The sequence below is a fragment of the Panthera onca genome, chromosome F2 (assembly GCF_046562875.1).
Source record: "Panthera onca isolate mPanOnc1 chromosome F2, mPanOnc1 haplotype 2, whole genome shotgun sequence".
Classification (NCBI taxonomy): domain Eukaryota; kingdom Metazoa; phylum Chordata; class Mammalia; order Carnivora; family Felidae; genus Panthera; species Panthera onca.
The window spans coordinates 27628944-28782376 of NC_138356.1; the positions used below are offsets into that span (position 1 = coordinate 27628944).

At 36.8% G+C, this 1153433-nt stretch overlaps 6 protein-coding genes, 1 long non-coding RNA gene and 2 pseudogenes across 14 annotated transcripts; 7 read left to right on the forward strand and 2 right to left on the reverse strand.

The window, feature by feature from the left end:
- The first annotated feature begins 192768 nt into the window (after positions 1–192768).
- Positions 192769–288187, forward strand: PKIA (cAMP-dependent protein kinase inhibitor alpha). Of its 3 annotated transcripts, XM_060610771.2 has the most exons (4): positions 192781–192894; positions 251561–251692; positions 281403–281580; positions 284688–288187. In XM_060610771.2, the coding sequence occupies exons 3-4, from the start codon at positions 281430–281432 to the stop codon at positions 284765–284767; spliced, it is 231 nt and encodes a 76-aa protein (XP_060466754.1). In that variant the 5' UTR covers positions 192781–192894; positions 251561–251692; positions 281403–281429; the 3' UTR covers positions 284768–288187. The 3 variants fall into 3 exon arrangements, with proteins under 3 accessions (XP_060466753.1, XP_060466754.1, XP_060466752.2); XM_060610770.2 differs by lacking the exon at positions 251561–251692 and having other exon boundaries at positions 192769–192894; XM_060610769.2 differs by lacking the exons at positions 192781–192894; positions 251561–251692 and adding an exon at positions 274934–275034.
- A 49951-nt stretch (positions 288188–338138) lies between these two features.
- ZC2HC1A (zinc finger C2HC-type containing 1A) lies at positions 338139–387669 on the forward strand. Of its 2 annotated transcripts, XM_060610764.2 has the most exons (10): positions 338139–338276; positions 348192–348265; positions 350369–350485; positions 357875–358016; positions 359827–359975; positions 367058–367157; positions 367797–367896; positions 376756–376872; positions 380771–380878; positions 385672–387669. In XM_060610764.2, the coding sequence occupies exons 1-10, from the start codon at positions 338261–338263 to the stop codon at positions 385835–385837; spliced, it is 1089 nt and encodes a 362-aa protein (XP_060466747.1). In that variant the 5' UTR covers positions 338139–338260; the 3' UTR covers positions 385838–387669. The 2 variants fall into 2 exon arrangements, with proteins under 2 accessions (XP_060466747.1, XP_060466746.1); XM_060610763.2 differs by lacking the exon at positions 376756–376872 and having other exon boundaries at positions 338142–338276.
- Positions 387670–393041: 5372 nt separating this feature from the next.
- IL7 (interleukin 7) lies at positions 393042–453000 on the reverse strand. 2 transcript variants are annotated; one of them, XM_060610765.2, is made up of 5 exons: positions 452355–453000; positions 446195–446328; positions 406940–407020; positions 405715–405846; positions 393043–395019 (listed from the first exon to the last, which is right to left on the reverse strand). In XM_060610765.2, exons 1-5 carry the CDS (start codon positions 452362–452364, stop codon positions 394900–394902), a joined length of 477 nt encoding a protein of 158 aa, XP_060466748.1. In that variant the 5' UTR covers positions 452365–453000; the 3' UTR covers positions 393043–394899. The 2 variants fall into 2 exon arrangements, with proteins under 2 accessions (XP_060466750.1, XP_060466748.1); XM_060610767.2 differs by lacking the exon at positions 406940–407020 and having other exon boundaries at positions 393042–395019.
- A 46-nt stretch (positions 453001–453046) lies between these two features.
- On the forward strand, positions 453047–946291 carry LOC132664216 (uncharacterized). Of its 3 annotated transcripts, XM_078441793.2 has the most exons (7): positions 453047–453195; positions 570597–571272; positions 613328–613421; positions 636038–636282; positions 835179–835247; positions 916993–917068; positions 942239–942417. In XM_078441793.2, exons 4-7 carry the CDS (start codon positions 636136–636138, stop codon positions 942280–942282), a joined length of 336 nt encoding a protein of 111 aa, XP_078297919.2. In that variant the 5' UTR covers positions 453047–453195; positions 570597–571272; positions 613328–613421; positions 636038–636135; the 3' UTR covers positions 942283–942417. The 3 variants fall into 3 exon arrangements, 1 of the variants encoding a protein (XP_078297919.2); XR_013553546.2 differs by lacking the exons at positions 453047–453195; positions 570597–571272; positions 613328–613421; positions 636038–636282; positions 942239–942417 and adding exons at positions 831338–831601; positions 831896–831997; positions 943675–946291; XR_013553545.2 differs by lacking the exons at positions 453047–453195; positions 570597–571272; positions 613328–613421; positions 636038–636282; positions 942239–942417 and adding exons at positions 831351–831997; positions 943675–946291.
- Positions 705137–724772, reverse strand: LOC132664217 (uncharacterized). Its single transcript, XR_009603522.2, has 3 exons — positions 724671–724772; positions 705897–705984; positions 705137–705232 (listed from the first exon to the last, which is right to left on the reverse strand). It is a non-coding gene; the product is annotated as an uncharacterized LOC132664217 (long non-coding RNA).
- LOC132664900 (U4 spliceosomal RNA) lies at positions 827778–827904 on the forward strand (annotated as a pseudogene).
- A 14148-nt stretch (positions 946292–960439) lies between the features above and the next one.
- LOC132664215 (uncharacterized) lies at positions 960440–1038222 on the forward strand. Of its 2 annotated transcripts, none has more exons than XR_013553460.2 (4): positions 960440–960561; positions 961810–961993; positions 983392–983504; positions 1022064–1022386. XR_013553460.2 is itself a non-coding variant. In XM_078441585.2 (4 exons), exons 2-4 carry the CDS (start codon positions 1013907–1013909, stop codon positions 1037960–1037962), a joined length of 351 nt encoding a protein of 116 aa, XP_078297711.1. In that variant the 5' UTR covers positions 1013201–1013276; positions 1013900–1013906; the 3' UTR covers positions 1037963–1038222. The 2 variants fall into 2 exon arrangements, 1 of the variants encoding a protein (XP_078297711.1); XM_078441585.2 differs by lacking the exons at positions 960440–960561; positions 961810–961993; positions 983392–983504 and adding exons at positions 1013201–1013276; positions 1013900–1013975; positions 1037783–1038222 and having other exon boundaries at positions 1022064–1022165.
- Positions 1038223–1063829: 25607 nt separating this feature from the next.
- On the forward strand, positions 1063830–1065488 carry LOC132664801 (6-phosphogluconate dehydrogenase, decarboxylating-like; annotated as a pseudogene).
- Positions 1065489–1075362: 9874 nt separating this feature from the next.
- STMN2 (stathmin 2) lies at positions 1075363–1121134 on the forward strand. Its single transcript, XM_060610773.2, has 5 exons — positions 1075363–1075598; positions 1100931–1101026; positions 1103161–1103333; positions 1113538–1113729; positions 1120431–1121134. Exons 1-5 carry the CDS (start codon positions 1075580–1075582, stop codon positions 1120488–1120490), a joined length of 540 nt encoding a protein of 179 aa, XP_060466756.1. The 5' UTR covers positions 1075363–1075579; the 3' UTR covers positions 1120491–1121134.
- The last annotated feature ends 32299 nt before the right edge of the window (positions 1121135–1153433 follow it).

Sequence of the window (1153433 nt, forward strand, 5' to 3'; positions counted from 1 at the left end):
GAACTGACAGACCCATTTGTTAGGTTGGATTTGTTAGGTTTAGGCAAGGGAATAATCAATATTGACTCCATATTGCTTGATGATATTATTTTGTAAGATGACAAAATCCGGTGAAGAAAATTGATGTATTTAATACAGTGGGGTAATCAAGAGCTTCATTTTGGCCATACTTTCTTTGTCTAATAAGACACTCGATGGAGTTGTTGAGAAGGAATTTGAATATATTTTTGCACTAAGAGGAAAGAGCTGGGCTGGAGATTTAAATTAGGGACCTGTCATCTTGTAGGTGTTATTCAAAGTCATGGGATTGGATGAAATCTCCTACAATATAATCCAGAAAGGCAAGAGAAAAAGGAGTGAATGAATGGATTATTCTATAAGTAGATTTAGATAAGTAGCTAAATTTCATGCCAGTCTATAAATTAACAGTTTAGATATGAAAAAAATAGAAATCAAAGAGTATTAGAAGAAAATATTCATATTATATATATCAGAAGTGAAGAAAGCCTTTATAGGCTTGATGTCATAGTCAGAAACCATAAAGAATTTAACCATAATCACTCATCATCAGGGAAATGCAAATCAAAACTACAACGAGATATCACCTCACAACTGTCAGAATAGCTAAAATAAAAAATTCAAGAAACACCAAGTGTTGGAGAGGATGTGGAGAAAAAGGAACCCTCATGCACTGTTGGTGGAAATGCAAACTAGTGCAGCCACCATGGAAGACAGTATGAAGATTCCTCAAAAATTAAAAATAGAACTACCCTATGATCCAGTAATTGCACTACTGGGTATTAACCCAAAATGTGAAAACACTAATTCAAAGACATATATGTACACTTTATTGCAGCATTATTTACAATAGTCAAACTATGGAAGCCAACTGTGTCCATAATAGATGAATGGATAAAGAAGTATAATAGATGAATGGATAAAGAGTTAAAATTAAAAAATAAAATAATAAAATAAAACGAGCTTCACCACTAAAAAGAAAAAAAAATTAAATACCTCATCAAAACCTTTCATAATACAATTAAAAGATAAATATCACAATGAGAAGACTATTTTATTATATTTCTGTGTGTGTATATTTATTTATTTATACAAAGAATTATGAATATAATTCGTACATTCTGTTAAGAAGTCAGACATTTTGATAGAAAAAAATATAATATGAACAAAAATTAATGAAAAGAAGAAACTTAAATTTCCAACAATCATATTCAAAATATAAATAAAAAGTTCAATTATGCTGGTAAAAAAAAAAGACACTGAAATTAATAAGTTAGCAGATACTTTTCTCTACCTAATGGAAAAGGTTTTAAATTATAGTATCATATGTTGGCAAGCTAATGAAATAATACACTGATTCTTCACTGATGAAAATGTAATTTAGTACAATTTTCTGGATGGCAATTTTACAATAGTCTCAATCAAAAGTCTTAATGTTTTGTTACAGCAATTTATCTTCTAGTAATTTATCCCCCCAAATAATTAAAGACATATTTAAAAATTTGCCTAATCCAAATAAATCAGAGATGTAATGTGGTAAATTTGGGATTTATATATTTCTTTTGGGGACATGAAGAGAAGATTCCTAGCTATCTATTTGATATCAATAATGGTAGTAGACAAATCCCCCATAACTCCATGTCTAAAGCTCACAAAGATTATGGTAGAGTTGGACTCAGAAATATTCAACCATAAAAGTACCTGGAAGAAGAGACAACTTGAAGAAGGAAGGATGCTGTGAAGGATGCTAAACAGGGAAGTTTCTCAGGATGAATGCTGTTGATTTCTCTTTTGGGTACAGTCCTAGGCATTTTTATTTACAATTGCAATAAAATGCCAATGAGGTCAGAAGACCAAATGTTACAGGGGCCTTTTAAACAATGAATGGCTAATGCCAAGAGCCTTTCAAGGTTTGATTATTCCATAATGTAAGAGATAATCCTTCTAGAAATTAATGGTCTATTAAACATACAAGGAAAACAAATTTAGTTTTTCCAATTCATAACTTCATTATAAAGTCAATACATAGCTAACATCTAAAAATCCACAAACTCAGAAATAGTTTGTGTCAGGTTTTAATTATTTTATCTCTAATTAATTATTTTGCCTAAGCAAGTAATAAAAGCTTTTAATGCACAAATGTTTACCAAACTGTTATATTCTTTGGTATTCTTTGCCATATCCAGTATGCAATAAATATTTATTGTGTGTTGTGTGCACTTCTCTGAACAACTTGCAATTAAATTATTATTGCTAGACTAAACAAATTATTTTGACTCACAGTTAATCCTTAAATTATTAAATACTTTGTTTCTAAAGTATATATATAATTTATAATTAAATGTATCTGAACAAATCAAAGGCATGGCAAACAGAATACTGTTAATATGTCTAATAGGCACTTCTTTCCTACACATATTCTTTGAAGATAAATGACTTCAGCATAATTTGTATTCTCTGCTTTAACAATTGATAATCTTTTTTAAATAAAGCAGTCTCATAGGTAAATGACTACTCAAATGTTAATTAATCATTGAGGGAAAAAATTACGTGATTTTTTGAAATTAGAGTCTTTTTTAAAAAAAATTGCTGCAGATCTCTATTTCTGAATAAAATATTTCACATAAAATATTTTTTATACAAGGCTGACATGTCTGGTTATATGGTTTATGGTTTTTGAACTGCACAAAGGAACAGGACCAAATGGGATTCACTGGAGAGGATGTAACCCACCCAAACCTCTGCTGGGCAAGGCCATGGGGGAGATACTGCATCTATCATGGGGTGAAAATTCATGAAATGATTCATGAATGCTAGAGTTCATCCTGATTTAATATATTTCTGTGGTTGACAGAATAATTGCAAGCATACTACATAGAATTATTTTCTGAACCATTTTGAGAATAAATTTCTAGCCAGATACTCTTAACACTTCCTAATATTTGAGGGTCTATATCCTATAAACAGGGGCATTCTTCTACATAACCACCACAGTAGCAAGAAATTAACACTGACACTACACTATCAACTAATCCTCAGACTCCGCTCAAGTTTCACTCCCTGTATGTCCCCAAACGTTCAGAATTTCACATTATCTTTAGTTGTAACGTCTCTTTTGTCTCCTTCACTCTGAGACAGTTCCTCAATTTTTCCTGGACTTCAGAGACTTGGACAGTTTTGAGTATTCCAGCAATTCAATTGTGTAAGATATCTCCCAATTTAGGATTGTCTGATGTTCCTCCTGTTTAGAGTCAGGTTACATTATTAGGAATATCACAGAAGGGAGGTGTTTATTCCTCTTGTTGCATCCTTTTAGATGACATACAATTTTAACTTGGCTCACTGCTGATGATTTCACTTTGTCTATTTCATTAAGGTGGTGTCTGTGAGGCCTCTCAACTATAAAGTTACTTTTGTCTTCCATTTGTAATAATATATATTTTCCAAGGAGGTTGAAGCTATGTAAATATGCATTCTTCTTCAGGCTTTACTTTATTTATTAATTTTATCAATAGAGACTCAAGATCCACATCTTATTTTATTCAATGGGTTATAACCCATTACTATCATTACTTATTTTGGTGTTTATATCAGCCCATTTTGACCAGTTGGGATTTCCTCATGCTGGCTCCTGTGTACTTTTGGTTATGACCTCATTATTCTTTGAGCACTTCCATGCTTTCTGACTCAACAAAACAGTCCAGGTTAATCTTATAATTTTCTTGCTTCAACCCTTATTTAAAAGATTTGGGTACTAGATGTGCTTTTTGCTATGGGAGTATCACTGCTCCAAGGCTCTCTTGGTGGAGACAGTTAAGGAATATTTCCAGATCTATCTATACATGTTGAAACATTTACACCACTACATTCATGTCCAATCCAAAGTTACAAGGTTAATTCTAGGCTTCTTTCTTTCTGTTAATTTTAATATCGTTTTTAATTAACTGGCTGTATTTAATTTCACATGACTACCCCCATCTCCTCCCTAGGAATAGCGCCCTTCACCACATTAGCTCCCTTCACCACAACCTACACTGAGCCACCACTCTCATGAGAAATAACCGGTCAGTGTGCTGGAGCTCTGACAAGCCATGCCAGACAAGCCATCTATGCTAATACCTCCCTGACACATCTCAAACCCTGAAAGCCTTGGCCAGGCCAGCTCTCCCACATGACATTCACCTCACCCTTCTGTGCCCTAAAAGGACATGCTAGGGCATCCTTTGCATGGAATACCCTCCCCATCCTTGTCAAGCCCTGATGCCCCAGGCCAGTTTGTTCCTTTTCTTGACTGTCCTGTTCGCACTTCTCAGATTTTAAGACCCCACTCTCTTCCTGCATCCTCCCACCCCCAATCTACATACACCCACACAAGTGCATGGTTCCCTTCCTTTCTCTGCTTTGGCTGTAACAGGTGCCCCATGTATTTTAATAATCTTTTGTGCTGCACTTTCTCATACAGCTCAAATCAGTCTTTGGGGTCATTTTCCTTTGTCCTACATATATTATTTAGAAATTCCTTAAGTTAAGGTCTGTTGCAGACTGTTCTTTTGGGATCCTTTGCCTTCCTTCATGAAGGCCTGTTTGGCTACACTGAATCTTTCTTGCAATTGTTAAGATATTATGCCTCCCTCTTCTGAATTGTTTACAATTGGGCTGTGATTAGCATGGTCGTTCTTAAATGGGCATTCCAACTTTTCCTTTCAGCCTTCTTTGTGATTCTCTATTTGCCCTTGTGATTTTCTATTGTACCAATATTCCTGATGAAGATTTAATTTTATTTTTTCTCTGCTTGTTATAAGAAGCGTACAGAAGAATTTGGGTAATATTTAACAATCATTTGTGTTAAAAAAAATTCAAAATGTATAAGTAAAATATAATTTCTTTGTTAAGAATTTCTATCTATCCCACACAAAGCATTTTTTTTATGTTTATTTATTTTTGAGAGAGACAGAGTGTGAGTGAGGGAGGAGCTGAGAGAGAGGGAGACACAGAATCTGAAGCAGGCTCCAGGCTCTGAGCTGTCAGTACAGAGCCCGATGCGGGACTCAAACTCACTAACAGCGAGATCATGACTTGAGCTGAAGTCAGACACTCAACCGACTGAGCCACCCAGGTGCCCCCATACAAAGCATTTTTTAAAAACACAATAAACATCATATTAATGATGAATGTTAGGAGCATTCTTTAGGTCAGCCAAAAGACAGGGACATCTGCTAATCACCACATCTAATTCATGTTATTTTGCGATTTTTGTATCTCTCAATAAATTCTTATATCTCTCAATAAATCAAAACTTTAAAAATTGTTAAAATTAGAAAAATAGGAAAATTGTCATATTTTCCATGAACATAATTGTTCATGTTGAAAACCCAAAAAAATGTATAGGCAAGTTTCTGGAATTAATAAATGGTCAGCAATTACATGAATTCATGGCCATTAAACCAAATAATAGGTTTTTTACATATCAATAAAAGTCATCAGCCAAAATATAATAATAAAATTTATACAATTCAAAATTGTGGCAACAGCAAAAATAAGATACTTAAAAATAAATCTAATAAAATGGCTTGAAGTGTTTGGTAAGAAAATGTGAAATTTTATTCTTATAATTCTTATGTAAGATTAAAAGGCTAAAAGAAATTTTCTTAGACAATTCTTATAAAAATAAGAAAAATAAAATAAAGAAATAGAATTTGTCTTTTCAAATATTGGGAAAGATTCTAACCAGTAATAAAAATGGTATGACCTCCTCCTAGAGATATATAAATTTGCCACTGGACTAGAATACAGAACCCAGAAATAACCTATGAATCAGTATTAAATTATCTATTCATAGGGAAAAGTAATTAGATCCTTTCCTGGTCATACGAAAATAAATTATAGTTAAATTCAAGATATAAAAACATCAAAATCCTGACAAAAATTTTGGAAAAAAAATATAAAAATGTTTTTATGTCTTTGCATAGGAAAGACTAGGGACAGATTTTATGCATTTGTATAGAAATATAGGGTAGTATTTCCTTAAGAAGACATAAAAAAGGCAACAAATGACATATTTTATTTTAAAAATCCGTATAATAAAAGTCACTAAAATAAATTCAGAGGTGATTCTCTTTTGGGATAAAAATATTTTAATGACAATAATTGACAAAAGATTCATCTTAATAGAAGACACCTCTTATAAATAAATGAGAAAATTACAAATATACCAACACAATAAAAGCAAAAGATGTGAATTGGCAGACCACACAAGAACAAACCTGAAGCTTGATAAACATAAAGCTGCTTAACCTTATTAGTAATCAAGTGAGTGAGGACCCTGGGTTCTGAAACCAGACTTCCTAAGTTCCAAAGCTGTTCAACCACTTACTAGCCATGTAACTTTCAAGTTATTTCTGTTTCTAAGGGTCTTCTTTCCCCAAAACAGGAACAGTAATACCATCTAATTTACATATTTATTATCAGAACTAAATGCAAAAGACTAGAACCGCACTTGGCAAAATGTAACAGCTCAGTAATTATGCCTATTATTACACTGCCAGGGAAACCCTTAGGTAGAGGCAGCAGGAATTGAGTCTTGTTGAATATGAAGTATGCAGTTAACCAAAAGTATCTTGAATAGAATTCAGCACTTTGGGGAGAATGAAAAACTAGTCTGAAGAAACAATATTCTGGCGGGGGGGGGGGGAATTATTAAAACAATACATATAGCATTTATTTTAAAATTTAAAATATATAAAACTGCATATTGTGTTGGACTATGAATATAATAAATACATCAAAACAAGCAGGGGAGGATATATAGGGTTAGAAAATGAGCTTCAGTGGTATATATAGCACTGTATTTCTTAAAAAAAATAATAAAAGACTATGGTAAAAAATCAAAATGTCAACATTTGTTAAATCCAGATGATGGAAACATAGCTGTCTATTATTCACTGGAATTTTCTCTATATGTTTTAAATATTTTATAATTTAAAATTTTTTAATGGGTTGAATGCGGAGCATTATTTTTTACATGGCTGTCAGAAAGATTCTTGCTTTATTTTATAGTTATTCATGCACATATTTTGACTCTGCTACTAAATATAATTCCTTGACAACACACGTAATTTCTTTTCTAAATTTTATCCCTTAGCCCTGAACACAGTGTTTGTTACCTAACAAGGATGCAATAAAAGTTTGATGAATAACTGAATGTTTTCCTGGGCACTAGACATTTTAAATTTTCAGTACAGACATCTGTAAATAATTCACAGAAACACCTACAAAGGACTTTATTTATTTATTCTAAATACAAAAAACAATCAAATAAATATTTTTAAGTGTTAAATTTCTACTTACAATAAGGGAAAGAAAATAATTGTCTCAGAGTTCTAATGCTTTCTCTTCACCTGCTTTTTTATTTTAAGAGAAAAACTAAAGGTTTTCTTTTTTATTTATTCATCAAACTCTATATTATACTTTGTTATGTTCTGATTCTTACAAAATCATGCTTAGTATTATAAATAAATGCTCAGAATTTCTCCAACCTTAACTGAATATCCAGGAATAATCAAAAGGAAATAAATTAGAGGCTGCCAACAATGAAAGGGTTTTTAATTCTTTAGTGAATAATTTATGTTTTCCTCTCAACAAAAGCAAAGAATGTAGCATTTTCCCCCCAGGATCAGGTAGTTAATTATTTTTGGCTCAAAAATACTTGTTCATTATTTTATTTTATTATAAGATTATTTGTGCAATTTCTTTGGGGTAGGGGAGGCTCTCATGATACAGTCATGAATAACTAATCAGAAACAAAAAGGCCTTCCAAAATAAAACAGATCCTGAGCAAAAGCTGCTTTTGAAAAAAAAGAAAAGATGTTCCAGGTTGGCTACACACACACACACACACACACACACACTCTAGTTTAATGAGAGACACAAAACAATGATCTGATCTGAAGATTTGTTTGAGAAATAAGGATCTAAGATAATTAATTCTTTACTGTTTTGCTTTGGAGCGCGTATTCTCTTTCAAGTAAAAATATGTGTGAAATAGTCATTTTAACACTGCACATTTTGAATGCAATCTATTTTGTTTCTTTAATTTCTTCTAAATGCTTGTATGAACTTCATATTTCTCTCAACTTTTTGCTATATTCCCTTATCCACTTGTTCTGCCATAACATGTAGAAACCCTACATACTTCTACATAATCTCTGCTAATATTCTCCTTCACATAGTTTAATATTATCTGTTATGATATTTCTCAAAAAAATTACAAGCATTATTAAAAATGTTATATTTAACTAATTAACATACCATTACTTATAATCCTGTTTTATTTTTTGTGTCGATTAAAAAACACTGTAATGTATAGGCACTATCATCAAAAAAAAAAAAAAAAGAACACTAGATCTGAGTATTTTGAATAAATCTGTAGGGAAAAATTCAAACAAAGATTAAAAGATTAATATTGCGAAGATTAGAGCTTACATGAACCTTTGTGTGTTCTTTAATAATAAATTACCAACTGCCAAAGGCAAATCTGAATTCAAGAAAGGTAAATGGGAAAAAAATCTAATTCATTTTCCTTCTAATGTAATTATTTAAAATATGTTCAGTCAGTTAAAATGATCTGCAGACTTGTTTTCCTTATATCCTTTTATTTATATCTTTATTTATTGGATAAAAATACAATATATCAGTCACTGTTAGACACTGGAATAGAAAGAATTTAAGCTCTGTCTCTGCTTCAAAGGAAGGACAAATGAGCAAGAGCTAAAACTATAAGCTGGAATAGGGCAAGGACTGTGTATTTTCTTCACTACTATGCATCTAGTGCCTGTCACAGTGCCTGACATATAGATAGTACTCAATAAATACTTGGTAAATAAATGATTTAAAAGAAAGAACTATCCAATAAGTTAATGCCAAAGCACTTTGAACAGAGAGAAGAGAGTGACTAATTCTGCCTGTGGTTGTCAAGAATTGACATTAAACCAAAAGTGAGTTTGATGTCATAATTCTGTCTGAGAAGACAGAGACACTTCCTTGGGGAAAATATCTGTCTATTAGATATACCAATCACAGGAGCTTAACAACCCCTAACACACATATCCAGCCATCCATAGATGGGCACTTGTCCCGAGATCAGGTAATCAAACCAACTTTGGCAAACTGACTTTATGGAAGGCAAGTGACACTAACATACAAAAAAACAAAACAAATAAACAAAAAACCCACCATAATATTTTTATTTACAGAAATTTTGGTTTTGATGAACTGAATTAGGGATGTAGTAGCAGAGAAAAGATGTGGCAGGATCAGTAGGAAGCCAGTTTTATCTCCTTATTTGATATGATCTAAGAAGATTTAATGTGAGGACCTTGTAATAAAACCTAATAAAGCAATTTATGGGTTGAAAATCCCCTATTTTCTCACAGCATCTTTAAAATCCTTCATTAAGTATTTGTAACATCTCTCAAAGATATTTTCTCTCTTTTTTATTCAAGTGCCCTTGGTCTGAGCTGTGGAAATATTCCCCCTAACAAGCTGTCTTCACAATTCCAGCCCTCCCATTCTGGATTCCATCTCTTCAACACCACCAAATTGCCAAACACAACTTTTATCAAATTATTTTAATGACTACTGATTGACTATAGTCATTAAATAAGTCCAAATGATTTAGAATGAGCATCATATACTAAACTTCTGCTATAACATTCAAGTTTCATACATTCTGAGCTATTTGAAATTTTATAAGCATGTCATATTTTTAATCATTAAATTTCTCTACACTTCCATAGATTATATTTTCTCTGCCTAGAACATTTATAATACTTACCACTACAATAATACATGTCAGGGAAGTTTAATCATTTGTTTATATATTTAACTACCATATTGGATTGGACAGCTTAAGGGGAGCACAATGTCTTACTTAATGTCTTAATACCTGAACATAATGCAACGCCTAGCAAACAGTGCTTAATACATGTTTATTGATTATGTTCATTCTCCATCATAAGGAGATTCAGGGAGCTTGAGAGACTTGTTGAAGTCTGCATAAATGAAAAGGCCAACATTAGAACACAAACCTTATGACTTCCAGTTCAAACTTCTTTGAATATATACCTCACTTCCCAAACGTCAACAGGTCAGAGGAAGGCTGCAGAAACTAATTCAAAGAGAACCAGTAGCAGCTTCCCAGTGTTTCCACAGATTCAGACTATTTGTTACTGAGGCTCAGGTCGCGGGGAGAGCCAAAGAAGGAAAATGACTAAAATTATGGCTCTTTGCATCTCTATTTTCTTTCTAGCACTTATATCAGTAAGTTTTATATTAATTATGAACAAAAGAAAACAAACTGAACTTTTTTTTCTAATGGGTTTTTAGTGTTATAGATGAATATTGACCCCAAACAGTGACATTAGGCTTATCTCTGCCCAGGCAACCAGCCTTCTCTTTCTTTATTGCATCTTTTTATTCTTATAAATAGGGTCCTTTGGGTCTTAATAATTTAATTTATACATCCTATGTGATATCTGAATGCTGACATTTTCTTGCTAAATTTCTTGCTTTCATTCATTGCCAGTAGAATGGCCTGGATTGAATTTACATCATAACACATTCCAATTATCTCCAGAGTCTTTGGATCAAGAGATCTTGGTCTTTTGGCCTTTGTCATATTTATTTTTGTCCTTGGCAACTTGTTGTGAACTTTTGAGTCTACACAGTTTCTCTTGGATGCCATTTACCGTTATCATTCTGTACTTAAAAGAAAGAAAAAAAAACTTCTCAAAGACTAAAAAATATCTTAGTGTTAATTTTGTAGTAACTCCTGAATTATAAAAATGAAAATATATTCAATTTATTATTTGACAAAAAAATGACTGACGAAGACATTTATCTCACTAATTTTAACTTTAAAATTTTTAAGAAATTCTCCCATTTTATAGGTACTAGATGGCATGATTATCAACAAAATGCTATACATGTTATGATGCAAAAGAACATAATTCACTAAAGAAATGTACTGGATATGGGGCTGCCCTGTGAATTGTATTGGCTATTTTTTTCCTATTTTCTGTATTCTTGAGTCTCTGGAATTAGGAGCCTTGATCCTGAAGGGATGGCCCTCCTCAGTACTAGATACTTCCTAGAGATAGAAAACAAATTCCTTGCCAGCACACCTTTGATACACAAACCAACCAATCAAGAGCCTACACTCCAATTATCTCCTTTATCAAACTGTTACATGTACCACCTATACATCCCCTTGCCCTAAATCACCCATGGCCAATTATAGGGTAACTAGAGATCATCTCTATAGCTCAGAGACCACCATTTGTAATTATTCAAACTATTCAATCCTAAAGTTACCTAGCATATACCTACCTTGTTCTGTCCATTCCTTCTTGAGAAAAATTCAGTAAAGGCTCTGGATCATTTCTCCCCTCTAGGCCTTCTGACTCCTGACTGTGTCTTGGCCTTTCTCCTATGGCCCTGTTTGGTGAGCCATGCCTTGTGTTTCTAGGGATCTGTGAGTATAAACTTCCTTAATGACAATCATTTCTGTGTCTGTGTGTTTTCTCATTCCTGATTAAAACAAATCTTGGATACCTTTTTAACACAGTAAACCTTAGTAAAATAAATGCAAGATATTTCAGCAGTATGGAGGTGACTAGTAAGGGATAACATAAAAAGAATTAATGCACAAGATAAAGGATAGAGAATAAATAACCTCCAAAGTTGTTTCCAGTTGTGAGACGATTCTATGATAATACCCATGCTTGGCTCAGAATGACTGGTATCTCAAAAAGTTTGTATATAAATGCAGGAACATAGAGGAAGTGGTGATGGCTAACTTAGGTAGCTTAGAAATCCAAGGTGACAAAATCTAGTATTTTCTTAGGGGAATTCGAATAAGTGGCTTTCTGGAAAGGAGGGTATTTAAGAGCTAAGCAACTAAAATAATCGCAAATTGTTATACATGAGCTGAGAACTGAAGTCACCTCTGCACTTTGAGTTCATTAACTCTTGGGAGAGGTTTAATATTTGGCGAATGTAGAAACTGCACCATTTAATATATTATAGTTAGAGACATCAATATGAATTCATGCTTAGCTTAATATAGGTGTTTATAGAAATATTTAAAGGTACTTGCATATCAACAGTTTGGTACACACATAAGCATTTCTTTGTTCTGTCAACTGAGAGGGCCTAAAAGAAATGATATTTCAGTAGCAAAGAGCACACCTAATCCCTGGATCTTGGTTTCTAATGCCATTCTCCAAAAAAATCCATTCCTTTAAAATGCCATTTTCCAAGGCTATGTGGAGAAATGGCTGATTCTAAAATATAGGCAGGGAATATATGAGATGAGCCTGGAGCACCCCGTAGTTCTGGAAATTAAGAAAATGGATTAAAAAAATAAAAAGCAACAATTCCAGAGTACGTCGAAGGGACAAAGGAAGTAAGTGAAAGAACTGATGCCAAAGCTGTAATAATTTAAGCAAGAAAATAAAGTAGCATTGGATTATAACCCAAAGTATAAAATAAATAATCATAAGTCCATACTGAAATAAAAGAATAACTGAATAAATAAATATATTGGGGCAAAGGAACAAATTCCAAGTATTTTATGTAGATACCTATCTTTCAAGGAGATGTTGCATATCTATCTCTCCATTCCTTAAGTGTGGTCTTTGCTTAATGACTGCTTTTCAAAGAGTATTAAAAAAAAAAGTAATTTTACAGTGGAGAAACCAAACAAAAATGACCTCAGGTAGGTGATCAAGTTAATATCAACAGTAATAAATCATACTGATAGTATATACCTGTGATATTCTGATTTATAATAAGATAAATATTTGGTCTTCATCTCTGATTCTGGCACATAATTCCTAAAACCCTTGGAATTTCTTAAGTGATAACAGACATAAAGTTGTCTTTTGTTATGTTAATGAGGTAACCTTTGAATCATACTCAAGGATGGGGACTGGTTGCCTTGTAGAGCCAACCACATGATTAGAGGGTGGAACTTTCAGACCTACCCCTAAATCTCTGATGAGGAAAAAGGGGCTGGAGATGAGTTCAATCACCAAGAGCCAATGATTTTATCTATCATGCCTATGTAATGAAGCCTCTATAAAAACTCAGGAGAATTGGATTTGCAGAGCTTCCACACTGGTGAACTACAATGCTTCCATATGCCTTTGTGCTGGCCCCAAACAGAAGCTTGTTTGTTCAGAACCTTGCTCTATGTTATCTCTTCATCTGGCTGTTGATTCATATCCTTTGATATCCTTTGTAATAAGCCAGTAAGCTAGTGAGTAAACTGGTTTCCTGTATTCTATGAGCTGCTCTAGCAAATTTATCAAATCCAAGAAGGGGTTCTGGAGTCTTCTGATTTAAAGCTATTTGGTCAGAAGCACAGGTAACAACATAGACTTGTGACTAGGATCTGAAGTAAGATAACATCTCCAGGTAGATAGCATCAGAATTGAATTGAATTGTAGGACACCCAACTGGTTTCAGAGAAGTGGTTGGTGATGCAGGGGAAAAATCCACCATATGGTGGAACTAGATTGCAGAATTGTAGTACCTTTGGTATGACATAATGAAAATGGCATTTTGCCTCTGTGATCTTCCTCCCTCCAACGCATAACCCCAGTCTGATCATGAGAGAAGCATTATATAAATCTTAATTAAGGGACATTCTACAAAATATCTGACGAGTGCTATTCAAAACTGTCAAGGTCATAAAAAAAAAGAAAAAAAAAAACAAGTCTGAAAAAACATCACAGCCAAGAGGAGCCTAGGAGACTTAACTACTTAACTACTAAATATAACGTGGTATCCTTCATGTAATCCTGAAATAGTAAGAGGCTGTGAAGTAAAAACCAAGGAAATCTGCATTCCCACCAGCAGTGTGTAAGTGTTCCAATTTCTCCACCTCCTTGTCTTATCTCTTGATATTTTGTTTTGTTATGATACCTATCATGATGAATATGAGGTGATATTTCATGGTGGTTTTGATTTGCACTTGCCTCATGATTAGTAATGGTGAGAACTTTTTCATGTATCTATTAGCCATTTATATATCTTCTTTGGAGAAATGTCTATTCAAGTACTTACCCCATTTTTTAAATTGGGCTATTCGTGTTTTGTTATTGACTTCTACAATTATATAGAGATAAATATGTTTATATTCATATAGAAGTTTGACCCTGTATCAGATACATGGTTTGCAAATATTTTCCCCCAAGTCATAGGTTCTTTTCACTCTGCTGATTATTTCCTTTGCTATGCAGAAGCTTTTTAATCTGATACAGATTTTCTTAGTTTGACATAGGCTTGAAGAAGTGCATTTGTTTGTTTTGGTGAAGCAGGGGAAATTACTTTTGTGATCCCATCAACTCCACTTATTCTAATAACACATTCTACCTCAGAGCTTCCCTACCAGTAAGCCAAAGCAGGAAAGGCTACAGAGGTGCTAAGATACCAAGATGTCAATGCCCTCAGCAATTGTGGTCCCAAAGAGGGCCAGAACTCCCGGGCAAGTCACCCTTGTCTTGGGCATTCTCTTCTGTGACCCCATTGTGACATACAAATACCATTATTTTCTATGCATGTCTATTGTGGAAGGAATCAAGGAGATCTTTTTGGAAAAAAATTCTTTGGGAGAGGAAAGCTGCTATTTAGCCTTGATATGCTTCTATTAAGAACTTCACACTGAGAAACAATTGTTCATGTCTACTTTTGGGACAATTAAATTAATATTTCATTAGTTAATAGAAGACCTAGATATTCATGAGGACATACAATGTTAAAACTTACAGGGATATTGAGATTTTATCAGATACTTACTAAATGTATCTCAAATATAAGACAATTTTCAGTTTATAAATAGATATATTTGTTATGATCATGAGTGAAAGGAATAAAAATACTTTTACTACTTTACTATTAAATGGCTTCATATAGCATTGTACTACAATTGATGTAGACTGTAGTTACTCTCTATGCCTAAAATTGTTGCTTGGAAATGAGAGAGAAGGGGAGGAAGAAGAAGAAGAAAAAGAAGAAGAAGAAGAAGAAGCAGAAAAAGAAGGAGGAGGAGGAGGAGGAGGAGGAGGAGGAGGAGGAGGAGGAGAAGGAGGAGAAGGAAGGGGGAGGGGGAAGAGAGAGAATATTATTCTTCTCCATTCCAGTTATTTCTCACCCAAACATGCCATCCTATAAGTCCACATAGTTTTGGACACCATGCTCATCCAGGATAAACATCTGATGCCTGGAGATATGTACCAAATAACGCATAAGCTGGGTTTAGCTATTGAGTTTTGATTTCAGAGACATTATAAAATACATTCTATGAGGTTCAGGTTAACCAAAAAGATTACCCAGTGGTTCTTGGATTCTGAAATAAACATACAATAGGCCAGACAGAAATTGTCAGCCTGTCATTATAATACCGGCTGTTAACAACCACAATTAAGGCAGACTACATATCAATTATTATTTGTCTGGAACATCAACTTCCCTAAGCATAAAAGGAAGTGAGGCAGCCTGCATTACTGTCTCCCATCTTCAGCTAATTAGTACTGTTTTTAATGGCTTCATCTGCCCAGGATCAATTGTCTAATAGGAACAGTGCTCTGTCAGTTAATAAGGTGAGGAACTGTAGAATGTGATTATGTCTGGCTCCAAAATAGTTCTTCAAACAACACTAAAACAATCATGTGACAGAAAAATAGACTAATAGACTCAGGCAGTATTTTTTGTGTAATTCTTGAAAAAACATAGTGTTCCAGTAACATTTATGGAAAAATTAAAAAGTAAAAAAATTGAGAAAGAAAAAAAGACATATTTAAAAACAAACACAAGACCATATATAAATTTGCATGCATACATAGACACATAGATATATAGTCTCTAAAAACCAGTTAAGAGAAAAGGCAGCAGTATTATAAACTGGTATTTAATGACTATTACCAGGGAGTGTTGATATGATGATGAACCCTATTTTCCAAAATTGCTTTTTGCAAAAGTAAACTATTCTGTGGTTATGCTGATTGTAACATAAACTATATTCATTTTCCAGTCACCAAAATGCCACTCAGTGAAGAAATGGGGACTAATGATATTCATTTGTATTCAATTGGCTTTTATCATCTATTATACTTATATAACAACTTTGAGTAAACGTGCTAAACAATAGACTGCCTCACATAGATATACCTAAAAATATTAATTCATAATATTTGAGCTTCCTAAGCTGATGTGGAGTTGGGCTCATGGAATGAACCAAGACAAACTGAGTTGAATGACAGAGAAGAGTTATTATCCTGAGAAGTACTATGTGCAGTGGTTAAGGGCATGGGTTTAGAACCCGTATGATCTGAGCTTAAATCCTAACACCATTACGTACCAGCTTGTATAACTAGGGCAAGTTACTTTACTTCTCTCTATGTCAGTTTCCTTATCTGTAAAATGGGGGTGATAGAAATAGCATTTTTATGAAGATTTAATAAGTAACTCAGGAATTTAGGACATAATTTGTCACAAAGGAAGCATTACGGAGAGTTTAGCTATTATTAAGATTATTAAAAACTAGTTTATCTTAATCAATTAGTTGAACACAGACACTGACAAAGGTATCCTCTGAGCCAGTATCCCATCATGTGCCCATTCTGTAGTTTGTCAACAATGCAAGAACAGTCTGATTAACTAAAATTTTTACAACTTGAAATTTGCCATTTCTCTAAAACTGTTTCCTAAGTGTTATCCCTAGAACAGAAGTATCAGCATTACCTGGTACCTTCTTTAGATATGCAAATTATCAAGCCCCACCTAGGCCCTACTGAATCAGAAACTTCAAGGATGGGGTCCAGGGGCACTTGTACCCCAATGTTTATAGCAGCACTCTCAACAATAGCCAAATTATGGAAAGAGCCTAAATGTCCATCAACTGATGATTGGATAAAGAAATTGTGGTTTATATACACAATGGAATACTACGTGGCAATGAGAAAAAATGAAATATGGCCTTTTGTAGCAACGTGGATGGAACTGGAGAGTGTGATGCTAAGTGAAATAAGCCATACAGAGAAAGACAGATACCATATGGTTTCACTCTTATGTGGATCCTGAGAAACGTAACAGAAGCCCATGGGGGAGGGGAAGGAAAAAAAAAAAAAAAAAAGAGGTTAGAGTGGGAGAGAGCCAAAGCATAAGAGACTCTTAAAAACTGAGAACAAACTGAGGGTTGATGGGGGGTGGGAGGGAGGGGAGGGTGGGTGATGGGTATTGAGGAGGGCACCTTTTGGGATGAGCACTGGGTGTTGTATGGAAACCAATTTGACAATAAATTTCATATATTAAAAAAAAATAAAAAATAAAAAAATAAAAAAATAAAAGAAAAGCATAGAAATAAAAAAAAAAAAAAAAGGATGGGGTCCAACAATCTCTTTTTAAAAGCCCTCCAGGTGATTCATATGTACACTAAAGTTCTAAAACTACAGGACTAATAAACCCAAAACTACAGATGTGTTCCTCCTTGCTAAGAGGTTAATGAATTCTAAAGTACTGAAAATACAGGTTTCTTATCAACTGAATAATACAGTGTTGTTCAAAATAACTCAAATTTAACCCTGAATCCAAAGCTGTTAACTAAAACCTCTAGCTCTAGTTTGAAAACATCAATGCAATCATATATTTAAAAAAAAATCTAGAACAAAAAGAAATAAATTATGAAAAAATCATTTCTATCTTAAGAACTGGCATGAGATATGGTATGCTACATAAATTGGTGTAAAAAAATTCTTATGATCCAGCTTTTCATTTTATCAATTAATTTTAATTAACTGATTACTTATTAAACTCAGAGCCCAAGTTGTCTTAGCTTTTATGAAAATATTTAACATGGCTCTCAGAATACACAATCTACTATAGAAATGCTTATGACAACATGGCATCTGTTGACCATATCTGTGCCTGCAGAATTTTTTTATTTAACGTGAACAGTAATTCAGAAATCAGGAAATTTCCCATAAAAAGTCAGAAACGCTTCCTTTTGAAAAACTATAAGATCTAGTGATACTGGGCCTACATTACCACAAATTTCCTGTCCTCTTGGGCTAAAAAGCAGCTGCTTTCTGGGGTTCTGTGTTTGATGGCCTCTAGCTCAGCTGAATTCACACATCTTTCCTGCCTGAGCACTGCAGGCATCTGATGTGTCCATCCTAGAACAAGCCTGGCACAGAAACCCTTGTAAATGCCAGATCTTTTCCCAAGCCATCTCTCTTTCCCATTTCTCCACTCGTAGCATATTAAAATCTATCACAAAAAATCATCCTAATGGTTTTAGTGGGGGATGAGGAAATAATGTATAGATAAAATTTTAAATCTATGTACTCTCACTCCCATTACATATATAGTCAACCAGTGAGGCTAATATATCTCTAGATTGCTTGGAGACTAGCAGAAGAGGAAGCTGATGTACAACTGAAAGTCTCTGACTGGAGTCAATATCTACTGTTGGAATTAGTGTTTTGACAGTGAAAACCTAGATTTTACCACTTCAAAGTCAGAATTTTTAAAATGAGGTCCATGTAAGAAATGAATTAAATCCAAAAGCATGAAGTATAATGTATAGAATTAATTTTTATCAAGATTCTTTTTTTCCAAAAAGAGAATTATATGCTAGAAATGGCAGTTTAGATATCTCTGGAAACTTTGGTTTTAATACTAGTCCAGCTGTGACTGGCTTTGTGGATTTGAGCTAGTCATTTAACCTCTTAGGCCCTCAGAGTACTCTTCTATAAAATGAGGAGGCTGGTCTCAGGTACCTTCCAGCTCTCAAAGTCTATTCTGTGATTCTAGGATGCTGGGGGCAGACAATTCATTTCAGTTTTTTGTATAAATGACATCCAGTGTCATGAAATAATGTATCAAGAGCAGCAGCAGGGTCTTTCTATCCTGAATTTGGTTTGAAGCCAGCAGATGGGGTTGCTTGAATTCATTTTCTTTCTTTGGTGAGGGGATAGGTTTGATGACCTAATGGGCCTTTTCCATCTCTTGTATCTTTGATGAGGCTACTAGGCCTCTGCGTTGGAAACTGCAAAGAGTTACCGTGGTGAATTCTCCTTTGTAGTGATTTTCTCTTTTTCATCATGTGTGACATTTTTGCAATTGTGCTTTGATTCAGATTATATCCACTACATAGCGCAGTGTGCTAGTGAGCTGAGACTTTGCTAAGATATAGATGCCCAAGTATAGAAATTAAAAATGACAAGCTCAAGTATTGCAGCAGGCTGTTTATATATATTATTTGAAGTAGCTTGTTGTAGTTCAGTGAAGTTCCAGAATGGTCATATGGGCTTCAACAAAAATATTTACATATTTTTTTCTGTATAGTAGCTAACTGATAAATTACTACAGCATCCTTTACCCTCCTTTTCCCTTTTTCCTTTGAAAAATTTCTTAGAAGCACATTCCTTCACAGTCCATTCTAGGATATAAAATAGATATTCCACTTTTTCCTTTGAAAAATTTCTTAGATGCACATTCCTTCACAGTCTATTCTTGGAAATAAAATAGATATTCCATGAAAATCGACTAGTTGTAAAAACAAATTTGCTTCCAGCAAAATGAAAAAAAAAATCAGTTCTTCCAGGAAATGAAAGTTCAGGAAAGAAGCAAACAAATTTCTTAATACACTTCACCATTAGAAATTATGTCCTACAGCTTTGTAAACAGTGGAGAAGAGAAAAACACAACAAAGATGAGCAATTATACAGAAAGTAAAGCAAAACCATTACATTTTCAGAGAAAGAAAATAGTTGCAATAAATTCTATTAATTCTGAAAACTATATATATGTATATATATATATATATGTATATATATATATACATATATATATATTTATACATACTGCTTTCTAATTCTGTAAACAATTTAGAAAAACACTAAAATCCTTCAATATTTCAGAAATACTGCTCAAACCAACTGCAATGCATAGAAGATGAAGTTGAAAGAATAAGAGAGGACACAAAAGGAAAATCTTCAAAGATAAAGGAGAGTGAAACTTTACAACTATTCTCTAAAATGAATCACAGTTATGAAGAATTCTAGGAATGAGGAACACCTGAGTGGCTCAGTCAGTTAAGCATCTGAATTAGGTTCAGGTCATGATCTCCTGGTTCATGAGTTGGCACCCCATGTTGGGCTCTGTGCTGACAGCTCAGAGACTGGAGCCTGCTTCGGATTCTGTCTCTCCCTCTCTCTCTGCCCCTCCCCCGATCATGCCTTGTCTCTGTCTCTCTCTCTCTCTCTCTCCCTCTCTCTCTCTCTCAAAAATAAGTAAACATTAAAAAATTTATAAAAATAAATCTAGGAATGAAACATGTCAAAGGATGAAACAGTGGAAATTTTTCTTTTACCACATTCTCCCTTAATACTAAGAATGATAAAAACACTATAAATATCTATGAATTGAGTTCATGCTGTTTAGAAAGCATGATAAATGTGTTAATACTTAATGAACCGAACACAATTCTCAAACACAATTATAGTTACAAATGTCAAATTCTACTTCTATAAAAGTTCATTAAAGTTCAAATAGAAAAACAATAAAATCTTTAAAACTCTGTAAATTACTTCAATCCTAACATGTTTCAGTGAAAAAAAGCAATTTTAGTATTAAGTCTTTAGTTAGAAGTAATCTTAGCTAATACCAAGATTGTGAGGACACATGTACACAAACACATATACACACACACCCTAGGATATTATGTCAGCTAACCATTGAAATTATGGTCTATTTCTCTAGTTTGAATTAAATGTTGACATTCATTCTTCTAGCTTTAAGATAGAGGTTTCTTTATTAATGAAAAATATTTTTACTCTAGGAAAAACATGAATATTAGAATCAGATTCATTGGAAAGTGAAACTGAAGAATATTAACATTTAAATTAGGCAAATAATATATGTTTGACAAAGAAAGTTTCCATTGTGCCCCTCTGTCTCTACCTGTTTTTTTTTTTACATTCAAGTAATGGTCTATTAACGGAATTTCCTATTCCAGTGGATATTCTAGATGTTATTATTAGTTTTATATCCACTGATTTCCTTGACATTCATTAACTTTCGCCAAGGGATTCCATTATTTTACACAAAGATGTGCATCCGAGCAAGTCATTGATAGACACAGTACATGAAAATTTAGACAGTTATCTTGATTCCACACCAAAGAAATCACATTGAGAAATAAGTTTCTTCCAGAGCAAAAAGGAATAAAATTATACCTAAGTAACTCCATTAAAATAATTTTAAATTCAAGTCATTTTTAAACTTTATAGTATTAAATAAACTAAAATCATGTTTAATTAAATTAATGGAGCCAACACACATTTTGAATTACTAGCTGTATGCAAAATGATAATCCAAATAATTCAGCTAATGAAACCCCTTACTATAAAATAACAAGAAAGAAAGAATAAAGAAATAAAGAAAGAAAAGAAAAGAAAGAAAAAGAAAGAAAAAAGAAGAAAAGAAAAAAAAGAAAAGAAAAGAAAAAAAAAAAGAAAAGAGTGATGAAGAAGAAGAAACACAACCCTGCAAATTGAGTCACATATCATCAAAGAAACATTTGGAAATACATTAAAACATCTCAAATCAAAAATTCAAGAATTAATGCTACAAATAAATAAAATGAAAAGAGGTAATAAAATAAGAGCTAATTGAACTTGGGAAAAAAGAGAAAAGGTGATAGAAACAAAGATTAAATTCTAAGGTACCCAGAAACAAATAGATTTGTAAACAAATTTACTAAAGAGCATAGAAAATAATAAAAATGATAAAACAATCAAGAAAATAAAATAAAATAAGGAAATAAGTAAAAATGATCAAAGAGAAAATGGTTGAAATAAAGGCTAACCAAAGAAGATCCAATGTATGCACAATTGGAGATATTAAAGAAGAAAAACAAAACAATAGAAGAGAAGTAATATTTTTAAACTTGATTCAAGAAAATTTTCTGTAAATAAAATAAGAAATAAGCCTAAATAATGAAAAGGCTATATTAGCTCCTATGCTGTATAATAAGTTAGCACAAATTAGCAGCTTAAAACAACATGTACTTATTGACTGTCACAATTTCTGTGGGTCAAGATTTCAGGCATAGTTTAGTTAGTCCTTAGCTCAAGTGGTCACAAGACTATAACAAAAGCTGAGCTGTGTTCTCTTCTGGAGACTCAACTAGGAAGAAACTGTTGGCAGAATTCACTCCCTTGCAGCTATATAACTGAGGGTCCCAGCTTCTTCATTGCTATCAACCAGAGTCCACTTTGGGTACTAGAGATCACCCATAATTCCTGCCACATTATATTTCCACAGGCATTTCACAACATGACAATTGCTTCTTTAATTTTTCTGGCAAGTTTTCAAGTTTTCTCTCAAGATGAAGTTTTATATACCATAACAAAACCCTGGCAGTGACATATCATCAAGTTTGCATTATTCAATTGGTTAAAAAAAAAATCACAGATCCCATCCACATTCAAAGGGATGGAATTACACAGGAACATGAATTTAAGAAGGCAGAGTCACTTTAGGGTCTGTCTGCCACAAAGGCCAACTGGATTTGAAAGATTTAACCAGGGGTGCCTGGGTGGCTCAGTCGGTTGAGAGTCTGATTCTTGATTTCGGCTCAGGTTATAATTTCACAGTTCGTGCCCTATGTCAGGCTCTGTGCTGACAGCTTGGAGTCTGGACCTGCTTCAGATTCTGTGTCTCCCTCCCTCTCTTTCTGCTCCTCCCCCTCTCACCCTCTGTCTCGGTCTCTCTCTCAAAAAAAAAAATTAACCAGTAACAATCTGTAACAGGCTGAAAATAAGTTAGATAATTATCTCTTAAGATTTTATTATCATTTTAGACAGTTGGACTTCAGATACACTGAGGTTAAATGACTCATCCAATATGCAGTTAATGTCAAAGCTAAGATTTAAATACTAGTCTACCTGATTCCAAGTCAGTTAACTGCTGTGCTAAACTGCCTCACATTATTAATGTTTATTGACCATTTAAGATGTGTTACAAGTCTAAAACTCCATTCTTTCTGATATAGTTATAACAATCCACTGCAATTTAGACTAGTTCAGTTCTGCCATATACACTATTGATTTAAGAACACTCCCCTCATTTTAGAACAAAGCTGACTTCTCAGAATTTTATACCAACATTTTATTTATAAAAGTTAAAGTTGTAGATAAGAGGAAAGTATATTATCATTGCCAGCTTTTTTGAAAAAAATCTTAAATCTATATATGAAAACCTAGAAATTCATGGTAATAAAAGCTGAAACTATGATTAAAAGTAGTTGCTTTCCTGAAATGAAAGAAGGCTGTGAAAATGGGTAAAATAATTTTTTAAATGGATACAATCTGATGTCATAAAACAAATAAAATCTCTTTGGCCACTAAAATAATGAAAAGCAGAAGTGAAATTGTTGTAAGGCTCAAAGATTTCAACTCAGTGAATAATCAGATGAGAATAGTCAAGTGCCATACACATTCAAAGTGAATGAGACACATCTTAGTGACGGTAGGTTCTTGACCTGCTGCAACCTCTGGACAAAATAATGGGTATCCAAAACTAGCCTTGAAACAACTCAACACCTGTCTCTCAAAGGAAATTTCCTAGTTCTTCAGAAGGAAAACAAAGAGAAAACCCCAGATATTTGGAGTTAATTCTGTATGATTACTCAGGCTAACAATTACCAACATGACAGTTTATATGGATACTTTTGAAAATGCTAAAGCTAAACATATTCAGCATGTACACACACACACACACACACACACACACACACACAACCACAGAATACACTGGATCCAATGCCTTTCAATTCATTGGTAGAGGAAGACTGAATTTGTAAATTAATTTTAGTATATTATATATTATATTATATAGGTTATATAATATCATTGTTAAGTCACTAATAATTAATATGAGGCTATGCATACAATTGTGTTCTTAGTACTAACATGCTGGTCCAAATACACAGTCAAGTCAAAGAGGAAAGGGGTATGGATCAAAGAAGATATATATAAGCAGACAAACAAGGTAATGGATACGCATCAGATATCCCTAAGGCTTTGGAAAGGTATACTTACAAAGAGATAAACATTCTGGAAGCCACTCCATGTCAAGATACATGATGAATAAGGTGGCATGGCTTTTATGTGGTCTTCTATTAGTTAAATAGCATCATAAATATACTATGTGATATAAGGCCTTGATTAAGTTCTGTAAGCAAATATAAGCCAAAAGTAAAGTGAAAACTGAAATTATTTAAAGATTTAGATTATGGCAAAATTTAGAATGTATACAGATACACTAACAGTCTGTTTGTGGCCTCCTTCCCAAGCCCTCCTTCAGAGTTAGATGGCTGGATTATCTTCTTTTCTATATCTCTTAGTAGAGTATAACTAGATTATACACATACCATCTTTTACTTTATATCCTTATTATATAATCTAAGACCTGGTAAATAATAACCATGAAATAAATGTTTACTTATGAATCAGATTATGGTTTAGCACATGATTACTAAGCATAATAATGTTTTGCTATAGAACATTAGATCTTATGCACTAATATGCAATTTTAAGAGACTACATTTATGATGCCGCTCACAATCCAAGAGTGCAGGACAGAATATGCCCTCTCTGCATTCTAGCTTGGAATATGAGGCCTAAGAGAACAGAGTTATTCATATCTATTTCTTCTCCCAGAATCACCAAAAAGCCAGGTCACTCTTCTTTGTTTAAGAAAGTTGACATTGGTAGAAAGTTAAGCCCCATGTGTTCTTCTAGCTACAGTCTCTCCACCACGGGAATAGGAAGGTGGGGAAATAAAGGCTGTCCTTTAATCTTTACAACTAGGTGTTAAAGCAAAGCCAGAACACGAAGTGGGATTCAAGTCTGTGCTCTTCCTTCTGTCCACCTAACTTCATTATGCATTGAATAAAATAGAATGGATTGAAGAAAGCACAACGTACAAGATGGGATCTGAGAAGAGAGGTGAAAGAGAGACATGTAAACCCATTCCAATTCCATTTTAGTAAATTCCTGAAACTAAAACACAAAAAACAAAACCAAAACAAACAAAAAACTGCTGAAACAACTATAATTATCACCAGGGTTAGTCCAACATTGTTCACAGCAAGTAGCCTTTTAGGCAACAAACAGCCCAAAGTCTAACATATATTAGATGCACAAGAAATATTTTTTGGATGTGTAATAAACAGATTCCATAGTAATTTACGAGACTAAGAAACTACTGCTCTTGTCAGCACCAAGATAGGTAGTACTTATAAACTCATGTCAAAAGTAGAGATACATCAGTAAGTGCTATGATTACTATAAGATCCCTCAGTGGAAAAAAAACAAATTAATTTTACAGTATCTGCAACTAATTCCTGTAGATTTTAATATCAGTATAATTTAACTTCTTCTCACCTATACATATATGTCCAACTTTCATAGAAAAAAGAATCATTACATATATGGTGATAACAATCATAAAAAATATTTTTAAACATTAGTTATCAGGGGTGCCTGAGTGGCTCAGTCTGTTAAGTGTCCGACTTCAGCTCAGGTTATGATCTCGTGGTTCATGAGTTTGAGCGCCGCATCGGGCTCTGTGCTGACAGCTCAGAGCCTAGAGCCTGCTTCAGATTCTGTGTCTCCATCTCTCTCTGCCCTTCACCTGCTTGCACTCTCTCCTCTCTCTCTCTCCCTCAAAAAAGTAAATGAACATTTAAAAAAAATTAAACAATAGTTATCACACAACCTATACATTGCTTTGAAGAAAAAAATGCATGTATTATATAATTGTTAAGGTAGAGAGCCTCAAAGGTAGTTGAAAATGTTTGCTCTTCAAATTTATAAGAGAAATTCCTACAGCACCTATGGACTCAGAGAGATATGTACTTTCTTCACTTAATTGAAACATTAAGGGAACATTCTACCGTAATAAACCACAGAGTTCTGTCAAAAAAGTTTATGAAACAAGGTTTTCTTTATTGTTGCTGCTGCTATTTTACTGTTTTTACTGAATAAAAAGAAAATTACAGAACTGAGGAAAGAAGGAAGGAAGAAAGAATAGGGGAAAAGGGGAAGAGAAAGAAGGGAAGGGACAAAGAGAAGAAGAAAGGGAGGAAGGGAAGAAGGAAGACTAGGAAGAATGAAAAAATGAAAGGAAGGAAAGAAAAGAAAATACTGCATTCACACTTAAGGATATCCATTCCTTTCAACATGTTCAATTATGAATTATCATTGGGAAATAAATAATTTGTAATTCACAATAAAACTTTTTAATATCAAAATTGGGAAATTCCTACAAGTCATTATAATTTTATCAGGTTAATATTAAATCTGTTCTGTTTTCAAACACTCTACATAATCATTAATGCAACCACTAAAATTGAAATGACAAAAGCCAAGAAATGTATGGTAAAAATGCATGACCCTAAAAAAATGTCCCTTTTTCTAAAACTAGAACTGTGTGGCTAGTTTTTAACAATTAAAAAGTAATTTCATATGTACATTTTTTAATTTCTTAAAAATATAATATATATGGCAACTGTTAATCTGCATTTATAAATTCCTCTAAAATCTCTTCAAACCTGCTACAACAATCACTCATCCTACATGCTCTTTTTAGAAGGTGACTTCCAACTCCTTCTATCAGGGGTGAAATCTGTTGGGGTGCCTGGGTGGCTCAGTCGGTTAAGCTTCCGACTTCAACTCAGGTCACGATCTCACGGTCCATGAGGCCGGGCTCTGGGCTGATGGCTGGGAGCCTGGAGCCTGCTTCCGATTCTGTGTCTCCCTCTCTCTCCGCCCCTCCCCCGTTCATGCTTGATCTCTCTCTGTCTCAAAAATAAATAAACGTTAAAAAAAAATTTTTTTTAATAAAAAAAGAGGTGAAATCTGTTTCCTCTGCTTGAATCTGGGCAGACCATGGCAGATGTGGAGCTATATGACTTTTGAGGCTAGACCATAAGAGGTGGAACAGGCTTGCTCCTGCCTTTCTTGGTCTCTTGTTCTTTTTTTTTTTTTTTTTTTTTAATTTTTTTTTTTAACATTTATTTATTTTTGAGACAGAGAGAGACAGAGCATGAACGGGGGAGGGTCAGAGAGAGCGGGAGACACAGAATCAGAAGCAGGCTCCAGGCTCTGAGTCATCAGCCCAGAGCCCGACGCGGGGCTCGAACTCACGGACCGCGAGATCGTGACCTGAGCCGAAGTCGGCCGCTTAACCGACTGAGCCACCCAGGTGCCCCATCTTGGTCTCTTGTTCTAAGAATCCTGCCACCATGCAGTGAGGAAGCCCAAGTAGCATGTGGAGGACCATGTGAAGAGGAACCAAAAAAAGCAGAGACTAACTGCTCTGAGCCCTACCCACATTGAAGAAAATTAACCAAAATAAATTGCTGTTGTTTTAAGTCAGTAATTTTGGTACGGTTCATTAGGTAGAAATAGATAATTAGAACATCATCATGTACAAATGCTTTAGCTTCAATTCAAAATTGATTGGAACTCCTAAACCTGCCTAGTGATACAAAGAGGAGTATAATCATCTCCAATTCAGAAAGAGAACCCACTAGAAAGTCACCTCGAAGAATAAGGATTTTCTGGGGATCCAAAAGAAAAATATATTTTAGGCAGAAAGAACAGCACATGCAAAGGTACAGGATGCGACAAAAAGATGACAGAAAGGATGACTTAGAATTTCAGTGGGGATTGTGAAACCAGTGGGGATTGTGATGGCTGGATTGAGAAAGGACACATATCAGCAAGAGTCTAGAGGTTATACTTAATATTTTGATTTTTATTGTGTAAACTATTACAAACTACTAAAGGATTGTGAATGACAAATCATGTTCTTTATGAAGAATGGAATAGAGGCAAGATGAGAACAACAATAATAAAAAAGACACAGAGTTTGAAGGCAGTTGAAATGATCCAGACCAGAAGTAAAGAAGCAATGAGACAGAAAAGGAGTAATAGATTGTAGTAGGTTGTAGAGAAACAACACAGGGAAAAGCATGGGAGGCACAGTGTAGAATCACTTCACTACTTCTTGTTTAAGTGACGATTTAGATTGTGATTGTCATTATACAGAAGAATTAATATGGAGAAGGAGCATGGTGGGAAGGAAAACATAGTACAAGGTAGATAGCGTTGGCAGTAGGGTATGACCAGTTCAAATTATGATTTGCTAATTGCATACATAAGCCTAAGGTCCGGGGGAGGGGGGGAATATATATATATATATATATATATATATATATTTTTTTTTTTTTTTGTATGTATGTATGTGTGTGTGTGTATAGCATTTTTATTATATATGTATATATATACACACATATACACACACATATATTTTTTATTATTTAAAATTTTATACTTTGTTGGCTAAGAACTACACCTGACAAACTAGTTTCTTCTATATATTTTTAAAACTACTTTTCCTTGTCTTTATCTGTTGGTTTTACCCTACTTTTTTAATGTAAACTTTTAATTCAGGTGGATCTGGCCTGAAATCACAACTAAGTCAAAAATAAAAGAAAAATAAATAAAAAATAGTGAAAATAGTAAGGATTCTAAAATAGAAAGCATTTCTCAGATCTAAAAGTTTCAAATTCAAAACCTAGAAGCTCATAAGTAGTCAAGACAACTTCTCTCAAGCTTGCTTATTTGTTTCATGTGTAGCAAGTACGTACAGTGTTATAGGTAGCCCACCAAAGAGGTAAGTAGGATATTTTTATAGAACAAGTGTCATTGAGGAGACATAGCAAAAGTTGTTTACCATGCCATATGACTCTGGTCCAGTCAAAAGGAAAGTATTCTTAATGTAGATTAAAAATGACCACCCTCTATCTTCAGACAGTCATTATTAGGAACATAGCTCAGTATATGTGATATGGTACAAAGAAATACTTGTTTCAGAGTTACCAAGATTTGAGTGGACTAGGCTTTATATTTGGAAATAGTAATAATAACAAAAGCAAAAAATATACTATTAATTTTTTTGTATTGACTACTATGATAAATATTGTAATTATATAAGCTCATCTAATCATCACAGCCATCTTCAGAGATAAGTACTATTTTTAAATCCCATCTTACAGAAAATTGAAGTTTACTCATAAAGGTTGAATAACTTATCTAAGGCCATATACCTAGTTAATAGGTTTTAAAGTTATTTTAATCCAAATCACTACTTTATAATTAGAATTACCTAAATTGTTTGAGACTCTTTTTTCTTCTATAAATGAGGTTATATTGACTGACCTGTCATAGGACTCGAGATTTTGCATGTGACTAACCCAGCATAGTGCATGGCATGTATTTTGTACTCTAAAATATTATTTTGGCTATTCTAATGTTGATGAAAATTATCATTATAGTCATTTGGAGTAGATACAGATCTTTACAAATTATCTATGGATCAGAAAAGAAATAGATGCAGATATATTTGTCATCAGTATGATCTGGATTATATGAGTAGTTTGCTTATCACAGGGAAAGAAAAGTATTTATTTATATTTTCCTATAAAAAATAATTAATTTGCTATTTAATTAAAATCAGTCCAAATATGTTTATAAGACCAGGACTAATTGTCAGTATCTTAGGGGAAAACTATAAACAGTAAGTCATGGAGAGAAAATGGAACAATGTTAAACAACCTTTAATGCCAAACATTCATGAAGCTCGAGTGAAGTAGAGTATCATTTCTCAGAGACCACTCATCAAATAGCATTTGATGAGCTTACACTGTGTAAAATACCATACAAGGGAAATATCTTACATTCCTCCTTGGCCTTTTGGCTGAGATCTTCTTACAGAAGAAATAAGACAAAAAGCTACAAGAGGAATATAGGAGTATGGAAGAATATATTTGAAGATAAAATTTCATACCACACACACATTGCATATGTGTGCCGAGATGTTACAGGGCAATCGAATGGTTGGAAATAAATGGAGTTATGCCAGAGAAAAAGGATAAGCACCCCTATTGCTGAAATACTTGTATTGATTTAGGTAAAACAACTTTGTGGCTATAGACAGAAAACAAAATTTTTGCATTTTTATTTGAATAATGCAATCACCAGAACCTTTTGCTTAAAAAAAAAAAAAAATAGAAACTTAAATCAATCCACTTGAAGTAAAAAGGAAATTTGTTGGTTACTGTAGCTGGAAAAAAAGCCAAAAAAAAAAAAAACCCAAAAAACTAATGTTAGAGAATTACAAAGTATCCCTTCTTTTTTCTCTGTTTCTCTTTGCAAACTGGTCTCTTTCTCCCCAGCTGCAGACAGGCACTTTACATGTTGGCTAAATGCAGCCAGCATAGAGTTGGTTCTGCAACCTCAGTAGAAAAAGAATGTTTTATTCTTCCACCATCTGTACAGTATTCCCAGGAAAGATACTGAATATACATTCACATATATCGTCATTTATTCAACAACAACAACAAAAAGACTATTTTTGTTTGGTTACATAAAACTATCATAGTTTCCCCAAAATAATAAAGAGGATTTTAATTTAGAATAATGCCGTTTTCAAGCCCATGTTTTTACCCAGGGAAAATTATCAGGTTTTATCAGAAGGTTAAATTAGTAAGCTACTACTGAAAGTTTTATATTATGCTGCCCATGTGTCCAAGAGATTAATCGGTATGTGAGTTTATAAGCAGTAAATTATTAAGATGCTATTAAGGCAGCCTTGATGGACATTTGAATTACCCAATTATAATCTACACTATGAATACAGTAATTTGTAAATAAGTGGGGACAGCACAAACAATTTTAACTAACCACATAATCCCAAGAAATTTTAATTTAGTTATCACATACGAATTTATATGGCTCCTTCATTACTTCATGGCCATGACATGAAAGGGCAAAAAGAAGACTGGGAATAATGTTAGGAGAAGTATCAACTTGTGAGGATTTTTTTTTTATGACAAGACTTTAGTAGCTGAGGTATTGAAATATGAAATTCAAGTATGAGAGATTTCCACTTTTGACATGACAGAATAACAAGTACCAGACTTGCTTTTTGCTTTGTCAACTCAAAAACTGGGCAAAACACAGGAAACAACTGTTTGCGGGCATTGTACCACAGATGAAAAGATCTCTGAGAGAAGGAAAAAAAAAAAAAAAAACAATGAAGTAACCCCCAATGGCTGTACAGGCTTTCTGCCAGGTAGCACTCCTGAGACCACTGGAGAGTGGGAGAGAACCCAGGCAGATGCCAGGATTCCTGCTGAATTAAGGACACAGAGCTAACAGTTCAGAGAGATGAGGCAGGTAGAATTTGTAGGGCAAAATTCTGTAAGGGAGAGAGCTATGTAGAAAAAGGACTCCAAAAGTTTGCATTAGACCCTTGCCTTCACTGGTGAAATACCATGAGATTGAGCAAAAAATTACAGGGAACCTGTAAGGTAAACAATTCCCAGAGCTAACACAGGGCTCAAAGATATTTGAATCATAATCAGTGACAGTAGAGAGAACATAGTGAACAGATGAGGCTTTTGGTCAAGAACTCAAAAAAGTGTCAATCCTTTCTTTTTTTTTTTTCAATATATGAAGTTTATTGTCAAATTGGTTTCCATACAACACCCAGTGCTCATCCCAAAAGGTGTCCTCCTCAATACCCATCCCCCACCCTCCCCTCCCTCCCGCCACCCCATCAACCCTCAGTTTGTTCTCAGTTTTTAAGAGTCTCTTATGCTTTGGCTCTCTCCCACTCTAACCTCCTTTTTTTTTTTTTTTCCTTCCCCTCCCCCATGGGTTTCTGTTAAGTTTCTCAGGATCCACCTAAGAGTGAAAACATATGGTATCTGTCTTTCTCTGTATGGCTTATTTCACTTAGCATCACACTCTCCAGTTCCATCCATGTTGCTACAAAGGGCCATATTTCATTCTTTCTCATTGCCACATAGTACTCCATTGTGTATATAAACCACAATTTTTTTTATCCGCTCATCAGTTGATGGACATTTAGACTCTTTCCATAACTTGGCTATTGTTGAGAGTGCTGCTATAAACATTGGGGTACAAGTGCCCCTATGCATCAGTATTCCTGTATCCCTTGGGTAAATTCCTAGCAGTGCTATTGCTGGGTCATAGGGTAGGTCTATTTTTAATTTTTTGAGGAACCTCCACACTGTTTCCAGAGTGGCTGCACCAGTTTGCATTCCCACCAACAGTGCAAGACGGTTCCCGTTTCTCCACATCCTCTCCAGCATCTATAGTCTCCTGATGTGTTCATTTTGGCCACTCTGACTGGCGTGAGGTGATATCTGAGTGTGGTTTTGATTTGTATTTCTCTGATGAGGAGCGATGTTGAGAATCTTCTCATGTGCCTGTTGGCCATCCGGATGTCTTCTTTAGAGAAGTGTCTATTCATGTTTTCTGCCCATTTCTTCACTGGGTTATTTGTTTTTCAGGTGTGGACTTTGGTGAGCTCTTTATAGATTTTGGATACTAGCCCTCTGTCCGATATGTCATTTGCAAATATCTTTTCCCATTCCGTTGGTTGCCTTTTAGTTTTGTTGGTTGTTTCCTTTGCTGTGCAGAAGCTTTTTATCTTCATAAGGTCCCAGTGGTTCATTTTTGCTTTTAATTCCTTGCCTTTGGGGATGTGTCGAGTAAGAGATTGCTACGGCTGAGGTCAGAGAGGTCTTTTCCTGCTTTCTCCTCTAGGGTTTTGATGGTTTCCTGTCTCACATTCAGGTCCTTTATCCATTTTGAGTTTATTTTTGTGGATGGTGTGAGAAAGTGGTCTAGTTTCAATCTTCTGCATGTTGCTGTCCAGTTCTCCCAGCACCATTTGTTAAAGAGACTGTCCAAAAACGTTTCAATTCTTAATACAAAAACTGTATTACACCAAAGGCTACTCTAGACCTACTTTAACTAAAATTTATCAATAAGCCTAAATTGTAACTCAACTATCAGTCAAAACAAAATGCAAGTCTTTAAAGGAAGACAATAAAAACCCCCCAAGACACTCAACAAATGTAATTACTATACACAACAATCAGCACCCAAATATGACTAAAAGCAGGAAATGTGCCTTTTTTTAACTTATCATTTCTTTTATTTTTTATTTTTTTTAGTTTATTGATTTATTTTTTGAGAGAGAGAGAGGGAGAGAGCATTCGCACATGAGCAGGGGAGGGACAGAGAGAGGAGAGACAAAATCCCAAGCAAGCTCCACGCCATCAGTGCAGAGCCCAACGTGGGGTTCGAACCCATGAACCGTGAGATCACGACCTGAGCCGAGATCAAGTCTGACGCTTACCCGACTCAGCCACCCAGGTGCCCCAAGTTATCATTTCTTTTAAAGTTTTATTTATTTTCTTTGAGAGACAGATAGAGAGAGCTGGGGAGGGGCAGAGAGAGGGAGAGAAAGAGAGAAAGACAGACAGAAAGAGAGAGAAAGACAGAGAGAGAGAGAGAATCCCAAGCAGCCTCCACAAGGGGCTCCAACTCAGGAACTAAGCCAAAATTTGGATCTAAGCCGAAATCTAGAGTCAGTTGCTTAACTGACAGAGCAAACCAGCTGCCCCAGAAAATGTGACCCTTAATGAGAAGAAAAATAAATGAATAATAACAGACCCAAACACAGCAGAGATGATGAAATTAACAGATATGAATGTTAAAAAAGCCATTACAAAAATGTCAATGTATTTAAAGGAACTATGACCACACTGAAGAGAAAATAGAAGATATACAAAGGAACCAAATGGAAAGATTAAAAATTCAGTATGTTCTAGGACAAATTTACTAGTTGAGGTTCAGAACAGATTAGATACTACAGAAGAAAATAACCTTTGAAATGTCATATGTATTTCTTTTTGTGGAGCCCAAAGCAGGACTCGAACTCACCATCCACAGATCAAGACCTGAGCTGAGATCAAGAGTCAGATGCTTAACTGACTGAGCCACTCAGGGATCCTAGAAATGTCATATTTCTTTATTACTATGGTTGTTACATGTGTGTGCATTTGTCAAAACTCATCAAACTATAATTAAACTGGGTGAATGTTTTATATGTAAACTATTTGACTTTAGAAATAAAATTTTATGATAGATTTCTCTAACAAATTGGCAGATCAAATACATTCATAAACTTCCACCTTTTCTCCTGACAAAATATAAAAGAAATATCAGAAATAGGTAAGCCTCTTGCCTCCACCAGGAACTGGAGACGAATGGAGCTGAGAGAGTAGTCTTAATGTTTGAATGGAAATAAAGGTTGAAGCCATTTACTGCATTTATGGTCTTAGATTTGGAATGTGCTTCCCTAGCAAAGCCAACTATGGGCCCACCAAGATCTAAGCTGTTAGCCAGTCCTTGGCCCATAAGATAAGGTGATATAAAGTCATTCTTGGTAGTCTGGGCCCAGACTGCACCCTCTAAATAGATGTAGAGCCAGAAATTGTATGTCTGTATTCCAAAAGAGTTGTTAACAGATGTCTTGATTTGCTATTTGAAAGCCTAAAGAGCCTGGAACACAACTATTAAAACATTTCACAAGGAGCCCTGAAAACCTGGAGTGGATGTGAAAGAAAATTCTGATGAAAATTTTAAGAAAAATAAGAATTTCAAAGTGTAAGAGAAAATACAGCTTAAGAAAATAGATGCAAAAAAATGAAAAAAAAAATTCCTTAGGGATTAATAGAGAGATCTGAACACAGTGTTAGTATAAGTGCATTTATAAATCCTCAAAAGATAAAGGGAAAAATAGTACATAAGTAAAGGACAGAAATTTTAATAAAAGTCAAGGTAAACATAAATAACCAAGCAGCAATTTTGGAAATTAAAATGCATTTAGTAAAAATAAAAACTCATGTTTCATACCACATAATGGCTTCCAGAATGCACCTGGATCTAGGAGATTATAAAGACAATATCATGGAAGAAATATTTGGACCATTGAAAGTTGAAAGTTCTCAGGTTAAGAAACCTCCATAAATAGTTTTATATGTGTATGATATGTTGATTTTTAGACACACCATGCTGAAACTTTAAAACATCAAGGACAAATTCTGAAAGGAACCAAAAAGAAAGCAAAAAGACTAAAAAGTAATTAACAGTTGGATTTATAGAAAACTTATTTTATTATAAAGAGTAGTCAGACTACATTAAATAATATTTTTAAGTATCGAGAGCAAAGGATGATAAACCTAAAATTTAATACCAGCTAAACTGTCATTCAGAAAAATGAGGTTTACAAAACTATCTTCAGTCATATGGAGATTATTTTATTATTATTATTTTTAAAAGAGAATGTGAGTGGGGGAGGGAGCCAGAGGGAAAGAGAGAGAATCTTAAGCAAGTTCCACACTCAGCACAGAGCCCAACATAGGGCTCGATCCCATGACCCTGGGATCATGACCTGAGCTGAAATCAAAAGTTGGGTGCTCAACCACCTGAGCTACCCAGTTGTGCCCATCATATTGAGATTATTTAACACATACCACCCCTACTAGTAGTTCTATGAACTGATGATAAAATTAATGATGATACAAAAATTTTTCAGAAATAAACAAAGACTTTGATCTACATATTAAAAGTCTACAAAAATTAATAGAACAATCAATAATGATACATATTTTAATATCACTAGATTTCAAATTAAGCAAATAATGCTTTAGGCATGTGGGCAAAATGATCAAATCACTTGAGAATGTAAATATCAGATTAACTTCAGATTCCTCTTGGCAAAATTAAATGCTAGCACACAACTAAGTAATATCTGAAAGTCTTCAGGATAAAAATAGCTAATCTTAGAGTAGCCGGAATTCAATAAAACACGTTTCCATTATAAAGAAAACAAATAAAAACTTTTGAAGATTCGAGAACCCAGAGAATACATTTTCCAGGTATTTTTGGAGAGACTCCTAGAAAACAAAATTCATACTTAATATTCTTTCACTCTATTTAAATGTTGTCATCCTACCAATTATATATTCAGTTGTTTGCTATTAGTGCAGGGAAATGCAATTGATTTCCATATATCAATCTTATATCCAATCATCCTTCTTAGCTTTTCCACTATGTCTAATAATTGTTGGCACAATGTTTTGGGGTTTTTAAAAATATAAAACTTCTTTTAATTAACAAGTTATATCAATATAATGAATTAAATGGATAAAAATAATTTTTAAAAAGATATTAGGGTTCAAGAAATACAAATGTATATTATTTCCATAAATAGAAGATAGTATCAGGAAAATATGTTATTTTCAAATTAATCTATAGAGTCCATGAAAATCTAATCTAAATTCCAATGAGATTTTTCATTAAATTTGACAAATTTAGTTTAAAACATATTTGGAAAAATAAGGGCCAAGTGTAGCCAGGATGTTTCTGAAGGTTAGGGGACTTGCCTGACCAGATAAAAGGACTTATTGTGAAGTCATAACAATAGAAATAAAAACAGTATACTACTGATAGGGATAGACGTATGAAATATATTTACAAATTATATCTAGATATAATTATATAGTAAATATACCTAACTATATATGTATAAATAAATATATATCCAACTATTATCTAATAATTTTATAACAGTTTCAAATGAAACAATACAGAGAATTCAGAAAGAGGCCCATATATATTTTTATTTATTTATTTATTTATTTATTTATTATGTATTTATTTATTTATATCAACAGGTACCATATCACATCATTGAGAGAGGAAGAATAACAAATGAAGCTTGGAAAAATTTACTAAGTATATTATTAAATGGTTCTAAAAAATTTTAACAAATCAATGTCATGGATTGGGGATTTAAATATTTTTTAAAAATCAAAAACAAATTCTTAGTGAGTGTTTCAGTCTGCTTAGGCTGCCATAAAAAATACCATACACAGGGTAATTTAAGCAACAGAGATTTATTTTATCAAAATTCTGGAGCTAGAAATCTGAGATTAAGGTGCCATAATGGTTGAGAGCTCCGTTCCTGGCTTGCAAATAGCTGCTTTATTGTCCTCATATAGCAGAGAGAGAGAGGAAGCAAGCTCTCTGGTGTCTCTTCTTATAAGGAAGTGCACCAACCCTGTCATAAGAACCTTACACTCATGACCTCATCCTAACTATCTCCCAAAGACCTCAGCAATCATATTGGAGGTTAGGACTTCAACATATGAATTTGAGGGGGAAACAATTTAGTCCACAGTGTAGGAAATAGGTGAGTATCTTTTAGACCTTGAAACAGAGAAAGGTTTCTTAAACAAGAAACAAAATAATTGGATCATAAAGTGAGGTATATTTAACAATATTCTTAAGAACTTTTCTTTCAGCACTGGCCAAAACTCTACCTATACCTTTTGAGGAATCTCCTATGACTTATAGGATCATTTCCTATGAGACCATCTAAAGGGGTGGTAACATAAATCTCCCAGTGTTTTCCATTCTTTCCAAAAGGAGGATTACTGAGATTAGAATCCTAGGATCTGGAAAGTATATTAGTAAAGGACTTGGAAGAAGAAAGTCAGAATATCTGTGACAAAGAGGTTTTGGGGGAAAGATATGTGGTTCTACCACTCTGAATAGAATCAGAATGTGAGAACATTTGTATCAAATAAACTTGAAACAAATTTAAAAAAAATAAAAACAAAACTAAGCCACTATATTTCTGTTGTAGATAAATGTCCTTGGAACAAATTGATTTTAGTGCTTAGTGAGTATTATAGCTTCTCATTTTTCATATGTATTTTTAATTTTGATCCCTAGGAATTTCCTTTAAAGTTTGAGATCATAAATGTGCTTTTGAAAGAATGTTTATTTTATGTGACATTTGGTTGTGTTCTTAGTGGAAGATTTTTCAGACTTTATACTCAAAAATACTGCAAGATGCAAATGTTCCAAATTTGCAAAACACTTATGATACTGTATTATTAACAGAAAAGTAAAAGACCTTCCCTATAGACACTACAAGTTATGATGAAAGAATTGAGCATTGTTCCTTTGTTAGAAGGAAAGAGTACATTCTTAGTTTTACATGAGATATTTATACTATGTTAGGTTGGAACATTCAAGAACAAGTAATCAAGTAATTCTTAATTAAAATTAGATAGCATCTTTCTATTATTAAACTGGATAGCTAAAAAATAGTTTTACATTCAGTACCAAAATAGGTTCAGAAAAATCAACATTCTTAATCACTGGTGGTGACAGCTGAAATCCAAATTAAATTTAGGAAAAGTAAATTGGAAATCTATATCAAGAATCTAGAAACGTGCCTTAAAAATATCATCTGATATTTCCAACTAAAATTATTTCAAAATAGTTAAACACTTTTTATAAGAAGAAATTTGGAAATAAATTTGGAAATTTATTATTCACTCAGTAAATATTTTTGAGTGCCTACAATGAGTCAGTATTAAGTGCCTGCAAAAAACCCATCTCCTGGTCTCTGGGAGCTTACAAATTGGAGGTGGGGGGTGGTGGAGATGGAAATACAGACAATAAACAAACAAACATGATACACATGTTGTGGCAATAAATACTATAAGGAAGGGATGCTATTCCACATAACTGGCACTTTATCTATCTCAAATAAAATGCCAGAAAAGTCTTGAACAAAGGTTCAAGTTTCTCCCTTTGGGCAGCAGTGAGAACAGCTGTGGTGTTTTGGTTGCGATGACATTGAGGCTACCTTCATGGTCAACTAGAGTTGAGATAAAATGCAGTGTCAAGTTTCATATAGACTTGGCATAGTGGACAGTAGCTTTAGAATCCAGCCTCAAGAAGGAATCAAAATGCCCATCTTACTAAAAATTGATGAGATGGATCAAATCTGATTTTCCTGAGGTTTTTGCAAATATTTGAGAAAGGGACATGGGGAATGGAAGAGACATCATTCAATTTCTACGACTGCAGTCTCTAATTCCAGTTCAAATGAGAGATGGCATCTAATCCTACTCCCCACTCGTGTCACTATGTCCTTTTATCCAGCTAATCAGGAAAGTCTTTAAAAATATTAGAACATTCACAAAAGACAGGTTTAGTTATTTTGAAAGTCAGTCAGTAAAACACGCCATAAACTCAGTGAGAAAATGAGTAAAATGCAATAAATAATTTCTTCAAGTAAAATGATCAAGAACACAGTGGACACATTTCTCTTCAAATATAAATATATACTACGATCATGTTATTTAATTTTTTTCAAATGCTACTACATTTTTTAGTATAGAAAAATACATTTTTAAGTATTGCTATATTGTTGCATACCTTTAAATGAGGGAGCATACACATTTCATTGTTTGCCTTATTTCTTTTTTCCATTTCTACCCATTCATGTAAATTACCCTTCTATATATATTCCAAATCTATTTAATTGTTTTTAAATTCCGACCCCTTCTAAAACAAAATTTTTGAAAATCTGCTAAAAGGAATTACTCTGTCCTCTTTGTATCCAATAAAGATAGTGAAACATTTTCTGGGCAATGAAAGGTACACATGAAATAGCAGAAAAATACATTAAGGAAGTTTTAAAATAATCTATTTCAGGAACAAAATGAAAATGCTAAGTTTCCTAATTCAGACATTTTAAATCCCTGGTTAGTAACTGATGCAGTACAAGCGAATGCATTCTATAAAGGATATTGAAAAATAATGAAGAGAAGCTTTGAAATCATATATCTTGAGGAGTGTTAAATTTTTAACTTGGAAAAAATTCACATATTTCTTTTGAAATCTTTGAAAAAGAACTTTCTCTCTCGACCTTGACTTGCAAGTTCCCTATCAGAAATGAGTTGTTTGGGAAAATAAATATTTCAAGTTTAGAAATGAACAATTAACCCCAACACACTGACCCTTTTCTAAAAGAACAGAGTATAAATTCTCAAAATATTATCTCCCTTGCTCTTCTCCTTACTGTGGTTCAAAAGCTCATGGACCCCTTTCAGTTTTCTAACAATCAAAAGCTAGATATGGATGAAAAGAAAAAAAAAAAAAAAGAAAACGGACTTTACTGCTCTGCTGGAATTTTTTCCTAATAAGCTAACATTTGATAATATGTTGTTGATAAAGTAAGATTGTATTATTGTTGTCCATAATAAAAACGTACTCTTTCCCTACTAAGGAATCTATACGAAGGAATCTCTGTGAAGCATCACACGGCCCGAAGGGTGCCATCTTAGCCACCTGAGTCAGCCACATAAACTCCATCACCATCTGATTCTTTTCCTCCTTCCTCAAGTTTTTCAAACAAAGTCTGGGGATTAAAAAGAATCCAAATCCACACTAAAATTACCATATATATATATATATATATATATATATATATATATATATATGCATATATATATATATATACACCATATATACATATATATATATATTTTTTTTTTTAACTGAGAAATGTGCTTTTCCAAACTGCAAAGATTCCTAAAAGGCAGGGTAAAACCAGGTTACCTTCTCTATAAGTCCTTCCCCTGCAGAGGGGAGCTTTCCTTTCTACTCTTCACACCACAATAAAAGAGGAAGAAACAAAGAAACTGAGGACATGATTTCGAGGCAGAAGATGTGAAGATACCCTATTATTTTCTCCCCTACTGAGCTAGGTAACAATCTGGATTGGTTTATTAGGTACTGTTACTCAAACAAAAATAATTAAGACAATCACCCTGGTGAAACTTTCCTTGCAAAAATGTAAGCCTCTCAAAGATAACAGGAAGTAGACTAGCTTCTGCTTTTGTACTTGACTGTGAATTGAAGGGATTTTACCCATTCAAGATCCTTAGATATTGTTATCACTGACTTATTTAAAGAACAATAAACTTACATCCTTAAATCCAGAGTTATCTTTCCTAATGAATGTGAGTCATTACAATGGTTTATATCTAGGATGATTTTCTTTGGGAATTTTAAAGACCACATAAGCAATTTGTTACTATAATTATAATGCAATCTTCTTTAAATTGGAAATGTTATAAAATACTAATAAAATCTTAACACAGAATTTGCAGGTCATTTGCATGTCAGTCCTGTGGGAAAGGCATAGCAGTGTTATTTTGCTCATGTTGTTAAATTCTGTCACCTTACAAGTAAAAAAGGTAAAACTTAGTCTAGAACTCATGTCTTCTGTTTGTAGATCTACGTTTTTTGCCAAAAAATTTATTTGGAGCCCAGTTAAATATCAAAAGGTCTTATCAAGGGAAATAGAAAATTCTTCTTTGAAAGGCTCTAAAAATGGTATTGTCTCATTTATTTTTGGGTTACACCTGAAGTGAGGGGTGAGAGAGGTGAATAGGTAGGGGAGAACAGAAGATCAAAGAAGCTCTTAGTCCAAAAGAGATTTATTACTATGACTATTTTTAAATGAGCTAAAATAAAATTAAGTGGAGTTGATAAAACAGTCACAACGACCCAAAAATTAAACAGTAAAATTCTTTTTTTTTAAATTTTTTTGATGTGTATTTATTTTTGAGAGAGAGAGAAAGCACGAGCAGGGGAGGAACAGAGAGAGAGGGAGACAGAATCTGAAAGAGGCCCCAGGCTCTGAGCTGTCAGCACACAGCCCGACGCAGGGCTCAAACTCCAGAACCAGGAGAACATGACCTGAGCCAAAGGAAGTCTGACTCCCAACCGACTGAGCCACCCAGCACTCCAACAAAATTCTTAAATAGCAAAGAGAATGCAATATTGAATAAAGTTCTTGTTAAAAACAAAGATTAGAGTGCTTCACGGATTGGAAAGAATTTACTATCGCCAACCTTATTCTTGTAATCATGTGTTTATGTCAATAAAATTGAGTATACTTTCCACAAACATTGTAATATTCATTTAAAATCATTGAAACAAAGAAGGAAATTTTGTCACTACATCTCTTTTCTTTTTACTGATCAGGTATTAACTACTGATTTTTAAAAAAATAGATGACATGTAAAATATTTTGCCTATTAACAATAATTATAATTTAGGAAAAAGTGTGCTTTTATCATAGCTTAAGCCAAATCACATATCTGAATGATTTTGTCAGCTTCTAATGAGTTCTTTAATTCTAATGGCAACACTGCCAAAAGTTTTAGCAGAGAAATTTCTAGAACATATTTATCATATTGGAAAGTTTTTTGTAATGTTAACTACATCAATATAATTACATTCAACAAAATTCATTGAATGTAGGCCACATCCCAAACATTATGCTAAAAACTCATGACTTAGGAGGGAAATGTAATAACAGTTAGCAATTACCACCAATGATTAATTAGCCATTATTTTATTCCTTAAACTGCTTGACACTGTATGTAATGGTATCTTCTTTCTTCAATTCACTTAGGATTACAGAGTGAAAATAAAGTGAGTCTGCAACCAAGATTCAGTTAACTATTTTTTAGAACACTATAAAAGTGAAGTTATTTTGTGTTCTTTTTTATTTAGGGCTGATTATTAATTATAAAAGTGGTTTGCTATACAACCTACTCAAACAATATTTCTTCAAGTGGAAAAATATAGAAAAACAAAAATAGTCCCCTTGTATATGATGTTCTATTATCAAAACTCATACAAATCACATTATTTCTATTAGTTTCAGTGTATTCATTCATAGCACAGGTTTTTTTTCTTTTGTGTTTTGTTTGTTTTCTTTTGTTTTTTTGACTTTGTGAAGAAGAAAGGACACCAAGCTGAGTCCTATTTTTAAAATAAACTTCCCACTTGATAAGGAAAAATAAAATATTTTCATATTTGAAAATAAAAAGGGACAAAATTTGGCAGGAATGGAGGTTGGGGAAATTGTCATATTTAGCAACTAAGCAGCAACAGGGTCAACATTTCTGAAAGCTAATCAACAGCCTTACTCTGGAGCATGCACTTCTGAGAATCAATCAGCAGCCACATTAGAAACCATGCTTTCACATTCAGTAAGTGAATATCTAAACAATATTGTTTCTGAAAGTTCTCCACTTCTAGAACACCTTGTTTCCTAAAACCCTATAAGATCAGCGTTTTCTTTGTTAAGAAACACTGTGCCTTGAAATTACAACTGTTCCTTGACTGGCAAGTAATAAATTATGCTTCTTAGTTATTTTGTGTGTTTCCAATATTGAGTGATATCATGTTTTGATAGTGGGTATGCAGTCAGAGAGAGTTCCTGAAGGAGCAAATAAATGGTAGAGAAAGCTGGAAGAATCACTAGCCAGATAGTGAAGGTGATGCTTAGCCATGCTTATAACTTTTAACTTTATACCAAGACCAATGAGCAACCACTGAAGGATTGCCAGCTGGTATGGAGGGGACTATTATGATAAAATTTACATTTATAAAATGTTTTTTTAGCTTCAGGATAAATATGGAATTGGAGACATCAGTGGAGACACTTCCACAGATACATCAGTATTCATTTAGGAAAGAATGATGGCAGCAGGGATTAGTGAGGTATCAGTGTAGATAGAGAAAAGTTTTCAGATTTGAGACTTAGACACAGAATTAAAGACCTTGCAAGTAAATTAGAGAAAGAATGTGAAGGAGAGGAAGGTGTTATGGATGAATCCTTGTTTTTGGAAATTTGCTTTTAAATGGCGTATAGGCCTTCACTATGATTGGGGCCAATAGAAAAGAATTAGTGTGGGAGTAGGGTAAGAAGATTATGAATGTATTCTGGATATAATGTTTAGGAAGACTTCAAAGAGCTATAATGAAATATATTAGTCTGGAGCTTAGAGAAGACATCTGAACTGGGAAAACAAATGCAGAGTCAACTACCTATGGAACTCCCTACATTTCTGGTTTAGAATAAGGTATACCCGTAAAGGAGATAGAGAAGAGATAGAGTAGGGGTGGTCAAAGAGGAGGAGGAAAATCTAGAGTCTGGTGTCATGGAAGTCGAGTAGCCTCTCAAGAACATTCAACAATGTTGAATGCTGCTGAAAGGTCATGAGATGAACCCTGGGGAAAAAAAAAAATGGCCCAAGGAATTAGTGATCTGGAAGTCACAGGCAAACTCAGCAAGAGCTATTTTGCTGGAGTGATAGAAAAAGGAACCAGACTAGAGTTAAAGCAAAAAGTTGAAGAAATGGACATGAAAAACAACAGAGATAGCCAGTCTTGTTAATATATTGATGAGAAAGAACAAGGACTGTCTAGGGGGATAGCTGGAGAAGGAAAGATGTGGGGTTTTGCGGGGGGAAGGAATGGGGATGATGTCGTTGTTTTTAATGAGAAACACTCAAGATATTAAAAAACATCAAACTTGCAGGGGTGCCTGGGTGGCTCAGTCAGTTAAGTGTCCAACTTTGGCTCAGGTCATGATCTCACAGCTCCTGGGTTCAAGCCCCGTGTCAGGCTGTGTGCTGATGACTTGGAGCCTGGAGCCTGCTTTGGCCTCTGTGTCTTCCTCTCTCTCTGCCCCTCCCTGGCTTACACTCTGTCTCTGTCTCTCTGTCTCTCAAAAATAAATAAAAAATTTTTCAAATTTTTTAAAAAAAATCAAACTTGCAAAAAAATATAAAACATGCATTTTCAGTAAAGTCTATCTTCTATTAATAATGACATGGTAGCAAATTATCTTAGGAATAACATTATTTACAAATATAGATTCCTTGAAAAGATATATTCTATACTCTAACTAAAACTGAAGGAGTTTATGTTTAATTAGAATTATAATCAAAGAGTAGCCAATTTCACTCTTTGCATTTTAGTGTATTTTAAAGTTTTGTCAGCCCAGGACTGCTGACTGCTAGTTCATAATCCTGTTTTATTTCTTGAAAATGCTTTCATTTCTTGTTACCTGTTAGAGCTTCTATTGACAATTATATTGAAAAAAGATTTTTGGAGTTTCTATTAAGAATTACATTGAAAAAAGATTTCCACAGCAGATTACAGTTGCATTTCAACACACGGATTGGGCCATCTGGGTGGCTCAGTTGGTTAAGCATCTGACTTCTGCTCAGGTCATGATCTCATGATTAGTGAGTTCAAGCCCCATGTCGGGCTCTGTGATGACAGCTCAGAGCCTGGAGCCACTTTGGATTCTGTGTCTCCCTCTCTCTCTCTCTCTCTGACCCTCCCCCACTTGCACTCTGTCTCTCTCTCTCTCAAAAAATAGACATTAAAAATTTTTTTTTTTAATTTAAACACATTGATTAACAAGGAGTACCAGAAAGAAAATTGTTAAGGGCACCTGGGTGGCACAGTCAGTTAAGCATCACACTTCAGCTCCAATCATGAACTCACAGTTTGTGAGTTTGAGCCCAGCAACAGGCTCTGTGCAGCATCAGGTTCTATGCTGTCAGACAAAGCCTACTTTAATCCTCTGTCTCCCTCTCTTTCGCCCTTCCCCCCCTTCTCAAAATTAAATAAACATTAAAAATTTAAGAAAAAAGAAAATTGTAAGTGATCTTAAAAGAAATAGACTTGTTATTTTGTTTTTTTTTTTTTTCTTTATGGCATTGTTCATTGGTTGGATTACCATTGTATGGAAACATAAACTATATATTTGCTCTTGAGGCAGAATGTGACTCCACAATTCAAAGGCTATATTATAATAATGCCAGATGTCTACAAGCTAGTAGATGGCAAAGCAATCGATGAATATGTAAAATTAGTTAAGACCTGAAAAGAGAACAAAGGCACAATGTTCATTTGCATAATTAATTACGAAGAAAGGACCACTAAAATTTTACCCACCAAAAAAAGGTTTCTCATCAAATTTGCATGATCACAGAAATGTTTATGCAAGGTAATGAATGGTGGAATCAACAGATGCAGTGTTATTTCAACTAGAGGTCATTAATAACCTTGGTCATTAATATGCCTCTTGGATACTTGCTAAAGAAAATCTGAAGATCTGCTCTGAGTAAACAAGTGTTTCAACACAAGCAAAGACCAAAATGCCCCTTTTTCCACTGGCTTTGATCCAGAGAGGTAAACAAGTGTTGGAAGTACACGGAACAAAAGATTTTATAACATTCTCAAGCCTTTAAGTCCTGTCAGAATTTAAAGAGATAATTATATCATACCATTGAAACTTCCCAGTGACCTGCCTGCCAGTATGGTTAAAAGTCAGGCACCCATCAGCAGTACCCTTTCAACTGGGAAATTAGAGCATAAAGCCAGCGAGTTATCTGCTCCTATTTCAGACCTGGTATAAGTGTGTCTAACTCCACACGGAAGTGCAAATACCTGAACTTTGTTGTCAATATTAACTGCTTTCTCATTTTCTAACTTTATTAATATTAAAACCAATAGCTAACATTCACTGAACATGTTCCTATGTGCCAGTAAATGGGCTGTTTCCCTTCTCTATACTGTCTCATTCATTATTATTCCTATGAGGAGATTGAACCACAGAGCAAGTAAGTATATTTTAAATTTCATACAGATAGAAATATGATAAAGCAGGGATTTAAACACAGGCAGTGTAAACTCAGGATAAATACTTTAACTTACAAATTTAGAAGGAATTGCTATGTACACTTAGAGATGAAATGTTTTTTTTTAATTTTTTTTAATGTTTATTTAATTTTGAGACAGAGAGAGACAGAGCACGAAGGGGGCAGCGTCAGAGAGAGGGAGACACAGAATCTGAAACAGGCTCCAGGCTCTGAGCTGTCAGCACAGAGCCAGACGCCGGGCTTGAACTCACGGACTGCGAGATCATGACCTGAGCCGAAATTGGAGGCTTAACTGACTGAGCCACCCAGGCACCCCAGAGATGAAATGTTTTTAATATATATCTTTATCTTGTAGCAATGTTTCCTTTCCACACTGGAATTATATTGAGTATTTTTTCTTTCCAAAGTTTTTAATACTTAATATTTAATTACATATATATTATTATTATTTGTTATTTTTTCTATATTTTGTTTTGAAGATTTTACATAAATTTTTTCTTTGCATTTTATAAATAAAAATATATCATTAGTCTTCACTTTTTCTTTCACCATTTATATCTCTAGCATTTATGTTTTTATTCACTTTAGTTTTTATGTTTAAAATGTGTTTATTTTTATCCCTTTTTAACATTTAAGATAATTTTTATGATTGTTTCTTCAATATAGCAGACTAAATGCCTTAATAGTCCTCTTTATACCAACAAGAATAAAATGGAGCAAACGTCCTTCAAAAGGCATTGCTAAGCTGGAAGAAAAATAAGAAAATCCCTTAGGGGATAAAAATTAAGAGGGAATGGAAACCAGAGTATGAAACGGATACTCTAATTATGTGTTTCCTGAGGGTATTTGTTGATCCTGAAACCAATGGTATTGAACATTACAAAGCCCGAGTCCCAGAAGACAGAGTGTTGGGCTTATTCAAAGGGTATACCCAGAATGTAGACTCCCAAAATCAGGACCCTCAAATAAAGCAACAACTTAAAAAAAAAAAAAAAAAAAACTGTTTCTGCTTGATAGCAAGGCAAGACAACATACTACCAGTTTGAGTTAGGAAACCCTACAGTGAAAGATTAAACTTGCCTTAGGTTTAGTAACGTGCTGGGGCACATTGAAAGACAAATGTAAATTTTTACTAGAAACACTTATTAGAGTAGATCTCCCAGTATGCCCACAGATTAAAGATCCTCCCTGCAATGAGTTTATAATCCGAAAGTACAATACATAAAACAAACCACTGAGGTGCTGGGTGGCTCAGTCAGTGAAACATCCCACTCTTGATTTAGGTTCAGCTCATGACCTCATGGTTCATTAGTTGGAGCCCCATGTCAGAGACTGCTTGGGATTCTCTCTCTCTCTCTCTCTCTCTCTCTCCCTCTTTCTCTGCCCCCAGCCCCGCAAGTGCATGAGCACTCTCTCTCTCTCTCTCAAAATAATTAACTTAAAAAAAAAAAGAAAGAAAGAAAAAGAAAACAAACCACTATAAGCAAGAATCACCAAATTAACAGTAAACATGACTACAGCAATAATAACTTTCAGACATCTCTGTTGGATAAAGAATACAAAATATGATGTCTAAAATGTATAAAATGTAAAGCATACAAATGAAAACAGAAACAAAAAAAAAGTTTCCATCTTTGACTTCCTACAGTCTACTCTGAACATAGAGTCTCAAATGATCATTTTAACATGTATGTCAGATCTGATGATTCCTGTTTAAACACTGTGATGGCTCCCAACTTATTCAGAATGCCATTACCTCTCCTCCTTTTTCTCCCTCCTCATGAACAAGTTCCAGCCATATAGCCCCTTGCTTTCTTTGGTCCCACTTTAATGCCTTTCCATTGGCTAACAAATATGCTTGGAACTGTCTTCTCCCAGATATCCATATTCTTCACTTCCTCACCTCTTTGGAAATTGCTCATCTTCTTAATGACACCTTCATGAACACCCTTTTTAAAATGGTAACCAACTTCCAACCACAGCACTACCAATATTCTATACCATGCTTATGCCTACTATGTGTTTTCTTTTACATAATACTTCTTGACTCCAATGGACTTATTATATCCATTGCTTGCTGCCTACGTTGTTCCACTATGCTTTATATGGACAAAGATTTTGCTTTTTTCTGTTTTTATTTTCAGTAAAATATCCCAAGTGACTAAGCAGTATCTGGCATAGTGGGAAAATTTGTTGAATTAACACTATCAAATAAAGATCAGGCATATTTGAAAAGGAACCACTGAGAAAATTCACCAATACTAAACTATATAATTAAGATAGTTTTTGAAGGATGAAGTTTCCAAGGGAAAAAAAAAAGTAACTCCAGAAAGAAGTTGTAATATTACAAAAGATATAGTGGGTAAAGAAATTAGTGGACATCTCTGTAAATCTAAACATATATTTACTTATTTACATGGCAATAATAATTTTAAATTTAGGGAGTTCACAAAGTAATGGGAAAGTAAATACTTAACAATGTAAACTCAATTAAATTAAAAAACACACAAAAAAAATCCAAAATATAATGACATATTGTCTAGAGATAAATCAATCAAGAAGGGCAGACTCAATAACAATCTATATGTTGGAAATATTAGATAAAGACATTAAAATAGTTGTTATTACCAGATTTTATGTTATAAATATATCCTAAAGCAATATTTTTTCAAAAATAGAAAAAATAAGCAATTAAAATATTTAATAACAATAATTAATAACTTTAAAATACTATGAGTAAATGTTATAGTAGAAAAGATGAACAACTTGCATGGATGTATAGAGTTTCAGCACAGAGTTAGAACTTCTGAAATTATCATTAAAAGGAAGTGCTAGAATTTTTTTTAAATTAGAGATGAAGAATTCCTTTGGTAGATTAATGAGAGAAATGAACAGAGTTAAGTGAAAATAAATGAATGTGAAAACATGACAATGGAAATTAATCAAAATGAAATATAAAGAGACAAATGAGCAGGAGAGATAAACAGATATGAAGAACTCTGACACTAAATCAAATGATCTGACTTACTAGAAATTAGAGTTCCAGGACAAGAGAGATAAAAAAGGGCAGAATATATATTTGAAGAGATAACTGCCATGATTTTCCAAACTAATGAAAGACACCAAACAGAAATCCAAAAACTTCAGAAAATCCAGAAGTAGGATAAGCACACATACATAAGTCAAATTAAAGATCAAAAGGAAATCTTGAAAATAACTAAAGAAAAAAGAAAAATTGCACAAAGGTTAAAACTAAGTAGAATTCTTATCAGAAACCAAGCCAGCCAGAAAATAAGAGAATATTCTAAAGTACTGAAATAAAACAAACAAAAAGTTAAACAAAGATTCTATACCCAGTGAAAACAATAATCTTAAAAACTTAGAATAGAAGAAAATTTTTTAGGACAAGTAAAATCTGAGATGACTGATTGCAAGTAGATTTGTAATACCAAAAAAGAAAACAAAAACACCCTAAAGAAAGTTCTTTAGACAAAAGAGTTATGGGGCACCTGGGTGGCTCACTAGGTTAAGCCTCTGACTCTTGATTTCAGATCAGGTCATGATCTCATGCTTCATGGGATCAAGCCCCATGTCAGGCTTGGTGCTGACACCGTGGAGCCTGTTTGGGATTCTCTCTCTGTCCCTCCCTTCCCCCCTCCTCTCTCTGTCTCTCAAAATAAATAAATAAACTTCAAAAAAAAGAATTATGATACCAGATAGAAAGTATCATCTACACAAACAACTAAAGAACACTAGAAATAGAAAAAAAAAAAATAAAGTAACTACTATTTTCTGATTTTTAATTAGCTTAAAATATAATTTGCTGTGTAAAGATAAACTACTAACCATTTACCATAAGGTTTCTAATATGTTTAGAAATAAAATGGATGGCAAAAATAGCACTGTAGATAGAATGAAGGACATGTAAGTATATTCATACTGTACATGAAGTAGTATATTATTTAAAGGTATCTTAAGATAAAGATGCATATTGGAAATCTTGGAGTGTCCATAAATAAATACAGAAATACATAAATACATAAATACATAAATAAATAAGTAAATAAGTAAACAAACAAACAAACCACTGGTGGAGATAAGATAGTTTAATTTTTAGGGACACCTGAGTAGTTCAGTTCGTTAAACGTTCAACTCTTGATTTTGGATCAGGTCTTGATCTCATGGTTTGTGAGATCGAGCCCTGCATCAGGCTGTGCTGACAGCAAAAATCCTGCTTGGGATTCTTTCTCTCCCTGTGTCTCTGCCCTTCCCATGGTTGCATGCTTGCTCTCTCTCCATCTCTCTCAAAATAAATAAATAAATAAGCCTATTTTTTAAAAGTTTAATTTTTAAAAATGATTAATTAATTCAAAATAATAATAGGAAAGGAGAATAAAAGTAACAAAGAATGGATGGAAGATATGGAAAGTAACTAGCAAGTTGGTAGATTTAAATTAAACCATATCAGTGACTTTATTAAATGTAGAAGTCAAAGCAAACCAATTTAAAGGCAGAGAATGACATGTCAAGACCTAACTCTGCTGATTATAAGAAATGTATGTCAATATATGTACATAAATAATTAACTATAAAAGGAAATATTTATATACTAAAAGATACATAGCTCAAGTAGGATACATTTATATAAGATAAAATATTCTTCAAAATGAGGAATGTTACTAGATATAAAGATGATTATAATATGATAAGTGGAATATTTCAGAAACACATAAGAGTTCTGTCATGTGCCTAACAAAAGTACTTTACAATATACACAACAAAAACTGATAGCCCTAAAAGGAGAAATAGGAAAATTCACAAGATTAATTGGAAAATTTAACACTCTTCTCTTGGTAACTGGTATAGGTCCTCGATAGTGCAATAAAGAAGAATAATGAAAAAAAAATACTGGGTATAGGGATGGGAAAGGGAGAAATGCAACTGTCTTTATTCAAAAATGATACTATCATCTAAAGAATAAAAAAAAAAAATCCCAAAGAACCTACAAAAACAGTTACTACAATTACTAAGTGGTTTAAAAAAGTGGCAGGAAACAAAGTCAATATACAAAAAAGTCAAATATGTATATACTACCTGTGAATAAATTGTAATTTAAATTAAAAAAATACCATTTACAGTACTATCAAATATCTGAAATACTTTAGGATAAATCTAACAAAATATATACAAAAATGTCATGCCCCAAACTGCAAACCATTGATAAGAGAAGTTAAAGAAAACTTTAATAAATGGAGAGATACCATGAGTTCATGAGTTGGAGGAATCATTCTCTACATGTTAGTTCGTAAGTGTATCCATGGATTCAAAGATATTGCAAACAAAATCCCAGATAATTTTTTTGTAGAAGTTGACAAGATTATAATTAATGTTTTGAAAAGCAAAGTGACTTACAATAAACAAAGTTATTTTGAAAAAAAATAAAAGTTCAAGGAAACACTGATCTCAAAACTTGCTGATCTCAAAACTTGTTGCGATCTCAAAACTTGCTGTGCAGTTACAATAATCTAGAATATCCACTAGATTATAAATATTGATCAATGAAATAGAGTTTCCAAGGAGACTCAGACAAATATAGTCAATTGGTTTTGAGAGACATATCAAAATAAATTCAATGGAGCAAGAGTAGTCTTTCCCACAAGTAATGCTGGAACAGCTGGATATCCATATGCAAAATAAATAAATTAATTATCAACCCTTAACTTTCATCATATGAAAAATAACTTGAAACCAATCATAGGCCTTATCATAAATGTTTAAAGGGAAATACTGGTAAGTTGAACTTCATAAAATTTTAAACTTCTAATCCTTGAAAGGCCACTGTTAAGAAAACAAAAAGATAAGACACTGGGAGGAAATATTTACAAAACTTATATTTATCTGTTAAATAACTTTTATTCTAAATACATGAACATTTACCACTTAAAAATAAGTAAACAGAGTGCCTGGGTGGCTTAGTCTATTAAGTGTCCAACTCTTGATTTCAGCTCAGGTTATGATTTCACTGTGTGATGAGATAGAGCCCCACATCAAGCTGTGTGCTGAACATGGAGCCTATCTGGGATTCTCTCCCTCTCTCTCTCTCTCTCCCCCCCCCCGCCCCGCTTCCCTCTGGCCCTCCCCTACTCACTCTCTCTCTCAAAATAAATAAATAAAAACTTAATAATAATAATAAGGAAACAACACAATTTTTAAAATAGGCAAAATATTTCAACAAATATTTTACCAAAGAAGAAATGTGAATGGCAGAAAATCACATGAAAATATCCTTAAGATGATTTTACTCATCAAGAAAATGTCAATTGAAGCCACAAGGAGATACCACTACACAGCTTACAGAATGACTTAAAAAATAAATAAAAATAATAACAAAACAGATGATACAAACTGCTTACAAAGTGCAGTGCAACTGGAACTCACAATCCTGGTGAGAATGTAAATGTTATAGCACTTAAGAAAATAGTTTGGCAGTTTCTTCTAAAATTAATCATACATTTACCATAGAATCCAGAAATCCAAGTCCCAGGTATTTACCCAAGAGATATGAAAAGACAGGTCCATACAAAAACTTCTACACAAATATTTATAGTGGATTAATTCATAATGGCTAAAAACTAGTATGAAGGCAAATGTCCATCAATGGGTAAATAGATAAACAAAGCATGGTACATCTATACAATGAGTTTCTCAGCAATGAGATAACTGAGCAAAAATATAGAACTAAACTACTGATTATGCAACAAATGGATAAACCTCAAAAACACTATAGTGAGAAAAGCCAGGTACAAAAATCTACATACTATGTGCTTTAATTTATATGGCATTTTACAAAAGGCAAAACTATAAAGGCTGAAATGAAATAAGTGGCTTCCAGAAGGTGGGGTTGGGGGAAGTTGATTAGCTTTGACTGTTTTTGAACTTTAAATAAATGGAGTCATATAGCATTTTTTTTTTTTTTTTAGATCTAGTTCCTTTTGGTCAGCATTACACTTGTGGTCTTCATCTACATTTTTGTATAGAGATAAAGTTTGCTCATTTCATTGTTGTATATAGTATTCACTTGCACAGCTAAGCCACAATATACTTATCAAATTAACTGCTGGTGTCATGTTCACATTTTAAAATTACAACATAATGGGTTCATTGAGTAAAATTCTTGTAAAATTCTTATTTGTCTTAGTTAAGCCTCACAAAATTGAAATAGGATTTTTCTTACCAAGTCACATCTTAAACAGACATTTAAACTCAGTACATACCTATAAAGAGCATTGACCTTTTTTTATGAAAAAACCCTTGTATTACCTGGTCAATTTAGGTTCACCCCCAAATACTAATTATCGCATCTGGTTTGCCACTACCTATCCACTCCCAAGTTTTTGGGTTTTTATTTCCCTATGGAATTTCCATTTTTTCAACTTTTAAATTTAGAGCTGAATTTACTTTCACACTTCCTATGACAGTAAATAATTTCAGAATATTCATCTCCTAAATAATGAATTATTATGAATTATCAAATGAATTATTATTAATTATCAAATTATAAATTATGATAGCCTTGGTTGGCATCCTTCCCAAACAACATCTCAATACTCCCTGAAAGAAAGGAAAAGGAAGTATTGGCTCTCAGTTCAAATACAATTTAGATGATAAGGGCTTCTGCCCCAAACAATGACCACAGTAAATCAGGTTATCTGGAATAAAAGACAAAAACTCTTAAGCCACATTACCTTCAGTCTCTATGGTAGACAGAACCATGGATCTGTGAGCTCAGTTTAAATGGAGAGGTTTTGGCATGAGACCACTCTATAGTGGATGTTTCTGAGTCTCAAGCCTGCACACATCAAGGTAACAAGATTAGGTTTAAACTTGATTGAGTATTGAGTTTTGCATTTTATTGTTGCAGTGAAAATCATGTCATGAATACTCCATTTATTCCTCCATATAAGGATGTTCCTAATTAATCTGTTATTCAAAAGCCACCAGTATTATATTAGTAACTGCATTATTTCATGACATTGACTAAAGCCCAGAAGCAGGTTCCTATGGCCTAATTAATTTTTTTAAAGCCTTTTACTCAGCAGGATGCTGCCTACCTGGATCTTTGAATGAAAGGATATTAATGAAGCTGCAATGCAGATGATTATATTGAAAGTGATGAAGAATTTATTAGGAAGACAGCCATCACGGGCTGTGCAGTATATGAGGCATAAAACTGCTATAAGTAATGACAGAGTGTAGTTTAGGCAAGTAATGGGCAGCAGAGCTACAAAAAGAGAGCTTGGAGATATATTATTTAGTAATAAAGTTCCCATAAAAATTGAAATATGAGGTGGAAAGATTAACATGGTCATACAAGTCATGTTTAATGTTCATAGCCAAGTTCTGCCTTTTAGAAAGAGTAAACTGAATTTATGTCTATGACAACATGTAAGTCAAACCCCTTATTTATACATTTCATGCAAATGACTGCAGTCCTTTGGTTTGCAGTTACCAAAGTGATGTTTAGTAGCATTTAAATGTATTACATTAACATTGGATCAGGAGCTGTATTTCTGTCAAGTGGCGAACATTTGTAGGTCATTTCATCAATAGACTGCAGTTTACCGACCCCTGCACTGCTAGTCCCAAATCTATAAACAAAAGGTTTTGCATTTTGCTTTTCCACCTTCACCTGATATGTTCTCATTTATTCCATAATGATATTCTAGTATTATTAATCGACACCTACCATTTGGTCTATATTCACTTCCACAGAGGGGATGCGTAATGCTCTAATTAAGAGGAAGGGCCTTTGATGGAAGTAGACCTAAATGAAAACTCTGACAGCCAATTACCAGCTGGGTGACCTTGGTCAAATAACTTTGAAACTTTGGTCTCATTTTTCTCATCTATAAGAGGGATATAAATAATACCAATCTCATGAGATTATTATAACAACTCAATAATAAAGCATGCCTTGCCTATGGTAACCAACTCAATAATTATTATCATAATTATTCTTGTCAATACATTTGGGGTACTTACATCATGGAAAGTGGCATCAAAAGTCTTGGGAGAGCGGCAACGCATAGTTTTTTCTTCAGATAGTCTCAAATAAGCTTTATTTCTAAAGTTAAAGCTCTGAAAGTTGACATATCTAATGAGGTATGTAATTAAATTGACAGCCATTTAAATTTAACATTTTAATGTCTTTTATGAAAATTCTCATCTTTTATGATTTATCAGAAGAGGGTATAAAATTGGGCAATAGTATAAAAATAAACTGAATCTTAGGAAAGAAAACAGATATTTAAAAACATTTATTCTGAATTTGAAACCCTTCCCATTCAAAATCAATAAAGAATGGGAGTAAGGTTTCAATTTTAAATGCAGCAGTAACAGAGGCTTTCATGAGAAAATGGCATATAAGGAAAGGACTGAAGGAGGTAAGGATACAGACACAAGACTCATAAGAAAGAATCATTTAGGTAAAGGTAATAGCCAGTCCAAACCCTCTAAGATGGAAACAAACTCATAGCAAGAGGGAGTGGTCAGTGGTAGTTCACCATGGATGCAAGGCAATAAGGTACACACTGTCTGCAGAAAAATTTAAAACTATAAAAAAGCTGATAAAATGTTTATGATCACCATGCACAAGCAAGTGTAAACAATATCAGTGATAAAATGCTTCTCCAAGATAAAAAGTATTTTTTTTAATCTAAGTTCTAAACAGTTGCTGTTGTTTCTATTGAGCTAGGTAGACTGGTGCCACTAGCCCATCTTTGGCATGCCACCTTGTGGGAGCATACTAGGAAGGGACAGCAGGAGGAAAGTGTGTCTGGTTCAGAATGAATGAGAACAGGAGTAGTAGATGAGGGGGTCAATGAGCAGTGGAAAGGCTAGAGTATGTAGCTTTGTAAACTCTTTTTGGTCTTGGGCTTTTACCCTACATGAGATGAAAAGTCATTGAATGGGTTGCAGCAGAGGATTTTTGAAATATTACTTATGTTACAACACACTGATCACAATGTTGACAATATACTATGGACAGAAGAGAGACAACAGTTGTGGCAGAGAAAACAAAAATAGATGGTGATTTTTCTGTCTCCTAGTCACTCCATTGGTGAAGAACAAATACACCACCCTAAATAGTGTGAAATGGCCAAATGACACTGACCCTAGATGATGAGATTGGTGGCAGTTTATTACTCAAGCATACTGATGGCCTCGGAAAGGAGGATACCATGCACCATACAGGGACACACAAGAACAGTTGGGAATACAGTGGGGCGGTAGAAAGCAGGCATTATAGTTACAAGAGGCTTGTATGTCCCCTAGGTTACATCTTGAGAATGTGATTGATTTGCTTGAATAATTTTGCAGGCTGGTAGGGAAGTAAGGATGCAATCCAGGTGGGGTGCAGCTGGCCTGGTTGATAGGGGAACAATGAGACGAGTTCCCACTGAGTATGGAGCACATCCAGCAAAAGTGGAAGAACTCACAGTTAAGACTTTGGGGCTCTGTGACGCTCAAGATTTCAAGGAAGCACATGATACTTCAGTCTTGGAGTGGAGTGATAGCCTGGGATAGATGTGGAGGTGGTAAAATTAGTAAGAAGTGAGTGGATGCTGAATGTATTTTGAAGGTAGAGCCAACAAGAATTGTAGAGGAATTATGTGTAGAACTTGAAAAAGAGGAGTCAAGAATGACAGTAAGTTGGCTGACTATAGCAAATGGAAAGATAGAGCGTCAATTACTGAAATGAAAAAAAAAACTATAGTGGTAGCAGGTTATGGTATATCCATACACTTGAATATTATGTAGTTTTAACAAACATAAGCTCTTTATGTACTCATATGTTAATATCTCAACATATAGTAAATAAAAAGGCAAGGAACATGGTATCCAATATAATATCTAGGATTTGTGTTTTTTAAGGGAGACAAAAATACATATTTGTGTTAGTTTGTACATGAATTTAAAAATATATAATTTGTAGGAAATAAAATTAAGCAATTGCTGGAAGCCGAGCTATCCCAGCCTGAGTGGCAAGGCCCCGGCTGTGGACGGACTGGTGACTGTAAGGTGGCCCACTCACTGACAGTGAAGCTTCTTGTACTCCACCGACAGTGAAGCTTCTTTTACTTCTGCTTTTAGGTAATTTGGCCTTAAAACTACCTGGGGTATTGTCTGTTGGGGAATTGGCCTCGACAGGCCCTCTGGGAAAAGAACCATTAGGAAAGAAAATAAGGTTCCACAAGAAATTGTGCGGCCTTACATTAGCCCTTGCCATCCCCTATGGAGACTCCTCTACTTACAGGAAGGATGGCCTCATACATTTGCCAGCAAAGAGGGCCCGTAAAGGAGAGACATACGGATTTGAAAGCCTCACTCCGGCAACTAAGGAGTATATCTCTGGGCACAGGTGACTCAACCCCTAGGCCCACCTGGCCCCCCGGAGGCATTCCAGATGATGACTGAACCTAGTCGGTTAAGGTACAGAATGGTTCATTGGTTCCTAGGTGCATTGTCTCTCTGAGAATGTATGAGGCATGGGTTTCTAAGGCTTTTTCGGCCCCTTCCTGGCACCTCGGACCGAGGCAAACACATTGTTCTTCTGGCCTCATGTGGTTAGGAGGTCATGTCCCTGTAACTGTTCCACTTGAGGTATTGAGAAATGGAGGGCCTTTCATGGGAACAGCAAAGTAAGTGCTTTATAGATTATAGATAAATGCAGATGCATAATGGAATAATGTAAGAAATTATTCAATAATCAAAGGGTATGCGGGAACATTACGAGAAAATCGTCATGTTATTTCTTAAAGGTTGATTACACATAAGAATATTTTTTAAATTAGGTAACGTTAGAAAAACATAGATGATGTATGTTACAAGGAAATCACTAGCATATATAATGCCACATTTGCTACAATAAATCGGCCAGATCAACGCACTGCTGTTGTCTGTGTCCGTTTTTATTTATTTTTTTTACTTTCGTTTTTTATTTTAGTTTTGTTTTATTTTCACCGACACTGTCCATCCTTCGGGAACCCCTGGACCTGCTGGAGCTGGACTCCAGCAAGTAACCACAAGAGTTACCTCATGAAGGGAGAGGACAGAAACTAATTGGGCGGATATTGGGAGCAAAAAAGAAATCTATTTACTATATTTTTATAATTCTGATGTTTGTATAATGTGAATACATTTTTTATAAAAACAAATGCTTTAAAAGATATAGACAAAAATTCTGTTTTAAAAACGAGTATAGCTGAAAGTACCATATATAGTATCTCCATATACTACTCTGTCTTGAAGAAATAAGGAGAAGGAGAAGGAGGAGGCAGGGGAGGAGGAAGAGGAAGAGGAGTAAGAACGAGAGAGGAAGGAGAAGAAGAGCAACAAAACAGAAAAATACTATAACTCAGACTAAGGAAAAAGGACTGAAATTAATTGCTAAATTATAAATATGGCCACCCATTACCACCTATTGCTATAATTTGGAGAATTCCCACTAACGTGACTGATAAAATCAGACTTAAAAGTAAAATTACTGGCTCATCCATGTTTTGTTCTGAAAGACAATCATCCTAAGAAAAAATAAGCCTTGTATTATATGAGGCACCAGTAAATGTTTAACAAACCATTTTGGGGTGGGAATTGTAGCTCTGTGGCTCTGATTTTAATATTTGCCATTTTTGTTGATGTAAATATTTACATTGTGGCTTCTTTCAAGCTAATAACATGACCTTATTCCTTCTCTCTCTTCCTTTGTTTATACAGATACAAGTGTCAGACATTTATCATTTTCTTTCTTTCTTTAAAAGAAATTTCTTTAAAAGTTATTTTAACATTTCTTGCAAGGCAGATCCATTGGCCACAAATTCCCCACATTTTTGTCTCAGAAAGTTATTATTTTCCCTTTACTTTTATAGGATAATTTTTCTGGATACAGAATTTTAGGTTGGTGTTTTTTTCTTTCAACACTCAATATTCTATTCCACTCTGTTCTTGTTTGCATGGTTTCAGAAATAACGTCCAATGTGGTTCCTACATTAATCCTTCCACAGATTAGGTGTTTCCTCTGTTGTGTCTTTTAAGATTTTCCTTGTCCTTAATTTTATGCAGTGTGAATATGATATTCCTAGGTGTAAATTTTTCTGTATTTACTCTTGCTGTTCTGAGTTTCCTTGATCTGTGATTTGGTGTCTATCATTAATGTTGAGAAATTCTCAGTCATTATTGCTTGAAACATCCCTTCCATTTCTTTCTTTCTTTGCCATTTGGTATTCCCATCACATATATTTTATACCTTTTATAATTGTCTCACAGTTCTTGGATATTCTGTACTTTTTCATTCTTCTTTCTCTTTGCATTTAAATAGTAGTTGTGCTATAGTCGTTGTGAAGACTTTGGTTTTCAAAACAACCACAGGGTTAAGGAAAAATGGGGGTGAGATTAGAGCAAGTTAAAGCCCCACTAACCTTGCTGTTCTTGTTAAGATTCAACCATTTTTCTTTGATTATAATTTCCTGGATTATTACAAAATTGGCGTTAATTTCTAGAATTCTAAAAATATTGATTTTGACAGTTTTTGTCAGTGCTGTCTATTTCTGTAGAGAAGCAGATATTTGGAGGCCCTTAACTCTGCTGTTCAAGTCAGGCTGTCCCTGCATGTTCTTCGTTGTCTTTTTTTTTTTTTTATATAGCAGTTATCAGTTAAATGTTTGGCAAGATCTCATCAGAAGTGAAATTACTGATCATTTGTTCATTGTCACTAATCAATTCCAATTAGAGCTGTCAACTTCCAATTAGGATTTAAGCTACAGGAAAAGGTGCACTGTCTTGTTTACTCTTCCATCTATGAAGAATTATAAAGGATCTAAGATTTTACCCTATCTGCCATTTAATGTACTTCATGGAGGTTGGCAGAAGACACAAGGTTCCTGGCTCAGACATTCGACTCTATTAATCACTGCACAAGAAGCATAAACTCATGTACACATCAATTCCCATTGCCTCTCAAATTCCACAGGAACAATGCAGTGTGGCCCCAGGAGATAATGTGTATATAATGAGTTTGTATTACAGATGAGGCACATCTAGATTAAAAAATTAAATCTTTAATAATGGGCTACAAGCAAACCTGCCCTTTGCCCTGGAGGGAATCGTTATTTTTAAGATTAACAAAACTTTCCTTTGTTCTGGATGGAGGCACTCACTATCTATCTTCGAAGGCTTTTTGCTATATAAACATTTTTGAAAAGACAGTCTAGAACAAAATCTGTTACTACCTCTGCTTGTAAGATATGCAGAAACAGAAGAAACCTATGGAGAATTATCTCTCAATATCATGCCAAGCCTAAAATAGTCTCTGACACATTGTAAACAATGCAATTGTTTACAATTGCAAGAATTTCTCCAAGAATTTCTATTGTCGTCAATATATTCTATTTCTACAAATAAGGAAAACTATATATTTTTTAAATTTTGGATATCAAGTCTTGAAAAAGAACTGTCTTAGTCAGTTTGGACTGCTATACCAAAGTGCCATAGACTCGGTGGTTTCTAAACAACAGAAATTTATTTCTCACTGTTCTGGAACTAGAAGTCCAAGATCATGGTGTCAGAATGGCAGGATTCTTGATGAGAGCCCTCTACTGGGTTGTAGACTGCCAACTTCTTTCTGTGTCCTTTCATGGCAGAAAGAGACCTAAGTAGCTCTCTGGCCTCTTATAAGGGCACTAATCCTATTCATGAGGGCTCCATCTCTATGGCCTAATTAGCTCACAAAGGCCCCACTTCCAAATACATTTGGGTATTAGATTTCAACATACAAATGGGGGAGGCAGATACAAACATTTAGTCCATCACAAAAACCTACGAATAAAAACTTGTGTGCAAATTTGCTATAATAGAGCGGCAAATGGAAATTATAAAACTTTTGGTTTTTCACATTTATGCACAGAAATGACTAATGAACATTTACCTGTTGATCTCTTGAAGGAGCTCAGTTTTCTCTCCTATTCCTTTCTTGCTTCACTCTGAAAAGGAAGAACTGCTATGTTTGATCCAGGCAAGATCATCTAGTTAAACCATGCAGCCAAGGTCTTAATATGGCTGTCTTTTGCAATTCCCAAATCCTAGAAAGGTAGAGAGGTAAAGAATCCTGGAATTCTTTGTGGGAAAATATTGATGCATCTCTTTCTCCCTCTTTCATCTTCTCCTCCTCCCTTCTCTCTCTCCCTCTGACCTCTCTTTTTCCTACTCTCTTTTTCCCTACCCACATGTACATATATGTGTGCACACACACACATACACACACACATACATAAACACACGTTGTTCTTTCAGTGTGCTTTTCTCATTTCTAGGAACCTGTTCCTCAACTTGAAAAGAGTAGTATTCAATATTAAGTTTTGGCCTTGGAGTAGAAGTAGACAGAGTGGACCTTTTGGCTGGATTTTTTTTTAGGCCTTTTATACCAAAAGCCTCTAGACAAAGGAGGTCCATATACAAGTCTAGTTATATTCACTGGCATTCTTTCCTGAGACTTTGAGCCATACTCTTACATTAAGTGTAAAATCTCCTTTGGCCTTGCTTTGTCTTTTGGAAGGCATAGCTAGTTAAGAACAGAATCTAATTTTCAGGGGCCCCAATTCTGTGCAATACCCAACACACACTAATTTCTTTTCAAGTAGAACAACTATAGAACAGGGGCGCCTGGGTGGCTCAGTCGGTTAAGTGTCTGACTTCGGCTCAGGTCATGATCTCACGGTCCATGGGTTCGAGCCCCGCGTCGGGCTCTGTGCTGACAGCTCAGAGCCTGGAGCCTGTTTCAGATTCTGTGTCTCCTTCTCTCTGTGACCCTCCCCCGTTCATGCTCTGTCTCTCTCTGTCTCAAAAATAAATAAACGTTAAAAAAAAAAAATTAAAAAAAAAAGAACTATAGAACAGATTGCATCTCAGTTGTTTTATATTCTACCTCATGATTTTAAAACAAATAGAAAATGCCATAAACCTTATTTGCATAATTTAGTCACATACCAAACATTTATGGTATCCTTTTTCTATATCTGCATAGTTTCATCTTCACAAATATCATGCCACTTTCAGTTACAAATTACTTTATATGTATGTATTATACTGCCTTTCCTTGGTATGTTTAAAATTCATATAATCTTGGTTGTTTATTTTGTTTTGTCATTGAAATGGATTCATTTTGTGTTATTCTGAGAAATATACTTAATCTGTGGACCATTTATATGTCTCCAATATAGCTAGCTACTCTAATGTTTGGAACAGTTTGTCTCACTTGGTAGTTTTATTTTTTTCTCATAAATGTTTAAAGTACTTTATTTAACTCATTGGGATTTCTTCCTTTCGCTTGTGAATGGATTTCCTAGCTGAGTAATATACTTGGGGCAAATTCTAACCTCACAGCTGACAATATTATTTCTTCAAAATTGCACATATTTTCCATATTTCACACAAACCAATTATTTATCATATATATTTATATGTTTATAATTAATTTTAAAGTAGCGGTGTCTTGTCTTAAAAGTCCTCAAAATATCAAAATAAATACTCATTGTAGTATACCATAATATGTCTCATATTTTTATAGTTTTATTCCTCCTGCCTTTGACCTTTTATTCAACTATAAATACATCTCAAACTCCTTAACCAAATCTTGAACAGTAAGAAATTATTAATGATAAAATAAATAATTAAAAAGCAAATTAAAAATGAGATTTTGCTACTCTTCTGTGGAAGGTTTTTTTTTTCAGTTCTTCCAGAGAAAATTAAAATATTCTAACAAATGCATGCTTGCCTCTACTTAGAAAAGCATTTTTTTCAAAGCATGTAATAGAATGCTGATCAGTAATTCTGAATTGAATTTCTGATCTTAATATCTCACTCTATCCCAGCTCCCAGATAATAATGGCCCTCAAAAATATTAAAAAATCAATTGTTTATTAGCCATACTAGATTCTTTACTGCAGGTACTTTATATCATTTTTTGTAATTTTTACATGAGTTCTATATTATAATTATTCTCATTTTTCAGATGAAGAAATCAAGACTCAGAATATGACACTTGTGGTAGATAAACCAAAATTTAAACTCAAGTCTTTCAGTTTCCAAATATATCAATATACCAGGCCACAAATTTCTGTGTATCTCAACTTGGGCCAGAGTCAAAAGGACACTTGAACAATTGTTTTTTGATGTCTAAGTTTTGTCTTGTTTTTGAAAATATGTACATATACTTCTTGTACTGTTCAAATTCAGTTGTCTTTTTCACTTTTAAAAGTTACCAAAGATAGCAAAGGTGAAAAACAATGAAAAGTGTACATTACTTTTAAATTTTCCTTAAATAAAAATATTATTTGTAGCTTGCAAAGAATTTTCACAGATATTGTGCCTTCTTAGTATTCACGGAGTGCTGGCATTCGCTTTGTCTCAACCTTCTGTTGCATTTCATCCACAATTAAAATCACGATGAAATTGTGGTAGGGCCCACTCCTGTGTCTCTTTCCATCTTAGCACAAACCAGTAAGCACTGCAGTTTCTTTTCAAAATGTGTTATTAGGTGAGAGATATAATTTGACTTTTCAGATCAAAAGACATACTAAAAAGAGTCAATCTGTGGAGTGTTTTACTGAGCATACAAACCCTTGGAGTTTTCCTGCCACTTGCTTTGTGTCTTTCTACACATTTCCTTGTATTTCAAATTTTCTTCCTAGATCTTTTATAGTTTATAATCTGTCCCAGGAGCAAGTTTAAATGACAGGCCTCATGGAATATTTTTTAAGATCTAAAGAGGGGAAGGAGGAATACTTTCCAAAGGAAAAAAAAAAAAAGTATTTACTTGGAAAGAGAAATTCTCTAAAGGACATATCCCCCACGCATACTTCTATTTTTTTTACTATTCCTTCAGCACCACTGCGTAGACTTACCAGGCCACATTAAGTGGTGAAAGGAGACTTCGGGAAAAAGCAAAGGAGCAGAGCAGGATGATCTTAAGATGGAGAAGAGAAAGAAGAAACTACATAAAAGCAGTATGACATTCCTGTTAAGTATGAAAAGAGACCCCAACCCAGTAGATATAATACAGATGTTAACAATGGGGACCTTAGGTGGGTCAGCCCTCGGGCACCAAACCCTCTAGTAAAGAAAAAATATTCAAAGAGAAGAGAATCCTTTCTTCTGAGGAAAGATTTCTTTAAAAAAAAGAAAAAATGCACACTCCCTGGAATAAAATATGATTGAAAATGTGATGATCTGATTAAGCCTCCAAGTATACTATAAGTCTATAAAGTTTCCTAAAATGTTGAGTTTATTCTAATTATCACCCAAGTGATAGTTCCTTTATCTTTTAACAAAATACATATTTATTGAGTACCTATAACACTGATAAAGACATTGTTCATAAGGAGTTTACAATGTATTAGGAAAAATAAACTACAAAATATAAATCTCATGGATAATTGACAGCCAGGTTTTAAGAGAATATACAGAAAGAGAATTTAACCTCAAATGAAAGTCATGAAAAGACAGAGATTCAATGTTTATTTTGAAACTTAAATGATGAAGATGCATTAGCCAATGATTAAATGGTTAAAAAATCATCCAAATTGATGACATAGCCTGGAGAAAGTTCAGGGGTAAGAGAGGTCATTTAAAAACTCAAGACTATTGAGTATTGTTGAAAATGTATGGGAGAAGGAAATGGTAGAGACAGTGGCACCGGATGAGGGTGGAGTAGATGGGATCACAGTGCTTGAGGCCTTTTTCCCAAAATTAAAGAAAAAATTTCAAAGGGTTTAGGCAGTTGAGTGAAATTTAAGTTGTAATGAAGAGAATGAATAATAGAGAAATGGTACTGGAGTCAGGGAGAAAGTGAATGGAGCTGTTACATCTGAGGAAAAAAATGTGAAGGGTATGACAATGGACACAGAGAAGAGTGGACAAATATATATATGGTATAATTATGACAGGTCTTGGGGATTGTTTCAGGGGGAGTTTAGGGGAGGGGAGAAGGGTGAAGAATGACTCTCAGGTTTTTGGTTGGTCAATTGGAGTCCAAATGATGCCATTTACTAAAATAGGACACACAGGGGGAAATAACTGGTTTCGGGCTAAATATGATAATTCTAATTTATTTTTTAGGTTGTCTGTGAGATTCATGGGGAAATCCAACGGGCGATATTCAGTAGGCAATTTTATGCTTGGATCTAGAGTGCAGAAGAAAAAAAACTTTGAATGAAGATATACATTTGGAAATAGCATGTAGGTAACAATTCAGTCTTTGAGAGAAAAAAAAAAAAGATATGTTTTTATGTTTACTACAAATTCCTACTGCTTCTCTCTCTATGTAGCATTTAACATACTCGATTATTATTCTCTTCTTGCCCGTCACTTATATCTGATATTACCTCTAATGGCAGGAATAATGTCTTATTCATTTTTGTGCCACCACAATTTAGTACCATATCTGGAACATATTAGACTTCAAGAATAGTTGTTAAATAGGTAGGTGAATAAGTGATTCATTGAACGAATGAATGAAAAAAAAAACTTCAACTCGAACTCCAAACTTTTTTTAAATTCCAAAAGTTAGGCACATATAGGATCTGAATTACCAGGCATCTTTTCCTAATCTCCATTTATGGTATCCATGATACCTCCATGTTCCTGGCAGAACATAAACTAGGTTCCTACATGTAGCTGCATACTAGATGTAGATACTGGAGTATCCCATTTAATATACATATTCCTGGATATCTCCTCATTCCTGCTGAATCAGAATCTATGAGGATTAAATTTAACAAGTTATTCAGATGATTCTTATGCAATGAGTCTAAAATTGGTCCATCTATTGAAATGACCAACATGAGGAACCAATCATTCTGGTTCTCAAAATTAGAGAAGACATCTTGATTAGCCTCATTATGTCAAAGAAAGAATATGAACAGGTACTTCAAGGATACAAACTTCATGATTAGAATTTGTGTTTTAAGTAGAAAAAAGTTAAGGCAAAACTTTCCAAAATAAAATGGATCACACATTCTCACCAGATGGACTTACTTAGGAAAAAGAAACGTTAAAGAATTGTAACAGTGTCTAACCTGGAAAACAAAATACAGAAATTTTCACCGGTAAGCCATGTGTTTAGTACAACTCTGATTTAGTGTTTGTTAAGCCTTACACAAAAGTAACCCATTTTGTAGGAAAACACCTATCCTTCTTCACAGGAAATGCTAGACCACTTTATACTTTTATTCCAACCTACCTTTTGCACTTTATTTTTGACCCTTTAACAACTTGCACTCTACACTCTAATTAAAAAAAAAAATCTCTTTTGCAATCCCTTAAACATGCTATGCTTGTTCTCACATCCAGGATGTTCCTTCTGCCTTATGTCCTTGACCTTTTCTCCACTTGGGTAATTCCCAAACATTCAAAGCCCAATTCAAGGATTTCCTCATTGTTGATACCTTCTTCCACATCCTCAAGCAGGGTTATTTGGTTCCAATTCTATTTTTGCAAAGTTACATTCTTATGATTTATTTAATAGCGTATCTCCATTAGATTTGTAATGAGTTGTTTATGTATCCCTCATATTGTCTTTTGATTCTTCTGGTCTTTATTTTGTCTTTTGCTTCTGGACCATAAAAACAGTGCTTGCCACATAGTAGCTGCTCAAAAATGTTGGCTAATCCAATAAAGATACCTTCCAGCTCCAATATTTTGTGAATCTTTCATTTAAAATGACTTCAGATTATCCTTTCTTTTCTAATTTAATTTCTACAGCATATGCTCAAAACATGCTCAGCGGCCTAAAGTTAGTGTTTTCACTGGATCTCATGTATACAGTCACTACCCTTATAATTTTTTCTGGTATAAAATTGCTGAGAATGTTCTTAAAAAAATCAACCCCTCACCTCTTGGAAAACTTCCAGAAGCTCTTCATTGCTATTGCATCAGGTTCAATCTTTACTACTTTATTTTTCAAATACCCTCTTTTTTACTTAATCTATTTACAGCTGCCTTTTCCACTTTGGGCTTCATCTTCAATTGTATTCATATCATTATCTGCACTTAACCTATAGAACCAGGCATATTCCAGTGTCTTATGCTAGTTTCCTCACTAGAGGTCAAAGAGGCAAAGACTATCATGATAAAATGTCAAGTGGATAGATGGATGACAGAACTTGGTTTCGTGGCACTGGGAAAATTATACTTTGGACAAAGTAATTCTGGGAACTGAAGGGATCAGCCTAGGCAGCTTTGTTTACTGCAGACTCAAATCAATGCCTTGTCTTTACCTGAGCTCTGATTACATTTAGAAAAAATACTATTAATAGAAATGAAGGGGCAGGGCCACTATCTGAGATGTGTCTGGGTCCTTTGGACAGCACCTGGGGGAGTGGTAAGCTTTGGTCAATGTTTGTTGATTGATGACTCGATGGATCTAGTTAAGCCTCACCATCAGAAGTCCAGATTTTTTAACAAGCTTCTCAAAGCTTTCATTCCCAAAGAAACTAAAGAAAACCAGATGACAATAATTTCAAATTGTAAAATGTTCTGGTCGTCAAATTTAAACAGGAATATCCTGTGCAACGGAGAGGCTGGCTGGTGCCAATTTCACATTTTGTTCTTTGGTGTCTGGACAAAGCCTGCTCTGCCAGTGAGCTGACAGGTCGAGAGCACTCCAGGTTCCAAAGGCACAAGAGAACATTCTACTTTTCATAATGTTCCCACATTACATAGGGAAAGGACTATATTCACAATGAAAAGAATTATGATTAAGCATCAGTAGAAAGATTCTTTCATTTTCTGGGTTCCCACTTTAGAGTTTGGTATAGTCAACACTCCTTATAACATAGATCATGTATTGAAACGAGAAAACTATCACCTAATATGGCCAGAGAGATTAAGGGAGTTGGCCCAGCTGATCACAGGAGACACCTTTAATTCAAAACCTAAAACATGGTCATAGTGACTGTGATCAAGGAGCTTTACAGCACATAAGGGATTCAAAAAGCATATTAATCCACCTCCAGCAACACTACCAATTTAAAAGAATGATTAACCTTTTCTCCCACTTGATTCAAGCTGGCATATGTATTATACCACTCTAAATGCTAGCAGACTCTATGCTTATGGCTTCCATTAGGTAGCATTTAGTATCCATGAAAACTTTCTTCAAGCAGTAATTACTTTTGAGACCATAAACATTTCAGATGGGAAAAGAAAAAAGAAAAGAGGCACATGTAAAGAGAACTAGGAAAAAATAAGAAAATACACCAAAGTATAAGCATGTTGATTTAAAAGGTAATTTAAAGATGATTTAAATGATACTAGATGAACATTTGCTCTGTTTATGCTTTAAATAAAGTACTCTGTTCTACTTGTAGGTGTTGTTTATTACCTAATGTATGTTAAAAGCCTTTTGAAAGAGAGATTTATTCATTCTGGTATTCCAAGCACCTAGTTGGATAAACAGCACAAGCAAAGGGAGGTCATGGAGTGTAATGGGCCCTGCAAAGGCTCTGGAATCCATCCCTTATGATCTTGGAGACTCAGTCTCCTCCTCTATGTAATGTCATAAAACTGACTGTAGATAGTACTCTGGAAACACATAAGTCTTAAAAAGTAAGTATTCAATACTACTTTTAAACATCTTTTAGTAAAACAAATGCATTTCATTTGCAGTGAGGCTTTCTTGTATATTTTACATTTCCAGAAAATAATACATTTAGTGAACAATATATTTGTTTGCTTCCCTGTCTTGACTGACAATATTCAGGTGGGGCTAGTTTTTTTTTTAATTTTTTAATGTTTATTTATTTTTGAGGGAGAGAGAGACAGAGCATGAGTGGGGGAGGAGCAGAGAGGGAGGGAGACACAGAATCTGAAGCAGGCTCCAGGCTCTGAGCTGTCGGCACAGAGCCCGACCTGGGGCTTGAACCCACGAGCTATGAGATCATGACCTGAGCCAAAGCCGGACGTTCAACCGACTGAGCTACCCAGGTGCCCTAGGTGGGGTTAGTTTTATCTCAAGCAGTTACCTCCATGTGATTTGCATTTTAGACCTTCCTAAAAGATTTATTTTGCTCTTCTTTTCCATCCATGCCATTCTACATAAGATGCTGTGATACACTTTTCAAGTGCAAAGGTTGCTGGAAAAACAGGAATCAAACTGACCATCATTGCCAGTTCTAGAATGAATATATCAGAGAGGCTAAATTATAAGTGATGAAGACAGAGTTGGAACCCGCATTGCACTTCAGAAGTCAGAAATCTAGCTACTCCATGCTGCTTCACTGGAACTCAGATCAAGGCTGAGAATGGAGAGGAGGCTCCTGATCAGAAGGGGAAAATAAATGAAGGATAGCATTTAATTGTTTACTAATTAGCAAAAGAATGACTATGATAATTTTACAGAACAAAATACAAAATTGTGCTCAAATAAAATCCCTGAGTAACACAGCAACAAAATGGAATCTTCTTGAGCTACTGCTTTCCTAAACCACACCATACGATTCTTCCCATGCAGCCTGGAGAGTCAAAAGACAAAGTGGATACTAATCTGCATCATACCACCATCAGATGCAGATCTAGTGTTAATGATGTTTTATTTCTTAGACTGAACTTTCCCCAAAGAGGATGAGCTCCTTCCTCAAGCAACATCATTATGAAATTATCAAGAAGCCAAGGATGATGCTATTAATTATTCTAAGTGCATGAAATTTTTCTGAAAAAAGAAGTGGCAATCAGAAAGAAAGGTGCCAGGGAGTGGGGCCTGGGTGGCTCAGTCAGTTAAGCCACCCAGTCTTGATTTCTGCTCAAGTCATGATCTGGAGGTCACCTGGCAATGGGCTTTGTGCTGACCATGCAGAGCCTGCTTGGGATTCTCTGTCCCTCCCCCATTCCTGCAGGGGCACTCGTAAAAACTTAACATCTTATGATAATGTTTGTTGTAGCTGATTCTCTGATCTCATAAGCATGTATTAACTTCATGTATTAAAGTTGGGACTGAATCCTGCCATTAGAAAATGCTCCTTGATAGATTGCATTGAAAGCCTCCTACTTTTTTTTTAAACTTCTTTTAATGTAAACACTGCATATGTTATTAAAAGATCAATAAAAACATTGGTATTGACTATAAAATTATTCTCGTAGTAGTGGAATTGAGAATACAATTTCTATCTTATTATATTTCTACAAAAAGAGGAGATTCTTTTCCACAAAGATTCTCATCAATGTTAACTCTGGAGAGAAACATTTGTACCTGTCTCATGGCTTAGTGGTGACAGATTTACACTTTTTCATTTGACTCTATTGTGGAAAATGGGGCACACTTCACAATCCTGTGGTAGAAAAAGAGAAAAATATCCCTATTAACACTGTACCTTAACTAGCTCAGTTAATAGGCTTCAGGCATTCTAACCAGTAGCAATTAAAAAAAAATAACTTTAAATTGTATACATTAATTCCAGTAGGATGAAAAGCTGAGATATGTTAACCTTGATTTTATTATTTGGGCAAATACAGAGTTAGACTACTCCCTGTCAAACCAGATACCAATCTCTTACAGAGAATAAATGTTAACTAAGAAAAACAGTAAGCATATTTTATTAAGACTATTTGTTTCTTTCCTGGGCACTTTGGCTACACAAGCTCTACCTACAGTTTCCTAAGTGACCATCAGTGCTTTCTAAGAATGCCAGTGCAGCTCTGTCCAATTAGTGGGGCACAGAGACCAGTCAGATGCTGATGCATTTCACAAGGGAGGTGGTGGTGAGAGGCAAATGCAATTAGGGAATATTATCGCTGTCTTTTGTGCTTTACAAAACAGTATTTTCTCATGACTCCTCTAACTCTTCCTTGACTAAATGGCTTAATATGTGTAAGTTTGATAATTTCTAATAGAGAAAACTAAAAATGCCTTGGAAAAAGGTAAAACCACTTCAACATAGAAAGAGCTCCCTGTTCCAGGTAAAAAGGATCCTGAGTTACCAGGGAATATCCAACTCCTGAAATAACTGATGAATATAGATGCTTCCAAAATTTTCCCAAGTTCTCACTACCTAAGCTATAAGTAACTTTTATACTTATTCCATAAGATTATGGTAGATAAAAAAATTTCAGTTAGATGCTAAAACGCTTTAACACTTGTTTACCTTTCTTGCTTATAGCCTTCCTTGTCCAAAAATTGCTGTGGAATATCTGGTAAAGCTGATAGGAAACCCCAGAAGTCAGCAATTTGCTGTGTAAGACTTAATGTGGCCAACACTGTTAACTTTCATCAGGAGCAATACTGGTGGCCTGAGCCAGGGGGTGTGATCATCAGGTTCACCAAAGATAATGTGAATGAGGATCAAAGAGCAGTCAAACATGGACCTCTATGCACTAGGAAGAAATGGCCTAAGTCAGCTCTTGTTATTGAAGAAAATAACCCATTAGGAATCAGTGAGAATCTTAAGTTTTAGGGGAGGAATGATATTATTTAAGCTATGATGAGATGTGATTCTTAATACCTGTTAATTGTACTGGGTACATAATATTACACTTTGTGAAATATTTTACATAGGAAATTTTTTTGTATTGCATTTCTGTGGGATAGCAGATAAAAGTGAGATCAACATTTCTTTGAGAAAAACAAGGTAACAAATTTATGAAGAGTAAGTCATAATTTATTCTAAAAATGAGCAGAGTCAAAGAGCATGAAAATTGAAGAGAAAAAAGAGTGATGGGCCTCCCTGATGTGCTATTGTGACCTTTATTCTGGTGTCAGAAAATAGTTATAGAACTACTTTAATCTCAGTGGATTTTACAAACATACCAGAAGCTTCCTCAGGCTTTGGCAAGCTTTGATCATTGCCTCTTACTCCCACCTACACCACTCTCCCACTTACATGTATTTTTTTTTTATCATCTGCCTTCAGAATGGTTTCCTTTATATAATTATTGTAGTAGGTTGTTAGACTATTGGCCCCAATGCATCACGTCTCACTATTTCCTTACCCTGTGTAGTTCCTTCCCACACTGACCTGGGCTTGCTCGTGTGACTTGCTTTTGACCAGTAGCATATCAAGAGCTGGAAAGTACTTGTGCATCAAGATTCTCCTTATGGAAACCTGCCATGTGAAGAAGGCTGGCCAGCGTAATGGAGACACCTGCCCAAGCCAACAGCCAGCACCAGTGATCAGACATGTGAAAGCAACCATCTCAGCCAAGTAACCAGATGATGTCAACTTTATGAGTGACCTCAGATGAAAGCAACACAGATCCAACCAAGGGATCCAGCCCACATTGCTGATGCATAATTGTGAGGAAATGATTGCTGTTTAAACCATAAGCATTTTAGGATTGGTTCACTGCATAGCAATAGCTACACCTATATTCACTATTAGATTATCATCTTATTTTATGCTACATTTCTCTTCAAATGTTTCCATATTCTAGAAAAAGAGATAACAACTGATAGAGCCTTAACACTTTTCCTCTCCCCACCCCCAGATACATATATGTAATGACATATCCAGCTGACTCTTGAACAATGTGAGATTAGGAATGTCAACCCCCTGCACAGTTTAAAATCCATTTATAACTTTTGACTCCAAAAAACTTAACCAATAATAGTCTAGTATTGAGCAGATGTCTTACCAATAGCATAAAGAGTCAACATATATTTTGTATGTTATATATATACATATATATGTGTATATATATATATATATATATATATATATATATATAATATACTGTATTCTTACAATAAAGTAAGCTAGAGAAAAGAAAATGTTAAGAAAATCATAAGAGAAAATATATTTATAGTATTGTACCATATTGAAAAAAATCAATGAAAAAGTGGACTTCCACAGTTCAAACCTATGTTGTTCAAAGACCCACTGAGCATGTGTGTATGTATATATATACATATACCCTTTAAAAATAATATTATTTCATAAAATCAACTTTTACTTTATCACAAAATTATTTTTTTCAGTTACCTTAAGAAGTAATGCAGAATTGCACAAAGTTGGCAAATTTGAAGGCTCTAAAAATGTTTTACTCCTTGGATTCAGGTCTTAGTGTGCTTTAAGTGGGCACTCATCTTTGCAATATGATTCAAGGAAATTTCAGCCTAGAGAGTCTTATAACATTTTACCTAAGAAAAATAATACATTAATCCACTTTCAGCCAGTAAACCTGTGCTTCTCTTTATTTTCTAAATTCCTTAACAGTGAAGAAAACAGTGTAGAGTTTAAGATTGCCATGTTTAGGAGGAGGGCGGTACAGAAAGAGGGCCCCAAACTTCAACATTATCCAATCACTCAGTATACTACAGTGGGGGGAGGGGGGTCTATGTGGAACATGAAGCCTGGAAAAGGAGACAGATACAATATAATTATGATCAGGATAATGACTCCTATAATTTTGTTTTAAATACGAATGGCAGAGGACTCTGGGGAAATGACAGCAGCTACAGAGAAGGTTTTTATCTCTGAATATCCTACCCCTTCCCTAAAGACACACACTAACAAGAAAAGAAAAAGCATCTGGTAAAGCAAGCCCCCAAACTCACAGACAACATCTATGATAAGGTGCCCACGTGAACTGCAACTTACAACCAGGTAGGGACAAATCCACAAGAGCAAAAAGACCCACATGTGGTATCTAAAAGTATGTGGAAAGAAGTTGAAGGAAGAGAAAGCTGATTTTATATTTAGAAGAGCCAGAGATTCCTATGATTGCCATCACAAACTCACAGAGAACAGCAGCAGAAACTAGCAGTAGACCTTGCAGCCTCCAATCTGCAAATGTGTGTAAGAACTTTGAGATATTCTGAGGCTACAGATGTGTTCTGGAGCCCGTGAAACCTTGACACACATCAAACCAACCACCCTTCTAGAACAAATCCCCAGGCTCAACAGGGCAGAAAAGAAGAGAACCTGAAAAATCAAAGTTGGAGGGCTGAGGAGGAAAATTTTAGAATTTTTTTGAATCATGTCATGAAAATAACAGAAGACAGTGAGCACTGGAATTGTGAAGCTAGAAAATATATTCTTACCTATGTTTCTCTCCTAAAATGGAAATTTATTTCATTTTAAAATGAGGAAAAGAAAAATATTCCAGTAAAATCCCACAGAAAGTTAGTAGGAAATAAAAAGGAAAATAAAGATAAGAAAGTCTCAGCAGACCCTGAGAGCCTGACAGAAAGACCCACAAAACAAAATGTGTTGCCTAGTGTTTTTTAAAAAGTAAAAGAAATTTAAAAAGTGATAGAAACTATTTATTTAAAAAAAAACATAAAAAGACAATTACAAGATGAAATGAAGCATTTGGAGAATAGGAAGATTTGAAAAAGTGAAAGAATTCATTAAATAATATGTTTAAAAAATCATTTCTTGAATGAAGATTAAACTAGAAGGAACACAACTTTGAATAAATACAATGGATAACGTCTCCTTGGAGAAATGGCTGATTTCAGAACCAGCACAGGAGAACAAGTTGTTCTTATTACATCTTGTCATACTAGAGAGTAGGGAAGACTATCAAAGACTACTGGGATGTGTCAAAATGACTCAGGAGCCAATCTGAATATGGTCGGGCACAATCTGTGCACTGATAATTACAATAGCATCAATGAAAACAACAACAAGGAAATAAAATACCTAACTGATCATCTTTGAAATATACTCTGGAGTCTTTTTTTTTTTCTTTTGTTTTTTTGGCAAAATTGGTAAATAAAATAAAAGAAACATTTATTCTGCCTTTTCAAATTAAACTGTGACTCAGGGCAACCAAATAGTTGATGAAATGAATATTCCAGCTAAAAATGAATAATAATAATATAATTAGTAAAGGGGCACCTGATTGACTCAGTCAGTGAGGGGTCCAAGTCTTGGTTTCCTTTCAGGTCATGATTTCCTGGTTCAAGAGATCGAGCCCCGCATCAGGCTCCTCACTGAATATGCAGGCCCTGCTTGTGGTTCTCCCTCTCCCTCTCTCTCTCCCTCTCTCCATTTCTCCCCTGCTTGTTCTCTCTCTCTCTCTCCCTCTCCCTCTCTCTCTCCCTCTCTCCATTTCTCCCCTGCTTGTTCTCTCTCTCTCTCTCTCCCCCCGTCTCCCCCCCAAAATAAATATATTAATTAAAAAATAATAATATAATTAGCAGAACATCACCACTTGGTACCCATAATAAATTAATGGGTCTAGGCATTAATAATTGATGGTTGCACATCACAATAAGACAAGCAGACACTTTATAACTCATTTTGGAATTAATGAACATCACCTATGAAGTAGACCTACCAAAAAATCAAACCTGAATTTTTTTCAATGCTCTAGATCTATCTACCAATTGACAGTAAACACATGGGTCAAAGAACATGATAAATGTATAGGCATGAAGGGTATACAATGGACACAATGCAGACAGTTGAGAACCATGCAGGATGAATGCTTTTGATTCAATGGCAGATAAATAAATTCAAGAAAATATGAACAAATGGAGTTCTCTTAAACTTATAACTTAAAAGAAATTGTAAAAACTAAAATAATTAAAGAAAAAAGAAAGAAAAATTGTGTCTGGATCATTAATAAAAGAAATAATGGTCATTAAAATTAAAAAATATATATATTTATAGGACAATCAAGGAAATGTGAACTGACCGGTTATTTGTTAATATTAAGGAATTATTGTTAATTGGGAGGTATGTGATGATGACTTTATACTTGGGTTTGAAAGGGGCAGTTATTACATTTTAGAAATAGATATATTAAAATTTTTACTGAGAAAAGAAAATCTAGAATTTGCTTCAAAATTGCTGGGAATTATGATGGTGGTAGTAAGGGGAGGCATAGAGAAAATAGCCAGCAATTGATATTTGATGAGATTAATGGTGAGGGTTTCCATTTGTTTCTTCCTACTTATGTAGATGTTTGAAATTCTCTGTACTAAATTTTTCATAAATGTAGATGGATTAAATGTGTTCTCGTGAGCTTTCAAGAGGAAGAAAACTATTCTTAAATCAGGAGCCCTCTTCCCTGACCAAGAATTCTAATCATAATTCTGCCTTACCTGTCCAAGTCCAGAACTCTGGCACTCAGATTGCTCTGAGGTCTTTGGTGATAAAATCTACAAAAATAATTTTTTAAAAAAGGTTTCAGTCTTAGCTAGAAGACAACAAAGTCTGATAACCAGTCAGAGTAAAGGCTATTCCCAGGCCTGGGGCAGGTTATGTAATATTAGTATATGGCAAAAAAAAAAAAAAAATTATATTCTTCCAAAAACTAGTTGTTACTATTGTGTATACTTTTGCAGCAGTTTCTTTTTTGAATTTTCAGTGTTAAAGTAAACCTATTATTTAGGTAGATTTGAATTATCATATACTCAAAGCCTAAAAATAATCAGCTAAAATGACATTAAATCTATTTTGGCCATTGTAGCATATTCTCCAGTCTTGTTTGCTTTGTCTATGCTGTCAGGAAAAGGTGTGAGGAGACCTGCAAATCATTATAATGCCAGGATTTGAAATGGGTTATTTTAGCTTGCTTCCTCCATACTCAACTCACTCTCAGGAACCTCTGCCCTTAGACTTATTTATTTATTCAATACCTCAGATTATTGCATATGTCACTTCTTCCCAAATAAACCACAGGCTCCTTGAAGGGCAGCTACTAGTATTATAAACACTGAATTCACTTTTGGTCTCCCCATCCTAAACACGAGTGCTTTCAAAATCTGTATTACTTAGTATATGTTTGACTATAAAAAATTATAGAAACAACTCGATTCTATCTAATAACAACTGTCCACTACTACTACTACTACTATTACTACTAAAATACATGAGATAGAGCATAAACAAGAGAATGAAGATAGGGCTGGATGTCCCAGACTACAAAGTGAATTATCCCATTGGTCAACCTTATTGACTGCAAACTGGTGAACCGGTCACCACTTAAATTCATGATTAAGCAAAGAGTCATAACGAATTTTATTACCAAAATTTATACCTAAAATTTTTTATCTCAACTAACCTATAGTTTTAATAGGAATAGGTGAGATATACAGTATTCATTCAGATTCCTAAATAATCCATTCCCTATTTTTTCTTATGAAAATCAATTAGGACTATTATAATTTATCAAAACTTCACCAATCCTCCTTTTATTTTCCACAGTTTGGTATCATTACAAAATCAAGACCTTTTGAAGAATTTAAAAATTTCAAAATTCCTCATCAATGTTACATCACTAGGACAAACTAAGATCAGAATTAGAAAACCACTGGCTAATGCTGAGAAATCATCTCTCGTGATCCACTCAAGGTGGACTAGCATTGAAAACACACAAGAACAGGGATATGAATTCCAAAGTGGACTAGACGCCATAGTTCATCCTTTTAAAAAGGTTTTTTTAACGTTTATTCATTTTTCAGAGACAGAGAGTGAGGGGCAAAGAGAAAGAGGGAGACACAGAATCCGAAGCAGGCTCCAGGTTCTGAGCTGTCAGCCAGCACAGAGCCCCATGAGGGGCTTGAACCCATGGACCAAAAAATCATGACCTGAACTGAATGAAGTCGGATGCTGAAGTGACCGAGCCACCCAGGAACCCCTTAGCTTTTCTCTTTAAAACCATCAGAAATGAACCTGCTACCTGACCTTTGTAATTCTGCAAAGAAACAATAGTTAGATATTTTGTCTCTTTCAGCTTCCTGAGCCCCCTTCTCTAGTTTCAGAAATGATTCCAGATACTACAAGGGGTACAAACAATGGGGTTAAAAGAGCAATTTAGTCTACTGTTGCAGCCAAGTGACACACAGAATAAACAAGTTGGTTCACACATTGTTAGTTTCTTCAAGGGCTTTGTTTAGAGGAGTCTCCCTTTAAAGCAAGCAGCCCAGTCAGCACATTGAAATAACTGTGGAAATCAAATTGCATATATATAAGATGTATCTATTAAAACTTTTATTCAATCTCAGATGCAGAATTTTACTACTTCTTTAGGCTTGGAAAAATATTTTCAGGTAAAAAAGGAGGAGAGGAAATTTTATACTACCCCATACTTCTTCACCCCCTAGCACCTTCTTTTCCCCCTATTTCATCAGAAAATGATATTCTGTAGGAAAGATTTTTTTAATTAGTAGATAAAATATTTAAGTGTGCTAAATTTCTTTATTTATGAAAATTTGTCAAATATAGTTGCCTTTCCAGCACTTTCTAAAAGAAAGCAAAGGTACAGTTTTATTTTTTTTCTTAAGACTGAATATTAATTATTATACTATATTGAAACCCAAGCTTGTTTTTAGGAGGCTGCTGAGATATTTCAAGCTATTTATTCCCATACAAATGGCACTTGTTTCTCCTGTGCTTTCTGCTTGTATTTTTCCTGCTACAATTATATCCTACGCAAGCTGTTACATGTCATTGTTTGATTTCAGGTTCTGAGGTGAGATTGTATATTCTCCCTTCTATAGAATAAAAAGAACTGGTTTCATGATAACCTTTTGCTTTAGATGCCTTCTTTTCCATTTATTCTCACTTCACATCTATGGTAAGATGCCTAAAAGAGATGATAGACTTTGTCCTAGTGACATAACAACCAATTATTTGATTTGTTTGACTCATATTCAAACCAGCTACTCCCAAAATACGGCCAGCCTTTCTGCCTGTGGGGTGTAGCCTATCTATAGCCAGGATCTACTGCTACCATTGGGAAGTTTTCTCCATTGTAACAGCACCCAGATTTTGTGTGTTGTCATCTTAGTCACCTGTAGCAATTGACAGAGTTTCTATAATTAATAGTGTTCATTAATGGATGAATGAATGAAGAAGATGTGAGATATATACATATATCATATATATGAACATTATTCAGTCATAAAAAAAGGAAATCCTGCCATTTGTGACAACATACATGAAGCTTAAGGGCATTATGCTAAGTGAAATAAGTCAGACAGAGAAAGACAAATACTGTATGACTCACTTATATGTGGAATTTCACTTACTCTAACTCAAGGAATGGAATAGTGGTTGCCAGAGGCTAGGGGTGGAGGAGATGAGATATTCGTCAAAAGGTACAAACGTCTAGTTATAAGAAGAATATGTTCTGGGATTTATTAATTTTAAAAAATTTTTAAACATTCATATACTTTTGAAAGACAGAGAGAGAGACAGCATGAGTGAGGGATGGGCAGAGAGAGGAGACACAGAATCCAAAGCAGGCTCCAGGCTCTGAGCTGTCAGCACAGACTCGATGTGGGGCTCGAACCCACGAGCCGTGAGATCATGACCTGAACCAAAGTCAGACACTCAACAACTAAGCCACCCAGGCGCCCCAGTTCCGGGGATTTAATGTACAGCATGGTGACTCTAATTAACAATATTGTACAATTGAAAGTTGCTAAGAGAGATCTTAAATGTTCTCACCATACACACACACACACACACACACACACACACACACACACACACACATCCATGCACACACAATGTAATTATGTGAGGAGATGGATTTGTTAACTAACTTTATTTGTGGTAATCATTTTTCAGTACATGCATGTATCAAATCATCACACTGCACACCTTAAACTTACTCAGTGTTAAATGTGAATTATATTTCTATAAAACTGGAGGGAAAAGGAGTCAAGTGGAGCAGGATGAAGCTGATGGAGAAAAGCCCCTGTCCTGAGAAGTACCAAGGGTGGACAGAGAAATGCGGGCCTGTGCCGGTACTGCTAGGCACACTCTGTTCCCATCTGCAGGGAGAGGGTGGGGGCAGCACAGCTGTGATCCCTGTTGTACATGCTGCGTAGCCTCAGGCAGCTTTTCAAAGTTAGATGTTGAAAACTAATAAATGAAATTATAAGAAAGAACGCATAAATGCCTTTACTTATGGTCCTCTTGGCAACTTTTTCCATCTAAATGCTGTTCTCTGCAGTCTCAAATCAGGAAAATTAATATAGAACAGAAGTTTCCAAACTTTTCATCATAAATCTCTCTACCAAAAGAAAAGTTGGAATTTTATGACCTTTAGTAAATAAAACATCTTTTAGATTTTTAATATTTATCATGAGAACATCGAACAGTTACCTACTTTATGCCTGGGAAAAATAAAAACAAGACACAGACTTTAAACACAGACTTTGTTCAAGTATTATTCTTCTTTCGACTTCAGTGAAAGAGTTTTTGGTGTCTGTGTAAGAGAATAAGCAGATGATGACAGAATGCAGGATATCTCTTTCCACATTTTGTGACTACAAGGTTTGAACTAGAATTGCTCAATAACTTTGTACTCTGATTTAAGGGACTATAAATGACCTACTTGTCCTAAAGTATCTGTTATGAGGAAGCCAGAGGTACTCTGCAATTGGCTCAAAATACCATTTATTTATTTAAACTATAAAAGTAGTTTCTATTTAACAAATGAGCACAGATTTTCACCAAAAACCTACCCCACTACATAGCTCAGAGGAAAACTCTGAGGGAAAGAAAAACTATATGGGCAAAATTTCGAGGCCACATCCCCTGTACATGGGATATTGACAGGCTTGTAAAACTTACAGAGGTAGCTAAGGACCCTGGGCATTTACTAAATATATTAGCAAAGGATGGTGGAAAAGTAAGACTTTCCCCAGCCAGGGGGTAACTTCAGTAGATGAAATTTGTCTTTTATGTTCTTTTCCTTGTCATATACCAGTACTATTTCTTGTCCAAGGTGTCTTTTGTATCCTCAGTAGACACACACATGCACGTACACATCCATAGATACAGTCCCCAGTCTGTTCTCTTGAAAATCGGCTATACTAAGGAAACTACATAATACCCTATATTTTACAGACTTTGAAAATACTTTTTTTTAAGTAGGCTTCACACCCAGCACCGAGCCCAATGCAGGGCTTGAACTCATGACCCTGAGATCAAGAACCAGAAGCTTAACCAACTGAGCCACTCAGGTACTCCTGAAAATACTTACATTTTAATAGAAAACATTTACCGTCTCAAAACCCTTTCTAACAAGGGAAGTTATTTCTAATACAAGAGGTTGATAGTTGACAGAGAAAATTTGGGGAGCACAGAGACATGTCTGACCCTTCCCCACCTACCATCTTCTACACTCCTAGGGAAAATTCATCAACACACAGGCTGCAATCCTTTCTGCTAAGCTTTACCAACATCACAATTTCGTACAGAGTTCCTTAACTCGTATTAGGCACTCAGTATGTATCCTATTTGTTGAAAGGGGGAGAAGATATGAAGGATGGAATCACCTGAAACTATGTAGTGTACCACATTTAAATCAATATAGATATAAATATTTAAATTTAAGATATATTTAAATTATAATTTGAAATTACTTACTTGTGGAGTTTTATTTTTAAAAGAATCTTTTGGAAAGTCCAACTCTTAACTGAACTCTGTATTTTCACAGAAGGCATGGTCCAAATGAAGAAAATCATTAATTATTGTTTTTTATTCCAAAGCAAACAAGTATTCATATTCTCTTCATGCAATATTATTTGACAAAAGGAGAATCAATATTTCACATTTTTAAACTAACAATCAAGTCATTGACCTCCTTAGTCAGTTTCAATAAATTTGAATGTTTCCCAATATCTACTCTTTAGCTTGTACCTGAGGAATTGAATACCTACTTAGTTACTTGAATAAGGTTATCAGACCTCTAAATAGGCAGTTCACAGAGCCCACCACCAGAGGGCAATAAAGAAGTTGAATCTTAAAGCTGTATAGTGAAATAGTGGGAGTTTAAACAAAGGCAACATTTCACAGTATGCTTTTTTGACCAAAGTTATATATATAATAACTTAATGGACTATATGTACATGTATTCTGAAAAGTCAGCAGCACACTTCACTGGTCAATTTCTATGGTAAGAGGGATGTAATTTGAGTATAGAAAAACAGTGTACTTACATCTTAAAATTCTACCCCTATAGAATCTACTCACTATTGAAAAATTGTAGGAATAATAGCTTTCTGTGACTCAATGACCAGGCTACCATTATCAAGAGTAAGATTTATTTTCCTATGATGCTCAAATGCACCGGAAGAGTACATATCTAGGAGAATGGATAAACTCAGAGTGACATACGAAAATAAATAATACTTCAAATGGAAAATGTATGAGATCTAGAAGGAATAGTTTTCTCTGTACTAGTGTGGATATCTGCATAGAGAGTTTCTAAGAAACATAAAAATCACTTCTAGGAAGTATTTTTAGCTAGAAGAGAATTAATATGGATGAGGGAGAAAAGAGCTGGCTTTTAAAATATTTCATTTACTTATCCACTTGCTTATTTGTTTGCTTGTTTGTTTGTTTTTATGTTTGGAATAAGAGGAAACATTGGATTTAAGACCAGTGTCCCAATGGAACACAGGAACTGAGAACTATACTGGAGCCCAGCCATTGTTTGACAATTTTGTAATAATACTGTGAAATACAGCCAAATAATTTGAACTATACACCTTCTCTCTGAAAATAATCTTAAAACATCCACCTTAACTTAGATGTTAAGTAAGTAGCACAAAATATATTGTGCTGCTTATTATGCTTTCTTTGAGAAAGAATACAGATTCTGGATCAAATAAAAAATGTCAGCAAACCTCATGGATATACAGATTCCTATCATTTAGAACATGCCTCTAGAAGAGGAAAACTGGGTGATAATTTTCCCAGATTTCATATTCTATAAATACTTGTTAGACAAGAAGCATCTCCTGTAAAATATAGTGTTACCGATTCTTTCTTAGATGTTTCCCAATACTACTACAAGGAGTTCGTCTTTTCTTCACCAATGCATATGGGGAAATGGAGGTGGGTTTAAGAGGGACTATCTAAATAGAGCACAGTGATCAAAACTTTGTTTTTTAAAAATAGAAATTTCTAGGGGTGCCTCAGTGGCTCAGTCGTTGAGCATCCGAGTCTTGATTTTGGCTCAAGTCATGATTTCAGGATCATGAGATCAAGCAATGTGTTAGGCTCTGCACTAAGCATGGAGCCTGCTTAAGATTCTCTCTCTCTCTCTCTCTCTCTCTCTCTCTCTCTCTCTCTCTCTCTCCCTCCCTCCCTCTCTCTCTCTCTCCCCCTCTCTCTCTCTCCCTCTCTCTCTCTCTCCCTCTCTCTCTTTCACTCTCCCCCCTACCCCATTCATGTGCTCTCTCTACCCCATTCGTGTGCTCTCTCTCTCAAGTTAAAAAAAATAAAGAAACTTCTATTTAAATAAAGTCTTCTCATCCAAACAACACTTAACACAAGTTCTTAAAACCCGGGGTAACAAATAGTTTACAGTTTGTAAATTGGACATGACTGATTTAATTCACATTATGGTTTCTTCCACCAAAATTTGATTGGGATATTATATTAATATATTTTCAACTATCAATTGCAGTTCTGTGGGGACAATAACTGTATTTAGTAAGAATTCAATAAAATTTGATTGGCTATATCACTGACTAAAAGAATATATACAAGAGGAACAAGACAGTTTTAAATTACACTAAATCATAACTATTTTTACATTTAAAAGTACATTTAAGGGGTGTCTGGGTGGCTTAATCAGTTAAGCATCCGACTTCTGCTCAGGTCCTGATCTCATGGTTCATGAGTTTGAGCCCCACATGAGGCTCTGTGTTGACAGCTCAGAGCCTGGAGACTGCTTCAGATTCTGTGTGTCCCTAATCTCTCTGCCCCTTCCCTGCCCACACTCTGTTTCTCTCTCAAAAATAAACATTAAAAATAAATAAATAAATAAATAAATAAATGTACATTTAATATGAAATTTTCAAATTTCATAAAAACCATTATTTTAAATTATTGATATATTTTTTGAGAACTTACATATTATTAGTGACAAATATAAAAATCTTCAAGGAAATTTTTAGATTCCAGGTTACTTTTTATAGTAATTATATGAAATAGTGTTGTCATCACCAATATCTGCTTTATAATGCAAATAAGTCATGATAACTTTATTGCTTAAATTTCAGCTAGATCTTTTAAGAGGAAATCTGTCAGGATTGTTACCTATTGTTGCTATTTTCTTCCTTTAAATGTTTAACCTTAATTAACAGGAATTCCTGGAAGGAGGTATTTTATGGGAGCAGAGTAAGCAGAGTAACACCAAGTAAGGGGACACTGAATCACAACTGACATGCAAGAATGTACAGACCGAGGACCAGATAAGATAGTGACTATTTTGGTCTGATATAAAGTCTAATTTTTTAGACTCCAAAACATAACTTTACATATCTAGCCAAACGATCAATTGAGTGCAAAGGTAGAATTGAGATATTTTCAAATGTTTCATAGTACTTAATTATAAAACAGTTGAGTGAATTTTTGCAAAAAAAAATGTTTCAAAAACTTTGCCTCCTGTTTACTATATTAAAATTTTACAATATTATTGGAGTTTTAGTGTAATAGTAGAGTCTAGACAAAATAAAAGTTTGTACAAAGCTGTACAAAAAATTGCTAAATGAAAATCTCAATTTTAGATTGAAAGGTGTCTTCAGAATTTTGAAGCAATTGTTCATTTTCTTTTGATTTCCATAGTGCTACTAAGAAGTCCAATGCCGTGCTTCTACTGGAACAGCAAAAGGAGAGTCACACTGTTGTTTGTTTGGGTTTGGGAAATTTGGAGGTGGGTATATCTACTCATTAGACAAATTTTCAAATAACCTCCCAATTTTCAGGTCCACTATATGTGTCTGTTTTAAGGTACTTCCAATTCCGGAGCCTTACTAAGGTTTTAGAGGAAAAGCAGCTAAATTCTTATTGACTTCTTCCTTGAGGGACATTTGCAAAGGAGAAAATCTAAGTTTAAATCATATTAATCCTTCCATCTCCATTTCCCAAAATTTTATTAATCATCTGTTAAAATCTTCTCACCAATAATCCTTGCCCTTTTGAGTTTTACATTAATATTAATGTTATATTCCCATAGTTATTAACCTAAGGATTTATTCACTGAATTCTAGGACACATATACTTAGCAAAAGTGGAGATTGCTTTCTATCAGTATTTTCTTCCTTACCATATATTGCAAGAATCTTGAAAAGCATCATGGCCTATATGGAGTTTGAAAATATTTATGGATAAAATATTTCCAAACTAAATTTAAAACTTAATATGGTTGACACAAATTCCTTGGATTCTGATTATGGCTCTAATTTATGCTGGAAAATCTTTATCACTCAGTGCCCTCATTTCCTTTTCTGTAAACTGGGATAACATAGTATCTAATTCATGTGGTAATAGTGAGAACTCAATAAGTTTATGTATGTAAAATACTCAGAAAAGTGGTACAGGTTCACACAGCGTTTCAGTGTGCCATTGCTCTTCCTGAGCTGTCCCCAGACTTAAAATTTCCCTCAATTTTTGTATTTAGTTATTTAGATGTCTTTGTCGAATTCTTCTGCTTTTTAAGAGTACCTCAGGAAAATCAAGTATTGTTATATTGTTTTTTCATTTTAATTCATCTCAATGTGTTTCTAATCCTCCTTATGATTTCTTCTTTGATCCATGAGTTATTTAGGAATATATTGTTTGATTACCACATATTTGTGAGTTCAAAAATTATGCTGTTAATGATTTCAAATTTCATTCCATTGTTGCCTGAGAGCATGCTTTATATTGTTTATATCCTTCTAAATTTATTGTAATCCATTTTATGGACTAGCATATGGTCTATCCTGGATAATGTTCCATGTGAACTTGGAAAGAATGTAAGTTCTGATGCTGTTGGGTGGAACATTCTATAGATGTCTGTTAATTCTAGTGGTTGATTGTTGTTCAAATCTTCTATTTTCTTGTTCATTTTCTGTCTAGTTTTTCGGCTATTAAAGGAGGCTATTAAAGTACCCCAATGTTATTGTAAAACTGTCTATGGCTTCTTTCAGTTGTGCCCAATTTTGCTTCATGTATTTTGAGCTTCTGTTGTTAGGTGCATATATGTTGTTTTTGTTTTTGTTGTTTTGTTTTGTTTTGTTTTTTAGTAACTTAAAATAACAAGAGCCAGTTATTATTTTTCACAATTCTTTCAGTTTACTGGACAATTTTGTTTTACATAGTGTTGGGGGAGGCTGCAGTCCTCTTGGGTACTCACTTGGGTAGGATGTTCAAGACAGTTTACTCACATGGTGCTCAGGTGCATATATGTTTATAATTATTATATATTCTTGATGGAATGACCATTTTATTATTATAACATCTATTTGTCTCTAGTAAAAATTTTTGTCTTAAAATATATTTTTTCTGATATTTGCTTAGCTGTACAGTATGGTTTGGTTACTATTCTTCTGGTATATCTGTTTCAATCCTTTTATATTTTACCTATATATGTCATATATATTTGTGTGTGTGTGTGTATGTGTGTGTGTGTGTGTGTGTGTGAGACTTTGTAGACAGCATATGTTTGGATCATTCTTTAAAATTTATCCTGCAAATTTCTGCCTTTAGATGAAATGCTTACTCTTTTTATATTAAATATAATTATACTTAATTTTGTAATTTTATATTAAATGTAATCCATGTAGAATATATGTCCGACATTTGCCATTTGTTTTCCATCTATCATATCTTTTTCTAATTCCTGTTCCTCTATTATCAACTTGATTTTTGTTGTTGATACTGTTAAATAGATATTTTCTAGTGTTCTATTTCAATCCCCTTATCTTTTACTATATTTTGGAATTATATTGTTGATGCTTGCCCTGAAGAATACAATTAACATTTTAACTTATAAGTACCTAGTTTTGATTAATACCAATTAATTTCAATAGTATATAAAACTTAACTCCTATGTAGCTCCATTCCATTCCTCTCCTAGAGCCTAGCATCACCCTGTTTCTGTGGAATCTTATGTGGAACTGTTGAGCTTCTAAACACCTCAAAGAGACATTTAACAAGACTGAAGGCTCAGAAGGAAGGAGTCATTTTCTTGCCGTAATTTTAATTTTACCTTGTATCTAGATCATTCACACTTTTTGTGCAAAATGCTAAAGTAACAGTGATGAACGAAAAGTAATTCTCTTATACACTGTTCCTTCAGCCACCATTTCTCCCTCCCAGAGGCAATCATTGTTATGAGCTTCTTATATATTTTTCAGGGGTAGTTTATGCATACATGAACATAGGCCATATAGAGGATAATTTCTCTTATTAGGGTAAATTTGTGTTTTATTTTTCTGAATTGTAGTCTGCAGGAATCTGAAGTCTTTTGCTAAGAAGAGAGTGAAGAGAGAAGCCGGCTTCAGTGTAATCTTTATTGTCTCCTTAGTCTGTCTTACCCAAATAATATCATCTTTGCATGTCATCAATAAAAGTGGGATTCATTGGTTTTGACTGCTGATCTACTCTTTCGGGAGAAAAGATGATATGGTTATGAGGCTCTAAACTATATGGATCCACACATTCAGGAACATGTTGAAATCCTGGGTAGGTCTCTCTATGTTTATAGCAGGAAGTCATGCTATTCTCTGCCATTATCATCATAGAGATTCTCTTCTCATCTCTCCTTGATTAAATCTCTTGTTTCCAGTGTCCCACACTTTTCTCATTTTTGGTTTGCTACCTCATATTTGTGGAGCACATAGTACAGTTTCGTCAAAAGAATCAGTACGTGGGAAATATGGTTTTTTTTTGAAATTTTGAACATCTCCAAGTCTTTATTCTAGTCTCTGCTTGATTAATAGTATAGAACTCTAGGTTAGGTCTAATTTTCCTTCAGAATATTGAGTATATGAATCTACCAATCTACCTTCCAGCATTGCTGTTTGCTGTTGAGAATTCTGAAACAATTCTGATTCTTAATACTATATATATATATATATCTTTTTATTTACCTTTTTGTGAGCAAATAGAACTTCATATTTGCTCTTAATATTATTCCTGACTTCCTAATAATATTCTTAATGTAATCCATTATCTTGGGTGCTCAGTAGGTTCTTTCCATAAAGAAATTTATGTTCTTTGTCTTGGGAAATCCACTTTCATGATTCCTCCTTCTTTCTCTGTTCTGTCCTTCTGTAACTCATTTTATTCAGATAGTGCATCTCCTGAAAGGGTTTTCCAGTTTTCTCTTCTCTTTTCCATCTATTTGTCTTTTTGTTCTATTTTTTATAGATTTCCCAAATTTATCTTCTGAGCCTTACTTTTTCTATTTTTTTTCCCTCTAGTGTGTATAACGTTTTTAGAAAGAAGTTGAAGAGTTGAAATAAGAATATCTGGAAGTACTAGCATATAGGACAAAAGGCTAGGAAGTGTAATACACATTCATCTCTGTTTCTTTAGATTCCATGAAAAGTGCTTAGCACATAACAGATTCCCAATAAATAAATGGTCACGGAAGAAAGAAAGAAAGAAAGAAAGAAAGAAAGAAAGAAAGAAAGAAAGAAAGAAAGCCTAGATTCTAGTCCCAACATCTATTTCTTTCCTACATCATCATCGTGGTATGCCCTGTCTTGGTCTCAGTTTCTAACTAGCAATTTAAGACTACATTTTCTCTCTGTCACTGACAGCTCTAACATTATGTGAGTCTACTAATATAATTAATCTGTATTTTTTGTTAAATGCACACTTTTTAATCCCTGTGACTGTCCATTGATCATGAATATGGTTATACAACACACACATACACACACAGATTTTAGTTAACTAAAATTTTTAAATTATCGCATATATAGAACTTACTATACAGGATAAGGAAAAGAATTGAACTCTTTGGTACTTGAAATCCACTAAAAATCCATCCAAATTTATTATGTTTTTGCTAGACCTTAACTATTTAATTCTAGTAGACAAACCTGGACTGCAGTTTGGTAAACTGCGTTCTTCCTCGAATAAATTTCAAGATTATTTCTTGTATTATGTATCATACAGAGATCCAACCATCCATATTAGTTCATTAAAATGTGAAACAGTTTCATATAACTCTATTCATTAACCAGGGATCACACATGAAGAATTTTCTTCTGACGTGGAAGGGTGCAAAAGTTTTATGTATCTTGACACCAATTAAAGGGAAGCTGTCAAACTTTGTTATACAGGCAATTCATATTTTAAAAAATAGTTTCAAATTAAGTCTTCCAAATCTAGATATCTATACCTTTAAATCAGTCGGGCAGCAGCCAGATCCTTTAAAACCTTTGACTCGATTTGCCAATCCACTAGCTTAAAAAACATGCTTTTCATTCCTTCTTCTAAATAAAAGCAGCCTTGTCTGCACTGATTTCATCATCTCCATTGAAAATGTTTATCTGCCAAATGAAAAAGAAGAGTACAAATTAGAAACACTGATACATCTTCTGACATTATTCATTTAGAAGCTAGTTCTCAAGTTGTCATTACATTTACCACATAAAAATTAGAAATGATTTGTTTGGAGACCTACGGCTATTTCTAGACTCAAGATGTTTGGACAACTGTAGATAAAGTTTCATTATCAGACTGAACTAAATATGCTGTAATTATATATAAATCAGGATGATTTTTCTTCCATGAACTTAAGTTATTAATCTACTCAGGCCAAGCAGCAGGATACCATCATTCTCCAAAATTATACAAGTGTATTTCCCAGCCAAAAATGTAAAAAGCAATGTTTGAAAAGTAAGGTCAAAGATTGGTAGGACAATGCTCATGTTTCTATGATCTGATTGTTTCCATCTTTCTTCTGGTCTGTGAAATCCAGGCTAGCCATGTACTTCCACAAAACCTTGTGTTGCCCTATGTTTCATTAGCACTCACCACAGTTGAAATTATTAGTTAAATGTCTATTTTTTCCAATAAACATTAGGCTAGGGGCCTCTACTATCTTATTCTGTATGTCTAATAATACCATATTAGGTATCACTATTTGTTGAATTAATTAATTAATGACAAATGAATGAAAGAGAGGAAACCTAGCTTATCAGGCTAACAGTCGATTTAGGGAATAGAAGTTGGAAAGTTTGAATGATTCCATATTTTTCAAAATTTTTACATGATGCTAGTTTTTTTTTTTTTAATTTGGTATGCAAAATGTTATATGCATGGAGTTAACAAATAGAAAAGAAGAATGATGGCATAGGTAGCTGAAAATGTAGATTTTAAGTTACCTAAGTCCTAGGGAAAATCAGAAACACAAAGAAATTCATACTCTGTGCTTAGATATTTAAGAAATAGGATTTAAGAATTAGTGTACTGAAGATTTCTGGACTAATTAGCATCACAATTGATTCAAATGACATATGAGATGCAGGCTCTCAGAACATTTCCCATGTTAATCAGACAAAGAATTACATTGAAATATGAGTTTGCTTTTCCAGTATATCAAAATTTTGTACTTAGGCAAAGATAACATTTTTAAGAACTCATTTTTTAGTATGTAAAATTTTGCTAATTTTGCATTTTGTTTCTTATTAAAGAAGTTTTCTAACGTTTTCTTTTCGTACATTAAGATATTTTGTTTATAAAAAATATGTAATGTTTCCCTGTAGGCCTACAAACATGACTAGAATGCTACATAGCAGTGCTTTAGATATAATCTAAAAAAAAAAAAGTCCTTATGTGCAACAGCAGAGACCAATGATTCATGAAATTGCTCAATTTTGGGTATATGCCTTCTTATAGAACTAATAGTTTACACAAGAGATTTTCCTTCCAACTTTGAATACAAATGTAAACTCTACTCAGTATGTCAGCATTTGCATTAAAATGAATTTCTTACTCAGGGGAAAAGCTTTAATTAAGTGTATTTAGAAGTTTGGAAATCAGCAACACATCATGGTAAACAATTTCAGTGTGTCTCTGCCTACTTGGGCTGGAATAAAACAGAAACAGAAGAGAAAAGCAAAAACAAGAACAGGGGAGAGATCTTTCTTGTTCCTGTCAAGAAAACTATTACTTTTTCTGCATCTATGCAGTATACTCAGCTTCCCTCTTCTGGAGTAGAAGAAATGTCCACTTCCTACTAAAAGCTGTTGCTCTGTGCTCAGGATCCCATCACAGTTCACCACTTATGATTCCACTTTTGAGACTCCCCATTTATCCTACATCATCAGTTTCTTCTTTAAACTGGATTTTTCTCCAAAATACAGAACTATACCCTAATATCTCTCATTTGTTTTTTTAAAAAAATTATATAGTTAATGTAAATAAAATCCCTTAATTTAAAATCTGTGTCCATAAACTGTCCATGTCTCTTCTAACAATCACTGTAGTATACATGAAAATGATTTCATTATCTCCTAAGATGAGGTTCTTAACCAAAGTAAGAACGTCCATTACCTTGTATCATGCCTCATTGTTAATTCCTTTATTTTTACCAATCACAGTCTGAACTTACAATGTTTATTTTGATAACTTGTTAATTTAGTCTTTCTCCTCCAAATAGCGTATACAGGCTCTTTGAGGAAGATCCCTTAACTCTTTTGTTCATACTGTATCTTGAGCTCCTAGAAGTGCTCAGAACATAGTGGTTACTTAAGATGTATTTATTGAATGAATGAAAGACCTATACAAATCCCTTTAGAAAAATTATGAGTTTCAACCCTAAGTAACGATGCAAATGAGGCAAAATGTCTTGTTGTCATTTGCATTTCTCTGTCCTTCCTTCTTTCTTCCAGATACCTAGTACCCTTTTGCATTTTCACTGTAATATTATTCCCAATATTTTGTCCTCTAGGCAGACACCATTCTCCAAAATAATAACTCATTTCAAAAATCAGTCAATTCAAGTAGCCCATGTACCTTTAGATGAGCAGTAAGAGAAGACCAGCTATTTAATTTAATTAATTCATATTAAGGCAAAAAATTAAGATTCCTATTTTCTTCCCTGCCAGCTTTCTCAAGTGCATCTTAAATTGTTCAAAAGAGCAATCACTGCAGTTGTGGTTGACAGGAAATGAGGCTCTGTCTGATTCTCTAAACATGTTCACTAATTCCTAAGATTTGTGTAAATGTTCCCCCAAACAACTTTTACCATTTCTTGCACTGTCATGTAATATTAGCCCTGGACATAGGTACCTATTTTTCTTTCTGCCTCTTTCTTTCTTCGTCTCTTCTTTCCTTCCTTCTTTTCTTTTCTTTTCGCTTCTTTTCTTTTCCTTTTTCTTTTCTTTTCTCTTTTCTTCTCATCTCTTTTCTTCTTTTCTCTTTTCTTTTCTTTCTTTCTGGTACTAAACTACTTTATTTGAAGAAATGGTACAGATACCTATTTTCTAAAACTATTTTCATTATCTTTATCCTTCCAAACTTTATTCTCCTGCCTTTTTTATCTCTACTAATAGGAACATCATCTACCTTTTATTGTTCTAGGCACAAAAAGGTTATCAACTTCTCCCACTTCCTACATATTTAGTGAGCAAATTTGCTCAGTCCTACCTGAAAAATAACATGAAATCCATCAATTCACTTTATTTATATTCCCACTTGTTCCATCTTAGTTGAGGACCTTTTACTGTGCCTCTAGGGTAAGCCTTCCTCCACATAGTCCCTTCTCGACACAGCTGGTATGATCTGGCTAAAATACAAACTTTCAGGCCACATAGAGCACATGATAATTACAAGTAAAACATCAATACTTATTGGGCACTTACACCATTCTAGATGGTATTCTAATCTAAATATTTCACCTGGATAATCTCATTTGTTAACAATAACACACTAAGAAAAAAAAAGTACTATTACTATAATAAATGTTAAAATAAATAAAGTAAGGCCTAGAGAGGTTAAGTAATTGTCCCATGCAAATGAAGGGAGCCAGGATTCAAACCCAGCTGGCCTGCCTCTGGAGATCACATTATATTTTTTTATTTAAGTTTCATTTAAAATATATTTGACATATTAAGATTTTTATTTAATTTTTAATTGAAATACATTTGATATATTGTAAGTTTAACATATTGTAAGTTTAACATCGTGTAAGTTTAAGATATACAACCAGGGTGCCTGGGTGGCTCAGTCGGTTAAGCGTCCGACTTTGGTTCAGGTCATGGTCTCATGGTTCGTGGGTTTGAGCTCCGTGTCAGGCTCTGTACTGACAGATCAGAGCCTGGAGTCTGCTTCAGATTCTGTGTCTCCCTCTCTCTCTCTGCCCCTCCCCTGCTCATACTCTGTTTGTCTCTCTCTCTCAAAAATAAGTAAATTTAAAAAATTCTTTTTAAAGATATATAACCTATTGATTTATTTATATATTGCAGTATGATTGCCATTGTAGCTTTAGCTAGAACTTCTATCACATCACATAATTTTCATTTAATGGGCACAATCTACAACATTTTATTGTTCCCCTGTAAAAAAAAAAAAAAAAAAAAAAAGATTGTTGTCTCTCATTTCTATTATCATCGATGCACAAAAAACTGAGGCTTACTAAGACTAGATAAATTCCCCAAGATTGCAAATCTAGTAAAATTATAGTGTGACCTGAACTCGGGCTCTTCTGTATTCACCGTGTTGCCCTTCCTCTGCCATGACCCTTGGACTGTCTGGTCCCTAAGATAGCATGGAGAGCCCCATGGACACCCCACTTCTAACGTATTCTTTGATCACTGACTATAGTCTGGGGGCTTTATTAAATGCCTTGGGCTATACATGACAATGTTCAAAAACGGAAAGATGTTATAGGAGAATGCTGAGTATTTCCTTCTTTCCAAATGCCATCCATCAACAGCTTAAAGTCAATTTGTGAGAGCATGAAATTTATGCTATTTTCTTTTGAACTATGAGGAGAAAACATTAATTTGTATGAACTAAAGTATGTGATTAAAGCATGATATTCTTTCCAGTCGTGACTATGAGAAAGGTTTGAAATGAATTGTGGTCTTCACACCACAGTGCATTAATGCAATCATCCCAAGGGCCCGTAACTTGGAATTTTCAATCACTCAAGCACACACATAGGTGGCTATCTGAACTGCATGTGGATTTAGAAACAGCTTCGGTTTTGAGTAAAGACCAAAAGAGGTGCTGAGGGGAGCAGGATGGCTCAGTTGGTTCAGCATCTGACTCTTGATTTTGGCTCAGGTCATGATCCTAGGGGCTTCGACTGAGCCCCACGTTGGGCTCACACTGAGCCGGGAGCCTCCTTAAGAGTCTTTCTTCCTTCCTCTCTCTCTGCCCCTCTTCCCCAGTTATGCTCTCTGTCAACAATTAAAAATTTTAAAAAATTAAATTAACTTAAAAAGAAAGAGGTGCTGAAATTCCATAGAACGTTGTCAACATTGTCATTATAAGTCATATTTGGCAAACGATTTAATATCTAACACAAACTACAACTCTAAAATTCTTTTACTTTTTTCTCTTCCAAGGCTTAAAGTATCAGAAAATATTTTAGACTTTCCTTATACTGAAAGAGTCGTAAACACAGCTAAACATATCTGCAGGCTAGAAAATTAGCATACAGATTTTTTACTGTTGTTGACAACAGACCATATAAATCAAATAATAATAAAACTATGCAATAGTTCTAATACAGGAGCTACATTAATAATCAGTTAATTTTGAAAGTAAGTCATTGCATATAGCCATGAATCATAAAAATCCTTTGACATAATAAATAAAATCTAATTTTACATTGTCTAAATGTCCTCTATCGCAGTAGAAAGACAGGATTAGCTATTGTAACTGGTATGGTGCACGGACTTTCATTCTATAAATATTTAGGCTCTGACAGTCAAAGTGTGTAACTGAGAAGAGCAGAACCCAGTGCAGATGATGAACACCGGTCCCTGAATAAACTGGAAAAGACAGAAATGTAAGCATGGCAGTTCTTTTATTGCACTATGCTTTGTTTACTTTTAGGCACTGTGTATCAATAAAGCCACAGGTGTCCAGTCTCCCACTAGGTTGTCACCAGAGAGTTTATCTTTTTGGATTTTTAGTTTCTACAATAACATTATTCAAAAGATGAACCCATTTCACTTTTATTAACTAGGAAGTAATTTAATGAACAATTTGAATAATTCTTTCTGAAAAAATATTTTTATGACAAATCTGTCGCTTGGACTCTCAGGGTCTGATAAATGACAATCTAAATAGTTATTTCTCACTGTAAAATGGTCAAAGACAAGGTTTAGCTATATCAAGCTGAAACCTTCCTTACTTCCAATAATTCCCCCATTAAAGGCCCAACCATAATAATGCCAATTCTAGAGGCAGAACATATGAACAGAGCAATCTGTTTAAAATAGTATTCCTGCTGGGAAAACACAGAAGACAAGAAAAAAAAAATCTCTGCTTGAAGGAAAAGGCAAAAAGCAAAAATAATGAACTTTAAAGTTAGACACACAGCAACTCTCTTCAAAGATAATACAGACAACCACTTATATACAGCATTGATGGAATATAATTCAGAATAAAACATTCAAGAAAAGTCATAATTATTGTAATTGTTGTTGTCAGTAATAATTTTAAAAAGACTTCTTTTTCAAACTAAAATCCTGGAACATCTATTTACTGATATGGATGGCATGCTGTGTTTCATAGGCTTTTTGCAAACTGAAATGCATTAGGTTAAAAGTGAAGTATGTTAGCAAGTCACTTTCATTGTGAGCGACATTGCATCTGATACTTTCTGTTGTTCCCCCATTCATGGAACAGGTTGATTCTGTCAAGCTCGGTGCTTTTTCTCTCACAGTTCCACTTTTCCACAGTTTAACATATTCCAAGATAGATGAGGTCAAAGGTCATGTGCATAATAACACCATCACCAGCCTTTCTTCTGCAGCTTTTATACCCAACTTGAGTGTAAGCCTCCTGAGGGAGGGAACAGGGACAATTTGTTTACACTCACTGTTCTACCTCCATTGCCTATACAGTGCCTGGTACAAGGAAAGTGCTGAGTAATTATTTGTTGAATGAACAAATGAATGAGTAAATAGATGGTAACATCTATTTCAAGTACTTATAATACTGCTTCAGTAAAATAAAATAAAAAAAAAAACAACAGAGAATTGAAAGCTCCTTAATAAACACTTATTCCAATCTTCCATTCAGATGAAAACCTCCATAACAACAATCTCTTGTTTGTCAGTATTGTGCTAAATGCTGTACACACACTAGAACTTTTAATATTGACATTGAGGTAGATGTGATTATCTTCCTTTTACAAATGGGAAAATGAGGTTTATAAAGTTCATGACACATGTGAATGGCCTACCACTATAGCCAAGGTTTTAATTGATTGGAAGAGCTCATATATCGAGTCAAACTATGGTTGGCTGATAATAACAGAAAAATTCATAACGATGTTGGCTTAGACTCAAGTTTGGTAGCTGTACTCTCCAAAGTTTTTAGGAATCAAGATTCCTTCCGGGTCACTGCTCTAATATTCTTGGGCTGTGGCCTCTATTCTCATATTCTAAGGTAATATCCCTCTTCCAGGGAGCAAGATGGAGGAGAAATTAAAGAAAAGTAGTAAAAAATACATGACAATTCTGTCTTAAGGAAGGCGTCCAGAAGCTGACACATTTGCTTATATCTCACTGGCCAGAATGTAGTCACTGCTATGAGTTGAATTGTATCCCTCAAAATTCATATGTTGAATTCCTAATACTCAGTACCTCAGAATATGACCTTATTTGGAAATAAGGCCATTGAAGAAGCAGTTAGTTACGATGAGGTCATACTGGAGTGGGATGGGCCTGTGATACAATATGACTAATTTCCTTATAAAAAGAATACCATGCAAAGAGATAGACAGGGACACAAGGAGAACATCAGATGAAGAGTGGAATTAAGCTGCCATAAGCCACAGAGCTACCACATGCTAGGAGAGAGACGTGGAACAGATCATTTCCTGGCACCTTCAGTGGGAGCATGGCCCTGCTGACATCTTCATCTTGGACCTCTGGCCTCGATAACCATGAGACAGTAAATTTCTGTTGTTTAAGCCACTCAGTTTGTAGTACTTTGTGAAACCCTAGCAAATCTGTACAGTAATCTTTGAGGTAGTCTGGCAAAATTTAGTTTATTGGCTCTATGCTCAGCTACCTTTTTGAAAAAGAGGAAAAATAATTATTGCAGGGCAACAAACGTCCCTGCTAAACTTTGTTACTCTCTCAGAAGTGGTCTCAATATTTAGTATTTCACTGAATCTGTCAGTATTAGTTGTGAAAGACATATTAATACATTATAATTTAAACCATCTAGAAAGAAAAACTGCTAGCAATTTAATTATGATAGGTCACCTAAAATAAGGTGCATCCCTATTTCAGAGATGTGGAATGTAAAAAAACAAATGGACATCTCAGAGTCAATACAATATAGTAAATAATCTATAGACATTTAGTTATAACAGTAAGAGCGGAAAAGAAATAGTGTATCTAAGCTATAATATTTTACACTCTAGTTTATATAAAACAAGATGACTTATCTTACTACAGGATTAAAAAAAAGTATACATAACTTAATCAGATACACAGGTTATAAAAATGTCAATATAAATATTGATATAGATTAAATATATAAAAACAAACCTCTTCTTTGACTAACCTTGTTAAAAATGCTTCCACTGTATTAGTGGAATGCAGTATCTGTTTTCCTATATTCCCTTTAAATAAAAGTAATATTTGGTATCAGTTACACTTATTTTACAAGATAATTTTTGAGTAAATTTAATGCCCTTTTCCCTACCAAGTAAGAAAATAATAATACTGCTTTAACTGGAAATAATAAAAAGAGAATCTAATAAGTGAGGTTACAAAAACCATAAAATCATCAAATGCAGTCATAATTAATTTCCTTGTTTCAACAATGTTTTGCTTTTATTTTGCTTTTCTTCATGAAACTCAGTCCCATTTACTTGAATTATTCTTCTCATTATGTATTGGCTAAACTTCTTTAGCAGTAACTGGGATTTTTCTCTTTGGTCCCAAAGGAAAGTTTTAATTGCATGTTGCCATGACAAGTTGAATTATTAAGACACATATTACTAGATAATTCTACAACTTTCTAATTTTAGAGGGTCTTATCAAGAAAGCCACTTTCTTTAGATGTAGCCGAGATCTAAAAAATGCAAAGCATCTGTCTCACAATTAGCAAGGAACAACGTAAGGATCAGTTCACTTGCTTAACCAGGGCCAGAGGAAGGAAACGAGGATCTCCCACTGTGCAAGCTTTGATGATTTTACATTTATGAACCCATAACTGAGCTTAATTCAGCAACTGACCTGTGAAAGAGCACCAGTTATTAACATTAATATTAATAACTATTATAATATTTAGAGTGTCTCCCCATAGTATTACAGAATATAATAAAAACAATTTGAGATTCAATTACATCAGCAAACAGCTAAAACATTAGAAAAGACATTAGCTAATACAAAGAAGAAAATGCTTACAGTATAAAGCAGGCATTTGTGAGTTTCTCATAAGGCATGCCTTTAAGCAATGTCTCTTGGCAGATGTTTTTGAGAGGAGGTAGAACTTAGTGGTGATTGTAATTTCAGTAAGGGAACAGTCACATGTACTCAGCAAAACAGAGATGGTAAGTAATTCATTCTTTCTCTAGATGGTACTTATTCAATGATCACCTATATGCTTGATTTAACTACGATAATAATCTAGAGTTGGCATACTTTTTTAATGAAGGGTAAATATTTTGGGCTTTCACAGTTACTCAATTCTGCCATTTTAAGGTGAAAGAACCATAGACAATACACAAACAAATGTGGCTGTGTTCCAGTAAAACTTTATTTAGGAACACTGAAATTTGAACTTCATATAAATTTCACATGCAATAGAATATTATTTTTCTTTTGATTTTGTTCTGAAACATTTAAAAATGTAAAAATCCTTCTTAGCTCACACACCATACAGAAACATGTGGCAGGCCAGATTTGGTCCACAGACTGGCTTGTCAACTTGTGTTCTAGACTGTGAGTTTTGTGAGGTGAGGCATCTCTTAAACTCATCTATACCATCTCTCCAATACCCAATGTTTTGCTTTGAACTAACTTAGTAGGTACTCTGTAACTACTTGTCAAAGTGAATACTGGCATCATAGAGGTACATTGTAGTGCATGAAAACAAAGTATAAAACACATTCATCCTTTTGTCTGCTTCCTCAGAATGTCTTTAAGCAGGTCCCCCTATTACTCTTGTTCAGTGTCCTGTTCTTTCCCATTATGTAGTTACCACAATAGTTAATTATACATTTATGTGTGGGTTTTTTTTTTTAATTTTTTTTTTTTAACATTTATTTATTTTTGAGACAGAGAGAGACAGAGCATGAACGGGGGAGGGTCCGAGAGAGGGAGACACAGAATCTGAAACAGGCTCCAGGCTCTGAGCTATCAGCACAGAGCCTGACGCGGGGCTCGAACTCACGGACCGCGAGATCATGACCTGAGCCGAAGTCGGCCGCTTAACCGACTGAGCCACCCAGGCGCCCCTTATGTGTGGGTTTTTATGTTTATTACTGTGTTAATTTCTATGCTAGTGTGATGAATTACCACAAACTTAGTGGCTTAAAGTAACACATATTGGTTATCTACCAGTTTCTGTAGGTCAGCAGTTAGATGGCTGGCAGGGTCTCTACTTAGAGTGGCACAAGGCCAAAATCAAGGTTATCTACAAGACTGTATTCCCTTCTAAAAGCTCTAAGGAGGAATCTTCTTTTATTTATTTATTCATTCATTCATTCATTCATTCATTCCTTTAGAGAGGGAGCGGGTTGGAAGGGGCAGAAGGAGACAGAGAATCTTAAGCAGGCTCCATGCTCAGTGCAGAGACCAACACGGGGTTCCATCCCATGACCGTGGGATCAGGGGAAGCTTGGAATCAATCTTTGGAAGTCTAAAATGGCATTTAATTTATCTTAAGGATTATGATAGAGATGGAATTTACCTGAGTCTTGATAAAAGTAGTTTTTTTTTTTTTAATTTTTTAACATTTGTTCATTTTTGAGAGGCAGAGAGACAGAGCACAAGCACGGGAAGGGCAAAGAGAGGGAGACACAAAATCTGAAGCAGGTTCCAGGCTCTGAGCTGTCAGCACAGAGTCCTACTTGGGGCTCAAACCCACAAACCGTGAGATCATGACCTGAGCCAAAGTCAGACGCTGAACTGACTGAACCACCCAGGCGCCCCTTGAAAAAAGTAGTTTAAAAAACAGGGAAGTTGCATGGGAGGATTAAATAGCAAATAAAGAGGACTGATCTTTGAAGTAAGAGACAATACCCAAGCTTTCCCTACATAGGTGATTTCCTCTCTGTTTCGTTATGCTTCAAAAGTCATAAGTCCGCATTTTAAATAGCACCATGTATCTCTCTTACTAGTATCTATCAATGTTAAAACTTTACATTACTTTGTATGAACTTCTACATACCAGGGCAGACACTCACTGTCTGCATTTTTACACTTTTTTGACTCTAAGTGTTTTATATATGAAAAGGACATATATTTGAACGTATTACATGAAAAAATAAACAATCTTATCACTCTGCTTAAGAAATACATTATTAGAATGATCAATGCATGCCTCTCTCTGCATACCTCTCAGTATATCCTTTCTCCCACTTCTTAGTATTCACAGGTATTGTTTCCTACCACTGTGATTTTGGTACTTACATTTGTAACTATAAACAAATTGTGTTTAGTTTTATGTTATTAGACTTTATATAAATCATTCATTTTCAATGTTGCATAGCATACCATTATACATGTATATGTATATAAATTCATATATATGTATATAAGTAATTTTATGCATTCTTCTGTCATTGGATATTTAGTTGTTCTTTTTTTTTGGTTGTTGTTGTTGTTTTTACCAATACAAACAATACAGATTAATTCATCCATTTCTTCTGGCATGTGTATGCAAGAATTTCTCTCAAGATTATACCTAATAAATAAATTTCATATTTTCAACATTACTAAACAATGCCAAATTGTTTCCCATAAGTATGTTTATGGAAACCAAACTCTCATCAGAAGTGTATAAGACTTGACATTATTCTACCACTACTTGGTTTTATTAGACTTCCTAATTTTTGCCAAATGGTTAGAGATAAAATAGTATCTCATTGTAGTTTTAATATGTGTTTTCCTGATTATTAATAAGATTGAGATTTTTTTTCTTACATTTACTGGTTCACATGTTCATATGTTTAAAACTTCATGTGTATTGGTATATTTGCTATTTTTTCCCACTGTTTTATTCTATCCTGTTTTGTTTTGCTTTCCCATTGCATAAATCAGTTGGTTTCGAGGGGTGTTGTTGTTGTTGCTGTTGTTGTTTTGGTAAGGTAAGGTAAGCTTTCCTAGCAATTTATTTATTTGAAAATATCTTTGACCTTCTCTCGGAAAGCTTGTTGCATGAAGTTCACAATTCTTCATGGACAGTTACTAATTCTCGTGATAAACTTTATTGTCAACATGATTGGACTCAGAGATGCCTAGATAAAACATTGTTTCTGAGTGTGTCTATGAAGGTGTTTCCAGAAGAGATCAGTGTTTGAATCAGTATACTGAAGAAAGGTTACCATCACTAATATGGGCAAGAATGCTCCAATCCATTAAGAGCCTAAATAGAACATAAATGTGAGAAGGTGAATTTACTTGGCTTGAGCTGGGAAATCCATCTTCTGCCATTGGACATAAGTGCTCCTCGTTCTTGTGCTCTGGACTCAGATGGGGACTTAGACCATCAACTCCCCTGATTCTCAGATCTTCAAGTCAGGACTGAATTACACCCCTGGCTTTCCTGGGCCTCCAGCTTGCAGACAGCAGATAGTGGAATTTCTCAGTGCGTATTACTGTGTGAGACATTTCGTATAATAAATCTTCACCTGTAGTTCTGTTTCACTATATCATAATAATATATTATATAATAGTATATAATTATAATAATACGTATATCGTATTGGTTCTGTTTCTCTGGAGAATCTTGACAAATATGCCTTTCTATAACTAATAGTTATTTTTCTACTGACTTTTAATGTTGAAAAGTTCAATTGCAGCCTAATTGTCACTCCTTTATAGATGATATTTCTTTTATCTCTGGTAGCCGTTATAAATGAGCCCTGGTCCTTGTTCTTGTGTGGTTTCACTATGTTGTGACTAAATATGAATTTTTTAATGTTTACTTTTGAGAAAGAGAAAGAAAAAGAGACAGAGAGAGCACACAAGCAAGTGGGGGAGGGGCAGAGAGAAAAAGGGAGACAGAGGATTCGAAGAGGGCTCCATGATGACAGCAGAGAGCCTGATGCCGGGCTTGAATCCACGAATTGTGAGATCATGATCTGAGCTGAAGTCAGACACTTAACCACCTGAGCCACCCAGGCACCCCACTAAATATGAATTTCTACATTTTTATCCTGTTTAGCTCATGTGTGGTTTTTGAATCTGAATTTATATCTTTCATAAATTCTTTAAAAAATTGTCATTGTTTTTCCCTATTTTCTTTAGTCTCCTTTTAGAACTCCATTTAGACATGTTAGCTCATGACTGCTTTTCTGCTATAGTCCCCCAAATTGAGGTTTTGATTTAAGTTGTTATATTTTTCCGGAGCACCTTGGTGTCTCAGTCGGTTGAGTGGCCAACTCTTGATTTCTGCTCAGGTCATAATCTCACAGTTCATGAGATTGAACCCCGCATCAGACTCCACACTGACAGCATGGATCCTGCTTGGGATTCTCTCTCTCCCTCTCTCTCTCTCTCTCTCTCTCTGTCCCTCCTTTGCACTCTCTCTCTCTCTCTCTCTCAGAATAAATAAACTTCTAAATAAATAAATAAATAAATAAATACATTTTTCAGATATAGAGAAGAAAAATATTCTCCATGTTCCTACACAGCTCTCAGCCCTTTTGAGAGAGATGCCGCCTATTGGATAGTGGGTAAGACATGGTGTTAGTCACTTCCAAGAAGAATCTCAGATGAACTTGTTTGCTAGCTTTCGGCCATCCCGTAGCCTTAGCCAAGAAAAGGCTGTATGTTAAAATGACAGAGCCATGACATCCACTTGGCCTGGATATCTAAGTTGCTGTATAGAGGATAGTTAACATGGAGTCACCTGATCCTCAGCCAGCATTAAGGGAATAAAAGGAATATTTGTTGTCAGGGTTGTGTTCTCTGTCACAGCACAGCTTATCCTGACTAATACAAATAGCCAATTCATTCTTTTTCAACTATTTTTGGTTATTTTTTATATCCTCTTATAGTGGTCACTTTTTTAAATATATATTCTTTCATTATTTAGTGTTCTATAAGCAATGATTTCAATACCTAATGTCCTTGGTGTTTAAATTTGTGGGTTTTTGTTTTCTCGTGCATGTATTTGATTTTGTTGTTGCTATTGTATCTTTATATTTGATTGACTTTAGCTTGTGGAAGAATATGAGAGACCTGGGTTAAGGAAGATTCCCTCCAGAAAGGATATTTATAGGATTCTGCTACAGACAATGCATCTCAACAAACTGGGACTACTGTAATTTAACCTCTCAGTTTCCAGTTTCCCTGGTCACCCAGGTAGGATAAAGTGGAACCCTAGACCCGTGTGTGGCAAGCCTATGACACACAATTGGAATAGCTACTTTATCCTCCCATCTTAGCTGTGATCAAAATAGACAGTCTCATATCTTTTTCTATTTCTGATCAATGAATTTGTCTAGGCTACCCTTTCACTGATGATATGTCACTTTGGAAAAGGAGGATTTTATGAAAATTCTCCTGATTGCCCCCAGCAGGCCCAGTCCCAATATCCTGGTACCCATTTAGCTAATATTCCCTAAAATTCCAGGTTGCTGTATCATGCCCCATCCATGCCCCAAGAAATGCCCCAGATTTTATATTGACTTGCAATTTTTATTTCAATTTTTAAATACTTCTATGTTGTTAGGGAAAGAGGAGGCACTTGAAGATTTCCGTTACTTTCTTGAGAACTCAGCTATGAATTTAAAAATACATTTTTTGGCTTAGATCATGCCTATATGTTTTTCAGAAGAATTGCTTGAAAGAAACAAAACTGTATGTTTTTAAGCACAGCTATATTCCCACCATGAACACAAAAATATTTATTTAATAAATGTTATAAAGCTGTTCAGATTGAAGAAAAACAACATACTAAATATATTTTTAATTTCTAAATACTCTAAACATATAGAAAAATAAGGAGAATAATATAAAACAAACAGCCACTTTCTGACCACCCATATATTATAATGTTGACATTCTTCTACATGTGCTTCGACATTCTCTTAGAGTAATACACTGTTGCCAAAATAAATAACTTCCAACATAATTGAAGAGTAGAGGGTTTATTTATGCATTCTTTCAATTAACATACATTGACTCAAAATTAAATATCATATACAATGCTTAGCACTAGAGATTTAAACCACGTATGTTAGGTCAATACTGGAACTATGCCTTTCAAAATAAAATTTTACTATGACTGTGTTACTGATGATTCAATCTTGTTCCATAAACATTTATTGAGCACCTAGGGAAAATCTAGCAGTAAAAATAAAGAAGGAGAAGAAAATGCTCTAATTATGAGGAACCTACTTTATTACTTGCTAACACTGTATATCAAAAAAAAATTGACTCATCTATGTACGTTATCCTGTGCCTTTCACCTCTATGTGGATTATTTATTAATCCTTGACAAAAAGATCAATATATTGTGAATCCATTTATATAAACTCAATATCAGTGAGATAAAATATAATTATAAAAGTACTGTTACATAAAAAAGTACCAGATAGAACCATTATAGATACTTAGAGATGAGCTATGCCTCTCTCATTTCCTGTACTTTACTGTGCAAGTAGATATAATACTATTTCTTCCATTATGAATTGAGCTATTCTTAAATTTGTTGAAGAATTTCAATAAAGGCAATGAAAAGAATTATTAATCCCCTTGGATAGTAGTGGGAAATGCACTGTAATTGGTAGGCTTCATATCAGAGTTCTTGGAATTTCTCCAACTGCATTAGCAATTGGTCATCTTAATTACATGGTCCATTAGCTGAAATCTGCATCACAAAACTACCATGCACAATTCTTGCCAACTCTGATCCATTCATTGTAAGGTCAAAGTTTCCTTGCTCATTGCAAAATGAAACTAGATATATTAAGTTAAAGTATTTTGAGCTCATTAAATATACAACCTCAAGTTAGCCACCATATCACATACATAAAATAAGTGCAATTCTACAGACAATGCCTCTAATACTTTCAGCTTTTTATGATGTAAGGTAGTTCTGCAAAAGATCTGGACACAATAAAAAAAAATTATTTTTTTAAAGTTTATTTATTTATTTTCAGAGAGCGAGAAAGGGTGGGGCAGAGAGACAGAGTGAGAGACAGAGAGAGAGAGAGAGAGAGAGAGAGAGAGAGAATCCCAAGCAGGCTCCACACTGGCAGCACAGCGCCTAATGCAGGGCTCAATCTCACAAATTGTTAGATCATGACCTGAGCTGAAACCAAGAGTCGGACACTTAACCAACTGAACCACCCAGGTGCCCCAAAGAGAACATATCAATTATTAAGCTTCTACTTTCTGTGCCTTATAGATATAATTACCTATAATATTGACACAAATGTATCAGTCTAATTTGATAATTATTAGTGTGTTTCTAAATTAAAAGTAGATTTCAGAGGCAACCTTACCATGACAGTACAGAGTCCAGACGTGTACATGGAACCTTAATGGAAGCCACCTTGCAACGTTTCTTTTTTTTTAGCATAGCTCCTACTCAAAAGTACTTAGATAACCAACTAATCTTAAATGGCTCTATTCAGTATTCATTCCTTCACTCAGTCAGATATTAACATTTTTTGTAGTATCTACTGTGTGCTGCATGCTGATATATCAAGAGAAATAAAAGATACTCACTGTCCTCAAGACACTTGTGATTCCAACCATTCTACATAAGTTTTTCAAAAGAGTTCAAATTATCACATGTTGCTTTCTATTACAGAGCTCTCAGTTCTCCATTTTCTTGCAAAGAATATAATGGAATTAACCTTGCTAACATCCCAAGGCTGTTTCTTGAATCTCATCTATGTAATTTATCCAAATATTAAGGCTAACCTAGAATATAGCATACGATGAATTCAGGCTAACATGGTTCTAAATCTTAAGTATTCTTGCAAATTACTTATATGATAAGTCATTCTACAATTTTACCCCGCACTGAAGCCATGTTTACTGATTTTATATTGCAGCTTCCAGCTTTCCTTCAATGAAAATGGAGACAATAGGTGCCTGTCTCCTGTATTCCTGTATTTCTTTTTCATTCCACTGAATCCTTAGAGATCACTGAGAAAATTTCAAGTGCATATGCAAGTTTTATCATAGCTGCGCTCCAATTATTTTAAGTCAGAAGAACTACTAACTCGCTTCTTACAGATTTTTCACTCAACCATAATTTCATATCAATGCTTATTCTAAATTTTCTCATCTAAAACCTGTCCCCTTTGGCACAAAAAAGAAATGGAAGTGGTTGAACATAGATCTACCTTCCTCACCTGCTTATGTTATATCTTTGTCACTGCATAGTAATGCCTTAATCTTTCTTAAGGTTCGAATAAAATAACAAAAACAGTATAAAACAAAAAAGCCTCTCTATTGTCTATACATTTTTTTCGCATCGCATCCATGGTGCATACTTTATTGTTTAGTGTACATCCTTAGCTAAATTCCATCCAGTCCACCTTTTTAACCAATTTTTTCAAAAATTACGTCTTACTAAATTGCTATCTCTGCAGCTATATCTATCTCTAAATATTATCTTTTCCATTTTATTTTTCACTTGAATCAGTTGCAAATGTGGAGTCTGATATTCATTTTTGGAGGCTCCCAGGCTTCTTAACTCATCCTCCTTTTTAGAGGGTCAGGGAGTGGGATCAAATCTCTTACGGTAGAAGTTTAGAGATGATATGACTTAAGTCAAATCATCTTATACAAATCCAGCTGTCTGGAAACAGGAATAAAGCAGTTTCCTGGAAGGAACTGTGTAGATAGGATGAGCTCTACAAAGTTCAATCTAGTTTCTAATCCTATTAGTCCCAGGGGAGGTAGATAAAAGAACCATTAAAATATCCTGGCCTTGTGATTGCACCCCAATCTCTGACAACAGCAAAGATGACATTAACAAGACTGTACCTTGTATATTTTTTACATTGTAGCCACACTGTTACACAGTGTTATTGAAATAGGTTAGAAATAACTGGAACAAACTTCTACCACACTGGAGGCTGAGAGGCAAGTCAGAAGTCTAGAGGTGTTAGCTTTAAAGACAAAGCTCTGAAGCACTGGGATCATCATCATCATCATGTACCATGAGCATATTCCCAGGCTTATGTTGGCTGGGAACTACCTCCCTTTGAAGGATTGGAACTTGCCTTTTATCGTATTTCTGGCACATGTCTAATTATGACCAGCATTTCCATTTATTATCAATTGGAAACCTTAAGGTGACACAGCCCTTTCACAAAGTCCCTGTTACACTCATATTAAAAAACAATTTCCTTTGTTTTAAAAGTTAGATCAATAGTAGTTCCCACCATTCTCTTTACTTTCCCATTGTTTACACATGAATGGAAATTTTAGCAGCTATCGGAAGAGTTGAAGTTTCAGGAAAAAAAAATAAATACACCATCACTTAAAAATCTGCTGTGATCCAAGTACCTATGTTTTGTATTTTCACATATGTTAACGTATTTAATCTTTCAGTATCTCAGATTTTACATTTTCAGTACACTGAATCTCATAAAGTTTGAAAGACAGAGCCAGAGCTATGTGGCTGTCTCCACTGCTCTGTTGTCTCTATTCTGGCCTGGCCAGGTGATGATCTGAGACCTGCATCTCCATCACTCCTACTTCTTCTTGTCTGGCTACACTAGTGACATCGTGACAAAACCCCTATTTTATTCCCTTTTATTTTCATCCACAGTTTGCTTAAAAGCAAAGAGAGGAGGCACCTCAATGGTTTAGTCAGTTAAGTGTCTGCCTCTTGACTCTGGCTCAGGTCATGATCTCACAGCTTGTGTTCTTGGGTTCGAGCCCCACATTGAGCTCTGTGCTGACAGTGCAGAGCCTGCTTGGGATTTTCTGCCTCACTCTCTTTGTGCCCCCAATCTCAGCTCATGCTCTATCTTTCACTCTCTCAAAACAAATAAATACACATTAAAAAAAAAAAAGAAAAAGAAAAGCAAAGGGTGGCAGGGGGGAAGGGGAGTGCCTGGGTGGTTCAGTCAGCTGAGCATCCAACTCTTGCTTTCAGCTCAGGTCATGATCTCAAGGTTCATGAGATCTAGCCCTGCATTGGGATCTGCACTGACACCATGGAGCCTGGTTGGGATTTTCTCTCTCCCTCTCTCTCTGCCCCTCCCGGGCTCTCTCTCTCTCTCTCTCTCTCAAAATAAATAAGTAAATTTAAAAAAAATAAAATAAAAGCAGAGATGGACTACACAGGATTATTTGTTTTTTCTCCCTTCAGATCTGTTTCTATTTCTAGATCTACTTCCCTACCTACCTTTCTAATGCTATTGCAGCTACACCCCATGGGAAGTTTCTGTTCTTGACTCCATGAGCAGAATTCAGTCATTCTCTTCATTCACCATCATTCCCACAAATCTCAGCTAGATTCTTCTCAGGAATAGGTATTTTATTAAAGATTAATAAAGGAGTTCATAGAAGTGCTTTCCATAACTCAGGTCATAAACCTTCACTTCAAGATTCCTATTGTCCTTCCAAGTTAAGTCCTTAGCATCCAGCTCTTCTGTCTTTTAAAGCCCCCCTGCAGCTTCTCATACCCTTTCTCGAAACATGTTCCACTTTCACTTTGGCCCTTTTATGTCTTTCTTTTTTTGAACTGTAGGTTAATTTATCTCCTCTCATATATTGCATCCCACCCACACCCATCATTTATATGGCCTTCAGGTTGACAAAAGGACAGTAAATAAAAGATCCTCCCATTTGTTTTCTGGATCCATCCTTCCCATAAACTGACTATAAAATTATTATATCACATTTTTCTATTATATGTTTAATACTTTTATAATGCTTTTTAGGAGAAAGATTCCATGTGAAGAAGTTAGGGAGACAGAGAGAAGTGATATGCAATCACTAAGAAATTGTTCTCCACCCAGAAGGCACTTACAGAAATGTACAATCAGGTGAACAGGATGTAGAAGGATATATAGTCAGATATATAGTTCTATAAATGGATAATTTGCAATTAAAAGATGGGAGAAATCAAGTAACACACCAGCCAACTATAGAGTTCCAAACTGAGAAGTTCCAACATCAATGATGTTTGTTGCCCCAATTCTAGGTAGAAATAATTTTTGAGGTCTTAAACTCAGAGAATATGCCTAATGGAAGGCAACAATACTGGGTCTTGCATCATCAAGCTCACTATGACTCCTATAAGGTATTCTTTGTGTTCTACCATAACATCCAACAAAATTTCACTTGGCCTCTTATCCATGCTTTGCATTCCCATACTGTATCCAATCTGACTATTCTAGGCCCCATTTATATCATCATTGTTACTTCCCCCATTTTTATCCTCTTATGTCATTCTCAATGTTTTTCATAAAAATATTTTTTTATAAATTTCCCCCCTCTGACCATTGAATTTTCATACTGAAGAAGTCTTGATAAATCAAATGAATAACCTCTTGATAAATATACAATACACTGTTCATCTTCAGGAAAAGATCCAATTTTATAGTATTTTAAGTCCTTGTCCAAAAGGGGCAAATTCTTTTCCTCAACACAATGTCTGTAGCCAGTCATTTTTTTCCTCATATTCTACTTTCTCTTCCTAAACCCCATGATTTGAGGGGAAAAAAAAGAAACAGATAAAAATAGGTCCTATATTTTCAATTCCTTCCCTTTTTTCCTAAGGTAGCATTAATAAGATAGACTTTACTCTCTACTATTTCCTGAGCCCCTATTGTTCTTTACCACTTATATATGTCATTGTACTACTTCAACAAACATTTAAATCTCTGATAGCTTCTGGATGTACTGAATGTAAAAGATGACCTCAGTGAAGCTGAGTTAAGTGGGAACAGCCATGAAATGTTGTGACTAGCATGGATAATTGTGTCCTCAGGGTGCTATAAGAACAGGCATCTACTTCTCAAGTCTTCTCAAGTGGCAGAGGATGTATGTGGAAAGAGCAGGCAAATGAAAGCCCTCTAAAAGTATATAACATTTGAGCTATCACTATTGGAATCATAATGCAGTAACTTATCAAAATGTCTATGCTAGAAGCCAAGAACCCAGCCACTCTAATTTATTTCCCCAAATATTTCCCTCAACAAGTCTTACTGATACTGCCTCTTGCCTCCTTGATATGATCTAAAAACTCCCAATATTCTCTATCTCTCTGCCACTATCTTATACTCCTATCTTTCTCTGAAGTACTAAAATATCCTCCTACCTGTTCTTCCTAATTACAGAATCATGCCCTTCCAATATTTTACCTTTCATTCATCCATCCACTCTACTTTGCTAAAATTCAAAACCTAAAACTCTTTAATGGTTACCAAATGCTGTGTAGATAGACTACAAACCCCTCAACATGTCTCAGTTTGATCCTCATTAACCACAATACAGTGGTGAAGAACATGGAGGCCAGAGCCTGGGTTTTAAGTCTATCATCTAATAACTAGGGGTCTTAGACAAGTATTTAATTTCTCAAAACCTCAGAATTCTCATTTTTTACATAGGGATATCTCTTCAAATAATTATGGTGAAGACTAAATGAGATACATTCTCTAATGTTCTTAGATTACAGTATGGCATATAGTAATAGATAAATATTAGTTATAATTACAATCGCTTCAAATTCATTTTCCTTAATATTTTCCTTTCTATGGTTTGGTATGACAAACCTCCTTACCGTTCCTCTAAGTCACCATGCTTTCCCATCTTTGTATCTTTCATGTGTTTCTTCCTCTATCTAGACCTGCTTTCCATGCCTTTTCCAACCTGCCTAACACCAACTCATCTTTCAGGCTTAACTGTGGATGTCATTTCCTGTCTCCAGTTCACCAGTGCTGAGGTAGGTGTTTTTCCTATTGGTTTCTATCACTCCCTTGGATTCTTTATCCTAGCATGAATCATTTTATTCTTTGATGTATTATAAACTCCTTAAGGGTTATTCCTCATTGTCTCTCTAATACCTAACACTTCCATTGGTTTATATAGGCATAGCATTGGTTTTTGTGGAGCAATTCATCTAATATTCAATTGCATATACAATTTGGTTTGACCTGATTATGAGCTATATCATTATTATAAACTCTAGAATAGCCAAGCTTCATAAACTGTGCTTTTTAAAATAAGTATTTCTTTATGTCAGAGTCTGTGTCTCATTCACTTTTACCTCCACTCCTCATCACTAGCAACAATAGGGAATTATCTACTATAGAATAAATATTCAGATGTAAGTTAATTTAGTGTAAATGAATCCAAATACCTTTAAATTACACAATTCTAAGACTCTGTGTGAATGAAACATGGAAGTACAAGTTTGGGGCCTTATTTATTTTTCTGCAGATGAATGCCACTGAGTTTCATGTCTTTAATCCTGATGGCTTATATTATTTTAAGGCAAACACTAAAACAAAAACAAAAACAAAAAAACCCTAATGGACACAGCATTATTCAAAGAGAAATTTTGAAAGGAAGAAAATCTGAGGATTAATGTCCTTAATATTCATTTCTGACAGCCTATGTTCAAGTTTAGGTTGTCTGGTCAACATTTGGGTCTGACTCGTAGTTTCCAAATCATGGTGTGTCGTGTTCTAAATCAATTCCCTAGGAGAGATTTAGGGATAACTTTTCCACAGGTTTTCTCAATTAAAGATGCATCTAGCTCTTTGCCCACATCACCCACATCTGCTCATAAAAAATGAATAATGGAACACACATGTGCTGACTTGCGATTCATTTCAGCCTTTTGCAGGTGCAAATGCAAGTTTTAAGGTGCAAAGTGGAGCCACAAACGTTGTGGGCTTGTCCAGCTGAAATTCTAGGCTTTAATCACATCTAAATAACTCCTCAGGTGATGCAATCACAGGCTTTTGCTCACAAAAAGGGTGTAATAAATATTGTAGATTGAACTGGTGTGCATTAACAGATGAGGCTACGTTATTTAGAGAATATGAAATCCGGCTAATTTTCACCAATCTGGTATTTGCCAAAGCATTCTTTTCATATATTAACCCAAAATTCACCTTGAGTACATTTCAAAGAAACTTTGACCAAATAAAATAGGAAATAAAATACTTGTATTTGTATACATAACTGATTCAGGGATTTACATTGACAGATAACGCAAATCTATTGTAATTACTACATATCCTTGCAGCTGGGGTAGCCTTCTAGCAGACAAACTAAGTCAACACTCTTTTATAAGCAGTACCAGAGGGGCTCACTGGTGCAGATAATCCTCAACAGTAGAAAATCCCCAAATCATTTATTTTCAGCTTGAATATGGGGGTTTTTGTTGTTGCTATTGTTGTTGTTGTTTCAGCAGACATCCATTCCGAATTTTATTTTCTTTAGGTTAAGATTCTGTAAATTATAGATCTTCCTAATGATTACATTGTCACATATCTTTCATTAGCCAATACATACAAGAGTGTGTCCCTTGCCAGTTAAGATGATATAGGTAACAGAGCTGTTTGAAGATGGAGAGGAGAGCTTTGTTTCCTGAAGTGACAAATATCCCTATAGCCACCCCTTGTGGCCAGATTTCCATGAAGTTTATTAAACATGGTACGCTGTGTGTCATCGGATGCTCAGCTGTACTGCAATTATTTTCCTTGAGTACAGACAGTACCTTTCTCCCTACTTTGACAAAAAAACACAGCTTCCTTGTTTCTTTATGAATGAGAGAAGTCCAGGTTATAAAGAAAACACACACACACACACACACACACACACACACACACACACACACACTTTCATTTCAAGATTGTAAATATAAAATAGTATCATAATTATGGGAATATGTTATTTTAAGGGAACAGATATGAATATATCATTATCCAGGGGAGCATAATAGAAAGGAGAATTTTTCAGGAAGCCTTGTTTTGAAAAATACAATGATAGTGGGAGAGAGTTCAAAAGTCATTGAAAGAGAAAGAAGATTTTCCTTTTTGGCTTCATGTTTAAATATATTTATCTCCTCTCATCAACCCGGAGGCAGAGAAAAATGAAAATTAAGCTCTGCCTTTACACTTTACTTCTGTTATAATACCTCTCAACCCAACCCTCTTTAGTCTGTTTATCCAAATCCTGCCCATTTTTCAAAGTGCAGCTCAAATTCAGCATTCCCTGAGCATTTCATCTGGAAGCAATCTTTCCTTCTTCTAAACTTCCACAAGACTTACTTTCCATACCACTCATTTAGCACTTATTATTTACTGACTGGTAGAGATTTAATGTTTTGAGAAGTATTGCAGCCATAGTAGAGATGCTTTTTATCCTTTTATATGGAAAACAAATATATGTTTTAAAAACAAAATAGACCTAGTGTTTTTATCATTCTTCATAGATCTGAAATCTAGTTTTTATAGACGATATCACCATAACAAAAAGGAAGCACATATGTAATCCTTACAGTATGCCAGATATTGTTTTGAGAACCTTACAAATATTAAAAGTTGTAACTACTTTACAAATATTAGATTGCTAATAATATAAGCTTCATATGCGCATATGCATTTTTTGTGTGCACCCATATATATCATGGGACTACATGTATGTACACATATATATGCATATGTATGTATGGTATGATATACATAAATTGTCTTGTTCATATAAATATTGCATCGTAGAATTTAAATAAAACAATATTTATTCAGGAATTTATTAAAATATATCAATAAATTGTGAATAACTTTAAATTTATTACTGAACTTATGCTATTGTTCTCATTTCTATAAAAGATAAAGGTGCAGGATGTTAAACTGTAAGGAACACAGCCTATCTTAGCATTTTCCATCTTTGAAGAAGAGATGGAAATTTTAGAAGGGAAAAAATCCATATATTTAGAGCAACACAAAATCAGGGTTTTCTGAAATTAGGGCCTTTTTTTAAGGGTCCTTCTCTTTTTATCCCGCAGATAAAGTATGTTGGCTTTATTTTCCTGAGGAAAAAATAATAGATAAAAACAAAAAATACTCAGCAATTACCCAAAAGTTCCAGATTTTAGTCTAGTATCACCATCCACTAGCTATAAGTAATTAAACATTCTGTTCCCTGGTATCTTCATCTGAAGATAAGGGGTACCAATTTAATAGTATTACTTCAGTTTCAAATTTCAAAATCCATCTATAATTTCATCTATATATTACAGATTCTATTCATACAAATTTTAAGAACCATGTCTATCATTAGTTTCTATAATTATATAACTTAATATAATCTGGAAATATTTCCATTTCCAGAAGCTGATAAAGATTAAAGTGATTAAAATAAAATGATGGGAATCTTATATCTATACCAACATTACCCTTTTATAGGTTTAAGTATTTCCTTTTTTTTTTCTTTTTAAGACTTTATTTCTAAGTAATCTCTACACACACATGGGACTTGAACCCACAACCTTGAGCTCAAGAGTCACATGCTTCACTGACTGAGCTAGCCAGGCACCCCATAGGTTTAAATATTTCCTGAATTGGCACCATTATAAGCACGCTGAAGATGATAGAAATCATTTAATGCAGACAAGCAAAAACAGGTCATTCAAAGTCCTTGTCTCTGTGCTAAGTTTGCCCTTGAAAAAAAAAAATCCACTTTTATTCTGGACCAGTGGATACTCTGCCTAATTTTTTTTTTTTTAATGTTTATCTATTTTTGAGAGAGACAGAGTGTGAGCAGGGGAGGGGCAGAGAGAGACACACACACACAGAATCCAAAGCAGGCTCCAGGCTCTGCGTTGTCACCACAGAGCCTGATGCGGGGCTCAACTCACTAACAAGGAGATCGTGACCTGAACTGAAGTTGGATGCTTAACCAACTGAGCCACCCACACCCAAGCACTCCTCCACCTATTTGTAGGTGCCTTTTCACCACCTAACACTGAGGGTACTGCTTGCTATACAATTCAGTCAAATACAATCACCCTTATATCACTGTTATTCAATACTTCTAAATTGTGTCTCTAACATTTCTTAGAAAAGGACTTCAAATTCAAAAGATTTAAAAATATGTTGTAAAACAAATAGATGACAAAAATATATCCATGCCTATATTAAAAGTCATCCCATTACAAAGAAGTGTTCAAACTTGGGTGGTTTTTTTTTCATATTTCTTGTTAAAATAACAGTGACTTTTGAAAAATAAACTATTTTTTTTAATTTGTAATGTTGTTCTCTGTTGTGTTAATTGACTAATTGTCTAGAAATGTAGATTATTTCTAATGAAACAAAAAACCCAGAGTGAGGGTCTAAGCTAGATGAACACTCTAAGAATATATATATGTACTTGTATATATATATAGACATATACATAAACATAATGCATATATTCTTAAAGTAATACATAGATAATAAGTATATTATATATTATATTCTTAGATACATAAATTCTTAGATATATATATTTTCCTAGAGTGTTCAGACAACCAGATATATATAGATATATATAGATAGATAGATATAGATAGATATATATATAGATAGATATATATACACACATACATACACAGGAAAGCAGGTCCCACTAAGGATTAATTTTATTTTTTTTAATTTTTTTTAACGTTTATTTATTTTTGAGACAGAGAGAGACAGAGCATGAACGGGGGAGGGTCAGAGAGAGAGGGAGACACAGAATCTGAAACAGGCTCCAAGCTGTCAGCACAGAGCCCAATGTGGGGCTCGAACTCATGGACCGCAAGATCATGACCTGAGCCGAAGTCGGCCGCTTAACCAACTGAGCCACCCAGGCGCCCCACTAAGGATTAATTTTAAAGAGAATGCCAATAAGCCTCATGGATATAGTAATTTAGAGGCTAAGAGCTAACCCACACTACTGTCCACACACCCCCATGAAAGTACTCAGGCTAATGAGGGCCAAAGCCCATCCCTTAGCTACCCAGGCACTGTGCCCGATACAGAAGGGATTTTCCTTAAACAGAAAAGCTACTTAAGGGACAAATTTGATCCAGGACCATGACTCAAGGTTATGCTTCTCAGATTGTCCTCTAGCCCAACCTCAAGGATCTCAACGATTTTAGGAGAAGAGAGAATATGAAAATGTAAAAATGCAAGATTGATAGGAGACCAGGAGCAAAGAACTCTTTTGTTTTTTCACAAATTTCAGTAGTAGATGTTTTCTTTACTGCAGTGATTATAGGAGTGAAAAAAAAAAAGGAAGAGCAATAATCATTACACAAAAGCACAGAGTACTATGTGAGCGAGCTGATCCGAGGGTCTTCAGGAAGCTGGAAAGTCCAAAGTACCCTATCTTACTAAGGCTGGTTATAGGCAAGGAGAGAGACACTGGGACGGGAAGTACACGAAACATCGTCAGAGGATCCCAAATTCCAAAGGAACTAAAAAGAAAAAATTGAGGTGCTGTTCTATAAAGTATTTTCGTGAAGCTTTGTACCAACACAAAAGATTATAAAAACTGAGAAAACAGAGTAAACATAAAAAATTTTTATATTCTATAGATTGAGGAAGTCAACCGCAGGTCATAAAGGCGATGTAATCAAACATCATCTTTTGATGTTAGCTCATCTTAAAATGTTTTCTTGTTTGTTTGATTGATTGATTTACATTTAGGGGAGAAATGCATTAACATAGCATTTTAAGTTTTTTCTTAATCAAAAGCTGTTTTGCTCTATTTTTAATTCATAACATTCAAGCCTTTCAAATTGTTACTGGCTGTTATTATTAGTCATTTTTAGATATATTCATCTTTTCACTTGAGCTGGGTTACAAGTATCTTTGAAGAGAAAAGGAACAAGTTTATTTTATTCCCTTCCAATGTGTAACAAAAACCTAGTACACAGGGTTGATACATAGGAGCACACATCGCAGGACACTCATGTGAATGCACACTTTAACTATGTCTCATCTACCAATGAGAAATATTAAGACCATAGCTGAGATTACTGCCATCAATCTGAAGAAAGATTTATTATGGTGTAGAATTAAATTCTAAATTTTGATATTCTAAGAAATTGGAAAATGAGTGAGATATCACACATGAAAGAGCATTTTTTTTTTCATATTTTATCATGTATATTTCCTTTTATAGTGGTCTCCTTAGTGGCCATCTGCTAATCATGTATCTTCCAAAATTATTAAGACACAAGTTTATTGTTAAAATTAGATTGAGGAAATATTCCCCCCCCCCCCCATCAGCATGTTTTACTTGCTGTAGCAGAGGAGACAAATTGGGAGAAGAGATAATGGCAAGGAGACAAAATAATTTGAGAGAAAGGACAAAGTGTGTTGCATATTGAAAAGCAGGAGGGAATTGTAACCATCTATACCAAAGGGGGCATACCCAAAACTGTACCAACTCCCCCAACCTTCTTTATATGGAAGGTTTAGCAAACTTGACTGTCCTTTGCTGATTTTCCTTATATTTTTATTGCAATTCAGTAAGTTATTGGGAATTCAAAAAATAATTTCCTACCCTTTGGTGCCATCATGAGGCCAGACTAACAAAGTACTAAGAAAAGATCTCCAGAGTAATCCAAGGTTTTGATATTTTCTTTTCATTCAAAATGTAATTATCCAGAGAATGAAAGTTTACTTCAGAAAGAAGTATAATTACCTTTACTATAATTGAAACCCTCCAACCAACAAACCATAGCTTATATGTCTACATAGGCATTGTACTGAGTGAGATAAAACGTACCTTAAATTTTTAAGCAACTGTGAAATAACAATTTTGTGAATCTGAAATCATTAAAATATTCATGTTTTAAAGTTGTATAGCCATCACCTAAAGCTTTTAGAGATTTTAAAACAATTATAGCAATATATTAGCTTTATTTATCTATTTTTTTTTATTTTATGTTTTTACAGCCATAAAATAAAGTACCTCAGATGTCTCAAAACACAATGCTATGAAATTGCAAGAAAATATGCTATTTTAGGAATGTAACAAATGACAATAGAAAGAATATGGCAAAGTAATGCAGTAGAAAGAATAGCTACTATATCTAAGGACTTTATACCTACATAAAATCAAAGTATAAATCACTATCAAGTGATTCATTATTGGAAATCATCACCACAAAGTATATCTACAAAATGACAAATAGATATTTTATTACAAGTTTCTACCAAATATACCTTACTCTGCTATTTGTGTTGTATCTATATTATTATCCCAGGTTTTGATTACATCCATCCTAAGCCTATTGTACACGTACATCAATAAATGTGCAAAATATTTATTTTTCACCTGCTTTCTCAGTCTATTTAATTTTTTTGTGTGAATTGTGAAAGTTTTATCTTACGATGAAAATATTGTCCCTAGATGATGCCTAAATCTTATTTCTTCCCACTGGTCCTCAAAATTCCATCCATTTTTCTCTCATTTTGCTTTCATGGTACTTAGAAACTGAAAAGTCCCACAAGTTTCATCTGTAAAGCATGGACTCTCCTCTAAGGGATGGAAAATCTCACCATGCATATGTCTTGCTTACTTCAGCCTTTCTTATTTACTGGAAAAACCACAGACAGGGGAAAAAATAAAACTGCTGAACTGGTTTTTATCTGCTTTTGTTTTTAGAGTGTCCTCTTCCCATCTTGTTCATACCTAGCACCTCTATGCAATATTTTCATATTTTCTGAATTATCAAAAATATAAATACTATCATTAAGGCAGCTGAATTGCTTCCTTTTCTTCCTCTTGTCTCAGAGACAGATCTTATATGTGAAAATAGTAATAATTTGCTCTTGTTTAAAGTCAGTGGTGATCTCCTTTTGTGACCTGGCCTCCAGCACTCTTTCAGTAGAATCACAGCGCTAATCCCAGCTTGGCTTTGGGCATATGTTGCCCTCATTTGGCCCCTGTAATGTTGCCCACGATGGATCATTATCTTTAACATTATCCCAGAGATGAAGAGAAGTTAAATCTCCCTCTATTATAATAGCATCAAAGACTCCTTTCACTGGTAAGACTTACCAAGAAAGACATTTCTGCCCTGATAAAATTCTCAAAGGCTGCCAGTCAGAGGGAGGAAGCTTGGGAGCCATCATTGGGGATGAAAAGGAGTACTCAGATGACCTATAACCTCCTTCGGGCAGGACAAGACTATTCTTATGTCAGATACTATACAATGTTCAAATATTTAAATGCCATCTCATCATAATTCTATTCATCTCACAAGCTCAGATAGTCCCTCTCCATTCCAGTGACATCATCTCTTGCTTTTACTTCACTATGTAGTTGTGAGGAAGGGAAAGAAATTTAGAAGCCTGAGTATGTGAGTATCTGATTCAATTGGGATCCAAGAAAAGTGTCTAGTTATTTATAATGGAAAGTATTTAATGCATAAAATTAGTTACATAGGTAACAGATGGGAACAGTGAAGAAACTCAGATTATCAACAGCAAGAAGTGAGTACCAATCTCCAGAGGGGAGAGACAGTGAGAGAAAGGGTGGGACAGGGTGAGCAAAGCCCAAGAAAGGTGTTACCTACTAGGAAGTAGAATGGAGCCAGGTAGGCTTCAGACGTAAAAGGTAAGCCTGAGGCTTCTCCTCCCTTTCTTGTCCCTTCCACATGCTTTCCAAATTCTGGCCAATGACTCTCAGTGTGCAAACCAACCATAACCTCTCAGTAATGGAGCTTGAGTTATGCAGCCTGCATGAGTCGCCTCCCTGACACACAGAGCAGAACATTGGAATTGGGAGGAAGGGATTTGGACCCAGGACTGGCACAGAATACTGAGTAAGTAGGAAAAACAAACAAACAAACAACAACAACAACAACAACAACAACAACAAAACAGTGTTGGTGGATTCTTGTTAGAAGGAAAAGTAAAAAAAATCTAAAAGGCTCTAAGTGACCAGTATATACCTTTCCTAGTTCATATATTTCCCTTTTATGTCTACCATTATTGTTTTAGAACAATCCATGGTTAGTTCCTTTAAATCAAAAACCTTTCTTTATCATAAAAAAAATGACACATAAATATTTTCTACATCTTTGACATGTTGCAATTAGAATTGTGTATCATTTATTAATATTAATTTCTCTGTTTCAAAGATAAACTATCCTTTCTCTCTTAAAATGGAGTTACTGTGAAAATCGTGTTCAACTAAATTAGTTTTCCATTTTATTCCCTGCTGCTAGTAATGAAAACACATCTCCCAGAGTGATGAAAGCATAATTTCTGATGGTTCACAGCAAAGAGAGTTTTTTCTTTTTTTTTTTTTTTAATAAAGTAAAGATGACCAAAAGCAAAATCACAACTCTGAGGCTATTACACTCCAACTGAATGCATTTGTAAATGACCTTATTCAAGAATTTTTTGTACCACTAATAATTCATACTATAATTTATAAGAATTTTAATTATTAAATTCAGTAAAATTTTGCCTAAGAAAACAGACCAATATTTCTAGTGTATTTCTATAATTTATCTCTATATTACTATAATCTATTATCTAATTTTATAAAATACCCAGTTTTTTCTACCATCACTGATTTTGACTATTATCTTTTGATGGATTTGTACTGTACATAATGCACTGTAAAACACAAATACAGACATGTGAACATACATCTTAAATATAGCCAACTCCAATTTCCTATTACATTTTTTTCAGGTTTTTTTGCATAATATACCTAGAAAGTTTGAACTGAAAGTTTGAACTATGATTTTTGAAGCATTTATCCAAAAATATAAATTAAAAAAAAATATTAGCTGACCCTCTAGATTATAAATTCAATAAATAGAAACCTATTGTTTGCTGTCATTTTCAAATAATGAATGAAGTATCTGTTTCTTTTTAGCATGAAAAATCTTCCTCACACATAGCCAAATTCTACCCCCGTGAACTCCCACAACTATTCTGCCCCACAATAACTGTGGTCAATGCTTTTCATTTGATTCTTCACATCTTTGAAGTCAGCTGCATGCACTCTTGTTTCTAGAAGAGGATCTTTATCCCATAATTGGTTTCTAAGCTCAACTGGGGACTGACTCTTTTTTATAAGATGCAGCTTACATACAATCCTTGTTACTTATAAAAAATTATATCATAACTTTTGAACACTTAATAATCTGAGCTAAGACAGCACTCTCCCATACCAAAAATTCCACTGAAATAAGCCACCAACTATATAGTGAGCAAATTATCATCATCAAAAAATATAAAATGTAGAACTCCATCAACTTGCTAGACAACTGGAGAAAATTCTGCTAGAATTCAAGGGAAACAAAATGAACATAAGTTTTTGATTCATTTTGTTTTGTACTTTTTTGAGAAATTACAAGTATCCATCATCTCAAATTTATATAAATCTCATAAGATTGTAACTCACAGAACCTCCCTGTCCAATGACAGAGCACACACATCACCTAAGTTAGACCAATGAGACAGAATTTCCCAAGAATATGAACTATAAGTAGCTATGAAGTTTTAGATGAAGGTAACTGATGTTGTTTTCTAAAGGCAGAACTTTGAAAAGAAAACCATGGTAACAACCTAAATGTCCCTCAAATGATGAATGAATAAATAAAACGTGGTAGATCCATAAAATGAAATATTATGCAGCCATGAAAAGTAATGAAATAGTGACACATGTTAAAACACTGATGAACCTTGAAAACCTATGCTTAGTGAAAAAAGCCAGACACAAAAGACAACATATTGTATGATTCCATTTCTATGAAACAGACAAAATAGGCCAAGTCATAAAGCAGAAGGCAGGTTAGTGGTTGGCAAGAGCTGGCTGGGAGAGAAGCTATGGGGAGTACACTACTCAATGGATACAAGTTTCCTTTTGGGATGATATTGTGAAAGGAGATCATGGTAATGGTAGCAAAACATTGTGAATGCCACTGGGTTGTGCACTTTAAAGTGATAAATTTTATCTTCTATATATTTTATGACAATAAAAAAATTATCAAGAAAAAAAAAAGATAACCATTAATGCCCAGTTGATGTCCAAAACCCTGGTTTCTATCTTTCCTAAGACTTTGTTATTTAGCTAGTCCTTCTATTTTATGACAGCAATTTTCTAAGAAGTTGTTTACTCTCTCTGTTTTCTGTAATCAATTTTTGGTTACTTTCAAAGGAAAACAACATAATTCTCACATCTGTTGTTAAGAATGTAAAGTAGCACAACTTTGGGAGGTCAATTTGGGAATATAGTAAGATATATAGTATACAACATATCTATAGTTAAATATACACCACATATCTATAGTTAAATATACACCATCAGAAGCATGAACAAATAATTTGTGGTATAATTACACAAACAGATATTACACTGAAGTTAAAGTGAAAGAACAAGGGCTATATATATATTTATATATCAGTGTGCATTCATCTTAAAAACATTAGGAAAAAAAACACCACAAATAACTCCAAATATATATGTATGCTACACAGCTCTAAAACTTTATGTCGTGTGTGTGTGTATAGCATTCATATGGGTTTTAAAACACATAAGATTCATTTCTTCAAGCATATATAGTAAAAAAAAAATTAAATCTGTAGAAATGTTAAATACCAAATTCAAAGTATGGCACTGTGGCAGATTGTATATTCCAATAATGATCACAACAATATCTCCTATCCCACATGTTCCTCTTACAATGTGATTTTGTCATTTTACTCATTGAGTACTGGGTCTATATCCTTTATCATGATTGTAGATACACCTTTTTGACTATCTCAACCAATAGAGTACAGTACAAGAGACTCTATGTGACTTCTAAGGGTAGATCATAAAAGTGTTATGCATTTCTGCCTTGTGCTTTAAGGATACTTGCTCTTGCAACCCAGGAAACATTCTGTAAAGAAGCCTAGACAATAACTTGGAGGGACCTCAGGTAATATAGAGCCCCAGCTGAATTCTCAGCTGACAGCCAGCATCAACCACCATATTTGTGAGTGAACAAGCAAATTATTCCAGTCATAATGGAGCTTGAGTTATACAGTCTTCAAGTTGTCTCAGCTGAGTCTCCAGATATCATAGAACAGAGATTAGGCATCCCTACTGAGCCCTTTCCCAACTTTTGATGCACTGAATCCATAAACGATATAAAGTGGTTTGGGGTCATACCACTAAGTGTGGCTGGTTTGTTACTCAACAACAGTAGCTGGAATAGGTCACTGGAGAAGAAAATGAACAATGAGATCTGGAGTAGTCCTAATACATTAAGATTTGGAAAGGTAGGTAATAGACATCCAGGTATTCTTTAGTCTTTGCAGTTTACTTTCTAGTTTTTAAACATTTCATAATAAATTTAGAAAAAAAAGGGGTGCCTGGGTGGCTCAGTCGGTTAAGCATCCGACTTCGGCTCAGGTCATTATCTTGCGGTCCGTGGGTTCGAGCCCCGCATCGGGCTCTGTGCTGACAGCTCAGAGCCTGGATCCTGTTTCAGATTCTGTGTCTCCCTCTTTCTCTGACCCTCCCCTGTTCATGCTCTCTCTCTCTCTCTCTCTCTCTCTCTGTCTCAAAAATAAATAAATGTTAAAAAAAAAAGTTTTAAAGAAAAGTGAAAAAAAAATATGCATATCCTAGAAACTGTTGTTTATATATACAAATACTTAAATTATGACAAAGTAGACACCATGAATTCATGGGTAATAAAATAATTATAAACAAAATGGTTGGGGAAAGAAAGGGCTATTTACATGGCATAAAATCAATGTTATCTTCTCTTCACTCCCTATGTTAAAATATACTAGAGATGGAGCTATGGAGTCAAAATAAAACCCCAACAAACATTTTCATAATAAATAGAAAAGTAGTAAAAAATATGTTTTTTAGAAGACTTGATAATCTTAGCTTTATATGCATCAGAATCTTCACCTATAAAATTGGGTGACAATAATATTTCTATTATCATGCTGCTATTATCACCATAATCGTCAAATGTCAATGACATATTTTAATGAAGTTCCTGAGTTTATTCCTGTTGTTGCTTCTTAAAGCTCTACCCCCACAATGTTTACCTAAATCTACTCTACTTTATACATTCACTTAGTCACCAACATTCAGTTTTATTGATACCCTATGACAAGTGCTTGCTAGATAGTGATATAATAGCAGTTATAAAAATAGCATTGTCCCTGCTTTATGGAGATGGTTGGGGAGACATACATTAACTCATTAATCACACAAAAATTATAAATTTAAAACTGTTTTCCATAAATTTAGGTCATCAATCCAGACTTTCCTTTGGAGTAACTGCCTATTGAAGCTCTCCATTCTATTGTCTGATGATGGAATGTGGCCAAACATGAATTCCCAACTTTCACCCTCCCAGACTGCTTTTCCTGCAGTTTTCTCCATCTCATATGATGGCAATCCCAGGCAATGCCTGGTTCAGTCCCCAAAATTTGCTGCCAGTCTCCAGACTCTGTTTTACATCCCATAACCAATCCTCCAGGAATCCTCAATGCAACCACTTTTCATCATTATTAAGACCCTTATGCATGTTACCATTATCTCTTGTTTGAGTTACTAAAACAACCTTTTAATTATCTCCCTGTTTGTACCCTTATTACACACCCACCCACTTGCTATCTTTTCTCGACATAGCTTCCAGAGAGATCTTAAAACATAAGCTAAAAATGTGACACTATTGTTTCAAATATTTCAATGGCTCCCCATCTTATAAAAGGGCCTATGAAGCCCTACATTATACATTATGAAGCTGATTAACTCTGAGTTCCATTCTACTATTCACTTCCTCATTCATTTTCCTCTAGCCACACTGGCCTCCTTGCTATCTATGCTCAACAATCCAGACACACTACTTCTATAGGGACATTGCCCAACTCATCCCTCTGCTTGGGTCATTCTTCCCTCAATAACAGCATAGCCAACTCCCTTCCTTCATGTCTTTGTCCAAATACCACTTTAACAAAGAGCTCTATCCTAGCCATTTGAATTTTAGACCTTATCTGCATCCCATTCTTTAAAGTTTTTATCCCCCTCTTCTATCTTACTTTTGGATAACACCTCTCCCCTATTCATGTAGTATGTAATGTATTTATTTATTATGACTCATTGTGTGCCTCCTTACCCCTACTACTTTAGAATGTAAGCTTCATGATAGCAGAGATTTTATCTATATGATTCAATATTGAGCTCAGATGCCTGCAAGAGAAAGAGAACCACATATGTACTACGAAGACAGAGAGAGAAATTATGTTCTCAACCAATAAAATATCCTAGGTATTGGTTCATCATTTGTTTATTTATTCTTTCAAAAACTCAGGCTGGGTTGCAACTTCTGAACAAGAAGAATTGACAGACCAAATCTACCCTTCGACCTGCAACAACCAACCTAACAGACTACGTATGTGATAAAACGGATTTCAAGACATTGAATGAGGCAGCAAAGGACAATAATCCTTGAAAAATGGGGGAAAAAAATAAAGCCAGTCCCACAACTGCTACAACTTACTGCTCAGAGAGAGCTTCTGGGTTCCAGTGCAGGGAAAGGAAAATGAGATGGAGGGTAGGAGTCTCCAGAGTTGAAGAGGCAGAGCTGTGGGTCTGAGGGCACAGAGGTGGCTGAGTTCACAAAGCCAAACAGTAGATATAAGAGAAATGTACAGAAAGATCTGCAGAGGATCTCATCAAGTTTTTAACTGAGTACTTACCGTCATATGTATGTGAAGAAGCTAACCCAGACTGGGGAAAGAACTACATGAATGAATCAGAGGAAAAACATCTTTGAAGCTCACACAAAACTGGAAACAGTTCCTGTTCCCACTGGCTAAATGGAAATTGTCTTAATTCTTGAAGGATGGGGAGAGCCTTGGAGGCTTTTGCTTCAGCGGTGGGACAAAATTAGCTTTACACTAAATGTTGCCCAATTCCACTTAACAAAGCTAAAGTGCAACATCCAAATGATCAAATAGTTACAAAGTGACTTAAGCTTTGTCACTGAACAAATTCCAAGAATATAGAAATGAAAAATATCTAGCACTCAAAAAGCAAAATCCACAATGTCTGGCATCCTATAAAATTTACCAGGCAAACAATTAAGCAGAAAAACACAATGAGGAGAAATATCACATATTTCACAGACAAAGAACTGGTGGACAAGGATATCAGACATCAAAACAATCACCGCAATGGTAACGCCCATATGCAATAACTTAGAAAAAAATGAGCATGCTAAGTAGAGACATGGAAGATAAATAATAAAAGACCAAAATTAAACCTCTAGAGATTAAAATATAAATTCAGTGGGATTAAGAACACAATTGACATTCCAGAAAATAAAGAATGAATGGGACAAATAGCAAAGAGGTATCAGGTGACAGATTTAAACCTAAACATTATCAATAATCACATCAAAGGAAAATCATCTAAAACATCTCAGTTAAAAGTGAGAGGTTGACAAGTAGAATAGTAGGTAATAATAACAATAAAATTAAATTAAAATAAAGCAACACTCATCAATATGCTGCTTATTAAAAACACACTTCAAATATAAAGAACCAGGGGCACCTGGGTGGCTTAGTCAGTTAAGCATTGGACTCTTGATTTTGGCTCAAGTCATTATCTTGTGATTCATGAGTCTAGTCCCACATTGGGCTCTGTACCGACAGTGCTGGAGCCTGCTTGGGATTCTCTCCCTCCACCTCTCTCTGCCCCTACCCCACTCACACATGCATGCTCTCTCTCTCTCTCTTTCTCTCAAAATAAATAAATGAAAACCTTTTTAAAAAGTGATAGATAAAATTCTATTACCTTAACTAAAATCCAGTGCAGACACAGACAAAATCATGTCCAGCCCCTTTCATCTTTCCCTCTATATATAAACAAAATGGTTTAGTGAAAACATACTGGCTTGAAAGTATCAAGATCTGGGTCCCTACTCCAGGAATCACTATTAACTAATTGTGACACCTTAAGTATATGACTTTATTTCTCTAATTTAAATTTTCTCACCTGAAATAGGAAGATGTTAAACTATGCTTTAAAACTAGAGTCTGAGGCTCCTTGGTAATCAATGGATATATTCTCAGTGACCTACAACCCCTACCTCAGGGTTTTAATCTTTTAAGCATTAATTTCAGTAATTTTCCAGATCATCCATAGGATACCTCAGAACCCACAGCTAACATGGATTTTAGGATTCACTTTTATATTTTCACTTAATACCAAGCAATACCCCATTACCTGAAACAGTCCTGAAAAAAAAAAACAAAAAAAAAAAAAAAAAAAAAAAAAAAAACAAGACAAAACAAAAAAAAAAACAAACCACTCATGGAATAATGAGATACAAACAATACCACCCCATCAGTTGAGGAATAAGGGATATCAAGACAAGCTGTAGATGGGGCGCCTGGGTGGCGCAGTCGTTTAAGCATCTGACTTCAGCCAGGTCACGATCTCGCGGTCCGTGAGTTCGAGCCCCGCGTCAGGCTCTGGGCTGATGGCTCGGAGCCTGGAGCCTGTTTCCAATTCTGTGTCTCCCTCTCTCTCTGCCCCTCCCCCGTTCATGCTCTGTCTCTCTCTGTCCCAAAAATAAATAAAAAACGTTGAAAAAAAAAATTTAAAAAAATAAAAAAATAAATAAAAAAAAAAGACAAGCTGTAGAAATAAAGATTTCCTGATAGTGCAATAGATAAAACTGTGGAAGAATTGAGACTTCTAATGTTATATATTAGGATGGGTGATATGAATATGCCAAAGGCAAAAACAAATAAACAAATATGCATAGTGAAAGACAGGACCATTTTTAGGTGTGAGCCAAAATTTAGTTTTGGCAAAAGAACCACACCTATCATATTAATGTTACTTTTAATCCATCACACTGGCATTATTAATTTGAAATCCTCCACATATTTTTTTATTTTATTAATTTATATTGATTGTATAATTTTATAGGGACTTATAAGCATACTAGCTTATTTTTAATCATATTTATGAAGGTGATAATAAAAATAGTTTTCCAACACCAGAGACATCAAAAGACTTTTGTACGCTCCTTTTAAGTATTTCATATATCACCTAATGTGAGAAACATTGAGCTAAATATTCTGATTTCTACTCTAAAACACCATGGCATTCTCCTGTGTTCACACATGCCAAATTTAACCACTAGAGGGCAGTAAGACACTTGGACTAATAATTGTTTCTTTATCATACCCCTCTTGTTCTCCAGGAAATTTTAGGATTGAAAGAAGCCTGCTATATCTTTTTTTTCATATTAAGTCCCAAATCCAGTGTGTATTTTACACTGACTATTCAAAAGTTTCTCAGCTCTTACACAACAAATGTATTCCAATATTCTTACTTTCTCTGCATCTTCTGTCCACTTCTACAATAATTTTTTAAGAAAGTTCTAACATTTGTTTTATTAATATGGCCATTAATCCCAATAAACAAGAAGTCATCTCAACGAACCATTAAAACCAATTCCAATTGTTCTTACTAAAATATTGACTCTTGAGTCAATGATGAGTAGCCCTCCTCAATGAATTTGCTCTATCCAGTCCGGTGTTGCACATTCCCACCAGTATTAACACTGATCCATTCTTCTATACATTCCCCTGTTCTCTGCTTATAGGTCCTCCAACTTCATTGGCATGTTACTATCTTTTCCCAGAACATAACTCCTCAGTTCTTTTTTGTTTGTTTGTTTGTTTATTTTTGAGAGAGAGTGACAGAGTGTGAGCAGGGGAGGCGCAGAGAGAGGAAGACACAGAATCTGAAGCAGGCTCCAGGCTCTGAGCTGTCTGTCAGCACAGAGCTGGACGAGGGGCTCAAACTCACATACTGTAAGATCGTGACCTAAGCTGAAGTCAGACATTTAACCAACTGAGCCACCAAGATGCCCCTAGAACTTCTCAGTTCTAATGTTCTTAGACTTAACAAAGAGTGATGGAAAAGGATTTTGAGAAGAGTGTCCTCTTATGAGGGGGTTTTGAGAAGAGTGTCCTCTTATGGAGCACATGCCTCAAGTAAAATTTTTTAAAATTTCTCCAGGCAATGAAAAGCTGTTGTCCTCTGACAAAAGCAAAAGGGTTGCCTTCTGGTGGTCAAAACAGTCCCTTATGAGGTTTCAGAGAAAAAGTCTTTCCTTATCAGGGCCCTCCCTGATTTCCACCTAGAAGACCTGTGGAGTCTATGCATTTAATCTTGTTTGCAGCTCAGTTAATCTTATAACACCCCAGGCCTGGCCTGATTTTCAGTGTGATAAGGCACTATGGGTGGAAGAAATGAGAGTCATCTTTAGTGCTGTCAAGAGTGTCCTCTGATTTTTTCCAGTTTGCCTTAAATTGGCAATTAATTGGTCTAATTTGATTATTTACGAGGAGGAGAAGGCCATTTAAATGCCATTTAAATGCCATTCAATGCCATTTAAAAATAACAATCTACTTCATGACATTACAATTATCATCTCCCCCACATCTATTACATGCAGTAGTTACCTTTCTCCTCATATTTTAACCTCCATCTCTATCACGATTAATCATAGATAAAAAGTTTAGTAATTGGGATGGTAAATTATCTTTCGGCCCCTGATACTGTATTAGGTTACTTGGAAAATAGAGTCTGAGCTTATGCAACTTAAGAGAAACAACAACAACAAAGAAACTCAATTAAAAAAATGGGGAAAGTACCCAAATAGACATTTTTCCAAAGAAAGCATTCAAATAACCAGCTGGTTATTTGCTCAATATCACTATTGGGGAAATGCAAATCAAAACTATAATGAGATATCACCTCATATATGTTAAAATGGCTATTATCAAGAAGATAAAAGGTAGAAAAGTAGATAAAAGGTAACAAATGTTGGCAAGGATATGGAGAAAAGGAAATCATTACATGATGTTGATGGGAATGTAAATTGGTACAGCCATTATGAAAAACACTATGAAGTTTCCACAAAAAACTAAAAATTGGAACTACCATATGATCCAGTAATCACTGTCCTGGGTGTATATCCAAAAGAAATTAAGTCAGCACTTTAAAGAGATATCTGCTTTCTCATGTTCATAGTGGCATTTTTATAATAGCTAAGATATGAAGACAACGTAAGTATCTACTGATGAATGAACTGAGAAAGCAATTGTGGGATATATATAAAGTAGAATATAATTCAGCCTTTAAAAAAGGAAATCCTGACATGAATAAACCTGGAGGACATTATGCTAGGTGAAACTAGGCTAACACAGGAGAAAAACAAAAACATAAACAAACAAACTGCATGATGTCACTTATCTGTGGAATCTAAAAAAAGTCAAATATATAAAAACAGAGAATTGAAGAGGTGGTTACCAGGGGCAAGAGAGGTGGGAGAAATGGGGAGAGATTGATCAAAGGGTACAAAGTTTAAGTTATGTAACATAAATAATTCTAGAAACCTAACATATAGCATGATGAGTATAGTTAACAATGCTGTAATGAATACTGAAAATTTGCTAAGTGAGTAGATTTCATGTGCTCGCACCACACACACACACACACACAATTTTTTAAAATGATAACTATTTGAGATGAATATATTAATTAGCTTTATTGTAGTAATCATTTTGCTGTGTATATGTTTATCATATCATCACGTTGTATACCTTTCATATATACAACTGCTGTTAAAAAATAATAAACAACAACCACATCAAACCAAGAGGCTCAGGATAAACTTAGTCGCTAATACTCCAGCCTATAGCACTCTGAGTATGCTCTATTCATCATCCACCATCTGTATCTGCACTGCCTTGGAACTTGTTAAAATACAAGGTTTGGGGCCCCACCCCAAACAACTGCATACTGCATCAGACTGTCAGTGGTGAATCCACATACAGGTGTGTAAAAAACTCTCTTCAGGTGATTCTTAGTTTCACTAAAGTTTGAAGGATACTGCTTTGTAGAGAGATGCAGCTTTTGAAGAGTGAGAATGAGAGAAAATGGAGGCAGAAGAGGAGGGGAAGCAATACAAGGTTTTACAAAAAGATTAGCCAGTTGCTTAGTCTGTGAGCTATATTTCCAGATAAGCTTTACAGAAATCTCAGTTCACCAAAAGGAGGAAATCCTCCCTATCTCCTTTTTCTCATTGGTCAATGTTGATCCCATTGTTTATTACCTGTCCTGCACAGGAAGCCCTTTCATGTGACTATTAGGTAAAGCAGATCCCATGCCCTGTGCTATAGTGTTTCATCAGAGTGAGGAAGTCAGAGGAGGAGGAGCAAAATGTATGCTCTGTAATTTTTCAAATGTATTTCCTCATTTGTGCGTTTTATTTATTTTCTTTTATTTTTAAAAGATTTGGGTATTTTGTAAAATGAAATAAAAAGCAGGCATTATTTGGTAAATCAGAACTTGAATCTCTCCTTGCTTGAAGTAGAGTGTTAGTAATTGGCTTATGTTGCTCCCCACTGGTACACAAACATACTCTAGTGAATCCCCAAGGATGAATTCCAGTTCTAGGCTCCCACTTGAATATTTTTATACGGAGTTGGAAGAAAAATGACTACCTCTGCAGTTTCATCTTCCATCGTTGCAAGTTTTCTACACTGCCTACAAAATGCCTGCAGGAGCTTATGGAGAAGGAGAACAAGTCTATTCCAAGTTTTGTGCATTTTTGTTGGGGGTGTGAAAAGCTGAGAAGCTGAGGTGACAGCACACCCCCCTTGTCACTTATATCATTTCTGTCATTAATTCTTCTTCCAAAGGAGCTCTTACTCACCCTTTACCCTGCTTTGCCACAGACACCTGCCAAACTGAAATCCTGATGATCTCCCGCCTAGATTAATGCAAATATCTCTACACTCTTACTTCCAGCTCTTCTCTCCCACTTCCTTGCTGAGAAAAATTCTTGAAGAATTGCTATTTCCTACATTGAAAAAAAAATCTAGATTCCTTAGCTTCATTTCAAGAACTTGCCATTATCTGTCCTCATCTTACCTCCTACTATCCATTTTATAAATCCACCACTGTAGTGAATAAGCCAGCTGACTCCAGTTTTCTCTAAAACACAGGTTATTAATATACTCATAGCATGATCCCAGAGGTCAAAGTATACTATCTGGACTTGCTGTACTATTTTAGTTAAGGAACTAGATTTTAAAAGAGATAGGAATTTAAAAAAAAATCAAAAGAAGCTAGACTCTTGAGAGAAAAATTCAATGAATAAATAACTGGAGCAGAGTCATCAGTTAACTGGGAGTTCTTCTGGGGCCATCTATGCAGCACTAATATTAAATGTTGTTTGTAAACCTGGGGGAGAACAGTCATCATCTTGAATCTGCTCATTCCCACTAAAAAAAAAAAAAAAAAAAAAAAAAATTCCTTTGAAAGTGACAAATAAAATACCAACTTGGGCCATCTGGTATCTGGACAGAATCAATTTCAAATACCAATCAAGCTCAATTCAGCCTGGACCATTAATACAGATGGGCTTATTGCCCAAGAATTATAGTTTCAGGAATCAAATAAAAATGGGACTCTTCCAGTATTACAAGTGGACCAAGTTTTGAAAATATGCTACTAAGAGTTATTCAAATAAAATGCTTTAATAGTAAGCATATGGTTTTATTTACTATTACTCTTTCATCCCTAAATAATTATATTCAGTATTCATTTTGAAATTGGTATGAAGCCATGACAAAGAGGCCTAAGTATTTGGCAGCACAAAGCTGCACAATTTATCAATATTTGGTAAAGCTGAAATAGCATTTATAAAGACCAGATGGTCTTGCATATGAAATTTTAAGTAATGGATATCATTTACACATGAACTATAGGGTGAAAAATGGGGATATAAAAGATTCTTTAGGAATACAGCAGGACAGTGATTTTTTATTCACTCCTCTGTTTCTTACTTACAAGGTCATAAATAATCTTTAGTTGCTTTTATGTAAAACTCCATCATGAATAGATCATGGAAATTACTATAAAACTATAGATGACAGAACTACAATGGCTATTAGAGATTATCTGATCTAGCAGTTTTACATGTCATAAAATTGAGGTTCAGAAAATGTAAATGACTGAATCACGCATCTGCAAGTAGGTAGACTGCCAGTGGGTTTCCTTACCTTTTTCACCAACCATGCTACATCATACTCCCTCTATAGATATAATGTTATTGGTTAGCATATTATTAATATCCACTAAGTAGTGCAATTGATTAGGTATGAGACCAAAAACACATACACATAAAAACATACAAAATCAACTTGGTACACAGGATAAATTAAAAAAATACTAAGAAGAAGGATCACCATTTTAGCAAGATTGCAGCTTGAGGGGTAGCAACAAGGTGATGTCATTCTTTGTTGCTTAAGTCAGTTGCACTTCTTGCCAAATGCTCTGAAAGTCAGGCAAAATTCTTAGAGGTACATCTAATAATCTGTTTATCATTATAAGGGCTGAGTGTGATATTGGCAATGATTTAAAACTTTTATACACAAACATGAATAAATTCTGTGTGTTTTACTTGCTAGATTAACAACAATTAAATAAATCTTTACCTGAAATTACAATATAATTCTGCTTAGGATTTGGAACATCAGAGTCAACTTACACAATTCTCTGGAGAATAAATTCATCCAAAGAGTATTCACAATCTGATATGATCTGATATGATATAATCCTGATGTGATTAAAAAATCCAAGCTATAACAAATAAAATAATTTTTCTTTGAACTCTTTTTTTGGTAAGTTTATTTATTTTGAGGGTGGGGGAGGGGCAGAGACAGAAGGAGAGAGAGAATTCCCAGGCAAGCTCCAAGCTGTCAGCACAGAGCCCAATGAAGGGCTGGAACTCACAAACTTTGAGATCATGACCTGAGCAGAAGTCAAGAGTCAGACACTTAACTGACTGAGCCACATAGGCACCCCTTCTTTGAACTCTTTAAAGAAGAAATTTAAACTTGTTTAAAACCATGTTTCAATAAAAGACTAAAACACTCATGAGTTTAAATCACTGATAACAATGTTACCGCAGATGACTATTCACTTCCAAATCTAAAATCTAATACAGGTAAACCAAAGTTAATTCAGAAGCTGAAACATTCTATTAGATATCTAATAGATATATGCAGTATATCCATTTCAGTGGAAGAAAATTATAGGTTAGTTATGTAAAACAAATAAAAAATCTAAATACAAAGATAACACATTTCCTCCACTTCAAATAAATACATAAAAATATACCATATATCTGTTTTCATTAATAAAATAATTATCAAAATCTTGATGATTTTCACACAAAGATGCCCGAGGAAAGATGTCTTTATTCTCTTAATGTATGTCAACTAAAAATAATAAAAAAGAAAAATAGACAAGACACTTCTTTTTTTTAATGAACCTAAAAGACAGCCTAACCCTATGGCATAATCCATGATCATAGCTGCCAAATGCAGCGCAACTAATTCCAGATTGAGAGAGGATTCCAAATACATACAGAATTCACTTAAAGGGCAGACTTGTCTGAAACTGCAAGGCACAGACCTAAAAGGCACTACCTTTAACTACTTTAACCACAATTTGAGCAGAAAAGCATACTTCAGAGATGGGAAACACATAAGGTGTCTCAGCTTCCTCACTGTCCAAGCCTGCTCTATGCAGCTGAAAACTTCTGGATATTACACGGAACTATAACTTGGGTTGACCAGCAGCAGTAAGCTTTATGATGTGGGCAAGCTTTGGAGGAAGTGGTTTGCAAAAGAAGGGATGTCAAAGGTTTAAAAAAAGAAGAAAAAAATTTGAAGACCGGCCAGCATCACAAGAAGAAAGAAGAATAAAAATCTAGAATAAAGAATGTTTCAAGGTCTCAGCTTGGCAGCAATTGGTTAATAAATAAATTTTAAACCACCCCATAAAAACATTTTAAAGGAGACTTCCTGATCATATCAACTCAAAAGTGAATGTGAAACAAAAAGCAAAGATGTGACCCCTCAGGCAAAAAACAAGATAATATACTTTAATTGTGTCTGCTGTAGCCAAAGTATATTACTTGTCCCAAATGTTCTACTTCTTCCCAACATTGACTTCCTCTCCCCAAAATGAGCTAAACATAACAAAAAAGAAATGATGACTGTAGTAAAAGCAAAGTAAATATGACTCTCAAATGTCTTTTCCTAGAGTTCTGAGATTTGCATGCAGTAGATTAATGGGGAATAATTGGAAACAAAACCTACAAGGGATTCAGGAAAGCACACTGGCAGAGAAAGAAATTGAAATGATATGAAATTTCAACAGATGCCCCAAAGTTTAAATGACTCTTCACAGAAGTCCTAAATTGAGACAGTGAGGTTAAGACTTTGTACCCCACATCAATCAGTCATTTGGTTTAGGCTGCCCCGAGGTAGGAGCCTCTGGGCATTTCAGTTGTGAGCAACCATCAGCCAGCACCTCTGAAAAGAACTTTTTATTCGTAAAAGTGATTCCAAGGTGGTATACCCCAGCATCTATCACACAGTTCAACATCTTTTTCTGCAACTGCCAGACTAAGAAATATGGACCATCGGCTCTGAGAAAGTGCACAGGCACTAAGGAAGTAAGCCATTGAGGAAGTATTATACCAACAGCCAGGATAAAGTGGAGACCCAAAGGGGTGAACCTAGCATTAGAAACTAATTTTTCCCTAGGAACACGTATAGATTCCACAATGGTAGCTAAGGGCCTGAGTGGCTGAGCACAGATTTTTCTTTTTTAACCTTGCAGTGTTAGTGGGACATAAAATTAATATTGAGAGGCATCAAGTGCATGGTGCTTAAAGAACTCCCTGAGGCTTTAAATTAGTCTGGAAATAATTACTAAACAGAAATTGTTCCTCCCACAAACACACTGAAGGCCACTTTTAAATGATCTGAATTATATTTCATTAATGTAATCCAAACAGCCAAATCCTCTCTACAGGAAAATATCATATTGTATTATAATTTTTGATATGCAAAAATGAAGTATAAAAATAACCAGTACATAAACAATAAAACAACCATAAAGTAAAATAACAAACAACAGAAAGAAATACATGTGAGATCCAGTTAAGGAAGCTATCAAAATCAGACTTTGCAATAATTATCTTTAATATAATCAGAGAAATTTAAAAATTAAGAATTTTGGCAAAGATCTGAAAATTATATTTAAAATAAAAAATCTGGAACTGAAAGATTTAGCAATAGAAATAACAAACTCAGTAAATGGCTTTAGCAACTGATTAGATATAGCTGAAAAGAGAATTCATAAACAAAAAGATATGTAATTCTTTAGAAGGAGACAAGAAAACACAAACAGAACAGAAGCAACACACATAAAAATACTGGCTAAAAATTTTCCTATACTAATTAATGACATCAAGCCACAGATTTGAAGGTACCACTAACTCCATGAAGAACATACCAAAGAAAATTGGATCTAGGCATGTTATGATAAATTGCTGAATACTAAAGCAAAAAATTAAAGCACAACCATAGCAAGGCACGGGGTGTATATTATCTTTAAAGGAGCAGCATTTTAACTTATAGATGACTTCTTTTTTTTTAATGTTTATTTATTTTTGACAGAGACAGAGACAGAATGTGAGTGGGTTAGGGGCAGAGAGAGAGGGAGACACAGAATCCGAAGCAGGCTCCAGGCTCTGAGCCGTCAGCACAGAGCCCGACGCGGGGCTCGAACTCACGGACTGTGAGATCATAACCTGATCCGAAGTCGGACGCTCAACCGACTGAGCCACCCAGGCGCCCCAACTTATAGATGACTTCTTAACAAAGATAATGCAAGCTGAAGGATAAGAGTATATGTTCAAAGTGCCAAAAGAAAATAGCCTCCTGTACCTAGCAAAACTATTTTTCAAGACCAAAGGTGAAAGTCATTTTCAGATAAACAAAGCTGAGAAAATTTCCTATCAGCAGACCTACACCAGGGTAAATGAAATAGGTAAATATTAAAATACTATAAGAAAAATAATTGTCATAGCGAGCAATCTAAAGAGTGAAAGCACCCAGAAAGTATACTTGTCCATAAGATGCTTCCTGGTCACTGTGACCCAGAAGGGTTGGCAAATATTTCCTCCCAAATGGCCAGATAGTAAATTTCTCAGCTAACTAGATAGTTGTACTGTCACAGCACTGACTCTGTTGTAGCACAAAAATAGCTATAGACAATACATAAATTAATGAACATGGCTTGTTCCCATAAAACTTTACTTTCAAAATTAGTCTGTGGGCTAGGAACAGTCCATGGGCTATAGTTTGCTGACCTCTAACCCAGAGGCTTTTGTTAGAAGTGTTTCTTTTTAGACATAAGAATGTTAAGTATTTGGACCAAAGCAAGGGAAGGAATTAGAATGAGATTCTCACACAAAGCTGTGACTTGCAAAAGACTCTACCATTATTAAAATAATGAAAAATAAAATATACCTGTCTGCATTACCATATGAGAATGAGACTTTTTTTAAAGGCTTCCTTAGGAATTGGTAAACACAGGTTTATTCTCACAGACTCAGGTTTGATGTTTGAATTTACACTGCTGCAACTTTAGCCAAGGTTTGTACGATCTATATAAACCACCCATCAAGAAATTAATGAAAAGCAATTCTAAATTGGTATTTCCATGTGATCTCTTGCAGGAACAAAAAATTCTCACTGGAAGTCTACACTCATTGAACAGTCCGTCCATTATTCTGCTCCTACCAAAATTATAAAAAGGAATATTTGGCAAAAATTTATTAATAGATAATAAAACCAATTGGCAGGAGGTTGTTGGGGGACAGGTTAACCATTCTAATGTAACATTACACAGGTTACTTAGTTACAGATGGAAAGACATACACATACAATGAAAAGTATGCCCAACACCATCTTAACTAAGTAATCAAACACTAATAATGGGATAAACTGACATAATGTGGTTTTCCGATATATCTTTTTGGAGTTATTTATTTTTTAAATTGTCTATGGCTGCACTGAAAAAGGGCATTAGATCACCTGTGTAGAACTATTGCCAAACATGTATAACCTGAAGTAATGAGGGAAATGTTTCCAGCAGTTTAAGGTACTAATCAAAGTTCGTTGCATTTGGATATACATTTGCTGAAGTAGCATCTTCTGGAAAAGATTATCTTTTCTCCACAGCCTTTGTAACTTTGTCACACATCATTGGGCCACACATATGTAGGTCAATGTTGGACTCTCTATTCTGTTCCACAAATTTATTTGTCTAACTTGATGCTAATATCGTTTTGTCTTGTCTGTTGTAACTTAACAAGTCTTGAAGTCAGATGACATAAGTAATCCAAAGTTGTTCTTCTTTCACAGAGTTCCTTTTGCTCTTTCAGAGCTTTTTCATTACTACATGCACTTTAGGATCTGCTTGTCGATTTCTAGGATAAAAAAAAATGCCTACTGGGATTTCAATTGGGTTTGATTTGAATGTATAGTTCAATTTGGGTAAAATCTAACAGATTAATTATATTGAGTCAATATATCCAATAACATGGCTCATCTCTCCATTTATCTCATCTTTCATTTATCTCAGCAATATTTATAGTTTGTAGTATAAAATTCTTATATATCTTTTGTTACATGTATCCTCCAAAATTTCCTATTTACCATGCTATTTCAAATGATGCTATATTTTTAAATATTTTAATATCCAATTGCTTATTGCTTACATATTAATGTTATATCCTGGGACTGAAATCATTTTTCAATTTTCAATATAAGTTAGTATCAAGGGAGGAATTCTAAGCAATAATAATACGCAGTGATTACAATGTATGCATTGTAGCAGCATGAATGCAGTGTTTTGACAATAGATACACTGTCAGGGATTGAGAAAAGACAGTGGATTTCCAAAACTAAATATAAACAGAAACATACTTTCATATGATTGCTGAATAAGTGATGAACTGAGTCATGTGAAGATTGAGTGCAAGAACTTTGTTTTCAAACTATGATAGTACATTAATAGTTATTAAGAAATGTAACCCAATCTGGGCGCCTGGGTGGCTCAGTCAATTAAATGTCTGAGTCTTGTTTTCTGCCCAGGTCATGATCTCAAGGTTTTTGAGTTTGAGTCTCGCTTCTGGCTTTGCATTGACAGAGCTAAGCCTGCTTGGGATTTATCTCTCTCTTTCTCTCCCTCTGTTCCTTCCCCCGACCTGCTCTCTCTTTCTCAAAATAAATAAATATTTAAAAAAAGGAAATATAACCCAGTCAATTTGTATATTGATTAGATATTATTAAGACTTCATATCTGAATGATATGGAAAAGAGAACAGGTAAATAATATCTACCCTCAAAAACTGATTTATTTACATGACAAACTGCCTTGTCAATCAAAGTCCAATTCTTGCAAACTTAGAAAGAGGGGAAGCTCAGACAAGAGATGGTAAAATCTTGGAAGGTTTTAAGTTGTGCTATCAAGAAACATAAATTCAGACAAAAGGGGCAGTTTGAGGGATACAGAAAGACAAAAAGAGATGGAGAGAGTTGTACACTGATGAATTGATTTTTGAGGGCTGAAGGCAAGGACAGAATCAAAACTCCCAGCATTTTAGCCTGAAGTAATAATGGTCCCTGAGTAATACACATAATACTTTCCCTGATCATCTCCTATCACATTGTTTCTCATGATCATCATCTATAAGAAGGGAAGAATCTATTCTCCAATATCCTCTGTGAGAGAAATATATAAGTTCCCTAATACTCAACCTTTAATTGTGGCTTTATTAGATTCAATAGCACTTGACATGGTTCAGCTTGGGCACTTGATAGTATAGACAAGAGGAGAATATAATTTTAGGATATCCCTAGGCAAGCCAGATACAAATCAACTAACAAGTCAATTTTTTAAGTTAATTAAAAATAAATAACACTAAACTGAAAACAGAGATGACAAACATCATTTGAAATTGGTTAGGACTACAGAATAATAAAATAAGAAGGAATGAATAATTTTCCATGTTTAGGAACATCACTATTTCTTTATAGAGTATTTTAGACTATTTTATTTTTTCCCATTTAAAAAAAATCAAGCTTTTATGTTTTATGTCAATTTTAAAATTGTTTGCATTCTTACATATATTTTTTGGAATAGAACTCTGATCAATTCTGGGGCGCCTGGGTGGCTCAGTCGATTAAGCGGCCGACTTCGGCTCAGGTCATGATCTTGCGGTCGGTGAGTTTGAGCCCCGTGTCGGGCTCTGTGCTGACAGCTCAGAGCCTGCAGCCTGTTTCAGATTCTGTGTCTCCCTCTCTTTCTCTGACCCTCCCCCATTCATGCTCTGTCTCTCTCTGTCTCAAAAATGAATAAACGTTAATAAATAAATAAGTAAATAAATAAATAAATAATAATAAAAAAGAACTCTGATCAATTCTATTCAAAATCTGAACATTGAGGGAACAAAAAACCAAAATAAGAAAATACTCAATATGGTTTTCTAGACCAAAATTCACATGTTCTTTTTAACATTATAAATAACATAAGTGAGAAAAATGTCTTCTTACCAAAGCACATACTGTCATTACTCTATGTTAGGAAAATAAAAGATTATAATGATGATCAATTTTTTTTAATGTTTATTTTTGAGAGAGAGGGAGAGAGACAGAGCATGAGCGGAGGATGAGTCAGAGAAAGAGGGAGACACAGAATCCAAAGCAAGCTCCAGGCTCCGAGCTGTCAGCAGCACAGAGCCCGATGTGGGGCTCGAACTCACAAACTGGCAGATCATGACCTGAGCCGAAGTCGGCAGCTCAACCAACTGAGCCACCCAGGTGCTCCTAATGATGATCATTTTTAAACTGAATAACTTTCATCAAACATTTTAACACTGAGAACTTATACTTGGTAAAAACACATACAATTTTTTTTTAAAGAGAAATGCTTATCACTATCTTTGAAGTTAATGGAAAATAGAACACAAATGCTCATTATGTTTAGCACTTGCACATACTTGTAACGGTCGAGTGCACCTCAATAAGTAATTTCTTCAAATTCTTCCTCCTTTTAGTCTCATCAAATTTCTCTACAACAAGGCACTTGATGCCACTAGATTGCTATCCTCACATTAAGGAGAAGGTAATTCTCAAGTCTAAAGGTCTTACCAGCTATAGATCTCTGGATTTAAAAAAAAAAAAAAAAAAAAAAAAACCCAAAAACGTAAAACAGCTACATACCAATTTATATTTTAAGTCATTTCTTCTAATTCCACTCTTATTGGGGAACAGATTAAAGGGAATCTATTTCATCTAATATAACTTTTTTTGAGAGAGAGAGAGAGAGAGATTGAGAATGAATCTTAAGCAGGCTCCACGTCCAGCATGGAGCCCAATGGGGGGCTTGATCTCACAATCTTGAGATCATGAGCTAAGTCAAAATCAAGACTCAGATACTTAACCGACTGAGCCACCCAGGCACCCTAAATATAACTTCTAAAGGCAGCTTTAAAGGAATATTAGGGTTTTTTTTTTTTTTCATGAGCAAAACTCCACAGTCTGCATTTACTTTTAATCCAAAAATCTATTTTACTATATTTAATTATTAACTCATTTTTTCCTCCTTTAGGACTTAGCTCAAGTATCACTTCCAATATTAAGTTTTATCCTCTCATTTTAACCCTTATGCAAAAGTCTGTTGTATTAACTGTTAGAGAGTACTTATTCTTCCTCATTGCTATCTAATCATAAACATTTCTTTAGAGAAAAGGACGATATTCAATTTTTCTAAATTCCCCATGGCAAATAGAGTTATAATGAGCATATAGCAGGTTTTAAGTTTTATTAAATTAAATTAAGAGGAACAATTTATTTTTTTGGAAAACCCAAGCAATCAGAAGTCCCCCATGCATGCTAGAATGATCACAACTTCAATTTCATCCTTATGCATTCCCTATGCCCTTATTATCACCCTACCTGTGTCTGCAAATCAAACCCCACCTATTTGGTAAACCTTTGTTCATCCTTCAAGGCTTTACCAGGTTACTTAATAGCCAGCTCAAGAAATGAAACTGAAGGGCAGTCTAGAGTATTAGAACAAGCAATGACTTTGAGTTAGCCAGGCCTGAGTTCAAATCATGGTTCTACTTTTTCAGACATGTGTGATTTTACGTGATTCATACTCATAGACTCATTTATCTGTGAAAGGGGAATATCAGTACTAACTTCCTCCTCATCAGCATAATCATCATCATGACTTTAATAGTTTTGAGTGTTTACTAACACTGATAATTTTTCCAATGCCCTAACATGCATTATCTTATTTAATTCTCAAAATAATCTTATAATAAACATGTTATTATCCTAATTTTATATATTAGGAACCCGAAGGACAAAGAGCATAAACTATTTCATAGATTTGATATAAATATTGAATAAATATGTAAAATACTCAGTATATAGTAAAATTTCTAGTTCTATCCCCTTTATATATGCAATAGGTTGTTAAGGAAATCAAAATAAGTATCTGTATAACCAAAAAACCTGTTATGATTGACATTCTTGTCCAAATCAAAATGCTATCCCCAGAAATACCAATGTGCCTTTACTTAAAGACTTCACAAATGAACTTATCACATTAGTTTTTAAGCAAACTAATAAAGGAGCAATAAGAGGTATCTGAATTTTGCTTCCATTTTCTTCCATTTTCCTACTTCAAAGCTGGACAAAAATTGGTAAATGCAAAATCCTTATAAGTTTAACAGTGCTAGTGCTATTTAATACAGTTCTTCATAATGGTGATTGCTTTTAGAAACAACTGATACCAACATTAAAGTATTTCTGCCTTATTTGAATGCTTAAATGTCTCCACACTGATCCAAAAGCCAACTAGTTTTATGATTGCCAATATTAAAAGAAGAGATTAGGAAAGACATTTGCTATTGAAAATGCTTTTTCAAAATATTCTTAATTCAGGACAATTCTTAATATGTCTACGTACTTGTCCACCCAAGTTTCTTTCCTTTACATTTAAAATCAACCCTTATATATTCAGATATGCTTCTTCTACATGATAGGTACGATATCAATTTCATAAATTAAATTAAAACTTCTGATATGGGGGTGCCTGGGTAGCGCAGGTGGTTGAGCGTCCGACTCTTGATTTCAGCTCAGGTCATGATCTCAGGGTCATGGGATTGAGCCTTGCGTCAGGCTCTGTGCTGAGTGTGGAGCCTACTTAAGATTCTTACTCTTTCTCTCTCCCTCTGTTCCTCCCTCCACTCACACGCATGTGCATGCTCTCTCTCTAAAATAAATAAATGAACACATAAATATATAAACATTTAAGAAAAGAACATTAAATATTAAAAAAATATATAAATACATTAAAAAGCATTTAAAAACATTAAGAAAACATTAAACATTAAAAAAAAGGAACTTTTGGGAGTGCCTGGGTGGCTCAGTCAGTTAAGCGTCCAACTTTGGCTCAGGTCATGATCTCACAGTTCGTGGGTTCGAGCCCCGTGTCAGGCTCTGTGGTGATGACTCGGAGCCTGGAGCATGCTTCAAATTCTGTGTTTCTCTCTCCCTCTGCTTCTCCTCCACTCATGCTCTGTCTCTCTGTCTCTCAAAAATAAATAAACATTAAGATTTTTTTTAAATAACTTTTGATACTGGTTGCATGTAGAATCCCTAAGTACCTTATGTTCAGGCCTCACTATTCATCAACTGACTTAGAATTTCTGGGGGTATAATCTGGGCATAAGTATTTTGTGAAAAGATTCGAGTTGATTTTTATGTGCAATGATTTATGTAAATGTTCAAAGTTAACAACACCCACATGCATTGACATCCATGACAAAGTACTTGTTGGCTTATGCATACCCCTAAATCTTGGCTTTGAAGAAATATAAAGAATGTAGCCTCAATGGGTTTCCTATAATGAAGCCAAAATATTGATAGGAAAATAGTAGGACCCAGAGATCTGATATGGTAAAAACTGCGGGGGGTGGAATATGTCTGAAAATCTTAAACCCAGGATTCTCTTTTTTTAGCCTCTGAAATATTTGCCCACTTGCTAGAGGAAATCAGCCTCTTTTTTCCAAGACAATAAGTGAAGACCTCACATGAGCCAAATGCCTTACCAAATGATGTTTGTTCTGTTCTTACACCACCTTTCTTAGCTCTCTTTGGAGCTTCCAGGCACTACTTAGCATAGCCTGAGCAGGGAAATAATTTCCCTACTATGAGAACAAAGACAATTTACTCAACAAAGAATTATGTGACCTTGTCAATATATACACTGTTAGAAACTAGAAGGAAATAAGTTGAACCAGGATGAGTTTATAAAACTGAATAGTGGAGAGTGCATAGACATGGTTATGATCTTTTATATCTCAGAATTTCACCTGAAATGGATCCTGATACAATGTGGAATCACTTTTCAAAGCTAAACATGATGATAACATATAGTATATAACACAAGATGGTAGATCTGCCTTGGTAAAGAATTGAGGAAGGTGTTACAAGAGTCAAGATTCTGGGTAAATTAAAATAAATGTGTTACCTAAGAGCAGATAATCCACCATGTGACTGTGGTCACTAAGAGGGCTCAAAATGTGTTTGTTCCCTTCACTAAAACAGTAGAAGTGCACCAGTGAAAAGGGCACAGTCATCGCAGGGAAACCCAGGCTGTCTTTTCATACTAAAGTTGATATTTGATGCTGCTGCTACATTGATGTGTCCTTAACATAAATAAAAATGGTAGAGTCTTAGAATGGTTAGAGGCTGGTGGTGGCAAGTAACCATCAGAGGCAATGTGGCTATAGTTACCATAACAAGAAGAAAGGCCAGAATAGTACTTTGGCCTGAAGACTTCTTTGGCAGTTGCTAATGAAACATAATGTTCTTAGATGTGAAATAGATGGGAAACAGGCTATAACATTTCATGATTTATATGACAAAGAAAATCAAGAATTGGCAAGCAGAAGATTGCTTTCATCCAAATAAAATATCAAAATCCTTAACCCAGCTTCGAGATCTGAGTTTGTTCTCACACCCAGTGTCCATCAACTGAAAAGGAGTCTAGACTCTTTTGAGAATGGATTGCATAAAGCTGTGGCAAATATAAACAAAAATATAGGCAAAATGTGCAGTCTTTATTTTCAAGGAGGCTTGTAGTAATTGACAGAATAACTGCACACAGGAGAAGAATATCAAGATTTTTTGAAGTCAATTGAATATCAGCACTGACAATGAGAACAAGAGAACTGAACCGTCATTAGAGTCATTGGGTAAGAATGTGTCTTATGGAGACCAGATAATAAATGGAATCCTGACCCAAGTACATCTCAGAATATTGCTAATTGGCCTGAAGACTTACATTGTGAACATTTTTCTGGTTCCCTAATTCAAAATTCGGAAAGATACAGTTACCAGATGACATATACTTCACATTAGTTCTCATATCTGTGGATTAACAATTAGGATACCAGAAATGGTCAAAGGGAAGTCCATAAAACTCCCCCTTGGTCAGAAAAATATTAAGTCACAAATAGTATGGTTTTGAGATGCAACTGCAGATATATACTGAAACTCTAAAATTCATAGGACTCTGGGGTAGTGATCCTGTTCATGTGTTCTTTTAATTTAACTGTACATTGCATTTGCTGTTCTTCCTGCAGAATGAGTTGGACTGAGGAGTGACAATTAACCACCATAAACCGAAATCAAATCTACTTCTACAGTTTTCTATTTCAGTAATTCACCATAACCATTATTTTGCAAGCCAAAAATCTATCAGCATCTATGGCATCTCAGTCTATCTCATTCCTCATGGAAGTCTTATCAATTTTACCTCCAAATTATTGTCAAATCTGTATTCATCTATTTCTACTGCTCTTACCTTAATTGAAGCTACCCACATCTCTCACCTAGAAAACTATATCAACCTCTGAACTCATCTCCCCACATCCACTTGCCTCCTTCCAATCTGTTTTTCATGTTGCATGCAAGTGATCTTTTCTAAATGAAAATCTGGTCACGTTTCTCACTACTAAAATATGTTTACAAAGACCTCCTTACTCTTAGAATAAAAATTAAAGTCATTAACATTCCTTTTACCTACCTCTCTAGCTTCAACTTGGGCCAATAAGCCCCTTGCTATTTATATTTCAAACCTTGGACTTTCCACTTGTCAAGTGCACCATTATCCCTAGGGCACATAGTTTCCTTTTCTTGGACTATATAGTTTCACAGACATCTCCTCCCACTACACCTAATCAACTTTGACTCATCCTTTTGATCTTACTTTGCTTGTTCCTTCTCAGGAAAGCCTTCTCTGGTACTAGCACCTGATAGTAGGCAAAATATATGGTAAGAATTAAATAAATATCTGTTGAATGAGTGTATAAATAACGCATAGACTCACACCAGATGACAGGAAGCAAAAGACTACCTGACAAACCTGAGGCTAGAAATGAAAGAAAAAGCATCACAACATTTCCTGAAGATCCTTTGAGGCAAGGATCCCACCACTAATGCAAAGTGGTCAAATAAAAAAAAAAAAAAAATCTAGTTCTGACCAATTATATACTGCTCTCTCAGAAAGCATTAAGTACGCACTGGGAGATAGATGCTAAATTTCTGCAGTTTCCCTCTCTTTTCGGATAGGTAAATTTTTCAGCGAAACATACATTCTTCTTTTGAACAATTATTGTGATGATAAGCCTCATCTGTTAGGGTGTTTGTGACTAAAAGTAACACAAAACCCAACTAAAATAGTTTAAACTGGAGAGATTTCACAAAGTGAAAATCTTGGAATTAAGGAGGTATCACAGTTAATGTAGTTATTTTGAAATATCAAGCCCTAGAATTTTTTCCATCTTTCATCCTGTTTTCTTCAGGGAGTTAGCTTTTCCCCTCATGAGATGGCACCAGGAAAACTAAGATTCATATATTTATATAATAACATTCGAAGGTTGAAAAAGAAAAACTCTTGCTTTTTTTCCTTATTTAGGAGAAAGAAAGAACTTTTAAGAAGTCTCTCCACCACTCAGCAGACATTTCCTTCTGACTTACTAATCAGAATAATGTCACAAGTCCATTGCTGAATCAATCTCTAGAGAAGAGAATCATTGCAATTGGCTAAGACTATGAGAGCTTCACTCCTAGAGCTGAAGAAAGGTCCTGAAGCACAGGGCCTACTGTCAACTGAGCAAAACGAACATTATTTTACCCAGGAAGGGGGTAATTGACAGCAAACACTTTCTGACACCCTGTCATTTAGTAAGGAACCACTGTGAACACATCATTCTACTATATTTAATGCACATCTTTTATAGTCTTAACAATAACTCAGCAAGGTTGGTGTGATTTTTACAGATGAAAATATTAAGACTTAAAGGTTGAACACTGGTACACAGGTAATATAATTAGTGACATGGCCAAGATTTAAATGCAGGCCTGACTTAAAGATCTGTTATTACAGGGGCACCTGGGTGGCTCAGTTGGTTAAGCTTCTGACTTCGGCTCAGGTCACGATCTCGTGGTCCATGAGTTCAAGCCCCTTGTCTGGTTCTGTGCTGACAGCTCAGAGCCTGGAGGCTGCTTCAGATTCTGTGTCTCCCTCTCTCTCTGCCCCTCACCTGCTAGCTCTCTCTCTCTCTCAAAAATAAATAAACATTAAAAAAAAAATTTTTTTAAGTTCTGTTATATTATTTACGCATTGAGATTCCAATAATAAACAAAATTTGAATAATTGTCCACTAAAATATTCAATTTCAAATACTCTGTATTTTCTATTCAATAAACAATATCTCCTAAAGTTTCAGACACAAAGATACGTTGTTTAATTTAAAACAGGCAAATTATTAGGACACTTGGGTGACTCAGTCAGTTAAGCATCCAACTCTTGATTTCTACTCAGGTCATGATCTCACAGTTTCCTGAGTTCGAGCCCCATGTTAGGCTCTGTGCTGACAGTGTGGAGCCGGCTTGGAATTCTCTCTCTCTCTCCTCTCTCTCTGCACACCCCCCCCACTCGTGCTGTCTCTGTCTCTCTGAAAAAAAGAAATAACCTTTAAAAAAAAAAAAACAGTTTAAAACAGGCAAATTACTTAACCTCTCTGTGTCTTATTTTCTTTTTCTATAAAACAGTTTAGTAATAATAGCTTCGAGTTCATAGGTTTGTAAAAATACAAATGAGCCTGGCACAGAGTAAAAACTTAATATACTTTACTTTAGATAGTATTCCCAGCTCAAAGCTGATACATTTTATGTATGAAACAATGTTAGGTAGTAGAGAAAAAATAATTAAAACAAAATAAAAACAGAACTATCTCTTTTTTTTTAATTTTGCTTTATGGCTTTTCAAATGTGTTCTTTGAAACATGTAATCAATTTTTATTCATAAGAACACCTTTTATAGGATTAATATAATAATGACGACATTTAAATGGCACCTTTTTTCCCCAGCTTTATTCAGATAGTATTGACACAAGGAAGATAGATAACACAAGGAGGCTTAAGATGTATAATGTGATAATTTGATGCTTGTATACTACAAAAGTATTACTACAATAAGGTTAGTTAACACACCCCATCTTCTCACATAATTGCCATCTTGTATGTGCATGAGATAACATTTAACATCTACTCTCATAATGGGGCCCCTGAGTGCCTCAGTCAGTTGAACATCTGACTCTTGATTTCTGCTTAGGTCGTGATCTCGTGGTTCATGAGTTTGAGCCCCATATCAGGCTCTGCACTAACAGTGTGGAGCCTGCTTGGGATTCTTGCTCTCCCTCTCTATCTGCCCCTTTCCTGCTCTCTCTCCCTCTCTCTCAAAAACTAAATTAAATAAAAAATAATAAATAAATAAATAAATAAATAAATAAATAAAAAAAATCTACTCTCTTAAAAACTTTCAAGTGTATAATATAGTACTGTTCATCATCATCACGATGCTGTAATTAGATCCCCAGAACTTATTCCTCTAATAACTGGAAGTTTATACCCTTTGACCAATACCTCCCCATCTTCCCCATCGCGAGCTCCTGGCAACCAGTATTCCACTCTATTTCTGATTTCAGTGTTCTTTTTTAGACTCTGCATATAAATGGTATCATACAGCATTTGTCTTTCTCTGTCTGACTTATTTCATTTCACACAATACCTTCAATGTCCATGTTGTTGCAAAAGGCAGAATTCCCTTCTTTTGTATGGCTGAGTGATATTCCATTATACATATGTATACTTTCTTTATCCTTTAATCATTGACAGATACTTAAGTAGTTTCCATATCGTAGCAATTGTGAATAATTCTTCAGTGAACATGGGGGTGCTGATGTCTCCTCAACATAGTGTTTTCATTTCCTTTAGATATATACCCAGAAGTGCAAGTAATGAACATATAGCAGGAGTCAGCATGGGGCTGAGGTGGGCAGCTCTGAGGTCTAAGATGAGGTTAGGAATTCACTTTACTCCTTCTCCCAAGGAGATGGTGTTTCACTCTTTGCTGAGCCGCTGGGGCTTAAAAGTGGGGTAATAGTGGTAGTGTGAATCTATTTTTCCTACCCTCCTCAGTGTGCCCTTTCTTATTTCTGTGTTTCACCCAAGGTGCTGAAGTCTCTCACCTAGAATCCTGGGCTTTTGTGAAGGTATTTTTGTAAGCAGATAGTTATTCAAATTGATGTTTCTGGCAGGGGATGGGGGTAGGTGGATTCCCATGCCATCAGTGTTTGGGCCACACTTGTACACAGGCCTCATTCTGAAAGCCTAGAACAAAGGTGGCAGCTAGGACACAAACTCCTTCCCACCACTTAACCAAAGCCCAGCAATTTATTTCAAACTCTAGCACTTCCTTCTTCTGGAAATTTGAAATGTTCCACAAGGATGCACTCAATTTGTTTGTGTTGTTTTATGACAGCCTTAGTCATTCAGCTTTCTTTAACCTAATTTCCTTATTTTTCTAATGACCCATTACTCAAGCCACCAAATCTCATTTCTCCCACTTTGTTTGTTCGTCATTGTTTCTTCTATCCCTTTAATACATTCCAAACACACATTTTCTGTGATCTCTGAATAATGCAGTAACAGCTTGAATTCCAATCACAAAAACAATAGCAAACTTTAGAATGGACAAAGAGAAAATCCCCACAGTGTGTCTTATTTACTGAATTTATGATTTGAGAGGACTCTGCAGGGGATTACTTCTATAAATCTATTGCATATAATATTGAGTTTTAAGGTCACTAAACACTATGATTGACCATAGATAAACTGAACCAGACATGAACTTTGTTTTCTTACCTTTTCAATCCATTTTCTTTGTCTACATTTTTCAGTACCACTGCCAACCAACTATTGTCCTCACATCTGTATCTCACTGCTTGAAAGTGCCCTCCACCATAGCATAGCACTGAGACTTTACCTCTGAATTTTATGTATCTATGGCCAGTGGCAGGGCTGTTATATCACATTTGGCAATATGCATGTAACTTATCAAAAGTCACTGGCTGTGTCTCATTTAATCCCTACCATCTGAGTAAGACAAATCAAAGAAATTAGACCAATTAAATCAAGTTTATCCACAGGTTATTGTGGTATCTTCCTAGATTATATTTTAATTTTAGGAGGAGGTTCTTAGAAAATAACCCAGTGAACTATCTAGAAATTTCAAGTGCCCTATTGTGGTCACTAAGGTTTACATCAGAAGGAAAAAACAGGATAGTCTTTGGTACTGAGATCTAGAAGTAGAGCCTAGAAATTTGCCGTGTTCTTATTGATTATAAAATTGTGTAACTGATGAGGTTTTGGGGATGACAGTGGGGTTCACGGGGTCTGGAGCCAATGGCCAGGAAAGAATTCTTCAAGATGTCTTTAGTGCAAAAAGACACTTTTATTAAAGTAGAGGGACAGGACCCATGGGCAGGAAGAGCTACCCAGGGACCATGAGGAGAGACTGGTTACATACTACTGGGTTTGGGGAGGTAAAGTCCAGGGGAAGGCTCAAATGAGATTTGCATATGCTAAAGAAGATTCCCAGGATACTGAAGGGCTAGCTATTGTCAAGTTAAGGTTGTTTTTCCCTCTAGCAAAGCATTAGCATTAAGACAGTAAGGAGTTCTCGGAGAAACATTTCATTCTGCCAGCCTCAAGTATTTGTCAATGGGCTGCAGGTTATAAGGAAATTTAGTTCTATCTGCCATTTTCTTCTGCCTTTGTTTCCCACATCACTATGGAGGGGTGATGGAAACTTAGGTCCTATAGGACTATGATCTCTATCAGTTAACCATTTGTTTTTCCCCTTTCCTTTGTTCTTGAGCAGCCAGGAGTGCCTGAGGAATACCACACATATCCCACCTGGGGAGTGGTGTGGGGGGGGGGGGGGATGGGGTTTGAGGCCTGGCAGCTTGCCTTATCCTTATCCTTATGCTCCCTCATCAGTAGCAGGTCCCAACACAACTTTTTATTTTCTGAAGAGTGAATTATACAGAGCAAAATGGAGTTTCTCATGTCAAGCAGGAGTCTGTGTCAAGAAGGAGTGTCATGCAGGGGACTGTGTTAAGCAATGACACATGCAGTTAAAGTGAGAGACTAAGAGAAAAATTACCAGGTATACTCACAACTGCAAAGAAAAGACACCCCCCCCTCCCCCCCCCCCCACCATTCCCGAAACCAGCCAGGGCGTGCCCGGTTGTGGTCTGACCTAAAGGCGGGAACCAATCAAGTTCTGCTGAGTGGTTTGAAATAAAGGCGGGAACCAATCAAGTTCTGCTGAGTGTTCAAATTTAAATGTCAACCAATAACAGCTCTGTAACCTCAAGAAATCCCTAACTTGTTTGTGCCTGTCTATAAAAGAAGCTGTAAGATCCTCGCTCGGGGCCTCTTAGCATCACCGACAACGAGTGCACAGAGGACCGGGTTCGAACCTGCAATAAACAACCCTTGCTGCTTGGCTTTGACTCTGGACTCTGGTGGTTTGTTTTCGGGGGGTCTTTCGAATCGGGGCATATCATTTGGGGGCTCGTCCGGGATCCCCCCCCAAACCCACCAGACCCCAAGTCAACAGGTCGTCCCTGAGACCGATCGGTAAGTGAGCCGGCTCTGTCCGTTTCTGTTTGTCTGTTCGTTTCTGGCTCTGTCCGTTTCTGTTTGTCTGTTCGTTTCTGGCTCTCCCGCGCGGGATCTGTATCGGTGACTGACACAGCCCTGGCGGACGCGCTATAGGGCAGTCAGTCGGGTCCAGTAGGAGACGTCCACTGGCACCCGTCTGGGTCACATTTTTGGGCCCATCGGAATTTTTCTGTTGGGGTGGCAGACACCCGAAATGCGCTAGCGATCTTAGTATTGTGTTCTCTGTTATATAACCTTTAAGTGTTAAAACTCCTTCTCTTTCACAGGTGACCTGGCCTGGCCCAGCCAGAAATCCTCATAACTTTACTGTTTCTCCTTTTAATCCTTTCCTCCACCTCCAGGATACAGATGGGCCAATCTCAAAGCACTCCTCTTTCTCTCCTCGTTGCTAACTTCAGGGATGTTAGAACCAGAGGACAGAATTTGAGTTTAGACATCTGGTGGGGAAAATTAATAACCCTCTGCCGCTCCGAATGGCCAACCTTCGGCGTTGGATGGCCAACTGAAGGAACTTTCTGCCTCCCTATAATTGCTAAGGTGAAATCAAAGATTTTTCTACCGGGTCGCGAGGGACACCCAGATCAGATTCCCTACATTCTTGTATGGCGGAATTTAGTGGAAAATCCACCCCCTTGGATGGCCCCCTTCCTATCCTCGGGAACCTGTAAGGTCCTTGCCATGCGGCCTGCAGATCCCCCAAAATCAGGGACACCAGCCGCGCCCTCATATCCCATATTGCCCGATAGTCAGGACCTACTATCCCTAGACCCTCCACCCTATCTTCCCCCTCCCCTCGTACCCCAGGCCCTGCCCGCAGCAGCCGCCCCACCAGTCGCCCCGCCAGTTGCCCCCCCAGGGGAACCGGGAGGACGGGAAGCAGCAGCCATGCCGGGCCCCATTGAAAACAACCGCGAGGGGCCAGCCGGCCGAACCCGCGGGCGCACCCAGCGTGAGCCAAACCCTCTCCTCCCTGACTCCACTGTGGCCCTACCCCTGCGGGAAATAGGACCCCCCGATGAAGCAGGCAACCCCCAACTCCAGTATTGGCCCTTTTCCACCAGTGACCTTTACAACTGGAAAACACAGAACGCTCGATTCTCTGATAACCCTAAAGACCTAATAGCTCTTTTAGACAGTGTCATGTTCACCCACCAGCCCACCTGGGACAACTGTCAGCAGCTCCTCTGCATCCTGTTCACTACAGAGGAGCGAGAGAGGATCCAATTAGAAGCAAGAAATCTGGTTCCCGGAGACGACGGTTGGCCGACATCTAACCCTGACCTCATTAATGCGGCTTTCCCCCTAACCAGACCTCCACAGGACGAATGTGACTACAACATGGCAGAAGGTAGGGGAAGGCTACTCATTTATCGCCAGACTCTGATGGCAGGTCTCCGGGATGCAGCTCGCAAGCCCACCAATTTGGCTAAGGTATATTTGGTCATACAGGGAAAGGCAGAGAGTCCAGCTGCTTACTTAGAGAGATTAATGGAAACCTTTAGGCAGTTTACTCCCATGGATCCAGAAGTCCCTGAGAACCAGGCTGCTGTCGTTATGTCCTTTGTAAATCAAGCAGCTCCTGACATTAAGAAAAAACTCCAAAGGCTAGAGGATTTAGAAGGTAAACAGATCCAGGATCTGCTCCGTATAGCACAACGGGTCTACAACAACAGGGACGCCCCAGAAGAGAGACAGATCAAGGCCACAGAGAAAATGACTAAAGTCCTGGCCGCTATAGTCCAGAAAGAACAGTCACCCCCAGAAGGCACTCAAACAACACTCCCTCCCAGGCGGCACTTAGATAAAGATCAATGCGCCTATTGTACAGAAAAAGGCAATTGGATACGAGAAAGCCCCAAGAAGAAACAACCCCGCCCCAGCCAAGAACAATGGCAGCCTAAAATAGCCCCCATACTGTTTACCCAACATACAGAATAGGGAGGACGGGGTTCGGATCCCCTCCCCGAACGTAGGGTAACGTTGCAAGTGGAGGGGACCCCGGTCCAGTTCCTAGTTGATACCGGGGCACAGCACTCAGTTCTGGTCAAGCCCCATGGAAAAGTATCTGAAAAATCATCCTGGGTACAAGGGGCCACCGGAATAAAGAGGTACCCCTGGACAACTCAGAGGACTATGGACTTAGGAACTGGGAAGGTAACCCACTCCTTCCTGGTCATTCCCGACAGCCCCTGCCCCCTGTTGGGGAGAGATTTGCTTATCAAAATGGGGGCCCAAATTCATTTCCAACCAGGGGGACCCACAGTGACTGACTTCCACAACCAACCCATATCTGTACTCACTGTGAAACTAGAAGATGAATATAGGCTCCATCAGGAACCCACTCCTCTGGATCAGGGCATCGAGCCCTGGCTTCAACGCTTCCCAGACGCGTGGGCAGAAACGGGTGGTATGGGGTTAGCAAAACATCGCCCAGCCCTATTTATAGAGGTCAAGCCCGGGACGGACCCCGTCCGCATGCGCCAATACCCTATGCCTGCGGAAGCCAAAAATGGCATCACATTGCATATCCGCCTCCTCCTTGACTTCGGGGTCCTACGCACCTGCCACTCAGCATGGAATACCCCCCTGTTGCCCGTGTGCAAAGCCAACAGCAGGGAATACAGACCAGTGCAGGACCTGAGAGAAGTCAATAAGCGGGTGATGGACATACATCCAACCGTTCCTAACCCCTATACTCTCCTGAGCGCCCTCAGCCCAGAAAAACAATGGTATACTGTTCTGGATCTAAAAGATGCTTTTTTCAGCCTACCACTAGCGCCTAAAAGTCAAGAGCTATTTGCATTCGAGTGGACAGATCCAGACAGGGGCATAAATGGCCAGCTCACTTGGACCAGACTGCCACAAGGATTCAAGAACTCTCCGACCCTGTTCGACGAGGCTCTACACGAAAATTTAAGTGAGTACAGACAACAACACCCTAATATAACTCTCCTACATTATGTTGATGATCTCTTAATAGCTGCCGAGACACCCGAAGCCTGCATCCAGGGAACCGAAGTTCTCCTGCAAACTCTGGGAACCTTAGGCTACCGCGCCTCAGCAAAGAAGGCTCAGATCTGCAAGTCAGAGGTAACTTACCTGGGTTACTTACTGAGAGGGGGGCAACGCTGGCTAATGGATGCCCGGAAGGAGACTGTCCTTCGTATTCCCAGACCGCAGACACCACGACAGGTGAGGGAATTCCTAGGGTCGGCTGGGTTCTGCAGACTATGGATACCACGGTTTGCTGAATTAGCAAAACCTTTATACCAGGCAACAAAAGATCAACAGCCCTTTAGTTGGACGGAAGAAGCCAAACAGGACTTCCAACAAATTAAAACTACTCTGCTATCAGCACCTGCCCTGGGACTCCCCGATGTCTCCAAACCCTTCCACCTATATGTAGATGAAAACCGGAGCATAGCCAAGGCGGTGCTAACCCAGCATTTGGGCCCTTGGTGCAGGCCAGTAGCCTATCTGTCTAAAAAGCTAGATCCAGTGGCTGCCGGATGGCCACCCTGTCTCCGGATGATTGCAGCCACTGCCCTAATGGTAAAGGACGCTGATAAGCTGACCATGGGCCAAAAGCTACAAGTCACCACCCCACATGCCATCAAGGGCATCCTCAAGCAGCCGCCTGACCAATGGCTGAGCAATGCCCGACTCACTCATTACCAGGGACTGCTGTTGAACCCCCTCAGGGTCATCTTCACGCCCCCCAACGGCCCTGAACCCAGCATCACTGCTGCCAGACCCAGACATGGGAACCCCACTTCATGACTGCGCCGACATACTGGCTCAAGTTTATGGGGTCTGGGAGGACTTGCAGGATCAGCCATTATCGGATGCAGACGCCATCTGGTTTACCGACGGAAGCAGCTTCGTTCACCAAGGACAAAGGTATGCGGGGGCGGTCGTGACTTCAGAGACCGAGGTGGTGTAGGCAGAAGCTCTACCCCCCGGAACCTCGGCCCAGAAGGCTGAGCTAATAGCCTTAACCCAGGCCCTAAAGTTAGGAAGAGACCGCAAACTAACCATGTACACTGATAGCCGATATGCCTTCGCCACCGCTCATGTACATGGGGCGATATACAGAGAACGGGGGCTCCTCACAGCTGAAGGGAAAGACATCAAAAATAAAGAAGAGATTCTAACCCTGCTAGCAGCCTTATGGGAACCCAAAAAGCTAGCGATTGTGCATTGCCCAGGACACCAGAAGACAACCGACCCAGTTTCCTGGGGCAACAATTTGGCCGATCAGACTGCAAAAAACATAGCTCGGCCCCCAGCACAATTGCTGACCCTACAGCTGCCAGACCCCGGACCCTGGGAATTGCCCCCCAGCCCTGAGTATTCCGAAAGCGACATTCAATGGATGAGTAAACTTCCTATGACCCGAATCAAAGATGGCTGGTGGAGAGACTCCAAAAGCAGCATTATACTCCCAGATAAACTAGGATGGCAAGTTCTAGAGCAGATCCATCGCAGCACCCACTTAGGTTCCCGGCGAATGTTGGACTTACTGAGACAGACTGGACTAAAAATCAGAAATGTCTCTGATAAGGTCGATCAAGTAGTCACTAAATGTACAGTGTGCCAACTCAACAATGCGAGTAGCAATCCTCAGACAACAGGGGTAAGACAAAGAGGGAGCAGACCAGGGACCTATTGGGAAGTAGATTTCACTGAGGTAAAACCAGGAAAATATGGATATAAGTATTTGCTAGTTTTTGTAGATACCTTTTCAGGATGGACTGAAGCCTTTCCAACCAAGAATGAAATGGCACAGATTGTAGCCAAAAAGATCCTGGAAGAAATCCTGCCCAGGTATGGTTTTCCAGTAATGATAGGGTCAGACAATGGACCTGCATTCGTCTCTAAGGTAAGTCAGGGACTGGATTCCATACTTGGGGCTGATTGGAAATTACATTGTGCATACCGACCCCAAAGCTCAGGACAGGTAGAGAGAATGAACAGAACATTAAAGGAGACCCTAACCAAATTGACCATGGAGACTGGAGCTAATTGGGTGGTCCTTCTCCCCTATGCTCTGTTCAGGGTGCGTAATTCCCCATACAAACTGGGACTCACACCCTATGAAATAATACATGGTAGACCACCCCCCCATCATCCCTAACCTAAAAGATAACCTTGTCAAAGCTGAGAATGATAATAGTCTTGAATTCTTGTTCTCCCTACAAGCCTTGCAGAGGGTCCATGAAGATGTATGGCCCAAATTAAAGGAACTCTATGAGACTGGACCCCTGCCTATTCCACATCAATTCCGGCCAGGGGATTGGGTCCTCGTCAAACATCATCGGCAGGGAACTCTGGAGCCCAGGTGGAAAGGACCCTTCCAGGTCATCCTGACAACGCCTACTGCCATCAAAGTAGACAAAATCGCCACCTGGATCCATTTCGCCCACGCCAAACCAGTGGACCTGTTCTCAGACCTCATCGGACCTTCAAAGACAACCTGGACTGTTGATCGGACTAAGGACAATCCTTTAAAATTGACCCTACGCCGCCAACGGACTGAGCCATAACTATGGTACTTGCCCTCCTCTTGATTGTTCTGCAAATTCTGTCTGTAAATCCAAACCCCACAACCCCTATAATTTGACATGGGAAATTACTAATTTAGAGACTCATGAAGTCTACAACAAAACCCTAGGAACTGCCCCATTAAATACGTGGTGGCCAGATTTATATTTTAATTTAGAAAAAATTAGTCCATTAGAAGAAATAGAAGGAGGTAAATGGAGGCAACTGCAAAGGAGGGTATCAATAAGTAGAAATGGATTTTATGCATGTCCGGGATTTAGGACAGGGGCGATGAGGCACACATGTGGAGGGTTTGAAACCCTCTATTGCGCAGCCTGGAGTTGTGTCACCTCCAATGATGGGGAATGGAAGTGGGAAGTAAAACCCCAATTTACTGAAATGTCCTATGTCCAACTATGTACCTGCAACAGGTATGATGAAAACTGTAACCTTATTCGTGTAAGATTTACAGAGGAGGGGAAAAAGGACAGGTGGTGGGTCTCAGGACTCACTTGGGGACTCTACTTATATCAATATCCCCTCTTTGGGACTGCCATTCAAATAAAATTAGAAGTCTCCCCTCTTGTACAACCGGTGGGGCCAAATCAGGTATTAGGGAAAAAAAAGAAAAAAAAGAGACGAGCCTATCCCCAGGCAGATCCCCACTACTCCCTCCAGCAGGACCCCCGCCCTTACCCCAGGAGTAAAAGCACAAGCTGTCCAAGAAAATCAGAACCCAGAAGGCATAGACTCCCTATGGAAATTGCTAACAGCAGCGTATGAGGCCTTAAACCGATCGGACCCTGAGGCAACAAGGGCCTGCTGGCTATGTTATGATATAAAACTCCCCTTCTAGGACTTTAACACTCCACTTACAGAAATGGATAGATCATCTAGACACATGGTCAATAAAGAAACAAGGGCCCTGAATGATACATTGGATCAGATGGACTTGACAAATATATTTAGAACTCTGCATCCCAAAGCAACAGAATATACTTTCTTCTCGAGTGCACATGGAACATTCTCCAAGATAGATCATATACTGGGTCACAAAACAGCCCTTCATAAGTTTACAAGAATTGAAATTATACCATGCATACTTTCAGACCACAATGCTATGAAGCTTGAAATCAACCACAGGAAAAAGTCTGGAAAACCTCCAATAGCATGGAGGTTAAAGAACACCCTACTAACGAATGAGTGGATCAACCAGGCAATTAGAGAAGAAATTAAAAAAATATATGGAAACAAACGAAAATGAAAATACAACAATCCAGACGCTTTGGGATGCAGCGAAGGCAGTCCTGAGAGGAAAATACATCGCAATCCAGGCCTATCTCAAGAAACAAGAAAAATCCCAAATACAAAATCTAACAGCACACCTAAAGGAAATAGAAGCAGAACAGCAAAGGCAGCCTAAACCCAGCAGAAGAAGAGAAATAATAAAGATCAGAGCAGAAATAAACAATATAGAATCTAAAAAAAACGGTAGAGCAGATCAAAAAAACCAAGAGTTGGTTTTTTGAAAAAATAAACAAAATTGACAAATCTCTAGCCAGGCTTCTCAAAAAGAAAAGGGAGATGACCCAAATAGACAAAGTCATGAATGAAAATGGAATTATTACAACCAATCCCTCAGAGATACAAACAATTATCAGGGAATACTATGAAAAATTATATGCCAACAAATTGGACAACCTGGAAGAAAAGGACAAATTCCTAAACACCCACACTCTTCCAAAACTCAATCAGGAGGAAATAGAAAGCTTGAACAGACCCATAACCAGCAAAGAAATTGAATCGGTTATCAAAAATCTCCCAACAAATAAGAGTCCAGGACAGATGGCTTCCCAGGGGAGTTCTACCAGACGTTTAAAGCAGAGATAATACCTATCCTTCTCAAGCTATTCCAAGAAATAGAAAGGGAAGGGAAACTTCCAGACTCATTCTATGAAGCCAGTATGACTTTGATTCCTAAACCAGACAGAGACCCAGTAAAAAAAGAGAACTACAGGCCAATATCCCTGATGAATATGGATGCAAAAATTCTCAATAAGATACTAGCAAATTGAATTCAACAGCATATAAAAAGAATTATTCACCATGATCAAGTGGGATTCATTCCTGGGATGCAGGGCTGGTTCAACATTCGCAAATCAATCAACGTGATATATCACATTAATAAAAAAAAAGGAGAAGAACCATATGATCCTGTCAATCGATGCAGAAAAGGCCTTTGACAAAATCCAGCACCCTTTCTTAATAAAAACCCTTGAGAAAGTCGGGATAGAAGGAATATACTTACACATCATAAAAGCCATTTATGAAAAGCCCACAGCTAACATCATCCTCAATGGGGAAAAACTGAGAGCTTTTTCCCTGAGATCAGGAACACGACAGGGATGCCCACTCTCACCGCTGTCGTTTAACATAGTGCTGGAAGTTCTAGCATCAGCAATCAGACAACAAAAGGAAATCAAAGGCATCAAAATTGGCAAAGATGAAGTCAAGCTTTCGCTTTTTGCAGATGACATGATATTATACATGGAAAATCCGATAGACTCCACCAAAAGTCTGCTAGAACTGATACATGAATTCAGCAAAGTTGCAGGATACAAAATCAATGTACAGAAATCAGTTGCATTCTTATACGCTAACAATGAAGCAACAGAAAGACAAATAAAGAAACTGATCCCATTCACAATTGCACCAAGAAGCATAAAATACCTAGGAATAAATCTAACCAAAGATGTAAAAGATCTGTATGCTGAAAACTATAGAAAGCTTATGAAGGAAATTGAAGAAGATATAAAGAAATGGAAAGACATTCCCTGCTCATGGATTGGAAGAATAAATATTGTCAAAATGTCAATACTACCCAAAGCTATCTACACATTCAATGCAATCCCAATCAAAATTGCACCAGCATTCTTCTCGAAACTAGAACAAGCAATCCTAAAATTCATATGGAACCACAAAAGGCCCTGAATAGCCAAAGTAATTTTGAAGAAGACCAAAGCAGGAGGCATCACAATCCCAGACTTTAGCCTCTACTACAAAGCTGTCATCATCAAGACAGCATGGTATTGGCACAAAAACAGACACATAGACCAATGGAATAGAATAGAAACCCCAGAACTAGACCCACAAACGTATGGCCAACTAATCTTTGACAAAGCAGGAAAGAACATTCAATGGAAAAAAGACAGTCTCTTTAACAAATGGTGCTGGGAGAACTGGACAGCAACATGCAGAAGGTTGAAACTAGACCACTTTCTCACACCATTCACAAAAATAAATTCAAAATGGATAAAGGACCTGAATGTGAGAGAGGAAACCATCAAAACCCGAGAGGAGAAAGCAGGAAAAGACCTCTCTGACCTCAGCAGTAGCAATCTCTTACTCGACACATCCCCAAAGGCAAGGGAATTAAAAGCAAAGATGAATTACTGGGACCTTATGAAGATAAAAAGCTTCTGCACAGCAAAGGAAACAACCAACAAAACTAAAAGGCAACCAACGGAATGGGAAAAGATATTTGCAAATGACATATCGGACAAAGGGCTAGTATCCAAAATCTATAAAGAGCTCACCAAACTCCACACCTGAAAAACAAATAACCCAGTGAAGAAATGGGCAGAAAACATAAATAGACACTTCTCTAAAGAAGACATCCGGATGGCCAACAGGCACATGAAAAGATGCTCAACGTCGCTCCTCATCAGGGAAATACAAATCAAAACCACACTCAGATATCACCTCACGCCAGTCAGAGTGGCCAAAATGAACAAATCAGGAGACTATAGATGCTGGAGAGGATGTGGAGAAACGGGAACCCTCTTGCACTGTTGGTGGGAATGCAAATTGGTGCAGCCGCTCTGGAAAGCAGTGTGGAGGTTCCTCAGAAAATTAAAAATAGACCTACCCTATGACCCAGCAATAGCACTGCTAGGAATTTACCCAAGGGATACAGGAGTACTGATGCATAGGGCCACTTGTACCCCAATGTTTATAGCAGCACTCTCAACAATAGCCAAATTATGGAAAGAGCCTAAATGTCCATCAACTGATGAATGGATAAAGAAATTGTGGTTTATATACACAATGGAATACTACGTGGCAATGAGAAAGAATGAAATATGGCCCTTTGTAGCAACGTGGATGGAACTGGAGAGTGTGATGCTAAGTGAAATAAGCCATACAGAGAAAGACAGATACCATATGGTTTCACTCTTATGTGGATCCTGAGAAACTTAACAGAAACCCATGGGGGAGGGGAAGAAAAAAAAAAAAAAGAGGTTAGAGTGGGAGAGAGCCAAAGCATAAGAGACTGTTAAAAACTGAGAACAAACTGAGGGTTGATGGGGGGTGGGAGGGAGGGGAGGGTGGGTGATGGGCATTGAGGAGGGCACCTTTTGGGATGAGCACTGGGTGTTGTATGGAAACCAATTTGACAATAAACTTCATATATTGAAAAAAATAAAAAAATTAAAAAAAAAATAAAACCCCCCTTCTACGAAGCCATAGGTTTAGCTGCCCCTTTTTCACAGTCAGGAGAAGAGTCGCCAGCAGCTTGCAAGTGGAATCGAAAGGGCCCCGGCCTCACACTGCAAGCGGTCACTGGCAATGGGACTTGTATAGGAAGGTCCCCTCTAGCCATATCCAGCTCTGTGCCCTGACTAATTACTCTATAGATGAATCTAAATGGATAATTCCAGCTCCTGACAGTTGGTGGATTTGTTCTAAGACAGGGCTCACCCCATGTGTTAGCAGAGATGTTTTTAATTTGTCACCCGAATATTGTATCATGGTATTAATATTTTCAAGGGTTATTTACCACCGAGAAAATGTTGTATATGATCTGTGGACAGAAGGGATAGAAGCAAGAGAGTCAATAAGAACAAAACGGGAACCCTTTACGGCCATAACCTTGGCTACCTTATTTGGCCTCGGTACCATAGGGGCAGGAACAGGGATCTTATCACTAGCCATCCAGCAGCGAGGGTTCAATAGCCTAAGGGCAGCCATTGATGAGGATATAGCCAGACTTGAGGACTCAATCTCGCACCTCGAAAAATCTCTGACCTCCCTTTCTGAAGTGGTCCTACAGAACCGAAGGGGGCTAGATCTAGTCTTCCTCCAATAGGGAGGTTTATGTGCAGCCTTAAGAGAAGAATGTTGTTTTTATGCTGACCACACCGGAGTAGTCCGAGAGTCCATGGCTAAAGTTAGAGAAGGCCTGGCCAAATGGAAGCGTGAACGAGAACAACAACAAGGCTGGTTTGAGTCTGGGTTCAATCAGTCCCCATGGCTAGCCACCCTGCTTTCTGCTCTAGCTGGGCCCCTTATACTCCTCCTTCTCCTCCTCACCCTCGGGCCTTATATTATTAATAAACTAATTGCCTTTATCAAAGACCGAGTTAACATGATCCAACTGATGGTCCTTAGGACCCAATACCAACCCGTCATTATCGAAACATTTGAGTCAGACACATAAGATCCAAGATTGGCTCTTAAGGCACCAAAGAGAGGGGGGAATGAGAGACTAAGAGAAAAATTACCAGGTGTACTCACAACTGCAAAGAAAAGACACCCCACCCCCCCCCACCCCCCCCCCACCCCCGCCATTCCCGAAACCAGCCAGGGCGTGCCCGGTTGTGGTCTGACCTAAAGGCAGGAACCAATCAAGTTCTGCTGAGTGGTTTGAAATAAAGGCGGGAACCAATCAAGTTCTGCTGAGTGTTCAAATTTAAATGTCAACCAATAACAGCTCTGTAACCTCAAGAAATCCCTAACTTGTTTGTGCCTGTCTATAAAAGAAGCTGTAAGATCCTCGCTCGGGCCTCTTAGCGTCACCGGCAACGAGTGCGCGGAGGACCGGGTTCGAACCTGCAATAAACGACCCTTGCCGCTTGGCTCTGACTCTGGACTCTGGTGGTTTGTTTTCGGGGGGTCTTTCGAATTGGGGCATATCAAAAGGTACTGCAGCTATAAGACCAGCATCAGATGCTATGAGACCAGCATCAGCTACCAACCCAGAAGTGATAACAAGCAGAACCAGAGAAGTTCTGTAGGGGCCCAAGGCCATTTAAATCCCTTTAAAAAGGGGAGAATTTTTGCAGCAAACTGTCAGATTCTTCAGACGTGACCCCTCTATGTCTGACCACTTAGGAAAGGCAGCTGTCTGCTGAAAGCTCTGCCCAGTTGATCTCTGAACAAACTGAGGTCCTTCACTGCTTGAACATAGTAAGCGTTAAGTGCTGAGAGCTGACCTGGACTGGACCTAGGCCCTTTCTCAACTGCACATCCACAGACTGACCTCGTTAGTAACGAACCTGGTTCCTTAACTTCCCACACCATTGTTTGTTGTGTAGCTTTGCTACAGAACCTGGCTCAGAGGAGATGGCTCTCCAGAGGTCTGAGTGCAAGCATGGGGGACGTTTTATAGTCTGTTACTTCCTCATTAGTAGTAATTTGGCATGCTAGGCAAGCAAGTTAGGAAGGGGACCTGGAAGGGGAGTCTTTCGGGCAATGGGACTGGAATTCCCCTATCAGTCCTGTTGGCCATCTTATAACATAATTTTTCCCATCAGCTTTTCTTCTGTTCTGTGACCTTTGTAAGAAGCCAAGTTGAATCACATGCTGAAATGTCACTGAGTTTGGAATCCTGAACCTGCTTTATAATTGTGATTAACTTTGCTTTATGACTGAATACAGCTGACATTGTGTAAAGACATGACTCGTGTGTGCACCTTCGTAGCATGCTCATGACATGAATCTACTTCCCATATTCACCTTAATGACTTTGTGTCTTATTATGTTTCTCATCCACACAATCATACAGTGTGGATTGTGCTAAATTCACTACCAGTTTCCCCATTCACATCAGTAGCATAGTGGTAGCTATACTCTCAGAGATAGCAGCTCTTCCTGCCCACAGGTCGTGTCTCCATACTTCAATAAAATCACCTTTTTGCACCCAAGATGTCTCAAAGAATTCTTTCTTGGTTGTCTGCTCCAGAGCCCATGAACCCCACTGTCACCGCCCCAAAAACCCTCACCACTAACTATGCCATTATTTTTAGAGAAATTAATAATTTAAAAATATGTTATTGGTGGTAAATTGATCTTCAATATGGATACAATGACAAGGACATTATTTTTACTTTAAAAGAATGTGATTATAAAGAGACACAACAGAAATTTCTAGGGTCCTGATAATATTCTGTGAAGTCACATTGAGCTATACTTTATAACTTGTGTGTATATGTATGTATATGTGTGTGTACACATATATATGCATTTTTTTTCAATTAAAGCTTTTTTTAAGTGTGACAAGAATTTTGAAGTGAGATCTTACTTTTTGTCTCTTTTCCATGAAGTTTTGGCTTATTCATTCTAACTCCATATTCCTTTTAGGAACTGTTTTCAACCTGGGAGTTTTTTAGTTTATCCAGTTCTGAGTTTGGGCAATTACCTGGTTTAGCAAGTTTACTGAATGGAAAAATCAATAAAATACACAGTAGTAAATCTGCCCAGACAAGATCAATTCATAAACCACCACAGTCTCTCTGTCATACAAGGCAGCTCCAACATGGATCAGTGATAAGAACCACTTACACCTCAAGGCAGTAAAAACATTTTTTGCTGACCCTAAACTGTTCAAGGTCATTCTACTTCTTACAATGTGAGGGTGAAAACTGAAGAGTCAGAAAAATTCATAGGAATTGAGAATTTCAACACATTTTAGAAATCATTAATCCCAGCCCTTTCTTGTCATAAGTAAACAAACAGTAACCAAGAAATTAAGTGACTTGTTCACTTCTGCCAAGTAATTAGTGACAAATGAAATCAGACCTCAAGTCTCTCCATTTCCACATCAGTACATCTTACTTCTCTGGGCTTCCTCTCCAAGAAAACCTCTTTTAAATGAATCATTCATTCAACCAATCAACAATCAATCAATATTTGTGTGTGTGTGTGTGTGTGTGTGTGTGTGTGTGTGTGTGTGTGTCTGTCTGTGTGTGTGTCTGTGTGTGCTTGTACTTCTTGGCCTGTAGTTACATTTTTCATGCATTCACAACAGATTCTTTTTTAATAATAAAAGCTTCATTTGGCATGTAATTATCTTATTAATCACTCATGAAGTAACTCCTATAAAATTGCTATAGAGCCATTTTGCTGTTAGATGTACATACTACTATTAGTTGTTTTATTCATTTATTAAACATTATTGAGAACCTAATCTATGCTATATACTACAGTTGGTGCTTGGAAGCAGAGTAGTTGTATTTGCCCTTGTAGTACTGTAGGTTAAGTGAGAGCAATGAATACTAAAATAATTATCATAAAAATAAACACATGTAATAAAGAGCCTAATGCCATTTTTTACGTTGGATTGCTGACAGCTTTCAAGACCTACCGCTTTCTTTGTCCTTTATTCCCCACATCTAAACAAGCAGATAAGAAAGCCCCACTGTTTCTTCCTTTTTTTATATTATCTATCTATCTATCTATCTATCTATCTATCTATCTACTTATCTTTCTACTTATCTATATGAAAAATGTCAACAAGAATTTTTTAGCAACCACTCAATTACTTTAGAATACTTATTGAGTATCTTTTCTGTTCTGGAGACAATGCTACGTACTGGCAATTAAACAGTAAACAATACAGACATGGCCCCTAGGCTTACATTCATTCCCACACATGTTCTCCAGATTTCTCCTTATATAAGTCGGAAAACTCAAGTAATTATTTTAGAGTAGCTCACCTCTTTATGAGTCACACTGTGCCTCACCTTTAGGAAAATGTTGGGACTTGAGCCTAGTGTTAAAAAACAAAATTCATCTGAGTGAATTTGAAGATCTACTTGGCTTTATGCAATAATTCATGAATTGGGCAGCATCCCACCTAGAAAGTGGAGAGGACCTCCATGTAGTTGTATGAAACAGAAGGCTTCATACGAAACAGAAATGTTTCTGTTCATGTATGTATGTATGTTCATATGAACAGAAGGTTCATATGAAACAGAAATGGGGAAGAACAAAATGTCATTAGAAAAAGAAAAGACAGGATTATTTCAGGCCAGGTCACCTTCCTTTGGAGGAAGGAGGAAGGTTGTCTATCATGCAGATTATCTTACTACTAAGATCAGGAAATTCCAGACTGGTTAAAGGTCACATTCCTATAATTAAGTCTAGGTTTGCTGTCCTAAATCGACTGCATTTGGACCTTTTTTTTTTTTTTTTTTTTTTTTTTAAGACTAGTTACACATTTAGAAGCATACAGTGATGGTGTGGGTACATTTTGAAGAGAATCAGAATTGTTTTGCATAGCAACTGCCTCAGGGGAGGGTATTACTGTTTCCTCAGGCAATGCAGAATTAATGCCCTCACAAAGAGATGGAAAGGTTTGTACCACTATGGCTGGGAATGCCCCCTGCACTGGGGATGGGGAGACCTCTTCCACATGCAAAGACTACCTATCATAATTTAGGATTCATGGTCCCCAGTTTCATATTGGTCTTCCCACATATCTCCAACACAACTTAAAAATCCTGTATTTTTTTTTTCCTCAATCAATGCCCTCACTTTAACAGTAGACACTCTGAGGTAGAAGCTCAAGTTACATTGTAATTCAGCCAGTCACAAATGAGATCATGTGGCACCTAGGTGGCTCAGTTGGTTAAGCCTCTGACTCTTGGTTTCCATTTAAGTTATGATCTCATGGGTCATGAGATGGAGCTCCCAGTTGGACTCCACACTGATAACACAGAGCCTGCTTTGGATTCTCTCTTCCTCTCTCTCACTCCCCCTTCCTAACTTGCGCTCACTTGCCTGTGCATGCCCATGATCTCTCTCAAAATAAACTTAAGAAAAAACAACAACAACAAGACAGATCATGCATTCTGTTTTCAGCTATTTCAGCCCTGTGGTTACAAAAGATAAGGGTCTCCCTCAGAGCACACAAGGAAGCTCTTAGGCCATTGCTGTGGCTTAAACTGGGAATTCGAATAACTGAGCTTATTCTTTTATTTCAACACTTTGTCCAGAGGCATTGGGAACAACCAATCAATATCACTATATTTTTTAGTTTTCCAAAATGTTCAGAAGTATCACATATGGAGTTACTTGGTTCCTTGCTTCTTTTTTTTTTTAATTTTTTTTAACCTTTATTTATTTTTGAGACAGAGAGAGACAGAGCATGAATGGGGGAGGGGCAGAAAGAGAGGGAGACACAGAATCGGAAGCAGGCTCCAGGCTCCGAGCCATCAGCCCAGAGCCGGATGCGGGGCTCGAACTCACACACCTCGAGATCGGACCCGAGCTGAAGTTGGACGCCCAAACTACTAAGCCACCCAGGCGCCCCAAGGTTCCTTGCTTCCTATAAGTGGTTGATTAGTAGTAACCAATGCAGATATACTGCATATTTCTAAACAGTTCAAGCCATGAATTATCAGTTCTCTTTACTGCTGGCAATAATTTCATTAGTATCTTTAAATGTAAACAGATTAGAGAGATAATTCCAGAAACTCCAGAACCAATTCAGAAAATTCATCCTTAAAATTCCATTCTTCTAGAACCACTCTTGGTAACAAAATCTGTATTAGTCAGAATTCTCCAGAGCAACAGAACCAATAAGATATTGGTATGTATCGATAAAACATATATAATGTAAATAGATATTATATATATATATACATGTATATGCACATATATTTATATATATATTTACATAGAGATTGGTTTACATGATTATGAAGGCTGAGAGGTCCCACACTCTGCAGTTTGCTGCAAGCTGGATGCCCAGAAAAGCCAATGTTGTATTTCCAGTTCAGACTCAAAGGCCCGAGACCCGCTGCCAATGATGTAAGCCCCGGCCTGAGTCCAAAGGCCTGAGAACCAGGTGCACAGATGTTTGAGGACAGGAGATGATGTCCCAGTTCAATCAGAGAGCAAATTTGTACTTCCTTTGCCTTTTTGATCTATTCAGGCCCTCAACAGATTGGATTATGCCCACCCACATTGATGAGAGTAATCTTTTCTACTCAGTCTAGTGCTTTAAATGATAAGGTATTCTAGACACACTCACAGACATACCTAGATGTTCTATCAGCTACCTAGGTATCCCATAGACCAGTCAAGTTAACCATCACATGTAAATACCTGAAAAATTATAAAAAGCATAATGAACAGAAATGTCTATCCAATGGAGGTTGACAGCTAAATAAAATATGCTGGAAGGTATCTAAGTTTCTAAGAACCTTAACAATAATAAAGTCTTAGAGGTGTCAAGATTATGAAAGCAATATTGCAAGGTACAATATTGTTCTTACTTTTAAAAAATGTATTAATATCCAAGGGTGCCTGGCTAGCTCAGTTGGTGGAGTATGCAACTCTTGATTTCAGGGTCATGAGTTTACACCACACTGAACGTAAGGATAACTTAAAATTGTTTTTTAGTGCATTGACATGCAGATATTCATTTTGAAATAATATTGTAAAAAACTATAATCAGAATAATCTTCCAAATACTTCCAAAATTATGCTTGGCCAAATTTTCCCCCCAAAATGACACTTATAAGAAATTTACAGATATAGCTATAATTTTTCCTAATAATTGCATAAGCTATCTGCATACTAAAATATGAAATGTAAATTTTAAAAAAATCAGTGTTTAATTCTTTCCATTGCTTTCCTTTATTTATTTTAATATATATATATATTTTTTTTTGAGAGAGAGAGACACATACACACAGAATGCAAGTGGGGGAGGGGCAGAGAGAGGGAGACACAGAATCTGAAGCAGGCTCCAGGCTCTGAACTGTCAGCACAGAGCCCAACGCATGGTTCGAACTTATGGACCACAAGATCATGACCCGAGCCAAAGTCAGAAGCTTAACCGACTGAACCACCCAGGTGCCCCTTGTTTTCTTTTACTTAATCCTAGAAATACCTTTTAATATATTTGTGAAATATATACATGGTAACTATTCCTTTTGAAAAAACTTGAATACAGTGTATCCAACATATTTGAGGAAAATCAATATCAGCAAAATCATACTATTACTGAACATTACTGTGTATATTACTTTTCTTTGTGTGTCTTTAAAAGACTCCTATTTATAAGAAAGGCAATAAAATTTTGCAGACCTATTTTACAAGATTATCAAGAAGTATTTAAATTGTGATGAAATAATTGACAAAGGGCATAATAAAAAGTTTGATAAAAATTTTAAACTCTATTTTGATTCAAGGAAGATTTGTACAATTGTGTGTTTTAGCATTATTTTTGTTGGTCCAGTGAATTTGTCCGAGGAACAATAAACAGAACATTTTATTCATCTATTTATCAAGACAGTAATGAGTTCCTTTATTGCTTCAGGATGTAAATTATGTGTCCTGTGAAGGATTCATTGACAAATGCATGTATGCTTCTCTGCTCTATTGACAAGCTTTTAGATGTAAAGTAAGGATTGTTCTCTAAAATTTATATTTTGATTTGACAAAGAAAAATAAGCTACATTAAGTTAAAATTTAAAGTTATTTTCAATGCTTTAAAGGTAAGTGCACATATCCATCTAAATACTATGGTGACTGCCCATTAGAATAGGTAGGAATAAAACACAACATATCTAAGTATTCACAATTAAATAAAATATATATTTATATAAATAAGCATACTTTGAAATACACAATAAAGGAAAGAGAAAAGATGGTAAAGAGTATTTGTCTATGCTAATACTATAAGTCTTATTTTCTTTTCATAGTTTCATATTGAATAGGAAAGTGTTTTAGTACTTGTTAAAAAGCAAGTCAATACAAGAAAACCATCCTAATACAAAACTCCAGTGTGATAATATAAATAATAAAAATAAGGGGTGCCTGGGTGGCTCAGTCAGCTAAGCATCTGACTTCAGCTCAGGTCACAATCTCATGGTTCGTGAGTTTAAGCCCCACATCAGGCTCTGGGCTGACAGCTCAGAGCCTGGAGCCTGCTTCAGATTCTGTGTCTTCCCTCTCTCTTTGCTCCTCCCTCACTCATGCTCTGTCTCTCTTTCTCTCAAGAATAAACATTAAATAATAATAATAACAATAATAATAATAAAATAAGAATAAAATAAATAAATCATAGTATAAACCTCATACAAATTTAATATTGTACAAATATAATCATGTACAGCCTGCCCAATAACAAAGAAAACATTTAATGATTGGCAATGGAATAAACATGAATTTGAATCCATCAGGGCATGTTGCTAAACATCCTTTGGGCAGAACAACAAACCTGTCCTAACTTCATTTTCATCATCCATACAGTGGTTATAAACATCCCAACCTTAAAATAGTGGTGATTAAAATATGTTATGTATATCAAACACCTGCCTGGTAGTAAGCAACTAATAGTTTATGTTTTCATTGTATTAATAAAACAGAGTATGACTCAAATATTTTTAAATAGAGAGGCCCTTCTGTCATGTATTCATAGTCAATCATTCTTTTATCATCCATTCATATGTTTATTAATTAATAGGTGTTTGTAGAATGCATATTATGTGTAAAGTCCTGTTAAAAACACTGTGATACTCTGCCACACAGAAATGCATTCGATATGAAATTGTTGACACATCTTAACATGTCCTAAAATCACATTGCAGTACCTCTCTAGAACAAAAGGAAGGGAAAGATAATTAAATTCTTCAGATGAATACAAAGTTTTGATGTATATAATTTTAATGGTATAAATAATTTTAATGGCATGGAAAATGCATATCAGCTGAAAAACTATTAGAAAACCTATGGAGGCAACATAATGTCATATATTTTAACATATTTCTATATCTGAAATTTAGTATAATTTTAGCCACAAATCATAGAAACCTCAATTCAAACTATCTTAAGCTATAAGGAAATTATTTATTTTACTTAAGAGGAAATCCGGAAATATAGCAGACTTCCAATTCAATTGACACACTGGATTAAAATGTGACCAGAGAAGGAAGTTCTTTCCATTTTTCCACCTGACACTCAGCCAGTTATTGTCTGATGACTGTCAGCTCCATTCCTACCTGTGTACTCTCCTCTATGTCACAAGGGGCTGGATGCCTCAAACTACATTTCCAAGGAACCCATGCCAATGGAAACTCTGGTAGGAGATTGTACAATGGGAAGATAAATACACTATTTGGTTTCTTCTGGTGATGCTTTTTGATGCAGCAGCAGCAGTGAGTGGCATTGGAAGAGAGAAGACCAATGCAGCAAACTTCAGGCTTTATGCAGCATGGTCACTACTACAGGCTCTTATGTCACTACTCTGTGGCACTAGTACTGCCTTCAGCAAATGGATGGCGGGTGTAGAGACAAAGACTTCAGTCCAAAGGTGAGAGCAGCATTCTGCCGTGTGTCACATTCTTTTCTTCCCTTTGCTCCTCCCGCCTTGCTCTTTCTTTCTTTGCTATCCCAGCCCTTTTAATGACTTTGCAATTAATATCCTGCATTAAATCTTCCTGTTTGAGCACCTAGTTCCATTTTCCTGACTGGACTCTGTCTGATACAGCCATTTTCAATGATGACTACATCCTTAGGCTGGAGCAAGACGACAACAGCACCAGGCATCAATCCAGGTACAGCAATGTTCACAGGAAAAAAAAAAAAAAAAAAAAAGGCTTTCTCTTAGAAGTAAAGGTCTTTTCCCCAGAAAACCCATACCAAATCACTTCTGTTTATGCACTATTGTCCAGAACATAGGCATATGGACACATCTAAGAGGACTGGCAACAGAAAATATCTTTATTCTGAGTATCCAGATGTGGTAATACATCTGGATAAAACTTAGAAATCCTATTAACATATAAAAACATAGATATTTTCACTCTCTTTCAGAGGAACAAGCACCAAGCCCCAGCACATTAGTGCATTCAGCAAGAAATCTAGGATCCCTCAAAAATTCAGTCCTCTCCACAAAGTACAAATGTAGCTCCTTATGGACCAGTAATCTACAAACGAAGGTTATCTGCTTCCAAATTAAATAATATGCAATAAAAGCTCAGAAAAGTTCCACAGCAATTTTTACATCCTGTTGCACAGCAATAGCAAACATACTCTTCTCCATAGGTAAAATAAATTCCTTCATAAGCCAACCTAGTAGCTGCTGGTTTTATTTTCCTCAAAGATTTCTTTGTCCATTATCCTCCACAGTCATTATTTGACATGGACTTTAAAGAAAATGGTATCCTTAGACACTTTTACAGGCCATTTCCTGATGGTGCAAGATAGGGACCAGACATTATTTCAGTCGGGCTTGTGGGTTCTTTGCAAAACAAGCCCCTGGAAAACTTAGTAGAGTTGGGGTTTGTTTCTGGTCAGCCCCATGTGTGGGTTACCATAGCCAAAATTCTCATCTAGCCACAGGTTTTCAAGGCTTTGGCATTGCCACAACTGACCTCTGTACCTGCTCATTCCACTCTATCTCAGCTTAAGTCTCTGAAGGTCCTATTAAAGTATGGTTTGGAGTGGTGTTTTAGCAAAGGTCTCTCTCACATCCAACACAGACCCAAGATTCTTCTTGTGTGCAAGCAGTTTATTTGGGAGTGTGTTGGCAGAGAGCAGGCAGGAGTTTCTCGTAACTGAAAAGGAAAGGAAGGAAAGCGGTTTCAATAGGGGTATGTCAGATGACTAGTTTTATGTGTGACTTTCTAAAGAGACTCAGGAAATGATTCTCAAAAGTTTTTCGTTGAGGAGACCTGAAGAAGCATACAACCACTGGCTCACATCCCCTATTAGTTGAGAGTCACCTCAATTTCCCTGAGTTATGAGTGCTCAGGGGGTGCCACTGTGTCCCATGCTAAAGAGTTAGAAAAGCCTTGGAGCAGAAAAAGAGAAACACGTAGTACATGCTCTGAGGTAGGGTGCTGTCAGGCAAAGAGAGTTAAACCCTACACAGGATTTTTTTACTATAGCTATGGCTGGAACCAGAGATAAAGGAGAGAGGAAGTGAGACGGTATACAGGAGGTGACTGTACAGGTAGAAAGGTATTGTCCTTAATCTGATCTTTGCTGCTAGACTGTTTCCCACTGCCTTGCCTTAACTTTTAAAGGAAGTGCTTTAAAAAGACCTGAGGCCACAGTCAAATCTCCTTTTCAGGAGACTGCAGCCATGTCTTGTAACCACTTGCATTTCAGGGAGAGAAACAGTTGGATTTTTCTACCTTGCATGGTCCAAACGTCATATTCTCAATCGGTCTAGATTACAGGTTACAGGCAGATAGCAATATTCCCTTTCATCTCTGTTTGCACGTTGGCTAACTCTAGCCTGAGTTCACCTCTCTTCTGGAGAATATACAGAAAATAGCAAGAAACAGCTATACAACAGCATTCTGAGTATCTCCTTCCATATAGGCAATGTAGGTTAGGTCAGCCTGTGGCTGCCTTTCAAAATAATAGGATGCATTAGTTTTCCCAGCAATTTTACCTCAGCATAGCAAATCTCACCAACCCTCCAGGAGACTGTATGGGTTACCTCAAGCAGGGCCCCTGGAACAAAAGAAGAGGTCTAATGTCTGGAAGAGGAGGAATGTCCAACACAGAAGATCTATATGGAATGATTAGGAAGGTCGGAGGAAAACTAGGAGAGGGTGGTGGTGTTGAAGCCATAGGTAGTGAGTGGTTCAAAGAGGAAGAGATTGACTGTGCCAAATGCTCATAACAGGTTGTAAAATGAGTCCTGAAAACTGACATTTGGGGTTTAGCAACAAGATGACCATGAGTGACAGTGATGGGAAATGCATCTTAGGAAAGCAGGTCCCTAGGCTCCTTGTTTTTCAGAGAATGTCCATCCATCCCATAGAAACTTTCCACACAGTCTCCATAAAAATAGAAAAATGAATCCTTGCTTTTTAGCATAATGGAGATGATTTGGAACAAACAGCATTAATAAGGTTAGTAAAAAAATAGATCATTCCTCAAAACTAATGGCTTTATTTACTCAAAATATAATTTTTAAAGTTCCATATATTTAAAATAAAACTATTGTTTACTGGAATATTTTGTAAAATAATATTTGTCAATAATTGGAAAAAAGCATCAACTTCTAATTCTTACAATTATAAAATCATTAATATGATCTACTTAAATATCACAGGAACCCAGTCAATACTCAGAAAATAAGAGTTTTAGTAATAAGTAATGCTAGTGACTTTATGAAGAAAGTCAATGAGCAATCATGATCCTAAATTCTGATTTTCTAATTCCTCTTAGCACCTCAAGTTATTGTGATAGTTACAAGCAATTTCTTCATTTCAATTAAAAATAATTATCATCACTCAGTGTTTGGAAATGAAAGGGGAATGTCACTACAAGGAGACTACCAAAGAACTATAGCTAAGATTTCTTGTTGACATTATATATATATCTATATAATTACATTTATATAATTACATACATAATTAAAAAATTATAACAAACTTTGAACAGAAGCTTTAAATAAGTGTGATTTATGCAGTTAGTAGAGCTGCCCTACTATATGCAATTGGACTCTCTACTCTCCTTTATAAAGGGCAGACCAGTTTTTCCAAGGGGAATTCTTAAACTCATTAGATACGTGAGATTCATTATAATTAGTTTCATTTAATACCACAAAAAGGACTTGTTCACAGGCTATTTTACTCTCTTCTTCCTCGATAGATGATTAGCTGGGTTCATTTTTAAATGGAAGATATACTCTAGATATTTAAATGTAGGGCATCTCTTCCTTTCAAATCTCAGAAAGAAAGGGGTGCTTCAGTTTCCCTATGGAAAGTTCTAGTATTTGGCCCCTCTTTTGAATGAGAAACTAATCCTATTTTCCCTATTCTTCTCTGGCTTCCTCCTTTCATCAGCATTGAGCCTCTTTATCCTTTTTCTCAACCCAAAGTATAATTTTGTCTCATTCCAGGCCATTCAAAAGTTGTATATCAGGAGGTAAACAAAAATAATTCATCTTTAATTATAAAAATAGAACAGCTATGGCATTAGTTCTTAAATAGTGTAAAATTTTGACCCCTCACTATATCAAAAAGTCTTCTTATGACATAGGGTTCAATGAGAGACAATAAACGAAAATGTTTTGGTGACTCATTTGACATCTCATTCACTAATAGGTTTTTATTCATTATGGTGAATATAAGGCACATTTTTGTGTTAGGCAATTAAAATGAAATAATTGTCATACATATTTTCAATTGCATTATTAACATTAAAACTCATCTTTAAGGTAAAATGTACTTTATACTTTATAGTGAAAAAATAAAATATGTCAATATGCAAAGAAAATGTAATTATAATACCAACTAATGTTAATTGGTGTCTTTTTAAAGTGCACAAGCAGTACTTACATGATTTTTTCATTAATCCTGAATATCAATAATTTATAAATGAAGAAATCAAGGCATAGAAAGATAAATGACTTGTCTAAGAAACAAAGTTTGTGAGGAACAAGGTTAGACTCAACCCGCATCTCTGACTCTAATTCCCATCCTTTAATCACAGTGGCATACTGCAGAGGATTACAGATAGAATTTGACTTTGAAAGGGGTGACTGGGTGGCTCGGTTGGTTAAGCATCTGACTCTCAGTTTCAGCTCAGGTCATGATCTCACAGTTTGAGGGTTCAAGTCCCGCGTCAGGCTCTGTGCTGACAGTGCTAAGCCTGTTGGGATTCTCTCTCCTTCTCTCTCTGCCCCTCCTGCTCTCTCTCTCTCTCTCTCTGAATAAATAAACTTAAAAAAATACAACCTTAAAAGAAAAAGAATTTGACTTTGAAAGCTAATAAATTCCAGTTTCTAGTGAGATATCTTTATCATGCCTTCATGTCCAAGGAAAAAATCTGATCTGTTCTGCCATTAATGATAATGCTACTTTAGAGGAATGTTCTGGAGGAAAAGGATACTATTCAAATTTATTTTTAAAGTTTGTTTTTGTTTGGCTTAACTCTGTTTCCTAATTTTTTCATGCTAGGATGAAAGGAAAAACAAAGATTAAACTAACAAAAACACTGTGTGGGTGCGTGCGTGCGCACACGTGTGTGTGTGTGTGTGTGTGTGTGTGTGTGTGTGTGTTTAATTGGTAGAGCAATGGACAATGGTTGTTTGGAGAAATAAATGACCTGGGACCTAAAAATTGCAAGGCTGGGAATCCAATGAATCTTGGTCAATCAATAAGAGATTAGCAACACCCTGGAAGCTTTATGTGGTTCACAAGGCTCTGAATCAACAGTGGGTCAGTATTATACAACTGCTACATAAGACAAGTGTCTACAGCTACCAAATGTGGCATGAAGAATCAGTAACAGAAAGGAACTAATCAGAGTCCATGCTTGTCACAGATAGATGTGGACTGTTACTTCCTTGAGCTGCATAAAACGCAGAGTTTTAGGATCATTTATGAGAGAGGAGTTCCACAAGAAGGGAATAATAGTATATACAGTAATCTGGCAAAAGAAGGTTGAGCTCATTTTAATGTCATGTAAACAAAAGGTTTGTTCTAGTATTTCTCCCTTGAGTTAGTGAAGAGTTCAGAAAACTTACCATAGCACGCTCTCAATGGCACCATTTTTAAAAACTTTTGCTAAATCCTGCTATACAAAATAGTATCTGTCCATCTACATTTCTTTATTTTTAAGTGTTGCTTGGAAGGAAACAAAATAGATAAAGATTGACTGAAGGGAGAGATGGAAAGTGACTTGTTTTAGAAAAGGTTCCAGGAAAGATCTCTAAGAGGAAGTGACATTAAAGCTGAAACAAGAGTATGAGAAAGAAAGAAAGAAAGAAAGAAAGAAAGAAAGAAAGAAAGAAAGAAAGAAAAAGAGGAAGAATAAAAACGATATAAATAGAAACTCCCTACTCAGAAGTGCTGCATGAAAAATCTCATCCTGTACCTGGGTAAACGATTGACTGATACCAGTGTGAAGGAGATCAACACAAGACACAGCTGATCAGATTGATAGGGACCAGAATCTACAAGGCTAAGGATTTTTATTTTATTTTAGATGCAAGTGAAAGCCATTAATGGTTTTGAGAAGATAGTGGAAATGATCAAATTCTTTTGGGATACTAGACTGTTCAAGTAGAACAAGGGAGAAATGACAGTGCCTTAGACGAAGATGGTGGCAATGAATATGAAGAGATAGATTCCAGAGCACTTATTGATGAAGTCTATGCAAAAATTGAAGAAAAGAAAGGAATCAAGGATTATTCTTAGGTTTTTTCTTTGAGTTAGTATTTGAATATTTGAATCATGGTACCATTCATTGAGGAAGAAAAGATTTGCAGGATGGAACAGTTTGGAAGAAGGAATAATTAAATAACTGGTTTTCATTTTAGACATCTTAATTGTAGAGATGTCAACCAGTGTTTCTCAAACTTACCCAATGAAAAGAATTATCTAGGGAAGTTATTACATATATGGATTATCAGTTTTTCTGCTAGAAATTCTGGCCCATTAGGTCTGAGTTGAGCACAAAGTACCAGATTTTTTTCACGCTCCATGGATACGAGGCAGCTATAAAAAATAAAAATGAAGAATATCTGTATCAACTGATACAGGTTGATTTACAACATACATGAGAAGCAAAGTTCAAAAGAATATCTATACTATGCCACTTTTTACATGTAAGAAAGAAGGGCCTATAGCAAAATGCACATGTATCTACTCATCTGTGCAAAAAGAGATACAGGAAGGATAAATCAGAAACTAGTGTAATTGATTATCTATAGGAAGCAGCAGGGAAAAGAAGAGGAGAAGGGAAGAATGGGAATGGAATAGAAGGGATGAGAAGGAGATGACAGTGAATTTATATTATTGTATAGTTCCAATTAAAACTATGAACATTTTTCACATACCCAAGTAAATAAATAATTAAAATCAAGCAGGATTTGAAAGGATACTAAAACGGAACATAAAGAGTTGCAAATAAACCTCACTTTATTACAAATGAATAACAAAATCACACAAAAGGACGTAGGAAGAACTAACTTCCAAAGTAACTTTGGAAAACAGTACTATAATATACTGTAATTAAACATACACTTAATATATACTGCAAGGCTAAAGACAAAAAGAACTATACACAAATATTAAACTTGTTAGTAAATTTATTTTTCACAGAGGTACAGGTTAATGATTTTTAAATATTTTATGTGTATTCTAGAACTGAGCAAAAAATAGATTATGGATAACGAGAATTGGGTTTTTAATTGTTAGCGAAAGGAGTTACAAATAAGGAAAGGATAAGAGAGACTAGAATAAACCCTATGGGATTGGATTGGAATCAAGGTAGTAGTAGTCTGGACTCATGTATCATTTTGAACTCTGTGTGTGTGCGTGTGTCTGTACCCGAAAAGATAAATATAAAAATGGATACATATTTGTATGTGTGTATATATGTATTCGTACATATGTTGTTAAGTCTGTCTACTCAAGAGGCAGTAGGTAGTTTGGGTAGCAATTAGTACACCTCATACCAAGATGCTGATTTCTAAATACCATTATTTAATGCAAAGAAAAAGAACTCTATGGAGAGATGACTGATTCAAGCCTAGGACAAGGAAAAGTAAAAGAAGGGTCTGAAACATTTGTAGTGCCAGAAAGTAAGGTATGACTCAAAAAGTTGTATGGCTACGTAGGAAAAACATGGGAGACAGCTTGAAGTAGTACCAATACCCAAATCTGGAACAATTTGAGAAACAAAATAATTAATAATAGAAATGGATTTTAACCCACAGAACAAAATAAATACCCACAAGTTCATTCTGATATATATAAATAAATAACTGAATAAATACAGAAATGAAAGAGATGGAACAGCTCTTCCTTTCAGTTGAATTATAGTTAACAAATGTGGACGAAATAATTTGTCAAATAGCACAGTAATTGTTGGAACCAGGGATTATTGATCATGTTAAAATTAGTGTGAGAAAATAAAACAAGAAGTAGAACATTTGAGCAATCTCAATTTCAAAGGGAAAAATAGTAATTTTGCAGCTATCATTATAACCAAGCCATCTAAGTTAGTATCACCATTAGTGAGACATATGAATTTCTTGAATCTCCTGATATGGTGCACTGCCAAGGGCATAATATCTCCATGTGGTGTGTTCTTGTCAGGAAATACATAACCTCAGTCTAACCATGAGAAATTTATCAAACAAATCCAAATTGAAAAACATTCTACAAAATAACTGGCCAGGATTCTCCATTAGTTCAAGGTCATGAAGATAAACCTAGGAACTATCTTAAATTGAAGAATGAGAAGATACGGCAAATAAATGCAGTAAGGGAGCGCGGATTTGAACCTGGACCACAGCAAAATAGACAATATTTGAATATTAGTCTAAAAATTAGATGATAGTATTGTGTCAATATAAACTTTCTGGTTTCAATAATTGTGCTATGATAACATAAACTTACCATTGGGGGATGCTGGGTAAAGGGTATATGGGAACTCATGCTGCTATATTTGAAGTTTTTTTGGTTAACTAAATTTGATAACACAATTTTGTAAAAACTTAGTTCGGGTGTTTCTTCTTTTTCATTTCTTTAAGAAAGAAATCTCGTTGTTTAGTGATAATGCTAATTCAGTGGGGAAGATGAGATTTACACAGAAGGAAGGCTAACATTCTTGAGTTGTGGCACAGGGAACAGCCAACTTTGAATGGCCACTTAAAGACTTCATACAATTAAGTGTCACGAGTGGAACGCATGAACTACACAAATTTATGAGGAGTTGGTAACATAGAATCAAAGAATTTTCTCATTGTAAAAACTCTTACTTTTCCAACTTCTTAGCTTCAATCTCTGCTAAAACACTTCAGTGACAGGAAGCTCATTACTTTAAAATGCAATCTATTTTACAGTTGAAAGGTTCTACTTGCTAAAATGTTCATCCTTTTATCCACCTAAACCTGGCTAATTGGTCTAAAATCTTCAGTGTGGAAAAACTTAATCCCTTTCATTGGACAACTCCTAATGTAGATTCGAGCCATCACCTTTGCCTCCTGGTCTTGTTTTACCTCATCTTTTCTCAGTTCTTCAGTTACTTTTCATAGTGCTTAGATTCCAGGCACTTGACTGCATTGATCACTTTCTCCAGCATAATAACCCATTTGTTGAATATGGTATTTTAAGTCTAAAAAAAGTTGTTGTTATGTGTAAAAAATCCAAACATAAAATTTCCAATCAATAATTCTTCACCTAACATGATTCAAATATACTAATTGTTAAGTAAATGAGAAATTCCAGCTTATTTCATTTGTACAGAACTAGGAGAGTATGTACTTATCTATAATGTGCAGGCAATGTGAATTATTTGTGTGTCTATGCACATCTCATGCTATATCTGATGCTGCTTAACGATGATATGAACGTGATATTCTGCTATGTACCAAAAAGTTAAACATTCAAAGAAAAATCTTTGCTCCCCATGGACGTACATATATGAACTTTTTGCTCTATTTTTTGTGTACTTCTCACTTTCATTATTCCTTTTTGGCACTTAAGTGCATTCACCAAATGGTACCATAAACATTAAAGTAGATTACTTCATTTTACCTTTCATGAGATTATTATACTTATCAACCACTATTTGAGATCTTACATACGAGCAAGTCATTCTTAACCAGTTAAGCACAGAGTTTCAGTGAGTGCTATTGAAAGTGCACACACTTAGATTTGAACAAATTACCTCTCCGAGCCTTCATTTTTCTTTGTGTAAAATAATAATAATGTTGAACGCATAAGGTAGACAGTAGAAAACCACCTATATGTAGGTGCTACATGCAGTTTATTTGACCGACAATAAGCATTCATTTACCGTTAACATGATGATGATGGTGATGGTGATGATGATGAAGCTATCAGCAAGTGTCCTTATTAGGTCTTTAAGCATGGGTACATAAGCCACAAGTTCATGTCTGTGTACATTTAGTTTCTAAGACTAGGCTACCTTTGCCCTCTCGTGGCCAGCTCCCACTCTTCCTCTGTTTCAAGACCTTCCAAGACAGCTTAGGCCCTTTCTTGTATGAAACCTCTGTGAACTACCCCTTGAGAATGAACTTAAAATATGTTGCTTGCATTTATATCATGTACAAACTTTGGCAGTGAAATTTATAACATTTCATTGCAATTTTTGTCTCTACGTCAAATTGCAACTCTTTTAAGGAAAACAACTATATCTTATTCCCAGGACCTAACAGTGCCAAGCACATAGTTAAGTCTTCAAAAGTTTGTTTTCTTGTTTATGTTTTTTTATGAATGAAATAGTGAAAAAAAAAAAGAAGGAATGATTGTTAGAAGATACTCTTTGTTCTCTAGGAGGTATATTATAAATGCTTAGTTAAGCACATTGAAGTTACTTCTTCTAGTAAGTTACAGAAAATTCTTAATGAAACATTAGACTCATTGATGTGCACACAGTCTTAAGAATGGACTTTCTCATAACTCGTACAATTTCCTACATAGCAAGTAAAAGTTAATCAATGTCAGGCTTTCCTCTATTTATATTTATATAATCTTTAATTTAAGAAAAGCCATCTCATGCTTCTCAGTTAAGTTACAAACATTAAGGATTTTAATATTTAAATAAGGGTGAGACTAGCTTTCTCTCATAATTCTTCATTCCCATATTTAAAAAGAATGTCAAATTTTTAACTTTTTTGACCACCATCTTACAGATTCAGTTAAAGTGTGGTCCTTAACATCATCCCAAGTTTTTAAACTAATAGAAGAGGATTAAATATCTAGTGATTTGAATGTCTTTTGGTCAAAGCAGGAAAGAACATCCAATGGAAAAAAGACAGTCTCTTTAACAAATGGTGCTGGGAGAACTGGACAGCAACATGCAGAAGGTTGAAACTAGACCACTTTCTCACACCATTCACAAAAATAAACTCAAAATGGATAAAGGACCTGAATGTGAGACAGGAAACCATCAAAACCTTAGAGGAGAAAGCAGGAAAAGACCTCTCTGACCTCAGCAGTAGCAATCTCTTACTCGGCACATCCCCAAAGGCAAGGGAATTAAAAGCAAAAGTGAATTACTGGGACCTTATGAAGATAAAAAGCTTCTGCACAGCAAAGGAAACAACCAACAAAACTAAAAGGCAACCAACGGAATGGGAAAAGATATTTGCAAACGACACATCGGACAAAGGGCTAGTATCCAAAATCTATAAAGAGCTCATCAAACTCCACACCAGAAAAACAAATAACCCAGTGAAGAAATGGGCAGAAAACATGAATAGACACTTCTCTAAAGAAGACATCCGGATGGCCAACAGGCACATGAAAAGATGTTCAACGTCGCTCCTTATCAGGGAAATACAAATCAAAACCACACTCAGATACCACCTCACGCCAGTCAGAGTGGCCAAAATGAACAAATCAGGAGACTATAGATGCTGGAGAGGATGTGGAGAAACGGGAACCCTCTTGCACTGTTGGTGGGAATGCAAATTGGTGCAGCCGCTCTGGAAAGCAGTGTGGAGGTTCCTCAGAAAATTAAAAATAGACCTACCCTATGACCCAGCAATAGCACTGCTAGGAATTTATCCAAGGGATACAGGAGTACTGATGCATAGGGGCACCTGTACCCCAATGTTTATAGCGGCACTCTCAACAATAGCCAAATTATGGAAAGAGCCTAAATGTCCATCAACTGATGAATGGATAAAGAAATTGTGGTTTATATACACAATGGAATACTACGTGGCAATGAGAAAGAATGAAATATGGCCTTTTGTAGCAACGTGGATGGAACTGGAGAGTGTGATGCTAAGTGAAATAAGCCATACAGAGAAAGACAGATACCATATGTTTTCACTCTTATGTGGATCCTGAGAAACTTAACAGAAACCCATGGGGAGGGGAAGGAAAAAAAAAAAAAGAGGTTAGAGTGGGAGAGAGCCAAAGCATAAGAGACTATTAAAAACTGAGAACAAACTGAGGGTTGATGCGGGGTGGGAGGGAGGGCAGGGTGGGAGGGAGGGCAGGGTGGGTGATGGGTATTGAGGAGGGCACCTTTTGGGATGAGCACTGGGTGTTGTATGGAAACCAATTTGACAGTAAATTTCATATATAAAAAAAAAATAAATAAATAAATAATAAAAAATAAAAAAAAAATAAAAAAAAAAAAGAATGTCTTTTGGTCAGTCTCTTGATGTTTCTTTAAAAATAATTCCCATTGACCACAATATCTGTACTTTCAGTCTTTTTTTTTCCCCACTAAAAATAAGAACAATTCCTGGTGACAGTTACAGAATCATCCACGAGGGGGCAAACATGCCTTTATATACACAGTGAGGGGGGAAATTAGCCTTCATATACTGCTTACATTGGAGGGAAAAAAATGGAAGTGAAGTCAATAGTGAAATTTGGCCCAGATTAGAAAACAAGACAAAACAAAACAAAACAAAAGAGGACTACATATCTCTTTGAAGATAAAATGTTTTCTTTAATTTCTATTTTTTATTCTTATTTCCAGTGCTAGAGGAAGTGCTCTGCAAGTCAAAGCCAAGTGTAGCTTGCAAAGCACTTGAAAACACTGCAAGTTCTGTTATACTTATTTCTATACTAGCAATTTTAAAATTAAAAAAAGTTTTGTAAAATGCATTTCTGAAAGACTTATCAAAAATATGCACCTCACTTTAGATGATGCTATCGACTTAAGTGCCAAGAAATTACAGTTAGGAATTAAGCTGAAAGAAACACTATTCCTGTGGGACCAGGTGAACCATGGGGGTCCTAGCTGTGTTTGCTATTAACATACCACTCTGAGTCAGGACTTTCAGCTCTTGTGATCCAATATACAGTTAAAATCAAGTGTAGTGTCCAAGGTCTAATTCCTCAGTTCCCTGCTTCACCCTGTTACAGTCCATGGTCCATCACTAGAATCACTCCTTTGTGTGGACTCTGAAGTAAGTCCCTTGGCCCTCACTCTCAGCTGTATCGGCTGTGCAAAATGCCAACCCTCACAAAATAGAATCTTATGCCAATTCAGTACCTGTGCCGAGCAGCTAAATATGGCTGGAGAAAAAGGAGCAACCTTGCTAATTGGTCTCATTTAATTTATAATCACTAATCCTATGTTAGCTCTTAGTACTTAGCAGAAAACTGACTACTTAATCGATTTTCTTTCCCTCTTCCCTAGGTGATAATTTCATAACTTTTCTTTCCTTACATCTCCAACACCTATGCCTCTTTCTAAATTCTCAGATGCTTCTTATTTCATTGACAACGTAGGTAGATCAGAATAGAATCTCCACAAGCTCCAAACATCAAGTCTACCAACCTACTTGGGACTATCAGAAACCATATGCTCTGCCTTCCTTCTTTTGGCAGAAGAAATATTTGTTCCCGATCTCAGGCCAAACCCTTCACTCTGCACTGGATCCCTCTCCCCTTACCTAATCAGGGATTTTTCTTCTATTGTGTCTCTTCTCTCCCACATCATCAATTATTCGCTCTCTGCTAGATGTTCCCATCAGTGTATAAAGATGTAATACCTCCCATTTTAAAGGGAAAAAAAATACTTTCTTTGCTCCCATACTCCACTCTAATTAATGCTCCATGGCTCTGCTTCTCTTTATAGCAAATCACTCAAAACTACTTAATGTTTCCACTTCCTTTCTCCCATTTGCTGATTTTTGTCCTCTCCGTTATACAGAAACTATTCTTTTCAAGGTTATTAATTATCTCTATGTTGCCAAATCTCAGACTAAATTATCAGTTCTCATCTTACTCAATCTACTAGTGGCATAGCACTAATAATCACTCCCTCTTCCTTCTAACACCTTTCCACTTGACTTCTGGGACAATTGTTCTTATCTCTGCTGACTTGTACCCTTTGCTGGATCTTCTAGATACTGCAGTGTCCCATTGGTCAGTCCTCCAGCATCATCTATTCTCTGCCTATGCTCACTTCCAAAGTAACTTCATCTGGTCTAAAGACTAAATACTATGATGATTCACAAATTTTCTACTTCAGCCATTGTATCTCTCTCTCTCTCTGAATGTCAGACTACTATATCCATTGTATACTTCACATCTCTGCTAAGACCTGATAGGTATCACAAATTTAGCATGTCCCAAAACAAACTTCTAATCCCTTAAAGCTTTCTTTTAGCCACTGCCAAAAAAGGTCCTACATGATTTGTTACTCACCTACCTTTCTAATCTCATCTTCTAACAATTTCCCCTTTTGAGCTATTCACTACAAACAAATTAGCCTTCTATAGTCTTAACACAGAAAGTATAAGCCCACCTCCCTACATATGCCAAACCTCTTTTTCAATGTACAACTGACCCTTGAGCAACATGGGGGTCAGGGATGCCAACACCCTGTGCATTTGAAAATCCATGCGTAACTTTTGACTCCCCTAAAACTTAACTAATAGCTTACTGTTGACTGGAAGCCTTAGTGATAACATAAACAGTCAATTAACACATATTCTGTATGTTATATGTATTATATATTATATTCTTACAAAGTAAGCTACAGAAAATGTTAAGAAAATTAATTAAGAAAATCATAAGGGAAAATACATTTACAGTACTATATTGTAAAAAATCCACCTATAAATGTACCCACGCAGCTCAAACACATGTTGTTCAAGGATTGACTATATTCATATAGCATGCTCTCACACTTCCAAGTCTCTGCTCAAATGTCCATGGACTGTATATAATTGCCCCCACCCTTGCATCATTATACTGTTCCTTCATGGCCCTTCTCACCAACTAAAAAGCAATATTTGTCCGCTTATTGTCCTGTTCTACTGGAACATAAGTTCCATTAGGAAGAGATTCATTTGTTCACTTCTTTATCTCCAGTTCCTAGAACAGCACGTATGGGACACTCCATCAATACCTGCTGAATAAATATCAACTTTCTGCAGACCAAACACAGTTCACTGAAAACTATGTTTAAATCACATTTAAATTTCTTTTCTTTTATTAGACTAAATTGGATTTGAAGAATTGAATATTCCTTTTTCATGGAAAAATGGAGAAATGTAGAAACATAATTCTTTATAAATACTATTTAATAATCCATTCATTACAATAGAAAAGTTTTCATTAAAGAGTACTTTCTGCAGAAGGGATTTATTGGCTTGGTCAGAGTCTTTAAAAGACTTGAAATTAAAAAGATTTAAAGAGCATTGCCTAAGTAGATTGTTTTACTTCAAGACTTCATAATGATGATAAACAAAAAAGGTGTACTTGAGAATTACTTACACCACTCTGTTGAATGTATCATACGCCGTTTACTAAGCATTTTACTTAAGCAAATATACATTTCACAATTAAATATAGAGTTTCAATCACAGAATTCTCCCTGTATTATACTGATCTCGTATTATATGTCAAATCTTCACCAGTAAAAACAAGGTGAATTCTTAGCAATGTCTAAAGAAACATTTCTGTTCTGTTTGCAGTGCTCTTTTTTCTTTCAGTTATATCTGCTGATACTATTCATTATCTAGTACCCATCTTCATACGAATGATTGTTACCTTGTACTCTTGTATCAGTACTTTTTACTAGTGCAGGAAATCTTAGTCTATGTATAATTATTTGAATGCAACTTTTACTGTAACTATAACTTTGCTACCCTTGAATTACATCTGTACATGTTTTTCATGATATATTTTCTTACCTCATTGAAAGAAATGTTTGTCATAAACTTTTAAGATTTCTGTGGATCATGATTAGTCAGCAGCCGCCACCACACACACACACACACACACACACACACACACTACTTCATAGAAATTCTCCTAACCTTTCTTATAAATCAAAATTATGTGAAACAATATTGACTGTCATGTACTACCTGCCCAATTCTTTTCTAGTAAACCAAATTTCCAGCTTTAGGCACACTCCTGTGGAGTGATGAGAGCAGGAGACCTGGCAAGTCAGTGGGTGACAGACGTTGGAGCCAAATCACCCTGACAACTCCTCTCCATAATAAATCTGAGAAGCTAATCTCTGCTAAATTGTTAATGGCTGTTAATGAGATACTCTATACTTGGTTACCACTCCTTGACAGTGTATTTGCATTTAAATGAGCCTCTTCTGGAACAACTCCCTAACCCAAAGGACTGGTTCCACTGCCAACAGCTTCAGGGACACAGGGCCTCTGGCTCTGGTTTCACATTGTCCCTTGCTGAGACTCATGATATCATTAGGCCATTTGATCTCTAATTCCAGGATATCTGAAAGGAAGAACTGCAGACCTCAAAGTCATGATCAAAAGGTTATTTTTTTTTTTAAAAGACTGTGCAATGAGAAGTCATAGCGTAAAAAAAATGATCTTTCACTTCACTCTATTCTCTACTCATGAAGTTATCTGGCATACTGGTGTATGTCAGGTTCTGAAAAGACAGATTCAAGCTCTATATGTTGACATGAAACATTTCTCATTTTTTATTCCTTTTCTTTCTAGTTCCCTTTTACCTCTTGTCATGGTATAGTACTTGAACAGTTCGTTTCTGCCATTCTACATCTTTAATTTTTGTCTTTTCTCTAGCACCATCAACACTGATTCTCTACCATGAGTAAAAACACCTGACAAGAGTACTTTGATAGATGAAGGAACTTAAATTATCACGAGAAACTGTCTATACTTCCAGTGAGTCTGGCTTCATAGAATGGAAATTATACCATATACAACAGAATATGTTTTAGGACTGTCCCAAGTTGCCACACTTAATCTCCACAGCCTCAGAAAAATTAAAGGAAAAGATCAAATATCTACTTTCACTTTCGAGGACAAGCCAATGTAATAGCCGTTGTTCTTCTTATTTCAAAAATGAGACAAAATCAGATTGTGAATAAAAGGATCTGAGCTCAGATCTGTTCAACTACAAAACCCCCGAACTTCGGAGTCATCACAGTCTTCTGGTTCCCTCACCTTTTCTTCCTCCTTCTCCTTAACATTATATGGACTTTTGCCTCTAGCACCTGATACTTAGCAAATCCTGTAAATAACTTATAAATTATTAAGCACAGGATTTAGCATATTCTGTCTTCCAGGTGTTCAAAACTCTAAAGGAAGATGGAAGCCTGCCCAAGTGGCCAAGGGTAACACTTATCAAGCATGAGCTCCCCTCATTGCCTGCACTGGGCAATTTCGCATCATCTCATAATATCCTCAAAAAAAAAAATGTTCTGTGGATGGGATCCTAACCTTCTTTTTACCATGGTTCTCTTTAACGATCTGGAGCAGTTTATGTAACTCTTCTTAAAATAACACTTTTAAAATTCATACATATAATATATGTAACTTCAAAGGAAACTAATTACCAATTTTTAAATGCAGTTATTAAAATATTTTTAAAACAAAATTTGTGATATAGAAATATACAAGCATTTAAATTCACTAAATAACAAGATGTAACAATGGTTTATTAAACTACTATACTCAAAAATAGTGATATTGAGGTAATGGGCCAACAATTCTTATATTGCTATATGTGTACACTGGAATTGAACAGTTGAGCAAATGGATGAAAGATTGTTGGAGCCACATTTCTTACTCTCGTTGTAGGAATTTATGAATTAGCAAGGAGAAGAAACTAAAATGAGCTATGTGTTAACAGATTACACTTGAAGATATTAGTATGAACTCATATTTAGCTCAATATAAGTATGATAGTTACATTTAGCAATATTTATAAATATGTACACATATCTATAGTAAAAATATATTTTTTTACTACAAATACATATTTCTGCTCAGAGAGCCTAAAAAATGATATCCCCTTAGCAACCACCACACCTTAAGCCCAGATCTTGTTTTCTATTACCATTCTCCAATAAAAAGGAATCAGGACTTCTTGGAGAAATGGCTGATTGTAGGCCTGGGGCAGGAAATATACAAGATGGGCCTGGAGCACCTTGTAATGCCAGAAAGTAAAAAAAGTAATAACACACACACACACACACACACACACACACACACACGCACGCACACATCAAAGGAGCACAGGAGCCAACAAATAGAGCTCCCAATGGATAAAGCTGTAACAATTTGAACAAAATAAAGCAGTATTGGATTATGACCCAAAGTATAAAGTAAATATGCACGAATCTATACTGATATAAACAAATTGCATAAATTAATATTTAGGGGACAATAGGCAATCTCCTGTGCAGAATTTCAAATACTTTATGTACATACTCTGCCATCAAGAAGCTGGAGGACAACTCTCCACTCCTTAGGCATAATCTTCACATAGTGACTTTCTTCCAACAAGCACAGTATGGAAAGGAAGGAGTAACTTTACAGTGGAGAAATCTGAGCTCACCGTACTCAGGTGATCAAGGTCAACATCAACAGTCATAAATCACATTTATAGTATAAATTCCTGATGTGACATTATGAAATTGGCACTCTATCTTTGTGGTCATCCTCCCAATAAACCATAACCCCAGTCTTATGGTGAGAAAAGCATCAGATTACAACAGTGAGGCATGCTACAAAATACTTGACCACTACTCCTCAAAACTGTCAAGGTCATCGAAAACAAGAAAAAACTGAGGAACTATCATAACTCAGAGGAGTCTAAGAGGACATGACAACTAAATGCAATGTGGTGTCCTGGGTGAGAGCCTGGAAACGAACAGAAGACATTAGGTAAATCCCAAGGAAATTGCACAGACCTTCGTTAATATTCATGTAGCAATAGTGGTTCATTAATTGTAACAAAGGTACCATACTAATGTAAAAAGTTAATAATAGAGGAAACTGGGAGTGGGATATGGAAACTCTGTACTATCTCCTTAATTTTTCCATATATCTAAACTCATTCTAAGAATATATATAATGTATTAAATAAAACAAAAAAGGTGATGATGATTTGATTGTACCATCAGAATAGTGATTTTGAGATATCTACAAAAACTGAAATAGGAAATTATCTGGGACTTCTGTTGGTGACAAAGTCACAGGTTCCCCTAATATTATTGTGGTTCATTGCCTGCATTTATATTTAAAGGAAATACTAAATGCTAAACTTCAATTACAGATTAGCAAAACTAAAGATGTAATATTCCCATCCAGATTCTACATACTCTGTGATACAGATTAAGAACCTCGGTGATATTAATGGCCTAATTTTATAAATTTGAGGCTCAGAGATATAAATTAGGTTGCTGCAGCTTCCAAAAAGCATGCATTCTAGGACCAAGAATTCTTAATGATTTTTTTTGGAATTCTGTTTGCTACACTACCTCCCAATTTTGGAACTGCTAAACAGAGGGATGGGAGGGAGCTTTCTTCATGAATCAAATGTGCTTCCCTGGCCTTATGCAATGCAATGCTTATGCTGCTGTTCAAATCCACAAGGTAAAACTGGCTTGTACCTAGTGATGGGAATTCCAAAAGTAAGTTAAATGAGGAAACTCCATTCACACTGAACTCTAGTGTCAAAGAACATCTCTACTTGGGAATGGCTTAACACTGGGAGAAAAAAAGCACCAGCTTTGCTATAAAGAGGGCAATCCTTGGCCCTTTTTCCCCCTTAAATCCCCAAACCACTTAGTGGGTCAGAATAGAGAAAGAAAGGGAGAGAGGTAGTGACGGGAGGGGGGTTGTCGGGGAGAAAAAAATGAGAGAGACAGACAGAGAGAGGAAGGGAGAGAGACAGATTAATAGCTGGTGCCAATTTTAAAAAAAGGTTAAGAAGGGGCTTATATGTGTATTTGCTTACATTATTCCTAAGGCCAATTCTGATAAATCCTTCGGAGGCAAAAAGAAGATACAGCCATCTGCCAATGTGGATTCTGCTTCTTGGCTTCCAAATATCATAGCTGTCACCAGAGCAGCCAGCCCAATTGCGGGGGGTGGGGGTGGGGGGGTGTTAGAGGCAACATCTGTACACTAAGTGCACCACTAAACAGCAACAAAATCCTAGGGCCACCCCTCTCTGTTTCCTCGAGTGCTTTCTTTGGTCGGTCCTACTTCTCCACTCCTTTGGGAGTTTCCCATTCTATTACGTAGGCGACAGGGTGAGAGGTCCCAGCTTTCATGATTGTGAGTGGTTTGGCTGTGTGTGTACATGTGCGCATTTGTGCGTGTGCGTTGGGGGAAAGTGAGGCGTGCTCCAAGGGGTTTAGAAAGATTAATTGCCAATTTAAAACATTTCCGGAGCGTTTGAATGTTTATCTCAAAAGACAATCCCAGTCTCAAATTCAGCGAAATGAACAATACTGATAAGGAAAATGAAGAGGGTGGGAAACCCACACAGTCAAATGGAGCTGTCCATACAGCGGGCGTGACAGGGGAGCTCTCGGAGGAAAGGCGCTATGCAGAGAAAGTCCCTCTGGCTCTTGTCTCTCGGTCCACAATCCGGCAACGCTTCCTCCGTAAAAGCATTAATAGGAAAGAAACCTAAAACCCGGAGGGGTAGCGATCGTCGGGAGCAGTTTCCAGACTCCCTTCCCCGCGGCCGGGAGAGGTCCCTCTCCCCCCGCGACTGGCACGGAATGTGGTGATCCGGCCCGGGGCGGGGGATGACTTCATGCTGCCGGAGCGCGGCGGCGAGAGCAGCTGCTGCAGCCGGCAGGTGGGGTGGGGGCCGGCGGAGCTGACCAGGCACTCGGCCGGCTCCGCGGCACTGCGGCCCGGGGGCAGCGGGCGCTGGGACTTGAGCTGACTCCATCCCGAGAAGGTAAGCCGCCCGGCTATTATTAGCTTCCCCCACGTCGCTAGGTTCTTTCCGCGCGGTTAGTAATGGGGTTTGCAATACACGGGGAAGAAGGGGAATATCTCTGCTGCATTCTGCAAAGGGAAAAGGAGCAACAACTGGATTGAAATGTTAATCAGCCAAGTGCCTGAGATTAGAGGAGCGGTGTTACTGGGCAAACAAAGAAGACGGTCAGCCTCTATACTCTTCAAGATAACCGACCGTTGCAATGCCAGGTTTGCTTAGACACTGAAGAAGATTCAAAATGTGAAATAATTGGAGTTGCACTTTTATCTTTCTACTTCAGCCTTCACTTGGTTATTTTCTGGTTTTTGGAGCAGCAGGTCCTTGGAGGTAGCTTGATGAAGTAATCAGAAAGCTTTCCTCTCTTGCCTTCCTCTGTCCTCTCCCTCCCTAGTTGTCAGGATGGGTCTGTGCCCATTTCAATGTCAAACACCGACTTCAATACTGAACCTTTAGTAAGAGTCTCAGATTAGAGGAGAAACTTCTCTTATCTCCTGGAGTTCAGCTTGGGTTGAGCAGCACTTGTCTCTGCTTCTCCCTTCATTTATCATCTTCTCTCGTCAATTACTTCATTGATTTCCACCCCCCACTCCCTTTCCCCGGAATGCCGGGTCCATTCACAGGCCAGCTCTTGTCAGCTCCTATCCACAACCTCTGTTCCACGACTGATTTTGTCAAGGACCTACAAAGGGCATTGCCCTATACCACTTTAGTATTCTCTCTGTATACTGTTACTTGCGTCCTTCCCCCAAATACAAGGCATGAAAAATCCTGCTTTTAGCCCAGTACCAACATGGATCCTGATAACTCCCTTCACTGTAGTCACTGCGGCTACAAGAGGATTTTGAGGACAGCAGAATCTGTTGGGGTGTGAGAAAGAGGACCATACTTATATCTTTGCTCCCTGTGCATAGGCATAGGTGAAAGTACAAATGTGAATGTGTCTATCCAGTTTTTCTTGAAGCGTTTTAGTCCAGCTGGGTTGTGAGACACCTACCTGGGTAGGGTTTGGGGCAGGTCCTCCCCAAAAAGCAAGCAGTGTGTTTGTCCTAGGATTCCCCAATAACCTCAGAAGAGTTTCCAGAGAGGCTTTCCCCACAGGCAGTTAGAAAGCCAATGGAGCTGGCCAATCTAAACCTCAGGTTATTTGAGCATCCTCAAGTCAGTTTCACCATTTAGGGTTTCTGACCACTTGTTCTAGGATTTCCCCACAAACCTCTTGATGCTGAGCTCAAGTGCTGCCACGTAGGGATGTATATTTGAATAATACGCTTTGAAATGGTTAAGATGGCTGTGATGGGGATTGCAAATGTGCCACTTCACCAACAGAGAGTAGTTGCAATAAGCCAGACTGGGGCATCTGTGTGCCAATATACTATTTAACAGGTGATCTGTTATCTTTAAATTTAGATAGTCTGACTCGATAGCCATGTAATTTTATTTTAGCAAATTAAAATAGGAGATCAATGAAAAAGGCAAGGTTTATAGCTAAAAATTGATCTCTGTCTACCTTCCTTTTTATATATTGCTTTTAGACAAAGATACTGGTTCTGAAAAATCATGTTCATTCTATTATATACCATTATTGCTTTTCTGAATACAATTTCTTTTTATAAAATACACCAAAGAAGGATTTGATTTGGCTTCTTTGTCTCTACCTTTAGTATATGAGGCAGAGGGAGTGGAGGAGGTAGGCAAATCCAAGTGGCCCATTCTGGGAACTCTTCCCCTGGATCACGAAAACCTCAGCATCAATTTTTTCTTTTTTCTTTTGGCTTGTTTTATTATTATTATTATTATTATTATTATTATCATTATTACTACGTGTTGAGTGTGGTTTGGATTTGAAATATTAAAATTTCAAGATTCTGCGATTTTGAAACAGGCACACCAAATAGAAGAGGGAACAAAGAGCAAGAACAGCAAAACCCTTTATTCTACTATCTTTCTTTATTAACCTTCAAATATTTAACTATATAAATAATGATTTTGAATAATAAGTGATAATAAATGTTAATATAATAATTCATTTTAAGAAATTACGAAATATAGATTAGTACAATTGATCTTAAGTACAATAAAAATTTCTATAATTTCGAGGTTTCTTTATGTTGACTACTTAGTGCATGAGAATATCCTAATAACAGTTAGAAATTGAAAGTGTCTATTAGCTGGGTTTCTGAAGAAACTGAATTCTCTGGCAAGAAACGGGTCAGAATACCAAGACTGGTATTGCCTAAGCTGGCATCATACTGCCAGTGGCTTCATAGGTGAAATGAATTCACTAAGTTATGGACCTGCTTTTGAGAAGCCTTTCTGCGAAGAGAGAAAATAAGTTAGAAAATTTAAATTTTCATTTCAGTGCAACTGAGGAAGATAAATAAATTTAAGGGATTTCCGAATTTAGTCTTTGTTATGTTGAAATAATTTTTTTTCTGAGAAAAATGACCAAATTCAGAGTCCAACGAAGAAATATATGTATGACTTCATGACTGAAACTGATTTATGACTTTATTTCCTTTCCTTTAAACGTTTCCCAGGGAAAGGAAAAATTAATTGTCTGTTCAAGAGATGGAGGAGGAATGAAAAACAGGAGGATGTGCACTATTAGATGCCAAATGAACTGCAGGCATTTTTGTAGATTTGACAAAATAGCATGAAGTCAATCTACTGCTTTCTAACCATGTAAAAAAAATACTTAGTTTAGTGGGTGGGCAGTGTTATCAGTAACTCAGTACAAATTTAGGAGTCAAAGTTGACTTCTCATAACAAAAGGCATTTTCTGGTGCTACCTTATTTTCATTAGTTACAATTGAAATAGACTTATTTTGAGATTTTGAAACATGGAAAAGAAAAAAAAATAGGAATAATAAAGCTCAAGAACTGTATTTCTGTTCAACCAGTGTCTCTAGTGAAAACACTATAAAAAGTGCTATTTTGAAAGTTGCCAATGGCCTCCTGACGGTCAGATTTATGTAATATTTCACCCCCTTCATTATGTCTTTATTTTTAAGTTCTCATCCATGTTCTTTTTAAGTTAAATACTTGTGTTTATTATTTTTTTTAATGTTTATTTATTTTGCAGAGAGAGGGAGAGAGATTGAGAGTGCATGAGGGTCTGGGGAGGGTCAGAGAGAGAGGGAGATAGAGGATATAGAGCGGGCTCAATGTTGACAGCAGAGAGCTGGATACAGGGCTCAAATCCATGAACCGTGAGATTATGACCTGAGCTGAAATCAGACGCTTAACTGACTGAGCTCACCCAGATGCCCCAATACTTGTGTCTAAAAGTATTATTAATAAGTAATATGCATCAGGCAGTGAGATATCTCCTTATCTAGTTTCTCAGTAATCCCCTTAAGCTACCCTATGATCAGCCTGAACCAAGTGCTCTTTATTTCCAGTTTGTGCCCCCATGATGTCATGCCTATATGTCTTCATTCATTCGTTTCACTCCTCCTGTACATGTCAAAACCTTACTCACATCAGACACTGCCTCTTCCATGAGGCTTTCCCCATACCCACTTGTCTTTGCATCAGATAAATTTTCTCCCTTGTCTAAATTCCTATTGTACTTTCTATTGTGGTCTGTTCTTTAGTGTGAACATAACTTGTTCTTCTAAAATACCCTTGGGAAACATGGTTTGTGATGGCCAACTTTTTATTACCTGCAACTCATAGTACAGTGTCTAGCTACATACAGGTCTTCAACTTATGAGGGGCTTACATCCCAATAGACCCATCGTAAGTGGAAAATACCGTAAATCAAATGCACTTAATACCTAACCTACTGAACACCATATCTTAGCCTAGCCTACCTTAAATGAGCTCAGAACACTTAAATTGGCCTGCAATTGGGCACAATCATCTAACACAAAGCCTATTTTACAATAAAAGTACTGAATATCTCACATAACTTATTGAATACTCTACTGAAAGTTAAAAACAATTGTTGTGTGGGTACAGAATGGTTGTAAGTATATCCGTTGTTTACCCTCATGATCGCGTGGCTAACGGAGCTGTGGCTTGCTGCCACTGCCCAGCATCACAAAAGAGTATGGTAGTGCTTGCTCACCTGGGAAACAATCCAAATCCAAAAACTGAATTGTAGTTTCTATTGAACATGTATCTCTTTTGTACCATCATGAAGTTGAAAAATCATAAATTGAACCATCCTAAGTCAGGAACGTTTTGTATATGCATAGATGTTAAGTAATTTGATTTTAGTGGAGAAATTAGTTATTCTTTCCCAGGGATATATCTCTACCTACTCTTCTCCGTTAGCCAAGTTTAGCTCCCAGTATGTGTGCAAGTATCATTTAGTTTTTAAAAATATTTATATAATAATATAGTGAAAGCAAATTCAAATAATTATATTCAACAGAAGTTATTGTAAATTTCCATGCCATTAAATGTACATTAGTTCATACTTACTAATAGTATGCTACGATTAATAAAACAAAACTTTAAAGGAGAAATTGTTACTTGCTTTCAACATGCTTGCATTTTCTGAAAAAGAATAAGCAGAAGAAGGTACCTTACATATATAAGTACTTGTCCAGTTACAAGGTACTCTGCAGGTACTTTCACTTGTGGTATCAAATTTCAACCTTCTACTAGCTGTTGATTTTACATTGAAGAAACTGAGATTCAAAGATGTCATGTCACCTAAATGTTTAGCAAACATTCTTCTCAAGTTACCATGTTGCCCTTTGAAGTATTAAGAGCCAAGGAAAGCATGATAAAAATGTAGTAGTTTAAAATTGTTTTGTAATTAATCTTTCCAGTGTTTCTTAAACTTTTGGGTCTTAACATCCCCTTTGATAATTCAACAAAGGTGGTGCCTCCAGTCTCCAAGTACATACACACACATGCACACACACACACACACACACACACACACACACACACATACAATTGTAGGTGTTTAAGGACCCACTAAAGTATTCTTTAGCAAATGGTTTAAGAACATCTACTCCGGACTCAACTTTGACAATATATGTGTCCTTTATTAGCCCAGACATTTTTGGCACTTGAAATGAGGTTCTCCTTCTATTGTTCTCCCTGCTTTAAAACCTAAAATGAGAGCTCTTCACTATCACTGGCACAAAGGCAGCTAAAGATGATTCGGAAGCAAGTGCCAGTGAGAGGAGTATTCAAAGAACCCTGATTCATGGAAAAGGAATCCCAGAAGGAGTTCTGAATGTAACACATTCTAAATGATTTATTTAGGGTTTTCCAATCAAAACCTTTTTTTTTTTTTTTTTTTTTACAAAAAAAGAAACAGTTCTAGACTTAGAGTACTGTAGTGCCAAATATGTAGAAGAACATTGCCAGAAATTGAGTGGTGTAGTCTACTTTGAAACATATTCAGTGTTCTTAAGATGGATGTATGTCTGCCTCAAAGTTACTATTTCTTTCTGGTAATTCTGTCTGCAGTAATGTATTTGCTTTTGCCAAGTTAGGGGAAGAAAGACAAATTCATCCCTCCTAGGTTCTAAAACAATCGCCAGCATAAAAATACATTAAAAATTCTTAACTGATACTTGGAGAGACCGGTACAAGCTAGCATGGTTCTTGCTGATGCTATTCAAAGGAAAGTGTGACAACATTAATCTAGAAAAAACATAGATGGAGAGAAAGAAAACTCAAGAGGCCAACTTAACCTGCTGTTTTCTTTACACTTCCCAAAATATGATAACTGTATAAGCTCCTAAAATAAGGGCAATTTTATGAAAACTTTATAATATGCTTAATACAAAGTAAATTTATACTTTAAAATATAGTGGATTTGTATTATTTTTATTGTGGTAAAATAGGAATAACAAAATTTACTGTTTTAACCATTTTTAAGTGTACAATTCACTGGCATTAAGTACACTGACAATGTTGAGCAGCCATCACCACTAACCATTTTCAGAACTTTCTCACTATCCTAAACAGAAAGTTTGTACCCATTAAAGAGTTACCCCTCATTTTCCCCTTTTCTCAGCCTCTGGTAAACTCTATTCTATACATGTATGGATTTGCCTGTTTTTAGCCACGTCATACAAGTGGAATCATACAATATTTGTCATTCTATGTCTGGTTTCTTTTCACTTAGCATAATGTTTTCAAAGTTTACCCACGTTGCAGCATGTGTCAAAATTTCATTATTTTTAAGGCTAAATAATATTTTAATTATATAATGATAATTATATTAATTAATTATATTTATATTTATAATTATTATATTTCTATTATATTAATGATATCTAGCATAGACACTACCATATCACCTTTAGTAGATGCCTAGTAAGATGTGCTAAGAATGTGCCATAATTTTATTCAATGAAAACCCAGTGATAAATATTTATAAAGTTCCAAATTGTTTTGTGATTTTACGGTATGTGGTAACGGGCACAAAGGTATATGTCTTTATATGTTGTTGCTTTTACTTTTGTCTGTGTGGTTTTTTTTTGTTACTGTTGTTATTGTTCTTGATGGTGCCAAGACCCAGGATTGGCACTTCTCCTTTTGATGGGAAAATTCTTGGAGTGGTATTGTTGGGTCAGAGGTAACACATGCACTTTTATAATTTGAAAAAGTATATTGACTATAAAAAGTCATAAACTTCTTCAAAAAAATAGTATTTCTGTATTTTCTGTAGCCATTTCTAACTATCTTAAAAATGAATGCAACTAATATAAAGGAATCCATTTATCATGATTTGAGCAAGGAAATATTTTCACTTTTTTCATTTCTAATTCATGGAGGAAAAAATACTATACATGAGTATTGACAGATTTCAAGTTTTTCAGACACACATTTTTATCATTTCAAAGATATTACAGAATACATCACAGATGTCAGTCAAGTCTCATAACAACACGGTAGAAAAACTAGTAATATCTATAGTTAGCTTTTTTTTTTTTTAAGCTCCAGCAATGGGTCATTTGAATCTAGCCCAATCTAAAATTTGGTCCATTTTTTAGTTCAAATTTATGTACTGCATTATAGTAAATCTTTTATTTTGTTGGGTTTTTTTCTTTAGTTTCTCTTTAGTATATTCTTTAAAAAATTATTTTTTCATGTTTATTTATTTTTGAGAAAGAGAGAGAGTCAGAGCACAAGCAGGGGAGGGGCAGAGAGAGGGAGACATAGAATCTAAGCAGGCTTCAGGCTGTGAGCTGTCAGCACAGAGCCCAATGTAGGGCTCAAACTCATGAATGAACCGTGAGATCATGACCTGAGCTGAAGTCGGATGCTTAACCGATGGAGCCACCCAGTCGCCCCTTTTAGTGTATTCTTTTTAATTTGTTCTGGTGAGAGTGTCGTATTTAAGCTAAACTACAGAATATTGGAATGTATGAAGTAAAACAGAATTGGCAAGACTTTTAACTACCTTCTCAGAAGATTGTCTTGATTTGCACTGTCCGAGAGGGGAGAAACAAAGAGCTTGCTAGGGATTGCATCATGTTTTACCCTAATTAGACATTAACATGCTAAAATGTCAAGGTTGAAGCAACATGTTTATAACATATTTTTTAAAAGCTACTTAAAACTGAAGTGTTAGAAGAACATAGATAGACATACCCTAGACACTTCACAATAATGCTTTTTCTTTGGTTGATTGGGATGAAAAACCTATTAATAAACATTTCTCTATTATTTACTTTTATTGCTGCCTGATCAAACCTTCTTTAAAAAGCAGGCATAAAACAAATAAGCATTCTGACCTTTGCTTAAATAAGCAACAAGAACCTCACATCTTGATCAATGCACTGCCATGTTTATGAGACTGAGGGTACAAGCATTGGCTTTGTTGGGTCATTGCAATCATAGCAGCAGTACAACCCACTTTGTTGCTTCTCTTCTATACTGCAGAGTTTGGCTGCATAAACAGAGAAGTCAGTAATATCTTTCATGCCATTTCTTACGCTCCTCTCCATGATTTTCATGCTCAGGTTCTCTGATAATTGAAATGTAGTGAAAAACAACAAGGGTGTTAATTCCTTCTATCCATTCACAAAACTTAATCCTGCTAGGACTTGCAAAAATAATATTGAATCTGAATTGGTGGGTACCCCAATGGAATAATGAGAATAATCTGTCAGACTCACCAATTCCCAATACAGATTTAAAGATCATCAACTTTTAAATATTGCAAAGATTTAAAACGATTTTAAAGATTTTAAAATTTGGGGCTTATTTATAAGGTAAGCTCACTAGAGAACAGTGCACTTTTAGAAGGATTCATTCTGAAAAGACTGCATTTTTTTAACCACTACCTTCCAAAATAAATTGTGACAAATCATTGTTCATCCAAATTAATATCTCATCTCAAGGAAGTGAGTTCATGGGGAAACTGCCTTCAAGTAATCTGTGATTTCCTGCAGTGGATCAAGCTGAAATGCAACAAGGCTGACATTCTTAACTACAGTAACACACCTTATTTACTAGGATTACCTAATGATTAGTACACAAGAGTCTTAAAATAACCTGAGAATGTCCATTGATAAAAGTTAGTCAACACATGGCTGGTGTTCCTGTAGAAGACAAATCTAAATTTCATATCTTACATCATCTGCATATTAGGGAACAACCCAGGATTGCAAACCAAAGCATGAGACAGTAGTGTTTAGTATATTTTATAGGTGTTAAGGTTTCTAGGGAGCTTACTAGTATCATACACTGTAGTAAGTACTCAATAAATGTACAGTCATTTTCAAACTATAAAATATCAGAATCATAAAAATTTCTGCAACTCAAATGATTAGTTTCATGTTTGACATTAAAAGCATTTATAAAATATTTGTTGAACAACAAAATAAATCAGTACCATTTAGTTTTGAAAGCTGCTCCCCAACACAAAATAATTGGCATTCTATATATGTTTATTGCGATTATTTTTGTAGGTGTAGTGGCAATGAATTATGAATGGGATTACCCTCCTCTCTTGCCAAACCATAGTCCCTTCCCTCTGAGGTTTTGTAGGGTGCAAATTACAAATAATGCATATTTAAGATTGATATATATCTAGTAAGCACTTTAAGACACTCAGCCAAACACAGTCCTTTTACCCGGGACAGGAAGACATGACATTACCCTTCTTTCTTTAACTTCAATGGATTTGGACTTTAAAAAATTCAAAATGCAAGATTTTAATAATAAAATAATAAAATATTAATCAATGGTTCTCTTATGTCCGTGCCTTTTTCAATTTCATTTATTGTAAGGAACACAGTGATAGAGAAAGCAAAATTTTGGTTGATTGAAAATATGCAGGTTTGAGATAATCATCCTGTAACATCTTCACTGGGGCTTCGTAAAGTCAGTATTTGACCAGAAAAATTAAATTTGACAATAAAATGACCTGACACTAAACAGTCCATTGACTAAGCAGACGAAGGGTTGGCCTTTTGGTTATCATTTTTTAAAAAATCACTAACTTGTTCAGGCAAAAACCTTAAATGTTTGAATTTCCCCTTAATAGATAAAAAGGAAAAGAAGTAACAGGGTAATATGAAATAATATAACAGGGTTATGAAAGCAGAGCAATTGGGTTGATCTCAAAACGTTTGACTATAAAATTAATGTTTTTTGTTCAATTTGATAATTTTACTCAGAGCTCTCAGGCAGCTTTTGATCACTTTCAGAACCAATCAAAAAAGCTCTACGCATCATCTTCAAAGTATGCTGATCACTAGACCTTCCCCTTCCCTTGTTTGTGTGTTTATTTTGGGAGTTTTAGCTACCACTTATGTTGAAATCATGTATTTTAAGAAGTGAATTTGAGCCTTGAATTGTAACGAGTTTGAATCCCACCTTTACGATCTACTAGCTATATGACTTACTATAAGTTACTTAACCTCCGTGACTGGTTTCTTGGTGTTTAAAACAGGAAAAGCACAGGGTGGTTGTGAAGATTAAAGAAGATATCATAAAAGAGAATTTAGTGCAGTTTTTGAAACACTGTAAGGGTTAACAAATGTTTTTAATTTCTGTTATTTTTATTCTCACGGGCAACTTACAACCAGACCTCATTACCACAACTTCTCCCAAATGTTTATGAACTCTTATCCTACCTCTCCCATGTTAGTTAAACTAAGCCTTGAAATGACCTTGAACCTCACGGGAAGATGTCTCTGTGCAGGTAATGCCACCGGTGGGAGAGGTTGAAGCCAACACAAAGCAAAGTTGTCAGGCTCTGATCTGGCAATAGCTGCGGGAATTAGACTTAACTTCTATTTTTACCTCTGCAAGTAGTTGATTGGATGACCTGGGAAAAGTCAGTTGGCTATTAATTCTGCATCTTATTTTCTTTTGAAATTTTACCATATGTCTAATCACTCTTGTCACTAACTCATTATCAGAAAGGATATTAAGATTGAAGAAAGGTGTTGATGTCAGAAGCAAGTGTCAGATAAAATGGGGAAGCTCCCTTACTTAAAAGCAACAGTTGACTTTTATTTATTTATTTATTTTTGTTTGTAATACAATATGGAAGTTCTTTGGAGAGAACAACTTTAATTTATAGAGAGTTGTTAACATTCACTTCCACTGGCAAATGTCTTTGAAGAACCTGCTAATTATCTGCCTTATAACCAAATGTATATATATTTTTATGTGCAACTATTGAAGAAATTTCTTATTGTTAATATATTAAGTTGTCCAAAAAGGAAAATTAACTTGTAACTCCATTGTACATCATATACCAAGGACTCTTTTTGGTATATGATGTCTTTCTATTTAATTGAAGCTCAATGAATTTAGCAGGAACATATAAGCATTTTAATATTCCAGGTCTTGTTCATTACTGGGTGCTACTGATTAGAGGTGATCAATAGCAACATCTTTAAACTGTGAAATTAAAAAAAAAAGCCTCAATTAGTGTGAAAACTTTAGTAGAAACACTGCCTATAAAAGCTTCATTATTAGTATACTGCTTTAGTATGCTTTAGTATGATAAATTTTGGGGCTTAAACACATAAATTTACTTTTTTTTTCCTTATATGGCTTTTTATTATTAATATGAGTCATTTTGGTTTAAAGAAACCAGTACAAAAACTGTCTGGAGCTTGTGTTTAATATGTAAGCCACACTTCTTCACAGGTGAGAACTGACTGGTGATCACTAGCCAGATTAGCAATAATTTATTTTGTTTGGTTGAGTCAACCTATGTGTACCTGGGAACAGAATAACTTTATTCTTTGTATGAGTAAGCCTGTCCTACATTTCCAAACCCATATTGTTAATTCATGTTTGGATCCTGAATTCATTAGCTATTCACCAAAGGCTTCAGGCATATAGATTGTTGGCATAGTCTGGTTCTAAGATGAGATGTTATAAATAGTGAAAATACCTGCTTTAAACATATAGTACATACATGTATACACATATAAGTAAATTTATATATTTTATGTGTATTGTATATTAATTATATTTAATCAATAATGTGTGAATATATATATATATATATATATATACACACATACATATATACATGTATATGTGTATACTTTCATGAACATTTTCCTTCTATTTCAAATATTTGATTACTTTATAGTTGGATTTCATTTAAAATAAACAGACAAGTTCTTGGAAATGCGTTTGAACATTCTTTGTTTCCAGAGTCAAGTTTTGGGGAAAAAAACCTTATCTTTTCACTGGATATTTATTTTTCAAAAGTTAAAGGAATATTTCAAAAATTTCAAAGTGATTCTTTAATATACGAATATGTATTTATGTACCTCAGATTGATATATACATGTGCATGTGTGTATGTGTTTATTTCTTTAAATGTTTTAAACTTAATCTTACTGAGTTATTACTACTATCCAATTATGTGAGAATAATAGTATAGTTGCCTGTCAGCTTGGAACATACTCCTGTTCCATTTGATTATTTTTTATGTCTTATGTTCTCTGATTGTCCATCATCTTTTCCGCTTTAAAAATATGTTTTAGAAGGCATAAAATGCATTCTTCTATATTGGTATTTCATGTTATAATTTTCTGGTGTCCCACAAATCCTAATTTAGAGTGTTCTCATTTTACCAGTATTTCAGAAAAGAAACACTGTCCTATTGAAAATCATCAGGTCTATCTGTTCACTAGGTATTCTTCGCTTTTTCTGTTAGAAAATGAGTAGGGAAAGAGGAGATTCTGCACTATGGAACATTTTAGTTCTTTTTCTACACTTACACCTAATAAAATGCAAACAATAAACATGAGAGTGGCAGTTACATATCCCCAAATTAGGACATAGACCCAATATACTGTAACTTTTTTTCAAGTAAAAGAACCAAACTTGGTCTGGCATTTTTTCAGTCTTCCTCATCATCCTAACACAGGTAGTATAATATTAACTAGATTTTTAAAATAGCCATTGTTGATTAATGATGTCTATTTTTGGTTTTGCTAAGTTTTAACTGTTTTATAACACTTTTATACAGAGGCTTATATTAACAAACACCATTGGATTATTGGGTTTCCTCCTGCTTTATATCTGATAGCTCTATAACTTAAAACACTTAAAAGGCCAAATCTCTCAATTAGAAAATATAAGCACAATAAAAGCAATGTTTCAAAAATTAATTCTGGAATACATTTCTCTTAATGTTAAAGACATATAATCTTGTAGATGTATGTTTGGATGTTTTATAAATAAAAGTAATATGACTAATCATGCATTAACTCTACTATCAGAAATTCCCTTGAAATCCTTTTTAGGACACAAATATTTATGATACTTTCTTTACTGTTTTAATTTTATTAGCTTATTGAAGTGTTATATGTGAAGTATTTCATATAAACTGCATCAATTATAATACTAGTTTAGGAATTTTAATTCAGTATGTAAATATGCTAACTTCCGTCAACATTTTTGTAACTTTAGGGTCAAAATTAATTTGAAGGTTATTGGTGTTATTATTCTGGTTTCTAATAACTGCTGTCTCAAACAAATGCATTACCAAGACAAAAATATCCCTGGCTTAATGTTTCTGGCCTATTAATCACATCCTGGGATGTCTCATGGATATCAGTAAAATGATATATTTTAGAGCATAGCCTCTGAAATGACTTCTCAGTTGGCAGGTAACCTTTGACAATAAAATATAACTAACATTCCATTCTGTAAATTCATTATACCACACAAATGTGATCTTAATATATGACAGGTGACTATTAATGTTTAATCATTCCCCATATGCCTATTACCAATTATTAACAGAATATTGAGTAAGCAACAGTCAGTTGAGCATCCCATTCTTGATTTCAGCTCAGCTCATGATCCCAGGGTCATGGGATTGAGTCATGCGTTGGGCTCTATGCTGAGCGTGGAGCCTGCTTGGGATATTCTCTCTCTCTCTCTCTCTCTCTCTCTCGCTCTCAAAAAAAAAAAAAAAAAAAAGAGTAAGCATGAAGATGGAAATAGGCTTAGATCTGCTCCTACTTCCAAATTTGTAGACCTCACAGGAGCCTGAACCAGGAAAATCTACATGGATTACTTTCAACTCAAAGAGGTAGTCATGTTAAAAAAAACTTCTGGTTTAATTAGACAAAAAATCTATCTTGTCTGTTTTTTTCACCATATTCCAGTTTGTACATTTGTGATTACCAACTTCTTTTGCAGAGAACCATGCCTCCTACCTAACGATTTCATTGCTTAATAAACAAACATTGATGATGCTGATGGATTACCTGAATTAAATAATATACTAATCTAGTTTGCATTGACAGAATGCTGACATTCATGAGAGTATATCATTCACACACACACACACACACACACACACACACACACACATACACACACTTACTAGGTGAAAGTTAAGTAGTAGTTTTTGCTGTAAACTAGAACATAATTTGCAACCTAAATGGAGCACTTGCCGCATAATCATTTTAAAAGGTAAGAACTAAAATTCACAGAAAATTCTCTTCCATAACTACGTTGGACAGTTTTAATGCATTTCTACTAACTTCCTGTTAGGTATAAAATTATTTTAAACAAGTCATTTATAAGATCTGCCTTAGTATTTTTGTACTTCTGAAATATCACCACTATAATCTGCTTTTTAAAATAGTCTGACACCTACCAAGTACTCTTTCACCTCCTACAAGAAAGCAAGAAAAAGAAAGCATTTATGTTTTTAATTTTAGTGAAGGGTTCTTGATTTAAGAATTAGTCATTTTCTGTCATTTGAATTTCACCTCTTCTGTAAGTACTCGAGGTTCATTCTGTAGGACTTTTCCATAGTTTTCACATATATCACCATTAATTTCATCTTTAACTTGAGATTAAAAAATAAAGTTTACTTTCTACTATTTCTTAGTTCCCTTCATTTCCAATATCCAGTGCCTTCTCAAAAACAACATTATGGTTTTGAACTGTTTATCAGTAATAGATAATGCCAGGAAATGGTGACTCTGGTTTTTAGTTAAAAAATTAATAAAATGAGAAACTAAAGGAATAATTACTACAGAAACGTTTCCCCTCCATTTAGCTAATCAGCTATCCATACTAATGAAGATTAGATTTTGAGACTATGGATCCAAATACTAAATGTTTTACATAATTAGACAAGTGAAAAATAAAACTATTTTGCTTACTCTGTGCTAAATGCTATTCTTCCCCCCCCCACCCCCAAATGCTGTTCTGAAACCAAATAGATTCCCCCTCACAACAATCCTAAGAAGTAGGCACTATTATTACCTATTTTACAGATAGGCAAACAGACACCCAAAACGATTGAGTACAATAATAATACAGGTACAGATACAGTCTTTAAAACCAGTTTAAGGTATTTAAAACCTGTTATTGTGAGAGTCAACATTCCAAACAGCTGTAATGAATATAAGGGTTTTGATCCCCACTATTTGTTATTTGCCCATTTACTTGCTTATGGAAAGGAAGGGAGGGAGGGAGGGAGGGAAAAAGGTAAAGGAGGAAGAGCGGGAGGCAGGAGAGATGTCAAAATTCTGCCAGCTTGTTGATACTGTGTGCTATATAATGAACTTCAGTTTAGGGTCTTGTAGCATTTTCAATACAATAAGTAATTTTAAATTTCCTCAAGTGAAATCTCTGGTAATATTATCAGATGGAGACAGCCAGTGAATGTCTATTTACTTATAATCATAATTGAAATGTTATAGCAGTCTCATATTTGGAACAAAAACAGTTGTGGTAATTTTCACAGCAATAAATCTATCTTTTCTTAAAATTATAATCAGGTTTTTTGTTTTTCACCCTCAACACTCAGCTAATTTAATTTTAGTACCTGCCCTTAAAAAAAAAAAAAAAGCCCAAGAGTTTTAGTAAGATTTTAAGTTAGGTTTAAATCATAAGAAAATTAAAGTTTAGAATTTGTAACAGAAAGGAAGCACCCCCGTCCCATTCCATGCCCACCTTTGTCCATTTCCACCAGAAATTTTCTACCAAGAAAGGAGAAATTATTCCAATTGGTCAGATTTAATGGAACATTCATTGAACCACATTTTACTGTTACTGCATAAAGGTACATAGTAATAGTTCTCACATTCTTTCTTGCCTATAATTTGATCCTATGAGAGCAAATAAGTGGAGTGAGGATCCTTGAAAGCTAGACCCCAGTCTCCTCTCTCTTGCATGCCTTGCACCAGGGAGTGGTTAATCCAGCAGACAATGGTCGCTTCTGTCTTTTACTGGTTGTTTCCACGCAGATAAGTCAAGCTCTGTTTGAGCCTGCAAAATCTTACATGCTCTCTTACCAGCTTCTTCCTTCAGTATATATTAGAAAATAGTATCACACCTCAAATAAGCCTTTACCATAGCTCTGAACTCAGGGTCATCAGGAAGTAATCCCAAATCTCAGAGGTGGTTCTGTATCTTAATAATTTCTATTTATAGTTAATATTTACTTTGGATCATTCACATGTTCTTGTGCAGTGAGAAACTATTTCTGTCTTCACATGCTTAAAGCCAAGATAAGTATAGATTTTTAATCAAGGTGATTTAGAAATTGTATTATGTGTTTGTTATGTACTAGCCAGTATCCTAAGTACTGGTGTGTTAAACAGAGTGGTTATAAACCACAGTGATTTTCAGCAAGATTGTTAAGAAAGGTTAAAATTCAAATGGCAAAGGGGTACAAAAATAATACGCAAAAAACAAATTTCAGCTTAATATGCATGGTTGGCATTTTGGGGATAGAAAAAATCTAATACAGGAACTTTTAAGATTAATGTATGTCACTCTAGTTGGACTTCCTTTTATTTAAAATGAGCTTTTTTTCATACAAAGTCAACAAATAATTAACAGTAATTATGCAACTTTGTAGTCCTTTCTTTTCTTCTTTTTCTTTTTAAGATTTTATTTTTAAGCAATCTCCACACCCAATGTGGGGCCCAAACCCACAACCCAGAGATCAAGTCACACTCTCTACCTTCAGAGCCAGGCAGGTGCCCCTACAGTCTCTTATTTTTTAAAAATAGGGTGCCCTTGGCTCATGACATGTGGTCATTTTAATATTTTGAGAAACCAACCTTAAGAATTTTGGAAATTAGTTTTTTTCATTAATGAAAATTCTAATATTTGTGCATCAGTTTTATCTCATGCCTCTAAAATTGGATGAAAACGTTCCAATTTTAAGTTATAAACCAGTATATTGCCTGTTGATTCTAGGGTTCCAAGTTTTATTATAAGAAATGGTAGAGGAGAGGAATCCTCATCTTGAAAACACCCAAATTTGAGTTCTGAAACCTTTTTTGATTGGTGAGTACATGTTAGTGTCACAGCATCATATGCAATGACAGAGGACATGGTCAAGTTTTTATCAGCGCTCACCTAGCACTAGGTTTTGATAGTTTAGTAGGTTTTTAACTACCTTTTCTCCTGCTCTCTGACACGTGGCCTCTAACTTTGAAAGTACTTTGGTTTATTTACATACCATACATTCAAAAATACTGAACATACATACTATTCCAGATATGGCAATGGTCACAAAGGAGTCAAAGATGACTAAAACGTGGCTCTCAAGGATTCTCCAATGTAATGAGCCTTTGCTTCGTATTCTTCAAGAGGCATCAATTGTGTCTTTTTTAAAAAATTTTTTTTAGCGTTTATATTTATTTTTGAGACAGAGAGAGACAGCATGAGTGGCGGAGGGGCAGAGAGAGAGGGAGACACAGAATCTGAAGCAGGCGTCAGGCTCTTAGCTGTCAGCACAGAGCCCCACACAGGGCTGGAACTCACCAAAGGTGAGATCATGACCTGAGCCGAAATCAGACACTCAACCGACTGAGCCACCCAAGTGCCCCCAAGTGGCATCAATTGTAAGCAAACAAAAGTAACCGGGATTTAAGTAGCATTTGTATCATAATTAAATGTAGATTAGGCCAGATGATTTTTTAAAAACCAGGTTTAACAAAGAAAGCACAAGAATGTTCTTTGGGCTTTCCCCTTGATGAGCATAGTTATCTATCCTTGGGATGTAATAATAGAAGTCAGTAAGTACTACATCAACTATAGCCCTATGGGAACAAAAATGAATGATATTTTCTCCTTCAGCCGTTGACTTTCAACAGACATACATAGCCAAGTCACTTTAGCTTTCCCTGTCAAGAAATCACCAGAAAACAGCAATGATGGTAGATGCTATTTACTGCCATGGGGTTGAGAAAATTAGTGAGCTGCATTTCACTACTTGTCAAGCATTTTGACATCCTTGAACAGAAAGTGCTGTTTAAATATAAAGAGCATTTTCGTTTGAACTGCTGTTAGTCATCCCTGTGAGGAAATGACCTATCAAGTAATAGACCAAAGTATAGGAGAACTGCCACCATACAAGATTGATTTCTGCTAAAGAGACCTTAAAGTAACTGTGTGTTTCAATTTGTGGTTGTTTACAATCACTTGTAAATTACCACGTAAAAACCCAATATAAAAAGCTATTTGGATTCACTTTCCAGCACAATTTCCTGGGCATTCTCCGCCGCTCCCTACCTTCTCTTTCTGTCTCTCTGTCTCTGAGACCAGAAGGAGAGCAATGGGTTTCAAGCTTTAGCGCGAATCAGGAGATCAGAAGGCTTGTCAAAACAACGATTTGGGGGCCCCGCCTGATAATATGCATTTGTAACAAGTTCCTAGGAAATACTTTTTTGCTGGTACACATTTGATGAACCACAGTTCAAATTAAAAGGGTTCAGGGATTTGGGAAGAGGAATGAGAGACCTTGGGAAGCTGAATCAGATCTTGCTTACCAAGCCATCCCAGCTGTTGGGAAGAGAATTGCTCCTGCCCTGGGGAGCCTACTGAAAGTAAACGGCCCTTCTCTGAGTAGGTGACTGAACTAGGTCAGCATGTAGAGCCCTCCTACTCTTTCTACTCTCAAGCCCAGGTTTACAGTTTTAATAAGCCATTTAACCTCTCTTTGCTCAAGTTTTTCTCAGATTCAGAGTAGTAATGGTAATTTCTCTTCTCTGTTATTAAAAAATAAGACAAACAAAAAACCCCACACAAATCCTTTGGTATTTTCCCAACATTGACAATTCTTTTTATTTATCTATTACTCTGATGTAGTAAAGAAAAGCTATAAAATTTTAGCAAAATCTCTCTCCATGAAGATTTTAGGCTTTTTAGCTTAACAATTTAGCTAAAAGTACCAAATACCTGTTCTTTACTTCCTGGGGCTAGAACTTGTCTCTCCTTAAGAGGGAGGGAACTGTAAGGATATAAGTACTTAAAGAGACTCTCTTAAAAGCACTATCTAATCTGTACGCCTTCCACTGTCACCATCTCCACTTTAACCACTATTCTTTTTAAGGTTTCCACACCAGGAACACCAACGTCCTTGCTGTGCTTTCAAAACACAGTACTCTCCCATCCAAAGGTCCTTGCATTTACAATTTTATCTGCTGGAAATGTTCTACAAAATAATCCATATGCACACAACTAGAATTTTATAATGGAGGGTGTAATAATAGGATAAAACTACCCTCAAGTCTCTGCTCAAATATCACCTCATCAATGAGGGCTTAATCATTCCATAAAAAATAACTTTTGCATATGACCATACAAAGCAAACACATATACCCTTGCATACATTAAATACACATGCACCTATCCCATTCCTGATATATTTCTCTCCATACATTTGTTTCCATCTGACAGACAATATATGTTTGTACTGGTTTATTTACTGTCTCCTTCTCAGCCAGAATTCCATGATGGTAGTGTCTTGGTTTTTTATTGCAGAATCTATAACAGTCATTTGCATGTAAGAGCCACTCAGTCTCACCAAATATTTCTAGAATGAACAAAAGAAAGGTGATACATTCTTTTTTTTTTTTTTTTTTTTTTTTTTTTTTTTTAGTGTTTACTTACTGTTGAGAGAGAGAGACAGAGTGTGAGTTGGGGAGGGGCAGAGAGACAGGCAGACACAGAATCCAAAGCAGGCTCCAGGCTCAGAGCTGTCAGCACAGAGCCAGACGCGGGGCTTGAACTCACAAACTGTGAGATCATGACCTAAACTGAAGTTGGATGCTTAACGAACTAAGCCACCCAGATGCTCCAAAAGGTGATATATTGTTACAGTAGATTATCCACTGCAAATTTTGGAATCTCTTGTGCTACTTACTCAAAAGACTTATACTCCAGTTATACTTAACTATTGACACTTCTTTAGAAGCACCAATGCTCATTATGCATGCTATTGCCTCTGCATTGAATGTTCATTTCTGAAACTTTTTTGTTGTTTTTCACACTCCTCTGTTTTCTTAAATTACATATCAGATGTCCTGTTCTCCAAAAGTGTTTCATAGTAATGAAACCCCCTTCTGACTGAAACCCCTATCTTGGCACTTAACCTACTCATATCATTGTCTGCCTGGAAAGTCATCCCAGCTTTACTATGGACCACTTGAAAACAAGGTCTGTTCACTATTTCTAGCATCAAAAGCGCAATGCCTGAATGCCTGGCATATGGCAACTACTCATTAATGTTGAATAAATGAACAATAATCCTCCTTCCCCTCACCATCATGATAAGCTACTCTTCATTTCTCTATACTTCTAAAGTTGCCCTGGAGGTCTGAAAGTAATAAGGAATGTTCCTGAAAGTCAAGAGAATAGACACCTGTGACAGTAACCAGTCTGAAGATCAACCAAGTCAAAGTCTCAAAACTAGAGTAATTCTCAAACAAGGACAAAGAAAGAGGCATTCAAGCTCATCTAGCTAGAGGTAGAAAGATACTGGTGTCCACACTGCCACGAAGAAAACCGATGCCACATGAAGCTTCTAATACTAATGACAGTGTATAGTATCTCTCAAGTATGTGGTAGTAGATCATGAAACTCTTCAGAAAACCTGTTTCTGGACTTGACCTCTTTAGGTATCATTTGGTGTGTGCTGAGGCAATACAGTAATTTCACTATGTAATTGGTTACATTCCCCTAGGGAATGTAACTATTCCCCTAGGGAAAGAAAGATTCGGTCTTAGTCTGACCTTGTTTCTACAACAAAATACCACCAAATGGGTATCTTATAAACAACAAAAATTTATTGTTTACAGTTCTGGAGTCTGGGAAGTCCAGGATCAAGGTGACAATATGGTCACCTTCTGTTGAGGGTCCTCTTTGAGATTCCTAAGCTGGTACCTTCTCCCTGTGTCCTCATATGGTAGAAGGGGAAGGGATCTGTCTGGGGCATCTTTTATAAGGCACTAATCCCATCTGTGATAGTTCCAGCCTCATGACTTCAGCAACTCCCAAAGCCCCATCTACTAATGCTATCACATTGGACATTGGGATTTCAACACATGAATTTGGTGGGTACAGAAACATTCAGACTACAATAGATACTTAAGAGTCAAAGCTTATTCTAACGTTCATAGCCTGGAGATAGGCAGAATTTGGAGATGTTCAGCTGGTATGTGACACAGTCTTGCCTATTTGAAAATGAAAATGACCCATCCCAGCAGACAGATCCTTCACACAATTGAGAAGAAACAACCGTGCATCGTGAGAGTGTTTGTCTTGGCAGAAAGCTATTCTATTTGTTTCTCTTATATCTATCAGTATATTATGCATAATATTAACAAGAATTTAAATACAGGGAAATCTAAAGCAAAAATAATAGACAAAAAAAATGCAGGGAAATAAGGTGAGTGAGTATTGAAAGGCAGAGGTGGTACACTGGTGGGCCTGGCAATCAATTGTGACTAATTTAAGGTGATTAAACATAGCATAGAAAATGCAGAGGAAAAGAAAGGTTGGTGATATCAACTAACAGACTAGGCAGTTTTCTCAATAGAAATATCTGTGCTTTACCAAAGAAGAAAGCCCATACATGATAAGAGATTGAGAAAACAAGTACAGCAATTCCTTTGTCAGAAGGCTACATCTAAGGCAAAATGAGAACTCTACCTCAATGAGAGCAAGGAATCATTGTCAGGAAATGACAGTTGCATAGAATGAGAAAAGGGAGACTCAGAGGCATCAACTGGGAGATGAGAACTTGCCTGGTTTACTCATAAATAATTGGACTCAATTTATCTTGTTTCTTGTATTTCTTGAGAAGTGGTAAGTTTATTTTCATTATAGTACTTGTCCCTCACCTGCCTTAAAATACGGAATATTCAACATCAATAACTGATTGCTTAGTTTTGTCATATTTTTCTTGGACTAGAGTTATTTCTTAAAAAATTTTTAATGTTTATTTTTTAGAGAGAAAGAGAGAGAAAGCACAAGCATGGGAGGGAGAGCAGAGAGAGAGAAAGAGAGAGAGAGAGAGAGAGAGAGAGAGAGAGAGACAGAATCCAAAACTGGCTCCAGGCTCTGTGCTGTCAGAACAGAGCCCAGTGTGGGGCTTGAACCCATAAACCATGAGATCATGACCTGAGCTGAAGTCAGATATTTAACTGACTGAGCCACCCAGGGGCCCCAAGCTAGAGCTGTTTTAAAGCAGTAGTAAACAAGCTGTGGCCTCCAGGCCAAATCCATGCATGAGCTAAGGATTGTTATTATGTTTTTAGAAAGTTGTAGGAAAAGAACAAGAAAAAAAAGTAGAGTATTTGATAGAGACCTATATAGCTCACAAAGACAAAAATATTTGTTACCTGGAGAGTTTAAATTTTAAGGGATAAAATTAATATTCATTCATTTTATACATATAAATGAACATAATAAATAATGAATAACAAGTGAATATTATATACAAAGTTCGATATATATATTTAATTATATATACAGTTGAATATACATATATACTCAAAGTTCAATATGTTTTAAGAGGGCAATTTTGTCATACACATTGTAGGGTTCACACCCTACAGGGTAGATTGCTGGAAAAGAGAAAGAGGAAAAAAACTTACTGGTTTTATAGTTCTTTGGGGTCAAGAAGAGAGAGAAATGAGGCAAGTTCACTTCATTTTTGCAATTATAATACTACAGAAGAAAATGCAGTAAAAAATGTAAACCTGATTGTGGGAGATACATAGATGGAATGAATGAAAAAGGCAATGAAAGGGTATAAATGACTTCTTTGAGAGCTCTGATGGTAGGAAGAAAGTAAGAAATGGTAATGTAGGTCCCTGTGAATACTGGTAGGTTGTCTTTCAATCTGAGATTTCTCTGCTACCCCTGCTGCTGTTCCCTGCCCCAAGCAAGTGTCAGAGAGGATGAAAACTCTATCTTTGAAGCTCTTGCTGATTTGTTAAGAGAGATGTTGAACAAGCAGACCCACATACATACATATATATCTATGTCTCTTTTGGATGTTAGTATGTAATAGCTTTTTCTGTTTTTGTGTGTAAAACACTTCAAACATGCTTCCTCTAATCAAATGCCCATAGGGCCAAGCAAATTGGGCCAGGTCACATGTAAGAGAGAAGGAAGAGGCCTGTGGCAAAATGGAGAGATTGTGCCCTTCCTAAAAGAACTAAAATTATATTAAATTTAAAGGAAAGAAATAAAGCATTTAGAAGTCACTAGTTTTCAATCTGTTCTCTCTTTTCTATTAACCATACCTCTTTTTCTGGCAACTGAAGGGAAAGGAGGACACCTTTCAGTTGTTACTTTTCTTGAAATGGTTCATTCTATTCCAATTTGGCCTAACCTCAACATACTTGCACTTCCCCTATGACCTTGTGAATCCATCTACTATCTCCATGTAACTTTCCAAACTCCTCCCGATGACAAATAATGTTCTTAATCACCATTTGTTGGGAACTTAAATACATACTGATTAATTTTTAGTGGCATTTAAACCTCACAAATATTGCCTCTATTATACAAATAAAAATAAAGAGACTTAAAGAAAGTAAGCAATTTGTCAAAAGTTGTACAGTTAGCAAGTGGGCAGGTCTAGGATTCAAGCAGAAAGGGTTCAATACCAGAGGGCATGGTCTTAACCATAAAGTTAAGCCTCTTGGAGGAAGTTAACCCCTATTCAAAGGAAATGACGGGCAGATGCTGGCTCCCTTTTGTGTAACAGCTGCAAGGGGGGTGGGGAACGTTTAATGGAAGTATATTCCCACTGAACTTTTCTATTTCTTTCACCATTGCATTAAACAGTAACACATCCTTGATAAACATAATCGCTCTCTTTTTTTAAAGTAAGCTCCATGCCCAGTCCCATCTGGGACTTGAACTCATGACTGAGAGATCAAGAGCTGCATGCTCTACCCACTGAGCCAGCCAGGCACCCCAAACATAATCTCTTTGTGATTCAAACTTTCTAATATTTCAGAAACTTCAGTGAATAATTTACATTTCATATTTTTTCTCTTTAACTTTCAGACCTTTATGAGAAAGGATAATATTGCTTTCTTTTAAATGAGTAGATAGCTTTGTAATTTTTTCTCTATATTTTAACATGAAGTTTTATTCAAGCATTGCAAATTACCAACTGTATTGCACTTTACATAAATTTATCACTTTTCTCAATTGACTTACTGTGAATAAGAGTTCATTTTTTTTCTGATTAGTCCAGAATTATTCATATGATGAGTGGCAAAGACATGTTTTAACACTAGTTTTTACTAACTCAACTTCCATGTTCCTCCTGAATCAACTAAGCTTTCTTTATTCTTAATATTTTATGATTTCCTCAGTTTAGTTGAAATTTGGATTTTTCAAATGAGTTCCCTACCATTTCCAACAGAAATTTAGCTTTCTCTTTCTCCTAAAAAAGTCAGTCGCTGCTTACGTTTATGTCACTTTCTGATTATTATTCTACCTTCTCTAAATTCTAATTTGAATTTAATGTTAGGAAGTAATGTTGGCCCTCTTTCTGTTCAAGCTACTCCTGTATCCTCCAGAACCAGTGCCCACTTACACCTTCCTGAATGAGGTCAACTACAACGCACCAAGATCCTTATCATTTTTATAGTTTCATCATCTCTCTTTATCTATGCCATGACCTCATTTCTCATCCACATTTCAAAATTCAAACTTATAGGACTCAGTGCTACAATAATCAGTGCCAGTGAACTTGAGATGACCAGAAGTTCAAGTATTATAAGCATTAGTAATAAAGTCCAACCGCTGTCTGTTCTACAAATTAATATATGGCTACTACTAAAACTACTAAAATTTGCAGTTTCACCATGATAGTCTGCTTCTTTCCAAAATGTATTATATTCCTTTTATATGCCAGGGACTGATTAACTCTTTGGTTTCCTTCTTTTTCCCAAGTGTGACAATTTTTATTTTATTTTATTTTATTTTTTGAGAGAGAAAGGGCATGAGCGAGTGGGGGAGGGGGCAGAGGGAGAGATGGAGAGGGAAAAAGAGAGAGAGAGAGAGAGAGAGAGAGAGAATCCCAGGCAAGTTCCACACTCAGTGCAAAGCCTGACATGGGGCTCATTTCCACCACCCTGAGATCATGACCTGAGCTGAAATCAACAGTCATACACTCAGCCTACTGAGCCATCCAGGTGCCCCGGTGACAGTTTTTAAAAACAATTTGTTTTCCAAACACTGAATGACAACTTGAGTTTTAAAAAATCTAATTGGTTTTATTCAACAAACCATAAATTAAGCAGCATCCCATCTAGCAAATAGAAGGGAACTCCAAGAGCTGCTGGAAAGGAAAGATTTTTAAAGGCAGAAAGGGTGGAATAAGGGAATCATAAAAGAAAGGATTGTTACAGGCGAGGTCACATTCCTCTGGGGGAAGGCAGGGTGGATTACCTCACTAGCTGGCCAGGAAATTCCAGACTGACTAGTTTAGGATTCAATTTCTAGAAGAGGTTGAAACTGCAGTCAGTTTAGGTAGATATTAAGTCTTGGTTTGCTGGCATGGGGCTTAGCCCAAGTGACTTCATTTTGGGTGTTTGTTGTTGCTGTTGTTGTTTTGTTTTGTTTTGTTTTTAAGTAGGCTTCATGCCCAGCATGGGACTTGAAATCACGACTCTGAGATCAAGACCTGAGCTGAGATCAATAGTCAGACGATTAACTGACTAAGCCACCCAGGTGCCCTGTTTCTTTTTTAACTGTACCAAATACCAAGTTGTCCCTCCTGCCATGCTTGCTTTTGTATCCCCATTCATACCATCATAGTTTAAATTATGTTACTTTTCACCTTGGCCCTTATAAGAGTCTCTTATCTACCTACTTCCCATCTCTTCCCCATCTGTTAATCTTCTAAAATAACAATTGTGAAAAATGATGTTCACAATAATAATTGCGAAAAAAATATGGCTGCTTGCTTTGCTTAAGGACACTTCAAAGATGCAGAGTTGGGGAGGAGGGCTCTCACCACCTGCTGATTTATGCCCAAGGTCTCAGAAGTTAGAATTTCTTCCTTCAGAAATGGGAGACCCAGCACAGAAAGGGAATGAGGAAGTACCATAGAAGGGCTTATGAACTTCTTAATGACTTCTCAGAAAATGTACATACACATATACATGTGCACAGAATGTTCAATGTGATTTCAAAGAGATTCTCAGAAACACTATGTCTTGAACACTGGGGAAAGAACTCTTGTTCCAGACATTCTAAAATTTACTTTTGAATAATGCAACACAACTCTTTCAACACAACCCAGAGAGCTGTGTACTTGGACCAAATTGTTTATATCCCTTATAGTATTGTTTCTGCCAAATTGCCCCATCTGCTTTTGGCTTGCATAACAGACAACTGCCAGAATTTCTTTTCTATCTGTTTGTAGAGGTGCTCTTCCATCCTTTATACAGACTGTACAAATGCACACAATATCTTACATACTATTTCATAGCTTAACAGATACTTGGAGCCCAGAGTAAAGTTCCATGGACTCTAGGCTAACAATGATCTATAAAAAATAAACTAGTTCTTTCTTTCTTTCTTTCTTTCTTTATTCATTTATTTATTTATTTATTTTTGAGACAGAGAGAGACAGAGCATGAACGGGGGAGGGGCAGAGAGAGAGGGAGACACAGAATCGGAAGCAGGCTCCAGGCTCTGAGCCATCAGCCCAGAGCCCGATGCGGGGCTCGAACTCACGGACCGCGAGATCATGACCTGAGCTGAAGTCGGACACTTAACTGACTGAGCCACCCAGGCGCCCCAAAAATAAACTAGTTCTTTGTAAACCAGACTTTTTGTATTTCTCACACTCCCTGTTTCCCACTTATTGTCTCTTATCATTTCATAAATTCTTTTGATGTTTCTTCTATATCATTTGTACTAAAGTGAAACAAAACAAGATATTTTTGTCTATATCTTCACAAAAGTGTTGAATGGAGGCTTAGAGGCTGGTATGGGGGTCCCAGTGATAGTCGAAATGAGAGAACCCCTTAATGGATGTGGTTTTCTTCTTTCAATTACCTGGAGATTGTTTTCCAATGCTAAAACCAGAACATTCTGAATTTTGCCTGAATTAAGGGAATCAGTGTGAACTTTCATTATGATTTTGTTTTCTCTAAAATTTTTATGTCATTTCACTGACCACTGAAAAATCCAAAATAAACTCTTTTGCCTGGCACTTCAGGTACCTTGACTGTTCCCACCTGCTGCTACAATTCCATCACCTTCTCCTCTCCTATATAAAAGCCCATGCTGCTGTCAAACCACACAAGCCTGTCTTCTTTCAAGAGCTAGCGAGATTCCTAATCACTGTCTACTTTTCATTCCATTGATCATGCCAGGAATTTGATTTTCTCATATCCAGTACATATTAAAAACACATTATTATAACATGCTTATACAGTTAATACATTAAATGAAAAATATTGACACCTAAAGATGGTTATGTTATTATAAAACTGGCATATATATTCATATATATTTATGTCTTTCAACACTAACCACACCTTCTACATAATACTTAAGATGTGCTTTGCTTTATATTTTCTAGAATATTTTATATGATACTTTCTTTACCTGGAATTCTCTTTCCTCCATACTTTATCTGCTTGCTATCCCTTCCCCATGTGATGACCCTAACTGGAAACGGCTGGTTTCTACCCTTCTCACAATTTGGCCTGGCATCTAGTTCCAACTTCTATTATATCACACCTCATTGTAACTCCCTGTTCATTGTCTTATTTCATCGTTTCCCCAATGCCTGTAGAGCACTGTGCAAGCATTCAAATGAATGAAAGTTGGTGACATTGAAATGTAGGTATAATTAGGGGCACCTAGCTGACTCGGTTGGTAGAGCATATGACTCTTGATCTTGGGGTTGTGAGTTCAAGCCCCACAATGAGCGTGCAGTTTAATTAAAAAATAAATAAATAAATAAATAAATAAATAAATAAATAAATAGATAGGTATAATTGGTTTTGACGAGTTCAGTGATACTAGTTACTGAAAGTCATGAAAATACTTACACCTTTGATCCACCACTTCAGGAGTCAAAAATTTGAAAGCTTCCAAGGGTCAGGTAAGTAATGTAAATGTGCATTGTGGCCTGAGGGGAGGCAGTGGAAACAGGATACTGTACATGCCTCACCTAAACACATTCAATTTTACACTTTTATAAATACTGTAAATGCAAGCCAAGCAAATGATAACACTTGTCTCACTCTTACTAAGTTGTTCTAAAGAAACAATTCCTTAGAAGAAAAAAATGCATATTCATAATAATATTCTTTGTAAGTTTATATGTAAAAAAGGGGAGGATGAACACAAATTAAGTAACTAGTAATAGGAAACTTATTAAATGTGGATATCCACTAAATGTCATCTATTCTTTAATATTAAATAACCCCCCCAAACTACATAATATGAAAAATGCTTTCACTATTGAAAATAGTAGAAGGATAAAGCAAAACTGTATGTTTGCTATAAACGTGACCATGTGAAAATGTGCATCCTTGTTAACAAAAGGGATTGTGCAAAATAAAGATAGCTATATTAGGGTGCTCAAAATACAAACGACTTTTTTTTAAGTTCAACATTTAATAATTCTTTATTTTCCAATCCCAATCTCTGAAGAAGACTTTTGGGAATATCTTTTGGAATCTTAGAAGATAACATCTAACAAGCAGAACCAGGTTACTTTGGGTAAGAACTAAAGAATATGAATTGTGAGCTAAGCTAGAAATACCATTGTCATAGCAACCTCCAAAGATTTCATAGAAAAGACTATGACTTTTTTTTATGGAGATGACTAACAAGATCCCTTTTGAAACAGTTCTGATACAGTGAAGGATAAGATACGATAAGTTTGATAATGAGTTTCTCTGAAGAATTGTGATAAATCAGCATAACCTTGAGATCAGAAGTGAGAATCCTTAGTTTAGGCTTAGCATGTTTTGTGTACTGATTAGGTTTTAGTGATGTAATGCTGATATGATGCCAATCTGTCTTCCCTGCATATAATAATCATTTATTTAATAATAATATAATAAGCCTGTAATGATAATAATGGTTATTTTCATTGCAAAAGCTTAGTTCTGGTCAAGAGAGATTTGATGTATTTTTCTGATCCTTCATAAAGACCCAGTTATGTGTTTGCAGTGTTCTTCTGTGATACTGTATATAACCTCTTGGAAACAGAGGCCTATGGAAATACTGTTACCATCAATAGAATTTATTGTAACTTCATTGGAAAGGGCATATTCCATCCATCTCATTGCCTCAGTTGTTAAGCTGAATTGCCATCCTTCATGATAAATCATTTCCATGTCCAATCTTCCTGCAAGGTTTTGTAGATGTTTGAGTTTAGATCAAGAATGCCCCTTAGATTATTTTATGAAGACCGGTTTGCCATAGTTAGCAAAATCTGGCCCAGCCTACTGGTCATGTATTGTTTTGAAGGTTTCCTGAATAGCTAATGAAATCAATACTTTTGTATAGCAACTAATGCATTAAAACTGCTAATTTTGGGGGGTGCCTGGGTGACTCAGTTAAGCATTCGACCCTTGATTTTGACTCAGGACATAATCTCAGGGTTTGTGAGTTCAAGCCCTGCATCAGGCTCTGCACTGACAGTAGGAAGCCTGTTTGGGATTCTCTGTCCCCCCCTCTCCCTGCCCCTCCCCTACTTGACCTGTTTCTCTCTCTCTCTCTCTCTCTCTCTCTCTCACTCTCTCAAAATAAATAAACAAACTTAAAAAAACCTGCTAATTTTTTTTTATCATGCTAAAACCAATTCCTTGACTTCACTTGGAACATCTGCCTCTTTGATGGCATATTTCAGCGGTAATAACTTTGGCATCCTGCACAAATCAGTAGCCTAGACACAGGGCCACATAATTAAGGGGGAAGAGACTGTTGGTAATTACATTAAAGGGGAAAATATTAATTAGCTTTTTTTTTCAGTTTGAGGTAAACTTATGTAAATCTGGGTTTATCATAAATAACAATATACCCAAAGTATCATATTTCTCATACACGTACAAAATATTGAGTGTAGCTTTCTATGTAATATTTTAAAAACCCACATATACAGAGTCAAATCACCTATTATCTCAAAATAAGGGCTTGTTTGGCAGTATCAGGAGGCATTATTATGTGAGCCAAAATTAACAAATTGTGAGGCTGAGTTTGAAACCTTTGCAGTTTAGTCCTCATCATTGAAATTGGCATTGGACTGTCTTTAGAATTAATACCTGTTCACTCAGTTCCCAAACCAATTCAATATATATCATAAATATCTTAGTTCTTCTAACCATTTAGTATGTTTTCTGAAGCCACTGGGAAAACTGCCTTTTTCACCATCTTCTGAGGGCAGAGGTCATGTTTTTTTTAGTACTTGACCACACAAAATTAAACCTCAGATTTTTAAAGAATAATTTAGTCATTATGATAGTGTATGAATGGGATCTGTCCATTCATTCATCCAACACTTACTTGGTGAGCTGCTGCTTGATATAAAATATCGTATTAGGGAGTTAAAAAAATGTTTGAGGAGATTCCTGGCCATTTAATCATGTAGCTAATCATCACTCATACTGAAGTCTTGAATCAGAAAAGAAACAGAGTTGAACCAATATTAAGTTTTGCACACAAATGCCCTTTGGGAGCACAGAAGGGAAGACTTCTTTCATTGAAAAATATGTGACTTTTCTATAAAATATTAATATGTATCTTAATCTATATTTTAATTGAAGAAAAACAATTCTGTAAAACCTTTACTGCTTTGAGTCATATGAAAACTTGTTGCTAATTTGAGGCTTTTCTAAAATTATTCATAAGATGAGTAATTAATAACCTTGAAATTTAGGAAAGTGACTGAGGTAGACTAGCCAGGATGTTGTTTGCACTAATTTGACTTATATATCCTTGCTGTAGTTAATCTTTTAAAAATCAGCCTGACAATAAAAAATGTTCTACCTTTAAATATCAGTAAACCTCCTGATGAAGTTTTCCAGATTAATCTGAATGCATTTAAAAAATGTGGTAAAAGAATGGGGGACATCTAAATTTAGTTTCCTTATTGTGGTTTATATACACAATGGAGTACTACGTGGCAATGAGAAAGAATGAAATATGGCCCTTTGTAGCAACGTGGATAGAACTGGAGAGTGTGATGCTAAGTGAAATAAGCCATACAGAGAAAGACAGATACCATATGGTTTCACTCTTATGTGGATCCTGAGAAACTTAACAGAAACCCATGGGGGAGGGGAAGGAAAAAAAAGAAAAAAAAGAGGTTAGAGTGGGAGAGAGCCAAAGCATAAGAGACTGTTAAAAACTGAGAACAAACTGAGGGTTGATGGGGGGTGGGAGGGAGGGGAGGGTAGGTGATGGGCATTGAAGAGGGCATCTTTTGGGATGAGCACTGGGTGTCGTACGGAAACTAATTTGACAATAAATTTCATATAAAAATAAATAAATAAATAAATAAATAAATAAATAAATTTAGTTTCTTTAACTAAACAGCAAAATACTTTGCCCAATTTACTTGACTTCAGAATTTTCATTTCTACAGTTTGAACCAGGAGATGTACCTTTATTGGCTTATTAATTTTCTGAAATTCTAATACTACATTGTTGTTAAATATCTCATAGTTATTAATAAAATATTGTCATAAGTATCTCTCATGAATATTGAGATAAATAGCTATGAAACAACTGAAATTTCTCAAAACTGTAGTAACAAAGTATTATTTCTAAAGGTGTATCTCAAGAAGTGTTAAACTGCGTAAGTATAATATTTAATGTTCTTTCTCAAAAGATAAGAGCTTTCTATCCCAAACACTCAACATATTAATAAACTCATTTTGGAGCTGAAATTCTCCCTTCAGCAGAACACATGGCATATGTAAGTGATTTTTTTTTTCTTTGTCTGTATTCCTAATGCATTTTCTGTCATAGTCTCCCGGTGTAACTGCATTTAAAGTGTGCTCTTAAGCATTTGTCAGTTAAAGAAACCCAACATAAAGCCCAATCTGAGTTTGCTAAGTGGTATAAAATTAATAAAAACTGCAGCTCGTTGGAATCTAGTGTGTTACAGGATTTTTTGCACACTTGGCTCTTCAACAGATTTGGATTCTGGGTAAATTATTTGGTACCTTGGTTAAGTAAGCTTGTAAAGAAATTTTGATATATACAACCACTTCACATCAAGCTCATAGCTATGTTTGTCAAGTATTTTGTGGGAAGAGAAGATTAAAGAGCGAAGAAAGCTGGATTTCCTTAAGAGCACTGCACTATAACATGTAGACTAGGTAATTACCAGGGAGAAATAGGCCTGCCAATAAAGGCCAACATATGCAACTCCCTTCTTTTGCTGAAAATCTGTCCTAATTTCATGTTATTATGTACTAAAAGAATATTGCATTTTCCACTAATGATACTATTATAATTCAGGGGATATGTTTCCCACCAGACTCTGTATGTACAATATATGATAAAAACAAAGGTATAATTATAAGATATCATACTCAACTCACTGAAGTAGTATTCTAAACCTAATGTAATGGATAAATATATATATTGTGAGATAGTTATGAGTCTACAGTATATTTGAAAAAGATATTCATCTTTATATAAAAACAACATTTCTACTATATTGTAAATTATAACTACATAAAATGATCACACTAACTTTAATTACCACTTATTACACTAAATCTGTTCCCCAACAAGAACAATATATGTATATGGGTGTTTGTGTGAGTTAGATGACAGGCATCTTTTAAAAAACTGTCCAGGAAAATTTGGAGTAATTAATTTTCATGTAGCATGAGGAGGTAATCAAATCATTCTCCCATATTTCTTTAATTCTAAGGTACCATATGCTGTATGATATGCTTAAATTAGTAACACTTTTTTTTTTTTATAAATTTTTTTTTCAACGTTTTTTATTTATTTTTGGGACAGAGAGAGACAGAGCATGAACGGGGGAGGGGCAGAGAGAGAGGGAGGCACAGAATCGGAAACAGGCTCCAGGCTCCGAGCCATCAGCCCAGAGCCCGACGCGGGGCTCGAACTCACACACCGCGAGATCGTGACCTGGCTGAAGTCTGACGCTTAACCGACTGCGCCACCCAGGCGCCCCAGTAACACTTTTTTTTTTGAAAGAGAAAAGGCTGATATAGCAAATGTGCACATTATAAAAATAAATTTGGTTTTATAAATTCTATAATGAAAAAGGTATCAGAATGGAATGTTTTTATTTACCTTAAAATTAAATTTAAATTGAAGCTTAATTTCTACAACAATCTTTAGAAAATTTTATTATTCAATCTTTGTTGAAGATAAATGTATAATTTATTATGATTTACTTAGAAATTTCCATCCATCTTAGAATTTAAAGTTGGGGCTAAAACCATCAATTATCTGAAATTCTTTTTCAGTCTGAGAATTCAGTGTCTCCATTGATCCTATAATGAGCTTCATGGAGAGTATGGCAGGTAGAGTCCTTGTTGAGTAATTTATAGATAGTGAACATGATGAATTGCTCCCATGTTTGCCCAGGATTCTGATCCCTTGAAATCACTGAAGTACCAAAAGAATGAGTATAGTAGGAAGAGTGAATATTTTAGCTTACTCACAGTCTCTCTGAAGCAAAGGCATATTTTGTACATAAGTGTAAAGAAATATATTATGGGGGGAAAATTCTAGTTACAATCAGAAAGTGGTCAACTCTGGGGCTTCATTTATTGCTGGTGAGAGTTTAGAGCCCTCTAGACATTGATTGACATGGTGGACTTATTTTAATCAGCAATTACAAAGACTGACAAGTGCTAGACATCAGTGAGTAGAATACCAGGCAAAAATCAGCTCTTCTTCCTTGTACAAAACCTAGACTGCATCCTATCAAAGGACAGAATTAAACAGGCAAGGGAAAGTGTATTGAAGACTCCTGCAATAAGGGAGAGAGACTGGGCTCAACTCTGCTGAAACGAAAGGTGGGAGAGTTTTTCAGTGCTGGGGTGAGCTAGTAGAATAGTACTGGAGGACACGAAGGCAGTAGATTGGTCAGTGGCAATTAGGCCTTCTGCATTTTCTAATTGGCACTTATTGAAGTAGACTCTTACTGTCCCACAGAGAATGGGGCTGCTCTCTTTCTTGATTATGTTTCAAGCAAATGGCTCCCAGGTAATTGAGAAAGATACTCCTGGGTTTGAAACTGTCAAGAGGTTGGAAGAAGATTTACATATCAAAGGGTCAGAGATCAAATTCACAGTAGCAAGTTTTCTAAAGCAAATGCTTTAAATAAGAAGAGGTTAGGGGCCTGCAGTCAGGAAGAAACCTGTCTGAAGTTTAGTCAAGCTAAGAGGAATGTTAAGGCTGACTGGTTGGTCAATCCAAATTTGGAATGCAAATACAGATCTGTTTGGCAACTCTGGAGAAACGCCTATAAGAACAGGAAGCTCCCCTAATCTCCCATTCTCCCTTATTTGATTTAGATGTTTCACTTATGTGTTCTTACAGGGCCACAGTTTTGCCAATATCACAGAACTTATCAGGTATAATTGCAATTTTTTTGTCTTTTTACTACTGTTGACACTAGACGGTAAACTTCATGAGGACAGGGATCTTGCTTACATTTGTAAACTCAGGACCTATTGTAATGCCCCTCATCTTACAGTACTTAAGTAGATGCCTGATAAATTAATCTAAATTCTAAAAAAAATCAGAAAAAGGTAGCCAGGCTGGGAAATAGGAATGCAAGAATTATAAAAGAATTAAGAGACTTTAGTTTGATAAAACTGAAGATTGTAAGGGAATAGAAACCATGTATTCCTAGAAGGTATGACCTGTTTTAGTAACTCCTAGAAAACTAGAAGTAGGCCATACCCAGTGAAGGTAACAGGAAAGGTAGCTCACATTGAATGTTGACTATATGGTAGATACCATGCTATTATCAGATTTAATCTTTTCTCTGTAGGGAAAGCATTGCAAACCACACTTTATAAGCAAGGAAACTGACATCTAGAGTGGTCATATGATTATAAACTTAAGTTGCAATAAAGTTTTAGAAGAACGGGCAAATAATCAACACTTTAAGCTCTGTATATTAGATCATACCTCTAAGAAGAGATCACCCTCAAAATAGAAATAGAATCAGTATAGTATTAGATGTATCTTTAAATGTTAGAGACATGGAAGGTTATAAAGAAAACAGGTGTTTGGTGTAACTTTCAAAACTTTTGAAGGTGGTATCACCACAGGAGACTATCCCTTGGCTGCACTGTCATCTATACATTATTGGGTTGGCATTAGTGGGGCTCTCCTCTTGTACTTAGGACACTCTCTCTGATTCTTTAATAACAAAATATCTTTGTTCCTTTGATTCTGTTATCACCGAAAAAGATTGTTTAAAGGAATAACCTTTTTTATTTTATCAGATTCACATTGGGAGTGGTATACATGAACTCTCACTGTATGCTGGCTATATGCTGGTAGTCTGTTTATATCTCCCTATATATCAGGACAGGAAATACCAAGGCTGCTGGTGCCAGTCCCATCTGGCTAAATAAATTGTTGAAAGGAGGATATTTCTGAACTGAGGAGGGATGTCTGGGACAAGAGCAAACAGGTGGAAAGAATTTAATTAACATTCAGTTTGATCTGAAAGCCTGATAAAATTCAAATACCCATGTCAGGCTTATATGGAACTTAGTTTTCAAAATAATGTGGCTTTATAGTTTTTCTTCAGAATTTGGAGAAGAAAAACAATAATTTAATCTAGTCAATAAAAGGAACATCTTCCTTATGTTGATTTGAAATCCTTTGGTGAATCCTTTAACTTGTCATCTTATGGATTTTACCCTTTCCAGAAAAAAAGCATACAGGGAGGAAGTAAGATCTAGTGCTTTTCCAATGTACCATTGGCATTCTTCCAACTCTCCTGGAAAACTCTATTCTATCATTTATATTCCTATAGATCTCTGAATTGCAGTGAATAATCCTCTTACACAACCTCTTAGACAAAAGTATCAAGATATTCTTAAAGAGACTATATACACTCAGGCATATTTAAAATAATTTTTAGTTCATCATCATTCCCCAATAAGAATGCAGGGTTGCTTAGCAACAGGATCAGGGAACCTTAACAGGAAAATGCATAGAAACAATGGTGAAAAGTGATCAAAACCTTAAAAGGCAAATTCTTTTAACTAAATCCTTGTGAAAATTTAATGCGTCATGCAGAGAATGAGCTTTTCAATCTACGAATTGTTTCCTGAGATTGATGCAGTATTATTTCAAGGTGAAACATGAACTGCCTTCTGTACAGTGGGTAAAGCAATAGTATTTCAGTCTTCACATAATTTAGGATACCTAAAAAGATTTAGCAGTGTTAGCTTGAAAATACATAATATTTCCATGCTGTTCCATTAATTATCCTTAAAACCATACAGGTATATAAAGGTCCTTACAAAAATAAGTAAATACTACAAGTATATTTGATTAGCTAGAATATTCTATTTTTGGCTATCGTATATAACTAGACAATTAAAAATTCAAAAATTATATTCTTTTAAATTTGAACACACACACATATATGCAAACATACGTTATCTAATTCCTATTTCCAGTTTTTAAAAAAAGAATCTACAAAGCACTGTCTCTTTGGGAATATTAGATTGACTAATTTTTGACAAGTTTGACTAATGGGCTAATTTTATGCTGTAATACCTGTAAAAGTACGGACTTGCTTCTATTAGTAACAATGGAAACAAATCTGGTACATGTGGGTTCTCTTGATGTAAATGCATAAACAGCTGGTTCAGTCAAAGAATAAGCTCAGTCTTCTGGATCAAAAGGCAGAAAATCCCAACTCTGATCCTGGTCTTGCCTCTGGTTTCAGCAAGTCACTTAACCATTCTAGACCTCTTATCCCTCCTCTAAAAAAGAAGACCTTCAGAATTCTCACCAGGTCTAATACTCCTGATGTCCATGTCCATTAACTCTTCTCATGGAAGAATTGGTTGTTTTATGGAATTGGTTATTTGGCTACCGTCTTCATGTGAATGTTAAAAGTAGCAGGCCTATCCATCAATACTGTTGAAGTATCTGGCAGAAAAACTTCATTACTGGTTTCTTTTTTGCTTTTACTTTGTGTCTGATTATATACTGCAGAGCTAATTTTTTAGTTCTGAACGCTGAAAACATGCAGGTGCAGATGTAATATGCCGCAGCTCTCTATACCAAGCCATTCTGTTTTAAAACTGGCTTTTTTGCAGTCTTTCGAAGAAGGCTAGATGAGCACATCTGTTTACTTTTCTTAAGAAGTTTTATAACATCACCAAAAGGTCATCCTTAAACAGTCAGACAAGATCAACAACAAAATCTTGGAAAACAGCCAGTCCACCAACAAAACAAACCCAATGGACTATTTGCAGATTTTAAGTTTAAACAGGTAGCAGAATACAAGAGTTGGGGGAGGGTATGGGAGAGCTACTTTACAGATATAGCAAAGAAGTAGCTTCAAGAGATGCCTCATACTATTAAACTGTTGAGAACCAACCAGATTAAACAAACCTGGCCTCCAGTCATTGGTAAAAGGTGTATTTATAAAGAAGTTGGAAGCAACAAGTCTAAGATCATGAGTCAGAGAAGCAGATTCATGAGCCACACCCACGCTGGGTTCTACATGCCATTTATAAAACAAAGAGAAATTGATGTAAATATTTTAATTGCGAGGAAGTGAAACAGTGGTTTTTAATCCCACCAGTTGATGCCAGGCCAGGTTTTTTTTTGTTTTGTTTTGTTTTGTTTTTATCATGCAACTGAGTATGTAGTCCCAAAGCACTGACAGAGAAGTAGTAGCGAAGATGCTCTTTTCTTCCCATAAAAATACCACTTCTACTAATAATTCTAAGAAAAAGAAAACTTTTAATAGAGAACACATTAGAAAAGAGTCACATATTTAAATCCAGGAATTTAATATTGACATAAGAAGTTTGGGAAGAGAGAAAGCTACAGAAATCGTCGATGAAAACTTTGCACTGTTAGTTGAAATTTTAAAAATTATAAACATGAATGGGAGAATTGTCTGCAATTTGTATTTTATCTATGATTCAAGGAAGTGACATAGGAGAAGTTTACCAGATTGAAAAGTAACCTGCTAGGGAATATGGATACCACTAATATAGAAACAGTGATATAAAATAGAAACATATTTTTGTAGCCAAGGATTTCACCAGTTTTATAAGAGAGGATTTGATGGTTGACACCAGAATCATATTGTAGTTACACCTAAAAATTTTAGATTATGGAATACCTAAATATATACTTAGGAGAAATAGTCAATAAATTGTACACAATATATTATAGTGGTAAACATTAGATTCTTGTCAAGGAATAATTTTAGTCTTTTTGTGGTCTTTTTAAAAAAGCCTAATTCTTAAATAAAAATTCTTTCAATTTGGGAAATGAGAAATTTAAAATAAGAACCATATTTCTACAAGCCAGTTTCGGATGCTCAAAGTGAGCAGGCTACAAAATGGTGTATGGCCAAGGCCTTGTGGGAATCTGCCTGTTTCTTGCAATTTGAATCACACATTCTGTAATATGCAGGGGCACAAAGTATTTATAAGTTATGCTTTTCAGGTGAACTCTTACACAAAAATAGCAGTCACCTTCAGAACTTCCTTGTCTAACTAATTAGAATAGACCTGAGGCAAAACTACAATATTGACTTCGGTTTCATCAAGCTCCACTGTCTGAGTTTCTTTCCCCTGTGAGTCTATTTATCATTTCTATGCCCTCTGTTACCGAATACTCTCTGCAGAAGCCTGCGCCCTCAAGTTCTCTCCCTTCCCACACATCTTCAAAATTTGCTCTTGGATCATTCAGGCTAAGAAAAAAATGACTAAGATCTTAAGGTACGACAGGTATTTGAAGTTCAACAGGAAAGAAAGATTTAAGCTAAAGGGATAGGTTTAGAGACAAACAGGTACGAAGTGACCGTCAAGCATCTGTTAGTAGATGGGAAGACGTTTTTAGCATCAGATCTTTCCTGTATCTTCAATCATAAGACTAGTCCTGCAAGCCATATAGTTAAAAGTAATTATATGAAAGGATCAAGATACCAGTAAATAAAAATAATTTCTTCTTAGTTCATAAATAAGATGTAGGTTAACTAAAGCGGACACAAAAATGTCTCCCTGTTTCCTGAATGCAAACCAGCTAGCAGGGAAAAGGAGTTTGATAAACTGGCCTTGGTGTTGGTGAATGGCAAGGAAAATTCAGTGTGGAATTACAGATGGAAAGTATGTCAAATGATATGTGTGTGTGTGTATCCATGTGTGTTTGTATAAAAGCCATTTCTGTCACCTAGGAAAAGACATTTAAACCTTCCAAATTTAATGCACTGAGAAAAAGATATAAACCTCCACATCATTTTATTGCTAAATTGGATCATATTTGAGGGATGAATCAATACTTGAAAGGTCTCCTAAGGCTATTGATGTGGTTTTTTTTTGTTTGTTTGTTTGTTTTTTAATGGCACTGGTATGCAAGGAAGTTGTTCTGAAAGGACACAGACAGGTAATACTATCTGTCAAGAATTTTGGCAGCAGTAGTTGAACAAAAACTAAAATATGATAGAAAGCACAGTTAATTTTCTTTGTCTCATTACAAAATTAAAATGAAAAAATTTAAAAAACTCTAAATTTTATTTTATATTTAGCAGTTATGTAAATTAAAACAGATTGATCTTATTCCTCATTATGGTTATTCAGTTACCAAAAAAACCCCAACAATAACACCATACTTGCTTTGAAATGATTCCTGAATATGGATGCATTTCATATTTAGAATCTGATAGACAAAGACTCTATTTAATTTACATGGACCAGTATTTAGTAGTTATTGATATTTATTCATGAAAAATAATTTTCTAATATTCCATCATTTACTATTTTTTTTTTTTTTTATTTTTTTTTTTTTTTTTTTTTAATTTTTTTTTGGGACAGAGAGAGACATAGCATGAACGGGGGAGGGGCAGAGAGAGAGGGAGACACAGAATCGGAAACAGGCTCCAGGCTCCGAGCCATCAGCCCAGAGCCTGACGCGGGGCTCGAACTCACGGAGCGCGAGATCGTGACCTGGCTGAAGTCGGACGCTTAACCGACTGCGCCACCCAGGCGCCCCATCATTTACTATTTTTTTAACAAAAGTAGGATTTAGTTTTCTTATCAGATGCTCCTTTCTTTGTTAAGAAATGAAGAAAAAAGGAGTTACTAATTCTAAGCAAGCCAGATCCTTGATTTGACTGATGATTATGAATATGAATAGAGGCTTTTTCTATAGTACAGTAGCTCTTAATGAAAAAAAAAAAAAAAAAAAAAAGGCGGGTTCTAACATATTCTACAAAGGAAAGTGTGCCAAGACATAGTCAGCAATCTTTTAAAAATTTTTTTAAGTTTAAAAATTATTGTACTTTGCATGAATTCTACATTTCTCCTAAATGATTTTTACTGTGGAATATATGATGCTGTAATACTAAATTTGTGAATAAAGTATAAGAGGCTTCATATATCTCCATATCTTACACTGATGACATTAAATTCAAATGATACATAACAATGAAACATTGTTATTGTTTCATTAACTAGGAGAAAAGTGCTCTGATAACAAGAAGAAGATGACAGAAACAATAGATTTTCCACTCTTTGGTCTTTATTGTTTGTGAGACTACTCTAGTTGACCAATTAATGACAACACATGACAAAATTTTCCTGACTTCTAATTAATTAAATTAACTGTAATTTTACTGTTTTTATTACTGCTAAAGTTCCACTAATTCTATTCATTATCTTCCTTACTCATCATATTTTCCTCCTTGACCTTCCTCACAGTCAGAAACCCCATGTCATTAACTTGTCAGGTAGTACCTGTAATGATCAGAGAAAAAGCAAAGAGAAATGAATGTAATGCCACTATAACCATTAATTAGAAGCCATGTTTTAGAGTATTAAAACAGAAGAGGATTATAAACGATAGTTTAGATTTCGGAAAGCTATATAGTATATAAATGAAACCCCAAATGGCACCAGAGAGAATTTTCCAGAGATTTAATGTATTGGATACACATCCAATTTGTGCCCATGGATGATGAACAACGAATAGTAAAGGAGAATCAAAGAGATACATTTCTGGACAAATGAGGGTAATAAACTGAAGTAATTTACCTCAATTATTTCTTAGGCTTTCTTTGTTTATTAAGCTAGAAGTTATATGACATTATTGGAGTAAAAGCATTACAATGACTTCGCCATTTTAGAACACGAAACAAAATGAGAACTCAGGGCAAGGAAGGAAATGAGTAAAGCAAGAAGGAAAAAGAGAAATGAAAGAGCTGAAAGATTTCTTTCTGGGCTGCCCGGTGCTAGGAGAGTTTTCTTGTGCTCTACTACTTAATCTTAATGCCATTGTTATAATGGTATTAACATACACGTTTTATAGACAAGTGACTGAAGCTCTTCAGCTCCAGGTTGCACTTGGTCACGTGCCAGGTTTTCAAGCCTGTGATGGGGACAATCATGTCAGGAATTTCAATCCTGGTCAACTCACGACCTGGTGGAGATACCATTCTGTAAGCTCACAGTTTTGATCCAAATTTTGAGCACATTAAAATACTGCTTGTCTTTCTCCAGGATGGTAGTCTGTATTTTAAGAAGAACTGCAATTCTTTCCCCTGTAACAATTTTACTGAGTTGTTTGTGCCAACTAAGGGTTTTGATTGGTTTTTATATTAACAAATTCCTGGAATTACATGTAAAATGCTGTGAAGGGTTATTTGTTTACTTTTAGGGAAGGAATACATAGCTGTTATCAGATTCTCAAAACTCAATCAACTACTATATAATAGTTTACATTAAATAAGGTATTGAATACTCCTCTGAATCCAAATACTATTATAATGATTATTATTATTTTTATGTGATTTTATTTTTAAGTAATCTCTACACCCAGCATGGAGCGCAGACTCACAACCTCAAGATCAAGAGTCACGTGCTTTACTGACTGAGATAGCTAGGCACCCCTATATTTTTAATCCTTGCAATGTCCCTTACAATCTCCATTTAACAGTTAAGGAAAGTGAGACATAGTGAAGTCCAAGTAAATCACAGGGATGGAATTGAAATCCAGGTCCGTTTCAACTTGAGAATCACTAATTCTATACCCTGCACTGCCTCTCATTGTAGATAATCAATAAATGTCTATTTATTTCCTTTATCCCATTTGGAGAGGAAGAACACAGATGTGTGAAAGAAATCTAAAATCAAAAAGCAACTAGTACAAATTAGTTGTCTTTTTCTTTTTTTTTTTTTTTTTTTTGTTTATTCATTTTTGAGAGACAGAGAATGAGCAGGGGAGGGGTAGAGAGAGAGGGAGACACAGCATCTGAAGCAGGCTCCAGGCTCTGAGCTGTCAGCACAGAGCCCACTGCAGGGCTCCAACCCACCAACCCCGAGATCTTGACCTGAGCCAAAGTCTGGTGCTTAATAGACTGAGCCACCCAGGCCCCTCTTGTTTTCATGTAAATGGTGTAATAATAATGCTAGCTAGCAACTACTAAATATTCATATTGTGATAGAAGCTAAGCATTACACACTTTATGGGCATTCTTTTATTTAAATCTCACATGTATACTACCTCTTCTAGGAAGTAGATGGTATAAATGTGCTAAGGTGATTGAAATAACATGATCAGGTACCAGCAGTGAAACTGGGAACAAATTTCCTGGGTTGAATTTTGAATTCTGACCAAGACACTAAGAGAAGGGATGAGAACTGGTGAGAAGACTGGAAAGCTATTCACAGCAGGAGAAAGCACTCATGTAAGCATTGTACTGCTTTAAGAACTGTGAACCCTAAGGGGTGCCTGGGTGGCTCAGTTGGTTAAGCATCTGACTTCAGCTCAGGTCATGATCTCATGGTTCGTGATTTCGAACCCCGCTTTTCTTTTTTTTTTTTTTTTTTTTTTTTTTTTTATTTATTTTTGGGACAGAGAGAGACAGAGCATGAACGGGGGAGGGGCAGAGAGAGAGGGAGACACAGAATCGGAAACAGGCTCCAGGCTCCGAGCCATCAGCCCAGAGCCTGACGCGGGGCTCGAACTCACAGACCGCGAGATCGTGACCTGGCTGAAGTCGGACGCTTAACCGACTGCGCCACCCAGGCGCCCCATCGAACCCCGCTTTTCTATACTGACAGTGAGGCGCCTGCTTGGGATTCTCTCTCTCTCTCTCTCTCTCTCTCTCTCTCTCTCTGGTCCTAACCCACTTGCATGTTCTCTCTCTCTCTCTCTCTCTCTCTCTCTCTCTCTCTCTCAAAAATAAATAAATAAATACAGAAGAACTGTGAACCCTGTGGGGTTCCGATGAAAACTGAAAGGAGGTTTCTTCTTACAGTTTGAAAAAATATATAAACTGGTATCTCTTCATCTCCTAGTGTTTAAACATGACTGTTTTTTAGATGTGTTGAAATAACTAATCCAAACTCTCTTTCAGCTCTAGAATAAATGTTTATATCACAGAGGTAGAGTCCATGGAGCCATTTTCCCAAATCCATAAATACAACCCCACCTCCCTACCCTCCTTTTTAAAGTGTTTTACACTCTGGAAAAACAAACAACAGCAACAACAAACACAGTTTCCTTTTATCCATAGTTACTATTCATCTAGTCAAGAAAACCCAACTTGATATATTTATGCCAAAGTATAAATGAAATTTATTATTCATTTAATTAGTTCTTCCCATAAAATTCTATTTATCCCTACAACATATATTATCACACAAAGAATTTTGGTAGTATTATAGTATCAGCTTGATAATCTAGATCATCTGACTGTGTTCTCCATTTAAATAACATTACATGAATCTTTCTGAAGGAATATTATAATTAATCTGCCCAAAAAAATTTATAATTCTCTGCTTTCACACATATTTGGCATCATTTTGACTTTCACTACTCATTTACTGTGTTTGCAAGCCTTTTTTGTTAAAATAGCTGGTACACAAATCATTTCCTGGTTGCCACATGTGGAATGCTGATTTTATTTGCATTTGAGACTTACTAGCCTTTACAACTAGCAGAGTCTACGGACTTGAAAGAAAAACAGTGCTTCCTTTTGGCACTTTCAGAAAATATCTCCAAATCTGCATTACTGCTTAAAGAAAACTGATTTATCATTGTAAATTTATGACACTTCTTTTTGCTAATCAAATGTAAATTAGACTATGAACTATATAAACTGACAATTAGTGTATATATTATAAATATAACTATATTGTAAATTAACTATAATCTGTCTTTTTTCCCCACCAAAGCAAAAGAAAATAACATTCTTTGGAAAGAAAGAAAGAAAGAAAGAAAGAAAGAAAGAAAGAAAGAAAGAAAGAAAGAAAGAAAGAAAGAAAGAGAAAGAAAGGGAGAAAGAAAGAAAGAGAAAGAAAGAAAGAAAGAGAAAGAAAGAAAGAAAGAAAAGGAAAGAAAAGAAAATAGTTTTCCTACCCGCATCTTGAATCACTGGCTCTCTTCTTTGAAAGTTCTGAATAAGATATATTTTTATCCATTGGAATCAAGAAAAATCTAGCTTAGCCATCCCTTTGAGTAATAACTTATCTCACATTGAAATATCTTAATACATACCAACAGTAATAGCTTAAGTGATAAATATTACTGGCATGGAGATATGATTTATCAAGGAGAATGTACTGGAAGTGGAGATGGGCAGTGACAGAACAAAAATAATTTTTAACTACACGTTGCCTTGATATTTAGACCATTAACTAAGAAATCATATGAAGAGCATGAAAACAGATTTCATTCATTTCAAGGAAGCAGAATACTGGCTCATCACTTAACATTTACTAGGCATATTCTCATAGTATTGAAGGTTATGTACATCATTTAATTTAACCACATCCTTCTATAATAGTGTTATCCCTGTTTGCATATAGGAAACAGGCTCAGAAAGATTAAGAATGTTACCTAATTCTAGTAAGCAGCAAAACCTAAACTGATCTAATTCCAGAGCAAAGCTCTTTTCTGCCATCAGTGTGGATCTTTATTTCTGAGAATTGATGAACTCTTATGAGCATTCTTCTAGAAAAAATGCATAAAGAAACAACACATGGGATGATATAACAGTACAAAGCTCACTAAATGATTGGTGGGTTTAGAGTTGCTTCTGCTGGTAGAGCTTTTGCAAAATCACTTTCCTCTGAGATAGTATGCTTTCAATATTTTCTCTCAAGACTTTCCTAAATTATACATATCAGAAAGCTATTTTGCTTCAAGGCTAAAAAAAAAATGAGTGTTTTAAACTATACTTGGTGCCAGTGTTGTACTATATACTCTACATCTGTCAGGATCCAAGCTGTGTCCACAAACTGCCCACTATGCTGTGTCTTCTTTCTTATTGTGAAGTAGATATAATTTAAAAATTGTGAGGGAAAAAGAAGAGAGAAACACTGTCTCTCGGTCCCAAACATCATACTGTTAGCCTACCCTGGTGCCCTGGGCTAGTTCTTTCTCACTTTTGTTGCCCCTTAGTACAGAGAGTGCATTTTTGTGATCCTTTCTCACAGTCTTCTCTCCAAGTGCATCTTTCGTAAACGCAAGCCTTTTCAAGCAGTTACTTTGTACCAGGTGGTCTTATGTATAATTTTGAATTATATGTAAAATTTTGTACTTATCAGTAGGGTCCTTGAAGACAATACAGCGTAATGGTTAAGAAAGTTGGTGATCTGGGGCACCTGGGTGGCTCAGTCGGTTAAGCATCCGACTTCAGCTCAGGTCATGATCTCATGGTTCGTGAGTTTGAGCCCCATGTCTGTGCTGACAGCTCGGAGCCTTGAGCCTGCTTCAGATTCTGTATCTCCCTCTCTCTCTGCACCCCCCCCCCCACTTGCAGTCTGCCTCTCTCTGTCTCTCAAAAATAAATACATGTAAGAATAAAATTAAAAAAAAAAAAAAAAGAAAGTGATCTACTGACTGCCTACACCCCTGACTAGCTATGTAACCTTGAAGCCCTTAAAAGTATCAGACTTCTTATGTGGCAAATGGGATAATAAATGCACCTACTGCATAGAGTTAATGTGTAAATTAATATAACATGAGATGGTACATGTTATGCATTAGCACAGTGCCTTGCTCTTATTAGTAATAGCTGCTCTTATTACTATTCACTCTGTATTCCCAGTCTCAGCTAGTGCCTAACATATAGTAGTTTTTTAGCAAATACTTAATGAAATCGAACTAGTTCTGAAATTTAAGTGTTGCATCCACATCCCTCCCACCACCACTTCTCCCACAGAAAGGAAGAATAGACAGAGGAAGAGAACTGGCATGTGCTCTTTTCTTACTCTAGACCTCTCATCCAGCCCCGATCAATAAAATGATATTCCTGAACCTCAACAAGTTTGAGAATTTTTCAAATCACATTATTTGAAAATAGTTGGGTTCCCTAACTTATCATGCCCCAGGTCCACAGAGTCACCAAGCTTATATTAATGCAATATAGTTGAGACTAATGGTGATAATTAATGAACCATTTATGAGTCATTGGGGATTTTTAAAATTTATTATCCACACCTCATAGAGGTACAGCTATTCTGTTTTTGTAGTAGACTCAACAGTCAAGGTAATCTTTTAAAAAACACAAATCAGATGATATCACTGCCTGCTTCTTACCTCTAACAACTATCTACTGTGAAGAGAAAAATATAAACCATTGAGTGAGGCTTAGGAGCACTGTATGCTCTGGCCACTTTTGTTATCGTTCCCCAACCTTCACCTGGTTCCAGGCACATTTTCCTCACAGGTTTGCATTTGCTGGTACTTGTACCTAGACCATTATCCCTCTAATCATTAACATTTCAATTCAAAGGGCCACTATTGTTTTGGCCAGATACCTGCCTCTTCAGTGCCTCTCTATCCCATTATCCAGTTATATTTCTGTCACTTATATGAAATTTATCAATGTGTTTACTCTTCTTCCCCCACCTCTGGGGCATTTGATTAAGAGCAAGGACTTGGTGCTTTCTCCTTCACCATTGAATCCTCTGAGGCTTTCAACAGAGACTGGGGCATGGAAAGTGCTTAGGAAATGTGTGTTTAATAAATGAGCAAATATGTGAATGAATGAAAAAAATGTGGAACAATAGAATAAGAATATTTCTCTTTCAAAAGAACAGAGAAATAATTTCATTCAATAAGAATCAATCACACTTAGTTACTGATTTATGACTTAGTAGTTTGCATTCAGTAAAAATGTTCCATTCATTGCTTTCTGGTACTTTATATGTCATTAATTAAATTTTGCTCATTTTAAGGCCAATCCATGAGACATCATTTAACTTGCCTTCTCTAAACTCTTTAACTTACCCAGCATTAACTCAATTCAGGACGTCACCAATTACTGCTCATGTGACACTGGGTAATCATACTTAACCGCTCAGTGCCTGTTTCTTTATTTGTAATATGGAATAATAATAAGACTTATCTCATAGGTTTATGAGGAGGGTAAACTCATATATAATGTGTATAATGTATATAATGTATATAAATATATATAATGGTATATATATATAACAGTATATAAATATGTATAAATTATATAGATTTGTATATAATTTACTATATAAATTTGTATGTAACAGTATATGTATATATATATGTACATATATATACATATACTGTTACATACAAATTTATATATATATACATATATATATACATACATATATACATATATATATACATACATATATATACATATATATATATATATAAAACTGTCTTAAAATAGTGTCTGGCTCATGGAAGCATTATAGAAGTATTGATTACTGCTATTAGCATTATTATGAAAACTAAATGTTGAGAACAATCCCTCATTAGTTGTATATTGCATGAAGATAACTAAAACTAATAGAATATTTAGATATGAGATTAAAGAAGGGGAGCCACTAAAATATACCGAGATAGAAGATTAAGAGGGTATAAAAGCATAGAAGCATAAAAACAAAGTTTTTTGCTTTTGTTTTCTTTTTTAAGGAAGAAAGAGCCTAGAAATATGAGGACCAAAACTGTCCATTGGTTGTGTTGACATGGAGATAGCTGGTGACATTTATAAGTAAAATTTCAAGGCAGTGGGCAAAGAGGTTGGGGTGAGAGAAGCCAGATGGAACTAAATTATAGAATAAATGGGATGTGAAGAAATGGGAACAGTATATGAAGATACTTTTGAAAAGCTCAGCCATGAATTAGATAAGGAAGATAGGCAGGGATCAAGAGAAGATGTTGAGTATATTTTTTAACATTTTAAGTAGGAGTTACTTAGTCTAGAAGTTGAATTTTGATGGGAATAATTCGTAAGGAGTTTTCAAGTTGTGGAAAATGCAGTGCTGCAAAGTACTTGAGAAGATGAGAGAAAATGGAATACCCGCTATGTATAGTGAAAATGGCTTTTTACTTTAACTCTTACAACAAAAAGGAATACAAAGATCTGTACGAATGCTAATGAATTAATGGATTCGACAGTGAGTTATTTACTGACTTCTATTTTCTTTTTTTTTAGTATGTTTTTAAATGTTTATTTATTTTTGAGAGAGAGAGACAGAGTGCGAGCAGAGAAGGGTCAAAGAGAGAGAGAGACACAGAATCCGAAGCAGGCTCCAGGCTCTGAGCTGTCAGCATGGAGCCTGATGTGGAGCTCCAATTTAGGAACCAGGAGATAATGATCTGAGCCGAAGTCAGATGCTTAACCGACTGAGCCACCCAGGTGCCCCAGTGACTTCTATATTCTTAATGAGATATGAGACAACTCATCTCCTAAGAACAAGGGAGATAGAGAGGATAGAGGGAAATTTCAGGAGACTGGGGAAGATTTGTAAAAAAAAAAAAAATTAGTCCTTTAAGGACAATTAAAAAGAACTTACTAGTAAGTCAGAGCCATATTTCCAGTCTTGAAAACCCCATTTGAAATTGGTAATCTTTAATTTATTGGAATACCAATTTGCCTTTGCCATGTAATTTTTCTCTCCAACTACCTGGCTATAAGTTATGAAGAGGTAGAAAAGTTAAAGATGGCAGTGAAGAGAAAATACAATTATGGGGTACCTGGTGGCTCAGTTGGTTAAACATGTGACTTCAGCTCAGGTCATGGTCTCGAGGTTCATGAGTTCGAGCCCCAGATTCGGCCCTTCACTGACAGTGCTGGGTCTGCTTGGGATTCTCTCTGTCTGCCTCTCTCTCTGCCCTTTCCCCACTCATGCTCTCTTGCTCTCAAAATAAATAAACTTAAAAAAAAGAGAGAAAACATGATTAGTATTTGAAATATGTATGTGATATTCAACCTCAATAGTTGTGTAAAAATTCAAAGAAATGGAATGTGAGGTTTCAGTTTATTAATATAACAAAATAAAAAATTTTATATATATTTTGTATTGACAAAGATCTTGGTAATATAATTTGATTTCATCTTTTGAAAAGTAATTTGGCAATATCTCACAAGATGAAAAGGTCATAGGTTTTACATAATAATTCTAAGTCTGGAAGCTTTAATAAATAATTGATATTTAGAAAATTATTATATAAAGGTGTTCATTGTCAGGTCATACCTAATAACAAAAAATTTGAAACATCTTTAATAGTCAACAATAAGAAAATATTTTAGTTAGTTATATCTCCTTAGTAGAAAATTCATTATTATAATTACAAGAAAATGCAGCAAAATAGAATGCTTAATGAAGAAATCTGATTTCAAAATCATGTTTACCTTGTGACAACTATGTAAATATATGAATATTTATTATAAATTAAACCAAAATAAAAATTTTAAAATTCTGTAACAGTATGAGAATTTTGTTTTTGTTTCAAAATAATATTTAACATGGTTCTTTTTATAATTTTACTTTTTAAGAGAAGCAGTGAGGAATTTTCTACCACTTTTCTTAAGACTTTCTGATTACCACATCATGTTACATTTCATACTTTCAGATCAAGTCAACAATTCTATCATCAGGGATTAGATTTATTTTATAGTTCATATTCCAAGTTATTTGATATAAAAAGACCAGATGCAATTGTAAGTGCTTCAAAAATATCATTTCAAGATCTTTTTTTTTTTTTTTTTTGCTTAGTCTCTCCTAGTATGGAGATTAAGAAAACTACTTAAAATTGCTAGCCATTCATTTCTACTTTTCTTATTTTTATTCACTTATCTTCACAGAAATGGAAACAAATGAGTCTTCCAGGTACATCTGCCAATTTCTTAAATCCTCTATTATCCACATTATGAAACCGCACTGATATGAATGCCTCCAGTATTTTCAGAGCTCTTCAGTTACTGAATTATACTTTGACTGTCTGCAATAAGTATCTTATGTAAGTGTAAAATTTCAACTCAACTTATGGAAACCTTTTAAGCTCTTAGTTCAAAAGTGAGAGATCCTTAGTTCAGCCTTATGATTAACAATTATTTCCATAGTTAGGAGCTCCTAAATTATTGATGGATACCTGGCAGTACTCACCATTTCTCAGAAGTTCCCTATTACTCTCTCTCTCTCTCCCACTTCCTCTCTCTCTCTCTCTCTCTCTCTCTCTCTCTCTCTCACACACACACACACACACACACACACACACACACACACACACACATTGTGATTAGAAGCATAGGCTGTGGCATCATAAAATCTAAAGTTCTAATTCCAGTTGTGCTGTTTCTGGGCCATTTCATTATAGGTGAGTAACCTAATCTGTGAGTCTTTTTATTTTTATCTATAAAATGGAGATTCCAATTATAACAGACAATCCTCAAAACATCCCTAATCATTTTAGAGTTTCTTTTACAGAGTCAGATACAAAGCAGGCACTCAATATATGGATAGGATTTTTATTACTTTTTTATTATTTAGGTTTTGCTTTTCCCTGAGTCTGTGAGCCCCCATAATGAAATGTAATTTCCAGTAAATTGAGTAACACTTGTTATTAGCAAAGATTTTAACTGAGTTGATTATTTTTCAGTGCAACCCAGATTAGTTTTCTGCCTTTTTTTTTTTTTTGCCTTATGTAGGTGTTCAGTAAAGATTCATTTAATAAATAATTGAATGAATAAATGAGTGCATTTATTATATAAATTATATCATTATATCAATGAGAATAAATACTAGTTCTTGAGAAAGTAGAACAAATATAACACAGGGGAAAAGGTGAGAAAGGGGTCAATGGAAAAAAAATGGCAAACTCACTTTTGTGCCCAGTGTCAGAGTAGAAGAACTGCCCTGTTTTCAAAAGCATGAAGGAGAATTTGCTAAATAACATACCTTAACTGTTCTTAAAAGTTAAGCATAACATTCCCTGATGATTTTTGTATTTTTCACCAATAAAAATAATCTGAGATTAGCCATATTAGAGGTAGAATCACGTTCAATGACATTATGTACTCTAAATTTCACTGTACTTTAGACATTGCTTACAATCAATGTTTATGATAATCTCTGCCCTTTGAAGTGGAATCATGCCCATGGTACATATTAGTCATATAAAGGTAGCGTAGTATGAGGTAGTATTTTTCAGGTAAAGTTACTCTTTTCCCCAATTCCATATTGTACATGTTGGAAGAACATCATTATGCTCAGCCCACAACTAAGGAGTGAGGAGTTATGCTTAAGGTGGAGTATCTGCATAAACTATTTGGAATTTTGCATTGGAGATTTATCTGTTTTCCCCCATTTAATTATGCATTCCATTATTCATTTTTATCAGTAAGAACTCATGGATTTTTATTTTATACTTTGGGTTATAATGTAATGCTACTTTATTGCTGAAACTGTTCTGGTTGTGACCAATCTGAACACTTTCAGTTGGCTCTTGTGCGACTTTGCTATGTCCCCATCCATATACGTCTGTATTTTTTAGTACTTCATTGTTTCTTTGAAAGAGGGTCTAGGCTCATCTTTTATATTTACTGTCCCAGTCTGAGAATCAGCCATTTTTCCAAGGAGCCCTAGATCCTTTTATTGGGGAATGGTATTAGACACTAAGATCTGGGGGGAGGTATGCTCATTCCTGCTAGGGTGTCATTGCTTCTAGGTCTGACTGAGCAAAGAGAAAGATGTGTGTATACTAGCCATGTATATACACCTATCTATAAACATTTCTGTACATAATCATGTGTGTCAATATTAAGTGAAACATGAATGTATATTGAAGTTTCCATCTCTGATCTATTACCACATAGATCATTCTTGCCTCATTCCTTGCTTATTTTTAAATTTCAAATCCAACAAAACACTTGACTTTTAAATGTATGAAAATCCACATTTTCAACATCAATAGACTACCTGACATCTGCTTCCAATAAGATGGGGTAGCCCATTTCTCCCAGGTCCTCACACTTAAAACTAAAACCCTGAACACAGCATAAAAAACAAGCATAGGAAGACACTTAAAGATGGAAATAAGGTGGACTTACTAGGAACCTTAGGACTTGAGGAATGATATGGCAATGACTTCCCTGTTTCCTATTGCTCCCTATATATCCTGCAGAGGACACTGCAGGAACCTCTGACCCATAACCACCAACAGAACAAGAGACGTAAAAAAGTCTCAAGGAAAATCTGGTCTACCGAGCCAAAGTCTGAGGAAAAGGGTTGCTAACACCAGAAAGTCATTTTGGTAATACATGCACTGCTCAAGCCAAATACCAATGGAAAAGTTGAATTCACCACCTATGCCCCCTGGTTTTCGTGGGACCAAGCGAGGACCTGATTTTCAATACCATCCCACTCTTGCCCTCCAAAAGCAGGCAGCACTCTGGTTCTCCTACCAGGCTACTTCAGTGTGGCCCAGCAGTGAGCTGAGCCTCCACCCCTATCAATCAGCAAAGAGACTTAAGAAGGTGGCCTGACAAGGCTAGTTAACACTGGACTGCCCTCACACAGTCTTAGGGTCCAGTTTGGGAGCTTAGCCTCCACCTCTACTTGAAATCAATAATAGGATGTTGCAAGTTGAAGCTAATAGACACTCTACTTTGACACTCTACTTTGACAGGGTGACACCACCCTGTCACCTGGTGTCAGTAAGACCCAGTAGGGTGCAGAATGCCTATTCTCTTCCTAAAGCACTAAGATAGAATGAGGTGGCACAAAGCAGGGCTGGTTCTCTTCCCACCCTGGTGTCAGCAGAGAGCTGAGCCTTTGCCCACAACCAGCATCAATGGAAAGAGATGGTGTGAAGAAAGACAATTAACACTTCCCTTCCACCTCCCCTAATGTCAGGGGACCTGCTGGGGAGCTGAACCTCCATCCCACTTATAGGAAATAGGATGCTATGAATGGTCCTACTTTGGGGTGGTGGGGGACAGGTATCAGCAGGGCAGGAGGAGAGAGGAGAGCTGAATTTCTATCACATCTGTCTGCAGTGAACCATGTGAATCAGTGCCCACTTTTGCTGAAGTATTGTCAATAGGGCCCAGTGGAAAGCTGTACCTACGTATTCCCACCCCAGTCTTCATGCCACATCTCAATATAGGGATCTTGCTGCTTAAAATAATAATAATAAGATTAAATAAAATTCAGATTCATATAATACTCAAAATGTTCAAATATAATTGAAAATTACTCATCAGGCCAAGAACCAGGAAATCACAAAACAAATGAAAAAATACAAACAACATGCACCAACACCAAGATAAATCAGGTGTTGGAATTATCTAAAAAGGATTTCAAATAAGCTATCATGTAAATGCTTCCAGTAAGCAATTATGTATTCCTTGAAACAAATGGGGAAAAAATAGAAAATGTAAGCAAAGAAGTGGAAATTATAACAATAAAAACAAATGAAAATGATAAAACTGAAAAATACAATAACCAAAATAAAAATCTTATTAGATAGGCTTTAGAGTGGAGATGACAAAGTCTAGAATCATTAACTTGAAGATAGATCAATAGAATTCATCAGATCTGAGAAACAGAAAACCAGACTGGGAGATGGAGGTGAAGAAGGAAAAGGATCTCAAGAACCTGTAGAGCAATAAAAAAAAAGAGCTAACACTCAGGGCACATGGTGGCTCAGTCGATTAAGTGTCTTACTTTGGCTCAGGTCATGATTAAATGTTTTGTGGGTTTGAGCCTCATGTGGGCTCTGTGCTGACAGCTCAGAGCCTGGAGCCTGCTCTTGATTCTGTGTCTCCCTCTTTCTGCTCCTTCCCCACTCATGCTCTGTCTCTCTCTGTCTCTCTCTCTCTCAAAAATAAATGTTAAAAAAAAAAAAAGAGCTAACATTCATATTACCAAAGTCCCAGAAAGAAACGAGAGCAAGTAGGACTGACAGAGTATTCAAAGAAATAATGACTAAAAGGTACCCAAATTTGTAAAAGACATAAACCTGAAGATTCAAGAATCTGAGAAACTCCAAATAGGATAAACACAAAGATATCCTTGCCAAGACACATCATTATTAAACTTAGAAAAAATAAAGACAAAAATATCTTGAAAGCAGACGAGGAGAAACAATGTACTACTTACAGAGAAACATCAGTTCCAATGACAGAACATTTCTTTAATATTTTTTTAATGTTTTATTTATTCTTTTTTTTCAATGTATGAAGTTTATTGTCAAATTGGTTTCCATACAACACCCAGTGCTCATCCCAAAAGGTGCCCTCCTCAATGCCCATCACCCACCCTCGCCTCCCTCCCACCCCCCATCAACCCTCAGTTTGTTCTCAGTTTTTAACAGTCTCTTATGCTTTGGCTCTCTCCCACTCTAACCTCTTTTTTTTTTTCCTTCCCCTCCCCCATGGGTTTCTGTTAAGTTTCTCAGGATCCACATAAGAGTGAAACCATATGGTATCTGTCTTTCTCTGTATGGCTTATTTCACTTAGCATCACACTCTCCAGTTCCATCCACGTTGCTACAAAGGGCCATATTTCATTCTTTCTCATTGCCACGTAGTATTCCATTGTGTATATAAACCACAATTTCTTTATCCATTCATCAGTTGATGGACATTTAGGCTCTTTCCATAATTTGGCTATTGTTGAGAGTGCTGCTATAAACATTGGGGTACAAGTGCCCCTATGCATCAGTACTCCTGTATCCCTTGGGTAAATTCCTAGCAGTGCTATTGCTGGGTCCTAGGGTAGGTCTATTTTTAATTTTCTGAGGAACCTCCACACTGCTTTCCAGAGCGGCTGCACCAGTTTGCATTCCCACCAACAGTGCAAGGGGTTCCCGTTTCTCCACATCCTCTCCAGCATCTATAGTCTCCTGATTTGTTCATTTTGGCCACTCTGACTGGCGTGAGGTGATATCTGAGTGTGGTTTTGATTTGTATTTCCCTGATGAAGAGCGACGTTGAACATCTTTTCATGTGCCTGTTGGCCATCCGGATGTCTTCTTTAGAGAAGTGTCTATTCATGTTTTCTGCCCATTTCTTCACTGGGTTATTTGTTTTTCGGGTGTGGACTTTGGTGAGCTCTTTATAGATTTTGGATACTAGCCCTTTGTCCGATATGTCATTTGCAAATATCTTTTCCCATTCCGTTGGTTGCCTTTTAGTTTTGTTGGTTGTTTCCTTTGCTGTGCAGAAGCTTTTTTATCTTCATAAGGTCCCAGTGGTTCATTTTTGCTTTTAATTCCCTTGCCTTTGGGGATGTGTCAAGTAAGAAATTGCTACGGCTGAGGTCAGAGAGGTCTTTTCCTGCTTTCTCCTCTCGGGTTTTGATGGTTTCCTGTCTCACATTCAGGTCCTTTATCCATTTTGAGTTTATTTTTGTGGATGGTGTGAGAAAGTAGTCTAGTTTCAATCTCTGCATGTTGCTGTCCAGTTCTCCCAGCACCATTTGTTAAAGAGACTGTCTTTTTTCCATTAGATATTCTTTCCTGCTTTGTCAAAGATTAGTTGGCCATACGTTTGTAGGTCTAGTTCTGGGGTTTCTATTCTATTCCATTGGTGTATGTGTCTGTTTTTGTGCCAATGTTTTATTTATTCTTAAGAGAGAGAGGAGAGAACGTGAGCAGGGGAGGGACAGAGTGAGAGAGAGACACAGAATCTGAAGCAGGCTGCAGGGTCTGAGCTGTCAGCACAGAGCCTGATGCAGAGCTTGAACTCAATGAGCCATGAGATCATGACCTGAGCTGAAGTCGGATGCTTAACTGACAGAGCCACCTAGGCGCCCCCAGAATATTTCTAATCTGAAGCTTGGAGCGAGAACATTGTCATAATATTTTTCAAGTACTGAAAGAAATGTCAGTCACAAATTCAGAAATTCTATATTTACTTTCTTGTTTGACTTATATCAATGGACTACTAAGTAATCTTTCTATATCCAGAATTGCCATCACCCTTCCCCAACAATCCAGCCACTGAAAGAAAACACAGGCAAATTTTTCTTACAAAAACTTCTGATTATGTTATGAAAATCAACTTTTCTCTCTCTTCTAACTTTAACTTTCCAGTTAAAATCCTTCAGTGCATTTACCTCTTCCTTAGGATAAAATCTTGCATTCTAACTGTATTAGTCTATTTGCACTGCTATAACAAAATACTACAGAGTGGGTGGCTTATGAACAATGGAATTATTGTTCTGGAGTCTGGAAGTCCAAAATCAGGGCAGCATGGCTGGGTGAGGGTCCTTTTCTGGGTCACAAATTTGTCATTGTATCAAGTGGCAGAAAGTGGTAGGGAGCTCAGTGGGGTCTCTTTTACAAAATCACCAATCCCATTCAAGAGGGCTCCACCCTCATGACCTAATCACCTCCCAAAGGCCCCACCAACTAATACCATTACATTTGGGGATTAGGATTTCAACGCATGAATTTGGGGAGAACACAAACATTCATACCATGGCACTACTACATGGACCATTCGTGATCTGGTTTCTAACTCTTTCTCCATGTTCTTATTATACTCCAGTGAGTATACTGATTGTATATGTAATTCCTTTCTAGTCTAATCCTTAACTATTCTTTTTCTTGCTACCATGAATTTCTCTCCTCTTTATCTCAAAAACCACTCCTCATTCATGTTACATATCCATCTCACATAGTGCCTTCTACAATAAACCCTGCTGATACTCACATACCACTGCCCACAGCATGAATTATGGTCCTGCTATGTCTTCCTATAACATGCTGTAATAATTTATGTTATAATTATGGATTTACTTATCTGGGTGTCCTAATGCATTGCATTCCAGATGGTAAGATAATGCTTTTAATAATGGTAACACTGGTGTCTAGTATACCTATGGCATATTTTAGGTGTTCGGTAAATGCTTGTTGAATGAATGAATGATCAACTTGAAATCTTAATCATTCACTTTTTAAATATCTATCAAAGACACCCAGTTTTCCAAAAAGATTGGGGACTTGAGATCTTAGACTTGATTTAATAATGGAAATTGTTGATCTATTAGTGCTTAAATGCCTCAAAGTAAAACCATTAACCCAAGAACTTAAGGTTTTCCACTTGGACTTTCAAGCTAGTCATTAATATCCCCATCCCCACTGTATCAGATGCTGTCGGTGCTCCCCAGCACTCATCATTGCAGTAAAGACTGATAGAATCATGCTATCACCTGCAATTATCTACCCTGTACAGGCCAGAAGTGCCCAAGAGATGATGTATGTGGGTGTAGCTTTCAACCAATGACAGTTTCTCACCCACTATTGGGGTAACTGAATCACACTCTGTAGTCTCACAGAACTCCCCTGAAGGACTGACAGCAGTTCTCCCCAGGAGTAATCTGTTCAGTAAAGCACCACTACTGGCTTCCTCCCATGCCTCTATTCTCAGTTCCCACTCCACTTCTGGGTTTCCTGGGACTACCTCCCAGATAAACAGTTTGCATTCAAATTCTCTTCAAGTTCTGCTTCTAAGGGAATTCAATCTCAAATAATTTATAGCCTCGTAATGATTCACTAGTCCTTGCAGAGTCTCACTGTAAAAGTATCAAGGCATGGCACATTATGTGTCACTCTTCCTAGATCCTATTATAAACAGATAGGAAAGAACATAACTTTGAAGAGAAAAATAATTTATGAGAATGGTCAATGGATAAAGGGAAGGTAAGTTAGATAGTGCCATTTGTTTTCCATTAATGATGCTTTGGAATTTATCAGCAGATTGTCTGTAACAGGTGTGACTATAATTTGTGGAGATTGCTTCCTCAACTACTCAGAAAACTGCTATTATTATTTTGGAAGCACAGCTTTAGGACTTTATTGCTTCACTTGTAGCCAGCCTTTCCTTTTACCCTAATATCTCTTTTTCTAAATCACTGACTAGCATTCAACAGATTTATTCTCTCCCCATCTCCCCATCTCAAGAGAAGACACATCCTTGTGCTACCCAGAGACATTCACACTCTTATGTATCCATCAGTGCTTGAAAAGAGGAGCTCATGGTACATGTGTGCAGTGAATATTATACATTAAAGGTCTCTGTGAAATATACTTCTCTAAGTTCCTATGTTTATGAATAATTTAATCAAAGTAATAGTTTACTAAAGATCTAGGTGAAGACTGAAGAAAGGAAGTAAATTTTACAGAAACAGAAAACTTGCCTTTTTTGCCTTTTGTGTTGTAATGATCAAAGGATAACGGGGCTTTCTTTTTGCTTGGCTTGAAGGCAAAATACAACCTAAACCCTTGTCATATTCACTTCTGAGTTAGCAAACTTATAAACTGGATATAAACTTATAACGCAGAAGTTTATACTGCTTAGGAACCCTACATTTGGACATTTACTTAAAATTTTAAAAAATTGAGATCTCTAAGTAAAAATAAATGTCCCTTTCTCTTGCTGTCTCCATTTTAGTTTCCTGAGTTTCTGGAAGGCCTGGTTTCCCCAAAGGAGCAGTTTCTGATAGAAGTCTTAAAGTCTGACCCAAGAGGGGAAAAAAAAATCAAGTATAGCCAATGAATTAAGGACAAGAAGGTTTCCAATCAGGTAGGAACACTTAGTCTCACATTCAACCACCTCAGAAAAAGTATACTGATGGCTGGATAAGACATGACTATTTGGAAAATGATGGATATATAACATACAAGGAAGTTGTCTGCAATTCCCTATGGTGTTTATCAGAGAGTACCTTGGAGGGAAATGAATACAATAACAGTATGATGCTTTTTTCCATTTTTAGCTCACTGTTGCCTAGTACATATAGTGATCTTGGTGACTGGTTTAATCCTGGGAGGTTAGTCATGTGGAGCAGCAGATTAATCTTTTTGTTACTTTCTCCTAAGACAAATCATATTCTAGGTTGTCTTCATGACCTTTTAGTTACTTATCAAAATTAAGGGCTATGATGACAACAAGTCTAAGTAAGGAACAGCTGCAGTCAATGGTGTGAAGGTTCTTGTTGGGGCACACTTAGTTTTGGTCTTGGCAAAAAGTAAGTGTACCTAGGGAGTTAAAAGGGAGGAAAATGGGGCATGGGAATTTACCTATGCATGTCAAAACTGCACTAACCACTGTATTTTTCATTAGCAATTTCAGATAAAACCCTAAAGCAAACTTAATAAAGATATCTCATTGTATGGCAAGACAAAAGACAGTAGTGACATCAAAATCAGGGCCTATCCATCTCATTCGCAGTTATATTCAGCGTTTACCATATCACCTGGTCTGTACTCAGTACTCAATATAAGACCCATGTTGAATGACTTATGGATGAATGAATGAGAAAAGTTAATGTGTTAGAAAATGTGTTTTATCCTTATATTTCCTTGTGTGTCGACTTCTGTATTCTCAGGATCCAGCACTGTAACTGACACTTTGAATGTAAGCAATAAAATTTGTTGCAAGAATGGATCAGTCCCCATGATTCTAAGGATAATTATAAGACCAAGACAGACCCCATATTGCGAAGGTCTATGACAGAAGTATCCATTAGTTGAAAGTCTAGATCTCACACTACTGATATAGCTGAAGAATTTATCTAGTTTTAATTTTTTTTGAGTATAGTTGACACATTTGTTGTATAGTTGTAACATTCGTAATGTTACATTCGTTTTAGGTGTACAACATAATGATTCAACATCTCTCACCTATGCTCATCACAAGTGTAGCTATCGTCAGTCAGCATATAACACTATTACAATATCATTGACGATATTCCCCATGCTGTGCTTTTTATTCCTGACTTACTCATTTTATAACTGGCAGCCCATATCTCCATTCCCCTTCATGCATTTTGCCCATTCTCCTACTCCCATTCCCTCTGGTAGCTGTCAGTTTGTTCTTTGTATTTGTAGTTTCAATTCTTTTTATTTCTTATTTATTCATTTGTTTTTGTTTTTTAGATTCCATATATGAGTGAAATCATATGGTATTTGTCTTTCTCAACCTGATTTATTTTACTTAATACTACCATCTAGGTTCATCCATTTTGTCTCAAATGGCATGATCTTATCCTTTTTGATGATTGTGTAATATTCCTGTGCATATATGTGTGTGTGTGTGTGCGCGCGCGTGTGCGTGTGTGCGTGCACATGTGTGTGTGTATACCACATCTTTCTTATTCATTTGTCTGTTGATGGATACTTAAGTTGCTTCCATAGTTTGGTATTGTAAATAATGCTGCAACAAACATAGGGTGCATATCTTTTCAATTAGTGTGTGTTTTTTTGTTTTTTTTTTTGGTAAATACCCAGTAGTGGAATTATTAGATCATATGGTATTTCTCCATATTGTTTTCCATAGTAGCTGTACCAATTTATATTACCACCAACACTGAACAAAGGTTCCTTTTTTTCCACATACTCTCACCAACATTTGTTATTTCTTGTCTTTGATTTTAGTTATTCTGACAGGTGTAAGGTGACAACTCATTGTGGTTTTGATTTACATTTCCCTGATGATTATGACGTTGAGCATCTTTTCATACGTCTGTTGGCCATCTGTATATCTTCTTTGGAAAAAATGTCTATTTAGTTCTCTGCCCATTTTTGATTGGACTGTTGTTTTTTTTTTTTTTTTTTTTTTTTGGTATTGGGTTGTACAAGTTCTTTATATATTTTGGATATTGACCCCTTATTGGATATACAATTTGCAACCATCTTCTCCCATTCAGTACGCTGCCTGTTTGTTTTGTTGATGGTTTCCTTCACCATGCAAAAGCTTTTTATTTTGATGTAGTTCCAACAGTTTATTTTTGCTTTTGTTCCCTTCCCTTAGGAAACATACCTAGAAAAGTGCTGCTGCTGCTGCTGCTGATGTCAATGAAATTACTGCCTATGCTCTCTTCTAGGATTTTTATGGTTTCAGATCTCATATTTAGGTCTGTAATCCATTTTGAGTTTATTTTTGTGTATGGTATAAGAAAGTGGTCCAGTTTTATTCTTTTGCATGTAGCTCTTCAGTGTTCTCAGCATTGTTTACTGAAGAGACTTTTTTCCCATTGTACATTCTTGCCTCCTTTGTCATAGATTAATGGACCAAATAATTGTGGGGTTATTTTTGGGCTCTTTCTTCTGTTCCATTGATCTTTAGGTCTATTTTTGTGCCAGTACCATACTGTTTTGATTACTACAGCTTTGTAGAGAATTTATTTAGTTTTAATTATTTACATATCATCCCATTACATTAGACATATTATTAAATGACTCAATTATGGATAGAATATCCCCTGATAAGCTTCTGTGCCATATTATTTGCAAAACATGATTTCTGGAGCATTTTTAAAATGACAAAGATAAGGGCAATTTCAGAATCATTAACTTCTAAAATTGGTATTTATATTTTTCCACAGGTAGGTAGGATAGCCACAGTAGTGCATGAGTGGCTATTTCTCTATAATCTGCTGTTGCTATCTTCTGCATTTCCAAGAGACAACAAAAGTCATTTCATTAAAGAAAGAAATGTAAATTTTAGCATAATGAAGCTTCCACCAAACCACATGTACTCTCTCTCTCAGATATGAAGAGGAAGTAACCATCTAAAATACCACCTTGGAACTCATTGCAAAATAAGAGGAAATCCACTCATACTTAATTATTTTATTCTTTAATTGATATATGATATTCTGATATACTTATTAATAAAATCTAAGTTGCTAATGGGGAAATAGCTTTGTAATGCTTTTGTATTTATATGTATTTATCAATAATGTATGATATTACCTCCCCCACTCCATCTTTTTTCTGTACTCTCTTGAGGCAGGAGATGTAGTTATCAGTTGTTTTTAACATTCCTAGGCAGCCACAGGACTAGTATCACTTAATTAATGACAATAAATTATCCCAAAGTAGGATGTCTTTATATGGAAAAAAAAGCCCTCATGTGAAGAGGGAAAACTTTCATAGCTGAAAGATTTCAACTGTAAAAGATTAACTACTAAATATGTATGTTGTGTCAAAGTAGATTCCCTTTTCTATAATTAATGACTAAGGGTTATCGTTGATATATAGAGGATTTTAATTTTTAAAATGCTATTATAGGGGCGCCTGGGTGGCGCAGTCGGTTAAGCGTCCGACTTCAGCCAGGTCACGATCTCGCGGTCCGTGAGTTCGAGCCCCGCGTCAGGCTCTGGGCTGATGGCTCAGAGCCTGGAGCCTGATTCCAATTCTGTGTCTCCCTCTCTCTCTGCCCCTCCCCCGTTCATGCTCTGTCTCTCTCTGTCCCAAAAAAAATAAATAAAAACCATTGAAAAAAAAAATTTAAAAAAAAAAAAAAAAAAAAAAAAAAAAAATGCTATTATATAATAATTAATACATGCAAAAGAAAATATTCAAATACATTAAGTTATGAGGTATAATAATAAACTCCTGCAAACACACCACTAAAATTGAGAACTGGAATCAAACTGCTGAATCATTTTGTTCTACCCTTATCCCACCTTCCAGTTTTCACCAAAGAAATAACTCTGATTTTGGCTTTATGTTCAACATTCACTTAATTTTTATGTATTTTTTTTTACTATATATATGATTTCGCTTATTTTTGATTTTTATAAAATTGATTTCACAGTTTATATAGTCTTCTGTGCTTGTTTTTCACTCAACATTATGTTTCTAAGGTTCATCTTTGCGTGTTGTATTAGTGTTCATTAATTTTCACCACCGTATTTCATTGTAAATGTAAGAAAATGTGCTTATTTATTACTCTATTGATGATATTTGGGTTGTTTTGGACATATTATGAACACTGCTTCCATGAACATTTATTTTATGTTTCCTGGTACACATGTGCAAGACTTATTTTAACCATATTTAAGTAAAAGTAGAGTTGCTAAGTCATAGGGAATTATATATTCAACTTTAAAGAAAATGACAAAATGTTTTCCCAAGTTATGGAATCAATTGGAAGTCCTTTTGTTCTATATCTCATAGGTTAGAATGGCCAATCTCCTTGGTATAAAATCTCATTTGGTCTTGGTATTAGTCTCCTAGTGTTGCCCTAACAAAATACTGCTGATGGGTGGCTTAAAAAACAGAAATTTCAGTCTTCACAGTTGTGCAAGTTTGAAGTGCAGTAAAAAGGTGTTGGTAGGTTTGGTTTCTCCTGACTCCTCTTTCTTTGGCTTGCAGATGACTATTACCTTCTCGTTGTGTCCTCACTTGACCATTTTTACTGTATATGTGCCTTCCTCTTCTCATAAGGACACCAGTCAGATTAGGTCCTCTGTTATGATTCCTTTTAATCATAATTACCTTTTAAAAGGCACTATTTTCAAATACAGCCACAATGGGAGTTTGGACTTTGAATATGAATTTTAGGGACTACAATTCCATCTAAAACAGTTTTAATTTGTGCTTCTTTAATTACCAGTAGGTTTAGAATCCTTTCATTTGTTTGTTACTATGTTTCCTGTTCTGTGATATTCCAGAGAATATCTTTGGTTCATTTTTGTATTATCCTTTTCTTATTAGCTTCTTTTTATTCTTTAAATACAAATTAATAATCCTTTATCAGCTATACATGGTACAAATAGGTTATGTCTTCTCACTTTTTTGATCTTGTGATAAACTGCAGCTCTTAATTTGAATGAAATCAAATTTAACTTTTAGGTTAGTGCCTTTTTGTCTTAAAATATCCTTTCCTAGCTTGATGTTACACAGATATAGCAGATTTTCTTCTAAAATTTATTTTTATTTTTTGTTTATTCTGTATTCAAGCCATTAATTCATCTAGAATGTATTTGTATGCATTATCCAATTTCTTTGTTTCCTGATGAATAACTAAGTTTCCCAGGACTGTTTACAAAATAGTCCGTCCTTATCTGAATAATCTGTAGTGACTTCTCTGTGATATGTCAGATTTCCAAATACTGTATATTATAGTCTGAAATTCTTATTTTGTTCCATGAGTCTATTTGATTACCCTGAAACAACACCACACTGTCTTAATATAGGCTTATAATAATCTTCATATCTGTTGAGTAAATCCTTCCATGTTAATGTTCTTCAGGTGTTTCTGAGCTATTCTTGGCCATTTGACCACTCATAAAAATTTCAGAAGTAGCAGCTCCACAAAACCTCTGTTAAGTATTTTGATTGAAACTGTATTGAATATATAAATGAAGTTGGGGAGAATTTACATCATTATGATGAGTCTTTCTATCAATAAACAAGGTGTATCTCTCCATTTATTTAGGACTTCATTAATATCTTTCAATAGGCTTTATTATTTTCTCCACAAATGTCTTGCACATCTTTATTTGGGCTTATTCCTAAGGAACTTTAAATTTTAAATGATTTTTAAGAACTCTGTTTCTGGCTTATAGAAATGCAAAAGGTTTTTGCATCTTGAGCTTATATCTAACCATCTTGCTAGTACTGCTTATTAATAAGAGAAGATTTTCTTAGCAAAGAGAAATAAATGTAAAATTTGTTAATGTAATTAATAAATATAATTAATAAATGTAATTTTTAAAATTTTAGGTCAGCTCTGGTCAATAGATTTTTCTGTGATTATGGAAATGTTCTTAGTGTTATTCAACAGTATAGCCTTTAGTTGCACATGTTTTTAAAATTTAAATGTAAATTAAACTCAACAAAATTAAGATTTCAGTTCCTGATTCAAACTAGTGCACATTCCGAGTATTCAATCGCCACATGTGGGTAATGCATATCATACTGGACAGCGTAACTCTAGATAATCAGACTGTGGAGCCATGCAGTCCCAGGATTTTTTGTCAGTGGCATAGTGAGGTCTTATATGTGACAATTATTCTTGTTATTAAAAAGAAAAGTCACTTAAACTAACCATCCCTAACTTTTTAAAATAATCCCACGTAGCTTTCACCATCCATGATTTTTCTTTAATTTTATTAAAAAATTAAATAATTTTTAATTATAGTGAGGTCTTATATGTGACAATTATTCTTGTTATTAAAAAGAAAAGTCACTTAAACCATCCATCCCTAACTTTTTAAAATAATCCCACGTAGCTTTCACCATCCATGATTTTTCTTTAATTTTATTTATTTTGAGAGAGAGAGAGAGAGAGAGACAGAGAGTGTGTGAGTGAGTTGGGGAGGGGCAGAGAGAGAGGGAGAGAGAGAATCCTAAGCTGACTCTGCACTGTCAGCACAGAGCCCAATGCGGGGCTCAAACTCAAAAACTGTGAGATCATAACCTGAGCCAAAATCAAGAGTCCAAGGCTTAACCAACTGAGCCATCAAGGCACCCCCTTTCACAAATATTTTGAATCTTATTTATATTTTACATAACATACTTCTTTAATTAAGTGTTTACTGTCCTAAAGTAGCACATACCACAGTATCAAAAGTTCCCTTCACTACTGGTAAACTATGATTGAATGAAGATGCCCTTGTTCCACTACCTTTTCGGTCTTTCTTATAATCACATATTAATCTGTATCAGCCTTCATATTCAAAATCCACCTTGAAAATTATCGACTATTCCCATGATAGTTATCTTTATTTCATTCAGCTAGTATTACGCCCTTCTAAGGGTAGTTTCAATTATTTTCTCCTAAAAATCTCATATTTATCCATGTGGAAATACATCTCCTACTTTTTCTAACCCTATTCTGTGTTCTTTCTGTAAATGAATCCTCATGAGATTTATTTCCTCTGACTTTAATTACTTAATATTTTCTAAAAAACTTAAAATATTCTGGTAAGCTCCTTTTAAAAAATTATTTATATATTTTAAATAATGTGTTATGATAAGAAATTATACTTGGTAACCAAAAAATCTGAGTCCAGTCTTTACCTATAAAAATGAAATAAATGCATTCAAGTAAGTCATTTTATATATAAGATTTGTTCTGATTCTAAAATCATAATGATTATTTAGAAAATTGTGTTTGAATATGAAGAGATTCAAAGTCTATTACACTCTTGAATTCTACAAAAAATCTATAAAAAATGTAGGGATTTCCCCCTTTTCCCATAAATTTGATATATAAATTATAATTCTTCATCCCTCACCTATAGCATACTATAGCTGCAGTAGACACAAAGACGAAATATGTATAAATATGGTGCACTAATTTTTAAAATGGATACTTTCGTTTAAAAATTTTAAAATTGTTTAAAATTGTTAAAATTTTAAAAATTACCTAATTTTTCACAACTTTTCCATTCCCCATGACACTGCATTCAATCATGAGCTATTTGCTTTTCTGTTTGTTAAAGCTCATTTTACAATATCAAGCATTAATTTATCCTTAACATAGGAAATTTTGGAAAATGAGCTTTCATGATTTCTAGTGTTACATACTCTCCTAGATTTCCTCCTTTCTCACTTGTCATTCCTTACCAGTATACTTTGGTCATGACTCCATCCTGAGTGTCTAACTTTAGAATGTCCTAACCTTCATTCCCTCTTCACTCTCCATCTACACTCACTACTCATGAGTTTTAAACTGGTCCCATCACTTTCATGGGTAGATGACTGTGGTTCCCAGATTTGTACTTCTAACCCTAACCACTCATCCAAGCTCAAGACTCGTTATTTCAGTTTCCCACTACCTCCACTCTATGCATAGTAGACATTTCAAAGTCAGCAGATAAAACTAAATATTTTCTTCTGATTCACCCCTTCCACTCCAGTTTTTCCTGGCTCCATAACTCATCCAGTTTTTCAGACCAAAAATGTTGGAATCATCCTTAAAATCTCATTTCCCCACAATTCCCACATCCAGTCCATGAGAAATTCATGCCAGATCTAACAGGAAAATATATTCTGAATCTACCTACCTCTCACCATCTTCAACTCACTCCAAGACACCATTGCTTGTCTTATCTAATGCAATAAGCAGCCTCTTCCATGGTCTCCTGGCTTTTTCTCTTGCCCCAACCCTTATAGTCTATTATTCAGTACAATAGCCAGACCAATCTTAAAAAACATACATCAGATCACATTATTTCTAAAAACCCATTTCCATCACTCAGAGTAAAAATTAAGCTGCTGTACACTTCCTACATGCATTCAATGTTTCTTCATTTATAATACTATCCTCACACACTTTTCTTAAGGATTTTTCTTTTTGTAATGGTTTTCCCAGGATCAGGGCCTTTGCATTTGCCACTCCCTAAAATCTGGAAAATCGGTAAGATTCCTCCAAACAAGATCTTGGAAGGCACTTATATTTCACTCTGTGGCGACGTTTTGTAGAAGATATTTTTGCATAAGATAGATATATTTTACTTTGGAGACTATTCATATATCTATCAATGTCTAAGTTGGTTAAATAACAAATGTGAACTAACAGAGCTAAAACAAAATTGTTATAGTTAGTAAGACCTATGTGTTTTAAACAGTGAGCTTTAAAGAATTATAGACATGTGAGGTACACCGTAGTCTCAGTATTTAATGCATAAGAATCAGCTGAGATGTTTCCCAAATATCCATTACCCTCTACAGAGATGCTGAGCAGGAAATTAGGACAGGATCCAAAAACCTGAATTTTAACAAGTACCTCAACTGATTCTGTTGCAAATGGTTTGCAGACAGCCTTTTGAGAGACACCGAGCTGGTGTATTTTCTTAGATACATGGAGACCAGACATGATTACCAATGATCGTACAACTCACTAATGAGATGCAACTGTGACTCACCAAACAGATGAACTTAAAACCTAAGTGATAAAAGAAGAAGAGCATCCAATAAGAACCAATATAGATGCTATCCCAAGCTAGGAGTTTGGCAAATCCATTCATAGAAATGGACTGGTAGTTAACAGTCAAATAGCACTATATATACGTGTGTTGTTGTGTATTAAAATATATTTTTGTTACATATTTTTTGCTATAAAATTATGTGTACATGTGTGTCATAGATATAGCTAAAGGATATAGATATGTAAAAATATGTAATCTAGGTTCAGTTCTTCAGCTGATACTTCATAATGTCTTTATAATTCTCTGAATAAAGAACCTCTTCAAATATTGTTTTGGGAAGAAAAATACTTGTCTATTTCTTTTCTCATCCACTTCCTTATCCCTTCCCTTCTTGAAAAATGTAGTCCAGAAGCTATTAGATGAGATCAAGTTAGCCTTTGTTGGTGTGGGGATGGTGGGCATGCAGGGAACCACAGTGGTTTGGCATTGTGTCTCAGAGCCTGAAAAGGGTGAGAAGGATGTCTGCAAAAGTGTGGAGTGTTGAAGTCTGATTGGCATGAGAAGGACATCCTTATGAAGAAGTGGTCATGGCAACCACTCAATACAGATAGTCATAACTTGTACTAGGTGAGGAAAATGTATGGGATGGGAGAATGTCAGCTATTAAGAATGTGTTTAACAGGGAGATTGATCCAATAAGTAAGGATATTAAGGATACGGTAATCAATGTTTCTCATTATCTGAGGAAGGTGTTAAAATAGGAAAAGGACGGAAACTAGAATGAACTTTGTGGTGTTGAATGAGGATCAAGGATATTAATGTGAACTCATGATTTTCAATACACAGACAGAGAAATAAACACAGATATAATGTGAATGTGTACATGAACATATAAATGTTTATGAATATGTTTTTTCATATGTGTGTACGTATATATGTACATAAATGCTCTAGTTCTGTCTGTTTGAAGTACCTGGGGCTGCTGCTTGCCAATAGCAATGAGCACACTGAGTGTCCAGATCTTTGATTCAAATTACAGGTCTCCAACTGAAGGAACTAAAGCTTTTTGGAGAAATGACTGATTCCAAAGCTAGGGCACAGAAAATATAAAATGACTGTAGACCACATTATGGGTTCAAGAAGTAAGGAAGATATTAAAGGATAATGGTGAGGAGCACCTGGATGACTCAGTCAATTCAGCGTCCAACTTGGCTCAGGTCATGATCTCACAGCTCATGAGTTCAAGCCCTACATCTAGCTGTGTGCTGACAGCTTGGAACCTGCAGGCTACTTCGGATTCTGTGTCTCCCTCTCTCTGTCTCTCTCTCTGTCTCTCTCTCTCTCTCTCTCTCTCTCAAAAAATAAATATTAAAAAAAAAGAAAAAAAAAAGAACGGTGAAACACCCAAAGACAGATACATCAAATTGAAGGGGTTCCCACAGGGCAAATCTTGAACAATCTAAGTCTCAAAATAAATAATGATAGAAACAAATTATAGTCCATTGAATAAAATAAGACTCTATGAGTTCATACTGATGTAAATAATTAAATTTAATAAATTATGTTTGATGAGAAACAGGATATTTACATACTCACAAAGTACCTTACCATAAAACTTATGAATGAGGGAAAGAGAAAAAATAACTTTATAGTGAAGACTGGGTGACACCCCTCAACCAAATACATAAAATTAATATCCTAGTAAGGGTATAAATTAAAAGTTTGCCAAAATTGTTTGATAGGATGCACTAAGAATAGAGATTTACTACTGTGATATTCCTTCCAACTACATATATCCTAAATTTAATCATGAGACAAATACAAACAGCTAAATCCCACAAAATATCTGGATCTGTAATCTTTAAAAGTTTCAAAGTTATGAAGGTCAGCATGAGAAAATATTCCAGATTAAAAAACTAAAGAGATAGGAAAACTGAATGCAACATGTGGACTTGGGATTGATTCTGTTATTTTGTAGGAAATGACTGGGATAGTCGACAAAACTTAAAAGGGGTCTGAAAATTAGATAGCACGGTAGTAATGTGTCATGTTAATTTCTTGATTTTGATTTTCATGATTATACTTGGATATATGTTTGTAGGAAATCTTAAAGTCTTTGAGGGTGACAGTGCATTATGTTGGCAACTTACTCTCAAATGGGTTGGGTGATGAATTATTTTCATTGTCATTTCAACTTTTCTGTTAGTTTTGAGATTATTTAAAAAAATTACAAAGATAAAGGAAAAGATTTCTGAGTCAAGTAATCCTCCTCCTGCTGGCAACTAGCATAGTTAAAACTTTACAATGATAGTCTGCTTCTCAGTCTACATGTGCTAATTAATTACTCTTACTAGCACTATATACTTCTGTTGGTTATATCACTTTCCATTTGAGGTTTCTGGGTTTTTTTCCTAATGATGTTTTTTTTTTCTTTTGTTTTTTGCTCTATCAAATATCTATGAATCTGGCAAAGTCTTCTCTGTATTAAAATAAAATCAATACGATACATAAGAATGAAAATAGGTTCTTGAAGAAATTTATAAATTCCTACCTGCATTCAAATTGGAGTAAATTGGTCTGCAATTCATAAACAAAACAAAACACTATAAGGAACACTTGGACTCAGGAACTCAAAACGGTTGCGCGTGTTTATCCTGTAAGATGTCTATAATGAAACAGCAGGATAAAGACTGTCTGTCCAAACTGAAATACAACCTTTTAAATCACATTTCAGGTCAGGCCATGGAACAGCAGGCCAATTCAGTAAAAAAATTGAAACAATTCTTGTTTTCAACAATTTACTAAGTCAGCATTTGGAATAATGAAAAACTTACCTTTAACTCTAAGAAAACTGGACAGCCATTAGTTAAAGCAAATGTGTTGTCCTACTGGCCTACACCTGGCTAAAAATAGTAGTAAGACTTGAGAACACCCGGGGACACTCAACAGACTCTCTAAATATAGCCTTTCCTTTCTCTAAAAGCTTTTAGAAGTATACTATCTTTTGTGAAAACTTGGCCTTTATAAAGGACACATGGACACTAAGGTCGGTGACTGTTAGGCCTAGAAAAGCTTTGAAGTATTTTCTCAGTTTGGGAACCCACATTTTGGAGTCATGTAAACTGAAGCCCAAGAAATTCAGTATTTTGCTTAGCATCAAATGGTAAATAAGTAATAATGATGGCACTCAAACCTCTGTCTTCTAAATCCACTGAACATGGATGGCAGGTAGTAGTTTGAAATACCTGCTTATCGGGGCGCCTGGGTGGCTCAGTCAGTTGGGCGTCCGACTTCGGCTCAGGTCATGACCTCGCGGTCCGTGTGTTCGAGCCCCGCATCGGGCTCTGGGCTGACAGCTTGGAGCCAGGAGCCTGTTTCGGATTCTGTGTCTCCCTCTCTCTGACCCTCCTCTGCTCATGCTCTGTCTCTCTCTGTCTCAAAAATAAATAAATGTTAAAAAAAAAAAAAAAAAAAGAAATACCTGCTTATTTTCATCACCCTCAACAACACATTCTTTCTATGCCTTATCCCTCTTACTTCTTTAAGAGGGTTGACAACAATCTGTAAAATTTAGCTATGCTAAATTTTTAAAATTTTTCTATATGATATTTCTATGTTAAAAATGTGTAAGGGCATTTTCTTTGCTTCTTAAAATGCCTCTGCCTACATTTACAGTATTTTACTGTTGAATTATTGAATAGTAATAAGCATAGAAACACATTCTAGTAGAGGAGACAAGTGTTAGGGGCAATATGGTAAGGAGTAGAGTAAGTAGTAACTCCAAGGGAGATGGGGAGAAAAAGAAGAGAACAAAAATGTGATTTGTTTGGAAAAAATTAACGGCAAGTTAATGTTTGGCTATACCTAATGCAGTATAACCGAACTTAATTTAAATTCCAGGTTAACTTCTGTTGTTTGCATTGCCACAGACTAGGGAGTAAACAAAGCAACACAATTTTTGTGTTCCACTATTTTGTATTAAATTCCTAATGATTTCTACAAGACTTTTTTTTTAATAAATAAAAAAACAAGACTTGTCTTTATTTTCTCTGTTGGCTTGCACTTTAATAAGCTGACAAATGGAATTTAGCTGAATATTTATGATTAACCCTGTGCCATAACTTTTTAAATGTTTATTTGAGAGAGAGTGTGTGCACATACCATGCACACACATGAGTGGGGGAGGGGGGAAAGAGAGAGAGAGAGAGAGAGAGAGAATGAATCCCAAGAATCTGCACTATCAGCGCAGAGCCTGATATGGGGCTCAATATCACAAACCATGAGATCATGACCTGAGCTGAAATCAAGAGTCAGATGCTTAACCAACTGAGCCACCCAGGTGCCCTAACCCTGTCCCATAATTTTAAAGGCACTAGAGATTGTGTGTGTGCACATATGCACACACACATATACACCCATTTCCTATCAACTATTGTGCTGCCTTTGGAACCAATGAAATAAAGTTTTCAATCAAAAAATTATTACTGTCATGTAGACAAAAATCAGATATAATAGTGGGGCCAGCCACTGGTGAGGTTAAAAGCCACCCTAGGTGATTTATACACGCAGCAGGATTGAAGGTCTCACTTCAGCTGAAGCACTTCGATGGCAGTATAACCAAGCATGGCTCTATTTTCATATCTGAGATCTGGTTTTTTTATTCTTTTTTATTTTATTTGAGTATAGTTGACATACAATGTCACATTAGTTTCAGGTGTACAACATAGTGATTCAATATCTCTACACATCATGCTATACTCACCACAAGTGTAGCTACTATCTGTCACTAAGCAATGCTATTACAATATCGTTGACTGTATTCCCTATGTTGTGCCTATTATTCCGGTGACTTATTCATTCCATACCTGGAAGCCTATATCTCCCACTCCCCCTCATCCATTTTGCCCACTCACCCCCACAACCATCAGTTTGTTCTCCGTATTTATAGGTCTGATTCTGTTTTATGTTTGCTTGTTTATTCAATTGTTTTTTTTTTACATTCCACATATGAGTGAAATCATATGGTATTTGTCTTCTGAGACCTGTTTTACTTAGAGTTCTTTGGCAAATGCTTCTATGTGTTTTTATAATATTTGGCTGTACTATAAATTATCAAAAGTTGGTGTGAATTAACGAAGTGATTTGCAAAAGTGAAAGCCTAGAAGATAAGCATGAGGTCTCCTAATTAACACTCAAATAAATTTGGATGACACAGACATTCTGGAAATTAGCCAAAGACCTTAATAATTCATAGTGCTGAAATAAAAAATCTTCTAGTTATGTCAATACAAAAGAAATCCTAATTTATACCACAAGGTAATAAAGTCTAAAAGTTTATTTGTTAAATATTTGGTTAGTACCCTACACTGTACATATAATCCTTCTCTGAAATTTGGAAGACGAACAAAAATAGAAACTCTCCACCCTCTTGAGATCTCTTAGTTTCAGTTTACTGTAACTTCGTAAGTAGTATTTTATTTATTAAAACAAATGGTTACCACTTTAAATAGTTTCTTAAGTGTTACTGATAATGCAATTGAGTAAGAATGATAATTTAAACTACTGATAATAGAGTTGATATTAGAGATGCTTGGTATTGATAGCAAAATGATTTTGATAATCTACAAAATGTCATGAGGTTTTCCAGAATAACAACTTGTCTCCTAGACAAAAAGGCACTTATTATTTGTCTTCTCACCTTATAAAAAGTTACTAAAATTTGTATTATATCTTATTTTTAAATGTTTATTTATTTATTTTTGAGAGCCGGGGGGAGGGAGAGAGACAAAGGGAGAGAGAGAATTCCAAGCAGGTTCCACATGGTCAGCACAGAGCCATATGCAGAGCTGGATCTCAGGAACCGTGAGATATGACCTCAAGATATGAAATCAAGAGTCAGAGACTCAAGCCACTGAGCTACCTAGGTGCCCCTAAAATTCATAGTTTAATATAGTTCTGTGTATTACCTCATTTTGAAACTATCGATTTATATATCTACTGTATATGGCGTAAATATCACATATATTTCTCAATGGCTACAGTAATATTTTCTTAATTTGTTAAAGTATTTAATGCATGTTGCTGTTCTTTAGCATTCACTTTTCTCTCTGGAGCCTATCCCACTGACTTCAAAAAGCCTGATAAATCTGAAAATCTCATAGTAATGTATGGAAAATCTTAAAATATAATGATGGTAGAGAAAAACAGTATTAAACATGAATGTGCTGAAACAGTACATTGTGTGAACAATTGTGTGAACATTGTGTGAACAATTGTGTACATTGTGTGAAACATTGTGTGAAACAGTACAATGTGTGAAAAACAGTATTAAACATGAATGTGCTGAAATTCATTCCATTAATAAAGAGATAACATTCAGACATATAATAAATATGAAAAACATTTATTATAATATACTGAACAGGACATTTTCAATAAAGGGAGATATTGAATACCATATAGAAAATTCATATCTGCAAAGCAGATGAATTGGCAATGATGATATATATACTTAAATATATGGAAACATAATCATAGCACCTGTTTTTCTTTTTGGCTGAAAAAGGGAGTATTGGAGTGCTTAAGTACTATTTCAGTTGGAATAGATATTTAGACATTATGCAGAAAATACTTGATTGCCGAAGAGCAGATATTAGCATGTGTGTAAATGTGGGTTTTCAATTAATGCATTTTCATTCATGCAGAAAGGAAAAGAATGCCAAATTACTTTAAATGTGGCATTGTGATACCTTAACGTGCCATTCTTAGACTTTTGCTGCTGCTGCTTTTCCTTTAGCATTCACCAAAGAATGCCATCTTGTCATTCATCTAAGTTAGAATTCTAGAAGCAATCCCAGTATTCTCACTGAAGGGCCCCCTACCTACCTTCATTCTCCCCACTCAAAAAGTCAAATTCCTGGCTCTCCTATACTAGACAGCTCTCTCCAATGTAGGCCTGCTTTTTCACTCCCTGGCCCAAGATCTCTGCCTTAGCCTCCTACTGAAGTCACTTCCAGTTCGTTGTGAGTAGGGCCTTTTTTAAAGATTCCTCAGTCCTAGGCAACTGCACTTTTGGAAGCTTCACATGACATCTTATCAGTTGTATTAAAATGTTTCCATATCAGAGGGTCCCAGGTGGCTCAGTTGGTTAAGCATCCAACTCTTAATTACGGCCTGGGTCATGATCTCACTGTTAGGGAGTTTGAGCCCCACATTGAGTCCTGCATCAGGCTCTGCTCAGATAGTGCAGAGCCTGCTTGAGATTCTCTCTCTCCCTCTCTCTGCCCCGCCCCCACTCTCACTGTCTCTCTCTCTCTCTCTCTCTCTCTCTCTCTCTCTCACACACACACACACACACACACAATAAACTTAAAAAAAAGTATCCATATCACATAGTCACTGTAATTTATTGATAACTCTATGAGAGTTGAGCAACACTATAGTTGATAAGCTGCACAAATATTAGTGTTCAAAAAAACTCGTTAGACAAGTTTTTATCGCAGTATTGCAGATTTTTTTCATGTTTTGAAACCATTTTTTTAAGGTGTCAATTTAATAAGTCCTTTTCAAACTCTGGTAAGTGTCGCCAGGAAGTGTCACAAGGCTGAACAGCCCTGACTGAGGTGGCTAAAGATGAGGACCATTACCTGCATGAGTAGACCAGATCTGTGGGAGCTGGAATGCAAAATGTTTCTAGAACAAATATAGAAACCAAGGAAGGGATGGTAGTGTCATTTAATGTGTGTATCAGATGATAGTATTAAAAAACAAGGTACTGTAGGGATGTTAATAAAATGCCATCCTATAAAGTAATGCCTCAAAACAGTATGTGAACTGTTTACATACTTTTAAAAGAAATATTGCTGACAAACCATCAACAGAAAATTAAGTTTCTTATGCTCTTAAATGGCATACTGGTTTTGTAAGTGGTTAAATTACCTACCGGTTTCATGACTTAATGTTTCCAGACCCTTGTTATTTCATCTTTAAATTGAGATAATGAGAATACTCTACTTGATAGAGTTGTTGAGAATTTAAATTATATAATCCTAATAAACTGTTTAGTATGGAATCTGGCAAATAGCTGATATTTTGTTATTACTGATAAAACAGTAGTAAACAATAACTGTTTCATTCTTTTTATGGTCATTGTTACAACTTGGAGCAGACCAGAAAATACTACTGAGCTTGATTTGACCTTTCATTGTTATTTTAAAGATGGAAAAGTTAAGAATGAGTTATTTTGAAAAGAAATGTGTCAGTGTTCTAACATCCTTTCAAAAGCTAAATATTTATTCGATATAGAAAAAAAAAAAAAACAGTCTTAGTTCAATAAGAAGGTATAGGTTTTCAAATTATCTTTCCTCCTTGGAATCATACAGACCCAGAAAAGGAGGAGAAAAGACAAAAGATTTAGAAAGTATTATATAACAAAGAACAGCACCAGCCCCAGGCTTTTAATGCTTTTATAATTTTGATGTGAATAACCCCAGGCTTCCATTCTGACATCAGTACTACCAGAGACTGTGTAAGACATGGTCAATTTGATTAACCTCTCTCTGCTTTAGTTTCTTCATCTATAATGTGCAAGTAATATTACTTGTCACTTGCCAACCAGCAGTATTTCTTCAGCTAATTGACTGTCTCAGCAGGGATGTTGCAAAGATTAGCTGATAAATGATTTATAAACCCTTTGAAATATTAAGTAAATGATGTAAAAAGCTCTAACAAGAGGACAGAACAAATCATTCCATGCATTAATTTGCTACTTAATTATATATGTTTATATATAAAAAAAAAAAACCTTGAAAAAAGGTAACCCTCAGCACAGTGAAAATAGGATAGATTACTAGGAATTCTAGAGTGCTTTTTGTTGCTGTTATTTTTTTAAATCCTGTTATAATGAAGAATATACAGAAGAAAAAAAGTGTATTACAGGAAATGATTATAGTTCACCTCCTTAAATTTATGAAAAGTCTTCAAGACAGGAAAAGAAATGAATAAAAATAAGGAACCGTGCTTCCTCAGCCTACTTTTACTATTGACAATGGTATATAACCTTGATAATTTTACTTAACTAATGAGGATTTTGAGTAAGATAATTTTTAAAAAATCTACAAAATATTTCTTATAGATATAAGAACAATATACAAAATCCTGTGCCAAGCACTGTTAGGGACTAAAAATTCAAAGACCCAGATCTCGGGAAAAGTATAATATACAGAGAAGAGTGATATGAAAATAATTAAATAATAATTCTTGCATAGCACCAAATTAAATGAACACTGTAATACATTATTCATTATACCTGGAGATGGGAAAAGGGTGTAGTTTATAAATTTGGTTTGAGAGATCACCAGGGTTTTGTTGTTATTGGGAAAGAAGGGCATTCTAGGTTAGGAAAACAGGATTAGAAAACCATAAGAACACCAGACATATTGCAAATGTTAGCTATGAATGAAACTTAATATGCATGAGAGAGGTAGTTGTAGGGAAAGGTAAAGTAGGTTGGCTTCAAATTCTAGAAGACCATGCAAAAAATTTTAACTATGTTTAGTGGGTTTCAGGAACCATTGAAGATTGAGTACTTTATGTTTTATAAAGTTAATTCTGGTGATAGTGGAAAGCATAAATTGGAGAAGAATATGTTTAGATAAGTAAGTAGTAAGCATATAATTCCAATAGTCAAGAAACAGATGATGAAGGTAGTGACCAGAGAAAAAATGGAAATGAAGAATGTAAGAGAGACATTGAATAGACAGAATTAAAATAATGAGGTTTGAAAAATTATTAGATGCAAAGATGAGATGTGAGTAGTTATTGGATGGAGTAATTGAAGACAATTTTAAGATTTCTGTCGTAGGTGGCTGACGAAATAGTGGTAATATACACTAAAATAATGAGAAGAATGAATAGTTTGGAGGTGGAGGTGGAGATACAGCAAAGGGATTCCATTCTGAACCTACTGAATTTGTGTTTTTGAAGACAATCATGGTGGATTTTCAATAGGCAATAAAAATTCTCAAGCTATACTTTAGAAAAATATCAGGCCCCCAAATTATAGATTTGATAGTCATCTATATATACAAGTGGCAGTTAAAACTACTGGGGTAGGGGCGCCTGGGTGGCTCAGTGGGTTGAGCGTCCGACTTCGGCTCAGGTCACAATCTCACGCCCTGTGAGTTTGAGCCCCGTGTCAGGCTCTGTGCTGACAGCTCGGAGCATGGAGCCTGCTTCAGATTCTGTGTCTCCCTCTCTTTCTGCCCATCCCCTGCTCATGCTCTGTCTCCCTCTCTGTCAAAAATAAATAAACATTAAAAAAAAAAAAAAAAAAAAAAAACTACTGGGGTAAATGGGATTACCAAACAGAACATAAAGAACAACAACAAGAAGAATAAATATTATTTAAGAGATAAGTGGGGGAAACAGCAAGATGAAATTTAAGGAAAAGATTATGGGGAAACTAACAGCAGTAACTACAGTAGCCAAAGGAGGAAAAACATTTCAAGAGAAATAACAATGTAAAATTCTGTATACAGTTTGATAGGGATGATTACTGTGAAAAACCTTGAATTTTGTGATTAATCTATGTTTTTTTTCTTTGAGAAAGCAGTTCTGGTAAATTGATAAATAACGTAAGTCAAACTGCAAAGAAAAATAGAGGAAGCAGGGAAAATTAGTATCTACCTCTTTTCCTATGAGTTTGGGAGGAAATGAAAGTAAAACAAGTGAGTGACTTAAAGAACATACAGCGTTAAAAAATGGAATATATTTTACAACAGGGGAAGTGTAAGCAATTTTATAGGCATTAGAGAAATAGGGAAAAGAAGCAAAATTGAAGGAACAATAATGGGGAGAAGATAGAATCAAAAACACCAGTCAGATATTAATGTTGGGCAAAAGACTCTTGAATAAAGAGATGGACAGTTTTGATGTGAGGATAAAGAAAGAGGAATTGAAGAAAATTATATAGGATGACCTTGATCTTCTCATAGAGTCATTAGGCAAGATTTTCTATGAAGAGTAAGAATTTGAAAGAATTTGAAATATAAATAAGACTTGAGAAGCACAGACAAATAAAGAAACTGCTGTTGTTAGGGATGATAAAGAGGTCAGCAAGAAATGAACAAAGGGATTTATGAGTGGCTTTGAAGTCACTTGTTGCCTAATTAGTGAAACTATTTCCTAAAGGAATATACCCTGTGCTTCTGGCTTTATAACACTTTTAGGCTTAGATTTCTCATTACAAAGTTTTGATTTGCTAAGTATTGTGGAAAGGAAAAAAAAAAACAGATTTGAATCAGACAAGAAATTAAGTAATGATACAAATTACTAGATTATGAATTTACAAAAACAATGTGAAAATTTGCCCATGTTAAAAAAGGAAGTATATATATATCTATGTTTATCTATCTATACAGAGAGATCTGTATCTCTCTCTATATATAGAACCTTGAATGAAGGCATAAGAGTAACAATTATCACATCACTAAGATCAGAGATGAATTGATGAACAGAGAGAAGAATGAGAAGAAAAATCATTAGTAGCAAATAATTGGAAACTTTTTGAACTTGAGAATTTTTTTATATACTGAAAATCAGGGAGAAATTGAAGAACTTCCTACAATGAAGGTCGATGGCATAGCATCTCTAATAGTCAAAATCTTATTGTGAAAACCATCAAAAGACATTCTATTCTTTTTCTCATATTGGGTAAAATGCATTCTAGCAATGTTTTGAATGTAATGAAAAGATCACTGCCTTGGAATCAGAATAAAAAAAGGTTTGGCTTCACCTAGTTAATACATGTTGCCTCTTCTCTGTGATATAAATCAGTATATGAGATTACTTTTTGAAAGTATGCTTTTGATAGGACACTATCCAAACTCTTCTGAAGTGCAATACCTGTCCCTATTATACCAAATGATACTTTAGAGCATGTAATGTCATGACTTGGTGCAGAAATTAGAATTACGCCTTAAGAGAGGAGACTTTTGTGGAATTTTTAAAATCGTGTCTATTTATAGGGCTGTGGTCTTTTTATTTCTTCCTTGCTGAGATTCGCTCCAAGTGTAACTAGAATATAGTTCAATTCAAGGAAAAAGGTAATTGAGGCAGCATCAAGTTCTGGAACTCTGTTTTGAGCTCAAGAGACCTAGTCTGAAGCCCTCTGATTTTGTGAGATTAAGGGTTTGCTTTTTGGGAATAAGCTACTAGAATCTTAACCCTGAATTAGATAAATAATTAGTACCTTTATACAGGAAAAGAAAAGAGAAAAAGATCGGTAGTACTTAGCATGGAAATAAAACAGCTGATATTTCCAGAATATTTTAGGAATGAACAATTTGCTTGCTAAATTCTTTGCAAAATTCTTTACAATTCATTTCCTTCTAGGAAACTTTCCTGTAGGTCTCCTAAACCCTTTCAGTCAGTCTCTGAGATACTTTCAGTAGGTTTACAAGTTCAAAATTATTTTCATAATTATGATATTTGCTTTTTTTACTTGGCAGACATTTGCACAAATGGTGCAAAAGCATGGTGGGAAAAACTGCTGGCACCTTAGCACGAGTCAAGTCAGCAACACCAAACTCCACTAGTAACCCTGGTATTCTTATACACCACCATACACTCACAGTTAATATTTTATAAATACTAGATTTACCTACAGATATACTTGATGAAGCAGTAAAAAAATATTAATTTTGTCAAATCTTGGCCCTCGAATACAGATCTGTTGAATATTCTTTGTGATGAAATGGAAAGTCACATGAAGCATTTTTGCCAGGTACCAAAGTAGATGGCTGTCTCAAGTCAAGTACATGGGTGACTACTTGGGTTGAGAGCTGAACTAGCCACTTTTCATAAATCACCATTTTTACTTGAAAGAACAACTAACAGGCAAACTGTGGTTTTTCAAACTTGGATATTTGGCAGAGATATTCTTGAAAATGAACAAAGTGAGCTTGTCACTTCAAGGGGAGCAAACTCCAACTGTGTCTGTTGCCAATGATTAAATCTGAGCTTTCAAACAAAAATTATAATTTTGAAAAACTTATTATCTGTCCCTGTGACCTTGTCAGTTTCCCAGTTCTTGAAGACTTTGCTGATGAGTTGGGTGGTGTTACCAACAAATGTGATATTGTACAATATAGTACCATTTGGCAATTTTGTATAACCTAGTGAACCAATATTCTCCAAATGACCAATGCTTGATATTAAATATATATATATGTATATATATATATATATATACATATATATATATATATATACACATATATATATTAAGCATAAGCAAAGATCCATTTAAAGTACAAGGTAGACAATAACTTTCAATAAAAGAGTATGGAAAGTATATTGATATAATTACAGATTCCACATTGCAGAAAAAAAAAATCCACAATCATCTGAAAAGGCTATTAAAACTCTCCTCACATTTCCAACTAAAAAAATCTGTATGAGGCCAGATTTTCCTCATATAATTCAACTAAAACAACATATTGAGACAGATTGAATGCAGAAGCAGACATGAGAAACCAGATGTCTTTTATAAAGCCAGACATTTACAAAATTAAGCCAGAGAATTGCAAAATGGAAAACAATGCCATTCTTTGTCACTAGTTTTTTTTTTTTTTTGCTTTCAAAAATATATATTTCACTAAAAATATATTATTTATGGAAACATTTAATGGGTTTATTTATATTTTAAGTGAATTAATAAATATTTTTAAAAATTTCAGTTTTAATATCATATGGTAAATATGAGCAGATATAACCACATAAGCAAAAACTCACTACTGTTCTTAAAAATTTTTGAGAATGTAATGGATATCTGAGACCAAAATGCTTCAGAAACACTAATGTAGACTAAGCCCTAAGCACACAGTAAACTACTCAGGGGCTTTTAACACACTTTGCATGATTTCATAAAGAACAATTGAGAAGTTATGTAATTGTGTTTGTAATATGGGACAGGAAGAATTTTCTTTCTCTTTTAAACTTAAAAGAGATCATACCATTCATATTAGAGAGGAGACTTCAGTGCTTGCTGATGGCATTCTCTCCATTCTTTCTTCCAAGTCTGTGAGTCTCATTTCATGTGTCCCCATTTACAGGAGTAAAATTAGCATGTTATCCAGTCACCATTTGGCTCATGACTCAATGTCACTATAAAAATCATTTTAGCAGCTTCATAGGCCCAACTTCTTTTAGGATACACATCTGTGTGGAATGCTTCAATTTGTTTAATATAGGAGACGTAAGTACATACTTTTCCTATCCTCTTGCAATCTGTCTAAATCTGTAAAATCTGCTAAGGTAAAATCTTTTGGTTTATTTTTGCAAATAATTTGTCCATGTGATATTTAAAAAGGTAAAGAGCATAAACAAGGGGAAGACCAACATGAATCTGAATCTCAGTTCAGAAATCCATTATACAAATGAAGAATTTTTAGAATACCAATATACTGTTTCTTTTGTTAAAGAGTGAGAAAGTAAGATTTTTTTTTAAGAAGGGGGAAAGAAAAAGCAAGCTTGTTTCTTAGTTATGAATTTTTATTGGATTTTTAGATATCAATATTTGGAAATTTATGTTTTATAATTTAATTAATCTAACTTTAAATGGTGCATTTAAGTAATAAAATGTTTTTCTCTCTCTCTCTCTCTCTCTCTCTAATCAGACTGTGAATATTAAAATAATTGGCTGTTTTGTATAACTGGATAAAAAAATAACATTTTATCTTGTTTGTATCCAGTACTACCATTTTTTTTTTTGATATCTACAAAATTCTAATTAAAGCAACATAAACAGGAAACTCTACCGAAGCCCACTTTTGGTAAATTTTGCAGGTTTTATTCTGATTAGTTTTTTTTATAAGGCCATGTGTGCTAATTGCTACTCTTTTAAATGTCTACCAGCTGCTGATATTTATTAGATGTTTTTAAAACTTTTATCATTATTTGGTAGGTATCAATCAGACATAATCATTTGGCAATAGGTTCCCCAAAATATCTAAGCAAAACTACAAGTCATTATACAGTGGAATATTCAGTGTAAAAGATATTTCCGGTCTCTGATAGTCATAGCGCTAAACTGAAGAGCTGTGTCTAAATGTTTAACTGAAAGAAAAAAATAACATAGCTACCCTGCATGTAAAAATAACTCTTTTTGAGCACCTAAGGGGAATTCACTAAAAGAAATATAATCATGGAAAGAGAGAGAGAGAAAAAAAAAGAGAGTTCATAGCATCTATATATTTTGTCTAAAAATATAATTGTATTCTTCATTCATGTATTTATATGTATGCTATTTGTCAGCTATTTTTCTTTTTACTGAAAAATAAGTCTATTGTCCAGAGAAATAAAATGTAATAAAAATGAAATGCTACTTTTGTGATAACTATTGTTATAATAATAATTATAATGGCTACCATAATTGAATGTCCAATAATTAGCGTATCAACCTAGTAAATATGTTTCATAAGTGCTTAAGGAGAGGAGAAGTTTATAGGAATAAACTCTTCTCACAATCATCATTAGTGTCTTTCAATCCAATTGAAAGCCATATATACACATTTTAAAGGTGAGCACAATATACATTTACATATGTCATAACCCTGTTTCTTATTTCATGTTCATGTTACTTAAGAGAATACCATGTGAAAATTCAAATTAAGTTGTTGGCTCCCCCCTTTATAAATAGAAATACTGCCAGGATCTTTTAACATTCCCAGATATACAAATCATTACACAGTATACATTCTTTTTAATTCATATCTTCTCATGGAAAATGTCACCACTTTTTTCTGTCTCATTCTTGACATTTCAAATCTCCTTCAAACTACTATTAGCAAAGTGAATAAGATACTAAACCCCCACAGGCACATGTATTATTATGACAGTCTACCAAGAAAAATGATAATGGCCAAAAAAAAAAAAAAAAAGGATTTTGTTGCAAAATACAGTACCTTTTTATGCAAAACCCATCAACCTGGGTTAAGTCATAGTTCTGTGTATTATTTAGCAATTACTTACTATTTCTGGGATTTATTTTCTTCATCTGAAAATGAGGATATTTTTGCATACATCATAGCATTGTTATCAGATGGGAAATAATACCAGTTGTGCTTTTTTAAAAGCCTGAGTTTTAAAAAGCCATAAAGAGACTAAGAGTGAAAGACAGTAACAGTGATTGTGGGATGAATTTATTCCTGTAACTCACCTTTCCTGAAACTTTTATGACATAACATTTATTAGGTTGATGTGCATGTGAAACTCTAAATCATCAAAGTAAGGTAGAACCTAGATACTGTGTTGGTTAATTGGTGGTAGAGTAGATAATGAAAATATCTTTATAACTAAGTAACATTAAACTACTCCAAGGTCAAAATCTTTATCCAAACTCATAACTTACTCGCATACAGGCAATCTGGTAAAACAGAAAAAGTAAACTTGGACTTTCTAGACCTTCATTCCTGAACTTAACTAACTGTTAAGTGAAGATGGTCAGACCATAGAACTCTCAAGTCCTCAGATTATGTACATGTGAAAAATTCTGGATTTTTAGGATTTGGTAATTTAGTATAAACAGGGAAGAGGGAGGTTCTCTGTGGCTACTAATGAAAGATGTAATATATTTCTTCTTCATTGTTCAATTCTATGCAACATCTTTTATCTAGCACTGACTTTGTGCAAAGGACTCTACTAGGAATTGTATGTAATTAAAACATTAAAATGTAGTTCCTGTCTTGTCAGAGCTTGTGATCTGTCTAGAAGAAGACAGTGCTACTTAGAATTTAAGTGCCTTGTACAGGCACAAATCAAGGCCAGTGGGAATGCCAGCTGAGGAGACAGGGGAAAGAAGACAGAGAGAAGATGGCATTTGGCTGAATTTTGAGGGCTAAATCCATTTCACTGAGCAGATTTGTTAGAGGAAGGCATTCCAGGTGGAATAACAGACTTGAGCAATACACCAGCAGAGAAGCTCTGGAGAAACAGTGTATGCTATTCAGCAACATACAAAGTATGAGAGCTAGTAGTTGAAGTTAAAGCAACAAAAGTGAGTTCTTTCCAGATTATGGAAGAACTCAGCTATAACCCCAGGACGAGCTTTTCCTGTTTTACAGAAAGTAAATATGAGTGACATCAAATAAAAATCAATATGACTTGGCAAGTTATTAGACATGGATATCAAGTGAGAAAAATAAGCAAAAGTATGCTCCAACACAGTGTATTGGTGAGGCCAGTTTACTCTATTTGTGTTTTGTTGCTGTCTTTTTTATTGAATTTGAAATGCTTATGCAAAACCAGGTGAAAATACCTATTTAGCAGGCAGTTGACCTTGTGTGTGAGGAGCCTGGGAAAAAGAGATGCATACTTTTGCATTATCCATAGTGAGGAATCAGAAGCCTCAGGATTAGATGAGTTATTCAAGTTAGAAAGAAAAAAAAAAAAAAAAAAGGTCAAGGACTGACCTAAGTTCCTATAAAAATGTACCCTAGGAAAAGAAATTTGTGAAGAATACCAAAGTCAAAATAGGATGAAACCAGGATAGTAAGATGACAGACTGTTTTATTTGTTTGTTTGTTTGTTTCAGCACCTATCCACCAGGTGCCAAACCAGGATAGTAAGATGACAGCACCTACCCACCATGTGCCAAACATTGTGTTAGGCTCTTTAGATACATGATCCACATAAATTCTCATAGCCACCTTGAGAACTAAGTATATTTATCATAGTTTATAGATGAAACACTAAGTACAGGAAGATTAAATATAGCATAACAACTAAATGGAAAATCTAAATTCAAATACAGATAGCTATAATAATACTTATGACAATACCTATAATAATCTTGCCTCTGTAGTTTGCTGTAAGTGGTAGGGGAGAGTTTCAAGGAGAATGTAACTGGCAATGTCATATATTGTAGAGAGTTCAAACAGGATGGGCACTTGCAAGAAATTTTATAATTAATCAGTTACTTAATGTTAATACAGATCATTTCAAAGTAATGTCCATAAAATATTCTACATAAAAGCCAATGGAATATGGCAATTCTAAAGGTTTGTTCAAGGAAAATGAGAAATAAAAGTAGCTGAACCCTTGTGAGAAGTTTAATAAAGGAAAGAGATGGTAGTGCAAAGAGTTATAAAGATTGAGAAAAGAATATTTGGTTAAATGATTGGTTTAGTTGTTTTGATTTTTGTTTTGTTTTGTTTTTGCTTTTGTTCTTGGTTTTTTTTTTTTGTTTGTTTGTTTTTTAGTAAGGGGACTTGAAATGCTTACAAACTTACAGGAGAAATCCAGAGGAGAAAGAAGACTCAAATTATTGACGAAAAAAAATTATGGATGGAGCAAGGTCCTACAGGAGGTGATAAGAAACAGAATCAAGAGACTGCCTTAGAAAGAAAGCGGCTAGTTCATCTAGAAAAGAAAGAATAGCGTTTTACAGAGAAATGTGTTTGAGACAGGAAGAAAGTTAAGAGAATTTACAGCAGATGTCCTACATTTTCTCAGAGAAAGAAGATGCAAAATCATCTCTTAATGAGGGGGTATCTGGTTGTGTGGCCTGTGAAGCATTTGGAATCCTTCCCACAGAGAAAAGCATAAGGAGGAGTCAACTAGAGGTGAACAAAAGAATTTCTGAACAACCAAGAGTGTATACTAATAATAGAGTCAAAAATTTTCAGTTGAGCCAATTGGCACAATTTTGTAACTTTTTCTGGTAACATTTAGCTACCCAGGTAATGAGATCAGAGAAAGTGCACCATGCTGTTTTCCTAGGTGAGACTTAGGAAAATCAATGTGAGAGTAGGTCAAAGGGATTTCTTGAGGCTAATAAGAAATGGTCAGCAATTGATCCAGACTGGACCTAAAGAAAGCTAAAAAAAAGTTAAAGGAATTAAAGATTTAACCAGTGTGAAGAACAGATTCATTAAGAGTAAGAGGGGAAAAAATGGCAGGTGGTTATGACCACAAAGGGAATCTCCAAATTCATAATTTTAGAAATGCGATAGTTTTGAGTGATCATTGTTTTTACAGCTTCACTTGAGCTGTTATTAACTATCATGCCATTCAGCTGTCCCATTACTTATTAGAAAATGGAAGACCAGGAGGTCATGTGATTTTCAAAAGTCACTCCATGACTAAACCCAGGATCTTTTGGGGAGCATTTTGAAATGTTAATAAAATAATAACCATTAAAGCATATTCCCTTACAAAATAATGGTAGGTATAGTGAGTGAATGGAAAGCAATGTTATCCATAATATAGTCACAGTAAGCATGTAGTATACATATATTTCCTATTTCAAAAGTGCATTATGCTATTCCTCCCTCTTTCTTGTTTCAGCTTCCTCTTAAAGAAGCAAAATGTAACTTTTCTCCAGATTGAAAGAACAGCTCCTTCCTCAATATGCTTTGGGGGAACTAAACCTAAAAGAATGTGCTACTTACTGACTGCAATCCTAAATTATAGTGTAGATGGCATCAAGTTATTTCAGAGTGCCAGTGTGCATGCCCATGATGATGTATGGGGTCCACCATTTTTGCTTCCCCCATATTTCTTACATTTTGAAAATATTCCTTTCTCTTGACTATTGATGCGTTTTTAATCTTAAACTACAGTAAAATGTAATTGGAATGTTTAGGAATAGGAGGGAAATTATGTTATTTTCAAGTTCTGTTTCAACAAATTAGTACAACAGAAGTTTATTGTTTTATATATTACTACCCATTCCTCTTTTGACCTTTAGGGAAGGACATAAATTTAAAAAGAAAATATTAAAAGATTTGCATTTGGTGGTCTTCTGTTAATACACTTATCATATTTTACCTTGAAAATATTTTTTGCATTAAGTCTTTAATTAAGTATGTGTATCACAAGTTTGGGGAAACTCACTTTCATTGACTCCTTTTTAAACTTGAAAATTTTATTTCGAAGATTCAGTCAAGAATATTATTATTCCTCTCAAACAATGACTTAACAAGGGGGACCATAAGGGAGCTGTTCTCCTGGACTGGGAGCAGTTATTTGGTCACTGACATTGATTAGACTTGCTGGTTAATGGTGCTAATAAAAAGCAAACTGAATTTTGGTCAATTTCATTATCATTCTTAGAGTCTGTAGACAGTGTAACTTGCATTCTGCTTATGTCTAGGATGGACCACTTCGATTCCACCCCCAATTTTGGTATGCCATTGATCTCAAGTTCTCTCTGGAGTTGAAGACTGATTAAAGTGATATTAGAGAAGAATTTTATGATCTAAACCAATACAAGTTATGGTATTCAGGCCAAATCTGCTCTTGCTCCTATTTTTGCAAACACAGTTTGTTTATTACATGTATTTAGCACATTTACTTTGACTATTTTTGCATTATAATCACAAAATTGAGTAGTTGGAATAGAGACCATATAGCCCTCAAAGCCTAACGTATTTACCGTCAGGCCTTCACAGAAAAAATTCCCTGACCTTTGATCAAGAATTAAAGCATTACTTGCTTTTTGAACATGAAAGCAAGACAACTATTTAACATTCATATTGTAGACCAGTAAGCTAACAAGCATCTTTGTTAAATGTTATCATCGACCAACACTATATTTACCTATTAGTTTTTCTTGTTTTGTAGTCCCTGCTATGTGGATATTTGTTAGCAATGACTGATGTGGAAACTACATATGCAGATTTCATTGCTTCTGGAAGAACAGGTAGAAGAAATGCAATACATGATATCCTGGTTTCCTCTGCAAGTGGCAACAGCAATGAATTAGCCTTGAAATTAGCAGGTCTTGATATCAACAAGACAGGTGAGTTGTTTGACACACATCTCTCTATGAACATGAGATGATTTGTACCATTTCACTGCGTAGGATTAAAACATGAAAAACTACCTTTGAAAATAATTCAGTAGAGTTATAAACAATCTTAGACAACATAAAAGTCAGAGACTAATCCCTTAGTCACTCCTATTTCATTTTCAGTGACTTCTCTTTATAGGGTTCCCACTCAAATGCAGAATCCTTAATCTGATTTTACTAATGCAATGAATAAAGCACATGGGTTTTAAAAAATCCTAATCTCTATAAAAGCTCTGAAATTTCTATGTAGAATATTTAACAAAGTTGGAGCTCCTACCTTTGACAATATTGGCCACCTATAACATTTCAATAACCACTTCAAAGGAAAAGGGTCTCCAGGATCAATTCTATTGAGAATGGGAGTAAAATAGTTTGTTATATCAATGTCTTAGGTAATAAGATCTTTCAGTTTTCTTTTCTTAATAGAATGGGTTTGTGGAAAATTTGTCTTATTATTGGGCCTTGGCGCTCTTCTTACCCAAGCAATCTAACTTTACCAATGGAAAAGTAAAGCAAATGTAGATGTCAAAGTACTTCTGAGTATTTAAATGAATCCCAATAGTTCTTTCACCCACAGCTTTTGCAAGTATTAAAGCTAAATGTATTTCTCTGACAAATCTTGTGCAAAAATAACCTTTAAAATTAAAAGAGGAGTTCACAATTAAGGAACCACAGTGTTGTGTACGTGAAAAGTCAGCTTCTGACTCATGATAACTATTCAGTACTTCTTTGCTATTAGAATTTTTATGGAAGAGCTTTCCAGTTATTGGAAAACTGAGTCAGAGTATATGTTAATGAAACAGCAACATTACCCTAAAATACCTAGGGACAGTACTTTATTCAATGGCTAAAGGTCAGCAGGTCACAGATTGGTCTTTTAAAATTCAGATTGAAAATAAACCTTAACATCACCACCCTGGAATATACAGACCTATGTATACTTTAGGTTTTGTTGTTTCCCTATTATTACTACCAGAAGTTGCTTCAGAAAGGATTTAGGGAATTATTGCAATTTGGTGGTATGAGGTAAGTAAAATTTTTTCTGTGGTCTTTGAGAAGTTGCTAATTAATTTCTTTTATAAGATTTATATTTTTATTTGTATATTAATATTCTGTTCTAAATAATATGCATTATTTTTAGCCACCCTCAATATATTCATAGTACAGTTACATTTCTTCTTTTTCTCCTCACTGAAATTGAAACTCAACAGCATCAAGACCTTTCTTATACAAGAGAATATATTAACTTGGTATATAGCAAATGAAATAATAAACTGATATTTTATATTAACAAATATAATAAAATAATTTTATATTTTATATTTTTAAACAGTTTAAAATAATTCAAATATCATTATGCTTCTAAATGTCTTCTTTTCTAAACATTTCTAAGTGTTAATTGCCATTCTCCAGGCTCCTGAAAATTTTTCTGTTTCTTTTTAAATCCTAAAGTCCAGAATCAGGCAAAATATAAGCGGTAGTAACTTTTTTTATTATTCTAAGTACAAAGAACTAAAAATAGTAACTGTACAACACTGACATATAATGACAAACGAAATATCAGTAGCTGAGTATTGTAAGGGACTTCCTCTGTAATTCATGAGTGTTTCAACTTCTTTTTAATTTATACTCAACAATATTGCTGTCCCATGTTTACATGACTTGTTAAAAAGCATCTATTTAGCCACACCTCTGTAATTGCAGCATTATGCTAAGAAGCCCTGGGAAGTGTCCCCAGACACCCAGAAATCACAAGCCTCATGGGAGCCAAGTTCCTCATCTTGTATTTATGCAGTCACTTTCATCCTTAAATATTCTACTGTCTTGCATCTGCCCTAATTTGACTTCATTCCTTTGGTTATTAAGAGCTTTTCCTATTTATCAAGTTCTTGCTGCATGCTAATCTACACATCTCACATTCAGGCCATCTGCACATCTTGGGAGGTTGTTCATTGTTGTAATAATGAAAGTAGTTTATGAACATGATATATAATATATAATGTAAACCCCGAGAACCCCTTTAGAACAGAATATATCTATATAAGAATATAGATATAGATATAATTTATGTAGAACTGCTTTTAATTTCTGGAAGTATGGTGTATAGTGAAATGTTTTGTGTATACTTGTTAAGAATAAAAGAGAAATTGCCTTTCAACATTTCCATCTAAAGAAATGGAACAGTCCACTTACTTCTATCCATTTGAATTATGGTAACAAACATTTAGCAAACATTGATATAATTTACATTAGTGCAACACCCAAAAATATTTTATCCACTAATATTTATTGGTTGCTTAATGATGAACTAATACATGCAAACATATGAATCTTTGAATCAAGGATTGCCTACAGCTTGTAAGTTTGAACTTTAGATAAAATTGCCTATGTGAAAAGAAAGCATTATTTAATTTCAGTGCTTGCTATGTCATGAGCTGAGATTGCTGCTGAGGATGCTGGTTTTATTGGCATTGTACATATGTTCTATAAGGGCAGACCAGAGGTCATCATAACTGTTCAGCAAGGGACCGACCAGCTGACATAATGTCCTTTCATACTCCACTGTTGCTTTTAATTTAATTAACTAAACCTCCGAGAAATCAGCTGGTTATCAACAAGTACTATAAATAATGTAAAATGAAATTTTTAAATATTTCTTAAAATAAGACAGGAGTGAAATGGTAGACTTGCTTCTCATTTCTGATTTCTGCCTAAAATCACTACTGATTTCTGCAATCTGTGAAACTATTAAGTGCCATCACCTGACCTTGAGATTTCCTGGCTATTTATCAAAAGCATAGATGATCACTAACAACTATAAAAATTGAGTTATTATTTTGTGCTGTCCCAAGTTCTTAGCACCAGAATTAGCCAGCCCTTGAAACTCTTATACTGTTTTCTTCATGAGAAATTGATCACCAATAAAATATACTTGTCTCTGTAGAATTTATGACTTTTTGAGTATTTCTGAAATTTTCAATATGATATATTAAGAGTTGGTAAATATAAGCAATAGCTTTTATTTGCCTTTACCCTTTTTTCATTGTTTCTTACAGAAGGTGAAGAAGATGCACAACGAAATTCCACAGAACAAAGTGGGGAAGCCCAAGGGGAAGCAGCAAAATCTGAAAGCTAACGCCCCACTTTGATAACTTCATCAACAGCTGACAATGTCTCAAATCTCCAGGCCTGGCTGGAATGAATTTGTTTCCAAGAGTGAAAAGGGGGGAAAAAAAATGGCTGTGCTGCATTGTAGGAATCTGCTCATTGTCATATTAAAAATGGGGGCAGAGGCTGTGGCTGCAGACAGACTTTTCTCTACCTCTGTCTTTAGCAATGGTTGAAATCATGTGGCTTGTGTTTGGATGTCATTTTTGAATGGATCCTTTCACTTGACCATATGATAAAATGCTTGTAGAGAGTAGCACAGACCTAGATGATGATTCTTCCTGTAGCATCTGGCCCCTCACAATGTCAGAGGATTTAATTGTGTTTAATTGCAAAAGGTTGGTTGAACCCCAGAGTTTAAATATCTCTGGTCCAAGTATTCATCCAGTAAAAGAACCATCCAGAAAGCACTGTTTTTAGCATTATGTATCTGTGTGTTCCTGCTGTGTTATTTACACTGTTTTGTATTGTACAATATAGACACTCAGCACTGCCCCCTTCTTTGATTGCTTATGACAAACAAAAACAATGTACGTTACTGTGAATTTTTATACCACTCATTTTTAAAAGGGCTGCCTTTTTCCTTCTCCACAGTATGGTGGTGTACACAGGATAGATCACAATTTTTTTTAACTTAATCTTTCCCCTTGATTCACTGTTGATGGATTAAGTCTAACCAATTCATCAAGAGTCCTTTGCTTTATTAAACAGGCATTTGAAAATATCCATTAATGTGAATTTTACTTGAATTCAGTCTGTTTGGTGTCTGCACAGACCAGAATTCAATCTGTAAATTTTGTTTTATTTTCCATTGTTGAACTTTTCCCACTAATATACATTTAAAAATTTTTTTAATTATGAGGATTTTGGAGAATCAAGATGGTGGGAAAGAGAATACAAGATAATTCTAAGAACAGGAAATATTTTGTTCTTATGGAATCAAATTTCTCAGTGCTGTATGGTACTATTTAAATTTGGAGGACAACTTATCTGCATGGAGCTGTAACAGATGGAAAAAATTATCTTGCAATCATGTGGCCACCAATCACAAAAGTAAAGCCCTTGCATTGTGTTTTCCATGTCTTTTTTCAGCCCTATCAGATACAAATGTTATTATGCACTTTTTAATGTTTGTAAACTTTTACTAATAATTAGTGTGAATTGCATTCTGATACAATAATAATTATCATTAGAAGCTAACAAAATCCTCATTAATACTGTTGATAGCCTCTGCTGTGTTTTGACATCATGGTTCTTATGTGGAAAGTTTCTGTGAGCTGTGTAATCCCTCTGGTCAGTATTATAAAATCACTTATCAGTGGTAATAAATAAGGAACCAGTAATATGCCAGTGGCTCATGGATTACTGGACAAATAAGTAACAGGAAGACCCTTTATAATAAAGAGCCCAATTAATTATCCTTGAGGTCTTAGATAGAGTCCCATATGAAGTAGGTTAAGCAGAATCTCCATAGATAATCTCCATGGACATAGTGGAAACTCAGCTCTCCTCTATAGCTGCATATAGGATGAAATTCACAGTATGTTCCAAATGAGTGGGATAAGGGCATTGGTATCATTTGTCCTCAATCATGTATTACTAGAAAAAAATGTCAATAGGGTGAGTCTCTCAGAAAATAGAAGGAAGACTAAATATTAGAGTACTTCATTCTAACCCATTAAGGTCCAAAATACCCAGTTAAAATTCAAATAAATCCACCTATTAATAATCTTACAAGTGGGAAAAGAGGTTCCTGAGGCTTTTTTAGACAATCTCTCATAGTCCATTTAAAACATCCAACCCATAAAATCACTCTTTCAACATCCTCATTTACTATTCTCATAGCTTTCTTGTGAATCTAGGTAAAGTTCTCTCCATCCTTAAAGTTGTGGAATTCCAAACTGATTTCATGTAGTTTTGTAAAGTTTCGGTAAGACTAGTGCTGAGTGTATGTGGAGAGTTTATATTCCTATGTGATATATTATTATTAATGCATGTGGTGTCATGCTTGTCTTTGAATATATAATAGTGCTAAATTGCAAAGTCATATGGAGCTTTTTGAATTATTTTGACCTCTTACTGCTACTTTGTCTGCTATATTCAAACCCAGAGGCATTCCCAAGCTGGAAGATAAAAATCTACTTTCCAAAATGCCTACAACCTACAAATGTTGCTCAGCAAAAGTTCACAGTGTCTCCCAAATTGTACTGTAGTATCTTTTTCTTGCAAGTCAATAATATACATGGTATTGAATTTTTAAGGAGGAAAGGGTGGAAACTAAGACATTAGGTTTGATAATATGCACTTAATGCCTACTAACCAACTGACATTATGCTAATAACTTCTCAGCACATTTTCTTCCATTTAATTGTTTCTCAGACAATTTGATTAAAAAGGTAGTACTATCCCATTTCACAGATTAGGAAATTAAGTCTCAATAAACTATAACTTTTCCAAGTTTAAAAAGCTAATAAATGATGAAATTAAGATTTGAACCTATCTTGGTCTGTCTCCAAGGAGCTTTCTACTACACATGCCATAAAACTAAAGCCAATTTATAGAGCATATTTATTTATAAGGGAACATTTAGAGATGAAGTGGTTCATCCTCCATTGTTTTAGAGAGGGAAACTGAGTCTCAAAAGAGGGAATTGTCTTTCTCAAGGTTACCTAGATGAGTAATGACACAGATGTGACTAGATCACAGAAAGTGTACTTTTTTTAAAAAAAGAAATTCAATTAGAATTTATTTTTTGTGTTATACTTGCCCCAAAATATTTTTCTGGCATGCAGTCTATAAATTTAACATGGTTCAGATTTTTTTATGTCCCATTCTACTCGCTTTGTTTAATTAACTAGAAATATGTATGACAGTTTCAGTTTTTCAACTCATTTGCAATAAGTATGAACTTGTCAAATTTACCTTTTATCAACTGTAAACATCCTATGCCAACATATTGCTATCATAATTTATAGAAATGTTTTTCCAATAGGTAATAGGCAGCCTTCAATTTTTAGGCAACACCCCCAAAACTGCTCACTGTAAATGCCCTACACTTGAGTCTTACTCAGACACAGTAAAAATGCACCATTTTAGAAGATGAATGAGATTGCTCTTTCTCTTCAGAGAAGCAATAAAGGGTAAAGAAATGTAACTGCCAGGTAGCCAAGCTTCTGAGTGAAGCTTGTAGTAACAGGAAGACAATGTATAGTTACCAAGTAAAAATAAGAAAGCATCTATGATTTATGATGTCTTAATAGGCCCCAAATTGTTCTTTAATTAAAGAGTGGCAGTCTCTGAAGTCATTGTGAGCTTGTATGACTTTTGTATTTAGTAATGTTGCATGCTCACATAATTGATATTAAAAGTAATACATTTTTTTCTGAAATGTGCATAGTCTATGAAGAGTATTTATTGAACATACACTATGTATTTGATCCTGAGAAAGTGCTGCGAGTGATAAAGGAGAAGTTTAAAGCCTTCCTGTGGTGGACATACCGGCATTCTAGCCTCTTTTTCTGGGATTTTACTCCAATAATTTTTACCTCCATTCCACTCTGGTGGCCCACTTCCTGGACTTCATCATCTGCCAGACCCAACTGTTAAATCGTAAGCCCCAATATCACTCCTATCATTCTTACTTGCTCATCTGTAGGGCAGTAAAAGATTTTCAGTCAGCAGAAAGACCAGTGTTTATCAGAATCCCCTGAAAGTTTTACAACACTCTCTCCTCCACCCATATACATTCCCTCTCTCTCTCTCTTTCTCTCTCTCTCTCTCTCTCTCTCTCTCTCTCTCTCTCACACACACACACACACACACACACACACATACACACTTCCCCTTTGAAAGAACTCCCTGTGCAACTTTGGCATCTTTTTCTGCCCACACCCTCACCTCTACAACCTGTCAATCACTGATCTAGAAAAAATGCAGTTTCCAGATGCACCAGCCCTATTCACCTGACTAAAAATCTTTAAAATCAGTCAGTAACTAAATGGAGTGCTCACAGACACCCATGGTTTTACTATATTAAGGATAACATCTTGGGGTAGAAAAGCAGAGTGTTTAACTTCTTTTGTTTTGATGTTGCTCTCTTTTCGTTGTATTATTTTTATCACATAAAGGCAGCAAAAACCAAGCAGAATCCAAGGTGGGACTCGGGAGAAAGTAAGCATCAAATAACGCACAGCCTGAGTTCAGGCAAGGTCTTAGGCAGAAGGGGTAAAAGAGGATGTAAATCTTTTAAGTTCATCTTACTCAGGTCACAAGGATAAAACAGTACACAGGGATTTGTAACAAAATGCTAGCCAGTGCAAAACAAGTTTGTATTGTCTCTGGTGTTTTTTTCTCTGTGTATATTTGTTGCCTCTATCTAGGCCAGAATGTGAGGATTTGGGATCCTGGCCATCTCTCACTATAAAGTCAAAATTAACAAAACTATCTGACTATAACTGGTTAACTTTCTAGTTTGCACCACATCTACTTTGTTTTTATCAAGATCGGTATTTCCTTAGCAACTCTCCTCCAGTCTGGAATCTACTGTTAATCCTTCTCAATGCTCCTGCTTTTCTTCCTTTCTTGTCTTTGTGCCATCTCTGCCCAATCAAAACCGTTCAAGCCATCTGCCTTCACTCTACTTTCTTCAGAGTGACTGTAAAAAGTTTATAACAATGCTCATTCATTATTTGCAACTTCAGTTTAGTCATAAGTGCTGCACAGCTTTTTTTGTCATGTCTCTCAGTACACAGGAAGTTTCCCACTTCTAAGATACAGGTTTTCACATCTGAGGTTTTTTAAACATTTTCTTTCAGGAGGTCTGTTAATTATCCTTTTTTCTTCACCGACTTTACCCTTTTTCACAAATGTACTCAAGTTCTCAGTTCCCCTCTTAACTTCACTACTTGTATTTCTGAAAATAGGCATCATTGCTGTCTGTTTTCATGTCTTTCTTCCTTATTTCTTATCCTTTTGCAATTTAACTTCCAATCAAATTTTTATTACCAACAATGTCTTCAGTAGCACCTGGACTCTCAGTAATTGTCACTGAAGCTTTGGCCAATGTGGAAATTAAAAAGCGATGATGTTCCAAAGGACTCAAACTTCTCCTAAAATAAAATATAGTGGTTCTATAATTCCAATTGATATTCATGTGGCTACATAATAAAGCCTCCTAAAGGAAAGAATTTATGTATCCTAAGAAACAAATTCTCCAGATTCACAAGTCTTCCATTATATATAGATATGCCCTTTCTCTTCCAGAATATTCTCCCCATAAGGTTTTTTTTGCTACACCCCCAGATCCTACAGTGCTCATTTCTACATAGGGGTGGTTGCACGTATCTAGGCATTAACCTGGAGACTGGATATGGAGAGATGGGCAAGATTAGGATGTGATGTTTTAGAGTTCTGTGTTCCATTATATTATACTCCAGGATGACTGCCAGTGGTATCACTAGCTCCTCTCCACAGCAGCTAGGTACAAGCAAAACCACTCAATTTCTTTGTATCTAGTCCCACTCTAGTTCTCTGAATTAGACCTAAGTGAGTATATCAACCCTAATAGCCAAATATAATGGATAGGTCATGTATGTTTTATAGTCTACCACATGGCATTTAATCTTATTCACCACGGAATCTTTTTTGAGATGTTTCATTTACCTTCCTACCCCACCTCCCACCCTCTGGGTGAATGTATGTATGCATTTAATCCTTTGTTCCTTTTTCTCTGGCAACTGCTTACTTTCCTTGACAAGTTCAACCTTCTTTACCTCCCTACTAAATACTGTGGTTCCCTGGGATTATATATTTATTCCTCTTATACAATCCCAGTCTTCACATGACTTATTCGTGACCAACACAATCAATCACCACTTTTACCATGATAAATCCCAGAGGTCACTCCTGATCAGCTGACTTATTGGATCCAGCTCAATATGGATTTCCCAAAAACATCTTAAAATTCAATATTCCAACACCTAATCCAATATATGACCCCATTCCCAAAACTGCTTTTCTTAATATGCTGTAGATCTCATATATGGAGGCACTGGTTTCCCAAATTCAAACCAAATTAAAAATCCAAATTCTTACAGTTCTCTTAACTCTTCTTTCTGCAGTTTGATTTTCAGTCCATCAATTCTAATTCTTACTACTCCTTGAAACTTCTCACTTCTTTTTGTCTGTATTACAATCCTTTAAAAATTTTTTAAATGTTTATTTTTGAGAGAGACAGAGACAGAATCCGAGTGGGTTAGGTGCAGAGAGAGAGGGAGACACAGAAACGGAAGCAGGCTCCAGGCTCTGCGCACAGAGTCCAGCACAGAGCCCAACGTGAGGCTCGAACTCATGAACTGTGAGATTATGACCTGAGCCGAAGTCGGATGCTCAACCGACTGAGCCACCCAGGCACCCCTGTATTACAATCCTTTAAATCATCACTTATCTAATATAATGCAATAGCCTGCTCACTAGGACCTGCCTTGTCCAGCACTCTTTCTATCCATCTGGCAACCACATGTATCTTTCTAAAACATAAATTTGATTGTTTCACTCCCCTAATTTTAAAAATTCTTAAATTTAGCCAGATAAAACTTTTTGATATAAATGCCACATTTTACTTTTACATAACTCTTTGCTCTGTGTTAGCTGTTTTTCTGTTCCTAAGATGTTCTTCTTTATGCTTTATTGCAAGTTCTCACTGGTCCGTCCAGACCCTGTCCCATTTCACTCTCTGGAGCCTTTTTGACTTACATTCCCATTCTGAAGCCCCAGTCTAGAAATTAGCTATTCTATACTTCTTGATTCCCTAACACCTTATCTGCAAATGTATCTCCTTAGATCACAGCTATTTGTTTACATGTGTATCTCTCCAACTTGAATATGAGCTCTTTGATGGAAACAGCCCTTTTTTATTCATCTCTGTATCCTCATTGTCTATTAATACTCAATAAATATTTGTAAATGAATGTCTGCTTTCTGAAGCTCACAATGTAGTCAAACAAAATTTACACACTGATTAGGGAAATGTGCAATTCAGAGATACAGTTGATAGTTGAAAATAGTGAAATCTGTGTAATATTGCCTTTTAGAACATAAAAACTTAATTTCTATCACTTTTTTTCTAGTTTATTAAAATAACGTAACTATTTCTAAATTTGGTTCTCAAACTGTATGCTCCACATTTACACAAACACACACACTCACACAGATTTGATAGGACATACAGATAAGAGATGTCCAATAGGAAAACATACATACAAATTAGCAAATCAGAGTAAGTCTTCCAGCTAAATAGTGATCCTGGTAAAGGTATTTCTTGACATTCTGTAGTATAAATTCCCTTCAGTTTGCAAAAACTAAGAATACCCCCCCCCCCCAAAAAAGGATGTTGTATCATAGTCTCCTAGTCTTAGCAACACATTAGTCAGAGAACAAGATCTTTGGGGAGATTTTTGGTCTTTACAGAAGGGGACACTCAAGTTTTTAAGAATATGCTTTACACTAATAAAATATAATGTACTCTAATAGGCTAAAAAAATGAACGTTCTGATAGAATATGATGAACTTGGTAGGAATTCATAGAATAAAAAGGAGAAAATAATACGAAGGGACCAAGAAACATGTAAAGGAAAGGACACTGATATTTATGTACAGAAACTTAAGGTCTTTTTCCTGAACACTGTATCTTTTGGAAAACAGAGAAAAATAGTAACCAAATTAACACTGAAATCTAGCAATACTAAAGAAGGACTGTGTGCTTTTGGACTCTGAAACTAAGAAATAAGAATGGCCAAGGAAATGATATAGGTTACTCCTAACAGAACACATGTTTGCACTTTGGCTACCATGATTAATTTTACACGTTTCACTTGAGTAGGATAGTGTGACCAGTATGACTGTCCTGTTTAATTTTTAAGTTTTCTTTTATCCCACACATTCTTTAAAATCCATAAAATAATATATAACAATGAATTTTAAGGGCAAAAAGTTATGTAAAAATAGCTATAGCTAGGCAGTAACAACTCAAACAGAATCTATCTTCCTGCATAGTCCTAAATAAAATCCAGTAAATCATCAATTTTATTTAGGAAATATTTGTTGAACATTTAGTAAGTTTAAGTCACTGTGTTAGGTGCAATAAGGAGTAATTTTTTTTTAATACCACAAAATCTTTGACTAGTAGAAACTGGAACATGTGACAGTAACCATAGTTTTTTTTTTTTTCTGTCATTATTCCCAGCCTTTTCCCATTGTCACTTTATCACTTATTATAAGGAATTTTCCTTCAATTCCACTGTGTAGTGAGAATTTATTTTTGCTCAGGTGATTCCTAGACCTTTATAACACAGAACTGGAAGAATAGATCTAGACACAGGTTAGCTTGATAAGAGGAAAAAGATTTTTTCCATGAAGAATCAACACAAGAGTTGTTCTTTTCTGAAGATACACCAGAAAAAAATTTAAGCGAATATGTTTAAATCAGTTTGCATAATAAAAAGCTAAGAATTGGGAAATTACAAAAGCAATGAAACTGGGGTTTCTATAATTTTTTTAATGTGTGTTTAGTATTTTTGAGAGAGACAGAGACAGCATGAGTGGGGAAGGGCAGAGAGAGAGGGAGACACAGAATCTGAAGCAGGCTCCAGGCTCTGAGCTGTCAGCACAGAGCCCAATGCAGGGCTTGAACTCACGAACCCTGAGATCATGACCTGAGCTGAAGTCATTTGCTTTAACTGACTAAGCCACCCAGGTGCCCGGATACTGGGGTTTCTAAAAGACAGTTTGAGAGGGTTCACAGGAGATTTCAATGAAGAAACAAGGAAAATTTTAGAAAGGATAGTAAACAGCATTTCTATAGGTTGTGAACTAGACCTTCCAAGAGATACATGCAAATATTGGGAATACTTTTCAATTAGTTCTGGTTTTTAGATGAGATTTTTTAAAATGTGGTTCCATTCAAAGACAGGGCCACATGAGACCCTACGACTTATTAAAGTATACTCATCAAATAGCAATGGCAAGACAAGTACATACATAATCACATATTCATCTTAATATGATTAACAATAACAGATGAACCAGGAACATCTCATGCATATGCTGGGGGAGAAATGTCACTCAACAGGAAAGATCATGGAGAAGGATGCAATAGAATGATTCCTTAAAATACTTATTTCATTGAAGAAAAAGAGATCAGACACTGTACATAGAATAAAAAAATGATGTAAACTGAGGTAAACAGGTAGGAAAACATGGGGTCATATATTTTTCAAACAATCCAAGTTAGCTAGAACACAGTACATGTGTTAAGTCTGAGGTGAGACACTGGGTCAGGCAGAGAAGTAGAAATCTGAGACCCTCAAGAGGAAGACCTGGAAGTCCCAGAAGCTGATAAAGCCACTGAGGGCTTCAGGGTGTGCCTGGCAGCTGACAGACCAGCTTCCACAAGATCACTCAGAGGGAAGAGTGAGCATCTGAGCAGGTTCCAGGCACAAAGACCCTGAGACAAAGAGGAGGTCCATGCCAAGGAGCCTAACATAGAATTGGAAGAATTCTGAACTTGAGAGTTAGGTTTTTGAAGGTAGGCTAACAGATGAAAGTAGACACAAGGATGTATTCCAAGGTTAAGGTTCCAGCCGCTGAGAAAACCAAACGTCAGAGGAAAAGTGAGAAGCAGCAGAAATGCATACAAGAGGCACAGCAGCTGCTGCTGTCCTTTACCCATGCTTTCCACTCAGGCCCTGACACACGCCTCAGTTTTTAAAGGCACCATACTTCTCTGCTGACATGTGGCACAAGTATAAGAGAAAGAGGTCTTTTTATAGCACCACAGAAAGATGATCTTTTCTAAGGTTCTGAATGTGTATTGGATGCTTCATTAAATTGCCTCTATTTCTCACAATTACTCTGAAATATGGATATACTTCTCTCCTTATAAATGACCAACCTAAGGCACAGAGAAGTTAAGTGGCTTGTCCAAGGTCATGCAGTTTTTGTATTGCAAAGCCAGGACTGAAACCTATGTTCAACTTCTCTGATAATAATTTCCCATGCTCCTTCGACTACACCAGAGCTGTCCAATAGAACAATCCTACAAAACAGACATGCATTTTTATGTTTTCTAGTAGTCACATTAAAATAACAAAGCAGTAAACAACTGCTTTCAAAAATACTGGCACCAAAATATATCAATATAAAAATTAATAACACATTTTTGTACCAATTCCTCAAAATCCAGGGTCTGTTTTATGCCTATATCTCAATTCAGGCTAGCTACATTTCAAGTGGGCTAAATACTTTATGGGACATCCATACCATAGGGCACATATCATAGGGCACAAACTATATGCCCTATTCTGTTTTCCATGGATTAAGCAGAGAAAGGACTGACTTTTGAGGCAAAGGGGTGTAGGGGGTGCATGTTCGTGTATAGTTCTTTCTCATGGATTCTCAACTCTGGCCTCCTGTCAGAATCACCAGAAAAACTTTTAACATATTAAGAACTTAGCCTCATCTCTATTTTGACTCTATTGCAAGGTAAGACGTCAACTTTCTTCTAACTTTGTTGAAGTATAACAAATATTAGAAAGTGCTCATAACTGTGCAGTTTTCCATATTTCAATAAAACAAACACCCTCAGGTAACCATCATCCAGATCAAAGATCACAATATTCCAATACTCTAGAAGTCCTCATCAGGTTCTCTTCTGGTCACCACCTCCTGCAAAGGGCTGCATCCCCTGAAACTAATAAAATGGTGAACGTCCATCTGTTCTTACAGAGCAGGCCCTGGAGTTCAGCCCAGAACTGTCACCTAATATGCTAATGCTCCTTGCAGGCTGCTCTTTTGCAAGGTTCTATGCTTGGGATTCTCAGGTCAGTGGGTAGCCCCAGAAATAACAAACCACATGCCAACCCATCTATCTCTTAGAGGATCTCTACCCAAGGAAACACAGGTCCTTCAAACCATTATATCCCCTGGTTCACACAGGTCCTATCTCCACTCAGCCTTAAACCGCTAGCTCTGCCTCCATGCAGCCCTTTTTAGGTGCATGATCCCAAAGATTGGGTCTTCTTCCCTCTTTTCTGCACAATCTACCCATTTTCTCATCTGAGTTTTACTTCTCTCACTAGCAAAAGATCAAATGGATAACAGTTTTGTGACACCAGTAATAGAGATTTCAATTTCCTGCTAAACAGGCTTTAATGTAAGTCACAAACTAATGTCCTTTTCCTTGGTACATAATTCCCCAACCTTCTGCTCCAGCCCTTCTCATTACCACACAGATCCTCTGGTCTTATAAAATTCAGTTCTTTGGAAACAGCATTTGTTTTTCCCACTGGTCTTTTACCTGCCCAGGTTCAAATGATTTAAAGTACATTTCTTTCTTTCTTTCTTTCTTTCTTTCTTTCTTTCTTTCTTTCTTTCTTTCTTTCTTTTTCTTCCTTCCTTCCTTCCTTCCTTCCTTCCTTCCTTCCTTCCTTCCTTTCTTTCTTTCTTTTAAGGTACATTTCTAACAAAAGGTAAACTTGGTGTCATCAACAGGTGTTCCCTCATTGGCTTAATCAAACAAAACAAAACAAAACATTAAGACATTTCCTAACTCCAGCCAACCTGAGCAAATATAAAAGCAAATGGAATCTGTGAGTCCCATGCTACAATAAGTCCTAAGTAAACAACTTCTCAAAGTATTAAATATCCAGCAATATTCGGCCTGCCATTTGTTGGAATTACAATTGCTTCACAGTATTGTTTTCTTCCCTGCTCTCAGAACAGTGCCTTGTTGTACTTCCAGCCCATACAAGAATATTTTGAATGAGTCTGACTTTGCAAAGACAGCATTTGCAGCTGAAAATAGCAAAACATGACCATCTGTTCTCTCCCTTCATGACTCAATCTGACAATATCTTAACACAGTTGTCTTCCTCCTTGACTCCCTCCTTCTCAGCCCACCTGCCTCATTCCACAAGTTTCCCACTTGAGCTTCTTCACTTACACTTTGTCTTTCCACGTTCCTCTCCTCCTGCTCACATATCACTACTTTCCTCCATTTTATTGCTTCATAATTCTCACAATCCTCAAGAATACTCAATGAATTGCATTCCAATCTCCATCCTCCCAAGTCCAGCTTTCTCCTTAAGCCCCCTTCCTAGCACTTTCTACACTCTACTTAGCCCTACCTAACTTTATGTGGGAAAAAGAAAAAAAGGAAAGGAGTTCCATATCTAGGCTTCTAAGACCAATCTGAAGTTTGCCTGAAGTATGGGAATAACCAACCCTTAGGCATTGGGGAGGAAGAAAGGCATAAGAAAAAAAAGAATGGGCAGGGTGCCTGGGTGGCTTCTGTAAGTGAAGCGCTGACTTCAGCTCAGGTCATGATATCACAGTTTGGAGTTCAAACCCCGTATTGGGCTCTGTGCTAACAGCTCAGAGCCTGGAGCCTGCTTCGGATTCTGTGTCTCCCTCTCTCCCTGCCCCTCCCCTGCTCTCTCTCTCTCTCTCTCTCCAAAATAAATAAACATAAAAAATTAAAAAAAAAAAAGAAACAAAAAATGAAGGCATAAGACATAAATAACACTGGGGGCAAGAGTAATTTTCACCTCTATCACTACAGATTTCCACTAAGTCATTTAACAACAACAGGAGAGGGAGTAGAGGATACCCAGTTGCCACCAGCTGCCAACCACTCCAAATATCAGAGAGACCCTGAATTTTTCATTTGTCCATTCACTGAAACTCCAAATGATTGGTAACTTTAGGTAACACTTGGAAAATACATTTAAGAGAGATTGAATTTAATAACATAGGCTCAAAACCCAGACTCCTTACTAACTAAATGTATCATTTCCCCCAATTTACTCGACCACTCTGGGTATCAGTTTCTTGTCTGTAAGAAGAAATAATAATAGCATCTGTTAGCAATGTTGAATAATATTAAGAGTAATGTCATAGAGTATTTGAGTGGCTCAATCAGTTAGGTGTCCGACTCTTGGTTTCAGCTCAGGTCATGATTTCACACTTTGCGAGATCAAGCCCCGGGTCGGGCTCTATGCTAACAGCGTGGCATCTGTTTGGGATTCTCTCTCTCTCTCTGCCCATTCCCTGTGTGATATTTCATTCTCTCTCTCTCTCTCAATAAATAAATAAACATTTAAAAATATTAAAAATAATGTTAAAGGTTCAAATTAGTTAATACACATAAAGCACTGAGAAAAGTGCCTGGCATTTAGTGTAGATGTTAGCTATTAACATTACTGTTGGTGTATTGTTGTTATATGAGATATCCAGTCTCAGATAACTCAGAGAACATAGTCAAATGACTTCTTCTACCTCTTAATGAGTAGTGCCACCCAATGGCACAAAGATTTAACTTATTCATCCACTGAACAAATATGAATGAGTTTCTTCTATGTAGCAGGTACTTTCAGGATGCTAACTATATAATTTAACTGTAGGGAATGATCTTCAGCCACGTAGAGCTCACAGACTGGTAAAGCCTGGCTTAGTTGGATCCTAGCAAGTGGAATACTTAGAGCATTTCCTCTAGCCTATATGAGGAAAGCCAAATTGTGAGAGCAAAATTCCAATCAGGAGAAAAGAGAGAAAGGGAAACTATTTCAGGACTGCCTTAGGGTGAATTCAAGTTCATGTCTATTTTTTTTCTTACAACTGTTACCTTTGGAGTGTCACAATGTTAAAAAAAATAGTAGAAGGAGACATAAGTTCTCATAACAAAATAAAATGCAAAGCCATGAGGGATTGGCACTAGAAGGACTGGGGGAACCACCAGACAGGCTTAGTCATTTGATGACACTGATTTCCTCTGTCAACTCTTACTGGCACCTCTGAGAGCTGTTTTCTCTTTAGTCTTCTGATTCAAGTACAGACAAAAGTATATCCTCTTGGTTCCCCTTGATAAAACTGAGATCAGGCAGAGTCTGGTAAACACCAAGGAGACCAAAGAAAAGAAAAATATAGAGTATACATTGATTGACTTACTAAAGGAAGGTTTCTCATTTTTAATCTAGTTGACTTTAGTCCAGAATCTCAAGGTCCTCTCATTATTCATAAGATCCTCTGAAGAGTAATGAGACACCATCCAGATAATTCTCCCTTTTAATCTATAGACTTCCTCCTATCACAATTCCTAGATTAAGAATTTTCTCTTCCACTAGTTAGATATATCATGAAAACTATCTTTAAATAAGTATCTAGGGGTGCCTGGGAGGCTCAGTTGGTTAAGTGTCAGCTCTTGATTTTGGCTCAGGTCATAATCTCACAGTTTCTGAGTTCAAGCCCTGCATAGCCCTCCACAGTGTGGAGTCTGCTTGGGATTCTGTCTCCTTCTCTCTCTGCCCATCCACTGCTTGCTCTCTATCTCTCTCTTAAAATAAATAAAAATAAACTTAAAAAAAATTAAAAAATAAATATCTATTTCCACCATACAGTAATAATTACATGATTAATTTAACCCACATTATTCATACATACTAAAGTTATTTTCTTGTTGATTAATAAAAGAAAAAAGGTCCCAGGGCGCCTGGGTGGCTCAGTCGGTTAAGCGTCCGACTTCAGCTCAGGTTCTGTGTTTCCCTCTCTCTCTGCCCCTCCCCCGTTCATGCTGTGTCTCTCTGTTTCAAAAATAAATAAACGTTAAAAAAAAAATTAAAAAAAAAAAAAGAAAAAAGGTCCCAAATTCCTCAGAATCTCAACCAGCATACACAGGGGTTGTGAAGCATATCAGTCTATTTACTCAATCAGAAAAGCAGACTTTTAAAATTTTATTGCTATAAATAATAATTTTTAAATAAAAAGCATTTTCTTCTTTTTAAAAAGAAGAAATTTGTATTTAAAAAGAAGAAATGTTTATTTGAGAGAGACAGTGAGAGGGAGAGAGAGAGTGAGTGAGCAGGGAAGAGGGGCAGAGGGAGAGAGAAAGTGAATCCCAAGCAGGTTGCATGCCCAAAGCTTGATCCCACCACCATAAGATCAAGACCTGAGCCAAAATCAAGAGTCAGAAGCTTAACCGACTGAGCTACCCACATGCCCCAAAAGCATTTTCTTCTTAATCTGAAGCGAATTCTGTAATAAATATTCTGGTTAATCAAAGACTGACTATAATTGCCCTTGAATAAATATTTCTATATTATGGCACATTTCTCAGTCAGATAGGAAAATCAAGTTATTTAACAATAGTTAAACTAGTATTTTCTTGTACATGTCTCAAGTGAAAAATAAAAATATACCTTTATATTTTTCTATGTTTCTATATTTCTATTTTCTACTTTGTATTTCTAAATATTGATAAATAATAAGTAATAGATATCTGCCTCCTGGTGGCCATATGCAGTTCTAAAAGGAAAAAAATACCCTGTGTCTCTAAAACACAACAGTGATTTTGTTTCAGAATTTTTTTTAGAAAGCTGTTCACTCTGGAAAGCAATGATGGGTCAGATTGGTACCAAGAAGGGAAAAAGCAGCAGGGGCAGCCAACAGGACATTGTGCCTTCCAAGAACATTGTGAAGCAGAATTCCCTTTTAGACTCAATTGGCTTGTAAGCCATAAATATATGCACATAAACTCCAAAGAGTCCTCATGAAAACCAGTTTTGATAAAATTAAAGAGCTTAGCTGGTAACTCTAATATGCTTATTACAAATATCTTCCCTTAAGCCTCAAAATCCAAAGGTTAGAGTGCAATATGCCTTTATTAGTAAACAGAATATTCCTCATAATATATATTACCTCCTGATATATACCTCCTGATGTAAGGTCTCTTGTGTCAATCACATATGGCCTAGAAACGTATGCTTCTTTGTTTGATTAAGCACCTGTACTTGGCAATAGAATAAAACCTGGGAAGTACCAAACATGCCCTGACAGGAACATAGTATTGCTCACTAAAACCATGTCAGAAATGCAGGAGGTTTTGTCAAAATAATAACTTACTGAGGCAATTTTTAAAACTATTATTTATGAAAATCTGAGTCAATTTCTGAAGAGTTTCCTCAGTAGAAATAAGAGTAAAGTACGTTATATGTCATGTCACTAATATTTAACCTAAGTTATAAGCTTATGACATAGAATAATTTTTAAATAGAAGTCACTTGTTTCAATAGACAAACTTAGTGGCTAAAATTAATTTGACAAAATCTAATTTTGAAATTGTTAGATTAATTGACTCAAGACTAAGAACTTATAACACTTTTTTTAAAGTTTATTTATTTATTTGTTTTGAGAGAGAGAGAGAGAGACAGAGAAAGGGATAGAGAGAGCGGATGAGGGGCAGAGAAGGAGAGAGAAAATCCCAAGCAGGATCTGCACTGATATGGGGCTTGATCTCACATACCGTGAGATCATGACCGGGTGTCATGTCATGACCAAGAATCAGTACCAAGAGTCAGAGGCTGAATCAACTGAGTGACTCAGGCACTGCTAGCACTTACACTTTTGATTGCAACATGAGGATTTAGTTGGGAAAGTGATATAGAAAATATTCATGTATTATTCCACATATCTCATAGTGTTCCTTTGATTAGTGTTGGTCTGCAGAAGGGAAAGGATTGGTGGATATTATTTTAATGTAAGTAATAGACAATAATTAAATTAACTGAACTCAAATCATTATACTATACTATTATACTTATACTATTGTTTTGAGAATGAGTTGTATTATCATAGAAAAATGTTCTCTTAAACAATTGAAGAAACAATAAATTCATAAAAAGAAATAATATATTTGGCTACCAAGGACAAACATTCATTTATTCATGACAAGAAAAAGGGAAAGCAAAAGAATAACTTTACAAAGGAGAAACCTGACAAAAAGAACTGTGAAATTATCCTTCAAAACGGAGAAATAAAGAATTTCTCAGACAATAAAAATGAGGTAATTTGTTGCCAGTAGACATGCATGTCTTTTTTTTTTTTTTAATTTTTTTTTAACGTTTATTTATTTTTGAGACAGAGAAAGACAGAGCATGAACGGGGGAGGGGCAGAGAGAGAGGGAGACACAGAATCTGAAGCAGGCTCCAGGCTCCGAGCCATCAGCCCAGAGCCTGACGCGGGGCTCGAACTCACGGACGGCGAGATCATGACCTGAGCCGAAGTTGGACGCTCAACCGACTGAGCCACCCAGGCGCCCCAGACATGCATGTCTTGCAAGAAATGTTAAAACAAGTTTTTTAGAGACAGGAAAATAATAAAGATCATAAACTGGAATCTACACAAGGAAAGAAAATCAAAGAAGAAATAAGTGAAGGTAAAATAAAAACTTTTATTTTTCTTATTCTTAATCTAACAGATAACAGCTTGTTTAAAATAATAGCAATAATGTTTTGATTTGGCAACAAGAAAGAGGAATTAGAATTATTTGTTACTATAATATACTCACACTAACCATAAAATGACATAGTGCCATTTTATTTTTTATTTTTATTTATTTTTTATTTTTATTTAGTTTGTATTTCAGAGAGAGAGGGTGCATGAGCAAGAGAGAGGGGCAGAGGGAGAGATGGGGGGGGGGCAGAATTTTAAGCAGGCTCCACACTCAGTGCAGAACCGGAATAGGGCTCAATCCTAGGATCCTGGGATTGGGAACTGAGTTGAAATCAAGAGTCGGACACTCAACAGACTAAGCCACCCATGTGCCCCAATATAGTGCTATTTTAAAGCGGACTTGGATTATTGTAAATGTATATTGTAAACCCTAGGGCAACTACTAAAAATGGTAACAAGAGAAAAAGTAAAGGAGTATAAATCGATATGCTAAGAAGAGTAAATGGAATCAGATAAAATCTTCAATTAAAAACCACAAAAGGGGGGTGCCTGGGTGGCTCAGTTGGTTAGGCGTCCGACTTCAGCTCAGGTCATGATCTCACAGTCTGTGAGTTCGAGCCCCGCGTCAGGCTTTGTGCTGACAGCTCAGAGCCTGGAGCCTGCTTCAGATTCTGTGTCTCCCTCTCTCTCTGCCCCTCCCCTGCTCATGCTCTGTTTCTCTCTGTCTCAAAAATAAATAAAAACATTTAAAAAATACACAAAAGGCAGAAATAGTGTGGAAGACAAAAATAGAAACAAAGAATAAAGGCAAGAAATAGAAAACAATAATAAATGTAATAGTTATTAATTCAATTAAATCAATAATTACCCTGGATGTTAATGCTCTAAATGCACCTAATAACAGATAGAGATTTTCAGAGTGCATCAAGAATCAAGACCCAAATATGTTGTGTACAAGAAATCCACATTACATATCAAGACGCATATAGATAAAAAAAATAAATAAATAAATGGATGGGGAAAAATATACCATGCTAACACTAATCAAAAGAAATAGAAATACAGTTGGCTCTTGAACAATGTGGAGGTTAGGGGCACCAAATCCCATGGAGTCAAAAATCCACATGTAACTTTTGACTCCCCCAAAACTTAACAATAGCCCCGTGTTGACTGGAAACTTCACCAATAATATAAATAGTCAATTAAAACGTATTCTGTACATTATGTGTATTATATATTACAACCTTACAATAAAGTAAGGTAACGAAGATGTTATTAAGACATAAAGAGAAAATACACTTACAGTACCATACTGTAAAAAAATCTGCATAAAAGTGGATCTGCATAGTTCAAACCTGTGTTGTTCAGGGGTCAACCGTAGTTATATTAATTTTGGACAGAGCAGATTTCAAATCAAAAAAGTTATCAGGAATAAAGAAGGGCATTACATAATAATAACAATGAGATCAATTTTCCAAGAAGACATAAAATTCTTAATATGTATGAGCCTAACAACAGAGCATCAAACTATGAAAGGCAAAAACTAATGGAACTGAAAGAAATGAATCCACTATTATTCTTTGAGACTTCTCTCCTCTATCAGAAATGAAGTTTCAGTAGTCAGAAAATCAGTAAGGACATAGTTGACCTCAACATCATCAACAATCAATTAGATATTTGATTGACATCTATGGACTACATCCAACAACAGCAGAATACATATTCTTCTCAAGATCACATGGGACTTTGACCAAGATAGACACAACATTCTGGATAATTCTGTCCCATTTATAAAATGGGACATTAGATTTAACTGAACCTATCTCAAACAAACTATGTTGGCAGTTTTCCCATGCACAAGTGACCAGGAAATTTTTCTTTTCTATATCCTTTTATATTAAAATGACATTATACACATATAAGTGTTAGAATATTTACTGTGTGTTCACACAGTGTATTTATTATCCTTCCTTAATGGCTTTAGAGTTCTTTTTACCAAGACCCCAGCAGTCTTTGTTAAATTTTTGCTTCCCATCGACAAGATGTTGCAGGCTTCCCTTTTATGCTATAGATCTTGAATTAGCCATTTCTCTATTTTAAAAAAAATTTTTAATGCTTATTTATTTTTGAAGGAAAAAGCAAGCATGAGCGGGGGGAGGGGCAGAGAGAGAGGGAGAGAATCGGAAGCAGGCTCCAGGATCTGAGCCCAACATGGGGCTTGAACCCACAAGCCATGAGATCATGACCTGAGCCGAAGTTGGAAGCTTAACCAACTGAGACACCCAAGTGTCCTGCCATTTCTCTATTTAAAGACCATGATCTTGGTGCTAAATGGCTAAGGATGCTCAATGTTACTGGCTTCGGCATAATTTCATAGGGACATCAGTGAAAAGAGACAAGAAATAACTAAACAAAGATAGTACATCATAAGTTCATTTTGGTATTTACATTTCAAAATTAAAATTAAAGTGTTTACTTAATTTCTTTGATATTTGCATCTTTTATACTAAAATTTTTTTCTTAATGACATTTTATATATAATATGTCAAAGCAAATAATTTGCTATTCATATATGTAGAATATGTACATACACACAACCACACAGACACTATGATTACTGAAAAAGAATGTAGGATTATACAAGTTTTTTTATCCTTAGTGTATAGCTTACTATGAATGTACAGTTAATGTCTTATAAATCACTTGAAATTATTCTTCTCTGTGTAATTATGTCATCAATTCCATACACAATTAGGCTCATTTATTTACATTGTTTTAATTTTAATTTCACATTGATTTAATTTTGTATGTATGTTTCTAAAACAAAATTCGTTCAAAGAAATCAAGCCTCTATCTTTGTGCCCTTCATACAATTTTCTATTTTTCCAATAGGTAACCTATACCTATAGATAGTTTTTTTTTTTTTTAGTATTTTTAAAATTTTCCTCTAAATAATGTGTGTTTGTATTTGGTCACTTAAGATACACACCTTTTTTTTTTTCCACATTGCTCTTTCCACCTGACAATACTTGCTGAATATTACTTCATATAGAATATAAAAATAGTCTACATTCTTTTTTATATCTGCAGAGTTCCTTTGATTTGGGTATATCATCCAATTTACCAAACAGCCCTCCATTGATGGGCATCTGCAGAGTTTGCTATATTTTGCTCTTACAAATAGTACAGCAACAAATATTGTGGACACATCTTTTTGTATTTTTTTTTTCAATGCATCTTAGGAATAGATTCCTATAAATAGGATTTCTGGATCTGAGTGTAAATGCATATATAATGTTGTCTGATAGTGACAAATTTGCCTCAATAGGAGTGAACCATTCTGCATTTCCACCAGGAATGTATGAGTGCCTATTTTCCCACAGACTGCCAACAGAGTATTTTAGATGAGAAATGGTATCGTAGTACAGCTTTAATTTGTTTCATTAAGTGTGTGTGCCATTTGTATTTCTTCTTCTTAGAAATATATAGATTACTTGCCCATTTTTCTATAGTATTGTTGGTCTTTTACTTTATTCTTTTGAAAATCTCTTTATATATTAGATATGTCAGTATTTTGTTTCTGATCTAAGTCACAAACAAAACATTAACATATTTAATGTATAATATTTTTCACAATGTCATTTAAAAATTTTTTATTTTGGTGTTTTTACCACGTAAAAATATTTTCACTTGATGTAGTAAAATGTATCAAACCTTTCCACTATTACTTCTGGATTTTGAGTCATAGGAGAGTTTTTCCTATTCCCAATTTATAGATGAATTAATGCCTTCTCTGGTTCTTTTGTGATTTCACTTTTTAAAATATTTAGTATATTAATATATTTATATGTATATAAATATAATAATATATTTAAATATCTACAACATGTAGAATGTATCATGATAGGATCTGGCTTCCCAGGTATCCCAACACCACTTATTAAAAAGCCTTTTTTTTTAAATACTATGAAGATAATATGCATACATTTGGAATGCCACCATTACCATATATTAAATATTCATATACAACTTAGTTTATTTCTGAAGTTTGTTTTCTCTTCTATTTTTTGTATGTCTACACAGTGAAGAACCATATACCCTTTTAATTATAGTGATCTTATACTATGCTTTAACATCTGCCAAGGCCATTAGTCTGTCATATACACTCTTGCACCCATTCCCCCATTTTTTCCCCTCACTACTTGTTGCTTATTTGTTCTTCCAAGTTAACTTTATAATAAAAATTTAAGCTCCAGAAAAAAATTCTGATATTTTCATTGGAATCATGTAAAATGTGTATGTTAACTCGGTTGACATCATTTTGATACTGTTTTCAAGAACGTAATCTGTTTTCCATTTATTTAATCCTTCTTTTGCATCTTATAAGAGCAGTTTCAAGTTTTTCCCAAATAGGTTTGGACATTTCTTTTCAGGTGCACTCCAGGTTTTGAGATATTTTGGTGGGGAATGGTTGGCTGATTTTCATTTTTATTATAGTGTATAGAATCTTTTCCTCCATTAAATTTATGTTTATATGTACAAAGGCTACTGTTACATACTGAATTAATTGCTATACTTCTTCCGTGACACTTTTGTTTCTTATTTTTTACTTATTTATTTTTTATTTTTTTTAATGTTTATTTATTTTTGAGAGAGCATGAGCAGGGAAGGGGCACAGAGAGAGGGAAACACAGAATCCTAAGCAGGCTCCAGGCTCCGAGCTGTCAGCACAGAGCCCGACGTGGGGCTCGAACTCATGAACCATGAGATCATGATCTGAGCTAAAGTCAGATGCTCAACTGACTGAGCCACCTAGGCGCCCCTTGTTTGTTTTTTTAATGAGATGATGACTTGTTAAAAAGAAAACCACAGGCCCAAAATGGCATCACTTAGGTTAAGACCCCAAGTCAGTAAACCAAGACTTAATACCTAAACAGTGGGTAGTTTCAACTCCCCAGGAATGTAAACTTTAACTAGTCAACATGAGAATTTTGTGGTCAGCACTAGGAAATTTACTGATAGACCATCTCCCTTCCCCATGGAAGGGCAACCTTGCCTAAAACAATGGATTCTTTGCTAATAATTTCCTTTTTTGTACTTCCTCTCTACTTTTAAAAACTTTTCTTTTTCTGTAGCCCTTTGGAGCTATTTGCTAGATGAGATGCTGCTTGATTTGATTAATAAAGCCAATTAAATCTTTTAAATGTATTCAGTTGAATTTTTGTTACTTAACAGATTTAGTGGCAGTGATGGGATTGGAAGTGAACTTTCAGCAGCATTTGGGGACAACAAGAAAACACAGGCACCCCAGAATCCTGAATTCACTGTCTTGCCACTTCTGAGGGCTGTGGGTAAACTCCTCTGGTTCTGAGTTCTACTTTGTGTGTATTTGAGCTCCCTATATAATTGGCTTTCCTTTACAAGGCAGACCAACTTCAGCTGGTTGCCCAGAGAAAACTGAGCTGGCCTATTTGCCTGGAGCCAACTGAGCTGGCAGTTTTGCCTGGAGCCTGACTGAACTGGCAGAAGGATATGCCCAGAGCTAAGCTCCTAGCCTTTCAGACCACAATTCCCCAGGTAGAAAACCTCAGCAATGTTCCACAGGAAATGGTGCTGGTGCACACAGGGCCTTCTCATGGCCAGCACTCAGTAACATCTCTTGGTTACTGCCGACACATTAAAATGCACGTTTGTTTTATTTTATGTAAATAAAGGCTATTGCTAGTGGGGGATCTTGGAGGCCAAAAAGTCTCAAAAATTGGTGGGCACGGGTAGAGTATTTAAAGTCTGTTAGAGCACTCACCACCTCAAGAAGTTTCCCACAATAGTATAAGTTAGTCTCAGAACAGGTTAGATTAACACTAGGTCAGCCACCAACCTCGAGGAAACTTCCATGCAATGAGGTACACTGTAAAACACACACAACTCCCAACCTGGCAGCATGTCCCTTTTAGGTGTTATTTCAGCTCTGAAAAGCCCAAAGGCTTAGCTAACGGGATCCTTAAATTCTAAAGAGCCAAGTATGCCACCTGCCAGCACATCTGCTTATTTTATGTTCAGGGAGTTGCAGATATCTAGCAAAAACAGCAAAATCTTACTAAACTTGTTTTATGTTTTGAGGAACTTGGCTTAGTAACTGTCAGGTTGGAAGTCCTAAAATAAGGCCAGACAGAAATGTGAATTGCACCCTGTTTGCATCTAGATATGGCTGGACAAAAATATGAGCTAACTCCATTTGCAGCCAGGATCCTACTAAACTATTGCTAGTCCTTAGGGGAATTACAACCTAGAAATATAATGGCCATTATGGAAAACGTTCCAATTAGATAAAATCATTTAAGGAGTGCACTTAAAAACAGCAGTTCCCAAATTAAACAGAATGGGATACCTGTTTTAATTGGCAAGCAGAAATCTCCAAAAGTTTTTCCAAATTTCAAAATAGTTTTCATTAAAAGATTCATTACAAAAAGCTAATGAAAAATTAAAAATGTAAGAGATACCTGGGGTGCCTGGGCGGCTCAGTTGGTTAGGCGTCTGACTTTGGCTTAGGTCATGATCTCATGGTTCGTGGGTTCTAGCCCCGCATCAGGTTGTGTTGACGGCTCACAGTCTGGATCCTGCTTCACATTCTGTCTCCCTCTCTCTCTGCCCCTCCCCCACTAATGTTCTGTCTCTCTCCATCTCTCAAGAATGAATAAACGTTAAAAAAAAAAAGTAAGAGATACCTAAAACAAGACAGTAAGATTAATGTAACTCTTACTGTTCCTCCTTTTCCCTCCATTAAGTACTCATTCCCTGTCTAAATTGTTTTTTTACTCCAAAAAGACTAAACCATAAACCAAAGTCTGTCAAGTCAATGGACCTAAAGACATCCCCTATCTACCTTCAAAGGAGGGCCCCCATATGGGTCCCTCTCAGAGTTATCAAAATGAAGGATTTTCTGATAAACTGCTATGTTATTCCCTTAAATAGCCAAGGGGAAATTCTGGTAAATACCAAAACCAGCAGAGGGCAAAAATTCTCACCAGAATCAGCTTTGCTACATCTGTCTGTAGTGTCCACTTGAAAGAGGAAAATAAAATTTCATGTTGCCCCTTCCTTTCCAAATCCAGACCCACTGATTATTGATCCTTTCACTGCCAGAGATAGCTATTGTCTTCTCTTTTTTTCTCATTTGCCTAACTGGGTTTGGCTTTCTGCCTGCCTGGGACAAACAGGTTCTTTCTTTTGGCTATCTTTGGGAGTGGCTTTGATTAAAGGATATACAATTCTACTTAGTAACCACCATTGACCCTAACACTAACTTGACTGAATGTAAACCCATCCATGGTTCTCAATAAATTTTTATTCTTATTTTAACTGCCAATCACATACCTCCATTTTCCACTTGATTTTTTATTGGGTAGCATTTGTGTTCATGGTAGCCAACACAAATAAAACCCATAAGCACTTGAAAAACCAAACCACTTCCATAGTTAGACTTGGAAAGGTTTAAATTTGTGGAGAACTAGTGAAACGTATGAAGAATTTTAATCTAAGATTCATAAGTTCTTTATATTCTAGAATTTTAGTATAAGGGATGGTATTTCAATGATTGCTCTTGTCTACCATTTCTGCCAAGTTTAAGGAATGTAACAGCTAACCAAGATTTCTCATCTCTTCACCTACCATACTGTACTTGTATCACCCAAAAGGTAACACAACCATCAAATCTCACATTTCTAAACATTTTTATATACGTTTTCTGCTAACAGGAAAATGGACGGTGCTGTACTATTGAAATAGTTTCTCCTTTTCAAGTGCCAGGGTAAACTCTGGCTGATTACAGTAAATGATCTGAATTTTCAAGCATTGCACATGTCAGCATTCCAGTAAAAAACAAGGACAGAAGGGAGTTGTTTCCATTCACCCAAAAAATTCACAGGCTTGAGCTGACTTGTCTTGTGTGCTCAAGGAAACCACAAGTGGTGTATACTGCTGAAAACCAAAATACTTCCTGCTATTTTTAACAGAATTTAAATGTGTCTCCTGGCTGTCCTGCAGTTGCCTTTGTCTGTTAAACAAACCACCAAATGGCCTCTTTATGTCCCAGTTTGCCTATTAGGATAGGCTACTTGTTTAGAAAACAGCTTAATTTAAAGAATAACAGAATTATTATTCTTTTCTAATTTTGGTTATTTTATAAAAAAAAATTATCCTATTGAGAATAACATTAGAGTTTAGTAACAGAGCTTCTGTTACAAATACACAGAAAGTATTTTCCCCAGGAAATAAACTCGTATCTACAGTTGCCTCAAAAGATTTACTATCCTGAGGATACGGGATAAAATAATATTAAAGGTCTGAAGCAATTATTTTGACTCCAATTGTGGTTGAACATACCCTGTCACATTGCTCTGGAACTGTCATAGATTAAATATTGTGCAAGTTTTGTGAACTATAAAATTTGAGTATAAAAAGAGCCATCCAGTGAGTGTTGCTAGAAAAATTATGAGGTATGTTCTTCTTAGCCCCTAAAATGATACAGATAGAAACAGAATAAAATGAATTATCAAGGACAACTTGAAGAGAATAAATGTGTTACAAATGGATAATTTACAGTCAGAAAGCAGAGGGGGGACCAATGTGGATTAAAGGTCTCTGCACCTGGTCTTTAAGTGTTGAATGCTCTGATCCCCTTTCATCTAGGAGATTAAGACATAGAATTAGCTCTTTTTTCCAAAGCTATCAACTATTAATGGTGGATTGCATGCTCAAATTCAGTTCATTCTGTTAGAAATATTCTTGTACATGTCCCACAGAAAGGAATTAAACAGCTACCCCTACCCTAGGTATAATGGCTCGCATAAGTATCAGGTTTATATTTAGCAGTAACTGTTACCATTGTTTCTTCAAACTCAGTTCCCCCACTGAGTCTCCATAAAAGGACCTATAACAACAGCTCCAGGGAGGACACTTAAACATGCCATAGTAGAGCGATAATTTTGGCAATAGGAAACTAACATGACATCCAGTTTATGATCTATTTCTTATTCATAAACTATTCAGATTTTTGTTGTAAGTATATCTTGCTTTGACAGTCTAAAGCATATTAGGAAAAAGACAGTCTACCCAAATCCTCCTCTTTTCCCTCCCTTCCCACTGTTGGCATGTGTTTGTTTCTTTGTGTATTTGTGTACACATATATCTTCCAACTTGTAAGTTTCTTTGAGGAGAGTGACTGTAATATCTAATTTCTTCTGGAAAAAAACCCATGTCTAACATACTGTTTTACGTGTGTGCGCACACACACACACACACACACACACACACGACGCTTTTTTTTTTTCCTTAAAGATTTGATTTTTAAGTAATCTCTATACCCAATATGGGGCTTGAACTTACAACCCTGAAATCAAGAGTCACATGCTCTTCCAACTAAGCCAGCCAAGGGACACTTTTTTAATGTTTACTGATCTAATTTTACTCAGTAAGGCTTTAAGAGTAGCTTTCTTTTAAAAAGCTAGTGGGATTTAGTATTTCAATTTCTATTTCTTCAAAAGTTCTGATTTTCAGCTTTCTACATACTTGCTTGACTGTAACATACACCCTGAAAACTTTCTACTAATTTGTGTCTTCTCTTGTCTCTGACCAATGTGTGACATCATGCTGACAGAGAAAGAATGAACCTTTGTTTTGTCCAAATGGACAAATCTTCTAAATCTGAACGTATTTACCACTGGGGGTGATGTGTAGAAGGCAGAGATATAGTCAACATCAGAAGAGGCTGTATTCTAGGAATGCACTGATTTCTGTGTAAAGAGTTCAAGAGGAGACATGGTTGGAAGATATGGTGCTTAGTATATGTTATAAAATTAAAAATATGTTAAATTGAAGATGAACAAGAAATGTATATAGTTTACATTTTCCTGCATATTCTGATTAAGCTTTGAATTTGTAGCATTATCAATGAAGCATAGTAAAAAACTGAGAGAGAGAGAGAGTAGAAGCACATATTCATTCACACTAGCAAGATGAGTGGTGCAGCAGCATCATGAGTAATGACATAATGGTTTTAAAATTATATTTGGGAAGCACAGGCAAAAAGACCTATTATATTTTCAATATAATTTTCAGAGAGCCAAGGCATTGTCATAACAATTATTGTGATGCAAGACATGCCATTAACCAAGAATGGCACTGTTTCACAACAAACATGACAAGATGGTTCTGTAACATGAACAGGAAGAGATGGGGTCAGGGTACTGCAAAGAATATTCATGTGCACTGACTGTACATTAAACAAATAATAAGGGTCTCTTTACTACCTATTATTCTAAATCTAGATCAACAAATCTCTATCACATTGGCTTATAAAATTTGTTACACATATTTTAAACCAAACTGTTAATATAGACTTCACTTTTGACCACGATGGAGCCACAGGAACCAGATTTGCCCTCACATCTTGTACATAATGACAAAAAAAAAAAAAAAAAAAAAAAAGAACAGAAGAGAAAAAGTAACTATTTTTATCCAAAAATATTAAGGATAAAGCAAAATATTTTTAGAAAGACACTGAATACAATTTAGCATTATCCTCCTTATCATAATCTCCTATAAGTTACACTGTGTGTGTGCCCTTTTACCTTTGGATAGTTTTTAGCAACATAGCCCTTGCTTTTTTTGTTTCTTTCCTTGCTTCGACTTCCGTACTGAACCTTTCCAGATCTACTCAATTTTTCTGATATGTTTTTGAATTACAGTTCCTGAAACTATTCTCAAAGCCATACTTATGGCTGATGCTTATGGTATGATTATGAGGGAGAAAACTTCAGTACGGAGGAAAAGCTCTAAGTCTGCCATATTATTCTAAAAGATTCTGCCTTCTGGTTTTCTTCCATGTATTAGGAGAGAGGGATAATGGAAACATAATTGTATTTTAATTTTTTTATTTTAACACATAACATTGACTATCCATGTATAAAAAGCTTTTTCCTTTCCTGGTATGAATTCAGTGGTAGTTACAGTGTTTCTTAGTACTTCAAACTGATTTACTTACAAACTTGAATTATCCCTAATAACCATCTGATATAGTATCAGCTACATATGCTTTCTGAATTAAAGAAAATTAAAGAAGAAAGTAATGTGTTTGAAAGCTCCTTTGTTATATAGATCCAAGTTTATGTCATGTAGGATTTTTAAAATACATAGTCAAAACTCTTCATAGATATGAAATCTTATTTTCAAAATAATTTTACCATAAGGCAAAAAAAAAAAAAAAAACAATTGAAGTTAATCATGGCCTCTAGCCTTGAAGGATGGTACTAATCACTGACAGAAACTGGGGAAGCTCTGAAGGGAGAAAGAATTCAGGGGGGATGTTAATAGATTTAATTTTAAGTACTACATATTTTGTTTAGGATCATGACATGATATTTAAGAGAAAAAAATCTCACAGGTTATCAGAAATGGGAATGCCTAGAGCTTTGTTAACAACTATGTTACCACTATGATTACTCTTCATATAACCATGAGAACTGAGCATGTGTTTCTTAAATACCTGTTGTGCCACCAGAGGATTTCTATACTAAAAATATAGTACAGAAATATTCTTCTAAGATTTATCTATATTCTTGTTAACTCCATGCTCCAATTTTTTTGCTCTAAAGAAATCAGTAATAAATAGAATAATCCAAGTATACCATTTAAATAACTTCCTTACCTTCCTTCTTTTATATAAATATTGGCAAAGATTATATATCTACTATTCTTTCCACTTCACAGAAAGTTCTCAGATTTTGAAACAACAGAGTATTTTTATAGACCATGGAAACTCTAAATCATAGCAGCACTTTATATGTAATCTTTTATAATTCTTTCTGGGCATAGGCTAAACAATACTAATTCCCAATGAAAAACCACTAGGGGGTGACCAAACATCATTTCATTTTCTTCTCTGGCTCTGGTTATTAATATTATTTGCATAATATTAACACTCTATAAATGTTTTACAATCAATTAATTCATTGGTATTCCTCAAGATTTTCCAAGTTACTAGAAATGTTTAAATAAAACTGAATTCAACACAAATTATTCACAAGAAGTTTAAGTACTTCTAAATACCCCATGTTATTCAGTCTTAAAGGATTTAAGTTATTGAAATACTCTTAAAATATAAATAAAGGTCAAATGTAAACTATGAATTATTTACTCTAGCAGAAGTGAATTTTGTGTTCCCTCTGAGATTATGAATTATATAAATTAACCAAAAGCTTGAAAATCTAGTACACAATCTGAAAATGATTCTTGAGATCATTTCCTAACATTTGAAAAATTATACGCTAACATAAAGATAATGAACTATAATAAATGGTAAGTCTGTTTTTGAGAGAAGTAATCAATCGGTTTGCACATGGCTAAATTTGTTTTATTCTATTTTTTCCTGAAGTTTACCTTGAGAAACTTTAATAAAATACAAATTAGTAATCACAAATAGAAAAATTACAGTAGTCTTTACTTAAAAAGAAATATTTTCAATAGTTTTAACTCTCAAAAGTCTGAAGCTTAATAAGAAATTTTGGAAAATACCAATTTAATTACCTATTGACATTTCTGAAATGATGAGCAACTATAAAGAAGTCTTTTATCTACAAAAATGGAATAAATATGTATTTAAATCAATGACAACAGAAAGAGAAGCAGTTAAACAAAGTACTTACCTCTCAATTCTCCCAGCTTTTGGACCAGGAAGCAGGCTACTATAAATAAGCAAGTCAATATTATCCTCTTATTTTCTAGACAAAATGTGCTGCTGGAGTCAACTACTGAGCTTTGAAATCAAGCCCTGTCATTTGTTAATTGTGTGACTTTGAGAAAACTCTCTAAGCCACAGTTGAGAAATAAATAGTTCCTCTCTCATGGGATTGCTTGGTGGATTAGCTGAAATACTATATGTAATGTATTAAGTAGCATGCCTGGCACAAAGCTCCCACTCAAAAATGGAGAATTACTATTATATGGGAAGCTCTGCATCTTGATGTATGAGTTGGACAAAATGCATCATCTTCACAATACTCCTGCCATTGTCTCATGGACAGATTAGTTATCATTATATACTATTCCCCCCTCTTAGCTTTCAAATTCTCCCTCACAGGTTCCTCAAAATATCCCTTTTCAAAGATTTTTGATGCTTAATTCAACTCAATGAAATTTGTTGGAACTATAAAATAGAATTATAATGATTATAAATTCATGCTTAGGGTCTGGCATGGTGCTGGATTTAATGAGGGATTGAAATAAAATATAAAAACATGATCTCTACCCTCAAAAATAAGAATGGGCAAGTATAGTTAATGGGAATGGAAGGAAGGGGAAGATAGAGGATGTAGGGGAGGAAACTAAGTTTCTGTTGTTTTAAGCCACCCAGTTTGTGGTAATTTTTTACAGCAGCTCTAGGAAATTAATACCGATGAGCTTCTTTTCAAATCATCACAGTTATTAATAAAGAATACATAAATAATTATGGCTAGGAAACTGAAAGCTATATACAAGAAATGTGTGTTCTGAGTAATGCAAAATTTTGCAGTTGGATAGAGATGGCCTAGTGTTAGTGACAGTTGAGTTTTCCAAAGTACTCCTGGATTTTTGTATTTCTGTCCACTGTTGGTGCTACAGAAAAGGTGAGTAAAGTTTCCCTTTTAAAGGACTGATTTGTTCACCTGGTTTTTCTCACTGTTCTATTGCATTTCTAATAGACACATTTGCCTGGCCTCCTCCTCCATAAATATAGAAGCAGTAGTACATTGTTTACTGATGAATCCTGATTAGTGACACGCTCATCACTCTTGAGTAGTGAAAATACAGAGTATTGTTCTGAGTTTTCAATTACTTAACTTCAAGAAAAAATAGAAATTGGAGTTTACATGAGCCTAATGATAGTAAATGCTTATGTGTCAGACATTCTGTTAGGTATGTTCATGTATTACTTGACTTAGCCTTCACAGCAACCTTTTGAAAAGCTATTACTACCTTTGCTTACAAATGGACAAACGGAAATCAATGAAGTTGTGAAAAGTCACTGGAGATAGGAGATAGGATTATGATTCTAACAGATCTGTCCTTGTCTAAAGACTTGGCATTTAATCAAAAAAGCCTTTTGAAGTAGATAATCTGCCCTACCTTAACAGTTTGACTCAGAGTCAAGATATTGCTAATAATTCTTAAAATTGGCTTTCTACTGCCTAATGTAGCAATACATCAAACAATGCAAAGATAGGCTTTTAACAAGATATTTTTGGTTGAAGGAAAACCTACCCAAGAGCTATTCCTTTCATAAATGGCTACAGAATACTACTAGAATCACAAAATGTTGATGTTTTAAGATGGAATGGGTCCTGGAGTTAGCATAAAATCCTTGTTTCATAAAAGAAGAAACTGAAGACAAAGATGTTGATTGATTTGCTCGAGGACTGCCTGGCTAGTTAGTGATAGAATGTGGGCTAGAAGTACAAGAATTCAAAAGGAACGAGATCACTAATGTCAAGCCTCTTGGCATACACTGTTTAACAGTTATGTCTAATGTACTATGAAAGGAACCTCACATTTAAAATAACTTTTTACTAAAACTATTATAAAATATTTGAATTACAGTGGAATAGCATACGTACCAAGAAATCCCAAATATGACCACTAAAGAGAAAAATTTTATCAAGAAGTTACTTATAACGTTTGTTTTTCATCTTCAGATCCATTACAACAATTTAAAAAGTACATTTTTAATTCCAACATGTTGTCAAAGGGTCAGCCAACTAGGTGTGTTAATCTACTTGAAGAAACAATAAATTCATCTTTGACCTAATCTCTGTCTGCTTCCTAGTTATTTCTATTCTAATGAATGAAGTAAATGAAAAATAATCACAAACTGGTATTTTGGTTTACAGCCACAATTTTTATTTTTTATTTTTTTTTTTTTAATTTTTTTTTCAATGTTTTTTTATTTATTTTGGGGACAGAGAGAGACAGAGCATGAACGGGGGAGGGGCAGAGAGAGAGGGAGACACAGAATCGGAAACAGGCTCCAGGCTCCGAGCCATCAGCCCAGAGCCTGACGCGGGGCTCGAACTCACGGACCGCGAGATCGTGACCTGTACAGCCACAATTTTTAAAAACTTATATGCAAATTGTTTGTTTGTTGTAGTTCTCTGGGCTTTCACAGATGTACAGATTTATGTGACCACTGTAGCAATCAGGATACAGAATATTTCTATCACCACAAAACACTCTCTTGTGCCATTCCATTACAGTAACATACTCTCCTCCTTCCACCCTTACTCCCTACCAACCAATAATCCATTCTCTGTCCCTGTAAACTGACCTTTCCTATGTCAAATACATAAAATAATATAGAATGTAATCTTTTGAGACTGGCTTCTTTTACTCAGTATAATGCCCTTGAGTTTCATTCATACTGTTGAGTGCATCAATCATTGTTCTTTTTTATTGCTGAGTAGTATTCCATTGTATGGATATGCCAGTTTATCTGTTAAGTTGCTGAAGGACTTTGGAGTTGTTTCCAATTCTAGCAACTATGAATAAAATTGCTATAAAATTTATTTGCAGGCTTTGTGTGAATATAAGTTTTCATTTATCTAGGATAAATACTTAGGAGTAGCTAGGTCAAATGGTTAAATCTATATTTAACATTATAAGAGACTGTCAAACTGTTTTTCAGAGTGGCTGTAGCATTTTGCGAATCTCAACAAAATCTGAGATTTCAAGTTGCTTTGTATCCATACTAGCCTCTGTTTGTTTTTGTTTTAGCCATGCTAGGAAATGTACGATATTGTGTAGTGGTATCTCATTGTAGTTTTATTTGCATTTGCCCCGTGGGCTATTCAGAAATGTATTATTTAATTTTCAACTATGAGGGGATTTTCCGTGTATTATATTATTGATTTCTAATTTAATTTCATTATGGTCAAAGATATAGTTTGATGATTACAATTCTTACAAATTTGTTAATGTTATCATTTATCTTGGTGAATGCTCCAACTGCCTTGAAAAGAATTTGCATTTCTGCTATTGTTGAGTGGAGTGTCTACAAATGTCAAATGGTTCCAACTGACTGAATCAATTGGCTGTTTAATTTTTTAAAACAATTTTTGATGATTATTTTGTCTACTTGTTCTATTAATTAATAGAAGAAAGTTGGAATCTCTAACTCTTAATTTTGAATTTTCTGTTTCTTCTTTTGGTTCTATCAGTATTTGTTTCATGCATTTTGAAGCTCTGTTGTTAGTTACACAATCTAAGTGTTATGTCTTGTTCGTGAGCTAACACTTTCAATAATTATATAATGTCACTCAATTCCTTCTAATTTTTCTGGCTGTGAAGTATACTTTGCCTGTTGTTAATACAGCACTCAAGCTTTCTTGTGATTAGTGTTTGCATGGTTTATCTTTTCTCATTCTTTTACTTTTAAACCACCATATTTAAAATGGATTTCTTGTAAGTAGCATATAGATGGTTCTTTTTTGTTGATTCTAAGTCTATCTTGTAAGTGGTATATTGAAACCACTTGCATTTAATGTAATTATAATATGGATTTATGCCTGTTTTATTTTGTGTTTGTCTCCTATGTTGATTATTCTGTTTTCCATTTCCTGTTCTCATTTGGATTATTTGAATACATTTCAGTAATCCATTTTAATTTATTTTTGGGTTTGACTGTAACTATTTGTACAACTATTTTATAGTTGTTCTAGGGATAATAATGTATATAATTGCTTATTACATTTATTACATTAGACTTAAAATATTTTACCACTTTCAAGTGGAATGTAGAAATCTTACCACTTTGGAGATACATTTACTCCCCCCTTATATTGTGATTGTTGTATGTATTTCACCTATAAACACAGAAAATTCTGTGATCATTTTTGTTCTTAATCATCATATGTATTTTAAAGACTTTAAGAGAAGAAAATTACTCTACTATTATATTTACCCAGAGATTTATCAGATCTGTTGCTTTTCCTGCACTTTCGAGCTTCCAACTTTTCCTCTAATATCTTTTCCTTTCACCTGAAAAACTTCCTTTAGCATTTATTTTAGAGCAATTCTGTTGGCAACAAATTATTTAAGTTTTCCTTCATATATGAATGTTTTTATTTTCCTTTTGCTCCTGAATAATATTTTTGTTGAATGTGGAATTTTATGTTGACAGGTTGTTGAGGAATGTCATCGAAAAGATGTGACCACCAAGTGACTTGTGAGCCGGACCTGAGAACGCAGAGTGTAGATTCTACTTACCTTTCTTGCTCCCAGAGGCTGTTCCAAAGACTTAGCCTTGAGATAGTGATGTGCTGTTGAGAATACCTGCATAGCATATGTGACTGAACCCAGTTGAGGGTTCTCTATAAACTTTTAAGATTTGGTGGGCAGGTATGAGGATCCATTCATTTTACTGCCACCCAAGATAAGCCTCATATGTAAGTGTTCTTTGCTTATTAAAACTGCCACCTAACAACCTAGAGTGGCCTGTGTCTTTTGGTCTCGCTATGCCCTCCACATATGGGGGTCAATTTCAGATTATACCTAGGAAGTTCCTAGAGAATTTGAAACCAACACAGGTCATTTCTTTCAGCACTTTAAAATTGTTTTTCTACCGCTTTAGGACCTCCATGGTTTCTGATGAAAAATTCAGTTATTCAGATCACTATTCCCCCACATGTAGTTAATCTTTTTCTCTGGCTGTTTTAAAGATTCTTACTTTGCTTGGTTTTCAGCAGTTTGATTGCGACTTCTGTTTTCCCTTCTAAAATGTCTAGTTCATTCTTTTCTATAGCTTCTCTATCTCTACTGAGACTTTCTATCTTTCTATTCATTGGTAATTTTCCTTATTTCTTGGAGCATGGTCATAGTAGTTGCTTTAAAGTCTTTGATTATTTTCAATATCTAGGTCATCTCAGAATTTGTCTGTTAGACTTTTCCCTTGAAGTTTCTTGAGATTTCCTTGTATGTGTGTGAGTGTGTGTGTGTGTGTGTGTGTGTGTGTTTATGTTGAGTAATCTTGTCTTAGTCTCCCTACTCTACCACATTCATCCTGTGACTTGTGGCAAGAGGAGAGAGAGAAAAAACAAAAGCAATGGGGATCTGTCCATAGTCTTCCAACCATAGTCACTCTAGTCAGTGGCAAGGATTGACCTCTTTCAGAGATTTAGGGCTTTCTGGGCCTCTGCAATAGCTCTGCCACCATGAGACTGTAGCTTTAGGACTGGAGCTTGCCTGATGGTAGGGCCAGAAGGGAAAACATCCAACAGACTCCCCTACTCTCTGTATTCCATGGACACTCCCCTTCTCACTCCTCAAACCAGAAAGATAGTGCTTCTATTGAAGTTCTTTCTTGTCCGTGCTGGTGTACAGTTCTGAGATTTGCACTGCCTTTGAGTTCAGGCTGGGAGGTTAACAAAAACAATAATAGGAAACTCATTGCGAAATTGTTCATACTCTGAGTAGTGCCTTTCTTCCCCAATCTCACTGCTACCATATATTTTTCAGAGTCTTCATACAGCTGATTCATACCTCTGGGCAGGGATTTTTAGTTGTATTAGGTGGGAGAGACAGGGTAGAAAGTCCTTAACCAGTACTGGAGGTTCTTCACAATATTTTAAATCAGAATAAAACTACCTGCGTTAAGAAACATAATTATGTATTATAGGGGTGCCTGGGTGGCTCAGTCAGGTAAGTGTCCAACTTCAGCTGAGGTCATGATCTCACAGTTCTTGAGTTCAAGCTCCACATCAGGCTCTCTGCTGTCAGCACAGAGCCTGCTTCGTATCCTCTGTCTCCCTCTTTCTCTGCCCCTCCACCATTGTTCCCTCTCTTTCTCTCAAAATAAATAAACTTAAAAAATTTTTTAAAAAGAAACATAATTATGTATTATATATTAAATTTTATGAATAAATATGGCATATTTTGGGGATTTGAAAATATTCTACTTAGGCTAACCATTTATCCATTATAACATTAGTAAACATCATGAATTTTGTTGGCTAATAATTGCAGCATTTATACATATACCTGCGAGATAATACAAAACAAGATGTGGCCTAACACAAGCTCATAATTCCAGCTAACATTTGTTAACACCTGTGTACTAAGTGCTTCACCTTAACTTGCACATTTAATCTTCATAGGAACCTTGTAAGAAGCTACTATTATCTATATCTTACAAGTGTAGAATGGGTGGCTCACAGAAGCTCAATCCATTTTCAAGAAAAGGAAGGGTACAAATTCAGGTTTGTTATGTAGGGGTAGATGGGCAAACTTTTTCTTAAACAGCTAGATAGTAAATATTTTAGGCTTTGTAGGCCACACAATCTCTGTTGTAAATACTTAACTCTGCCAGTAGCGTGGAAAAAGTCATTTGTAAATAAATGTGGATGGCTATATTCTAATAAAACTTTATTTATAAAAACAGGCAACTGATCCATGGACTGTAGTTTGCCAGTCCTGCTCTAGAGACCAAAGGTCTAATCACTATTCTGCACTACTTCTTTTTCCCACATAATCATCTTTCTACCACCTAGCTCTCTGAGTTTGACCTTATTTTCCTGTATAACAAAAAACTAAAATCAGTTGTGATTACATTATGTTATTAGAAATAAGCGTACTTCTTAAAATCAGAATAGATTTTTATTTTTTTTAAAGTTTATTTTGAGAGAGAAAGAGAGAGAGAGAGAATTCCAAGCAGGCTCTGTGCTGTCAGTGTGATGCAAAGCCAGACATGGGGCTTGAATGCACAAACAAGAGATCATGACCCAAGCCCAAATGAATAGTAGGATGCTTAACCCATTGACCCAGCCAGGTGCCTCCAAAATGGGTTTTTAATTTGAGATTTTGGCCATTATTTTGCCTTTATTTTTCATTATTTTTTGTTAAACAATTCCTATAATTTAGTGAATGAGATGAATTTCCAGTCAAATACCTCTGCAGAAAAACACAACCAGCCAGAACATATTATGCAAGAATGGTCACCAACACTGCTGCCTTCTGAGATTTCAGGCAATAGTTCTTAACATCAATACAAATTACATTGGAAGCTGCTGTTGAACAAGCAGTCAAATAGAATTTCTGACTTGAGAAATTGAGAAATGGCAAAGGGAATCGAAGGATTAAGAAATGATAAAAATAATTTATAGAAGAGGAAAAAAAGTGAATTCAACATTCCTTTCCCTAGAGAAAAATAGCATGAAACATTATTTGACTTAATCCTATTGTAAGTTTTTCTAAATTCTATTATTTTCAAATGGCATTCATATCTAATTCTATCAATTTATAAATTTTTAGTATCCTGGGATTCACAAAATATATTAAATTTTAACACATTAGTCTGTCTTCTTCATGTTCACCTTTTTACTTGGAAGACATAATATTAAATTTCATTCAATTATATATCCTGTATTACTATAAATTAGGGTAAATTTCTTAGAAGATATTGCTGCTTAAGAGTGAAATATTGGGCTGAGATGTGAAAAAATGTGAAACATCATTTGGTTATTATGAAAGTTCTATCTGGAAATACATCTAAAATAATAAAAAGGAGGGGTGCCTAGGTGGCTCAGTCAGTTAAGCATCATTGTCTTGATATAGGCTCAGGTCAGTATCTCATGGTTCAGTGTGAGATCAAGCCCCGGGGCACTGACAGCGTGGAGCTTGCTTGGGATCCTCTCTCTCCCCCTCTCTCTGCCCATCCCACACCTGCACATGCACTCCGTCTCTTTATATAACATTTACAATACATAAACATTTAAAAAATAAAATAATAAAAAGGAGATATTTATCTCCTATTTTCTAAAATTTGAAGAAGTGATTTAACTTAAAATGGAAACTTGCAATGATTAAAAAATTGTGATTAATTAATGATGTGGCACAGATATCTGTTTTAATTTCACCTAGTGGTAAGTTCACCTGTGTCATAAGTTTGTTAAAAATTGTCATTGGGGCACCTGGGTGGCTTGGTCGGTTAAGCGTCCGACTTCGGCTCAGGTCATGATCTCACGGTCCGTGAGTTCGAGCCCCGTGTTGGGTTCTGTGCTGACAGCTCAGAGCCTGGAGCCTGTTTCAGATTCTGTGTCTCCCTCCCTCTCTGCCCCTCCCCTGTTCATGCTCTGTCTCTCTCTGTCTCAAAAATAAATAAACGTTAAAAAAAAATTAAAAAAAAAATTGTCATTTAAGGGGCACCTAGATGGCTCAGTCAGTTGAGCATCCAACTCTTGGTTTCTGGCCAGGTCATGAGCCCAAGTAGGCTCTATGCTGAGTGTGCTCACACTCTTTCTAAAATAACAAATAATAATAAAAATAAAGATTTAAATAAAATAATTGTTTCAAAACCAAAATTTAATAGCTGTGTTGCATGTAAACTGGAGAAGCTTATATGTGACTTTAACTATATCTTTAATATATTAGTTTCTAAGTACCATAAAACTGTGGTTTCAGTGTATTATTCTTAATACTAAGTTTTCACAAATCTACTATACGTCCAGATGTTTCTGAGAATGGTATTGAGGGAACAAAAACAGAAATGGGTCTGGCTTCCACATTGGGATCATCAGGAGCATGGGGAATGAAGACCGAGCACCAGGGCTAAGGTTGATAATCCAACAAAACTATGTCCTTGGAATCAGACATCACCAAGAGAATACAAAATTTATAAATTGGCAAAATTCTTGGGAAAAAAGAAGAGTGTTCAATTTAAACAAACTTCTGAAGGACACACTGACTTCAAATAGGTCAATTCTGTTCTAGAGTTGTGTTAACACTGTTCTGCTGCTGCAATTTTTAGCAACACGTCACAGAATTATTGTCCAAAATGTTCATCAGCTGGAACACAAGGAGTAATTTTCTAATCTCTCTTTGTTGTTGTCTTTTAGGAAGAACTATAATGTGTTTGTTATAAATATGCTTCACTGTGTAAAAAAAACAAAAATTCCAGCACAGAATCTTCTTTTGCATTTTTGCATTTCTAAGGTCTATTTGTAAAGGATAAATAATTTAAGCCTCATTTTTAATTTCAAAATAAGGTTTACTTTAAATTTCTTGGCCACATTGGTACTACTAGGAGATCTTTGGAAATAAAAATAGTAAAAAAAAAAAAAAAAAAGCATTTGAAACCTCAAATATTTAGACTTCATATTTATATGCCACATACCTCAATACTGAACCAATCATGTTTACTTTTTTTACTATGTGGAAATAGAAAGTATAAACCCTATATTAATTATTTCAACTCAGACTGCAAAAATATATCTGAATCCAGAATCTACAAGTCTCAGTTGAGAATTTAATAATAAATCTTTTTTTTTTAATTTTTTTAATGTTTATTTATTTTTGGGCAGAGAGAGTGTGAGCAGGGGAGGGTCAAAGAGGGAGGGAGACAGAATCTGAAGCAGGCTTCAGACTCCAAGTTGTCAGTACAGAGCCCAATGTGGGGCTCAAGCTCACGAACCGTGAGATCATGACCTGAGCTGAAGTCATGCTTAACTGACTGAGCCACCCAGGCGCCCCTAATGATAAATCTTGACTGAATATAAACTATTGTCATATTTGTTTTTGAATTAAAAAAGGAGGGCTCATTATATTGTGCTAGATAGATAAGGAAAAGTTTACAGATATTTATATAATTCCATACCAAAAATTTTTTTGTATTTATTTTAATCTTTTTTTTATCATAAGTTGTTTTTTTAACTTACCATTTAATTTTTATGTTTACTTGCTAAGAGAGTCAAAATGCTTTCATACAATGGTGAAAATACTATTTAGAGTTTTAAAGAATTTTTACTTATAACTTTGAGGCAATGAGAGTTTGTTATAGGAAACCACATTTGGTTTGGAAATGTGTGTTTGTTCACTTAATGTTGAATCTTATGTTGTAAATGATGATTAAATCTACCCACCGATCTTGTGACAGTTAACTCAGTAAGACCTCATTTTCTTCATTCTGTAATTTCCCATATACAAATGATTTCACTTGTTAGTAAGCCCCCCAAATTTTAGTTCTTCATATCTTGCTACAGAAATATCTACTAAAAACACAATGACTAAAAATTCATTTCTAAAAAAGCAACACAAATCTCTCTTTGACAAATATACTTCATGCACTATTGAAAATACCACATTTAGCTTTACTTTTTGTAAAGTTTCCCATTATTATAAAATACCAAATCTATATTTTTGTTTTAGATGAACTTCTTTGCCAATCTCCCTATTTCTCCCACTAGTATTTACATTCTTTTAATCATCCAGACTAGTCTTCATTTTCTAATTTGCCTTTGATTCTATTCTCTCACCATAAATTGCTTTTATAATTCAGTTTTAGAGGAAAATTTCCTGAAGAATCAAAATACTTCCTAATATCTGATAAAAAGATCTGTGACTCAGTTTGTTCCTTCTCAATTTGGGTAACCTTAACTGCCAGAAAGTCTTGGAATTATGGTTAATCCTTAATTATAATAGCCATTTTATCTTAGTTTGGGTAAAATTGACAGATAAATTCTTTTCAACAAATACCTATTGACCACATATTAAGTTAAGTATATATATATGTTAAATCCGGTGTTTATTATAATTTTATTTCTATATCTGTGATTCTTAATCACAGATTCTTAATGGTTAAATTATATTTTAACGATGTTACTAGAAGTTGCTTTCATACTTCAAGAAGTAGAGAATTGCATACGAGTGACATGAAAAAAAATGCATCTGACCCATCAATGAGGTCTGTGAATTCTTTCTTTCAAATATCAATTTTTGTAAATATAATTTATTGTCAAGTTAGCTAACATACAGTGTATGCAGTGTGCTATTCCATTCCCACCAACAGTGAAGAGGGTTTTCGTTTCTCCACATCCTCATCAACATCTGTTGTTTCCTGAATTGTTAATTTTAGCCACACTGACTGGTGTGAGGTGGTATCTCAATGTGGTTTTGATTTAAATTTCTCTGATGATGAGTGCTGTTGAGCATCTTTTCATTTGTCTATTGGCCATCTGGATGTCTTCTTTGGAAAAGTGTCTATTCATGTCTTCTGCCCATTTCTTCATTGGATTATTTGCTTTTTTGGGTGTTGAGTTTGGTAAATTCTTTATAGATTGGGATACTAACCCTATATCTGATATGTCATTTGCAAATATCTTCTCTCATTCCGTTGGTTGCCTTTTAGTTTTGTTGATTGTTTCCTTTGCAGTGCAGAAGTTTTTATCTTGATGAGGTCCCAATAGTTCATTTTTGCTTTTATTTCCCTTGCCTTCAGAGACATAGTGAGAAAGAAGTTGCTGCAGCTGACGTCAAAGAGGTTGTTACCTGTTTTCTCCTCCAGGGTTTTGATGGTTTCCTGTCTCACATTTAGGTCTTTCAACCATTTTGAGTTCATCTTTTTGTATGGTGTAAGAAAGTGGTCCGGTTTCATTCTTCTGCATGTTGCTGTCCATTTCTCCCAGAACCAGTTGCTAAAGAGACTGTCTTTTTTCCATCGAATACTCTTTCCTGTTTTGTCAAAGATTAGTGGCCATACATTTGTGGGTCCAATTCTGGGTTCTCTATTCTATTTCATTGGTCTATGTGTCTGTTTTTGTGCCAAAACCATTGTCTTAATTATTACAGCTTTGTAGTAGAGGCTAAAGTCCAGGATTATGATGCCTCCCACTTTGTTTTTTTTTTTTTCAACATTACTTTGGCTATTCGGGGTCTTTTGCGGTTCCATACATTTTTGTTTGTTTGTTTTAGCTCTGAGAAGAATGCTGGTGCAATTTTGATTGGGATTGCATTGAATGTGTAGATTGCTTTGGGTAGTATTGACATTTTAACAATATTTGTTCTTCTGATCCATGAGCATGGCACAAGGTGCATGTACAGGGCGGCAGGCCTCAGTCTGGAGAAAGCGCCACAACACTGGATCAAGTTAGAAACTGGTTCTTTCTCCCTTTTTTCAGTTCCTTGGTCCATGGTTTTTCTCTTGTCCAAATACAATCCTACACTTCCATAGCCTCTCTTTCTCTTCCTTTTGTCTCTCCACATTAAGGTATCCCTCCCCTCTGTGCCTACATCACCCATTTTATCTCTCCCAATTCCATAATCATGCACCTATGGCCCTCCAAGTTGTCCTCGTGGGTCCCGCCTGGTTTCCTGGAATTACAAGTCTTCTAGCCTCAATACTGCTGTGTTGTAGGGACGAGGGAACTTCGGGTCCCCCTACTTCTCTGCCATGTTGACTCCTTCCCCTGAAATATCTATTGTACCCTTAAATTTCCATACTTATATTAAGACACACTTTGCTTTATTTTTTCATCTTTTGCATACACACTCTTTTTAGGTGACATTTAACAATAAGAGAAGTCATTGTAAATTACACTGCCATACACATTGTATGTCACTTTTTAATTTTCCAATACTATGTCTACATAAATGCTGCCATGGACTGAATTTTGTCCCCCCCAGATTCATATGTTGAAGCCCAATCCCCCAAAGTTACTATACATGGATATAGTTATTACTTTTAGAAGGCAATAATGGCTAAATGAAGTTATAAGGGTGAGAGTCCTACTTTAATAGGATTGGTGGCCTTATAAGAAGAGGAAGACAGAGAGACATCTTTCTCTTTCTACCATGGAAGAAACAGCAAGAAGTTGGTTCTTTATATGCCATGAAGATAGCCTCACCATAACCTGATCTTGCCAGCATCCTGATCTCAGACTTCAGTCTCCAGAATTGTGAGAAAATAAGATTCTGTTGTTTAAACCCAATCTACAGTATTTTGTTATGGTAGCCCAAGCTGACTAATATAATGCTTATGCCATACAGTCCAACTAAGTTTTATTATAATTCTAACAATGGAAGTATTAGACATTTTCCCAACCAATAATAAAAAAAATAGCATTTTGTTTCACATTTTACTAGTATTTTTTGTGGGTGATCTGCTTAAACTACCCTTTGGTGGCTGACATAATTAGGAAGGGAAGATTTGTACACTTGTGCCCTGGACAATAGTAATATTAAATATTATAAACCATACCCTTGAATCTACCAATTCTGTTATCAACAATGGGCCAGACCATCATCTTGTTAGGTTTGGTTCCTTCCAAATGATTACCTTGGTCACTGTCTCTACCAGAAATATTCATCTTAATTATACTTTTTAAAAAATGCTTTACCCTGTACAAAAATCATCAAAGCTGAAGATGTTTCACTGTTTATGAAATAAATTTTAGTTTGCAAGCCTCACACTCATGATCCTCTGTGATATGGGCCTAATATAAATTTCCCACATACAATTGCTGCTCAGTAACTACTTATTTAACTAATTTTCCATTTTCAACATGTTCTTAACTGTCTTTTGACCTGGACAATTATCATTGCTACTTTTTCCCCTCTGTTTATCCTGCAATCAACCCATTACCCAAAATACCTGCCATAATCCTCTATATCTGCTAAGAATAAATACAAAATGTATTTCCTACAAGAAACTTTCCCAATTCCAAACCATGTTGACATTTTTCCCTATAGATCCTTTGCCTCTTTTGACTTAAACTTTTCATTCTAGCAGTGTAGCATTGGGTGTGTGACCTTGTATTTGCAGCATTTTTTATATCTAATCATCTCATCTAGACTATACACATCTGTAGGCCTTCATTCTCAATATCCAGTCTTCTTCATCAATCCTTCTCTGGAAACCCAGCCCCTGATAATCTCTCTACTTTGAATATTTAATACGTATTTCCTATATCTTTCATTTGGCCATTAATTATATCCAATATGCTATTTATTTGCTGTTTGTCATGTGTTATTATATTCTTCACATATTCTTGCTTTATTAACTATATTTTAAGTTCCTTGAGGTCACATCATTTTTTTTTAATGTCTAGAGCTGAACTATGTAAACATTTGTGTATATAATGAGACACAAAATTATAGCCTGGAAGGCAAAATGCCAGAAGACAGAAGACCTGAGTTCTAGTCCTTGGTTTAGCTAACCAACCATCCATGCTGGACAGTCTTTTAGTAAATTTTTCTTGGCCTTTCTAGAATAAAGTTGTAATGCAAGAAGATTTTTAAGATCTTCAAAAATTTATTTTTTGAAATTGGTCCATAGTTTTCCTCTTCTACAGTGTCCAAATTGATACACAAAGAGGTGAAATACATATCTCTCTAAAAACAGGAGAGAAACAAAGGAGACCTCTAACAACTGAAAGCAGCCAATGGGGTATTTTAATATGGCAAAGATTACATAAAGATTCTGAATTCTTCCAGAAAATATTCTTGGTGTTACTTTGTTGGTTTTTATTTTTTGGTTACCCACCTCTGTGGGTAAACATGATGTATCAATCAGGGTTCTCCAGAGAAGCAGAACCAAAAGGATGTATACGTGATGTACACATACGTGTACACACATATACTTACATACATACATACATATACACATGTCTATATGGAGTGCATACATATGGAAAAAGAGATTTATGTTAAGCAACTGGCTCACATGACTGTGAAAGCTTTCAAGTACAAAATCTTCAGGATTATGTCATAAATTAGAAATCCAGAGTAGACTTATAGTTTGACTCCAAAGGCCAAATCCCTTCTTACTCAGGGAAAGACAGTCTTTGTTCTATTAAGGCCTTCAACTGATTGGATGAGGCCCACTACATTATGGAGGACAATCTACCTTACTCAAAGATCACCAATTTATTTTTTTTTTTGATTTATTAAAAAAAAAATTTTAGTTTATTTATTTTGAGAGAGAGAGAGAGAGAGAGAGAGAGCGAGCAGGGGAGGAGCATAGAGAGAGAGAGAGAAGGAGAGAGAGAGAATCCCAAGCAGGGGGAAATCAAGTCAGATGCTTAACCAACTGAGCCACCCAGGTGCCCCAAAGATCTCCAATTTAAATGTTAATGTCATTCAGAAAAGACCTTCACAGAAACATCCACAATAATTTTTCACCAAATCTAGTCTAGAAACTGTGGCCTAGCCAAGTTGACACATAAAATTAACCATCACACATTGATTTTGTCCTTACGGAAATAAAGAGTAACTCAGATGGTTTGCCTTTATTTCATTCCATGAACAGTTTATCAGTCCTCTCTGTTTCCTGATCTGAAACTTGAGAGAACAGAAATCCAATGCCTTCCCTTCTGTCATTCTCAACAGGGTCACTATTCTTATTAAGAAAAAGTAGTTAGGCTACAGTATATGAATCTCAAGTCAGATAATCTATTTATATATTCCAATTCCACTATCTATTCACTGTAACTTTGAAAAAGTCACTTAGTCTTATTGAATTTCATTGTCTTCAACATTAAAATGGGAAGAATAACATCACAGGTAGGTTTTGAGAACAACATCAAAGTATATAGAAAATGGTATGCATAGTAACATATTAACCCTAAACATTAAATAAAACCTCTCTAGGGGCCCTTGGGTGGCTCACTTGGTTGAGCATCCAACTCTTGGTTTTAGGCTAAGGTCATAATCTCATGGTTTGTGAGTTCAAGCTCCACATTGGGATCTGCCCTAGCAGTGCAGAGCCTGCTTGGGATTCTCTCTCTTTCTCTCTCTGCCTCTTCTCCATTCACACTCTCTCTCAAAATAAATAAATAAACTTTAAAAAATAAATACATAAAATCTCTCTGCCTACCCAAAAGAACTGTTTTGAAAACCACACCATTCACTCATATCTATTCAGTCATTTAGCAAATATTTATTGAATACCATTGACTGAAGTATTATACTAAGCTTCTCAAAAATGAAATGCCCTACGAAAATGTAGAGAATTATCAAAAGCACTGAATGGTTAATATTCTGTGTTGTTATTATCAACTCCAGTACAGCTGGGCATGAGATAGAATAACTTTTAGTAACAGTAGTAGGTCATTAAATTGGCACTACTATATACCTATAAAAGGACGGTTCCCTAGAAGCAGGGACTGAGAGGGGGATTCTGGTGTAAATGATTTGTTACAGATGACTCTCCATGACTAAGGGAAACAGGTTAGGGTAGTAGGGAAGAAGATAGGTAAGCAAGGATGTAGTCTTACATGGACACTGGCTTTAGCTCACCTTCAGTCAAAGGTTAGCTTGTTGTATCCAAGAGTCAGCCACTAGCTGTGGGATGCCCTCCTGATGGCGAGGGCCATAACCTCTTAGGTATGGCAGTACTATTCATAAGAAGGGCAATTCTTTAGAGAAGGAAGTAGCTATGGGTTATCAGCTAACATTCTCAACAGCTAGGCTGGATGCACCTCCCAGTGAGGGGATCTGAAACTGTCAACATCCTCCATTACAAAAGGTCACAGATGTTCACAATAACAGAGGCACTATAAAGGTATTAAGAGCTCTGAATTCTCAAAACAAAACAAAACAAAACCCTGACATTCACTGTAGTATATTATGGTACTCAAATTCTTTGAAAACTGGTCATTCCTTGAATTGCATGTAAACTAAGTTCCTATGAATACCATTATTTTATTATCTGGAATTTCTCTTTCTTATGAAAACATAAACTTTATTTTGTTTTGAAAACAGAGCCAGACAAAATCCTCATTTGTTTTTTTGATTATCTGTTAGCTGCTAAGAAACATAAATGTACTCAAAGCTTAAGCAATTCTGTTTCTTAGAAACAGTAAGCAAACAATTGTTGGATTCATATTATAAAATTAGACAATATACCAAATCTATTCTAAGTAAGAAGTACATTCTAAGTAAGAAGTAAGTAAATAGAATAGTATACTTTCAATGTAAAACTGTAAATAAGTAACTTTTCTATTAGAATGATAGGTTTGCAAATGTGGGCATTTGTATATTAATGGCAGATAGTTCTAATAAAGGCACAACTACACTGAAAATTAGAGCTTTAGTTTTTCACTTTTACCTGTTTGTTCTTAAAATCAAGTAATCAATTATATTAGTAATTACATGTATTCATGGGGTTAATTCTCATATAGCGGTTTCCATTTAAAAGTAGCTGGAGAAACTACAGTATCTAATAATTGTTTTAAGAAACATACTCATTAGGGTGTTAAAATCATTAACAAATGCCAAGATATTCACTTATGTGATTTATAATGGGAGACTTTTCCTTTTTTTGTCCTTAGTATAAACACCCTCGTCATGATTAATATTATATAATATTTATTTGCAATACATTAGAGCATTTTTAAGAAAATGCTTTTGAAGGACCCAGGAAGCTGCTATAATTAATAATAAGACAAGGGGGAAAGGACTTAGGATATTTTTTTTCTTTTTTTCTGTTTCTCTTCCTCCAGGTGAGAAAAGGAGCACCTGAAAACATATGGCTTTCCTGAAGACAATAGGCATAAAGCTGAAGTTCACAACGTCTCCAAAAAGTTCTAGGCATTGGTTCTTATTTGAATTTTTAGAGTTACCCTATAACATATAAGACACACACATACAAAACGTTTTTGCTGTCCTCCCCAGTCAGTATCTAAATTGTTTCTGTTTTCTTAGGATTAGATTTGGTTAACTAATGGAAAAATGTGTAAGCAAGTACTGTTATAATCTACGGGTGAAGAGAACTTCAATAAAAAGCCAAATGCACAAGTCATAAGAACAATATATTGACGACCTGACCAATTTCTGTTCTATGAAAGGTGTTATAGACTAAGTTATCAGATTTTTGACACACTGGAAAAAGATTTTTTTTTTTTACATAATCAAAATTAGCAATAAGTAAACATCTAAAATACATAAGGAATTTATAAATCGTTAAGAAAAAATGAGAATCCTGACACAAAATATGGATAAAATTAGGCAATTCATTGAAAATCAAATCTGAATTAGCAAATATGTAAAGAGATGCCAATGTCTTGATTTTCAACAGATTGGTGAAAATTAGAGGTAAACCATGTATTAATGAAACATAGGGAAATGAGACTCTTGCACGTGGCTGATGGCAGTGTACAGTGGTACAGCCACTGTAGAGAACAATTTGGCCATACTTACTAGAAATGAATATGATCCAGTAATCCATTCCAGGGATGCATCCCAGAGAAACTGGAGTCCAGGTTCACAAGGGGACAGGCAGAAAGATGTTCATCGCAGTAGCAGATTAGAGGCAACTGGGGGTACATCACTGGAGAAATGGGTAAACAAAGCATGGTGTATACATACAGTAAAATACTATCCGGAATTTAGAAGCAATAAACTAGTGTCACATACAGCAGCATGGGTAAATCTCTAAATTAATATTTATTTAAAAATTACAAACTGAATGAAGGCTACAGTATAATGTCATGTATATAAATTAAAAACAGATGTACATATAAAACAGTACCACATATGTTTCAAGGAAGCATATATATCCAAAGATAACTGTGAGCTTTGAGCCCAAATGCAATATAATGATGCTCTATTATGAGGAGGTTGGCAAACAGAGTTAAAATGATGAATGAAAGTCTAAATAATAAAATGCGGGGGGGGGGGGGGGATGCCTTTGTGTAGACACATGGCATATGTGCTATACATTTTTCAAGTTTTTACTTAACTTAAATTCTAGTTAGTTAACATATATGGTAAAATTGGTTTCAGGTGTAGAATTTAGTGATTCATCATTTACCTACAACACCCAGTGCTCCTCACAACAAATACCCTCTTTAATGCCCCTCACCCATTTATTATTAACTTAACACCTGAGATTTAAAAAAATATAAGTTATATAATGCTGTACTTGTAACTTAAGAAAAAATATTACAGGAACAAATATATATAAATACTCTCATTTACTGACTATCCCAGAACATGCCAGGCTTGCATTATTTTCTTAAGACTTAAGTAAGCCATTGCCCCCTCATCCTCAGTGATCTTTACCTATCCAATGACACCCTTCAAAATACAATTTAAGTTCTTATTCTCCATAAGGCCTTTTAAATTGTTCCATTTATGTAAATGTCTTCCTGAAACCAATCACTTTTATAAGCTGTGCCACAACACCTAAGACTTAATAATATATTGAATATATTGTCCTCTATCACTCTGTATTATGTCTTTCCCAGGGCTTCCTCTACCAGATGTTAATTGCATAAAAAGCAGAGAGACTTCTTTGGAGCCTCCTGTTCTGCCAAGAACAGAGATCTTTATGTGGGGGTATCTCAATAAGTATCTCAATTAATAGATTTCCAGTTAAGATTTTGGATTGTGGGGGCAAAGGATGGGTAGATGGGATCATAACCAAAGGTTGAAAAAAATTTATCCTTTTGCTGCTGAGAATTAGTTTTGCAAGTGGGGAGAATACATGTTCCTTTTGGAATTGGAGTTCCTTTTGGAACTAGAGGAGAAAGAGTAGAATAATCACTATCACACTGTGAATTGAATAGCCCTCCAGTCAATGAAGGAGATGAAGTTTGCTTTAAGTTCCTCTCTTTTCTCAGTGTTTTCTTGCTTAAAACTATACTATTTTATCCCTGAACACTAAAAGAATTTTGTTTTTACTTCAATCTACAAAATAAAACTAATAAGAGCCAACTCAGGATGTGCTTCCTCAATCTAGAAAACTGTTCAACAGCTCCTTCTCCCCTTTAAGGGAAATATGCTTCTTTTGTTTTTGATGAAAATTATCATTTTTTTAAGGTTACTAAATGCATAAATTCCTAAAGTGCTGTGGGTCATTCTTCTGGAGGCTATGGAAGGAAGAAATGCCCTACGTAATGGGAGTTGATAAACTGAGTTGGATTCTCACCGAGATTCAGAATCTCATTTACCTGTGTTCTGCAAATGATTTGAATGGCAGCCAAATGTTGTCTCAGAGAGGCAAACTGATCTTTGTGTAAGATCCAAAGGGAGGTTGGAGCTTTGAAACAAGAAGATACACATAGCTTGCTCAGCACTGTGGAAGGTGCAAAAGGGACGTGGGTTAGCTCCAGGAAATGATGGTTGAAGGGAAAGTAATGCAAAGCATAAAGAAGCAGGGATACTATGTGATAAGGGTGCAATATCTATTTCAGCTACTTACTAGTTTTGTCACCTGGATGGAGTCAGTAAACATCTCTGAACCACTGCTTTCTTTTTTGTATGATAAAGAGGTGAGAAAATCTTTAATTTGTATTCATCTATGAATGTTATCATGAGCTAAAAAGATCAGTGGACAGCTAAAAAAGATATGAACAGGTAAGGAACATAAGAGAAGAAATTGAGTTTCATTCATTTTTGTAGTAATGAAATGGGCCTGAAACAAGGTAGGTACTTAACAAATATTTGTTGAAAGGATGAATCAGAAGAATGGAATAGATCAAGAGGAAGTAAAGTCAGAAGAGAGCACCAAGACTCAAGAGACTCTCAGGCCAGGCATGTAGGAGGCAGAGGATGGAATTTAGAAAGGCAGAGAAGAAACTATCCTCTTTGCCCAGAGATCAGGACCAGGGAAAAGCTGCAGGAGCCAGGGTTGCTGTAGCATAAAAGTGCTGAGAGACCGTTATCTGTCCAGGAGATAAGCAGGCATGTGTTAGAAAATTAAGATTCAGAGTAATAATGCCTACTCAAGTATACCTTCAATGACATGTCTGAACATTTAGAATTATATTTGAGGCAACTAGAAGGTAAGGTGAGAAAGGGAAGTGATGTGTCCCATGAAATTGCCATAGGTAAAATCAGACAGACCAGAGTTTAAATCCAAATTACCATTCACTAGTAGTACAAATAATGGCAAAAAATTAATCTGAGATATCTAGAAAACAAAGACACTAATTCTGAAAAATGAACACTATAGTATCTACTCTGAAGAACTGTTTTGAAGATGAAGTAAGTAAACATATGAAAAGGACCTAAAATATGCCTAATATGATTTTTTAAAAAAATTGTTATTGTTATCATTACTATTAATGTTTTTGTTGTTACTACAGCTATTATGCCTAACAGAGTATGTATCAGCCAACTCCATCTTTGGCTTGACTTGAGATCAAGAATTTGCAATTTGTAAAGCAAATTCCTTCATTCTTTGGGGTTTTCTTCCAAGTGTGTTTTTTTCCTCCTTAGTGCTCTTTTATTTTTTTTATTTATTTATTTTTTTCTTAGTGCTCTTTTAAAAGTGCCCTCCAGGGGCGCCTGGGTGGCTCAGTTGGTTGAGAGTCCCACTTTGGCTCATGTCATGATCTCGTGGTCTGTGAGTTTGAGCCCCGCGTCGGGCTCTGTGCTGACAGCTCAGGGCCTGGAGCCTGCTTCAGATTCTGTGCCTACCTCTGTCTCTACCCCTCCCCTGCTCATGCTCTGTCTCTCTCTGTCTCAAAAATAAATAAACGTTAAAAAAAATTTTTTTTTAAAGTGCCCTCCACACACACACACACACACACACACACACACACACACACACACTTCTAGCTTTGTCTTAGCAGCACCAAGGAAAAAGGACTTATCCACTCAGGCCAAGGAGGCTAAGTGGCAGGTGGCTGAAGCCTAGCCAATTAGGCCCAGGATCTCAGATGTTAGAGGAACAGAAAAGTCAAAGCAGAACCATGGGAAAGGCATGAATAGAGACAGGAATGGCTGAAGTTTTCCTTTACATGACTCTGTAAGAGATGGACCATATGGCTTTTAACTATACTTGGATAACCTTCCTAATAAGAGGTGATATCCCCCCCTAGTGTTTGTTTCTAGTTTATAATCGTTGACCCTTGAAAACTACAGGTTTGAACTGCGGGAATCCACTTACACATGGAGTTTTATTTTTATTTTTTTATAAATACAGTACTGTAAATGTATTTTCTCTTCGTTTTGATTTTCTCAATAACATTTTCTTTTCTCTAGCTTACATTATTGTAAGAATACAATATATAATACATGTAACACACAAAATATGTGTTAATTGTTGATACTCTTGGTAGGCTTCCAGTCAACAACAGTCTATTAATTAAGTTTTGGGGGAGTCAAAAGTTATTCGTGGACTTTTGACTGTGCAGGTGTCAGCACCCTTAATCCAGTATTATTCAAGGGTTGACGGTAATACCTTTGAGCGGGAGTAGGAGGACCATTGTTTCCTAAACGCTACTGCTTTGTAAGATACATCCTTTTAACAATAGACAAAGTTAGATATGATGTGAAAACTCGGCAACTGGACAGATAAATAAGAAAATTAATATAAGATTTGTTCAGAAATTACATTAATACTGATAACTTGCCAGTGGATATACTAGAGTTAACACACCACATGGTTTCTCACTATTAAATCAAATTTTCAAAGAAATTTAGTTCTGGTGAAATGTATTAGACTGTTAAGCAAAAGTTTTAGCTGGTTTCGAAATTACCTTCATCCCCAAAAGGGTTGGACTCTGACAGAAATAGCCCTCACTCCCTAAGTCATTCCCTCATTCCGCCCTTAAACTCCCTGATCATAGTTTTGATATTACTTCATAAATTAGGAGGCCAGCAGACTATTTTAGTTAAAAGGGCCTGGGTAAGCCCGGAGTAGATGAAGATGAAGGCAGGGCTGGCTTTCCCTTCTAATTTTCCGCCCAAACTTTCATGCTGAGGAAATGATTTCCAAGTATTTAGAGCAATCTCAGTTCTACACGCCAGGCGCAAAGTATGATTTCTCTAAAAAAGGGAAAAAAAAGTGCCTCAACCCCTAAATCTGTGTGTGAATTTCTAGCATAAGGAAACACACTCAGGTAGTGTCATGTGACCAACAAGCGGAAAATGGAGAGTGCGCTGCACAGTCGAGTGTAGGACGTGTGTTTGGCTTGCTTGTTTGCTTAAAGTCCTCAGAGAGAGATAGAATAGAAGACACACCTGCATTGACCGACTGAGGGACTGGTAAAGGGCTGCCCGTGAGGTGCTGAGACATTCTAAATAGAAGGATAAGCTGTGAGGGAAACAAGTCTGCAGTCAGAGGAACAAAGGCGTCATTGGGCGGCACTACGCAACCTGAAGTGGTTTAGGCTTACCGGGAGGGAGGACGGCCGGGAAAGCTCACAGCCAGGAGGCAGCCGCGCAGGAGCTGCTAGAGGCGCGCCTCCTCACGAGGCCCCGCCCTTCACGAGCCCCGCCCCGCCAGCGTCGGGCCAATGGGAGCCCGGGATGTTAGCGGGTGGGAGGTGCGGCCGGGTTGCTACAGCCGGAGCTGGGCGGTGGCGGCGGCGGCAGCGGCGGTGGCAGCTGCTGCGGGCGCTGCCGGAGGAATCTCGCGGAATCAGAGGTGGTGGCGCAATGGAGGGACTGGAAGGTGAGGAGGTGAAGGAATACGGGCCGGGCGGTTAGAGCGGACCCGGAGCAGCCAGGGGTGCCAAGGAGAGCTGTACCGGGGAAGCGAGGGCGGGTCCAGAGTGGTGGACTCCGCCGCTCCTCCCCAGGCCCTGGCAGGCGGTAGCTCTACAGCCCCCGACACGGTGGAGCTAATGATCCTCTGGCTGCCCCGCTTCAGACGGTCTTCAGCTGGGGTTCTCCACCTCGAGCTTGATACTGCCTTTGGCATCTGCCTGCAGGTCTCTTCCTAACATCTTCTGGTCTTGCCTGATTCCTGAGTGTCCTTTTGGTAATCATAGACTCCGGACAGATTTTATTTTTCTTGCAAAGTAGATTCTTTATTATTGTCCATGGGCTCCCTACCGCTAGCCTTTCCTGGGGGGCCTCGGGGTGTATTTCCACCTCTAGGCTGTTTCCAGCCTCTAGCTTCTGACACTTTCCTTGGCCAGTTTCCCTAGGTAACCGTTTTTCTATTTGTACCGCATCTTCTGTTGGAGGGATGCCAAGAGCATCTCCCAAGGAAGAGTCTCTGGCCAGCTTTAGAGCCGGGACAATAGATTAACAGAAGGATTTAAGACTTACTCATTACGATTCTGTAAGAAAGAGCCGGCATTGATTCCTTATCTTTTGAGTTTATCCTTGTGCTGTAACCATGTCTCCAGATTTTGCTTTTTTCCCAATTCTTTCACTTCTCTATTATTTTTATCCATTTAATACTGTGTAGTATAGAGTTTGCCTAAAAACAACAAAGGAAAAAAAAAAAACCCAACTAACATTGGCAACAACAGTTTCAAGATTATTTTTCAAATTGTGGTTAATCCTTTCCATGAAGAAGAAGCCTGCAGAATTGAAAAATCATGTTGCCTTGATTTAGCTCTTTTTCCCCCCCTCCTAGTTTACATAGATTCAGGTGGAATTAAAAATAAACAGAAGCATTCAGCCCTGTATTGTTGCATGCCAGACAGCAAATTATTTCAGGTTATGTTATGAAAAGTAATAACTGGTAACTTTTTGCAGTTACCTAAGCTCACCAAAAAACAAGTGTAATGATGAGTATGATAGTGTTTCATGCTTTTGCTCTCATAGTAAACAGCTTGAGAATGGTAGATAAGAATTCTGATAATTTTCCATTTGTGGGCAGCTGCAGTATACTGTTGCAAATGAAGGTCTTAGTCTTTGATCATTTAATTTATTTTAGGGAGATCATTAAGCTTCCATGAGATAGGAATTGTAATGATAGCATTCCTTACTTTCAATATTTTTTTTAGAGGACTCCTGGAGGCATCTTATTTTTAAAAATTTTTTTACATTTATTTATTTTTGAGAGAGAGAGAGAGAGAGAGAGAGAGCGAGCGAGCGTGAGCGGGGGAGGGGCAGAGAGAGAAGGCGGCACAGAATCTGAAGCAGGCTCCAGGCTCTGAGCTGTCAGTACAGAGCCCAATGTGGGGTTCGAACTCAAGAACTGTGAGGTCATGACCTGAGCTGAAGTAGGAGGCTTAACCAACCGAGCCACCCAGGTGACCCGGCGTCTTATATTTTTTAATGTATTTTGTAATATGTGTTGGTCTTATAGCATAATGGGTTCTGGAATTTTCATGAAGTTATCAAAACATACTTAAAATGCTTTAAAACAGTTTTTCTGCAGATTTTTATTATTTTATTCAACATTTGTAATTAAGGCAAAGATCTTCATCTGCTTTTTCACTTATGTATGCTAAGCACCTAAAACAGTGTCTGACACAGAGTAGGTACTTAATAAATATTTGTTGTTAGATTAATGACTTTGTCTATGGTGGGCATCATTCTAGGCCCTGGAGACGTAGCAAAAAATATAAAGTCAAAGCTCTGCTCTCATTAAGTCGGTATTTTAGTAAACCTTACATTTTTGCAGTACTAAGACATTACTATTGAAATCTTAATAAGAATGCTTTTAAAATATAATGAAAACCTATTATAGTACTCAATTACATGGGTGGAGAAATACATGTATTCTGATGTTAATATAGTGTGTTATTAGGGGCACATTTTATGGGCCCAGCTTGTGATGTATCATGGTAAATAGTAACTTGCCCTTTACTTTTGTTTTTGTTTTGTTTTGAGTTTTAAACAAAATTAGTTATTATCATTAACTATAATGTGTTTAGTTCTAATGAATTAGGTTAAAGTATATTAAATTGGTTTTCTGTACAGAAAAGTAATTGAATATTAGTAATTTCAAAAGTGGTTTAAGCTAATACAACAAAAGCTCTGAGAAGTTTTGTTGAAGTTAGAACAGTGCCTTTCTTTCTTTCCTTCTTTTTTAAAATCAGTCCCTATGAGGTCACATTTTGCAAAGATCATAAGTTTGAATCTTAAGGTTACCATTCATTAATTCATTTATCCATGTCTTCATTTAATAAACATTGATACAGTGATAAGTAAGATAAAGTTTTCCCCTTATTGGAAGTTAAAATCTAGCACTAAGTGTCTAATAAACATTATATTGAAGTGTCCAGTAGAAAATCTTCAGGAATTTGCTCAACATCATAGTAATTGAGCAAATATTGTACTGTTTGGCATTATACCCATGTTTGTAGTTGAAACCAGTAACTGGACTAAGCTTGATTATAAAACCAGAAAATATATGGGCTCCTAAAAAATTCTATTGAAGATTATTGTACTCTTTTAAAAATTATTTTTATATAAAACATGTACCGCTTAATATTATTTTTGGTCTTCTGGGACTTTCATGTTTTCTGGTTGTTAACGGGATGAGGTATTAGTCCGAACACTGTATTTCAAAACTAAATGTAAATTATTGCTCATGATTTTGTGTAATCTATATCTGAGCACTTATGTGTTCTGTGTGTAGTTAGAGCAACGCCTTTAATTCCTTTTCACCTAAGTCTTGTGCTCAATAGGTATACTCGAGACCAGTAGAAGTAGTTCTAGACTTGGGAGAGTTCCAATCTCTCCCAAGCTTTTCATCCTTAAAATGTAGAAATGATAAACTTTAAGCAGATTTAATCAATACAGTATTGTCATTTCTTTCATAACATCTTGATAAGTGGTTACTAACAGTTTTAACAGAGATCAGGCTGCCCATTCCTTTTGTGGGTTACTAACTTAGTAGATCTAAGTGTACTATCTTCTAAAACCTCATTAGAAGTCTAATTCTTCTTCTTTAATGTAGCCTCTGATTTAGTTAAGACAAGCATTCCTGACCCATTAGAGTTTCCTTTTTGTTTTGTTTTTCCCTAGTCCAAATACATACTAGTTTACTGAACAATTCTTCATCTTTTTAAATTTATCTTGCCTTTATTTATTTATTTATTTATTTATTTATTTATTGTGCTGAGTTGGAAACTAGATTATTTTAATAGCCAGTGTGTTCGAGAGGCCTGTGTTTGGATCATTGCTTTGTTTCTTTTTAGCTCTATGATTTGGTTAATTGGACCTTCAGTTTCTTCAGCTATAAAAAGTGGGGCTATTAAATACTGACCTGCCTGACTATATTAAGATTAAATGATGTCACATATATAAAGCTTTCAACGAAGTGCCTAGTACATAGGAAGCCCCCTCAGTACTTGTTTATTGGATGGGTAAACTCATAAGAAGTGTGTTAGGAGCTTAGGAGTGATTCGGTACAGGTAAAACTGCATGCTTGGGAGGTGTTGTGGGCAGTCTCATTAGATGCCTTTGGCAGCAGGTTAGATAGACTAGAGAAAGAAGAAACTGGAAATACATATATGTGATGAGGATTTGAACTAAGGCACAAGTAGCAGGAATTAAAAAGGGAAGATAGGGGCACCTGGATGACTCAGTTGGTTAATTGTCTGACAGCCCAGATCATGATCTCTCAGTTCGTGAGTTCTAACCCCGTGTTGAGCCCTGTACTGACAGTGTGGAGCCTGCTTGGGATTCTTTCTGTCCCTCTTTCTCTGCCCCCTCCTCCCCGCTTTCTCTCTCTTTCTCAAAATAAATAAATAAATAAACATTTTTTTTGAAAAAGGAGGGTAGATTTAGAAGATATTTCTGAGATAGAGAGGTGAGATATGACTGGTGGATGTGACAGGGAAAAGGAATCAAATATAAAGGTCTATCTAGCTTGAACTAAGAGATAATGTTAGTATCTTTAACCAAGAAGACCAAGTGGAGTGGGAGAAGAGGTAATGAGTTTGGCTTTAGAAATTTTAGTACAGTACTTGGAGGCTATCTAGTGGAAATGTCTCATGGCTACTTGGAAATGTTTACTTGGAATTTTTAGCTTAGTAGCCATGACATATAAGTGACAGCAAGTGGATGTACTCACCCAGGAAAGCTGTATGTAACAAAATGTGGAAAGAAGCTTGGGGAGGAATTGATGCTTTAGGGTTGAACAGGAAAGGAAATTGGAGTAGGAAGAAGTCTGTAAAGAGATTTAAAAATTATCAAGAAGGGAAAGTGGTAAGAAACTAATATTTATTGAGTAGTGAATGTGTGCCAGAAAAAGCCTATAGCACCAGAAATTCCTGGAGGTCTTAGTATTAACCAGGTCAAACCCTACTTAGCTTCTGAGATCTGAAAAACTTGGGCATAGGAGGGAGAAATATCATTTAAGCCAAGAGAGAAAGGACTTTAAAGGTAGAAGGGATTGATCAACAGTGCTTCATGCTATAGAAAGATTCAGTAGAATGAGGACTGAAGAGAGGGCTTTGGATTTGACAATTATTATTATTGTTGTTGTTATTATTATTATTATTATTATTATTATTATTATTTTAAACTAGACTCCATGCTCAACATGCAGCTTGAACTCATGATGCTGAGATCATGAGATCATGCGTCGTATGCTCTACCACTTAAGCCAGCCAGATGCCTCTGGATGTGGCAGTTAGATTCATGGGTGGTTTAATTCCTTGTTTATTTCTTTTTTTTTTTTTTTTTAAGTTTATTTATTTATTTAGAAAGAGAGAGAAAGTACAAGTGACGGAGGCCAGAGAAAGACAATGTGGAGCCCAATGTGGGGCTCAGACTCACAAACCGTACAATCCTGACCTGAGCCAAGACCAGCAGTAGGTTGCTTAACCTACTGAGCCACTCAGGCGCCCCTAGTTCCCTGTTTGTTCAAGTCACTACTCTAAAGTCTCCTCATTAAAGAAGCTCTCCCTGATCCCGCCCACTTTCAAACACACATAGCACTATGACTGTCTTCTCTCTCCTTACTCTGCTGTTTTTCTACATTGTGCTTATCACCACCTGACATTTTATATATTTCATTGCTTTTATTTTTTCCCTGTTAGAAGAGTAGAAGCTCTGTAAGTTCATCTGTGTTTGCTTACCTCATAGAACAGTTCTTGTGTCATGCTAGGTGCTCAGCAAATACTTGTGGATCAACAAATTGATGTATTTTAATATAGTGTTTAGGCCTGATAAAATTTGCCTGCAATTCAGATAGGGAGAGAAAGGGAAGTAGAGAGGAGCTAGTCAGTAAATGTAAGCCAGTGTTCCAAAAAAAATGTGCTACTCAGGACATTGGTCCTAAAATATCTCCTTGATGAGAAAGGATTTCCGTTGAGGAAATAATAATATACTAATCTCTTTTTTAAGACTGAGGAAGTTCTGCCCTAAGAATACCCATTTATTTAATGTGGCATTTTCCAAACATGTGACCCTGGAGCAAGGGATTTGAGGGTGATTGGTCAAAATGGAAATGACTAGTCAGGTTCAGACTGAGCAGGAAGGGAAGTGCAACCAGAGATGGGTTATCAAGAAAATTCAAATCACTCTGAGATCAAGAAAGTGCTTTAGAGAGAGATAGAAGGTAGAAATGTGTGGTTAGAGAGGGTGGTTGGGCATTTTAAGAGTCAAATGTGGACCTTTACTAAATTGTTTCAACAGTGGTTTTTGCTGAACTGGAGGGATGGACTAAAGAGGAGTGGAGGGTGAGTGAGTAGGTTAAGTGTGAATGTTGAAATGTTGAAATCTAGGATGGGCTCAACGGGAAAAACCTTGGAGATACTAGAGATTATTGACCTGGAAGTAATTAAATTTTGAAAAGATTTGTTGGAAGAATGTGGTGTGTAACAGATGCCATGTGCTGCAAAAGGAAGGTTTTATTTTAAAGATTGCATTCAGATGAACAGTGGCCAGAGGTGAGGAAATAGACATGCTACACAGAGGCCAGAACTGTTCTGAATTTCAAGACTTCTTTTCTTTTGAAAATATTCTTTCCTATTTCTTAAATATGTACATTTTAGAATGTCATAACTGTCTTATGTAACAATATATTATTTCACATCTCTATGTATCTATATATTTATCATATAATACATAATATGTATATCATACTTATACATATATATCGCATCTTTATATGATATATATATGTGTGTGTGTAGTTATATATGTGTGTGTGTGTGTGTGTGTGTGTATATATACATACACACACACACACACACATATATGTAACAGCATTATATGAAGATACAGTTTCAAGCTTTATGGTGCACGTTTGAAATTGCTAAACATGGTAATGCATAACAGAATCAACATTGTGTTTGTGATAACTTTCATAAGAGGTTACCTTCTTGAGAGTTTTAGAATATTAAAGTACTTTATTTACTTGCTTTTGTCCTTAGTTTGAATGCTTCTTTCAACAGTGCTTGCTCTCTGCTACAATAGTCAACCCTCTGCATATCATCTCTACTATACTTTTATAAGCCTCACAATTTGCTAGCTTTTGCCACTCAGGACAGATTAGTGGAGTTTGCCCACATGCGCTGCCGAGTAGTATTTTTTTATTTCATTGATTGTGAAGCATTTTTATATATACCATCTTAGATGATCCCTTAAATTTTAAGGTAGATTAAACAGATAATATCCTCATTTAACAAATTTTAAACTGAAGCTATTTATATGATTAATCATACATTTTCTTCTTGAAGACATTTCCAACAAGGAGAGAGACATCATGTTCTTTGCAATAGTTCCTTGTAGATTCTCAGTTCTGTATGTAGACAAATGGAAGTGATTTTCTCAACATTCCACATGCTACCTGAAGCATTCATTCCACCATCTGCAATGGTCAGTTGGTTTAATCATCCTTACATATAACCATTTTTTTTTTAAATTTAATGCTGGTAAGAGAGATATGTTATCATCCATGTACTTTTCTTCCCAATGTGGTCTTAAGATAGATTTTATTAGATGAATATAGTATATTTATTATGATATATTAGAGATAGAAGGGGCCATGTAGGCCATTTAACCTAACTTTCTCATTTTATACAAGAGGAAGCTTAATCTTAGGTGCCCAGGGAGTCACAGTTCTATGTGATAGAGCTGGGACCAGTGCCTTTTCTGCTAAGCTGTCATATCTTTTAATGAATACCGTTACAACAAAATTTGGCTTTGTGACTGAATCTAAACTGCTTATCATGACTTGCTGGTAGAAGGAGGTGTTGACACTAACATACATACATGTGTTATATTTTGTGAATTATAGGGCAATCCTCCATGACCAGCTAATATAAGAGGGAAGAAATTATAACTTTATATTTTTATTTATTTTGAATGAAGTAATGACTTAATTTTTTTTTCTTCAGGATAACTGTTTTTAAATCCTTTCTCTTTAATGCGGTTTCCTCTTTTTTATACCTTTTAGAGATAAAGATTTTTCCTTTAAAGACAATTTGAACATATTTGATAACTTGTAATTAATCCCAGGAGTTGGATTTTATTATATGTTAGTATTGTAGTTGCTATTACACTAAAAAATGGGAGATGATTTGGTTCTTAGATATAGTGAAGAAGTAAATCATGTAGACTGTTAGCTTTATAGAACAGTGATTTTGTTATTTCATGCTGTGTCACTATGGCTTGATATGTGCTTGGCAAGTTGTGGGTGCTCACACAGGCACTCACATTATTTCCATGGATTGAATTTATTTTTCTCAATAGTTAATTTTTATAAAATTTTGCTTTGTCATCTATTTAACAAGGAGATACTGAAATATACTTTTAGGCAAATAAAATATGTGATTCTTTTTAACACTTTGTATTAATGAATTTTTAAATCATTGCATAGAATTTAAGAGTATATGAAAACTATAAATAAGCAACTTAATAGATTATGCATCATGTGATATCACTTTGACCATCATTATGAAGACATGCTTATCTTAATGTATGTAATGGATTCTATCCAGCAACTGCCTCAACTTTTTAGATAGTGGAATTAAGTCCCTATAAATGAGGTTGCTCTCCCTAAATAACCTAACATGTGGTATTGGAGAAGGACAAATCATGCAAATCTTAGCTTTGCCTTTATAGTGCCCACTGCTTAGCTGCCACCATAGAGACATTGTCTCCATCTGAGATGACAAATAGTCACTGTCTACAATTAAAATAAGGTAGTGGAGTGTTAAGAGAATAAGAGAACACAGCAGTTTTTCTGGTACTGTTTGATTGTATTCTCAAAAATTTCTATTTTGATTTTCTATTAGTTTTCTGTGAACTCACTAAATGTTTTGGAATAAATTATATGAAGTCCTAATTGTACTTTTTAATGAACTTATTTAGGTTACTTCTAAAACAAAGTGGCTTCTATTTGTCTTTCATGTGGTAAAACAATCAGTAAAATATTCAGCAGAAAATATGTTTAAGATACAGGTTCAAGTATCATTTTTAGAAAATTACGGATATGGAAATAAATTTAGGTTTGATGATTGGCTAGAAAATAAAATGACATATTGACTCAGCTATGTAGAATTCCAAAGAATGTAGTTGTTTTTTTTTTAAATCAACTTAGTAACAAAATGTGTTGTATGAAAAACGTGATAGATGTATTAAGTTTTAATTGAGTAAAAGTCGCAGCTACTTGTTCCTTATTTAATGAATTGTCAGAATATCTCAATTGTAATATCTCCATTGAATCCTAATATAATATTGTATGTATAAAATAATGAACAATTCATATAATAAGGGCAGCATAGTAACTAGATGATTTTTTCTTTAAAGCATTATACTTCCTGTTGTCTGGTGTTAAACAGAACAAGATTCTTTTTATCTTAGACTCCTTAGATCATCTCAGGAAGCCACCTCACTGATCACCAATGTTATATCTTAATGCTTTGAGGATTAATAATACGTATTATTAACCTTAAGGTAAACTTTTTTTTAAGGTTTATTTACTTATTTTGAGAGAGACAGAGAGTACGAGCAGAGGAGGGGCAGAGAGAGAGGGAGAATCCCAAGCCAGCTTTGTGCGGTCAGCATACAGAACTCGAACTCACAAAACCCTGAGATCATGACCTGAGCCAAAATCAAGAATCAGACACTTAACCAGCTGAGCCACCCAGGCACCCCAAGATAAACTTGGTTTTTAACGTTTGGTAATTTACAGGAGAGATAGCCTATAAGTTCAGAGAATATAACAAATTGGTTTGGTTAAAATTAAAGAAAACTACATATTTCCAGCAATATGTGTTTGGTTATCCTTAAATCATGACTTCAGTATTTGGCATGGCCTTTTTGACCACTGATAACTTGTGGTTATCTTGTGCCCATTTTAATCAATAATATTGTTTATTCCAAAATGAAACAAGTCATTTTCCACAAGAATTCACAACTTGCATATGAAACCAAGGGAAGACATTGAAATTTGAAACTTTCACAATTTGAGCAAAGAATTTACTGATTGAATTCTTTTCTAAGGGCGCCTAGATGGCTACTCAGTCAGTTAAGTGTCTGACTTTAGCTCAGGTCATGATCTCACGGTTCATGGGTTCGAGCCCCGCATGGAGCTCTGTGCTGACAGCTCAGAGCCTGGAGCCTATTTCTGATTCTGTTTCTCTCTCTCTCTCTGCCTCTCCTCCACTCACACTCTATCTCTCTCTCAAAAATAAACATTAAAAAAAATTCTTTTCTGTTTCAGAAAATGGAAGTGTCCAAGTTGGAGAATTGTTACCATGCAAGATTTGTGGAAGAACATTCTTTCCAGTGGCATTAGTGAGTACCTTTTTCCTTTGGGTTATGGCAGATCTGTAATTGTTTGATACTTCAGGACAGCCATTACAGAAAGAACCTCTGTGGAATAATTAAAAGATATACTGGCCAGTGTTCTTTGTTAAAGATATCAGTTTCATCTAGATCTTTCTTCCAGAATGGTCTCTTTTTTTTAGAGTTTGGTCTTCAGAACTACTGTGTTAAAGTGTTCCTCTCTGGGAATATTAGCAAAACTAAACAAAAACTCTGAGAAATGCATAATAATGTATTTAAAGACAGAATGATATGATGTCTGGGATTTGCTTTAAAGTACTTAAGGAAAAAAAGCTAGTATAGATGACAAGATTGCTGAATTTTTGGTAATTGTTAATGAGGAAATAGGAGTTCATGACACTGTTCTCTTAATTTTTAAATGTATTTGAAATATTCTAAAGAAAAATTGTTTTCAATTAAAAGTATACCTAAGATATGCATTCTTTAGATACTTTTAGATATTTGATGTACACAAACATAAGGCACTTTTAATTGATTTTAATATAAAAATAGCCAACTAGAGAATAAGGGAAAAAATGCCTATGTACTAATAAAATACTTGATTTTTACTTTTAAATATAAATATACATTTATTAATATTTTGATGTAGAATAAAGAGTTTTCTTTGAATATGGATCTGCTGGCTAGAGTTCTGCCACAATCCAGAATGTCTATTACTATTTCCAGTTTGTTTCTTTAAAGCAAAGTGAGGATTTAATGATCCAAAATGTCCATCAAACTATGGACTTCTTATAAATAATTTTTTTTCCTTTGTCCTTTAAAAACATCTAGCCCACACTTAGTGATTTTTTTTCTTGTTTCTATTATCAATTCACTGTTTTTCAAACTATTTTCAAAGCATTCAGCTCAGTTTACATAGGAAAAAAGTTGCCCTTTTTGCCCTCATTTATTTATTTAATTAAATAATGTGATCACTATTTGGGAATAAGCGCTACATACTTTTGACACATACAACTCCATGTGAGAATAGACATCTATTAGGAAGTTGCCTGTTAGCCACACTTTTAGTTTTTTTCATATTTAAGAGATTTTTATTCTAATAGCTATAATTACAGTGCTTGTTGAAAATGAAAACTGAAAACACGTATATAGAACAATTGATTTCTGATTGTGTATTGAAAATATAAGAGGCTCCATGATACCAAACCAACCAGTTCTGAGGTTTCCTCTTTTCTCAGATAAAGTTCAACAGTTCTAGCTTGTTCAGTGTTTATCAAAATACAGAAGTAAAAAAAGTGCATGTAGTGCACTGATGTCTTTTGTTAACGTCTTTTATTTAGGGGAAGGGAAATGATTATTTATCCATTAGGTTAACTGGAATCAGTTATGAGAGCTTCCATTGAAATGAATGCATGAAAGATTAAATGAATGAGCTGCCAGCTGTATTTAAAAAAAAAACACAAAACTGTAGAAGTGGAAGGCTAGACAGCTCAAGAAAAATCCTTGGTAAAGAAAGGCAGAGAACTTGATTTCCAAAAGAGAAGAAATAGATGATTGTGAAGGAAATCGGACCACTGTGTCCTATCATTTTGTGTTAACTTTACATTAACTTACTACCATTATGTTAATAATTTTAGTAGCCCAGACTACTACTATTCTGTTAGTTTTTTGTGATCCTCACGCTAATCCAGTCTCTGTTTACATTCTTTTTCTAGTATCTATTTTCATGTATTCAGTGATGAAGGGAAATTTTTTTTTCACTCAATAGCTTCAATTTGGTTACATTACATTTCCTTATTCTCAGCAGTATAAAAACTAGAATATTCAATAACTTAATAAAATTTTGGAAGAGTATTTTTCTATACTCTCTTGTTGTATATAGTAATTGTACTTTCTTGAGAAAGATAACTTACAGCATGCATCATATATACTTTTTAACAATTTTAGTTAAAGCAAAATATGTCTTATTTATGTTTTATTTATTTATTTAATTTGTTTTATTTTTATTTCATCTTCCAGTTTTTAAATTGGTCTCAAATGGCAATTTAAAGTTTTTTAGAATTCCCTTCTATAGAAAAGAAAATGATATATTGCATTTATTCATCTTGACAGAAAAAACATGGACCTATTTGCCAGAAAACTGCCACTAAAAAACGGAAGACTTTTGATTCAAGCAGACAAAGAGCTGAAGGAACTGATATTCCAACAGTAAAGCCTCTTAAACCTAGGGTAATTACATAGCTTTTTGAATAGTATGGACTTTCCTGCTATATATATTGAAAAAAATTGTAATTTTCTGTTGTGCTAAGATTGAAAATTAAGGAGAATTGTTTCATGTTTTCAGTTTATAAACGATCAGAAAATTGTTTATTTTAAACTTCTGCAAAGAAGAAACCAACTACTGTCTAAAAACCTATTACACTGAGGTTTTTATAGCATTGGAAAGCCAATTGCTTAGTTGTAGGCTGGAAATAATTTAAAAGTTTTCACATATTCTTTTTAAGTCATTGTTAATTACTTCAAACATAACTTAGGTACTGTGTATAAGTTTAAGTGTCATATCAGTAGTATAATCCCTATATGCAAAAGTAAAGCTATAATTTATAGATACCTTAGTATAATAGAGACTGATTATTTTGATTGTCAGTAATTGTGATCTTATGCTTTCTGGGGAAGTTTGATCAGTTCCTCATCTCTCCATGTATAGCCATTGTCAGCTTGTTTTCTTTGAAAGCAGTGAATCTCCTTTAATAATCTCTCCTTAATGCTACCTGTGTTGTGTTATATTGCTAACAACAAATCACATACATATTTTGTTGGGCATAGTTTTAAATAGTTCAGTGAAATAGTAAAAATTTGAGTACCTCATTGTATGGGTTCTACTTCAGTGATAATGACTTCTCCTTGTGCTACAGGAAAACATTTCCCAGTGGGGCAATTAATCTTACAATAAAATTATTTGACAATAGAAAAATCTAATGTCCATCTTTGTTTTTCAGTCTGTGACTGTTTAAGTCAAGAATAGTGAAATTTGAATAATGTACATAAACCATTATTTGAAGTTTTTCTTAGTATGTCTTCCAGATATATGATTATATTGGCTTTAATTAGCTAAGACAGTTAAACTATCTATTGTTTATTGGAAGTTTTGGAGGCAATGTAATATAGTGGGTATAAAAATGAAAGCTGGCTCAAGAGCAGCCTGCCTGGATTTAACCCTTACTCTGTTACTTACCATATTGTGTTGGACAGGTTACTTAATCTATACTTTTCTTTATCTGTAAAGTAATTGTAATGGTAGTATCTATCTTGTGGGGTTCTTATGAGGATTACATTGAGTTTACCCATGATGATGTCTCAATAAATGTTAGCTATCCTATTTCTTTTTAAAGGAGAAGGGTTCCAATAGTGAAAAATTAAGCCTCAGATAAAAGCAAGGTAAAAACCATTGCTTTACATTAAGTAGTTTAATTTCTTGGTACTTAAAATTGTGGTTTATAGAACAATAATGTCAGCACTATTTGGGAACATGTTAGAAATGCAGAATCTCAGGTCCCACCCAGACATACTGAATTAGAATCTGCATTTTAACAAAATCCTTGGGGACACATATTCATGTTAAAGTTTGAAAATCAGTATATTAAGACTTTTTTCCCCTTGATGTTTTCATAATTCTTTCCTTGTCTGTGTATTTTGTGAATTTGACTTTGATATGCCTTGGTGATGGTGGGTTTTTGTTGAATCTAATGGGAGTTCTCTGTGATTCTTGGATTTTGATGTCTGTGTCCTTCCCCAGATTAGGAAAATTTTCTGCTATAATTTGCTCATATTAACCTTCTGCCCCTTTTTCTCTCTTCATCTTCTGGGAGTCCTATGATTTGGATGTTATTCCTTTTTAATAAGTCACTGAGTTCTCTAAGTCTTATATCATGATCTTTTACCTTTGCTTCCCTCTTTTTCCCTGCTTTCTTATTTTCCATAATTTTATCTTTTATATCGCTGATTTGCAGCTCTGCTTCATCCATCCTTGATGTTGTAGCATCCATTAGAGATTGCTTCTCAGTTATAGCATTTTTAATTTAGTCCTGAGTAAACTTTATTCTCTTATCTCTGCAGAAAGGGATTCTATGCTTTTTGCAACTGCAGCTAGTATTCTTACTATTGTGGTTCTGAATTCTAGTTCAGACTAGTTCAGACATCTTGCTTATATCTATGCTGATTAAGCCCCTGGCTGTCATTTCTTCCTGTCCTTTCTTTTGGGGTAAATTACTTTGTTTTGTCATTTTGGAGGATAGAAAAAAAATTAATAAAATAAAAAATAAAAATTAAAAACAAAACAAAAAAATCAAATAAAGGGAGCTAGATCCTAAGTGTGTTTTGGTCTGTTTGTTGAAAAAAGCTTGACAGGATAGAGGAAAAAAGGGAAAGAAAAGAAAAAAAAAAGGTAAGAAAAAATTTTTAAAAACTATATAATAAAGTAGAATAAAATGAAATAGAATAAAATATTTTAAAAAATAAATAAAATAAAAAAATAAAAATAAATTTTTCCCTTTCTGTACCCAAGAAAGAGGAAAGAAAAAAAAAAGAAAAAAAGGCAATTTAAGCAAAAACAGAAACAAAATGAATAAATGAACCAGCAAACAGAATGAAACCTGAATGAAGTTACATCCCATTTCCCCTAGAACTGAAACTATGAAGCCCTCTATAGTCTGTACACTAAGCAAGTGGAGGGACTTGTCCTGGTCTTCTAGGGGATGTGCTTGGGGGGGGGGGTGCAATTGGGAGGGGCTTGATATAACAGCTCCATTCTCCACTAGGTTGTGCTGCTTGGCTTACTGGGGTAGATCAGTGTGATGCCTGTGTGCATGAGAAGTGGAAATGGCTTCACCCAGCTCCCTAGTCTCTGACACAGGAACTTGGCACTCTTCACCAACCAGCAATCAAGCACCCCTTCTTTGTTTCAGGCCTCCATCCACTCCTTGCCTCTGCCCTGTCCGTGTCCAAGTTGTCCACTCGCCAGGCTGCACCTCCCTTTGGAGTTTTATCTCGGATAGGGTTTGTTTCAAAACCCCACACTTTAAAGACCTCTGCTTGGACTTGCACCAACTCTCTGGCAGAGAGTCTTGCTGAACAATGGCTGGGTGCCAGCTTGCCCCCAGAAAACATTCATGTGATCGCACAGCAGCAGAGGTTCAGAGATTATGGCGAATCACAATGCATAGCCAGTGCCAGGTTTCACCACACTCTGACGTCTTTCTCCCAATATCAGGAAATATGGCTACTCTCCAGGGTCCACTGGGACCTTTGCCTGTGAGAAAGCCATATGGCCTCTACCAAATGCACTCCAAGCGGGGGAACCATTTCTCCCCATGTGGCACATGAATCCCTCAGACCCCATTTCCTGCTTCTGGGGATTCGACCTACTTCCTCCCAAGCTCTGCCAGGCACTGAGTCCCAGAACTTCAGACTCTGTACTCCACTGTTTATGGAATCTTGGTGGTATTGAAACCCTCTCCTTTCTTCACATTAGCGGTTACGGAGAACAAATTTCTTGTTCAGTCTCCTGTGAGTGTTTTCACTCTTTCTCTCCAGCTACTTTTGCAGGAATGCTTTTCTTGCATGATCCCGATGCACTGCACTCTCCCCCCTTACTCTTTCTCTGTTCTCTGCAAAAACAGCTCCCAACCCTCCATGGCTTTTCTCTCCCCCAGTTCACCTCTCTGTACTGCATTCCTGCCGAGTTCTGTGGCTCAAGTACCCAGATTGTTGTGTTAATCCTCAGATCAGTTTCTTAGGTGTTCAAAATGGTTTGGTGCTGACCTAGCTGTGTTTCAGTGACGAGGCAAGCTGAGATCTCTATGCTGTCCCACCATCTTAACTCTTCCCCCTTGAAAATCTGTGTATTAGAAGATTTAAACATCATAGTGTAGTTCTCTATCTGTATCAAGGAAATCCTACAAAATCATAAGCAGAGTGGAGTAAAGCAGATACAAACTCCATTTTGGGAGAAACTAATCCACAGACTACAAAATATTTGTAAGGGCTGCCCAAAGCAACTGAATGCCAGGAGAACCTACCCACAGAGGAAGTGTAAGAAGTTGCTGAGGGACCCATGGCCCAGAATGGGAACCTGCCACCTCAAAGGTGAAGGGTCTCCTCACCTTAAAGGTGACTCCTTATGTGAGAGGAGTCTAATCAGGAAGTATATATCCCTTGTTTACTATAGCCAAAGCAGGAACTGGGGTGAGTACAGGACCCTGGATGGCCAGGAAGTGGAATGAGCCTCGCTTAATTTGAACAAAAGCCAGAAAGGAGGAAGTAGGGAGAAGAGGCACAGAGTTGAAGAAGCCCAATGTCAGAAGATCTCCAAAAGCACTAATGAAAATAAAATACCCTTTCTGAAGGTAAGGGGCCCACTCTAAAGAGCTAGGTCCCATTTTTTTTGAAGTGGTTAGTTAGTATGGTTACTGAGGGAAGCATGGCTGGCAGCAGTAGCCTTCCTGGACCCATATTGTTTTAGAGAAGAATGAGAGGTGTGTCTTGTAATCATGGAGAGGCCTTATTTACATCTGTATCTACAAAGGAGAAGAGAGCTGTTGGTTTGTGTAGCCTGGAAAGGGACTGTGGACCTCTCCTTCTCTGCAGAACCTCTTGTAAATAGCTGTACCAGGAAAACCTAATTCATTCAATGATGAATAATAATAAACCACACAAGGATGCTATGAGAAAAAGGTAGAGGAGAGCACCAAAACTTACCAGTAGATGAGTTATACTCATGGAGCAGATGAATGTTGTATTCAGACCTTTCACTATTAAATAAGAAACTTTAAAGGGTCAGTTATCTCCAGTATCTAAATTTGCTTGTATTTAGTTAAGGTTTTGCATCTATCATCATGAGAGAAGTGAGTTTGTCGTTTTTCTTTCTATCAAATTTTTGTTGCTTTTGTAAACCTAATTGGAAAATTGTTCTTAGTTTTTTTTATTTTTTGAAAGAGTTTTAAAAGATTGATGCTATTTCTTTTTCTTTTTTATTTATTTGTTTAATTATTTTTAATATTATTTATTTATTTTGAGAGACACAGAGAGAGACAGCATGAGCGGGGAGGGATAAAGAGAGAGGGAGAGAGAGAACCTGACAGCACAGAGCTCAGCTCAATGTTATGAACTGTGAGATCATGACCTGAGCTGAAATCAAGAGCCGGCCACTCAACCAGCTGAGCCACCCAGGCACCTAATGCTATTTCTTTCTTAAATGTCTGTAAGAATTCAACAGAGTAAAGGCATCTGGGCCAGAAGTTGTCTTGAGGTTTTTAAATAATAGATTCATTAAAAAAACTTAATGTAAGACTGTTGTGATTTCCTGTTTCTTCTGGTATCCCTTTTGTGGTGTTTGTCAAGGATAGTGTTCATATAACGTGGTCGAATTTATTAGCATAAGGTACATTATAGTACATATCTTCATTTTTCCTCATGTTTATAAGAACTCTATTGTGTACTATTTTCCATTCCTTGGTATTTTGTGTTTTCTTTTTCTCCTTACTAGTCCTGCTTATTACTCTTTTTAAAGAACCATCTTTTGACTTTGCTGATTCAATGTATATTCTTGACTTAAAAAATAAAGACATAATAGAGATAGTTGGGTGTTTCAATAATATGACACAACTAAACCTATTGTAGCACAGGTGCCAGCATTATGCATATAGAAAGATACTTAGAGGTGGCCTTTAAAGATAGGAACAAGATTAAACTCTAATCAATATAGTAATTGCTATAACAGACACAGTTAGATGTTAGATGCATAGAGATTAGAAAAGAGAAAGTAAAAGTAGCATTATTAGATGATATGCCTGGAGAACTCCAGAGAATCAACTGTTAAATGATTATAAACAGTAAGAGAAACCAGTGAAGTAATGAGATATAATGCTCATTATACAGAATTCTGAGATATACAGAAATTACTGAGTCTCATATGTCAAGAAACCCCTTGAAACATAAAAAAGAAGAAAAGACTCTCTATAGAAAAATAACACAAAATAAAAAATATCTAGGAATTATATAGGTATAAGGTATAAGGTATACATTATGCCTTATAAGGTATGAGATTTCCACAAAGAATACTTTAAAAAAACTGAAAAACACAAACACTTCTTTAAATGGAAATATCTCATGTTTTTGGATAGGCAGGTTCAAAAAAATAAAGGTATTAAGTATTAAGTTCCTTAAGTTGTTTATGAATGCAATGTTTAATTTTTTCAGTTAAAATATAGTTTAAAAAAGTTAGACAAGCTGATTCTAAAGTTCATATGGGAAAATGTACATAACAAGAATAACCAGAAAAGATTGAAAAAGAAGCAGCCTAAAGTAGGGTTATCCTCTCAGATATTAAACTAGTATTATATTATAAAGTCTTAACATTTAAAACACTGATACTAACACAAGGATAATCAGAACAGTGGAACAGAAGAGAAAGTTCAGAAATACCCAAATACAAAAGAGAATAATGATAAAAGTGTTACCAGTTCAATGGTGAGAAAAGTCAATAAAGGATACTGAGACAGCTGCATAGCCATGTTAAAAACAAGAAATAAAGTTGAATCCATACATCACACCGTAACTCATTATAAATTCCAAATGAATGAAAGATTTAAAAATTTTAAGTAAAACCATGAAAATTCGGGGGGGCGGGGCAGGGAAACATGGGAAAATTCCATTTACCTTAGTGTGAGGTTGGGTCTTGCTAACAATGACTACAAATCTGGAACTCATAAAAGAAACAAATAAACTATATTTTAAAAATAATTACTAATATCAGAACAGCCTTAGACAAGCTCATAAGATAGCCATATTATAGGGGAGGGCTGAAGCTAGTCTCCTATAAAGAGTTAACTAGAAATTGTTAAAAATAAGACCAGTGACCCAACAGGTAATTTGACTAGGCACATAAATGGTTCACAAAAAAGGCAGTGCAAATGATTCTTAATGATACGAAAAGATGCTCAACTCACTTTTTATAAAAGAAAAGCCAGCTAAAACCAAAGAGAGAAGTATTTTTCACCTCTCCAGTGAGTTAAAAAAAATAGAAGTTTAATAACATACTCTGTTGGAGAAAGCATAGGAAAATAGGGAACTTACCCTGTTAGTGGAGCTTAAATGGATATAACACCTACAGAAGTCAATTTAGCAGTGTTTTTAACAATTACAATTGCATTTTAAAAATCGCATATAATAGAATTACATGAAGTTTATTTTTAAAATTATAAATTTGGGGAGAAAGTCACTTAAGGACTTCTAATAAGGGAACATTTAAAATAACATAGCATTTCCTCAAGTTTTATTTCAGTTATTTTTCATTTTTTATTATTTTTTTAATGTTTATTTATTTTAAGAGAGAGAGTGTGTGTGTGAATGTGAGTTGGGGAGGGACAGGGAGAGAGGGAGAGAGAATGCCAAAGTGGGCCCATGCTCAGCACATAGCCCAATGCAGGGCTACATCTCACTACCCTGAGATCATGACCGGAGTCAAAATCAAAATTAATGCTTAACCAACTAACCCATCCAGGCGCCCCTCAACTAATTAAAAAAATGTTTTGAAATGGGTTTTTCTTTATTTGTGTATAGCCTGAACCACCAAAGAAACCATCTAATTGGAGAAGAAAACATGAAGAATTCATTGCCACCATAAGAGCAGCTAAAGGCCTTGATCAGGCACTTAAAGAGGGTGGAAAACTTCCTCCTCCTCCTCCACCTTCTTATGATCCTGGTATGTGGAATACTGTTGACAGAAATGTTCATATGGAGAGAAAATACTGATCGAATTTTTATAAATTTAAATTGTTATTAAAGTTAATTTATAATTATGGAACTTGAAGCATAATCTTTAAAAGTTTAACTATAAAATAATGCTGATTTTTTCAGACATTTAGGCTTATAAAGACACATCAGTGTTGAACATAGAAATTCATTATCTTTTTATTTCAATACTGTTATTTAAACATAAAGCATTATAATATCATTTGAAACATTATTATAGTCACTTTCAAATGTTAATATACCAGGAAATATTTGAAGATGCTCACTATCAATTGAAATGTAGTCATTTGGTAAGATTCAGATTGTTTTGTTGCCTGATGCCTTTGGTATCTTCTTATCTGGGAAGGAAAAAAAACATACTGTTGTTTCTAAGAGGTACATGTTCATGTAGGGAAACCACCATAAAAATTCATTTACCTAAATTATGCCTTAATTTCATGTATTATTATACTTTCTTCATTAGGTAGATAAAAGTTGCTTATCTGTTGTTACCAAAAGCAAGGTAAGATGCTGGCAACCTCATATAAGATACTGAGATATTGAAACATTTAAAATAACACAATTGACACTTGGACATTGACTATTAGAGTAGTCTGAAGAGGTAGTTATTTTAATATAACAAGTTACCTGCATTAAATTGTGTTTGTATTGTGACTGAGATTTATTTCTCAGTAAAGAAAAGTCTTATAAAATAAGTCGGGGAGATGAAAAGTGCAGCATAGGGAAATAGAGTCAATAATATTGTAATTACATTGTATGCTGACAGATGGTAATTACACTTACTGTGGTGTGAATTGAGTAATGTACAGAATTGTGGAATCACTGTGTTGTACACCTGAAACTAATGTAACATTGTGTCAGCTATACTTCAATAATATATATATATTTTTTAAAAGGAGTCCTGTAGAAAACCTAGATATGATCGTGTTTAACGTTTTATTGTAGTGAAGAGGTTAACAAACTATTTCTATAAAGGGCCAGATCGTATCGTAATGAGGTATATTTTTATCTGTTGGAACTTCGAAGAGAAAATAAAACTGTATAAAGTCAAACTATTTCTTGACAGTTTTATCCTATTATTATCATTATTTATTATTATTATAATTATTATTTTTAGTGAGAGAGAGTGCTAACAGGGAAGAAGGGCAGAGGTGGGGAGAGAGAGAGAATCTCAAGCAGGCTCCATGCTTAGCATGGAGCCCAATGTGGAGCTCAATCCCACGACCTTGGGATGACCTGAGCCAAAATCAAGAGTTGGACACTCAACCAACTGAGCTACCCAGGCGCCCAACAGTTTTACTCTAATTAAAATGAAAAATTTTAACAGATGACCTCAAATTTTAAAATTTATTTTTAATGTAATATGTTATTACTGCTTAATAACTTAGTCTCCAGTATAAAAATATGTATATATTGTGGAAACATATGATATATTATAAAGACAAAGAAGAAATCCTATTTTTCCTCTACTTATTCATTCTTTTGTACTAAGGATTTATGTTTTGGGTTTTGTTCCCCTCAAATAAGATTCTAAGCTGAGAGAAAATCAGAATTTACCATATGCTAGCAGACTTTTTTCTTAAATGTCTTTACCAAGTTTAGTGGTCAGGTTGGGTGGTTATAAGGAAATAACAAGTTTTGTGTATCAAATATTATTGCTTTTGTTACACATATTGAATTACGGTTCACAAAAAACTTATAATTTCTTATGTTTCACTTTAAGAATTATGTTATTATTTTGTTTCTTTTTTCTGTTTTAGATTATATTCAGTGTCCATATTGCCAAAGGAGGTTTAATGAAAATGCAGCTGATAGACATATTAATTTCTGTAAAGAACAGGCAGCACGTATTAGTAACAAAGGCAAATTTTCTACTGATACCAAAGGAAAGGCGACTTCTCGGACACAGGTGAAATGTTCAATTATTTCTACAAATAAGAAAATGACTCAGTTTTACAGTTTTTTGCATATGCTTTACAGAACATTTGACTATAATTTTCTCACCTGCTAAAATTTTTTATTACTGTTCAGGGACTTAGTAAGAAATTTGAGTGTTTAATTGATAACAAGTAATTAAAATTATTAATTTTAAGTGGACTTGAGCTTATAGAGATTTGAAAATACACAGGTTGATAAAGGTATTAGGAAAAAGTAAGAAAACTAGTTAAAAGGTAGGTGAAGGAGATTCAGAGGAACCTAGTGGGGTTAGAAGAGTGAGAAAATGGCAGTAAAAATACACATTTGAAAATTATGTAAGTACTGAATGTTTCCATGTTATATGTGACCATACACATGAGAGAGTGAAATCCTGGGGTCAAGACCAACTGCTATTTTTGAACTTTCAGGCAAGTACATAAGAGCCTTTTTTTCTTCGTCTGTGAAGTAATCTACCTGATTTTTGTGAGAAGCAAATGAAATGGTGTATGTGAAAGCACCTCTAGAGCCATAAACCATGAAAGGATTTTGTTATATGAAATTTGTACAGCACTGTTGTTTTTCATTAAGCATATTATGGCACAAAAACTTTGATAATGGCATACTTTTAAGCAAACTTCATTTTTCACAAAGCTTTCATATACAGTTTATTTTTTACTATATCTTTATGCCTAAAAACATGAGCATTTGGTTTGGAACTGAAAAGTCTATTAGTTAATTTTGAATCATTTCACTTACTTTTCTCAGTATCACTGGCAAGAAAGTAGAAAGCACATCAGCTATTAATAATCACAAAAATATCAGTAATCCTTTTTATACCCTCTCCAAATGCTGCTTCTATTTAAATATATAAACTACTCCTACATTTATTTAAATCTTCCTCTAAGATTTCTCTCGGGGCACCTGGGTGGCTCAGTTGTTTGGGCATTCGACTCTTGATCATGGCTTGAGTCTTGGTCTTAGGGTCATGAGTTCAAGCTTCATGTTGGGCTCTGCTCTGGGCATAGAGCCTACTTGAGGGAAAATAAATACAAGATTCTCTCAAAATGTACTATAATTTCTAAAGATTATTTGTTTTCTTTTCAGACTATCACATTTGTCTTCCTAGTTTATGTGTGAACATAGGTAGCTCTCCTCTAATATGTATGTAAAATATCAGTCTATTTTCTTGCCCTTCTTTTCCCTTTCAAATTTCTCCTTCCATCTGCTACCCTCACAGTTCTTCCTATGCGGTTCCAATTCACAGCCTAGAAAACAGATCTTTTATTTTCACATTTATCTTCTCCCTGCTAGTACTGTAAATCTAATAGGCAGTAAATAATCATGAAATTCATTTTGTTTGTTACTTAGGAATAAAATATGGGATTAAAGGATGCCATTACAATGGGAAACCTTCTTGAGAAAAATCCATATTGAAGTTCTATTAATATTATTGAGAATAGAACATTTCATTATTATTATCATCATTGTGGGGAAAGAACAGTGAAGAAAACTCATTTTGAAGAATTTCCAAAACAGATGTCAAACAACATTTATCTTTGACTTAAGACAGTTAAGACCATTAATATGATTTTTTTCTTTTGTCATAATAATCAGTAAAGGAAATAGAATAGAATGTGTGTGTTCCAACAACTTGGAGGCAATGATTATAAGTGTAAAATCCAGGTAGCTGATAGTTCTCACTTAAAGTGTATCAATTCTGATTCTATGCCCAGTCCTATATAGTCATTTCAGTGTAAGTCCATATTTTTTCATCTTTATTTATTCAAGAAATTTTTATTGAGTACCCTCTCTGAATTAGACACTTTACCAAGTACCTGGTCTACATTAGTAAACTAAATAGAATACTTTTCCTAAAGATGCTTAAAATGAATCCCTATCATATTTAGTAACTATAATCTGGCCCAATTACAGCCCACTTTTTGACCCAGCTCTGATCAAAATAATGATAAAAATACAATGAAGATCTATTTCTAATAGGTAAAAACAATCTTTCTCGTTTAATTTTCCATCATTCTTCTTCATTAGGAATTTTAGCAAATTCTAGCAAATTCATGACATTTTACTTGTTTATTTATGTATTTATAATGTTTATTTTTGAGAGAGAGGCAGAGCGTGAGCAGGGGAGGGGAGGGAGCAGAGAGAGAGAGAGAGAGGGAGACTCAGAATCCGAAGCAGACTCCAGGCTCTGAGCTGTCAGCACAGAACCTGATGTGGGGCTCTAACTCACAAACCATGAGATGCTTAACTGACTGAGCCACCTAGGTGCCTGATCAGGCACTGTGCCTGATCTTTCCCACCCTCCATAATCCAAACCTTCCATCCATCTCAACCGACTTAGTTCCCTACATGCTGTAAAATCTACCCTGATTTGGGTAGATTGGTTTCCCTCACATTTGCATCTATAAAATGGGGATAATATGTACCTACCTCATAACAGTTATCAAGAGCATTCAATGCAATAATGCCTATAGGTGTAATTTCTTCTTTTACTCATAGTTTATCCAAATGGGAGTCATTTACTTCCAGATTTTGGTGTTCCTCTAGATGTTTATTGCTAGTTTGTTGTTGTTGTTGTTGTTGTTGTTGTTGTTTACTTAATTCTTTTATGGTCTGAGAACATACTTGGTAAGATTTTCGTCTTATTGAGATTTATTTTATTGCCTAGCATATGGTCTTTTTGGTGAATGTTTCTACATGTTTCTACAGTCTTCAACTGTGATTGTGACTTTTTCAGTATTACTAATTTGCCAGTTTTTGGTTCAAGTATTTCGAATCTGGCAGCTTCAAACTGTCGGTTGAAGTATTTAGGCATTTACACTCAATATAATTATTGATGTTTGTGGTGAAGTAGTCCATGTTGCTGTCTGTTTTCTATTTTTGTCTTTTTAAAAATATTTTTTAAAGTTTATTTATTTATTTGGCAAGAGAGAGACAGAGAGTGCCAGCAGGGGAGGGATAGAAAGAGAGCAGGGGGAGAGAGAATCCCAAGCAGGTTCCATGCCCTCAGTTCAAAGCCTGGTGCAAGGCTCAGACCCACAAAGTGTGAGATCATTACCTGAGCCAAAACCGAGTCAGATGTTTTAACCCACGGAGCCACCCAGGTGCCCCCCCCCCCCCCTTTATTAAATTTTTCTGGTACTTCTTCCTTACCTCTTTTGTCTTAGTGAAAGACATTTTATTTTCCCTATTGGTTTTTAAGCTATAAATCATCATATTTTTTTAAAATGGTTACTCTGGGAATAACAAAATGCATCTTTAACTTATCCATATCTGTGGATATTTCCATATATCTCTTACCAGTCTTAATTTATTGTTATATGTATGTAACTCTATAGCCTTATAAACCCATCAATATTCCTGATATGTGCTGTATTACAGTGTTCTACTTACACCTTTAAAAGTCATCTGTCTTTTAAAGAAATTAGGAGAATAAAGTAAATATATAGTCATTTATATACGTATACACACATGAATATTTATGCATACATGCATATACTTTTTTTTCTTCTGCCGCCTCATATACATTTTGTATTTAACTTACATACTACTTACTCATATATTATCATTTTCAGATTTCTTCTTGTAACCTTAGTCACCATATAATGTCATTTTCTTTCAACCTGAAGAAGCTTCTTGAGCCTTCCAAGAGTGCAGATATACTAGAAGGCAATTTTCTGGTTTTGGATATCTGAAAAAATGCCTGATTTTGCCTTCATTTCTTTGTTGAGATTCTCTGTGCGTTCATTCACTATTACCATATTTTCCTTTAATTCTTGTGTATGTATTCCTTTACTTTTTGAACGTATTTGTAAGTAAATGTTTTGAAGGTCTTTTAAACTTCTAAATCTAATACACCTGTGCCCATTTAGGTCCATTTTTGTTGACTGTTTTTGCCAAATAAATATGGGTCATGCTTTTCTCCTTCCTTTTCCCTTTTCTTTCATTGCCGCCCCCTTTCCCTTCCCTGTTCCTTTCCCTTTCCTGCAGTTAAACCTAGAATACACAGTTACCAGTTTTCTAGAATTACTTTTGGATGGTTTCCAGTTTCTTAGCATCTTATTTTTTTAAGATACTTTTTAAAAAACTATTATCTATAGGAGAGTTAAACATATGTTTTACGCCCCCACCATTGAGTTTGTAATCTGTTATTATATTTTTAATTTGATTGTTTGATTTGTATTTGATTATTTTTCTAATTTCCTATGTTATTTTGATTATTTCCAATTCCCTCTCTGTATTTCAGAGTTGTCTTTTATTTAAGTGTAGTAAACATAATTGTTTTCTATTATGTATATAATTGTGATATCATTTGATTTTTATGGATATGTTCTTGCTTTTTTTCATTTATGATTTCTTATATCATTATGTACATAATTATTATTGATCATTTGGTGCTTATTGCCCTTAAATTATTCATGAGAATTATTCATGTGAAGAGACTTTTTATTTGTTTCTTCCAGGTATCTAAGAGTACTGCCACTGTGAAGGCACTTTTAAATTATTGGCTTTAGTTTGCCTGACCACCTAGTAATGCAGATTTATACAGCAAATCCATGTGATGGCCAGACTTGTTATAATCTCAAATGGTGTTGGCCTACCACTTTATTTTTTTCTTTCTGTCATTCTGTGCTTATAAAGTGTTTTTTTTATACTTTCCTGAGCATTTTTACTTTTTAGTTGAAAGGTCAATCCAAATAGTGCCTTCTACTATGTTATTAAAAATGAATGCCCTCTATGTTCTTTAAGCTCTTTCCAATTTCAAGAAAAAGTCTTTGTAAACATAAATATTTCACTAAGGAAATTTATTAGATTTGTGATCATATAAAAACACATGAAATAATAAACTAACAAATGCATATTTAATGAATGAGAAAAATATGTATTAAATATAACTATAAAAATAATGTGATTTTGGGGTTTTTTTGTTTTGTTTTTCTGATGACTGAAATGGATTTGTATAAAATGGTTGATAGCCAGAGTCATCCCGAAAACCTTTATTATACCAGTAGAATTTCAGCTAGCCGTAGAATAAAGGGAATACAGCTCAGTAAGGAAGGAGTCAGATTATCTAGGTCAGGGGAACAGCAAGTTACTGAGAGGCAGGCGAATATGGTTTAAACGTGCATTCAGAGTGGTATGAGGATTCAGTAAAGAAACAAACCTGACTAGTTCTGGTCAAAAGTAAAAGGAAATATTATAGGAGATAGATGAGATTAGTCTATGTTCTGGATATCTCAGGAAACCTTGACAAAAAAATTGGGTAAAATAGGAGGCCTAATATAGAGAGGGGAAAAACAGAGCACCTTTTGAAATAAATTTATTTTCTAGTTGTACACCATTAAGTTGATTTCTAATATGTGCATAAAAATATTTACTCCGCAGTATGTAATAGTACCAGAGCTCTTCCCACCCGTGCCCAGCCTAAAGATTTGACTTCTCTGTATGTAATATGCTGTACCAGTTCCCTTTGTCTATGCTAATTGTTTTGTTATTTTTTTTGGTAGCTCACAGAATATGAGTGGCTCACCAGTCCTGTTTCTTAATCCAGTTTTACTGAGCCTATTTTTAGTAGACATGCCTCATATGTTAACAGGTCTTTGTTAGGGCTTGTTTTCCATATTGTTGTTAGCTTTAAAATCTTTCCTAATGCCTTCATTGGTATTTTAGTGGGAGAGACCAATGCTAATCAGATGCCCTTTTAAATACTGGAAACACCTCTTGGGTTTTGAGAGAAACCGTATCTTTATATGGCTTATCTCCAAAGGATCCTAGTCATTTGTTCATTTGAAAGTTATTGAAGGTTTTCTAGGTGTCAAGTGCTTAAAAAAGTTTAATCTCTTGCATAGTAGTGCCAGATGTGCATGGAATGTGTGTGTGTGGGGAGGGGGGAGAGAGACCCTTTTATCAAGATTTATTTTCATTAAAAGGTCACATACTAAATTTTGATGGGTGTAATGTTTGACTTTAAAATTTATGTTTAGCTAGCAATTTTTAGTAGTAGTGCTTCTTAACTTTTATACTGATTATTGGTTATAAAATATGATTTGATTTTTGAAAATTAGGTTTAAAACCAGTTTTCACATGAAGTCCTAAGCAGTCTAAATATGTGTTGGGCTAAATCTCAAGTATAGTAAGCACTTTATAGTTGAAGGGCTAGAACTGAATGGCATGAGTCTTAATTCCTGTTCTGTGATTATGTTGGAGTGTTACTGTGGGAAAGTTCATTTCATTATATTGGAGCAGGTGATCAATAAGATACTTTATTTTTATTTTAATTTTATTTTATTTTTAAATTTTTTTTAATGTTTTATTCATTTTCTGAGAGAGAGAGAGAGAGAGAGAGAGAGCGAGCAGGGAAGGGGCAGAGAGAGAGAGGGACACACAGAACCCAAAGCAGGCTCCACGGCCTAAAATTAATGATATCTCTCTAGAGAGTGGAGAAAAAATAAATACTCTATCTTTTCTCAACCTGTATTCTATTCATCTAACATCTGGTGAGGATAGTGAAGCCAAAATTAGCTCTTTCTCTTTGCATTCAGGAAATCCATAAGGCAGCTATTGTTAAAACTTATCCAAACTTATTTGTAATCTTATGAATTATTATCAGTAGACAATATGGCTGGATTATGTATGTGAAATATAAAACCATGCTCAGGAATATGTAAAAATTTTGACTTTTAAATCTGCACTACTAAGTGAGCATCATTGGGTGTTTCTTTTTCTATTAATATTTGTTTGGCATTTAAAATCTTAACATTGAAGAAATTTTTTCCGTTTGACCTTTTTTTCCCCTGTGAACTGAGTAAAGCTGTTCTTAGTTTATTTTAGCAGTGCAATATCTGAGCCAAACTTTTAGTATGCTAGTTTTGAGAGCAAATGTATTTTGGGAAACCTCTCTCTGAGATGATGTATTTTAATCTGTACTCTCTCGATTTGAGTAATTCAGTACCTAATAAAAAATTGCTCATTTCAGGGTATGGGAGCTTTTGAAATGCTAGTTTACAATCCATAATCAAAAAGTGATGTTGATAAAATATTTTTTCATTATTTTAGTATAAGCCGCCTGCACTTAAAAAGTCAAATTCTCCTGGAACTGCACCATCAGGATCTTCACGATTACCACAACCAAGTGGCACTAGCAAAACTGTTGTAGGTAATGAGCTCCATAAAATAATTTGACTTTTTTTTTTGGGGGGGGGGGTAGAGATGGAAGTTAAGAGAGTGTTCTGTTTTGGGTTATTAAAATAGATTTATAATTTGGAAGAGGTGGAGGATAAGTAATTCTTTGTGGGTAAAAATAAAGTAATTTTCAATAACTTCTACTTAGGATATTTTATAGTACTTTTTTTCCCCACCTTAAATGTCTGTCCTTGATATTTTTACTGATAACATAACCTGTCAGAGTCAACCTGTTTGATCAACCAAGTTCTTTTCTTGATTTTTTAACCACAGTATTTTCCACTCATTTCTATATGTACTGCTCTAAACTTGACAGTTGTCCTAATAGACACATTTAATGGTTTGAAGAAGATATTGATTAACTGAAGTGTACCTTTATTTATACATAAATTGTAATAAAGGAATATGGAAATTTTAAACGAAGGATGTTATATGTTGTTCTCTGGAAATTTCATTTAAAAAAAAAAACATTTTCTTAGTTGATAACTTGTTTTGATTTATTGCCACAAAGATTCATTGTGACTAAAGCATCATTTTCCTTGTCAGATTCTCTGTTTTATGTGATTTTTCTCTTTCACTCTGTTGTTAAAACTAATACCTTTTTTATTACAAGGTGTGCCTTCAGGTAAAGCGTCCTCAGTTAGCAGCTCTTTGGGAAGCAAACTTCAGACCTTATCTCCCTCCCATAAAGGGATAGCAGCTCCTCATGTAGGGTAAGTCAGTTTGAATTTAATTGATTAGTGATATGTGTGTGTGTGTATGTGGATATATATATATCCACACATGTATATATGTATACATGTATACATATGTGTATGTATATGTGTACGTGTGTGTGTATGTATGTATGTATGTATGTAAGTGATGCCAAAGTTTTATGTTTAGATAATTGGCCTTTTTATTAACCTTGATTTTCTTTCTAAATTTCATTTGTCTTTTAATATATTGCTGTTCAGGGGCACATACACTACTGTTCAGTGTCTAAATTAGGATTACCATTTTGCAAAAAAATCTAGTAGCATGTATCAAGAGCCCAAAACACATTCATATATTCAGTTGAATAATTTTACTTCTGGGAATCTAGTCTAAGGAAATCATTTGAAATACAGAAGATTTTTGTAATAACCATTTTTTATTAAAAATTATGTATCAGGCACTGTGCTAGACATTTTTCACATATTTTTATTAAAACCACCCCACCATCATAGGATGAGGGGATCGGAGAAGCAAAGTAATTTGCTTGAAGCCACACAGCTATTAAGAGTTGGAAGCAGGATACCAATTGGAGTCTCTTTGGCTGTAAACATTAGTTTCTTTTCATATGGTTTTATTACAACGTAAAAAAAATAAAATCAAACCACCTAAGTTTCTAGCTTTTGTTTGAATAGAAAATTATGAAAATCTACACAGGGATATTATACCACCATAAACTGTATATAAATTTTAAGGAGATGATTCTATTATTATAGGAGAGGAATGTAGGATATAAACTCCATGTATACTGTGATAGAAGCTATAAAAATGCATGTAGACAAAATATGCTGAAATATTAACAGTGGATGATTATTTTCTATTTAGTAGACTTGTTAAATACTTTTTATCTTTCTACAGTCTTATATACATGGGTTTTAAGAAAGTAGTATAATTAAGCTTTCCACAATTATTTTATGTTAATGTGGGAAAATTTTGTTTGTAACACCACAGATTTTAAACATCCTCCTATCTCAGTAGAAACTCTTTTTCTCTCATTTTGATATATCAGAAAATTAAGGGTTACCACGTGATCATTAGAATGAGAGCTTATGGGGCAGCTGGGTGGCTCAGTTCGTGAATTCTCCGACTTTGGCTCAGGTCATGATCTCACGGTTCGTGAGTTCGATCCCCACGTTGAGCTCTGTGCTGACAGCTCAGAGCCTGGACCCTGCTTCAGATTCTGTGTCTTTCTCTCTACCCCTGCCTGCCTCGCTCACATTCTGTTTCCCTCTCTCTCTCTCAAAAATAAATAAACATTAAAAAATTTCAAAAAAAATAAGAATGAGAGCTTATGTCTATACAGATACTAATAAAGTTGATTTAGAAAATATAACACACATATTTTCAGATATGGGTTCATTTTTGTTTTTAATGTAGGAAATATATAGAGAGTTATCTATAAAGTAAGAGTAACTATCTCCCTCCAACTCCCTAATTTGGACTACATAGAAAGTACAAAGTCTAAATTAAGTTAATGTAAGTATCATTATAGAAAAAGAAAAAGTCAGCTAACAAGATCTGATTAGTTACATGTTTTTTTTCTTTTTATTGTGCTTCCATAAAGAAGACACAGGCTATCCTTAAGAAAGAGACAGGTTATCAGTAGAACAGGTGGTTAAAAAGTAGGAAGTTTGGTTGTAAAAAACGATTTTATGATATTTTTTTTAGTTTCTCTATTGAGTTGACTCAGATAATTTTTAATTAAAGTGTAGACAGTAATATATGCATTTTAACTTTTACAAAGCTTTTTTTACCATATCACAGAACTGCCTTCCATGTTGTGTTATAGTTTCATTTACAGTTGTTCATGAATTAAAAGCTCATATTTTTTTAGTGCCTTTCCTCTCCTACTAGTAATTTTATCTGTTGGCAATATTAAGTTGTCCTGACACCCTACCCTGTATTCTTAATAGGGCATGTTAAACTGGCAGGTGTAATGAAAAGGGGCACTGACTTTGGATTAGAAAGTTAGGCTTCTAGATCCTACTTTACCACTGAATAGCCATATAACTTTGTGCATATCTCCTCTGTGTCACTCAACTGATCTAAGAAACTCTGATCAACATTTATATAATCCTGAGGAGAAAATTTGTTTTTACTAACAATTAGCAAAGACTTTGAGCACAGTAATTTTATAAATTATGCACTGCTTACAATGCCATGAAGATTTAAAATTTCTGGTTGTCTCACATGGTATTAAACTGTCAAACATAACTGTGTAAATGTCAATTGTCCATTTTATATATAGTCCTTACATGTTAGAAGAATGTTTCCAACTACTGCCAGAGAGCTTTGGTGTTTGCTTGTGGCTAGTATGTTACCATATTAACTGGAACGTTACTATATTACTATATTAAGTAGAACCATTCATTGCTACCTGTTTAGTGTCAGAGTTCATTTTTTTTTTGAATTATTGAGTGTATTGTTATTTATTGATTATGTTGATTTATACTTTTCCTTTGCTAGATCGTAAGCTCTCTGGCTAAAGCTCATGTATCTGTCTGTCTTGCTTACAAATGTAACTGTAAAATGTAGTTTAATGCCTGGCATAGAGACACATAATAAATTTTTGGTGAATGAATGAAACAAAAAATGAAATAATAAATTAAATCCCTTATTTGTTAACCTATTGGCACAGCATAGAACCATGGTCCTGATAGTGGTAGGATATTACTTGAAGTTTGTATGGCAATCATTATTTCCATTGACAAAGATGATTCAGGATTGAGTAAAGGTAGAATTAAGACATTTGGTTAGCTACGATGTTCAAGAAATTGAGCACCTTCTGAGGTTAATGAAACAATCATTTCCGTAGCTTGGGATTGTTTAAATAATGTCTTGTGTATATAATCTTGATTGCTACCAGTTTTAATCATGTATAACAGTGATGTGTAATATTTAGTGGATATTGGACTCATACTACAGAAAAATTTTATCTTGGAAAAATTCTCATATATTTGGTAATTAACTTCTAGATAATCTGTGGGTCAGCTGATTTTATCAGATTTTTTTTAAAGCAAAAACTATTCTCAATGGAAAAATGTTCCTTTATTGTAAAAGATGATTATCTTTAATCCCAGGGAATTTTAGAAGTATGATGAAATGCAGAGCTTTTAAATAAATACTGCCACATTTGAATTGTGTCACAGAATGTACAGTCATGCCTTGAGGTTTGTGTTTTCATAGTGGCTAATTACCAGCTTAAGTGGATATTTTAGCCGATAATTTTCAATAGGTAAAATACCAAATATCAAAGACTTAACTTCTTTTCAGTTACTATGAAAAACAGACATTTACTTTGGAGATAGGCTGTTATACATGTAGTGAAACTAGAGCAATGGAATGCATTTAAGGAGCATTTTTTAATAAATTGAATTTGGTTTCCTTTACTTTAATTATATTGATAAAAGTAAGAAACCGATATCTAAATTTTAAGTACATTTTTGTAGAAGTGGAAATAGGCCTTTCTCGTAAGCCAAACTTTTGATATGTGTGAATTGATTTTGTGTGGAACACTGTAAATTTTTATGAATTTCATTGTCATTTATTACTGATCTAGAAATGCCTTAAAAAGCCAGAATTGCAGAGTTTGGCTTCTTATATGGACAACAGTGATTGAGGCTATTGGTTTAGGGAAACTAACTTTGCCCTATGTATAGGATTTGATGAGTTTAGGGTCAAAAATAGAAGTATAACACACTTAAAAACTTGGAGTGCCTCAGAACATCATAACTTTGGGAGTCTACACAGACACAAAATACAACCGGTAATTTTTTTCCCAATATTCTTTAAGAAGTCACCTTTTTATTATACCTACTCTGCTTGCTATAGTGTTAAAAGACTGAGTGTTTTACATATTTCCTGAGTAATTTGCTCTCATGGTATCAATAATAAACAAGGACCTTCTCAAGGTTAATATTTATTTCAAATTAAAACATATTTCAGTAGGTTGGTATCATTGCCAAATATTTCTTAAGATGGGAATTCATACTCAGCTATGAATATTATGAAAAATTGCAAAAGTATTATTCCTTTTTAGGTACACTCCTTATAATTGTGGCAGTTGTATGCAACTGCAGATAGTAATTTTAAATTAAAAAGTCCTGGTCAAAATTACAGTTTAGTGTCTATAGAAATGTATTATTAGCTTGGCAAAAAGTAATGTATACTTGTCTGGGATTATAAGTAATGTAGTGATACCCATCGTAACCCTTTCATATATGGTAAAACTTTAAAAATCATCACTGAGATCTGCTTTTCATTTACATTTTCAAAATCTTAAAATACTGGCATCCTCTCATATATGGAGTTTTTATATTTTAGATCAGGTAGTCTTCTTGAACTATGGCCTGAGAGCCAAATCTTGCCCACAACTGTTTTGTTGGAACATGGCCACACCATGTATTATGTATTGTATTGTCTGTGGCTACTTTCATGCTACAGTAGTGCAGATAGTATTTGTGACAAAGATAGCATAGCCCCTAAGGCCTAGAATACTTACTGGTTGGCCCTTCATAGGAAAAGTTTGCCATTCTGTATTTTAGAATAAGTAAATTATCATAGGGATTAGACATTTATAATTTGAAAGTATGGATTTTAAGGATTCTTTATTCCCAAAGTTAGAACTTTTTTTTTTTTTTTCGGTCATGTGGAATATCTGGAAACTTTGACCATTGATTAGAGGTCCATGGAACCAAAAGATTTTTTAACTTTTACTAACCTAGCACATTTGTGTGCTTGTATTGAAAGAACAGTGAGAAATTGAAAATATACTTTCATGTTGACTCTGATGAAATCTAAGTGCCAATTTAAGGGCATATCCTTGAATTTCATGTGGGATTGAAACCGTATGTTATGTGTATCAGGTTGCTTAGTCTGCACTAGATGTATGCTATGTGTGTGTGCTTAGTTGACTTCAAAATATGATCTTCTGCTTTCCTTAGCAGTAGCAAGACTATTTCTACTGCTGAATGGATTAGTTTATTTCTGCCTTAATTTCTTTTAGTCCTTGGGTATATAATTGACATCACCAGTTGGAACCTTTAAAAGAAAAATAGCATAGAAGCACTCTAAAAACATTGATACTGATAGTTCCATAATGGATTAGTATCAGATTGAAATTATATTGCTCAAACTTTGTGAATAATCTAAAAATACCTAATAGATAATTTGTTTTACTTTCCCCAGATTTATTCTCAAAGTAACCCCGGGTGTATAAATTCAGTGTTAACATCAATCAAGGTGAATTTTTTTCATAGCTTTGAACATCTAATGCCCCTGAGGTCAGAACAAAACATTAAATAGACACAGGCTTCTAGGTTCCTAAACTCATTTTATTTGCTTCCTTAAGTCATTTGCTGATGATTTGCACAACCAAGAAAGATAAAGAGAAGAAACTTCAACCAAAGAGCAATCTGCTGGGGTGAACCCTTTAAATTCCTTTTGAAAACATGTTACTACTTTTGCAAGATTTTAATTTATTTCCAAATATCCCTTCATCTTGTTGCTGCTTTGACTTATCTTTAGTGCTGTTGGAGGTTGAAAAACAGAATGAAGGGATTTGATATAAAAAGAAATGTGAGTAGAGAAGTGTTCATGCTCAGTAAAATAAATACACAGATGGTACACGAGAAATCATCTGTTATATCTTATGATCTGGATTAGTTTAGGGAAAGATTTAACTATTTGAAAGGTCTTCTTTCATAAACTAATAATTTTTAAATTTACATAATAGCCTCAATGTCGATTTTTTTTAAAGGTTTATTTATATTTAGAGAGAGGGAGAGAGAGAATCCCAAGCAGGCTCGATGTTGTAGGCTCGATGTTGTCAGCACAGAGCCCGGCACTGGCCTTAACTCATGAACCATGAGATCATGACCTGAACCAAACTCAAGAGTCAGATGCTTAACCAACTGAGCGACCCAGGTGCCCCCCAGTGTTGATTATTATTGCATGGCCAAAAAATATATGTAATCGAGATTTTATATATAAAAATATATTTAATATATAAAATTTACATATAAATAAATTTATAAAAATACTATAGTTTATAAAGTAAGTACATTATATATAAATTTTTATGTGTGGTATATATATAATCTTGATTACATTATGGGGATTTATAAATTTTGTTTTTGTTTGCTTATACCTTGATAACATAGCATAACAATAGCAAGTTATACAAGAGCATAAGTTTAAGTGAACTGAGTTTAGGAATAACATTTGCTGGGGCACCTGGGTGGCTCAGTTGGATAAGTGTCCAACTCTTGATTTTGCCTCCGGTCATGATCTGACAGTTCATAGGATCAAGCCCCGTGTCAGGCTTTGCACTGACAGTGCAGAGTGTGCTTGGGATTTTCTCCCTCCCGCTCTCTCTGCCTCTCCCCTGTGTTCTCTTTCTTTCTCTCTCTCTCTCTCTCCCAAAATAAATAAATAAACTTAAAAAAAAGAATTACATTTACTGACATTCAGCTGAAGTAATACTTGAATTGTGTCTGTGTGTGTATATGTATATACATAAACATATACATAGGTAGATAGGTCAACTGAGTTAAAATTTATGACACAGGTATATGGGCCACGAAACAAATCCTTATTGGAAACTGACATTCAATTAGATTTTCAAAATCTGAAAATACTGGTTAATTCTCATATATGAAAAATTTATAATACATTAGATAATTACCTTTAGATTTTATTAGATTTTATACATCTCCTTTATCAAATTGAACTTTGTTGTGTCATATGTCAGATTTGAATAGTTCTTAACCTATTAGAAAAATTTGGTTTAAAAATGTAGTTTAAAATTTTCTAAATCTTAATTTCAGTAATTTCTGTGAAAGAAAATAAGATCTTTCATTCTTTATTCCGAAGACACAGATATCTTTTGTAAAATAACCACTATTTGTAACACTAAAGTTTTGATACTTGTTAAGCAATTCAAAGAAAAATCTGATTTTTACTAAGTTTTTACTGACATTTACTAAATAGTAAAATTAATAATCTTTTACAGATGAAACCTAATTTTAATCTCAAACATTTTAGAAATTATGTAAAATATATATATTTAATGAAGGTATTTTTTAAGAAGTTTTTTGAGTATAGTTGACACATAGTGTCACATTAGTTTCAGGTGTACAACATAGTGATTCAACTTCTCTATATGTTAGGCTGTGCTCACCACAGATGTAGCTACCATCTGTCACCATTCAACACAATATTGACTATATTCCTGAAGCTGTGCCTTTTATTCTTGTGACTTATTCATTCCATAACTGGAAGCCTGTATCTCCCACTCCCCTTCACCCATTTGCCCTTTTTCCCACCTCCAACCCCCCTGGCAACCATCAGTTCTTCTCTGTATTTATAGATTTGATTCTGCTCTTTGTGTGTTTATTCATTTGATTTTTAGATTCCACATATGAGTAAAATCATATGGTATTTGTCTTTTTTAGTGTGACTTACTTCATTTAGCATAATGCACTCTAGGTCCATCTGTGTTGTCTCAAATGTTGCAGGCTTATCCTTTTTGTGGCTAGGTAATATTCCTATGTGCACGTGTGTGTGTGTGTGTGTACCCCACATCTTATTGAAGGCATTTTTTAAAAAACTTTAGAGTGTTTTAAATATTGTGATGTAAACACCTAATATAAGCACCACCACCTGCAAAGCATTAATACCAACTTTCACAGCGAAATATCTGCTATGTACAGGATACTAAAAAAACATTAAAATGTATAAAATGTGTCCCTCTATAGAGACCTTTATAATCAAGAGCAATGAACGGATTCTTTTTAGACACTAAATTCTGTACAAACAAGATCAGTTTTGTTTCATTTACCAGGATATCCCCAGAATGTAGCATAGTGCCTGATACATAGTAGGTGCTCAGGATTTGTAGAGTCAGTAAATGGAAGATTAAGTGGAGTAAACAAGCATCTCTTAAAGAGTATCCTTTTTAAGTTAATGAGCAGTGATGTGTTATTCAGTAGTCACTTTCCTATTTTAATTTTTCCTGCTCCCTACCATGAATGGATATTGGTTGGTGATAGTATGTAGGATTTAATTATTTGGTTGATGTAAAACAATGACATTTCAACAAACCTGCAGTCTTCCATATTTTCCTCCAGATGGAGCTCCTTTATACTTTTGGTTAAAAAAAAATAGGAAACTTCAGATGACATGGCCACTTAACATTTCTACACGTGATATTTCAGAATTGCCATCCATTTTTTTTCCCACTATATTATGCTTTACCTTTCTCTGTATAAATTTTAGAAATAATCATTCTTTGTTAGAAAGTCAGGGGTAAAGATATATGTAATTTATTTGATTCCTTTATATTTGGAATTTTAAAATGCAGAGGAAATTATAAAATAATAAAGAAGAAAAAACAACTTACTATGAAATCAGGAAACATGGAAATTAGATTATTTGTGAACTCCATAAGAACAAACATCGAATCAGTCTTATTTACCAGAATAATAACTTTTCTAGCTTTACAAGTTTTATTTGAAATGGCCATTGTCCTTCTTAACTTGCTTTATTGATTCCATTGCCCTGCTATATAAAAATGTGGCATTTTTTGGATGTTCCTCAAAATTGGCAGGGTGGTCTGCCTCGTCAGAATTTCCTATCTAATAGTAGACTTTGTATGAACTGAGGATTCTTTTTGATAGTCCTTACCCTGGCAGTCTGATAATTTAGAGCTTGGTGGGTAGATTTCTGATGAATAAGAATAATGTTAAAAATATTTTCTTAATATAAAGAAACAAACAGTAGCAATCTCCTTATGGGTACACCTTTATATATTTTAATAGTAAGATGGACAAGTTAGGCCCTCCACTTCGAACTGGAAGACATGTGCAAAGGTTGTATGACAGTGATACAAAATCAGACAGTGCCATCAAAAGACATGAGTTATTACCCATTTACAAGTAAGTATTTGTAACTCAGTTTGGTTAATCTTTTTCAGATATTTCCTTAAAGGCTTTATGTAATTGAATATTATAAACTTATACATTCCTATACTTAAAAAATCTTTCTTTAATCATTTGTAAGCCTAGAAGTGCTAAATAATCTTCTAGGATTTAAAACACTGATGTTAGATGAGCATTTCTGTTCTACATAAAGCTGGTTTTAGCATACATTTGTTTACATTAAATTTTAACTTTTAGAGGACTGAAATAGCCACCTTCAATAATTGTTATTTTTATGAAACTTTTTTTTAGGAGCAATATTTTTAAAAAGAAGAGAATAGGGGATATTATGCCCTACATAATATGTAATATTCCTGTATTATTTTTTAGTTAGATAATGAATTATTATAAAAAGGCAGAAAAAAGATTTTAGAAAACATTTGGTCCAGGAATTCTCATCCTTTTGGTTACATGGTTACAAATAACATATGAAACTGGGAAAGGATAAGACACTGCCAGGTACACTCCCCTCTCTATACTTGCCTAGAAAGCGGAGAAGAGTGGCAAGTGCCGATGGCAGTCATCTTGGAACTCTTCCACATAAGTCTTCAGGGTTTTCTAGTTTGGGCTCCAACTCCCAAGTCTAGCCCTCTCATTTTAAAATGATGAAATTAGAATCTGATAAATTACTTATTAAAGTTGAAATGTGTATTATTCATCAGAATTCACTTACTTAACTTTTAAACCGATGCCTGCTACAGCATTCTCTTACCATGTATGAAAAGTAAGAATAAATTTAACTAAATGTAAAATAAAGTAAAATAAAGATGGGAGAAGTCTTTGAGATATTAGCAGCAACCATGTGTTCTTTTTTTAAAATTTTTTTTTAATGTTTATTTATTTTTGAGAGAGAGAGCGAGAGTGCATGAGCAGGGGAGGGACAGAGAGAGAGGGAGACATAGAATCTGAAGCAGGCTCCAGGCTCTGAGCTGTCGGCACAGAGCCCAATGTGAGGCTCAAACTCACAAACAGTGAGATCGTGACCTGGGCCAAAGTCCGACGCTTAACCACTGAGCCACCCAGGCGCCCCCCATGTGTTCTTTTTAAGTAGTTAGTGATCAATCCTAGAAGGAAGAATTTGTGCCCTGAGCCATTTTCTTAGTACTCCTGTTGCTCTCTATTTGCTCTGAAGTGTATCTCAAAGAAACAGTGACTGGCGGCAAGGTAAAGTAAGTATAATTCCAAAATTAAACTTTCTTTATTATTGTGTGACCTAGGTCAAGCAGATTACAGATACAGAATAAGGGTAGCACTTTTCAAACTCTGGCCAGGAGCAAAAGTGTGCTGACCATGTGGGACTGGGGCAGCATGTTTTAAGTACTGATCAAGACTGTTTTTCCCAATCTCCTAAGAATGGTTCTTGATACTCAGATTCCACCTCTTAGAAGATGTTACTAAAAGTACATGATTGATATTTCATAATGATGATTCTTGTTGATAATCTAATTTTTCTCTAATTTTAAAACAATTTTCTAATTATTTGAATAACTTCACTGATATGGTGAGGTTATATGTGTATATCTATAGGTGTGTTTGTATTATATGTACATAATATAAGAAGGTGATAGGATTTCTAGCAAGACTTTGTTTTAGAGCCAAAAAAAAAAAAAAAAAAAGTGTCCTTCCTATTTCTCTTCTGACTCTCACTGGAGGAATTGCCATTGTTTGGCAATTAGTTTTTAGAGATTGAATTCCCGAAAAGGTACTGTAGCAGTTCTGCAACATCCCTGGAGGGGCTGGCTATATAAGAGTATATATATATATACCTCATCGCTAGACTGTCAGTCGCCATTTTAAGGGTCCAGGGTAACCCATTCATACACCAAGGTGATTCTTGTCAAAGTTTAGAAATTATTTATTTTTTTTATAGTTTACTTATTTTGAGAGAGAGTGAGCGAGAGCAGGGTAGGGGCAGAGAGAGAAGGAGAGAGAGAGAATCCCAAGCAGGCTCCACACTGGCAGCGCAGAGTTGATGCGGGGCTCCAACTCACGAACTGCGAGATGATGACCTGAGCTGAAACCGAGAGATAGACACTTAACTGACTGAACCACCCAGGCGTCCCAAAGTTTAGAAATAACTTAAAGTAACTACTGAAAGCAGCCTCTTTTTGAATGACAGCATTGCATATTGATATAAGAAATGTAACAACCCATCTAAATTCAAGTTCAAATACTGTGACCATGTTATAGCTTTGCAGCTTACTTAATTTCTCTGAGTATGAGTTTATTCAACTTTAAGATGGGAATAATAATATCTTCTGAGATTTCTGTGAAGATTAAACAAAGTAAAGTATGTATAGTACCTGGCATCATATTTGGCATTTGAAAAACAGTAGATGTTGTTATTACCTATGTCTATTTTGGAGGTAGCTATTTCAGAGACTGTCTCCAACTTTGCTCGCTAAGGAGGAAGAATTTCAGCCATTGTTTAAGAACTTACCATCTAAAGGAATTTTTAAATGTATTCTGCTTGTTCATGTGACACAACATTGGATATCTCTGAAAAGAGTTGACTAAATCTCTAAAGAGGGAGAAGGAACTAGCTCTTTAACATCTGTTTGGCAACACATTTGAATGTGTCACCTTGGTGAAGTTACTTAACCACTCTTTGCCTTAGTTGCCTCATTTCTAAAGTAGAGTTATTAATACTGTTTACTTCATTGGATTATTATGAGGATTAAGTAAGCTTATATATGAAGGCAATTAGAAATATAACTATACCAAATGTGGTAAGCACCATTTTGTAAATGTTAACTAGTAGTAGTAGTAACAATAGCCATAGTAGTAATAAAATAGTATTATCATCATCGTCAACTATTCTGAATGTTTATATAAATTGCAGCTGGCATATCATAACTTCTATAAGAAAACTGATGATAGTTAATTTTAGAAATGGGGAACTTAGACTCACGTTGCCTGCTACTGCCACATTAGTCAGTAGCAATTTGGGTTTGAATCCGGGTTCATCTGAATCCCAAATCTTGTACTTTTACCACTGTATTGTTATTCAACCGTCTAAGCTTTCTTTGATTCCTGAAATTTCATAAAGGGAATTCAGTGATGATCCAACCAGAACTCGTCTACTGATACCAGATAGTCCAGGCTGTGTAGTTGACTAGATTAAATCTTAAAAGGGGGAAATTATATTAACCCATTTATTTTAGTTGCTATTTCCAAGAGTAGGCTTTCATTTATTGAAAATTATTAAATATTTCTTGGCTAATATTTGGCTAATACTGGCTAATATTTCTTGGGGTTTTTTTTTAATGTTTATTTAGTTTTGAGACAGAGACAGAGCATGAGTAGGGGAGGGGCAGAGAGCGAGAGAGACACAGAATCTGAAGCAGGCTCCAGGCTCCGAGCTGTCAGCACAGAGCCTGATGCGGAGCTTGAACTCACAAACCATGAGATCATGACCTGAGCCGAAGTCAGATGCTTAACCGACTAAGCCACCCAGGCGCCCTCTTTCTTGTTGTTTTTTTAACCACAACTCATAATGTGTAATAACAGGTATTCACAGGCATTTAACAAATATCTCTATTTTAAAGGAACTATAGATTTAAGCTTTTAAAATCCTGAAGCCTTTCAGAATTATTAACTTTAAATTTCACGTAACATATATATATATAGTTGATTTTATATGCCATCAGGATACTGTTAGTAAATGCAAAGTGCTTTGGATTATTCTTAGCTTTAAATATTGTTTTCAGATTTAAAATAATTACTTGTATTTTAATCTTTTGAATTCACCTCTCTACAGCTTCAAATTATTTTTCTAATCATGCAAATAAGCAATATGAGAAATAAATGCTTACTATTTTTTATGTTTTCATTATGTCATCTCTTTCTCTCTTAGAACTAACATCAAACCTCGAAATTCCACACCACCTAGTTTGGCACGAAATCCTGCTTCAGGTGTGCTTACAAACAAAAGAAAAACATATACTGAGAGCTACATAGCCAGGTATGTTTAGCTCTGAGATTGTAAGAACTAAAATAAAAATGAATATATGTAGTTTTTTAAGGACCATATACAAAAATATGTATCAGACTGTTAATAGAAAATCTAATTTTCCTTTACTGTTAATGATTTAGTTTGGTTTTTAAGCTGTACACTAAAGAAATAATTTAGGCATAAATAATAGTTTCCTATACCTTGTAGTTATTAATGTTGTAAATGCTCAAAGTAATCTGTTCAGTTTCACTGGATTCATTGGTATTTTATATCTTAATTTTAAGTGCAACGTAGTTCTTTTTACCTCAACAAATTGAGTCATAGACCCTTTATACCACTGGTATTGTAATTTTCAGCAGCATTTTAATACATTTAAATTCCCCTACTGAGGTTGTGAATATCCATGTACTTCCCTTTCTTATCTGTCACAATATTTGTACAACTTTGACATTCACTCCGTGTTTAAGCATATAATGAAATCCTTCCAGTTACAGCTAGTATATATATATGTGTGTGTGTGTGTGTGTGTGTGTGTGTCTGTGTGTATCAATCACAACTATTCCAGAAAGCTTTAAGGCAATATACAGAGATACACGTTGAGATACAGTATTGTATAAAAATGAAAGAATAGGAAAAGGAAAAATGAGAATTAAAAGATAAAGCAAAAAAAGGAATGAAGTTAGTCCACAGCCTAGCCCTTGGCCATAAATTGGGTCCAAACTTTGTAGCAGCCAGAGTACAGAAGAGAAGAGTAGTTACATGATTGATGTTATATTTAAAAAACAAAAATTATGGGGCGCCTGGGTGGCGCAGTCGGTTAAGCGTCCGACTTCAGCCAGGTCACGATCTCGCGGTCCGTGAGTTCGAGCCCCGCGTCGGGCTCTGGGCTGATGGCCCAGAGCCTGGAGCCTGTTTCCGATTCTGTGTCTCCCTCTCTCTGCCCCTCCCCCGTTCATGCTCTGTCTGTCTCTCTCTGTCCCAAAAATAAATAAAAAAAAAAAAAAACGTTGAAAAAAAAAACAAAAATTATTTCTCTTTGAAAGCACTAGTCTCAAGGCCTCAGAAATCTGCCTGTGAATTCTTATGAAAGAGGAACTGAGTAATTTAATGGATAACTTTTTTTTCCAGCTTTATTAAGAAGTAATTGCCATACATCACTGGATAAGTTTAAGGCAGACAGCATGATGGTTTTGTTTTACATATATTCTGAAACAATTACCATATGTTTGGTTAACATCCATCTTCTTAACACAGATAGAAGGAAAAAAGCAAAAAAAAAAAAAAAAAGATTTCACCTTGTGTTGAGAACTTTTAGGATTTACTCGCTTAGAAACGTTCCTATCTGTCACACTGTTTGCTGTAGTCATCATGTTGTACATTACATCCCTAGTACCTATTTATCTTACAACTAGAAGTTTATACCTTTGACCACCTGCCTCTAATTTATCCTCCCCATCCAATGGATAACTTCTTAATCAACATCTCCACTGTAAATACGGTAATGAATTTCATAGGGTGTTTTAAGATGCCCTCAATGCAGGCCTATAACATGAATTCACCAAAAATTGTTGTGATATATATTTGTGATGTATAGGTATATATGTTGTCCGCTTTTGTTATAAGTATATAACATACACAGTTATCCATTATTTAGATTTAATGCAGGGTTAGATTTTCAAGTATCTAAATCCTAGCTGGCAATCTTGGTTGTTACCCTTCAGAACAAAGCACCTGTGAAACTTTCTGAAAATGAACAGGTCCACATCCCTCCCAGAGAGTTTGAATTCTTTGGTTTGGATTTTTAAAGTTTTAAGAGTGATGTTTAGGCATAACATGGAATGAGAGCAATAGATGAATAGGTGAATTACTACCTTTCCAGCTGCATTCTTTAATAAACATTGTTTGTCTCAGCTGAGGTTTTGATGCATGTTAAGTATTAAAGAAGTGAACTTAATGTTTCTTGGATTCCTGACATGTGGTTGTACTATGTTGTTGTGTAAGTATAGGGCCATTCTGAGTATAGAATTAATATTCTCTTATAAAGTAGAAAGCTTAATAAATACATGCGCTTGAATAAAAAGATCATTTAATCTTTCTAAAGAGGTAGACAAAAGAAGTGTCAACAATCAGGGGTAAAAATTCATTAAAAATGAGTTTGGGTTCTTTTTTTTTTTGTTTTTCTTTTCTTTCTTTTTAAATGGCTGATATGTGATAGGAAACCCTGAACCTTGTTCACTTGACTTACTACCCTACCCAGATGGAATAATTACAACCATAATAGATGAAGAAATCTCATAGATATCTTTTCCTGCAAGTTTGAGAGACTGCATTTTCTGGATGGTTCTTCCACCCAAAATACCTAGAAATAACTACACAAGATGGAACAAATATCCTTTAGAATGTATAGCTTAGCTCTCAGAAAAGTAAAGGAAACCTCCACAGGTAAATAAACAAAGGAAACTAGAGGTCAAATGGGTAAATTAACCCTGACACTGCACTTACATTTGAGGCTTTACTGATCTTCCTGTTGAAAGGCTTGGGTTTTAATGTCATTGTGGGAGAGAGGAGTTGGTTTGTTGGACTTGTACAAAGTGGTGCTTTAGAAACTCAACTTTGCCTTCCCCTCTCCTCATGCCTCTTCTCTAAGCCAGGACTCTTGAAATGCTCATCCGGAGGCACAGCTAGATGTAGTGACATGGTAATATATGACATTTGGCATTGGGATTACTGACAGGAAATAGGGAATGATAGCAAGAAGTGTCAGGTGTGTCTCTTTCCTGGAAATCCTTGCCCCCATCGTGGAGCTGGTCTTTGACCGTCCAAGTGACAGCCTGGGTGTGAAAGAACAAGATCTTATAAGTGTGTGTAGGATCAGTTTAATTGGAAATTCTTTGTCCCCCAAAGGGAACGAGTTTCTCATGTAACACTTCATGGACATAGCTTTCAGTTTGTCCTGAGGGATGTCTGGTTTCAGTGGACAGCGTATAAGCTCTATGGCCTGGAAGCACAGCTGGCATTCCACCTTTTTAAAGGTTTTCATTAAAGAAGGCTGGGAAGCTATCCCAGTGTCAGATGTGTCCACAGAAACAAGGAGTTCAACTTAGGCTACATTATAGGTTATATTAAAATAGAAATGATTATAGCTGACATTCTTGTGACATTTCTGTTTTTAAAAAAAATTCTTACATGTCACCATTAAAGAGGGAGACTGATACAGAATTCTGTTAAATACATTTTATTGATGTAATGACATTCCCTTTTATTCCTAATTTTCTAAGTGTTTTTTTAATCAAGAATAAGTGGTGAGTGTTATTGAATATCATATATGTACATATAACTAATATTTTTAAATCCTTTAGTCTGTTTATGTGATAAATTGTATTAATATATTTCCTAATGTTAAATCAGTCCTATGTTCTGAAATAAATCTAAAGTGTCCTGAATTACATGTTTGTAAATTGCATTTGCTGAAATTCTTGAAGATATTTACATGTATTTCCAAGTTAACAGGTAAAATTTATTTTAATTTTATATTATCTTATTAGTTTGAGTTTCAAACAACCTTTGAAAAGAAATTGCAGAATATTGTTTTTCACCTCCCCCTTTTGGAAAAGTTTAGTAGAATTTACCGTGTAAAACTGTCCTGAGTCCATTATGTGTGTGTGTACCTACGTGATAAGGAGGGGTAGTCTGTTAATTACTATTTCATTCATAATTTAATGATTATGTTTGTTTAGTGCTAGTTTATTTGAAATCAGTTTTCATAAGTACATTTTTCTAGGAAATTTTTCATTTCATCTGAGTTTCAAATTGCTAGCATAGAATTGTTCTTATAATTTTAAATCTCTGTTATATCTGTAGTTACATCCCTCTTTTATTCTGAATATTGTTTGTTCCTTTTTTGTTGATCAATCTTGAGAGAAGTTTTCTTTGGCATTTTAAACAGACCAAATATTTTGCTTTCTTTATCCTTGTCATGTATTACTCATTCACTTACTCGTTAAAAAAATATTTACTGAGAGATGAGTTTATGTCCAGTACTTCTCTTGATCCTAGCCTAGAGCAGTAATAAAACAGATAAAAATCCTTGCACTCAGGGAGCTTACAATCTTATGGAGAAGACATAACATAAATAACATATACTGCATGTCAGATGGACAACAATTAAAGCAAAGGGGGACACAGAGTTCAAGGTGACAGTGAGAGTGTCCAGAGCCATGAGGGTTGCAGTACAGGGGATAAAGGATGAAAGAATTTGAGTGTGTTAGTGTAACTAAATTAGAGCAAAGGACCTAATGATAATGATGAGAATTTTAAAAGATACTATGGATACAGTGAAAATAGCATAATAGATTGGGAGAAATTATGTATTTAGTTTTATATATATGTTATATGTACATATTTATTACGATGTATATTTGGAGGAAAGACCTCCACCTTTCCTCAGGGCAGAGTTCCAGTTTTCTCTGTAGAGATGGTTTTGCAGAAGGGACACCTAAATTTCCATCATGCTCCCATTGTAGTAAATACGTTGTATATTGAGGAGATGCAAAGTGTGGTGGCATTTGTTCCTGAAAGATTCTCATAACAGGGACAAATAAAATGCCAAAGAAGACATTTAGAATTTCATTATTACCTAAAAGGGATTCTTTTTTTTTTTTTAATCTAAACTAGAAGAATATTAAAAATGAGGTTAAACAATGTTTTAGTTGTACTTAATATTTTTATGTTGTGTTTTCTAAGGGTTATGAAAACTACTGACAAGAACTTTGTGTTTCCACTTTTTTCCTATACTTCTTCAGGCCAGATGGAGACTGTGTATCTTCACTTAATGGCGGAAACATTAAAGGCATGGAAGGAAATTCAACAGGACACTTACCAAAATTCTGCCACGAGTGTGGGACTAAATACCCTGTAGAATGGGCAAAGTTCTGCTGTGAATGTGGCATTCGAAGAATGGTTCTGTGAACAGAGTCCAAAAAAAAGCTAAGTCTAAAATTTTATGACTGTTGCTGCTTGGACAGCTAAGTACTTCCTCTAGTGAATTTATGCTAAAATTATTCAAAATACTTTTTTCAGCAATTTTTGAAGCATAATCTTTGGCTGTGTAATGTGTGTGTGTATATATTTGTGTACATATACTGTGTATAATAAATACCTGATGCCCCAAACTGTGCCATTCAAGGAAATATTCACTCATCTGTCAAAATAATTTCAAGTGGAATCATTAACTTAGGTGTTACTTTTCTGTTATTGTTGTTAAAGCACATGAAGCATACCTCCACAAAATCAAACACTAGTGCTCAGTCCTGCAAGCTTTAGGGATGATCATTACCTTGAGCAAAAAATCAGAACAAACATATTTATTATTGGTGCCTATTTTCAGATAGTATCATAGGATGGGATGCTTGAAATTTTGGAAATGAAGAGAATATTTTTAGTTACAACTAGTTATGTGAGATCATTTCTGTAGAGCTTGCCAACAATTAATTTTATAAATATTAAAAAAGAAAGGAAAAAAGCCCCACGGGTCTAGGTTGTCCTTTACTCGGTATATCATTAATTTTATAATTTAAAGGTCTTTACTCATTCTTTAAAATGTAATTACACAGTTTCCTTTTTAGAGACACAAGACTGAAAAATACAAATGTGTCTTATTCCAGTCATAACTGAATGATTTTTTTTTTACTTATTTGTTAGTTGAATGTATACTCTATTTCTAATTGTATCTCCATATTTCATTTTTTTCATAACCTCATGTTTAAAGAGTTTTATTTTACTACTTTTTTTATTTGCAAAGTTTGAAAATAATATAAAATGCATAAATTTCCTTACAAAATTCCACACATTTATTTCTGTGTAATTAGAAAAAATTATTTTTAATAGATTTTAAAACAAACCACCTCACCTAATAAATAATTTAGATAGTTAATCATTAGCAATTTTTAAATTTTAATTTCCCTTGAAGTATAGTTAGATGTAGTTATGAGTAGGTCAAGAGAATATCTAATTTTCCTACTTATATTTTCTTTTTAGTGTTTAATGCCAAAACACCATTCACATCACAGTAAAAACCCCACTGAAAATGCATTGCTTTAATGCATTAGCTGATTTATGTAATTAAACATTCACAAAAATTTAATTATACTTTAATTTTGGCTAAAATGTAGCTTTTAATCATTGTCACTTTCAATGTAACAGTATTTAGCAGATTTCTTTGATCGCCTATGCAGCCATATTCTGTAATTTATTAGTAATTTCTGTTGAATGGAAAGAGCTTTGATCTTATAAAGTTATAAGCAAATCTTTTATAGGCAGTTTATAGCTTCTCGTTTATGACTGTGATCAACTGTAAGGGTTAATGTAGAAATTTGTGGCTTACAATTTTTCTGAAATTTATTTATGCTTATACTTTGTAATTGTATTCATTAGTTTTTGGGGTTTTTGTTTTTTGTTTCTGTTTTTGTTTTTCATTCGGGCAGGGTATGTAAACTTGAGATAATGGGAATTGTTATTCTATTTTCCTTATGGTTTCTTTCCTTATTTTTTATTAACTTCTTTTTTTCTGGTTGTCTTCATTCAGTCAAATTAGTCTTTAAAAAAAAGTCCATTTATTAGAATAAGCTGTAATTAATTTAGGAGAATAATGTACGTATTAGATTTTCATTTCTATAATATGTTATTCTGTCTTAATTGTTATAAATCATAGGAAGAACTTTAAACTTTGTTTTACCTGGAACTGAGCACTATTTTTTTTTTAAGACCACATAATTTTTGCCCAAGGGGAGGGGTAGATAAAATGAACTTAAACAGAAGTGGCACGTGTTTGTTTCTCACAGAATTTTGCAGTAGCAAGTAAATGTTACAATGTACTACATGGAAAATGAGTTGGTAAAAAAAAAAAATCATCCAATTCTAGAACCCAGAGATTATTATAAATAGTAAGTTGGTGAAGTATACTTATGAATTATGAAACATGTTGTGACAATGTGTTTAAATGCATTTTTATATTACTTACATATATTATTCTCACATTGATTTGTTGTGCAATAGTTCAGTTTATGAGAAATTTTCCTAGATCATTTAGTTTATTTTTATTTATTTTCACAAGTATTTGCCAGTGTGGTAGAATAAAAAATGATTATAAGCTTAAATTTAAAATGTAAAAATTGCTTATATATTATTCTGAAAGTCATTAGCTTGAAAAAGTAAAATTATTATGGTTGCTGTTGTCTCTTGTTCACAGTTTTTTATTATAAATATTGTCTTCATTTTTGAACCTATTCAATAAAGATGAAGCAAAAAAAAAAAAAAATTCCAGTCGGTCTTTATTAATGTCTTAGCTTTTACCCAGACATAGGTAGAAAGATAAGAGCACACTGAAATATGAAGAAAATATTCAAAGTCTAAATACAAATTTTTTTAAATGACAGAAAGTAGCTTTTAATTGGCCATTTTTTTGTGCTATCAGCTTTTAAAAAAATTGCTATTACTTTACTGAATTGCAGTGTTTTCTGACTTCAAAGTATTCTAAATGTTTCATTACAAGATTTCTAATGAATAGTAAAGTCTCTTCATGGCCAGTAAAATATAGCAGTTGAAAACATTAGTGAACTTAAGATTGATAGAAAACGTTGCGTGTATATTTCGAATTAGGTAATGTTACAGTTAATGGCAAAAAGTATTGGTTTGTCATCAATACTTAGTAATTTTAGACTATCATATTTAAAATTTTAAACAGGAGCTGTCTCTAGTAAAAATATAATCAAATTAGGGGCACCTGGGTGGCTGTCGATTAAGCATCCCATTTCCGCTCAGGCATGATCTGGCGGTTTGTGAGTTGAAGCCCTGCATTGGGCTCTGTGCTGACAGTTCAGAGCCTGGAGTCTGCTTTGGATTATCTCCCTCTCTCTGTCCCTCCTCTGCTTGCACTCTGTCTCTCTCTCAGGAAATGAATAAACATAAAAAATTTTTTTAATATAATTAAACATGTTTGATTTGTACTCAATGCAATATATTTGCATTGTAGGTATATGTATTTTATGTGGTGGATATATTTTTAGTACTAAGATAATTTTTCCAACTGTGTTACTGAATTGAGCAGTAGAAAATCATTAAAACCAAGTTAATGATAGCCACACTTATTTTCATTCAGAAGTTTTTTAGTTAATTACTACTATCAGGATACTCATTATATGTAAGTTTGCTTGGCTTATACGTGGATTGCTTTTTTTGCCACTAGAGGGTGCTTTTAGATAATTTAATATTACCAGCTTCCAATTTTATTTTAAAGGCCTCTCCGCAACATAGATATATCTATATCTATCTCATGACATTATGGAGATTTATAAAAGATAGTTTTTATTCTTCATTTTGTTGTGACTTTAATAATTCGTAAGCTGGTTTTTTTTAATGTTTATTATTTTTGAGAGAGCAAGAGCAAGCAGGGAAGGGGCAGAGAGAGAGGGAGATACAGAATCAGAAGCAGGCTCCAGGCTCTGAGCTGTCAGCACAAAGCCCCATGCGGGGCTCAAACTCACAGACCGTGAGATCATGACCTGAGCTGTAGTCCGCCACCCAACCCACTGAGCCACCCAGGCGCCCCCATATGCTGATTTTTAAGAACCTTAATCTAGCTCATTTAAGGCACCATTGTGGTAGTAATTAATAGGAATGTTTAATATTTAACCCTCACATTTTGTTAACAATTTATGCATCTCAAACCTATTACTCAAACATTACCAGATACTCTTTATGCTATTACTTTAATATTTCATTTTAGTTGTACAAGAGTTACAATCTTTTTTAAGATAAGAATTTTTTTTAATCATCTAGCCTAACTTAACGATATTTAATATAGGTGAGTGACATCTACTTATTTTATTTTTTGTTTTGTTTTTTCTTTTTAAATGTTTATTTTGAGAGGGAGAGAGAGAGAAAGAGTGGAGAGGGGCAGAAAGGGAGAGAGAAAGAGAACCCCAAGCAGGCTGTGTACCCTCAGCATGCAGCCAACACAGGGCTTGATCTCACAAACCACAAGATCATGACCTAAGCTGAAATCAAGAGTCAGATGCTTAACCAACTGAGCCACCCAAGCGCTCCTAAGTTTTTAATTCCAGTTAGTTAACATACCCTGTTATATTAGTTTCAGGTGTACAATATAGTGATTCAACAATCCATCCATACATACATCACACAGTGCTCATCACTGACAAGTGCACCCCTTAATCCCCATCACCTATTTTGCCCATTTTCCCCATCCCTCCCCTCTCGCAACCTCAATTTCTCTGGTAGTGACCAGGGATGCTGCCAAACATTCAACCATGCACCACACACTCATCCCCACAACAAAGAATGCTAATTTCTTGGTTTGGATAAATGTACCATGCTTATGTAAGATGTTAGCGTTAGAGGAAACTTGGTAAAAGGTATACAGGAACACTCTGTACTATCTTTGCAACTCCTATATATCTGAAATTATTTCAGAATATATAAATAAAGCTTATACTTAAGGGCAACATACAGCTTCAGAGTCAATCGATATTTTCATAATTTATTTCTATTACAGGGTACTATGTACTATAGCTGAAATATTGTTTTGGTTTTTTGCAAATTACCTGAATCATTCAATGAAATTTATATTGCCAGTGATACATGTTGACATTTTTGAGACCAATAACATACTTTCAAATGTCTTCAAAGGGGTCTTTAATCATCTTACCTAAAATACCTCCTCTGTTGATCAATCTTGTTTTTTCTTTCTTTGTTTTCCAGAGAATTTGTTTTCTGTAATAATTTTGTTCATTTGTTGAGTGTTGCCTTTTTTGGAATATATGCTCCCTGAAGGCAGGGACTTTCTTGTACCTCTAGGTCCAGAACTGTCACATTAGAGATGGATACTTAATAAATATTTGTTGAGTGAATTATCTGTATCTGTGTTGCATCTTCCTGTTAAGTGGTATTCAAAGGATGGGGCTTTTTAAACCCACTGGGCTGTGAAGATAGAAGTCCCAACCATAGTATTTAACTTAACCTTGATGAAAGTAACTCCTCTTTCTTAAGTATAAAGATGTATTTGTCTACATATTTAAACTTTTTCACAGCTAAAGACAAATACTTTCCTTTCTGCTGGGAATGCTGGGTAAGGAGATGATAAGGTAGATATCTGTGATTTTACACTTTCCTGTCAGATCTTTCTGATTCTCCTAGAAAGCTTTTACTTCACCTGATGAGATGTTCTTCAAACCAACCGCCTTTCACTTCATAGGATTTGGACCATTTCCAGAACAATTTATGAGTTCCTGTCCAATTAAATTCTTAGGTAAAATGTTCCCATTTGATTCAGATTATTTTCAAACATAAAATTTGTGATAAGCATCAAAGGTAGAAATTGGCAAGCACATGCCCATCTCTCACATGGTAGCACCTGGTAGATTATTGAGTTATTTGTTGACCTTAGTGGTGGCACAAACGAAAAAATCATCAATCCCACCCGGGAAGTGTGGAAAGGATGGGACCCTTAGTCTGTGTTTTAAAGAAAGAAAAACAGGAGCAGTGAGCCCTAAATTGTAAATGTTTCCACAATATTCCCCATGTAAGATACAGATAGAAAATTGATTCACTTTGATAATAAGATCTTAACGTGTATCTAACCTCCCCCCTACTTAGAAAATTTGTTTTCTACAGAAAACCGCAGTTTTTTCTTACCGTTGTGTATGAAGAGGATGTAAAACAAATAAATGAAAATAAACCCCAGGTTATTCCAAACCAAAGTAACCATTTTGCATCTTTCTCAAATACTAAATACTTGGTGAATCTAGGTGCATACATATATTTTGGTACTGAGACATAAAAAACTGTTGGAATTGGTGATTATCAATGTACCTACCTATTGTATTTTTCTTGTCCTATAATATCTCCACAGATTCTATTATTTGGTCAGAATCAAGACTGAAAGCTGTTTCACAACAAAGTTTAGAAATGAAAATTCCATGGAGATGTTGAGAACACAAAGCTGTGGAGTCCTATTGGTTTAAATTAATTATATGCTCCTATCATATCTACCTTTAAGTAAGTTGTATTTTATTCCAGTAATGTATTTTTTTGACAATTAGATTTTTATTGATACACTGGTTTAATGTGATTTGTCTTTATGTATTAACCACCATATACCTAGCTTTTCCCATTAGAAGCTTAAAGGAACGCAAAAGATCATATACTTTTTCAGGAGAAAACATTTTAAACAAATGTGGATAGAAAACAAATTATGTAAATAATAAGTTGTATTTAAGATAAAATATTAAGATGAATCTGATCAAATAATAATTCCTGATACCGGAAATTAAGTGCTGGGCAACGAAAGGAAGAAATATTAACATTATCTAGAATCATCATGGAAGCCATAGCAATTGAGGAGAAAGGAATTGAGATGCCCCTTGAAGTTTGAGCAGGATCTGTAGTTTTAAGAGAATTGTCTTAATCCTGGAAGGAGTATTTCCTTCAACGGATTCCTTGGGAGCCTATTCTAAAAGACTTTTAATTGAGACCCTTTATATAATGCAATATTCCCCAAAGTGCATTTAGGTAATGGATTTTACATAAAAGTAGTGCTCTCTAGTCAAATTTTGGAAATGATTTTTAGTGTTAAGCTTTTTTTTTTAAAGCTGTATGTGTTTATACATCCTTTAATATACTTGTATAAATTGTAAATCTCTGAAAGAAAATTTATCTGACTCCAGAACTCAGAATCCTCCCTCTTTTTATTTTTCTTTTTATATTTCTCCTCCTCCTCATCTTTCTTCATCTGTGCCGTCATCATCTTTTTCTGTAGCATTGATGAGGATTAGGATTACTTGGGACAAACTTTAGAAAATACTGCTTTAAAGCATTGTATATGTGCATACCGGAAAGAAAATGTTCATTGGGATAAAACAAGTCTCTAATTGGAGAGTAAAAATATAAAAATATAATATCCAAGTTAGTTATTAACTAGCCTGCCTTGTCTCCACTTACCTTCCTAGTGGGTAGGAAACAACGAAGGTAAATACAACCATAAATGCCTGGGTATTTTTTTTTCAAGCATTTGGTACACAGTATAGGCTGAATACTGTTTTGAGTGTGAATTTTCTCTAAAATTCAAACATATCATAAACAAATGAAAATCAAGGAAGAAAATTTTAATAACTTATTGCAAGCATTTAAAAATATTGTTCTTTATTTTGCCATAATCTTGGAATTCTTTTCAACACTTGTTAGGGATGTTTTAGACAGGCTTCAAGGAACACTTTCAAGGACAGTTTGAAGAGTTTGCCTTAGAAACTTAAAATTCCCTCATTTCTACAGCTGATGGTTTACCGACAATACCAGTTCATCAGAGTGAAGGTGTACCACACAGTTGACCATGTTTTATGGTGGAAGGAAGCATAGCTTACTTGGAAAAGTCCATCTGAAGAAAGAGCTTGGTGAAGAATCATTTGCTCCTGAAAGTGTTAGCCCCCTTTTCTGGAGTTAATAATGAAAACCAAACAAAAAACATACTTGATTCAAAGCCCTATTAATGGAGCAGTCAGTGAATTCTGTACAACTGTCTGTACAATTCTACACAGCTACCTGCACCAGTGAGGGTGAAACGCCATAGGATTTAGGGAGAGGGAGAAAGAGAGGCAGGGACACAAACCTGAACCGAGAGGAAAGTCTTAACACCACACACTGGCACCAGAGCCTCATCTGAAGCTCAAAGCTGGTCAGCACTTTACCAGGTGGTAATGAAAGCGTAAAAGAGCAGTAAGGCTGTGAGTTAAGCAAAGTGGTGGCTGTTGAAGGACTCTGGCCTGGCTAGAATAGGTTTTTCATTTCCCTTTATAAGTAAGCAAAGACTATTGGCAGACTTTTCTAAACTGGATGCGGTATATACAAAAGCTTCTTTTAATAGACTAAAATTTAACATAGAAAGCAAAGTTCCTGTTCTTATATAGTTTTGGGTCCTGGTTTCATGCACATTCTGAGTAATAAGGTATTAAAAGTCACATATTCAATGGCAGTGAGAGATCAAATAGTGGTACAGTATTAAAATCTTGTTTTAAAAGGCATTAAGTGAATCTGACAGTGTTATTACATAGGCCATTTATTATCAAAGGAGGAATGTTATCCAAACTAAGCAACGTTTGTAATACTGTATGAAAATATTTGTATATAATACAGATACAGTGTCAAAATTAAATATACACATTTCATTAATTAAAAGGTCAACATATATTATTCTGTTAAAAATATACTTCCCAAATTGCAAACTCATTTAGACAAATTTTATTACATATAAATGACCAAAATAACTCAGTATTATGGTTTAGCATCCTTAGAACAGGTGAGTTTCTATTTTGTGAAACTATTCTTTATGGTCATCTTAAAACATTTGCTATACCATCTAGTGAAGGCACTGTGTTATACATTCATGTATGATTACATGTCTTAATCTCTCTCTTAAATCTCTTGTACTCCTTCATACTGCTGCTGCTTTAAGGTATATGACTCCTCCTCTCATGGACGTTACCCACATCTCACTGTTAATTCTGAAACATTTTCAGCACAGAGACACCAATTTCCACTCTCATTGTAGGATGCTGATGCATAAAATTAATTTGATAATAAAGCAATGTTATTTTTTAATCCTTGCAACCTTTATATACTTCACAGATTTTATCTCTTCTTCTGAAATTTTAAAACAGGTTTAAAAAGTATTATTGCAACTAATAGTTTACATGGATTATCTTACAAAAATCACAGAATTAATACTGATTGATTATGTCCAAAAACATATAAAATAGTTTGTTGATTGCAGCATTTGGTTTCCACTGTCTGCGTCCATCTAGTTCTAGTTCTATTGTATGAATTTCTCAGCTGCTGTAATCCACTTTTACCAGGAGGCATTCTGTCACTTCTAGGGTATTCTACCCCCAAAAACTGTATGAGCAAATAGATTCTTGGAAGATACAACTAAAGTCATATGTCTTTATATTGCCACTCCATATTTTTCAATGTTCTTTAGAGCCCCTCAAAATTTTATTCCAACAAGTTTTTATCTTTTGTAGTAGTATCCCTAGGAAACACAAGCTCTTCTGTTTTCTCTGTTCCTTTAAAGATTTGCTGTCTTCCTAGAAAAATAAATTTAAAAAGTTTCAAATTTACATTAAAAAAACACCTTTTAAAATATTCAATTATTAATTTCCATCCTATTAGGTTATGCTGAAAGTTTGGTGTAATTGAAAAGGGAGAATCTTGAATGATATTTTTTGAACTATGATTTCTAACTATACTTGTGATAATTGATGTGGAGGAAATTCAAGATTGTTGTGGCTTAAGATTTAGGATCAAAGAGCTACATCAGGTGGCTGCCATTTTCACCACTGCAACAGTGTACATGCTATTGAAATTCTGCTGAAATTTACATGGAAAAGATATTTGTAGATTACTCAATCGTCTTGTTTAATATAGAAAAAAGTGTATTTTTTTGTGGAAGGAAGAATTAACACTGAAAACATTCAGGGTATTTTGGCAAAGTTGATTGATGATGATCTACCTGATTGAGCTTGTGCCCTAAGGTCCACCCTGACAATCTGGTTGGTTTTCACTAGAGTATAGAAGACACGTGCCTCAAAACTAGTTTTCAGGCCCTGATGAAAATCTTACAAAAGGCTACCTGTACAACCTACAGAGAGTGGAGAAAGAAATACTTCACACGGAATAGATACATAAGGGAGCAGCTCTGTATACACTTGATCACGTTCCAGTAAACCCCTGGAAGGGGGATTCATGGAGGGTAGCGTAATTCATCTTTTGGATGACAACCAATTATTGAGTGTTTTCTAGGTCACGTATTGTGTTCCATGCTTTACATACATTATTTCATTTTATCTACTTAATGACTTTATGAAGTTGATGATTTTGCCTCCATTCACAGATGAGGGAACTGAGCTGCAGAGGATAAATAAGCTACCATAGTCATGTAAGTATAATACCTGTGGTTTAAGATCATCTGTCCTATTATTAGTTTAGCCACAAATTGGGATCTCTCTTTGTTATATATTTAGTAACACTAACACATAGCCTTTAAATAATACACTTAAAAGATTAAGTAGATTTCAAAGAAAAATATGAAGGAGAATTTCTCATATTCATTTTATTGAGGGTCTAGGACATCTTCACAAAATACAAACTGAAATTCATAGGACTAAGCAGTTTTGAAATGCATAGATGTGAAAATTTAAGTGACATTTCCTAGGACACCAAGATTGAGCATTCATTAAAAAGACAAATGCAAAAAAAACATGATTTTACCTCTGTAATCCTGGGAACACAGATGTTATCTCCCTTCTCTAAGCTTTGTTTCCAAATTTTCTTAGCCAGAAGCCCTCAATGTATTTATATTGCTAGTGTTCATTTCCACTCTTCCAGTTCAGCTGGAATTCCTATGATTTCCTGAGTCCCAGAGCATGCAACTCCCCCTCCTTCTTTAAGAGAAATAAGGGATGTCCATGCTCCCATATATCTATTGGTGGAATAACATTATAATAGTAACAGAAATGTGAAATAACGGAAATAACCCATCATTGCTATGAATCAACTGTCTTCGTTTTCCATGTCCCACTCTAGTTAATATTTACATCATTTTTAAGTTTTGTATTAAGCTTTTACTTAAATTCTAGTATAGTTAATATACAGTGTTGAATTAGTTTCAGATGTACGATATAGTAATTCGACACTTCCACACATCACTATGTGCTCATCACAAGTGCACTCCTTAATCTCCATCACCTATTTAACTCATCCTCACACCCATCTCCCCTCTGGTAACCATGTTTCTTCTCTATAGTTAAGAGCACTTCTTGGTTTGCCTCTCTCTCTCTCTCTCTTTTTTTTCCTGATGCACATTTGTTTTGTTTCTTAAATTCTTTCCTGCTTTGTTGAAGATTCGTTGACCATATAATTATGGGTCCATTTCTGGGCTTTCTATTCTGTTCCATTGATCTCTGTGTCTGTTTTTGTGCCAGTACCATACTGTCTTTGATGATTACAGCTTTGTAATACAGCTTGAAGTTTGGAACTGTGATGTCTCTGCTTTGGTTTTCTTTTTCAAGATTGCTTTGGCTCTTCAGGGTCTCTTCTGGTTCCATACAAATTTTAGAATTGTTTGTTCTAGCTCTGTGAAAAATGCTGGTGGCATTTTGATAGGGATTGCATTCAATGTGTAGATTGCTTTGGGTAGTATTGACATTTTAACAATATTTGCTCTTCCAATCCACGAGCATGAAATATTTTTTTCATTTCTTTGTGTCTTCAATTTCTTTCAAAAGTGCTCTATAGTTTTCAGAGTACAGATCTTTTGCCTCTTTGGTTAGGCTTATTCCTAGGTATCTTACAGTTTGGTGCAATTCCAAGTGGGTTCGATTTCTTGATTTCTCCATCTGCTGCTTCATTATTGGTGTATAGAAACGCAACAGTTCTGTATGTTGGTCTTATATCTTGCAACTTTGTTGAATTTGTGTGTCAGTTCTAGAAATTTTGGGGTGGAGTCCTTTGGGCTTTCTACATAGAGTTATCATGTCATCTGCGAAGACCGAATGTTTGACTTCTTCCTTGTCAATTTCAATGCCTTTTATTTCTTTTTGTTGTCTGACTGATGAGGCTAGGACTTCCAGTACTATACTGAACAACAGTGGTGAGGGTGGACATCTTCGCCGTGTTCCTCACCTTATACGAAAGGCTTTCAGTTTTTCCCCACTAAAGATGATATTAGCTGTGGGGCTTTCATATATGGCCTTTAGGTGCTGAGGTATGTTCCTTCTATCCCTACTTTCTGGAGGGTTTTTATCAAGAAAGGATGCTATATTTTGTCAAATGCTTTTTTTTGCATCTCCTGAGAGGGTAATATGATTTTTATCCTTTCTTTTATTAACGTAGTGTATCATGTTGATTGATTTGTGAATATTGAACCACCCCTGCAGCCCAGGAATAAATCCCACTTGATTATGGTGAATCATTCTTTTATGATACTGTTGGATTTGATTTGCTAGTGTCTTTTTGATAATTTTTGTATTCATGTGCATCAAGGATATTGGTCTGAAATTCTATTTAGTTGGGTCTTTGTCTTGTTTTGGAATCAAAGTAATGCTGGCTTAATAGAATTAGTTTGAAAGTTTTCCTTCTATTCCTATTTTTTGGAACACTCTCAGAAGAATGAGTATTAACTCTTCTTTAAATGTTTGGTAGAATTCGCCTGGGAAGCCATCTGGACCTGGACCCTTGTAGTTGGGAGATTTTTTATTACTGATTGAATTTCTTCACTGGTTATGGGTCTGTTAAAATTTCCTATTTCATCCTGATTCAGTTTTGGTAGTTTATATGTTTCTAGGAATTTGTCCATTTCTTCCAGATTGCCCAGTTTGTTGGCATATAATTGCTTATATTATTCTCTTACAATTCTCTGTATTTCTGCAGTGTTGGTTGTGATCTCACCTCTTCAATTCATGATTTTATTTATTTGGGTCCTTTCTCTTTTCTTTTGTTAAGTCCAACTAGGGGGTTATCAATTTTGCTCACTCTTTAAAAGAACCAGTTCTGGGTTTCTTTGATCTATTCTTTTTTTAAATTTCTGTGTCATTTATTTCTGTACTAATTATTTTATTTTATTTTATTTTATTTTATTTTATTTTATTTCCCTTCTTCTGCTAGGTTTGGGTTTTAATTGCTGTTCTTTATCCAGCTCCTTTAGGTATAAGGTTAGGTTGTGTATTTGAGACTTTTCTTGCATCTTAAGGAGACCTGTATTGTTACATACTTCATTCTTAGACTGCCTTTGCTGCATCCCAAAGGTTTTGGGCTGTTGTGTTTTCATTTTCATTTGCTTCCATGTATTTTTTTAATTTCTTCTTTGATTTCCTGGTTAACCCATTCATTCTTCAGTAGGATGTTCTGTAACCTCGTCTTTCCAAATTTTTTCTTGTGATTGACTTCAAGTTTCATGGTGTTGTGGTCTTAAAATATGTGTGGTATGATCCCAATCTTTTTGTACTGCCTGAGGCCTGATTTCTGACCCAGTATGTGATCCCTTCTGGAGAATGTTCCATGTGCACTCAGAAAGAATGTGTATTCTGCTGCTTTTGGATGCAATGCTCTGAATATATCTGTTAAGTCTATCTGGTCCAGTGTATCATTCAAAGCCATTGTTTCCTTGCTGATCTGCTTAGATGATTTGTCCATTGTTGTAAGTGGGGTGTTAAAGTTTCCTCCTATTATTGTATTATTATCAATGAGTTCTTTAAGTTTGTTACTATTGTTTTTCTTTTTATTACTAATTTTATTTTTTTCATTTACATCCAAATTAGTTAGCATGTAGTGCCACAATGATTTCAGGAGTAGATTCCTTATTGCCCCTTACCCATTTAGCCCATCCCCCCTCCCACAACCCCTCAAGTAACCCTCTGTTTGTTCTCCATATTTGAGTCTCTTATGTTTTGTCCCCCTCCCTGTTTTTATATTATTTTTGCTTCCCTTCCCTTATGGTCATCTGTTCTGTGTCTTAAAGTCCTCATATGAGTGAAGTCATATGATACTTGTCTTTCTCTGACTAATTTCGCTTAGCATAATACCCTCCTGTTCCATCCACATAGTTGCAAATGGCAAGATTTCATTCTTTTTGATTGGCGAGTAATACTCCATTGTATGTATATACCACACCTTCTTTATCCATTCATCCATCGATGGACATTTGGGCTCTTTCCATACTTTGGCTATTGTTGATAGTGCTGCTATAAATATTGGGGTGCATGTGTCCCTTTGAAACAGCATCCCTGTATCCCTTGGATAAATACCTAGTAGTGCAATTGCTGGGCCATAGGGTAGTTCTATTTTTAGTTTTTTTTTTTTATGAACCTCCATACTGTTTTCCAGAGTGGTTGCACCAGCTTCCATTCCCACCAACAATGCAAAAGAGATCCTCTTTCTCCACATCTTCGCCAACATCTGTTGTTGCCTAAGTTGTTAATGTTAGCCATTCTGACAGGTGTGAGGTGGTATCTCATTGTGGTTTTGATTTGTATTTCCCTGATGATGAGTGATGTTGAGCACTTTTTCATGTGTCAGTTGGCCATCTGGATGTCTTCTTTGGAGAAGTGTCTATTCACTTTAAGTTCTTTAAGTTTATTATTAACTGATTTATATATTTAGGTGGCTCCACACTGGGGGCATAAGTATTTACAATTGTTAGATCTTTTTGATGGATAGATGCCTTTATTATGATAGAGTGCCCTTCTTCATCTCTTATTTCAGCCTTTGGTTTAAAATCTAGTTTTTCTGGGGGTGCCTGGGTGACTCAGTCAGTTAAGTGTCCACCTCTTAATTTCAGTTCAGGTCATGATCTCGTGGTTTCATGAGTTCAAGCCCTCCATGGGACTCTGTGCTGACAGTATGGAGCCTGCTTGGGATTCTCTGTCTCCCTCCCTCTGCCCCTCCTCACTCACACTGTCTGTCTTTATTTATTTATAAATAAACTATTTAAAAAATAAAATGAAATAAATAAAATAAAATAAAATAAAATAAAATAAAATAAAATAATAAAATAAAATAAAATAATAAAGTCTAGTTTGTCTGAGATAAGTATGGCTACTCCAGCTTTCTTTTGATGCCCATTAGCATGATAAATGGTTCTCCATATCCTCATTCTCCATGTTGAGGTGTCTTGGGCTAAAATCAGTCTTTTGTAAGCAGCATATCAAGGAGTTTTTTGTTTTTTTGGTTTTTTTTGCCCATTCTGATACCCTATGTCTTTTGATTGGAGCGTTTAGTCCATTTCCATTTAGAGTAATTATTGATAGATATGAATTTAGTGCCATTGTATTACCTGTAAAGTCACTCTTCCTGTAGATTGTCTCTTTTCCTTTCTAGTTTTTGTTGCATTTGGTATCTCTTTCCTGCTCATAGGGCCCCCTTTAAAAATCCTCACAGAGATGATTTAGTGTTCACCAACTCCTTTAGTTTTTTTGCCTGTCTTAGAAACTCTATTTCTCCTTTTCTGAGTGACAGTCTTGCCAGTTAAAGGTTCTTGGCTGCATAGTTTTCCCATTTAGTATGTTGAATTTATCATGCCACTTCCTTCTGGCCTGCCAAGTTTCTGTGGATATGTCTGCTGCTAACCTTATGTGTCTACCTTTGTAGGTTCAGGACCTTTTGTCCCTAGCTACTTTCAGAATTTTCTCTTTACCTTTGTATTTTGCGAGTTTCACTATGATATATCATGGTGTTGACCTGCTTTTGTTGATTTTGATGAGAGTTCTCTGTGCCTCTTGAACTTGAATGCCTGTTTCCTTCCCCAGATTATGGAAGTTCTCAGCTATAATTTGTTCGCATAAACCTTCTGCCCCTTTTTCTCTGCTCTTCTTCTTGGACTCCTATGATATGGAAATTATTGCACTTTATGGAATCACTGAGTTCCCTAAGTCTTTATTTGTGACCTAATAGTTTTTCCTCTTCTTTTCAGCTTTATTATTTTCCATAATTTTATCTTCTATATCACCTATTCATTCCTTTGATTCTTCTATCCCCATTGTGATTACATTCAGTTGGTTTTGCCTTTCAGTTAAAACATTTTTTATTTCAGCCTAACTAGTTTTTAGGTCTTTTATCTCGGCAGCAAGCGTTTCTCTGGTGTCTTCTATGCTTTTTTCATGCCCAGTTAGTATTCTTATGACTGTTGTTCAATATTCTTGTTCAGATATTGCTTATATCTGTTTTGAGCAAATCCCTGGCTGTGGTTACATCTTGATCTTTCTTTTGGGGAGAATTCCTCCATCTTGTCATTTGTCTAAGTTTCTGTCTTTTCCATGTTATGAAAGCTTGTTGTTTCCTGCTCCTGAGAGTAGTGCTATATTAAGAAGGGATCATACATTGTCCAGGACCTGGTGCTTTAGGAAGTGTTTCTGGTGTATGCTGTGTGCAGTCTCTACTTTTGTGATTTGGCTGCTCTTTCCCCAGGTCAGTCCTCTGCAGAGTTCCCCCTTGTTTGCAATGGGGAGTGTTTGGGCCTTTATAAATAGGTGTATTTGATTTGTTTGTTAAAATAAGCCTGATTTTTTAAAAAATCCTACTCCAAAAAAAGAGAAAAAGAAAAGGAACAAAAACAAACAAGCAACCAAAAAACTTTATGCCTGATTCCAATGAGAAAGAAAGAAAGAAAGAAAGACCTGATCCAAAAATGGGAAAAGGAAAAAAACCCAAACAAACAAACAATAATTATAAGCCTAACTAAAAAAAAAAAAAGGCCAGTCCTATTTCCACCAGAACCGAAGCAGAAACTTTGGAGCACTCTATGATCAGTAGACCTGCTGCATGCGGGGTGTCTGTGTTGGTCCTCTGGGGAAGAGACCTGCCGTGCTTGCTCACAGACCTGTCCTAATAAAGATGCCCCTGCAGGATACAGGGGGGCAGGTTTTGGTGTAAGTGGCTCCAGCCTCCACTGGTGGTGCTGTATTGCTCACTGAAGCTTGTTATGTGGCAAACACTTTTTAAAGCATATTATATAATCATATTTAATTCTCATATAACAGAGGTAGCTACTTCTATTAGTCTTAATGCAGAACTGAGGAAACAGGGATTCAAAGAAGTAACTTTTTAAAGCTCATGCCATCAGTCAATAGTACAGTTGAGATGTGAATCCAGAGTCTGACTCCAGAGGCTTCACTACTGGTATAGAAGGGAGATAGAAACTACACTTGAATCAGCAGCTAGACAAGGCAGTAATCACTTCCTACATTGGTTGCCACTGAGTCAGCTGAAAGAGGTTTGTCTGGAGAGCATGCCTCGTGTTTAGGGTATGCAGCAATCTCAAGGGTAAGATATTTCCTACCCCATACCTACTTCCCTTCCCCTTCTGGACATATTCAGTCTGAATTACAAATGTCCTTTTCAGTCTATCCAGAATGCATTCTCTTTCTAATTTAATGTTGAATATAATCTGAACTCAATCACTACATTGACCCTCAAAATGGGATTCTGAAAAAGGCAAAGAGGTTCTTTAGGTGTGGATCAGAGCAAGATATTCAGACAGATAGGAGTTTGAATCCCAATTTGTTCTTTTACTAGCTGTATATCCTTGGGGAAATTAAATATTTTGAAGCTCAGTGTCCTCATCTCTATAATGGCAATACGACCACCTCTCCTAGGGTTATAGAGAGGGCTAGATACATAGTGCTTAATAAATGATAGTACTCCTACTTGACTTACTAGGCATATCAATTCTGAAGGCATCACACCTAGCAAAGGATGGGGTGTGCTTTATTGAGGGGTAAGTTCTAGGAAATAATGCCACAATGCACAGTCTGGGCTGGGCTTTCTCTTTGCACTTGTCAGTTCAGGTTCTCTCTCCAACTGGGGAGCCTTTTGGACTCCTGCTGCTCTCTCTCCAACTGGGGAGCCTTTTGGACTCCTGCTGCATACAGGGCTAGGCTCCTGGGGAAGTGTTCAGAGTCCTCACTTTGACTTCAGGTCTAAGCCATGTTCTTCAATCCAGCTTCTCTGGCAATAAAGCCCCACTTTTAATTCATATCTGCCTTCTGTGTCTATTTCCCAATTCATTCACAGAATTTGGCCGTAAAATCGGTCTACAGTTGAGGCAGGGTGGTGGTATGAGAGATCATAGCGTCAAACCACACCACCTAAATTGAACCCCAGATGTACCTCATACCAATCTGTGACCTTGGGAATGTTTCTAACTTTTTCTGTGTTGTAGTTTCTTAATGGTACATACTTGCAGGATTTTTGTAAAGTCTGAGGTAATATATATATAATACCTAGAGCAGTGCCTGGTACTCTCTTAGCACCAAATAAGGGTTGTTAAAAATAACATATCTGGAGAATTTGTGTCAGAGTAAAGAACAAATAAGAATCCTACTTCCAAGCCCCATCTTTGCTGACTCCAATCAAGCTCTGCCACCATGAACCACAGAACTGATTATTTCACTGCTATTTGTGTCTCCTTTCCAAGACCTCCCCACCCTTGGTAGCTATTTTGAAATGTCTCTTAACTCCATCGCAATCACTCAGGGGATCCACTTTAAAAGTTGAATTCCCATGGCATTCCCATGTCCAGCACTATGTTAATGCCTGTGAGATATGAAAAACTAATATAGAAGGGTATACTAACCGGGACAAAAGTAGAATTTTAATCAACATGAAAATAAAGTTAGCATTAATTTATTAAATCCTGACCATAAATTTTAATAAGCTTGATCCATCGGAAGCAAAATGAATTAAATAACAATAAAAGCTGATAACATGCTTGACTCATGAAGGAAATTCACTGTAGCTAAATTCAAAATTTAACATTTTGCCTTATAATTTCAAGAAAAAGGTGGGCTGTATCAGGTTAGTTAACTTTGTAAGAATTTAATTTAATTTCAAGATAGAAATTATTTGTGTATTTTCTTCTACAATTAGTTGATTTTGGAACATGGTATTCCATGCAACATTCAACACATGAGAGAAGGAATTGCAAATATATAGCATACCTCTAACCCTTACTGCTTCCTAAGCCAAGAGTTGATATCACCAGTTTTGTCTGCAGACTTCTCAGTTCAGCCCTGATTTGAGACTTTATGTTCAACATAACTTTTCCAGCAACAGTCACTATTAAGCAACTGGATGTATAAGCAATAAGAAGCCTATCTGCCATTCCTCCATTAGACAGTGCTTTGAAATCACTCTAAATAAGGACTAAAAGGCAGTCGCCTGGAGTATATGCCTTCACAAGATGTAAGCTTGGCCTTGATGGATGCATAGAACAGGATAGTCCAAAGTTATAGAAAAAAGGACAGTAGAAATTCCACATAAAGGACTAACATAAGTAAGGGGAAAAAGTTGGAAATAAGCTTGGTAAATCCAGGACACCAAGAGGAGACTGGCTTGCATCAGGTAGATAATGTAATGATAAATGAAGTTCAAATTCCATTGTTTTTATTTTCATCACTGTCAATAGGGCTCAAAGATAATTTTACCATCTCACCTTCTGTGGGCAACTACTAGTATTAAAAAACAGAAACACACATGACCCTTTCCCTATCATGAAAATGTTAAAAATTTCTTTTTAAAAAAGCATAAGAAACTTTTTGGCTTTCTCTCACAGCTGGTAAAATTCCTCAAGGGGGGGGGGGCAATGGTAATAATATATTTGTTGAAACTTTTTTTAGTACTAAGCACTTTACATGAATTATGCCATTTAATCCTTTCAACCTCCTATAAGATACTATTTTTTTCTCCATTTGCACATGAAGAAACAGTTGCCTAGTGTCAAGATAGTGTCTTCCAAATTTTGTTTTGCTGTTTATATTTCATAACCACTAGCAGACAAGTAGGGGAAAATTAGCCCTATATATTTATCAAAATTATTTTAAAAAATAAAAAAAATTGTTGGACACATATATATGTCCAGTTTTAACACGTAAAGATATTTGTTAAATACATTAGATGATCTCTTTTATTGGCTATGAGTTCTTATAAATGTGTACATATATGGATTAAAATTATTAATGTGTTTTAGAGGTAAAAATTTATCACATTAGCCTCTTGGAAAGTTATTATAGCAATGAAGTATGCAGTCATTTATTTTTATTCTTCTTTCATAAACTATTTGCCCAGCTAAGAATTGGTAAGATTTTCCTCTACTAGAGTTGAGTAAATGTACTTAAACCTCAGGTAATAATAAGCACTTAGAATTCTAAGATAATAGATACATCCATAAGAGAATTATAGCATCCTATCAGAGGACTAGTTTGTATTTCTGTTCAAAGTAAATAACTTACCTTGGGGGTACAGTTCAACAACTGTAACATGCCCTGTGAAACTCTTGATAAGTGGAGATTGAATTCCTCACTGTTATTCACTTTGACAAAGTGCTTCAACTTGTGAGCAGCACGATATAAAAACACAGCTTCCTATTATAGAAAAAAAATCAGAAGGGTTGTGGTTCAAATAAAATATGAAGAAATGATAAGCTTTCGTAAGGAGCCTAAAGCCAGAGCTGTGCTGCCAAATAATGCCTCACCTCCACCCCAGATTTCCATTCCAGTTAATCACATGACTGACAAATAACTAGACTAAAACTGTGTAGCTCCTAAGTGACAGTCTGAAGTCCCTAGAATTTGGTTTAATGATTATTTGACTTTTTAAAGTCTCCTTTCTTTATAATATACATTTATGATCTCATCACTTATGAGTGAGCATATAATAAGATTATTCAATTTTAAATGAGATAACCAAAGGAGAGGGCTTCTGGAGGCAACAGTAATGAAAGGTATGTGATTTCTCTTATTATTTTTGTACCTTTTGAGCTATGGATGAATAGCTGGCAATAAGAAAATCAAGGTCCATATTCACTTCAAACAAGTCTTTCAAATATTTAAAGAAATTAAAATTAAAAGAATTTATGAATACACTATGAGATACTATGAGGTTAACTTGGTTACTGTGAAATTAAAAAAGACTTTAATATCATACTGGTTTCTGTAGATGGAAATAACACATAATATTTTCTGTAGAAGGAAATGACACAGACTTTTGTTGTAAGGTTTGTAAGTTGTAATATTCCACCAACCAGAGGTAGTAGTTGTTTGAAGATAAACAAATATTGAAAGAAAAAATTTCAAAGTCCTAGAAGTAAATTATCGTCATGACATGTTTGTGAATATGCAAGCAATCACTCTAACAAATATTTTGCTGCAGAAGAATTTCAGAAATAAGGGATATGTATGTCTTTGAATTCAGCAGCTCTTCTAACATTTTCAAAGTGAAAATAGAAATGCTAAAATAGAAAAAAATTATTTACCAAATAAGCATAAGGATCTTTGTAAAATAATTATAAAAGAAGACCACAGTATAACTTAATAGGTCAATAGGAACTGTCTGGTGAGAAACAAAAGAATATGACATGAATATAAGCAATATAATTATCTCTAACAGACATACAAATAATATAAGCTTCTATAAAGTCAAATTTGAATGACATAAATTCCAAGTAATTATTATTACCTTATTATCATCACATGCATGTTTTTTAAAAACGTTAGGTTCATTATTCGGGCAATTGGTACGATTTTTTATCATGGTGTCCTGTAGAAAGTAATTATATAACAGTATGGTTAAATTGGGGACTTTTCTAATATGTAGCAATTTTTAAAACAACGTTATAAAACTTTGTCTTAATATATGCATTTTAAGGAAAATAACTTTAGCCTGGTTCAGCTGACTAGGCATAAAGAATAGTTTTCTGTAGTTGAAGAATAAACAAATATATATACAACCCCTCACATCTTTAGAGCTTCCCCCAGACTCCATAATTTAATCCCAGAAGTCACTGAGAGAATCTGGTTCATTTGGGGAAATAAAAGTAAGTACCTATTTCAGAAGTTATGTTATGTAGACAAAATACTATAAAATTTGAAATCATGAAGTTGAGATGCATTTAAGAGGTTTTCCAGTCCGGTTTCCTGCCACTACAAAACAGCAACAAAAGAAACTTACATTAGAATAAAAGAAAACCTCTTGACACAGTGAAATTGATATTTATTCTACACAGCTTTTTTTAATCCAATTTGTCTGGGATGCTTGAGATAGAACTTTGCTAGAAACAATGGGATTGAATGTGTGTGTGTTGTAATGTAGGAGTACGGAGGCAGATAGTACATGTTCATTTTTCATTTCTAAGGAATGTAGTATTAAAATGTGGGGACTACTTGAATCAAGAATTTAGTTGAGGTATTAGGAAGAACTTCCTAAGGATTCAGATTCTCTTATGCACAGGATTGGACTATTCTGTCAAGCAAACCAGCAATTCCATGCTATGAGAGCTTCTAGAAAGACTTCAAGTAATCTTAGCCTACAGGTTGTCACCAAAGAAACAGGAGAAATGGAGTAATGGCAAACTTTAGTCATGGGCTTCTCTCAGAAAAGTGTGCATTACTCTAGTTACCCGTGAAAAGCATAAATGGTCTCTGGGTATATGTTGGCCTTAATAGTAGTATGTACTATCTGCTTTACCTGCAGGAATTAGTGTCTGAACATTCATTTAACCACTCAACACTTACTATCAGCCAAAGTGCAAGGTCCCTGCCCAGCCCTATGAGAAAAAGAGACTAAGAAAACACAGTCCCAGTTTCTTGTGCCATTTGATACAAAGGGCAGGTGCTGCATCCCTCGGACACTTTTATATCACTTTTTACCTTTGGAAAAGTATGCTTTTGTAAACAGAAAATTTGTTAGTGTCAACCACCCCCATTATACTGAAAATGTCTCAAGTGAAAATGGGTATATTTTCTATAACTCATGTCGCCATTATACACATTCTAGAAGAAGTAGTGAAGAATTGACATTTGCCTATTAAATCATTTTCCTATGGATATCCATTTAATTCCAAAAAACCCAATAAATCATACATATATTTCTCTTTGATAAAACACAGAGAATTTTTTTGTCATGACATTATTTTTAAAAAGCTATAGAAGAGACTCTATAGAGAACAAACAGGTTGCTGGAGGGGAGTTGGTGGGGGGGATGGGCTAAATCGGTGATGGGTATTAAGGAGGGCACTTGTGATGAGCACTGGGTGTTATATGTAAGTGATGAATCACTAAATTCTACTCCTGAAACTAAAAGTACACTATATGTTAACTAACTGGAATTTAAAAAAGAACTTGAAGCATTTAAAAAAAAAGAAAAAAAGAAGATAGGCAAATGTGTGGCTAATCTGTAATGTTTTCCAATTTACCAAAAATATACAAAATATACACAATTAGTACATAATTAGTATATTTATTGGATCATTTTAACAAATTGCATGGCACATGAATATTTGAAAAGCCATTTGGTGAAGCCATTGCTCCCAGTATTAAAAAAAAAAAACAACTCATTGATATGTAGTCATATATTGTTGTATGTATGTATAACATACAGAAAGGTAATGTTATGCCAGTTGATTTGTTTGCCAAGTGCTTGTTATAGTATATAAAGAAGTGACAATACACTTAAAAGGTTGACTTCTATAGAGGTAACAATTATTGACTCCAGTGCATTTTATGAATACATTAGCAGGTGCACATGAGTGCCAATTACAGTTGGCTTCTGAAATTGTTTTTATGCAAACTTGATGAGAAGGATGGCTCAGACTAAGGTCAATGGAATCACGGAGTTGAGAACCTTAGATATCCATCTCTTGACTTACTTTACTTGATTTATCAATAATAATTTCTTATAGGCATCATGACATATTCGAAGATTTCTTCATATTTATTATGAATAGGTAAAATCAAAAAAGAAAAGCCAAGATCACATTGACTTTGAACTGCAATATTTTCCAGTATGAAACATGTTACATAAATTGTTCTAAAAATACATAATGTCCTTTCAATTATAAACTGACATGTCTTTCAGTATAATTTTCTTCTTGGGAATTTTTCCTATTATGTTTGTAACAGTAGCTTTTTCAGAAACACTAATTGTATATAAAATGGATTTCATCTTTTCTTTTATATATTTATCTTTGATTTTTAAAAATCTCATTGTGTTTTTCCCCCATATCTTCCATATGCCTGTTCTAACACAGCACTTATTCCTTGTTCCATCTATCCTCCATTTTCCCCCTAAATCTAAAGAGCTCACCTTAATTTTCTCTATTTTCTCTTCTCTTACATTGTATTATTTTTAGATCTTTTTACTTTGGTTTCTTAGAAAATGTTGAGAAGAAAAATTTTGACATTTTCTACTGCTTTCATGGATAATTCATCTTTGATATGAATTCATTTTTCTCATCTATGTATTCATTTGCTTATTTATGTGTTTATTTGTTCATTTATTTTGGTAGTATCAATACATAGTCTTTTTATTGTCTGGTTATCTTTTGAAGTGATGCTAAAGTAAATTAGATGATTTTTCAGCCAGTATACAACTCTTCCCTCCACCTTATCAGAGGACGTATTAGTTTCCTAGGGCTATTGTAGAAAATTACCAAAAACTTGGTGGCTCAAAAAACCCAGAAATTTATTCTGTCACAGTTCTGGAGGTCAGAAGTCCAAAAGGAAGGTATCAGAGATTCTAGGAGAGAATCCATTGTTTGCCTCTTCTTTCTTCTGTTGGCTACCAGCATGCTTTGGCGTTCCTTGGCTTGTGGCCACAAGGCTCTAGCCTCTGCCTGCAACTTCATCAGCTTCTTTTCTGTGTTTGTTAGATCTCCCCCTGTGTTTCTCTCTCTTCTTTTTCTTCCAAGTTTTTATTTAAATTCCAGTTAGTTAACATACAGTGTAATATTAGTTTCAGGTGTAGAATTTAGTGATTTAGCACTTAAATACAATACCTGTTGCTCATCACAACAAGTGCACTCCTTAATCCCCATCACCTATTTAACCATCTCCCCATCCACCTCCCCTCTGGTAACCATCAATTTGTTTTCTATAGTTATGTGTCTGTTTCTTGGTTTGCCTCTCTTTTCCCCAACAATGTTCATTTGTTTGGTTTCTTAAATTCCACATATGAGTGAAATCATATGGTATTTGTCTTTCTCTGCCTGATTTATTTTGCTTAGCATACTACTCTCTAGCTCCATCCATGTTATTGCAAATGGCAAGATTTCATTCTTTTTGATAGCTAAGAAATATTCTAGTGTGTGTGTGTGTGTGTGTGTGTGTGTGTGTGTGTGTGTATACTATTTCTTATTTATCCATTCATCAGTCGATGACATCTGGGCTCTTTCCATAATTTCGCTCTTGGCTATTGTTAATAGTGCTGCAATAAACGTCAGGGTTCATGTATCTCTTTGAATTAGTATTTTTGTATTCTTTGGGTAAATAACTAGTAGTGCAATTGCTGAATTGTAGGGCAGTTCTATTTTCAACTTTTTGAGGAAGCTCCATACTGTTTTCCAGATTGGCTGTACCAGTTTGCATTGGCACCCCCACCTTTCTCTTATAAAGAGAATGCCACCTGTGATGGCATTTAGGCCCAACTGGGCCTAAATCCAAGACAGTTTCATTATGTCAAAATTCTTAATCACATCTGCAAAGACTCTTCTTCCTTATAAATTTCTAAAGATTTGAACCTGATGTCATCAAGTGACCATAGCCTCCTGTAGAGAAGTACTTCCCTGCCCATTGATGTTGAGTTTGACCAAAATACTGTGCTTTTGGATAGTGGACATTTGCAGATGGGACAAGAGCAGAGGCTTGAAATGTATTTGCACAACTGAGTTGGGCTACTTACACCAATGTCTTTCAACATGAGAATAAGCCTCTGGTAGCAGCTTGTTCATTAGCTAATACTGCCTACTAAATTATCACAAAACTTAGTAGCTTAAAACAAGAAACATTTATTACCGTATAGTTTCTGGGGCCCAGAAATGTTGGAGGAGCTTAACTGAGTGCTTCTGACTCTGCATCTTCCGTGGAGCTGCAGTCAAGATGTTGGCCTTATCTGTAGTCAAGTGAGCCTTGACTAGGTCTAAAGGATCCACTTTCAAGAGGTCTTATTCACATAGCTATTAGCAGGAGGCCCCAATTTCTCACCACATGGGACTCTCCATAGGTGTAAGTATCCTTACCAAGATGGTGGCTGACTTCCTCACAAGCATGCAGTTCAACACACAGCAAGGAGGAGGCTACAAAAATGTCTTTTATGACCTGGTCAAAAGTCACACACTGCCACTTCCATCTTATTCTATCGGTTGCCAGTGAGTCACTAATTACAGTCCATACTCAAGAAGCAGAGAATTAAGCTCCATCTCTTCAAAGGAGCATCAAAGAATTTGTAAACATATTTTACAACTACCACATAGCTGTTCCTTCTGGGTCCTGTGACCCACAATGAAGCATGTAGAGGTGATCGAGCCCAACCAAGTTGCATACCTGTGATTTGGAGATAAATGCATACTGTTGTATGTCTTAGTGCTGTTTGTTATGAAGTAAAAGCTGACTCACAGAAAACTATTGCTTTTTGGATCAATTAATGGCCAAAAATAAGGTAGGAAGGGGGAAGGGTAATGGCCCGGGGCAGCTAGTACCTTCAGTTCACATATATTGTCTTAGAACATTCTTACTCAATTAGCATCACAAAGAGATAGTTCTCTTCTTAATTTTTCTTTTTCCTTTTTTTTTTTCCTTTAGGAGAGAAGGTCAGTCTGGCCTACATGGAATCTTCATGGTCACATGTGTCTAAATGAACTAATGTCTATTGCTGATAAATGATTCTGGTCATCAGCTACATGCTATTTCTTTTCTATCTTCCTATTCATTTTGTAGGACAAGGCTGATTCTAAGGATTGGGGTTTTGACGCAGAAGATAAAGATTCAGACTCATACCTTGCCATTCTCTGAAAATGAACTTGTTGCCTACAGAAATAGTCTTAATTTCTGATCATCACTATCACAGCCTATCCATGGTCCAAAGCCTTGTCCCATATAAAGATTCATTTGGAGGGCCTTTTCAAAGTGAGACTTATTTTTGGTGAAATCTGTACTACATCTGAAATTTGAAAAGGTGTATATTGCTCTTGGAATCCTATTTTAATTGGTACAAATTTTACCATTTGTCAGGTAGCTTAGCAGACTGTAGTATGAATTGGTAGTTGATTCTTAGTGTAAATAAAATGTCATTCGTTTATTCTTCAATCAAATACTTGTTGAGCATCTACCATGTACTTTACAGTAGTAGAGACAGAACTGTGATCAAAATCATAAATGGTTGCAAACTTCAGGAATTTTACTGTCTGGTAGCAAAGACAGACATTATTCCAATAATCACAACCAAATCCAAACTTGATAACTGTTAAGAATAAAGGGCATATGCAGCCATGAAAACCTATACAAGAACCTACACAAGATTTTACTTAAGAACCTCAGTGAAGACTTTCCTGAGAAAGGGGGGACAATGACAGATATGCTTCTGGAAAAAAAGAGTAAGGGAAAGCAGGTGTATAGCTGAGAAAGCAAAAGAAATCACTGGTTCTGCATGAAAACAGAAGGGCTGGAAGAGACAAAATTACGCAGGTGCTTAAGAACATGTTAAAGAGCATTGTCTTGATCCTAAAAGCAAGAGTTAATGGCTAAATACCTTTTTCAGAGATTATATTAATAGCAGTCTGATGAACAGAAGAATTCAAGAAGGTATATGCATGAATCTTTAGGAAGCTATTGCATTGTCTGTGCTTGAGATCATGGTTTATTGGACCTGGTGGTGGGAGAGAATGTAGAGATAGGTGAATCTTTAGGAAGCCAATTTAACATGATTTAAAAATTAAAGTTAATGGAGATTGACATACCAAGGATGATTGATGGTTTTTCTGGTACTGTGTTGCAATTTAATGAGAAAGGGAATAGTAGAAAAGGTGGAGTAATAAGTCATGTGTGTGATTTTAAACAGATGAAGTTTGAACTGATGTTCAGAGATCTAAGAACAGATGTCAAATAGACACATACATAGAAAAGTCAGAGAACTGTAAACAAAACCAGAAGAATAGATTGTTTTAAAGAGGTGAAGTTCCATTATCTAAAATGCCAACTAAAAAGTCAAGTAAGTGGGGCACCTGGGCGGCTCAGTTGGTTAAACGTCTGACTTCAGCTCAGGTCATGATCTCGCGGTTCGTGGGTTTGAGGCCTGTCTCAGGCTCTGTGCTGACAGCTCCAAGCCTGGAGCTTGCTTCAGATTCTGTGTCTCCCTCTCTCTCTGCCCCTCCCACACTCGTGCTCTGTCTCTCTCTCTTTCAAAAATAAATAAACATTAAAAAAAATTTTAAAGGTCAAGTTAGCTAAGTTCTGTATGAAATTTATCCATATAAAAGGAGCAAACTAAAGTAGAAAAAAACTGATAATAAATGGTAATACTAATGATGGAACATAAAATATTAAGCAGATATTATATTTGTTTTGAGGTAATGTGTGTGAACAAAGGAATATGCTTATAATAAAACACCAAAAGAAAAAAATATTACATAAAGCATATATTCAAATGTATGTACATATGCACGCATATGAACATATATAGGAGAGGCTCTCTTAACTGATCAACATTAAACTAACTTTCTAGTTTATCTTTTCTGTAAAAACATATTGGCCAATGCCACAGCACACTGAACACCCCCAACTAGTAGTCTAGTTCCTGACATACTCATACATTTTTGCTCTTATGACTTGAGTTGCATATTTACTAAGTCAATTCCTTAACACTGAGTTATAGTCTGGCATGTAAGGAACTTAGATGCTGCCACTCTGTCATAATAACAAGTAAAAAGCTGAACCAACCGAAGAATCAACAACTCTTTATATCTGTCAGAAAAGGGAGTTTACAGGGAAAACTGCTGCCCCAAATATTGGAGAGACAGACAGGTAGATACAAATAATCACAATTTATAGCGGCATAAATCTCCATGGGAGCCAGCTAGACAGAAAAACCTAATCCATAATTTATAATTTGCTGAATGCTGAGTGGACAAGTTTGAGAGTTAAAACTCCAAGGGTACCCTATCATCAGTGTGTGTGTAGTGGGGCGGGGCGAGGCACACTCTTCTGAGTTTTTCCTATAGAAGTTCTATGAGTTCCTCACAGTGAATATCTAAGAAAAATCCCCATGTGCTTCTGGCAGAGGGAAGGAAACAAAACGATTTTCAAATATGTCAGAGCATTATGTTGTTCTTAACAAGGCCTACCTCAGGAGAAACTAGTTAAACAGAACCTAACCTGATGGGTTTTATCAGAGCCCAACCTATCTGGGGTAAGGGAAATATCCAACTCCATCCCCTCTAGCCATCTTGTCTCACCTAACATGGGGAGATACTGAGAAGCATGGGGAAAGTTTACAGTCCAGGGGCACAGACTCATCAAAAGACTGAGACCTAATCATAGTGATATAAAATGTTCCCTTTCTCCCCACGTCTTATCACTTCATTACTCAAAGCCTATTTGCCACAGATGCCTGTTCAATACATCATGTCCATCCTTCAATAAAAAAATTACAAGGCATACTAAAAGGCAAAAGGCACAATTTGAAGAGACAGAGCAAGCATCAGAACCAGAATCAGGGCAGAGATGTTGGAATTATCAGACTGGGAATTTTACAGTAAGGGCTTTATTGGGAGAAGTAGACAACATGCAAGAAAAATGGATAATGTAACAGAGAGAAATTCTAAGAAAGGATATAAAAATAAATTCTAGAGATCAAAACTCTTATGATAGAATAATGATCTTTATTAGAGTAGACATGACTGAGGAAAGAGTCTCTGAGCTTGAGAATATGACAATAGAAACATCTAAAACTTACAAGCAAAAAGGAAAAATACTAGAAAAAAATCCAGAACAGAGTCTCTAAGAATCCTGGACAACTACAAAATGTGTAACAAACAGTGGGAATATCAAAAGAAGAGATAAAAAGGAACTCAAACAATATTTAAAGCAATAATGACTGAGAATTTCCCCCCAAATTAATGCCAGACACCAAACCACAGATTCAGGAAGCTCAGAGAACACTAAGCAGAATAAGCACCCCAATCCTATATCTAGGCATATTGTATTAAAACTTTAGAAGATCAAAGATAAAAAAAAAAACTTGAAAGAAGCCATGGGTGGGGAGATGGTTGGGCAAAAATCTTACTTATAAAGGAAGCAAAGATAAGAATTACATCCAAATTCTCAGAAATCACTGAAGCAAGAAGAGAGTAAAGTGAAATATTTAAAGTGTTGAGAGAAAAAACCACCAACCTGAAATTCTGTGCCCTGAGAAGTTATACTTGAAAGAGGAAAGAAACAAAGACTTTCTCAGACAAATAAAAGCTAAGGTAATTTGTTGTCAATAGACCTGCCTTGAAAGCAATGTTAAAAAAAAAAAAAGTACTTCAGAGGGGAGGAAGATTATATAGGTCAGAAATTCAGATACACACACACACACACACACAAAGGGAAGAGCATCAGAGAATTAATAAGTAAAGATAAAATAACAACTTTTATTTTCTTATTCCCTAGCAGTTCATTTAAAATAATATTAGCAATGATGCATTTGAATATATATACATATATATGTATATATATATATGTATACACACACACACACATATATATATATATAACTTGATTATATATGTGTGTGTGTATGTATAATGTTTGCTTATAACTGAAATGAATGAAAGCAATGATATAAGTGACAGGAGGAAGGAAGAAAAGGATTGAGAATATTTTGTTATTTTAAGGTACTTGTACCACCTGTGAAGTGGTATAGCATTATTTGGAAATGAACTTGGATTAGTTGTAAATATATATGGAAAACTCTAGGGTAGCTCCAAAAAAGTAAAAAATGTAAAATTTCTATACTAACAAAGGAGAGAAATTGAATTATATAAAATTTCAAATCACAAAAGGCAAAAAAAAAAAGGATGGAAAATGAAAATAGGAACAAAGAACAACAAATAGAAAATAGTAAAAAAATATATAGTAGGCATTAATCCAACTGTATTAATAACCACTTTAAATGTCAATAGTCTAAATACATCAATTAAAAAACATTGTCAGATGGATCAAAAGGACATAACTCAAGTATATATTGTCTACAAGAAATGCACTTTTTAAAAATTTTATTAAAAAAAAATTTTAATGTATTTTTTTTTGAGAGACAGAGCATGAGTGGGAGAGAAGCAGAAAAAGAAGGAGACAAAGAATCTGAAGCAGGCTCCAGGCTCTGAGCTGTCAGACATGGGACTTGAACCCACGAACTATGAGACATGGGGCTTGAACTCATGAACCGTGAGATCATGACCTGACCCAAAGTCAGAGCTTAACCGACTGAGACACCCAGGCACCTCATCCCCCTGAACGCACTTTAAATATAAAGAGACATGTAGATTAAGAGTAAAGTGATGGAGACATATATACCATGCCAAGACTAATGAAAAGAAAGGAGGGGTAACAGTATTAATTTCAGACAGAGATGACTTCAGAGCAAGGAAAGTTATCAGGGATAAAAATGGGCAATACATAATGGCAAAGGAATCAATTCTATTCTTAGTGTGTATGTGCCTAATAACAGAGACAAAATAAATGAGGCAAAAACTGATAGGATGTAGAGAAATAAATGAATCCACTATTATAATTGGAAGCAATAACATCCCTCTCTCAGAAATGGACGGATCTAGCAAGCAGAAAATCAGTAAGGACATTTGAACACAAGTTGAACATAAGAGCACCATCAGTTAACTATATAATTGACATCCATAGACCATTTAATCCAACAGCAGATTACAGATTCTTCTCAAGCACACATGGAATATTATCCAAGACAGACCACATTCTGGGCCATAAAATTAACCTTAACAAATTTAAAAGAATAGAAATCATACAATGTCTGCTGTTAGATCACAATGGAATTAAGCTAGAAAGAGCTAGAAAATCACAACATATTTGGAGATTAAACAACATACCTTGAAGTAATATATGGATCAAAGAAGAAATTTAAAGAGAAATTTTAAAATATTTGAAATAAATAAAAATGAAAATATAATTTATCAAAATCTGAGATGCAGTGAAAGCAATCCTTAGTGGAAAGCTTAAAGTATTGAATGCTTTAAATTTGTGTTAGAAAGGAAAAAGTATCTGGAAAAAAAAAAGGAAAAAGTATTGATTTTGAATATATATATATTGAAATCTAAGTAAAAATCTAAGAAAATCGGTAATCTAAGCTTCCACCTTAGGAAACGATAAAAAGAAGAGAAAATTAAATTCAAAGTAAGCAAAAGAGAAGAATGATAAAAGTTAGAGCAGAAATCAATTAAATTGAAAATAAGAAATCAACAGAGAAAATCAGTAACACCCAAAGTGGCTTCTTTGAAGACTTATAATAAGATCAATAACCTTTAGCCAGTTTAACTAGGAAGAAAAACCACAGAAATTACTAACATCAGAAATGAAAAAGAGGACATCGCTACAGATTCCATGACCATTACAAAGACAATTAAGAGAATTCTATTAATAACTCTATATCTCCAAATTGATAACCTAGATAAAATGGACTACTTTTTTGAAAGACATAATCTGCTATATATAATTTCTTATGTGTTTGATAGAATTCATCAGTGAATCTATCTGGGCCTGGTATTTCTGTTTTGAAAGGTTATTGGCAATTAACTGAATTGCTTTAATACTGATAGGCCTATTCAGGTTGTCTATTTCTGGGTAAATTTTGGCAGATTTGGCATTTTTCATATATAGTCTTATTATGTTGAGGTATGTTCCTCTAACCCCACTTTACTGAGAGTTTTTTTTTATCATGAACAGATATTGAATTTTGTCAAATATTTTTCCTGCATCTCTTGAGATGATCATAAGTTTTTAGCCTCCATTTTGTTGATGTGGTATATCATGTTGTTGATTTGCAAATATTGAACCCTCCATGTATCTACAAGAATAAATCCCACTTGATCATGGTGAAAAATCTTTTTAATGTATTGTATGTGGCTTTCTAATATTTTGTTGAGAATTTTTGCATCTGTGTTCATCAAGAATACTGGCCTGTAGTGTTTTTGTTTGTTTGTTTGTCTGTGGTATCTTTGTCTGGTTTTGATATCAGGGTAATGCTGGCCTCATAGAATGAATTTGGAAGCTTTCCTTCCTCTTCTATTTTTTTGGAATAGTTTGAGAATAGGTATTAATTCTTTAAATGTTTGGCATAATTCACCTGTGAATCCATCTGGTCCCAGACTTTTATTTTTTGCTACCTTTTATTTTAAATTGCCAATTCAATTCAGTTACTTGTAATTGGTCTGTTTAGATTTTCCATTTCTTCTTGGTTCAGTTTTGGAAGATTGTATGTTTCTAGGAATTTATCCATTTCTTCTAGGTTGTCCAATTTGTTGGCATATAATTTTTCATAGTATTCTCTTACAATCATTTGTATTTCTGTGGTGTCACTTGTTAATTTTCCTCTCATTTCCGATTTTATTTATTTGGGTCCTGTCTCTTTTTTTCTTGATAAGTCTGCCTAAGGGTTTATCAATTTTGTTTATCTTTCCAAAGAACCAGCTCTTGGTTTCATTAATTTTTTCCCTTTATTCCTTTTTTTGTGTGTGTCTCTATCTCACCTATTTCTTTATATTTTCTTTATTCTACTCACCTTGTGTTTTGTTTGTTCTCTTTTTCTAGTTCTTTTAGGTGTAACGTTAGGTTGTTTATTTGAGATTTTTCTTTATTCTTGTGGTAGGCCTGTATCACTATATATTTCCCTCTTAGAATGGCTTTCACTGGGTCCTGAAGATTTTGGACCATTGTGTTTTCATTTTCACTTTTCTCCATTTAAAAAAATTTCTCTCTCTCTTTTTTTATTTGAGAGAGAGAAAGAGAGAGAGAGAGAGAGCATGTGAGCAGGGACAGAGGGAAAGAGAGTGAGAATCTTAAGTAGGCTTACGCGTGGACCCTGATGTGGGGCTTGATCCCTTGACCGTGAGATCATGACCTGAGCTAAAATCAAGAGTCAAATGCTCAAGTGTCTGAGTCACCCAGGCACCCCTGGAAAATTCTTTTTAAGAATTATCTTAAATACCAAAATTCATATACCAAAATTATAAAACATATGAAAAGAAGCATAAAGAAAGAATAGTATCTGAGAGTAAGTAATGAATCACTTTAAACTCTGAAATTGAGACTAACTGCACAAAAAAATGGATTATATGAGATATACAATGGAAATAAAACAAATTTTAAAAATATTTCTTATATAAAATGTACAAATTGATTATTAAAAGACAACCTAAAAATGGATAAGAATAGGCTTGATTAATATAAAAGGAAATGCACACTGTCAACATGAAATGATGCCCATTTTATAGTAGCAATAGAAATGCAAATTTAGCCTATAATTAGGCACAGATTTTCACTTATCAAGATTGGTAAAAATGTTAAAGGCTAATGACATCTGTTGCTGGCAAGGATGTGACAAAATGTGCTCCCTTATCTGCTGGCCAAAGTGTGAATCATTTTTCAAATGAATATACCATTTTCTTCAGCAAATCTCAATTAGGGGAACCAATTTTACAGAAATTTAAGGATAAGGAGTAACTGGGTGGTTAAGTTGGCTGAGCGTCCGTCTCTTTGTTGCAGCTCAGGTCAGGTCACGTTTTGAGCACCACATCCAGCTCTGCACTGACAACGTTGAGCCTGCTTGGGATTCTCTCCCTCCCTCTTTCTGCCTCTCCCCTGCTAGTGCTCTTTCTCTCTCAAAATAAATAAACTTTGAAAAAAAGAAATTCAAGGATTAACTCAAAGGAGATAATATGCACATACAAATATATATATGTATACACATACAAAGATGTCTGTTGTAACATTGTAGGATTAAATATTGACTGATCACCAATAAGAAAACTGTTGGAAGAACTGTAGAATACACTAAATGTGGAACATAATGCATTTATGAAAAAACTGTCCTAGATATATTTGGCCTAGAATGATAGTCATGATATAAAGTGAAAATAATGCATAACAAATAGAAGAGCCATGAATATATTATGAACCCTCTATTAAAAATTGTAAAGGAAAATACCTTCATATGTCCTATATATGCAGATATGTGTGTGAATTTTGTATGTTTATATGCACATTACATATATGCATAGCTTTTCTTGAGCAAGAAGGATATTTTCATCAAACTGCTAATATTAATTATTTCAGGTACATGATTCTGGTGGGAACAGTGGAGAGAAATTAAAAAGGTTTCATACATCTCAGTACTGTTTGAATAATGGCAAACAAGTAACATATTTGACATTAAAAATATTTTTATGTTCAAAGTAAGTAAAAAAAAACAAATATAGGAAAGCTCTGTACCATGCAAACCAAAAATTAAAGTAGCATAGTACAAATAGTGTGAGCAAAAAATTTATTGCACAAACTAGAACACTTTTAAGAATGCAAGAGGAAACTAATCAAATAGGCTGCCATTCTGGTACAATCCAGAATGGTCCCAGAAAACTGGGGTATGTGGTCACCCTGTGAAAAAAATAAACTTCGAAAGTATTATCACAGAGAACAAAGAAGAATATTTTCTTTTTTTTTCTTTTCCAAGTTTTTATTTAAATTCCAGCTAGTTAACTGATAGAGCAATATTAGTTTCAGGTGTAGAATTTAGTGACTCATAACTTACATACAATGCCCGGTGCTTATCGCCCTCTTTAATACTCATCACCAGTTTAACATGCCCCCACCCAACCACCTCTCCTCCAGTAAGCCTCAGTTTGTTCTCTATAGTTAAGGATCTGTTTTTTGGTTTCTCTCTCTCTCTCTCTCTCTCTCTCTCTCTCTCTCTCTCAAAATAAGTGAATCAAAATAAGAGAATCCTCTCTTAGAAATATGCCAATCTTCTCATTCCCTTCTGTCTTGGAGAAAATGCTCTTGAAATTTTATATGCTCAGACTCAATTTGGATATAATTAGTTGTTTATTCTTTTTCTTGAAACACTGGCTTTTCTACTAAAAAATCCCATTCCATAACAAATATGTCATATAACTGTTCCAAAAGAAAGCAGTTACAGCAATACAGTTATGAAAAGGACTCTGGAGTTAGATGGTCTGGGCATAATTTTATATTGTAGCATCCACTAGCTGTGACTCTGGGCAAATTACTTTATTTCATTATGCCTCAGTTTTTCCTATGAAAGAAACTGTATATTATATCCCAGTGTGGTAACAGAATAATAATAGTACTGAACTCAAAAGATCTTTGTGAGATGAGGAGAGATATGTAGTTAAACTTTGTGTCTTTTACAGAAACACACATTGAAAACTGTGAATGAAAGTATCATAAGAGTACCTTTTCATCTGTGGATCTTCAGTCCCTAGAACCACACCTGAATCTTTAAGTTGTTTAGTAAATATCTGTTAAATTTAAAAATTCAATTATATTATCATTATTACTAAGATACCCCTCTTTATTTTCCTGTTTTCTCCACTTTTTCCATAAACTTTAATGTTACCTCAGTCCAATTAAAATTGTTTCTACCTCCTCCAGTCTACAAGCTGTTTCCTTTCAAATGCAACAATCCTATCTCCAGCGTGTTTGTGTGCTAGGGCCTGACATAGAGCCAAATGTGCTCTAAAAATGTTGGATGCAGGGGGCGAAATGGGTGAAAGTACTCAAAAGGTACAAAATTCCCATTATAAAATTACTTAGTCTGGGGAATGTAATGTAAAGCATGGTGACCATAATTAATAGCGCTATACTGTATATTTGAAAGTTGCTAATAGAGTAAATCTTATAACTTTCATCACAAGAAAAAAATTGTAACTGTGTAGTGATGGATGTTACCTAGACTTATTGTGGTGACCATTTTGCAATATACAAAAATAGTGAATCACTTTTGGATGCCTGAAACTAATGTTGCATGCCAATTATATCTTAACTAAAAAAAAAGTGTCTAGGAGGCCAATACAGGTAAGGCAGGAATCTATGGTTTGACTGTATGCTAAGTCACTTCGTACAACCTTATGTGGTAAAAAAATGTTATAATTCTACATTGGTATTCATCTGGTCTAGGGAAAAATCACCTCTGGGTGGAATGGCATCATTTAAAGACACTTAGATTCTTAAGAAATTATTTACTGTGGCTGCAAGGCTAATAATCACAGGTGTTGTCATTTAGGTGATAGCATGTTTATCTTCTGTTGATTCCCTGCTTATCTATGTGAAGAAACTTAGTAAACAAGTCCCTAAAAACATTTATTTTGCAAACTTTGTTTTCAAAGACATAGGTGTATGTGTGTGTGAATATAATAAATATGTAACTATATGTACACAGTGCTACTATAACATATGTCATATGTTACATATATCATAAATTACATTACATACATATATAAATATGAATAGTGCTACTATAATTACTAGAATCAGGGGAAATATATATATATGTATACATATATGTATATATGTATATATATGTGTATATATACACATATATATGTATATATACATATGAATGGGTTTTGAAGTTTTGATTTTATTTTTTTTAATGTTTATTTATTTTTGAGACAGAGAGAGAGCATGAGCAGGGAAGGGGCAGAGAGAGAGGGAGACACAGAATCTGAAGCAGGCTCCAGGCTCTGAGCTGTCAGCACAGAGCCCAACGCAGGGCTCGAACTCACGAACTGTGAGATCATGACCTGAGCCGAAGTCGGACGCTTAACCGACTGAGCCACCCAGGCGCCCCGAAGTTTTTTTAATTTTATTTTATTTTTTTTATTTATTTTTGAGACAGAGAAAGACAGAGCGTGAGCAGGGGAGGGGCAGAGAGAGAGGGAGGCACAGAAACCAAAGCAGGCTCCAGGCTCTGAGCTGTCAGCACAGAGCCCTATGCGGGGCTTGAACTCACAAGCTGTGAGATCAGGACCCGAGCTGGAGTCAGTCACTTAACGGACCCTGGGCCAGAGCCACCCAGGAGCCCCTGAAAGTTTTGATTTTAATAAACTCCAGATTATCATTTACTTTCATTAACCATTCCTTTGGAATTTTATTTAAAAAGTTATTACCAGTGATGCTGAACATCATTTCATGTGTCTGGTGGCCAAGTGCATGTCCTCTTTGGAAAAATGTCTATTCATGTTTTCTGCCCATTATTTAATTGGATTATTCATTTTTTGGGTATTGAGTTTTATAAGTTCTTTATACATTTTGGATACTAACCCTTTATATATATATATAAGGGTTATATATATATATATATAGGGTATATATATTTATATATATAGGGTATATACCCTATATATATAAATATATGTATGTGTGTGTGTATATATATACATATATATATATTTTTTCAAAGATCTTCTCCCGTTCCATAGGTCTTTTAGTTTTATTGATTGTTTTCTTTATTGTGCTGATGCTTTTCATTTTGATGAAGTCCCAATAGTTTTTCCTTTGGTTTCCCTTGCCTCAGGAGACATATCTAGTAGAAAGTTGCTATGGCTGTGCTATGCCTGTATTTTCCTCTAGGATTTTTATAGTTTCACGTCCTATAGTTAAGTCTTTAATCCATTTTGAATTTATTTTTGTGTATGTTGTAATAAAGTGATCTAGTTTCATTATTTTGCATGTTACTGTCCAGTTTTCCCAATACCATTTGATCATCAGGGAAATACCAATCAGAACTACAATGAGATATCACCTCACAACTGTCAGAATGGCTAAAATTAACAACTCAGGAACCAACAGGTGTTGGTGAAGATGTGGAGAAAGGGGAACCCTCTTACACTGTTGGTAGGAATGCAAACTGGTGCAGCCACTCTGGAAAACAGTATGCAGCTTCCTCAAAAAGCTCAAAATAGAACTACCCTACAATCCAGCAATTGCATTACTAGATAGGTTACCCAAAGGATACAAAAATACTAATTCAAAGGGATACATGCAACCCACTGTTTATAGTAGCATTGTCTACAATAGCCAAATTATGGAAACAGCTCAAGTGTCCATCAACTGATGAATAGATAAAGAAGATGTGGTATATATATATACACAATGGAGTATTAGTCAGCCATCAAAAAGAATGAAATCTTGCCATTTGCAATGACATGGATGGGGCTAGAGAGTATTATGCTAAGCAAAATAAGTCAGAGAAAGACAAATACCATATGGTTTCACTCATATGTGGAATTTAAGAAACAAAAAAAAAATGAGCAAAGAGGAAAAAAAGGAAGAGAGAGACAAACCAAGAAACAGACTTTTAACTATACAGGTGAACTGATGGCTACCAGAAGGGAGGTGGGTGGGGGGATTGGTTAAATAGGTGATAGGATGAAGGAAGGCACTTATTGTGATGAGCACTGTGTGTTGTATGGAAGTGTTGAATCACTATATTGTATACATGAAACTAATATTACACTGTATGTTAACTAATTGGAATTTAAATAAAAACTTTAAAAAAAAAGTCATCACCATACCCAAAGTCTCCTAGGTTTTCTCCTGTTACCTTAAGGAGCTTTATTGTTTTGCGTTTTAGATTTAGGACTGTGATACATCTTGAGTTATACTTTGTGAAAGATGTAAAGTGTGTGTATAGATTTGTTTTTTTGCATATGGATGTTCAGTTGTCCCAGCACATTTGTTGAAGGGACTGTCTTTGCCCCATCGTATTACTTTTCCCATCGTATTACTTTTGCTTCTTTGTCAAAGATCAGCTAACTATATTTATATGGCTTTATTTCTGGGCTCTCTATTCTGTTTCATTAGTCTATATGTGTATATGTGTATATGTGTGTGTGTGTGTGTGTGTGTGTGTGTGTGTGTGTGTATTGCCACTTTCACACTGTCTTGATTACTCTAGTTTTATAGTAAGTCTTGGGTTGGGTAGTGTCATTCCTCTGACTTAATTTTCTTCTTCAAAATTGATTTAGCTTTTCTGGATTTTTTTCCTCTCCATATAAACTTTACAACCAGTTTGTTGATATCCACAAAATAACTTGCTGGAATTTTATTAAGACTGTGATAAATCTTAGATCAAATTGGGAGAAGTAACATCTTGACAGTATTGAGTCTTTCTATCTATGAATATGAAATATCTCTCCATTTACTTAGTTTTCCTTTGAATTTTCATCAGTTTTATAGTTTTCCTCATATACATCTTGTACATATTTTGTTAAATTTATACCAAAGTATTTCATTTTGGTGGGTGCTGCTGTAAATGGTGTGTTTTAAACTTCAGATTGCATTTGTTCATGCCTAAAGTAAAAAAACTTGTAACCAAGAATATGCTACCCAGCAAGATTATTACTTAGATTTGAAAGAGATATAGAGTTTCCCAGACAAAAGATAAAGGAGTTTATCACAACTAAATTGGCCTTACAAGAAATGCTGAGGAGAGATTTCTTTAAGTGGAAAATAAATGGTCATAATTAGACATAACAAAATATTGAATAAAAAAGTAAAATATGACCACATATAAATAAAATATGGAGGAGGGAGTAAAAAAATGGGGGAGAAGAAAAAAGAAAAACAAAGAAAGGTTTTTTTTTCTTTTTCTGTTCGTTTGTTTAGAATGTGTTTGAACTTAAATGACCATCAAATTAATATAGACTGCTGTTTATTTAGGATTATATATATATATGTGTGTGTGTACACACACACACACACACACACACACACACACACAAACCTCATGGTAACCACAAACCCAAAACCTATGACAAATACACAGAAAATAAAGAGAAAGAAAGCCAAACATAACACTATAAAAACTCATCAATCACAATGAAAAAGAGGAAAAGAAGAGGAAAGGAATTGAGAGGAGCTACAAAAACTACCAGAAAACAAATAACAAAATAGTAATAAGTACATACGAATAAATAATTACTTTGAATGTAAATGGTCTAAATGCTTGGATCAAAAAACATAAAGTGGCAGGATGGATTAAAAAACAAGATCCATCTGTATGCTGCCTATAAGATGTTTGCTTCAGAACTAAAGACACTTACAAATTAAAAGTGTAGGGTTGTAATAACATTTACCATGCAAATGGAGGTGGAAAAAAGCTGGGTTAAGGATGCCTGGGAAGCTCAGTTGGTTAAGTGCCCGACTCTTGATTTTGGCTCAGATGATGATCTGACTGTATGCTGGTTTGAGCATACAGCAGAGCCTGCTTAGGATTCTCTCTCTCCCTCTCTGTCCCTCCCCCACTCATGCTTTCTCTCCCTCAAAATAAATAAACAACATTTTTTAAAATCTTAAAAAGAAAAAACTGGGTTAGCAATACTTAAATAGACTTTAAAATAGACTGTAACAATTGTAAATATCTATGCACCCAACACAGAAACACATAAATACATAAAGCAAACATTAATGGGCATAAGGAGAGAAATTGATAGTAATACAATAATAGTGGGGGACTTTAACAATCCACTTACATCAATGGATAGATTACCCAGCCAGAAAATTAACATGGAAACCGTGTCTTTGAATGACACATTGGACCAGATGGACTTAACTGATATATATAGAATATTCCATCCCAAAACAGCAGAATACATGTTCTTTTCAAGTGCATATGGAACATTCTCCAAAATATATCACATGTTAGGTCACAAAACAAGCCTCAATAAATTTAAGAAGATCTTTTCCAGCCACAACGACATGAAACTAGAAATCACCAGAAAAAAATGAAAAATCACAAACACATGGAGACTAAACAACATAACACTAAATGACCAATGGGTCAATAAAACAATCAAAAGAGAAAGTTAGGGGTGCCTGGGTGGCTCAGTCAGTTGAGCAGTTGACTTTTGATTTTGGTTCAGATCATGATCTCATGGTTATGGGATTAAGCCCTATGTCAGGCTCCGTGCTGAACATGGAGCCTACTTGGGATTCTCTCTCTCTTTCCCTCTGCCCCTCGTCCCCACTTGCATGCTGTCTCTCTTCAAAAATAAAAAAAAGTATTTTCCAAAAAACTGTTAAAATTATATTCTTTCTCAATATAAGTGGTAAACATATTTGGTTATTCTGAAATGTGAAGAGGGATTTATTTATTTTTTTACTTCCTCTCAGTCCCTCTGTAATCACATGCTTTGAATATTTTTAGTTTTTAGGCAAAACATGTTATTGTTTCTATATTTATAATAACCATCCAGACATCACCAAACAGTTAAGTTTTTAATAGCAGTCATTTTTATAGTATCATTTCTTCACTATTGAAATATATTAATATCTTCTTTTGTTGGACAATCCTGCAGTCAGGTTTTTGTTGTTGTTGTTGTTGTTGTTGTTGTTGTTGTTGTTGTTGTTAATATAAGAAAGTTGTTTATCTTTATTTCTGTTTATCTTTATTTCCCTTGGCACATTAATTAAAATTTTCTGAGCTCTGTTTATCTTTATTTCCCTTGGCACATTAATTAAAATTTTCCTATGTGTAGGATTATGGATTCATGCTCTTGTTATTATAAATCTCAGTAGAGACTGGTCAACTGGAGGTAAAAATGAGTGAATAAATGAAGAGGAACAAATTTTATTTTCTTTTATGGGAAACCTTTCCTCTTTATTCTTCTAGGATGAATGCTTGCTTGAAAAATTTCTCTTTGATATATCCTAGTGTTTGTCTCTCCTTATTACTGTTGACATAATCAAGAGACTTTATATATATATTTTTTTAAATACAGAAATAGATCTTTCTTCAATTTTGGAATTTCTGCTTCGATTTCATTTTTTTTTTTTCTTCAGAATCACTTGTTTTCACAGATTAGCTCTCCGGACTATGTCTTTGGTATCAATTGCCTTCTCTTAAATATATATACTCACACATACACAGAAGAATAGGTAGTTATTTGTGCCAGTGTTTGTAAGACAGTGTTTATAAGTGGGTAGAAAAGTAATGTGTATAGTTACATAAAGTCTTTGCCTTTCCTTTTTCTTTTTAGGAGACCTTTACATGTGTGTCCATCTAATGATTAGAACATAAATTCACTCTTCTCTTTTATACATACATCATTATAATACAAGCCTTTAACTTCCTACCCGATTGAGATAAACTTCTCTCAAAGTGCCATGTTATTTCTGGAAGTCCTCATGGTATTATCTAATGTTTACTCTGTAGTAACTCCTCAATTCTTCTGTTTGATCTCGTCAACTTTCTGTCAAGATCTTCCTCTAGAAATGATGATATTCATGAAATCACGACTTTGTTGGGTAAAGCTGTTTGTCTAGTGACAACCACAATGTTCCCACCCAGTCGTGGAGAGGAATCACAGCTTTTTGTGTAGCAAGCATTTTCTTGGCTGTTGGAACTCCAAATGCTCCTATTGTGTTTTCTTTCCATATCTTATCAATTCCTCCCCCTCTTCATTATTTAACAGTCACATGATTTTTGGGACTTAATCCACTCCCACTTCTTCTTTTTCCAACCCCTGGGGGCTATTTTAGTCCCACCTACTCCTTTGGAATCTTGCTTTAAAAAGCATTTTATAGCTTTCCGAGTACAGATCTTTGCCTCTTTGGTTAGGTTTAATCCTAGGTGTCTTATGTTTTGGTGTAATTGTAAATGGGATCGATTCCTGGGTTTGTCTTTCTGCTGCTTCATTACTGGTGTACAGAAATGCAACAGATTTCTGTATATTGATTTTCTATCCTGCGACTTTGTTGAATTTGTGTATCAGTTCTAGCAACTTTTTGGTGGAGTCTTTTGGGGTTTCTACATAGAGTATCATGTCATGTGCAAAGTGTCAAAGTTTGACTTCTTCCCTGCTGATCTCAATGTCTTTTATTTGTTTTTATTTTCTGATTGCTGAGGCTAGGACTTCCAGTACTATGTTGAACAACAGTGGTGAGAGTGGGCATCCCTGTTGTGTTCCTGACCTTTGGGGAAAAGCTCTCAGTTTCTCCCCATTGAGAATGATATTAGCTGTGAGCCTTTCATATGCGGCTTTTATGATACTGAGCTATGTTCCTTCTATCCCTACTTTCTGGAAGGTTTTTATTGAGAAAGGATGCTGTGTTTTGTCAAATGTTTTTCTACATCTATTGAGAGGATCATATGGTTCTTATCCTTTCTTTTATCAATGCGATGTATCACGTTGATTGATTTGAGGATATTGAACCATCCTTGCAGCCCAGGAATAAATCCCACTTGAGCATGGTGAATAATTCTTTTAATGTACTGTTGGAGCCAATCTGCTAGTATCTTGTTGAGAATTTTTGCATACATATTCATCAGGAATAGTAGTCTGTAATTCTCCTTTTTAGTGGGGTCTTTGTCTGGTTTTGGAATCAAGGTAATGCTAGCCTCATAGAATGACAAAACTGTGAACTTCACAGGACTGGAACCCATTCTGCCAGACTGGTCTTTTTATACTTATGTTCAATATCTAATTGCTTGCATACAACCACTAACAGGCATTTCATAAGTGCATACAAAATTGCATTGAAAACCTTGGACTTCAAACTTGATTCAAGTAGTCCTCTATTATCTTTCATTTGCCTCCTTAAGACCTACCATTCTTCAAAGCCCTATTAAAATTGTAATTTTCCATTCAGTAACTAGAGCTCTTAGAGAGAATAAGATCCATTTTTGAGTTGGAAGATTGCAATTGTCAGATGCTTAATGAGTGTTTAACTGAACCACTAAGGAACAGAAGTTGCTATTTTACATATATCAGGAAAACCAATTGCAAACTTGCCAATGTATGCACATTAATCATTTTAGGAGATTTTAATCACTCACCAGTGTTAATTTTAATAGGCAGTAATGATTATATAACATCTTACAAGTATAACAACCAGCAATTAAAAATGTGCCAAATATGAATTTGTAATCATCAGTGCTGATGCTAAATGATGAAAATCATCATTTTCTAACTGCCTTATTACTTGCCTGAACTTTATATATCACTTTCAACCTTAGGACACATCAAATTTTATTAATGAGAGAATATGAGTGAACCAAGTTCTAGATTGACTATATTTAGAGATTATAGTAAGCTGAAGTGGGGTGGTCACAGGTAGAACAAAGATGAAGATTTACTGAAGAAAAATGTCAGGCAAAGCAATATAATCAAGTATGGTAGAACAAAGTATCATGCAGAATCAGAAGGGAGTGCTTTACTCTGGCAGCGATAACTGTAAACACTGCCTGGCCCACCAACAGTAAGCAAGACATTAGGTGGGTTACATGTTTTAATAGTGATAAACTAAGAGTGGTGAGGAGTCATGAGTACAGTCAATATGGTAAAAACTGTAAGTCATATAAATTATACAGTTTCACTAATACATATCAACATCTTTACACTATAATTTGAAATTAACACTTAAGATTTTTATGTAAATATAGTAAAGTATGTTCACTCAGTCAGTCAATTAATATTTTTGAGGGGGTCAACTCTGTGCTGGGTAATATTGTAGATTCTGGGGATACAGTGATTAACAAGAAAGCCTCTGCCTCACAGATAAGAAAATTTCAGATATTAGTAAGAACCATGAAAAAAATAAAAGAATACAATATATTTTGGGGAGAGGAGAGACCACTCTAATTTTAAATGAAAGTACATTTTATGCTCATCAATTAACCTTTTGCTACTGTATCCTTTTTTCTCTTGGCTAGCTGGATTTTGTGGCTGGTAGTTTTTTTCTTCTTCTTCTTCTTTTTTTTTTTTTTTAATTTTTTTTTAATGTTTATTTATTCTTGAGACAGAGACAGAGCGTGAACAGGGGAAGGGCAGAGAGAGAGGGAGACACAGAATCTGAAACAGGCTCCAGGCTCTGAGCTGTCAGCACAGAGCCCGACGCGGGGCTCGAACCCATGAACTGTGAGATCATGACCTGAGCCGAAGTCCGACGCTAAACTGACTGAGCCACCCAGGTGCCCCTTTCTTCTTCTTCTTTAAGGCTTATGAGTGCTCTGTTCCCCTACAGTTTGGCATTGATGCATAGTTTTCTGTCTCTGCATTTTATGCATAAACAATAACTTGGCTAGGTATAAAATTCTTGAGTCACATTTTATTTTTTTCAGAATTTTGTGGCTATTATTTCATTATCTTTTGCATTTAGATGTGAAAAATCTGAAGCCACTCTGATTTTCCCAAAATTGATTTGCCATTTCTGTCTGAATGCTTGAATTATTCTTCCTTTATCTTGAAGTTCAATCACGTTACCAAGATATAACTCACTGACAATCATGTTGTATCAATTTTTTATAGTACATGATATGCCCCTTTAATTTGTTAATTTCATTTTTTCAGCCATTTTGGGGGAAATTTTCCTCTATCATAGGTTATTTTACTCTCCCATTTGATGGGTTTTCAGGGATAATAATTCATAAATTGACTTATTACTGTCTGTGATATTTCTGCAGGGTAGCCATGTTGTTTTCATCTTAAGTTTATAGGGATCCACTCTATGCTGATATTTATTTGACCTCATATGTCCCTTCTCACCTATCAGAGAACACTGTCTCTTCTCAGTACTTGTAGATGAGGTCATGGTATTGTCTACTCCGTAACAATCTTTTCAAGTCCATTGTGGGGGGTTTGGTGAGCTGCCTTTCTTGGAAAGAGAGTGGTCGCTTCACTTTCAAGGTTCCCTTCCAATTAAGAGTGAAGTGTTTTGCTTTTGGTAGAGACTATGATATTCAGGGAGTCCTTTGTCTGCTTCACTTGCCTTTCCCAGCAGGTATTTCCACTGCTTCTTTCCAAGATGGAGTTATTTGTGAGATCTTTATCAGAATTGTGTACACTTTTGGCACCATCTATATGAGTTTCCTATAGCTGCCATAACAAATGTTCACAAACTGGGTAGGTTAAAACAACAAAAATGTATTCTCTGGAGGCCTAAATCCAAAATCAAGGGTTGGCAGAGTTACATGCCTCTCTCCCAGCTTTTGGAGGCAGCCAGCAATCCTTGGCATTCCTTAGCTTGTAACTTCATAACTCCAATCTCTGTCTCTCTTTACCTGGCTTTTTCTTTGTCTCTTCTCATATTCTTTACTTCTAAGGACACTTGTCATTGGATTTGGAACCCACCTAATCCAGATTGATCTGACTTTGAGATTTTTTTTTAAAATTTTTTAAATGTTTATTTCTGAGAGAGACAGAGAGACAGAGAGACAGAGCACAAGTGGGGGAGGGACAGAGAGAGAGAGGGAGACACAGAATCTGAAGCAGGCTCCAGGCTTTGAACTGTCAGCATGGAGCCTGATGTGGGGCTGCTCGAACTCACGAATGGTGAGATCATGACCTGAGCCAAAGTTGGACATTTAACGGACTGAGCCACCCAGGTGCCCCTTGAGATTCTTAATTATATCTGCAAACACCTTTTTTCCAAATAAGATCACATTTATACATCCCAGGTGCAATAGAGGTGCCACCATTCAAACCACTACACCACTTATGTAACCATTTTTGGAGGGGTGTTGTTTTAGGACATGCTGTTAGTCGTGAGGGTTCCTGAAAGATCTTTCTCACTGCGGGCTGACAGTTTTCAATGAGTTTTTTGCATAAAAAGTGTCTTTTCCTTAGTTTGATTCTCTATTTTATATTTTGTAAGGTTTAGGTACCCAATTTTAGCTCATTTTAATGTGCTTCTATCTGTCATCTCACCCCAGCAGTACATTTTAAATCATGAACACCAATGATACATATACCTTTAGACTCTATTGTGTGATCACCTGTTAAAGCCCGCTATGAAGGTTAGAACATATGTTACGTCATTTCTTTGTTACATGTAATGAGATCATAGTAGTTTTCAAAACAGGTATGATATGCTTCAGCAGACTAAGAGTAGTCAGAATGTCACATCTTTAACAACTTTCCAACTAAACTAGCTCTATTTCCACTTGTTAGACTTGTATAAATCTCTCTTTTCAGTTTTCTGAATTAGCCAAGAATGTGGAGGGTTTATTCAGTGCAAACAGACTAAGTTTCCTTCCAAATTCCATGTAAAGAAAACAGGACTGTGTGATCCATCCATAGCTTTCTGCTTATGCTTTTTCTTTCTGTTTTAATTTCTGTTGTGGATATAAGGTATCCACACAGAAAATCAGTGCAACATAGTCTGATGTTCTTCCTGGTCCATATATGTGTATATGCCCCAACTGTGCACAGGCTTGAGGTCCCAAATTCACAATTATTTAATTCATTCTTGTATGCCCACCATTGTCTCCAAAGAGATCTACAATAGCGGGGTACTCAGATCTAAAAGTGATGCCAATCCTTACACTCTTCTCCAGAGTAAACTTTTCCTAACAAATATCTTGAACAATAGTATCTTGTTGGTGTTCAGTGCAGGTAACCAGTCAAGACTCCTTTCTCTCATGATGAATCTTCCTGCCAGTGGATATCAGCCAGGAACAATTCAGTCCTTCATAAAGAACCTATTTTCATTGGGCCTCAAAATATAAGAGGTTGAGTTCTTAATCTCATTTTGCCCAGGAAACTGTCTTTGGAAATATAATTATTTCCTCCCCAGCAACTAGTTGTACATACAAAAGGATGTTGGATTTGGAAAGTTTGTAGCCATAAAATAAGTACTGTTAGCCTTCTTTTATTTTTTAATGAATGAATGAATGAATGAATGAATGAATTTTGCTTTGTTTTAATAGACTTTATTTTTTATTTTTAAAACATTTATTTATTTTTGAGAGACAGAGAGAGATAGAGCACAAGCAGGGGAGGAACAGAGAGAGAGGGAGACACAGAATCCAAAGCAGGCTCCAGGCTCCGAGCTGCCAGCACAGAGCCTGACGTGGGGCTCGAACTCACGGACTGCGAGATCACGACCTGAGCCGAAGTTGGATGCTTAACCGTCTGAGCCACTCAGGCGCCCCTTAATAAGCTTTATTTCTAGAACAGTTTTAGGCTTGCAGAAAAACTTGGAAAAAAGGACACAGTTCAAATATATCCACTCCTTCTATCCATCATTTCCCCTTTATTCATGTCTTGCATTAGTGTGGTATCTTTGTTAGAGTTCATGAATCAGTATGTTACATTCCTATCAACTTAAGTTCATAGTTTACATTAGGGTTCTCTCTTTATGGAATAAAGTCTATTTTGACAAATGTTTGTCATGTATCCACCATTACTGTGTCATATAGAATAGTTTCACTGCTCGAAAATTACTCTGTGCATCACCCATTCATTTCTACCTTCCTCCTTCCCCAACCCCTGGCAACCACTGATCTTTTTACTTTCTCCATAGTTTTGCCATTTCTAGAATGGCGTATACTTGGAATCATAAGGTATGTAGCCCTTTAACTGAATTATTTTACACAATATGCATTTAAGACAACGTCATGTCCTTTTGTGGCCTGATAGCTCATATCTTTTTATCACTGATTATATGCCACTGAATCTACGTACATACTTTGTTTATCCATTCACCTGTTGAAGGATGATGTAGTTGCTTCCATTTTGGGCCATTATGAATAAATAAAACCTTTATAAACATTAACATGACAGTTTTAGCATGGACATTCATTTTCAACTTATTTGGGTAACTACCTAGAATCATGATTACATGGTGTGACTATGTTTAACTCTGTAAGAAACTGCCAAACTGTCTTCCAAAATAGTTGTATCAGTTTTCACTCCCATTGGTAATGAATAAGAGTGCTCGTTGCGCTGCATCTCTGTCAGCATTTGATGTGTGACTGTTTTTAGTTATTTTAGTCATGACAGATTTTAGTCATTCACCAGGTGTGTAGTGCTATCTCACTGTTTTAGTTCACAATTCCCTAATGACATGATCTTGAACATCTTCTTCTATGTTTATTTCCTATGTGTATTATCTTCTTTGGTGAGGTGTCTAGTCTGGTATTTGCCTCTTATTTATGAGGTTTTTTTTTCGTTGTTGTTGTTGTTATTGCTGAGTTTTAATAATTTTTTGGATATTTATCAGATATGTGTTTTGCAAATATTTCTCCCAGTCTGTGGCTTGTTTTTTCATTCTCTTAACAGGGTCTTTCTCACAGCAGAGATTTAATTTTAATGTAGTCCAATCTCAGTTTTTTGTTTGTTTGTTTGTTTCATGGGTTGCACTGTTGAGTATTGTATCTAAAAAGTTATCGCCAAATTCAAGTTTACCTAGATTTTTTTTCCTATTTTATTTTCTATGAGTTATATAGTTTTGTGTTTTACATTTAGGACTACTTTCTACTTTGAGTGAATTTTTGTGAAAGCTACAAGGTCTATTTGTTGAAAAGACTATATCCTTTCTCCAACTGAATCAGCTTTGATCCTCTGTCAAAGATCAATTCTCTATATTAGTGTTGGTTTCTTTGGGGCTGTTTATTCTGTTCTACTGATTTGTCTATTATTTCACCAATAACACACTGCTATTATTACTCTAGGTTTATAGTAGTCCTGAGTTTGGACAATGTCAGGACACTTTGTTTTCCTTTTCAATATTGTGTTGACAATTCTGGGTCTTTTGACATTCCATGTGAATTTAGAATCAGGTTTTTGAGATCCACAGGATAACTTGTTATATTTTGACTGAAATGCTTTGATCAAGTTAGAAGAATTGTCATCTTAACAATATTAAGGCTTCCTACCCATGAACATGAAATAAATCTCCATTTATTTGGTTCTTCTTCAATTTCTTTGATAATTAGGGTTTTATAGTTTTTCTCATATAGATATTATACATATTTTATTAGATATATCCATGAGTATTTAATTTCTTTTATGCTTATGTAAGTAGTGTTGTAATTTCAAATGCAATTGTTCATTTATTGGTATATAAAAAAGCAATTGTCTTTTGTCTTTTTGTAACCTGCAACCTTGCTGTAATTGCTTGTTAATTCCAGGAGCTCTTTTGGTTACTCTAAATTTTCTACGAAGATAATTATGTTACCAGTAAACACAAACCATTTTAATTCCCCTGAGTATATTTTATTTTCTCTTCTTATTTTATTGTATTAACTAGTTCTTCTTGAATAATACTGAACAGGGGTGATAAGAGGGTATATCATTAACTTGTCCTTTTAAAATTTTTTAACCTTTTTTTCTTCTTTTTTAAAATAATATATTGTCAAGTTAGCTAACATACAGTGAATACAGTGTAGTCTTGGCTTCAGGAGTAGATTCCCATTATTCATCACTTACATACAACACCCAGTGTTCATCCCAAGTGCCCTCCTCAATATTCATCACCCATTTTCCCCACCCCCCAACTCCGCACCTCCATCAACCCTCTGTATTTAAGAATCTCTTATGGTTTGCCTCCCTCTCTGTTTGTAACTTATTTTTCCTTCCCTTTCCCTATGAACTTCTGTTAAGTTTCTCAGGATCCACATATGAGTGAAAACACGATATCTGTCTTTTTCTGACTGACCTACTTTACTTAGCATAATACCCTCCAGTTCCATCCACGTTGTTAAAAATGGCAAGAATTCATTTTTAATCACCAAGTAGTATTCCATTGTATATACATACCACATCTTACTTTTGAGAGAGAGAGAGAGAGAGAGAGCGAGGGAGCAGGAGTGCGAGTGGGGGAGGGGCAGAGAGAGGGAGATAGAGGATCCGAAGCAGGCTCTGTGCTGTGAGTGCAAAGCCTAATGTGTCTCGAACTCACCACTCAGATCATGACCTGAGCCAAAACCAGAGTCAGCTGCTTAACTGACTGAGCCACTCAAGAGACCCTTCATCATTAACTTGTTCTTAATCTTAAGGGAAAGCATCTGATTTCTCACCATTAGATATGATGTTACCTGTAGGATTTTTGCAAATGAATTCTATCAGTTTGCTTAAATTATTTTCTAGTCATAGTTTTCTGAGAGCGTTTGTAATGAATCCCTGTTGGATTTTGTCAGATCCTTTTTCTGCATCTATTGATATGATCATGATTTTTTTTAATCTGTTGATATTATAAATTACTTTAATTGATTTTCAAATGTTGACCCAACCTTGCATACTTGGAATAATCCCACATAGTCATGATGTTTAATTATTTTAATACATCATTGGACTTAATTTGTTGATGTTTTGTTAAGGTATTTTTTCCCCATCTGTTCATGGAAATATTTACCTTCAGCTTTCATGTCATGCAGTGTCATTGTCAGATTTTGGTATTAGGGTGATACTGGCTTCATAGAACGAGTTGGTGAGTATTCCCTCTGTTTCTGTTTTTGAAAGAGTTTGTAGTATACTGATATACTTTCTTACTTAAATGTTTGGTAGAATTCACCAGTGAAACCATCTGGATCTGGCATTTTGTATTCTGAAAAGTTATCAATTCTTTTTCAATTTCTTTAATAAATACAGTCTTATCCATGTCATCTATTTCTTCTTGTGTGAGTTTTTATTATTTGTGTCTTTTAAGGAACTGGTGCCTTCATCAAAATTATCAAACTTGTATCCATAGAGTTGTTCATAATTGTATTAGTCAAGGTTCTCCAAAGAAACAGAACCACCAATAGGAGATATAGACAGATAGATAGATAGATAGATAGATAAGGAGTAGGAGAGAGAGACAGGGAGGGAAGGAGAGGGAGGGAGGGGAAGAAAGAGGTGTGTGTGTGTGGGGGGGGTGGTATTTTAAGGAATTAGGCTGATTTGATCGTGGGGGCTGGCAAGTTCAAAATCTACAGGATAGGCCAGTAAGCTGGAAGCCCAGGGAGGTTGATGTTGTAGTCTTGAGTCTGAAAGCAGAATTCTTTCTTCTTTGGGAGAATTCAGTGCTTTTTCTTACAGCCTTCAGAACAATGAATGATGTCTTAGTTTGCTCAGGTTGCTATAGCAAAATACCATAGACTGGGTGACTTAAACAACAGATGTTTATTTCTCACAGTTCTAGAGGCTGGAGAGTCCAAAATCAAGGTGCCAGTCAATTTGGTGCCCAGTGAGAACTTTCTTCCAGATTTGCAGAGAGCCATCATCTCACTGTGGCCTCATTTGGTGGAGAGAGAAAGCTCTGGTTCTCTCCTGCTTTTCTAAGGGCACTAATCCCATCATGGGGGCTCCACCCTCATGACCTCATCTGAACCTAATTACCTCCCAAAGTCCCACCTCCTAATAAGATCATCACATTGGAGGTTAAGGGCTTAAATATATGAATTTTTGTAGAATATAGCCATTCAGTCTGTAACAAATGAGTATCACCCACATCATGAAGGATAATCTGTTTTCTTCATTGTCTATGGATTTCCATGTTGACATCTAAAAAATACCTTCACAGCAACATTTATGCTGCTACTGGACCAAATGGGTGTGTATTATAGCCTAGCCACACTGACACATAAAATTAACCATCACAATAATATTCTTTTATTATCCTTTTGATATCCATGGTATTAGTAGTGGTGTCCTTTCTTTTATTTCTAATATGTGTAATTTGCGTCTTTCTTATCTTCTTGGTTAGCCTGGCTAGAGAAAAGTTTACCAAGTTTATTGATCTTTTCAAAGAGCCAGATTCTGATTTCACCGATTTTCTCTATTGATTTCTTGTTTTGAATTACTTTTTTAATTCTCATTATCTTTTTTCTTATGATTAATTTAGTTTTAATTTGTTCTCTTTTTATTTTCCTAATATGGAAGCTTAAATGACTGACTTACATCTTTCTTCTTTTCTAATATATGAATTCAATGCTCTAAGTACTGCTTTCACTGTGTCCAACAAATTTGGTAATGTATATTTTCTCTTTAGTTCAAAATATTCTTAAATTTTTCTTGAGACTTTTTCTTTGACCTATATGTTATCTAAAATGTTGTTTAAACTCCAAATATTCCATCTATCTTTCTGTTATTGATTTCCAGTTTAATTACAATTGTGTTTTAGTTTGAGACCATACTTCACATGATTTCTATATGCTAAAAGTTTGTTAGGATGTGTTTTATAACCCAGAATATGTTCAGACCTGGATATTGATATTCCAATGATATTCCATGTCACATTGCCCAAAATGTGTATTGTGCTGTTATTGGATGAAGTATTTTATAAATGTCAGTTGGGTCCAGTTTTTATAGTGCTTTTCAGTTCAACTATATGGTTACTGATTTTCTATCTGCTGAATCTGTCAATTACTGATAGAGGGGTGTTGAAGTCTTCAATTATAATAACAGATGTATCTATTTCTTGCAGTTTACCAGTTTTTGCTTCACAAATGTTGATGCTGTTATTAGGCACATACACGTTAAATACTGTTATGCTGCCCTAAAGAATTTACCTCTTTATTATTATTCAATGCCTTACTGATAATCTTCCTTACTGCATGCTTTGCCTGAAATGAACATGGCTACTTCAGCTTTCTTTTGTTTAGTGTTAACATGGCATATCATCTTCCATCTTTTTACTTTTAGTCTATGTATATCTTTATACTTAAAGTATGTTTCTTGTACACAACATATAGTTGGGCCTTTTTTTCCTTTTTTTTTTTTTTTTTAAATCCACTCAGAAAATCTGTCTTTGAAATAGTGTATTTTGATTTTATTTTTATAACTAAAATAAAGCATTAATAGAACAAAAAGACTGGCCTCTTAAAAGCTAACTTCTCTTGTTAAATTGCAACTGATTCAGTCAGACTGCTAAATTATATACACAGAGAATTTATCTTCTAGCATAATCTGATATAAAAAGAACTAATTTAAGGTTTACTTTAGCTCCTTTAAATCTTTTTTCTTCTGTTAATAACAGTTTTTAAACATATTTAGACATGTTTATAAGGTAATGTTTGACAAGACTTTGATCATTTATTTTCTTGTCTACCTTTATCAGCAAACCAATGAAATGAAATGCAAGATCAAAGTCTAATAGGTATCAGGTGAGAGAGATTTTTAAATGTTAAAGAGCTTTTTGAAAAGGAGAGAGAGTGTATCAGGTTTGAATTTTGGAAAGATAACAAAGTGCCAGCAAAGAGGACAGATACACTCTGGTGGCGGGGAGATCATACAGCGGGGAACCTCCTGATGGCTATGGAAGCCATCTCAGTGATGTTCGAGGACTGCCTGATCTAAAATTATACTAGTGGAAGTCAATAGATGAATGACTTAAACAGGTGTTAAGGAGTTATAATAATCTGTGATGGATGAAATGAAGGAGTGAGGGTGCCAGGGATAATTCCAGGCTTTCAACACTGATAGACGGCAAATGCAAATGATGTTACCAAAGATAGAGAATGTAGAAGCAGAAACAGGTGAAAAGTGATGATAATTAGTTTTCTATTACGCATGATGTGCCAGTACAGTACATCTGAGTAAAGACTTCTAATTGATATTTAAATTAAATGGTGCTAAAGTTTATGAAAGGGGTGTAAACCTTAGGGCCATCTATGTATGCAAAGACGGAAGTTGAATACATGAAGGCCCCTCAAATAAAGATGGAGATGGAGTTAAGGACATTGGAAATTGTAAAGCCAGTTATCACCTATTCACATTTTATAACTTAATAACTTATAATAAAGAACAGCCCTTCATGTGCCTATAATCAGACTGACTCATTCCTAGAAAGTATGTGACCATATCTAGCAGCCTTTTTATTTTTTATCAGCCTCTGTTTTGGTGACTAAGAGTTATGTAACTCAACCATATGAATTATGTTTAGGCAAAATATTTTTTTATGGAAAAAACACAACAGTATTCACCATCTCAAACTAGTTCAGATTGAATATCAGGAAGGTACCTGACATTTGATTCATAACAAATTTCCAAAGAAACAGATGTTCAAGTAAAGAGACTTCTAGCCTATTTGAAACAAGGTCTGGGTTCTCATTAACTTATGGTACTGATTTTGAATTCATTTATTATTATCATATATTATTATAATTCATATAGTTACTTATGAAAAACTGCTATATGCAAGGTACTCTGTTAAACATTCTATGGGATACAAAGATAAATCAAGCATAAACTGTCCTTAAGATACTTACTGACTAGTATGGGGAAATAAGATATAAACTTAGGTAAGTGTACAAGGAGTACTGGGTTAAGAACCACAGACAATTTTAAAATGAAATTAAGAAAACAATCCCATTAACAATATCAAGTGCATCAAAGACACATAAATTACCTAGGAATACATTTAACAAAAAAAACTCAAAGCTTACAGTCTGAAAAATACAAAATATTTGTTAAAAGAAATTGAAGATCTAAATAAAAGGAAAATCATCCCATGTTCATGTGTTCATGAATCAGAAGCACTGTTATGCATTGTTGAAAATACAAAGCCCTCACATTTATCTGCAGGTGCAACAAAATCCCTATCAGACTCTTGACTGACTTCTTCCTAAAAATTAAAAGCTGATTCTAAAATTCATATGAAATTGCAAAGGACCTGAAATAGCCAAAACAATAGCAGAGCTATTTTCTGTTTTTCCTCACAATAATGAGTATATTTTCTGGAACCAGATTGCTGGGGTTTGATTTCCAGTGTTGCCACTTTCTACCTATGTGATCCAGGTCTCAGTTTCCCCATTACTAGAGGTGTTTTAAGAATCATATAAGTTGATACACAGAAAGTGCTCACAGCAGCACTGGCACATTGTAAACCTTGTATTTGTATTAGTTATTATTATTATTACTATTATTATTATTATTATCACCTCATAGGGGTATTGTGAAGCTCAAGTAAGATAATGTATGTGAGGGCACCTGGGTGGCTTGGTCAGTTAAGCGTCGGAGTCGGTTTCGACTCAGATCATGATCTCGCGATTGATGAGTTCAAGCCCAACATCAGTCTTTGTGCTGACAGTGCAGGGCCTGCTTGGGATTCCACTGCTGTGTGGGAAGAAAATTTTAGAAATCCTATCTACATGTGGTTTTTATCTCATCCTTTGTAAATTTTCTTCTGTTATCTATATCTATATCTGTATCTATCTATCTATCTATATATATATATATCTATATATCTATCTATCTATATATATATCTATATATATATATCTTTCTTAATGCATGAAAAAAATACTATGAAATGCTCTAATGTGTAAATAAATGCTAAATGTGTATTTGTAGTGCAGGCTCCAAAAATTTTACTAACGAGTGTACTGTCTAAAGTCTGGAGATCAGTGCACTATCCCACAGCATGGTCTCTCTCCTAGGGCCACGCTAATCTATTCTTCTCCTCAGAGAACCCAGCTTATATCTTCTGATTCCCAAATCTAGCTCGCAACCAGTCTGTTTGTTTTGAATGACAGTATGGCAGCCTCTCCATATGAAGTATGCAAGTTGCATACTTCACACCAAGACTTAACCATCACCAAATGAAAGCTTCTTTAAAGAAGCGTCTACAGCAATAAGACTGCTAGGAATTTACCCAAGGGATACAGGAGTACTGATGCATAGGGGCACTTGTATCCCAATGTTTATAGCAGCACTCTCAACAATAGCCAAATTATGGAAAGAGCCTAAATGTCCATCAACTGATGAATGGATAAAGAAATTGTGGTTTATATACACAATGGAGTACTACATGGCAATGAGAAAGAACGAAATATGGCCCTTTGTAGCAACATGGATGGAACTGGAGAGTGCGATGCTAAGTGAAATAAGCCATACAAAGAAAGACAGATACCATATGTTTTCACTCTTAGGTGGATCCTGAGAAACTTAACAGAAACCCATGGAGGAGGGGAAGGAAAAAAAAAAAAAGAGGTTAGAGTGGGAGAAAACCAAAGCATAAGAGACTCTTAAAAACTGAGAACAAACTGAAGGTTGATGGGGGGTGGGAGGGAGGGGAGGGTGGGTGATGGGTATTGAGGAAGGCACCTTTTGGGATGAGCACTGGGTGTCGTATGGAAACGAATTTGACAATAAATTTCATATATTGAAAAAAAAAAAAGAAGGGTCTATACCTAGTCCATCATTATATCTACCCTGAAGCCCCCACCACTTCACCCCACAGAAAGGTTTTCCATAATAGCAGGCTCCAAATAGATGTTTGCTTCATGAATACGCTAACACAGATATTGCTATCAAGAGGCAGGTGAGTGTACTGGTTAACAGCAGAGGCTCATATCCGGGTTCTGACACAAACTGGGCGCCCCGAGCCTCAGGTTCTTCCTCTGTGAAATAAATGTAATAAAAGCACCTTTCTTATAGGCATACTGTTTATTTGGCTAGCACCTGGAACATAACAAACATTTCGTAAATATTAGTATTATTATGGTGTCCCTGAGACTCAAACCCAGTAATGTCCACATAGCGTCTAGTTCACACTGAGTGCATGAATATTCTGCATGTTGTTATGAATAATTCTTTGTGAATTCTTTCTCCTTCCTTCTGATTTATCACCTCACATTTACAAACAGCTTTCTCGAGATTATCATGGCACTATTCACTGGAATTGATTAGTTCATACACTCTTCCATGTCTTGTGAATTAATCTCTTAAGAAGAGTAGCCATATTTTGCTTTGTTTAAATAGCATCATTGTTGCTGCTGTTGTTCTTGTTGCTGCTGTGTGGTTTAATGAGATAAGCTCCTCTAAATTTCCAGGAAAAATGTGCTATGAATCTGGTAGATAAAACTCTCCTTTTGGATTGCTAGTAGCATTTTTTTCTTTTTTTTGCAGTTTTACACACATAATAGTTATTTATAAATGTAGGACCAATACTAGTTGATTCCTTGCCCAGATAATAAAACTTAATAAAAGCATTATCTTGAATCAAAAACATTAATTTAGTAGCATTAATGCAGAAAATGTCAAGTGTCAAAAATGAATGAAATATAAAATGATATAATTACCATTTAGAGTACATTTTTTTTTCCTTGTCAACGAGCAAAATCAGGGACCTCTGTGGTCCCTGTTCAATATTATCTTGAACTTCCCATATCCCTCTAAGAGGCAGAACAATGATTTTTTCTATGTGTCACGTGCTACTTCAGTATAAGCATATGGAGAGGATGATAAGGAATGGCAGGAGGGGGCAGATTAGACAATTTCTCCCAACTCATGAACATTTGGGAGGGTTCTCCTTTGCCATTTGGGGCTTCAAGAACTGATTATCTGTTAAATCAACACATCTGATTATGTTGATATAGCTCTTAAATTGTCAAAAAATTCATTTTTTGTAGGTGGCATAATTGTGTAAAAAATCCCAAAGGATTTTTCCTCCTGGAACTAGTAAAGTGATTGCAGTAAGGTTTCAGGATACAAGGATAATATACAAAAGTCAACTGCTTTCCTACATATCTGCAATGAACAATTGGAATTTGAAATTCAAAACACAACACTATTTACAATAGCACCATAAATATGGAATACTTAGATACAGATCAGAGAAAATGTAAGCAGGATCTGTATGAGGACAAATATCAAACTGATGAAAGAAATCAAAGAAATATCTAAATAAATGGAAAGATATTTCACAATAGGATTTAATATTTTTAAGATGTCAGTTTAGATGTGAGTTCAGATACTTCATCGATCAGTATGTACAGATGGCAATAAACGTATGAAAAGATGTTCAACATCTTACGATATTAGGGGACTTGATTAAAACAACAATGAGATGCCATCACACACCTAAGAATGGCTAAAATTAAAAAGACTGACAACACCAAATGCTGGTGAGAATACGAGGCATCAGGAGCTCTCATCCATTGCTGGTAAAAATGCAAAATGGTATAGTCATTTTGGAGGACCCTTTGACAGTTTTATATAAAACTAAAGACAGTCTTACAATATGATCTAGCAATAACTCTCCTAGATATTTATCCAAATGAATTGAAAACATATGTCCACACAGAACCCTGTATATGAATGCTTATAGAAGCTTTATTCATAATTGCCCAAAATGGGAAGCAACCAAGACATGTGTTTCAATCAGTGAATGGAGAAACAAATGTGGTATATCCATTCAACGGAATTTTATTCAGCAAAAGAAGAAACGAGCTATTAAGCCACTTACACAAAAAAAAATCATGGAGTAACCTTAAATATACATTGCCAAGTGAAAAAATCCAGTCTAAAAAAGCTACATTCTGCATGATTCCAACTATATGACATCCTAGAAAGGCAAAATTATAGAGACCATAAGCAGATTGATGATTGCCATGGATTCAAGTGGAGGGAAGGAGGGAGGGATGAATCAGTGGAGCACAAAGGATTTTTAAGGGCACTGAAACTATTTTCTGATACTGTAATGGTGGATACATGACACTGCATTCGTTAAAACCCAAAGCACTGGACAACAGAAAAGGTGAACCCTCATGTCGACTATGGACCTTAATTAATAATAATGTATCAATATTGGTTCATCAATTTAACAAATGTACCACGCAAATGCAAGATGTTAATAATAAGGGAAATTGTACAGAGGAAGAATGAGTATGTGGGAATTCTCTACTTTCTGTTTAACTTTTCTGGAAGCCTAAAACCGCTCTAAAATATAAAATATATTGTAAAGAAAGTCCACAGTAAATTAAAAAATTAATTCACAGCAAGTTACTTATATACATGGGTATAAAAATATCTGTATAATACATATGCATGTACACACAGTCAGATAAAATAACTATATATCTCTTTTCATGATAATTTTTTAATGTTGTATTCTGTTATTTTCCCTTTTCTATTATAGTGCTTCTACAGTGACTAACAGTCATCAGGAAGTGAGGAAATGCAGATAGTTGTGCTAAATTATGCTTACAAGAAATTTAGTAGTGAAGGGAACTGGGCTGAAATGGATAGTGGTGGGAATCTGAAGGTCTACTAAGGAATCATTTTAAAAGGATATAATGATGCCAACTACAAAAATATGTACTTAGTAGCTCATTAAATTTTGCTCTTTAGTTATTCCACTTTCTTCCAAGGAATACAGATGGATACTTGAATATAAAACTGTTAAAATGTGAGAAAAACAAACAAGCACATACCAAGTAATTGATGCTGATCATTAGAATGTGCTGATATTCTCTTCCGTCTTTACCTTCAATATCACAATCAGATGATGCTACTGGCAACAGAACAAGGATCAGGGGAGGAATTCCAAAGATATACCTAAAAGAAACTAAATTGAACAGTGAGTAAGAATAAGCTAAATGTTATACGTCATATTATATAGTTTGATTGTGTTGTTTCAATTGGCCTGACCATTTCTATCTTTCTTTTTAAATTTATTTTGAGAGAGAGAGAAACACAAGGCGGGGAGGGGCAGAGAGAGAGAGAGAGAGAGAGAGAGAGAGAGAGAGAAAATCCCAAGCAGACTCCAAGCTCTCAGCTAGAACTCCGCATGGGGCGGATCCCACGAACTGTGAGATCATGACCTGAGCCAAAATTAAGGGTCAGACGCTTACCCAACTCAGCACCCCCCAGGCGCCCCAGACTGACCATTTATTTCTAATAAGTTTTTAAAATGCATCTTGGCTTTTGGATAGTGTGGAAAGAACCCTAAAATTCAATATTATGTAACAGCCAAAGTAAGATTACATTTTAGAGTTCAGATTTCTTTTACTTTTTTATTTAAAAATTACTCTTTGGAAAAGCTCCGAACAGGCGTGATGAAAGCAGCCTCTTTGCCTCTGAAAAACACTCTAGGGTATAAATCAGTTTATTCAATTTCAGTTTATGTTGAACATTTCTACAAAAAAAGCATCTACAGGTAAACAAGTAAACTATAGGTAAAAAAAAATAAAATAAAATGTTTTGAAATTTTATGATTTGTGGCATGAATATTTATGTAAACCTTGATGGTTGCCCAGGTATCCAGCTGCTCCTGGAGGCAGCAGTGCAGAATTATAGTGCACTGTAATTACATTCTTTCTTTTTAATACTAGACCTTAAAGAGTTTTACCCTTCCCAGAACTGTGACAAAGTTGGCATTTATATTTTGACATTTTATCTTTTAGGTTTCTAAGTGCCCAGAGACTCCTATTTTCTTCAAACACAGTCCTGTCTAGCTTCTTGACATGTTAGAAAAACCCAATAAATAAATTCACACCCTGTTAGCTAATGATTTAGATCTGTTTTGGGTAAGCCTTCCCAGTTGGAGACAATTGTGTAAACAAAAGGAATGAAATTAAAAATGGTTATCATTTCAGGCAGTAATAACGCACTGATGGAAAGCCAGTTATTCCCAGAGACATTAAAATCTGGTCATATACAGACTTATTCTTCGTAAGCCTGTGAAAATGTCTTGTTTGCATCTTTCTGCAAACTTTTGACCTAAGTTAACAATATATTTCCTGTGAATTTCCAAATGAAGTTTAATTGTACTTGTTGACTGCAAGACATTTCACATCTGTGCCTTTTCTGAGTAGTACTACAAACAATACTCCTTGGAACCCAAGGACCTAATATTACGACAATCTAAACACTGTTAAATACATCATAAAGTTCCCAATAACATTATCATCTATTATATCATTATCTGTCGTATAAAAATCAATAGCACTCCCCAATAAATTATATGCTATTAGTGACCCAGATTTTTACAAATAGAGGAACTGGGCTAAATAGCAGGTGTAACAACAAATATGAATCCTATATCTCATCTTCATATATCATGGACACTTGACAAGGTAAGAGAAGCAAAATGAGACACGTAATGTATTCATAGCTCTGCCGCTAAGTGTCTATATGCGTTCAGGCAAAATTCACATAGGAGATGAATAATGATGATGACGATAGTTATTTTTGAGTACCTATCATGTGCCAAGCACTTTGTTACCTTATATACATTATCTGTAAAGATCAAAAGGGTCCTGCAAATTAATCTTTTTGTAAAAATCAGATAGTAGGTCCCAGGTCCAGATTCTAATCTGAGTTTACTGCCTCACCAGCATTTTATCAGAAATGGCCATAATCTTTTAATAACATGTAATTACATTAGTCCTCTGAATGAAACCCATCTCTGTGTAATATTACACAGATTTGCCTCTCTCTTGTACTAATGTTCCTGCATCCTGAAGATTCTCAAACAATAATCAATTGCTATTTATTCACTAAATATACTGGATTTGTATAGATTGCCTACAGCCAAATTTCATTTTTTCTGTTGTTTTACAGGTGTCCCAAAGGTATTTGGAAAGAGTAGATGATAAGGAGAAGCTATACAGCATACAATTTAGGGGGAATATAATAAAATAATTAAATACTAATGAAAAAAGAGACATTTTTACTATTTATGAAATAGTATTTCATAATATTTTACTATTTATGAAATGAATGTTATTTCAAACATCCACCTTTCATGTTTTAATAAAGGAGGCCGTTTTACTTTCTATGAGTAGTATGTGTTGTGTCCTCTTCACCCTAACTTTCAGTAATTAGTGCTCCCCAAATTCGTATCAATTCAGTTATTCATTGAATGACATTTTATCAGGGCTTTCAATGATGCCTTGGTAGAAACCTCAGTCTTTTTTATGTACTACAACTAATTTCTCAGTTCTGAAACATAATTTGCCTTGTCTGTAAAGAGTGTCTTTTGTTGCTGTTGTTAAACAGCTTAGCTCCAGAGGGACTAGAGCAATACAAAACACAGAGGGTTTGGAGTATGGAGATTTGGGGGTTTTGTCTTGCTCTGACAAGGGGTTGTATGACAATGTGTTGTGAGACTGACTGAATGACAGCATCTTTTAAGTCTTGTTTAACTGACTTGTAAAAGGAAATCTTTAGACTAAATGATCTCTCAACATCTCATTCAACTTTCAAGCACCGTAATTCTAAGAATCCCCCTGGCCATCCAAATAAGGCATTTCTTTAGACTTGACATCACCTCTGGACAATACTGCAAACACACCCAGGGCTTCAGACTCACATCTCTCAGGTTCCCACCTCTCGAATTGACAATTTGCAGTTTGGTCTGCAATTGAAGTCTTTCCTCCACACCATATAGAGAGTAAACATATTAATATTGCTTCGTGTGAGCATGCTTTTGACATCCTTGTCACAACAGGAAACAATCTCTGCTTTCATTCTGTTTTGTTTCAGGTTATACATAGATATGCACCCTTTTCCCAACCCTGAACTTTTCTTCAGGTTACAGAAAAGACAAACCATAAGGAATAATGCAAGGCAAGCTTGGGCCTGTGGAATTGTCTTTAGATTTCCTGAAGGGATTGAAACTGTAGAATTTGTTTTCAGTAGGGAATTTGGTCAAACCAGAATGATGACTGTCTAAAAAATTCTTGTTGGTTTTTAATTTAAGCCAAATAATACATTCAATCCTCAGCTGTATAAGTTATGGGGTCAAAGTGAACGTAAAAAAATTAGTTTCTACAGAGGAGCCTGGGTGGCTCAGTAGTTTCAGCGTCTGACTCTTGATCTTGGCTCAGGTCAGGATCTCTGCTTAGGTCACGATCTCAGAGTTCATGAGATTGAACCCTGAGTGGGGCTCTGTGCAGACAGCATGGAGTTTGCTTGGGATTCTCTCTCTGTGCCCCTCTCTCTCAAAATAAATAAATAAACTTAGAAAAAATTAGTTTCTACTGTGTATCAGATCCAATCTTTCATCAGTCTTTAAGACCAATAAGTGCTTATTTAATATCCATTATAACATTTCATAGACCCATTTTCACTGGGAATTAAAAAAAAGTACTCAAAAGACATTCAGGATGAAACAGAAAACATTATCTGAATATATAAGACTTGCCTTTAATATGAACAACTGGCACAAGCAAATTGGTGCAATAAAGCAAACAAAAAATCAATAAACAGAAAACCATCTGCTGTATGGAAATGATCTCGTTAAGGTTACAAACATAAGTTTGATTATCTTCAGCTAAAGAAATCTAATATCTCCCACAGCCAATATTAAGATTGCACTGTAAACTCTATCCACAAATCCCATGATAAACCCTTAAAGACATTTCTGCAGCTGTCCTATGATACTGCATACAATATTTCATTTAATCTCATAACCACTTCTGTAGGTAAGTACTACCACTCAGTTTTGCAGATGGAGAATCTGAGGAACAAAGAAACTTTGTGAAGAGGGAAGAATTTAGAAACTCAGCTTTTAGCCACCGAGTTACACTGCTTGCTACCAAAAAAAAGTATGTGTGTGTAGTTAGGGGGAATGTACAAAAACCCATCTTTTCCCACATGAACCTCACTAAGGTGCTTCCTGGCCAAGCTCTGAAATACTGTACCATAATACACTCTTATTTCCGAAAACAGACACTAAATATTTGTTCTTATTACACTAGGTTATGTGTCAGAGGTGAGATCCTAGAAAATAATCTCTTGTGCATGAGTGTGAACATGACATGTAACTTGGTCCTATAAAATAGCCTTTTCATTTTTGTTTCAGATATGGAAATATCAATGTGGTACCATGTGTGATTGTCCTGTGTACCTGTTTAGGCTTTCTCATCTTTCTCGGTTCCCTGTCTTTATTACTATTCCACTTTTGCCCCTCAAATATGATTACATTACCTAAACTAGACAGCATAGTTGAGAACCACATAGTAGGGTCTCAACGACTTCAACTCCCAAAACAAATAGCAAAAAAACAAAACAAAACAAAACAAACAAACAAAAACAATACAAAACAAAAAAAACCCCTCTTTACAGTAACTCTGTCCTTAAGCTTCTAGTGAAATCTCTTGGAACAAAATGCAAAAGCCACACATTATGAGAAGTTCAGTTTTCTATTCTATTGTTTGCTAATAATACCTTATGGTAAATGAACAATATAGATACACTTCAGGAAATAAATCTCCCTGTTAATAATGCATACCCTAGCTTCCATTTCTTTTCTTTTCTCTTTGTAACCTCTCCACTTAAAATCAGAGGTGATGCAGGGATTAGAACCAAGAGCAATAAGAAAGAAAGAATTGCAGGCGATCCATGGCATTGTAAGGAAGGCAGGGATATACCTAATTTCTAATTCTATGGTGAACTTCTGGACGGCACCCATTACAAATCTTTTTCCATAATTGTCCTCCACACTCTATCCCCACAACCCCCTTTATTTTGGTACTGATCTGGTACTTCTTCGCTATGCCAATTCTTGATTCTTTAACACCTATGAGAGAGGAAGGAAAGGCTCCTTTCTTTGATCTAACGGTGTAGCCTGGAAAGCGCACAGACCAGGCATCAAACGGAAGAGCAAACTGCTCCCTACTCCCGCACCCTCCCCCACCCGTCTTTTTTTGCTTGAGGAAGTATTCACTATAAAGCATTCTAATTTCCCTCAACAGATCTTCGGCCCTCACATCTCGTCTTCTCCTTTTTCCCCTTCCAGTAAACTTTCTGGCTCTTTTCCTTGGCCATATGGCTGCCACCGGAATCCCGGTCCCTCGACTCGGCTCTGCCCTTGTCCTTGTTACTCTCTGTCCGTAGTCCGCACAAATAAAATATATCGGATCCTAGCAAAAGTCTAGAATTTGAACTTTTGCCTATTTAATCCTGCCTCCTCCAAGGAGTACCCATATAGGAAAAAACAAAAACCCGAAACTCGCCTTTCTCGGTGCCAGCTCAAGGACTCGGTTTCCCAGCAAAGGGCACGAGGTACAGCCCCAGTCGGAAACTCCCAGCCTCACTGAGGGGGCGAAACGGGGTTTTCCAGAGACCTGTCCCTTTAGGGTTTAAAAGCGCGTCCCGTGGGAGCTTCGCTTTCACTTCTCTAGAGAGTACGGAGCTACAGGAGCCCAGGTACTCGCCCCTCTCCAGGCGCCTGTGAGTAACTGGGCGCCGCCAGGAGCACGGGAAGGGCGGGCTGGGAGCCGGGTTGACCGAGGACAGCGCTGGCTCGGGAAGACTGACGGCGAGCCACTGGCTACCTCTGAGACCTGGTTGCCACCGCTGAGCGGCGCCGAGGCTGCAGCTCTAGGGCTCGGGACGGAAAGCCGGCGTCTGGGACGGCTTCTCGCAGCCGGCCAGGAGCAGCAGTCCCAAGTGCAAGTGGCTGTGGGCCAGGGTACTGAGGCGCGGCTGACGCCTGCCTGTGAGAGAGCCAGTGCTCTCGGCAGGTCCAAAGTGCAAGGCTGGACTGTTCCCGGACGCGCCTGGGCGCCGGGCCCGGCAAAGCGTCCTGGAGTCCCCGGGCGTGCAGGGCGCGCGAACCGGTGCGCCTGGAATAGGAGTCCTTACCATGGAACATGGTCTGCGGGAGGCGGGCGTGGTCATGATGACCGCAACTGCAGCAGGAGCAAGCTCTCACCGCCCATAGTCGCTGCCAGGCCCCTGGTCTTCCGCGGAGTTGCTGGGAGCGCGTGCTGGGTAGGGCGGTCTCTGCGGCTGGTTCCTTTCACCCACGCCGCGCCTGCTGCTTCATCCATCCCAAGGGGGGCGGCACACACCACGGCCCGGCTCTGCGCTTTGCCTTTCCCATAACTTCCGTAGGATCAGCCGGCAATGTACTTTCAGTTTCTACTTTGCGCTGGGTCTGCAGGTTCGATCTTGGGTTCACCACTCGGGCGCCTTCACCGCCCCACCTCTCTTGAGCACCTGCGTCCTCCCCCAGACGTTTCTCTGCACCTGAACCGGGACCAGAGGAGGGCGCGAATTTCCAAAGCACCACAGAAGGAATGAGATGGCCTTCTGAATGAGAACCATTCGAGGCAAAACACTCTCCAAATGACCTCTGACCGCCTTGGCAAAGCTAGGCGACTGGGATCTAAAAGCGTTGGTTGCTAATGTGTCCACGGAAGCCGCAAATGTGTAGGGCGAAAGCTGGGCTATTGCAAGCCTACGCCACAAGGGAGGCGTCGCCACGGATTTACTGATGCCAAGACATCTTGGGGCGGGGGTGGAGTGGGGGGTGGGGGTGGGGTGGGGTGGGTGGGGTGGAAGGAAGTAAAGAATGTTTAAGAGGGTCACGCCCTCGGCCCCTCAACCTCTGTAATCAGTCTCTTTCTGCCCTGTGGTTTGTAGATGCACCTGCCCAGGTGAGACCTCAAAGAAAAATAATCCTGTGGGTGCATCTAATCTGGTAAGTGGTATGTTTGAACCCGACTATGACTTCCACGTATACATTTGTCAGAATTGGCCAATAAATTATACTATCCATTTTTACTGTGTTTTACTGAAGAGTTAGTGTGTTTTTCTAAGCCTAAATTATTTTACTATTTCCTGTTTGAATTTGTTTTCTGATATTCGGCAGGAACCCTGCTTAAAAGAAGATGGGTACTGTAAAGTGACAATAATGATGATGATAATGGCTATCATCTATCTAGCATTTGCTTTGTACTAGTATAGTAGTAAGCATTTTATATATATCCTCTCATGCAAACTTTTCTCTGAGTGGACAATTTTCTTATCTACACTTCACAGATGTGGGAACAGAGACTTCCTTAAGTAACTTGCTAGAGTTCACTTAGCTAGTTAGTAATAGAGCTTGGGCACAAACCTGCTGTATTTTGACTCTAGAGTTCATGCTTGCAAACTCTTGTGTTAGTGATCCTTGTGAATAGTGTAGAGATTGGTGCCAAGAGGGAGGCAGGGTCAGGTATCATGTGGGTGTGTCTATTCCCCACTGTAGGGACCTCAGGAAAGCTTTCTGGAGTTTCTGAGTTCTAAATGGAGACTTAAGCAGGAACTAAAGTAGGGATGTGAACCTTCCAGAGTCTATTACAGTGTGAACAAAGAAAAGAGGAAAAGAAAGAAGGGAGAAAGAAATAGAGAATAACAGTGAAATAGAGAGTGAGACAGAGTTGCTCAAGCCTGACAGTTGGATCTCTGATTCCTCTTTTAGTCTCACTTCTCACATCCAATCCATAAGCACGTCTTGTCAACTTTACCTCTAAAATGAACCCTGAACCAATCTATCCATTATGTGAATTGCCTATGGGCCGATCATTAAAACCCTGCTGTCTAGGGGATCATCCAGCTTTCACCCTTGCTGAAGACTCCTTCACTCTCCTCACAGCAGCAGGATATTTGATTTCCACAATGCCACCTTCTGTGGTCACCCTCTGGCCACTTCCCACTGTGTACCGAGCCCTCCAGGTTCAGGGTGATCTGGGTACTGTTGCCTTCTCTGATCTTCCCTGCTGCACATCTCACAACGCTCCCCAAGCCTTTTCTTTCCTGTGCCCAGCCAAGCCTACATCCACTTAGAAGAACAGTACCCAGTACACAGGCATTCAGGAAGTGAGTGACAGAATGAGAGAGAACAATTGTATGAAAATGCATGAATGAGAACATACACGAAGAGGACGTACGTAAAGGCAGAGGGAAATAGAAGAAAAGAGGAAGAGCAGAGGGAAGCAATAAAGACCAGGAGACAGAATGGGGTGGAAAAAGCCAAGTATTTCCATTTGAGTGGAACCTAGAGTGGCAAGTGGGGAGTGGAGAAACAGGAGGCTGGAGTGACTTTTAAAAATGAATTCTGTAACTAAACACACCTAGATTGGTCATTTATAAATTTAAAATCCCTGATAGCACCACTGAGGTATGCAATTGCACATAGCCTACACCTTTAAAAAAAAAAAAAAACTTTTCAGGGACAAATAAAAGAGCATTCATCAATAACTTGCTCAAGAGGAAATCCGTCTTCCTTTTTCATGCAGTCACCATAAAACATGGCAGAATAAAGGCTTGCGCATAAATGAACTTTGGGGAATCATGAAGGGAAATTATGTAGAGCTCCAGGAGAGGACATGTAAATTCCTCACTAAATTTTGGCCCCAAATGTAAAGAATCACTCTGAAGAAAATATTCATGAAGAATTTGAAATTGCTATTGATATATGAAAGGGGATACATTGTGACTACATCAAGTTATTATTTTTCTGTGTATAAGAGAATAAATACTGTTTGGAAAAAAATTCCAAAATGAAGTCTTAAATCAGTGGTTGATATTTTGATAAGCTGAACATTATTTTTTTATCAAACAGATGGACAGGGATTAAACATTTTATGGTTTTTTTATATGCTCATGTTTTATAACTAGAGAAATGGAGTGGTTACTATAATGTTCACTCATAGAATCCATGTATCGTGCAGAAAAATCACCATGGAAACAAAATAGTACACAGTTTATAAATTACAATCAAGAAATATTAAGAGGGAAGACATCATCTCAGAATGATTTAAACAATATAATAGAAAGAACTGAAATAAAACGATATGAATGTCTACTTAAAGAGAGAATCGTTAAAGGTTAACCAATGTCTTTTTAGTTGTTCTGAAATCTTCAGTCAAATTAGTTAGTTTGTGGTAAAGCTGAAAACATTTTCTTTATTAATTATATGAACTACTTTTTACCCAACTTAATATGACTATTGTTTATAGTCTGAGATCTGAATGCTAGCTATCTTTTTGTCTATGGATTCAAAAAATTTTTTTTAATGTTTTTGTTTTAGTTTGGGGGGGGAGGGGCAGAGAGGAGAGGGAGACACAGAATCCAAAGCAGGCTCCAGGCTCTGAGCTGTCAGCACAGAGTTGGACATGGAGCTCAAACTCGTGAACTGCAAGATCATGACCTCAGCTGAATTAAGATGCTTAACCAGTTGAGCTACCCAGGCACCCCTGTCTACGGATATTTTTTGAGGTATCTATGACTTAATTTTCCAGGCATAATACTCAACATATGTCAATCACAGACACACACACAGACTCACCACACACACATAAAGCCTTATAGGTACTGTGGAGTTGCACAGGGGCCTATCCATGGAAGGGCTCCCTGCTTAATTTAATACCCTGCAGTCACTGTCTTGAAATTCTTAATTATTTTTGGATAAGGGGACTTTCATTTTCACTTTGCGCTGGGCCCTGCAAATTCTGTAACTGGTCATGCACACACATATATGCATGTCTTCAAGGTGGTTTCAATCTGGGGAGGGGGGGAATGTATGTTAAATGTATGACTTCAAAGAAAAAGAATGTTATGAAAAGGAAAGGATGAGATGTATTTCAAATAAGGGTTAAGGCAATCTAGACCCATTTTAAAGATTAGTGAAACTAAAATCTAAAAAAATGTTAATCTACCTATCTGATGGAAAAATAGCTGTAAGTGGACAACCTATAATTCTAAATCATATCTGTTTTATTTTCAAGCCTGAGCTTGAGGATGGATTTTGAATTTTATAAAATGACTGCTGAGCATCTATTTACATGGTCATATTTTTTTCTTGTTGTATTCCTGAATCAAATTTACCATAATGCTAAATTCAAGTTGCTAATATTTAACTTAGACTTTTGCAGTTATATTTATAATTGGTATGTGTTTGTTCTTCATATTATATTTAACCAGACTTGGGATATTTCATCAGATTTTCTTGGCTTCACAAAGGAATTTGGGAATTCTATTGTTTTCTAAAACTGTAAATGTTTAATTATTATATGAACTATTTGTTTCTGGGTGATTGACTAGAGTTCAACAATAAATCATACTGAATTTCATGGGATACAGCCCAGGGATCAGATGAGACTATCAATTTCAAGCATTAGAAGAGTCAAAATAAAAAGATTCTTCTGAGGCTGAATCAGAATATCAGGAACCCTACTGGAAATGTGTATGTCAGCATATCGATGATTGCTTGAGCCATTGAAAATTAATGAAATCATCCAACTTAGAAGAGATAAGAAAGAGAGAGGGCTAATGCCAGGAGGGACCGTGAGACACAAACATTAGGGTAGATGGAGAAATGGGTGCCCACCAACAAACTAACAGCTAGTGGACAGCAGAGTGGGAGAGGCAGAAGTCAGTGTCCCAGGATATGATTTCAAAATAGGTTAAGTAGTCAGTATTTCCAAATGTCACAAAAAGATCGAGAAAAATGAAGATTGTAAAGTGTGCCCACTAATTTGGCAGAGCAGAGTTTGTCCGTGGTTCTTGTGACAACGATTTGAGAAGAGCAGTATAGAGAAAAGCTATATTCCAATTTGTGGGGTACTAGGGAAGATGCAAGGAGAAGAGACAGCGTTTAAAAGATCTTTGGTAAGATAAAAGAAATCAGGCTATGGTTTGAAAGGCATGTAAAGCATAACAGAAGTTTCTGTTTTCATGCATGAGTGGTACTAAAGCATATTTATATAATAATTAGTGAAATTAGGTTCTCTGGAAGAAGCAGGAAAGGATGGAACTGAGAAACCCAAGATACACGATTTCTTCATGTGATCCCTTCATTTCTCTCTCCTCTTTCATTTTAGTCCTTAAATTGTGTGATTCTAAACAATCAGAATCGATTATAAATCTGGTGTCTAATTTCATGTTTCTTATTGCAATGTCTTCTATGACCTCACCTGTGTACTCTGGATTGAGTATTGGCTAGGGTAAGGATGAAATATTGCCCAAATTGTCTTTCAGAGGGAGGAGCAGTAGCTTATGTAGTTTACATCATCCCGTCCTTTTTTACACTAATGGGTATGTTGTTGGCAATTAGGGGTTTCTTTTAGGTACTAAATTTTGGAGGGACTCTGCTTTTAACTATTGCCTTTATAGATGATTAATTAAAGAAGATTACACTTATGACAATTTTCCTCGTGGAAATTATTGGAAGAAAGTGGAAAAATATTTTCCCCTTATTGCTTTAAAATCCCTGGACAGAGTCCCTTAATATCAGCCAGTTGCTATGTGAAGATGTTGAGTTGTTCTTGTGAGCTCCATGGACAATAGCGACAGTATCTTATTCAACCTGGAATTCTCTGAAATCAATAGAATTCAAGTTACAGATTCTTTCCAAGTATGACTTGTAGAAAAGGGAGATATCCAATTGCATGGGTCTTGACTTGCTATTCTTACAGAGAACAATGCTTTGGCAAACCTGTGGTAATATCCAAGAATGTTATAATAACAACTACTGATTGACATCGATATGTCTAGGGATCTGGTAGGCATGTCAAAATTCTTATATTTAATTTAAATTTAGACTTCTTTTTCTAGTATGGAGGACTGTGTGTCTTATTTAAATCCTTTTATTGTTAAATTACAAAGTTAGTTCAATCTGCTTCTCCTTCAGGCAAGCCAAGTTGCTCCAGCACATTGTCACTGTGTCGGATTCTGATTGGACTCTTAGAATATCCATTAACTTGTACCTGACATAGAATGATTAAGTGTATTGCAGCAGTAACTAAGTCCATAAATAGTAATAATTAAAAAAGATCTTATATGTCCCTGAGTTCCCAGGGTATCAGTTGTTCCTCTATGCCAATAGTGTGTCGATTAATTAGCAACCCAAAAGCCTGGTACTACCACTGACATGCTTGCCTAAAAATTCAATATATTAGCTGGTAGTGACATATACACTTCAATGTGAAAAGCATAAAAATGGAAGTTTTTGAGAGATCAAAACACTGAGCTGTTGAGTTTGGTGTTTCAGGAAATGATTTCTTCAAACAATGGAGCAAGTGTCATTGGTTTCTTGAGTAATATGGCCTATGAAATGGCGGTTATATGCTTTGATTTCCTTGTTTCTTTTACTATGTTAGCAATTCTCCCTAATGTTTAACTAACAAATTTTCTAATCATGTCTTCCTCATTACATTATTTCTCTGACAAACACTTTTGTTCCTGGTCTGTCCTGGGTAAGACATTGTTTTTACCAGTGAAATGTAATATTTTCTATTTCTTTTTTTTAATTTAATTAATTTATTGTTTTAAATTTACATTCAAATTGGTTATATAGTGCAACAGTGATTTCACGAGTAGATTCCTTAATGCCCCTTACCCATTTAGCCCATCCCCCCCTCCTAAAACCCCTCCAGTAACACTGTTTGTTCTCTATATTTAAGAGTTTTGTCTTATGTTTTGTCCCCCTGCCTGTTTTTATATTACTTTTTTATTTTTATATTATATTTATTTTGTATTATTATACTATTTTTGCTTCTCTTCCCTTATGTTCATCTGTTTTGTATCTTAAAGTCCTTATATGAGTGAAGTCATAAGATATTTGTGTTTCTCTGACTGACTAATTTCACTTGGCATAATACCCTCTACTTCCATCCATGTAGTGGATGGCAAGATTTCATTCTTTTGGATTGCCGAGTAATACTCCATTGTATATATATACCACAGCTTCTTTATCCATTCATCCATCAATGGACATTTGGACTCTTTTAATACTTTGGCTATTGTTGATAGTGCTGCTATAAACATGGGGGTGCATGTGTCCCTTCAAAACAGCACACCTGTATGCCGTGGATAAATGCCTAGTAGTGCAATTGCTGGGTTGTAGGGTAGTTCTACTTTTAATTTTTTGAGGAACTTCCATACTGTTTTCCAGAGTGGCTGCAACAGCTTATATTCCCACCAGCAATGCAAAAGAGATCCTCTCTCTCTGCATCCTCGCCAACATCTGTTGTTGCCTGAGTTGTTAATGTGAGCCATTCTGACAGGTGTAAGGTGATATCTCATTGTGGTTTTGATTTGTATTTCCCTGATGATGAGTGATGTTGAGCTTTTTTTCATGTGTCGGTTGGCCATCTGAATGTCTTCTTTGGAGAAGTGTCTATTCATGTCTTTTGCCCATTTCTTCACTGGATTATTTGTTTTTTGGGTGTTGAGTTTGATAAGTTCTTTATGGATTTTGGATACTAACCCTTTATCTGATATGTCATTTGCAAATATCTTCTCCCATTCCGTCAGTTGCCTTTTAGTTTTGCTGATTGTTTCCTTCACTGTGCAGAAACTTTTTATTTTGATGAGGTCCCAGTAGTTCATTTTTGCTTTTTCCCTTGCCTCCAGAGACGTGTTGAATAAGAAGTTGCTGCGGCCAAGGTCAAAGAGGTTTTTGCCTGCTTTCTCCTCGAGGATTTTGATGGCTTCCTATCTTACATTGAGGTCTTTCATCCATTTTGAGTTTATTTTTATGTACGGTCCAGGTTCATTCTTCTGCATGTCGCTGTCCAGTTTTCCCAGCACCACTTGCTGAAGAGACTCTATTCCATTGGATATTATTTCCTGCTTTGTCAAAGATTAGTTGGCCATACATTTGTGGGTCCATTTCCGGGTTCTCTATTCTGTTCCATTGATCTGAGTGTCTGTTTTTGTGTCAGTACCATAATATCTTGATGATTACAGCTTTGTAATACAGCTTGAAGTCCAGGATTGTGATGCTTCCTGCTTTGGTTTTCGTTTTCAAGAGTGCTTTGGCTATTGGGGGTCTTTTCTAGCTCCATTCAAATTTTAGGATTATTTGTTCTAGCTCTGTGAAGAATGCTGGTGTTATTTTGATAGGGATTACATTGAATATGTAGATTGCTTTGGGTAGTATCGACATTTTAACAATATTTGTTCTTCCTATCCAGGACCATGGAATCTTTTTCCACTTTTTTGTGCCTTCTTCAATTTCTTTCATAAGCTTGCTATAGTTTTCAGTGTATAGATTTTTCACCTCTTTGGTTAGATTTATTCCTAGGTATTTTATGGTTTTGGTGCAATTGTAAATGGGATCGCTTCCTTGATTTCTCTTTCTGTTGCTTCATTACTGGTGTATAGGAATGCAACCGATTTCTGTGCATTGATTTTATATACTGCCACTTTCCTGAATTCATGGATCAGTTCTAGCAGTTTTTTTGGTGGAATCTTTAGGGTTTTCCATATCATGTCACCTGCGAAGAGTAAAAGTTTGACCTCCTCCTGGCTGATTTGGATGCCTTTTATTTGTTTGTGTTGTCTGATTGCAGAGGATAAGACTTCTAATACTCTGTTGAATAACCATGGGGAGAGTGGACATGCCTGTCTTGTTCCTGACCTTAGGGGGAAAGCTCTCAGTGTTTCCCCATTGAGGATGATATTAGCGTTGGGTCTTTCATATATGGCTTTTATGATCTTGAGGTATGATCCTTCTATCCCTACTTTCTTGAGGGTTTTTATCAAGAAAGGGTGCTATGTTTTGTCAAATACTTTCTCTGCATCTTTTGAGAGGATCATATGGTTCTTGTCCTTTCTTTTATTGATGTGATGAATCATGTTAATTGTTTTGCAGATATTGAACCAGCCCTGCATTGCAGGTATAAATCCTACTTGGTCGTGGTGAATAATTTTTTTAATGTGTTGTTGGATCCGGTTGGCTAATATCTTGTTGAGGATTTTTGCATCCATGTTCATCAGGGAAATTGGTCTACAGTTCTCCTTTTTAGTGGGGTCTCTGTATGGTTTTGGAATCAAGGTAATGCTGGCTTCATAGAAAGAGTTTGAAAGTTTTCCTTCCATTTCTATTTTTTGGAACACCTTCAAGAGAATGGGTGTTAACTCTTCCTTAAATGTTTGGTAGAATTCCCCTGGAAAGCCATCTGGCCCTGGGCTCTTGTTTTTTGGCAGATTTTTTATTACTAATTCGATTTCCTTACTGGTTATGGGTCTGTTCAAATTTCGTATTTCTTCCTGTTTCAGTGTTGGTAGTGTGTATGTTTCTAGGAATTTGTCCATTTCTTCCAGATATCCCATTTTATTGGCGTATAATTGCTCATACTATTCTCTTCTTATTGTTTTTATTTCTGCTGTGTTGGTTGTGATCTCTCCTCTTTCATTCTTGATTTTATTTATTTGGGTCCTTTCCTTTTTCTTTTTGATCAGACTGGCTAGTGGTTTAGCAGTTTTGTTAATTCTTTCAAAGAACCAGCTTCTGGTTTCATTGATCTGTTCTACTGTGGTTTTTTTTTTTGTTTTTTTTTTTTTTTTGGTTTCAAAAGCATTAATTTCTGCTCTAATCTTTATTATTTCCTGTCTTCCGCTGGTTTTGGGTTTTATTTGCTGTTCTTTTTCCAGGTCCTTAAGGCATAAGGTTAGGTTGTGTATCTGAGATTTTTCTTCCCTCCTTAGGAAGGCCTGGATTGCTATAGACTTTCCTCTTAGGACTGCCTTTGCTGTGTCCCAGAGGTTTGGGGTTGTGGTGTTATCATTTTCATTGACTTCCATATACTTTTTATTATCCTCTTTAACTTCTTGGTTGGTCCATTCATTCTTTAGTAGGATGTTCTTCAGTCTCCAAGTATTTGGTTGATTTTGAGTTTCATAGCACTGGGGTCTGAAAATATGCACACTATGATCTCGATTGTTTTGTACTTACTTAGGGCTCATTTGTGTCCCAGTATATGGTCTATTCTGGAGAATGTTCCATGTGCACTGGAGAAGAATGTATATTCTGCTGCTTTAGGATGAGATGTTCTGAATATATCTGTTAAGTCCTCTGGTCCAATGTGTCATTCAAAGCCATTGTTCCCTTGTTGCTTTTCTGTTTAGATGATCTGTACATTGCAGTGAGGTGTTGAAGTCCAGTACTATTATGGTATTACTATTGATGAGTTTCTTTATATTTGTGATTAATTGATTTATATATTTGGGTGCTCTCACATTTGGAGGATAAATGTTTACAATTGTTAGGTCTTCTTGGTGGATAGACCCCTTAATTACGATATAATGCCCTTCTTCATCTCTTGTTGGAGACTTTATTTTAAAGTCTAGATTGTCTGATATAAGTATGGCTACTCCAGGTTTCTTTTGTCGACCATTCAACAAAAGATGGTTCTCCATCCCCTTATTTTCAATCTGAAGGTGTCTTTAGGTCCAAAGTGGTCTCTTGTAAACAGCATATAGATGGATCTTGTTTTCTTATCCATTCTGTTGCCTTCTGTCTTTTGATTGGAGGATTCAGTCCATTGAGGTTTAGAGTGAGTACTGAAAGATGTGAATTTATTGCCATTATGCTTCTTGTAGAGTTGGAGTTTCTGGTCGTGTTCTCTGGTTCTTACTAGTCTTCGTTGCTTTTGGTCTTTTTTTTTTTTTCCTTCTTTTCTCCCCTCAGACAGTCCCCCTTAAAATTTCTTGCAGAAGAGGGCTGGTTTAATGGTCATGAACTCCTTTAATATTTGTTTGTCTGGGAAACTTTTAATTTCTCCTTCTATTTTGAATGACAGCCATGCTGGATAAAGAATTATTGGCTGCATATTTTTCTGATTCAGCACATTGAATATATCCTGTCACTCTTTTCTGGCCTGCCAAGTTTCTGTGGATAGGTCTGGTGCAAACCTGATCTGTCTTCCCTTGTAGGTTAAGGACCATTTTTCCCTTGCTGCTTTCGTGATTCTTTCCTTGCCTGAGTATTTTGTGATTTTGACTATGATATGCCTTGCTGATGGTCAGTTTTTGTTGAATCTAATGGGAGTCCTCTGTGCTTCCTGGATTTTGATGTGTGTGTCTTTCCCCAGGTTAGGAAAGTTTTCTGCTATGATTTGCTCCCATAACCTTTCTGCCCCCATTTCTCTCTTCCTCTTCTGGGACCCCTATGATCTGATATTGTTCCTTTTTAATGAGTCACTCTTGTCTCTAATTCTTAAATTATGTATTTTCACCTTAGTCTCTCTCTTTTTTTCTGCTTCATTATTCTCCATAAGTTTGTCCTCTATATCACTGATTCCCTGCTCCACCTCATCCATCCTTGCCACCTTGGCATCCATTCGAGGTTGCAACTCAGTTATAGCATTTTTTATTTCATCCTGACTAGCTTTTAGTTTTTTATCTCCACAGAGGGGGATTCTAATCTTTTCAACCCCAGCTATATTTTTATTATCGTGATTCTACATTCTGGTTCAGACAACTTGCTTGTATCTTTGTTGATTAAGTCCCTGGCAGTTGTCTCTTCCTGCTCTTTCTTTCGGGGTGAATTCCTTCATTTCATCATTTTGACAGGAGAAAAGGAATTAATAAGGTAAAAAGAATTAAAAGTAAAGAATTAAAAACAACACACACACACACACACACACATCAAATAAATGATGCTAGATCCTAGGTGTGTTTTGGTCTGGTTGTTGAATGGAGCTTGATAGATTAGAGAAAAAGAGGAAGGAAAAAAAAATAGGAAAACATTTGAAAATTTGAAAAAATGAATACAATGAAATAGAATAATATGAAATTATGGAAGTAAAATGGAATTTGAGAAATTTACAAAAAAGTAAAAAATATAGTAAAAAATAAAGAAAAATATTTTTAATAAAAATTGAAAATAAAAATATTTTTTTTCTTTCTGTATTCAAGAAAAAAAGAAAAAAAATGAAAAGGAGAGAAAGAAAAGAAAATTGAATAGATGGACCAGCAAAGAGACCAAAGTACTATTGAAATTACATCATTTTCCCCTAGAAGTCAAACTATGAAGCAATTTATAGTCCATATACTAAGCAGGCGGAGAGACTTGTGGTGTTCCTGAAGAGGGAGGTGGCCCAGGTGGGCGGGGCTTAGTGTAACAGCTCTGTTCTCCACTAGATGGTGCTGCTTAGCTTACTGGAGTGGATTGTTGTGGCGCTTGTAGGTGTGTATGCACATGCGCGGGAGGGGTGAAAATGGCGTCAGCCAGTTACCGAGTCTGTAGTTACAGACCTTTGTTCTCCAGATCAGCAATCGCGCGCCTGTCCTTTGTTTCTGTTTTCTTTCCACTCCCCGCGTTTACACTGCCCGTGACCAAGCCATCAGATTGCCTGGCGGCACCTCCCTCCTGAGTTGTATCTCAGATGTGGCTGTGTTTCCCAACCCCTCACTTCCCGGGGACTGTGGCTTTATCCCGCTCTGACTTTCTGGGGGAGGTTCTCACCGAGCAATGGCCGGGTGCCGGCCACACCCTGGAACGTTCGCAGGACTAGCTGCTGCTGGTGTCCAGAGACTGCTGCTGGATGCCAGCCCACCCCAGAAAATGTTCATGCACTTGTGTAGCAGCAGCATTTCGGGGATTATGGAAAATCACAACACACATCTGGCACCAGGCTTCACTCCTAGCGACTTTGTTCCAGCACCAGAGAATGTGTTTGTTCCCTGGGGTCTGCTGGCACCTTTGTCAGCTGCACGGCTTCTACCAAATATCCTCCCAGCAAAGGAGCCGCTTTTCCCCATGTCGCCCGAGAACTGTCCGGACTTCACTCTGCTCCTGGGGATTCGCCCTTCTCATCAGAGCACCACCAGGTATAGAGCTGCGGAGTTGCAGACTCTCCGCTCCCCTTGTTTATAGAGTCTTAGTGGCATTTAAACCCGCTCTTTTCTCCTTTCTCCCTTTTTAGTTCAGTCCCTGTGGCTGTTTCCACTTTTCCACTTTCTCCCCACCTGCTTTGGTGTGGAGGGTGCTTTTCCCAAGCTCCCCCACCCCTCACCCCGTCTCTGTCATCTTTCTGCAAGCAAAAACGGTTCCCTGCCCTCTGTGGGTTTCTCCCTCCGAGCCTCGTTCACCTCTCTGCACCACGTACCTGCTGAGTTCTGTGGTTCAGGTTGTGCAGATTGTTGTGTTAATCCTCAAATCAGTTTTCTAGGTGTGCAGGATGGTTTAGTGTTGATCTGGCTGTATTTCATAGAGGCAAGATGCAAAAAAACCTTCCATGCTGTCCCACCATCTTCGCTTCTCCCCCCAGTGACTAATAATTTCTATTTCTTATAATTTCTTTCCTTTCAAAATGATGTTCTGTGTTATTTTCATTCTCTGAGACTTTTAAACTTTTATTTATATTAGAAAAGTGAGGATCTTTTGGTTCTAATTCCAAACTAACTTGTATTAGAACTTTTTTTTTTTTTGAAAGAGAGAGAGAGAGCACGTGCACACACACAAGAGGGGGAGGGAGAGAGACAGAGAGAGAGAGACAGAGAATCCCAAGCAGGCTCCACACTGTCAGTGCAGAGCCTGACATAGGGCTCAGACTCACAAAACATGAGATCCTGACCTGGGCCAAAGTCAAGAGTCATAGGCTTAACTGACTGAGCCACCCAGGAGCCCCCGGAACGTTTTTTTTTTTATCTTAAACTTGATGAAATTAGAGCTGTTTACCAAGTACAAATATGTCCTCAGGTATTAAATGATTTAAATTTACTTTTAAACTTTTAAGAATATATATTTTCATTTTATATACATGATCTAAGTGGCCTCCAATGAGATCTAACCAACAGACAAGACAAAAACAAATAGTGCATGTGCTGGTGCATTGATCATTTAAGAATGATCCTTTGAGACTAGAGGTTTTTTCAAGCATCGTTCCATAGCCACATATAAATCAGTGACTTTAAAGTAAGATCCCCAAACAATGAGAACAATACAAAACTGAAGACTTTCAAGAGCCACAAGACACTATCAAAAGGCAAAAAAGATTAAAGGCCCAAAGAAATTTCAGGAGGTGATCTAGAAAAGTGCTAGGAGATACGGAGTAGAACAAATTCATACTTTTGTTCTTGTTTCAGTTTGCAAGCAGGCTCCTAGGAACCTCCCAGGTGTAACCTAAAACTGGTCCATGTTCTCAGGGGTCAGGGAGAGACAGAAGAAAGAGGCAGGCCACTCCAGATTGGCAAGGGGCTTGTCCTGGGCAGAAGTAAGATGAGTAGATCTCTGCACCTGCCCACCAAATCTTAAAAGTTTATACAGAGGTCTTAACCGAATTCAATCACGTATACCATCCAGATGGTCTCAACACCACATCACTGTTTCAAGGCTGTATCTTTGAAGAAGCCACTGGGAAGGGAGAATGCAAGTGGAACCTAAATTACAAGGAATGGGGGGAGGAGGAGGGTGGTGAGGAATCTCTGATTTGGTGGTCCAGTTCAAGGTCAACCAGCAGTCACATCCTCCAACATATTATTATAGTTACTTTGTGTTAATATTGATTGAGACTACTATCTTTCTGACTTTAATTTCCTCTATGTCTTTTGATTCTCTTAATAAATATTTGTATTGTTGACTTTGACTTAATACAATTACTTTTTTTCCCTCCTTTTAATCTTTATTGAATATTAAACTGTAAAAGGAAGTAAACCTTATGACACCCCTGTTCTTGTAAGCAGACCTTTTTGACAGTTCTCTTTTGGTGCTTTTCCTTCTGTGTACGTGCAGTTAATTCAATATATCATATCATTAAATGGAATTAACCGGACCTTTGCTTTTCCATGGTAGTTAGTACCAACTCAAACAGCCTGTGTTTCTGAAATGCATGGTTGCCAAAGCAATGAATATCTTCCACTGAAAAAGCACCAACAAAATTTGGTATAGCTGTTCTGGCAGTGCATTTTATGTTACTAGAAATAAAAGCCAAATAGCAAGTACACAAAATGGTAATCAGTTCCACTCTTTCAATGGCATATAAGACATCCTGAACTGTTTTTATCTGCTTACTGCTATACATGTGATATATATGCTCTAGGAAGATACAAAGGAAATGTCATAAAGATTGCTTTGCCGTCGTGAACTTTATTGATCAGGGGTTACCTTTCTTCCTTTCTTCCTGGGAATAGTTAAGATTAGCACATAAATGTGCTTAAGTCTTTCCCAGTCCTAAATAACCCTTCTTTTAATTCAAAACATGGTTATCAAGTAAACTATGTGGCATACACTGTTCTAGGTACTTAGAATATATCAGTGTATAAAAAAGACAAAATAATTTCTGTTAAATTGACTTTACATTCCAGGGGAGGAGATAAGCAAGAAAAAGGTAAAAATTATATAAAATTTAGAAAATTATCAAGATCAATGGAAAAAAAGTAGCATCAGGGCAGGGGCTTTGTGCAAGTGGAAGAGAGGGTAGGGGAGAGAGCTGTGATTTTGAACAGACTTCAGTAGGAAGCTGACACTTGAACAAAGATTGAAAGGAGGTAATTGAGTGAGTCACATGGATATGTCTAAGAAGCATCTTCTGGAGAGAGGAAATCCAGCACCAAAACTCTAGGGCAAAGAATGCCTTTAGCCTACAGCCACCCCACAGGCATTTGAGCCTTTGAGCCGCCTGCTTCTAATTGCTCTCCTTCTTTCTCCCCTTCTTCGGCTTGGGACTCCCGAATAGTTTTCACTTACAGTTTCCACTCCTATTCATTCATCACTGCACTCTGGCTTCTGTCTACCATGTTCCAGATCTTCAGGGAACTAGTTGGTAAATTCTTGATGATGTTATTTCTTAAATTGACTTCTTAAAATTATAAAAGCAGAACATGTAAAGTGTAAGCATTGAATAAATCGAGACAAGCAAGTTTTAAAAAATTAACACTCCATCTAGCCATCATATTTATGATGGTTATGCTGTTAATATATATATTTTTTTTTTTTTTTTTTTTTTCCAACGTTTTTTTTTTTTATTTATTTTTGGGACAGAGAGAGACAGAGCATGAACGGGGGAGGGGCAGAGAGAGAGGGAGACACAGAATCAGAAACAGGCTCCAGGCTCTGAGCCATCAGCCCAGAGCCTGACGCGGGGCTCGAACTCATGGACCGTGAGATCGTGACCTGGCTGAAGTCGGACGCTTAACCGACTGCGCCACCCAGGCGCCCCTGTTAATATATATTTTTAATCAAAGTGAGATCATACTATACATATTGATCTGCAACATGCTTTGTTTTCTTTTATCTGTCTCTACCTTTATATTTCAGTAATTCATATCTAATATCTAGATATTCAAATTTCCAAAATTGACCCCAAACCTCTATTACACTAGAGCTTTGGGTTATTTTAGTAGGTTATTGTATTAGAGATCACATTCTGGGCACTAGAAGTGCCCATTTCTTCTAGACCTTTCAGTAGCCACAGCTGGGAAAAATTATGAGTTAGTGTTGATCTTTCTAATTACATTTTAATAGTTCAGCTTTTTTTCACTTAATTTATTTATTTAGAATGTTATCACTTTTCTCTTTCACTGAAGGATATTGACTCTTGATATCCCTAATTTAACTCCTTGTTTTTTGACAACAGACATAAAGTAGTTGCAAAATATTAATACTAATATTATATTAAACAACATACCTTCTAATGGAATTTTAAACCGTTTACATACTTCTTTCTGTTCCTGAACACATCCCTCTAAGGACATATATAACATCAAAATGTTGCATTACAGGGTAATTTAAAATCAATCTTTTTTATTTATGGCTATTTTGCTGATTTAATATATGATAGGTTCAGTTGTTTCCAATGGTATTTTCTAAATTGAGATACATAGAAAAGACTACTACTACAGAAGTTCTGTGTGGCAGAACTTCTACTTCTCTTTCCTCTTCTGTCCCTTCTTTGCTTCCCCCAGTAGGTAAATATGTTCTCCAAACCAGAGCATAGAGACTTTGTGTGTGTGTGTGTGTGTGTGTGTGTGTGTGTGTGTGTGTGGTAGCTGCATTATATATAAATGGCTCATAATTTTTTAAACATTATCTATTGCTGGCCACTTGGTTTGGATGCAGTCTTGTAAAAGCACTTTGTGTCCATTTTACTACTTAGCTTACTTGATGTCTCAGCAACATTGACACTTAATCACTCCTTCTTGGAATATTTTTTCCTTCCTATGTTTTCATGGCCATCCTTAATTCTCATTTTGTAAACTGAAAATCTTTCCTTCTCATTCCTTTGATTCTCTTCCTCTGCCTATTTGTTGTAACATTTCTATTCTTTTTTTTTCAAGTTTATTTATTTAGTGAAAGAGAGAGAGAGAGCATGCATGTATACGAACAAAGGAGGGGCAGAGAGAGGGAGAGAGAGAGAATCCCAAGGAAACTCTGTGCTCTGCACTGAGCTGGACACAGGGCTCAATTCCTTAACTGTGAGCTCATGACCCGAGCTGAAATCAAGAGTCAGATACTTAACTGACTGAGCCACCCGGGCACCCCTGTAACATTTCTATTCTTCAGGGTTCTGTTTTCACCTATCTCTTCTCATGCTACACTCACTTCCTGAGTTACTTCATTCGTTCAGACGGTTTTAACCATTACTTTCTGCTCATTGCCTACATTTTTTGTTTCTGGGATAATCCTACCTGACCTTAAATTCCAATCCCGTTATCCAACAGGCTATGGTGCATCTACCTGAGTTTCTCAAACATATCTCAAACTCAACATATACCATCATATACTTATTTTCTACCTCATTATTCCCACTCTATATCCTTCCAGAATATATAATTTAATTGTACATTTTATCCCCTAGGCTGGAAACCTAGGAATGATAAAATTAACCACTAAACCCTTTGTGATACCATTTGCTTATTACTATCTTCTCATCCATTGCCTTTGTTTAGGCAATAGGAATCACTCTCTCTTTCCTCCACTACAAAACCTCCTTAAAAGATGTTTTTGAAAAAAATTGATTAGCTATGTCACTCCTTGCTTAAAGTTTTCAGTGACTTCCTGTTTCTTAAGGGCTGTGTCAATAGACGCTTTGCATGGAATACAAGATTCTTCATGATTTAGCTCCACCCTCCTGCCATCCGATCATTTAGACAGACACCCCACCAGCATCCTGAATCCTCAAGTCATTCAGACTCCCAGGCTTCCCTCGCTCTGCACCTGCTGTCCTTGCAGTCTAGAGTGCTCTTGACAGTCTTCAGGTTAAGCTCAGTTTTTATTTCCTACGGGATGTTCTATCTAGTGTCACTTGTATGAACTAGGTCTTTATTTTATCTAACACTTAGCAGCTATATTGTAATTGTTTTGATGATTTTGAGGCTACAGACTTCTTTTTTGTTTATGCTATCTTTTGAGCCCAGCACAAAGCTATCTTGCCTTAGGCATTTGATGTATGTTGAATGAATAGATGGCTACTTCCACTGTTGTATGTTACACTATTAGACTTTCACAGTTTCCTGAGGATAGGCACCTATCTTATTTTTGGTTCTATTCTCAATATTTAGCATAATCCCTGGACATCACAGGCACTCAGTACACATGTAGCCAATATCATCTTAGAGGTAGGTGCATGTATTCATGCTGGTTTATTTACACATCAGTTCATAACTAGGGTTTCGATTAATTGGAATATCTCACTCAGAAATTCTAAATACAGACAGACTCTACCTTTTAGACACATTCAATTTAGTTATATATTTGCACAACAAATGTATTATGATTTCATCATGCATATCTGATATCAACATACTAACATATTTGGCTATGTTAAAAATGTGGTATAAGAGGGGTGCCTCAGTGACTCAGTTGGTTGAGTGTCTGACTCTTGATTTTAGCTCAGGTCATGATCCCAGGTTCGTGGGATCAAGCCCCATGTTGGGCTCCACACTCAGTGTGGAGCCTGCTTAAGATTTTCTCTCTCTCTCTCTGCTTCTCTCTCTCAATCTCCCTCTCCCTCTTGCTCTCACCCCCATTGGCCCTTCTCCTCCACTCTCTCTTTCTTTCTTTCAAATAAAAAAAAATTGTGCTATAAGAGACAATTACTGTCCTGAAAATTCAATATCTTTAAACCTCACATAATCTACATAAAATAACACTATAAAGATGAAACAACTTTGTGTGTGTTGTATGTGTTCTATAACTAAGAAATACATAAAAGGAAATCGCAAAGTGATGGGGAAGAGAATTGAGTTAATTATGAAATAGCTTCTTTTGTCAAACATTTCCATTCATATATACTATTAAGTTGAAAATATTATAGGTTTAGTTGTAAGATCTACTTTAGTTATTTTATCCTCTTGCTATTCCTTCCCATAAACAAATAATTTGAAATCAAAGAGACTGGTTCTAGAAATTATTCCAGAATCACTTGTTTTTATTTGCAACATTTGGTTTATGGGAATTATTTGGTTATAGCAATATTTATGATGACTAATAGTGGTTTCTAGGCAGCATTGTAAATAAAATTTTTTAACTATGTGTCTTGGCAGACAGAAGGTGATGTTGCATAAAGTGAGTCCAGAAAATTTGTTTTATAAAGTAGTGTAGGTATTGGTTTTGCTGTTTGTTTTGAATTTTATTTGTATTCTGGAATTATGAATTAAAGAAATATTCTATCTGAATTGGATGGGCAGTAATTTGATATCCTTTACACTACATTCATTGATGAAGTTATTTTCATTAATTTGTAATTAATTTTGTCAGACCTCCTCCATATTGTCTAATATATATTAAATACTTTCAAAGTATGAAATGCCACTTGTATGTCACTATATTTTAGTGATGCTGAGAGGGTAAGGGCAATCACAAGAAAAAACTATGCTCCAAAACTAACAATTTATGTTGAAATGGACACATATTGAAAAATATGAATATCTATATAATATTATATATCTTGATTACTAATAAAAAGTATTATGACTATTTTAACATTCTGGAATTTTTACTTCTTAATTTTTTTCCCTTTAAAGTGGCTATCTTGTGAATTTATAAATCAATTTTATGTTCATGCCATCATTTTTCAAAATGTATTTTAGAAACACCTTATAGAATAGGTTACAGAGCCTCATTAGTATATTACTTTTTAAAAGTTTGTGGTTTGATTTTCAAAGACAATGAAAAAACTGATTTGGAAACGAAAAGAATTATGGAATTCTTTTTCTTAAATGTTTATTCATTTTTAGAGAGAGAGCGTGAGCAGGGGAGGGGCAGAGAAAGAGAAGGGGCAGAGAGGGAGACAGAGAAAGAGAGGGGGCAGAGAAAGAGAGGGGGACAGTCTCTGGGCTGACAGCAGAGAGCCCAGTGTGGGGTTTGAACTCACAAACCCTGAGAACCCGACCTGAGCTGAAGTGGGACACTCAACTGACTGAGCCACCCAGGCACTCCAATGGAATCCTTAAAAAAATAATTTTTAATTAATTTTGGCAAGGTCAGGAATTCAAATGGCTGCAGGGGCCATTTGAAAGCTAGACAGCCTTTTAGGGATTGCAGTGACTGCCTGGGGAGATCAGGCCTTTCTAAAGGAAATCAGAATGTAAGATCAGCATTGCCTGGTTTTCCAGTCTTGCAGGCAAAACTGAAAATTTGCATATTCACTGGCTCTTCCCAATTTTTAAATGTTGGTTCAGTTCTTTTCAACACTTCATTTGCAATCTCTGCTTAGGAGTAATACCTCTTCATAGTACTTACATTGTATGAAAGCTTCTTAAAGTTTTTATAAGTTCAACTCTCTACACACCAACTGCTTTTCTCTGTAATTTATCAAAAGCTTTATGGCAAACTCTGAAGATTAAATATATCATATGGTCTTTTATCAGTGAGGCCTTCTCCCCATATGAAATAGAAATCCCCCCTACCTTATCCCTATATATTTTTCTCCATATCATTTATCGACATTTGACAGATTGTATATTTACTTGTTTTTGTTTATTCATTATCTTTTCTTCTCCATTTTAACATAAGCTCCATGAAGATATTTTCTGTTCATTGATGTATATTAAGTTCCTGGAACAATTACTGGGAAATAGTAGGCCTTTAATAAATACCCATTGAATGAATGAATATTCCACATATAATCAACTGCATGGGGGAAATAACAAAAAATTAGGGATATTTAACCTTAGCAAGAAAAGACATCATCAGGAATACATCCAACAGTGTGTTGGTTCATACTGGACTAGGAGAGCTGATTGTATGCATCTCTTCTCAGCTGTGCATTTAGTGACATCCTATTGGTTACTTGAAGCCAGCCACGGTATTTCTGCCACAGAAACTAGAAAATGATACAGATGTGTCATTTACCAGCACACCATTATACACAAGAGTTGTGAGATATTGGCTTAGCAGAAGAAAGTAGTTTTTAAGCATTTAGGGCCATCACACAGAAGAATGGCCTAACTCACAGGAAGTGTTAACTCTATTTTAGAGATTTACTTTTTGATATGATACATTGTAAAACTTACTCAGGTAGTTTATAGTGCCCTGATGAAATGTTTAAGCTTGGTCTTTTATTTTTTATTGAATAGGGGTGCCTGGGTGGCTCAGTCAGTTGGGTGTCTGACTTTGGCTCAGGTTATGATCTCCTGGTTTATGAGTTGGAGTCTTGCATTGGGCTCTGCGCTGACAGCTCAGAGCCTGGAGCCTCCTTTGGATTCTGTGTCTTCCTCCTGTATCTGCCCCCCCCCCCCCCCCCCCCCCCGCTGGCACTCTGTCTCTCTTTCTCTCAAAAATAAATAAAAAACATTAAAAAATTTTATTTTTTATTGAATAAAGTAAGCACGTGTGTTTTATAGTTTTCTTATACTTCCACTTATTTATGGTAAGGATAGTATGCTAAGTATTTGTGGGTATGTTTTTATCTACTGTTATTTCTGCTTGCTTTCACTCGTAAAGTCTTGTTTCTTTGTGTGCCGGGTTATGGTCCTATCATTTTGCGCTAGACATTGTTGTAGAAACCTTATTTGTAGGAATGACTGGAGGTCTAGAATGATGGACATCTTTCTCCAGACAGAACTTTTGTGTTCTTATGACAGGTAACTAGATGTACTTCCAGTTTGGGACTGTCAATCTGAGTTCCAGGTTTGAAGTTTCTTGGACCATCCAGATAATGAAAAACCAGACTATCCGTGTATATGAGGCTTGTGTTGCTCATAGTGCTCCTACCGTGAGGGCACAACTTTTTGATGTCTCAGTTTAAAGTAATGAGTGATTAATTAAACCCCAATTTTTGAGCTCTTATTTTCTGATTCCCGCCCCCCCCCTTTTTTGTAGAGAAGCTTTTATTGATTTGTGGCTGCAATATTTTCTTTTATGTTGAGAGAGAGAAAAAGAAATTTAATTGTCCCATTTTTTTACCTACATTATCTGCACTTATTTGAGTCTTTCCCACCCCCTTTCTTTGTTTTGTTATCTGCATCTCTTGCTAAAAGCAGAGAAGATTCTTCCTATCTCTTAGAATTGGGTGGTTGCCATAAATCTAGCTACCAATTTAAATAAAACTTACTAAATGCTAACCATTTTTAAGTACTTGACACATATTACCTCATTTCAGCCTCAACCCTATGAGATAGTGCATCAGTTATCCACTGCCATAATAGCTGTATAACAAACCACTCTAAAACTTAAAAATGTTAAACAATTTACAACAATAGCTGTTTATTATTTTTCACAGATCACTGGTTTGGTGATCTGGACTAAGCCCAAAAGACCTTGACCTGAATCACTCACTTGTTTACACTCAGCTGCCTACTTGGGTTGAGTTGTGGGGTCTAGGAAGGTCTCAGATATGACAACTTGGTCCTTTTCTGTGTGGTCCCCAATTTTTCAAAAGGTCAGCCTAGGATTTATTCTCATAGCTACAGCAAGATTCCAAGAAAGAAAAGTGGAACTTTTGAAATCCAAGCTCAGACTGCACACTATCACTTCCTATATATTCAAATGGACAAGGTAGGTCGAGACATTAGTCCAAGTTCAAGAGATGGGGAATAGAATCTGCTTCTTTATAAGAACGGTTGCGAAGTCAAATGCCAAGTGTATGGATCCAGTAAAGAACTGGAGCCATTTTTGCAACTTTTTCCACAGATGGGTATTATTATGCTCATTTTAGAAGAAGCTGAGATATGGAGAGGCTAAGTAAGTGGATGAAGGTCATGGAGTAATTAGATGGTGGCACTAGTGTTTGAATTCAAGCAGTCTGGTTCAGTCTGTGCTCTTAACTGCTACAATCTACTCTCTTCCAAGTGAGATATTAAATCAGTTGGTGGAATGATAGAGGAAGAAAGGCAAAGGGTATAAAAGGGGCTTTGCAATAACTCTATAGAGAGAAAGAAAGAACAAGCCATATAGAAAAAAAATGAGGATTACAGTAAGAATGTGACACTGAGAACCCTCCTTTCCTTCTGAAATCAAATAAAGGTTTGCATGTATTCTATGGCTTTTGGAAAGGGAGAGGCATGCTGTTGAAGATAGATGGCTTACTGGGGGCTGCAGCTTATTAGAACCCATCTCATTACAGTAACTGGAAGGAGGGCACAGTATCCAAAAAATGTCACACACAAGGATAAGATCCCAGTGCTGTGAACAGTCGGGAAAAGGGTTTTGCAATGTCTTGTACCAGCTGCAATATTAACTTTAAATCTTATAGTTTGGTTGATGAAGTTGGTTTTTAATGCTCAGTTTTTGTATGAAATTGACATGGAAATATGATCCCCCCTCCTGATTTAACATAATAGACATACCCAAATTTGTTAGGTGGTAGATAGTCATAACTTTTAATTTATACTTTTATTACTACCTGCAACAGTGCCTTCCTTGATCTCTCAGTTCCCAGTTTTTCTGCTTCCACTTTTTATAGAAGCCAAAGCAATTTTAAAAAATGCACATTTGATCATACCATTCTTCTGCTTAAAATTTATCAGTAATACCCATTATCTCCAGAGTGGAGCCTTTAAGGACCTTTATCAGGTGGCTGTTCTTTGCCTCCCAATCTATTTCTTATCTTCATTTCTCTCCCAGGCAAATACCTTGCAGAATTCCAAATGTGTCATACAGTTTCATGTCTCTTTCCTTTACTTGCATGGCTTTTTTTTTGATAAATATCTTGATCAACACAGGTCCTTCCTTCCTTCCTTCCTTCCTTCCTTCTGTCCATCCATCCGTCCATCCTTTTTTTTTTTTTAAATCTTTGCCGGTTTGAAAGGTTGGCAGAGAACAATGCTAAAATTGGAAAGGCATGTGATAAGTATCAGCCAAGGAAATTGTGAACAGAAGCGGCATGTGTTACTTCTAGGCTAAGCCAGAGAAAAGATTATGTGTGATTCTCATATCTCTTCTCATACTTCATTGGCTAAGAAGGGCACGGGTTTCAGATTGAAGAGCTGTGAGTTAGTGGGACCTTCTTCAGTGTAGATCTCTAAGTAACTATATGAAACAGAGCTCCCCTCTAATCTGTGATAAATTTGTTGCATGAATGAGAAACCAGCTTCCTTTTGCTAAATTATGGAGATTTAGGGATTATTATAGTGCCACACCATAACCTAGGCTATCAAAAAAAAACCATTGCACCATTGGTTTTAATTTTCATTCTTCACAATACTAATGAGTTTGAGCTTTCATATGCTTATTGAACACTTAAGTGTTATTCATGGTCTTCAGTACTTCTTTGGTAAAATTCCTGTTCATGTCCTTTACCTATTTTTCTACCAGGTTATTCATATTGATTTATAAAACATCCTTATACATTAGGTAACATTAACCCTTTTACTCATCTATGCTGACATAATTTTTCCAATTTATTAATTGCCTTTTGATTTTATAATGTATTTTCATGTTCAGAAATTTTAAAATAATATATACAGTAATCTATAAAAATTTAAAATTATTCTTGTTTTAGGATGAGAAAGGTCTTTTGAAATTTGATATTTTGATTTTTTTCTCTAGCTTTTTTAAATATTGAAATGTCATTGACATATCATTGTATAAGTTTTAGGTGTATCATATAATGATTTGATATGTGTGAATATTGCTAAATGATTATCACGATAAGGTAGTTAACATCCCTCAGCACACATAGTTACAGAATTTTTTTCTTCATTGAGGACTTTTAAAGTCTACTACTCCCTTCTAGGGACTTTCAAACATGCAATACAATAGTGTTAACTATAGTCACCATGCTGTGCGTTATATCCCCAGGATTTACTTATTTTATAACTGAAAGTTTGTAAAATTCTGACCACTTTGACCCATTTCTTTAGTTAATTCTCTTTGTTATTTCTTATTTTTTAAAACATAAAATTCTGTAATCTGTGCTGTGATTTATGTTGATGTGTGTGCCAGATAGGGATATAGCTTTGTAGTGAAAACATTGTCTTAAAACTTGGCTCTTTCCAAATTAAAAAGACCATGCTGGTGGTGTGCTTTTGAATTATTCCTCCCTAAACAACATCCTCATGACATTAATTATCCATTCAGTGCCTTTGGGACACCTTGGTCAGTTAGCACTACGCTAAAGTTCTGTCTATCTACTACAGGGGCACAGAGCCCACCACAGGAGGGCATGCAGGAAGCAGAGACGTTTCCAGCAGCAAGGGGAAATGGCCTGATTCTGTGATGCAAGCAGTCTGGAACTAGAGCGGGAAACAGCTCTCTTCCTCAGTCGCTTTTTGGTTAGCACTTGATTTCTTCACTTACTGATATTTCAGTCTTTTATGTGGTGGTAAAATATAGATTGAGGACTGAGAAGCATTTTGCTAGGCTCATGGGAAACACTCTTGCTTTTTTAAACTTTTTTTCAGTTTTGTAAGTGAAACAGTGTAGTAATTTACAGTAATGGAGACTTTCACTATGCTTGGAGATAAAGACGGTATAGATAGTGAAAAATTATCTCGTTATTTTTTTCAGTTACATGTCATGTGTTCTAAGATTTATATTAGGCTGTAATAATCCTCAGTTCTCTAACCAAGTACATGTAGATGCTCCCTTAACACAAAGGTCTGGTGAACACAAGATCTGTAAGAATCCACAAAACTGAGATTCTACAAATCGCAATCAGAAATGTGTCTGAGTGATGGTGGTGGTATAAAGGCAATGAGAAAGACTGAGAGTGAGAGAGAGAGATTGAGAGGGACAGAGAGAGAGTGAGAGAGCCTAACCAGATGCAGCCTGGCCAGAGGCAGGTTTATTTACATGGTCTACAGTCTTCTGCTTTAGCAGTGGGTCTTTTTCTTTCATGAAGTGGACCACATTCTCACCCTGTCTTAGCCTGACTCACTTTGCAAAGAATTTTAGGTGATCCTGGGCTACAATGGTTCTAGGAAAAAAGGAAGATGAGTCTTAGTACCACCAATGCAGAGTACTGGTAATAGTCACATTACCAGTTTTCTGCATTTGTAGAAATATCAAGTCCTACTGTGTCAGCTTAAAATACTGCTTCCATCATGGTTTCCCAGGAAGTTGCAGTTGGAAATCTACATAGAATTGATCTGTTGGTGTGATATTAGGTAGAATTTAAAAAATATTGGTAATATTTCATCAGTTATTGTTTTTTGAAATCCATTGTATTTTAACATCTAGAAGAGGTAGGGGAAAAACCCACCCATGCATCAGTGATGTTTTGTGCTTAAAGACAGGTGTTCTAAAAATTGACACGATCATATTTCTAAATTTCTCAAAGCACAGACCCGTTCTTTATATAATCTGGTCTCATTTCTCCAATTTGATATCTTCAAAAGCAGATTTGTATACTCTACAGATTAGAAAGCATTATCATCCTTTATCACAAATTGATATGTTATTAATACTGAAATGTAATTGCAACATGTCCACCTACAGTCAGAAGATGATCTAAATACTTCCAATGTTGTGTGGGAAATGACCTTGGTGTTATTTATACTTAGAACTTCAAGTGCACTACCAGGCAAGTTATCTGTACAAGAAAGAGGTCACAGAACAAATGGGTTTACAGACTAAATTATATCTTGAGCTACATGTTTTATTAGATAAATTCAAAATATACTGTGACAAGCAAAAGGAAAGAGTGGGTCAGTTAATAATCTAAGGATATGAGGCAAGCAGGTGGAACATTCACATGCTTAAATACTGGGATATCACAAACCAAGGCTGAGTTTTAACAAAGATTCAACTATTTGGAAATATCTTGTTGATTATCTAAGCTTTAAATTGGAAACCTGTTTCTCTAGAAAATCATTTTGCAACTCTGAGTTGAGGTGAGTAACAGTGAGTAAGGTGCTAAGCAAATGTAAGATGTCATTGTTTTTGATAGTAACACCAAGCTTACTCTGGAAGCAAAATATTCTTGTTGTAAATCCCGTTGTGGTAATGAGTTACTCAATTAGATTCATTTATTCATTCACTCATGTAATGATTTATTGATTTATTATGTTTTAATGTACTTTTAGATAGTGGGAATAAAACAGTGAAAAAGACAGCAAATATTCCTGCTCTTACAGAACTTCTATTCTGGTAAGGAGAGAGAGAGAGAGAGAGAGAGAGAGAGAGAGAGAGGGAAACAATAAAACATAATAAACAATTAAGCTGCAAGGTATGTAAGAAGATTGTAAGTATAACCAAGAAAAAAATAAAGCAACATAAGGGGGTTTGGGAATACCCAGAGGGTTAGGGGTTGCAGTGAGGGTAGGCCTCATTGGCAAGGTGATGTCTGAGTAGAGTGAGCCCTATAGATATTGGGGGTGGAAATGTGAGAACATTTTTTTGTTGTTGTTAAGAAGAGATGAAATTCTAGAATTAATTTGAATATAGAGCCACCAGGATTTGTTAACAGGTTGGATGTAGGCTGTGAGAATAGCCAGTGCAAGGGCCCTGAGACAAAAGAGTTTCTCATTTCTTCTAGGAATACTAGTGGATCCATTGTGGCAAAAGCAGAAGGATCAAGGGGGAGAGCAGGACACCAGGAGGTCAGAGAGACAATGGTGGGGCCAGATGTGTAGGACTTTGTAGGCAATTTTAAGAATTTGGCTTTTGCTCTAAAGTGGGAGTTATTTATTTTACATGCAGGGTTTCTTTTTTTTTTTTAATTTTTTTTTTAATGTTTATTTATTTTTGAGACAGAGGGAGACAGAGCACAAGTGGGGGAGGGGCAGAGAGAGAGGGAGACACAGAATCTGAAACAAGCTCCAGGCTCTGACCTGTCAGCACAGAGCCCGATGTGGGGCTCGAACCCATGAACTATGAGATCATGACCTGAGCCGAAGTTGGACGCTTAACGAACTGAGCCACCCAGGTGCCCCTACATGCAGGGTTTCAAATGCATATTTATTTTACAGGCAGGTTTTAAGCAGAAGAGTAATTGGCTATGAGTGACATTTTTAAATGATCACTCTGGCTGCCTTATTGACAGGCTGGAGTGGGTTAAGGGTGAAAGCAAGAAAACCAGTTCAGAGGGTGTTGTAATAATCCAGGTGAGAGGAGCTAGTAACATAGTTCAGGGTGATGATATTGAGGGTGTTAGGGAGAGGTTAGATCCTATATATAATTTTTAGAATGAGTCATCAGAATTTGTTAAGAGAACAGATGTAAGGTATGCGGAAAAAGAGGAATCAAGGCAAGTCCAAGGTTTTGATCAGAACACCTGAATGGATGGTAATTGCATTACCAGGGATGGGGAAAAGGTGCAGCATTTGGGAAAGAAGAAAGCTCTGTTTTGGATATGTTAATCTAAATTGTAAATGTCACATAAGGACCCTAGATGTATGAATATGTAGTTCAGGAAGATTGTGAGCTGCAGATATAAATTAAAGTGCTCTCCATGACAGGGTGATATTGAAAACCATGAATCAGGATAAAATCACCAAAGCAGTTAAGGTACTTAGAAGTGGGGCTAAAAGACTCAGTGTCAGATGTTTGGGCATTAAAGGATCTGGGAGGAGAGGAAGGGATGAAAAGAAAATGGAGGAGGAATAACCAGTGGGGGCGGGAGGGGTGCGGAGGAAGAAAATCTGGAACATGTCTTGAAAGCCATGTAAAGAACCATTTTAAAGGATTCTTTGTAGTGGATCAAATAAAATGAAAATTAAGACTAGGTAGAATTGGATTTAGTAATTTGGAGGTCATTGGAGATGTTGGTCTGAGTGTGGTTCAATGGAGGGGCAAGGCAGAGAGAGAGAGAGAGAGAGAGGGAGAAAGAGAGAGAGAGAATCCAAAGCAGGCTCCAGGCTCTAAGCTGTCAGCACAGAGCCTAAAGCAGGACTCGAACTCATGAACTGAGAGATTATGACTTGAGCTGAAGATGGACGTTTAACCAACTGAGCCATCCAGGCACCCCTTCTTTTTTGTTTTTATAGATAATCACAGTGCACAAGCATGTGGGGATGTGTGGCAGGCACCCTAACCATGGTAGCTCAGGGCAGTTCGGTGCTCTAAGGTCAGTCAAAATTGCTAGAGTTCTACCCTCAGCCTCTCTCCTCTTCTGCCTCTGCTTCTTGAAGAGTAAACCTCCAACTACTCTCCCTTTCCTGTCTAAACTTCACTGCTTGCACTTCTGTGCTTTACCTACTGTCCTGGGGCTAATTATTTGTACTTTTAATTTATTCCACTGTTGTATCGATAATTAAAGTTGACCATGGGGGTTATGTTTGGCTAAACGAGGATTTATGACTAGATTTAAAAGAGGGAACTGTTTTTGAGTCAAGTTTGTGGAATGGGATCATGGAAACATGATTATAAACTAGTATAACCATTTGATGAATAAAGCAATATCTAACAGCTGGCCACAAAACCTTTACTTCTTTTTAAAGAGTTTCTGGAATGGGCAAGAAGGACGTGTATTTTTGTAAATGGATATGTCCCCTTTATCTGTTCTGTTCTTAGATGGATAAGAAGGGGCCAAAGGAGTCCCTGGAAAGAGGAATATTTGCCCATTTTTAGTTTTATCATCTTAGCAGAAAATATGCATTGTTGTGGCTGTGGCAGAACAGTCAGTATCAGATGAGAGAAGATACACACAGGAATTTTCAGTGTCAGGCTTGACTGAATCCCCAAATCTCCACTGACAAATTTTTACTCCAAACAGAGTTGAACAGAGAGTTGAACAGAGAGTCAAAAAAAGTGTTTTATTAACACTCTAAATCTAAGTCAGATGAAACAAAGACCATGAAAGGCTAAAACTTAGGCATTTGGTATAATGGAGAGTGAGGTAGATAAGAGGAATCAAGGTAAAAGTAAAGGTAATATGGACTCAAAATCAGAAGCCCTGGGTTTGTCATTGACTAGAAATCTTAAACAAACCCTTTATGAGGAGGCTCTAATTTCCCATTTGAAAATGAGGGCTTGAGGTAGACATAATCTAAAGACTCTCCTAGTACTAAAAAAATAAAAAAATAAAATAGTAATAAACAATAAATAAAATGAAAATAACTAAAGCAATATTTCCCTGAGGTGAGTCTTAAATTCTATCATCTATTAAAACATAATCATAAAATTTATTGATGGATTTTATTTTTCAATTTTTAAAGAAATAGGTCTTTAGATGTTGACAATAAAATTGATAGTTCTTCTTTTTAAAGGATGAGGCACTTAGGTGGCTAAGACAGTTAAGCTCCTGACTGTTGATCTCGGCTCAGGTCATGATCTCATGGTTCCTGGAATGGAGCCCCACAGCAGGCTCTGTGCTGACAGTGTGGAGCCTGCCTGGGATTCTCCCTCCCTCTCTCTCTCTCTTTCTTTGCCCCTCCCCTGCCCTCTGTCCTTCTCTCTCTGCCCCTCCCCTGTGCTCTCCCTCACTGCCCCTCTTTTTTGTGTGCATGCATGCACACACCTTTTCTCTCTCAAATAAATAAATAAACAAAAAAATAGAGATGTATAGAAAACTAAAAAAAAAAAAGTTGGAAAAAGTCCATGTATTCCCATTTCTTACTATTTATATTTTGATGTCTGTAAGACTATTGCCTAACAATTGCTATTGTCAATGGAATATGTTTAAGTAGTTAATTTGCTGAAAGATAAAATATTAATTTTGAAAATGAATGCCTTTGTGGAATTGTCTTATTTTCAGTTATTTTGAATCAATGTTCTTGTTTTCTTCATGTACAAAACTATTTTTTCTGCAATTGATAAATTTTGAGCCTGGGGTGCCTGGGTGGCTCTTGATTGGGCTCAGGTCATGATCTCACGGTTCATGAGTTAGAGCTCTGCATAAGGCTGTGCACTGACAGTGTGGAGCCTCCTTGAGATAGAACAGTATGAATAGTAGGTTGAGAGTAAAAATTTCTGGCTATTACTGAGGGCTTTTTTTTTTTAGCCATGTTGTCATTTATTAAGAAGTTAAATAAAATGTAGAATAGATGTTTGATGACTTTTGGCACCTATGATGATTACAGAGTATTTTTCCCTTCATCCAATTTTGAGAGAAATGATACTAACAAAACTTCTATTATTAAACTATTCTTACATTCTGGAAATGGCTATCAGTTGGTCATATAATAGAATTTCAATATGTCAATAGATTACAAATGTTAACATTGTATCAGCAATTTTAGCTGTTAAATTTATAAAGGAAGAGTCTGTGATTTCATTTTTTTGTATGATGTTTTGGTTAGGTTTTGTTTCAGGATTACATTAACTTTGTGTAAACTGAACCTTTCCTTCCATGTCCATACTCATAGAAATATTCTTCCTTGAAATCTGAAAGAATTATCCTGTAATACATACTTTGTTGTTGCATACTAGCTTTGTCAGTGCTTTATTTTACCATTGATATGTTTTGAGGGGATGTAGTTCATTTATGCTTTTCCAGGAAAAAAGTTCTTTCAAACATATTTTCACACTTCTAATCATAAAGTTGACTACATAAACTTAATAACTTCCTTGGGAACTTGAAAAGAAGGGGAATCACCTGTAGATAATAGTTTATATTATTTTATATAGTTATAATTATCTTGACATTTAAATCCTCTTTAAAATTTTCTTTCTTGGAGTACCTTTTTTTGCAACCAATATGCTTAATCTACATTTTGCATACTTTGCTTTCTGCCATATTTTTTAACTTTTTATTTTAAAACAATAAAAGAGTTTGAGATTACTAAATTATTATAAAATGAATAATTTTTTAAAAACCACACTATTGATGTATTATTGACATGTAAAAAAGCTGTATACAAGTAATGTGTACAACTGAATCAGTTTGTGAATAAGTATATGCCCATGAGACCATTGCCACCAAGGCTGTAAGCACATCGATTGCCTCTCAAAGTTCCCTTCTTACCACTTTATTATTGTTATTAGCTTATTTATTTAATTTATTTATTTTTGTGATTAATTTATTTATTATTGTGATTAGAATACTTAACATAAGATCTATCATCTTAGCAAGTTTAGAGCATACAATACAGCACTGTTAATTGTAGGTACCTTGCTATATATATCTTAAGAACTTATTTATCTTATGTAACTGAAATAAAGTGAATAATCTTATTACCATCACTTAGCTCAAGAATAGAACTTTAGCAGTCATCCCATAAGGCCCTCCATTTTCTATCTCTTTTTTGTAGTTTTTGTTGAATTTCACTTATTTATTTATTTATTTTTTTATTGATATATAACTGACATATAATATTGCATCAGTTTTGTATGTACAACTTAATGATCTGATACATGTACAATTGCAAAATGATTATCATAATAAGTTTAATTAACATCCATCACCACACATACTTGCAATTTTCTTTTCTCTTGTGATGAGAACTTTTAAGATCTGCTCTTTTAGCAACTTTCAAATATATAATGGAGTATTATTAACTATGGTCACCATGCTGTACTTTGTATACCTAGGATTTACTTATCTTATTTTCTCATCTTAATCATGGCTCTTCTCCCTCCAAAAGTACCCACTCTCCTGACTTTTAGCATAATTACTTCTTTGTTTTTCCTTATGATTTTATCACCCAAGAGTACACGCCCACTTTCAAAAACTTTATTTTACTATTGTCTTTTATTTTATTTATTTATTTATTTATTTTTTTTACTATTGTCTTTTAATCTACACATTCTTTCTCCTTTCTTTCTTTCCATTCTAATAAATATCTTGAAGAACCAGGGGAATTGGACTGACAGAGTTTTTTACAGTTTAGTAGGTTTTTTTTTTTTCTTCTGCATTTCCTATTAATTGGTAACTGGATCCAGATGCTTGATTAGACTCTGGTTTGATTGTAGCCGGGATGCATTCTTTCATTAGGAATTACATAATGTCGGCTTTTCACTTTTTTTTTTTTTTTTTTTTTTTAATGTTAGCATCCACTGATGCTCAACACCTACATCCATTAAAACATCGGGAGTTCTAAAATGTTAACACTCAAATTCTCTCATTTTGTTTTCATTCAATAACTGGAACAATTTTACAAGATATTTTTCCTAAGCTACTTGATTGCTCAATGGTATAGATAACAGGAAAGTAAGGATAAATGCTTGATTCATTTCTTTTATTTAACCAATTAAAAAATTATTTTGTTAAGAGCACAACACGAGATCCACCCTCTTAATAGACTTTTTTTTAAAATATGAAATTTATTGTCAAATTGGTTTCCATACAACACCCAGTGCTCCTCAATACCTCTCACCCACCCTCCCCTCCCTCCCACCCCCCATCAAACCCTCAGTTTGTTCTCAGATTTTAAGAGTCTCTTATGGTTTGGCTCTCTCCTTCTGTAACTTTTTTTTCCCTTCCCCTCCCCCCCATTAAGTGTGCAGTACAGAATTGTTATCCATAGGCACAGTGTTGAACAGCAGATCTCTAGAATAAGCCAGTCACAAAAAATGCCATATGATTCTATCCTATTTTTAAACAAATTTTTTGCTTTTACTTATCTTCGTGTAAAGTAACAAAGGCAAGACTGCTATTGTTCCCAAAAGAGCTTAGGTAGATTTTTCATGGTTTCCCTTTCTGCTTCTCTGACTCCCATTTTAATTCATCTTTAAAATTTAAAGACAAATTCAGTTATGCTACACCTGAGACAGGTAGTAAAAGAGCTGTGGCCGTGGGAAACTTTATTTCTGTATGCATTACTCTCTGTATGTGTTGGGGAAAATGCACTGGGATTTCTCTTCTAGTGTGTGGGGTGAATTCCAGTGTGTATGGACAGGCAGGGGTGCGGTGGAAGAGGTGGGCAGGGTGGGGGAGATGAGACATTTGAGGAGGTAAGTAGGGAGTTGTATATGTGTCCTGAATTGAGGGTGTAAAGGAGGACCCCTTTGATTCTGTATTATTCACCTACTTTAGCTAGGCAGGTATTATAGACTGAATAGTTATGTCCCCCAAATTCATATATTGATACCCTAATGTGATGGTTTTTGAGGTAGGGCCTTTGGGAGGTGATTAAGTTTAGATATGGTCATAAGAGTAGGACTTTCATGATAGAAAGTCCTTGAAAGTGCCCTTTTAAGAAGAGGATGAGAAAGTGTATTCATTTAGGTAAGGCCATGTGAGCTCACAGTGAGAAGGAAGCCCTCTACAAGCCAACAAGAGAGCCTTCAAGATGTTGCTGTGCTGGCACCCTGAACTTGGTCTTCTGTTTTCAAGAGTGTGAGAAAAAAAATAAATGTCTTGTTTAAGCCACTCAGTCTATGCTATTTCTTAAGTAGCCCAAGCAGGCTAAGACAGAAGATGGGAAGTCAGGTTAGAGAAAAACCTTAGGGCCTAAGACCTTGTAGTTTGGTAAGGCCAAGTGTTTTTTGTTTTTTGGTTTTTTTTGTTTTGTTTTTTTTTACTTCCTGTTTCTTTCATAAGCACCTTTGTATCTGTAAAAATTGCTCACCCTTACTTCTAGAGTCTTCAGATTACGAGGATCCCTTACCAGCAGCCAGGTTGGAGAAAATAATGTTACTTTTAAGTAAATGGCACCATTAAACAAATAACCATACCAGAGTAGCTGCTCATTCTTTCCTCCACCACCCACCAGCCCCGCATTAGCCTGGGGGCAGGGACAGATTAGGGCAGAAGTCTTTCTCCCAAAGCCTCTTGTGCTTCTAGTCCTGTTCTACATTTATTCACCATTAGTGGGAATTGGCAGAATTTGCCTTAGTTACTTCTCTGAAAACTGCACATTTTCAGGAAGGGAAGTTGCACATCAACCTTCGATGTTTTTCTTCACACTGATTCAAATTTACTGTATTTGGTAGTCATTCCTGCCAAAGATTTGTGTTACATCCTTGGCAGTATTTACTAGTTTCAGAACTGATAAACATTTTTTTCTCATTTTTGTTTCTTTTGGTTCTGTCAGTTTCAAGAAGAGGCCTTTATAAGGGATTTTCATAAGATTATTGCCCATTTTTTTCTATCAAATAAAAATGAGTAAAAAGCATCCAGAAGGCACTTTATTATTGAACCATGAGACAGTTAACACTTCACAAAGCAATTCTCAAAATGTGTTTCTCAAAACTGAATTACATGTCATGTTAAAAGGAAATATAAGAGAAAAGTTTGTCATGGTCAGATAAATGTTAATAATACATATGAAGCAGGGTGCTTGGGTAGCTCAGTTGGTTAAGTGTCCAACTTCGGCTCAGGTCATGATCTCACATTCCTGAGTTCCAGCCCTGCGTGGGGCTTGGTGCTGACAGCTTAGAGCCTGGAGCTTGCTTCCAAATCTGAGACTCCCTCTCTCTCTCTGCCACTCTACCACTCATACTCTGTCTCTCAAAAAATAAATTACTGTTAAAAAATTAAAAAAAAATAATACATGTGAAGCAAAACTAAACATGATTCTTTCCTGAAGGAATTTTCAGCACCTTTACTATACAAAAGGGCATTGTGGGGGCGCCTGGGTGGCGCAGTCGGTTAAGCGTCCGACTTCAGCCAGGTCACGTTCTCGCGGTCCGTGAGTTCGAGCCCCGCGTCAGGCTCTGGGCTGATGGCTCGGAGCCTGGAGCCTGTTTCCGATTCTGTGTCTCCCTCTCTTTCTGCCCCTCCCCCGTTCATGCTCTGTCTCTCTCTGTCCCAAAAATAAATAAAAAACGTTGAAAAAAAATTAAAAAAAAAAAAAAAAAGGGCATTGTGATTCCACAAAACAGACATAATATGCAGTGTTTCCTAGAACTTATTTGAATTCAGTACCTTTTTTATTTTCTATAAAGCATTACAAGGGAAAAATGAATTTGTAGAACAGACTCTAAAATACTGGTATAACAACATGATTTCCTAATTGCAGGTGAAGAAGTTAAGAATAAACTCTTTTGAATGTGAGCCTTGCAAAGTTAATCATAAAGGCATCCCTCCAAACCCCCCTTTCTACTCCTTCCTTCCCTCCATTCAATGCAGCAAATGCTTAAATGTCCCCTTGTGCAACACAGAACTGCTTACTGGGCTTTTAGTATGAAGGAAGTTATCTGTGCATCTCCCACTTTACAGGAATATTGTGAGAACTGAATGAAGCAATGTATATGAAGTGCCATAATAATCCCATTGCCCTACAATGAAACCTATGGACCAATACTTTTCAAATATGCTCTTGTAACACATTGATGTGTTGAGATTCATTGTGAAGTATGTTGCAAGTTCCTTAATATTTCCAAGTCAGTGATATCATATAGTTTCCTTTTTAAAGACAAAACATACTGTGTTCCATGTTAGACTTATAATAGCATCGTCACTAATTTGATTTATAACAGTTTCTTTTTTTAAATTTTTAATTATTCTTTTTTTTTATTTGTGAGAGAGAGAGAGAGAGAGAGAGAGAGAAAACAAGCTGGGCAGAGGGGCAGAGGGAGAGAGAAAGAGAATCCAAATCAGGTTCCACATTCAGTGCAGAGCTCAACGTGGGGCTCAATCCTAATGGTCCTAAGATCATGACCTGAGCCAAAGTCAAGAGTCAGATGTTCAACCAACTGAGCCACCCAGGCATTCCAAGTAATGTGATTTCTTAAGTGGAAAAGAAAGAGAAAAAACTCTAGGTCATCTTTTGGATATTGGGGATAGCTCTGGGGTTGGACCATCTCTGTCATTGCATGTGGTATGCGAGTGTAGTCCATAAATGTTGTGAACTGAAGGAGACCCTGCACCTTGGAATAGTGAACATTCATCATTTTGGTGAATTAACACTAGCCCCAAAGTGCAATGATTTGAAATATTGCTGAGATAGGAATTTAATCACATGTGCTGAGAGGCTGGGTAAGTTGGGAATGAGTCACTTGGTAGTGACTGAGTTTAGTGTCCCTTGGCAGAAACACAAAATTGGTAGCAGGGAGTTTGGGAAGATGGTGGAGTAGGAGGACCCAGCCTTCAACCCGTCTGATGTTTTCAACTAGATAGTGTCCACATCCAAATCAGAGAGAGCTCGGAGAGAGCATGCCCATGACTGCCAGAACAAAGTCCACAAAACTGAACATAGAATAGAAGCTGGAGCTGAGAGGTTAGGAGGGTCTGAAAAGTAGAGGGAGGCAGGGAGCTGTGAGGGCAGACAGGGCAGAGAAACAGACCCTTGCACCCATGAGCTCACGTGGAAGACTAATCCCCATCACTTTTAGCTTTAAAAACCAGAAATATGATTTGGGAGAAAGTCCAAAGCTTATGCAAATATTCTTGTGAACAATATGGGATGAAGGCACAAGTTTGGCCACTACAAGTGAAATGTGAACATTTAAAGAGAATTTTTATTTGCCTAAGATGATGTTAACAGAAACCATCAATCACTTTGGCACCCTAGAGTTTTCCTTTTGGGCTAAAGAATTTCATATAAGGGAAGAGTTATAAGCTGATTGGAACTAATGGTCAGTGCAGAGGAAATTAGAACTTACTGGAAAATATATGGAACACACATATCCAGTAAGAAGAAGTCAACCCCAGCATTTAAAGGGAAAAGGACACACTGATTTTTTTACTTAGTTGCAGTGCAGCAGATTTTATAACTAAGGACAGACTTGCTCTGCTTTTCTAACCTAACTGCGTATTGGTGCTCTAATATATACAACTGTGATATGCCCCTTCTGGGCAGATTTCATTAGGGCTGTGTCTCTTGCAAACAGCACCAGAAACACAAAGCCATAAAGGCTTTTTTGAGTCAATTCTCCACACCGAATTATCCCTTTTCATCTCGATTGGCATATATTCTTTTAGATACAGTAAAAAATACAAAAAAGATGACAAATCTTGTTTTTTAAGCTACCTTTTGGAAAACGTGTTGCCAAAAAAAGCACCTTTACCTACGTCTACCAAGTGTCACTGGTTTTATAGTTTAATGAGCTATTTGGGGAGTCAAGCATGCCAATAGATGCTTTAGAATTCAATGCATTTTATTCATAGAACTAATCTCAGTCATGGTAATCAGTATCTCAGGAAGACCAATAGATCCTATTTAATATATATAATATACCTGACATGACTACTCTATTAAGGGAAATTCAAAGCTAATTGCTGTTGGGGCGCCTGGGTGACTCGGTGGATTAAGCATCGACTCTTGATTTCTGCTCAGGTCATGATCTCACAGTTGGGTGAGTTCAAGTCCCTTGTCAGGCTCTATGCTGACAGCAGGGAGCCTGCTTGGAATTCTTTGTTTTCCTCTCTCTCTGCCCCTCCTGTGAACATGGCTCACTCGCTCTCAATCTCTCTCTCTCTCAATCTCTCTCTCTCTCTCAAAATAAATAAACATTTAAAAATTAAACATTAAGTAAACTTCTATGCTAATTGCTGTTAATATATAATATGCTTAGTATTACACTTTATAGAATGCTTTTCTCACACCTGCTCTGGATGTTTTTGTGATAGAGTTTAGAGTTATACGCTTTGATGCAGGTGTCCTAATAGGCATTAAGCCTCCTAAGGTCTTGTTGGAAACTGCAATCTGAGCCAGAACCAGGTTGGGGGACACTGATCTTGCTATTGAGGCTGGCTCAGCGGAGGGCAATCAGATGGTGATGAATCTATCTCATTCCTAACTCTGGAGGTGTGCATACCAAGCTAACAGTCCTATGGGTGGGGCATGATAGGTGTGATTCATGTTGTATTTGGAAAGTTGAAGCCCAGGTGGTTGGCATGTGTCTTCCCTAGAAAGCCAAGCCTTGACTCAGGTCCAACATCACAAGGTACACACAAAGGAAGGGCCTGACAAAAATTACCTACAGTCCCAGGATTTAGACACATTACCTAGAGTCCAGAAAATGCTTCAAGTCCTAAAGGGAAACCAAGAATATTAAGCAGAGGAACAGGAAAGACTGGGAGTGGGAATGAGCATTTTGGGAGATAATTGGGCTAGGCTCTGGTAAATTTTTTCTGGCATCCTTGTTCGAGTTTGCAATCCCTGAGTCCAGCAGTCATGGTAGGACCCTATACAAGAGAGTGTAGGAGACAAGTGTTGGTCAAGTTGATGGACACTGGCTCTACAAGTGTACGTTAGACTCTCTCCAAGAGATTTCAGGGTTAAGAAATACATCACCTGAATAATCTCAGGACTGACCAAGAATCTGAAGTTGCATGTGGGAATCATGGGAGGAGTTGCCTGAGGGCTTGGAACCCTCCACCCTCAGGTGGAGATCAGTCCATAAGAGCAGTTAGGTCCCTCCTATCTCTCCTTATTTCCGCTTCTGTTGCCACCATTACTCTTGCTCATTTGATTCAGTTCTTAGTGAAAGAGGAAAATGGTGACATTTTGTCAACAGCAATATTGGGCAAGAAGAGGAAAGAGGATGGAAAGAACACCAAAGAGCTATAACCAAGAGGGAAGGAGGTATTTTTTGACTATTCATCTTGAGTTTTCCACTTGACTGTCTGGGTACTTCTAACTATATAAGCATTTGGGCCTCTTCCGAGAACATTATTATCAGCCACTGGGTGTGAGATCTAGATATTGTTTTTGTTTTCTTAAAGCTCCTTGGGTTATTTTATGTACAGCCAGGATTAAGATCTAGTGACTTCTATCAATAGGCCAATATAAAGGTATGTAAGAATTGAAAATTTGTCAGAAGAACTTGGATAGTAGTACTTGTTTATATACCTATATCTTCTTATTCATTGTTCACTTAGTTGCTATATTTATATGACTTACACTGTGAAGCTTTTCCAAATTATGCTCTGTGGATTGCTAATTCATGGAACATTTATAGGCTGCTGTTGACAGTGGGGGAACACCTTGTTTTCCCACTGTGGTCATGGTAATGGGTTGCAGGATTCAGCAGAGTAGGGTGGAGAACACTTCACCCACATTCATACATTGGAAATGGAATGTTCAGGAATTCTCTCAGCCCCAAGTCTCTTTTTCTCTCTTTTCATGTTCTCTATTCCCTTTTTTAAAAAAATATTTATTTATTTATTTTTGAGAGGGGGGAGGAGGGGCAGAGAGAGAGAGGAAGACAGAGGATCTTAAGCAGGCTCTGCACTGATAACAGAGATCCTGATGAGGGGCTTGAATCCACAAAGCCAAGATCATGACCTAAGCTGATACCAAAAGTTCCATCCTTAACCCACTGAGCCACTCACGCACCTCTCTCCCCTTTTTTTAGATTCAGTAAATATATACATACACATGTTTTTTTTTTGTCTTTTTCATCTTTGTCATCCCCAATAATATAATATTGAAACATTCCCCAAACACACCTGATCTTATATTTGTTTCTCCCTAGGAACATTGCTCTGCAAGTGCCCTATGACACCCTATTTAACACTCTAGATATAGGCTGAGAGAAAGGATGAAATTAGCATTTGTAGGGTAGGACCTTGCTACTTGTGGCTGCTTTCTTAAAATTTGCCATCTCAGGGATGGTTCTCAAACTCCACTTTGCTCTTAAAATATGAATAGCTCTTAAGATTTTAATGGCCTTTAAATAATAGTCTATGGTTTTTTTCCCTAGAAGAATCAAGTGTTCTAGTTTTTTTTTCTCCCCATCAGTATTCTGTGGGTGTAGAATGGGAAAGGAAATTATCCAACTGTTCCTCACAGGCAGAGCAGAGGCCCCTACCAGGCTGGTTCTCTCCAGTAATGAAGGGTCCTGGATCTCCCAGAAATGTCAATTTTTATTTCAAATGTCAGGCATCTTATAAACAAGACTCCAAGTCACATTTCCCTGTCGCTTGCCAGGTATCTTTCAGTAGGACAATTCTTGGGAAGGGCAGTGCCTGGGAGCATTCTGGTGTTTATTGCTTCTCTACCTGATGCTAAAGATTGTCAAAGTTTTCTAACATAGTAACTCGATCAACCCTATTTTGTGGGTATGGAAATTGTTGTTCACAGAGGTTAAGCAAATTACCAAAGCCATGGAGCAGATGAGTGGGAGACCTGGGAGTGCTTCCAGGACTCTTAACTGCATTGGCTGCTATACTACCTTCCATTGCTTCACAAAGCTGCAAGCTGGCCTGTTTCTTTCCACTACACTTAATTAGAATGAGGTATTTTAACTTAAAAAAATTTTTTTAAGTTTATTTATTTATTTTGGGACAGACAGAGACAGCGTGAGCAGGGGAGGGGCAGATAGAAAGGAAGGGAGAGAGAGAGAGAGAGAGAGAGAGAGAGAGAGAATCCCAAGCACACTCTGTACTATCAGTGCAGAGCCTGGCGCAGGTTTTGAACTCAAGAAACTGTGAGATCATGACCTGAGCTGAAATCAAGAGTCTGATGCTTAACCGACTGAGCCACCCAGTCTCCCCTAGAATCAGGTATTCTCATTTCTGAGTTCAAGTCAATGGTATTGCAGCACCATACCTAGAATGTTGTCTCAATAAAAAAATAAATTATAAACATCTGAATAGTAGTGCCATCCGTTCACCGAGAGTCAGAATTGATATATTCTTCCTTCTTCACCTCTTTTCCCCTCATTCTCTCCAGGCTGCTTACAAATGTATTCAGCGTGTGGGGCACCTGGATGGCTCACTCGGTAAAGCATCTGACTCTTGTTTTTGGCTCAGGTCATGATTTCACAGTTCATGAGTTCAAGCCCTGCATCTGGCTCTGTGCTGACAGGATGGGATTCTCTCTGCCTCTCTCTGCCCCTCCCCTGCCTGAATATTAGCATTTTGGACAGAAAAATTCTAGTTGATGTTAGCATAATTTTGCTCTTTACCTAGGTATATATCTCTCTGTGGATTATTTTATTTTATCTTTTATTAATTTTTTAATGTTTATTTATTTTTGAGAGAGTGCAAGCGGGGGAGGGGCAGAGAGAGGGAGACACAGAATCAGAAGCAGGCTCTAGACTCTGAGCTGTCAGCACAGAGCCCAATGTGGGGCTCGAACTCACAAACCCCAAGATCATGACCTGGCCAAACCTAAGAACGAAATGTTTAATGGGCTGAGCCACCCAGGAGCCTCTCTGTGGATAATTTTAAAACTATTTGTAAATAAAGTAGAACATTAAATACATAAAGTCTCCAATTTGATTTACATTTTTCCACAGAGCATAACCTTTCTTTAACAAATTGGTATTTAGCAAATTGATTGATTGGGGTCTTCAGGCTAACCGAGATCACTTCTCTTTGAATCCAAGAGGCCTGAGCCATCATCCCGTCTCCCAGACGCCTGGGGAAACAAGAAGCCGGGTACTCCACTGGGATTATTCCCTGGGCCAGGATTTCACAGCTGCCGTCATAGGCACCAAGGAAATAAAACAGATCCTGCAACATTCTAGCTCCCCTAGAAGCACAGGGCATCCAGAGTGCAATTTTCCCTTCTCTTAGTCCTCCAGTGACCCTGTCACACCTCCTTAAAAGGCCATAGGGCTGAATTTGTACAAAGTGCAGGGCCCTCGTCACACACACTCTGTAATATACAGGAACATGTACATGCTATTGCTGCCTCCTCAGCTTACCACAGGGGGCAGACGCCGACTGATAAAGGGTTTAAAGAAACAAATTCCCAAGGACAAGCAGAGAGCTGCAAAAATGTAAAAAGAAAAGAATACTTTTTAAAATGTGTTTTCTCGTGCCACCTTTAGTAGCACATCACTTGAGATGGAGTTTATTTCACTTACTGAAAAATAAACAACTCTTCCTTAACGCTTAGGTTGTATAAACTGAAGGTTTAAAGCTAAGGTGATTTAAAATTATTCTGCGGAAAAATACTTCTGGATAGTGCCTTTTAAAATTTTTTTTACATTTCAAAGTTCTTTTTTTTTTGCATTTCACATTTAATAATTCTATGAATATATTTCACTCAAATATTATAATCCCCCAAATAAATAACAAATTCCTAGGAACGATCCTTCCCAAAAGAGAAAGCCCTTGAACATTCATTTTGACTTTCCTTGTCAGTCACTGATTTTCATTCCTTACTATACTGTCTAAAACCCAGAGCAAAGGCACATAATGCATTGTTATTCTCAATGAGATGAGTTGCATGCAAAATTCAAAAATCTCAAGTCTGTGGAAAGGAAAACATTATAAGGAAATACCACTATTGGTTATTGCTCTGTACAGATTGCCTATGCTGTTTTACCTTTTTTTTTCTCAATGTTTTTAATGTTTATTTATTTTTGAGAAGGAGAGAGAAACAGAGTATGAGTGGGAGAGGGGCAGCGAGAGGGACAAGGAGAAACCAAAGTAGGCTCCAGGCTCTGAGTTGTCAGCACAGAGCCAGACAATGTGGGGCTCAGCAGGGGGTGGAAGGTGGGAGAGGTAAGAGGTGAGGGGTTGGGAGTACCTTGAACTCACCAACTGCAAGATCATGGCCTGAGCTGAAGTCAGATGCTCAACCAACTGAGCCACCCAGGCACCCTTTAATTTTGCTTTTTAGCATGATGGTCATGACTATGAACATGGACACTGAAACCTGCCTGCCAGGATCTAAAATTTTGATTCACCACTTACTGAGGTATCTCAATTATAATTTCTCTGTGCCTCAGTTTTCTCATTTGCAAAACAGAGATAAGAATAGTACTGAACTTGGACTTTGGCTCAGGTCATGATCTTCCAGTTTGTGGGTTCAAGCCCCACATTGGGCTCTGTGCTGACAGCTCAGAGCCTGGAGCCTCCTTTAGATTGTTGTCTCTCTCTCTCTCTCTGCCCTGCCCCTGCTCTCACTCTGTCTCTCTGTCTTTCTCTCTCAAAAATAAATAATCATTAAAAAAAAAAGAATAGTACTTATCTCATGTTGTTGATATTTGTAAATTGTGGGTATTTATTTTAAAAAAGGATGGTGCCTGACAGTGGTATTTGTTTAAATATAATAAACATTTTTTTTATAGAATCACTATGCTCTAGGTAACATGTTTATATTAACAATTAGCTCTCTTTTCTCCTATCCCTCCAGAATGTTTGGATAGAAGTTCTTTGATAGTGGGATGCAATGGGGAGCTGTCTGGGTCTCAGTTTTCTCATCAATGGAAAGGTGATGACCTTGCATTAGAGGTCTGATGTGAAATGGAGCAAGGTAGCACACATGAAATGCTTAGAAAAGGGTCTGATTGATAATGGGCACTCAATAAATGCTCACTGATAAATAGAAATAACTATGTGCAAAGTCATCATAGAAACTCAAGTCATGCAGAGATTCAAGAAGATAAAATGGTTATCTCAGAAAAAAAAACAATTGTTAAAAGGTTTGGATTGTTTTGTTCTTTTATTAATTGGATTCAAATTAGAAATTTTCAATCCATACTTCAACAGGGATTATCCCAACAGAATTTCTGAAAATTTTCATCCCTTTTGGGATAAAATAGCCATTTCTTGATTTAAGCAGAATAAAAGTTGCCAGTATTTTATTATTTATTTATTTATTTTTATTAAAAAATTTTTTAATTGTTATTTCTTTTTGAGAGAGAGACAGAGTGCAAGCAGGGGAGGGGCAGAAAGAGAGAGAGAGAGAGAGAGAGAGAATCTGAAGCAGGCTCCAGACTCTGAGCTGCCAGCACACAGCCTGACATGGGGCTCAAACTCACAAACCATAAGATCATGACCTAAGCCAAAGTCGGATGCTTACCTGACTGGGCCACCCAGGGGCCCCTAAGTTGCCAGTATTTTAATAATGAATTTCTACTTGTTGGAAAATATATGTAGAAATGCTGTTAAAGTTTACTTAGAAGCATGCAAAACAAATGAAGATACTCGTATATTTCTTTCTTTGTACTACTCAGTGGTGGAGGAATAACCATTCATGGTTTCCTTTGTGAAGATGATTAGAGAAAAAATGCAAAACATGCCTAGAAACCCTTGAGTTATTTACATGCAAAAAAGAGGTAAAATTATGTGGTGTGAAGGAGGTATCATCTTAATTTGAATGAACTAAATTTCAGTTTCAGATGACTGGAAATATGCCCTCAAAAGCTCCCCTCATACATTATGACACATTCCTTAAGTCACTGCAAATATTATTGCCTTCACCAAAGACTTTAGTCACTCAAAAGCAATTTCAGATAAAGTCTTGAGAATTGCCTTAGTTCTGGTGAAAAATAAGTATATTGTGTTAGAACTAAGGGCTTGGTGGATGGTAGGATAGATTGGATTTAGGAATGCAGGTTCATAGGGTTGCATAGGCCCACTGAGGTATGGCGGAGTACTTTGGAAAGCCTCTGAAGTGGGAAAGAAATGAGAAGGCTCTGAAGAGAGATACAGTCAATGGCCAAGAGATGCATGGAGAACAGTAGGCTGAGAACCAGTAAGTGCGAAGAGCTATGTGAGGCCAATCCGTCTCATCCAGATAGCCATCATTCTATCATAAGAACAGGAATTTAGAGACAGCTTCCTAATACTTAGGAAGACTGATGAGGACAAGGCAGAACAAAGAACTTCTGGGAAGAAATAGCCTTACTAGAACAGAATTCACTTACTGAAACTAAGTCACAAGACAATAACCTAATTTTAGAGATTAGGATATATCGACAGAACAAAATTAAAGTTTTCTCTACTTCGGGACAAGATATGTTTTCAAACCTAGGTTAAGGCTGAATCTACAGGTGACAGCCTTACTGAGCAAAGTAATTAACACTATCTCATCAATATCTGACAGTGAGTATGTTTATGAATTTCATAGGATGATTTCATTTAATATCCTTCACAAAGGCAGATGGCATAGAAAACCAAGTTCAGTTTCATAAAAGAAAAGTCAAAACAGAGTCACTCAGTATATATTCCACAGATACATGTGATCTGTCTTCATGCCAAGAAGTTTTTGTTTTGTGCTGGTGGTACCAAGACTTAAGAGGCTGAGCCATACATTTCTTCTTATGAAAGAGCTAAAGTCAGATTCATGAGTTTACATAAATATTGAAAGATGGGGATGAAAAATAATATTTATATCTACATCAAGAGGTGAATGAAGGAGGCAAATGAGACTTGTAGCCTATGAAGGGTGCTGCACTTGGATTGCTTCTCTCTTTTTTAAACATGTAACTATGTTTCAGCCTCCACCAAGCAGAGAGTTGACAGCATGGAGTGACTCCTGACATGGTGGTCCCCAGTGCTTCCATGTCTCCTCTCTGGTATAAGCAGCTAGGCAGATGGTAAACCATGTCCTGTAGAGACTTGCTTCTCTTGTAGACAAGGACAACAGGGAAGAATTGGTAGAGAGGCAAAGGCCCTACTTGAATTATGTGGGGATATGCTAACCTATTTCCCTGATGACAACTCGATCTCTGACCTGAGATATTTTTTAAATGATCCAAAGGAAAAAAAATCAGGCAATAAAATTATCTCTGCATTATTAAGTGCCTTAGGGGGAAAAATTGGGGCATAGTTTTTTTTTTTCTTTTCCTTTTTTTTTTCTTTCTCGAGGGAAAATGCTTCCAGTGAAACATCCTGTAACACAGACAGATCATTGGTCATGTGTTTTGGCAACAGAAAGTTCTTTTCTTGCATGCAAACTCTAAGAAAATACACTGCCCACATTCACTTCTGAAAAAAAATTTAGCAGTTGAAAAAGAGATTAATTAAAATAGAGATCACAAAAATGGGGAAGTTATGGTATAAAATAACAGTCAGTAAGCATTGAAACTATTTGAAGATTGTTTTATTTGATACCTAGGAGCTATAAAAACGGCTGTAACAATTAATGTTAGTATACAAGGACAATTCTTTCAGATACATACCATGTATTAATACCAAAATGGACCTAAGAATCCAGATTATTTTTTATTAAAACTAAGCAGTGGGTGGGGTTGGTGGCAGGAGGAGAGGAAGTAGAGCACACTACATTTCTCGTCTTTCATAGGAGGAAGTCAACGGATAGCACTTCTGCACTGATGTAGAAAAATTTAAATATAGATATTTTCCACTGCATTTTTTAAATGTTAATTTGTAAGTGATCAGTAGAAACATAAAAACAACGTGACTCTTAAATCACTACAGAAATTAAACAAAATATCTAGATAGAGAAGGACAAGTAAAAGGAAACAGAAAGGAGGCACAAAATAAACAGAGCATGAAACACAGGGATGTTTATATGACTAAATATCTCATACACAACCATAAATGCAAAGGAAAAAGAAGTTTAACTCTCTTATAAAGCATAAAGATTAATAGAGAACAAACTGATGGTTACCATGGGGGGGGGGATGGGAGAAATAGCTGAAAGTCTCATAATGAGCAGTGAATGATGTATGGAATTGTTGAATTACTCTATTGTACACCCAAAATAATTTAACATTGTATGTTAACTATATTGGAATTTAAAAAAAGATTAGCATTTGGTCACCCCAAATATGTAAATATGTACCATACACAAAACAGTATAGCAGAAAAAAGTAAACAACAAAAGGATGAACAAAGGTATATTCAACAAACAATAACTATTATTTATTAGGAGTGTGACTACAAATGTCCCCTGAAATATAATTCACAAACAAAACCAGTAAATGGAAGAAAGATGAACATTACTGTCTGCACTGAGCATATAATAGAACCAAAATCTAAGCAGCAAATAACGTGGCATTGACGTATACAGAGCAGAAACTACTAGAGAAAAGAAAAGTAAGTAAAATAGTACAATTTGGAACATGTTGTTCTTACCACTTTCAATTTTTGGCAAATGATAAATTATAAAATAAATAAGAGCATAGAACATCCTAATAGATTTAATAGTAAATTCTAGTAGATTGATAATTGACATTTCTTCCCTTAAAAATATCTCATCCTTGGGGCACCTGGGTGACTCAGTAGGTTGAGCATCTGACTCTTGATTTCAGTCCTGATCTCAGGGTTGTGGGATCAAGCCCCACATCTGGCTCCCCACTGAGCATGGGGCCTGCTTGAGATTCTCCCTCTTGCTCTCTTTCTCTCCCCCCATCTCTTTCTGCCCCTCTGCTCCTCTCCCCTGTTCTCTCTCAAAAAAAAATAGATGCATATGTATGTGTGTGTGTGTATTTATATATATATAAATTTATGTATATATATATCTAGAGTATATATAGTACTCAAGTATATATATATATATATATATATATATATATAATATATAGTACTCAAGTATATATATATACATATATATAATATATAGTACTCAAGTATATATATATATATATATGTATATATATACACATATGTATAATATATAGTACTCAAGTATATATATATATACACATATATATGTGTGTATATATATATATATACATATGTGTGTGTATGTGTATATATATATATACATATATATATGTGTATATATATATATATATATATATATATATATATATATATAATCCTTTGCATTTTTCTTAAAACGTTGACCAAATTGATGATATTCTAGGCCACGTAAGAAATCCCAATAAGTTACCCAATTGGGGAAACACACAGGTCATATTTTAGAATAACCTTTCAATAAATCTCAAAAATCAAACAGCAATACTCAACAACTATTTGAAAATCAAATATTATCTTCAAGGAACTCTTGAATAAAAGATGAAATTTAAATGAAAATTTCAGGACTTGTATTTCTGGCAATGATGCAGTATCCATACTCAGAAAAACTTCACTACAGCATACATTTCTATGAGGATAAAATATAACAAACAATTTTTAATGCATTCATCAAAAGGTGAGGGAATCTCCAGAGATAAAAACCAAAGAGTTAGAAAACTGATTGGGAAATAGAACTGAAATTTATAATTCTTCTGCAGAAGAATTCCAGAAAACCAGGAAGCTTTCCCAGGAGACCAGGCCTTGGCTGTCTTTAGGCAAAGGGAAGGAGGTTGGATGTGAAGTTCTTGAACAGAGTTGAGAATCAAAAGAGTTAAATATTAGTAAAAGAATAGATGAAAAAAATAAAACAAACCAAAAATAACAACCAAAAAAATTTTATTGTAAAGAAAGAAGACAAAGAAAATTATCTGGTTTGGCTACTACTTTCAGTGGTCAAACAATGAGCAAAAAGTTTACATTGAGAATGTGTAATCGCATTGGTCTCTTGTGCTTTCGGGAACCACAAGCAGAAACATGAATTAAGTTGATTCGAAAGCAAAAAAATATAACACGTAATAAAAGAAAAGCAAAATGGAACAGAAAGAAAGAACAAAATAAACAGCATGAAATAAGATGCTTCACATATGTGGTCAGAAAAATATATATCCTCTGAAGAAGGATGCATCCCAGGAGAGGTGAAAATTCCCCAGAAAAAGTCTACTGAATAGAAATCACAGTTAAAACTAAAACACTGGGAACAACTGCAACATAGAAAATATGAGAAAGATGCACATATATTAAGAAGAACAAGGGGCGCCTGGGTGGCTCAGTCGGTTAAGCGGCCGACTTCGGCTCAGGTCACGATCTCGCGGTCCGTGAGTTCGAGCCCCGCATCGGGCTTTGTGCTGACAGCTCAGAGCCTGGAGCCTGTTTCAGATTCTGTGTCTCCCTCTCTCTCTCTGCCCCTCCCCTGTTCATGCTCTGTCTCTCTCTGTCTCAAAAATAAATAAACGTTAAAAAAAAATTAAAAAAAAAAAGAAGAACAAGTATACAAGGAAACAAAAAGAATCTGTAATAAAAAATATATTCAAACATATTTACCATGAAAGTTTTAATCAAACCGATAAGACTTTTAGAAGAGTATGGAATCAATGAAGGAAAGAATCTATTTAATAAAGTCTAAGACTTTTCATAATTGATTAAAGACATGAATTACTGAATTACAGAAGCTTAAATGAATCTTAAGCAGATAAAAGGAAGATAAGATCAATTCCTAAATGCATTACAGTTTCCTAACTGACCTCCAAAGGTAAAGAGATCTTTAAGAAGCCATAGAAAAATGAACTTAATGTGAATAAAATTGACAGCAGATTTCATGACAGTGAAAGCCAGAAAAGAAAGGAAGGGTTTTTTCAAAGTTATGAGAAAAAAATAATCTAGAATATTTACTCTTTTTCAAGAATAAGAGTTTTTCATTCATTATTTTTTTTCAAATTAGGACAAATAAATACTGAGTTTATTCTTATACTCACTAAAGGAACTTGAAAAGGATGTACTTTGGATAAAAGGAAAATTATCCTAGAAAGAGTGTGAGATACATTAAATGGGCAAAAAAAATAACATTAAAAAAGTGTTTATTTATTTTTGAGAGAGAGGGAGGGGAAAAGAGAGAGAGGGACACAGAATCCCAAGCAGGCTCTACACTGTCAGCAAAGAGCCTAATGTGGGGCTCGAACTCAAGAACTGTGAGATCATGACCTGAGCTGAAATCAAGAGTCAGACCCTTAACTGACTGAGCTACCCAGGTGCCCCCAAAATTAACATGTTAAACACATGAGTAAATATAAACAATCATTGAACATATATAACAATAGTGCCTACACATTAGAATAAATCAACAGACATATAAAATATGGCACAACGATAGCACCAAAGATGAGATGGAAATGATCAGAGTGGAAACAGCTCCAAATATAGCAATAACTGCAATAAATATAAAAAGATCATTCTCAGCAGCGAGAATAAATAGGTTATATTTTTAAAAATCAGCTCTATGCAGTTTACAGCCGACAACTGAAGATGCAGAAAGATAGCAAAAAGAAAATTTACCCAGAAGATATTAACCAAAGAAACTCTTATTACTTTATTAATATAAAAAAATTATTTTTTAAGACAAAATAATTAGAAATAAAAAGGACCACTACCTACAGATTAAGTACTCAATTAATCAGATTATACCATGCTTTTATTGGTCATGTCCTTTGTGCAGTTGGTAGTTCATATGCCTTTACCTATTTTTTCTTGTGGTATTAGTTTTTCTCTTACTAGTTGTAGAAATTCTTTTTTATGTTTTGGATATTAATCATTTGTAGCTAAATGCATTGCAAGTATTTTGTCCCAAGGTGTGTTTGTCTTTGCAAACATTTGGGTTGTCTTTAGGGATTGGTTCAATTTCTCTCTGAACTAAACTTGAATGCAGTGCTACCATTCTTGTGAAAATGAAATGGGATCCAGATAAGTCATGGCATTCAGTGATGTCATGATTAACACATTTATCATCTCCAGTTGATTGTGTGGTAAAGTATCCAGTGAAACAAATGGTTGGAGAATTGAAGTGACTGATGTGTTTCACTGTCGTGGCTCCAATGATGATCAAAAACACTGTGGAGGGCGATGGCTGCTCCCCAGCGCATTGAAGTGCTTTCAGAAAGAAAATGATACTTCAAATATTTAAACTTTCAAGTGATGTGAATCTCAGTCAAGTCACAATCAGGGAGCCAGAGAACTTCAACGGTGAACCTAACCATCATCTTTATTTCCTGAAGTTCTATGATAATCTCCCTGAAAAATCAGAAACAAAATTTCATTGTATGGATTACAAAAGGTGAATTCACAGCCTCATCAAAGCTCTTAATGTGAAAGTCAGGACATTGATGGAGAATGTGTGGACCCTGAGACTTGGAATGGGATAATTGGGAAGACTTAGATATGTTAAGAATGTTGAACATTTGAACACTCTAAACTTTCTTTGCTAATGGAAATAGCCTTCCCTCCTGTTGTGAGGTTAGCTTTCTCTTACTAAAGATACTGTAATAACCTTTCCTGATTTAGTTGTCATACAAGTAATGCCCCTTCTTCTCAAGATTCATCCCAACCATCTTATAACTGGTGTCAATTCTCAGCATGCTCCAAGGGATATGCTCAAAGTGACCTGGAGGAAATAGCTTATACTCCAAAATCAATTGCAAAATGTGTATGAATAGATAAGGCCAAATTTATTGATATGGGTGCACCTATCAAAGGGTCTGAATGTAATGTATTCATTGTGACAGGTGGAAGGGCTTCTAACATTTTACCTGGTTTGTTGAGTAAAAATTTGTTTCCAGTAACTCAATAATAAGTTTGAGATACCAGAACTTCCTTGGTATAATATAGAGGAAAGAATTCAAGGACTTAGGGAAATAGGCAAATTGGAATGGATTTATCATGTGCAACCAGTCCTCCCCACATTGCTTTTTCTGTGAGAGCCCAAAGGACACTCCCTTCACTCAGTCATTGGGAAATTACATAGGTGAGAGGAACATCCATATCTTTAAAATATGGGAATGTCTTCAATAGGTTTAATGTTAGGATATGCCATCATTGAGCTGGGCTACTCATGAAGATAATGCAACATTTAATGGCCAGAGACTAAATGAGAATATTAGTGTAAGTACATTAGAAGTTTTGACCCACAGAAATCTTTAGAAATAGCTAATCAATCTCACGTCCTTAAAACAAAGTAAATGTACAGCATAGCAAAAACATTACCTGATCTAGAACAAGAAAAATTCCAGGTAGTGGCCTAAATTCATTATTTGAGTCAACACAATGGAGAATCATGTCATCTCCCCTAATTCGAAACCTAAGTCAGTTCACAGACCAAGAGCCTCTTTATTGAAGGAAGAGTTTGGGCTCGCATTCAACACTGCCATGGGCATCAACAATTTTTCTTCCTCCAGCCCTGTTAAAAGAAATCTGAGGTAAATTGCTACAGTAATTGTACATTGGAGAAAATGAGAAATCTAAACTCTTGGAGGTTAACACCAATTCTTAGGGACTCAAAATACCAATGTGAGGTTTATAATAATCAAGTAATAAATGGACTATGTCCCAAGTTTGAATCATCAAGTGCCCAGTGGATCCACAGACCCATCCTGTGTTTATTTCTTCAGTTCCTGAATGTATACTTGGAATGAGCATACTTGGCATCTGGAAGAATCCCTCCAGTGGCCCTATGATCCAGGAAGTGATGGTCATTATGGTAGGAAGGGTGCATGGAAGCCTTTGAACTTCTCCTGTCTTCAGGATGTTGAATTGAAAGTACACTTTACTTATGCTGGGAATTGCTGAAGTGTGTGCCACTATGAAAGGCTCAGAAGATGAAGGGTAGTGATGCTGTTCACATTCCCATTTATCTCTTCTTATTAGCCTGTGCAGAATGTGGTGTGTCTTTGAAAATGATTGCATTATTTTAAACTTTATCAGGTAGCAACTCCAATTCCAGCTACTGTTCCAGATACGAACTATTTTTTTCTAAGAAACTGTGACCAACCATCATTTTGAAGAATCTGTTACAGGATGGAGTGAACTCAATATAAGATGGGAATGGGTGTGAGACAAGCAAGGCTTGTCCCAAAGGGGACAATATAGATGCCCTGTCATGATCTTCTCAGATCCTCTTTTATTTATTTTTTTCAGGAAAACATCTATTTTATTCAATGAATAGCACCTCTATAGAAAATTGTATTTTCTATGATTTTTGTAAGTGAAGCTGACAGATTCTGTGCAGGAATCTTATGCAAAAGTCTCCTGTCACCTTTACTCCTTCTCAATCTCTGTTTGTCTGTCTGTCTCTCTCTCCCTCTTTCACTTTTTATTTATTTATTTTTTGAGTATAGCTGACACACAATGTTACATTACTTTCAGGTGTACATAGAGTGATTGGACAAGTTCATACATTATGCTATGTTCACTCCAGATGAAGTTTGCACCTGTCACCATACAACACTATTATGATATTGATGCTATTCCCTACATTGTGACTTTTATTCTTGTGAGTTATTCATTACATAACTGGAATCACTTATCTCCCATTTCCCTTCACTCATTTGGCCCACCACCAACTATCCTCCCTTTTGGCAACCATCAGTTGTTCTCTGTATTTACAGGTATGATTCTGCTTCTTGTTTGTTTATTTATTTATTTCTTAGATTCCACATATGAATGACATCATAAAGTATTAGTCTCTCTCAGTCTGACTTATTACACTTAACATAATACTTTCTAGGTCCACCCATATTGTTGCAAATGGCGTGATCTCATCCTTTTTATGGCTGTGTAATATTCCTTTGTAGATATATACCAATCTTCTTTGTCTTTTCATCTACCAATAGACTCTTAGGTTACTTCCATAACTTGGGTATTGTAAATAGTGCTGCAATAAATATCAGGATGCTAGATCTTTTCAAATTAGTGTTTTTGTTTTCTTTGGGTAAATATCCAGTAGCGGAATTATTGGGCCATACGGTATTTCTATTTTTTAATTTTTAAGGAACTTTCATACTGTTTCCACAATGACTATACCAACTTACATTCCCATCAGCGGTGTATACGGATTCCTTTGTATCTGCATCCTCACCAACACTTGTTATTTCTTGTCTATTTTATTTTAGCTATTCTGACAGATATATGGTGATATCTCATTGTGGTTTTATTTGCTTTTCTTTTATTTCATTGATGATTAGTGATGTTGAGCATCAGGTCCTCTTTTTACTGTTTTTATGTGCCATGGCTTTAGTATCTTTGATTTCCAGTCGGTGGATTTGTGGCACTTGTTTGTTGCATAACTGCATTCAGGTTACTAGTGTTTACATTGTCTCAATGAATATCTAGAAGTTTCTGGGAACTTATATTTCCTGGGTCTGTCCATTAACCATTGACTGACATGCATGGGCATATGAAAGCTCTAGTTCCTTGACATGAGTCTTAGCTTACATGTCATAGTTCCCCATAGGATCAAGTTGAAGGTACTTTAGGCAAGACTTGGTCTGAGACTGTATCTTTGCTGAGATTTTACCTCTTCTCTGTCCTCCTTAACCCCACTCTCTTGGGAATACATTTCCATGGGAATACTTTCTTAATAAATTACTTGCATATGAATATTTGTCTCCACATCTGCTTTTGGGAAACCAACCTAAGATATCAACAATGACCTGTTACAAAATACAATGGGAAAAAAATTCCATTCATAATAAATCACAGAAAAATTTAAAATACATATTGGGCACGTGGGTGGCTCAGTCAGTTGAGCATCCAACTCTGGGCTGATAGCTCAGAGCCTGGAGCCTGCTTCGGATTCTGTGTCTCCCTCTCTCTCTGTCCCTCCCCAACTTGTGTTCTCTCTCTCTCTCTCTGATAAATAAATAAATAAACATTAAAAAAGAAAAGATATTTAAAAATGCAAAATACATATAAATAACAATATGAATTAAATTATAAACTGTTGGTGAGCAACATTAAAACATGAAAAGGGAGAGATAGGCTATGTACTTTTGTGGAAATATTAAATATCATATAAATATTATTTTCGTATATTTCCTAAATGTAAAAATTTAAAGTTATTCTACAACCATATAGAATAATTAACATGTAATAATTACTATTCACATATTGAGATCATCATGTCAATTTATATTAAAATTACTATTTTTAATTAATTTTTTTTTGAGAGAGAGAGAGGGTGAGCGAAGGGGAGAGGGGCAGAGGGAGAGACAGGGAGAGAATCTTAAGCAGGCTCCACACCAAGCATGGAGCCCAACGTGGGGCTCAATTTCACAACCACGAGATCATGACCTGAGCCAAAATCAAGAGTCTAATACTTAAACGACTGAGCCACCCTAGGGCTCCTATTAAGATTATTATATTAATTTTACTTCTAGTAAAATTTATAACATTTTGAAAATATTCTTAGCATGGTTAAAGGTATTAATTTACAAAGGGAAAAATAAAATACCTTCAGAGGAAACTCGTCACCAAGAAAAATATGAAAAGAAAGATGATCTCTAATTATTCAATAATAACAATAACAGCAAATTCTCATTTAGCGTTTTATATATGTATGTTTATAGTATACACATGTATCTGCACATATATGTATAATCATTTGATCCTTACAACCTTTCTGTGAATTAGGTACAGAGATATAGAGAAAGAAATCTATGCGCAGATGGGTTAAGTAACTTGTTCAAGTTCTTACAGGTAGGAATTGGTAGAGGTGGAATTTAAGCCCAGTATTTTTGATCCAGATTCCATGTTCTTAAACACTTTTCTATGCATGCACATATATAAAAATATATTTCCAAAGACAATTAAAAAATTAGGACCAATTACAAACAAGTCACAATTGTCATTTGAAAAATGCATTATTTCTACCAAAAGAGGTATTTCAAAATTGTTTTGAGCACTGACAATTACGGAGAATATTGTATATCTGCTCAGAGTGATTATCTTGAGGAACAACGCTCAATGGATGTAAGAATGGAACTCCATCAGATTATAGCTCCTGGGTTTATTAAAACCATCTGTCTCCGGATCATGTGCCGGTTATCTCTACGTCTTCAACAGCCACCCCTGTATGATCAGTCCTCGATATGCAGCTTAAAACCTGAAGTGGCAGTTGTTCTTTCTTCTTCATCTTTTACTTTATCTCCTAAGGTGTTTACTGGCACTGAACAGAGATTTGTTGATTCATTCAAGTTTGGGACAATTATTGTAGATGTCTTGCTGAAAAATCTCTCTGCTAGTTTCATCCAGATACAGAAACAGAACCACCATAAAATATTCTCGTCTGTTCTGTTATGCTCTATGACTCATTGTGACTGCAGGTAGTTGAATGACCTACAGAATGATCATGGACATTTGGCCTTTACCTAACATTTAAACCATCAATTGAAGAAATGAAACAGGTGTTGGTCCCAAGGCCTGGTTAGATTTAGTTATAACATTTTACCTCCTTTTTTGGATAACATTTTCAATCACATTTTGCAAAAGGCAGCACTGAAGAAAAGCATATTCTTATTCAAGAGACATGCACCATGGTTCTAATCCAATATTATTTTCTTTTAAAAGTATTTTGATATCAGATGTTATTTATATTTTTTCATTTTACTTCCTTTAATATCTATTTTGTCCTAAATTTAAAAAAATTCAATCATCTTTCAGTGTATGAATTCTTACAGAAAATGATGGAAAGAAAGATTTATAATTTCAGTTATAGAAATTGACTATCAAAATTGTACCTATTAGCGCAGATATCACTCCTTGTTTGTGTGTATTGCAGTCATTCAAGTCAGTTGAGGTCAGTAGTTTTTCAATATCACTGTCTTTTCTTCCACATAATTAGTGAAAAATAAACTGGCAGCTAATTACTGACTATTCTATCCTTTCTGAGGGTGATTCTGTTATAATCTTTGAGTAGGAAGACCAGAGACGAACCATCTTATATCTGTTCTTTTATTCTGATCATCTTAATCTTAAAACGAAACTCATTGAAAAGTGAGAAAAGATGGGGTTAAAATACAGCAACAAAAATAAATATGTTTTTCATTTGGTACAGTGAGAGGATTACCAATGAGAGTGATGATTGTGTATGTCTGCTGATGAAAAATGACCGACTGCTGAGGAGAGAACATTCTGGCAGGAAACAGAAAGCAGACACATAATTCACAAACCAGACAGTGAGAGAGAAGTCTCAGAATAAAAATAAGCACAGACATATGTAGCAGTGGCAGAGTGCAGTCCTGGAGGCTGTCACCCCTGTGGGAAGGGCAGTGGCGTTGAGGCTTTGAGCACATTTCATCTGCAGATACTAAAGAGCTGCATAAAATGGGAAAGAATGTTTGGCTGTAGAAAAGTGATGCAATTGTTTCCAGGAAGAAAAATTAAGAGAGGCAACCTAAAATAGAGAAATTTGCTTCAGTTTCTCCTCATGCATACCTAATACAGTTTGGACTTGTTTGGCATTTACAGTGAATAAACTGTAGACAGTCTGCCTAATCTGTGTATGAACAGCATTATGCGTATAAGGAAACTGAGGCTCAGAGAAGCTAAGTGGCTTTCCAAGATCCTGAAGCTTGATGGTGGCAAAGCTGAGGCTAATGCCAGCACTTTTCGGATGACAGATTATGTACAAGTGTTTATACTTTGGATACTAGTGTTTCACCTTCACTTTTTAATACAAATTGGAAACATTTTAATTAGCAAATGGACTTATAATAATTACTCTACTTTTGTGTTTCTTAATTCAGTTCAACTAAAGACATTTATTGAATACCCAATATATGTAAGCACTATGTTAGGAAACACAAAATTGAAAGAGGAACTCTCCCACATTGAAAATGAGCTTAGAAATTATTCAGAGACTCTAATATAGAAGTACATCCAATATACCAATAGCTTGTTTCCATACCTTCCTGTTGGTGAGATTTACCTAAGGCACTTTTAATGTTTTTTTTAATATTTATTTTTAATGTTTATTTTTTGAGAGAGAGAGCACAAGCAGGAGAGGGGCAGAGAGAGAGAGAGAGAGAGAGACAGAGAGACAGAGAGACAGAGAGACAGAATCTGAAGCAGGCTCCAGGCTCTGAGCTGTCAGCATAGAGCCTGACTTGGGACCCAAACTCACCAACTTTGAGATCATGACCTGAGCCGAAGTCTGACGCTTAACCAACTGAGCCATCCAGGTGCCCCACCTAGGACACTTTTTAACAATACAGATTACTATGTCTCTGCCTTGGAGATTCAGATTCTTAGGTCTGAGGAGGCTCTTTTAATTATTTAGTAAATATTCCAGATGCTTCTTTTGTGATCAGGAAAATTGGAGGGATACTATTGCCATAGTTTTCAAGTTTGTTTTCCCATTGGAATCACCTAGTGAATTTCAAAAAAAAAAATTACAAATTCTTCGGTTCCACCCCCAGAGATTTTGACTTGGTTAATTGTTCTGAGGTGTAACCTGGGATTTGGAATTTTAAAGATCCTCCATATGATTCTAATAAACAAAAAAAATTGATGGAACTACCTCACTATGTTACTGGGATTGGTGGTCAGAGGTGTCATGAAGGAAATGTCATCCAACTAATATCTATTGAAAATGTACCACATGATAAGCATTTTTCATAGAAAAGATACAAATCTTTTAATTTTTAAAATAAGTCTGCCAGGTTGATGTTATTATTATCTGTAGTTTATTGATAACAAAAAAGTCTAGAAAATATTCTCAAATTCATAGAGTTTGAAAGTGGCTAAACAGGTATTTAAATCTAGATTTGTCTGAATCTGGAGCCTGAGCTCTTGTCCCTGCCAGACTGACTTTCAGAGGCAGCTCGAAGGATGGAAAGGTTTGTAACTGACAGAAATTCGAATGGAAGGCATTCCAAGGGGAGGCACCAATGTCAGCAGAGGAAGAAGTATGATAAGCCAAGTTGGAAAGTATGTCTCCAGAAAATGGAGGGCCATGAATTCATTTACTGCTTGGCTAATCATCAGGAGACTGGTTGATTGATTCATTCATTTAACATATTGTTATTTTATAATGATATTACAAGTATTACCTATTAAAATTTTAGAAAAAAAAAAACTTTTGGAATGAGTATATAAGTTAAACATTCACCTAGATTTTGAGGCTCAAGCTATTTCAATTTTATTTTCCTGTTAACATAATGTGGCAACTTATAATTAACACATTGAGGACCATGCTGTCATTGCAGGTAGAGTGTTAAAGAGTGCTGACAATTCACTTTTGCTGGGACTTTAAGACCAGAGGAGCAGGAGTAGGAACAAATAAGTTATGGTATTCTTACACAAAAGGATATTCTACTGAAGTTAAAAGGAAAGAACTAGATATACGTATCAGTCTTCATCAATCCTTTTTTAAAAGTTTATTTATTTATTTTGAGAGAAAGAGAGAGAGCAGGGGAGGAGCAGAGAGAGAGAATCCCAAGCAGGTTCCAAGTGGTCAGCACAGAGGTGGACTTGGGGCTCAAGCTCAGGAACTGCGAGATCATGACCTAAGCTGAGATCAAGAACTGGATGCCTAACCAACTGAGCCACCCGGGTGCCCCACAATCTACATCAGTCATAAAACAACATTGAGGAAGGGCATCTGGGTGGCTCAGTCAGTTGAGCATTGGACTCTTGATTTTGTCTCAGGTCTTGATCCCAGGGTCATGGGATTGGGCCCACATTGGCTCTGTGTTGAGCGTGGAGCCTGCTTGGGAATCTCTCTTTCCCTCTGCCCCTGTCCCCTGCTTGTGCACACACTCTCTCTCTCTCTCAAAACAAAAGAAAACAGAACAAAAAAAGCAACATTGAGGAAAAAAAAAACACAGATAGCTTGTGAAATATATGTATAAAGTTTTAAAGCATAAAAATGTATTTTCATTTTTACATGCATGTATACTAAATTAAAAAAAAATACATAGAAATATCAAATACCAAATTCTGAGTAGTAATACTGCAGATTGTGTATTCCAGGAATGGCTACAATAATATCTCTCATCCCGCATATTCTTATAATGTGCCCTTATCATTTCTTTCATTTAGTGTTGGGTCTGTGCCCCTTCACCATGAACCTGGGTGGAACTTTGTGACTATCTCAACCAACAGAGTACAGTAGAAGTGACTTTATATGTCTTCCGAAGCTAGATTGTAAAAGTGCAAGCATTTCTGCCTTGTGGACTGGGGATACTTGCTCTTTCAATCCATGCTGTCACACTGCTGTAAAGAAGCCCAATCATTACTTGGAGAGACTTCATGTACCATAGAGTCCCAGCTAAGGCTTCAGCTGAAAGCCAGCATCAACCACTAGACATGAGTGAACAAGACTTCAAATGATGCCAACCTTTAGTCATCAACTTACCTCCAGGCTACAAGACTTCCTAGCTGAGGCTCCCCATATGGAACAGAGACAAGGCATTCCCACTGATCTCTTTCCCAATTTTTGGTGCACAGAATCCCTTAACATAATAAAATGGTTATAGGGTTTTTTTTTAAAGACCAAAGATATATGATTAAAAAAATACATGGATAACGTTTGTCTTTCCTAGAAAGTGGGACCCCTGGAAAACTTTAGACTAGACAAATGGTGTTAGCATCTATCCCCAAGGAAAATGCTTCCTATATGTAACTACTTTCTGTCCAGAGTCCTCTGTTTTTTCAATACAGTTAGAGTTCTTCCAATTATCAAAGAGAAAAAGCAGTTGGGTGTTGATGGTCTAAAAACAGCTAATCTCTCTTTTTACAAGGAAAGGTTTGTCATAGAATCTGTAGACAGGGGCGCCTGGGTTGCTCAGTCAGTCAAGCGTCCCAGTCTTGATTTTGGCTCAAGTCATGATCTCACGGTTTGTGAGTTTGAGCCCTGTGTTGGGATCCCCACTGGCAGTGCAGAGCTTGATTGAGATTCTCTCTCTGCCCCATCCCAACTCATGCATGCACGTGCTCTCTCTCTCTCAAGATATATTAATAAAAACTTTTTAAAAAAAGAATCTGTAGAAAATGGAGAATGTTTGGGAACTAAAGGAAGGGGATTTTAGAAGCTCTGAATCTTGAATCTTTGGGGGAGAAGAATTTTCTGGACACAGAATTATAGTTTCTGTGTTGATTATAAAGTTGCTGTCATTTTCATCAATCATATGCACATGCACAGTCATGTGATACATACTGTGTCAGTATCAGTAAAGACACACTAAAATGTATGACAATCAAATAACTCCATAAAATTATTTTGCCAATTATCTTTTCCATCTGAAGGAATGAAATGTCAGTGGTATCATGATTTTAATGTTTGGTATCACATTTAGAATTTAGGAACTTGTATATGCATTCAATTATTGTTTACTCATAAAACATGTTTTTAAGTGTCTATAATGTGCCATGCAGTACCCTACACAAAGGGGATACAGAGTGAACAAAAGACAACATTCCTTGTTCTCAATGTTCTTACAATCTAGTGGGAAAGACTACCAAATACAGTAGTCATACAAATACACAAGCATGTTCTCAATCTGATTGTACATATAAATACAAATATTTTCAAAAGAAAAGTTAGCTATCAGTATTTATTAAAATAAAAAAAGTATGCAAATATGTCAGTGTTTTAACCTAGCAATACCACATTTAGAAATTTCTACTAATGCACTATAAACACCTGTTGGTAAAAACATATAATGTAGGATTAGTAGTAATAGCAAAACACTAGAACCATTCTGAATATCTATTAACATGACAACTACTGAATAAATTATGAAATATACTTGTTTTAAAATATTATGTAGGAAGGGGGTGCCTGGGTGGCTCAACCAGTCGGTTAAGTGTCTGACTCTTGGTTTTGGCTCAGGTCATGATCGCTGACAGGGAAGAGCCTGCTTGGCATTCTCTCTCTCCCTCAAAATAAAGAAATAAACTTAAAAAATAAAAAATAAAACATTATGTGGCTGTTAAAAAAGAATAATTACATCTGGACATTTTGTTTGACTGTGAAACTTGTTTTTGACATTTAAGCTAAGCAAAACATATAAATAGACAAACTACAGAAAAAGAAACACATTAGAATAATAAAGACATATGAAAAGATGCTTAGACTCACTAATAATTTGGAAAAAACAAGAAGTTAGGACTTTTCCCCCTAAGATGGAAAAAATTACAAAGATTGATAATATCCTCTGAAAGTATGTATGAGGAGAAAAAGATATTATGGGTTGGTACAGAAATGAATATCATCTTTAAAATGATTTTTTTTGCAGTATGTATCAAAATTAACAGAGTATGTATCCCCATACCCATTAATTTCACTTTTAGGTTGTTAGTTTTCAAAATTACTCATACATGCATATATAGGTATATATGCTATTGTTATTTGCAATATAGTTTGTGACATTGAAAATTAGAATAACTGAAATGTTCACCAGCAGGGGAATGGGATCATCAATCGTATTTTCATTCCAGGAAAACAACTTCAGTAGAGTTGCATAGAGATAAAATTGAAACTCATTGGAGAGGTAGATGACAAGATGAGTCTAGAGGTGCCATGTACCCATTAGGCAGTATTGTACTAACCCTGGTGATCTTACTATGGAAAGGCACCGAGAACAGGAAGAACCAACACTTTTCAAAAGTAAAGCAAAAAGGAATTATAAATTGATTTGAATAGAAAGGAGATGAAAAAGGGGGGGAGAAATTAACGTGACTCCGAGTTTCCTAATATGTAGAATGAAGAGCAAAATGTCATAATTTCAGAAATAGTTGAATCCGAGTATGAAGTTCTCATATGCCAAGATTGGTTGAATGACTATTAGAAACGATACACAGGGAATGCATGAATTTTTCACTCTATTCAATGTATAAACTACAAGTGAATCTATGTTTTAAATTTTATATAAAATATTGGGAAACTTAAGAATATGAAGTGTATATAGGAAGTCAAATTACCTATTAATGTAAGCAAACACAAAGGGTTGACTTTGTAACACATTGTCCAGTGTCATGGCTGTGGAGAGGACCTAACAGTAGGAAGAAAGGTATGACAGAACAACTGCGTTGTCAAGTCCATCAGATTCTGTAACAGAGAAGAAGAATAAGGAGAAAATACAAAAGAACTATTTTTATAGTGCTGGATATATTTTAAATATAGTGAACTTCATCTACACTGAATGGATTTAGATTTACAAAGAACTTGACGTAGTTTGATCATTCTTTTCTTTTAAGGTTTTTTTTTCTCTTTTTAGAGAGAGAGAGAGGGAGAGAGGCAGAGAGAGAGAGGGAGACAGAGGATCTGAAGCAGGCTCCACACTCTGAACACAGAGCCCGATGTGGGGGCTCAAACTCACAAACTGTGAGATGATGACCTGAGCCAAAATCAAGGTCGGCCGCTAACCGACTGAGCCACGTAGGTACCCCTAATTTGATCATTCTAAGGATATGTGTTAGATATGTAGCTTGTTTTTAAATCAAATAAAAAATTAAATTCAGTTTATCTCTTTAATTAATTAACAGAGCACAGTGACCAGTTATGATTTTTACACTACTTGGAAACTTGTTGCGTTCAATTTACTAAACAGCTCAATCTAAATTCAAGTTAACTTCCTGCATTTTATTTGTCTGAGGCTCTGCAAAGATGTAATAGTAGAAAGCCAACCTTCCAAGATCAAGCTTCACCATGGATTTCAAGGGAGTTGCCACAAAACAGTTGCCCGCAAAAATCTCTCAGGCTAGTTCCATAATGTCAAATGCAACAGACTCTGTAATGGAGTCTATTTAACACAGAAATGAGATGGCTTCTGATCCAGTATTACACCAATAAAAACATGTCACTGGTTAGTAAGGGCAGTTAAATTAGATCAAGTACATGACCTGCAAGAGCACAAGCATGTATACATACACCAGCTTTATGAAGCTGAAATCCAAACATAGTGTTCACAGTGTTATCACAAATAGCTCCAAGCTGCAATAAATGTGGAGTGATGTTTCTGTCTCGAAGGTATAATGTATTTTGATACAAGGTAAGGTAACAGGATACATACATTCGGGTTTTTTTAATGTTAAGATTCTTTTTTTAAAAAAAATATTTATTTTTGAGAGAGAAAGAGAGAGCGAGCGAGCATTAGCAGGGGAGGGGCAGAGAAAGAGGGAGACACAGAATCTGAAGCAGGCTCCAGGCCCTGGGCCGTCAGCACAGAGCCCAACACAGGGCTCTGACCCATGAACCGCAAGATCATGACCTGAGCCAAAGTCACATGCTTAACTGACTGAGCCACCCAGGCACTCCAAAATGTTAAAAAGATTCTTATTAACCACTGGATTATTCAGCTCTCACCAGGTAAGGTGGAAAGGCTGTGAAATAATAATAGAGCTGAAGAAAATGACAAAACTTTAAAACAAATGGTAATATGAACTCAGGTTGTCTTGCCACGATGACTGAAGATATCCTATTATCTTCCACCTTTTTAACGTATAATTGTGAAAGCAATAATGCTTAAAATGACTCCATATTCTGATGAATATAGTCGTATTAGATTGCTAGAAGCAGATGCAACATTGTCTACTTTTTCACAGAAGAAAAAAGAATTCTAGTCAGATTGCTTCACATTCTATAGAGAACTCTCTAATGCAGTGTCTTAATTCATTCTCAAAACCTCACAAGCAAATTGTATGTAGCTGAGACATCATGGATCACAGGATCAAGCCTGGATTGGGCTCTGTGCTGGGCATGCAGTCTACTTAAGATTCTCTCTCTCCTCCCTCTGTCCCCACCCTGGTTGCACGCATGCTCTGTCTCCCTAAAAAGAAGTCAGAGAAAGCCAATGAGTTTCCAAATAGATGAGAACATGCCTTGAGCTGTACTTAGAAATCCAAGACCATAATTTCCTCCACACTCCTTAAGAGACAATATTTTCATATTTCTGACTGTACTCCTTGTTTTCTCAAATGTCCAGGGACTATTTGTCATTTTCAGCAATGCAGAGTTTGATAAATGAAGGAGAGTAGATTCTAATTACAAATAATTGATCACTGTTAGGAGGGGAACATTTTTTTTAATATGTGGAAGAAACATATTAATTGGGCAAGGTATGTAATTATTAATATCTTTACCTTATTTTTGTGAAGAGCAATTTAGTGTAGGCTATACTGAAATACTTAAGACATGCAAGGGTATAAAGAAGAATGACATGATCTCATTAACAGGGTCTTGTTTTAATTCTAAAGTATCAAATATCTATGTTGAATAAGGATCCTTTTCTTCCTGAATGAAATGTGCATGTGGGGTTGTGTGTGGAAGTGGACTTGGGGTCTGAATGTGGTATAAGGGAAGGTATATTAAGTGGGGCATAATAAGCGTTTCAGAAGAACTAATCATCTGCAGATCATCCTGACTTGCTTTCGGGCCCTTATTTGCAATACAAATATGTCATGATGTTCCATCCTTAATTAAAGATAAATAACAGGAATCAGGAGGGCATGAATCGGGAGGCCTGAACTTCCTCTGACCACCTAAATGAACTTGCTGTGCCTTAGATTCCCCATCCGTGAAATAAAAGGTGTAAACTATAATGTTTTATATTCTACTGGTTTTGGAAAGTGCATGCTATAAGCCAACTCCTCATCAGTGATGTCACACCACACAACTTCAGGTGGCACTCCCCATGGAGAGCACACAGCAGCCTGGATTTGATGAGTCAATATTTTAATCAGTTCCATCTTGTTCTCATTGCAATTAATTAGCATCATGGCCAGATTTTCCTAAGCATACCGACTTTAATTTATAGACACATAAATCACTGACAAAGTCCTTTGGCATTTCAATGTAAGAGATACTAAGCTTTCTCAACAGATCTTTTGATGTAATTTACATTTTGAAAAATGAATTCGCTAAGAATTATAAATAAAACAAATAAAAGCATGTGAAATGAGGAAAACAAATTGCTCTTAGTTTTGGTCAAGTCTATTTCTGAAGGTGAACAAATAAAGAGCAAACGTGAAACTAAGTGAAACATTCTTCAGACCTTCTCCTGGGTGGTGTCTTGTTAGTTATTTCTTGTTTTGCATGTCATCCTTTCTTGATCAATCTATAGCAGCCACCACTTATTTTTGATCTTATGATTCTAATTTAATTCACCTCATAGAATTTACCACAATCCTATGTGGGATTTTTTGTTATTCATTTGTTTATTATCTGTATGTCCACTAAAATAAGCTTCATTATTAGGAGGACATTGCCTATCTTGCTCCTCACTGTATCCCCAATGTTTAGAATAGTGTCTGGAACATAGAAGACGTGCACGTGATATTTGTTGAGTAAATAAGTGTGAAAAGTTCCCTTTCTGCATGAAGAAAAAAGTAGTAGAGCATGGTGATTAATTGCAAGGTTGCCATAAATCAACCACCCATTTTCATATCCAAGCAGAATCAGCTACGTAACTTGTGGAACCTAACACAAAATTAAAATGCAGGGCACCTTACTAAAAATGTGTTAAGAATTTTGAGACAGCCACAGTAGAGCATTAAAACAAGTGTAAGCCTTTCTAAATACAGGGTCCTTCAAGGCAACGATACTAGTTGCTTGCCCTTGAAGTTGATCCTAAGTGATCTTGGGCAAGATGCTTAACCTTCCAGTACTTTTTTATGTGAATCGATTCTATTTCTTTTTAAGGTTGTTGTAACAATTAAATGAAGTATTGTATCTAAAACTCTTAGAACAGTATCTGGTTCATAATAGGCACTGTATAAGTGTTGACTCTTGTTATGATAAACAAATATTATCAATATTATATAATGTAATGACAATAATCGTATTATGATTGTCATCATTCTTTTCTGCTGTATTCCTAGAGGATTGACTAAATAGCAGGGGCATTATAAATTATATTGAATAAGAAGGGAAGAAACAAAATCCATGATGTCAAATTGAAGCCATCTGCAAATATAGGACATGGCATACAGAGGCATAAATGCAGCTTGCAATGAGTTTTTTCTAAAAAAAAAAAAAGTTACTTATTTTAATAAATTTTCAGTAGATATCAATGCAATCTAGGTACTTTTCTTAACCCAGGACATCATATAACAGGAAAGGAATTAATTGAGGATGATTAAGTCTATAATTTTGGAATGAAATTTTATTTACTTTATACAATTACCTTTAGTATACAAACACATAGACAGGCACATTCTTTTTTTTTTTTCAATATATGAAGTTTATTGTCAAATTGGTTTCCATACAACACCCAGTGCTCATCCCAAAAGGTGCCCTCCTCAATACCCATCACCCACCCTCCCCTCCCTCCCACCCCCATCAACCCTCAGTTTGTTCTCAGTTTTTAAGAGTCTCTTATGCTTTGGCTCCCTCCCTAACTTTTTTTTTTTCCTTCCCCTCCCCCATGGATTTCTGTTAAGTTTCTCAGGATCCACATAAGAGTGAAAACATATGGTATCTGTCTTTCTCTGTATGGCTTGTTTCACTTAGCATAACACTCTCCAGTTCCATCCATGTTGCTACAAAGGGCCATATTTCATTCTTTCTCATTGCCACGTAGTACTCCATTGTGTATATAAACCACAATTTCTTTATCCGTTCATCAGTTGATGGACATTTAGGCTCTTTCCATAATTTGGCTATTGTTGAGAGTGCTGCTATAAACATTGGGGTACAAGTGCCCCTATGCATCAGTACTCCTGTATCCCTTGGGTAAATTCCTAGCAGTGCTATTGCTGGGTCATAGGGTAGGTCTATTTTTAATTTTCTGAGGAACCTCCACACTGCTTTCCAGAGCGGCTGCACCAATTTGCATTCCCACCACCAGTGCAAGAGGGTTCCCGTTTCTCCACATCCTCTCCAGCATCTATAGTCTCCTGATTTGTTCATTTTGGCCACTCTGACTGGCATGAGGTGATATCTGAGTGTGGTTTTGATTTGTGTTTCCCTGATGAGGAGCGACGTTGAGCATCTTTTCATGTGCCTGTTGGCCATCCGAATGTCTTCTTTAGAGAAGTGTCTATTTATGTTTTCTGCCCATTTCTTCACTGGGTTATTTGTTTTTTCGGGTGTGGAGTTTGGTGAGCTCTTTATAGATTTTGGATACTAGCCCTTTGTCCGATATGTCATTTGCAAATATCTTTTCCCATTCCGTTGGTTGCCTTTTAGTTTTCTTGGTTGTTTCCTTTGCTGTGCAGAAGCTTTTTATCTTCATAAGGTCCCAGTAGTTCATTTTTGCTTTTAATTCCCTTGCCTTTGGGGATGCAGGCACATTCTTTACAAAGACATTAGGTAATGTGTGATAAGGTTTTGATATTAGTTTCTAATGACTTCCTAGTAAAGAATTTCTGATCTATTCTGTCAGATTAAATTAAGGGAAATATCTTTCTTTATCTGTTCTCCTCCTGCCATTTCTTCTATTGTCTGGCCCTTCTCATGTCCCAAAGTCATTTTTTAAAGCAGGTCTAATCTTGAATAAAGGGTCTTCTTTTTTTTAAATTATAAAATGTAGAAAAATTCCATGATGGCAGCACATAGACTTATCAAATATAAAATTTTATCATATTTGCTTTAGATTAAAAAACTGCAGATCAAGAAATTCAACCAGTCAATAATTTTTTTAACTTCTACTATTTGACAGGTGCTGTTCTTGTTACAAGAGGTACAACAAAACAATGAAGCACTATCCCTACTCCCTGGAATTTGCATTCTAATGAGAGCATGCAGTAAAACCAAAACACCCATAGGAAATATATGTATTATATACAAAATACACAGTGTGTCAGGAGTTGAGAAATGCCATGGAACAACTTATGCAGGGGAAGGAAAGAGACTAAAAGAAGAGGGGATTTTAGAGAAGGGTGGTGAAGGCAAGCCATTCTTGACAATGTGAAAGGACAATCCATGTGGAAAGTTGTGTCTAGAAGATGGAAGGGTAAGCCCCAGGCCTTCTCCCAGACACAAGTGGAAATGTGTTTAGAAGGTTGAAGGAGCATTAAGGAGGCAAGAGCAACTAGATTTTAATCTGGATGTCATAGGAAGCTCATTGAGTACTTTGAGCAGAGTAGTGACATGATTAGGCTAATCTTTTAAAGGAATCAAGTCTGCCTGCTAATTAAAAAACAGATACCAAGGGGAAAGAGTGGAGGCAGCGAGATGAGTAAGAAAACTGCAGCAGTGGTCCAATCAAGAGATAATGGTCAACTTACCAGAGTGGGGATGAAATTGGTGGTGAAATTGAGCCATGAAAATTGGCCAGTGGATTGGATGCAAGTTCTAAGGATAAACAGAGGTCAGGGATGTCCTGAAGAACTTTCATCTGAGCACCTAGATGAATGGATTTATCCTTAAAAAAGAAGTATGGGAAATGCTGGAAAAATAAGGACTTTTTTCATATTTAAATTTTTGGTGCATGTGGAATTCTTTAAAAAATTATTTTTTAGTTTATTTATTTATTTGGAGAGAGACAGAGACAGTGTGAGTGGTGGAGGTACAGGGAGAAAGGAGATACAGAATCCCAAGCAGGCTCCACACCGCCAGCACAGAGCCCAATGTGGGACTCAGTCCCAGGAACAGTGAGATCATGACCTGACCCAAAACCCAGAGTCAGACCTTTACTGACTGAGCCACCCAGGTTCTCCATGGAATGTTTTTTTTTTTTTAATTTAATTTTTTATTTTTTAAAATTTACATCCAAATTAGTTATAGTGCAACAGTGATTTCGGGAGTAAATTCCTTAGTGCCCCTTACCCATTTAGCCCATCCCCCCTCCCACAACCCCTCCAGCAACCCTCAGTTTGTTCTCCATATTTATGAGTCTGTTTTGTCCCCCTCCCTGTTTTTATATTATTTTTGTTTCCCTTCCCTTATGTTCATCTGCTTTGTCTCTTAAAGTCCTCATATGAGTGAAGTCATATGATTTTTGTCTTTCTCTGACTCACTAATTTCACTTAGCATAATACCCTCCAGTTCCATCCACGTAGATGCAAATGGCAAGATTTCATTCTTTTTGATTGCCAAGTAATACTCCATTGTATATATACACACTACATCTTCTTTATCCATTCATATATGTATATATATATATATATATATATATATATATATATATATATATACACACTACATCTTCTTTATCCATTCATCCATCGATGGACATTTGGGTTCTTTCCATACTTTGGCTATTGTTGATAGTGCTGCTATAGACATTGGGGTGCATGTGTCCCTTCAAAACAGCATCCCTGTATCCCTTGGATAAATACCTAGGAGTGCAATTGCTGGGTCGTAGGGTAGTTCTACCTTTAATTTTTTAAGGAAACTCCATACTGTTTTCCAGAGTGGCTGCAACAGCTTGCATTCCCACCAGCAATGCAAAAGAGATACTCTTTCACCACATCCTCGCCAACATCTGTTGTTGCCTGAGTTGTTAATGTCAGCCATTCTGATAGGTATAAGGTGGTATCTCATTGTGGTTTTGATTTGTATTTCCCTGATGATGAGTTATGTTGAACATTTTTTCATGTGTCGGTTGGCCATCTGGATGTCTTCTTTGAAGAAGTGTCTATTCATGTCTTTTGCCCATTTCTTCACTGGATTATTTGTTTTTTTGGGTGTTGAGTTTGATAAATTCTTCATAGATTTTGGATACTAACCCTTTATCAGATATGTCATTTGCAAATATCTTCTCCCATTCTGTCGGTTGCCTTTTGGTTTTGCTGATTGTTTCCTTCACTGTGCAGAAGTTTTTATTTTGATGAGGTCCCAGTAGTTCATTTTTGTTTTTGTTTCCCTTGCCTCCAGAGACATGTGGTATAAGCAGTTGATGCAGCCAAGATCAAAGAGGATTTTGCCTGCTTTCTCCTCGAGGATTTTGATGGCTTCCTATCTTACATTGAGGTCTTTCATCCATTTTGAGTTTATTTTTATGTATGGTGTAAGAAAGTGGTCCAGGTTCATTCTTCTGCATGTCGCTGTCCAGTTTTCCCAGCATCACTTGCTGAAGAGACTGTCTTTATTCTATTGGATATTCTTTCCTGCTTTGTCAAAGATTAGTTGGCCATACATTTGAGGGTCCATTTCTAGGTTCTCTATTCTGTTCCATTGATCTAGTGCCTGTTCTTGTGCCAGTACCATACTATCCTGATGATTACAACTTTGTAGTATAGCTTGAAGTCTGGGATTGTGATGCCTCCTGCTTTGGTTTTCTTATTCAAAATTGCTTTGGCAATTCGGGGTCTTTTCTGGTTCCATACACATTTTAGGATTATTTGTTCCAGCTCTGTGAAGAATGCTGGTGTTATTTTGATAGGGATTGCATTGAATATGTAGATTGCCTTGGGTAGTATCAACATTTTAACAATATTTGTTCTTCCTATTCAGGAGCTTGGAATCTTTTTTCCATTTTTTTTTTCTTCAATTTCTTTCATAAGCTTTCTATAGTTTTCAGTGTATAGGTTTTTCACCTTTGTGGTTAGATTTATTCCTAGGTATTTTACGGTTTTTTTGTGCAACTGTAAATGGGATTGATTCCTTGATTTCTCTTTTTGTCGCTTCATTGTTGGTGTATAGGAACACAACCCAATTTGCCCGTTGATTTTATATCCTACAACTTTGCTGAATTCATGAATCAATTCTAGAAGTTTTTTGGTGGAATCTAGGGTTTTCCATTTAGAGTATCATGTCATCTGTGAAGAGTGAAAGTTTGACCTCCTCCTGGCTGATTTGGATGCCTTTTATTTCTTTGTGTTGTCTGATTGCAGAGGCTAAGACTTCCAATATTATGTTGAATAACAGTGGCAAGAGTTCCTGCCACTTTTTCTGAACAGTGGAAAGAGTTTCTTTCCTTTTTCTTTTTGATCAGACTGGCTAGTGGTTTATCACTTTTGTTAATTCTTTCAAAGAACCAGTTTTTGGTTTCATTGATCTGTTTTACTCTGTTTTTTGTTTTTGGTTTTGGTTTTTTTTGGTTTCGATAGCATTAATTTCTGCTCTAATCTTTATTATTTCCTGTCTTTTGCTGGTTTTGGGTTTTATTTGCTGTTCTTTTTCCAGGTCCTTAAGGCATAAGGTTAGGTTGTGTATCTGAGATCTTTTTTCCTTCTTTAGGAAGGCCTGGATTGCTATAGACTTTCCTCTTATGACCGCCTTTGCTGCATCCCAGAGGTTTTGGGTTGTGGTGTTATCATTTTCATTGACTTCCATATACTTTTTATTATCCTCTTTAACTTCTTGGTTGGCCCATTCATTCTTTAGTAGGAGGTTCTTCAGTTTCCAAGTATTTGTTACCTTCCCAAATTTTTTCATGTGGTTGATTTTGAGTTTCATAGCATTGTGGTCTGAAAATATGCACACTATGATCTCGATTGTTTTGTACTTACTTAGGGCTCATTTGTGTCCCAGTATATGGTCTATTCTGGAGAACATTCCATGGCACTGGAGAAGAACGTATATTCTGCTGCTTTAGGATGAAATGTTGTGAATATATCTGTTAAGTCCATCTGGTCCAGTGTGTCATTCAAAGCCATTGTTTCCTTCTTGATTTTTTGATTAGATGATCTGTCCATTTCTGTGAGTGGGGTGTTGAAGTCTCCCACTATTATGGTATTACTGTTGATGAGTTTCTTTATGTTTGTGATTAATTGATTTATATATTTGGGTGTTCTCACATTTGGAGCATAAATATTTACAATTGTTAGGTCTTCTTGGTAGATAGACCCTTTCATTATGATATAATGCCCTTCTGTATCTCTTGATACAGTCTTTATTTTAAAGTCTAGATTGTCTGATATAAGTATGGCTACTCCACCTTTCTTTTGTTGACTATTAGCATGAAAGATGGTTCTCTATCCCCTTAATTTTCAATCTGAAAGTGTCTTTAGGTCTAAAGGGGTCTCTTGTAAACAGCATATAGATGGATCTTGTTTCTTATCCATTCTGTTACCCTATGTCTTTTGATTGGAGCATGTAGTCCATTGACATTTAGAGTGAGTACTGAAAGATATGAATTTATTACCATTATGATGCTTGTAGCGTTGGAGTTTCTGGTGGTGTTCTCCAGTCCTTTCTAATCTTTGTTGCTTTTGGTGTGTATGTATGTATGTATGTATTTATTTTTTCATCTTTTCTCCCCTCAAAGAGTCCCCCTTAAAATTTCTTGCAGGGCTGGTTTAGTGGTCACAAACTCCTTTAATTTTTGTTTGTCTGGGAAACTTTTTATCTCTCCTTCTATTTTCAATGACAGCCTTGCTGGATAAAGAATTCTTGGCTGCATATTTATCTGATTCAGCACATTGAATATATCCTGCCACTCCTCTCTGGCCTGCCAAGTTTCTGTGGCTAGGTCTGCTGAAAACCTGATCTGTCTTCCCTTATAGGTTAGGGACTTTTTTTTTCCCTTGCTGCTTTATGATTCTCTCCTTGCCTGAGTATTTTGTGAATTTGACTATGATATGCCTTGTTGATGGTCAGTTTTTGTTGAATCTAAAGGGGACCCTCTGTGCTTCCTGGGTTTTGATGTGTGTGTCTTTCCCCAGGTTAGGAAAGTTTTCGGCTATGATTGGCTCCAATAACCTTTCTACCCCCATTTCTCTCTCTTCCTCTTCTGGGACCCCTATGATCTGATGTTCTTTTTTAATGAGTCACTGATTTCTCTAATTCTTAAATCGTGCCCTTTTGCCTTCATCTCCCTCTTTTTTTCTACTTCATTATTCTCTATAAGTTTGTCCTCTGTATTGCTGATTCTCTGTTCTGCCTCATCCATCCTTGTCGCTGCTGCATCCATCTGTGATTGCAGCTCAGTTATAGCATTTTTAATTTCATTCTACTTATTACTTCTTTCATCTCTGCAGAAAGGGATTCTAATCTATTTTCGACTCCAGCTAGTATTCTTATTATTGTGGTTCTAAGTTCTGGTTCAGATATCTTGCTTGTATCTGTGTTGGTTAAATCCCTAGTGTCATTTCTTTGTGTTCTTTTGGGGTGAATTCCTTCATTTTGTCAAAGGGAGAAAAGGAATTAATGAGGTAGAAGAATTAAAATTAAAAAAAATTAAATTAAAAAATATTAAAAATAAAAACTTAAAAACTTAGAAACACACACACACACACACACACACACACAAAATAGAATAAATGATGCTAGATCCTAGTTGTGTTTTGGTCTAGGTGGTGAAAGTGGTTTGGCAGATTAGAGAAAAAAAGGGGGGGAAAGGAAATTGTTTGAGAATTTGAAAAAATGGATACACTGAAGTAGACTAAAATGAGATGATGGGAGTAAAATATAATTTGAAAAAATTTATACAAAAGTAAAGAATATGGTAGAAAAAATTAAAGAAAAATATTTTTAGTAAAAATTGAAAATAAAAATGAATTTTTTCTCTTTCTGTATTCAAGAAAAATAAAAGAAACAAAAAAGAGAAAAACGAGAGAAAAAAGGAAATTGTTTGAAAATTTGAAAAAGTGAATACACTGTAGTAGACTAAAATAAAATGATGAAAGTAAAATAGAATTTGAAAAAATATACACAAAAATAAAAAATATAGTAAAAAAATTAAAGAAAAATATTTTTAATAAAATTTTTCCCTGGAAAAACTTTGTTTTTCCTAGAAGTCAGACTATGAGGCACTTTATAGTCCATAAACTAAGCAGGCAGTGAGACTTGTGCTCTTGAAGAGCGAGGTTGGCCCTGTTGGGTGGACTCTGTGTAATGGCTCTGCTCTCCACTAGATGGCGCTGCTAGCCTAATGGGGTGGAACACTGTTGCTTGTAGGTGCGTATGCGCAAACGCAGGAGCGGTGAAAACAGCGCCACCCAGCTACCCAGTCTCTAGTATCAGAATTCTGTTCTCCCCGTTCAGCAATTGGGCACCCCTCCTCCGTCTTCAGCTTTCGTCCACTCCCTGCTTTTTCACTGTCCGTGACCAAGCCCCAGGCAGTACCTCTCTCCTGAGTTTTGTCTCAGATGCGGCTATTTTCCCTGGCCCCTTACTTCTGAAGGACTGCAGCTTTGACTTGTTCTGACTCTCTGCGGGAGGGTCTCACCGAGCAATGACTGAATGCCGGCTGTACCAAGGAACACTTGCTGGACCCCGCTGCTGCCAGTGCCCCAAGACTACAGCCAGCTGCCAGCTCGCCCCAGAAAAAGTTCGTGAGATAGTGTAGCAGCAGCTTTTCAGGGATTATGGAAAATCACATCACACGTCCGGCACCAGGCTTCACCTTAAGGACCTTGTTCCAGCACCAGCGAATGTGGCCCCCTTCTGGGCTGGGACCAGATGGCTTCAACAGTCTCTACCAAATGTCCTTCCAGCAGTGGAACCGCTTTTCCCCGTGTGGCCCGAGAACCTCCTGGACCCCACTCTGTTCCTGGGGATTCGCCCTTCCCACCAGAGCACCAGAGCCAGGTATGGAACTGCGGAGTTGCAGCCTTTGCGCTCCCCTTGTTTACAGTCTTAATGGAATTTAAACCCTCTCCTTTCTCCTCTCTCCCTTTTTAGTTTAGTCCCTGTGGCTGTTTCCAATTTTCCACTTTCTCTCCAGCTGCTTTTGGGGGAGGGGTGTTTTTCCCGTATTCTCCCCCGCCCCAGTCTTTATCCTCTCTACGCCTGCAAAGGCGGCTCCCTGCCCACCTCTGGCTTCTCTCTCCCCAAGTTCACCTCTCTGCGCCATGTACCTGCTGAATTCTGTGGTTCGGGTTGTGCAGATTGTTGTGTTAATCCTCCAATCAGTTTTCTAGGTGTGAAGGATGGTTTAGTGTTGGTCTAGCTGTATTTCATGGACGGGAGACACACAAAAAATTTTCTTGCTGTTCCGCCATCTTGGCTCCTCCTCCATGGATTTCTTAAAGTGGTCAGTTTGAAAAAATATTAACTTTCAAAAATCTGAATTTCAAAAGAGTTTAAAAATGAGAGTTCAAAACGTTGAAGCTTCCCTCTATGATCCAGAAGAAACTATTATCCTTAATTTAGTGTTTATTATCCCCATATATCTGCTTTATTATTACTATGTGACTGTACATCAAAAAACAATGTATATGTTATATATTTTTTAACTATTATGGATACCATATTAGATAGTGTTGTAATTTTTTCTCAACATTGTATCATATAAGATTTATCCAGGTTATATATGGATTATTTCATTTATTTAAACTATGGTATTCTATACCACTCAATTAATAATATTAATATATTCTCCTTATGATAGATATTTAAGCAGTTTCCTTTATAATAAAAATGCTTTTAGATATTATTGTACATGTATTCTTGTGCACATGTGCTAGAGTTTGCTTAAGAGTTACATCTAGAAAATAAATGACTGACTTGAAGGATATAGACATCTTTAGCCAGACATGGTTGAATTGCTTTTGTGTGTGTTATATCAATTAACTCTCTCATTAGCCTCCATGAGAGTTCATAATTATCCATACCATCATCAGTGTGATTTTAATTTAGTCAGACATTTTTTTTTGCCAGTCTGATGAGCTGGAAATTATACTCATTATGTTTTACTCTGAATTTTTCTGATTTCTATCGAGGTGGGCATTCTTTCTTATGTTCATGAATATTCTGTTGTCTCCTTCTGTAAATTCCCTGTTCATATCCTTCACTGATTTCTTATTTGATTATTTATGGTTTTATTATAAATTTATAAGAGCTTTTGTTCTTTCTTTCTCACTCTCTTTTTCCTTTCTTCTGGATATAATTCTTGACTAGTTAGGTGCATTGCAAATAAATCCCTCTGTCCGTTGTTTCTCTTATTTGGTAAATGGTTTAAATAGTAAGGAAAGTGTATCTTCTTATGAAGCACAATTACAGAGTAGTGGTCTTAAGGATCGGTCAATTCAGTGGCTTCAGTAATCATCAAGAATACAGTTTCTTTCCATCTTTCAGCTTAGTCATGCTTAACGTTTCTCTTTTCCCCTTTGGCTTGTTTCCCTCCTTGTCACTGAGTGGCTGCCACACAGGCATCACAGCTAGACAGGGAAAAAACTACTAGAAAAAGAGCCTGTGTATACTTTTAAGAGCAAGTAACTCTTTCTGAGGCGCAGCCCTCACGTTTCCCAGCCACCACTGGCTTAGGGGCTGTCCCAAACCAATCATAAGCAAAGGAAATGCTAAAAATCAATAGCTGACTTAGTCTTTTTAGAATATACTCCTGAGCTGGGAATGGTGTCCCTTCTGTCAGAGATAAGAATCTGAACACCATCAGACTCTTTTAATAAGGAAGATAAGGATAGATAGATGCTAATTTATAGACAACATAAAGTGAATAATATGGTTATAATAGTTTGTAGCCACAATAAATGGAATCTCTGGATCACTGCATTTTCTAAGCATTTATTACTGAATTACAATGATACCAATAATTGTATGTTATTTTGTTTTGTTTTTTTACTTGCAACCTTGCTGAATTCCCTTAGTAGCTCAACTAACATAACAGTAAACTTGATTGGTATTTTTAAGAATACTGTCATATTCTTAAATGGAATAATAAGGACAATCATATTTTCTTTTTCATTTTTTATTCCTTCTTAGTTCTTTTCCTTCTTGTATTGGCTAGTACTTCTGATATACTATTGAATAATAGCAGAGATAGCGTCTTTGTCTTATTTCTAATTTTAGCAGTACTTATTTTCTAAGTAAACTCATGTACTAGAACTAACCTATGTGTGTGGATATTTTCAAGAGACATATATCAGCCCAATATATATCAAATTTGTAAGAGTTGTTCATAGAACAAATGAGATATTTTGCGAAGCCTTACAGATTCTCATTGAAAGAAGTTTCCAGGTAATGGCTTTGCCAACTTCTTGGTAAGTATATTGTAACAATAATTCAACATTATCTCAAAAATAGGACCCTGTATTGTACCCAAAGCATTAGATATTCCCTTGATCCTCCCATATGAGTAAGCAGGGATCCATTTCTTGATAAATTCATCCATTTTCTTCATGCAACAAACTTTTTAATTAAAAAATTCCTAACTCTGGGCTAAAACTTCAGGAACAGATAATATAAACACATTTAGAACTTGTATCTTCCCTTCCAGATTACATTATCTATGTCAAAAATAAATATGTTCATACATTAATTAGTTACAGAAATACATATTAAGAGCTACAAAAAGCTATATGCAAAATGCCAGGAAAGGAGTGTTGAAAATTTCACCTACATGTGAAATTTAAGGAAAAAGATGATGTAGATGTGTGGGTGGACTTACTGTAGAGAGTGCACAGTGAGAGTGCCCAATAGCAACGGAGTCAAATGTCATAAAATTGGGCAGGTGTGGAAAATGGCATTCATGTTCTTTAGTGCAAGCTTAGACTTTCTTATTCCATCCAGGTTCTGAGGAAAACAAAGGCTTCCGTTTGTTTTGTTAAATCCAACAACTATGCTCTGTCTTTTACTGTCATTGTGGTTGATGCTTCTCATACAATGTCTGGGAGAAGAAAGAAATGGAAACTGATAGGTGGTGGAGGCCTGGGGTGGAGGAGAGTGTGTGTGTGTGCGTGAGAAAAAGAAGAATTGTCTTGTTCTTCTTCCTTGTGGATCCCAGAACGTGGCAGTTTGTCACAAATGACCCTAATGCTTCAGTGGTAGAGTGTGTCTTGCTCGTGTCAACCGAGAAAAGTGGCAGTGGAGCACGGGGGTGGCTCAGTTGGTTAAGCATCTGACCCTGGATTTTGGCTCAAGTCATGATTTCACACTTCGTGGGATAGAGCCCGGAGTAGGGCGCTGCTGTGCTGACAGTGCAGACCCTGCTTGGGATTCTCTCTCCCTGTCTCTCTGCTCCTCCCCCACTTGTGAGCGCTCTGTCTCTTTCTTAAAATAAGTAAATAAAGTTAAAACCAAAGGAAAGCAGCAGAGCTGAAATAAAGCCAAAGTACTAGTTTGGGGTCTCAGAATTGTAATTTGGGGAGCACAGATTTTTTTTATTTAAAAAAATTTTTTTTTAACATTTATTTATTTTTGAGACAGAGAGAGACAGAACATGAACAGGGGAGGGTCAGAGAGAGGGAGACAAAGAATCTGAAACTGGCTCCAGGCTCTGAGCTGTCAGCACAGAGCCCGACGCGGGGCTCGAACTCGCATACTGCGAGATCGTGACCTGAGCCGAAGTCGGACACTTAACCGACTGAGCCACCCAGGCGCCTCTGGGGAGCACAGATTTAAGTAGCAACACAAAACGTGTCCCCTAGGGAACAAAAGTCAAGGACTTTAACACCTTTGTGTGTTATTTACAAAGAAATTTGATTGATGTTGAAAACTGATGTTGGCTGAATGTAACCGGCTACAAGGCTATCGCTAAGCAAAGTCTCTTACTGCAACAAAGTTGCAGGTGTTGGGGCAGAGTCTTTGGAAGAGTTGCAGTGTGGGCCAGTTGAAAGTTCATGCCTTCATCTGGTTAGGACATGATAAGGCTCATCTCCTTAATGACCACCCCCCCCCCCCCCAACCCTGCCCTGCTCCAGTTTTGAACTCTGACATAAGTGATCCCTTTCTCTTTCATTTTTCACACTAAGTGACTGGTTAAGAGGTCCCCCTGCTAGTCTATGCGAGCTTAAAACATTAAATCCAATTTAAAATTCTTTTATTCTGACAGCAAAAAATCAGCTTTGAATTCTGCTGAAGTGTATTGCAACCACCAGTGATCCAGTCTCTTATAATTAATACACAGTATTCACAATGGGCCCCATTTACAACTGCCCACAATAGGGAGAAAAGATTCAGGCTAAACCTTGTATTTATAACTGAAACCCAGCAAGGGTTGCCATCTGAGAGTTTTTCATCCTGTGAATCCAAGTCCATCTGGACCAAAAGATAAAGATTTACATAGATCATGTAAATGGCACACATGGATTACATTCCAGAACTGTCATGAAAAGGGTTTTAACAAGTCGGAGATGCTCAGTGTCACCCAAAGGTTGTCACTATCCTGTGACTTCTTCAAGAATCAAATTACGATCTGAGAACTTCAATAAACCAGTGTTAAATTAGTTCCGTTGTTTGTTTTTCCTTAGCCTTGTCAACAGGAAGATTAATGTGAAGGTTTTTTTCTACACTCAATGCAGCTTTTCTTACAGAAATGTGGTATCTGAATCAAAATTCCATTTGGATGCAGAGAAACTCACTAGCGTGTGATGATCTTTCATTTTCCCTCCAGTTTCCCTTGCCTTTAATATTTTTCCTAAGTAAGTAACCACTTACTCTGTTTAACTCGCCCTCCTTACCCTCCCCTCTCTGTGATGCTGAATACAGTAATCTGGAGTCTTACTGCATAGGTGAAAACGAAAAGAGTTTGCAAAGGTGGAAGTTAAGAGAAAACACCAGTAGGATCATTTTATAAATGGAATCACTAAGAAGCAGTGCTTCTTGCTGGGTAATAGGACAGAACCTTTAAATCACAGAAATTAGAGACAGGAGACCCATCTGGTCACCTTGTCCACCTGCTATGGCAGCTTTATGTATTTTATTTGAAATGACATGAACAGTGAAGCATTTCTAGCAGTCCTGGGGAGACGCCACTCTTTGGTAACACATCTTCCTGTTGAGAAAATGTTCGTGAGAGCAGTTCAGCTTTTCTTTTACCTAATTTCTCATTGTTCTGCTTTGCTATATCCTTTAAAAATGCAACCACACTTTTTTTGCTCCTCCAAAAGAGGAGGTTTTAAAACTACAACCTTGTAATCCTACATTATTACTGTCTTCCTTTGTAATTATTTGAGCCCAGGTATACAAATCTGCCTCTTAAAATACTAACTTATAAATCAGTCCCCATTGCTAAATCCATTGCTTTTTCTAAAGGATTATTCATTGCACTCCCTTTCACTTTGATTCAGGAACTGTTTCTCATAATTTCGTGTGTGTGTGTGTGTGTGTGTGTGTGTGTGTGTGTGTGCTTATAGAATCCAGTTTTGCTCCATTCTTTTCAAAAATGAAGATGGTGCTCAAGCCAGTGACTGGGCCTCACAATTCGACTATGATTCAGAGAAATTTGTAGCCAGCTCCTAAAATCATGATTTATTTTTCTCTAAGACATCATCAAGTTCAGTATCCCACAAATCGCAATATTTCCTAGAGTATCAGGCTGTCCAAGTATATATCTGAATAAACACTGTCATTTACTACCTCTTGCTCTGGGCAAAACCTCAGGGTGGCTACATGATGACACTTTCTTGAATAAGCTATTTCTTCTATATGTATTTTAAAATTTCACGCATTACGCTACCTTCTATGAAATAAAACTTCACAGTCTGTAGTTACAAAACTCCCACTTCTCCTAGTTTGGAAGTGGAGAGATAATCCCCACTGAAGGTGTTTGGGTGGGGAAAAAGTCAGTTGACTTTCATTCTAAGATACCCTACCATGGAAGGGGGAGAGGCTCTTGGATTTATTTCTGCTTCTTCCACCAGCACCACTATGTCGGCCTCAAACAGTACACAGCTCCCTGTTGAACAACCCAACCCAAGCATGAATGTGCAGTCTTTCTCATGATGTCCCAGGCCAAGGCTACAACGTTTAAACAGGTGGTATGTAGCAAAGGGTTTGGGGCAACCAACGAGACATATGTACAGAAAGACACTGACACAGAGATTATAACTTGAATTCTTGGGAATTGTAGGTCTCATTCCATGTTAGATTTTAGCATATTTCCATTTAGAGATTTACTGTTTCATGCAGGTGCCCGAAGTGTAGACATTAGGATGCCTCAAACTTAAGACTCTTTTGAACCCAAGAAGAGTGATATTGAGACAAAGAGTTACTTATCTGCAGTTACTTACCCTCTGGAGACTTGATTAAAGGTAAGAGCTGGACTCTTGCCTACGTATGACAGATGAATAGTGATAGCAAACTTATAGGAGCTCTTTCAGAGGGGATCAGAATACTTTTGTGCCACTAAAACAAAAATAAGACAAAAACTTTAATGAAATTGTCTCAGCTTGCACGGTTACAAAAGGGGAGAAGGGAGAGGGGAGGGATTGCCAGAGCAGGGGGAGGGAGAGAAGAGCAGAGGGGTAAAGGGCTATAGGTCTGGAGAGATAGAGAAGTAGGGAGAGAATTATGTATTGAGTGCTTACTGTGCAGGTACATACTTGATGTACATTATCTTATTTACTCATGACTGAAACAATTTCCAGGTAGGTACATGGAAAACAGGTCTGTCTGATTCCCTGGTTCATACCCTTCCATCCTCCCAACGCTGCACGATTTTTCAAAGACATGAGATTAATGAGACAATAATGTTGGTAAAGTGTTCCAATTTCCTTTGAGAAAAAAAGCCATAAAGTTTTATTGTTATTGTTACTCTTATTATTGAAGCTCAGTGAATGCTTTAGTAGTGCCATTGATGTAACTAATATTACTCTCATTTATTTCACTTAGAGAAATAAAGTCTAAAAATAAGAACAAGCACATTTATTGGGTTTTAGATTCAGCCAGTTATCTAGTTCAACTGCAACTTTTTGCAAATCAGGATCTTAAGCACTAAATCTATGACCAAGGGCATAGAGGCTCTTAGTGGGGATTTGAGGACTGTGACCCCATAGGTGCTCTTTCTAATGCTTGCTTCTCCTAAGAAGTAAGAAAGGGGTGAATTCAGGTGAAAGTCCTGAACCATTGTCTTCTCACTCTCTAAGTGTTAAAGAAAGAATGCAGTAATAAATCCTCTCCTTGTTTGTGGAAATAACAATGGACTCGATTCAGATAATTGGCTTCACCAACAGGGCATTTTTTCCCCTTTTCTATGAAAGAGAGGTAATTGTGCTAATTATGAAAAACAAAATTATGTAGAGGACAGGAAGGCCTTGTAAAAGGACACGGTGCTATGCACACATTCAATTCCAAACAAGAACATTGGCACGATTTACTTTACTTTTGCCATTTTTAAAAGTCTCTATACTGGGAAACAATTCAGTTTCCTCCCAAAAGTTGCATTTATGCTCAATAATCACCAGCTGGGAACTGTAACTTGAGACTGGAAGACTGAGAATTTGAGCTGAGTTTTTAATGTGGCTATTATGTATAGTCCTCATTTGCCTAAGCTTGGACTTTATTATGTTCAGATATTTTCAACACACTCCTTATTTTTTTAAATTAGTTGAATTCTTCAGTTTGTTTGGTCTTGGGTCTTGACTGGACTTTAGGCATAAAACATTGTCCATGTGATCACCCTCTTTTTTTTCGGAGAGGAAAACTGAAGGCTGGAGAAAACACGTGCCTCAACCAAGATCCCATAATTAGTTAGCAGTACTTGGCATGTAATCTAGGTCCCCTTCCACTGCAACATTCTTTCATTTCATTGATGATAAATTTGGATAAACAAGCTTTTTAATGTATTTTACCTTGATTTCTCTAACCTTTTTCCTAAAAGGACACTATAAATAAAATAAAAAGGAGAGAGGAATTTCTGTGTGGCTGTTGCTAAGCCTAGGGAAGGTGGAAAGCACCCAGTAGAATTTGCTGAGCCTTTCCATGTCCTCATATGTGCTGCAGCTGTGGAATTTCAAACCTAAGCCTATGCATTGCATCGAGGCCAGCAACTATTATGTAGCCGTACATATATCTGGGGATAAAAACCCATTGATTACTGCAGATCTGCAAGAGCAAATTATTCTTCATTGCAATCTGTAAGACATGTCTCTAGCAGCACCTTCCAAAGTTTCTCTTTTCTTTTCTCAATCTTGCTACAACAGGTGCCCAGCTCTGAGAATTGGGGGAAAAAGAAATGGGGACATAGAAGCAGTGGTCAGGAGGAAAAGAGATACCCCAGCAAATGACTGTAAGAGTGTGTGGGCTAGGAATAACTTCATTGTTTTGGGCTCCTAGTACTTGCTTGGTATGTATGTATGTATGTATGTATGTATGTATTTTGGTAAGCTAATGCACACACACAAAAATTGGTCCTTATCATTACCTCCTCTCCACACTCCTATCCACCTTCCTAGGAATGTTGTTTTCTTTAACCAAACTTCTTCCCAAATTGAAAGAAAAGGAAAGGAAATATTTTTGTTTTATAGTTGAGCAGCTTCTTACTTTACATAGGGGAACATTTTAATTTTCCTAGCTAAAACTAATACAGTATCTAATAAAGAATAGATGATAAGAATGTCCATTGAGTGGGTTGATTGGATTTGGTGATGAGTTTAATAGTCATTTTTTTTTAAGTATCTTCAACTGATTGGGCTTTGTGGAAGGGGGAGACACATCGCCCCTGATTAAAGAACTGATTGTAGTCTAATGGAAGAGACATATGGGTGAGTAGTAACAAGAGTGTTGCCTGAGAAATGTCATTAAGAAATAGAAACAAGGCATGGTGGAATCATTGAAGGGAGAATGACAAATTCTTAGGGGAGTCAGGAAGGTCTTGCAGATGAATCACACTTGAGTTGAATTTTAAAAGACAACTAAGATTCTCTCAGGGTCATAGGTAGGAAAAAGCTTTAAGGCTTGTGTGAAGACTTGGACATTAGAGGAACTTGACATATTTGCTGAACATTTAGTTCAAGGTGGCAGGAGCATTAAAGGGGGAGACAGGAGATGGGGAATGGGGTAGGACTAGGGTTTGAAAAATCTCATATGTTATACTGTGGAGTTGTGTTTTATTCTGTGGGTAGAAGGTAATGAATGGAGGCTTTCAACCTGAGAAATAACATGATTTTTTTTTTTTAAAGAAAGGAGGCCTAGAGATGATATGTGAGGATCATGGCAATCTACTTGGGGAGCTATTTCAATAGCCCAAGTCTGATATGATGAAGATTCTCAGTGGCAGTGGAGATAGGGGACAGAGGTCCTTAAAGCATGCACACAGATTTTGATGATCGAGAGGGGAGTTGCTATGGTGGTAAGTCACTAAATTAACGTGAGAACACAGGCTGCCAGTAAGATTTTTATTCAACGTGCCTTTCATGGATTATCTTCCATGTGGCAGGAGCTGCCTAGGAACCTGGCATAAGATGACTGAGAAATGGTTGCTACCATCAGGAATCTCAGTGTTTAGTGGGTGGAGACATAGGATTAAAAAGCTTATTATGTTCTGGTAAATGCAGTAATGACTAATAATGGCTAACTCTGGAGTGACTACTATGTACTAGACATTTGTGTAAGTCCCTTCAGGCTGTTATAATAAAGTAACATCGACTGGGTAGCTCTAACAACGCAAGTTTATTTCACACGCTTCCTGAGGGATAGATTCCATATCTGGTGAGGTCATGCTTTCCAGTTTTCAGATAGCTCACATGGTGCAGAGCAGAGAGACAGAGAAAAAGTATGCTCTCTAATGTCTTTTTCAAAGGGCCTGAATCCCATTCATGAAGGATCCACCCTCACGATCTAATTGCCTCCCACTTCCTAATACCATCACATTGGGAGCTTTGGATTTCAACATGAGTTTTGGGGAACACAAATACTCAGTCCATAGGAACACTCTTCTAAGTATTTTATACTAACAACTTCTTTACATCTTTATAACAATCTTAAAAGGAGCTGCCATCATCATCCCCACTTTACATGTGACAAAGTGAAGCACGGAGAGGTTAGGCAACTTGTCTAAAGTCACAAAACTATCAGTGCTAGAGTCAATATGTAATCCCAAGCAGCGTGGTCCCAGACTCCATGCTGTTGAACCTTAAATACACTTCCTGTCTGATGGAAGTATGTGCAGGATAGTCTGTGTGTGAATATAGGTAGGTTAAGAATTTTATTCTGGATGTTAAGTTGGAGCTGTGTGAAAACAAAGTTTATTTTCTCAGGAGACGATTGCAAAATTGGATTTGGAGGCTGGGAAATAGACAAAAGCTAGAGACATAATTAAAATTTGCACAAAGTTAAAGCAATGAGAGTGTTTCTCCAGAGGAGAGTATTTGGAGCAAGATTAGAAGGCCATAGTCTGGGAGCTCTAACACACAGTGAATGTTCAAAGGGCAAGTCAACAGATGAAAGAGTAGAAATTGCCACAGGATTACTAGACAATGGAGAGGAGGGAATACAGAGATCAGGATAGAGTTTCGAGAAAGAGGGAGTGAGGGTGAACAATGCCAAGTGTTACAGGAAAGTTATGTAGGGCTGAAATTTAGCAATTGATTGGATGTAGCAACTGGAAGACTAGTGATGGTTTTGGTGAGAACAATTTTTATTGCCTCACAGTGAAGGTAGCTGCACTATAAGAGGTTGAGAACAGGGGCGCCTGGGTGGCGCAGTCGGTTAAACGTCCGACTTCAGCCAGGTCACGATCTCACGGTCCGTGAGTTCGAGCCCCGCGTCAGGCTCTGGGCTGATGGCTCAGAGCCTGGAGCCTGTTTCCAATTCTGTGTCTCCCTCTCTCTCTGTCCCTCCCCCGTTCATGCTCTGTCTCTCTCTGTCCCACAAATAAATAAAAAAAAAAACGTTGAAAAAAAAAAAAAAAGAGGTTGAGAACAAAAGGTCATGTGAAGAGTGATTGATAATTAGCTTTAAGAAGGTAGTTTATAGAAAAAAGAAAGCTATAGTTTGTTAATGCCAGGTCATCAGATAGAATTTGGGAAATAGTTTTGAGGAGGGAGGGAACAGATCATTGCAGCTACATTCTTACAGAGGAATGAGATATCCTACAGATTGAAGGTGGTCAATCCACGTGTTCATTATTTGTACTTCAACTCTGTCAGATAACAACTTAGCAATGTATCCATAATACACTTTCATTAAACTGTGTCAAGTGCAGTGAGGCTAGAGTTTACGAGGGTTGGTGGCACACAGTGTTATTATGGGCAGAAAGTAGGAAAGCCAAAATCATGACCTGATAAAAAGGGGCTAGATTGGATCAGAATTTATTTTTTAAAAATTAAAAACTGTCCATCTACATTACTACATTTTAAGATTAGTGTTAGTAATACTAACATCATACCCTATGGTTTTTCTCTCTCTGTCAAAATATGCATGATCACCATATTTATGAACATGGGACTCATCATCCACACAAAAATCAGTTTATTAGCAAATTTTAGTGTTCTCGAACTGATATTTCAATATTTTAGATCATTAATAGCAGTTGTCCATGGTAATGAAGAAGCTGTGCAAAACTGCTATTAGAGTTGGTTCAAGGAATAGCAGATTTCTCCTTGGATCTTGATCCAAGGTGCGTGATATAACAACCTGTGGAGCAAATGTACTGCCTTGTACTGAATATACCACCTAAACTGCAGCAAATATGGCTCTATGAACCCTTTACAGCAAGCGTTTTTTCAGGGACAAGAGTTGAAAAATGAAAGAAAAAAACGCCATAAAAAGGAAAAGTGGAATGAATGGAAGTCAGGCAAAGGCTAGAAAAAGAAGAGAGAGAGGAGGCCAACGGGAAGTTCTGGAAGATGAAGTGTGGAATGAGAACCTCTGTGATAATTGGCTTTAACATGATATATTTGAATAAACATGAAGTGCTTATTTTGTTTCTGGTTTTCCTATTGTGGCAGATGGCATGTGAAGTGTTAATTTTTCGTAGATTAAAACTTGAAACACCATATTTCATTCTTTCATATGTTTTCACTCTTATGTGGATCCTGAGAAACTGAACAGAAACCCATGGGGGAGGGGAAGAAAAAAAAAAGAGGTTAGAGTGGGAGAGAGCCAAAGCATAAGAGACTCTTAAAAACTGAGAACAAACTGAGGGTTGATGGGGGGGTGGGAGGGAGGGAAGGGTAGGTGATGGGCATTGAAGAGGACATCTTTTGGGATGAGCGCTGGGTATTGTATGGAAACCAAGTTGACAATAAATTTCATATATTAAAAAAAAAACAAACTTGAAACACCAAACAGCATGTATTGTTTTATTTTCCCGTGACAACCTTTGCCCTAAAGACAGACAGGCATTCATCTTTTGCTCTAAGACAGTTCGCACAAAATAGCAGAAAACTAATACAGAATTTTCAGCTTCTAATGTAAAATGTGTGGGTATTTGTGTGGTTGAGATACAACAGGGTTCCCTGGGAAATATAGAGGAGAAGAGAAACAGACATGTTGTTTAATGAGGAAGCTGCCTACCACAATACCCAACCCCATTTGAAGATGGGAAGAAAGATGTTTCAAGGCGTACTCCAAGCTTCATTATAACTCTCACAAAGCGTGTGCCCTGATCATTTGGGAGATTTGGGGACAGGTCCCCAATTTCTAGGCTGGTTGGTTTATTGGTAACTAAGAAGAAAGGCCTCGTTGGGAGCCAGCCTCAACTATACCAGTGGTGGAATAATGGAAGGAGAGAGTACATTGAGATGACCCCACTCGAGAGGCCTTTCTGCCAGGAATGAGAGGAACACTTCAGAAAGAGCCTGGGGGAGATTTCCAGATGTCGGAGCTGAAGTGGGGGTGCTTCACCTTGTAAGCTACCAGCCAGGTGGAAGGAGGCATTTCCAACTGCCTGAAATTGTAACCAGAGGTTCTCATTGAGGATAGATATTTCTGAGAAATCCAAAATAGCACCTATGAGAGAAAAACCAGAGGGCCATATTAAAACTTTACTAGTCTCTTAGAACATTTGCTGACCCTTAACCTCCCTGCCTAACCTCAATTTACACATTTAGAAGAGGCCAGAAACTAGAGCCAGCAGGAGAGAAACAATAAACCAGTGCATTCCACTTAAGACAGATTCAAGCTGGGGAGTGAAGATGTATTTAATTGGCAGAAAGTTGAGAGCTTTAATACTGGACTTGGCTGGTCATGTTAATAATTATGTATTGTTCAATAGCTAGTGTTAAAGGGAATGATTAGAGAAAACGAAATTGCTTTGCTTTGTATCCTACTAAATCTACCTCATCCAATAAATCGGTATTCTCTTATTATATCAGTAAGCATCTTATGTGTGAAAGATAAAAAGAGTAGTACAATGGGAAAATTCCTCAAATTATAAAAGCAGGAGCTGAAGTCTGAGAGTCAGATCTATTAGCTATAATGTCTCTCAGCCTTAATTTCCGCTTATGTAAAACTAGTCAATTTCCCTATTTCACTGAAATTTTAAAATTCCTAGTTTTTAGATTATGTTTTATTTTTAATGTACTAAAACCTATTAGAAAAAATATTCCTCTCTTCTCTGTTATGTGTTTTAGATACAAGAATCTTCAGTGTAGTTATCAGGTCTCATTTACTATTCTTATCCTCTGGTCCTTGAAAATGTGTGCTTCATCCCTGAATCTACTAGATTTGTCTTTTGTGAGACTGGACCATATTTCTTCAATGTGACCTGTGTCTGCATTCTGCGTCTTTGATTTCTTTGAGTTTATTCCTAATTTCTAAAATCTATAGCAACCTAGCCATTTACCAGGGGCAGCAATTTTATATATATAATCTGATTAACCTCAAACTCCTGGTATCAATCTCTTCTCTCCCATACTTTCACTCCTTCCTTTTCCTTCCCTCTCTCTCTTTTTCCTCTTTCTATATCCCTCCTGACTCTTGATTGACCTCTTCAATATTCAACATTACCTCTAAAAGGATAATGATTTGTATTTCAAATCTTCAAAAGATTCATTTCCCTCACTTTCTTCCTTACCTACTTCCTTTCACCAAATGGTCCTCCTTCTCCTTCAAAGTGATTTTGTAGTCTACTTTTTCACCTCACAATGCTGGTTCTTTGTATCTTCCCTTAATTATTACCATAGACTGTAATGGACATTCTCATCTCTAGGGTTTCATGCTCAGATCTGTATAGCTGTGACATTTCTGAAATAACGCATCCATCCCTTCATTTTCTAGTTTAAAACCTTCATATTTCTCCACATGATATTTAAGATGGTTTCCAACTTCTTACTTAGCATGACATTTGAGGCTGCTTGCAACATGACCACAAACTTGCCTTACCAATTTCATCTCTCATCTTTACACTCTGCTCAGATCCTTGTTTTTTCCCATGACATATCATGCACCCTCACCTCTCTCAGCTTTTACGTACGCCATTCCTTTCACCCAGATCCCAGATTGCCCTTTCTTTTCTTATCCAGTTGCCGAATTCCTCTTCCCCTTCTGCCCAAATATCAAATATCAAATACCCTTCTCTATGAAGCTTTTCATGTAACTTTAAGTAAAATTAATCACTCACATCTTTGCTTCAGTACACTCTCCAACTCCCCATTTCTCTTTAGTTGGTAGTCCCTGTGTTTCCCCAAAGATTATCAGGGCCTGAGGACTGAAAATAGGTTTGCTCATCCTTTTAAACCCTTATGGGTAAAGGAAATGCTCTGGTTTAATTAAAATATCTAATGTGTTTTTAGGGTTTACTATGCATGAGGCACTGAAGACTTTACCTACATTTTTCTTACTTAATTCCAATAGCACTCCACTGTGATTTCCTGAAGGAAGGCACTTTGTTTACTCATTGTAGGTTCTCTGGTGTCTGGCCCCTGAAGATGCTAAAATGATCTGCTGACTGATGGAATGAGTTAGTGAATGAGCAAAGAACTCCATGAAGAATAGATGATCACAATCCGCATAGGACAAATGAGGGACGTAAAGCAAGTGAAGTTAAGTGATTTGATTCTTACACGTAAAATATGTTGTAGTTGAAAACATGTCTACCAACACCATAGTCAATGCTTTTTAAACATTAATGCAATAGTGTTCCATTCAGTTGGGCTGGGCAATGGGAGTTACTTTAGAAGCAGCCTTTGGAAAAGAGACAGCAGGTAAACTAGTCCCTACATAAAGCAAAACAAACAACAATGACAGCAAGACAGCATCACACAACCAACCTCAATACTTTAATCAGAAATTAGGTTTAAGTGCTGTAAGGATTTTCAAAAGAATTTAATTAACACCTGTAGAAATTCCAAATGAGAAGATTTTAGATATCTTCCATTATAAAGGGAAGATGCTTTATAACCTATAGCATGTGGATCCAGGTCTGTGCATCAGATAAGGGCTGGACTTTATAGTAGAAACAGACATTGTTTTTTCCATTGCAGCCAAAAAATATTTAATTATATGTTAGATATATACAATAAATACATGAAAAGACAATTATGTCTTCAAATATTTTACTCCTTTATATTCCTCAGATGTTAAGACTTCCAAGTGGACTAGAACTGGTAGAAATATTGCTATAAAGTATTATCTTCAAAAGGTGGTGCTTACCTCGCATTACTAAAGGTATTTGAAGTTTTCAGAGTTGAGTGCCATAAGAAAGAAATTTGTTTTGATTAATAATAAAGTGGATCTCAGTGAAAAGTTATAGTAATCAAGAGAGAAAAGTTGCTTAGATATTGAAAGTGCCAAAAATGTTTGAGAGGGTCCAATTTTGTCATTCTCTTTTAAACTCACGTGTGCCTTCAATAGCCTAGTGGAATAATTGAGAACACAGCTCCAGATCCAGAACCGCATTAGTTCAAATCACAACTCAGCCACTCAATAGTGGTAGTATGTTGGGCAAGTTAACCTCCTTGTGCCTCATTTGTGTAAGGGTAATAGTAGAATCTCATAGGGTTGTTCTGAAGAGTCAATAAATTGGAACGCGAAGCACTTAGAATAGTGTCTGTCCAGGGGCCCCTGGGTGGCTCAGTCAGTTAAGCAACCAACTCTTGATTTCGGTTCAGGTCATGATCTTGCAATTCGTGGGTTGGAGCCCCGCATCTAGCTCTGCACTGACAACATAGAGTCTCTCTCTCCCTCTCCCTGGATTCTCTCTCTCCCTCTCCCTGCCCCTCCCCTGCTAGTGCTCTCTCTCAAAATAAGTAAATAAACATAAAAAAAAAAAAGAATAGTGCCTGCCCTATGAAACCACTTAATACGTTTAGCTGTTGTTTGTGAAGGGAGGAAATCAAATCAGACAAAAAAAATAGTTCTTATGACAATCCAGATCTCAGTGTCTGCTTTTACCTATTCAGATTTAAGTATTAGTAAATGAGACAATCTACAAGGAGACACCATGAAAGGCAGTGGGCATATAGGAATGAATATGAAGTGGGCCTTGTCTTCAAATGGCAAGCTGTACAGGTTCAGCAACCTGTAATAACATCAATACTCAAAGAGGATGGGTTTGCAATTGTTTATAAAACCTCCATGAAATTCTCTGTGCTGACATGAAAATAGTATTCCACTAATTTTGATAGTATTCTAATCTCTTTCCTCTCGTTTTCATAGCAGTCGATGCAATGGAAAGAACATGCACTTACCACCTGTTATGCATTGTTCCTTATTTAATTCACATTTCCAGAATGAGGACCACTCAGCCAGGTCTCTGAATAATGACCCTAAAACTACCTATGCAATATTTTTATAGTTAAATCAGAAGTTCCATCACTTCAGAGTAAAAGATAGTTGTTGCTGCAAACTTCTAGCAAAGCAGGTTTGTAAGCAGATCACATAGTCTATGCAATGTCACCAATCTTGCAACTTAAACTTGGAAAGACTGTGGAGCTCCTGGGTGGCTCAGTCGGTTAAATGACCGACTTCGGCTCAGGTCATGATCTCGGTGTTCATGAGTTCAAGCCCTGCATCCAGCTCTGTGCTGACAGCTCAGAACTTGGAGCCTGCTTCAGATTCCGTGTCTTCCTCTCTCTCTGCCCCTCCCCTGCTTGTTCTCTCAAAAATAAACATTAAAAAAATTAAAAAAAATAAACTTGGAAAGATTGATGTGTATCATGCATTCCCATTTGGACATTGTATAATTTACTGTTTTACATTTGTGAGAAAAGTCTGAGCTGGCAAAAATACCACTATGATTATCTCAATAGTTTTGAGTCAGATTGAGCTATTTGGTAGTGGCTATTAGGATCTGTCAAAAGAGTGGCTTCCTCTCACCTGAGAGTACAGGAGTAGAATCTGGTGCCTCATATCCAAGTCATAGAGTTTCACTGGCGTGATGCGTTCTGTGACATGCCAGATCTTGGTAACATTTTGCTTGAGCATGAATAAGAAATTTGTAACTCTAATGCTGGCCAGGGACATATTTTTCACAGATTAAACCAGCTACATGGCCCACATCATATTAAAATATTGTTTGTTAGATTTGCTCTTTGCCTAAATGTTATTTTCCATTCTCTACAACACTAGAATTGTGTTGTTATGGTACCTTTTGACATTGTGATTTTACATAGTATAATTGTGCATTTCTGTGATTTTTAAACTTGGTTTCTTTGTAGAGTACGTAAGGGCATATAGAAGCACAATATGCCAAAGATATGGTAAATTTTCCTTCACCCTCAGAAATAAGATAATCACACATCAGGTCTCCATAAAAATTCATTCAGCAGAACAGGGAGAGGTCTCACATTTCACATTTAGCCACCGCTGAGAATATGCTAAAAGTTTTTTTCTCAGACAGACTGTCATTTCTACAAATTTAAGGCTTATAGACATGCCATGCTCCAGAAATTCACTTTAACTTTGATAATAACTAAGAAAGAGCTTGTCACATGCTAAGTCATTGGAACTATTTTGTACTCAATTCTGCAACAAAGAAAACAGCACTTTGTCCCCAAGCCTCTTCTATTTTCCTCTCCATATCCCACCATCAAAACACACTATTTTATAGCATTCAAAAAAAAGTTTTGAGTATTTTAGGTCCCTGATGATACATCATTTTGCATCATTTTATTACTGTTATTACAGGCTTTTTCTGTGCTACTCCTTAATAACGGCTTCTTAATAGATATAAAATTCTGTCTCACTCCTGAGAAAGCATGAAATTACTGTATTAATATTTATTTTGCAAAGAAAAACAAGGTATCAAGGAAATACTATGTCAGCATTACATGTAGATAATGTGCAGAATCTTATGTATATGCCATCAGTTTCCACATGGGTTTGATATTTCTCTTATGAATTCTGGGAACACTGGCTTAAAGATTAGATTCTTCCTCTTTCTTCCTACAGCTTAATATTAAATAAAGAACAGTATTGATTCTGAGTTTGTATTCCTGAGAATTTTAAGGCTTTATGCCCTTAATGAAACATGGTCACTGGAGGAATACATACTCCTGAGTTGTAGGCAATTATATGAGTGATTTTATTTGCCACAAAGCAAGAGATGGCACATGCTTTAGGGATGTTTCCTTGGTGTTGAGTCTCAATCCCTCATTTGAACCTCTTCAGTGTCTTCAATGGCTACCCAAGGACCATCTGCCCATTGTCTATAACAATATACCCATTGTCCATAACCAAAGTCTGGTTCTTAGGTAAGAGTGAAAAAACAGGACAGACATTGCTGGTAGAGGACATTCCCAGATCTTAGGCATTTTAAGAAGCCACTTCAATGAAGGAACTTGGTTTGAGAAATGAGTATTCTAATCCAGTAGTTTGAACCTAGAGTGAGTTTTTCCAAGACTCAGAGGCAGGAAAGACCTATTCCAGGGGCAGTAGAGGTGGCAGCAGCATCTTTGTTTGGTATCAACAGACCCCTTGAGTGGATCGACTGTGACATGGTGGCAGCAATGATGTTCCTGGTGTTCTCATCGGACCGTTCTGAGGACAGGTCTTGGTGATGTTCCTGGCCACTCGGTTTCCTTTAGTTCCTTAGTTTGCCCAGGCCTGGAACTTCACCCATCTCATGGATTCTGGAAGGCAGCCAATGTGTTTATAACACATTCATTTCATGCTACAGGAGTATACAACAATTTGGAGGAGGTATACTCAAATAATTTGTGGTAAAGGACCAGGTTTTTATTATTATTATTATTATTATTATTATTATTATTCAAAATCTGTTACAGACTGATCTTTGTGTTAAAGGGAAAAACATCTATAACTGAAGAAATGGAATAAGGAATTAAAAACCTTCAAAAAAACCCAAAACATCATGTACAGGGTTTTACTGGTCAATTCTGCTAAACATTTAAAGAAGAAATTATAACAAATGATATTCCTCACAATCTCTTACATAAAATAGAAGCAGAAGGAACATTTCCTAACTCATTCAACGAGACCATCCATTATGCTTAACAAAGATTCCTTGCCTGACAAAATGTGAGTCATGTGTCTGAAACTTCTCCTAGGCCAATTTGCTCACTTCCTTGTAAAATTCAGCTTTAGTAAGAATTCTGCTAAGTCAGTTTAACCAGAAGCCTCCCCCGCCAACCCCGCATCATCAATATCAAATCCCCCTTCATATCTCCTCAGGTTCCTCATCCTCCAACATCTGCTAGGTGATGTCTAATTACCATGGCCTCTCTAAAAAAGTCTAAAGAATAGAAATTATATCAACTGGCAAAAATAATTTGACAAAATCCAGTACCCACGCATGATAGAAAATGTCAGCAAACTAGGAGTAGAATGGGAACTTCCTCAACTTGGTAAAGGACTTAAATAAAAAACTGAAGTTAACGTCATACTTAATGGTGAGACATCTAAGATCTAGAACAAGGCAAGGATGTCTTCTTTCACCACTCCTATTCAACATTGTACTGCAAGTCCTAGCTAATGCAATAAGACAAGAACAATAAATAAAACATATACATATTGGAAAGAGAGAAATAAAACTGTATTTACAGACGAGTTTATGTAAAAGTCTTGATTTTTTGCAAGGTTGTAAAATATCAAATCAATATATAAAATCCAATTATTTCTCTGTATACCAGCAATGAACACTTGGAATTCAAAATTTAAAAAAAAATTCCAATACCATGAGGAATTAAAGTACTTTGGCACAAGTCTAATATGTATGCACAATTTCTGTGTGTGGAAAACTAGAAGACACTGATGAAATAAATAAAGACTAAAATACTGGAAAGATAATCTATGTTATTGGTTTAGAAGATTTTCCCAATTTTATATAGAGATTCAATTCAATTCTAATTAAAGTCCTATAAAGGTTATTTTTAGATACCAGCAAAATCATTCTAAAATGTGTCTGTAAAGTCAAGAGACCTTGGACAGCGGATGCAATACTCAAGAAGAAAGAAAAAACTGGAGGAGGACTCACAGTAACATTTCAAGACTTACTCTAATGCTACAAGAAACCATTTTTTGATAGGAATTCAAAGATAAGTCAATGAGGAATTGATAGTCTTTTCAATAAATGGTGCTGGATCAGTTGGACATCCATGTGTAATTAGATACACCTTCATTATGTGACCATTAGAGAGACATTGGCTTGTACCCATTTATTTAAGCTTTCATTCTATTGATTGGATCTGTGCAAGAATGTGATTGATTGGTTGAACTGAGCTGAGCTCAAAGATATCCTGACACTCTGGCTTCATTTCTATCTGACAAACTGTTTTTTCCACAGATTTTAATGTGCTCTGACGCATCCTTGTTCTAAACCTGTGAGGTGAAATGTATGTCATCACTGTCTTTCTGCTCTTGTTTTTAGTGATATAACTGTACTGTAACAGCTTTTCTTTCCCACAAGAGTTACAAGAGAATAGAATGAACCCATCTCTAGATCATCACCTTGTTCTGGTAGTGATCCAGGTGGCACCAGATTTATTTTCATTTAGAGATAACCAAACACAGTGAGGACATACACATTGTTGTCCTTTTTTGGAACCTGACTCAGATGCTTCCTTTTCTTCCTGTTTGTAAGCCTCGGTGGTCAAGAGGACCTGATACTGACCCAACACCCACAGTTATCATTCAGTTGCCAAGAGTTGTTTGAGTAGGAGACATATTTTCCACATGTTTTTGACAGAATGTGGCAGTCCTGGTATGTGTGATTCTTCCTGCTCTAAAAACAAAATTCCTTTATTATGATTCTCTTTCTTTTTTCCTTTGTGTTGTTGGTATTTTCACTATTTTGACTAATCTTGCTCTCTTTCCCCTTTCCTAAGTCACATTTTGCCTATAGAGCTTCCCCCATTTGGGAGTGAGCCATTGCTGTGTGATAGAAACAAACACTCTGAAACCAGCTCAGGTATTTTCTTTTGAGAGAGGAAGTCATCAAAGACATGTGTGTGCAGACCTTGTTTCTTAAAACTATTTAATTGAAGAAGAAGATCTAATTTTCCATTTGAGAACCTGTACCCTTCAGACCATTTCAAATGAGTTGTAATTTTTTTTTTATTGAGGGACATTTGAGCTTTTTTTATTGAGGGGCAAAGCTAATATATTAGCTTCAGGTGTACAACATTAATCTTTGATGCTTGTATACATTGCAGCAATGATCATCATGGTAAATCTAGTTACCATCCATCACCATACAGAGTTAAATTTTTTTTTCATGTGATGAGAACTTTGAAGATATAGTCTCTTAGTAACTTTCAAATACGCAATAAGTATTATTACCTATAGTCACCATGCTGCACATTACATCCCCATGACTAATTTATTTTATAACTGGAAGTGTGTACCTTTTGACCCCCTTCAATCATTTCACCCATTTCCCACCTACCTTCTTCCCTGGCGACTACCAATCCGTTTTCTGTGTTTATGAGCTTGGCTTTTTTGTTTGTTTAGTTGGTGTGGTTTGGTTTCTGATTGTATTGGTCATAGGTGTGTATCACGGTGATGTAGAGGTTATGTGCCTTGAAGACCAACATCATGGCCACGTCTGCAATTGTTTCAGCTCATCATCATGGAAACAGAGGAAGGAGCAACTACATGATTTATTTCAGTGCTGTACCCATAATTCTGTCCTTTCACTGTTGACAAGCCCCCTTGGTTTGATAGTTGGGAGCCTGACACTTTTATTCTACTCAGTGGAACTTTAACTTAAGGCCTTTGCCCCTGTTATAAGTTATTTATTTCTATTTAATCTGAAAGTAAGCCTGAAAGGGTAGAGGAAAGAAGGTGTAGGGAGGCTTGAGGGCCTGAGGTAAGAGGCTAGTGCTGCTAGGAGTAAGGGAAGAAGTAAAGAAGAGAAAGCTGGGGCGTAAATACCTTACTACTTATTTAAATTTTTTAAAGTTTATTTATTTACTTTGAGAGAGAGAGAGAGAGAGAGAGAGAGAGCAAGAACACAGGTGGAGGAGGGGCAGAGAGAGAGAGAGAGGAAAAGAGAGAATCCCAAGCAGGCTCTGTGCTGTCAGCACAGAGTCTGACTCAGGACTTGAATTCACAAACGGTGAGATCATAGCCTGAGCTGAAATCAAGAGTCAGTCACTCAACCAACTGAGCCACCCAGGTGTCCCTTTACTGCTGATTTTAAAACACTATGTGAGTCTATACTTCTCCTAAAATTTGTTTGGCAAACTTTGTTATCTGGCAAACTTTATCCCTTCTTGCTGCCACAATAAAAAAAAAAAAAAAGTTTCTGTAGGCTAGCCCAGCAAGATCTGTCTCTAAAAGCATAGATTATGTCTTTTAAAGGAAGAAGAAAAAAAAGACCATTTTATTTGTAAGTGGCCTGAAAGTCTTAAATGCATTCAAAACTACCAATAATTAAACCTGAGTCTAACCTTCTACTGTTAGCTGTCATCAGTTTTGGTGTATTTCGGGCTACTCCAGAGATTTGATATGATTATTAATTATTTTCTTTCTGTTCCCTTTGGGTGAAAAAAGGATCTTAACCCTTTGACTCCCTCTGACCTTAGTTCCCTCCACATACAAAACTACACATGAAAAGAGTATTTCTCTAAAAGAAGTATTTGTAGAGGCGCCTGGGTGACTCAGTTGGCTAAGTGTCTCACTCTTAATTTTGACTCAGCTCATGATCTTAAGGTTGTGGGATCGAGCCCCACTACTGGCTCCATGTTGGGCGTGGAACCTGCTTAAGATTCTCTCCCTCTGCCACTCCTCTGCTCACGAGCACAGATGCTCTCTCTCTCTCTCAAAAGAAAAAAATAAAATAAAAATAAAAGAGTTGTCTTCACTGCTACAATCACATAAATAATCAAATGAAAAATTTAGTCAATTGTCCAGATAACTCGTGTCAATGTGCACCTTAACCTTTGAAATTATTAGAAAAATGCCATAGTTCTCTTCCAAGAATAGATAAGCTCTGGCGCCTTTTATAAAACTGCAATGCTCTTTATTCAGATTTACCATTTTTTAAAGTTTGTTTATTTATTCTGAGAGACAGAGAGAGAGGGAAAGAGAGACAGTCCCAAGTAGGCTCTGCACTGTCAGCATGGAGCCCAATGAGGGGGTTCAAACTCACAAATCGCGAAATCATGACTCGAGCAGAAATCAAGAGTCAGACACTTAACCAACTGAGCCACCCAGGCGCCCCTCAAATTTACTATTTCTTGCCAAAAAATTTCAGTTCTGGATTAAAAAAAATTATACCAAATCACATGATAAATTAAATGTGATTTAAAAACTGAAATGTTGCCATGATAAATTGAATAATAGGAAGAGAAAATTTGATTAATGTAAGAGAAACGTCCAGTGGTTATCTTTTTGGAAACCAAGTATCTACTTAGTTGGTTTATTTTTCTTCTTTTCAGGTCTACCAAAAAGTAACTTTTCAAGAGAGTGTTCTAAGAGAGTTCATCTCTGTGTATTTGTCCCAGGAACATCATTATTTTCAAAAGCTGAATGTATTATAATTACTAAACAAAACTACACACTGATTTTTGGCAATTATGTTCATTTTTAGACAGGATTCAAAATGGTTTACAAAAAACAATCTTCAGTTTTAATAATTGTAAAAAATGGGACTGCCAAGATTATCTCCCTCTGCTGCCACCTGTTGTTCTACCAAAGAAATGACTCACTTGTAATATTTTTCCTTTTACATAAATTGTTAATCAAAATCATTATTTCCAAAATTAAGATCAGGTTATCTTTATGATACTTTTTTCTACGGGGAATCTTTTTGTTGCTAACAGTTGGGGAAACAGGTTTTCAAGTACTCACGCATGACCATACAAAGATTTAGATTTTCCTCCTGGCACAGGCAGTAGACATTTGAGAAGGTTGAATAGACAAAAACAAAGAAAGCCTCTGATTCCTACACAAGCTCATAATACCCCAAAGAGCTTGTAAACTAATCTGTTTAAAGTAAAAGCATTTAACTTGATGATAGCACTCTTAGCCCTGGAAGCAAAATTTAAATTCAAAATCCCTCTACCCCACAATTGCTGTGTATTGGGCACACGTTCTAATATAACATTGTATATCAATTGCACTTCAATAATAAATTTTTGAAAATTAAAAACCTGGAAGTACAGACATGAACATATCATGGTTCCAGTCGTTGATCATTTCAGAATTTAAAAGAGAAGACAAATTACGTTGAGAAGGAAGTCCCTTGTTTATGTTGATACAGGATGTATTGTACAGGAAATTGATGCATCAGGAAATCCAGCTAGGAGGCTGTGATAGCGATCCTGCTATGAGGTACCATCAGTAAAAAGGAGAGTGCTGGTGATGGGCACAGAGAAGACACAATGAAAGAGACAATTTGAAGACTGAGACCTAGTGACTAAAAGAGTTGGGATACAAGAGACCGTTTCAAGTTCAGAGAGAGGGAGGCTGGATGGCAGTGTTGGTTGGCAGGAATAAGAGGTTCCTTATCTGTATTTCACTTACCAGGATATCCATACAACTACTAAAGCTATCTGAAATGTAAATCCAACAGACCACAATAATAAACAAATAGAAATCATATGACAAACAGTGGAGCAATTCCAAAATAGATATGACAAAGATATCTCAACTTAAACTCTTATATTCTATCCACATTTTTGTTATTTTTGTCTCTGGCGAAGATGATACTAACTTTTATTTTAGAAAAAAAAGTTGACTTAGTTAAAATTTTAATGCATGGTAGACAGGAAACAGGACATTAGGATGAGGAACAAGGTGGGCGAAATAATTTCTGGAGGCAGACACACTGCAGCTTGTACGAGTCTGACAGCTTTCTAAATATCTTAGACTTCAAATTTTAAAAATTTCACCTGACTCCATGTTTTAATGTTATACTCTTTCCCTTCTCAGAATCTCTCGGTGTTCACATTGGCCTTAGACTGATGCTTTAACCGGGAGAGTTCAGTTTGTGAATATCCTGATATGAATTGGCAAGGAGTTTCCTAGGAAGGGTGCTGGGTGGACTCTGCTTCTCACTCAGGATAGTAGCCCACTGCATGACGGCCAATCATGTTTCAACAACACTGACGGCAACAAAAATAATGCGAACACCTACATAGCACTAAGTAAGTGCCAAGCACTCTTCTGAGTACTTCACATATATTCATTTACTGAATCCTCCCCATTACCCTATGAGGCAAATGCTTTCTCTGTGTCTGTTGTACAGATAAGGAATGGGACACTGAGATCACACAGAGAATGAGAGGTGGATCTACAATGCAAATCCAGAAAATCTGGGGCTGAGCCTGTGTGCTTCCCACCGCACCACTGTACTCTACAGCCAGTGAAGAGCCTTTCCAAAGGGAGTAGAATTATATTAGTTTCAAAGTATTCAAAGTTTGCAAGCAGTAGACATGTAAAGCTAAAGATATGACATCGGGGCTGGTGCTTTGTGCTTCAACCATCCTTTCGTTTATGGTGGAAACAGTTTACCCCGTGGGTTATTTTCTCACAGTTGTCTTTACAGGTAGATATTTAATTCAATGAATTAATCTGTCTCTTCAGAAATGGACTATATACATCTGAAAACTGGTACTATATGTTATTCTTCCCAAATGACTCTTTTTTGGGGTTAGTAAGGCATTTTATTGAGCACCCTCTTCTCCCCAACTTCTGAATTAACCTGTTACATTACTTGAGATGGATTTTTCATACACATTCTTATTATTAAATTACTCTTCGTATATAAGGAGTACCATATAATAAGAATATAAGTGAAATACAAGGAATAAAAATTGGAACATAATAGTATACAGCATCAATAAATTCATTTTCCCTTCAGTTTTGTCCTTACTAGATTATCTAGATAACTGACCATTTTAAAGAGAAAAAAATGACCAGATTTACTAAAAAATAACAATTCTTCAATTTCTACTCATCTGCAGTATTGAGTTTTAATAGCGTGGTCTGTGAAAGACGGGGAGAGAAGACTGGAAAACAAAAACACAAAAACAAAAACAGAAACACAAAATCAAGCCAAACCAATATCAAAAAAGATAAAACCTCCCAATATTTATTTGAACATTTGTGTTATATCCACTGTGTTTAAAATTTTTTTTTTTAACGTTTTATTTATTTTTGAGACAGGGAGAGACAGAGCATGAACAGGGGAGGGTCAGAGAGAGGGAGACACAGAATCTGAAACAGGCTCCAGGCTCTGAGCTGTCAGCACAGAGCCCGACGCGGGGCTCGAACTCACGGACCGCGAGATCATGACCTGAGCTGAAGTCGGCTGCTTAACCGACTGAGCCACCCAGGCGCCCCACCACTGTGTTTAGTATATGAACTAAAACAGAGGGAGAAAAAAGAAATACAATCACACACACACACACACACACACACACACACACAAACACACACACACAAACTCACACTTGTATATCAGAAATATCCCTGATAGATTACTTGATAAAAATATCAAGTCACCAAGTCATATGTGCAGCATGATACTAATCTAGTAGAAATAAGCAAACCATTATGTATGAACATATGCTTGTATATATTCATATTTGTTTAAGCAAGAATAAAGATGAGAAAGAATACCTCCTGGGCTGTTAACATTTGTTATCACAAGGGGTGGTATTGGAGAAAGGGAATAGAGACATGAAGCAGGGGCAATAATTAGCTTTTCTTTGTGTAGTTTAGTATTTCATTTGCTACACCAAGAATATTTTACTTTTCAAAAATAAAAAATATAATGTAAAAGAAGGTTTAAAATGGGAAAATATTGGGGCACCTGCGTGGCTCAGTCAGTTAAGTGTCCAACTCTTGGTTTCTGCTCAGGTCATGATCTCACGGTTTGTGGGTTCGAGCCCCACATCTGGCTCAGCTGTGACAGTGAGGAGCCTGCATTCTTCCTCTCTCTCTGCTCCTGCCTCACTTCCATTGTCTCTGTCTCTCTCACAATAAACAAAGTTTAAAAAAATTAAAAAACAATAAAATGGGAAAATATCAAATAGCAACAAATACACGGTCTAATAGGTATGTCTTTCCACACGTTTTTTCCTCATCCCAGAAGCATTTAAGCACATACATAGGATTTACTTTATATAAAAACTGAATCATATTATATACCTTACAAATTGATTTTCACATAGAAGAATAAAACATATGCATCTGTATCACCAGGACAACAGACATAGCTCCAACACATTCTTTCAAATGGTCACATAATGTTCTGTAGTTCTTCCACTGGTTAACATATAGTAGTAGGTTTATACTACTCAAGTTAATGCTGCAATGCAGCTCCCATATATACACACACTTAGTTCTAAGGGATAAATCCCAACGTGGCTTTCCAGGCATTAGTCATATACTTTTAACAAATTTTGCCATATTAAATCCCAAAGATTGTAGCAATTAATATTCTACCAACCCTAGATGTTATTATTCTTTTAAATTGTAGGCCAATTTAATGTCTTAAAAAATGATATCTCCCTCTAGTTATAATCTGCACCTTTCTGACCACTTGTGTGATTAAACACCTTTTTATTTGCTCATTTTCCATTTTAATTCCTCTGGCAAATAGTTTTTTGAATTACTTCAGTTATTCTGTTTTTGCGTCCAGGTTTGTTCTTTGATTATTTTGAGGATTCTGGAGTCCTTGACTTCTGGAAAAGATGTCTTACATGTTAAATTTATATACAAAATTTTCTGGATTTTATTGTAATATTTCAGGTTTTTTTAAGTTTACTTACTTATTTTGAGAGAGAGTGAGACAGAGACAGAATCCCAAGCAGGTTCCACACCCAGCACACAGCCTGATGTGGGGTTCAAACTCACAAACTGTGAGATCATGACCTAAGCCCAAATCAAGAGTTGTATGCCTAACTGAGCCACTCAGGCACCCCTATAATATTTCAGTGTAAGAAAACATTTAAGTCATTTATTCATTTGCAGAGAAAGCCAATTTAGCTTACCCTTGCAAATTGATAGTAATTATTTCTATTTATTGTGTTGGAGCATTAGGATGTCTAAAATAATTTTAATTAGCAATAAAGATACATTATTTCTCTTTTTTCATGATCCACTGGAATTGGTTACAGTATTTCACCATGCATAGTGTTTGCTATTGATTTTGGGTAACCTTTAACATGTTTAAGTAATTTATTTTTTAAAGTTTTTATTAGGAATGAGTTTGCATTTTATCATATGCTTTCAGCATCTATTCCTATAATCATATATTTTTCCTTCTTTAATTTAATGGTGCAGTGAGTGACGTTGACAGATTTTCTGCTCTTGAACCACACCAATAATTTTAGTAGAAAACTCAGTTGTTAATCTTCTAACATGCTACTGGATTTGATTTGTTGATTTTTGGAGTCATGCACTAGTATTCATTAGTGAAATTGGCCTACAGTGTTGTTTTTGCAGTATCTTAGTCAAGTTGTGGTATCAAGATTTTCCCAACTTTATAAAATGAATTAGAGAAACTTCTATTTATTTTTAAATAATCTGTAATATTTTTACTACTATGGTGATCATCTTTAAACATCAGGTAGAAGCCAGCTGTTATGTCTAGGTTTGTTGCTTTTTAAATTAGTAGGTTTTTGACTGATCTTTTGTATGATTAGTGGTTTACTCAAATTTTCTCCTTCTTATGTCAAATTTGGGGGGGGTCTCCTTGTTTCCTCTGTGCTGCCCCATACCCGATACAGTAGACACTAACCATAGGTAGCTATTTAAATTGAATGAAATTGAAAAAAATTAGTTCCCCAATCTTTTTTTTAATTTTATTTTTTATTTTTTAAAATTTACATCCAAGTTACCATGTAGTGCAACAATGATTTCCACAGTAGATCCCTTCGTGCCCCTTACCCACTTAGCCCATCCCCCCTCCAGTAACTCTTAGTTTATTCTCCATATTTATGAGTCTCTTCTGTTTTGTCCCCCTCCCTGTTTTTATGTTATTTTTGTTTCCCTTCCCTTATGTTCATCTGTTTTGTCTCTTAAAGTCCTCATACAAGTGAAGTCATATGATTTTTGTCTTTCTCTGACTCACTAATTTCACTTAGCATAATACCCTCCAGTTGCATCCATGTAGTTGCAAATGGCAAGATTTTATTCTTTTTGATTGCTGAGTAATACTCCATTGTATATATATACCACACCTTCTTTATCCATTCATCCCTCGATGGACATTTGGGTTCTTTCCACACTTTGGTTATTGTTGATAGTGCTGCTATAAACATGGGGGTGTATGTGTCCCTTCGAAATAGCACACCTGTATCCCTTGGATAAATACCTAATAGTGCAATTAATTGCTGGGTCATAGGGTAGTTCTATTTTAGTTTTTTGAGGAACTTCCATACTGTTTTCCAGAGTGGCTGCACCAGCGTGCATTCCCACCAATAATGCAAAAAAGATCCTCTTTCTCCACATCCTCGCCAACATCTGTTGTTGCCTGAGTTGTTAATGTGAGCCATTCTGACAGGTGTAAAGTGGTATCTCATTGTGGTTTTGATTTGTATTTCCCTGATGATGAGTGATATTGAGCATTTTTTCATGTGTCAGTTGGCCCTCTGGATGTCTTCTTTGGAGAAGTGTCTATTCATGTCTTTTGCCCATTTCTTCACTGGATTATTTGTTTTTTGGGTGTTGAGTTTGATAAGTTCTTTATGGATTTTGGATACTAACCCTTTATCTGATACATCATTTGCAAATATCTTCTCCCACTCTGTCGGTTGCCTTCTAGTTTTGCTGATTGTTTCCTTCACTGTGCAGAAGCTTTTTATTTTGATGAGATCCCAGTAGTTCATTTTTGCTTTTGTTTCCCTTGCCTCTGGAGACGTGTGGAGTAAGAAGTTGCTGTGGCCAAGATCAAAGAAGTTTTTGCCTGCTTTCTCCTTGAGGATTTTGATGGCTTCCTGTCTTACATTGAGGTCATTCATCCGTTTTGAGTTTATTTTTGTGTATGGTGTAAGAAAGTGGTCCAGGTTCATTCTTCTGCCTGTTGCTGTCCAGTTTTCCCAGCATCACTTGCTGAAGAGACTGTCTTTATTCCATTGGATATTCTTTCCTGCTGTGTCAAAGATTAGTTGGCCATATATTTGTGGGTCCATTTCTGGGTTCTCTATTTTGTTCCATTGATCTGAGTGTCTGTTCTTGTGCCAGTACCATACTGTCTTGATGATTACAGCTTTGTAGTATAGCTTGAAGTCTGGGATTGTGATGCCTCCTGCTTTGGTTTTCTTTTTCAAGATTGCTTTGGCTATTTGGGGTCTTTTCTGGTTCCATACACATTTTAGGATTATTTGTTCCAGCTCTGTGAAGAATGCTGGTGTTATTTGGGTAGGGATTGCATTGAATATGTAGATTGCTTTGGGTAGTATTGACATTTTAACAATATTTGTTCTTCCTATCCAGGAGCATGTAATCTTTTTCCATTTTTGGGGTATTCTTTAATTTCTTTCATAAGCTTTCTATACTTTTCAGTGTATAGATTTTTCACCTTTCTGGTTAGATTTATTCCTAGGTATTTTATGGTTTTTTGTGCAACTGTAAATGGGATTGATTCCTTGATTTCTCTTTCTGTTGCTTCATTGTTGGTGTATAGGAATGCAACTGATGTCTGAGCGTTGATTTTATATCCTGCAACTTTGCTGAATTCATGAATCAATTCTAGCAGTTTTTTGGTGGAATCTTTTGGGTTTTCCATATAGAGTATCATGTCATCTGTGAAGAGTGAAAGTTTGACCTCCTCCTGGCCGATTTGGATGCCTTTTATTTCTTTGTGTTGTCTGATTGCCAAGGCTAAGACTTCCAATATTATGTTGAATAACAGTGGCGAGAGTGGACATCCTTGTCTTGTTCCTGACCTTAGGGGGAAAGCTAGTTCTCCAATCTTACCAGCCACATTTTACGTGCTCTACAGCTACATGTAGCTAGTGGCTACCATATGGGATGACGCAGAGAGAGAACATTCTCACCCCTGCATTCGTATTAGGCACCACTGGCACCATTGCTCTGGCTACTTCAATATGTTGCTATGAAGTCACGTGGTATATTGTGATTCTTTTCATTGCTGCCTTATCTACAGTTATATTCCTTCATATTCCTTTCTTAAAATTTTTTATTTCCTCATTCAGGTTTTTTATCTATTTAATTCATCTCCAAAGAATTAGGTTTTGCTTTTATTATTCTTTTAATATTTTGTTTTCTATTTTAATTATTTCTCACTACTTACAGTATTTATTATGATTGATTCCTTGCTATTTTGTTTTTCCTTCCATTTTCTTAGATTAAACATTTTACTTATTTTCAGTATTTCTTCATATTTACTTTGGTGATGTAACATGGGTTTTATTTCTTAAATCTTACTTAAGCTACTGTTTTTTTTGCCGTTTTTTTCTTTTTTCTTTTGTTTTTCCTTTTCTTGCCTTTGTCTTGGCAAATTTCTCTTTTTGTTCCTCTTTATTCTTATTCATTATAGAGTTTGATTCCAGTCTTTAACAATCAAAATTAAACATGTATTTTTCTAATATTTTAAGAGTGTTAAATAATAACTATACTCTCTTCCTACAAGGTTTTCCTTGCTGTCTCTTCTACACTTCACACAAACATGAAACCTTTAGAAAATATTTTATTTCCTACTTCCTTCCATGCTTGGTTCAAATCCTTAGTTAAAACAATTAAGAATTTTTAGTCTCATGTTATTGTGAGACTGTCTCTTAAATTATATTTTCTTTTTCAATAATTCTTTTTCTCAGTCTTATTGAGAAATAATTGACATACATCACTGTATAAGTTTAAGGTTTACAGCATGATGGTTTGCTTTACATCTTCAATAATTGTTTTAGAATGCATTTTACAAAATTCTGATCCTTCTGGCATCATCGAGACTTAACTCTTAATGAAAGATGATTTGAGAAGTGTGTCTTTCTTCTGTAATTTTCTCTCTGAAAGTTGTAAGATTTTTCTCTCTTCTTCCATTTCAGAAACATTGCCATGATCTGTCTAGACGTGAGTGTGTGTGTATGTGTGTGTGTTTATTAACACTGCCTATGGCATGGTGAAATCTTGATCTGAATATTCTACAATTCAGGGTAGATTTCTTTTTTTTAAAAAAGTTTTGTCTAATAATTCATCTCCCATCTATACCCCACTGTCCTTTTGGGCATTCTTGTTACATTAGATCTTCTGGGTCTGTTCTGTGTGGCTCATGGCCTCTCATAAATTCCAGCTCTGTGAAACTTAATTTTTTTGTAACATATCTCTCTTAATCTTTGAGAACCCTAAATGGCTAATTAGCATACATCTTTCTTTTTTTTCTTTTTGTTTTTAAATGTAAGTTTTAAAAAAGCAGAAACCACATTTGTTAGTTCTAGAAAGTCTTTTTGGAGCTCTAATTCTACTTCCTGAAGACTCTTGTTACTTTTTGTCTGAAGATTTTGTTCATCTCTTCTATTACTTCTGTTTCAATGAAAGCTACCAGTTTTTGGGTTTTTTTTTCCCCAACATGATTTTCCAGTCTTAAGTGAATAAGTACCTTATACAAATTCTATTTCTTATTATTGTTTACCTGTAGATGTATTTCCCCTAAGTGTTGTGGGTCAGGTTGCTGGCTTCTTTATAGGTAAGGAAAATAGGGCTGTTTCTTTCCTGGGGCAAGGACTATGAATGTTGTGCCTCTGCTGACCACTGGGAAGGGTCTGCCCCAGCCTCTTAGGGGTGTGTGCTACCGTTCTCTCCTGTCCAGCAGCCAGCCGAGGGGCTCTTTCACCCATTGGCATATTGTCCCTCCAATCTGCTATTGTCCGTGGGCTAGTGGTTTGCAAAGACCCACAGGCAGCAAGTGGTCAGAAACATCTTCTGAAGCCTTGAAGAATCCTGCCAGCATGCCCCTATGGAGTCATAGAGAGAGAACTAAGAGAGAAAAGAAGCAAGTTAAAAAAATGTTTTAAGATGTGGATTGTATTTGGAAAACAGATAACTTGCACCGTTCAGTAAAAATATTTAACTGCAAAAGTTGTCGATAGCTCTCCAAGTCATATAGCTTCAAAATTTATGAAACACATAAAAGTATCATTTTACTGTGCTCTAAGCAATTCAACCTTCAACTTGTAAAAACTTTGTTTCCTGATGTGCAAAATGAGTCTGGTAAATTCTTCAAAAAAAGGGTTTGGAACAACCTTTGATGTGGTTATGTGAGAACATTCATAATTTGAGTTATTTTCTAGGCATGGTTCAAGAGATCTACATTGGATTCAGCATATCTATTCACCATTTGTGGCCCCTGAATAAGTCATTTAACCTCTCATCTAAAATACACACAATATGAACAGGATATTTGACAATTAACTGAGCTGACCCATGACCTATAAAACATACTCTTCAAAACAACCTGAGAAACTTTTTTAAGGCACCTAGGTGGCTCAGTTGGTCAGTGTCCAACTCTTGGTTTCGGCTCAGGTCATGATCTCACGATTTTGTGGGTTCAAGCCCCACATCAGGCTCTTTGCTGACAGTGTGGAGCCTGCTTGGGATTCTCTCTGTCTCTCTGCCCCTCCCCCACTCATGCTGTCTGTGTCTTTCTCAAATAATGAATAAATAAACTAAAAACATGTTTTAAGAAAATAAACTTTTTTTTTTACTTCAGCTAAATTAAAAATCACAAGCTCTCATTGTCTTCAAAATTTTGTTTTGTGAATACCAAAACCTAGGATGCTAAATCTGTGAATACCAAGAGTCCATGCTATAGTGCTGGTCTCATTTTGAATTTTCAGCCTGTGTATGTGAAGCATGTGTGTACATTCATATGCATGCAATGGGCCATGTGAGAAAGTGATACTAAGCACTGGACCTTTTCAATAAGACTTTCCATAAGGTCTATGGTGAGCCAAGAAAACATTATGGAAACGCTACAGAGTAAAAAGTCAGATTTAGGGAGCACCAATTCAAGCTCGCTTCTGTAGAAAAACAGTACTGGATGGAGGATACCAGAGACAGATGGAAGCTAGGGTAAGGTTTAAAGAAACTGTAGATTCATAATCTATAAAGCCAGAATGTTTTCCATCAGATTTTTTTTCCCCTGAGATTCTCTATTAGCAGTTGCTCTCTGCCTTTGGGTGATTTATTAGAACTACTTGAATTTCCTCCTAGCTGTCACAGTTGAGCAGACTAATAGGCCTTTGGGAGGTTAACTATGTCCCATTACATTTATTGCTTTTTTTATCCAATTAGGATAGATCTGGAACAGACATTTGCATAGATTGCAGCAGGTGACAATCATGTACTTAAAAAGGAGGAGTGTGTGTGTATGTGTGTGTGTGTGTGTGTGTGTGTGTGTGTGTGTGTAGGAATGAGTTTGGACCTTTGTTGAATACCTTGCTAGAGATTTGGAAAACAATATGTGTTATCCCTTACCGACTTTACAAGCAAATACTTTGATTTTTCATACACATACAAAAAAATGAGAATGATGCTCCTTGCTCATCTCTACACTGCTGCCTTTCCAATGGGAGGCTGAGGCCTTCCTTTACTGGCCTTAGCTTTTCTATCCTATGGTGAATAAAAGCTGCGACCCTTTGTAGTTCTAGCCACATCATATATTTCCTGCTCAGCAGGAGCATCAAGAAATATGCCTCTCTCAGTTCTTGCCTCCTAATGCTATGCTGTGGCACACACAGAGAAGTCACAGCCTGGCCTCTTACCTGATCAGTTACCACAGGTTGGTTTTCTCATGTCTGCATCACGGCCATTTGAAAAAAAAAGATGGGGGGGGGCATAGAGGGGGGATTGTTTGCTTTGTAAGAATCCATATTTTTGAAAAATCAATTTTATTAACACCTTCCCATTATTATATTCACCATCACAACAAATCTGTCATATCTAACCATTTAGAATCAAGGCGCTTTGTGTATTCTGTCTGCCTCCCTCACACACACCGCCTCACATACACTCTTATTTCTGAGAAATTAGATCTTTGTCCGTTGCCTGGCAACTTAATTTTATCCCGAAAGAAGCCCAAGTAATTGGACCAGGATATTTCTCAGCGGGGCTGCATTTATGTTTCTAAATATTGCATGTTCATTGCCAATTTCTCAATACATTGCCTGCACATCTATGCTGGAAAAAGGGAGAGATTTGGTGTTGAATAGAACATTCCTTTGTCATTTTCTTATGTGTGACTATATCACTAACACACTTCTTCAGCCTGGGATGCTTTCAGTCCTTGCACACCACCCATTAATCAGCAGTCATGTGTTGAATCTTCTTTAAGTCCTTCTAACAAAATATGACAGATGATAAATATTTTTTGTAAAATGACTAAGTATTGTGTATGTTGATTCTAGTCAGCACTGATTTACATTGAAGTCAGTGCTGACAGCTTTTGATTTATAATTTCATTTATCTCTTCCTTTGATCTGTCAGCAAAGCCTCCTGACAATCAGCTGAAAAGTGAAATTCTTTTTGTCTGTTAATTACTTTGTTTACACAAGACTAAAATACTAGTTAAACTGCTTGTTTTGTCACAGTTAAATGATGCAAATTTTAGCAAGAATTTAATTTTGGGGCAGTTGCAGTGAACAATAAAGTTAACTTATGATTAAGGTAAAGATGTCTTAAAAAATAAGTATGCAGATTTATCTGGTTTGCTATAATGATTGGAAGGAAAGATGGTGGCATTTTCTTGAGACTCAGAAAAAATGATATCATCTTTTTTACAGAAAAGGCAGCTTAGGCTGTCTCGTATTGCAATAGAAGGAAGTGACATTGCAGTTCAAACCTGGATTTCACTCCCTGCTGTGTCACAAAGCTGTGTAACTGCTGACTTTTAAAGAAACTGTATTGCTTTTCACTGTTATCAGTTTAAAGAAAATCTATTTTAATATATCCCTGTTATTATTCATATATATTGACTTATTGGGTCCATCTTTTGTGGCTAATAATAATTTGAAACCAAAAGGATTTTGTATCTAGGGAGGAGTAGACCTAGCTATGAAATACACAGTGGGGTACGTGTGATCCAATGAACAGATGCGTCTGGAAGTGATGTTTACATCTCATTCTGAGTTACCTGGACAATGTGCTAGCCAGGAGCGGGTTGTGGCTGAGAAGTCCCCTCCTCCTGCTAGAAAGGTTGCATCTGAACTGAACTTACCACAGAATTGGAGAAAACACTGAACCTCCCATGAACTCCATGTTCTTCTACTGTTAGGCAGATGGCTTTTCAAGCCAACTCCTCTGGCAATGAATCCCAGACTAGTTGGAGCTGAATTCTTTGCTCATCCGCATTTACCTTATAGGAAGGAAGGCTAACAAAGAGGATGGGATTCTTCTCCTCAAGGGCATACCATGTCTCCAGCAGTGCTTGGGTCCTATTCCCCTCTCTGTGGGTTGATGGAAGGAATGAGAGGCTGAGCCCTGGGCATATAATCTTCCCCAATACAGCTCATTATTTAATCCATACCATGTGACATAGTAGGATTCACCTTCTTACCCACTAGTGGTTTTCCCAACCTATTTCCTTCCTCTCTTATCTTCCAGGCCTCATCCATTCTGTGTTTAGCTCTTGGGCAGCCAAGGAAGTTTGTGTTGCTGGACACGAAGAATATTTCCAGGCCTTGCAGGAGGCTCTAATAACCAGGGATCCAAGCTGCTTAATTCCTATGTTGCTGTAGACTATCAGGGCCAGAGTTTTTACTTTTCTCTCCATCTTCTGCTCCCAAATTCTACTTTTCTTTTTCTCCATAGAGACAGTTGACAAAAAGTACTTAAAAAAAAAAAAACCTAAATACTATGGCAGAAATATATAATAGATGTATTTCCCCCTATACCTCTCATTATCATCACCTAAAATTCCTGGAACTTACATATAAAACAATATATGCTATTAAAAATGGAGAGAAAAAGGCAGAGACAAGCTAGAAACTACAGTACCCGAGGAACAGGATGGTGGAGAGTTTCCTTTTTTTTTTTTTTGCCATATACATCCTGAACTGGAGAAGCCAACTACTCATCAATGCTAACAAAAACAAAAGAAAACACTAGAAAAAAAGCTTTGTCTATCTAGCCAAAGACCAAAAAGTGAAAAGATAAAAAAAAAATCGAAACTGTATTGTTCCAACCAAAGACCACACAGTAATTTGTGGCCCTAATTCAACTTACACCAGCAAAAGCTGAGTGGGGAGTATAGACTTTTACCCTCACCCTATGGAATAAAACACTCTTCTTGCTATGTTGGTGTCAAAAAATACCAAGGGGGTCTTTCATTCCTACTAGGCAGCAATGGGCTCCCTGGATCCCAGTGTTAGCGGAGATCTGGACTTCCATTCCCACATGACAGTAATGAGACATCCTTCTCTCTACTCGCTGGGATAATGGCAGAGGAAGCCTTGTAACTAGTCAGGGTCTCCAATGTCCAGTGATAATGCAGCCACATGATACAACACCAGTGGAGGCCACATAGTGAGGAGTAACAAGGCAGTCTACCTCTCCTACTTCCATGGTGGTATCAGTAGAGGCCTAGTTGGGTGATGTGGGGCCAGTGAGACATTTTCAGTGCAAAAGGGTGGTTCTGTTATAGCATGGAGACAGGACCGTGGGCTGAAAGAGCTGCACTGGGATTGTGAGGAGTGACTGATTCTATACTTTTTAGTCAGCAGGGGTTAGAGGTAGTACAAGTCTCCAAAGAATTTGTGCACGTTAAAAGTAAGGTCTCTAAGACCGTGGAAAGTTGGCTATTGTCACGATAAGGTTACCCTTTATTCTGTAGTAAAACATTAGTCACGAGACCCTTTAGGAATGTCATGTCCTGTATATCCCAGATGGACATCGGTGGGCCACATGTTCTAAGATTCTTCATTTTTGGTTCAATTTCTCTTGCTTTGTTCTCCTTATTGGCAGGGAACCTGAATCCTGCCCCTGCCCACAGTAACAGGTTACCCCTCCCCACCTTCCTGGTGTCACTGGGGGTCAAGCGGGGAACCTGAAGTTCCTCCCCCATCTAGCAGTTAGGTCGAAGTTCCCCATTTTCTCACTGGTGTGGTGTCAGGAAAGGTCTACTGAAACAGCCGAGCCTCATAACATACTATTTAAAATGTTCATGGATTCTTGAAAATCAGCCATCATACCCAGAGCCAGGGCTATCTCAATTTGAAGGAGAAAAGTCCATCAATAGATGCCAACACCAAGATAAAAGAGAGGTTATCATTAACAGGCAAGGATTTTTAATCAGCCATTGTGAAAATGCTTTATTAAAAAATTGTGAAGAGGCTTGGGTTGCCTGCCTGACTCAGTCAGAAGACCATGGGACCCCTGATTTTAGGGTCATAAGTTTGAGTCCCACATGGGGTGTAGAGATTACTTAAATAAATAAAAATTTAAAAAAATTATGCTTGAAACAAATGAAAAGACACAAAGTCTCAATAAAGATATAGGATATAAGATATAGGATATGTAGGATATAGAGAGAATCAAACGAAATCTCAGAACTTCAAAATACAATAACCAAAAACCACCCTAAAGCAAACCAAACACTAGCTGCTGGGCTCAACAGTAAAATGAAGAGGACAAGAGGAAAAAAGATAGAAGATAACCTGAAGATACAGAAATAGAAATCACTTGATAGAAAAAGAGAAAGAAAATAAACTGAAACAAAAAGTAAACAGACATTCAGGGGCCTTCAGGACTATAAGAGAAGATCTAACATTCATATCCTTGAAATCTTAGATGGAGAAAAGAATGAAAATGGGACTGAAAAAGTCTTCAAAGAAATAATGGCTAAAAATTTCCCAATTTTGGCAAAATTCACAAAGGATTTAAGAGCTGAACAAACCATGAAACAGAGTAAATCCAAAGAAATCCATGCCAACACAATTCATAATCAAACTTCTAAAAACTAAAGACAAAAAAAAAACCCTTAAAAACAGCAAAAGAGAAACAATATCTTATCAATAAGGGAAACACTATTGAAATTACAGCACATTTCTCATCAGAAGCCAAGGAAGTGGTATGATATTTTTCAAGTACAGAAACACTGGAACTGTCAACCTAGAATTCTGTATCTAACAAAAATTACTCTTCAAGAATGAAGGATAAATCAAGACATTTTCCGATAAAGGACAACTAAGATAGTTGTCAGCAGGCATATACTAAAAAATAGATAAAGGAAGTTCTTTTAGCAGACAGAAAGTGAAAAAAGCAGGAATGTTGGAATATCAGAAAGAAAGAATAGTAGAGTAAAAATATGTGTAAAAACAATACACTTTCCTTCTCTTCTGGAGTTTTCTTAATTTTACTTGTCATTTGAAACAAAAGTTATAATACTGTCTGATGTAGTTTTCAATGTATAAAGAGGAAACCTTTAAGACACTTTTAGATAGTGGAGGGCATAAGGATGTAAATGGAAGTAAGTTTTCTAAATGTACTCATACTGGTAAAATGTCAATGCTGATAAACTGTGACCAAATGCTGGCAAGGATGTGAAGAAACTGAATCTCTCATGTATTGCCTATGGGAATATAAAATGGTGCAGTCACTCAGGAAAATGTTTTAGCAGTTTCTTATAAAACTATCTGTGTACTTATCATATGACCCAATAATTTCACTCCTGGGTATTTATCCCAAAGAAATTAAAATTTATAGCCACATAAAAAAACTACATACCCAGGGTACTTGAGTGGCTCAGTCAGTTAAGTGTTGAACCCTTGATTTTGGCTCAGTTCATGATCTCACCATTCACAAGATCAAGCCCTGCGTTGGGCTCTGCACTGACAGCATGAGTCCTGCTTGAGATTCGCTCTCTCTGTCTCTCTCTCTCTTTCTCTCTCTCCCCCTTCCCCTCACATGTGCTCTCTTCTCTCTCTCATAATAAATAAAGATTTAAAAGATATATAAGAGTGCCTGGGTGGCTCAGTCAGTTAAGCATCTGACTTCGGCTCAGGTATATGACCTCATGGTTTGTGAGTTTGAGTCCTGTGTCAGGCTCTGTGCTGACAACTCAGAGCATAAAGCCTGCTTCATATTCTGTGTCTCCCTCTCTCTATGCCCCTCCCCTGCTCACACTCTGTCTCTCTCTCTCTGTCTCTCAAAAATAAACATTTAAAAAAGTAATATATATATATATATATATATGTATATATATATATAAAACAAAAAAACTCCTGCATACCCAAATGTTCATAGTTCCTTTATTTTTAATAGGCAGAAAACTGTAAACAATCTAGATAGGCTTTAATGAGTTAAGGGCTAAATAAGCCATGGTAGCTATGGTACATCCATACAAAAAATATCACTCAATACTGTAAAGGAACAAACTATTAATATGTGCAACAACAACTTAGTTCTCAAGCGCATTATGGTAAATGAAAAAAAAAAATCTAGTCCTAAAAACAATCACATATTACATAATTATATTTAGATAGCACTCTCAAAATGACAAAACAGTAGAGATGGAGAACCAACTAGTGGCTTCCAGAGACTGAGAAAAGAAAAACAAGGAAATGGAAGTGACTATGAAATGGTAAAATGAGGGAGATCTTTGGGGTGATGCAATAGTTATATATTTTGATTGTGGTGGTGGTTACACAAGCTGTTACATGTGATTAAATAGCATATAGTTACATACACATGGTACTAATGTCAGTTTCCTGGGTTTGATGTTGGCAACAACTACCCGGGGAAGACTGGGTGAAGGGTACATGGCACTTCCTGTACTATCGCTGCAACTTCTTGTGAATCTGAAAATGTTTTCAAGTACAAAGTTAAAAAATGAATTTAAAAAAGAAAACAAAATAAGTAAAAATATCATGATCTCCTGTTGGAAAATCATATATTTTGGGGAAAAAGTGAGTAGTGAAAACCAACATAATACTATATCTAGTCACCGTCTTTCTTTACACTAACACTATATTATATGCTTCACATGGTGGCCGTGATGAGAATACAAGAGGGAGAAAACGGAGTCCTTGTCCCAGCTAATGGAATTTGGAGAAGGTGACACAGAGAAGTAAATAAGCAACTAGAACGCTAAGTTAGAGCCTCAGGATAACTATGAAATGCTACGTCTGTCTTAAAGTCTTTCTCTTAGAAATTCACCTCAATTCATTAAAAAAACAGATGAACATAAGGGAAGGGAAACAAAAATAACATAAAAACAGGGAGGGGGACAAAACAGAAGAGACTCATAAATATGGAGAACAAACTGAGGGTTGCTGGAGGGGTTGTGGGAGGGCGGATGGGCTAACTAGGTAAGGGGCATTAAGGAATCTACTCCTGAAATCATTGTTGCACTATAGGCTAACTAATTTGGATGTAAATTTTAGAAAATTAAAAATAAAATTAAAAATTAAAAAAAGAGAGAATAAAAGCATATCCTTCAGTGTTGAAAGCAACTGTAAATCTTTCTCTTCCCTTAATTATGTTAACCTCCACTAAGCTGTTTTTATGTGCCGGGCAGCATGCTCAATATCTCACACACATTACCTCATTCAATTTTTGCACACCTATAAGGGAAGTATTATTGCTGAGGTACAGAAGTAAAAAGAAATTCTCTGAGTGGTTGTAGTGACACAGTAGGTGGGACATAAAGTCAGATTTGAAACCGGGTGGTCTGACTCCTGAAAACGTGTTCTTAATCCCTGTCCTACATTTCATGGTGTTTTGAGGGTAGTGCTCCTCATCTCAGCTGTTTGTGAGGGCACATGGCTTTCGATCTTACTTGGTCACCTCAGGCTTTACATTTTGTGATAGTTAATTAGGATACATTTATTATAAGACCATTTCTAACTGGAGGGTATTTCAAGTGCCATCTATTTAAATCCCTTTTCTCTACCCTATTAAAGGAGAACATTTAGTCAGTCAATACAGCTATACAAAGGTTTATCAGTGTCCCTTGAAAGAGTTAGGCTTATTATAGATGAGGAGCCTGGCAACTGAGTACCCGCTCTCATGAATCATTCAGAGTTAGAACTAGACTGCATTGGAAACCCATGGATATCTCTCAATTTAGGGCAGTGCTGTCTACAATTGCTATTTGTAGCTTATATTCCAAACTGAGAAAGCAAATTATACTGATCCTCTTCCATGTTGTACAATACCAAACATGACTGAGCCCTTCTCTCTGCTCTTTTATTTTTCTCCCACCAGAGTCATTATGAAGAACAGGTTTGCATCCTTGGGCTGAGGAAGAAGAACCATACTAGACTATTGCTGCTTGATTCATTATCTCCCTAGAGAAATTCAGGACTTCTAGTCTTCCTCAATATCACTCTATGTTCCTTTACTAGTCCTCTTTCCTAAAATTCCTCCCTTGAATGAGAGAGAATGGATGTCAGCCAAGGGAGGAGTCAGAGAGGAAGATGTACTTTCATACAAACAGGTACGGAGATGAAACAAAAGGTAGAGATAAAGAAAAGGAGAGAGAAGAGAGAAGACACATCTTCAAGAGATATTGAGCCATGGTGCTGCGGCATAAACCTCCAGTAAGTCTAATCTAGTAAAGGCATTAATATGTGTGAAGAATTTCGTTTCTTTCTCAAAAGGAAAAGAGGGAACAAGAGCTTCTCAGAGAGACATCATGGTCAGGAAGATGGGAACAGTGTTTATCTGTTTGTAAGTTTCACTCAGGCTTGCAATGACTGCATAACTAATCTTGACTTCAAGAAAGGTCTATACATTTCTAAAGTTGGGCAAGGGAAGCATCCACAAGTACTCTTCAAAAGTGAAATAATAGCAGCAAAGAAGGAAGGAAAGAGGAGAAGGAAAGAAAGAGGGAAAGGCCAGTCATTAATTAGAATACCTGTCTTCTAGTATTAAAATATTGGTAAGTCAAGAAAATTTTTTTATTTTTCTTAGAAGTTTGAAAACAGAATATATTCTGTCATGTTATGAATCAGGAATGAGGATGCTTTATTATGCATTATCAATTTTCAGGAAAAAACTTCTGGGAATACCAACAAAAACAAGCTAGTTTTGTTTGCTTTTGGAGTTAATAATACATTTAATGTATTCATCTTAAAAGTCAGTCATTAGGACATTAACCAATTATGAAATTAAAAAATACTTAATTTCCTTTCCTCCTAAATTAATCACAGTAACCCACAGTGGTTAAGAACATGAGTTCTACTTATACGGAGCTGAGTCTATTAGTTATGTGACCTGTGGCCGGTTATTTTTCCCTTCTCTGTGCTTCTACTTTTTCATCTATGAATTGGGAATAATGACAGTACCTACCTCAAAGGACTTTTGAGGGTTAAATGAGGCAATCACTATAGTGAATTTAGCAGAGCACCTTGCATATTGTAACCCCTCAACATATTGGCATCATTACTATTATTTTAAAGGAAATACAGAGAATTGTATTATGGCCATCATAAATAAGGTCAACAACTAAAGCACCATAACATAAATCATTTAAAAAGCACCCCAAAATAATGAAAATGATTTAAGCAAGGCCTAAAGCATTATTTATTTCTAAAAGTGAAAATCTGAGGAGCCTCAGAGGAGATTTAATAAAATCCTGATAAAGCCAAGCAGTGGACTGGGTTGCCCTCCATCATTGGTCAAATAAAATGCTTCCTGAAATTTGCCACATAAAAAATGAATCTGAGCTTGGCTTCATGCTAGGCAAGCCAAGTCATCTTAGAAATGAGTTTATAGAACACAAATTCAATAACTGACAGATTCAATAATTTATAAGGCAACATGCCACATCTTTGCTGGGATTTGCTTAATTTCCCACAGCTGAAGTTTTCAGAGGATGGTTCTCAGAAAGAAGACAAATTTGATCAAACCATGCATAAAGAATATATTGTTAATAAATATTTTCATTTTTGTTTGACTTTTTTATCATCATCTCTTCAGATTTAGTCTAGTCCCACAGTTTTCTCATACCTGTTGGTATATAGTCTACTAAGTTGTGATCACAGCAGACATGTGCTTCCTGTTTACATCACTTAGGAGTCAACCAGAGAAACAGAACCATTAGAAGATACATACTGAGGAAGTTACTGCAGTAAGTTAGCTTAAGGGACATGTCTGGGCAATACCAAAGCCCACTGGGCTAGCCACTAAGAAGAGCAGACTGGGATTCTTGGGTATAGTCAAAGCTATTGTCTGCAGGCAGAATTTCTTCTCTCAGGAAACCTCAGCCCTGTTTTTAAAGCCTTTCAACTGATTGGCTCAGGTCCAGCTAGATTATCTAGAATAATCTCCCTTCCTTAAAATCAATTAATTATAGACTTTAATTACATCTACAGAGTACTTCAACACCAATACCTAGATTTGTATTTGAATACCTGGGGTCTGAAGCCTAGTCAAGTTGACACAACAAAAACACCACCACATCTATATGCATTTCCTTAACCCATACTTAAAATCCAAATAAAGCCAATAGCAAAGTCATGCTTCCACCTACCAGGATACAACTATTCTACTTAAAAATGAAAAGATACTTTTCTTTTTCCACAGAAGAAGATACAAAGTTCTTGAGTGATATTCACTGTTATCCCTTGATATCCTGTAACTCACTGTTATATAAAGGTAACTAATAGTAACATCTCATATTCGATGATGAGGGATAAGAGAGGAAAAACAAAAATGTTTGGCTAATATATATGCATACTTATTCAAAATTAAATAAGGAATACTCATAGTATTATACTCCTTCTTCCTGAAACTGGTCTGATGATTATAGATAGTATTTATAATTACTTTTTTCCACTATCCATTCCATATTTCCTTTGCCCTCAACAAGCATCTCAGTTGGTCATAGTTCTTTGGCCACTGGGATGGCCTAAACTTTTATGTCTAAAGTGTTGGGCCACTAGCACACCTGCCTGAAACAGGTTGTAGTTTTTCATTTAATCACAAAACATTGAAGTACTAAGAGATACTCTAAGGGATCTCCTGTATTCAGGATATCCCTTCCTTCCTCCAGGTATCAACCCAATGTCCTTGATAATAAGGATCCTTGATAATAAGGATTAATAACCTCAGCCAATAGGGTAACCCCTTTCTTGCCTGTTGAGGAAGAAGCATGAGGAGCCCAAAGTAGATGGTTAACATTCACTACAATGTAATTATTATTGTGTCTCCTGATTGAAATATTGCTCTTTGGAACTAAGATCTCTAAACCATCAGAGCTTACAGCTGAGAGGACAGGAAGCAACAATTTTGCTGGTAGATCACTCAGGATAATAATGAGTGGAGTTACTCCCATTTCTATCCCTTGATTTGGGGATTCATGATTCTGGGTATGGACATATATATTGGACAGTACTTCAGGGGATATACACCCTCCTGGAGAACCTTGCCCCCGTCTTGCACATACCACCACCTAGCTGGAATATTTTTTTCAAGTTTATTTATTTATTTTGAGGCAGGAGGGAGGAGCAGAGACAGAGGGAGAGAAAGAGAATCCCAAGCAGGCTCCATACTGTCAGGGTGGAGTCTGATGCGATACTCAAACCCACGAACCACGAGATCATGACCTGAGCTGAAATCAAGAGTAGGACACTTAAGCTGCTGAGCCACCGAGATGCCCCTGTAACTGAATCTATAAGGCCATTCCATCATTCCATCAGACTAGCTGCTTCAGGATGATAGGGAACACATCAGGGCTAGTGAATTCAGTGAGCATCAGCCCATTGTCACATTTAACTGTTGTGAAGTAAATTGCTTGACGAAAGCAATGCTGTGTGGAATGCCATGATAGTGGATAAGATATTCTATAAGTGCACAGATGATAGTTTTGGTATTGCATGCAGAGAAAGCAAATCTGTATCCACAGTAAATGTCCATTTTGGTAAGAGTAAAGACCTTCCATAATGGAAGCAGTACACTGAAATCAGCCTTCTATCAGGTAGCTAGTGGATCTTGGGGAATGGTTCCATATTGGCGATATAGCATAGGCCTCTGCTGTGGGCAGAATGGGCACTCAGAACTGGAGGTAGCCAGGCTGACCCTGGTCAAGGAGTGAAAGCCCATGTTGGTGAGCCCATGCATAACCTCCATTCCTGCCACCATGGTAACTTTGTTCTTGAGGCCATCGGGCAGTGATAGGAGTGGCTGGGGAAAAGGTCACTGGTATCCATTCAGTGGTCCATTTTCCATGCTTGATTATTAAAATCTTTCTCTACTAAGGTCATTCTTTGACACAAATATCTTCACCTAATTTGCCCGTTTATAGAGGTTCTTCCACATGCCTCTTCCCCATACTTTTTTGTCACCACTTATTCTAATTATGTTTCTTCCAAGTCCTGCTGGCCTCAGCCCATTAAAATATACAGATTAATACCTCTAACCATTTTCCTTTCCAAGGAAAATGAACAACCAGGTGAACTATTCCTAGTTCTGCTCACTAAGAGGATTCTCCTTCCACAGTGACTTTCAGCAATGTACCTGAAAAGCTGTAAAGTAGTACCACCACATAGGCCAGGAGTTATGAGGCTCAGTTTGTTTGGTCTATGTGAATGGATTTGAAAAGGTTGATTCAACTTAATCTAAACAATGCTTTGTAAGTACATTTACTCCCTATATGTTATGCAGAAGTCTTCATTAGCCCTTCCCAAACCTCACAACTTGATGACCTCTCCCTCCTTCTATATTTTCTCTCATGATCATTGGCACCAAAATTCCACTTGGTTATCAAATCCAAATCTTAAGGGTCATCTTTAAGCCTTCCCTCTTCTTTAACCTTCTCATCTGTAAATTCCCTCCCATGCTCCTCATGTGAACAATTACCACTTTATCCCCTAAATTTGTCTGCAAATACTCCTGTCTATCACCACTGCTTCAACTTAGTTTAGGATCTCACTGTTTCTTGACCCCAGAACTAGTGTGATGTCCTTCTAAATGGTGTCCCAGCTTAGTATTGCTTTCAGCCAATCTGTCATCCAATGACTGTCAAAATGATCTTAAGTTATATAAATCAGTCACTGTGTTACTCCCTATTTTAACCCCAGTGAATTCCTGTATTAAAAAAGCAAAACAAAAACAAACTTCTTGGGATAACATTCAAGTATGAACTCATTTGAAGACTTACTCTCAAAGTTTACATTCAGAAAATGAAAAACAAAACTAAAACAAAGCGGCTCAATTATGAATAATCCGTTTTCTCAGTTTAAAAGAATTAAACCCTTTTTGCTTCCTTTAGTCTCATATTCTGGTGTTCTTTCCTTTTTTAAGACTTGTATTCTCTTTATGCCAGTCTGTATGAGGATCCTGTTACATGGGAATATTCATGAATACTCTGTTTTTCCAAGTCCTGAGGTGATACACAAATTATTCTTTAAGTCCCAAATGAATTATCAGTTCCATAAAGTTCTTTCCCAATCCCTCTAAGCAGATTTTATCATGTCTCCCGTACCACAAGAATAATGGATTTGATTTTATTATTGTACTTCACTTTTTTCATAATTTTATATTTCATGGCTATTGCTACCACAGCAAAGTGAAGTTGGTTTTTTTATTATTACATCCTCAAAATCTAACATAGGTCTTGACTTATACGTGCTACATAAATCTCTGGTGAGTGACTAAATGATTGAATGAATCAATAAATGAATGAAGTCAGATAGACTGGCAATAAGTATGTAGTTCAAACATATTGACAATAGGGAGGCAGACTTGCTATCTGAAGATGAAAGACTATATATCTGGTTTTTTTTTAATTAGAAGAAAGTAGCATAATAATTCCAGGGGAACTGAAATATGAGGCAGATCACCAAGTCAGTGGCTGCTTCTAAACACCTAAACTTCCTGGTCCAGTCATGCGATTATTTTTATTTTTCCATTTTTCTGTATTATCTTTTTAGATATAATATCTGATATACGTGATAGATATTAGAGTATGAAGCATAATCATTAAATGCATATTTCTGAACCCATCACACAACATTGGAACTACAACACCATAAAAGAGTTTTTCTAAATGTATACATATTTTTAATTATTTTTAAATTTTTTTAGAGAGAGAGAGAGAGCATGCAAGTGGGGAGGGGAGGGTCAGAAGGGGAAAGAGAGAGAGAGAGAGAGAGAGAGAGAGAGAGAGAGAGAGAAAGAATCTCAAACAGACTCCACTCTCAGCACAGAGCCTGATGCAGGGTTTGATCCCATGATGCTGGGATCATGACCTGAGCCAAATAAAGACTTGGATGCTCAACTGACTGAGCCACCCAGGCACCTGTGAATATATTTTTTAAACTTGGGAAACATAAAGCTATTCTGGGACATGCATGGTTGCATTTCCCACCCATTTTAAGGTAGATGTGCCCATATCACTTATTTTGAGCAGTAAAATGTGAAGAAAAGTGTAGTATGAGCCAATGCATGATTCCTCATGATTCTCTTTATCTACCACGATGCTTATAGAAACATCTGTTTGTTGAGATGGATCCTCATCAGTCCAAGTCCACAGGTGACCCCCATGAGTAAATACCCCTTGCTGACCCACGTTGTACATGTAGTGAGAGTAACAAATAAACTCTAATTTAAATTGTGAAATTTGGAAGCATATTTGCTACTACAGTTTAACCCAACCTATCCTAACTAATTCATACCATATGGATGTAATAAAGATTTTTTTTTATTCTGGATACTGAAAACACCCCATCCATGTTGCTAAAAGTTGTGCCAAAGTATTATTTTGACAGTCTTCTGTTGATGTGGCATTACTTTTTTAAAGTTTATTCATTTATTTTGATTCAGAGAAAGAGAGAACACGTGTGGGGGGAAGGGGAGTGAGGAGAGAGAGAGAGAGAGAGAGAGAGAGAGAGAGAGAGAGAGAGAATATCCCAAGCAGGCTCCACGCTGTCAGCGCAGAGCCTCACAAGGGCCTCGATTCCATGAATAATGAGATCATGACCCAAACAGAAATCAAGAGTTGGATGCTTAACCAACTGAGCCACCCAGATGCCACTGATGTGGCATTTTTTTAAAGAAGTTCCCTAATTGTGGGATTTTTAGATGTTTTCACATTTTTATATTTTGTTACTCTCCAACAAACCTGCTTAAACTTAAATCTATGCATCTTTACTTATTTAAGAAAAAGGAACAGAAGTAGAATAGGTCAAAGCCAAGAGCTTGCCAAAACCTTTGACATAATTTGCTATTTTTTTTCCAGAAATAAAGTGATAAATTTATAATTTCACCATGTATGCATGAGCACACATCTAGTACCTTGTTTTTATAACATGTAGATTTGAATTATGATAGTAAATATCTTTTCCATGTACATGGTGGTTCTATTTTTAAAATTTGATACTTTACACGCTTAACCTATTTTTCTTTTGGATTTATATGACTTTAATATATTAAGTATATTAAAAATTTTCTGTTACAAATTGGAAAAACATTTTTGGAAATCAATTTTTGTTTTTAACTTGATTTTTAGTATTATTTTTAATAAATAGAAATTTAAATTTTTATGTAACCAAATCCAACAGTCTTATACTTTGTGACTTCTATTATTTTTATTTTCATTATTTTTTGATGTTTAGAAATCTTTCCTCATCTCGAGGTACAAAAAACTCCCATAGTTTTACCCAGTATCTTGAAGTTTGATTTTTATATTCAATTTTTTGACATATCAAAATGTATCTAGTTGTAAGAAGTGAAGTAAATGTATTTCCCCCATGCAGTTAAGTAATTTTTACTTACACAAAAACTATAATGTTACATATTATATATTTAAATATTTCCTGGTTACATGTGAATATTTGTGTGCATATAATTAATGTATATATATGTATCTACACATGTATAAATACATGTATCTTAAATGATAAATGGTGTACATATTTCCTGGTTAACCTTGTTTATCCTTCAAGGTATCTTTCTATGAGTCTCATGTTTTATTGCAATAGATAGAATATCAGAAACGTTAAATACTAGCAATGTCAGACATCATATTATGGTTCCTGATTTTTTTTTTTAGAATTCACTTTTTAACCAAATAGTTTTGAGGGCCAGGTAGAGTTTTGAGGACCTGCATTTGAGGGTCTAGTCGATGTGCCAGGCAGGGTTTGGGACCTGGGAATAAAGTGGTGAACAACACAGTCTTCCTCTTCTGTAAAGCCCAATTTCTACTTAGGGAAGATAGTCCACAAGTAGACAAAGAAATTGACAATATCATTGAAGGCAGTGATTGGAGATGTGAAGAAATAAAAATTCTAGCACCATGAGATATTAGCATGACCGAGGAGCAGTACTATTGTTTCAGTGGTCCGGAAAGGGCTGAAGAGGCAGTATCTTAGAGGAGATAAGACAAAATGCTGGCCAGTAATGACCAGGGAACATAGGAATGAATGAGTAATAAATTCAGAAGCCTTAAGTCTTCTGGTATCGGAAAAGCAAGAGGATGATTGCAGTGTCTGTACTTTACTGGATAAGGAATGGAGAAAGGGAAGCAATAGCAGAAGAGATTGAAGTTTGGCTGAATTAGGCTTGTGTAAGCTTCTCAGAACACGGAAAGGATTTTGAATTTGGTTTAGAGCAGAAGTCAAGTTATTTGATGTGGTTTATATTAAAAAAATCACTCTAGTGATTTTACTAGTATGAAAAATGGATATAGGGACACCTGGGTGGCACAGTGGGTTAAGCGTCAGACTCTTGATTTCAGCTCAGGTCATGATCTCATGGTCATGAGATTGAACCCTCCGTTGGGTTCCATGTCAGGCATGGAGCCTACTTGGGACTCTCTGTCTCATTCTCCCTCTTCCTCTGCCCGTCTCCCACTCATGCACATACTCATGCTCTCTCTCTCTCTCTCTCTCTCTCTCTCTCTCTGTCTCTCAAAAAATGGATAAAGAAGTAAGAGGGAAGTAAGGAGGTCATTTATCTGTTAAAATGGCTAGGTGAATGATGATGGAACTTTGGACAAGCAAGCTAGCAACAGGCATGGAAAAGCAGGGGATTCTGGGGAGGTTTTGAAGGTAGAGCTGTCACAGTGTACTGATTGCTTTGCTATTGGGGTTAGAGAAAAAGAAAAATCAAGGATAGTTGCTATGGGTTGACTCTTGGATGGATAAAGGAATAACATACTGAGATGGGGAAGATTTGGGAAAGAACAGGTCTGGTGCAGTGGGGTGCAGCTGTGAAGAGTTTTGGCTCTTTTGAGGTTAAGACATCTTTTTGATATTCTACCTAGTACAGTATGGAGTATAAACTTGTGTACAGAAATCTGGACCTCAGGGAAAAATTTAGAACCGGAGGTAGAAATATTTATTTTTTGAAGGAGGTATGTGAGCTTTAGTATTATTATTATTATTATTTTAATATGAAATTTATTGTCAAATTTGTTTCCATACAACACCCAGTGCTCATCCCAACAGGTGCCCTCCTCAATGCCCATCACCCACCCTTCGCTCCCTCCCACTCCCCATCAACCCTAAGTTTATTCTCAGTTTTTAAGAGTCTCTTAGAGTTTGGCTCCCTCCCTCTCTTTTTTTTTTCCTTCCCCTCCCCCATGGGTTTCTGTTAAGTTTCTCAGGATCCACATAAGAGTGAAAACATATGGTATCTGTCTTTCTCTGTATGACTTATTTCACTTAGCATGACACTCTCCAGTTCCATCCACATTGCTACAAAAGTCCATATTTCATTCTTTCTCATTGCCAAATAGTATTCCACTGAGGACTGGAGATAGAAATATTTTTACTGCCTCTTGTGACTCACCATTAAGAATGAAGATTGTTAATAGCTAAGTTATTATTATATTTTCAGAAAAAAAATAATTTGGAGCCATTTTCCAATTTTTTCACTATACTCCTGAATATGAACATAAAATTATTTCTACATTTCTGATTTGTAGAATTTTCTTGAGGAATTGATTACACTGGTTTAATTATAAGTACAAAATGTATGTAGAAACACAAAACCATATGTCAAGTAGCAAATAGCAGAAAATTAAGGAAGTCAATCAAAATATGTAAAAGATCTAGATTTCTGGTTCTTAAGTAAAATATAGCATGATTCAAATTGGTGAACTAACTTATGGCCTTCACCACTAATAATATACTGAATGTCAGATTTTCACGCAAGATTCTTTAAGATTTAAAAAATAGTGTTTTTTAAAATAATTTTCAGAACATTTTCTAAGAAAAGAATCCTGATAATTTTCCTCTTTTATTAAAAAACTCTATTAAAAAAGTATGAATCCTTAATGACTACACATTTTGTCTTATCACCTTTTAAAAAATACCCAATAACTAAGCATTAAAATGTATTATTCTGTTGTTATTTTTCAATGTGAAATATTTCAAGCACATAAATTTATAGATACTAAGGCACCTACTACTTGGCTTGAAAATTTTATTAACGTATTTGTCTCAGATCTTTTTCACCCCAAGAAACAAAAATTTACAGGTACAATTTGTTTATATTTATATATTATGTGTGATAGATATATATTTTTGAAAATATGATTATTTAATTATCCCAATATAATGTATGTCTGTCACATGCCCAGTTTCTATATATTTATGCATCTGCTTCAGTACTTCCTCCTTCTCCTATTTGTCTATTTGTCTATTCCTTTAACAATATCATGCTGTCTACAATGCTGTAGCATTACATTAATTCTAGGGCATGTATTCCTTCATTCCTTTTCTTCTTCAAAATAATCCTATCTGTTCTTAGCCTTTAATAGCTCCATATAGACTTTAGAATCAGCTTCAGTTCCATGATGAACTGCGTTGTATTTGGTTTAAGTTGAAATTTTTAAAGAATAATTTGGGAAAATTGCCACATTTTTTTGTGGCAATACAATTCTCATTCACTAATAAAATATGTATCTCCGTTTCTTCTTTTTTAAAAATGTTTATTCTTGAGAGGGAGAGAGAGAGCATGAGAGGGGGAGAGAGACAGAGCCTGAGTGGGGGAGAGGCAGACAGAGACAGAGACACAGAATTTGAAGCAGGCTCCAGGCTCTGAGCTATCAGCACACAGCCTGACGTGGGGCTCCAACTCAGAAACCGCTAAAACATGACTGGGCTGAAGTCAGACGCTTAACCAACTGAGCCACCCAGGTGCCCCTCTTCTTCTTTTTTTAAAAATGTCTTTAAAGATCTTTCACATTTCTATTGGATTTCCTTGGAAATTTTATATTCTCTTCTTATTGTGATAGGTGCTTTATTATTGCATTTATTACACTTTTACCTGTTTTGACTTTTGTATGTTGGCACTGGGTCCAACAACATTGACGAAATCTCTCAGGTTACCAGTTCATCTGCAAAGTCACTTGGATTTTCTATGTACCCAATCACATGATTTCTAAATAATGAAAATGTTGCCTTTCTCCTTTCGGACCTTATCTCATATACTGTATTTTTACCTTATGCATTGGCCACAACTCCTAAAGGGCAACTTAAAAAATGATGGGAGTTGGAATGAGAATAATAAAAGGCGAAGCTAGAAAGAGAGGAAGAAAGACCTGAGGACAAAACTTTAGAGAATGCTTGTTTTTGGGAATCCAAGGCTGAACCAGAGAAGGAGGTCAAGAATGCCCAGGACAGAAAGGAAATCTGGACATTACAGTGTCTCAGAACTAGAGGACGATTTTATTATTTTATTTTATTTTATTTTATTTTATTTTATTTTATTTTTGAGACAGAGAGAGACAGAGCATGAATGGGGGAGGGTCAGAGAAGGAGGGAGACACAGAATCTGAAACAGGCTCCAGGCTCTGAGATGACAGCACAGAGCCCGACGTGGGGCTCGAACTCACAGACCGCGAGATCATGACCTGAGCTGAAGTCGGCCGCTTAACCAACTGAGCCACCCAGGCGCCCCGAGGACGATTTTTAAAAAGAAAGCAGTATCAAAAGTTGTAAAGTCACTATCATTTCTGAAAAAGGTTCACCGATTTTGTAATCCTTGCTGATCATTGAGAGGCCAGTTTCAGAAGAGTGGCTAGGGTGAAGTTAGCTTTCGATAGGTGAAGTACTAAAAACAGTGTAGAATTAAAGCTGGGGAAATACGATTCTTTCACATTGTTCAGGGGAAAAGAAATAAATGAAATGAAGCAGTAGCTTAAGGGGTCATATGGCTGAGGAGAAATTTTCTGGCTTTAAAAAATAGTGAAGACAGAATTTATTGTAGGCAGAAGGGAAAACGCTATTGGTGATAGAATGATTGAAGAGCGAGATCAGGTTCCAAGAGAAGATTGAGATGGAATAAAAAATAGGACAAGGAGTTAAGCCTGACAAATAGAAGGAAAACTGCTCTCCCAAATGCTGGTAGGAGAGCAGAAAGGGAGAATAAGAATTAAAGAAACAGTAGGAACTGAAGACACACGTTTGAAGGGCTCAAGAATGATTTGTGGGGTTAATGCGAGTCACTGAAAGAACTGTTTTCAAGATCATTCTCTAACCTAACTTTGTGGTCTCCTGCTCAAAAGAGGCTGCACAAAAGGCCAGGCACTAAACAAAAGCTTAGATTCATTAACATCTCTCTAGGACCTTATGATCACAAGATGACCCTGGTGAATCCCAACAAATTTTAGATCAAGATTTACAAGCCCTTATGTCTGAAGTGGCAAGGGACAAACACACTGGAAATGTATTTTGCATATAAAAGTATTCAAGTTTAACCATCTTAGTACGTGGCTAAAAAGCAACATAAGAACAACAGTAACAAAATAACACCACCAACCACAAATTTTTGACCTGGATTTAATCATTAAGCAAGCAATTGCAGCCACTCTTTTGGAGGGAAAGGTGACTGGCTCAGCGTTGGAGACTTAGAGGCAGCACTCACAGCTTTGGTTCATGTACCTGTAGCTTTATAAGGAATTCCCTCCCTACTGTCTCTCTCATTCTCATTGTTCTCATCGAGCAAAGACTGGACAAGCAGGAGCCAGCATGATGGACTGAATTAGGGTTTGCTTTGGTATTCTCAGGGCAAGGATATCTGTGGGGAAAGATGAGGCTGGTCAGAAGGTTGTAACGGGTTTAAACAAAGATTCTTCCAGGGCAGCACCCAAGGTCCAAAGACAAACCAACATTAGGCTATTCATTTGAAGGAGACAGGCAGAGCAGAGTAACAGTACAGAACTCAGGATGGGAGGTATCCACAAGGAATTACAGACATTGCTGGAACTTAGCTAAGGCATTTTAGAGCAAGCACATCTATCAGCTTTATGCATCTTAAGGTGAAGCTAGCTGTTGAGGAGGTAGCTTTCTCCAACACTTCAGATCAAGGTCATTTCTGTGTTTGAAAGGCCCCAGTGGCTTGACAGCAGGAAGAACTGGATAGTAGATGGCATGAAGGTATAATCACCCGAGGGATTCCTAGATGTAGTGGAGAAAAAAATTGAGAGGGCTGTAGACCACATAAGGGAGTGGAAACAGATGGAGAGGAGTGTTATTATGTGTCCTGTTTAACTCCAGGAAGCTGTGCCCCCGGGGAAATATGGTTAGATTTCAATATGGATTAGAAAATGCAAGTTTAGAAGGTGGATTTGAATCCAGGATTTGTTACAGGGGGAGGAAATTATGAAATAGATAAACGTTAATTAATGAGAGAAGTTGAACTAACCCTGACCAGGGACAGGTGTGGTATTAGAAGCCTGTCTTGTTTCTGAAAATCTAGCTTATTGGCTAATTCACAGTTTGGACAATGAAGGAGTTATTATGTTTTCTTTCTTTTTTTTCTTTTTAACATTATATTAAGAAAGAGGTTGGGGTGCCTGGGTGGCTCAGTCGGTTGGGCATACCGACTTCGGCTCAGGTCATGATCTCGCGGTCCGTGAGTTCGAGCCCCGTGTCGGATCTGTACTGACAGCTCAGGGCCTGGAGCCTGCTTCAGATTTTGTGTCTCCCTCTCACTGACCCGCCCCCGTCATGCTCTGTCTCTTTCTGTCTCAAAAATACATAAATGTTAAAAAAATTAAAAAAAAAAAGAAAGAAAGAGGTTAGCTTACTTCGTTGTGGTTAATGATTATTATTGAACAATCCAGAGAAGTCATTTGATTTGAATTTTCAAATTTACTGAGTAAATATTGACATTGAATTATTGCTTTTATTTGTGGAATCACTCTATATGGCCCCCAAAATCATAAGGCATGACCCCTGATTATTTCAGTTTTCAATATATACAGGCAGTTGCATGCAGTGGCTTTGGAATCAGTCAGATTTGATTTGAATACTAGCTCTGGAAGGTACTAGCTGTGTGACTTTCAGCAAGTGAGTCACTTAACTTCTTAGAACTTTAATTTTCTCTTTGGTCAAATGATGATAATATCTGTCTTGAAAGAGTCACTGCTAAAATAATGTTAAATAAAGCAATGTATATAAGGTGGTTGAAACACTGTAGATATTCACTTATTAATGCATATTATTTTTATTAGCATTATTATTACTGATTGCTACCCTTGCCAAAAATGTTTAAAATGTTCATTGCTTAAAGTCAAATATAAAGAATGTCAAAGACTACCACATCTATGCTTCATTGGTTAATTGGTCATATGCTCACTATATGTTTTGAGTTGTTCTCATTTTAGAACTAATTCAAACTGGAATTGAATTGAAGTCTTGGTGTCATACATTTGACAATGTACCTTAGGCTCTAAAGAGGCTCCAGCAGGGTGCACAGCTCACCATATCTTGCCATTATGATATAGTAAAGAGAAATATTATGATGAGATATTATGTTAAAGATAGTAGTGCTCACCAACACTCCATCTGCTTCCCAGCAACCTTGAATGAGTCAGGTCCATATCAGCGATTCTGGCAAGTGTCCTGTGGTCATAACTGATTTCTGCATCGAAGTATGGAAGAGCAGTTTGCAAAGCTCTCCTTGTCTCTGTCCTTCTCGCAGTGACCAGGAACATTCTAGAGAGCTTCAGATCAACTTGGGTGCCTCAGTGACTATGTGGCATAAACTTCCCTGCAGATTCATGTTACATACATAGCAAGACTAGGAAAGATCCTCTGTAGTGTGAGGCCACTGAGATTTTGAGGGTGACTTGTTTGTGCAGCATACCTGGTCTATCCTATACACAGTGGTTTTTTTGCATGCAAAGATACTTTTTGTCTAATGCTTAAAAATTCATAGTCTCAAGATACAGTATGCACTCAGAATATTTTATTTACCTGCTTATCTCATGCATATATATATGCATATATATATCTCATGCATGATATTATATATATCATGATAGATTTTATTATAATAAATTATATATAATATGAAATTATATATCATCTATAGATATTTTAAATATCTATTTTATATGTATGCAAATTTATCATATATTATATTTCCATATAATTATATGACAATATAAATTAATTTTAACATATGTAATTTATTACAAATACAGATATAAGATGTGTGTGTGTGTGTGTGTGTATGTATGTATGTATAATGAGTGAGAGAAGCAATTATATAAAATATTTTGGAGTGCCCTGTCTTTTGAGACTATAAATATTTAATGAATGGAAAAATAGTATCTTTGCACATAAAACATTTTCATAAATATATTCATTCAAAAACATTTATGAGAACCTACTATTGTCTGATTGAGGAAACAATAGATAGGAATATAAAAATCAATGCTGTTATGGAGCTTATATTTTGAGAGAGAACACAGACAATAAACATAATTTTAAAGCAAATTATATACTAGTTATACTATAATTGAAAATTACATTGAATTTAGAAATTTGCCAGGAAGAAGCCTAAAATGGGTCAGGGTAATAGTGAGTGTTGGGGGAATTGTGGGGTGTCTTGTTATTTTATTTTATTTGTTATTTTTTAAGTTTATTTATTTAATTTGAGAGAGAGAGAGAGAGAGAGAGAGAGAGAGAGAATGAGCACAACTGGGGTAAGGGCAGAGAGAGAGGGAAAGAGAGAATCCCAAGTAGGCTCTGCACTGTCAGTGTGGAGGCTGATGTGTGGCTCAAACCCACAAACTGTGAGGTGAAATGACCTGAGCTGAAATCAAGAGTTGGATGCTCAATGGAGTGAGTCACCCAGGCACCCCTGTCTTGTTCATTTAAATAGGGTGGATGAGGCAGGATCACTATGATGATGACACTTGAAAAAAGCCTAGAGGGAGGAGAAGGAGGTGAAGAAGCAATAAAAAGAGACTTTGGGGGAGTATACTGCACCAATTCAGACCAGAGGTGATAGTGGATCTGACAGGAAGGTGGCAGTGGAGATGGTGAGAAGCAGCTGAATTCTGGAAATACTCTGAAGGTCATTACAGAAATGGCACATAAGATCAAGAGACTGATTAGATAGACAGGAGGAGTTCAAGGACAGAGTTCTGGGCACTTCAACATGAAGATGTCTGAAAAAGGAGGAATCACACTTGATCTTAGCCAAAAGGCCGAGAAGTGATGAAAAAGGAGGAATCACAAAGGAGGCTAAGAAGGAATCTAGGTAGGAGAAAAGGGCAAGTGGATGGGGAGCTTGAAGCCAAGTGAAGAAAGTATTTCCAAGCAAAAAGAGGGGTTTACTATGTTAAATGCTTTGGAGAAGTCAAATATGATGCTATTAAAAATCAACCATTGAATTTAACATGCTGAGAGAATTGGTGGCCACAACAAAAACAGTTTTGGAAGCAAATAGTGACTAGAGACAGACAATTCTCTGAAGGAGAGCAAACATGGGCCATAGTAGTTTGAGAAAGTGGGGTGAAGAGACTTTTGTTTTGTTTTGTTTTCAAAGACAAGAGAAGTAACAGCATACAAATAAATGGATGGAAATGTTCCAGTAGAGAGGATAACATTAAGAGCAATGTTGGAGAAAAAGCAGAGAATGTCTGGAGACATGTTCTTGGCAAGTAGGAGGGATAGGTTGTGGTGTTGCAGTTGGGAGAGAGATTAACCTTTGGAGAACTGACTGTTGGTGTGTAATAAGAAGGAAGGAACAGTATATGGGTACATATACTCATATTCTGGTGGAGAAACTCCTAATTGGTTGGGAGATTCCTCATTCTATGAGTATTCATACCAATGTTCTTTTTAGTATGAGCTGTAGGGGTGTTTTAAAATATAATTTGATTCCTATAAATCAACAAAAAGGTGAATTTTTGAATTTTAGATATAGTGAAATTAACTACCATAACTAAGTAATCTTAAGAACTAAATGTTATCAGGGTGCCTGGGTGGCTCAGTTGGTTGAGCATCCGACTCCTGATTTCAGCTCAGGTCATGATTTCACTGTTTTGTGGGTTGGAGCTCCACATCGGGCTCTGTGCTGACCATGCATGGAACATGCTTGGAATTCTCCCTTTTCTCTTTGCCCCTCTCCTACTCACGCTCTCTGTCTCTCTCAAAACAAACAAACAAACAAACAAACAAACAAACAAACAAACAAGCAAACTTAAAAAAACCCTAAAATGTTATGAAATTTTAGAGCTTGACATTAGAGTGTTGTCTTCCCTTAAGAAAAAAATTCAAGGGGATTAGCATTATTAATATTTTCTTCCATGAGTTTCCAAGCAGTTCTAGTTAAGTGTTTGTTATAAATATCAGAGTTTGGCAAACTATAGCCTGCTGGTCAAGTGGGCCTTCCATCTGTTTATGTAAATAAGAGTTTATTTTAACACAGCCATGTCCATTCACTTATTGATGGTTGCTTTCATACTATGAAGGCAAAAGTGAGTGTGACAGGATCCTTATTGCCAGAAAGCCAGAAATATTAAGTATGGGTCCTTTATGAAATAAGTCTGCAGATTCGTGATTAAAACTATTGGCTCAGTTGAGGCTAATCCTTGAAATTTTGGATGAAAATAATGAATTTCTACAAATATATAATTATATATGTATATTTATATATGAATAACTGTCATTCAATATTTCTTATAACAAAACATTAAAAGAATGTTATTGTATACATCTTTTATTGTTTCAAACAATTACATCTTACAACTTTTTAACTTAATGATTGTAGCATTTCGTTAGTCTGTCACTGGTGGTAATAGTGGTGGTGGTGGTGGTAGTGTGTGTGTGTGTGTGTACTGAATTTTTTTAAAATTTTGCTTTGTTTGTTTTGGTGATTTGGCACTGAGATGCCATAGCTGGAATGAAAAGCCGTGGGTGCAAAATAAAAATGTTATCCAGATGGTTTTGTAGCAAGGAATATTAGCACATTATTCTTTCTTTAGTTTTATTTAAAAATTTAAAAATAGATTTAGCTTTTCAGAGCAGTTTTAGGTTTATAACAAAATTGAGTCAGAAGAATGGATAACCTCACATAACCCTTGCCCCACACCCACCATCAACATTTCCCCACCAGAGTGGTGCACTAGTTACACGAGCGATGAACCTACATTCACATATCATTATGTTGACAGTTTACATGAAGATATACTTTTGGTGTTGTACATTCTATGGGTTTGAACTAATATATAAGGACACGTTTCCACCATTGTAGTATCATATAGAATAGTTCACTGCCCTAAAAACTCTCCATGCTCTGCTTATTCGTCCCTCCTTCCCCATCTCCCCTGACACTCATCTTTCTGTATCAATAGTACATCTTAGTTTTTCCCAAGTTTTGACAATTATTAATAAAGCTGCTATAAACATCCATGTGCAGTTCTTTGGTTTGGATATAAGTTATTAACTTCTTTGGGTAAATATCAACGAGTGTGATTGGATAAGAGTGTGTTTAGTTTTGTAAGAAACTGCCAAACCATCTTCCGAAGTGGGTGTACCATTTTGCATTCCCAACACCAATGAATGAAAATTCCTGTTGCTACTCATCCTTGCCAACATTTGGTTTTGTCAGTGTTTTAGATTTTGGTCATTCTAATAGGTGTGTAGTGGTATTTCATCGTTGCTTTAGCTTATGATTTTCTAATGACATATGATATTGAACATTTTTGCATGTTTATTTGACTTTTGTGTATATTCTTTAGTAAGGTGTTTGTTCAGGTCTTTAGTCCATTTTTTAATCAGGTTGTTCATTTTCTTATTGTTGAGTGTTGACTTTTTTGGTGTGTTTTAGATAATAGTCTTTTATCACATGAGTCTTTTGCAAATATTTTCTCTCAGTCTGTAGCTTGTCTTCTCATTCTCTTGACATTGTCTTTCACAGAGCAGAAGTTTTTAATTTTAATGAAGTCCAGCTCATCAATTCTATCTTTCATGGATTGTGCTTTTGGTGTTTTATTTAAAAAGTTATCACCACATTCAAGGTTATCTAGATATTTTCCCTATGTTATCTTCTAGGGGGTTTATGCTTTTGCATTTTATATTTAGGTCTAACATCTATTTGGATTTAATTTCTGTAAGAAATGTAAGATCAGCAGACTGATCAAAGATCAGCAGACTATATTTGTGTGGGTCCATTTCTGGGTTCTCCATTCTGTTCCATTGAACATTTTTTACAAAATCACATTATAAAAGTATAGTAATATACCTTTATATACATATACTATATAGAAATAAATTTATATTACCACATTACATAAATATAACATAATGTAGTAATATAATATATAACAATATATATGAATATGTATTACTTATTATATATATAGTAATATACCTTTATAGTAAGTATTGAAGCTGGGTATTGTCAGTTGTCCAACTTCATTCTTCAGTACTGAATTGGCTGTTCTGAGTCTTGTCTCTCCATATAAACTTTAGAATCAGTTTGTCAATATCCATAAGATAACTCGCTGGCATTTTGATTGGGATCGTGTTGAATGTATAGATCAAGTTGAGAGGACTGAAATGACCATTTTAAACATTTCTACCTATGAACACAAAACATCTTTCCATCTATTTAGTTCTTAAATTTCTTTCATCAGATTTTGTAGGTTTCTTCATGTAAGTATTACACATATTTTGTTAGATGTGTACTTAAGTATTTCTTTTGGTTTTTTGGTGTTAATGTAAATAGTAATGTGTTTAGTTTCAAATTCTACTTGTTCATTGCTGTTATATAAGAAAAGAATTGACTATTGTAATTGAACCTGTATCCTGCAAACTTGCTGTAATCACTTTTTAGTTCCAGGAGTTTTTTCCTTTCTAATCTGTGAACCTTTTATTTCATTTTCTTGTTTTATTATAAGAACTAACTAAGGCTGAGTGGTTAGTGGCATTAGCTTCCAAATCCTAGGAAAAATTGTGTTTTGGCCCTAAAATTATTCTTGGATGTGCTTTTGAAGGCCCAATCATTCCATTTTAGAGGGAAAAGGGAACTAGGAAGCTGTAAAAAGATACAGTTTGTTACAAGAGGTTAGCCTAGTTGACCTCCAGAAAATGAAAAGGACACACTCCAGTTAAAAGGATTCGTGTCTGAGGGAAGAATTTGGAAGAAAGTAATCTCCAATGAATCATCAGCTATGGCATCAGCTATGGAAAGTGGGATTCGTCAGTCTCAGAACCATCATACTTGTTTCAGAAAAACCAAACAAAAGTGAGGAATTAGGCAATAAAGTAGTCAGTAAAGGATTACTTTTAAATATTTTCCATTTGCTAGCCATGTCAACAGTATGAATTTTAATGTTATGTTTTAATGTTATTTTACTTATTTTGACAAACTAGAAATCATTTAAATTTTGCCAGTTATCCTTCTGGATTTTGGGATTAAGCATGTAGTATGTTAAAGACCTAAACATCATGTCAGGCATGCAGGACAATGCTCTGTTTTCTCTACAGACCTGTGGAAGAATATACCAAAAAAATGTCAAAATCATCTTCCCAGAGTCCATCCTCAAAGATTGGGGAGAATGCAGTTTCTCTCTGAAGCCATTTAAGGTCATTATTCCTATATTTTTTTCCTCAAATCCATTTTGAATTCATTTCTATTCTCTGACAATGCCATTTTTTGAAGATAACAAGCTCCCCATGTTTAGTTATATGTTGCTTGAAGCACAATGTGCTTTCACATCTTTGTGACTCAGATTTCAGAGCTAACTCTTATTTAATGATTGAAGAGTTTGGTAAAGAAGTCTGTGTTCACTTTACGCGAGTCATTCAGAGTGTTATATATTTACATGGTTTCCCCTTCTTTTTCTTTGACTTTAAAGGGTTTCAACTGTGTAGGGAAATAGGAACACCCTTACCTTAAAATGTAAAATAGTTCATCTTCTTTGGGGGGGGGGTAAGTTTAGCATAATCTACTGAAATTTAACATGTACACATCATGTCACAGCCACTTATCTTTAACAGTAATGTTGGAACGAGTATTCTTTTTCTATGTATGTCTCTTGGCACACAAGTATGAATATTTATATAAGATAAATGCTTATATCTCTGCAAGTTCTGGGTGAATGGATGGATGTGTATATGTTAAGTTTCAGTAGATAATGCTAAAATGGCCCCCTCCAACATGTCCATTGACTGATGAATGGCACTATATATATATATTATATGTATATATATGTTATATATAACAGAATATTACTTGGCCATAAAAAAGAATGAAATCTTGCAATTTGCAATGACATGGATAGAGATAGAGAGTATTTTATGCTAAGAAAAATGGGTCAGAGAAGGACAAATACCATATGATTTCACACATGTGGAATTTAAGAAACAAAATAAACGAGCAAAGGGGAAAAAAGAGAGAGGGACAAATCAAGAGACAGACTCTTAACTATAGAGAACAATGACAGTTACCAGAGGAAAGGTGGGTGGGAGGATGGGTTAAATAGGTGACGAAGGGGCACCTGGGTGGCTCAGTTCGTTGAGCATTCAACTCTTGGTTTTGGCTCAGGTCATGATTTCACAGTTCCTGGGATTGAGCCCCACATGCAGCTCTGCTTTGACAGTGCGTAGCCTCCTTGGGATTCTCTCTCTCCCTCTCTTTCTGCCCTTCCACCAAATAAATAAATATTTTAAAAAATAGGTGACAAGGATTGAGGAATGAACTTTTGATGAGCACCAGGTATTGTATGGAAGTTTTGAATCACTATGTTGCACACCTGAAACTAATAGTACAGTGTATGTTAACTGACTGGAATTTAAATAAAAACTAAAAAAAATAGTGTTAGGTAAAAAGGGAACTTATATAAGAATAGCATAAGTGTATATAAAAATGTTTAAAACAATGGAAATACACGTGTGTTTATTTATCATGTTATATATACGATTTATGAAATTTATTAAATCCTTGGGGATGGGGCCTAGGAGTCAGGAAGACAGTTTATGTTTTAAAGTTTTATATTTTAATGTTTTTAATCTGCATGTATTATTCTTATAATAAACAATATTTCGTTAATATACTCCTGGTATGCCATGATCCTACCAGAGAATATCAACAGAAAGTTTTTAATTTCTTTTTTTTAACATTTATTAATTTTGAGAGATGGAGAGAGACAGAGCACAAGCAGGGGAGGGGCAGAGGGAGAAGGAGACACAGAATCTGAAGCAGGTTTCAGGCTCTGAGCTGTCAGTACAGAGCCCAATGTGGGGCTTAAATTCATGGACCCTGAGATCATGACCTGAGCTGAAGTCAGATGCTTAACCGACTGAACCACCTAGGTACCCCTAATTTCTTTTTTCTTTAATGTTTCTTTATTTATTTTGAGAGAGAGAGAGAGAGAGAGAGAGAGAGAGAGAGTGTGTGTGAACAGGGTTGGGGGAGGAGAGAGAGACAGAGAAAATCCCAAGCAGGCTCTGCACTGTCAACACAGAGACCCATGTGGGACTCTATCCCACTAACTGTGAGATCATGACCTGAACTGAGATCAAGAGTTGGATGTTTAACCAACTGAGCCATCCAGGTGCCCCTTTAATTGTGGAGTTTCCTTAAAACATTAAAAATAGAACTACCATATGATCCAGCAATTTCATTTCTGGGTATTTATCTGAAGAAGATGAAAACACTAATTTGGAAAGATATATACATCCCCATGCTCAACGCAGCATTATTTACAGTAGCCAAGGCATGGAAACAACCTAAGTGTTCACTGATGGATGAGTGGATAAAGTAAATGTGGTTCATTTATACAGTGGGATATTATTTGGCCATAAAAGAGAGTGCAATCTTGTCACTGTGACAGTGGATCATGAGATATGATGCTAAATGAAATAACTCAGAAAAAGATAAATAACATCTGATTTCACTGATGTGTAGAATCTAAAACAAACAAAAACAAAAACAAACTAAAACCAAGACCAAACAAAATCAAGCTCATGGATATAAAAAACAGATTGATGGTCGTCTGAGGTGGGAGGGAGGGAATGAGGGATGGCAAAATAGGTGAAAGGGGTCTAAGGTACAAATTCTTAGTTATAAAGTGATTGCCATAGGGGTGTAATTTAGTACATTAATACTAAATTTAGTACATTAGCACATAGGGGTGTAATATTAGTACATTAGTTATAGTTAATAATATCATAATGCATATTTGAAAGATGCTAAGACAGTAGATCTTAAAAGTTCTTATAGTCAGAAAAAATGTTTTGTAGTTATATGGTGATGGATGTTAACTAGATTTATTGTGGTGGTCATTTCATAATGTATACACATATCAAATCATGTACACTTAAAATGAATACAATGTCATATGTTGATTATACCTCAATAAAAAATAGTCAGGGATTCATTTTAAATTCAATAGTTTATTTTTCAATTTTTTATTTTAGAGACAGAGAGAGAGCATGCATGGGAATGAGGAGAGGGGCAGAGAGAGAGAGGATCTTTTTTCGTAAATTTTATTTATTTATTTTGAGAGACAGCATGAGCACCAGGAGGGGCAGAGAGAGAGAGAGAGAGAGAGAGAGAGAGAATCCCAAGCAGGCTCTGTACTGTCAGTGCAGAGCCCAACATAGGGCTCAAACTCACAAACCGTGAGATCATGACCTGAGCAGAAACCAAGGGTTGAACACGTAACCGACTGAGCCACCCAGGCGCCCCTCAATACAGTTTATAAAGTTCAAGTTAATTTCCCATGAACTAGCAAGTACAATTGGTCATATAATACTCTGTAGATTTTCTGTTGGATTATATACACTCTATCTTTCTTGGTTGAATTGTTTTCTTAAATGGTTTAATGTTATTAGATTACCTTTTGCAGTTTATCATTATTATCACAGCAATGTATGGCCAAACTGTGTCATGTTTTTTTAAAAGAAGATTTGATTCACAGAATCCAAACCTAATGTTATATTGGTATTCCATTATATTTTCTTTTTTTTTATCTAAAAAGATTTTTATTTATTTATTTTTGTGGGGTTTTTTTTGTTTTTTTGGTTTTTGATTTTAATGTTTATTTACTTTTTAATTTTTTTTTTTTTTTAAAGTTTACATTCAAATTAGTTAGCATAGAGTGCAATAATGATTTCAGGAGGAGATTCCTTAGTGCCCCTTACCCATTTAGCCCATTATATTTTCATTGTTATTTTGTTCTAGGAGTAAGTACAGATTGGCACCTGATTCCTTCCGTGGTCATTCCATTCCAATTCAGCAGATTAGCAGTAGGTTTTGGCACAACCGTAGGATGAAAAGTACCTGCATCTTACTCGTGTCTAGATCCAGAGGTCAAAGTGAAATCATAGCATTTGGGGTTGGCGTGAGGTTTCATTTCTTCTATTCTAACCTCTTCTTCCACAGAGAGGGAAAAGACCAGAACGCAGTCTTCCTGACCTCCACTCTACCTCAACTACCATCTGGTTTTGCAGAATATTCTTGGTCTGCCCCTACAAAGACCAAGCTTATCCAATACTCATATCAGGCCTGTGTATATGCCCAGTAAGAGCTACAGCCAATTTGCTGGGTGACTGCAAGTTATAAGCTCAGTGTTTAGATATAAATGTGAAAGAAACTGCTACATCCATAATCCCACCTAAGATCTGCAAAGCCCCTTTAAAAATGCAGCCTGGAGCACGGTCTTGGGGAGGGCAGGCACCTCTAGGCTCCAGCCAACACCAAATCAAACACACAAGAAACTGTAGAGTGACTCCACTCATTGTGCAAACCTAGTGCCCAGGAATGAGCAAACAATCCTAAATGGAAAACAAACCAGAAACACTTGCATTTAGTCACTGAGGTTTAAAATCCTTGGCAACAAAAAAGAAAATAAAAAAAAAATTCTTCACACATGCACATGCACATGCACATAAGGAATGAAAGGAAGAAATCAATTTTTTCAGAGTGGTGGAATTGGATTAATCTTGTTTCTTTTGTAATTGTCTGTATAATGTAAATGCTAAATCTATACATAATTCATAAACACTTCCTTTGTAATTTACTATTGTTATCATGACTTCTGTGGATTCTACTGTTGAATATTCTGCTTTGCCTAGTTCTGAGCTTTTATAATCTCTCTTGTGCTACACGGCATATTTGCATTCACAGCTGTACTTTCTCTTAGATACCAGGGCTTTATACTCTCAGGAAATGTAGGGCTCAGGGTCAATAAGCTGAACGATCACTGGTTGTTCTCACTTTCTAATTTAATGGGCCTGCTGTGTTTATGAGTTTTGCTGACATGGTGTTTTGAACACTAAGCCTAGCTAGCTGCACTTCCCACGTTGGGCTCTCATGTTTCTTTGCACTATCTTTGTTGGATGGGCTCCAGGGTCTGTTCTCACTTCATTCCAACACTGGTGTGCCTTTTGTATCATAACGGAACTGGAAGGTTGCTATCCTAGTGTGTGTATCTTCCTCTCGATACATGATTTGAAGCAGGAAAGGACCACTTTAAGGAAAAAGGGACTTTCAAGTGTCTGTCTATCCTTTAGGAAACAACGGTATTTTTTCTCCACATTCTCTTCCAGGGCCACTTTTTTAGCCCTTGCCAGAACAGGGTATCAAGAATAAAAGTCAGAAAAGCCAGGATGAGGGGCACCTTGGTGGCTCCCTTTAAGCATCTAACTTGATTTCAGCTCAGATCATGATCTCACAGTTTGTGAGTTTGAGCCCCAAGTCTGGCTCTGCACTGATAGCATGGAACCTGCTTGGGAACCTCCCTCTCTCTCTGCTTCTTCCCTGCTCATGCACGTGCTCGCTCTCAGAATAAATAAATAAACATTTAAAAAGAAAAGAAAAGAAAAGGCAGGCTGAAATTGGAAATCTATTTCTAAGATGTTTTAATGTCATTTCTGATTATTAATCAGTGTATGAAATTTGTTAAATGGGGTTAATTATAAAAAAGAAAAAATTAGATATTAGAGGTAATATCCCACTTTCTAGAGATAACTGCAGTTGTTATTCTCATGCATGTCTTCCCATGCATGTCTTTAAAGTCACTTTAAGGAAAAAGTGACTTTAAAAGTGTCTATTCCTTAGGATGTATGTGTATATATGTGTATGAGACTTGTTTTAAGTACATGAGACGATAATGCCAATACTTCTTAAAAGTCCGTCTCTGATTGTTTTTGGTGGATTTGAGATATAAGATTGATCAATTTGTAACCTAAAGGTTCTTCCTTTAGCCTTTTTAATGTGGGTTTCTGTTCATGGTGAAACACTTTAGGCTCTCAGTTTTTCCTTGAAATTTAAAAATATCCCTGGTGAGTGACATCTATTTGAATCGATTTATCTTCAATTTATTTTTCAAAGCAAATTGGAAAAGTATCAATATTAGCCAATATTTTCTCTAGAACTGCAATCTGCTTATTTCCGGAAAGGAGCAGAAGAAATAAATTAGTATTTATTGAGTACTGTGAGTCAGATGTGCTCTTGTATGCAAATTAGATTTCATTTTGGCAGCATTTAAGTCATTGTGCGGGTATTTTTCTCTCCATGAGGCATCTGACTCTGGGGAGCTTGTTGCTTTGCTCCAAAGTAGTGGAGCCTGATTCAGATCTCCAACTTGACCTTGGAGCCCAAGTTCTTTTCATACCATAGTGCTTCCATACACTGTCCCCTTCATAGTATATGAGTAAGGGAATCATGAAAACATTGACCTCAATAACATTTGAAGAGTTACACAAGACCACCAGCTACATTCAGTACGATCCTGCTAGTTCTCATGAACTCTCAAGCATTGAAGGATGCCACCTTTTCAATTATGTATAGAATCTTTTTTGTTCAATTTGAAGTAGTCCATAAAAGGTTCTGCAAATTTTTTTTTATCATTTGCTTCTTCCTCTACACCCATTTCCCTCATGCCTCAGTCTATCCTGAAGCAGTAGGTACCTAAGAGAAATATTTATCCTCTCAGCCATCATTGACATCCAGAACAAGGAGAACAAGATACTTCTAAAACTGTCCAGAATCTTGTGTGCTGTTTACAAAAACAAAAAAAAAAAAAAAAAGTATTATTTCTAAGGAATTTGTTAATGCTGTTTCACAATTCCTAGCATGAAAAACTGCAGGAATAAAAAAAATAAAAAGGGCAAGTTAAATCAAAAACATGAAATTAAAAAATATATATATAAAGTTTAGTCAGTTAAAATATTTTTCAATAGGAAATCAAAACATACTTTTTTTCTTCTCCCCTAATTCTTGCTGGTGAAATTTCAAAGCTAAAAGAAACTAGCTACTAAGGGTGTACTAAATTACAGATGAGTTTATAATCACTCATATTTGGAATGGGAAGGAGTTTAAACAGGCACTAGTCCAATTATTAAACTTGGCAAGAATGATTATATTATTTGTCCCAGGTCACATGTATTATGTGTTATAAACATAGTTAAATTTGATGATTAAATAGTTATACCTCCTACAGCTAAAAAACCATTTAGTTAAAAATGACACAAAATACTGTCATTCTCATTTTTACTTTGCATGAAGTTTTTATTGAAGTATGACAAATATAGAGAAAAATGTGCAGATCACAATTGTGCATCTCAATTAATTTTCATAAGGCATGCATGCAAAGTCAGCATCCCCAAAGACCCATTCATTAGTCCTCCCAGTGACCACTGTTCTGACTTCTAACAGGAAAATTTAGTTTTTTATTTGGAGGCTATGGAGAAGAGTTTAATTAAGGTCTATTTAGTTATCACCCAGACTTGTCAAATATTAATATTCTGCCCTATTAAAATGCCTTTGAATAATACTTTAAAATTTATCTTTTATATTATATAGTAATTTTTTTTGCTGTTTAGTTCTGAAATTTGATAATTGTGTCGAACCTCATCCATACCAAAAATATAGAACATTTCCACCCCACCTCCCCCACCAAAATTCCTTCATGCCGTTCTCCCTTTGTAGACAACCATCTTCTCTAGGCTTAACCCCTGACAAACCGATTTATTCTCCATTCTTAAATTTTTCCTTTTTTAGAATGTTATATTAATGAAATTGCACATTACGTATTCTGTGGAATCAGGCTTTTTCCACTTAGCATAATACATCCATGTTGCAGTATGTGGCAATAGTCCATTTGGTTTTATTGATGAATAGTATCTCATTGTATAGATGTACAGCAGTTCATCCATTTACCATCTGTAGGACATTTAAGTTGTTTCCAGATTCTGGAGATAATGAATAAAATTGCTATAAATATCCATATGAAATCTTTTGTGCAAGCATATGTTTTTATTACTGTTGAGCATAGGATTTCTAGGTCGTATGATAAGTGTATGCTTAACATTATAAAACACTGCTAAAATATGGCCCAAAGAGTTTGTACCATTTTGCATTCCCACAACAATGTGTGAGGATTTCGGTTCGTTTGCATCCTTGCCAACACATTACTTTTTTGTTATTGTTCAATTTTACGTATTCTAATAGATGTGTAATGGTATCTCATTATGTTTTTAATTTGCACTTGATTAATAAGTAATGATGTTGAGCATCTTTTCATGTACTTAATATGTTAAAGAAGTCCTCTTCTATTCCTAGTTTGATGAGTGGGTTTTTTTTTTCCTAATCATGAATGGATATTGAATTTTTTCACAAGCTTTTCCCAAATCTATTGAGATGATCCTGCCTTTTTTTTTTTCTGTTTTAGTACATTCACATAGTCAATTACATCGCTTGATTTTTGAATATTGAAACAATTTTGCACCCTGGGATAAACTCCACCTAGTTGTGACATATTATCCTTTTAATATATTGCTGGATATGATTTTCTAATACTTTATTACATGTTTTCATTTGTATTCATGGAAAACATTTCTCTGCCATGTCCTTTTACTGTGTGGTTATTTATAAGATGCTGGGTGTTTCAGAAGTGTCAATGAGCGAGCCATAGTTTTTTCCCTCCCGTAGTTTGTCCTCTGGCCAGTCTCCTGGAAAATGTGGTTCATGGGTTACATCTGTATGCACATAACTTACAAAGACTACAGTACCTTTGAAATATGTCTAGTTTGCTTAATGTCCAAGGGTTTTCATTTTTCTCAACTCAGATTAGTAATTTAAATTAATGAGAAACAAAAATGTTCTACACTACTGGATAGGGTGTTGCATTATATGTTAGTTGTGTTCTAATCCAGTCATACCCTGGACTATAATTCTTAAGTTAGTCTAGGCAATGCTATGATAATAAACTCCAAATTTGTAGTGCATTTTCTGATCAAAAAGGTAATTTGTTGTACGGGAAAATGTTGGTTAGACTCATCAACACTCAAGAGAAACTATTCTTGAGCAGTTATTCAGCAACCTAGGCTGCTGTGATCCTGCTGTATCATTTCAACATGAAGCCTCCACAGTGACTAAGGCAGGGCACAAGCGAGCAGAGTTAAAGAATTACTGTATTAGGCAGGAATCCATTTCTTGACTATTGTGGAATAGGGGACTTCCAGAGGAATGAGTCCTTACATATTTATGGGAGACTGTGGGTGGAGCTGGGGAAGTAAATGTCTGAAAGGTGGACTTGGAAAATCGAGAAAAGTCACAAAAAATCTGACCTTAAGCACTGGCACGTGTGGGCAAGTTGTAGCCTGCAAGGGAATTTGCAAGCCAGGGTTATGTAGTTGCCACCGTAAGGCTGCAAGGAGTTGCTAGTGAAGCACGTGAAGGCCACTGCCTCTGCACCTAAGAGTAGCCCTGGGTGTGCCATTGTAAACTTCACGTCCATCTCTCCACTGCAGTCAGGAAGGAGAGACGGACATGGAGAGTGAGGAATAAGGACAAGCTGGAAACAACTGGCCCTTCTTCATCAGTCTTTCACTATCTAATCACAAAATCTTTCCAAATCTTTACTTCTGGCTTCTAAATCATGGGACAACTCTAACTCAGAAGCATACAAAAAGGCAATTCTTCAAAACATAGTTCCAGATGAGCTAAGGGAAGTAAGTCAACGCAGACCATTACTGTCACTTCCCAGTTATTACACGACGTGGCCTGGAACGAACACAGATTCATTTTTCTCATAGCCCATTGGACAGAACCAGTCATCTGACCGCACTAAGTACAAGGAGCTTGGGAAATGTGGGAAAATACCTGGACATTCAGCGACCGTTAACTGTCCCTGCCACACCTACTATGTCAGGGGGAAGCATTTATAGATGTCACTGTACAACAACCTGTGTAAGTTACCAACTTGACCTCTAACAGAATGTTTTGTATGGGCGAAATTGTCTTCTGAAAAATTATACATTAATTTCAGAACTATTGACACTGTAAGCCAGGATTTTATCCAGAAATCTGAACCTGTTGTCACTCAGCTTTTTTCACAGAAAGCCTCTCTGTAGAGAATCTTCAGTTCCTCCTCACCTTTCTTGTTTTCTTTCGTAGGTGTAAGCATTAGTAAAACATTTTCCAGTACTGAGCTTTCCTAATTGCTACGCTCAGCAGCCTTTGGAGTGTAGTTTCAACTATATTTTCTTTGGTAGGTAGAGAGCAGGAAAGAGAAATAATAAAATGGAAGATTAAAGAAACCTTGCAAATTAGAAAACTAATAGAGCGTTTCTGTATGTAATCTTGTGGCAAATTTGATGTTACCTAGAGCGGAACTCTGAACATTTCGGGAAGGTATATATTTTTACTGCATCTGAGAAATGCAAAGCTTGGTCGTTTTTATGTGGTCTGAGTCATTCTGGACATTATGAAGAGTGTGATATATTTTTCAGTATATCACTCTTCCATCTAAAGCTGTTATATAATAGCAATAACATGCAGCCAACATGAAACAATTGCAGTTGTGCAATTTCTAGGTAAAAGGAAGAAAGAATTAAAGTTAATTAAAAAAAAAACTTGTTACCATCAAGGCAAATAAAACATTTACAAATCAGTTGAGCTAACCAAAATTCATGTAATTACAAATTGGTATAGGACTTTATCCATTTGAAATTAAAATTAAACATAAATAAAACATAAAATGGATGTTCCTTTAACGAATTAATCTTTTGATGTTTAAAAAAAGTAAAGATACAGCAGCATCATTGGAGGTTTCTTGCTGAAATGTTCTTATCCTCTTAGATATAGCACAGCATTTGCCAGCTGGCCATCAAGATATTTTTCTAAAACTGGACTGGAAGTCATAAGCTCTTGCACTTAATCCTGACTCTGACCAGCTGTGTTATCTTCGAAAAGTCCCTTAAACTCTCTGAAACTTCATTTTTCACCAGCAAAATTTGCTATTTTGATGATATATCTTCCTTAAGTTTTTTAAAAAAATGTTTATTTATTTTTGAGAGAGAGACAGAGACAGAGGGTGAGGGGCAGAGAGAGAGGGAGACACAGAATCTGAAGCAGGCTCCAGGCTCTGAGCTGTCAGCACAGAGCCCTACACGGGACTCGAACTCACAAACCGTGAGATCATGACCTGAGCTGAAGTCGATGCTTAACCGACTGAGCCACCTAGGCGCTCCTTGATGATATATCTTCTAAAGCAGCATGTCCAATGGAAATATAATTTGAGTCACATATACAATTTAAAATTTTCTGGTAGTATTTAAAAAAGTAAAATGAAACAGATGAAAGAAATTTAATCATATATTTTATTTAACCCAAAATATCTTAAAGAGTATCATTTCAACATGATTATACATGATAATCATGTGATAAATACACAAAATTAGTGGTGATATCCCCTACATTCTTTTTTCTTTACAGTCTGGTGTGTATGTTACGCTTACAGCAGATCTAATTTTGGAAGCTCAATTTCATTGGAAATACCTGATCTGTATTTTGATAAAATTAAATTAAAGTTTAAAAAGTAGATCCACATACCCAGGTTTTTCCAAACATACAGAATGTTCCAATGACTGAATCAAATGTCAGCTTTTAAAATAAAATAAAATAAAAGTTCCCATTCCTCAGTTGCAATACCGGCATTTCAAGTGTTCAGTATTCCTGTGGGGCTTCTGATTATTGGAGAGCATAATTATTTTTATTTAAGTTTGTTTATTTATTTATTTATTTATTTATTTATTTATTTATTTAGAGTGCATGAGTAGGGGGCAGGGGCAGAGACAGAGAGTGAGAGAGAATCCCAAGCAGGAGCACTGAGCCATGTGTAGGTCTCTATCCCAGGAACCATGAGATCATGACCTGAGCCAAAACCAAGAGTTAGATGCTTAATTGACTGAGCCACCCAAGCACCCCTAGACAGTGTAATTCTAAAATCTTTGGTACCAGCACTTAGGGCCCAGTACAGTCTTGCATGGGTAGTTTGGGTGCATTATGACACTGATTTGCAGATAAGGACCACACACGTGGTGTTTGTTCACTGTGTTGGCTGCTGGAGGCTACAAGGACTTGGATTTCTGGCTCAGCTCAGGGCTGGGATGGGGGCATAGCAGAATCTCTGCTTTCTCTTCTGGCCTCAGCCCTGGCCCCTCAGCCCCATTCCCATTTATCCCCCTCCCCCACTTTTTAATCCCAACCTGAAGCTGTGATCTGAGCCTCCAGGGACAGAGAAATAAAAAAGAGTGCTTTGTTCCTATGTCATTAAAACATGAAACGTTTACTGTTGTAGAGAATTTGTCCTGTCTCCCCACCTAACTTGGGGTGGGATCGTTGATGATTTCTCTGAGAAGGGGGGTCCCAAGAGCTCTTTTATGCCTGGCCTATTGAGGTAAAACTGTAGTGAGAAATGGAGAAACCTGGTTGTTTGCCCTGGTTCTGCATTTATTTGTATTTTGTTAATTCAGCGCATAGCTACTGAGTACGTGCTGGGTACTGGGAGTACAGCATCCAGTCTGGGTCCTCACAGAGCTCACGGTCAACCGGGGGAGACAGACACTAATAAAATATTATCTTAAATAAATGGGTAGGTTTAATAACTGCAAAAAATAATAAAGCCTCTGCTACCTCTACTTCTACCTTTGTGAAGCTCTTATGTGGGAAGTGCTCCTTTAAAGAAAAAGGAAGATCAACCTTTCTCATTTCAGGGGAAACTGATTATCAAAGGAGATATAGCTCCCTGTGACATATTTATCCACTGAGGTTCTGTTTCTTGTGGATAAAGTTCATAAGTTCCCTTGCTTTTCTACCCAGCTGATTATTCGGTTTCATGAGTTTAGTAAAAATCATTAGTAGAAAAAACAAAACTTTCCAGCCTGTCTTTGACAGATACTTAAATAAATAATTGTTTCTGTTACTACTTTAGTATGAGATTTACTAAATAAGATGTGTACAAAGATATTTGTGGCAATGCTGCATGAAATAGCAAAGGAAAAACATAAACGTCTACCAGAGAAAAAAAATACATAAAATGCAATATCTACTTATATTGGTTTATCATACATCAGTCAGAAGCAATGAATTCAATTTCCATAAAGAAATATGGATCAAATAGTATGTTCAAAAACATAAAATCGTATGAAAGACTTAGGAAGCAGAATGAAAAGCAAGATTGAAAATGCATATGTCAGACAATACTGTGGGTTGTTTGAGGACACACACACACACACACACACACAGTTGTTTGGACAGTGGATTGGAAAGACACATTTGTGATGCAAGAGAGTGGGTGCTTACAGAAACGGGGGCTGGATTGGACTGGGGGCTGGGGACATAAACAAAGAGGGGGTGTGGCTACAGGAAATACAACATTGTTCTACAAAACCTGAGAAGATTGCGCTGCAAAACAAGAAGATTATATCAGTATCTACCAAATTCTGTGCACTTGATGTCTTCAGATCAAATTTAAAATGCACAATAAAAGTTCTATAATGGGAATGTTATTTATTCACAGTCCTTCAAGGACTTAATACTCTATAGAGCGAGAAAGACATACCCACAAAATTATGAGTCTGCATAATAAACTATGACAGAATTAATGAATGTCTCCAATGGTTAAAACAACAGTATCTGATGGGGAAAATTAAGTGGAGCATTGGAAAAAATATAAAGTAAGCATAATATCCCATATCTATTTCTGATATTTTCAAAAAACACATTTAGGTAACATCTAATGCCCATTTCATTGTCCTACACATTGCTATTAATAACAAGAAAGAAATCATAGGACAAAGCTAAAATTTTGCGAGAACTAATATGTGCCAGATGGATTGCATACCAATTATTTTATGGATTATCTTATTTTATCTTTCCAGTGACTCTCTGTGGTAAACATTATTTCCATTTTATGCATAAGAAAACTGAAGTTTGAGGAGGTTGACGAGCTTGAGCAGTGTCACCAGCCAGTCTATTTTGGAGTAAGATTTATAGACAAGTGTCGCTCCAAAACCCGTGTCTCTCCCACCACACTATGATAATGCCACAACAAAATTAATATCTCTGCCTCTGAACAAGAAGTGATAGGAAATCCTTTACTGTTAATGGCTGTCAGATATTGAAGAGAAGCTTCTGATCTAAAGAAAATTAGGGCTATTATAGAATTACTCCTCTCTGCCCTTTTCCCCAACCCAAAATTTTTCAAGGATGTTTCCTTAATACCTGTCTCACTAGTCCCCCTCCTCCAAGTCAGCCTCAAGGTCAGCTACCACATGAGTTCAGTTCTTCATCACTTACTGCCTTGATCATTGATTTATCTTCTTAATTGGTTTCCTTCCTTTCAGTGAACCCTTCCTTAATTCCATATTCAAAAGTGCTGCTAGAGTGATCTAGCTGAAAGGCATACATCACCATGTTGTTCCTCTGCTTAAATCTGTCAGGAATTTCTTTTCAGAACAAAATTCAAAGTCTGTAATTACAAAGAAGGAGCTGCCCAAACACACAAACTTTCCTCCATCTCTTTTCTTTATTCCTACAATGGTTATTGTTACCTTTTTGTCTGATAATTCAGCTTTTGCTTTTCAAGGTATATTTGAGTAACATCTCCAGGAAGTCTTCTCTGCCCTGATCCAGGAAGATGGGTGTTAGGTCCTCTTCCTCTGTACTTCCCACTGCCTTGTCCATGCCCTTTATCATGCTGTGTATTGGTTTGTCTCTCCATTGTCTAAGTTCCTATGTTTTTCATTGTTATTCTTAAGAATTAGCACTGTGCCATGGTAAAGTCTCAATAAATGTTTCTTGAATGGTGAAATTAATTTAATGGAGTGTAACCTAAATATAAACTGAGTTTTCCTCACTTATATTTGTCAAGGTTCTTTCTCTTGGATCTCTACCTCTCCTCCCAACATACATTTGGCTTAAGGAAGAGTCTCACCATATAACTCTTACTTTCTCCTTCTCTCCTTTGCTCAGTATTACATAGAATTGTGGTGGTAGTTTGCAGGGAAGGGGTGGTGAGGAGAGATTGGGATGATGGTTGAAGATGCCCGTGTTAGTTCTGCTCTCTGTTGAGAATTTCCAATGGAAGAGCAGCACTCAATTATTTTTTATAATACGGAATACTTAATGCATCATTCTCCTCAGCTTTGGGCTCAGTCATCAATTCTCACGTAGTGGGAAAAATTCCACTCTATATGCTGTTATGCCACAATCCTGAATACGGCTGTAGTCACGCTCTGTTCTCAAACGAGAATTTATCCACTTTGCACCCAGTACCATTCACAGGGATTATGGTCTCTAAACCTGCTCTGCAAGTCCAGGTCTACCCAGGACTATCCTTGCTTCCCAATCTGGGCAAAACGTCATCTTGATAAGCTCTAAATTATAAACCAAATGGAAACTTAACACTGTCACTACACTGTCAATACACAGATAACATAGGATGACTAAAGAGCAGAGACAAACTATAATAGAACAAGCTAAGAAATACAGGTGAGGCTACAGTTGTCCCAGCCAGCCAGTTGCTGGCTTATTTATGGCTGTTTTCATTACAATATTTACTCATTTTCCCTTTGACCTAGGGTAGCACCTTGATTGATTGAAGTCTTTGTCTTGTGAGGGGATCCAATGTTTCATTCCTGAAGAACCTACACCTTCATTGGTCCTTCATGTATAAAATTGCAACAGTCTTTGGTCAAACTTTTCCCCTAATTAAGGCAATAGAAGAGGTGTGCTGGGGACCAAAATCTCCCTTTTATGCTTTCCTGCTTCATTCTTGAAGGTCAGGCTTAGTTTCCATAGACAACACAACTTATACTAGCTCTCTTAATCATATATTGGACATGACCAGGTACTACTCATATTTCAATTAAGTGAAACCAAAACAGAATCAAGTATTCTGTAGAAATTGTTCCTCCCTTGGATTTTTAAATCTCCATAACAAAGGAAACTACCTCAATATAATGAAGTCCATAGATTTTAAAAACCTATAGCTGATACACTCAATGGTGAAAGATTTAAAGCTTTTCTCTATGACAGGAACAAGATAAGAATACCCATTTTCACCACTTCTACTTAACATAGTATCAGAAGTCCCACCCAGAACAATTAGGCAAGAAAAAGATATAAAAGGCACTTCCTTTACTTCAGAAAGGACGAAGTGAAATTATCTCTGCTCACAGATGATATGATCTTATAAGTATAAAATCTTCTAAGTATAAAATAGCACCAAAAAGAATGAAATACTTAGGAATAAAATTCATTCAGGAAGGAAAAAGACTTGAAAACTACAAAATATTGCTGAAGGAAATTAAGGAAGACATCAATAAATGGAAACACATCTCATGTTCAGGGATCAGAAAATTTAATATTGTTAAGAAGGCACTAGTATTCAAAGCAATATTCAGATTCAGTGCAATTTTTATCAAAATATTAATGATGTTTTTTTCCAGGCACAGAAAAATCCATTCTAAAATGCATATGGGATCTCAAGAGACCCCATATAACCAAAATAATCTTGAAAAAGAGAAAGTTGGAAGTCTCACATACCCCAATTTTAAAACTTACTACAAAGCTACCATAATCAAAACAGTATATTACAGACATAAAGGCAGAAAATATACACCAGTAGAATAGAACAGAGAATTAGGAGATAAAACTCTCACAGATATAGTCAAATGATTTTCAACAAGGATATCAACAAGGATATGCAATGGGGAAAGGACAGTATTTAGTAAATGGTCTTGGAGAAGCTGGATATTCACATGCAAAACAACAAAGCTGAACCCTTACCTTACACCATATGGAAAGTTAGCTGAAAATGGATCAAAGAGCTAACCATAAGAGTTAAAATCACAAAACTCTTAGAAGAAAACATAGGCCAAAATTTCATGACATTGGATTTGGCAGTTATTTCCTGGATATGAAATGAAGGCAACAATGCCACCACCAACAATAAAAATAGATAAATTGGGCTACATCAAAATTGCAAAATTGTGTGAACCAAAGGACACTATTAACAGAGTGAAGATACAATGCATAGAAAGGGAGAAAATATTTGCAAATTATAAGTCTGATAGGGGATTAACATCACATATATATATATAAAGAATATATAAATAAATATTTAAAGAATATATAAAGAACTCTTACGTTTCATCAATTTAAAAAAACAAAATAAAACTATCCAACAGAAATGGGCAAAAACTTGAATAGACATTTTTCCAAGGAAGAAATACAAATGGCCAAAATGCACATGAGAAGATGCTCAACATCACTAATCATTAGGGAAATGTAAATCAAAACCACAATGAGATACCAGTTCACACCTATGTAGGATAGCTCTTACCAAACAAAATCCAGAAAATAGCAAGTGTAGGTGAAGATGTAGGTGAGGAGAAATTGGACCCTTGTGCACTCCTGGTGGGAATGTAACTTGGTGCAGTTTCTATGGGAAGTAGTTCTAACTCAACACCCCAAAAATGAAAAATTCAATTAAAATATGTGCAGAAGACACAAATAGACATTTTCCCAAAGAACACATACAGGTGGCCAATAGACACATGAAAAGATGCTCAATGTCACTCATCAGAGTGAGATATCACCTCACAATTGTCAGAATGACTAAAATCAACAATACAAGAAACAACATGGGTTGGTGAAGATGTGGAGAAAGGGAGATCTTCCTGCACTGTTAGTGGGAATGCAAACTGATGCAGCCACTCTGGAAAACAGTATGAAGTTTCCTCAAAAAAGCAAAAAAATATATGGGCACCTTGGTGACTCAGTTGGCTGAGTGTCTGACTTCAGCTCAGGTCATAATCTCACAGTTTGTGACTTTGAGCCCCACATCGGGCTCACTGCTGTCAGCATGGAGCCTGCTTTGGATCCTCTGCCCACCCTCCCTCCCCGCCCTTCTTCCTCTCATGCTCTCGCTCTCTCTCTCTCTCTCTCTCTCTCTCTCTGTCAAACATAAACATTAAAAAAAATTAAGTCAAATATAAAACTATGCTATGATTCAGTAATTGCACTACTAGGTATTTACCCAAAGAATACTATTTCGAAAGGGCACATGCACCCTGATGTTTATAGCAGCATTATCTACAATAGCCAAATTATGGAAACAGCCCAAGTGTCCATCAACTGATGAGTGGATAGAGAGGATGTGATATATGTGTACAATGGCATATTAGCCATCAAAAAGAATGAAATCTTTCCATTTTCAGTGACGTAGATGGAGGTAAAGAGTATTATGCTATGTGAAATAAGTCCGTCAGAGAAAGACAAATACCATATGATTTCACTCATATGTGGAATTTAAGAAACAAAACAAATGCGCATCAGGGAAAAGAAAGAAAGAGAAAGAAAGATCAGAGTGGGGGGGGGGGTGGAGAGAGAGAGGCAAACCAGGAAACAGACTCTTAACTATAGAGAATAAACTGATAGTTACCAGAGGGGAGGTGGGTGAGGAGATGAGTGAAATAGGTGATGGGGATTAAGTAGTCCACTTGTTATAAACACCAGGTGTTGTATGGAAGTGTTTAACCACTATACTGTACACCTGAAGCTAGTATTACACTGTATGTTACCTAACTGAAATTTAAATAAAAACTTAAAAAAAAATAGAATTGCCAATGTCCAGCAATTCCACTCCTGGGTATACACCCGAAAGAAATGATAACAGAGACTCAAAGAGATATTTGTACACTCATGTTCTTAGTGGTGTTACTCACAATAGCTAACAGATAGAAGCAACCCACATGTTCATCCACCGATGAGTGGATAAACAATATGTGGTATATACATACTATGAAATATTATTGAGTCCGAAAAAGGAAGGAATTCTGACCCATGCTGCCCACATGGATGAACCTTGAAGATATAGGCAAATTCTGTATGATTCTACTTATATGAGGTAACTACAAGAGTCAAATTAATAGAAACAGAAAATAGAATAGTGGTTTTCAGGAGCTGAGGGGAGGGGAAAATTGAGAGTTGGTGTGACGTGAGAAGATTAAAAAGTGCCAGAGATGGGGGTGGTGATAATTGCACAATGTGAATGTGTTAATGCCACTGAACTGTGCGCTTAAAAAGATTTAAATGTTGAATTTTATGCTATGTATATTTTACCATAATAAAGAAAAAAAAACCAAGACAAAATCTCTTTAACAGTATAACTTAGAATCCTCAAGATAGGAAACTATTAAGCATCATCAAGTGTAATTATAAACATATAATAGATTCAGGCTACTAGAAGATAATATACCCTGCAGAAGAGCACCCGGCTCTGAAAAATGTTGACTTTCAGTATGCTGCAGTTGGGTTTTCAATCATTATTGTCCCTGTTATCTGAACCTAGTCCTTTCAGATAATGAGGGTATAAGATAAAATCAGGAAACCCCACTGACATCTTTCCAATGCTATATTTCTTTCAGTGTTATAAGACTAAAATGCATAAAACGTGGTGGTAAGTTTGGATATGGTGGTGCTATTCCATGAATCACAAATAGAGAATGCTAATCAAAATCAGATTGGCTAAAGTGTTTATGCTAGAAAGGACAAATTGCTGCCCAGTCCTCATCTAAGAAGCTTGATTTAATCTGCTTTGCACCACCAGGTGACACGTCCACCTCCGAAGGCAGCTGCCACCTTGGGAATCTGCAATTGTTGGCTGCTGTTAACAAATTCAACCCTCAGCAGAAGCAGCAGCCAGACCAAGTTTGTGAAGGGCTTGTCCCTGCATAGTTCATTTCTAAGCTCAGGGGAACACATATTGAAACCTCTGGAAAAATGGAAAGACCCCTGGAGAATGAGTCATCAGTCTTAACCACAATTCTGCCACCAAAATCTATTGGAACCAACAGGAAGTCACTCATTCTCTCAGTTGAGTTTCCTGGTCTATAAATTGAGGTTTATGTCCATCCTTTTCATTTCTTTTTTTTATTTTTTTTTTAACTTTTTTTTTTTTTAATTTATTTTTGAGACAGAGAGAGAGCATGAACGGGGCAGGGGCAGAGAGAGAGGGAGACACAGAATCAGAAGCAGGCTCCAGGCTCTGAGCCATCAGGCCAGAGCCCGACGCGGGGCTCGAACTTATGGACCGCGAGATCGTGACCTGAGCAGAAGTCAGACGCTTAACCGACTGAGCCACCCAGGCGCCCCTATCCTTTTCATTTCTAAAAGCCCATGATCTACTACTGTTCCACCCATATATATTAGGAACCTTAAAGTGGTTCATGGAATAATAGTAGTGAGTCAGTCAGGCTGAACTGTAGTTTGTTATGAGAATAGGAATAAATCTATACAAAATATTTTTAAGTCTTCAGTGGAAAGACACATTGGCATAGAAACATTTAACTTGGGGTGCCTGGGTTGCTCAGTCGGTTAAGTGTCAGACATCAGCTCAGGTCATGATCTTTTGATTCATGAGTTCAAGCGTGACATCGGGCTCTGTGCTGATAGCTCAGAGCCTGGACCCTGCTTTGTATTCTGTTTGTGTGTCTCTCTCTGCCCCCCCCCCCCTTGCACTCTGTCTCTCTCTCTCTTAAAAATAAATAAACATTTAAAAAAAGAAACATTTAACTTATAAATCAATGGATGCTGGTGATGGCTGACTGTTTTGATGAAGGGGCTTGAATAAACATATACAAGCAGGTTTTATGTAGTTATGCTATGCATTTAATTTTCTTAGCACACATAAATAATGGTTTTTTTTTTCCTTTTTGGTACAATGATTGAAAAGACCTCATAGAAAAGAAGGAGAATTTATTCTTCCCTTCTGTACAAATGGGCCCCACTATGGTAACACATCTCCATCTAAGACTTTCCTGGACTTATCCTTTTCAATAAAAGACTTCGTACTGTCCACTCTCCAGATCCTGATCCTGCCCACCTGGACTTGTGCTTAAAGTCCCATAGTTGATTCTCACTGTTACTTGCCCATGTTTGTGGGCAAGTCCCATCCACCCCCACGTCTAAATAGCACTTTCAGGAAAGCCAGATTGGCTTAGAGTCCCAGCTCCACATGCAGCACAGGAGAAATAGGAAGGCTCTCTATGCACTTTGTTTACCAGAACTTTCTTCTCATTCTTGGGATGGCTACAGAATGAAAGCATTTCCCCTGCACACTTTCTGTAACACCAACAGTATCTGTATCTGCAGCAGAGAATGTAGCACCATGAAAACTTATTTTTTCCTTCTGTCCAAATAATTCCGAGTAATAGTGAATGCCAGCCTTGGTATTATATCCAACAAAATTTAGTTATAAGACCTAGTTTTAAGCATATTGACTTTGCTAGTTATTAGTTTCAAGACACTGGGAAATTATTTTATCTTCTGTTAGCTTCCATTTCTTCATTTTTTATGGGGAATTAACTTGTGATGATGATTAGAAAGAATATATTGAAAGTTCCTAGCACAATGTCTACACCTAGATAAGTATCCAATATGTCTTAGTTCTTCTTATTATAGAGGAAATAGAAGGCACCCTACTTTGAATTTGAATTTCACTAATTGTTCATCTTTTTCCTTAAAAAATTATTTGTAATACATAGGCTGCATTGAGGCCTGCTGCATAGTTGGGCAAGTTGTTCTCTGAACTGAAGTTCCACTTTGTATCATAGACACTTTTATTTTGAAGTTAGTACAAAAAATTTCCAACAAATAACAGCAGTTAGTTGTGGGCTTCTCTTTGAAGGTACTAACCTTTTATTTAAAAACAAAAAGGCTGGATCTTACTGTCTTCTTTTTGTCCAGTGCAGATCATGTCTGGGAGCTGAATTTCATTAAATCAGTGTTTCCACCCATGGACCATCTAAAACAATCCATGTGCCGGGGCCACACCCTGGGAAATTTTGATTCAGTGGCCCTGGGTGGAGTTTCCAAATATATAATTTGGAAATGCTCCAGAAGGGGTTATGATTGAGCATCTCTGATTACCAAAAGCCAAATTAAATCAGGGCAGAAAAAGAGCATGAGCTACTATGAAGCCCAGCAGGTTTCTCAGTATCATTCTTGATTTTTGGACTCTTGTGCACAGTTTCATAGAGAAGAGAAGAGAATTTTAATTGAGGTTATATTTCCATGGGAACAAGAAGCCCAGTGATCCTTCATGTTCCCAGTCATGTCTGTAAAAGGTATCATATTGTTCACTCCAAACTGCTGCAATGCAGCAAACACTACTAAAACTCATTTGCTGATTTACATAGCCTGTCAGAGTACAGCTTACACAGTTGTAATTGCAGACAAGGGTGCATCTTTGCAAGATTTTCCATCTCTGTGGATTATCTTCATAGCAAAGAATTTTGGAGATGACGTCCACCATTCTGATCTTACAAAAAAAGAAATTGAAGCCTATGGCGAATAATGATTTTTGCCTAAGATCACACAGCTCGGTGAAAATTTTTTTCTTTATTTAGTATACTATATGTAATTAGGTCTTGTTTTTCTTGCAGGGTAGAGAAATGAATACATTCTATAAAAAGTAGCAAAAAGAGAAAAATTTGTCAAAGCACAATAGAACTGTCAGTACACTTCAAAGGATCCAAGGTATTTATTTCACTACATAGTTTGTAATACTTTTTGATTATTTTTCTACAAATCTTCTAATTAAAATAAAACCTATTGGCAACCTGTAAAGTTGGAAGCACAATGTAATATGGCTCTGTTTCTTCTAGTCATAAAAAGAGCAACACCTTACCAATCACCTTTCACTCATGACACAGTAGGAAGAGAAACTCGGATATTTTTTATTATTTTGTTTCTAACCAATATATGAAACTTGTAAAACACACATAAAGTAATAAGTGGAATGCTTGGTTTTTGGAGTCCAATTTATTGTTTTGTCTTTCATAGACATTTTCACAAAATGCTTGTCAAAGTGAGTTGTGAACAAAACAGACACAGATGTTAATATCTTTTCCTTTCTTTGTCTGGCTTTTACTTAATTTTGAGTATGTTGAAAAAGAGTTTATATTCTATGTATTGATATAAAAACAATATAACAAACACCTGTGAAACCACTGCCACTTTTCTTATGAAAGCATAAGAAATAAAACAATTATTGTTATCTTTGAAGCTCCTCTGTCCTATACTTATTCTATTCTCTCTCCTTCTTCAGAAATAACAAATATACCAAGTTTGGGGCTTATCATTCTCTCAATTTTCTTTATCATTTTACCAAGTATGCACATGTTTTTAAAGTTTGTATAATAGGAGTCTTACCATATATGTTCTTCTATTGCTCACTTTTATAATTCCAAATATATTTGTCCTTTCATAGCATTGTTTTGTATAGAGTCTTCATTCCCACTTCTAAAGCACTACTTTGGATGGATTTACTGTAAGTTATTTATTTTTTCTATTAGACATTTACTATTATAAGTGGTGCTTCTCTAATTGTTCTTGTCCATGTCTCTTGGTGTGCACATGCAAGATTTCTTGAGGGTGTATTTACCCAGTAGTAGAAATGCTGGATCTTGGGACATGTGCATTTAACCTTAATTGATATTATGCATTTGTTTTTCAAAGGTATTATGGTAGTTAACATACCTAGCAAATCTGTCTGAGAGTTGTTGCCCCACAGTAGGTGGGATAAGACAACTTATATTGCAGCTTTAATTTGCATTTTCACAATTCTAATGAGACTAAATATATTACCAAATGTTTATTGGTCATTCCTGCTTTCACCTTTTGCAGATTCCTACTCAATTCGTTTGTCCATTTTGTTTTTTACACTTGGATGTTTGTATTTTTTAAACTTAATTCATTGCAGGGTCACCCGGGTGGCTCAGTCGGTTAAGATTCTGACTTCGGCTCAGGTCATGATCTCACAGTTCGTGAGTTCAAGCACCACCCTGGGCTCTGTGCTGACAGCTCAGAGCCTGGAGCCTGCCTTGGATTCTGGGTCTCCCTCTCTTTCTGCCCTTCCCCCACTTGTGCTCCCTCTCTCTCTCTCTCTCTCTCTCTCAAAAATAAATATACATTAAAAAAAAGTAATTTATTGAAGCTCTTAGTGTCTTCTGCATTCTCTTGACATTGGCAAATACATCCTAATTGATTGATTGATTTTCAGTTTTAGGAATGTCTCAGCGAAACAGTTTTTAATTTTATTGTAGTTGTATTGGTCAGTCTAGGCCCCTCTCGGGTCTTACCATAAAGATGTTCTCTTAAATTTTCTTCTAAATTGTTGCAACTGTCCTCCCACATATGAGTTGAATCTGATGTGGGAAATAAAAGCAAAAGAAAAAATTAAACTTCCTTACTACTTACAGTCCATTGACAAGTCCTTGAAACAGGCAGAGTGACCTTCCTCTAGGAACTCAATTGTCTGGATGTTAATACTTTGCCAAGGGCAAAAGGCAACCTTAGCTTAACATTATCCTGACCTCCAGGATCCTGTAAGTCTACTTTAACATATAAGAATTCCTTTGGAAACTTCCTTTATCTCTACCCCTCAGGATATATGTTAGCAATCATCTTCCAAGCATATGGCCCACTGGTATACATCTGAAGGGTCTCATAACTAAGATTTTATTTGAAAGTGATAAATGACTTTTTCTTAAAAAGAGCTAGCCCCTCCAGGTACTGGAAACCTTGTTTCCAAAATCCCTTAGAGATTTACACTATCCCTGAACCCCTTCCCAACCTGAAAGTATATAATCAGTCACCCATCACAACCTCAGTGCAGCTCTTTCTGTCCACGGGTCCTGTCCCTGTGCTTTCATAAAACCACCTTTTTGCACCAAAGACATCTCAAGAATTCTTTCTTGACTCCAAACCCCAACACATGTACATCAAATCCATACGGATTTGCTTTTTCTGAATACTCCATTTTTTTCCTAAGTTAATAAGCAATTGCCCTAGCAACATTTACCGAAATATTCATCATTCCTTTGCTGAATTTCCATATAAGTTCTATTATAAATTACGTATTTGTTTACATATGGATTTATTCTGCATAACAGAATTTACAGCCAAGGAGCAGAGTGGAGGGCAGTTGACAGAAAATTAGGAGGAGGTGTTAGAGGTAGTGACCAGGTGATCAGACATCAGGTAGAGGAGGGTGGAGGATGAGCAATCTGATCAGATATCAAGGGAGGTTTTGGCTAAACTCACTTGCACAGGTCTTGCTAAAGCTGGATTTTATGAGAAAGTACACAGATGGACCTAGGAGAGGTTCAAGAGTCTGACTAAAGTTTGGTCAAGCGAAAAATCTTTAACTTCTTGCCTTCTGATTTTGTTGCCCATGTTTCTTCGGCATCTCATTCACAATGATTTTGGGTTTTGCTGTATTTTGTGTGTGGGTGTCTTTCTGTTTTGTGTCTTTGGAATTTCATCCCTCAGCATCTTTGAGAGCCCTGTCGCAAGTCTGATGTTCATGATTGGTCAGCTTGTGCTTTCACATCAACCCAAGAGGTGCTTCTCACATGGCAATTATAGCATTCTTACAGAGGTACTACACAACAGGGTTCTCTGAAGGTGGTGATAAAGTTCCGGAAGAAGGGAAAAGTTTTGCTAATTTGTGCCAAACCAATTTGAACTAACTCTGAAGCTGGAAAGCTTTGTGTTTGTTTCTGCAATATGCCTCAGAGCAACATTAAGCCAGACCACTTTAAACCAGTTCCCTGCGGGGTGTGTGTGTGTGTGTGTGTGTGTGTGTGAGAGAGAGAGAGAGAGAGAGAGAGAGAGAGAGAGAGAGAGAATTTAGGTAGTATGAACCTATGCTGCAAACCTCAGAAAAGGCACCTGTGATCTCAACCTATCAAAAGAAATCCCCTCCCATCGCCCCCTCACCTTCACCCATCACCAGAGTTGAAGATAATGCAAATTTCCTTACTAAAGATTGAGGTTGGGGGGGATGGGCTTATTTCTAGCTCAGCCTTAAACTGATATGTTCTAGCTTTTTAGTGAGATCTCTGGTTAGATTTCTGATCTTGGCTGGCCTTAGGCTTTGTTCTCCATTTGATTATTTTAATACTCTGTGAAAGTGTTAAAACCAGCTCATAGGGGTGCACTGCATGCCAGAGGGCTAAAGACTACTTCTCCACGATTCCTACTTTCTAGTCAGCCCATGTATGAAATCACAGTTTTAAAAATCTTTAAAAATTACTGAAATCAGTAATTCATTTATAAAAAAGAAAACATCTGTGATTTTCAGAGAAACAAATGGAAAGAGAGACTTCAAAAAGGATATTTTGTTACCAGGATTTAGGCTTCAACTAGTTGTCAAGAACTTTTTAATATTATAGTATTGATTTAAAAAAAGACAATATTTTGAGATAAAATTGGTAAGGAGGAATTATAAGTATTTATGCTGACACAGAGCAGGTACTGAATACTCATTGATTGTTTTTTCTCATCAAGATTGTTCCACATCCCAAATGACTGTCATATACTGAAGCAGAATATAATGTAAAATGAATATATGAGAAAAGGCTAAAGATATCCCTTTAATTTAGTCAGCATTTCCCAAACATGTATGAGTTGCTCAATTGACTTAGAATGGAGGAATTATAGACTTCTAAGATCTATAAAGGACCTTAGAGAAACTATGCCTCCACTCTTTGATTGTACAGACAAGTGAACTGAGCACCAGAGAAGATAAATAAACTGCCCAAAGTTATACAATAGTTTAAAGACAGAGCTAAAGCCTGAGGCCATGCCTTATACTTCTTAATTTGTTGCTTGTCCTGTCATTATGAGGCACAAAATTCTGGGTGGTCTAGATGTTTGCTAGGAAAATTTTCTGTCAGTATCCTCTCTGGAACTGTGAGATAGGCGCAAATCTCAGTTACCATGTCAGGGAGAAAGCATAATTATTTATTTTTAAGTTTGCTTCTAGATCTCAAACTAGTAGCCGTGTCTTTAATTGACTATAACCTTAGTTGTTTTTTTTTTTTTTTTTCAAATATGACTGAATTTTCCCAAAATTCACAAGGGAGGTTGTGAATCAGAACAAAAAAAGAATCAATAGGGTGAGTCTTTGGGGGAATAATCAGGCAGAGATTTGGGAACCAGATTATTTATTCATTATTTATTCATTGCAAGCCCATTAACTAAAAGGCAGATCTGGAGGCAACATGATGACTAAGTTCATGGTGACTTATGAGGATAAACTGTATCCTTTCATGCTACCATATATCTGATGCCAGGAGAAAACTCTGGAGACAGAAGAGTGAGTCATCAAGGCAGTTCAAAGTTTCCTGAAAAAGAATATCTTAATACTGTCATTTATTGGGGACACATTTTGGAACTGTTCCCATTTTGTCTTTATTTTACTTTTATTGTTTCAGTGATAATGACTTTAACACTTTCTAAGGGGTACCGACTCAGAACTAGAATCAGAGGTAAGTCAAGCAAGGCCTTGAAGTTCCTCTTCTGATACTGGGATTGAATGTATCTACCCTGTGTTTGCCTGGCCTGAGCACAGTGGCTGTGAAATGTAGCGCTGCTCTTTCTGCCAGGGTTTTACTGACAGGTTCACAGAGCCGTTTATATTTCGAGAAGTCTGAACATGCTGTGTCATATTTAGAGTCAACAAATGTTTGCCTTGCTTACAATTAGTCAAGTAATCTATTGTGTGCTTTTATATACACTTTCTCATTTGTTTTTCTTTTTCATTTCTTTTGCTTTATTTTTTAAGTTTTTATATAAACTCCAACTAGTCAACATACAGTGTAATATTAGTGTCAAGCATACAGTATAGTGACTAAGCACTTCCATAAAATGCTTAGTGCTCATCACAGCAAGTACACTCCTTTTTGGGAACTCTCATAAGCACTGTCTCAATTTCAAAATAAAGACATGCTGGGGTACTTGGGTGGCTGAGTTGGTTACCATCTGACTCTTGGTTTTGGCTCAGGTCATGATCTCACAGTTTCATGAGCTCGAGCCCCACATAGAGATTTGTGCTGACAGTGCAGAGCCTGCTTGGGATTCTCCCTCTCCCTCTCTCTCTGCCTCTCCGCCATTCACCCTGTCTCTGCTTCCCTCAAAATAAATAAATAAACTTAAAAAGATTTTTTTTAAATAGAGACATGCTAAATTTTCTCAAGTTCACAGAGCCAATAAAAGGCAGAAATGGGTTTGAATCTGGGGCTTTTTGTTCCAAATTGTATCTCTAACCATGTGTCCAGCCACCTTTAGAAATGAAACTCCAAGGAGCAGCAGGGTGGCTCTGTTGGTTAAGAGGCTGACTTCAGCTCAGGTCATGATCTCGCAGCCTGTGAGTTTGAGACCCACATCGGGCTCTGTGCTGACAGCTCAGAACCTGGAACCTGCTTCCGATTCTGGGTCTCCCTCTCTCTCTGTCCCTCCTCTGCTTGCTCTCTGTCTCTGTCTTTCTCTCAAAAATAATAAACATTAAACAATTTTTTTTAAAGGAATAGAAAGAAATGCAACTCCAATATGACTTGTTATTTATTTATTTTTTAATCAATTTATTTACTAAAAACAAAAGCAATTTGCCCATTTCTCCCAACCCCCTACTCCTGGCAACCACCAATCTGTTCTTTGTATCTATGAGCTTTGTGTTTTATACATATATTTTTTTTCAGATTCTACATATAACTGAGCTCATATATTTGTATTTCTTTGACTCATTTCACTTAGCATAATGCCCTCAAGTTCCCTCCATGTTGTTGCAAAAGGCAAAATTTCATACTTTTTTTTATGGCTGAATAATATACATATATATAATCACAATTTCTTTATCCATTCATTCATTGATGGATATTTAGGTTGTTTCTATACCTTGGCTATTTTAAATAATGCTGCAATAAACACAGGGATGCATATATCATTTCAAATTAGTGTTTTTATTTTTCTTCAGATAAATACCCAGAAGTGGAATTGCTGGATAATGTAGTAGTTCTTTTTTTTTTTTTTTTTTTTTACTAATTTATTTGTTTTGAGACAGGCAGAGAAGGAGTGTGGGGGAGGGGCAGAGAGCGAGGGCAAGAGAGAATCCCAAGCAAGCTCTGCACTGTCAGCATGGAGCCTGATGCCGGGGCCGGAACTCAGGAGCCGTGACATCATGGTACACAGTCCTATAGGTTCCCTTTTCTTCACATCCTCACCAACACTTGTTATTTTTTGTCCTTTCTAACAGGTATGAAGTGATACCTCATTCTGGTTTTGATTTGCATTTTCCTAATGATTATTGATGTAGAGCATCTTTTCATGTACCTGCCAGCTCTCTGTATGGCAGCTCCATAGACGACTAACTGTGTGCCAAACCTGAAGTCTTCCCCTCAGGCCAAAGCTCCAGGACAACCAAAGAGGCTTCCTTCACACAAAGAGTTGGGAGTGTGCCTGAGTCCACTGTCTGTGTGGAGCCCTAGTGGTGGTAGCCTGACAAGAATTGTCTCTCAGATTGCCACAGTCCTGTGGGACCCAAGAATGCAAGTCCAACTGACCACCAGGGTGAGGCAATCCAAGAGCATCCCCTGGGCAGGAGGTGCAAAATCTGGGGTACCAGACATAAAAATCAGGGGAACAGATGTGGGTAAAGCTCCCCTCAAGGAGATACTGGCATCTATATAGTATGGCAGGAGGTGAGCTCAAATGTATCACCAGCCCTTGGAAGTCTCCGGAAATGATTACAGTCAGGCCCAAGGTGCATATTTAATAAGAAGCCTACCACTGAGGCCACGGTCTTGATGGGTAGCTAATAGGTGTCCTTCACAGAAAAAACTAAGCCACTGGGTCCATTGCTTCTTGCTATGCCCTGGAGATGGTAGCTGTTTAAGGAAATGTTCCCCATTGGTTACGGTTCTATGGGCCCCCCGGGTGTCAGCAGCACCAGCCGGAGCCAGGCCATGTGTAGGGGTGTCCTCTGGCAGCAGTTGGGGTGCCACACAAGGATATGAGTTCCTTTCTGGGTGATACTGATTATTACAATCCCTTGGGACCAGGAGTGCAAGCTCCCCTGGCCTCCAGAGCCTGGCAATAAAGAAATGTCCCCTAGGTGGCAGCACAAAGATCTGCTGCAGCAGATTCAGGTAAAGGCTCCCTTCCAGGGAGATTCTGGTGCTCTGGAGCTCGGCCAAGGGAACACCCCACGATGGTGCCCACCAGTCTCCCTCTCAGAGAGCATTAGAGCAGCTCCTAGATGTGTGAGTTGCATTAGATGCCTGCCCGGCAGACCAACGCTTTAATACAAGCAGGTGAGCCTCCTTCATTTTAAGTCTGGGCGCCCTTGGCTGCCTCTGAGCTGGGCTCTGAGTAGGATGAATTCAAGTGTGTAAGCGTTTTAAGAGCAGTTTCTTGGATCGCTAGTCTTGGGGGGGTCTCATGTTTTGAGCTCTAGTGGTTTCCAAATGAGATGTTTTTGGGGTTTCTCACATGTATGTCTTAAAAAATTGGGGTGCCCAATGTGGGATTTGAAACCTTTTCCCCTCAGGGAGAAGCTCCTTTTGAGTTCCCTTCTGGTTGTGGGGCATCATGTAGGGGGTGGGGTTAATGGCGAGATTGTTTCCCAACCTCTTCTGCATCAACCTTATTTTCTTCTAGTTGCCTTTATGTGCAGTTGTCAGTCAGCCTTCGGGTGGTTTTGTGTGTGTGTGTGTTTGTTTTGTTTTGTTTTACTTTAGACAAAGAATGCACTGGGGGAGAGGCGCAGAGGGAAAGAGAGACAATCTTAAGCAGGCTTGATCCCATGACCTTGGGGTCGTGACCTGAGCCCTGTTCAACTGATTGAACCACTCAGGTGTCCTCGCTTTGATGTTATGGAGACAATTTCTTTTCTTAAACCTCATGAACCAGCCTCTGCTAGCTTCAAACTTTTCTTCTGCAGCTGCCTCACCTCTCTCAGCCTTCTAAGAATTAAAGAGAGTGGATCTTTTATCCATGCCACTCAAACTTTCTCCATACTAGTAGTAAGGCTGTCTTGCTTTCTCGTCATTTGTGTGTTCACTGGAGTAGCACTTATAATTCCTTCCAAGAACATTTCCTTTGAATTCACAACTTGGCTAACTGTTTGGCACGCGAGGCTTAGCATTTAGCCTATCTCAGCTTTCAACATGCCTTCTTCACTAAGTGTAATCATTTGTAGCTTTTGATTTAAAGTGAGAGACTTGAGACTCTTCCTTTCACTTGAACATGTAGAGGCCATTGTAGGGTTATTGACTGTCCTAATTTTAATATCGTGTGTCCCAGGGAATAGGGAAGCCTCAGGAAAGGGAAAAGATGAGAGAATGGCTGATCGGTGGAGCACTGAGAACACACACATTTATCAAGTTTTCTGACCTATATGGGCATGGCTTGTGGTGCCCCCAAAACAATTACACTAGTGATGTCAAAGATCACTGATAACAGATCACCATAAGAAATATAACAATAATGAAACAATTTGAAATATTTCAAGAATTACGAATATGACATAAAGACACCAAGTAAGCAAATGTTCTTGGAAAAATGGAACTGATGGACTTGCTTGACACAGGGCTGCCACAAACTGTTAATTTGGAAAAATAAAACAAAACCAACCCCCCCCCCCCACAATATCTGTGAAGTACAATAAAGCAAAGGGCAATAAAGTGAGGTATGCCTGTAAATGAATCTACTGTAAAACATATTCCATTGAGGAAACTGATAGGAATCAATATAAGAAAACCAGAAGATATTTCTCAATGATTTGGATAAAAGAATCTTTGCCAGGGTTGGCAAATTTAAAAATTTGAAATCTAAAAAGATTGAAATGCCAACAAGCATCTTTTCTAACCACAATGGTATGAAACTAGAAATCAAGACAAGGATGTGATGGAGATGGGAAGACAATGCTATATTTTCTGAAGAAAGATAATCTGTACTAAAATCAATTTTTTCTGTGCTTTTAAAGTTGCCAAAAAGGAGGTCTGAGGGAGGTAGAGTCCAAAAATATATATTAGGATTCACTTTTATTGAAGAAACAAATTAGTTTGCATGCACTAAGAGCTGACAACAAAATAATAAATTGCTGAAGGGTTTTGTGTTCAAAGTAAACTTTGGGAATTTTGACTAGTAAACATTTTTTAAGTTGTTTGTAAAGCTACAGACTACTCATATGTGCTTACTTTGAGAGGGCTTTTTTCCCCTAAAACAATTATCTGTGTTAGTTGTTAAGATTGTTTTGTAGTTTTAGGCAAGAATCAAGTATTTGATACTCAAATAAGTAAGAAAAATGTTCCATCAGCTTTAACTTAAATATATTATCTTCTATATTTCTCTTCATCTTGGAATTCCTGAATTATATCTTCAACTTCTAAATGATGAATAAACCTATTTTAAATGGTAAATTTGCAAAATCAAAAACCTTAGAGAAAGCAAATATAACATTTAACATTGTAATCATTATGAGGATGGCTTTCTGTGTCTTCCCCTGCCCCCCAATAGGAAAAAGCATAATACTATAGAAAATCATTAAATAACAAAGAAAGAGCAAGAGAGGAAGAAAGGAATTAAAAAACAATAAGAAAATTAACAAAATGGCAACAGTAAGTTCATACATGTCAATAATAACTTGAAACAGAAACGGGCTAAATTCTCTAATCAAAAGACATAGAGTGACTAAATGGATTTAAAAAAAGGACCCAAGTATATGTTGCCTACAAAAGACTCACTAAAGCAAATATTACCATATATGAATGGAGAAATACCAATAGAATAATATAAGGAGATTCCAAAATCCACTTTCAGTAATGGACAAATCATCCAGATGGAAATCAATAAGAAAACATTGGATTTAAACTACAGGTTATACCAGATGGACCTAACAGATATATACAGAATATTCCATTCAACAAAAGCATAATACACATTCTTCTCAAGCACATGTGAAACATTCTCCAAGATAGATCACATGTTAGTCCACAAAACAAGTCTTAATAAATTTTAAAAGATTGAAATCATATCAAGCACCTTTTCGAAGCACAATGGTATGAAACTAGGAATCAGTTAAAGAAAACTGTAAAATCCATGAACATGTGGAGATTAAACAACATGTTACTAAAGAACTAATGAGTCAAAGTCAAAGGGAAATATAAAAATAACCTGAGACAAGTGAAAATGGAAACATAACATACCAAAACTTTTGGGATGCAGCAAAAGCAGTTCTAAGAAGAGAGTTTCTAGTGAAAAATGCTTAGATTAAGAAAAAAGCTCTCAAATAAACAACCTTTATAACTCAAACAATTAGATAAAGAACAAAGCCCAGAGTTAGCAAATGGAGGAAATAACACTGATCAGAGCAGAAATAGATGAAATAGAGACAAAAGATAACAGAAAATGTCCATGAAACTAAAAGCTGCTTTTTCTTCCCCAAAATAAACAAAATAGACAAACCTTTAGCTAGACAGATTTACCGAGAAAAAAAGAGAGGACTCAAATAAGTAAAAATAAAATGGAAGACATTATAACTGATACGACAGAAATACAAAGGATATAAGAGGCTGTCATGAAAATTATGTCAACAAATGGACAACCTAGAAGAATGAATAATTTCCTAGAAACATACAACCTACCAACACTGAGAGGCAGTGAAAAGAAATAGATGGTCTTACGAAAAGACTAAATATTGTCTATGTCATAAACCTATCCATCACCTCTGAAAGTTTCCTCTCACCTTTCTTATTTATAATTCTTTTTTTTTGTGATAGACACATTTAATATAAGATCTATCCTCTTTGCAAAATTTTAGGTATACAGTACAGTATTGTTAACTATAAGCACTATGTTGTACAGTAGATCTTTAAGACTATTCATCTTACATAACTGAAACTGTACCTTTGACCAATATCTGCCTATTTTACTCTCCTTCCAGCCCTGACAACCACCATTCTACTCTCTCCTCTTGTGAATTAGACTATTTTAGATTTCTCATGAAGTGGTATCATGTTGGCCACTCATTTCAATCATATTGGGCTTTTTTTTTTTAATTCTGACTCCAGGATTCCACCCCCCAGAGACTATGCTGTATTTCATCTGATGAGCAGGATAAGATATCAAGTCCTCAGATGGTTTTAACATGTTGACAAAATGGAAATACTGCTTTAGAAAAATATCTAGAGATGCATTTCTTTGCCCAAGAGATTACACATTTGGAAGCCAAATGGGTTTCTTGACGCATGTTTTTATATACAGTAAGACTTTGGATTGTGAGTAACTTGTTCTGCGAGTGTTCTGCGAGATGAGCAAACATTTCTAATAAATTTTAATTTGATAAATGAGCAGTGTCTTGCAATATGAGTAGTATGTGACACGAAACATCACATAATCACAACTAAGCCAATGGTTCTTCTCTCTTTCTCTCTGCCTGTCTCTCTTTCTCACTGTGGGATTGTGGGTGATCGTCTCCCATGCTTGGAGGCTCTGTTTCAGGCCCCAGTGTTTGACAGAAATCAGTGATTTTTCAGAACATTGGAAGGTACCCGCATCTGGCACTAGTGTATTTTTTGTCACTTCGCAATACCTATGGACAGTCCTCTGCTTTTCCATACAAGAATAAGGTTAGGAATGCTTTGCTTCATCTACGTCAGGCTGCCTGCAGATATAGACCCTTTCCTCTGCTGACTTATTGCCAGTTACATTAAATACAGTACATGACAAGAGTTTATTAATACTGTAGTCAGCATCCGTGCGAACGTATACAATGGCTCCCAGGCAGAAAAAGATTCCATTGAGCCAACAGCAGTGATTCCATTAGTGATAGTGAAAGTCATCTTATGCAATAACCCTCCTCTCTCTTGTCTCCCTCACATCAGCCACGAAGGTTTTCAAATGCAATTTAATATAGTTATTTTTCTTTATATTTTCTTTATTATTTTGTATTTTATTACAGTATTGTAATCATTTTATATGAATATTTTTGGGTGGTGGAACAAATCATCTGAGTTTCCATTATTTCTTATGGGAAGTTCACTTTGATATACAAGTACTTTGAATTACAAGCATGTTTCCAGAACAAATTATGCTCGCAAACCAGTTTTACTGTATTTACACGTGACCAATGTAATTATGAGTATGAATAGTATTTAACCAATTCTTACATTTCTCCATATGATATAAAGTACATTAAGAAATTACACTTTTGTGTTAAGCTAGGAGAATATGAATATATAAATACTTGAGGACAAAGGGAGAAATGTGGACTTGAATAAAAAGAGAATTGATTTAATATCATCACATGTACTGAGAAACTCTTCCTCTGGCGTTTAGAACTACTCATTAGTTGACATAGCATTGTTGGCTCTAATAATCTTTTTTTTTTAAATGCTTATTTATTTTTTGAGAGAAACAGAGTGTGAGCAGGGCAGGGACAGAGAGAGAGGGAGACACAGAATCCAAAGCAGACTCCAGGCTCTGAGCTGTCAGCACAAAGCCTGATGTGGGGCTCAAATCCATGAACCATGAGATTATGACCTGAGCCGAAGTCGGAAGCTCAACCGACTGAGCCACCCAGGCACCCCAAGAACTTTTCAAAAGAAACTGTTAAGAGAATGAAAAGACAAGCCATAAAATGGGAAAACATATTTGCAAATCACGTATCTAGAAACTTGTATGTATGAAGAATATATTTTTAAAAAGTCTCAAAACTCAGTAAGAGAACAAAAACCCAATATAAAATGGATAAGAGACTTAAATAGACATTTCCTCAGAGAAGATATGCAAATCTCAAGTAAACATGTAAAAAGCTCAATATCATTAGCCATTAGGGAATCAAAACCAAAACCACAATGATATACCACTATATACCTATTAGAAGGATTATAATTTAAAAGACTGACCATCCCAAGTGAAGGCTAGGATGGGGGACAACTGGAAATGTCACTACTGTTGGGGATGGAAAATGATACAGCCACTCTGGAAAACACTCTGGTAGACTCATAATGTTAGTCGTACACTTACCATAAGACTCAGCCATCTCATTCCTAGGTATTTATACAAGTGTAATGAAATTCTGTGCTCTCACAAAAATCTGTGCACAAATATTTATAGTGGCTTTATTTATAATTGTTCCAAATTGGGAACCACTCAAATGTCCTTCAGCTGGAGAATGCATAAACAAATCTGGTACATCCATACAAAGGAATAAAATTACTATTCAATAATGCATGAACTACAGACAGCAACATGGATGATTCTTATATGCATTATACTAAGTGAGAGAATCCAGAATCAAAAGGTTACATTCTGTGATTTCATTTTTATTATATTCTTGGAAATACGCAACTATAAGGAGATAAAACAGATTCGTTTTTGCAAGGGTCTGCGGGCTGGTGGAAGGGTTGACTACAAAAGGCCATAGGGAAATATTTTGGGGTGAGGAGCTGTTTTATGTTTTGATTGTGGCATTGGTTACATGATGGTGTGTTTTTCAAAAACTGCAGAATTATTCATTATGAAATAGGGTAAATTTTACCGTATATAAATTATATATTAACTGTAAGTGTAAAAAATAAAGAACAAAAAAGTCTGTGTATGATGACAAGTTACTTCCCTGATGAAGACAATTCTTTATATACATGAAAATTACCCCACAATGATTCAACTCTTATTGGATTCCAAATCAGCACTCAGTAATGCCCTGGATACCAGCTCTGCTCCATGCTGACTTATTTATACTTGAACATCTAATCCCTCCATTCTGGGCCTAACTTGAGACACTTTGAGGATAAACTGAAGGGTCTGTGATGTTTAACCTGGAGAAGTTCAACGGTCAAAGCAAGGACAGTGTTCCATCACTGTAGAAGTGATTTACATCATGCACAAAGAACTTCCTCACAGATGAGTAGTAGGAGACACTAGAATGGTTGCAGAGGAAACTGGAAACACTTTCCTAGAACCCTAAAGAAAGAATACGGGCATCTGACTCTCGTGAATTGTTTTATGCATCACATATTTACTGAATATCTCCTGAGCACAGGGTACAGGCAGGGCTCCAGGCATACTGATACAGAAGCTGAGTAAAATACTGCCCTCCATAAAAAGAGGTAAATACAGAAGCTGAGTAAAATACTGCCCTCCATAAAAAGAGGTAAGCTATGATACACAATTATGAAAATAAATCCACATGAGATAACTCAAATTTTAACTTTGGAAGTGCCAGGTCAACATAGCCATCATTTGCAGACATCTAGCTCTCCCAAAAGAACACAATGTTGCAAATATTTTTAAATAAGTATTTAGGAGGTAAAGACGTAGCATGTTCCAAAACACTGGTGACTCAGGTCTGTTACATAAGAAGTGCTCTAAGCCAGGCCAACAATATTTAGTCTTTTTCATAAAGCCATTTATTTCTTTTCACTGCCTCTCTAATTAGGGAATATATAGTAATTAATACAATTTAGCTGGCAGTTACATAGCACTGCCTGCTTTCCTGTAAGTTATGTATAAGAAAATCCACATACTGACTTACAAACATAAGATTTTGAGATTAAAACGCTCTATGATATGCTATATTTCGTAATAAGGTTAGTTTATTTAATGCATTCTCTTAGAAACTTTTTAACATCCTGTTGAAATTACACTTTACATAAACATAAATCATTCAGTTAAGTCAATTAATGTAGAATATAAAGCAAACAAGAGTCCTAAACTACCGTTTATGGGCATGCTTTTCTATGTTTATGACTGTAATTCTCAAAGCACAAATTTGTATAGCCATCACTTCAGGAATCTGGAGACATTCTGGCATCTGCTGTAACGAATGTAGTATCCATGTTACTGCAAAGGTGTGAGCTGAATTCTAACAGATGCAAAGCAACCCAGACAATCTAGTCTGATTCAACACATACCTCAGTGGCTGCCAGTGGGGACACCATTACTATTCTCATTCCACATTTCTCCTTTAAACACTCAGGCTTATGCTGATGCATAGGAGGCATAGAGTGATTTATTGAGTCACATTAACGTCCTCAATCTGTGGTTAACAAATAGGTATGGAAGTCAGGGTTGATGGAAAGAGAAGGTAGACAAGGTGGGCAAAGGAGGAAAGGAATTGTTATGTGGCAGTCATGATTCTAAGAAGGTGGCTTGATGCATTGTTTAATTACCGCAGTAAACCATAAAAATAGGTAATAATATCTTCATATCATATCTGAGCAGATATAGGTACAACCTGTATGGTATAATTTGAAGGATATCAGCAGGAACGAGGAAGCCCCTCCCTCCAGTGCCTCTCAAAGTCTTTCTGGCAACTTCCCTTAAACCCCCAAGACTCTGTGGTTACCTCCATTAGGTTCAGGCAGTATTCTGCACTGTTACCCACCCAGGACATACACATTAGTGTGACCTATGATGTTTGTTAAAGATACAGATGTCTGCGTCTCACTTGTGTTTGCCGATTGCTAGGATTCGGAATTTGGGAGTGAGAAATTGATTTCCTTTAATCATAAAAATCTGTATTTTTGGTATCATTATATTCATGTGTTTTTAAATAATAATGAGTGACTATAATCATACATAAGGAATCATTTTTCTGTCATATGGTTATCTTAAACATTTCAGTGGTTTTCCATGAAAAAAGACCAGTAAATGCGTGGTTATTTTTTATTATTGATTAATATAGTGTGACAAGATTATATATTTCTGTGACATGCAAAAATATTCTGTATTTGATATAGACATTGGGAACAAGGAAATATTAAAATATGGGAACAGTAACATGAAATGAATATATAAAAATCATTAAAAATGGAAAGATAATACCACAAATATTAAATATTTTAGAATTACTTAGAATGAAATTTTAAAACATACAAAGCGTTCATTGCCATGATTGTCTTTATTTTTTTTTTTCTTGACAGATATTCTGGATGTAGAATTTCATTCTACATTCCATTTCATTGAATTGTGAAGAGGGCATCCAATATTCTTTTCAAAGCCATTTTCCTCTTATATTAGGGAAATACTTTGTCTTCTTGCTCTGACTGTATTTGTTTGTTTCTGGTTGAAATTTGTATTACTTCCATTAATTTATATTCACCTATAACAGATATTCAAATACAAGAAAATTCCAGGGAATATTATTGAGTAAGATTAAAATGACAAAACATATGGACCTCCTAAGCAAGATTTCTAGCAGAGTAGTGAATTATGTGTCAGAAAGGACTAATTTTGCTTCCAAAACTTATTTCTTGAGAGTCCCTTCATAAAATTTGTACAAAGTATATTGTGCATAAGCACTTATTAATATTTATTTTAATTGCAACAATGACTCACTGTTAGCAGCAGACAGGAACATGAATTACACTCTAAATATGGCAGCAGCTCTAAGCAATACTGGCTGATGCGATCCTAACTACTAGCTGGTTCCCTCCTACCTTCTCCAGTCCTGGTTCCTAGAATTGTTGACCTTGACTTTCTGCTCTGAAGGTCAGTGTTTTCTGCTCTTGCTTGACTTGAATCAGTGGATTTCTTTAAACCAGCTCTATATCCATTGTTAAGCTTTAAATCTTTCAAAAGATTTTTCTGTTTTCCTGATGTTTTTAAATGACTTTTTTCTGAGTTGGGAATGACATTTCCTGAGAAACATCAGGAAGGAATTCTCACATTGAAACACTGTGGCTTGCGTCAGAGATTTCAACCGATTGAGGCAATACCTGAGAGTCTGCATTTTTAACAAACTGCCCAGGTGATTCTTGCAATCGCCAAAGTTTATGAACTACTGGATTGCCTTTTACAGACATTTTTCATTAAAATATAAATACATCCAGATGGGGTGGTAAAATAATTTATTATAAATTGCTACCACCTTAAGGAGAATATATTACATAATAGCTCTACTTTAGGGCAGAAAGCTGAAAGATTTTGAAGGAAGAGGGTTTTTAAAGAGGTCTTGAAGAAGAAAGGGCAATTATGAGACCAGGTGTTGGTGAGCATTTCTTTGGACCATTCTGACCACCTATGGAGAGAACAAAGCACAGTTAATAAGAGGGAAGAAGGAGAGAGGAAGCTTATGTGAAACAGTGATTTTTAGAAGAGCAATTTTAGCTACCTCACCATTTTGCCTAGGCATTATCTAATAAAACTGAGAGGTTAGGGAAGGAAGTTAAAGGTCTGGGACTGTAACTGCCTGCTGGCAGGTAAGGACAGCAGGGAGCTGCTAGTGAGAGTAAACTCTAGTAATCTGGGTTATCAGACAACTGGAAAGAACATGATGTGGTCATCAGCCTCAAATTTAGGACTACAAGTTAGGGGATTATATTGGGGAGGTGGTTACTTAAAGGAAATTAAGGTAAGCTTTTTGGTGAAAAGGCACTGGAGAATCCAGAGAAAGTTGCAACTGGGTTAGCTGCATTTAATCGCAACAGCATGGTGGTTTGAATCCAAAAGATCCTTTTAGAAGGTGTTTCAAATCCTCCTTTTTTTTTTTTTTTTTTTTTTTTTTTTGCTGCAAATGCATTTATGCATAGGTGTTCCCAATAATGGTAGGAAATTACTTATTCTGTACGAGGGCTAAATATGACAAAATGGATTGTATTCTGAAGGACTTGGTAATTTAGCCTTGATACTCAAAATGTGCCCCATGGACCAAGAGCATCAGCATCACCTGGGAGCCTGTTATAAAGGCAGAATCTCAAGTCCCATCCCAAACCCACTGAATCAGAATCTGCATTTTAACAGAACCCCCAGGTGATTGCATGTTAACTAAAGCTTGTGAAGCACTGGAGTAGGACAGACAGGGGGTCTCAACGGCAGCATTTTTCAGAATTAGCTGGAAGGTGAATTCAAGCAGAGTGCTGAGTCCCATTTCTAGGATTTCTGATCCAATCAGTCTAGGGTAGAGACCAAGAATTTACATTTCCAACAGATCATCTAGAAGTTGATGCTGATGTTGCTGGTTCAGATGCCAAATTAGGAGCCACTAGTTTAAGTAATACCAATTCTGTTATATCGCCTCCTAGTTTCCAAATTTCTTTGTCTTTTTTAGGGGCACCTGGGTGGCTCAGTTGGTTGAGCATCTTACTCCTAATTTTGGCTCAAGTTATTATTTCATGGTTCGTGGGATCAAGCCCCGCACTGGGGTCTGCACTGACAGTGCAGAGCCTGCTTGGGATTCTCTTTCTCTCCCAATCTCTCTGCACCTCCCCATCTCATGCTCTTTTTTTCAAAATGAATAAATAAATAAATAAATTTTTAAAGTTCTTTTTAAAAAAAAAACAACTCTGTATGTCAGCTGCCTGGTTCTCTTATTTTATTTCAGACTATATAATATTCCAGGTGTAACTGACTCTTGGTAATGTTTCTTTCAGTGTATAATTGAGATTTTGTTGTAGTATTAAGACAAGCCTCAGAATGGCTGCCCTACCTACAGACTCTTCTTATAAGGAGATCTCATCTATCCTGGTGATTCTTTCACCCCTGAATCTCTGCCCGATTTTCTATGACTCGCTTAGCTATAGTTGATTGGACTTCGGTAGGTCATGAGGCTCATGGATAGCCAAGTTATATATTAGAAAGCAGCTAGTGGAAACATTTTGTAAAGAAATCTCTATCCAAATAATAAAAATGGTGATGAGTTGGACTTATTAAATTCTCTTACTTGGAAATTTAAATTGGCCATATAAGGAGAGAATCTTTTATGTTTTAGAAGGACAAGTCAAAAGAGACATTGAGAATGTAGTAAAGCTGAATCAAAGATGCAATAAGGGGTCTTCTAACAGCAGAATTTATGAGAAAAGGTGAGGCTAAGGATAGAGTTTTGGAGACTTGGTTCATATTTATAAACTTCAAACAAACACTGAGATGTAGAGGTGATTGTCAGTGATACTTACCTAAAAAAAAAATCTATATAAATATGAGCTCTATTCTTTATTTGGGAATTGAATTTGAGAATTGTCCTGTCTGTCCTGATCTTATTTTTATGCATGGTTTGAAAAATCTCACTGTAACAGGGACAGATTCTTTACATTATAGAATTAACCAGATAATAACTATATCTGGGGACTTTGATGAAGAGAACATTCTAGTGGTTATTAGTGGTCTTATTCAAATACTTCTAATAGCCCTCTAGTTTCTGGGAAGTAGGCTGGATTTTGCTTTCTGGCTCCCTCTTATGTTAGTGGTAGAGAAATCAGGATCCTGGGAGAAAAAAATGGCACAAACAGAATAATGAGAGAAATGTTTAATAAAAATATGACTGTTAGGTTGTGGCAGAGTTTACAGAAACCAATAAATGACAAGGTAGAACTCTAGAGTTAGCAACAGAGAAATCTGTTATCCTTAGGTCTGAAGGGACAAGGGGAGGGAATGGTTATCTTGTTTCAGAACCTGAAGAGTGCAGCTGAACATAGAGGGCTACCTGACTGGAAATTGGGCAGTCAGTGGAAGAACACAGTCTATCCACAGTGACCCCAGAGTGAGGGACATGGCAGAACAAATAATTCAACCTGGTCTCCTGCCTTCCAATTACTTACTGGTACCTCCAGTGCTTGAACCCAACTGGAAGTCCTAGGACAAGAAGGTAGCCTTCCAAGTCACAGAACAGTATGCAAAAGTGTACAGAATAGATCTAGAGGATGTGGAGAAACAGGAGCCCTCTTGCACTGTTGGTGGGAATGCAAACTGGTGCAGCTGCTCTGGAAAACAGTGTGGAGGTTCATCAAAAAATTAAAAATAGATCTACCCTATGACCCAGCAGTAGCACTGCTAGGAATTTACCCAAGGGATCTAGGAGTGCTGATGCATAGGGGCATTTGTACCGCAATGTTTATAGCAACCCTTTCAACAATAGTCAAATTATGGAAAGAGCCATCAAGAGTCAAATTATGGAAATGTCCATCAACTGATGAATGGATAAAGAAATTGTGGTTTATATACACAATGGAATACTACGTGGCAATGAGAAAGAATGAAATCTGGCTATTTGTAGCAACATGGATGGAACTGGAGAGTGTTATGCTAAGTGAAATAAGTCATACAGAGAAAGACAGATACCATATATTTGCAGTCTTACGTAGATCCTGAGAAACTTAACAGAAGACCATGGGGGAGTGGAAGGAAGAAAAAAAAGGGTTAGAGAGGGAGGGAGCCAAACCATAAGAGACTCTTAAAAACTGAGAACAATCTGAGGATTAATATAGGAGGGTGGGGAGGGTGGGTGATGGGTATTGAGGAGGGCACCTTTTGGGATGAGCACTGGGTGTTGTATGGAAACCAATTTGACAAAAAATTTCATATTAAAAAAAAGAATAGATCTAGAGAAATAAGATATTTAGCACAGGTGTAGTAGAGAAGCTGGTTTTCCACAGGGACTCCTGAGAAAAAGTAATATATATCACTTCTGGGGCAGAGCATTTAACTGTTGGTGCAAGACCCTTCAGAGCTCAGAAATATTTCAGATTGTAGCTCCTTTGTTGGCCTGGGTTGTAGAGTAATGACACCCAGAACATAGCTTCTTGTTAACTTTTGATGGGCATATAATATGAATGAAAAATAAACCATCTAAAGCTACTAGAATTATGGAATTATCTGTTATAACAGCATAACCTATATTACTAATACAGATGTTGTTACCTGTAACTTGTGTATTTTTTTTTTTTAATTTTTTTATTTATTTGTGAGAGACAGAGAGAGACAGAGCATGAGCAGGGGAGGGGCAGAGAGAGAGGGAGACACAGAATCTGAAGGAGGCTCCAGGCCCAGAGCTGTCAGCACAGAGCCAGATGCAGGGCTCCAACCCATGAACCATGAGATCATGACTTGAGCTGAAGTCAGATGCTTAACCCACTGAACAACCTAGGCTCCTCAATTGGTGTATTGTTAAAACCAAATCCCTATAATGTCTGTCATTACTTAGGAAACATAGAGTGGAAAGCAAGGAAACTGGTATTTGAAGCTGGAAGAATGGTAATTCATATTATTTAGTGATGAAATATGCGGTAAAACCATAATCTACATTCATCTGATAGGCAGATAATATACCAAATGCAGCTGTAATTTTAAAGAAAGGTGTTATAAAACAGAAAAGTGAAAGCATGTATGGAGTTACTATTGATATTTGACAGGGAGGGATGGGAAGAAAGAGGAAGAGAGAGAGAAATGAGAGAAAGAGGAGATATTGAGAGAAAAGAGAGAGAGAATAGAAAAGAATTAACCAACTTGTAAACAGTAATTAAAGAGAATAGTTAAGAATTTTAGCCACCAGGGTGCCTGGGTGGCTCAACTGGTTAAGCATCTACTTCAGCTTAGGTCATGATTTCACAGTTCAGAGGTTCAGTCAAGCTCTGCATGGGGCTCTCTGCTGTCAGCACAGAACCACTTTGGATCCCTGCTTTGGACCCTCTGTCTCCACCTCTCTCTACCCCTTCCCTGCTTGCTCTCTCTTTCAAAATTAAACAAGAATTAAGACAATATATTTAAAAAGAAGAAGAATTTTAGCCATCGAACCTTGTAAGAGGCAGCTAATTCTCATCCAAAATTGGTGAAAGATAAAACTGAGGCAATTTTTGACAAATAAAGGTCAATTAAAATTCATTCTTATGGCAAGTTTCAAATTTAAAATAAGGCTGTCACCTCTATTATAAAAACTCTGAATGGATTAAAAAATCTTAGAACAATGGTCCAAATGAGGCTATAGTATCTAGGAGGCCTATTCATTTGAATAAAATGATTGAGAGAAAAGAGATTAAGCATGTGACTCTCCAACCAAAATCTGCAAGAATCAAGTATCTTATAATTAAGGCTGGAGGAAAAAGAAGGTTGGCGGTGATAAAATAACAAAGAAAGGTAATATATCTAAGAAAGGATAACTAAAAATAATGTTACACATGGATCTGACTTAAATAGGGAAAAAGTTTACAAAGTCTTAAAGAGAGTTATATTGCCAAATAGACCATAATTTTGACTAAATATTCTGTGACAAGAGTGAGTGTGATTGTAGGTATTCTGTCGTTGTTCCACTGTTGAATATTGAGTTGACATTTGCAGATAACTGTTTAGTCCATTGGTCTTCAGATCAAGAGGAGCTAGACACACTTGATGCTGGGTTTGGGTTTGATGCCAAGCCTGGATGGGTTCTGGGGTCATGGAATTGATTCCATGGGGGAATCATGGAATCATGGGGGAGTCATGGGGGAGAGGATAAATATTTCTTTTCTGAAGGAGGGAGAGAAGGTGAGTATTTGGTAGACAGCATGTTCATTAATGCTATTTAGCAGTAGTATTTTTGTTTCTCTTCCTTCCAGGCATTCATTAACTTCTCAGGACTGGTAATCCTGACCCTGTAACTCAATGGAGCCATGTGACTAGTTTGGGCCAATGAGTTGTGAGGCAAAGATGAAGCATGAGAGTCCCTGTCTGGCACAAGATTCTCCAGAGCTCTTCATCTCTGCCACTGGGACCAGCACTTTCCCAGAGAGTGAGCCCTTCAGCTTGGATTCAGAATAAGAACAATCCAGAACAAAGAACCACCTGGATTCATAATAGACAGGTAATATGAATGAGAAATTATCCTATAATGTTTTAACTCTCTGAGATTTGGGAAATAGCCTGTCACTGAAGCGTAACTTTTTCTCTGACTGATATAAAAATAGATGATTCTTGTGGGGAAGTAAGACTGGAGTAGAATATCCTTTCTGAAAAAAGTTACTTTTCCTCACTGTGTATTTAAAGTTGAGCCAAGAATTTACAGATTATGATTCTTTATATATCATACAAATCTTTCTTCAGATTGTGACCCAATAGAATTAAAATTAGCTGTTTTCATTTCCTAGGTGAGTGTGGGATGGAGGTGGTTATAAAATTTTGTGAACAAAGTTGTTTATAAAACTGACCTTAGAAAGCGGCAGACTGTAGCCCTTATATTTCACTTTTCTGTTTTGAATGAATATATCACTTGGTGAAATACTGTTAATTTGCCCCTGATGTTTCTTTTAAAGATGCTTCCCGTTTCAAGGTATAGTGCAATCAACATGGACATTTACATGGGCGTCCACACTGAATGAATATGATGTGGGCTGTTTGCCTATTACTTTTGTAGTAGCTCTATCCAAGAGACATTCATCCACATAGAGACAAAATAAAAGGGTGTCTCAAGGCTAAAGCATTCCTCCTCCTCAGCTAGAGTATAGACGAAGTAGATTTCTATCCTATACAAGTGTTCTCTGAAATCATTACCATTGCTTCATCTCTATGAGACTTTAAGAGTCAAATTCTGGAAAGAAGATGTCCTTCTTTGCATTGGCTTCTTTAAGTCTCAAAGACTTGTTGGAATTCAGGACAGAATGAAGAGCATTTCAAATACTGCGTCTGTGGGCATGAGGAGGAAAAAAGGTTTTACTCCTCCATGAATTGTCATAGAAGGAAATGAAACTTGCTAAACACATATCTGCTATAAAACCGTGATGACAGAAAAGAAAAAAGAGCACTTCTATTTTTCGGAACTTTATCATTGTAATTCTTCCATGAATACTATTATACTGAGATCCCTGCAGAAATGGCATAATTGGTCAATATATTTATGGTGTAGTTGGCATAATTTTATAGAAATTATTTTGATTAGTGATGTGAAATATTCTAGTTGTTGCCTTTCTCCTCTTTTCTTCTCACAGTGTGTCTTAGCACACAACAAGCTCTAAAACCTGTGCAACCAGGGGATATGAATATAATATGACTGGGAATTTTGAAATGAAATTTGCAAGAGTTCAGCACTGACTTATCTAAACATTTATCCTATTAGTGTTTTCTGGGGTAACAATTAGAGGTTTTAAAATTTCTAATAGCATTTGGTAGACATTTGCATGTTTGGAATAGGAAATATAGTTGAACATTGAAAGTAATGCATCATATCCCTTAACATTAAATATTTGTAAAGGATTGTTATCTTGAATTTCTAATAGAGCACATAAAGCAAAAGTATTTTATTCTAACAAACACATTTTTCAGCATTAGGCACTTATGACTTCATAGTTTCAATAAGTAAACTAATATAATTTAAAATGAGAGAGATCTAAAAATTAAACATATCTATATATACTGAACTAAAGGAAGATCTACAATCTTAACAAAAATTTAAAAGCAAAGTTCCAATTAATGGATTAGTATCATACAATTCTTATGAAAGTAATATAATATATATTACATATTATACGTTATACATACATTATATATTATATACAAATCTATATAGCTATAGATATATGTTTGTACATAAAAGGATCAAAGTAGTGGTTATCCAGGGGTGTGTACAGATTCTCAACTTTTTTTAGGTTTTATTTGTCACTGAAAGCATGTAATATCTTTGTAATTTAAAAAAGGTAATAAAAAATACAAGCAACTGTAAAGAGAATAAGCAAAAAGATCAAGTATGCCCTATTATGTCTGTGTCTGATAAAGTGTGTCTGCTTTTTTTCCTTTTATTCCTACTAAGTATAATTAAAATCATTAGTAGTGATATCAACCCAAATATAATTATCTAAGTTACAGTTTTTAATTCCTTCTTATTATTCAGAACAAATTTACTTAAGTTCCATGTATGATATTTTTTTGTAGTTTAAATAATTTAATGTTTAAAATAAGTTTAAAGATGCCCAGTTATACAGAGAATATATTATCTTTGCCCCCTTAAGCCTTGCTAACATTTTTTATTTAACTTAGCCTTTCTGCAAATCATAAACAATTTTCATTTTTGCCTTTAGAAGAACAATTTGTGTTATGAATATTTTGGGAAGTCGTTCAGCTGTTTAGATAATAGTAATGGATTTTCCTCAGCAATTTTGCTTTTTGGAGTTTAATCATGCTCTAAAGCACAGTTAATTTGTGGATTAGAGCTTTTTGAACAACACAATTACCAACACAATTACAGAGTGCTGTGGAAATTATTTGCAAGGCAAAGAACACGAAGGTCAGCACAAATGTTCCAGACAGTATCAGTGAAACAGACGTGGGGGATATGTGATCAGTAGCCACCAGACTGTTTACAAACTTCATGTTTTTTGTATTCATTTATTTGCAGAATCTTTGTTGAGTATCTACTGTTTCATGCACTGACTATGCTAGACCATAGCTTTAACCTGATAAGCCAATGCAAACATGTCTTTGCCTCACAGAACTTTTAAGAATGAACCAAATGTAGTAGAAGCTTTTTCACCTGACCCTTTTTTAACTGACACCCCTCATTCCCTGATACTTTCCATTACTCTATAAAACTTCATGGCTGAGGTAGCAGCCATGCTAAGCACTAGCAAGGAGTAGGCTGCTCACTAATATGCTCACTTTTTGTTCCTACGCATTCTATTGTGCCCTTATTACATCAGTTGCATTTGTTCTTAAACTTTTTTATGCTATAGTTTTACTTGTTATTTTAATTATGTAATTCAATTAGTTATAGCCTGAATAAACATAATATGAATGCAAATAGAAAACCATTCCTTTGAAATTCAAGTAGGATGTTTTAGAAAGAATTGGTAAATGGCTATTACTTAGTTTCTATTATTGGAGATTAGAAAACATCCTTGAGCAAATGATACTTGAGTCAAGATGTGTAGGACAATGGGCCAACTCAGCGGAGGTAATACCAGGGACATAAGTGGGAGACAAGCTTTCTGAAAAGAAGGAATAGCATGTGATACAATTCTATGCAGGAAAGTTTCTATGACATCTTTGAAAGGCTAGTGAAATAAAGAGAGTGAAGGGACGAGGGATACAAAGTAATGAATTAGAGTAGGAAGGATCTAGATCATGTAGAACCTAGAGGGCCATAGCAAAGACGAGGGTCTTTGTCCTAGGGCTTTGGGAATCCTTTAAAGGGTACAATGTGATATGACTGGACTTGCCTGTAGAAAAGTGTGCTTTGGCTGTAGAATGCAGAACAGACTATGGAAAGAATGCATGTACAACAGTCAGTTAGTAATTTGCTAGAGGAGTCCAGGTAAGAAGTGAAAGACAAGGTTGGTGAGATCGGAAGAGGTGGACATATTCAAGAGGCTTAGGAGGATATGGATTTAGTTTGCTTACATCATGCACACACACATTCACCACCTCCACATGTATTAATATACCACATCTATAAAACAGTAATCAATATTTTCACTATTATATGCAAACATTTTCATCACAATTAAGCCACGTAGTATACTGTTCTTCCTTTTTTATCCCATCTTTTCGTTTTCCGTGGTGTTGTTAGTCATTACTTTTTTGGGCTATTCGCTGAATTAATCTAATAGCTAAAACTAATTCATTGTCAAAATCTTTGCCAGAGTTACACAAACTTCCTCAATCACTTCAAAATGTATCAGCTGATTTATCAGTTTCAATATCTTCTTTTGAATTTTTGTTTTGAAGCAATGTATTGTCCAGTAGCCCCTTGAGAAATGGTCTACAGGACTAATTGTTTAAAAACTTTCCATGTCGTTTGATACCTTTATTATAACTTCATGGTTGACATTTTGTCTGGATATAGAATTATAAGTTGGAAATAGTTTGTGTTTTGGATGTAAAATTATAGCTTTAAAATTTTAAACACATTGGCCCTTGTTCTAGCTTACAATATTATAGACAAGAAATCTGATTTCTGGTACTCTGGTTTTTTTTTTGTTTGTTTTTTGTTTTTTTTTTTTGGTCTGGAACTTTTATTTTCTGCCCTAAAATTTCAAAAATAATTTGTCTTGGTGTGGGTATTTTTATTCTTGAATTTAAGGTATTTCATAGGCCCTTTGAGTATTTAAGTTCTAGGAGTTTACTTATTTTATGCCCTTTATACATTGTTTGCTTTGGATTTCTCTAGTCTCATCATTAGGGACTCCTATTTGTCATAAAATTGTACTTCTATTTTGATTAATTTATTTTCTCATATCTTTTCTTCTCTTTCTTTTTGGTCTGTTTCCTGGGAGATTTACTCTATATTCTATATTCTATATGTATATTCTATATGTTTTATTGTATTTTATGTTTTTCTATTATATGTGTAATTTCCAGGAGCTCGTCCTTATTGCCTAAATGTATGTTTTAAAAAATCAAGCATGCTGGGCACCTGGGTAGCTCAGTAGTTTAAGCAGCCTATTCTTGATTTCAGCTCAGGTCATGATCCCAGAGTTTGTGGGATCGAGCGCTGCATTGGGCTGTGTACTGAGAGCCCGGGGCCTGCTTGCAATTCTCTCTTTCCCTCTCTCTCTGCCCCTCCCACTCATGCACATACTGTCTCTCTCTCTCTCTCCCCCTCTCTCTCTCTCAAAATAAATAATAAATATTTAAAAAATCAACTATGCATATTTTTCATGTTTTTAGATATAATACATTATCTTTATTTCTCTGAGACTATTAAAATTAGGTTTCTTTTCTTTCTTTCTTTGTTCTTTGAGGGAAGTTTTTTGCCCCCTGCATTAGCATTCTCTCTGCTTTAATATTTTTTTCTTTTCTTTTCTTTTTTAATTAGAGACCTTATGGTATATGACAATGCTTTCTGTGTCCTACTTATAATTAAGATGAAAGCATTTATGAGTTAGAAGCTATTTTTCAGAGCTAGGATTTGTGGGCTGGTAGCATTACTGTATGGCTATAGCTTGACAAAATGCTTTTTCATTGGGTAATTGTGGATTTTTTTTTCTTTGGAGTCTGTCAATTCTCTCAAAATTAATCCTTCATTCTTTACTCTGGCATAGAGATTGATTAAGCCAGTTTAAAAAAATAAATAAAAAAAAATCACAAAAGCCTGTTTGTAGAAGTAGAGAAAGACCCAGGAATTGGGCGTTTTAGTGACCAGACTTTCCATTTTCTGTCCCCCTTTATCAGCATCATTAGCCTGTCTCCTTTAAACAAAGTGCCTAAATCTCGAACTATGTTTCAACGTCTCCACAAATCAAATAAACTCTCCTAATATTTTTCACAGGACTGCATGATGACACTCATTTGCCTTCATGAGTACCTTCCTCCTTAAAAAAATAAAACAAAAATTATACTTTATGATTGTGTTTGTAAAGACAAATATAATCCAGGCTGATTGAAACTCACTTTTTAGCTCCGAATGTACAAGAAATTAAAACATTCTTATGGGTCTCCAAAAGAATTGTGGGCTTGTGCCTGCTGTGCATAATACATAGGTTGGCTCAGGTTACCCACCTTCTTAAAATGGGAAAGGAAGTCTAGGTATCTAATTCTCACATTTTTATCAAAGCTTTCTACTAACCCTATTTTCAGCCCCACTCCCTACTATACTCTAGTTTAGAACATTTCCTTCTGGGGTACAGGGTAACCGTTCAGAAACCACTATACATAGAATCCATGGATTAGAGATGGATAAATCAATATGAGGTCATGTTTATCTTAGTATAGATACAAATGGATATGCATTAGAGAGAAATATTTATAGATATGTGCCTATACATGGGTTAATATAAACACATATATTTTCTCTGTCAGCTGAAAGGTCTTAAAAGCAATGATACCCAAGTAGCAAAAAGTATACTTAGCACCCACCTCTTAGTTTCTAATACCATTCTCCAAAAAAGAAACCAGGGCCTCATGGAGAAACGCTGATTTTAGGAATGTTGCAAAAAATATCCATACAAGATCATCCTGGAGCATCTTGCAGTGCTAGAAATTGAGGAAGAGTTCAAAAAAACCCCACAAGATAGGGAAATATCAAAGGGACACAAAGCCAGATGTAAAAGCTTTGCTGTGTAAAGCTGGAAATATGTAAGCAAGAAAACAAATTAGTATTGAATTATAACCTAAAACAGAAAATAAATATCCACAGGAACATACTGATGTAAATAATGGAGAAGGAGAGACAAATCTTCAAGCAGTAGATTCCAAATATTTGATATAGGTACTCCACCCTCAAGGAGAAAGAGCATATCTTGCCATTCCGTAAGTGTGAGTTGTGCACAGTAACTTTCTTCCCCAGAGTATAGCATAGAAGCAGCAAAAAGAGCAGAGTAACATACAGTGGAGAGATCTGACAAATCTTTGAGAGATCTCACTACCTTTGTGAGGTGATCAAGGTCAACATCAACAGTGATAAGTCATGTTGATAGTATGTACTTTGACATGATGTGATGAAAATGTCATTTTACCTCTTGATCTTCCTCTCAAATCCTAAATCCTAATCTAATCCTGGAGAAATTATTGGACAAATCGTAATTGAAGGACAGTTTACAAAATACACGACCAGTGCTCCTCAAAACTGTTAAAGGCATCAAAAAACAAAAAAAGTCTGACAAACTATCATAGCTAAGACTAGCTTAGGGAGACCTGGCAACTAAATGTAATTTGGTATCCTGGATGAGATCCTAGAACACTAACAGTATGTTAGGTAAAAACTAAGGGAATACTTGGGTGGCTTGGTCGGTTAAGCATCGGACTCTTGGTTTCTGTTCTGGTCATGATCTCATGGTTCATGGGTCAAGCCCTGTTTTGGGCTTTGCACTGACAGCACACAGCCTGCTGTGCTGTGCTCTCTCTCTCTCAAATAAAATAAAATAAAATAAAATAAAATAAATAAGAAAATTGGAATAAAGTGTGGACTTTAGTTGATAATGTATCCACATCAGTTGAACATTGTGATAAATGTACTTTACTAATGAAAAGATGTTAATAAAGGGAAAATTGGCAATGGGGAGTGTGGGAAGTCTTGATACTATCTTCACAATATTTCTGTAAATTGAAATCTATTCTAAAATAAAAAAGTTTACTTAAAAAGCAAAAACAAAAAGTTAACATGAATTACTAGGTTACTAGGACATTTATTCCAGGACATTTAACCATGGTTAAATTGATGTGAAAGAATATGAGAAGATTTGGAAAATTATCTCTGAAAGAAGTTCATCAGGGGACCAGAGAAAACACTGTTAAACATCTTTCCCTGTAAATATTAGCCTGGATTGATGTAGACAGATAAATAGATAGATAGATACTTATTCATATTATATATACATATAGTTATATGTAGTTTCTATCTATTCTAAATGCTACTTCAAATAGGATAAAATGGGCAAAATTACAAGTTTCAATTATGGTTTCTTTTCCACTCTCGGAATAGTACAAATTAGGTGATTTGTTGATTCAAGAAATTTTTTATTCATCTCTCATATACCAGGAATAGGGATTGTTGGTTATTTTATTAGCAAATGTCAAAATTTAAGGGCTGAGATCAGTCCTGAATCTAATGGCTCATCTTTTGTGTTTTTTTAATGTTTATTTATTTATTTTGAGAGAGAGAGAGAGAAAGAACACATGAGCATGTGGGGAGTGGGGGTGGGGGAGGCACAGAGAAACTCCTAAGCAAGCTCCATGCTGTCAGTGCAGAGTCAATGTGGGGCTCTATCTCACGAACTGTGAGATCATGACCTGAGCTGAAATCAAGAGTCGGATGTGTAACTGATTGAGCCACTCAGATGCCCCTGTTTTGTTTTTTTGATGATCAGGGAAGGGTGAAAATTCAGGGTAGGATGAAACTAGGTCAGTCTCTCCATTCTACTTTCTGCTACTGTGTGTTTAGGGATGGTGATTGTATTTTGACACATTTATTCTAAAATCAGCTGTCTCTTCCTTGGGCAGCATCTCTGCCAACAGCAAATATCCTTTCATGGCTCCAGCTCCTGCTGGACAAGTCATTGATTCTGACTTATATAATGTGACCCTGGTTTCCGGGTTTAAGCTAAACCACACCTTCTCATCCAGGAGTGGCAATGGCTTCCTAATGGCTTATTTCTGGATTAATGACCCCATAGGTTCTTATATCATCTATGCATCTATTTTACTGTAATAAAATATCTTTTTTATTTCATTTTAATTTTTTCTTAAAGTTTATTTATTTACTTATTGAGAGAGAAAGAGAGAGAGAGAGCATGTGTGTAAGCAGGGGAGGGGCAGAGAGAAAGAGGGAGAGAGAGAATCCCAAGCAGGATCCCGGCTGTCAGCACAGAGCCCAACCTGAGGACTTGATCTTACCAACTGTGAGATTATGACCTGAGCGGAGATCAAAAGTCAGGCGCTTAAGTGACTGAGCCACCCAGGCACCCACAAATCTCTCTTTTAAACACTTACAAGGTATTCTGTTTTTATTAGACCTTGATGAATATAGTGATTGATCACAAATGCTATCCTAATTAATGCATATTCAGTAACTTCATCCTCTGCTGCCTAGGGTTGCTCTATTTTCATTTTATATTATTATATTATTAGTTATTATATTATTATCTTTATTGAATTGATAATCAGTGAAACAGAGGTGGAGCAGTAAGCATGTTGGAGCTCCAAATTGAGAGTTGCACTCAATATACAAGATTCCATGTTAATTGGAATACTAAATACTGTGGAAATTAAGAGAGAAATGTGTTGATGGACATTGTCTAGGCCTCTTGCCTACTGTGAATTCTAAACAAGGTATTTAATGTATTCAACCTGTTTTTTGGAAAGGTATTTCCTTAAGGAGGTAACTATTCTTTTTAGACTTCAAAAGAGGCCGTGGAAATGATGAGTGGGAGAGGAGAACAAGCAGATGGGAAGGATTAGAACATATTGTGCACGATTAGAAGTGTACTAAAGATGAACTGTCTTAATATGGTGGAAGAAGAGAGAGAGGATGTTAAGAATGTAGTCCAGGCATCTTGACTTCAGCTATCACAAATGTTCCAACATGCCCAGTGAGCAAGACAAAAGAGGCAGGCCATCTCTCTCTTTTTTTCTTTTTTTATTCACAGTTTGATTGGTACTAACAATACCAGCGACATGGCTCTGAAGATTAGAGGCATGTCCAACATATTAAAAAGTATCGTAATGCTAGTCTATGTTCTCATGACTAAAAAATGATAAATAGATTTAATTTAACATTATGAAAAAAGCTGTTTCAGCTTAAAATAGTTTCTATGTTGAAGCCATATTTGCTCATTAAATGCAGACAAACAGGAGGAAGAAAAATCGTTCCTAGCACCATACACAGCTATTATTAATAATTTAGTGTTTTATCTATAGATAGTTCTAATCTTTTAAACGTTTAACCTAGATGTCCTTGACTCTAACAACAAATAAGGTTACAATTTTTCTCTTTCTTTAAACTTTTCATTAAAATATATATAGGAGAAAAGTGAAAGTAGTATACAGATCAGTGAATTTTCATCAATTGAGCACAACCATAACCCATAATCCTATCAAAAAAACAGGGTATCAACAGAACCCCAGAAGCTTTGTTTATTTGTAGTTATCTACAACCTTCTTCCCCGGAAGGAGAACACTATTGTGATTTCTACATCCTAGATGGTCTTTGCCTATTATACTTTATGTACATGAAATCATACCATGTATTCTTCTGCTTGACTTCTTTCATTCAGCATTATGTTTATTTGGTTTATTTATATTTTTGCAAGTAATTGTCCATTTTTCATTCTTTAAAATTTTTTTAATGTTTGTTTATTTTTGAGAGTGAGAGAGACACAGCGTGAGTGGGGGAGGGGCAGAGAGAGAGGGAGACACAGAATGCAAAGCAGGCTCCAGGCTCCGAGCTGTCAGCACAGAGCCCAATGCAGGGCTTGAACTCCCGAACTGCAAGATCATGACCTGAGCTGGAGTCAGAAGCTCAACCGACTGAGCCACTCAGGCACCTCTGTCGATTTTTCATTCTTATTGCTACAATCGGCTATGTGAATATACAATAATTACTTATCTATTCTATTGTCAATGGGGTCGGGATAGTTTTAGATTTGGGCTTATTTCACATAATGCTTTTATGAACATTCCAGTGCACATCTTTCAGTGAATACATGCACACATTTAGATCCTGCCGAACATTTTTCCACAGTAGTATACCAGTTTACACCCCCACCAGCAGCATATGAGGGTTTTGGTTTTGACATCCTGTCAACATTTGGTTTTTTCTGTTTTGTTTTATTTTGTTTTGTTTCCTTTTAGTCATTCTGGTGGGTGTGTATTGGCATCACATTGTGGTGTAATTTGCACTTCTTTGATGACTAACAGAGGAAATCATGATTTTTCATGATGTATGTTGGCCATTTGGATATCCTCTTTTGTGAATAGTCTATTCTAACCTTTTGCACATTTTTTTTGTTATCTTATTCATTTGTAGTGTTCCTTATATATTTTAGAAATGGGAACACCAAGAGGAACCCAATAAGCCTTAGAATTCCATATATTGTCCTTGCTCCTATTATTTAGCAGAATTCTAGTTCTTTGTGAAAATCAGAGCCAATTATGATAGCTCCTTTCATTGACTGCTTGTTTTCTGGCATAAAAAAATCAGAATGACCACATGGTCATAGCTTTAAGTTTAGCAGAACACTTACTGTATCCATGATGGAAGCATTAGCTGCCATTTCCACCTCGCACCCACTTCCAGTATTTCAGGACCTCTATTCCCACGAAGGCTAAAGTTGCAGGAATAGAAAGCACAAATGTCCCACATGAGTTCTTGAGAGTGATGGTGAGAGGATAAAACTGTGTGTTTAGTTATCAATTACACAATACCATATAAAGGCCATTGGCTTCAGATATATCCACATCACGGAGGGTGGTGATTATAACTGGCAGGATGCTGTCCCCAAACTGAAACCGTAGCTGAACCTCTAAGAGTCTGTTATAGTGCTCTATCAGGCTGACTATATGAATTATGAGTTTGGTAGAAACAGTAAGTCCTCTGATCTGTACCCATGTTTGCATCTCTTTAGGTGTAAGATGGGATCCTTAATCTGATGCACTCATATTATTTGGACATCTCATGTTGATCAGTTGGGCACATCAGGCCCTCTGTAAACCCTGGGATAGTGGTGTTAGCATAAACCCATATTTAAGATCTGTCTCACGCGCGTGCTGTCTCTCTCCATCTCCATGCTTTTGGCCCATTTATGGCTTCCATGCCAAGATTTGATAAGTCTGAAAACAGAGGTTAGCTGACTTCCATTGAATGAGACATCTTTTCTACCTGGTTGTTTATTGTCTCTTCTCTAGTCATTGATATGAGAAACAAAGTTCTGCACATTTTGTGCCCACTCTCATCTCTATATTCACGCACATCTTCCCCAGATATGGTCATGTCTCTGACCTTCCAGTCTTGTTATTTTGATCCTTTCCCAATGAATAGTATTGGGGTGGGTAAACTTGTTATATAAAGAACCAGATAATAAGTCTTTGCAGGCCATAATAGTTCCTCCTGCAGCTACCTAGCCTCTCCCATTGTAGCCAAAAGCACTTATAGGCAATATGTAAACAAATGAGTGTGGCTCTGTTCCAATAAAACTTTATTTATAAAACAGACATCAAGTTGTATTTGGCCCACAGGCTATGGTTTACAGACCCAGAACTACACTGTTGGGTACTGCCCAAGAATCAGTGTGTACTCCTACCTCAGGGCCCCTTCTCTCTCCATATAAAAGAGATACCAAATATACTGCTCAAAATTCTGTGTACTTGGAGGGTTGCCTCTTACTATGGACAGTCTTTGAGTGAGCCTGTAGTCTTCCTCATTCCATTTTCAGCTTATACCTACACACATATTTGACCCATCTGTGAACTATACCCCAAATTGCACTGTTCCATCAGCTGGCCTTGTAGAAGATAACCTAAAAGGCCTTAAATATGAAGCTGATAGAGAAGTATGTGAATGCAGGAGATAGGTGACTAAGGGGTCTTGGCCACATATTTGTGTCGGTTATTTGATCCATTGAGACCATCCTGGGCTTGATTCAAAATGTACTATTATCACAAGTTGCTACTTTGCTCACCTGGCATTGTACCTTGATGGACTTGACAATATCTAGTTACTAATTAGAAACTCTGATTATATAGTCACTTGATGCCCATGGACTTTACTCTTTATTTGGGTCTAGTTACACTAATGCATCTGGTTTTCAAATGACAAATAGTTTTCTGTTCTTTCATGTTTTTGCTCAGGAAACCCAGAGCCTTAACTTTGACTCTTTTGTTGAGGCTTCTCAGACATGGCACAAATTGTTCTTATCCACCATGGATACTTTCAGTAGCATTGGATCTAATGGTCACATTGCCCAAGAAGCAGGGCAATTTGTACCATACTCTGAGTATGCTGCAGAATCCTTGCTTGGTCTGGACCCCATTCAACTTGGCATCCTTGAGAGTCACCTGATAATTAGACAGGGCAATATTTCTGAGGCAGTTTGTACGATCTCACAAATTCAAGGAATCCTACTAGATGCTATTCTTCCTTCTTAGTGGTAGATGATACAACATGCTAGATACAACATGTTTAACTTAGAAAGCATATTCTGGATATGCTTGACCACTGGACTCCTAAAAACTTACTGCCTTGGTAGGCTTCGGGAACTTTGTAGGATATATTCCAATCCCTGCAAATATGTGTTTCAGCAGTATATCCAGAGTATTTGCTACTTCTTGATCACCTTATACAATTAGCACAACATCATCAACAAACAGGACCAGCAGGATATTTCATGGAATATCAAGGCAATGAAGTTCTTCTTCAGACTGTATTATAACAGAGAGGACATGTTAATACAGACTTGGGGCGATGTACTGAATGCGTACTGCTATCTTTTCTGGGTGAATATGAATTGTTTTGTATTTCTTTAATGATGGGAATTGAAAAGAATGCAAACATAAGATCAACTGCCACATGCCAAATGCAAGAGACTGTGTTTATCTACTTAGTAAAGATCATACAGCAGCATAGGAGCTCCAATAGGGAGCTCTCAGCCCACTGTCATTTGCCAGGATTTCTTTTAACATTATTTTTCTTACCTAGTTGTTGCTATTATATAAGGATTCCATATGTTTTTCTAAAGTTATTTTTAATATAGATACTTCACTGAACTCTTCTATTAACCTTTTAGATTTTCAATTAATTCCTGTGAATTTTTAGATATCCCATGTTATCTTTTTTTATCTTTTGCCAATGATATCTTATCTCTTCCTTTCCTGCATGTATCCTGTTTTATGTTTTATAATATTTGCAGAATGACTAAAACATTGGTGAATAATGGTAATTGTACATGCCTTTGTGTCATTCTGAACTTTAAAGGAAGTAATATTTCACCAGTAAGTATGATATTGGCTCTTGATTTAAAATAGACACTCTATTTCGGATTGATACAGTATAATTTTATGTATAACTATGAGGAAGTTCAATAGAAGATAACTAATTTGGGGATTTAATCCCTTTCAGGGAAATTTTTGTTATTTATTACATTTTTGAAGTAATGGTATATCGTAGGAAAAGATTTCCCAGTATTGAGCCAACTTACCCTTCTTGAGATAAATTATACTGTGCCAATGGTGCATTATTCTTTCAAAACTACCATTAAATGGTATTCATTAATATTGTATTTAGGAATTTGTCTCAATAGCGTAAGTATGCTTGACCTTTTTTGATTTTTTGTTTTTTGGTGTAGAATATATTTAACTCTATTCTCAAAACACGTATATAGCATGTGCATTACCTACACTTTGAAAGAATTTATTAATAAAACACCTTGGGTTTTAGAACGTTTGAGAACTTATCAGAGTATATCTTATGTACATTTCTATTCTAATACAATAAATGCTGTTAATTTCAATAAAATTATACTTCTAGACTTTGAAATGTATTCATAGGTCTTAGAATTTTTAAAAAACTCTTAAAGTTTGTTGAACTTAAAAAAATCAGAGAATTTGATGGTCAGCTGTTCTGAGTTTGTTTATTTGTATTTTAGTTTCTCCCTTGATAGAGTTTTCAGTTTGTTGTTTTCTATGAACCATTTCTTAAGTTAATCAATTTCATTTGTTTTTTATTGAATTCTTGTGGTTATTGTCTTATGATTTTTTCCTAATTGTTTCTATTTGAGTATAGTTGACACACAGTGTTCCAGCTGTACATCATGGTGGTTCAATATCTCTATACATTATGCTGTGTTCACCACAAGTGTAGGTACCATTTGTCACCATACAACACTCTTACAAGGTCATTGACAGGACTCCCTATGCCGTGACTTTCATTCCTGTAACTTATTCATTTTATAACTGGAAGCCTATATCTCCCACTCTCCTCCACCCATTTTTTTCATCCTCCTATCCCCCTCCCCTCTAGCAACCATCAGCTTATTCTCTCTATTAATAGGTCTAATTCTGCTTTTTCTTTGTGTTTGTTTTGTTTTTTAGACTCTACATATGAGTGAAATCGTATGGTATTTGTCTTTCCCAGTCTGAATTATTTCACTTAGCATAATTCCCTCTTCATCCAACCATGTTGTCACAAATGGCAAGATTTCATCCTTCTTTATGGCTGCATAATATTTGTGTGCATGTATGTGTGTGTGTGTGTGTGTGTGTATGTGTGTGTACATATATCTTCTTTATCCATTCATCTACCAATGGACACTTAGGTTGCTTCCATGTTTTGGTAATTGTAAATAATGCTGCAGTAGGGCTGCACATATCTTTTCAAATTAGTGTTTTTGTCTTCTTGGGGTAAATACCCCATAGTGGAATTATTGGAGCTTATGCTTTCATGGAACTTTTTAAGTTACTCCTCTTATTAAACTCTAGATTTTATTGCTTTTCTCCATTTAAGTACTGAACGTATACAAAGATGCGTAGTTTCTCCCCATCTCCTATGCATAATATATAGACAACTAAAATGTATGAACTTCCACACTGAATTAATTGTCTCTTTTGCCCCCAAGTGAATGGCACACCTGAATTACGTTTAGTCTTAACAACCACTGCATGAGTAAGCCTAACTGTCCTTTTTATACATGGGAAAACTGAGGCTGAAAAAGGTTAAATGACTTATTTGAATTCATTCATCTTGTAAGCTAGAATGTGTAGCATGCATGTGTCTATCTAAATATTTGCCTCAGGAAATAAATCGCTCCTTGCATCAGCTTTAGTATCTATTATAAATGCATTTTGTTATCTGATATTAAATACTTTTGCACCTCAATTGCTTATTCAATTATAAGTGAATTCTATATTTAATAATTTTCTAGGCTCTAACAATCTTAAGCAATTAAAAAGTTACAAATAAGTGGGATGGAAAAAAATTAAGTCTGAGTCTTCAAATAGGGAGAAAACATTGCCTGAGGATTCATAGCTATAGGCCTTGGGGAGAATTAATTGCTTTTGAGAAATTCAACTTCCCTTGTTCTGAACTACTATTTTGAGGAAAAACAGTAAGGAAACTTCAGATAAATAATTTTTAAAACAGAACTTAAAGAATCACAATACAAAGGGCTTGATTTATTATTATATTATTTGTTGTCCTGATATCAAGTATACATCTACTTGGTTGATTGGAAGCATATGCTTTCACAAATTCAACATGAATTTTGATACCAGAAATTTTTTTAAAATGAAAGTGTCTGCTTGTATGATTATTTCTTAGTGTATATTATTCAGTAGAAGTATAGAAATATTTGTATGGGATAATACGATCATTTTGACTTGAAACATGATAAATGCAAAAGTGAATGGTGAAATTTTAAATAATGATAAAATAAATGATGAAAGTCAACATATTTGACATTTCACCTTTTTTTAACATATGTATTCAGGATATTACCTAACGCAACTCTCCAAACTTCATTTTTTATGTTAGATTAAGGATATATCGAATTGTATGAAATACTCCTGGCTTTCTCTCTTCCCCGACTCCATTGTTTCCCGCTTGCCTTGGCAATATCATAGAGGCCTTAGGCCTTGTTTCTTTCCCAGAGATATTGTAGCTAGAAGGGAATAGAAAACAATTGAAAAGTGATGTTGCTGTGCAGAGAGGAGCCTCCTCCACACTTTTTCAGAGGGGAATGAGGAAAGCAGAGGAGAAAATCTTTAATCTGTCTAATTGCTAATGAGCAAAATCTTTCCTCTTGTCCAAGAGGTCATGTTTTTTGAGCTCTTCTCATTTGGAAATGTCACAGTACATTTCAATGTCGGTTGATCTGTTGAAGTGGCTTGGATAGCAACCAAAAACACCCACTGGACACTGTGCCTGTTCCCCAGAGAGGTATTTGTGGTCTTGGGAATGCTCACCATCTGCAGCCTAGAAATGTCAGTCTTCTAATGACTGAGGGAGGTCTGCAGCAGCTCCCCAAACTTCTACCCGAAGCAAGAAGGGTGTGCTACATTGATTGATAGAAACATAGGGCCTATTGGCACCTGCACATCCTATGTGTTAATCCAGCCAAGGGACATATGCATGAATACGCAGGCTTTATCCTGTCTGGTTCCAGGAAAGAATGGGCAGGAGGGAAGAACCCACTGGGCTGAATTAGGAACACATCCTCCACATGTCCTCTGCTATGCGCTCTGTGATTACTTCCGTGGAAAATAGTCATGGAAATATGAAAGTCATAACAAACATTTCCCAATCGGCACTCTTTTCCCTTCCTCTTAAGCTTTTGTCCATTGGGGAGAAAAATGTTTCTTGGTTTTTCAGAAATTGCATACTTCTCTCTGCAGAAGGCAAATTCCAGGAGAATAAGATGTAACCCTTTTTTGTTCATAACATCCAATAGGGCTAGAGGTTACCATAATATAAATAATTCAACCCTAAATTCTTGGAAACTGAATTCTGATACCTCTTAGTGATTTACAATCACATTTCATTCAGTGAGGAGATGAATAGTAATTAAGAGAGTATAAATCTGAGCATCAGACCTGGGTCTTACTTTAACCCTACCACTTATGTGCTATGTGTCTTAACTTTTCTAAGCCTCAATTTTCTGAGTATAAATGAAAATTACAACTGGTACTATGAAGATGAAATGAGATTTTATATAAACTTTATTAGATCACGCATTCGACATTTATATGTTAATGCCCATTAAGTGCCAAGCATTTGTCTCACTGCTTGGGGTATACCAATGAGCAACACAATCCCAAACGGTACTCGCATCATTCTCACTATCTAGCACAGTTTTGTACATCAATTAAGCCCATATTAGTCAAAACTACTTCAATTGTAAGTGGCATACAGTGATCATGAACTAACTCATGCAAAAATTGGGGGAATTATTAGATCATTGTGGAGAGATAAGCAGGATTGTCCAATTTATGACCCTGGAATCTCAGATTGTCTGGCCACAAACAAGTGGGGTCGTGCTCAAATTCAGCTTTCCAGTGGATAGTTGATGGGCCGGATTCCTTTTTTTACAGCTTAAATTCAATCTTCCTATAAAGTTGATAGATGTTAGCACACCGTAGAAAGCTGGCCTTGGGCTGCTAGGCTCCAGAGCCTTTAATATTTATTCTCTATACAAGACTATTCCCATGCCTGCAAGAAGTCAGCATTCTTCTCCTGGAGAAGAGATCTTCAATGCCCAGTACCACCACAGCCTCTTTCCACATTTCCATTGGATGATAAGAGAATAATGGGTCACGTGCCTCCTCTTGTAAACTACTATCAAGTTTTTCCAATTAAACATCCCCTCCCAAAGCACATAATGATGTAGTATTAACCTCCACCACATTTACACCACCAACTTACCACATTTACAATAACCCACCCACAGAAAATGGCAGGTCTAGAGTCAGCCTCATGCAGGGCTGGATACTTCTCTCTGTCTCTTAATTTCATCTTCCAAGGCTCCAGATGCCTACTTGAGTCTGAAACATTGACTGTAAGCAACACCAAGCTTATATCACTAGAACTTTATATCAAAACGTGAGAATAGGGTCCTTTCCCATTATTCTCATTTCAATGAAAAGTTGTGAAAAGGCACTCAGACCAAACTTGGGTTCTATGCCCATACCTGGATCTATACTTCTTTAGGTCCTCACTCAACAAATGCTGAGTGCCTATCATATCCAGATGTTGTGCTAGGACCTGGATATACAGATACAAATAATTAGGGTTGCTCTCCTCAAGTAACCCTTGTCTTACTGGAAAAAGGGATGGTGCCATTTATTGAGTATCAATATGCTGGGCCATCTCAATTATTATTGCTAACCTTAAAGAGTTCTTGGAATAGCTTTATTATCACCTTTTAATAGAAGAATAAAGTGTGGTTTTGAATGAATCCATTATTAGTAGCTATTTACTGAGTACCTATTATGTACTAGGTGAGGTTCTTAGCTGTGGTGATCAGAGGTAAACAGAGATTAAGTAACTTACTTCAGTTGTTATATTTAGTTCTTTTTCACTTAACCCTTCCTAATGCCCTGGTTTTTGTTGTTACTTGGAATTAAAATAATTAACCATTCTATCCAACATTAAAATGCGGTTGCTGTGGAAACATTAGAGCAAATGGCAGAGCTATGATTTGAACCCTGATTTATTTGGTTTAGCCACACTGTGAGTCCTATTATCATCTGTCCTCCTGAAGGGCTCTAATAAAAGTCATTCATACCATGTACATGACTGATAACTTTCTGCTAACGTCTTTTGAAACACACCTTAAGTCATCACGGGAAAAAAAACTATTTTGACTAAAGATCTGAGGCAAGCTTTTTTCACTATGAATATCAGTTCAAAGTAGCCATTCTTAGTACAATATATTATCTCTTTTATTTTAACTAATTCAAGGTCATTTTGAGGCTGAGATAGAAATTCACTTCCCTGGGATTTCACTACCAAATCATGACGCTCCCCACGCCAGCTCCTGTATAGGACCTTGTGCTTAAATATGTAACAGTGGGGAGAGGTCTAAGTGGAACAGTAGGGAGGTTTCAATCCTTTTTTATCAGGGAAGGGGAGTAGCAAGATGAAAGACTTAATTAAAGGATTACAAAAAGATTTTTTTAAGTGGGTTTTATCATAGGATATGGCATTAGAATAAGAATAAAGAAGCAGTATAGCTATGACCTAACAAAGAAAAATCTATTTAACCTTAGGTTCAGCACAAAGATACCTTTTCAGAGGATGTGATTATAAGTAGGATATATATACGTATATATATACGTATATATATTTGTCCAATTGTCTAGTATCAATTTCAAGGACTCAAGCTGTCCAAATCACTTTTTGGAACACTAGGGTGGATATAAATAAATGAATCAAATATGACACAAGGATTAAACAAGAGCTTCTTGGCAGGTTTATGAAAACATTTAGGTGCCATTTTCCTTTCATACCCTCTTCAATTCAAAAACAGCACAGAATTGCACATGCTAATATGTCATGCTGTGTGCTCTTATATTGGCATTGAGTCTTTCGATACCTTCAGAAAACAAAAATCCCAGAACTCTGCTGTTTCCATGGCAACTGCATTTTAAGAAGGTGAAGTTTCCAGTTTGATAGAGCTGAAAGGCTATTAACATCAGGTCTCAATGATACTAAAACCATAGTGTAGGGAGGAGTCAATACACCACAGAGACTTAGCTTGACCCCACCCAGCATTCATTTTGCTGGGGGAATAAGATTTTTAAAAAACAATAAAAATTATTAACATGGTAATTATTCTATAATCCAATATCACGTAACACTAGCACAAATATATAGACTGAAATTCTAGTGTAATGCCAAACTTGAGGAAATATTAGAATCAGAACCAAAATCCTTTCCTAAGGAATTGCATTGCATCAGATCTCATAGTGGTTTTATAAAAAGCAAAAATATGCATGATTAATGCTCCCTTCCCTTATGTGCTCCAAGCTCCACAAAGACTTTTAGCTAAAGTTTGAATGTGGAAACTCAAAGAAGCAGAAATATACTCTAAAAGAGAAGTATTCTCTGGTCCAGGAAAAGAAAAAGACATTTCAGTTGAACACAGTGTATTAGTTTGCTAGGGCTGCTTGTAACAAACATGACAAACTGAGTGGCTTAAACAGCAGACATTTATTGTCTCACGTTGTGGAGGCTAGGAAGTCCCAGATCAAGGTATCATTAGGGTTGGTTCTTTTTGACAGCTGTGACAGAGAATCTGTTTCATGTCTCTCTTGTAGTTCTGGTGGTTTGCTGGCAACTTTTGGCATTCCTTGGCTCATGGACATATCACCCTGATCTCTGTCTTTTGTTCACATGGAATTCAGTGTGTGTGTGTGTACTTAGATGTGCACGTGCATACCTGTGCCCCAGGACACCAGTCATATAGGATCAGGAGCCCGCCTCTAATCCTGGAGTAAAAGTCTGAACGCTTCTGCCTGATGCATCTTGGTATTGGAGTAGCCAACGTAAATACAACACTGTCAAGCACTGGGTGGAATCAGGCTTTACTCTTCCTAGAAGAGACAGAGCAAGATGAGCTTCAGTAGTGGGTATGGGTCCCTTGTGGCCAGAAGTTCCCTCCCACCAGTCCCATGTGACCTGTACACAACTGTCCTGTAACAGGCTCCCGTACTACCACAAAAGGACCCCACCCCCTCCTTGAAGGGGACAGATAATGTAGAAGGGTTGGCTAGGTGCGTGTGACACACACTTAAGCAGAACAAGGAAATACATGTTGAGTCTGAAATAGGGAGATAGTTTCCCACAAGATGATAAGCACAGCACAGTCTATGTGGGCTCTTTTTTTTTTTTCTATTTAAAATGTGATCATTTAAAAATACAAACTGTTCTTAGCTCACAATCTGTTTAGAAAAAAGAAAACCACAGGTGGTTTAAAGACCTCTGATTTATAAGGTAGCAGGTCATCCAAAGAAAACTTTCTGAGTTGAATTGACCTATTACAATGGATCATAAAACAATGTATTATAAGGGAATTTATAATGTGTCCAAGACTGAACTGTAGATCAGAGTTGGATCCCAGAACTCCAAGCAGAAAACAGAAGTCACAGGTTGAACTATGGCACAAGAAGCTTTCTATTGGAGCTGAGACCCAGGACAATTTGCTTTTGGGAAATTCAGAGGCACCACGCCATAGAGGCACTTGCAGGAGGTAGAGTTCTCTTGATGGGATTAGTGCCCTTATAAGAGAGTGTGCTTGCTCTCTCACTGCTCTCTGCTATGTAAGAATACAAAGAGAAGACAGCCATCTGCAAACAGGGAGAAAGCCCTCACTAAACACTGCATATGCTGTCACCTTGATCTTGGATTTGCAGTCTCTAGAAGTGTGAGAAATAAATGTTTGTTGTTTCAGCCACCCAGTATGTGATCGTTTGTTATAGCAGCCTGAGCTGACTCAGACAACTAACTATCTCTATCTCACTATCCACCTTCAAAATAGCTGTCATCCTCAGCCATGCTGCAATAAAGCCAGTTAATGTTTTGCTGTGGGTAATTAAGTGAACTGAAATGAAAACAGTTGAAGGTCTTATTTCAAAAGCACTCCAAAGTTTTAGAAAACACTAGCCATACCTCCACTTAATAACTCTGTTTATGAAAGGAAGCATAAAAACCTGGATTAGTAGAGATTTCAGTCATTATTATTATTATTATTTATTTAGAATTTTGGGGGCATGAGGGTGTACACAGTCAACTTTGCAGATACAGGTATATAGCTGCCTCCAGTAACAGGGATCTGTTCTTCCCATGCTACCTGGTGCCAGCATTGACATAGTGCACTACCCTGCCCCCATTACAACCCGATCCTTTCTGATAGTTATGTGGCATGGGGTGGGAGGCAGCATGAGACGGAGGCAAAGAGGCAGCATTGATTGCAGAACTTGGTACCAGATGGACTATCAATACATTTTTCTTTATGATGATAAAGATCATCAACAACATTTGTAGCTCATCGAATGGCACCATTTCCCAAAGTGGGTACTAGAAAACACACTCACTTTACTTTTCTGTTACCTAATGTTTTAGAAACTTATTTGGCCACAGATTTTTTTTCCCATCAAGAATTATCAAAATCATACAGAGCACATATGAGGAAATATTGAATAACTAAAAACCATAGCTCATCAATTGCCAAGGCTTCTACTTTGTTTGGGTTTAGATATTTTTTTTAGATAATGTGGTACCATGGCCTCATGAAGTTAATGGCTCCAGAGTTTCAACGGTACAGTCAAAAATCTAAAGGCAAGAAACTAGATGCTTTCTTGCTAAGATTAGGAACATGGCAGGGATATCTTCTCTTAGTTGGCCAATTCAACATTGTTCTGAAGCCTTAGCTAATGCAATTGTTTTCATACATACCAGTAATGAAAAATTGGAATCCGAAATTAAAAATACAATTCCATTTACATTACTAGCAAAAAAATGAAATACTTAGGTATAAATTTAGCAAAATGTGTATAAGATCTATATGAGGAAGATTAGAAAACTGATGAAGAAATTAATATTTAAATAAACGGAGATCTTTCCCGCGTGTATGGATAGAAAGACTCAATATTGTGAAGGTATCAGTTCTTCTCTGTTTGATCTATAGATTCAGTGTAATCCCAGTCAAATCCCAATATGCAGTTTTTGGGATATCAACAAACTGATTCTAACATTTATGCATAAAGGCAAAAGAACCAAAATAGCCAGTGTAATATTGAAGGAGAAAAACTAAGTTGGGGTCCTGATGCTATGTGGCTTCAAGACTTACTATAAAGCTACCTAATCAAGACAGTATGGTATTGGTGAAAGAATAGACAAATAGATCAATGGACAGGATAGAGAGCTCAGACATAGACACAAATATAGTCAAATGATCTTTGACAAAGAGGTAAAGGCAATCCCATAGAAAGAAAAGATAGTCTTTTTAAATAAATGATTCTGGGACAACTGGACGCACACATGCAAAATAAGAAGAAGAAAGAAGAAGGAGGAGAAGGAGAAGGAGAAGAATGTAGACACCGACCTCACAACTTTTATAAAAAGTAACTCAAAATGGATAATATACTTAAATGAAGTGAAAAACTGTAAAACTCCTTCAAAATAACATAGGAAAGATGACCTTAGGTTTGGTGTAAACCTTTTAGATTCAACAATAAAAACACAATCCATGAAAGAAAAATTAAGAAGTTAGACTTCATTAAAATTAAAAACTGCAAAAGAGGATGAAGAGAAAAGTCACAGGCTGGGAGTAAATGTTTGCAAAACACATATCTAGTAAAGGACAGTTATCTAAAATATACAAAGAGCTCTTAAGATTCAAAATAAGAAAATAACCCAATTAAAAAATAGAACAAAAGTTCTGAACAGGTATTTAACACAAAGAAGATATAGCAAATAGGGATATGAAAAGATGATCAATATCATATGTCATGAGGAAATTGCAAATTAAAACAACAATGAATAGCATTACACACCTATTAGAAAGGACAGAATTCAAAACACTGATAACACTAAATACTGGCCAATATGTGGAACACCAGGAATTTTCATCCATTTCTAGTGGGAATGCAGTATGGTACAACCACTTTAGAAGATAGTTTGGCTATTTCTTACAAAACTAAACAGATTCTTACCATGTGATATGGCACTCATGCTCTTTGAGTATTTACCCAGAGGAGTTGAAAACAAAACACAAAAACATATGCAGGTCCCCACAAAACCCTGCATATTGATTATTTAGCAACTTTATTCGTAATTGCCAAAATTTGGAAACAACCAAGATTTTCTTCAGTGGATTAATGGATAAACTGTGATACATCTAGAAACTGAAATATTATTCAGCACTACAAAGAAATTAGCTATCAAGCTATGAAAAGACCTGGAAGACATATTAAGTGCGTATTACTAAGTGAAAGGAGTCAGTCTGAAAAGGCTACATATAGTTTAATCCCCACCATATGACATTCTGGAAATGGTAAATGTATGAAGACAGTAAAAAGATCAGTGGTTGCCAGGAGTTGCCAGGGGATAGGGTAAGGGGAGGATGAGTAAGTGTAACACAGGGCGGTGAAACTGTTCTGTATGATACTACAGTGGTGGATGCATGGAATTACAAATTTGTCAAAGCCCATACAATGTAAAACACAAAGACTGAACTCTAAACTATAAACTTTAGTTAATAATAGTGTATCAATATTGGCTTACAAGTTGTGACAAACGTACCACACCAAGGCAAGATGTTAATAAGGAAAACAAGGGGGTGGGAGGAGAGTGAGCAGTACAGGCACTCTTTTTACTTTCTGCTCAAGTTTTCTGTAAATTTAGAACTACTAAAAAAAAAATAAGTCTGTTATATTTTTAAAAATCGAAAGGCAAAACCACATGGCCAGTGAGCTCTACTCTGAATTCTGTTTGAAGATAAACAACTTTTCCCTAGCCCACGTAATGAATAGTTCTTTCTAATATTATAAAAGGAAATTTGAAGATAAACACTGATTTTTAAATATAAAGCTCTCATTCTTCAAGAATAAAAGCTTTTTATTCATATTCTCAAAACTTGCTTAACACTGAAGAAGATCCACTCTAATGAAATCAACCAAAAGAAAATAAAATTCATGATCAAATAATTTCCAGGTGAAAAAGCATGGAAAGAAAAAGAGTTTTAAATACAAAACTGGTACTTGTATCTTAACTCTTGCTGTGGTGGGGAAAAATATGCTAAAGCTGCATCAATCACACTGGTGAAATACTATTCTAATATGAGCTTCAGGACTCATTTGGTTGACACTTTTTAACTACACAAATATTAATATAGAATGCATCAAATATATTCTTGTGAATGGTTGCTTTAATGTGAGTGGAAGTTTTATGTCTTTAAAATGATGTATTTCCGATCAAATGATCATAATGACACCAAAGATTCCTAAGGGAGGTATAACACTGATTTACAAATCTATGTGACACTGCCTGGTAAAAAAAAATAAATCAAAAGATAACTGAAATGTGATGCTGAAGAGATCATCCACCTAATGGCTCAATCACGTCCCACTCCTTTTAGAATTCCTTTGGAATCTTCCCCACAATGTCAGCCATCTTGTTTTAGGAAGCTTGAAAAGAATGTATTAATTTAAGAAGCTGGAAATGATGGCAGCTCTATGCACTGTGTTTTAGCTTAAAGTATGTGTATACACATACATAGGGAGAGAGACAGAGAGACAGAGAGACAGACAGATACAGAAAAAAATATACGGAACAGAGCAAAATCTGGGTAGATGGAGGCAGAAGAAAAGGAATAAACACTTGATCAGAACACCTGATAAACTTAAAACAATCATTTCACAAGCTACATTAGATGTTTAATCATTAAATTATATGACCCTGGTTTCTACTTTGAATAAAATAGGCAATTTGTGGACTGAAAATAGAATATAGTTTTATGATATACACATAAAGTCCCTTCACTTGAGCAATATTTATTGGCTTTGTTTTTCCTTTCCAGTGCAAGCATTAGAAATATTAAAGACACTTATGTTGTATATTTAATGTTTACATGCTCTGATTTTGAGGGTTTTTATCTGTTAAAAAATTAATTCATCTCTATAGATATAACTAAATACCTGCTTCATTCTCAACATGTATGGGCTAGAAAAAAAATTACTGTGTTTCCCCCAATTTTTTATCTTAATGCCATGCCTTGAATTTCTGCTCAAGTTGAGCTCAGGTGTACCAAGAGCAATGGTTTTGCAAAGCTCATTCAGATTGTCCTCAATTCCTACCAGATGGGTGGGATCTGTCCTGGTACAGACTCACTCCTGCACCTGAGGATAGGTATGGACAGGAGAAGAAAGGTGGAGGCAGGGCAGTTGGGTCAGTTATGGTAGCATCACTCAAAGCCTACCCACATTGCCATCCTGTACTCTGTTTACTACTATTTATTTTCTGTCATTAATAAAGAGTTGAAGGGTAGAAACACACATTTCTCTTTCCTCTTGTCGCACTTCACTGTGCCTAGCTCAGAGTTTTATAAATATCAACTAGTTAAGTAGAGCCAAATTGGGAGTGGGGTGGGGGAGGTACTACTTTAGATTTTAGAAGAAATATCAATCTAAAATATGCATTCCAAGTGAAATTCTTTATGTACTTCACATTTCTCACTTCCTTTGAGTTTGGCATACATTTTAGGTAGAGAGAGGCTCATGCACATACTAATTAAATAATTACCTTAATTGTCAGATGTTTCTAGGAACAAAATGCATAATTGGCTTTTCATGATATTATGAAAATTTTTACAGTAACTATTTTCACAAATTAGAACAATGAGTCATTTTAGAGATTCTCAATCAAGTATTTCCAGGATAGTGGAGTCCTAGCTGCCACAGCTCTAAGGCTGGCTGCCTGTGGCCCAGCAGGCTTACCTGTGGTTCATGCAGGCTGCCTGACTGGAGCAGGGTCTGTTGCTGTTTCCCAAGGAACTTGCACTGTAACTGGTACAGGGCCACCAGCCTTGCTGTTCCACACTGATGGGCCGTGCCTGTCCTGGAGGAACTTCACGGTCTTGGTCAGCTGCCTCAGTAGACAGTGTGGGGACTGTCAGGCCTGAGGGGACAGGGGCCTATGGAGCTATGGGAGGGTGGGGTAGGAAGACAGGGTAAGAAGGAAGGGCGGGGATTCCTGGAAGGCACTAGACTCTCCATCTTTTCAGTATCTGATGCTTCTGTTGTGGCTTCTGTGCCCTTTTGTGGGTGTCCATGATAGTTGAACAGTGACTGTTCTAAAATTGCATGCGCATTGTAGAATTTATGGTTTCATCATTGTTTTGGGGTACTTAATATGAGAAGTTCAGCCTCACTGAAAATGTATTCAAGTGCTAACAGGAAATGCCACAAAATGGATAATTACATTCATCCATTTTTTAAAGGTGAAATATTAAATTTCTTAAATATAATTTTAGCCATAGTACAGTTTTAAAAAGTTGTGAAAAATGATTGAGAATTTTTATTGCTTATTTATACAGAAAAAATTTGGCACTGATAGTGACTATCAAACATTTGAAAAGATCTTCAGTACGTGTTGTTCACTGGGATTTGTTTGTGGATGGAAATTCAAGTTTCTCATGAAAGTTTATGAAAATCGTTTTTTGGAAATCATACAAATTTAATATTTAATATGGTCCCATATTCTGCAATTGCATTGATAATTACAAAACATAAAGAATTTGCAAGAAAAGTTTTGTCAAGTGTCCTACACTTCCATGTTCCCTCACTGTTCCATACAAATGTTATTGTCTTGGGGGTGCCTGGGTGGCTCAGTCAGTTAAGTGTTTGACTCTTGATTTCAGTTTAGGTCATAATCTCACTTTCTGAGTTTGAGCCCCATGTCAGGTGCAGAGCCTGCTCTGAATTCTCTCTCTCTCTCTCTCTCTCTCTCTCTCTCTCTCTCTCTCTCTGTCAAAAATAAATAAATAAACATTCAAATGTTATTGTTTTTATGTGTACCAGGCTATGATAAAGGTTGGAAAGTACCTCTTTAAAAGATAAGAATGCAAGCATTGTAAAGAGAACCAGAGGCTATGAGCCATGTTAAGAAGGTAGCTAGTTAGCTTATCATCACTGAGATAATGGCCCATAGAGGGATCTCATGACTAAATTCTGAGAATGATTCTCACCTCACACCTTCCACTCTTTTGTGTGCTTCACAGTTCAATGCACTAGGGACTCGGGACTAAGTAAGCCTCTATTTCTGTACTGTAGTTTTATTTTTCCTATTTTGGTGATCTAAACATTTCATATAATATTTTCTGTCTGTATTGGTATCTCTTCAATAAACAAAGTAATAACAAAGCAAAGCAAAGCAAAGCTTTTAATCTTTCTTTACCAAATTACTGCCTGATAAAACTGTGGATTAAAAATTGAGGCACCAGCTTGCATGTACAAAAATATTACTTCAGTTAAATCTCCAGACCTGAACTTAACTTAGGTTGCCAGCTTTCATTTCACCAGTGATAGAGACATTCAAGTTAATAATTTGAAGAATCTTATGCACTTCTGGTTTAAGCGTGATCAATCGGAGATTTAAATTTGGGCAACTCAAGATCTGAAGACCAGAAGATCTTTTCTGTATAAATAGGCAATGTTTTCTGTATTTTCTGTATAAATAGGCAATAAAAATTCTAAATAGCTTTTCACAACTTTTTAAGACTTTACTATGGTTGAAATTATATTTAAGAGATTTAATATTCTTGCCTTTAAAGAAATGGATAAATGTTATTATGGCATTTCCTGTTAGCATATGAATACATTTTCAGTCAGGCTGAACTTTTCATATTAAGTATTCTAAAACAGTGATGAAACCATTTCAACCCTTCTTCTGTTTCACTCTCTCCTCAAGATAAAGGGTATGGGCATGGAGTCTGTATGTTATAGGTTGTGACTCATCATTCTGGTCCTGAATGTTGCACATTTGCCTCCACTGACTTTCGGCTTGTCTGACCTTTGAGCATCACGCTCTGACATCTGCTGCTGGCAGTCATGATTGATGTCATGACCTCTGTGACAGCCATTACATTTGGTCACCGAAATCTGCTTCTCCTTGACTTCTGAGTTCCTGCATAACCACATCTCCTCACTTTTAGACAAGTATTGACTGTGAAGCCGATGAAGCTTAAGCTTTTGGGGCCTGCATTAGTTGATTGCTGCATGTGCATAATAAATAAATAACCACAAACTCAGTAGCTTAAAGCAAAGATGTATTATCTCCCAGTTTCATGGGTCGGGAATCCAACATGTTTTAGCTGGGTTCTCTCGCAGGGTTTCCCGAGGCTAAAATCAAGGTGTCAGCTGGGTGCGGTCTCACTAGAGCCTACCAGGGAAAGATCTGTTCCAAGATTCCTCAGGTTGTTGGCAGCACTTATTTCTTCGCGGTTCTATGGCTGAGCACCTTGTTCCCTCACTATTGTCTGTGAGTACCTCTGTCGTGTCCAGGAGGCCAATCTCAGATCCTTGCCAAGGGCTCCCCTTCACAAAAGGCCCTCTCTTGCTTTGAATCTCTATGCCTTCTGGAGGTGCCCAGTCTGCTTAATGAAGTGATTAGATGAGGCCCACCTAGCTAACCTCCTTTTCAATTAACTCAAAGTTAACTGATTTGCAAACTAATCATGGGAGAGATATTGCATCCTATTTGCAGGTTCTACCTGCCTTACAAAGGAGAGGATTGATTATAGAGGGTGTGTGCACAAGGGGCAGTAATCTTGGACTTCTGTTTGCCACAGTGCCCTTCACTCTACAGCCCCCTTCCAAGACAGAAAGACCCTAGCAGTGTGTTCACAGGGTCCTATGTTTAGATAAAGTTTGAAAAATTAAGATATTTTATTCAAAATTTATTAGGACTGCTATCTCATTCCACTTGACTCTGTCTTTGTCATAATTCCCCTCATGCCAAATAGCATTACAATACTGACTAAACTTATGCAAGTTTTCCTATATTTGACAACAGTCCAAAAAATTATATGATATTTTCACATGAAAAACAAGCTGTTAACCTGAATGAAATCATTCTAAGCTATCAATAACAAATATAGTCATGTGAGAATTAGTCATACGAGAAGACTAAATTGTCTATAGAAAATATTAAATTGGTATCAAATAAGCATATGCAGCCAAAAATAAAAAGGGAAAAGCATTATAAGGGTGTATAAAGTAAGTAATTAGTTAAAATATTCTGTCTGCTTTTTGTTTTAAAGAGAACCCATAAGCTTATATTATTAGCTTCTGGTCTGATGGAACCTTGATCTGTCTGTCCCTTCTTGCCATGGTAGATTATATATGTATTTTTAGATATTTCACCTTTTCTCTCCTTGATCATATTTCACCAGGGTTTTTTTTTTTTCCTGCTGCCTCAAATTCAGATAAGTAAAAGGAAAAATGGCATGTGTCCCTTCTGGCTACAAACTTGTGATGGTTGGCACTCTGCTTACCTATTTTCCTTTCCTTGACTCAGAAATCGTAAATGCATGTGTTGAGAAAGGGTCATAATACCTTGAAGCCAACATCATTCTAGTTCTCTGACTAACTACAATGAACAGATCCCCCTGTTCCCACCCTTTCTCCAAACTGCAGTGGACATGATTCATAATAATTAAATCTTAGTGTTTTAAGGTGCAGAGCTTTTTGGCATTGTTTGTTACTCAGTATAACCTAGCCAGAACTAACCGACAAGCTTTGATTATGAAGTCTACCCACAGGCTGCTTTGGGTTCTGGCTCATGATTGTTGCCATATCAGTATTCTCAGTGGACAATGACTACATTTTGGATGTTTTTCTGTACTAATCTGGGTGAGTAGGACACTGTGAAGCTGCTTTGTGGCAGACTTCACTACTGTAACATTAAACCACCAGGTTGAATCAGAAGCTTCTTTAAGAGCTCTTAGAGGCTCCTGGGTGGCTTAGTCAATTAAGCATCTGACATCGGTTCAGGTCATGATCTCATGGCTTGTGGGCTCGTGCCCCACGTTGGGTTCTGTGCTGACAGCCCAGAGCCTGGATCCTGCTTCGAATTCTGTGTCTCCCTCTCTCTTCTGCCCTTTCTCCATTCACGCTCTGTCTCTCAAAAATGAATAAACATTAAAAATAAAAAAGAGGCTTTTAGTATGGCTGGACCACTCTTTCCAAAGCAAGATCCAAGTATCTGCAGTTCTTGGTTTCTTTCATAAACCTACCTGGAGTTTTTCACCTAGTTTCTTTAGTCTTGGCTATCCTTTGGTATTTACCAGCATTTAAACCCTAATTGTATCTTCTGTGATTTTTCTAGTGCCATGTAATTATGCTCTGTGAAAACTCCTATGGTAATGTACATTATATATTTATATACAAATCTATATTTATATAAATTCATATTTATAATTTATATTATAAATCTAATGCTCTAAATTCACATTGATTAACTATATGACAAGCATAAAACATCAGTAACAATAAAACAAAACACATTTATTCTTTTATTAAGGGTCTATCATGGGTTATGTCAGTCAGGCCTTTGGCTTAGCTAAATTTTTTTGCCACCTTTTGGTTTAGCTGATTTTGACTGGGCTTCTTCATGTATATGTGACCAGCTGGTGGGGCAGTGGCAGGCTAGCTCTCTGTGATGACTTTACACTGCTCTGTGTAATCTCCTTTTGGAGGCTGACCTGCCTTGTTGTCATGGAAGAAACAGGAGTCTGAGAGAGACAAGTGTTCATGCCTCCCGAGGCATCGGCTTAGAATTAATACATTTCCACTTTTGCTATATTCTCTTGGCCAAAGCAAGTCACAAGGCTGGTCTTTTTATGGTGAACCTGCTAAGACTCAGAGCAGGAAAGATGAATTGGGACCATTTTAAAATTAATCTAACCACAAAATCCTCTAGGTTCTGGTCTTTGGGAATACATAAACTGTTTTCCTGGTTTTTTTCTTTCTTTCTTTTTTTTTTCCTTCTGAGCAAAGCCTGGATCTTGAAAGCTTTGCTTTATTGTTTTTACCATAAATTTTTAAAAATGCATTCAAGAATGTTAACTCCTTGCTTTTTTCTGGGGTGTGTTTGCTCTACTCTCAGGTTAATCTGTATAAAGTTATTGACATGGTATGAATAGTAGAGATGGGTAATTGGTAACAAGGAAACTTTTGCAGGAAACATCTTTTTAATGTCAAAATGTTACTCCTTTATTTATATAGATAATGTAGAAATTTTAGAAAATATAAATGAACAAAAAGAAGGTAAAATCATTCTTAATAATGTAATTACTGTTAACATTTAGATTAAGTCCTGTCTGGTGTGTGTGTGTGTGTGTGTGTGTGTGTGTGTGTAGTTAAAGAGAAAAGTAGACTGATGTTTTCGTTACATAAAAATTGAATGATATAATAACTAGTACCTTGATTTTTTATTTTATATCATGAATATCTTTGCATAATATTACCTATGCTTCTATTGCACTGTTTCATTAGCTATATACTAAATACATAGTAACATGTTTAATCAATTTTTAGACTATTTTTTTAAGATTATTTATTTATTTTGAGAGAGACAGAGACAGCATGAGCAGGGGAAGGGCAGAGAGAGAGAGAATCCCAAGCAGACTCCACACTGTCAGTGCAGAGCTGGATGTGGGACTTGAACCCATGAAACTGTGAGATCATGACCTGAGCTGAAACTGAGAGTTGGATGCTTAACTGACTGAGCCACCCAGGTGCCCTTGACTTGTAGGCTATTTTAAATGATTCCTATACTTTAAGGGCATTCTTGTAGTTAAAACTTAAATATTAAGGATAAATTAAGTGTAAAAAATTGTCTTACAAAACAGATATAAAACTTTAAATTTTTCATATAAAATTGCAAATTTCCCTCTAAAAGTTTTTGCAAATGTGTATGCACACCAATGGTATGAGTTCTGGTTATCTGAACATACCTTGCTGGGTTAATATAATTAAATGATAAAAGTAAAAAAAGTTATATGGATCTGGTAGTTCAAATAGTTATCCATACTTTCTTTGATTTCTGTGTATTTGTATTGAATATTTTCTCATCTGTTTTCTGGGCAATTTTATATCTTCTGTGAATTGTCTCTTCATAGTCTTTGCCTGTTTTAATTGGTGTGTTTATCATTTTGATTTTTAACTTTAAGTCAATTTATAGATCAAGGATAATATTTACTTACATTATATATAGGTGTATATTTTTCCAAAAGTTAATGAGTTTCTTTCTTAGGTTTAAATAAAAGTTTAAGTAGACTAAAAAATTTATAGTTGTCTTTGGACTAGATGCAAATCACTCAGTTTTGCCTCTATAAGACTATTTTGTCTTTTTAGCTAAAGGAAAACCATCTGTATCTGAATAAAAGACTGATTATTGATAGAGGACTGGATTCTTAAAAGTGAACTTACTGTGGGTGTATCCTGGGTATTTTTATTTATTCAGTGCATTTGTGGGAAATATATAGAATTGAGTAAGATATCTTCAAGGTAGCTAGGTTTAACTGTGCTTTTTGAAGGGACCCATTTCCTAAAATTTAAACAGTTGCTCACATCTATGCTTTATTTTTTATGATCACACTTAAGAAATAGATGCCAGATACTATGAAGAGATTAAAAAGGAAAATAAAACAGGTGATATTTTTCCTTTACAATAAAAAGCATATTTTTTTAAATACAGCAAAAAGCAAATTGTTAATAATTAGTTAATTTTCTATAATGGTGAATTTATGCATATGTCAAGGTAAATATCTTGGCTGATCCCAACACAGAAGAATAAAGTAGCAAATTACACAACTATGTCTCATTTTTTATATTATTGTAAATTTTTAAATCCTACATATAATTATTAAAAAATCCTAGACTCTTCATTTATATTGGGATAAATCCTTTACTAAACATATAATTAGAGCTTGAAAATGGAAGTGTAAACAGAATGAAGAAAAAGAATAGAATTGTTAATTTTTGCTGCATGCAAGAATATAAGATAAAATTTCATCTGTAGAAAAAGCAACAGTTTTTAATGAAACAAATAATTATTATCAGGTATAATTGTTGTGACTAGATCATCTATAATAATCCATGAAGATTCCTTCATTCCAAATGTTCCATCATAATGCATGTTAAAGTAGCAAAGAATATTTACATTTTTGAAGCTATCTGCAAAGTTTATAATATATTTCATAGCTAAGAAAGTGAATAATCTCTACTTATCAGATGGTGAAAGTCTAAAACTGAATACAGGTTAAGAGTACCATGAATTCAGTTAAGAGTACCATGCCTGGTTATCTGATCAAGGAATAAACACTTTGATTTATAACATTACTCATTCTACTAAGCATTTGCTGTGATCAATTGTGCTCCAGGGCAAAGGACCATCTGTCCAAAGGTGGAGTTTAATTTAAAAAAAAGAAACTCTGCTTAGAAATTAAAATGAAAATGTCTATCTCTTGGAAAATGGCATGACTGAGCATTTGATAAATTTGGTTCACCATCTAAATACTTCTTTAAGCAATGATTTATGGTAGAACCTAGAAATTAATACAATATCTTTCCTTTGCCTTGCTGGATAATTACAGCAACCAATTTTCTTAACTTTAGAAGGATGAGTTATTTTATTTCAAACTTGGATAGCCAGATCCTCAAACCTAGGTCCCGTTCTAGAAACTATAAGAAAGACCCATAATGTGAGAGAATGGGCCCACATTTCATTACAGGGGGAAAATAATATGTAGAAAAATTGTAACAACATAATTGAAGTAAAAATTAAAGGCTTTTAAAAAGCTAATTCAGTAAAAATTATTATCCCAGAAATGGTACTACCATTTTGACAGACAGATCATTTAACTGCATATAAATGGCTTTGGAACAAATGTTCCAGTAATGAAGAAATGAAAAATTACAATTTGATCTGATCTTAATGTAATGAGAAACTTTTAGGTGCAGTAAATGGGAAAAAAAGATGACAATTTAGGTTAAATACTGATTTTTCTTATTGCGATATAGTTGATATATAACATTATATTAATTTCACATGTACAACATCATGATTTGTATGCTGCAAAACAATCACCACAATATGTCTAATTACCAACCATGAGCAAAGTTATACAACTTTTTTTTCTTGTGATGAGAACTTTTTAGGATTTACTTTCTTGGTAACTTTCAAGTATGCACTATAATTTGATTGACTATGGTCAGCGTGGTGTCCATTACATTCTCATGACTATTTTATGACTGAAAGTATTTTTTGACTCCATTTTGCAAACATCATTCTGTTTTCTGTATCATGAATTTTGTTTTGTTTTGGTTTGGTTCGTTTTGTTTTTAGGTTCCACATATAAGTGAAATCATATGGTATTTGTCTTTCTTTGTGTTTAGCATATTACCATTAAGGTCCATCCATGTTGTCATAAATGGCAAGAACTCATTCTTTTTTATGGCTAGAAATATTTTATTTTCTATGCGTGTATGCTGCATGTTGTTTACCCATTTATCCATTGATGGCCATTTAGGTTGTTTCTGTATCTTGGCTATTGTAAATAATGCTGCAATGAACACAGGAGTGCACATATCTTTTCAAGTCAGTGTTTTCACTCTCTTTAGATAAATACCTAGTAGTGGAATTGCTGGGTCATATGGTATTCTATTTTTAATGTTTGTAAGAATGTCCATGCTGTCTTCCATAGTAAATGCAGTTTAGATTTCCACCAACATTGCATGAAGGTCCTCTCTTTTCCAGATTCTTAGCAACAGTTGTTATTTCTTGTCTTTGATAATAGCCATTCTGACAGGTATCAGGTGATGGCCAAAAGAGATTTTGATTTGCATTTGATTTAGTGATGAATAGTGATACTGAGCATCTTTTCATGTGTCTGTGGCCATCTGTATGTTTTCTTTGGAAAAATGTCTATTCAGGTTCTCTGCCCATTTTTAATTAGATTATTTGGGTTTTTTGATGTTGAATTACAGGAGTTCTTTATATATTTGGAATAGTAATCCCTTATTGAATATATCATTTGCAAATATCGTCTCCCATTCAGTAGCTTACCTTTTGGTTTTGCTGATGGTTTTCTTCACTATGCAAAACCTTCTTAGTTTGATGTTGTCTCAATTATTTATTTTTGTTTTTGTTCCTTTTGCTTTCAGATTAAAAAAAAATCATCACCAAGACCTATGTCAACAAGGTTACTGCCTATGTTTTCTTCTAAAAGTTTTATGTTTTCAGGTCTTATATTCAAGTCCTTAATCCATTTTGAGTTGATTTGTGTGTGTGGTATAAGATAGTAATCTAGTTCCTTCTGTTGTGTGTGGCTGTCCAGTTTTCCCAACACCATTTATTGAAGAGACTGCCCTTGTCCCACTGCATAGTCTTCCCTCCTTTATCACAAATTGATTGCCCATATATATGTGTGTTTTGGGGGGAATCTCTATTCTGTTCCATTGATGTATGTGTCTGTTTTTATCCCATACCATATTGTTTTGATTTCTGTAACTTTGTAACAGAGTTTGAAATCAGGGAGCATGATGACTCCAGCCTTTTCTTTCTCAAGATTCATTTTTCTATTTGTAGTCTTTTGTGGTTCCATACAAATGTTAGGATTTTTTGTTCTATTTCTGTGAAAAATGCCGTTGGAATTTTGTTAGGGATGGCATTAATTCTGTGGATTGTTGTTAGTGTCTTATAGTTTTTGATGTGCAGGTTTTTGCACCTACTTGGTTAAATTTATTCCTAGATATTTTATTGTATATTTTTTTTAGTTTATTTATTTATTTTGAGAATGAGAGAGTGAGAAAGTGTGCATGCACAATTGGGGGAGAGGCAGAGAGAGAGGAAGAATCCCAAGCTGACAGCTGACTGCACAGAGCCAGAGCCAGGGCTCGATCCCAGGAACCATGAGATTATGACCTGAGTTGAGGCCAAGAGTGGAACACTCAAACAACTGACCCACCCAGGTACTCCAGTGTTTTATTTTTTTTGATGCAGTTGGAATTGGGGTTATTTTCTTAATTTCTTTCTGAAAGTTTGTTGTTATTGTGTAGAAATGCAACTGACTGTTGTATATTGATTTCATATCCTGAAACTTTACTGATTTTTTTTTTTATTCTAACAGTTTTGGGGTAGAGTCTTTAGGATATTCTTTTTTTTTTTTAAATATGTTAAAAATTTTTTTTCAATATATGAAATTTATTGTCAAATTGGTTTCCATACAACACCCAGTGCTCATCCCAAAAGGTGCCCTCCTCAATACCCATCACCCACCCTCCCCTCCCTCCCACCCCCCATCAACCCTCAGGTTGTTCTCAGTTTTTAAGAGTCTCTTATGTTTGGCTCTCTCCCACTCTAACCTCTTTTTTTTTTCCTTCCCCTCCCCCATGGGTTTCTGTTAAGTTTCTCAGGATCCACATAAGAGTGAAAACATATGGTATTTGTCTTTCTCTGTATGGCTTATTTCACTTAGCATCACACTCTCCAGTTCCATCCACGTTGCTACAAAAGGCCATATTTCATTCTTTCTCATTGCCACGTAGTATTCCATTGTGTATATAAACCACAATTTCTTTATCCATTCATCAGTTGATGGACATTTAGGCTCTTTCCATAATTTGGCTATTGTTGAGAGTGCTGCTATAAACATTGGGGTACAAGTGCCCCTATGCATCAGTACTCCTGTAACCCTTGGATAAATTCCTAGCAGTGCTATTGCTGGGTCATAGGGTAGGTCTATTTTTAATTTTCTGAGGAACCTCCACACTGTTTTCCAGAGCGGCTGCACCAATTTGCATTCCCACCCAGGAAACCATCAAAACCTTAGAGGAGAAAGCAGGAAAAGACCTCTCTGATCATATAGTTTTTATCCTTTATTTTGTTAATGTGGTATATCTTATTTATTGATTTCTGGTTGTTGAACCATAACTTGCATCCCTGGAATAAATCGGACTTGATCTTGATATATGATGCTTAAAATGTATTGTTGAATTCAGTTTGTTAATACTTTGTTGAGGATTTTTGGATCAATGTTAATCAGGAATATCAGCCTATAATTTTCTTTTTTTATGGTGTCCTTATCTTCTTTTGGTATCAGGGTAATAGTGAACTCATAAAATGAGTTTAAAAGCATCCCCTCTTCTTCACTATTTTGGAAGAGTTTGAGATGGATAGGTGTTAAATTTTTGAATATTTTATCAGTGAGGTCTTCTGGTCCAGAGCTTTTGTTGGGAGATTTTTGATTAGTGGTTCAAAATTTATATTAGTAACTGGCTTATTCAGATTTAGTATTTCTTCCTGATTCAGTCTTGGAAGATTGCATGTTTCTAAGAATTTGTCCATTTCCTCTAGGTTGTCCAACTTGTTGGTGTATAATTATTCGCTGTAGTGTATTATGATTCTTTGTATTCCTTTGGTATCAGTTGTAACTTCTCTCTCATTCTGGTTTTATTTATTTGAGCTCTCTCTTTTTTTTCTTGGTGAGTGTAGCTAAAGGCTTGTCAATTTTGTTTATCTTTTCAAAGAACCCAGCTCTTTTTTCTTTTAATGTTTACATATTTATTTTAAGGTGGGAGGGACACAGAGAGAGTGAGAGAGAATCCCAAGCATGCTCTACACTGTCAGCATAGAGCCTGACACGGGGTGCAATCTTATGACTGCAAGATCAGGACCTGAGCTGAAATCAAGAGTCAGACGCTCAACTGACTCAGCCACCAAGGTGCCCCTCAAAGAACCAGTTCTGTCTCTTTAATCTCTATTTCATTTATTTTTACTCGGATCTTAGTTATTTCTTTCCTTCTACTAACTTTGGGCTTCATTTTTCTTCTTTTTCTAGTTCTTTTGAGTTAAAATTAGATATTTTATTTGAGTTTTTTCTTGTTTCTTGAGACGGGCCTTGTATTGCTATGATCTTCCCTCTTAGAACTGCTTTTGCTGCATTCCATAGATCATGGCATGTTGTGTTTCCATTTTCACTTAACTATATGTATTTTTAAATTTCTCCTTTGGTTTCTTCATTGATCCACTCACTGCTCAGTAGCATGTTGTTTATTTAATCTCTCTATATTTGTATCAATTATGATGTCTTGTTGCAAGTTATTAGTACAAGACACAGAAGAGAGACCAAAAAAGTACTCTTTTAGGCAGGTTACTCTTCCTCCGAAGAGACCACATTAGCACACCCACTCCAAAATTACATTCAGAGCTCTCTTTATTTGCTCAAACATGCTGGAAATTATTGGACAGAATGGGGTTTCTCAGGATCAGATGAGAAGTGGCCCATCACGGTCAACTTCCTCTGGCTGCAGAGTTCATGACAGGAGTCATACAGCAAACAGAAAATAGTCAATGGAAGTGACATATTGCCACATGTGAAAATATCAACTTTTTTTTTTATTACACCACGGTCCCTTTATATTCACTATTCAGGAAAAACTTAAATAACATATATATCTTATTGAAAATATTGCAGATATCGGATACAGCCTATATTTTGTCTAAGCCGAGCAGCATTACTAACGCTGTGACTTATTCTGTGGAAGTAAGGAAGTCTCAGTGCCCAGAGACCCCCACTAAAATCTCTACTTCAGCCATCCAGTGTGTAGGAAGTTTGCTTCTCTTCAGTGCATCACAATAATCTAACTTAATACCTCTTTATCTGGGTGCTCTGAGACTGAATTTGTTAAGGACTATGATCAAGACTCCCTACAGTCCCCTTGCTGACTCTTGGTGGTGATCATACATCTAGACACTACATATTATATACAGCTATCTTTCTGGCAATCTAGTAAACAATTTGGCCTTGTTAGTACATATGACTTTTCTGTCACACATTTTATATGATTTGTCCCTGTAAAGCATTATTAAATATTTATAGACTTTTATACATGAAGCTTGTTTCTCTTGATCATAACCATATTTCCTACTGTTCAGGATGTAGGCAATTTAACTCTTAGAATTGGCTTCTGTATCACTATACTCAGAAAGCTGTGCTTTCTTCCAAGAAATATTCTAGGTCCACCTTTTTTTTTTATTTAGCAAACTTAGAATGTGTTACCCTTCAAAGAATAGATTTAGATACCAAAATATGAATGCCTAGGGTAAACATTATATGGTGTCTCATAATCACTGGGAAAAAGCAGGGTGACAGAAGATTCTAGTTACTTTAGTGAGAAAGCAACAAAATATTTTCCTTTTTAAAGTAACCATGAGTTTATGTTGAAGTTTTTAACTTTACCTCTATTTTTATAATTTTTGTGTAATATAATTATAATATTTTGACATTTACCTCAATTTTTATATTTTATAATCATTTAATTATAATATTTTAAATTAATGCTTGTGAATACATTTCTCCATTTTCCACTAATCTGCAAGATAACTTGCTATAAATTCTAATATACTATGAGGTAAATTTAAGTATTTTTTCCAAATTTATGAGTCCCTCTTTTCTTCTTGAAACTCATGGATCAAGCATCCTGGACCAGGATAAAAGTCTAGATGACTCCTCTTAATGGCTTAGGCACAAGGCACTCCCACATTGAGTTGAGACATTCTGAAAGTGAAAGAGGGCTTTGTTAGTAATGACCGTGGGGTTACAAACATAAACAACAGATATCTCAGGCAAATGTGGACATGTGGCCACTCTTTCAAGTACCAAATGTACAAAGAAAATTCTCTACATGTGAAACTGCCATGTGATATATAGAGGAATAGAACACCTTGTATTTGAGATAGAATCTCATGCAACCACAGGAAAGGAAACAAAGAAAGACTCAACATAATTTATCTTCAACTCTTCATTTTCATAGGCATAGTATTATTGTTAATTTTAATATAAGGATATTTAATATTGAACTCTAATTTCTTAAAAGTTTTAGATAAATTAAATAAATATTTATCATCTTAGTATTTCCCTTTCAAATTTCCAAATGTCAATTCTGAATGTCAAAATTCATAACTAAATTTATATCAATAATTTTTTAGAAGTATAACTAATACTACATTTTGAAAAGCTAAATACTGACAAATTTCTTAAAAATTTTTCCATATGTATAAGTAATGTTCAAAATGTTGACTCATAAGAAAAACTCATGAATGACAAACATACAATTAGATTATAGCATGGCTTAGATGCAACATCATATTCAATACCAATATCCAATACCATATTCAATACAAATCCAGTTAATGGTATACTTAGGGGTTTTCTTACAAAGAAAGTACGGGAATTTCATACAGTTATAGCCATAGAAAACTTTTGTGCAAAACTTCAAATCTTTATATAAATTATAGCATATCATATTCATAATCTGAACATTTTAGTCTACAAAACCATAATAATCACCAAAGATATAATAATTTGTCTATCCCTGTTTGGCTTTAATGACTTGGTGGCTAGGCTTTAATCAACACTGTGGAATAGAGTTTCCCTAAAATCCAACTAGGCATTAGGCTTCTCACGTGGATGGGTCCTTGAGATATCTGTCATACCCTATATTACCATCCCAGGTATTAGGGGAAGGTTATCCATTTTAGACACTTGGGCCACCTTAGACTACTCTTCACTTTGATTTTTAACTCCCTTGATTGGCATAGTCAAGAGAGTATATACCAGGAATTATGCTTTGAGTCATCATGCCCTCAACTCAGTCTCCATTCTTTAGATATGACCGGTTAGAGATAAGAACCAGTAGACACATTCTGCAGATAAAACTTCACAACACAAATTTCCCTAACAACCTAATGATATCCCATAGACTACCTTCTCTCCACACTAGCATCCAAAGATTACTATTTCTTCCTTCAGCTTCATTTACTATCTTTCAATAATAAACTATGTATGATGATGGAGGAGGAGAGAATCTTCTTGCCATTTTCACTTCTATTACCAACAGCATCATTTCAGGTGAGTTACTTATTGGAGCAAAGACTCATGTGCCCATGCACTCATGTGTACATGCATGCACACACATGCACACACACACACACATACACACATTCACACAATAACAATGGAAGAGAGTTTCTATTTAGATAACAATTTCCAATAAGTCTTATCAGAAACGAAGCATTCACACATCATAGGAGCAGATACTGTATTGTGTATCAATTGACCTACATTTGTCACATAGAATTCCTACTGTCAGAGTGCTACTGGGGTATTGGTGTATGTACAGGAGAGAACTACTGAATCAGAGAAGCCTTAGTTTCATTGTGCCTCTGTCCTTTTATATTCAAAGCTTTTATCTTTATTCGGGAAGATTTGAACAAATAGTTTATGCTCTTATAGAAGAAAATATTTACCTGGTTCTTGATTCAAACTCAGCCTTAGCCAAATCATATCCTATTCCAGGTGAGAAAGCAGAATTCCTCATTGCCCAGTTTTCAACTGCACAGTATCTGTGCCCCCAGCCTTTCAGTGTCCTAGAAAGCCCATTTCCCAGTAGAATTAATTTGGCCAAGGGCCTGCCAGATGAAAGATTCATATGATCCTTCCCAGAAGCTATTTTTAAAGTATTTCAGGAGTAAGACTTAATAGTGCTGTGGGATTTTAACCATATGAACACCTCTAGGAAATCTAGTTTTGGTGAAAGAATGCTTGATAAGTTATTATTCTTTGTTACTGAGAGGCTTTTATTCACCAAAGAGCAGAGGAAACAAAAGAGGATTTGCTTCTTTGAATTTAATTCTAAATTATAAGAAATAACTGAAGGATGGTGTGGTTGTGATAGAAACCTTGGGGAAAAGTAGCAGGTCATGTTAGTTTCTAAATAGCTGAGAATGAAAATAATAGGCACATTTAGACACATACCTTATACTTTGGTTTTTGGCATATAATTTAAAAGTTAAGAAGAATGAGAGCTATAAGCTATGGCCAATAAGTTAAAGAAGCATCCTATTATAAAAGAATAGTGAGCCCTAAAATGAAATTACAAAGGACATACAAGAGGGAATAAATAAATAAGCCAATACACCTACAAAGATAGTGGTTTTATGATCTTTCATTTATGACTATGACATAATGGTCATATAACCAAGGGGAAAAGCAAAATAAAGGTATATTACAAACCCTATAAAATAGGTCAGGAAAGCTAAAGCTCAGGCTTAAGAAAAACTGTAAAGAAAAATGAAGAATGCTATTTTAGCTATTTTGTAGCAAGAAAACATACAAGTAAGGGATAAAACACTGGATAGCTGCAAATGGAAGAAAGAAGCAATGTTGAAGGAATATCTCTTACATACCCAATACTCAGCTATGAAACTGTATGTAATTGTGAGAGTAATAAACCCTGAAAGGACATTATTATCAGTCCCATTTTACAACTGAAGATCAGAGAAGTTAGGCAATTGTCAGAGGTTATATGACCAGTAAACATGTTTTTGGAATCAGGTCTTCTTGACAACAAATATCACAGGGGAATAAACAACCAATGACTATTTTACTTTCATTTTTACTACCAAGGAAAATGGTCTTCAAACTGAAATGAATAAAAAAATTATAACTGAAAAGAAATTAAAGTTTAAAATATACAAGAAGATAATGAAAACCTACTTTGTTTGGAATAATCAGTAGCTCAGATGGAATTACATCCTGGGCTACTGAAAGAACTTGACCTACATTGTCTCATGTAAGCCTTGCAATTATTTGGGTGGAAGATTTTACAGATCAGGAAACCAAAAGTTAAAAGATTTTAAAATTGTCAGACACCCAAGAAATTAGGATCTGCTGGGGGCGGGGGGGGGGGGGGTGGGTTTCAAACCCATGGCTGTAATTGAAAGCACATACTAAAGTACTTACTTGCCAAATGATGTTGGAACAAGTTACTTAATTGCTCTAAGTTTCACTTTTGCCTTTTGCAAAATAATGACAGAACCGGACTTACAGAAATGTGGCAATTATCTGTGTTAAGAATACCCAAATTTGCATGGTACTTAGCAAGTGCTCAATAATATAAATAGTGTCAACAATTCATAATAATCAGAAGAATTACCTTTTTAGGTGGAGTGCTATCATGCACTATCAAGCATTAATAATGTGACACTTTCCCATTTGGCTGTCGGTTTTTCCTTGTGTACAGAACTACTTCATAGGGAACACCGGAGAGAAGGGGACTTCCACTGCCTCTGTCCTAAACCTTCATCGCATGGGGGGCCCAGTGAAGGTCAAATAAGTATTACAGCACCTCCTGCTAAATCTCCTACTGTTTAGCAGATAGATCTGTGCCTGGTGGTGTTAGAAATTATACACTGTTGCAGCTGAGTTTAGCAAGAAGTAATCTATATGGGTTGAAGGCATACCTGGGCAGAAGCTAAAAGAGGAATCTGGTGTTAGGTGGGGTCAGAGTTTTCTCCCCTTGAGAAAGAGGCTTTTTGTTAATCTTACTCTGCAGAGAGACTGTCACTTCACACGGGCAGCTTTTCATAGAGGACAAAGCTTTGCCAAGCAAACTTCACCAAGTACAGTGTATTCCTCAAGCACAACTGAGCACACTCGCAGACCTCCAATGTGAGAGATTTCTTTGGAATTCCGAGTGATGATAGAAAAAAAGATCTAATGAATTTCTACTTCTTATTTCCCTCTATCCTTTTACTGCATTGACCAAGGGAAATCAATAGCAGGGTAAGTCTTTCTTCAAAGAGAAAACAGATTTTTGCTAATGTTGGGAGAGTATAAAATGACAAAATGCAGGTCATTTAAGATACACCTGACTAGTGTGTCTTTGACAGCACAGGCTTGAGGAATGTCAGCATCATAATACATTAAAGAAATACATAATACATAATACATCAAGATATACCTAATACATCAAGTTATTGTAAAGTTTTCGGAGACTCACTTGACAGCAAAATTAAGTTCCTTTAAAAATTATTGAGGGGTGCCTGGGTAGCTCAGTCAGTTAAGTGTCCGACTCTTGGTTTCCACTCAGGTCGTGGTCTTCCAGTTTGTTGAGTTCGAGCTCCGTGTTGGGCTCTGCACCGACAGCAGGGAGCCTGTTTGGGATTCTCTCCCTCTCTCTCTCTGCCCTTCCCCTGCTTGTTTCTGTTTCAAAAATAAATAAAAAAATAAGCATTAAAAAATTATTGAGATACAAATTATATACAGTGAAGTGTACAAATCTTACAAACACCACCCAGATCAAGGTATAGACTATTACTATGTTTCATTTTATTTCTTTTTTTATTTTTATGGGAAAATAAAGAGACTGGATTTTTTTAATTCAAGTATAATTAAAATACATTGTTATATTAGTTTCAAGTGTACAATATAGTGATTCAACAATTGTATCCATTACTTAGTGCTCATCATAAGTACTCTTAATTCCCCTCACCTATTTCACCCATCCTCCTACCCACCTCCTCTCTGGCAACCGCAAATTTTTTCTCTGTATTTAAGATTCCAGTTTATTGTCCTGGAATTACTGGATCATATGGCAAGTCTATTTTTAATGTTTTGGAGAGCCTCCATACTGTTTTCCTCAGTAAACAGCAAATTCCCTTTGTTCCTCTCAGTCTATATAATACCTCCAAAGAGGTAATTACTATTTTTATTTCTATCGCCATAAATTAGTTCTGTGTGTGCTTGTTACTCATATACTTAGGATTGTGCAGGATGTAGTATTTTGCATCTGGCTTTTTTTTTGTACTTTTTTAAAGGTGTTATTTATTTACTTTGAGAAAGAGAGAGAGCATGCACGTGCGTATACACGCAGGGGAGGGACAGAGAGAGAGGAAGATAAAGAATCCCAAGCAGTCTCCACACCCAGTGCAGAGCCCAACATGGGACTTGATCTCACAACCGTGAGATCATGACCTGAGCTGAAATCAAGAGTTGGTCACTTAATCAAATGAGCCACCCAGGTACCTGGCTTTTTTTTGGCTCAGCATTATATTTTTGACTTCCATTTCTGTTACTGTATATTATCAGTAGTTAGTTATTGTTATCATTATTTTACTGTGTATTATTCCATTAAATGAATATATCACAATTTAAAAAATTCTATTCTCCAGTTTGTTCCCAGTTTGGGGTTATTGTGAATAAAGCTACTATAGATACAAGTACTATGAATACATAATGAGAATATGAACACATAATGAATACTGTGACTATTTTTGTATAAGTTTTTTTATTGTCATGAGAATGACGTAGGAGTGGAAGTATTGGGGCACAGGATAGGTATATGTATAATATTATTGGAAACTTTAAGTGAACTTTATAATCTGACATTTTAAAATGGTTACTCTGGGGCACCTGGGTGGCTCAGTCGGTTAAATGTCCAACTTCAGCTCAGGTCATGGTCTCACGGTCTGTGAGTTCGAGCCCCGCATCGGGCTCTGTGCTGACAGCTCAGAGCCTGGAGCCTGCCTCGGATTCTGCGTCTCCCTCTCTCTGCCCCTCCCCTGCTCACGCTCTGTCTCTCTCTGTCTGAGACATAAATAAAAACAAAAATAAAAAAATAAAATAAAATGGTTACTCTGTTTATTGAATTGAAAATAGAATATTTGTGAGGGTGAGAGTAGAAATACAAGACTGATTAGGAGTTGACTGCAGGAAATCAGGAGATGATAATGGTGGTAGTACTGAGAAGTAATCACATTCTGGACATATTTTGAATGTAGATATAAGTAGAACTTCCAAATTATTTGAATATGGGTTATAAGAGAAAAGACAACTTATAGGTGACCCCAAAGATGTTGCCTAAACAATTAGAACAATACAATCCCTGTCAACTGAGATCAAAATATGGTAGACAGAGCTGGGGTATTTTTTTTTTTTTTTGAGGGAGGAGGGGTGGAGATGGAGGGAAGGGATGGTGTTGGGGTTTGGACAAGCTCCATTTCAAATGTGAACTAGATCTATATCCCAGTAGTGCTGTTGAGTAGGCAGTTGAAGAAATAAATCTGAGTATCAGGAAAGAGGTCTTCCTTAGCCAGAAATATAAATTTGTAAGTTGTTAGGAAAAAGATGGTAAGTAAAGTCAAAAGACTGAATGAGATCTCTAAGGGAGTATGTGTAGAAAGAGAAGAGACCATCTAAGGACAGAGCACTGGACACTCAACATTAAGAGGTTGAGCAGAAGAGAAGGAAGCAGCATAAGAACTTTTGAAGGAGTGTCCAGGAGGAAAACCAAGGAAAAGGAAAGTGTTTCAGGAAGAAGGGATGAGCTGTGTCAAGGGGTCCTGATAATGAAAATAGGGAGAGCACTGGGGATCGACCATTGGTTATTACACTGAAGGGTCATTTGTAATCTTCAGTAAAACAGTAGGACTGTGGGAATACTGACTCTTTTTAGGAATTGCTACTGCTATAGAGAAGTTTAGCAAGTTTTGTAATATTTCACATGATATATTTTGTTTTTATTTGGAGAGAGAGAGAAAGAGAGAAGGTGTGTAAGCGAGGGAGGGGGCGAAGGGAGAGAGAGAATGCTAAGTGGCTCTATGCTCAGCACAGAGCCCAACATGGGGATCAATCCCATGACCCTAAGATCATGGACTGAGCTGAAATCAAGAGTCAGATGCTCATCCCAGTGAGCCACCCGGGTGCCCCACGTGATAGGCTTTTTGTCAACTTGCAAGCTGCTAAAAGCCACACACCTTCCGGTGAAGTGCTGCATGGTGAGCTGTTCCAAATTCTATCCAGACACTTAGGAGAAATTCACCTGGCTGTGACCAAAGCATCAAATAAGGGAAGAAAATAATGATGAGCTTATATTTATTTGGCTTTTATTTTTTAAGAAGAGGGGGAATTTAATTTCTAGATTCTAATTTCTTTCTGGGAACATTCTTATGGTAGAGAAAATTTCAAGGAACATCATTTAACTAGTAGGCATATCTTAAAAATTAGACTTTTATGGGGCGCCTGGGTGGCTCAGTCGGTTGACCGTCCGACTTCGGCTCAGGTCATGATCTCACGGTCAGTGAGTTCGAGCCCTGCATCGGGCTCTGTGCTGACCGCTCAGAGCCTGGAGCCTGTTTCAGATTCTGTGTCTCCCTCTCTCTCTGACCCTCCCCCGTTCATGCTCTGTCTCTCTCTGTCTCAAAAATAAATAAACGTTAAAAAAAATTGTTTTAAATAAAAAAAAATTAAAAAAAATAAAAATTAGACTTTTAGTCAGTTCACACCCAATAGTGTCAGATGCTATGATATTATTTGTATCTCACAAATAATAAAACTGAGGCATAGATATGGTAAGTTATTTGCCTCAAGTTACACAGCTAGAAGATGCAGCCAGTAGGCTCTGGGATTTATGCTCTAAAGCATTGTACTCCAATTTAATGGAGGTGAAATTTGAATATTTGACTGGGCACAAAAATACAAAAGATATGAAATTCCAAAGTGAGATTCCTGGCAGACCAGCTTACAGATTTTCAAAGGATGTAAGAGAGAACTGGTTTTACTATCCTAAAATGACTTATCCCAAGTATATAAAAGGATCAAAAGAGTTGCAAAAAAGAAAGGGGTTTTCTAGGGTGGATTTCTTTTTTTATTTTAAATTTTAATTTAAACATTTACTAAAAATGGTGTATATATTTAAGATGTACAACATGATGATTTGGTATACAATTTTACATAATGAAATGATTACTACATGTAGTTAACATACCATCTCCTGACACAGTGGCCATTTTTTGTTTGTGATGAGAAGGCTTGAAATCCTAGCAAACTTCCAATATTCAGCACAGTACTTTATAGTCATCTTGCTATATACACCACATCTCTAGACTTATTCATCCTATGTAACTGCAACTTTGTTCCCTTTGATCAGCATCTCCCCATTCCCCCAACCTTGACACCCCTAGTAACCACTCTTCTACTATGTTTCTATGTATGCAGCTTTTTTTTTTTTAGATTCCACATATAAGTGAAATCATGCAGGTTTTTTCTTCCTTGCTTCCTTTCTTCCTTCTTTCCTTCCTTCCTTCCTTCCTTCCTTCCTTCCTTCCCTCCTTCTTTTCTTTCTTTCTTTCTTTCTTTCTTTCTTTCTTTCTTTCTTTCTTTCTTTCTTTCATGTCTGGCTTATTTCATTTAGCTTAATGTCTTTCAGGTTCATCCATGTTGTTGCAAATGGCAGGATTTTCTTTTTACAGCTGAATAATATCCCCTTGTACATACATATCACAATTTCTTCATCCATTTATACATAGATGGACACTTAGGTTGTTTCTATATCTTATCCATTGTGAATAGTGCCACAATGACTATGGGAGTGAAAATATTCTCTTGGAGGTACTGATTTCATTTCTTTTAGGTATATACCCAGAAAAGGGATTGCTGGATCATATGGTAGTTCTGTTTTTAGTTTTTTTGAGGGATCTTCATACTGTTTTCAACAATGGCTGTACTAATCTACATTCCTATCAACAGTGTACTGGCATTCCCTTTTCTCCACATCCTCACTAGCACTGGTTATCTTTCTGATAATAGCCATTAAACATAAGACCTAAAACAATGAAACTCCTAGAAAAAGCATAGGACACTGACATTGGTATTAGCAATGATTTTTTTGACTATGACACCAAAACGTCAGGAAAGAAAAGTAAAACTAACCAATTATTAAGACTGAATAACCAAGTGGGACTACATCAAACTAAAAAGCTTCTGTGCAGCAAAGGAAATAGTCAACAAAATGAAAAGGCAATCTATGGATTGGGAGAAAATATTTGCAAAAAATGTATCCAATAAGGAGTTAATATCCAAAATAAATAAGGAACTCATATAACTCAATAGCAAAAAACAAACAAAAAAATCAAAATCAAAAACAAAAAACAAAAAACAAAACAAAGAACTCCATTAAAAAATGGGCAAAGGACCTGAATAAACATCATCCAAAGAAGACATACAGATGGCCAATAGGTACATGGAATTTTGCCTAACTTCACTAATCATCATGGAAATATATATCAAAACTACAATGAGATATTAACCTCACACCTGTTAAAGGAAGATTTCTTTAGAGAAAGGCTAGTGTTTAATTATTTATCCTTAAGGTATGTGTGGAGGGTGGTGCCTCTTGACCCCAAACAGTGAGCAAAGCTTCAGGGGAACCATGTGAAAGTTCGGTGTGTATCCTCTATATTCAAGGGAACTGGCCCTTGATACACACAGAGAAAGCAAAACAAACTGCGGTGTCAAGATTGAGACTGGATCTTGGCAATGATCTCTCATATATCCTACAGCCAGCCAATGGTGAGGAACCTCAGTTGGACTGTTAGGTTCAGGTTGTTTTAAAAGCGACTTCCTAAGAGACTGCCAAGCCAAAGCAAGAGGATGTCAGAACTTAGATGTTCTGGAGAATACTCCAGATACAGAGCTTGAAAAGTACTGAAGCTGTCTAGAAAGCTAGACAACACAACTCACAAGTGTTATTGATGCCCCATGTGAAAAGTTGCCCAACAAAAAAACACAAGTGAGGAAGTAGCCAGCAAATAAATTCTCGTCCCTCGGCAGCCAGCTTGCTTTTGAGAGTTGTCAGTGGTTCAAGGAAGTCTGTCAAGAAGGTGCCTGGGTGGTAAAATCAGTTAGGATTTCATGCAATTTTGGACCAGGTTAGTATTGAACCCACCATCTCTACTTGCTTTCCTTCTTACTTCTTCCCCCTCTGCTCCCCATCCCTTCCTCTTTTCCCCTCACTCTTGTTATCTTGGTGTAGAATCTACCAGTAAAGTCTCACTTAAAAGCTTTGCTTCAGTCTGTTTTCAATCAAAGGTAGGCTCCTCCAGCATTGCTTTGGGCCTTTCCAAGGATGGCATTGCTTGAGACCAGGGGTGTGCAATAGGTCTGCCCTATTTTGAACTTCATTTGCCTCCAGTTCTAAAGCTACAGCCTTCAGGTTGACTTATCATTAATAAAGCTGGCATTCTGATCTTCTTTTGTGCATATTCTGTGTTTCTTACTCAACTGGCCTCAAAATCAGTAAGAAAAGCATATTATTGGTCTCTTCGAGCCCCAATAGCATAGGCTGTTTCTCTCCTTGCTCTTAACTTTTAAATACCACTTACAACTCTTACAAATTTAATTTATATTGTGAACTATCTGAAGTGAGTGGTCCTAATTTAGACTTACATGAGTTACTTACAATGTCTAGTGCCATATATTATATATAGTAGGTGGGCAACTACTAAACTAAGTCAAACTATTTCTCATTCCCCATAAAATCAAATTATTCATTTTAATAAAATGATCTTTAATATTTGGTACCCATTTAAGAAGACCTGAAACAATTGAGACCAAAGAAAAGGTGAATACAATGAATAATAAACATCTGAAATTATTTTAAAAAATCTCTGGAGCTGGAAACTCCAGCAGAAAATTGGAAGCAAATATTGGAGACTAAATTCTCTGAGGTGTGATGTTTTATTAAAAGGCAGAGCTTGTTAAAATAACCACAATGCAAAACAGTTCCAGTCACTAAATTTTATCTTTGAAATTAATGTTAGTTTTCATTAGATGATAGCGGAGGGTCCAGATTTAGAGGATATGGAAAAGCAGTAGAGCTTACAACCTATGGTCACATAGGTTGCTCTCTGGCATTAGCTGCTCTTAGCAAAGGAAGTCTTAATAAAGGTACTCCATGCTATTAGAACAGAATGCAAGTGTGTAAAATGGATGAAAGTAAATGCATCTTCCACGATGTGCGTGTGTATATGTGTGTGTATGTGAGTATATGTTTTGTGTTTTGTGTTAAAATGAAATGACATTTTTCAATTAGTCCTCCTCCTGAGTGACTATATAGATACGAGATAAGGCAGCAGAGAAATAGAAAGTGTCAAAGCTATTAACAGGATGATTTTATTTTTCAGATTCAGTCTAATAGTTATCTTAATAATAATAACTACCAACACAACAATAATAGCTACCACTTTTAGAGCCCACACACACATGCATATATACACACATACATACACACACACACACACACACACACACACACACACACACAGATACACACTCATGTAAAACTCAAAACAAATACATTTGAGGTTTATTTTGAGGATGGTGCCATTGTTTCCTCCATCTTATAGATGAGGTAACTAAGACACAAATGAATTAAGAGACTTGTCCAAGTATATACAACTGAGTGTCAGAGTCAGGATTCACACCAGTTACTCTGGCTGTAGGGTCCTTCCTATTCATATTTAGTTTAAAATTGTTCTATAATAATTTTTCTTTTATCCTCAGAAACATGTTCCAGGAAATATTTTCAAGACGAACATGCCATTAGATTTGGCATTAAATACAAAGTAATTTAAACTTACTGAATCTTGGAAACATTTGAGTCTTTCTCATATGGCAACTTCCAGTTCTATTGTTAACTCATGATCCACTCCTAAAACCACCACCATGTGTGTGACCTTTGACCCAGCAAATTTACTTCCAGGAATATCCTGAGAAAAATACTTTGTATCTTTCTATGATGTTACTTACATCATAATGTAAAGCATTATTTACAATAGCAAATAATTACAAAAATCTATAATCTCATAGAATAGTAAGAAATTGTCTAATTTCAGTTACAGTCATGCCATGGAATACTAGACATCCAATAAAAGTACCTTGTAAAGTGACAGTTACCTAAATGTGAAATTTCACATATATTGCAAATTGAAAAAATTACAAGATGTTATTATAGTATTTCCCTCTTTTGTTGGTATTAAACTGTATTTGACTGCACAACACACACACATAAAGAAAATCCTTAAATGTATGTACATTAAAAGGTTTTACATTGTTTATCTTTTGATGGACACATAGGAGTCATTTAAATTTTCTTCTCAGAACCATTCAATGCTTCTTAAATTTTTCATAAGGCATATGTATTATCTTTGAAATAAGAAAAACATGGATTAAAAGTAAAAACAACAATTTATATGTATCTATAGATATAAATATACATATGTAGTTCCTAATGAAATATTAAATTGCAGTGGTGTAAGCCAGCTTTTATGTCCCAAGAGTAATCCATCACCATAAATGATTTCTAAAAGTATATGTCAGAAAGCTTTTTAGGACTTCCTGCTCTGCATTTTGTTCACATCTCCTCACTCGGCTATAACTGAGAGAATTCTTAAATGTTTTTTAATGCTGATTTATTTTTGAGAGAGAGACAGAGAGTGAGCAGAGAAGAGGCAGAGAGAGAGGGAGACACAGAATCTGAAGCAGGCTCCAGGCTCTGAGCCATCATCACGGAGCCCGATGTGGGGCTCGAAATCACGAATCATGAGATCATGACCCAAGCCAAAGTCAGATGCGTAACCGACTGAGCTACCCAGGCACCTTAACTGAGAGAATTTTTAACCGTAGATGGCTCATTTTATTACATGAGTATTTTACCTGTGGCACAGTAAGTTTTTACGAAGCTAAGACAAACTGCATTTGAAATGTATAGTCAAAAGTCAATGGAGGTCATTTTTATGTTGTTGCTGTAATTTCTATGGCAGCAAGTTGATTTAGTCATATTTCTCACCTGCTAGTGAATGATCATCTATCTGCTTTTAATTTTTTTCCCAAATCCAAATACTATTTTTCCTCTCCTTTATTAAACACCACTTTCAATGTTACATCTGTGTCCCCAAATAGGTGTTTATCTTTTTAAAACACGTGGTATATTTTGTGTGATTGTGTTTAATTTATGAAAATGGTACACTATAGATCTTGTTCTGTTTCTTACTCTTTTTTTTAGCGAGCACCATACTCCTGAGATGTATCTATATCCTACCATTACTGCATCATATCCCCTAATGTCTGGCTCCAGCACATTTTACTCATTCATTCCCTTATTGATGGACACCTGGATTGCCTTCCTCTTGTTCTCCTAGGAAAGACCTGGATGAGCTGCTTTGTGCATGTTCACTGACAGTCATGAGCCAGAGGTTCTCAATGTGACTGCTGGGTCCCAGGTCAAACCCAGAATTATTTCACAAAACACTGGCCAATTTCCTTCCAGAATGATTGTGTCAGTTTATATCCTAAACAAAAAAGAAGTGCTAATTAAAAAACAAGAGAGTTGTAACTGTTTTTTCATTCATGTGGGACAGAAGAATTCATTTTTCAAGAAAATTTTGTTTGGGAAAATATTTTAATGAGTCCATTGGGCTTATTTAGTGAGTACATAATCCATCTAGAATGGAAAGTTAGAGACAAAGAAAAGCTAAATGGCTTTGCCTGCTAATAGAAAAGACCTTTTATTTTGGCAAAGGAACTCGTTCTACATGATGATGCATTTAGAAAATGTATTTTTTCCTTAATGTGGGCAAAGATTATGCTATCTTAGAAAATTATTATTTGTTCTTGGAATTGGGGTGTGTGTGTGTGTGTGTGTGTGTGTGTGTGTGTGTGTGTGTGTGAAGCCACTCGGGAGGAAAGGAATAGAACCAAGAGGACTAGAGGAAGCATGAGGAAACTCATATTTTTCTTCCATTAATGGGTCCTAAAGCTTACTGAACTTTAAATGCCAAGACCCACTACAGATATTCTGCTGAAGCTCTAACTCAATTACTTTAATCCTATACTGACTATGAAAATGAGCCTCCATAACTCTTGTATTTTCATTGTGCCTAAGAATTGTCTTGTTGTGAGCAGAAGTAGGTCCCAGGAAGTTTCTCCTTGGGATAGAATAAATCTGTTTCCTATACTGTTCCTTCTTTGAAACAAGGCTACAAATAACAGACATCCCAACCCAAGTGGGCTTAAGTAACCAAGTTTTATGTAGATTCGCTCATGCATCAGAAAAGTCAAGGGATGAGCCATGAAGCTGAATTCAGAACTGAGGCAATGTTCCTATCTATGTTTTAGCTCATCAGCTAATATTTTGGGCTGTGTGGTAGCAAATGTCAGTGGAGGCTTTAGTAATTATATCCATTTAGATTTTACATCTAGGAGAAAGGAATGAGATTCTGTTTATGAAAAATTTCAGCAAAGTCTCATTTTATCTCTTTGGATCTAATTGGACCACATGTTCATTCTTGAACCAATTGTGTAACTAGGGTCTTCTGCCATTCTTCTTTACAAGACTAATCGGAGCCTATGCCAACCTCTGGAGCAAAGAGTGACATTCACATGAAACATTTATGTTGATAATGGGGGAGGTGTCCTTACCTGAAACCAAAATCAGATCCTGAAATTGTATGCACAAATGCCAAGTAACAAATACAATATTTTCGTTCTCTCAGTAAAAGCTTGCCTCTTCTCATTTCCTTTATCATACATGAAGAAATGAAACAGATGCTCCGGGAGTACCAAGATACTTGAAGACAAGTGTGTATATCTTATGCACAGAACACACATTTGGAAATGTTATTTTGGACAATTTGTCCATGGTAGATTTTCTGCCAAAAATGTTTATCTCTTAATCTGCTGGCCTCTCTTTTTCTTCATCTCAGTCATTGTCTTATAGTTAGAGATCTTAAATATACAAAAAATCGATTAAATGAATAACTAAATGAAATCACAGTTCTATTCCACATGTTCTTCTAAATAAATTGCCTCATAGTTTAGGAAACAAAGCAGATAAACATAAGGGGAAAAAGAGAAAGGCAAACCACGAGAGACTCTTAACTATACAGAACAAACTGAAGGTTGATGGAGGGAGGTTGGCAGGGGGATGGGTTAAACGGGTGATGGATATTCAGAAGGGCGCTTGTGATGAGCACTGGGTGCTGTATGTAAGCGATGAATCATTAAATTTTACTGCAGAAACCAATATTACACTGTATATTAACTAACTAGAATTTAAATAAAAACTTGGAAGAAAAAAAAAGTACCCATCTAGGTCATGAAAAGGATAATATACATGCTAATATTTCCCATTTATGTTAGAAATAACTGAACCAAAAACAACCCCACGTATTCTTCACACAAATTTATAGCCAGAGAGTCTTAATTGGCCATCAGAAGTATCTGTCCCTCCAAATAGTCTGCACATAAAAAATATATTGCTTATTTTGTGCTTTTATAATCTAAACTGGGAAGGAAATCGAATGTGACATATTTTTATCTTCCAACTAGGAAAGATTTTTAGACAAAGTAAGCCAAAAACATTAAAATTCAAGACTCCGATTAACAAGCATTTGTTTGGTGATTATTTTTTTGAAAAGTTTCTTGCACGATCATCCGAATAGAATCAACGTTTACATATGCTCTTTGAAAAATGTTGCTATTACAGAACGGTAGATAGCAGATTCTGCAGTATGTCTTCTTGAGGGCTTGTAAATGATCACTATTCATAAATGTCTCTGTATAACATGGATCCTTACTATGCAATAAAGTTAGCATATAGGATCATTCCTAATGTTGAGTTTGTGAACAAGTGCTTAAAGGAGAAAAGAATCAATGATTAAATGCCAGGTATGGTGGCAGGCACTTAGCATTTAATGTCTCATGGTAAAGATTATTAATCCCTGTTTGTAAGTGAGGGAACTGAAATTCAGACATTAATACTAAAGCAGAGTTAAATGCTTTCCATTGTGTATAAATTGATTAAATGAGTGGATTAATTAGTGGCACAAAGGGTCCAAGTATGTGGTGGGTAAAAGGGGAAAGAGGCAGAAAATAAAACTAAAATTATTTAGCACATAATGATATGTCAGACATCGTGTAAGAAGATTTACATATCAGACCTCTTTAAATATCAAATTGTATGGAGTATGTCTTAAATAAGATAATGGAAGCAATAAATCAGGAAAGCAATGAACACAAAATAGGTTTTCAATAAATGCAACAATGTAGAGTGCATATCTCTTTAAATGCAAGGGAACATTCACCAAGATAGACTATATGTTAGGCCAATAAACACATATGTATTAAATTTAAAAGGATCAAAATTGTACAAAGTTTATAATTTGCCTACAATGAAATTAAATAGAAATCCATAACAATAAAATTATTTAGGAAAATATAAATTATCTGGAAATTTTAAACACTTCTTTTTTTAAAGTTCATTCATTTATTTTAAGAGGGAGAGAGAAATAAAGAGAGAGAGAGAATAAGTCGGGGGGGGGGGGTGGTACAGAGAGGGAGGGAAAGAGAATCCCAAGCAGGTGCTCTGCTCCACACTGAGCCCTACGTGGGACCCTATCTCATGACTGTGAGATCATGACCTGACCCTAAATCAAGAGTCAGATGGTTAACCTACTGAGACAGCCAGGCACCCATAAAACTCACTTCTAAATAATTAATGAATCAAAGATCACATCACAGAGGAAATTTGAAAATATTTTCAGCTAATGACATTAAAAATAATACATATCAAAAATCTGTTGGGTACTTTATAACAAAAAATTTATATGAAATGGACAAATATCTTTAAATGTCACGCAAGAATAAATAGAAAATCTGAATACCACTGTGTCTATTAAAAACTTTAATTTGTTATCTCAAACCTTCTAATATCACATATAATAGTGAAGTACCGTAATATGTTTCTTCCTCAAATCATGAATAAATCAAAGATGTCCACCTTCACCACTTCTATTCAATATCGTATTAGGGGAGGTACAAGTCATTGGAATCTTGCCAGAAAGAAAACTAAAAGGCAGAAATATCAGATGAAAGTAAAACTGTCCTGGGGCTCACTTGACTAAGCATCTGACTCTTGATTTCAGCTCAGGTAATGATCTCATGGTTCGTGAGTTCGAGTCCCACATTGGGCCCTGTGCTGACACTGCAGAGCCTGCTTGAGATTCTCTCTCCCCCTCTCTCAAAATAATAATTTAGTTATCTGTCAAAATAAATAAAACTTAAAAAAAATTTTTTAAGTAAAACTGTCCTATTTACCAATGGTATGATTGCTTAGTTAGAATACTTATGGAATCTACAAACCTAATTAATCAGTTTAGCAAGTTTATAGGATATGATGCTAATATGAAAAGTCAATTGGATCTTCAAAGAATAGCAGCAAAAATTGAAAATTAAAATTTCAAAATACCCATGTATCATTGAATCAAATTTTTTTTAATATGAAATTTATTGTCAAATTGGTTTCTGTGCAACACCCAGTGCTCATCCCAACAGGTGCCCTCCTCGATGCCCATCACCCACTTTCCCCTCCCTCCCACCCCCCTTCAACCCTCAGTTTAGAATCAAAATTTTAACATAACTATGGAGGCATCTGGGTGGCTCAGTCGGTTAAGAGTCCAACTTTTGATCAGGTCATGATCTCGCATTTCATGGGTTTGAGCCCCACATCAGTGTGTGTGCTGACAGATCAGAGCCAGAGCCTGAGTCAGATTCTGTATCTGCCTTTCTCTGCCTCTCCCCTGCTCACACGTTGTCTCACTCTCTCTCAAAAATAAATAAACATTAAAATTTTTTTGAAATAAAATAAAATAACTGTGAATAAATGTAACAAAAACATTCAAGACTTCTACTCTGAAACTACAAACATTGTTGATTGGAGCTAAAAATTCAAATAAATGAATGGAAGGAATAAATCCAAATATGTTAATGGACTGGAAAACTCAATGCTATTAAGATTACAATTCTCTCTAAACTGACCTACAGATTAAATGCAATTCCATCTTTATACCATTTTGGCAAGCTCATTTTATTTTTTTTTATAATTTTTTTTAATTTATTTTTATTTATTTTGAGAGAGATACAAAGAGCAAGTGGGGGAGGGGTAGAGAGAGAGAGGAAGACAGAATACCAAGCAGGCTCCGTGCACTGTCAGTGCAGAGCCCGACGCGGGGCTCGAACCCAAGAACTGTGAGATCATAAAGTCAACAAAGACTTACATGTAAGTGTACACAGCAGGTTTATTTATAATAGCCAAAAGCTAGAGACCAACGAAATATCCATTAACAGGAGAAACAAATTGTGGCATATTCATGAAATGGAATACTACTTAGCAATAAAAAAGAAACAAGAAAGTCTTCAATGTACACAGCAACATGGATAAATCTCAAAGTCATTTTAATAAGTGAAAGAAGCCAGGTAAAATGAATACAAAATGTATGATGCCACTTATGTAAGATTCTAGAAAAGAAAACTAATCCACAGTGACAGAAAGCAGATTAGTGGTTGCCCAAGGACGGAGATGGAGAAAAGAATGGATTACAAAGGTAGCCTAGGAAACTTCTGAAGGTAATAATATTCATTATCCTGATTATGATGATAGCTTATACATATATCAAAACATCAAACTCTGTAGTTTTAATATTGGTAGTATATTATACTTTATATCTCAATAAAGTCATAAAAAGCAAGTATAGGGAGAGAGTAAGATTATTCCTTTCAGCGTGAAATTGTGACACAAAAATATTCCATTGCCTTCCAGAAATCTGCAGAATTCAGTGCGGCATAACAATTTGCAAGTCTGAAAAACTGCAGATGGTAGGAAGCTCTTTCTTTTCTCATACGCAGTGGTAGTCAAAGAATGCAAAATACTTCTACGCCTCACTTTGCCTATCAGCACTCCTTAAAATTCCATGCCCAGAAATACATTGTTTTCTTATTTGATGTCTACAGACATGAACATGCTCAGACCTGCAGACACACTGGCCTCTAACACTTATATGGCAATAACTGCAATCGAAATTATTTGGATTTGTGCTTTACAAACAACTTTTCTTTTTCACATGCTCTACTCAAAATTACCAATTTTTTCCATTTTGTTTAATAGGTAAATGATTCAGCACTATTGTCTCTGTGGCAACAGGTTTTCTTCAATTTACTTTTCCCACTTTTTTGTAGGTCTTTTTAGCATAATGCTTCTTCTGTTTTACTCCCTCCACTAAAGTTAGATTAACCTTAAAAAAATTGATGCTAAAGCTAGTGATTATTATGTGAACTGAATATCTGGTGTCAATTCAGGTCTTTTGCTTTTGAATCTTCACTTAATTAGCACAGATTAGGGGAGGTGGGAACATTTATCTTGAAACACTATCAAAATTGTGCAGAAACGGAATAGATCATTGGTCTATAAGATTATCATTTTATATGAGACAAAGTGAGTTAATTAGTTAATTACTTGGTATGAAGGATAAAAGTCACTTCTGCTTTTATTGTATTTACTCTGGTAATAAACAGAGAGTTTCCGTACTTCATGTTTATTCACTCTTTGGCAGCTTTCCTAAATACCAAAAAATAGTTGCATTTAAAGTGCCAAAGATTTCCTGGCAGTAGAAGTCAAATAATTCCAGTAAAGGTCTTATATAACTTGGTTTTTAGAGTGATTAGACATCACTGAAGACAGCTTATAATTTTAGAGCTGAGAGTGGCTCCAGAGATTACCTGATACAGCTGTCTGGTTTCCCAGGTAAGTCAACTGCAGTCCATGTGGCAGGTGACTTACTCACACTGACACACTGAGTCATTTATTTTATTCTTCACGTAATTCTATAACTTCTCAGTGTGGCAAATAGTCTCATAAGTTATTAAATTAATACCACAGAGGAGCATGGTGAATAACTTATATTAAGGTGTGATATTTGAACTTTGACCACCCTAGGGAATAGAGAGGTATATGATGACACAAGACTGAAAAATAATCACACTCCCCCCAATCTGTGCCCCAAATATACACAATCCAATTCTATAAATAAATTAACATTTCCACTTTCTCCACTAATTTACCAAAATAGCTTCCGGATTTTAGTATCTTCATGCTTCTGAATAAATCAAGGTCAGTTTCCACATACATTACACATTCTCCATTTCCTTGTTTAAGAATCCAGTAAATACTAAGCACCATACAAGATCATTTCCTTTTTGAATGTGATAGAATCGAATTTAAGTTTTAAAATCCTAGTGGTTGCTTCTGTGTAGAGGATAAATTATAGATGTGGCAAGAGCTGAAATAAGGATATAAGTTTGGCATCCACTGCCTTAGTGTGTTGTGAAGTAGAATAGGCTGATAGCAAAGAAGTGGACATATCTGCATGGTATTTTGAATGTGAAATTGGCAGATTGATCATGAGTAGTAAGGAAGAGAGAAATTGTGGATGTCTTCCAGGCTTGGATCCTGGATGGATGAATGGGTGATGGTATAATTTAGTGAAACAGAGATTAGGGAGGTGGAAATAATTGCCTTGGAGGATGCCAATATAAAGAATTCTATTTTGGAAATAATAAATTTAAGATACAAATGGAATGAAAAGAAGTCAAGTGGGGGGGTGGGTGGTGAGGCACCTGGGTGGCTCAGTCAGTTGAGCTTCCGACTTCAGCTCAGGTCATGATCTCACACTCTGAGAGTTCCAGTCCCACATCAGGCTCTGTGCTGACAGCTCAGAGCCTGGAGCCTGCTTCGGATTCTGTGTCTCCCCCCTCTCTCTGCCCCTCCCCTGCTCATGCTCTGTCTCTCTCTGTCTCAAAAATAAATAAAAACATTAAAAAAAAATTAAAAAAAAAGAAGTCAAGTGGGTAGAAAAGGTCAAAGTTAAAAATAAGAATGTGGGAGTAATCAGCATATAAAGGATATTTAAACACATGGGACTAAAGGCAATCAGTTAGGAAGAGACTATAGATACAACCAGGACATTTTAATAGTTAGGATTTGGGCAGAAAAGCAGTGAAAGTTTCAGCAGTGAGACTGAGAAAAAGCAGCAGAAAGGTAGGAGGATAAGTGTGTGTGGGGGGGTATTTTCTGTTAAAAAACAGTAAACTAGCCATCAGGAAAATGTATATCAAAACCACAATGAGATACTACTTCATTCCCACTAGGGTGGCTTTAATCAAAAAGATAATAACAAGTGTTGATGGGGATGTGGAGAAATGGAACATTCATAAATTGCTTTTGAGAATATAAAATGGTGTGGCCACTTTGGGAAAGAGTCTGGCAGATTCTCAAAATGTTTTTATTTATTTATTTATTTTAATGTTTATATATTTGCAAGAGAGAGAGAGACAGAGTGTGAGCAGGGGAGGGGCAGAAAGAGAGGGAGACACAGAATCTGAAACAGGCTCCAGGCTCTGAGCTGTCAGCAGAGAGCCCGACGCAGGGCTCGAACTCATGAACCGTGAGATCATGACTTGAGCCAAAGTCAGACGCCTAACTGACTGAGCCACCCAGGCACCCTGATTCTCAAAATGTTAAACATAGAGTTACTCACGTGACTGAGCAATTCCACTCTTACATACCCAAGAGAAATGGAAACATAAGTCCATACAAAAACATGTACTTGAATGTCCATAACAGTATTACTTATAATAGCCCCAAACTGGCAACAAATGTCCATTAACTGAAAAATTGATTAATAAATGTGTTATATGTATACAATGGAATATTATTCTTCAATAAAAGGAATGAAATATTAGTACATCCTATAACATAGATGAACCTTGAAAACACCATGCTAAAAACCCAGTCACAAAAGATTACATATTGTATTATTCCATTTATATGAAATACCCAGAGTAGTCAGATCTATGGAGATAGGAAGTAGATTAGTGAGTAGTTGCCTAAATGGTGGTAGGCAGTGGACGTGGGTAAAGGAGAGGAGAGGGAGGTAGAGAATGAAGAGTGTTTGGATATGGGATTTCTTCAGGGGGTTATAAAACTGTTCTAAAATTGATTGGGGTGATATTTGCACAACTTGCAGAAATACTAGAAACTATTAAAGTGTATACTTTAAAAGGGTGAATTAGATGGCATATGGATTATATCTTAATAAATTACGTAAAAAAGGAAAACACAGTGTTTTATGATGGCAGAATGTTCAACTGTGCTGAATATTACTGAGCCTGATAAATTGGCCATTGTTTTCAGCAAGGTCAGTCATGACTTCGACAAAGTAGTTGAGTATGAGAGCTTACTTGGATTGAAGAAAAATGATGAGCAAGTGGAAACATTATTTTAGGCAACACTTTAGTGTATTTTACTATGAAAAGGATCAGATAAATCAAATTATAGCTGAAAGTCAGAGTATAATTGTTGCTTTTAAGATATGAGATATTAAGTCATGTTTTTATGTACCCATGCATATATCAATAGAGGAAAAAAAGTTTAGAATTAAGGACGGTGTAGTAATTTCAGAGATACCAGAGTGGCTAAGATGGCTATGAATATTGAATGCAGTAAAAAAAGGAGGACCTGGCCTTTAGAAAAGCAAACTCTTCCTCCACTTTAATGGGAGGGAAGGCCAAAAACACGGATTCAGACTCATATTGGCTGATAGAGCTGTTGATAGAAAGGTGAAAACTTTTCTGACTGATACGTTCTAATATTTATACTATTTCTAACATAGTATAGTTAAATATTAGGCTAGGGGATTAACTGAAAGGGTTTCAGAGTAAGGAAGTGTACGTAGTTGTTGTGGAGAATGAGAAAATTAAGTAAATCGGTATCCATTGTTTTTTGGGATGAGGATTTTAAACTGCAATTGTCAGCACAGATGTGAAAAAATTTTTCAATAATGTTTAACGTGCTATGGTGTAAGTAAGTAGTAAGTAAATAATTGGGTTTAGACTTAGTTTGGGGTTTTTTTCCAACATACTTTCACAATGGAGGAAGCAAAAAACAAGTAAATATATGATATTTTGGACCATGGCAGGTAAGTAGGGAAAAGAAGACATGAGATGCATTATAGTGAGTGATAGAGTCAACATCTCAATGAAAAAAATTTTTGTTGTTGTTGTGGAAGTGTTTGCAAAAGTAAGGAGCAAATGTATTAGGTGGTATATTCATAGTAGCATTAAAATAAACCATAATTTGAAGCATTACTGTTCTCTCCTTCTCCTCTTCCTTCTTTTCCTCTTCTGTCTCTGCCTCTTCTATAAGTTGGCCTAATAATTAATTTCTAAGCGATTGTTCTAGGGAAACATCCAGATATGCTTTTTATTTAAAATAATCTCTCTGATAATATTTCTTTGGTGCGTCTACCAAATCATATTTCTAAGCTGGAGAAAAATATTCACATAGAAGTAATGAAGCTGTTTTATTAAGATTTTATTGATAAATAGCAGTCTATGATAGAAAATATATTTTGGAAAAATATCATAGTGCCTTTTGATTGTTTATGGCTATTTCTTTTTTAAGATTTTTAAAAAAGTTTTTATTTAAACTCTAGTTAATGTACAGTGCTATATTAGTTTCAGGTGTACAATATAGTGATTCAACACTTCCATACATCACCCAGTGCTCATCACAAGTGGCCTCCTTAATCCCCATCACCTATTTTATCCATCCCCCCTGCCCTCCTCCCCTCTGGTAACCATCAGTTTGTTCTCTGTAGCTAAGAGTCTGTTTCTTGGTTTGGGTTTTGGCTATTTCTAATCAACTTGACTTAAAGAAATGTGGACAATATGCAGAGAACAAGAGTGGGAGTTAAAAAATTTTTGTTTGAATTAAATACAATGTAACTGATCTCTTTAGATAATAACACTAGCATCAGGACAAAAAGCAAAAGGTTTATGAAGAAAACACAGCTTTGAACAAAAGTAAGCATTTCTGAAAGGCAACTAGAGATCCACCAGGAAGTCATTACCCACATTCAGTTATTTTATCCTAATTACAGCTGCCTCATGGGTTGGCAACTGAATAGTGACAGCACAATTACTTACAATAGAAAAAAAATATCTGGATTGGTTTTTGAGGAAGGGAAAAAAGAAAATTTCATAATATTCCTCATCTGAAAGACAAATGAAAAGAATTAATCTCTTAATTGAAAGTAGTTTTTAAAAAGATTTCCAAATTGTTGAACAGAGAATTATCTTCCTTTATGGCCTAAGGAAATATTCTGCCCCCAATGCCAAGGAAGTTTAAATAAATTTATTTTTCTTTCTTTTTTGTTTTGGTTTTTATGAATAATTATATCTGTTTGCCCTTGTCTATTCTATTTTTGCAAGCTTTATAAAACTGAGTGTTTTATGATATGTTTGTTGTAGAAATTGTGATAGAATTATAAGGACATGAGGATTCTACTGGGTTTTATAGTTCTCTTTTATTTGTCAGAATTGTTATTATAATTTTCCACATATGGTAGGTAGATGCTTAATAAGTACTGTTGACTGCTAAAACATTTTTAGTCTTATTAGTTATGAATCTTACCAAGATCATTGCAATTAAATCAATTAAGTTCAATATATACTGATCAGAATCTCCTCCATACTAGGCACATCAGGGATGAAGATACATGAAATCCTTATATATACAAGGTGTTTACATTCTAGTTTGGAGAAAGATAACTAATACTTAAGCAAGAAAAAATATAATTTCTGATTGTGATGTGTATCAAAAAAGGCACAAAGTGATAAGAACAACTGGTATAGATGACCTGATGGAGAGGTCAAGAAAGGCTTCTAAAAAGTAGTATTATATGAGTAACCATTTGAATAAAGTGGAATGAGACATAAAAATGTGTTGGGGAAGAGTGGTCTAGACAAGAGAATAGCAAATGTCAAGTTCAGAGCCAGCAGTGTGCCTGGCATATTTGAAAAACAGTAAAGTGGCTAATTGCCAGACTGTTTTGATCAAGAAATATAGTAGTAGAAAATAAGGCCAAAGGATTAGGTAGGGACTAGTCACATAAAGTCTTAGGAGACAATATTAATGAATTTTAAGCTCAATTTTTGATGTGAAATCATTGCTTGTGTTTTGAGCAAGGAAATGGCATGATCTTGTTTGTGTTTTAAATAGATCAGGGGCTACTGGTTGGCTCAGTCCGTTCAGCAGCCGATATTGGTTCAGGTCATGATCTCAGTTCGTGAGTTCGAACCCTGCCTTGGGCTGTGCTGACAGCTCAGAGCCTAGAGCCTGCTCCGGATTCTGTGTCTCCTTCTCTCTCTCTGCCCTTCCCCTGTTTGTTCTCTCTCTCTCAAAAATAAATAAATGAACTTAAAAAAATAGATCATTCTAACTTCTGTATGGAAAATAGATTGTAGGAAAAGTGGAATCAAGACCAAATGGTAATCTAATGTGGTATCCCAGGCAAGAACAGATGGCTGGAATTAGCCTGGTAACTGGGACAGGGGATCAAGAGAAGCAGATTCAGGTATATAAGTAGAAATTAGTGCTGATAGGGTTTTCTTATTTCCTAGAAATGGGATATAAGATAGCACGAGAGGACCAAGTGTGACTTCAGGTGTTTAGCCTGATAAAACAAATGTAAAGAAAATTGTGACCAAAAATAAAGAAATATTTATCTCAAAAGTAGAAATTTACCAATGAAAGAAATTTGGTTGACATTAGCTAGTAGTTTAATTGTTCGGGAAGTATAATTTAGTCAGTACACATTTCTGAGCACCTAAAGTGTCAGATCAAGTACTATGTTAGGCACTCATATACAAGATAAATGAGGCACAGCTTATCTCAGGAATTCATAATTCGTAAGTTAGTCCTAGGCTGTCATATTTTTTAGAAGATTGAGATCTTTGACTCTGGTTTACATAAAAGATAGAAATAAAATCAATGTTGCTTCAATATTCTAATATAACTTCCCTAAGTCTTAGCTGGCCACTTATTTTCTGGACTTCTCTTCCAATAGCAAGGATACAAAGAGTTGATTGGCTTTGAAGAGAAATCCAACATAAACAGATTTATGAGCTGTTTTCTTTATAGTTTATTGATACATATAAATTATTGGTTTGTAAACTCTAATGTCTAACCCCCAACCTGGTAAGAAGGAATGGAAAACAAGGAAAATAAAAAGTTATCTATATTCTATTCTGTTTCTGTCTATGTCTATCGTCCATTCAGCATTAGGCTGCTAATGTTAATTCAACCTTAAGGTTGCAAACCGGTGATCCTTTTGGTTAAATCCAACGTAGAGGCAGGTTTTATTTAGCTCTAAGTGGTTTTTTGAAAAAAAAAATAATTTCAATTGGTTGCCAACATTTAACAATCACAAGATTTTATATCTTTCTCTTTAAAGAAATCTGACGACACTAGAGATAAGATCTATATTCCTGTAAGACAGCTGGCTAGAGCTGATTAAATGCCATGTCTTTAAATTTAGCAGTTTGCCACATTCTCAGACACTCACTGTTGTCTCCCAATTCTTCAGACCAAGTGTCAATTTAAAGTTGTCTAAATTGAGGCTGATCCACTCATCTGTTTTTTTTGGCTGCCACTCTTCTCCCATAATCCATCCTCCACACATCAGCCTCAATTTGAATGATCTTTCAAAGCGGAAATTAGATTGTATCACTCCTCTGTTTAAAAGTCTAAGTAATGTCACATTGTACTTAGAATAAAATCCAAACTAACTTTACAGCAAGGAATATTCTATTAATAAATATAATTCATGTGAATGTATTCTTCATTTTTAGTAAATGGTACTTTGTGAACCTAACAAAGAATAGTTAGAGAGAATAGAGAGAGAAGCAAGGCTCACCCGAAGTGGATCTCGAGCTCACCTGAAGCGGGGTCAAGCTCACAAACTGTGAGATTATGACCTGAGCCAAAGTCAGATGCTTAGCCAATTGAGCCACCCAGGTTCCTGTTTGGTATATTTTAAACAAATTTAGCAATATGCTTTATTTGGTATTGTAAGGGAGAAGTTTTATTTTATTTTATTTATTTTATATAATACAAAATATGAATAGGGTCACTGGAAAAATTTCCAAGGTTATCCAGGAAGACAATTTATTTTTGATAAAAAAGAAGTTCTTCCACGAATAGACACTTCTCCAAAGAAGACATTCAGGTAGTTAACGGACACATGAAAAAATGCTCAGCATCACTCATCATCAGGAAATGCAAATCAAAACCACAATGAGATACCACCTCACACCTGTCAGAATGGCTAAAATGAACAACTCAGGCAACAACAGATGTTGGTGAGGATGCAGAGAAAAAGGATCTGTTTTGCGCTGCTGGTGGGAATCCAAACTGGTGCAGCCACTCTGGAAGACAGTGTGGAGGTTCCTCAAAAAATTAAAAATAGAACTAACCTATGACTATGACCCAGCAATTGCACTACTAGGTGTTTATCCAAGGGATACAGATGTGCTGTTCCAAAGGGACACATGCACCCCAATGTTTATAGCAGCATTATCAACAATAGCAAAAGTTTAGAAAGAGTCCAAATATCCATCGATGGATGAATGGATAAGGAAGATGGAGTATTACTTGGCAATCAAAAGGAATGAAATCTTGCCATTTGCAACTACGTGGATGGAACTAGAGGGTATTATGCTAAGTGAAATTAGTCAGTCTGAGAAAGACAAATATCACATGATGTCATTCATATGAGAAATTTAAGATACAAAACAGATGAGCATGAGGGAAGGGAAGCAAATATAATATAAAAACGGGGAGAGGAACAAAACATAAGAGACTCTTAAATATAGAGAACAAACAGAGGGTTGCTGGAGGGGTTGTGGGAGGGGGGATGGGCTAAATGGGTAAAGGGCCTTAAGGAATCTACTCCTGAAATCATCGTCGCACAATATGCTAACTAACTTGAATGTAAATTAAAAAATAAATAAATCAATGAGTCAAAAAAAAAAGTTTTTCATATGGGAGATAGTGAATTCTTGAAATGGAAATTACCCAAATCTCAAAAGTAAATTATAATCCATAATTTGTTGTAATTGTTTTTAAAATAGTCTTTACAGCATGACATTTCAAGTATTGGCTGAAATTTCAACCATGTAACTTCCACTAAAGGAAATTAATTGAATTGATATTTCCCAAACTAGTGTCTTAGAAATGTCTAGTCTGATTTTTGAGGTCAGAAGCTGAGATGCTTATAATATCTTACTTTTCTTTATTTCTTTGTCAAAACAAGAGCACTAGAAAAAGAGGATTTGTTTTTCTTACTAGATGGAAAGTAATCATATGGAGGAAGGAATGGGAGAAAGATAATTAAAGCTTCATGGTAGTCCCCCGCCCCCATCACTCTGCCTCTTTCATGTACCTATCCAAATCCAAAGAAACAAAGTTCCCATGGGTAAATGCATGTGAAGAAAGAAAAAAAAATCAGGTTCTGAAGTGGCAGGGTCCTAGGCATTTAATACTTTTCATTTACTGCCTCTTATGTATTAAAAAAGATCTACACTTATGCTCTACATTTAGAGTTTATACCTTTCTCTTCTCTTGAAATTTTGTTAATTAGCCTCACCGTTTTAGCAGTAGTCATTGTATCTTTTTGTAACATTCTCCTGACATGTAATCAGTCAATGATAACAACTTTTATACATTTTAAAAGCAAGGACAAATAACTACCACCTATCATATAGCATAGTGGTATTGGTCAAATGAAAAGAGGCAGGTGATAAAGATATTTTGTAAACTACTTACAGTTTTGTAAACTACTGTCATTATCAAATGCTGATGTTTCAAAGATGCTTTGAATAACAATCAAGCAGCCAATATAAACATTGCTTGTCTAATGTTTATTTTACTTATTTTGATTATGTCCTCAAAAAATCCAGTTGAATTATTTCTTAGAATATAATCATCTGAAAAGCAAAAGAACAATGTACTGTGGTCACTATAGTCCAAAACAAAGCACCTTTAATTATATAGACTTGTAATAAATACTTTCATCCATTCCAAGATGCCTAAAATTCTTCTGCACATAATCTGTAGTTAATAGAAATATCTGTCTTTTACTTATTCCTCATTTTTATTCATTCAAATGAGAGACAGATAATTTTGTGATATCAAGGTGAAAGTGTGAAGTAAAGTGTTAGATTCCTATGACTTTTCTTTGTATTCTAGATTGTGTGTGTGTGTGTGTGTGTGTGTGTGTGTGTGTGTGTGCATACACATGCATATATAATTTCTAGGACATATATTTAAGACATGTTGTGGTTGTTTGTAGGATACAGTTAGCAACTTGGATTTTATTCCATTGGCAGTGAAAGCCACTAAAGGGTTTTCAGAAGGGGCATTTTTAGATCTGATTTAATGTTTAAGAGATCATTCTGCTTACTATGGAGAATGTATTTTATACGAACAAATATGGGAATAGAGAAAAATATTTAGGAAGCAAATATAACAATTCAAGAGATTAATGCTGTGGCATGGTATAAATACCTAGAAAAGGAGCTGGAATGACAGTATATGGATGTATCAGATCTATTTTTGAAGTAGAGTAAACAGAACTTGCGGATTGCTTACAGATTTGAGCTTAACTGGAATAACAGGGCATTAACAACATTTTTCTTCGGCTTATGTAAAAATCCATTGATGATCACAGACTTTAGTCCTGAAATTAGAAAAGTCAACTTTTTCAGCAACTTCTACGCAAGGTAGCAAAACTTGAAATTAGATTTGCATTCTTCTTGCAATTGTATGAAAAAGAACTTGTTTTCATGAGCTCATTAATCCCTGAGGGTCCCTGAAATTCTTTCAGAGGAATCCACACAAAGAAACAATTATTTTCATTATAACGCTAAGATTTTACTTGCCTTTTTAACTCGTGACATTTACATTGATGGTACAAAAGCAATGGTGGATAAAATTACCATTGTCTTAGCTCAAATCAAGATAGTGGCACCAAAATGTGTTAGTAGTTATTGCATTCTTCACCATCAAATTGAATTAAAAAATGGTGAGTTTTGCTTAAGAATATCTTTGATGAATGAGAGAATTGATAACTTTATTAGATTGCTCCTTTGCACACCGTCTTTATATTATCTATGAAGAAATGGGGAGTATGCAAAATGTCACTTCTGCGGTATATTGAAGTTTGTTGGTTGTCTACATGAAAAGTATTTGTCTACCTGAAAAGTGTGGTTCGTTGAATCGCTACCTAAACCAGATGCTTTTACCATAGAACACCACGTCTATTTTAAAACTGTAACAGACAAACCATGATTATATAGACTTGGGTATTTGGCAGCAATAAATAAAGTGAGCCTTTTATTTCAAAGAAAACAACTGACAGTGTTTGTTGTTGGTGATAAAATTCATTCTTGCCTTTGGAAAATTTATATCTACCACCATTAGTTTGACATCTTGTAAATAACTGAAGACCTTTGTTGAGATCATTGGTGAAATTAACAAACATGATAGTTTTATATTGTATGATATTATATATCAACATCTGGAAGATCTTCATGGCTGGGTGAATGAAAGTTTTCAAAATTATAAATGCAAAATCATACAAGGATAAAAGATCTTTTCAATATACAATATAGAACAATGGATTTTTAATATATTTTTTTTAATTTTTTAACGTTTATTTATTTTTGAGACAGAGAGAGACAGAGCATGAACAGGGGAGGGTCACAGAGAGGGAGACACAGAATCTGAAACAGGCTCCAGGCTCTGAGCTGTCAGCACAGAGCCCAACGCGGGGCTCGAACTCACGGACCGTGAAATCATGACCTGAGCCGAAGTCGGCCACTTAACCGACTGAGCCACCCAGGCGCCCCTAGAACAATGGATTTTAATGTAACAGTACAAAAGGTACTGATCTGGATTCAAATTTCACATTGCAATAAGCTATTAAGAAACTAACATTTGCTGAGTTTGATGTAGTATAAAACAATAGTCATAGGTTTCTCAAAAGTCTATGAAAATATTTCTCCTTTTCTAATTAGTATATTTGTGGAGCTTCATGTTCTTTGTATTCTTTAACTCAAACAGCATATCAAAACAGATTGAATTCAGAAATAGATGAAAAACTCCAGATTATTATATTTATTTCATACCTGGTAAGCCACACATTGCAGAGATTTGTAAAACTAAAAATCATGACCCTTTTCTCATTAAGTTGGTTTGCTTTGGAAAATGTACTTGTTTTACATAATAATATGCAATTTATGATAACATGCAATAGGTTTATTGTTAGTATTTAAAATTATTAATTAATAGGGGTGGCTGGGTGGCTCAGTTAGTTAAGCATCTAACTCTTGATTTCAGCTCAGGTCATGATCTCACTGTTCCTGAGATCAAGTCTGCATCTGTCTCTGCACTAACAGCATGAAGGCTGGTTGGGGATCTCTCTCCCCCTCTCTTTCTGCCCTCCCCCCACTTCCACACGCATGCTCTTTCTCTCTCTGTCTCAAATTAAATAAACATTTTTGTAAAAAAATAAATAAATTATTTAGTAATACACTTAAACTTTTTCTCACTTTTAATTTCTAACACAGTGCATATTAGAGATGGCATACCTATAGTTATAACCTGCATAACAAAAGAATTATTCAATAATTCCAAGTACTGTAATGCGATACTGAAACCAAAAGATTTGAGAATTGCTTTATTGATTAGCACATGCTAAATACCTTCTATTCATTGGGCTGCTTATCAGGGATATGAAGATAAAAATACTGTGATGTAGGACTCCAAAGAGTCTTTAGTCAAGAGGAGTGGAGAGATATAACTACAGAAATTCAGTGCAATGTGATAAGATGCTTCTAAATCTGGTTGAATCCAACAAATAATTTATGGAACATCTATCAGATGTCTTTAAATAAAATAAAAATATTTATTTTAATTATTGTTTCTCTACCATTTTCACCAGTGATGCCAACATTTTTGGCCACTAATTATTGGTTAAATTGGATTCTTATTTTAATTGATTTACTTAGAATGAAAAGCATAATAATATTTACGATAGTTAAAAATTGAAAAAGTGCAAAAAATAAAAATAATTTGATTTTGCAGCAATTTAGTTTCTGATACATATTTGTTTATTTTTACTATGGTATTATTTCTTCTTGTTGTGGTAGTATTTCTATTTTGTTCTTTCAAGTTTTTATTTAAATCCAAATTAGTTAACATATGGTGCAATATTAGTTTCAGGAGTAGAATTTAGTAATTCATCACTTACATATAATACCCACTACTCATCACAAGTGCCCTTCTTAATACCCATCACCAATTTATCCCATCCCTCACCCATCACCCCTCCAGCTACCCTCAATTTGTTCTCTATCATTAAGAGTCTGTTTTATGGTTTTCCTCTCTCTCTTTTTTCCCCTATATTTATCTGTTTCACTTTTTTAAATTGCACCAAGAAGCATAAAATACCTAGGAATAAATCTAACCAAAGATGTAAAAGATCTGTATGCTGAAAACTATAGAAAGCTTATGAAGGTAATTGAAGAAGATATAAAGAAATGGAAAGACATTCCCTGATCATGGATTGGAAGAATAAATATTGTCAAAATGTCAATACTACCCAAACCTATCTACACATTCAATGCAATCTCAATCAAAATTGCACCAGCATTCTTCTCGAAACTAGAACAAGCAATCCTAAAATTCATATGGAACCACAAAAGGCCCCGAATAGCCAAAGTAATTTTGAAGAAGAAGACCAAAGCAGGAGGCATCACAATCCCAGACCTTAGCCTCTACTACAAAGCTGTAATCATCAAGACAGCATGGTATTGGCACAAAAACAGACACATAGACCAATGGAATAGAATAGAAACCCCAGAACTAGACCCACAAACATATGGCCAACTAATCTTTGACAAAGCAGGAAAGAACATCCAATGGAAAAAAGACAGTCTCTATAACAAATGGTGCTGGGAGAGCTAGACAGCAACATGCAAAAGGTTGAAACTAGACCACTTTCTCACACCATTCACAAAAATAAATTCAAAATGGATACAGGACCTGAATGTGAGACAGGAAACCATCAAAACCCTAGAGGAGAAAGCAGGAAAAGACCTCTCTGACCTCAGCCGTAGCAATCTCTTACTCGACACATCCCCAAAGGCAAGGGAATTAAAAGCAAAAATGAATTACTGGGACCTTATGAAGATAAAAAGCTTCTGCACAGCAAAGGAAACAACCAACAAAACTAAAAGGCAACCAACGGAATGGGAAAAGATATTTGCAAATGACATATCAGACAAAGGGCTAGTATCCAAAATCTATAAAGAGCTCACCAAAGTCCACACCCGAAAAACAAATAACCCAGTGAAGAAATGGGCAGAAAACATGAATAGACACTTCTCTAAAGAAGACATCCGGATGGCCAACAGGCACATGAAAAGATGTTCAACGTCGCTCCTTATCAGGGAAATACAAATCAAAACCACACTCAGCTATCACCTCACGCCAGTCAGAGTGGCCAAAATGAACAAATCAGGAGACTATAGATGCTGGAGAGGATGTGGAGAAACGGGAACCCTCTTGCACTGTTGGTGGGAATGCAAATTGGTGCAGCCGCTCTGGAAAGCAGTGTGGAGGTTCCTCAAAAAATTAAAAATAGACCTACCCTATGACCCAGCAATAGCACTGCTAGGAATTTACCCAAGGGATACAGGAGTACTGATGCATAAGGGCACCTGTACCCCAATGTTTATAGTGGCACTCTCAACAATAGCCAAATTATGGAAAGAACCTAAATGTCCATCAACTGATGAATGGATAAAGAAATTGTGGTTTATATACACAATGGAATACTACATGGCAATGAGAAAGAATGAAATATGGCCTTTCGTAGCAACGTGGATGGAACTGGAGAGTGTGATGCTAAGTGAAATAAGCCATACAGAGAAAGACAGATACCATATGTTTTCACTCTTATGTGGATCCTGAGAAACTTAACAGAAACCCATGGGGTAGGGGAAGGAAAAAAAAAAAAGAGGTTAGAGTGGGAGAGAGCCAAAACATAAGAGACTGTTAAAAACTGAGAACAACCTGAGGGTTGATGGGGGGTGGGAGGGAGGGGAGGGTGGGTGATGGGTATTGAGGAGGGCACCTTTTGGGATGAGCACTGGGTGTCGTATGGAAACCAATTGGACAATAAATTTCACATTTGAAAAAAAATAAAATTAAAAATAAATAAATAAAATAAAATAAATTCCACATATGAGTGAAATCATATGGTATTTGTCTTTCTCTGCCTGATTTATTTTGCTTAGCATAATACACTCTACCTCTGTTGTTGCAAATGGCAAGATTCCATTCTTTTTCATGGCTGCATAATATTCCATGGTATGTGTGTTTGTGTGTGTGTGTGTGTGTGTGTGTGTAATGTATTCTTTATTCATCAGTTAGTGAACATTTAGGCTCTTCCCATAATTTGGCTATTGTTGATAATACTATAAAGATCAGGATGTATATCCCTTCAAATCAGTATTTTTGTGTCCTTTGGGTAAATACCTAATAGTTCAATTGCTGAATCTAAGGTAGTTCTGTTTTTAACTTTTTGAGGAACCTCCATACTGTTTTCCCAAGTGTCTGTACCAGTTTGCATTCCCACCAACAGGGAAAGAGGGTTTCCCTTTCTTGGCATCCTCGCCAACATCTGTTCTCTGTTATGTTGTTAATTTTAGCCATTCTGACAGGTGTGAGGTGGTATCTCATTGCAGTTTTAATTGGTATTTCCCTGATAATAAGGGATGTTGAGCATCTTTTCATGTGTCTGTTAGCCATCTGGATTTCTTTCTTTCTTTCTTTCTTTCTTTCCTTCTTTCTTTCTTTCTCTCTCTCTCTCTCTCTCTCTCTCTCTCTCTCTCTCTCTCTCTTTCTCTCTCTCTATTTCTTTTTTTCTTTTAATGTTTATTTTTTAGTTTATTTTTGAGAGAGAAAGAGAGAGAGAGAGAGAGGCATGCAGAGTGTGAGTGAGGGAGGGACAGAGAGAGAGATAGACACGGAATCTGAAGTAGGCTTCAGGCTCTGAGCTGTCAACACAGCCCACACAGGGCTCAAAATCATGAGCCATGAGATCATGACCTGAGCCAAAGTCAGATGCTTAACTGACTGAGCTAACCAGGTGCCCCCATCTAGAAGTCTTCTTTGGAAAAATGTGTATTCATGTCTTATGCCCATTTCTTCATTGGGTTATTTGTTTTTTGGGTATTGAACTTGATAAGTTCTTTATAGATTTTGGATACTAACCCTTCATCTGATATATCATTTGCAAATATCTTCTCCCATTTTGAAGATTGCCTTTTGGTTTTGTTGACTGTTTGCTTTGCTATGCAGGCGCTTTTTGTCTCCAAGTCCCAATAGTTCATGTTTGCTTTTGTTTCCCTTGCCTCTGGAGACATATCTAGTAAGAATTTGCTATAGCTGATGTCAAAGATGTTGCTGCCTATGTCCTCCTCTAGGATTTTTATGGTTTCAAGTCTCACATTTAGGTCTTTCATCCATTTTGAATTTATTTTTGTATATGATATAAGAAAGTAGTTGACTTTCATTCTTTTGCATGTTGCTGTCCAGTTTTCTCAATGCCATTTGTTGAAGAGATTTTTCCATTGGATATTCTTTCCTTCTTTGTCAAAGATTAGTTGACCATATAGTTGTGGGCCCGTTTCTGGGTTTTCTATTCTATTTCATCAATTTATGTGTCTGTTTTTGTGCCAGTACCATACTGTCTTGATGACTACAGCTTTGTGATATAGCTTGAAGTCCAGTATCGTGATGTCTCCAACTTTGTCTTTTTTATTCAAGATCACTTTGGCTATTCGGGGTCTTTCGTGGTTCCATACAAATTTTAGGATTGTTTGTTCTACTTCTGTGAAAAATGCTGGTGGCATTTTGATAGGGTTTACATTAAATGTGAGGATTGGTTTGGGTAGTATAGACATTTTAACAGTATGTGTTCTTTAAATCCATGAGCATGGAATATTTTTCCATTTCTTTATGTCCTCTTCAATTTCTTTCATAAGCTTTCTATAGTTTTCAGAGTACAGATCTTTTACCTTTTGGGTTAGGTTTATTCCTGGGTACCTCATGGTTTTTGGTGCAACTGTAAATGGGATCAATTCTTTGATTTCCCTTTCTGCTGCTTTATAACTGGTGTACAGAAATGCAACAGATTTCTGTATGTTGATTTTATATCCTGTGACTTCACTGAATTCGTGTATCAGTTCTAACAATTTTTTGGTGGTGTTTTTTGGGTTTTCTACATAAAGCATCATGTTGTCTGTGAATTATGGAAGCTTGACTTCTTCCTTGCTGATTTGAATGCCTTTTATTTCTTTTTGTTGTCTGATTTAAGGCTAAGTCTTCCAGTACTACGTTAAATAACAGTGGTGAGATGGGGTGCCTGGGTGGCTCAGTTGGTTGAGCGGCCGACTTCAGCTCAGGTCATGATCTTGCGGTCCGTGAGGACTGTGAGTTCGAGCCCCGCGTCGGGCTCTGTGCTGACAGCTCAGAGCCTGGAGCCTGTTTCAGATTCTGTGTCTCCCTCTCTCTGAACCTCCCCTGTTCATGCTCTGTCCCTTTCTGTCTCAAAAATAAATAAATGTTAAAAAAAAATAATAATAACAGTGGTGAGAGTAGATATCCTTGTCTTGTTCCTGACCTTAGAGGAAAAGCTCTCAGGTTTTCCTCATTGAGGATGAGGGTCTCTCATACATGGCCTTTATGATTTTGAGGGATGTTCCCTCTATCCCTATTTTGCTGAGGGTTTGTTGGGTTTTGTTGTTGTTGTTGTTGTTGTTGAGGGTTTTTTTAATCAAGAATGGATGCTGTACTTTGTCAAATGCTTTTTCTGCATCTCTTGAGAGGATCATATAGTTCTCATCCTTTCTTTTATTAATGTGGTGTGTCACATTGATTGATTTGCAAATATTGAACCACCATCACAGTCCAGGAAAAAATCCCACTTGATCATAGTGAATGATTCTTTTAATAAACTGCTGGATTCGATTTACTGGTATTTTGTCGATAATTTTTGCATCCATGTTCATCAGGAATATTGGCCTGTAGTTCTCTTTTTTTAGTGAGGTCTTTGGTTTTGGAATCAAGGTAATGCTGGCTTCATAGAATGAGTTTGGAAGTTTTCCTTCCATTTCTATTTTTTGGAGCAGCTTGAGACAAATATGTATTAACTTTTCTTTGAATGTTTGGTGGAAATCCCCTAGGAAGCCATCTGGCCTTGGACTTTTGTTTGTTGGGAGATTTTTTATTATTGATTCAATTTCTTATCTGGTTATTGGATCTGTTCAAATTTCCTACTTCTGGGGTGCCTGGGTGGCTCAGTTGGCTGAGCATCAGATTCTTGATTTTGGCTCAGGTCATGATGCCAGGGTCATGGGATTGAGCCCCTGCTGGGATCCACACTGAGTATGGAGTCTGCTCGGGATTCTCTCTCTCTCTCTCTCTCTCTCTTTCTCTCTCACTCTGCCCCTCTCCCCTGCCTGTGCTCTCTCTCTCTCTCTTTCTCTCTGTTTCTGTTTCTCTCTCTCTCACTCAAATAAATTTGGGAAAATGAAAAAAAATTGAAAAGAAAATTTCTACTTCTTCCTGTTTCAGTTTTTGTCATTTAAGGTTTCTAGGAATTTATCTATTTCTTCTAGATTGCCTAATTAGTTGGCATATAATTTTTCATAATATTCTCTTATAATTGTTTGTATTTCTGTGTTTTTTTGTTTTGATCTCTCCTGTCTCATTCGTGATTTTGTCTATTTGAGTCCTCATGTTTGCTATTAATTGTTTTATGTATTTGGGTGCTCTCAAGTGTTATGGTATTATTTCTAATATTTAGACATCTTCAGGTAAGTTTCATTCATATACAAAACAAAACCTTGAATAGAGATGAAGAAAGTAATGATTTTTGCTCACAATTTTTCAAAAGGTAATATATTTCTGTGTTATTTTAACAATGGAATGTGAAATAAAAACGTTTGCTTATTTTTTGTTAATTTGGCATTCTAAAAAATTATGAACTTTATTTGAACTTTCAACTTTTTAAAAATAACTTTGAATGCAATTAGCTAGTGTTAGTCTCTTCAGTATTTATTATATGTATACATATAATAAACATGCATACGGGAAACTATTTAGTTTGTATTCTGTAATGATTTTGTAGTCATATAAAATGGGTCAAGTTTTTGTCATAAGCAAATCTCTCTACCTGTCAAAGGTCAAGTAATCCCATGTGTGAAATCATGGTTAATAGCATATCACTCTAATAAAATTGTTAAAACATTAATGTGAAATAATAGTGCAATGTATTTATCACAATGCCTGGTACATAAAAAGCACTCAGCATCTTAGCAACTGAGTGTGTGTGTGTGTCTGTGTATGTGGTGTATGTATACAGGTGACAGTATACACACACACACACACACACACACACATATATAGTCATACAAACATATACAGATCCAAATATATATATATATATATACACACACACAAATATGACCATATAACTGTATAACAAGTATATATGTATGTATGTATAATAATAGCACATAATAGTGATATATACATCTGCAAAAGTGAAAACTTAATTAGTGACAAGAAATATTCACATTCTTGTAAATTCCAATTAATCCATTGGAAAAAATTTTCCCTTTGAATTATTCACTTTGAAGAGAATCACCTTTAAATTTAGATCATTTTAAAAGATAGTAAAACAAAACAAACCCACAATCCCTGCACTGGCAGAATTTACAATCTAATAGGTAAGACTGATCACTTTAATCATAGTAATCCAGTGGCAGAAATGATAATATAGGACTAACTGGAATGCTTTGAGAGCATATAGAAAGGGACACCTAACAGCAGGGGAATAGGGATAAAGAAGAGATGCTTATTCCAGGGAATAATGCTTATTCTTACTCTCAAAAGATGAAGAGTTGTCAAAAGAAGAAAGAGAGTGGTTTAAGGAATAGCATTCCAGGATAAGAGGGAAAAAAATGCCATAACTTAGAAGTATGATGAATGAGCCAGGTGTGGGCCAGGACCTTGAATCAGCACACTGTAACTAGCACAATGGTTAAGAAAACGAGTTCTGTGAAATGGTGAAAATTTTAAGAAATTCTTGTGCCTGAGCCTAATCCCATAGATTTTGCTTCTGTGGACGGTGTGTGCACACACATATGTGTCCATGTGTGTGCATTTGTTTAAATTCCACAGTAAACATTGCTGCATACCCTAGTGAAGGACTCAGTTGAAGGTAAGTTCATCAGGGATATTGCCCCATAAATATCAGTTTGGGGGCAGCTGAGAGCTACAGATGAGTCTGGGGAAACTGAAAATGGAAGATTGCAGACTGTGATTAGTCTATCATGTAATGAATTAGAACTATATCCTATAGCACGGAGCCACTGAAAGCTTTTAAGGAAGATCATGGCATTGTCTGAATTTGATTTTAAACATATCACTGCGGTAGTAGAAAGCAAGATGAACTTGAATGAGTTAGACTCCTGGCAGAGGCCCAGTAAAGAGACTATTTCAGTATACAGACTAGGAGAAAAAGATTAAGATCCAATCTAGAGTAGTGAGAGTGGGGACAAGTGCGAGGGAAAAGTGAAATTGTCACGAATTGAAGATTGAATAGATATTAAGTACTTAAAAGCAGAAGAAATTGTAAAAATTAACTTGGATATTACATTTTTCTGGTAGTGAAATAATAATAAAACTAATGGTGTTGAGTTCCTGTTTAAGAAGTATCAAGTGGTAAAATAGTGTCTGAAACTGGCTTGCAAGAGATAATACATTTGTTAAAATAAATTTTTTAGTGCTAACACACTATCAAAGAGGTAACTTCTCTGAGGGAAGCTATGATAACGTGGTCTAGATATCTCACTTTCTGAAGATCTGGTTTAGAGGGATGGATATATGATGTAGTCATTGGACTCAAAAAATTAACGTTCAGACACTTTAGCAACTGCTTCATTGCAATCAATTCCTGGCTTGGAGAGGAGATAGTCTCATTTGTCAATTAAAGAAGGATTGATGTGTTTCCAAGAGCCAAAATTGGCCTTCTGTTGCATAAATTAAGGAGCCTGACTTGTAAGGATTATGTTACCTTCACCTAATACAGAATGGAAAGGCACTAGAAATCAGGGACAACATTTTTTTTCTAGAATTCAAAGATACACTTTTTACCTCTCTCTCTCTCTGGATGAGTTTTACTCATCTTTAAGGCTGATGTCAGGTGCTACCTTTTTCAGGAAGCCTTCCTTAATCAGAATTTGTCTCTCGTTTGCATTAGGCACTCCTGATTTGTGTTTCTGTGCTACAGAGGGGATGTCACAGCAAATTACAGTGTTCTCTTTGCTCATGTATCTGCATTACTAAACCATTGAGGGGGTAAGGAATGTCTTCACTAAATGAGTATGAGACTTCATATTCCTGCACAATTAAAGTGGAATGACAATCTTGACCCAAAATGTTTAATAAGGATGTCTCTGCTAAATTTAAAAAAAACCTACTGCAATAAATGTCCAAATGAGAACATTTTAATAGATTCCTATTTAAATAAGAGCACCTATAAATGTTTTTTTCCCTTAAGTCACTGAATGGGTAGTGTGGTTATTTGCTAATGTTCATCTCAATATTTCTATCACACCCCAAGCCTCAAGCATTTTACTTTAGAACTCTAAATTCCTAACATAATTTCCCACCTACAGTACCCTGATCCCCAATTTTTGAGCTACTTCCTCTATTTTTATGGATACAGATCAATTTAGGTAGAAACATTTTGGCCCCTTCAAAAAACGACCACCACTTCATCAATGACAGATAATAGATCCCTTAAATCATGGATTAAACTTTACTGATGCACAATCCCTCCTCAAATTTTCTCTTACCTGTGGCCTATGCTGCTCTTTTCTCTTTTCTAGACCAGCCCCTCTTCCTCACTCACCTTTGCAAGCTTCTGTTTCTCAGCAAATCCCATAAATATCAGTGTACCTCAAATTTTATTCTACTCTCTCTTATTTCACTCTGTTTTTACAGGGTAGTCTCAGCAATTTCCAAGACCTCACTGATTTCCTATATCAATGACTCACATATTTATGTGCATGGTTTATTCAACCACCTGTTGTTCATATCCTCTTGTAGGACCAGAAGCTTAAGATATCAAAAACTAAGCTCATCTTTACCCATTCTTTCTCATCTTTTCAGTGTGTCAGTGAGTCGTGTCAAACATCCAGATACATAAGCCATATTTCATTTCTTCTTTCTCATCCCCACATTCATCCATCTCCTAAGTAAATAAAGCATCCACTTGTTTACATCTCTCCATTCTCACCATCCAGGACACTATTATGTCATCCTCAGATCATTGTTTATAATTGCCTCTGCCTGCTTACTCTCACTCTTCTTTTGTCCTTCTCAAGCATATTCTTTTCACCAAAGCCATGTTGATAATTCTAAAAGGCAAACCTAACACTGCCACTTGCCTGCTTTCAACACCCTATTGTCTCTCCATTGCCATGCAATAAAACCCAAATTCTTTAACAAGATTTAAAGATCCTGTAAAATAAAATACTTGATGTTTTCAATTTCATATTCTACAATTTTCTACCTAACCCTTCATAATCCAGTCTTACTGAAACTTTAAAGGCATCTGAAAGCACCATGTTTGGTTTTCTTTCCAGACCTTCAAACCTATTGGTTCCATTGATACATCTAATCTCAGATGATATGCAGAAGTGTGATTCTAGTGACATGTAGGGAACTATTTATTGGACTTCTAGTATAGTCTATTTGAAGATAAATCTCAATATGAAATCAATACACATCCTGGATTTTTTTAATGTTTATTTCTGAGAGAGAGAGAAAGAGAAAGAGAGAGCAAGCAGGGGAGGGGCAGAGAAAAACAGAGACAGAATCTAAAGTAGGCTCCAGGCTCTGAGATGTCAGCACAGAGCTTAATGCTCAGGAGCCATGAAAGATCATGACCTGAGCTGAAGTCAGATATTTAACTGACTGAAGCACCCAGGTGCCCCACACATTCTGTTTATTTAAAAAAAAAAATGAGAGAGAGAGAGATAGAGAGAGCACATGAGCAGGAGAGAGCGGCAGGGGGACAGAGAGAAAGAATCTAAAGCAGATTCCATGCTTAGCATGGAGCCTGACATGGGAATCCATCCCACAACGCTGGGATCATGACCTGAGATGAAACCAAGAGTTCAACGTGTAACTGACTGAGCCACTCAGGCATTCAGCACAAATTCTGTTTAAATAATTTACCTCTCATCTTGTCCCACGCAACTACTCATTCTTTATATATCAAATTAGGTGTTACTTTATCTCATAATCGATGTGCAGTAAATTAGATATTACCATGATAATCCCTGTAGCACTTTTTAATTTGTGGCATTATCTTATATTCCTTTAAAACTACAGGCTCCCCTGACAGCCAGTAATCTCAGTGAAGATGCAATGATGATGATGACCTTTATTACTGTATCCTCACTACTTATATGTCTGGCACATGTAGAAGCTCAAGGCGTTTTTGTTGTTTTTGCTGTTGAAGGATTGAGAATTAGTTAGGGGGAAAGCTTTTTTCCATTTTCTATGGCCACAGAGGGTTCTTTTTTTTTTTTTTTAATTTTTTTTAACGTTTATTTATTTTTGAGACAGAGAGAGGACAGAGTATGAACGGGGGAGGGTCAGAGAGAGGGAGACACAGAATCGGAAGCAGGCTCCAGGCTCTGAGCTGTCAGCACAGAGCCCAACGCGGGGCTTGAACTCACGGACCGCGAGATCATGACCTGAGCCGAAGTCGGCCGCTTAACCGACTGAGCCACCCAGGCGCCCCTGGCCACAGAGCCACCCAGGCGCCCCTGGCCACAGAGGGTTCTAATGACATGAATCAAAGTAACCACTGGTAGTATATACCAAATCAACCCACCAGCTTTATATTATAATTAGGGAAATTCCTCCAAACCTGGCAACAGGTTGTCTCGGAATTAATTTTTGGTATTTTGTTTTATTTTCTTCTGTGATTCATGGACAGTTTTAAAGGAAGCTGGAAGAAGATATACCTCAAGGAAAGATTACTAAGTGTTATTTTAGTCCAGAAGCCTTCTATCCATTGATGTGTGGGCTTGTGTTTGGGCAATTAACACATTCCTCTCATACTTTGAGTAGAAGTGTGCTGTCACTTTTGCACTAATATATAGGAGCCTCTCTAGTTGCTTGAAAAGTGCTGGAGAAGAGACCTGACAGCTGCACAGGAAAATTACATGTTTATCATTGTGAAGACAGTATTAGCAACCATTCGAGTCAGGGTCACTGAAGGGGGAAAAAAATCATAGCAAGAATTAGGGCTATATAAAATGGAATGAATAAAGGATGTAGCCTGGAAATATTTGATGCCCGATGAGCTAATGATATTGCTAATCTCATTATCAGTTGATAGAACTATTTTTCAGTAAGATTCGAAAAAATACACGAGACTATCAATTTAATGTTCATTAAGAGAACAGACCTATAGATAAATCATTAACAAGATTTAATTTGGGGAAAGTGATCAGATGCAGTATCAGTGAACCCAAGACATGTTAAAATCCAGGTCTTCTATAATTGTGTTTATATTTAAAAAAATCTTCTGATATCTTTAAGGATATAATGAAATGCACTTCAGCTGATTCTGGGATGCAGGAATTTTTCTCATTAACAAAAAAGGGGGGGGGGTGCCTGGGTGACTCAGTTGGTTAAGCATCTGACTTCAGCTCAGGTCATGATCTCACGGTTCATGGTTTCGAGCCTCACATTGGGCTCTGTGTTGACAGCTCAGAGTCTGGAGCCTGCTTCAAATTCTGTGTCTCCCTTTCTCTCTGCCCCTCACCTGCTCTTGCTCTATGTGTGTCTCTCTCTCGTAAATAAATAAACATTAAAAGAAAATTTTAAAAAGGAGATGTCAATGGTCAGATTTTGTAACAAGCCTCCTGTTCTAAATAGTTCCAGATATATAAATCAAGTCTGGATATCATGGGGTTTTCATTTGGAAAGTAGATAAAAGAAGAGAAATATAGTATCTCTGTCTTAATAATTCTCAAGCCAAATTTTTCTTGTTTGTTTTTTAAATGATAAAATGATGATTTTGGAAAGATAAAAAAGAGAAAAAGAGTTTGACATTCCAATAAGAAATGTACTGAAAGTAGGAAGAAGGCATTCTTAAAAATCACATGAGTCTCTTCTAATGTATTTCTTTCTACCAAGCCCTTTAGAATGCTCTATAATTGCCTGATTATTTTTCAAGTTAAAGAAATTATGTTGATGGCAAGCTGTTATACAGGACAGAGCTTTTTTTTTCGAGCTTGTACCAGGCACTGTGTTGATTCTTAGAAGTGCGGAAGTGAACTAAATAAGTAAGTCCATATTCTCATGGAGCTTACAGTATGGTAGAAGATGGATATAAACAATCATATAAAAATAAATATATAATGATTTAAATTGTGATAACGGCTAGGAATTAAAATGCTGAACACTATGAATGCAGCTAACTAGAGAATTGATTTCATCTGGGAAGGTCCGTTTAGGATCTGAAAAATGACAAGGCATGACCCAGTAGCATTCCATTCCCCTAGGGGAAAGGCTGTGAGTTCTTAGGGACCATTGTCAATCCAAGGAAATAAAAGGCAGCCATTGTGGCTGGAATGCAGAGAGAGATGGAAAGGAAGATGTAAGATGAAGAGGCAGGGGTTGCTGGGAGCCAGATCATGCAGAGATTTATGGTCGTTTTATGGGTCAGGTCTTTATCTTAATAATGATGGGAAGCCTTGAAGTACTTAATACTAAAGTAGCACAGTAAGCATATTATGGACACGTAGGGTAGAGTGTGTAAAATTATTTCCAAAAATATTAAGCAATATTCAGAAAAATTCTTCCATTCTTGAATTGTATTGTTTACTTCTCAAATATTTTAATCCAGACGAACCCTAGAGAAACTAGACACAGCATGTGGGAAAAATCCTTCATGTAAACATTTATTGAACAAATATGTTAACAAATATAGATTCAGGACTTTCCAATGATCCTGGGTCCATAAAAAACACAGGCACTTAGGATCAAAGGGTGAGCAAAACAGACAAATCTACTGCTTTCCTAGAGCTCACAGTCTGAAAGAAAAGAAGGGAAAATGTTCTGTAAACTCTTGAACTCGTGGTAACAAGTTTGTACGACCAAAGTAACTGACAAGCTGGACGGTCCTATCTGGCGAGAGTAGGTAACCTAGATGTGGGATCTGTACTTCCTTAATCGTACTTCTTTTCAAAATTCAGCTTAACCACATTGCCCTTTGATTCAGGCATTTGTCAACCATTCTGTTGGGGGTTAGCAATTTTTAGACCATGCTGTATTAACATGTTGATCAGAAAAGTAATGAAACACATCATCTTCATCTTAAAACTTGATGCCAGGGGCTCAGTTGATGGCTCAGTCCGTTAAGCCTCTGCCTTTTGGTTTGGGCGCAGGTCATGATCTCAGTTAGGGGGTTCGAGCCCTACATCAGTCTCTATGCTGACAGCATGGAACCTGCTTCGAATTCTCTCTCTCCCTCTCTCTCTGCCCCTCCCCGACTCGTACTGTCTCTCTCAAAATAAATAAATAAACTTAAAAAAACCCTCAATGCCAGTATAGTCAGGTATTTCTCCAATCTAAGCAGTTCTGTCTTATCTTGGTGTGGGTACTGGAGATTAGAACAGAAATATCACTCCATGCTTTCCCACAATGCAGTCTGAATTTTGAGCCAATTTTATTTATGCTAAAGCAAAATGACAGACAACCTTTAAGAGTATAATCAATCCCTTTTTATATTGAAACAGTGACAAAAACTTGAAGATATACATATAAAAGCTCAACTTTTTTTAAAAAAAGAGAAAAGTCTGGATACTCAAGCCACCATGACTACCATAGAGTAACTTTACATGTGGAGGTAAAAGGTGTTTTTATTTTAAATAGTAATAATTTTGGAGATTCAGACTTATGAATTCAATCTTATGCAATTGTGGTTGCATAATTTTATGCTTGTGGCCACAGATCACACTGACTGATGGTTATATTTCATAATACAAATAGTGAATTTTCTACTAATAACAAGCATAGCATTTATAATTTGTCAAGTGCTTATTATGCATTAGAAACTTTGGATATTATTTTTAGTCTTTTATTATTTTGTCTATCTTAACAAAATAGACATCACGATAGTTTTTTTTGTTGTTGTTGTTGAAGTAATCCCAGAAATACAAGACATGGGGCTGGAATTTGCACACTGGACCTCAAAATTTTCAAAATTGTGTTTTTGTATTTTCAAAAGGAGACTGAGTCTAAGTGAAGATGGTGTTGTTGAAATGGAAGCAGACATTTCATGCAATGGTTTTCACCTCATGTACGGCTGCCTTCCACATGGGCTCTTTAGAATGCTTAGTCAGCCTGTGTGATAGATTGCAAAAATGGCCCAAATTCTGCATCTCCCCTTATATCCATACCCTTTTCCATAGTTTTTGTTTTGTTTTGTTTTGTTTTGTTTTGTTTTTGTAGTGCCTTCTCACTGTGGGCAACGTAGCATACCCTGCTCCTTGACACTCAATCAAAAGTCTGACACAAGCTGAGACTTATAACAGGCTTGCTCTTGGGGCTTGCTTTCTCCTGTGCTTCTGCTCTCACCACGAGAACAGCTCCAACTAGTGTGCTGGAGGATGGAAGACACCCAGAGCAGGCTGAGTCACCACAGTTACTGCAGCTGCCAGCCAGCCAATCCCCAGATATGTCGATGAACCCTGTCAAGATCAGCAAAGCTGCCTGGTCGACCACCAACAGACCAAAGATATGTGAGCAATAAATTCAGTGTCCTGTGTCGCTGAGGTTTTGTGGTCATCTTTAATGCAGCATTATTGTGGCAATCAATAACTAAAACATCTGAAGTCAACATAGGTGTAAGGAGGGTGGTATCTTTAGAAATCATCAACATCATCATTTCTAGCTTTGGCTATTCACGCACATGATTGTCTTAAATGTGTGTCTCCCAGAATCACAGCTTATATCCCCTGCACAAATCCCTCTGATTTCTAGACTTGGATATTGAACCACCAAAAATCTGCATCTGGATGTCTTAGTGGACAACTCTGACTTAACATGTTTCAATCAAAATTCTTCCCTTTCCCTGACTCCCTGCAAAACCACTTTCCTCAGTTTTATACGTTTCAGTAAATGGGACTATCATTGATCTATTTAGTCAGGACAATACTAGTCGCCTTTGACTCCATTTGTACACAATCTGTGTCCAAAACATCAGTAAGTTCTGTCTTTCAGATTAGATACTAAATTCAACACACCTCTATGCTGTCTTCTCTCACCTAAATGACTGCAATAGCATCTGAACTGGTATCTCGGCCTCTGCTCTAGCCTTGATACAATTAATTATCCTCACCACAAATAGATCAATCTTCTTTAAACTGTAAATTGGATCCCATTACTTTATGCTCAAAGCCCTTCATACTCAAAATTCAATGTCCTTAGTGTGGGTTATGCGACATTGCATGTTGTCTTCCCCAATCCCCATCTGTTTTCTTATCTCTACTTTCACATCACTTAACTCCCCTGCTTGCTTATTAGGTGCTAGGAGCCTGGCACTCTTGCTATACGTCAAGGGTATGCGTATCAAGCTTGTTCCCACTTCAGAGCATTTGCATTGCATTTCCTCTTCCTAGAATGAATTTCACTCAGGTATTTGCCTGACACACTCACTTACTTCAATTAAATCTCTGCTCTAATGCCTCTACTACAGAGAAGCATCCTCTGCTGACCTTAATTAAAATAGCAACCCCTACCACATACATACATATATGTGTACATGTATATGCATATATATTTTTTCTTCTTAAACTTCATACTCCGTATCTCACTAGAATGTAAGCATCATGAAGTCAGAGATTTTGTCTTGCTCATGGCTGTAACTCCCAGCCCCAAAATAGTGCACCTTTCAATACAGTTAATAAATAATAACTGAATGAAAGAATGAATGAATGAATGTGTAAATATTATAGAAATAGCCCCAGTAGCTGCTACTCCCCTCTCCATAACAGATGCTAATGTTCATAAAGGCTCTGTATTTTGGTTAATTGTGATGGACTAGTCTAGCTCTTTTCTACCATAACAGAACCAATCCAAGGAATAAATCAAAAATAAAAATAAGATAAACAATTAACTCTAATGGCATCCAGGTTAACTGGATTCATGTTAGGGGCATTGGAGATTAGAGTACACTGTTACAGGGCATGAACCTACCTACATACAATAGGAGTTGCAGATTCAAAGCTGTGGTTCTGCAATGTTTGAGGTTTCCATGGGAACAACACAATTTCGTGTTCTGTTTAGAAGCTTAAAATATGTGGTGGCAAGCAAGCGCTGCTGTTAACATACCACGTGAGGGTGATTCAAAAGATGAAAGCCTATAAAAATTAATGGTCAGAGAAAAATGTGGACTAGTAAATAAACAACCACATTATTAAAAACAGAGGAAATATAATTGGCCACATATGGTCACATTATAACAAGGCAAGAGTCATTGTACTCTTTAAGCCTCTTACATATTTACATCCATACCTTGATGACTCAACAGAGGGAGCAACTGATATGTCAACACCCTTACAGAAATGAAATCTTTCTTTTATGAATACTTTCCATGACATCTAATTAGCTATTAAGAAAATGGCTTAACAGTGAGAACAGGTACCTAAAATAAAACCATCCTAATGAATTACCATCATCACATTTACTTAAAAGTAGAACAGGCTTTGGAAATAATAGACTCTAGGCTAGAGAGGTTTAGAAGCCAGGTAACAATTTAGATGAAATAAAATCGCTGTGCATTTGAATTTCACTTAATTGCATCATCTTCTCAGAATTTTGAAAACAGAAAGAAACAAAGCTTAGTCTCTTTAGAGGCCGTTGTGCGATTTGAAAAAGAAAATGTTAATATATACAGCTACAAGAGATCTTTGTAAAAATTTTGCTTTCTGTAAGTTACCACAATTTTGAAGACTTCTGGTAAGGCTCAGAAATGATTCCGAGAACCATAAAAATGCTGTTAAAATTCTCCTTGGCCAAAATGTTTACTGGCCCACAAAAGTTTTACAGTCTTTTCTCAGACTCATCAATATTTCAGAAACAAAATATCACTGATAGTGCAAGATGAAAAGATCTTTTCAAAAATTTTCTTGATGTCTGACTTATTGAAAAATAGATTTTCCTGCCTTCTTTGGGTAAGTTGTGGTACGTCTAGACAACGGAATATTATTCAGCCCACATGAACAAAAACAAATGAGCCATCAAGGCATTCGAAGACATGGAAGAAACTTCAATGCATATTAGCAAGCGAAAGAAGCCAATCTGAAAAGACTAAATACTGTATGATTGCAACTATTTGACATTTTGGAAAAGGCAAAACTATGGACAGTAAAAGATCAGTGGTTGTCAGGGGCTGGAGGGAGGGATGAAGAGGCAGAAAAGAGAGGATTTTTAGGACAATGAAAATACTCTCTGATACCATAGTGATAGATACATGCCATTATACATTTGTCCAAACCCATGGAATGTAAAACACCAAGAGTGAACCCTAACATAAACCACAGACTTTGAGTGACAATGATGCATTAGTGTAAGTTTATCAACTGTGACAAAACTACCTCTCTTGTGGGGGATGTTGATAATGGGGGAGGCTGTGCATTGGTGGGGACAGGGAGTATGTGGAAAATCTTTGTACCTTTCCCTCAATTTTGCCATGAACCTAAAACTTTTCTTTAAAAAGTCTAAAGTAAAAAAAGAAATGTATTCATCTTGTGCAGCACTGTCTCCCCAGTGCCTAACAGAAGGCTTGACAAATAGTGTTTAATAAATTGCTATTAAATGAATTAATGACTAATTTGTTAGATGGACTTGGTTTAAATCCAAACTCAACCACTTTCTGGATGGAGAAATATGAACAAATTATTCCTATAAACCTCAGTTTCCTCATTGAAAATCAGGATATAATAAAATCTAATTCACTGAATTTTTGTGAAGAGCAAGTCATGTACTATGTATGATGTGCTTTGTTAACTATAAGGTGATTCAGAAATATTAGAAACCATTATTATCATGTGTAAGGATCAAAGCATGTAAGATTCCCCCAGAGTGAAACCCAGTTATAATATGTCTACCCTGCACCATATAAACTCCCCAAACATTTCCTAGCCTTTATCTCTCAATATTGCCAGATTGGCAGAGAAAATTTATTTCCAACAAGCTAAATGTGTTCTGAAATCCAGAAGGGCTCGGCATGGACCATAAGATGACAAACTATAGACTTTATGGATGTCTGTGAACATACTAGAGAATAAGTAAATGTGTGCATCCTATACCTGTTCAACCCAGCATTAAATTATACCATCCCACTTTGGGACCTTTCTATGAATCTAAATTCACTTTACAGATTATAGCTCCTTAATTTATGCCTCAAGATATACCATATACTTCTGTTGTCTCCTCTGCCCTGCAAATATGGATGCCATGCTCTATCCACATGAAGTACTAGTGGATGCAGAAGGGTATACAGTATGGACCATTTGGGATTATTTGTTGTAAGTCATATAAGTATTTGGTGCATTGGAAAAGCTATGGCCCTAAAAAAGTAAACATGGGTGTCCATTTCCCATATATATGCTATTTAAAGTATGTAAAAGAATCTTCCAGGTTCAAGTGAGTCTGGCTTTCAGCTAAACGTTGTGCCTGGCCCAGATGCCCAGAATGAGAGATATATTGCTGGAGGAGGTGTGATATTGGATCTCCACAAAAGATATATGTTAAAGATGGCATGATATTGCATCTCAACTGCTTTGAAGGTATGATCTATATAAAACTATGAGGTACCTCCCTAGGAGGAAGTCTGTATAATAAAATCCACATCCCATCTTAAAAGATAGCATCAGACCCCCTTCACCCACTTTGTCCATCCTCTACCCCCCTCCCTCTGGTGCTCATCAGTTTGTCTTCTGTGTTTATATGTCTGATTTTGCTTTTGTTTGCTTGTTTATTCATTTGCTTTGTTTTTTAAATTCTACATATGAATGAAGTCACATGGTATTTGAGATATAGGCCTCTTGTTATGGTAAGAATTAAGTCACAGGAATAAAAAGCATAGCACAGAGAATATAGTCAGTGATATTGTAATATTGTGTGTAACTATACTTAAATTAAAAAATTAAAATAAAATAAAGAATTAGAAACCGGTATGAATGGGAATCCATGGGCCTACATCATAACGATTGGATTAAAAAGTGATTGTAGTGAGTTGAAAACTTTGTAACTTAATTTTAAAAACATGATTTTTAAATGATACTCATGAAAGGAAGAGCCATAAACCCCTATTTTAGGACATGAAGTGGCTGTTACAACACCTTACTTTAAAGATTGATAAGTAGGGGTGAAAAAAAAAGTTTCTACCTTCCATTCATGTAGGCATTCTGGGGTGGCCAAATAGTCTCAGTTAATCAGAAAATCTCTTCTTTCTAAAAACAAAAGGAAGAAAGAAAAGAAAAGAAAAGAAAAGAAAAGAAAAGGCCAGTTCATGGAAGGAATGGTAAAGCCAGAAAACCATCATTCTGTAACCCCTAAAGAAATGAGCATATGCAAGATTTATCAACTGGTCTAAAAAAAATCAGGAGGTAAGGTTAAAGAAGACCCAGACATCTGTTTAGTTCCACTATAGCTACCCCATGGATTGCTTTCTAGACTCTAGACTCAAGGGGAAAGTAGAACAGTGAAATGGAGGGATCAGACTGTCATCATTCTCATCCTGAGATCAATCTTATTATCACTAATGATAATAATCATTATCAATCAGATGTTAAAGTAGTTCGAGATATAATGTAATATGCAAACTGCAACAACTAGGAAATATGCTAGTTGAAGTTGTTGAGTTTGAATCCATCAAGATTTAGGCCTAAGCTTACATTTCCCCGTCCATAGAAAATGTAGGGATGGAAGATTAAGCTGAGCACAAGGAAGCAACTAAATTTGTCCTGTGCGGTAGCCTCTAGCCAATGTGGTAGCTACTTAAATTCTAATTTAAATGAAATTTAAAATAAAAAACAAATTACAAATTCAATTGCTTAGTCATGCTAGCTATATTTCAAGAGCTCAAGAGCCACATGTTCTTTGTCTATCTTATTGTTTAGCATACATATGGAAAATTTCCATCGTGGTGGAAAATTTTATTGGACAGTTCTGAAAAAGCTAAATGAGAAGTTAAGACCTTCCATAGCTGGATCTATTCAATAAATCAGTTTCCTGAGGCTGAGAGAGGTGAGGAAACTGCAGAAGAAAAGTTTGAAGCTCCCGAGGCTGGTTCATGAGGTCTAAAGAAAGAAATCATCTCCATAACATCAAAGTGCAAGGCGAAGCAGCACCTACTGACATAGAGGCTGCAAGTTATTCAGAAGATCTAGCTAAGAGAATTAATTAAGGGAGTTACACTAAACAACAGATTCTCAGTGGAAATGAAACAGACTTCTACTGGAAGAAAATGCCATCTAGGACTCTCACAACTGGAAAGAAGAAGTCAGTGCTTGGCTTCAAAGCTTCAAAGGACAGGCTGACTTTCTTTTTAGGGGCTAATGCAACTGATGACTTTAAGTCAAAGCCTCTGCTCATTTACCATTCTGAAAAATCCTAAAGCTCTTAAGAATTATGCTAAATCTACTCTGCCTGTGCTTTATAGATGGAACAACAAAGCCTACATGACAGCATATCTGTTTACAACATGGTTTATTGAATACTTTAAGCCCACTGTTGAGACCTACTGCTCAGGAAAAATATTCCTTCAAAATATGACTGCTCTTTGACAATGCAACTGGTCATCCAAGAGCCCCTGATAGAAATGTACAATGAGATTAATGTTGTTTTTTATGCCTACTAACAAAACATTCTGTAGCCCATGGAGCAAGGAGTAATTCCAACTTTCAAATCTTATTACTTAATAAATACATTTTGTAAGATATAGTTGCCATATCTAATAATTCCTCTGATGGATATAGGCAAGGCAAATTGAAAATTTTCTGGAAAGGATTCACCATTCTAGATGCCATTAAGAACATCTATGATTCATTGAAAAAGGTCAAAATATCCACATTAACAGGAGTTTGAAAAGACTTGATTACAACCCTTGTGTCTGGCTTTGAGAGGTTCAAGGCTTCAGTGGAGGAAGTAACTGTGGGTATGGTAGAAACAGCAAGACAACTAGAATTGGAAGTGGAGCCTGAAGATGTAACTGAATTGCCGCAATCTCATGTTAAAACTTTAACAGATGAGTTTTTTTAACAGATGAGCAAAGAAATTAGCTTCTTGAGATGGAAACTACATCTGGTAAAGATGCTCTGAAGATTGTTAAAATGACAATAAAGGACTTAGAATATTGCATAAATTCAGTTGATGAAGCAGTGGCAGGTTTTGAGAGGATTGAGTCCAAGTTTCAGAGAAGTTCAACTGTGGCTAAAAATCTATCAAACACCATCACATGCTACAGAGAAATGGTTTGTGAAAGGAAGAGTCAATTGATGCAGCAAACTGTATTGTAGTCTCATTTTAAGAAATTGCCACAGACACCCCAACCTTCAGCAACCATGATCAGTCAGCAGCCAACACCATCAAGGCAAGACCTTCCATTAGCAAACAGATTATGACTCACTGAAAGCTCGATGATGGACAGCACTTTTTCGCAATGAAGTATTGTAACTAAGTAATTAGGTATGTATATTGTTTTTGCACACTTGATAGACTACGGTATATCTAACCATAACTTTATATGCGCTAGGAAACCCAAAAATAATCATTTGAATTGCTTCATTGCAATATTTGCTTTATTGAAGTGGTCTGGAACTGAACATGCGATATCTCCGAGCTGTGCCTATATAGTTTTTAACATCTTAGTTTCATGTCTTTTGGCAGTTTGGAAAAATATCTCAGACATTATCCCTTCAGATATGGATTCTCTGTGATTCTCTGGAGGTACTTTGTACCTCCAAGTGTACCTATATCAAATCTTTTTATGTGTTCCACATGTCTGTTAAGCTCTTTTCTGTACTTTCCATTAGTTACTAATTCTCTTTATCTGTGCCTATCTCCTATTAAACTCATCCGCTGAGGGGTTAATTTCAATTATTGGGCTTTCTTAATTCTATAATTTCTATTTATTTATTTTGTTTATAGAATCTAATTCTTTGTCAAAATTCTCCATCTTGTCATTAATTGCCTGAATCATAGTTAGAAAAAAAAAACACCTCTATGTTAGAAAACTCCATTTACCATATATCCTGTGAGTTTTCTTATTATCTGATTTGTACCTTATATTTTTGTCAAGTTGAATCTTCCAATATTACTGTTTTAAAAACGGACTCCTAGGGGTGCCTGGGTGGCTCAGTAGGATGAGCCTCTGACTCTCGGTTTCAGCTCAAGTCATGATCTCACAGTTTGTGAGTTCGAGCCCCACGCAGGGCTCTGTGCTGATGTCACAGAGTCTGCTTGGGATTATCTCTATCCCTCTCTCTCTGTTGCTTACTCATTCTGTCTCTCTCTCTCAAAATAAGTAAGCAAAAACTTAAAAAAAAACTGAATCCTAAATTTTATGTATAAAATTGGTGGTCCAGAACTGGCTGAACACATTTGACTATATATTTTAGAATATTTTACTTGCGATATGTCATTACATTGAACTCCAATTTTAGAGGAAATCATGGAAAGCCAAAAATATGTATTATATTCATTGTTAATACAAGGAATGATAAAATTAAATATATCTGTAAGTTCACATATACTAGGTCATAATAATACCACTTTAATGTTTACAAAAAACTTTTATATGTACAGTTTATTTATTTTTTGAATAATTCTAGTAAAACATAATAATTTACATTCTAAAAACAAGAAAATGGAGTCCCAGAAAGAGTAAACAAATCTTCCAACATCATACACTTGCCTAATAAGGAGCATGACCAGTATTCCAATTCGGTTTTCTAGGTCCAACTCCTGAGTTCTTTCTATTGTATGACATTTACCATTGCCTTTCTTATTTTAGAATAGATAAAATGAAGAAGAGCACTAAAGTTGTCCTCCTTCTTTGGTTTGTATTCATTGGATTGATTTTGGTTTGAAATTCTCCTTCAAGATCAAAAGCATGCAAATATCATACTGAAGGAAGCAACAAGTGCTTTCTCCCTCATATCCTTTTCTAGGATTATTATGGATTATTGTAATTAACATATGAATTTAACTGAACTTATGATCTTCACTGTAGGAAAATAGTTGGTGGTTCATTATACATAAGGGACATTCTTACCAGAAGAGTCTAGAATTCAAATGGCTTTAGAGAAGACCATATAATGTATTTAACAGACTCCATATTATCCCCTGGCATATACTTTCTTCCTGTTTCTTTGCTGAGTTTCTTCTGTGTATATCCTTCCATCATTGTCTTTCAGCAAATTTCTTTAGCCTAAAACATTCTCTCTTCTATAAAGACTTTAAAAAAGTCAGCTATTATTTTTGCCCAGCGACTATCTAATCCACCTTCTACCAATAATAACATCTGATTTTCCTTTGGGCAACCATTTGTTCTCACCCACAATTCATGTGACTCTAGTGGGCCAATCCAATCCCTCTTTCTAGTCCCAGGAATTGTCACAAGAACTAGATGTGGCCAGTCAGAGCTTTTCTCACCCCCACCCCACCATGCTGACTGATAGAAGACTGTAAGACTGGATGTGTAATTCAATTAAGGCAATCAATATAAAGGCTAGGACTTTTTTTCTGGAATTATGAGCCATAAAATCCCCATCTCTGATAGGCTTATTACATAGGTAAGGTATATACCTAAAGCTCTCTAGAAAGAGGAAGCTTATCTGAGGATGGAGCTGGTATAAAGGAAAGAATAACTGAGAGATGCAACTGTGAATGACATCATGCAGAGTTCTTTTATTCGGCCGTGCCTGAAGTTGCTGATCTACCTCTGAAGCTTATATGAGTCCTTCACTCCGTTAATATTTAAGCCAATTTAACCTAAGTATGTCAAATTCCACTTGACCTTGTATTCCCTCTGTTGTGTTCCTCATGGAACAACATATTTATATTTGTTGTATCCCTTTCCACAAATAGACTATGCATTCCTGTTAAGTCAAAGTAGTATAATATTAATCTCTATCCCGTCAGTGCTTAGCAGTGTTTCTGCCTCATAAAATATGCTCAGTAAGTGTGGGGGAAAAAAAAGCAAGATAGAAGAACAGGATGAGGGAAGAGAGATTGGGATGATCATAGAGCCCAAATTTTAGGATGGCCATTTATTCCCTTATATTCTATTTTCATATCACACAAAGCAAGCAAGGAAATCAAGAATTGCCCTTTGAATTTTCCACGCTGCTCTCACACAAAGGCTGATAATGTGCCATAAATTATATTGACAGAGTTGATATTATATATTCCATCTTATTGTCAGAACATATGCTGGATGATGCATCCTCAATTTTTTTATTCAAAAAATATGACCATTGTACTTACTCATAAGCGAGAGAATTATATTCACCAAGTAATAAATCTTGTCTGTCACTAAAACCCACAGGCCAATGCATTTCAGGATATGATGAAATCCCTCTTGTATTGACCCCAAAGTGCAGGATTCCTGTGAGCAGTGTGACAGGCGAGCTGAAATCACTTGAGCTTGTAAAAATAGTCAGAAGGAATACTTAAAAGCTTGCAGTCAAAGCCGGAGTAAAGTGTTGCTAATGGAGAAAAAAATGCTTGCTTTCAAATACAGTTACTGAAAGAAGCTAAATTAAAGTGTCAGATGCAACAGCAGAGGCATCTTCTCTTTGGTTAAAAAATAATAATGCATAGCAATCATTCTAGTTATTAGCTCAGATACTCTCTTTTTTATCGATCTTCGTATTGATCTGCTAGAGCAGGCAGTAAAAGCAGTCTAATCTTACTTAAATGTATCTTCAGTTTTCTGCAAGACAGGAGTTTCTATAGAGAGCAATAGATGATCTTATACAATAAGTTTTCTTATTGTGTTAGTGTTTTTGTTTATAAACACTAACCACTAACATGCTTGTCACAGTGGCTATTAAAGCCCACAATTGAAAAAGTATATAATTTTACAGGTTGGGGAAATTAAATTTGAGGAATCATCTTCCTGGTTTTTCGTTTGCTTCCTGGTCAGTCATTAATTAGAAATATTACAGGAAATAGAAATTATAATATTGCTAATAGTAAGATGATTAGACCCTGGAACTAGGCTGCTTGTGTTTAAAACCCAGCTCAACTATTATAGGACCCTGGGCATGTTATGACACTACTCTATGTAGTCTCAATTTTCTTGGCTTTAAGCTAAGAATGAAAATCACAGCACCTAATTAATAGGATGGTGGTAAAGGTTAAATAAGTTGATGTTCATAAAGGTCTTGGAATATTTCCTGGCGCGGAAGAAGTGCTAAATAGATATAAATTATTGTCTTGTGATCTCTGATATATTTATATATGTATATCTGAATATAAATATACATACACCCATGTGTATATGCATGTTATATATATGCAGTATATATGCATATGTATATATACATATATGTTCTATATGCATATGTATATACACATATGTATGTTATATATATAACAAAAGCTATAGTATTTTGGGAAAATAAGTTAGGAACCTTTTATAACTCTTCTCAGAGGAGCAAGACCCAGTGGCAGAACACAAACCTACCTGAAGGGAGGAAAAGTCTAACTTGTTCAGCTAATGACGCCTTCTTCATTGTTCAAGCCTCCCTAAAGAAGTAGCCTGAAAACACATGAATGTGATGATGCTCCTGTGGTCTTGCTGAACATGACTGACAGCCACAGGTTGATTGTTGAATGGTGCAGTCTTGAGAACCAGTGTCTGGGCCCAATACCAGGCTTCACAGCTTACAAAATATACACCCTTATTAAATACATCACTTACTTGCCTGTGTTTCAGTTTTCTTATTGATAAAATGGAGATAATTAAGAATTTCTACCTCATAGGAGTATTTCAGGAATTTAATGAGTTGACTCAAATGAAGAACTTAGATGACTTGACACATAATAATAACCAAATTAACTCATTATTTTAAATAAGTACTTGCTAACTTATCATGATCTGCAATTTTCTACTTGTCACCAATTTGAACATTGGATAATTGATAATACCAATGTGTATAAATCTGTAATATTAACAAACCATCATCATATACAGCCTCTCATATCCTTAAAAACAGGGTGATGTTTAAGCAATTTCCAATTCTCGGTGCGTAGTAAAAGAAAAAAAAAAAAGCAAATGTCCAACCAGCCTAAGTGGCCCTTAATTCCATTTTCACAGCAAATGGCTTTTAAATGAGCCATTAAATGCCATTTTCTGGTGTTGTCCTCCACCAGCAGTGAAGCCATACCTGTGTTCTTCAATGACAAATTGAAATCCTCTTATCAAAATTGTACAATTTCCAGATAGCAGAGAGCTAAACAAGAACAGTCACCAATGGTTACAATTAAATCTGTAGTAAGACTAATGGAGTCAAAGACTAGTTCTGTAGACTTGGGTTTTTCTCCATCCCAGCCCCCTCCATGGTATCCCAATGAGAGGGTCTCCTAGTCTAAGAGCAGCATAAATGATTAACATTTTGTTACAGCTTCCAGTTACTATGGATGTTTTCTTGACGATACAAAAATCATGGGAAATTATTGATTTGTCTCACTCACAGAATAGGAAGTGTTTTGCTGAAGCTGCAACCAACCTCACTTCATGAAGAAAAAAATTTAGTCAGCTTTACGATTTAGGTCAGTAAAAATATGTCATCAGCAACGACATAGGTGCTTAGCATATGTTGGCTGCCTTGCATGTGCAATTGAAGAGCCATGCATTAAAATCTAAATCAAGTATTAACCTTAGTTCTTTGCACTCTATTTTTACCATTAGTTTATCTGTAAATAGATTCTCTAGGACCAGGCAGATGTAGATGGTAGAAAATGATAATTAAGCCAAATGGTTATATATTCAGAAAATTATCAGGATACAATGAGAGAACTTTTCACATGAGCTTTTTTATGCATTTGGAATACTGACAGAATGTTCTGTTGCTGGATTTATCTGAAAATCATGTTCATTCCTGCAGAGAAATATCATTCCATGGCATTCAAGCACTCATGTGTTTTGGAATGACTGGTTTTACTAATTGAACAATTCTGTATTAAGTAGCAATTAACAAAGGCAATGAAATATTTCCAACCAGCTTTTGATTATTTTGTGCAGTGTTGTTTGTATTACCCTATTCTCATCTTTATTAATACATTATGATAAAACAGGTGAAAAAAAGAGATGAATCTGGTGTGACTGAACATTTTATTTCTTTAGGTTTGTTAGAATATCTAGAATTTTCCCTGCCAGAGTATGCTTCTAAGCTAAGCTGCATTCAAATAACCAAGAATATACCTAAAGTGATTTTTGTATGCTAGTACTTTGCTGAAGTAATTAGCTAATTTTTGCTAAAACTCAAAAGTCATTGCGAGCATGAAATATTTCAACTGGAACAGAAGTTTTAAGGGGCCAGGTTGAATGTAAGTTTCAGGAAAACCAGGGAGAACTAGCCTTACTGGCCGTAGCTTACTTCCCTGGTTCTCATTCCATTTGGTTGCAATCTGGGGAAGGGCATTTAGCTCTGATAGGATTTGCAAGCGTAGCAATAGTTTCTCCTCATTGGAAAACGTGATTGAGGAGACGCAATCATGGTGGGGAAGAAGTCGAACCAAGGCAAACCCCCAGTTACAGTATCAGCAGATTCTGTTGACCAAGAAAAGAGACAACGCTGAAATACAACACAAAATTTATTTGAGGTCCCAGAATTACAATTTGGGGAATATAGATTTGGGAAGGAGACCAAACTGTGTCCCCCTAGGAAACGAAAGTCAAGGGTGTTAAAAGACGGAATTTTGTACGTGTTGGTTAGAAAGAATTTTGATTGGTGTTGGTGGCAGAAAACTAATCTTCGCTAACTGTAATTGGTTGCTCAAGCTATCTCTAAGCAAAATTCCTTACTATAGCCAGCTGCAGGTGTTTGGGCTGAGTCCTTGGAATATTTGTGGTTTGGCCCAGCTCAAAAATTCGTGATTCCACTGGTGAGGATGTGCTTAAGGCCCATCTCCTGAATGGTCTCCTGGCTCCATATAAAAACCCCTTGACATAAGTGACCCTAGTCCATTTCATCCTTCACAGTTGAATCCAGAAATGGTGATCCCAGCCTAAATGTTGCTCTTTTGGGAAGATCCTGTATTTTGGGAATAATGCTCAGTTGTCAGAAACTTAAAATCAGAAATTCCCTTTCAGAATCAAAAATACCAAAACTACCACTGGCTTTTGCATAGGATAGAATGAGGAACCGTACCATTACCTGAAAGATAATCATGTATAATACTTTCATTTCTGAAACTCGTTGCCTCCAATTCCTCTTTATCCTTAGCATCCTTTGGTGGCAGAAGAAACATGCTTCAATGGTAATAAAGATACTATGCTTTACCATCCTACCCAAAAATATCTGTTCTCTTCTACATAGGAAACATAAGAATGGGGAAGAGAGCTTCAACCTCCCTCTCCACAAACACACTTTTATCTGTCTCTGTAACTGATTTCTTTTGTTATGCATGGAAGAAAATAGGACACCCCAGGATTTAGAAAACAGACACAGGATGACTCAGATTTGGCACCTTTCCTCACATCTGCTGGTAACTCATCTGTGCAATGACTCCTCCTCTTTAGAAGTTCCATTCTTCTTCTCTGGAGGAGATTCCTTCCCTCTCTGCTTCCAACTTATCCTCCACCAAACACTTAAAAGTGTAAAACTATCTGTAATTAAGTCTTGCCACTTTTCGAAGAGGTGATTCTCATTTTCTCTCATTCCTGAAATTTGACTTGGAGCTCCACTCTGCCATTATTTTATTGTATTTGGTTTATTGCTCCAAAAAGTTGTATACTCATGCCAAAAATTCAGATTTAAGTAGACCCGCCGGATTCTGACAAGGACAGCTACCAAATCCCATACAGCAGCTTCACGCATTTATTCAAAGCATATTTACTGAGCACCTATACTGGGATTGGCACAGACCTTGGTAGAGGGGAAGCAAGTTTCTTTCATGGCACCATCTTCAGTTTCATTTGGAAACTGTTTCACCTGGTTTGATCTCACTGTGGAATTATTATTTCTGCCCTTATGGAACAACCTGGTGGCACCAATAAAAGCAGATCACTGAAGATGTGCCAATAATCTACTTTTAATCTTAGTGCCACTGGGACTATAACCTTCTCTCTCATTAGGTTGAATATACATTTTTTGCCTTTCAGTTATCAAACAGTTTTATATTCACCTTTAGTGACTGGGTGGCTCAGGTCATGATTTCACAGTTTGTGGGTTCAAGCCCCGCATCGGGCTCTGTGCTGACAGTTCAGAGCCTAGAGCCTCCTTCAGATTCAGTGTCTCCCTCTCTCTCTGCCCCTCCTCCACTTGTGTTTTCTCTCTCTCTCTCTCTCTCTCAAAAAACACATAAACATTAAAAAAATTAAACTATGAGGTGCCATATGACTCAACTTCAAGAGAAGCTGGCTTCTGATGGCTCTAATATGACAAAAACCTTGTTTTCCTGTGTAACTGTGGCCATCTTAGGCAGTGTGCTTTAAGAAAGAGAGATTTGTGATACATAATGTTTTTCATTATTTTATTCATTTTTTTGTTTTGACATTTACCTTGAAAAAACCTTATCTAACAAGGAAGGATAAGATCTGCCAAAGAGACAGAAGTACCGAAGCATTTACTGAGTTCATAAATTGGGTAAAAAGATACATGCTGGAATCCCTTTTTTATATAAATAACTTCCTATAAACCTCATTCTTCTCAGCTTAACTTTTTTATCAAAATTTATTTCCTCTTAATCAATTCAAAACTCTCTTATTGGTGATCATCCTGCTTACTTCAAATCCTAAAATTAAACAATTATTATCCATTAATCATAGCCCTTTAGGGTTCAAGAGTTGTAACAAGAATGCAGCGATTCATCTGGCTCATGAAATCTTACAAGATTTACGATCTCATAATATCCAACAGGACCCAATGAGAATGTATTACATATGCTTTTCCACATCTGATCCAAAGACACACATCTTCATGAATATTTTTAAGCTCCATATTACAATGTCTCCTCCAATCTTCTTTCTGCTTTTCTATTCTTCAATCACCAAAACAACCCATATCCATATACACCACAGGAAGGGCAGTGTTTGGTCTTTGCTTTCCATATTCATCGGTTTCCTCTGACATCTAGAGCTTATCTCACATAAAATTAAGTCATAGTTTCTGACCATACCAGACCTTCCGGGGTCTCCAGTAGTATACTCTGGAGATTTCCAGTTATTTCATAACATTAGGTGAAGAACTTGGAAACTGTTTATTTCTTCCTTTTCTTTCTGTCTCTATGTCAAGGTTACCAAAAAATGTAATTTTTAAAAACTTTCAAAATATTTTTCACTTTTTCCATTCCCTCTCCATTCCCAACTGGACAACCTTTAGCACCAAAAGTCTGTTACCAGACCTCTCACCTGATTTTTTGCGTCAAGGCTGTCCGGCATCTTCTCCACCTGTTTGTGCATAAATGCGAGACCAATGCTTCTAGACTATCGCACGCAATATTTCACTTTCCTGTTAAAACAAAAAAGTTACTTTGTTCTCCATTAATTTCAAATCCTTGTGCTTGGTTTAGAAGTGCACCATATTCTGTCCCTACCTTTGACATCCCCCCCACCCCCATGCAACACGCACCTTTCTTTACTAGCGTTCCACTATTATACGTTATATTCCATCCACTATTATACGTTATATTTCTTCTCTGCTTCAAACACACAATATTTATTTATATATTTATATCCCAAAATGTTTTCTCATTTTGTTTCCTCTATCCTCGTCTCTAAGCTTTCTGCCTGACCATTCTTCTCACTCTTCCCCTTCTTTAATGTGCAGTTTCCCTGTGAAGACCTTTCTAACTTTTCCAGTGCACACTATTCTCCTTGTTCTGTAGCAGGTGTTTTTCTCTGTTTCATGTGAATTCAATGTGTGTTCCTTAGTGTGATTGAGAGATCCTAGATTCATTCATTTATTCATTCAACACTTGATGCCAAGCATTTTTCAAGCATTGTGCAGGGAGTGAAGACAGCAGTTCCTAAAAGAACAATAGCTGTGATTGCATATACAAAGCATGCCACCCCCAACTGTTGAAAACATAGTAAGCATTGTGATATTATCTCAGCACTCTTTCTTGCTGAGCTTCAAGATAGCTTCAGAATCCTCAAACCAGTCATTACCAATCAATTGGCTAAGGAACAAATTGAAATCTATTTGATATGCCTTTCCTATAATCTAAATGAAAGTGTGTGTGTGTGTGTGTGTGTGTGTGTGTGTATAAATGAATCCTAATTCAGTTCTCTAAAGAGTTAAAAAGTAGGCTCATTTTTTAATTGCATATTAAACATAATACCAGGAGAATTTTAATAGAGATGTGGGAATAGTTTATTAAAATGGAAAACAAATTTTGTATTAATATTCAGGCCTCACGAACATTGTCTACTGCAAACTATGATTTACTCACATAGAGAATATAAGGACCAATAGTTCCACATTGATTTATTTCTTCAGCCACATGCAGGGGTACAGAGCAACATAATTAGTGGCAGTATCTTCAGACACAAAGAAAATCAATTCTTATGCATGCATACATGTTGATTAGGAATCTTTTAGAATTTTTCAGTCTGATTCAATAGACTGCATCAATAGTGAAATCTAAGTGCACCCTTTCATAATACGTCTTGGCAAATACTGCAAATGCTATAGACCAAAACAGAATGACAATAAACAAAAAAATTCTATTACAGTACAATTAATTATTAGGAGAATTTGCTAGTCCAATTTCCAAACAGGAACCTTATGAAAATGGTTTGTATATATATGTGAATTTGTATCAGAGATGAAACTAAAAGAAAGTATGAAGGAAGGAAAGGAAATCAGGAGGACACGAGCAATGACTGTGTGTTAGGAGAAAAGAATAACTGAATTATCTTGGAGGTATTCTAATACACACATTCAAGTAGGTTAGATTTTAGCATGACTGTAACAATTAGTAGGTGGTTGTGAGGAAAATAGAAAATACAAGAGCTGTTACATAGATATGCCTTCCTCCATAAATATCTTGAATGATTAAATGACAGAAGTTTCTTCCATAAAAAGGTTAATAAAGTCGAAGCGTATGCTTTAGCCTGATTTAGTTCTACAAGCTGTTCCTTAGGCTTTGTGGGAAAACCAATTTCCATTACCCACAAGCCTTCTGATTGTTCTGAGCTCTCTCGTTAGCCTGGGGGGACTAAGATTCTCCTGTTCTTACTTGAAGTGTCACCAACCGTCTAGGGTGGATACTACAAACGCCAAGTTGAAATATTCAGCCTTCTTTATCTTTTATTTAAATTTAATGGGAATGTCTCTTGTCTTCCACATTTTTTGTATGATTCCTGACTCTTATGGTTTGCACAGGCCGAGATGCACTCCTCAGAATAAGAGCTCTTGTATTTTTATCTGGATATGTGATTAATTCTAATGGACTCAGGGCTTTATCATAACTTTTTAGCTTATACATGCATGTCCTCACAGATCGTGGAAAGTGCTTATCCCAGTAGACATTTAACATAAATCTGTGGAAGGGGAAAGTAGATAGTCACTCACTTTTTTATTGCCTTCTTTCGAAATTAAGATATAAAAATATAGCATTCAACTTTATTTTTAAAATAAATAATACTACTTATCCATAATAGCCTGGCCTCCTCCTAGAACTTTACAGACAGCAAATTAGTTATATCTTGCAGTGTAAACTATTCATCAAAAACAAAAACTATTTCTTCATCGCAAGCATGTAGATAAGTAAATTTAATTTTTTTTTTACCTGAATTTATTTTTCTCTCCATCTTGGTATTTTAGTGCTGTAGAAGAGTTTGGATATAAATGGGAAGATCCTTAAAAGTTACAAGCAGAAACAATTTTACTACTTTATTTTTTTTCCCTTGGTGTAGTACAAACTGACCTACTTTGAAGCATTTGGAACATCAAATGCTCTTGCAATGCTCTAACCAAGCAGCTTTCCAAAGCTAAATGACTGAGCCACTTCATAATTGAAGGCCTTCAGATGAATGTAGTGCTGCCCTAGTTTCAGCGTTAGCCTCTCTGTCATTTTTTTTTTCCCCTCAGAGTACCTTCTAGGTAAAGAGAAGAAAGCTCTATAAGCAAAGGGAAGGAGAGAATTACAAATTGATGGAAAAGTAGAGGAAATTAATAATATTGCTTTGGGATCCTCTTGATATTTTGATATTTGAAGGCAAAAGAAGATAGCTGGAATTCTTACTTTCAATGAGAAAGTGATTTGCAACTTAGGTGAACACAGCAAGACTGGTGGGACCTGCCTGACCTCACCCATCACATCCCAGGTAATCAGAGCTTGGGAGATAGGATGGTGTGCCTCTGAATTCCATATATCTGAAATGAATTTTACTCAAGAGAGGAAAGTGCATTTTTGAAGAGTCTTTGACAATTAGAAACGACAAATACAATTTGGGGGGGAATATTTTTGAAACAAAATGGCCTTCAATTATCAATTATTATTATAGAAAGGTATAAAACTAGACTCTCTGGATTTTTATTCTGGTTCTGTCATTTTACTAACTGTATAAATCTTGGGAAAACTATTTTATTTTGAGACTATTTTCTTACCCTTAATTTGGAATGATCATACCTTGCAAATTGACTTCAGAGGACCAGGTGAATGTAGAGTGAGATAATGTGTATGAAAACACTTGGAAAACATAGAAAGGCGTATTAAAGTATGGCTTGGTTGATAATGTTATTTTTAAGAAACACCTGAGGATTGGGCAAAAGGCAACCCCCACGGGCCAAAGCTGGAGACATGTAGGCAAGAAGCCTACATTCTTCCTTCAACACCAGAAGAAAGCTTCTAGCACTGGCTCTTTTTCCTGCCCTTTCTTTTTTTTTTTTCAAGGGAAAAGTATTGTTTTATTAATTTTATTTTAATTCCAGTATAGTTAACATATAGTGTTATATTAGTTGATTGATATTATCATATTGGTCATTACAAGATTAAACAAATGACTAACATTTGACTATGACTTTAACTGCAATCTCATAATGTGTCATGATCTTCAACAGAGGGACATGAAAGAAAAAACGTCCCAATCCACCTACAACACTATCCAATCAGTAATATTTGGAGGCCAGTTTTTTGTTTTTTGTTTTTTTATATTTTCCAAATGAGACCAATACTTATCTCACAGTAATCCAAAGAGGCTGAATAGTTTATATTTACAGGCAATGTATAAGAATATAATGATTCAGGAGCACCTGGGTGGCTCAGTCAGTTAAATGTCCCACTCTTGATTTTTCAGCTCAGGTCATGATCTCACAGTTGGTGAGTTTGAGCACCGTGTCAGGCTCTGCACTGAGAGCCTACTTAGGATTTTCTCTCTCCCTCTATCTCTGCCCCTCCCCTATCTCTCAAAATAAATAAACTTTAAGAAAAAGAATATCATGATTGAGGTTGCTTCTATTTGAAAAAGTAATTCAACACGATACATGTCATAAGAGCTTTCATTTGCAGATGACGTTACATTCTTGTGCAAACCACTTCTACTCACATAAAACCCAATGGCTTGACCTAATATACATTTCAAAACAGGGATGAATGTAGCTAAGTCAAAAACTGATACCTGTAATAAATGCTATAGTCCCAGTATATTAGCTTCTCTGAACACACTGACGGAAAGAGAGATGGAAACAGTGATTAGTGTGCAGGGATGGGAGAGCAGGAAAGCTACCATTTATTCAAAAATATATTTTCTCAAACTGGGCTAACATTTATCTGGTTGGTGGTACCAGTGGGAAACTTCTTTTTTTTTTTTTAATTTTTTTTTTTCAACGTTTTTTTATTTATTTTTGGGACAGAGAGAGACAGAGCATGAACGGGGGAAGGGCAGAGAGAGAGGGAGACACAGAATCGGAAACAGGCTCCAGGCTCCGAGCCATCAGCCCAGAGCCTGACGCGGGGCTCGAACTCACGGACCGTGAGATCGTGACCTGGCTGAAGTCGGACGCTTAACCAACTGCGCCACCCAGGCGCCCCGGGAAACTTCTGAAAGATTGGAGAGTTCTACTTTTGTTCTCAGTTTTACTGCATCTTTGAGTTTGCTAAATATCATTGAAAATCTTGCTAAACTGGAGCCTATAGATGCAAGCCAGGACTCAGATAAAATCACCAGCCCTTAACTTCATAGCCTTTTGCACCTTGGTGTAATCCATTTCCTTCCTGTACCCAAGAAGCCCACTATCTTCATGGCACTACAAATTCTTTCTGAAATCTGAAGTTTCATATTAATATGGTAATGACTTACATTACTTTTTAAAGGCCAATTCATATTTTTAAAATATAGCCCTAAAAAGGCAGTAAATGGGGCGCCTGGGTGGCTCAGTTGGTTAGGCATTGGACTCTTTCAGCTCAGGTTATGATTTCGCAGGTTCATGAAGTTGAGCCACTCGTCAGGCTCTGAGCTGAGAGTGTGGAACCTGCTTGGGATTCTCTTCCCCGTCCTCTCTCTCTCCCTCAAAATAAATAAATACAACTAAAAAAAGGCATTGAATAAATCTTAGACACGAATCTTTAGGTAATACTACTCACAGATGAGGATAGATATTGTGTAGGGATCTTATTTTTCCAAACTATACAACCAACCAAATACAGATCAAAGTAATGCCCATTCACATAGTTGATTTAGTTGCAAAAACATAGTAAAATTAAGGCTTAATATAGTCCAGAGATTGTTAAGTACTGTTGAGATGTCTCTTGATGCTAAGTATCAAGACGATTATGGTGAGTATTCAAATATAAAAGATGGAGAGCTGAACAAAAACAGTAACATGCAATGATAATAAGTTTGCAGCGCAAACTTAAGTATGCATGCACCATTCCACTTCTTCACTTTTGATAAATGAAAGTAAATCTTCCTTTAGACCAGAAAAGTCAGTCTCAGGCATTCATACTCTCCTCACCTCTTCGCCCCATTTACCTTATGCAGAGCAGAATATTCAGGAAAGCCTCGTCTCTTGCCAGTCAGCTGATTACTATTGAGACGCTGCTGTCCCTAACCACTGAACTCCTGCAGTTTGGCGATTCTTGCTTTCCATTCCATCTCTGGGCCTTTTTCTGAAGCTGTGTTTCTTATCTCGGGCCAGGGCTATGGGTGCACATGGATGCCACCTTCTCTAAGGTCTTACTCTTATCCCCACATGCCTCCACAAAACAGGGTTCAAGTGAACGCCCCCCCCCCCAGAATGTGCGGATGTCCATCCTCCTACCAATTTGTAGGAAATCTCTCCTTACCTATTGCTGTTCTCAAAAATAATTTCTCTCTGGCCCATTTCCCCTCTTATCTCAGGAACCCGGCATAAATTTACCAGTACATACGAGCTTTAATCTTTGCAATAGACACTAAAACACAGAAATAAGTGTCTGCCAACATGTTTGATCATGACCATGAAGGACAAATAAGGAAGTATAGCTACAAGTTAAAACCTCAATACATTAACCTTGACCAACACATTAAGTATTTTTTCCCCTACTTACAACGTGGAAGTTCTGTCAAGTTTGGATGATTCCCTTTTCTCTTTTTATGGCTAAAAACTGTACCTCTACCCCTTGTTAGTGATTTGAAATAGATGTAATATTTCTTACTGGCACTAGCACTTAGACGCATGAGAAAGACGCCTGCCCAAGACCCCATGCTTTAGAAGACCCTGAATATCACAAACATACCAAATTAAATTATGAAAGAATACATAATCACATCACTAGGGGCTGGTGCTCAGGGCTGACATGGCATGACCTGGACGCCTAAAATCATTGCCTTCACTCATACCGGTCAGGCCAAGAAGAGCTTCCCACCTCATGTCCTATGTGCTTGAATAAAATACGCCCTTATCTGAACGCTTAAAGGTTTTGGGTTATCTCCCTGGATAAAGGTTTTGGAAATAGACACACAAAGGGTTTCAGTATTAGACGGTCTTAGATAAGAGTAAAAACCTTGCCCCATTCTTCCTCCCACAGCACATGACTCTAACAGGTTATTTCATAAGGAAGCATCAATTCCCAGTGTACTGGGCATCCCTTTTCTTCCTTTCACTTGTATTTCAATGTTCAATGCACAATTCCAAAGCTGTCTGCACATTAACAGAATTATTGCAACAGAGGTGCAAGATGGCCTAGAAACAGTTCCAAAATTAATATATATTACTCTTACATTTACAGATACGTATGTTTATGACATTTATATATATCATATAACACAATGGTAGCCTGACATTGATTCTTTATATTGGCAATGATATTGGATATTAGAAACCAGATTTGTGAGTAATTCCGTTTTGACAAAACTATTCAATAAGAATTAATAACATTTTCCAAAATATCTTAACAATTTATATTTATTTTAATGAATTTTTCAATGGATATTTATTATAAATTGTATTTTGCTTTTATACTTAATAGAACATTTGGATATTTGAGAAGAAATTAAGTTTTTTTTTCAACTTTTTTTTTTTTTTAATTTATTTTTGGGACAGAGAGAGACAGAGCATGAACGGGGGAGGGGCAGAGAGAGAGGGAGACACAGAATCGGAAACAGGCTACAGGCTCCGAGCCATCGGCCCAGAGCCTGACGCGGGGCTCGAACTCACGGACCGCGAGATCGTGACCTGGCTGAAGTCGGAGGCTTAACCGACTGCGCCACCCAGGCGCCCCGAGAAGAAATTAAGTTTTAAAATTACATGAATATCATTGTATTCTTTACGAGTACTTTAATTTACATTCTGCCCCCACCCTTTTTTTGAAGTATAGTTGACACAAAATGTTACAGTAGTTTTAGGTGTACAACATAGTGATTCTGTAACTCTATACAGTTATGCTGTGCTCACCACAAGTATAGCTACCATTTATCACCATATGCTATTATATCACTGATTATATTCCCTTTGCTGTGCCTTCCATCCCTGTGACATATTTATTCTATAGCTGGAAGCCTGTATCTCCCGCTCCCTGTCACTCATTTTGCTCATCCTCCCACCCCTTTTCCCTCTGGTAACCACGAATGTGTTCTCTGTATTCATGGGTCCGTTTCTGCTTTTTTTTTTTTTATTTGTTCACATGTTTTGCTTTTTAGATTCGACATATAAGTGAAATCAAATGGTATTTGTCTTTGTTGAACTTACTTCACTTAGCATTATACCTTCTAGGTCCATCCATGTTGGTGCAAATGGCAAGATCTCATTCTTTTTTTTATGGCTGAGTAATAATTTACATTTTTATATGTTATATTCGAAGTTTATATACGTTAAAAACTTGCATTTTGTTTTTTTTATCTTTTATACCATCGCATCAAAAGAATGTAAGTGTCTCAAAGTATCCATTATAAAATCATGATCAGAAGAGAAAGAAAAAAACTATGAGATAAATACATAGTAACTTATAAATCACCAGTGCCTTTGTTTATCCTTCATTAAAAAAATTTTTTTAATGTTTTATTTATTTTTGAAACAGAGAGAGACACAGCATGAGCAGGGGAGGGGCAGAGAGAGAGAGGGAAACACAGAATCTGAACCAGGCTCAGCACAGAGCTGAGCTGTCAGCACAGAGCCTGATGCAGGGCTCAAACTCAAACTGTGAGATCTTGACCTGAGCCGAAGTCAGATGCTTCACTGACTGAGCCGCCCCTGTTGTTCATTTAAACATTGTGGTTCCATTAACAGAATACCTAGATAGGCACAATAAAAATTAAGTTCAATCAGAATTTAAATTTTGCCTACTTTTCATTTTATAAAGTCATAGCTTTCCTTTTCTTTTTCTTCATTTTTTGTTATGAAAGTATATTGTTTGATGAGCACAGAAAATGTATTTTATTTCACACTTTGTTGGTTTGATATACAGCTTTTAAGCATTTAAACATCTTCTGTGTGGTTTTCCATTTGTACTCTGGCCCTGGGCCTCTCCAATATTAGAAGCAGGCCTATAAACTAGAAGAGTAAAAGAATGTGAACAGATCCATTTTTCCTGATCCTGACCTTTAAAAATAGCCAGCAGAGCTATTGTGATTGATTTGCTGACCTCTAAAGAACTATTGGTATTACAGGTAAATTTCCAGAACTTCCTTTGTCCTGTTTTCCTCCAGTTTCATTCAGATTTCACCTCTATTCTGTTGTTACCTCTCCGTTCTCTGACCCCAATTTAATTCTCCACCTCTGGCTTTTAAATGAACTCTTTGTGCATTCTCCATTGTATTTGGTCTTTAGCTTTTGATCTCAGGCCGTTCGATTCATCCCTTTAATTGCCAGCTTCCCTGATGGCTTGAGTTGTGAGGGTTAGTTCTGGCCACTTCGAAGGCTGTTCTTATCCTTGGAGACTCAGCTGGAACCTGGCAGAATAACCTGGACTTCTACTGTAGGCAGTGGGTCAGACAGATTAACACCAATCCATTATCACTATGGAAACAAGACAAAGGAAATAACTTTATCATACGAAGGAAGAACCTTTTTTCTGTATATAAAAATGCACATGGGCAAAATATGAGAGAATATGCAAAATTTCTCTATATCATCTACACTTATAAATGTATAAGCTTCCTTGTGGAATCTCATTTCTTTACTCAAATTAAAGAAGGTTTCTATCTCTGAAAATGACATGCTAAATATTATCTGTCACATATATTTCCGTACCCTGTCTTATTCAATTTTAATGTTTGATTGCTCGGTGAAATAACATTGAATAAATCAGTGCAAGTAAGTATCAGCATCTAAAATTTCATGTTTTGCATATATTACCTGTTACCTCAGCACTACTTTTCTGCACTCTCGGGAAATAAGAGATAATTCAATTACCAAAATACACATGGGAAAAAAACAAGATAGCAACTAAATGCCACATTTTTTTTGTGTGTGCATACTTGTGATTTTAGCTGTTGCAAATGCAACCCCTTCAGTATTAGCACACAAATCCCTTTTGTGTGCAGTTTTGGCCAAGGCTGGTGTCTTTCTGGTACTACAGAATTCCTGGCTACACACTCCCTAAATTCCTCCCGTGATGCAACCAAGAATGACCCAAGCACATCTAATGAAATGGTATTAAATGGAGCTTTGATCTTGAGCTAGAGATGCAGAAATAGGGGATAATTTGAGGCAAGATCTGATATCCAGTAGGTGTGCAACAGTATGGATTTTTAGCTAGAGACCATCCTGATGGTTTGGTGCCTGTGCTATACAAAGAGATGTGTTATTTTGAAAATCACCCATCCCTGGTTAGAGATAATTCATTGCAGGAACAATCGTACGTGCTGCCAAACTACTCCAGGCATCTTATGTTTTTCCTGCCTCTTTGGGTCTAAGAGTTCTCCTAGATCTGTCTATTCCCTAAGCCTTGTCATATATATCTTATCATCTACATTTTCACTCGTCCTGTGGGCATGCAATGCCATTTTGCCTGAGACAGGGCTCGTTTCCTTTTCTTGCAACCAATATCTCTGATCTATAGTTCAATACAATATTTCTGAGAAGTAATATTTTTAGAAAATGTTATGATAAACAATTTAAGTTGATTCATATTCAAGGGTACTCTAAAATAACCAAAAAAAAATTATGTAAAAAAAAAATCCCGAGAAATAATCCTAAAAAATAATAATGGAACGCACTCCTTTGGAGCATGGTTTTGTTTTGTTTTGTTTTGTTTTGTTTTGTTTTGTTTTTAACCTGTTATCTTCTTTGATAATGGCAACAAGCAGGAGAAAGCAGAAGGACAGAATATGTTGTCCTGATTTTACACACAGACACAATCGGATTGAAAATTGGAGAGTCTAAAAGGTATGTTTTGACACAGAGACAGGTAGGCATAGGCCTAGGGCTGGAAAATAGCCCCAGACTTCTGGTTGAGAACGCTTGAGAAAGAAATGCAATAGGTTTGATTTTCTGCATGCAGCCTGTAAAAGCATAAGCAACTACTATCTTTATTAGATGTGGAAGGAATGTAAGCAGGCTTCCTATATACTGGAAGCATTTTCTAATTGCTTAGAGTTTATATGCCCCTGGGCTGACAAGCACTCCAAGCAGCCACCCTGCAATCATGTTCCCATTATCCGGTTAGATTCACCGGATCATTTGTTAGAGAATTTCAAACATCAGGCATTTGACATATCTATTTATACAGCTGGAAGCTTGTAGTCAAGTGAACTTTGGGTAGAATCACAATATGTAAACAGAGAAATCTGATGCTCTGATGAAGCAAGATTTTTGAGACTTATAGACCTCTGATCTCCACACTTAAGGGCACTCTGTAACCCAGGGTTCCTTGGAAAAGAGTCTAAGCACTATTAATGTAGCCCTGCCCCCTGTTTTATAAGTGAAAATATCCAGGCACAGATAAATTATGTGTTTTTTTTTTCAAGCCCAGTCCCATTTAGGAATTTTAGGAAAGACCTGGAACCCTGACTTCCAGACAAGTTTTTTTTTTTCAAATTCAGGGGAACACCTATAATTCCACCCCATTCTCCCAAACTTTACATCAAAGGAGGGGCCTGTTCAGCATCTTGTAAAGATGAATATGAATAGTCATGGCAGTCATACCAAGCTTTATATTCCTAAAGTTATTTGTGTGCTTTTTGAGGGAAGAGCCAGTGCTCTCAAATATATTTCTATTCCCCATGGCTGAAGAGGCGATATAACTTACCTTCCAAATAAGAATACTTTTGAGGGGTGCCTGGGTGGCTCAGTCAGTTAAGCATCCAACTTTTGGTTTCAGCTCAGGTCATGATCTCAAAGCTTCGTGGATTTGAGCCCAGCTTCAGGCTCTGTGTTGGTAGCATGGAGCATGCTTGGGATTCTCTCTCTCTTCCTCTCTCTCTCTCTGCCCCTCCCCCACTCATGCTGTCTCTGTCTCAAAAATAAATAAATAAACTTAAAAAAAAAAAAGAATACTTTTGAAAGTGAAAGTATCTCCTTGCACCTCAAAAGGGACCACAGAGCCCTGATCTTCTCTGCTGTGGGCATGCTCTTTGACTTTCCCCTTGGGACCTCCTTGAGGTGGTCACTAAAGGATGAGGGCCCAAAATAATTCGCATTCACTAGAGGGGGCGGGGACAACATCTGAAAGAGTTCAGGGGCAGTGAATACCCCGAGGGTGAAGCTGTAGGTGTTGGTTTGGGAGGCTCAGAGAACTTGGCCTGGGAGCACCAAGAGGGGTGGGGGCAGAGCCTCAGAAAGTCAACTTCTTTAGGAAGGGCCCCAGGGTCCTTCCCCAAGACTTCACTCTGGGCTTGTTTCCTCACCTTTAATTGTGAATAAAGACCTTCCCACTCCATCCAGGCCCAAGGCAGCCACAGAGTCTTCCTGACATATACATGTGATCCAAAAAAGAAATAATAGTATAATATATAGTATAGTATGGTAGAATATAATAGATAATTACACCTGGAGAGCAGGCCAGGCAAAGTAGGATGTATGATCGCCCTATCCATGATATGTAGTATTATATTTTACATAAAAGGAATTACTCTATGGAAAAGGCATTCAGCAGTCTCCATCTTGCCCTTAATTATTCAGAATGTCAAAATAAATTCTGCACCACATAAATATCTAAACAGTCCCTGCCTCACACAGAGATGTGGGCACATTTGTGGTAACATAACTACCTCCCGTCTGGTCTGCTTGGAAGGCACACATGTGAGAAGAGGCTAAAAAGTGAGGGAATTTCATTCTAAAATAAAAATAGTAAGTTATATGAAGCAAAATTAGTGACTAAAACAATGAAATTAATATCTGTTGAGTTCAGTTTTCTCGGAGAAGTTTCAGTGTTGAGGTCCTGGTTTCTCTCTCCCACAACACCATTTCCACTAAGGCCTTACTCTCTTGCTGTGGCCTGAGGCCACTACTGGGCTCTTCCTCAGCCCTTGCAAGTGCAATTTTGTAGGCTACTTTTACAAGATGCTCTTGCCCTCTCAACTACCTGTCTGTTCTCCTGAATTACAAGGAAAATGACTTTCTGACCTGTTAACTCGGGGCCTTAGGTTTGAAATAATCACCTCTATTGCCATCCGAGTGACTTGTGGTCTCACATTTGCATTGGACAGCAATCACTCCAATTCTGCTTAATACCAAAATCAATTTCCAATCCGGGAGAAAAGAGGGATGTTTCACCTGGTCAGCGTGTGCTTTCTTGATTCCTAACAATTGTAAGTCTGTTAATGATATTGCAGAGATAAGGGAGAGCCTTACAGGGAACACAGCTAAATTTTCACTTCCTTCACTACTTCTTGGCACTATATAAAACTTATGATCAGAAAATGACCATGAGGCTCTACTGGAGAACATTTTATAAACTGATGCCTGACATTTACAAATTTTGTATACTTTTGTGCTTCTTATATTTCACAATGAAGAAAGAAAAAAATTAAAAGCTAAAGTATGATAGGATTAATTTTTTATTAGAAAACATTTGCATTACCTTAAAACTCTTTATTTTCACTTTTTACACTGCTTACCCTTGAAAAGATTCTTAACTGGAACCCAAATTATTACTAGGTCTCCAGTCAACAGGTCATGCTGATCATGGGGCCCATTCTATTGTCCGGTCTGGGCAGAGAAACAAATCTGTAGCCCTGCCCAGGTGCTGAGTGTGTAACATCTAGTCCTACCCATCCAGGAAGCCCGGCCGGACAATCCACCAACCTACATTTTTGTGTGGAAAAGCAAGCCAGCAGTTCTGCCCAACTGCTGAGCAGAGCCTCTGGCCCCACATAACCAGGGAGACCAACATTGTCTCTGGGCAGCCTCGGAACTCAGCCTACTCTACCACCACGTTTTTAAGCCCCACCTACGAGCCCACCCAACAGAGGATCCTGGCCCATAGCTCTGCCCAATTGCTGAAACAGCCGGCAGCCTTGCCCAGGTAGGGACCCCAGCCAGTGGCCCCACCCAGTTGCAGAGCACAGTCTCCAACCCCACCCAACTGCAGGCTACAGCTGGGGGGCAATAGCAATTTTTTACAGAAATAGGAAAAAACAGTACTAAAATTCATGTGGAACCATAGAAGACCCTGAATAGCCAAAGCAATCCTGCAAAGAGCAAAACTACAAGGATCACACTTCTTGATTTCACACTTCTGTATTACGAAGTCAGAGTACTCAAAATAGTATGGTACTTGTATAAAAAGAGACACATAGATTAATGAAAAGAATTGATAGCCTAGAAAAAAACCTCATGCATATATGATCAATTAATATCTTACAATGGAGCCTGTCTCTATCAGATTGTAAACTCCCTGAGGGTCCATATCGCTCTGTACTTTACCCACAATGCCTAGGAAATATCTCTTACATAGTAGATACTTAATAAATACTTGTTATATTGATGAACAGCTCTTCTTTGAGAATTTAATAATCTTATAGAGTTATTGTATTTCACAAAAGACATATATAAAAAGCCATTTCTAGAGTTTTCTTGTTCCTTTCATGGTGTTCACACTAAACCCCTATGTTAGTTTGGTACAGTAAGTACCACAAACTGGTTTAACCAAAAGAAATTTATTGTCTCACAGTTCTGGAGGCTAGATGTCTGAAATCAAGTTGTTGGTAGGGTTGGTTCCTTCTGAGAATATCTGTGAAGCAAGATCTGTTCTGGGACTCTCTCCTCCGCTATGAAGATAGCCATCTTCTGTTCAATTAATGTTTCTTCTTGTATGCATGTCTCTGGGTCCAAATTCTCCCTTTAAAAATTTTTTTCAATGTTTCTTTTTTCTTTCTTTTTTTTTTTTTTAGTGTTTATTTATTTTTGAGAGAGAGAGAGAGAGGGAGAGAGAGAGGGAGAGAGAGAGATAGAGAGAGAGCCCCTGAGCAGGGGAGGGGAGGGAAAGAGAAAGGGAGACACAGAATCTAAAGCAGGCTCCAAGCTCTAAGCTATCAGCACAGAGTCCGACTCAGGCCTCAAACTCACAAACTGCGAGATCATGAACTGACCCGAAGTCCATCACATAACCCACTGAGCCACCCAGGTGCCCCAGTGTTTATTTATTTTTGAGAGATAAAGAGAGAGAGAGAGAGAGACAGAGAGAGAGGCAGAGCTCGAGCAGGGCAGGGGCAGAGAGAGAGGAAGACAATGAATATGAAGCAAGTTTCGGGCTCCAAGCTGTCAGCACAGAGCTCAACTTGGGGCTCCAACTCACAAACCATGAGATCATGCATGCCCTGAGCTGAAGTCAAATCCTTAAATGACTGAGTCACCCAGGCGCCCCTTCCCTTTTTATAAAGCAGTCATATTGGATTAAGGCCCATCCTAGCAATCCCATTTTAACTCAATTATCTCTTTAAAGACCCTGTCTCCACATAAGTTCACATTCTGATGTACTGGGGGTAGGACTTTACCATATGGATTTTGAGGAGACACAATTTAACCCATAACAACCACTTACATTTCTATCATAGTACTTCCCTTACTGGTTACAATAATTTACTTGTCTTTGTTCATGATTAAACTTTGAGACAATTTGAACACAGAGAAGTCACCCAGAAAATGCTGAGGGTATGAGTGAATGTATTCTCTGAAGAATGATTATTGACCCTAACACCCAACTTCAGCCTTTCCCATAGGGCTTCTCATAGGTGATCAGACAGTCTCTTGCGTCAAACCTTCATCCAGGCCTAACTACCTTTTTCCTAGGCTTTGTGCTTGCTTTTTCCTACCTTGTACCGTGTTGTAGTGAATCTGAACACATCTGTGATGTCTACTAACACTGCAAAGACAGGGCCCTGAATGAATATTCTTCTTCATGCTCCTAATAACTAGTGCCATGCTTGGAGCATAGTAAATGTTCAATGTTTATTGAACTAACAGAAAAAAACAGAACTATGACCTAAGCCAAAGAAGTAAGGACAAAAATCATTTCCACATGGATATCTTAGGAATGGCTCCATGGGCACATGGATCTTTCACTGTTGTCCATTTATTGAAAATTGAAGTCGGCATAACCTTCAGATTGCAGCCGCCTCCTATCAATGTGTCCCATGAAAAGTGGAAATCAAGTTATAATGAAAGCAAAGTGAAACTACTTCAAGGTCTTGTCCCTGCTGTTAGTTCCCAGGAAAGGAAACATCACATTTCATTGTCTCTCTATCACAACAGCAATAAAAAAAACAATTCCCTTACGTTTAGAACAGTGGTGTTCAGATCCTGAGGCTGCAGTGGCGTAGGATTTTGTGGGAAGATGCATTTTTAAGAGAATTTGGCAGCACAAGGAAATGCTGTAATCCAGTTTTTAATGCCATCTTGGCATTGTCTTAGTTCCCATTCCAGATGTTCCATTTAGAGGGGTAAGAGTGTGGACATTTTTTTCCCCTTGGAAATTCAGCAAATACCACAGCAGTATAGTTTGTCATCACGTCCAGAGAGAGATGCTGAAAGGAATGCTTCGCCTGGCACAAATTCAAGGACACTCATTATAATAGGAGAAATCATACATCACAGTAAAAGGAAATGTTAGATTTCACTTAATATCATCCAGTTGCCTTAAGATATATTTTCATTTTAGACTCCTTCTGTGGAGACTGCAGTGCTGGGAGAATAAATGAACAAAGAGATGGGTACAGATATATGCTAGGCAGTAAAATCTTATTTAAAGTATCAGAAATGGTACACTTTGTAGAAACTAAAGTAGGTTGTGCATTCCCCCCGTATGTGGAATAGATGAAAAGTGTGCTGAATCCTGAGCAATCTTTCAATCTGGTATTGAATTTTTGAGTTTTGTTTTTCTTTTTTCTTTTTAGTAAAATTTAACAACCTAGTATGACATTAAAATCATCTCTTCACAATTTCTATTGTCCCATCCTTTATTTTATGCTGTAGGATCTCCTTATAGGTAAATCTGTAACTTAAAAATAAAAATCTCCTTTCAATGTAATGATAACTAAGTCCTGATACAGACAGTTCTATCAAGTCTTGCCTAACTTTGAATTTGGCTAAGAGGTCCCAGGAGTATTTTGCTCCAAGACAGTCTCTCCAGATGTGTCTCTGCAATTTAGGATTGAATTTATACATGCTCATATTCATATTTGAGACAACCAATACCTCTGTAATGTTTTTATTGATCTCACTACAAAAAAAAAAAAAATAAATGAGAGCTTCATTGGTAGGAAGAGATTGGTTCCGTCTGGGTATATTTGATAAGGTAGACCCTTAGAGAAGATCTTTAGGCCCTAACGAAAAAATAATTGGTCTTACTGCTGTCCTCTCAAACTGTTTTCTGCTTATCTTATCATGAAGACAGTAGTGGGGCTCTGTGTTTTGGCATAAAGCTGAGCTGGATTTCATGGAATCACATGGGAGCTAGATGGCCAATGAGAGGCTGTTGCTAGGGAGAGTTTGCAACCAACATAGGCTAACTAAATCAGAATTGATATAAGTTGAAGAAAAAGAGGAGAAGATAAAATTCTCTTTGTGCATTTCTCTCTCTCTTTCTCTCTTTTGGTATTAGGTACTCTGTGTGTTTCTGATTATACCACTATTATTCTTACCTCTTATTTACCCAAACCTGTTTTTTTAAATCTTTTTCTTTCCCTGTCTTATACACTTCAGCCATGTTTTTCATCTTAGCTACTCTACTGCCTTCTCTCTCTACCTATAAAATCACCGTCTCTCAATTTGTCAGAGATGAATTGCTAGTGATTCAGTTCACAAGAAATCTAAGATTGTAAAAAAATATTTCATTAAATATCAAGGGTTCGAGGTGATAGACGTATGGTGGTCTGTGTCAGGGCAGCAGCTCAGGGAGATCCGGAAAGGATCTCAGAAACTGAAATGTCTCCTGTTTTGCGTGCCCACAGGGTAACTCACTAGTGCGGGAGTCTACTTACTGGGAATCAACAAAACTTCTAAAATATGCCAAGTTATGCAACATCCTCAAAATAATACAGTGCTTATTTCTCAATAATTATTTGTTGACTATGAATGAATAGGAAATCAGTCCTTGCTCTTCAGAGAAAATAATATGGACCCTTTGTGCAATTCAAGAATGAGTAAGATGAATCATAAATTTATGAAAGCCTCAATGGTTAGAGAAAATACACCTTCATATATAACCACACCTCCTTCATATACTCACCTACCCCAGTTCACATTGAGAAAGCATTTCCTATTTTTCTCTCCTATTCCTATAATGAATGATGCTGTATCTTTAATTAAAATAAGTATTACATGCTGAATTATTTGTTAAATTTTGACATATTAAAAATTCTTTCCATGATACAGAAAACAGTCTGTATCATTTCCTCTAATTTTTCATCTGTGCCTTGAGTAACATTTTAAATGTTTGCTCTGTATTTGTAGTAACAGACCAGATAATAATAACAAAAATTAGGAATTCTCAGCTTTGTTACTATTTTAAATTAATTCAATTTTTAAGCCAAGAGACTGGAACAATACAAATAAAACTGTTTATTGTTGATGATAAGGCCAAATTAGTTCTGTTTCATATTCTATTGTATTGATAGACACCCTTGTTTTTCCAATCAATGATTCTGATCCCTGAACACAGTTAGTAAGAGCACTGGTATGGCTCCCTTTCTTGAGCCAGAAGGGCCTGGGATGGGCTCCATTTCAATCACATTAAAACCATTTTCTCATTTATTGTATGTTCTTCCTCGCATGGGACTCATAGTGTACAATCTAGGTCCTGACTACTTCCGATGGGACAGATCCACCAATGAAAGATGGCGACACCCTTTAATTTCAGGGAGAGTATCCACAGTGTAGGAGTATGCAGTTTGGGGGAAAGAAACAGTTTTGTGCTGTTCTGAGAGGTGATCTCACATTTTATTTGCCAGACTATTGTTTCCACGTTTGGCTCTGAGCTGCCCTGGAAATGTGTGGGATGTTTACGAAATGCCTGATGTGTTTGTAATTTGCATTTGCCAACTCTATTTGGAAATCAATGCAAGAATAGAGAAAAAAGTAAAAGCAACTATCATGTTGCCAAATGTGTAATTACTCTTTTTCAAAATCCATTTTCCTTGGAAATGATTGTTTTGATATCAGGCAATGAGTTTTATCTATGGGGGAAAAAAAGAACCATCTTCGCTGTGGCTTATTTCCTAGGTTATGTTAACCAATGACTCCTATCATTGTTAATCCTTTGCCCCAGTTTGCCATTCTCAAAACACTCAGGACCTTACATTTCATTTTAGGCAATGATCTAGTATTTATTTCTGGCTGTGCAAGGAATGTTGCCATCATTTCTTAAGGCCCTCCATGGATGGCTTCACACTCTGGTTCTCGCCATTTATCTCACTTCTATTTATTCCCTGACTTATGTTATCCCTTGGCTGGTTTTCAATACATGCCATCAATTGTTCTGAATTATGCTGTTCTCAACCTTAAAAGTCCTCCTTTAGTTCTTGCCTTCATCCAAATTCTTTCCATTCTTTAACATCCAGATCAGTTATTTTCTATTCTTAGAAGCCTTACCTAGACTTTTGCCTGCACTGACCCTTCTCTGAATTGTGTGTTTTGCCTTACCACCTAGATGGTAAGTTACTTGAGAGTGATAGTCATCTCATACTTTTGTGTTCTTCATGATATCCTGCACAGCACTGGGCACAATGCAGACAGACATTCACACTCAAGTATTCGCATATTGGTGTTAAGCCATACATACATATATATAATATAGTTATAGTTGTTATAGTTAGTTATAGTTATAGTTATAGTTATAGTTATAGTTATAGTTATAGTTATAGTTACAGTTATAGTTATATAAACCCCCAACTTAATGTTGCTTTCTTCTGGGTACTGTCATGACATGAGAAATGAGCACCTCTTCCCTTCCTGTCTTAGGGGCATTTGTTGTCTAAGGTAATGAAAATAATAAAATAACTATTATCTTTGTCATTATTATTTTATGTATTGCATGCCTACTATATGAACTAAGCTCTATATGAACTATCAGCTCTGCAAATATCATTTCATTTGATACTTACAACAGTCTAGCTAGAGATGTATTGATAATTGACATTTTAGAGTTAAAGATACTGAGACTCAGAGAATTTAAATGACTTTTCCAGGGTCACAAAGGCAGTGAATGATAAAGCTGACCTGGAATCCGGATCATCTTTCTCTATAACAAAACAAAGAAATGTGTCTTCATTTTTCTTGTCTTATTTTGCCACGTTTTGGGGAGTGGGAATGAGGGGTCTTATGCACTATTCATTGTGTGCTTCTTCCCAGTCTCACCAGGTGCCTGTGGCCCTCAGGCCCATGACCACAGGAGCCTCCTTTGCAGTGCTTGCAAAAGGTCTTCCGATCCTTAGGGAAAATTGTGCCTTCTTGTACTCTTCTCCAACTCTTTCTTCTCCTGCCCTTACACCTTCTCAGGTGACAGGCTTGCTCATCTCCCATAGATAGATTTTCATACTGTAGCAATAGATCATTGTGACTTCATTTTGTCATTCTTTCCAGAAAAATCTGGTGCTGAAAAAGAGTTCCATGACTCATAGTTTTCTATCCCGAAGTAGTGAAGTCCTAACAATGAGAATATTATGGTTATAAAAATATTTAGAAACCTAAGCCTTTCAATAGTGCCTCTCAGACAATATCATGTACTAACTGCCTATGCAAGTTGACACACATTTAAGTCTAACTTTCATTTATTTTCCCTAACCTCTTTCTCAGAATAAAGTGAGTTATCAGAAAGTGTGATAAACTCTGTCTTCCATGCTTACAGCCTTCTTTGTATTATTTCGCGCATCCTAGAAACCTAAAACTTAAGACATCCATTCCCAATGCCTTATATGACAGATGTTGGACTTGATGTCAGGGATGTACCCCTATGAGAACAAGAACTTTGTCTCATGCTCACTGCTGTGGGTCAGAGTTTTGCCTGACAGACTAGGCTCTCAGGAAATCCTTACTGAGTTAATTGATGAAATTAGCATATATCAAAGTAGTGATTCCTAAGGATAACAATGAAAATAATATTTGTTAAACTTACTATATGCCAGATATTCTTTTCTTTATTAGAGAAAGAGGGGTGGAGAGAGAGGCAGAGGGGGAGGGAGAGAGAGAAAGAGAAAGAGAGAGAAAGAAAGAGAGAGAGAGAGAATCTTAAGGAGGCAGGCACCACACTCAGCACAGAGCTTAATCCCATGACTCTGGGATAATGACCTGAGCAGAAACCAAGAGTTGGATGCTCTACTGACTGAGCCATCCAGGCACCCCTATGCCAGATATTCTTATAAGCATTTTGCATACACATTACTTTAATACTTAGAACAACTTCTAATACCTACTATATAGCGGAAGAAATTGAGGCACCAAAATGTTATGTAATTTACCCAGTCAAGCAGCTAGTCCGTCTTGGATCTGCAATATGAAACCAGACAAACTCAGTCCAATAAAACACTTAACTACTAGGAAAAGTTGCTCAGATATCAAATCCTCTGGAAATATTCCCTCATCCACAACCCCTAAGACATGCAGGGTAAAGTGTTCCATTTAAGATCATGTTATATCATATGCTTTGTATATATCACACTTTATTGTAATAATTTATTTATGTTTGTCTTTGTCATTCTTAATTGAAATGACTGGGTTTAAAAAGAAGGTTGTGCTGGAGCACTGCGTGGCTCAGTTGGTTAAGTGTCCAACTTCAGCTCAGGTCATGATCTCACAGTTTGTGAGTTTTAGCCCCGCGTCAGGCTCTGTTCTGACAGCTCAGAGCTTGGAGCCTGCTTCAGATTCTGTGTCCCCCTCTCACTCTCTGACCCTCCCCTTCTCTCTCTCTTTCTCTCTCTCTCTCTCTCTCAGAAATAACATAAACATTAAAACAAAAATTTTAAAGAAGGTTGCGTAAAAAAATTGAAGCAAAATATATAATTAAAAATCAATTTGGGTTAAGGTCGGAATAACTGAGCATTTTCTATCTGGAAAATTATCTTGATTATCATATCAAAGATATGGCTTAGTGCTGATTAGAATAACAAAAATAAACACTATCGGGATCCAGAACCCAATGATTCTCACTTTTTTTATTAATTTCTGCAATTTTAATTTGCTGAGCAAAAGCATCTGACTTTCTTTGTACATCCAGTTTTATTTTATACAGTACTATCTAGGTCAAATTAAATATAATTTGCCATAGATATAAATTAATTAACTCTCTATTAGGCTATTCTGCATTAGGTGCTCATTCCGCCTCATATTTATTTGATAAGTACTAACATCTTTGTCATTGGAAAATATGTTCTCTGAGTTAGCATTATGGAAATGCAGACAATGACCCTGATGTGGCTTATTGGGTCAGGTCAGAGATTGAAAGGTCCCAGATGGCTGCAGGATCTTGCAGTATGCAGGTCTGTTGCTAGGAGACCATATTGATCTTTTCTGGCCTCTTCGCAAATGACCTCGTCTACTTTCCAGTGATTGATTGCCATTATTTACAGCATTAGGTAGAAGGTTTGCCTTGTCTTCAATATTTATAAAGTTAAAAAATCTTATCATTTAAGCTTAAAATGCTTTATGGTATTTTTTTTGTACACACCCATAGCAGCCTATCATTAGGGATGCCTGCTCATTTAATGTGCCCAGTTTCGAATGTGATTAAATAGACATATAATTTCCTGCCTTAATATAAGTACAATATGATTATCAAAACCAATTTGCTTATATTAACCAAAGTCAATTTGCTTCTTACTGATCAAAACCAAGTTGTTTCGTGTCTCCCTTGCCCAGCTCTTTGTCTTAGGCACAAGGCTCCAACTAGAATGGCCTTCCTAAGATGATTCAGTTTCATACATTAAAATGTTCCACTTCTGGTGAATAACAGGAGACTTAATTGTATCTCAGGGCTTTGATGTCTGGCGCCTAAAGGTCAAGTTGGACAGTGCAGTCAATAACTCAACAGCTAGTCCAATGAGAGCACTGGCTTTCTTCCCCACCATCATGCCGATGGAGAAGTGCATTACATTTGAATGCTGCTCCAGTCAGTCAAGAAGGAAGTCTACACAAGTCAGGTTTCCTGATTACAGCTCTCAATGATTAAATGCCTGATATAAATATAGTGCTGTCTGATATTTTAGGGTAGATTAAAAGAATCAGATGGAGACAGCCTTGATGAGGACAGCTTTTTATTCGACTTGTGGAAGAATCCATTTAAATGGCTACTCGAGCAGTATTTTGCCTAGGCTGCCGTGTCTGAGAGAGGGTCTTAAAGACCCTAGTATCCTATCAATCTTGACTTCTTTAAAATTTTCCGGTAGAAATGGAGATGTGATGGCAGTTTTCATAAAAATAATGGTAATAGATACTAGGTGCTTATTTTATTTCAAAGATTGATCTCAGTAATACATAGGTACACACACTCAGAGAGAGAGAGAGAGAGAGAGAGAGAGAGAGAGAGATAATTATTACTTTTCTTATCCATCATAACAATCCTATTAGTTAGGTATTATTATTTTAAAAAAATGATGAATATATTGAGGCATAGATGTTTCAAAAGATTTGCTGAGGTCTGTGCAGTTAGGAAAGATGGATGGAGCCAGGATCCATTCCAGGGAGTTCGAAGGCAGAGCCACAACTCCTAACCACCACTACTACCCTGTGCCCTGCAGGAATGGTGTCTGGACCTAATTCAAAGTACTCTATAATCATCAGATAATTCCAGCAACTCTCATCCCTCCACACACTTCATCGCTGGTGCCTTGATATCTTGCTGACAGTAGTCTCCATCACATATTTTGCTAACCCAAGGGCGCCTCGGTGGCTCAGTCTGTTGAGCATTGGACTCTTGGTTTCCACTCAGGTGGTGATCCCAGGTTATGGAATCAAGCCCTGCATAGGGCTCTGTGTGGACATGGAGACTGCTTGGGATTCTCTTTCTCTCCCTCTGCTCCTCCCCCACTTGGGGTCTCCCTCTCTCTCTCTCTCTCAAATAAATAAAATGGAAAAATTTGTAAAATATTATGCTAACCCAGAAAATGGGTCTGAGGACTGGATTAGAGCAGCAGCACTTCAACCCACCAGACCTCCCCGGAGAGGGGTGAGAACAGGTTTCCAGATCATTCCGGATCACTGCTGTGTAGCAGGATTACCATCTCCTCCCCTGTTTGAACAATTATTGCAATGACTTACATTTCCATATTCCTATTCATTTATACGTCCTAATTAAGTTATAGTCACCTCACCTCCCTAAGTGCCCTTTAATCTTCTCCCATGGAAAAGAAATGATTAATATTTGTAAAACACTAAGAGAGATCTCTGGAAATTAGAAAGCATCCCATTTTTGGAGATTGGACCACATGGAGCACATTCCTAAGGATTTGGTTCACTTTCAATTCTATCAAAGTAATTTTTACTCAATAAAAGCTAATCCATATGTTCTTGACATCTATATCTATCTATATCTATATCTATATCTATATCTATATCTATATCTATATCTATATCTGCAGAGAGAGAGAGTGACAGAGAGACAGAGAGATACAGAGAGAGAAATATGAAGAGAATTATATATAGGTGGCCATGTGCCACAGGAAGGGTTGAAGATTGGGCCCTCCCCAGGCCCAGAAGATAAATCCTAACCAACCTAAACAAATCATGATAATTACATTCCTCTTACTAGTAATTATAGCTGGCATTTAGCACAATTATGGCCAATGAGGTATGTTGGGGAAGTTAGAAAAGTTCTCCTTATTGCATTGAATTAACCAACCTGGAACCATAAACCATGCTACTTCTGAACAGGTTGCTATGTGAGATAAATTTATCTTGTTGCTGTAAGCCAGTGTGATCAGATTTCCTGTTACTTACACAATATAACTATCCTTTCATGGAATAAGTCCAAGAGAGATGATATACATTCAGGGTGAACAAACATTTGCTAAAAAAGGCTAGTAAGCATTTTCAGCTTTGCAGGTCATACAATTTCTGTCACAATTACTCAACTCTGCCCTCATAGCATGAAAACAGCAGGAGATAACACCATCCAAATGGGTGTGTCTGTGTTCTAATAAAACTTTATGTACAAAACAGATTTTATTTTTTTAAGTTTATTTATTTATTTATTTTGAAAGAGAGAGAGAGCATGAGCAGGGGGAGGGGCAGAGAGAGAGGGAGAGAGAGAATCCCAAGTAGGCTCCGTGTTGTCAGTACAGATCCCGACATGGGGCTTGAACCCACAAACTGTGAGCTCATGACCTGAGCTGAAACCAAGAGTCAGACACTTAACGGACTGCGCCACCCAGGTGTCCCACAAAACAGATTTTAAGTTAAATTTATTGAACAAATTCCTGCTCAGTCATAAAATCAACAATTATAAAGCCAGCCAAAGACCCACAGATATTTCTTTGGATCGCGTTTATAATTTTGAACCAGAGAGACAGTGGGAGGGAATCATAGATATGGAGTCTAATCCCAGCCCTGTGACTTCCTTTCTGTGTGACCTCAAACAAGTTACCCAGCTTCTCTGAGCCTTAGTTTGCTTCTGGGCAACATGGGGATGATAAAGTATCTCCCCATAGTGTTGTGAGATTGGAAATGAGGTGTAAAGTTCTCTGCGGAGTGCCTGGCCCCTGTTAAATGTCAGCTCTTATTCTGTTGGTCCCCTGTGGTTTCTGAAGGATCACTACTGCTAACAGACTCCTTCTGCATGGGAGCTTAGGTGGTCATTAAATGAAGTTGTTGCTGCTGTTGTTGTTGTCGTTTTAAATGATGCAAAACCAGATTTATTCACATGTACAACAATGAGGATTAGGACTTTAGATAGAAAGGAAAGCAGTTGTCGTCAAGTGGAGAGCCAGGTTCTTATGTAGCTGAATTTGGGGCCTACGACAAAGGGAAGACTAGTTTGGCCTTCAGAAGTTATGTCTCTTTACCTGATGCTTCATCAGGCTTTTTAAATATGCTTTAGTGCTAGGCTAGCTCTTCTAATTCCTTCTGATAGCCAGGATGACTTCAACTGCATTAGGTCTACTAGTCACTGTTTTCAATCTCTGATGTACTTACTGTTCTCATATATTTTGAATCAGAGTATGCTTTGGTGAATCAAGGTCTCTACACTGTTTTATTAGACAGTAGAACCCTTCTAATTGCACATGGGAAAAAACAACAACAACAACAACTAACTTTCTCAATGAAGGAGACTTATTAGCACATATAACTTGAAAGTCCGGGCATAAATTTAACATTGTCTAGACTTAATCCAGGATTTCAAATAACATTATTAAGTTATTTCTTTCTCTCCATCTCTTGGCTTAGCCTTCTGCTGGTTGGATTTATCCTCAGGGTACCTATAATGGCCTCCCACACTTCATGGTTCACTTCTTTCTCCCAATAGTTCCAAGGGAAGAGGCATCCATGCAAATCCTAGGATTCATTGGAATCAAACCAGTTTGGGAGATATGTGTATTTCTGCACCAGTCGTTGCTGGATGAGACAATTGGAATTATGCTAATGGATCAATAATGTGCCAGTGATAAAATTAATTTTCTGATATATCCCTAAAGCTAAAAGTGGCACCATTGCTGAATCACATAGACCAAGAGTGGGCAAATAATGGTCCCCAAAGGTAACATGGAATACCGAGAAAGAGATTACAGGTGGTGAATCTTTGAATACAATTTCCATGAAAAGTCGTACTAAAATTGTAGAATATGTAAGCAATGATTATCACCTTATCTACAAAGCCAGCCCTGACCTCTGAGACGGAAATGACTACCTCCTGCTCTGTGCCTTTACAGTTCCACCCTTACCATAGCATTTCATCATAACTCATTAATGCCTTAAATCACTTGATAACATATATTTCCCCACCCGTGACTGCCTTTTCCATAAGGGTAAATAAGTTATCATTTAATTGTGTGTCTCCATTGATGTCATAATGCCCAACCAATAGTAGAAACCATAATAAATTCTTATCCCTTTGATAAATTATCTCCAAAATTAATCATATAATAAGCAACAATGTTAAAAGATATCAGATTGCATTAAGTAATCAACTCAGACCATCAGTTAGTCTGACACTCTACAATCGATATCTCTGTCTCCCTTACTCCTCCCCAAATACTCCAAATAAAGCTGTGTTTTTTGTTCAAAATGGTTTTCATATTGTAGAGATTTACTGATCTGTGAGGGGAGAAATACAAAGAAATAGAAAGAGTAGTACAAAATCTGGGGTCCAGGATCCAATTTAGGGTTTTGGTGACACTGCTTAAAATTAAGATTGAAGAGGTTGTCAAAAATATAAGTTGCTAGGCAGTCATTGAATTTATAGGATGTTGTCAATTGGCCCAACCAAACTGCTTAGTTCTTCAAGGGATTATATTTTATCCTAGGAGGCAAAAAGCTGTGTCAGGAGGAACACTGGAGAAAGAGTAGGAATATTTAGGGTCCAGTCTTAAATATTGCACTTGGTGGCTATATGATCTTAAGCAAGTCACTTAATGCCCCTCTACCTTAGGTTCTTCATGAATGAAGTGAAAAAAGGGGACCATTGGATGCTTAAACTTTATTGCAGCTCAAATAGCTTATAATCTGGCCATATATCTAAGGTATAGAAAGTCCTCAGTAAACATTTATGCAGAGGAAATTGAATTGAGACGGGTATTTTTTTTAATGTTTATTTATATATTTTGAGAGAGAGAGAGGAAGGGAGGGACAGGGAGAGAGGGAGAGAGAGAATTCCAAGCTGATAGCATGGAGCCGGACGCAGGGTTAGATCCCGCAAACCATGAGATAATGACCTGTGCTGAAATCAAGAGTCAGGTGCTTAACCAGATGAGCCACCTAGGTGCCCCAAGATTTGAGTACTTTTTAAATACACTTTTTATTCTAGAATTATTTCAGATTTATAGAAAATTACAAAGATAGTACAGAAAGTTCCCAAACACCCTAAACCTAGTTCTCCCTATTATTATGTTACATTAGTATGATACATTTGTCAAAATTAATGAGCCAATATTGATACATTATTATTATTAAAGTCCACATTTTATTCAAATTTCCTTAGTTTTAATCTAATGTTCTTTTTCTGTTTCAGGACCCATCCAAGATAGCACATTATATTTAATCGTCATGCCTCTTTAGGCTCCTGTTAGCTATAACGGTTTTTCACACTTCTCTTGTTTTGATGACCTTGACAGTTTTGAGGAGTTCTGGTTGGATGTTTTATGAAATGTCGCTCAGTTGAGATTTGTCGGGTGTTTTTCATGATTAGACTGGAGCTGTAAATTTGGGGATGCAGACCACCGAGGTTAATGTGCCATTCCCATCATATTAGATCAAGGATACATATTATCAGTATTACTTATGACTGTTGATGCTGATCTCAATTACCTGGCTGAGGTAATGAGACTTGAACCTCTTTTTATTCAAAAGTCGTTTTGTGCCTTCTATGTTTCAAGTACTATGCTAGATGTTGAACAAATAAAGATTGTGCTTGCCCTCATTGAATATATAGCTGAATAGAGAAACTTAACCAAATAATTTCACAACTAATTATGCCTGTACCTATACCAATACCTATGCCTATACCTATATCATCATCTATTCCTGTATTTAAAACAGGGACACCTAATTTAAGTTGATGGGTCAAGAAAAGTCTTTCTAGGAAATGACATTTAGCTAAGAATGTAAATCATGAATAAAGGGCTAGACAAAGAGATTTATAAAGAGACTTTAAGACAGAGAGAATTGCATATCTGGACACCTGCTGAGCTGATTGGAAGGGAGTGAGAAAGGAAGGGAAGGAGGGAGAGGGAGAGATGCAGGAAATGGCCTGAAATCATGAAAGGAAGTTGAGGGTAACCAGAACAGTCTTAGCAGTTCCTTGGACTTGATGAAACATTAGACAGGTTTCTTTCTGACTACAGACCCCTGGCCTCCCTTTTCTTAGAGTGTTTACTTCAGAAAACTTGGAATTGTAAATTCTTTCTCTGACCCTTCAAAATGTAAGTCATTTTACAATCTAGATACGTCTTTCTGAAGGACCTGGGAACCACCCCCTTTGAAACATAATCACTGAAGGAGATAGCACCCCTATCTCCCAGTCTCTGCAGAAGGCCAGGAGCCTAACTTCAAAAAAGGAAAATTAGCAAACACAGATGGACTGATCACACTGACCAACATCTCTCCTAATGTCCTTCAGTACTTTTCCAGTAGCTCACCTCACAATTTAAATGTCCCATCCCCCATCACCTTCTTTCAGTAGAGTTGAGTTCAGTCCCTCTCCCTTACTGCAATGGTTTTGAATAAAGATTTTCTTTCCTGTTTAGTTGGTCTGGAACAAACCAAAAATACCTAGAAAAGTGGGAAAAAATGTTGAACAAATCTATTTAAAGACCACAGAGAGAAAGCCCATGAGGACCTGAGGTGCCAAGATGCCAAGAGGAAAGAGAAGCCAGCAATGGGCATCACTTTTGCCTACTACTATCAACCTATAGTAGTAACTGAGTGGTTAAGAATTTGAACAGAATGTTCAGAAGTTTCATCTGGTATGATTCTCCCAAGTATTTCTTGCCCCTCCCTATACACACACAAGGAACTTATCTCCCTTCCTTTGGTATCTGGGTTATGTCTGACTGCTTTGGACAATGGTATGCAGAAGTGATGTCTGAAATGCCCAAGCTTAGGTATTAAGGATACCACACTGTTTCAATTTCTTCTCTCTTGGGACACAGCCACCATACTGTGAGGAAGCTCCAACAGCCTCATGGAAAGGTCCACATGGCAGATACATACAGAAGAATGGTCACAACTGAAGGAGCCCAAATGCTTATCAGCATTCAAATGGGTAAATAGATTGTGATATGTTCATACAATGAACACTAGAGAGAGTGAAAATAAACTGCTATGTGCAACAATAGGTATGAATCGCACAAACATAATATTGAGTTGAAAATTGGAAAATCTAATCAATGGCCTGTTAAAAGTCAGTAGATACCCTTAAAGTGGAGAGTAGGAATGTTCTGGCTGGTGGGAGCATGGGGAGAACTTCCCTAACACTAGCAATGTCCACTTTCCTTACCTGGGTCGAGTTTATATGGATGTGTTCACTTTGTAACAATTCATTGAGTTGTTATATATGTTATAATTGAATTATATTTTTAACAAAAATAACTCCAGATTGACCCAAAACAGAAAATCTTTTCTTATTCGTGGCTAATAGATTTTACCAATACTTGAGGGAGCCGGAAGAGAAAGTAGAAGTTTATGAAAGAAATAAGGAGCTCTAACTGTATGCTGCTATCTTTAGGAAATAACAGTTGGATTTATCTTAAACAGTTTATTGTGTAATCTTATTTGCATTGGTGTCAAAAACCCGTCCCCTTTCCTGGTTTTTTGATCATTTCCTCTAACCTTTTGGAGTCCATATTACCAGAAGTCTTAGCTTTTTTTTTGTTCTTTATGGGGAGACCTCAGCTCCCTTTCCTTGTCACTCTCTGATCTCATTCTATTTCGGTAAATGGATTGTCTTCTGGGCCAAAGCAGAAGCTCGCGTGGAAATGCTCAATTGTCTTATCCTTCAGCATATTTGTTTTCTAATTTACATTTCTCCATCGAGTTTATGTCTTTAAATGTCACACTCTGATGACTTTCAATCTGAGGGATAAAGCTTCTCAGCTTTCACAAAGCAAACAACCTTGTCTGCCCATCAAAGACGAAGTATCAGAGAGAAATGTGACTGTTTGTGGAGCCATTTCAACTGGTTCAGGGAGTTTGCTCTCACCTATTCACTTAGTGCCATTAAACCTGACAGCTTCCAGCCTTCAAATGATTCCTGTGGCGTTAAAAGTCTATGTGCATTTCATGTCATTCAGCTAGGTTACAATGCTTGCTCTGCTCTTTCCTCACCACAGAGATCCTGTGCAGCTCCCTGTCAATGGTAACTGTACATTTTTTCAACCTATTCTTTCACTGAGCTACTGGATGCATTTCTGAACCATTTGTTGCCATTTAAAAAAATTATAGTGACATTTAGCTGTTTCCTCTTGGGTTTTATAATATAGCACATTACTACTATACGATGCTAAAGCGTGAAGATACACAGCTGGAAATGCATAACTACAGAACTCCAATGATTTACTAAGTGACTTTGAGTGTGTGTTTTCTTTAGGAAGAGCTATGCAAAGCATTGTTATAATAATTGGGAAGCAATGACAGCCCTTAGAGACCTAAAAGAACAAATAAATTATATTGAGGAAGAACTACAGAACTTTCAAGCCCAACAACCTTAAAGATCCACCTAAAACATGCAAGTTTAGAGGGGAGTCAACTGAAGTCTAGTAAGTGGATGCTTAATGCTTGCCACGTAGTGAGAAAGGGCAGACCCAACCCTGAAAATCAGGCATGCTTTCTAACACACAACACATATATGTATAAACAAGTGTGAAATTCAACAATAAAAAGAGTTGTAAAGTTCAGCTAATTCTTATTCTCTACTGCATTTGACCTCCATTGAAACAATTTTGCCATAGTTTAATTTTTCTCACTTATTAGGCAACCTCAATTTTCTTTAACAAGTGATAGTAACTACCCTGCCCTCACCTTAGAATGAAAAACCAAGGTGACCTTCTCAGTACTAAATCCCTGGAAGCAAATGCCCTCTATAAATATCTTCTGTCACAACTTATTTAAAGAGGTTTGGACGTAACATAGGCCAAACTGTTCCAATGCAAATAATTTATGGAAATATGCCAAGGTGGAAAAACCTTAATATGGCCAAAAAAGAAAGGGAAAGTCGAAAAGAAAAAAAAAAGAGAAAAAGAAAAGAAAGAAGTCAATGAGCAGTTGCAGAATGAAAGAGGAGAAAAGGGGGAAAAATAAAATCCAAATAGTCTCACTGTGAAGAGGTAAAGGCAGACTATTCTGTGAAATAGAGGGTCACCCCAAGAATGACAGAGCCCTATTGCAGGTATCTTTCGGGGACAACCCTAAAGCACATTTGTGGAATGATATACAACCCACTGATATCACTAGAATCACAAACAGATTTTACTACCATTGGAAATGAACGTAAAATTTATAAGAAAAAATAGCCAAACCAAGGAAACTTTCTTTTCCATATGTAAGCAAAGCCTCCACGTGCTAGTAAAATCTGGGTTTATTTCCAAGGGTACTTTTATTTAATATGTTGACAATGGGCTACTTTGTTGAAAAACATTTCAGTGAAACATTTCCTTTTGAATGCTGAAATGACACTGAATAATTTGGGAGAAAATAAAATGGACCAGTGCATAAATGATCAAGACATCTGTTATTAAGCCTGAAATGTTAGCAATGAATCCCACATGAACTGAGAAGACTAGACACAAGAATAATTATGGATACTTTCACATTTGGTAGACAGTCCCGAAGAGATGTGCTAACATCAAAGAGGCATTAAACAGTACCATGAAGTAAAGTGGGAAAAGCAAAGGGAAATCACATTATGTGAGAAAGATTTGAAGGATCAGGACTTTAATCAGAAATTAAAATATCAAAGAGGTTGACTTACAAAAAGCTAACACTTGAAAAATAAAACATCTGTTTGATAAATTCTTTGGGACACATCGTAGGCAACCTTTTGGTTTTACTTTGAATTTAATGAGTGAATTGAGCCTGTAAACCGATTATTTTGGCATCGTATAAACAGAGCCATTCTCTTTCCTTTTCTTTTATTTTCCTTTAGTCATCTAGGTAAACAAAAATTAATTAATCATAATCTTTGGTTCATAGTGCATTATCATTGTTGTGTGAATAGTCCAGTTTTTTTGTCCATTTATTCATTTACATTTAATTTTTTTTTTTTTTAATTTTGAGCAAGAGCTCAAAGGGAGAGAGGGAGAGAGAATGCCAAGCAGGCTTCGTGCTGTCAGTGCAGAGCCTGATGCAGGGCTCAAACTCACAAACTGAGATCATGTCCTGAGCCGAGATCAAGAGTCAGACGCTTAACTGACTGAGACCTCCAGGCACCCCTTAAAATTATTTATTTTAAAAACCTGTGATAAAGATGCAAAGTTTACATCTTATCATTTTAACAATTTTTTAACGTCTAGTTCACTGGCATTAAGTACATTGACATTTTTGTACAGCCATCACCACAGTCCATCCACTAAAGGTTTGTCATCTTACAAAACCAAAACCTTACACCGCTAAGAATTACTCCTCCCACCAGTCCTTGCCAAGCACCATTCTACCTTCTGTTTCTGTGAATTTAACTCGTCGAAGTACCTCATGTGAGTGGGATCATACAGCGTTTGTCTTTTCATGATTAGCTTATTTCACTTAAACATAATGTCGTCAAGTGTCATCCATGTTGTGATGTTGTGTCAGAATTTCCTTCCATTTTAAGGTTGAATAATAGTCATTATATGTGTGTGCCACGTGTTGTTTATCCGTCATCCGTTGCTGGACCCTTGGATGGCTTCCATCTTTTGATTATTATGATCAAGTCTGCTATGAACATGAGTGTGCACTTTTCCTGTCCCTGCTTTTGGATATATACCTAGCAGTGAGATTCATGTCTGTGGTAATCCTATTTTTAAATTTTTGAGGAATCTACATACCGTTTTCCATAGCAATTTCCCGCCAGCAGTGCACAAGGATCTCGTTTCCACCTCATCCTCACAGACACCGAATTTTTGCTTTTTTGATAGTGGCATGGTAATGGGTGTGAAGTGTCTCATCACCACTTATTTATTTACTTTTAATACTTATAAGAAACATCCCCAAATCTGTCACTTAATCAGAACTAAAATATTATAGCTGTGCACATGCTCCTCTCTCATTTCCTCCTCTGTCTGTCTCTCCCTAATGGCAATCTAAGGTAATTACTTAGTATTTCTTATTGTTTATAAATATGTATGTAGTTTATGACTAAATTTCTCTACTTTCACTTGAACCATGACTGTCAATCCTGAAGAAAAAGAGAGTTTAACAGGTATGTCTCTCTCTAAGTAGGAACAAAAATAACCATGGCCACATAGCCACTAAGAAGCCAGTCACACCTATTCACTTCTTGTGGTTACAATAAGTTGATGAACATTTTTATATTAATTAGTTAATTGAATTGAAACAATTCAATTTAATGAATAGTGGCTAACTAAACCAGGCACTGCAGGATGTTCAAAGATGAGTATAAACGGTCCCTCCATCAATACTGCACTCAGTATCTAGTCATTTATTTATCTACTTCATAAGTATGTGTTCAAAGTTATGAGATACACAAAGAAGTTTAATAGACATTACCCCCTTCACAACCTTGCAGGATTGTACGATCTGTATTCTTAGTCTGATGTCTTCAGGTTTTCATTAAACCTCTTTCCCTTTTCTTTAGAGCACATACCTAAAATATATTTCCCAGATCCTTTTGTAGTTACCCCTGGCTGTGTGCATGGGTTCTGATTAATGGATTTTTGGAAGGAAATGATGCACACCCCCTCTGAGGCTAGAAACCTCATGCACACTTCCACTCACTCTTTACCCCTGTCTGCTAGTCAAGGACACCGAAGCCCTAGGGGATAGTGGAAACAGAAGTTGGAAAGAGCCTCCGTCCCTGAATCACTTTATACATGTCTGCCTGCTGAACGGTCATGCGGAAGAGCTCTTGAGCAATCAGTAAACTTTCACAGCATTAAACCACAGGGAATTATCTAGGGCTAATCTGTTACCAGGGATAGCATTTACTATATGTAATATTCCTCCTACTCCTCAAAGGCTCTAGATCCAAGCAATTATGAAAACCAGGATTTGAACCTCTGGTTTTCAGAACCTCAGGTTCTGTCATTTTATTAATTTACTCATGCAACAGATATTATTGTGCACAATTTTCTTTTAGTGTGAGTGTAATAGCAGGAAGGCAAAGGGACAGATCATTGTTTTCATGGACACTATTTTCTAGAGTAGAAAGAAAAGATAATAAATGGGTAAGCACATTAATATATAATATAGAGATGATAAGTGTTAGAAAAGTGCTTGGTGAGAGGCTAAGTGACTTGGGGAGATATTTAGATAAAAAAATAAGCATTATACATAATGAATTGAATATTTCAGTGAAATAATGGGGGCACCGAGATGGCTCAGTCAATTAAGCACCCGACTCTTGATTTTGGCTCAGGGCATGATCTCGTGGTTTGTGAGTTAAGGGCCTGACGTCAGGCTCCACACTGAAAGCGTGGAGCCTGCTTAGGATTCTCCTTCTGCCACTCTCCAACTTGCTCATGCATGCATGTGTGCTCTCTCTCTCTCTCAAAATAAATAATAAATAAACTTTATTCTCTCTCAAAATAAATAAATAAACTTTAAAATAAATAAATATTTCAGAGACATATCAAAAAGCTGAATATCATCAAGACTAGAAAATGCATCTAAATTGTTTTCATTAAATATGAATCTATTTAAAATGTATTAACAGTTATGAGTCTCTTTTTCAGCATAGACAAAAAGAATAACAATATCTAACTTATGGTGGTGAAATTTTGGAAGAGTGCAATTAATGAAATAAATGCCTGTCATTTGGTGGATATCAAAGAATGATAACTGATTAAGTAGAGAATTTTCTCAAGTATGTTATTCATAAACTTGAATTGTTAGTACTAGGTAAGAAGAAGGAAATGTCCAAGTCAGCAGAGGAATAATTCCTAAATGGCTGATCCAGACAAAAAACTTAGAATTTAGAGGAGGAAAGTTGCAGAAAAAGATGGCATTGGACTTGGTTTTAAAGGATGAAAAAGATTGGTTAGGAAGAACTAAGGAGAGAGGAACAAATTGTGTTAATGAAATGCAATGAGGAGAAAAGAGAGGTGTAAACAGAGAGAGTGAGAAAACCAGCTGGACGAAGTAAAAATTACTCAAGGTGCAGTGAAAGCTCAAGTTTTAAATATAGGCTTGATCCATAAAGCATAGGCTTTGAATGCCGAGGTAAGGCATCTTGTAAACACAATTCAGCAGTAGGAAGATCACACCAAAATTGATGAATTGATTCTAGAAAACTTCTTTCAGCCATCTGACAGTTCTGTCAGCATAATGCTAATCACTGACATTCTTTCAGCCACTGGTACAGTTTATAAAATTGAACAACACATGTTTCATAGGGATCTTTAAGAAGTACCTGTCAAAGTGCCCTGCCCACAGTCTATATTTAATGCATATTGTTCATTACAGATTTATCTAATCACTTCGTACACATGCCAGTTATCACAAGATTAAGTTACTTTTTTATAGATTAGTATAGACTAATGTTTCTCTCATTGTCCCAAATGAGAAGATACGAGAAGTGGGAAATTTCACAATACTGAAGAAATTAGCTCTGGTAAAGAAATACATTTAAGTTGACTCACTTTAATTAAAGTTACATTCTCATCTGTACTATAACTGAGTAGAATTGAAAGAGCCTTTATTTTCCACTAGCATTAAAAATGAAAATATGCTTAAGAACAAAAAGAAAAGAACAAAGGAATAAACAAAAGATGTTCAACGTTATCCACATCTTCAGACAAAATAACTTCCAAGTTCAAAGCTTTTATATAGACTCTAGCTACATGTGCTCAACAATAAAATAAAACTCCTGGGCGTCCCTGTGGCTCCATTGGTTGAGCGTCCGACTCTTGATTTCAGCTCCAGTCATGATCTTGCAGTTGCAAAACTGAGCTCTGAGTTGGGCTCTGCGCTGAGTGTGGTGACTGCTTAAGATTCTCTCTCTCCCTCTCCCTCTGCCCTTCCCCTTGCATACATGCACACTCTCTCTGTCTCTCAAAATAATAATAATAATAATAATAATAATAATAATAATAAAATAAAAAAACAAAACAAAACAAAACAAAACAAAAACCAGAAAAGGCTCTAGTCCTTGCAACAATATAAAGGCTGGCTAGTACCTCTCTGCTTTATTCTACCATACAGTGGGCAACCATGACAGGGAGAAAGATTTTGACCACAGCTGTAATTCCTTTAAGGGACATTGGTTAGTTGTACTTCAGCCAGGCTCCATTGAGATTTTTGAGGATGGTCCTAAATGGGGGCCAGAATGGTATACTCATTATCATATCTGTAATTATTGGTTTCCTTTTCTTCCTGTCCCTTGACAATAGAATACGACAAAAGACATATGGAAAGGGAAAAAAAGGCCCTTAAAAAGCTGCACAACAGAGGATTCTGAGAAGATGGCAGAGTGGGTAACACCAAGATCCATCTTCCTACTCAACAATGACACTGGTAGAATGTGTCTGAGTTACCCTTTTAGAACTCTGGACTCCACTGAAGGTTTGCTGCTTCCAGGGGAAGCCTTTGATAGTACATGGCAATTATTTTTGGTCCACTTTAGCTCTTCCTGCTACAGCAGTTACCTGTCCACCACCCACAGCCAGATGACAGGCAGCTGTGCATGTATTCTGGGACCAGCTTATATACGACTTGTAGGCTCCAGAGTGGCTGTTACAGATCCTGTCCAACAATTATTGGGGGTCTGTATTCTGATCTCTGATGTCTGATGGCTGCTTCAGATCATAGAAAGGGAGACACAGAGACTGACAGCCATTGTTGTTGCACCCCCCTCCCATTGTTACAATACCCTCGTCCTCTGGCTGAAGTGACTTTCAGAGAACTTCCAGAACCTTCCTTCTTGCTTCAGTTTTCTCTCTTTTGCACTGTGGGAGTCAAATATTCAAAAGCAACTGCATGTACAAGGGAAATTAGAAAGTCATCATGCATGTCTAAGGAAAGGCACAGTCTTGGAAAGATCTGAAAAGAACTTAAGTTTATACCCCCGGCTGATCCTCAGCACAGAGATATAGCACCAAAACTAAAACAAACGAACAGAAAAACAGAAAACTCTGGGGAAGGAGGAAAATCCAATTTTCAGAGTTACTATAGTAATTTTAGATTTCTGGTTTTCAACAACAAAAAGTCACAAGGCATACAAACAACTGGGGAAGTATGGCCATTCAAAAGAATTTAGAAAATGTTCCTAAGAGAGAAATGATCCCTGAGAAAGACTTGATGGCATATCTACTAGACAAAAAGTTTAAAAGTGTCTTAAAGTTGCTCACAAAATTAAAGGAAAATGTGGAGAAAGTTAAAAAGAAACTATGTATGACAAAATGGAAATATCACTAGAGATAGAAAAAAATTTTTTAAGTCTATTTATTTATTTTTCAGAGAGAGAGAGAAAGAGAACACAAGCGGAGGAGGGACAGAGAGAAGGAGAGACAGAATCCCAAGTAGTCTCTGCACCATCAGCACAGAGCCTGATGTGGGGCTTGAACTCACAAACTGTGAGATCATGACCTGAGCCGAAATCAAGAGTCAGATGCTCAACCAACTGCATCACCCAGGTGCCCCTAGAGATAGAAAAATTTTAAAACAAATAGAAAAACCAAAAACAAATTTTGTAGCTTAAAATGATTCTGAGTAAATAGTAATCAAAAGAGAGATATGTACAATGGAATATTTTTAACTTAAAAAGTGAGGGAACTCTGGGGTGCCTGGGTAGCTCAGTCAGTTGAGCGTCCAGCTTCGGCGCAGGTCATGATCTTGCAGTTCCTGAGTTCAAGCCCTGCATCCGGCTCTGTGCTAACAGCTTGGAGCCTGCTTTGGATTCTGTGTCTCCTTCTCTCTCTACCTCTTCCCTGCTCATGCTCTCTTTCTGTCTCTCAAAGATGAATAAATAATTTTTTTAAAAAGTGAGGAAATTCTGAGATATGCTAAAACATGGATGAACCTTGAGGACACTATGGTAAGTGAAATAAGCCAATCACAGGAAGACAAATAGTGTATGATTCCATTTATATGAGGTACTGAGAGTAGTCAAAATCATAGAGACAGAAAATAGAATGTTGATTGCCAGGAGCTGAGGGGAGGGGGAAGGGGGGTTATTGTTTAAAAAATGCTGTATATATATAATATATATAATACATAATGTATGTATATAATATATAAAATATGCATACCACAATTTATTTTTCCATTCATCCATTGATGGACATTTAGGTTGCTTCCTTACCCTGGCTATTGTAAATAATGCTGCAATGAACATGGGGATGTATACATCTTTTTGAATTCGTGTTTTCATTTTCTTTGGGTAAATATCCAGAAGTGGAATTGCCAGATCATATGGTAGTTCTATTGTTTTTAATATTTTGAGGAACCTCCATACTTTTGGTGGTTGCACCAATTGGTTGCAAATTGGTTGCACCAATTTACATCCCCACCAATAGTGCTCAAGGGTTTCCTTTTCTCTACAACCTCATAAACATTTGTTATTTCTTGTCTTTCTGAAAATAGCCATTCTAGAGGTGCCTGGGTAGTTCAGACAGTTAGTTAAGCATCCAACTCTTGGTTTTGACTCAGGTCATGATCTCGTGCTTTCATGAGTTTGAGATCCACATCAGGCTCTGTGCTGCCAGCACAGATTCTTGGGATTCTCTCTCTCCTCTCTCTCTGCCTGTCCCCCACTCCCACTGTCTCTGTCTCTCTCAAAATAAATAAATAAACATAAAAAAATAAAGTCTATAAAAAAGAAAATAGCCACTTAACAGGTAAGAAATGATGTCTCATTATGATTTTGACTTGCATTGCCCTGATAAGTAATGGCATTGACCATCTTTTTATGTACCTGTTGGCCATCTGTATGTTATATCATTTTTCAAATCTAGGCTTCCTCAAAATTTGTTCCTGAGAACACTATTTGCTTGAGATGCCAATCAGTGCTGTAAGGAAAAGAGACCTAAGTGTTAAATACATTTGAAAAACAATGAATTAAACAAAGGATAATAGGGTTCTTTTTGTACAAGTTCTCACTGTGCTTTTAGTATGCTGATATAAATGGAGAATCCATAAGAGGATGTGTAGAATGCAGAAAATGTTCTAAACATGTTTGACTTTCTTGACCATAGAGTGTCATAATTAGTACTTCATTGGATACAATTTTGGAAATATTATTTCAAGCAGTTGTTATCAGAATATATATAGAGTTTGCACATTGCTTTGATATGTGTCCATAATAAATGTTCTAACAGTGAAATTCAAGTCCATAAAATATTAAATACTGTGCTAGATTCTGAAATAATTATAAAAACTTGAGTCTTTCCTAAAAGTTACTAACAATTTATTTGGGAGTGTATATTGCAGTAAACAGGGCATTTCAATAAAATGTGAAAAGTACTATAATAAGGGACAAGAAGATTTATGACAATTACAAGAAGAGTTTCTAACACAGCATAGGAGACTTTGGAAAGGAAATGATGTCTAAACTAAGATCTGAGGGCTGAAAAGGAGTGGTTTTGGGGAAAGGGGATAAGAACAGTGGGTTCACTACATAGAAGGGGCAGGATAAGCAAAGACATGGGGCAAAATATGCTTGACCACTGTTCAATTTAATGTGCCTAATACACTTAACCACTGAACTAAAGTCAAAGATGTTTGATCAACTTTTTACTATTGCAATTTTTGTATATTATATAGAAAGATGAAATGAACATATTTACCTGTATGAATTTTGTTACATTTTGGATTATTTTAGGGTGTATTTCTGCAGATAGGACACTGGGTGAAAATGCACAAACATTCTCGTGGCCCCTGACATATACTGCCAAATTGATTTTCAAAAGAGCCATATGAATTGGAAAAGTCACTAATGGTATTTGTGAACATGAGTTTGAATCTCCACCAGGACTACTATATTTACCAAACCCTTTTGCCTTTAACACTAATTAATACCTCGTGGGAATATTTAGTGTTCTCAGGATCACATTTTTATGAAGACTAGATTTTTTTTTAATCATATTAAAAAACAATAGAATAGTATGTGCAAAATTAAAATAAATGTAGCCCTAGGCTCATGCAATTATGGATTTAGTTTTTCCCCTTTATACCAAAGTGTCTATATACTCTATAACATATATATGTATATATGTATATGTATATATATGTATATGTATATATGTATATGTATATATATGTATGTATATGTATATATATTATATACCAAATTTTTGTAGTCTGAAATCAATTTTCTTTTTTTTTGTTTTTTATTTTATATTAAATAGAATTTATTGTCAAATTGGCTTCCATACAACACCCAGTGCTCATCCCAACAGGTGCCCTCCTCAATGCCCATCAGTCACTTTCCCCTCTCTCCCCCACCATCAACCCTCATTTTGTTCTCAGTATTTAAGAGCCTCTTATGGTTTGCCTCCCTCCCTCTCTGTAACTTTTTTTTTCCTTCCCCTCCCCCATGGTCTTCTGTTAAGTTTCTCAGGATCCACATATGAGTGAAAACATAAGGTATCTGTCTTTCTCTTCCTGACTTATTTCACTTAGCATAACACTCTCCAGTTCCATCCATGTTGCTACAAATGGCCAGATTTCATTCTTTCTCATTGACAAGTAGTATTCCATTGTATATATAAACTACATTTTCTTTATCCATTCATCAGTTGATGGACATTTAGGCTCTTTCCATAATTTGGCTATTGTTGAGAGTGCTGCTATAAACATTGGGGTACAAGTGCCCCTATGCATCAGCACTCCTGGATCCCTTGGGTAAATTCCTAGCAGTGCTATTGCTGGGTCATAGGGTAGGTCTATTTTTAATTTTTTGAGGAACCTCCACACTGTTTTCCAGAGTGGCTGCACCAGTTTTCATTCCCACCACCAGTGCAAGAGGGTTCCCGTTTCTCCACATCCTCGCCAGCATCTATAGTCTCCTGATTTGTTCATTTTAGCCACTCTGACCGGCATGAGGTAGTATCTCAGTGTGGTTTTGATTTGTATTTCCTTGATGAGGAGTGACGTTGAGCATCTTTTCATGTACCTGTTGGCCATCTGGATGTCTTCTTTAGAAAAGTGTCTATTCGTGTCTTCTGCCCATTTCTTCACTGGATTATTTCTTTTCCAGGTGTGGAGTTTGGTGAGTTCTTTATAGATTTTGGATACTAGCCCTTTATCCAGTATGTCATTTGCAAATATCTTTTCCCATTCCGTCATTGCCTTTTAGTTTTGTTGACTGTTTCCTTTGCAGTGCAGAAGCTTTTTATCTTGATGAGGTCCCGATAGTTCATTTCTGCTTTTAATTCCCTTGCCTTTGGAGATGTGTCGAGTAAGAAGTCTCTGTGGCTGAGGTCAGAGGGGTTTTTTTCCTGCTTTCTCCTCTAGGGTTTTGATGGTTTCCTGTTTCACATTCGGGTTCTTCATCCATTTTGAGTTTATTTTTGTGAATGGTATAAGAAAGTGGTCTAGTTTCATTCTTCTGCATGTTGCTGTCCAGTTCTCCTAGCACCATTTGTTAAAGAGACTGTCTTTTTTCCATTGGATATTCTTTCCTGCTTTGTCAAAGATTAGTTAGCTTTCATCCCCCTCTCAAAACAAATCTCTCGGGACAACTGAGTGGCTCAATTGGTTAAGTGTCCAGCTTCAGCTCAGGTCATGATTTCCGTTTCATGGGTTCGAGCCCCATGTGGGGCTCCATGCTGACAGCTTGGAGCCTGGAGCCTGCTTTGGATTCTGTGTCTCCCTATCTCTCTGCCCCTCCCCCACTTGTGCTCTGTCTCTCTCTATCGAAAATAAATAAACGTAAAAAAATATTCGAAAGAAATCTCTCCATGTAGATATATATATATATATAGACTATTTGTATCTATAGATAGTGTTATATTATGTATTATACAAAACATATATTATCATATCTAATGCAGTTTTACATATAATAATGTCACAATATTAAATGATTCACAATATTTACATATTATATACTTCGAGACTTTGAGGAAAAAGAAAGTTTATTCATTTTTAATGTAAATGTCTACAAATGGGCAGCCTGGGACTGGTATGTTGCTCTTCTCCTTGAGATCCTTAGAGCGCCAGGCTCTCCTCTTCTCACTGCTCTACCATCCCTAGGCGGGTGGGTGGAAAAGGGACGGAAGGGTGGAGGAAAGGGAACTTAGCAGCTATTTCTTATGAAAGGAAGATTGCTGGAAGCCGTTGCACACTTCTGTCCTCTCATTGGCCCGTGGCCATACTCCACTGCAGGGTACAGAAGCATTGAGAGAGTGGGCAGGCTAAACTGGGGAGTCGATATATCCAATGAACATTTCTTTCCCATGCTATGAAAGGCATAGCACATGAGTTTTGACAGAAAACTAGTATATCTGCTGTACTACTACTAATGCTTCCCTATAGTTACCAATCAGTTGCTGTCTTAGTTAATCCTCACAATGACATTGTGAGGTATTATTTGCACTTGGAAAACAAGGAAATTAAAATGCAGATACTAAATTCTTCCAAGATCATTCAGCTGGAATAGGGGGGAGAAATGCACTATTTGTCAGGAGAAAGTTTTGATCTGTGTTGTCATTTACTAGCTATGTGATTTGGGGCGAGTCACAACTTCTGTGAACTATAGCTCACTCATCGGGAAAAGATAGTAAAAAATCCTACCTAGACGTTCTGTGCTGAACATTACAAGACTGTCTTGTGTCTAATGGTACTGAAAAATTGGAGGTGATGACAGTCACAGTCATGGTGGTAATGGTGGTAGATGCAGAAATAAGGGACAAACTCTAGATTCAGCCCTGGGTCTTTCTATTTTCTTCCCTACATTATACTGCCTTTCAGAGCCACTCACTGACCTTACAGTAACTTAAAAATTTTCTTTTCTTATATAACAGAGGCAAAAAAACAGGGAGATTAAGAACACTGCTTCAGTGATGGCAAAACAGCCTATTAATTCTATCAATAGTCTGATCAATAGACATAATTGACCACTGTTTAATAAACCGCAGTTTAATAAAAAGTCCGTCGATTTTACATTAAGATCCCTGATCCAGTGATCTATGTGAAATAACTTACTGCTTTACTGACTTCTCATTTTGCCCCACTGCCATTGCAGCTTTTAGATACAGCTTACGTATTTCAACTACAGTAGTACAATAGTAGAGTTAAATGAGAACCTAAATCTCTAGTCTTCTTGTTATCTTTGTTGCCACTACACCCTTTTGCTGAACATTCAGCCTAAGTTGATTGTTTTTGTTTGTTTGTTTTTTTAACCTGGATTGTTTTTGTTTGTTTGTTTGTTTGTTTGTTTAACATGAAGATTTCTGGGCATCACTTAAGCCCTGTTAAATTAGAATCTATCTGATGGACCCTTACCATCTGTCTATTAAATAATTTCCCCATGTTAATCTAACGCAATCTAATCTAATGAAGATGTATTTCATCTTCAACCCTCCCTGCCTTTGTGTCTACTTTCCTAGCTATTCATGATAAACATACCAGGATTAGAACAATAATCAATGGTCATCTTACTGAAGAGCTTTGCAAAGCTCTCTGCCTCAACTAAATTTTGAAAAATACCAAAACAAATAGAGAAATCAAAGCTGGACAGAATTCTTTCTTGAGGCTCTCTCCATTCACTGACAGACAAAAGCCTGATCACCACCAGGCTGTGTGAATCATAGGATCAGACTAGAAAAGACGGGAAATCTAGAGCCTCTAAAACAGTAAGAGGGCAATTTCAGACTTCGCCAGCATTCTACTCAAGCTATGAGCAGTACTTACTGGGCAAAGCTCAGCATTCCCTTCCTGCTGAACAGAGAATTGACTTTCAAACACATTCTGCTGAGTCATTTTGTAACAGCATATTTAACTGAATTGAGTTGCCTGATTTAGCAAGTACCTTCACTTCTGAGTCAAAGCTGTAGCTTCTAATCAGGACAGCACTGATCTGATAGCACTGACCATAATGACCACCTTATACCTTCACCAACATCTTAAGTCTGGTCCATAAACTGTCTTAGCATATCATGGTAACTAGATTAAGAGCTCTTTGAAGGCAGAGACCATGACCTTAATTAATTAATTAATTAATTAATTAATTAATGTATTTTTATTGTGGTAAAATATACATAACAACATTTTAATCATTTTTAAATGTATAGTGGCATTAAATGCAGTCACATGCCATACATACGTCTATGTCTACATCTATATTTCTATATTTCTCTCTCTTTCTCTCTCTCTCTATTTCTCTCTCTCTATCATCTGTTTATCTCTCTACAGACAGTGCTATATATAACTGCAGGAACAAAAATAAAAATGTATCTTTCAGTTTCCTGAATAGACACACTAAAATTTCTTTGCTTTTTGACGAGCCAGTATATTTTTTCTTATAACTCATACATAATTGAAAACAACAAACAGCTTACTGTCATAAAGAACTTTTATGTGATAGTAAAAGATCCTCTTGCACATGTCAGTGTTAGTCATAAACAGCACACTGAAGTCGAAAGTAAATGGCATGAGCAAGAAATTTCATTAGATTTTAAATTAGGACAAATAAAATTCCATCATGTTATGGCTGCTAATAAATTCAATTCAATTAAACACATATTCATCACATGTCTATTATGTGCCTGGCATTGTGCTAGGGAAAGGACACAAAGATCAGCAAACACTATCACGAACTCTTAAGTTCACAGTCTGGTAGAGGAGAACATGAACCCAATAATTACACTTCTGATTGTACAATTATATATTGAGATAAAAGATGTGAAGAATAGCAACATGCATCTATAAAAGTATACATTAATTTTTTTTTTTAAATAGCTGACTTAGTCTGAGAAGTCAGAGATGACAACCCTTGAAGCTGGTATGGAGAAGTTTACAAAGAAAATGGATTCTGGGAGATCAGTACTGTGTGTTTCGTAAACACACAGAAAATCCAGTGTATATAGACAATTGAGAAGTCATGAGATATAAGGCTGTCAGCACTGTTGATCTTGCTTGTGTGATCTTTGTGAAATACTTAAAAATATTTGTATGATTTACTTTTCTCACTTGGAAAACATAGTATTGTTTTTGTTGTTTTTATTATCTCAAAGATCCCTTTCATTCAAAAACTATAGAATTCTAACATTCCACTGCATAATTTTTGAAGCCAGGGGTGCTGTCCATGGTGCTAAAAAAGTAGCTGTGAGGGTGATGTGATCTTAGCTGAAGTTCCTAAACCTGACCATGCTTTGGAATCACCAAAAACACCACACTCAAGATATAGTGAATTATGATCCTCAGGGTTATGGTCTTCAAGTTTGTATTTTTATAGATATCAGAATATGAGTTTAAGCAGTCGATGTTAGACTCCAATTTAATATAATTTCACTGTAAGTACTGAGCACTTGCTAAGAGTCAACTATTGCTATATGTTGATGATATAAAAGCCCCAAGTAAGGACACTTTACAAGTTGTAGATGTAGTAATAGTGGTAGTAGTGGTCCTGCTCTTGGCATGAGTAGTAGCAGGAATAGTAATTTTAGTGAGTTTAATAATATTATAAAAATAATTTGGATATCTTATTGGACTCTAAGAACAAGGATATTAGATGGGCAGCTATTATATATCCTCATGTTTTAAACAGGCAAATTAAGATTGAATGATAAGCATATGGTAACAATATTCTAGTTCTATGAAGAATTAAAACTGGGAATTTAAAAAAAAATTTAATGAAAGTATACCCAAATCCAAAATAAAGTCCAAGGCACCAGGGGGCAAAATGCCATAGCAGAAAATCTCAGCATTAGGGCAAAAATCAGAAACAAAACAAAAGTGAATAGATGCTGAATCAAGTTCTCCAGACTCATGCCTTAATTATACAGCAAATTAAACCATTAGCCTCAGGCATGGGCAAGTCCAGTTTGAGGGAGCACTGGGTCAGTGGGTTGCTACTCTACTGCCCTCAGCCATGGAATCTCATTTATCATCTCAGTTGTGTCTGCTAGTCCCTGAAGTACACTGGAGAAAGAAGAGAGAAATCTAGGGGACTGTATTTTCCTCAGAGCAAGGAGATATGTAAATGGCGTGAGTGCAAACTTCATGTTTTATTCATAATGGTTCAAGTGATAAAATTTTAAGGGAAGTGTCAAGTAAGGCAAATCAATGATTTTAAAGGTCTTGGGTACTTCTACTGTTGGTATAACTCCAGCTTTCCTGAGGAACAGCATTTAACCCCCCAAATTCCCCTTCAGTACAATGGAAAAGAAGAAAATAATTTTTTTCCTTACTAGGATGTTTAAGAGAATAATACAAATAATTGAAAACAACTTTTCAAGAATGATGTATTAATAAATACTTATGTCATGTATCCAACCAGTGGATACAGAGCTTCAGACCTCACATGAATATGAAGCCTAGAATTGAAGGCAAAAGATGAGAAAGAGCAAGGTCAGGAAGCAAACTAGATGACCAAGACAGAGGAGGGCTACCTATCCTCTGTGATTGTGGCCAGCAAGACATCACATGCCCTGAATGAGATTGGAATATTTTTGTTGAGCATGGAAGTCTTCCCAGAACTTACTCATTCTACTGCATGATTCTGAATCATTTCACAAATGAGGGGGAAAAGGTCTCTTCCTGTATATCTTCCGGAAGCAGCAGGCCTTAAATATAGTAAATGGCAAATCTGTACAAATGCAGTTAAAACACTTGAAATTATACCAAAATGAAGAGATGTTATAAAAACAATTGCAATCAGAAAAATGTTGTTATTCATGAAAATAGGAGAAAGGGAAGACTTCTCAGTACTTTGAAGGGAAAGAAGGTTGAACATCAGAAGGCATTTTTCCATTCTTATTTGGCAGTAGGCATGCAGGTGAGAACTGCTCACTGGCTATCCCAACATAAAGGTAATTTCTCTTAAGAATATCTCACCATTGGAGCATAGGCTAAGAGTCCAGAGGAACTAGATTCAAACCTTCATCCTCCCTGATTGTGCCTCCTCTTCAGCCTGATTCTGGTGGTTCACTCTGCAGTCATGCTTGAGAATCACCTTATGAGACTCCCCTTTTCCCCAGCCAGATGTCCAGTTCCTTCTGGGTCTAGTTTACATGACCCAAATGACCCAAGGAATGAATTAGGAAGGCTAACCTCAGAGTCCCCTGCTATGTGACCCAGGATTGGTGTGACTGGCTTTCCAGGTTGGTCAAAGGAAAACCCCAAATCTGATCTCTTTCCAAAGCTTTTCACGATGAAGAGCCCCAAGATTCTTTCTGCCCTTGCTATGATCTTCACTAATCTAGTGCAAGTATATATAGCCTTTTGTTCTCCTCCTTCTATCACCATTATACTCTTCCTCTTTTTTCAGTTAAAGCCTTAGGTCAAGCCTGCCAATTTTGGCTATTGAGTTGCTAAACTGTAAGGTAAAGAAATCTAAAGATTCTTTTTTCAATACTTTCACAGCTTTTAAGACTATTATTATCTTCCTGCAGATCATATTTTTGTATGTTAGACCCTCTCTTTCTTGTAGCATTCCTTTTGGATAAAAAATTATAATCTCTACTCTGAATCCACAGACACACTCAAATAAGGGTCAGGTGCTCACAAATATCAAAGGAATATTTACATTAATAATTCTCAAAATATTGCATTTGTAAGAATAGTCTCTGGAATATGTTCAACATTCAGTAAGTCACCCTCCTGTTGTTTTGAAAATTACAATCATCTATATTAAAAATAACATTTAATAGTAATGCCAACCTAGTAATAACCAACCAGCGAGTATAAATACCTTGAAACTGTGATATGTTTAGGTAAATTTTCTTGCAAATTAATAAATAAGCTATCATAATTTTTCATTTTATTTAGACTGAAGTATCTAGAGCTTGCACTGCCTCATATGTACTAACAAAATTAGCCTTTGTGAACTCTGACGCTGGAGGCAGAAAGAAGAGAGGCCACAACAGCCTCCTGTGATCATGTCAGACTCTCTTAGGCATCACTCACTCTTATGACAATTGGCCTAAGGACCAGTCAAGAGCTACCATTTTCCAAGGTCTGATGTGTCCTGCTGAATGACAGACAAAGTTTTGTACAACACAGGGATATTCTGGAGGCCATAATGAATCCAAAATTACCTTAGAGATAATTCCCCAAGTAACCAAAGCAAACTCTTGTAGACAGACCATGATTACTGAAAAAGAGGCTTGTGTTCTTAAAATATTTATTCCGTGGGGCCTCCTGCTTTCAGAGAGCGTATGTTTTTGATGCTTAATGAAAATAGAAGTCCTGTTGATGAAAAGAAATGATCTCATGAGGAAACTTTTCCTGTGCTGGTGTAAATCTGAGCTCTAAGCTCAAGATGACAGTGCACTTCTGTGACAGGCAGTCACCGCCTGAATACCCAGTGGTGTTACAATAACAAGCTGGGCAGCAAATGCAGCTCCCCTGCCCTTCATGTGTCAGAATAGGTCAATGCAACTAAAAGTGGTTTTCCCAGTAGCCTGGATCAGCATTCAAAACCTAGTCGTCCAGCATGAAAAATGTGTCATTACAATGAGCACTTCCCATGGCAATCTAGTAGTCTCTATTTAGATTAATTGTGATTGTAGGAAAGGCTTCACCCAACTAGTGACCTGTATTTAAAAGAAAAAAAAGACCCCATAAGGCTGTCTACATTATTATTGCTTGTCTCGCTTGTTCACTCACTCTTCAGCTTGTTTTGAGACATACCCAGTGGGTGATTATGAAGCAGACAATTCCAGAAAGCCCACCATAGCTTTTGACGTACGTGAATGAAATGCTTTGTTCAGCACAATCTCTGTATCCCATTCTGACACTGTTTCATGATTCTTTCACTATACTTTTCTTACTTCAGGTCATCCGCCTGAGTAGAAATCAATTATGGATGGAAGAGAAATCAGAGACGATATGGAAATGCATTTTAAGTCTTTGTCTTTATGAACACAATGATAAATTATCATCCCCAGCAGAGGGCAAGGAGAAGAGTGCCTGGCCTGACCACACCACTTTCCCAAATTAATTTTTATCTTTCACTTAAAAAATAAATCCTGATGTAAAGTGGAATTTACCTTGCCAATTAAATAGTAAGTTATCAAGAATAAGCAAGTCACCCTTATAAGACAAACTTGAAAATCTCCCTTCAGCGGCAGTGTGAAGTCTAAAGATGGGTCCTCACCAGTGGAAGTACAGACAACAGACAGTGGATGAGGTTTCTATCAGATGCCTACTTGAGAAGGAGGTACTCCATTTCCCCAGTGGATATCTTCCGAGCAGAAATTTTCAAACTTTAGCTTGCATTAAAATCACCCAGAAGGCTCCTCAAATAGCAGATTGCTGGATCCCACCTCTAGAGTTTCTGATTTAAGTCTGAGGGGACCTACGAGTTGACCATTTAATAACTATCAGCTGCTGCCTCTGCTGCTCTGGGCAGCACACTGGGAGAACTACAAAGCTAGAGCGACATTCTTGACCATGCTCACACCCTAAGTCTCTCTTCCTTAATAGAAGAGGGCTAACTAATCTTGGGGGGAAATTATGGAACAGGTTTAGATCCACTGTTTCTTCTTTTTCTTTGAGTTTATCAGGGCAGCTTCTGCTCTTCAGAGAAAGGCTTAGGATGCCCAAGGCAGAAAACAGAGAACTATCAAAGCATAGTTTTCAAAAGTTAAAGATATGAGTCTATTGCAAATACACAGCTAACATGTATCAGAGGTTTATTTAAGGCAATAATGAAGGAAATGGAAGATTAGTGAAGCTGGTTCAAAAGAGTATAGAGTGATGGAAGTATTTATAGTTAAGGAAACACAGAACCTTGAAATAAGATTGCAGTGTAGAAAACAGAAGTAGTTAATGTCCTATGGTGAAATAAAATTGTAACATTTGGGGTTATCTTCTCTATTGGTTAGAAAACTGTTACATCTCCTTTGAAGAAACATCATTTATAACATATAAATCCATAAAACAATATTTCATTTTACAGAATCTAGGTTATTATCCATGGTAAACAATAAATCAAGCAAAACCACATTCATCTAGAGTAGGAGTTAGCAAACTATAGCCAATGGGCTAAATCCAACCTATTACCCGTTTTTGTAAATAAAGTTTACTAGAACACAGCCACCCTCATTCCTTTACGTGGGTTTGTGGCAGTTTGTCAGCTATAACAGCGACAATTAAATAATCCCTAGATAGTCTTATTACAATGCTTCAATAGGACACTTAAAGGCCATGCATTCTTTTGTCTTACTTCCCACTCTTGCGTAGTGTTCTTAACAGAACAAATAAGTACTAAATGAGACATTAGAACAGTAGGAGTTCAGAAAAGAGAACTGCTGGGTTTGTATGGTATCAATTTAGCCAAGCTAAAACTACATTTCCTAACATTCCCTTCCTGGAGACCAAGATAGCCTTAATATTCCCCCCAGCTTTATTACACCATAACCAGACATTTTCCTGATGCTAGGCTCCTGACCTCTCTTGTCTTAGAATATTTATTTTAGAAAACTTGTAATTGTAAATTCTTTCTCTGCCTTTTTGAGATGAAAATGTTTTGAAAAGCGTCTTGCCACTTTTGCAGCCTAAAACTATCTTTCTCAAGGACCAGGGAGCTCTCCTTTTAAAGAGTAATCATCAGGGAAGGAGATGGCATGCAGCCCCAGACTTTGTGGGAGGGGAGGAGCCTAACTTCAGTGGGCGTCTTGCTCCAAGTTGTAAGAAGAAAAACCTCCTATTATGAAGATAAGAGAAAGTTTAGTTTTCCTTTTGGTACAGCCAATTAGTAAACACTGATGCCCTGAGATCCTCCCAAACCAGCTTTTAAGAATTCCTGCCATTTGCTTCACTAGAGATGAGCTCAGACTTCTGATATGTCTCTCCCATTGTAATAGCCTTCCACAAACTCTTCCTTGCCTGTTCAACACTGTCTGGTACAGTTTTTCTCTGACACTTGCATATTTCTTTATTAGCATGGATGATAAGGAACATTTTGCATGACATTTGGAAGGCAGAGTGAGTCAGAAGCCATGTTTTTTTCACATTCAGTGCAGGGCAATAAATGCTGTTGTAGCTCACATACATTGGTCCCTGATCTGCTGGGTCATTCTATTGTGCGACAGCAGCTAGTCCTGCAGCTAGTCCTACAGCTGCTTTAGCTCTGTTGGATCTCCTTCAGTGTCAGTAAATCCGTGGTTAGTGTTTACAGCAACTGGGGCAGCAGCTAGGAAAGCAGACCCTCAAACTTCTGCCAGATGTCCTTACGCTCTCTGAATCCTGGGCACCAGCTTCTCTGGCTGGTTACTGGCATCACTGAAGTTAGAAACTTGGTTGGAGGTGGTGAGAAACGGATGTATGTGACAGCCTATCCTTATGGCTTTCAGTTTGTCCTTGCCACCCCACTTTATGTCTGTGGTTTATTATTTTACTGCCTTTCCTACTATCTTCAGGCCCCAAATCAGAAACAGAAGTAAAAGCTGTATGTAAACTGTTTCACCAAATCACAAAATGTCACAGTTAAAAGGCAACTGAGTCAAAATCAAGAGTCAAAATGGTCTAATTGGCCAGTTGACAAGATGTCTGTAGAGCTGAAATAGATCTGTAGCATACCACAGTCTTGCTTGATTTGTATACACCAAAAGACTAGGTCTAGTGAACAGACGCCTGACTTAAATTATTATAATTGAGGAATCATTCCCCTCAACAAGTTCTCAGACGTGAACTGGTTCACAGACCCAAAGCCCCTTAAGTGTTACCCTTAGGAAAAACCTTATTCCATGATGAAAGTATATAATGTAAATCTTCTAGCCTTCTTTTAAAGAGGTGTTCAGCCGTTTACCAGGGTGATTGTGCATTGCAGAAGAGGAAATAATCAGAGGGATTACTAGACATTGGCTCTACACTTAAACCAACTCCTGAAGACCAAAAATTTCACTGTGGTGCACCAATTATAGTAGAGGTTAATGGAGGTCTGAAATAAATTGAGTTTTGGTCTATCTCACAGTGAACCAGCGAGTCTCCAAACTCACCCTGTGGGTAATCTCCCAGATTCCAGGATGCATGACTGTAATTGACATGCTCAGAACTAGTAAGAATTCCCACTTTGGTTTCCTAACCTACAGAGCGCAAGCTATTATGTTAGGGAAAGCCAAGTGGAAGCCACTAGAACTGCCTAGATAGTAAACCAAAAACAAGATTGCATTCCTAGAGGAATTTTAGACATTAGTACCGCCATTAAAGACTTGAAAGATGCAGGGATAGTGATTCCTGTCACACCCCATTTAACTTGCCTCTTTGGCCTCTGTGGAAGACAGATGGATCTTGGAGAATGACAGTGGGTTTCTACAAACTTAACCAGATGGTGACTCCAATTGCAGTTGCTCTTTCAAATGTGGTTTTGTTACTAGAGCAGATCGACATATCCCCTGGCATATGGTATAGGGCCATTGATCTGGCAAATTCTTTCTGCTCCATACCTGTTAGTAGACACAAAAAGAAGCAGTTTACTTTTGGCTCTCTGAAACAACAGTACATCCCCATTATCTTATGTGAGGGTTATATTAATTCTCCACCCTTATGCCATAATCTAACCTGCAGGGACCTTGATTATTTCTTCATTCAGTGGGATATCATGATAGTTCATTTTATTTATAATATTTAGGTGATTGGGAAGGATGTGAAGATAGAAGCAACTACTCTAGGCATTATTTAGAAACATCTGTGCCAGTGTGTAGGAAACAAACTCCACAAAAATTCAGAGGATGGCCACCTAATGAAATTTCTAAGAATCCAAACAATGGCCCATGGCATGTCAAAATATCCCTTCCAAAGTGAAGAACAAATTGCTGCATCTGACCCCTCCTACCACTAAAGAAAAAGTACTAATTGTATATCTTTGATATTGAATGCAAAAGATGCCTCATTTGGATAGGCTACTCTCACCCATTTACCTAGTAACTCAAAAAACTTTTAGTTTTGATGGAGGTCCAGAATAAGAGACCTTGTTGCAAGGACCTTGTTGCAAGGTCCTTGCATCCCGTGCAGAATGCCAAGCAAATTGTCCTATCATTTGGCCTATGTGATCTATAAGATACAACAGGGCTTGAAGTCTCTTTATCAGACAGGAAGGCTGTGTGGAACTTCTGGCAGTTCTTAGAAGTGATTCACAGAGCAGATATTTAGGATTTTGAGGCAAAATTACACCTTGTTTTTCAAATAATTATTCTTTTGAAAAACTCTTCTGGCTTGCTACAGAGCTTCGGTGGGAAACAAACACCTAACCATACGCCACCATATTACTATATGGCTTAAACGGTGCATCTGAGTGTTGTCTGAGTGAATGAATTCATTGATTCATACCCTTGAGAGAGACAGTAGCATTCATCATCAAACAGAAATAGTACATGTGAGATTGAGCTCGATTAGTTTCTGAAGACACAGTAAATTGCATAAGCAAATGGCCCAAATTTCCATGGCCCATGTTCCTATTACATTACTTCCTCCTTCTCAGCCTGCACCTATAACCTCATGGAGGGTTTCCTGAGGAAGAAAAAATGGTCCTGATTTACAGATGACTTTGCACTACTTGAAGGTATATGGCTACAACACTGCAGCCCCTCTCTGGGACATCCCAGAAGAATAGTGGTAAAGGAAAATCCACCCAGTGGTCAGAACTTCAAGCAATGTACCTAGCTTTTCCTTATGCCTAACAGGAGAGATGACCAGAAGTATAGATCTACACTAATTCATAGGCAGTAGCTAATGACTTGGTTGGATGATCAAGGACTTGGAAGAAACACAATTGGTGAAAAGATGTCTGGGGAAGAAATATGTAGATCTCTCTGAATGACACAGAGAGTGAAGATATGCTCAGAAGGTCAATGCTGACACTAGGCTCTGTTGCCACTCATGCTCATTGCCACTGATCTGGCTCATAATGTTGGTGAAGAGTAGAAGCCAGACCCATAGCTTCTCTAGCTCCCACTGGATCTCTTTATGCTTTTCTAAACCCTGCCCAGGTTCATATTACATCTGTGATGAAGGGGGGCAGCTCTTCTTCAGGTCACTCCATCAACCAAGTTACAGGCTTGGTGATAGTAAGAGACCTATGTGGACTCATGCTTGCCCTTTTGGGCCCTATTGTCCTTGCTTCCACCACTTCATGTCTGTTTTTCCTTCTTCACTCTCTACTCTGTTGACTTTATTCTCAAGACAAGATGACGAACCAAAAGGTATGTATAAAGTGTTTAACCAGCTCCATAATAGTGTAAGATCGATAGAAAATAATGAATCCATATTCTGTATCATTCCAGATTTTTTAAAAATCAAATCCCATTGAACACAAAATCAATAAAAATGAGCAGGAAATGTTGAAGAAAACCTAATAATAGGAGGCTGATTTTAAGTCAGAATTTGAAAGAAATATTTGCAAAGGGCAAAATGGAAGATCCCTAGATGATAGAAAACAAATACTGTGTATTTTAAGGTAAATAGCCATGTGTTTTTCCATACTGGGGAAAAGGAATATGTCAGAAAGAGAAAAAAAATGTTTTGAGGTAGATGAGGGTATCAGAATACAAAAATCTATGAAACTCAAGCTGAGAATATTTTACCTCTTTTGGTGGGCATCAATGAGATGGGCTAGTGGCATAGCATTTTTATCATGAGGGCTGAAGTGGCCAAGAAATGAGAAGCTTGCTCCAGAAAGTCCTATTAGAAAGCCCAAGACAGAGGGAGGATGGAATCTCTTCTTAGGAGCAAAGCCAGGGATGATTCACTAAAACATGGCATGCAGAAATGTGAGTCCAGAAGAAGGATAAGTCTCCATGATTAGAACCATTTTAATAGCCACCATTTACTTAGCCAGGTATAGTATACATTTTCTCATGAAACTTTATACAGTGGTTATTTTTGTTTCTTGTTGTGTGGATAAAGAAACTGACATCTACATGTTAAATAACTTGCCCAAGTTTGCATACTTAAAATTAGAACATCTTACATTTAAACACAGTTCTCCCTGACTCCCAACTGTTTTGTTAAGAACTAGTAGGTATGAAGTCACGAGGCGCTTGATTCAATGCTAGGACAGTAAGCTACAAGCTGTGGACCACTATATTTCTTTTTTTTTTTTTAACTTTTTTTAATGTTTATTTATTTTTGAGATCGAGAGAGACAGATTGCAAGGGAGGGGCAGAGAGAGGGAGACATAGAATCTGCAGCAGCCTTCAAGCTCCGAACTGGCAGCAAAGAGCCTGACACAGGGCTCGAACTCATGAACCGGTGAGATCATGACCTGATACAAAGTGACCCCTTAACCGACTGAGCCACCCAGGTGCCCCAGGACCACTACATTTCCTGTGCCTAAAGCCTGACACTGTTCTGATGTGTATGAAGTTATGGATGAAAATATAAATGGATAAGCTAAAAAAAAATTACAAAGGTAGATAAGTGTTAGCCAAGTAGGAATAAAAAAAATGCAAATTTTGAGCACACACGAGTCCTGGGTGCTTTATAGATACACACAGCTTGACAGAAGTCTGTCAAAACCTGAATAAAACCTACTCTCTTATTTATATAAATAATTTTCCAAATGGCATGAATTCCAATTTTCTATCTTTAATGAAATGGAGTTGAAAATTCTTTATACACATCAAGACAAAAAGAAAAAAGAAGAGAAATGTGGCTTTGAATGTCAAGCAGCTGCAGAAGGTGGCCTCGAAATCCCAGCACCTGTAAGAAGGCAGTGCAGGGTAGTACTTGGGAACATGGATCCTGGGAGCCAGACTGCAGGTGTTTGAGCTCTGGCTCTGCCTCATTTTAGCTGCAGCAAAGTGCTCGGTCTTCTGCAGATCCTTGCTCTCATCTGGAAAATGGGGCTAATAATCGCTATGAGGATTATTTATGTTTACCTTAGCAAAATGCTTAGAAGAGTACTTGGCACATGGTAAAATCCATAGTAAAGTGCTTCATAATTAAGTTAAGTACTTGACACTGTTGAGAATTTACTACAGGCATGGGTCAAGTCTGTGAGGCTGTTTTCAGTAATTCAGTCAAGTACTTTTCACATAAGACTGCTTCCGGTGATTCAGTCAACAAGTATGTTTTGAATGCTTGACAGGTTCAAAGTAGTGTTCTCAGTCTAAGATTAAAGTGGCAAACAGAACTAACATTAAACATAACCTCACAGATATTTATTGTTCTAATCCTCTAACACCTTACTATTCTAATCTATTAGAGGATTCGCCATGTTTTGATAACATTTGTTACATGTTATTCACGTAATTATTTTTCTTACTTGTCTGTAAATTTCTCAAGAGCCTTGAAATGTATGCTTCTTTGAATTTAAGTTTAAAGAAAAGATAGATATTCAAGAAATGCCAGTTGAATTAAGAAGGAAAAGGTGGCTTAAGAGGGAGGGAGGAGCCAGTGAGGTGGGATGGGCAGCAGTGCTAATCCTGGGTTTCAACTGCTTCAGCCCAAACCTCAGCTACTACTTAGTAGTTATATGACATTGGGTAGGTTACTTAAGCTCCCCAAATCCCATGCTATCAGCTGTTAATGAGGATGATGATAACAGTACTGACTTTGACGTGATTTTCTATGAGATTGAAAGAACTAATGATTTGAAACCATGTAGTATAATATATGGCATGTAATAATAATACCATTTAATATATTACTATTATAAACTAATGAGCAAAACAATCTTTAGAGAAAACATTCTCTAAAGATGATGCTATGATTCAACATGTGTAGAAAGTGTTAAAATCACTTGTGCATGTGCATGCATGCATGCATGTACACAAAACAGTGTTTCTAAGATTTCAAAAGTCCTATAATTTTTACTTGAGCAAATAAAAAATGATACCAAAAGATTCAGTCCATCTAACTTACTACATACCATTTTAATGTCATGTGAATAAAAGGATTGCAGTGCTGGGTCCCTGCCATACTGTTATACAGACCGATTGCAGCAAAGTCAATGAATCAAATGCAATTTAGTCTGGCTCAACCAGATCCAGCTGGAGGCTGTTTCTGCACATGAAGCAGAAAAAAAAACATTATAGACCATAATTTCTGCTCAGATCAGTCAGTCTCAGTCATTCTACTTGGCAGGCAATTGGTCTGACTAAAATGATTCTGCGTGAACGACTCTGTAATGGTGGATAAGGCACAACCTTTAGCCTGTAATAAAGTAGACTTGGTACATTCTTCATCACTCGACAGAGGGTGATCATCAAGCATTTAGGCTGTAACATCACCTTCTATATACCTACCTAAGAAACTGCATTTGGATATGTAGAAAGTTACAAAACCGGATTATGGACTTTTGAACCTAGTGCCTTGACTGGATGAGTCTTTTAAGGGTCTTAGATAGAAATGAGTATATTTTGCAAGTGGGGATAATATTAACATTGAGGACCAGTGTGACCAGAGGACTGGCTGTGGAAGAATGTGAAAAGAGGAATAAACTCTATCCCTACATCTACATTCTTATATTATGACATTGCAGATTCTTCCGTCAGGAGGTAGAGTGTGTGTATCCACATCTTGAATCTGAGCCGGCTGTGTGGCTCACTCTATTGGGATTGTGACATGAGGAGAGCCTTTAAAATTTTTTTGTACATTGGATCATGCTATCTTGCTGTATTTGGAGCCCTTAAATCACGCAGAAGCTGGCCTGCTGGAGAATGAAAGGAAGAGAATTGAGGTATCCATTCAATGTTAAGCCAGCTCACAGCCAGGAAGCAGCAAGACTGTAAACGTAAATGAGGCCAACACTGCCAGGTGAAGGCAGATAGATGGGTGACGCCAGATGAGCGCAGAAGATCACCATTCAGTTAATCCAACCCCAGTTGTTGATCTACAGAGTTAGAAGCTAAAAAACAGTTGAGTTAAGCCACTACATTTAGGGATGACTTACTAATACTAATACAATGAAGCTAACTAATACAGCTAACTGCGTTACTAGTACAACAGCTAATAAAATGAAGAGGGGAGATGTGGAGGCGACATTGGTACCAAGGCCTATCCTTGAATCCCATATGTTTTTGACAACAAAGAGATTTTGGAGTATGGGCAAGTTGACTTAATTCTAAGCCCATCTATGTGGCAGATCTGGAATATTCCATACATTCCTCACCTCGAGACTAACGGGAGCAGGATGGAGGTTTCTTAACACTCAGATCTGAGAAACTGAGGAAGGCCAGGGCAAAGAATGAAGTCGGTGGATAATACTCCAGAAATTTAAAGAAGCCTATTTCATCACAGCAAAGGAGAGAGTCCAATCAGGGAAGACTTCATTTTACATTTCAATGTTCAGTGTGACCAGGAATTAATGAATTAGAAAATAACATGTGGCTTGGGCACTTTTCTAAAATTAAGGATGTTGTTAGTATTTTAAATGGAGCTTAGATAATTCAGTGCTTCTGTTGAGGTTTCTCCAGAGTGGCAGTGGACAATGACTTTGAACTGAGATCCATATAAAAGATAGTAACAGGGTGTTTTCCTGGGTTATTTGATGGGACAGCGTGGTGGCCAGAATTGAGGAAACTGAGATCAGCCTCATTAAGAAACATGCCCAAGTTCACTCATCTATTTAATGGTTACATTCAAATCAATGTCTCACGTCTAAAATCCATGTTTCTAGGCTGCTTCTTTAAGATTTGAGGAATTTATTACAAATTTTAAAAGTGGGTTGTGGAGATAAACACAGTTCTTCAACAGCAAGCATTTTGGGACAAGGATAACATTAAGAAGACAGGAATAGACAGGGAAGAAATACAAGGAGCTCTGATCCTCCTGTTAGCATCCCATTATAGTAACGTTTATTAGTGAATGATCATGATTAATTTTCCTTTCCATCTGCTTGAAAATGAGGATAGAAATTTAGAAAAATAGGAAAGTAAAATACATTTTTACATAAATAGGATTGAAACTATTGGATTGCAGTATAGAGAATATAAATTTAGGTTTCTCACAATACTCAGCATGATAATAATTCCAGATAAGCCAGAGAACAAAATGTAACTTTAAAAAAATGGCTTACAATATTGAGCTTTTCTGGTTCTTTTTCTCTAAAGGAAGCGATGGTCTGATGGATGGTGTCCTGGCCTTGAACTCAGAGGGTCAGAATCAATGCCCTAGATTTAGCTCATTTTACTTATGCAAAATTTGGTAAATTGCTTAAAGTCTTAAAGTTGCTGTCACAGTAGCCACTTTAGAATAATATCAGGATGTTCAAAAAATGCTGTATGAAAGACTGTGAACACACATGCGTGCACATGAATGCGCGTGAGCACACACACACAACCCACACCTCAGAGCAGAGTCACTGCCAGTCTCTCTCGTACCTTTGGAGTCCCTGACTCCACGTTTGGAGCATGAGCTTCTTAGATAATTAATTGTAACTGTCTAAGACTGTCTACATGAAATCAAAACAACTTACTGTATCAGTCAAGGTAATGAACCATCAATTAACATGCAAATCAGTTAAATAGGTTGCTCAGTACCAGGTAGCACAAACAACTTCAGTTGACTGACAAATTATAAGCGTATTATATCATCTCACAGAGTAATATATGTAGACTCCCTCCTAAGTGCATGGCCAGCCCTGAGACTCTTAAGAAAGCAAGATTTTAATGGTAATGACAATGATGCTTGTGATTTCTCTGTATTTTATAATGCTTTTTGGCGTAGAAATTGCTCTCACATTTGTGACCTAATTTAAAGGCTTATGTCTGACTACATGTAAGTTATTTGCCTTGCACACCATCTTTATTGAATAATAAAAACTAAAATTCACGCTCATAACCTCTTAAGTTTTTTTGAAGTTAATTTTTATTCCTTTTGAGAGAGAGCTAGAGAGCAAGTGGGGGAGGGGCTGAGAGAGGGAGACAGAATCCCAAATAGGCTCCACGCTGTCAGCGCAGAGCCTGATGGTGGCTCTAACTCACAAACCATAAGATCATGACCTTAGCTGAAGTCAAGAGTCAGATATTTAATTGACTGAGCCACCCAGGTGCCCCTCTCTTAATTTTTTTTTAATCATATAACTTTATGATCTAATTAATCAGTTAAAAAATCATGTAAATTAAGCAGTGTTTATTTATACTTAAAAAATTGTTTAATTAAAGGAACATTTACTTTGGGGTACCTTTAAATAGTGAGTATCTCTGTCCTAATAAAGTACATTTTCACCTAATAAAGTTAATTTTTTTAATTTTTTCAGTGTGTATTTTTGAGAGAGAAAGAGACCAAGGGCAATTGGGGGAGGGGCAGGGAGAGAGGGCGGTCACAGAATCTGAAGCAGGCTCCAGGCTCCGAGCTGTCCGCACGGAGCCCAATGCAAGGCTCCAACCCACAAACCGCGAGGTCATGACCTGAGCCACAGTCGGATGCTTAACCGACTGAGCCACCCAGGCACACGTTAATAAAGTTAAGTTTATGCACAGATTTTGTATATCAAGACATGCCTGTTTTAGTAACCGGTTATAGTGAAAGAGTCTTAAACAATAAAATATACTTCTCACATGCACGAAGTCTGATGTCAGTCAGATGTCTTTGCTTTTCTCCATATAGTCACCATGCTCCATGCTCCGTGTTGTCCCCATAAGTCCATGCTTATTTGCTGAGTACTACCATTTCAGTAAACTGCCTCCATGGTCACTGTCAAAGAGGAAGAGAGATTATGGACGTGACATACTTGTTCTTAAAAAGTCTCAGCCCGAAATCAGATGCGTGGATTTGACTTGCATCTCACTGGCTAGAACTAGCCACATGACTCTGCCTAGTTGCAAAGGGATCTGGGAAGCAGATTCTTCCTGTATGGTCTGTAAGGAGAGAATAATCAGAGATGAAAAGCACTCGTACGTTACCACAGTTTCCTTGCAAATATTGAGATAAAACCTCCTTTTTTTAAAATCATTTTTTTCCACTGATTTCTCTACTTAGGATAATTCAACATTGAAGTGAGGATTTTTCTTGCTTTTTTGCAATATGAAATAAAAGAATATTTGACAAGCTTCATGCTTTTACTTTTATCTACAAATTATATGTTTTAAACATAATGACAATGCTTCAAAACACAGTTTGGTACACGTCGGTAATAGGTTTTAATGACTCAGAAAGAATATAATAATCTACCATGATCAAAACTAATCTGCCATAAAGAGTACAGAAATATCAAATAGCTTATTCTGTGGAAACAAATCCAAATTAATTGCCTCATTTGTTACATCATATGTAATATGCACTTTAACATTGCCATGACTTTGTATAGACATCTAGCTTCTCAGAGAAATGTAGAAAAACATTATGAAATACGGTTTCATTGGAAAAGAAGTAACATGTGTAATGATGCAACTCCTAATTCTCTGTGGGTTTTATTTTAAAGAGGCAACAGTTATTTATTGAATTATGGTATTCTAAGTATAACAAAAATGAAATAAAATGAAGCTTTCCACTACACTTCTTTGGGTAACCAGTGTGCATGCACGCACGCACACACATGCACACCTACATGCACACACTCTCTTTTAATAGAGGTAAAAAAAAAATCCATGTAATGTAATTACCCTCCATAAAACAATGAATTAGATGGCTCCTCATCAAAAGACAGTACAAACTGTCCATCTTTCCAGAATTTGTGGAAATTTCATCCACCTTGTCTTTTTTTTTTTTCTTTTCTCTTCTCTCTCTCTCCACTCCCCCCACTCTCTCTACTATGCTTTGTCTCTATGTGTTTGCAGTGTTGGCTGGGTTTGGGTTAGGTTAAGTCTTCTTATTCTGGAGCATCTGTGTTGGTGATGTTTTTCTCGTGCCAGACTACAGGAACACAAAAGCACAACCAGAATAAAATGGAGCAGGACACTGGAAGTGGGTTGTCCCCCCCCACCACCACCAAAAAAAGTAAAAAATAGACGTTACCTGATGTGTTTGATTTGTAGATTGTGGGTAAAGTAAGGGTGCATAAGCAAGCTAAAGAAGAACGAGAAGGGGTAGTGGAGGATACAAAAGGAAAAAGAAGAGGAAGAAGGAGAAGGAGAAGAAATAGAAACTATTAACTACAGATTGCACTAATTTTCAAGAGATGAATTTGAATATATATGCTTGTTTATTTTGAGAGAAAGAGAGAGAGCATGGGGAAGGGGCAGACAGAGAGGGACAGAGGATCCAAAGAAGGCTCTGTGCTGACAGCAGCGAGCCTAATGTGGGACTTGAACCCACAAACCATGAGATCCTGACCTGAGCCAAAGTCAGATGCTCAACCGACTGAGCCACCCAAGTGCCCCTTATTGGATTATTTTAATTCACTGAGGGACCCATGGACCTTCTTTCTGTAGGGCCTTGCACATCCTATTCTCTGATGGGAATGTTCTTCCTTCCTGTCCTCAACGAATTTGCTTCTGTATGACCTTGGCTTCTATATCTCCAGAGAATCCTCCCCTGGATCCCTGATTTTAGTCAAATCCTCTGATTAATTCCACATAGGAACTGGTATCATTCCTTCATAATACTTGCGATCATTTTGATTTTCACTTATCTTGTATTTTTTTTTCCTATTTCCTCTACTAGAGTGTCAATTCCATGAATTCAGGAAATACGTCTGCATGTGTTCACTTTATGTGCCAGATACCCTAGTACAGCATCTACCATATAGTGGGACCATGACCTGAGCCGAAATCAAAAGTCAGATGCTTAACCGACTGAGCCACCAGGCGCCTACCTAATGAATATTTGAATTGAAATTAATTGAACAAAATAACAAACATTGACACTGTCTTTAGTTTTCTGTGTAATATAAGTACACTCAGCAACAATACATTTGCATTAATACCAGCAAGTTGGTATGGCATGAATCAGTTTAAACCCAGGAGGGTAATATGGCATTTTTCAGGTTATCTCACTAAATGCTCAACATTCATTGTATTTCTATAAGAAAAAGAAATAAATAAAACTGCATGGTATGATATGAAGAGCAGTGACCTGTTAGCCAAAGAACCTGAAATGTAATTTCAGTTCTACCTCTAACTAATAGTTTGCTACTGAGCAAGTTTCGTCTTGTTTTTTGAAATCAGTTTATAAGATAAAGAAATTCCTGATTTCTACATTCTGCCACTTCCAACAGTGCATGAATAAATGATTATTCTCTTGATGGAGCCAGGATCTCTTGTTGAGGGGCCTGACCCTATGGCGTTCTACCAGATCAACTACTTAAAAATTGCCTAATCATACAGATGGCCTGTGCTACATTATTGCAAGGGAAAGGACATTTCAGAGCATGTTTGGTTTTGTTCTTGTTTTTGTTTTTGTTTTTTTTAAATTTCAGTTCAATCATATGATGTCACTTCAAGGGAAATGGTCCTACTGCCCAAAGTAATACTTTTTATTCCTCCTGGATTGGAGTCTGGAAAAAATAATTTAGAACTTTATTTTGGAACTTCCAACCAAGATATTATTGTTAAGTTCACCCTCTGATGCTCCCTCCACTCCAGAGGGATAAATGATAAATGATGAAACATTAAAAAAAAAAGCCATGCTAAAATGCAAGATAAACATGTCTGTTGGCCAGAAACAAATTGAAATGGGGCTGAAGCCATAAACCTGTTGTACTCCAGATCTGAAAGCATGTTGAAGCAAACTGGAGTTTTAATTATTTAGGAAAATGGCAAGAGTCAGGAGCCAGAGTTGCTTAATGTAACTGAGCACTAGATACAGTTTGGGGAAGTTACATAGTGGAGGAGGTAAGAAGATACAGTCTCAAAGCAGAACATGGGCCTGGGTGTCCTCTCACTCAGTGATTATAGCTGTATCATATCTCATATCACCTTACTTTAGGAACCTGAGCTTCCAATTCAAGAATGGGCCATTTTCTCAGAGCCCTGAGCACCTGAAGACCCTCTAAAATACCAGTAACAAAACTAAAATTCAGGAGAAACACTGATATCAAATCAAATTTGGAAATGACTTTAAATATGTAAATGTTCTTCAAAGAGACAAATTGAGACTAGCATCCATGAATATGAAATTAAAAAGAGCATAAATAAAAAACAAGCAGAATAAAAACATAATATGCTAGAAATTCTAAATAAGAAGATACCTCACTGAGAAAACTTAAACTGATATTACGAATTCTGTATTAGACACAGCTGAATAGAGAATTAGCAAGTAAATCTACATTTTTTGACAGGGTTTGAATAGTTGAACGTATGCTAATATCTCCCTTACTTTTGGTGTTAGCTGTTTGAGACCAAAAACTAGCCATTCATTCATACAACAGATATTTCCTGAACAGATTTTTTGCTTTGTTACCTCAAAATGCAGTTTTCCAAACAGCTTCTTTTTACCTTATGGATTATCAAAAGCTGAAAGCTGGAAGCATGATTTCCTTCATTAAGTAATCACATTAAAATACAGGTGTCTGAAATATTTTTTTTTTTTACTGTTCTATTACATCAAGTTCATCTTATAACTCCAAAATATGTAGTATTTCTCTTGTTATGTTGACAGATGTTTTCATTTCTTGATGCAAACGTTCTCTATATTTTAGGGAACATTGAATTGGTTACTCCTAAATGAACCCATTTATTTTCCAAATATTTTACTTTTTAACTTTATCCAGAGACTGGAAAACTATGTGCTTCCACCAAAATGTAAGTTCCTTAAGAGCAAGTGATTTTTGTCTTTTTTGTTCAAGTACATAAAATAGTACTTGGGTCATAGTAAACTCAATGCATATTTGTTGAAAATTAAGTGGTCTTTAACACTTCTGTTTTGAAATATAGCAGGAATTGAATTGGCTGATGTTTTGATTATAGATCTCATTACATTTGTTTAAATGCCATAAAAAGATTCTTACATGTTTCTCTTTCTTAAGAATTTAATTTGTATGCTAATTTGGATTATTTAGCGGAAGAAACTGTCTCAGGCTGACTTGAAAGAAGGATTTATTGTTAAGAGAACAGAGGTGCACAGTCCTGAGATTGAGAGGCAAGGGCACGCTGAGATGCCGAGTCACCTCTGTGTCTATTCCACTATAATATCTGCTTCTTTCTTTCTCCCTGAACTCCACTTTTGTCAACTTGTCAGATGCCATGGTGGAAAATGAGCCTTCACAATATGTGGCATTACATTCAAAGTTCTAGCCGCTGAAACTGGAAGAGGTGGTAAAATATCCAAATTTCTGTAGACAGGCTCATTGTCCCAGCTTGAGTAGATGTTCATCCTTAAACCAATCAGGGGTGGCCAGAGAGACCAGGGACATGAGACTTCATTATCATTAAAGTTTATGGGTATTTGGTCAAATGTCTTAGCCATAAAGAGCTTCTGGGGAAAGTTAAGGGGGCTTTGGTAAAGACAAATGAAGATGAAAGGCCTTCCAGGTATAAGGTCAAAGGTTTTCTAACACAGAAAGATAGAGGACCTTACAATGACATTGCTACTATTTTAGCCCTGTGCAGTGGAAACCTGTGTATCTGGCCAAAAAGATCTTGGAGCACACATTTCTCGTGGAGGGCGGGTGACTGGGCTAGTGCCACAGGCATTTTTCAGGGTTAAGGTTTTGTGGTTGTTACTGCCAACAGCTGTCTCTCTCTGTCTCTCTGTCTTTGTATGTATGTCTGTGTATGCATGTGTTTATGTATATATAAGTGTGTGTGTATACACATACACATGTGCATACACAAATATATGTTTATACACACATGGGCACAAATGTGGAGTAATAGGTATATAAATACATAGATCCATAAAAAATATAGAAATTACTCTAAAACAATGGGATCATCTAATATACATACTTTAAACATTAAAAATAATTAAATTTTATTTGAATTTAACAAAATAAAAACAACAGAAGAAATTATCAGTCTTTTCAGATGAATATATTTTATTACAAAATACATGTGATTCTACAATATCTAAATTTCAGAAAAAAATATTTTTCAAAATAACTGATATTAGACCAATTATGGCATTGAAAAGTACTTTTCCAGTTCTGACATCTTTGATTGTCTTTCTCTGATGAGAGAGGAACTTCTTAGCATCGTTACATTTCAGCCCATCTCAACTCCCACTCACATTTCCGTCCTTGATACTTGTATGATCTTCACTTTGGATGAATGAACGCCCTTTACATTCTGATCTGCTATCAGAATTTCTTTCAGTAGTTAGTCTTTTTTTATACATGTTTTAGTGGATTAAATACTTACTAAAGGATTTGAATACTTAAAGTCATTCTACCATAGCTGCTATCTGTTAAATTCTGTCTTTTGATATGTTCATGTTTGGCTGGATTTCAAGTTTGTTTGTTCTCCTTCTTCTCCAGAGGGATTTATGGGTACCATATGATGATTCTTCTTTGAGAAAGCCTCTCTGTGGCATTTATTCTTAAAAAATGACTGGGATGAATACAATAAACATGTATTACCTTTTTCATCCCTCAGTACTTTGTAGACATTGCTCCACTGAGGGTTGCTCTGGAAAACAAATAAAATTGCCTTGATATTCTTCTATCATGGGTGATATGTTGACCACATGACCAAAGACTTCTTTCTTCATCCTTTCAGTTCAATAACTTAGCTAGAATATGTCTCAGTTTCTGTAATTCTGAATTGATTTGTCTTTGTATACCAAGGCCTCTTTCAGTTGATTGATCTAGTCTTTTCATTTCAGAAAAGTTTTAATCAGTTGGCTCTTTGAAAACCCCTTTCCCTATTTGAGAGAATTTGTTGAATTCTCTACTTCATGGACTTGCATTATCTCTATCCTGGCTTGTCCTTTTCTCCATCGGTAGAACATTATATATTATAGCCAATCACTCATTTAATCTCATTGGCTTTTTTCTGTACTCAGTGTGATTGGTATGTGTATTTTAAACCTTAATAGATATTATCAGACTATATACCAGAGCAATTTATACCACTGATTCCTAAATTGGGCTTGAAATACCATTGACTGAATGGTAGAGTCTCAGCTCTCCTCTCATCTGCCCAAGATTATTTGGGGGAAGGGAAACCTACATTTAATTAAATAAAAGAAACAAAAATTTATAAGGTACTTGGATTCTCGGTCCGACTGTGAGTCACTGGCTTTTACCACTCTCTTTCTTTTTGCCCAAAGGCAGGGAACTTCTCTATGCCTCTCTAAATTAGCTGCCTAGCTATATGTTAGCGCCACCCAAGAAACAGTCACCACACAGTCAGGTTAGCTAAATAATATCAAATGAAAATCAAGCAATGTCACAACCAGAGCACTTTCCTCTGTGAGTATCTGAGAGGAATAGTAAGGGATACCGTGAATATGTGGAAATGGTCCAGAAACATATGGCTGGAAGGCACCAGGAAAAACACCATCCTCTTCAGAATTGTGCCTGGGCCATATTTTCTGATCATCATAGTTCTCTATTAATACCTTGAAGTCATAGACATGTCAGGGTCATTATCCTTTCCTGCTTTATTAAAATATTTATCCAAAATTCTAAATAAAGTGAAAGGCTGGGGTGACAAATCATACCAGATTTTGATTCAAAAGTTAAAAGCATTGCAAGGACGACTTTTTTCAGTGCTTTGAACTATTATGTTTAAATCTCACATCTCAAAGAGACAACAAGTCAAGCGGGGAGAACATCGTGCTCTGCTTGGCCAGCATTCATTATTGCCTGAGGTCACAGAGTCCTGTGGTCAGGGTCATTTCATGTTTGTGTGTGACCTTTCAGGACATTTGTTTCCTTTTTCTTTGATTGGATGTGCTCAGCTGTGTGATTCATGCGATCAAGTTTGTAAACACAACCTGCTCACATCATTCCTTGAAAGGGTATCATTTTAATGTTTCAGAGACATCGCTGTCCTGGAAAATGGATGACCGTCCTCTGTCTCAGCTCTGATAAGGTTTAGAAGATGACCAGTGCCCAGATTGCCTCACTGAGTCAATATGCTTGGGATTTTCTGAAGTTTAATTTCCCTTCAAGAGAAGGTTTCTACATGTTATATTATCTAAAGTCAACATTGCCTTAGAGATAGGTAGACACAGGGAAAAGAAATGAAATCAGAATCCCAGAAAGCCTATTACCCAAGTTCTCCTTATTCACCTGTCTGATAGTTTTCAACATTTTTGAAATTTTTGTTTTTGCTCAGCATCTTGACTCTTACCATTTGGTATCATTGGAACAAGTATCCATGCTGAGCACTACACTGGTTGCCATAGGAGATGTGCAGCGTGGGGTCGTGCCTGAAATTTATATGGACTTGAACTCAAATCACAATTCTTCCACTTGCCACATCTGTGAAATGCTGTGCATGTCATTGAACTTCACTGGCATCGGTTGTCTTATACAGGAAAAGCAGCTAACTGGAAAAGAAATGATAAAGATGAAGGTGATGATGAAGACGATGGTAGAGATGCAAACCCGTACAGTGAATTTGTGCATATTAGAAAATGGCATCCACTCTTTCTCCCTTCTCTCTGCATTCATCTCAGAAATGTGTCATATTTTGGTTTTGTTCAAATAAGCCACTGGGTAGTCATCTGATGAAAAATTGTCATAAATGTGATGTGATGTTTATGATGAAAATAGTGCCTTTAGCGTGATGCCCTTGTAGAGTGGATGGCATGCACAACCAAATGCAACCGTCCTGAGGATCACGTGACATACTGTGTCTAAGAGCCCAATGTAGGGGTGCCTGGGTGGCTCACTCGAGCATCCGACTTCTGCTCAGGTCATGATCTCGTGATCGTGGTGTTGAGCCCCACATTGGGCTCAGAGCCTGGAGCCTGCTTTGGATTCTCTGTCTTCCTTTCTCTCTGCCCCTCCCTTGCTCATGCTCTGTCTCTCTTTGTTTCCTCCCCAAAATAAAATAAAATGTTAAAAAATGTTTAAAAAAAGATAAAGTGCCCAATATGAAACATATATTGAGCACTCTAAAAATGTTGGGCATTATAATCAAAGTATTTGTAATTTGCTGTTAAGTACCAAGAATATCATTAAGACTCTCAGAGAATATTTTTTCTTTTAATATTTTTAAGATCGTCCCTATAAGTCCACTGCTTTCTGTAAAAATAAGAATGAATTGGCAGATGTTGGAGTGAGACCAAGATTAGCATTAGACACAGTAGACACAGATCATGTCATCCAAATTCGTGCTGTTTGGGGTGGTAGTACTATGTTTTGGAAGAAACTCCAAGTACCAGATGGCAAAACAGAGTATGAAGTGTCAGGAAGACCTAGGTTTAAGTTATATAATGAGAATGAAATAGATATCATCATTATCACCGTCATTATTAATATTATTATCCCAAGGCTTCTGGGTGGCTCAGTCCATTAAGCGTCTGACTCTTGGTTTCAGCTCAGGTCATGATCCTCTTTTTCTCTTCCCCTTCCCTGCCCATTCTCTCTCTCTCTCTCTCTCTCTCTCAAAATAAATAAACTTTAAATTATATATATTATTATCCCTACTTTACAAATAAATAAAATGAGACTTACTAACTTGGTCACAATCACACAGCCAAAAAGTAATGGGCCCAGAATTCAAAGCTCAGATCTTTTAAACACTAAGGTTGTTGTTCATAATTACTGATCTTTCCTACCTGGGCAAGAGATGCTGAAAGTCAGAGCTAGGGTAGAGACAATAGTTATGGATAGGAAAAGACAAATCAGAGATATTTGTTAAGTAAAAGCACTTGAACTTGAGAGAGGGGATGGAGAAAGAAGTGTCAGACATGATTTCTAGGTTTTAGACCACATAAATCATGTTTCTCTAACTGGAAAAAAAAAAATCTAGAAGAACAGATGTGGAAGGAAGAGTTTTACTTAGGTTCTGCATGAATTTTAGGTACCTAAGAAACTTTCCAGTAGAATTGTCCATTGACAACTTTGTATTAAGTTCTAGAATATTTCAGGACAGATTAAGATTAGAATATATATTTGGAAGTTATTGTGCATGGATGATAGGGACTGAGATCATTCAGAAAGATTTTGTAGAATTAGGTAAGAAGTGCACTAGGACTAAACCGTGAGGAACTCATTTTCCTAAGGAATGAATAAGGATGATCACGGATATAAAATTAACAGTGGGAACTCTTGGTGTTAACAATGGTAAAAAGAGAGACAGAGAGAGTTTCAAGGAGGCAATAGTGGCAAAAAGAGATTAACAATGAGAAAAGAAGCTGCCTACAGACAATAAAAAGATTAACCAGGTGTGAAGGACCCAACTTAAATGAGAAGTCACAAACTGAAATGGCATAAACTCATATGATTCTGTAATCTTCTCAAACAGTAGTAAGTAATTGGACAAAAGATTTCAGAAGATTTACAGAGCAGAAAAGGATCAAAGTGTTGAGATTCAGGATAATGTGTTTAAGTGCTGGACCATGCCTGTCTAAGTAGGGCATTAAATGAGTTTAAAAATGGAGATTATATACCGGGTGGGTGAAGTGGGGGAGGGGACATAAAGGTTGGAAAAATCTCCTTGAGTTTGGAAAGCATAAGAAGTTGAGATCAGTGTGTGGAATGTAAGAATTTTAAATTGCACACATAGGGAAATGCTTAGATGATAATAAAAGTTCAGGTATAACTTTACTAGTCAGGAAATAACGTGAAGTAAAGGTTAAGTTTTAAAGAGTTAAGGAAGTTCAATGTTAGGTTGTCATTATGCATAGAGAAATCTCTCAGGAGGGAAGCTGTCCTTGTGCTGGTCAGGGATAACCATGAGTTAGAGGCCAATGTCTATAGGTAGACAACGGAGAAAGGAGGACGGTAACAAATCTGGAAGGAGTGAGCATCATAGGAAGGTGTTTTGTAAGAGGTCATAGGGATAAGGGTTTGAGACAACGATGTGGGTCTTGGAAGTTGCGCACACTAAGTATGGTCTTTACTTAGGCATAGGAAATGAAATCTGTTATTCAGGAAAATAAGTATGTTTTGCTTTGACTGAGAAGGGAGGAAAGATACTAGAAGAGGTGAAGAATTTAGGGGATTTTTTTTTAAAGGCAAAACATAATATCCAGAGAGAGCAAGAGAGACCAATGGAGGGAAGGGCTGGAAAAGGAAGGGTAGAGGAGTAATGGGATGGAAGGAGGATGGACACAGGACGGGGGTGGCCTGCCTCTTAGGCACTGACCAAGCACCATGAAGGTGAGAAGCCTGGAGACGTTTTCTGGTCTCAAATTTCCCAATCATGGTAAAAGTGTTTTGGGGCCCCAAAACAACTTTTGGTGGAGAGCACCAGGTGATGTGTGCCTAGGTTTCTGTAAGCGTCTCCTTGCTGCCTGTCAAGATACTACATGTAGAATCCTGGGAATGCCTAAGGAGACAAAGTATTTGAAATCAGTGTTCCCAGTCATACTACAGAATGCCCAGTTGCTTCTGCTTGATATTGTGGGAACACCTTGAAATTGGAGTCAGATAAACCTGGATATAAATACTAGCTCTGGGGTGTTTGGGTGGCTCAGTCGGTTAAGTGCCCACTCTTCTTGGTTTCTGCTCAGGTCATGATCTCACAGTTCCCGAGATCAAGCCCTGTGTGGGGCTCTGCGCTGACAATGCAGAGCCTGCTTGGGATTGTCCCTCTCTCTCTGCCCCTCCTCCACTCACACATGCTCACACACACACACACACACACACACACACACACTCTCTCTCAAAATAAATAAATAAACATACAAAAAATACTAGCTCCACAAATTTTGGAGCAATGTCCAGTGATTTACCAAATTTTGTAAACTTCCATTTTCTCCCTCACAGGGTTGCTATGGGGAGCAGACAGGAGCACATCCATGAAAAGCTGGCAGTCTGTAAATATTAAAGCCAGTTTTGGGAACTCACTTAATGCCTCTCCTAAGTATCAGACAAAATGGACAAATGGCTAGGACTGCTGTTTTCATGGTATTTCGTGGAAGAATATTTGGCCTTGGACAAAAACAACACAATATGTTTCTTAGCTTTACTGCTAGAAAACTTTGTTTTCGGGAAACTGTCAACAAATGCACGTTAAGTGACTCCGCAGCTTACTCCAGACCATCCGTTATCCTCCTTTCTCTGTGCACACTCAGTGGTTGATTCTGGTGTTCGGTGACCTTCAAGGGATCAGAAGTCACTACCACCGCCACCACCGCCGTCACCGCACTCACTGCTGGGGGCAGCTTCACCATTTGAGACTCATTCAGAACAAAGCAGCTCAGAGAAACCAATGAGAGTGAGAGAAAGCTGATTGTATTTGGGGAACATCGTGAACCTACTTAGTTCTGTGTTTCAGAGGCCGTTGTGGCCTTCCTGGAGCATGTAGACGGGTAGCACACCCACAGTGTCCTCACTTTTATGAACAAATTCCTGTGTCCTAACTGCTAGACAAAGGCCTGGCTGCAATTTTTTGTACCATAGTAAGGGAAATCAAAATTTATTTATGTTGAGAAACTCCTTGTTATGGATTGAATTGTGTTCCTGCCACCGCCCCCTCCCCCAACAAATGTATATGTTGAAGTCTTAACTCCCAACACCTTAGAATGTGAATGTATTTGGAAACAGAATGTCTATAAAGATGGACTCCTAATCCACTATTGTGAGTGGTCCTTACAAAAGGGGGCAATTTGAACTTCAACACACATATGAGGAGATGCCACATTAAGATGAAGGTAGAGATTGGATGATGCTTCTACATGCAAAGGAATACTGAAGAGTGCTAGAAAACCACCAGAAGCTAGCATAGAGAAACATGGAACAGATTCTCCACCACAGCCCTCAGAAGGGACCAACTTTTCTGACACCTTGATCTTAGATTTACAGCCTCCCGAACTGTGAGATGATAAATCTTTGCTGGTTAAGCTATCTAGTTTGTGGTACTTTTTTAATGGCAGCCATAGCAAACAAATACATTCCCCATCCCACCCCCATTCCCACCCAACCCCCATTGAAATCACTGGTAATAAAATGGGATAATACCAAACCAGGAAGCTCCATGACATCCCATGCCATGTTGTGATTGTTTGCCAGTATGTCCCTTAGCACCTAGGACCATGCGTGGTACACAGAGGTAGTCAACAACTATTTTTTCGGTGATTGGTTAAATTTATTCAACCTCTGTACCAGGTACCACACACATGATTTTTAACTTCCTCAGTTGTGGAAGTTAGGCATTGTTAACCTCACTTATATAACAGTAGAAACTGACTCAGGGAAAATAATGTACGAGACAGAATGAGGATAGCCTATCGGGAAGAAACGCTCCCGCACTGAGATCTGTCTCTGTCAGTCATGGTGTGACTTTAAGCAATTGGTTTAACCTGTGTGAGCTCATTTCCTTCATCTATAGTATAGGGATGATACTAAAATATGCTTCAAAGGATAGTCATGAGGTTGAAATAAGATACCCTATGAGAAGCTGCATGGAGCAGACAATACATAAAATTTAGTCTTTTTAAATTTTTCATTTTGAGAAGAACCATTAACATGAAACCTACCATCTTCCATTTTTAAGTGTACAACACAGTATTGTTCACTATAGAGACAATGCCGTAGAGCAGATCTCTAGAACGTTTTTACCTTGGGTACCTAAAAGGTATATACATTGAATAGCAACTTCTCCTCTCCTCCTCCCCCCACCCCCTGGCAACCACCATTTCTCTTTTTTGCTTATGAGTTTGACTATTTTAGATACTTCATATAAGTGGAATCATGCAACATTTGTCCTCCTATGACTGGCTTATTTCACTTAGCCCAATGTCCTCCAGGCCCATCCATGTTGTTGAAATACGGCAGTATTTCCTTCTTTTTAAAGGCTGTATGTGTATACCACATTTTCTTTTATTGTCCAAAGTTACACAGATTAATAAACAGCTGAGCCAAAATTAAAACTCTGATTTATTGACTCCAAACCTTAATTATCCTCTTTAGAGCAAGCCACAAGGTTTAACATACCTAGTCTATTCTTTATCAAATGGCCAACCTCTCGGAATTAAAATCCCATAGGTACTGATATGAACTTAAACTTTCCACCTTCCTTCTGGAAAGACGTCACATGATTGAAAGTGATTTGTCTTCTTTAGCAAGGAGCTCCAACATGGAGAAAATACAAAACAGAAGATGAAATAAAAATAAGCATTTGTACAACACGCGACTCTTGATCTTAGGGTTGTGAGTTCTAGCCTCATGTTGGGCACCATCAACACTAACAAATTTTTTAAAAAATGAGCAGCTGGATCAGGACCCAATGACTAATACCCCATGTTTTGCAAAGTTTAATGAATGGGTCCCTAAGGTCCACAGAGGCCCATCTCTTTGAAGAGGCAGCTCAGCCAAAGGCAAAGAAATTTCAACCTTTTCTTTGTTCCAGGTCTACTAAAATGGAAGGATAAAGTCTCCTGGGATCTGGGTGAATTCCCACCATAAAATAGGCAAAAGTTTTTCAACTTTGCCTATTTATTTTCATGCCAAAGAGCAACCTGTTGAAATACATTCTTGAGCTTTCATTACTCAGTATCCTTCTCTTTTGTTGCCAAGAATTCTTTTACAAAAGATGACTGAGACCAAAATTCTAGCTGTTGGATGCAAATGGGTACTGACTGAGATAGTCATGAGTCACACTCAAGCTCAGCCAGAAAAGAGAATACAGGCTGCTTTATCATTTAAGTCAAGCATAACATTTGAAATGCAAAACATATATTGAATTATTTTCTCTTAAAAAATGGATCTAATGCACATTTAGGGAAGGTTCATTGAACAGATGAAGTATTTAATCGTGACTTTTCCTTTTCTCTCTAACATATGTCTATGCCCAAAAAGGTTATATCAATTCAGTACAAGCAACATCCCTGCCAAAATTAAAAGAAAAGAAGATCATTCCATACTTTTAGGTTGTTTTGTTTCTTTTCATGTCAGTAAGACTTCTTTGAAGTTGCTATGTTTCTCCTGGTGCCCAAAATAGTGCTCCCCAAGACACTTTAGAAAATGAGCTCTCTTAGAGAGTTGAGAACCTACTTTTCTTTAAGTTTTTATATATTGTTTTGACAGAGAGAGAGAGAGACAGAGACAAAGACAGAGAGAGAGTGCGGGTGAGAGGCACAGAGAGAGGGAATCCCAAGCAGGTTCTGCACCATCAGCATAGAGCCCAACCCTGAGCTTGAACTCAGGAACCATGAGATCATGACCTGAGCCAAAACCAGGAGTCAGATGCTTAACTGACTGAGCCACCCACGCACTCTGAGAACCTACTGTTAATCAATGCTTTCTCCCTGTGTGTGGAAAACACACACATCATTCTCTTTTCCTCATACCCTTTGCCCTCCTCCCTCTTGCACTTTGATTTGGCCCAGTGTTACTACTTCCTCCGTCCTGATTTTCAGACTTCACAGGTGCAAGATATATGGCTGTACAATACCGGTACTCCTTGTTTCATGATAGATAAGGAGTTTTAATAAATTCACAAGGAAACCACTCACTGAATTTTAAAAAATATTTTATGCAAAGTTACTGCCACCTTGCTAATGCTAAGAAGAAACGCTATGACAGCACCAGAGTTAATGCTCCTCCTGGCTCTGGCCTCCCCAAATGAAAATATAGATAATTGATAACAGGTTTGGGTGTGGGAAAAAATTCAGCAGTGAGGGAACATCTGCAGAGTGTGATATGTCAGGGGATGCTATTAATAGACTATTGCAGGCTCCTGCCTGGGGAATGAGCAAGGAAGTTAAATCTTGCATATCTATAGAGGTTTCATTTTAAAAAATGGCTTTCTCTATACCTCTGTGTTTGTGTGTTTCCATGTCACTCCAGTATTTATTATTATAAGTAGCAAATCAGGTTTTTGAGTGTAGCACAAACAGCAGTGACCGTGAGAAACAATATATGTATTCATTCAACTCTAACTGGTATGCCCCAGCTTTCACCAGCTTTTAAGGAAAGAAAATTAGTTCATATTTAATCTCCCCAATTATTTTGTTTCTGACTCTCCAAAGGCTCATGCCAGAAAGTGCAGTTTCTGTCCCAGATTCTTTTCAACTAGCTCCCAGTTCTTCAGAGTGCTCACACGTCCCTGACAATCAGTTCTAGTCATCTTTTCAAGCCACCAGGGACGTATGAGCTCCCCTTCACATTTGCCTTAATGGCATTGCTAGCAACCACTGGCCACCACGTTAACCATACAGAAAATTTGCTACTGCTGTGGCCACTGGAAAGGGTAGAACTTAGCACCCCCCAAATCCAGGCAAGAATGGGAGATGGAGTGGAGGAACAGGAGGAAAGGAATCTAAGATAAAGTTTCTTCATTTCTGATGGGTTTGTGGTAGGCAGAAGAGTTCCCCAAAATCTCTAAATCCTAATCTCTGGAACCCATGAATAGATTACCTTACAAAGAAAAGAGGACCCTAATAAATGTAATTAAGGTTAAGGACCTTGAGATGGGCACATTATTAACGTGGACCCAACCTAATCATATGAGTCCTTCAAAGCAGAGAGTCTTTCCCAGCTGAGATCAGAGTCAAATGGAGATGTGAGAAAGGAAGAAGGATCCAAAAGATGCAATGTTTCTGGTTTTAAAATTTTTTTTAATGTTTATTTATTTGAGAGAGAGAAAGAGAGAGAGAGAGAGAGAGAACAGAACATGGGCAGGGGAGGAACTGAGAGAGAACAAGACACAGAATCTGAAGCAGGCTTGGGGCTCTGAGCTGTCAGCATAGAGCCTGATGCGGGGCTTGAACTCACGAACTGTGAGATCATGACCTGAGCCGAAGTCACTGCTTAAGGACGCTTAACTGACTGAGCCACCCAGGTGCCCCTCTGGCTTTAAATACAGAGGAAGGAGGCCATGAGCCCAAATGTGCAGGCGCTTCCAGAAGCTAGAAAAGACAAGGAAATAGATTCTTCTCCAGAAGGAAATTCAACCCTACCCACACTTTGATTTTCACCGAGTGAGAACTTTGTTTAATTTCTGACCTACAAAACTGTACGATAATAAATTTGTGCAGTCCATACCACTAACTTTATAATAATTTATTACAGAAGCAATAGAAAAGGAAAACAAGGTTGTCATGATTTAGCGATTTGGCTCTTTTCTTCTGTCGTTATCATAGACGTGCTTCCAATCAGGCTTCCAATCCTGCTGGCTCCAGGGCTCACTCATCAGAGGTCAGCCCACCATGACTAGGCACAGTGGGAGGAAGGTATTTTTTCCCTTCACAGTATCCTCAGCACAGGTGGCCACCAGCCAACGCGTGACAGCTCTTTCTAGTCACTTGCCCTGGAGCACAAGCTCGTCAATAGGGTGACTGACTGCCGGAAGCAGCAAATTACGGATTTCAAAATGAACACTGCCTTTTAACCTTCACCTTTGATGCCGAAATCCGTCTTCAATTCAAATTCTCTTGTGCTCAGCTTCGTCAGCGCAGCTATTCTCCTCTTTGCAAACTCTTTCTAGCTTCACTTTTAACCAGTAGAGAGTACTGTGGGAATCGTGCGGTGCCAGTTCCGAGCATCGCCCTTAACTATCTATCCCTCCTTGTTAAGCAGCAGTCCATAACCAGGACAGCACCATCTACCCAGGCATCTCCTTCAGTCACTTCTCACCTAGTGTGTTAGCACCATGTTTAATGCGCAGGTGTACCAGTTGTAGAGTTTCTCCGAGAGGCAAGAGGTATGACCAGGCTCCATCCAGGGCGTGATCCACTAGCAGCTAGGCACCCAGAGGCATCCAAACACATACGGGTACTTCCCCCACCCCTGTTTCTCTTATCTAAGAGTATTAGGATAATTTCATGGTCTCTCTCTATCTGCTTATCTACACACACGCATGAGTTAGCACATCTGCTTCCGCTAATCAAGCCCACTGGATAATGACTCTGCTTTCCAACGTGCATAGCCTTAAGCATGGCATTGACGTGGATGTGTATATAAATGGTTATTTATTTGTGTTAGCATACATCTAAGTTTGATTTGATTTAACAGATACAATAACACCAAAGGCATGGTAGTGAAGTATGAGTGGCAAGGACGAATTCTAATTTAAAAAATATGCTCTGAAGAAGACTACTGTACTAGTAATACATGTTTCGATCCCTACCATATCCCCTTGCTCTTCATGAGAACCATATGAAATAATTACCTCTACCTCCAATTTTCAGGAAGGAAACATGTGCACAGAAGTATATGAACTTGTCCAAAGTCTCCTATTACTGATATTCATCCAGGTTTTCAGTCCTGGTCCTCCTCACACTTTATTTTAATACAATTGATTGTCAAATTGGCTAACATACAGTGTGTAAAGTGTGCTCTTGGTTTGGGGGGTAGATGCCTGTGGTTCATGACTTACATACCACACCCAGTGCTCGGTCCTCCTCGCACTTTCTATAGCCCTTTCTGTTCCTTCACTGCTCTTGACCTAGCTCCACCAAAAGGTGGGATAGCCATCTATTTAAACAAACATCTTAAATAAACATGGTTAGGATCATGGTTTTTTTCATTAAAAAAATAAATCTTTATCTTATATCACACCAAACGAAATTTCTCTCAATCAGTTTGTAAAATGCCGGCATTACAGATTCTTGCCAAAGACTGCAACCTTAAACTCTTGCGATCCAAACTTTATCCGAAGCCAGTCCAGGAGAAATGTTATTTCTGGAATAATTTTTATATGATGCATTCCATTGATTACCAGAGAAATCCACATTTAAACGGCACTGGTTTGGCTCTGTGATACAGGGCAATGGAAGAAACAACTCCGTGAAATTCATAATCTAGTGTCAGGTGCTACGAAGAACAGGTTGTCTTTATTAGATCCCAGGAGAGAAATTTCTCTCATAATTCAGAATCTGAAAACACTGTGGTCTTCTTGAATACTACTTAGTTTTTCATCTTTTGTAGACTCTAAATCTTATAAGCAACTATATTACCTTCCTTTTGCTGGCCTTAAAGGAAGTTTTCAGTCAACTTCACAGACATATCGCAGGATTACGTGTATGTTTGGCTGCAGCATAATTGTATTCTTAGTTTTACTATCATCTTTTTCCTTCATCTTATCTACCTCATTTATTCTTCTTGTTCGATTAAAATAATTTCATGCATGTTTATAATCCTCAAAAGTTTAAAGGAACTTGGTGGCTAACGTTAAAAGAGATAAGATGAATTTTTGGTTCTGTAAAGCCAACTTAATAGCCAAATCATGTAGCTTTCTATATTTCTCACTGCATGCTGAAATGAAGCTTGAATAATCCTAAAATTACATGACTACTATTCTTAGGTGATCCTTTATAAATACCCACTGATCCAGCTGAACTTCGGGAGGAGCTCTAGGGAAAACTCCTCAAAATAAAGATTGCTGGCAGGAACGTAAATATCGACATTATCTAGGTCATGGTAAAACAGGATTGGTATACCCTTAAATTTTCCAAGTGTAGTTAAAAGTGTTGAGGTTTTATTTCGAACTGGAATTATAGATACAGACTTTGGAACTGGTTAAATTTGAGCCAAATCCAGAACATCACCCCCTTACTGTCTTCATAACACTCCTTCCTTGCATTTCACTTTCCACTATTAAAAGTTTTAAGTTGTTTAGATGATCAAGTGAGATAATGTATGTAAGCACTCAGCACAGTGCCTAGCATGGAGTAAGTCAACTATTACTATCATTACTGTTATCACCATTAGCATTATTGCTATCTCAAAATAATAAATATTGGCCATTGCTGTTGCTACCAATATTATATCAGAATAAAAAGTGGCCCCACAGGGACATCTAAAACCTAGGATAGTACTTTGCTCAGAGGTAGCAATGAATCTACTTTAAAGGTCACAAAGTATTTGTTAGAAACTCCGAAGTTTTCATGTCAGTATATTAAAGAAGCAGAAGCTTTTGAGTACAAGAGTTATCAAACACCTGCCTGTATTATAGCTCCTATAAGGTGTGCATTTGAATGCATCCTTAGAAACCATCAGGATCACTAGCTTTGAAGTGAACCTCTGTATAACTAAGTGATTTAACTTGCTGGGTAGAGTTATTTACTTCATCTATGTGGTTGCCAAAGCAATTGTGCCAAAAGTGATGTTAGTTTTGGCACGTATCATACTTAAATATCCTTCCTAATTATTAACGATGGACTAATTGAACCTGGATATAGAACATTGTGTTTGTTTTTTCTCTGTTGTTTATCAATTTACCTACCTGTTCATCTACGTGTAGTTTTTTTTTCACTCAAGTGAAATATAAGTGAGATATTTTGAGTCAGATTTTCAGTTTAGGAATTTATTTTCCCTAAGAGGTGAGAGTCCCAAAATATTGCAGGTCAGCTATGCTACACCTAAAAATATACCGATATGTTATCCCTCTCAGAGCAGATGTCATTTCCTGAAGACTTTTGGCCATTAACACAGCTGATGTTTATTTAAAAAATTGATTTTAGCCAGTGTGACACATCTATTTTTATATTTATGATTTTGTACTTAATTGATAATTTTATTCACAGTAGGGACTGTTTCTTCCTTTTTTGTTCACTTCTAAATGGCCAGTGCCTTGAATGGGTGTGATACTTGGTGGGCATTCTACTCATTGAATTACTGAATGAATGAATAGATACGTTAAATTTCAACCTGCGAAAGCAATAAATAATACTTACAATCACAGTTTTGACTAAAAATATTTTCAATAGTATGTAACGAGCGTCCCTTATGCAGACAGTTCAGTAAAGCAACAAAATTTGATGTAATGCTGTTTTGCTCATTTCTATTTCTTGCAATGCTTTGTCTGAGAAGTCTAAGTGATGATACAAGCCATCAGTGTTTCTGGAATTGCAGGCATTGTGAACTTGGTGTATCTAGAACAAATCTTGATTTAACAAATCTAAAATATTCCCTTTTTAGGCCTCCAAAGTATAAATTAAGCTTCTAATAAATCATCTTTCTTATTTAGCCAGGTTTAAAAATCACACTCAACCAGATTCTGATTTTTGAATCCCATTTTCTTATCCTTATAATTGTTTAGTAAACTTCTAAATGATTTAAAAATCCTAGATGGATTTAAGTAATTCTAATTATTTGAATTCACTTTGCAAACATTTCCCAGCCTATGACTTAAAAAATGTTTAATATGTCTTTTTTTAAAGATAGCTATTAACTTAGCTGAAATATTCTCAACACACTTCATTATGTACAAAAGCTTCAAAAGTGTTCTGAATAAAAATGACTTGCTAAGATTCAGTAATGTATTATCTCATATTTACATAATTCATTAATAGATTTACATATAACTATCAAATAATTGTTCTGGTTATGCTTAGAATTTAAAATTTTTCTTGTCTTTCAGATAATACAAAATAATTTCCAATGTAATTCTCTCAGTATTTGTCTTATCTGATTATATGCATGTATAGTTGACATTTTTTGAATATTAATCATACTTGGAAAGAGCAAAAAATAGATTCTTTTTCATTCTAGGTATTCCTGGCTTCTGGGTAATTATTGAACAGAATGATTTTTTTTTTCTCAAATTTACCACATAAAGGAAGATCTTCCATGTTTTCCTTCCAATCAAGATTCTAAGTATATCGCTATCAGCAACTCTAGTATAACATTGCTTTTATGTTTCACATAAATTCTGTTTTTAAAAAATGATGGTTCTGATGTTTGTGAAGATCAGCCCATCCTGGTTCTTCAGTAAGGCAATGTGATGAGTGGTCCTGGCCTTCTGAAATGCCAACAAACACCTGTGAAATGAATTATGTTGGAATTCCAGGCATTTCAGGTGGTATCCTGAGAATATGCACCAACAGGGCACGTTGAGAATATGTGCCAACAGGGCAAGAAGAATAGAATCTGTAGAACTGTCTTCATGCTTATCTGAGGACCATAAATCCCCACTTGCTATGCCCTGTCCTCCCATAAAGATAAGCATGAGAGAGGCATGTGAGTCCCCATTTATGTCTAAATCTATGGGTTTCCCAATCACCAAATGCCATGAGATAATTGTTCTTTATTTATCACTGCAGACTTTTATGATTAGACACCTCTTCTGCCTCTGACAGATACACTGCAGCAGCTACTTGCAAGTTCATTTTTAAATGGCAAATGTCTGTGCAGAGCTAGATTTACTGGGAAACAAAATTAAAACTTTTATTAAAAACTGCCTATGTGGCAGAATTTAATTTAATGGGTAAATGTAGCATTAAGCTTTTTTTTCAAAGCCTCTGAGGAAACATATTTGTCTCCCCTAAATAAGGTATTCTCATTAACATTCCTGTGATATTAGCTAATAACAGGTGACTATAGGACTTCTTTTGGAATAGAAAAAAAGCAAATCACAATAGCTAACATGGCCTACAACCTTTTGAAAATAAATACTTCTCAATATATCATTAAATATTCAAAATTATTTGACAAATAATTTTCCTTTAAAAAAATGACACAATTTTCAAGGTTTTCTCATGGCCTGGTCATCTGATGATCCTACTAAATTAAGACTCACCTTAGTCGTCAGAGAATTATTATTTTGGCATCATGATACATAGTAATATAACGATATATATCGCTTTCCCTGTATATTTTCTTTCTTATTTCTGAAATTAGACTTTAGAAACCAGCTTATATGATTCTGTTTATATTTTTAGGCTATTAATTAGACAAAATATTGATAAAGAAGGGAATTTCTGGTAAAGGAAAGAGATATTTCTTCCACACACATGCTTTTTATCTTAAGACCCTTAACTGTAAATTTTTCTTCTGCTCAACAAATGTGTTGTCATCTGCCTTGATGGCCTTGCCCAACTAAGGCACGCCCTAGTGAAGTGGTCTGAGTCATTAGTGGCATGTGGGTTTCCATTACTCGAATTAGTGACTCAAATGGAACGTCTTGCATAGAAAAATAAAGCCCCCCACCCCAAATTCTTCTGCTAATGGCTGTAGGAATTTAATGATTTCACTATGTTCATTATCACTGCCATTGTAAAGCACCAGTATCCCAGCAGCAAACCAAGAGAAGACTGTAACATGAGATCATAATTTCTAGCATAAATCAATCAGATCAAAAGAGGTTGGAGAGGAATGCAAAAAGTATTCTTGGAATATGTTCAAAATCCAATCATGACCAGTAATGCTCTGATTTACAGCATCTCCTGTCTGCTTGCTCTCTCATTTAAATGACCTATGCTTCCTTTTTAGAGTAAATGCTGGAAAGATTTCAAATAGGACAACATTCAACAGGAAGGAAGACATAAACAAAACCCAAATGGGTACTTGACAACCTTAATGCCTAAGCAACGTGGGTCAGAGTTCACTAGGTTATTTAATCCAGCCATGCAAACTGGTTTATGTCTAGGGTCTGAAATAAATCAAATTGATCCTAAAGAAAATGGGACATTGGCTCTAAAAACAAATCTCCCCTTATTCCCTGGAATATGGAAGTTCATTCAGACTCTAGGACTTTGCATTCTCTGTTCTTTTTGCCTGGAATGCCTTTCCTTATAATTTCTCACTCATAATTCAAGCATCAGTGCAAATGTTGGCATCCCTAAGAAATGTTCTCTGACTGAAGCCCCTCATTCATTTGTCTCTGTTTTACTTTTTCCATAACAGTTCCTACTGCAAGAAATTATCTTAAGTATTGATTTACTTGATTTTTTGTTTATTATCAGTCTCCCTTTCCTCACCAGAATATACATTCTGTGAAGACAGGTACCTTTATCTGTTTTGCTCATCATTGTTTCCCAATGCTTTGAAGAGTGCCTGAAATGGAGGCACTAAATAAGAGTGTGTATAATAAATGAATGAGAAAGAACGAGTATCTAGAGACAAAACTCCGTTACTTCCATCCTAGTGTATTTGGCACTGAGTGAATGAAAGGCTGAAGTCATTCATTTGGTTTCTATGAAAAAAAAAGCATTACTTTAAAATGAAATATGATAATTATCAAAAGAATAAATTGTAGTAAAATGGGTAATATGGATAAAACTTGTTAACTATTACCATCCTGGAAGTTATTGTGATCATTTGTGATGCTGGGCTCAGTACAACATCAATAAAATGGGTCTCCTGAGTTCCAGGACTAGGTTGGCTTGCGTGTATTAACAACATCAAGAAATTCTGTGAATTTCTGTCAATATTTCACAGAAAGGCTGGTTTTCTTTCCATGCTTGGCTCTCTGGGAGGCAGGAGGCAATATCGCATGGTGATTAGGTGTTGGACACTAGATTTAGTGGTCATGGTTTATTCCAGCTCTCTAGAAAAATGACTTTGTGAGTTACTTTACCTCCCCAAGTTTCTTTTTTCATCTGTAATCATACAATACATACTTATGTCTTAGTCTTCTTGGTGCACTATAACAAAATAACCACAGACCGAGTGCCTTAAATAAGAAAGATTAATTTCAAACAGTCTCAAGGCTGGGAAATCCAAGATCAGACTGTCAGCATGGTCATATTCAAGGTGAGGGTTCTCTCTCTGGCTTACAGTCATCTTCTGGCTGTGGCTTTAAATGGCAAAGAGACAGAAGATTGGAAGCAATCTTTCTGACCTCTTTATCTAAGGGCACTAACCCTACCATGAGGACTACCCCCTCATCATCTCATCTAAACCTAATACCACCTAAAGTCCCCACTTCCGATACCATCAAATTGGGGGTTAGGGCTTCGACATATGAATTTTGGAGGAACACACTCAGCCCATAACATCTCATGAATGTGTTATGAGCTTACATAAAATAACACATGTGCAGTGTTTAGGGCATTTTGAGTATATTATAAGCACTCTAAAAGTGTTAGCATCTACTAGTAAAACACATAGAATGCTAATACGTTTTATACAGGATTCATAGAGAGTTTCTGAAGTAAAATGTAGATAGAAAGCTTATATGTTACATGTGAATTTTATTTCAGTTCAGGAAAAAATATGGTGATCCTATCACTTCACTTTCTGATTAAGATTCAGTTCATTTCAGGTGGTGAAACACATCATTTGGTTTACATTTACTAGCCAAGGACGATAAGGATGTGGTCTGCTTTAGGGCCAAAGCAAGGGTTGTGGAAGGACAAATGGTAATCACCAGCTCTGGCTGGAGTTGCTTTGATTAACTCCCTGTGAGCTCAATAGACCGAAAAAAAGCTTTTAAAAATGGTGCTTTTGAAACCAATTCACACATTTTGGTTAATGATCACCAGCAGAGATGATGCAGAACAAAATACCCTCAGGGAACCCTGGTAATTTTTCAGTGGATGCTCAAGAATTGACACGAAGAAAGCACTAGACAAAATTATGTGAAAGTACTAAATGACAGTTAGAATCCACGACTTGAGAGGAAAAAATACCCACGTAAATATATGTCCCAAACTGGGAGAAAATCAGTATAAGAAGCCATGTGTTATCCCTTGATATTGACACATATAACTAGAGGGAAGTCCCCTCACTTCCCAGAGCCACGGTTCCTAGAACTAACTTTGTAAGTATTCAAATAATATAGGGACACCTGCGTGGCTCAGTAGGTTGAGCTTCAACTCTTGATTTCTGCTCAGGTCATGATCCCAGAGTCGTGGGATCAAGCCCTGCACTGGGCTCTGCACTGAGGGTGAGGCCTGCTTAAGATTCCCTTTTTGTCTCTCTCTGCCCCTCTACCACACTCACACTCTCTCTTTCAAAAATAAAAGTAAATAGGGGTACTTGGGTAGCTCAGTTGGCTAAGTGTCTGACTCTTGATTTCAGCTCAAGTGCTGATCTCATGGTTCGTGGGATCAAGCCCTGCATGGGGCTCTGTGCTGACAGTGTGGAGCTTGGGATTCTCTCTCTCCCTCTCTCTCTGCTCCTTCTCAGCTCTCACTCTGTCTCCCTCTCTCTGTCTCTCTCAAAATATTTTTTAATTAAAAAAAAATAAATAAAATAAAAGTAAATAAATAAGTAAATATTCAAATAGCATAGAAAGCATACTGTTGAGATATAAGGACTCAAAATGGAAAAATTAGTAATGACCCCAATTTTGTTTATATATTTCTATTTTTAAAACCTGGAAAATACAGCAGCATGCTAAACAAGAGGTCCTGGTATGATAATAGAAGCGAGTTTATTCCCTACTTTGTTAGGAAACATATGATTTGCTAATGAACATGTACTATTTTTATGATGAAAAAATTGCAAACTTTATTATAAAATTTTACAGCAACTTCATAAGTCAGGTAAAACAATGCTTATTTAAAGAATTTTTCAGTATTGGTATACTGTATCACAAGGAACTGTTTTCTCTTCATTGTTATCTGTGATGGTCACATCTAGATCATAAACTCCAAATTAGTAAAGGCAAAGGTTAGTCAAGCTGGCTCTATGATATTTGAGCTGTACGACATTTGTCCAATTTTATGACCTCTCTGTTTCCAGTTTTTTTCACGTATAAAATAATAACAATTATACTGCCTACCTCAAAGAGTTGTTTCAAAAGACGGTAATAAGATCGCCTATTCCATTGGGTCACCAATTTGGTGAAGGATTTAGACTGAGACTAACACATAGTGAAAACTATTTAAATGTTATATGATGATACTGATGATGATGGTGGTGGTGGTGGTGGTGATTGCCTAGGGACTAATGTCATGGTCCTCAAAAAGTTAGACAAAGTCCTGCTGTTTTGAATTACTTTTGTGATCTTAAATTATGTAACCACTTAAGATTGAGTACATACCCTTATCTACTAGAAGGGAACGATGATAGCAACCACTTGGCATCTTGTGAGAGTTAAGTGTGAATGTGCATGTATGGTGTGATTAATATGCAATCTGCCAAGCCCCTTCACATTCGGAGCAAAAGGATACCATCAGAGTTGGTATAATTCCTACAGGGTAGCATCATGCTTACCCAGTGTAGTTTCTCCTGTGTTACAAACTGAGATTGGGTTTAGTATAATTATGATGGGATTTATTTTTCTAAAAGGATCAAAGACAAGGTCATACTGATAGAATCTTCCCTCCCTAATACAAATGCAGAGTGTACCATTTTTGAGCAAACATGATACAGTCTTGGTGAAATATACCAACATCCTGGAGATTTGGTAAGAAAGTTAGCCATGGCTAATTTGAAAGGAATTCCAGTTTGAGCTAGAACCAAACCTTCAGATCTTCTAGAAAGCCCACGGCATTGTACAGAGCTTGTGATAAAGCCTAAGAGACCTTTTTTTTTTTTTTAATTTATATATTTATTTTGAAAGAGAGAAAGAGAATGTGAGTGAGCAGGGGTGGGCAGAGAGAGAAGGAGAGAGAAAACCCCCAGCAGGCTCCAAGCCATCGGTGCAGAACCCAAGGTAGGGCTCAATCCTACAAACTGCAAGATTACGACCTGAGCTGAAATCAAGAGTTGGACACTTGACTGTCTGAGACACCCAAGCGCCCACTGAGGAGACCTTCTTAAGGTGCTCCTCTTACAGTGCCCCTGTAGTGTCCACAGTACTGAAATGGACCAAGAGGATGAATCTTTAATTCATGTGGAGAGGAATGAAGTTTCCAAGGAAGCAGGAAGAGATACCAAACTGAGGGATTTTGAGAGAAGGATGTATGTTGGTAAAAGAGAAACTTGGAAGAGAAAGACAATGAGGATAAAGGAAGCAGACATTTCTTTTTGGAATGACTTCTTGATCATGAACCAGGCAGTACCTACCCAAGAAAAGTGCACTCTTTACCCCAATAATCATATGTTGAAATACCTATCGTGGACAGATAGACATATATAGAAGAATATAGAAGACATATATAAAAACACGTAAGAGTTTTCACTGCCACATTGTTGTAAGAGTAGAACAAGGAAATGGTTTTCATTTCTACTAAGAGGACAATAGTTAGGGAAGCTAAGAATATTGACAGTATGGAATTCAGCAATCAGACAACAAAAAGACATAAAACACATCCAAATTGACAAGGAAGAAGTCAAACTTTCACTATTTGCAGATGACATGATACTTTATATAGAAAACCCAAAAGACTCCACCAAAAAATTGCTAGAATTGATCCCCAAATTCAGTAAAGTTGCAGAATACAAAATCAATACGGAAATCTGTTGCATTTCTGTACATCAATAGTGAAGCAGCATAAAAATATATCAAAGAATTGATCCCACTTACAATTGCACCAAAACCCATAAGATACCAAGGAATAAACCTAACCAAAGAGGTAAAAGATTTGTACTCTGAAAATTATAAAACACTTATGAAAGAAGTTGAAGATGACACAAAGAAATAGAATATTTAGAAATTTAAAAAATGCATTAACCTGAAAAAAATCTTAGCAAGCAAAATGCAACCATTAAAATCATTTTGGTGAAGAATGATTAATGATATGAAAAATATATACATGTATAAATATATATGTATGCATATATATGCAGAAAAGTAATAAACAGAATTACACGATACAGTATAATCTCAGCGACATAATTTTTAAATTGCATAGAAAAGAAGAACCAAGCTTTGTGCAGTGGCAGAATCATAGCCAATGAGGTTTATCTGAGACGCGATTATTGCTAATAGAAAAAAAGAACCAAAACATAATACCCATTAACAATGTTGCTTATGTTGCCTCCCAGTGAGGAGTTGTTGATTGATTTTTCTGCTCATTTACCCTGCTGAACCTCTGCTCTAAAAGATGCAGACCTCATAGGTGATTAAAGGCACAGAAGCGATCTTCATGGAAAGTGCCAAGAATGTTCAACATCCATATCAACTATACAAGGCAGTTCTTCTGACCCTGACCATGGTTCTTCTTCATATTGTTGCTGAAGTCAAGACAATGCTGTATTTTAGAGTTTAGAGGAGAAGCGATATGTTACCAGTATCCAGAGGTATTTTCCTGAGCATCCCTTCATGGTGGAGCTGATTAGACTGTTGTGGCTCCACCTCTAATTACTGGCTGCATTTTGTGAAGATTAATTGATATGTCATTAGCAGGGAGAGAAATAGACTGGAGCATGTACAGTTCCACTGTAGTTGGAAATTACTTCTGGAGTGAAGATGCCACTGAATATTTGATCCTTCTTTCCTTGTTTTATCTCTCAATAAAGTCTAGAAAACTTTGGAGTTTCTTTTGAATATTCCAACTTAATTATTTTTATTTATATTCATTAACTTTTATGCCTTTGCCATCTCCAATAATTCTTGTTATTAAATCCCTCCAACCCCCTCTGCCCTCACTCGAAACTCTTGGACCTACCCCCAGTAAGGAGTGAGACAGGAAGTCAGCATACACATTTTCATTTTTTCCCATTTCATGCCAAGAGCATGCTTCACTTCAATAATCAAGAAAACAGGTGATACATAGTCAACAAAACAATCACAAAGTAAAATTCTAAAAACATAAGGTGACTGAAGGTTTTCCTCAGAATTAGAAAGAAATATATTTTTATATATACATAAAATATAAACAGACTTTTATACCCAGATATGTTAACTTGGAATATGCCTGGAGTCAAACAGAAATTTTAAAAAACTCATTCTAAGTTCTTTCACTTACATGTCCAACTGAATGCATTTTGAAGTAATTTTTCATTGACAACTGACTTTCTATGTAATTCCTGAGTCTATTAACTAGGGCTAAGCAGAGATTTTTTAAAAATGCTATTGAATCCACTTACCTTATTCAAAGATGCCAAAAGCAGAGTCTACAGGTTTACAGGAATTACTTATCTGTATGCAATAATCATGAAAAATTCTCCCTGAACCCAATAAAATATTTATTAATAGAATCATAAAGTCATTGTTTTATTTCTAAATTCAATTGAGGACTCAGTGGAAAATTTTTAGCATTCTTGTTATTTTCTTACTATTTCAGAAAACAACTATATTTTTATATCTCCCTCCTGCCCTTGATCTTTCTTGTAATCATAACATGTTGCAGAAAGCTTTCTTAGCATCTCACAGCTCATAAGGCAACTTTTAGGAGGAGGAAAAAGAATGTTCCTTGTTGTAACAATTTCAGGGACATTCTTGTCATTTCCAGATAGAATTTTTGATAAACCATAAAACATTTTCTAACTGAATTTCAGTTGTTCATCTTCTTCCAATCGTGTTGCCCAACACCTACTTAAATGTCTGTTATTTTACTTCTAAAACAATCGACATTTTATATTTTGGTACTTTAGTTTGTGCCTTCAAATGAAATTGAATTCTCTAAGGACTGTCCAGGGACATAGCTACTTCCTCTCAATTTCCTAAATGTTCTGTGTATTCTAGTCCCTGTAACAGATTTTATATTTATATCACTACACTGAATAGTTCTTCTCAAACTTGTGTATAGATTATGTGTCTACTGGGGAATAAATTCACTGCATTGAAGCAAATACCAGGTAATACCGTCTATTTAACATTCTAAAAATGCTTAGGGACATGTTAAATGAAGTTCTATAGAACAGCGATCGTATATTGCCTATTAGGGTAGAGTTTAAGAGCTAATTACATATTCATCCATGCTTAGTTACTGAACCATAGAAACACCTAAATAAGCAGTTTGGAGTTATCCAGTGTGAAATAGATGTCCTATTAAGACTAATTCAAAGCATAGCAAAAAAAAAAAAAAAAGGCTTTCTTAAAAGTAAAGGTAAAATAGAAGCAAATATTTTCTTTTAATGGCTAATGGAGCCAAATGCAGTTAAGCTACCAAGTGCAGCATGTTCTCTGCTAACTGTTGTGTTTTCCTGTTCACCAGAAAATTATACATCAAATTAGAGATTATTGTTAGGAATTTACATACCACCTGTTTTTATTTCCATTAACATTTCCTTTTAAACATTTTCTTTATACCTTCAGTCCTTATTACAGAAGCATTAATGTTTCTACCTTTTAGAAACTTGAAAGTAATGTAATTAGGAATCCTATTATTCCACCCCCAATGCTTCTTGGGGAGTGTTACCCACACTCATGAGCGTTCCTAATGCAGCATTGTCATTTATAAAACAAGGAGACTCAGTGTTTTATTTGGCTGTCTTTGTTTGAGAAGTTTTGTGTAGGGTATCATGGTCTAAGTGCAAAGTTTACTCCCCGGTCATTAGCTCTGATTATTAGCTCTGAGTGGACAGAACTGTATTACTTAAATTAGTGATTGTACAGTTTCTAGGGCAAAGCCCTGACTTCAATTGTTTAACCGATATCCCTCAACCACTCACCGTTTTCCTGAGGTTAGAAGAGATATTCATAGCAAAGTGTCTTTGATGCAGTAGCTATGAATATAGAGAAAAGGAAAAGTGCATGCCCAATGATAGTAGGAGATGATCATCTTAATTAACGTTCCAGCTTTGCCATTCACCAGTGCCACCACCGATACTCATGATCTTCAGGAGCACGCTGAAATTCTCCGGACCTCAATGACTCATTTTTATTGTATTTTATAGAAGCACCATGTCTATAACAGGTTAGAATAAAAAGAAACTCTCCCTAGGTTATTATTTGAGAAACAATATTACCTACATTATCATCAAGTTTCTTTGAGTAACCTCATTGTCCTCATTCTACCCAGTAACCAACAGGGCTGAAGTATTAGTGCTCATAATTATATTAAACCTGAGAAGAAAGATTTCTGCAGAGACCCACAGCCCCTCTTAATTGCAAAACCACCCATAGATTCTCAGTTGCCTTAAGAAGTGAAGAGAGCTGGTCAGTGGGAGGGCACAGAATGTTCCTGTTCAGATCCCCTCCACATTGGTCATCAGTGTGGATTTCTTAATTCATCTTATCCTGTACACCAGTCAGAAAGCCAAGCAAAAGTTAATAAAATTAATCTGAATAGCAACTATACTCACACTGTAACATGGATGTGCAAAGAGAATCTGCCTTCATTCCTTGGGACTAACTAATCTTATCTTCCTCAAAAGCCCTGAACCTTGGGTAGTAAAGGAAGAAGATCGCCTTTAATTAGCGCAGTACAGCCTGATGCAATAATGTAATGCTTTTAAACAAAATATGCAGCCACTCAGGTTTTACATCTCTTTCTCCTGGTGGAGGTTGTGGCTCACATGACCTCATAAGTAAAGGAAATCTTGCATCCTCCTGTTGTCCTCTGATTCCTTTGGTTTCCATGGTGATGTTTTGTTCCGCTGGTTGCTGCTCATCTGGGAGACAGCCGGCGGCTTCTGTCAGCTCCTGGTTCTCTTGTGGTGGTGAGGAACTGAAGGCCTGACCCCAGCAAGCATGGCCTGTCCACATTCCTGGCCCCAGGCCTTACTTTAAACCCCCAGCAGTTCTGAGGAAATCAATATTTTTTTATGTCTGTTACTCATTCTTAACACATCAGTGTGAGAAGGTACGGAGCTCTGCGCTAAGAGGAGAGTGAAGACCTTTTCATTATATGAAAAAGCCTTCAAGTCTATTGTCAAATATTGCAAAACCTGTGTTGAATGTTTTTCAACCTCATTGTGGCAATTTATTTCCACTCTTGTGCCCACCTCATCGCCTCAGACCAATGGGATGCCTCAGGCTAGTCAAAGAAAATGGCAAATAGCGGAAAAGCAAAAGACCTATTCATATTTTACTTACAAATATGAAAATAACTGAAAAGCTTAAAAGAAATGCAAGATATTTCATCTCTCTTTTTCAGTTCATTTCTTGAGTAGCCCACTCAAGAAAGCGAAAGGACGAGGGGAAGAGACTGAAGAGTCCCTAGGAGCTGGAAAGTTATTGAATCAGTGTGACCAGGAGAGTAAGTCATCCACAGCTCTGTAATTTGGGATTGTAAAAGTAAACTTCCAATCCACCCAAACTTCCCCATATCCCTAAGATTGTTTTTTCAAACTATTTGTGAGAATCCCTGTTCTGTACAGTGGTAAACAAACAAACAAACAAATAAACACAACTTCAAATTAAACGTGATTCTGATTTTCTAGAAAATTGTAGAGATCATAACATGAGAAAATGTGTGTGTGTGTGTGTGTGTGTGTGTGTGTGTGTACCATTCTCTTTCTCTACTGAACATTCTATGCAGCTATACTTTTCCCGAATGAACTGTGGCATTTGAGAGCACTTGCTCATTCTTTGTATCTTTTATTTCCTCTATATTTCCTCTGTGTCTTTCTCTCCCGGAAAGTCATATAAATCTGTTTTTTTCAATACCTTTTTAAAAAGATTTTGTCAAAATATGTTTTAAGAGGAAAACCTGTATTATATCTTTTTATTTTCTAGATGTACATTTAAGTTGATGTTTCTCTTATAGTAAGCTTCCACCCCTGGGAGTAAGGTAATAAATGTCCTAAATGTGTCCCAACTTGCCCTAAGCCTCTTGCACATAACAATTCTCAGAGAAATGTCAGTGCAATGTTTTCTGCCCCATTGATGGATATTTTTTTTTTCTGGGGCTGCAATAAAAAGCACCACAGAATGGGTGGCCTAAACAACAAGAATTTAATGTCTCACAGTTCTGGAGGCTAGAAGTACAAGCTCAAGTTTTGCTAGAGTTTGTTCCTTCTGCAAATTGTGGGGGGAAATCTGTCCCTTGCTTTTCTCTTACCTTCTTGTGGTTTGCCGGAAATCTTGGGTGGTTGGGTTTTGTTTATTTGTTTTGTGTCGTTTTGTTTTTTGGCTTGTAGATCTCTTCCTGCATCTTCATATGGTATTGTCCCTGCGTATATTTCTCTGTGTCCACACTTCTCCCTTATAAGGAGGATACCCGTCATGTTAGATTAGGGACCACTGTTATGACCTCATCACAACTGATTATATCTGCAATGATTCTGTTTTCCAATAAAGTCACAGTGTGAGGTTTGGGGGTTAGAACGTCAACACATGAATTTGGAGGGGCACAGTTCAATTCATAGCACCGGGCATTCCACGGAGACACACAGTTGGATGGTTCAGGCATTCACCTCAAAGACTGTTTTCAGAAAGAGTTCTTTGTACCATATCCTCTTGCATATAAGCATTTGTGGTGTTCCTGTACTTAACCCAGTTCATGAAAAGGAAGGGGAGTTCTCATCTCCAAAAGCATCTCAGACTCCTTCTTCAAGGTGCTCTGAGCATAAAGACTGGGTAATTACACTATCAATCTCTTTTTATCAAAACTATTTGTAAGCCAAATGCCCTGCGGAAACAGGCATTCACTTCCCTGTTTATACACTGAACTGTCTTTGGAGGGCTTCTTCTAACCAGAGAAACATGTTACTCTGACCAGAAGGAAAGATGATTCTCAGGAGAATGAGTGAGTGCCAGCTAATGTGAGATCTGGGAGCACAGTCCCTAGCTGTAGGTCTGGGACAGAGTGGACTCTCAGTGTTCATTGAGTGACCTTGTTGACTGAATGATGGGTGTAACCAGGCTAAGAACACATGAAATGCAGATCCATGAAGGAGAAATGAGAGCTTCCCCTGTAAAGAGTACAATATATACATAGAGAGAGATCTGCTATGGCCTTTTGATATCACCCTGCCACGATAGACTACTTGGGAGCTGTTCTATTGTCATCTTAGATTTCTTTCAATACCACTGAGTCCTATCCTTGAATTTTACAAATAAAGAAACTAAGTGCCAGAGAGGTTTAAACAAGTGGATTTGCTTACTATTAACATAAAGGTCAGTACTAAAATCTAAGCCTCTGAAAACCCCATCAATTCTTCTATACCAGCAAGTGTCCTGATTTTTTCTCATTCTTCCACCTAGTTTAAGTTGCACAGTTATGGGCACCATTTGGAGCTGTGTCATGACAAAGACTGTCTCTTCTTGACCAAATTTCATATTCTGAGCCATCTTCTAGATCCCTACTGCTGGACTTCCCTGTTCGTCTTTGCATTGCCTGGTCTTAGAAAGAATCCTCCCAAGTTGACTTAGCCAGAATTCCCACCCTTGATATCTGATCGCCATTGATATCTGATCAAATTCTTCATCTCCATCATCCCCCAGATGGCATCTAATCACCTTGGCAGCCTTCAGCAAGAATCCTGTTAGGTCAGTTTACCCAGAATCCCACCTTTACCCCTAATGCCTACTTTTAGTAATTTTCCATCCACTCTACTCCTTGATTAGAAATCTCCACTAGTCCATTCAGGGCTCTGGATTGAGCCCAGTTGTATACTGAGGTCTCTCTTCCTCTAGTGCAATAGTTTCTGATTAAAATCTGCTTCCATCCCTTTAACTACTATCCACCTCTGGTTTTCTCTGACAGTCAGCTTTCTGGAGTTCCTAATGTTATCAGTAAGAGTTATTATTTTTCCGCAGGTGAATGTGTGTGTGTTTTTGCGTGTGTGTATATTTTTTTTATTCTCAGAAATACCTGTATCACCTACAATAAACTTAATCATAAAGCATCTAACTTAACTGGTGAAGTTTATACTACCAGCATACTAGACTCTACAGTCTCTCTTCTTACAATTGTAGTTAGTGCCTTCACTCATTGATAAATTAGATTTGGGTATCTTTTAAGGGGAAGAACTACATATTATTTACCATTGTTATCAAAGGCTGACCCATGGTGATCCCTGAATAAAAATTAGTTGAAAATATAATTAATAAAGTATGGATGAATGGATGTGTAAATGAATGTATACATGAATGATGTTTCTGTTCTTTAATACCAACACACAAATTGAACTACAGTTATTATAACTTTTTATTCAATATCCAAACCACTTCAGAGGGAATAAATGCCACCACATTTAGTTAAAGAGGGTGGATTTTAGAAGAAAATTAATACAGACACGACAGTAAGTAGCCAGCTACATGTCCTGAAAAATCACCTTTTGCTCAGCTATGCCTTCACGTACTACACTTTTCACTACATTCATATGGACTTGGTGTTGAGGGCACGAGCAAGGTTTTATATTCTTACTCATTTCTGTTGTAGCAGAAGTCTTCAAGGACAGTGACATGGCCTTCTCTTTCTGTTGTCTCCATAGCGACAAGAACTCTGCCTCTTGTGTCTGAGATACGCTGTTGACTGGATCTTACATCCAGGGTTTACTCTGGTGAGTAATGCCCTAGCCAAATAGCATGGATCGAGAATGACACATTTTGTCTAGAAGATTTCAGCAAGTATTTTGTGTGATTCCTTGACTTCTGGGCTTTTGTCGATAATTCTGTAATCATGAAGTTTAGGGGCTTTGGCTTCACTCTATAAAGGACAAATCCTATGTAATGACAAATCCTACTGGAGGCTGCAGTATGTGGTAAGCAATTGTCTGCATGTTCTAACTTAAGGAATATTATCCTGTTTCCCTAACACTTTGATTGCTGGAAAATTCCTTCATTTGAATTTAAATGTCTCAGCTAAAAACCCTCTGAAGATAATACAGGCACATAATCAAAAAAATGGGTCACTGTGTAGGTACGATTCTGACTGAATGGAAAGAACAAGGTCAGTGTTCTAATGAAAAGTATTGGGTGGATCACTGCAGTGGGATTAGGCATCCAAGGGCAGCCACAAGATATGGGGTTCTTGGAAAGGGCAGTGGCATCCAAAAATAGAAAAAGTGTGAAAAAAAGACTGATTGGAGGAAGACTATTTTATACTTTTCCTCAAACATAACCTGAGAACTACTAGCTTTCCCATATTCTGGTGAATGATAAGAAAAACACTCATTTTAATCTCTAAAACAACTTGGCAAATGGTTTTCAAGAAGTTCCTTGCATGACCAATGCAGAGAGAAATTGCTTCACAAACTAGGATAGCAGGAACCAAGTTTATGTAATTTTCGTATTCTCCTATACCCACTACCCCATCCCCTGCCAGGGAGAGAGGGAGAGAGGGGGAGAGAGAGAGAGAGAGAGAGAGAGAGAGAGAGAGAGAGAAAATACAGGTATCCATCTCAGGTGTATAAAACCATAGTAAGAGAAAGGAGAAATGAGTATATTATTGTTCCCATTAGGCCTGCTTTCCTATTTCTATTTGGCCCACTCTGATTTTTTATTCCAGTGTTCATGGATAAGAAGGGAGGCAAAATGAGTTCTGCTCTCAAATGTAACTGTGGCCACAATCTATAATGGATCCTGACCATTTCCAAATCTCAGGCTTCAGTGAAGGCAGAGGAGGTGCAGCCTGTGAATAAGAATAAGACTAAGTTAAAAAAAAAATTAAAAAGAAAAAAAAAGAATAAGACTAAATTAAAATCGAGTTTTTTCTACTATCTCCACTGGCTAAATAACTTTGGACTTCTCACAACCGAAGCTGGGTTACTCCAGTTTTCGTACTTCTTAGTCTTACTCTGATACCTGGCCCTGCACCAAGGATGTGCTTCCTTTGCAGTCTCCTCACGTGGTGGTGCTCTCTCTTCCAGTCCTCGAAATCAGGAGGGGTGATCTAGGTCCTTCTCAATCTCGACCACTGTTTCTTGATCATCGCTCCCAACTCTCGAAAGCAATCATTTTTGAGGAATATCTCATCTGGACATACCATCCTTTCCCCCCTCTTTCTTGGTCTCATCTACAGACCTCACTGAACACTCCTCATCCATAGCTGACTCCTACTTCTGCACCTGATGTAGACTTCGTGTTGACTCCATGCTCTACCGTAATCCTGGCAGAATTCAGCCCCCAGGTGACAACCATCCAACTCCCTAGCTTCTAGTTCCTCAAAGGCCTCACAACCAATGGCAGACCTCTACTCCCCTACAGGTGTTCCCTTCCACGGCCTCGCCCTGGTCATCTTCCATACTTGTAACCACTCTAATTCCAAAATATCTTGCTTTGTGATCACAAAATTTTCAGTACCGTCATTTAAAAAAATTACTTCTTTTATGATCCTCTAGCAATCTTTCTCCCAGTCCAGAAGTTATACACAGAATATTTCTTGAGCAAATGGATGAGTGAACAAACCCATGAAATGAATGCAAAAATGCTAGCAACCCAGTTATAATTGAATAGAAAAACTTAAATCTTGCAGTGACTCTGACCCCGAGCAGCTGGCCAGATAGAAGCCTCACTTTTTGCCTTCCAATGTCACTACTAAATACCTGACAACCGAGAATAAGCGAGGGTAGGGACAGATGGCACAGAGAGAATCAGGAAGAGGTCCCATAACCACATTAACACCATAGTAGAATTTTTTATTTGAAACATGAAAATACACCTTCCAACATAGCATTTAATAGTTGAGGAGACAAAAAAAAAATGGATGGATGGATGGATGGACGGAATAAGCTTCTGCTTCTTAATTTTCCCTAATTTATTTTCTCCCCATAGAAGTAAGATGCATAAATCTTTTCCCTTGACCAGGGGTACTTCCAGCAAATGTAGGTTTAACTGAACTGAAGCTGTAGGAGGAATGGAATCTTGTAAGTGTCCAAAAGACTTCCTTTACTGAAATAAACACACACTGTAGCAAATAACTTCAGGATTTCTCTTGGTTCTAGACTGTGAGATCCATTAACTTGGTTGGCTGGGCTTCTGGTCATTTGCACAGTGTTTTAGACTGAGTCTTTTTCCTTCACTTCAGAAAAAAAAAAATCCATGTATCTAAATCTCATGAAACTGGGGCATCTGGGTGGCTCAGTCATTTGAGCGCCCTGACTTTTGATTTGGGCTCAGGTCATGATCCCAGAGCAGTGGGATCAAGTTCTGCATTGGACTACGCCCCAAGTGTGGAATTCTTTGTCTCCCTCTGCCCCTCTCCCCTGCTCACACACACTCTCTCTTTAAAATAAATCTCATGAAACTATTAAAGACTGGTATGAGCACTGGGTGTTGCATGTAAGTGATGAATCACTGACTTCCACTCCTGAAGCCAATACTACGCTGTACATTAACTAACTTGAATTAAAATAAATAAATTTAAAAAATGATAATAATAAATAATTTAAAAAATCAAAGTCACTTGCAGTGTGAATCTTCTCCTGACTCCGCTTTCTCTCTCATTCTTCAAGAAGTTCTTCATAAGTCTTTTATAGGCTTTAAACAATATTACAGTGATGCTTTAATGGTGTAACTAGTTTCCTAAGAAATGGTGAGTTCGTTTCTCAAGGACAGAAGACACATATGTTATCTCTATAATGCAGTAACTAAATGCAACTCAATCATGTTTATGCTATACAATATGGTCTATAATTAATTAATTCAGTGAATATTTATGAAGCACCCACTATATGCCACTTATTATTTGAGGTGCTGGCAATATATCAATGAACAAAGAAGATAAAAATCTCTGTCCCATCGACCTTGTAATTTTTGCATCTTAGAGGAAGAGGGTATGGCAGCCCTGTAGGAATGCCATTCAGATGTCCCTTCAAAGACAGCCTATCGCAAGTATCTGCCATAATAAGCTACTCTAGGCATGGGCTGTTTTTAGCCAATGACTGAACCCAGAGTGGGAACTACAGATGGGCCATTCCAGCCCATAAGAGATGCCATTAATGATTCATCTAGGCTCTGAGGCTCCCCATTGGGTGTCTTGGCCAAGACTTTGTCAGAGCTGTGTTGTAGTCTGAAGCTTTTCCTACCCAATTCTTCTTCACTTCTTTCCTTCCTAAGACAATAGACTTGCATGATGGTCTGAAGGCTCTCCATACCTACACTACTCCTTTCCCTTTAGTTTGAGATGTACTCCCGCCCACCAATAAGTCTCATACACCTCTAATTCTATGTTGGAGTTGGTTACCAGAGGCACAGAACTGGTACAGAAGACAACAAAGATTTTCTAATTTTAATCCTTTAAGTATAAAATGGATTTTTACACTTGTTTTGACTGCCTATGATATGCTTGCTATTGCTTTGTCTTCACTCAAGGTTTTTGGAAGTCCACAAAGTGAGAAGAAAAGGGTTCCTAATATGATTCTCAATAGTTATGCAGACACATTTTAGAAAACAAAGTCAGTATCAGTCCAAATAATGCTTTGCTGAAGCTGGCTAGAACCAGTTCTGTGCTTCTCTTCCAAATTTCACCTTCAGTGACATCACACTGGTAGCTGTAAATCAGCCATGGTGGAAGAATTTACACCACCTAAACTGGCAAATTCTATAACTTGGGGTTGTTTTCATTTTGTGCATCTGTTTTCTCCAGAGCTAGTTTAGCAGCCGATCACTGCTCCCAGACCTAATATCCAGGCATACCTGTCCAGCAGTCCAAAAATAAGAGTATATACTTTTTGAAAGTAAAACAAAGACAGACCCAAGCAAAACTTTGCAAAATGTTCTTGAAAATAAAGCCAAGTTGATTCTTGGTAAAAAAAAAACAAAAAACAAAAAACAAACAAACAAACAAAAAAAACCAGTTTAATAGGTTTCTCTGTTTGTTCCTGCTTTAAATAGTCACATGTCCTGTGTTTTTATGCCTCTTGTTCTCTGCACACTTGTCCCCTTGATAGGACCTTCAGTAGCCTTTTCTGGAAGCAGACCACCACTATTTTGTCCCATTTACCTCACATTAATATGGAGGCTCCATCGCATTATTCTGAGAATATGCTGTTCCAAGAAAATGTTTTTGATTTATTCTTTGTAATTAAATGTATTCCCTTGCCTCCTAATTTGCACTTTGATATACAAAATTTTGATATCCGTGAATAGTATTGTTGCTAAATACTCAAAATATGTCATTCCTGACATCTGTGTAATTAATAAACTTTAAAACATTTGTGATTTTTCAAAATTCATTTCCTATAATTATTTATGCCTTTTCATGATCTTTCATGTTTTAAATTTTTTCATGTATTTTTATTTTTCATGTATTTTTAAAAATTTTATTATTTTTGAGACAGAGAGAGACTGAATGGGGGTTGCAGAGGGAGAGAGAGGGAGACAGAATCTGAAGCAGGCTCCAGACTCTGAGCTGTCAGCACAAAACCTGAAGTGGGGCTCGAACTCACCAACTGGGAGATCATGACCCGAGCCGAAGTCGGACGCTCAACCGACTGAACTACTCAGGCGCCCCTCATGTATTTTTTTTTTATATTATCCCAGAGCTGTACTTCATATCCTCTTTTTCATGATTTTAAACTATCATGAAATGTATTCTGGTGCCCGCTCCCTCCCCCCCCCAGAATGTTTTGCCTGTTTTTCTTCCTTTTCAGTTTGTGCTTTTGGTTTTTATTGTTATATTTTAAAAATGAAACATGTTGTCCTTTGCCCTTACAAAATCATATCAGGAAAAAGCTGGTTTTATTATTTTCTGTAGCCCTAATAAAATAATTTTAGCAATGATAATAAGAAGAGGTAATATACCTCTCCCATGATCTTTATGAATGCATTTAATAGAATGCATTTTTGGCAAAATACTTGTCAACTTCCTTGGAAGAACAGAAGAACCCACTCTTTATTTTTTTTAGTGGCACTAATAAAATAGAAATAATGTTCAGAATACATTTTCTACATGTTTTCAACAAAGCCTAATATTTTTTATTATGTTCATTCAGAAGGATCCAAACAAAGTATTAAATAAAGGGAGAGCAAATGTGTGATCCATATGACTCCAGTCCCTTGTTTCCACACCCAAGGCAAACATCACTCATTGTCATCACTATCCTTTCCAATGAGCAGAGAAGGCCTATAATCCTCTTCATGATTGAAATGTGTTAGGAGATAAAATTATCTTTTTTAACAAAGGTCCTTATTTTTTAAACGTGCATTATAACACTTCTTTAATATTCTCACATGCTTGAAATCCTTCTTGAATTATATAATAGTCTAGAGACTGAACTATTTTTCAATTTCTCCAAGTTCCTAGAGACCCTGGAGTTCCCTGTGTTTTATAGATGTCCTGTAACTTTCTCCTTTCTCTCTGGCTTTCTTCTTGTTCCACCTCCAATATTAAAATATTATGCAGACTTCAAAACAAATTTGAAATTTGAGTTAGAGATGTTTCAGACCACCAGCTGTTCAAGAACACCTTCATAAATATGCCTGAAATATTAATATCAAGAGGTGAAAAGGAAGGGAGCCAACTATTTAGTATCATCAAGCCACGTTCTGTAAAAACAGCCGGTTAATAAGGCATCTTTACAAATGATAGCTCTGGATTCATGGGTGAGGAAAAGCCACCCATTATTTGACTCTGAAGTTTACAGTCCTAAGAGAATACGCTCATAAAAGAATTTCACCAAAAGCTAATATTCTGACATGTCTTGCAACAGTGTATCCAATCATCAGAGTATTTAATCAGTTTTCTTCTGTCCATCTGATGGCCAACCTAGTATCGTAAGAAGACAGAAATTGCTAATATTTGCTCCTATCCTACTATGATAGGCACACCAACAATGTCAATGTAATCATTGGAGATTTTATGAAGTAAAGGAAGAAAGCAACTAAAGCAAAGAGAGATTTAGAAGTGCTGTGATTCCGTCTTGGAAAATAGTAGAAGGGGATACCGGCCAAGAAACGTAGTTGGCCTATAGCATCTGAAAAAGGCAAAAGAATTGATTAACCCCTAGAACCTCCAGAAGGAACACAGCTCTGCCAACACCTTGGTGTTAGCCCGTGGACGTCCATTTCAGACTTCTGACCTCCAGAACTGTGAGATAATAAATGTGTCTTGTTTAAAGTTGTCAGTGACTTCATTGTCACTTTAAAAAAAGTGTTTGCTCTAGTTTGATGTTTATAACTTGGGAGTGCTTTGCAGTTCAACAGTGAGGGTGTTCCACATGAATTTCTACACACAACAAAGCTATCATTAGCGTGCATTTTCAAATAGACTGTTGTAACCCACTCAAATCAGGAGATCCAATGTGCTTTTGTGATAATAATAAATATATGAAGCACTTTAAAACTCACTGTATGTTAAAGCCTAGAATGCTATAGAATTTTTTATATGAGCCTAATGTGCTAGTCCATACAAATGCCATGCAGCTTAGCATTAAGAGGCAGTGTGTTTGGGGACAAACATTGCTCCTAAATTCCTTCAAGTGTGATTTGAAGGGTGTCATGCAAAATTCTCCTTCCTAAATATATCGCCAGGCCAACATAGCAGAGTACTGAAGATGCACGACAGAGAGACTTAAAACCGTATATTGCCAAGGGACCTATTTAAAACAAAAATAATCTTTATAGTAGCATATTTACTCAACTACTCATTCACAAAAGATTTATCGTGCAGCAAATAACATAGTAAAAAAAAAAAGTACAGATATTAGAATCCACAACTGGCTTAAAATTCAGGTTTAGGGGCACTAGGGTGGCTCAGTCGGTTAAGTGTCTGACTCTTGGTTTCGGCTCAGGTCATGATCTCATGGCTTGGGTGGTGAGTTCAAGACCCTCAGCAGGCTCCATGCTCACAGTGCAGAGCCTTCTTGGGATTCTCTCTCTCCCTTTCTCTCTCTTCCTTCCCCCTCTCATTCCCTCTGTCTCTCAAAATCAATAAACTTTAAAAATAAATAAATAGGGGGCGCCTGGGTGGCGCAGTCGGTTAAGCGTCCGACTTCAGCCAGGTCACGATCTCGCGGTCCGTGAGTTCGAGCCCCGCGTCAGGCTCTGGGCTGATGGCTCGGAGCCTGGAGCCTGTTTCCGATTCTGTGTCTCCCTCTCTCTCTGACCCTCCCCCGTTCATGCTCTGTCTCTCTCTGTCCCAAAAAAAATAAATAAAAAACGTTGAAAAAAAAAAAATAAAAATAAAATAAATAAATAAATAAATAAATAAATAGGGGCGCCTGGGTGGCTCAGTCGGTTAAGCGGCCGACTTCGGCTCGCGTCATGATCTCACGGTCCGTGAGTTCGAGCCCCGTGTCAGGCTCTGTGCTGACAGCTCGGAGCCTGGACCCTGTTTCAGATTCTGTGTCTCCCTCTCTCTGACCCTCCCCCGTTCATGCTCTGTCTCTCTCTGTCTCAAAAATAAACGTTAAAAAAATTTTTTTTAAACAAATAAATAAAATTCAGGTTAACTTCTTATGAACTGCTTTTGAACTATTTATGAATATCCTATCACTCTCTCTCACCTCCAGTTTCTTTGTTTGTAAAACGAAGACAGAGGAGAAAAACTATTAAACTGGACTAAGGCACAAATTATTCATTTATGCTCAGTTAATTATTTGACCATTCATTGAAAACTATGAGCTAGTTACTGGAGGGGAAAAAAAAAGATGAACAAAATTTATTTTCTTCCACAGAGACTCACAATGGGCGAGGAGACAGATTTATTAACTAACAATTATAGCAGCAATAAGAAAACCCTCAATACATTTATGTGTAAAGTGTTATGAAAGCAGGTAAGATGCAATGATTTACTAACTCTTGTTGAGAGAAGGGAGAAGTGACAATAAGGATGGGTTTTGAAGGATGACCATGTATTCTAGAGGTAGGGAATTTGAGCAGAGGGAATTACCATACGACTCAGCAATTTCACTCCTACTTATATATTCAAGAGAAATGAAAACGTATGTCCACACCAAAATTTATGTACACAAATGTCATAGCAGCCTTAGTGAGAATAGCCAAAAACTAGAAAGTACTCAAGCACCCATTAACCGAGGAATGGATCAATAAAATGTGGCATCTACATGTGATGGGATATTCAGCCATAAAAAGTACTGATACATGCGACAATATGAAAAGAACTTTGAAAACATTATGTTAAGTGCAAGAAACCATATTCAATTTAGTTAAAGAACACTTCTATGATATGATTACTATTTATATGAAGTGTCCAAAATAGGCAGAGCTAGAGACCAAAGGTAGGTTAGTGGTGGTCTCGGGCTGGGGGTAGGATATTGGTGAGAAATGAAGAGTGATATTTAATGGGAACAGGGTTTCTAGTGCGTGTGATGACAATTTTCTAAAACTATTGTGGAGATGGGTGCATAGGTCTATAAATATACTAAAAGCCATTCACTTGTGTACTTCAAAGGAATGGTATATAAATTGTATCACAATAAAATGGCTACACACACAGAAAGGAACAAAAAGCAATAGGCAACCCAAAATTTCCTCTAAGCTTCCATATGAAATGGTTACCACTAAGATATTTGTCCATTATATTGCAAAATAAATATTCTCAAAATAAACAGACAAACAAAGTTCTGCATGAGAGAGAGGGAGGGGAGAAAGCAGACAGGAGAAAATCTATAGACTGAGATCTTGGAAAAATTGTGAGCAGACGGAGTGTTGATTCGGCCGCCAGAGTGACAAAGCAAATATTCACCCGGCATTTCATTCTCTCAGTTGTGCCATTAACAGTAATACTAAAATAAATACAAGAAATGAGTATTTCAAGAAATGAAAATCTTAGCATGAAGGCGTGATGTGAACAGAACTCCAGGAAACCGAATATCAGCTTTCATAGTAATCTTAACCTTGTCCTGTGAATTAAAAAAGTTAATCAAGAATATCTCAAAACACTTTCCATGAATATGATTCCATTTGCATGATTCCATGTTCCATGCAAACTTCGCTTTTGTTTAAAAAAAAAAAGTGTAAGTTCCCTTTTATAAGAAACCAAGCTAAGAAGATAATCGTTTAGAATACAGTAAATGAGATGGAAAATAATAAATAATAAATTCTAAAATAAGAACAAATGTATGAAAGCACAAATAATATTATTGAAATAGTAATAACTAACACTTTAAAAAATTTTAATGTTGATTTACTTTTAAGAGGTAGAGAGAGAGAGAGAGAGAGACAGAGTGTGAACAGGGGAGGGGAAGAGAGAGAGGGAGACACAGAATGTAAAGCAGGCTCCAAGCTCCGAGCTGTCAGCACAGAGCCCGACGCAGGGCCTGAACTCATGAACCGTGAGATCATGACCTGAGCCAAAGTCCAATGCTCAACCTACTGAGCCACCCAGACACCCCTTAATAACTAACACTTTTAAGGGACTATATGTCACACTCTGTGCCAAACTCCTCCCTACCCAGACACACATTCATTTAATACTCAAAATCCTATGGGTTAGGTTCTATATTCCCAATTCACATGAGTTAAAATGAGGGTAGAGCAATGATGTAGGTTAGCAAAACTCACACAGGTAGTGAATGTGAAAGGGGAAATTACCCCCAGGCAGTCATGCTCTGTATGCGACACAGGATAAATTGCAAAGATATGCCCGGGAAGTATCAGTTCTTTGGGGCTGAAATGAATACAGGTTTTGTAGTGAGTGATGTCAGAGAAGAAACTAGAATGGCAGGCTGGGATGAGTTAGTTGGTGTCCCCAGCTATGGAGGCCACATTAGGGCTGCACTAACTGGGTAGTTGCTCGATGTGTTCATTTACATGGAGCTGTGAAAAATCACTGGGTGCTAGTAATTTATTGGAAATCATACCTGTATAATTTTTGCTAATCTACACCATTGCTCTCCCCTCATTTTAACTCATGTGAATTGGGAGTATAGAGCCTAACTCATAGGATTTTGAGTATTAAATGAATGTATGTCTGGGTGAGGAAGAGTTTAGCCCAGAGTCTGACATATAGTCCCTTAAAAGTGTTACAGAAAAGCATATTTACTGAGATTCGTCTCAGAAAAAAAAAATTCTGAATGTGTTAGCAGAGAAAACTGATTAGCTCCTCGGGACAAAGGATGATACCCCAAAGGAATACCTTCAAGCAACAATAAATGGCTCATAACTGTCTTTTTTCTGAGATACAATTAACATAAAATGAAGCACCTGAACCTTATATGTTCACTTGGATAGATTTGACAACTGTTTATGCCTGTGAAATCTGCTCCCACCACAAGATTAAGAATATCTCCATCTTCAAGGAAGTTCCATTATGCCCCTTCTAGTTAGTTCTTGCTCACACACACTATCTGTCCTTTCACTATAAAGTAGTTCTGACTGTATTTGGTTTGATATAAAAGAATGTATACTATATATATATATATATATATATACACACATATACATATAGTATACTATATATATATGTATATATATGTATATGTATACATATATATGTATATAGTATACTATATATATATATATGTATACATATATATATGTATATGTATACTATATACATATGTATACATATATATATGTATATGTATACTATATATATATTGCATCTAGTTTCTTTCATTTAATGTCCCCTTTTTGAGATTTATCCATGTTGCTTTGTTCTTTTTATTACTGAGTAGTATTCCATTGTGTGAATGCATGGCAATTTGTTTATTCATTTTCCTGCTGAGAAACATTAGGACTTTATTTTCCAGTTTGGTGCAATTATAAATAAGATGGCTATTAATATTTTTATAGAAGCCCTTTTGTGAACATATGTTTTCATTTTCCTGGGCAAGCACATAGGAGTGAAATTATTACATGTGAGTTTAGCAAAACTCATGCAGGTAGTATATGTGAAAGGGGAGATTCTCACCCAGGCAGCCATGCTGCCTTCTAATTCCCTCTTACAAAATGTCAGTCTGGTTGATAATTGGACTTTCTTTTGACAGAATAAGGTATACAAGTTTGGAACCAGAGCTGAACTGAGGGTGATAATTGCAAGGAGGCTAAGTGCTTTCCTCTCCCCCTTTTCACATGGATGCTCAGCCTCCTTATACATAAATAATCCATAAACACATATTAAGACTATTGGTTGGAAAGAATAATAAATTATTCACTTAGTAGAAGCAGCAAAATGTCCTTGCCTGGCTTAAATATACCACAGTTATGAATGTAGATTTTGGTTTGAAGACTTTAAGTAACGGGATTAAATCTCTTCTAGTGATAGTAATTTTTGCATGCCGTGGAAGGTGGGCTAGGAGCTGGGAAGTAATTTAAGAGGCTATTGCAAAAGTTCAGGTGAAAAGTAATGAGGTCAGGATCTCTGGAAGTTCTTAGGAAGGAAATGAAATCAAAAGGTACCCAAACACTGCTTGTGAACAGCATATGTGTGTCTTTCTGTCTGTCTGTGTGCAATAATTTTGTAACAGTACTCACTTTCTTTCACATTCATTGCATTTACGGCATCCATACACAACAGATTCTATATTACAGTTGCAAGTTTAACCAGAATATTCTGACCAGCCAATAAACTGTGATAGCTGTCACCTACTGGCAAGCCCCCCTGTGTCACACACATTGGACGCATATCTAATGTGACCAATAACACCCTCAATATATTATAGCTTTCCAGTTTGTTTCTCTTCAGAATGTTTCTAAAACTCTCAACCGTTGCAACATAGTAGTTTGCCTTCACTGCTCTATAATCAGTTCTGAAAACTGCAGGAAAACAAAACATCCAACTGAAATAACATGTGAGAAGGATGTGAATACCAAACTCTGACCTTCATGGTACCTCTTTTATTGCGTTTCTCGACGATTTTCATGTAAAACAGTATTAAACAGAGATGAAATTTATAATATCAGATTCAGAGAAAGATCAACCATCTATAATTTTTTTCAGTTCAGAAAGTCCTGGAAGAGATTATCTTTATCCTCTCTCTACTGTGACAGGCTTTGTCATTCTGCTGGCTGGCACATCCTTCTGACTGAAACAAAATTGGTTGGTCATGGTTTAGGTTACTTCCATAAAATGTACTGTCTCTCTGTTTATTCAGTGGTATTGACTGGAAACTCAGAAAGCTACGAAAAATCTAAAAGAAAACAAGAATTGAACTGGAGAGCCATTTCCCACATGTTATCACCATCTTGTGACTAGTGTATTCATAGAAACTGCCTGATCCAGCCTTCCCCCACAATTAACTTCGTGAATTTACTGTGGGTGGTTGGCCTCTTCTTTATATTGTCTCCCCATTTTTTCTTGGGGAATCTCTTACTTGAGTGTTTTTCAAAATTGAAAATAGATCCTGAATCAATCTTTCATTACTAAAAATGTTAAACATTCCGTACTTGTTGAGCAAGACAATTAACCCCTGTTAATTGACTATTAAAAGTATTTGTCAAAGGCTACAAAGGATGGGGGACTCTACAGTTTGTTTGTACATCACCAGGTGGTCAGGACCATTGGGTTCTGGGATGTCTGGAGCCAAGAGATGTGTCTTCTGGGAAAGTGACTTTATTTCGAAGGTAATATACCTCAAGAACCACCAGGAGAAGTGCATGCTAACTCTGGCACTGACATGCTTTCATTGATTTTGCAAACCATTGATGTAGCAGCTATGAACACGAACTGCACTATATCAGAGTCAACAGGAAAGACAGGCTTTCTATATGTCAGAGGGAATTGCTTACCTTAGATGGCTAGCTCAGCACACTCTGATGTACATCCGCACAGTGAAAAGCAATACATGAGGGTTCTAGTTTAAAAAAACACACACACACACACAAAAAGGCTCTCTCTGCAATATAAAACTTGATGCAGGATTCTTCATCTTGGCACATCTTTCATCAAATTAAAACTCCAGGCTTGAAATAAAAATTGCTGATGGGAGTATTAGTGCGCTTCAGGCACTGCTCTCTGTAGGGAGAAGGCTGCAAACTGATCATAAAATCAGTTATTCATCTAATTAGGTGGGAAAGGAGTCAAGCTTTTACTGCTAAAAGAAATAAAAGCCTATATTGGCCCTCTTCCTTGCAAGTAGGTCAATTTACTTGAATCTGAGTATCCAGGAACTTAAGTGGCATCTCCAGAACTCTAATGACTCCTCTGTGCTAAGTAGGATGTGTTCAATAAAACCCGGCCCCCACACATTATGTCCATAAGGGCTGAATAACGTCCATAAGGGCTGAAAAAGGCCAAATTCTGTGAAACAAACTACACTAAAATGTTGCAAGTCTGTTCAGAATGATGGTAATCTGTCAGCCAGTTTCTAATAGAGAGAACTCATTTTATATTTCTCATTAAATTGTCTTCACAAAAATATAATGAATAATGGCTTGTTTTGAAGACACTTTATGTTCAGGACATCTAAACATAAGAAACAATATTTGTCTCTTTAACAAAATTGGTTATAAAGGTACTTATAAACAAGATTCGTTTTTATAAAGCTATTTCTTAAAGAATAACAGAAGGATAATTTTGGGGATATACCTTAAAATATTCTTGAAGGATAATCAGAGGCCAGAAAAATTTGAGGTGGGTGTCTTCCCGTTAAAAAAAATCTTTTTGAGGGGCGCCTGGGTGGCTCAGTCAGTTAAGCATCCGACTTCGGCTTAGGTCATGATCTCACAGTTCTTGCGTTCAAGCCCCACATCAGGCTCTGTGCTGCCTGGAGCCTGCTTCAGATTCTGTGTCTCCCTGTCTCTCTGCCCCACCCAATTCATGCTCTCTCTCTCTCTCTCTCTCTCTCTCTCTCAAATACATAGTAAACATTAAAATAAATTAAAAATGAAGAAATAAAGAAATAAAAATTAAAAAAAATCTTTTTGATAGTGTTTCTCTAGGAGTCAGTGCATTATTCAACTCTTCTGCAATACTTGACCCCGTATGCCAAAAATCTTCCTATTTTAAGTTTCTTGAGACCTACCTACTGAAATGATATCATAAACACAAGGTGGAGTGAATTTGAGAGTTAATTTCTTAATAAAAAAACTACCCATTCTACATAAAATACAAAAAATATTTTTAAAAATCACAATGTTTTCATTTTGTTCGCATAGTTAGGATTAAATTTTATGTCAATTTCTTATTCTATGTTAATAAAAATATTATTATAAAGAATTAATAGGGGTACCTGGGTGGCTCAGTCAGTTAAGCATCCTACTATTGATTTTGGCTGAGGTCATGATCTCACAGGTTCATGAGCTCAAGCCCATGTCAGTCTCTGCTTGGGATTCTCTCTCTCCCTCTCTCTCTGTGCCTCTCTGGCTCACACACCCTCTTTCTCTCAAAATAAATAAACTTTAAAAAAGAAGAATTAAGCTGGAGGAGTTAAGATGGTGGAGCAGCATGGAGAACCTGAGCTTGTCTCATCCCTAAAAGGCAGCCAGATCAGCACCAAACCATTTTGAACACCCAGGAGATTGATCCGAGGATCAGATCTTCATAACTTGAGCCATGGTTATGCCATGCAGAGAGGTGAACTGGGGGAGAGAAAAGCTATAGAGGGTAGGGAGTTGTTTTTGTGGTGAGAGGACAGAAATGGGAGAGTGCAGCACATCGGAATCATGCAAGAAAACTACTCCCCTGGAAATAACTGGAGAGAAAGAGAAAGTGAAAACACTCACAAGGCTCTGAACAAGAAATCTATTCCCCAAAACCACTGACAGAAAGAAAGAAAAGGGTTTCGATACCACCAGGATTCTCTAAACAGTGGAGCGCAGAGTCCGAGGTTCTGGAACACAGTGCTGGCGTTGCTTGATAACGAAGCAGGGCAAATCCTGAGAAGCAGGCAGCAGGGTCTGAGGGATCCATGTACCACACTGGGAGAAACAGTTCTCCCACTTGAAGTGCATTTGGTAGAGGCCATAAGACCTCTCCACAGGCAACGGTCTCAGCAGACCCTGGAGAGCAGCCACCTTTGCTGACATGGGGACAAAGACACCAGATTGCGATGACACCTGGTGCCAACTGTGTGTTGTGGTTTGCCATAATCTCTGAACCTCTGCCACTGCGTGATCACGTGAACATTTTCTGGGGCAAGCCCGCGCACACAGCTATTACTCAGTGAGACCCCTCTGCCAGAGAGTTAGCACGGGTCCAAGCCGCAGGGGTCTCTGAAGTGTGGGGTTTTGAAACACAACTCCATCTGAGATAAAACTCTGGAGAGACGTGCTGCCTGACATGCAGACAGCTTAGACATGGGCGGGGTAGAGGCAGGGAATGGACAGAGGCCTGAGACAAAGGAGAGGTGCTTGATTGCAGGTTGGTGAAAGTGCGAAGTTCCTAAGGCAGAGACTAGGGAGCTGGGTGAAGCCACTTCCACCTCCACCCTCCCGTGCACGTGCATGTGCAGGGGTGCCACACTGATCCACCCCAGAATAATAAGCTAAGAAGCTCCACCTAGTGGAGAACGAAGCTGTTACACCAAGCCCTGCCCAACTGTGCCCTCTAAGCACATCTGCTAGAAGACCACCTAAAGAGTGTATGGACTATAGAGGGCTTCATATTTTCAGTTCTGAGGGGAAATTGGATGTAACTTTATTCGGGTCTCATTCTGTTGGCTGGTTCATTTATTTGTTCATTTTCTTTGCTCCTGTTTTTGCTTAAATTGTTTTCTTTTTTTCCTCTTTCTTGGATACAGAAAGAGAAACATTTATTTTTTTCTTCTTTTTAAATTTCTTTTATTCTATTTTATTTATTTCATTTTCTTTTATTTCATTTTATTCTATTTTATTATAAAATTTTTTAATTTAAAATTTTTTCATACCTTTTTTCCCCTTTTCTTTCTCTTTTTTCTCTATTCTATCAAGCTTCTCTCAACAAGCAAACCAAAACTCACCTAAGATCTAGCTTCCTTTATTTAATTTTTTGTTTGGTTTTTAATTTTTTTATTTTTAATAATTATTTTATTAATCTTTTCTTCCTACATAATGACAAAATGAAGGAATTCACTTCAAAAGAAATAACAGGGAGAAATGACAGCAGGGGCTTAACACAGATATAAACAAGATGTCTCAACTAGAATTCAGAACCACAACAATGAGAATACTAGCTAGGGTTGAAAAAAGCATAGAATTCCTTTCTGAGGAGATAAAAGAAGTAAAATCTAGTTAGGACTACATTAAAAATGCTGTAACCAAGATGCGATCTCGAATAGATGCCATGACAGCAAGGATAGAGAAAGCAGAGCAGTGAATGAGCAATTTAGAAAATAAAATTATGGAGAATAATGGAGCCGGAAAAAAAGAGGGAAACAAAGACAGAAGAGCATGACACAAGACTCAGTGCACGATAAGAACTCAGTGACTTATTAAAGGACAAACATCTGAATCATAGGAGTCCCAGAAGATGAAGAGAGAGAAAAAGGGGTAAGGTTTATGTGAGCAAATTATAGTGGAAACCTTTCCCAATCTGAGGAAGGACACAAACATCAAAATCCAAGAAGCACAGAGAACTCCTATTAGATTCAACAAAAACTGACCATCACCAAGGCATATCATAGTCAAATTCACAAAATATACAGACAAGGAAAGAATTATGAAAGTAGCAAGGGAAAAAAGTCCTTAACCTATAAGGAAATACATACAGGTGAGGTCCACAGCAGACCTACCCACAGAAACTTGGCATGACAGAAAGGAGTGGCAGGATATATTCAATGTGCTGAATTGCAAAAATATGCAGCCAAAATTTCTTTATCTAGCAAGGCTGTCATTCAAAATAGAAGGAGACATAAAGAGTTTCCCAGGCAGACAGAAACTAAAGGAGTTTGTGACCACTAAACCAGTCCTGCAAGAAATTTTAAGGGGAACTCTTTGAGTGGAGAAAAGACAAAACAAAACAAAAAAGATCAAAAGCAACAAAGACTAGAAAGCAACAGAGGACATCACCAGAAACACCAGCTCTACAGGCAATGCAATGGCACTAAATTCATATCTTTCTGTACTCACTCTAAAGGTCAATGAACGAAACATTTAAATCAAAAGACATAGGCTATCAGAATGGATAAGAAAACAAGACCCTTCTATATGCTACTTACAAGAGACTCACTTTGGACCCAAAGACACCTTCAAAATGAAACTGAGGGGATGGAGAACCATCTATCATGCTAATGGTCATCGAAAGAAAGCCAGAGTAGCCATACTTATATCAGACAAACTAGATTTTAAAATAAAGACTGAGGGGTGCCTGGGTGGCTCAGTCAGTTAAGCGTCTGACTTTGGCTCAGTCATGATCTAGCGGTCTGTGAGTTTGAACCCCACATCAGGCTCTGTGCTGACAGCTCAGGGCCTGGAGCTGTTTCGAATTCTGTGTCTCCCTTTCTCTCTGCCCCTCTCCCACTCATGCTCTGTCTCTCTGTCTCTGTCTCTCTTTCAAAAATAAACATTAAAAAATTTAAAATAAAGACTGTAACAAGAGATGAAGAAGGGCATTATATCATAATTAAAGGGTCTATCCACAAAGAACTAACAATTTTAAACATTTATGCCCCCAATGTGAAGAACCCCAATATATAAATCAATTAATCACAAACATAAAGAAACTCATTGATAATAATACCATAATAGTAGGAGCCTTCAACACCCTACTAATAGCAATGGACAGATCATCTAAGCAGTAAATCAACAAGGAAACAATGGCTTTGAGTGACATATTAGACCAGATGGACTTAACAGATATATTCAGAACATCTCATCCTAAAGCAGCAGAATACACATCCTTCTCGAGTGCACATGGAACATTCTCCAGAATAGATCATATACTGGGACACAAATCAGCCCTCAAGAAGTACAAAAAGATTGAGATCATACTGTGCATATTTTCAGACCATAACGCTATGAAATTCAGAATCAACCACAAGAAAAAATTTGGAAAGACCATGAATACTTACAGATTAAAGAATATCCTACTAAAGAATGAATGGGTTAATCAAGAAATTAAAGAGGAAATTAAAAGGTACATGGAAGCCAATGAAAATGAAAACATGACAGCCCAAAACCTCTGGGAGGCAGCAAAGGGAGTCAGAAGAGGCAAGTATATAGCAACCCAGACCTTCCTAAAGAAGGAAGAAAGGTCTCAAATACACAACTTAACCTTAAACCTAAAAGAGGTGGAAAAAGAACAGTGAATAAAGCCCAAAGCCAGCAAAAGAAGGGAAATAATAAAGATTAGAGCAAAAATCAATGACATTGAAATCAAAAAAACAGTAGAACAGATCAAAAAAACTAGGAGGTGGTTCTTTGAAAGAATTAACAAAATTGACAAACTCCCAGCCAGACTGATCAAAAAGAAAAAGGAAAGGACCCAAATAGAATTACGAATGAAAGAGGAGAGATCACAACCAACACCACAGAAATACAAACAATAATAAGAGAATATTATGAGCAATTATATGCAAACAAATTGGGCAATCTGGAAGAAATGGACAAATTCCTCGAAACATATAAACTACCAAAACTGAAACAGGAAGAAATAGAAAACTTGAACAGACACATAACCAGTAAAGAAATTGAATCAGTAATCAAAAATCTCGCAACAAACAAGAGCCCAGGGCCAGATGGCTTTCCAGGGGAATTCTACCAAATGTTTAAAGAAGAGTTAACAACTATTCTTTTGAAGCTATTCCAAAAAGTAGAATTGGAAGGAAAACTTTCAAACTCATTCTACAAGGCCAGCATTACCTTGATTCTAAAACCAGACAAAGACCTCACTGAAAAGGAGAACTATAGACCAATTTCCCTGATGAACATGGGTACAAAAATTCTCAACACAATACTAGCAAACTGGATCTAACAATACATTAAAAGAATTATTCACCACAATCAGGTGGGATTTATTCCTGGAATGTAGGGCTGGTTCAATATCCACAAATCAATCAATGTGATACGTCACATTAATAAGAGAAAGGATAAGAACCACATGATCCGCTCAATAGATGCAGATAAAGCATTTGACAAAATACAGCATCCTTTCTTGATAAAAAAAACCTCAAGAAATTAGGGATAGAAGGATCATACCTAAAGATTATAAAGGCCATATATGAAAGACCCACTGCTTATATCATCCTCAATAGGGAGAAACTGAGTTTCCCCCTAAGGTCAGGAACATGACAAGGATGTCCACTCTCACCACTGTTATTTAACATAGTGTTGGAAGTTCTAGCCTCAGCAATGAACACAACAAAGGAATAAAACACATCTAAATCAGCCAAGAAGAAATCAAACTTTCACTCTTTGCAGATGACATGATACTCTATGTGGAAAATCCAAAAGACTCCATCAAAAAACTGCTAGAACTGATACATGAATTCAGCAAAGTTTCAGGATATAAAATCAACATACAGAAATCGGTTGCATTTCTAAACACCAATAATAAAGCAGCAGAAAGAGATATCAAGGAATTGATCCCATTTACAATTGCACTAAAAACCATAAATACCTAGGAATAAATCTAACCAAAGAGATAAAAAAAATCTTTACACTGAAAATTATAGAAAGCCTATGAAAGAAATGACACTAAAAAATGGAGAAACATGCCATACTCATGGGTTGAGAGAAAAAATATTGTTAAAATATCGCTATTACCCAAAGCAATCTACATATTTAATGAAAACCCTATAAAAATAACACTAGAATTCTTCACAGATCTAAAACAAACAATCCTAAAATTTGTATGGCACCAGAAAAGACCCTAAGTAGCCAAAGCAATCCTGAAAAAGAAAACCAAAGCTGGAGGCATCATAATTCTGGACTTTAAGCTGTATTACAAAGCTGTAATCATCAAGACAGTATGGTACTGGCACAAAAACAGACACATAGATCAATGGAATAGAATACAGAACCCAAGCCAACTAATCTTCCATACAGTGGGAAAGAATATCCAATCAAGAAAAGACAATCTCTTTAACAAATGGTGTTGGGAAAACTGGACAGCGACATGCAGAAGGGTGAACTTGAACCACCTTCTCACCATACACAAAAATAAACTCAAAATGGATGAAAAACCTAAGCATGAAACAAGAAGCCATCAAAATCCTGGAGGAGGAAACAGGCACCAACCTCTTTGACCTTGGCTGCAGCGACTTCTTAGTTGACATGTCTCTGGACGCAAGGGAAACAAAAGCAAAAATGAATTATTGGGACCTCATCAAGATAAAAGCCTTCTGCAGAATGAAAGAAACAATCAGCAAAACTAAAAGGCAACCAACAGAATGAGAGAAGATATTTGCAAACGACATATCAGATAAAGGCTTAGTATCCAAAATCTATAAAGAACTTACCACACTCTATACCCAAAAACCAAATAATCCAGTGAAGAAATGGGCAGAAGACAAGAATAGACACTTTTCCAAGAAAAGTGGTTATCTACATGGTTAACAGACACATGAAAATATGCTCAACATCACTCATCATCAGAGAAATACAAATCAAAACCACAATGAGATACCATCTCACACCTGTCATAATGGCTAAAATGAACAACTCAGGCAACAACAGATTTTGGCAAGGATGTGGAGAAAGAGGAACCCTTTGTCCTGCTGGTGGGAATACAAACTGGTACAGCCACTCTGGAAAACGGTATGGAGGTTCCTCAAAAACTTAAAAATAGAACTACCCTACAACCCAGCAATTGCACTACTAGGTATTTATCCAAAGAATACAGGATTACTAATTCAAAGGGTCACATGCACCCCAATGTTTATAGCGGCACTATTGATAATAGCCAAAGTATGGAAAGATTCTAAATGTCCATCAGCTGATGAATGGATAAAGAAGATGTGGTAAAAATATACAATGGACGATTAGTGATCAAAAAGAATGAAATCTTGCCATTTGCAACAACATGGATGGAACTAGAGTATATTATAAGTGAAATAAGTCAATCAGAGAAAGACAAGTAACACATGATTTCACTCATAGGTGGAATTTAAGGGAAGGGAAGCAAAAATAATATAAAAACAGAGAGGGAGACAAACCATCAGAGACTCTTAAGTAGAACAAACTGAGGGTTGCTGGCAGCGTGTTTGGTGGAGGATGGGCTGAATGGGTGATGGGCATTAGGGAGGAACTTGTTGGGATCAACACTGAGTGTCGTATGTAAGTGATGAATCACTAAATTCTATTCCTGAAATCATTATTACGCTATATGTTAACTAACTTGGATTTAAATTTAAAAACTAATTTAAAAAAATTAATAAATATAATTTTTAATATTATATAATATTTCAATGAGGAGCCATGATTTATGTTCATTTCATTCCTACTATGGTGATGAAAGTCTGACCATAACATGCATCGTGGCATGATAGAAAAAGACTGAGGTCTGGAATCAGACAAATACAATTTCAAATTTTGGCCACTTCTTTGAAAGAGTATGTGACCTAGGACAAATTAGTTTAGCCTTTCACAATGTCAGATAGCTCACACTTCAAATGGATGTTATATCTATCTGGTCAGGCTATTGTGATAGTTAATTATGGCAATATTTTTAGAATACCCAGAAAAAAAGCCTGATCTCTATTATTGTGGTTAAATTATTTCATTTATTGCTATTAGCATTTTCATTGTCATAAAGACCTAGGATAGATTCCAGACAGTCAGCATCACTGAAGGATATCATTAGTAATTTATCATTCATAAGTGCTATGTCCTTAGAATCCTTTTTATAAACTTGATCTGAAATGTTGATTTCTCCTTGTATTTCTGCCTGTTGTTGCTTTATATATTTTAATATAGTTAATGTATTTTAATATGAAGTTTGACACACTGGAGTTAAATTTTGCTTCAAAATGGATTATAAATTTATGGTGAGCATTCTACTTAATATTTTGGTCTTGGAAATGTATCTGGTGCACTTTTATGGTATTTGCCAAATATATCTTTACCTATCTCTTTCTCTGCAACCATCTTGCACCATGTGTCTTAATTATTCACAGCATATGGCTAAGTTTTATTCTTTAATTCATATGAGTGCTGTTGTCTTTTAGTGAGTTTTATTTTACATTTCGTTTAATAACTTTTTATAATATTTTGACTGCCAGGGAGTGAGTAGGAACACAGATATTGGGACTGATGCTTTAGAGGGCTCTAGAAGTCAGTCCATGCAATGCTGAGGCAGGATTGCCCTCATCATAGTTGATGTCTCCAGGAGCCAAGACTGGTGCAAAAAGATAACACTATGAAATAGAGATGGATGGAGAAAATGGAGAGTGGGACCAAAGGATGTGTGAGAAAAGGCAAGCTTCTATTCTATTTTAGGACAAAGTCTGAAAATATGTAATAAATAGGATTCCCCTTTTATGCTGTTCCTCATATATAATTTGAAATGCAGTAACATTTAAAAGGCTCATTTTCATTTAGACATTATTATCTTCATGTGACATATTTCTTAAAGACTACACTTTTTTCCTTTTCTGAGTCTATTTGACAGGAAGGGGTCTATACAAACTGTCGATTTTGTCTATAACGTCTGCAATAATTTAGAAGGTATGGATTCAATTTTTAATTTCTTAGTGGATATCTTGTATTTTTAAATTCTTGAAATTATATTTATTTAATTTTGAAATCAAGCAATAAGCGGATTTTTAAAGTTTATGATTATTTAAGGAGAATCTCAGGGCTTTGTTTTCTTTCTATGTCCATCTTGTCATTATTTCTCACTGCCTTGAAATTTCCCTTGTTTTCTGTAATGTAATTTGGGGGTATAAATCTGTATTTCTATAAAACTCTTTCCAAACACTTTTTTTCCCCACATAATTTTTATTGACTTAATTTTGAAACCAAATTCTATAAATATTTAAGTAATTCTATTGGCTTTTCTGGCTTAAATATTTGTTAGTCTCTTTTATCTACAATCCCCTATTCTTAGACTAAACTTTGATTAATTAATTGAAAGGCATCTATGTAGGAAGGATAACTTGGTAGAAATTCTGCTTTTATTTTTTCTATAAACATCTAAAGCATCTTGCTGTACATTTTACCTTTGAAAATTAATTTGCCTACCCAATGATATTGTGGGTGGAAATTTTTATTTTATTGTTTTCTGGAAGCTAACCTTGTGAAAAGAGATCTAAAGTCAGTATAAGTTGTTCTCACTTTTTAATTTACTTTGATGCTTATAAGATATTTTAAAATATATTCTGAATATCACTAGATAATCAAGCTTTTCTTAAATTTCTTGAACCATGTTATTTTCAGCTTAAGAGCTATTTCTGCTATTAGTTTCTTGGTTATAGAGTCTGTTCATGAATTCTATGATCTCCTTATATATTACTTTTGCCTCATATTCTCCATATTTATTATCATCATTTTATCTGTTTATACTTTTTGTCTGTGATCCAGAGATGAATCTCCAGTTAGTCTTTTACATCATGAATTGGAATTTAGTGTTTCTGATTTACTGACCCCGAATATGTGATTCATTTACAAGCAAACTTTGCCCATAGTACCTTGTTCTGATGATCTTCTACTATTCATAGAGTTGGTATCTATTTATTTATATTGTGTTGCTCTGAATCTAAAATGCTCTTATGTTGCTTGTGGTAAATTTATTTGAGAGAGATGATTATAACTAAGACAATGGATCTTGTCTCTTGTGTTGCAATCCCTATCATTTCATTTGCCATCTACCATTCTCCTCCATTCCACACTTCATTTGTGTATAAAAGGAAGGTTCTGTTGAATCAAGGTTTTGGTGTATGGGTAAGATTAAAAGCTGTAAAGGTTGTCCTGGGCTCTACAAGAGTTTTATGTGGGGCTTTATACAAATTCTCTAATCAACAACTCAGTCTGGCATGTTATAGGATCAGAGATAAAGTATTAAGGGAGTGTTCTGAGATTGGATACTCAAGTCATGTCTCATCACAATTCCCACTGGATGATCTAGATAAGGGTCAGCAAAGTACAGCCTTCAAGCCAAATCTGGCTCACTATCTGTTTTTAAAATAAAATTTCATTGAAATGTAGCCATACTTACTCATTAATACATTGTCTGTGGCAGCTTTCAAACTGAAATAACAGAGAGGAATGGTTGCAGCAGAGACTGTAAGGTCCTCAGAGCCTAAAATGTTTACTATCTGGCCCTTTATAGAAAGAATTTGCCAACATGTCATCTAAATTCCCTACCCCGAGTGTAAACAGGAGTGCTAAGGAAATCTGGCTCCCTTTCATCTTCACTGTCATCCATAAGTAATATGGTCTTCTTTTCTAATAAACAGCCAGAATAGCCTTGGGCACCAAAAATATCAATTTATACCTTATCCCCGAGTTATCCTTGTTAGGATTGCCAGATGAAAGATGGAGGCTAAATTCAATTTAAATTTCAGTATATATCCCATGAAATATTTGTCCACCTGAAATTCAAGTTTAACTGAGTATTCTGTATTTTTATTTGCTAAGCCTGGCAACTCTGTTTCTGACGTATACCCAGTGGATATATGCAGATCAAATAAAACACTAGGTCCCATTGTGCTAAGGGAACCAAAATAGTCCTGGATAAACTATTCATGAGCTGGTATTTTTTTACTCCAAATAAGAAAAGACCCAGTTCCAGTTGGATTAAACAATAATAAAATGTATTATTTTACAACATGGAGTCCACAGTTAGGGACTCCAAATTTACATTTCTATGATTTCTGTTCATCTCTTTTTTGTGCTGGATTAATCCTCAAAGTGTTGTAAGATAGCTGCAGACATGTCATGTGTGAAATACAACCAGAGCTACAACTTCCAGAGTCAGCAATGAAACCATGTAATTTTTACATATCTCAGGAAGAAGCAGGCAACCATTTTAAAGTGCCGTAGCAATATTCCACTGAAGTTTCACTGCCTAGGACTGACAAGGAAATGAGATTATCAGGATTGTCTTGTGCTAATCATTTGGAGTGGGATATTGAGAAGTCAGCCTTGATGACCATTACAGTTCACCTCTTTGGCTGCCCAATATCTAAATATATTTTTAGAAATGCTAATACCTATACAAACATGTTTATATCCTTTCCTGAAGAAAGTCTAAAACCTCTTCCTCACCTAGATCCAAGTACAAAATCCCTGGCTTATGTACAGTCCTCTTCATCAAGTGCAGATAATGGCTTCTTCCAGCATAGGGCTAAAAGATGAGGGAGCCAACCCTAAAATAATGCATACAAAAAGGACAGAAAGAACAGGTTAACAATAATAAAATTTAACAGTAATAAAATAACAAAAGAAAAGGGAGAATAAGAAATTAAACATAATAAGTATTAGTCCACACTGTGTACATTCTGCTGACGAGAAAAGAAAAGATTCCCTGTCGTGGGAAAAGAATACTGTCTTGATCAGCCAATCTGACAGCATTGTTCTGTTCTGTGTATATATAGCCTTGTACATTTTTCTGTATGATCATACCTGAGGTAAGTGGTATAAAAACAGACCTTACAGAATATCCCATTGCTTTAGCAGACCATTTTAAGCTGCTGAAGTTTTAGTGGCCAGGATATTTCCAAAGGAGGATACAGTTCTCCTAACAAGTTATTAAACGTCAGGTATTTTTGCTTCCAGGCCATAATTAAAGATCTTCATTTAAATATGACCTTTGATTATAAAAGTATTTGGTTTCTAGCTACAGATTTCTGTCTCCTTCCCTTCTCTCTTGGTCTCAGATCAATCTCTGCCTTGAAGGAGTCTGAAACAATTGCCTTCAGTGGGGCGGCATCATGAAGAATCTGATCTTTTACCCAGGATTAGCCTTTTTCCAGGCAGAATGAGCAATGGCTCACACTTTAATAAAACCCAAATATCGTGACCTGCTAAATTTCTGCCCTTCTGTTGCTATTTGGACTAACGTTAGCTAAGCTATAGTAGGTGGCTATACTAACCATCATTGGACTTGGTTATAAATCAAAAGTACAAGTGACCTCTTCCTGAAAACCCATATTTCGTTCCTGTAGTCATTTGGTTAGACCACTTTCATCCAAATCTCGTCTTCTCTTTTAGGAATTTACCAATAGCACTAGGAAGAATTAAATCATCTCAAATCCTGAACTTTCCTTGTGGTTTTCCTAACACTAGAACCTGTATAGGAATTAATGTAAGTCTCAGTGTATGGCAAGCAACAGTTTAAATGAATGCTAGCAAATGCTTCGCTTCGACTGTCTGCTCCCTAGCTTAGAATGGTGGTGTATTCCAGGCTGGGTGCTCCCACTTCCCACGGCTACTTTCTCCACCCAACAAATACCCCCCTCAGGGTGTGCCCTTTGTACCTTTCCAATTCATTTTGCCACTTTCTGTGTCACCTCGGAAGATTTCAACATCAGGAAACAGAAAATGCCATATGCTCGCGTTGCTCTTCTATCCATGGCAGCTCAATTGAAAAAGAAAATATGTAATATTAAATCCAAATAGAGAAGCACATTTTTGGTGGCAAAATAACTCAAACATTTAGAACACATTTGCAAAATCTTTCTTTTGGGATTTAGGGGGAAGAAAGCAATATTCAACTTCAGAAGTTATAGTTTCTGTTATAAAGAATGAATGAAGAGGGAGACTTAGGGAGCTTCTAATTCATAAAGGTAATTCTTTTCTCTGGTAAGCAATGTTCACTACTGTGAGGTACATGACATGTTTCCTTTGGATTTTATTCTGACATTTTTCTGTTATGTTGATTGATTTCCACAAGCCCCCACATACTGCGCATCAATTCAAGACGCTGAAAGCTTACATACTTGATATGGCAGAGACATGGCCACCAAACTGCAAGATGCTAGGACAAACATCTAAGTCATGGAGGCCTCCAGAATGTGGAGGGTTATATGTGCCCCCAGGGAGACACTTCCTAAGCTGGTAATGAGCATCCTTTGACATTCCACACATCTAAAGTCACTTTTTATAAGAAGGCAAAACCTTAATGGGCCCATCACACTATGTGTAGTGGGAGCTCACAGACTTGCTTTATGAATGGACTGTGGAAGAGGTACCTGATACAGCCCTCAGACTCTGGCTTTTTCTGTGGACAGAATCCTCCTTCCTTGCGCAAATCACACCTTAAATAGGTTAATTACACCACTAACCATAACACATTCAACAAGCATCCCTTGAATGCAACTATATGACAAGTGCTGTGTTAGGCACCGGGAATACAAAGGAGAGAGAAATGAGGCTATTTGGCGCTCAGGGAACTCATATTCTAGTAAGGGGGGGGAGGGGAGTGTTGGTAAATAATCACCATAGAAGAGGGCAGGTGCTGTAATGGTGCCATGTTGGGGCCACAGGGGACTAGGGAGAGCCTGATCAGAGAGGGCTCCACTGAGGTGCTCATTCCACTTGAACTGAGTCTTGAAGGATGAGGAAGATTCTCCCCAACCTTTTTGCTTTACAGCACGTTGTTCATACCTCGATCACAGATCTCGTACCCAGTATGAATGTATGAATGTACCTATTACATGTCCACCTGAATTAGAATCCAAACATCCAAAGAAAGAGGATTTACTACTTACTAACTGGATTGCCGGTCAGTTTTATGCCCAGAGCTTATGCAGTGCAAGACCCTTGAATGTGCTCATTGCCATGTCTGCTGAATCTGTGAATAGTGAATTTTAGTCTGGAACCCCAACTCTGTTTTTGGTCAATTCAAATTTCAACATGTTTAATGTAAAAATAACCCTCTCTCTAAATTAAGGTCTCTCTGAATTGCCAATTTCTGTGATTTCTGCCAATGCAGTCACTGTCTGCATGACCCTGTCTCAAAAATCTCTGTGTTACCTTTGGTTCCTTCATCTCCTTTACTGCCTACATCCAGTTACCATAAGCATCTTACTGATTACCTCTTCAGAGTGTCTCTCCCGCCTCCCGGGCAGGAACCCTGCTTGAGGTCACTCGGGATGTCATGCTTATTTCAATCATTTCCTACTTTCTCTCCACCTGGCAGTTCTTTTCCTTCCATTCCATTCTGAGATCCTCCACCATGTTGAAGGACCTCCACCTCTGGCTTTAATCTATTTGCCATCTACTCAAACAAAAATACAATCCCATGAAAGATCTTTTTTTTTAAAATCAGACATCTTTTCCTCACGTGAAAAGATATAGGGAGAGGTCTAGGAAACAACTGTCATGCTGTGGTGTATTAGTCATATTATCTGTATTAATTATTGAGGCATATGATACCATACACTTGGCAGCTTACAACAATATACATAAAGTATCTCATGGTTTTCATGGATCAGGAGTCTGGACACTGAGTTTTCTGCTTCAGGGTCTCATAGGCTACAATCGAGGTGTTAGCTGAGCTGGAATCTCATCTGAGGTTCGGAGTTATCGTCCAAGTTTACATGGTTGTGGCTGTTGGCAGAATTTAGTTCCTTGGACAGGAGTCCTGAAGCTCTTGGCCCTAGAGGTTGCCCACAGTCCCCTGCATGTGGCCCTCTCCATAGACAGTTCACAGCATAGCAGCTTGCTTCTTCAAGCTCAGCAAGAGAGGAGAATGAGTCTGGGTGGAGTCAGCATATATGTATACGGGTAATGTGCTATTAATCACAGGAGTAACATCCTCACCTTTACCAGGTAACAATCACAAGAATGATATTCCATCACATTTTATATATTCTATTCGTTCAATAGAAGTCCCATGTCCCACCCACACCAGAAGGGGTTCATGTAAAGGCATGTTAAGAAATAGCCTGGCTGCATTTTTGATGTTTGATTAAAAACAACTTTTAGGCCTCACTCCTTCCTCTCCCCTTCTGCCCATATCTGAGTGATAGCAAAGCCTGGGTGCTCAATCCTGTGGAGCCATGAGGGATTCACACCGCAGAATCCCTGGCTACATGTGAGAACCATGACCCCAGTCACAGCCTTTAACTACCACAACAACCTGAAGCCAATTTTCCTTGCCTGCTTTGCTGGCCCATTTCTAGACCAGCCTGAGAAAGCTGCCTTGCTTTCCCACAATGAATTATTACATGAGTCATATACCTTTCATACCCTCTTGGTGTACATATGACATCATTATTCTTGAATTCTGAACCAAAGTTTGGGTGTGGGTCCATCCTACTTCTGCAGGATGTTCACAACAGGTAGAAATATCAGGAGATGGGGCTGCATGGCAGTCACCCTGGGGTCTATTCATCACCCCAGATTTAATGTTGCCACAATTAGAGAAAGTGCTTAGTCTCTCTACATGAAGTCTTTTTCAACCCTTCTGTTGTGGGAGGCATAGAAACCATGCTACCAGGAAATTCTGCCTTGCTGCTGTGAAAATATGTTGGATTACTATAGATATGAGAAAAACATTTCTAAGATTGCATATTTTCAGACCCCAGAAGGAATAATCTCAAACTTGATTGTATGTGCCATGACAAAGAATATTTTGAAAATTAAATAATGAATTAGCATGAAATATACGTATAACACAGGTAAAAATGGATTACAGAAGACTCAAAAAGCAATAAAAATATGGTTACATACGATGTATTGCTATAAAAATTAAATGTAGGAGCACCTGGGTGGCTCAATCAGTTAAGCATCTGACTTCAGCTCAGATCATGATCTCACAGTTCGTGGGTTCGAGCCTTGCATCAGGCTCCATGCTGACAGCTCAGAGCCTGGAGCCTGCTTCGGATTCTGTGTCTCCGTATCTCTCTGCTCCTCCCCCGCTCATGCTGTGTGTGCGTCTCTCTCAAAATTAATAAATAAACATTAAAAAAATTACATGTAGTATTACTATGTCCCAAGCTGTACCCGGTCATAGGAAAAGTCCAAATGGATTCTATCAGTCCCACCTTGGTCAGCAAGTGATGTGCATTTAATACTCTCATCTCCGCGTAAGGTTTCCAAGGCCTCCAGTTTCCATTTAGTGAAATTTACAGTATCCAGAATCGTGGAACTGTGGTTTGTCCACAGGCCATGGGTGGCCAGGGAGGAGGGGAAATACATATTGGAGAATAGCCAGTAATGAGTCTCTTTAGCTCTGTTCCCCAGTGCTAGAAAATGGAAAAATCGACCTTACCCACCACCTCCCCTTTGAAGAAGGAGACGCCTCTCCTCCTCCTTTCTATGTAGTCTCACTTTCCCGCTGCCCCTGCTATTTATCTTTGGTTATTAAAAACATACCTCCTCATGTACATATGTGTCTCTGAACATGTAATTTTTAATCTTTCTTCCATTTCGGTGTTGGCTTAGGAGGTAAAATTAACACCAAGCATACCAATAGAGAGTGGAAGAGAGGGACAAAAACTCAGAAAAAACAGAGATCCAAATATTCCAAGCTATAACTCTGCCTCAAAATATAGATTTGTCTGTTTTAAGTTAGATGTTCTTCCTAAATCAATTATAAGATATAAACTAGTTAAATTACATGAACACAGTGTTTTGAATATACCAGGTGTAAGGGGAGCTTTTTGTACACAGGGGCTACTTTCTTTCTTATACTCACAGTGCTCATGATGATGTCTGGCACTGATTGTGCTTATTTTGTATTGCATACTTGATAGTAAATAATTTAATTAGAATAGAGGTTCTTGGGGCGCCTGGGTGGCTCAATCGGTTAAGTGTCCAACTTCTTCTCAGGTGATGATCTCACGGTCTGTGAGTTTGAGCCCCGCGTCGGGCTCTGTGCTGACAGCTCGGAGCCTGGAGCCTGCTTCGGAGTCTGTGTCTCCCTCTCTTTCTGCCCCTCCCCGACTCACACTCTGTCCCTCAAAAGTTAATAAATGTTAAAGAATTTTTAAAAAAAGAACAGAGGTTCTTCTTTATGCTAACATAAAATAGGTTAATTATCCAAATCTTAAAACTGAATTCATTTTTACAGAAAAAATTTAAAAATATGTTCTCTTGGCAAGGTTTAGGAACTGTAATAGTCTAATTTTTTTTATCTTTTCATTGGTAATTGATTCACATGATATACTGACTTGTGACCCTGACACCCAATATTCACCTTTTCTTTATTGCAAGGTTGCATTAGATAGCTAATGCTGCATAACAAACCACCTCAAGACTTAGTTATTTAAAATAAACATCATTTATTATTAAATCTCATATGTCACAAGGCTGAGTGTTAGTTCATCTTGATGGACTTGCTCACATTTCTGCAAGTTAATTTTAGTCCATGTGTCTTTCTCCTCCTCCTAACACCTGCAGGCCAGTCTAGGCATGTCCTTTGTACAGTATGACAGAGTCTATAAAGAACACAGTTTCTCCACTCCAACACTATTGATATTTTTTTAAGTTTGTTTACCTATTTAGAGAGAAAGAGAGAGAGAGAGAGAGAGCACAGGAGGAGCAGAGAGAGGGGGAAAGAGAATCCCAAGCAGGCTCCACATTATCATCGTGGAGCCCGATGTGGGGCTCATACTCATGAGCCATGAGACCATGACCTGCGCTGAAACCTAGAATCAGACACTTAGGTTCCCCGACACTATTGATATTTTAGACCGGATAATTTTTTCTTGTGGGGAGCTGTCACATCCATTACAAGATTTTCAGTAGCATCCTTGGCTTTTCCTTACTAGATCCAGTAGAATCCCCCAAGTTGTAATAACTAACAATGTTTCCAGATATTACCAAAATTGCCCTCAGTTGAGAACCACTTCTCTGGAACACACACAGAAATGTATAAGGCTTCATGAGTCCTGTGCTTCAAGCTGGCACACTATCACTTCTACTTCCTTCCATTGGCCAAATGAGTCACATGGAGAATGAGTCAAGAGGAGGGGCAGGCCATCCTGCTCGTGGGAAAGTTACACAGGAAGAAATTTGAATACAAGGAGGTAAGAAGACCCAGACTATTAAAACAATAAATTTACTTCAATAGTTATGAGTTCAGGAACTTCACTGATAATAGACTTTCTTCCAAGGCTGTTGTAACATTTCCATTATTTGCAATCTTCTTAGAACAAGTTTCTAGGACTTAGGTCTTGTACTATAACTACTTCTCTTTTGGTCTGATTATTTGCAGCACCTTCTATCCATAATAGGTATCACAAACATAAAATAACATTAGCACCATCATACTTTAGATACTAGGGTTTTCCAATATAACACGCACAAAAAGTCCAATCTAAAAATTCTTTGTCCTGTATGTAATGTTAAGTTCTAGAAATGATAACAACTATCTCTCACCCTTAAAAGGTATATTCATATAAAACTGTGTACATTTTTAAATTTTTTTTAAATATTTATTTATTTTTGAGAGAGATAGAGTGAGAGTGAGTGAGGGAGGGACAGAGAGAGAGGGAGACAGAAACTGAAGCAGGCTCCAGGCTCTGAGCTGTCAGCACAGAGCTTGATGCAGGACTTGAACTCACAAACCGTGAGATCATGACTTGAGCCAAAGTCGGATGCTCAACCAACTGAGCCACTTAGGCACCCCTGAAACTGTGAACGTTTAAAGAGCAATATAGAATGGCCTGCTTGATATAAAACAATACAAATATAGTGTGTATGCCCTATGAATCAGAAATGTATGCACATGCAATATACATTCAGTAACACAATTTAAGATCTCATTGTTTTTAATTTAGGGGAAAAAAGAAAACAGGTTGCAAATGTTGGTAAATACTTTTTTCTAAAGAGAAACAACTATGGTTTAAGGGAAAGAGCACATTGAAACTGATCCTGTCTGTTACATTTAGGTAACCTTGAGCAAAGTCACTTAATCTGTCTGAGGTTTGGTTTATTCAGCCACTAAGTATATTGGGCTAGATCATATGAAATTGCCAATATTCAACTCTGGTTTTTTTTCACCTTTAAGCACACCAATACCGTGTGATTGAATACGACAGAAAGCCACTTCAGCCTCACAATGTGTTATAGGGTTAAAAGAGTCAATATTAACTGATTTTGAATCAAACGGGGACATATACAATGGTAAATAATCAGAGATACAGAAATCCACGATGCTAATACAGAACAGTCTCTAAAGCAAAGACACAAAAGCATTTTCCAGGAAGCATCTGCTCCTCTTTTTCATAGCTTTTATCAAATCCTAAATTATAAAAATGAAATCACATAAAAATTAGAGTGACTGAAAACGTTGGAGGTGGTGAGGAGAGGGAAAGGGAATAAGAGGTAGAAGGAAATTTTCTTTACAAATAGAGCAAAGAATAGCACAAAAGAGAATAAAAATGAAATCAGGATCTGTTTTTCAGAGATATTCCTGTGGGGGGTGGGGGGAGATGAATCTATTGTTTTGTTGTTGTTTTTTTTTTGATTCTCTAAAGCAATCAAACCTTACCCTGGAAATGAAACACAAAAAGACTTAACTGCTTTCTTCTGAAGCTGAATAAAAGATGAGTCATGCTTCAAGGCAAGTTTCCTAAAAAGAGAATTTAAAAAGAAGGAGGTGATAAAGAGACAGTATGAGCATAAGATTTTATTAAATTCCTTCTTAATTATAGGTGAAGATGGCTCAGATATGAGTCAGTTGACCACCGTGTGTTATGTTGTTATGCCCATCTTAAGAAGAATAGAAAAGGAAAAATACCTTTCTTTAAAAAGCAATAAAAAGTAAACTCTGTAATACTTAGATTAGTAGTTCCAAAACCCAACTCATCATCAGAATTATTTGGTGTGCTTGCTTAAAATAAAGCACAAAGACCCTACTCCGGTTGACAAAATTAGAATCTCTGGGCTTAACGTTCAAGAGTTTGATTTTTTCAGAACCTCTGCAATGTCTTTTCATCACTTAAGTTTCAAAACCTTCAGATAAAACTTATGCCCTTATGTTAGTTTCATTTATTTCAACTGATCTTATTTCCACACATCAGAGGCCACATCTTCTTGTAGATTCTTATACCTATCCTTGCTTCGTCTCTTCTGTGCTCTGAGGTTCTGTCTGACATTAGGTTAGTTAATAACTATTAATCTGCTCAGGTTGCTGTAGCAAAATACAACAGAGTGGGTGGCTTCACCAACAGAAATGTATTTTCTCACAGCTCTGGAAGCTGGACGTCTGAGAGCAGGGTGGCAGCAGGTTGGTTCCTGGTGAAACCTCTCTTCCTGGTTTATAAACAGATAGCTCCTCTCTATGTCCTCACATGGCCTTTTCTTTGTGCCAGTGGAGAAAGAGAGAGACAGCAAGAGAGCTCTCAGGTGGCTCGTCTTATAAGAACATTAATCCTATTTGATTGGAGCCTCACCTTCATGATCTCCTTTAACCTTCATTACTTCCTTAGAAGCCCCATCTCCAAAAAAACCACATTGAGGGCTTAAGACTTCAATGTATGAATTTTTGGGGTGGAGGGGCACATAAACATTCAGGCTCTAACAACCAATGACTTCATTCAAAAGAATCAAATTTGTTGTTTTTCAATATAGGCTTAAAAGTACCACTTGTGATGGAGAAAAGAACCTTAAACCAAAATGAACTGTATTTATATCTTTTGTCTAAAATGCACAGGTATCCAGAAAATTGTGCAGGGCTGAAAACATTAAACAAGTGGTTGTGTATTAAATAATTTTATTCCCCTTAGCAGACCAAGGATAATACTTATGATGTCTCTCCCTGAAACACTAGCCCTGTTCTCTGGCCTCATATGCTTTAGAACCCTAAACATCCCTCATAGGCAGGAGGTGGGAGTTGTCGTGTTCCTTATGGAGGATTCTGAAGAAGGAGCATGTGGAAATGCATAGGCATTTGGAGAAGTCTCCAATTTACAAAGACAAGTTTTTTTTACAAGCAATTTACAAAGACAAGCTATTGAATTTTGAGGGAGGGACAAAGAAAAGCTACAGTAAAAACGTCTGCTGGATTTAAGCCATCCATGCTATCTTCCTGATTAATCCCAAATCACACTGGACAAGAAAGACTGAATCTTGGTTGAAGAAAAGAAAAAAAAATCCCAACTTTAGTCATAGCAATTTCTAGGACTTTATTTGAAGAAAATAATCAAACACGAGATCAAAGATATAGGTAAAGGACATTCATCGAAGAGCAATCTCCTCCATCATTTATTGTTCCCAGCCTCTCCCTGAGCGCTGGCAGTTCTCAGAGTTTGGTTCTTTGCCCTGTCCTCTCATCTTATAGGATTTAAAAGCAGAAAAATAAAATTAGAAATATCTAAAGTACCAACAGAGAGATAATAATGAGATAAATTATAGTATGTCCAGACAATGGTACATTGCAGTCTCTGAGAGTGGTAATTACAGGAAATTTTAATAACATAAAAATATTCCCTATATAATATTAAGTAAAAACAGCAAAAACAGTACTTTACTTAGTGTTGTGGTTATTTTACGTGACTATAAATAGATAAGTAAATAAATGACATTCAAACAAGTACATTAAATATATATATGTGCATAGAAAAGAAGATCAGAATGAAATATAATTTAATAATTGACTTGTTAGTATTTCTGGATGGTGAACTTAGGAATAATTTGTATTTTTCTCTTTTTAATTTTTTCCCCAATTCTTTGGTAATAAAATTTTATGATATCTATAATTAGGACAAAATGTTTATAAAACAGAACATAAATGAAAGAGTCTAGTATTACTCCTTCTGACACTTGGACAGATAGGGTGAATTTTAAACCTTCATGCATCTATTTACCTTTCCTGTGGTAAATTAACATTTAACTTTCATAAATCTTAATTCCTGCATTCTAAATTCTTCATCTTTCTTGGTGATTTCTTCATCCTGAGGCAACAGAATTGGCCTAAAGTGTTAAGAATGTAAAAATAACAGCCTTCCATCTCCCATTTCTGTAAGTCAGCTTTGAACATCCTTCGTCTGAAGTACCTTGCAGAAGAGATAAATGGCTCCATTAAAGAAACAATATTCTTCAAGACAGATGTTAGGAGTGGAGACACAGGGGTGGGAACCATTGACTAGACACAATCGTTGAGAACAAGAAGTAGTACAGTCAACCAAAGACAACCCATGAGACAAGAGGACAGACCAAGAACTGAACCCTGATAACTGCCGACACTCAGAGAGGCTGAAAAAGGAAAATAAAGTGAAGGAGGAGATTGCAAGATTGACAGAGTACAAGGCAAAAACAAAAAAATAGGCAAGAAAGGTGCAATGGTAGCAAAGAGAAGCCAGGAAAAGCTTTGCTGAGGAAGGAAATATGAGCAGATGAGGCAGGTGGAGAGAAGGGCATTTAAGTGTAGAAAAATGGTGTTAATAGGAATAAAGAGATGGAAATCTGTTTGGATACAGCAACTTGGAAAATGGAAAGATAGGTTGGAAATCAAATTGTGAAAGATGTTGAATTCCAGGTTAAAATGATGAGTCTTCATTCTCCAGGCAGTAAAAGCTGGACTGTTTAATTATAGTGAGTCTTGAAAGCCTGAAATTGATGACAGGGAGAACAAAAAGTATCCTAAATTCCACATTTTCCTTTTATGCATTAAGAATTAAGCTTAGGTGTCTAAGAATATAATTACTCTAAGTAATATGCTACATAGGAGACGTTGAGAAATGCCCTTCGGGTATGACAGGACTTGAGAAAGATTTTGAGAAGATGTATTCATGTAAAGATATTGCCTGGGTCTTTGCAAAGGGGCATAGGAAGCATGTGGGAAACACTGACAGAGACTCCAAATAAGTTTAGAGAGAATCCAAGAACACCTTGACGGCTCCTTCGCTTCCTGTCTCTCCCAATGTGGCATAAGAGGATGGTGTCTAGGATGGCATCTGCCCTGTGTGCAGCTGTGACAGGAAGCTCACACAACACCAAACGGACTGCAGAGGTTTGAAGAGACTGGTGAGGGCCATGAAGCCGGGGAGTGGAGACCTCGACTGGAAGCCTGAGGCAGGGGCCACAAATTCCAGCAATGGGTGTCAGCACACTATCTAGAAGAGGATGGGACCACATGTCAGCAGACCCCAGCAAAAGATGCCCGGGAACCAAGAGGAGTGGAGGCAATTCTGTGCCCATGAGTTTGGACAAGAGGCCTCCTTCCCCACCACCATAAAGATAGGTGAGCTTCCACCTAAACCCATTTGCAGTCTTGGAAAGAAGGGAAAGACAAATCCCTGAAAGAAAAAATAGACTCAAGAGGGGGTTTCAATTCACGAAATATTTATCGTGAATAGAAACTTCTAAATGAGACTGCTTTTTTTTTTTTTAATGGCAGAGATGAATTTCCTGCTTTGGGAAAGAAAGAAGGTTTGTGAATTGGGCGAGATCAACTATTAAAAATATAGAAAATGGCAATTTCAATAGTCTGACGTGAAATAATCATGACATGGACCAGACAAAAGTCAAAGGGAAGTAAGTATATGTATAGAAAAAGAAAATGAACAGTTTTGAAGACCAAGGAAGTGATACTTGAATTAGAGAGTCTGTTTAGAAGAATCACATTTTTCTACTAAATATTATTCATAGTCTCAAACAGTTCAGTGTCTTTTAGCCATGTGGCCTTTTGAAAGTTCCTTATAGATGTTTTGGAAGGATGAAATTACTTTATGTAAAGCATTTGGAATAATAATAACTATAATATAATAAGTATTCAATACAAATAAGCTTCCATTAATATCAGAATTATATCTTGATCATGTGTAGATGTGAATGCAATTTAGTCAAAACATTGGAGTCAGAGGAATTAGAACTGAATCTATCTACAAAACTTCTCCGTTTCTCATTTCCACAATGCACAGAAAAGAGTACGGTAAATTCCATCACCAAGGAGCTGAAATACCCATGAATATCCCCAGGGCAATAGCCTGAGTGATGAGGCCATTAAATAAAACCGAGGAATCTTCATACTTAAACATTATGTATATGAAACATTCTAGCTGCATCCATTTGCACCTAACTAGGAACAAAATAGAAAGCTTTTGAGGAGGACACTTTGCCAACAAAATCGCAGGCCTGGCTGCAATAGCTTGTGATTTTTGAACCCTAAATCCATCTCTAGGTCCCCCAAATGGCACCCATGGAAGAGGCCTTAGAAAGCTGATCAAACCAGGAAAAGACAGCCTCCCTTACGCCCTCCTCAGAAGTAGTAAAAGAAATGAGCAAGCAGGAACAACCCGCTCCAACCCGACCCCCGCACCCCAACACACACATAGGCTACAAGAAGCCAAAGGAAACAAGAGACGAGGCTTTTTAAAATTTTTTTTTTAACATTTATTTATTTTTGAGACAGAGAGAGACAGAGCATGAACGGGGGAGGGGCAGAGAGAGAGGGAGACACAGAATGGGAAGCAGGCTCCAGGCTCTGAGCCATCAGCCCAGAGCCCGACGCGGGGCTCAAACTCACGGACCCTGAGATCGTGACCTGAGCTGAAGTCAGATGCTTAACCGACTGAGCCACCCAGGCGCCCCAGACGAGCCTTTTTTAAAGAGAAGAACTGGGAGTTGCCAGGATGGTTGGGTGATGATGCCATTCGCTACCTGCCCAGATCTCCTTGGAGACACAGCTGCTGTGCGGTTGATTGCTAGTGGCTGACAGGTGAGCCCTCCTCCCGCAACTTGCTCTCTGCCAGAGTCGATGGATCCAGAGATGTCTGGGTGATTGCACAAAACCCTGCAACTGAGTGGTGGCCTGCCACCAAGGACTCACTGATACTTGCCCAAAGTGGGACAGCTCTGTGTGCCATTCATACTCCAAAACCCCCTGGGGAGGAACGTGAGGCAAGGGTTCCATGTAGAGGTCATACTTCATACAGTAAGAGTCCTACCATTCTTTCATACCTACAGTTATAGTTGCAATTCAGAAAAGGGGACAATAGGAAACACACAGTGGTTACTTTTTCATAACAAATATCAAACCCTTCGGGGCAGCCATAACAAGGACTTGATGGATGTGTTGGAGAGTGATAACTCATTTTTTAGGTTTGTAGGTCACCCCAGACCATGAGGAACCTTACAAGGAACGCTTCCTTGGAATGATGCTAAATAGACTCTATGTATGGGAAGATGCACAGCGTTGTTAAGGAGCAAAACTGGTGTAGACCGGAAGATTTTGCTGCTGCCAACGTAATTCACTCTTCCGTATTTCCTTATGAATAGAACTCCGCTTATGTTTGAAGTGGCAATAATATTTAGCTACAGTCTCTGCTCCAGAGAAGCTAGGGGTCACTACCTGACCTAGTTCTGAACAATGAGATAGAGGCAGAGGTTACAGGACAAAGCTTCCAGAAATACTTCTAAACTGGGGCAAGTATAGCTGGTATAAACCTTTACCCCATCTTCTTCTCGCTGCTGGAGATAGAACAGCCATCTTATATCAGAAAGTGACAATTATGAGACAAAAGCCACGTATTAAGAATGTCATGAAATAATCTGGAGTCACAGTATCAACCCTTACACAATTTACATCTCTCTATACCAAATTTCTTATACGTCAAATGCAATCTTTTTTAAAAAAATTTTTTTTTATGTTGCTATTTATTTTTGAGACAGAGAGAGACAGAGCATGAGCAGGGGAGGGGCAGAGAGAGAGGGAGACACAGAATCCAAGGCAGGCCCCAGGCTCTGAGCTGTCAGCACAGAGCCTGACTCAGGACTCGAACTCACGGACTGTGAGATCATGACCTGAGCCGAAGTCAGATGCTTAACCGACTGAGCCACCCAGGTGCCCCTCAAATGTAATCTTAACTCATAAATTATGTGAAAAGAAAAATGATCAAAGGTTATAATAAATCAATTTACCAAAAAATCTCAATACAAATGTATAATAAATTTACAATGCAAATTTCCAGCAATCAATACAATTTTTTAAAGTTTTATTTTTGGGTAAGAGATTGGCAGAGGTTAATAAGGAAAAGTGTGCAGTGTCCAAAAAGCTATGACAAAGCAGCTATTAGGAAGATACACTGATACAACATTTCTGAGGGAAGATTTAGTAAAGTATCAATATGTAAAATGTGCTTACCAGATTTCTGGTACAAGAAGTAAGTCTAAGAAAATGCATTTATGTTTTCTCCCACTGAAAACCTTCATAAAATAATTATAGAAAAATCACTGTTCACAAACAAACTCTGTAGGTAGAAAATTCAAAAGAATGTACAGATAAACTACTAGAATTAATAAATGAATTACAGGGATGCCTGGGTGGCTCAGTCGGTTAGGCGTCCAACTTCGGCTCAGGTCATGATCTCCTGGTTCGTGAGTTCGAGCCCCATGTCAGGCTCTGAGCTGACAGCTCAGAGCCTGGAGCCTACTTCAGATTCTGTATCTCCCTCTCTCTCTGCCCCTTCCTTGCTCGCATTCTGTCTCTCTCTCAAAAATAAGTAAGCATTTAAAAAAGTTAATAAAAATTAAATGGGTTACAGAGTCACTATTGATAAAAGCCAAAAACTGAAAAAATGTACATTAACAACAAAATAGATGAATTAAATTGTGGCATCTTATGCCATGTAATAACATAACAAAGAGATTAATCACAAATGTTGTGGCATGACTGGTTCTCACAAACATAACTTCCATCAAAAAGAGCCAGATGCAAAGTACATACGCCATGGTTACATTAAAAATAATTCAAAAGCAAACAACATTAATCTATGGTGTTTGAAGTTAGGATAGTGGAAGGGCTTCTCAGAAGATAACTGAAATTGGGGGCTTTTTCAGTGCTACTAATGTTCTGCATCTTGATCCGCTTGTATAGGTGTTTTCACTTATGAAAATGCATCGATTTGAAAGATCTACATTCATTTCTGCAACGATGTTCTTTAAATGTTTACTTAAAAATGATAGCAAAGACATATTAAAAAATCATAATATAAAACCACACAGTGGAAGCTTAGAAAATTCAACAAATTTCTGAAGAAAGAAATCAGCTGGCATCCAAACCACATGAAGAAGCCACATGTAGACGAGCCGGCTGACAGCTCCAACTGAGCTCCGAGCCAACAACAAGCATCAGTTACTACCTTCTGGTTAAGTTATTTCCAACGTCCAGTCTCGCCGATCAGATGACAACAAACCCAGCTAAAATCTGACTGCAACTGCATCAGAACCCCCTAGTGAAAACTGCCTAAGTAAGGTCTTTCCAAAAATTCTGATTTACAAAATCATGAGCCAAATTGGGTTGTTTTAAGGAGCTAAATTTTGGTGAAATCCCTTACATGACTAGAGTAACTGAAAAAAAAAATAGCATCCAGGTTCTGATTCATAGGACTCCCATAAAGAGAAAGGAAAGAAAATGGTGAAATTATTTTTTTTTATTTTGAGAGAGAGAGAGAGAGAGAGAGCGCGCGCAAGTGGGGGAGGGGCAGAGAGAGCGGGAGAGAGAAAATCCCAAGGAGGCTCCAGGCTCTGAGCTGTCAGTGCAGAGTCTGATGCGGAGCTTGATCCCACAACCATGGGATAATTACCTGAGCTAAAATCAAGCGCCAGATACTCAAACAGTTGAGCCACCCAGGTGCCCCAACACTGAAATCATTAATTCTTTTATAGTTTACTTATTTACTTTGAGAGAAAGAGAGAGAGAGAATCCTAAGCAGGCTCTGCACTGGCAATGCAGAGCCCATTGTGGGGCTCGAACTCATGAACCATAAGATCATGATCTGAGCTAAAACCAAGAGTTGGACACTTAACCAACTGAGCCACCCAGGCTTCCCAAAATTATTTCTAAATAAGGATGATAAGGAAATCTTGCTGTTTATGACAATATGGATGGACCTTGAGAACCTTATGCTAAGTGGAATAAGTCAGACAGAGAAAGACAAATACTGTATAATCTCACTTACATGTGGAATCTGAAAACAAAAACAGAAACAAAACAAAACAGAAATAAGCTCATAGATACAAAGAACAGATTGATGGTTGCTAGAGGTGGGCGGAAAGGGGTTAAGAGGTAAAAAGGTACAAACTTCCAGTTATAAAATACATAATTCATGGGGATGTAAGGTACAGCATGGCAACTATAGTTAACGATACCATATTGTATATTTGAATGTTGCTAAGACAGTAAAATCCCGAAAGTTCTCATCACATACGCACACACACACACACCCCAAAATGTAACTATGTGTGGTGATAAATGTTAACTAGAATTATTGTGATGGTCATTTCACAATATATACAAATATCAAATCGCAATATCAAATGACTGAAACTAATGTCATTTGTCAATTATTATATCTCAACATTTTTAGTGAAAAAATGATAATACCATGATAAAATTCTCCAGTGCTCAAGGAAAAAGAGAGTTTGCAAAATAAAAAAATCAACATTTTCTAGAGAAAGTGATAAAATAAGGAGCAAATAGGCTTAGTGGTAAAAGAAAACAGTAGTGATCAGGTATTCAACAATCTTCTAGGCTAGAATTGACCATAGAGCATAGTGATCAGACTTGGATCAAGGGGCCGGAGACCTGGTATCTAATAGGATCTAATATGTGGTTTTCCATCAGTTATTTGTGTGTGAGCAAGTTGGGAAAACCTCTCAGACACTGGAGTCCCTCATTTGTAAGATGATAGAGCCACAACTAATGAGTCCACAGGAAAGAAATTCTATGTTCCTGTGATTGAAAGAAGTCACAGGGTTTCCCCAACATTGGCAGCATTGAGGAGTTTCTGGGAGGACTAGACTCCTTAATCACCCAAGAAATTTGCACCTATCAGTGTCCTGAAACACTATTATCCCACCACTGTAGCTACCAGATGAGGTAGGGTTGAAACTGATGTCATTACTTGGGTAAATCAAGCCGATCCCCTATGACTGCTTAGTAGAAACAAATAACAAATTGGCTTCGTTCTCTATTCAGCCATATATTTAGAGTTCTAGATATATTTTTTGTAACACACAAATGCAAATTACTTTCATAACTTTACACTATCTTGTGTCAGAGATGAAATGATTGATAAGGCAAAAAGTTTCATACTCTCTCTTTCATGCTATTGAGGCTTTCTCTTTATAAGAAGGTACGGGTACACACCATAATTTAAGTGAAATGAAGGAAAGTAGAAGAGAAATTAAAGGTTAAAAAAGCAATTACGGATCAGGTATTGCAATTTAAAATACTGTACACCATTTAAAGTTTGTGAACTGTATCAAAGTATGAGTATTGACCTCCAAGTCTTACTTGCTTTGTCAATTACCACAGAAGCTCTCCTAGCCAACCACAATTTAATTAATTTGTCTCGTTAACTAACACTTACTATTTCATATGTAAAACTTAAATTCTGATGCTCACAGCACACGAAATGCTCTCCAATCCTAAAATGCCCATTTGTATGCCTGAATACTTCCTCTTATAGTTGAATTGTACGCCTATTAAGAGTTTATCATATACAGCCCCAACCCATTTTATGTCTGTTACATTTGTATTAGGATTACATTATTCGATGAAATATTGCATATACACATGAAACACGAGTACAAAAATAAGGGGAGAAATCTAGAAGTATCCTGAGCTGAGATTTATTATGCTCCATTTCTAAGAAATCATAACTATATAGTGGATAATGAATTGTAGGGTTGATTTATTTAAGAAAGATGGCAAAGACCTAAAACCACTGAATCCATACCCAGGGAAAATGCCTATTGAAATAGGGTAAACGAATTTACCTTTCTATGCTTTAAGTCAAAGCCAAAGGTTTTATTTTTGTATGTTTATCATTCAGATATCTAGGTTACACTGGAGTAACAATCTTCAAATCCCAGTCATTCAAGCGATAACAGTTTATCACACACAGTATATATCCATTACAATATGCCTAGAAGGAGAAGACTTTAAGTATTTATGGATATGGCTAATGAACCTCTGGGTTGAATTTAGCCCACTGCAAAGTTAGAAGGAACACAGTGTACAAAAGATTACCCCCACTTCTAAGACCAACTTCAAATGTGATAAGAGGGGAGCACAGTCCCAAACCACTCTCAGGCTAAATAATTCACTAGAAGGATTCACAGAACTCACTAAAAGCTGCTATATTCACAGTTATGATTTACAACAGGGAAACAGTGCAGGCCAAAATAAGCCAAGGGAAGAGAGCATAGGAAGGGGTCCAAGAAAAGCACCACTTGTGGAGTTTCTGTTCTCCTCTCCCCATGGAATCACAAACGTGTTACTTCCTCAGCAGTGATGTATGGCAGTACACGCAGAGTATTGCCACCCAGGGAGGCTCACCCATACCTTTTGGTGTTCAGAGTTTTTAGTGGAGCTCTATCACATACCGCCCACATAGCTGTCTGTTAGTCTCTGGCACTTACCAAAGGTTCAAGCTAATACCTTTAGTCTTCAGTCTTTTCCCCAAGGCAAACAAAGACACTCCTACTGGGAAGGACTCCCCAGACGACAAGAAATCATCTCCCAGTAGCCAAAGGCTGAGGCAAGAACTCTCTTTGAGTTAACTTAATTCTTCACTGCACAAGACTGCATTATTTCACATTTGACTGACTTTTGGGTTAATTGGTCAACCACATGGCCCAATTTCCTTGGATAAAAGGACTCCTGCTAACATCAATTTATCCTAATTAACCTTTTAGTGTCAGTTGCATGCTAATTATCTCAAACACACATTGTCCACACAAAATGAATACCAAACATGCTTCTCTACCCCAGACCGGGGGCGGGGGGGTGTTTAGTAGAGTAACTTGTGCACTGTAAAGAAAACTTTCCTAGACAGCGTCCAATCTGGTAGCTGTCTCTTAACAGTAAAAGCCACTATCATCTTTGTTACAGCTCATACTTCTTGACTTCATTTCAGAAAACACATTACAGGGAAAGTAAAGTCACTCCTAAGTAAAAGGCATTTCAAAAATAATGCATTGAAAGAAAAGAAACCTTTTAAATTGAACATTGCATGAATCTGTGAAGAAGCAAATTAGGGACCATAAAGAATTATGGTTAATGAAAACTCAGCCTTCAAAACATGAGCAATTGCAGATAGAAAAACTGAGACCTCTTTGCAATTCAAATAAAAGCCTTGATAAAAGCATAGCCCGATTGTCCACATGCCAATGAATATATAGCTGTCATTTCCAGGAGTTATGATCAGGGTATTTGAAGAAAGCTTTATAAACCATGTGTGACATGAGTATAGATTTTGAAAGAGATCTAGAATCAGACAGACAGAAAGGAAAGGAAAAGATATTCCAAACTAGAAGAGCATTATGGTCCAGACAAAGAGGTAAGTTCTGTCCGAGTGTCTGTAAGAAATCTAACAGATTTATTTGGGTAAAAGGGAGAATCTTTCTGGGGGATGGAAATGGAAATTGCAGTTAGGGTCGGAGAGAATTAACTACACAGATGCCTAATGTGAAAGGTTAGCATAAAGTCTGGATCTTAGCTATAAACTAAGGGAAACCCTGAAGTTTGGGCACATTCGGTGATGTGTGCAAAGAAGTATTTTCTAAATATTCTTTAGGCAGTAGTTTAAGGGATAGGTGCAGCAGAGAAAGACTGCAAGCCAGAATATCACACGCACTTCTCGTGAAAATGCTATCCGTTCCCACTCCTCCTCTGTCTCTTGCATAGATACATGTAGCGTAACTGAATGTCAAAGACATAAAACTCTGGAGTTCAAAAATGCAAATTTATTTTCCTTAACCAAACTGCTTCCCTCAAAGTCTCCATTACACTGTTGGAGCAGGATTAATCTCAATTAGTATGTATTTAGGCATTGTTAAAGTCTCAAAATCAGGATTCTCCTGCTCCCTTCATCTCCACACGACTGATTTCATGTTCCCAGACAGCCTGATGAATTAGCATGCCACGGCTGGGAGAAGAGAAGGTCTGTGTTTCACGCCAGCACAGTGTCCGCTCTGATCCTTATAAGATGTAGTCTTCGTTGGCATCGATCCACGTTGCCATCTACTCCTGCTAGCCCAGCCTCTTATGGTGTGGGCTCCATACACCACGGTCATAGATGGCATCACCCCACCATTACCATGGAGTGTCTTCGAGTCTGCAGAACTTTCTCAGACACGTTTAGGGTCTTCTCAGAGCAACGGGAAAATTCCGCATACTCTCCCATGCCACTTTGCGATTAAGGTGGCCCACTTTAGGAAGTGGAGTGATAGGGATGTCTCAGCAACAGCCTCCGCCAAATATCCCCTGAGGTACGTGTAGTCAGTCTCCGCCTGGATTGTCCATCCTGACATACCAAACTGGTGTGCAAATTTCTGTGTGAAGCTACTCCCTGGCAGGTGAAGTGTCGGTTCACTCTGTTGTCAGATATCCCCAAATCCATCTAGGATTTCTATCCCCATTCTTCTCACCTGGACTTGTCTCTTTCCACCTGTGTGTTTTATTGTTTTCCCCTGGGCCATCAAAAATCATCTCCTTTATGACTGGAGAATAGGCTTTTACAGAATCATTCAGTCCTCCCAACTATTTTCTTGATGGTATAAACTTCATTTTCTGAGGACCCCAGGCCTTTTGCAAATTCTCTCCAAACAGTTTTCTCTATCTGTGAGACTCCTGCAGTTGAAGTCCTGAAAACAGGTCAGAGTGGTTGTGTAAATAAATTCTGGAATTAGATATCCAAGGGTTGAAATCTAGCTCCATCACTTGCTATCCATCTGAATTGGTGCAAGCTGTTTTACCTTGTCATTATAGAATGAATATTATAATTACCTATATTCATTGGATTGTTCTGAACATTAACTCATATAAGTATAGACAAATCTTCAACTAGCATATTGCACATATGTACTCAATAAAATTGAGCCTTCTTTTTTTATCAAAGAGTTTTGTGCCAACTCTTTTTTTTTTTTTTTTTTTTTTTTTTTTCAAAAATCTCTAGATCAGAGTTTTTTAATCTCAGCACTATTATAATTTGGGGTCAGATAATTCATTGTGTGGGAAGCTGCCCTGTGTTTGTGGAGCATTTAGCCTTCTACCATTAGGTTCCAATAGCATTCCCCTCCCTGATGTGACAACCAAATAGATCTCTATACCTTGGGGCACCTGGGTGGCTCAGTGGGTTAAGCATTCGACTCTTGATTTTGGCTCAGGTCATGATCTCACAGTTCAGAAGATCAAGCCCCGCATCAGGCTTCATGTAGTCAGTGAAGATTCTGTCTCTCCCTCTCTCTCTGCCCCTCCCTGGCTCATGCTTTTGCGCTCCCTCTCTTTCTCTTTCTCTCTCAAAATACATAAATAAACTTAAAACAAACAAACAAAAAAATATATCTCTACACTGTGCCAAATGTCTTGTGAAGTGGGTAAAATCACCCCTAGTTGGGAACTACTACATTTAAATGTAAGTCAAAAACCAAGGATTTTAATCTTTTTTTCTCCTTTTAGCCTTTCTTTTACGTGATAAGCCTTGCACTTGCAATCTAATTTCAGTGGATAACTAAAAGGCATTATGGAATCACAGAGAAAAATCAGTTAATATTTCAACCTTATAAACCTTTACTTGGTAAAATTTTAAATTATAATCCTACTGGAAAGCAGTAAATAGACAAGACAGATCTAGTTCTCCCAGTTTTGCTTTCTTTGGTTGATTCACCATGAAGTTAATTGTAATATTTCCACGTGATGGTGGACATTTAAAAAATGGATAACATCAATGCTGCCCAAGATATAGTACTATAAGGCATTAATTCATTTTTAAAGTTCACCTCATTGTAATGACCACCAGAATTAATTAGAAATTTCATCTATATGCATATTAAACATTCCATCCATATTTCATGGCCAAACAAGACCCTGCTTAATAATATTTATACTGCAATAATGTAAAATCAGTTTCTAAACGTTTCTGATGGTTTATAACTTACTTCACTAGTAATGTTTTTCTTGATGTATTATTCATTGAAAAATTCTGAACACAAATTTATTTTCAATAGTTGTGTTCGGTGTACGAATCACTGGGGTTTGAAATAGTTTATTTCTTGTTTCCAAAAAAGGATTGTGGTAATGATTTGTGTCCAAATGACTCTTTATTCTAGTTTTTTTATATAATTTTCTATGCATTTTTCCTTTTGAAGTCTTCTATTTCTTTCATCTCAATATTGTGCTATCATCTGCAGTATGTAATATCCCTAAAATAAGAAATCAAGGGCTCAAAAGTTGGGATGACGAGTGAGGGGAGAATGACTTGATCTGTGTGACATTAGGCATGTCCTTATCTCTCACTGTTCCAGTCTTCTCATTTATAAAATAGGGGAAATAACAACGCCTACCTCAGTGTTGTTATGAAAGTTGAACACGTGAATTAGTGTATGTAAAGTGATTTAGACTAACGCCTGGCCCATAATGTGCATGATATGGGTTAATTATTAAAAGTAAAAAGAGTTGAATGATAAAATTCTAACAATTAAACATATCGAGTTTTAAGCCTTTATATCTAAACTAAGACTAATCCAAAACAGTACCACACGCCTCTGGCTGCCCACTCAAAAAAACTCAGGAGGGTTTAAAATATACCAATGCCCAAGCACTCCTCCTGGATAATTGAATTAGAATTTTACTGGGTTCCCCAGCACTGAACTTGCAAAACCTCTTCAGATTATTCTAATGTGAAAATACTTATTGAAAACCAGGATGGAGGCAATAATTACCAAACTCCTCTCTTATGCTATTATTTTATGTATTTCCATGGGGTGATTCCTATTTGAAGACACGTTAAGTGCTACAAACATCAGTATTTTTACAAGAGGACATTCTCCACTCGAACTTCAGTGATACTACTTCTCCAGGATAATTATTCCTGCACTTCAGAAGCAATGTAAAGAAAAGACATTTTTCATCAGCTCCATTTGCCACCATCAAAGCCAGTGGCTGGAAATCCCAAGGCAATTTCCGTAAGACATTTATTCCATATGTGACCCCAAACAATACAATGAATTTTGTACATTTTGTAATTCCCTTTCACACAAAATAGTTTATTTAATCTTCAAAAATCCCTGTAAGATAGAAATAATTCTTATTGTTATCTGTCAAATATAAGGCTCAAAGGGGACTAAAGAACAATTTTTAAATTTGCATTACTTCTCACCAAAAAACTAGAACATACCCCCAAATGTTATGACACCTACTCCTATAGATTTTCCCAATCCACACACAGCCCTGTATGTTCTAATGATGATGCCAATGGCGAAATAAAATGAAAGTCACCTCATAGATATTAAGTGTAACCAGTGCCCAAATAATTAAAATGTAAAAATGTTAATCCCACTATTTAACATAACAAACATAAACTATTATGGTTGAATGGATCCAACACTTTTTTAATTTTTAAATTTATTTTTGAGAAAGAAACAAAAAGAGTGAGTGGAGGAGGGGGCAGAGAGAGGAGAGAGAGAATCCCAAGCAGGCTCTGCACTGTCAGTACGGAGCCAATGCAGGGCTGAAATCCATGAACCGAGATCATGACCTGAGCTGAAACCAAGAGTCGGACACTTAACCGACTAAGCCACCCAGGCACCCCGAGTCCAACATTTAAAAAACAAAATTTAGTCAAGCTTATTTTTATGGTTTGTCTAGGTAAAAGCTTTTGGTGTAATGTAGATGAACTCTGTTGGAACTGCCCTGGGGTTTTCCCTAAAATGCACATGTGATCTAACACATCACATTTTCTTTTCCTTTCCACTTGTCTCACTTTCACATCTGCAAAAAATATTAATGAAGAGTACACCAAAGGGGACAAATGGCAGATTGAAGACAAGTCTAGGCTAAGATTCTATACATATTTCTGTGCCCGAAACAAACAAACAAACAAAACCCTGATTTTTATCTGTAGGGATTTAAAAATTTAAAAATATTTGTTTGAGAGAGAGAGAGCAGGGGGAGAGGGGCAGAGAGAGAGAGAGAGAGAGAGAGAGAGAGAGAATCTTAAGCAGACTCCATGCCCAGCATGGAGCCTGAAGCAGGACTCCATCTCACAATTGTCAGATCATAACCTGAGCCAAAATCAAGAGTCGGACACAACCAACTGAGCCATCCAGGTGCCCTGAAAAAGTTTTTTAATTCAACACAATTAGTGAAATATTTGTCGAGCACCTACTTGATGAGAGGCATTATGAGATATCCCTCGGGGGATGCAAATATCAGTGAGACATTACAGACTTAATATCCAGCAAGACAAGCTGAGGAGATAAGTACACTGGTAACTATGGTACAAGGCGGCATGTGAACCATTTTTCAAGAGTTTGTAAATAGAAAGATTTTCTCAAGCCTTTTAGAAATTAGAAAAGGATTTATGAAGGAACTAACATTTGTTTGGTCCATTTAGAGGTAGGATTTTGAGAGGAATGGAGGAAGGGTATGTCATACATAGGGAGCTTGCTGGAAAGACTGGCCATGAAAGCAACAGGGACTGAGAAGGACAATGGGCCAGGAGAAGCACTGGATTTCCTAAATGGGACTTAGATGTAGATTTTGGAAGTAGCTCTTATTGAGACTAAAGAATAAGATTATAAGACACAAAAGCAAAGACAAGAACTTATCACAGGGGTAGCAGTAGCAAATGTACTGTACCATTATTGAAGTAAGAGAAAGATATGGCCAAGAAGGAGGCTTGTTAAAAAGTGATGCCATTTAGCAGCGTGGTTCAGGGTTTTCCTTGGTGGTTAACCACTCGGAGGTCTAACCTGGTCTTAAAAATGTAGAATGTTCTGGTTTCTCTGAGATAGTGACTTATTGGTCCATTTTCCAAATTTCCCTTAGTTCTTTGAGGATACAGAATTGTTTTCAAATGGTTAATAGGTTTTGGGGGAATTCAAAAATCTACCGATGTGCTGAGTCTAGTCTCTCCTCTGAAGCCCCAGCTGAGGTTCCTATAGGGTGTTTATCCAGGGCCATGGACAGGAACAGCCTGAGAGAAAGACAGCAGGAAATCTTTGGGCAAGCTCAAAGAACAGCATGTGGTTTTCTGTGTCTGCAAGGTAGGGAAATGTCGGTTGAGGTTGAACTAGGGAAAAACATATAAGGCAAAGGGGTTTCAAAGTTGATTTGGGGGATAGTGGGTAGCAGTTGGAGTTTTGTGTATTTTATGTTTGTTTTGGGAGGTGAGTGGTATCAGAATCATCTATTTTCAAGAACTGAGATATTAACCAAAAATTTCAGCTTTTATTTGGATCTTTGACACATCAGATCATAACCTAGGAAACCATGAAGAATCTTATAAAGGTAATATTATTAAGTAATAGAAGTATTTATAGAAAAAGGGATAATAACCATAATGATGAACATTTCTAGGGTAGTGGTGATAATAAGAAACCTTTGAGCACTCAATATATGCCAAACGCTTTATTAAGTCCTTTATATTCATTATCTCGATCACTATTTCACAAGGAGTCTGTGAGTAGGTGTTGCAAGCCCCATCTTCTGAATTGGAAAAATGAAACTCAAAGGTAAAATAATTTGTCTAGGATGAGACAAAGCAGTGGGACTGGATGAGCTCTCAGTAGCCTTCTTCCTATCAAAATTTATTAATTCTAACAAAAAAGCAAACACTTTGCCCTTACAAAGCTTTTATATTTCTGTTTGACCGGTCCTCAGATAGACTTTCTAATACCTCAAACTTAAAGATGCTTTTAGAGTTGATAACATTTTGCTTTATTAATTTTGGTATGGTTTATAGGTTATTTATCTTCTAAAGATTAGAGGTGAACAAATGATCTCATGGACAATGATTCAAACAAAGTCAATGGCTAAACAGTAGCAAATACAAGATCCAAATGAATGATTTCCTATAAAAACAGAATCCAGATTACAAGTAAGACATATATATTTTGCATCCTGTGTGTGTGTGTGTGTGTGTGTGTGTGTGTGTGTGTGTTACTTACAATTTCAAGTCTTATATTTTGCTAGTAAGTTCTGACTATGGCATGTTTGAAATTTAAGCCCATCCCCTCCCTCTTATTATGTGTTTCAAGAATTTTTAAAGAATTATTTCAGGAAAATAGCAAATAAGGTCTCTTCTTTCTAAGATCTTGAAAGTTTCTGAAATCCCCTATTCCAGGACTAAATTTTTATTTCTTGCCTTTGAAAATACCAAAATGGCCAGAAATAAAGTATGTCATAAAAAGATTAAGTTAAACTATTTACATATAGTATATGAATAAACTTCTTTTGATATTATAGTTCTCCTTGTTGAAAGTAGAATACAAATCAGAAAATATATTATAACCATGTAAATTATCTAACTGTATTCAAGATTAAAAGAAATGTGTGATCTACCCAATTAATATTCACAAAATATATCTTTTTATATAATTACTTTGGAAGTAATTGCAAGCTTAAACATGTCAGTCAAACCTAAATTTACTCTATGGTTTAAAATATTTTCAATATCTTACTATATTAAAAAGTCTATTTTTAACAATGAATTTGTAGGAGAAAAACTCTCCAATTTAATCTTAGTTTTCATTGCTTTTTTGGTGTATTTTCAAAGCTCATTAAAGCAAAGAATTTCACAAAGTGCTCCTTCAAATTCTACCCTATTATCATAAATTTTAAAGTCTTTAAAATTCTAAACTTTTTTAACTTGTTTAAGAATTATACCCTCTTTTTCAAGGGTCTTCTTAACCTGATAAAGAAATTAATGTAAAAAAAAGACTTATTTACACATATATTTTAAAATGTTTTACCTTTCCAATTCTATTGTTATCTGTAGAATCCAAAATATCTGTGCTTTTATTATCCAATGAACCATGACCTTATACTGATAACATTTGCACAATGGAGATTTGCAAAGGAGATTATCAGAAACTTGATCACATATAATTTATTACTGAATCAAATTGAATTTTTAAATTGAATCTTCAAAGATAATTTATTTATAATAGCACCAAAAGAGAAATTGCTTTATCTGATTATACAAATAAATAACAAATACTAGAACTTCCTTTGGGTGCATAGATGGCTTAGTCTGTTGAGCATCTGACTCTTGATTTTGGCTCAGGTCATGATTCCAGGGTTGTGAGATTGAGCCCCACATCAGGCTATGCTCTGAGTGTGGAGCCTGCTTAAGATTCCCTCTCTCTTTCCCTCTGTCCCTCTTCCCCACTCACTCTCTCTCTCTCTCTCTCTCTCAAATTAAAAAAAAAAAAAAAAACTAAGAAAAACTTTTTTGTATTCTATAAAGATTATTCACGAGTGTAAAACACTTAAAAGATAAGCATTATGTGTTTTGGAATTAGTCTTATTTTTTTTATTTGTGGAAAAAGGGAAATTCATTGTTTGGCTTGTTTTCTTAAATTAAAAAAAAATCAAGCTACTTTTTTTTGAATATTTATTAAAGACTAAACAGGAAATAATATTTTAGCAGGGGAAATCCATCATATAAAGTCAAAATATTTTTGTAGATATTTACTGATTTATATCATAATAAGCATGTCACTAAGCATGGGCTAGCATAAAATATCATAAATTTTCCAAAGGATAGTCTTGATAGGTTATCTCCTAGGGACTGCTGTTCCCAAGAGATTGGCCATGCTGCTTGCATTGGTTTCCTATTGCTGTTTACAACAAATTATCACAAATTTAATGGCTTAAAACAACAGAAATTTGTCTTACAGATCTGGAGGTCAAAAGTCCTAAATGGGTTTCACTGAGCTAAAATCAAAGTGTCAACAGGACTTTATAGGAGAGAGTCTACATTCTTGTTTTCTCCAGCTTCAGGGGACACCTGCACTCCTTGGCTCGGGGCCCTTCTTCCACTTCAAAGTCTGTGCCTTCAAATCTTTCTGATTTGGCTTCCATCAACACATCTCCTCTCTAACTCTTTTAAGGACCGTGTGATTACATTGGTCCCACTTGGATAATCTAGGATAATACCCCAGTGTCAAGGTCCTTAGCCACATCTTCAAACTCCCTTTTATATATAAAGCAACTGATTCTCAGAGGTCTCAGAGATTAGGGTGTGAACATCTTTGGGAGGGCCATTATTTTGTCTGTTACCTTGCCACGATTCTACCTTGCCATGATTCTGAAAATGTTACCTAAAGCTTTCAGGTCCAGGCATTTTTCCTGGGCACTATTTGAAGTTGCTCCCAGTTTTGTTTTATTTTGTTCTATTTTATATTGTGGTGTTATAAGGTCAAAAACAAAAAAAGTAAACTCCTAATGGAATGTAGTTTGTAGAACATTTACATGAAACAAGTTTTATGGCTATGTGTATGTTTGTTTATATGTGTGTGTTTATGTCCATAACTCATTCTATGGGTCCAGCAACAACTTGCAGTTGATATACAAACATAAATAAGGTGTAGTTTCTGGGAAACATAAAAGGAAGTGGCTAAAGAACATGCCTCTGTGTTAGTTCTGGTCTCAATCTCCCTCCATCTCCCTAGTTCTCTTCCATCTGACTTCTTCAGGGCCATCTGTTGATTGATGCCATTTCTTTTTTTGTTTTTTTAATATTTATTTATTTTGTGGAGAGTGAAAGTGGGAGAGGGGCAGAGAGTGGGGGACAGAGGACCTGCACTGACAGGTTGACAGCAGCAAGCCCAATATGGGGCTCGAACTCACAAACCCTGAGATCATGACCTGAGCTGAAGTCAGATGATCAACCTACTGAGCCTTTCAGGTGCCCCGATGCCATTTCTAAACTAAAAACTTCTTTGTATCAGAGCTGATATACCAGCTGCAAAAATTTCCCTCATGTGCCTACCATGACTGAAATTTAAGTCCTGTAGTTCATCACCTATCCACTTTTAAGAAGGAGACAATATGAAGTAGAGGTTAAGAGCACGGACTTTGGAGTCAGCTCCCTGGGCCTGAATCCATGTGACTGTGTGTTGTGGAGCACATTAATCTAGCTCTGCCTCAGTTCTATTTAATCTGTAAAATAAAATGATAACAGTCACTTTAGAGCTTATTGTGAGGATTGAATGAAATGGCTACTATCTTTAGCTAATCGCTAGCACTCATTAGTCCTAAGCTAACATTTCTTTCCCTATGTGCTACCACCCAGATTCATGTAAATGTGAATGCTTGAGTAGGGGCTGCAAGAGACACAACACACATTTGTAAACATACATTTTGGAGTTCAGGGAGGAAGTCTAAAGACTAAAAGATGAAGGTTATGTGTTTTCTATGAAGTGGCCCCTTCATATTTACAGTTTGTATTTGAAAACTGGCATTTGAAATTTGCAAACTTGACATTGCTTATTACAATTTTAGAAGACTCATTTAAGCCAAGAATATTATAATCATGTAGGCAGACAAAATAATTAGGTTATATACCATTTATTTAATTCTAAGATGGAGTGTAAAAAACTGGTCCAACCAGAACTGGAGAAGTGGAATGGTCACAGTGAAGCATCATCCATTGCAAACAAATTATATATACAAGCAAAATTAGAAAGTAATCAAAACCCAGCCCTGGACACCACTGCACAATATAAAGTTTCTCACCTTTTTTAGCCCCAATCATCACGAAACCAGGTCATATATGTGCTTTTGAGTACAGGTTCTGCGAGGAAGCCAGTTCCAGTAGGGTAAGAGATGTTGGTTTATTTCAACAAGTAGGGATACTTTAAAAAATTAGGTGTCAAGCTACGTTGTGCCCCCATTTTACCAAACCAGTGACAAAAGGCAAATGAAGAAGAATAAAAGCATGTCCATATTTCCCAAGGAGGTGGAAAAAGAAATCAGAAAGGAATTTTTCTCTCCAGTCCCCTTAAAAAATAAATTAGGAAAAATAGAGAAAGAGAATTTTTGTTTCTTTGTTGACTTCACTGAAAGCCAGAGGCGTTTTCCCAGTCATTTGACCATGAATCTAGAAAGAAATCTAGAGATGGGTTGAATCCATAGGTAACCCTTATATTGGAGAAAGTGCAAGCTCAAATCCTGTTAGTCATCAGTCACGTGAGGTACGTGAGTGAAAGTGCTGGATCTGAGTCTACAGGAGTGATGGGGACTGTATGCTGGAGAACGCATGCTCCATCTGAAGGTGGCAATCACCCTTTAGCTCCAACTCTTCATCGCTTTGTTATGATACTTTCTAAGTATCTCCTGACATTCAAAGTGTTTTAAGAGAAGCCAGAAGTCTAGATTTCCATTTAAATTCTCTGACATTTTTTAATGATGGCAACACTGGTATCTTTTTAGAATATTGTAAGGGCCGAGATACTGAAAGACAAATAAAAGGCCTGTGGGTCATGAGTTCACGACCTGTGGTGCATATGCTAAATAACCTCAAAATTAATTGACATTTATGTATAAAAAATCAGTTATAAAGGGTTACTTTCTTTTCTTCTTTGCAAATATAACAGAAATGTTTATTCTAGATATGTTTAAATATAACAATTTTCACCAATAAACCAGGGTGCACCTCTACCTTGCAATTATAGTGAAGAAAAGGTATGTAAGAAAGTTATTTAAATAAGCACCTAAATAGGAGCTCCTGCATGGCTCAGTAAGATAAGCATCCAACTCTTAATTTCGGTTCGGATCATGATCTCACGGTTCGTGGGATGGAGCCCCGTGTTGGGCTCCGTGCTGACAGCACAAAACCTGCTTGGGATTCTCTCTCTCGTCCTCTCTGCCCTTCTTCCCCTTTTCCTCAAAATAAATAAATAAACTTTAAACATAAGTAACTAAATAGATTTTCTTTCCAAACAATTTTCAAAATGTGCATGCATTTCATGTCACCATATATATAAGATTTTTTAAAATTATGAATAAAAATAACAACTAAACTATCAAAATTAACTTATATGAGAATTTCTCCTTCTAGTCATGATGGAGTAACAGGGACAGAATTTTCCATCTTGCCTGAAAAAATTTAAAATACTGACAAATTATATGAAACAGTGGTTTTTCAAGTCAGTGAACAGCAGGCAATGAAAAACAGTGATTTCTGAGAGATAGAAGAAAAAAATGAGTTAGAGCTCTACTACCTAGAGAGAGTTACCAGGTCACAAAACAGAGAGAAGAAACCCAGGAAGAGCCCAGGGAATTCTGAAAGGTGAAGAGATGGAACCAGAAGTCATGAGAATCCAAGATATATCAACAGTGACATACAATATAAATAACCTAACACCCCAGTTAAAAGGCAAAGACTGTCAGATTGCATACAAAAGCAAGATTGAACTATATGCTGCCTAAAACAAACCCACTTTAAATATAAACATACAAATAGATTTAAAGTAAACCATGCCCTATCTGTATACAATAGAATGTAGCCAGCAATAAAAAAGAATGAAATCTTGCCATTTGCAACAACATGGATGGAGCTAAGGAGCATGATACTAAGTGAAATAAATCAGTCAGGAAAAGACAAATACATGGAGCACCTGGGTGGCTCAGTCGGTTAAGCATCGGGCTCCTGATTTCAGCTCAGGTCATGATTGCATGATTCATGAGATCAAGCCCTGTGTTGGGCTCTGTGCTGACAGCAGAGAACCTGCTTGAGATTCTCTCTCTCTCTCCCCCTCTCCCTGCCCCTCACCTGCCCATGTACACATGCTCTCTGTCCCTCTCAAAATAAATAAATAAACATTAAAAAAGAAAGACAAAAACAAATACCATATGATTTCACTCATATGTGGAATTTAAGAAACAAAACAAATGAGCAAAGGAAAACAAAAAAGAGAGACATAAAAACCAAGAAACAGACTTAACTATAGAGAGCAAAGTGATGGTTACCAGAGGGCAGGTGGGTAGGGATATGAGTGAAATAAGTGATAGTGATTAAAGAGTGCACCTACCATGATGAGCACTAAGTAATGTATAGAACTGTTGAATCACCATATTGTATACCGGAAACTAATATAACACTCTATGTTAACTATATTGGAATCAAAATTTTAAAATAAATAAGCTATGCTCACACTAATCAAAACAAAGCAGAAGTAGCTATATTAATATCATAATATATATTAGTATATCATTACCCAGTCAGGATAAATAATATCCTAAATACTAACATCTTACATCTTACTAATGTAATATGGATATGTTAAGATGAAAAATATAGACTTTAGAACACAGAATATTATCAGTGTTTAAAAGGGCCATTTCACAATATAAAGGTGTCAATTCATCTGAGCAACATAACAATTGTGAACATTTATCTACCTAATAACAAGATTTCAAAATACATTATAGAGGGGCACCTGGGTGGCTCCGTCGGTTATGCATCCAACACTTGGATCTCAGCATCCAACTGTTGGTTTTGATCTCATCTTGAAATCACAGTTTGTAAGTTCGAGCCTGACATCAGGCTCTGTGCTGATGGCACAGAACCTGCTTTGGATTCTGTCTCTCCTTCTCTTTGCCCCTCCTATTTGTGCTCTCTCTCTCTCTCTCAAAAAAAAAAATAAGTAAATAAACTTAAAAAATGCATTATAGAAATGCAAGTAGATAAATGCAAAATAATAGTATGAGATTTCAACATTCCTGTCTCAATAATTGATGTAAGTAGACAGAACATCAATATGGAGATAGAAGTCCTGACCAATACTGTCAACTAACTTGACCTAAATAACATTTATAGAACACTCACTGAACAACAGGATATATTCTTTCCAAGTACACACAAAGCATTAACCTATATATACCATAAACTGTGACACAAAACATGTTTGAATACACTTATAAGCAATTAAATCATATAAAGTATATAATTGCTCACAGTAAAATTTCATTTCATTTTATTTTTTTAATGTTTTATTTATTTTTGAGAGAGAGAACATGAGCAGGGGGAGGGCGGAGGACAGGGAGACACAGAATCCGAAGCAGGCTCCAGGCTCTGAGCTGTCAGCACAGATCCTGACACGGGGCTCGAACCCATGAACAGTGAGATCATGATGTGAGCTTAAGTCAGACACTTAACCAACAGAGCCACCCAGAAACTGTAAAATTTCATTTTAAATCAATAATAGAAATATACTGAAAGATCCCCAAATATTTGTAACTAAAGTGCACATTTCCAAATTTACATTTAGAAAGTATCTTGAACTGAATGAAAATAAAAATATGACATATCAAAATTTGTGGGATACAGCTAAAGCAAAAGGGAAAGGGAAATAGAGATTTACAAAAAAACCCATATTAGAAAAAAAAAAAAAGATCTCAAATCAACTACTTCAGTTTTAATCACAAGAAACTAGAAGAAAAAAAAGGACAAAGAAAATTGAAGGAGAAGAAAGGAAATAATAAAGATCATAGCAGAAATAAGTAAAATAGAAAACAAAAACAATATGATTTTCTTCCAGAAGACTGAAGAGGAGGGAATACTTACCAACTTGGTGTATGATACCATTACTTTTATACCAAAACCTGATAAAGACATTCCAAGAAAATAAAACTATAGACAAATATCCCTTGACAACCTTAAAATAAAATAAGCAGTTGGTTTACTAGCAAATGAGTTTATTCAGAAATAGCAGAGAAATTGCAATTCAGAACATGCAAATTATGGCAAGCTAGAAGCAAGTCCAGAGAACAAAGAGGAGTGTTCAGACTTCCTGACTCCATTTTGAAGGAGGTTTCCCTTTACTAATTTTCACACCCTCTTAAACCTAGATGGTAACTCCTTAACAAAATTTTGTCAAATGGCTGAGGTAGATTTATTTCAGGAATGAAAGCTGGTGTAACATTAAAAAATCAATCAATATAATATAATGTATTAACAGATTAAAAAAGAAAAACCATATGACTATCTCAATAAATGTGGAAAAATATTTGATGAAATTGGACATCAATTCCTAACAAAAACTCTCAGCAAACTAAGAATAGGACTTCCTCAAATAAAAATACCTACAAAGAGATTATAGCTCACATCGTACACAGTGGTAAAACACTACATGCAAAAATGAAGGAAAGAGCAAAGATGTCAGCTCTCACCATTCCCACTCAACCATGTGCTAGATATTGTCATATCAGTGTAATCAATCAAAATAAAGAATATGTTTTGATAAAAAAATTAAAACTGTATTTGTTCACAGACAGGTACATAAGAAAACTTTCGGGAGAGTAGATATGTTCATTATATTGATTGTGTGATTTCACATTAGGTGCAAATGCCAAAACTTCCCAAACTGTACACCTTAAAGTACAGTTTATTGTATGTTAATAATACTTTAATAATGTTTTAAATTGTTTGTATATAATAAGGTAAATTTATTAACTCACATAATAGGAAGTCCCAAAGTAGAGCATCCATTAAATCAGCTTTTCTGATACAAGATTGCTCTATTTCAACAACTGTAGGCTTCACCTGTCATTGTATTAGGATGACTACAGTATCTATAGCCATTGTGTTCCTACATAACAAAATCCAAGTGTAAAACAAAACAAAACAAAACAAAAAAATCAGGGAGGGACATGTGTTGTCCTAAGTATCTTTTTAAGAGCGGAGATCGTTTTTCTAAGAAACTGCTGTTCACCTATGAATCAGCCAGAATTTCATAAATGCCCAGTCTAGCAAGGACAACGGAAATATATATGGACTTAAAGTATTTATTTCATCTCCTAAAATATATGGATCCTCCAATATCTGAATAAAATCAGAGTTCTGATAACAAGAAGATGAATACAAATGTCTTTCAAGAGAGCTATATCATCAGTGACTGACAATCATTAAGTGGCTACTTAGGATATTGCATCATCTCGTTGGTTGGGCTTAAAGAATTCTTTATTGCTAACAAAAGATATATGCATTTTTGAAACTCTGGGGGAAAATGTTAGAATGGCATAGCTTTTGAGAATTCCTAATTTATTCAAAATTATCTTTAGTGGGGATCTAATGGATTTTGAGCAGCTTTTTCCACACTCCAAAGATGAATCACTACTTACATAATATTTGTATATCCTCCTGATGTCTAATATTAATTGGAATTATGGGATGTCTTAAAAATATAAATATGCACTAACCCAAAATAGTTGAAAATAGGAACAATGGAAACTCACTTTTAGAATATTCTTTTGTGCATCGAATGCATCTATTAGATCAAAGGTCATAACAAGGAAAAATACAAAGAGTCAAGAGAATTTGATGAGTATGCTTTGGAGGGTATTCATAAATTACAAAAGGTTCCCACTGAGCAAATTTGAAGAAAATACAGAGATATTTATCAGACAAACTTTAGAAAGCAAATAAATTCCCAAAGTGGAAGGTCTGAGAATTAGTAATAACATTAATGGATATACTGTCAAATATGGGACAATTTCCAGTTTTCAGCACAAATCCTAGATTAGAAACTGGCAAATGTTTAATCCAGCTTCCATCTCTGACCTCAACAAAGCAGAAAAAAATCAGGCGAAAAATCTCTGTGTTAAATCCAGTGGGCAGGGCCAGGCAGTTGGGATCTCACCAACTTGTGGAGATAAGAGCCATTCCCATCTCATCCTCCTTCATTTCCCCCATGAGACAAATATCTTGGAAGATCCAGAAACCATCAGGTGACAAGAGGATCTAACGAGACCAATGTCAACACCTTTTCCTCAACAAGTATGAAAACCTCAACAGACCCTCCTGACTCTTTCTCTTCAAAATAACAACTACTAAGTCTCAGAGCTGGAGAACAAGAGAACATACTGCATGTCTTGTTTTGACCATAGTAACCCAAACAAGTGAGTTTCTCTTCTTTCATACTCTTTTACTTCTTCAAATATAAACTGATCTTTTAATTTCAAAAAGAAGCTGTTGATTTGGAATGAATATATCTGAATAACTGCTCTGATTCTGCACTTCTCTTTGCTCTGCATTCTTCATGCTATTTGATTGAGTACCTATCTCTGCAGAGTGCTATGAGTGGTGAGACAGATTAGGCAGCAGGTAGAGGAGAGCAGGTAATACACAGTGTCTATCTTTAGGAAGCTTCACATAATGAGAAATGATGCCTTAAGTTTCTGCTAATAGAAAGCATTCCACAGAGAGGAAAATATCTGAATATCTCTAGTTTAACCTCAGATGACCTTGAATGAGGGGTTCCATGGCCTCCTTTGTTCAAATAAACATGTTATTCCTGGGTTTGACATGGTAGAGATTCTTTTTCCAGATTTGCTACTTTATCCCCTTCTTTTGAAAAGGAGTTGAAAAGGACTATAATATATCCAAATTTTAAGAAGTTTGCACTGAGACCCACTGAATTCATATGTCCTTCAGAGGTATAAGTACTTTAATTTGCTTTTAAATTACCACACAGCACTCTGAAATCACTGCGTGGACAGGAACCAACAGCTCTTGGCTGGTTAGAGCCTGAAACCATCTGCTTCCCTAGTTCTCCCATGTTGCTATCCTCGACACTTTCTAGTTTCCTGGTCAGAGGGGACAAATTCTTCTTTATATTCCAATATTCCTCCCACATACTCCACACGTCTTCAAAATGCCTTCTGTCAAATGCAGGCATTATTGAAATGACTTATCAAGTGAGGTGGGCAGGGGAAGCTAGTATCCCAACTCTCGTGCCTGGCTAATGGGAATGTGCTCACCAGTTCCACTCACTGGCTTAATAATAGACGTTACAATGCTCCCTCCCCTCATGCTTAATCCCCATCTTCTCCATCTTGAGTTCACAGTTATTGAAGAGACGTCTATTTCCCTTTCACTCACTTACCCCTCCTCTTCAAAAATTTCACCTCCCTAACATATATGTGTTTGTGACAAAAAGTCTTCAAATCAGTCCTTGATTCTCATTCATTTTTCTAAAGGATGCACCATATAGTATAATGCATGGATACTTATTATTAAACAATAAAGACTTAAGCAATTCTAAGCATTCCATGGTTCTAAATATAACTTTGTGTAATAAAAATTTAGCTTGTAATTTGTTTGGGAATTCACCATTTAACTGTCTGGGAATGACATCCATTCTCCAGATGTCCTCATCCCCATTGGTCACAGCTTATTATAAATGACCATCAGTGGAATACTCATCAAGGCAGTTGTCCTCCAGCTTTGTAAAAATTTTAAATAAATAAATAAATAAATAAATAAATAAATAAATAAATAAGAATTATTCTCCCTTTTCTGGGAGATTGTAAAGAATGGAATATTTCAGTTGCACATGTCTTCAGCATTAAATTCTTCCCAAAGAAAAGTGTCATGATATAAATCAACCCACAATAGTAATAAGCTTCTGACTACTCCTAGAAACTATAAGATAATAACTTTTTTTAATTTTATTTTTTTAAATTTACATCCAAATTAGTTAGCATATAGTGCAACAATGATTTCAGGAGTAGATTTATTAGTGCCCCTTACCCATTTATCCCATCCCCCCTCCCACACCCCCTCCAGTAACCCTCTGTTTGTTCTCCATTTTTATGAGTCTCTTATGTTTTGTCCCCCTCCCTGTTTTTATATTATTTTTGTTTCCCTTCCCTTATGTTCATCTGTTTTGTCTCTTAAAGTCTTCATATGAGTGAAGTCATATGTTATTTGTCTTTCTCTGGCTGACTAATTTCACTTAGCATAATACCATCCAGTTCCATCCATGTAGTTGCAAATGGCAAAATTTCATTCTTTTTGATTGCCGAGTAATACTCCATCGTGTGTGTGTGTGTGTGTGTGTGTGTGTGTGTGTGTATATACACCACATCTTCTTTATCCATTCAAGATAATAACTTTTATACATGTATTCATTCAAGAGAGCTAGAGTAGGTGAGAACCCACCATTTGCTGTCCATTAGACAATTTCCATAAAGCTGTTTTTTGTTACTGTTTTTATGAAAGCATAGGAAAATGCAAAAGACAACATGCATTAGGAGACAACATACATTTGAAATCATACCATGTATTGTGAAGAATATTTTTCTTATGTTATATATATTATACACATATATTACTTATATTTTACTTATGGTTATCTTATTTAGTCTTTATAAGAAGCCTGAGAGGTTGGTAATAATGCACATTTTACAGAAAGGAAACAAGCTCAGCAAGCTCAGGTAACCTACCAACATCACACAACCAGTGGTGACTCCAGTCTATCTATTCCACAGTGCACATGCTTCCACTGTATCGTGGAAGAGGACATGATCCCTGGAGAAATTTATCTAGTGAAGATCAGTTAAACATGGTCTACTAGAGTCATTTCATTGGCCACATCTGAGTTGACTCAGACTCTGGGGGTGTTCGAAAGACTTTAGCTCTCTGCCAACTATGGTTGAGTCAGAAACAAACAAGCAAACAAAGGAGGAAAAGTCTCAAGTACGGGGAGTGAATTAACATCCAGCAGCTCTAAGAATGGGTTAACATGACTACACATCAGTCTGTCTGATACAAGATATTTACAAAAATAATTAGCCTAACCTCCAAATTAAAGGAGGAACATCACCATTACTTAAGTGTGCCTATAAAAGATCCAGTATGGTGTTTTCCTTGCAAAAGAAAATCTTAGCAACCTCTGCAGTATCCTGGGTGTTTACCCACAATATGTTGGGGAAAGTAGGAGTTTAACTAAATGTAAATATCTATAAATCATCTCCTCCAAATGACAAACAACAAAGATAATTTACTCTATTTTTCTGCTGAAGTGGAATGTCCACCAACAATAAAATATCAAGTAGTACAGAAAAACTCTGAAAGAAAGATATCTTAGAACATAGTTACTGCTAAAGCCGTAAGAAAAGCAACCGCAGTCAATGCAAAGCGATAATTATAGCGTTCTTTCAAATCACCCTTAATGACAGAAAACCCAGCCTAGCCTCATTAGTAAACCACGAGCTACAGTCCAACTAATGGAACCCACTGGCAATCTCAATAAATATTCCATTTCTGAGAGCCTTTGTAGAGAAAATGGTTTAAGGGAGAGGAAGGGGAGAAATAATCAATTTTCTTTAAAGACTCTTGCTGCTTATAAAATTATAAATCAATCATCTATGTGTTGCTTAAGAGGCTAAGACAATGGAAACAAATGGGAGAAAATACTGTTTCGAAGACACACGTCTATTGTTGACTTAAGACAACAGATCATTTAAGTAATCTGAACCACTGCAATTTTTCCCAAATGCATAAAAACATCAGAGCTAATCAACTGTCATATTGTCAAGCTCAATCATACACAATCCTATCTTCACTACTTAAGCCATTTTCTTTCTCTCCTGTTATTTCAAACATTTCCTTTGAAGTTAAAAAAGGAATAAAATCATTTTTGAAGGGTGCCGAATGTATGGGCCTTTTAACAGAAGGACATTTGCAAAAGGGAAAAAAGCATGTGGCACACTGAAGGAGAAATAACTGACTCACAATCTCTTACCAAGTTAGAATTTTTAGGAAAAAAAAAAGTTTTAAATTAAAGTCACAGTAACACGGTTCAGATAGAAAGGGCCTCCATTACATTTCCATGATATTTCTTTTCTGAATCATCCGAAATCTAGTATACTTTCATCTTACCCTATGGCCTTCTTCTGGAAAAGACATAAAATAAAACCCTGCAATTAGCTTAAAAAATATGACAAACTCGATATCATGAAATATAAATAAGAACTAACTGGCAGAGCATGACAAAACAAAAAGCTTCAAAGACAAAAACTCAGCAGAAAGATAGAAATTTATCTTCTTATGTGGTCAGACATTAATTAGTTTTACTTATTTCAATGCCTCTCTGAAAATACCTATGATCTAGGTTGAGATAGACTATGCAATTTACTCATCAAAAAGAAATGTACATCTTATTCTTTTTAGGCTTCCACTGATTCTGATTTACATATGCTTAGTACATAAAAAGTGTTGCAAAAGTATTTTTTCCTAATACATATAATATATTCTGAAATGCTCAATACCTAGCAGGCTAGATAGCTCAGAATTCTGTTCCAGTGTTTTGCAAACATAAGACATATGGTCCATGAAGTTTCTTCCGCACATTTTGGACCAAAGCTGTTAAAGAAAGCAACTTAAATAAATTCTCTAAAATAACTTTTCAAGTGATTCCGAAATTTGTGAAAAATAACCCAATGCAACTGGTTTCAGATTTCAGAATTAATTTTAAATTGGAGAGTTTGATCAGGTATGGAATTATCTCTCATTAAACTTTTTAATCCTGATTAAAGGTAGCCAAACCTATAGACATAAAACCAATAATTTACATTTGGTTTCAAACTGGCTTCAAATTCCATTAGATTTAAAATTCATAGTAAAACTTGTTTAGTAGATGCATTAATTTTCTGTTGCTATATAGCAAACTACTACAAATTCAGTAGCTTATAACAACATCCACTTCCTATCTCAGTTTCAGAAGACTTAGAATCTCTGGGTTCTCTGCTCAGGGTCTCCCTAGACTGAGATCCAGGTGGTGAATGGGGGTGTAGACTCATCTGTATCTCAAGATCCTCCTCCAAATTCATTCAAGTTTTGGCCAGCATTGGGATCCTTGCGATTGTAGGAATGAGGTTCCTGTGTTCTTGCTGCTATCAACTGGAGGCTATTCTCAACCAGCTGTTCCCAACCACACAGCTACCTTCACAACACAGAGGTTTGCTCCTTCAAGGCCAGCATAAGAATCTCCTTTACTTATGGGACACCTGGGTGTCTCAGTCGGTTAAGCATCTGACCAACTCAGGTCATGATCTCACGGTTTGTGGGTTTGAGCTCCAAATCGGGCTCTGTGCTGACAGCTCGGAGCCTGGAGCCTGCTTCAGATTCTTTCTCCCTCTCTCTCTGTCCCTCCCCACTTGCGTTCTGTCTCTCTCTCTCTCTCTCTCTCTCTCTCTCAAAAATAAATAAACATTAAAAAAATATTTTTAAAAAGAAAAGAATCTCCCTTACTTTTCATATCTTTACCTCTTTGAAGGACCCACCTTATTAGATCAGGTCCACCCCAATAATCTTTTCGGTAATTCAAAGCCATTAGAGACCTTAATTATACCTGCAAAATCCCTTCTGCTATATAACATAATATAATCATGGGAATGTCATTCTATCATATTCACAAGTCCCAATCATAGTCAGTGGGGGAGAATTTTATACATGGTATACACAGGGGGTGGGTATATTCGAATTCTGTTTACCATAGATGCTTGTAAAAATAACACTACCATAAAATGCTACTATATTTTATGAGAAGTTAGATTATTTTTGTTTCTTGAAACAACAAGGTTATTTCAATAGAATTTACTCATACATACAAACAGTACAAATCGTTGCAGTTCATTTCCACAAGACTTTGGATGTCACAGAATTTGGTGAAGCTTCTGTAGCCTTCCTGCTATGAAAATGTTTTTAATGTATAGAATGTTACTCCACCAGGACAAAAAGAAATCAGCTGTGGTTAGGTTAGCCTTTCCCTCCCAGGCTAGCTCAACCACAGGTTCTAAAGCTGCACACTCAAAATACCTAGGTCCTTTGTTAGTCTGGAATAGATGGGGAAATCACTGGGAGACTTAGTCCATCATAGGGTGGAAACGGGGATTCAGTTCGGATCCTATATATAGATCCAATACCTGGTGTGCCGGCTGCTGCATCCTGTTGGCATCCTGAGCACCACAATGCCTACTCTCTCCCCAACGCTTCTACTTGTGCTTGGTCCATTTAACTGGATTTCTGACACATTTCTTTGGTAAGATCTATGTTTTGCCTTCGAACAAGCTTATTGGTGTGAGTGTCGGACCACCTGTCTCAGATTCTGCCAGGCGCCCCCCTGGGCCTTGTCCTCCATGTCCTTGGCTGCTGGACACATGCTCTTTCCCTGGTGGTAGAAAAACTAGAGCCCCTCTTTAACTATCACCTCTTATCTGAGGATTTCTGTTATCTCACTCTTCTCCTGGAATTGAACCTTAGTTAAAAATACTAATCAGAATAGCAAAGTAGCCACGATTCATTTAGTGTCTGCCATATGCCAGGTATTCAGATGGCTACTTTACATTTATATAAACTTTTCAACAACTTTCAAATGAATTATTATTTCCACTTACTGATAAAGACTGCAGCTCAAAGGGATTATGTAATTTGCACTAGGTCATCGATCTGGTAAACATCAAAGTTGGGATTAAAACCAAGATCTCTCTAGTCCCAAACCCCGTATTCTTGCTCTTCACATTTTTTTTAACGTTTATTCATTCCTGAGAGAGAGAAAGAGAGAGAGAGAGAGAGAGAGAGAGAGAGAGAGAGAGAGAGAGAACGAGCGGGGGAGGAGCAGAGAGAGAGGGAGACACAGAATCCGAAACAGGCTCCAGGTTCCAAGCCGGCAGCCCAGAGCCTGATGCGGGGACCGAACTCACTGACCGCGAGATCGTGACCTGAGCTGAAGTCGGATGCCCAACCGACTGAGCCACCCAGGCGCCCCATATTCTTTCCTCTTTAAATAGAGGAGAATATTATTTATTTTCCAAACTAGGTCACTTTTGAGACTAAAAGAGAGTCCTATTAATAATTACAATTAATAAAAATTATTGAAATTAATAATTATTATTACAATAATAATAATAATCAACAACATAGACACAAGCCAAGCCTGTACCAGACACATCAAAAGGTAAAATTTCTTTAACTTTAGCTTTCATATCCTTTACATCTTAAGGCCTGATTTTATGGTAAGTTGCCTCTTAGTAGCCAGTCCAACAATGGGGGTGACTTCTCCAAGTGGATATCAGCTTTCTCCCCTTCCCTGTTGATCAGTGATGCACAGGTCAGAGCATGCTTCAAGGCTATGCCTACCAAGCTATTTCCTGTTAGTCTAACAAAAAGAGGAGACTGAACTTCCGGGTTGTAAAGCCTGACAAGTCGATTTCACATTCTTCAATTCATTTACATGTAACTCCTCTTCCTGATCATTAACAAGATTTCTCAGTTGTATCTTTAGAGACCAAAGAAGCCTCGAAGTAACCGAGATTTTCTCAATTAAATCTATATACTCAGTTCCCAGAACAGTAATAAACACAAAAGAGGTTTTCAAAATGTTTACTGATTATGATAAATATGGATATCTACACAACTACAATATTTTGGAATATGCAGATGAGGGCATGTACATGTAGGTGGTTTTTACACAGACTCTCTCCTATCTCATTCATCTGTAGCGTGTATCTTTCTATATTTCCTTTTTAAAATCCTCCAGTATTGAATAAAAGCCTCACGAATGGAGGCTCTGGTACAATCTACACAAAACTCAGTATGCAGTGAGTACACAATGAAGCATACTAAAAAACTGATTTCAATTAACATGGTGTCCCAAAGTCTACAGTTTTCCACAAAGCCCATAATTATATCCACAATTAATTTTTAACTTTCATATTCATTAAATAACTTTAGAAAGGAATTCTGTGGATCCCTAATCCTTTCAGATTCTCTTCAGAAGAAGTGTTATGTAGCCTTTTAACTTAGATAATTCTCATTCAAGTCTTTGCACTTTCAGACTCCTGTGCGGACACATACAAATGACTCTGAGACACTTCTTATTGATTTGGCCCTGCCTTCCTGAGAGGGCAAGAACAAGGTGATCGAATTGTCTTCATAAACTCTGGCGTGAAAATATAAATTTGCCAGACAATTTCCCAACATATTATTGTAAGTAAGTGTTGCTTAAAATTCTCCCATGAGAAGATAACCTATATTTAAATAAATTTGAGAAACACTATACTTTCCATTTCATCTCGCAATACTTATTAGCATCTCAAAGACTGTAGCCTGTGGCTATGTCTCCTACCAGGAACAAGGAGACCTAAAGACAAAGACATGCCCAGGTACATTTATAACTAAAGATCTCCTCCTAGCTAACCCCTAAGGGGGAAAGTTGGGCCATAGACTATAGACTGAGGAGCAAGTTACTAACTACCCTGAAGACTCCTTACATTGAAAACTCCTTTCTGGTGAGGTATCGGTAATCCCATAAAGATATTTTCCAGCTCTTCTGGGGACTGGCATCCTCAAGTAGACACTTTAATATCAATTCCCCATTCTTTGAAAGTAGAGCTAGAACCAGGAGCCCTGTGTGGACTTTCCCACTTCTCTAAAAGGCAATCAGAAACAATTCAGCAAAATGGCTATGGTAATATTAATTTATGTAAACATTATGGGGGAATATGGAGAAGTTCGTTTTCAGTATAATACTGAAAGAGAAACTTTGTGCCAACCAGTAGTGATAGTGATGAAGCAAACATAGGTTGGTAAAAGACATATTAAGTGGGTCAGAACTTCTAGCTCTGTCCATTCATTGACATGTACCTTGCAGGAACCCATGAAAAACCTTAGCCAGGAAACCCAGCAGCCAAGAAGTGAGCATTCATAAGTCAAAATAGAAATAAGTCATCAGAAAGATAGATAAGTTCACAAAGGACGTTTCTAGGCTTAACCACAATGTGTCGTTTGGTACTGAATCTATTTAGAACCAAGAGAAATCAACATCCTCTCTTTCCCAGAATCCACCTTGAGGAGGGACTTGCCAAACTGTAAACAATAGGCTACGTTTTCCATGCTTGGCACTTGGCGGCCACTTGCATTTGAATTGGCCTTCCAAACGTGGTGCCTCTGTTCATTTAAAAGAGAAAGGTCTAGTGCAGGACTTCTGAACCTCAGCACTTCTGTGGGCTCTATCATGGGTTCTATATAAGAGCAGTGGCAGTTCTATCTTAACCTCTGTCCCATGGGAATCCCAGTTAATGTCCAGGTGACATTCCACACATTTGTAGAATCCTGTCTGGCTTCTCTCCTTGGAAGCTATTTGGAGAAGCTATAGTGAGCTGAACTATAGTGAGAATGCACACGTCTGCAGGATGTGAATTCCAATCATCACACTCCCTCCTCATGTTCTTAAGGAGAATTTGCAAGTTTCCGAGTGCTCTTTCTTGGCCTGTAAAATGTAATGAACTCTCAGACATTTCAATATTGCAAAAAAAGAATTCAAAAGAAATGGAAAACCTCATGTGTTTCCCCGATTGATGGACTAACTCTGCTAAATGATACTTTATCAGGTTAATTTTGAGAGACAACCCCTTTATTGATACAAAAAATCTTCTGTCTCCACTGATTCACTTAATTATTGACTAAATTCAAGATGCTTGGGAATGAGAAGTAGATTTACAAATACTGGAGTCTTTTTCATACAATTAAAAGCACACTTAATGGTACCACGAAAAGTCTTCTCTGTGAGCCAAGTGACCGCATAATGTGCATTAGGTGAAATTCCAGAGGTTTAACGATTGATTTTCCCTACAAATTGTGCAAAGTGAGTGCAACACTAAAAGCAAGGAGTGCTGTCAAGTAAGGACTATAATTAACAAAATAAGCTTATGAAAAAATAAAAAAGATGAAAATGAATCCAGTTCACCTTGAGAGAAGCCCCTGAGTAACAGGTTAAGTAATATATTCAGTAACTTAATACAGTTGCTAAGGAAACAATTGTTTGCAAAAGAGGATTAATGGTAAGAAGGAACCAGACTCAAATACCAGACTTAATCTCATGTTTTCATTATGCAGGAAAGATCACAAATTGATAAGGGCCTGTCAGTTGAATCTGCAACATCCAAGCAATGCTACACCTAATTGTATAATACATATAACAGATGTGGATTCCCACTGGAAAACAAAAATATACCAGATACACGTAGAGAAATGTACGGGCTTAAATGGACATTAAATGACATGTTAAGATGACCTGGAAAATAATGCCATATACACAATATATATAAAATGTAGATAAGACTAAAGTAAACATAAGTTTGTCTAATGAAATTCTAACACCTTGCAGAAATAGTTTTTATTTTTCTAATTTTATCTTCTTATATTTTGGAATACTTAAAATTCTCATTTAGGAATGTCATTAAAGGGTGAAACTTAGAAGAAAAGCTAATGCTTTAACTTTCAATTCTTTCAAACAACAAGCAACAAAAATTCTGACTTGTAGAATCACCCTGGTCCATAGGACACCTTCGTCTTTGGCAAAGACGGTGGAGGGTAGGTTTCTAGGAAATGCAATGTGCAAGGAACGCCTTTTTACCTTAAAGGATAGATCAATGTGTATCATCAGCCCATTTCTGGAGGGGGAGTTTATGAAATGGGCTTTACCATCTCTCTGGGGTTGTTTGCTGGTCAATATCCTCAGCCTGGTAACCCAGCAGGGGGTAAGAAGGACAAGGAGCCCTGACCTTGACCTCTGACAGAGGTTTGAATAGTCTTTTACAGAAAGATCAAGTAAGCATCCTAAAAGACTCTAAAATAAGACCAGGAGTGGTAACCTTATTTAATTAACTCATTCCCCTGAACCAAGAAAAAGCATCAGAAAATGCAGCTCTTCATCCAGGCCTTTGGAGGACCTCTTACCCCATGGGAATTATCTTGTTCCCTAACCCTACATTCCCAGAGGCCCCATTCCTTTCCCACTGTGACACTTTGATCCTTTCTTCCCTTGGAAAACAGCTTTCCTCGGACTCCCTCCCCTTCGCCCCTAGGAAAATTCTACTTCTCTCCCATGAAAAGTCTATGGATATCTTCACCTCTTTCTGCATTACCGCCAAGTCTGCTACCTCAGACTTCAGCAAACTTGGAATAGACGTTTTTCTTTGCTCAGGCTTTTGCTGGTTCTGAGGGGAACCATCAGCTGTGCACCCATGAGTAGAAGGAGCCAGTAGAAGCTGTTTAGCAATAATGGCTGAGCCATGTCCCTCTAGAACCGTCTAAGAAAGGGGAGTATAATCATATAGAAGAAAGCACATTCTTCGCATTCATGGGGTCTTCCTCCTACTCTTTGAGAAATAACACCTTGGTGTTCAGAGACTCTTGCTTCTTTCCTGCCTTGCAAAGCACTCACCTTTCACATAAAAGAATAATGGCTCTGCCCGAGCCGTCATCATAGATTGTGCAATTATTGAATGCATTCTCTCTCAGATCCCATTTGCTTCCCTGGTGGTGAGGAGGGCGTAGTGGTTAATTTTTCTATATACAGAGATTCCTCTTTCTGGGGTCTAAGATCATGTTTTTGGAAATACAAAAATACCTCCACAGAGCTGCTTGGCCTACAGTCATTTTTATTGACTAGGTTTTGTCTGACCATCATAGCTAACTGTTACACAATTTTATGACAATTGGACATTAAAAAAAAAAACCTATCAGGACTATAGATGACAAAAAAAATAGACAAAATGCTTATCATACCATTATTGCCAATAACTTAATTACTAAAGTAACAGTAGTCAAAACCATTACACCCCCAAATATTCATTCATTCCTTCAACACATATTTAATGGACACCAGCCACATGTTAAGGGTGGGGTATCGGGAAAGAAAAGCCACCAGACAGAGACACAGCAGCCCGCCCTTGGTCAATGGAGCCTTTCCTCTGGTCTCCCACCACTGCCCCACCTCTTTCTCCTTCCTCATCTGTTTTATTGCTCCCCAGTGTGGGGAACGCAGCACAGGAGCTCTATCTGTCTGGAGCAGATAAGTACTGAGTTGGCTTCTTCACACAGACAAAGCTGCAGCCTGGGATCCTGAGTAGCACATGCCTCTCCTCCCTCCCTGTGTCCTCCCCGGCACTCACCACCCACCACTCCACACTGTTCTAAGTGGCGCTGGGCTTCAGCTTTCTAGACAAGCATTGACCTTAGACGTAACCAGCCTGGGGTGATTTCCTCTTCGAATGCAGGTGGTGCGGAACACTATCCACAGGTCTTCTCCATGACAGTGTGACCACAACGCACCAAGCGCCCATTACCTTCACTGGTAGAATGGCAGCCAGTTCCCATGGTGAACACACGGCCAGCTTGACTGGATGGGAAACAAGGCGCTTTCCACTGAGGGCTTTCGTTTTTGTTTGTGCATCTGTTTGTGTGTTTGTTTTTCACTTGAGTATAGTTGACACAGGTTGCATTAGTTTCAGGGGTACGACCATTGTAATTCAACTTCTCTGTGTTATCCCATGTTCACCACAATTGTAGCTACCATCTGTCCCCATGCAACGCTATTACACCAGTGATTATACTCCCTAGGCTGTACCTTTTATTCCCATGACTTACGTATTCCATAACTGGAAGCCTGTATCGCCCACTCCCCTTCACCCATTCTGCCCATCCCCTCCCCCTCCTTCCTCTAGCACCCATCAGTTTGTTCTCTGCATTTATAGGTCTGATTCTGCTTTTTGGTTATTATTTGTTTTGTTTCTTAAATTCTCATTTTAAATTATTAAATGCTTCATTTCTTAAATCCTCAAATTTCGTATAGGTGAAATTGTACGATATTTGCCTTTCTCTGTCCGACTTATTTCACTTAGCATAATACACTCTAGGTACATCCATGTTGTTCAACAATAAAATGGACCAGGAACCTGTTCCACCTTGGAACAGGGACGGGGGGGGGGGCACCCAAAGATAACAGAATGATTCTCTCTGTCATGACAGCAATGACTTCTGTTGCTCTGAGTATAGAAAGGGTGCCCTTGTGCTGCCCTCTGGCTAAGCTGCCAGTAACACAGGAGCAGAGCAGCAAGGGTGAGGTTTCCATGTAAAAGAATCTACCTCAACAAAGGAAAAAAAGCTTTTAAAAATCTTATAGAATCCTCAGCTCTCCAGGGAGTTAGACGTTGCTCCCGAGTGCTCACAGGTCCACACAAAGCACCTGTATAAGGCATATATTTGACTCAGTACAATCTTCCACAAAACATATTCCCCCTGGCAGGGGAAATGACAGATAAGCAAACTAGTATACATTTTTCACAAGAAAATTGTGGCCACACTTCCACTTTTTCCCTTCTCTCCAACTAAATCCTTAAGTCTTTTCCACCTTTCCTATATTTTCTCCATCCCTTTCCTCTCTCTACGTGCTTGATATCTGTTCACTAAGCTATAAAGACTCTGCATCCTTACCCCCCAGAATAACTTGGGCCTCAGAAGACAAGGCAAGTGGTTTTGGGAGCTGACAGAACTTCTGATGCCTTCATAATCCTGTGAGAAATGGGTGTTATCTGACATCTGTCTGAGGGTGTCCGCAGACATATTTCTAGGTTTGGTATTGTCTGCTTTGTCTCTGGGGCAAGCAATAGAGAAGAGCGATATTGATGAACAAATTAGGGAAAGATAGAAGTAAACCGGAGGAACAGAAATGCTTCCATCACAGATAACCCAATGTGTTAAGGTAAGAAGGAGAGAGAAGGAGAAAGACAATCCCCTTCTTCCCTAAAGGTGCCTCATCTCCAAACCTCCATCCCACACAAATATTGAGAAAGCTACTGTGATGAGCACAAACTTTAGGCAAAAAAATTAATGTGAAGAACTGGGGCGTTATTTTTTCAACTCAGTTTATACTTTGAATCCTCATTCTCCTGAGTTGAAAACCAAATTTTTTATCAGTTCTGCGCCCTTCCTATTCTGAGGTAACACGACAATTCTGGAGCATTGGTGGAGTGCCAGGCTTGGAGCTATGGCCTGGGAGAACAGACATCTGAGTCAGACGAGTCTGTTCCTATCGGCCCACCAGCCAGGTGTCATCCCTGCCTCTCGACTGCAGGTGCCCTTAGTCCAGCTCAGCCTCAGCTGTCTCCAGCTGCTCATCCTGCAGCCTCCACACCAGTTTGGGCCATGGAGACTATGCTGCCTACAGCATGACCTAACCTCTGTGCCGCCGCAGGCAACCGGAATTGCTCTTTGGCGTTATATCACCCTGGGGAAGTGAAGGTCTCCCTGGCCAACTAAACCTCCTCTGCCTAAATCCACTTGAAGACATTAAGTCCTTCTACGGAGTTCTGCTATCCTCCCAACGCTGTCTGAGAATCACGGCCCAGCCTATCTCTGCTCTGGGTCCCCTAAACATATCTGGTCTTTTATTACCTTTCTGAGCCTTGGCCTCTTAGAGGCACAGGAAATAGCCCCTCACCCACCTTATCAAGGGCCCAGTGCTCTTCTCACTTGCCTCCTGATGCTCTGTCCTATGGATCAGAGGACATTTATCCAATCAGATCATCAGGGGAGACAGGTTTGTTTTCTTTATTAGGATCTCCCAAACTTAATGTTCATGCCTTTTCTCCTCTGAAGGCTATGTTTGGTTTTTGAAATTCAAAACCCAAAGGAAAATTCTGGGTTTGTTTCTCTCTCTTTCTACTGTCTTAGCCCTTCTCTAAGGAGGTAATAAACTGGAAATAGCATCAGGAGTGCTGAGGAAAAGGAAATACTAGGAGAACACACACCCATACCCACATATATATATAGATACATATATATGTGGGTGTGTGTGTATGTTATATATGTATTTTTATGCATCATATAATATATATTTAGTTATGGTTATAATGTTTGCTTGACACACTAGTTTTCTGATATGACACCAGCATATTCTCAATAAACCTAAATTGCCAGACAAGGCCCCTGAGTGGTTCCCTTGTCTATTGTCTCTCTGTCATGGTGGCAGGCTAGGAAAATAGCAGTAGTAGGTAGCAGAGAATACATTTTATTTGTATTTCTTAAAGTTAATTTATTTATTTTGAGAGAGAATGAGTGAGAGAGAGAGGGGAGTCAGGGGAGGAGCAGAGAGAGAAAGCGAGAGAGAGAATCCCAAGCAGGTTCTGCACTGGCAGCACAGAGCCTGATGTGGGGCTTGATCTCACAACTATGAGATCATGACCTGAGCCAAAATCAAGAGTCAGATGCTTAACTGACTGACCCACCCAAGTGCCTCAAAGAAGACATTTTTAAAAACCAAACTACTTCACATGTGTTCATTTCTTCAAATAAAAAATGTTTGGGAGTTCCCTGGGAGACCCTTGAGAGAGAGCCGGTTACAGCTCCCTGCACCAGGGGAGAAGCATGGGCTTCAGTGTATAATTAAACAGTAGGTGCATCTAAAAGCTTCAGAAAGGAGTCTTGAGAAGTCTGGATAATATTTGAATCAAGGTTTCCAAACGCCTCTTCACAAATAACCTACTGCTCTTCTGGATTTGTATGTTTATCTAATCATGGTAAATAATTTTTACAAATCCCACCTGACTGGCCATTGTATTTAAAGCCAGTGCCCCAAGGTTTTGCCGTCCTGCTTTTCTTTGCATCTGCATATTCTAATAATTACATATATTCTGTTAACATCAGACATTTCTCTCTAACATTTCAAAAGCTTCTAATGTGTGGCCATCTGGCACATGGACTCCAATAGATGGCTCTGCTGTATGTTCTCATTCTATCAATGTATCTTTCTATGTATCAACTACCTATCATCTACCAATCTCTCAACTGTCTATCTACCTACCTAACTGCCTAACTATCTTTGTAAGATTCATGCCTCTCTTCCTATAAGATTCATTGGACAGTCATACTTGTTAACGTATGACAGTCATGCTGCCTCCCCTGAGAGCCCGTAGGTTCTGTTGGGACATGCACTGCGTCTGTGGTGGGCACCACTGCTCCCTGGGGTCTAGCCGAGGAGGTAGCATACGCAAGGGATGAGTAAATATTTGTTCAATGAGTACATGGTCCTCTCTGAGAGCAGATACCTGTTACCGTTGGTTATCCATTACCTGGGATTCTGACTTTGCGAGTCAGTCACCTCTCACAGTCACAAAGCACGTGCCTCCCCCCACGGGATCCCATCACAATCGCTCCGATATTTGCAATGTGGCATTGCACATCCCTATCTCTACAGACCCACCTCGATGCTTCTTCTTTCACTCAGGAAATGCACATGAATTTGAGTGCCGGTACCGTGTGAAATAGTTCACATTTGCTCTTTTTCTTTAAATTGTTCAGCAAAGTGTGTACTTGATCATTACTAATGGTGTATTTGCATTCACCTCGCAGCTCATCTTGACCCATCGGCCCGCTGAGACCTAAAAATTGAGGGCAGCTGCTCTAGACCTGTGCTTTCAAACCACTATGCATACAAATCACCCGGGGTTTTTGTTAAAATGCAGATTCTAACTCAGTAAACCTAGAGTGGGGCCTGAAAGTCAGCATTTCTAACACACATACCCCAAGAACCTGCCCCTCCTCTGGTCCATGGACCACACTTTGAGCTGGAAGGATATGATTACTGCTCATCCAACCGATTGAAATAAAGCTTAACAAGTGTACAGCCTAACAAAATATTTACATCTGTCTTAAAGATTTTTTTCTTTTTCACACTTTTGTATTGTTTACTTTTTTTCTCTCCCCATTTCATACACATCTAGCCATGGAAAGTAAGTTTGGCACAAATGTTTTTAACAATAAAAATAATTTCTAACTAAGTAATTTTTATTGCTTCCAACAATGCTGCAATGAAATGGACATGTCTCCCTGTGCAAACCAGCAAGATTTGCTCTGGGCTTACACCCTGCAGTACAATCCCTCTTTCATGGCAGAGCTACATCGCCAACTTCATGCAGCATGGCCAACCTGCTCTACTGAGCCGTTTACCAAGCTGCAAACCTGACGGCGACATATGTAGGATTCTCTTTGTTCATGAGGTTCCCGCATGGGAAACTTAAACATAAAATTCATAAGAACCGTTTTTATCTTTGGGGAGAGAGGGGATGGGATCACAGTAAGGTAGCCAAGAGTCTTAACCTTCTCTGTAATTTATGATTTGGAGAAAAAAGAAGAGAAGGTAAAATGTTAATATTTTAAAATACTGGGTGATGGCTAAGTATCAGTTTCTTATATTATTCTCTGTACTTTTCTGTCAGTTTCAAATAGTCCAGAATTTTTGACAGCTTTATTGAAGTGTAATTTATATACCAAAAACAAAAACAAAAACAAAACCCCTGCACATATTTCATGCACTATTTCATGAGTTTGGGCATATGCGAACATTCAGGATACCATCGCCACAATAAAGACAACGGACATATCTATCACCTCCAAAAGTTTCCTTGTGCCCCTTGTTTTTGTTTTTTTTTTTTTAAATAGAACTCTAGAATGTATTCATCTTGCATAATTAAAACTCTATTGGACAACAGCTGTCCATTTCTCCCACCCTCCAGCTCCGGCAACCACTATTACGTTCTCTGCCTGTATGAGTTTGACTACGTTAGATCCCTCCTAGAAGTAGAATCATGAGGTATTTGTCCTTCTATGACTGGCTTATTTTACTCAGCATAATGTCCTCCAGGTTCATCTATGTTGCCACAAATGGCAGGATTTCTTTCTTTTTTGAGCCTGAATAGCAGTCTATTGAATACATATACTACATTTTCTTTAGCCATTCGTCTGTCAGTGGACACTTGAGTTGTTTCCACGTCTTGGCTATTGTGAATAATGCTGCGATGAATGTAGGACTGCAGATATTTCTTCTAGAGTCTGATTTCCCTTGGATTTATGCCCAGAAGGGGGATCGCTGGATCATACGGTAGTTCTAATTTTAACTTCTCAAGGAATCTGCACACTGTTTTCCACAGCTGCTGTACCATTTTTCTGGGATATGACACCAAAACCACAGGTAACAAAAGCAAAAATAGACAAGTGGGACGATATTAAACTAAAAGGCTTCTGCACAGAAAAAAATCAACAAAATGAAAAGTCAACCTACTGAATGGGAATAAATATTTGCAAAACCTATGTGTAATAAAGAATTGATTTCCAGGGGTGCCTGGGTGGCTCAGTCGGTTAAGCGTCCGACTTCGGCTCAGGTCATGATCTCGCAGTCCGTGAGTTCGAGCCCCGCCTCGGGCTCTGTGCTGACAGCTCGGAGCCCGGAGCCTGTTTCAGATTCTGTGTCTCCCTCTCTCTCTGACCCTCCCCCATTCAAGGTCTGTCTCTCTCTGTCTCAAAAATAAATAAACGTTAAAAAAAATGTTTAAAATAAAAAGAATTGATTTCCAAAATATATGAAGAACACCAACAACTCAATAATAAAAAAATAATAACTGGATCAAATACTCTATAATATCTTTAAAAGCCTAAAACCATTACCATACTGTAAGTGACGTCTTCTTGTTCTTTTGTTTTTGATCAAATTCCTGTGGTGAAATGAGAAACAAAGGGAAGGAAGAGGCCACAGAAAAACATGAAATATGAAATATGAAAATTTTACAAGCAAAATAAATTCTATTATCCTTCGGATTATTACATTTACATTCAATATCTCGGCGGGGGGGGGGGATTATCTCACATATTTTAGATTTTCTGTTCCCTAAAAACTTATAAGTTCTCTACTCTAGAATGAAAGAAAAAAAAAAATCAAGAGAGTGGATCCTTTCACAAAGTGCCTTAATCTGGGAATTTTTCTAGAAGGAAATAAAATCGAACCCACAGGAGGAAGGCGTCTCCTGGCAAACACCATATTTCGAACACATCCTTGGTGCGAAGCTCTAATTATGTTATCACTGACTTGCCCTTGGTACTAAGGGGAAAACTGATTTAATTCTGAGACTCTGAAGTTTACTAGCAAGTGACTCACCTTTCTTAATTCCTTCTGCATATTTCTCCCTTTTTACTTCCTATCCCTAAACTTAGAAAACTGTTTTCTTTTACCTATTTTAAATTCACTAGAGAACAAACTGTGTTTTAGAATAAATTGTTCTAGAGAATGGAACATCTAGAAGTCACATTATATATTCTCGCACTGAACTAAAAAACCCACAAATGAAAGGAAACTGAAATAGCTCCTATTTAGAAGCAATGAGTCACTTTTCCAGCTTTCACTGCTTCACCCGGTATAGGAACACCCTTTCTTCTATGATATCTGCCTTCCAGTAATCTACGAGCACAGTGTAGTTAGCAGAGTTGTAGCTGGGGAACACACGAAGAATTTTCCTGCTAAATCCACAATATGTCACTTCATCTTCTCCACATTTCTCTTTAACTTAAAATTGTTCATCCTGATTTCTAAGCATTAGAAATCCAATTGCGTCTACGTTTAAACTTTGGGAAATCGTTCCCTTGATGTTTTAGAATTTGAAATGGTCTAAAGAGTCAAAAAGGTCATCAGTGAGCACAATCAGAATCCATTAAACCGTAAAGACATATTCTAATGCAAAAGTAATTTTAAAAATCACATCTGAGGATCAAATTAAATGTTTATTTCCATTTAATTCCAAACTTTCAATGATATAACCCTCTTGGGCCAATTTCGCACTCTTGGTTATACAGTAAGTTAAGCCTTCTGGACGCACTAGTTTTCTTTGCTTTTCATGTAGTTTATTATTCATCGCCATCCTGCTCTTCCTTTCTACTCATTTATCCATATGGAAAATGTGTTGACATAAAAAAAAATTGTATTATGGAAGAAAAATCTTTGCACGATTCCTTCTTCTCCTGCAGCTATGAGAGGTACATGTTCTATTGTTACACTCCATTTCTCATATGTTCACTCATTGCCTAGGAAACCCCCAGATTATATTTCTTCATTCTGAAGTATCAGAGCCTCTGTTTCCATTAAAAATTCACAAATGCGGGTGCTCCTGGGTGGCTCAGTTGGTTAAGCGACCGGCTCTTCACTTGGGCTCAGGTCATGATCTCACAGTTTGTGGGTTCAAGTCCCACAGAGGGCTCTGCAACAGCAATATGGAGCCTGCTTGGGATTCTCTCCACCCCCCACCCCCGCCGTCTCTGCCCCTCCCCCACTTGTGTGTGCACACTTTCTTTCTCTCTCTCTTTCAAAATAAATAAACTTTTTAAAAAATTTCACAAATACAGACTGAGTTATAACACTAATAGAGTAGATTCGAGAAAATTGATAAATTAGACCATGGAGTCATAAGCTATCCTAAAAAAAGCCTGAAACTTGTTACACCCTTTTCTTTTTGATTTGTTTTGGCAGCTTTTCATTCCCTCTCCTCTGTACAGAAGTCTCCCCATCGCCACCAGCATTCCAGTTGGACCTCAGGAACGTAAAGGTATGAGAAATACTTCTTCCTTTCCCTGTATGAGAAATACCTCTCGGCACTCAATGTCAGCCATTGTCTTCCACTGTACTTCCTACCCTGTTTGTCGCTAAATAAAATCTGTGATGTTGCCCTCATATTCTTGACATCCAAATACTATATAGAAAACATGCCCCGCGTCAGGCATTCAGAAAAGAAAACATCACGAAAGCTGCAGCCCTCCAAGTATGTTTGGGTGACTCTTTAATTCACAGCTTTCGAGCTTTCAGATGGAAAGAATGCCGTGCAGCAATGAGAGCATGGGTGGGGGACCAAGAAGGATCTGGATTCAAACCCAGTCTGCACCTAATTTTTTGACCTTGAGAAAGTCATTTACCTTCTTGGGTCCTCTCTATTAATTGAAGATGATTAAATGAGAGGGGATAGGAAAAATACCCAGCATGTACTAGACACATAAGCCACATTCTATTGCCTTCGTGCCTCCATAATGTACTTTATAAGAACGTGTAAATAGTGTTTCCTTTTTTCTCATTACCCACAACTCTCGTTTCTTCAGTTGCCCTATTCCCCGAAGGCTTTCTATTCACTGTGAAGGCACAGTTTTAAATCCTCTGACATACCTTTTAGCTTGGGTTCTAAATTTACGTTCTGGTAAAAATATGTGTCCAAAGTAAATGAAATACAAAATAACTGAGACAGAGAAGTAGACATGTATGTGTCTCATTTGTGCTCTTGGGATTTAAATTTATGGAAGTGACTGAGTAATAACACCGAGGCCAATGGTACTGAAAGAAGAATTCATTATTTCTATTTCCCTAGAGAAGGAGGTACATCATGTTATGCAGGGCCACATGGAAAGCACCAGGGTTTGGGCAGGAGGCAGAAGAGGGGAAAGCCTGGGCTGTAGCCTTTTTTCATGTTTCCACAGGAAAGACCAGGCAAGGCTGGGAAACAATTTAAGATTGTCTATTTTGAATAATTCTGGAGGTTTTAAGCTATAGGAGCAGTCTCTAGCTGCCTGGTACCCAACCCTGGGATGATTTAGGGCAGGAGAAATATTGGCTTGATGTGTAAGTTAATAGAATTTGTTGGGTGAATACATTTCCCAGATTGGTTGATTTGCATTTGAAAGGTACACTGCCTGCCAAGCTGTCTCTAAGAATTGGCTAGCCCTGGGAGGGGCAGTCTCTCAGCAGCCAGAAAGATTTTTTAAGACGGCAAAACATCATAAGATAATAAAAATTTAAAAATATGATTAATACAATAGGGAAAAGAAAAAGGATATCAGTTATATGACATTAAAGGGAAACATTTCAAAAATGCAAAAAAATTAACTCCACTTTTAATAGAGAAATATATTTCAGCCGTGAGGCTTTTTTTTAAGCATAGTGAAAATACTAAATACATATATTTTTAAATTCTAGTGGGTTTTTTTTAAGGTTATTTATTTTCGAGAGAGTGAGTGTGCATGTGTGAGTGGGGGAGGGGCAGAGAGAGGGAGAGAGAGAATCCCAAACAGGTTCCGTACTGTCAGCACAGAGCCTGACATGGGGCTCGATCCCCTGAATCATGAGGTCATGACCTGAGCCAAAATCAAGAGTCCAATGCTTAACCAACTGAGCCACCCAGACCCCCCAAAAATGCTAAATATTTTTAAAGAACTTTTTCATCAGTGGCTCCAAGCAACTTTATTTATACCAATTCCTTGTCTGTGAATATTTGATATAAATATGAGGATGAAAGGAATACTGTTCACTTTTTTTAGTCACATTTGCTTCAATGGGGATAATGGGAGCTATTCAGTCTCCTAAGTCAGAACTGAGTCAGGCTAAGAAGTATACACCTTTCGGGGCACGTGGGTGGCTCAGTTGGTTGGGCGGCCGACTTCGGCTCAGGTCATGATCTCGCGGTCCGTGAGTTCGAGCCCCGCGTCGGGCTCTGTGCTGACAGCTCAGAGCCTGGAGCCTGCTTCCGATTCTGTGTCTCCCTCTCTCTGACCCTCCCCCATTCATGCTCTGTCTCTCTCTATCTCAAAAATAAATAAACGTTAAAAAAAAAAAAATTAAAAAAAAAAAAAAGAAGTATACACCTTTCCTTTCCTTCCCACACCTACCTCCACATCTCAAATGTAAGGACAGGCCCCAAATCAGCATTCTCTGCTTCACCTGTGTAACAATCATTTTTTTTGAAGACTGAACTTCTGTTAGAAACTCTGCCATGCCCTAGAGCTTTGAACATCAGTAAAACCAGGGCATCTTCCTAGGAGTCAAAGTCACTGAAAAGGCTAATATGTTACAATGGAATAAGAAGATTAGGAAAGTTTCTTTAAGTAAGTAGATTAACAAAAGTCGATTAGCAGTAAGTAGATAAGTAAAAGTATACCCAAGTCTGTGCTGTCCAACAGAATAGCCACTGGCTAGCACATGTCATTAATGTGCACTTGAAATATGGCTGGTCCCAACTGAAGTATTCTGTTAAGTATAAAGTACACACTGGCTTCATAGACTTGGATAAGAAAAAAATGAATGAAAGTATCTCGTCAATATTATACTGATTACATGTTGACATTATAACATTTTTGATATTTGACTTAAAAATTATTAAAATTAAACTTACATTTTTCTTTTTTTTTGTCAATGTGGCTATTAAATTTCTGTTGCATATACGGGTTGCATTTATGAGTTTAATTACATATTACATTTCTATTGAATAGTGATGATCTAACTCCTACAAGGGCCCCTTTAGACACCAAGCACCAAAAAACAAAACAAAATTAAAAAAAAAATTAAAAAAACACCTGAGGGCTCCAGGTTATGCCCAAGTCTTCAATGCCAACCTGCTTCTTATCTCACCCTTCCATATTCACAATGATTGACCTAACGAAAGCTTCTGTTACCTCCAATATGAATGAAACAGCAGATCCCAAATGAACTCTCTTTTTCTGTTTAAGCAATTCATGCTCTCCATCGTTTCTCGAGTTGTTTATCTTAAACAACAAACTTAAAACCACATCCCCTATATAAGAATACTTGAGGGGCGCCTGGGTGGCTCAGTTGGTTGAGCGTCGACTTCGGCCCAGGTCATGATTTCACTGTCCGTGGGTTCGAGCCCCGCATCGGGCTCTGTGCTGACAGCTCGGAGCCCGGAGCCTGTTTCGGATTCTGTGTCTCCCTCTCTCTCTGACCTTCCCCTGTTCATGCTCTGTCTCTCTCTGTCTCAAAAATAAATAAACATTAAAAAAAATAATAAAAAAAAAAGAACACTTGATTCATAGGGCGCCTGGGTGGTTCCGTCAGTTAAGCATCCGACTCTTGATTTCAGCTCAGGTCATGAGCTCACAATTCCTGAGTTCAAGCCCTACATCTGGCTCTGTGCTGACCGTGTAGAGCCTGCTTGGGGTTCTTTCACTCCCTCTGTCTCTGCCCCGCCCCTGTTCGTGCTCACGCTCTCTCTCTCTCTCTCTCTCTCTCTCAAAATAAATAAATAAACTTTAAAAGAAAAAAGAAAGAAAATCAGTGAAATACATCATTTAAAAACAAGAACATTTGATTTGTCACACAATAATGCCCCAATTTTTTTCTAAACCCTAACTCTAACATAAATGCCCAGTGTCCTATAACCATTCAAATCCAACCAGTTCAGATTACTTATCATCCTCCAGAAACTTCTCTCTGCTGCTATGCTTTTACTCTCTATTTTCTTTGCTTAGAAAGCCCTCTCCACAAAATGTACCTATGACTGTCCTACTCAGACTACAACATATCACTCCAATTCTCTTCTCTCTTCCGTAATTTCCAGCTCAGAAGTAATCTTTCTCACTTTAAGTTCCTTGAGGCCTTTGTTGGCCTCGCTTTTCGGGCACGCACAACATGATATTTTGTGGTACAGCTGATGGTGTACATTTTCTGTCCCTTCTCCAAACTGTAAGTATCTTGAAGGCAGGATACATTTATACAGCCCTCAGGACAAAATCTTACACCCAGTAAATGTTTGAAAGTAGAAGTAATTTGAAGTTTGCAAGGCTATCAGAAGAGAGAGGGTCATTCTGTGACACCCACAGTTTGACCCAGAGCTCAGAACAACCTGAAATGATTTCCAGGCAACCAGGAGTCCTAGCCAATCCACCTGCAGATGATGTATGGTAACACAGCATTAAGGAACTCACACAGCAGTCATTTTTCATCTTGGCTTTTCAGTGAAAAACATTCACAGGCTGATCATGAGTGACACAGAAGGTAATACAGAGATCATGACTGGCAGGGCAATCCCAACATCTCTCAACACCTGCTTGTTTGTTCAGCTGGACTGTATCACACTTGAAGAAGTGACCCATTTGATACATACAACAAAGCAAATTGGAGCAATCAATCAATTAAGCAACATGTTAGAAAACTAACTCAGATGAAATATTCTAGAAAAGCTGACTATAAAGAAGGCATTTTGAGGTCATGAATCACAACTAGTTTTAATCATAGAGCAAGGATGCATTGAGTGTTTTTGCATGTCGTGTCTTCAAGCAGACTATCCACTCCAAGAGGCATGAAACTGTGCCTAACATGTCTCTTTGCTTAAGTACCCATCACACGGATGGGTACACAGTAGGGTGTACAAGACATTTTGAACAAGGAAAATATATTTCCATCCAGCTGGTGGCCATCTGAAATTACTTGAGATGTCACACTTAGGTGTACAGAATAAATGAATTTAAATCAATTTTAGTTGATTTAAATAAACATTTGCCTTAATAGAGTGTGGATTATGAACCATCATAACTTCAGAAATCTTTTTAAGGCAAAGATATTCTTTTATTTGTTGAGATAGGATGAGATGTCAAAGGCCAGCTATGGAGAAGTAGAAAAAAATGTAAAAAGACAGATTGATTTTTAAAAAGAGGGTCAACTGGTTCAAGTTGCAGTCTCCATAGAGCTGATACAGGTTGGTTTATATTTCTGAGAGTCCAGTCTTATGATGGAGGCATTGCCTCCTGAGTCTGATGGGGATGATAGACAGTTGAAAAAAATAGTCTTGATTCTAGGGCTCTCATGTGTATCTGTCTTTCATGATAGAAGCCAGTGGCTTAATACAGAGGTCAGTGAGGGGAAAGTAACAAAAAGGGTTCACCCAGGTATATGGCCTTCACCAAGTATTACTGGATTTGAGGCAGGGTTCTGTCTTGGCAGAAATTTCTAAACAAACCAGGAAAGACATAAAACCCTTTCTTATAACCTCAATGAAAAGAGTAAGGGTTAGAGGAGTATCTGCCTCCATAGGCTGAAAGATAGACAGAGGAAGGATGTGACGAAAGGCTCTCAAAAGAGTATATATTTTAGTGGGAACTCACAAAAGATGGAATAATTCTACATATAAGGATCAGAGAAAGCTTCATAGAAGGAGCACAGCAGGTATCTAGTACAGCAAAGCTGTCTTATTCTTAGCTCTAGTCACTTGTCTGAATAGAGCTTGGCACTCATTAGTCAAGGACAAATCCAGGATTTGGGTAAAGTCTTCAGAGCCAGGGTAGGCCAGTACTCATGATGGGATTCCTTCTTGACAGAGTAAGAAATCTGCCCTCACAAATATGTGAGAAGAAGCACATGTCCTTCAATTCAAGCTTTGCATGGAAATTGCATTTTCTCTTAAAGAAGTAGAAAAAGAGGTTGAAGTTCTTCCTAGTCAACCAGGCAACACTTGTAATGTCTGTCTACCAGGACTGGCTATTGTGAGAAGGGCCTTGAAGGGATTGTTATGCCCTGTAGAACAAAAATACTCTTTACCAAACAAAAGGCATAGAGATTGGAAAAGAAGAAATACAACTGTCTCTATTTGCAGATGACATGATTGGCTATTTAGAAAATACCAATAAATCTACCAAAAAAAAAAAAAAAAAAAAAAAAAACCTCCTAAAATAAAATTTGTCAAGGTTACAGAATGCAAGATCAATCATAATTCTATATACAGGCAACAAATAGGTAGAAAGCAAAACTTAAAACACAATGTCATTTACAATCACTCCCCAAAAATGAATTAGGTAAGTGAAGCCTAAAAAGAGGAAATGTAAAAAGTATATACAAGATCCACATGCTAAAAATTACAATATACTGATTCAATAAATCAAAACTCTAAATAAATGGACGTGCTGTGTACATGGATTGGAAGATTCAACATAATAAAGATGAAAACTTTCCCTAAATTGCTATGTAGGTTTAATGCAAGTTCTATGAAATCCCAAGATCTTTACGCATATAGAAAATCTCAAAGTTTATATGGAAAGGCAAACAAGAAAAAAACAATTCTGAAAAAGCTACAGTAGCCAAGACAGTATGGAGGAATGTAGATCGATGGAAATAGACCCACAGAAATATGCCCAACCGAATTTGGACCAAGTGCAAGAAAATTCAGTGAAGGAAGGATACGCTTTTCAGCAAATGGATGTTAGAGGATAAAATGATAAGTTACAGGCTGAGAGAAAATACTTGCAATCCACATATCTGGCCAAAAGGTATCTGGAATATATAAAGAACTCTCAAAACTCAACAATTAAAAAAAAAAACTTTTCATCTTGCAAATGGCCAAAGACATGAATGGAGATGAATGGCAAATGAGCATATAAAAAGATGGTCATCATCATTAGCCATTAGGGAAATGCAAAAATTAAAACCACAATGAGAAATAACTATACTCCTATTAGAAAGGCTCCAGTGAAAAATGGTGTGGGAGGTTGTGACAGGAGCAAATCAAGACACAAGATGGCAGAAGAGGAATTTCCAGCACTGACCTCTTCCCAGAAACATCAGTCTGAACAACTATTTACTTCTGAAAATATGATGAAGAAGCTAAGGATTCCAGGTGAGAGATTACAGGACCTGGGTAGAGCACAGAAGTTAGAAAAGACGCAATCAAATGGGCAGGAGAGAAAGTTTCACATTACCCCTGTCATTCTTCCCCCACACCCCAGCATGGACAGGGAAACCCTCCTTCTGGGGGAGAGGGGGGGAAGGAAAATAAAGCAAGTACTGGTTTCCCCAGGTGGCTCCTATGGCCCCAAGCTCAAGGCAGGCTGCTGCAGACTCTCTCTCTGGGCCCACTCCAGTGCCACCAGGCTCCAGGCAGCTTTCCAGGGCTTTCCCAGCCCACCCAACACCAGGCTGGCCCAGGCAGCCCCAATCTCCTGGCCAGCAGCCATAAACCACATGGCAGGCCCACCCCACTTGTCCTAGGTCCTCGGCACCTGGGCCTCCCACAGACCCAGAACTCAACCTTGCCTTGTGGACCATTTGGATTTCAGGTAAAATTCCACATAACAATTGACTGTTATGCTGACTTTCTTTGCTAAATATTTCTCTCAGAGACCCTAGAGGGAGGCATTGCTATGTTTGGGATTACATTCATATATTCTGGGCTTCCCTGGTCATAAGACAGACATAACAGCATTGTGATTTCATCCCAATTCTAATGCAATCACTTGTCCTGTTTAAACAAACCCATGTTGAACTGTTCAGAAGAACAATTGTTAGGTGGAATTTTACCTGAAACCTAAGAGAAAGGAACTCTGGTAAACCAGGCTGGGCCATAGAGAGCAGACAGTTTTCATAAGTCATTTGCATTTTACTTCAGGGATTCTATCTCCTAAGTATAATTATAACAATTTCTTGGAATATGTCTGTCAAATTAGTGTTTCTCCATCTTGGAAAGAAGCAAGAAAGAATAGAATGAAGAATTTGATAGTATTTGCTCAAGAACCTACAGAATTTTCTATTTGAGATTTTATTTTAAAATGAAAGGAAAATAATTACTTGAGAATAGTTTACTCTGCATTATGAACTGTCTTCCTTTACTCTCTGCTCATCAATTGCAGCTAACGATCATTTCTCTCTAAAACTAAGCCCAGTTGTGGTCTGCTTCCTTCTCATCACTCTTGCTCTGAGTCATTGTTTTTGATCTGCTTTTGGGTCCTATGCTGATCTGTGTCCCAAGCTGACCCACGGTGGTTCATTTAAGTGAATCAGTGTTGTTGTGCTTTTTGGAAACAATTCTTGTTTCTTCTTTTCTTCTTGCTCAACATGCAATCCTTAAATTCTCATGTCTTGTTCTGCATTACTCCTGCTGTGTTTCCTATGATCTCTGCAATGCTGCAGTGATGAGGCACATCTACATCACTGCATGTTCCCCTCTGGTAATGTCCACTATGAAATGCTGCATGTCCTGATGGGGGGCAAAGGGGGGGATAATTATGAGTCCCTAGATGTAGGGAAAGAAAAATTACTTTGGATGCTACTTAGAAAACTATCCAAGGTCTTTAGATACAATGCCCTCCTCCTACCTGACCCTGACTCATTCACTGGGTAGAGACAAGGGAAGAAAATTAAGGAAGTTTTTTTCTTTTATTTGAGACCTATTTTTTATTTGGGACACTCTTACCTCTGTGCAATTCTTAAGTTGTTGAAGACTGACTCTACTTTGTCTCGTCTCCACTCCAGAAGCTCTGGAGAAATATGTGCTACTCTTAAGACATCAGGTAATTCTATGCACATCATCTGCTCTGGCCCCTATGGTTGGTTGATGTTTGATATTTACCACTAAACTAAGGATAATGTTAGTGATATTGACAAAAAAGTGAAATCCTGAATCTAACAGGGATTGAGGTCAAATGAAAGGCAAACACACACGACTTGTAAGTCGGAGATGAATGACAACTATAGTCTTAATCAGAGTTTCAGAAAAGATTTTGTGTGACTTCTGACTCAGTCAATGGAAGGCAATTTACATTTCATGTCTGAGACAGAACAATCTGTCACTTAGAAATATTTGGGTCAGTAATATTGGCTGAGGATGAAATCATGATGAGAATATGAGAATGATCCTGAATAAACTGGATAACCAGAAAAATTCCAAGACCAGAAATACATATATATTTTGTTGTATTTATATATTTATATGTATTTACATAATACATATATATGTATTTATATATTGTATTTATATAATTTTATTGTATTATATAATATTATTATCATTTATTATATTATATCATACACTGCCACTATGAGACTGATAGATGATATGTAGCTTACAAATTTCATCTGGATTAGAAAATAATTAGATTCTCTGCATCTTTACCATATGATGGAGTTTTACTTACAAACATGTAGAATTGTTAGCAGGAAAAAAAATATGGTTTCTCAAGGAAATATATTGTGACATGGAGAAAAGATAATTTAGGCATATACAGGCATGAAGAAAAAGAATAAATTGAAATACCGCATGTTTCAACAAAATGACTACAGATGTGCCTTTCAAAGGATTTTCTGTTTAAACCTATCATTTAAAAAAATAATATACTTTATAGATCTTTGGGCTCAAAAGTAATGGTTGTTGCTATATTCAACCATTTTGTGATAAAAATTAAAATCACATGTGTGTAAACATCGAAGCCTGGTTATTGGTGGCACAGCTGTCTCTGCTCACCATAAAGCTCAGACTCAGATTCTTACAAATCCATTTGTGCTAAAAAAGGATGTCACACTTCAGTTCATTACATCCTTACAGTGTGGCTAACAGAGATTTTTACCCATGACCTCTGCTGCGTTGTCTAAGCAATGCTTTATTGTATCCTAAAGCATCCCTCCTACAGAAAAAGAAAAAAAAAAAAAAAACTGAGCTGCCTCATTTTTCCTCTGGAAACTGCTCAGCGGTCCCGCAGTTTTCTATTTGCACTCTAGGCTGGGGATGTTGCTAAGCAGCAAGTGCTTCTCTGCTCTGAGACCCACTGTTTCAGGAGCTCTTTGCTCTAGATTTTTTGTTTCATGATAAAGAGAATTCATAAAGCAATACTGGTCAAGCTGTTGTTTCAAATCTGTCCAATGTCCTTGATATAGTGACCGTTTTAGTAACAGCACTTCATTTGTGTTAGGATCATAACATGTTAGATTTCTAGTGTTATTCAATAATTTTCATCTCCACATTCCCAGCTCACAGATGAAGACACTAGACCTCAGAGAACCAAACTGAAATACTCAATTTGTGGGAAAATAAATTTCTCATTCTCTTTAGAACCCAGACTCCGAGTATTAACTCCTCTGTCAGGAAAATTATCAGGGAAAGTGAGTTGCTGAGAGCAGATCAGCAGTGGAGAAAGGGCTCCCTTGGATGTAACCCCCAAAAGCCCTTCTAAACAGCCCTTCTTTTTTTTTCTTGGTCTCAGATCAAAAAAGGGATGAACATCAGAAATACAGGAAAATCCACATAACACATATGCATTTAAATTCATTTAAACTCAGAGTGCATAGGTTCTCTGAAGCTCATCTAAAAATACTGTTCGTGGGGCACCTGGGTGGCTCAGTCAGTTGAGCATCCGACTTCGGCTCAGGTCATGATCTCTCACTCCATGAGTTCGAGCCCCACATCAGGCTCTGTGCTGACAGCTCAGAGCCTGGAGCCTGCTTCCGATTCTGTGTCTCCCTCTCTCTCTGTCCCTCCCCTGCTCGCGCTCTGTCTCCCTGTCTCTCAAAAATAAATAAACATTAAAAAAAAATAAAAAAGAAAAATAATAATAATAAAAATACTGTTCGTTAGGAATCCCTATTCTAAGTGGTCTAGATATCAAGACTATTCTAATATATTCTGAACTAATCATTGCTTTGTCCTTGTTAATATTCATGAAGTACTTACTATGTTCTAGAAGCTTTACATATGTTGAGATATTCAATCCTCTTCAAAATCCTATAGATCATTACTATTAAAATCCTCATCTTACAAATAAGGAAATTGAAACACAGAGACAGCAAGTAATTTGACAAAGGTCAAAGAGCCAATAACTGGTAATATCAAGATCCCAAGATTCTAATTCGCATGGTCTGGCTCCAGAGCTGGAACATGCTTTTAACCACTGAGTAATGTGATTGATCAAGCATCTATAACATCCCAATCGCTTTTGCTGACTATTTTAAGTTTTCCAAACTTTCTGAAGGAGGTTAACATTATTTCCATTTTCTAGATGAGGAAACTGCAGTTTATAGGTACAAAATCCAATGTTGTTAAAGCTAGTAAGTTATAGAACTGAGAAATGGACCCAGCTCTTCTAACATAAGTGCAGTATTACTGTCTTTACAGCAGCACTGTCCAATAGAACTTTCTACATCAATAGAAATGTCCAGTATGGCAGACATACGAACAAAAGACCTGATTTTGTATGAGCAATTGAAGCATGAACTCCAATCATTAAAATAATATCAACTGGGGCTCCTGGGTGGCTCGGTCGGTTAAGCATCCGACTTCAGCTCAGGTCACGATCTCGTGGTCTGTGAGTTCGAGCCCCGCATCAGGCTCTGGGCTGATGGCTCAGAGCCTGGAGCCTGCTTCCGATTCTGTGTCCCTCTCTCTGTGCCCTTCTCCCATTCATACTCTGTCTCTCTCTGTCTCAAAAATAAATAAACGTTAAAAAAAATTTTTTTTTTTTAAATAATAATATCAACTGAGCTGTTACCATAAACATCATTATTCTAAATAAATCAAAAACAAAATAAATCAAAGACCAAAAAAACACAAAAATTTTTTAAAAAATTAAAAAAAAATTAAAAGGGTCAGAACTACTGCTACATTTTCCAAACATAAGAGAAATAAAGTGATGTTCTTTCCTGATTGTATGTGCTCTATACATTTTTTTCTTGGAATCTTTTATTTTCCCCCAAGTTAGACCTCAGGACACCCTAGTTGATACTTTCTTTTAGATCTATTGCTCAGGTCTGCTCTCTCAGCATTCACAAGTCAACTATCAGGGCAGCTCAGCTTTGTGATCACCACTGCACAGACTTCTGAATCGGCCATGTTGTATACAAAATGTGTGTGTTCTCCATCTTCAACTGAATGCTGAGACCCTAACCCTCAATGTGCCTGTACTTGGAGATGGAGCCTCCAAGGAGGTACTTAAGGTTAAACGAGGTCATAAGAGTAGGGGCCTGATCTGATAGGGTTACTGTCCTTATAAGAAGAGACAACGGAGAGAGCTCGCTCTCTGTTTCTTTTCTCTCTCTCTCTCTCTCTCTCTCTCTCACACACACACACACACACACACACACACACACACAAGCTCAGAGGAAAGATTATGTGAGGACAAAGCAGCCATCTCCTAGCCAGGAAAATGAGCCTCACCGGGAATGGAACACTGTTGGCACCTTGATCTTATACTTCCCAGCCTCCAGAACAGTGAGAAAATATACGTCTGTTGTTTTAGCCATGCAGTCTATAGTATTTTGTTATGGTAGCCAGGTAGCATAAGATAGGCCCCTTTCTGGCTTGGGCAGAAAGTGGTTGACATGAACTCTCAAGGAACAGAGATCAGGGACCAGTCCTCTTCACTTTTCACGTCTGGAAGATTGGAAGAAATGGACTGATTGTTAACCAAGCCAACGAACAGAAAGAGGTCACCCACAACTCTGAACACTTGGAGCAGACGATCAGGAGCGGGCACTCACTCTGCTGCTCACAAAGTTAATAAGCCTCTAGAAAAAGCTCGATGAGGACCAGCACCTGGTGGAGGAGTAAGAGGCTGCAATAAGGGTCCAGGTCATTGGAGTGGACATGGCACATCTAGAGTGGGAAAGGCTCACTACCATATGTCGATATTGGAGCCCAGTTTTAACCAGACATGGGTTACCAATATCCCCAAGAGAAATTAAGGAGAATAAGCAATGCTAATTCAATTCCACACATATTTATTGATATTAACCCTGTACCAGAACAGCTCATAGCTACTACAATAATATATATATATATATATATATATATATATATATATACACACAGAGTATTTATTATTGGCTCACAGAAGAGAAACAACTATGGTAGTTGTGGAGGAAGGAGTTAAGAGATGCTCTTGAAGGAGGTGACATCAGAATTCAAAATGCAAAGGTATAGAGAGATAGCTACCATACCAGACTGCTATGTTCATTTCCCTTTTTAAGCTTATCTTCACATTGTCATCTCTGCCTGCCCTTTTTACCTTGACCTCAGGCAAATTGATATCACTGAAGGATACATCGTAACATGGAGATTAGTGATCTCCATAACATGCAGATCTAGGTAAAAGATCATGAAGAGATGCATGTGTCCTGCTAAGAAAGTTGGATGTTATCTTATTGGTAATGGACATCTTTAAAGAACATTAAGCAGATGAGTTACATATTACATACAGTTGGTTCCAGTGGGAGTATGAAGAAGGTACTGGTTCAGAGACCTACCCAAAAGTTTTTTACCAAACCGGGCAAGAGATAATGAGTGGTAACTAATAAGAATATTAAAAGTATTGAGAAACAGTGTAGTAGTGGTTAGAATACAGCATAGGGAACAAGTTCAAGAACTATTTATAGAAACAATGGACAGCATTACATGATTGAATGTGGAAGACAAGAAAGAGAGAAGATCAAAAATAAGGTACTAGCTTGAGTGACTACATAGGTTATTGCCTCCAGGGGACATGGAATATAGGAGGTGGTCACACATGTAAGTTCAGCTTAGAAATACTGAATTTTAATTGCCTTTTGCATTGGTTGGAGGACATACAAGCAGCAACTGGATATACAAGTTTAAATTTTATTAGATATACAAGTTTAAATTTTATTAGACATATTTTGGGCTAGAAGATGTAACTTTGGGGATCAACAAGGTTTAGGAGAATACTGAGATAGATAATAGCAGTCAGGAAGAACATGCAAAGTGGAAAGAATTTTCCCGACATTTTAAAGAGGTTGTGGAGGAAGAAGAGAAGCCTGACAATGAGCAGCTACAGTACAAGGAGCATGTGGGATCTTACAAGCCAAGAGAGTGGTTTGGAGTGATTGGCAGCATCAGCTGAAACAAAGACACCAAAAAGACCATTTTAGTTTTGCAATTACTTGGTCACAGAACAGTTTCAATGGAGTGGCTGGGATGGAAACCAGAGGCTGAAGAATAAAAAAGTAAATGAGAAGTAAGGAAATTGGGGCAATGAGTAGAGACTCTTCTTTGCCAAGGTTTATATAATTCTACACCAAGTATTACAGATCAAGGGGATTAAGAGAAACAGGCAAACAGCCCAATTAGCCAAGCTCTGTCATCTCCAAGGGAAAAGCAACATTCTACTTATTTGTGAATAGCCCTTGTACTGGCACTGCATGGAAAGGGAGATCAAAACTAAATCAGACCAAAACCAGCAGGTTTGAACACTGCAGAACAAAGCTGTATCCTGAGTGGTGGATGAGATATAAAGAGATGCCAGATGCAATCTGTGGTCCCCCAGGCTTACCATAACATGTAGGGACAAGGCCCAAAATAATCAAGAACTAAATGATCAGAAAGCAGCTGAGAGTCAGATCTTAAACATGAATTAGGCACCAGTGAATGTTTACTTCTTTGTTCATATGGAATTTAACGATTCCCACTTGTATCTCTGTTGGAGGAAGTCACTGAGAGGATGTGACCACCGGTTGACCTGTGAGCTGGACCCCCAGCAATCAGAGGCTTCTTGTCCTTGGAATGTATGATCTGCCCACTGTTCTGACACTAGAAGCCATGGCAAGGATGCAGCCTTAAAAGAGTAATGGGTTATTGAGACTACCCCACCTGGACTAGATATATAACTGAATCCCACCTTAATGGGTGGGATTCAGTTATATATCCTTAAGATCCTGGTGGACAGGTACTGAGATCTATTCATCTTGTGGCCACCAGAGACAAGCTCTGTATGCAATTTCCTTTGCTTATTCAAACTGCTGTCTACTAGTCTGGGATAGCCTGACTCTTCTTCAGTCTCTTTCTGCCCTCCATGTACAGGGGCAAATTCCAGATTGTATCTGAAGAACTCTCCAGGTTTTGAACCAACACTCATCATTTGAAAACCTGCCTCTTGACAGCTAAACACCCAGTCACACTCCTTTGCAGCCCCTAAACTACTAGGTAGAATCAATACCATTACCTCTGGCTCCAGGGTTTAGAGGCCCTTTGATCTCCCCAGCAGAGACCACTTAGTACTCCCGCAGGACCTGCTCATTACCATGACTGGGCACCTAAAGAACCCTAGGGCAACAAGAGAGCATAAAGGTCATGTGACCTCTGACCTGCTCCAGTCTTATGCTCACATTCCACTATGATTTGCTTCTGTGATCAAACCCAACCCAGCATACCAAATCAAAAATTAGGGCCCCGGACCATTTCCTTTGCAATACTACTTGAGTCTTCACATTAGCACCCTTCCGGGGGCCTGTTTAATCTGAGTCTAGGCTCCTGTCTTGTGTTCACCACAGGATTAGGTTTCAGCCCCAAGAAGTTGGAACCAGGAGTTGGTTTAGTTATGAATGTGCCCTTGGATCCCTTCCTGTAGAGAAGCCAGCCACAGCAAGGGGTATCCACAAACATGGGTGTGCCTGGGTGATCTTGAAGCTGACACAAAGACTTAGCATATGTCAGAGGTTCAAATTGTTGTTTGCTTCATGAAGAATGTACATGTATATCTCTTTCTGTAAATCAAGAAGTCAGTAGTGTGCATTCTTACATTGCTAATGTTCAGGGATCTTTGTGCTTTCTGCAGAGACACCTGCCTAAAAAGGTCTTTGGAAGAAGAATCTATGCAACGTGCAAATACTAGAAAGTTTTAGATTTTATCCGTTATTGATCATAATATCATGGAAGGAGGATTTATCCTTCAAGGCTGTAGGCAAGTCACTTAAGGACTCTTAGGTTTGGTTTCTTTAACTTTAATTGTAGTAACAATACCTGCCTGAGGTCACTATTGCCATAGGATTGTTGTAAAGTTAAAAGAATATATTACTTATATTACTTAACTTCTCTGTGCCTCAGTTTCTTTACCTAAAAAACAGGAATCATAAAAGCACCTACGTCATAAAGTTGTGTTGAAAAAATTACTTGAGGGGCACCTGGGTGGCTCAGTCGGTTAAGCATCCGACTTCGGCTCGGGTCATGATCTCGCGGTTTGTGGGTTTGAGACCTGTGTCAGGCTCTGTGCTGACAACTCAGAGCCTGGAGCCTGTTTCTGATTCTGTGTCTCCTCCTCTCTCTCTGCCAGCCCCCATGCTCATGCTCTATCTCTCTCTGTCTGTCAATAATAAACATTAAAAAAATTAAAATAAATAAATAAACTGCTTGAGTATATAAAATACCAAAATACTTCTAATATCCAAGGATACTTTTCCAAGAAGATATACAAATGGCCATCAAACATATGAAACTAGGTTCAACATACTAATGACCAAAGAAAATACAAACAAAAACACAATGAGACACCTCTTAGCTTCCAAAATGGTTACTGTAAAAAGGAAAAAAAAAAAAGACAACAAGCGTCGGCAGTGGACAAGGACATAGAGAAATTGGAATCCTTGTGCACTGTTGGCAGGAATGTAAAATGGTTCAGCAACTGGAGAAGATAATTTGGAGGTCTCTCAAAAAGTCAAAAACAGAATTTCTATATGATCCATCAGTCTCACTTAGGGTATATATCCAAAAGAATTGAAAACAAGATGTCCAAGAGATGGTTGCCCAACTCTGTTCACTGCAACATTATTCACAGTAGGCAAGAGGTAGAAGAACTTAAATATCCCTCGATGGGTGAGAAGATAAGGAAAATGTGGTATATATGTACAATGTGATATTATTCAGCCTTAAAAAAAAAAGGAAATCCTGTCACATGCTACAACATGGATGAACCTGGAAGACACTGTGCTAAGTGAAATAAGCCAGTTCCAGAAAGACAAATACTTCATTATTCCACTTATATGAAGCATCTAAAATGATCAGACAGAAAGTTGAATGTGTACCAGAGACCAGGGACAGGGGCAGGTGGGACATTTTTGTGTTGGGTGAGTGTAGAGTTTCAGTCATGCAGGACGGGAAATGGGGGCAGGTTTCTGGGCATCTCTTGCACAATGTGCATGTGGTCAACAATATTGTACTCTACTCTTGGAAATTGTTGGAAGGGTGAATTTTGTGTTATGTGGAGTTTTTGCCACTTTTTAAAAAGTTGAGAGAAGTAAACTCTGTGGCATAAATTAACACTTGACTATACCTAAATCTCCAGAGCCTAGTCTGAGATTTGGCAAAGAGCAAAGGTTTAAAACAAATGCTTCTTGGGGGAAGAAAGCCAAATGAATGCAAGAATGACCTGAGACTAAAATTTGAAATATATTCAGCAAGTGGATATTTGCTGAGGATACTTGCCTCTCAACCTTGAGCTTGGTATCCATAGTGGTGACTGGAGGATTAATGGTCACCAGAGAATATCCTTGTGATGGAAAAAAAAAAAAAAAAAAAAAAAAAAGATCAGAAGTAGCATTTTCAGATAAAGAGCTATGTGGGAAAGGTAGAAAATTCCAGACTCACTGAATGCCCTTTTCCTCCAAGAAACTTTGTCTAAACTGTCCTACTTTCTCAGCTGTTATTGTCAGCAGTTCTTGGTTCCTCAATTCTTCATTTTTATTATCTTGGCTTTCTGAAAACTGATGTTTCCCTATACTGAGATAATTTCTCTTCCTATTACACATTTGAGTTTAATTCTTGAATTATAAAGTGATTCTGAATGTAGGTCACTTCTCTCACATACTGCAGAAGCTAGAAGGATCTTAAACAAGAGCAGTCAGAAGCTGAGTCATGCAAAGCTGGCCTCCTCGGTGCAGGAAGGTCTCCCCAGCAAGTTCACCCAGTGTCCTTGGACCAGAAGTCGGGGGAGCTGTCCTCTTCTTGGTCCAATCAAAAGGGGTAGCAAGAGACAAAACATATTTGTTCATTCAAAAAATGCAAAGCAAGCCTCAGCATCAGACACTCAAGTACTAGGATAGGCCAGAGAGACAGAAAAATCAATGATTAATCCCTGAGGGATAAGCATAGAATCCCATACAGGCTGCAAGATAACAGAAGAGTTGTCACTATCTCCACTAAGAATGGCTGAAATTGCTCAGTAAACGCTTTCCACAGAAGAACTGGTCTAGATAAGGTGACCAAGAGTTAGTCAGGCTGAAGGGGCAAGGAGTTAGGTGGGGGCCAGGGAAGGAAGCAAGAACATTAGAGGGGGAGGCAGCAGCTAGCTCATATCATTTTGCTACAGGAGAATTGCTATGTCCGGAGAAAAGAGTCCAGGTGGAAAGGCTGCAGGAGATGACAGGAGAAGGCAAGGGCTTAACGCAAAAATAAGACCAAGAAGGTGCTCGTGTGCTTTCTGATAAATTTGAAACTGCTCTTGAGGCTTATGGGAAATGAAGTGCCACAAAGAGACTGGCTCTTCAGAAAGACAACTTAGCAGCTGTGTGCAGGGTGGATTAGAGAGAAGGCGGTACAAATGTGGAGGAAGCTAGTTACATGGCTATTGTTACTCTTCAAGAGAGACGTTATTAAAGTCTGAACTGGGAGAAAGGTAGTGGGAATGAAGAAGGTAGAAAAGATTCAGAAGCCTTTTGCTAGGGAGGTGGTAAAAGGATGCATTTAAGACTATATACTCTCAAGTTAGACTTCCTGAATTTACCACTTATGTGTTTTGTGGAAATGTAACTTCATCGCTATTTTTTATAATTTCATTTAATTTTGTAATGATTATTATTCAAAGCATGAAGGGAAAAATACCTACCTATAAAATACTACCATCCCAAAATAACACACCATTAACATATCACTGAGTATTTTTTGTACCTTATATGTTTTGTTTTACAAAGTCAACAATGCTCTATGCATTTGTTCTACAACCCCCTGAAAAGCTAATCATATTTTTTTTAATATATGAAATTTACTGTCAAATTGGTTTCCATACAACACCCAGTGCTCATCCCAAAAGGTGCCCTCCTCAATACCCATCACCCACCCTCCCCTCCCTCCCACCCCCCATCAACCCTCAGTTTGTTCTCAGTTTTTAACAGTCTCTTATGCTTTGACTCTCTCCCACTCTAACCTCTTTTTTTTTTTTCCTTCCCCTCCCCCATGGGTTTCTGTTATGTTTCTCAGGATCCACATAAGAGTGAAACCATATCGTATCTGTCTTTCTCTGTATGGCTTATTTCACTTAGCATCACACTCTCCAGTTCCATCCATGTTGCTACAAAAGGCCATATTTCATTTTTTCTCATTGCCACGTAGTATTCCATTGTGTATATAAACCACAATTTCTTTATCCATTCATCAGTTGATGGACATTTAGGCTCTTTCCATAATTTGGCTATTGTTGAGAGTGCTGCTATAAACATTGGGGTACAAGTGCCCCTATGCATCAGTACTCCTGTATCCTGAAAAGCTAATCATATTTTTTAAAGAAATTTCAAAACTACAACTAATTTAATTAAAACTTAAACAAGCACCACTTATGACTGACAATTGTTTTGTTATATGGGTTCAAGTTTCTTTTTTTATAGAACAAAACAGCAAATACATTCAAAGCCCCACTTGCTTGGTGATCCTAAGCACCACACCTCTTTGTAGGCATCCACTATCATAAATTTAGTATATATAGTTCCATGTTTCATACACCTAGAAACATGTATTTTAGCTGTGAATAATATATAACAATGCTCAGTATGTGTGTCTTTAATTTTATAAAAGTGTGAACTATGAGAACACAGCATAGCTTCATAGCTAATGCTTGGACTCCAAAGTCAGACTGCCATTCAACTGAGGAAATATTAAAAGTGATGTATAGGAAAAAAAAGTCACAAAATACTTGAACGTCAAACTCAATAGGGCCTGGCTGTGAGTTAAAGAACTGGAGAAGTGAAAAATGTGGGGAACGAGAGATACCTGGTCTACATGCTCGGAACATGGATGACTTATGTGGTTGTAACATTGTCAAATGAGGTAAAATACTTATAGGAAAACAGTTAGCTTTAGAGAGCAGAATACTGAATTTGGCAGTAATTATTACATGACAGTCATCCAAGAGGCGTGCTGGTTACATTGGCCGATAGGAAACTAGATACTCAAGTCTGAGAGTCTTTAGAACCTTTAGGCCCAAGAAATCAATTTGCAAGTTGTCAGTAGGTAAAGCAGTTAAGTCTCTAGGACTAGAGGCGATCACCCAAGAGAGTGCACTGATGGACAGAAGAAACTTCCCCAGATCTAAGGAGAAAAGTGGAAGAAGGAAAACTAGAAGGTGAAGGAAGATACAAGGAAGGTAAATGGCAGCATCAGCTGGGACAGAATGTCCAGAAAAACATCCCTTGGATTTCACAATTTGGAAACTGAAGGTAATTTACAGAGTAAATTTTGAGCCTAGCTGCTAGAATAGAAGCCAGATTGTGACGAGTTACTAAGTGAATGAGATGGAATTGGGACACTGGGTGTAGGCAATCTAATTGAGAAAATAATATCTAACAGCCACTCAACGATTATGAAGAGACAAACTCAACAGTCCAACATTAAGGTTCAAACTCCTAGTCCATGAGCTTAGCTTGGTTCACTAGCCTCAGTGCCTCACGGAGTCTTGCACGGACTTTGTGAACTTATTCCCATAGATGACCTCAAGTTCTCACAAATTTGTCATCTTCTGACCACTAAGCACAGAGTGGTTGCCAGGGAGCTTGGAAACTAAGCTCCCCCAACCTTACAACCAAGGAGGCTGAGCACCCCCAACAGGCTTAGTGCTGCTTCCAGTCCTGTGACCATCCTGTTTGTTCTAAATGGATGACTGTTTCCACTAGAGGGTCTGCTAGGACGGTTATAGCTTCATGCTCACTCTAGCAACTGGGCCCCTTCCACGCTCCTACCGTGGAGCCTTTCCCAAGAGCCAGACGCAATCTTGTTTCCCTATGGTTTCTGCCTGACAGACTTATGTTAGTAAGTTTCCCAGTCAGGACTTAATGCTCACCAGGCTTCCCAGGGCTTGCCTCTAATCCCTTGAATGATTCTTATAGGAAGTGAGACCATAAAATGTACCTTCTGACCTCTGTAATCTGAAAAGCTGCTTGGATCTGTTTTCTGCCTACATCCCATCTTCCTATCGCTCTATTTCTTTATTTCTACCTTCTGGTCTTTCTGCGACCCTCTGCTTGCTCTGACAAAGCTTGTGAAAATGGAGATCTTCTGTGCTCTGGGTCACACCCATGGCACAGCCACTGAGTTCTGATTGTTCAGGTATTCTCTTAATTAGTGAAGGTGTTTTTTTCTTTTCTTTTTTTTTTACTGACCACCAAGTCCCAAAGACTATGTATGATTCTATTGGTATGGCCACTATCAATTATTTCAAAAGGTAATTAACAAATTAAGATGTATATTGACACACACTATATGTTTGTGTCGTGCTGCCTAATATGAGAGTTACAGAGCCAAGAGAAAAAAGACTTGAAAACATAATGACAAAAAATTGTAAGTTTTTGTAACAATAGCCAAAGGCTCACCTGAGTCACATATTTCCCAACAAGGGATACAAACTATAATAAAAATTCTTGGCTGTAAACAACTTTAAAGTATGCAAGAGAATTTTAGATCATTTTATTTGAGCTTCACAATGAGAATGCCAGATGGAAATCAGGAATTACCATCAAGGGAATTTTTACAAATGAGGAAATTTCAGTGTACATAGTTCAACTCAACTGCAAAACTGCACTTGAACCTTATGTTGTTTCTAAACCCCGAATGTGATTCCAGTCTGGATGAAGTCCAGGCTGCTAACCTGACATAAAGGCCCTGTACATTTGTTGGCTGCCCCCGAATTCTGCAGCCATGCCCGCTGACTTTTTCAAACCTTTGTAAACATTATTCTTTATTTCTGCAATGCCCTTCCCTCCTTCCTCCCCAATTAAATGCAATAAATATTAACCTTTCTGTCTTTTTCATCAAAATCTGTTACACCCTTTTCTGCGCTTAGGCAGCATTTTTGTGATATCGTCATTAAACTATTATGTTTTTGTTGTTTTGTTTTTTCTTTGGTCCTTTTGCTTTTTTTTTTGTTTTGTTTTTTGGTTTGTTTGTTTTGCTTTGCTTTGTTTTTGCTTTTTCAAATGTACAATTGTCACATGTGACCTTTTTCTCCTCAAAGGAACTTAGTATAAGACCTGGCGAAGAAATGAGCTCAGGGCAATATTTGTTGAATGAACTAACGTTTAAAGACAAGTCATGAGTGGAAGTTTGTTCAACTCCTGGATATTTTCTGGAAAAGTCTTGTACTTCAAAATCAGTCTTCATTCTGTAGAGCTTGGGCCCAGTATCTACAGTGAATGAAGAGTTAAGGGCAATGGCGAAATCCTTTTTATGAGCACTTGTGACTGAGACTCTGAGGAAAGAGGGTGGATCATAGAAAATATACCTACACTTGGTGATATTTCATGCTCCTTTTCCTTTCCAGCTGTTTCGAACGCAACAGCCCTCCACATGACATTGGGAGCCTGGGTTAGATGGTGGAGCTACAAGTAGGAAGGAGCCTGCATTCCTGAATCATTACTTGCAGAAACACCCAACCAGAAACATCTCCATTACACCATTGTGTGATCAAGAAATTTTATTGAGTTTGGTCACTAAAACTCTGGGGGTTATCTGTCATTGCTACTAAATTACTGTAACTTAGCACAATAACCTAATACTACTTAGATACATTAAAAATACATGCACAAAACAAGGCACATTTTATAAAACACACACAAACAAAAAAAGTCGATGTGTACTAACTAGAATGGTTGCCCAGGAGAAAAGATGGGAAAATGAAATTAGACCTGGAGCGGCAGAGACCAGCAGCGGTGAGGCACCCTCTGAAGCACCAGTTGGGGAGTGTAGCTCTGGTCCTGAGGTCCAAAGAAAGGGTAAATACTGTAATTGTGCAAGAAAACTGAAGGAATTTGAAACTTGTTTGATCAAGCAGTGGAGGTAAAGGAGCCAGCCCTGTAGTTTACATTAGGTGGGGTGAGATGGCTCCATTGCTGAAATGCCTTCTCTCAGATCGCATAATGGTGAGGAACTGTGGTACTCTCTGGAACTGGGCTGAGCTGGGTGGTAAAGAGCCAGAGGCCCAGATCGCAGCTAGGAACACGAGTGAAGCAGGTGATGACTCTGAGATGCCGGGAAGCTAGGTCTTAATCTTAACTGTCATAAATTTCTGGTGCGTTTTGGGGAAATTCACTGTATGATCAATACTTTGGTTTTCTAAGCTATAACATAAGTGGCATCTACTTTATCTATTCTAGTAGAGTGCATGACACAGCATAAATGAATTTAAAGTATTTCTGTTCAGGTATGGGCACCTCATACTGATGGCGAGGCGTGTATATCTGTATTTGAGGACAGAAAGCAGCCTACAAGTCCACATGGATAAGAGTGCTTAGCAGCTGCAAGAATCTGGCCACCTACTGATTTAATGATCTCACCCATGCAATATCTGTTTCTGGAAAGCAAATCTAATGTCCCTTTGCAGAGCTAAACCTAGTGAGGAAGCCTCAAGTAAGTGCAGTGTAAATAGTTCGTGACGTTTCTGCTGTAAATTACCTAGAAGGCATGGTGTCCAGGTGATCACAAGATATAAGAGATTCAAGAACACTCAGGGAATGAAAGCAAGCCCAAAACCGACATTTTCAGAACAAGAAGAACTGGCCTGGAGAATGTTCCATTAATAGACTCCCTTTCTGTGGCCAGTTACCTAAGTGGGTAATATCTCTAATTCATGGCTTCTAAATATGGGGTCCTTGGATCCCTAAAATCCATGAAATGGTAAGCAAAATTGTGTGTATATGTATTTATGTGGATTTTCTTGGGGATAAAATGACTCTCCTCAGATTTTCAAAAATAATTACTGAATTCAAAAAGGCCTCGAATAATGGGGTTTGGTTTCTAGCTAGCAATTTACACGTGTACTTAGTATGCCAAACACCGAATGGGAAAAACAAGTCGTCTTGAATCAAGGGCAATACCGGGCAGGAAAAGATGTCAAGGTCAGTCTGGAAGAGTAATTAAGTTAACCTCTGAGTGGCATTTATCATCCTGGATTTGTCTACAAGACTACTTTTCTGTTTAAGGAATATATTGCTGCTCTGACCCTCCTTTGGCCTTTTTGGAGAAAAACATTCTTTTAAAACTGGAATCACTGCATTGAATACTAAGTCCATCCTTCTGTCCTTCAAAAACTTGTTACCAAAATCTGTATCTATGAACCTAGTTAAGCAGCCCCTTTGGGAATGATGGTCACATTCCATGTCGAATTTTTGGACTGGTGATCAGTTTACTCATTTCTGCCTTAAATCATTTAGTCACTCAGGAACAAGTTGAGATTGGGATTTAGGCGAGGGTCAGGAGTAAGGGCAGGGTTACTAGATGATATTAAAATTTAAGAAAAGTGATAAACCTCAGAAAGATGGATTATGTTAAAGGATGGGGTAAGTCTTGGGCGCCTGGGTGGCTCAGCCAGTTGAGTGTCTGATTCTTGATTTTGGTTCAGGTCATGATCCCAGGGTCATGAGATAAAGCCCATGTCAGGCCCCACACTGAGTGTGGACCATGCTTAAGGTTTTCTCTCTCTCTCTCTCTCTCTCTCCCCACCTTTTGCCCCCTCTCTTACTCACTCTGTCTCTCTCGCTCTCTCTCTCAAAATTAAAAAATGGGGGGCGCCTGGGTGGCTCAGTCAGTTAAGCAGCTGACTTCAGCTCAGGTCATGATCTCGCGGTTCGGGAGTTCAAGCCCCGCGTCGGGCTCTGTGCTTTCAGCTCAGAGCCTGGAGCCTGTTTCAGATTTTCTGTCTCCCTCTCTCTCTGCCCCTCCCCCACTTGTGCTCTGTCTCTCTCTGTCTCTCAAAAATAAATAAAAACTTCAAAAAAATTTTTTAAAAATGGGGTAAATTTCAGAGTTAGGTGAAACTCAGATGTGTGTCATTGGGGATGTGTGTGCCTGTTGCAATAAACTACTTTCTAATATACAAAAATGGAAATTTATTGGGTAATTAAGTCAAGAAAGAAGATAGGATTGCCCAAATGTCTTGGATATTAAATCGTCATCCCCATTAAATTGATAGATGCCCCATTTGAGGCAGAAGAGGTAGGCAACACTAATACAAAAAAGCTAAAAGACATTAAAAAACTGGCCTTATTTTGAGAAGAATATTACAACTGAAGGATAGGATAAATGTGGAGAAGACCAGGCTTTTAGAAAGAGGATTTATCACAAAGTCTTTAATATTCTGAAGATCTTTATCTTGATGGTGATGGCAGTGAAAATTACCACAAAGTGTTCCCCGTCTTCCACCTCTAGAGTCTGCAGCCCTTTGGAAACCAAAGTGGGCGATATGGAGGTGATATGGACCAAAGTGGGTGATATGGACCTCTAGTCTTCCTAGATACCCAAAGAGACTTGGCAGCATCAGAGATCCTGTGGCATGTGACCTTTCTCTCAGTCCCACAGCTGCCTTCAGGAGCATCTCAACTGACAGGAGACAGATGCCCTGCATAATCTGTTATGTATTTAATAAATAATATGTATTTATTAAAATATAAATTTAATAAATTCTAAAAGCACCTGAATCTACCTGAATTAGGCAGTTGTGCTCACTGGAGCTAAAAGAACCAGGCCCACAATAGGAATATGAGTGTAGAGTGGAATTGTGTCATGACCAAAGCACTATCTCCTTGGAGGGGAGAGCAGCAAAGTCTCATGGAGCAACAGCAGCTGTTTTGGGCCAAGGCAGGCAGGAGGAGAAACAAACACCTGATAGGGAGTGTGAAGCAATATGGAGGGTGACCATTAGGTATTTGTATGCTATATTTCTGTTCCATTTATTCAACAAATACATAATATATGGATTTATAGACAAATACCATATTCTAAGTCTGGGGATACATTGGTAAACAAAATAGGCAAAATCCCTGCTCTCACAGAACTCTCGGTTGTCTTAACAGCAGTGGCAGGTACTTTCAAGAGCTACCTAGAGAAAGAAATGGCTCCTTAAGTGTTATGATGCTCAAAGATGACACACACTTCTGCAAGGCAAGAAATTGCCTGAACATTTTTCATGGATGATGCTCCCCTATGAGCCAATTAGTGAATGCTGAGTATCTTCCATTTGCCCCTCTAGATCCACACTCCACACTTCTCTATCTTGTTGTCTCCTGTGAGAGTTTAACTTCTGTAGGCTCAGTCAATGGGTGCATGTGCCTAATGGCTTCCAGTTGGCTTTAGCTGATGGGAAACCAGATTGGAGAGAAGAAGGGTGGCATCAGGATGTAATTCCCCTGACTCCTCCCTTTAAAATTTGCCTCAAGCCAGTGGTGCTCCTTAAAGGGTGGTAGGGAGGGGGGGATAGAGGGAGCACTCTGTTTCTCTCAAGGAGTCTGGTCTCCATGACTCTGTCCTCCCAGGTCCCAGTAACCACACCTCTTCTTGCCCCTTCAGGCCTAAAGGTTGAAGCAGAGGCTCTAATCCTGACCAGTGGTTTCTAGACTACCCCGTGTGGTTCTCCTACCAGCCCTTGCCTGCTTTGTAAATACAGTAAAACCTTGAATTGTAACTTGTCCTTCGAGTGTTCCTCAAGACAAGCAAACATTTCTAATAAATCTTGAACAAGCGATGTCTCGCAATATAAGTAGTATGTTACACCGAATGTCGCATGATCACAACTAAGCCAATACTTCTCTCCTCCCTCTCTCTCTCTCTCTCTCTCTCTCTCTCTCTCTCTCTCTCTCCCTCTGCAGGATTTTGGATGATCATCTCCCATGCTCAGATGTTCGGCCTCAGGCCTCAGCGTTTGACAGAAATCAGTGATTTTTCAGAGCACTGGAAGGTGTCCACAACGGACACTAGTGTATTTTTTGTCACTTCAAAACACCCATGGACGGTCCTCTGCTTTTCCATACAAGAGTAAGCTCAGGAATGCTTTGCTTCATTCTAGGTCAGGCTGCCTGCAGATAGAGACCCTTTCCTCTGCTGCCTTATTGCCAGTTACATTAAATACAGTAGATGACAAGAGTTTATTAATACTGTGCTGTAGTCAACATCTGTGCGAGTGCATACAATGACCTTCATGCAGAAAAAGATTCCATTGAGCCTATAGATAGCAGTGATTCCCTTAGTGATAGTGAAAGTCATCCTACACAATAAGCCTCCTGTCTCTTGTCTCCCTCACACCAGCCACGAAGGTTTTCAAATGTAATTGCAGGTTAACTTGTTTATTTTTTTTATTTTGGATTGTCTTTATTATTTGGTGTTGTATTACACTATTTTTTAATGTTTATTTATTTTTGAGAGAGAGAGCACAAATTGAGAAGGGGCAGAGAGAGAGAGACACACACAGAATCCAAAGCAGGCTCCAGGCTCTGTGCTGACAGCAGAGAGCTAGACGTGGGGCTCGGACTCGTGAACTGTGAGGTCATGACCTGAGCCGAAGTCAGACACTTTACCGATGGAGCCACCCAGGTGCCCCTTATAATACAGTACTGTAATCATTTCTATATAAATACCTTTGGGTTATAGAACAAATCATCTGAGTTTCCATTATTTCTTGTGCAGAAATTCGTTTTGATACACAAGGGAGTGTGAAGCATGTTTCTGAAATGAATTATCCTCACAAACCAAGGTTTTACTGTAGTTCCTGTGTGTAGTAGCCTGAATAATGGCTACCCAAAGACATCCCTGAAACCAGTAAATGTTATCTTATAAGGAAAAAGTGCCTGCAAATGTGATTGAGTGAAGGATCTTGAGATGGAAGGATGGTCCTGGATTATCCAGGTGGGCCTGAATATCATCACACGTGTCCTTATGACAGACAGAAGAAGAGGAAGCAATGTGACCACTGAGGCAGAGACAGCAGCGATACACCCGTAAGCCAAGGAATGGCAGCGGCCATCTCGGAGAAGACAACCGATTCTTCCTTAGAGCCTACGGAGAGAAAGTAGGCCTGCCAAAAACCCTGATTTCAGTCCGGAGATACTGATTTGGACTTCTGACCTTGAAAACTATGAGAATAAATTCTTCTTATGAGGCACAAGGTTGGCTAGTTTGTTTCCTTGGTCATTGCAATATAATACACTTTGCTAATAAATTCTCCTAAATGTTCCTGATTATCCTATTGAGGTATTATCCTGTTAATATTCAGTATAGAGCTCTTACCATGATGGTTTGTAGAAAAACAAAGTCCCTGATATTACATACAAAATTGTGGGCATACCTAGAAAAATCTTTTGCTAAAAAGAGGCTCTCTAATTTTCATCAGACTCTCAGAACAATAAGTGTCTCAATAGGTTAAAAATCAAATTACTGAGCCAAACGATAGCAGTTAGCCACTGTACCACTGAAAAAGAACCAGATACCTTGATTCCATAGGGTATGTTGATAAGACACAGCCCACAGGGCCAGCCTTGAAGAACAAGTTGGCTTTTTAATGACATTTATCATCTTGGATTTTATGCAAAGCCACTCTTGTGTTTCAGAATTCTTTATTACTCTGACCTTCATAAGATGTTGTCCTGTTTCAAGGAAACAATCTCTTATACTCTAGAAAATACTTTGTTTAAAGTTCAAGCTGTGTCTTTCCTGCAAAATTTGAGCCAAACTTACTGTATCTAAGCAGGCCAGAAGAGGCAGCTCAGTTACACACAGTCACACACTCACCTTTAAAACATTTGGGGTATCTTTTCTAGAAGTGTTCACGCATTTATCTGTTTATTCTTGTAGTTCGAGAAATGGAAGCAAAGACAAATAGGATACAGTTTTTGTCAGTTACTCAATTTAATAAGTGGGCTCTAAAGCAGTGGTCCAAAGCAAGCAATAATAAGGGCACCTGAATGGCTCAGTTGGTTAAGCATCCAACTTCGGCCCAGATCATGATCTTATGGTCCATGAGTTTGAGTCCTGTGTTGGGCTGTGTTGACAGCCCTGAGCCTGGAGCCTGCTTCAGATTCTGTGTCTCCCTCTCTCTCTGCCCACTTGTGCTTGTCTCTATCTCTCAAGAATAACTCAATGTTAAAAAAAATTTTAAAGCAATAATATTTATTATGAGATCAAGAAGTGGGGACATTGCCAAAGAGAGACGCCAAAAGCAAGATCTCAGAGCATAAGAGTTTGCAGGTGGCAGGAACACATCAGGTCAGCTGCAAGAGAAATATCCCATACTTAAGCTGTCACCTTTGGGTTGTTTTTGACCAACTCATTTAAATCTGTATTGTTGGGGTATTTTTTTTTAAGTTTTAAGTCATGAAATCGCTAGTGGGAAATGTATGAATATATGATATATAATGTGTCTACCCATTTACATATCGATGGACATTGGGGTTGTTTCCACTTTCTGTCTATTACAAATAAAGCTGTTCTAAAGAGTCACGTACAAGTCTTTGAATGAGTATATGAATTTCTCTTGGGTAAATACATAGGAGTGGAATAGATATTAGTCTTATTATTATTGAGCAGCTAAGTGTTCTTTGCATGTTCTATATATGTGTGTGTTCTATATATGCTTTGCAAAGATTTGCTTCTTTATTTTCTTAACAGTGTATTTTGAAAAGAAAAGGTTTTAAATGTTGATTAAATCGTGTGTGTTTGTGTGTGTGTGTGTGTGTGTGTTTGGTAGAAGTTAGTAAGAAGAAGACAGGATAGACAATATCTTCATCAATTCAGGAGAGAAATGGTCAAAATAACGGTAGCTATAGGGGCACCTGAGTAAGCAACCGACTTCAGCTCAGGTCCTGATCTCATGTCCATGAGTGCAAGCCCCACATGAGACTCGCTGCAGTCAGCCTGTCAAGTGCAGAGCCAGCTTCAGATCCTCTGCCCTCCTCTCTCTCTGTGCCTCTCCCACTTACATGCTCTCTCTCTCTCAAAAAGTAAATAAAAAACATAAAAATAAATGTTTATAAAAAAGTAAACGTAGTTGTGTATGGTGGCATGAAGATATAGGAGAAATTAAAATACCACAAGTGCAACTTAAATTGTTTCTGTGTAATAGGATATGAAATTATGCCGCTGTAAGGAATGGAGACGGACGGGAGGCAAAATTACAGATATCATAAGAATAATAATAACTGGCATTTTGATATATTTACATATATGTGTGTGTGTGTGTGTGTGTATGTGTGTGTATATATATACTTAATACTCCCTTGATTACAGAATGATGAACTGAGCAATTTAAATGGTTGCTATAAAAAGGGAGTTCTTACAATTTTTTTAATTAAAAAAAATTTTTTTTGAGAGGGGTGCCTGGGTGGCTCCATCGGTTAAGCATCTGACCTTGACTCTCAGGTCATGATCTCAGGGTTCACAAGTTAGAGCCCTGCATTCGGCTCTGTGATGATAGCTCAAGCTTGAAGCCTGCTTCGGATTCTGTGTCTCCCCCTCTCTCTGCCCCATCCCTCCACTTAATGCTGTCTCTCTTTCTCTCAAAAATAAATAAACATGAAAAAATATTTTTTAATTTTTTTTGAGGGAGAGTGCACATGTGAGTGGGGGAGGGGCAGAGGGAGAGAGAGAGAGAGAGAGGATCTTAAGCTGGCTCTACATTCAGCCTGTGGATTGACATGGGGCTCAATCCCATGATGGTGAGATCATGACCTGAGCGGAAATCAAGAGTCAGATGCTTAGCACTCCTAATTTTTTTTTAAATCAGTGTCTAAGAGGCACCTGAGTGGCTCAGTTGGTTGAGTGCCCGACTGTTGATTTAGGCTCAGGTCATGATCTCATGGTTTGTGGAATCCAGCCCCACATCGGGCTCTGTGATGACAGCCTTGGTTTGAATTCTCTGTCTCCCTCTCTGCCCTTCCCCCGCTTGTGTACACACTGTATTTTTCTCTCTCAAAAGTAAATAAACATTTAAACATAAATAAATAAATCCATTTCTATGGATGAAAACTTCCCAATCAAAATTCCAAAAAGACCTTTTTTTTTAAATAGAAACTGAGGAAATGATTCTTAAATTTATATAAAATTGCAAAGGACTGGAAAATCAAAAACAACCTTAAAAAATAATTCAGTGGAATTATACTGTTCGATTCTAAGACAGAGATGTAAACTTACAGTAATCAAGTCAATGTTGTATTTGACTATAAAGACAGACAAATATATCAATGGAACAGACTAGGGTGTCAAGAAATAGACTAATACATAGACAGCTAATTGGTTTTGATAGCACAATTCAATGGTACTGGAACAATTGGATAAACAAATAAAAAGAGAAGTGAATTTCTACCACTATTTCATATAATAAAATTAATAATGCAATAATTTGAGATGGAGTATAGCTACAAATGGAAAATTTTAAACTATAAAGCTTTTAGAACTATGTTGTCCAATGCAATAGCTACTCACCACGTATGGCCATGCAAAATTTAATTTAAATTGATTAAAATTTAAGTTAAAATTTGATTTCCCATTCACACTAGTTATATTGCAAATGCTGCACCACCAATATAGATAGCTAAAGTCTACGATATTGGATAGGACAAATAGAAATTCTATTGGAAAGTGCTATTCTAGAAGACAACATGAGAGAATATCTTCACAAGTTGAAAGACAGCAAATATTTCTTAAGTCGGACACAGAAATCAGCAACAAAACTTAAAAATCAATAAATTGGATTTCCTCAAAACTAAAATATCTGCTCATCAAAAAACCCTGTCAAGAAAAATGAATAGATGAAGCACAGACTGGAAGAAAATATTTACAGCACAGGTATCTGAAGAAGGGCTCTGTCTGCAGAATACATAAAGAACTCCTATGATGTTATAAAAAATGGCAAACAAGCCAATAAAAATTGAGGAAAGACTTGAACAGCTAGAAAATAAAGGAAAATATACAAATGACCGATAAGGACACACACAAAAAAGTGCTCAACATTATCAGTCATCAGGAAAATGCAAATGAAAACCACAAAGACATCACTGGACATCACTCCTGTGGCTGAATTGAAAAAGATTGACACATCTCTTACTGATGAGGATCTGAAGCATTCAGAACTCTTAAAGGTTACTGTTGAAAGTCTGAAATGGTACAGTCATTTTGGAAAACTTCCAAAAATTATTTTGGCAGTGTCTTATGAAGTCAAACATATACATTTATGGTATAAAATTGTGATAGCCTGGCAAACGTCACTTGGATGAAAGAAAAACAAAATCACATTGCCACACAGGTGTTGGCACATAAATGCTCCTCAGCAACTTGATTAATGTTAGTCCCAAATTGGAAATGACCCAAAGAACAAATAATCAAATTTTGGTATATCCAGAAAATGAAGTACTATTCAGCAGTCAAGTAGGACAACCTACTTACACACAGAAGAACATGGATTAATCTCAAATTTTTTTTGCTGAGATAAAGAAGCTGTATCTAAAGAATAAACTTGGTACGATTTCATTTACATGAAGTTCTAGAAGAGGCAAAACTAATCTATGCCTCTAGAAGAAGGAAACTTACTGGAAAGAGGGAATTTTATGGAACAATGGAAATGTTCTATATTTTGTTTGAGATGATGTGTTCATAAACAGATGCATTTGTCAAAAACCACTGAACTACATTTAACATATTTTCATGTCACTGTAAAGTTATCTCGATTTTTTTTTAAGTAGGGATACTACTGGAAGGATAAAAAGAGTCCATGTGTGTAAAGGGGTATTCTAGATGCCACTTTCCTCTCAATGTTTGCAATGACTGCAACTGTAGATGTGCCCCCTGCCCACCCACACCGATTTGGTGTCTCATAAGACATTCATTCTGTAATGTTCCATTATCAAGTTTCAGAGCGGAAATAGAGACCTTGCCTCCTATGGTCTCCAAAGCCTCAACTAGCAGAGTCCAGCCTGTTCTTCATGCTTCTGCCTTTGGTTTATTGAACATAACTCATCACAGAGTCTAATAAACTCAATATGTCATAGACAACTAGAGTTTTTCTCATTCTGGCAGTACAAGTCACCTATTACTTATCTCAGAGATCAAAAGTCTACTGTTCCATTCCAAGCTCGTAAACCTGAGCCCAGATCTCTGCAGACATCTTAAAGCCTGCTGTCCACAGATTTTTTTCCTCTTATATTCTATACACTAACAATAAATAAATAATAACACTCCAATATCCACTTTGCATTTGCTTTTATTATTGCAGTTAGACACATCTTTTGGTTTTCAAGTGACCTGAATATGCTGAAACATATACTGACATCAAGCATGTTGCCATGGGAACTGAATGCAGTTACACATTGAGATTTACAGGCAGGTAATTTAAGAAGTCCTGGAGCAAAGTATGAGTGTTTCATAGTGTCCTAAAACCCTCATACCAGGTCATATGAAAATTACATAAAGCACCAAGTCTTGAAGTAAGGGGTGACCATTATATAGTGAACAGTAACTGAAAGAATAAAGCATTTCCCCCTAAACATCAGGTTATTAAAATATGCATTATTATATTCATTTGATGAGAAAAATCAAGTCTAGATTCTCTCTGTGCTTACTCGCTATGTCAAAAAACATGATGGTTTGAAAATCATTGAGTATGTGCTTTATTAACAATATTATTTGTCCTCAAAAATGGATTAATCGTAAATATATAAAGACAGAACCATAAACTTAGAATTAAAGGAATCCTTAAAAGTAATTCACAGATTAGGGTTCAGTGACCCAATGCCCTGACTCCAGAGAAGGGTCCGATCCTGTATAACATTGACAGCCCCAGTTTGGAAACTACTGATACCGTTACTCTTCCTAAACAACAAAAATACATCCATGCCAAAGCATGAATAAGTGGTTTTCTGACCTCTTTATAAACACATCCAGTCGCATGATGCTCATAGCCTCACAAACTTAATAGTTGTAAAATATAATTCTTGCAAGAGACCTAAATACTGGGAGGTTTGATCTTCAATCACTATCTCTTCTGCAGATCAGCAAAACTGAGGGAAAAGTGAATTTTATCTTCTTTACCTTCATACCTACTTACTAGCATGGCCATTTTCCTAATGTTAGTTTAAAACACTCGGGTTGTCAAAATCAAAATTCTTAGGGCGCCTGCGTGGCTCAGTTGGTTAAACTTCCACCTCAGTTTTGGCTCAGGTCATGATCTCACGGTTTGTGGGATCGAGCATAGCGTTGGGCTCCAGTCTGACAGCATAGAGCCTGCTTGGGATTCTCTTTCTCCCTCTCTCTCTCTGTCCTCCTCTCTCTCTCTCTCTCTCTCTCTCTCTCTCTTTCTCTTTCTCTTTCTCTCTCTCTCAAACTAAATAAATAATTTTTAAAAAAAAAAATCAAAATTCTTAATAATGACAAATTCCTCATACTCTGTAAAATGTTTCCTATAAATTGTCTGATTTTGGGGAAAAAAATTGTTTGATTGCAAAATGTCCCTGATTCTACAAAAAATTTAATACTTTCTACAAGTAAATTGATAATTAAATGATACACTAGAAAGAACACAAGATTTTAAGATTTCAAGTCAGAAGAACTCATCTTGAGTCTTGAGCTTGCTACATACCAACTGTGTGATATTGGCCAAGACTTTTAATTTCTCTATATCAAAATTTCTCTCTTTGGAAAGTGGTGACGATAATCATGCTTAGCTCCCAAGGTTAATTATTAGATTCCAAATGATAATGTACATAAAAGTTTTTAAGATCATAAAATAATAGACAATTATAATATTTGATATTTTGAAGCTGAAAATTATTACTTGTTCCCACCATTTCTTCCCTGACAATGGGGAGTAAGCTTAGATAACATAATTGTAATATGGGATTATAAAGATAAAGATCACAATTCAGTGATGAAGGAAGCTTGCACAGTTAACACAGCTCAAGTAATAATAACGGTTATCATTTGTTGAATGCCAATCAAATGCCAAGAAGTCTACATTCTATCATTCAATCCTACTAACAACACTATGAGATAGATCTTAGCTCCGTTCTGGAGATATTACAATTGGGTATTGTGAGCATACTGTTTTTATCCACCAGCATCACATCCTTGAGGGAACCACTCATCCCCATTCCATGATGTCCTGGAGAAGTCTTCCATTGCAGCTTCCTGGCTTCCCATGGCTTTAGGAGTGGAAATATGCAAAATGAGACCAATAAGTCATCTCTGTGGATAGCTATATGAACTTTGGGAGGAAATCGCCCTGAGTTGCTAAAGGATTAGAGTCCGAAGGTTTGATCTGGTCGTCACCTTGCCTACTGTGTGCCACAAACCTCCATGCAGAATAAAGTTGAGCAGAGACAAGCAGGTGAAGCCCTCGTAGCATCTTTATAACCTGATTTAACCAAATGGAATCTGGATGGACCTTTCTCTCAGACCCAAGTTATAGTAGTAATGAATTCCATTTCGGTTGAGCTTATATGAATTACTGTGAAAGGGCCCTGGAAGGAAATAGAATTTCCTGTGACATAGTAAAGCTCTCATGCCTGAAGCTCTGCCCAGCTCATGAAGTAGACATTGATCTTTGCTATCTAATACTTTACTAGCCTTGGTGATATTCTATCATTCTGGCTTCATCTTCGGGATGACACTGTGAGTCTGCTGACTCGCCAAAGCATCGGATAACACAAACCAGTCACACCTCTCTCTTCACCACATCAAGGAAGCAACATTGTATCATTCAATTCTACATTTCTTTCTGAGTGAACTAAGTTCCCAAATAGTTTGGTATTGTTTGGGGACAAAAAGAGGAATCTAAATGCAACATGGGCAGAAGAAACCTTTAAAAAGCACATTGGACATCAGAATAAAATGGGAAATGTAATTATAGAAGGCTTAAACTAAAAACTGTGCTATGAAAATGCATTTGAGTTTAAGATTACTAATGGCAGAGGTTTGAAATAAAGGATGCCATTTTGGAGATGATGTATTACAATGTATACTTAGAGGCAAGACTGGGCTTTACGTCTTCAGAGGAATGAAGTATGGCCACAGTCGTTCTTTTAATTCATACGACAAATGGTTATCGAGCCCCTATTATGTGCTAGGCACTGATTTTCCTGCCTGTGTACAAATCAACCTCATCCTACAGAGGATTACTCTTACAATGTTAGACCTACAAAAAAATTGGGGTCACTTTTGAAAGAATGTTGGGGATAAAGTGTCAAGAATCAAGGATAGAAAGATTTTAAAGGACTCTAAAATATTTCTCAAATTTGGGACAGGATGCATTTCATGAACTTCACAAGAAATTCTGACAATAGGCCATGATTTTTCCTCATGCTACGACATGCACTTAGACGGAAAGAAGAGAAATAGAAACCCCATTGGAAAACCAGATTATGCAACTGTGGGCAACTTCAAGAGTTCCAGATAAAACTTTCTAAAAAAAGGTAGTAGATGTTTAAAGAGCATTAGAACAAAGGCTAATCTGAGTGACTGAAGGCAGAATCCGTGAATAAACTTCAGAGAATGAGCTGGAACTCATGAGCTGGAGGAGGAGAAAAGGCAACAATTACTAATATGTGTGAGGTTGTCCAGTTCAAAAAACATTTTGATCCCAAGTCTGTGTAAAGTCAGTATACATTTAGCCTTAATTTATAGGACAGGAAATTTGTGTTGAAATATATTGAAATTTTCTTTTAAGCTCTTCAATAACATGTTTTTCTTTCAGTGTTTACCAGCACTAACATGGGTAAGAGTCCCTGAACTACAAAAGGCAGGGTTTGAAACATCAAACATTTTGTATCCTATTTTTATTCACACGTTTTTTGCCCTAATTTCTAAGTATAGTTGAGAAATTTACTTTAATTATCTCTGTTCTCCTCTCTGTTATTGTCAGCCCCACGCTATTCTGCAGTGTGAAATTGATAATGAGAAGAAAGCTGATAAAATATGTAGGAACAGAGGCTGAAATCAAACTCAAGATGTTGAACTATTTTTGCAAGTAAAATAACATAGATTTTTAGGGAATTTTGGATTTGTTTTATTTTTAGGATTTTTTAAAAAATTAATTTCTATTCATGCTAGAACCAGAACAGAGTACTAAATCAAGGTAACAAAGTCAAAGCTGAACTAACAAGTCTTGTAATTCTGTAAGAGTCAATAAATAAGACATCTCTCTGTTGCTACCTGGTATACCATGGCAGATTGTGTCTGGAATGGCCTAGAAAGATGGGCTCTTTTATACAAATTCGAAACAAAATCCTCTAGACTACTTAACCCAAAAAGAGGCATCATCTTTACACCAAGTTTATGATTTCTCACTGGGCACAATTTTTTTTCCATTTTTGTTTAAATCCAGACCTTAGACGCTGACGAAGTCAAGGGCTGGGTTCTGCCTCTGATGCACATAATAAAAATCTCTTTTGGATGAGAAGAGACAGTTAACATAAATTTATTCTGACATCCTCCAGTCTGCCACAGTAAACAATCCAAATATGTGCATAACAGGATCATTTTTTTAAATATTAACATATCTTCCCAAGTGTATTCCCTTATTTGACCTTCAAACTTCCCTGCATCCCACATGCTTGCAGGCAGAGTGAGGCTGCTTCTGCTGCATGATTTGTCTTAGTCTGTCCAGGCTGTTATAATAGAAGACCATAGATTGAGAGGCTTATAAACAACAGAAATCTGTTTCTCACAGCTCTGAAGGCTAGGAAGCCCAAGATAAAGGTACCAGAAGATTCACTGTCTGGGGAGATCCTGCTTCCTGGCTTACAGATGCCCATCCTCAGCCGTCTCCTCACCCATACCTCACGTGGTAGAAAGGGGCAAGGGAGCTCTCTAGGGTCTCTCTTATAAGGACACTAATCTCAGGGCGCCTGGGTGGCTCGGTTAAGCGTCTGACTTTGGCTCAGGTCATGATCTCACAGCTCGTGAGTTCGAGACCCGCATCAGGCTCTGTGCTGACAGCTCAGAGCCTGGAGCCTGTTTCAGATTCTGTGTTTCCCTCTCTCTCTTCCCCTCCCCCGCTCACTCTTTCTCTCTCTCTCTCTCTCTCTCTCCTTCAAAAATAAATAAACATTAAAAAAAAATGTATAAGGATACTAATCTCATTATGAGAGCGGCAACCTCATGACCTAACCATCTCCTTAAGGCCTCACTTCCTAATGCCATCACACTGGGGATTAGAATTTCAATGTGTGCATTTGGGGGGACATATATATCCAGTCCATCGCAATGGTTGCCTTAGAAAAGAAGCGTCAAGGCAAAAGGTCTGAAAGAGCCTGCAGACTTTTTGGCTTTGGCCTCCAAAATGGAAACAGAAAGAACTTGGGACTGAGGCCTCACTTTGGAAAAAAAGTGAAGATTAGAGAGAGGGACACTTACCTTTGAGTCTCCACGATGTTCTCCCAGAGTGCGAAGGGAATTTGGGGAAAGTAACAGGAAGAGAGGGAAGAGAGGTAATGAAAATGGATACACTGGAGATATTGGAGGTTGGAGGAAGTGCTAACATAAAAAGCTCCTCAGAAAGGCGTAGTTGAGCAACCAGAAGCTGTGCAGGACAAGTTAATCATCATTTCCATGCTTCCTGTCACTACTCAAATGAGTGTGAACATAGCAAATAACTTCCTTTCTTACTGGCTTTCTGATGGGACTTCCCTCTGACAACTGCCAGTACTTCTTTAGAAGATGAACCATCAGGAAGAAGACCACCTCCAGTGTCCTGAGAATTTGCTCAGTCCCCATCTAACTTACTCCATATGGACCAAACGCTAAATGCATGCTTTGCTACATATCAGAACAGAGTAAGTCAGAAAGAAAGAAGGAGAGTAGTGTCCCAAATGCAGAGTGACCTGGTGAGACGAAGGTTATGGGAAGTACCATGAGATACTCATCTGGTAGGAGCAAGGTCTAGAAAGAATAAGTTCCTTTCTCCCCACTGGGATCCCTACCAATACCACTCCTCCTGTCCAGCCACTCCCAACCCTGCTCCCCTCCCTGGCCTTGCTTACCTGTGCCAAGAAGAAACGGTTATGACAACACTCACCACGTTTTATAGTGTACCAAAGGCTCTTTCATACATAGCTTCATCTATCTGCACAACTCTACAAGATAGGTCCATTTGCATTGTTGTCTCTAATTTACAGATGAGTGAAGGTAAGACCTTGAAAGGCTATGTAACTTACCCAAGAGCACACAGGTGCTAGAACATGACAGAACTAGGACTCACCTGGTCTCAGTGTGTCCATTCTCTGTGGTTACATTGCTCCTTTGCTACTGCTTTGGCTCTGCTCCAGGACAGGGCAGGCGTCCCTACGGTTTAAGAAGCACTGGAAGGCCTTTCTTCCCAAATGTTCCTTCCCAGACCTTCTTCAGTCCCAGAATACCCGGCCTTACAGACATTCCTCTAAGTTTAGGCAAAGTCTCCGGGAGCCCCTTGGTAAAATAAGACAATACATTAAGCCATTCATTCAATCCAGGCTCCCTTGCCTAAGACTTCTATGGGACAGAGTGCTGCTTAAGAAAGTTAAATGGAAGTCACCAGGCAACGTGACTAGTATGTACTAGGTGCTCAATAAATTCGGGGGAATTTTTTTCTAGTTAAAAAAATTTCAGGAACGTTTTGACCCCATGAGATAATCCCCATGCTTTTCCCAAAAATAAACAAATAGCATAGCCGTGGGTAATATAACTTCTTATAACTCTAATAAGAAAATGCAATCTCAGGGAAAAAAAAATTAATCTCAACAAATCCGAATCTCTCTGAACATAACAAGCACGTGAAATTAGAATCCTAAGGGAAAACAGTTAATTTACCTTAACTCTGTTATCAGTAGTAACATACTAAAAATTGTTTTCATGGAAATTGCTGCATTTATCAGGACCCCCAGCTCTTTGGCATATAAGCATAAAGAATAATGCACCCTGGGAATATGCAAAAACCTAGATTAATATTGAATGAACAGCAAAGGATAAACAGGACTTTCTGCTCTGCTCTCACTAAAGATAAACACAAACAGTAAGCCAAGAAGCAGGCATGAATCAAACCAGTGAATGCATGCATCAGCTACTGCAATACCAACAGGGCTTTTAAAATGTCAAAAGAAAAGTATACTTTAATAAAAATACATAAAAACCGTGCTGAAAAATTAATGTAACACACTGTGTGCAAATAAACCCTGCATGAATAGAAAGTCAAGATTAACTTCAGGCATCAGTGAACTTAAGGTAATAAATCACTGATGGCAATTTCACTCCCCCTTTCAGATATGATTAGAGGTGTTTGGGGGATAGTTGATACAAAACGCTGCTCAAAAATTGTAATGCACACCACTTGGATATGCAGAGAAAATGTTTTGTTGTTGTTTTTAGTTTTACACATGAGACCCCATCCTCTGGCTGGGGGAAATTTTTAAATACGTCTCTAACCCAGTTTAAGCCTAGTCTGATTTGATTATTTCAATAATCTCTTAAGGCAATAGTCTTCCTAAGAGTAGAAAGAAAGTTCAGTGTCTCAGTTTTCCTCTGCCTTCTCCTACTCAGCTCTGAAAGAAGGCAGTTGGGTGTATGAAATGGGAGGCAAGGAAGAGAGTGTGTAATGGAGAGACACAGAGACCTTGAGCATGATGTTCTTCTCTCCTGGATGATGTTGTCTTGTCCATCTGGCTGCTGTCTGTCTTGCCATCTGTGGCTAGAGTCTCTAACTGGTCTTATTCTCCCAATTTGGTTACAGCCAGTTCACTCTCTGGCCAATTCAGTCTCACTTTGGCACCTGCCGGCCCTGAATGCTGAGGTTCCTGGCCGGTCTCTGCTGCTAAGAGACTTCCCTGTGCCTCAGCAGACTCCAGGCCAACTCCAACGCCCGGACCCCAATCACCTTGGGAAGCCCAGGGAAGCAAGTCCTCGGGCTCTGGCTCACGACAACACTGCACAACCAGAGGAATGAAGGTGTGTTCAGTGTAGGATGAGTTGGAGTTCTGCCTTTGTGAGCCTCAGAAGGGAGTCAGGACCGACAGCCTCCTCCCTTTACCTCCCTCACAACCAGGGTCCTGCATCTACCCGCAGTCCAGAGAGTTGGAGTGGAGGCACACATCTGACCAACACGCTCCTTCCTTCTCTTCCTCTCTCTCCCCTTCCCACTATCCTCCTCCAGGCCTGGGAAATATGTAGGCTTTGCTTCTCTTTCTCCTACATTTCATCTCTGTCAAGAGCAGGGTTTTGCTGTCATGGATGGAAGGGTACTTTCTCCGCTATGGGATCCTCTGGGTTGAGTACCTGATATGTTAGAGGGCAAAAAACAAAAATATTTGGGAAACTGTCTCTCGGGATTATCGTCTGACTTGTAATGCTTTTATGTTGCCTTATCCCTGCTTTTCATGCCAGGAATTATATATTGTTCTGTTTTTCTCTTCATCATTTTTATAATAAATTCTTTTCCCCTGTCAGGCAGATTTGCTGTCTCAGATTGACTGGGCCAAAGGTCATGGACTCTGAAAGGTAGATGCATTAGTAATTTCCAAAAATGATACCACACATCCCCATTTCCATAGATAGATAGATAAATAGATGATAGATAGATATGGTTGGCTGTTCTTATATGTCAATATTACATGTTTAAGACAACATAGATGGGTGTGCAAAGCTATCATTTCATATGAAAATTTTGTTATGTAATATTTATTAAAAAGTGTTTCTTCTATTGTTTGTTTTTAACATATGACATCTATAGAAGATGATTTTAATGACTATCATTTCTGTGGCATTACCGTGAAGAAAGACAAGTTCTTAATTTTATGGCAGATATGATAAACTTATGTGTTAACAAACATTTGTTTTACAGGTGACTGGAGTGAATGGAAAATTTATCCTGATAAGGAAACGTTGGGGGTGGGAAAAGTGTATGGGAGAATAATACAGCTGCCTTCAAATGTATAAGGGGTTTAGAAGTAGAGAAGCTAACTTTGTTACACATGACTCTAAGAGACAAATTTAAGATTAAGGAAGAAGTAAACGGGTAATACAATGTGGTTTAGCTTTCTAATAATCAAAGCTGTCTAAATATGGAGTGGGTTGGTGCCTGGAGATTCAATTATTATACAATTGGGATTGTTCAAGGTGGCCAGGTGACCATTTAGCGAGAATGTCATGTCAATTATTTAAGGATGTTAAGCTTGTTTCCAACACCCTGAATTTCTATACTTAGAATCTTCAAGTCTGAGAACTACAGAAGTTAAATAAAAGAATAAAAGAAAGATTCATAGGAGCATACATGGCACTGGCAGAAAAATTGACCATGGCCATTTGGTGATGATAATCACTCAGTAAATAGGAAAAAGTCCAAATAGCCTATTTGAAACAGAATCCAAGTTTAAATTACAGATTATGGCAAAATTGGTGAAAGTAAGCCCATAGAAGAAAAACCAGAATGTTTTGGCAATGGATATTTCAAAGAATTGAAAGAAACTGAATACAACTGATTTCCTGGTTTGGTAAAACAAGAGAGAAAAGTCGTCACTAATAGGGGTTCTATAAATAGGGAAAGAAAGAGTATAAGGTGCAAAGCTAAAATGGTGTTGCTGTTAAATTTAAGATGATGCCATTTTTGAAGATTTTACTTATTTTAGCAAGTCTCAAGACATCTCAGCTTATATCTTTATGGATTCTTTCCTGTCCTCCTTTAGTGTTCTGCCAAGAGAAATAACGGTAGAAAGGATAGATGTGTAACTGATAACTGTCAACAGGTAGTTAACCAAAAACAGGTAGACAGGTGTTAGGAAGAAGTGTGGAAGGAGAGGGCAATTTGAAGGCTATGGATAGGTAGCTGCATCATCGGTCATCCTTGTCATAATGTCATGACCCACAAGCCCACCGTCATCAGAAAGAAGGCTGGGAAAGGGAAAGAGTCAAACTGGCCAGACAGGTCTCTAGTGCCTGGAAAGTCAGTGAGTTTGGCCAGCGCAGGAGGAAGCATGGCCAGTGCAGGAGGAAGTATATATACATGTCTCTGGGAGTGGAGGTCAGGAGAAAGGAAGTATATAGGCATCGAGCTTGTGGTGGGTACCAGCCACTGTGATAAAAACTGTATACTGTTAAGTTATGAATTCTTCACTTGTATCCTAATAGGAAAGTATTAATATTCTTTTTTTTATATTTAATGAAAATGAACCTGAAGCTCAAAGAGCTTACGTATCCCAGGTCACACAGCTAGTAACTAGTCACTGGTATTTCAAATCCCAAAGCTCACAGTCTTTCCACTAGATCACACTAGCAAAATGTGCTCAGGCATGAGCAGATAAAGATAAGTGACAAGTGATACCAGGGGCAGGAGCCAGGTGGCAAAAATAAATCAAGCTGGAATGAATAAAAACAATGAGGCACGGGGTGGGGAGGGTAGAGACATAGGGAGGGCTGGAATGTCTAAGATTCACAGCCACTATTTGAGTCAATTTGAACTAAGCAAGAATTCTACCCAAGAGTCAGAAAGATACCAAACATGGAAGATGGTGGGGGGTTGAAAAAGCAAGGATGTTTTTAAAAAGGAACCCCACACAAAATACTCCTAAACATTTGGGTACTGTTACTACAGTCTTGTCTTTTATTAATTCTTCATTCTTCTTTATTAGGGGTTTCCACATGCTGAACTGAGGGGAAGAAGGAACTTTTGGCTTCCTCATATCATCCTTCATTCTTACTTGATCAGCACTATAATCTGTGATTATGAGCTATTCAAGGTCAAACTGCAACAAGAGGTAAGAATTGAAATGGAAAGACTTTGGAGAGATTTCAGAAAGGAGTCACCACAGTGTTTCTTCTCAAATTTGGGGGATTCATTTTTCCATAGAATCCATGAATTTCCTCATCATGAGTAGTTCACAAGTCACCAGTATCATCTGAACAACAAGAAAGAGGAACAGAGGCAAAATGAGCAAGAGGAAAAATCCTGCCATTTTATAGGCTGCAGCTTGCGTGTCAGATTTAGCAATTTTTATCAACCGGAAGAAGCCCTTTTTGCATTTGGACAACAAAAGTCCTTGTTTAGTCATTTTCCAAGTGGAAGCATGAAAAAGAATGTCTTAAAACTAAACAAGTCAAAGGATATACTACGTGAGACACTCTCAAAGAATGCAGTAATTACCACAAATATAATAAACTACAATTATGTTCTCAGAAAGAGGTCTATTCAAAGAAGTCATTCGAATATGTGATAACGCATGACAGCAAAGTGAAGGCGGCGTTAGTAAGCGCTGTCAACATGCAAATGCTTTGTTGCTACCAGGCCATTCTGATATTGTTTATCAAATGGAATGAAACATTGAAAAAGAAATAGACTTCTCTTATTTCCCTAACACACAGCAAACGTCTCTATTTCCAGACACGTGAAATAGTCTCTTCCTTTATCGCAATACCTTGCTAATAACTAGACTCATCTTCTTTGGATTTTATTTTTAAGGGTAAAATTTTTCATAGTTACTAGATTTTATTACAATTTAAAAACAACTCATTTAGAAGTTTTGTATTACTGGGAAAGTAGAATTACCAGTTAGAAATTGTTTAGCTGACCCAAGGAGTATATTTTCAGACATACCAATGCCAAATTAGCTCCTATGAAAACATCTAGGTGCACACATATGTACAAATACACACATATACATCTACCCGCACACTTTCTCTCTCTCCCCATCTTTCAGAGGAAATCCATAACATCTTTTACTAGCTACCCATTATAATTTAGCTCCATATGATTGAAATATAAACTTAACCATTGTGTAAGATCTCCTACAGACATCATTTGAAAGCTTCAGGCTAAGGGCCCCGTGGCATATTTGTACAGATGTTACCTTTGCTGGCTTTTCACAAATGGCTCCATCAAAGCATAACATGTGACTCCCATAACTGAATGCTAGTAATATCACAAGGAAAAGGGGTTGTGTAACCATAACATTGCTGAGGCCCATGATTTTTGTGTTAGTGACTAAAGAAAACTCTTCTGTTTCCAGGAAAGTCGTCTCCTGGTTAGTCCTGGATTTGATTAGCGATCCCACTCATGGGTGGGTAAAGCCAGAGAGCATTCCGTGTGCCCAAGCATAGGCATCACTTAAAAGCAAGAGGAAGAAAGCAGTCTGGAGCTTGGACCTTAGCGACATCCGCATCCCACCCCTACAGAGGGGCAGACCCCGTGCTGTAAGTGCCACCCACGTGAGACTCTTGAGGCATGTAAATGGGGGTGAGTGCACAGGTCCAGGAATAGGAAAGTAGAATCATATAGTAACAGCTTGTAAATGAGCACAGGAGAAAATTTTATATCCGGGCCATGGACTCCCCCTCCCAGATTTCCAGAGTCAATGAGAGGAGCACACAGGGCTATACAAGAGGAAAGCCAAAAACAAAACAAAATCTTAAAGCAACAACTCTCACATGCTCACAAGGGGCCCAGAACCTTCTAGAGGGAATCCATTTTGCCCAAAATTTGGGGTATTCCTCAAATCCAGGAACTATAGTTTCTTCGTATCCATTTGTCTGCCATAGCAAATTGAAATGTGCTAGCTTCAGAACCTTGTGGGAGCAACTTCCTTTGCATTACCCATTATGTCTGTCTCTGTCTGCCTCTCAGTTTCATTCAGTGTTTGTGGAACACCTGTTATATTCCATACCTCTGTACTAGGTATTATGAGGACACCCCAGATGCCAGATGAATAAAACCTAGTCTCTGGCTTCATAGAACAGACTGCTTGGTAAGAGAGACAATCCTGTAGAGAACCAGTCTAATCCAGTCTAGTAAGAGAGATATATATTTTTATAACTGTTTATAGTACAATAAGGAGAAGCTTGATTGCTTAGGAGAGGCGACAGATTTCAAGTAAAGAACATCAAATCCCTGGTTCCATCAAAGCTCAAACCCTGATGTGTAATATAGGGAAAATCACTAATATCTGTTGCTTTTTCTCAAAAATGGGAATGATCACACCCACCTTCCTTTTTTCCTCATTGTCTTTGGGATCAAATGAAATGTATTGACAGAGTCTTTAGAGATTGGACAGTGATTCACAGGCCTAGAAAAGCTAATATTAATTAATTTGTCTGTGCCCCACACTGTGTTAAATAATTTAAATATTTTCTGTTTTAATCTTCATAACAACCCAGAAGCTTAAGGAACATGCTTGAGTTCACAAACTGACTCCTAACCACACTGTTATACAATTTGTTCTCTGCTACTGATAAGCTCAATGACTTTGGACGACTCCTTTAACACTTCTGATTCTCAAATGTTTTCATCAGTAAAATAAAATTGGTCTCAATGAAATCGTCTTTTTTTAAATGTGGTGCATATAAAATGAGATCTACTCTTTTAACAATTGTTTAAGTACACAATACAGTATGGTTCACTATAGGTACAATGTTGTATAGCAAAGAGTAAGTATAGAACTTACTCTTCTTTCCTAACTGAAATTTTATGCCTGTTGAACTGCAGCTTCCCATTTCCCTCTTCCCCAGGCCCTGGCAATCACCATTCTACCTTCTGTTTCTATGATTTTCATCATTTCGGAGACCTCGTGTACATGGAATCATGCCATCTTTGTCCTTCTGTGACTGGCTTCTTCTACTTAGCATAACGTCCTCCAGGTTCATCCACGTTATCGCATATGGCATATGGTTGTCACGTATTTCCCTTTTTAAGGCTGAACAATATTCCATGGTGTGTATGTACCACATTTTCAAGAAAGTTTTAGACTGAACAGTACTAAATGCTACAGTAAAGGTTTATCTTTTAATGTATATTTATTTTTTTTGGGGGGGGGGAGAGCAGAGAGAGAAGAAGAGAGAGAATCCCAAGCAGGTTCCGCTCTGTCAGCACAAAGCCTGACATGAGGCTAGATCTCCACAAACCGTGAGATCATGACCTGAGCCAAAATCAAAAGTTGGACACTTAACCAACTAAGCCACCCAGGCGTCCCTACCTCTACGAGGTTTAAACGGTTTGGGGAGCACAGAGAAGTCCCTATTAGTCAAGGGTTTATTGGTGTGACATAAACCCCAACTCATTACCCCACTTTTGATGTGCCTGCTTGATCAGAGCATCCTTTTATGGTTTTACTGACACTCTGAGTCCTACTGGCAGCTAAGCCTTATTCATTGTTATCACCTTCCTGAGACCCATGCAGATGTTTGTTGAAATGATTAGATGAATAAGTGGGTAGCTGGATCATACCTGATAACCTGGCCAATGTTGGTCTTCATTATCTTTCTTTTTCTGATCCCTTCTTTACCTTCCTAAACTTCTGGACCAGGTAAAGTTCCCTTGCTATGTATCCCTATAACTTTTTGTACATTAATGTGATTGCCTATGGATGTTTGTCTCCTCTACCAGATTTTAAGTTTACTGAGATGAACACCATCTGTCATGTTTACCACTGTGGCTCCAATGCCTAGCTCATAGCAGGTAATCATTAAATATTTAAAAAGCAGTGAATGACTGAATGAATTTTCCAAAGCCCATCTTTTTCAGTGACCTAGTTTTTGGCCATCCAAAAATAAATTTTGCTCTTAAAAAACCTTACTGACCTGGTATTGCTGCTCTATTTAAGATAAAATACTTAGCATACTTTATTCAATACTTGTAAATATCAGAAGACTAGATATAAGTTATCCTTTTAAAATCTATTTTCATGATAAAATACATATACACACGCAAACACACCACATACACCAGACTGATAAAAGGATGGTTTTTAAGAACTGCCTCAAAGTTGCAAACTGAAGATGAATTATATTTTAGTCCAACTATCTGCAGATTCTATTTTAATATCTCGATACTAGATACCCCGAGAAACACTACAAGAATCTAAAGCATCAGAAGAAGTAAACAAAATTCAGTCTTGTTTACTAATGCAGGAGAAAAGAAAGAGACATTTCAGAAAGATTTTTAAAGATTTTAGTGTTTTCTAGATACCCTTGAGTTAAGCGGAATGTATCTGAAGCAGAGTATTGCTCAAGCCCCATGTTTTTACTAGAAAAAGCTAAATAACGTTAAATATTTGAATCGTGCAACCAAACTGCCCTTTATCTTATTCCCTGCCTATTCCATCATTCAAGGTCCAACCAGGAAAACAGAAGACGATACAAGGCATTCAAAACGCAAGGGTATTTGATGCAGAGTCCTGGTTGCACAGATGTTAGAATTGCCGAGAAGCTGGGGAGGAGTTGGAAAGGCAGATGGAGGGATTGACAATAGCAGGAAGCTGCAAACACTGCTCGGCTAAAGAGACAAAGGGAAGAGAGCCTGGTACTGGAGCCTGAGGGCCAGGACACTTCACGGAAACTGGAACCAGGCAGGAGACAGCCACCACCAGCGAAGCCACCTATGGCAGAGATAGATGAGGACACAGAACTTAACTTTTTCCCCCTCCTGACCTCTGATGTGAGGAGTCAGCTCCTCTGTGACACGGAGAAGAGAAAGGGAAGGCCAAGGAAGCTGTGAGGGCACACGGCCCGGCCCGAAACCAGAGCTCCAGTCTCCTGGTGATGTGCTTATCTAGTTGCAGAGTCACGGAAACAAATATCAGGTTGACAATTGATTTCCCATTAATATTAACAAACTGACATTCTGATTTAAAATATTGTATTATTGCTCAAAAAAACCTCTTCTGGAACTGTTGTTCTTAAGTTCTTTTCTTTTATATTCATTTCACATTTAATGTTTCTGTTTCAAAAGACAACACTAACCTGCACATTATTATGTAAAAGACACATTACCAAAAAAAAAAAAAAAAAAAAAAAGCACAACTATTCAATGTTAAGGATTATTCATAATAAGAGCAGAGGAAATCTGCCATGAGGAGAGGCATACTAACATTGAAAGAGCTAGAATACTAAAAAAAATGTCTGACAAATTTCTGATGTCAATAAGAATCATTTTGGAAAACAAAATCTTTTGTCTTTAATTTATTTTAGAAAAGGAGCATGTGCAAGTTGGGGAGAGGGGCAGAAGGAGAGAAAGAATCTGAAGCAGGCTCCACGCTCACCATGGAGCCAGACACAAGGCTGGATCCCTGGACCCTGGGATCATGACCTGAGCTGAAATCAAGAGCTGGACATTCAACCAACTGAACCGCCCAGGCACCCCAACAAAATCTTTTTTAAAGTATGCCTAAAGTCGTCATTGTCAAAGAGGTCTTATAGAAATTTGGGGTACCTGGATGGCTCAGTCAGTTAGGCATCCTACTTCAGCTCAGGTTATGATCTCACAGTTCCTGGGTTCCTGAGTTCAAGCCCTGCATCAGTGCATCAGGCTCTGTGCTGTCAGCACAGAGCCTGCTTCGGATCTTCTGTCTCCCTCTTTCTCTCTGCCCCTCCCCCTCTCTCACATGTGCTCTATTTCTCTCTCAAGAGCAAACACTAAAAAAAAAGGTCTTACAAAAATTTAAATCACTTGACTATTCAGAAAACATATCTTGGAATATACAACTTGCACAAGACTTGCCCAGCTCATATTAAATATCCGTTTTGATTGGCTAGCTCAGTCACTCTGCTCGCTCCAGACTTGCTCTTGACCGAATTTCTTTGGTCCGTGACCTCATCAGATCTTACAAGCCAAATGACAGCCAGGTGTTGCCATCACCGTTTGGGTGGGGTCTTTCCTACCCATGTAAACCATGGTACAGGTTGATCCTAAAGAATCTATCAGACGACCAGATTTGGTGTCAGTGCTTTCTCATTCCCCACTACAGCTGACTCTTCCAATCTCAAGACCAATTTTCTTTTCAAAACAAAACAGAGCATGCGTTGTCATTAAAATCACCAGGAAGCCTGCTTAGACATGCCCAGTCCCCACTCTGCTGAGACGAGCTCAGTCTTGTGAGGCGTGTGAAATTCAGAGCTCTAAACCACTAGTGACCGTTAAGGATTTTCTGGCAATTTTCATATGATTAGGAATGGCCAAACTGCAGCTGGGGAAATTACATTCTCACTCCTCCCAACCCCCCTGCGGTTTTAAATACATTAGATCTTTTCTGCTTTTCCTGTTTTAGAAAGGTAAATTAAGTAGTGCGGTTGCGCACTACTAACCAGCTACTGTACTCTTTCCCAGGAGGGCAGAGTAGAAGGGGAAGGAGTCTCATTAATTCAGCACAGTTCTTAGCCATTACTTGTCCCTATCACAACAAACCAAGGAGCACGGTTTACCTGCTTAGAACCACTTCCCTCAGAAATTTTGACTACTTAGATGAGGTCAAGAACAAATCAATTTTTGTCCTAAAATGTGCCAAAATGCCTCAATAATATAGTTTCATTATTTAATGTACCTTTCAACAAAGGGGTGACTGGATGGCTCAGTCGGTTAAGCACCCAACTTCAGCTCAGGCCATGATCTCACAGTTCATGGGTTTGAGCCCTGCGTTCAGCTCTGTGCTGACAGCCCAGAGCCCAGAGTCTGGAGCCTGCTTCAGATTCTGTGTCTCCCTCTCTCTCTGCCCCTCTGCCCCTCCCCCTTTCATGCATGTGTATGTGTGTGCGCTTTCTCTCTCTCTCTCAATCTCTCAAAAATAAACATTGAAAAAAATTAATATGCCTTTAAGCAGAAACAAAGGTGAGAAATGCACACCATGGATGAGAAAATACTCAGACATGTCAACATAGAGATCAGTTTTAAATCAGGCCAAATGATGAAAAGAAAATAGAACTGAGAGGAAAAATGAAAATTTTTACCCTAGAAGTAAACACAGATGTGCGTATCAGAAGATGTTCTTTCTACTAGTTTTAGAATGATCCCTACAAATTTTTCAACTTTGATAAAAATTGAAAACCCAAGGCAAAAAAACATAGGGGCTGTTATTATTGGTATCCTGTGGTCTCCCCCCTCTGCTTAAGGGTAGACAAAATTCTTTTGCACACTTTTCACAAACTTAATAAAACCAGACCCTGATCCCACATCAAGAAAATATTGTTACTGAAGTCACTACTATTTCTTAGTGGGCACCAGGCTTTGCATATACCTGACACACATACACTAATCTAAACTCTTCAGCATGAGTGATGATAACGATCGAGTAACTTGGACTTCCTACTGGCCAGTCTAGGTATGTGCAAAAGCCAATACCTCTGGCTACACCTGGATTAATGGCATATTTAACTGGGTTTGCTCTAGCTATGAAGCCTGGCTATATTTATTTTCCAAGGAGTCCCTGGTTACTGTACTGCAATCATAGTCATAATCAGACTCATCAGATGTCACCTAAGACAAACAGATTTGGCCCAAGCACCTATTGCATTGTATTGGCATAAGGATAAGCAATCGATGGAACCGAATGGATAATCTAGAAATAGATCCACCCATATCAGTTGTTTTTTGACAAATGTGGCTGGGTATTTCAATGGAAAAATGATTGCCTTTTCAATAAATACGTGACGTCTATGTGAAAAAAGAGAACTTCATCCTTCACTTCATACCATATATAAAAGTCAACTCAAACGTAAACCTTAATACTTATACTATAAAACTCCCAGAATTAACCATAGTAATATATTTTTTCAAATGTGGGCTAAATAAACATTTATTAAGAAACCAAAAGCACAAACCATGAAAGAAAAAAAGTTGATGAATCTTGATCCTCACCAAAATTAAAAGCGTCTACTCTTCAAAAAATAGCCAAGAAATAATAAAAAAAAAAAAAAGTCAGACTGTGGAACAAAATATTTGCAAAACACATATCTCATGAAGGACTGTGTCCAGAATATATAAAGAAAGCTTGCAAAACAATAATAAAACAAAAATCCAATTTAAAAATCTGCAAAAGAAAAAAATAAATTAAAAATAAAAATATGCAAAAGAGTTTGACACTTTATCAAAAAAAAGAGATAAGGATAAAAGCAACACATAAAAAGATGCTTGCCATCATTAGTCATTAGAGAAGTTCCTAAGAGCCACAATGAAAATCAAAATTCAAATGTGTAAGAATTTTCAAACAGTGGTGGTTGGACTGTTTGGTTGGTTATTCTCAAAAGAGAATAGCTGTTTAGAAAACACACGTCCACACAAAGACTTGTACTCAAATGTTCTTAGCAGCTTTTTTCAAGATAGCTGGGAAGTGGAAACAACCCAAACATCTACCAACAGGTAAACAGAATTTAGTAAATTCATGCAATGGACCACTACTGAGCAATAAAAAGGCAGAGAAACACTGATATATGTGAGATGGGAAAATATGAAAATCATTATGCTGAATGAAAGAAACTAGACATCGAAAAACACATACTATATTTTTTTCATTTATATAACGTTCTAGAAAGTTGCAAACAAATCTAGAGTGACAAAAACAGATCAGTGCTTGTCTGGGGTAAGGGTAAAAGGAAAGATGGACTGCAAAGGGGTGTAGAAATCTTCTGGCATGATGGAAATGTTCTGCATCATAATTGGAGCCGTGATTTAATGAGTATATGCATATATATGATTTCTTGTATATTGTAAAAACTCATCAAATTGTAAACCTTAAACGGATTTATTTTACATAAATTATGCTTCAATAAAAATGATTTTTAAAAAGCCCATTGTAAAGGGAGGCTTAAGTTAACGTGATTAACTCAAGGTCTCCAAAGAAGTTTCTGAGTTTCAACCCAATAGGTTTCTCTTTTCTGAGTTGGGAAGATGTTACAGGATCAACACCCAAAAAGCTAATAGTCCAACTGCTACTTACAAAGGATTCCCTGAAAAGGGCAATACTCTTGATGAAAGCAACATCACTTCTGCATGAGAAGGACAAAAGCAAAGTCTAGCAGCACATCGTCTTTCCCATACCGGTGGTGCAGCACCCGCAATGGCTCCTGAGGCCCTGAGCTCAGCATGGCAGAAAGCGCCGCCTGTAAAAGGCTTCTGAAGCCCAAACAGTTCCACTATTCCGCAAGGTCGTCCCTCAAACATCCAAATATGCCAACCTAGAACTGCAGTATACTGCCATCATTTCGCTTTTGAGCGGTTGAAATCAAAGAACTTGCACAAGTCCAAAATTTGTCTCCTAAGATGGCCTCCATTTCAAGTCAATACTTCAGTAAGTTCAGTATTCTAGATGAAAGTGCACAAAAGAAATTCAGTACAGAGGTGCCCTAAAAGTTCTCTCCTTCCCTAAAATCAAGAGCAACTTTTCAAAACCTTCTTTTAAAACATGAACTGCCTAACTTTGGTGCAGATATATAAAGAGATTTGGCTTTTCCATCTTTATGGTCTTTATGAAACCAAAACATCCTGATAGAAAACAAGCTAATTCAATTATTCAATTATTCATAAACTGGAACAGAGTTTCTAGATTTTCCTCCCAAATATCCAGAATTCTGTTATCCTAGGAGAGGAAAAGTGTTCTAAATGATTTATTTTCACTTTAAGAAGAAAATGATTTATTTTCCCTTTAAGAGCAGCTTCTGTATATTGTAGATACAGTCATGTAGCAATGTATCTTCTTAGTAAAATGCCCCACATTTAAGAGCATCTTCCTGCAGGATGTGGTTTGTTTTCCTAATCATCCATCATAGTGATAACCCTCTCCTCCACTTCTTCCCAATGTGGTCCCCCGCATGGCTAAAATAACAATGCAGTTGAAGCAGTCTGTTGGCTGCAGGAGTCCGTTTTGAAAACTTAGCAATTGGTCTAAGTTTTAGTTTAAGTAAAAATGACTTAAACATTGAAATGGTTTTCTTCTTACTATTTGAGGATCTAACTAGACTAGACTACAAAATGATTAGGGGTAAAGGAAGCACGCATTTTCTGTGAGGGAGAAAGACAGAGATGGAAGTTCTTGCACTGCCTGGATGAGGAAGGATGACAAGTGGTAGGAGACTGATGAGCTGGCCGGCGTTCCCTGTTCTAGATTTGCAAACAAATCCTTAAAAAAGAAAGATTTTTGATTCAAAATTCAAGTAATAGCCACCTAGGGAGACATAAGGTGTAGTATGTATGCCCCCCAAAATGGAAAAAATAGTATGAAAAAATATTAAGTGAAAATGATTTGACAAGAGACAGAGATCAAGAAATGGTACTTCACAGGTCCAGAATATTTGAATTATTCATCTTCTTCTTTTAAATGTGTCGGTTGTAGTGAACTTCACCAGAGCTTTTCACACCAACGCTTTTTACACCAAAGTAATTAATGGTGCATTATACTGAGAATAAAAAGTAAAATTAATACCCTTTAAACAAAAGTGTGTTTTTCTTTAAATTATTATTTTTAAAAGAAAATAAATTAGATACTTAAATTAATGAATCTAACATCTTAAACAATTTAGCCACCCATGTGTCTATCAGTTCTTTTAATAAAACATGGAAATAAACATATTGTCCAGTAACAAAATAATAAGAAGCTGAGAGGAAAAGGAGCCCCTGGGTGGCTCAGTCAGTTAAGCATCCGACTTCAGCTCAGGTCATGATCTTACTGTTGGTGGGTTCAAGCCCCACGTCATCAGGCTCTGTGCTGACAGCTCAGAGCCTGGTGCCTGCTTCAGATTCTGTGTCTTCCTCTCTCTCTGCACCTCTCCCCTCGTACTGTGTCTCTCTCTGTCTCTTGAAAATAAATAAATGTTAAAGAAAAAAATTTTTTTAAAAAGAAGCAAAGTGGAAAAGCATAGACTGGACTGCGAACAAACAGCGTAAGTCTAAAAATGTCCCCTTGTAAAATTCAGAAGCTGGGCCAAACATCTGTTTGGCTGGCTAGTGGCCATCCTAAGCAATGATCCATGCCTTTTACTTCCTGGGAAAATAATTAAGCAGTAAATCCAACAGTTCCTTCCAGCTCCCCCAAGAGCTGAAAGTGCCAATGACTCAGGAGTTTGTTATAAAAAATTTTTTTAACTATGGACCTTGAGTAACAAGGCTGCTCAGAATCAGAAACAAGGCAGAGATGTAGGCATGGCACAGAGCCCAGCCCAGTGACTTGTGGGTTCTGTTTTTGGTGTTTTGGGTTGTCACGAAGCCTCCCCAAGGCCTGCATGAATGACCTACCATCGTAGGCTTCTCTCCTTTCTTTCAATCCTTCCTCTCCTCCAAAGGGATCTAGATGAAGCAGAGACCTGCAAGGACCAGTCCTGACTCTGTGAAGCCCAATTTCCTCTATGAAAACAAAACATGTGTCCACAGGAGCTGAGGACGTAAAAAGAACAAATTCATCTGCTTTTGCTTAGATTATCCTAATCAATAAGACAAAACACACCGATATAGTTCCAGCTCATAAGAAAAGAAGGGAAGGAAGGCCACAGTTCTATGGTACCTAATTAAGCTTTCAGTGAGTAAAGTAGGGAAAGTCTCCTATCTATGCTATGCACTAATATATTAGGGATGTTACTCCATTAATGCGTAATGTAAAAGAGAATTAAACCTGTTCAGAGAAAGATTTATTCTACATTATCATTTAATTACCAACAGGTCTCTATATTCAATTATAGGACTATCGTTTCATTAGGCACATGCGCTAAGATTTTCTAATTAAAACCTTCCCAGATAACCTGATGCTTCAGCAGATTTGATTAGCATTTTTATCTTTCTTTTCCTCATTGAAAGCAAAATAACCTATCTTTGTGTTTAAGTCAAAAATAGCAACCTTCTTCCTAGGTCTCTTTTGCACAGACACTATTCACCACAATTTCCTGCAGGTTGTCTCCAGGGACAATCTCACCTTGCACAATTCTTTTAGAGGAGGCTATGACTTTATGGAACAGAATACTGAGTCTCCCTGCACTAGTACGGGTTAAAAATTTAAAGGCTTTAGGGGCATCTGGGTGGCTCAGTCAGTTGAGCATCTGACTTGATTTTGGCTCAGATCATGATCTCATGGTTCCTGAGATTGATCCCTGCATCTGTCAGTGCAAAGCCTGCCTGGGGTTCTCTCTCTCTCTCTCTCTCTCTCTCTCTCTCTCTTTCTCTTTCTCTTTCCCTCCCTCTTCTCTGCTTTTTCTCTTTCTGTCTCTCAGAATAAAAACAAATAAACATTAAAATAATTAAAGTACAAAATTAAAAGGCTTTGGAATCACCTCCACCACTAACCTGTTACACTTCTTGCAAATTACTTGATTTCTGCAACAGTTCCACATTTGTAAATTGGGGAGTGTTATGAGGAAAAAACAACAAAATACGTGACATATTTAGCCCAGCATCTGGCACATAGTAAGTGGGAATTTTTACTGTTGCTATGGTCATTTTCGTTGTTGCTGCTGTTACAAAGTATGGATAAGGAAAATATTCAGAGATATCAATTATGGTGTATGTTCTCAGGCAACTTAGTTTCTGAAAGTCTATACTATAAGCATCTTGCTCCATAGACTGATTGGCACCCATCCATTTAGTATTAAGGTTTGAGCAAGTTATTTGTTCTGGTTATTCTCTGATTGTACCACCTATTCGTTTCGCTGCCCCTCCTGGCTCTGTTTTGTATCCCTGGGGACTGACCCACACAGTTTTCATCACTGGAGCTCTCCTGCCTCTGGCTTCTGGTTGGATCCAGCCAATATGAGGCATCAACTGGAAGTCTGAGAGTGAGAAGACAGGTCAGGAAGATCTTCCTTCACTGCCACCCTGGGGCCATTGTTCTAGCAAGGGTCACATTCCTCTGCACCCATCACCCAAGGCCCTTCCACATCTCCAGCTCTCGCTAGACTCTGCTAACGACCCTGTTTCTTCCCGTTGTTCCTTCAGACCCACAGTGGTGTTTGCTTCATCTCTTACTAGTACTTGGGTTCGGAACACTCCTCACTGGTTTATCTATACTTTGTAAATAGTCTCTTCATTAAATTCTCATTAGAACTTCATCCAAGTATGCTTCTGTTTCCCATTGGAATCATAAATAAAAGTGGCCCTTGCTTAACATATTTTCCTGTAGCCAACAAGATTAAGGTTAATCTTAAAACATTCAATTAAGCCCTTACTATGTGCTAAGCACTTGGCTAAGTACAAAGTGCCAGGGAACAGTAATATATCTATACATTTAAATGTGCACGTGTGTGTGTGTGTGTGTGTGCCATAGTCTTTCTTTTCAAAAACTTCAGTCTTCACAAGAAGCTAGATCTATAAGCTATAAGTCATAATCCAGTATAACAAATGTGGTATGTGTATATACAGAGTACTACGAGTACATGAATATTTATATTCTAACTTATTGTAAGGATGGAGGGGCAGTCAGGAAGAATAATACAAAAAATCTTTCAGTTTGACCCACAGGAGAACAATTTAAGGGGCAGAATCATGAGAAAGTGGTATTTGAGGCATAGAGAATGTTTAAAAGTCATGAGGACATGAATATACACAGTGCGTTTAGTGAAAAGCAAAGTCATGCAGGGTAAGCAGAACATAGTGCTAAGATTGGAAATGTAGTAAGGTGGGTGGAAGTCATCATGAAGTATAGTGAAGTGGCTGGGGATCGCCAGGTTTTGAAGGACATCACCGCAACAGGAGCAAAAGAGTTAAGGCTGTGGAATGATTTGACCCTAACTAAAATTTGAATTGATAATTTTGAAGATAATGAAAATAGGGTGAACAGTTCAATGGATTGTAATAATACAGATGGAAGATAAAAGTCTAAAATAGTAGCCACTGGAGGACATATGGAACAAATATTTCAGAGAAAATTAGCAAGATTTCAAGACCTTTGAATACAGGAGGCAGAGGGGGATTAGCTGAGATGTCTTGTTTAAATCATGTCATAAAGTGACTTTGTTAACTGAAATAGGAAAGAGAGGAAAGGGAGAAGATTAGGCAGAGGTAGATGAGTTCCTTTTGAAAGAAAAAGTATCAACTGTGGGGGTTACAATAATTGGTTTAAAAGAAAGATATGAGTGTCACTTTAAGAGAAAAGGAAATAATCTCACGATTTAAAAAAATATTCATCGGGCACCCAGATGGCTCATTCGGTTGCTCATCCAACGCTTGGTTTCAGCTCAGGTCATAATCTCACGGTTCGTGGGTTGGAGCCCCACCTTGGGCTCCACTCTGAAGCTGCTTGGGATTCTCTTTCTCCCTGCCCCTTCCCTGCTTGCTCTCTCTGTCTCTCTTTTAAAATAAATAAATAAACTTAAAAAGATAATAAAATCAAAATCACCCTAGAACTGCACCAAATGCCTCTCAAGTGCAAGGGATTTCAAAAGTAAATGCTTTAGAAGTTTTGAGTCAGACATTCACTCTACTTTGAGATCCTCCTTGTATACCAAGCACAGTTAGCCTCCGTCTATGCTGCACTTCCACAGCATCACCACATTGTACTCTTGTTTGTTACCCGTATCTTTCTGTCCCCCTAGCTTACTTTGACATATATCCATAGTGACCTATGCAGGGCTTGGCAAGTGGTAAGGACACTTAATCAGTTTTTAGAGGCACCTGGCTGGCTCACTTGGTAGAGCATGCAACCTTTGATCTCAGGGTTATGATTTCAAGCCCCACTTTGGGCATGGAGCTTTTAAAAAATAAAATAATGGAGGTGGCAGGGGTGGGGGGTGCGGCTGGGTGGCTCAGTCAGTGAAGTGCCTGACTCTTGGTTTCAGTTCAAGGCATGATCTTGCAATTTCTTGAGTTCGAGCCCCACATTGGGCTCTGCCCTGGCAGTGCAGAGTCTGCTTGGGATTCTCTCTTTCCCTCTCTCTCTCTGCTCCTCCCCAACTCATGCTGTCTCTGTCTCTCTCAAAATAAATAAATATACTTTAAAAAATAATCAGTTTTTAGTATCATACTTTGGTAAATGCCAAAATTATGACGCCTTCCTGTGTTTTAACATTAAATTCCAAAATAATAGGAGACATGTTATTTTTTTCTCATCAAGTATTCTAGTCATCAGTAATTTTTTAAACTACACGGATGCTTCCTCCCACTTATTACAAAAATAGTTATATAAGGCAGATATTTTACTGAAGTACAATTAAGCTTTTGAAAACAGGATCACCTATGACAGTAAATCTCAATCTGAAAACCCAATAATTTGCTGAAATAGTTCCCTTAGCAAAATTTTTTACAGTTAAAACTGTCAGGCTTTAGAATCTATGCACATTATAATTATTGTTTTCTCCCCTCACATTACCATGTTAAGAAATATCACTGGATTTTTGAGACTGGCAATATGAATATTAAGCCCCACTTTTTTCAAGTGAAGAGTATGGACACACACACACACACACACACACACCGTAATACATTCCAGTATAGCAATCATGTCACCACATCTTGGATCTTACACAGAAACTTCCAGGACTTTACCTCCAGGTATTAGAAGTGTGTTCAAGTAATTTCAAACACAAAGTATCTCTCTGTACTCTATCAGAGATAATTAAGTGATCCATATGATGGAAATGTTGATTGCTAAATTAGGATAATACATCACTTCTCTAGGGGGACCTATAGAAGGGGAATAAAAGGCTAAATGGATTCATTATTCTTGGTTGTTCTTATGCTTTTAATTAAAACCAAAACTAAAAATGAAATTATATTTGACTCTGCTTTGCCATTAAATTCATTCACAATTTTACTTTCCTATTTGCCTTTTTAGAAGAGTCTAAACATTCTGTTTTTGTGACGTCTTGCTAAAGGAAGTAGAATCCAGTGAAAAAACCTTGAATTCAGTGTTTAAAGACCTGGATTTACTTGAAGACTAATAGTGGGGAAAGGGAGTTACTAGCCCAACCAGATATAAACATATCCTAAGGCCTCTATAATTAAAACAATGTGGTGTTGACATATGACTAGCCAGGTAGAACAGCAACAACAACAAAAAGAACCCAGAAATACACACGATTAATTGTAGTATTCAATGAAAGTGAAATCACGAATCAAGTGGGAAACATGGGCATTTTAATAAGTGGTACAAAAATAACTGGGCAGTAATAGGAAAAAATAAACATGGGATTTATTTCTTATACCCCAAACTAGTGAAAATTCCAAAAAAAAAAAAAAAAAACCCTAGAAATTTAAGTGTAAAATATGAAACTACACAAGTACAAACATTCGTAAATTTCTCTATAACCTAGAAGTGAAGAAAACTCTCTGACTCAAAATCTTAAAGCAATAAAAAAAATAATTAATAAATCTGACTACATAAAAGTTAAAAACGCATGGTAAGTACAATTTCATTAGCAAAGTAAAAGATCAGTAATGCTATTAAAAAAACAGTCTAGAGATATGAACAGTTTCTAGAAAAGAAATTACAGGGACACTTGGGTGGTTCGATCTGTTAAGCAACCGACTCAGTCTCACTCAGGTCATAATCTTGCCAAGTGTGAGATCGAGCCCTACATCGGGTTGCATGCTGAGAGCTTTGAGCCTGCTTGGGATTCTCTCTTTCTATCCCTCCCTCTTTTGTGCACATGCATGTGCACGCACACCCTCCCTCCCAAAATAAATAAAATAAACTTTAAAAAAAAGAAAATACAAATGGTCCTCACATGTTTGGGACTCTCAAGTACATGAGGCTCATAATTAAGAGACTAGCTCACAGAGAAATACAAATTAGTATCACACAGATATATTTATCTTATTTATCAAATTGACAGAAAAACAAAAGCTTGACCACATACTTAGTTGGAAAGCATAAGGGGAAATAAATACATATGCATTATTAAAAAGAATGCAAAATGTTACAAATGTTATGGAGACCAATTTGACACTATTTAGCAAAATTGCCTATTATGTATGTTTACCTCTTCTCTAGGAATCTATCTCAAAGATAAAACAATAAAATGTGAAAAGATATACATACATAGACATTTATTGTAAATTTTAAAATGGTAAAAATCCAGAAACAACTTAAATTTTCATCAAAACAGATGAATTAGATTAATTCTGATATACTTACAATGGAACGCTATACAACTGTAAAAAAAAAAAATTATTACTTTCTCATGTGTGATCCTCCATATACACCATTAAATGAAAACAGCAAGTTGTAGAAGCAATATGTACATATACACCATATTACCATTTATCTAGGAAAGGGAGGATATGTCTGTGTAGGTGTCTGGACATACACACAATGGGATATTACACTATAATTACATGAAATTATCACATGTGATAAGAGAAAACATAAATCAGATATAAAATTCCGGAGCAGGAAATTTATAAAATCAATCTGAATACTTTGCTATTCCATAAAGCAAAGAAATTATCAGTATCTGAATATTGTCAGAAGGATTCATGAGCCATCTTGAAGCAGCTCCCACTGTTCAAAGATGAGTCATTTACAGCATCAACAAGAGTAATAACATCAGAGGATATAATGAATCAAATATGTTAAAATCCAGGAATTTGCAATGATCATTTTGAAAAAAAAAATTGATCACCTTTGGAGGATGCTGGGAAAACCAGCTCATTATTCTAAATACTAGTAAATATTATTGGCCTGTTAAATATTTTTACATGTATGATTTTTTACCTTACCCATTTTCAGTCAGAATTAGACACCATTAATCATTCTGGATATTCCCAACCTATCAGCATTGAGGGCAAATGGCCATTAAAATAAATAAATAAATAAATAAATAAATAAATAAATAGCTAGCTAGATAAAATAAAACTTTATTTATTTACAGTAAAACTGTATTTATAGTAAATAAATAACTTTATTTACAGTAAAAACTGTACCTCAGGGTATTAAAAATGTTGATGAGGAAAAAAATTCCTTCTACAGAAGTATTCCAGCTAGCATGTAAGGATGTAATAAAATAATTGGAATGTCACCATTTTGCAAACACCTAAGTACACTCTGAATCTGGGGGATGATTCTTAATGGCAGTTAACATCACAGCAGAAGACAGCTGGACATTATGCATCTCTTGATGGCAATTCACAACACCACTTAAGAAATAGTCTTGCCAAAAAATATAACCTAAATACGACCAAGCCTTTTGATCTAACCCACAGGACAGGAGACTATGGGGAATGGAGAAGCAGATTTGGGGGGTGGGGTTGTTTTTTGGCTTTTGTTTTTTAAGTGAGAATGCAATCAGCAATATACAGAATGTAGGAAAGTTCACAAGACAAATTACTCGGTTTCTTCAACAAACCAATTTCAACTAAAAAATTTGAAAAATAAAAGTTAAGTAACCTAGGAAATAAAAAATCTGTAAGAGACCTCCCAACAGAATGCAGTGTGCAGCCTGTTGGATACCAGTGCAAACAAATCAGTAATATAAAATCTTTAGACAAACAAATAAAACTGTGTATGAGAAAATACCGACTGGATATTTGATGATGTGAAGACATTACCAGAATTTTTCTATGTATGAACATGGCACTATGACTGCACTGTTTAACAGAAGTTATTTTTTGTTAGAGGCACATACTCAAATATTTATGGATGAAATACGTCTGGGAACTTGTTTCAAAAGAATTCTGGGGGCAGAGACACTAATGGTGTGCAAATGAATGCAAGTATGACTGTGAACAAGTGTAACTATGTTAAGTCTGAATAACGGGTACAGGCAGATGCCTCATTCCTTTCTCGCCACAATGTGTGTTCAAAATTGTCCAAATACACTACTGGTGGGAATGTAATATGATGCGGCTGTTATGGAAAGCATCATGAAGTTCCCCCAAAAATTAAAAATGGAATTACCATATCCAGCAATCTGACTTCTGGGTATCTTTCCAAGAGAATTGAAATCGGGATCTCAAAGACATATGTGCACTGTACATCCATTGTAGCATTATTCAAGAGCCAAAACGTGGAAATAACCTAAATGGCCAGTGGTAGATGAATGGATACATAAAATGTGGTATATACATACAATGGAACATTATTCAACTTTAAAAAAAAAAGACATCCTACTATATGCAACAATATAAATGAACCTGGAGGACATTATGCTAAGTGAAATAAACCAGTCACAGGAGGACAAATACTGCATGATTTTACTTACATAAAAAAATTGAAAAAAAAGTGACCACCTTTGGAGGATGCTGGGAAAACCAGCTCATTATTCTAAACACTAGTAAATAAAGGGAATCTTACAGATAACTTCTGTTTCCAGTAAAAACTGTACCTCAGGTATTCAAAACGTTGATAAGAAAAAAAAAATTCCTTCTACAGAAGTATTCCAGCCAGCATATAAGGATGTAATAAAATAATTGGAATATCACCATTCCAACTGGAGATTGGGGATTAGGAGGGAAAAGAGGAGGTGGGAATCAGGAATTACCTCACTCAATAGGTATAAATTTCATCTATGCAAGATGAATTAGTTCTAGAGATCTGTACAACGCTGTGCCTATACTTAACAATACTGTATTGTGCCCTTCAAATGTTTGTTAAGAGGGTATATCTCATGTTAAATGTTCATAGTACAATTTTTAAAAAAGAAAAAAGTATCCATAATAATAAAAAAAATGTATATTAAAAAGGACCTAAGTACAAATCCTGGATCCACCACTTGTTGTCTATTTAATACAAACCAGGTCACTTATACATTCTGAGCCACCATTTTCTCATATGTAAAACAGGATATAATACTAACAATCTTATAGATTGGTTTGGCACCTCTACTCTTGGAGCTTGATAATGGTTAATTGAAATAAAAGAAGAGGTTTGAGAGTCAAAGATGACTCCCACTATGATATTACCCTTCTATGACGTTAGGCAAGTACCTGGCTTCTCTGAGCCTTATTTTCTTTCTCGTTAAAATGGGGATCATACTAGCATCATACCATTTTTATGAGAACTATGTAAAGTTGGCACCATATAAATAGCACTTTCTCTCCTCCATGAATCCAGTTTGACTCCCAGTTGGAAATACTCTCCTGATAAATATACTTTGGTTATTATGATACCATTAATCTCCTTTGACTTATTACTTAATAATTTTTTATTACAAGGCTCTGGGCCCCTTAAAAACAGAAACTATTCATATCCTTCCCCTCATGGAAAGTATATCACACATAGTTGGAGATCAATAAATTCCGATGAATTAAATCCCTTAAATAGATTAGATGCTACCTTCACAAATTGATTAATCCCCTGAAACTCCTGACCCTAAAGGCTGTTGCCAAGTATTACTTAACAGTTGTAAGATGTACATAAGAACCTGGGAAAATGTCAGATAATTTCTTGGACAAACCATGAATGTGATAGGCGAAAAACAGGGTAGGATTTGTAGTCCACGTTGATCAACACAGTGACCCGGGCAATTTATTGACAGGTGACAAGCTATAGGATGACTGTCTGCCCTAGGTTTGTCAGCTCCTACATGCCATACAAACGTGTGGATCCAGTAGAATATTGTTTGCAGCATAAAGTGTCAGCTTTGTTCCAAAACTTGTGTGGCTGTGAAGAATCACCTCGCACAGCTCCCTGCCGTCACAATGGACAGTGGGAATGGAGCAGTGGCGTTTCATACAGGTGCCATTCCCCTCAGATCAGGTCAATAATGAACGGGAAAATGAATGGGGTCTCCAAAACACAACAGATTCCAAAAGGACCTAAGGTTGGTGATAAAACAACCACCCTTAAATGTAGTTTAAACGTATTTCTACTGGGGGCTAAAACTCAATTCCAGCACTTTGACAACGTCTTGACAACATAGTTTTTACTTCTGAGAATTGTTAAGGCCATTTCCTCATAAAACCTGAAGAAAGCCAAAAGCAGTTCAATTAAAATGTCTAAATGCGGTCATCTGTTACCTACAGCTCAGTGGGACAGCTCAGCTCAGCTGAGGCCGATGGAGTGGAGCTGTGCACTCTTCCCAGAGTATTCCCGAAAGATTCTCTGAAGCTATTAATTGTGCAGGTCACTGTACCAAAACTCACTCTTCAGTGCTCTCCCTTGATGTTCACAAGCAAATACTTGAGTATCACGGAGATAAATGGAGGCTTTCTCTCTAATTAAAGGAAAGATCGTGATCTATAATTTAAAAGCCCGTCAAACATAATCCTATAAAAATATATGAGCTATGCATTAAGCAATGGGGTCTATATCCCCCCCCAAAAAAAAGATAATAAAATTAAACCAAGCTTGGTTTACACCTTACAAAGTAAGACATTTGACAGGAGATCATTGCAACATCATTAGTTCACCATAAAGCAATGTTTTGTAAGACCAGGACTGTACTAAAATCTTTAAAGTCTCCACGCAATTGTGTCAAAGCATGTTTGATGCCGTAACTCACAATTTTATTAACGTTCTTAATTTACATCAAATCTTTTACATAGTGTGATAGGGGGATTTTATTTCACTTCCTGGAAAATATTATGCTTAAGAAGGGATGTGGAGCACTTGCAATATATTCCGTAGAGTTTTCCTCAATTTACATTATTACATTCTGGAGTGAGTTGAAATATGCCAAGACTTTATGTAACTGAAATTTTCTATTATTTTCATGACTTGAAATGGGAAAGGGAGTGAAAAATCAGTCTGTAAAAGAACAAAACATAAATCCATTGTCGTCACGTGTTGCCATAATCAGGAAAACCCTGTAGAATTGTTTAAGAAAGAATCTGAACAAATGACTGCATATATTTCGCAGAGGCTGTACTCATGACAACAAACTACAGTTTAATTTCTCCTTTAAAAAAAATCTGTTAAAAGTCAAGATAAGATTCATTATCCATGAACCAGAAATCATAACTCCTACCATACATGTCACAGAAAATGTTTGTGACATTAAAAAATGAGCTAATATACATGGGAATGGAGAAGCTTTGTAAAAAGCAAAGGAGCAGACGCATAGAAGTGATAACCAAGAGGATGATCATTACCTGCTTATTTGACAAAAATAGATGATATTACACCCAGCGTGTAGCAAAGTACTTAGCACAGAGTGTCTACTATGTTTTTTTAACTGAAATATTAATAGATGTTGGGCAGGCACATTGTCAAACATACTTCTTTAAGTAAAATTAAACACAAAACGAATCTGGAGCATCTTGCAATGCCAGAATGTAAGGACATACTAAAAAAATAAAAACAAAAAACAAAAACCACCCCAAAATGACATGACATAGCATGCCAAGGGAACTCCGGAACCAGAGAAACAACTTCCAGTGGCCAAAGCTGCAACAATCTGAGCATCAAAATAAATAAAATAGAATTGGACTATAACCCAATATAACCCCAAATATAAGATAAAAACAATCAGCCCATAGTGTAATTAATAAACAAATTTAAAAATGAATGGGGGAGAATTAACAAACTGTTAGGCAAAAGAATTCCAAATAATTTATGTAGATATTTCAACCTCAAAGAGAGGTAGCATAACTCCCTACTCATTAAGTGTGGGCTGTGGACAGTGTGGGAAACAAAGGCGAGAAGGAGGAACTTTCCAGTGGAGAAATCTGACACCACCGCAGCCGGCGATCAAGGTTAACATTAACAGTGATGAGTCATGTTGGTGGTGTATACCCCTGATATGATGTGATGAGAATGGCATTTTGCCTCAGTGGTCTTCCACGCCAAAACTCATAACCCCAGTCTAATCACGAAGAAAACATCAAACAAATCCCAAGTAAAGAACATTAGATATGGAGGGTGGAGTGTCAAGGAGTATATGGGAATTTTCTGTACTATCTGCTCATGTCTTCTATAAATCTAAAATTTTGACTTAGAAAGAGGCCTATCAAATATGCCTTTTTCTTTTCTTTACAGATGGTGCAGGAGACAGCAGCAACTTGCCTTCCAACTTGAAGAAGATACCGCAATGTGTTCCTGAGCATTGGATTTCCAGAAACTTCACTAAGACAACAGTCTTCTGAAAGATGGTAGGATTTTATCTCCCTGCTCCTGGTTGACACATGTCTTTCTAAGGCATAAAAAGTACTTTATTAACAAACACGCTAAGGAGGAAAGAGTCTGGGTAATGCGGACACCGACCCTCTGGGAGGTCATGGGGGGAGGAGGGGTGGGTGGCCTTAGTCTGCAGCCTAGGAATCCCCGATGATCTTTGTCCTGTGCTGGTGCTGGTAGTGGAGGGCTGAGGGGCGGCAGAGCTGGTGCAGGGGGGTGTAGTCCTCACAGCAGAGCACACAGATGTGGTAGTTGAGGGAAAGAGAGAGTGTTATATTACACAGCCCTAAAAAAAGACTGGGATCATGTCATTTGTGACAACATGGATAGACCTAGCAGGGATTATGCTAAGTGAAATAATTCAGCCTGAGAAAAACAGGGGCACCTGGGTGGCTCAGTTGGTTGAGCAGATCATGATCTCACAGTTCGGGAGTTCAAGCCCCAGGTAGGGCTCTGTGCTAACAGCCTGGAGTCTGCAGCCTGCTTCAGATTCTGTGTCTCCCTCTCTATCTGCCTCTCTCTCTCTCTCTTTCTGTCTCTCAAAAGTAAATAAACATAAAAAAAGTTTTTTAATTCCATATGATTTCACTCATAAGTGGAATCAAAAAAAAAAAAAAAAAAGAACAAAAGAACAAATGAATTGAATAAACAAACAAAAAGCAGAATCAGACCTCTATATACAGAGAACAAACCGATGGTTTCCAGAGGGGAAGAGGTAGAAGATTAGGCAAAACGGGTGAAGGGGAGTGGGAGATACATGCTCCCGGTTATGGAATAAGTCATGGGGATAAAAGGCACAGCATATGGAACAGAGACAATGATACCACAATCGTGATGTGGGTGACAGATGGTAGTTACACTCGTGGTGAACACAGCGTAATGCATATACTTGTCCCACCACCATGCTCTACACCTGAAACTAATGTAACATCGTGTGTCGACTATACTCAAATTTTTATAAAAAGGCAGTCTCAGGGGGTGCTTGGATGGTTCAGTCAGTTAAGCATCTGACTCTTGATCTTGGCTCAGGCCACGATCTCACGATTCGTGAGGTGGAGCCCCGCCTGGGGCTCTGTGCTAACACTGTGCTGACAGCAGGGAACCTGCTTGGGGTCCTCTCTCTCCCTCTCTCTCTGCCCCTCCCCTGCTTGCACACAGTCTCGCTCTCTCTCAAAATAAATAACAACTTAAAAAAAATTTTTTAAGGCAGAATCAGACCTATAAATACAAAGAACAAACTGATAGCTGCCAGAGGAGAAGAGGGTAGGAGGATGGCAAAACGGGTGAAGGGCAGTGGGAGGAAAAGAAGGTACTTGACCACGTGTTGCATTATATCCGAACAGCATGATGTCCTCAATGTAGTGACCCCAGTGACATTTGGTCCAATTTCAAAGCAATAATGATCTCTGAAGGCTATATTGCAGCAGAGAGTAGGTAGGCTGACAGGCAAAGCAGTGAAGGTGTAATACTAGCTCAGGTTAAAGCAAATACCTTTGGTGATCCTCACAATATGAAGAAAAGAACACTGACCAGGTCAATAACTGCATATCCAGTGCCAGAAGCTATGCTAATTTTCTTCAGTAAAGATGCTCTATCTTGAACAACAACTGCTGTCTCCATCTGATAAAATTTACAATAATCCACAGTCATTCTCCAAAATCTATCCAACTCCTACATAGGCCAAATAAGCAAGTTAAAAAAGAATGTGATAGGTATTACCCGCCCCCCTCACTTTTTGCCTTTGATGGTATCACTAATATGTGAAAACCCTCCCAGAGATGTGGTATTGCTTCTGGCTTACTACTGTGGTGAGAAGCAGAAAAGTTCAGAAGTTTCCATTAGCCCTTCCTACCATGATGGCCCTTAACCGATGGGTCACAGGCCAATGTGGGGATTCTTCCAAGTGCCAAGTATTTCCAATCCAATTCAGAAATTAGTGAAATGATAACAAAGTGGGCCTATGAACTAGCTGGTTATGCTGTGGGTCACACCTGGGTTGACTCCTTGTGTCACCTGGTCACAACTACACTGGGGTCACCAGGAATTAGCAACAATTTAGAGACAGTGTTTAGCAATTCCCAAAGGTCTGAGAATTTTTCCCTGATGCAGAGTCACTCTAGTAAATGTATGCAAGCTTGAAGATAGATTCATAGTTTATACTTATGGCAATGTTTCAGGATTCTTCCTGAAAAGAACTTGACTTTCCCTTCAATTAAGAAGCTCTGGATCTATGAACAGGCTTAGGTCTGGACACCCAGGGAAAGGCCATGACCCTCCTCAAGCATTTAATCACTAGTCCTAAAGGGTTTTCTGTTATAATTAAGCCATTTTCTCATAGACTTCCCATCTACTCCATTCCTAGGAAAACTGTGATCAATTTTCTATAAGTTCTGATTATCGTTATGTCCCTGCTGACCTTTCTAATAAATGTGACAACTTATCTTTCCTCAACTGGTCATTTGTCTTCTGATACTCTAAGATCCTATCATCTCTATTAAAATCAAGGAATCTATGCCAATGATAACATTACCTGCATTCATGCTTGGCTACAAAGGACAGTGAGCCCAGATCTTTTTTAAGGATGCAGGCGATCGCCTCCTTAATGTATTTGTCATCACCTGGGTAAAGAGATTGAATTCTGGGAATTTTAATTCCTAATATCATGCCATATAAGCACTGGTATCTCAGCATCATTAAACATAAGCCACCACTGACTTTAGAGTTTGGTCAACCAGCCAAAGAAATTGTTAGAGTCACTTCCAACTCCATGAGCTAGCACAGTCAATGCAAAATTTCAGCAATTGCACCTATATCAATGTACTTAGTCCCACCCTTCCAGTGTCGTTTCTGTCCTTCTTGGTCTAACACCCCCAGAATCCACTTCCACATACATTCCCCATGTTATGGATTATAATCAGCAAACTTTGCAATTCTATTTCTTCTTGACTTCCATACCTGAGTTCTGAAGCATATTGAGATTTGGCCCCAGTTATAGGTCAAGTGGCAACAAAGGGTGGATATGAAAAAGCATGAACATCCCCCTTGCAAGACCTGTGCCCAAGGTAAGTTTGTCATGGATTTTCCAGCAAAGAAATTCTCATACCCTTAGACACAGGAGGGAAAGCTATTTCCACTGGCAAGAAAGACTCAGAGTAACGTGGGGAGTTCAAGACTGTTTCCATCCGATTCCAACCAGATGTCCTGATCTTAGTTTTTAGGGTCTAATTTTTTACAGTTAATTATGTAAATTTCACATGAGAAAAGGTTGAGGCTTTTGGTTCAGCTGATGTTGTAATTTTGCAATGCTTAAAATTAATTTTGTGTTTGATTTTCAGCCATGAAATTTCTCTGATTCTGAGATCATGACATAAACAGAGAATTTAAAGAAGGACCTTAGCTTATCACTTGTTTTTTTTCTGCAAGTGATCCAATTTCCTTATGAAAAACACCATAGTTTTTGCAGTCACCACTGCTGCCCTAACAGTCAAGTACAGCAGCCACTTGGACTCTCAAGGCATTTGGTTCAAACTGGCACTTCATCACAATGACAGATGATGGATGGCTTCATTAATCGTGATGCTACCTTATGTCATGGACTATCATCCCATTTTCTCCTGATAAAAAGTGCAGCACTGCACCAGATCCCAAGGACATGACCAGACCAATCTCTAAAATTCCATCTTTAAAGCTTTTTCTATGAGGACCGTTCTCCTCACCAGTTCTATAGCTGCTCATGTCCAATCAAAAACCAGAAGCCACACAGTAATTAGAACACAGAAATTTTCATTCAAAAATAATCAACTAGTAAAAGGTGGTTAATTGTTAAAAGGAGGAAATAGGACTATAAAGGGTTCAGAAGTAGCAAATACAGAAAGCAAGAGGAACATGCAGACTGACAATGGCCGGAAGACAGGTGCTTGAGCTGGTCTACAGAAACAGCAGACCCAGGTTTGGAGAAACTCGCCTCAGGGTCCAAGTGAGGCAGAGGACTGGTGGCTATTTTTAAAGGGTGAGCTGTATAGGCAAGAAAGCAGAGACCTGGAACTAAACAGGTACACAAACTTGAGCAGGAATTATACGTGGTAGTTGCATCCTCTGGGATGTGGACACCAAGATGGACTTAGAAGTACATATATGCTGGGAGCAAAACCTGTGAAAGATGAAGGAAAACTGGGGCAAGGTCAGCAGAGAAAGGCTTAAGACCATGATGCAGGTCCAACACGGGTGACAGGGAAAAGGAAAGGAAAAATGGCAGGAAAAGACTCAGACTGTGGTGAAAGTCTCATTTAGCCCAATGGTTGTCCACAGAGGAGTTCCTCACAGGCCAGATATAGTGGGCATTTTTGTCACCACCCTGTTCAGTCATTAGTTGAGGGTTGCCTTGAAAGCACAAGACTTCAACTCAAAGCAGAAGATCCTAAAAGCACCTGCAGTCAGGGGTTTTCGGCTAACTGCACTCCCCACAGTAAGATCTGAGCACAGTCCTCCATGACTATCACCTAAGTTAGGTCCAGTTGCTACCAAGAGGATAAGTGTGACCATGGTGGATGGAGTAGGCTGTGACTAGAGAGAGGGAAGAGAGGCACACAGGGTGCAAAATTCAAAGAGGCACTTGCTCGCAGGGGCCCGCCATGTACTTGCACGAGTCTAAGGTGAGTGTCTCCAATTTTGCAAGCTGTGTGCCTCCCTTGCCTCTCCTGAGTCCCAGCCCTGCACAAATTCACTATTCAGATACTACAGTTCACTTTATTATATTTGCTTTTTCATATATTTATCCAGCCAACAATTCATCTTTTTTAAAAAAAAATTTTAACATTTATTTGTTTTTGAGAGGCAGAGAGAGACAGAGCATAGGCGGGTAGGGCGGAGAGAGAGGGAGACACAGAATCCGAAGCAGGCCTCAGGTTCCGAGCTGTCAGCACAGAGCCTGATGCGGGGCTCAAACTTACAAACCGCGAGATCATGACCCGAGTGGAAGCTGGACACTTAACCAACTGAGCCACCCATGCACCCCTCACCCAACAATTCATTTTAATTTTTTTATGTTTTTTGAACTATGCTCATTTCTGAATATTTCTCCTTTTGTTTTATTAACTAGAGTTTACCATTTTTATGGTTTCATTTTTGAGATAAAATTATATACAGCAAAATGTAAAAATTTTCATTGGATGTTTACTGAGTTGTAAAAAATGTAAACATCAATGTAGCATAAACCTCTGTCAAGATACATAACAAGATAGCTCCCAGACAGTCCCCACACACCCCTTGCCAGTGAGTGTCCACCTCCCCCGCAAGAGGCAGCCACTGTTTTAAGTCTTTTTTTATTATTGTTAGGGACTCGTTTTACCTCTTCTAGAAATTCGTATAATAGAGTCCCATAGCCTAACTATGCTATGTAGAGATGGCATGTTTGTGATTCTGTACAGAGTTTTTTGAACAAATTTTTGCTGAAACTTGGTACCTGGGTTAAGAGTTTGTCATTACAAAGGAATTTATACCAGTTTACCTAGAAGGATTGTCCCTACTCCAGAGGTATTTGTCTACATTTCACAGGGGATGAGGCCCAGACCTTTAGAGTCACTGGATTCTGTTATTTTCCTCAAAAGTATAATGGTTAGTTGGTTCGTTGATTGGCTGCTTGATTGGTCTGTGTTAGCAAACAGTTTAGCTGGACTAAAATCCCTTTGATGAGTGGAAGACGAAATCTGTGTTAAAGTGTTTGTTTGGCTCATTGGTTGGTTTTAAATCCTTAGTTGGTTTGCTTATCATCCACCCCTACATACGGAGCTCAGAGGTCAGCCAGAGAATTGAAAAGAGTTTATATGTAGAATGTAAATCTTCAGCTCTCTGGCTCTCCTCTTCCTGAGACTGAATTCCCTTCTACTTTCAGTCTGCTGTGGTCATCCAAACCCTATCCTCTGGTTTACCAAGCCAGTAAGACTGCACATTTCTACCAGAGTGTCAGTTATCTTTTATGATGCTGACAGGGCTCTGCACTCAGGCAAAGGGCCAACCAGTGTCATTCCCTTCTTCAAACAGTTGTTTTTTACCCTTTTAAGAGAGTTTATAACTGTTATCTGTAGAATACAAAACCTCCTCCACACTGAGTTTTTTAAAGGCTCAGAAAAAAATAGCATATGTCACATCTATTTTTCGTATCATTTGCGCAGCATATTGTGTTTTCCTAAATGACTGCAACATTACCCCCCCTCCCCCCGCCGCACCCCAGCCCTCGTTTCTTTTTCAAAGTGACTTTAGCAGTCCTCACACCAAGAGCTTTCATCTATGGGGATGGGGCTTGTGCCCACTCTGACCACTACAGTACAGTGAAAGTAATGCCGTCTAACTTCAAGTCTAGGTCTTTACAAGGATATGCATCCACATGTCTTTCTCTTGGGCCGTTAGGTCTGGGGGACTGAACCAGCCAAAACCCCTGATCTACCACCAAATAAGTGAGTGAATGAGCCTTTGGATGATACCAAATTCCAGCCTTCAAGGCTTCCAGCTGACCCTAGACATCACGGAGCTGGAACAAGCTGTCTCATTGTGTTCTCCCTAAACTACTGACCCATAAAATTCTTGGCTGGTTTTTACTAGTAAGTTTTGGGGTAATTTATTACAGAACATAAATGACCACAATGACTTAGATGTTAGGATTATCCAGGTATGACATCTGTAACACCAATGATTTCCAGATTTATTTGGGTTGATATGGATGCTAAAAAAGATGCTCCCTTTTTCTCTCCCAATTTCCTCTTAAAGTGGCAAGTTAAGAAAACGAAGTTAAATTTTCCAGATAAAAGAGGACTGTTGTTGACTGAAATGTATTCCTTCATTGGGATTTCCTGCCCCTTGAAAATTTTAAATGATTTGAACCTGAATTCTCTGTTTCTAAGAATCAATAATTCAATTTTTATTTGGAGTATTTATGATTAATTGTAACACTTCCTGTAATATCATATATGCAAGGTCAATCTTTTACTATACAAGCCAGCGTTATTGAATCTTAAACAGGACATGAATGCTTTTAGAACAAATTCAACAAAGGAAGAGTTTAGTAAATTCTATCTTTTGTCAAATAATAAACTGCATATTAGTAAACAATTGCAAATAATAATAAAGTATACATACATATCTCCATACCCAGGGGGGAAAAGGCTAAGTTATAGATAAACCCCTTTTTAGAGGAAAAAAATTGAGAATGGATTCAACATCAAGGGGAATTATGTAAAATCTGTTGTATAAAAGTGGATTAATGTTTTGAAAGAAAACAATTTCCATGCTACATTTCTTTTGATTTATTCACATTTTCTTCAAAAGTTATTGATATACATGATCTAAAATCTATCTAAAATCTATCACGTACAATTACAGGAGAAAACAAGAGAGGTAGATAATGGGATATTAATGCTAGATTGTTAAAGACTAACTCATTTATCACTAATGGCAACATAAACTGGTACAATGCTTTTGGAGAGCCATTTGGCAACGTCTATCAGGAGGAATAAAACTGTTCATACCCGATGACTCAGTGGTCCCACTGCTGAGATATAAAAGCTATAAGTATGAAGGTTTCTATTACATAAAACTTCTAAACTAAAAAATGGCAACAACATAAATGTTGAACAATTAGGGAATGATTTTAAATAGCCAGTGGACTTTTATGTAGTTATTAAAACTAATAATTTTAAAGGCTATATAATGCCTGGAAAATATACTAGTTTATGATAAAACATTAAATGATAATATAATAATACAAAGAACATTATTAAATTAAAAAATAAATATAAAGGTAGACAAGTACTAGAAGCGAAAACATAAAAATAAAAATGTATTGGTTTTTAGGAGTTGTGAGCATCTTCAGTTAATTTTACCTTTTAAAATTCTGATACTGTTTAACTTAGAAGCAATGCTGATTGTACAATCAATTATAATAGACTCATACTCTTTATTTTGTTTTTTAAAAAAACGTTTATTTATTTTTGAGACAGGGAGAGACAGAGCATGAATGGGGGAGGGTCAGAGAGAGAGGGAGACACAGAATCCGAAACAGGCTCCAGGCTCTGAGCTGTCAGCACAGAGCCCGACACGGGGCTCGAACTCACAGACCGCGAGATCATGACCTGAGCCGAAGTCAGATGCTTAACCAACTGAGACACCGAGGCACCCCTAGACTCATACTCTTTAAAACACTGTTGGCTATTTACTTAGACCTCTGTCATTTCTGACAGCATTAATAAAAAATTATGCTAACCATTCAACATGATATCTCATTGTGATTTTGATTTTCATTTCCCTGATAACTTGTGATATTAAACATCTTTTCATGTACCTGTTGGCCATTTGTATGTCTTCTTTGGAAAAATGTCTATACAGTTCCTCTGCTCATTTTTTAATTTGATTGTTTGGCCTTTTATGTTAATGAGTCATGAGTTCTTTATGTATTTTGAATATTACCCGCTTATCAGAAGTATGACTTGCAAATATTTTCTTCCACTCTTTAAGTTGCTTTTTCATTTTGTTGATTGTTTCTTTCGCTATGCAGAAGCTTTTTCATTTAACATACTCCCTGTTAGAATGACTATCATCAAAAAGACAAGAGATTACAAGTGTTGATAATGACGTAAAGAAAAGGGAACACACTGTGCACCGTTGGTGAGAATATAAACCGGTACAGCCATGATGGAAACCAGGAGGGAGGTTTCTCAAAAAATTAACAACAGGACTATCATATGATCCAGAAATCCCACTTCTAGGCATATATATAAATGAAATGAAAACAGGATATCAAAAAGATATCTGTACTCTCATGTTTTTTATTGTCGCAGTATCCACAATAACAAAGACATCGAAATTGTCTGTTGATGGGTGAAGATGCACCTTATACACATATATACACACACTGTATATACCCAATATGGTGTGTGTGTGTGTGTATATGTATACACACATACATACACATATATATAACACACACACATATATATATATATATATACATATATATATATACATACACACACTGTATATACCCAATGTGGTGTGTGTGTGTGTGTGTATATAATATATACACACATATATATACCACATATACATATACACATATATATACCACATATATATATACACACACACTGTATATACCCAATATGGTGTATATATATACACACACATATGTACACATATATACTCACACATATGTATATATATATATATATATATATATATATATATACACACACACACACCCAATATGGTGTATATATATATACACACACATATATATACATACATATATATATACACACATATACACATATATATATATGTATATATATGTGTGTGTATATACAATGTATACAATATACATATACATATACATATACATATACATATACATATACATATACATAATATACAATATATACAATATGTGTGTGTGTGTGTGTGTGTGTGTGTGTGTGTATACAATGTAATATTATTCAGCCATGGAAAAGGAACTCCTGCCATTTGGGACAACATGTATGGACCTTGAGGAAATTATGCTAAGTGAAATTATGCTTAGTCAGACAGAGAAAGACAAATACCATATGATATCATTTTTATGTGGAATCTAAAAAGACTGAATTCATAGAAATAGAGAATAGAATGATGGTTAACAGGGGTTGGGGCTAGGGGAAGTGGGGAGATGTTGGTCAAAGGAACAAACTTTTAGTTAGAAAATGAGTAAGTTCTGGGAATCTAAGGCATAGTGTTGTCATTTTAGTTAACAATACTGTATTGTATACTTGAAAAGTGCTAAGAGAGTAAGTCTTAAATGTTCTCACCACTAAAAAAAGGTAATTATGTGATGCGATGGAAGTGTAGTTAATGCTATCGTAGTAATCTTATTGCAATATAAAAGAGTATCAAATCAACACATTGTGTATCTTAAATTTGCACAATGTTATAGGTTAATTGTATCTCAATAAAACTCGAAAAAAATGTATGCAGCAACTCAGACATAGCTGTGAAGGGAGTGAACTGTTTAAGGAGCCGAAATTTCCTAAAGCTGAAAGTTTTCAGCTTAAATAATACATATACACATGGCAGCCCTTGCCTCTTTGAAGCCCTATGATTTGAATAGATTATCCTAGTAAATGAAAAATACTTTGTTCCATAGTCCTCACTCTGCTCCAGATTTTACAAGCTTTTTCCAATTTTTTTCAGAATCTGCACTTTGTTTTAACATAGCGTTAACTAATGCTATCGTGGTTTGACAAGAGATTTTTCAGGGAGAGGTAAAAACACAAGTGGCTTGGAGTTAAAGGTAAAAGACACAAGCAAATATTTAATAAAAAGAAGACTAAGTTTCACCTACTTGATAATTTTGTTTGAGATGGACCTATTGATGGTCCCATAGTACAGGGGTTCTTACACTTCACTATATTTAGGAACAGCTTCAGGTATGGAGTTTTTAAAATATAACTTGTACACCAGTCCACATGCCTAAAGAAGATGCTTGAATTTATGAAAACTGGCCCAGGATCTACGTTGTAACCAAGTTCCAAAGTGATTCTGATACAAGTGGTCCCAAGACCATGCCTGGGAAACTTTGATATAAAATTTAAATGGATGTGCCTGGCTTTTCTTTTCAGATAGTCCTGGTCTGGTCGAAAAACGGGGGAAAATATACATTATACATATATATATATATATATATATATATATATATAGAGAGAGAGAGAGAGAGAGAGAGAGCTTCCATGATATTCTTCTTTGTTTAATTTCATTGCTTTGCCCCAAGTGGAAGAGAACACAGAAAAACAAAATCTATTTTAAGACAGAAAGATGTTACTATTTGCAAAATGTTCTCCATGACTGACTAAATCATAATAAGGTTATCTATAGAAAACAGTGGGAATTTACCTGGTAAGCCCCAGGATGGAGGCATGCTGGGAGACAGGCTACTGCCCAGATCTCTCTGTCCTCAGTTCTCCAGACTCCCAGGTGGACCAGAGTGAAGGCAGCAACACTGCGACCAGTTCTTCACTCTCTCACCTCCTCTGATTGTGCTTTCCATTTAAGAGTTATCGCTTTGATACATATCAAACCTGATATGTATCAGAAATAGGCCTTCGAAAAGAAAAAAAAGAAACCCTGAGAATTCTGGCAAAAAAAAAAAAAAATGGAGTCAACCTATTTAAAAATTCCATAGTCATCAAGGAAAACCAACCAAACTGGTGGAAGTCATGGACATTTATGTCTTTCTGCTCCCCAGTTTCCATGGGTCATTAATACTGAGAATTGTGAACATTCTCACCTGCTAAAGAAAATTTCAAAAACCTTAAAACACATGATAGGTTTAGCACTTCAATGTTTTGGCCTTCACATTAGCTGTGTCTGGAGCCATTGAAGCTTAGTACATGCAAAGCCTGTAAAAAAAGAAGAAAGAAAGAAAGAAAGAAAGAAAGAAAGAAAGAAAGAAAGAAAAGAAAAATAAGAAATATTTAAGAATAACCTATGGCAAAAGGAACACTGAAGATGTGGTGTGCTGCAGATTGCCAAGAGAGCACTATAAATGTCAAATTGTATCACACCAAAGCCCTGAACTGCAAAGGGTAAAAAGACTGAGAAGAGTTAAGAAGAGAAATTAACAGAGCGAAGGAAAGGGAAGAGAGTGAAGAGGAACAGAAATGGAAAAGGGAAAAGTCGGGGCACTGCTACGAACAATGGGGAAGGCTGCTGCGGGTACATAAAAACAACTGGGCAAAATAAAAGACATGTCTTAGAAGAGAGAAAACTACCAAATAGAACCTGACAGTCTAAGAACATTCAAGGAAGAGCAAGTGGCGTGAACTCTCCTCCACAGTCCTCGAGGACTGATTGCATCTTCCGTGAGAAACTACAGAAGAAACATGGCTCCGGTTCAGCAATGGAAAAAGCTGTGTTAAAGGCTATTCTAACCTCTCTGCAGACAAAGCCTGGAAGAAATATAAAAAGGTTGGTGTCACCTTCTCAGAAAATGGAGATCTACCTGCATTTTGTAACCTAAAATAGGAAAACTTTGAAAGATCAATAAAATATCGATTCAACATTTTATATGACATTGAGAACCATAAAGGAGATATTACATTCTTTGTAGATTCTGAGGCAAATAAGGTTCATCAGCATGGCCCTTTCATGAAGTCAAACTAATTCAAAACATTCTTTGCTTGGTCTCATTATAAAAATCACTCTGTCCAGCTTTTTCCCAAATGTGCTAAACATGTTGCAGATGATGTTTATGATGGCAATGAAGTGCATATTGGAGTAAAAAAATATATATATCCTGACGTTTAAATTATACCTTCCACATTCCTAAGGTCAAGATGGGGAAATATAAAGAATTCAAGGAGTGCTGGGTGGCTCAGTCAGTTAAGCATCTGGCTTCAATTCAGGTCATGATCTCATGGTTGCTGAGTTCGAGCCCCACATGGGGCTCTCTACTTTCAGCCCAGAGCCCACCTCAGATCCCCTATCCTCCTCTCTCTCTGTCCATCCCCCCATCACGTGCATATGCATTCTCTCTCTCTGTCAAAAATAAATTAAAAAAATTTTTTAAAAGAATTCGAGAGAAGCTCCTTTAAAGAATAATTGCTTTTGCTGACTCTCAGAAACAAATTTCAAGGGATTCATCTCTGTGTTTTGGGTTTTGTTTTAAACATATTTCAAAAGGTAAGATAAAGTGTGAAAATGGAGTCACTGGCAAAGCACTTCCCATTCAAAATTCTTCACAAATATTTGTAGCAGTCATGTGGCTCTCTGACCTGCTGCGGGGCATATTATAGATCACAGTTGAGAAAAAGACTTAAAAAGGTAAATGAATTTTTAACACCAGGGTTTTATCAAATTGCCTCAATTTTTGTGTAATTGCCGGACCCTGAGTGCCTTGCAGATGTCTGTAATTAGCAAAGTTATAAAATATTCTAAAAGCCAAGAGGAGGTTGACTGCATAATGAAAGTTTTGTGTCCTTCCTGACTTACAACATGGCTGCCCCGAAAATGCCAACTTTGGCTGTGATGTTTTCAGAGATGTCTGAAGCTAAATGCTAAAAACATAGGCAAACAGGTTCAGCTCTGGACTAGGCTGACCATATGCTAAATATGCTATCAGCCTTGCCGGGCATGTTTTCACCTTTATATAAGAATTTTTTTTTAACTTAATGGAATTGACTTCTCAACTGCAACTATTCAAATATATCCCCAAGTCTCAGGATATATCCTCTATAACTGGATAATTCCTCTAGTCTTCTTCATATCCACTGTTTGGCAACCAGTGTGTTGGGACATTCGGTTAAAAAGCAGACCTCAGTGGGGGCACCTGGGTGGCTCAGTTGGTTAAGCATCTGACTTTGGCTCAGGTAGTGATCTTGCAGTTCGTGAGTTCGAGCCAAATATCAGGCTTGCTGATGTCAGCACAGAGCCTGCTTCAGATCCTCTGTTCCCCTCTCTCTCTGCCCCTCCCCTGCCCATGTGCACTCACTCTCTTTCTCTCTCAAAAATAAATAAAAACTTTTTAAAAAAAATAATAAAATCTAAAAATCAGACCTCAATGTCATGTATGTATACAAAAGGGTTACATTTAAAGAGCAGGACAAATGACCCAGTCTTATCAGCTGGTTAGTGTATACCACAAAACCAGATCTTCCAGCCTCCTGGAAGATCATAGGTGTTGAAGTTCACAGACTTAGATCTAACCCATCCCGACATGTACTAGCTGAGCGACCTTGATTAAGTTACTTAATTTCCTTGTGCCTCAAGTTTCTCATGAATAAAATGGGGCTATATTGTGTAAAGTTGCCTTGAAGATTTAATGAGCCAATGTGTGCACAAAACAGCCCAGGGACTAGCACCGGACAAGATCTCAATAAGTATTAGATACTAATTTCAACATTTTAACCAGATCGTTGTAAGTTATTTGGGTCCCTTGGGACTACTGTGGTTTAACTGAGCACTTAACTACCAGACAGAACTTCAAACTACAATAAAATATTAGCCCAATATTAAAAATGCTCTAACAGAAATATAAAGTGAGTAGCAGGAAGTGATGTGAATAGATGTACGATTCCATGATGGATGGTGGAGGGGGGGAACTTTCCAAATTGATAGTTACCAGATTCAAATTTCAGGTTAGACTCACACCAGTCAGAGTGGCCAAAATGAACAAATCAGGAGACTATAGATGCTGGCGAGGATGTGGAGAAACGGGAACCCTCTTGCACTGTTGGTGGGAATGCAAATTGGTGCAGCCACTCTGGAAAGCAGTGTGGAGGTTCCTCAAAAAATTAAAAATAGACCTACCCTATGACCCAGCAACAGCACTGCTAGGAATCTACCCAAGGGATACAGGAGTGCTGATGCATAGGGGCACTTGTACCCCAATGTTTTTAACAGCACTCTCAACAATAGCCGAATTATGGAAAGAGCGTAAATGTCCATCAACTGACGAATGGATAAAGAAATTGTGGTTTATATACTCAATGGAGTACCACGTGGCAATGAGAAAGAATGAAATATGGCCCTTTGTAGCAACGTGGATGGAACTGGAGAGTGTGATGCTAAGTGAAATAAGCCATACAGAGAAAGACAGATACCATATGGTTTCACTCTTATGTGGATCCTGAGAAACTTAACAGAAACCCATGGGGGAGGGGAAGGAAAAAAAAAAAAAAGAGGTTAGAGTGGGAGAGAGCCAAAGCATAAGAGACTCTTAAAAACTGAGAACAAACTGAGGGTTGATGGGGGGTGGGAGGGAGGGGAGGGTGGGTGATGGGTATTGAGGAGGGCACCTTTTGGGATGAGCATTGAGTGTTGTATGGAAACCAATTTGACAATAAATTTCACATATTGAAAAAAAATTTTCAGGTTAGACAATTAGTACCTCTATCTAGAGGGGTTTTTTGTTTGCTTGTTTTAATCTTCAAAAGTTTTCTGAACCAAAAACCTTATAAAGGCATGTGTATATTATTTACTTTGTCACTCTCCAAACAATCTTCTGAGGGCTTGAATGGTTATATTAATTTGGCCTCATATAAATCCTTCCTCCACAACTTTTAGGCACCACGAGATATTACAATAAAAATTAGAAAGTGATCTAAAAACATAAATCATGCCACTTACAAAGATTCAGATGCTACCTTTGACAGTAAGGACTTGGCCAGTAATTTATAATTCTGCCTTCTCAATGTATTAGCATCTTGAATATTCTGAGCAGTGGCTGTATAAATGTATCTTGCTGAGCCTCAGGGTTCCTCAGGGGTGACTCACGGGCAACACCGGGGGTGGGGAGAATGGGTGGATTTCTGGGCTGTCCATACATGCCCCACTTTCCCAAGCCAGTTCTAGTTCCACTTTTATCTATTTCGTATATGACGATAATTCTCCTTAGTGGAAAAAAATGGTTTTACTCCTATTCAGTAGTTTGACATCTCTAAATATTACCATGAAATTCTAAATAAAAAATATTTTCATTCAAGAACCCCACTTCTGGAACTTCTCTTGGCTATACTTCTTTCTGAGTCTTGCCCTTCCAAACAAATTGTCTTTTCCAAATGTAGAAAATTGTAAATTTCAAAGTTTTAAGCCTAACTCATGCTTAAAGACATTGCTAAAATCTCTAGGCCACCTTGTACTCTCCCTTCTCTGATCTGCTAAAGAAGTGAGTGTCCACACCTCTCCCAGGGCCCCCAGTACTGTCCACACCACTCCTCCAACAGCAATGTTGGTCTTCTGTTGTTCCCTCTCTCCTGGGTGCATGCTTCCTTCCTCCATTGAGACCACACATTTTCCAATGTCAAGACTATGCCTTAGAATTCTTTAGTAGATTTTACCTTCTCAGCCCATTAGACGTGAAGAACCCAAAAAATATTGGCTGAACAAAATTAAAACATTAGCTATAAGTTTGCAGAAAGTCTTCAGTGGGAAAAATAAAAGGCAGAATTCAGTTTTAGGGTTTAAACACACACCCCTGAAAAAAATTAGCAAAAATACAAAAGCATGGAAGCTGGAAGCTTTAATATGTTCTTGAAAGGCAACAAAGTAGCAAATGTAAATCAAACATCAGTCTCCCTGTAGTGCAGTAGGGTGGTAATAGTTTTCAATTTCTAATAAACACACAGGGGTTTTTTTGGCAGACTGTAATAATCGAAAAATTGGGTAAGGCACCCAACTGGGGAAAAATGACAATGTAGGCTTGGTCTTCCCAATTGTTTCTATGATTAATGATTACCATCACATAAACCTCCCAGCAAACTAACCCTAAAACTCTGAGAAGTAAAGACATGACTCAAAAAATATATAAATAATGGAACAAACAGATTGGGGATGCATTAGTAAACTATTTAATACCAAAAAAAAAAAAGTGTCCAATAAGAATTGGACAAGAGATTTGTTTTTTATTACCTTCTAATTATTCCAGGGTACCAAGCAAAGCTCAACACAAGCAAAATTTTTCTTCTAGGAATCTCCTCAGTCCCTCTATTTAGGTAAGAGCAGAACTTCCTCTTCCATAAAAAATGCACTTGAATCCAGCTGTGATCTAATTGTCTCCTGTGGCTACACGTGCATAAATGTTTGTGTACATATTCCTATCAACAAAGTTATGAATCAGAAATGTGTTTATGCATTTTTTGAAAATAGTAATAAATGTTTACAGTGGTAAGATTGTATGTCCTAATGATTATAATAATCCTTTCAATTTGTGTTGAGCTTTACAGTTTATAAAGTGGTATTACTTAGTTTCATTTTATTCTCACAGTTACCCTGTAGGTAGGTGTAACGCAGTCACTGGCAGATCCACTGGGTAGATGAAGGTGCTGAGACTGGTGGAGCTGGAACCATCTGCACAGTTATATGAGGACAATACACATATGTCCTCAGCACAGTCAGTGAAAACGATGTATAGACGCACAAGGGAAAGTCAACTCTTCTGAGTACGGATCTGCTGCCACATGAACACTTTTAGCTGCCATTATTTTTAAATATATTCTGAATCTACATATCTGATATGACACACAAAATAAAAATTTCAAATACAGTATCTTCCAATGATATTAGAACTATAGTAACAAGCCACTGATTAGAATCAGTAAAGCAAATAAAATAATGAATCTCATTTATCTTCCCTGTTGCATTCTTAACTTTATATACCTATGACATCTTTCTAAAATCTATACGTTTGCTTTCTTTCATTCATCCAGTCACTCAGCAGATGTTTACTTGGTCTTCTATTTTTCCAGCTAGGTACTTGAGATACAGAGCTGAACAAAACAAAGCCACCCCATCGTCAGGGAGCTGATAGTCTGCTTACAGATGCAGACATTAGGCCAACAGGCAAATGCAGAAGTTGTGAGATTGGTACAAAGGAAAAGAACAGAATGGTCTGAGATAAGATAGTGAGGGTCTTAGACTGGAAAACAAGCAGCCTTTTCTGGGTATGTAACATTTAAGCTGCTGCCTGAATGGTTTTTCTGTTTCTTTAACACTGTTCCCTGCATACATTCACTGTGCCAGCCAGAGTTCCCAACGGTGCAGTCCTACAAATGCTGTGATGTACAAGGATAAGCAGGACAGCTCTCAGGGAGCTCATTGTGCAAGGGTAACGGTGCAGCCAAACTTGATTTGGAGCTTGGAAAACATATATTTAGCTATTGAGCTCGAAATAATCAACACAGCACATTCTTGCTGGATACATTATTTTAAAACCTAAATCCAGACCTAACTCATTCATCCCATAAGATTGAGCAGATCTTCACCCTTCAGTATCATCACTGAAAGAAATGTCCCATGGGAGTCTGATCCAAGTATTAACTTGAGAATATTGGGATAAAGCTTTGCAATAAGCAAAGATCACAAGAGACACCATTATCTTACTACCTTTACCCATTCTTTTCTAATTGTAAATGTAATGTCTTAATTTTTTATACTTCTCTGACATAATTTCATATTTTCCAATGAATCATATTTACCTAAATTGGACTAATTAAAATTAGTTGTCATATAAATATCCATGTATCAGTCCACCCAACTGAAGAATATTATTATAAATATGTTGATAAGTATAAGTATTGAATCATGAAAACAGTCAATCTTAAAATATATTGCAAACTATGATAATCTATTTTATTTCCATATTTTTTTCTCCTTTTAGCCTGTCTTTATTATTTAGCTATTTTTATTTAGCTATTTTATTTTTATTTAGCCTGTCTTTATTATTTAGCTATTTTAGCTACTCAAGAATAATGTCTTTGGGGCACCTGGGTGGATCAGTTGGTTGAGCAACTGACTCTTGATTTTGGCTCAGGTCATGATCTCACAGTTTATGAGATGGAGCCCCCTGTGGGTCTCTGCTCTGACAGTGCAAAACCTGCTTGGGATTCTCTCCCTCCCTCTCTCTGTCCTTCCCCTGTTTGCATGTGCACACACAAGCTCTCTCTGAAATAAACAAACAAACAAAAGAATGTGTCTTAGTCATGAATCAAAATAACAAGAAAAGAGATATATATCCCTAAAGTTATTATGAGAACGGAAGCATAAAAAAAAATCACTATGGCAATGCTAGGCTTTCTTGCTCTAACTGTAGAAGTTTACCTGGGCTTCTATTTCCACTCAAGCTTATTCTTCTAATGAAATACGATCTGCATACAAAAATAAAGAATAAAAAAATCAGTTATCAGATCCATTACTTATGATTACTGGAGATTTTGTGACTCTTTGTATTCCAAAAGTTTGTTTAATTCTCTTTATATGGCTTGTCTAGAAGAATTAATACACAGTTTTCTGGTAATCAACACTCAGTCTTCAAAAAAAAAACAGAGCACAAATCATAAATTAGGTGTTAAAGGTATTTTGTGTACTTGGGGCGCCTGGGTGGCTCAGTCAGTTGGGCATCCGACTTCAGCTCAGGTCATGATCTCATAGTATGCGAGTTCAAATCCAGTGTCGGGCTCTGTGCTGACAGCTCAGAGCCTGGAGCCTGCTTCAGATTCTGTGTCTCCCTCTCTCTCTGCCCCTCCCCTGCTCATGCTCTCTCTCTGTCTCAAAAATAAATAAAAACATTTTTTAAAGAAAGATATTTTGTGTACTAAAAAAAAAAAAAATCAAATATGTTGAAACAAAAGAACTTTAACAATCCCATCAGGGGTACCTGGGTGGCTCAGTTGGTTGAGCATCCAACTTTGGCTCTGGTCATGATCTCATGGTTTGTGGGTTCAAGCCCATCATTAGACTTGCTGCTGTCAGCACAGAGCCCACTTTGAATCCTCTGTCCTCCTCTCTCTCTGTCCCTCCCCAGTTCTCACTCTCTCTCCCAAAAATAAATAAAACGTTTTTTTTAATCCCATCAAAGTTTCATTTTCCAAGTAGTTTTTTCCAACTTTCAGCACGTGCAATGAAGATTGATGTCTATTTCAGTTTGATTCGAACCTAATCTTGCCTTTTCGTTCTCAAATACCAGGTTCCAAATTTATATTTCAGTCTCAAACACTCATGACAAAGCACTGAATTCAAAACATCAATCCTCTTTTTCTTAGTTTTTATAATTATCGATTAGTTTTACAAACCATTGAAAATGTGACCCAAAAGTATGTTGCTTCTCACAATAGGTGGCATCTTTGATTCTGTGAAATGTATTATGTGTTATATACCTTGACATTTACAAATAATCTAACATAAATTGAGAGCAGAGGGGAAATGAATCGAGTTAGAATAGGTATATTAATTTCTCCATCTTAACAACTAGAATTCAAAAGATGTTGTTAAAGCCTTCAACTAAAATAACAAAGCATAAACGTTTATCATTATAAAGTACTAAGAATGAAAAAATTAACTAAAATATAGTGGAGGAAAGAAGAGAAATACACTAGTTTTATGACTGTTCATAGCAGGGAAGTAAAAGATAATGTCTAAAGTATTAGAGAATTAACAAAAATATATAACATAATAGCTATAAGTTAACTACTGGAACAAAAATGCAAATCTTCTTAAATATAGGAATTATTTCCTATTCATAAAGAATTACACAATGAAAGTGAAGAATAGGGACTATATATGATTTTTGAAAGAGTGAAAGCATAAAGTATAAATAATTTCAAAGAACTAGCTTCAAATATACCTATCGTATCAATAAATATAAATGGATAAAACTCATATTTTTAAGAAAAGAAAGAAAACTGTGGACAAAGTTATCTAAAGCAAATGTAGAAAAAGAAAGAAAGAAGTGGGAAGAGGAAGAGAAGGGAAAGAGGTAGGAGAGGGAAGATGGGGAAAGGAGGAGAGAAAAGAGAGAGAAAGGAAAGGAGGGAAGAAAGAAAGAATCCATTGTAACCTTAATATCAACTCGTTTTAATTCATGTCATAAAACATAAACAAGACAAAATGTCATTGTATAATGTTAAAAGCAGATATTCATAGTAAAGATTTTAAAAGGTCAAGACTATCAATGCATCAAAAGATATATCACAAAACAAGAACTATAGGCATTACAAAGAAAAACACAAAAGTAGAATTTTAGTCACCTCTCTTAGTCTTTGACAGACCAGAAAGAAAAAAAATTAAGGAATAATATAGAAGATCTAAGTGACATAATTAAGTAGGATTAACTATAGATCAAACTCTGTTCCCTGAAATAAAAACTACGATCTATGTTTACATAAAACCATCATAAAATGACCAACAGCCCCAATAAAAATCACAATTAATTCCAAAATGTTAAAATAATACAAGCAGCATTCTCTGATCATAATGTAAAAACCCCTAGAAATTAATAAATAAAATCAAAGATAAAAATATACTTATTAATTATGTGGCTTTGTACAAGTTACTTATCTTTCAAAGCCTTCATTACATCAACTGCAAAATGAAAATAATACTGAAATCATAGGGTAATTTGGACATTTTTTAAAATTTTAAGACATTATTCAAGTAAAATATCATCCATGAAGAATCATATTCCTCTTCACACTTGAGAAGTGACTTATTTGGCAGCTCTGAACATTTGAGCAACTTGGTCTATACTATCTACATATGGCTATTTAAATAAATCAAATTAAATTATAAAATTTTAGATTCCAACATTAGCCACACTTAAAAAGCTCATTAAAAACATTATGCCAAATGAAAGAAGCCGGTCACAAAAGACCACATATTGTATAATTCCATTGATATGAAATATCCTGAACAGGCAACTCTATAGAGACAGAAAGTACATTAGAAGTTGCCCAGCACTTGGAAGGGGTGTGAGAGAGCGGTGAGGGACTGCTAATGAGTACAAGTTTTCTTTCTAGAGTGATGGAGCTGTTCTAAAATTAGATTATGGGGATGGAAGCACAAATCTGTATACTGAAAACCATCAAGTTATGCGCTTTAAATGGGTGAATCTTCTGGTATATAAATTGTATCTCAACAAAGCTGGGGGTTTTTAATTGTGAAAAAAAAGTTCATTAGCTACATGTGGCTAGTGGCTACCATCTCGGACATCATAATATTTCCGTCATTGCAAACAGTTCTATCAAATACTACTCGCTTAGCTGATACTGAACAAATCAAACAAATATCCAGAAGTTCACAAAAATTATTTAAGCTTTACTTCAGCAAATTAACAAGGTCCTTCTAACGAGAGCCTCAGATGAATTTTTTTTCTCACTTCACTTACTAATTATACCAAAAGATCATCCTCTCACTTAATATAATCCAAATACATTAAGGTGCTAATTGAATACGCTGAATAAGCTGTGCATACTAATTGTCACTAATAAGTTTAATGCGGATTGCTTAAGTTTATAACAGCTACTCACCTACATAGTGGTTCAAGTCAACTTGATATCCCTCACTCTTCATTAAGAAAATGTGTTTCATTAACTTGATGTCATTATACGTGAGCTCAGAGGATTTACACCATGGGTAGTCCTTTTAACGTTCAAAAGTATACTACATGTGAATCCTGAACAAACTGCTCATGCAGTTGAAGGTGACTCTTACATCATCCTCAGTCTTCCAATGATGCTTAGAGTATTCCAATATGGTAAGCTTTGAATCAATAAGTACTTCTATGTCTATTACAATTCTTCACTCATTCAGTATATTTTTAAATACCTAGCATTAATTATAGTCTTATGATCCTAGACAATTCTTCTCTGGGCTTCAGATCCCCTTCTCAAAATTAAGGTGAGGGGGAAGGGTAGAGAAGTTGGTAGCCTAATTACAAGTTTATGTCACCTTTTCCCTCCCAGTTGAGGAAACTCTACCTAAAAAATACTGGAGATTAGAACTTAATTGTTCTCACCATGAGTAGAGAAATGATAATTATATGACATGATAAAGGTGTTAGCTAACACTACCGCAGTAATCATATTATAATATATAAATGTATGAAATCAACACATATACCTGTTATTTACACAATGTTATCTTTTAATTATATATCACCAAAAAAAGTAAGGCTCACCTGGGGAGCTTGGAAATGTCACAAATATACCTAAGAAATGATTTTTTTTTTAATGACTATGTACCATTGTGAGCAATGTCAGGGAGAAGAAAGGAAGACCAGCTGCTCCTTCCCTGCTTCAGTACGAGGTAAAGACCACAGGCCCTGAGACAGCCCAGAAAGCAGAGCATGGATCTTTCTGCAAATGAAGAAGAACTCCCTCAAATGCCAATGTAAGAGAGGTTGGTTGACCCTGCATGGGCGGCGGTGCTAAAGGAAAATGACCATCTTGAGCTAATTCAATAAGCACTGAACAAGACTGTAACAATCTGTTCCTTCCCCCTCACAGCTTAGAAACCTAAGAACGGAGATTTTCCATCCCTGACTTGATACAGAGATTCCATCTTGTCTGTCCTTCTGAGGTTGGCGGGACTACTGGAAAATAAATATCTGTCTTACTTTTCACCATCCCTAATCCACATCCATTTCACCTTCCCAGGAGCAAAAAACTACAAGATCTGCCAAAAGCAATAGGAGAAAAGACCAGGTGAGAGGATTCAGGGACCCAAAAGAGAAATATTAGGAAAGCCAACCTGTATATGTGTCCCCACTGGGCCAAAGCTAATGGAAGAAACAGAAAAAACCCACTAATGAAGCTTGCAGTAAGAGGATATGTGATCAAAACAATGAGACTCTAAAACGGGCAAACAAAAAGCTAATAATTGAAAATTAAAATACAATGGAAGAATTAGAATTAGCAAATTACAATTAGAAAATACATTGGCTAAATAAATAAATAAAGAAGAAGAAGAAGAAGAAGAAGAAGAAGAAGAAGAAGAAGGAAGAGAAGGAAGAGAAAGAGAAAGAGGAGTGACAAAACAATTTTATGTCCTGGAAAATCAAGTGAAGTTGTTTCATCACACATAAGGAAAAAAAATTAAATAAAATTATGAATAAAGAATTTAGAGAAACCACCATACACCTATTATAATGGCCAAAATCCAGAACACTGACAATATCAAATGCTGTGAGGATGTGTAGCAACAGGAACTCTCATTCATTGTTGACAGGAAGGCAGAATGGTACAGCCACTTTGGAAGACAGTTTGACAGTTCATCAGAAGATTAAACATATTCTTACCACACAATCCAGCAATCACGTGCCTTGGTATTTAAACAAATGAACTGAAAACTTAAATCTACACAAAAAACTGCACATGGATGTTTATAGGAAAAACTATATTCATAGTTTCCAAAAATTGAAAGCAGCCAAGATGTCTCTTAGTAGGTCAATACATAAATAAGCTCTGGTACATCCAGAGAATGGAATATTATTCAGCACTAAAAAGAAATGAATTATCAAGCCATGAAAAGACATGAAGGAAACTTAAATGCATATTATGAAGTGAGAGAAGCCAATATGAAAAGGTTACATACTATATGATTCCAAATATGTGACATTCTGGAAGAGTCAAATTATGGAGACAACCACAACAACAAAAAAATCAGTGGTTTCCAGAGGTTAGAAAGGAGAAAAGGATAAATAAGTAGAGCACAGAAGATTTCTAGGGCAGTGAAAATACTCTGTGTGATACTGTAATGATGGGTACATGTCATTACAAATTTCTCCAAACTTATAGACTGTACAACACGGAGAGTTAACTCTAATGTAGACCATGGACTTTGGCTAATAATGATATGTCAATGTAGGCTCATCAGTTATGACAAATGTAGAGCTCTGAAGGGAGATGTTGATAATGAGGGAAGCTACACACGTGAGGGAGGCAGTGAGTATGTGGGAAATCTCTGTACCTCCTGCTCAATTTTGCTATGAACCCAAAACTGCTCTAAAAATAAAATCTATTAAAAAATAAGTTTAGAGACACATGAAGAAAACAACTTCTGAAAACATAATATGAAAGAGGTAACAACCAATTAAAGAAATAATAGTACATTTTACTGAATTGAAGAAAAACTTGAACTCAGAGTACAAGAGAATCTGCAGGTAATAGGTGAGTTTAAAGAGAAAAAAAAGGTCTATATCTAAATATACCTTTGTGAAATGTCTTAGACTTAACAGTAAAGAGAAACTGATATGACCAGTCCAAAATAAAAACTGGCTTTCAAAGTAAAAAGAATCAGACTTCTCACTGAAACCTTGGATGTCAGGAGACAGAGAGATATAATCTGTAATATAAAAAAACATCTAGGAGTCTTAGTCCTGGGCAAGAAAATGTTTGCAAATAAAATAAAACAACACTATTTTCAGTAATGGTAAGAAATATACCAAAAACAAAAGAAGATAAATGGTTGAACATAAAAGAAACAGGCAAAGTGTATCAAGTAAATGCAAAAATTATATAGAGATAGAGCAAAAGAATATAAAGTGAAATTCAAAATAGTATTTTATGCTTTAAAAATTATAATCTCTGAACAATATGTAAAAACTGCATATTTATGGAATAAAAATGAAAGCAAAATACATAAAACAAAACGAATGTTAAAAACAGGACACTGATAAACTATGACAGGAATTTTATATATCTAAGTATTTGAGATCATATAAATGAAAACTATGTAAAAATATGCAGGATTTGAATAATGTAATCCTAAAGTTGGACTAAAAAATACACATTTTTTAAAGAGACTATTTTACCCTTTGAGAGACAATAAACATCCTTCCTTCATTACTAGAAATATTTGCAAAATGTGATCATTTACTAGACCAGAGAGAACAACCCTATTTCACTGAAGAAAAAAAAAATGTGTGAAAAACTTTTCACTCAAGAAAAAAAAAATGTCATTTCTTGGACATTATGCAATAAAACTTAAAATCAGCAATAAAAAACATTACCTATGAGAAAGTTCTAGAATCATAAGTATAGGAAAATACATAACTTCACATGCTTTTATATTTAAGAATGAAAGACTGACTATAAATATCATTAATATTAAATTTAGGAAACTAGAAAAATAATAAAACAAAAGGAAATAAAAGAAGGAAATTAATATAAATAAAAGTTAAACTTGATAATATAAGATTGGAGACGTACACCTACAGACTCTGAAGCCAAACCGCTGAGTTCTGCAGGGGAGGCAGAATTCTGCCTCTACCGTTCAAGGTCTTCCAGCTAGACTAAGAATTCGATTACATGAGACAGATTAACAGGAGGAAAAAAAAACACAAAGTTTTCTCACAAGTGCACGGAGGCCCAATAGTAAAATTGTGACCCCAAAGAAATGACCAAGGCAAGCAGTTTTTACACACTTTAGACAAAAAGATGATATTTTTTTTTGAAGAATTTACAGGATAAGGAAAACAGGTGTTTGGGAGGTTTAATTAGTAAGGAATTCTAAGTAGAACTTGGGCCTAGGCGGTAGTTTAATAGAAAAAAAAAAAAAAGTGACAAGGTTAATTTCTACAGCTTTCTCCAAAATCCTTATCTCTGGTGATAAGGATGTCTTTTTACTTAGTACAAGGAGGGTATTTTTCATATGGGAGATTTGTTTCCTGCTTTCGGGGAGACAGATGAGAGTTTGAGTGTCCTTACAATGGCTATTACCCAAGCAGCTTCAGCTTTAATTCAGAATGATAAAAATATGCCATTGGAGTACATTTGGGGGCAGTCTGCCCTGGGCTCCTGCATATCTAATTGCAGCTGTACCAGTTTTTGCTGAGTAACTTGGGCAATAGTTTTAATCTCCATGTGCCTCATTTCTCTCATATATAAAGTGGGAAAAAATAATAACTAAAATATAGGGCTATGAAGAGAATTAAATGAATTCAAAGTTGCAGAGATTTTGGACAATGTCTGACAAATGTGTTTATATGCACACCGTTAAATAAAATCATAAAATAAAATAAAAGTAGCGAATAATGATAAATCAAGCACATTGATGTTTGTAAATATTTAAAAATAAATATCTTCGACATGAATTGACATATTAAAATAAAGTAATAAAATAGACAAGTTCCTAATAATGTGGTTAGATCTCCTTGTTTTATAGGGCAAAAGTAGGAACTGTGTTTTAAGACTCAGGACAAACAAGAGTACTTGATTCCAAACAGAGTAAGCCTAAGAACAAACAGGCAGTTCAGTCTGGGGAAACCAGATGTCCAGAACCCAAAGACCCTGAAAACCATAGAACCACAGCTCTGGTGAGGATGAATTTGAACACAGCCCCTCCTAATGCAGTCCCAGATGCTTGGCCAGAGAGAACTCTGGAGTCATGTACAGGACAATCTACTTTATCACCCTCCCAACATCTACCCCACCTTCAATGAGTGAGTAATTACTGTGTGTTTCAACCTATTCCTGCACCTAGAGAAGGACAGAAAGCTTCCCAATTCGTTTACAATAGCTTGACAAAAGTATAGGAAAGGAAAGGAAAGGAGAGGAGAGGAGAGGAGAGGAGAGGAGAGGAGAGGAGACAAGAGAAGACAAGAGAAGACAAGAGAAGAGAAGAAAAAAAATAACCACAGGTCAATTTCACTTCTGAATATAAAATATTAAGTAAAATATAACAAATTGAATCAGTGTGTTTTAAGAAATAATACACAATGACTGTGCAGGGTTTGCCTTATGACTGAACGGATGAGTAAACATTAGTTGATCAATCAAAATAATTCGTTATATCAAAAAGCGAAGGAAGAAAACGTTATGTAAAAAGATGTGAAAACAATCTAATTCCTCAGCTATTCCTCAAAAATTATTAAGTAGCAACACTATGCAAGATGCAAGTTTTTATCAGATACTATCATTAAAATTATTTACATTGTGAAATATTAAGAATATTTCTCCTAGAATCAAGAATTAGATAGAGATGTCTTATGTGACTGGTAGTCAACATTTTTAAAGATCTAATGAAAAAGAAAATATAATTATTTTTATAAATGAAATGCTTATATACATAGAAATCCAGGAGACTCAGTACCAAACCAGTTAGCACTGAAAAGGATAGAAAAATGAAGGAGAGAAATCTTAATTCACAGCAACAAAAATTATAATATACCCGAGATCATCCAAATCAAAATAACCTATATTTCTAAAACCACAATAGTTTATCAAAGAACAGAATGTAAAACCTGAATAAATGAGGTAAAATAAAAGCAATAATTCTTCCTAAATTAACAGAGAAAATTTAGTGCAATTATAAACAAAATTCCATAGTTTTTTTTTTTTTACTTGTATGTCTAGGTATGTCTAACATGTATATGGAAAAATGAAGGCATGGGGTCTGTCAAAAAAGTTTTGATAATGAAGATTAGTGACCAGGGATTACTTACATATTATTAAAACTTACTATGAATCTACAACTACATATTATTAAACTCACTACAAAACTGCAGTATGGTATGAGCACAGGAATAGGCAAAAACATCAGTGAAGCAAATTCAAAAATCAGGAAGCAATCCAAGTATATGAAAGACCTTCATTTATGATAAAGGTGGCATGTCAATTCATTGGGAAAAAAAATAAATTATTCAATAAACAGTGCTGCAAAAATTAGCTATCGGTGTGGAAGAAAACAATCAAATCTAACACCACAAATAATCTTCAACATCAGGATATTTAAATATACAAATATAAAAGTAAAATAAAATACTAGAAGAAAATATTAAGAAAAGTTTTATAATATTGTGATGTAGATGACCATCCAAACAATATAAGAAATGCTTAGCTATAAAAGAAAAAAATTGACAGATTTGATTAGATAAATATTAAAAAGCTTCAGTATTGAAGGGAAAAAAACCTGAACAAAGTCAAAAGATAATATTAATTATAATGGGATAAGAACCTATATGCTATTAAGACAAATACAAACCACCTAATTTTTAAATGGATAAATTATATGAATAAGCAAAGAGAAAATATGAAAAACTATATATAAAAAAGACATTAAATGTCACTAAAAGTCAGATAACAATAACATAACATTTTCTGCCATCACTTAACAAGATTTAAAATGACTGATAACATCCAGAATATTAAAAACATAGTTTAAAGAATACTTGCTTATATTGCTTATAAAATTAATATTTTAATATATACACCCTTTAACGCAGCAATCCTACCTATGTAAATGTATACTACAGAAAAAAAGCGTTGATACTTAATGCAACATTGATTCATAACAACAATTTAAATGTTAGTCATCCAAGTGATGTGATATATATACATATATATAGCATAAGACAAAGATTTGTTGAGTGTAAGAAGAAAAAGAGGAGAGAGGAATGGAGGAAGACAGGGAAGAAAGGAGGGAGATGCTAACACAGAAACCAACACAAAACAGAATCCATCATTAATATTATTACATATCTTTCTTCATGCTTCAAGGAATTAGATAATGCACCAAATGTAAAAGACATAATTTCCCTGGATTCAAAAGAAAATCATCCTGTGTTTGCATGTTTGCAATAAATTGAAGCAGAGAATTAGATTTTTTTTTTAATTTTTTATGTTTATTCATTTTTGAGCTACAGAGACAGAGTGTGAGCAGGGAGGGGCAGAGAGAGAGGGAGACACAGAATCTGAAGTAGGCTCCAGGCTCTGAGCTGTCAGCTGTCAGCACAGAGCTGGATGCGGGGCCGAACTCAGGAACAGTGAGTTCATGGTCTGAGCCGAAGTCTCGGATGCTCAACCGACTGAGCCACCCAGACGCCCCTAGTGAATTAGATTTCTAAGCAGAGAATGAAATTCCTATTCCAGCTGCGGACTCCTGCGGACCTGGGTTTCTGCCTGGGACAATATGCGGAGAAGAGGGGCTCTGATCCTCCGTGACAAATAAGTCCTCATGTTCTCCACTGCCAGTGCTAGCTAGCTCTCCTCCACATCACTTGAACGTGAGGTTTCAGCCCTGAGCCCTGGTCCCCAGTCCCCAGCAAAGATCACATCCCAAGCCAGAGCCCCTTCCATCTACACAGGAGGGAGTGTGCTCAAGTTTCCTCCGCCGGTAGACACAGGAGGAGAAGCATGGCTAACTCATAGAGTCCTTTCTCCTGCAGCTCTAGTTTACTCCAAAGAGTAGAGAATCGGGAATAAGCCCAGATGTTGAAGTTTAAAACAAATAATTTAGGAAATTTAAAACAATCAATATATTGGAAACAATATAAAATCCCAAATACCAAATTAAGTATAAAAGCAAATACTGATTTAAGGTCTCTTTTTCCTTTTTGTTATCTATTTTTGGGGTTGTGATATTTTTCCTCGATCTTCATGATTTTAACCATCAGACATTTTGTTTTCTTTGTAGTGTTATAAAAGGGTTTTTGGCATCTTGAAGCTTCTGCCAGATTTATTTTGGTTTGTGTTTCCACTGAATTTTTCCATCATGTTTGAATTTTCGTAGGGTTAATAATTCCAGAAAACATACAAATTAATTTGGATTCAGGCATACAGGAGAGCAGCTCAAATTGAATTTAAAATCACCATTAAGTTACACTGAACTATAAAATGTGATTAAATAGTTCTATAAAAAATACATTACTTTCCTGAGGAATACACCCAGGAGTTTTGTCACTGGGACATTTGCTTCTTTAGGCCTTTCTGCTGAGTGTGGTTTTATCTGGAACTGCCAGATTTCATTAGGAAAAGATGCACTGATAAACTTAAGACACAGTGCAATCCACCAAGAGACATAAAACATGCAACTTTGCACACAGAGGTACACACTATTTGTAGTAGTCCAAATTGATACCCTAGAAAGAAGAATTCTGGTAAATTGTTTCACACGTCTCTCACCAAATGAAGCTAAAAAACAAAAGGTGTTTTCTACAGTAAATTCCTGACAAGAGTGAACTTCTCTTTTACCTAGGCATATCTGAACACCAAATCCTCCACGTTTAATTGTATACATTTGATGATCAGAATATTTTTCTAGACTAGCTTCCAGCCCTGTACAATTTCAAACCTTATTTCTCCTCTAGGTATCGTATGGCCAGAGACAGTAGAACATCACAGATCACGATGCAGCTTCTGGTCTTGCAATTTCTGATGACCCAGGTAAGTTGGCCCAAAATGTCCTAAGAGAATTCCTGGAAGTCCCAGCACAACCTGAACACGGATAGATACATGGAACTGACTGCAAATCACATAAATAATCCCACTGAACCCACTGAAATCTATGCCCCGCTGAAGTTCTTATTAGTCAGATCCCAAAAACGCTTTGGCCCGTCCACAGCCACCCAACATAAGGGTAGGTGTGACTGCAAGAAAGTTATGGTGGAACTAGACAGCAGCTCTGATTGTAAATAAAATATTTAAGTTTTGCAAATTAAAAAAAAAAAAAAACTGTATAATCACACAACACATTGCCAGCAAATCTTCCCAGGATCTTGGAAGAGCCCTAGCCAGGTGAGGGTCTTGAAGACTGAGCTTTGTAAGTGTCACAGTGAATCTGCCTCTGGAGGGAAGATAACATATTTTCATATTGACAAACTTGCCCATTCATAAAATCTGCTTACTATTAACTCTTCTATCCTTAGATTCATGTCCCATTATTACCATCCATTACCAATCAGCAGTTGGTTGATATACCAACCAACAGTTCCGTTCTTTCTGAGAGGAAAACAAAATTTTTAGTTTGATTTCATTATATATGTTTTTGGGTTTTGTTTTTTTTTTTTTAGACAAAGCTTTTTTTTGTTTGTTTGTTTATTTTTGAGACAGAGAGAGACAGAGCATGAATGGGGGGAGGGTCAGGGAGAGAAGGAGACACAGAATCAGAAGCAGGCTCCAGGTTCTGAGCTGTCAGCACAGAGCCCGACTCGGGGCTCGAACTCACGGACCGCGAGATCACGACCTGGGCCGACGTCGGCCGCTTAACCGACTGAGCCACCCAGGCGCCCCGGGTTTTTTTTTTTTCTTTTGTTTTGTTTTTTTGTTTTTTTGTTTTTTTTTATTTCACACAGTTGCAAGAGGCAAAGGATCATTTAAAATGAAGTCTCTGGCCCTGTTCAACTAAGGGCAGTGTCACCCAGTCTGAGGCTCAATGGTAGAAGGCACATAGGGGCCAACTTTGTGGGGACAAGAACAAAGGGATGTGTGATGGTAATAGGTCACCGTGAGCCAGAAAGGATGAAAGAGGCCTCACTGAGTTTAGGCAGAATTGGAGGCTCTGAAGGGAGATAAGCAGCTGCCTCTTCAGGGGGCCTCTCTCTTGTGAGATCAAATTGCTGAGGCAGCAGAGAGTGGGTGTGTCTGGCTCCAAGGTGAGGTCACTCCCCAGGCCACTCCATGCCTCATGCCCCAGGCAGGGCTCCATCTGGGTCCAGGTGACCAGAGAGTCCCTGGAAAACATGGTTGAGTGTTCTGTAATTGGTGCCCCTGGTCCCCCACCCATTTTTAGTCATTGTGGGTGTCCCCTCCCTCCTGGGACCCTGAGGCAAAAAGAGGATGGTGGGGAGGCTGGGGAGCTCAGTAGGTTAAGTGTCTGACTTCAGTTCAGCTCATGATCTCATGGTCTGTGAATTCAAGCCCTGCATAGGGCCCTGTGCTGACAGCTCAGAGCCTGGAGACTGTTTCAGATTCTGTATTTCCCTCTATCTGCCCCTACCGGACTCACGCCTCTGTCTCTCTCTCTTTCTCTCAAAAGTAAATAAACACTAAAAAATTTAAAAAAGGCGGGGGAGGGGGGCACCTGAGGATGACAAGGTTTACCCACCTGCAGTGAGCCCAGGGCCATGAGATGCCATGCATCCTTCTAAATGGTAAGAAGGAGCCTCTAGGAGCTGTCTTGATAAAAATCCTGAATAGCATGTGGACATGCTTAATATCTCCATGAGGAAACTGCAGCCACAATTGTGCCAGAGAGTACGCTATGTTCAAGTAGGTGCCAACATTTCAGAGTAACTTTATCCAGATCAACAAAAAAGAAGTGATCAATGTGTACACCCACGTGGGAATGCTAACTCTGAGTGTCACACTCCCCAGGGTCAAGCTTTGTCCTCACCAGCTCCACACTGGGAAAAGAACATGCTAAAGTGGTGGGGCCAACCAGGGCAAAAGCAGCAAGCCTAAGAAGACCTTAGAGCTAACCATGCTGCTTCTCTGGAAGTGGGTAAAGTTATCCACTCATGACCATGAAAAAAAGCTCCACCTGAAGCTTGGCCTGGTTACTCTTCTAACTTAAGCTGTGTGTCCCTTCAGATACAAGAGATCTTTTCATTTATTGGAAAAAAAGTTACTCACCTCCTAAAACCAACAGCAAAGGGTTATGCCAATACTCAGGCCATTTCATCTGGGGACAAAATGGACAGTACTGTCATTAAAAAAGAACAAGCCCAGGGTGCCTGGGTGGCTCAGTCAGTTAAACTTCTGACTTCAGCTCAGGTCATGATCCCAGGGTTGTGGGATCAAGCCCCACATTGGGCTCTACACTGAGAGTAGAGCCTGCTTAAAATTCTTTCTTTCTTCCTCTGCCCCTCTCCCCACTCTAGTGTACTCTCTCTGTCTCTGAAAGAAAGAGAGAGAGAAACAGAGAGAGCTCAAAACAGAGTTATTTGCCCCCATGACAGCAAACCAAGATTTAATTACAGTTTCAATTTATCATAGGAAAATGTGACCTTTTAACCAGCAATCTAAAATTTCCTGACGAGTACTAATGATGTAATCTGCATGATAAAAACTCCCTTTGTTCCCTTCCCCCCAAAATGAAGATGTTCTGGCCTGAAACAATCCTTTCTTTTCTTTTGCTAATAACGTTTTCAGCCCGTTTTCCTACCTATAAAAACCTTCCATTTTGTACAACTCATTGGAGCATCTCTCTATTTGCTAGATGAAATGCTGCTAGATTCATGAATCACTTGACAAAGCCAACTAGATCTTCAAATATACTCTATTAAATTTTGTTTTATAACACTGTGTTTGAGGCAGAGAGGCATCTAGCAGTTATCTCAAAAGTTGGGCAGGATACAATCTATGACTAGCTCAGGGTCCTCCATGAGTCCAAGAAAAACTGCCCTTTGTTGGAGAACATTAGAGTCCATTTGACCACAGTGACCACAATTTCTAAAAATAAGACACCCAGCAGGACTGATTCTTTATTAAAGAACCTCAAAGCCCACCATGCTTCACATGCTTCAGAGGTGAACATTATGTCTAAGACTGTGGAGGAGAGCAGCATGGCAGAAATCCCTTGTACCATGACACCTGAGACCAAGGAGACAGGAAACTTTGAAGCCCATCAGAAGGACTGAAAGCATAGGAACCAAGCTGTTTCCAGCTTAGTCTCCTTAGTTATAAATAAATAAAATCATACAGTCTGAGAATGAAATGTTATTTTTTTTGAAGTGCTCTCTTTTTAAGTTTACATATTCCATAGCATAGTAGAGACCTCACAGTGGATTCCATGACATCAACTGTGCTGCAGTCTGACACCCCAGTTTTCTAGTAGAACAGAGCCCTACCTCACACCCATGTCAATAGAGACAGAGGAGTGCCCAATCTGCCTCAACCATTATCTGCCTTTGGTTCCCCCCAGTGATGGCTGAAAGTCATTCTGTGGGCTGAGAAGCACCACCACCTCCCTCTCGTATTCCTTGTTTTACCTCTGCAAGTCCCTGAATATAAAATTAAATCCTGTCCACTAATAAAAAAAAGAACAGGATTCATGTCCCCTCCAGAATATTCAGGGAAGGGAGGAAGTACACAGCATTTGTTGACAATCAGATTAAGATTACCATCTAGACTCAGCAATTCCATTTTTGGATATAAACCCTCACACATTTACCTTAGAAGACAACTGTGAAATGTTTTTAGCAAAATAATTTATAAGAACAAAACACTGGAAATAGCCCTAATTATCCATCACCTGGAAAATGGGATACTATAACAATGGCAGCTACATTGGAATGAATGAATCTCACTGTTGAGTATCAAAAGCAAGTCATATAAGAACACCTGTGTTATAGTTCTATCTATAAAATAGTTCAAAATAGACTATTTAGAGCATATACTTGGCAAAATTAGAGGAACACAGTTATCTGTAGGTGGAAAGGAGGGAGATATCATCAGAGTTTGTATGCAAAAGCTGCAATAGTGTTAGGAATTGTTCTCCCTGATAAGCAACGAGGAGGGTAGTCAAATATTGCTTAATATTTTCACCTTTTGACACTTCTGAAATCAGGAGGATCTTAAAAGATACCTACCATTGTCATACAAATCTTAACCAATTTCTGTGTTGACAGTATGTGATATTAAATAGAAGTCTGAGAAATATTTGTAATAAGTACAAAATAGAAACTCAAAGGGACAAGATAAGATGTGTCCATAGGTCATGTTCTTAGACTTACAGTTCAGCTGAAACATCGTTATTTATTCTGATTCTCACATCAAAGCAGCCACCAAAAGTATTTCCCAAGTTGTTTATAGCTTTGGATGGAAACTTAAGAGTAATCTTCAAAGACATTTTTGAGTATTCTTTTGGCATAAGTAGATAAATAAGCAGTTGAAATATTGCCCATAGTTCTGTGAGATTTACTAAAAATCTAAGTTTAACAAAAGAATTTTGAGTACAGTGGTCACGTAGTTACTAGAAAAATGTAAACCCAGTGACATCCAGCTGAAGGTCACATTTTTTTCAGAGCTTCACATACTGCCCAGCAGGGGTAAGTAAATCTCTTTGTGTTTCTGAGAACCTTCAGTTCCTTGGCCACTATCCCAGTATTACAGTAGAGTTCTACTATAAAATATAAATAAAACAATTTCATTCAAGGGTTGCTCTGCACACCAGAGTTAAGGAAAAAGAAAAAGAAGCCCTTTTTTTTCTTTAGCTTTAAGCCACTATGTTGTTTAATGTCTAAAATATAAGCTAAAACTCTCTTTCCATTTAATACCAATTCAAGTATAAAGACACTCTCTGGCACTTTTAGGTCCACGTTTCATTTATGGGGAAGATTCCTGGAGTAGTAGAAAGCAATTCTTTGTACGTTATAAGAAAAGATGAAGGGGGGCACCTGGGTGGCTCAGTCGGTTGGGCGGCCAACTTCGGCTCAGGTCATGATCTCGTGGTCCGTGAGTTCAAGCCCCGCATCGGGCTCTGTGCTGACAGCTCAGAGCCTGGAGCCTGTTTCAGATTCTGTGTCTCCCTCTCTCTGACCCTCCCCTGTTCATGCTCTGTCTCTCTCTGTCTCAAAAATAAATAAACGTTAAAAAAAAATTTTTTTTTAAAAAGAAAAGATGAAGAGAGGTGTAGAATTGGTGAAGAGGGATACAATTGGGAAAATGAAAGTGAAAGAAAAAGTAACTAACCATTTTCTTTGTCCACAGAGGCATAAAAAAACAACAACAAATGTACCAGAAGCAAGACAGAGTGATAGCTCACTAAGAAACACCCAAATAGAGGGGCACCTGGCTGGCTCAGTTCATAGAGAATGTGTCTCTTGATCTCAGGGTTGTGACTTTAAGCCCCATGTAGCGCCTACCTTTAAAAAAAACCCCTCAGTTGAACTGCTGAAATAAACAAAGGAGTTACTTTTGATTTTTTTGTAAAATAATTATTTCTATTCCATTCAGAAATAACCTGGGCATAGATCTGGTACCTTCATTCACATGACCCACATCCCTACCTTCCCTAAATAGACTTATAACACATAAACATAAAGGTAAATTGTTAAACTTCAAAACCAATCTGTTCTCATAGGCATGAGGAGGATAATTGTTTGAAAGAAAGAAAGAAAGAAAGAAAGAAAGAAAGAAAGAAAGAAAGAAAAAGAAAGGGAAGTGGTAGACCTTGTTTATAAAAACCAGTGTGGTCACCTGCAGGAAGAGGTGACATCACATGAACATAAGGCAGACAGAAATGCCAGCCAAGTGACCAGCCTTATGTTAGCCAAGAAAAGTCTGGCCACCAGATTTTACAGGAAGAACTAAAACAGAATATGGGAAGTGGACCATCTCTCAGAATCCAACACAGCTCAGCAAAAGGGTTATCCCATCCCTAAGCAGAAAGTGTTTACTGATCTTTTTTCTTGGATTCTACCCTTAACAAGACTCAAGGGTTCCACCTGCCACCACTACTGTGCACTTCTGTCCATTCTCTCTTAGATGGCTTCCACTCCATCACAGTTTCTACCTCGAACTCTCATCTGATTTTTGTGCTGTCTTCTCCTCAGACATCAAGCCACACTATAAAACTGCTACCAAATCACCAATGGTCTCTCTGCATAAATATCAAGCTTCCATTGGCCGAAGTTTCATACCGGAACAATTTAAAGGGTTCTGGTCAGGCTATGGACTGGCTATCCTTGCATCAAATGCCCTCTCTTGGTCAGATCAGCTCTGGACAGAGGCGATGGTGCAGGATGGCGCCTATCAGCTCTATGCCTAAGCAGCCTTTCAGAAGAGAGTTTTGTATGAGGATTGGCCTCTTCAATGCAGAAGACACAGTATACATAGAATTCTCCATCACACAATTTCACATTCTGATATTGTCTGGGGCTCATCACACAAAACTTCAATTTGCTTTTAAGGCTCAATTCTAGCTTGGGTTTTTCTTCTTTTAATATTTTAAAGATCTATTGAATTTCTATGCTAAAGAAAGTAATGTACTAAGTATTGGGCATGAGGGGTGGGAAATAAAACATTCTAGCAAAAAAGATATTACAAAAAAAAAAAAAAAGAAACAAAAGAAAAAGGGAGGGGGAAATGCCAGGTGTGGGAGGTGCAGTGTAGCCTTCAAGAAGAGGTCACAAGTTAATCTCAGGCTGACCGGGGTTCAAATTCCAGTTTTGACATTTCCTAGCTGTGGATTTTGGATTTTGGACAAGTTGCTTACTGTCTCTGAACTTTAGTATCTTTACCATAAAACAAACATAATAATAGAACCTATTACAGGAATCCCCAGGATTGGTATTTAAATACTTAAGCGAACACACACACACACACACGTATATGCACACATACATAGATCCTGGGATATCACATTCACCCAGAACTTTTAAATTATGTTTTGCAAAGAGGAAAAAATGCCTTAGTTCTTGGCCGAGTCCAAAGGGATAATGGAGAAATGTCTCAGCAAAACACGAAGACTACTTCTTTCCTTTTGACAACATTTATTCTTTACCACCTACATCCTGTACCCACTTATGATCCAATCAGTGAGTGAGTGTCACAGCCCAAACCAACCCTTCCTATAGCCTGAACTCCATCCAGGGAGTGGTTTTACCAATCTCTCGTTACCAACAATTACAGCATCACTCGCAACAAATGCTTAGACCTGTAATCAGTAACTATTCAGGAGCCATTTGGAGTGTGTGGAAGAGAAGGCAGTGTTAAATATTCCATTTTCTCCTCTACATTTCCTGGTCCTTTTATAGTTAGGTAAGAACATGTTCTAGTTCTGGAGAATTAAATGTGAACAAAAGTGACATGCATCACTTCTGGGTTGAGGTAATAAAAAGTTTATGTGCTTTTTTTCTCTGTCTTTTTTCTCTGTCTCTGTCTCTGACTGGCAAAAATCCAATGGGAATAAATCTTTGTTGGGCTAAGCCCCAGAAATTTCAAGCTTAATTTGTTACTAAAGAATAATCTGGCTTCTACTGACTAATAAGAATGGCTTTCAGTACTACAGAAAATTATTACTTTTTATTTTTTTTAATGTTCATTTATTTTTGAGAGAGAGAGAGGGAAAGAGACAGAGCATGAGAAGGGGAAAGGCAGAGAGAGAGGGAGACACAGAATCTGAAGCAGGCTCCAGGCTCCGAGCTGTCAGCACAGAGCCCAGTGTGGGGCTCGAACCCACGAACTGTGCAAATTATTAAACTGATCTAAATAAAGACGCTTTTTGAATTCCATGAGGCAAATAATGTAAATTTTCTTGTCATCTCACCAAAATCACCAGACTAAGGGCACCTTAAGTCAGTTAAGCGTCCAGCTCTTGATTTCGGTCATGATCTCATGGTTCATGAATTCGAGCCCTGCGCTGGTCATCCCAGAGCCTGCTTGGGATTCTCTGTCTCCCTCTCTCTGTGCCCCTCCCCCACTTGCATACTCACACGCTCTTTCTTTCTCTCTCTCAAAATAAATAAAAATAAGCTTTAAAAAGTTATAAAAATAAAAGATAAAAACACCAGTCTCAATTCCCTTTTTTAGCTGCTTCAAGTCCAGGGGCTGCAGAGGCTGGACCACAGATGGCGATGTAGCAATGTCAAGAAGACAGAAGACAATGTGTCATGCATTCCACAAACCATCAAGGTTAATAACGCACAAAGTATTCTTATTGTGCCAAGTTCTTCTCTGGCCAAAATGTCCATTATTTAGGTTACTTTTGGGTTCAGCAGTTCCATTAACAGCTAATAACCGTAGAGCACTTGTGGTTCTACACACTTTGCAGGTAATAACTCATTTAATCCTCATAACAACCCTGTAATGTTGATACATTATTATCCCCATTTTCAAGATCCAGAAACTGAGGCAGTGTGGTCTCTCATCGTTTGGAGGAGACAAACTGGTTCATGGTCAAGTCAGAAGCTAATTATGTAGTATTAGGTCTGCAGACAGATTCACTTCACAATGTTGTTGAGATACTAAACAGCATAGCATTTGTTAAAAAACAAAAAACCACCTCAGCCACAGTAAACACCCAACAAGTATTTGCTATGATCATGATGATACTGATGCCAATGACTGAGAATGGAGCCAGTCATCCTTGAGTCTTCCAGAGAGAAATGTGTTCCGTTGCCACTTGGGCATGGTGGTCTGTGCTCCACTGATATGAACAGATATAATTCCAAAGACAGGAACTAAACTCCAATCAAGCTGAAAGAAAAGGCATCCAAGTAAGACTAAAAGTGCCCATAAGTTCTGTGCTATGTACCATTTAGGCAGTTGCTGGTTAATGTATTTCTCATGTTCCTGTCACTAACATAAATAATTTATACTAATAATCACTATAGAGACATTGTTATTATCTAAAATGACAGATAACCATATGGATGCAAGAAGTGTTTCCTGTAAAGGACTGTCTGGTGTCCTGGGCAATGCGTACTTGAATATCAATTCAAAAGTGATGACACATGAAGTTAAGTTTTAATTATTTTACTCAGTAACCGGAACATACAACTTGTCAATCCTAGGGAATATAAATCCCTTGTCAATAAACAAAAGGGAAGCCATGAAATTGAGGGAGGATGTCAGGCAATGAGTGTGATTTTTAGATCTTAGACGTATATCACATAGAGTATTATAAACAGCATCAAGTAAATCTGCACGTTGAATACTGAATGTGGGAATAATATAAGGGCTCCAGTTTGCTGTTCACAAATTATTCTGTGACATTTTAGAAATATTTCATAGACTAGGGGGCTTGGGTGTCCCAGTCAGTTGAGCATCTGACGATCGGTTTCAACCCAGGTCATGATCTCACCGTCATGGGATTGAGCCCAAGTTGGACTCTGCATTGACAATGCCGAGCCTGCTTGTGTTTCTCTCTCTCTCGCTCTTTCTCTGCCTCTCCCCCGCTCTCTCTCTTTCAAAAATAAACAAATGAACATTTTAAAAGGAGAAATATTTCAGACAATGATTTCTGACACCTGCCACTTACACAGGTACTGTCCTTTACTTTGCCATAAGCACCAACACAAGAAACTAGTCAAAAAGCCAAGAGAATAACCAACATGGCTTGTGCGTCTCTCTGTCTGAGCATTTTGTCACAATTTCTAAAGAAGCTGACTTTTTAAAATATTTATTTATCTTGGGGAGAGAGCAAGTGGGGGAGGGGCAGAGAGAGGAGGACAGAAGATCCGAAGCAGGCTCTGTACCGACAGCAGTGAGCCCGATCTGGGGCTCAAACTCATGAAACCTCTTGACATGACCTCATGACTTGAGCTGAAATCAGAAGCTCAACTGACTGAGTCACCCAGATGCCCCTAAAGACGCTGACTTTTAATATAAGACTGCATATTATATATCATGCCATCTTAAGTAAAATGGAGTTTTTTACCTTTTCAAATATAAAGATATAGCTTTTAGTTCACAAGTCAACTGGGAAAGGGAGGGGAGGCAGAAGGCCGTTGTGGCATCTATTTTAACGCATTTTTTTAGTATATCATAAGCCTTCTTTTATTTCAGTTTATATGTTTCTTTATTTCTTCACTGTTATTATCCAAAGACCCTTATAAGAATTAGTGAGTTAGACCAGAGTTGACCAGATCGCCTAATTATTCTATAAAAATAATTTCTCATTAAAAAAAATCGCATTGATCACAATTAGAGGATTCTAGGCAACCACAGAATGAATCTGAAAACTGCTGAAGAGAATGAACACTTACCCTGCTTTTCCTGCATGACCTAAGCATCTGAATAACAAACACTTAATGAGAACAGTGTGTCTTTAGAGAAGCATTATAGCTAACAAATGAAAAAAGAATGATAGATTTTAAATATGACTATTTTACAAACACTAATGAATTAATGGATCTATGCACTGATCATCAATGACAGCCAACATCACTAAAAGAAAGCAAGATATTTTGTGTGTCCTGTTGTAAGTATACATTACCTATGAAGTAGCCTTGTCATGAAAGTCAAACCTGAATTTCATCAAGCCTCTAGATCCTACCACCAACTTACAGAAAAGCAGGGGGTCAGAGGGAAGTGTTAGTTTCACAGGTATGTGATCAGGAAAATCCAGACTGTAGGAAATTCTATAGAACAAAGGAACTCACCCCTTCCACAAATACATTGCAAGTGGAAAAAAAAGATAATGAAGATATAGTTAAAAGGCACTTGAGAGCTATATCAAACAATTGCAATGTATTACATTCATTTAGAACGTATTCAAACAAATTGTATATTAAAATAATTTAAGAGGCAGGGAAATCTGAACACAATTATAATTAATTGTAAAACCAAAGTTTACTCTTAAGTGTTACAATGGTATGTAATTATTTTTAAAGCATATCTTAGAGCTAGAGATTTTTAAATGATACAATGTATAGAATTTGCTTCAAAATAATCTGGGGAATTGGTGAGGATAGAGAGGAAATATGATTGGCTAAGAGCTGGTGATTATTGGAGCCGGGCACAGAGTATATGAAGGTTCCGATGCTATTCCACCCGTGTTTGTGTGTTTCACATTTTTTATAGTACACGGTTGAAAAACATCTCTCTTTCAAATTTTAAAACTCAAAGGAAATCAGGCTGACCATAAAAGTTTGAAGGTGATCTGGAAGCTCAAATCCATTGCCTAAAAAATGATGAGTTCTTGTTATTTTCCACTGCAAATCATAAGCAAAAGCCCAATTTTGTTTCCATTTCCATTACACCATATGGTTTAGATGTTTGCAGAGGAGGAATTTTTCTCATCCAAACTCAATTTCAAGAAATGTCTTTGATCCATTTCTCTGTGAATTCAAGCAAGAATTTAAAAATTAAAGAAAATATATGCAGTACAACAGGTAGATAGGGAAGTCTGCAATGATAATAGTGATATTCATCTTTTACCATCAAAGGAGATATATATATGGTGTTTGCCTTCTCCTGAGGAAATAATAATTTTACCTTGAAGCAGATAATATGCTATTTCATGTACACGGAGGAGATCTAGATAAGACACAGCTCTGCAGCCTTAGTGGCAATAAGGAAATACAGGTGGATTTTCACTGACCGAAAAGAAAACATTTATTTAATCAAAAAATCAACAAGTTTCTTACACTTACAGTGTACTTTATCTTTTTAGGCAATGATTTTCTATATAAAGCTTCACTGGTTATGTTTATCCTTTGATTCATTGGAAATAAAATAATAATGTTAATCACACACACTTTTCTCTGTTATGTCAATATTTATAACTTCACTTTTGAATTCTGAAAATTTGGATGGTAGGTAAGCTGCATTTTACCTACACCTAAAAACCTTTCTTCAAAAATCTTTAATTCACTGGTTTATTCATTAAAACAATGAACTAAACGTGGTGTTAGATATACATTAGTGAATAATAAATAGTCTGTGCTTCTTTGAGCTTATGGCATGGTTAGAGAGATAAATAACCAAGTAAGTAAACTATAAATGCACATTTTAAACTGTGATAAAAGCTTTGAAAGAAATAGTCAAGGTTAAGCAATATATACAATGAGTGAATTCTCTGACATTTATTCATTTACAAATGTTCACTGGGACTTCTGTTTCTTGTCAAGATTGAGTAACAGGGACCAGATTTTTCCTCCCACCTGGGAAAAAATAAAAAAAAAAACATATATACATATAAAAACAATGATGTTGAAACATTGAATATCAAGAATTCAGGACAGTTGTTTCTGAAAAAAGGGAAACAAATGATGTGAGCCCTCTGATTACCTCAGCTGATTGCTCAGAGATTTCCAGGCAGCAGCAGAGGAAGCTGGAACACAAGTGGATTCCAGGACTCTCCCTGAGTTGAGGAGTCAGAGCCAGGAGCCAAGAAGGCCAAAGCAACTAGAGTTCACAGGGAAGAGTTTCACAGAGATTGACATCTGCAGACAGAGCTCCCGAGATCTGCAAATGGCACCTAGCCCTTGAGTCTTCAGGTAGTACCGAGCAGTATATCTGAATAAAGACTGTACGTTGTACCCAAGGCAGGAGAAAAAAACCAAGAGGAGTGGAAGGAAGAAACCCTGTCACTCGCCCAAGGCTGAGGATGTCATATGTTCTCACTCACTAGGGTAGAAAACTTCATAGCACACGACGCATCAGGTAAAGGAGTCAGAGGCGATTATTCCAATACTGGGGAAAAAAAATTAGGCAAACAATAAAAGCTGCATTGTCCCATCTAAAAAAAAGAAATGAAAGCAAGCTTTAAAAAGATCAAGATGTATCCAAGAAACTTACTTGTGTCCCAGAAAGTTCAAGAAAGTTTATAAACCACAAAAACATGTAGAACATAACAAAGTAAAATTCATATTCTATAAAAGGCATATTATGGCATTCAATATTAAAGTTACAAGGCATGCAAAGAAGCTAGACAATATGACTCTTCAATTGCAATAGACCTAGAAATAACACAGATAATAAAATTAACAAACAAGGACTTTAAAACAATTATCATAACTGTATTCCATAGATTACAAAGGCTAGAGAAATTATTGATGGTGCTAAATAAGGAAATAAAAGATCTAATAATGACTCATCAGACTTGTAAAAATGAAAGATACAATGCTTGAAATGAAAATTACAGTGGATGGGATTAACAGCATATTGGGAAAAGATCAGTGAACTTGAAGACATAACAATAAAAACAAATCAGACAGAATGAAACACAGAGAGAAAAAAGATTGAAATTTAAAAAGTAAACAAAACTCCAGAGATGTGGACAAATACAAGTGACATAACATACATAAAAGAGAGAAGGGAGAGGGGAGGGAAAAAAAAAGTTTGAAGAAATAATGACTGATGATGTTTTTGTAATTTGATGAAAATTATTAGACCACAGATCCAAGAAGCTAAAGCATGAATAAAACTACATCAAGGGATGTACAGTCATGATCAGATTGCTTTAAACCATAATAAAGAGAAAAATCTTAAAAGCAGCCAGAGGAAAGACCATTACATACAAGAGAGCAAAGAATAATGACAGACTTCTCAAAAACTATGTAAGCCAGCAGACAATGGAGAAAGATTTTTAAAGTACTAAATTCTTAAAATATCACTAACATAAAACAACACTCACAGAGATGAAGAAAAGATTAAGGGCTCCCAGGGCTAAAGACAGGATGGATTGAGGCATGTGTGTGGCTGTGAAAAGACTGCATGAGGGAGCTTTGTGGTTACATGTGATAAAACTGCATACAATTATATACTCATACAGGTGTGTGCAAAACTTGTGAAAATACTAATCAGGTGTATGGACTGTATCAATGTCAGGTTCCTGATTTAATATTGTACTAGAATATGCAAGATGTTACCTTTGGGAGAAACTGAGTGCAGGGTATAAAGAATCTCTCTATTATTTGCAAGTATCTGCAGTCTATATTTACTTCAAAATAAAACGTTAAAAAATAAGACAATATACAAAAATTAAAAGAATTCAAAATTAATAGAAAGACACTTTAAGAAAAGGCAAAGGAAATCATTTTAGCAGAAAGAAAACAATACAAATGGAAATCTAGACCTACACAAAGGAGTGAATAGCCCCAGAAATAGAATATGTGAGTCCATTTTAAATCCATTTCTTATATTTGCATATCTTTAAATAATAATGGTCTGCTTTAAGGAAAAATAAGAACGCTCTATTGTGAGATACATGACATGAGTTACATATAAAACGCACATATAAGAACCCCAAAGATGAGGAGGGAGGAAATGGAAATGTATTGCTATAAATTTCTTATACCATACATGACATAATACAATATTACTCAAACATGGTCTGTGGTAAATTAAAAAATTATATTGAAAATTTTTAAATATTGATTTTTAAAAATAAATGTTGTAGATGGGGCACCTGGGTGGCTCATTCAGTTGAGCGTCCAACTTCAGCTCAGGTCATGATCTCGGGGCTCATGAGTTCGAGCCCCATCTTGGGCTCTGTGCTGAGAGCTCAGAGCCTGGAGCCTGCCTGCCTCAGATTCTGTCTCTGTCCCTCTCTCTGCCCCTTCCCTGATCACACACTGTCTCTCGCTCTCTCTTTCATATAAATAAACTTTTAAAAAAAATTTTTTAAGTCGTAGAAAATATGCCAAAAGGATAATAAAAGTACTTAGTCCAAAAGAAGGCAAAAGGAAAGGGGGGGAAGAACATATAGGACAAATAGAAGGGAGTCAGATCTGAAACCATAAAATAGTAACATTGGCATTAAATGTGCATGCACAAAGACACCTGTTATGGATCGAATGTGTCTCTCTAAAGGATATATTGCAGTTCTAACCCCTAGTGGCTCACAGTGTGAGCCTAGCCAGAAGTATGATGGTTGCTGAAGTACTTAAGATGAGGTCATACTGAAGTACAGTGAGTTCTTAATCTCATATGACTGCTATTCCCATAAAATGAGAAAAGATAATGTGAAGACACAGACACACAAGAACACCAGGTCAAGACAGAGGCAGAGATTGGAGTTATGTGGCCACAAGCTAAGGAACACTTGGGGCTACCAGGAGCAAGAGGTGGCAGAGGAGGATCCTCTCCGAGAGGGAACAGAGGGAGCATAGCCCTTGTGATACCTGGGTTGGAACCTCTAGTCTCCAGACTGTGAGAAAAGACATCTCTGTGATTTTATGCTTCCAGAATTGTGGCACATCATTCCGGCATCCCTAGAAACCAATACAGTATCCCAATTATAAAGCAGAGAATGCCAGATTGATAGGCAAGTGCAGACTACACTCTGCCTGTAAGAGACCTATTTTAAATATAAAAACAGAAATCCAAACAGAATTATCCCAAAAAGTTAAACATAGAATTACCATAGAATTGACCCAGCAATTTCCCTTCTGGGTATATACCTAAAGGTATTCAAATCAGGGACTCAAATAGATACAAGTGTTCCCTGCAGCATTATTCACAATAGCAAGAAGGTGGAAACAACCCAGATGTCTATCAAGAGATAAACGGACATACTAACAATTATGCCAATAAGGGCTTGAGTAGACACTTCACCAAAGATACAAGATGACAAATAAGCATGTGAAAGTATGTTCAACATTATTCGTCATTAGGAAAACACAGATTTTAACTACCATGAGATAAAACTCCTAAGATATTAGAATGGCTAAAATAAACTTTAAAACAGCAGTATCAGGGGCACCTGGGTAGCTCAGTTGGTTAAGCATCCCACTTCAGTTCAGGTCATGATCTCCCAGTTCTGAGTTCAAGCCCTGCATTGGGCTCTGTGCCGACAACCCAGAGCCTGGAACCTGTTTCAGATTCTCTGTCTCCCTCTCTCTCTCTCTCTCTCTCTGCTCTTCCCCCTGCCTTCTCTCTCACTCAAAAATAAATAAAAGTAAAAATAAATAAAAATAAAATGACAATGCCAAGTGCCGGTGAGAACAGAGAGCAATAGGAACTGTAATATAGTGCTGAAGGGAATGTAAATGCAACTGTTGCCTTAGAAGACAGTTTGGCATTTCTTAAAAAAAAAGTTAGTGACAGCTCAGAGCCTGGAGCCTGCTTCTGATTCTGTGTCTCCCTTGCTCTGCCCCTCCCCCACTCACGTTCTGTCTCTCTCTCTCTCTCTCTCTCTCTCAAAAAAAAAAAAAAAAAAAGTAAATAAACATTAAAAAAAAAAAAAAATTACACACATACCAGGAAAGGATCTCTTCCAGCCATCTCTTGTTAATTTCTTGGCTTGTGGCCTTTTGGCCATGTGACTTCAATCTTCATGTGTGTTCTCTGCATGTATGTTCATCTGTATCAAAATTTCCCCTATTTGTAAGGACACTAGTCATGTCACATTAGGGGCCCATCCTCCTCCAGTATGACCTCACCTTAACTAATTACATTTGTAACAACCCTATTTCCAGATAAGGCCACATTCTGAGGTCCTGGGGGTTAGGACTTTGTGGGGGAAATAATTCAATCCAGAATAGCCCTTATTAGAATGGCCAAAATCTTCTGTTCTTCTGGAGATCTATTTGTTTAGTTTTCAATTAACAAAGAGTGAAAATGAAAAACCGTTTCTGACATTTTTGCTTGGAGTGCTGGATTTAAAAGTAAGTCATTTATGTTCGATACATTTCATTAAATGTTTGGCATGAATTTACAAGGAACTACTATTTATTTTAATCAGTTTCAGATTGCAATAGGTCATTTAAAATTCCACTAGAGATTATTGATGACATTATTATTTTTAAAAAGCACATCTGATAGGATAAAATCTCTCTATTGCCAATTTTTTTATTCTTCTTTGATATATATACATTTTTTAATCTGGTAAATGTGTTAACCTCATCATCTCTTAGTAATTTCCTGATTTTGTAGTTTATGATTCAGATAATACTATTCATTCAGTGTGTCAGACTAATCAACTCATGCTCACTAGAAATAAATAAATTAAATTAAAAAACAAGAATAGAGAAAATAAAAAAGACTGACCATACCAAATATGTGGGAATATAAATTGAACAACCACTTTGGAAAAACAGTTTAGAAGTTTCTTTACAGGTTATACATATTCCTACCATATGACCCAGCTATTCCACTACTAGGTATTTACCTAAAAGTCATGAGAGTATACATCCATGCAAAGATTGTACAAGAATGTTCATAGTAGCTTTAGTCATGCTTTCCAAAAACCGGAAACAATCCATATCCATCAGCAGGTGACTGGACAAACTGTGGTATGTCCATACAATGGAATACTACTCAGCAATAGAAGGGAATGTACAACTGAAACACAACTTGAATGGATTTTAAAATAATCATGCTGAGTAAAAGAAACCAGGCAAAAAATTTGTATGTAATATATGATCCCATTATGCACACCTCTAGAAAATGCAAACTAGACTACAGGGGGATAAAACGAATCAGAGGCTGATAGAGGACAAGAGAAAGATGGGCAGAAGAGAGGATTAAAAAAAGTACAAGGAAACTTTTGAAGGTGATGAGTCTGTTCATTACATTGACTATGGTCATAGTTTCACAGGCGTATATATATATATATATATATATATATATATATATATATATTTATATATATAAAGTCATAAAATTGAACACTTGAGAGAAGTTCAGTCTCCTATACCTCAATAAAGCTGTAAAAAAAAATTCTGACTTCCTTAAAAGGGTATTATAGTTATCATAAATCTACAAAGTGCCTAGCAAAAAGCCAGATACACAGAAAGTATTCCCTGTAAACACGATAGCTGAAAAGAATACTAATTAAAAACTGTGAGTAAATTTTAAACTACCCTCAAAAAGTCTGCATTTATTAAGTATTTACTAGTCTGCGCAGGTACATAGCATAAACAAAAGTATAAGACAGACTAACATCAGCTTCTAAAAGCACCATTTACACAAAAATCACCTATTAAATGCAACTCATTTTTACCTGTTTTTTAAAATAGTTTCTCTAAAGATTCCTACCAGGTGACACTGCTAATATGATTTATTTAACATTTAAAAAATAAATCTCTGTAATCCATAACCTGAATTATATGCTTAGTTGCTTTATTACCACTATTACTATTATTATTATCCATTTAAACTACTTGGGCTTTCTCCCTATTCCCTCTCTGAGGAAATTAAAATTAATATAGTTCTTTTTCTGCCAAATGAATACTTAACAAGGCAGTTTCTACAATTTTTACTTCTTGCACTTGTTCCACTCACCTGAAATGAGTACTTTGCCACATTCCACTTATCCTCAGGCCCCATTCAAATACTTCTTTAGCACATGCATTAGCAACCCAGTGTCAGTTTGGCTAGGTCATCTTAAAATACTTCTAAATGTGCAGTGAAAGTTTAACCTTTATTTTATTCTAATCGCCTATAATTTAAAAATATTTGAAGCTATCTTCCCTTCCCAGAGCATCTATTAAGAAGCCAAAAGATTTTATAAATCAGTTAGTGTCTTACTACAATTATTCTTATTCCAGCGTAGTTTCTCTATTAAAAATAATCTTAGTGAATTTTATCTTCGGTCTTCCCATTTGACTTATGTGGTAGATTTTACAATGGCAACTTTACCAAATCTCAATTTACAAAATCTCTGGAATGTGATATAGTATAATAAAACTTTGACTTGAGATATTAACTAGGTGATAAAATGCTACATAAGATTCATTTGTAAGGTGTAAACAGCTAGTTCTATCTTAATGCCCTGTAATTAGAGGGAAATATAAAACTCACGCCTGTGCCGTGAAGGAAAAAAAGGCAGAAGAACCAAGAAATTTGCCTTTTCATTATTCCAGCAGCCGGTATGATGACGTAAGATGGTGATCTTCTAAGTAGAAATCAGCAGAAAACCATTGCTCCTCCTGGGACATAGGATTCCCTATTCCTCTGTCAGGGCCCCAAAATCCAGGCCAAGGACAAAAGATCGCAACAACTCAGTGGAAATCAAATCTCAATCTGACACAAAATACAAGTTTTCTATCTGTCATTGTCTCTTCCCTTACCAACTCTCGCCCACTTTAGTTTGTTGTACAACTGACCTGACCTCTGCTCTTTTTTTATTTAATGTTTATTTATTATTGAGAGACAGACAGACACAGAGTGTGAGCAGGGGAGGGGTAGAGAGAGGGGAAGACACAAACTCTGAAGTAGGCTCCAGGCTCTGAGCTGTCAGCACAGAGCCCGACGCAGGGCTCGAACTCACAAACTGTGAGATCATGACCTGAGCCAAAGTCGGTCGCTTAACCAACTGAGCCACCCAGGCGCCCCACCTGACCTCTGCTTTTAAATATTGGTGGCAGCAGCAACTTCCTTTAAGAGACAGACTCCAAAGAGAATGTTACTTAGCTCAAATAAAAGTGAAAGGATGCAGATTTTGTGTTCAATTATTCCATTCTCTTCTTAGACTAGAAGAAGCTGTCTTAGGGAGAATATTTATATCATCAGACCTTTGATGCACCCCTCACTAGGAAGAATTTACACCCCAATGGAATCCCTACTCTCTCTCTTTAAGCAAGCTTAAAGAGAATTCCAGTCTTCCCTTTATTTTACTAGCCTGGAAAATCTGTCTTCCCTATTCATTTAATATCTGCGTCATACTTCAGTATCCTGTCATGTAATGAACATGAGTAATACTCAAAAATAAGAACTAGACTCCAAGTTATATTTTTCCCTGCATGGATTATCTTGATATGAGTCATTCATCAATGTAGTAAGGCAAAATATCTGATATCTTCGTTTCATTGAAAAAATCAAGATGCTCTGGACTGAATTTTTCGTTTGTTGCTCACTAAAGCAGGCAAATATAGTTCACGAAATGAATTTCTAATGTTGTCCTTCAGCAAAAACTCTACTCAGGAGAAATTTATAGTTCTAAAAAGCTGGAACTCTGTGATTTGACTTCATTATCTGTAAATGGGTACTAGAACACCGAGACTATTTTCCATAGGTATCTGAAAGAATGACCTATTATAACTTAGGGAGTAGGGAAGATAAGGAACAAGAAACACTAATATGCATCCAGGAATCCCAACCCATCTATATATCTCAAAACCAAATTCTCTAAGATCTCTTTTCTCAGGGTCTGTTCAATTCAAAGCGCAGCTAGGACGTTCCATGGGCTTATTGAATTGAATGACATACATGCTTTTTAAAGAAAGAAAGCATTTAAAAAATCATCATATACAAAATGTAAAGACAAAAGACAAACAAAAAACAAATTCACAATATACGAGACAGAGAAAGCCTTAATATCCATACTACATCACAGAGTACAAAGACATCATTAAGCAAAAGATAAATACTTCCATATTAAATTAGGCAATGTAGGGGCACCTGGATGGCTCAGTTGGTTAAGTGTCCAGCTCTTGATTTTGGCTCCAGTCATGATCTCAAGGTCATGAGATCCAGCCCTGCATCAGGCTCCACACTGGGAGAGGAACCTGCTTAAGATTCTCTCTTCATCTGCCTTTGCCCCTCCCCAGCTCTTGTGGGCTCTCTCTCTCTAGCTCTCTGTCTCTGTCTGTCAAAAAATAAAAAGATAAAATTTAAAAAAAGATAAAATAGGCAATGTATATGAACTATCAACCTCACAAGACAAATCTTCAAGATATTTTTAAATGATCACAGTAACAGAGGTTTGAAAATTAAAATAATAATAATATACTTTTCTCACTTGTCAAAGTGGAAAATATTTTTCCAATGATAATTCTCAGTGTTGGCAATGGAGTAGGAAGGAAGGCTTTCTCATATGTTGCTGATCACAAGGCAGCTTGCTCTTCGTAGAAACAATGTTTATTTGTATGATGTGTATACTAATTTATATATATTTGCAAATGTATACATATTTTAAAGGCAGGTATTATATATTTTAAATACATGCATATATTTATATAATGTATATTAATTTATATTATATGTTATTATGTATTTTAAAGCATAAACATTAAAATTATATGTATTATTATATATGTATATGCATATATATGTGGATTTTTATATTACATGGTTATTTTTAAAGACATATTTCTATTCCACTATTATTTTCTAACCAGCTAATTGAAGATATGCTGATCTAAGATTCTGGCTCTCCTAAAGTGGATGCCTTGCATGGCACATAGACAAGACTCTGGGGGTTCTTCTCAGAATCTCTGATGCCATGTATGCTAGCAGAGAATGAACAACGGACATCATTCTTCAACAAACCAACAAAACCAGATGTATTTTCAAGCATTACAGACACTCCCTCTACAGGCAGAGTAAATGGAATTTTCTTCCATTTGAATTTCTTCTTAGCAAAATAACGATTTAGAAGAAGCCAATTTTGCAATTTCCAGAAAAAAAAAAAAGCCCACAAAATGATATCAGTACATGCATAATATGTGAAAATCCAAAAATGAGGTCACTAAGGCATCTGTAGTTTCCTCCAACTGTATGTTGAAGGAAAACGGAGTGGCTTCCAATTCCTTCATTACCCACTTCAAATTATTAGAATAAATGTCAGCAATTCTGGAGTATATGACATCATCGTAAAAGACTGATTTTGTTCTCATTCTGCTCCAAGTTGCAAATGTGCCACCATTTCCAGCACAAATGGATTCGCCAAAGTCACTCATTATGTAAGGCTTCTTTTATTTGACATTACAAAAAGCAATTTTGTAGAATGGATCAAAAAGAATATGGATTGGAGAAAACTTTAGTCTTGGTAAAATTCCAGACTTTAAATTGAAACTTCTTCAGATCACATTTTTTATCTGTGTTTTTGACTGACCGATGTAAGGGGCTCATTGGTTCCAAGGGCTTTATGTTTCCATTGTATGAGTTTTTCCATAAAGAAGTAGCTTTTGTGGCCCATCACATTTAATGATAAAAGCAAAACAAGTGAATGCATCAGCTAATTTATGCATTCTTTTGCCTTGACATTTTCAGCATCACCTTAAGCACAATACGAATACAGACTGGTCTCCATAATATGATCTCCAAGTTACACTTTTAAAAACAGTCTCAATGAGAAGCAATCATAGACATCATAACTTAGCAAAGTGTTGACTGATGGTTCTTGATTGTGTACTGAAGAATTCAATAACATACTTATGTAAAGTTAAACTATAACTTAAATAAAATAATACATTGTTAAAGATAATTTAACAAAGGAAATACTGAAAATTCCAGAAGGGAATAGGAAAATTTTTCACCTGGCGCAATATGTATCTGAGCTTATCCTGAGAAACAATAGAAACCGATAAAACTCATAGACTAAAGTCCAAAGTCCTCATCATTTTATAACAACCCAAATGACCAAATGTCTATTGAACACCTACAGAGATAACACAGGCATCTATGTCAATTACAAAATTGAAGGGCACGGCCCTTACCTTTGAAAAGCTGATAGCCCAGTGGGAGATATGAGTATCTAAAGAGATAATTTTAATATAATATGGTAACCACTAGGATAAAGGTAAGTAAAATAACACAAAAGCCTTGAAAAGGAATATTTATCCCTCAAGAAAAATCTCCTTGAGGAGCTGATGCCTCAGCTAAGTCTTAAAAATGAAAAGATTTCTTTTATCTTTTCGTACTCAGACCAAAAAAAAAAAAAAAATTACCTCATGTCTTCTTTGATAGATAAGAAATTCAGATGATAAATTATTAGACGTGTACTTTAAAACCATGAAATAATAGAGGCTAAGCAGTGCCTTTAATATCTGGGCCCAGCACAGGGTGTGCCATCAAGAGGCTTGGCTCTGGAGGAGAAGTGCAGTTTGAAAGAAATGTGCAATACAAACTGAATAAGAACCCGAACTAAGGCACATAAAAAAAAATTTTAAGTGTATTTATTTGTTCTGAGACAGTGAGCGAGAGCAGAGAGGGGCAGAGAGAGAGGGAGAGAGAGAATCTCAAGCAGGCTCTGCACTTGGGGCTCAGACTCACGAACCGTGCGACCATGACCTGAGCCAACTGAGCCACCCAGGCACCCCTGATGAGAAAAATATAAGAGAGAATAGGATTTGGTAAGTAATTGGATATACAAAGAATTAAAAAAAACAAAGGACACAAATTTGTCTCTCTGAGTGACCTGGAAAGAGACAGCGATGATACATCACTAATTAAAGACAGAGGTCTCATGATGCAAAGGCAACCACCTTTGGAGAAAGCTGCTAAGTCTAGTGAAAATGTGCAGACCTACTTCATGAGATCAGTCAGCCTGAAGGAAGAGGGACAGTGATACTGGGAGCTTGAGGAGAAAAACATGACAGCTCAGGGAAAGTGATCCATGAAACAAGAGAAGAAAGAAGTAGTGGTAAGAGCCCAACTAAAATTGGAGATCATCAGTCTACAGTGTAATAAATGATTTCGCCATTGCATGACTTTCTTCAGCAACATTCCATGACCTAGAAGCAAAAGCACGTACAACAAGTGCTGCTCAGAGAAATGGTGCCATGGAAAGGCAAAGAGGTAAATAAATCTACATGCCCAAATGAGTTTCCAATTAGTAGCTCATTCAGTTCTCACCAAATCTGATCCTGATCAGACCTACACTTGTCAAGCCTCCTAGAACCTTCCACATGCCCACAAACATGGCATCATTTTAGAGTTGCAACATGAGTAGACATACTTGATGACTACTCATCACGGTACTTTGTTTAAAATGTTACTTTTGTTCTTATAACAGCAAATAATAGCTTCAATAAGATTTATATATGTGTTCAATAATCTTCACCAGGAGTTCAACTCCATCCTTGGAGAATTCACTTCATCTTGTGAAATAGATTTTTATTTTGTTTCCATTGCAGGAAAAAGTAAGTCGAGACCCAAAGCAGTTAGCTAAGATCATTCCACTACCATTTGGTGGAGGAAGATTGAGGCTCAGACTCTCTGAGTCTTACTCTTTCTGCTGCACCAAAGTAGAAATGCAAAGTAGGCAAAGGAGAGAGAAAGTGCCCGTTCCTGAAGAAGGTAAGAATAAGATTTAGCAGATGTAAAGAAATGTCAGGTGAGTGTCAGATAAAAACAAGTTAGCAATCTGTGAGACGGAGCGGGGTTGATCATGACAAAATCCAGGATATGAGAGTGATAATGAGCAGTATTAGGAAGTGGAAGGTAAGGTTGCTGGCAGTATATTGAGTAACAAACTGATTTGGACATTAAGGTTGCTAAGTACTGAGTAAGAGATTAGAAAAAATATGAAAGAGTAATGTGAGCAGTAGCATGGTTACAATGTCCAAGCAAACCAATGGCAGGAAATAATTGAAATGCAAAAGGTATTGAAATATAGAGAATAGGCAAGCCCTTTTGGGTTTACCAGAATAATAAAAGAAGGCAAGATAGATAGATAGATAGATAGATAGATAGATATTGATATAGAGATATATAGTTATATAGCTATAGAGTTATTTATACACATATATATTTCATAATTGTTAGATATATGTATAGTTAGATACAGTCTTATTTGAAGAAGCCACATTTCCACTGAAGGAGTAAAGAAAGTCTGAAGATGACAGAAAGTTTCAAGCAGTGAAGTAAAACTTACATTAAAAAAACAAATAGGGGCGCCTGGGTGGCTAGTTGGTTAAGCATCCGACCTTGGAGGCTCGGGTCATGATCTTATGGTTTCTGGATTCAAGCTCTGCGTCTGGCTCTATGCTGACAGCTCGGAGCCTGGAGCCTGCTTTGCATTCTGTGTCTCCCTCTCTCTCTGCCCCTCCCCTGCTCATGCTCTGCATCTTTATCTCTCAAAAGTAAACATTAAAAAAAAAATTTAAATAATAAAATAAAATAACATAAAATAAAATAACATAACATAAAATAAAATAAAATAAAATAAAATAAAATAAAATAAAAAAGTAAACCATGGGAAAGGTTAAGTGAGAGAACAGGAATGGGTAGCTTATGAATGAAATTATTGGATGAGCTGAACTTGACTGAGTGTGTGTGGAGGAATCAGCAAAGAGGAAGACAAACCAGAGCGACAGCAATGAAAGATGTCAGAGCTTGGAAAGCACAGAGGAAGAAAGGAATATTTTTGTAGTAGTTTAATTCCAAAGTAAGTACACTATCACAAGAGTAGTTAGGCAGAGACTCTCATAAAATTTCACATAAGGTGCTATCTGACTTTAATGAGCTCTCTTTGGTCATGTACTTTGTACTTTACAGCAAGATCAAGCATTTACCCCGCCTGTTTTGTTCTTAAATATATCGCACATTAGAAGCAAGGTGTGTGCTTACCAGGAACATGTGGTACATCAAACTCTAGTCTATGAATTTTTTATAGGCAGAGAAGAATTAAAAGATCAGATTAAATTCAGAGCAATAACTGAAACCCTGCTCAGAATTAATGGGCCTCATTATTTGAGTGAAGGTTTCAAGAGTAAATACTGCTCATTTTGCAGTCAGAGCACTGAACTGGTGACATTGCTCAAGCAATTCACTCATACTTTAATATGATATTTCATAATTATGATAAAATATTCTAGGATGAAAATTATGTTTGGCCATTTATGTGCAAGTTTCATTTTGTGCAAGTTAATACAATTCATGACCTGGTATGCTTCAGGGCTTAAATATTTAAATGATGTTTAACATAATCTTTCCCAATGGATAAAACCCTTTTGGGAAAAAAAGCAAGATCTAAGTGATATTAAAAAATGTTTACTTAAATTTATATTTGCTTGATGCTTAGAATAAATGCTTCAATTCATTTTAAAATCTACTCTGTTCCTCTATGCTATTTTTTATTTTTAGTATATTTGCCATTTGAATTTCTCTGTGTTTTAAATAACCATATATCAATCTTTATTAACTATGGTAGGTCATTTGCAAAGATGACCTCTAATATTCACACATACTTGCAATGTTACTCTCTTCTCCCCCCATGGAAAAGTAAAGTTTTTTCTCCACCCTTTGAATCTGGCCTTGGCCATTTGACTTGCTTTGGCCAGTGGCATATTAGCAAGCATGAGATGAACAAAGACTCAAAAAAATACTTGCACATTAGGGCATGTTCTCCTTTGACTCCATTTGGAATCCTAAGACCACGGTGTGAATAACCCGGAACTAGCCTACGGATAGACCATTTGGAGTGGAGCAGAGAGCACCCCATCTGGATAGACTGCTAACCACCTCACTTGTGACTGAGCCCATCTTAGGCAATTGAGTCCTAGTTAAGCCACCAGAAGACTACAACCAAGTGATTGACCCAGAAAAGGCCATCAGCCCAATTGAGCTCAAAAGTTGCCCAAATTGATGACTCATAGAATCATAAGAATATAAAATTATTTTAAGCCTATAAATTGTTATACAATTTGTTACACAGCAATACCTAACTAATACACTAATATACTTTTATCTTCTGAAAATAGGTAGCAATGGTTCATTTAAAGATGAGTGGTAAAGAAGAGAGGTGGTTAGCAAAGCAGTGCTTTAATTGGAAGAAAATGAAATAAAAGTATAGGTATTATGTTAATTTTCAGTCTCACCCAATTTCAACTTATACTACCACTGACGCTTTCCAGCAAATGCTTAGTCTTCTAAATAAGCTCACAGTATTCAAAAACTCTAGAAACATGTAACTTCCAAATGGTTTCCATTTAAGCTATCCTATTATTCTAATAATCTATTTGTTAAACACTATTGCCTGATTTGTTAATAGTGGAATGCTGGGAAGCAGCCTCAGTGCTGGATTAGTTCATTGCTACATCCCTAAATTGATCACCAGATACCTGTCTCACTGTCATTCACTTTTATCATGCACAGGAAAGGCTGCTGGGGGAGAAGTCTCCACCAAGAGTTAGACTGAGGTTAGGCCACGCTTTCACTAAACCCTGTACCACAAGATAAGGCAAAAATTCATTACTGGTCAGGATCTGTGACAAAGATATTTTTTTTAATTTATTTAATGTTTATTTATTTTTGAGAGAGAAACAGTGTGAACAAGGGAGTAGAAGAGAGAGAGGGAGACACACAGAATCCAAACCAGTCCCCAGGAGGGGAAGAGAGAGAGGGAGACACAGAACCTGAAACAGGCTCCAGGCTCTGATTTGTCAGCACAGAGCCTGACACAGGGCTCAAACTCATAGACTGTGAGATCATGACCTGAGCCGAAGTTGGACGCTTAACCGACTGAGCCACCCAGGTACCCATGTGTGAAAAGGATTTTTAACCAGGGATGGGCATGATAATCACCAGTGGACTTTTTTAAACTACCAATTTTTTTCCCATCTACTGGAAATTTTAATTCATTAAGCCTGAGATGGGGATTGGGGGGTAACATCTGACTTGTTTTAACGTCACACATAATTGCCATTCACTCGGCTAACTAAGAATCACAAGTAAAAGCAAAGGAAAACATTAACAATGTGATATGATTTGAGGGGTAACGAGGATTTTTAATAATATAACCCCCTTTGGGCGCCTGAGCAGCAGCTCAGCCGGTTCAGCTCAGGTCATGATCTCGCATTCGTGAATCTGAGCCCCACATCGGCTCCTGCACTGACAGTGTGGAGCCCACTCCAGATCCTCTGTCTCCCTCTCTCTCTGCCCCTCCCCTGCTCATGGGCACATGCAATCTCTCTTTTTCAAAACAAACAAACATTTAAAAATAATAATATAATTTATAATAATAAAAATATATAATAATGTAACTAATATAGTGCCTGAAGTTACATTGGCTTTTTTCTTTGGTTAAAAATATATTATCCATAAACAGGGCAGTTTATTCAAGGGAAAAGCCTTGCATCAAAAGACCTGGATTCTCTTGTAATTACTTATCTAACCTTGGTGGAGTCATGTAACCTCTCAGTTTCTTCCCTGGAAAAATAGGGAAAGAAATATCTGCTTTCTAGGTTACTGTGAATGTCAAATGAGATGCATGAGAAAGTATTTTGCAAAGTCTAAAATGCCATCTAAAATAAGGAATTACCACCTTTCAGGAGAAAAAGCCATTAACTTCTCAGAACAACCTCACTTATTTGAATCACTAGCCTATTACCTAATAAAATGATGAGACTAGGCATGGGTAACTTTGGATTGGGAGGGAGGAAACCTCTGAAGTGGAATAATATCCAGGAACGAGGAACCAAGCTTTTCACCTGAAGGGGGAATCTTCCTCAAGTGGCTTGAGGACAATACAGATTAATGGAAGAGAGTAAGGAAGGTTCAAAAAAAAAAAAAAGCCAGACGCAAGCATTCCCAACTTCCTGATTTAGCCTCAGATCAGCTCAACAAATGGCCCCAGATCAAAATGGTTCAGTGGCTTCATTTTATTCTTAAACGATGGGACAGACAGTGAGAGAAAGAATAAAATAAGATATACTTCCGAGTAATGCATTTGACTGGATATGTTTGATTTTATAGGCAGTTCTTCTCTTCATCTTTTTCCATTTGAAAATCAGGTTATATCCATTTTTCATATTTGGAAGCACAGACCTATAATAACAGAGTCGGAGGAGGAATTTTGCGAATACAGTAAAAATAAAACTGAATTGCTCTTCTAATTGCCTTGCAGACTTAGGTTATATGAATAATTATTCATAATCTTCTTTGATGCTGTAGCGAAATAAGTTTTTTTTTTCTTTTGATGGCAATGAAATAGGTCCGTTCATTTATTGAGGTTATAATGATCAAAATGAAAACTTGAAAAATGATGGGCTCGGGCACTAGAGAGAAAAGAGTTTGAGTATTTAAAAATACTAAACAGTAAAATTAAGTTTTCTCACTTCAAGTTTTCAAAAATGTTGGATGAAGATGAATCCTGTGCACTTGGTTTATTTTTTTATGTTAATATATTTTTATCCAACCCATTATATCCAAAATATTATTTCAATATGCAATCAATCTAAAAATTATTGAGATATTTTATATTCTTTTTTCACACTAAGTCTTCAAAATTCAGTGTGTATAGGCTTGCTGTGTATTTCAAATTGGATTAACCATACTGTGGGTGCTCAGTAGATACAATGATGCTACCATACTGGAAGAATAGCACAGATTTAGAATATAAGAATATTCTTGGGTGAAGTGACAATTTAGCAAAGAAATTCAGGCAATCTACATAATTGAGAGCTCAGAGGTATAGGGCAAGTAAAATAAGGATAAACGCCTCTACACTTGAGCTTGAAAGAGGGGTGGGTAGGGGAAAAGATAGTGGGCTTTGAGGGGATAAGGTGCTGTGCTGTCTGGCTAAGTTGAGCAGTCAATAGGAGATGAAAAGGTGGATTTTATGACTTTATGAAGTATTAAGGGTCCATGGGTCCTTTGCATAGGGTTAAAAAAAAACCCTCAAGGTTTTGTTATTTTATAATATTTAGGTTTGCGTGGACCTCATTCTTTGTCGAGAGAATTGCTGTAGATTACAACCACAAGGGTTAAAGCTTGAAAACGTTAATAAATACTTTAAAGGAGGAGGGCTTTTAGTCAAAGTACTGGAGTGGGGGGGTGGGCATTAAATCCCTAATCCATCCTTGTTTTCAGTTCCATCGAATATGGCAGTGAACACTTCCTGTTGCCTTCTCTCTGATTACCCATTGGAAGAGAAGCAACTAATCTGAAGGGTGAGAGTCTGACACTCACTGGGACTCTTACTTCTGGGGAAAGGGCCCAGATGTTCACAGCCACTGGTCCAGCTCTCTTCCTCAATGCTGTCGGCTGCAGCATGGGCTTTCCCTTTGTGTTCCTCCCATGCTTGCTCCTGCTCAGCCTCTCTCAGGTGGTGGTAACATACATGAAATTCCAGTACAGCACAGTAACTGCTTTACTGAAGCCTTATTCAAAGTAGCATAAGAGCATAAAGGAAGGAGGAAGTCAGGGGTTTGGAAGTCATTCTTCACGTCAGAAGGCTGTCTTTACTACTCATAACACCTTATGCCATTTTCTCATTCCACATTACTATGGAAATGTACTTTTCTCCCAGCTTTATTGAGATATAATTGACATATAATATTGTAGGAGTTTAAAGTCTACAACTTAATGATTTGATATATGTATATGTTGCAAAATAATTACCACTAAAAACATTAGTTGACAGTTCCATCATCTCACGCAGTTACAAATTTTGTATGTGTGGTGAAAACTTTTAAAATCTTCTCTTAGCAACTTTCAAATATACAAGACATTGTTGTTAACTATAGTCACCACATCGTACATCATATCCCCAGAATTACTCGTCTTACAACTGGAAGTCTGTACCTTTGACCACCTTCACCCATTCCACCACCTCTCACACCCTGATTTTGGCAATGACCATTCTATCTCTGTTTCTGAGTTTGGCTTTCTTAGACTCCGCTTACATTATTTGTCTTTCTCTGACTTATATCATTTAACATAATGCTCTCAAGTTTTATCCATGTTGTTACAAATAGCAAGATTTCCTTTGGTTTTATGGTTGAATAATATTCCATTGTATATATAACCATTTTTCTTTATCTATTCATCTGTCAATGGACACAAGTTGTTCCCATGTCTTGGCTATCATAAATAACCCTGCCACGAACATGGGGGTGCAGATATCTCTTCAAAATAGTGACTTCATTTCTTTGGGATCTATATTCCAGTAGAATTGCTAACTTATATGGCAGTTCTATTTTTAATTTTTTAAACATTTTTTAAGTTCATTTATTAACTTTGAGAGGGAGGGAGGGAGGGAGGGAGATTCTTCCCCAGCTGCCTGGCCATAGACCCCTGGGGAACTCTCTCGTGTGGCTCCTTCCAGGCTTTCCACAGGCACCCAGAAGCCGGGCTAACCCTGGGGCACATTTCAAAACTGGCAGAGCCGAGTGAGGAGAGGGATGGCAATGGGGATACAGAGAACGGACACAAGAAGGAAAGTGAATTTAAAATTAAAGAATGGAAAACTAAAGTTCTGGAGATTATTTCACTTTTTTTTTATAAAGGGGCAATTTTCTCCAGGCCTTTGTAGCTCGAAACACAATTGTTTCAAAACAAGTTAGGTATCATATATTTGAATATTCATTAACAAAAATGATTTCAGATCTAACTCTGCACATGGGATTAAGGACCAAAAACATTTTTATTTTTCCAAAAAAAAATAATAATAATAATAACACTATCAAGTACCTATCATATGCTAGGCACTAAACTTTATAAACGTTGCTTTGACTAATCCTTATATCCTTGAAAAATAATTATTAATATACGTATCTTACGGATAAGGAAATTGAGATGCCAGGATACGAGGTCCAACTCAGGGGTTCCATTCCCACGTATTTCATGTGAACCGTGAAGAGTTCACATGAAAGAGTTGTACAGCCTGCTCAGGTCAAGTGTACCCATTTAAATGGAAAAGGAAACCCTGGTCCCTTGGCTCATTCTTTGTACTACACCAAAAAGTAAATGTTCATTGCTTCAGAATTTGGGGGAATTTAACTCTTCTGATTCGAGCTGTAATTTACAGTTACATAATTATTAGGTATCTATGGAGACCTTACCACATGCCAACACAGTATTTGGTGTTCTACATGTTCTTTCACCTGATCTTCATAGCTTTCTGCTACAGATACTATCAAAGCCCCCATTTCACATACAAGGAGGCTGAGATGACAGGTTAATAAAGCTGCCCATGATAATCAGGCAGTAATTGGTGGATTCAATATTGAACCCAGGTAATCCTTGACTGATTGTGCAAAGCTAATCTGAGAAACTATGGGGGACATCACACACTCCTCAGGTTGACGTCCCCACAGTAGTTAATCTGAAAGTATCTTCACATTTATCTCTTTCCTATTTAAACTGTCATGCTACTTTGCAATGATTTATCATCACACATCAGATTTTATAGTCACCTCCACACAAATCCGGGGCTGATTAATTAACTAAAATCGGAAGACATTTTGGTGATGAAAAGTGCTAAGCATTGCTATGAATAATAATTAGTATGCTACTCCAACTAAATTGTGTATGTCCGCATTGGGAATCAATCTGCAGGAGGAGGGTCCGACCTCAGATGGCCGAACTAATAAGATGGATTAGTCAGAGCAACAGAAGTGACTCCAAGAGATATTAGCAGGAAAATCAAAAATAAACAACAACAACAACAACAACAACAACAAAAAGCCTCACCAAACACCTAGTATATGCCATGCACATTCAGGATCCTCAAGACACAATGTTGAACACGACAGAGCTGGCGCCTGCCTCCGGGCGTCTTACAGTCCAGACCACAGCAGACATGAGCGATGGTCCCAGCACAGTGGTCCACTGTGTTGAGAAAGTCTTGCAGTCTCCAATAAAGCAAGTACATGGCCAGGGTCGCTGAGATTCAGAGCCCGCTCTCCAGTCCCTACAAGGGTTGGGATGGGGTGAAGTGTGGTTGCAGTCTTAGAAGGGAACCAGGACAGGCAAGGCTTTCCCTGGGATTCTGCAACAGAAATAAGGCAGTGACCGGCCCACAGGAAGTAGGCAAGAGCTTGGCTACTAGAAACAAATTAAGGCCTGATCATCAGGAAGAGTAAAATAAAGTTAGTCTTCAGGTCTGGAATTTTATAAAGCTCTCTGCGGCCTTCTAGAAACAGAAGTGAACCCAGAGGCTGAGGTACACTGTCAGTCCATCTTCTCCAGGGCAGTGACTGCTGCTGTGGGAACCAGGGAGCCATGAAGGGAGAGAGTCCAACAAGCCACCCCACTTTCCCGTGCTGCTTTCCTTCGAAGACGACTCACAACATTTATGTAGCTATAATGAGAGATCCCACCACCAGAAGTCCCAAACCGGAAGTTACCCAAATGATAGTCACACATAGGGCTTTCCCCTTCCCTACCAAAGAAACCTTTTCTGAGCATGAATTAGAATTCTCACAAACTTTCTTGCCCAGTAATTCTGCCAGGAAGTAATTACTTCCTTCATTTCTGGAACCTGGACTCCCAGTACTTGTTCTAAGCGGTGAATTTACTCTAAAAAAGGAAGCAATCCTGAAGCAGGTGTGCATGCAGATATGTGGTCTTGGATTTCAGGAAGCCCCTGTGACCCACTCAGTTCTCTGATTTGAATTCTTATTGGGGAGTCAATTTCTTCCGAGGTGCCATTTCATCCATATCTAATTCTATGACTAATCCCCTTCTATACTGCATAAGGCAACTGCATTTCTTCACTTTTGCCTTATTCTCGATAGTTTTTCAGGTGTGATAGGGGATCATTTTCCTTCTGTGATGCCAGTGGTGACAGGCACAAACTACATTTATTTGATCAAGCAAATTAGAACAACCGCCTTTTGCAGTGAGAAGCAATATTTTTTCAAAGAATGAGATTTTATTTCTATTATTTTTTTAATGTTTATTTTAGAGAGAGAAAGACAGAGTGTGAACACAGCATCTGTGTTAAGCTGTCAGCATAGAGCCCAACATGGGGCTCAGACCCACAAACCATGTGATCGTGACCTGAGCCAAAGTCAGATGCTCAACCCACTGAGCCACCCAGGCACCCTCCAAAGAATGAGATTTTAAAACAGGATGTTTCAAGTGTCGTTTCCCCCATTTTCTTTAAAGACATTTCTTCTCAAGTGTAATTACAAACAATAAACTCCTTTGCATCTAAGCTTCGACCCAGACCTAGGTGTTGCCAAAGCTATCGTTCAAAACACGTATAAAAAAAGCTAAGTGACTCTTCTGTGAGCATATGGTAAATATTCAAGAGTCAAGTATTCTACGCAACTCCTGATGACCAATAACTTACAAGGTTCTTTCATATATTTCAGATTTTTTAATCAACAAAACAGATCAGAGTTATGATGTCCAATTGGCATTGACATGCTCATGTTTATACACCTGGACCCTGACCACAGCCCAGATCTCCTGACCATGAGTTCATATTCCTTTCTGAAGTGTACTTGTTCAAAAACTATTATCTAAAATACAAAGAGGTATCTGTATCTCCCAAAGGCCCCACCTCCTAATACCATCACCCTTAGGGGTTAGGATTCAACACATGAATTTGGGAGAGGAAGGGCACACTCCAACTATAGGACAGTCCTTTGCAATCTTCTTGCTAGGCTTGTTAACATTCTTCATATGTGAATCTCCTTATTACCATAAAATAATTTCAAAGAAATCCAGACTTACAGACACAGATAGAAATGCAGAGTAGTACAAGAAGTTGCTTATATTAAAATAGAAAAAAAAAAAAAAAAGCATGGCAGTGAGCTAAATTGCTGTTATCCTTAAAGTGGCTGAGAAAGGTGAAGTTATCTCTTGATAAAAATTCGCCCTGAAGTTACTGGGTTCTTTCCAAGAATGCTTATTACGTTGGAAATGTTTAATATCAAAATAGACTCCTAAGGACACCCAAAAGTAGGCTAAAACTCTTGATTTTCTTCCTCAACCATCTAGTGCTCCTCAGGTTTCAAACTGGGAAGGCTCATCAGCAAAGACTCCTTGCCACAGGAGGTGACCAAAGAGTACAAAGCTGTCGGGCTCTTAACCACTCCACCATCCCACTTCTCATTGTGCTGTGTAAGTAAGCACACACAAACACACACACACACGCAATGTGACTTTCACATGCCAGTCACCGCGGTAAGAACTTTGGCATGGCATTTCACTGTGTCACCATTGTAAGTGAGGCATAATTTCATTGTTTTTGTTTCTATTTTTTCTAGCAAAATTTTCCTAATTTCAGAAATACAAATTTGAGATCTATTAAACTCTCTCTCATCTCTTATCTCATAAATGAGATGGGTTCTATAACTGGGTAGGTAATTAGGCTTTTTTAAAGAGTTAAAGAGGACACTGCCCACAAGAATAAAAATCGATGAGAGTAAAGACTTCATAAAGAAGAAACTTGTACGTCCAAAGTCCATAGATGAGAGTAATTCAAGACCCTGGAATAATGAGGCCATGGAGGCAGTTTCCAACAAGATTTAGGAATAAATAGCTCTGCAAAAGGCTTTGCCATAAACTTCAGAGAAAATAAATCTATAAATAATTTCATTTTCATGCTTGAAAGTGTAAGTATTTGGAAGTACAAGGTTGCCGAATTTCTATTAAAAATCGGATATAGATAACTTCAGATGATGAGTGATCGTAAAACACAGCTTTGCAGTTCTGAACCATGATTGAAAACAATCATTGTTCTCTCCCTTTCTCTCTCTCTCTCTCTCTCTCACACACACACACACTTGCACACTAACACACAAAATGTAGTTTGCATTTTTATCCTATTTTCCAATATTCATAGAGTAATCACTGGTCACATTCCTGCATCACCATGTTTTGTGCTTTCGTTCTATTCTCTTTTTTTTTAAGTTGATTTATTTATGAGAGATAGAGACAGCATGAGTGGAGGAGGAGCAGGGGGAGGGGCAGAGAGAGAGGGAGAAGGAAGCTCCAGGCTCTGAGCTGTCAGCACAGAGCCCAACGTGGGGCTCGAACCCAAGAACTGTGAAATCATGACCTGAGCCGAAGTCGGACGCTTAACCAGCTGAGCCACCCAGGCGCCCCTAATTTCTTTTCTTTAAATAAAAGTCACAAAAGTTACATTAGGGTATTATTTGGACACACAAAAAGGCAATCTTTAAAATGTCTACACAGACTTTGAGAAATGCTAAACTATGTGAGCACCTTTTGAGACAACCAATCCCTTCCTACTATGTGAGTTGCCTTCCTCCTACATGCAAGGCATTTAGGAGAGTGCATGGCTCATAGTAAATGCTCTGCAAGCATTTGTTGCTATTGTTGTTGTTTTTTATCCTCCCCAGCACCTCCTCCTCTTCCTCCTCCTCCTCTTCCTCTAAAACTTGCCTCACTGCAATCTTCAATAATGGACTCTTGCAGCCATCACCCTGCCTCTTCCTTGGCCACAGATGGTTGAACCAGGAGTGGAAACCTGACTCGAGCCACTCAGATTTCCTCTCCCAGGAATTTATTTGGTGATTCCACATTGTCTCTGTTAGCATCAAGCTGAGTGGATAGATAAGGGTCTGGGAAGGCCATTTTACAATATGTGCACAAGTAAGTCAACCTGCTAAGTGAGAGGAAAATGAAGGAGCTGAAAGAGAAAGAGAGCAGAAATATCTTGTGGACCCATAGGAGGGGAGACAAAGAGAGTAAGAATGCTGTGAATTGGAATGACTTTCCATTTCTGGTTCCAGCTCTTTGTGAGCTGTGACTTCACTTCTTTCACTAGGTTGGTGTTACTTTCAACATGTTTCCATTGTTGCTTAAATTAATATGGATGGATTTTGATAAATGGCAAAAGTGATTGCTGATTATAACAAGAATACACTCCAAAATAAAAGGTGGCTAAGAAAATTTGAGGAGAAGCCACAAGACCCACATTCTAATTCACTTATTTTAGGAGAAAACACAAAAGTAATTTTAGATTGAAGTTGTTCTTATAATGTATTTGATAGGAATGATTCTACTTTGAGAGCCATTGAGTATACTCTAGTAGTTTGAGATTTAGATCTGTATACTTTCTTAATGGCTTTCTGGAACATTTTTGAGGGTAAGCAGTGCTACTGTAATGCACAAAATTGTATCTTAGTGTACTGAAAGGATTAAAGGGCTTCTTTTATTAACCGACTTTCTACTAAGAAATGACTGGGGTGCTGGTCAAAAGAGAGAATTCTAACAAAGACTGCAAATACCTGATACTGTTGATGCAACCGTGGGAAGTATTAATATAAATTTTAAAGCAATCAGGTATTCAGGGAAGTATATATAAACTGGGGAAAAAATAAAATATCTTCTGCTTCTTCTAGAGTTACTAACAGTTTTTGGTGTCAGTACTGGTAATTACAAACAAACCACATGAGCCTGTCCCCAAGCACTCCCATCGCAGGTATCCCATTTCCTTGGATTTTATTTGTCTTACAAGTCATCATTTGCATACACGGAGCTCTTCTCAACAAATACGCGTGAATCCAAAATGGACTAAGTGCTATATTTTCCTCAGCTTTTGTTAAATGCCATTGTCTGACTCACAAATCCTTAGTCTGGTGTAGCTGAATTCCCTGTCTCTTGTAAGAATTCTTCTTATGAATGGTTTGGGATTTGAAGTGTGAAAACATGTACTTGTGCTATGGCTATAAATGGTGAGACTGATTTCTATTATGAATTTACAATAAAAATCTTTTCCCATTGCACGTGCATGCACACACACACACACACACAGCATCTTGATTTACATGCAATTCTTCCATGCTGAGGGCCAGGCTGTAGAAGTTCTTCTTTCCACCTCACCCTAAGTAAAGATCTCCTAGCCTCCTTTCTTCTACACATGTGCACCTGCTCTGACAGTCCACCACCACCTCCTATGCTTCTCCAACATCCCCTTCCTGTAGCCTCTACTCCCAGCCTCTGGGATCCCCTGGTCAGCCCTTCATCCAGGCCTGCTGGAGACCTCTTCCCAAACTGTGGAAACTAGATCAGTGACCTGATGAAGGGTCTCCGCTCATACTTCTGTGTATTCAGGAAAGGAGAGAGGAAAGAGAAGTTACAGATATCTCAAGTTAGAATTCTTAATGTGTCTTCCAGTGGAAGCAATAATAGAAATAACATTACATGTGTAACATAATTGGTATTATTCTTCGGGTTTCTTTCATTCATTTACTTATGCACCAAAATGTTTTTTTGTTATCTACTATATTTCAGGTACCACTTATGAGCCCAGGGAAATGTCCATAACAAATAGATAAAATTATGGGTTTTTTATGGATTGGTCTTAATACATAAACATGATGAATAACATTGATCCTATAGGAAATGGTGCACTGAGTTCATAATAATCTCACAGAATGCAACCATCCCATCAGTCAGCTGAAGAATTCCTATATATATCTATATCTATACATGTATAAATACTAATTTCTCAGTCAAAATCTTAAAAGCCTATTTATTCATTCATAGACACATAGCTAAATAAATATGCACGCTTAGTCTCCATTTACTATACCATAGAAACTGGTTTCCAGACCTCGAATCACTGAAAGTGATTTCTTCTCATTATTCCCCAAAACATCACATCAAATTTCTAACATATATTTTAAGTCTAAAATAAAGTTCCAAATCCAAAACATTGTTTAGGTTTCCACCTGGATAAAGCATAGTTGCTAAGGATGTATGCTTTGGAATCAGATAGACCTACTTCCAAATCTTAGTACTTTTGTCACTCTGTGCAAGTTACAAAACTCTTAGCCCTTAAATTTCAGAACTGTAATGAGGATAATGGTACATGTCATATAAGATTAACATGAGTATTAAATGAAATTAAGCATTGTATACATTAAGCCCACCATGGCTAGTACAAGGAAAGTACTCAAAAACTTATACTTATTAATATGAAATGGCTATACTCATCTATCTCATGAGCCAGAGAATTAGCTGAAGAATTCGAAAAGAATTAGCTGACTTCAAAGCCCTTGAGAAACAATAGGCTACCGTATCCTCTTCTGATGAGAGTATATTTAGAAGGTGAAAGTACAACAAATCACATTTTGTAGATAGGTGTTCAATTCTATTTTTCTTTCTATCTTTGTTTCTTTTGCTTTTATCATGCCCCATGGTACGTGTTCAAATATTCCCATCTACCATGCTAAGGAAGCAACCATAGTAATTCCATTAATACAAATACATCAGCCTGGAAAGTCATATGAACACTCCAACCAAACTCCAAAGGAGCAACTGAAGGTGATTTTTTAAAATTACATCTCTGAATCCATCTGACCAAACCTAGGGGGCAGAAATGGATCAAATGATGTATGAACGGGCAGGTAACCGTTACCCATAAATAATTTCCTTTCAGGACTTAGAAATGACATTGATTGAGAAATGACATGCTATTTCTCACATGAGCTATTAGCTAGACGTCTCTTTAACATTCCTTTTTTCCGCCTATCTCCCCAGGGGAGCATTTTAATATACAATGCTAGTCTGGAATGGGCATTTGTTCAGAAGGAGAAATACAGTTACAAGTAGCTCTTCCTGAACAGCTTCTCCGGTGAGGAAACAGCTCATATGCCTTTGTCCCAGACATCCATCCTCCAATTAGGATGCATCCTCCAGTTAGCGGAGAATTAAAACCATCCTTTTCCCAGTAATAAAAGTCCTTCTAATCCCAAGTGGGAGGCACAGGGGGAAAGGGGGGTTAATTAAAAGTTAAAAGCCTCAGGCAGAAAGTAAGTCCACATGACCACATCGTTGAGAACTATGCCATCTAATTTTTTTTTATGTTTATTTATTTTTGAGAAAGTCAGAGTGTGAGCAGGGGAGAGGCAGAGAGAGAGGGAGACGCAGAATCCAAAGCAGGCTCCACGGTCAGCACAGAGCCTGATGCAAGGCTTGAACTCACAGACTGTGAGATCATGACCTAAGCCAAAGTCGGAAGTTCAACTGAACGAGCCACCCAGGTGCCCCGACAAGTATGCCATCTAATCAAGCAATGCAGGTGCTGGAGGTGAGGATTCACCCAAAGAAGGAAACATTGGCTTACGTGGGAAAACTTTCAGATAATAAACAGATAATTCAAAGTTTTTCTGTTTTCTGGCCTTAAGTATGAAATGCAGAGCTGCTTCTTAACTAGAACCTAAAGAATTCATTATCCTTGGGCTGTGACTCTCACACGTGTAATTTTCTTTCCTTATTTGCATCTTTTCAACCAGATGTGCAGGCCTTCTAGTGCTACTTTGGAAATAAGAATGAAAACAGGACCCCTGGGTGGCTCAGTCGGTTAAACGTCCAACTTTGGCCAGGTCATGATCTCACGGTTTGGGAGTTCAAGGCCCACATGAGGCTTTCTGCTGTCAGCACAGAGCCCACTTTGGAGCCTATGACTCTCTCTCTGCCCCTCCCCTGTGCTTTCACATGCTCTCTCTCTCCCTCTCTCTTAAAAATAAATAAACATTTAAGAATTAAAACAAACAAGGCTAATAATAATCAAGGGGTAGACATAAAATAAATACAACTGTTTTATCTTGCCCTCATTGTTTCTTTACATCTTGTTTTTGAAGAATCCAAGTCCACGTATGTATCTTTGCAAATGCTGTGCATAGATCAGTAAACTTTATATTGAAAATACATTGAAATGGTCTCTATATATCTATCTGTCTCTCTCATTAGACTCTAAGTTCCTAGATACAGAATCTATGACTTATACGTCTTTGTAGTATGGCATAGGATAGTGTCTTGGAAATTTTGCCTCTGTTTTTAACCTGTTTACATTTAGGTAAGACCTAACATGAAACAAACGTAGCCAAATTCAAGGATGAGTTTGAGTAGGCATTATTTGAAGTGAAGGCAGTTTGTGTCTGTCAAATACTAAAGAGAACTTCTAGCTCTGAAACCGGAAATATTTGTACGAACTTTTGACCTTTAAAAATATATTCTTTTCCAAAAACAAAGACGACATTGCAAATTAGTGAAGAAAAGATAGACATTTCTAAATGACATTGGAATAAAGGATAGCCATGTGGAAAAAGAAATTTCATTTCACCCTAACACCACAAACATCTGAGATCTGAAATACAAAAAATTAAAGTAAGGAAATTATACAATAGAAAAATAAAATCAGGATAAGTTTCTTTACAACTTGGGAGTTGGGAAAATATACCTTATTCACAATTTAGAAACAATAAAAGAAAAAATAAGTTTGACTACACTAAAATAAAAAAAAATTATATAAGAAAAAATATCATAAATAAAAAGGACAAACTAAGAAAAGATATTTATAACTTATAGACATAGTGGTGATATTTTTATAACATGAAGATATCCTAAAATTTGAGGCAAAAAAACTCTGCAACAAACAAATAGAAACAACCAATGTGAACGAACAATATACAGAAGAATGAAACATATGACAAGATGCTCAACACCATCCATATGTTAAAATTTTATTAAGATCTCACTTTCAATTGGCAAAAATGCAATATGTTGGCAATGTATTATTTTATTTTAATGGAACAACCCCATGACAGGTGAGAATACAAATAGAGGTAACAACAATAAAGGATGATTCGACAGTAACTAAAAGAACTACTTATATACTCACTTTTTGACTCAGCAACTCCACCTCTAAGTATCCATCAAAAAATGGCAGAATTATGAAATATTTTATATACAAAGTTATTCACTGCAAAAAAATTTTTTTAAACCAGAAACAACTTAAATGCTCATCTGTACAGACTGGTTAAATAAATTATGGTAAATTAAATAGTGTGCAATCAGGCCACCTGGGTGACCAAGTAGGTTAAATGTCCGACTTCAGCTCAGGTCATGATCTCGAGGTTCTCGGGTTCAAGCCCCATGTCAGGCTCTGTACCGACAGCTCAGAGCCTGGAACCTGCTTCAGATTCTGTGTCTCCCTCTCTCTCTGCCCCTCCCCGGTTCATGCTCTCTCTCTCTCTCTCTCTCCCTCAAAAATAATAAAAACATTAAAAATTTTTAAAAATATACTGTACAATCATAAAAAGGACTGAAGAAGATTGCTATACATATGAAATGATATGAAATGATACAAAATGATCTCCAAGATATATTAAGTGGAAAAAGAACAATGCAGAATAGCATCTATAGCATGCTATTTTTTGTATAAGAAAAGAATTTGGTTTATTTAGCAAATTACATTTGTAAAAAGAATTTTTTGTACTAAACCTGTACGAATTACAACTTTTTACAAAAAATTAGTAGCTATAGAAAAAGAGAAGGGACAGAACAGAATAGATTGGAATGGAAGCAAGAGCCCTAAAATATGAAAACTAAAATAAAAAATAAATTTAATTGCATATCAAGTTAAAGACATAAGCACACGCGCGCGCACACACACACACACACACACACACACACACAATTCTTTTTTCACATAGTATTTTAACTTTCAATACTTAATGGAATAGAATATATTTCATGGACAAATACAGTTCAAAAAAATCTTAATGGTAGTTTGTTTGTTGGTAATATTATTGGTAATTTTATTTTAACATTATCTGTATATACACACAAATATATAATTAAATTTAATATTACTATATAGTAAAATACTCCATGTAAGAGAAACACAATATAAACACATAATCAAAAACTTGACTCAAATATTTTAATGTTAATCCTGAATTTGAAGTATCATAATAAATTCATGATTTCTTCTCCTTTGAAAAAATTCAAGTGCCCTAACTCTGCCCACTGAAGAGGCTTGAATTAATGACCACCAAATGGCACTGAGCACAGCTAACACCCATTGAGCATATCTAGCATTATGGTTTCCAAACGCCATTTCCTTCTAAAAGTACTCAGACACCAAAATCATAAAATACCTAGGAATAAACCAAACCAAAGAGGTAAAAGATCTGTACGCTGAAAACTATAGAAAGCTTATAAAAGACATTGAAGAAGACACAAAGAAATGGAAAAACATTCCATGCTCATGGACTGGAAGAACAAACATTGTTAAATAGTACCCAAAGCAATCTACACATTCATTGCAATCCTTATCAAAATAATAGCGTATTCTTCACAGAGGAAGAACAAACAATTTTAAAATTTGTATGGAACCAGAGAAAAGAATCTGCATAGCCAAAATAATGTTGAAAAAGAAAACCAAACCTGGAGGCATCACAATTCCAGATTTAAAGCTGTATTACTAAGCTGTAATCATCAAGACAGTATGGTACTGGCACAAAAACAGACACATAGATCAGTGGAACAGAATAGAGAACCCAGAAGTGACCCAACAGATGTATGGCCAATTAATCTTTGACAAAGATTTTTTTTCCAATGGAAAAAAAGACAGTCTCTTCAGTAAATGGTGTTGGGAAAACTGGACAACAACATGCAGAAGAATGAACCTGGACCACTTTCTTATACCATACACAATTAATAAACTCAAAATGGATGAAAGACCTAAATGTAAGACAGGAAACCACCAAAATCCTAGAGGAGGAAACAGGCAACAACCTCTTTGACCTCAGGCACAGCAACTTCTTACAAGATATGTCTCCAGAGGCAAGAGAAACAAAAGCAAAAATGAACTATTGGGACTTCATCAAGATAAAAATCTTCTGCACAGTGAAGGAAATAATCAGCAAAACTAAAAGGCAACTGATGGAATGGGAGAAGATATCTGCAAATGACATCAGATAAAGGGTTAGTTTCCAAAATCTATAAAGAACTTATGAAACTCAACACCCAAAAAACAAATAATCCAGTGAAGAAATAAGCAGAAGACATGTTTTCCAAAGAAGGTATCCAGATGGCTAACAGACACATGAAAGGATGCTCATCACTCATCATCAGGAAAATACAAATCAAAACCACAATGAGATACCACCTCACACCTGTCAGAATGGCTAAAATTAACAACTCAAGGAAACAACAGATGTTGGCAAGGATGTGGAGGAATTTTTGCACTGCTAGTGGGAATGCAAACTGATGCAGCCACGCTGGAAAACAGTATGGAGATTCCTCAAAAAATTAAAAATAGAACTACCCTACAACACAGCAATTGCACTACTAGGTATTTATCCAAAGGATACAAAAATGCAAATTCCATGGGTCACATTCACCCCGATGTTTATAGCAGCAGTATCAACAATAGCCAGACTATGGAAAGAGCCCAAATGTCCATCGACTGACAAATGGGTAAAGAAGATGTGGTATATATATACAATAGAATATTACTGGGCAATCAAAAAGAATGAAATCTTGCCATTTGTAACAACGTAGATGGAACTAGAATACATTATGTTAAAGGAAATAAGCCAGAGGAAGATAAATATCATATGATTTTGCTGATATGTGGAATTTAAGAAACAAAACAGATGAACATAAGGGAAGTGAAGGAAAAGTAAGGGAAGAGAAGGAGGCAAACCATAATAGATTCTTAAATACAGAGAATAAACTGAGGGTTGCTGAAGATGTATTGGGTGGGGGATGGGTTAAATGGTTAATGGGAATTAAGGAGAGTACTTGTTGGGAGGAAAACTAGGTGTTATATATAACTAATGAATCACCAAATTCTACTCCTGAAACCATATATATATTAAACACTATATATTAACTAACTTGGATTTAAATAAAATTTTAAAAATTAAATAATAAAAAGTAAAAGGACTCAGGGACTTCTGAAAAATATCTGATTCTCAATGTGGATCTGGAAATTTACAAGATGAACATTCTGCTTTGTCAAGGAGTAAGGAAATTGTCAAAGTCGAAGGGTTATTTCCAAAGGTCACAGAAGCCAGTATGAAGGAGTGCCTATTGGCCAAACTTGAAATGATTCGAGTGTCAAGTATAATGAATGTAATTGTTTAAGGCATTTAATATAGATGTATTTTAAATGGGTAAATAATAATAAAAAAGGAAGAAAGCAAAAAAAATCTAATACACAGCATTTAAAAAATCTTTACTTCAAAAAATGTCAATTAAAAGGATGGAATTAAGTTTCCATCTTGCCTTTACTCTATTAAGTATATTTCAGAGATCCAAAATTATTCTTCTTTATGCAAGAAAGTTCTTTACCTAATGGTGGGGATGAAATTATAGGATTGTGATATAGAAATTACAGATTTCTCAAAAACACATTTTATAACCTGAAATGAAATAATTGATTCAAACCTCATCAATAGATAAAATCATTGGATGACAGGGATATTTACAATGGAGGGAGGGACCAGGCTGCCACCATCCAAAATCCCCTGATCATTCATTCTTTGCATCACAAAAATGTAGGTAATCCGTTCACCTTAATGTGTTGTGACATAAGACACATTATGCCATCTATAAGAAATTCTTAACAAAAAGTGCGAGGGAATTACAATAAGGGAATAGGACATTCTTGCCTTAACTGGGGTGGACACCAAAAGCATTACCAGTAGCCATCACCCAGAAATTTACATACCACACACATTCCACAGTCATAAGGTTTTTTGAAAAGAACTGAAAATACCCTCCCTGATAACTGTCAGCTCTAGGACAGGTAGCTGTCTCTGAGATCTGCAGTCAAGCAGAAGGAAGGAAATAATAAAGAGAAAAGTACAAATCAATGAAATATGAAACAAAATACAATAGAAAAAAATCAATGAAACCAACAGTCAGAATGATACAGAAAAAAAGAGCAAAGGCACAAATTACCAATGTCAGTAGTGAAAAAGGACACTTAAATAGAAATCTGAAAAGACATTACAAAAATAATAAGGGAGTAGCAAGCGTTTGCATTACTTGAAAAGCAAAGAACTATAATTGTTTGTATGATACTTTTACAAATACACTTAGGAGGGGATGTAGATGGAATGGGATTAATTGCTTCTGGCTTCTCTGAAGACTAAGGACCTCCCAAGAAATCTGCAAGGTGCAAGACTTTTTCTTTCTTCGGAAAAGAAATAGGAATCCCATAGAAATATACAAAATGAGGCAAATCAAGATGTAAAAACAGCTTTTTCATGCCAAAGACAACTTTCACCTCAAAGTGAGCCCATAGCTGGACTTGAAGAAGTACTCCTGGAATAATACTACTAAAAAGAGCACACAATGAAAAAGGGGGAAATCCCAACTTTTTCCAGGAATGTGATAAGGTTTTTCCATTGAGTATGAAATACATTCTTTTTTATATTTTTATACCACATCTTCTTTTTTTTAAATTTTTTTTAAATATGAAATTTATTGTCAAATTGGTTTCCATACAACACCCAGTGCTCATCCCAACAGGTGCCCTCCTCAGTGCCCATCACCCACCCTCCCCTCCCACCCATCCCCCATCAACCCTCAGTTTGTTCTATGTTTTTAAGAGTCTCTTATGGTTTGGCTCCCTCCCTCTCTAACCTTTTTTTTTTTTTCCCCTCCCCCATGGGTTTCTGTTAAGTTTCTCAGGATCCACATAAGAGTGACAACATATGGCATCTGTCTTTCTTTCTCTGACTTATTTCACTTAGCATAACACTCTCCAGCTCCATCCATGTTGCTACAAAAGGCCATATTTCATTCTTTCTCATTGCCACGTAGTATTCCACTGTGTATATAAACCACAATTTCTTTATCCATTCGTCAGTTGATGGACATTTAGGCTCTTTCCATAATTTGGCTATTGTTGAAAGTGCTGTTAAAAACATTGGGGTACAAGTGCCCCTATGCATCAGCACTCCTGGATCCCTTGGGTAAATTCCTGGTGGCGCTACTGCTGGGTCATAGGGTAGGTCTATTTTTAATTTTTTGAGGAACCTCCACACTGTTTTCCAGAGTGGCTGCACCAGTTTGCATTCCCACCAACAGTGCAACAGGGTTCCCGTTTCTCCACATCCTCGCCAGCATCTATAGTCTCCTGATTTGTTCATTTTAGCCACTCTGATAGGCATGAGGTGATATCTCAGTGTGGTTTTGATTTGTATTTCCCTGATGAGGAGCGACGTTGAGCATCTTTTCATGTGCCTGTTGGCCATCTGGATGTCTTCTGTGAAATACATTCTAAGGAAATGTATTGATATGCCATTTATACCAGGGAATATTAATAAATTATATTATAAATTCTCTCAATTTGAGAGGAACTCCTATTATGATTGGTTTATAAAAACTAATTACGCTCTTATTTAAACTAGCCTAGGGAAGCAAACCCCAAGAAAGGAAAGTAAAAATGCTTTTGAAATGCTGGCCCTTTAAGAACTTGAAAAAGTCGAAATTTGTGAGGAAAGAAAGAAAGAAAAAGAACAAGTTCACCTGAATCATATTAATGGATTTAGTTGCTACATTATAAGATAAAGAGAAAATAAATGCCGGTTTAATCAACCTATCAAAAAGTTTGTCTTTTTTTTTTTTAAGTAGAACTTTAGTTCTTTTAAGTGAAGTTTAAAGAACTTTTAATATTGGTCATGTAAATACAGAAAAATTCCATAAGGATAAGTTTGGGTAATATTCCTAAACAAAGCAAATCCTGCTAAGGTGCTAGTGTGTGACAGTTCTCAGTTACCTACTTCCCAGTTTTCTCTATAACTGAATGACTAAAAGTTGCTTAGGTTTTTTTTTTAAGTTGAAGCTAATATAGATGATATGGAGTTGCAAAGAGATACTGGTATGGTATGATAGGTATGTTTTACATGTTTCTCAAGGCAACCAATGCAATTTTATTAGGATGGCAAATTCAGTGAGGGTAGCAATTGTCCTGACCTGCTGATGAGGCTAATATTTTTTTTTAATATTAAACACCTAAGTAATTTTATGCCTATTTGTGCATGTTTAAATACATGCATATATAAATGCATACAGTAGAAAACAAAGAAAGCTTAAAAATCATAGTTCAGAAAAAGATTGATCTTTGAGTATAATTTTTGTGTTTTTTATGCTCTTAAACCATTTTTTACATTGTTATTTCTGTTTCCAATTGTGGTAAAATACATATAATTTAAGTCATTTTTAAAATGAACATTCTTTGTTTCTGAAAAGCCTGTGGTTTCAAATATCTGTTATACTTGCTATTATATTTACTTTAAATATTTTAAATATTATGCCTTTTCTAAACCAAGTAATAGTTTCCTAACTTTAGGCATCTGTGATTGAGGCTATATCGATGTAATGACCAGTTTCCTCTGACAAATCTCTTTAAAACTGTCTTTCCCAAGTGTAGGCCCAAATTCAGAATGATAAAATTCTTAACATACCTTTTTCACTCAAACAATCCTTGCTGCTACTCAGATAGGTCGCTGAGTTTACTACTTTACCTTATAAAGGATGGATACTGGATATAATTGAAATATTATTTCTACACATATTAACAATCTCAATCACCATGAAAGCTAACTAATATAAATGGCCCAGAGACCCTCTCTTGGCATCTAGAATCAGAAAATTCCTTTTCCTTTCTTAAGTAGACCTTACAACTCTCGAATTCAGGCACCCCATTTATAAAAACCCTTCTCATTAAAGGTAGAAGAAAAAACTGTGCTTTGTGATGCTTATCTCCCAAACTGGAACCTTGTCATAAACCCATTGTTTTCCTTGGCATTTTTCTTGATCTTGTGTGTTGATTCATCATGTTTACAAGTGGGAGGGCAGCAGCTCCACTTGTTAAAGTCTCCGTAGAAGGTATTCTGGCCTCGCCTGTCCCACTATGACTCTCTAATAGAGTACAGGCCTCATTACTCCAAACTAGCACCCAGCACTTCTGGGCCAGCCTGACTACCACCAAAAAATCTACTTTGTCTTTTTCTCATATAATTGTCAACTGCTGACCCAATCTAAATCCAGCCACATTACTACTTTCACTTCCTGGTAGAGATGACTTCCATGACCATTTAACAGTTTTCCAATACTCTGTTATATCTGTTATATACTTGTAAGTCGCTTAGAGAGTTGATCTTAAAAACTCTCACCACTGTAGAACCAAACTAAAATGGAGTCACTAATGTCAAGGACAAAATAAAGGTGGTCAGCACAGGTGCATGAAGGAAATGTAACCTAACCTAACACGAATGTATGGCTCTTCCCAGAAATCAGCAGAGGATACCAGCTCGTCCCCGAACACCACATCTGTTCATGCCGTCTCTGGACTTTCTTGTTCCCCTGACTCACCTACCCTGATTCAAATAGAGGAAAAAACCCACTAGGCAACCAATTAGCTGCAAAATAATGTCCTCATTGACCCCATAAAAATCCCTTTGTGAACAACTCAGGGTTTACTGCTCCCGTAGCCTTGAGTTTTGCAGCTTGCAGGTGGAAAGCCTTGCAAGAAACACCTTTCTTCGTTTTATTCAGTATGCAGAGTTTGGTTTTTGACACCACAAAAAAGACAGAGTAATCATGTGATGTGATAGAAGTGTTAGCTAACACTGTGGTGGTAATCATTTTGCAATATATAATTATATCGAATCAACATACTGTACATCTTAAATTTACACAATGTTGCATGTCAATTATATATGAATAAAGCTGGAGGGAAAAAAGAATTTAAATTAATAGCTGTTCATAATGCTCCATCTTGATTCAACTCATGTTCTCTTAAAAACCCTGATACATTATTTGTTGATGACACATATCTTAAAAATAATCAATGTATATTTTGTGCTGGGCAGTGTTTATAGAAGCTACCTCATTTAAAGCTTTAAGTTAACAGCTCTGTTGATAATAGATAAGACTTAGAAGTCATTGATGATTGCAACTTTGTTGGGTCCCCAGAAGCACATTCATTTGTGTAGAATATTTATTAGAGTGTACACTTGCCACACGAAGCACTCACAATGACAAAGGCAAATTGATCCAGACTTTTCAAAAATATTGGAGGGGGGTATTTCCCGAGAGATGTGACAGGTGACCAAATCTTGCCTTTCCTGTATCTTGATCCAGCAAAAATGATAAAAGTATGGTATGACTCCCCTCAAGGCCAGTTTGAGCATTTACAAGATTTCATTTAGTTGCTCCAAAAACAAAGCTTTAATTAAGTTTTAGAAATATATATATATATATATATATATATATATATACACATATATATTTTTTAATTTTCTGGTGAAATTGAAGCTTTCTTTGCTAAAAGTCTAACATTCTAATTTTTGAGGGGGAAAACTTACCCCCGCCTTAACAGGTGAAATGCTTAGGAAGTTATACAAGATTCTTCTTTTACTTTTTTAAAATGTTTCTTTATTTATTTTGAGAGAGAGCGCACATGCACGTAAGTGGGGCAGGGCAGAGGGAGAGGGAGAGAGAATCTCAAGCAGGCTCCACGCTTAGCGTGAAGTCTGACATGGGGCTCGATCTCACAACTGAGAGATCATGACCTGGGCCAAAATCGAGAGTTGGGTCCTTAACCAACTGAGCCACGAAGGCACTCCCAATACTCTTCCTTCCAAACAAAACTCATTGGCGGCAGCGGGACTCAGCTTTGGCCTCCTGCCACTTCCTCTCAGCTCCATTGATACCTTCACCATGGTCCCAGCTGGTAGTGCACTGATTGGAACGGCTGTCATGAGCAGAACTTAGTTTTGAACATGAATAACCATGGCTTTGTGGTGTGTACTTTTAATAGAAAGGTCTCCAAAGTTGGTAATTTCTTGACCAATGGGGCAAAGGCAACCAAAGTGGTTGATGCTCACTCCAGGCTGAAGAAGTGCAGGCCGGTCATACTGTTTGTGATGGCTGGTTAAGCTGTTGATGATTTCATTGAAAAATTAGTACCATTGTTAGACGCTGGTGACATCATCATTGATGGAGGAACTTCTGGATACAGGGATACCACAGTGTTGAGACCTCAAGGCCAAGAGTATCTTGTTTGTGGAGAGTAGAGTTAACAGTGGAGAGGAAGGGGCCCAGGATGGCCAAGAGGGACAAAAAAGGCTGGCCACACATCATTTTGTGACTGGGTGGGAGATGAGGGAGCAGGACACTTTGTGCAGATGGTGCACACTGGAATAGAGAACGGGGAAATGCAAACTCATCCATAAGGCTTACCGCTTGATGAAAGATGTTCCAGGCATGGAGCACAATGAGATGGCAAAGGCATTTGAGGAATGGAATAAGACAGAGCTCGGATTGAAATCACAGCCAATATTCTTAAGTTCCAAGACAGCAATGGCAAACACCTGCTGCTGACGATCAAGGACAATGAGAGGCAGAAGGGCACAGGAAAGTGGACCACCATCTCAGCCTTGGAGTACCATGGTCCTGTCACCCTCCTTGCAGAAGCAATTTTTCTTGATGTTTATCATCTCTGAAGGATGAGAGGATTTAAGTTAGCAAAAAGTTGAAGGGTCCCCAAAGATCCAGTTTGAAGGTGGTAAGAAATCATTCCTGGAGGACATTCAGAAGGCCCTCCATGCTCCCACGATCATCTTATGTGCACAAGGCTTCATGCTGCTAAGACAAGCAGCCATGGAATTTGGCTGCACCCTCAACTATGGTGGCGTCACCCTGACATGGAGGGGGTCTGCACCATTAGGAGTGTGTTCCTAGGAAAGATAAAAGATGCATTTGATCAAAACCCATAACTTCAGAATCTACTACTAGATGACTTTTTTAACTCAGCTGTTAAAAACTACCAGGACTCCTGGTAGCAGGCAGTCAGCACTGGTGTCCAGGCAGGTATTCCCGTGCCCTGCTTCACCACTGCCTTTTCCTTCTATGATGGGTACAGACACAAGATGCCACCTGCCAACCTTATCCAGGCCCAGTGGGGTTACTTTGGGGCTCACACTTATGAACTCTTAGCCAAACCTGGGCAGTTTAATCACACTAATTGGACAAGCCATGGTGGCAGCATGGCATCCTCTTCATACAGTGCCCAATCAGACTGGTTACCTGCCACAATGCCACAGACTGGGACATTCCATTTACCACACAGCACTGCTCATACAGCCCTCTGCCCAATTTTCTGATCAGACCTCTTAAAATAAATTCTCATAAGAGACTCCTGAAGGAGCCAACCTGAGTTTACTTGTAACATAGATCTGTGAGAACCACCTTGCCCTCTGCCCTTCCTTTTTAAGACCAACCAGGAGCTGAGGCACTTGGGTGGCTCAGTCGGTTGAGTGTCTGACTTTGGCTCAGGTCATGATCTCATGGTTCATGAGTTCAAGCCCTGTGTTTGCCTGTGTGTTGACAGCTCAGAGCCTGGAGCCTGCTTCAGATTCTGTGTCTCCCTCTGTCTCTGCCCCTCCCCATTCGTGTTCTGTCTCTGTCTCTCAAGTATAAATAAATGTTAAAATTTTTTTATTTATATTAAAAAAAAAAAAAAGACCAACCAGGAGTTGACTGTGTGCGAGGTAATGTGAATCAGCTCTGGGAAACAGTTTTCCAAGTATCCCCTGTGGTTAGGGAGTCAGTGGCAGTTTCACTTGATAGAAGCACACATAGATGGGCGCAGTTTCTGTGGAATTTGCTCAAATTGAAGCGGAATTCCTTTGTTTCCTTACTTAATAAAAGATCCATTGTAAAAAACAAAAACAAAAACAAAAACAGACACTCATTGGCCTATTAGCATAAAAGCTCTGAGGAGGTAAAAAGAATTAATAATATTTTTAAGTTTTTTACATTTTTATTCTTAAAAAATCCATAGTTACAGGAAAGTCCCAAGAACAGTTAACTCCTATGTGCCCTTCATCTGTATTCACTAATTGTTAACATTCCCACATTTGCTTTATATGTCTCTCCTTTCTCTGTCTTTATATATATTATATATATTCATAAAAATAATAAAATGATTATTATTACTAATGCTGAACCATTTAAAAGTTGATTACAGACATTATGACCTTTATTTTTATGTTTTTAATTGTTGACCCTATATTTTTAAATACTCTTATGTTTCTCTTTTAGGAATAGGCATATTTTCTTACAAAACCTCATTCCAGTGATCAAATTCAGAAAAATCAATATTGGTACAGTGTCATAATATAATACACTACTCATCTCCTATACATCATTCTTGATCTAGAATCCATTCTGGAATCACCAGTTGCAATCACTGATTGTCATGTCTCTTTACTTTATCTGTCACAGTTTCTCATCTGTCTTTACCTTTATGAGATTGATATTTTTTAAGCATACAAGCAAGTTGTTTTATGGATTCTCCATCAGTATGGGCTTTTTGATGTTTTGTTATAATTAATTTTTAGATGTTTGGCAGGAGAACCAAGTAACTGATGCTGTTTGTAGTGTACCACATCTAGAGACACATGATGGTCATTTATCACTATTGCTAGTGATGTTAACTTCAATTGCTTGGCTCAGTTGGCTTCCATAAGATTTCAAGGTTCCATCATCAATATTTCCTTTGTAATTAATAAGTAATCTGTGAGGAAATATTCTAAGACAGTTTAATTATCTCTTCCTCATCAAACTTTCACCTAGTCATTTCAGCATTTAATGATTATTGCCTAAGTCAGTGATCATTATGGCACTTGCAGAATGATGATTTTTTTCCAACTCTATCTTTCCTCCTACATTTATTATATAATATTCCATGATAAAAGAAGAGCTTTTCCTTTTCTTCCATGTATTTACTTATCATAAATACATAATTAATTATTATTTGATTTAATGTGTTCTTTTTTTGAAAGAGAGAGAGCACACACAAATGGGGATGGGACAGAGGGAGAGGGAGAGAGAGAATCTTAAGTAGGTTCCATGGCAGCGCAGAGCCCAATGCAAGGCTCAGTCTTACGATTGTGAGAGTTGAAATCAAGAGTTTCTCGGGGCTCCTGGGTGGCTCAGTCGGTTGAGCACCCGACCTCGGCTCAGGTCATGATCTCACAGTCTGTGAGTTCAAGCCCCGGTCAGGCTCCGTGCTGACAGCTCAGAGCCTGGATCCTGTTTCGGATTCTGTGTCTCCCTCTCTCTCTGACCCTCCCCCGTTCATGCTCTGTCTCTCTCTGTCTCAAAAATAAATAAACGTTTAAAAAAATTTAAAAAAAAGAGTTGCTTAACCAACTGAGCCACCCAGAAGCCCCTTTGCTGCTATATTTGTATTGATAGTTAGATTGTCCCAGATTTGCCATTGAGATCCCTTCAAGCTGGCTCCTGTGTCCTTTTTACAATGCCCATTAGTTTTTAGAGCTTCCTTTTTTTTTTTTTTTTTTTATTAAATAAGGTCCTTCAGACTTATCTTGAATTTTCTGTGTCCCAGCCCTGGAATCAGGCAAGTCTCTAATCTACTGAGAAACCATCACATGGTTTGTTTAATGTTTATTTATTTTTTAGAGAGAGACAGACAGAGTATGAGCAGGAGAGGGTCAGAGAGAAAAGTAGACACAGAATCTGAAGCAGGTTCCAGGCTCTGAGCTGTCAGCACAGAATCCAATGGGGCTTGAACCCATGATGTGAGATTATGACCTGAGCCAAAGTTGGACGCTTAACCAACTGAGCCACCCAGGCACCCCTTATGTGGTTTGTTTAAATCTACCTAGAGTGTTTGTTCTGTACAATAATATCAATAAGTTTATGTCTCCTCAACATATGCTCTCAAGGAATCTTTTTCCTACATTTATGTTTTCTCATGCTGACTACATGAAAATGTGGTATATACTTTGACAAGATCATCCTGCCCTAGCTGTTTTTAGTGGAGAATGGTATTTCAAAACCAAACTCTGGGTGTTAACTGCTCATTATACCAGTGTGTAATTGTTTCTTAGCTCAATCAGCAGATAAAACTAAGAAGCATAGACTTTTATTATAGATATGGTGTATTTTAAACCATGAATTAGGAAATGCGTATATATTTTTATACTATGAATTTTTAGACATCTAATTCCAATCTAATACCACAATATTCTTTATTTTTTTAATTTATTTTTATTTATTTTGAGAGAGATAGTGAGAGCAAGCAGGGAAGGGGCAGAGAGAGAAGAGGGAGACAGAATATCAAGCAGGCTCTGCATTGTCAGTACTGAGCCCAATTCAGGGCTCAAACTCAAGAACTGTGAGATCATGATCTGAGCTGAAATTAAGAGTCAGCCACCACCCAAGTGCCCCTAATACCACAATATTCTTTTCTACCTTTCCAAATTCTATATTTGTATCTCTCTTCCACCACAGAGACGAACCTGACTCCCAATAATAAGATTATATTGACTCAGTTCTCAATCCTACTGTATATACAAAATGGTTCCAGAATTTCCACACCCAGTACTATACAAACGAGAACAATTTTGAAATGTTCAAGGAACAGGATTTGGTTTTTTGGATTCACAGTTGTTTTGGGTTGTGGGGGTGGGGGAGTTTGTAGTTTTGTTGTCTTTAAATTGAGGGTGTATAATCAAAGCACTGTGTTTAAAAGTTATGAACTAAGAGTATTTAAAATTAGAACAATTAATATTTACAGAAGAATTTGATCCTCCTTATCTTAAAGTTCTTCCCTAACCTTAATTATGATATAATGTACATCACAAAATCCCCATAAATTCTCACGTTTTTACTAAGTTATCCTTATTACATCTTGATCTTGACAGGTATTTTCAAAACCTAGTATCATCTACAATCATACCCAACAGGTGCAAACTGTACTTCCTAAAGAGATACCTGTGCACACACCCCTATGTAATACACAACTGGTAGATTGGTTATATGGGGAAAGACACCGATGAAAATCAGTTTTAGAACTGTATTGAAAACAGGGTCATTCAAGTGTTTCTAACCACTAATGCTGTTCTTAAATTCCAGAACACATAATCCATGGATTTATACTTTCCAATGCAAATGTACCAAGGATTTTTACAACCTAAATATCCATTCCCATTGGAGATCTAATTCAGAAGCAGGATATTTACAGAAATAAAAAAGACAACTGCCACAGACCATTGCCATGGCTGCCAACATTGCCAATTGTGGAATTTTATATCTGGTCCAGATCCTCCTAAAAAGTATTAACCCAAACACATCTAATGCATACGTCTCAATCGAACTCTAGGCCTCCCACAATTACTGCTGTTACATATATACCCAGGGCCTCACAATCACCTATATGACGTCAAAAATGGGAAGGGACACGTCACTAACGATGCAAATTATAAGTCAACTGTTTTGTCACAAATCAGTTCAGAACCATCACGTGATTTGTTTAAAGCTACCAAAAAATGTTTGTTCTTCACAATTAGACTAATTACAACTAGGCAGAAACTGGTACTGACTGATTATCTTTATGCCCTCTCAGTACACACCCAGGGGACTATTTTTCCTATATAATTAGATGGGCCTTCCATGCTAATGACATCAACATATGACGTATACTTTGAGAAAATCATACTGCTTTTCTAAGGATTCAAGACAAATCCCTCTGCATCTCATATTTGTGGTGAGAAACCTGGCAAGGTAACTTATCAAAAAAGATCCAAGATACCAGGTACCATGAAAATGTCGTCCTCAGACTGAAATGTGTGATCCACAATTTATAACTGACTATAACTGAATGACAAATAAAAGAGCTTAAGCACTCAACCCACAAAAAAATTGTTGGCTAGACTAGTTCCAGCTAATAAAATTGTCCCTGACTATTTACAGGCCAACCAAATCCTGAATCAATACAATAACTAATGCCCAGGGAAACACTTGAAGAAAAATGGAATCATTAATTTGGGGGAGAAGGAAGGGGTTGGAATGGTACATAGATTTTAGGGTTGGCCAAATTTATCCATGAGACTTATACTCCTGGTTGGTTCTAGGCCAATTAAAAATTAGATACGAAGTGGGATTGCAAATATTTCTTTTAATATTATGACTGTCCTCATACATCTTCCCTTTTCTACTGAATCATATTGCTTAAAAGCTATTCCATTGCCACTATGCCAGAGTGACAACTAGCTGATGCTACCACTGTCAAAACAACTGAAGTCACTACAACTCACTTAGCCCACTTTGACCAAAAGGAGGACAGTATTATTATAAGCAAGAAATAGTACAGTCATCGTTTCACTAAGGAGGGGTGTTCAGCGAAGTCCAGGCAACAGTTCAGCAATAGTCATGCCCAGAAATAAAACACATCATTTTCAGAGTTTTCACAAAGAGTTTTCAGAAAACTCATAAATAACTACAGTTACCTTCCCTGACAAATGCCAGTTTGCTTCAAAGAAAATGTTCCCCCTGATAAGTTTTAACTAATAGTTAAATACACATTTGAGCTCAAAGCTAATGTTACTGTCAAATTGAATTTTTGATGAAATAGCTTTTTAAAAATATTACTTAGATCTATTAATTCAATTTCATTTGATAATAAAGCAGAACAGGGGTGGGGTAAGTTCAGAGGGTCAGAGAACGAGTTAATAAATGATTAATGGAAAAATATCCCTGGAAGGCAGTATAATAAAATGCTTTTGCTTTTTTCTTCCCTAATTCCTCCTCTTCATCCTCCCCTGCCTCCTCCTCCTTCTCCTCCTCCTCCTCCCCCTCCTCCTCCTCCCCCTCCTCCTCCTCCCCCTCCTCCTCCTCCCCCTCCTCCTGGCTGTGATTTAAAATAAACAAAGTTCTTGGGCAACTAATGTTAATTGTATGTATAGTACTGTGCTCGTTGTGGGGCTTCTGTTTAAAAAATAAAATAAAATGGGGCCTATGGGATAAATACAGTGAGTCATACTTCTCCTAGATTTCTCCTCCAGGCATTTCGGTATTATCTCCATTGTGTTCCCACTTGAGTGTTGTAAACTAAAATGCTGAGTGGAATCCCAAGGGGAATCAACTTCCCAGCTTCGGTGGTGTCCAACTAATGTTCTCCTTGAACTCAAGTTGTAAATCAACTCACAGAGAGAAGGAAAGAGTCATAGTAGTTGCTGCCAAGAGAGCAAACAGTTTTCGAACACTACCAATTTAATGTAAAGATTCAACTTATTAAATTTATATTGTTCCTTTTATGATTAGAGCAAGTTCGTTCCCAAAAAAGTTCAATTATAAAACCATCAATAGGACTTACTCATCTCAATAGGTCATTTTGTTTCCAGGTAAATTATACTAATTATTAATATGTACAAGTCCCATTTGTACATAAAGAAAACCTTAGGTACAAAAAAAAGGAGATAATAATTAACTAAACATCTTTCATATTTAAATAACTGATCTAAGAGGAAATAATAAGATATGTTCATTCATCATTTCAGAAAACAACTCTAAAACACTGGAAAATTCCTGAACTATATAGATTTCATTATTAATAAGGAATACTCACCTTTCTCAGGATGACTTCCTTTTAATTAAACCATATTAGATAGTGCTATTGAAGGGCACCTGATTCTTTTGATTCTTTTTTAATCTATAAAAGTTTAAATATAGCAAAATAGTCAAAATGTTAGTCAATTAACTATTTTTTCATCTTACTATTTTCGATGCATTACTAGATATCTTCAGTTATAACTGCATTCCCAACTACCTAAAAAGAAATTTTATGGCTTCCCCTGCTGCCCCCCCAAACTTCCTTTGTAATCAACTAATGTCAGATCAAAATGATTAACTCAACTCTAACAATATACTTTGTATCTCACTAGCTTTTAATAATTACTTTAGAATTCCTTCCCAGACACTTGATTATTAATAGCAGAAAGTCATATGACTACATTAGATTACATCAGCTAAACCTCCAAAGCAACTGTTCCTCTCCACTTTGGAAAGAAATCAACACCTCAGGCTTCCTCACAGAGATAAAACACAATACACTGTAACCCACAGTAATTAAAATCTCTGTTAGCACATCTTTCATTTCCACAGCTTCCTCTTACTACTGTTAAAGATTTTAAAAAATTGACAAAGGTTTTATCCACCTCTGTCCTTTAGGGAATGGGGAAGAATATAAATAAACAACAGTAAACAGCTTAGTAACTGCTCCTGACAGGAGCTATGCAAAGAAATGTGGTTGAAAGCATCACTATGGCTTCACCAGGTTCAATCATTTTGAATTATTTTCCACCGTATTTTATTATTGTCACTGTTAATTCACAAGTATTTGTGGACTTTCAACTGTGTGAATCATGAAGCCAAGCACTATAAAGGATATAAAGATATACACTATTCAGTCCATACCCTTAAAAAGTTTAAATGTATTGGAAACGGTAAACATAGTAGCTATAATTTATTAAGTATCCATAGTGATTTAGGCAGTTTATACATGATAACCGTACAGTCTACCCCAAATCCTGGAATACAGGCCTTATGTCACATTGTAGAAATTTAGTACTTATTCCTTAATTTGGGTATCCACCCATCCTTATCAAAATCATTTGTTTCAGGGAAAGCTGATTTTTATCTCCAGGCTTCTGGGGCCTATTCTATCTCTGTAGTTAGATGAGTCAAAAATCCTTTTTTTTTTTTTTTTTAATCAGAGCAACTTGATTGTTTTTTCTATACTTTGCAACCAAAAGCAGTCTAACTGATACCCAGGATATTTATCCTCCAAAATAAATATAATTTTCTTAAAGAGGTGAAGGTTACACTTTCTTTCATTGTGCATTAAAAAATTTAAACATTAAGGAGAAGGTTGGTGGTTTCATAATATAAAAGCTGAAATTTCACTAAATAAATATTTGTTGGGTGAATAAATTGGCTGAACAAGTGAATGAATAATGAATAAACTATTGAATATAAAATAATTCTCTATTGCTATTTGTCCCTACCCTCCCAGGCCAATATCCATGATTCAAATTGTTATGTTAGAAGAAAAGAAAGAACAATAATTGATTATAAGTCAGCTTTTTTAATTTATTTAGGGTTTTTTTTTTAGCCAGTTGATGATAGCCTGCTATCTCTGTATACTATAGTAAATCATACTAACCTACCCTCTTCCCTGCTTGACATTACTTAAAAATCACACAAAGCTGAGGTTAGGTGGCTAGCACCCAAAGAGTCAGAAATAGAAAAGAGTCACACATCTGACACTTGCCCCTATGTATACTGACCTCCTTCTCACATTTCTTTCCATCAGTAAGTCATGTTCCCCAAAGGATGAGAGATTAGACAATAGAATGTGTGCGAGTTTTGTTCTGTTTTGTTTTGTTTTGTTTGATCAAAGTGCAGAAAAAGATCTCACTCAACTGCCAGTGGTAGTTGTTACAGACATTAATGTCATGACTTAGGGATCCTGTTCTCCAAGGAAGCTAGAGAATATGTAAACATGATACATAACCTGAGGGGAAAAGGTGTGGTGGGGAGAAGAGGAGTACCATAAAGATTTGAGTCACACAGACCGGCTGAAGATCTCTCATCTCATTACTGGTAACTACTCCACTGAGAAGGAATTAGCTCTCACATTTAAAGTGGGAAATGACCATAGAAAGGGAGAAAATGGCTATATATTTCCAGACCCTGCCAACTTCCATACTGCTCTCTTGCTGTGTCATAGTCACAGACCTGTACAATGACAGGAAAAATAATTTCTAATCTTCCTGTTCAAGAAGTAATTTTATTGATCTCCACTTTATCTTTTATTTTTCCTATGATTCAGCAGGTCAGAATTGCTCTAGTTCCAATAGTTTTCTATCACTCAGCAGATGTCCATGGGGTTTAAATGTCTTACAAGTTAATAGGAGGTGAAGAAATTTATTTCAGCACCAAGGAGAGTGCCTGTTATTTTCAAATAGTTTTATGTTTAAAACTGCATATTATTCATGAGCCTAGAATTTTTGATATATGACTTAATAGAAAGCTGCTAAGAAATTATTTCATTCATTAGAATAATCCCAATCATTTCTATAAAATTAAAAATTTGCCAGGATTCTGTATGTATTCATGATTTCAACAATGTGCTATTCTTTTAGCTATCAACTTCAGTGGAATTGGCGATTCTTTCCCTTTTTTCAAATGTCAAAAACCACAGTTTCCTGAATGGATCTAGACTAGAGGAAGGCTCAGAGAAATCACAGAAGTGTTAAATTAAAATCTCTATGAGAACAAGGTCTAAAATCTTTTTCACTGTTGTGTCCTCAAAGCTTGGCATGTGATAAACGCTCAATGAATATTTATGTGAGTCTTCTGAGAAAGAACGAATTAATGAATGACACTCATTAAGTCAATAAGAATGAATTGATGAATGCCTTCTCTCTAGTCAAAGGTCGCTTTTTGCACCTGATCTCACAGATCCTCACATACCACATCGCTCAGCCTGAAACTTTAACACATCTTTCTTTGACCTATATCAATTGGGTCTGCAGATCTCTGAAAAATCATCCCCCAGATCACACCTTTCATTGCCACTAAGCTTTCAGCATGAAGGTTTCTTCTTTGAAACCTGAAAGAGTCACTGGGGTTTCAATCCAGAGATGCAATTCTACATCTCCAAGGTAGAATGGCATTACCCATCTATGGTCCTCCAATACCCAAGACAATCAGTCAACCTGGTTCTGCCATGTAACCAGATGGAGAGGTCACAGACACTGGAAGCTGACTCTCCCCTTCCTCCTTGAGGTACCCAGGTGGACCATAACTATTTGTCCCTATTCCTAAGTAACCCAGAGAGCCCCTTCCTTCTGTGCCAAGAGTAGAAAACACCAGGCCTCACTCTGCCCAGAGACCTTCAAGAGTCCGAGACATCTGAGTCCCACTGTGCTGAGAGACAAAAGTCAATAATGCAGTTCTGTTTCAAGTTGCTACCATAGCCAGACATGGGGTCACTCTGGGGGACTAGAAACTACCAAAACAGGGTCAAAGGTGAAAGAGAAAACATGAACAAGTAAAACCACAACGTTTAAACAGATGTTTTCACTAGTCGGCATGCTGCGAAGACTTTTCAGAGCTTTAAATCCCTTCACCTTTTTCATGTCTATTTGTGAGATAAAACAAGTGTGAGCAAAGTCAATCCTCTTGGCTCCCAGGTAGGCACAGCCCAGTTCTTAGCTCCTAGGAGGCTTCTGGGCTAAGGCTCCACTCTACTTGGACTGTACTATCAGGCCCCCAAAACGGGGGGGAGCTGCTAGGGAAGGACTGATTTCCATTTCAAACTGCATTCTGGTACTTTGTACTCCAGCACCATTGGTCGATCAATATTTAATGCTTGGAGATTCTGACTCTGCGGGAGTCATGTCAGGGGACCTTGGGAGCCAATCTGCTTGAGCTTCTGAGTGATAATTATTCATGGGCTCCTGCCTCTTGCTCTTTCTCTCGCACGGTCCCACTCTGCAGACTCAGTGCCTTATTCAGTCTTCTCTCTCGCTCTCTCCGCTGCTGTAGCTGGACCCTTCGCCTTCTCCACCGCTCAGCATCTGCACATCCCTACAATGGCTAAAACAGCAATGGGTAAGGCATCGCGCCTCGTTCTCCCTCGGCTCGACCTGGAGCCCACCTCTCACCTTCTCTCTTAGAGTTTTGAAGGCATTCAGAGATATTTTATAGAGAAAAAGACGTTAAGGGTAAAACAGGAACCAGGAAGGACGAAGGCAGTTCTGGGGGTTTGGGAAGGGCAAAGAGGGTGTCTATGGAAATCTAAAACTAAAATTTTCTTTTGAAAGGTAGAAGCAGGTAAGTTGCCCTCCCATGGGTAGAGAATTTATTCTGTTTCCATGTTTAAAATTAGGGCTCAATCGTGGGGGGTGGGGGGAGCTACCTTTACTGTTTGCCTTAAATGGGGTTAAGGGACATTTTGGAAAGTGCTTTGTAACATCCTTTATTTCTTCTCTAGTTAAAAAAAGAAAATGGGGAAGAGGAGGGCAAGGTGAGGGAAAGAAAAAACAGAATGCGAAGTCAAATCGGTCCCTTCTAGGCTGTTTGAAAGATGGGTGGAGACTGGGGGTGGGGGGGGAACGGGTGGAGAACGGGGCAAATTTTATGGTATTGTCTCGTCGGAGAAACCGCTAGTCCTGGGGCGCGGTGCGGGGAGGTTAGGGCGGGGGTGGGGGTGCTACGCTCCTTTGTTTTAGGGAAAGGGAGGGGAAGGAGAGAGGAAGTCGGGGAGGGCTTGGAGGGCGCGGGTGGGCAGCTGCAGGGGCGGGGAAGCGCGCGGTGGGGAGGGGTGGAGGGACAGCGGTTTCGAAGGCACTGGGGTGGGGTTTCTTTGTGTGAGGACGAGCGGTCCCAGGGGGAGGCACCTGCAGCGCTGGGCGCACAATGCGGACGGCCCCACCCTGTGCGAAGCCGCGCCGGCGCCCTCACTCCTCCCCGCTGCGGGGTGCAGCAGCATCAGCCGAAAGAGGGCCGGGTGGGGAACGCAGCGCGACGCCCAGGAGCCCAGCCCAGGAGGGACAGCAGGGCCACGCCCCGCGCTTCGCGCTCCTGACTCCCAGCCTCGATTTCCGAAACAGACCCGACCATTGCCCCAGCCTTCCCGACCCTGGCCTCATTGTTCCGTTTTACAGAGAGAGGAGGGAAAAAGTGGGTTAACATTTTTCTTTTCAAAACCACATAGGGTGGCTAGACATTGACGCCGATGAAGGCTTCTTTGAACTCATTGATCATTTTGAGTAAAAGCTTCGGGAACCTAGGTGTGTGTAGATATAATCATAATACAGATCCAAGAAAGGCCAACTTCTTAAATTGAGCCACGCGAAATACCCGTCTTGTAGGTCAAACAGGGCCGAAAAATGGCAATTTTCATAGGCTCAACCTGTATCAGAGAAACAGTCCAGACACAGAGATCCCCCACCGGTCGTGCGCCTCTAGTGTCCCACGGTTCTGGCGCTCGGTGGCCCCGGGGGTGGACAGGCAGGGAGGCACCCGAGGTCTGGTGGCTGCTGGAAGCACCCCTCCCCCGGGACCCGGTGCTGGTTGCGGAGAAGGGGAAAAGCGATGGACAGGGCTCTCTCTGCACAGCTCCGCCCTGCCCCACCCTTTCCGTGGTGCTGGGAAGACCTCGGGCTCCGAGGCTCGGCAAGGAAACGGAGCTGGTGAAAGGCTGTTGAACGGTCTGCAGTCCTAGAGCCCCTTTTTGCAGCCCCGCAGTCCAGAACAGCCCAGACACCCCTCGAGATGCGCAGACACCCGGCTTTGCTCTGGGTCCTGGCGCCGAGCCCCTCCCAGCCCAGAGCCTGCAGAAAAGCTGGCTCGAGCCCCGCCCGGCCACACAAAGGCGCGGCCCCACCCCAGCCGGCCGCAAGACCGCAGAGGTGACCCCTGCCCAGGGGTGCGGGAAGGGTTTTTCTCTTCTCGCTCTCCCCTAGCCCTCGGAGCTCAGGCACTTTCCCCTAGCTGAAACCCTCGGCCCACGCGCGGTTCTCTATTATTTCCCGGGACGAAGACCCTTTGGAGACTCTCTCTAGGAGGACCCTCACTAATCCAGCGGGGCGCGGCTCGGCCCCACCCCTCCCAGCTGCGACCTAGACCAGTCAGCCGCTGGCCGGATGGGGGCGCACTGGGCGAGCCGGCGCGTGGAGCGCTGCCAGCCCTGCAGAGCCCAGCGCCGCGCCCTGTACTCCCCTCCCCCGAGCTGGGCGCTCGCCCCCGCGGGTGCAGCCCGGGAGACCGGTTTCTGCGCAGTGTCCTGAGCTACCCCCGCTTCGCACAGTTCGCGGTTCACCCGCAAGTCCAGAAAGGTTCTCAGAATGAGGGACAGGGGCGATCTCGCTCTGCGCTCTGCACCCCCACCAAGAGGTTTCTGCTGCAGGAGGGCGGCTACAAACTCATCACTATCAATATTACTTTAAATCATTATCATTATAATATTATTTCATGACTCAACGGCCTTATGTGTTCAAAAGGTTCAAGTGATTGAATTTGATTAAGGATTATTAACCTTTGTTGCACTCACTTTTCTTCCTTCTACTCCTCCCTGCCTTCTCCCCCACCCCTTAAAAAAAGAATTTTTTGTCCTGTTGTTCATTTTACATTATAAAGCGAATGTATTTTCAATCCCTGTCCGGATCACGTATGTTCATGTGGGTCGGATATTACGTGCAGGTGCTAAGAGTAGGATTTGTGTGCCAAAGATTGCTGGAAAATTCTCCGCACATAATTGTTACTGCAATGGGTAAAATTATACATTTATAATTAAGAGGTTATGATTTTCACTGTATATTCCATAAGGTTATATCTATCAATATATAAATACAGGTTATGCAAAAAATTTTAACTGTTTTTTTTTCCTTTTTTTTTTTTTTGAAACTGATCTTCCAATTGCTGATTCTTGATACAGTCTCAATTCTGCACAGAAACCTGGATCTTGAAATGGTAGCCACTATCCCATTAATAAAAATCCCACCCATAATATGACAATGCAAGGGTCCTTTCTGCCATGAATAAGCTGTATTTGCAAAACATGAAAAGAAGTACAACCTCCGCAATATTAAAATAACGGATTTTGACATCGTTTCAGTTGCAAAGCATAATCAATTAATCACCAGGGCGGGTGCTTTTTCCTGATTCATTAAACAATTATTCAGCATGATTGTACTAGGTGCATATAGAATTCCCCATTATCTTCACCGATGAAGTGGGCGCCTTCTAAATGGATATATAAATAACCAGAAGTGGAAAAATGAGGATTTGGTCAGGATTTCAAGATAAAACTAAAAAAGAAACAGCAGTAGCTTATCAATTAATGATATATGTGATTAATACCTGCTGAGTAAGCTGAGCCTGCAATAAGCATTATGTGACCCAGCGTATTCCTAACACACATGGCTAGAATGATGGTACAAATTAATATAGCTGGTGATATTTGTCTACACATGTTAAAATTCTCTGAAAGTACATTTTGAAATAATGAATAATTAAGATTGAATGGGTTTTAACATTAAAATCTGGAACTTTGTTCAGTCACAATTCGCAATGGTTTTGTGAAGTAATTTGTAGTAAACGATTCCATCCTAAGGGGGAGGGGAGTATTTTTATTGTTAGAACAATTGCCTCTGCTCTTAATCATTAACATTTTTAGCAGGATTTTATCTGTTGCACTAAAAACACGTTTGCTTACTTTGGGGATTTTTTTAATTATTAATGGATAGATTCTGGAATAAGCATTCAATCGTGTGGCCCAGTATGTCTTCTACCAAATAACCGGTTCTCTGTGATGAAAAGGCTGCAAGAGGTTACATTTTACCCGGATTCAAGAGTGCCCTTCAGCCATTTCAGAGTGCCAGAAAGCTGATTCACACAATAAGATAGTTTTCCTCCCTGTAATTTAGGATCGAAATAGTTATTTAATTCTGTGAATATCTAGTAGTTGCTATCATCCAGAATTTTAAGTTAAATCTGTATAGTTAAAAATGAAATGGGAGATGAATCGATTACATATTTAACTGAGCATTTTTCTCATTAATGAATCCAGACCATCTTTAGGAAAATTCCTGATTTATCGATCACCACTGTTTTTTACTCCAACTGAACAGAACTGACTTATATGCCCTATTCCCCTGCAATAGCTCCTTGCTCATAAGCCTGGATGAAGCTGGCCCAAAGCTACTTGCTTTGGGTGTGGCTGCTCCCAAGCTGCTGATACCTAATTCCAGCTCACATCAATTTCCTATTGGTTCTTGGGAAAATACACACTATTCTGTTGTCTCAGGGTCTGTGACCTTATATGAAAATGCAAGACATCTGTCAAACAAGAAGAAAAGACCGAATCAGAGAACTGAGGCTAGTTCTCTTTCCTCCTTCTCTCAATTGGAAAACCTTGGAGTCCACATTACCTTTCACCCCACTAGAGGGCAATCAAGTTCTCTTAAGAAATAGATGATTGATTTTTTTTTTTTTTTTTTTAATATTTTTAGTGTTTATTTTTGAGAGAGACAGAGACAGCGGACAAGCAGGGGAGGGGCAGAGAGAGAGGGAGACACAATACCTAAGGAGACTCCTGGCTCTGAGCTGTCAGCACGGAGCCCGACACAGGACGTGAACTCACAAATGGTGAGATCATGACCTGAGCAGAAGTCGGATGCCTTACCAACTGAGCCACCCAGGCACCCCTGATTTTTTTTAACCCAGTTTCAAATGCTATTTAATAAAATCTTTTTTTTTTTTTAAATCTGGAACATTCAGTTGCTTGTTCAATAAATTAATGGCATACTTTACCCTAGTGGATGAAAAGAGTGTTCACCTTTTCAAGGAGACTTACTTGGAAGTAGGTGTAGACCCTGGTTAGTTATTTGTTACGATTTTACTTTCTAGTTTCATTACCTTGCTGTTACATCACTTATGTTACTTTTGGGAGTTTGTAGTGGATGAATGGTAGAAAATAGTCAGTGGTAATAGCAAAATTATTTAGGAAGAGAATGTTTTAATGTTTGAATAAAGGAATAAATTAAACAAAAACATTATTTACTTATTCATTTGTTTAAAATGTGCTCCAGATGTTGTGGACACACCTGAATGTCAATGTCCACCTTCAGGGAGCCTGCAGGCTAGCAGTTAAAAGGTAGACACAAAGTGATATCTGAGGAGAGGTACCAAAAACAAGCATAAACTAATTTTTAGGATCATCAAAAGTGGATTTTTTTTCATGTTTGCATTGGCAGGGATTTTTTTTTCTCTTATGTTTCATGAAACTATAATCCATCTGTAAAATATTTAATAGTTTCATATTACTGTGTCCTGCTAATTTTAATCTGCATATGAATTACCTGTGATTTGCATTAAAATGCAAATTCCGATCCAGAAGGTCTCACTGAGGCCAGACATTCTGCATTCCTAACAAACTACCAGATGATGCTGATTCTAACCACCAAACATATCAGATTTAGAAGTAGAGAACTGTGATATACATGTTCCTCCCACAATAAGCTTTGATATTAGGTCTTAATATTTTCAAATGCATGGCAATCCTTACAAAATATTTCGTTTCCAAACTCATTCTTTTAGGGATTGTATACCTCTGGGAGTTATGTGTTCTCTGTCATCACCTTCTCTTAATTGGATTTTTAAAAATATATTCATATTGTAGCACTCAGCAGAAGACCTTCAAGAGAAAGGTGGAAAATGAGAATTTGACTCTGTGTGTGTATCTAACACAAAACGAATATGGCTTGTGGCACAGTTGGGAAGATGATAAATCAATATTGCTAGCTTACTATTATTAGCAAAACAATGTGCAGAACAAGTTCAACACACAACCTTTCAGTTATGGGATAATCTAAAAGTCTGTAACCCGTTTGCCATATAGCTAATTTGCTACAAATACTCCACATATTGTAGAAATTAAAACAGAAGATGGAACAGTACTAAAATTGCTTTTCAACATATCCCATACTTACTACTTACCCAATTGAATTTCTTTCTGGATAGCACATGAGAAAATTATTAATAATTTAGTGAGTGTGGGTGCATAATTGGAAACAGATTACACATGTGTTTTCTCCTTACTTAAGCCAATAAAGGGCTTCCATTATTTGATACTATTCAAGAAAGTCAACCCAGAGGAAAAAAATTGGTCTTTGAAGAATACTATCAAAAATACCATATGTCAGTCCTCCCATGCAGTGGGTGGCTGACCATGCAAACATTACTACATTTCTGGAAATGCAACCTGAAAAATTATACTACATAAAATATCTCCAATTAGAAATACAACATTTCCCAAATAGGGCACTAAAAGCATAGTCCCAAATAGAACTGACCACAAAGTTGGTAGGATATACTGTTAGTCAACACAAAGTTGGATTAAGCCTCAAGGTTATCCCTTCCTTTGTTGTTGTTGTTGTTGTTGTTGCTGTTGTTCATTGACAGGTTTTTCTCTGCCATTGTTTTCTTTCAAGATTCATTTTTCTGGCGTAGACCTAAACCTTATAGAGTGTCTATGAGAAATGACTTTTATTTATTGATTTGACCCTTATGTAGCATATATAACAGGCTAGGAACTAAGCACTTTGCACATATTAGTGATGTTAATCATCCAATAATCCTAAAAAGTAGGTACTTTTACAGATGAGGAAACTGAGGCACAGAAAGATAAAGTGATTTTCACCCAAGGTCACACAGTTAGATACAGAATTTGAGCCCGGGCCATCTGGTCCCAGAATCTGTCCTTTTAACCAGTACTAGCCACTCTTATATGCTCCGTGGCAGAAGTGTTCCCACCATGGAGGTCAAACCTGTGAAACCTCCATTTTGTCTAACAATCCTGAGATTATCCTTTGCTAGCACAGACACACTTTGAAGAGGAAATACACTCAACCTGATGATTACCTTTAAGACCTGACCCGGGATTCATTAAGAATAATTGCCATGATTTAGGCTTTGAGGGAAAAAAAGCTCTGAGGGGGTATAATGTATGGAACACATGGCTGTCTGAAGGCTCAGCTAAGAAATCAGCAGGGACTTTGGGTGTGGACACATCAGGATGACCAGGTCTGGGGGGGAAACAAACAAACAAAAATCTTGACTTAATGTAATCAATATCATCATGGCTATCGCATTTTAAAATGGGCCCTTACCTCCTTCCATAAACACCAGATATTTAACTTCAATATTTTGTTTTATGAAATAAATCTAGAACTAAAGGAGATATACAACCCAGGCATCCACAGTTAGTATAATCATTAGATGTTCTTCAAGACTCTTCATCTTATTACGTCAAAAGCAAGCAAGCAGGAGGAAGGCTCTGAATCCCTTGTGAAACATTGCTAATTATCTTTTAATAAAGGAATCAGGTCCTGTCATTTGTCAAGGAGACATTTGCAGTAGTAAAACCTGTGTTTATATAACCCATTTTTATTAACCATGATTAAAGATAACATTTTGTGTACATTTGTTCTCACAAAACACTTTTATGTGAATATAAAGGTTAATTAATGCATTTCAGCAATCATTTTGCTAGTCATCTGGAAATATAGCTTCTCTAGGAATTGTACTTAAGAGAAGCAGCCATACCTTAGACTATAAAACCATAACAAAAATTTTAAGATTTTTCTCACTTGCTGGGCCCCTGGGTAGCTCAGTCAGTTGGGCATCTGACTTCGGCTCAGGTCATGATCTCACATCACAGCTCATGGGCTCTAGCCCCGCGTCAGGCTCTGCGCTGACAGCTCAGAGCCTGGAGCCTGCTTTGGATTCTGTGTCTCCCAATCGCTCTACCCCTCCCCCACTCATACTCTGTCTCTCTCTGTCTCAAAAATAAACATTTTTTTTTAAAAAATTTTTTAAAGATTTTTCACACTTGCAATTTTGTTGGCCTCCAGATTAAAATATTTAATATTTGGAAAAATTACAAAATTCAAAAAGTTTGACCAGAAGTAGATAATTTCTGTGTAGTACCTTAAAATAATATTGTCTGGGACTGATTTTTTTCACCAAAATCATAAAGCAATGCCTGTAAAAGTGCTTATTTAACAGTTATTCTTTTAGAATAATTGTACTTTCGATGTCAGAGTTCGTACATCATCCACAGCACAAGTAATTATGTAATTACAAACAATAGATCATCAGAATAAAAAAAACAATAGATCATCAGAATATGAATCTGTTAGTCTTTCAGTTTTTCAGTGGTAAGTCTTTATATCAGGATAAAAAGACATGGATGAAATTTATCTAAACCTAGTTCCACAAATACTCACACAAGAGAGCATTTTAAACTTTAAATTTTTATTAGCACTCTACTCCCTCTTTAGGGATTTTTTTTTTTTTCCTATAAACTGCAGCCACAGTTTGATTTCCATTCAGCAAAACCACTCACAGTAAACCTAATGATAATCTTCTAGCTCAGGCTTCCTAGTAGATAGAAGCCTAATGCACATGACAAAGCTCAACTTACAAGATATTGACTGTGGCAACACTGAGACCCGAAAATTTTATCAAAACGTTACTTGCTAGTGACTCTACTTGCTAGAGTCACTTCCAGACTCTTACAGGGAGGGGCGCTAAGCTAGTCAGGCAGTTGAGCTGACCCTAGAGTTTCTGAAGCCTTCTTGGGAACTCTGCTTCCAGACATGTTGTCTTTATGACTGCAAAGTTCTTTTTTATTCCCAATACCAATATCTACTGTGTTATTTAAACCTTGGCAGCTTTATCTGAGAAGTGCCAGTTAGCATCCTTCTCATTATCCTCATTCAAACACATGAAAAATTATGAGTCAATTCTAGTCTTTTGATGCACAGATTACATGATCCAAGACTCCTGTCACTTGAAAATCCTCATTCTACTTCAGATTCACTTTTTCCTTTCATATTAAAACAACAACAACAACAAAAGAGCAGACAAACACAGAAGATTGAAAATGTAAAGTGTTCAAAAGAAAAGTTAGATAGCATGATCTGTGTTGGACCTTGTAGTTCTTAGAAAATATTTACTTGCTGTATCCTTTTTAATCTTCATATAGTCCCTATGAAATGGGAATAGTATACATGTTGCTCTGTTTAAAATGAATAAATTTAAGCTCAAAAGAATTTACCAGGTCTAGTTCATATGTGTAAGCTTCAGGCCATATACATATACATTTTATATATAAAATATAAATGTATATATATTATTATATATATGTAAAATGTGTATATATATGATTATAATGGTGTAATATGTAACATATAATATGTGTAATATATATCATATAATTTAATATGTGTGATATATATTACATATTATATATAATATATTATTATAATGATTTTTTGATAAAAAATAAAACTAATAAAGTTTAGCACTTAGTCCTGTAAGCCCTATAATCAAATATGTCCTGTAATCAAAGATGCATATGTGAGGGAAGTCACACACTAAACATATTTGTCTTTAGTCCAATGTCGTTAATAGTTAATGGCAAGATTTACTAAAGTAAAATAGATTCAAGCACCAATTCTCCTCTGAAGCCTATGCCAAGTATTGTGAGAATAGAAATGAACATGATTCTCATGCTTGGGGAATTTAGTCTTTTGAAGAAGACAAGATTCTGTACTTACAAAAAAGTTGAATACCAATAGTAGTAACTTAAACCATCACTGGAAGCCTCCACCACTTTTAAGTTTATTTACTTTGAGAGAGAGAGAGAGAGAGTGCGAGTATAAGCAGGGGAGGCAACAGAGAGAGAGAGAGAAAGAGTCCCAAGCAGGCTCCACTGTCAGCTCAGAGCCCAATGTGGGGCTCGAACTCTTGAGCCATGAGCTCAAGACCTGAGCTGAAATCAAGAGTCCCAACGCTCAACCTGCTGAGCCACCCAGCTGCCCCTGGAAGTCTCCACCACTTTAATAATTTTGTTATACTACCCTACAATTATTACAAGACAGTACATAATTATACACAAAGAACATCAGTTAGGAAGTACTGTGATCTACCCAAAGGACAAAATTAAAATATTTAACTAATCTCCTCTGTCAACCAGACCAGCCAGGAAACCCCTTAGTTAAAATGCTCCTCAAATTTTACTGAGCATCAGCAGCACTTGGGAACTTCAGATCCCACCCCCAGAAGTTCTGATTCTGTGGGTCTGAGGTGGGTCTCCTTAATTTGCATTTCTAACAAGCTTCTGGGTGGTGCTGATGCTTCTGGTCCAGAACCACACTTGGATTAAACCTAATGTCAGTGACCAGTGAGGTACCTGGAGCAGTGGGGGAAGAAGCATGGCCCTCTGGTGTGAGTTCCCTGCTCTGACCAGCTCAGCACAGTGGACTCAAAAGAATAGAGGACTTAAGCCCCAACAGCTCCACCCGTCTCCACATGCTGCTGGTGCTGCATTGCAGGAAGAGGCCAGGAGCAGGATCCTGATGCCCTGAGCTCTAGTCTTTACTCTCTCAGCTAACCAACTTTGGTCAGGTCACTTTTTCTCTCTCTGCCTCTACTGCAGCATCTGTAAAGTGGCAACATACTGCCTTGTCTGTTTCAGAGGGTCCTTTTCAGAACCAAGGAAGCAAACGTGAAAGTGATTAATACCTGTCAAGTACACTGTAAATATAACCCATTGCATTTTTTTTGTCATTAAATAGAATGAGTGGATATTTTACTCGTCAAGATACCAATGCACATTTAGAATGAGTAACGAGGAAACGGGGATTGACGAAACTGAGCCTTTTGTTTTTTGAAAAATACTTTCTAAATAATAAATTGAAATAAAATGTTGAGTGATTTGCTTGGACAGCAGTATCGGATATTTTGAGGGGCTTGTGCTTAGGTTTCATCCAAGATTCTTCTTTAGAATTCTTAAGTGAGCATTGGCTGAGAAGCAACAACTAAGTCACCCAAAGTTTAATTTATTACAGTCCCCAACCCAAGGGAACGGTGGTAAGTAGTGACCCAAGATGGTACCCTCAAGCTAAGAGGGCTGCTGGGCAAAGCAGGGGTGCCCCTGCAAAGAGAAATAGAAAATGTGAGAGGGTTGACAAGGAAAAGGTAACACTTAGTACAGATTTTTCTGCTGGTTCCATGATTGCCCCTTGCCAGCACCACCTTGACCTTCTCTACCCTCTGAGTCTAAGTCTTCCCTCTTGAGCAACTATACAAGCAGGCCCACCTTAGACAAAGCAACCCAAGCCCAAATGTTCAGGTGTGCTGAAAGCTTGGTTTAAAGCTGCCTCCAAAAGTTAAAAACAAAAAGGAAAAGCTCTGTGTAATAGGAAAAAGCAACTTGTCGTGGAACTTAAAAGAGTGCAAAATGCTATGAAAATTTAAAACAGTAATATAAATTCCCCCTTCACCCCACCCCCGCCCCCAAAAAAGCTTAGGTCAAGAATGTTGCTGTTATGTGTAAGAGTGCATTCTGGCAGATTAGAAGTGGGTTGCGTATTAGATGGACATAGTTTTGAACCCTGCCCCACTCGTCATTATCAGATACTCCTTGTGCAAATTATCATTTCTATACCACAGTTTTCTCAGTTATGAATGGGGAAAATAATACCACTTAAATCACACGGTCGTGGTGAGGATTAACTCATCAATTGAATATCAAGCACTTTTAATAAAAAAAATTAATCTCCATCCAAGACTCCCTGAACAGATGATGGAAATATTAAATAAAAACAATCATTTAAAGTAAACATCTAAATTCTTGGACTTTGTAAATTTCCACATGTAGTAACAAATCTACTAGAAATTACTCGGAATTTAAGAAATGATCACTACTCAGTAATTCTTTGTGACAGAGAGCTGATATATTTATGATGCAGCTGCCAGTATAGTATATCGCCAAAGCAAATCCGTTCTGGGGAATATGCCAGAATTAAAAGTACACTTCTCTTGCATTTATTTCTCATTTTATGTTTCACTGTCCTATTTCATATCTCATCCTACTTCAAATACATACAAAATATCAAAAAAATTGACCCTTCTTGCCTGCCCAGTAAGGTTCATCTACATAAGATGTCACATTCCATAGAAATAAAAACTGATTCCAGAAACATTAAGATGTAAAAGTCTACACTGAGGTCTCTTAAAGGGCAGGAAAGCGGGGGATTATATAACATAACACACACACACACACACACACACACACACACACACACACCAGACACACAGAGTCTCTTGTCCTTACGTTCTTATTAAACCATCAATTTCATCTGAACCCCATCACTCCCCATCACTGAGCTGTTGCAAAATCCTTCACACCTGATTCTCTAGTCTTCTCCCTACCTGGCACTCTCCTGACATACTACTGCCATTTCCAACACCCTTCTTCCAATTAGACCTTTTCTTTCAGAGATAACTCCAGGAGCTTTTCTCTCTGGATCAATTTAGTCTCCCTCTTCTTCCATTAGTAGATAAGTACAACAAAGACACTAGAGCCAAACAATATGAACATAGTATTCCTTAGATGACTGTGGTGGTACAAGGCTATGAATACGTAGAGTTTCATATTATTCTTCAATCATTCATGACAGTAACACCTTTTCAGTCAGTAGTGTTTCAGGTACCAGTCATTATAAATGTAGAGGATGTTAGCAGAATGTAATGACTAGAATAAAGAAACTAAGAAATCAAATTAACATTCGTTGGGTTTCTGACTTTACAAAGGCTTAGTTAATAATTGACTACCAATCTAAAAGATCATTTTAAATATTTTGCCTCTAAAACTTAATATAAATGTGTGGTATATAAACTTGCAACTGTATTTATGACATAACTGAGAACATGATAGAAATATGTGCTTACATTTATAAGTGCTACATAGGTCTTTTTCAAACTAGATTCTGTTGATTATAGCAATCTCCATTTCTCCATACTTTCTCAAAAACATAGAATAATGACAAAGGAGGAGCTTTACCTGAAAGCATTAAAATAACATAAGTCCTTACAAGCTCATAATACAATGTACAAGTTCATTGCACAGGGTAGGAAAGTTCAGTTTTAAAGAAAATGTAGGCATTTCCTCATTAAAAAAAAAAAAAAAAATTCTAGCTAGGTTCTGAAATACCTAGCCAAAACACAAGGTGAAGAGAAAAGAACTGCGCCTCTCCTATCAACCAAAAACTTGGCTTGGAAAAAAAGAAAAAAGTTTTGTAGTAGAACAAATAAAAGAAAACAAAACTCAATATTTAGGATGAAATTTTTTTCCAAGTGGAAGAAATACTGAATTAGGGAGCTTTGAAAGAATTAGATTTCAAATTTTGAAATTTTTCTTAAAATGAAACCTTAAAATGGTATTCCCAGTTGCAGTCTGTATTGGTCACAAATTGCAGTATATGTTACAACATATCCTAGAGAAGAAATGCAGAAAAGTGTAACTTGAGGAGAACACTGGACTTTGTGCCCTGCCTGCCTGGCCAAATGAAAGCTCACCCATCTAAATACAAAGGGAAGATGTCGCTCATGAAAAATAAACAACAAATAACGAATAACCCTGAAGTTTTTCTATCCAGAAAACTGCATGTTTTATCACTTCTGATAAATTTTAGAAGTGAGTGGGGAATATGTAATATATAGGGTAGTCAGCTAAGAAGTCAAGTAGGATTTCTCAGAATTGCTTCTGGGAAAGGATTTGTACTCCTTGAAACAAGTAACAGTAGGTTTCTCAAGTCAACCTCCAGTCCAGCTTTTCTTGATCTTTCCTTCCGGTGAACTCTTTGAACAGATTTCCTGTCTCCTAGTATATGGCCATTTATCACCAAATAGCACCTTCTGCTATCATCTACCTTGTCATTTATTGTTCCCTTACCATGCATGAGCCACCCACGCGTCACATGTCCTCCCTGTGCTCTTTTTCCTCAATTTTTATGGCAACCCTCAAACAGGTTTCATTATCCCCACCTGACAAGGAAGGAAAGCAGAAGCCAAGGAAGTTAAGTGACTTGCTCTGTAGTGCAAACATTCAGGGCAGATCTAGGTTTCAAATCTAGCGCTCACTTCACTGCACTCTGGCTTCCTCATCATGAGCTGTTCTTACTTTGTTTTCCTGCAGACACTTCTTTGTCTTAGGTCGAACTATATTGAGGGCTGTTTTTTAGTACACAATTATGTTTCACTCACTTTGTCTCCCCTGTAATCACCTCTGTGGCTGACAATAATAATACTACTGTTGTCTAACATGCATTGAATACTTTGTCAGTTTCTGTGACTATGCCGAACACTTTACAAAGGGTATTATCATTCCCATTTCCACAGGTGAGAAAGGGAGAGAGAAAAAGTCACACACAGCCAATAGGTGGTGGGTCAGGATTTAAGACAAATCAGTCCAATCCCAGAGTTCACTTGGTTAACCACTGTGTCTCTCCTGGACATCGTAGGACCTCTGTGTTCGTTGACTCAATGACATAAGAATGAACTAAGAGAAGCTGGCAGAATTGTACCAAATAAGGATCCACAACATCTCCCTATAGCCAAGCCCAGTAAAGCTTCAAAAGGTCACTCAAAGAATAAAGATTAATTTGCGGAAGACTCATCTTCACTAACAATATCATATCAGTACAGCATTTCAGTTTCTTAACACATACCTAATTCAATCCTCACAAAAATATCCTGTCTCCATTTTGTGGATAAATAAACTTCTGTTCAGGTTTAATAAATTGTCTAAGGTTGAAAAGATCCTGAGCTAGAGCATAAGTCTTCAGCTCCTATTCATATTCTTCCCATGGGGGAGGTGGGGGGAAGCAACACAGCATATAAATGTAGAGGAAACATTGACCTCTTTTTCTCCTTGAATAGAGAGAGTTGATTACCTGCTATTGTGAAGGATAAAGGTGGTGGAGCTTTCTTAAATTCTGCCAGGAAACTACACAATTATGGTTGTACCTCTCACTAGTGCCATTTTGAAACTATCCACATAGCTGTAGCTAGGGCTGTAGGGAGAGAAGCAACCAACTTCAAGTATGCAGAAACACCAGTCTGTAGCAGAAAATGAAGCTAATGTATTTAGTGGGGAGAACAGTTGAGCTCAATGTGGCTCTAACATCTGGGCTCTTAACTCCCACTCTATACCTGGTTTCAATGGGAAAACCAGCTGGGCCACTGACTGATTCAAGTATCTTTTGCAGCTGATGAACAGCCCCACCCTGCTCAGCAACCCATGGATAAGTGTTTACAGCCCATCTTCTAACAGTTATATGTACTCCTACATGTGGGGGGAAATACAGAAAACATTAAATGATAAGTGTTTACAGCCCACCTTCTAACAGCTATACGTACTCCTACATGTGGGGGGAAATACAGAAAACGTTAAATGATAAGTGTTTACAGCCCACCTTCTAACAGCTGTATGTACTCCTACATGGTGGGGGGGGGGGGGAGGTGGAATACAGAAAACATTAAATGAGACACCTTCCCTCATCCTCAAAAAAATTTAAATATAGTTGGTAAGAAATAATTAGCAGCAAACAAATAGGCAAATAAGGGCCAACCTGTGTGAAACAAGACAGGAGAATGATTGTCTTTGAAAGAAGAAACTCAAAGGCCGTAGAGATGGAAACCATTACGCTTGATTCACTTCTGTTTTTAGGAATGTACAAACCCAGCCTTACGGAATTGCATGAGTCACAACTGTTGGAGACAGTTCTGAATTGGCACCACATCCTAGGACACAGATCTGTCCTGCTGTATTATTACTTGGCAAGTGTTTTGAAGATGTGAGCAACATTCCCAACCACAAGTCTACTCTTTTATGAATAATGTTCAGGCAGAATAAGTCTATAGAAAATAAACCATCGAATAAAATCAACATGATGCCTTTGCATATTACGTATGACCACGTTGTGATTTTCAAAATAACATCAGCAACTTATGCCAAAATCCAATCCACATTTGTCTATACAGACCAAACACTTGATTCCCTTTTCACCTTCAGTTTTTTAGTATTTATCACCAAATCATGTGGTATTTTCTGCCATAAATAAATACAATGCATAAGTTATTCCAATCTCATTCAATCAGTATAGCAACATGTAATCTTCTTCACATCTTAAGATGAGTGTTACGAATTCAAAAGGAGTTCTAGCTGTTATCCAAAAAGTTTACCTTGTGTGCACCATTTATTCTGGCTAATGTTATACATATTGAAAGCCAAACTAAATCTTACATGTAGCATGTGGAAACGTTAAATTTTCCCTAATGGTTTGACAATTTGAAACTTAAAACATGAATTACTTTATGAAGCATGTTCTATGTTATACTATTTTATGTAATATAAATATTTATTATGAAATGCCAAAATTTGAAAAAAGGAAAAATTTTGCAAAGTAGAAATATCAAGAGTAAGTTTTCCTTTTCTTTAAAATGTAATACCTTAAAATAATCTGTTTAAAAAACATCAGTACAGAAAATGCTTACTGCAGAAAATGCAAAAAAAAAAAAAGATGAATCTGTATGTAATGAGAAAGTTACTCTATTTAAAGACAAAATTTGCTAAATTCGTAGAATCCAAAAATTCCAGAGCTTGGAGCTATTAATTGTAGATGCGGAAAAGGTCCAAATTGCTTAAAGGACTTGCTCAAGGTCTTAAAAAACCTGAAGTTCTAAGAAGATCGTAAAGGCCCTGTGATGCAGTCACCATGTCAATGCTTATTTTCCTAGCTCTCACATGGGATTAGTTCAGACTTGTGTCACTACACAAGATCATAGTTTCACTTGAAAGAGTCTCAATCCATTTCATAATTTTTTAGAGTAAAAGGACAATCCATTGTTCCTGACAATTTTGTAACTGGAAGGAACTCCAGAAGTAATAACAGTACACCTATTGCGACAAGTACCATACATCCCAAGAACTTTGTGTCCGTACCTGAGGCTGTCGTCTTCACATGAAGTGAAATTTGCTTCCCAAGAGAAGCTAAATTGTGTGGCCATCTTTGAAGGGCTGTTCCCAAGTGCTCTGAAAGAGGGGATTAAAGATTTCCCAAGTCTGGGGTGAGGGGCAGGGGTTAGAGGGGAGAACTAGGAACTGCTACAATGCAAAATAAATGCTTTTTAAAGAAAGACACTTATTTTTTTGTAAAGTCTACCATCACTTCCATTTATGACACCCCTTTCCCACCTCTGTTTTCCATTCTGTCCCTGCCACCAACATCGCCCCACCATCTCTCACCCCCACAGGGGACCTTCAAAGAAATAAAGGTTATTAGATCTGGTTTCTTCACCTATAAAATGAGAATAACATTAAATGATTTAGGAGCACGTGGTGGCTCAGTCAGTTAAGCATCCAACTCTTGATATTTGCTCAGGCCATGAGCTTAACAGTTGTGAGATCAATCCCTGCATCAGGCTCTGTACTGACATGGAGCCTGCTTGGAATTCTCTCTCCCTCTTTCTCTGCCCTTCAGTTATGTTTTCTCTCTCTCTCTCTCTCTCTCTCTCTCTCTCTCTCCCTCTCTCTCCCCCTCCCTCCCTCCCTCAAAAACAAACAAAAATGAAAATGATTTCAAGGCTTCCTTCCAGTTCTAAAATTCTGTGGCTGGTGACTCCAATTGCATTAGACTAAGTTGTCTTTTACATTTTAATCCTGTTTGTAGCAGTGGTGACACAAACTGACTGTTCATTGCAGAGGCTTCAGACACCTATGTACTTGCTTTGTATGTTGCTTTACATGCCCTGCAGAAAATTATTACTAATTCAAGTTCTAGTATACAATCTGATGAATCCTATTTCAGAAAGTGAGTCTTTACATGGCAGAGCTTGAGGAAGTAGCATTTAATTTCCAAAATGAAAAAGCCATTTTCATCACACAGCTAGATTAACCTGAACGGTTTCTTCCATGCTATTTGGCTGCCTTGAAAACGGGTACTGAAGATCATCAGGATGTGGAAACTGTAACATTAAGATGCTTCGTTTTCATCTCAAAGGCTCTGTTACTCTCACAAATTCCCAGAGGCACCCAAGAATAATATCACTATAATAATTTTTTTTAATATCAGGTAGTTCTAAACCTGATGCACATACTGTGCATTTTACAAAATTTCATTAAATGAGACCCTGGAATTCTCATTACATTTTTGGAAGCAAGCAAAACGACTGCTCTTCCTACATGAGATTTTTGTGGACTTTGCCTGAAATGGTTACTTTCTGTTAGTTATTTATGTGCCATTCATTTCCTACGAAAACATTTAGGAATACTAGTATGAAGTATAGATTGTATACTATCCAGATAAGGATTCTATCCAGCGAAACCTTAAGAAATATCATGTGGCAATAACACCAAGCTAAAATAACTTTTATTCTCAGTTGATGCTGGTAACTATTCTAAGTACTATGTATTTTGTAAGACATACTCAGAAATAAAACAGCAATAGGGAGCTTTTCAAATGCAGAGAAACTTCACGCTATTCCAAGAAAGTACAAGTTTACATAGAAACTCTTCAAGAAATACGCTTTCATCTTTTAGCAAGTTTTCAGACTGAGAGAAGAATTAAATCAAGATTAATTTATAGGGCTTGTCACACAAATTGCTGTTGAGTCTCTGCTTAATCCTACTGTGTTTTCATACGGTGTTTTATATAAATTAACGTATTCCAATATATGAAGATGAACAACCCCGTCTTGTGACTGATATATAGGATTTCCTTTGAATTCATTTTCTGTGTCCTCAGTTATGTAAACCACTGGTCCATTCAAGGGGAAAGCCAACTGGCCCATTAACAGAGGTAAAGTCATCTGAATCTTATAAGACAGGTTTTATTTTTTGCAGTTGTGATAACAGATTTGCATTTTTCCATTTCTGAAAGTTCTTGCTTTCACTGAGAACATAATAAGTAATTTACTGTATTTGTAGTTTTGTACCACTTTATTCAATGCAAAGACACAAGTCATGGACTTCATTCTAAATCCATATGAAATAGAAGCAAGAACTTCTTTTTCTGGAGAAAGGTCACACATTACAACAAAGTGAAGAAGGAAGCCAACATCCTTATCATTGATAACCAAAACATTTTTTATTCTAGAAATTGAGCCCACAAATGCAATAATTAGTCTGCGTAGGCACTGTGATCTTTGCTGAATTAGAAATGAATGAAAATGTTTTTCTAGTCTTCCACCAAAAATATTAAGAAGTAATGGGGAGTGATTTAAACTACTTAGGTGCCACATTAAGCAATTATGGAGACACAATTCAGGTCATGGCAGCCTCAAATGACAGCTGCATCCGGCTCAGGAGACTACAGGGCAGGGAAGAGTCATTCCTATGTGAGAACTGTACTTAGCCAGATGGACCAACTCTCCTGAGTGTCTGAGATGGCTTTCTGTCATTTAAGTGCCAATCAATCGAGCTATCATTTTAAGCTTATTCATATAACCTGGCCATGTTGAGGGCTTAAAAAATATATCCTTTAGTACTCAAAATTAGCTTGGTAAGAAAGTCTTGAAATATAAACAGAATAAAGTGCTTTCATTACTCCTATAAACCAGTGTAGTTTTATCTCCATGTAGGACTATAAGAATTTCTTTCATTAGAGAGAGAAAAAAAAAAGGACCAAACCCTGCACGATAAGTAGGATTCTTATTAAACTCAGCCAGAGCTGTAACTGGAATGAGGGTAAGGTAAGGTCTCAGATTGGTACAATTTACTGCTCTTATTACAGTCTTGATTACAAGGACTGATTCATGTCATCCAATTTCTTTTCCTTGTCACAATTTTTTTGCCAAGAATCAACTGAATTGAAATTTAAGAACCTCCTATGTTTCTGTACAGCCCAGTGATGGGTTGTACAGCTTTGACCTTAAATGTCCCCTAATTTGATTTGATACCTATTCCTGCAGAAAAAGTATGCTGTATCAGCTGATCAAACATTAATCTTTCAAACCCTCCTTGGTCATTATATCTTAGGAAGCCATAATTTGGGGGGTGGGGGAGAGGTGGGTAGAATGAATATAGACTGAATCCATTTCTGTACTAAGCCAATTAGCATTACATCATCATAGCAGAAATATCTAGAACATTATCTCATATCAGTGATCTTCTGGGATGTTAAAATAGATCTTCAAAAATGTAAGATTTATTTTTTCATTTAAATGTTGAATCTTAAATTACATTTTCATCAACCATATTCATCAACCTTTTTTTAAGGTCCAAATTCAAGCTAATGTACTATACAAGTGTTTTAAATAAAATCCTTTTAGTCTGTTTCATCTTTCAAGAAGCAAATCACAGTGGTAGAGTTCCCAAAAGTATTTCTAAATGGGATGACAGATTTGACTTTTAAAAAATAATCTGACCTCAGTCTCTAGGATCCCAAAGCAATCGAACTACCAAATGCAATACACACACACACACACACACACACACACACACACGATATGGTCAAAATCAAGTTAAAAGGAGGATGAAGAGTTTAATTTATGACCTGGAAAAGAAAGGTACCAGAAACAGAGCTGGAAGATTACTGATTCTGATCTATGTAAAGACTATATATTTAAAAGAGTAGGGAAATAATTATATATGTGCATTTGTCTATTTCATATTTTACTAAATAAACATAACCTCTCTGCTGCTTTAATCTAATCTAATCCAAGATCTAATCTGACCATGAAATCTCTAGTATTGATCATATTGTTCTCCTTGATGCTTTTTGTTCCTCAAAGGAAAAAATACTCTTCAGATTCACATACACACATACACAAAGGAAAAAGAAAAAAATAGAGAAAACTTGGTAGTCGTCTGCCAAAATAAATCACTCTTAAAATATTCAATAACTGAATCATGGGAATCTACTCCCAAAGCCAAGAGCACACTATATACACTGTATGTTAGCTATCTTGACAATAAATTATATTTAAAAAAATATTCAATAACTGATTCAAAGGAGCTTTTTCCTTAAAATACCTGGGTAACTACCACTTGGTCCACTTGCCTCATTAGCTGTGATATGAATGTTAAAGATATATTCAGTCGTATAAGAATATATACACTCAGTGATCCTTTTGAGAAACTGTTCCTGAGTTTTCTAGCCATCTCTGCACCAATATTTACTATCCAAGCAAAACACACAAGTGAGAAAAAGTTACATTTTCTTTCTGTAAATCTCTATCCTGAATTTATAGTCATGGAGTCAATAAGTCACACGTGGGAATTAAAGAATAAATGCCAAAGAAAAATGGGAAGAGAAAAAGATCTTGGATTCTTTATTTTAAAAGTGGGTAGTAGTAATATACATCATTTTCTTGTTAAGCACAATTTGTAGATGGCCAAGGTGTGTGTAATGCATCTGAACAAATTGTTGGAGGAAGTAAAGAGCATTAAAAGCAGGACACATAGAGTCAGACAGACCTACATTCAAACTGAACTCCACGCTTTATGATCAGTTGGATGTTGGGCAAGTTACTCCACTTCTCTGCATCTTTTTCTTTCATCTGTAAGTCTAGCCTAATTATAATACCTTCTCATAGCATTATTCAGATGATTGAATGAGAAAATTCATGCAAATATCTTAGCCCAGAGCCTGATATATTGTTTGTGCTCAATAAACAGCAGCTTTTACCATTATTCACAGTTCCTTGTAGCCATTTGGAAGAATGGAAAACAATGTTCAAAAATCATTAGGTCACATGGATATTGCAATAGAACCGTTATACATCATATGGGTTACATTTTAAATGAATTCACTAGACAAATGCGCAAACTTGCACACATTAATAGTTAATAGCAAATGCGACCAACTATGAGAAAAATTATATGGAATTACCTGTTGCCTCCCACATCCTTACAAACATGCTTACAATTCTACTTCGTGTTGGGATGTAGTGAAAAATTAATATATGCCGAGTTCCAAACACTGGTGAACGGACCTATCAGTTTAAAGTATGAAATATCAATAGTGAAATGTTATTAGCACATTTCTAATAGCCTTCGCATTTGCTTGGGATTTTTCATTGTTGGTAAAAGACGGTTATCCAAATTACATATATTTCAACCCACACTCTATATTCTGCTAGGCCAACTCATTTTACTGGGCTCAGTTTTAGTGACACTTGGAAAGCTTCCCTGACCACCCAACCACAAGGATTTCTTGCTGTCTTCCCTCTACCCTTGGTTCCAAATACAGTTATTATTTACTGTCCATTCTTCTTTCCTAAAGTCTCTTGGATCTTCCCTTTCTTTTTCCGTTGCCATTTCCTACTGTTTTCTTAAGCCACGCCACATTTCCTGCTGAACTTCATTCAGTTGTGTCTTAAGTGTATCCCTTGGTAACAGATCTTTCCTGTATAAAATGGCTAGATAAATCTAGTAAGAGGCTTTCATCAGGTCACCCTCCCTTTCAAAATGTTCAATGGCTCCCTATTGCTAAGATCATTGTGATGGCCAAATTCTAAGAGTGAAAGAAGAGATTTTTAATGGCTTCAACCAGGACTTCCAGCTAACTCACTCATTTTCATCTCCGTGCCTCTCAAACTTCCCCACAAAAAAATATTCCTAAGAGTGGACTCAAACCTGATGCTTGAGCTTAAATTTCTTTTAAGTAACCTGTTTAAAATTCATGATATTCTGACGTTCTAGTTAAAAAATATAACTGTGTCTCTCAAAAATAAATAAACATTTTTTAAAAAATAAAAACAATAACTTTCTTTTTTTTTTAAACAATTGCTTTCTGTTCCATCCAGACCTGTGCTGTGAAATTTTTCATAGATAAGTAAAATGTAGCATTTGGCCTCTAAGAACCTATAGTTCTATAAACAAAAATTACACATCAAAAAATAGTAATGAATGACCCTAGACAATATAGAATCACGTAAAACGGTATATAATCAAGTACAGCCAACTAAAGGCAATAGGAGATCAATGTGGGTAGCACCCCCCCCCCCCCCAAGCGAGGGAAACGCTGGGAGGGAAGATCTGAATTGGGATTGAAATTTTGGCAAGAATTTAGATGAGAGGAGAGGATTAGGAAGGGCAATGCCACCTGGGGGAAAGTTTGGGAAACTGCACCCAGTGAAGAGGAAACTTCTGCCTTTACTGCAGAGCAACAGTCAAGAGTTGTTTGGGTTGTGGCTGCAACTGGTTTTAAGCAGCTCCCTAGGATTCAGAGCAACTATATGAGTGAGAATCTATGCAATGGCTGCTACTGGGTAGGTTCATGCCATGTAGAGTAAAGAATAAATCCAAACCAGCAATAAATACAATGTAAAGGGGCGCCTGGGTGGCTCAGTCTGCTAAGCATCCCACTCTTGATTTTGGCTCAGGTCATGATCTCTGGGTTCATGAGACTGAGCCTCACATCAGGCTCAGCACAGAGCCTGTTTGGGATTCTCTTTCCTTCTGTCTCTGGCCCTCCCCTGCTCACTCTCTCTGTCTCTCTCAAAATAAAAGAACTTATGTAAAGAATCTCTTAAGTAATCACCCACAAAGGTCAATGGGGTTTTGTCCCCAGACCATGTAGCAGAGGAAAGAAGAAAACTTTTTATCAATCATGGTTATCATACATTACACATAGGGCTTTAAAGTATTAGCCCCTGACAACTTTTATATCCCCTGCCTTTATTAAATTATCAAGCTTAACAGAGCAGTGGCTTTACTGAAAATTATTGAATTTTGTTCACAAGAAACTGAAGACAGAATTGAGGAGTATTTTTTTTCAGTGGGAATTCCTATTCTCCTATAGCTTTAATCAGTTACTACTTTATGAGAAGGAAAATCTTTTATTTTATTTTTATTCTTGGGTTGGCCCTCCCTAATAAAGTTGGTATCTTTAACATATGCTCCTAATATGAGCTTAATTTTGCAAATTACTCTCAATGCCATATTGCTTTATCTTACAAAAAGGCACAGCCTATAAAAACTTGCTGGTTTGGGTTTTATTCTTCATGGAATTGAGTGTATTAAATCATCAAATGTTTCTATCCAAAAGAAACTGTGAGGTACACTGAGCATCCATGTAAAGACTGCTTGGACCTTCATAAGTGACATAATTTCATTAACTAGATAGACAAAAAAGATGAAGAAATATAGTTTTTGCCTTCTAAAATTCCAAAGGCATCTGATAAAGTCTCTCAGAGTGGGTGTCAGGACTGTTATGGCAAAGGGCAAATTGTGTTGCTTATTTTAAAGGAAATCAGCTAAATAAGGAGGGAAATTCTCTTAAAGAGACCCTCTGGATGTGGTAGGTTGAACCATATACACAGTATGACAATATTTGATCTTTGCATATGGTTCAAAGATGTGCAAATATTTGCAGCCCTCTTGGCACATTGAATCTCCTCCCAAAAAGAGAGGTCGAAAAAGGCATCTTGGCAAACTTGACATTGATCAATTTCCTGCATTTTTATCTGGAGGCCACATATGACTTTATCCTCTGTGGGCCAGTGTTATTTGCAAAATTGTTGATGGGGTGGGCGGACAGTTCGCTAAATGATCTTTTAGGACCCTTCTAATGTAACATTCTGTAGTTCTAAAGCATCTGGGTGTTGAATCTCTTTCCTCTTAGCCAACAAAAGATGTACTTGTCAATAATGCCCAAATTAACCTTCTGGGAATTCCCATCTCCCCAAGGTACTCGCCTTCCCTTGGGTTGCTGTAATGATCAGAAGCCCCTCCCACGAGGTGAATGTTACCTTATGAGACTCAACATGTTAGACCATCGCCCTTTGTTTATACATTTTCACAAGTTAGTGCACAGTATACCTTCATTTTTCTTTCATTTTCTTAACTTATTGATAATCAACAATAGTGAGAAGTCCCCACCTCCTTATCCCCATCTGGTTGTGGTTCATCCTGGGAGGGAAGGAGGAAGGGAATCACTCGCTGAATTACTGCGCCTGCTTGGCAAGGTGGGTGCCCAAGCTGGGTTATACAGAGGAAAGGGGAGCCTCATCAGATCTCAGATCTAGGTTTATGGTGTGTGTGGAAAGAAGTTGCTACAAGAAAGTGCACTTGGGGATGAAGAGAAAGCAGCAACACGGGTCCTTGGAGGATGTATCTGCTTAATAACCCTCCTGATGGGTTCTCTGCCTATCCCCAGCTGAATACATGGCCACTGAGGCCGAAGCAGCAAAGGACACCTCCTGAGTCATACTTGTATATACAGTAGACCTGCCTACATTTGTGCTAGAACAGACCTATCTCTCTGCTAACTTTGTCTGTTTTTGCTTCTTCCATGGCTTTTCTGTCTCTCCTCCCTGTCCTGCTGGATCTCAATTCCTTCTACTTTCCTTTCTTTCTCTAACTTCCTTTCTCTCACTTTATAGTTAACCTGCTATAACATGTAATTTGTGCCCTCTGGAATAAGGAATACACACTTGAAAGTCCCATTTCAGTCTTTATTTTTGCAGAGCGGGGTCCCTGGCAATATTCATTCTGCAGGAGGCTGTAATATTATTTGGGTTAAAAGAAGCATTAAGAGGCAATTCAGGAAATGAAAGACACTAATCTTGAGCCTCTCGTTGTAGCCTACAAGGAAAAAATGAAGGAACTGTCCATGCTGTCACTGATCTGCTCTTGCTTTTACCCGGAACCTCGCAACATCAACATCTACACCTACGATGGTGAGTTCCCTGCAACAGAAATGCTCCTGCTAACAAGATCATTTGGAAAAGCTTAGATACCTTTGTTTCTCTCTCACAGCTCCTGGTATAATTAAATCGATATTTTGTAGATCTCACTATTGACTTGTTGTGTCTAGCTATTAGGTCTCATTGATTGCCTATTGCTTGAAACAGCTTGAGGGGCTTTTTTTTTTTAAGTAAACTCTACCCCCAACATGGGGCTCAAACTCACAACCTGGAGATCAAGGGTCACACGCTGCACTAACTCAGTCAGCCAGACGCCCCTGAAACAGTTTGAATTTGATGCTAACACCAGCACATTAATGTCTCTTAAGACACATGACTAGATTGTTAGCAGCATAGCAACACCCACAGCATGTTCAAAGCTTTTCTTTGCAAATAATATAATATGCTGAGCTTTAGTGAGGCCAGATCATAATTTGCAAGAAAATGCTTTATACTAAGGAAACTTCAAGAGTAAAAATCAACAACCACCACCGTTTTCCCCTTATCACTGTCTTCATAAAGTGTGCGTATTTTGTGCATGCATGTCCACAAGCTGACAAGTTTCCATGATAAATGTGACCTAGGACTAAGGCCCCAGATAACGAGAATTTTAAAAGAAAAGCCTAAAGCATTGGCATGACTACGAACTTCATTTGTAGCGCAACATTTTCAGTTTGATTTATCCAAATTCATTCTATTTAGTGCGGTTTTCCTCCTGGCTCTGCCACTATCTGCCTGACCTCAGGCAAGTTACTTTGATTTTTCTGAGGTTTACTTGTCTCTAGTATTTTCCTCCCGCAGTTGTTGTAGGGTTTAAGTGGTCAAATTCAAGTCAGATGCTTAGGCGCCAAGCCTGACCTCTGGTAAGCACTCAAAAATAGTAGCTATCACGACCAAACAATATCATCCTCACTTAGTTCAGTCAATTTAATCAAATGGTTTGATACCGTTATGTGTGTAGCAGATGGAGCTGAGGTATATTTTACTACCTGTGGACTGATCGTTTTTCTTTTCCATATGTGGAAACATACACTGAAGATAAGCTGAAGGCATCTGTAGCAGTTAACCCCTTCTGTGCCTTTACAGCCTGTTCTAGGACTCGGGCTTTTTCCTCCCAAAGTTATTCTATCACAGCACACGTGTCATAAATGCAATCATCACCATAACAATTAGCAATTTCATAAGGAGATGTCCTTCATGTGAAAAGGTTTCAGTTGCCAACCAAAACTTTCATTAGAACGCAAGCCCAGTGTCTGCTTTGTGTAAGTTCATTGAGCCAACAAATAAACCAGGGAGATTCTTACTCTGCTGGACACCAGTGACCAGTAATCCAGCCATGTTTATTCTAAGATTCTAATATCTCTCTACGTGTTGTCACAGAGGCTCCAAAGATAAGTACAGAACAGCCCTGTCCTTGGAGGAACTTAAAGCCTGGAAGAAGAGACATACGTACAATATACAAATAATCAGTAAGCAGAACACAGTGTGGTTAATTGTGCTAAACCAGAGGTTACACGAAGTGCACCAGTAAGACAGGAAAGACAGTGACAATGACAATTTCTGCAGCTTTAGGGATTGAAGCCGGGGGAAGTAGAAAGTCAGAAGTTATGTATAAGTTGAGTTTTAGAAGCTAAATAGGTAATTCAACATTGTTCGTGCACTGCGTCCTAGAGAATTTCAAATTTCCAATAAATCTTTGTTAACCTTTTTCTTCATCATTTAGCCTGAAAAATGCTCCAGCCATGGTAATTTTCAAAAAATAAATCTAAATCTGTACCTCTTTATTTTCATGTGAAGTTCATGTTTATTCAAGAGAAAAATAAAGTTTAGCTTAAAATCAATTCAGGCTATTTTTTTCCTAAGTATGCCTACCATTATTCAACTCCCTATGGACGTTGTTGAATTTCTCAACACTAAATATTTATTCTGTTAAAATATATCTGTCCTTATACTGATGAAAGAAGTCTAATGTGTTCAGAACAATGTAGAGCAAATAATCCCATGCAGCATTTTGCTATTTGCCAGAATAAGAATGCTACTTTCAATTGCCTGAATTCAAATTACTTAAATAAACACATGCTTCACACTCTGTATGTATGTTAACATTCTCAAATAATTCATTTCTCAGATATGGAAGTGAAGCAAATCAACAAACGTGCCTCTGGCCAGGCTTTTGAGCTGATCCTAAAACCACCATCTCCTATCTCAGAAGCCCCACGAACTTTAGCTTCTCCAAAGAAGAAAGACCTGTCTCTGGAGGAGATCCAGAAAAAACTGGAGGCTGCAGAGGAAAGAAGAAAGGTAACTTTTCCATACATTTTTAAATTCTGTCTTTACTCATTTTCTTCCCTTCCCTCCTCTTTTCCCTCCCTCCCTCCATCTCCTCTCCACACACTCCCCCTCCACGCACACACATGCTGGCAGAGGTTCCAGGAGACAACCACCTCTACACCTGCAACATCCCCAGCACGTGTAGGTCTTCAACAGACACAGAGCCAGGCTAGTTCAAGTAAACATTGCTGCTTTTAGGCTAGTTAAAGCCAAAGCCCTTAGACACTAAAAGTGCCTTTCTCCCTCTCCTGGATCCCTTATCATAAAATCTCCCTGCTGTAGTACACGGTGCATAACTGAGAAAGCACAGCCTTAAGTAACTTTACTCCAGTGTTTGGAGGTGGGGAGGGGTGCAGGAGTGGTGATTCCTCCTTCTCAGGGTCTGTGTCCTTTCCCCACTGGAACACATGGTTTTCCTTGAAACTATAGACCACCAGATCTTGTGAAATATTTCTTCCCAGATGCTGTTCACCCAGGAATAGGGGCCCCGAGCTTGACCTTGTCCTCCTAAAGGCCTCACTTCCTGCCCTTAAAGTTTGTGCTTCTAAGATCAGGACCTTCTCCGGGATCTATTAGTATCCTCCTCTACTCAGTTCCAAACCTTGATGGCATCTTTTTCCCTTTTTTCCATTAGCCTTTCTTTGTATTAGAGCACTTTTCTTTTTCCAAATCTCCAATTTTTCACAATCAGGTGACCAAGAAGCCAAAGGTACTAAAAATGAAGGGGCACTCAGAAATCCCAAGGACTCTGCACATAAAGATAGAAGTTATGTCTAAACACATGTGTACCATGTGATTATTAGAGTTCATCCCATCAAGATGCTCTTAATCAACCCAAATGGAATTATTTTTAGGAAATTCATTCCTACATTGTATTTTCCACTGACTTTATCATCATTTCTTTTTAGAAGCATGTAGTCACTAAAAATATGCTCCATGCATAGTCTTATTTGAATGGACAGTCCGCATTTATAATAATGTATAACTTTATTAATATATTGCCTATAAAAAGTTAGCCAATACATCCAACACCTCTATGTTGGATAGTTACAAAGAAAACAAAGATAGTCTTTCTCCTAAAAACTGAATTCTCTAACAGTCAAAGCGGGACAAAACCAAACACATGTATGTGTATGTACAAATAACAGATACAGTATGTGTATCTTCAGATCAGGAAGAAAGAGCCAAAGATTAGAAGTCCTCAGATTACATTTTCTGAACTAAAAATTACGTTCTGTTCTGACCTTTGTAGTTGAAAAATCTTCCTGTGTCAGAAAACATCCTAATCACATTTTCAGTTTTCACTGAAGAGTGAGGTTCTCCAAGCATCTGACAAGTATTTCTTTACATGTATATTTATTGTAGTTGGTCAATTACTGTTGTCATAGAGGTGGATTTTAAAAGGAGGAAACTGAGCTACTAACTCAAATCTGTGTACTGGAAGTTGCTTTAACAAATGTTGTTACTTAGAGCTTTCTTCTCATAGTAAAGCTAACTTAACTTGCATTTACGATCCATCAAGACTTTGCTGCCAACAGCTCTAAGTAAGTAACTCCAGCAGTGACAGTGGGTTGCATCAAAGCAGCTCAAGTCCTCTTAGAGGTAATGGGCACCAGGTACAGATCTTAGGTTGCCACATAGAGATGCCGTGACCTGATTAGAATAGGAAGTCAGTGACTGAGCTGCAACTGAAACTTTGAGATCATGGTTCAGAAGGCTGCTGGTGTTTCTAAGGTAATGTATTTGATTTGAAGGATATTATTAAAAGGAAAAGAACGACACAGAGATTATCAAAATTAACTCGCTGTTCTCACAAAACTCCCTGAGTTAGCTAATGACTGATTCCAGTAAAATTCCTACACCCTGGCAATGATAAATTATCAACAATTACACGTTTATATAAGTGAATGGAACTAGAAACCAGCCACATGGCTAAAAGACATTTACAAATATTATCTAACATTATGACACTAGGAAAAATGTTTTTTGAAACCCTTAAAATCAGTATTCCTTCACATGTCTGGTATTACTCGTTAAAATTTTCAAGGCAAAAATCATTGTATAGATTATGTCCTTGTAGTAGGGTTTTAATTAGAAGAAACTATAATTAACAGAAAGTGCCAACTTACAAAAATCATTAATTGATTTTATTCTGTTGGGTTGTGCTGACTTAATAAGTGCTCATTAGAAGAACTGTTAGTTCTCGTCAAAGAGCCTCCAGCCAGTGCATATATCTCAGTGATTACCTTAGTGAGGACATGCATGTAACCAAAACTCAATTCAACTAGCTAGAATACAAAGTGGGTATGTGACTAAAAAGTCTAGGAATGGTTACAGCTTCAAAAACAGCTGGATCCAGATCAAGCAATAAGGTCAGAAAACCTTCTTTTTATATCTGTCATCTGTCTCTTGCTGCATCTAATTGGTTTCAATACCAAGAAAGTTTAGTTTTCAACCATCAGTCCCCATTTCTTTTCCTCACAAATTAGCAACTCCTGCAGAGAGAGGGCTTTTCCTTCCCAATAGTTCTTTTTTTTTTTTTAATGTTTATTTTTGAGAGAGACAGAGCACAAGTGGGGGAGGGGTAGAGAGAGAAAGGAGACAGAATCTGAAGCAGTCTCCAGGCTCTGAGCTGTCAGCCCAGAGCCCAATGTGGGGCTTGAACCCATGAACCACGGGATCATGACCTGAGCCGAAGCAGATGCTTAACCGACTGAGCCACCCAGGCGCCCCTCAATAGTTCTTTTTTTATGTGTATTTATTTATTTTGAGAGAGAGAGAGAGAGGGAGAGAGAGAGAGAGAGAGAAAGAGAGAGAGAGAGAATGCATGGGAGAGGGGCAGAGAGAGAGAGAGAGAGAGAGAGAGAATCCCAAGAAGGCTTCATGCTGTCAACTCAGAGCCAGTCACAGGGCTCCATCTCATGAACTGGGAAACATGAAATCAAGACCTGAATCTAAATCAAGAGTTGGAAGCATAACCGGCTGAGCCATCCAGGCGCTCCCCGAATAGGTAAGATCTCTGCAGAGAAATGTGGACGTATAGACCCCTAAAAGCAAATTGAGATGTTCTCATCCAGAGAAGGGGAAATAGAATTTAGATAAGCAAAATTGCAGATGTCCACAATTTTATCTGTAAACGTTTAGTGTTAGTATAACAATTATAGTAACTATTTAGCTCATAACCGTACAATCGGTTAGCTTGTAGCCCTGCCAACATGGATAAAAAATAAATGTCTGCAGCTATATAGAATAGTGCTGCCCGATAGAAATACAATGTGAGCACATATGCATTTTCAGTTTTTCTAGCAGTTGCGTTTTTAAAAGTAAAAAGAAACGTGAAAGAGCCATAGGTAACTAGTAGCTACTGAGTTGGACAGCACAGAGACAGATGATCAGACCAGAAAAATTTTAGGGAACCGTGGAGGAATTTTAGGCCTTTACTTTTTCAAATTGATACCAGATAATTATTCAATTTCAACTTTACTATTTTTTAAAATAGTTCCTAATAATAGATGTTCAGCCGAGCCCGGTGATCAGCAACATTTTGCCCTGGATCCATTTCCTTTCTCAAAGTTACAAGTTTCTAAAGATTCTGCCTATCAAACATACTATTAATATTAATAGTAGTATAATAATAGTATAATAGTATGAATACATTAAATAGTATTAATAAATTCCTTTGTCGTGGTTACAGTCAAAGGAATCTATAAGTGCCAGTTAATATTTTTATTATCATAAAAATAAGCATATTCTCACTAAATTAACTTAATTCTAACTCAAAGTAAATGTAAAAATAGACATAGCCATACAAGCAAAATAACATTTCTGATAGGCTTTTAAAACATAAAAAAGTTTGTGAGCTTCTCTCGCCTCCGTTGGTACCATTGAAAGGCCTGCTTCTGGGAGCTTAGGGAGCACATCTGAGAACCCGCGACCCAGGCTGTGTTGCCTGTGTGAGTCCTTCTGGGTTTACAGCTGGAGGACTGCCACGGAGTCATTTCCACGTGGGCCCAGACTCACTGTGTGACAAATGTTTTGGCAGTGTCCCCAGTCCCTCACTCCATCTGTTGCCACTATCGCAGCACTGACCATCTGGTTACTGGGTTGGACAACCCTCCCTCGGGCTTCTTTGAGCCAGAATTAATGCCCCTTTGATTTGCTGGTAGAAGAAATTTGTTATACAAGAAATAGCCCTTTTTCCTGCTTTTTCTGCTCTCTTTGATTATCTCTGGGACTCAGCTTTCACCTCCATGAGACTATATATTATATCGTGAGGTCCACTTGTAGCTCACATTTTGAAATCAAAATTTCCATACCACAACTGGCCCACAAGGGTGAAGCAATATAAAGACTTTAGTCGGCCAGCCAGCCAGCCCGCCATTTATTCATTCAACAAACATTTAGCAAGTAACAGCAGACCTAAGCTAACCACTTCCCAATTGGCCCAGGACAACTCCTGTTTATTCCTTTTTTTGATATCATCATTATCATTTCAATGTCATAAGTGCCCAGTTTGGACAATAAATTACATGGTCATCTAAGCCAAGCAATAGTTTCTAAGAGCATCTTTAAAGCACAGTGGTTAAGAACATGCTTAAGGCAATACCCATCATCAAAATCTGGCTCTATCACATAATAGCTGTGTGACCTTGGACAAGTGACTAACCTGTCCATCTATGTTTTATTTTACCCATCTATAAAATGAGCCTAATGATAGGACCTGGGTCATGGAGTTATTGACCATGGGTCAATGAGAATTAAAAGACCTATCCTACATGAAGCCACAGGCAAGTACTGTGAGAGACAACCAGCTATTATTATGCAAAACACAGCTGGTTCCTGCCTGCAGAAACTATAGTCCAGCAAACTCAGAATCATATAGAGAAAAGAGGTTTCTTGCTAAAAAAGATACTGAAATGTTACCATACATTTCTTGAACATTTTTAAATGTTATAAAATATTGTTTATCAAGTTACAAAGGAGAAACAGTTTGACAGGTGACAGGTATATAAATAGGTCTGCCCAACTAACAGTGGCTTGAAAAAAATAAGTATTATGAAAAAAAGATGGCAATTTAAGAATTTTAATGACATTAATAAAATGTCACCCTAAAACAGATTGAATTAAGAAGAGTACTACACAAACAGTACTCACAGTTCAGTGAGATAATTGACACACTGACGATATTGGTACAATCAACTGCAAAGTCCCTGAACCTCTGAAAGAAAGATGCATTGCTTTTTTTTTTTTTTTTTTTTTTTTTTTGAGAGAGAGAGAGCATGCAAGTAGGGGAGGGTCGGGGTGGGAGAGAGAGAATCCCAAGCAGGCTCTGCACTGTCAGCATGGAGCCTAATGTGGGGCTGAGACTCACAAAGCCATTAATTACATCATGACATGAGCTGAAGTTGGACACTTAACCCACTGAGCCACCCAGGCACCCCTGCATTGCTTTTTTTTTTTTTTTAAATAAAATGGTGTAAACTGGGCCATGATTAGTCACCAAACCTGATAGACTTAACTTTCTTGTTTGTTGGCATCTCACATTATAGATGGTAATTACTGTCACATCCAGGAAAAGAGGGGGTGGTTTGTACAGCAACGATTATAAACTCAAGTGCTGGCTTATTTGTGATTCAACATTCGGGAGGCATCTGCTCCTTGGAGGATGTGACACTTGGTCCACAGAACCCTCACATGTGTCATGTGTTGTCCCTCAGGGAAGAGCACCCCCATGGTTCTTTTCCTAGGAGTTAACCACAGTAAACGCATTCCAGGCTTTAGCAGAAGAGCTCATTCTAAAGGGCTTGGGTTTTAACCATTTAAAATGTTTTATTATGCTTCTCACTTCAACACACAGTGAATATTGCACACTTTTGTTTTGCACAATTATACTCAATTATCATATTTTTTAATGTTTGTTTATTTTGAGAGAGAGCACAAGCAGGGAAGGGGCAGAGAAGGGGGGGTGGGGGAAGAGAAAATACCAAGCAGGCTCTGTGCTGCCAATGCTGAGCTCCACTCAGGGCTCGATCTCACCAACTGTGAGATCATGCCCTAAGTCGAAATCAACAGTCAGATGCTTAACGACGGAGCCATCCAGGTGACCCTCAATTATCATATTTTAACAAGACATTATTTATGACTCTAACTGGGTTGCTAATGGTTTTTCACTGTTAACAGTAAAGCCAATTATTAGAGACACATCCTTTAAAGATATTTAGGTACTCAGAGATCTAGTGTCTGATAAATGGTTCTAGTTAGTGGCAAGTAATATATCCAGATGATGAAAGGGGACAATAAAATAAAGGGTTAGAAATGTGTTCACTCCAGAAAGAAATGGAACACTAGTACTAACTAAAATATAGTCTTAAATCTCATAAGAGTACATAAAATAAAATTGAGTTTTATATATCACTTAACTCAAATTTATCTTCCATTTCATTTGTATAGTAATTAAACTCTTATACTCAGTAATATAAGGCATGGTAATGAACCTCTCTGGAAAATGTTAAAGTGTTCCTAAATGTACAATAACTCTTGTCCCTGTCTCATTATTTTTCCCTTCACGTACCTCTCATGTAATCATTTCGGTGATGCTGAGTTCAGTGTATGCTTAGAAAAAGTGGGCACCAATTCTGCGCCTCCATTATTACAATAGCAAGGTGGAGAAGGTTCCCTGGTCTCCCAGAATGTCATGTTGGATGTCTTAGCTCTATAAATAGTTTGTCTTGACATTTGCATTGTATCAGCTGATCGTTATCATGCCCTAATTTTCCATTTCAGTATTTCAGTGACCTTCTATGTTAGGTACATGCCATTCAGAGATGGTCCTCCGTGGTCAGATCCTTTGCCCTTAAACAATTTATTTTTAACAGCTTTCAGCAAATCCTACCTTTTAAGCCTCCCAGTCAAGATTCTTTTCTGCTAATCTGCCCAAGCGAGGAAGAAAATAAAATCACCTCTTCAACCATGTGGTGAGAACGTTTACCAAAATGAAGGGAAATGCTTCCACTTTTGTCTAAAACATATTTTTATTCTGGATCCTCACGCATGTTATGTTTCAGGGCAGTTTTCTGAACTAAATGCTTATTTGCTCACTGAAGCATAACCAGTTTTCTTCCTTGAGGCTGTGACCGGGAGATTAAAAGGTGTATTGATGAGAGAATCAGTCTCTCCCCAGGAATAAAGTCAGAGAAGTTGTAGGCAGTGACATCTGGATGCTAGGGTGTGAAAGAAGGAAAAGGGAGTAGTGCTGTCTTCAGCGGTGGAGACCTTAAGAACTGAGGTAAAGGCCCCGAGACTATTAGCTCCACAGAAGAGTTTGTCTAAGAGTTGAGTGCCTGTGAGGAAAAACCAAAATAGGGTGCCAAAAGTATCTTCTCAGTGTGGGATCCTTTCCGTAATCGATGTGGCTTTAAAAATTTGAAACATAGATGATCAATAGGTCCCAAAGATGTATCAGTGGAGAGGAGGGTGGATGCAACATTCCCTCAGTATAGGAAAAGGCACCACAGAAATGAGCAGCCCCGAAGGGGGCTGGCCCAGTTTGGCGGGTCTCCGTCACCTATCAGCAGCCTCATGTGAGAACGCTCTGTACTGCCTTCTGTTTCTGTTTCACCCCATTAATTGTGCTAAAGAAATACACTTGACACCTGTGCTGGGTAATCTCATTTAGCCCCAATGGCTGCAAAAGTACTAACGCCATTAATTGAGGCACCTCAAACAGAGCCAAATGCTGCGCCCAGTAAAGCAATAGGCCTGTCTCTCCATTACTGGTAACGGGGCCAGTGGGAGTGTTTGTTCACGCAAGCCAAATGTGCCCCACCAAGGCAAGACATTTGAAAAGGTATGTGCTGCGATATTGCCCTTTTAGTCCCCAGGGTTTCCCTTCTTGATTCCCTTCCTCTGCTGTCTCCTGTCTTTAAGTCTCTCACAAAAGAAAATTAAGAATGCAAATATGAACTGTTAAGTTAAAATACAATTTTAAAAGTGCCTCAGTAAATTTGAGCCTCTGAAAATTAAAAATTACTCAGTTGCTCATTGATAACCGTCCTTGGTAACTTTCTCTGTGAGCTGATATAGTAAAGAACGGCAGGCATATGGCCCCTTGCCATGAAGTCCATCAGAGAGAAGCTTTTACACACACACACACACACACACACACACCTTTAGTCAGTCTGTCTCTCACGTTGAAGTCAGTGGTCCTAGTAGCAGTAAAGAAGCAAATCAATGTAGGATGCTTTACCAATAGTCCCACCTAGAGGCAGAAGGATGAACCAGCTAGAAAATATTTTTTCAGGTTTTTTCCAGAAAGGTGCCGTTTGATTTTGAATTTATTCCATGTTAACATTTCCCGTTGTTTTTCATATTGGGTTTTACCGTAAGCTATAACAAAGCAAGTATGTGATGTAGTCTCCTAAGGATGTCAGTGAAACCATTTGGGGACTATAACAAGATGCGGGGCTAGTTCCCCAAATTTTCTAATCTCCCATGAGTCACGAGACCTATTCCTGATAAACTTCAGGATAAACATAGCAGCAAAGAGTCCCAAGGCTGTCTGATTTTCCCCTTCCTATCTGAAGAGAAGTTTCTTCTCCGTCAAGCCTCATACTGTATGCATACCAAGATCTCGCCTGTGAGACCCCATGATGGCTATCAACTAAATGTTTTCCTATTAATGCTTTTAACATTAACATTAATTAATCAATATTTGACAAGCCATGAAACACATTTTTAAGCTGCCATTGTTTAGGTGTTCAGAGTTACAGTTACTCCTGCAAAGACTCACCTCAGAGCACCAGCCAGTCCTAAGGAATTACCCAGGAACAATGCCCGTGTAATAATTTAGTCTTCAACCTGGATAGTTCAGCATTGAGTAAGACTTCTCTTAGCTGCATACTGTGAAAGAAACAATGAATGTGGGAAGAAGTTAAATAGCACATCCAGGTCACCAACACAGGCCTGACACCAGAGGCCATGCCAGTGCATTTTCCAAAAGGTACCCTGAATAGCCTGCATTAGAATCACAGGGGATACTTATCAAACATAGATTCCTGGGCGTGCCTGGTGGCTCAGTCAGTTAAGCATCCAACTCTTGATTTCACCTCAGGTCGTGATTTCATGGTTCATGAGTTCAAGCCCCACATGGGGCTCTATGCTGACAGTTCAGAGCCTGCCTGGGATTCTCTTCTTCTCGCTCTGCCTCTCTCCCCATCCTCTCTCTCTCTCTCAAAATAAATAAATAAACTTTATATATTACATACATACATATATTATCTATGGGTCTTAACCTGGGTCTTAACCAAAGAACCACAGAATCAGAACTTTGGGGAGTGGATACCAGGCCTCTGCATTTTTATCAACCACTTCAGTGATTGTTAATATACACTGTACAGAGTCATACAGCCTCCTGATGCTGCAGGGAAACTACAGTGCACAAAATGTGGGGGGATGCCAGGTGGGGTGCAACTGCCTCTGGCGTTTCTACTCTAATCACTAAGTAACCACAGGGTTTCAAAGATTAGCCAGGTGACCCTGGCATGTTCAAGAGGGGGCCAGAACAAGGACTTTCTGTTTTCTGTGGCCAAGTGGACATTACCTTTACACCGTTCACACGTCTCCAAAGAAAATTTGGGTAATGAAAGTAAAACAGGCAAGTGAGGAGAGGTGCGTGTGGAATAAAACGAGAAAGTACATTTGGAGATTTGATTGGCTAAAGTTGAAAAGCTCAGGACTTAGCCTACAGCTGATGAAAAATGGAGCAGGGGAAAGAGGTGAACTTGTCCCAATCCTCCCATATTTTCCTTAGGCTTCAATGGACGCTGCTATCCAATGATTAATTATAGCATTCCCGGTTGCATAAATGCTTAGCATCAATGCTTAGCTTGTTTTATTCTAAAAAACAAAACAAAACAAAAACTCCTCAATGAGGGTTAAATGCGTCTTCTAAGACGGTGTGTCCAAAAAATCCCCAGCTGAAAATTCAGCTAGCCACATTCAGTAGAAAACTCAAAGCCATGTAGATGAGTACTGAATTGACAATAGTGCTTAAGGCTAGAACAAGTGTTCATTGGAACCCTCAAATCGGTGGACCCGCTCTCTCAAATCAGTGGACCATTATTCTGCCAGGTTTGCTTTTGGGTGATTATAAAATGGATATGTTTTTCTTCCCCAGTCTCAGGAGGCCCAGGTGCTGAAACAATTGGCAGAGAAGAGGGAACATGAGCGAGAAGTCCTTCAGAAGGCTTTGGAGGAGAACAACAACTTCAGCAAAATGGCGGAGGAAAAGCTGATCCTGAAAATGGAACAAATTAAAGAAAACCGTGAGGCTAATCTAGCTGCTATTATTGAACGTCTGCAGGAAAAGGTAATCCCGACAAAGTTCTGGGCATAAGCATGCATTCATACGCAACACAGCTGGGTGAAGTTCCAAATGCCCGGGCACCAGGGACTTAGTCAAAACTTGTTTCAAGTACAGAGACAGCTAACGCCTTGGACAGGTTCTTCCATTGTAGCACTGACTCTGTGGGCACTGCGACATGAGAGAGGAATGGGAATCCAATGTTAAAGCTAGAATTTGGTGAAATGTTTTAGTAGTGAATGGATTCAGGGAAGCTGATTCATGCTTTTCAAATATATAAAAGACTTGCACAAACTTTAAGAACCAATCCATTAGAAAAATATTAAATTGGAAATATGAAACATGCCATAAAAATATATCATATTAATAAGTAACAATAATATATAACAAAATAATACATTCAATATTTACTTTACTACTTCATTGAGTGTAATATTGAATATATAAATAATAACTTGGGGGGTGCCTGGGTGGCTCAGTCGGTTGAGTGTCCGACTTCAGCTCAGGTCACGATCTCACGGTCTGTGAGTTCGAGCCCCGCGTCGGGCTCTGGGCTGATGGCCCAGAGCCTGGAGCCTGCTTCCGATTCTGTGTCTCCCTCTCTCTCTGCTCCTCCCCCGTTCATGCTCTGTCTCTCTCTGTCTCAAAAATAAATAAACGTTAAAAAAAATTTTTTTAAAAATAAATAGATAAATAAAAATAAATAATAACTTGGAAAAATATATTCAAGAAATGACAGACTACCTAGGAAAAATGGAAAGCCCATTCTGTCTATGTAGGAGAATCTACATGGGAAACCAGGGTATAGTAACATTCATGGAACCAAAGGGAAGGGAAGCTAGTAAGGGATGTTTATTTCCTCACGTTCTGATATCCTGGTGTCTTTCTCCTCACCAACCCTGAAATATACCCATTCCCATCAATCAGGATGAGCAGAGCAGGAGATCCTCTGAAAAGTATTCTCTCTTTCCCTGTTGTTGACGCTATGCTATCTATCCATCACCACCACCACCACCCAGAAAAGTTTCCTTTGAAAATGTGTAGTATAGATATGAATAGTGTAGCTTTTTCCATCTCCAGAAATTGGATTAAGCATTGAGAAATATGATCTTTGAGAAACAATGCCTCATTCCTTTTCTGAGCCGTTGCCCTCTGCACCAGCACTGAGTACTATTACATGTTGGCACTGGAGATACAGACGGAAGTAGGACTGTCCCTGTCATCAGAGCACTAAGAGTTTAGACAAGATCAGCCTCCTGTTTTCTGAGTATTTCTTAGGAAGACCCAGGGATCAGGCAACTCTGTTCTGAAGTTCTGATGACTCTGTTTTTACTCTCATTCTCTGATGACAAATATCAATCCAGAACCAAAGGAAATCAGGCACAAAACATAAATATGTGTATATATATATATATATATATATATATATATATATATATATATATTTTCATGGAGATTTTCATGGGCATCTGTGCTTTTGAGGGATTTTTTAAAGCATTGCCTAGGGAAGGGCCTATGGGCTCTGACACAGCAGTAGGACACTGAGGCTCTCAGAGGTATGTGGAGAAAGTACTACATGACCTGGTCAGGAGCAGAGAACCACTGAATGCCTTGGTCAGAACCTTAAAGTTAAACTTTAATTTATGCATATAAGCTGGTGCTTCCATACTCTCAGAACAATGTCATTGTGTTTCACCCAAGTGCATCAGGTCAGGATTTCAAGGAGGCAGTTCAGCTCTCTGCATGTTACACATGGTGGTACCATAGCAAGTGCTTTGCTGAGATGCAGGAGAGCAAAGTTCCATTGGGCAAAATTTATGTGCCCACCTTGAACCATTCAGTCTTCCTCCATTTGCCCTCAGTTCACACATTTCTGTACAACCAAGGAGATTCCTGCTGACTGGTGCTCATACCATGGATAGCAGAAAACCACCGTGTGTTCTGTTTGGGATAATTATGACTCAACCATCTCATATCCTAGGCCCTAAAAAAAAAAAAAAATTAATGAAGTTGCTAGAAATGGGGCATGCTGATCACATTCCAGGCTTTTCAATTAGACCGTAATATCTAGTGCAAGATTTATATCACTGACAACCAGGAGCATTATTGTTTTTGAAATTACACACATGCAAATATATAGCATATCCCTCTTGATTTCAACTATAAAGTGGTACATAAAATTTGCATGTTTTAACTAGTATTTCCAGAGGTGTTGGATTTTAATAGGTAGTTTCTTTTTCTCTGTGTATTTCTCTTCGCCCACTCCCCAGCCCAGCACCTTTTAGCACTCTTTCCCATTCTTACCCAGATTTAGTCTCCACCTCCTTTCAGACACACTTGCATACAGACATGCAATTTGTCCTAGAAATAATCAACCTGTGGACGGCTTAACATCCTGACATCAAGCTGCAAACTCTCCCAGTGAGACGCAGGCGTCTATATTTTTTAAAACCCTCCAGGTGATTCCAATATTTGGCCAGGTTTGAGAACTAGGGGTTTATAGCCTATTCTGATTTAAATCCCAACTGACAGTATTCTATCCCACGCTGGATAATGCAGCCCAGATCATTTTTAGGACCACATTCCCCTTGGAATTTCACAGCCACAGAGATGCTTTTCAAATCTAATGGGACCTTTGGCCGGTGTCCTCCAAGATTCATTATCATCTCCATAAAGTGGAGGTACTCCTTGGGGAGTACCAAATTTACTTTCTTTTGACATATTTTAAATATGTTTTCTTTTTCCTAAATAAGACAGAGTAGGGTTTTTATCATGACCAATATCTAGCTTTTTGTTTGAATGAAATTACTGCAGTAAGATTAAATTAAAAAGAGAATCAATAATAATACTAATGCTGAAAATGCATGAAACTGCTAACATATATAAGCTGTTCTGGAATCCGATGCATCAAAAGATGATTACTACTGAAAATGACACCGATTAATCAGTTAATCATTCAGTGCGTATTCGTGGAGCACCTACTATGTGCTTAGACACCTGGAATAATATCAAAGAGCATTTACCAACCATCTCTTTCCCTATGCAGATAATATAAAACCAGCAACAAATAGCATAGCACCAAAAATTAGAGAATAAGACAACACATAATATGGACCAATATAGATAGTTAATACAAAAGCACTGAAAAATGTTAGTAAAAATGAAATCCATGTCAAGGCTAGCACACTAAATTCTCACCACTGTGACAGGCCTCACTTCACTGAGCCTGTCAATTAGCCAGACGACCTGATATAGTTCCACAGAGCCATGGTGTCCGCGGTTTCCTCAGTGTCATTCACTGACAAATTCCCACAAACTTCTTGGAGATCCAGCCATGTTAGCTCAAAGTCTTTAGCTAAAACTGAAAGCCTAAAGCAAAAACAATCTCAGTTGCACTTTAGAATCCACTGAAGTGCTCTTTAAACTAAGAGATTTTGATTTAATTGTCTGGGGTGGCACCCAGAGATCAGTATTACTTCTAAAGTTTACCAGTAGATGCTAATAGCAGGAGTTGAGAACCACTGAGCTAAAGACTTCTTAAATACACTTTGTTATATTGTCGTAAATTATATTAAAGTATTTTTATCTTCGTTCCATAGAAGTGTTCTTTTTTCCTTCAGAAAAGAATGTTACGCTTTTTTTTTTCAATGTCTGTTTTCATAGCACCTCGTCTCAACACCCAGCTTATTATAAAGGAAAGAATCAAATGTGGAGAAAGGTGTGAAAGAAGGAATGCATCTGCCACCGAGAATTACACTAGGCTGATCTGTTTATGTCACTCACATCGAAATTACAACTACCCAACAGTCTTCAAATTGAGTGACATAAATAGTCATACCCAGGACTCAAAAGTATAGTCTGTGGACAATGATTGACACTCTGGTGAAGTTTAAAATGTTCTTGTTCATGGAATAATATAATAGAAAGAGACACACTGAGACAGAGACTGAGATGGAGACAGAGACAGAAAGAGAGACAGAGACAGAGATAGAAAAACACCTTTTCCTGCCATGCGAAAGGATTAAAGAGACACTTTCTTCTTCCCCCAACATGTCCTTTCTCCTCTAACGCATTCAACAGTATCTAGCAGAAAATTCACTGCCTGGCCCATCAGGAACCCTGAGTAACAGCAGCTCTGTCATCAGACCCAACCAGGATCTGTAGTGGGTATTTTTTAAAAACCAGTTAAAGCAGGTATAATCATTTTCACAATATTGCATACATTCATAATACATCTGACTTTAACATCAAGCATTTAAAGGTACAGCCAATTACCAATCTTTTCATGTAGGCCAAGACCATTTTGAGAGATGGATCAGTTAATTGGGGTACCATGTCCCCCTTTTCCCCATTATCCACCGATATCATATTAGCTATGATTTACAGTTTCAATTTCTTTAAAATTGGGTAAGGGCTAAAGATATCTGCAAAATAATATGAATATATGACCTTAACAACTTTTCTTTTTTACAAATTTCCCCTAGCTTTTATACTTGATCCAATATCTGATCATACTGCCCTTTCTCAGGTATTTCCAAAGCTTTTCCTCCACCCACACTAGCTTCTATTACTGTATCTTTAATTAAATTATGTAATTAAATTCTCAACTAGCTAGCCGAACAGGGTGGAAATATCATTGACTACAAGTAAGCATGTAACTCAGCCAGTGAGAGGAAAAGTATGTGGAAATAATAGGGAAGAGCCTACTAGCCTCATAAGCAACCCAACATTTAGGTGATACCAGGATGATGGCGGGAATGGAGAGTGTTGGTTAACCTACCAGATCAGTTAAGAGGACTTCTAGTGAACCTCGTTGAATTCTCCACTTAATTCAAATTGTGTCACATCTTCTTGCCTTTATAGCTCTACCCCACGATTCACTAGCCAAGGCCAAGACCGCCCAGATCATAATATTGTAACAAATACCAAAGGAGCTTCCCATGGTGTTCAGGAGTAAGAGAAGCAAAAAAACACAGACAACCTTGACAGCTACTTTACCTAGCCAACCACAAAGGACGGTACTTAGTCAGTAAGAGATGTTTTAGTATATTGATCATCTCACCTCTAACAATATAGAAAAGTTGGTGCAAAAACATTGTAGTCATTATTTCAGTGACAATAGCATCCCATAATATGATACAGCTTAAAATAATAAAAATATTTTGAGGGAATAAGATTCTGTGGTTCTTTTCTGAAGAGGTGATTTTGATGTTATATAACTCCTTAGATACAGATTTCAACCATTATTAATTTTCATCTGTCATAAACTTTTCTTCTCCTCTGACTTTTGTTTGGGGGGAGGGGTCATTCTTGTTCATGAATGCAATTTATGTAACTATTTACTATTGAACCTGTCTGAGGAATGGATAATGAAAGGAAAAGAGGACGTAAAACTGGCTGTTCTTGATTGCTCCCTGTAGGCCAGCCATTTTGCATGTACTACTGCATTTAATCCAAACAACAACCCTGAAAGGAGATACTGTTATTGTCTCTATTTCATATCTAAGGAATTTGTCCTTAGAGAGATTTAGTCAAGATCACAAAGCTAAGTAGACGACAGAGTTTAGCTCTGAACCCCTGTCTTTTTCATTCCACCCCTTATACTAACCTTTATACTAAGCTGAAGCTGCAATTCGTTGACGATCATCAAACACCACACAGTAAGCAGGCTTAGCAGTACCATTGGAAGTTTACGCTCCAATGACCACTATCATCTCGATATATGAAAACGTTCTTTCCTGGCACTCACAGCTCACTCCTGACCCCTCTTTTGTATTGCAAGTGCGTAGCCATTTGTAAAAAGAATTTCTGATGATATTGACCGCAATCCTCATCTTGCATTTAAATCGACTCATGCAACAGAATTTCACAGATGGAGCTGATACTCTAGGTCATCTAGTTCAGATCCCTTGTTTGTATTTGATACCTAGTGAGGCAAAGGAGACCTTAAAAGGTAAAAAGTATACATATAATTAAATTAAAAAAAAAAAAAAGGAAAGAAGAAAAAGAAAGACCTCATATTTCTTGGCTTCCAGTACAGAAATCTCTCTAATCACATCTTCTTAGGGAAACGGAATGTTTCCTAAAACCATCTTTCATACATTTTTGCATACCAAGGGAGTAGTTACATACAATGCTAAAATATGATCTATTACACTTCCCTTATATTGATGGGAGGAAGGAAGGTAAGACTGGAAAGGTCACTGGGACTCAAGTTTTGAAAGGCTCTGACTAATAGGTTAAGCATTTAAGAAGCATATAAAAAAGTCTTCTTCCTGTGTCTAATCCTCTCAAAGCGTCCACTGATAATTGTAAAGCCCTTAAAATATTCAGGAAGAGGAAAAACACCACTAAATAGTGTAAACAACAGTAGGATGTTCTATTGCCATTTTCTGGATTTATATAGCGATCATAATATTCTGGATTCCCTTGATCATATGACCTTTTTAATAGTTTTACTCAAATACAGTATTAAGGGTTTTTTTAGGTGCTGTAAGTCTTACAAGATCTTCTGTTATGTTATACTTACTGGGTCCCTTGTTGTCCTTTCTCGTGAAGTGAAGAGAATTCCTAATGATAGACATCAAACAACTGGGTGACTTCCAACGAGGCATGTATTGTGTAAAGAAGTAGGCAAGCCTTTCCGGTTCTCTGTGGAGCAGACAACCAGGCTCTGTGACATTACTTCTCCCTTTGGTGTCTTCCAGGAGAGGCATGCCGCGGAGGTGCGCAGGAACAAGGAACTCCAGGTTGAACTGTCTGGCTGAAACGATGGAGGGTATGGCACGCCCCACCATTAGTAAATCCCCCTGCCTATATTATAATGGATCATGCGATATCAGTATGGGAAATGTATGACATGGTTTAAAAAGAACTCATTATAAAAAACAAAAACAAAAAAACAGAATCAAAAATTAAAAAAAAAAATCAATGCGGTCTCTTTGCAGAATGTTTTGCTTGATGTTTAAAAAATACCTTGGATCTTATTTTGTAAATACTTACATTTTTGTTAAAAAATACAAGTATTGCATTATGCAAGTTATTTCATAATCTTACATGTCCTGTAACAGGCTTTTGATGTTGTGTCTTTCCACTCAAATGAATTTGCTAGGTCTGTTCTTTTTGAAGCCCTCATGTCGAACTCCATTCCCTGCCCTTTTCATTCCAACAGAAAAATGAGGTCAGTAGACAGTCTATGGTGCTAGAAACCCACCATTGCCTAATGACCTAGATGGCTTTGTAATCTCTGAACTTGACTAAGACCACACCTAGGTTACAGGTTTTATGACTCCACACGAACCTCCACATTTGTTCACTCATAATCTACTAACTGCCTAGAAACTACAAAACCAGGCTAAGAAAAAAAAAAACAAAAACACCAATCATAGCATTTACTTCTGCTTCTCCTGGATTATGTGCTACAAATGTGCTTTGGCTTTAGAAAGGGATGGATGAGAAGACAGAGCTGAGATCAACCTGGGTAGAAGCAGAAAGTTAAACCCTTTAAAAGCGCTGAACGCAGATTCGAATCCAAATGGTTCAAGCAGCCATGAAATCGCTCTTCATGAAGTGGGCTTAATTCTCTAGTTTAAGTTCTTTTGATGGAATGAATTAATTAATGTGTCAGGTGGCTTATTTGTGGATGCCATGATTGATGATGTTCATTTTAAACTCTTACCTATAGTACAAGTACATGATGCTACTGAATACTTTTCCACTTGGAAACTGTGAGCTGGTTGTTGCATTGAAACACACATACAAACGAGATCAAAAACACTGCGGACTTTCACTCAAGCTGGTCTTTCTTCCCCAGTGTGAGGCAATCCTGCCTATTAAAAAAAAAAAAATTACTCCATCTGTGAGGGCTGATACAGCTAAGGGGGCTAGGCAGGGCATTTGTGCCAACTAAGAATCACCAGACACCCACCATAAGTACCTATCGCAGTTTTGAAGTCGTTTCTCCCCCAAATCCCAACTCCTGAAGGTTGCTGCCTGCATATTTACTCTTCATTAGTGCTATTTTCCTGTATGTCATTGTGAGCAAGCTGTGATTAATAAAGAATTGGAGTTCTGTGAACTAATAAAGGTTCAGTCTGTTCTCTTGCCCCTTCATGTATCTGACCTGGAGTTCAGATTTTAAAAGGGTGGCCAATGGATTAGACAATCTCATAAGCAAAGAGACAATGATTAGAGTTTGAAGGAAACCAGTGCCCTGCTGATTCACTTCCCTTCTGGGGCAGCAGGCAGCATCTCTTTTCTCTCTGCTTCTGACAGGCCAACGCAGCAGGAGAGGTCTTCAATCTGTTCCCCTTGAAAACATTCAGGACTGCAGGAGATACCACAGGTTCAGACTGACGATTCTGAGAACGAGACCCCCTTTCAAAGCACTTGGAAGGTTCCTGGCACCACCTCGTGCTCTCCCATGTGGCCACAGAACACCTTCACCAGCCTGTTAAAATGAGATCTCCCTGCCATAGTGCTGAATTTTGCACCACCAGTAAGCATACTGCACACATGGACACAGCAGGGTCCTGTCGATGACCCAGATGGATCTTACAGGACCAAAGGAACCCCATCCAGCTTTAGCAGAAAATCACAAATAATTGAAACCACGCAGATTCATGAATAAGTAAACTGGGCTATAGTCCATAGGAGCACTAGTGAGCCAGGTTTGAGGACGAGGCCACCTGGTCCCTATCTTTGTGGGAATCTAACACTGCAACGATCAATACACATGTTTGCAAGCCTGAACGCCACGATCTTCCTTTGGGAAGTCAGTTGGAGCTTCTGATTAGCATAAACCAATCTTCATTTTCGTACTGATTTCTATACAACTTAGTTTGTAATGTTTTCGTAAAACATTATTTGAAGGGTTTCCATGGGACCAGACCCTGTGACTGAGCCCCGGACACACGAAAATGAATGACCACAAGAAGCTCACAATCTACTTGTGAGCCAATGGGGATATTTTGGTGTGTCCCTGCAGCATACTGAGGGGAAGCATAAAATTTCTGTGAAGCTTTCTGAAATAACTAGAAATAGTTGACAAACATCTCACACTACTTTGTGGGTCCCTACATTGGAACTGTTGACCAATCCAACTGAAAACCCCAAAGGTGGAGAAACTAAGGCCCAGAGAGACAGAAGATAAGTGACTTTGCTCCAGGTCACGGTTCCCACTTAGCGTGATTTCTCTCCTTATTGGTAGCTCATCAGCAGACCACCCTCAAATCTTACCACACCAGCAAGGATGTGTTATGTCTATAAAGTTCCCCTAGACTAATGTTTTGCAATATTGGCATGCTTCATAGTCATTTGGAGGACTTGCTAAAAACAGATTGCTGAGCTGCAACCCCAGAATTTCTGATTTCTGAGGTCTGTGGAAGCCTGAGAATGTGCATTTCCATCACGTTCTCAAGTGGCACTGGCATTGCTTGCCTGCAACCTCACTTGAGAGGCCCCGCTGCAAAATGAAATCGGTACAGATGTGTGGATTCTTGGTGATGGCCATGGTGGTGGTATTGTTTCATTCAGGGCATATTCCATGGGAGTGGGGCGTGAAAAGAAACTCATTCATTCAATATTATTCAAAAAAGTGGAACCCGAAGGAATCCAAGAAGAAGGAAAAAATGAACTAGACCTTGCAAGTTCATAAAAGAATAGAAAGCGTCTAAGAGACAGATGAGGTCAAGGAACCAAAAACGTTGTCTCTCTCACAACATCTTATTTCAGTAAGGCTTAAAACGCCTCAGATGCTCCTGACCCTTTAAGAGTTGAACTAAGAGATCTTTGCAGAGATGATGTCATTTTGCAAGTTATCCACAGTTTGGTAGTCTTGTTTCACTTATAATTTTTTTTACAGAGAGTCCGGTATCCTCAGGACTATGTTTAAATTGAATATATGACTTTAAAATGCACTCTGAAGAAAATTCACAGAAGCTCATCGGTTTACAGATTTACCCTCCTCTCCTATTTCTTCTATACCCAAAATATATGGAACAACTGATGGTGACAAATTCTGTTTTCTCTGGAGGCAAAGCACCAGCCTTTATAACATTTCTCAGGAGATAACATATGTAAGAGTGTACTGACAGTCAAACTCTGCCACATCCACCCCCATCCCACTGAGGGAGAGAAGAAGGAGGAGATATGGCACCCGTGATTTTACAAACCAAATAATCGATCATCTTGCGTTCTCAGCCCTGAATGAGACAATTAGCCTTGACTTCTAATCAGGCCATTTGCTGAAAATTCCTAAGGCAAACACACAGCCCCAAACAAAACTGAGATTCCCAAACTCTTCCCCCAAATTACCGTAGAGTCATCTTGGATCCTTCACTGCCCCCACCACCCACTTCCGGTTAATCATCAAGTATCATCAGTTTGACCCCCAAATTGTCCCTCATTTCTTGCTTCTTTTCTATTTCCATAATCACTCCCCTACTTTGGGTTTCATTAGACTCTTACGACAACCAACGTATCTCCTTCACTCTAATCTGCAGGCCCCTCTCCACTCTGACCACATCTCTCCAGTCCTCTACCACCTCGTCCCCCTTAGCAGCAGACTAAAATCTACACTCCTCTGCATGGCGGTAAAGTGCCTCACTAGCCCCCTCATTTCTCAAGAACATTGCTCCCCTTGGACACCAAACTATTCACTCTAACAAGAACCTTCTGGTCTCTATGCACATGCTGTACTCTCTGTTTAGAATTATGGTCACTACAAATTAGTTAGGAGATGCTAGACCAGACTGTGATGAAACCTACAAAATCTAAGTGGGGCTATTAAATCACAGAGGCTTATTTTCTGCTCCTGATACATGTCCAGCATGGGTCACTGTGGACTCTGTCCTTCCTCACTCTGCGCTAAAGGCCAAGGAAGTGCCTTTATCTGAGATACTGCTGGCCACTGTGGAAAAGGGAAAGTGGGAAGCCGGCCAATTGTGCACTGGCCCAGAAGCAGCAGACATCACATTTCTTTGGAAAAAGCAAGTGATATGACCACATTTAACTCCAAATGGGCAGAAAAATACAATCTCAACATAAGCTCTAAAGAAGGAAAGCCATAAATATTTAATAAACAGCACCAGTGACTGCCACCCTACTGGTCACAAAACATTCAGTCACCCTCCTTCCCACATGTAAAGTACGCTCACACTGTCCCTAAGATAAAATCTCCAGGTCCATTTGATCACAGCAGCAAGCTCAACATCCAGGGTCTCTGGGTAATGCACAGTACTCTCTCTGACAGATGTGGACATGAGTCCTCTTGACCAGAGACAAGTTAATGAAGGTGACAAGTTATTTTCCCCAACATAATCAATACACAATGATGAAACATTTCTTGCTTCTGTCTCTATTCTGATTGCCAGAGAGGAATTCTCCCATCTGTGGCTCTAGGCTCTGTCTTCTAAGTAGATGTGCCTGTTCCTTCATTCTCCTTGGCCACATCTTACAGGGTATAGAGAATATGCCTTCCTTGGAATCCGAGGAACTCTCTCGACTAACTTGCTGCCCATCATGTGGTTCCAAGAGATGCTAAGTCTTTACTGATCTAAAATTGGTCCATATCTTGGCAAGAAATGGATGATACATTATTATAAATGGGTAGATGAAGAGAAATTAATGAAGATTCCATCAGACAGAATAGAATGGTATGGACAGATTAAAAGAAACCAGCTGAAGATGGTAAAGCCCTTGGGGCACCTGGGTGGCTCAGTCAGTTAAGTGTCCGACCTCTGCTTAGGTCATGATCTCATGGTTCGTGGGTTCAAGCCCCGCGTCGGGCTCTGGTGCTGACAGCTCAGAGCCTGGAGCCTGCTTCCGATTCTATGTCTCCCCCTCTCTCTGCCCCTCCCCCATTCACACTCTGTCTCTCTCTCAAAAATAAATAAACACTTAAAAAAATTTTTAAAAGATGGTAAAGCACTGAAGGTGTACCAACAGAGAGAAATAATTTCCTCCTATGACCTGAAGACCCAGGAGACAACTGTACCTGTAGAAAAAGGCTGCCTAATCTGGGGGCTATGACCTTCTGGAGATGAATTCAGCCTCTAACAAATGCAATCTGGCAAGGAGGGATTGGGGAATAAGTGTCTCAACGGTAGGTGTCTCCACTCTCACCTTTCAATCTCTAGCCAAGACCCCTCATTGGCCAAATGCCACCATAAACCAGAGGGCAAAAGAGCCCAGGCGATGCCTGCATAGAAGTCAGCCTCCGGGGCTGAGCAAGAAGAGGAAAGGTAGAGAGAGACCCTGGAGGGGCAAACAGAGAATGTGGCCACCTGCAGTACAGGCCACAGACTGGTTTAGTGAACAGCACTAATGACAGTTATGGTGCCTTGTCACTTATTTGTCATTAGCACTGTTCACTAAATATTTCTGCGTCTTTCCTTTTGAGATAGCTCTCTCCTCACACCTGGAATCAGGTAAGGTTTTGTGACTTACTTTGGTCAGTGAGATGTGAGCAGAAGTAATGCGTGTCCCTGAGAGTGGAAGCTTTAAGAGCACATTCATGATTCACCTTCCTGTTTCCCCTCCACCTCTGTGACCTGGAATAAAGATGAAGTACAGCACAGTTCCCATCTGTTAGAGACACATAGCATGAGTGAGATCAACCCTTTTTGTTTTAAGCTTCTGAATTTTGGAGTTGTTTGTCATTCATCAATAAGTATTCATGGATTGAAACTCTTCACCATCACACAGGTCTCTTATCATCCTCAGTCCAAAATTGAATGTTCCAATAGCTTCTGAGTGGCTTCCATATCTTCAATTCATCTAAATGCTAAGTGCCAAGGAATCCAGTTAAAGCCAGGATATTGGGAGGGAGGCCTGATCTAAACTCATGAACTCTTTATCTCAGATACTAAAAGGCAAATTAATTTTTTTCATTGGTTTGTTATGATGGCAACTATTGTCACCCACATCGCTTTAAAGGGTAAAAGAGCAAAGAAGTAACAAAAGAAAACTCAAGCATACAAAGTGTTCACATGTGTACTTCTGTCAACTACCTCTAAACATTATCATTTCCTAACACACCAATTCCCGTGACTGAGGTTCAGTAGAGCCTTTTGTGTATTAAAGGGAGACGCAAGGTGTATTAACATTTCATGTAAATCCGTGGGTACTTTGGGAAAATCCTTTCTCCTTGTGATAAATATGTTACCTCATACCCTGAATACCAGTTAGATAAATGTGTCAGTTCAGTTCTGTAAGCTATACGACAGATACTAAGCTAGACCACATGTTAGTACACAGTGACGTACACAATCATGAATATGATCCCCTCTCTCTCGTTTTTGAGTCAAATCCGACTCTTCTTTCTTCCTCACCCCCTAATAATCCATCTTGTACCAAGGGGCAAGGATGTGGTGGATATTTTAGAGGCCAAATCCAAATCCAACAGGGCCTCTCTAACTTCCAGGCTAGCATTAAGCACTCAGGTCTTTGAAGAAAAAAAAAATGCTATCTTTTACCCTTTTCCAATCCTAGTGTCATAGTTTTTCTTATCCATCTCAGTCAAGCTTCCAGAAGCTGTTTCTCTTCCTTCACTTCCCATGCACCCTTTAGCCTACCACCATCTGCCTTCTGTTCTCACCTGTCCAGGAAAACTACACTCTACTACTCTATGGTCTCTTTGGTGCTAAACCAAATAGATACTCTTAGTCTGGCCAAATACTGCTAGGGTCAGCCCCACATCTTACCTTCCCTACGAGCTTTCCTTATACCCTTCACACCCCACTAGGCTGGCAAGACACCTCTTATGTGTTCCCAAAGCACCAGCGCAAAAATATTGTGGTGGTCAAGGGCATGGTCTCTGGGGTTTAAGGTTCCTAGCCCTCTGATCCTGGGCAAGTTGCTTATCTCCTTTAAATTTCCTCACATGTAAGTTCGGGATAGTATAATACTAAATGCCTATGGCTGATTGAATGACTGTTCTCAATTTGTCACTCTCTCCATGTGTCCTTGCCATTTGCCATGTGACTTGCAGGACCTCCAACTAGAGGAGGCAGAGTATATTTTCCCACCCCACTGATGTTTGGTTTGACTATGTGTCATACTTTGGCCAATGGAATAATAATAAATTTGACATGAGTAAATTCTCTAAATGTGCAGAGGCTTGCTACCTTACATTCCTATTAATCTGTCATGAAAACATGTCACAGAGGAACTGCTATAACAACAGTGGAGACACATGAGCAGACCTAAGTCCAATCAAGGAGTCATGGCCAGCTGACTGACAGCCTAAAATACACACACACACACACACACACACACACACACACACACATATATATACAAGAGAAGTATTTGTTGTCATGAGCCACTGAGGTTTGAAATGGCTTATAACGCATTGTTATGAGATGATTAATACAATGTCTGAGAACATTGCTGAGAAGAGTAAATGAGCTAATACAAAAGATCTCCACACAGCACATAGTACATAGTAAATATTAAATAATTAGTCATTAGTAACCTATATCACACTGCATTATAATTTGTTTGCTTAGCTCCTTTAACCATAAGCTCCTCTAAGACGGAGTTTCTAATTTATTGCTGAATCCCTAGTATTTAGCAAGTGTTACACACACACACACACACACACACACACACACACGTGCACACACACACACACACACATTTCTGGTGAGTTAGTAAGTCAGTGAACAAAATGAATTTATGAATCCAAATGACAAAAATATTTACGCAGCGCCTGGTGTATAGAGACATTTTAATAAATATTAGTTCCCACCTCTTTCCTCCTATTATAGTCTGATAGTGTCTGCTTGGTTTTTATTTGAGCTTGAAATTAAGCTTTATATCATACAAAGGACCATTTTAGATGATCAGAAAAACAAACTTCTGTGATGGATGAAAAAACTTCCTTACATCTAACCACAAGGAAAATCAGAAAAAAAAAATCACTTGGGGGCAACCCTTTGACCATAACTTTAACACCAAAACTTTCAGCCACACACCATCAAACCAACGCTGGTCCCAACAGACCACACCACCGGGGCTGCTGATTCTGCTCACAAGTTATGCCATTTCAGGCAGCTCCTAGTACAGGTCCCTGAAGCCAGAAGCTCCCATTTGTTCCTGAGGAAAGGGAGTCTAGCTGATCTAAACTCTCTTCAGAAATGGGAAGGTATAGCATCAGCATAGTTCTTAGGGTTTGGCAACAAATAAATCCCTCACATTTATGTCCTGAATACCGGATGTGCTTTGTCTCCTTCAAACCACAAATTCCCTCTGTGAACGTCTTTCCCAATAGAGACCTCTCTCCCCTGAGTACACTTCTTCTCTGCAGGTGTCTCAAGGAAACATGGTAAGTATCTACCTTGCTCTTGTTTGCCACTTCTAGATCATTCTACTTCCTCTCTAAAACACCCAGTCTTGAAGCTCATGTCACCCTACTGTTCAACCTCTTCTCTTCATTGTTGGCATTCACTGCCAACCTCCAGGTCATACTCCTTCGTTTCTCTACGATTTTTAGTTCCTGGATCACTGTAACTCTCTTCAACTCTACTTCTGTCCCAATGATTGGCAATTTTAATATTCACACAGTTGAAGCTTCCACGGTCTGCTTTGGGTTGCTTGGCCTCCCCTTCTTGAGTGATCATGCTCCTCCACTTTTCCTGAGTCACTCAGCCTCATGGTTATTCCCTAGGCCTTATCATTATCAATAATCCCAATCCCTCCATTATCTCTACTCCTTGCATCTCGCTCTTTGACCACCACCTCCCGTCTTTCCAGTTGAAGCTCTTTAATACCTTGACTCCTCTCCTCAACCACACTGGGACTCCAGTCCCTTGATCATAACTTTTCACGTGCCTTTCCCTCCTCAGTCATCACTTCCCCCTTATCAGCCTATTTTCCAAGGGCAATCATTGCCACCTCTCTCTTATATATCCCTACAACCCCCTCCTTTGATGTGTTGTGCTTAGTTGGCCGAACCCATAACCCCAGGTAAATTAACTCTCCTATGGTCCATGCTTGTACCCATCCAGATGAACAGAGCTGCAGAAACCACACAACTATTCTGACTTGTCTTTCTTTAAATTCATGAACATGAACTTCAGTTGGGCCCTTAATTTTCCCCAGCAATCATACTTTATTTCTCTGGTTTTATCTTTATGTTCTCTCAAACCTCCTCAAACTTCCAACATGGCTTCCCCTGTGTTCACACTTAGCTGATGATTCTCCTGCCTACTTCACTGAGCAAATGAAGTAATCACAATATAATATCCATCCACTCCCAACAACACATTTATCTGCCTACCACACTTATGTTCTGCTTTCCTGGCCATTACCACAGATGAGCTGTCCAAAGCCAGGCCTTCCATTTGTGCCCTAGAGCACATCTCCTCTAACCAGCTCAGATATACTGTTTCAGGAAGTCTCTCCTCTCCCTCTTATTTCATCATTTTTTTTCTACAATGTCAGCATACAAACATGCTAATATCTTAAAAAAATCTTAAAATTTTTTCTATTCTGGGACACCTGGGTGGCTCAATCGGTTAAGCATCCAACTGTTCAGTTCAGCTCGGGTCATGATCTCACAGTTTGTGGGCTCAAACCCCATGTCAGGCTCTGTGCTGACAGTGCGGCGCCTGCTTAGGACTCTCTCTGTCTCCCTCTCTCTGCCCTGCCGTCCACTCACACATGTGCTCTCTCTCAAAAATAAATAAACATTAAAAAAAAATTTTCCAACAGCTACTAACATATTTCTCTGCTTCATTTTGCAACAAAATTCCCCTCACTATCATTTCTCTCCCTTTCTTCTCTCATGATCCCTCTCCAAAAAGGCTTTACCTCATTCTACTGTACCTACACTATTCTTGTCAGAACCGACTAAGTGCTAAGCAGAGTGAATGACAAAAGACTATACCCATACAAATGCTGAAATTTTGAAACATCCTATCATTTATATTATCAAGGGAGGTAAAAACAATGTACCTACAAAGGAATAAAAATCAAATTGCCTCTGACCTCCTGTTGGCAACCCTGAACGTTAAAAGCTAATGGAATGATATTTTTAAAGTCTTGAGGAAATAATATAGGATTCTATATTCATCAAGTAATCAATCAAATGTGAAGGCAAAGTAAAGATATTTTCAGACATATAAAAACCCATAAGAATCTTTGTTCATTTCTGAAAAAAAATTACTCAAGGATATACTCTGTTGATATAAGAAGCCAGTAAGATTTATGGATATTCTGGGGCACCTGGGAGGCTCAGTTGGTTAAACATCTGACTTCAGCTCAGGTCATGATCTCACGGTTTGTTCAAAGCCAGTGTTGGGCTCTGTGCTGACAGCTCAGAGCCTGGAGCCTGCTTCGAATTCTGTGTCTCCTTCTTTCCCTGCCCATCCCCTGCCCCACTGCCTTATACTCCATCTCTCTCTCTCCCTCTTTCAAAAATAAATAAAACATTTAAAAATTAAAAAAAAATATTTATAAGTATTCTAATTATTGTCAAAGAATATACTAAATATCATCAAATGTTGTTCAGCATCATTCTTGTTCCCTCCGTACTATTCCCAGAGACTAGAAACTAGTCCCGGAGACTAGAGACATTTCCTTTGCCAACAGTGTTCTTGATACTCTATAGATCCTGACATGTGCTTACATCAGATTTGGAAGGTGGAAGAGGAGGACAAGGAATTTGTTCCCCTCTGGAAGTAACAGTGAATGTGTGAGCTTCTGTAAACATGATCTTTTGTAGCAGTCACATACCCGTGACAGTGCCTCACTTCAACACAACTGTGACCATGGACATTGACCTTTCCTGCCATCTCCTGGCTCCTGGGTGGCAACAGCCAGTTTGTGATTTTCTGGAAAGCACAGCTAAAGGCCTTTCGACTTTCATTCTTGCAGGACTTGCAAAGTTCTGGTAGACACCGAATTGCCTTAAATCTCTTTCCTTTTGACATAACTAGAGTGGTTTCTGACTGAATTTTGGCCAATAATGGCCCGTATTGAAAGTAATAACAATTAGGAAGTAAGTAAACAAATAATAAAGTAATAATAATTAGGAATTTTTAAAAAATGTTATCCAAAAAGTATTATTCATAAAGAGAAACTGTCTGGATTTCAAGTTCAAATTAAATTTCTTTTCAAACCTCTTATCAGGCTCTTCCCATGCAGTCTCATCACTTAAGAATTTAGTAAATTTAAGAATACAGGAAGCCTTAGTAAAAAAAATAGATTGTTTCTTAAAATTTTACAAAATCTAGAATACTTACAAAGTGTGGTGCTAGATTCTTAAATTTTCATGTCCTCCAGAAACTGCAGTAAATTCTAGAAAGTTTTTGCCATGCAGTGAAACTCACTTCGAGTTTTACTTTGAGTAATATATTGGTTAAGAGACCCAGGAATCTCAATTGGTCTCTGCAAAGAGAAAAACATGTAAGGAAAATTACTGCAAAATGGATTTTGCCGTATTTATCAATTTAGGCTAAATTCCTACTGTATGGTAAGCAGGAAGATAATTTTCACAGCCCCACATCAGGAACAAAGCTTACGCACTTTGAAGTAGGAATCAAATTTTAGGAGTGATACTCAGAGGTCAGGTGTTTTTTTGTTTTTTTTGTTTTTTTGGCCCGCAATCATTTTACAGATGAAACCTTATGAAATGTAGGTCAAATCCAAGTATATCAGTGGTGTAGGTCTTTGCGTGGCGCCCACAATCAAGACACTACAGGGTGAGCAGTGCAACACCAGACAGAACAAAAATAGGACTTGATTAATGCAACGAAGGAACACTGAAGAAATGGCAGGATCTGTAGGATTTCACTGCAACAACTCCAGCTCACTTTTTTCTCTGGCGACTAGTCCTAAGGTTCATTGATTCATTCAGCAAAGAGTCACTGGGGATCTACCATGCAGTTCACGCAGCCTGAGCAAAAATGTCACCTTCTTTCTCAGTCCTTTGCTCTCTCTTCTACACACGAACATACGGCCATTCTTTTCACTTATCTTCCACTTGCTCCAATCACCCTCACGACTGCTCTCATTTCACTTCTGTTCTTACTGATTCATGTTTGCGTTTGACTTTTATGGAGTGCTTCTTGCACACCAGGCCCAGCATGGAAGAGAACCTGATCCTCGGCTCAGAGGCCAGCCTTATGGTGATCTGCTTAAGAGACAAATGTAGCTATCTCGTGTTCTTGTAGTGGCTGCCGGTCACCCACTGGAGAGTCTCAGCCATGGCGCCTTCCGACATTACTGATCGTTGCAGCCCAAACTCTCCATGCGCCTTCCAAGGCCCGTGGTCTTGCTCATGCTATTCGCTCTGCTTGCTTGCCTACCACCCTGTGCAGCTCAGGCATCCAATGTTCCATTTCCCGAACATACCTCCATCCTCTCCCTTCTCCCTAAATTGGCTGGCTTTCCTCTCTGTTTCTATAAGCTTGTGTGTTTGCTTCTATCAACAATTATCACATTACCAGTTAAATGATTTAACTTATCTGTTCATTCAAACATTATTGACAATGCCAAATGCATGGCTAGGTCCTAAATAGACAACAGTGAGCAAACCAGAAATGATGCCTGCTTTCACAGAGCTTAGATGATTGTGAGAAGAAATCAACAATTAAATATAAACAAACACACACACGCATGTTTGGGAAAATGACCATGAAAATGATAAGATTCATGCTCTGTGAGAATAAAGGGATAGATAAGATAAAGTTGTCCAAAGATTTCTGTTGGTAGCGAATCCTGGCACATAGTAGGTACTCAACAAATGTTTCCTTGACTATCAAACTGAGCAAGTAAGACTTCAGTAGAATTATAAAAGTGCACGTGACAGTTATGGTGGTTTAAATAACATGGTAGAAAAGGAAGGACAGTAAGAAAGAAGGTGTGTGTGTCTGTGTGAGAGGGGCACGGAGAGTGGGGCAGAGGGAGAGAGAGAGAGAGAGAGAGAGGGAGGGAGAGAGGTGCTCAGGTATCTCAGACTAGAATGTGTTGCATTCAGATTTTCCATTTCTGGAGGAAATACCAGATCACTTTGCACCACCAGGGGGCAATGTCTGATCACACGTAAGGGCAACTCTTGCCTCAGGCAATCTTTGTGTTCTGGAGACACTCCCTCCTGCTCCATCTGTTAAAAATAAAGGACTTGAACATAACTGCTATTTATTTTTTTACATTACTAATGAAATACACATTCCTCGAAGATAATAAATACTGTAATTAGATTAAAATGTATTAAAATGGAAAAAAAGAGGCGTTTCATATTCATAATTCTATAATTATCCTTATCTAACGGAACAAATCTCCACTTCCTAATCATTTATAATTTTCATCACTCAACTACAGGTCACAGCAGGTATTAATATTGGGTGAAAGGAGTTTTCCGGTTTCTACTCTGCATTTATGCTGTTCAAGCACTTCCAACCGCTACTTCCTTCATATTGAATAGTCTTGTTTAGCCTCATCATAACTCATTGAGATAGATGAGAGGCAATTATCATTTTTGCTTGGCACATAAGTAGACACAGAGGAGTTCTCGGCTGGTTGGGGCAGAATAGAAAATGGCCACCCAAGTTTGACAGGCTGCCCAGAACTCACTCAGCTCACCACCAGCCAGAATGAACAAGCCCTGGAGCACTGCCATTTCCTGGCAAAAGTCAACGACCAGGTGGTTTCAAGAGTGTGTTATTTGAGACATCTAGAGATGTTATTCCTGTCACAGCACATCAGGACGTGTATAAAGAGCTTAGAGCCCTTGCTTGGCCCAAAGTAGGTTGTTCCCAGAGGCCTCGGCAACATCTTCACTAGGAACCTTTGATGGGAGAGGCCAGATACTGCTCCAGGAAATAAAACAGCCACAAAAGTTGGAAGGAAATAATCCAGACTTTGCTACCTGATTATTCGATGAATGGGCATTCATCAAACAGTATTGCAAAAGTCACTGTGCAGTTAGCAATGCATGAAAATTGTCCTTACCCTAAAGGAACTTAAATCTAATTATGAGAGCATCGCATAGATGCATGAAAACATTTGTTAATAATAATATAAAACAGACCTACGTGGCAGAGCTCATCAGAGGTTGTTAATAGATATTTGTTGATTGCTTACTAAGTTCCAAACATGACTGAGATGCAAGAGTATATATAAAAGGTACTCTGCTTGCCTTTGCAGACTTTACTCTCTAGTTGTAAAGAGATGGGTTATTCTGTTTATTAATCTATTCAATAAATATTAATGAACCACCTACAACATATGAAGCATAATGCTAAACAAGAGGGATATGAATAACCCACAATCCCACCCGCAAGGAACTCAGTCTGCTAAGGGAGGCAGACCTGTAAACAAACAAATAATTTACTTTCAATATAGTGTATATGTGTAATTATATACATATATAATATATATAAAGTATATACATAAAGATTGGATTATATTATATTATATTTTATCATTTATATTTATTGAGTATACATATATTTGTGCATTTATATAATTTATTTTTATAATATATAAAGATTGAATTATTTATAGATAGATGATAGAGAGAGATAATGCTTCAGATGAGCATGAGAGCTAGAAAAAAAAAATCACGAAAAAGTGACACTTAAGGGGAGTCTTGAAGGTGTTTTCCAAGCAGACTCATGAGTGAAGAGTCTTCCAGATAGACTCTGGAAGAGTTCCTTCCAGATAGAAGGAACTAAGTGTGCAAGGGCACAGAGTCAGGAAATGACATGATTCAGCAATGGCTGAAGCTCATAGTGAAAGTTGAAAAATGAAGGGAGAATAGTAGAAGACCAGATGGCAAAAGGGGAAGGGATTTTATCTTTCCACAGTAGAAAACCTTTAGAATATCAAAAGAGAAGACTGAGACAATTTCATTTGTGTATTAGAAAAATTATTATAATTGCTGTGTGGAGAATGGTTTAGAATAGAATAAGATTAGAAGCAAGGAAATAGTTAGGGGTCTATTTCAGTAATCAAGACAAAAACTAATGAGAGGGAGGAAATACAGAATGATTTAGGATGTAGAACCAAGATAACATGGTAGCCAATCGATATTTGGAATAAGGAATGAGAAGTGTCAGTGATGATGTATTTCTATTGGGTGTTCTTAATTTCTATTGGGCCATGATTGGGTGTTCTCAACTCACATGCTGGCAGGCAGCAATAGGAAACCAAATGGGAGGAATGAGGGACAAACAGCTCAAAGCTAAATATGTTGAGTCAAAGAAAGGTACATGTGAAACATCTAATATACATCCCATAAAACATCCCATAATTTTTTTTAAGTTTTTATTTATTTATTCGAGAGAGACAGACAGCATGAGTAAGGGAGGAGCAGAGAGAGAAGGAAAGAGAGAATCCCAAGCAAGCTCCCAGCTGCCAGTGCAAAGCCCAATGCACGGCTCAAAAATGTGAGATCGTGACCTGAGCTGAAACCAAGAGTTGGATGTTCAGCTGACTGAGTCACATAAGCACCCCAGAGATGACCCATAAGTAGTTGAAAGCTAAGGTAGTCATAGAATATGTCCTGGAAACATTTGCATTAATTTAGATCTAGAAGAATAGATAGTATTTGTGGAGTGGAGGTGGAAATGAGGGAAAGAGTTGGGAATGAAGGATCTTCCAGGTAAGGGAATATTCTTAATGAAGTCAAAGAGGGAGGAACAAGGATAATTATGAGACCCACATGAACAAAGCAAAGCATAAGAAAAAAGGCAATGTTTCACAGAGAGAATAAGTCCAACATCATGGTGGAAGTGAGCTCTGAGAAAGAGTATTCTGGGAGTGAGATGCAGTCTATGGTTTACAGACTAGAAAATCTGGACCAGGGTGGCAAATGGAGGTGAGTGATTTTTCAGGGCATGAAGAATATAAGGTAATAATGTCCTTTCCTTTCAGAGAGTCAAGTACAGAACCTCCAAATTTTAGTTCCTAGAGTTTCCTGGTGAAAAGTAAAGGTTGATATAATATGTATTATATGCCAGGCACTGTTTTAAGCACTTCACATATATTAATATATTTAATCTTCCCAGCAACCATATTGAGTGTATATCATTATTATTGTCACTTTAATTTTATGGCTGAGAGAACTGAGACACAGAAGTGTCCGGTAACTTGACAAAGGTCATACAACTAGTAAGTGGTGGACAGGAGTCTGGCTATGCAGCCATACCTTCAACTGTTTCACTACGTTGCCTCCCAGAAGAACTGCTCTGACTCAGTTCCTCCCCTTTGAGCCCACCCACCACCACCACCATGCTAATTCCAGGAAGGGTCTGCTCTGTTCCTTGCAGCACTGACACAAGCCAAAGCTTGTCAAAGTTTTCACTAAATCATAAACTAAATCATAAAGAGTAGAGTGGAAACACAGGAAGAATATTCAGAAAACCAACCTGACTTATGAAACACAAGTCTCTAATCCTTTTACAGCTAACTAGCCCTGTTTTTCATGATCTCCTCTGCACACCACACCACCCCAAAGGCTGATATCCCTGCACTCCTTCCAGCCTGTTCCATATGGCTAAACCATCTTCCAAACATGTGGTACGGAGCAACTATCTAGACATCTGATTTAAAGATCTTTGTTAGTGGAACTCTTGCCCCATTTCCATAGACTTACCTGCAAGACCTGTTCCTCAAGTGATCAATATCACATGTGACTTCATTCTACCAGTGAGATTTCCTGTCCATCACCCCCATGTCTACCACCTTCACCCTGAAGTGTGTCTCCAGTCTCCCCTAGCACAAGAGCATTTCCTAATACACCACACCATTGTGTCCACGTGGGAGGAACTACACATCCGTAAAAATGGGAGTATTTCCTTACAAGTTGGCAGGTGTTAGGCCAGGGAGGGGCCAGCAGGCATAGGGAGGAAAGGATTGGACTTGAAAAAACTTGGATGAGTTCCTTGCCATCAGGGTTGAAGGCGATCCCAAAGTTTCAAGTCCAGGTAACAGAGAACGAATGTATTGAGAAAGTCAGGAAAGTTGGTGGAAGAAACTGGTTTGGGGAGTTAAAGTAAGCGTTCTTACCCAAGTTGTCTGTAAGGTGAGGAAGACAGATCCAGGTGCAGATGTCTGATGGCCAACTGGAAACCTAAAGCTATATATAGGTTGGTGCCAGAGATATAGATCAGGGCATCATCAGCATAAAGGTGAGAAATGAAAAAGAATTGATAAATGTTCAAGATTTTAAAAAGGAAAAAAAAAAGACTAAGTGGTCAGAACTCATATCTATAGGGAAAAATGAAGAAAAAGAAGAGGAAACAAGGAGATAAAAGGAAAAAGAATCATTCAGAGAAGAAGGGAAAAACCAGGGATACTGCAGCACCGCAGAAAACAAGGGAAAGATTTCTAAAAAGAGAGTGAATGACTTAAAAAATCCATGTGACAAGAGATGCCCTAAGAGCAGAGAGCAAACAATAGACTGGGAGAAACCATCTGAACTACATGTGGCAAATGAGTTAATATTACTATGAAAAGGATTTGCTGTAGGAAAAAAGGTGAAGAGTTGAATAGGAATTTCACAGAAATAGAACGAAAACTCACCAGTTTATGCATGAAAAAATACTCATATTCATCAATAATCAAGGAAACGCAAATTAAAACCTGTCAGAAATGTTGATGGCATCCATGGAGGCCAGCATGTGGGGAGTCAGGCTTTTCCATATATTACAGGTGGAAGCATGAATTGCCATAATCTTTTTGACAACGATCTGACAACATTTAATACACTTTAAAATGCACTTTACCCTTTGACCTGATGATACCTCTTTTGAAAATCTAACACATAGCAATAAAAGCACCAATATATTTTAAGATACTTGTATTTGAATGTTGCAGCATTCTCTGAGAGTGGGGGGAGAAAAACATGAAAAATTGAATCAAGATAAATAAGACAATAATTGAAGAAATTATGGCATATCCGTGTGGCAAATGCCATATGAAATATGGTGTATCCATTAAAAAGAATATGTGTGTTTTAACCTGAAGGAATATGTTATATTTTAAAGCAAAATGCAAGTTTCAAAGTAATAGTTATTGTATGACCCTCTTTTTATAGAAGATAAAATTATTATAGAATATAGAAATGAACCCATATTCACATCAGGTGTGTTCACATAAGCACAGAGAAAGAGGTAGCATACACATTAAAGGTTAAATCTGGGGTTGGAGGGAAGGGAAATCGATTCACTTTCACTTCACACACTTCTGGATATTACCTGATCTGTTACTCTGTCCGTATATGTTGTGATTTCTTTTAAATCCAAATAAATGATTACAACAAGAAAACTTGAAAAGTATCAGAAGTCACATTCTTCTAGAAATGACCATGAAGACAAAACCACTAGAGATGACAATAAGGAGAACAGCGTTCTTCAGGAAAACAATTTAGGAAAGTGAGGGTCAGCCAATGGGGCAGGCAGCTGAAAGAATCCTGTTTTTAAGAAATGTCAAAGGAAGTGAGTGGTAGATAAACAGATCTTAAAGAATGTTCATATTGAACACGTATATGTTCCAGTTTGCATAGGGTTTTTCGTTTATAAAAATAAACACATGCAATTTTTTTTTTAATTAAAACACTTTCTGGTGAGGGTGCCTGGGTGGCTCAGCTGGGTGAGCATCCGGCTCTTGATTTTGGCTCAGGTCGTGATCTCACAGTTCATGAGTGCAAGGCCGGAGCCTGCGTAGGACTCCGTGCTGGCAATGCAGAGCATGCTTGGAATTCTCTCTCTCTCCCTCTCTCTCTGCCCCTTCCCTGCTCATGCTTGCTCACTCTCTCTCTCTCTGAAAATAAATAAATAAACTTTAAAACAGACACACACACACACACACACACACACACACACACACTCTCTCTCTCTCTCTCTGTCTCTGGTGCATTATCCCACTTGGCCCTCACAGAAACTGTCCTGTCATCATATTGCATTCCCATTCTACACATAAGGAAACTGAGTCTGATAGTAGAGTGGCTTTCCCAGTATCACACAGCCACTACAAGGCCCCACTAGCCTGGCAATCAGCATTCCTGGAACAAATCCCTATATTTTCTTCAGCAAAAGCCCCAAAGTACAAAGGTTCTTTCTGGACCCCAAGGAAAGCAGGCTGGCATAAGAGTCATTCCTATTGCCAGATAAAGAATCAATCAGAGGAACCCACTCTGAATCAAAATCAGCCTTTCTGTACCCAAGCTGAAGGCAGGAAGCTGTAACCAAGAAGGCAGCATGCTAGAAGTTTCCATTCCTATCTGTCGCAAGCTCCCCATGACCTTAAGAAAATAACGTCACCCATGTATCTCAGTTTCCCTCCCTTTAAATAGGATACCCTACCTTCTTCCAAAGAAAAGTGTGCTGAGATAAATCTCAACATCTTTGTCTACAATAGCTTTGAACTTGCTGGTGGAAAGTACTACACAGGCGGCTATGATCTTGGTCCCTGAGAAGTAGCTCTTTAAGAACATGTTCAGGAAGATGATTTACGGTGCGGCCATTCCACCATCACTCACCTCATGGTGAGAATAAGCTTGTGAAGAGTGTCTAAGAGACTAAATACAAATTGAAACCACACCTGCTGAGCTCTGCTGGGCTGCCAGGAGCTGTTAGGAAAGACCTGATATCTTTAGTAGTCACTATGTGTGCGAAAGGATGTGACAAACCTCAGGCAAGGCCAAAGGGGACCCACCATAACCAAAGAAACCACGAGTGTGTGTCCGTGTATAAAATACGGCCATGCAGACAGGAACCTGTAGGTCCCAGTTCCATTTAGAGATATTTAGTTTATCTTCCATTGCTTCAGGAAAACACATTCTAACAGCCTCAAACCAGCTTCTTTGGAGTCATTGACGAGCTAAGGAGTGAACAGGTGGTCAGGTGGTGAGAGATGGGGGGTTTGCAAGCATCTTCTATTCACTGAGCAAGATGGTAAGTTCCTGAAGTCAAAAGAACCTGTCTTGCGATGGTCTTTTTGCTGTATGCTCTTCTTCCTGCCCTGCTCACTCCTCGAATATGATGTCTAATTCAGGGGTCTGCACACAGAGACTCATGCAAGGCTGGTGTTCATACGCTGGTTATTCACACAGCAGAAATATTTCTGGAGAATTCCACAGGGAGACATCAAAGCAACGGCAGTTGAGTTGTAAAACAGGGGATTGTAATTAAACTGTTACCCCAGCTAGTAGCATCTGTTTGGATAAGTTATAGCCCAAGCTACACTATCTTGGTGTCCTGTCATTCTTTTTTTAAAAAAGTATTTCTTATAGTTTATTTATTTATTGTGAGAGAGAGAGAGAGGGCATGAGTGAGGGAGGGGCAGAGAGAGAGAGGGAGAAAGAGAGAGAATCCCAAGCAGGCTCTACTTTGTCAGCATGGAGCCCGATGTGGGGCTTGAACTCACAACCATGGGATCATGACCTGAGCTGAAGTCAGACACTTCAGACTGAGCCACCCAGGTGTTCCCTGTCATTCTTTTTTTTTTAATTGTAACAAAATAAACAGACTGCCCAATACTCTGTGCCCCTTTATCTACATACACATTCTCAAAGGCAATCCAGGAGCTGTGTATACACCTCAAAAATAAACACTCTCATCACTTGTTGAGCACAGATCCTGTATTGTAGTTTAATTATTGTGCTTTATAATATTTGTATGGGACCTAAAGTTTGGACTGTTTTTTAAAATATTTATTTCTGAGAGAGAGAGTGAGCGGGGGAAGGCAGAGAGGGGGGCTGGACAGAGGATCTGAAGCGGGCTCTGCACTGACAGCAGAGAGCCCGATGCAGGGCTCGAACTCACTAACCATGATCGTGATCTGAGCTGAAGTCGGACGCTCAACCAACCGAGACACCCAGGAGCCCTTTAACTTTTTTTTAGGACATGGTTGGTTCTTTCCTTCCAGGATGTCCCAATAGAGTGAGGCAGCCAGGCAGTTTCCATCTCCACGGTCAGAGGTGAGTGGGCATCCCCACTGTGGGAGACACTAGGCTACACGCGACGGGACATGACTGTGCATGAAGCAAGGCCTCTCCTGGAAGGACGGAATTAAGAGTCCCCTCGTGTGGTTTTAAATTGAGTTTTAAATGCCTGGTACACCACCTCCTTTCCAAGTTTTCTTTCTTGTCTATTAATGTGGAAGCCAAGGCAGTACATGGCATAAGTATGAAATGAATACACATAAAAGGCAATTTTTCTTAATCCCTATGCCCATAATCCTCGATAGGCATCATAAAACAGCAATGTGGTATGAACAGAGCACCAGGGTCTCGTAAAGTGTAATGGTTCATTTGTGCACATCCTCTATTTTTCAAGAAAGAAATGACTTTCTTTGGATTCTTTTATATTAGGAAATATTGGCAAGAGAGAAAAAAAAAGAAAGAAAGAAGGGAGAGAAGGAGAAAGAGGGAAGAGAGAGGGGAGAAAGGGAGGAAGGAGAAAGGAAACAAACAAAAAGAAATCTTTCCATTGTTTTGAAAACTGAATCAATTCTTTAAAAAAAAATGCTATTGATTCCCAGCAGAAACAAAGTGGATCATCCCTCTGCTTCTGGCGGAGCTACAGTAGTTTAGTTCCAAGAAATATAGGCTCCTTGCTTACGTTAGAGGAGTTCATTATTAATCATCTTAGCCCCTGAATTTCTGTCACCGAAGCTGCTTCCTACCCCTAATCATTGCCTCTCAGGTACCTGTGTCACAGAATCAGTGCCAGGTTTCAGCTTGACAACCTGGTTAAAATCAGAGGCTGTATGGAATATTAACCCAGTTTGAAACTTACCCACTTCACAACTAAAAATGGGACAAGAGACTACATTCTTTTTTTCAAGTTTATTTATTTATTTTGAGAGTGAGAGAGAGAGAGAATCCCAAGCAAGCTCTGTGCTGTCAGCACAGAGCCCGACTCGGGGCTCAGTCTGTGAGATCATGACCTGAGCCAAAACCAAGAGTTAAGATACTTAACCGACTGAGCCACACAGATGCTCCAAGAAACTAGACTCTTATCTAGGAGGGAGTAGGGAGAGGTTGGTAAAAGGGCACAAACTTTCAGCTGTAAGATGAATAAGGTTGAAACTCTAATGTGAAACGTGGTGACTATAGGAAGGGTGGGAAGAGGAGAGGAAAGGAGGGACGGAGGGAGGGAAACTAGGTCTCTGGTTGAATGGGGAGCCATAGGGACTTCTGTAGTGCCAGAGACAAAACACAGAGGCTGGGAGGAAACTGAAACATCCCTGGTGCATTTCTGCCAGGTTAAAGAGGCAGAATGTGCCCTGGCATTCGGACTTTGAAGAACCATAGCTGGGCCTAAAAAGCAATCTGGAATTGAGCACAGCAGCCTCTTCAAACAGTTTTTGTTAAAGTGTGGCTGTCACAGGGCCAGGTCACAGGGCCAAGTCCCGGCTCAGGCAGTAGACAGGCTATCCATCAGCACTTACCTTTGCCCCTGTGAGCCCTGACACTTTGCATGCCCCCTTCCCCCCATCAACCCCAGTTCAGACAGGCTCAGAATTCCTACAGTTATAATTCCATGTCATCTCAAGCCCGAAGATAAAGGAGAGGCAGAAGGAATGAAAAAGCAGAAGGATCCAGGCGTAGGACGGAGATCACTGGGGAAAACACTGCAGACCCCAAGAAGATTTTACTCCCAACATTCAAGCCATGAAAGAGTTCTCCTGAAATATACAATTCCGGCGGCGGGGTGGGGGCGGGGGGGGGGGGGTGGAACTCCAGGAGATGGAAACACTTTTATTGCCAAAATTGAATCCCTTACCATTCCGACACCCTCAGAGCATTAAGGTTTGCAGTTTGACACCTGAAGCACAGGAAGACGTCAAAGCTTTGACAAATAGCCAAAGGTCACACCTTAGTCTCCGGTGACAATTCCACTAGTGGTCAGAGAGTCACCGAGCCCAAAAAGTCAACGAATGTTTTTTGGTTTCTTTGGAGATATTGATCTCAAATGATTAAGGATCCTAATGGCAGAAAAGAAGAAGTCCCAATGTGTGTTTGGCAGCTGGAAAGTTGTTTCCAAAATAATTTAAGTAGCCAGTTGTCTTTTCACTGGATTCCTTACTTCACAGCACCTGGCGGGAGGCTCCATTGTTGCTCTCTGTTTCCACTTCCACCTGCTCTGTGTGACTAAATTCCTGTTAGTATCAGATCTATCCCTTTAGTCCTTGAGCAGTCTCATGTCTGTTCAAAAACTCTCTCATTTTTCAAAAATTTTAATTCAAATACTTATGAAAGCGTGGAACAGGGGCACCTGGGTGTCTCAGTCGGTTGAACATCCGACTCTTGATCTTGGCTCCGTTCATGATCTCACAGTTCGTGAGTTCCAGCCCCACACCAGGTTCTGCACGGAGCCTGCTTGAGATTCTCCCTCTCTCTGTCTCTGCCCCTCCCCACTCATGTTCTCTCTGTATCTCTCTCTCCCTCTCTTTCAAAATAAATAAACTTTAAGAAAAAAGAAAGTGTGGAACAAATACCACCTTCTATTAATTTCTCTGCATCTCTGCAAAGAATATCACAATTTCTAATAACGAGAGGGAACCACAGCCCTTATTTGATCAGTTAATTTAGCAGATGCTAGGATACTAGAGTGACGATATCCAAGGATGGAAACAGGATTTGAATTCTTACCCCATGTTCTCCTCCTAGGCATTGTGTGATTTCCTCTACTTGTCACCTGTGCCCACTTTTCTTCCATCATTGAAACTACTCTTCAGGGTCTCCTCCACGATGTGATATCTTGTGCACAGCAGCGAATTAGACATGCTCAGAGGACTTTTAGATGTTCTCCCGGGGGAACTCAGAGCTTCCCTGAGGAAGGGAACTGGGCTTCAGGAACCCTCCTTGATCTGCCTTTCATCATCCCTCAAACTGGATGATACAAACTCTCCAGGACTTGCCCTCATCCTTGTAATCATCTTAGGAATTTTCCCAGACGTTCGGCAGAAGTTCTCCATTACAGAGCTGGTTATGGTAGCTTTGTTTAAAGTCCACTCTGAGTTACTCAGAAAGTTTCCAGGCAGAAGGATGTCAGGAAGGACCTAAGGAGAAGAAAAAGCTGCTAGTAATGAGAGGGTTTATAAGACACCCCCTGTTACTTGCTCTCCCCTTCATTACCATTATTTTTTTTTTTTTACATTTATTTAAAAGAGAGAGACAGAGCACAGGTAGGGGAGGGGCAGAGAGAGAATGAGACACAGAATCTGAAGCAGGCTCCAGGCTCCAAGCTGTCAGCACAGAGCCCAACGCAGGGCTTGAACTCACCAACTGTGAGATCATGATCTCAGCCAAAGTCGGAGGGACACTCAACCGACTGAGCCAACCAGGTGGCCCCCCTTCATTACCACTATTAAGATAACCTCCCAGTCAACTTTCCTGTAACCTTCCGGTAATTCAGAGGCCACAAAAATCATAAAGATGGCAACAGTGTATTTATCTAATATGCTCCCCTTCCAGTTCACAACACTGTAACCTAATTCTTTTTAAGAATGAAAGCATAGAAGGGAAGGAGAGGAGAGAAAGATGAAGAAACGGTGATTTTTAAATAAAATGTTTGGAGTTGGATATAGTCTAATGTAAAGATGTATAACCTCTGAGGGTTAGAAAGATCATAAAGATATCTCCTCCTAGAACATCTCCCTTGTACCAACATCTCCGCTACCATTTTTCTGCCAAGGGGTCCATATCCTATGTGTGATTGCTACTGAAGGAAAAAATACCCACAGAGGCTGCCCATTCTAGCCCTGCTGCTGTGGTCCAGCGTCTCAAAAGGGCACAACCCTGGGGTGCCTTGGTGGTTCAGTCGGTTAAGCATCTGACTTCGGCTCAGGTTATAATCTCACAGTCCATGAGTTCAAGCCCTGGGTCAGGCTCTGTGCTGACAACTCAGAGCCTGGAGCCTGGTTCAGATTCTGCGTCTCCCTCTCTCTCTGCCCTTCCTCTACTTGCGCTCTGTCTCTCACTCCCCAAAAAAATAAAAGAAACATTAAAAAAAAGAAAAGGGCACAACCCTGAGGACGAATCTGGACCCACTACCATTACACTGCTGTTTTCAGCATGCAGCCTGAGTTCCTTTTCCGAAGTACATTTCTTTCCTCCATGTTCTAAGTCAAATACAAATGGCCATGGTCTGTTCTTAAAGAATTGCAGTGTATTCTAGAGTCAACAACACTGCCTTCTTTCTTGATCCTTCTCAACTGAGCTATGAGCTATGCATGAGGCTCTCCTTATATTTCTAATCATAAATCAATACCTAGTTCTTTAAAGTAGTAGCAGCCACCTTATGTATGGACTTGTTATGAGCTCTAAACTAGGCACAAATATAAAGTGATATATAGAGTGTGTCCAACGCATAAAAAAGCTCTGTCAATATCAGTGGCTATTATTAACCATTTTTATGTATTGCGTTTCTCGTTTTATTCCACATCCATGAGCCTCTTTCAAGGAAGGAGCGCATAAGTCTGAAAACTGGACCTGGCATTCCAAATGCACCGGCACCTATAAGATTCTTAAAGAAAGACTGGCCCTCCCTCCTTCGTGAGGCATCCATCCAAAACAGCCCTGTTCTTTCCCACTGGGAGATCACACTGCGCACATGGGTCCCATTAGCTTCCCATTATCACCGTGACTGCTTTGACATTCTTGTTCTTGTCATTGCTCCTAGAGCTTAATATGTACTTTGAATTCTTTTCCTTGAAAGTAAACAAAAGCCAACTTCAAAGGTGTTCTTTTGTTTTTTGTTTTGTTTTGTTTGGGTTCTGTTTGGTTCAAGTCCTTTGCTAGTGTTTGCTGCTCCTTTAGCATCACCTACAAGTTGTGATATACTGATTATATTTATTTTATAGGTTACAAAGGTGCTAATTGGTGTAAATACACATGAAAGCATATATAGAAATATTTAATTAAAACACATTAGTCAGTGGCAGTTGGTGCCCGGGGAGTGTAGAGCTCTGTTTTTGTAAAACCCGACTGATACTTAACAAATATTGATTGGTTCCTATCATGCACAAGTTACTGTAGTAGGTTTTCTTATATGGAAAAAAATGTAATTTTATGGGAAAAGATAGTTTTTAATTGAAAATAAATGTACATAAAATGTGCAAGATGCAAACATATACTTGCTATTAAGAAGCATCTGAGGGGGCATTTGGGTGGCTCAGTCGGTTAAGTGTCTGACTCTTGATTTCAGCTCAGGCCATGATCCCCGGGTCGGCATTCAGGGTTGGCATTTGGTACAAAAGATATCCCCGTTCCTGACGGGGACTATCCTTGCGCTATTACAGCTTCTCCCTTAGAAGATGTAAGATGACAGACGCTTCCTGTCTGCTAATTCGAAGTCACCAGGACTTGAACTTCTGAGTGAACAGAGTGGTGACCAAAGGGTAGTCTCGATTACACACTAGTCAAGATGTCTTTGGTGACAAGTTAGCAGAAAATCAGTATAAGCTCATTCTAAATGGTAAAGAAGTTCATTGCCTCACTGTGTCAAAGATTGTGCTGTCCCATAATACCCCATGGTCATATATCCCCCATTATTACCCCAGTGTTTGGCTACCCAGAATAAAAACTACTTTCCCTCACACTGAGTTTTAGCCAAAAAGATATAAGCAGAAGTGTATCTGGCAGCGTCTAAGAATCTTCCCCAAGAGACAGATGGTACATAACACTGCCTTCTTCTTCCTTATGCCTTCCTCTTTCTAGCTGCCTGGAAAACAGATGCCATTATCTTGAACCTTAAGGGTAAGGGTCATATCATAGAAGTATTGGGCTGATGATCTAGAAGAATCCTGGTTCTCTGACTCTCTCAGAGAATGTGGTCACCACACCAACTCTGACCTGCATTCCTACAGACTTTTACATGAGAAAGTGTTAAGCATCTATCCTGTTTAAATCATTGTTTCTTTAGGAACACATGACTCTCAGCAAATCCTGACCTTAATGATATACTCATGTGTTGGGAAGTCCTGCAGCTGGGGAAGCTTCAGGAACGGTGTAATCTAGTGTTTCTGGCTCCATTCCTCTGTGATACTTTTGGCCTCTGTTCTTCTCCATGAGGGAGGCTCACCTCAGGCTCGTAATAATATTGGAGTGGTGGTTCTGGACCTCAGGTCTGCACATTTCAAAAATCTAAAAAAAGATAGATAAAGTGGCTCCCAGAAGTTTTCCCAGAGGAGAGAAAAGAACAAACCAAGTGGTCCTCAACAAACCTCTCTCCTGTTGTGCTAGGGCCTGAACTGAATCCTGAAACTATCCTTTTCAAGTGGATGGGAATATCCTTGGGTTAAAGAGAGCCATCCCTAGAAGTAGGGATGGGGCCAGCTCCCTCCAGGTCGGGCACGCGAGGTGGTGGGCAAGGGCTAAGGATATGAACAAAACCGAAATTGTGTTAGGAAGGAGGAAGAGTAATGCTCTGGTTGCTTATTAGTATAGCAAACCACCCAAAACTTGGTGGCCTGAAAACAATCTTAAGAGCCATCATATTTAGCTTACAAGTCTGAAATTTGGGCAAGACTCAGCAAGGATGACTCATCTCTGCTGCATCTGGCATCAGCTGGGGGAGGGGCTCCTTGAAGAGCACAGGGGACTCCTCGGCATCTCTACTTCTCACTATATGGTCTCTACTTAGTCTCTCCAGCACTGCAGCTTTCAAGCTGTTGAATTTCTTACATAGCAACATGGGGCTCTGAAGGTACATGTCCTAAGATAGAGTCAGGGGGAGGCTGTGTAGCCTTTTCTAACTTGGCCTCACTTTTGTCACATTCTATTTGTGCAAGAAGTCACAAAGGCCCACCCAGGTTCAAGGGGAGGGAACATAAACTCCACATCTTGATGGTTCCATGGCAAGACTCTGGAAGAATATACAAGACTGGAACTACTGTTGCAACTTCTTTTTGGAAAATACAATCCATCACAAGCTGAAGGAAAGGTTGATAGGCCGCCAATAACATCCACCACTAGGAGATAAGACATATCTACAGACATCCACCTGCTTGCTGTGCAAAGCGATAGATGCTTTAAGACCTAGGCTACAGGCCCTACAGCAGCTCAGAAATGCAAGAGATTATATTTCTGATGGCAGGGCTGTGCTGAGAAGACAGCACTGGTAGTGGGCCATGAAGAATGGGAAAGGTACGTAAACAGGGAAATGTGGATAAGGGGTTGGGTGAGACACCAGGTAAGTAAATCCTGAGATGTAAGAAAGGGAATCCCAGAATATGAGACCGGATAAATAAATACAGAAGAGCAAGGACCAGGAACATGAGCAACCACTCATTAATGTCTTCTACTTATTAAAGATTTATAATAATATTTTCTGAGGACTCCTTTTTAAAAAAACTGTTGGGAAAATAATATAAATAAATTAATTAAATGACAGGTAGACAGGCAGGAAGATAGTCAGGGCACAGACACATGTGAGAGAGAGAGAGAGATTGAGAAATAAAGCACACACATAGCAGGTGACCTCTGTTGGAAGCTGCCAGCTTACAAGGTTGACCCAAATGGCTGCTTACATTGACTGCTGTTGGCATTATGGCACTCATGTCGACTTTCTGTACATGGAAGAATTGATTTTAAACCACCAGGCGCTCTCAGTCTGTGTCACATTTGAGGCCAGAGGTGACACAGCACTGCCCATGGTACAGATCTGAGAAGATCTGTATCCCACCACCCCTGTGACCCGGTTTTGATTTTATAAGTTGGCCTTAGACAGCATGACTCACCCTACAGCAGTGGGCCCAAGCCTTGATTGCACACGGGGATCCCTTAGAGATGTGCAAAACTACCGATGCTGAGGCCTCACCAGACTCTGATTCAATGGGCCTACAGTGCAGCCTGGCAAAATGGGAAGAGCTCTATGCTGGAAGGGAAAAGCTGGCTCTTATGGCTAGATTATGCTAAACTTCCAAATATACAGAAATAACTGGATGATTTTTTTTTTTAATTTCTAACCCAGATGTGTAAGATTCCCAGGGGAAAACTCTCTGTGGTCTGGCCTTCCTACTGGGAAGAGACATCTTTGTTAGTAGACACTGAGGAATTTGAACATAAATAAACCCAGGCCGGAAGTGTTCTTTGTGAGTAAATCTACTTTTCCCCAAATTCGTCTCTGCCTGTGACAAAACACGTGTAACATATGATTTTCACCAAGTCCACAGTCCACTTTCCAATTGTTAACTGAGCAGTTGGCATGACTGAAGTTATTTTAGTAGCATGAGCACCTGAGAACATTCCTGGCCCATTAGTACAATCATATCAAGAGTTAAGAAATGATTTCTAGGGCCACATGAGCCAGTAATCAACCATGAATCTTCCACAGCTATTTCAGAGATGTCCAAATCAGCACTGAGGGAATCGGAGAAAAGGTCTTAGAGCAGTGGGTCCGTAACTCCTGCCTGAGTGATTTGGAGACTTACTGAAACCGGTATGTATGAGCACTCGCCTAAATGTCAGCTTAGGAATGAGGCAGAAATCAAGAAGTACGTTCAGAAAACAGGGCTCGCCGTGATCTTTGGCTGGACCTAATTCCTGATAGATGTTGTCAATTCTTGACTCACCTGGGCTTGGTATGTGCATGTGCCAGACCCTTTCTACCGCATACCGTCAACTCCACAGTCCGGTGGCAACAGGTGCTGTGGAGAACCAGACTCAAGCATCACCCAGCGGTGCCCATCTCTTACAGAGGTTGATTCTGACCATCTGACTCCAGGGTTTCGCCTTCCCCCTCACAGATAGCAGTTGGACTCCACAAGCTCTTCCACTTGGAGATTCCTTTCCCTTCCAGGCAGCTATCCTACCTCCTCACCGACCTTGGAATGACCATGGTCTAGTAAGTGCTGCCAACATGGCAATTGCCATGCCTATGTCCCTCTACCCATCCGTCCCAGGTTCAGACCTCAGCATGTGCCCCAAAGTAGGGATTATGCCATCCCTCACCTCACCTCCAGTTCCCTTTCTTTCCTCCTTCCTTCCCTCCTTCCCTCCCTCCCTCCTTCCTTCCGTCCTTCCCTCTCTCCCTCCCTCCTTCCCTTCCTCCCTCCCTCTCTCCTTCCTTCCCTCCTTCCCTCTTTCTTTCTTTCTTTCTTTCTTTCTACACATTGTCATGATTGTCTTCCCAGCTCTCTTTGTGTTTCATATAGTTGTACGCCTGGGTCACATGAGCTGCAAAAACCTGGGCCTTTCCATTCTCCGCCTTGCCTATGCCCTGGGCAGGAACTGCCCCCAAGACCACCTGTTCCAGAGAGGAGGCCCAGAACCCCACTGCAGCAGCCAGATGCTCAGACACTGGAGTCAGCAGGCTGCAGCTCGCTGGTGCAGAGCATGCAGACAGAGAACCAAAGGGACGTGGAGCCATGCCAAGCAAATAGGTTTAAAATGAAACGCTTCCTCGGTGGGAAAAATGGACTAACCACTGATTCGCAACCCCTCCTGGCTGCACATCCTGCACAGAATCGCAAAGCCCACCTTGTTATTCAAACCCATATGAACACTGGACCGCAGTCACACCTGTGGGCCCCATGCCGGCCTCCTGCTCGGCATTGCTGCAGAAAGCTAGGTTCAAACCTCATGCAGGGGCCACGTCACAGGCGAGGCCTGGCAGAGTGAGTGATCTTCCCACAAGTAGTTAATGAGCCCACGATCATTTATTGTTTTATATGAAGTGAGATGAACTCAACAACAAATTCAAAAAGCAATCAATTTGGGCCCTAATGTTAAGCCAGTCTAAAGGGCTATCCACCAAGGGGCCATGAGTATGGCCTTCTGAGTCCTCAGACCAGGACTCCTGGCCTTCAAGTGTGAGGGTATCACTGCATCCTTGTTCTGTAAAATGAAGGGTCCAAACAACGCTCAGTTAGGAAGTTAACAGTGAGTCAGGGGTTGGGTTATGAGGAAAACAACTTGGGCTTCGGAATCAGGCAGTCATCCATTCCCAGGCTGAAACTTCTTTCACTCCAGACCGGTGATCTTTTTCTAACTGATACAACCTCCTTCAAAACTAGCCTTAGCCTCCCACACTCCATGCATGCTTTCCTTGCAATATTCCCAAAACCCGGGCTAACCAGCCTATCGGCAAGTGAGAGGCAGGGTGGCAAAGCAGAGTGATCTAGAGGGACACTGACTTAGAGGCTTCTGGTGCTACATCTGTCAAAATGGCACTGCCTCATCCCTCCCAGAGCAAATGCGAAGGTAGCAGCCCCCGGCCAGGATCTACAAGCACAGATAGCACCCTGCCACTCTTCGGGTTCCAGGGAGCTCAGCACTGTGCCACTCGGATCCCTGACCCCCTCACTCCACCAGAAGGTTACAGTTTTCCCAGATAACTCGCAGCCAGTTAGGTGTCCTTGGCATTCTAGTCATGTGAACAGCAATATGCATCTCTGCTTTTATCACCAGAAGTTCAAAAGGGATCATGTCCTTTGGGGTGGTGATGTGGGCTGCTGGCTGTTGACGGAGATACCAGCTTTGGAGTGACACTGTAGTGAGGCTCGGGGGAAAGAGGGCTGTCTGCAGTCCATAACTTGATTGTAAGATGTTATAATGCATTTGAAGTCAGAAACCCTGGGTTCATGTCCTGGCTTAGCCATTTACTAGGTAAACGTTGGACAAGTCACTACAACTTTTTCAGCTCCAATCTCCTCATCTGCAAGGTGTGGTTTCATCATTAAGTTTTGCCAATGATTCAGAGATAATAAAAAGGAAACAGCAATTATAGCAGTTTGGTTTCGATATTAAGCTCACCTAAGGGCCAACATACTATAGAGCAAAGCCAATGAGCTTTTGAGTCACAGGATAAAGATAAGGCTCAGAACGACTCTGAGCTTCTCCTCTGTAAGAGGGTAGTGGCGGGTCAAGGTGAGGGAGCTGGGCAATCCTAGAGTCAGAGACCTCGCTTGCGCTTAGCAGTATAGCCTTGGGAAAGTCATTCAGCCTCACAACACATCAGTTTCCTTCACTGTTCAGTGTGACTAATGTTATCAATTTTTGCATGTGATTATGATTTTTAAATGGAATAACGAATGCATGTAAAAAATCTTCTAGAGAGGTGACTAGCATGTAAGAGACACTTATTAAAAATAAAATGGAGGGTACCTGGGTGTCTCAGTTGGTTAAGCGTCCGACTTCAGCTCAGATCATGATCTCACAGTCCATGAGTTCGAGCTCAGCATTGGGCTCTGTGCTGACAGCTCAGAGCCTGGAGCCTGCTTCAGATTCTGTGTCTCCCTCTCTCTCTGCCTCTCCCCCACTCATGCTCTGTCTCTCTCAAAAAATAAATAAACATTAAAAATAAATAAATAAAATGGAAACTATTATTATCATTATATGTAAATATGCTTTTTAATTATGTAAAGGGTTATACACATATCAGCTATTATTAATTTTCTCTCCCCTCCTTCACAATGCCTAAGGATACAGTGGAGTGCCTAGAATTATTACCTTATAAAAATAAATAAATTAAGCTGTAGTCAGAACACCATAATTCAAATAAACATATTTGGAGAGTCAATACTTTGAGCTAAGAATCATGTTGCTTGAGCTAAATCCCAGCTGTGTGACCCCAGACAAATCACTTATCCATCCTGCACTTCAATTTTGTCATCTCTAAAATGGAATGATAATTGCAGCTACCTTGCATTGTCATTGCAAGAATAAAATAACCTTAATAAATTGAAACATGAGAAGTCCTTAAAAAGTGTCTAATTCATAGCAAATGTTTAGTAGGTGTTGGTTATTT

Bases quoted from the DNA above. Each gene is read 5' to 3' on its own strand.
- PKIA (XM_060610770.2), top strand. From the start codon at position 281,430: ATGACTGATGTGGAAACTACATATGCAGATTTCATTGCTTCTGGAAGA. The intron at 281,581-284,687 runs GTGAGTTGTTTG...TGTTTCTTACAG, and splicing joins TCTTGATATCAACAAGACAG to AAGGTGAAGAAGATGCACAA.
- ZC2HC1A (XM_060610764.2), top strand. The intron at 348,266-350,368 runs GTGAGTACCTTT...TCATCTTGACAG, and splicing joins CATTCTTTCCAGTGGCATTA to AAAAAACATGGACCTATTTG. The intron at 367,158-367,796 runs GTAATGAGCTCC...TTTTATTACAAG, and splicing joins CACTAGCAAAACTGTTGTAG to GTGTGCCTTCAGGTAAAGCG.
- IL7 (XM_060610765.2), bottom strand. The intron at 405,847-406,939 runs GTAATAATAATT...TTTCTATAATAG, and splicing joins ATGCATGTGATGATAATAAG to GAAGCTGTGTTTTTATATCG. The intron at 395,020-405,714 runs GTAAGTTATTTA...TTATTTTTCTAG, and splicing joins TGTTGAACTGTACCCCCAAG to GAAGACAGCAAATCTTTAAA.
- LOC132664216 (XM_078441793.2), top strand. From the start codon at position 636,136: ATGAGAGTCCCTGTCTGGCACAAGATTCTCCAGAGCTCTTCATCTCTG. The intron at 835,248-916,992 runs GTGAGTAATGCC...TTGTTTTGGCAG, and splicing joins TACATCCAGGGTTTACTCTG to CTTTTCATTCCCTCTCCTCT. The intron at 917,069-942,238 runs GTATGAGAAATA...TTCCACCTCTAG, and splicing joins TGGACCTCAGGAACGTAAAG to AGTCTGCAGCCCTTTGGAAA.
- LOC132664215 (XM_078441585.2), top strand. From the start codon at position 1,013,907: ATGGCCAGAGACAGTAGAACATCACAGATCACGATGCAGCTTCTGGTC. The intron at 1,013,976-1,022,063 runs GTAAGTTGGCCC...TCCCTTTTTTAG, and splicing joins TGCAATTTCTGATGACCCAG to CTGCTTCAAGTCCAGGGGCT. The intron at 1,022,166-1,037,782 runs GTTAATAACGCA...TTTCCATTGCAG, and splicing joins GCATTCCACAAACCATCAAG to GAAAAAGTAAGTCGAGACCC.
- STMN2 (XM_060610773.2), top strand. The intron at 1,101,027-1,103,160 runs GTGAGTTCCCTG...TTCATTTCTCAG, and splicing joins CAACATCTACACCTACGATG to ATATGGAAGTGAAGCAAATC. The intron at 1,103,334-1,113,537 runs GTAACTTTTCCA...TTTCTTCCCCAG, and splicing joins CTGCAGAGGAAAGAAGAAAG to TCTCAGGAGGCCCAGGTGCT.